This window comes from Ochotona princeps, chromosome 6, assembly GCF_030435755.1.
Source record: "Ochotona princeps isolate mOchPri1 chromosome 6, mOchPri1.hap1, whole genome shotgun sequence".
NCBI classification, from domain to species: Eukaryota; Metazoa; Chordata; class Mammalia; order Lagomorpha; family Ochotonidae; genus Ochotona; species Ochotona princeps.
Genome location: NC_080837.1, coordinates 64,394,475 through 65,547,907, shown reverse-complemented (window position 1 = coordinate 65,547,907; position 1,153,433 = coordinate 64,394,475). Strand labels below are relative to the sequence as shown.

Here is a 1,153,433-nt window from a genome sequence, read left to right as displayed (position 1 = left end):
ACCTTGTACGCACACATATTTAATAGTATATAAAATGATGATTCTGACATTATAAAGCACAAGACAAACTGTGATCAAATATGTATTATATGAAGTTTATAATAGTGAATCTTGAGTAACATCTTTGAAAACTATTTGACACTGTGAATGAATATCCTGAAAACAGTTTAATCACTTGACTGAACAACTTCAACTCCAGAAAACCTGTCCAAGAGAAAAACTATAACAACTGCCTCCCAAGTTCATATACAGGACCAATTCATAAAAATAATCAAAAAAACAAGAAATTATAATTCTCCAACTATTGGGGTGTTGCTAATGAAACCAGATGTTCTCTTTTTTTCATAATAAAAGGAGCATAAAGCCCTGCAGCATTAACCAAGATCAAGAGAAAGATTCTAACCTTTAAATCTTGATATTTAAGATGCTTTTGTTCTTTCCTAATACTCATAAGATCGCCTGTGGATAGTCCTCTTTTTTTGTAAGATTCACTCATCGATTGACCAATTGATTGATTGATATTTAAAAGGCAGATTGTATAGGGAAAGAAGGAGAGACAAAGAGGGATAGGTCTTCCATCCAGTGGATCACTCGCCAAATGGCTGCAAAGGCCAGAGCTGAGGCCTGTCAAAGCCAGGAGCCATGAGCTTCTTCTGAGTTTCCCATGTGGATGTGACAACTCAAATATTTGAGCTACGCTCCACTATCTTCCTGAGCTATTAGCAGGGAGCTGGGATGCCTGGTAGCAGATGAAAAATTTTCTGCTCTGCCACCACAGGAGCCCAGGTCCTCACTCTAACTCTTCATAAAACTTGATTTATAGAGGGCCAGGTGTAGCAGCTAAAGTCCTCGCCTTGAATGCACCAGGATCCCATGGGGGCGCTGGTTTTAATCCTGGCAGCTCCACTTCCCATCCAGCTCGCTGCTGGTGGTCTGGGAAGGCAGTAAAGGACAGCCCAAAGCCTTGGGACCCTGCATTCCCATTGGAAACCTGGAGGAATCGTGGCTTCGGATGGCGCAGCACTGGCTGTTGCAGTCACTTGGGGAGTGAATCAGAAGAGGGAAGATCTTCCTGTCTGTCTCTCCTCCTCTCTGTATATCTGACTTTCCAATAAAAATAAACCTTAAAAAAAAAAAACTTGATTTAGAGAACCTTGAGTAAAGCATCCAAGTGAAATGATAACTTACTTTAAATAAGGATGAAACTAACTTTTCTTGCCTCCTCTATATCCCCATTTAATATCTGTACCCTCAAATTCTGTTGGAATTCAAGGTACCTGAAAGTATACAGAAGTTGTTTCCTCTCACTAAACTTCAAGATAGTTGATCTAAATATCATCCACATTTCTTGGAATAATCAGTCTCAGAGAATTTTAACTGTAAGCTATGAGGCTATCACCTGACTACTCAACTATTTTACTGGAACTTACAGTTTTATTGTTAATCATAACTGTCCCTCCAGTGGTGCCAGATATTACAGACCTGAAAGAAAGAATTAGGAATATGGAATTGGTTGAACTGTTTTTCTAGAGGTTCAATGCCATGTAAAATCAAATGCAGTGTAAAATCAAAAAGAGTTAACGCAATGAATTTTATTTAGAGGCAGATGACATGTGATGTAACAAGTAAATTAATGCCCCACCCAGAAGATGAGTCTGGAGCTAAGATAAACGAAGCACTTTACTTCCCAAGTGATTACTTCACTATACAAAACTCTGACATTGTCCTTTTAAGAGCAAAACATGAAAAATAAAATTTCATGATATTTCCCAACTAAAATTATGGAGGTGTCTCATTTAAATTTATAAGTTTTGAGTTGCATTAAAATACAAGGAGATGAAAAATATTGATAATCACTTTCTACCTGGAAAAAGACAAAGCAACAGCAAGCACAATGTGATTTAATGCAATATAGCCATCTAATTGCTTCCATCTTAAAATTCAATCTTCCAGGTAAAGAAAAAAATACAAGATTTTTTTTTCTTTTCATTTTGTTTACATCTGTGCTCCAAGGACCTGTTATATGACATCTATAAAGCTAGACAGAAAAACCAAGAATGTTGTATTTTATCTAAGAATGGCTATAATTAGGTGATCTATGGATATTACCCTCTCTATAACTCTTTATCGATAGGTATTCCTAGCACACAGCTCTACTCTAAATTGTGAAGCTGGGGCTAACTGATACAGAGAAATTGGACAGAAGGAATTTCTATTGAACACTGTGTCTGGAGTTTTTAGTTCACACACATTGAGGGCTCAGTAGAGGACCAAAAAGAAAGGACCCTTAGATATCATTTATGGTAATAACTGTCATTTCTGTAGAAGGTTTATTATCCCAAAAATTGAGAACAATCCACTTTGATCCAGTAAAACTGTGTTTGTTGAAGGCTTGCCATTTATGAGACATTGTTAAGAGTTGGAAATTTCCCTCTATACTCCTATCTGAGCCAAAGGTTTTTTAACATAATTTTATATAATGTTTAAATGGAAAATGAACAACACAAATTAATAACGCAAAAAACGCACGCCTGGCTCCTCAAGCATTAGAATTACCAGATACAGTCTCCAAGGGACTTTTTGGACCGTATTTCAATAGACCAGCCTACCTTTTTGTATTTCCTCCCAATAACCCAACTGATCTAATCTCTACTTACTCCTTTTTTTCCCCATTCCTAGAAACACCCCCCAAAATCCCACACTCTAAAAAGCTCAGCCTGCGGAAGGATCAGGCCTCTGTGGGTGGTCATTCCATCTACAGATGGACCAGTGGCCACCTGCTTTGAATTTATTCATCAAATTTATTCAATAAATTCAGGTTTGTTCCCTGTTTCTTCTTCCTTTTTATGTGCCTGTTTCCCATCATCCATTGCCCTGTTTTCTGTATCTGCGTCCTAACACAAGTGGGCTGTTGATTGGCAAACGTCTGTTTTGAAAAAAAAACCACAAACATTTTGTTTTATCATTATGGAAGAATTAAGTAAAAAAAAAAGATTCTAATATTCATTAAGAACATGGAAAAATAAACAGCTTCCAAAGATGTCAATGAAAGATCTTAATTGAAAAGAGACAAGAACTTTTAAAAAAGTGTTTGAAATTCTTGACATGAAGGCAACTGGAAGTCTAGGAAAAGCTGAGTTCATAGTAAAATAGTGTATTTAACAAAGCAATATTTCGGTAAAAGTGGATTCAGAAAATTAAATTTAACTACAAATTCATCTTTTAGTATAGTCTGCATAGAAAACATTTGAGAAATTCTTGTCAACATTCAAGTAAAAGAATAGACATACAAAAGAAAGTAGAATATGTGGTATAAGAAGAGAAATCCCAAATTAAACAAGGTCATCATTAAAAATTGGTAAAATATAAATGATTAAGAAACAGAAGTGAAAGTTACAAACTGTGCAGAGCCAGACCTCAATCTGCATATTGGAAGGACTTAGTGGTGGCTTGGGGAGAAAAACTGATGGGGGAAAAATACCTAATAACTTTCCAATTAAAAAAATGCAAACAGAATCTTCAGGCAGCCAACCAGAAAATAAAGCGTGACAGTCTTCCTGTCTACAAGATGACTTTATAAATCAATACAGGAAGGAGGTTGAGGCTTGACAGTTGTTAACACAAGATGCTGCAACCAGAATTCAGCCAACCAACGGCAGCCATTTTATTCACTTTGAGACAAACTTAGATGGAAATGTACCTGTATATATCTATGGAGAGGCATAGAATGAGCAAACAGTAGAGCAGGGAAGAGTCCTCGGAGATGAGAGAACTTTCCAGCACCCTTTGCCCACAGGGTATTTTCTGATTCAGGAAATAAAGGATCTATGCAGGAATTGAAGAATCTAGATTTTTGTCAGGCAAAACTCACCTTAGGGAAGCAGTGAGGGAATAGTTTTTTGTTCATTAAGAGAGCTAAAAAAAAAAGATGCAGTAAATAGAGGAATAAGAATTTTGGCTAATGAGAAGGGAGGAATGCGAATTGAGCCCATAAGTAAACCTGCTTTCTCAGTAAGACATGTGCTGCATTAGAGAAGTCCATTAGCAAGGAACTTAAAAAGTAAATAACCTCTGGAAAGCAGATAGTATAATTGTCTGTCTCATTAACTCTAAGGAAACAAGGATTGAATCTGAGAAGTTGCCATGAAAGGAGGCCGTGGCAAGCATTCCAGGCTCTTAGATAAAATCCTACTATGATCAGCTCACACAGGAGCACGACTGTGGGCGCTGTTGTGAGCCCTGAATTGTTTATATTTTTATAAATCTTCTGTTTGTTAAAATGTTGACCTGAAATATTGAGGGAAAAAAGGATTTTGGTACACTGCTTTTTTTTTTTTTTTTTTTGAGAATAATACAGCGTCCAAAACATAACAAGATCAGATACACCATTCAAGAAAACTTTGGGTTTCAGATGAGTGTTTTCAGCGTCCTGTGGCTTAGCATCCACCATTCACTCCTAACACCCTATAACCTGGATTTTTTAAAATCCTCAAAGAGGAGCCAATGCTGATTTTAGGTTTTTCCAGTGCCTTTATACATATGGATAGGAATTCTGTAACAGTTAATGAGATGGATGAATGGATGGATGGAAGGAGGGATGGACAGAAGGAGGGAGACGGGGAGGCAGGGAGAGAGGGAAGGAAGGAGGGAGGGAGGAGGAAAGGAGGGATGGATGTGTGGATAAATGGAGGGTGGAGGCAGGGAGGGATGTGTGGAGAGATGGAGGGATGGAAGGAGGGAGGGAGGGAAGGACAGATTTTTTCCCTCCTAAATATTTTGTATTTATATTTTACAGTATGGTTATTTTTTCCATGCAAATCATCCTTTTCAGACTACATAAATATTTCACGTACATAAGTTTTCCTAGAACCCATTCATGTTTTCTTGAAAACAGGGTTCGTGTTTTCTTTACTTACTACATTCACAGAACAATATTTACAACTGATTGTTCAGTCACTCCTTAAAAGCAAAGTTTATTTTTTAAATAAGCATCTTCCTTTTCTCCTTAAAACATTTCTAAAAATAGTTATTATCTTTCTAATTATGTATTATGACTCTTACATCAAATACTGGTCAAAAACTTAAGTGGCCCTCTCTGTTGTATCATTTATAATTAAAGGTTGTTTGCTTAAAAGTCGTTCCAATTTCTGAGTGCACCTTGCTATTCACTCTTACTTTTCTCTATTTGACAGTAAACCGAGTTAAATCTCCTTTTATTATCTTAAAGGAATTAAACATATGTGCATGGGATAACAGGCACAGTGTATTAAAGTATCTATCAGATATATCTAAAATAAATATGTGTATGAAATATGGCAGTATAAGTCATAACTGACAAGCTACCAAAACCAGCTTGGCCAGTCATTGTCCTTTAGAAAGAAAAAGCCTAGGAAACAATTAGTGACAAAGATTGAGATAAGGAATTTTCCCAGCGTCCTGTGTTGGCACTGGTTCTAGTTTCAGCTGCTCTTCCTCCAGTCCAGTGCCTTGCTAATGTGCCTGGGAGAGCAGTGAAGTATGACCCACATCTTTGTGCACCTGCACCCACAGGCAAAATCGGTATGATGCTCCCAGCTTTGGGCTGGTCCATGTCTAGTCACTGCAGGTTATTTGGGGAATGAACCAGCAGATGGAATATCTCTCTTGCTCTTTCTGTCTCTGTCTTTCCCTCTTTCTCAGTAACTTTACTTTTCAAATAAATAAAACGATTCTTTGGAAATGGGTTATATTCAGCCCTTATAAAGAATTTGCCATTGGTACACAGGGTACAAACATGGAAAAAATACATGAGGAAATTAACAGGTAAAGTGTAAAAATAAAAAGGTCAAATGTTAAGGAAATGCAATTTGATGTTTTAATTGGAGAGAGTGGTTAGTCAAAAAAGGCACAGTAATTTGACACCAGAAGATTAATGAGAGAGCTTTCAAGATTTGGGGAAATATCCAAAATACCTTTTCAAATTAAATAGAACTAAATGTTTTTAACTCACCTATGTTATGAAAATTTTTCAAACCCATGCTGTAAGATTCTGTTGCTTCGGTCTTCAGCATTACAATGATTTAAATCAATCTAGAATTTCTTTAAATTTAATGCAGAATCATTGAAAACAATATGCACCACCTCAGTAACAGGTGGATTTGTGTTTCTTCAGGCGTCTGCACTGGCTTGTTGGGCCTTTCTGTTTCTCCTTTCTGGTCCCACACCTTTCCCCCGGAACTGCTCTTTCTTCTGTGCCCAGGTGTGCCTGAGAGTCTGTTCCATAGAACCGTTCTCAGTTGACTTTGCATGTGGACAGATGCTCTTGAATTAATTCGTACAACCGATTTAAGTTCTCCTGAAGGAACTATCACAGAAAGGACCACCAGTCTTTTTTGTTAATTGCATTTACAAGCTCTGACCTTTTTTAGATTGGTATTCTCTGGAATTCTGGGTGACTTCCAAGGTGCCCCAAGTCTTCCCTCCTTTCTCATAAATTCCAGCTTTCTGCTGCCCTCTGCTGGCCTACTGTGGCATATAAACATCAAATCCTAGTATTGATTTAGAGCTTTGTACAAGAGGGGGCTAATGCCATTTATTCTAAAAGAATGGGCCAAAATCTAGCTGAGAGCTTGTGATAAAGTGTAAGTCGCCAATACTCTCACTCAGAGATGAGTCTGTATAACTGAGACACAGAATTTGCACTCTATATAAAGTCATTGTTATTCTGATTCATGTGTACTTTGAAACTCCATTTTAAGAAACCCTGGAATAGGAAAATCTACTAAGGGTCTTGATCACCACCTCTTTGAGAGAATAATCCTTAAACAGAGATCAATTTCAAAAACGTTATTTGAATGCCTTCCATTTTCAATACTTTGATTTTTGTGGAAATTACTAAACAAAAATATTGCAATTTAAGTCATAGCATTAATACTTAAATAAGACAGAAATTTAAAGGATATAAAACCAAGGTCTAAGTATGTGTGATGACTTGTAATATTTTTATATTAGTGTACTTTTTTCCATGTCTGTTTTTTTTAAAGAGTTATTGATATGAAAAGCGGAGTGATAGAAAGAAAGGAACATTCAAAGACAGAAAGGGATCCTGTACTCCCTGATTGGTAACCAGGAGTTTACTGGGGCCATGCAGAAGCCGGAGGCTAGGACCTCTCTGTGGCTCTCCCGTAGAGGTGGCAGGGATGCCGCCACTGTGGCCAGCTTCTGCTGCTTGTCCAGCCTTGCTTTCAGGGATTGGAAGTAGAGCTGCCTAGACTTGAACCAGCACAGGGATATGCAATGCCGGCGTCCCAGGCAGTACCAAAACCCACTGGGCCACAACTCTGGCCCTTTAATCTCTTTATAAAATCACTTTCATGGTGGATATTTGGAGTTCAGCACACGCTGAAGTAGGATTCAGAAAGACAGAAAAATGGTCACTACAGTGGAGCAGGTGGAGATATCATCTATCATTACTTTTTTTTTTTGTGGCAAGAACAACTAACATCTCCTTGTTTTGCTAGTATCTCTCCCATAATGGCAGCTTTTAGGGTTTTAGTCTATGAGCTGGATATTTGATCTCTACACATGTTAATCCTACATATCTATGGTGTTGTGTACTTTGTCCGACTTGTATCCTGTGTCCTTCCCCTCCACCCACCCACAAAAATCACTTTCATTGATCCCACCTCATATAGACCCGGGCATTTCCATGTTCCCTGCTTCATTATTTGAAATAGCCAGCATACAGAACAACTCAACTCTATGCTCACCAATAGGCAGTGTATAATAAAATGCAGCCTGTATGTGTTATAAAATATTATTGAACCTTAAAAAAAACAAATTCTGCCATTTTCCACATTTAGATAGATCTGGAGGATAGTATGCAAGTGATATAAATCAGACACAAACAAAAATATTATGTAGTCCGCATTGGAAATATATCTATATAGCTACAAAATTTCTCGTGTAGAATTATATACACATATTTCTACAATTTAGAAATATATAACATACAACATGTAATATGTAATATATGCTATAGTACTATGACCATCTAACATGTCATACTTACATGTTTCTGTGTGTTCAGATAAACAGAGAATGAAGTGGTAGTAATTAAAGTTCTTTGTTCTGTCCCATTTGTCAGATTATTCTTGTTGAAATCAGGAAATTCTAGTTAATTTCATGGACCTTATTGGTATACATCAGGTCAGTATTTTCTGAGGATAAAAATCTATCCAAAAAATACAATGTGTGAAAGCTATTCATAAGAACACACAATAGAATATCCAATTTCTTTCTTACCGATGCCTACACCAACATTTCCTTGCCCCATTCTCTAATTTTTGATTTGAAATTTAGCCCTGCCTCAGAACTACCTGAAAGTTGTACGAGTACAGCAGTGTTTGTATTCGTCTCACAGAAATTCTGATTTAATTGATGTGAGTCCATTCTGATATTCGGACTTTTGAACCTACCCTTGCCATGTGCATGCCCATACCACACATGCGTCCACATACACTGTAGTTTCCCGTGTGACTCTTGTGTCCTCTGAAAATTCATTTTGGCTTAGACTTCTGGTCTCACAATTAGTTAATGTTAGCTGCATATCTTGGGCTCCTGGCCATTCCCACTATACATTTTCTTTACCATGATGAAATTTCAGATACATGCTACTTACACATTGAGGGAGGTTTATGTCATCATTGTCTTGGAGTTTGAGTTCTGAACAGCATGAACTGGGCCTTGGCTCTGGTGAGAGTGGAGCATATACGTTAGAGACGTATCAGGAAACAGCTCAGGAGGCACAGCAGGCCCTCCGTGAGAAACTGGGAGAGGAGTATAAGTGTCTTCTAGGGTCACACTCTCAGTAGCCTATGTAATTGTGTCTGTATATATATTAAACATTCATAGAATCATCTCTCTTCTCTCATCTAGATAAGCATGACTTCTTAACCAACACCCCTGCATGCTTTTGTGTTTCTGCTTTGTCTTCTCTGTATAGAAAAAGGAGTTGTTTTAAGTTCAAAGTGTATTAAGTATACTCTGAGATATAATTGTAGTTAATGTATTTATGTTACGCTGACCCATATGCATTCCAATCTGTTCTTCTTTTCCTGTTTTCTTCCATTTATTATTTTTTTTTCTTTTCCTTTGGAGGGATTGTATATAGCTTATTGAACTCAGACGCTTCAGCAATTTCTAAAACAATTATATATGTATAATAAAAAAACTTTTAAGCTGCTACCTAAATTCTCTAGTGTTTATAGCTTATGTCACACTCTTGGTAGGACACCATATTTACAAAATTCTCCAAAGTAAACTTTTTGGAATCAGTTTCAGGAATTGTATGTATTGTTCTAAGTCTATATTTTTGCGTTAAGCTATTTTATCTCGAATCTGTGAAGGACACAATAAAGTCTCACACAGAATTCTATCCATAATGTAATGTCTACGCTTCAGATAGACTTAATCTTCCACTTTTAATCAAGCCACCTTCTTCTGCCCCATAGGTTCTGACACAGTACTATATCCGTGTAGTCTGAAACTGAACTCCCACATTGTTTTAGAAACGGCTGCTTCCAAATCATGCACTAGGATCATGGTAAGTCTCCCCAGTAATACTTTGACATAGGATGTCATTCCATGTCTACAGTTCAAGTATGTACCATACATATGAAATTAATACATTACTGTTAACATCTATACAGTGGTAAATGTCTGTCACTACAGCTTGTTACACAGGTGCACTATCTGTACATCTCTCCTGTCTTATTCTCACCAGTCCTTTGCGGGCTAAATGCGATGCTATTCAAATGGCATAAACCTTTTCCTCTGATTTTAGCAGTCTTGTCATCTAGCTCTTCAATTAGATGACCTAGACTTGTGCCTGGTATTGGAAAGTAAAAAGTTGTTCTGTGAAATGGACTGGGAGCAATTAAGACAGCTTCATGTGTCAATGAAGATAAGCCTCTATACTAGTTTAATTACTCATTCTGTCATGTAGTAAGTAGTTAAGTTCTGTGTGCCAGGAACTTTTCAGAACTTATCATTGAAAAGAAACATATCCCCGAAAAGGGAAAAAAAGGAAAATAAAAAATAGGAAAAGATCCAGTGTTTCATAAGGGAAGAAGAAAGGAGATAAATCTATAAGCTAAAAAAATTGTATGAGGGTTGTAATAATTGTTCCAAGCAAATATGAAGCCAGAAGAAAAAGGAGGATGAGGAAAACCTGTAATTAAATTGTTACCATATTTGTAATTAAAACTGTTACCATATTTCTCATTTAAATGTCATATTGGAGTAAAGATGTAAAGAATGCAGAGGACAAGGAAGTATTTAAGCCATGGTGGGATAGAAAGTCAGAAAAGCATAAGCTGTGAACCTCGTAGAATTTCCAGAAAAATCATGGAACCCAGTGAGTCTACAACAGATTGAACCATAATAAGACAAATTATTAGAAAGGAAGCAAGGGAAGACAGGTTATACAGTTTTATAGGTCATTATGGCAACTTCAACTCTACTTAAAAATGTAAGAAATTGCAACAAATATTCCAAATGAGAATTACATGCTATGATGTTTGCTGCTTAAGAGCATTCCTGAGTCTATAGAGAAGAACAAGCAGGAACAAAAGGAAAAAACAGAAAGACCAGTTAGGAAGTTCCTACAAAGGTCCTGCTGAGGTGGTCATGTCCTATGTTATGTGGTGGTAAAATTGAACTTTGCTGTTTCAATGCATTCCGCAAGTTGAGTCAGTGAGACTTGCAACCAACATGGCTGGTAAGTACAATATAAAAAGGAGTAAATGTTTATGTCATGAGCAAGTCAAAAGGGTAACTGACAAAAAAATGAGAAAGGAAACAAGGTGTTCCCAACAGGCTTTGTAAGAAAGTAATAATTAGGTTTTGAATGTTTTGAATTTGAGACAGCTCTTAAGTCTCTGAGTGAGGCTCTCCGTGCTTTTTGTGAGAGGTTGGAAATCAGACAAATGTATGTTGTCAGGATATTAACGTGCAGGCAGTGCTAGATAGAACATGATCAAGGAAAATTGCTGAGCAGCTTAGGGCAGACAGTTATCAAAATAGGTCTAAGACCTGAGATCCTGTGGTTTGCATGATGAGGAAAGGAAAGGGGCAAAAAGTGAAAAACAGGTTTCCCATAGTGTAGAGTATCTTCAATCCTCCTCACGGGCCAAGGGAGCCAGTGATTGGAATCAGTGATTGATATACCAGTGTGAAATTCATCATGTATTTACAAAACAGATTTTCCATAGAGTGGTGAGTGTAAGAGCCTAATTTGAATAGCGTATGAGGAAGAATATAAAGGAAATCGTTTGAAGGATATTCCTCAGTAAAGTGCTGGATAAAATGAGTTTATAACTGGAGGGAAATGTGGGATGTTGGAAAGACCAACTGATATTGAACTGCTAATAAAAATGCTGTTTTGGAAATTGAGAAGTTGATGAAGTAAAGACTAAAATGGCTAATTTCCATTTGGTAGGTAAGAGAAGCTAGTGAGTTAGTGGAAACATTGCCACCGTAAAGGAATGGTAACATACCTGTTTTAGACACAAACGCACAGTGGAAAAGTATGAAATTGTTAAAAAGTTAATATGTTATGAAGCGAGTCTATGAAATTTTTCTTTATATAAGGAAATAAAGAAAAACCCCAGCTAAGGAAATAATGAGAAAGGATATGATTATCCTGAGGAATAATATTATGCAAAATAGTTTTTTGAAAGGACAGGAGAATAAGACAGAGGAGAATAAGACAAAAATGTTATCTTGAAGAATGAAAAGCTTACTAGCAATTTACATATTAGTTTTCACCATGACCCCGCATATGGATATTTTGCCATGTACATACAAAAATGGGAAAAAGACACTTTTTGTGGTTATGCAAGGAAGTGATTACAGTAAAAAAATCATAGAAGTAAGTTGTATATAAGATAATATTCTATTTTTACTCATCATTTTTATTATTGAAGTTATGATTAACAAATTTAAAACAAAATTTTGACTAGCAAGTTGGGTTGACTCAGGCAGCCCTGTCATGGGACTTGCACAGTATTCAGTTTCTAACAGAAAAAGACATTACAACAATCAAACAAAAAAATGTAAAAGTTCTGTGGTGATATGTACAAAAAGGGAAAGTGGCGTTGTCTGGTGGAAGGGTTTGAACATTTTAGATGATCAGAGAATTCTTAACTAAGGAATCTCATGATCCACAGAGTAAAATCTGACCACAGGCAGGGGGATGGCCTTTACAAATCCACTGTGCTGAAAGGAGACATGCCGCACGCAAGACAAGAGCAGAAAGCTGGAGAAATGAAAGGCAGAAGAAGCAGTGTTCAGAAAACAAGCTTAAACAGTAGGGAGAAAGAAGATAATAAAATAAGCAGGATGAACATAAAATTCATTGCCCGAATTATGCACCCCACGAAGGAAAGGGACACTGCCACCAATCATGTTGCTAGCAGCCCACATGTAAACTGGCTTGCCTGCGGCACTGTGCTCAGGGAGTTCATTCACTAAGCATGTGAAGGATGTAAAAGTTTATTATGCAAGTCATAGGGAATCACCGAAGTCATCATGAAATGAGCTGAAATAAGCACCCTCAGATTCTGAAACAAAAAAACTGGCCATGGTATAGAAGTTAAAATGAGGAAAATGCAGCGCAGCCCTGTAAGGGTTAAAGCAAACTTACAAGAAACAGTAGAACACTGGTAGGAATGCACAGGAAGGATAAATCAAGACGTACATATGAAATGAGGTCGGAGCAGCTTGGCAGTGCAGTGTGCTGGGCAGTAGGGAGCACACAGGTGCGTGTTAGGCTTAACTAACTGAGGGCTAATGGAGATGCTTTCTGAAGTGGGGAACACTGGAAGATATAAAAATTATCAGAAATATTATGGATCCACTTGTGAACATGTTGATTTGCTGTGCTTTTGTTTATTGGTAACACAATGTCATACAGCAGATGTTTATTGCTTTCTCATCTCGTGTAAGTTAGAAATCGTACCCACTGAGCACCAGCAGCTGATTTCATTCTCCCCTGACCTCACATTACCTGTCCCACTACTCTCTGCCTCCATGAATTTGCAATTTAAGATACCCTGTTTTGAGAGGTGTACCCCAAATGTAACACTGAATGCAAAATCTAAAGTAGGGCCTTTAAGAAGTCATTAGACCATGAGGATGTCACTTTCAAGGGTGGATTAACATTACTGTGAAACTAGGTTAGTTATTATAGGGCAGATCCCTATGTCCGATGTGTTCAGACCCTCCGCCCCATCTTTCTCTCTGACTCTCGTCCTCACCCTCTCCCCACTTTGCCCTCACATTGTATCTGTCCTATAAGCTGGTACAACAAGCAGACCCTTCCCAGGTTGTGGCAGTTTGATCATGGGCACTCCAGCCTCCAAAATCTTCAGGAAATAGATTTTTGTTGATGATATATTACCTAGCCCAAGCATCTTGTTAAATCAACAGTGTAAGACACCTTATATAAATGAGACCATGAAGGATGTCTGGTTCTGTGACTGGCTTGCTTCACTTAGAAGAACTCTATATAGCTAAATACCACATTTCCCTTATTTGTCAAATGCTGGCCTTTTAGCACTCTTCCAAATCTTGGTTATTGGAAAATAATCCTGCCATTAACCTTGAGTTTATAGGTAACTCTTTGCCATCTATTTTCTTACTTTTTGGCATATGTCTCCACAGGTTGGGTCACTAGATCATGTAATGGTTGCACTTTTTGTTTTTCCGAAGGACCTGCTTTCTGTTTTTCTCAAGAACCACACTAACTTAACCCAACCACCAGCAGTTTGCAAATGTTGTAGTTTCTCCCCAGCGTTACAAACATTTGTTAGTTTATAGATATATCTAATCATCTCCTAACTAGTGTAAATTGAAATCTCATTGTCATTTTGATTTGCATTTCTTTAGTGATGGATGATGTTGGGCATTATTTTGTAAACTTAATGTACATTTTTATGTGTGCTTGGGGAAATTTTCTTCCCACTTTCAATCCGGTGTTTTGGTGTTTCTATTGTTGACTTGCAGGACTATTAACACTATTAGCCCCTTAGCAGATATGTGATTTGCAAATATATTCTCCCATTGTTTATTATTTACGCCCTTTGCTATCCTAGTTTAGTTAGTCGAGTAGAGTCTCAATGGTCTATGTTTTCTTCTGTTGCTGGTGCTTTTGTCTCATAGTCAAGAACTCATCACCAAGAGCAATACCATTAAGTTTTTCTTCTGGAAGTTTTATGGTTTCAGGTCTTAAAAACTTTATCTACTGTGACCATTTTTGTGTCTGGTATAAGACAAGGATCCCTTTCATTCTGCCTGTGGTAATGTGTTCTCAATATTATTAGTTAGAGACTGATTTCTGTAAGCTGTGTTCCCCACACCCTCTCTGAACACTGGTTGTCATATTTGGGGATTCATTCTTTCCTCTGTCTGCATTTCTATTTTGTGAGAAACTACACATTCTCCTTACTTGTTTATGCAGTAGCTGCCACTTAGGAAATTATTCTGACTTTTCTCATTTCACCAGAAGTAACAAGTGCTATAAGGAAGACTGACAAGGTCATTATTATGTTAATAATAATTATTATTCTGACTCCTCCAGAATTCCTCGTGTGCATATGCAGGATAAAATTAATAAAGGTGGCTATTTAAAAATCAACAAGCCACAGCAGTGAAATCACAGAGTCTGATTAAGCAGCTTTCAAAGACATTTTTTCTTACAGACTCTAAGAGGTCGTAAAGCTGCAGAGAAAGACTAGTGTAGTTATTTAATAAAAACAGAAGAAATTAATAGTTTGAAATAAGAACCACAAAGACATTGGTGTGATGATCTTAGATGAATGCTCCATTCTAACGGGCAGATCTTGTCATTACTATCCATCTAAAATGTAATATTTGTAAGCATCAATTTAGACATTCATATCACATCAGTTTGTAATTCTTTTTGTAAATTAAGAAACAGAAGCGTGAGGACTACTTGCATTCCATAAACAAGTAGCAAATGCATGAAGAATAAAACAAAGGTAAAAATCTTTACAGCAGCACAAGTTAAAAGTACAATGAAATAAATATACATTAATTTTCTTATAACTGATTTAAAGAGCAAGAAGTAAACTTGTAAAATGGTACTTTAGCTGCAGTCGACATGTAATAAGCAATATCTAGAATATTGGCCATCATATAGCAAACACAGAACAATGAGAGAACTGAATTTCTCAAAAGCTACAATAAAGTTAATGCATCCATCAAGTATAACAATTGTCATTATAAGGAGCAGAGACACAGATACACGGATTCTGGAATAATAGGGAAGGGAGGAAACACCAAGGGGCCAGAAGAGGCAGAGAATGAAGTGCTGAGGTTGCCGGGGAAACACTGCCAGGAACTGGGCGGAGCAGGCGTGGGCTTTCCCCTGCAGCTCTTGGGCATCCATGACCCTGCTGACACTGAATTTTGATATTTTAGCCTTTACTCGTGATTTTCTGCTATTTTAACTCACCCAGTTGAAGATACTTGTTGTGGCTGCCCTGGGAAATTAATACATCCATCAGTCCCATGATTAAAATTGACGATAGAGAAAAATGATTCTGAGAAACTGTTGGAGTTTATATGAAAAGTTATCAGAGTGTATAAAGAAAACTGAATACATTACGAAACAAAGAAATTATTACCTCACCAGAAAGTAATAAGCATAATCACAGCACACTGTAATGTTTAGCAATAAACAGCATTTGAATAGCAATAACAATATAGATATTTAATTCTGATTCGACTAAAATGAGCATAGCCACAGTAGTAGGATGGTAGGTAAATAACAGAATCAATATCATTGACAATGATCCAAGATTCAATGCTATAACAGTAAGTCAAGCTTTTAAATAACTCATAATCAAAAGATATCACAGTATGTATATCATCCAAATATATGGGAATATGAAAATAATAAATTTATCTGGATCTGGACTGCAGATAAGGTGGGAGAATGGCAATTTAAAAACATCTCTTTCCATTTTAAAATTAATATATATTTTTATTTACTGTATTTTAAATTAATATTATTATCATTTTATGATACAATTCCATAGGCCGTGGTATTTCCTTTACCCCTCCTCCCCAGATGCCCTCCTCCCACTGAATTCCCCTATATCATTACAATAGTTCTTCATAAACAGACGTAAGTATCATCATTGCAGGCATGGACAATGGCAGACAGTCCAGCATCCTATTGTCAAGATAGATTTAATGATTTCAGTGGGAGTCCATCTTTGACATGGAAGTTCCTCCTTAGACAATTTTTTTATTGCTTCAAAAGGCAAAATAAATGATATAAAAACATAGGATATGCAATGAAATATAAATGTATGTTCTTGGAAATTAAAATACAATAATATCCATCCCAAAATAGAACATGAAAAGTATGATTTCAACAATCTTCCAGAAGTTGAATAAATATTTGAAAGTATAAATCATATGAAAAAATATATAATTTCAAGACATTACCCGTATAAATAAACAAATCAAGTAAAAATAGTAGGATAATAAATATCTAAACTTGCCAGAGAAACAAGTATGAGTAGCGCTCATTTTGGACTGTATACCTTTACAGTACTCTATCATGAAAGCCTCCATTTTGTCACAAGCAACTCAAATGATTAACTCCTTGTTTTTGTTGTTTTCAATTTTCAAAAATTTCACATAGTCTCTTTCTCATCTGACTGTTCTGTTACATACTTTGCTTCACATGGGAATTTAACTGTAATTTAGCTTAAATATTCTTTTGATACATCTTTGTAAGCTTTTAATGGTATCATCATAGTTTATACTTACACAGGTCTTGAGGTTATTTACTATTGCAACTATATACTTTTTACTGGGCTTAGTTAGTAGTAGTAGTAGTACTTATATAAACAGTCTTTTCTAGTACTGCTATACTCTGGTTCCTATTTTAGATGAAAAAAGATTCTGATTATTTTGTATTCTTCATCAGGTAGCTCAATATTTCTTGAAATGTGAAATCCACTGATGTGCTCAATGTTCAGGATGTAACTCTTATTTTTACGTTCTCAAGTTTTATATAGATTTACTAAAATCATGTAGCCTTCTTGCGATTTTTTTTTTTTACATAGCATGGAATAATTTGGTTAGAATTAAACAAAAAATATCCTGTCAACAGTTTTTCATTTTTAAAGTTTTTCCCAAGGCAGTTTTAGCCAGGATTGAATATGTATGAGTTCTAACCTGTGTTCATGGCTTATCAGTTGCCTAAACTACTACACAAACAGTATGATAAGGTGGAGTAATTTTGAGTATCTTGAACTAATCTAATAACAAATAATCTTGTTATTAGATGCCACTTATAGGCCTTCAAAAATTATATTTTCTGTTTTCCTAATTTTTAAATCCATAAGTCAAGATCATTTGTGTATAAATAAAAGTGAATACATTTTATTCTCTGAATGAAAAACTATGATAACTGTACTATGACTTAAAAATCTTAGAAGTGTTTACACCAGATGCAGATGAATCATATTTATAGTTGTTCTTTAGCCTCTCAAGTTAAGTGTTTTTATTGCTTTGGTTGTCTGTATTCAACTCCTTTTCATTAGATATTCAAAGGCTGTGCTTAATATCTTAAAAAATACATGTTTGTGAGTATGTGTATGTATATTCATACATATATGAAAAACATTATTTTCCTTTTAGTTGGTGATGATTAACATTATACTACATTATTTAAAAAAATATATCACAGGAATATTTTATGCTTGTGCTTGTTTCAAAGCCTATGTACTCTAGTAAATCAGATTGAAATTCACCACAAGTTCTTCGAACGCCTGCAAACCACCTGGGACCAGCCTCCCTGGGGCTGCTGCAGACACACAGAGCTTCATGTGATGATGAAGTGCTGCGAGTGTCCCCAACTGTCTTCCTGTATAGTAACTAATAAGAATAAGATAGCCCCCCCAAAAAAACGAATTTTGAATATAACAAATGAAAAAAGCAAATAAAACATAACACTGTAACTAGTGTTCTTTTGATTCCCTAGTTGATCAGCTGAAAAATAACAGCAAAATGAAAGTAAATATAAAGACTGAGGACTTCTTGTCTATCAGTATATTCTTAAAATAATTACCTTACCATCTGCATTCAGCTCAATATTCTGCCCCCGTTTTATTTTTATTTAGAAATTGGATATATTTAATAATGGATTCATAAATTGGATATATTTAATAATGATTCTTTTACAATGTCTACTGCAATAAAAGAAACAAGAGTTTATTTAAACTCGTTCTGGGCTTGGATGCATCACCTGTATAGAGTAATTGTTGAGAAACGAGTTTATGTATTTAGTAGTATTGCTTTCTAAGTATTTTAGTTCACGCTTTAAGGATACTAGGGTGATTCATTTGTTTCCAGACACAAACAATAAACATTTCTTAAAATGTATTTTATAAATTTTACCTATTTTTAGAAAAATTCTATCTTTATGCCTGAAAATGCTGTGGACTCCAGTCAGTATTGTGCTATTTTTCCAATTTAAGTTGAAATTTAAGACATTTTAGAAGCACCTTTCTTCAGCAAATTCTTTCTGAAACAAGTCTCATTAACTCTTACTGAAGTTGCTGTAGCTCTCCTATAGTTATTGCCCTATCTTTATGTTTTTATTTAAAAGTCATATGAGGGGCTGGTGTTGTGACGTAGAAAGTTAAGCCACCATCTGGCCATTGGCATCCTATAAGGTCATTGATTCATATCCTGACTACTAAACTTCTAATCCAACTCTCTGCTCTTTGTCTCTGGGAAGCAGCAGAGGGAGGGTAGCTCTGTTTCATGAGTACCTGTGACCCACCCTGTGGGAGACCCAGAAGCATCTGCTGGCTCTTGGCTTCAACCTGAGTGTGCAGCCATTTGGGAAGTTTACCAGCAGAAGAAAGATATTCATTCTCTCTCTTTCACTCTCTCTCTCTTTCTCCAGCTCTGTAAGTTTACCCTTCATATAAATAAATTGATTTTTAAAAAGTCACATAAAAATGCTTAAGCTTTCTGCTGGTTCTTGTATATTTAAAAGAGCAGGCAATAGAAATTGGTGCTTAAATAAGCTACTTGAGAAAACAAAGGCTAAGCCCAAGCAGTAAGAAGTCGAATTCTGTCAACAAAATGTGTTTGCTAGTCTATGTTTGTAAAACTCTCTTTAAAGAGGGAAAGCCTGTTAGGTAAGGGGTGCAAGTTAAGTGACATGTCAAATAGAAAGTGTGAAAGGCATAGTGGTGAAATGTAAGTTCAACAAAAACCCTCAAAACCATGAATGAATGGAAATTGACAATATAACCAGTGTCCTCTGCCCTGACAGGTCACAATATTTTGAAAATAGTTTTTTTTTTTAAGATTTATTTAATTTTATTGGAAAGACAGATTTACAGAAAGAAGGAACAGAAAGATCTTTCATTGGCTGATTCACTCCACCAAATGGCTGCAATGACCAGAGCAGAACTAATCCAAAGCCAGGAGTCAGGAGCTTGTTCCAGGTCTCCCACATGCGTGCAGGGTACCAAGGCTTGGGCTGTCCTCCATTGCCTTCCCAAGCCACAAGCACAAGCTGGATGGGGAATGGAGCAACTGGACACAAACAGATGCCCATTTGGACTGCCATGGTTGGCTGTGGAGGATTGACCAGTTGAACCATTGCACCGGCCCCTGTTCTAAAAATACTGTAAGCGACCAGACCGACGCTTCTATCAGTGAGAAATGTTGAACTTTTGGAAAGCACCATTTTCTCACAAGAGTAGAAATTTAATTAAATGTATATTCTCAAGATTTTGCTTACATGATTATTTCCACTTTAAAAAATCTTGTATTTAAAACGTACGTCTATTCATATTACCTGGCTCATTAAGTTACAATTAGGATAATACATGGAATTCGTCAATCAGTTTTCACAAAGGATGCTTTCTTCAAAATTTATAAAAGCTCGGTTTTAAAATCGTTCTTAGTATTTGTATACTAAGGCAGAAACCAAAACCACAGTTCATTTTGCATTTTTTTCCTCCTTTTGATACTCGATGTATCCAAAGGTTCAATGGAATATGGTTAGGATAATGTAAACTATCCGATAGATTTTTCTTTTTTAAGATTTTTATTGAGCCTGGCATGGTAGCCTGGTGGCTAAAGTCCTCACCTTCCAAGCAGCAGGATCCAAAGTGGATACCGCTTCATGTCCCAGCTGCTCTACTTCCCACCCAGGCCCTGCTGTTGGCCTGGGAAAGCAGGGGAGAAGGCCCCGAGTCTTTGGGACCCTGCAGTCACGTGTGAGATGCAGAGGATGCTCCTGCCTTCCTATTGGCTCAGCTCTGACCCTGCAGCCACTTGGGAAGTGAACCAGCACATGCAACGCATTCTGTCTCTCCTTTTCTTTCCAATAAAGATAAATCTTTTAAAAAATAGTCCCTGATTCCCCTCTCTGCACCGTCTCTCTGAATTAACCAACAGCTTGGTATTTTTTTTTTTAAAGATTTATTCATTTTATTACAGCCAGATATACACAGAGGAGAGACAGAGAGGAACATCTTCCGTCCGATGATTCACTCCCCAAGTGAGCCGCAACGGGCCGATGTGCGCCGATCCGATGCCGGGAACCTGGAACCTCTTCCGGGTCTCCCACGCGGGTGCAGTGTCCCAAAGCTTTGGGCCGTCCTCCACTGCTTTCCCAGGCCACAAGCAGGGAGCTGGATGGGAAGTGGAGCTGCCGGGATTAGAACCGGCGCCCATATGGGATCCCGGGGCTTTCAAGGCGAGGACTCTAGCCGCTAGGCCACGCCGCCGGGCCCAACAGCTTGGTATTTTTTAAAAGATGTTTATTTATATTGGTAAGGCAGATTCACAGAAAGAAGTAGAGAGAAAGAGAAAGATCTTCCATCTGCTGCTTCACTCCCCAAGTGCCTGCAATGACCAGAGCTGAGCCAGTCCAAAGCCAGGAGCCAGGAGTCTTCTCTGGATCTCACACATGAGTGTAGGGTCCCAAAGGCTTTGGGCCATCCTCCACGGCATTCCCAGGCCACAAACAGGGAGCTGGATGGGAAGTGGAGCAGCTGGGACAGGAACTAGTCCCCTTATGGGATCGTGATGCTTAAAACGGCAGGGTTCGCTTATTAAGCCATTGAGCCAGGCCCTGTCAGAATTTTAATAATAGTTTGCCCTACAGTTAATTGTTTTATTATTATTGATATTAATTTGGTTCTCATCAGAACATAAATGTCTCTAACAAAGACAATTGTCAGATCATTTAGTCATGATTTGTTCTTCAAAGGACAATCTCAATTAGTAAAGGGTGTCTAATAAACATACTCATCAACAATGTGAATTTATTGTGGGTTAATGAGGGTGATCTCAGTCTTTGTCTCACATGAAAGAAGAATTTCCATGGGGACAGGGAGCGTAAGCAAAATGGTGTATGGAAAGTCAGAAACGTCTTGCCACACAGTCAAATGGAAGACTCCAAGGGAGGAGTTGCTGGAGAACCTTGCTGTTGCTTGCTTGTATTATCTACCAAAGTGTCTCTTTCCAACTGACCCCTTTTAGAAAGTATTTATGCATTTGGAAAAAGGGGAGACAACCAGTCAGGAAGCCAGAATAATAGCCAATCAGAAGGCAGGTATAACATTCAGGGAGCTGCAAGTATATACTAACAAGGTTTGCTATAGGAACCAATCAGGGAATTGATGTTAGAGTAGCCTCTTTCTTTAAAAAAATTATCTATTTTTATTGAAAAGACAGATATACAGAAAGGAGGAGAGAAAAAGAGGAAGATTTTCTGTCTGATGATTCACTCCCCAAGTGACTGCAGTGGTCAGAACTGAGCCAATCTGAAGCCAGGAGACAAGGAACTTCTTCCAGGTCTCCCACGCAGGTGCAGGGTCCGAAGGCTTTAGGCAGTCCCCAACTACTTTCCCAGGCCGTAAGCAGGGAGCTGGATGGGAAGCAGGGCTGCTTGGATTAGAACCAGTGCCCATATGGGATCCTGGTGCATTCAAGGTGAGGACTTCAGCTGCTGGGCCACTTTGCCAAGCCCTGGAGTGGCCTCTTTTTACACTGAAGGGTGCAGAGTGCTCCACCACGTTCATTCAGCAGACTCAACAGCATCTGATATCACATTATATGTTCTTCCTTGTCTGTTGTTTCTTCTGCCTGTAAGACTCTTCTGAAATTATATCATGTGGTTTTCTTTCTGGAATTTTACTTTCCTTTCCAAGGGCCTGTGGGAGTCTCTCCATCTCTGCCAGGATATCCCTAACTGGTTTCAGGGAAAATGGTCAGTGACTGCTGTAGCTGCTTTATGCTGAAAGGGAACTTTTGTGGGGGACATTGGCCAGGAAATTCCCTACAGACCTACCCATTGTTCCCTAGTAAAATGTTTACATCTGAAATTCTATCAGCATAACCAGCTAGTTCTTGATTAACTCAAGTGAGAGGAAATTAATCAAATTAACAAATTCAAGAGATTAGGAGTGAAGTATACCTTGACAGCAGTATGATATTGGATTTTCTACTTTTGCCTATACCCACAATGCCATGATACACTTAAAGAATAGGATGTAAAATTTGCAACTGTTACTAAAGGACTTTACTATCATGATAATATTAGGGGGGAAGGGTAGGAGGGGGAAATTCGGGAGGAGGGACAAAGGGTGGAAAGGAGGAATCCTATACCTACAAAACTGTATCATGGAAAATAATCGTAACAGTAAAAAAGGAGAGAGAGAGAAGGAGCCACTAATAGCCATGACTGTCTGAGGAGATGGTGTGTTATTGAGTGCCACCAACATAGAGGTTGCTTGCCTGGATGACAATGTCTTCAGCCCTATACAGATGTGCCCTATAGTTTAAAGGAAGCACCACAATCTTAGGTCAGGCAAATGGAAAAATATGAGGGTACGGCAAACTGTAAATCAGAACATGAAGCTGTACCAAAATCCATACTGTATAACTGTATGCTATATCCTGTGGGTGGCTGCTAAGACACCCACTTGTGCCATACTGTCAATCAAAACTTTTCCTTCTGGTGAAATGCTCTGGTTGCCTTCTCTTTTGGTCCATATATGTGGTTATGGTTAGGGTTAGTGATGCACAGGTGTTGCGGGGGAAGCACAAAATACTCGTGTGACTTAGTAATGCTCCCTCCCCACTCCCTGGAGTGAAGTGGCAAGGAGATTCTCTCTCATATGTTCACCTTCTCTCCCTCTTCTTCCACTCCAAGGACCAAGGGAAAATGGAAGCTTTCTCATCCCCTGGGGCCTTGAGACACTGTTCCAGCCCCAGGAAATGCCTGATAGGCTAAGATTCCCTGTGTGACACACACTTTGGCAGACACTCATGCACATACTCTCACACACACACACACACACACACACAGCGTTCTGAGGAAAAGAACCTCGGGCATAGACTGTTTTGTTTCTAATATTCAAGCCAACCATGCTGTGCACATATGCATTTCATGTACCTCCAGAACTTCTCCCTGTATAAAGGGGTCTTCTGTCAGAACTACTGATCATAGTTGGGGTTTGGATCTGATCCTACCAAGAGCATAAATGGCAACGTCTATCAGTCCAGCTTGTCTGCTATTTACAATTGGCAGATCTTTGAAGAAACATTATGGAAGAAGGATGACAAGGAGGCAAGCCAGTTAACAAACTTGTGCCACAAAGCAGTATCACTTTAACTTTTCCCACACCAAATTTCTGGTGGACTCAAAAGCCAAACCATTGTGAACAAAACAGAAGAATTAAGGTAGCATTAAACTCATCCTGCAAGAGCCATGGCACTCAATCCTGTTTAAAGAAAGCATGATGCCCCTACTTGCAACCGAGGACAATGTCACAGAACTGGCCAAAGAGAAGAAATACCAACCCTTTGCCTCTTTCCCCACAGCAGTAAAATCTCTAGATACTTCCTTCAGGTCTCAAGATACCTGAAAGGTGACTCCATTCAAAACATTCCATTCTAATACTGTATGACTCCCTGTCCATTTGAATGCAAATCAATTATTCTATGCCAAGTCAGTCTTACAACTGAAACCACTGCACATATACCTGAACCACCTATCGGATCAGGAAAATACATTCAAGCTGATTTGTGTAATAACTGGTATGATACATTGAACCCAATTGTGAAAGGCACCCCACAACACCGTCCTGCTGTAAGATCTCTGCCCTGCTCTTGCAAGGGTCAAAGATGCTCCTCCTCCAAGGGCCAAAGATGCTTAAATGGGCCTATTACTTGGTCAACCCTGCAATCCACTAGACCCAATCGAAAACCAAACCAAATTAAAAAACCTCCTTCTACATACATTGGAACTGGCACTGCTAACCTTCATGGTCATCTGCAAGGGCCAAAATCTTGAGGCTCAGCCTCATTCCTGAAGGTTAAAAGTTTCACTCCAGAATAGTGTTACACTTCCCACCTACTACCTGGGACCACCGATGCTAAGCTATGAGTGCACACCAAAATCAGTTGTGGTTCCAAGATTCTGCATATTCTTTTTAATTTAGCATTTGTGCAAAAAAGAAAATGAAGCAGTGCTAGCAAGTTGAAAAGCAGTTGATGTGTGCATCCATCCATCTCTAGGGAAAACCCTAGCTTCAAAGATGCTATATCCTATCAGCAAAATCCAGCTCCTCACTCCCCCATCTCAATACAACCAACTGTATGTTAATAGTAAAAAAAAAAAAAAAAAAAAGGCAGTTGGAAAACTGGTTCCCAAAATCTGTTGTTGGAGTCTATTTATAAATCTGATTTTAAGTATTTTTTTAAGGGAAGAGTACAAAATGATAAATAACAAAAGATTTTAAATCATTCCAACAGGATCATCAACCTTTGGCAATGATTTGTCCTAAAGTATTGCTTAATTTAAAATCCAAACTTATTTTGCACCTTATAGTACCTTAAAAGTATAATCCAAGGAGTCTATTTATTATCTTTACAGGATCAGAAGTATGTCCTTAGACGTTTCCAGGGCACCAACTGGAAACATCAATGTATGAAGAATAAAGGACTGTTTTTTTTTTTCAAAAATCTGTCAAAGATGCCAAAATAACTTAAAATATCCAATCAAAATAGGTTCCATTATCAACATGAAAAAGCATCCACCTATTGAATGAATCAATCATTGCCCAGGTTTAATTGTGGTTATAACAATTCTAACTTTCTCTCCCAAATAGAGTTCAAAAGTGGGGTGATTTTAAGGGAAGAACAAGGAAAGTGAAACCAAGTGTCCAGAAAAATGATTGAGTCACCAGTTAAGTGGAACCATGAAAGAGGAAGCCTTCAAGGAAAACATGGGCAAGAGGAAGAATCACAGTGGTTGCTGTGGTCTTGGTGGAGTTGGAGCCACCACCATGGTCCAGTGCATTTGACGAGCATTATAAAATCTCCTTTGCCTTGGAACACACAGAAAACTGGACATGAGGAACATCAACTGACTTCTCAACAACAGAAAAGATGTGATTGAGGAAGGAATTGTACTTATACCAGATCTGGAAGCCAGCATTGCTCATGCTGAAGCTTATAACCAGGCCAACCAGTGGTACAGAAAAAGATACTTTTTTTTTAAACTCCAGGGGTCATAGTGTCTGAGGATACACCCAAGGGAGCCTATTATAAATGAGAGGTTAAAGTTGAATAGGAGCATTAAAATAGAAATGTCTCTCAGCTTTTGTCTCCCCTGAGTTTTAGGCACCTCTCAAACTTTCTCTCACTGTCTGCAAACATGTACTGAAACCCACACGAGAAGAAGGTCTGCTGGGACTGGCACGTATTATTCATACTCAGCTCTTTCTTGCAGTGACTGGAATGTATAGTTGTCACAACAGCATACACTGGGAGTGACTGGTCCCTTTTACTAGCAGCATGTTAAACCTAGGCCGCTGGCTGGACAAATACATGCAGTTGTTTTGCTCCCTTACATAAAGAGAAACCATTGCTTTATGCCTCTGAACCTTGCACCATGTCTTGTAGGTCTGAATTTGAGCCTTCACTACAGGAATGCTTGCAAAGGTATTTTGAGCTAGGCTTTGGAGGGATAGCACCAGCCCTACCCACTGCTTGGGTTTATGACTTGGCAAGTGAATGGGTGCAGGACCATGACATAGGAGAATAAAAATTCTCCGCAGAGACCTCCCTCTGAGATAACGGCTGTATAAAGAGGACCTGTTGGGGTTAATCTTTCTGAAAGGAGACAGAGGGACAATAGTCATGGGCACTGGAGTCTGGGTTAAATAAGGAATCATTGGTTCATGGAGCCAATTGCCTATTTTTAGATCACACACAGTATCAGTAGCACCACATCCTGCAGAAACAGCTGTTCTCAGCTCAGTGGCCTGATAGACTGAAATCCAGTGAATCATAAGAAGCACTGGAGTAGTACTCTGGACAGGATCCACCAGTCACCCCAAGGTCTGCCCTCAGTCCTTCACAAGAGGCTGATCCACACCAAGGGAGAGGAGAGAGGAGAATTAGAACAAGGCCTTGGCTCTTGATACAGACCTGGACATCCCAAAATGGGCACCTGGTATTGAGTCTAACCTGTGCTTCCAAGTCAGCTTCCTGCTAATGCACCTGAGACGTAGCAGATGTTGGTCCCTGTACTAAGGTTCCTGCTACTCATATGAAAATCCCAGGTGGAGTTCTTGGCTCCTGACTTCAGCCTTTCCAAGTCCTTGCTGTTGCACACCACTGGGGAAACATGTTTCTCTCTCTCTCTCTCACTTTTGCTGTCTCTCTCTCCCCACACCACCCCATCTCTGTCTCAACTTCTATCTCAATTTCTTTTAGCAATACTTGACATACTTACTATTTTACTAATAACACAAATTTTAAATATTTATAAACTATTAATATTTTCTGCTTTGCCAAAAATTAAATGCAAAAATTGGGGGTAAAATCCAAATGTGCAGCTTACATACCCCATCTGTTGTACTTGCTACTGTGAAGTGCAATCTAGACTGCTTAACATAACAACTGGTATTCCAGATATTCCAGTCTTTTGTGGTGTTATTCTTTCTTTCTTTTTTTTTACTTCTAATGGATTGTATATATTAACTATTCTTAAATCATTAAATGAATCACTTACTAGCTGAAGATTTAATTAATTTACACTTGCATCAATTTCCAGATCATTAATAAAGGTAATATAAAATTGATCCCTTTATCAACTGCCTTCAACTTGACAGCCTGCTGCTCTTCATTATTCTTTGTTTACTCTGCTTTAGTAGATTGCAGTCTTCTCAGACTCCTAGCACATGTTTATGAGTTAATTTTTCAAGCAAGATAAAATGAGAACTATGAAACATTTAGTGTCTTAAAATGATAAATTTTCATAAAGCTGAATTCTGCCAGTATTCACAAAAATGATGTGTGAAATTATTTATCACTAACATGAGAAATCATAATAACAACTATTCATGTAATATAATTAGTACATTTTGCCCTATGGGACATATGCTAACCTATCATTAAAGATGTGATTGTAAAACCATTCAAATCATTTGATGAAAGGGCTTTGCCTTTATTCATCTCTATTTGACTGATTTTTAAAAAAATTTTATTTTGAAAATATCATTTTATAAACTCATTGTTTATTTGAGAGGAAGAGGAACAGGCAGAAAGGGGGCCCATGCCATACTTTACTCTCACAGAGGGTTAGAGCAAAACAAAGACAGAAACTTGTAACTCAATTCAGATCTCCCATGCAAGTGTTGAAAGCCCAATTTGTTGGGACATCATTGTTGTAACCCAGGGTTTGACTTGGGCAGGCGGCTGTATTTTGTGTTCTTTCCTGGAATACAAGGCTAGCTCTTTGAGTTCCAGTTAAAAATTAATCAGTAGTACTTCAATATGATTAATCCAAAACACATGATAGTTTGTTCATTGTGAATAAGAAAAGTGATATTCATCCCCATAGAAAGATTGCAGGCAAGATTTATCTTGTGCTTTGAAGGAGGGTGTCTGTTTGATGATTGCTCAAAATATTGTCAGTTTCCTCTGAGAACTTCTTTTAGTCTTCAGTCAATATTTCTCAGACTTATTAAATGATTCTTTTTAACATTTGAACATTTTTCCTAGTATAATTTTAACCCAGTATCTCCTTAAACATACTCTCTCTTTCTCTCTCTTTGTCTCTGCCTCTGTAGGTCTTTCTTTTCCTGATATTTCTATAAACTTCTACTTATATTTCAAAGTAAATGTTTCTGTTTTAACAGAGAACAAGGGCTAGTTATACTTGATTAAGCCATACTTGAGTGATAATAATTACATGATGGCATTGATTCACAACAATTTTCTCAACATCTAAATGAATGGTAGTAGCTCAGGTGTAGTCGAAAGAAAGAACATATTTTTCAAGTGAGAACATTAGAATACCTCAAGACATACAACACATAAAAACAGATATCTGGGGAATTTCCCCTCTCCCTGTCAATGATCTGCCAAGATTTTTCATCTCGCTTGCCCGAAGGCATTTCCAGGAGCCTGGATGGGTGGGTGTGGACTAAGAGACACACATCTAGAGGTGAGTGAAGGACTTCTGCGAAGTGTTAGTGGAGTAATGGCTAAGCATACCTGCCCACAAAATGTGCAAAAATTCTACAGAAACAGCACTTCCCAAGGGTCTGTTTCCTCCTGGCTGACATATGCAAAATGCAAGATGATCTAATAGACATGAATTCCTTTGCTCGACAGTCATTGTTGTCATATGTGGTCCACACAGGACACAAAGATCCGTTTTCTCTTGCACTTATTTCCAATTGAACTTAATATTCTCGAAGTGATACTAGATATTTCACTGAAATAAAACACTGCTCTCACATGCTTTGTGAACAAAACTTGTTCCCCCATTTATCAAGTAACTTAGCTTGAAAAACTTACGTTATTCCAAATGAAGTAATCGGGTATATAAGAGATCGTTTTGATGGGACTTCTTCAGAATATTTTAAAACTAAAGATGTATAAAAGGAGGCTAAGTTAAAATTGATTTAAAGTTCAAAGTGAAAATTAGGGCTATATAAAAAATACAATTCATTCTTATGGAAAAGTCACATTACATAATTAAGAATTACGTATTTAATTTTTGTTGAGAAATATGGCATCAATTCCCGTTAAATTTATTAATAAATTGAGGCTTATCAGAAATTACATTTCAGTTTATAACTGTTCCTTGAAAGTTAAATGCAACAAAGTTTTGCTATAACTCATGCCACTTTTTGTTTCTTTTCTGGAAATTTGCTTATTATATTCAACAATTTATTAAGATTTATTTTATTTATTTTTATTGGAAAGTCAGATATGCAGAGAGGAGGAAAATAGACAGGAAGATCTTCCGTCCTCTGATCGACTCCCCAAAGCAGCCAGAGTGGCCAGAGCAGAGCCGATCAAAGCCAGGAGTCTGGAGCCCCTTCTGGGTCTCCCACATGGGTACAGGGTCCCAAAGCTTTGGACCTACTTTCCCAGGCCACAAGCAAGCAGTTAGATGGGAAGCGGGGCCACCAGAATTAGAACCAGCACCCATATAAGATCCCTGCATGTGCAAGGTGAGGACTTTAGCCACTAGGCTACTGCACTGGGCCTAACAAATCTTTTAAATTACATGTATTGTCTTTGTGAATACACTTACCTAGCTAATGTTTTTAAGCTATTCAGAACACAGTGTAAAGAGTATTTGCTCCTAAATTTGCTCATACTTTGTAGGTAAAACAATTGTAATCACACACACACAGGCAATAGTGCTAACTACTACATGTGCAGTTTGTAAGTCTGTGCTCTTGTTAGAGCCAGAGAAGCGAAGCCCTTGGCTGTCTGGCTCAACCATAGCTCATCGTGTGTCATTGCCACATCACAAGCCTGAAGGGCTTCCCTCTGGACCCCTGGCTCCCCTTTCCATGCCCTCTGTGGGTAGCCAGAAATCTGTATGTTTATACCTTGAAAACTTGCTGCATGACATTGTGACTGCCCCCGGGATTACAGCTTTAGCCCATAAGCAGCTCATCTTCAGCTGTCACCTTTTAGGAGAAACACCATGTCGGGACGGGCAGTCAGTCTAATCGAGAGCCATCGTAGAAAGTCAAACCTTGGAAGGCATTTCTTTGAATTTCACATTTTAGTATGGAGCTCTGAGAAGCCCCAGAAATATAAATTCAAACGTGAATTTTCAGGTTTTCATAAAGATATTTCTGGAACTAGGACAGTATGGACTATTTTATAAGCTGATGTCTTATTTCGTAATGTTGAAATATTTATAATACACAAATATTTCTTTTTCTTTGGCTCCATACAACCTAATGTCAAATATGTATATGCTTATGACATTCTAATGCAGACAGTGAATAAATTACTGACATATACTATCTTAATTGACTATTACATATAGTATTTGGATTTAGTTTGTTATGCCTTTCTAGATAAACTGAATTGATATTTTGCATGGTCTACCATAATAGAAAAAAATGCATACTAACCTGATTATATTTGGTGCTGATTATATTTGGAAATGAAGTAGAACTGAATGAATGATACACAGTTGTTCTCTGTTCCCTTTGAATGCATAATTTTACCCCATACCATATGTGGATGTAATACATATATCACATAGCAAACTATCATAACAGTAAATATTTTGAAGCACTATTCTCAAATACAAATGAAGAAATTATTTACAATCCCTTTATTTTAGAATCATAAACAAAAGTATCTTGATTCACAAAGCTAAGTGACATTGTGTAAAACCACACATTAGGAGGGTAGGCAACAGAAGGCCCATAACCTTGCATAACTCTTACAACTGTCTTAGAAAGTACTAAGACATTCTTCAGAGAACAGAAATTTTAAAAATGTTTTCTCAGAAGTGATTCATTAATAAAAACACTAACCTAAGAACTCTAAAGTTCTTTTATTTTTTTTGCAGGCTAAAAGTGTTTACAATTACAGAAATTTAATGTTCATGCATCATGCTGTGGTCAGATTTGCATGGATATTGACTGAGAACCAGTTTTATGTGGCTGACTGTGTACTGCTAAATCATCAAGGTCACCATTTTTGCCTGAAATTTCTAAGCTAGTTTTTTTTTTTCTTTTGTAAAAGCAGCACAGAGGAAATTTCATTACATGTCTCATTCCTTTTTCTTAATGTCTCCATGCTTTTATGGAATACATGATTTCACAGACTGCATTATTGTAACTTTTGTTGGTGTTATTGTAACATCCATATCAGCTCTGACCAGTTTCAACTGATCTGCTTTGGGAGTAGGGGTGTCTGAGTATAGGTGTGGACAATAAGCAACTTCAATGAAATAAGTTAAAGATACTGAAAGAAATAATCTCAGGGGTGTTTAAGGAACGATGAAACCATCTCAAACACTTTAGTAGATAGAGGTATTCAGGGGAAGACTTTCTTCTATTATTAGGTTTAGGAATCTATATCAAATTAATCAAATATTTCTATTTTTCTTTATATTCTAAATTTCTGTAGTAACCTCTGTATGTGTTCATGCATGTTTGTGTCCTATTACCTAGCATGTCTAGATTCTTTAATAACAATTACTTGATTCAGTGAATGTACAAATAACTACATTAATCTATTAATGAGATGTTAGAGAAGGTTTGATACACATTTATTGAAGAAAGGTTCAAGGGAAAAGTTCCTTAGATGCTGACTGGCTTGATATTCAATGATAAGATTATACAGTTTTTGAAAATGTGGGTTATGCTATAAAAATTTGTTGAAGAAGTCTGCCATTTATTAAAAGAATACATCTAGAGAAATTCATGTGAGTCCTGGTATTTCAGAGCTATTTTGGTTTTAGGACTTACAAGAAATTATTTATATGTATGTGATGTGAGACCTCATCTTGAGTAAATAGATTTAAAAATGCAATCCACTGTGCACATTTTGAAAATCAGCCACATAAAATTGGTCCTCAGTCAATATCCATGCGAATATGACCATAGGATAATGCATGATCATTAAATTGCTGTAATTGTAAACACTTTTAGTCTGCAAAAAAAAAAAAAATCTGGCTAAACTTACAGTTTTGTACCCATATGAGAATATCTTTCAAAACCAAAAATCAAAGACAATATTAGACATTCAGAAGCTAAAGGATTTCATTACCAGGACATCAGAAAGAAAGTGATGCACATTGGAGATAAAGATTAACAAAAAGGAATGACTAAAAAGCCAACAGTTTACGTTAAGGGAGTTGTAAAACATACTCACTTGATTCAGGAAAAAAGGCAAAAATGAATGAAAAGGAAACTCAGGATAGAATGACAAGAAAACAAAACCAATTGCTATAGATATAAATGAACCATGTTATTGGTTACATTAAGTAAAACCATGGCCTAATCCCCCACACATAAAGGAGAGATTATTAGACTAGGTTAAAATGCAAGCACTGGGTGGGCATTTGGTACAGGGTTAAAATGCCACATGGAACACTCATACCTAGCAGCCAAGAGTATGAGTTTTTTAAATTTTTTTTAAGATCTATTTATTTGAAAGTCAGATATGCAGAGAGGAGGAGAGATGGTGAGGAAGATCTTCCGTCTAATGATTCACTTCCTAAGTGGCCTCAATGACCGGAGCTGTGCCGATCCGAAGCCATGAGCCTGGAACCTCTTCCAGGTCTGTCACACAGGTACAGGGTCCCAAGACTTTGGGCCTTTCTCAACTGCTTTTCCAGGCCACAAGCAAGGAGCTGGATGGGAAGCAGGGCTGCCGGGATCAGAACTGGTGCTCATTTGGGATCCAAGACGAGAACTTTCGCCACTTGGCTACTGCACTGGCCCCACCACCCCTTTTGTTTTTTAATAAGACCAAACCTATATTTTGCTCAGCAACAGATCACAGCAAACCCCTTAAAGGCCTAGTTAAATGAAGAAGAGAAGCAGTACGTAAGCATTGCTGGCTCCTCTGAAACAAATATTTAATGAAATTGGCTCTGGCTTCCAACAAGGATAATGGACTTCGCAGTTCATCCTGGAACACATTCCCAGGGGTGAATATCAAGTACATTACTGGCAAGTAGGTAATACTGGCCTTTTGCCTACTGCTCTAGGTGGGCTTAAATGGATGTGTGCACATTCTGAATTTGGCTCTGCCTCCTAGTGCCTGCAGCCAATGGTAAAGTAGTAGAAACAAAAATAATGCTCCACTTGGGACTGATAGTTGTATTTTAGCATATAAGGGCACTGCCTTCTTTTCCTATTTGGTACAACACTAACAGAGGAGCTGTCACATTCAATAGACAGCTTAAAATCTTCATTATCCTCACAGCAATATGTCAGTTGGAAGTTAGAATAGAAAAGTGAAATTTGTAGAAGATGCAGTTGGTCACACAGATTTACATGGCTGACTCACAAACATCCAACCTGGTGTTTTACAGTTTAACCCTGGGATAAGCAAATACGTATCTTCATTATATAAACTGAATTTTTTTTTGAAGATGGGGTACAAGAGTTGGCAGATGATGTAGGAATTCAATAAAAATGTCCCCAATCTTGTCAAAACTTTTGAATGCTACACAGCATACTCCATGGACTAGCTACAGTGAAAGAACTCACAGGCTAGCAAATATTAAAAAAAATACTTCAACTGTTCTATTCAACTATCCTACTGACTTTAATTCATAAAATAAGAGAATTCTTTTTCATTTTTAAAAATTCTAGTGGTGTGCACCATAATTATCACTAAATGAAGAGGAGATAACCTACCTGTCTTGGAAATCAAACTTGACAGAAGCCACAACACTGAGCAGTGTATGGAAATGACCATGAGTTTTGGAATACAGAAGTGCTAGTGGTGATCACAATCCCATTTCTCAGTAGCTCTTTTAATTTTTTAAAAAGCAGGTTCATAGTATATTAGTTTTATTTCCCTAAAGCTATCACAATAATACTCCCATTCCTCACACTCTTTTGTAACAGGACTATACCAGTCCCCTAAAAAAGTCCTTGCATCTGGCCTTGCCTTAGAAACTTGCTTGAAACCAAAGTAGCATAGCCAAAGAGACCCCATGACTCTCCAGCCTAGGTCAGAAAGAGGCTTCAGGCTCTGGCTCAGGTTCTTGGAATGGCTGTTCATCAGCAATATAGCTGTTCTGGTTGCAGAAGCCTTCCTTCATCTCCTGATGATGTCATAGTTACTACCTCCCGTTGACAAGCACGGTTAGACTTCTGGGTGATTTGGGCTCCCAGGCATCGCAGTCACTCCTGCTACTCAAGGGAGAAACCACCATGGCCCCTGGCATCAGGAAGCAGAGATGTGCTCTCTCAATTATTGACTTAGAGTATTGGTAATTGTTGTTTTTATAATCACTAAATCCGCTGTGATTGTGAGAGTGGAGAAGTTAATGTATGAAGTTAGGTAATTTATTAAACAGTCTACTGTCAGCCCTCATGAAAGATTAATCTCTTTTCTTTCTGTTTAGATCAAGAGCTCAGCCAGTCAACTTAGAGTTGGTAAAACACAACACTGTGCAAAGCAGTGTTAACTCTGGCTGGCATTGTAGCGCAGACATTCATGTGGCCTCCTTTAACACTGACACCCATATGGGCTCCAAGTGGGTTTGCATCCCGCTTAGTCTATTTCCAAACTTGATCTTAGCCAAAAGACTGAGAAGCGATTTTAGTCCACTTCCGGTCCAGCTCTCTGTTAATGTACCAGGGACATCAGTGAAAGATAGCCTTCGTGCTTGCGGCATGCCATCCAATGGAAGAACCTGGATGGTATTCCAGGCTCCTGGCTTTGGCTTGGCTCAGCTCACGCTTCATTGTTGCAGCCATCTGTAAAGTGAACCAGCGGATAGATCTCTCTCTGTTCTCCTCTACTCCCTAACTCTGCCTTTAATATAAATAAATATTTGTTTAAATAACATTAACCCTAAAATGAATATGGATTTTGGGGTATGCATATATTTAGTAGCTAATCAATCTCTTCTTTGAAAGTTACATACAATTAAAAAAAAACAAAATTCAATCTCATATTATGCCTAATGTTCCTATGCAGTTGAGTTGGCTTTTGTAAGGAGACACGCATTTGCTCTGGAGTTTGAACATGAGTAATGGTGGCTGTATTATGTACACAGTTAGGAGGGCAGCCTGATGCATAGGAACAGTCACAGCCAGGTTGCAAGCCTGCAGTGTTCTCAGCAAGATCCTTGTATAGTGAACTCTTAGGAACCGCATGCCACCACATTAAGTTATTCCGCTTTTATCCAGTTTATTATTTTTCCACATAGCTTCCCCTTAAAAATGCAATCGTACTGTGGCTTTCTATTGTACATACTTCTAAATATGTAATGATTTGAATTTTGCTAAAAATACAAAAGTTGTGTAGCACCAACTTTATTCAGGATCGAGCTTTAGCTCCAGGACAAATATGGATTTTTTTAAGTGTAAGACACAACAGAGTTGTTAATTTATTCTACTTATTATGACCTGGAGGCCTGATTTAGTTTATGTTTCTTTGTAAAATGTTAAGCAGAACTGAAACATTTAGTACACACACACACACACTTTAACATTTATGTTTGTTGAAGCTGCCTAAATTTCTTAAATATAGATAAAAGGAAACAGTAAAAGTTTCACATTTACCCCAAATGTGTAAAGATTGTTGGCAAATAGTCACCTCCATTTCCCTCACGTATTCATTCTAGAGATAAAAACCAGGCACAAACCACAGCAGCAATGACAATGACCATGCACAGGTAGAAGGGTGGCAGTAAAACTAGCTACTTCCTTCCAAATGAGTCAAAATGATATAGGTGTCATGACTATGATGTTGGTCTAGCTTTTCTCTTTAATCATGTCAGTTGTTAATAGTGTTCAGAAAGGCAGACAGAGAAAGCTTTCACTCACTGACTGGCTCACTCTCCAAACAGCCCCAATAGTAATGATGCCAAAGCTGGAAATTCACAATTCAAACCTGGGTTCCTTTAGCAAAGGCAACAAGCCATCCCTGAGTCATCAGCTATTGCCTGCTGTCTCTTTGTGTCATCATGAGCAGCAAGCTGGAGTCAGGATCCGGGTACCCAAGTACTCTAACACCAGATGTGGACATCCTAACCAACTCCCTAAATCGCTGAGCCAACAATCCTCTGTGACAACTGTTAAAAACACAATAACACCTTTTCTTTTTTTCTCCAACCTATGTTTGGCATCAAAGTATACCTTAAATAGAGCTTTACAAGATCATTATTGGAAATACACTATATTCCTCTATTGGACAAATGGAAAATTTAGCTCTTCTCTAATTTGAAGTAGATAACGATTTAGTTCTGATTCTTGGAAGCAATTTAAATATGAGTGAAATATTGTATCAGGCTGAAGCTCTTCCAGGGAATTAGAGCCTGCTTCCCTAGAGAACTCTGTTCTAATAGTCTTTTCAGGTACTCTATAAATGTCATACTTTTCTTTATCTATTCATGTGTACATAATGCCTATAGAGTATAAAAGCTTTGCTGTGTAAATGTGTAGATTTATTGTTTCAAGTATCCATGGTCTAGACAACATAGCAAGGTGGTAAATTTCATTTGCTAGAACTTCTCATGCAAGTTGAAGGACAAATTTGTGTATGGGTCATAAGAATTAAATGTATTTGGAATTTCTTTTACCAGAGGGGTTTCCTGTCTATGATGAAGTTATTCTTCCTTGCTTGCTGCTTGTTAAATGCAGGCTCACATGATTTGCTGTACTTTTCAAATTTAAAATCATTATTTTAGCACTCATCTTCACGCCCTCCATTGCACATACACATACATATATGCAAAATAAGCAAAGTTATTGTATTCTGCAAGAGAAGTCCTACTGAAACTGAGGATTGAGTACTTCAGCCTCTCACACTTCGGAATTTCAGGCTGTTAACAGGTCTCTACTAAAGAATACAGCTTTAAACATTCACATGAGAACACTGAAATTGTCAAAAATCGAGTGAGATTCTGTCTTAAGTAGCTAACAGGATGGAATAAAGAAGTAGAGATAAGAAAAAAAGCTAGGAGTGAAAATTAATGAAAAAAAAAGTAATGCATTGACTGAAACCTAGTTATTTCCTTTTAAAGATTAATAAAATTAATAAATCATAAGTAATGACTTTTAAACAGAGAAAATATCGATTTCCAGCACTTCCAATGATAGATACATGACTATAGTTTCCATAGATATAAACAATATTTTGTTGTAGACAAAGTGTACTAATAAATTGATGAACTCTAATGATATGGAAAAATTTCTTGAAAGATAAATTGTAATCAAGAAGGTTCAGTGAGAATCAGGAATTTGAAACAGCTTTTTTATTGATTAATAATAGTGATGTTCTAACAACTTTTCTGTATAGATGGCCTGATTGCTTATATTACATTGATTCAAATTTGTAATGGAATTGCTAGTCAGTGAAATAAAGCACATAAGAGAGATGAAATACATGAAGAACCAAAAGAAAATAGAAAAACAGTCTTATTACTGAATCTCAGAATTGACTACACAATCCCAGGAATCATCCAACAAACCTCTGCCTGGGGGGCATATGTTTAGGGTTTCTCAGTCTCTCTCTCTCTCTCTCTCTCTCTCTCTCTCTCTCTCTCTGTTCCACCTTTCTTCTTCTCTGCCTCAAAAATAAAAAGTATAAATACATTGAAATCAATCAACAAAACACATGAGAGTTCCAGGCCCAGCATGATGCTGAAGTCCTCTCCCTACATGCACCAGGATTCCATATGGGCACCTGTTCTACTCCCGGCAGCCTCACTTCCCATCTAGCTCCCTGCTTGTAACCTGTAAAAGCAGTGTGGGACAGCCTAAAGCCTTGGGACTTAGCAGCCGTGTAGGAGACCCATAAGAGGCTCTGGGCTCCTGGCTTCGGATCAGCCTAGCTCTGGCCAATGTGGTCAACTGGGGAGTGAATCAGTGGACTGAAGATTTTCCTCTCCTTCCTCCTCTCTATATATCTGCCTTTCTAATAAAAGTAAATAGATCTTTAAAATAATCATAAAATAGATAAAGCTTAAAAAAAACACATGAGAGTTCCAAAACTGAAGATACAACCAACTGCCAAGAGAAATGAAGAAAACATTTTGGTGGTCAGAAAGTTATTCTATTTTCTGGAAAATTAAGAAATAAATATACAACTTGTTCCAGATGCTTCTACAGTTCTGACATAATCTCAATAAAAATGATCAGTAGTCATATCTGTAGACAAAATGATTCTGACATTTATGTGTGTATAAAAAGACCCTAGAATAACCAAAGGGATTTTCTAAAATAGATATGTGTAATACTATTTTAGCTCCCTGGGATTTCAAAGTTCAACTACCAGTATTAAAACCAGTGTGATACATGTATAGATTAGAAAAATCAATCAATGGATCCCTATATGGACTCCCTGAATGGGTCTACCACTATGAAGTAAATAGATTTAGAATAGAGACTCCAAAGCAATTCATAGGGTGAATAAATGATTTTCAGATCATATTACGGGATCATTTCTACATGTTCAGGAAAAAAAATCAAACTCAGTGTTGATCCAACAACATAAAATATAATCGTAATATCAAAATGGTGAGCATTATAAATCCTTTAAAAGAAAATGATATAGAATATACTCTACATAGTAGATTAAATTTTCTTAGAAATGATACAAAAGCGCATAAAACATAATAAAGTGTGTCACATAAATTTTATAAACATCTACTCATTTAAAATTATCATTAAGGAAATGAAAAAATGTAAGTCAAAACTAAGAGAAAATATTTACAGATAAATGTATATGACAAAGTACTGTCATTTGATGCTTATAAATATCAAAGAAATGTTTAATGGTTTCAAGCAGGGACCAATATTGTAACATAGTAGGTAATGCTGCACCCTGTAACATTGACAATACATATGGACACCTGTTCATGTCCCAACTGCCATACTTCCAACCCAGCTTTTTGCTAGGGGCCTAGGAAAAGCAGTGGAGTGTGACCTACATACTTGGGGACGCTGTCACCCACATGGGAGACCCAGATGAAGCTGCTGGCTCTTGACTTCAGCCTAGCACATTGTTGACCATTGCATTCACTAAGGGGAGTAAACCAAATGAAAGATCTGTAATTATGACTTCAAAATAAATAAAAATCTTTTTAAAACTTTAAAGAAAAGCTGGCTAAAAGTTACAGAACTATCACAAAGAAGAATACTTACATCGGAAATGAGGTGCCTGGCATGGTGACTTGCGCATGCTGGGATCTCATGTAGGCACTGGCTCGTGTCCTGGATGCTCTTTCTCAACCAGCTCCCTGCTTGTGCCCTAGAAGGGCAGTAGGGGATGGCCAAAAGCCCTGAGAGACTGTGCCTGCATAGGAGACATGGAGGAAGCTCTAGGCTCCTGATTTTGGATCAACTCAGCTCTAGCCATTTTGGTCACCTTCAATGAGCCAGCAGATGAAGGATCTTTCTATCTGTCTCTCCTTCTCTCTGTGAATCTGCCTTTCCAATAAAAATAAATAAACCTTTAAAAAATGGGAAATTAATACATGAAACGGTGCTTTATATCCCAAGTCATTCATGAAATGACATAAAATGACATAAAATGAAATACCAACACATGCCACTTCTCATCTGCTAGGACATTTAAAGTTGCATATCAACCTCAAAATTGTTAAGGATGTGCAGCATATAGAATATCCATGTATAACTAGGCTGTGTGAAATTATACAATAATTTTGAAATCATACATTTATCATAGGACTCAGAAATTACACTTGATAAATTTCCTCTGCCAAAATAAAACATATATGTAAAGTGATTGCATAAATAAAATACTCTAGAGGTTTATAAATTGCCAATCACCCAAATGTCAATCAGTAGAAAGAATAATCAATTCTATGTTCAGAGTGGAATTATTCTTTCTTTTGTTATGTGAAATTCAGACAGTTTTTCTATCAGCTGACTCACTCACCTAATGCCCACAGCGGTCAGCCTGGGCAGGGGCCACAGCCAGGAATTACAAACTCAGTCCAAGGCTCCCAAACGAGTGCCAGGAATTGTGTTTTGGGAGTCATTATCTCCCAATGACCTACACTGGCGTGGAATTAGAGTAAGGAAACAGGGCCAGGAATCAAGCCTGGTAATTCTCATGTAGGATAAATAGCCACTCCCCTAGCAGAAAATTCGCTTGGAGCAAGAGTCATCTGTTGATTCATGCGTAAATGTGAATCTGGACATTAACACTTTGATCTACAAGAAACCTAACATGGAAAACCATTTGCAGAATATAGATGTGACTTTTGAGAACTGTCACTATCAATGTGTGCTGATAGTGTTGATTAGAAACAAGACTGTTGCTAGATGTTGGGATTAATTTGAAGAGACAAAGAGGAACTTTCTGAAATAATGAAAACACTTCATACTGTAATCTTTTTCAGATTTCAACAAACCATACTGTTAAATGTGTTGATCATTCCATGTCAATTTTGCTGCAGTTTGCTGAGAGTCTTTTCCACAGAAGCTTCTTAGTTTGATAGGATCCCAACTATTTACTTTCCACTGGATGTCTAATTTTCACAGGATGAAATACAAATATCCAAAACACACATGAAAAATTCTTAGGATCACAGCTATCAGGGAAATGCAAATCAAAACCACAATAAGGTTTCTGTAACCTCATCCATGTTAGACCAGCTATCATACAGAAATCATAAAACAATACAGTCTTGTGAGTATTTGGGTAAGTTTGTACCCTAATTCTTGTTGCTAAGAATGTCAGCAAGCACAATCATTATGAATGACAATAAGGAGATTACTCAGAAGTCTGAAAGTAGATCTGATAACAATCCTGCGTTTTGGGATTTGCTCAAGCAAAATTCAATGAACACATTAAAAGAGTTATCTGTACTCCCATGTTTATTGCAGCCCAATTCACAATAGCTTAGATCTGGAATCAGCCTGATGTCCATCAACTATTGATTGGATAAAGAAAATATGGTGTATATATGCATGTTGGAATACTACTCAGCCATAGAAAAGAAAATCCTCTCTTGCAACAAGATAGATACAACTGAAAAACGTTATGTTTAGTGAAGTAAGCCAATCCCCAACAGACAAATGTCATATGTTTTCCCAAAAGGGGACCTGAATTTTTTCAAATGATAATATTGCTAGTATGAACCAAGTAATTGTTTTTCTGGGAACTATCTTCTGTATTGTAGAATGTTGACTAGCATGCTTGGCCTCTACCCACTAGATAAAACTGGCAACCTTAACTTTGTGATAATTAAAAGTATCACCAGATATTCACACCCAATCTCAACCCAGTTGAGAGTAAGTGCGAGGATTATGCATATAAGATACATTATTCATTCACTGGGCTCTTACTCAGCATTAGGAAGGAGTAAGCATTAGTATAATACAGTAAATTTGAATGAAAAATGCTTGTTGATAGCTTGTTCTATGAGGAAGAAGTTAAGGGGAGGCTAATGAGATAAGGAGAATTAGATGATCTGCATAGTGCTGATCAGTCTTTTGTGATTTTCTTTGGGTTGGTACTGTATTTATATTTCAAAAAAATAATTTTTAATATTTATACTATCCCAAAGTGCACCAAAATTGGTATACCTCCATATAGATGCTGTCTGGCAATTTATAGAGGATATTATATAAATAATGTGTGAATCCATAAACTTTGAAGTGTGCTAATTTTGAAATTCTTTAATATTTATGTCACATTCGTTAATATCAATAACTTATTTCCAATTATGAAAGATGATCCAAAATTTTTAGTGATTTGTATTTTTGAATATGTTCTGTATTTATACATTCAAAAACGTATCACTCATTAAGAAGAAACTTTCATTTTTAAGATTTATTTATTTTTGTTAGAAAGATTACAGAGGGAAGGAGAGACAGGAAGATTTTCCATCTCATGGTTCATTCCCCAAATAGCTACAATGTTCAAAGCTGAACTGATCCAAATCCAAGAGCCTCTTTTGGCTATCCCATGCAGGTACAGGGTCCCACGCACTTGGGTCATCCTTTGCTGCTCTACCAAGCCATAAGCAGGGAGCTGGATGAGAGGCGAAATGGTCAGAACATTAACCTGCAAACATGGGATGCTAGGGCTAGCCAGTGGATTTATATTTCGTTTAAAATATTTATGTATATATGAGTATGAAGAAGCCTCATCTAGGCTGAAGTGATAAAAATGTCTTAGAAAGCAAATTTTGTCGGGGGTATTCCTGACATTGTTTCTCTCGATACTGTAGGACATAGTTGCTGATAATATACATGTAAAATATGACACTGGATTCTATAGAGATAAATAAAAATGAAGAAGTGTTGTAGGGTTTTTGACCCTGAGTACGGCAGCAACCTCACTTCTTGTCTCGCAGGAAAGAAGAATTTTCATGCGGACACAGTTTAGTTTTAAAGTAAGATTTATTAGAAAAGCTAAGAAAGGAGACTCCCGTCCTAGTGACGGGAGGGGGTTCTGAGATAGAAAAGACCCCCGTGGATGGGGGGTGTTGGGACCCTTTAAAGCTTTAGTTCAAAGAGGGGGTTTTCCAAGGACAAAGGAATTTTGTGGTCTCCAGGTATCTGTCTTTGGGACAAAAAGACCAGAGAGGTGCTAGACAGGACATTCCAGGCCTTAGGCATCTGCATATTACTTCCTCCTGCCCTCCTTTCAATGATGAGGAGATAGGCTGAGACCCTCCCACACAATAGCCAGAGGTAATGGCTGATGCTCCAGGTGGGGAATTGATATGCTAATAGCACTCTTGTCCCTTGGAAGAGACATGCTCTGGTGAATCTAAAACATGGTGGGGAAATTCCCTTTTATATTTGGGAAGAAAAATGACTTGGGGACCCAGAATACCCCAACTGCCTACCACCCAGTCTAACTCCTCACACAGAAGGAGGGCCCAGTGCAGCGGCCTAGTCGCTGAAGTCCTCACCTTGAACGCACCAGGATCCTGTATGGGTGCCGGTTCTAATCCCGGCAACCCTGCTTGTCTTCCAACTCCCTGCTTGTGGCCTGGGAAAGCTGTTGAGGATGGCCCAAAGCCTTGGGACCCTGCACCCATGTGGGAGGCCCAGAAGAACTCCTGGCTCCTGTCTTTGGATCAGCGCAGTACCGGCCTTTGCAGTCACTTAGGGAGTGAATCATTGGATGGAAGATCTTCCTCTCTTTCTCTCCTCCTCTCTGTATATCTGACTTTCCAATAAAAATAAATCTTTAAAAAAAAATGAAGGAGTCAAGAAGAGTAATATAAATTTTAACTCCAAAAGAAAATATTTACCATCAGTTTGTCTATCAGATTCAAGGACCAACCAACTGTGCAATTGGATTCTATAACATGGATATTTGATGTTGATGTTAAACTTTCTTTTTTGGCATTGCACATTCCACATTCTTCCCTTACAGATAAGACAAAATTGTGGCTGATCAAAACTATGCTTAGTCAATCAGGAATTATTAAATTTCTTTTATGCATTTGAATGATTTCTGGATTGATTATGTAATTTGTACACCTTATTTTTTAATTCTTTATTTTATGACACATTTTGATAGGCATTGGGGTTTTCCCTCTCCACACCCACCCATTATTTTCCTCTACAGTCTTTCGATAGGTGTCTTTTGAGTACTGTCAGAAGTCCATCACACTGCCATTGAGGTGTCTCCCAACAATGTAAGGGCTTATCTGTCATTTTGCTGTGAGACCATCCTTGTATTGTATGTATGGGGATATAACTTCTTTCTGCTTCTGCCTATGGACATATTTATTTCCATTGCACTTCCCTTATACATCCCCCTAGATACAGTCCACCATGAGGTGAAAAGGCAAAAAATAAATAAATAAAATAAACTAGTGAGTCTTCATCTCCATGGTGCTGTCTAACTCATAGCAAGGGTATCAATGTGATGCTAAGGTGATGCAAAAGAGTGTCCAATAGCTTGTTGCAGAAATTAATGCTAGTGTGTGATTCATGTGGTTCAAATAGGAGTATAGTACAGACTAGATCATCATTACCCATGGCTAGTAGCAATAACAATGATAAGAGGGATATTAACAATCTCAGGTGATCACATACATTCGGTTTCTGAATTATTGATTAATAGGCTACATCACAAGGTCTTATTGTTTGTGGTACAGACAGCTAGGAAGTGCGATAAGATACAATTTACAGGTACAATTTTTAGATTTGACATCATAGTATCTTATATTAAGGCAAATGTATGGTATCTGGCCTTTTGGGATTGGCTCAATTTACTTAGCATAATGGTTTCCTGCTGGAGTCCAGTTCCATCTGAGTTTGGGACTCGAGAAGGGTACGTGGAATAGGTGTAGAGAGAATAAAATGGACCACTACAATTCCAGGATCATAATGGACAATGCGAGAAAGCTTTCAACTTTATTTATACAGAAGCCATCACAAAGGCTGGCAAGGACTTTTCACACCTGATCAAGCGGGCATTCCTAAGGATATTTTTGCCAAATGTTTCCTTGAGGCAGGATATCAGGTGTCTTAATCCTGTGATCAGAAAGTTCTCAATAGATGGTACATATCAATCAGTAACACATTCCTACTACAACACTCATTCTACAACTTAGTCTTGAATCAGTTAAGGAAGGGAATGCATCACAGAAGGAATGAGCTGAAGAAGATCAGGAGAGAGGAAAGAATAGATTCCCACTACACCTGGGGACTTAACACCCTTGATTAGCATATAGGCAATGAGGGAGGAGAACCCTAAGCATAGGTACCTGCTATACCCTTGATTAACATGATCAGTGGGGGGACTTAATACCCTTGATTAGCATATAGTCAATGGGGGAGGCGGAGACAGCATGAATAATAAAAGGCCCTTTTGCTAAAATGGTATCAGCAACATCAACTTCCAAGCTCACACTGGTGGTAAATACCAACTCAGTTGCAGACAGGGCCTACATAGATTACAGAATTCTCAGCAAGGTTGTCCGGTGTCCATGCAAAGGGAGGTGGAGCTGCATTCAGGTGGTTGTAGAGACATCCGCTGGGCCCTGCCTTGCTGGAAATTCCTTGTGGCCCTGCCTGCAGTACTATTCACACCTTCCTGTTTTCCACACCCACCACATGGACCCCAGCAGTTTCCAGTTGGGCCCATTTGGCCACAAAGAAGTGTATTTCATGTTTTTTTAAATAGTTGAGTAGTATTCCATAGAGTAAATGAACCATAGTTTCCTCCAGTCTTCTGTTGATGAGCATTTCAGCTGCTTCCATGTTGTTGCAATTATTAACTATGCCATGAACATAGGGATGCATGTTGCTTTCTCATGTAATAAGTCTTTTGGATATATTCCTAGAAGTGGTATTACTGGGTTATATGGTAGGTGGATTTACCGTTGCCTAACTGTTCTCCATACTGATTTCCATAGTGGCTCCACCAGCCTGCAATCCCACCAGCAGTGGAGTAGGGTTACTTTTTCCCGCATCCTTGCCAGCAAGTGTTATTGGTGGTTTTCTGTATGTGAGACATTCTTACTGAAGTTAGGTGGTATCTCAGTGAGATTTGTATTTGAATTTCCCTTATTACCAGGGAGCTTGAACATTTTTTCATATTCCTGCTAGCCATTTGGGTTTGTTCCTTTTTAAAGTGTCCATTTCCTGTGCCTGCTTCTTGACTGGTTTGTTTTGTTTTCGTTGTCCTGGAGTTCTTTATATATTCTGGAGAGTAGTCCCTTGTCTCCTGTGTAGTGTGCAAAGATTTTTCTCCCATTCTGTGTGTTGCTGTTTTACTTTGTTGATTGTTTCCCTTGCTGTGCAGAAGCTTCTTAGTTTACTGTAGTCCCATTTGTTTATTTTGGTCTTGATTGCCTTTGCTTTTGATGATTTTTCTAGGAGGTCAGTGCCTACCCCTATATCTTGCAGAGTGTTTCCAACATTTTCTTCGAAAACTTTGTTGGTTTCTGGATGTAGGATTAGATCTTTTATTCACTTAGATTTGATCTTTGTGTGTGGTGAAAGGTGACAGTCTAGCTTCTTATTTCTGCAGGCTATCAACCAATTGTCTGAACAGCAGGAATCTTCCTTTTTCCCTGGATTATTGTCTGTTTTCTTATCGAAGATTATTTATTTGGCTATACCTCTGTGGGTTCTCTTCTGCTGCTTCTATTCTATTCCATTGGTCTTCCTCTCTGTCTTTATGCCAGGACCAGGCTGTTTTAATAACCACTGCCCTATAATATGTCCAAAGTTCTGGGATTGTGATCTCTCCCACTAGGTTCTTATTCTTCATGATGGTTCTAGCTATTCATGTTTTTTTGTGTACACCTTATATTAATGTACTTCTAGAAGCAACAGTTATTTCTTTTCTTTTTTATTTATTTATTTATTTTTTATTAATTATTTTGCATTATGTGACAGTTTCATAGGCTCTGGGAATCCCCCCACCCCTCCCCACGCCCCTCCCCCCTGGTGGATTCCTCCACCTTGATGCAGTATTACAGTTCAAATTCAATCAAGATTCTTTCAAACGTATACCAAGCATAGAGTCCAGCTACTTATTGTCCAGATGGGTTGAACAGTTTCTTGGGGATACCGTTTCTGGTCCAAAGTTAGAGCTGGTAGAATATCATCCCAGTCAATTAAGAGTCCCAATATAACATCAACAGCAATTTGCAACATTATGGAATTGACATGGTTTTGAGTAACCAGTATGTTATAAAAAAAAAAAAAAAAAGCAAGTTCTTAACCACAACCTCTGATTAGCTCATTGACATTTCAATTTTAGTTTATATACAGGACCGGCTGCTATATACATTAAAATTGCTATAAGGTACCATTCAGCTGTCTCGTGTCTATTTCATTTTAGTATTTAGCCATTTGTTGAAGTATAATTTTGCTGATCTTGGCAGATTTTAGGATAATCTAGACTGGCTTGTAACTCTAACAAGACATTTGTCGACAATTAAGGTGCAGAACATTTTTTTGGGGGAGGGGGTGTGCAGGAAAATCCTCAACACCATGGTGAGGAGTAATTAATCTTTGTGTCCCACCCAGCGAGGCATGAGCCAATCCATGCCAGCTATTTTCCTGTCAGATTTCAAGTTCTATTTGTTTTTTGAGTGTTTTGTAATTTTCTTCATAAAGGTCGTCTACGCTTTTGGTTAAATTTATTCCCAGATATTTCATGCTTTTCTCTGTTATTTTGAATGGCAGCTTGTTGGTTAGATCTTCTTCCATCTTGTGGCTGTTTGCATACACTATGGCTGTTGATTTTTGTTCATTTATCTTGTATCCTGCCACTCTGCCAAATTCTTATATGAGTTCTAGGAGTCTTTGTATTGAGTTTTTTGGTTCTTCTATGTAAAGAATCATGTCGTCTGTGAATAGTGAAAGCTTGACTTCTTCATTTCCAATTTGGATTCCTTTGATTTCTTTGTCTTGTCTTATGGCTTCTGCAAGTATCTCTAGGACTATATTGAATAGCAGTGGGGATGGTGGGCAGCCTTGTCTTGTTCCAGATCTCAGTGGGAAGGGATCCAGTTTTTCTCCATTTAGTATGATGCTGGCATTGGGTTTTTCACATATTGCTTTGATTATATTGTGGATTGTTCCTTCTATCCCCACCCTGGTTAGGGTTTTTAACATGAAGTGGTGTTGAATTTTGTCAAAGGCTTTTTCTGCATCTGTTGATACTATTATATGGTTTTTGTTTTTCAGTTTTTGGATGTGATGTATCACATTTACGGATTTCCTTATGTTGAACCATCCCTGCATTCCCTGGATGAAACCTACTTGGTCTGGATGGATGATCTGTCTGTTGTTTTTTTTGTATTCTATTGGCTAGGATTTTGTTGAGAATCTTAGCGTCAATGTTCATCAGGGAGATCAGTCTGTAGTTTTCCTTCTCTGTTAATTCTCTATTTGGTTTGGGGATTAAGGTGATATTGGCTTCATAGAATGAGTTTGGAAGAGTTGCTTCCTTTTCTATTGTTTTGAAGAGCTTGTAAAGGATTGGGGTTAGCTCTGGTTGGAATGTTTTGTAGAATTCTGTGGTGAAACCATCTGGGCCTGGGCTTTTCTTTGTTGGGAGCTCTTTAATCACTGATTCTATCTCTGATACAGTAATGCGTTTATTCAGGTCTTCTGTTGCTTCTGGGGTGAGTTTTGGTAAGTGGTGGGAGTCCAGAAATCTTTCATTTCCAAGTGGTTATCAGATTTGTTGGCGTATAGTTCTTTGTAATAATTTCTAATTATTTCCTTAATGGTAGTAGTGTCTGTTGTTATGTTGCCTTTTTCATCTTTGATGCTGCTAATTCTTGCTTTGTCTTGTTTTTTCTTTGTCAGTCGGGCCAGTGGGGTATCTATTTTGTTTATCCTCTCAAACAACCAGCTTTTTGATTCATTTATTTTCTGAATGGTTTTTTAAATTTCTTTCTGATTTAGTTCTTGTCTTGTTTTGATAATTTCTTGTTTCCTCTTGTTTGTGGGGTCCTTCTGCTGTTGCTTTTCCAGTTTCTGGAGGTGTGTGCTTAATTCCTGCATTTGTTGCCTTTCTTGGGCTTTGACGTGTGTGCTAATTGCAATAAACTTACCACGTAACACTGCTTTGGCAGTATCCCATAAGTTTTGGACTTTTGTATGTGGGTTTTCGTTGATTTCCATAAATTTTTTGATCTCGTCTTTAATTTCTTCTCTGACCCATTGTTCGTTTAATAGCATATTGTTCAGCCTCCAGGAGTTTACATGTTTTCTGGGACATTTTGAGTTGTTGATTTCCAGTTTCACTCCGTGATTTTCTGAGAAGGTACATGGTATGATTCTGATATTTTTCTAGTTAGTTAAACTTGCTTTGTGTCCTATTATGTGGTCTATCCTGGAGAAGGTGCCATGCACTGCTGAGAAGAAGGTGTAGTCTGTGGCCTCAGGATGAAATATTCTATAGATGTGTACTAGGTCCAGTTGTTCTATTGTTTGTGTGAGTTCTGTGGCTTCTCTGTTGAGCTTTTGCTGCGTTGATCTATCTATTGGTGTTAGTGGGGTGTTCAGATCTCCCAGAATTGTCGTATGTTCATCTATGTCTCCCTTTAAGTCCAAAAGTAGTTGTTTCACGTAGCTGGGTGCATCCAGGCTAGGAGCATAAATGTTAAGAATGGTGATTGGTTCTTGTTGGATCCTCACTTTCAAGAAGATGTAGCGCCCTTCCCTGTCCTTTTTGACGTTCGTTACTTTGAAGTCCACATCATCTGAGAATGGGACTGCCACACCAGCCATTTTTTCTCGTCCATTGGCATGGAATATTTGTTTCCACCCTTTCACTTTTAGTTTCTTGGAGTTTCTTCTGGTTAGATGTGTTTCTTGCAAGCAGCATATAGTTGATTTTTAACCCAGTCTGCTAATCGGTGTCTTTTGAGTGATGAATTTAAGCCATTTGTGTTGAGGGTTAATATTGAGAAATTATAATTTTGCCGTGCCATATGCCTGTGTTTTTGAGGTTGTTGGTAATTGAATGTCGTTTCTGTGGATGGACTTTATTGAGATCTCCCTGATTGCCATCCTTGCTTATGGCTTGCTTCCTTTTTCTCTGGGAGTAGCGCATTTCTAAGGAGATTTTGTAGAGTTGGTTTTGTGTTGGCATATTCTTCTAATTTCTCTTTGCTGTGGAAGTATCTAGTTTCGTTCTTGTATACAAATGAAATCTTTGCTGGGTAGAGCATTCTTGGTTGACAGTTGTTCTCTTTCAGTACTTGAAAGATTTTGTTCCACTCCCTTCTTGCCTGGAGTGTCTGTTCTGAGAAGTCGGCAGTGATTCTGATGGTCCTGCCCCTAAATGTAAGCTTCTCTTTGGTTCGTGCTAACCTCAGGATTCATTCTTTGTATTCACTGGAGGGTAACTTGATTACCACATGTCTTGGGGAGGATCGTTTTGGGTCAGCTCTGTGGGGAGTCCTCTGGCCTTCCTGAGTTTGGATTGGGTTCATGTTCCAGGTATTTCGGAAGTTCTCCTGCATAATTTCCTCAAGTACTGGTTGTATGCCTGTCTCTCTTTCCACTCCTTCTGGGAGCCCCATGATTCTGATATTTGACTTCTTGATGTTGTCGTTCAACTCCTGGATCGTCTTGGTTGCCTTGTGTAGTTGTGACTCTAGTTGGTTAATAATCTGCCTGCTTTCATTCTGGGAATCTTCCAAGTCAGATATCCTGTCTTCTGCTGCTGTAATTCTGTTGGCTAAGCTCTCAACTTTGTGCTTCAAGTCTAGGATCTCGTTTTTGAGTAATTTTGTTCCTGTGATTATGTGGTTTTTGAAATCTTTGAGCTCGTCCCATCGTTTTTCATTGTCTTTGAAGAGTTTTATAATTATTTTTCTGAACTCCTTATCAGAGATGTCTTCAATTTCTTCATCTGTAATCTCTGCGATTGACCAGGCTTTATGGTGGCTTTTTGGGGTGGCGCTAGCTGTGTTTACTTTGCTAATTCTCTTATTTCCTCCCATATTTGTGGCCCAAGGTGTTGCTGGATTCTCACCCTTGACCTCTGTTGCCACCTAGTGGGTGGCCTGAGGTCTTGCTAGCCTAGGTTTTTGTTTTCCTTCTGGACCAGGGAGTTTTTGTTTTTTTGTTTCCCTTCTGGGTTTCAGGTTTCAGCGCCTTAGGTTTCAGTGCTTAGGTGCCTTGGGGTTTTTTGTTGTTGTTGTTGTTGTTGTTTTGTTTGGCTTTGTTTGGTTTGCTTTTCTTTTCTTTGCTTTGTTTTTTTTGTCTGAGGCACGGGATCTGGCCAACCCCGCTCTACCGCCTCTTTTCCCCCAGACTGGGTTGGCCCAGAATTTAGATTAGCTGTGATCCTGGGGATTTCACCCTCACTGCTGCAGCTGCCGGCTACTGCACTTCAGGGTCCCAACGCCCTTCCGGTACCGTGGCGTTTCGTTTTAGGGGAATGTGTGTTAGGTAGCCATCCCTGTCTTTGCCTGGGTCCCGCCAAGGTTATTAATATCGCCACCAGTGCTAGAGGTTTCAGCACTCCTGCAGTTTCTAGCCGCCACTGGAGGGGCTTTGTGCAATGATTTCCTAAAGTTGCCTGTATATTCTCCGGTTAAAATTCCTGCCGGCCTTTCCCCTGCTGGGTTCTTAACTCACCCTTTTCGAGGCACTGACCACTGAGTGCTGCCTTGGTTTTTCTGTTGTTGTTGTTTTGGTTGATTCTCCAGATTGCGTGGATCTTGTTGATTCCGCAGAGTCCCGGGAGGTTCGCACACCTGCTTATACTATTTTTTAACTATACTTGCTCCTTCTTCTGGAGCTTTTGGGCCCTCTCTGCCTTCCCCGTTACATCAACCCTCCATGGTCGGCCATTTTCCCCCCCAACAGTTTTTTCTTTTCAAAGAAAGAGGTATTTTGTTGTTAAATCAACATTACTGTGTAGTCAGGGAAATAATTTTTTTTTTTTTTTTTTGTAAACTGCATTCACTCACATCTCACAGAAATGACACAAGTAATTGAGTTCTGCCGCTCACATAGGAAACCTGAATTGGATTCCTGGATACTGGATTCAGCTAAAGCAATTTCAGCTACTGCAGCCATTTGGGAGTAAGCCAACAAATAGGGCTGGTGCTTTGGTGTAATAGGTCAAGCTTCTGCCTTCGGTGTGAGCATCCATATACCTACCAGTTCATGTCCTGACAGTTCCACTTCTGATACAGCTCCCTGCTTCTGGTCTAAGAAAAATTGTGGAAGAGGGCCCATGTGCTTGCAACTCTGAACCCACATGGGAGACTAGGATGAAACTCCTGGCCCCTGGCTAGATTGGCTCAGCTCCATCCATTGTAGCCATTTGGGGAGTGAAGCAACAGATGGAAGATCCACCTCTCTTTATTGCTCTTTGTCCCCCTCTCTCTTTTCTATCTGTGAATCTGCCTCTTAAATAAAAATAAATACATTTTTAAAGAAAAAATCAGCCACTTCTAAACATTGCCAATGATATGAAATGCATTGAACTTTCTTGTAATTTATCCCTAAATGCAGTTTATTTTATGAAGGCTCTTTCTACCTTAGTTCTTCAGAATATGACCATAATCTTCTATAATTATGAGCTACTTCATACCTAGAGAAAATTTTACAGCCCACTAAAAATCTAATTAATGTGAAGTTCAAATTGGCTCTCTTGCACTGAAGTTGCTCTGAGTAGTTGGCTTGGCTTGAATATAAAGTGCGCTTTCCTTCGACCTTATATGACTGAATGCAAGGGTGGCTCATTAAGAGAGTTGTAGCATTCCTCGTGCATGGATATATTACTAATGCTTGGCTTTCAGAAGCAGAAAAGAAAGATGGAGGTCAATCAGTGAAAGTTCCAGCAAAGTCAAAAATGCCGTGCAATTTAATGCCTCTCTTAGCTTACTGTTGACATTGGGCACGAACTAAGTCTCTGGAATTCAGATGTAAAGGAAAACAACCATGCCTTCCCTGAACTGAGCTTTCTAATTCAAATTTTAAAGTAGTCAGCCCAAGGTCATTTAACCTTATTGAAAATTTGTGCAATCTGTCTTCCAGAGAAATACCAAGCTTTTGAGTACATATAGAAGGTGGCTGTTACAGCTTCAGGTTGTCCTGGGACTACCTCTTCTGACCCTGTGTTTTGATCATCACTTCCTTACAAACTTTGACCATATTCATGTGCTTGAACACACTTGGGTTCATGTCAGGTGCCTACATTTCCTCTGGGCTACCCAGACACATGGGGAAATTGACAAGGACCCAAATGACTGTCAACTAATAGAGATAAATTCTGTCCCCTTTCTTCCAAATATAAGGAGTCCTAAAGGAGGTTAGCATAACTCGTTAGGAGGAATATCAGGATGAACCTTTGGTAACCAGTAGAAAATGACAACTTCACGTGTATCCTTGACTGGCTGTCCTTCTCTCCTCTTTTGTTTCTTAGTCCTTGCATCCTGGGAGCACCTCCAAAATGAACCACCACAGGAACATTCCCTCCAACTTTCCTCTCCACAACCTTAAGCAACTGTCAGTCAAATCTAGAGTTATATACAGATAGTAGATATTTCATGGTTTATAATATGACACATTTACTAATGTCTAAGATTTTTATTTTTTTAATAGTTTAAATTTTTAATTCAATGGTCTAATATTTTTAATTATGTTTAATTTATTTTGATATAATTTCATGAGCTCTGGGATTTCCCTTACCTCCTCCCAAATTCCTCCCTCTCACTGATTTCCCCGATATTAGGACATTTAGCCAGGACTATGTAAACAAATGATAGCAAAAGAAGGAAAACAAATGTGAGCAGGAAAACAATTAAAACCAGGAATCTAAGCTCTGAGTAATGGGAATCAAAAGGGAAGAGAGGACCATGAGATGCAGGGGCATTCTTCTGAGTAGGTACAAGGGCAGGGGAGCATCTATACTTGCTGGAGTGTATCATCCCTTAGACTCAAAAGGTGCAGAGCATTCCCATGAGATCCACTCCGTGAACAAACAAAAACACACCAAGGACAAATTTCTATAAACCAAAGATTACAAGTTAGGCCTGAACAAATAGATTCAGGGCACCGCAATTAGAATAAATGATTTTAAAAATTGCAAATAGATGTAACAAATAAGAATTTATTTATTTTATGATACAATTCAATAGACTCTTGGATTTCCCTTCCTTACTCTCCAAATTTCCACCCCCACTCACTGATTTCCACTATGTCATTACAATAGGATAGTCCTTCATAATCAGTCACAAGTCCATCATTTTGCTATTTAAGTGTATCTGAACATTGCAGTTATGGACAACAGCAGAGAGTCCAGCATCCTATTTTCAAGAAATATTTAAGTTTCATTGGGGTCCATCTTTGATTTGGAAGTAGAAATGCATGCCGAATTGTAACTTCACATCTGGATGTGATAGTTTCTATTGAACAGTTACTACATATCCCCTTAAATGAAAAACTATAAAGCAAAAACAACAGAGAAAAACAAAAAATTTACAATTCCTTGAATTTAAATATCATACTATTGAATGACCAATGTATCACTGAAGAAATGAAAAATGAATGTGTCCCATGCTTTATCATATGATACAAACTCATTTCTAAAATAATAAATTACAAATTAAATAATTGTTTAATAATTTTAATTATTCAAAAGTAATAAAGAATTTTGTATTGCCATCCTTTTAAAAGCCACCATAGATATTAATTTTTAAAAAAAGCATTTTCTTACCATTTTAGGTTGTAAAATGCCGGATGCTGCTGAGTCTAGGAAATGTTACCTGATAGGTATCTGACTTTAAGAAAAGTATTAACTTCTCGAAACTCCGTTTTTTCATCTGTACATTGGAGTTTATAGTTGCATGATAAATAGTTACAATCATAGTATAGTATGTAATAGTCAACCAAGTGTGTCAGATACCACTTACGCATAAGCCTTGAATAAAGCTTCTTATAGCACTAACAGTTTCACTTGCTCGGGAGCCTATAGTTCGGGATACAATCAATAGGTCCTTCCCTTGCTTCTCCCCTGGGAAGCTGCACCCAGGATTCCACACATTCTTATTCTGAGACAATCAGCATTCTAAATGAGAGAGTGTGGAAGATTTGCTGTGTGAAAACAAACCTAATTCTGCATGTTATGAATCTAACCTAAACAAAACTGAGCATATTTCTGTATTTTTCTCACTTGAGACCAAGCATTAAGTAGATGTAGAAGTGTATTAGTAGTCTGGCAGTGGGAGCACCAGGGTTAATAATTACCGGTCAGAGCCATCAGTCTTCCTTTTATACTCTCATTATATAGCATCCAGTTTGCCTTGTTTGTTGTACATAACTTCTAATAACAACATGACTATGCCAGGATTTCCATATGTAATTTTCTGCCCCATCAGACGCAGAGGATTAAAGTATAATGAGAACATATCTGTTCTACTTGGGAGCAAATTACAAGATTGGGATCATGTGGTTTTCTGTTCCACAAATGTTCCTAAGTCTCCTATGTGAGTTCAGGCATAAACTTAATTCTGGTAACGAACATAAAATAAGCATGAAACTTTACCGAAGAACGCATGGCCAGGCATTCATTCCATTCTTGTGCTGACTTCCACTTATTCTGTTAATTTTAGGGTAATATACTTCATATGCAGTTGTAAGTATTATAGGAAATAAACTAGCACAATTCATTATTTTAAAGTGCATGTGTATAGCATGAAAAAGTGTGTGGGGAAATGAAATTAAAAGGTAATCTTGCTTTGGTACACAGCACAATGCATAGGCTTTTAAAAAATGCACACATTCTATGAAGTTTTGAAGATCCTTTGTATGCATAGACTTAAAAATATTGTGCAGCAAAATAGCATTGAATTTTAATTACGTTTCCATGTACTTTCTGAAGTCTCCTCATGCATGTAACCTTTAACTGGGCCGAAAATGCTATTTCAAAATGCCTTCCACAATCATTTGATGTCTGCATCTCTTGGTTTGCTCAATTTCACACTTCATTTGTGTACGCCTGAATGCCTGAACACTTCTCCTTTTCATGTAGTCCTTTACTTCTAGCCAAGATAACTAATCTTGCCTGCTAACATCCTTTACATTAAGTTAGACACATGGTGCTGCTCCTTCAGCTGTCTGGCACTGTTGGGACTCAAGTCATGTGGGGAAAGGATGCAGTGAGTGTGATTATCAGAGCCATTGACCTTGCTCCTCTACTACTCATCTATTCCAGGTGAATTGGATCAACCACACAAAGATATTCTCTAAACAGAAATTCTGCCAGACTCTCTTAATGCTACCCTAACATTTCGGTGCATTGACATAGTGGGGGCAATTCAGCTAAAATCTTCTAAAAGCTGAAAATGCTGCTCAATTAGACTGCATTCTGAATTTTTCCAGAGCATTTGTGTCCACCATCCAGAATAAATATAAATCTGATCACGTGGAAGCATTGGATAATTTGTGCTCTAAGGTCTTAAAGAGTTGGGGCCAAGGATGCACGTATGAGTAAACTAAAGATAAGCTCAACTAGTAAACATTTTTTAGAGAGGGAATAAAGAAGAAAGTGGACCCTGACTCTTTTAGAAGAAACCAAACACTGCTAGAATTAGTTTGTCCCTAACTCCAAATGAGCTGTTATCTAATAAGGACCATTAACTTAATTTCTTTATTCTACTGAGTTACTGATTGTGGCTTATAACTCCAGATAGTCAGACTTTAAGAAAATATTCAGGGTCTTACAGTTTACGAATGTTAGTGTAATATATATATATATATATATATATATATATATATATATATATAAATTTATTGACATTTCATAGATCAGATTTTACCGATCATAAGTTGTATCAACAAGGAATATTTTCTAAAATTCCGGAATTCTATCAATTGCTACATTCTAAGTACCTCTGCAGGAAACAAGTGAGAAAAGGGTTACAGAATAAAGAGTACTGGTAATCTGAACACTAAGGTTAAGAACCCAGCTATTTAAAAATTACAATCTTAAATGAGTTAAAGTGACTGAAAATGAGATATTATTGTCTCAGCACATTCATTCTGTTTTTGTAAAATACCTGCCACAGGGTAATTAATAAGCATTATTTCCTGAAATTGCAAGAAACAACTGGCAACCAGTTAGTCGTTTGAAGAAGGCTGTTCCTCAGTGACAGCCCTATGCGGGTGTTCTTAAGGGGCAAAGACATGGAGATGACTAAAGAAGATGGACTCTGTTTACTCACATGGCAGATTAGCCAAACAGCCAAAAAAAAAAATCCTATTGGTTCTATGCAGCCGCACCCCCTTATTTTTTAGAGAGAGAGAGAAAGAGAAGAGACAGAAAAGAGGAGAGGGGAGAGAGAGCTCTTCCAACATCTCCTTCACTGCCCTGGTGTCATCATTCACCAAGGAGTAGGCCAGATTGAAACCGGGGTTCAGGAACTCAATGCAGGTCTCCTATATAGACGTCAGGGCCCAGCAGTCTGAGCCATTGCCGTCTGCCTCCTAGTATCCTCATTCGCAAGAAACTGGAATTTGGAGGAGAGCCCTGGTCAAGCCCAGCTTTTTTGTTTTAAAGATTTATTTGTTTTTATTGCAAAGTCAGATATACAGAAAGGAGGAGAGACAGAGAGGAAGATCTTCTGTCTGATGACGACTCACTCCCAAATGACCACCACGGCCTGAGTTGCTGCGCTGATCTCAGGCCAGGAGCCAGGAGCTTCTTCCAGGAGCTCTTCCAGGTCTCCCACATGGGTGCAGGGTCCCAAGGCTTTGGGCCATCCTACACCACTTTCCCAGGCCACAAGCAGGGAGCTGAATGGGAAGCAGGGCTGCTGGGATTAGAGCCAGCACCCATATGTGAGCAGAACTGGCGCCCATATAGGATCCTGGCATGTTCAAGGCGAGGATTTTAGCCAGTAGGCCACCACACAGGTCCCCAAACCCAGTTTTAATGTGGGTAGATAAGCAAGGATTAGGAAAAAATATCCCCTCTTCACCATGCTAGGGTTTCTGTTTAATCATTTTTAAAACCACCTATGAAAATGCATATGTGAGCAGAAGGTGGTTTACATTAAGAAAAATAAAAACTACCACAGTGAGGATATGTGCGTCTTTTTGAGAGAGTTTGTTTTCCTCATGGGGCTTATCGAGAAATAAAATGTTTTGAGGAAACCATTGAGGTTTTTAAAGGAAAGTCCTTTCTTTGATGACTGGAAACAGAAAGTAAAGTGTCCACTACTGGAAACTGAAGTGTACCAGAGGCAGACGGAGGTAGACTGGAAAAGCAGAAGGTGAAAGTGAGCCGGAAATTGTGGAGAGAAATGAAACATAGGACAGCGTGTGCAGAAGAGTCAGGAATGAGGAGAGAGTGAGCCTGCAGGTGCGTGTTGTGTGGGTCAGGAAGCTTTAGAATTAGCGATGATGACAGGGCAGTGAGAAATACGGGGAAGGAGCAGCAAAGGGCTCTGAAATGAGCCGGGAGGAAAGACCAAGGCAGATCAGTCAGGGTAGTTCTTGAGGGACAATTACCACAATTTCAGGGAGCAGCTTTAGGAAGACGAAATCTAACTCACCCTTGGGCATTTCTGTAATTGGATTTGGGATATTTGCAGTGATAAATGGCCTAGGGAAAATATTGATTGGGAGAATGGCACCAAATGGAAAGATCCAAGAATGTACAACACGACAAAAAAACAAAACAAAACAAAACAAAAAAAAAAAACCAAACAAGTGGGCTTACATTCCAGCTCTCACTTCTAACAGGAATGCAACTCTGAGTAATTATTTCAATTCTGTTGCAGCAATTTTACTGAAGTATCCCTTGAGATAAGCCTCACTGTCTCACTTTCCCTTGTCTGGGAAGTGACATTTTAACTGCTTCTCGTTCTATTGTGAATAAAATCATTAAGTTCAATAAAATGTAATAATTAGAAATGTTCTGTCTGGGCACTGCATGGAAAAGAAATACTTATTCTTGAAGGAATATAAAATTCTTTTAAATTAGTACCATCACTGTGTGGCTTGTCTTTCCTCGTTGTTTTTTAAAATTACCAAAGTTTAAATAAAAATGAAAGTGATGAATCTCATGTTAGTAACATCATTACAGTATTTAAATTTGTAAAGTGAGAGTAGTTTTATTATAGAATTTAAGAGAGTTTTACAGGAATGCTGTGCAAAAAACCACTTAATCCTTTTCTGCTTTAATAATTTGGCCTCCGATACAGCAATTTGTATTCTATTTTTATCCTGTTTTATGTATTCTTAAAAGACAAGTAAAAAAGAGGAGTATATAAATGCTTGCATATTTAATTTTTGAAGGTTATAGTCCACATTCTTCTGTAAAACTTAGTCATTGCTTCTTAAAATAATTAGACAAGTTTGTTCAAACTTAAAAGCCAGATGCAAGCTTCATGAAGAGCTTCTTACAGCTTCTCTCTTCTCAGCCCCTATTAGCCGAAAATAAACGAGAGAGCATTTTTCCTCAAGAGAAGATTCTTTTTTTTCTCTCTGTATTCATTCCTTCCCCCTTCTCCCAGCGCTTCCAGCAAGAGAGCAAGAAATCAAACTTCAGAACATGTTCTGTACTATCTGTCCAAAACCAAAAAAAAAGAATGACACTTTTTGAGTGGCACATGTGGTGATTAATATGTGCCATGATCCAATCTATATTTCTGAAATGTCAGTGTTGACTACAGCGTAAATTAGACTGGTAGGAAGATGGGTAAAATGAAGCCAGAAAGAACGTAACTACGCTAGTCTTAAGGCAGACAGGTTAAAATACGAACTCATTCACAGTAGAAGTGGAAAATTACTTATCTTTATGAAAATCAGTATATGCTACAGTATAAACAGCTGTGGCATTCGTATCATTAAAGAGTATGCTAAAATTGCCTGAATAAAGTTGCCTAGGATCTAGGAATAGTCTGTTTGTGTCCAAGATGATTGCAGACTTCTCAGATGGAGAAGGCAGTGCTTCCCATGGGAGGTCAGGAATTCATAGCCAGGGGAAAATGTGAATTGAAAAATTGAGCTTTTCTTAAGGTGGCATGTTTGGGAATGGATCAATGGCTGCTTTTTAGATTAGATCCAAAGCAAGTCTGAAGTGCTGTGTGGCAATGTTCAGCTTGGAATTGGAAAGAACTTAAACGCTGGAGATCATTTATGTAGATATGGGGACTTACACTCCATTAAAATGGTTCAGCTCTCTTGGACAATTTCCTTTTCTGTCTTAGAATTCCATACTTTTTTTTTTTTTTAATCACAACTGGCTTTAGCCTGCTGGCTCCTCACAGAAAAGTTAGGAAAACTGAAACTTTTCTCTAACCATAAAAGATTGCTTCACACAGTGTAACTTTGTGGTCCATGTTTTCCTTCTTGAACCAAGTCCAAAGTAGAAGCATGATTTTATTTTTCTGTTTCCCACTTTTAATGTATCTCTAAAAGATAATGTATCTTAAGCTGGGAGACTGAATGGTCTTTTTTAACATTCTGTGCATATAATGATTATGTCTGACTCGATAAACATTATCTCTTTTAAATAAGTTTGATTGTAAATTTACAAACTAATTGTTTGAGCCATTATGTTCCCAGTCAATAGTTGTTTTCCACTGTAGGTTACATCCAGTCTCTTTATTCTTACACTTAATTTAGATCAAATCCAAAATTCCACTTACCTTATTTTCTAACACTTCTACTACAATTAATTATCCCTGTCACTTAAACAACAGTATTAATATAATCTCATGACTTCCCTTGTTTTAAGATTTATTTATTTAGCTATTTATCTATTTATTTATTTATTCATTTATTTGAAAGCCAGAGAAAGAGAAAGAACAGAGAGTCAGAGAGAATTTCTTCCCTATGCTGATTCAGTCACCAGATGGGCACAGGAGCCAGTGCCTAGCCAGGCCAAAGCAAGGAGCCTGGAGCATCATCTAGGTCTCCCATGTTTGTGGCAAGGAGCCAGGCATTTGAGCTCACTCCACTGATACTCCCAGGACATTTATAGTGTGTTGCTCGGGAGAGGAGCAGCTGGGATTCTAACCAATGCCCAGGTGAGATACTGGTATTGGAAACAGTTGCTTTACCCACTGTACCACACCCAGACCCCATGGATTCAAGCTATGATTCTATCACTCATCAGCTTTAGCACCTGGCAAATCATTTACCATTCCTAAGCCCCAGTTTATTCATTTGTAATGATTGCCCCTATTTTGCAGAATTATGTGCTCCTGATTTTTCCCTCTGCGCTTAGCTTGAAGCTGCTCTGTGCTCAGCCAGGCCAGCTTTCCTGGATTCAGCCATTGAGCTCTCTTGTCTTTTCACTTCACACTGGATCGTGGATGGAGGTAGGCGTGTGAGACAGGGATACTCATTCTCCTCTATTGCCAGTCTGCTGAAGAGTGGCTGGATCACCCAACCAGATATCACAGCAGAATAATTCATGTATTTGAATTCACTGGAGTCCAGCAGCTACTTCTGTTTATCCCTCCAGAACTGGGCCTGCAAATGCCCCCCATCAACCCTACTTTTCCAGACTAATGCTATGAATGCCCATTCATGATCTAATACTCGTTGCATTGGTTGCTTTGTAAATGCCGTTACTGCCTTATTAGCATCCACCAAACAAAAGTATTAAACATTAAACACATGCTCAGTTTTCTAAGAAATGTCAGCCCTCACTGATGTTGATGGATATTTAAAGTGCATCTGTGATATAAACACAGCTGTCATTTGCATAGAAGTGATAAATGTAAATAATTCATATTGCAACCCTGAGGAATAGCTTTTTTGTCGTTCTACTTGACTCTAGAGGAAATTGAGGAATAGACACTAACTAACTCCCCAAAGACCATGTCTTGCATAAGTGACAGAGCAGGAGTTTGAGCTGTCAGTCACACTGCAGTATCGTTGCCTCTAATGCCACCTGTAGTCTTTCATCTATATCCTCTGAGGTGTTAATCATTCTAAAGTCGGCTTTAACTTTAAAATGTCTTTGCTGTAATATTTTGTTCTCATTTGTTGCCACAAAAATATAATTTATCTTAAACATCTTGACCAAATATCAAATTATCTTGCATCTTAAAAAATTAGTTGAGCTTTTTTTTTTTTTTTTTAGAGATTCATTCATTGATTTGAAAGGCGTCATTACAGAAAAATAAACAAGCATCCTTCTGTCCTTTGGTTCACTCCCCAAATATCCACAAGTGCCTGGTTCTGCGTCAGAATGAAACCTGGAGCCAGGAGTTCCATCCTAGTCTTCCATGTGGGTGATAGGAGCCCAAGGCCTTGGGCCAGCTGCCACTACGTTCCCAGCTGTAGTAGCAGGGAGCTGGGACAGAAAAGGAGCAGCCAGAAGCTGAACAGGTGCTCACATGGGATGACAGCGTCGTAGGCGGCAGTTTAACGCACTGCACCACAAGGTCAGGCCCTTGAGCTTTTACCTTTATGGTCTTTGAGTTTTCGGTTTTGTTATGAGATTTATTTTATTCATGTGCATTCACAATGCAGTAAGTAATAAAAGCCAAACTAGTAACTATAATCCACTTATTTGCTCACGGAATCTCAACATTCATAAACAAACATTAGTAAATAAAATCTTTGTATAACACGAATACAGAGAAAGGGAGACAGTTTGGGGACTAAGCACAGCATCTTAGAAGGAATTGCACTGTGTTGTAGTGGGTATTCTGCTGCGTACAGCACTGGCATCCCAATTGGGTACCAGTCCAAGTCCAAGTTGTTCTACTTCCAATCTAGTTCCCAGCTTACGTACCTGGGAAAACAGTAGAAGATGTCCCAAGTACTTGAGTCCCTGCACCTAGCTGGGAGAACAAGATGAAGCTCCTGGCTCCTGGCTTCAGCCTGGGCTATCCCTGGCCCTTTGGGTGTTCAAATCTGTCTTGTTCTATCTTTGTAGTTCTCTTTCAAATAAATAAATCTTAAAAACAAACAACAAAATCCAAGAATCAAGTTACTAGCTCAGAAGATTATTTTTCGGAAAATTCTTAGAGAAAGTTATTAAAAAGAGATCTCCAAGTATAAAATATATCATGCCACAAAAATATATTAAGCATGGTCACATAATTTTAAAATTTTAAAACCAGATTCTGATCCCTTACTGGTTTTGAAATATTGAATATTATTCATTTTATATTTCTAAGTCCAAATAAGATATGATTATCAAGTAATAATACGTGTGTAAAGTATATATTCAGCATCTACTTCAGTTTCCAAGTACATTCTTATATTGCCCATGTTTGGTGCTATTTTTGTTTCTCTCAACAGTGGTGCTTTTCATGTTTATCTCAGGAGGAAACAACTTGACATTTTAGAGATGAAGTAATACATGAGATAACTTGTACCCACAGTAGACTTATTGTTTATTTTTAATTTAGAACTTTGTAGAAAAAATATATTGTTGAAATATTTAATGCAAAAATATACTGAACACCTATGCTCTGCTTACTTTGTTACTTTGATATGAAGAAAAGTTGAAATTCAGGATTTGTCCCCCAAAATTCATATCCAGTCAATGAGATTAGAGAGAAGAAGAAAACATTTCAATGAAGGAAGCATGACATATCCTGAGGAAACTTCCAATGTGTCACACATAACTAGTGATCATAAATGATCAAGAAAGATATATTGAAACTGCTTTTTAATGTTCAAAAAGAATTTTCATAAGGAGCAGGAAGGTGGATGAAAAGGACAATATTTTTCCTGGAGAGAACTTCCTAAAACTAAGGGCATCAACTGGAAAATGAAGGGCACTTCAAGTCCAAGTACACGCGCATCTTCACTAGGTTATACTGTGCATCAAGTGTAATAGCATGAAGTGAAACAGAACCAGCAGGTGGAGGCAAGCCGTGGGCATCTCGGATGCTAGCTCGGAGTTCAGACTTTCTTGTTGCAAAGCAGAATGCCTCGCTTCAGAAAATTTGGAATGTCTCTAGCACATGGAAGAAATTGAAAATCTAAGATGATGGCAGCAATCAGTAAGAAAACCATTGCAATAATCAATAACACGACAATATGTACTAAAGTAGGTGAAATGTATTAAAAAATTGTCTTATTCATAATCACCCATGGAACACATTAGCAAATACTCTCTGGATAAAGTTTTTTATTTTCAGCTAAATGATTTTTTTAGCTTTCATATGAAAACAATTATGAATAATTAATTTGTATTTATCAAGTCAGGAGTAAAGACAAGAGGCCACTGCCTCCAGTGTCTGCTACTGGCAGAATCTCATATGGGTGCCACTTCATCCTCATCTGCTCCACTTCTGATCCAGTTCTCTGTTTATGGCATGGGAAAACGATAGAGAATGCCCAAGTCCTTGGGCCCCTGCACCCACATGGGAGACCAGATCAGCTCAACTCCGGCTGTTGCAGCCATTTGGGGAGTAAACCAGCAAATAGAAGTTCTCTCTTTTCTCTCTGTAAATTGGCCTTTCCAATAAAAACAAATACATCTTAAAAAAATCTAAATAAATAAGAAAATGGCAGGGTTAAGGGAAGGAGGAACAGGTGAATGGAAAACAACAGGTATCATGAAGAATGGTGCTGAATTTTACGTAAGAACCGATGCGTTCTCAGTTCATTGAAGCACTCCTTCACAACAGCTAAGACGCAATCATTTAACATGTCCATAAACCAGGTCTGTTATGCCTGAATAGTTGTATAAATCATGTTATTACGAATATAAGCTAATAAAAATAAACTTCACAAACATTAAGATTTACAATAAATAAAGCAATATTATATATATATATATATATATATATATATAGCATACAAACACACATGCATGTAGACACATACTGGACTAACATTCAGGTCTAAAAAATATTGAAATCCTGCCATTCACAGCAAAATGAATGAATTTTCAGTGATCTGTCTTAACTATAACAAGCCAGATGGAGGAAGACAGATGCCACACATTTTCCCACACACATGGAAACTGAAGAACTCAATCTGAACATAGAACAGTGATTGTGAGAAGCTTGGAGAATTTGGAGGACTGCAATGGAGGCAGTTTGGGTACCAAATCAGAATTTAGATCAAAGGGTTAAGTTCCTAGTGTTACACAGCGTAATGGGGTGACCATAGTATGTAATAACCCATTATGTACTTTATGAGTAAATGGAAGAAACGAGATTCCGTTCATTTCAAAAAGGAAACATCGATCATCTTGTTGTGATCCATGTACATTGGATACATGTATGGAAATGTCCCTGTATAGCCCATGAACTGTATAATCGCTCTCAATGTTTCTGAATGTCTCTGCTATACAAGTGGCTACACATTGATGGACACTGACTTACCATCTGGCATCAGTCACACAGTAGCTTGAAAGATGCCTTCCAGGCTCCTGTGCTTTAGTGGGACTGATTTCTCACCTCCAACCCACATACAGATTCCTGAGGCCACATACCCTGTATGAGCCTAGTGGCCATCTATGGCACTGGCAACTCTAAACACCCAACATCCAGTCATTTTTCCAGACATGAATTGTATGCCAGTGTCTAACTAGCTGGAGTTGCCATGATACCAGTTAAGAAGATGGTGGACACTTTTCTCTAAAGAAGCTTTAAAATATTTTGAGCAAAGCAACCTTACATCCCTTTAATCCCAAGGACAGATAAGAATGTCTGTGTACAGTTGTAGTCTCCCTTGGCATAAGTGTGGACTGACTGGGACAAGATGCACCAAGCCGGGCCAGACTGCAACACCTTCTGGTGTTCTGGAGGACCAGGGTAGATGTGGGATGGACTGGGCTAGGTCTCAACCCCAACTGAGCCATGTATGAGCTATATGTGGGTATGGACGAGCCGTAGCTGGGCTGAAACATCCAACAGCAAGAACCAGAATGGGTTGAAGGCCAGTTAGGAAAAGTCACTGTTCTTGCTAGGACAGGAGGTGAACTGAGTAATGCTGGCTCGTGGACCCACTGGTATGCGTGAAATCTAGCACGTGGAGGGGTTCTGATGGAGGAGCCCGGGCATCTCCTCTGGCAGGACACAGACCCTGCAGGTAAGCGCAAGAAGCATGGAAGGAAACAGCCCAGAAGAGGTCATGGAAAGTGTCCCACTGGCATACATTTGGCATGGGTAGGGGGCAAACCAGGCTGAATCAGTTCATGTCATCCACTGGCAAATCCGAACACCAGAACAGAGTGTGGGTCGAGCCAGGTTCGGTCAAGACAAAGGCAGTGCACAACACGGAATGCCAAGGTGAGGTTGCCTGTGCCAGATGTGACTGCAACACCCAACCAGTACACGTGAGAACCAGGAAGGGAGGGGGCAGAACCGGCTGGGGAATAAGGGGTGGTTCCCTTGCTGGACAGCTACTCCCACTGGAGAGCGTCAGTGGGGATGGGGGTAGACCAGACTGGGCAGGGCTACAGCACCTGTGCGCCTCATGTGGACTAGATCAGGAAAAAACCAGGCTGGGCTGATTATTCCTACTGGTGCAATCTGCAATTAGAGTGGGTGAGGGTTGTTGGGGCTTAGCCACAGCATCAGCTGGCAGAAGCTGGCACTGGAGGCTAATTCTGTCAAGTTAAACCACAGAACCACCTGGAGAGTGCATAATCTGGGAGTGGGAGAGGCCTGGGAGGGAAATAGTGGGCTCCTCCCTCTTGGGTTACCACCCCCCCACGGGAGGGCACAAAAACTAGGATGGGGGCTGGGGTGGCTAGACAGAAAGACACCCAACAACATCCGTGAGGGCTGGATAGTTGAGCTGGTTAGATGGAACAAGGTTTTAATACCCATTGACATGTATGAGAGCAGAAGGGGATGTGGGACAGACTGGACTCGTCTGCCACACACACTGACAAACCAGGGTAGGGGGTGGGCCTGGTGGGGGTTATTGTGGGTCACTCCGGCTGGGCTGCAGCCCCCACTGGTTTATGTGAGGGCCGAGTGTGTGCTGGGCAGAACCAGGCTGGACTGCAAACACCCATTGGTTCCAGTGGAAGACAGGGATGGAAACAGAACCAACCTAGCAACTGCAACCACCAGCTGATTGGAGCGATGGACTGTGCCGGGCCCAGTTCTTGCTAGTACATACAAGAATCTGGTCTGGGAACACCTCAGACAAAGTTTCTTTGGGGATCCCCCCAATCGAGCTTTCAGACTCAGAGCACTAACCATCAAATGACAGAGGACAGAACAAGTCAATCAACCACCTCAGCTATATGTTGGCAATGAAAATACTGGGCAAATGGAGACTATATGATGGACTATGTCAATCAGTGGATTCTCCAATGACCGCATCGTGCTTGGAGTGGTGAGAGTGGCAGCAATTCAGATCTGTTGAAATATCAAAACCACCCTGCTGGCTCTACCCTCAGACCAGAGATGGTCTCCCCAAGAAACTGATGAACTTATCTGGATAATAAGATGCTGGACTTTATGACTGGTAGATGCTTGCAATGAAAGAATCTCAACTGAATTTGAACTGTGGTAATGCAACAAGGTGGAGGAATCCACCATGGGGGGAGGATTTAGGGAGGGGTGGGGGGAATCCCAATGCCTATAAAACTGTCACATAATGCAATGTAATCAATAAAAAAAATTTAAAAAAAAAACCTCCCAGATTAAAAAACAAAAGAATGTCTGTGTGGTTACTGTAATAGTGCATTACTGGCATCCTGACAAGTCTGTATTTCTTAGGAAGCAGAATGCTTTGGGGAGTTGTAACCACCTTTAGGGAAACAGCCACCAGGATGCACTGCTGTCAGAATTTTCAAATCACCCTAAGCTTTAATATTGGTGGAAACCTTGTCTTCATTTGGTTATGTGTATAATAATGTGTTAATTACTGGAACAATGAGACAATTTATGATCACTTCACAATTAAATGTGAAAATCCATATGCTCTTTAAAGATAAAATATAAAATTTAAATTTAAATAGGTACTATAATTCTTTTTATTTTTTAAAGATTTATTTTTATTTGAAAGGCAGATTTACAGAAAGAAGGAGAAACAGAGAGAGAAGGGTTTTTCCATCCTCTGGTTCACTCCCCAAATCACCACAATGGCCAGAGTTAAACCAATCTAAAGGCAGGAGCTGGAAGTTTCTTCCAGGTCTTCCATGTGGATGCAGGGTTCCAAGGACTTAGGCTGTCCTCTGCTGCTTTCCTAGGCTATAGGCAGGGAGACAGACCAGAAGCGGAGCAGCTGGGACATGCTGGTACCCATATCAGATTCCAGCCCTGAAGCATGAGGATTAGGACCCTATTGAGTCACCATGCTGACCTAATAGTTCTTCCTTAAAGCATTTATTTTAATTAGTCATTTCTGATACAGGGTGTGTTTAATTGCTCTTATTGAATAAATATAAGATAAGGGCCCGGTGCAATGGCCTAATGGCTAAATTCTCGCCTTTAATATACTGGGATCCTATTTGGATGGCAGTTCGTGTCCAGGCTGTTCCACTTCCCATGCAGCTTTCTGCTTGTGGCCTGGGAGAGCAGGACAGGAAGGCTAAAAGCTTTGGGACCCTTCACCTGCATGGGAGACCTGGGAGAAGTTCCCACCTCCTGGCTTCAGATAAACTCAGCTGCGACCATTGAAGCAGCTTGGGCAGTAAACCAGCACATGGAAGATCTTTCTTTCTGTCTCTCCTGCTCTCTGTCAATTTGTCTATCCAATGAAAAAAATAGATAAATAAATAAAATCTTTAAAAAAAAGATTTATAAATCAGAAAGTTTGCTGAACAGTTCTTGATACCTTATACTTAACTAAAAGATAGATTATTCTCCATTGAGTTGTTGCTCTAAATGGTTTTGGAAAGCAAATGGCATTCTATGTATGACATTTTTCCTTTAAAATAGTTGTAATATATTTTTGTAATACTTTATTGCCACCATTGTCCAAATTTAATGTGCATTTTTATGACTGATGAAAATTGTACATACCAAAAGATAATTCCCTTTAGTCACAACACTTCCTTGCTTGTACTGAAAGCACATAGCGAAGATTTCTATCTACAAAAATGGACACATTTACTAAAACAAAACAGGAGCTAAATACTATAAACATTGGTTTTTCACTCATCACAATCCATAAATTAGTAGGAATTTGATATGGACTGGGAAATGGAATATAAAATTGCATATAAACAATGTACACTAAGGAGGAAAGAACAAAATGCTGTTTCATAAAAGAAATTTTATCTTGCAAACATTCATAATCAAAGGAGAAGTCTGCAAATAAAATGATTCTTTAAGGTAAATATACAAAAATCAGTTCATCTTTTATTTAGTATTTTGTATTCCTGCATTCCAAGACACTAGGTTTTATATAAAAGAATTTTATACCCAGAACATTTTTTAATAAATTAATTTAACAAAGGGGTCACAAATTTACATAGATAGATTCTCAGTATCATTTAATATGAAAGACTTAGATATGGATTTATTTTTTCCTTCCCATGGCTTGAGCTAGGCCAAGTAGAAGCCAGAAACCCAGAACTTCATCCAGGTCTCCAAAGTAGTTAGCAATGGTGCAGCCCGTGAGTACATTTCCAAGGCCTTAGGCCATCCTCTACTGATTTCCCAGCTACTCTAGGTCTGATCCATCCTCTGCTGCTTTTTCAGACCATAAACAGGGACCCGGATCAGAAGTGAAGCAGCCAGGACACAAACTAGAACCCACGTTGGGCCAGTATAAAAAGGTATTGAGTCACTGTACTGACCCCAGCCCTGTTTATGTTTTTTTAACAAAATGACTAATTATTGAAAAAATAAGTGTACAGTTGTCGTTTTGACTCAAAGGTCATTGACTGTTTTGCGGAAAAACATTAGGTAGTATTCAACATAAGGTCTTAAGCTATTGAATTGCTAGGAGGAAACACAGGGGAAATTTATCAAGATATTGGTATAGGGCATTTATTTATTATTTGCATGTTTGTTTAGCTAAACAACACAAAATATGGGAAAGAAAAGCAAAACTACACACATGAATGTATCAAATTCAGCAGCTTCCACCCAGCAAAGGAAAGAACTGAGTGGGAAGATACATAATAGGATGAATAAAACTATATGCTATTTATCCAAGGAGGATCAAAATTCTGAATGTGAACAACTTAACTGAAAAAGAATTCTTTGGTGCAGCATGATAGCCTAGTGCCTAAAGTCCTTGCCTTGCAAGTGCCGGGACCCCATAGGGACACTGGTTTGTATCCTGACTGCTCCACTTCCCTTCCAGCTCCCTGCTTGTGGCTTGGGAAAGCAGTAGAGGATGTCCCAAAACCTTGGGGACCTGTACCCATGACGGAGACCTGGAAGAAGCTCCTAGTTCCTGGCTTTGGATCAGCTCATCTCTAGTCATTGCAGCCACTTGAGCAGTGAGCCAGCAGGTGGAAGATTTTTCTTAATCTCTGTATATCTGACATTTCAATAAAAATAAATCAATAAAAAGGCAATTCTCTGAAGAGGCAATAAAATTGCTGACGAATATATGAAATATTCGTATTGGCAGCTGTTAGGAAAATGCCAATGAAAACCATGGGGAGATATCAACCTAACCCTGTTGGAAAGTTTACTATCCAAAGAAAGAACAAGCGCTGAGGAATATGCAGAAAAAGGAGGCTCCAAAAAACTTTTGATAACAATGTAAATTAAAGCAGACAGTGGAAAAATGATATATGATTTCTCTAAATCTAGAAATAGAACTGCTGGACAATCCAACAGTCCCACTGCAAAGTTTATATCCAAAGTCCTTGAAATTCCATGAAAGCGAAAATAGCTCTACCATGTCTAAAAAGCATTGTCATGGTAGCCTAGATAAGGAAACAAATTTGATATTCATCACTAGATAAAGAAATTGTGATATGTATATGTAGATGTGTGTGTGTGCGCAAAATTGTGTAATTTGCAACGAGAGGATGAAACTGGAGGAGAAACGTTAAGTGAAATCAGATAAATACATGTTCTCACGCTTATGTGGAAGTTCAAACCTCCGATCTAAACACAGAATGGTTATTACAGAAATTGGGAAGGGTGTAAAGAATGAAAAAAGTTTGCATAATGGGTACCAAATCTGAATCACATTCCCAGTGTTACCCAACATGGAAGGAAGCCCTTATTTCACAGTAGAATTGCAAGAACAAACAGAAGAAGATTGCATGTCTCCAATCATAAAGACATTTCAAAGAGGAAATGTTGATTACCTCGTTCTGATCAGTATGCATTGTATGCATGTGTTTTAATTGAAACACTGCACCCCATAAGAATGTACAGCTATTTTTAATAAAAATGTTTGAAGACATCTGGAGTAAAATAACCCTATTCATTTTTAGCCTAGAAAAACAATAGTAATGGTCGTTGACTTAATCAAGCTAAAATACCTTTGCAAGAGCTATTGTTCACAGCTGGACCTAAAGAATTCTAAAAGCCACAAGGATGGGGTGGGAGAAGCAAAATGAAACCAAAACAAATGCAAAACATTGAATATTTCACAATAAAGAGAACTTGAAACCAAATTTACACCCCAGTATTAATAAGCTGTTACCGTTTTACTACTGTGCTAGTTAGAAATGTTGGTTTATTACTTCTCCTCCACCACTTTCCACTTTCTTTCCCATTAAAGAAACCTAGAAAAAGATTCAAGCAACAGAAGAAATGGATGGAGAGAAAAAAATGTTGAACTTCTGCAGAATACTGGGCCTGTCAAAGGATTTTCTGTGTAAGAAGAGGGAGAGATTTTAGTCCCATTTGAGGTTTTTATTTTACTACCTCAGATTGTTCCTGAAACATATGAGATAAGCTGGATGTTTCGGCCACAGTCAGGGAACCTCTTCTGCATAAGCAGCTTCTGCACATGGAAATCAGAAGACCTGAAGTGTCGATGTGTTACATGAGCAGGTACTTGAGATGGGGAGTGTCCAGTTTGACTTCTTTAACATGCTGTTTCCTCACAGAGGAGCGTTCTCCTAAAGTATCTGTCGTTGTTCCTGGATACTCAGAAGACTGAACAATGGAAGGAACAGATCTCAGACCATTCTGGAGTTGAGGGTTGAAGACCTGGAGCCTAGATCCTACAATGTACCTTATTCTAGCAACAGGGCATTCACCTCCTGAACCATGAGCATAAAAATTAATCACCATAATTATTGCAGTAATAACGGACATAAATATTAACTATATAATTTTATTTCTAATCATACCATATTGTTATAACCCACTTAAGAAAAGTAACATAACATATTTGGGTGGTTGAAAGATGTTGAAGCTATTATAGGATATATAATTTAAGAATAATATTTTTTTCAGGCCCGGCAAGACAGCCTAGTGGCAAAATCCTTGCCTTGCATAGGCTGGGATCCCATATGTCCTGGTTATATCACTTCCCTTCCAGCTCTCAGCTTATAGCCTGGGAAAGTAGTAGAGGATGACCCAAAGCCCTAGGACTCTGTACCTGCGTGGGAGACCTGGAAGACGCTCCTGGCTTCTGGCTTCGGATCACTCAGCTCTGGCTGTCGTGACCACTTGGGCAGTGAATCAGCAGATGGAAGATCTTTGTCTCTCCTTCTCTCTGTATATCTAACTTTCCAATAAAAATAAGCCTTTTTTTTTTAAAAAAATGGTATACTTTCTGAATTAATGTTTGGGCTAAGATTTTGCCGTGCATGTACTAGTGCATTTTCCAACCTTGCACAATTCTTGCTGCTTTTTTTGTTTGTTTTAGAATTCGTGAGGGGTGGATGTTTTGGGTTAGAGTATTACCTGTGATGTCTTCATGCTATGTAGGCTACATCCAGTTCTGGCTGCTTCACTTTCAATCCAGTTCCCTCGGAATGTGTATGGAAAGCCGCAGATGACAGCTCAAAGTCCTGGGCTCCTGCATTTAAGTGGGAGACCCAGATGAGCTTCCTGGACTTTGGCCTTAGCCTAGGCCAACCCCATCCATTATGGCCACTTGGGATGTGAAGCACAAGATGAGAGATTCATTCCCACTCTTCCTTCCTTTCTCTGTAACTCTGTTGAAGGGGTCTTCACGAAGGGAAAAATCTAAATTAGTAACAATGATTGTATAGGAGCAAATTTAATGTTTGCTAGGGTGAATTTTATCATAAGTGGTCTTTAAAATCCATGAATTATGTCATGCTTACCTTCTAAATTGGAGACCAAAGCGGGGATATTCTACTGATAGTTCTTTCCTCAAAAGCATGCATGTCCCCTAATGTGTAGCAATCTCAATTCTGTTTCTAAATTTTTTAAAAATTTTTTTATTTGAGAGCATATTTACAAAGAGCAAATAGAGATCTTCCATCTGCTGGTCCACTCCCCAAATGCCTGTAATGGCCAGAGCTGAGCTGATTCGAAGCCAGGAGCTTCTGCCAGGTCTCCCACGTAAGTGCAGGGGCCTAAGGACTTGAGCCATCCTCTGCTGCTTTCCCAGGCCACAAGCAGAGAGCTGATCAGAGGTGGAGCGTGGCATCTGTGTGGCCTCCATGTGAGATACCAACACTACAGGTAAAGAATTAGGTAGTGCAGTCGTTGTGTCAACCCTGAAATTTAAACATTGTGTTTTAAAGATACTGTGAATATCTGTGTTCCCTCAATGCAAAACTAGTTCAAATGATGTAAAGACGAACAAGAACAATAAAAAAGAAAAATGGATCTGTTTAAACTTTGAAATGTATTAGAAAGTTATGAAACCTTACTGGCAGATGATTTCAAAAACCTGCGAGGCCCAGGAAGGGCCAAGCAATGAGAGAGGAGAGTGCACTCTGGAGGACACGCATGATCAGTGTGTTGGAGCTGATAACAGCAAGGGCGTTTGCCTTTGAAATGTGACTACAGCCCTGTCATGCTCTGATACTCCACAGGGCAGCAGAATGATTGCAGCCAATATTAACTCGGACAGTTCTGGGGAGTCTCTATTTAGAAATGGCTGTACGACCAGCACAAACCTAATATTGTAGAACAGGATAGATTGTGAAACACCACATAATCTTTCGGTCATGGGGCACTGTTCCATAAATGCATCTGTGTTGCTCATTTGGAGATTGCCAGCTGTGGTTTATTAGATTAAAACAAAAAGGGTTAAAGTCAAAACTACATCATGTGTCATGGCGGTCCTCACCCCTTACACTGAATGTGGCTGTGCTAAAAGCATGCTTTTACTTCTGAGTTTCCGTTTTGTTATTATGGCTAAGTTGTGTATCATATCATAGTGCCTAGAGTGAAACATATGTGCAGCTGAGAATCTGGGTGGGATTCTAACAATGTGATCTAATACCAATACCAGAGGGAGAAAGATTACAGAACAGCATTTTCTTAGAACAGAACTTAAAGACATTTTCAACTATTTTGTGTGTGTGTATATATATATATATGTGTGTGTGTGTATACATATATATGTGTGTACATATATACTTACTTATGTGTGTATATGTAACCCATAAGACAATAATAAAATATAATAGTTAGGGGCCTGGCGTTGTAGCTTAGTAGCTAAAGTCCTTGCCTTGCATGTGCCCGGATTCCATATGGGCACTGGTTCTAATCCTGATGGCCCAGCTTCCCATCCAGTTCTCTGCTTGTGGCCTGGGAAAGCAGTTGGCAACGGCCCAAAGCCTTGGAACCCTGCACTTGTGTGGGAGACTTAAAAGAAGCTCATGGTTCCCGGCTTCGGATCAGCTCAGCCCCGGCCATTGCGGCCACTTGGGGAGTGAACCAGCGCTGTTGCTCCTCCTTTCTGTATATCTGACTTTCCAATAAAAATAAATCTTAAAAGGGAAAAAAAAATAGCTAGGATTTTTGTGTTATTTTTCTTTATGTTTATAAGTTCAAGTAATGTGTGATATTTATATATTTTTGTAGGGCACAGTGCAATATTAGATATATAAATTATGAACAGATGTCTTGTCATTTAATCGGTACTATAAATGATCCATTTTCCTATACTTTTCTATGCATTTGGAATTTCTGACCACCTCCACTTTTTAAAATATTTTACAGAGAATACATTTCATGTATTTCATAGGCAGAATTCTAGGAAGAAAGCAACACTTTGCCTGCATCTCTCCCTCAATCCAGTTCCTTCTTCCTTTCTTTTTTCCTTAATTTTTGCAAAAGCATAGCTTCAATTCACTATATAATCACAAGAGTAATTCAGCAGTCATCATAATATTTAACAAGTAAAACGGAGAAAGACCACAGTTCCACAGGACCCTAAATAAGTGTTAAAATCAACAATCAAATCACAAAATGCTCATTTCACTACTACATATTTTTCATATTTTAAAAACGCATAGATTTCACAGTTGCCTAAGAAACATGAACAGAAACTATGACAAGATGTGGGCAAGTTGAAAGAATTGAATAAGGAAGAAAGGTCGTTGTAACAAGACTTCACCTTTTGTGTGCTCCCAGGTTAGAGCAGGTGTGGAGACTCCAGCAGCTCCTCCGTTACCCCAGGAGAGCAGCCAGCACTCAGTGCAGAGGTCAGGCTGCCTCCTGGGACGCTGCTGCCCAGGTTGGAGACTCTGAATCTCATACTTCTGATGGAGCTTCCTCAGTGACAGCAGGTGGTAGCTTACATTCTAAAGTCTGTGCCACTCACATGAGCGATCAGGATGAATTCTGGGATGCTGCCTTCATCCTGCTGGGGCAAGCATTTTGATTGGGAAGTAGCAGATGGGGAAGTTCTAAACCTCTATGACATTTTCTAGCCTTTGCTTTGCTCTCTGTACTAATAACAGTTCAGGCTGGATCAAAGTGGATCCCTATTGGATGCCACCCTGGAAGGAGAGACTTAACCCACTACACCACATTGTCAGCCCCAGGTTTTTCTTTATTATAGTAGCCCCTTTTAGTGGTATGGGGTGATATCTGTCTGTAGTTTTGATTGTGTTTCTCTTATGATTGGTGGTGATGAGCATTTGTATTGCTTTCTTCATATATTTTGAATACGAACATTCTACAAGATACATAGTTTAAGAATATTTTCTCAAATCTTTTTGGCTGTTTGTTAAGCAGGATTGCAAAATACCAAGTCCATATACCTAAATCAGCAGCATTGTCTTGTAATAATAGCAATGTAACTGAAAAACAAATGAAGAAAGTAATGTTGTTTCCTAAGACCTATAAAAAGGGCATAAAATATCCAGGAATGAATTTAACCAAAGAGTTCTCTACAATGCAAATTATAAATCATTGATAAAAAGAAATTGAAGAGAATACAAGAAAATGGTAAGACATCCATGTTCATGGATTTGAATAATCAAGGTGGTTGAAGTGTCCAAATTCTCCAAAGTGACTTGTCATCCTTATCAAAATACCAATGATACATTTCATAGAATGAGAAAATCACTTTTCTGTGGCAGCACAAAAGACCCCAAATAGCCTGAGCAAAATGAAGAAAGTGGGGAAAACCATACCACCTAACTTTAAAGCCAACAAAATCAAAACTGTATGATCTTGGAAAAAAAACAAATTCATAGCCCAATGGAATAGATACCTTGCAGATACAAGGCATCTGCAATACAAGTACAACGTGTACAGTTGTACTTCCCTTTTAGTAACCATTCAAATAACTGAAATCTGTGTGCATTTATTTAACTTCCACAAAGATAAAAGCTGTAAATATGAACAACATGTTTGCTGACACACGTTATGGTAACTATGTGTGATAATGTGGATCCCTTTTTCTAGCAGCTTATAACCTGGCAAACTTGTAAACATATTTGCAAGATGCCTCATTTTTTTCATTTAATTAAATGCAAAATTCTTCAATTATTGCAAAGAAAAAATTGAATATTGAAAATCCACCAAAATTTTTATTTTATTTTAAATTTTACTTTTATTCCAATTTTATGGCTTCCTGCAGATTTTGTCAGTAAATATCACACAATATCGATTGCATTTCAAAGTGTGTCTTTCTCACCCTGATGTATAAGTATTATCATTTAATAACATAATGAATTACAAAAGCACTCAGAGTATTAAAGTCAGACTCTAGTCCCACTTTGCAGAATCAGCATCCAGTCAGTGTTATATGGAACACGAATATGCTTTCCTGGAGGTATTTTTAAGAGATTTTACAGTTGATGTTCACTTTATCTACTGCATAAAAATTTACCTGATTTAGGCCCAACTAATCTCTGATAATTTTGTAAGTTTACCAATCCTTCTTGAGAAAATACTATTGCTTAGTGAAATACAAAAAAAATTGTTTTTTTTTCTTTCTATAATGAAATTAACATCTTCATACACAAGTGAGGAGATTAATATTACTTAATATTTAGGGTTTGTAATATCTTGATATGTGCTTTTCTGTTCAGTAAAACAATTGAGACCTTTATTCCACTGGTTAGTACATATTTAAGGAAGTTGGTGACAACAGCAGATTCAGAACTTTTACCATTAATATAAAAATGTGTTAATGCACCCTCACTAGTCTAATCAGTGTTCTGATTTAATCACTTTGCTTTTTGTTAAGTCCCAGAATGAATCTTGTTAGTTTTATTGTTTCACTTAAAAACATGTCAACACATTAAAACTATAGATAGATGTTTATTGGATTAATTGTAAAATCCAATCTTCAATAATATCTATGAGTTTTGATTATTGTTATGTATATTTGATATTTCTAAATAAGGATTTTAGATGTCTTTATATGCAGAATCTATAAATGGCATAACTTAAGATAAAAACTGACCCTGGTACATTATATTGCTAAATCAAACATCTAAAGTGACACTGTCATTTTCCAAAACATTGATATTTTATCAGAATTATTCTCTAGAATTCTAAGTTGAATCCAAGAAAATTTGGTTTGGCTCACAGCAGAAAATATATTGCAAATATTCATGGTGGAGTTAGAGTCTAGTCTCAAACAATTTACATGGTAGTATGGGACACAAAAAAGTATGCAAATTGGGAGATTATTATTTTAACAATACAGAGATTGTCCATGCTTTAAAAGAAATTTAATGTTCTTTGGCGTGCCTACTGATGTTATAGCATTTTCCGGTATTTTAACAGTCACACACACGTAAGATAAACCTCCAGCAAATTTCCAGAATGAGCTGACAGGTTTTAGTTCTGTCTTAATAATATTAGTATATGAAGCGATGGGTTAATATCTCCATGTGAAAACATTGCAAGATTATACTCCTCTGCTTTCCGCTCATATTCAATGCCGTTTTATATTCAATGAACAATCACTGTTATATTGCAATCCGTTGCATAAAATCAGATGCTATTACAAATTTAACCTTTATAAGAGACTTTCGGTTTCCTCACATAAAAATTATTTGAGGTGGCTTCTAGTAAGTTCATGAGAATGAATCATTTCTCTTGTATTTCTCACATGACATTTCTGTTTGTAATGCCAGATTCATATTTTCACATGAAACATATAATATATGGATTCATCTTTACATATCTATTATACAAATACAATAATTGTTAGTAAATGTTACCCTGACTACAATATATATTGAACATGAAGAAATTCAACAGACTTCACCTATGAAAAGCAAACAAAAAAGGAATGATTGACTTACTTATAAAGCCAATATTTAGCTCTTTGCTTCTAATGTCAGAAGGAAACTGATGCTGCATATCTAATATTGGCAAATGCTAAAATACTTAGTTAAACCTTACAACAACACCAGGAAGATATTTAAAGTTGAAGAAACAAATCTCAAGAGATTAGATGTCCACGTTGAAGGTCATGGTGAAAGTTAAGTGTTTCTTTTTTAAATTTTTACATTTTATTATTATTATCATTTTATGATACAATTCCATAGACTCCTGGCATTTCCCTTATCCCCTCCCCAATTCCCTCCCCCCCACCTAGTTCCTCTATATCATTACTAAAATATGGTTCTTCGTACGCAGTCATATGTCCATCATTGCGGGCAGGGACAATGGCAGAGAGTCCAGCATCCTATTGTCAAGATATAGTGATCAGTTTCAGTGTAAGTCCATCTTTGTCTGGAAGTAGAAATGCGAAAATTAAGTGCTTCTATTTGATCACCCTGACTGCTAGCTTATGTGTGAGCCACACAGAGTGCTCTAAAATTTCCTTTGAAAAAGCCACATTGTGTGGCTGGCATCATGACATGACAGGTTGCACCACCACCTACAGTGGGTACTGGTTCCCCTCTAGGTTTCTCTGCTGCAGATCTGGCTCCCTGCTCATGTGCCTGGCAGGGCAGCAGGAGATGGCCCAGGTGCTTTGGCTCCTGCACCCCTGTGGGAGGTCCAGTAGGATGCCCTGTCTCTTGGCTTTGACCTGGCCAAATCCCGGCTGTTGCAGCCCTTTGGAGAGTGAACCAGCAACTGGAGTATTTCTCTCTCTGACTCTTCCTTTGCTTAACTATGGCTCTGCCTTTCATGGAGATAAATAAATTCATTTAGAAAGGGCACTTTGTGACTTACCGATAAATGCAGTCAGTGGTCTAGCACTTCCTTTTCAAAATATCACAGTGATTATGGAAGCTGTGTTTCAGGGGATTTGCTTTGTCTTGTTTCTCTTAGTGTTCTGACCCTTTTACGAATTGTCACTCTACTAAGCTCGTCCCTCTTAAGTTTCTTGAATCCTGCTACAACCCTTAATTACATGCTTTTCAATACACTAGGCACTTAGCTTATGAATAAGTAACGTACGTGTACTTTCAGTGAACTGTTTCTGATAGACTACAGGTGACTATAATGGATTTTAAAATAAACTAACCAATTATTACTGTGCTTCCCTTTCACATCAAAATGTTGATTTTCCTTACACTTAAAGGTTTTAGTGTGAGCAAAGTGTTTTAAGAATAATGGTGATGTCATAATAGCACGACAAAATCCAATTTTAGAAAACTCAGAAGAACGTGCACTGTAAGTGCCTGCATTTGTTTCCTTTTTAGAAAGATTTATTTTTATTTGTAAGGCAGATTTTACATAGAGGGGAGACAGAGAAAGAGCTTCCATTTGCTATTTTGCTCCTCAAATAGCCAAAATAGCCCAAACTGAACAGATCCAAAACCAGGAGCCCGGCTCCTGTTTGAGTACAGGGGCTTAAGGACTTAGGCTGTCATTTGCTGTTTTCTCAGGCCATAAGGAGGAAACTGGATCAGAAGTGGAGCACCTGGGTCATGAGCCAGCACCCATTTAAGAACTTAGCTTACTATATACCATGGCACCAACCCTACATTTGCTTCTGTTTAGATTCTCCTCAGTATTTTAATTTTCTTTTTTTAAGATTTATTTATTTTTTATTGGAAACTCGGATATACAGAGAGGAGGAGAGACAGAGAGGAAGATTTTGTATCCACTGACTTATCCCTCAAGTGGCTGTAATGGCCGGAGCTGAGCCTATCCAAAGCCAGGAGTCTGGGGCTTTTTTCAGGTCTACCATATGGGCACAAGATCCCAAGGCTTTGGGTCATCTTTGACTGCTTTCCCAGACCACAAGCAGGAAGCTGGTTGGGAAGTAGGGCCACTGATATTAGAAGCAGTGTCCATGTGGGATACCGGCGTGTGCAAGGCCAGGACCTCTGCCAGTAGGCCACACTGCTGGGCCCAGTGTTTTAATCTGCTATGATGCTGTCTGTGTCCAAGTGTCTTTTGAATAACCACGAATCACCTGTTCCATTCATGTTGGCTGCATTATTTCAGGCACAGAAAAAGCAACTTGTGTTCTGTTTTTAAAGCAATTAAAATGAATAAAGCACTGACCTGCAACTAAGAAAACCAGGAAAAAGAAAACAAAAGTAACATTTATGACTGGCTAATATGGAAAGCAAATATGTATCTCAGCCATTAGCTTTTTTCTTTGTATCTGCTTTTAGAGATGATGTAGTTTTAGCCCAACCAGGGTATTCATTATCTTTAACTGTAGCTTTCTTAAGCTCTTCCTCCTGCAGAGATTTACACAGTTACTCTTGTGGTTTTATGTTGCTGGTTGATCCAACAATTGCTTCTTCCCGCACCTTCTTTTTCAGTCATCTACCTTCACATGTCCCACCAGAGCATAATACTTAGTGGTATAGGACAGTAACATTGTCTCCCAGATTCTGCTGTTGGTTTCCCAGAACCTAAAAGACCACACTGTGTTCTCCTATGCAAAGTTTTGTCTTCAAGAAGGAAAAGATGGAGGCCCATTTGTGAAGGGAGGTTGTAGAAGAAGGCGGACTGTTCTAGACAAGCCTGGGTTAACCTGTGTTCTCTGGATGAAGTCAAGATTATTCTACAAGCTCCCAAACATCTTGGTTGTAGCACTCTGCCTTTGCTCATTTCTACCTTTTCTGAAATTAAACATTTTACCTCCCAAACTCACTAAAGAACTAAATGTAGAAATATTAAGGAAGTGGACTATAAACTCATTCCCCAATGGATACCTACTTAGTTCCTGTGTGTAAATTTGAGCACTATAATGAAGAAGAATAACTTATGTCAACCCTGATATCCACAAGTTTCTTTCACTACTTAGAACTCCATAAGCATTTAATTTTATTGATTTGTAGAACAACTGCTTATAAAATGTGAAAATAGTTGATATTATTTTTCATCTTAAAATAAGCAAATGCTTATAAAACAGATGGAGTATGTATACTGTGCTTTATGTGATAAAAGACAGTAAGTGTTAAGTTTAAGTTGGAAAAAAAATCCATGATTTTTACAAACAGGGAAAGGAACTAATTGAAATGCGTATCAATGCTATAGTAATTTGACCAAAACAAAAAGCAAAATAAAAGTTTAAAGAGAAGGAACTGGTGAAATGGCATTGCATCAACCTGCAGCAGCGATAGCCCATAAAGCACAGTATTTTGAAAATTAATTTTTATTGAAAAAGACAAATTTACAAAGAGAAGAAGAGACAGAGTAAGGGAGATTTTCCATCTGCTGGTTTACTCCCCAGACTGCCACAACAGCTGGAGCCGGGCTGATCCGAAGCCGGGGCCTTGTTCCAATTGTTCTCTGTGGGTGCAGGGACCCAAAGATTCAAACCATCCTCCACTGCTTTCCCAGGCCTAAAGCAGGGAGCTGGACCAGCAGTGTAACATTTGGAACATGAATTGGCTCCCATAAAAATTAACAAATCTTTATAAAACAAGGTTTAAAGGTTAATGTTAAAAAAAAGAGTACAGTCGTGCTATTGATCATAGAAATGACTACAATCCCCAGGTCTTTAACTGGAATATGGCATTTTGTATATATAAGGTATAAAACAGAGAGAGAGTCACAATTTTGCAAAGTAAGATTGCGCTTTTAATTACAGTCATATGTAAAAAAATTGAAAGCAGGAATCCAGAAAGTAACAAGTTGCAAAAATTGCACAAGAGAACAAAAATGTGACAAAGGTAATACAGGTATTAATTTATTTTAGGTCTCCGAACACATATGTTGGGACACTTGCTTCTGTGTAATTAAAAATGACAGAATCAATTTTACAACATCTTACGCTGCAAACAAACAGCTGCTCATAAAAGTGAATACACTGCAAAACAGAAACTAGAGGATATATCCATTGCAAACTCATATTGTTGTAAATTATTGCCAGTGTTTGTATTCAGGCCACATGCAGTAAATCATACAGCTGCTTGTCCAAGTCCACCTTGTGAAAGTGACTTCCAGTGAGTAATATTGTTGAACCAAACAGATACTGTGTCAATTAAAGGTTTTATCTCACTGAGTAACAAACCAATAGCACTAAAAATAATAAAGAACTGAATGCTTAATATCTGAAAATTTTAATGTCTGCTTCTTATCTCATATGCATTAAGATAAGGGGATAACTGAACATTACAAAATTATAGGACTTGTAAATTCAGATTATCTAGCAGATTATAGAATATGATTCCAATACATGTTAAATAATTACAGCATGTAATTATCTTATAAACACAAACATTTAGTGCTCGTGTTATCAGAGAAACTTTAAAAATATATTGATGTCAACAGCAATAATTTTAACATAGAAAGTAGTTAATAACTTTAAATACATGAAAATAAATTTCAGTGTTGCTAATGAAGCAAATCTTTTTGAGGAAATTTAAAGAGTAAAACAAACAAAATCTGTATGAGAGAAGTACCTAACGTCAAACGCATTCTCCCTTTACACAAATCCTGGTGTGAAAAGAAAAGTAACTGATTTTTAAAGCCATGCAGTTGCTTTACTCTACAATTTGTGCCAAAACCAATTTATCCCACAGCCATAGATAGCCAGGAAACTAACACGGGGTAATAGGCTTTTAGTAGAAGGTACGCCACTTCCTGGATAAGAACAGACAAGGAGACATGACTTATTTATCTTGTGACCCATGTGTTCTGTCTAGGTGGGCTCTAAGTTGGTGTGGAGCCCCTGATGGACAAAACACTCATTGAGAAGGGTAGACGCTGTGTGGGAACACTACAGTTCTGGTTCGTGTCACGGCGTGGGGATTAGTGCACCTATGCACACACTCCCTGCCTCACCAAAGCTCTCAGCTTCTCAGAGTAAACTGCTTTCGCTGATGATCGAGATCATCAGTGGCCGTGCACAGGGTTACCGTTGGACATTAACATGGCGTCTCAGTCTCAATTTGAATTTCTCATATTTTGCTAGACTTTCAGAGACCTGCCTCTATGAATTGCATACTTTTGGGATGTGTAATCCAATCTCACAGAACTGCTAGCTGAAGGTTATAAAATACAGTATGGGGTGCTTAGCACACAATATGTGGTATAGTAAGAAGTAACAATTATCATATGCCTGCTAAGAGCTCAACAAATAGATGTTTACATTGCCTTGACTCTTAGCTGATGCCGACATTTCCCCACCCATAGTCCACAGATGACGAACCATTGTCCTGCTCAGGTCTTCATTTTCTTATCCTTAAAAGTCTGAGAAAAAGATCATAAAATTGTCATATTATTTTTATCTATGTTTTAACCAAGTTTTAGCCTGGTTTTAATCTAATATTAAACTTGCACCAAATTTTTTTCATAAAGATGAAAAACAGCTAAGTCCTGAGCTTAGTACACTATGTAAGACTTTTGAAAAGTAGTTCCATGATGGTCACAACAAAGCCATCAGTGTTTTACCTGACATGGAATTTTGACACATTGACTTGGTGAATGAATTCAATTCCTTTGTATTTCCTTATTCCTTATGATCTTAAAATCTCAAGCAAGCCATGCTGAAACTCTATGGACTTGAGGTAAACAGGAGTTAAGCCAGGAAGGAATGTGGATGGTAAAGTGGGAGGCATCTGTAGAACCTGAGTATTGCATTCCTCTATTCTGTTCTCCTGGCACTCATCTTTTGACCATGCACTGAATCTACATTGCCGTTCCTTTTCTGATACCTAGTTTACAATCCAGTGGACTGATGCAGTACACTCTGCCTTCCTCCCCTTCCTCTCGTCTTTCCCTGCTTATGACTGAATTTCCTCTAGCCCATATCATATGTACTACCTATGAGAGATGAATATCATATACCTATAAGCTTTACATATTAACCTTCCTCTTAATGATGCTACTTCACTACCACAGTACACTTGTCATTTTTTTGCCTTTGAGGAGACGATGTCAAAAGTCATATCCTCTCATGCCTTCTGTAAACTATGAAAATAGGAGGGTTCTGGATGACAGTGTGTCCTCTCTTGAAAAAAGTGCTCTGTATCGGAGGAGCTTAATGTCAAATGATTTTGTCAACAGAATCTGGCACCACCCTGGGCTGTGTTGCTTGTTGTACTGAAATATAGTCCTGAGCATTCTGGGAATGCAATCACTTCTGCATTGTGAAGCCTGGGGAGTCAGTACTCCACTGCCTCTTGTGGCTCACAGCTCTCACCTGCTGGCTGTCATTTTGAGAAGAACCTTGATTGCAAGCAGCCTTGGCTGCAGGGTAGCTGTAAAGATATATATTTTTCTGGTTTTAGTTTATCTTTTTATCTCTTGGTCACTTTTGATTCCTGAGAAAGAATATGTACACATACAGAGTATGCATATGCACATGCATACATTAATGTGATATTTGAGAGGTAAATTGCCAGATATTTACATGATGGCTGAGAAAAGTTCTGCTTTAGTTTCTTCCAGCTTTGTAGAACCCAGTGGTTTATGTTGTTTGACCCACTTCAACTTATTTCACTTCTCTTTTGATACACTTAGAAAGCACACAGCTTTGTACATCTGCCTTAACATTTTTTTAAAGATTCTTCTTCAGAAAACATACCTAACAGTGTAGCATTGCAACTAGGTCAGAAAGTCCCTGAAGGAAGTACGGAATATAGCTATCATTTTCATATACTTATTAGAGCCAAGTGTGAACATTTTTCCCTTTCCCATTGACTAATTATTTATTTACATAGACTTTTTCCTTACTGTTTTTGAAGAAAAATAGGTATTTGATTTGTGAATAAAATAGCTCTCAAAAATGCATTCTTGTGAGTAGTTCTTTGTTGCATTAACAATTGAGATGATCATTGTGTTGGAAAGTAATCTGTGAATGACATATGGATCCTTAATCAGCATTGTTCACCCTGGCAGGATCACACTGTCATTGGACTTGCAAATGCAGAGTTTGACTTACAGTGGCTTAGTGTAATGTATGGAAATCGGAGAGGCGATGTTACAAACCAAGAAAATTCAGCTCTCATTTTACATGCATGGGTGATACTGGCCTGCTTAGCCAAGGGAAATCCATTATCCTTTCCCCTTATTGTGGGATTTGCCTGACATTCTTGTGTGAGATATTAAATGAAATGAAAATACATATTAAAGTTTTTTTTTAAATTCTAGATACTCCTAGATAATTTTGTTAAAGATGTAAAGAATTGCATTAGTATTAAACTGTTGAGATAGGATATATATTGAAGATTATTGCAATTATGATTATTACAGGAAACTAGAAGCTTCCGAGGCAGAGCTTATGTTCTATTTTTACAGAAATTAAATTGCAAAATACAACCACCTTACATTTAACAATATTTATTTAACACTGTATTTATATATGCATATATAAATACTTTAAATTATTCATCCATGGTGATATTATAACACCATTGAAAGAAATAAGATCAAGTACAACTGACTTTCTTTACAATTAGAATACATGATAATACATAATACCTCAAAATGCCCTCTGGTAAATGGCTATTGAGGAATTTTTTTGGTAAGTACTCAAAATCATGAATATATACAGATTTTATTATTTAATGTAAATTTTTGTTGTAACAACCTGATTTTATTTATAAAAATAAACAGTCTTGCACTGGTGAAGTGACTTTTAGATATTCAGATCACTCTTGTCTTGAAAGAGATAACATTGCATTTCTGTGTTCTTGCTTTCAGTTCTAGCACAATATCTCTGTTGTGAATTGAAGAGAATAGTTAATCCATAATATGAACATTTTATGATGTCTATAATAAGTAAAGCCTGCATTCCCATTAACATTCTCTAGGAAAAATATTTCTTTGTGTAAGACATATTTTTATTTTTCGCATTCCTGAATCCCTGCGTTGTTTTGTTGGAGTGGATTTTGAGAACCAAGTTCAATGCTACCTTTGCACAGATATGTCAGGATACAAGTGCTGGTACCTAAATTTGGTTACAAATTAAGATTGGTACTGAATATGTTTTACTTCTTAAGAAAGTGAAGATATAAGCTAACTATGAACATATAATTTTATTGCTTTAACTTGTGTTTAAGAGTTTCCCAAGAATCATAGTTCAGAAAAATTTATCCTGCAACAATAGCAGTTGTACATACACATCAAGGAGTGGCAGTCACATGCCATTTATAATACCATGATTTTATGAGTATCTTTAACCTCATTGTAATATAACTTTTGATATCACAGATTTTTTTTTCCCATTGCCATTCATCATACACCAAACAAAAGTTTGAGACTAGATTGGAAACTATTTTCAGATTTACTTTTTAATTATTAGGTTTATTTTATGTGATTTGACCTTTTAATATTTAAAAATGTTATAACTTCATTAAATTCATTATTTCATTCTTACAACGTATTTCCAGACGTTATTTAGGTAATATCACCTCTATCAATTTGTATCAGAAACTAGTCCTACTAATTTGCTAAAGTCATTATTATCTTCATTGCTCTTTCAAAAAGATTAATTTATCTTCATTGAAAGGCAGATTTACAAAGAGAAGAAGAGACAGAGCCAAAAATCTCCTACCCGTTGACATCCACTGGTTCACTCCCCAAGTGGCCACAATGACCAGAGCTGAGCTGATCCAAAGCCAGCAGCTTCTTATGGGCCTCCCAAACAAGCGCAAGGTCCCAAGGACTTGGGCCATCCTCAGCTGATTTCCCAGGTCACAGACAGGAAGCTGGATGGGACGTGGGAGCAGCTAGAACATGAAATGATACCCAAATGGGATCCTGGCCTGTGCAAGGTGAGGATTTAGCCACTGTGCCATTGTGCAGGGCCCACTGCTGTCTTTTAAAATTACATTTTATGTATTATAATTATACATTTTCAAATAAGTATTCATACTTTTTCCACTAAGTGATATATACTTTTCTAGTGACCATTTCTTGCAATTGTATTTGTATTTGTAATTTGCAATTGTATCTTTGAAGAAATTAGACCTTCACAGGCATTCCCTTGGGAGGCTCCAACGTGCCTGTCTTTTTCATAAAGTAATGTGATGTTTGATTTGCAACAACAACATATCCAATGATATTTTAAGGTTTCACAAACCATGCCATGAGGATACCTTATGTTTTTCCCACAAAAGGCATTTACTTGCTGCTCTGTTCTTAGCTTAATACAAAATCAAGCAATTTTCACGTGTGTTTTGAGTTAGAGGCCCACATGCTAGCATCATTTGTCACAACTATTTTATTGTTTCCCCATTTATGTACTGTGAGTACATTTCAAACGTGTCTGTTTTTTTAAACTTCTCTTTTACTCCATTCACTTATGCGCTATTCCTTCGCCAAGAACATATTTGACTAATAGTAATCCTGAAGTCTGTTAGAGTACATCCTCCAAATCTGTTTTATCTCAGAATTATGTTGCTTTGTTTCTATGTAAATTTTACAAATTCAGCTTCTTTCTTATTTTTTAAAATTTTAGATGAAGATGGAACACATTTTGATGCTTTTTCTTACAAACTCTTCCTCAGCTTATAGTAATGCATTACATATGTCAGTTTAGAGAAATCAAAATTGAGTGTGCTGTTATTTCATTCAAATACAGCGTGTCTACTTCATTGAATCTTTTTCATTTCTCTCCAATTTCTGCTAATTAATCATTGTTAAAGTGTGGAAATTCAATTTACTCTAAGTCTTGTCCAGTGTCTTTTACCATTTGGGTGGTTATAATAAAAATTTTATAAACCAGTTTATGGACAAAATAATGTATTTCTCACATTTCGGCTACTGGGAAGCCCAAGATTAAAGTTTTCAGATGTTATGTCTGGTCAAAGCTCATTTACTAACTCCTAGCAGATACCTCCTATGACAGAGAGGACAGTACAGCTGTCAGGGACCACATGTATTGGGACACTGACACTGAATGTAAGAATTACAAATTCATGACCTCCCCTGAATATGCACCTCCTAATACATTTGCATTGCTGATTTGGTTTCAATACAGGAGTTTGGCCAAAACACAGACATACAAGCCAGAGAACACAGGGAGCCAAGTTGCTGCTGATTTCACTTAACATGTGTAGCAGGTTTTTTGTGGGATTTCTTCAGGTTTTTTTTTTTTCCCTCTGTCCTGACCTGCAGGACACGACGCTCAAACCCTGAGGGTGGACTGGGAATGCCGGGCTGGTAGCCCCGGGCTGCTAGCCCAAGAAACACACGGACACTCGTACTTGGTGGAAAAGAGTGCCTCTCTCTTTATTTTTACTCCTCATATATATACCTTCTCTAGGGGAGGGGGAAAAAGGGAGGGGTTTCCTGGGAGTAATTATCTTCACTGAAGCAGGGAAGGAACTAATCAGCTGTATTGAAACAAGGGAGGAACTAATTATCTGAACAGGAACAAGGGTGGAGGTTGTATTCTGCTTGCTCTACAGAGGATGTTTTGGCCTAATATCCTGCTTGCTGTAGCCCTGCCTGCAGGCTTTTGCAATGCAACAGGCTGTCAGGTAGGCCAAGTCTAAGGCCCATAAGTCTTTGGCTCCTAACATCCCTCTAACTGTTAATCCCTACAATAAATAGAAAAAAACTGAACTGTTGCATGTTGCCTTTTTGGTCTGAAACACTGATAAATTCATCTGTGATTCTAGCAGGTGTTATCGTGATGGATCTTAGCATTGCCTGTACACACAACAGGTTTTGTGAGACAAGTCACTTCTTTCTAATATGCATGTCTCTTCTTTTCCTTGTCCTAATATTCTGATCATTTTGATTTTTATAATTAAAAGGTGAGAGGGTCAATTTTTGTTATGTTTCTGATTTCATGAGGGAAGGAGGTAAGAGTGGAACACAGCTCCATGTCAGACATTATCAAAACTCTTGAATTTTTCATTAAAGCTTACGTATGTTTTCACTTTGTTTGAAAAAGAGAGAGACACACAGATAGCCACCCAGGAAGTAATCTTCCATCTGCTAGTTTAATCCCTAAATGCCTGCAGTAGTCAGAGCTGCATGTCATTCTCCCATTGAGTGGCAAGGATCCATGGACTTGAGACTCCAAAAAGTTTTCATCATTTCCTCAATCTATGTGATGTTTTTGATGATGTTTTTAATATTTACTTCTGTCATATCTTTGAAGTAGCAAAATAAGTGCATATCTTGTCCTCTACTAATGTGGGTGGTTTCCATATCATGCATGGATTTATTTAACTTATTTGTTTGCTTCTATGTGTTTCTGAGTAATCTCATGGCCATTCTTTTGAATTTCTTTTTTTTTTTTACTTTTTATTATCATTATTATCATCTTATGATACAATTCCACAGACTCCTGGCATTTCCCTTATCCCCTCCCCAATTCCCTCCCCCCCACCTAGTTCCTCTATATCATTACTAAAATATGGTTCTTCATACACGGTCATATGTCCATCATTGCGGGCATGGACAATGGCAGAGAGTCCAGCATCCTATTGTCAAGCTATAGTAAACACTTTCATTGGGAGTCCATCTTTGCCTGGAAGTAGAAATGCATACCACACTGCATCCTCACATCTGAATGTTAGTCTCCATTTCACAGCTACTGTATAGCCCCTGATGAAAAGTCATAATACAAAATCAGCAACAGGAATCAAAAATAGAAATTTACAATGCCATGAAGTTAAATGACATATTACTAGATATGACAGTCTCCATTACACAGCTACTATACATCCCCTTCAATGAAAAACCACAAAACAAAATCAACATCAGGGAGAAAAATTAACAACACCATGAAGTTAAATTACATGCTACTAAATTACTAACGTGTAGCTGACGAAATGAAAATTAAGAACCTTCTTGCAGAAAATGATGCTACTGTATGATCTAGGAGTCATTGAAGAATTTAATCAGAAGAAAGTGTTTTGAAGAGATGAAACTAACAGAAAACAACAAAACCCATGTGATATAGTTTCCGCTGATTGTTGTTGGTGAAGTGTGTCTCTTCTAGACAATGAATAGATGGGTTTTGTTTTTTAATCCAGTCTAATAATTTATGACGCTGGATTGAGCTTAAGCCATTTACATTCAGGGTTAATACGTATGGATGGTACTTTGGTCCTGCCATTTTAGGAATGGGTTGTTCATTGGTTTAGTCTTCTGTTGTCATTTTATTGGGATGTTCTTCACATTTGTCTTTGGGTTTGGTAGGTGCTATTCCTCTTCTCTGTCAAGAGAACATCTTGAAGTATCATTTGTAAGGCAGGTTTGGAAGAGGCAAATTCTTGTAACTTTTCTTTGCTGTGGAAGAATTTTATTTCATTTTCAAAGAAGAAAGAAAGCTTTGCTGGATATGTTATCCTGGGCTGACAATTTTTTTCTTTTAGAATCTGGAATATGTCACTCCATTCTCTTCTTGCCTGTAGAGTTTCCTGTGAGAGATCTCCTGTGAGTTTAATTGGCATTCCTTTATATGTCAATTGATTTTTTCACGTGTACATTTAACGATCTTTTCCTTATGTTTGATTGAAGAGAACTTGAAGATCATGTGTCTTGGTGAAAATAGCTTTTGATCAAGCCTGTTGGAAGTTCTGTGCCCCTCCTGGATGTTGTTTCCCAATTCTTTCTCTAGATTAAGGAATTTTTCCTTTATTATTTCATTAAATACATTTGCAAACTCAGCTTCTCTTTCTGCACCTTCTGGGACTCCCATAACTCTTATATTTGGCCTCTTAATAGTGTCTTTCAATTCTTGAATACTATTTTTGGCCTGATCCAGCTCTGCTTCCAGCTTTTTGTTTGCTTCCCCCTGATGACAGGAAATATCTTCCAATTCTGAAATTCTTTCTTGTGCTTGCTTCATTCTATTTTGGAGACTCTCCACTGTGCTTCTGATTTGCTCTACTGTGCTCTTAATTTCTGATATATCATCCTTGATTTGCTTTATTGCTTCCTTAAATTCTTTGAACTCTTGCATAAGCTTCTCATTGTTGATCAGAAGCTTTAAAACGAGTTTTATGAATTCTGTGTGCCCCATTTTCTCAATGTCTTCCTCAGTTAACTCTGAGAGTGGCATAGGGTTTTGCTCCTTTGCAGGGGAGTTTTTGGTAATATTCATTGTGCTTTTGTCTCTTCTTTTGTTCTTGGTCATTGCACTTATGGTTAGCAGAGTCTTCTCCTTGGGGTAGGTTTCTAAGCTGTGTCACCCACAGGTCTACAATGTGATTTTACTTATTGCCATTGGTACAACTCTTTGTTTGCAGCCACTTGTGCTACAACTTCCAGCAAGTTCCAGGTCTGGGTTCTTATGTTAGATTTCCACCATGGTCTCCATAGCCCTGGCTCCTGGCTCACCAATCTCTACCTCCTGTGATACCGTGCTATGGCTGCACCGTTATCTCTGAAACCTTTCTCCCACTTTTGTTGGAGCAGGTACCAGGATTAGGGAGACACCAGGCGTCCTATATAGTTAGGTTGTTGGTGGTGCTGATCTTGCCGGAACCTGTTGGACATTAGGTCTGTGTGCCGCACGGACCTATTTTGACCAGTACGGTGCCACAATTGGTATTATTTTCCTGCAGGACCAGTGCTATCCACAGACCTCAGTGAGTTCTCGGGAGCTCAGCACATGTGCAGTTCACTGTTGTCCCTACAGTCCTAAAGCTATTGCCACAGTGTGCAAAATGGCACCTGATGTGCCACTACTAGAGTTCTTGATCTGCTGGCCGTCAGGTTTTAGGGCTACCCATACTTGCCTTGGGTGGAACCTGTAGAATGCCATGTTGCTGCAGTTCACTGAGTCAGAAATGAGTTGACTCCCAGCTCAGCACATGCTCAGTCCTTTCCCTTGCCTTTGCCTCCTTATGCAAAATGGTGCCCAATTCAGCTCTAGGGGGCTAACTGGACAGTGAAATCCACCCTGTTCTCGCATTGTTCATCTGGGATCTGCTGCTCTGTCTCTACTCCTGGTCAAATCAAACGGACCAGGAGGACAGACAGTTCTTTGTCTGGGCTCACCTCACAAGCTCCCAGTGAGGGGACATCAGATGGTTCTTTGCTAAGTACTCCGGCAATTTCTGATAAAATTTAACTTCTATTTATCTTCTAAAGTGGCAAACATTTTTTAATTATGCAAATGACATAAAAAGATTTATGTCTACACAATTACATGCACAGAAATGTGTGTAGTCACTTTTATTTATAGATGCCAAGCCTTTAAAGCAACCAAAATGACATTCAGGAGATAGATGGATAAGCGAACTGTGGTAAATCCATACACCAGAATCATGTTGCTCAATAAGGAACAAGCTACTAATTTATGAAATAACACGAATCCACTTTACATGATAATTGTTACATGCAATAAGTTGGAGTGAAAGTTGACAGGTTATATTCATTTAAATCATGCCTTACAGCTGAGAATCATAGAGGTAGAAACAGGTGAGTGTATGACAAAGGTCGAGGTAGGGGAATGTTGAATTAGGGGAAGCATTAGCAGCATTTCAATTCAAGGAAAGTAACATGTATGAACCCGTAGTAATGAATAGAGGATGATCACTGTGAGAGCCTACATAGATTTACAACACAGTGATGCTAGTTGAATGATTCCAAGGATTAAAAATATGGGGGGATGTCATGTACAACATGGTGACTATAAGTAATAGTACTGTATTACCTATTTGTAATGTTGCTAAGAGATTAGACCATAAATATTCTCACCACAAAACAAAACAAAATGGTTAAATTATATTAAGTTTTGACTTAGTTGATTGTGGTAGTCATTTCACTGTATGTGTGTGTGTATCACATTGCATATCTTAAAGAAATTTGTCCAATTTATTTTAATAAATCTGAGAAGAAATATTCAAAAAAATCCACAAAAAGATTGGTGCCTGTCATAGGGGCCTACAAGGCTGCTTGAAGCCAATTCAAGGCTGAAAAAATATTATAGTAGAATTTTAATATAAAATAAATGTCCTTGGGTCAATACTGATGCAAATTAGTAAACAAATAAAGATAAATTGACCCAAGTAAAATTTAAAAACTTTCAAAATTTCCAAGGGTGTACTTTATTCTCTTCTCCCCCCAAAACTGGAGCTTAATTCCTCACCATATCCTGAATGCTTGTCCCACCCTTAATACAGTTGATTGAATCCAATCACCAATGTGATGGTGTCCAAAGATGAGACCTTTAGGAAATGAATAGATGTCCTCATGTGGAATACTATTTTTTTATAGTGTGTATTTAAAAAAGCACAACCAGCCCCTTTATGCCTTTCACTATTTGGTGTTACAAGAACCAGAGAGAGACCCCATTAGATCCTAAAGAGGTCTTCCACACCTTGACCTTGGATTTCCTAGACTTTGAAATTACAGGTGGCCAATTTTATGATACTTTTTAGAGAAGACCACATTGACAAACATGTGGTTCTTTGCCTCTAGAGAGCTGCCTTGCCAACTAGTCATTTGTTTTCAATTCTCACAGCATGAAGGAGAGCAAAATTACCTGATAGAGAAAAGCCTGTTAAACACTGCCTTATCCAGGTAACCAACAGTAACATTGGCAAGAGCAACTTCTGTTGACAGCACTTTTCCTGGACACTCTCTGATGGCAGGGATCACAATCTAAAGCAATTTGTTTTTTCGTAACCCACTTTTTTTTTTCCTTTTGCTAATTTTACCAGCGTGAACCTGTGTATGTGAGGCTTTATCTATTCCTAATGACCTCCCCTGTATCCTTCATCCTGCACTCCTGTCTTAAGAGAACTTTCTACCAGAACCAAATGACATTTACTTTTAATGTAATAATTGATATGTTTGTGTTTAAGTCGGCTACGGTGATATTTGTTTTCCAACTCTCGAGTGAATTGATATTTTCTACATTCTGTTTCATCTCCTATGTTGGCTTTTAGTCAAGTACCATGTTGCTATTCATTTTGTGATTTACACATCTATCACAGTCTACCTTCAAAAATATTCTACTCCTTTATAAATAATACAAAATGCTTGTAAAATATACTTGGGTTTTTAAATATTGCTTTCATTTGAGTGGAAAGTTCGAGACAGAGAGCTTCCATCGGGTTGATTGCTCTCCAAGATCTAGAAACAGGGCTGAGTCAGGCAAAAGCCAAGAGCCAGAATCCCATCCGCAGGTTCTTGCTCCTGACTACTAGCCAAGGCCCAAGGACTTGATGGATCAGTTGCCACCTCGGAGGACATGCATTAGCAGGAAGCTGCATCAGAAGTGGAGGAGCTGGGACCCCAACCAGGTACTCCAGCATGAGACGAGGTCATTTCAACTACGCCAAACACCCGTATCAGCCGCATTCTTGGATTCCGTTTTACTTCAGTTGTCAACAGTGTTTTGAGAATATTGGAGTATATACATACAAATACTGAAGCAAGATATACACATAGAAATACATATTTGTAAATATTCTAAACGTATTCTTTATATTTGCTTGAATATTGTTTTTCTTTTGCTCTAGGTTTAGATGCACTAAGCTAATGTGTATTCATTTCTGCAGTACAAACAATTCACTTAAGTATTTCTTCCAGGGAAAATTTGCTGCAGATAAATTCTGGGACTTTTGCTGATCGTGCTATGTTTACCTGCTGTCTTTCCTTTGTTTTCAAAGGATATGACCTTTTCATATGGAATTCTTTGTGCATAGACATTTTCTCTAACACTGTGAAGATGCCATTCCACCATTGTATGACTTCAGTAATTTCTGATTAAAAAAAGTATGTCGTATGTTTTCTGCTGACCATACTGTCTCTGTATCTCAAGATATTTTTTTTTTTTTGGTATTTACTTCTTCCCTTTGATTTCCAGCAGTTTCCTTATGATAAGTTTCTGTATAGTTTCATTCTATACCTTACGATTTTAACCTCTGAGGTGACATCTTGCCAGTTTTTCAAAAACAAAAACTGACTCTTTAAATAGATTTTCCTGCTGCATTCTTACATCTAATACTTGATCGTTAACTACAAATATTTTGTTATGTTTTAGCTTTTATATCCAACTCTACCATTGTAAATCATCCTATTATCTTGCAAGCCTTATTCCCTTTCATTCCTTCTTTTACGTTGTGCATTCCAATTGAGACACGCTCGTTGGACTGTGATTCAGTCGCTGATTCACTGATTCTTTCTCTACGGCTCACGGCTTGCTGGTAATCGCCTCCGAATAATTCATTTTTCATGTCTAGCATTTCCCTTAGACTCTCCTCTTTACAATATCCAGCTGTACTTACAGTTCCCTTCTTTTCCTGCTTCTAGTTGCATGCTTTTTTAAAAAATAAGAGCCTTTGCTACTTTTATCTTAGTTACTTTAGAATAGTTGACCTTTTCCATAATACTTTATTATGGTTATATTTAAGTATGACGTCGACAAATTACATATCTCTTGACAGCTTTTCCTTAAATGATGAATATTTTCCTTTTTTTTTCTTCATTTGTCCAATAAGGTTTGCTGAAATTCTAGGTAACTTCTGAAAAAAGTGTATATACTATGGTTAATGTTTATGCCTCCAGAAAAGGGCATACTCTTATTGAGTCAACTTGTGATGGAGCTGGGTCCTGAATGCATTGTGACTTAGGTACATTTCATTCATTGTAGTTCTAAAATTATGTGGAATCCCGTTCCTCTTTCATTTAATCTGATTTTAATATGGGTATCCATGTTCTTTTTCTATTTGTTGTCATCAGACTCCATGCTCGTGCTCTGTGGAGTGTTCTGTGCTGTCTCTATTTGACTTACCTAGCCATGGGTGGCTTCTGTGTCGTATCTACTTCAACATGCAGAGTTCTCTGGCAATCTCTTACCCTCATTGTTTTTTCCATGATTCTTAGAATCATTAATTTCTGTGCACCTGCTGCACTCTGTTAGTTCCTCTCAGCTCTCTTCCAGTGTGAGTAGATGCATGACTTGGAGGGCCCGCAGGGGTTCTTTCAAACTTCAGCAGGCCTACCACACCTCTCCATGATGAGCATCTGTCAGTGCCTGTCGGATTCTTTCATCTCTGTCCTCACAGACTTCCACTGTCCTGTCACATGGGAGCCTCACATGCAAGCTACAGCAGCAATCTTGTGCTACCCTTAATCTTTGTTAGCTGTGATCAATTGAACATAGGGAAGAGTTCTCAGGCAGATGTACGTTTTCCATGTCTGTGTCTCCTAATGATTGTAAACCACTATACCGATCCATTATCAGCCTTTTAACAACTTCTTAAAAGTTTTCAATTTCATCACAGTCACGGTGGGCATTTCCTTCCTCAGTTGTTTCAATAAATATTTTTGAAAAAAGAGGAATGGATCACTTTGTTATAGTTTAGGCCAAATAGCTTTTGGATTGTAATTAAGGAGACTACACTGCATTTCCATTGATATTATGAGTTTGGAAAACCATGACTTTAAGGTATCCATTGTTAGAGTAAGAAGACCATCTTTATTCCATACTGTGTATCCTAAGTGGATGAAAAAATTCTCAACTGTTGCCCATTCATATGTGTATATGTATGTAGACATACATATACACACACACACACACATATATATATAATGGTATAAATATATTTAATGGATCTTGCATCTTGAGTTTACTTAAATCTGTGGCATAATGAAATTTTTATTCACTGAAGTAGCAGACGTGACTGATTGCCAAGAACGTACTCTGATTTCTCACAAACAGTTAAGAGGGAGACTCTCTATGCCCAAAACTGGAGCAATATCGCTATGCAACCAAAGAAGATTAAGTATTAAAGTGTAAGTACAAAAGTCCAGGTGAGAGCAAGGTATTTGTGGGGACATTAAAAGTCACATTGAATACAAAGATTTAGCAAGCAAGCCTAATCCTAAAGATAATAGAAAGCTAATGTAATTTATTGAAATACTATAGGGTCCATTTCTTAGATCTTACATAAAGCACTCTTTGAAGCTTATAGGAAATAAAGCACTATGATTCACAAAATCTGAATATACAATATTATTTGCATTTTAAGTTAGAAACCACCTTGCATACAAGTTTGAAAACTTCAGATTGATAAATCCTAAATACTAATAAATGACTATCATTAAAATAAATATTACTCAATAAATTCCAAAACATGTGCAATCATCCAAATGCAGAAACAAATTAGAATTACTTGGTTTCAACAATACTTTTTTAGCTTGAAAAGGAACAATTTCACAATTAATGAAGAAAGTTCTGAGTTACAAATTACCAAGTAAATGATTCAGAAGCAGAGAAGAAAAACAAGTTTTGATTAGAGTGTAGACATGCAATAAATGTTGGCTAAAAACTGCATTTGTGACTGTTTAATAATGCTTCATTGAATCCCTTCGCTTCAAAAGCATCACGTGTAAGTGCAGCATGGGTAAAAAGGAAAAGAGAAACTGAACTTTCTAAAATGTACTGTCCGGTACCAGTATGGCACAGCTTCTCATATTTATGACAGGGTGGGTCTTAGGGAACCAGTGGCTAATTTGTCAAAAGCCCAGCCTTGGCTGAATGTTTACAGAGCTTGGCTTCAAAATCAGGTGTGAATGACTTTTAGCTCTGTTTGGAAGAAAAGAACAATGAAGGTGGTAAGGTCAGGAGGGTAAGGAGAGAAAGCTCAGCTTCGAAGATAGTGGGCTTTCTGTAAGAACCTCAGAAAGTAGACACCAGAATAGGGAAAGCCACCAAACAATAAAATCCTCTCCAGGACCATTAAATCAGTTCTTGGCTGCAGAGACAGAAATACAAATATTCTGGCAGCTCTACACACTGGTTATCTAATAGTGAAACAACTTAAGCAAGGATTTAAATGTTACCAAACCACTGAGGGCTGTAGCTGGATGCATCGATCAACAGGCATAAAAATGCTTAGCAGTTGAGCCTAGGGACTCTTTATAAAATAAAGTTTGGCTAAAGCATAGCTAGACATCAGTAAATAGCTTTAATATCCTCCAGCAATGCTCAAGGCAATGAAAGAGCTGACTGTGTTCATACCCACAGCTCCAAGATACTCACGTTGCAATAAGATTGGCAATTTAAAGACAGGATGGCACCATGATATCAATCTGCTGGACAAGGCGACAGCATTCCACTTTCTGAGTAAATGTCTCTTTGTGCCAAAATGCCAACATCTGATTTTCATGTTTTTCAAGCCCCAAATTTTAATTTTGTTTTATTTTTTCAAATTGTATTTGTTTAACAAAAACAGGTTTCATGTGTTTTTTTTTAAAAGATTTGTTTTATTTTTATTGCAAGGTCAGATATTCAGAGAGGAGGAGAGACAGAGAGGAAGATCCTTTATCCAATGATTCATCCCTCAACTGACAGGAATGGCTGGTGCTAAGCCAATCTGAACTCAGGAGCCAGGAGCTTCCTCCGAGTCTCCCATGTGGGTACAGGGTCCCAAGGTCTTGGGCCATCCTTGACTGAATTCCCAGTCCACAAGCAGGGAGTTAGATGGGAAGCGGGGCTGCCAGGGTTAGAACTGGTGCCCATATGGGATCCTGATGCGTTCAAGGTGAGAACTTTACCCACTAGGCCACCGCACTGGGCCCAGGTTTCATGTATTTAATAATGATACTTGCTGCCCCTTCTTCTTTCATTTTTTGTTTTAATTTTTGCAGAGAAATATTTTTGATTTACTTTTTAGTCACAAGGATAATCCTCCACTAAATAATAAGCCTCCACTAAGTTTGAGCAGGAGAAAAAAGACCACTCTTCCACAGGAATATAGACAAGATCTAATGATAGTCAAATCTCGTTATCAAATTCACTCAGATTAAATACATGGTACTCCATGTTAGCTACAAATCAAATTTGTGATATCTGTTTTTGTGTCTTATTTCACTCAGCTATGTGTCCAATTACACCCACTTGATGACAAAAGTCACGATTGCACCCTCTTTTTAGTGACCAAGTATTATTATTCTATTGTGTACATGCACCCCTTTTCTTTGTCTTCTCATTAGTTGCTGGACATCTTTTACATCTAGGCTGTTGCCTTGTCTTAGGTTTTATGAATTGCAATGCTTGCTATACACATGGAGGTACACATTAGTTTTAAGCTTACCTTTTAATTTTGTTTTTCAAAAATTTTCCAAAATATTGTCATGAATAACAAATCTCTAAGTTCAGTTCACTTATCTGATGTCTCAAAAGAATATATTTGAATATTAGTTATTATTTGTGTCATTTAGCCATGGTCATTTCAATGTGAAAAATGAAGAGCTTCTTATTTGGGATTCATTATGTGGTGCGAGGCATAATTGCCTGGAGATAGACATACTAAATATTAAAAGTCAAATACATGTACAAAGACGTATGAAATCAAGTACCAAATTATATGGAAATTCTGCTGAAAATTTTGTGTGCTAGCTGAATAAGAATTTCACTACTATGTTGGCAAGACGATTAGCTTTCTTAAAAGCTCTGCCTATGAAAAATAGCAATATAGGCAGGAAAATTTGTTCTCACGAATGATGTTGCCTCCAATTATGTCCCAGTAGAACCAATTCCAGTAAGTAATTGACATGCTGTCTTTTGTCGACACACACGACTTAAGAGATTTGGTAAAACAAATACTAACATTAGTTTCCAAACTATACATATGGCTGTGATGTTTGGTATTTTACCTATGGTACATTGTTTTTCTGCAATTAACAGGGCAACCAATCAAGACACAGAAGAATATCATTTCTCATAATGAGAACCAAAAGTTAAGCACTTGTTCTTTCCATTATGCTACTCGAAGAAAATCAAGAATCCATGTCAGTACTGAGTATCACTTAAATCAATATTGTTTTAGGTACAAGACACCTAAAATTAAAATGGGGTGAAAATATTTTTACATATTGAACTTTAATATTGTGCTGTGTTACATCTTCGCTGTGGTCAGTGTTACTAGAGGTGCTCTACGAACTTAAAAGATTTATCATGTCTCTTTCATGAGGTAGTATTGATGTGTGGCTTCCATTTCTAATTCCCCTTGTAATGTGGAGAGATTGTGTCAGCTAAATCTGTAACATTGTAATAATAGAAGATATAAGAGAGAATGCATAATCAGTTAGATGGTTAGAACTTACCCTGGCAGCAATAAGTTTAAAGAATTGTTGGCCCTACCAGGCTTTATTCCAGGCATCTGGGAACACAGATAGAATTTGGGAAATCTCTTAGGAAAGAAAAGGGTGGAAGAGCCCTTTCTTCCACAATACTCCTGCCACTTTCCCGTTTCACCAACCATGTACAAATTATGGCCCCAGTTCTGGCCACCAGGTATTTAAATTTTACTCAGAGGCAGAAAGCAGGACAGGCAGGAAGCATGCTCAGGTGTTATCCACTTGTTAGCTAACAGGATTTCCATTTCTCAGTACTCCTTCAGGATTCCTCCAGTTACTCCTCACTGGCAGAACTGGTCACATGCTCCCCTCCAAGTGCAAGGTCATGAAACCCACTGATCTTTATGCCGCTTCTACTGGGAACATCAAGATCAAACTGAAAGGTTGTTCTAGTAAACAAAATTGGAGAACGGTCTTTGGCTCGCCAAGACTCCATGTTGGCCCCCATGTCAGTGTTCTTTCTAAGTGTTCTGTTAAAAATACAGAGATATGTTAAATCCAAACCCCAAAGTAGTTAGTGCAAATTTCCAGTTTTATTAAGGGAAATTACAAAATGATAGGAAAAGAAGCAAGAGAAAGAGAGGAAAGAAGCATACTATTATTTTAAAAATAATTTTTAGCTGGTATAAGAAATCAGAACATGCTATGAACCACTTCCAAGGCAGATGAAATTTTTCAGTGGAAAATAAAAGTGTTTAATGTTTTATGAGAAATTTAAGCAAGCATGAAAAACAGCCGAAACTTTCAGTTTGGGGATTAAGTAGAACAGAAATTAAATCCAGTTATATGAAGAAATATTCAAAGAGGAAAGTGAAAATTATTTCAGAGGTAAATCAGGAATACTGTAGAACTACACAGCTCTTGAAGCAATGTATGTACAGAAGAAAATACAAAAATAATTGCTTTAAATGCTGTAAACAATCAGTACTCAATTTTAATGTTGTTCAAAACTATTCACATGATACACTTAGAAAAAAGTACTCTTTTGATATTCAAGAATATCAAGAATCGCTGAGAACATTTAGCAAGAAAAATAAATCATCAAATTAATCAGTTATTATTCACATCATTCTTCTATCTAGTAAAAAAAATACAGAACTTAGTCATCTGAAGAATGGAAAGTTAATTGGAGTAATAGTTTTTAGATCCTATGCACTCTGATATGCAATGTGGACATATCAAGAGGTGGGACATTCACTGTGTCATACATCTGCCTGAATAAAAACCATTACTGTTATCAATTTTCCATTCTTCAGGTGTGTGGCATGGTGAATATACTGTCTGTGGGTATGTCAATGTTGTGTATCAGAGTACCTAGGATCAACTCTTGCTTCTGCTTCCAACCCTTTGGTTACGGCCACCCTCCTGGGGATCCAGATGGATTCCTGGTTTCTGGCTTCTGGCTTCTGCCTGGCCCATCCTAACAGTCATGGTAACTGAGGAATGTACCAACAAACAGTCAAATTCTCTCACTCTGTCAATCTCTCTCTTAAATAATTCCAAATAAAATAAAAGGTTTACTATTGTTCTAATAATAAATAGTACATCTAGAATATTAACCAAAATAATATGCAAACTTATGAGAGAACCCAGCAAAATAAAAAGTAAGTACATGGCATTCTATAGTATACCATGCTCTATATTATAGTTCTACAATAAGAACTAGTTTTTAAAAAGTAATGTGGGGGCCCGGTGGCATGGCCTAGCAGCTAAAGTCCTCGCCTTGAATGCCCCGGGATCCCATATGGGCGCCGGTTCTAATCCTAGCAGCTCCACTTCCCATCCAGCTCCCTGCTTGTGGCCTGGGAAAGCAGTCGAGGACGGCCCAATGCTTTGGGACCCTGCACCCATGTGGGAGACCTGGAAGAGGTTCCAGGTTCCCGGCATCGGATCGGCGCGCACCGGCCGTTGCGGCTTACTTGGGGAGTAAATCATTGGATGGAAGATCTTCCTCTCTGTCTCTCCTCCTCTGTGTATATCTGACTTTGTAATAAAAATAAATCTTTGAAAAAAAAAGAATAATGTGAAAGTATTTTTTCATAGTATAAACAAAGCGTACTGTTTACTTAAAATCTTGGTTGATAAGGTTGGAGTAATGAAAATATTTAACTTCTGATATTGTTTGATCAATTCATATTTTCCTTTCTTGGAGATATTTTTGTCAAAATGTTTTGGAGCTACAGATTTAGCCTATTCAATTTATAAGGAAAAATAAGATACAGTTCTAATTAGTCAAGTCATTTTTCATTTTCAAAGTAAATATCCAATTCTTTCCTTTGTTATTTAATGTCTGATATCATTTATCAGTTTCCATAAATGTGTATGTATCTCAAATAATATTAAAATATTGAGCAACACATAGTGGCACATATTTGTAAAATAGATTAGTTAATGTCATACACTCAGTATTGATATGCTCTACATCTGATATGTTTATCCATTTTATGTTATAACAAGGGTAATATGTTAATATCCTATTTCTCTTTAAAACAATTCTATATAATGTGTATAGTTAAGATCACTCATTTGTGGTTGCAAAGAGTCTGATAAAATATAGAATATCCTTTTTCATAAATGTGAAAAGTATATTTCAAAAATGAAGCTGAGTTTGAAGTCTGAGGACCAGCATTATAGTGCGGTAGTCTGCAGTTCAAGTCCCAGCTATGCTGCTTCCAATATAGCTATCTGTAAATGCACCTGGGAAATAAGGAATTGGCCCAAGTGCTTAGACCCCTTCATACATCTCCTCTGTGGCTCTAACTTTCAAATAAAAGACACAGGTCTTCAAAAGAAAGAGAGAGACAAGGCATGACTTGTTAAGCTTTCTTATTCAGTAGAATTAAACTTCCATCTTAAAGAAAACTTCACAATCTACTACAAACATATCCCAATTTTACATTGAGAAAGTTACCTTGACAGTTTTGCCATACAGCATCCTGGTGGTATTTGCCGATACCCTCAGTACTGGACCACGTTGATTGTTCCATTTGAAAATCTTTTCATTGTACGAAAGACATCTGAAAATAGCAGGAAATTTTGCTTAAGATTAAATAAAGAAAGTATCTTTTTGTGTATCTTTGTGCTTCCTATATTGCAGTCTTTTTAAAGATTTATTTTGTCTTTATTTGAAAGGCAGAGTTACAGAGAAAGAAAGAGGAATCTTCCACCCACTTCACTCCCCAGATGTCCAGAAAAGCAAGGGCTGGGCTGATGCAAAGCCAGGACCCAGAACTTTCTTCCAGGTCTCCTTTGGGTACCAAATACCAAGGACTTGAGCCTTCCTCTACTGTCTTCCAAGGCTGTAATCAGGGAATTGGGTCAGAAGTGCATCAGCCTGGCAGTACCCAAGTAGCAGTGCGTAGAAGTGGCAGCTTAGCCTATTATGCCACGACACTGACCCCCATATACTCCACTTTTAAAAAAATGTATCTATAATAGCAGCACACAGTTTGTGAGTTGGGAGAGGGGTACTAATTCAGTCATTTTTTCTATGGCGGCTAACAAAAATTCATTTATGTGGTTAAAGTGGCCTCATTCATCTAAAAATTCATTTTCTTAAAGCTGTCTTGACAGATTACCCTTGGGAAAATGCATAGTAAAAAAATCTAACCATACCCAAAAAGAGGTCTAGCCTTTGTACTCCGTGCTACTCACTAACTATGGATCAACTAGACTATGACATGTTCTCATTGATGAAGATGTCTTCTAACAAGGGGGTCTTGGCTGCTGAGATACTAATAAGAAATAATGACAGGATGGTATCCATTGAACTTCCTATAGTCAGAGGATCAAACGTCAAGCAGGTGGACAAACACAGGGCCTCACTGAGGACTCTGGATACCAGGGCTAACATGAGTTTCCTGGCCTGGTAATGTTCTGCATATGATATCAGTCCTAAATGCCAGAAGTGCAGTGCATCCTGAAGTCAATGGCAACTTCACATTTGGAAACTCTCTACCATGCATCTCTTCAATCAGCTGAATTTATTCCATATGCTTGCCAATCATAACCATAACCATTAATACAGAAATAGATAAGATTTCAGTGAATCTGTCCAGGAATGTAAGCTATGGAAGGTTGGGATAAACCCCAAACTTATAACTGGTGTGTAAAGTGAAAACAGTCTTGTTGTTTGTGCCTCTCGGGTTCACAGGTCTCCCCTCCTTAATGATATTGTACTATCTGGTGATGAATTAATATCAACTCATGGCTGGTACAGATTTTTCACATGGAGTCAAGAAGCTGGAGCTGGCTAGAGATCAGCAATGAGGAGATGTGTGTGGAGCTGATGCTTGTGATGGGACCAGCTATGAAGAACAGAGGTCTCACGGGTCAGAGTGAGCAACATAAGCCATAGCTGCCATAACCTGTTTGTTGGATGATCCGTTAGGAGGACTTTAAGACACCTGCAGGATCTTGGTGTTCACCATCCCAACATGTGAAACCACCGACATTCAGGAAAAGAGAAATAAGCTCACTTGGCAAACAGTGCTTCAGAAAGAAATCCTGCCCTCCTGTAAGCCCAGTGAGCTTGGATACATTTTTAAAAAAAAAAAAAAAAAAAAAGCATCTGAAGGTTTAAGACTATCACTCAGGGGCCCGGTGTGATAGCCTAATGACTAAAGTCCAAGCCTTGAATGCGCTGAGATCCCATATGGGCACAGGTGCTAATCCTGGCAGCCCTGCTTCCCATCCAGCTCCCTGCTTGTGGCCTGGGAAAGCAGTCAAGGATGGCCCAAAGCTTTGGGACGCTGCACCCATGTGGGAGTCCCGGAGGAAGCTCCTGGCTCCTGGCTTCTGATTGACTCAGCTCCAGCCATTGTGGCCTCTTGGGGAGTGAACCATAGGATGGAAGATCTTCCTGTCTGTATATCTGCCTTTCCAATATAAATGAATAAATCTTATTAAAAAAAAAAAGACTATCACTCAGATACCTGATAGAACAAACCATCTGCTTCAGGAACTCTGTTGTGTTACTTTTTCCAGTTTGACTATTAAAAATTAGATATTCACTCATCTGGAAAAAACCTGTCTTCTCAAAATTACAAATTGCTTTGCACCTTATAATTAAGCTGGTGTTTACATCGTACATATACCTAAATATGTAGACATAAATGTTTACAAGTAATTTTAATAAATTAGCCATAGTATTTAGATTATTGCAATTTGCATTTGACAGATTGGCTGTCAAATTAAGCAAAACAATGTAAGCTTACATAAAAATAAAAATACCATTATGTTGCATTTAAATGACATCACATGCATGCTAGCGTGGACATGCAGGAATGGGTTCTGTGTTACTGTTTCTGAAATGATGGAAATTTAGTGAGAAGCAGCTTGCCTTGGATTTCATTAGGGAATTAAAATACTGTGTGCCACAATAAAGAAGAAGGTGCTGGCACTATAGAAAACTGGAAGAATTAGAGGACTATTTATTAACATATTGGATTGTAAATACATGAAATAATGGGCAAGATATAGATAACAATTTATTTTTTTAAAACTCTGTGACAACAAAGCTCTTATCATTGTTTCTATATGGTAAGCTACATCGGCGTACAGTATAAATAATGGTTAATCTATGGAGCTATGAGTGTGGAGGTAGGCTGATAAAAGCCATTTCAGCTCCTTCTAGATTTCCAGAGTATCTAAGCTGAGTGGGAAAAAAATTAGTCCCTGAAGGTGATACTCAAGGTCCTTGCAGAAAAAGAAAGAACGGAAAATACATTGGCAATATTCATCAGTAGTTGAGCTCTGATTGTAGGTGAGGCACTGTGCTAAGTGCATTCCATGTGTTGCTTCCCAGGAAATAAACGCCGTTGTCAATTATAGTATCTGACAAAAGTGGTGAATTATCTGAAGCACTATTTAGCCGCACAGCCTGACCCTTTCTCCCACACTCTGGGGGCACTGAGCAGGCAAAGGGAGTATGTATTTGCATTCTGAGGAGCTTTCAAGTAGAAAAGGTTCTGTGTATTGATAAAAAATTAACACCAGTTGAAATGCCTGTGATGCCGGTGATTGTGGCCACCTTCCCCTGGCATCTGGAAGTTGGCTTATTTAAACAGCAAGGTCATAGTCAGACATAACACACATCTCTGAATGGGCATAGCAGATTTTGCAGTGCTTTCATGTTTGGAAATGTGATGTTGGGGCATCTGAGTGACAAGGGCAGCTAAAGAACAGCTCACCAACATGAGCTCACTAGTGAGGCGGTACAACCTGCTATTTCACCTGGATTCTTAAATCATTGCATTTTTTGAGTAGAACTGAGTGAAGAAGTGAACAGGGACAGGAAGCAAAAGAGAGAGAAACATAAACTAATGAAAAAACAAAAAGTTAGGCATTTCAAGTGGTTTGAAGAATTCTGTTTCATCTCACTTGCTCTGTGTATGCAAACCTTGTTTAACATAACGGTGGAGAGGTACCTGCTTAATGCTGAAGGCAGCTGAGACTCTGAGGGGACCAACCTGTGCACTTCTCTCTTTAGGAGCTTTATCCCTGTAAGGGAACACTCCTGAGAACATAACTCTTTCTCCCTGTTCAATTCTGTGATCATAGCACATGTAGGACTCTTAATCTCTAGAGAGCCGGCTCAATCAGACAACAAAGGCATAAATATACAGTGTAAACAAATTAGGCATTATCAGTTTCAAATCATGCATCTTAAGTGGCCTGAGGTTTGACACTGTGCTGCGGTTTGGCTGGCAGCCTGAATTTCAGTCGGTTACAGATTCCAAGCATTTTATGACCATAGTGCCTTTGATGCAAGTTTCACTCCATCATTCCAAATGATGCTTATTATCTAACAGTACGTTTTGCCCAATTTACCCTGTGTAAGCATGATGCTTGAGTAAACAATTTTGTCAACAATAACAGAAAATTTTTCAAAGAATTCTGCCTTTGCATTGAGTGTTATTTTTATTGTTGCTTTATTGTTTCTTTTTTTTTCTGCCTGTTGTTTGCTCTCGCTTGTGAAAGAGAGGACCAGCTAGCTTTTCTTCACATGTAAATAATCCTATAAAGCATCCAAGCTGGAAGCAGAAGAGCATATAGAATCCCCTAGAATTGACACATCTGGACAATTCTCTTTGTTATTGATTTTGCTGATGTCTAAATGGCATATAAATATTTGCCAATGTGTTTGAAAGCATGCAGATAGCTACTTCATGTTCTAAGTCATGAATTATCAATGAATTAATGTACAAGAGAGGGAAAGAGAAGGAATGCTTGTAAACTTTTGGTGAGAGAGGCTGAGCAAAGTTTGTCAAAGTGTACAAGAATTTGGTGTATCAGGTTTTTCTCACCATAATATATGTATCTTGAAAGTTTTTCTCTGAGTCCTAGTGTGAAGCTGTAGGAAAGAAAAAGTAATCTCTTTGCTTCACCTATTGCTAGACTCTCACAAATAAGACTGTTGTGACAAAATGCAAATTGATAAAATACAAATTTATTGAATCTGAGTTTATGAAATACACAGGCCTTCAGTAACAAATCTCAAGAAATATAGAAAGCTGGGCCCATTGCAATAGCCTAATGGCTAAATCCTCACTTTGCATGCTACAGGATCCTGTGTGAGCACCAATCCAAGTTCCAGCTTCTCCACTTCCTATCCAGCTTTCTGCTTGTGGCCTGAGAAAGCAACAGAGGATGGCCCAGAGCCTTGGGACCCTGCACCCATGTGGGAGGCCCAGAAGAAACTCCTGGCTCAGATCAGCTCAGTTCCAGCCATTGTAGCCACTTCGGGAGTAAAGCAACAGATAGAAGATCTTTCTTTCTGTCTCTCCTCTCTCTGTAAGTCTTTCCAATTGAAATAAATCTTTTTTTAAAAAAGAGAAGGAAATATAGAAAGTTATGTATTTTATGCAAAATCAAATGAAATGGGATATGATCCAATGACAGTAAACTGAGGGAAAATTCGACAACTGCCAAATTTTTTTGCATTTTTCTCTTTGTTGCTATGTAGCATTCCTTTCCTGCACACCGAGGGAATGAAGCCTGCAAGGAAAATCTTAAGGCCTGTTCCTTGAGAGGGGAAGGCAGATGTTTTTTGTTTGTTTGTTTTGTTTTTAATATTTATTTTTATTGAAAAGGCTAATTTACAGAGAGAAGAAGACACAGAGAGGAAGATCTTCCATCGGCTGGTTCACTCCCCAGGTGGCCATGACCACCAGAGCCAAGCCAATCCAAAGCCAGGAGCCAAGAGCTTCTTCGAAGTCTCCCATGTGGGTATAGGGCTCCAAGGCTTTGGGGCATCCTCTACTGTTTTCCCAGGCCACAAGAAGGGAGCTGAATGGGAAGTGGAGCAGCTGGGACAGGAACTTCTGTTCATATGGGATCCTGGTAGTTGCAAGGCAAGGATTTAGCCATTTGACTGTATAGCACTAGACCCAATAGCTGGGTTTTATGGCCTACTTTGGAAGAGATGTGGATGAGAAAAGCCAGATGCATCTTTCAGCCTCTGGATTTTCTCATTTCCTGCAGCTTAAGATAATCAGTGTGTCATGTTTTAGAGCATCCTGGTCTGAATTGTGTCTAGTTCTACAATCTCTGTGTGTCCAACTTTCCTCAAGTAGAAAACAGTCAGAATTAGATCAAATAGGATTACTGTCAATAGTGATGAGGCAACCATATTAGGAGTCTAGAATCATGCCTGATACACATTAAAGGCTTAAAAAAGGCTGGCTTATGTTATTCAAATTCACTTCCTCACATTCACCAAGTGAAAGACCAGTTGAGGGTAGTCTTTAGCTTAGTAATTAAGTCCATAATTGGGTCAACCAAGTCCCACATCTTGGTATCCAGATCCAATTCCTGACACCAGCTTCTAAATCCAGCCTCCTGCTAATGTGAACTTTGAGAGACAGTGAGAGTGGTTCAAGTCATTGGCTTTCAGCAACCCACCTGCGAGACCTGGATTGGCATCTTTGCTCATATGGTATCCTTGTTCTAGACAGAGCAACTGCAGGCCTCAGGGAAGGGAACCCATGAGCCAGTGGATAGAAGAACTCTGTGTAGCTATGTGTGTCTATAATGCTGCTCTGTAGCTCAAATATTTTAGAGAAGAATAGCTTATCCAAACCATAAACGAGTCATTCTAAATCTTTAGGCTTGGTCATGGAAAATCATTTGTTTAGTCAATTCCATTAGTTTTGTGCTGTTTAAAAATTTGCATATGATGCTTATCAGCCCACGTTCCTTCTGATTTTTCAGTGCCAGTCATTCAGATTTCAGATCATAGGATGTGGTGGACATGAGGGAAACAGAATCAGAGATGAAACTGGGAAGCATTTGGCAGATGAAGAGGCTGTTGAAGTCTTTTGTACTGTTGGCATACACTGGGTTTTTTTTTTTTTTTTGGATCTGATGAAGACTTCAAAAATCTAATTTTATTAGAAGTTGTCCTCACCATGCTGTCATCCACATACATTATTTAGTCAACAAAACTTGGTCTTTGGGGAAAGGTGGTTATGTGTTTTTGGTACTTGATATTTTAAAACCGACTTAAGGTACAAGATGTGTGGAGTCTACAGGAACGTCTTCAGCGGTTTATCCATGGACTGATCTGTAATATTTGATACCCAGTGTTTTGTTTCAGCAGGTAAAAAGAACCTACCTCAGCAGCATTAGACTCTAGGGTGCAGGGTAATTAGGGCCCTTCCCAGTGTATTGCTGAAATATTCAGAAGGGATCAGAGGTGAAACGCTAGGAATGAGTCCCCTGGGTGGTTAAAGGGCATACATTTGAAGACAAATTAGGTGACATTGGAATTTGAAGTAATACAGAACTATTTTTTAAGATGTATTTATTTGTATTGCTAAGTCAGAATTACAAAGAGAAGGGGAGACAGAGAGAAAGATCTTCCTTTCCCAAGTGGCCGCAATAGCCAAAGCTGAAGCAATCTGAAGCCAGGAGCTTCTTTCCGGTCTCCCACTCAGCTGCTGAATCCCAAGGCTTTGGGCCATCCTCTAATGCTTTCCCAGGCCACAAGCAGAGAGTTCAAAGGGAAGTGGAGTAGCTGGGATACCAGCTGTCACGCATATGGGATCCGTGCACGTACAAAGCGAGGACTTTAGCCACTAGGACACACAACAAGGTCCACAGAACTAGCTTTGCCTGTTTCATAATCAGAAAGATTCTGCTATCCTGTTCTCAGCAAACTTGAAAGTCAAGTAAGGGAAGAAAGACACGAGGTTCTTCAGAAAGAACACTGCTGTGGCAAAGATGATGTCTATTAGATCGGGGTTTCAGGAATGGACAGTTAGAAAAACTCCAAGTCCAGAAAAATAAACGTTGTTATTAGTGTCCTACAGAACCAAGTCTGAAAGGAAGTGAGAGCAGGATTGTGGCTCTGTTACTTGTTTTCTGTCAGCACTCTACAGTTCATCCCCTCACCTCTTGGGGCACATTTGCTGAGAAACAGTGCCATATAGTTATGATTTTTGGCTTTGTCCAGGTGACATGTTTCCACCCTCTGGTTCATTCGGGCCTTTTCCCTCTGGTTCTCTGTAGAATGAATATGCTTAACAGGAGCTTGAATTTTGATGTTTGGCTTTGTTGGTGTTCTTCTGAGTTTTCAGGGTCTGTGATTTGCTCTCTGACACAATGTGTGGAAATTCTCAGACTTGATTTATCCTTGCCTGTCCATCTGTATTTCCAGTGATGAATGCGTTGTGCCTTCTATAGTATTTTTCCAGCCTTTGCTATTTTGTTTGTCAGTTTTAGAAGTTTCTGAGCATGTATCCTCAGGCTCAAAGAGTTTTTGCTCAGATGTTTTCTGCCTGCTAATAACCCAATCAGAAGGATGTTCTTTTCAGTTAGGAAACTTTTGGGTCTGCTGCCTTTCATGTGGGCTCCTCGGGTTTCCAGTTTTTCCATTGTAGTTTTTCTTCCATGCCATCAGTTGTACCCAGTATAACTCTGATATTAATCATCTTTTTAAAAATTCTTCATCTGAGCCTCCCATCGTATCTGCCATAGTTGGTGCTAAGATTTGTTCCATCTCTTCAAACTGTGTTTTTCCGTTTCAGTGTGTTTGTAAATGTCCTTTGGGACCTGGACAAAATACATGTTAACATGTGGTTAGGTTTGTGTGTGAGGGGTGGGAGCAATCTCCGTTTCTAGGATTAGGTTTTTGCTATTTGAGTAATTTCTGTCTGTGATCTCTGATCTTCACAAGTGTTTTTTTTTTGTTGTTGTTGTTGTTTATTATTATTTTTTTGTTTTGCAGCTGTTACGAGGGACTGGATGTGGGCTGGGAGTAGCTACCTGACCTTCTGTAGGCCAGTAAGTGGCTATAATCAAACCCTGCGAATTGGTCTCTGCCTTTATCTCATCTGTTCTGTTAGCAGAGCTTGTTAAGAGTGGAGCTCCCTAACATTTCAAAATGATCACTTTTGTCCTCCTTGTGGCAGAAGTATGTGCGTGTTTGTCTCTGATATTTACTCTTAGAACTTGATTTAACGGGTGGAGGTGACAGTCATAAAAGCATGGGAAGGGGCTGCGACTGGGTCTCCTTAGAGTTTGAATGTTGACAGGTGTTCACAAGGACAGAGGATCCAGCATCCATCAGTACTGTTCCTGGTTTTGCTCCTACTGGTTCCCAGGGAAGTTTCTGCTCCACTGAGTTGTGAGCTTCTCCACGTGTACCCATTTCTGTCTCTAGTTTCGGAAGCTAGGTAGAAAGTGCCTGATGGAGGCAGGAAAGAGATGGTGCAAGAATGCACCAGCAAGGAAACACAGAGGAGTGAGCTGAGTTCATTTTGTTAGAATACACCGCGAGGGAGCGAGCAGCAGGTGTGGGGGACACTATGGATTTGAATCTGGGAGATCATATCTGACTCCGACTGCCCCTGGTTAGGGCTTGGCCGGCAGAAGTGACTGATTCCTAGGTGTTTTTAGCATGATCTTTGGTTTTGTCATGGACACAGGCGACCTCCGCAGCGGTCCATGTTTGCCCTGTGGCCACACTTAAAAAGAGTTACTCATTTTTTTTTTCTTTTGGCAGGGAATCAGTAGTGATTTCCAAGTTTCAAACTTGCAAAAGTGGAAGCCATGATAATTCTGCTTTGTTAATTTTGATTTTGGGGATGTTACATTGAAGCAACACTTAGCTTTACTATTAAGTTTCGTGGTCCTCCTCGTTTTAGATTGATGTGACTTCTTCACTTGCTTCGCCTGTTCAGCCCTATTGCATGTGTTTAACTTACAGATCATTGAGCAGAATGTTAACAGAACAGAGAGAGTATATAATGAGTGACAGTTATTTGTGGAGATACTCCTTTGTGTGATTTGTGTTTTTATTGTGTTTCTATAATGATTAGACTTCTATTATGTTAATTTGAAGGGATGTTCTGAATGTGTTATTGATGATACTAAAGGAAAATATTTCAAAAATGTATCCTTAATAATCAGTAAAAAAAAAACCTGCTAGTTACTTTTATCATATTTAAGATCCCTGATTTTTATTTGCCTAGGAGTTCCTATCAGACAGAAGTGCCAAGTTTATTATTGCAATACAAATGGTGGGAATTGATTTTCTAACATAATAGACTGTCATTTTTGGAATCACTAATAAATTTAATTCCACAATAGTTTCTTTGCAGTTGTTCTTTTTCATAGTTAATCATTTTCTTTAGTCATACTATCATCTAGAATTTTTATCAATGCCTTGATATGTTCAAGTGCAGTTGAAAGCAACTTTGTATTTTTACTTATGTGTAATTATGTCTATTTAACTTTATGTTGTCTTGAAATTTTGTTCAACTCTATAATACAACCTTGCTTGTTATCCTCCTAAGTTGACATTTAACATCTGGTTCTAATATGCAAGTCACAATTTGTAAATTTTGCAAGATACATTTGCACCTGTTTATTATTTCATCTTTTCAAACATTTTTGACAGAGCATTTTGTCATAGTTAGGTTTCTTTTAGTGCATGTTGGTAAATCATGATCTTCCTAAAACCCATTATTATAAGTCAAAATTTCAAATGTTTCTAAGATAGAGTTGCTTATAGCATCCTCTTACTATTGTAAGATCTTCAGGATCTATGATAATGTCCTCTTTTCAGATATTTTAAATGAGTGCTTTCTGTGGAACTTGATCTTGCTCGAGTTTTGTCTCTCTGATTCATCATTTCAAATAATCAGTTGCTTTGTTGATTTTCACTTTTGGGTGTTTGTTTTCAAGTTTTTTATTTGCAGATTGAGTTCTCTGCAAGCAGACTACACCCAAGAATAAGCACAGGAGGTGGATAACGTAGATTCTTAGAATAAACACCTGGGTTGCTGGGGCGGTTAAGAAAAGGAGGCAGGATACAGTGTCAAAGAAATGAGGTTCTGACTTCTCTCAGAGTCTTCAAAAAGTTGCAGAGTTTGGGATTGGAGAGGATTTAAGCATTCTTCCAGCTTGTTGCAATTGGACTCAAACTTCATGTTTGTGTTCCAGCAGTGTTGGGTGCAGGATGCTTTGGGAAAACACTTAGGAATTCCATTTGGCAGTTTCCACAGCCCACTCCAGCAGCTGAGATGGTAAAAATGTAGCCAGGAAGTGGGGAGTAAAGCAGTTAGCATTGCTGGCATTGCTAATGGCCACCATTATGTTTCAGTTGGGAATAGCTTCTCCAGGATTCTGATGGGCTTTTGTCTTTTCCCCTGGTGGACACTAGTTGGGGCAGGAGGTACCCAGCTCCTGTGGATAGCTAAATTTTAACCTTTCTTGAGGCTAAAACTGCTAAACAGCCAGGGCCCTCCTTGAGGTGAGCAAAATGTATCCTCCAAACTTTGTTTCTGATGTGTGCTGGCAACTGGGAGTGGGACTTTGAGGAAGCAAATAGGTTTAGGTGAGGTTTGCTGAGAGATTAGTATCATTATAGGACAAGAACTCTTCTAACTCCCAGCCCCTGCAGTTTTTAGTTTTTTCAATCTGTTAGTATTTTGTTTATTTATCCTAATGTATTTGCTTTCACTTTTCCCATTAAGGCATACGATTGTGATTTTTTTTTAGTGTTTTTTATGCCTACCTTTGACTTCATTGCCAACGCCTTCTGTTTGACTCTCAGTAGTTTTCTCATGTTTATCAGATGTGTCTTTAGCTGATTGTGCCTGATCTTCTGATACTGTGTCACTGGTGTGCAGTAACTTCCAATGTAATAATCTTACAACTGTACCCTGCTAGCTCCTGTTTGTATATCCTTTTAATTATTTTTGATATCCCTCTAGTTTCCACATGAAACATGTCACCATTATTTCTGAAAATAATTTTATTCATCTTCCTTTCTAGAATATTAATTACATGTTTATACCACTTGAAATTTCCTCACAGACCGCAGAATATCTTTTCTGTTCTTTCTCTGTGTTTTAGCTCGAAAAGTTCTTAGTGAATATGTCTAGGTGATATTAAAAATCAGAATTTTTAATTCCTTATTCTTTAATGAATTCCTACTCCTCTAAATCTGTGATCTTTTTCATTTTCTGCTTTTCCCACCTACTCTAATTGATATTTTTTTCTGTTGGTTGTGAGACATATTTTCCTGTTTATTCTCATACACAGTAATCTCCTATTGGGTCCCAGCATCATAATGGCTTTTGTATTGACTACTTGGATTTTTGGTTCCCATAAACATGCTGACATTTGTTTTTCATGGCAGCAATGTTCATTGTGGATCAGCTTGGTTCTTAAGGGATATTTTTTCAAGCTTTACTTTAGAGGATCCTTATCTGTGGGCTAGGTCAGCCCCAGTCTTAAAACCTGGTCCCTCTGATGTTTATGTTGAGTGCCCTGCCTGGCACATGTTTTCCATCCCTTCTTGAGCTTGTGGATTCTTCAGCGTAAAGCTCCCAGCATGGAGCCCATGTTGCAGTGTCGTGGGTGCAGTTGCTGCCTGCAATGCGAGCCTCCCACGTGAGTGCTGGTGCTACTCCACTTCTGACCTGGTGCCCTGCTAACATGCCTGGGAACACAGCAGAAGATAGTCCGCTGGTCCTGGACTTCTGCATGGTTCAGATGTAGCTGTTGCTTCTCTTTGGAGAGCGAAAATGCCCCATTGCTTGCTGGGGTGCTTGTTCTCTCTTGCTGTTTCTTTCTTTCCTCCTTCTCCGCTCTTCCCTCCCAACTTCTTGAGTAAATTCTACTGCTAAGTAAGTAAGTTAGGTAACACATGCACTGTGACATTTAACAACACACTCCAGGGAACCCATCTGCATATTCTTGGAACCACTACTTCTTGTATTTCCTTTTTATTGTTAATCTGATCTGCACCTTGCATGTTCAGTGTATTTCAGTCTTCTCCAACTTTCGCCTCGATTTCCTCAACTCAATGACATCATGCCAGGTTGGGGGAATTGTGATTTGTTAAGGGATTTTAGGCAGATAATAGAATTCACCTTGTGAAAAAAAAAAGTTTTTGCCTGTTACTCCACATATGAAAGAATTTGACTAGTACATTTTGTAGTTTTCCTGGATATTTGTAGTGTTAGGAAAACATAGTCAAAAGCAGAATTCTGTGTTTGTTCAATGTTGATAACATTTTTTTCATTCGCTGATTTTCCTATTTCATCTAAATCATTTTCTAGAGACATTTCAGTTTCCATTCTTAATCATGCCAATATCAGAAACTCCTGTGAATATTAATTAGCTGTATACTAGTTTCTACTCTCTCAGAAGTTTATTTCTTTAATCTCAGTCTTTAGGCATCTCGGGGTCAGATTTTTCTCCAGGGAGAATTTGAGATTATTTATGGTAAAGGTGTACTACTGGAAGAGCTGAGGCGAGGCACATGGCGGTGATGCCGGGCTCTCAGGATCAGCTGCCTCGGTGAGTCTCCGGAACACAATGCGGAGAGCCACATTTGTTTCAGCCTGGCGCCAACCTGCCTGCCCATGTCTTGCAGGCAGCTTAGTGATTCTTTATCCGGATTCAGGTCATTTTTTGCATGTTTATTAGGCTGTTTATTCGGGGAGTGCTTAGAGAGACACATATTTCCCTGCACACACAGTATCACATTGAAATGTAAAATATATGAAGAATATAACAGCTTTCTCATAGATTACTTGTATTAATATTGAAGTGATTGTGTTATGGGTGTTTTGGCTTTACTACTGAGTATTGTCTCTGTGTGCATTCTATTCGTCTTGCTCCAGATCCAGTGTGCTTCTCAAATGTTAGGATTTATGGTATGGATTTTGAAATATTTATCATCTATATCTCACCATCAATTCTACCTTTCCTATTACCTGTGTCCCTTTTTTTCCCTTTGTCAGACTTATTACAATCTTTGTAAAGCCCTCAACTCTTTCTCTCTGCTTGTTAATTGAGTCTTGGGAATTCTGTATCTGCATTTAATCCATTGTCAGAGGCTGCGATTTGCATTCTCAGTTATGACTTTCTTTCTAATGACCCAGTTTTTAGCTGGCTGCATGTTCACCCATTGTAATGCATGGGTTTCCAGCCTTCAGTGTGACTCGCTATCATCTGATCAGTGTCCAAAAGTAAAATGAGTGGCCTGGACAACTTTGGACCATAGTTAAAAAAAAAAACCAAAGACATAAGAAGATGTGCTTGTTTCCCCTATAATTGACTGAATATTTGTCTCCTCTCCCAATGTGACATTATTTGGAGTGAGAACATTGAAAGATACTTAGGTTACCAGGAAAGAGTCTTCACAGATGGGATCAGTGATGTTAAAGAAGAGGCCAAGGGGGAGCACACTGTCTCTCTCTGGTCTGTGAGGAAAATGAGAAGTTCATTGTCTACAAAGCAGGAAATCAGCCCTGACCCGACACAATGAGTTGGCTGACGCTCTGACCTTGGACATGCCAGTCTCCAGAAGTGTGAGAGATAAGTATGTGATCTGTAAGGTTACCCAGGCTGTGGTAGCTTTAACCACGTCACCTCACTAAAGCACTCACTGAATAAAGACTTGATGGCTGGATGGTTAGCAGCCACATTGCAGCATACTGAGGCTGTTACTGGGTGAATTCTTGCTTGCTGACAAAGTAGAGATGCTTTTATCACTTACCAAAGACCCAAATGGCTTACACTTATGAAAGAGAAATAACCATGTACACAGTGTGAACTAGTGGTTTATTTGCAGCTTTGATATAGCCACCTGTATCCTATGCAGACCATATACCTAACTAAGAAGCACACATACTGTAAGGATTTTTTTCGTTTACTTAATATGTTTTTTCATCTGCATAACTTTCATTTGGCCTTTTTTCAAATGCATCTGCTTTTCATGCCATCTTATCTCTTAAAGTAATTGATTTCTCTTTTCTTGATTCATTCAATTTAAAGCTGCTTATTTTATAGTCTATGTGTCAGTCAGAATTTGATCCAAGAAGCAGAACCACCAGATGTATGTATAATAAGAGATTTGTTATAGGGATTTGCTTTATCTGTCTGTGGAAATTTATTGAAAATTCTCCAAGGCTGTCACTTCAGTTTTGGCACTGAACCAAAATCATCAGGATTAGACTCCAGGAAGAAAAGACAAGTGTTAAATGGGAGGAACAAGGAAGAAACTTGTGACATCAGCACAAAGCGTCATTTATCAAAGTCCTTCACTTCTTCCAAGTAAACTACAAAAGCGGGATAACCTACAGGAGGAGGCTTTAGGAGTTGGGACATCTCATGGGGGTCTGACACAGGCTGCGCACCCGTAAGCACCTCTATGGCTCCATCCTAACATGATGGACCAGCAATAAAATAACATTCTTCATGAGCAGTAGCTGTGCTGTGCTCAGCAGTGACCTTCAGAAAACTAGGAGAACCTAAGTGTTGTTTCATTTCAGTCTTCCTAATTGCACGCAAAATACTTGTGGCCAATGCTAACCAAAGGCTTAATGGGGACGCAGATTCTAAGAAACATGCTTCCAGGTCAATTGACTGGCATGGTGTAAATCCATCTTAGTCTGTCCTGTAACCAGCCTACAGCATAATCACTGCCTCATCGCATCTAGATCGCATATAATCCTCTTCTGAATTTAATAGGCCTGACTGGTATGGCAAATAAGAGCTTGAAGAAGTGGCAGTAACTGACAAGTTTGGGTCATTATGTCTTTGCATCTGATTATTGGTTATAGCCATTGCCTGTTTTTCTACACACAGTATGGTCTTTTTATTTCGTACTTATTGAACTCTTTCTTTAGGGAAGTATTAAGGTATTCTGTTTATAAGTTTAAAGTGTGTTATCTGATTTTTTAATTTAAAAGATGAAATGCAGCAAGGCTACATCATTAAAACCACCAGAGTCTTCTTTAGTCTTTGCATTGCTCACTGCGGAGACTTTTGGATACTCTAGTGGAAGGACACATTAGATATCATCATTGGGTAAACTACTTGGAGTAGAGCTGAGGTTTCCTGTTGATGGTCAGCACCAATTGTCCAGTCACAAGAGCTAGTCTGCATGGCAACATCTCCTGTAGGTTGTTGGGACCCTTCAGATAATTCTGTCTAGTCACCCCTCCATTCTTGCTGCTGATACGCCAGATAACAGATAGCACAAATAGACCAGCGTTCCATACACTGAGTTAATGACCCAATGGCAACTTAGGGCTTCATCGTTTGTACATTTTAAGCTACCATGTGACAATTAAGTAACGTTCTTCAGCTCCTGACAGAGCTTTGTCTGGATTATTGCTTCTCCTAGTATGTGAGTTTTGTATTTGGAATTCATTCTAGAAATCCTTTTCCTGAAATGACACTGGGCATTTTGATTTCACAGTGTTTACTGTCACAGTGCCTTTCAGTCTATTTCTGTTGTGTGTGAAAGGGAATCTGTCAGTCTGAGTACAATTTGATCGATCAACTTAGCTCTAAGATTCCCAGATGACATAGGTCGTATGAAGTTCAGTACCAGGTGTGCATGAGGTGGAATCCAAAGCCTTAATTCGTGTTTCCCTGAAAGTATTACTCATATGAGGATGATATGTGGAAAGCAATCCAAGAGGAAGGACGGTAAACAAAGGGAGGGCCTGAGACCAGTAAGAAGTACCCTACTGCACTCTAGCCACTTTGAAAGTGTGGTGGGGTGCCAACTTCCTGAAAATCTGAAAAAAAGGCATGATCAATGAAGATACAGAACTGACTGTTTCTGAGCTCCCATCCTTTATTAGTTCAGGATTGTCTGACAACTGTTACAGGCTTCAGAGAAAAGCTAGAGTGAGGGGTGGAGTGTCAGCTATATCAGATGAGAAGCCCACTACAGACACAGGAACAGCGCACCAGCAGCTGTGGATCAAATTGAAGATGGGGCCACAGTATGTGATACAGACCCTGGATGTCATTTTCCACACAGAAATACCATTTGCTGCACTGTAGACTCTAAGGGGAATATTTGTTACTCTCTAACAGGAGAACAAGTTGCCAGTAAACAAAACAAAATAAACAAATAAAAAAAAACCCTTTTGGGTTATTTCACTGTGCTAGTGGGGAAATAATGAAAATGTCTTCTGTTGCTCTCTTGAACGTCTGATTGACACTTTGATCCCAGCTCATGCATGTAAAATTCAACTCCTACTCACACCATCTATTTTGATGGATGTATTCAAAGGTCTTTACTGTCATTCCTTTCCTCTGTAGGAATCAACCTGAAACATCAGTTCACAAATGTGCTGATTTTTTGTTTCATCATCAATCTGAAACACAGAGGTATTGTTTTTTTTTTAAGATTTATTTATTTGAAAGGCAGAGTTAGACAGAGAGGAGAGACAAAGTGTGAGATAAGGCTTGCATTGCCTGGTTCACTCCCGAAATAGCTACAATGGCCCGGAATAGGCCAGACTGAAACAAGGATGCTAGAACTCCAACCAGGTCTCACACATGGGTGCCAGGGACCCAAGTACTATGGCCAACTTCCAGTGCTTTCCCAGACTCATTTGCAAAGGAGCTGATGCAATAAGCCTGAACACAAAACAGCACTCATATGAGCTACGACGATCGCAAGCAGCACCTTAACACAACATGTTCTCAAGAGTCAGCTTTATGTTTGCAATGCATGTTTTCAAATATGTCAATTTTGCATTTTAGCTGTTTTACAATAGGAAGATATTTGACCTTAGTCAAACACAGTGACATGTAATTGCTGGTGGTCTTGCTTGATTGCAATGAGGAAATTCAGGGATGAAACGGCAGCCTGTCTGCCACAGTCTGGTAGTGGAGGGTGGGGGGTTTCATATACAGTGATCCTTGTGAGTATCCCTAACACATAGTGTGAGAAATCATGACTCTCGGAACAAAGAGCAGGTTAGTCATTACAAAGAAAACAGCATCCACTCTTGCTTTAATTCCTCACAAGGTAGCCCACGGTTGAAACTGTTCTTCGTTTCGAGCTACATGAAGCAGAACGTCAGAGCAATCATCTGAATGATTCATGTGAAAATAACACAGAAATATGTTTTGCCTCTTACTGTTCTGCTATTCCTGGATATTAATTTCAGGGAGAAACAGCAGAGATGAAGTTGTCACATCATGCTAAGTATCCACAATTATTGCCCAAAGATAGTGTTTTATTTTATATCTCCTAAACCAACAAGAGCTAAAGAAGCATTTACACTTTTGCATTTTATTTTACATTGCCTGAGATTCTAAGCATGTGTCTGTGGTCCAGTTTTCTGTCTGTAGCTAAGGAAGAAAAGTTAGATTTTTTTTTCATTCTCTTTGGCAAGTTAGCTTATCAAGTTGTTAATAGCAGTTGAGTTTTCCCTTTGAAGAAATGCACACACATTTCCTTGATCCTATAAGTTGATGCAAATCCACTTATCAGGATTTTTCTAGTTCTTACTCAGTGCTTCTAAAGAAGTCCTGATGTTCAAAAATGGCCAGTACGTCCCAAGACCAGCCATGCATTAAATAGCATAGGGAGATATTTTTATTAAATGATCCCCAGACTTTACAGAAATTAGCATTTACAGGGATATAAATGTAGTAGTGATAACTTTAACAAACTTTTAAGACACATTAGTTCAACTTAGCCTTGAATCTCACGTTGGCATTGAGGATCATCACTCAATTAGAACAGGTGGACTAACGTCTTCTACAATTTAGACCAAAGTAGATCGATGTTCTGATATCAGGGATCTACCACCTGAACGTCTGCTAGTATTATACACTTCTGAATAAGTAACAAACTATGGCTTAGAGAACAGGAATGGAAAGTACAATTGTAAAAGATTCCAATCAATCATGACCATTAAACTATTTACAAGAAAATGATATGACTTATATGTGTTTTTTTTAGATTTATTTATTTTTGTTGGAAAGTGAGATTTACAGGGAGAAGGAGACAGAGAAAGATCTTTCATCCACTGGTCCACTCCCCAAGTGACCACAATTCCTATGCGGGTGCAGGGTCCCACAGCTTTGGGTCAACTTCTACTGCGTTCCTAGGACACAAGCAGAGAGCTGGATGAGAAGCAGGGCAGCCAGGATGTGAACTGGTGCCCCATGGGATCCCGGTGCATGCAAGGCAAGGACTTTAGCCACTAGGCTACCATGCCAGACCCCAACTTAATATGCATTTTTAGACATAAGTTAACATGCTGCTTTATGTATCTTTTCACTGCTAAGTTTGAAAAAAAATATGTAAGACACAAACATAAACAATGTCCTTCCTTGAGTAAAAACTTCAGTTACTTTCTAGTCTTCAATTACTTTCTGGTCAAACTTACTTTATATGTGAGTTTAATGAATGCATTATATTTTAGAATAAAAAATTGAATAATCAGCTGTTCATTTCTAAAGTTAAATTTTGGAAAGTTTTGACCTATCTATGCACTTGAAAAATTATCATCATACATAAAGTGGTGAACATATCCATCATCCCCAAAAAGATTCCTCAATGACTATATAATCCTTCATCTAAATCTCACATCAACCACCAAAGGTACACATTGGCCATACTACTACTGTAGATTGATTTTTATGTGTAGAATTTTGTGTAGATGTAATGGTGAAATATGTGAACTTTTTGATCTGGATTGTTTCATCTAATATATTTATTGTTGGCCTAACCCATGGTTTCTATGTGTTTATCTACCTTGTGGCTGAGTGGGATTCCACTGTATGGATATATTAGTATGTGCTTATTAATTCACCTGCTGATATGAAGTTTAATGACATCCAGCTTCAGGTCTTCAACAATCCTACAAACATTCATGTACAAATCTTTGCATGAATACAATGCTCTGTTTGTGTTTGTATGAATGCCTACAAGTGAATGACTTGATCACTTGGTAGTTTTTTCAAGAAATTGCCAAAAGTTTCCCACAGTGATTGCATAATCTTCTAGTCTCAGCCACAGTGCAGAGCTGTAGGTTCTATAGAGTCTCACCAACAGTTTGTAGAACTGGTCTTTAATCTTCAGCATGTGATAAGTACACAGTGATATCTCACTGTGATTTTAAGTATGTATCCTTCTAATGTGTAATGGCATTTACTATATACCTTTGCCATCCAAACTTCTTTGGTAAAACATCTTCTCAAAACTTTTGTTCTTTTTAACATAAAATTTGAGTTTTAATTTTTTGCTTTATTTGGAAAAGAGACACATGGACATCTTCCTACTTCTGGTTTTTGCTCCAAATGCGTACAACAACCAGGCCTGGGTCAGGCCAAAGCCAGAGACCTGGACTGAGGTGACAGGGACCTAGGTACTACAACCATCAGCTGCTACCTGCCAAGGTGCACGTTAGCAGTGGTTGAATCAGAAGTGAAGAAGACAGGACTAGAACTTGGTATTCCTGTATGGCATGGTAGCATTCCAAGTGGTATCTTGCACACTGTGATAAAGGCTTGTTCTGTTTTGCCAGGTCTTATTATTATTTCATTGTCATAAAATTTTGAGAACTCTTTATATTGTTTTAAATATTCTGAAAATAATTCATTTACATTGTTATACTAAGTAATAGTGTGTTATTGCTAATCATAGCTTATCCTCCCATCCCTTAACATATATCCCTTCAAACACTGAAGAATGTAGTTTCAATTAACTCGGAGTAATCAGTTATTTTTGTGGATTATTTTATAGTGTTACTCAAGTGACGAAGATTTTCTCCTTTAAGTTTTATGGTGGTATTGTTTATGCTTATATTTTCATATTGTTAGTTAACTCTAGGATCCATTTTATTATTATTTTTTAATTTGGTTATTTTTGTGCAACATGTAGGTGAAGTTCATTTTCTGGAGGTTGAATACAGGGAGGATATTGAATTCCAATAGTTCAGACACAAGATCTTGCAGAGGCTGTACTTTCTACTCAGGGATGATTTTTGCCTTTTAAAAAATATTATTGTCAATTTCTGCAAGTGTCCTGTTGCCTCGAACAGTTTTTCTTCTTTGAAATCATCTGGGGTAGTCATGTTTTATTCTATTAAATGTTATATAGATCATTCTAGGTACTTTGTAATTCCAAATAAATTTTAGAATCAGCTTGTTAATTGATATCAAAAAAGTACACTATAAGTTTGAGGACATGTGGAGCTTATGTGTATATTTTTTGGAGAAGTGGTATCTTCACAGTATTAAATATCTTGACCAGGAAGGAAAACATATTTCTCCATATGCTTAGACCTTCAATTTTTCTCAGCAATATTTTGGCTTTCTGTTTTCACTGCTTAGATTTTATTTATCACTGTTTTGATTTATTTCTGTTTAACATTTGTGATATAAGTTGAATACTCCAAATTTTACTTTTCTGTTTTTATTGCTGGGGTATAATAAAATTGATGTGTTGGAAATGAACATTTTGTCCTAAAAGCCTATTAGTATCCCAATGGTTTATTGTATTTTTCTCATTTTCACATGTACTTATAAAAATAGTTTGACTTTTTTTGAACATTTATTTTTTTATTGGAAAGGAAGAACGACAAAGAAAGAGAGGGAGGGATGGAGAGAGAGAGAGAGAGAGACAGACAGAGACAGAGACAGAGAGAGACGTCTTCTATTTACCAGTTTACTTCCTTCAGATGGCCACAACACCCAGAGTAGGGCAGGATCTGAGCCAGGAGCCTAGAGCTTCTTCCAGGTTTCCCACGTAGGTGTAGGAACCCAAAGACTTGGACCATCCTCTGCTGCTTTCCCAGGCCACACATAGGGAGCTAGATCAAGGTGGACTAGCCAGGCCTTAACTGGCTCCCAGATGGGATGCCAGTGCTTCAGACAGAGGATTAGTGGACTATGCCACTATGCTAGCCCTAAAGCAGTTTAACTTTTTCCTTTACAGTTCCTGGCTGTCAAGAAAGTTTCTCATGTCACCAAAGTTGTAAAAGTATTGATATTCCATTGTTTTAAGTTTCTTCCTTAATATCCTTGATTATTTACAGAAATTTTAGTGATTCTACCTAATTGCTCCTGCTGCTATTTTATATACTTTCTCCTTTAATTCGTCTAATATTCTGAATAGAATTTTAGTTAGTTACTATCAGTCATCTTGAAATAAATATGTTTGAAATGTTAGCACAGCATATGCTTTATACTTCATTTTTAAAGATCTTTTTTTCTTTGAGGGGAAGCTTGATAGAGAAGGAAGGAGAGACAGAAAAGGAGAGAGATTCCATCTGCTAGTTCAAAAGGCCATGATGGCCAAAGCTGAGCTGATCTGTACACAGAAGCCAAGAGCTTATTCCTCATCTCCTATGTGAGCTCAGATCCCAAGGCTTTGGGCCATCCTCTGTTGCCTTCCCAGGCCATAATCAGGGAGCTGTCTGGGAAGAGGGGCAGCAAGGGCTGGAACAGATGCCTCTTTAAGATGATGGTGCTGTAAGTGAAGGCTATTTGTTAAGCCAGGGTGCCAGCCCTAAAGCCTTATACTTTATAAATAAAAGACTTTAGAGCTAAGCCTGTAGCAATAGAGCCACTATATATGGAAGGAAGGTACTTGAGGCTTGGTATGTAAAAAGACTTGATAGTTAAGAGTTCTCATCTTGCTGGCCAAATAAATTTTGGGGCCTGCCTTTATGGTAAGCTTTGAGGAGTGACACTTTGAGGAATTTTGGTTTTTGGAAAACACTGGTTCCTTGCCTAGGTTATAAGTTATAAGTTATATTACAAAAAAAATCCCTAAACTTAAATCTGAGGCCAGATTCCTTCCTTGAAGATTATCATTAAAATATGGAAAGAAAGAGTTTAGTAGACTGGTTGATTTTCAGACAGGTTTTGAAATAACTGTGCTAAGAAATATTTCAGAGCTTGTAAGTGTTTCCCACAACAAAGTCCAGTGTTTCACAACAATTTAATTGCTTCTACAAATAAGAAGTGATAGAGATTTGTTACCACAGGTCAGCAAAGGCTACAGATCATGGGATCAAGTTCACGTATAGGGTAGTGAAGCAAAGATCCAGAGCCAGAGTGTCAAGGTCCTCGTTAGTGCGAGATGGACACTGAATGCCAGAAAATCTCCACCATGTGCCTTGAGAAGTTCGGAAAAGGACAGAGAAACAGCAGCTAATAATACTGGTGCTAATGGTGTCAAATATTTGTGTACTATCTGGACAAATGACTTGGAACCACTCACGTAGCATAAAACTATAGGAGATTTCTGGAGAAGGCAGAAGCAGAGAAATGCGGAGTTAAGGAAATAGATTTTAAAAGATTTGAAAAAAATAAGGCATTTTGAAAGACTGGCAACATTATCTAAGGTGGCTGGTGTTGCTCTTGTATTTTGAAGGTGAAAGATTGAGTTAGACTTACTTCAGGATTGGACAGACCTGTACAGCTGTATGGACAATTTACACATTTTACATTTCTCAATCTTTGAACAAAGATTATTCAAAATTATGAAATAGTATTAGTTATAAGCTCACATTATCCATGTGATGCTGGATTTCTACCTTTCACATACTTATTTTTTAAATAGCATATTTTTCATTTCAACCAACTCTTTAATATAATTGAATAACAGGAAATAATCCCTTTATCTGCCTAACTGTATGATGACCACTAATACTAAATTACATTAAAGGAGGCTAAGTCCTATAATCTGATTGATGCATTGTAACTAGATTTTTTTTGTGCAGCAAATATTTAATGTGTTTAGCATAGTTTAATGTATTCATGTATTTTCTTTGCTACTGAATTCAATATAATCATTTCAGCTATAGTAATTGTTTTTCCAAGCATTTATATTCATTTAAATCCTTGGAAGGTATAATTATACACAAAGACACACATGCACATACACTCAGAGAGAGATTTTTTTCCCATCTGTTGGTTCACTTTGCAAATGGATACAACAATCTGGACTGGCCATGCTGAAGGCAGGAACCAGACATTCCATTCAGGTCTCCCACATGGGTACTTGAGCTGTCTTATGGTGCTTTTCCAGCCACATTAGCAGGGAGTTGGATTGAAAGAGGAGCACCAGGACTAGACCCAGTTTGCATGTGGAATACCAACATTGGAGATAGTATAATAACCAATTGTGCCACAAAGCCAGACCACAAGCATATGTTTCTAATTAAAAAGTCATAAAAGTTCACACAGCACTTAAAATATAATTATCAAATGATAAGGCATACTTCCTACCCAACTCCCTGCTAAGGCTCCTGGAAAAGTGGCAGAAGAAAACCCAAAGTCCTTGGACTTCTGAATCCTCAAGGGAGAGACGCTTGTAGTTCTGGGCTTCAGTCTTGCCTAGACCTTGGCATTGCAGCCATTTGAGGTGTGAAGCAATAGATGGAAGACCTCAATCATTCTCTCTCTTACTCTGTAGCTCTGCATTTCAAATAAATAAATCTTTATAAGGAAAATGAGTTAAAAGACATAATGTCAGGACTATTCAAAACATCACAAGCAAAAATTCTCAACCATTTTCTCTACCTATAAACATATTCCATAAATGAACATACACTGTACATATAAATGACTATATTCAATAAGCATGTAATATGTTTATGCATATATAAACATGCACATGTACATAAATAATTGCCATACAAACAAAAACAAGTTTTTATAAATGATCTGTCTCAGTGTTAAGCATAATTGAAAGTAAACATGTCTTTCTTGACAGTGACATTCTTCTTAGATACCTCCCCTGAAGTTTACTTCAAACACATATCATGACAACTCTTTATATTACATATCATTTAATATTTTTGAACGTCTACTAAGATGGTAAGGAGGAGCAAGTTTCTCATCCAGAAGTCTTTGATACCTCTGCAATTCTATATAGGCAAAGAAGAAGGGAGTATACTTCCATAAAGAACCTGGCTGGATCAAAAATCACCACATTGCACCCATGTACAGGCTTCTCCAAAGACATTCTGGGTGGTGGGAATGCAGGGTAGCTAGAATCACCATCGTGTTAATTTAATGATTTTGGTACTTATTTAATGATGGTGAGAGTTACATACATCTTTAGGTTGCAAATTTCAATACTGTATTCAACAAGCTTTTTCCTGAAAAACACCCCAGTGGGACAGTGTATTAAACATCAAAAACATTTCAAAACATCAAAGATAAAAATGCAGCTTTTTGCTTGGTTCTCTAATTATATAACCCTAATGTTTGGCCAGTTTTCCTCAGAGATATTTATTTTCTTTGAAAAAGAAAATAAAGAGGTCTTTCTTTTTAACTATATACATGAAATCTGTTATTTAATTTATTTTGAATTTAGTCAGAAATTAGTCAATGTATTATAACAGTCTGCTGTTAATGAGGAATGGCAATTTCTGCTTAACGATTATTAAATGGCTTTGTTGCCAAATTGCATCATTAATGCACATTATTAAATTGGTGTGGAATGTGCAACACAAATGGTATTAATCGTTTCCCTTTCATCTTCCCCATATTTTGGCTCTGCACCATTGCACACAAGTGACTCCTGTAGCGTGTGGGTGTGCAGTCTCTACCTCCTTTGAAGCAGATGTCCATCACAGCTGGGTGGAAACAGCATCACTCAGATTCCCGCACGTGTGATGTTCCAAAAATTAATCACAGGGGATGGCAAAGCAGATTCTGCCCTGGAAAATTAAGTCAAGGAGAGAGAGAGAGAGAGAGAGAGAGAGAGAGAGAGAGCGAGCAAACGAGAGAGAGAACGAACCAGTATCAGCATTATTCATCATCTCCCCTGAATGAGGAGAGAAAGCTAATAACTAAAAATGCATTGAAAAAATGAATGGATCGCGCCCTGCGGTGTTACTTCTTCTTCCTGATAGGAAACTATTTCCAAAATATGAGTCAGAACAAAATAGAACTGAAATACTAATTTCTTTCTTTTCCTACGCTTTTATTGGCACTTGGTTAGAAGCTTCAGTGTTTTTCCCAGGGTTGTCATACATCTATAAAATGAAAGCAAATGTGATTCCATCATCACAGAATAAGCACAGTCTGAGAGTGTAGCTGAAATGATATATCAGGAGTGACATGAAGATAGATTTAGTGGGACAGGGGGAAAGAACTTGCTTTCAAGCACTGGTTGCAGAATTCATTAGCAAATGACAACAGCTTTCCAACACTTTTAGTATTTGGCTCCAGTTATTGTTATTCATGAGAATAAACCACAATGAGACAGAGATCTGAATATATACTGTTGCCTATTTTTGTAGGTTAAAAAAGTAAAACAAGAAAGTTATAACTTCTAGCAAAAGCAATATAGATAAATTCTTTGAGACTTCCCTTGAAAACCCAGACCTGATATGTTACAAGGGACAAAAGAAAAAGGTTAAAATCAATGTCTGAATAATGGAGAACTACATAATATCTCTCATGGCATCCACACATATACACAGTGTATGTTATATACATTACTTATAACCTGCATTGTTTTATATTCATATTTCTATTGTAATGAAGCATCATTTCCCCCAAAAGATTCTGCAGCCATTTAAGAGCTCATAAGAGACTAAAGAAGCAGAGAAGTGCAGTGAGTTCTTACTGCCTGTAACAACCCCAGATAACAAATGTGAGGAAACAACATCTCTCATTTTGATCACCCAAGACCCTGCATGTATGCTTTATTTTTGTATCAATAAACATGATGGCATGTGCTAAGAATTTTTTGTGTACTTTCCAGTGAATAAATACAGGCCTTTTAACCTAAAGTGTTACATGTTTTTTTTTTTCTTACTGTTTTGACTGGTTTACCAAAGCCGAATTCTAGAAGTATGTTCTTGAGTCAATGATGCTCAAATAGTATCATAGAAAATATCATAAGTGTGAGCATGTGGTATAACCTAGTTTGTTTTTCACATTTCAAGTATTCCTTTTCATACATTGAAAACATACAAATGTTATTAACAGGTATGCAGATAGGTTGGCTAACTGAAAGTTGCAATCACAGACATCACTATCTAAAAATTAAGACCATGTCTCATGAGGGATAGCAACTTATTACTGAAAAGCAATGAGAGGGTAGAAGTTCCATTATTGTTAAGACAATTAAATTTGACTTAATCCATATATACAACATCGACTGCCCATTTGTTGGACTGAGTTCGTGATCAGTCTCTCAACTTGGTTTTGCTCTTGCTTTGGTATTTCACCCAGCACTCACTCCTGCATTGGCTTGTTTCATGCTTTCAGGAAGTCGAGAACATCAGTTCTCAATATAGCAACTGATTTCCTAACTCAAGTCCCCTCTGTGTGATAGAGTCCTACACTCACATCAGCACACACCACTGACCAGGGTAGGTGTACACAGGCACGTCCATGTGGCTAAACAGCCACAGGGCAGACTGACAGCAGGAAGGGCTGGTCAAGCTTTCCGTTGCAGGTTGAACTCAAGTTAAAACAAAAGCAGAGTTTAGGATGGAGGCAGGATGCTCTCCCAAGAGGGTGGATCAATGAAGATGCAGGGGTTTCGGACAGTAGTCTCAGAAGGGTGGCTTGTCTTCACTGGGAGACACAACTTCAGCGTTAGCCTGAAGCTCAAGCAGTGTGCCATGGCACCACTTACACATCCAGTGCCATCAGCCAAGATACAGGAAAAGCACAAGTACTCATGCTGTCACCCTCCCCATTGAGTCTGTTTATGACTGTGTTGTGACTGTCCACCTGAGAATTGCAGCCCAAAGGAGAAGCCTCCCATGTGCCTACACATGCCTGCTTTCTGACTGCTTCTCTTATGATGAACTACTACTAAACGCCCCTCTGTTGTAAAATCCTGTGGATGCTTTTCTTTGAGTGCATTGCAATATCCTTGCCTTCAGGATAACTGGACCAACCCCAGAAGCTGAGAGGCCTATTAGAGTCTGTAATTTTCTTCCTTGGAGATGTGTGATAGTCCCATTACGTTTTCTAATTATGTGCCAAAAAGGCAACAAGAGTTTTATTTATATTCTGACTTTCAGAGACTTCTAACCATACATTTTTCTCTGTTTCCAGTTTTATCTTAGCTTACAGAAGATACTGCTTTCTTGGATGATGTCTATACTTGTCTTATAAGGTAAGTTATAAAAATGTTTGTCTTTATACATCTCAATCTTACAGTCCCTTGTGTTACCCGCTCTTTCTCAGAAAGATGCTTGCCAAAATGGACTCAATGATAAAGGATGCTTGTGTTGAATTTTTTATTCTAAATTAAACTTTCTTTTTGAATGAAACAAAAGGATGAAATCCAGTTGAAGACATTCAATACTTTTATGATTTTTCATTTTGTTGTACTTCCTCCTGTTTAAATAAACAACTTCAAAAATGAGGACATAGGAAAAAATGAGAAAGCACTGAATTTGAGTAGGGACATAGGGAAAAGCAAATTTCAGTACACCTAAGAATACATCATTTAATAGTTACAGTTATTCCTAATGTGAAGATAACTCAAGAAAATATGTGAGTGAGTTTGAATACAGTGAACTACAGATTAGCCAGGCATGGAGAGATGATGCTATCTGTGGCTCAGAGTAGCAGGGTGGATTAGGACCTGATTCCAGAGAGCCCTCTCAACTCTGTGATTTAGAGCATTGTGTGATAGTAAGAGTTGATGGTGGCTAAGGTAATAAATCCAGCTCTTTCCACATGCCGTAACTCTTTACAGTTTGCTCATCCCTTCTCAATATATAAGATGAAAATAGCAATGCTTCAATTCTGTGGTGGGGATTCAACAAAATTTTATATTCTGGCTGCAATTTATATGCAGAGAGTCGTATAATGTCATTGAAATTATTGTCAAAAACAGTGCTTGATAAGGCTTTAAATGTCATGATTTCACATACTTCTCAGAGTTTCAGTTTTCTTTACATCACTATTTCCAGATGATTATGTAATGCCAGGGTTGTAAACTTTAAAAGCATACATTTTATTCTAATTTTCCAAAAACAGATACATAGAATACAAAATATATGGAGCTGTCTGTATTGAGTTAGAGGTAGAAATATGAAGTCCTATCAGTTTGTGTCTTTAGCCCTGTATCATCATCTGAGTTTGAAAAAACACTGACTAATATTATTTTTTCTCAATTGCATAAAGTTTATAACTTTTAAGTCAGTCTCCTTTATATGAACAATAACCACTTTTAGAAAACTCTTTCTTACAATGAAATAAAAATCTGTGAAACTTTGACTCCATAATTTGGATTCAAAACTGTGCAACGAAGACATAGTACATCTCCATGGTACAGTGATAGACATTCTTAAACATTTGAGAACTATGTTCCCAAAGCAGGAGCCCATAGTGTTAAAGGATGCAATCATACATATTTCAAAATCTCACTGGTGTCATTCTACGTACAGATTTTTTTTTTACTAGAAGAAGGAATCATAAAACAATGCCATTCCTATTTCTAGGATATAATTCACATGAGCATTTAATTTACAAATAATATACTACAAATGACTAACGCTAAGATTCCTTCCAGCTGAAAGTCCTTCCAGCTGCTAAAATCCAAGTGTTTTAACCTAAATAGGCAGATTATTCTTAAAATTATGTTTATTGGATCTGTCACAATGGCTCGGTGGCTAAATCATCACTTTGCATGTGCTAGGATCTCATATAGGTGCTTGTTTGTATCCTGGCTACTCCACTTTTCATCCAGCTCCCTGCTTGTGGGCTAGGAAGGCAGTCAAGGATGGTCCAAAGCCTTGGGACCCTGCACCTGTGTAGAAGACCCTGAAGAAGCTCCTGGCTTCAGATTAGCTCAGTTCCATCCTTGCACCCACTTGGGGGCTGAACCAGCAGACAGAAAATCTTTCTCTCTCACACTTTTCCAATGAAAATAAATAAATCTTAAAAATATATATTTACTAATTTTTTAAAAGACACAGAAAATAATATTTCCCATTAGCTAATTCACCACCCAGAGTGTTAAGCAAGGAAGACATACATACAAACCACAGAATCCAGATTGAAAATATTCATTAGGTATCTTTGGACACCATTATCGTGTTTAATCCAAAGTTACCGTGAAAGCGTGGGCCTTGGTTGGTTGTTTTGTTTTTTATCTTTCATATAAAAACAAGAGAAAATGTTCACAAGTTGACTTAAGGAGTCCTTATGTATCAAGTTTGCTGTGCTACTGATAATTTGATTGCTATTGATAAAAGCAACAGTTTACTCCAAATAAAATCTACTTCTTACTAATGATTTGATAAATATGCAGTCATGACCTAGTATTTAGTCTGCACATTTATCCTAAGAGTGAAAAGCAAAGTTAAATTTTTAGAATATGTAGATATCAAGTGGACATCAACAGATAATGATATGAACATACTGCCTATGATAGTACATTTTAAATAATTCATTTTCTCATTAATAGTTATAAGAAAGGTGTGCCTTTCATGAATATATAATATTAAAACTTTTTATCCATAATTACAAAATTCAAGTGAGAAAATTACCTAGCTAATAAAAAGTTGCCATGAAATAAAAGTCTGTCCCAGCAAAGAAGTATTAAAAGTTGTATAAAAGATGGTCAGTATGAGGTACCAAAAAAGTATTTTAGATAATTCCATTTCTGATTTAAAACGTTGAATTCTTAAGAAAATGACTTTGAAGACAATGATAAATCGTTTGAATCCAGATGTGTAGACCATGAATATGCAGGGTACGTCTGTAAAACATCATGCTCTGTATTGCAAATCAGAAACATTCATTTTTTTATCTAAGAGATGCGAAGAAAATGGTAGGAGAGAAAGATAGGTGCCTTTGCTTATGCAAAAATTTATAGAAACAACCAAGCAAACGTTTTCAAGGATGTCTGATGTCCTTAGGTCTGTGTTTAGTCCCACAGGTGAAACCAGTGGAGCTTGGTATCCTCTGCATTTGAGTACTTTCTATGAATAATTCAGGAGAGTAAAATATCCATCAGTATATGAAATCCTGACATTATTTCTTAGATTCATAGTGATAAATCTTCATAATCTTATAATCCATTTTTTAAAAAAGAAAATGTGTCACAGATTCTGAATAAAATTTAAAATCAAGCATTCAAAGCGTTAAATGCCATCTTACAAAAATACTTATGTAAACATATCTGTATTTATTATTGATTCATTTTCTCAAAAAGAGCTGTAAAGGCAAGAGTGGCAGATTTCTAAACTTTTGTTTGTTTTCATTTTGGAAAAGGGGCAAGAAAGAGAGAGAGATCTTGTAATTGTTTATTCCCATGCTCACAATTGCTGACTCCCAACTTTTTTACTAACATGTTCTTAGTGTCACTGCTAATACTCCTTTCAGTACTTTAAATATTAGTATAGCTATAATTATTTCCCTTAATGGCTTCATTTTTTTATCTTGTTGTCTGGAATATTTCTAATCATCCTCAAGTTTTATTAAACACTTCTCACCCTGATCTGTCCTATGCCTTTGAATTCTAAAACATTTAATTGCTTCCCGATCATATTTCCATCTGTGTACCCAAATAAAATTCAATGCAAAAACATTGTGTGAAGCAAATAGGTTAATTTAATTGATGCATGGGGAAATTAATGAGGCATTAGCTACCAAATGACATAGCGCCCGATATAAAATATATATAGCTAGAAATATGTGTATATGAGATGGAATTAAAACATAAATCAAAATCCATGTATAGATCCCTCTTAGCACATTTTAAATTCTATACAGAAAAGGTAGAGAAAGAGGGAGGGGAGAGAACGAGAATGAATCTTTCATCTAATGGTTTACTTCTAAAATGGTCAAACTCAGGAGGCAAGGACTCTACTCAGGTCTCACATGAGTGACAGGAGCCCAGGCATTTGGGCCAAGCTTCTGCTCTTCCCAGGTGACTTAGCTGGGAATTGAATAGGAAGTGGAGTAGCCAAAACTGGACCTGGTGCTCTTTTGTGGGATGCCAGCATCACAGGCAGCAAATTAACATGATGTGGCACAGTGTCTAAGAACCTTCTGTGTATAGATTTCTGCTTTGTTTTGCAATAAAACAAACTTATATTTTATTTTTATGAACTGCTCAAATTTCCTTATACATATATTAACAAGTGCAACATTGTGATAACCTGTATTGCATCCTTCATCTGTAAATAAGCTACATTAAAATAATTAGTACAATTATAAAATCTCAGAATATGGGCCTGGCACGGTGTCCTAGTGGCTAAAGTCCTCGTCTTGAATGCATCAGGATCCCATATGGGCACTGGTTCTAATCCCAGCAGCGTCACTTCCTATCCAGATCCCTGCTTGTGGCCTGGGAAAGCAGTCCAGGATGGCCCTAAGCCTTGGAACCCTGCACCCATGTGGGAGACCTGGGGGAGGTTCCTGGCTCCTGGCTTCAGATCCACACAGCACTGGCTGTTGCACTCACTTGGGGAGTGAATCATCGGGCGGAAGATCTTCCTCTCTGTCTCTCCTTCTCTCTATCTGACTTTGTAATAAAAACAAATAAATCTTAAAAAAAAAAACTCAGAATATATCATTCTCAAAAATATAGACTTCTCTAATGCAATCACAATAAACTAAATGTGAAAATCAATGATAAAATTTTGTTATCTAAAAAGTTTTAACCTTCTGCTAGAAACCATGAAAGCCATAATTGGGAAATCTTGACACTGCCAAATTTAACTCATCAGTAACTTAAACTATTAACATACCATCATTGACTAGAGCTTATTATTCATGACCAAATGATGAATAATCATTGTTCATCAACATGACTTGGCTGTAGCTGGTGTGTGCTGCCGCTGGAAGTTATATGTAGATTGACTAATTGATGGAGTCCTAATAGCCAAACCTGCGATGGAAAAACAAGCTGTGGAAGATGAAGGGGGTGGAGACTTGTCAGCTAGCCGGGTTTTACGCAGGCTGATACCTGAAAGCTGAACTGGAGCTTCCTCTGTTTTTGAAGCTCTTGTAAAAGACAAGGGTCGTGTGCATGGCAGATTGAGAATTCTCAGTATTTGAGCATTGTATTAATTTTTTTTGTTCTTAATATTTTTAGCCAGTGGCCGGTATTATAGAGCCTAATTAGTTCCTTTAAATTAAATCATGAATATTAAATAAGGAACTTTTCCACAGAATATGAAAGGAAGCATTATTCCACAATGTGTTTATAAAGCAGTATGACATCAACAGAAAAATGTGCAAGGATCATGTGAAATGAAATCTCACCACTGAGGGTAGAAATAAATGCCAAAGGAAAAATCAGCAGGCAACAAACAAGAGAACTTCAAAATTTTGTTGAAACATTGAATTAAAACCTAAGCTTATTTGGGTGTAAAAATGTTTTGAAATCCATTCATAGGTTTTTTTTGTAAATCCCTATTGTGCATGGATTTTTATATAACTCAATGAATTTTAGAGTAACGAAGGACCTGGGAATTGGTTTGACATCAAAGATTCTACTAATGTAATTCAACACATTAGGAGATTTAAGAAGAAAATCTATATGATCACTTTTAAAGTGTAAATTTTTGTATAAATACTTTAACCTTCTCATAAGGAAGAATGGGAAAATTTCAAAATATAATAAAGAATTTTCATCTAAAACGTTCAGTGAAACATTAAAATCATGTATTTCTTTTAAAATCCAGATTGCATTCCAAATGATGCTTAAAATAGAGGATGCATACTATGAACGTTTTTATTCCATTATCTCTACACAATGATAATAAGGTCAGCGTGGGGAGAGAGGATCAGAACAGCCAGACGCCAGAATTCTTGAAGGTGAAAGAATCGTAAGTCTGCCATGTTACTGTAAATTTTAAAAATCTAGCTACGCATAATTAATATGCAATTCAAGATACAGTCAAGAAAGGAGATATCACAGAGAAGGATTGAAAGCCAGGAGTTAGGTTGTAATATTGTTGGATCGACAAAGAAACCAAGGCTGGTGCTGTGGCGAGTTGGGAACCCCGTCAGGAGTTCCTGGATGTCGCCGCCAGTGCGGAAGCAGAGGGGCTGAACGGCCTCAGTGACAGGCGCTGCCCCACAGGATCCCGGTCCTTGCGGCTTACCAGCATGCAGAACCCAGCCCTCATCACATCACCAAAGATGGCAGCATTTGCTTCTACTCGCCCACACCACCCCTGCTAGAATCAATGGCCTCAGCGACTGCTTTTATTGCCTTTGAAATCCACAAGTCCAGGGGCATCTGCCTTCTGTCCTCCCTCTTCCCTCATCTCGGGAAGGTTTCCTTTGGCAGAACTTGTATACAGCGCGGTCCTCCTGGCACTCTGGAATGCAGTTTTAAAGCATCTAGCTCCGGGCTTAGAAGAATGAAATAAAATGGAAATGACAGTAAAATTGATGATAAATAGATAATATTTGTAAATATAGTGATTGGATTTTAAATCACAGCATAAAAATTAGTTTTCATATAAATCAGAACTTAAAACATTAAAATAGTACATAATAAAAATAAAAACTATGAATGATATATTAATGAAAATAAGCCAACTATGATCCTAGAACACATTTAAAGTATCTAGGGCTAAACTGAAATTATATATCTTTAATGTTCATCATTAAAGAATATTCCCATATATTCCTAACCTTTGCAAGAACAGAAAGATTCACTAGTTTCCATCCATCAAATCTTTTTTTTTTGTTTGTTTTTAGCAGAATGAGCTGTATAATAGCTTGCTTTTTCTTTTTCAAAAGATTTTTTTAAATTTATTTTTATTAGAAAGGCAGATATAACAGAGAAGAGGAGAGACAGAGAGGAACTTGCATCCTTTGATTCACTACCCAAGAGCCGCAACGGCCAGAACTGTGCTGCTCTGAAGCCAGGAGCCCAGAGCCTCTTCCGGGTCTCCCATGCAAGTGCAGGTTCCCAAGGTTTGGAGCTGTCCTGGACTACTTTCTCACACCACAAACAGGGAGCTGGGTGGGAAGTGGGGCTGCCATGATTAGAACCGGTGGCCACATGGGATCCCACAGGTGAAAGGTGAGGACTTTAGCCGCTAGGCTACAGTGCCAGACCCCCTATCTCAAATCTTACAAAAATGATATACAGAATCATTATAGCGTTATTCATCTTTATACCATCCATTTTGTTGGATTTAACCTTGGACTTTTTAGCAACTTTGAAATATACATGAAAGATCAACGTCCAAGATACTCCTGAAAAAAATCGTAAATTTACCGTATGTCAAAATTTACTAAAATACAGGAATTTAGATTGATTCATGAGTAGACGTGTAGTAGAAGCCAAACTACACAGACTTATGCATTTATTCCAAAGTGCTAATCAACATCTAAATTAGTAAATGTTCAAAAATTATACTAACAAAATAAGTTGACTTCATTGTTTCAAATTATGTGGGATTCTGCCCCACATCTTACAGCAATCATTTCCAGGAAAACAAAATATAAAAGGAAACAATAATTTTTAAACCTTTTCTTTTATAGGTTAAACTTCTTATTTGAAGAACTGTTGAGCATTTTTACTATAATGCAAATCTAAAACGTTATCTCAAAAACAGAAAGGGAGAAGGAAGGGAGATTAAAGGCAAAGAAAGGGGAAGTGGGGGAGGGGCTGGAAGGAGGCAGGCAGGAGACAACAGGACTAGGTTCGTAGAATTGTATCTATAAACCAGAGTCAGTTGACACTAATTCAAAATTAATTTTTTTTTAATATACAAAGGAGGACTCTAAGCTCTTTCATGATTTCTTTTATAAGATATTGAAATTTTACAAATAGATCATTAAAATAACATACATCACAGTCTTTGAATAAAAAGTATAGGTTTGGAAACAAAAATAACATAAAATATGCTTACAACACCTGCGGATCAAAATGCTCCATAAGGACCTTGTAGAAAGTGAAAGAAAATATTTCAACAATTAGAACTGACGAGTTCTTGTAGCCGTAGACATGAAGATTTTACAGCAATAAACACAGTTCTTCGATAGAGAATGAAAAGTAGAAAATCTGCATTTCTACAGAAGATACATCTGTCCAGCAAGAGAAAGATAGTTATTACAATTTTCATTTAAAATAACTCTCGCACCACAATATGGTACAATGTTATGCCCAATATTAGAAAATATTAACAAGTCTGATTATACTAGGCGTTGGTGTAGATGAAGACCAAGTCTAGCAAAATGTAATCTGATACAGTAATTTTTTTAAGATATTGCTTGTATTTGTTGGGAAGTCAGATCAAATTTACAGAGAAAAGGACAAAGAGGCCACAAGCAGGAAGCTGGAGGGGAAGTGGAGCAGCCAGGACATGGACTGGAGCCCACATGGGCTCCCAGGACATGCAAGGTGAGAATTTAGCCATTGAGCCATCATGCCCAGCCCTTGATACAGTAATTTTAGGAACTGATTGAAAATTGCCAAGTAGAAATCAAAGAAGTAAATATCCAGTGATATTGCAATTCAACTCCTAAAACTAAAGGGAAGTGTTAAAAAGTTCGTAGAAGGGCAGAGCGCAGTAGCCTAGCAGCTAAAGTCCTCATTTGCATGTGCCAGGATCCCATATGGATCCTGGTTTGTATCCTGGTTGTGCCACTTCCCATCCAGCTCCCTGCTTGTGGCCTGGGAAAGCAGTCGAGGACGGCCCAGAGCCTTGGACCCTGCACCTGCATGGGTGACCCAGAAGAAGCTCATGGCTCCTGGCTTTGGATTGGCTCAGGTCCTGCTGTTGCAGCCACTTAGAGAGTGAACCAGGAGATGAAAGATCTTTCTCTCTGTGTCTCCTTCCCTCTGTAAATCTGACTTTCCAATAAGAATAAATAAATCTTTAAAACAAGGTTCATAGAAAAATTGAGTTAAGACAATTTTATGCAGAAAAATATTGAAACAAGGCTTAGGTTTTTCATTATTCACATTTCCATGAACTTCGTGAAGTTCCCTGACGAAACCTGAAGGCAACCAAAATGTTTGCCAAATAGAGAATGATGAAGAAATACTTTGCCTAGTTAATCCATTCAGTTAACATAATTTATAGAAAGTTTGTGATAAATATTCCCCAAATTTAAAAAAAAAATCTACTTTAAAGGGGATATGCTTTGCATCCCCTGATAGGCTTTGGAGATGTTCCTATGGCTTAAGCACAAGGTTAACATACGTCATCCCTGTGATGCGACTGATGCAGGTAACACACCTTGCCTCCCCCAGGCCCTCTGGCCCATATTTCTCGCTTGTGGTAGAAACAATCTATCTGAATTTGCTTTTCTGAAGGCTTCATTCCCATTATTCCTCAAAGGAAAATTAACACAATGCATTGTTGTCCAGGTCCTTATAATAATTTCCAGGGCTTTATGTAATGTAACTCTCCTATATACTTCTCCTTCCATATACTGTTTAGTGCTTTCAGTTCTTTATTGCCCCTCAAACATGGTGGGCAAGTATCCTATTCAGTTCTTTTGAGCTTACTCTTCCCCTTGGCTGAATGTGACCTGCACAGCTCACTGTCTCGTGCTGTCCAAGTGTTGTCTTCAGCAGCACAATCATCAATATGCAATGATACTTTCTATAATACGGATTTCATGCATTTCATGTATATAGTTTTAAGAACATAAATATACTCCCCCTCACTCATTGCTTCTTGATTTCTCTTTTTGTTTGTTTTTGCAAGACATGTCTTCACTTTAGTTTATAACCACAAGCTTAATCCTCCACTAATGGAAGAACTCAACAAGTATAGAGCGGAAAGACCCCTAGAACACAGGAGTACCAGGTTTACAGAGTGTCTTCCACACTCAGTAATCCACCCATGCTTGCTTAATTTTCTTATACTGATCAATTTATAACCTATAACCTTGTTGTTTTTGCTTATTTATGTATTTGCTATTTCCTAAAATTCCAGGAAATACACTCATAGAATACAAACTACATGCAGCTGTTTTAGAATCAGCAAGAAGCTTGTCTTGCATAAGTGACATAAATAGCATCACTAGATAACCTGTTTACATGTTTGTCCAAGCAGGTAATGCAGAATCACAGTGCAGTCTATCCATGTAAAACACCTACAAACACAAGAGATGCTCTTCATAAACATGTTAAAGCAAGCATGGAGTCAATGCATCTCATCCTCTTTTAATGTGTTGAAAAATCTTGGAAACATGTTCAACAGTTTTCTCACAGTAATGAAAAAAACACATGGCGTTTCTTTATTCTTTATGGGTAAGAAGAGTTGACCTCCACAAGTTACCAAAATCAGAAATTCTAGAATGACAAGTTGCAAACAAAATTGCAACAAATCTCTGAAACACAGTGGCATTCATCTGGGCATTCTGAAGTTTCTGAAGTATAAATCTCAACCAGTTATTTTCTAGTAGCACTGGAGATGGATTAACCTGGCCCTGAGTTTTAAAAATTACTTTTGTGTGTACTTGAATAGTAGAACTTCCGTTAGACTATTGGGGCTTGTGCTACAGTCTCCTTCCCTGAAAAGAAAATTACAAGATAATTGAAAGATAAAGGTAACCAAACTTAAAAAATACATAAACAAATATAATTCTGCAGGAATCAGTCACTACCTTTTCTATAATGGCACAATAATCTTTCTGACCTCAAAAGTGAAACTACATGTTAGTCATCACAGAATAGTGAGATATATTTTAAATAGATTCAAAATAATTCATCAAAGAAGAAAAAACTGTAAAAATTGTAAGAACTTTCACAGATTCTTTCTAAGATGAGAAAATGACCCTGGTATTATAGAAAAGTCACTGTTTGACAACCACATGACAGCTAAAACATGAGTTATAATCTTCTCAATCTGGTAAAAATAATAACATTGGACTATAACATTTCTTTTAGGACTGGAATTTCTAAATATTTTAACAGTTGTCTTTACATGTTAGCTTTACTTTGATATACATGGTAATATTTATTTAAAGACTTAATGGACATTTTCTAAAAAAAAGTCTGATTTCTTTAGTGGCTTAAAATCATTACACAATAAGGCAAAAATGACACATTTAAATACTGGAAATGATTTTTGTAAATAGATGCTCCTCAATTTACGAGGAAGTTACAAATTATGTGCTTACCCTAAATTGGAAATGTCCAGTGTGAACAATGTTTGTAATACATATAACCTGCCAGACAACTATAGAATGGCAACACGGTACTCATTGGCACTGCCGAGCCATGGAAGATAACATCACATAACATATTCCTTGCACGTGCAAAATCAAGAGGGAATATTTGCCGTGCAGTTTCTGATAGATCCGTGTCAGTTTTACACTATAGTAAAGTAAAACAAAACCGAAACAAAGAAAATAAGACAAAAACAGGTCTGGTAGTCAGATTTTTAGGAGAGTTCCAAGGCATCTCTTTTTCTTGGTATTTATCTTTATGGTGTGGACTGCATAAAGTTGCTTGGTTTCACCAGTGGGATATAGGAACAGTGATAGAATTTTGTTTTCATGATTCATTTACAAAAAGATTGTGATTCCAGCTTGTAGTTGACTCTGTTGCCTTCTTGTCACAGTGTATCGGGCATTTTTGTATTTAACATCTATTAATGTTTGAAACTATGGTGTGGAGTAGACGCAGTCATTATCTCCAACACATTCTGAAACAGATGACATGCTCAGTTCAAGCATCCACAAACAGAGGTTTGATCTGGACATAAACTCAAAAAATCTGCCTTTGTCCATAAAAAATTGTAAGTCCTGGGGCCAGCATCATACCATAACAGCTGAAACCACTGCCTGTGACAGGTGCCTCGTATTGGCAGGAGTCGATGTTACGGCTACTCCATTTCCAATTCATTTCCCTGCTAATGAACTCAGAAAATCAGTGGAAGATGGCCGAAGTGTTTTGGCCTCTGCCACCCAAAGGAGAAAACTGGATGAAGCTCATGGATTCTGGTGTCATCTTGGCCCAGCCCTGACCATTACAGCTATCTGAGGAGTGAAGTAGCAAATGGAAAACCTCTCTGTCACTCTGTGTCTTTCTTTCCCTCTTCATTGCTGTCTTTCTATGTCTTACTTTCAAATAAATACATAAATCTTTTTTTAATTTTTATCTTTGAAATTTATTGTACAATTTGATATAGTTTGGGAATCCCCACCCCCCTATTTCCACCCCTGACTGTTTTTTCCCATTATGTCACAACTCTTATTAAGAAGTTACAATTCCATCAATCTGCTATTTTATTGTGCCCCAACATTGCTGGTACAGCTAATGTCAGACAGTCCATCGCCCCATTGTCTAGATATATCCAACACTTTCACTGGGAGTCCATCTTTTTTTGGAAGCAAAGATACGTGCTGCATTGTGTCTTCACATCTGGATATGGTAGTCTCCGTTACTCCACCACTATACATTCCAATTTGCATGATGAATTCCTTGTATTAGAGAGAACATATGGTATTTTTCTTTTTGTGATTGACTTATTTCACTAAGCATAATGGTCTCTAGTTGGGATCATCTAGCTGCAAATTGTATAATTTCATTCTTTTTAATGGCTGAATAATGTTCCACGGAATAGATGTACCACAGTTTCTTTAGCCTCTGCTCTTTGCATGGGTATCTGGGTTGTTTCCATGTCTTTGCTGTTGTAGATTGTGCTGCTGTAAGCATAGCATTACAAATCCCCTTTTCATATGTAGTTTTAATTTCTTTTGTGTATATTACTAGGAGCAGGATAGCTGGGTCATATGGCAGTTTTATTTGCAAGTCTCTAAGCACTCTCTTTACTGATTTCCATATTGATTGTACATAGACCATTTTAAAATGATAAATGCTTTTAATTACTCTATACTAACTTTTATCTAACTTTAACATTAGCTATAATTTGTACAATTCATTATGAATGATAAAATACTAAGATAATTTTATTCAATCTTTGAAAGAACTAAATTTTAAAAATCCAGTTTGAAGAAAGAAGAAAGATCTACTTTAACTGATTTCTAAGTTTAAGTTATAGTAATCAAGATAATGTGCTCATAGTGTAGAGTAGTTAAATATATCAATCAGAAGGCAGTGCAGAACTGAATCACATATATAAGTTTAATTATTTAATTATTATTTTATATAGATACCAAAAGAAGTCAATGGGAAAATGAACTTAGTTTCCACAAAAAGAGATTTGAACAGCTGCTATTTTTATATGTGAATTTCTATTTCATTCCATCCAAAAAAGGTTATTTTTAAATCAGTCAGTTATCACTATGGAAGTAAAAACTGTAATTTGCTAAGAGAAATGAGCAATATCTTTACAACTTTGACAAGCAATGATGTTTTATGATGCAGGAATAGTTGCCACAAGATGAATAATGGTAAATTTATCAAATTCAAATACTCAAAAACATTTATTCATGAGATCATCTACTCATCAAACAATGTCATTAATAAAATAATAGAGAAACTACAGATTGAGGGAAAATATTAATAACATATATAGAGAGTGAAGATTTTATATTTGGTGTCTATGAAAATGAAATTCTGCCATTTGCAGCAAAATGGTTCCAACTAGAGACCATTACGCTCAGTAAAGTAAGCCAATTCCGAAAGGACAAATATCATGTTCTCTCTGATATAGGACAACATTCATGCAAAATATAAGATAAATAGATAAATAGGTAAATATGTATATCCATTGCAGTATGTATTTCTACTCCGGAATAAAAGGACTTCCAATGAAGCCGTTAAATGTATCTTGACAATACGCTACTGGGTTCTCTACCACGGCTATACCTACAATGTCAGGTACCTCTTAAGTAGCAGAATATTGGATTTGTGACTGTTGCTGAAGGACTATTTATGAGGGAAAACAGAGGGTAGAAGAGGACATCCCTGTGCCTGTGGAGCCGTATCAAGAACAAGGACAACAGGAAAAAAAAATGTGAGAGATTTCTGTATCACAAAAATGCAAAACCAGATTCATTTACAAGTGGGAAAAAGACTAACAGAATTCAAGATATTTGAATAATTGACAGATGTAATTCATGATCCAAAAATGTAAGTTAGAAACCACAAACTGTTACTTCACACTCATAATAAAGGGAAATTGATCAAAGGTTTAAAGCGCTATACTTTGCAGGGCACCCCAGATTCTCTTACAGTGCTAGTGGGAGTATGTAATGGTACAATTGCCAATTCCTTGGACAGTTAAACCTAAACCTGCACCCCACCCTGAGCTGTTTTTAAAAGTATGGTAGGTACACACTCTGAAACTTTGCTAGAATTTAGTGAAAGCAACTATTGTACATGAAGAAAAGAAATTCTGACATAATATATTTTCCCAGCAAGATACTATTGCAACATGAAAATGTATAGGTTGATCCCTAAAACTGTTGTTTCTAATTGTATTTATTTATTTAATGAGCCAATTGTGTTCTAACATACTTCAAAATAGCTACCCTGCTTCCAAAATAAAATCATAACAGTGTGTTAATATGCAATGTGAAACAGGCAAACACACATTTCTGGAATGTATATGTGTATTTCTCTGTGGGTGTGGGGAGAGGGGTGCTAAAGCCGCTCCTGGGACTGGGAGGGGCCGTTGCAAGATGGCGGCTGGCCCAGGGCCAGGAGGCGGAGCTGGTCTTGCCAGCAGGTAAACAGGATAGGCTAGTTCCCCCATGGTGATTACTGGCCTATCACGTAGCGCCAAGTGGACCCACGGGGAGAAGTGATTGGTGGAGAACTATATAAAAGTAGCGGGTAAAAGCTAGTGGGAGGACAGACGGACGAATGACAGAGGATGGAACAGACGACGACGAAAAAAGACTGTGCTGCGGCGACATGTGGACTCCTGGCAAATGTGTAAATTTGTGGGCATATCCACAATGCACATTGTCAGTAGATGTGCATAAATCTATTAACTAGAAACTGTGCCATTAAAATATAATTCCAAAGAATTTTATAATACTAAATAATAAACAAATAAAACAAAAGAATAAAAAATTTAACTTACTGATTACATATTCCTTATAATCACAGAATAGAAACAAATCAATGTTCATTAATGGAGAATTAGTGAATAAATTCTACAAGTTCAAAAGGAAAGCTACTTGAGCGAGTTCCATAGGTCCATATGTGAAAGTATTTCAAAAATTCATGCAAATGTAATTAAAGGATAAATTCATTTTTGGTGTCAAAAATCTTTGAGATACATGCCTAGTTTTGCCTTAAGTATATTTTCTGTGAACTTTATGAAAAACAATGCATGAGTTTCATGTTGCTTATGTAGAAATATCTTTGAGACCTAGGTGAAGAGGGCTACACATTGGGATAAGGTGTTTGCTCAGCTGAAAACATATATATTTACATATATGTGTTCATATATGTGTTCATATATGTAAATATACATATAAGGTAACAGAACACTTCTAAAAGATAGACACTATTAACATAAAGCAGCTGCAAGTCTGGGTGACTGGAAGATTTGATTTCCTTTGGAAGATTTTTGAGCATTAACTTTAGAAAACTTTTTTGAACATCAACTTTGTATAGACTAAATATATTTTATTTTTGCAACATCAGCAACAACAAAGAACACAGTTTGTGCAAATGACAAAAACCGTTTTCTCATCTGTTATAAGCAGTGGTTTCGCTTCCCGAGGGGTGTTTTGGCAAGGAAAGTTACTTAGGTGTATCAATGGAAATAAGTATCACCTCAGAGCATAAGGGACAGTGCAGTTCTGGAAGATATCAGAAGAAACCGCCACTCTGTGGCAAGAATTAAAGAGATACATATGTAAAGCACTTAGATGCAGATAGTGTTGGGGTGGGGATCAGTGGGGGTGGAGATAGGCTGAGTCTGATAACAGAGGGATGGTTAGGTAAACAAATAGAAACCCTTTTTCCTTCACCTCAGGAACTGGAAAAATAGTCTACAGCAGAATACAAACATGGTTGAAGTTGGAATGTTTGGATAATAATAATTACAGGAAATATTAGAGTTCATAGAAAAGCATTTATTAAGGCTTTTTGAGTAGTACAACATTAAGGTGCAAGGGAATTTCGTGTATACCTCTAATTTTCTCCATGTAGTCTTTTCATTTAATGATGGAATTCCTGAATCTTTATCTTTTTTATTTCAGTGTTCTCTACTTCCTTAAACATGAATAGGCATGTCAGTATCACTTCTTCTTCCTCTACCGTGATTCTGAAATGTTTGCTGTCAGTCACGATCTACAGTTGCATATACAGATGTCTGCTGTTGATGGCTGTCCCTAGGTAGAACCAGAACAGACTTCCTGACTCCTCTGAACGAGTAAAGTGCTGTACCAACTCCTATGGCATTGCAGGGTTCACAGATGTCTAGTATTTTCCCAACTGACTTAATATGAGGAGAAGAGCATTCAGAAATATTTCATTGCTGATTCTTTATGCATGTGATCATGGTGCTCAATTCTCTCCTTCAGTCATCCTTGGCATCCCCCAGATGGGTGGTAGTCCATTTGCTGTCCTTGGAGTCAAACTTATCTCAGTGCTATCAGTCTCATCTTGATTATTTCTCATAAAACACTTGAATTTTATCTTATTATGTTTTAAAGGCTTCTTGAATTTTACTTAAACATGGATTCTTAAAATGACAATTTTCTTCATGTTTTGTTTATGCTATTACTACCATAATTTACAGGGAAATATAATAGAGTTCATTAAAATTTTTAAAAAAATTAAACAAGAAATCAGTCCACACACATTTATTATACCACATTATATGATAAATACCTGGTCAATACCTGGACCTTTATGCAAACTTAAGCTATGATACTATTGAACAAGAAGGGTTTCTTGTATTAAGTTGCAGCAACTTTTCTAACTTGGAGTCATTGTTTCTTCTACGATACATTTTTTAGTTTCTGTGATACATTTGGGATCACTGGCTCAAAGTAGCCTGCAGCTTTCCAGACAACTCATTCTCTCTTGCTAGGAACTATACCCTACCTGTTATTTTCAGAACCTAGTGTAAACAGATTCACCCCTGCCACCACTGGATCCACAACCACACCAGACTTGCTCTGCTCGTGGCTGCGGCCCAACATCATTTTCAAGATCTTTATAGTTTTCGCGCCCACCATCTTTATTCATCACAATTTTCTCTTCTTATTGTAACTTTCACGCCTTACTCTACCACCATACGTATCACCAACATACTTTCAAGATTCACTGTTAATAATATTTATAACTTCTAAAATCTTACAACATCTGATTTCCTTCTGTTTCTCAATATTCACTATCCTATGTTGATATGCACAATGCAATATAATTGGATTTAATTGTAAAATAATGATATACTTTGTTTTATGAGTTCCTAAAACTGTATGACTTCCAGATCCACCAGGCTCAAAATCTGCTCCAAGCAAATAAGGAGGATTTAGACCAGGAAACAGCAGTTTTAATAGAGTAGGCATGGACATGGTTAATAATTACAGGGAATATCCAGCTAGAGTATCAGTCTGCTCACTAAAGGGATTTCACCTGAGATGAAAACATTTAAACACTATTCTTCATGACTGATATTCAGTATCAAAACTAATATGTAAAGTGATTTTATACACACAATTATGACTCACCAATTTTACTATGATCGGAAAATGATTTATAGAAAACTCTGGGAGTATCAGTGAAGGAAAATGAATCTGCAGAACTCTACTGTCACATTCAAGTGTGAACGGGAAGAAAGAGCCTAAGAAATGTGGAAGTTAAAAGCACATACCTTTAAATCTGGATTACTCTAGACATCTCATTTAACTTTCTAGGCCGCTTTTTCATCCTGTTTATCTGGTGTTGGCAGGTTCTGTGCTGTGGGTGTGTATAACTGTACAAACTCTGTATAAGGGCTTGTCTGTATAATGTTTAAAAACATAAAGGTTCCTGTAATTAGGAGGCATATAAGAGGCCCTCATTCATGCATGTGCTTAGAAGTGAAATTGTCTTCATGGAAAGGCAGCTATTTCTTTGGTTTTTGTGTATTTTTTTTTTTTAGCTTAAGAGGCAGACGAAATAAACTCTCATGCAAAGGCTCACTTCCCAGCTTCCTGAAATAGTGAAACGACAGGGCCACATCTAAGGCAGGAGCTGGAAAACAATCAAGATATCCCTCTTGGATGGCAGGGATTTAACCACATGTGGTTAACAACTTCTGCCTCCAAAGATGTGAAACCAGGACCAGGGACAGAGTTGGAACGCAAACCCAGCACTCAAATGTCGAGTATGGGCATCCTAACCAGTGTCTTAACCTCCACCCCAAATTGTTCACCTCCGATCAGCTATTTCTTTAAAGATCAGCATGTATGAGACTTTAACCATTTATGCTCCAGTTTTTCTCAGTAATTTTTTCTTTCAGATTCTCAGAGTGTATTTTGTTACTTTGTCTCCAAAACTAGATACTCATTGCTAGCGCTAGATGCATGAGTCCTTGTTTATACCTGACATGTTTTACTCCGCTGTGTACTGCTACAGACCTCTAAATTCTACTTAAGCAAATAAACATCTTGACATTCACAAACCCTTCTAGTATTTTATACAGACATGTAAACACCTACAGGAATTCTCATGTGATACTATATGTTAGCCACCTACAAAAGTGCTCAAAGATTTGAGTTTAATCTCAAGGAACAGTCATCATCATCATCTTGAATGTTTGACACTAACTTTAACTTTGTCGTCCATCACTGCTCAGATGTTGCCTTGTTTAAAGAACATTTTTTCTTCTGCGCTTTCCCTTGAGTAAATAAGACACCATCGCATATTAGTTTCACTTATCTGTGACATCAGCCATCAGGCTCACCAACAAATTGTGACTGTGCAGCATAAGAGGAGCCTTTAGAAAAAAAAAAGCATTAAAAGCCTGCCAAAGATCCATTAACTGCTGCTTCCTCCAGGAGAGTTTCCTTCTTAGCAACCACTCCCTGACATTGATTAGAAGCACTGGGTCTGGAAGCATCCATAGCATTTTCTCAATTCTGAAGTGGAAAATTATTTTACTGAGAGGCCGGAGGGATTCTATATCTTATTTCTGTGCCCAACACACTCCTAATTTCTAATATGATAAAAAAGAATCTGATTAATCAATGAACATATTTGGTTAATAAGAGCTCCAGAAAGAAAATTAAAATGCAAGCAACTTGGTTTTGCAAAGTATTGATGCCATCTGAAAGACTTGCATCTGGCTTCCTAAATGTTTCAGTTTTCAGCAAACTGGATGTCCCAATTTTTAGCCATCTGAATTCATGATTATTCCCAATTTTTTAAATAACCAAAGAACTAATTAGGTCACTTGGAGCTTGGCTTCGGTTCCAAGTCCATGATCCCAGCTGGAAGTAAAGGCACTTGGGAGAGCAATCACCATGTCTAACAATGTTGCTTAGCTTTGAGGGTGATTGACAGTTGAAGAGCTGAACAAGCTCAATGTTGAGCGAAATGCATTGAGGCAGAGCTGACACTAGGAAATGAACACATTTGCTTGACAAACATTTACAGGGTGTTTGTAACACGGTAGCCCGGGTGCAAGGTAGTGAAAACAGGAAGGTCAATACCAAGTGTCCCCTGCTCTAAGACACCACACCCTGTGGACTCCGATCAGTACATGTTCTATAGTTTGTGTGATACATTTTAAAATGAAGACAAAAAGGGGAGTTGCTAGCATACAGCAAAGCAATATACAATTAATGTTATATGGAAAATGTAAATTATTAAGGAGGAGGAAGTATCGTTGAGACGTGATACACGAAGGAACAAACACCAAATACAGAAAAGAAAGAAATGTAGTTGTCTGGTGGTACAGCTTTTAAGATATCATTTGGAATACTGGCATCTCAGATTAAAATGGCTGTGTTCAATACCTGCTTCTGACTCCAGGTGTCTCCTAAGGCAGAGGTAGGGAGATAATGGTGATGACTCAGATGATCACATTCCCATGACACAGTCTTAGCTCCCAGCGTTGGCTCAGCTCAGCCTTATCCTCTGTTGGCTATTTGAATGGTGAACCAAAATCCAAGAGTGTTCCCTCTGTCTCTGTCTTTTCTCTGTCATCTCTTACTTTTTGTCTGTATTTCCTTGTCTCTATCTCTTAAGTAAATAGTAATAATCACCACAATAGAAAACAGAGATACTTTGTGGGGAAATCAAAGCCATTAGAACAAGGTGAATAAACATCTGGTTACCATGGCCGTCATTTCTGTGTATTACTTATCTATCTTTTGTGTTTTCTACTTACTTCTTCAGTTGCTCAGGCCTTAAATCTTTTCCCACTCCGCATTGTTTCTTAGCTCATAGCCTCTGCCCATTTGGTTCTTCTACCATCGGATAAATCTTATTCTTTTGTCAGATTAAAAATCATCTCTCAAGGATATACTCAAGTAATCACATCTTCATAACAGAATCCCAGATTAAGTGCTTATAGCAAGTTATAGTCAATTATTCTTTACCTTTACTTCTTAACACCAATTTACCAAACATTTCTATATTGTATTTTATTTTGCACTTTGTCTTAAGAACATTATCTGCTTAAGGCTGAGGTCACTACCTGGCATATAGTGGAGTATCAATAAATATGTTTAACAAGTAGATGAAATCCTCATTGCTTTCTATGTTTCAAGAGACCAAGGTCAATGTAGCCTTCTTATCTGTGCATCCTCTTAGTTTGGGTCAGTTATTGACATAGATTAGTCTAAAAAAAATAGATACTGATTGGTTGCTTGCATGGATGTAAGCTTGAGAATAGAGAGAGATTGAATTGATGAGTTAAGTCAGAAGCCAAATCTCAAAGTCCTTGAAGACTCATTAAAGCATTTAGATTTTACTCTGAGGGCAACATGAGTGGTTTTGAAATTGCAAGTGACAGAGTGAGAACTTTTGCATAACGATTGCTCAGCTGCCATGTCACAGTGAATCAAAATATAGAAGTATGTAGAAACAACCCAAAGCATTCCATATCTCTACTGGGGATTAAATTATTTTCATAGGAATATAATGCTGTCAAAGAGAATGTTCTCTACAAGGGCTCTTTATGTAGCTTAGAAAGCTTATAGTGTTGATTTTACATTGAAGCTATCATCTTCTTTTTTTGACTATTAAATGAATGTCTTGAAAATAAAGCTAATTTATAATCATACCACAGGGACAAATTAGGGAAGGACAGCTTTTGATTTTTTTGTATTTTTACGGATTTATTAATATTTCACATGAACCTCCTTCCTTTGGGTAGGTTTTGAGATTCTGTTTGAAAATTTATAAAAACAGAATATCATAGCATCTAACAAAGTGTATTGAAAAGACTCTGTGGCTACCTCTGATATGACCACTTTGCTACCATCCCCATACATGATGTGTTTAGCGAACACAGAGGAAATGTTGATTTAGCAGGAGAGACAAAAATGAATTTGCTTTCCAAAGTACACTTCAGCCAATTTACTCCCATTCATGCCTGGAACAGTTGTATAGATAAATTTGGACACTGGTGTAATTGTCCTAGATGAAAGCAAGTGTTTTTTTAAATCCTATATAGAGAGTTTTCCATTTGTGTAGTTCATTTAATACTACAAACTTTTTGTCGTTCAATGTGATAAAAAGTGATGGATTCCCAGAAATTTTATTGGTTTGAATATTTATATGAGCATAGTGAGAAATCCATAAAGCTATCATTTCAATTTCTCTTTAGGAAACAGTGTATTTACCATTTCAGTGCAGTTGCTTAACCAGAATTTCACAGCAAACAAGCAGTAGAGCTTAGCTCTGACAATGCATAGTACCTTAAATTATTTGTATAATTTAAAGTTAATTTTCCTAAGCTAGACAGAAATACACCAAAGAATACAAGTGCTATGATTTTCCTTTTTTTCACGTTCTATGATTGTATCAAAATATTCTAAATCATCAGACTTACCTATCAAGGAAAATTATTATCAGAGAACTGTAATATTTATGTATTACTTATTTCAGTGGCTAAAATCAAGTTAATTAATCAGAGTCTTTGAAGGAATTCAACCAAGGGTTCATTCTAAAATTCTAAAATTCAATGAATGTATTGTACAGACTGTATCTAAAGGTCTACATGTCTGATACCAAGATCAAAACATAATGATCAGTTCTTGTATATAAACAGGAAAAATAATCTATTTAAACAGAAGACCAGTTGCCTTAGACTTCTTTCTAGCATTCACATTTTATTGTCTGTCCACATATCTATAGGAACAATAATCTATGTTGGGATTTTTCACCTATCTCCTTATAGCATTTGCATGCTAGATTTTTCATGATAAAATACGTATTTTTAATTCCACTGAATTAAAACAATACTATTTTCAGGAGATACAACATTCTGAAAACATCAAACAACAATCATTTTCTTTGTATAATTTCTTTTCCTGGGCCCCTAGTAGTCTTCAATGTTTGTTTTAGCATTCATTTCCAAATTTGCAACAACTAGAAAAATTAACCAGGTGGTTTATTTAGAAAAATTGTGATTTCCCTGAGGTCTATAAATTAGTTGATTTCTGTAAAATAGTGAAATATGACTGATTCAACACCTGAAACTTTGGAATTGTTGTTGTTGTTTGTATGTGTGGTGATAGAAACAGGAAAAGGTTAAAGTGAACTCTAAAGAGGTGTACGACCACAACTGGCCACACAATTCCTCTCTGTGAAGCCAAAGCTTTCTGTCATCCTAGGTGAAAAGGCTTAGCCCAGGCATAGTGTTGCTTTATTTCTCATACTAAAAACTGACTTAATTTCCCTGACAGCAGGATATAAGCACATCTTGCTGACAGTGAGTTCTGAATAGAACCACTGACACGTTTCCATTCCTTTTCCATACTCCCAGTTCAGATGGCAGCTCATAACTGGTCACACAAAGAAACATTGCTGGTTATTTCCCTGTCAGTAGGATTCATGGAGCACAAGCTTCTTTAACTGAGCAGGGGAGAAGCCCATCAATGGAGTGCAAAAGGATTTACTTTACTCTTTTTTACTGGAAGGACTTCATTATTTCTGCACTGCGTAAGATGGATTCACTCTTGTCTTCATTCTGATTTCACTGCCACATCATGCCATAGAGATATACACTGTGTTCCTATTAGTTGGTTTTAGGATCCAGGACCAGAATTTTAACATGGCAGAGCCCAGAAAAATGCAGTTTTATCAGGGAAATGAAAGATTGAAAAGCCAGTGCTCCAAGGTCTTGATCAGTAGTAAAGTATTTGCTTGTATTCATGTGGGTGTATTTATTACCTGACAGAGGAATATAATCTTAATTTTCTAGTCAGGCTTTTCTAAAATTAATCCCATATAAAATAGATACAAATAAATGACTGCAGAAATTTCAAGCTTGACAAAACAAAATGCATGACATCACTTTAATAAAAGTACTACACATATTCCTTATGAAAGTTTTTCCTAAAATAACAAGATTTAATCACACGTCTCTTTACATTTTTAGGAATGTGAAGGTTAATGTCTGTCCTAGTTGATAATGCATATCCACAGGGAAATGCTGGTTAATTTAAATATGATCTCATTTTTTTCTATTAAGTATCCATATGAGTACAATATTATCAAATGAATCTCTTTATCATTTCAACATCTTAAAATCAGAAAGTTTGTAACTAAATATGCTTTGAGCAGATATAAAAACTGGTAGTGAATATCCAGGATTACATAAAACAAAGAGAAAGGGGGGAAAGTAACTTTAAAGGTGTCTGAATTGATTTGTTTTGGACAAATGGCATAGGCTAAAAAAATGTAAAAGATGACATTTATGTTCATGTGAATTGACAGGAAAGGTGAGAGGTAACTGATCCATTTAACTTCCTCTTTGCAGTAGACGGATAGCATGTTGTAGCTGGAATTAGATACTTGACAGTCTCAAGAGGCTCATAAACCTAGTGCTACTTGAACTCTTCATTTACACTTAGCTAACAGTAAGGTAAAAATGAACTCTTTTCTGCTATTCAATTTAGACTATATACAAGACTAAGAAATGAGAAAGACAAATTAAGTAGGAGGGGGCAGAAAATTGCATTCAGAAAAAAATCCAGCTCAAAACAATATGGATTAGAACAAAGTAGTGACTAGACAGTTGCCCTTGCAAATTGAAGCAAATCAATGTATGCTATCTACTGCGTGTGTATACACTATTGCTTTAATATTCATATATTTTAAGTTATTGGACTTAATCTTTTAAGTCTATTGACTGAGGAAAATGTTTTGTGTTTTTTCTTCCCACGAAATGAGTAGAAGTTTGGCAATTATCTAATGGGAACAAAGATTTCTTTCTAAGTTATAATGTCTTTGACCAAGAATTTGTCTGAATAACATAAGTCCACAAACTCACAAAACCTAAAGCAATATTTAAGAGACTGCATGTATTAGCAGGAAATGTTTAATGTGAGAGTTTTAACTTCATGCTTCACAAAGAATGAAGATTTCCAATAACAGTGCTAGGTGTTGCACTTGATCATCATACTTGAGATGTTTGTTTGTTTATTGTTTATTGAATGCCAGTTCAATCAAAGTTTGATCCCAAACTTTGTACCATCATATCTGCAAGATATTTTCTGATAGGTCAAGATAGAGAGTTTCCTTCCATTGAATGGGTCCTGACAAGAAGCAAAGTAATGCAATCTTGGACCTTCTAGAATCTGTGTTACCAGCAAGCTAGGGTCAGGAGATAGAGCCAGGAAGTGAATGTAGGTACATTCATGTTGTTGGTGGGAGTTACTATGGTATCTTTTTTGCGGGGCTCAGTGGTTACTCCCAGAGTTCTGAACTCTAACCCTCTTGAAAAAGGTGTTTTCTGCAGAGCTTTATAAATTATGTTTAGTGAATGTTAGCAAATGTATCAAGACCACGGCCAGCTCCACACCAACCTGTATACTGCATAGCTGCGTCTCCAACCCCTTAGTAACTTACCTATCTGCTCCAAATACCACCCAGGTTAAACCACGGCTACACTGCCCCCAAATAGCCATGGATGTGCATCTGTGAAAAGAACCGTGGAATACCTGTGTTATCTTTATTCTGTGCTCCATACACAGATCTTTTAACTTTAAGTCACATGGGTAAAACTTAGAGATTACATAATATATGGTAAATAAAGTCCTTTGTATAGAGTTTATCAAAAGGAAATACTCCATAAATAACAGAAAAAGGAAGGGTGTGAGTTTAAAAAATGGTAAAAAAAAATGCATTTACTCATATACTGTGTGGTTACATGTCTGTGGTTCATTTGGCACATATTTTCAGTTCAGAACAAGAGATGTGAGATCAAGTCACTGTCTTTTACTCCTTCCTTATTATCACCAACCCTTCTAAATATTTGTATTTGTTGCTCTGAATCACTAACACACTCACAGACAACACCTACTACCATTATCCACCTTTGACAAATAAAACGAAAGGGTTTTCCTAAGCTCATACACTTAGATGTATCTTAATCTTTAAAAATCTAGAACCTACACTTTAGGCCAACATACTTCCTGTCAGTCACTATTATTCAAATTGACTTAATGTGTTAGCTAAAATATTCATAATATTAAAAGTTAACATATACTGAAATGAATTTAAGAGGAATCTGAATGAAGACGAAGTCAAGTGTCTTATTCTGTACCCTATATCTCAAGAAGATGGAAGTGTTGGCTGGTGTTGTAGCATAGCAAATCCAGAGGCCACCTGTGATGCCAATATCCCAGTTGAATGCCAGTTCAATTTCTGGCTGTTCTACTTCTGATCCAGTGGAGGATAGCTCAAGTGTGAGGGCTCCTGACACCCATGTGAAGACCTGGATAAAATTCCTGGCTTTTGGATTCAGCCTGGGCCAACCCTGTACCTTAAGGTACCACTCTTCCCCCAGGGAGTGAAGCAGTGGATGAAGGATCTGTGTGTGTGTGTGTGTGTGTGTGTGTGTGTGTGTGTGTGTGTATGTAACTTTCAAACAGATTATAAACCCTTAAAAGAGGGGAAAGAAAAAGACATAACTTGCAAATGAATAAGTTAATTTTGAACGTATCTCTAAGAAGGCTGCTAATCTATGGGTCATTTTACTTGACAGGTGTAGATCATGGAGTGAACCTCCCTAAAATAATGGTCCTCACTGTACACCTTTCAAAATAGCCCTTTTGGTCTGATAAAGAGTTTGTTGTAGGTAATCAATGCCCATACTTTCTGCCCGTTTGATCAATAATGTAGAAAGATGGAGTGGCATAAGAGATCTTACCATGACCACAAAACCAAGGGCTCTCCAAGTGGGAATCCTAATCCTCTAGAACAATAATCGAGATTTTTTTTAAGTAGTTTCATGTATAACTCACATTTTAATAGTGATAAGTCCATCCAAACATTTGTTTCACTGTCTAAAAATCTTGATTCAGATGTGTATTAATTGTGATAACTATATTGATTTGTTTTTGTTTTTCACATACAAAATTACCAGATTCCTTCGTGAAAAACGTAAGTTAAAAGTGTACAATTGCAAATCTGAAAAGTTGTTCTCACACAAAAATTATCTGATGTGTGACTAAAGCAACACAAAAGCCCTTAGCAAAAAAAAAAAAATTATATCCAGCCAAAAATTCTCACAGAGGATGTGAAATTTTTTCATCCATTTATAGGTTTCAGTGTATTGCCCATAAATCAACTGTCAATTTCCATATCTTTATCAATATCACTCCAGAAAGTAAAGAATGCTTCCTGCTATCATTGTAAATGATTGCTAACAGAAAAATCTTTTGCTTTTTGTAGGGACTTTTTCTTCACTGATGGTATAAGAACTCACTTGTGTAAAAATTATCACACAGTATATTTTCAGTGCAGACTGTTCAAAATGTGGAGACTCGGTTGGCTGTGAACTCTCTGTAATCACATTGCTGCTAGTCTTGGTGGTACTTATTATCCCTGAAACAGTTCTCAAGCTATCATCACAGAGTCACTCCATACTATGGCCTCCAGCCATTTGTATCATCACCAAAATCTCTTTAAAAGGCAATAAAAAAAGAACAAGAGAAAACTTTCAGAACAACAACAAAAAAGCCATTTTTACCCCTAAAGTTGTATATAAAGATTCTGGAACAAAACCAGGCATATGCAGAGAAATGTGTCACAGATATCAAGGATCTCTGCAAAGACCTGTAGCTGAATGAAACTGGCTCTTTAATTTAGACAGAAGCAGTTGATAATGTGATGTGACAGATTTCAAACGCTTAAGAATCTGCACTCGTCAGCCCTGCTGGAATCCCCTCCAAACTCCTCACAAACCAAGTCCCTAGAGACAGAGGTTTTGCTGTACTATAAAATTAACTATTGTGTCCTAACCCCTCTCTGTGATAGACATTCTAAATTCTAACCATGTCCCCTTTCATATTTGACACCTCTATCAGGAAGGTTTTACCTTTGTTTTGTGATTATGATTTCCTCTTCCATACCCAAAGGTCAATTTCCTTTGTTATTGCTGACACTCTTAGTTGGCAGTTTAGGAGGACTGAGGCCTGCCAGTAATGCCCACTCCCAGGCTGCTCCTTCGGCCCTGGTTCAGTGCTGAGCTGGGGTCAGCTTGGCAGCTAGATCCTGAGGCTCAGTCACTCACCAGGCTGCTTTAGAGTAATAACCCTTTGGCAAATGGGTCACCTGAAAAATATGCTTAGCTTCTAAGAGTTGGGTGTTTTGAAAAGACAGCTTGTAAAAGCAAACACTGAAGAAAACAATTCCTTGGCCCGATAGTTGAGACTTCGTAGTTTTTGCAGTATATGGCATAGGGGTATTAGTAAGAAGTATTCTAATTTTTGATTGGTTCACTGTCAAAGATTTTGTGTTATTGCCTTTTTATGAAGCAAGCTTCTGTGTTAAGTAGAGGTCCATTATCTTCATATCCACCTAAAGAGTTGTCTTTCAATATGTATTATTCAACTTGTCTATCTAGAGAAATGGAGGAAAGGAATCCAACTTGAGAATTAACAGTCAAGCAAACTGAACTTGAAGAGGACTGAATGTTCTTACATGATGGATTCTGTCCTAACAAGTTCGTTTAATTTCTTTCTTAATGTGCTATCTGCTTTATGGTGACTTGTGGTATTAAGTGACACACAAAGCTCACAATCTCAGCTTGAGGCAGAAAAAAAAGTCTTGGGTAAACAATACGAGCACACCAAATCTGACCTAATCACCAAGGCAGGCATGCTGCTTGCTCCAAAGATTTACTTCAACCAGTAACACTGTATTAAGACATCTCTGTAGAGTATAAAATGATCATTTTCTCTTTAGTTATGTGAGAAGTACTGACAACAGAATTCTAACTCTATTTAATAATGTTCCCATTTGCATTGCAGTTTTCTCACAGAAGGCACTTAAATTCATACTAGTTTCTAATCATGGCAGTAATATTTTACAGCGTCTCACACCTTAAATTGATAATTCTCAGCTAGCATCATTTGTTTCTAAAAAGCTATTATGGGCTAGCCATTAGATCTTAAAATTAATAAACCACATAAAATCAAATGTGAAAATATATTTTTGTAACACTTTAAACCAGTATATTAATAAGCCACATTTGTTGTCATAACATCTTTAAATGGTTATCTACTATCCAGAGCTTCTCATTTTGTTAGACTTTATTTGGTGGAAACATATATGTAAATAGAAAAGTAAAAAAAAAAAACCACAGAAGTAATCCCCAAATTCAATCCACTGATGGTGATTAAAGTTTGTTTTTTTGTTTAGGGAATGTCCTATTTGTCATCTTGCTGCATGTTTTACATAATTGATTTAGATGATCACTTTAATAGCTTCCAGGTGGTACCTTTTACTCAGCGTCCTGATATGCACAGGCTACAGGTGTTAGAAATAAATATGGGACTTTTCATTTCTGTCGTTAGTGTGCGTTTCTTGATTTATTTTTTAAGTTGAACAACACCTGAACAATCTTCAGATTTCAGGTAGGGCTCCGACTAATCAGATCTTTCCACCTGGAAGTTTGACTTGTGAAAAGTAAACCAAAGGCACAGAAATGGGGATGATAAATCTTGCAGGTGCTGGCTGTTATGATAACAGCTCAGTTGGCTTGACAATAGGAGGGTGTTGGACCAGCAAGGTCCTATGAATTTTTTCTGTGATGAGGCCTTACCTGTGTCCTCTGGTACTCGCTTTCCATTTACCTTGAACGGTTTCCTGAATTTGACTCTCCAAGTTCAAATTCCTCTTACAGTTTTTCTTATGATATGATTATTTTCTAAAATATGAGTATTTGTGCTTGAATTATCAGGATCAGTTCTTATAGCCCCAAACCAAAAAAGTGAATTAATACACAAAGTTTAACCCAGTTGTAGCTGTATATTGTCCTTATGTTCTCCAACAGGTGCACTATGCTTAGCACTGTTATCTCCCAACTTAAATAAACTTTCGTGGAGCTATTGGCTACTTCTAGTTTTCAGTGTTGTTTCTTGTTCTTAAATAAATGTTTGTTTTTACTTATTTGAAAGGCATTGTGAGAGAGGGGAGTTGGAGGAGGAGAGAGGGAGGGGAGGAGGGAGAGAAAAATAGAGGGGAAAGAGAGAGAGAGAAAGAGAGAGAGAGTGAGAGACTCTTTTCTGACTACTGATTCACTTCCCAGATAGCCTTCATCTAGTCCAGGCACAGGCGGGAATGCAGAATTCCATGTGCGTCTCCTACAGGTGTGGCAGGGACTCACGTGCCTGACCCATCATCACTTGTTGCTTCCTAGGACCCATAGCAGAAGGGAGCTCTGACAGATGTGGAATAGACGGAACTCAAATCAAGGAAGGTGAAGTGGGAAGGTTGGACCCCGAGAGGTGAGCTGAAGTGCTGTTCCACAGCATCTGCCCTTATAGTGAATTTATTGTAACTGTCAATGACTACTTCTGTCCCAGCACTATTTGACAGAACTACCCCAATGTTCCTACAGATTAGTTATCAACAACAGATTTAAAGGAGCTGTTCTGTATCAAGGAACAAACACTGAAAACTACAGATGACTCTCTAATAAGATAATTTGGAAATTAATAATTCAAGTTAGTAGAACTTTATTGAAAGTTGAAAGACAAAATTAGTTTGTTGTTTTAGTTTACTGAAAAGCATGTCAGTCACAACCACATAGGCCAATTAATTTTCACATTTTTTTATCTCTGTATAATCAGTATCCAAATCATAAAGCCAGCTATTGAAGCTAAAAAAATCTCCTTCAAATTTCCTACAGATTAGGCTGAATAGAAACCATTATCCTGACTTTTGGATAATTAGTTGTGGCTGTGTTTGTACATTGAATAGATGGAATTGTTGAACCCTGGTGTCTGGGTAATATCATTTCACATTGTATTTGAAAAATTTGTCCATATTGTTATTTGTAGTCGTTATTATGCTATTATTATGACTTTTATACAGTGCATTGTGTGAACATATTTTTTTTAAATTTCGGATTTTTCTGGCAACAAGCATCTTCTTGTTTGTTATTGTAAATGATAAATAATAGGATAAAGTTTCCTCTTCAGCTGGGTCTTATTCCCCTGTTTAGAAACATTGAGGTAGCGCAGGCCTATTTGTTCTTTCATCCATGTCTCTTAAGACTTTGAGTCATTTTCTGATCTCTTATTTATTTTTGTTATAATCATTTGCTAAATAATAAATTTGCAACTGATGAAAATCATGTCAACTCTTTTCAGGCAGTGTTAACAGGATATCAAACAGCCTGTACTAACTGGCCCTAGTTTTATGGAATAAGTAAGAAAGAGAAGTAAACAGAACTTACTGTCAATGACAGGGGTCTCCAGCTCCATTCAGGAAATGATAGGCTTTAATTTTCCTAAATTGTGGTTGACTTGGTCTTTGTAAAATATAAGAAAAATAAAATATTGGAAAATTGTAAGAGATACACAAAATGCAAGTATATATATGCCTTATATAGGATTAAAAGAGTTATAAAATTGAACTATAAAATTAGTAGCTTTTAACTATGTATGATCATATTTATATCATTGTGGATTATTACTGATACATAATACATATCTGTGTCAAAAATGATGGGATTTTTGCTTCATTGTTGTCAATTAAGATATATTTAATCAATCAGTGAAATAATATATGCATGAATTGGTCAGTGAAGATAAATTTCATGAATCTTATAAATTCCCTATTAACTTTTCAAAGCTATGATTATTATTATTTCATATTTTACCTGAGTGCCTGATAATTAGTTGTTGCAATTGTGTTTTACATGACTGTCACCTGGTAACCATCATGGTCTCTGCTAGTGGGCATTTGCAGAGAAGTTCATGTGGTCTGTGAACTTGTTGCCTCTAGTTCAATAACCTCTTTCCCTCCAGTCATTACTCTGGTTCGTGCTTTGAAGGTTCCTGCAGCAAGCTTTCTTCAGGTATGAAAATATATGCTTTTTTTAGTCTGCAAACCATAAGTTAAGCTGAGAAGTGTGAAATGTAAGTTATAAATACTCTGATAGTGTTAAGTAAATCATAGAGTATGTTCCATTATTTGAACATTGTTTTGATACTATTCTATGTCGTTATTTCCAATACTAATATATTTCATATTATAACATGAGGTTATCTATTTCAAAAACAAGAGTAGCACAACCATATTTTTGTATTTCTCACAGAAAAATATATTACTATACATTGCTATCAATGAAAATAAAATACATTCACATAGGCCACCCTAAATCATTCAGGTTTATGTAACTTAATTAATTGTTTTGTTAGCTTCTTTGATAACAAAGACAGGTATACTAAAACCATATGATACTATGTTTAAGTTACAACTCTATTATTGGGTATTTTAAATGAATTTGTTAGATATTTACATAAATCTTTTTTAAAGATGTATTTATTTTTGTTGGAAAGGCAGATTTACTGAGATAGAGACACAAAAAGATTATCCATCCACTGGGTCATTGCTCAAGTGGCAGCAATGGCCAGAGCTGATCTGAAGCCAGGAGCTTCTTCCAGGTCACCCACACAGGTGTAGGGTCCCAATACTTTGGGTTTTCCTCTACTGCTTTCCCACGCCACAGGGAGGGAACTGGATAGGAAGTGGACAGCTGGAGCATGAATTGGCACCCGTATGGAATCCCAGCACATGCAAGGCAAGGATTTAGCCACTAGGCTACCACTCTGGCCCTCTGTAAAACTTTTTTAAAAATTAGTATGCCATATGAATAGCGTTTTTACATTTGGTTCCCTGTTAGCATTTGTGTCATTTTCCTGAGTTTGGAAGGTCTCCATTTTCAGTCTTGATTAGAAGCAAGTTCCTACTATATGTATGGAAATAGCATCAGATTCTAAGTTACCCATTTTTTCCAACAGATTGGATTCAGCAATATCTAGATCTTGCCAAAGCCTGAAGTTTCATGGAGTGTGAACTTGGAATAAATAACATAGGACCTATGTCTCACAGAAAAGCCTTTATAACAGACATAGCAGGCTTAAGGTTTCAGGGGCAACCATGTTGGAACTGTAGCGTATTTATTGTGGGAATGTGAATTGTGGAAAGGAATTTACACCAGTGAAAGTAGCAATTCTGTTAAGAACAAAATGGACTTTTTTTTTTAGATATGCAGCTTATCTTTTTCTCTTACCATTTTGGCGGAAATTGGGCTTCTCCTGTTTGATACATCTATGAGATGCTGTACTGCCATTCAGCAGAATCTTTCCTGTTTTGTTGTCTAAATTGCTGAGGTCAAATTATGATGGTTTATGCAAAAAGAACCCAACTGATAAGTTGAATAAAATAATGCAACAGAACAACACAAAATAGGAGAATCTTGGAGTGGTTGTTAGGCTGGAATTCAACTCTTTCATGGACAACACTTAACTGCCTGGATAATTCATTTTACCTCCTCAGCAGTCTTTTCTTAGATACAACTCGGAACCCCATTTCTACACTGGGTGAATCTTAAGGGGAATCATTGTGTGTGTCCTGTAATTGAGAGCCCTAGGTAAGCGCTCAGCATCAACTGTCAGTAACACATTCCCATTACCATAACTCTGTACAATAAAGTACTACAACTGCAGGCTGTGCTCCAAACAAAAATTAAAAATCACCTAGCTGATCTCTTTCAAACCATAGAGCCATGACAGATTGTAATAAGTTATGTTGCTAAGCTAGTACATTTGGAATTTTGTTATGTAAGAATAGATACTTGAAGGATCAGTTATGTATCAGTTAATGTATCGGTTATAGTTCATCAGGACAGAGAAACCAGGAAAGAAATTTGAACAGGGGAGATGTTATGTAATTATCTGTTAGCTTGCGAAGAGCTTGATCCTCTCCTGAACATGAGGAGATACACAATTCTGTTTCATCAATTGTTGTTTCTTCTTGGCTGTATTAACTAATCATCAAATTCACTTGTAGTCCTAAAACTCTTACTTTTGTGATTTGATAAGAATAGGCATCTGTGGCTTCCTTTTTGTAAGGCTGTTTTAGGCCTTTCAGACCTCAGGTGTTTTCCCTGGTACGGTGCACCATTGTCTCTGAAAGGTCTGAGTGTTTACTAGTTTTGATTTCCTTAAAAAGAGTTTGATCTTATTACTGTGTTTTTGTTAGTTTTCTTTTTACATTTTTACACTGTTTGTGAAAGTTCTTCACTGAACCTCAGGCATCAGACCCTCTTTGCCATAATGTGTAACCATCAGCTTCTTTTCTCCTCAATAATTAGGACCAGTCACTTCACTAGTAACATGAGAAACTCCAATAGTGAAATTCACTCTTCAAAGTGGGAACATTGTGTTTCTTAAAAAAAAAAAAAATCGTCTTTTTGGTAACCAAGCACTCAGCATATCTTCCAGCGTGGGAAGCATATTTTTCTGTTTGGGTTATTAGGTAAAATGCTGAGAGAGACCACTTCCTACCTTTGATTCTCAGATGTAAGTTTCTGGCTAAGCCATGTCATGACTGTAACTCAATGTACTGTATATACTATGACAGCGCGTATTTCAAAATAGTTCCTCACAACAATCACCATAAGTGACTACTCAGTAATGCTGTCTGTGCTAGTATAAGCACAAATGCTTCTGGATAAGAGAGTGCAAAATAAAACCAATTAACTCTGTAAGATTGCCAGAGCTCATACTGAAAAATTAGTTCCTTGTGCAACATCTCATGACAGAGTTTAAATTGTTCCATGAACACCGACCATATAGCATCGGAGTTACTGAAGGAAAATCTGTATTCAGAAAGTATGTTTTGCAGCAATGTTAAATTTTTAACACTTTACTGCTAGAATGTCTAGTAGTATCAATCCGATTGGTATGCATGGTCCACTTGCAAAACAAAAAAAAATGAGCCAGATAGATATGGAATTCAGTGTTGTCCTATTTTACCAGCAGATTAAGTACCAATCAGTGACACTCATCCATGCCAACCTTGGTAAGAGAAAGTCCACATGGTGGAAACCTGTATCTCCTGCCATGAAATCTGCATTCATGACTAAACAAGTGCCTGCAGAAGGAAGAAGGCTGAAAAGGAGGCTGTTGGTTTCCACAGTTATTTGCCTGTCTTGTTTTCGGCTTCCTTTACAGCACATGCCTTTTCTTAAAGTAAAATTTATTTCTTTTTTCAGTTGTTTGAAAGGCCAAAAGACACACAGATAAGGGGAGATAGTGAAAGAGTGAGAATTGGAAGGGTCAGGGGCAGACAGTGAGAGAATGAAAGAGGAAGTAGGAGGGCAGGAGAGAGGGAGGAAAGAAGAGGCAGAGGGAAGGGGAGAGAGAGTAAAGCAGAAGGAGAGAGAAACGTATTTCATGGACAGTCTCACGCCCCAGATGGCTGTAGCAACAAGGATTAGACTGGGCAGAAGCCAGTATCCAGGAACCTACCCTCACTCACACATGGCTGACAGAGGCCCACACAATTGGTCCGCTGCTCACTGCTTTTCCAGCTGATTAGCAGGAAGTTGGATCCCAAGTAAAGAAACCAGTACCACACCCAGCATTCTGATAGAGGATGCTGGTGTCACAAGCAACATTTCAACCTGCAGTCCCACAGTGTTGGCCTCTGTAGTGTATGCACTTAGGAAGGCATTCAAAAAGAGCAAAAATATCGTCACAATGTTTATCCAGGCAGGGATATAACAAATACCTCTTCACACGAGTCCCATCTAACAAGTTCTAATCCAATCCCTGGATGATAAATCTCCAGGGGGAAATTAGACTTTGTGGAAGCCTAGACTTACTCCTGAAATTTATATTGTTCTGGGAAACCAAATATATATGTAATTTCATATATAGATTAAATAAGAATAAATACAGTAAATATTTGTATAATACAGGGTATTACCAAGAAAGTAATGAGACAATCAATCAAATGAGAGGAAATATTTGCAAATAATACACAAATATATATTTAGTATATGGAATTTAAACATCATTTACATCATTAACCATCATTTTTTTAAATGACTACCCAGTACTAAGAGGGCTAAGTATCTGAACAGAAATTTCTCCAAAGAAATATATAACCAGCCAAAAAGCACATGAAAACATGCTCAGCATCATCAGATATCTTGAAAATTCAAATGATACTTGTATGCCGTACTATTAATTCATACCCACTAGGAAAGCGTCTCTGTCCCTTTGATATACCCCTATCAATGTATGTTATTGCAGTGGTTTTCTTTTAGCCCTGCCTTACTTTGTTGAAACAAGACACTGCTGACCATCTTGGGTATTTCTTGTCCAGAGCTAGAATAAACTATTTCTGTAAGATTTACATTTTTCATATGGAAAATAATTTTCAAAATTAAAATCTGGGTATTTGGTGTTCTTATGTCTACAGTTGTGGTTCTCGAAGCTCCCATTCCCTGGCAGTGTTAGGAAGTACCTGTGTACATACTAAAGCATGTTATATATGTACTTATCTCCCTGTATGCAACCACCCAACTCTTAACCATTACATGAGTCCTTCTGCCTGTTGTTTACTATTAAATCCTATGCCAACACTCAGTTTCCATCATTTCCCACCTATTTATTTAATAGTTTACTCATCATGGCTAACCTGTGTCCTTCTGGACATGTTATCAAGTAGAGAACAGTGATTACACCCAATTTCTATATTTCCAGTGTGATACACTTCATTTATTTTTAAATTTACTAAGGCCAGTAACCATCACCCCATCTCCTTCAGTGTGTTTGTGTTACACTTTCATAAAACTAAATATCTCTTATCATAATTTGTATATTATCTATATGTATTTTATCTCCTATTATTTTTTTTTGCGCACAACAAAGTTCAGTCCTTAGTTCTACAGGCTGTGAGTTTGGGGTAATGTATGATGTCATATAATCATGATTACAATAGCCAATGGAATATTTTCACTATGTTATGAATCTACCTGTACTTCATCTATTGAATCTTCTAATCTTCTTTCCCCTGGCAATCATTGATTTTTTTCACTATCTCTGTAGTTTTATGTTTTATGAAATATCATATGATTATAATATATAATCCTTCCTTCCACTGGCTCACTCTTCAAGTGGATGTGAGCTGAGCTGATCTGAAGCCAGGAGCCAGGAGCCTCTTCCAGGTGTCCCACATGGGTGCAGGTTCCCAAGGCTTTGGGCCATCCTCTACTACTTTTCCCATGTTTCAGGTAAGGAGCTGTATGGGAGGTTGATCAACCCAGACAGAAAAAGACACCCAAATGTGTTCCTGGCACATATAAGGTGAGGATTTAGTCACTAGGCATCACACCGAGCCCTATAATAGTATATTTTATAGTCTTCAGGCTCTACAATATGCATTAAATATTCATTCATGTTCTTGTGTGACTTCACATCTATTTACTTGTATTGCTAAATAATAATACATTATTTTAATGTATTTTGTCTTGTTTATCAATTAGCATATTGATAGACATCTTGGTTTCTAGGTGATTATGAACAGTTGTAAATATGAATATTGCTGCTACAAATATTTGCAGGCAGGATTCTCACGTGCAAAGGCTTTCAAATAGATACTTCAAAATGTGATGATTAAAACCTATAATTTTTTAAATTAATCCTATAATTTAAAAAAATCCATTACTTATGTTTATTTGAATAAACTTAAGTAGAGAAAACGCCTGGAAAGTGGGATTCAAGTTTGGTCCTCTACATGGGGTTTGTAAAACATCTTTGCAGGATGTGTACTTGCTGGAAGCTTGATCTGACGTGGAGTAGCCAGCACTTGAAATAGGCACACCAGTGTGAGATGGAGTCCCAAGCTAAACCACGGCTTCCACAAATACCTGATGTCCGCTTTGATGTTCAGCTTTTTCAGAGGGATCAAAAGTGTTTTTCACAGTAGCAATATCACATTCCATCACTGTCCACAACATGTAAGAGTTTTTGTTTGACATCTTTACTAGAACCTGGTATTGTATGTCTTTATATATATTATAAAATATATACATTGTGCACAGTATATAGTATATCTTTATATATTATCATTGTTTTATATGCATTTTGAAAAAGACCCATCTGAAAGACTGAGGGATAGAGGAGAAGACACAAAATGCAGGAGATCTTCTGTCTGTAAGTTTATTCTCCAAACAGCTGTAAAAAGCTAGAGTTGGACTAGGTCAAGGTCATGATTTGGGAACTCCCTCTGGGTCTCCCAAGTGAGTGGCATGGGCCCTGGCAGTGTAGCTGTTCCGTAGATCTAAATTGGAATCAGAGTGGCTTGAATCTAGTTGACCCTCTGATACTAGATGCTGGTATTGCAAACCGTGGCTTAACCTACTACACCACAAAATTAGCCTTTTCATTCTTAGCTCTTGGCCAGAATTTTCAATATAGCATTGACTAAAAATTAGGTTGTCTCTTATTTCTGATCTTAGGAGAAATGATACATTGTGGTGAAGGGTGTTCAGTTGTTTCTCCTGAGCAATCAGCAGATACTCTGATCATTGTTTTCTGGAAAGTAATGAGCTCATCCTGCTTTTGCTTTTAGCAATATTTGTTTTGACATTTGGTTTTAACAAGACTAGGTGTTGCTTTGTTTTATTTAATTTTTATGCTATTGGGGATTCCCTGAGACATTTAAAATTGATAGCATTCATTTTATTTGAAAAATCTTTGTGCTTTTTAATGCATTTTCTCCCCATCTTGTTACTTTTCTCTTTTGGGAACTCCAATAACCTATATGCCAATTTGGTGAATTTTATATTACAAAATTTATATGTATTATTTTATTATTTCTAGATAGCAAAATAATTTTAAATACAAACACATATATAGGCTTACTTATTTATTTGAGAAGTTAGAATTACAGAAAAAGGGACAGAGAAAGATCTCTCATCTGCTGGTTCATGCCACAGATGGGTGCAGCATTCAGGGCTGGACCAGGAGGAAATCGGGGGCCACAAGCCCCATCCAGGTCCTTCACAGAGGTGGCAGGGTCCATGCAATTGGGCTATCCTCTGCTGCCTTTCCTAGACTTGAGCAGGGAGCCATTACAAGTTTATTATAGCTGATTGCTGTAGGATGTTGGGTTAGTAGTTGATTCCAATTAGTAAAAACCTTCCATTCTGTGTTCATGGGAAGAGAGAGAGAGCACCCTCCCTTGCCAGATTCCTTATGAGGCTGGACAGGGAAGTGGTTGCCTAAAATCCACAGGTCCAGGTGTGAGGAAGTACATCCTGGGGATAGGGTCATTTGATTGACAGGTGGACACATAGGATTAGAAAGAGAGAGGTGGGGATTCCAACTCCTGACCCTAAGATAGCTACCTACCTATCCCATTTCATTCCCCACTCTGAGATTGCTGACCCTTAATCTTTGGGCTTGTTGACAGATTCATATTCATCCTATCTTCTGTAATTACTTCCTGCTGATCAGGGATGTAAAATTGCATATTCTGGGATTGGAAATATCTCCCTTTCTTATCTAATGGGTCCATCTCACAAGTGGGAGAATTCTTAATCAGTACCATTGGTGTCCTCCACATGATCCACATTACTCTGGGAAGTGACTGGATTCTGAAAAAGATGAGTTTGTCAGTCAATATGAGTGGATTTGGAAAGGAACAGAGTGCAAGTGGAGTGCTAATTAAGAAAGGACTTATTTCCCAAATATGATATATTGCTGGATGGCATAGATGGGTTCCACACAGATTGTGAAACCATCTAGCCACAGCATAAAGACTTGTAATCTACCTTTGGGGAAGCATACTAGAGTAAAGGTAATAGATTCCATCTATCAGTGCATAGATTTCTCCTTTTTCTAAATGTATGTGTCCTAAGACCCATCAGTTGTCCATGATTACTTTAGATAGAGTGCCTAGAGATGTGAAGGCCAACCAACTAAAACATAGTCAGTTTTTTTTTTCTTCAAGTGAGCTTTATGTGACATACCAACATCTTCTAACAATACATTAGAAAAACTCACTAGAGATTTCTCTTGCCAATAGCAGCTTGCAGGGAGCATCAAGAGAAGAAGCAGTTAAAACATGTATGTCTTAAAGTGTAGCAGCCTTGATATGGTGAGAGCAAAATGCTATACTTACTGTTTTTCATTTTGAAGAAGTATTTGAAGTCTTTTATTGGGTCACTGGAGCAGGCCGACTTACCTTTTCTTTGCATCTGGCTATGTTCCTCTCCTGTGACCACAAGTCTGACAAGGAGTGGTATAAGGTCAGGATCCTTGAGATGGTATATCCTGAGGCATTTGGTGTCAACATGACATGAATGCATGGACAACTTGCCAATTCCATGAACAATCAGTGGGAATAAGTGCAATTCTGCTGAGGGGAGGGGTTTCTGAAAAGCTCATGTCACCTGTCACCAGATCATGGAGGAACACAGGTTGCAACACTTTGGCTCAGGCCCTGTCCCAGAAACAACTCAGTAAGTCCCCATGGCCCACCACACACCATGGCTCAAGCCCTAGGTACCCAGCTCACTGCAGCTTGGGACACAGGTGACAGCTCGCTTGCTCTCAGCTGGATGTGTGCCCTAATAGAAAAGATGGAAGGGAAGGGAAGGGAAGGGAAGGGAAGGGAAGGGAAGGGAAGGGAAGGGAAGGGAAGGGAAGGGAAGGGAAGAAGGGAAGAAGAAGGGAAGGGAGAGTAGATAGCGGGAAGGGAGGAAAGGTAACAGGAAGGGAGGGAGGAAAGAACTTTGCTGATATAACATTCTTCAGTGTTTTCTTCATCTAATTAATTTATACTTCTCTCCTATGTACTTAGTATCTTATTTTACTGTCTGATCATTGTGTTCAGAAGCCCAGATACAATATAGACAGCTGGTTTCTCTGTTTTTAGTTTCATGAAGCTGACAGAAAATGTCGGCAGGGTCATACTCTTCTGAAATCCCTGGGGATGCATTCATTTTCAAATTCTTACAATTTGTTCACCTCACTCAGTTGCTTGAAGTAGTTGACAATGATGTTCCAATTTCCTTGGCAGTCAGAGCCTTATATTTTTCTGTTGTTCCCACCTGATCTCAGACTTTGCATGTGGTTTCTTCCAACAACAGAGTAGGATCTCTCACATTTATAAGTCTCTACAGTATCATGCTGGGCTTTGCCATTCTGCCACCAACTCACTAAATGGATCTGATTTCAAAGGTTTATGTGGTTAGATGGGTCTGCTCCCATAGTACAGAATGATCCCTAAATTGCATCTTAATTACATCTATAACTCTCTTATCACTGTTTCCATGAAATCGAATCACAAGTTTCTAGAGAACAGTAGGAATGCTTCTGTGGGAAATTTTGTGACAAAGTGTACGCTCAGGGCCTATGAAAATCAGAGCTTTCCCAGGTACAACCTACATTCACCACATCCCAAGGCCATCAGAGTTTCATCTCATTAAAGTATCAAATCAAAGTAAAAATCTCAAATCTGTTAGCCCAGTAGCTCTCTTAAATCCAAATCAAGTATGATTAAGTAATTCACTGGGGGGTATCGTATCTGGGACAAATTCCTCTCCATCTTTAAATCAGTGGCATTTAGGAGATAATCTCTTCCCAACTAATGGTGGAACATGAAAGAACAGGATCTAAAATGGAACAGCTGTTCTACAAGTTTCAGAATGAACGTGAGCAAGCTCTCTATGTTTCAAGATCTGAGAGTGATTCTTTTTGGTTCTTTGCTGGTCTTGTGAACTATTTCTTTTACATGAAAGTTACCAGGTTTTGCAGGTAGCAGTTTTATATTTCTTTTTTCTTTCATTTCAGTATCCTTTGTAATTTTGCTAGTTTTAATATAAAGTCATTGCATTTAGAAAATAAAGAGAAAAGGAAAACTACAAAGCTTCTCAAAGTGGCTCCAATGTTTATTCCGCTCCATGCTTGTGGCCTGGGAAAAAACGACATGAGGTGGTTAGAGTTTGGACCCCTGACGACCACAATCAAGACTCAGATGAAGCTTCTGGCTCTCCCTCCTTTGGCCTGTGCTGGCCCAGGTGGCTCTCCCACTTTTGGCCTGTGTGGGCCCTGCCCATTGCAAAGCAGCTGCACTCTCAGGATCTGTGTCTCCTTCTCCCCCTTTCCCTACTAGTCTGACTTTCACGAAGAAATCAGACCTTTTTTAAAAAAATCAGGATATAAAATATCAAGGGGAATCAGTAACAACTTATGAGTCCATTCTTGACATCAGTCAGCGCAGGCTGGAATGAAAATGGACAAACCAAGGCCCAGGAAACTAAACGTGAATCACCAATACTCACTGTGCTTTAATTAACTTTTTGTTCTGATAAGAATATATATGACATCGACTCTGAACAATTTTTTTGAGTACAGTATATTAACTTATAAGCACAAAGTTCTACAAAATATCTCTTGAACTTATTATTTTGTATAACTGGAATTTTGTATCTGCTAAAGAGCGTTTCCTCATTTCTACTGCTGCCAGCCCCTGGCAACACACTTGTATTATCTGTCTCAATGACTTTGACAATTTTAGACGCTTTACGTAAGTGAAAGCATGCATATCTGTCCTTTTGTAACTGACTTATTTTAGTTAACACAATATCCTGCAGGTTTTATCCATGTTGTCACACTTGAAAGGATTTCCTTATTTGATTAATGTTCCATTGAATATACATATCACATTTTCTTTATCCACTCATCCATCAGTGGATATTCAGATGGTTTCTGCCTTGGGCTATTCTGAATAATACTCTAATGAACACAGAATGCAAGCATATCTTCACCATCCTGACTTTAATTCCTTTGATAAATATGCACAAGTGGAATTGCTGGATTGAATGGGAGTTCTACTTTTATTATATGTGAAGCCATAATATTCTTTCCATAGGTGATAGAATATTTGATGCTTGTGCCAACAGTGTATAAGGGTTTCAATCACTTGTCAGTCTTGCAACATTTCTCTTAGTCCTAATTCCCCTCATAATTAATGATATTAAGAATATTTCAATATACTTGTTGCTACTTAGCAGTCAAACTTGGAGAAATACGTTTAATGCTTTTGCTCATTTCTAATTGAGTTAATTTTTATCTTTGCTATTGAGTTGTTGGAGTTTTTTACATGTTTTAGAGATTATTATTTTGAACCTGTGGCTTGCAAATATTTCTTCCTGTTCCCTTGGTTGCCCTTCCTTGGCTATTTAGTTTGTTGAAGTGTGTGTGTTTGTGTGTGTGTGTGTGCATGCATTTTTGCATTTGTTTTATATGCTTTTCATGACATATCCAAAAAGTAGTTACCAATATCATTTGCGTAAAGTTTTCCTGCTCTGTCTTCTTTTAGGAATATTCACATTCCAGGTATCACATTTAAATATTCCATCTCTCTTGAATTGATTACTATGAAGAATATAAAGTTCAGTTGACCTCCTTGGCATATTTATATCCAGTTTTCTTAAAATCGATTACCTTAAAAAAAGTTTACACTTATGTTTGCATTTTGAAAATACGGAGTGGGGGGGAGGAGAGAATTTTAACCTGTATGTTAACTTCCAAATCTCTACAATATTTGTGGGTGGCCAGCCTGAAGTCAGGAGCTGGAACTCCATCCAGGTCTGCCATGCGAGTGGCAAGCACCCGAGTCTTGAACCCTGTTGCCTTCCAGGGGTTACACTGCAGGAAGCTGGAATCAAAAATAGGACAAAAAAAATCCAGGCACTTATCTATGGATGGAGCATCCAAAGTGTCATTGTAACCACAGTGCCAGATACCCAGCCTTAATACAGTTTTGTAAATTATTAATTAATTTAAAGCCATCTATCAGGCACCTTATTTTATCATTTTAATTGGAAAGGCATATACACAGAGAGAAGGAGAGGCAGTGAGAAAGATCCTTGATCTGCTGCTTCACTCCCCAAGTGGCCTCAGTGGCTGGAGCTGAGCCCATCAGAAGCCAGCAGCCTCCTCCCTGTCTCCCATGCAGGGTTGGACCATCCTCCACTGCTTTTCCCAGGCCACAAGCAGGGAGCTGGATGGGAAGTGGAGCAGCTGCGACACAAACTGGCACCCACATGGGATCCCAGTTCATGTAAAATGAGGACTTTTAGTCATTAGGCTACTGTACAAGGCCCAGTTTATTTATTTTTATTTGAAAGGTAGATTTACAAAAAGAGAAGGAATGATAGAGAGCTTCCATCTGCTGCTTCAACTCCACAAATGCCCAGGAGACCAGAGTTTCCTCTAGTTTCCTAAATGAGTACAAGGGCCCAAGGATCTACAGTCTTTCATTTCTTTTCCAGTTATACTAGCAGGGAGCTGCATTAGAAAAGTGATTAGCTGGGACTCAAACCAGCACTCATATAGGATGCTGACACCACAGCCAGAGGCTTAACTTACTATGCCACTGAATTGGCCCCAGCACAGTTTCTTGAAAAGCCTTTCTTCTGTCCTTGTACAATTGTGGTTACCCTCATCAAATACTTGTACAAGCTTATTAATTTTTCAAAGACTTATCTATTTTTATTCAAAAAGCAGATTTTATAGAAAAAAGGAGAGATGAAGAGAAAGATCTTTCATCCAATGGTTCAACCCTCAAGTGGCCACAGTGGCTGGAACTGAGCCGATCCAAAGCCAGGAACCACCAGGTGCTTCTGGGTCCCCACATAGGTGAAGGGTCCAAGAACTTCAGTCAGCTTCCTCTGCTTTCCCAGGCCAGAGGTAGAGAGCCGGATGAGGTGGTGGGGTGGTGGAGCATCTGGGGCATGAACTGGCTGAGGATTAGCCCACTGGGCCATCATGCCTGCCCTACAAGTTTACTCCCATGTTCTTTTCTGTTCTCTTGGTCTGTATGTCTTTTTGCCAGTACTCTGTTGGCTTGACTAATGAAATATGATCTGCTTGGAAATCAGAAAATATGGTCCCAGCTTTGCTTTTATTGCTTGAGCTTTTGGGGGATTACTCCAGGAACTTGTTTTGTGCAAACATATGAGGGCTGTTTTTTCTTTTTTAAGAGATTTAGTGTTTTGAAAGAGTAAAAGAGAGAGTTTTCCATTGGTGCTTTACTCCCCAGTGGCCACAGTGGCTGGGGGTAGGCCAGGCTGGAGCCAGGAGCTTTGTTTATGGGTCTCCCATGTAAACGCAGGGGCACAAGAACTTGGACCATTTTTTGCTGCTTTTCCAAACACAGTAACAGAAAGCTGGATTAAAATGGGAGCAGCCAGGACATGAACCAGAGTTCATGCAGGATGCTGGTGCCATATGCAATGTCTCTCTTAACAAAATGTGTGTTTGTTAGAGAAAGTGAGCAAGAGGTATGGAGTGAGGGAGAGCAGGAGTGGGTAAAGTGTCTCGACCAACCAGTCAGGGATGAACTTTGGCTGAAATCCTGAGCTGGGAAACTGACTGAGGTTTCTAGTATTGTGGCAGGGATCCAGATACCTGTGTCATCACTGTGACCTCACAGAGGCTGCATGAGCAGGTAGTTGCAGTCATAATCCATAACCGTACGAAAAGTTTGCATGTATTGGTGCCTTCTTTAACTTCTTTCTTTAACAGTTTTTAATTGTGCATTTGTAAGTCTTTCATCTTCCAGGTAAAGTTCATTCTTTAGTAGTTTATTCTTTTGTAAGAATAAATGTTATAAATAGCATTGTTTTCTTTAAAAATATTCATTATTAATGAACAGAAACAATTGGTGTCCTGTATGTTGATTGTGTGTGCTGCTTCAGTTTTAATGCATCCATTATTAGTTGTAAAACAGGTTTTTTTTTTTGCTTGAAATATTTAGGTATTTTCCACAGAAGATAGTTTTTTGTTTGTTTGTTTTTTACTTTTGGGTTTGTTACTTCTGGGTTTCTCACTGCATGTTAGACCTTGTAAGTGAAACAGCATGGAAGTTTTTTAGATACCTTATCTATGTCTATTGAGATGATCAGTGATAATCCATCCCTCATTGTTTTAATATGGTCTGTCACATGCCTTGACATGTGCAATTTTGTTTTAACCATTCTGAACTTTTAAGAGAAAATTTGTTAAAATACATTATACATATGAAGAAATGCACTCACAGGTGCAGGTCAATGAATTCATTGTCATTTGGTCACTAGCATAACCAACACCCCAATGACAAACAAAGCATTACCAGTAACCATAGACCGTTCACTATTGGAATTAGGAGTGGGAATGTATTTTGATGCAAGAAAAGGTGAGTCACAAAGGAATTTTTAAATTAAGTGTGTGTGTGTGTGTGTGTGTGTGTGTGTGTGACTAGATCCTAAGATCTTTATCTTTTGGAGGCTCCAGGGCAGGATTCTGATGCTATATCCTCCAAGTTCTCAGTAAGGCATACTTTTTTGGTAGTGAGTTTATTTAACTTTAGGATATTTCTTATGTAGGTGAGCTGAATACTTCTCAAATCATAAATCAGCAGTTTGGGGTTGTTGTTTAATGATTTTTCCCTCATTTTTGTTCTTTCTATTCAAATTTGACTACAGGCACCAGGAAGAGACTAGGTTTTACCTTTGGAACAATTTAGAAATTTCCATAGCTAAATATTGATCCTACTTCATTGTTTGGGGGTTTTATTCTAATTAGTTATAAATATCCCTACCAATGCGTTTTTTTTTTCTTTAATATTCATTTATTCATTAATTACATTGCATTACATGACTGGGATTCCCCCCCCTTCACCCCAAACCCTTCCCCCATCATGAATTCCTTCACCTTGATGCATAACCACAGCTCAAGTTCCGTTGAGATTCCCTAATTAAAAGTTTACACCATACAGAGTCCAGCATCCCACTTGTCCAGTTCAAGTTCAACGGCCTCTTAGGGAGGCCCTCTCAGGTTTGTAGGCAGAGCCAGCAGAGCGTCACCTCGATCAATTAGAAGCTCCAACATATCATCAGCAACAGTCCAGGTATGATGAGGCTGGTGCAGAGTCCACTGATTGACATAGTCCGTCTTAGGGTTTCCCCTTGTCCAGTTTTCCGCTGCAAGCATAAAGCTGAGGTGGTTGAATGCGTTTTTGTATATATCTCATTACATTTTTTAAGTAGTTCTCGTATATTTTGAGGCATTTGCAAAAAGATTTCAGTGTTAAAGGGAAACTATGTATATGGTTTTTTCCAAGTTTCCTAATTTCCCTCCATGGTTTCTGAGATGCTTTGTACTATACTACAGTACCTGCTCTCAAAGAGTTGCTAACATAATTTTTAAAAAAGATTCTTCAATTTCTGCTTTTTCAATAAATGAGATTGAGAAGTAGTATTGGTGCCGTTCTATTTTGCCTTTTTGTTGTTGTTGTAATGTGGAATAAGAGTCAACCAGCATCTTTTCCTGTTGGTGAAGGCTACTCATTTCACTTTTGAAGACTGTTATGAATGGGTAGGATAAAACTTATAACTTTTAATACTTTGAAGGTTTTTGTTGTTGTCATTTGGTTTCACTTTGCATTTCTGATGAGGAACCTTCTTCATTGCATTGTGACTTAACTTTTTCCCTCTGAATGCATCTGTTATTTCTTTGTTTTTCTGGTTTTTTTTTTTTTAGTAATGCATTTATCCTTAGCATAGGTATTATCCTTCACATCCTTCTTAACTGGAGGTCTTCTATCATCATCAGCTTTAAAATGTTCTTAGTTCCTATTTTTTAAAGGTTCAGCATTTCTCTTCTACTCTTTCAAATCCTGTAAGGTGTACACAGTCCATTTTGGGAACAATCAGTTGTCTCTTATATTCTGTTTTCTATATCCTATTCTTTTGAATTTAAATACTTTATGAGGTAAATTTTCCTTGGATCTTTTATCCAGTTCTTTATTCTCTCTTCATCTGTATTAGATTTGTTACTGAACTTATCTTTGAAAATTTGATTTCAGTTTGTGAATTTTTTAGCTATAGTTTTCATCTGGTATGCTTGCAACAGTTACTGTGTTAGTTGCATTTTTTATTACCTGTACATATATTAGTAATTGGTTTTATTTTTAAGCCCACCACTGATATCAATAGTTTAGATTCGCAAAAGATATTTCTAGTTTATATATACTTTCAAACATTCATCTGAGTGAGTGAGTGAGAGAAAGCAAGAGAAAGAGTTAGATTTTCTTTATTGGTTTACTCCCCAAGTGGCCCAACAGCCAGGGTTGAGCCAGGCCAAAGCAAGAAGCCAAGAATTCCATTCTGTTCTCCTAAATTGATGGTAGGTACCAAGTATTTGGGCTGAATTCCACAATGTATCGGTGGAGAGCTGGATAGAACTAATGGAGTAGTTGGCACTCCAGTATGGGACTCCCATTTTCCCAGTGGTGGCTTAAACCACTGTGCTATGCCATTGGCCCTTTTCTAGTTTGTGTTTCCTTATACTTTGATTATTAAGTTAGTGTGTTATGTCTGCGATAACAAAGCTCCGCCGATGGGTACTCTAAATAACATACAGTTACATTCCTACAATTCTGGCTTAAACTTAGCCGTCTTCCTCTGGTGTTTTCATGTTTTTTCCTCTGTGAATCTGTGTTCCAATCTGATATTGTTACACACAAATGAGTAACATTGGATTAGAGCCCACCCCACAATCTACTTTTTATCAGTTACCATTTGCAGATCCAATCTCTAAATATGGTCACATCCCAGAGCACTGATGGTAAACATGGTTGAGGGATGAAAGTTAGCATAGTGTAGCCCACAACAATTAATGTGCCTTGTTGTTTATACATATTTGGATGGAGTGACCAGTATTTTTTGTAAGGCAATATGGCCTTTCTATGAAATGATTTACAGGTGTCCTGATTACAGCCTGAATATTAGCTATTTAGGGTCAACTTAATCCAGTAAGTTCTGAAGTTAATTAAAAACTGTGTTTCTGACTCAATGAAAACGATCTATTCCTGTTTTATCCTTATTTTTTAACTTGGGAGTCATTTTTGGTTTCAACTCATGTATGTTATATAGCGGGCTGTGTTCTTGGCATGATCTGAATCATACGTTTTTATACTGTTAGGTTCTTATATTTATTGGAAATTTTACTTTGTGTTCCCATTACTCAGCTCCTCATCAACAATATGCTAATACTGGAAGGTGACTACAAATAATGGGCTTAGGCATGCCAAGCTTTCATCTTCTCTCAGACCTTGGCTGAACAATCGTTTATTACAGTGTTATCTCTGTTGTATGGACAGCCAGGTGCAAATGAAGGTATAATTAAGTATACACAAGGGCATGGAAATTCATGTTTCAGCCTCATGACTCTTCAGTGTAAATGCTGATCCAAATTGCCTACTGTTATTACCAGAAACAGAGAGGTCCACCCTATGTTGGCTCAAACAAGCCATGCCTACAATGAAAACATAGTTTTATTTTTCACCAATATAAGTGCTTGGGTTGGGATTATTACATGAGACCTAAATGATTATTGCTTGATAATTTTATTGTATTACTACCCATTCACCATTTTTTTTATTCTTGCTCTTCAATTTTTTCTTCAAGAATGGATTTATACTGAGAGAATAGGTATCACTGAATAAATGATTTTCATAAAGAATTATATAAACTGAAATGCTTAGTAAGTTATAGAAATAAATCACAAGTATGTACTACTTATAGAATAACAAAGAGTAGGTAATTTTCAGTTTTCTGTCCTGGAAGGCTTGTTTCTGAGAACAGAACATCTAAGTAGTTTGAAACTTAAGGAAAAACATTATTATGGCAGTTATAACTGTTATTTCACTTGATTCACAGTAGTTTTCAATAAGATGTAAAAACTAGTTTATTGAGTTTACTTGATCATTTTATTAATTAAACATGATATTAGTTGAATAGTGGGAATATGTAGTTGTTCCATACTATTAAAGGAGGAAACACTTGAGAATTTTATTACAAATCTAAAATTTTGCAGTATAATGATTAGTCAGATATACTTTTAATAATTTCCTGTATCCTACTTTTGTTTCAGGAAATCTATAGATTCAGTAAGAAAATGAATATTAAAACCAGGCATTTATTGTAAAGAAATGACTTGATGAGATCCACTGTGAGCCCATTGTTTGTGTATTATTGAAAGAGGGCTACATTTTAGCAGAAATGGCAGTACACTGAATAAGAGACTACAGTTTGAATCCGTAGGTCATTTGTTCACTAAATAAAAAAGCATCTAATACATATGAAATTATTGAACTTCATGGGGCATTTTCAGATATTTCAGAAATGTATTTCAGACATACATTCCACTTTTCACCAATAAAATTTGTGTAGTTTATGCATTCAAAATTAGAATTTTAATTAAAAGAGTTATCTCAGCAAAAAGAAATGAAGAAGATGATCCTTTTGAAACGTCTCTACTAACCCTAAAACATACCTTTTCAACATTGGTTATGACTGAAGTCCACATAAAACAACTACTTGCAAACTGGGTTAAAGTTTGAATGTCATGCTATAATGGTGATGTAGGAATATTATGAAGAGGAGTGCGGGGTTTCGTTACAATAATTCCATTCATAGAGAGAGTGGGTACTAATTTTCAGAAACTTCAAAAGACCAATTGTCATGATGCTTGAACACAGGACTCTACTTTTCCCCTAAATTCCAATAGGGTGAAAGTTCACCTTTTATTCCCGTTCTGTGTGTCTTTCTTCAGTTCACTAAATTTGGATTTTTACTTCCTTTCTGCCTGAGGAATGCGTGATTCTCAGTAAAGTGAGGAAAACGGTATGCATGGTGGTGTGCACAGCATGTGAACTGGTTTTGTATTTAAATCATACTCAGTGATAGCAAACAAAACAGCATAGCTATTGGGGTAAAATGACAAGATCTGTGTTATCTGTTCCAAGAAGAAACTTTTGTGAGTTAGAACGATACTTGCCTTTGAGTTGAAGGATGGGGAGGGGAAAACTATGGATGTTAACAATGTTCTATTTGTTTTATCTGCATGCTGGTTATATCATTGTGTTCAGTTGGGAAAAAAAACTGTATACTTATGATATATGTACCTTTGTGTGGGTAAATTCAATGAACATTTAAAAAAATAGTGGATTGATATACATAAATTAAACATAGTGAATTATCTTATTTATGGAAGTTAGAGAACAGGATGTGCGAATTCATGTTCTTTTAGAATTTTGAAATGATTTTACATTTTCAAAATGGCAAAAAACAAGATGGGTAGTTGATCTGACACTTACTGTTGGTCCTCTGACACAGCTTTTACATGGAAAGCTGTTATAATTATGATAATGTAAAACGAGGACTTGGAGAAAACACTTGGTAACACATGTAATTGGGGAACATCAATTTCTAGGTAACTTCTGCCTGTGTTCAGGTGCATTGCCAGGTGCAGGAGGAATTGTCAGGCCAAAGAAAAAGGGCGAGGAGGCCAAAACTGAGCTTCAGTGAGTGGCACAGGAGACTTCCAGCCAGACTTTTCCCCACGATGGGCAGGAAAAGTGGAGTTTTGTTATTTATTAGTACATGTCGCTTCCTGTTTAATGCTCCTTTGGGCATTAATTCCCCACATCTCTGTCCTACTTCTTAAGCACAGCCAAGAGCAGTGCTTCTTAGAGATGCAGAAACCCCACTGGCTGGAGTGTCTGAGGTGGGAAATCATTGGCTTGGCTGGGAGTTCTTCACTGATGCTGGGCTGATCTGCAGGGGAGACCAGGAGTGTAAGATCAGGGTGTCAGAGAAACGTGACAGGTTCCTATGTGTAGTTAGCAATATTTGAAAGAAATTCATGCTACCACCTATAATCAAATGAGCTTTGCTTTGTATTCTCTAGTTTCGCATCCTCTTCTTTCCCATGAAACTGATTGGAGATGACGTGAAAGTTGTGCATTTTATTAGGTGCAGGAATTTTATATCCCTGAGATGGTCTCAACATTTTCTCCCAGATTTTCAAACATGATTTCCCCAGCTTTCAAGGCCAAAGGCATATGTTAAATCTCTTTAAGTATTATTTCTATTATTGGAAATCAGATTTGTCTTAGTTGAGATTTTGATCTAATCATTCTCTTTGTGAACTTATATTACCAATAAGAATTCAAAGAACTCCTCCCCCCCCCCCATGAAAACAAGAAGCTGAAGGAAATCTAAACAAATTAAATGTTGTCCTCTGCACTCAGCGCCATCTGGCTAAGATAACACAATGCAACCTTCTCCCTGCAAAAAAAAAAAAAAAAAAAAAAAAAAAAGCAGAGAAAAAAAGGCAAAATGTCCCTTTAATTAGATAAAGCAGACACTTAATCTTAGGCTAGAACATATGTAAGGAACTGACATACTTCAATGCAAGTAGTTTCAGAAAGAAAAAAAAAGGAAGAGAAAGGGAAGTAGGTGCAGAGGTAGAGGACGGGATGGAGACGGAAGAGAAAGCAAGCATTTGGACACTAAGCAGCCTGCATCTTCTCTGGTTTCAACCGCTGCTTAAGGTCAAGAGAGAGCCTGAGAAAATGGAGACGTTTGCTTTGTACATTGTCAGTAAACAAACGTTTGGCACCTCTCAGGTGCCAGTTACAAAAAAAAAGTGATGTAATTCATACTCTCTGGGAGGTATAGCTACTCCCAGTGAGTACCCAAGAGGGGGCAGATAGAAGAAATCCTGTTGCAGCATGCTGAGAATGATAATATGTGCTCCCTATATTCATTTAAAACCAGAAAAGGAGATTATGCAAGGGAAAGAAAGAAAAAGCCCGGAGACAGTGAAGAAGCCTGTGGCCTGCTCCTGGTGACGCTGCTTTGGTCTGTGTCTTCGATGACTCTCAGGAGAGAATTTCACTTTTATACAAACAGTAAAAGAACAGGACCTAAGACAAGTCAAATGCATTTACTCAGTTAATAAAAGTTAAATTGTCAGGGCCAATGTGATGGCACAGTGGATAAAACCACCACATACTGGGCTGGCATCCCATCCACTTCTAATACAGCACCCTGTTAATGTGCCTGGGCACTGGCACCCACGTGGCAAAACTAGAAGAAGCTCTCAGCTCCTGACTTCAGTTTGACAAATCCATAGGTGCTACAGCCATTCGAGGAATGAGCTATCAGAGGGAAGTGTTCTTTTGTTCTAGCTCTCTCTCTAACTTCCTTTCAAATATATTAATTTTTTGTTTTTTTTAAGGTGAAGACTTTATTTATTATTATTATCATCATTTTATGATACAGTTCCATAGGCTCCTGGCATTTCCCTTATCCCCTCCCCAATCTCCCCCCGTCACCTAGTTCCCCTATATCATTACTAAAGTATAGTTCTTCATATACAGTCATAGGTCCATCATTGTGGGCATGGACAATGGCAGACAGTCCAGCATCCTATTGTCAGAAGGTAGTAAACAGTTTCATTGTAAGTCCGTCTTTGTCTGGAAGTAGAGATGCATACTACATTGTATCCTCACATCTGGATGTTAGTCTCCATTTCCCAGTTACTGTGCATCCCCTCAAATGAAAAGTCACAATACAAAATCAACAATAGGAAGAAAAATAGAAATTTACAATGCTATGAAGTTAAATAACAGGTTACTAGATATGACAGTCTCCATTACACACCTACTATACATCCGCTTAAATGAAAAGCCACGAAACAAAATCAACAACAGGAAGAAAAAAGAAATTAACATCACCAAGAAGTTAAATAACATGCTACTGAATAACTAATGTGTTGCTGAAGAAATGAAAAAGAAAGTCAAGAACCTTCTTGCAGAAAATGATGCTACTGTATGATCTATGAGTCATTGAAGAATTTAATCAGAAGAAACTGCTTTGAAGAGATGCAACTAACCAAAACAAAAACATCAAAACCCATGCAATATAGTGTCCACTGATTTTGGTTGGTGAAGTGTGTCTCTTCTAGACAAAAAAATAGATGTGCTTTGTTTTTTAATCCAGTCTACTAATCTATGACGTTTGATTGAGCTTAAGCCATTTACATTCAAGGTTAATATGTATGGGTGGTAATTTGGTACTGTCATTTTTAGAAATGGGTTGTTCATTGATTTAGGGAGTATGTATGGGAGTCCCAGAGGGTGCAGAAAGAGAAACTGGTTTTACAAATATATTTAATGAAATAATAAGGGAAAATTTCCCTAATCTAGACAAAGAATTGGGAAACAACATCCAGGAAGGATACCAAACTCCCAACAGGCATGATCAAAAGCGATCTTCACCAAGACACATGATCATCAAGCTCTCTTCAACCAAACATAAGGAAAAGATCCTTAAATGTACACGTGAAAAAAATCAATTGACATATAAAGGAATGCCAGTTAAGCTCACAGGAGATCTCTCACAGGAAACTCTACAGCCAAGAAGAAAATGGAGTGACATATTCCAGTTTCTAAAAGAAAAATTGTTGGCCCAGGATAACATATCCAGCAAAGCTTTCTTTTGTTTTTGAAAATGAAATAAAATTCTTCCACAGTAAAGAAAAGCTAAAAGAATTTGCCTCTTCCAAACCTGCCCTACAAATGATACTTCAAGATGTACTCTTGACAGAGAAGGATAGCACCCAACAAAACCTAAGACAAATGTGAAGAACATTCCAGTAAAATGACAACAGAAGATTAAATCAATGAACAACCCATTTCTAAAATGACAGGATCAAATATATTAAAAAATTTTTTAAAATAGGTCCTGGTGTGGTAGCCTAGTGAGTAAGTCCTCACCTTATATGCGCCAGGATCCCTTATATGTGCCAGTTCATATCCTGGTTGTCCCATTTCACATCGAACTTGCTGCTTGTGGCCTGGGAAAGCAGTCGAGGATGGTCCAAAGCCTTGGGACCCTGCACCCCCGTGGGAGACTGTAAGAAGCTCCTGGCTTTGAATTGGCTTTGCATCAGCTCAGCTCCAGCCATTGCTGCCATCTGGGGAGTGAATCAGGGGATGGAAGTTCGTTCTCTGTATCTCCTTCTCTCTGTATATCATGCCTTTCCAGTGAAAATAAACATATATTTATGAAAAATTAAAAAAAATCCAAAAATTAAATTACTAAGAAAAATTAACACTGGGTTGATGCCCCACAAGGCAAAAGAGTAAGGTGACAGCATTTCTAAAGAGCAAAGAGCTGGCATTAATTTATCACACTATCTTGAGCAAAATTATGGCCACTCATTAAGCAGTGCTCAGGACCTCCTAATTGTCAGAGAACATAAGAAAAAAATGGGATGAAGTAATGAAATAAAAGAGTTAACAAGGAACTTCCAGAAAATTATAAAATTAATATCTAAGTTGACTTTGCTGTGCAGCATCGAAAACATGATAGGAAGCAGGGGGAGGTCATTTCAGATTGGAAGTGGTTTGAAAAGTTTAACCGGTAAATACAAGCTAAACCTGTGTGTGGCTAAATGTCTTCATACTTGCTATATCTTTTTCTCCAACATTCCTTTCTTCCGTATGTATGTAAATTTCAAGGGTTTCCAAAGACATATTTTAATACTTTTCTAGTGCTTAGATATATGGTATGTGAGGCAAGCATATAAAAAAAAATACACTATTATTCCTGCATTTTTTAGTTTGAAGTTTCCCCTGGTGGTCTCCAAAATAGTATGAATACAGAAAATATAATTAAGATACAGAATTTCAGACTTCACTACATTGAAGGTAGAATATTACAGGGAGAGCCCATAGTTAAATGTATCCTTTTAAAATATGTGAGTCCTGAACATGAAAAAAATACAGTGAAAGCACTTCGGGAGAAAAAGAAACAGCTGCAATGGGTACAAAATCAAGTTGGTCTCAGATCATTTCCTTTGCAACAGTTATTGCAAAATACACTGAACAAGTGTCAAATATACTGTAGCAGGATGCACAACCTATTAACTTACATATAAAATGTTATATTCTATATTTAAGATTACAGAAAATTTTCATAATCCCTAAAATAGGTTCATAAGAAAAAAGTCTCTACCAGGCCCAAAGGAAACTTCAGCAAACTTAACAAAGCAGAAACGGTGAAGGATGTCAGTAGTGCAACCTGCTGCTTAACCTACAGCTTTGCAGCCTGTCCTGCTGCTTATGGACAGTCATAAGTGGTACCAGTTGTTCGTTTATTGTTTTAAATACTGTAGCTTTGTAGTTTGTTTTGTAGCCAGCAATCAGGTTGTGCCCTCCAACTTGGCTTTTTTGGTCCCCCCCCCCCCTTAGAATCTTTTTTTGCTATTTTGGGTATTCTGTGATTCCATGTGAATTTTATCATTTTTTAAAAATAATTCTGTTAAGAATGTTGATAGTATTTTTTTAAAGATTTATTATTATTGGAAAGCCGGATATACAGAGAGGAGGAGAGACAGAGAGGAAGATCTTCCATCCGATGATTCACTCCCCAAGTGAGCCGCAATGGGCCGGTGCTGCGCGGATCCGATGCCGGGAACCAGGAACCTCTTCTGGGTCGCCCACGCGGGTGCAGTGTCCCAAAGCTTTGGGTCGTCCTCAACTGCTTTTCCAGGCCACAAGCAGGGAGCTGGATGGGAAGTGGAGCTGCTGGGATTAGAACTGGCGCCCATATGGGATCCGGGGCGTTCAAGGTGAGGACTTTAGCCACTAGGCCACCGTGCCGGGCCCCAAGAATGTCGATAGTATTTTAATAAGGACTGCATTGAATTGGTAGAATGCTTATGCAGGATGGATATACCAACTCCAAAGCCACATGTAATAAATCACTCTAGAAGGTCTTTATTTCAGCAAGGGAAGTAGCCATGAGGCAGGGAGAAAGTGGAAGCAGAGAGAGAGACAGTACAAGGAGAAGTGAGAGAGAAAGGCAGGAGAAACCTTTACAGCCTCGAGGTGGGTGTGGGTAGTAAGGGGTCAGGGATTGGCTGAAGTGGCTGTAAATGGACCCAGGGGATTGGTGTAGCTCTTGGTTTCAGCCTGAAGGCTATTAAGCTTACTTAGCAAATGGGCCTTAAGGGGATGCATGGTAGTGCTGTCTAAACAGGAATTCAAGGCATTCAAGGTGGCCCCAAGTCCAGAATGGTGGGGTCAGTTTCAGGGTGGCTGTTGGAGTCCCTCCTTACAAATGCTTTAACGATGTTTCTCCAATCAATAAGCAAGGGAGATCTTTTCATTGTGGTGTACTCCGACATCAATGTTAATGTAATTTTCCTTTCTCCCATGAAAAATGTAAACATTAGAAAGGAACTAAATACCCAAGATAGGGAGTTTGGTTAAATAAATAACTTCATTTTAAATCCACAGTGTGATGCTCTTCAGTTATTGAAAATGTTGTTGGAAATAACTAACTTATTGATATGAAGATTTATAGGCATTGAAGGGAGTATAATCTAGAATATGTAAAGAAAGTATTAATGGATATGTAGTTGTTTAGCAAGTATCCCTCCCCCCAAGGCATAATCAAGTAAAAATTTACTGTAAGTATGAGTGTTCTTACATTTTCTCTAGACATTTTAGAGAAATTGAGCTTTTTTTTCTTATTATTTCAGCATGCCAAAAAAATATTTTCATTATAGTATAAGATACTGTAAAGTGTTATGGAATAATGTTAATATTACCTGCTCACATTTTCTGAACATAAAATAATAAGGAGGAGAATATAACAAACATAAAAGAATATATCAGAAAACTTTGTATGTGGTATAGATATTTGCTCTGTGAAAGAAAAAAATATGTTCTGAGTGTGGGTGAGTGACTGTGTTGTGTGTGTGTTTTGATTCATGAAAAAAAATACATGAGGATACTTCAAAATGTTCATGGAAATTGAAACACCTATTCCATGAAGTTTTTGAATGTCCCTCATATTTTCTACTGTGAATTAAGAACCCCCCCCCAAAATCGTGAAAACAAAGCTTAAAGACCTCTGCTCCTCTGCTGTGAGTTTTACTTAAAACAATAGACACAAAAAAAAGGGGTGGGGTGATACTTGACTTTTTGTGGTTAGAGGAGAATAAGAGAATAAGAAAAACGAGGAGGCAATGGGGAGGTTTCGGCAGTCAGTAAGTCCCCTCTGTTAGACTCAGGCAGGGTGACCAGGAAGCCAGATGTGCTCTGCCTCCTTCTTCTCCCAAGCGTCCACCCCTCATTGGAGGGCAGGCTCAACAACGCTGACTTGAGAACAGCAGTCCTTTAAGTCTCATTGTCCAGTTCCCTTGGGTTCTCCCAGCGCGGCAAGATGGTGTGTCCTCCCTACACAACAACTATGATTCTGTTACACTCCAGAGCACACATCTTACATTGTGGAAATGTGGATGTTACTGACTTTATTTGATTAGCCCACACTCCTCCAGGCATGTGTGAATCTGTGATGGTTTAAAAGAAAATGTCCTGAAGGCAAGGCTGTGAGTGAGAGTGAGGCTCGGGATTTCCCAAATTGCCCATCAAAGGGACAAGTGTGAGTTCCTATAATTGCTTCCTGGGAATCCTGTAACAAACACTCAAACTAGGGACCTGAAGGCAACAGAAGGTTTGTCCTGGTCCAGTGCTGCAGGCTAGAGATCTGCAGACCTGATTATCAACAAGACCAGGCTCTGTCTGCAGGTTCCAGGGACAATCTACTTCGTTTCTTCCTGTTAGCCTTGGGAGTGGCTGGCAATCCTTGTGACACATTTACTTGGGGACGCGTAACATGGACCTCCGCCTCCTTTGTCACATTCACCACATTCCAAGAAGGAAAACTGATGTTGGGGGACAGATGCCGTACCACATCCTTGGAAAGTTACCTCTGCTACATCTGTTCTTTCCTTGTGTGTCTTATTACAGTCTAGCTTGTAAGCTCATCACTGGTGACTGGGCCTTGTGTGTTTTCTTGACTGATGTGCATTTGTTTGACATTCCAGTTTGGTGAACCTGTGGAATACTTCAGTCTCCAACCTCCTACCAATTGATTCCTATCCTACAGGTGAAAAAAATGACCTTTTAGGATAATTCTTTCCACGTATTTTTTTCTGAACTCCCCACACTCTATCCCTGTATGTCTATGGATCTTGTCCTAAGCTTCCGTAAAAAGATTTTGCATTCCTAGACCACCCCCAAATTGGCAGGTCTTGGTTCTATCACCTGCTAACTTATTTGTAGATGGTTGGGCTGTGCAGCTATAACTAATATTTTGAAATACTTCCCTATATTAAATTTATTTCTGATTCTCTATCATTCCTGCCACTCTGGGGCTTTATCTTTATTGAAGTTGAGCATCCCTTCAGGGAAAGGGCAGAAGCCAGGAAAAAAAGAAATGTTAGACATTTGAGAGAAACAGCTTTTGGGGGCAATTCCTGAACACAGGCTTTAAATTATTAAGCTCTGGCTCAGAGTTTTGACCATAGTTGGGTTTCTTTTCCTTTTTAATAAACTTCAAAGAGTAGGGAGAATATAAGATTGAAATAAGGTTCACTTTCTCCCTTTACAGGAAAGGTGAAACTCCCTCTGGCGAGTTTGGAGGCTTGTAGTGAGAAGCATATAGTGTGGAAAAAACAGAGGAAGCGGGGGCTGGTGCTACGACACAGTGGGTGAGCTGCCATCTGCAATGCTGTCATTCCGTATCGGAGTGCCAGTTCAAGTCCCGAATGCTCCAGTTCGACTCCAGCTCTTTGTTAGTGTACCTTGGAAAGCAGCCAAAGATGCCTCAAGTGTTTCAGCCTCTACCATCCATTTCAGAGTTCCCAGGTCCTGGCTTCAGGACCTGGCACCAGCCTGTTGTGGCCACTCAGAGAGTGAGGCAGCAGACTCAGAAATCAATCTCTCTCCCCCCTCCCCCCAGTCCCATTCTCCTCCCACACGCCTATGTCACTCTTCTTTTTTTTTTTTTTTAAATTATTTACGTTACTTGGAAGTTAGAGAGAAAGAGAGCAAGAGAGAGAGAGGGAGGGAGAGAAGTAGAGAGAGAGGGAGCGAGAGAGCACTGCTATCCACTGGTTCACTCACGAAATGACTAAAATAGCCAGAGCTGGGCTTGTCTGAAGCCAGGAGCCAGGAGCTTCTTCCAGTTCTCCTTCCTGGGTGCAGGGGCCCAAGGATGTGGGTCTCTCTGTGCTCTTTTCCCAGACTAATAGCAGGGAGCTAAACTGGGATGCTGGTGCCACAGGAAGAGGATTAGCCTGCAAAACCACTGTGCTGTCCCCATCCATGTCATTCTTAATGCTCTGCACTTAAATTGAATCTGCTCTTTTTTTGACTTACCATTTTAGTTACTGGTTAAGCTGTTGCCTATGTAAACTGCTGCAAATGTAGAATCTATCATTCAGCTTGCTTCTGACCTTTCAATCTTGTCTATGGGTTAATCAGATCACTTCCAAAACACAGTGGATTTCCAAATAATATACATATTTTTCTGATCTGACTTTGATGCAGATCTTTAATCTGGTCTGCAAGTGAGTAGACTTGGAAGCATCCTTTTTTTTTTAAAAAGTCTTATTTATTTTTTCTTGGAAAGACAAATATACAGAGAGGAGGGAAGACACAGAGGAAGATCTTCCATCTGATGATTCACTCCCCAAGTGACTGCAGTGGCTGGAGCTGAGCCAATCTGAGGCCAGGTGCCAAGGAACTTCTTCCAGATCTCCCATGCAGGTGTAGGAACCCAAGGCTTGGGGCCACCCTTGACTGCATTCCTAGGTCACAAGCAGGGAGCTGGAGGGGAAGTAGGGCTGCCGGGATTAGAACCGGCTCCCTTATGGGATCCTGAGCATTCACTGTGAGGACTTTAGCCACTAGGCTATCATGCTGGGCCTGTTAGCATCCTTTTTTGATCATCTGTTTTTAAAAGTGGCAAACCAGGCATTGTGATTAGCAAAAACTTCTCTGTATGAATGGTTCATCTGTGGTGTTCCCAAAAGATGCAACTAACAGTGTAGTACCTTGACAACCAATCTTCTGGCAGACAGTACTTTCAGTTCTTCAGGTTTGAAGGAGATTTCAAGGTTTTCTTAAGTATTAAGATAACCAACAGTTACAGGTAAACTGTGGAAAGATCAGAATTCAACGTGCCTGGGAGCCATGGAACAAACGAGCTTTGCATGCAAGAAAGTATTTAAAAAGATACTCTATTCATAAAAGTAAAGATTCTAAGGTGTCAGGTAATTTCCAGATGTAAATCATTCAAGTTGCTAATACCACAAGGTAATGGTCTCTAACAGGGAACACATATTAACAAGCAAAATAGTAAAAATAATGATTAATAGGATGCATGAGCCCTCTGTGCTGGTGTTGGTATCTTACAGGTAGTATTTTATTGAAAACTCTTACATAACATTTTGTTCTTGAATGTCAGAATCACAGGATGTCAGGGGTTCAAGCCCAAGGTCATCTGAAGCCAAAGCTCAGACGTTTATCCACTACATTCCATTGCCCCAAACTGAACATCTGCTACGCTGGAACAAATCAGTCTTATGTCTGTTCCTGAAATAGTGTCAGAATTATAATAAGAGTTCAAGGGAGACGTGCCAGGATAAGAATAAATCTAGGGCAGCCTGCTAAAATTATAAAGGCTATATAGTATGTAAGGATAGGCGTTTAATTATGGGTTCAGGATACAACTTGTACTGAAATTAGGAGCAGTTCACAGGATCCTGGAAGTCTAGCACTAAGGACTAACGTGCCTCACTGGAAAGGAGGGGCGTACAGGAGAGGTGGCGCTTTCACTGTGTGTGGAAACCCTCAGAAAAACACTACTGTTTTTTTCAGCTGAAGACAGACTGTCAGCCTCTATTTTCCCTAGTTTGTTAGATCTACCTCGTTGTCAAACAATATATCTGAGATTTTAGCCCCATCATCTGGCTACAAATTATCTTGGCATACACTCAAGCCAGTCTCTCTATATTCAGTTTCTGCTGGTTGCCTCCTTTTCTGCCACAACCCGAGTTTGCCACGTCTAACAATCCTAATTTCGGTATTTTGTTGCTCCCCAAACTGAATATTTTTCTTGGTCTGCTTAGTCCTTATAATGGGGATTTGACTGTGTCTTTGTTCCTAATGGTAGCACTCAACAGTCTCATTAATGATTCTCAATAAAGCCCTGTTGAGAGCCAACGCCATTTCCCCCAACTCCATCTTTTGGCTCCTGACAGTGTCCGGGTCCCCTTGTCTTTGAGTAACTGCCCCCTGCAGTTACTCCTGGGAATAACCAGCACCTGGAGTCCCCAGGCCTTCATTACCACCCGAAACAGCCAGTTCTGTATCATGGTGCTTAAACCTCTGGCCTTGTGTGTTGAAGGCTAAGTAGAAGGAAATTAAACTATGTGAACAGGGATTCGGGTATGAAATGTTGGTCAGGACCAAAGATTTTTTTTGTACTGTAGGGTGGCTCCAATCTTGGGGTTTAATCAGACTTTATTGTAATATGACGCGGCTTTAAAGAGATCTGGTTTTCCGGATAGAGATCAAGGGAATGATAGTATGGGGTCTCTGGCGTGTTTCTGAACTGTGAAATAATGGAGCCTGCTTTAGCATGTTTTGAAAATGGATTTAACCCAAGGACGAAAGTCCAGGCCAGGGGTCCAGGTACGCAGCTAAGTACGGCAAGACTCAAAGTGAGTCAGAGTCCCAGCCAGCAGCAGCGGGCGCTGGGAATTTGTGACCACGAAAAACAGAGCAGATGTGGAGCAGCAGGTCAGTGTGTACAACCCCAAGTGCCAGCCTATGGGCCACTGTGATTTTCACTTTCCTGTTTGTGTTTCTCATAATGGCCAGGCAATATTGTAGAGGAAGGCTGTGGTTTAACTGCATGGTAATGAAACAGGAGGTATATGGAAAACAATGAACAAAACCTGGAATTCATTTCGCAGTTAGTAGGAGAGAAAAGAAAGATTTATCACTGATGTTCAGAATTTCTCTGACTGAGCTGTTACTCTAGTGTTTCTTTTCTCATGCCTGTCCCACTTCTTGGGGGGGGGGGATCTGTGGTCATTCTGTAACTCCCTCCACAACCTTGCATTCCCCCATGCTTCCTGGATTGTCCCATCACACTCACACTGGGGATTAGATCATGGCAGTTGAAATGTTACCTGTCCCTTGTAGCAGGAGAGCCCCTAAGCTTGCAGTCTGTCATTCCAGGTGATGAATCCCCACTGTTGCTCCTATTAGTGACAGAATAGAACTTCACGCTGGACCTTGGGAGTAAAACACTGCAATTCCATAGGGTTCTGGGCCTCAGGCAACACCCACATGCAGTGTGTAAAATCAGAGCACAGGTGATCTATGATCTCCTTGTACTTGTTCTTTTGAAAAGTGCACCAATTGCACTCGTCTTGTGTGTGCTTTCATTGGAGGATCAGAACCAGCTTTCCAGAGCTCTTCCCCTCGTCCTTGCCACAACATCTCCCGTCTGCCCTTAGCTTCAGCTCAGGCCCACCACCTGCAGGCTTCCAGCAGCCACTGCTATGTTGTAGCTCTGAGCACCAGGCCGGTTGTGTCAGCAGAGCTTGCAATGTTGACTTTTAAGAAGAAAATAATATCCAGGTTGACTGCATCGGCCAATTCCTTCTTTAAGTAATCTATGTCATATTTTCCTGGGAACCAAACAATCCCTATTAAATCCAGTATAATTTTTTTTCTTACAGTTGTATAATCCAATTAATGGCTGCACACTGAATTTTCCACCCTGTGCCCTAGGATGTTATTTATAGCACTTATAATGTCAACAGAAGCAGTGTATTTGTTGACCAACATGCCCTATTAGATTGTATGTTTCCTGAATGAAGATATTATGTCTTAGAGGTCTTTAAGTGCCCAATATCTAGGTTAAAGCACAGATGATACAATTGGCTGTTCCTAAAATTTTGGTGTCAACTTCAATTTTAGCAAATTGTAAAATGACTAGGTTCCCTGTCTCTAAGTATTTTATTCTAGAGTTACTGGAGGCTGCACGGTGCGTGGTGGCCCTTCTGTATGCAGACATGTGCATTAAAGGGAAAATGAAAGCCCCCATTTCCTGGTGCATATCCTCCCGTTGAATATTAAGAGATGCAAACAACAGCAGGTCCAGTGGCTTTCCTTGGTGAAGGAATGATGAAAATATTCCAAGTGAGATTCCTACATAAAACAGCTAAGGTGGGATCAGGACACTACAAGGATGGAGCACTACTCCAGGAGCAGAGGAACCCACATCTGGAAGAGGCACTACAACCTGCCATCCTGACCTTCCCCTCGAGGGGTGAGTCACTGCCCAAAGCAGCTAACCTACTGCAGCATGCAGGGACCATCTATTTACAAGACCATACCCCATGCCCAAACCCCAGGGGGAGGGCAGTGAGAGGGGCTCAACGGCAAGCACTCATTTCCCTCAAGAAATGTTGTGCCCCCAGCATGGCTTTCAATGAAAGGCGCATTTCACAATGTTGAGACCCTTCATACTCACACCCAACCTTTGGGACGGAATCTCTATAATTCCTGTTTCCTCATATTCCATAAACCCGGAGAGTGAAGAGTAGATTACATCCCGTTAGAATCACACACACACACACTCACTCACTGAAGTGAGCAAAGGGACCCTCATGGCGACTGTGCGTTGCTGGGGCTGGAGCTTAGCCTATGAACCTGCAAGGTGTTACGCCTCCTAGTCTGTTTGTGGTGCTTGTAAAGGAAGGTTGGGCTCAGGTGTGTCCACAGCACTTACTTCTGTAACACATGCAAGAATACAAGCGTTTAACCATGGCAGTCCCTTCCCGGCCCGTGTGCTGTTGGAATAGCGAGGGATAGCTTGTGCGGGGTGCACTGCCTCCAGCACACACTCGTTTATTTAGGTTCCAGAGACAAGTCACCACCCCTTCTGTGCTCCCAGATTTTCTCTATGAATTTTTTGGTGAGCAATCTCTACACTCACTCCCAGGTAAATTAAAGACGTTTGGGATTCTATGACCCTTCTGTAACTCTGAAATTCATAAGCTCCTCAAATATTAGAGCTACTCTGCCCCACAAATGGCAACCCCCCAAACAGTTACCTTTGAAACATTACATTGCATCTAAAATAAACTAATCTTTGAACTCGAATTGCTCCCCCTTCCCAGCCAAAGCCTTCATCTACTCTGATGATCATATTCTCATTGAAAGAAAGAAAGAAAGAAAGAAAGAAAGAAAGACAGACAGACAGACAGACAGACGCGGGGGATAGGAAATGAATGAGGAAGATATGTTGCTGTTTCCAAGCACCGTGGCCTGTTCTGCCCTCTAGCCAAGCAGGAAGGATCTCTGGAAGACCTTGGGCTGCGGGGAGGGAGGGCACATCACTCAGTCAAGCCTGGGTCTGAGTAAGGCGATTAGCTCCCCAACAGTCAGTCACCTCAGAAACAAGTAAGGGGCGCCAGCGGCCGCAGAGCATCCGGAGAGCCAGCGAGGCCTCGGTCGGAGCAGGTTGGAGGCCGGGAGCCGCTGGCCTCGCGGGGCTTGTCCACCCCGAGGAGCTGCTGGGGGCCACAGGGAGGCAGAGCGAAGGAGGAGCGGCGCAGGCAGGCGGGCAGGCGGGCGCCCGAGCCGCGCACCCGGCTTTGACGTCGCCCGGCTGCGGAGAGCAGCTCGCGCTCTCAGCACGTAGTGCACAACGTGACCACATACAAGCCTTCCTCCCCGGCAGCCCCGCAGCCCCGCAGCCCCGCAGCCCGTCCGCCTGCGCCCCGCGCCCGCCACCTCCTCCTCCTCTTTCCTCCTGCTCCTGGGTCCGCCTCCGCGCATCCCCCTTGCCCAGGAACCCAGGGATTCCGGCCGGCCGGCTTCGAACCCCGGGCGCTCCGCCGCCCAGCCCGGGCGTCCCTGCGGCAGCGGCCGACTCCGCAGCCGGGTGCCCTCCACAGGCGGCGGCTCCCCTCTGGATGCCTGCCCCCTGGTAGCTCCGGCGGGGGAAGCCCTTCCGCGGCTCCCCGTGCTCAACTCCCGCCTCAAGCTTCCCCCACCCCCCGCACCCCCTGCACCTGGCGGGGGTGGCGCGGAAGCAAAGAGGACACGCGCAGTGCCGGTGGGCACGCGTCGACGTGTGTGCCGGTCGCTCCCAGCTCGCCGTTGCCCGCGTCTCGCAAGTGGCGGCGCCTGGACTCTGCTCTCGGCTCCGGGAAGCATCGGCGCAGCTGACCAGAGACCCCTCTCCGCTGACCGGACGCTGAAGGCTCTCCGGCGAGCGGTGGCTGCTGTAGCAGCGGCGGCGGCGGCGGCAGGTGCCCGGCGAGCTCCAGACGCACAATCCGCTCTCTTGGACCCTCTCCTCCTCCTGCAATCTCCCCCCTTGTCCCCCCTCACCCCACCCCCCGCTCTTTTCCTCCCACCCTCCTCCCCCGCCACCCCAGTCCCACTCCTCCTCTTCCTCCCGCACGCCCGGCTCTGCGATGCGAATCTGTCTCGTGTAACAGGATTGGCGTTGCAATGGCAACTGATGGAATGGGGGAAGGCAAGACAGCAGGGCTGGGGGCTCCGGACTGCGGGCGGGCAGGCCACTGCCGCCGCTTGACGCTCGTCCGGGAACCTTCGCGAGTTACTTTGTAAAAGGCGAACCCCAGGCGTCAGAGCCCCCCTGCTTGGGGGGCCCCCCGGGTCAGAGGCCACTTCCTGCTGCTGCTCCTCCGTCCACGCCGGCTGGCCCCGCGCGGCCCCCCGGCCCCCTGCCCGCGCCGCCGCCAGCCCAGCGCGCCGCCGCCGCTGCTGCTGCTGCGGAGACTGGAGCCCGCTCGCCGGGGAGCGCTTCGCCTCTCGGCTCTCCTCTCTGCCGTCACCACCGCCAGCGGCACCTGCCATTCCCACCCAGCCCCCCAGCGCCCGGTGTGAGTGAGTGCGGCGCGCGTGCGAGTGTGTGTGTGTGTGTCAGGGTATTTTTGCGCGAGTGTGTGTGTGGTGTGTGTGCGCGCGTGTGTGCTTGAGTGTGGGGTGTGCGGGCTCTTGCGCTCCGCTCGCGGCCGCCACCGAGGAAGGACGGACGGACGGACAGACGGCGCTTCCTCTTGGGCCAGCGGTGCCCGGGCACCTCGACTCGGCCCGGGCGCTAGGGCAGCGCGCCCACTGGCTGGCCGCCGGCCTCCGGAAGGTCCCGCTGCGTCCTCCCACCCCCCCGGACTGGATATGTTCATGTTCACGTGAAGATGGATTTAGTGTACGGTCTCGTGTGGCTGCTGACAGTCTTCTTGGAGGGGATCTCCGGCCAAGGAGTGTACGGTGAGTGCCATCGCAACGCGATCGTGACCTTGTGGTTCTTCAGGCGAGCGAGGCTCAGGAGGGACCACGCACACGCCTCGCGCCGCCCGGGGCCGCCCCTCCCGGCGCGGCGTTTGATTTACACTTCCTCGCGCGCTGTGGGCAGCAGTCGGGAGACGGTGGGGAGCGCGCTGCGGATTGGGCTGCGAGCCGCTCCCCTGGCGCCTCGACTCGGGCTTGGAGTTGAGTGGAGCCGGGAGGCAACCGCCTCGCGCTCGCTGGCGCGGTTGAGTGGCTGGCACTTGATTGATCCCCGCGGGGGGCTGGGGGTGGTGTTGGGGACTTGGGCTCCAGTGGTCTTTGATTTAATAAATGGTCGGGTGGCTGGCGCACTGCATGGGGTCCGGGACCATGGGATTTGAAAGTGACCCCCCACTGATCTGATCTTCCCACCCATCCCCGTCCCCCTCCGCTTCCCTCTCTCCACCTCTTCCACTGGTTCCCTGGATGCCTATAAGGCTTGATTTTTTTTTACCCCCCTCTAGCTCAGGAAGTAGGGTGACAGTGGAGTCGCTTTCTGCACCAGCCGTTGCCATGAGCACTGACTTGGGGAAGGGAACCTGGCAGGCAGGGTTTCTCGGCGCCAGACGCAAATTAGGGACATGTTTGTGTGAATGGATGAGCAAACGCATGAATGAACGGATGGCCGAGCCCGCAGGGACACCAGCTCGCTGCAGACTGCACACGGTCTCAGCCCTGTTCCGGAGGACTCAGGCAGGGTTACTAAGGGCGACAGGGTGCAGTCCAAGGGTTTGCAAGTCCTCCTAAGAGAATCTGGGTTCCTTTGCCTGTCAGCAGTTGGCACCCTTGGCATTTGCTTTATAACACACACACGCAGAGGCCCTGGTTAGTACTGGGAGGAAAAGTCACCTGGGGCGGGACAAGAGCCCCACCAGGAAAAACAAACAAAAACTTTTGTGTTCTCTGGACCTAACGGTCGGAGGTTAAGAGGCAGCTTTTGAGGTGTTCACAGGTCAAGACTTGTCCCCTGACCCCTTTTCCCCTCCAGTCGGTATCCAGGGACTGTACCCTAGACATACGGTTGTCTTTGCCCTGGGTGTTTCAGACCCCAGTGGCAGGGCTCAGTCAGTGGCTGCACCTGGGGCGCGAGGCATGAGTATGTGTGTGGAAGCTCCTGAGTTATCCCTACGGAGCCTCCGGGAAGACTGACGTGCAGTGCCAGTGAGTGGGTATTTGGGGAGATTAGACCCAGCCTCCCTGCCTCCCCTGCATGCCTGATGTAGAGCTGAACATTGCTGTGAGCCAAGAGGGGGTGGTCCCCAGTCGGGACCTCTGATCTTCCTGCTCTGCCACTCCCCTTTGCTCTCCTAGTTCCCCGCTTGGCTTGGGCCGGAAACCTTCACTTTCTCCCACCTCTAAAGCATCTCAATTTTCCCTCTCTCTGCCCTCTTCTTCCCACTTGCTTGGTGTAGGGAGCGGCAGTGCGGTGTGTCATGGGGGCATCAGGTGTGGCACTCAGGTCTGTGTGTGAGATGCTAAGCCCCCTACCAGCTCTGTTTGATGACAGGATGTGGGACCTAAAAAAGCAGTGATTCTCTGCCTGATGTCCTGACCCAGCTTGCTTTCTCCTGGCTCGAGCTGCTGGGAGGTTAGGCGACCAGTGCTGGGGGGTGGCTGGAGAGGTAGCCTTCTCAGGGGTTGCTTCCTGAGGCTGGGAGACTTGAATTGCTCTTCTTCCAGGTCCAAGTCTGTTTCTTTCTCTCTCTCTCTCTCTCTCTCTCTCTCTCTCTCTCTCTCTCTCTCTCTCAGTGTTCATAGGGGAGTGTGGTAGGGGGGACTGAGAAGTACGACATTTTGGAAAGGGGCTGTGTTTGGCCCTGGGACTGTAGGGATTAGAAAGGAATGGTTCCGTTCTCCTGGCACTTTTGGTTGATCCTTTCATTTCTCTTGCCAAGCCTCCTGTTGGGCGGTGGGAGAGGCTTGAGGTTTAGTGGAGGAGACTGTCAGAGAGCAATTGCATTCAGATAATCCCTGTGCCTTTGGCCCTTGGCAGTACAGGGGAAGGCAGCTCTGCTCCCTCACAGGCCCGTGGGATGAAGATGGTGATTTTTGCGTTGTTTGTCTTCATTCTGGTGTGGTTGTCACTTTGCTGGGAACAGACTTGGCTTTAGTGAGAGGCATGCTCATCAAGCATCTCTGTTATAGATGTCACACCCATTACATAGACAAAAAAAGGTGTTGACATAATACTTTTCAAATCTGTTTCACCCGCCACAGAATCTAGCCCTCAGAGGGTGGTGCCTAATAGCAGAAGCTTCAACCTGTTACTTGTTAACAGTGTAGGTTCCTGGACCCTTTGCAGGATTTCTCAATGAAGTACTCAGAGTGGGACCCAGGGGTCTTTATCCTGCACTGCAGGTGGTCATTCCTTGATCTAACTTGGGCTCACACTTCCAAAAAAAAAAAAAAAAAATTCCTGACCTTCTTTATTTTTATTTACCCAAGAGCTTATGGGAAAAAAAAAAAACCTTTTATCTTTACTTCATGAAAGAATAATATTGGTCAAGTGTAAGGAACGTAGAGACAATATTGAGTGTGAGGTTATACAAGTGAAGTCTGGAAATTTCATGTCGAAGGATTTAAGAAAACTTGATTAGAAAGCATGTCAATTTTAAAGAGAAATTTCACTAATTTAGATAGGATCTGTGCCAGGATCTCTATCCCCATAAATGCCCCCCATCCCTGTTTGCCAGATGTGAGATCATTGACACTGTGTACATGAAATATTATTTGTTAGTACTACTCTCTTGTAGCTGATGCACTTTCTGCATAACTCAGGCAAAAATAATCTCACTGTAGACTAAAATTACTTGCATAATTTAGAAAGAAATCATTTTAATCTCTCCTCCCTGAAATGACCAGGCAGTTCCTTCCTGCCTCTGCTTAGGAAATGGAGATTTTCGTTTTCAGTGTTAGGAGCACCTGTTGTAATGCAGAGGGTGTTTCCCCAGGTACTGTGAGCTGCTAATGCTGCTCAGTCCAGCAGTTCTGCACAGACCTCAATGTAAAAGTTCCTGCTGTGGTCCTAGGAACTTAACTGCCATTGGTTTTGGTGTCTTATTGAGCCAACTAGCTGCCAGCTGCCAGTTTGCTATGGAGTGGTTAGGTCAGGAGGATTGTTAACTGCTTCACATACACAGCCACTAATTCTGTTGTCTTTGAAATTTTTGTAAGATTTATTTATTTATTTTGCAAAGTCAAATATACAGAGAGGTGGAGAGACAGAGAGGTAGATCTTCCATTGAATGACTCACCCCCAAATGACTGCAGTGACTAGAGCTGAGCTGATCCAAAGCCAGGAGCCAGGAGCCTCCTCCAGGTCTCCCACGCGGGTACAGAGTCCCAAAGCTTTGGGCCGTCCTCGACTGCTCTCCCAGGCCACAAGCAGGGAGCTGGATGGGAAGCGGGGCCGCCGGGACTAGAACCAGCTGGGATCATGCTGCATTCAAGGCAAGGACTTGAGCCTCTACTAGGCCACCATGACAAGACAGTCACTGTATTTTTAAAATGGGGGTTGCCTTGTATATCTCATATCAGATTTGACATCATAATGACATAAATTGCTGGAAAACCTTTCTGAGACATTACATATTATATTACATTATTCAAACTTACGTAGCTTTTCCAAGATGACTAATTTAATGGATTATCCCCATGTGGAGATTGCGTGTAGATATATACACACACACACACATACACACTCATATGTAATGTATAAGTATGTATTGGCTCACACATATGTTCATAGACATATATATGTATATATGTATATATATGTATGTATATATGTATATGCCTTCTTAAGTAATGTATTTTTCTTCCTGAATATTTGGAGATTGTTTATATTGAGTATGTCCCCAAAAACTGTTTGAATATTAAACTTTTGATTTAATTAAATACCACTAAAACCCAAAATATCATTAAATCGACAATAAAGTGCTATGATTTTGTTGCCCTCCCCTAGGACAGTCCACGATATGTCCAGGGTCAGGAGTGCCTCCCCAGCCTTGTGTGTTTCCTGGGGTAGCTAGAGCCTAGTGGCCTAAGCCATGTTCCTAGTTTTGATTTTTTGTTTAATTTTAAAGCTGTTTTTTTGGTATTAAATTACTTGGATGGTTTGTCTTCTGGTGACTTAGTGTCAAGAGTTGTGCTTCCTAGAAACTTCTCAGTTGACTTGCTTAGAAAAGAAGAATGACTCCATTTTCATTTTCTTGTCTCTGGTTGTCAATGCTTTTAATGAAAATAATGTGAGTGTGTTAGCATAGACAGATCCTCATGATAAGGGAAAAGCAAAATCATGCCCCAAGCTTGAATCACTTCAGTGGTACCTAATCCCCCAAAACTTGGTGTCCTGAAAGAGTTATAGCGGTGTCCACAAGCTGCTGGGTATGTTTATCAAACATGTGTTTGACAAATTAGGAAACTGTATATATTGAGTTCAGGTGATGTTAGTGAATCTCACACAGTTCGAAAATGGCACTGCAGGCAACAACAAGGCATAAAAAATAAGGAGAATAAGGAGCTGGGTGAGAAAGGAAGGCTCTGGGAAGATATTTGAAGCCATCATAGGGTTGAATCTAGATGAACAGAATGATTCAACAGGCTGAGATTTCCATGAAAACCCACTTGGCCATTAAAGGCAATCCAGGGATATTGCTGTTTCATAGCAAAGTTATCCTGAAGTTTATTGATGTCGTGATTTCTGTCTGGTTTGGGTGTGGAGAGGCCCTGGGGGATGAAACACTGCTTTTGACTGATTAGTGTTTAGGTTATCAACCTGTAGGGGAGAGGAGATAATTTTAATAGATGTACTAACAAAAATCTATCTGAAGCTCTGTAATGTATAATCGTCTCTAACTTTTCCCCCTACTCCACTGAATTTATATGCTCACACATGCTTTTGCTACCACTTTGGCACTGTCACCAAGGCAAAGGGGAATCGTCTTGGAATCATTTGTGTCCATTCAAGATGAATATGTTGTTTGTACTCTTGATGTTATGTGCAAAATAGTAGTTTGTTTTCTACAGAGAAGCTGGCTCATGTGCTGTGTGGCCCTGGTGTAGCTTCTAGATATACATGTAGATAAAAAGATTGTATTTTATCGATATTAGAAATAAAACCTAAATTCTAATTTCATAGTGAGGAAGTCAGTGAGGAACTCAGGGTTTAGATACTTAGCAGCCAGTGGTAGACGTTTAAAGATTAGGTCTCCTGGTGACCTGAAGTCACCTAAATGTCACCAAAGGCAATGGGAACATTTTTTCATGATTTCCTGGATTAATTATACTTTCTCTGGTTCTGATTCTTTATGTTTCTGTTACAGTTTTGATTTCCATTTTGGTTTGTCATTGTGAGCTAACTTGTGCCACACTTGACAAAGCAGGATACAAATAAAATTCTCTGAAAGAGTATGTTCGATATTGTTTTAAAAGCAGGGTAGCTCGGGTACAGGAATAGCATGGGCCTTGTGGGCCAGGTTATGTGTTGCTAACGTGGTGTTCAGAGCCGCTGGCCTGGGTGGCTTCCCAAGTACAGAGATGATTCATCAGTCGTGTTCTCTGGTTTGCATCTCAGGCTTTGGACAGGCTCCTGGGAAGCCTGAACTCAAGGCTGTGATCGACAAACACAATGGCAGACAGCCACATACACAGCTCAGTCCTGAAAGTGCCTTTTGGCAGCTTAGGTTGACTAAAAGAATGCAGTACTAACTTACTTGGAAAGGCCTTCTTGCTGTCCTTTTTGACTATTTTAGAAGGACACAGAAAATTCTGAATGCGATTCAAGTAGGGCATTGCTTTTAACTTCATGGCAATTGCCATGATTTGAATAGTCTCACTTAATGAAGTTGTAAAAAAAATTATTTAAAGGCAGGCTGGATAAATCTCATTCCTATTTTTAGTTTTGATTCTATTCAGTGAAGTTTTAGGCATATGTGATCATAAAGTTGTAAATTAGATAGAACTTAAAATGTCACAACTTATCCCACTAACTTAGGAAGAAATGACTTTGCCATCACATTAGGGGCATAAAGGCTGTACTCTTTAAAAGACTTTTTTTTTTTGTAGCCTCCAGACTTTTTATTACATGGATTTTTTTTTAACTGTAAGTTTACCATTTGAGTATATATTATGGAAGGGGTGCTAGGTATTAAAATATATACATATATTTTTGTGATTTTTACTAGCTGGCTCTCCAACTTTGCTTAAACATTAGATACAAGATTTTTTGTTTCTCCTGCTCAAAGTGCTACTAAGGTCTATTATGTGATTGACAGAGGGTTATGTGTGTGACATGTAAGTGCTTCTTTAAGCAGCACATTTCTTGTCTTATTTTGCAATAATAAGAAGGGGGGGAATAAAAATGATCAAGGGTCTCAATGGAGAGCGAAACCTGTCTGTCTGAAGGAGGGGGGATTTGTTTCCAGTGAAGCGTCTTGAGTACGAATGGACAAGACAAAAGACAGCTGAGATCTGAAAAGGCTGAGTAGGAAGAGTCAAGGCTACTTGCAAAATACTTCTGCCCTTTAAGGAATGACAGAGTAGCAAAATCATATATATATATATATATTTTTTTTTCTGAAGGAAATGGGACTTGGTTCAAGTGTGTCTGCCAGGTTAAATTAGAAAAATGTCTACTGACAAATTGAAGGGCCTCTTTGTGGAAGTTGTTCTGGTCTTGGAAGGGGAAGGTCAGGGGACTGGAGCATTCTGGAACAATGGCGATGATCATTGTGAACCTCGTGGTTCTTCCTGCTGGCCAGTTCTGATCTGGGAGTTTAAGGAAAGGGGGATACAAATGCAGTGTCGAGACATCCTGTAACTTCTGTGAGTCACTGTGGTTTGGATCCATGCCTCCCCTAGCGTGCACTTCTTACCAATGGGGGGTAGCTAGCATGAGCGTCTAACGAAAGAGCAAATACTGAAGAAGACATATGCTAATTTTCAGAATTCATGATCAGTACAATTCTACACTTGTTCTAAGTATATTTAGGTTACAGTCCAGTAAGTTCGTTCAGCACATTAATATATAACTTCCCTCGGGGATATATGAGGCCATGTTGCGGGAGCTGGAATCTCCAACAAGTTGTAAGTTCATAGATGCCATAAAACCAAATAGAAAAATTAATAATCAGGTTGTGATAAATACAGAAATACTGGCCACTAGGACTGAGAGAGAAATTACTGTTGCTGTTGTGGTTAGAGAAAGCATGAGAGGCTGCTCCACCATGATTTATGCCTTGAAAATGAGTTGGGAAAACATTAGTAATGTTGAAAGAAAGGGCATTGCTACAGCGCGGATTTCGCCCAGAGGCACAGTAGGGCTGAAAGAAAAATAGCCCAGATGTGGGTGTGTTGCAAATCCTAGGAAATGTCTACACCGTTTACCCAGCTAGAAAGATGTATCTGTCCTTTAACCTATGCTATATCCCCTTCCAAAAGTCTGTCAGTCGGCGAGATGAATCTTCCTGCATGATAGCTTGGAACTTGTTCCTGTACTTTGTACACAAAGAGGCACAGTCGAGTGTGTTCGGTTAGAAAACAACTGACCTGTTCTTCAGAAGATGGGACAATTGTGCATCAAGTTGCTATGGGATACTGAGCCCTCCTCACATCTAAGCAAACTTGGGGAGCTTGGAAACTACATAGGAGCTTCCATCTGGAGTTAAAATCCATGTCCTTTCAAAGACTTTTTGGAGTGTTAAAGGCAAGTGCTGCTTAGAAGCTGTAGGCTGTGGGTCCGGAATGACTTAAAACCTCATGTTGTTCTGTATAAATGTACAGCTGCTGAGATGAATGAGCCGCCTTCTTGAAAACAGAGGTAGGTGCTTTCATTATTGTGTTTTATTTCTGTGCGAGGCAGCATGACAGAGAGGAGAACTGTGGGGTAACTTGGGTTTACTTCTTGCTCAGCTGCTATTTTACTGTGTGACCTCAGGCGGAACTCTTCATCTTTCCCCCTCGGTTTCCACATCTAGTAAGTTCTTTGGAGAATGGGCTGGTACACAGATTAAATAACAGCAAGATTAAATATGGTGTAGTTGCATTCATGGAGCTGGCACAGACCCAAGAGAACAAGGGAATTTTGGTCTCTTTCTAGGACCCTATATTGAGGTGCTTGCTAATTGCTACAGAGTTTATGGAATAGAATAAGGGACTGAAATAATGAAGAGCAAGTCAGTTGATTTTTTTTTCTGGAAAAATAATCCGCTTGTATAGTATAGTCTAGCACAAAGTAGCTCAGATAGTGCATTGGTACCTATGGTAACAGTTTGCATGACAGGAGTGTGTGGTATAGTACCTTGTGATGTTGGTATTGCTCCTGTGGTCTGGCTCCTTCTCAGCAGACACAGCGCTGGAATGTCTGTCTGGTTCTTAGTTTGAATGGCATTGGTTGGCAGCAGCCTTGTGTCCTCTCCTGTGTAACAATTACAAAACCATTACTGTAACCTTAACTTCATGATTCTGGATAAAGTTATGTGAAGTATATATGTGTTTTGAAATATATGTGTAAAACTTGTTTCAAGATGTAAGAAGATTCTAGACTATAGTAAAATAGAAATTTATGTAAAAATAATCTATCCAGGTAGGGGAAATAGCTAAGGATATATTTATAAGAATACATATCATTGGTAACTTAAAATTCAAATCAACTCATTCATTGGGGTTATAATGAATTTATTACTTAGCATCTTAGCATTATTTTGATAGCAGAGATTTCTGGCTGCTTTCCAGATAATTAATCATTTGGGGAAAACATTTTCATTTTGTTTTCTGAAGGTCAAATTAAGTAAATAAGGACAGCTGATTAATTAGGATAGTCTTTATGACAAAATATTAGTTCCTTGTTGGTTCTACAGATCCGTCTAAAAGGTCATTTTTGCTCAGGACAGTGAACAGATTACTAAGTAATGAGTTGAGAATTTCCCATCAGGTGGAGTGGACAGTGTCCTGGCATTGCTAAGTAAGTCACTTTCAACCGATACACACTGGGAACCTTCAGTCTGAGATAGATTTGTTTGTGTATAGGTTTGGGGTTGATTCTCTCACCTCAGCATCTCAGAATTAGCGAAGCTGTGTTTAAGAAATGGTATAGATTTTTTTTACAATCTTTCTCCGCATGTTCACTCCTTTCCAGGGTTTGTTCTGTACCACTGCTGTGATTACTCATGCCCTCCCAAGTTGCATTTTTCTTGTGGGTCCTGTTTCATGCTGATTTCCGTATTCTCTGTACCCTCTTTTTGTTGTATCAAAGTTGCTGTATTCACTTTTAAAAGATCTTAGTTCTTTGCACATCACTGATTCAGACCTTTCTTCTTGGGTTGGCTTTGTTTTTCCTTGGTCCTGAGTATATTCCTTGAAGGAACATGTCTAAGCCACTTGCCTTCATTAGGCCCAGATTCTGCAGCATTGTAGATTTTTTTTATCTTATCATCATAGGAGTTTTGGAGACAGGAATGCCTCCCAGTGGACCGGCACCTGGAGTGCTTGGCCTTGCCGCTTGGAGGCTGCTGCTCTGCAGATCATGTCCTATGCCTCACCATCACCGCTCTGCAACTGTAGCAGCTGGGACTGAAACAGGCATATTTTTTTTTCCTGCTTGCTGTGATTTTCCTGTTAAACTCCATGATCAGTCTGTCATTTGGGTTGCTGTTGTAAAGTGTGTACTTTGAAAATGTACTGCCATCATTGAAACTCATGTGCTAATGCATTAATGCTTTGAGCTTTTAAATTTTTATATTTAACCATATCTCCAGTTTCAGAGGAAGGCTGAAGACACACACACACACACACACACACACACACACACACACTACAAATAGACTCATGTTTTCCCATATTTTTCCAGAGTATATAACCCAAAATCATATTCATGTAAGAATATATGTGTGTGAGGAAGTGTATATGTGTCTGTGGCTCTTCATACAGTGGCGTGGGTCTCATGGGGTAGTAGTTGCTGTGTATTTAGGTTACGCTCCAGGAATTGGATGGCTTTCGTGTTTCTCTTGACCCTGATTTAGAGTTGGCAGCAAGCTATGCAATCTCTCCCCTAACCTTCATTTTGATTTTTGATCGCTTCTGTGACACAGTCATGTTTGTGCTTTTCATAAATTTACAACATTATCTTTGGAAAATTCCATTACTTCTTCCCTTTTATGCAGCTGATAAAATAGAAATATTTGAGCTGCCTAAGACATTATAAATGCAGGTACTCTACCTGGCTTGCCACGATGTATGCACTTAATACCTGCAACATTTTGCATCCTCAGAAGGCCAGCCTTCCTTCTGGGCTTTTCTGCTTTGAAGTCAGCTTTCCATGTGTCAGGAATGTCTGTGTTCATTCGCAGATATGAGAATACATCATCCACTTCACTTGGGTTATTTTTTATCTTGCCTCTCTATTACTGAAAAATAATTATGCACAGGATGTAAAAGTCTTTTTGTAAAATAGTTGCTATTTAAGAAAAGCCTACTAGGTGGCATCCGTTGTATTCAGGTTTTAATGTACATTATACCATAGTCCAATATTTGTGCATAATCTAAAACACAAGTTTTTAAAAATGGCATATAGTTTCGGGTGGCTCAGCTTAAAATCAAATATGAATGTAAGTGTGGATTATCCATGTGGGTATCATTAACATTATACTCGAATATATCCATGTTTATACTTATTGCAATTAAAACATAGCAGTTTAGGTGGCTCACATTTTGCCTGGCATGAGACTTACCTCGAGCTGTATCTTTGAAATGTACCTTTGGTGAACAATCTCAGAAATTTTTGCATGAGAAATGTATGGAGGTTGCACATGTCCGCACTTGGTACTATACAGTGTTGTTTCTTGGAAAAGAAATGTGACTTTTGTTTCTGCTCTCATTGAGACACCTGTGCGGAGGACTCTGGTATAATTTATTTTTAAACTGGTAGGATATTTTAAGCTTGTTCATAATTAGTCACCTATAAAAAGGAATAAATGGCTCTACTATATATTCTGTAGAAATCAGAAATTTCCCCTAGGGAATGAGTGGGCATGTGCTTCTGAAAAAAAATAGCCGTTGTCAGGTATGCTGTTTTATTTTTTCCCGTGCTGATTGGACATCACCAGCCTTGGTGAGATTGGTAGTTAAATGTCATATTTGGCCTGATTTTTGCTGGAGTCCCTCTAGCTACTGCTTGAATATTTTGCGCTTTTCTTCAGGGTTACTTGAAACTCAATGAGTGGATTTCTTTTCTTGAAAAATCTTGTTGTGCTTCAGAGGGGAGTTGATGATGGCAAGCTCTGCCCTCTTCTTAGCTGCCAGTGAGTTTGTCAAACCTCAAAGCTTACGAATTAGTGTAGCTTAGTGATTTGTTTTAGGCTTTTAGCTACAGCATTTGCTAGCATAAAAGTCGTTTTTTTTTTTTTGCTTTGCTTTTTGAATGAGGTTACTGTGTCATATAGTATAACCCTGTACCATTCTGGTTATTGTGTGGTTGATACAGAAGCTGCTTCCATAGGAAACCATTTCCAGGGAGAACAGGAAAGGTATTATACGCAGCTGTAGTGGCATGCATTTCTAAGCAGCTGATGGTTTCTTTGACTGGGAGCCTCGCCCCCCCCCATACTGTCAGAGGCAGTTGACTCTTCATTCCCCTTGGGTGCCTTAGCAGGGCATTGACATTCGCAAACCACAATTGGGAATTTGTCTAATGCTGTGATACAACTGCGTTGTTACTGTGCTTTGGAGCCGTGTCTTTTTATTTAAAAAAATATGGAGAAAGATTCATTTTGCGAATTCCTTCTGTAAAACAGTGGCTTATTAATATTTGAGTCAAATACTGAAAAATGGTAATAGTGCTCTCTGAGAATTGTGGTAATACTGTGAAGTGGTGTGAGCCATCCTCTCTATTCTAACTGAAATTTTTTGAGTTAGACTAAAGCCTTTGTTAAGGAATACAAAAGTTGAGAAGAGTTATGTAGATGATACATTATTCTTTCTTTCTGTTTTTATGATTTTATTTGGGAATACATAGAGAATATAGTAGATGCTGGTTTATTCCTTTCTGCACTTCTGATTTTATCTTTTTTTAAAATATTTAATGGTACCATAAATTCAGTCTGTTTTGGGTGAAGTCAAATATTGACCTAACAGCAGAGGTATAGAACTAAGTACCTAAGTGCATCTATGTCATGTTTATCATTTAACTGAACATTATATAATAATTAAATGCTTGTAGAAAGTGTGGAGAGGAGGTTCTTTTGATTTTTGCATTTGAAAGTCAGTTACTAAAAGGAGATGAGAGAGAGAGAATCTTCAATCCACTGCTTCATTTTCCAGATGGCCTCAACAGCCAGAACTGGGCCAACCAAACCCAGAAACTTCGTGCTGGTCTCTCCTGTGGGTAACAGAGCCCAAGCAGTTGGGTCATCCTCTGATGCTTTTTCCAGTCTATTGGCAGGAAGTTGGATATAGGAAGCTGATGTTTTTGTCAGTGGCTTCATCCACTATGCCATCTCCAAAGAGATTCTTAGACCGAATAAAAGATTCTGAAAATTATACTTAAATATCTTTGATTGGAAATAGATAATGTCAGGGCTGGTGTTGTGTGGTGGTTTAAGCCATTTGCTGGTGACATCAGCATTCTGTAGAGGAGCACCAGTTATAGTTGTGGCTGCTCTGTTCTATCCAGTTCCCTACTAGTGCACCGAGGAGAGCAGCAGCAGCAGATGGCCCAGGTGCTTGGACCTCTGCAGGCCATAAAGGAGGCCTGGAAGGCATTCTGTACTGCTCATTTACCTGTTGCAGGCCTGGCTGTTACTATTCTTTGGGGAACTAATAGCAATCGTAAGAGTCTTCGAACATACCATTGTGTTATATTCTAGGACATGGACTTCAGGTTGCATGGGTAAGAAAAGATGTACTGGCTTGGGCATGGTAATAGCTTGGAAAAATAGGCAGAATCCATAAAAATAGATTGTGCATAATCAGAGAACAATAATTTAGAGGATGGGCAGAGTGCAATATCTGCACATCTTAGGTTAATGTCTGCAGGAAAATAACCCTGAGTCGGAGATTTACAGACAGATGTCTCCAATCCAGGGAAAATCCTTTTTTCAATCTCCTTTGTCTACCTGTCACATCATGTAGTTCCCCCCAATTCCCTTGCCCGGAGGAGAAGCAGTATCTCTGGGTGAGGTGGCTTGCTTTGGGGAGGAAGTCAGCTGTGAGCAACTACCAGGTAGCATTCTTAGTTGGTGCGGTGGATGACTTCATGCCCAAGGGATTCTGAATGATGTGTCACACCTCATGCTTTATCCTGTGCCTAGGGTCTTGGTGAAGGTCTCGTGAGAGATCTGATCCTACAGGAGAAGGCATCTTAGTAAGGTGAACTGCAGCCTGGAGTCAGATCAGACCTTACCTAGATGAACTTTGGGACCTGGAGTCATGTCAGACCCAACTGATGCTCAACATCCACCTTTTCTGTCTCTTCACACCATCCCCCATGCTCCAGTCAGGAACACAGATGCACCAAGCAGACAACCTGGTGATATACCACAGGGCACGGGATCCTGGATATTACACCATCCTCAGGGCAGAGGAGCTAGGTAGAGCAGCACCGAAGTGCTCTTAAGTAGGTCACCTGAGTGGCAGGTACCTTCATGTTATATTCCAGAATTCTTACTGCCTTCAGACATTCAGGGTTCTCAATAATACTTTGTGACCTGAAATGCAATCTATATCTTTATCTGTTTAACTTTTGTATACAGAACCCAAAGTGAACACTTGACAATTGTCAGAGGAATCTAGAACCCACGTTTTTGGCCATTGAGGAAGTATCCTTAATCTGGACCCAAGATATGTTGGCTGCACAGATTTCTAGGGATGGAAAGCCAAGATGCCCCTCCTGAATTACTGGGAGTGAAGGTACCTAGGACTATTTATACCTTCAGCTTTGGATCTGGGACTTGTGTAGCTTACCTTATGGCAACACAGTTCCACATTAAGCTTACGCATTTAGGATTCCAGCTGGTGGGTGTGGTATCCAGTCCACTCATTCTGTTATCCCCAAGCTGCTGTATCAACTGTTTCTTTGAAAGTCTGTTGTATCACTTTGTCAGGTCAACAGCTTTTGCATGATATATAATGTAATAGACCCAAAAGAGTCCGTAATCATATGCCTATTCTTTGAGCTTCACTACACACTTTCTTGAGTGTCATGTTATGTGATATGTCATTTGGGGAATCTCATATTCTGTAAGTCCTTGGAATGAGGTAAACACCAGAGGTGCTGTAAGTGGGAAATACAAACCCATGTCCAGAATAAAGGGGATTTTGCTCTTTCATGTGTGAAAGGCCTCCAAGGTACTCAGTTACCATCAATGAATTGCCCAAACTCTGTAAGGAATGATGAGTATTGGAGACCCTCTTGTGGGCAGATCAGACATGCCAGCAGCATTAACCAGCTCAGCCTTGATGATTGAGAGTCTGTTTTCTTGAGTGTATTCATGATGTTTGCAATTTTGCTTATATGTCTTCCCTCTTGTGCCTGTTGGAGGTGGAGGGTGACTTGACCTCTGGAGGCAGAGGTCATTTGGAGGCTTCTGTATTCCCATGTGTGGTGGAGACTCAGGGGCACAGCTGAGGCTGTGCTGGGTGGTGGTAAAGCTATTACATACACACTTGTCCTCTCCATATGGACTCTCCCTTAGGTGTGAGCTTCCTCAAAGCCCGATGGCAGGATTTGGGCAACAACTTTCCTGACAGGATAGGAATATTCCCTGGAGGTCTTGCCTTGGGAGACACACACATCAATTCTGTGGTCCTCTATTATTCGAGGCAGAGGCAAAGGCCCACTCAGGCTAAGTGGAAGAGAATACACATGATGGAAATAAATGCACAGCAGATTTGTACGATAGATAAATGATTGTAACCTTCAGAAGCTGCTGTCTGCTTCAAGGCTCTTTTTGGGTGAATGATCTCTTAGAAACAACAGCTTGGTATATGGGGATCTGTCTACTTCCCACAGGAGGTACACCAGCATTGTCCTTCCCGTTAGTTGTTGTCATTGATCTTCTGTTGCGTTTGTTTCCAGGTATCCACAGCGCAGTAAGAAGCAAGTTATTTACTACTACTCTATACACGCTGTTGATTCGAACTCTTGTTTTCTAGGCAATACATAGAATCCCGGAAAGAATGCCCAGAGCGTGACTTTTCACTCATTGCTGTGTTTGAAATCGCTTTTAGCATGGCTGCAGGCAGGTGCAACATGTTTTTTGTTACATCACATTTGGAGTTGACCGTTCAGTGGTTCCAGCTTGGAATCAGTGGTGGTGAGGGACTTCCCATGCAATCAGAGGCGTAAGTTGAAGGGAATGAGTCCATGCAACACGGTCAGTGTAGGCTATCTTGACCATCTGTGCAAGCTGATCGTATTTCTTCTCTATTTGTGCTTAGTCTCAGTGTGATGTTTTCAGCTATTGGTGGATTGCTATAAGATCTGGATGATAGAAACTAGGTTATAGTGGGGATTTTTGGCAGTTTGGTTCCTAAGTGGCTTATCTTTGTGTAAGTACTCTGACCCCAACAAAGACTCAACAGTACATCATAAATTGTTTGTCAAATGATTTATATTTCTTTTTATAAAAGATTTATTTATTTATTTTTATTGGGAAAGCAGATCAGATTTACAAAGAGAAAGAGAGACAGAGAAAGATCTTAAGTCCACTGGTTCACTCCCCAAATGGCCGCAATGGCTGTGCTGAGCCAGTCCGAGATGGGAACTAGGAGTTTCTTCCAGGTTTTTTCATGCAGGTCCAGGGTCCTAAGACTTTGGGCTATCCTCCACTGGTTTCCCAGGCCATAAACAGGGAGCTGTATGGAAAGTGAAACAACTGAGATGTGAACCAGTGTTCAAATGGGTGCATGCAAGAGGAGAATTTAGCCATTGAACCATTACACTGGGCCTGATTTATAACTGTATTACAGATAGAATGGACTTGCTCAAAAATCCTAAGTGCCTACTTTGGGTTCTTTTTTTTTTAAATTCTTTTTTCCTGTGGGAGTTTGCCATGAACTCCCCATGGTGTCTTGGCTCAACGAAGATATGTATCATAGCACAGATTTAGTGAGTTTATATGATCCAAGCAGCACAATGTCTTCAGTATAACTTATATGTTCTATATGTCCTTAACTGCCGTCAGCCCCATTCCAAACCAGCACCCTTCTGTGGCACATGGAAAATAGGTCAGTGTGAATTTCCAACACTGAATCATTGCTAAAACTGGAGACCTTTCCTAAGGATTTTGTGGTCTTCTTAATGTTGGATGCAGCATTTTGTCCTTTATTTTAGGAGAGATGCCCTCATTTGACTTGTGCTTTGAAGTGCTACACCTTTCACTGACAGTGTTGATTTTTCATTCTGCGAGCACCCTAGTCTTTCCAAGGCTTCGCTAGCCCACTTTACAAAATGTTGCTGATAGAATAGAGTGTATGATTTTTCATAGTGTCTACTAGGTTCTGATACATTTAGAATGGCAGATATATGCTACTGTTTGCTCCAAGCAAATGAAGTTTTTGGGGTTTTGTTTCCTCATAAATACAGACAAGAAAGCTTTTTGTAGATCAATTTCCAGATACTGTGACCTAAAGTTATATGACTCATTTAGAACAAAGATAACACAAGGAACTAGGCACCTGCAAATGGAACATCTAGTTGGTTGAATTTGTGGTTGTTCGATGTCAGTTTCTAGTATCATCTGCTTATTGTAGCTCAATACTGGTGATAGAAATGGAGAAAATATTGGGGGCTACAATCGATGCCTCTTTTAGTCTTTGAGGAAGGGACTGGTGAATAAGGGACTGGTGAATATCTTTGACAATGCTCAGAATATGCAGCTTTCTGTTTGAGTTGCTGTTTTAATCAGGATGGGGTTGGTAGATGCTTTAGAGAAGCCCTTTCCATAGCTGCCGTTCCAGCTATGTTGTGTCTCAAGATAATTATTTCAATGTTGTATCTGACAGTTTAGCACCTCCTAGTGGTCTCCAGTGTTTGAGTCAGGTGCTCAACTTGACCTCCAGTTATGTAGGGACAACTTTCACTGGCCACCCTTATGCTTACAGTGGCCCACCCGGATAGTCCACACTATTCTTTCTTTTTAAGGTCGGCTGATCAGCCACCTGCATTGTATCTAACTTAGGCATAGTTTGCAGAGATTAATGCCATGGACATTTGGGGACATTTTTGTGCTGACCATACTAATAGGTTGTTATCAGTTTTCCACTGGTCCCCGGAAAGAGACATCTGATTTTGCTTTCTTTTAACCATTATTCCCTCAAGCTTCCAAGCACCTGCCGAGACAGTGCTTACATCCTCATCTGGCCCACATCCCAGTTTGCCTGTGGAAGACGCGGCACACAGTACCTTTCAGGTAGTCTCAGTTACAGCGCACAACAAAGAATTGTGGCTACCACAGGATTCCCTAGACCAGTGAAGTGATTCTATTGGGAAAGTGATTGAAACTGTCCTATTTTTGTTTCTTGAATTTCTTTTCCTCCTTAGAAAACAGTTTTTTTCTATTGTAAAGAGCCGTATCTATAACAATGTCTGTTCTTCAAATAGTAAGAATTACTTCTTGACCATGTGTGATTCTTAACTGGGTTTTGGCATTTTTCTAGCATTGTATTCAAACTCACAAGTGATTCCATTTCAGGTTTTGGAAACTGAGGTCAAGAAACTTGAGACAAGATAATTTGCCACCTGTTACCTCACCCTGACTTACGGCTGCTTCGCCTTGTGTGATGGCAGTCTTGACCATCAGTCCATTCTGCAGGGATGTTTAAAATCCTGATTTCTGAATCAGACTTACAGTTTTTATTCACTTTTTGAGAAAAAAAATTGAAAGTGATATCATTCTTTGCATTGTAAGCCATCAGGTGATTGAGAGAAATAGGCATGGGTGTATACGTGTGTGTGTGATATTAAAAGTATCTTTCTGCTATTAAAAGTTATAAGTTAGTATTTGCTCACCAACATCCATTTGCCTGATTTGATGATGTGCATAGCATTATGTTTATCCTTACAAAATAATTATATAAAATCGTCCAATAATTTTAATGTTGTAGTGTTAGCAGTAGTTCTGTTAAAGAATACATAAAGTTTGAGTAAGTTGGTATCTGCAAGCATTTTTCTTCCATTGCAACTGGTCTCTCTATAAAATTTGAAAAACATTGATGCGCTGATAGTTTTATTACTTGTTATGTTTGTGTAAAGAAAGTTTAAGCTTCTCTGTGAATAATTTATGATGTCTGTATAAAAGTTTGTTCTCAGGAATAATAGATGAGAGGAATATTGGCGGAATTCAAGTTTTCTATAAATAACAATCTGTATTCCAGAATAATTTGAAATGTTTTAATAGTACCTTATAGTAAAGGAAAAGAATCCTATTTTCAAACACTGAAATCTGTTTGATGGATAAACTTTCTTTACATCCTTCTCGATATTCTCTGTGGTCGCCAGAGTTCTGCCCCTCTCCGTTTTCCATGTGGCCTCTTACCCTAGCCAATCTTACAGCATTCAAAGGTGTCATATCGAGTATGTCAAAAGCCAAGCGATTCCTAAATCTTGGTCATTCTTGTGTAATTCTCATTTAAAAAGTTACCCAGTTTCGTGTAGTTGATCCTGTCCTCCACCCGTCACGCATCTGTTACGTTTCTAACACCAGTCCTTCAGCGTTACTGCGCATCACACCTACTAACAGGTCTCCCATGTACCTCTGCCACCACCCCAGCCCATCCCGTTTTTATTTTTTTGTATCTAGAAATGTGCTTATCGCTTTCTCTCTTTTGAAAAGATTTAGCTTTTATTTATTTATTTATTTATTGGAAAGGTGGATGTACAGAGGAGGAGAGACAGAGAGGAAGATCTTCCATCCGATGGTTCACACCCCCCCAAGCAGCCGCAATGACTGGAGCTGAGCCAGTCCGAAGCCAGGAGCCCAGAGCTGCTTCTGGGTCTCCCACATGGGCGCAGGGTCCCCAAGGCTTTGGGCTGTCCTCAACTGCTTTCCCAGGCCACAAGCAAGGAGCTGGATGGGAAGCAGGGATGCTGGGATTAGAACCAGCGCCCATACGGATGGGATCCCAGCACATGCAAGGCGAGGACTTTAATTACTATGCTATCGTGCTGGGCCCGAAAGATTTAGTTATTTTTATTGGAAAGTCAGATATACCGAGAGGAGGAGAGACAGAGGGGAAGTTCTTCTGTCCTCTGATTCACTCCCCAAGTGACCACAAAAGCTGGAGCTGAGCTGATCTGTAGCCAGGAGCCAGGAGCTTCTCCTGGATCTCCCACATGGATACAGGGTCCAAAGGCTTTGGGCCATCCTATACTGCTTTCCCAGGCCACCAGCAGGGAACTGTTTGGGAAGCAGGGCTGCCAGGATTAGAACCGGCGTCAGTATGGGATTCTGGCGTGTGCTAGATGAGGAGTTAGCCACTAGGCTACCACGCTGGGCCCTATGCTTGTCTCTTAACTGACTTCTTCATTTGCTTTCTGAACAAGTCCTCCACATAAGCCCTATATTCCTCTATACTTCATATACCAAATCTGTTGGATTTAAAAGGGCTCATCAGACTGACTTTGCCTGATGTTTAAAAGTACTCAGTGCTTTTCTATTGGTCGTAGATAGATTTTAAATTCTTCTCCCATGCTCATACCTTTATGACATGGGCCACACCTTTCTCTGCAGGATCCTGAAGACTTGTTTACCTCTTTAAACATAATTCTAGAGACACAAATGTTAAAGGAAAATTTCATCCCGCTATGCTGTAGATTCTTTACTGATTGAGTCATTCTACATGTCTAGCCACTGCTCAGAAATGTTGCAAATGGCATTAATCAGAGCCCTCCAGAAAGCAATCATCAAATGTGTGCGCGTGTGCACACACGTATATATAATGCAACATTAACTCAAGTGACTGTGGAGGCTGACAAGTCCCAAGACCTTGCACTTGGCATGCTGCAGGCCCGGATCAAGCCCAAAAGATGTTTCGGCCCAGAGTCAGCAAGAGCAGCTCTCTGAGTCCAAATGCAGGGATAAAATGATGTTGCAGCTTGAAATATTATTTGAGAGAGAGTCCGTGGTTTTGTTCTTCTCAGGCCTTTAGTTGGTGACAGGGACCTCCCTACTTCCCAGAGGCCACCTGCTTTACCCAGTGTATTGATTAAGATATTTAACTCATCTAGGAACCCCTCCTCAGAACACCCAGGATAGTGTTTTACCGAATGTCTGGGAACCTGTCGTCTGGTTGAGTTTACGCAGAGCATTCAACATCATATTGCTGTCCTCCCTGCCAGTATATTCTGGTTTTTGCAGTTTTCAGATAAAAAAAAAAAAGGCAGCCCTTCAGGAAGGTCTCCTCCACCGCTACTTAAATGTAAATCTACAGCTAATTCTCCCAGAGCGTCACACAGGTGCTCAGTACTTATCAGGAGTGTTTGTTTTGGATATGCCTGTGAAATGACTTCATGTGGATCCTCTTCCTGAAGCTCATGATTGCCAGTGCAAACTACTCTTACTTGTTCTCCATTCACATGTAGGACGCCTGGATGTCTGCCTGACACAGCACGTCTCTTTTATGAATGGTCAAGTCCATGAGCTAACTCTTTGATGCGTATCCTCTCACAACCTTTCCAACAGCCGTAAGAGTCTAAAAATAACAGGACAGTAGGAAACTGTTGTCATTTTTCACTTATCCTGTAAAAAGAACAACTAGCCCTGTAGTTTTTTTTTCTTTTTGTAACTAAAATACAGAAGTTACTCTTGCGTCACTATGAAAATAATCAGTACATTATTCAGTAAATATTGAAGTAATGTGATTTGTTTTAAGTGTTTTTAAAATGTATCGGTTTTGTTAAGTAAGTATATGTTCTAGGCATGCCACATTTGGTCAGAAAATACACATCAACTAATTTTTTTGAAAGATTTAAAAATTTTTATTGAAAAGCAGATCATATTCATGGAGAGAAGGAGAGTCAGAAAGATCGTCCATGTCCTTGTTCACTCCCCAAATGGCTGCAGCAGCCGGAGCTGAGCTGATCTGAATCCAGGAGCCAGGAGCTTCTTCCAGATCTCCCACAGGGATAGTGTCCCAAGCTGTGGGCTCTGCTGTTTTCCCAGCCCATGAGCAGGGATCTGGATGGTAAATGAAGCAGCTGGGACACAAACTGGTGCCCACATGGGATCCTGGCACTTGTAAGTTGAGGATTATGCCGTTGAGCCATTGTGCTGGCTCCACACATCAGCTATTTTAAGTGATTGTTTTAAATATGGTAGCGTTTAGTATAATTTTAGATAAAATTCATTGTGTTTTTCACATTTAGTTTTTAATAGTTTAAAGAAATCATGCCTGCATATTATCTTAAGATTAATCCTGTTTATTTAAAAGCCGAGAGATAAAAAGGAAGAGACGGCTATAGTTGGGAGGATGGGCCAGCCTGAAACCAGTGTTTTGGACTCCTTTTAGGTTATTCAGGTGGGTGGCAGGGCCCAAGTACTCACCCCACCTTCTGCAGCTTTTTCACGTGCTTTGACAGGATGCCGGATTGGAGGCCATGTTGCTGCGATTTAAACTAGAGCTCCCATAACATGGTTGAATAAATGTTAAATATATTTTCTGAAGTCACAGCATTGTTTTAATGAACATTTTTATGAATTTTTAGTACATGCTTAATTCCTTAAAATACTCCTTTGAAACATATTCTTGTTTTGTTTATCCAGGTTTAGTTCTCTTAATGGTTCTGATATTGATCCTTCTGACTGCCTAGACACTCACAGCTGATTGTTTGAGCTTTTCTTAAGTTCGTATTTCATTCAGTGCTTTATGGTTTAATACTTAATTGCTTCCTATTTACTTCAGATATAATTGTTCATTGGGTAAGCCATTATTAGACTTTATATGCATATAGATTCCAGACACTGGGGAAAACATTCTAGGAAATGTAATAATGGTTTTGTCCTCAAGTGACAGAGACTATGCCTGGAAAAACAAAGCTTATAATCATGCCAGTAGTAACAATAAGTTTTACTAAGGGTATACTAGGTAGCAATTGTTTTTGTAAATTCTCAAAATATTTTATAGTTTCCCCAAATTCAGAGGCAGCTAAGTCCCAGATAGCTTGTGTAATTCATGAAAATCTATGTAGTAATAAATGTAAAAACTCAGGTTTGAAACTGTAAGTATCTGACTCCACAATCTGTATTTGTGCTACTTAGCAATTTAACACAACAGCTCATAAGTCTTACAGTAATAGAACTTGCCTGAAATAGTTTAAGGTAGTGTATATGTGCCTGAATGTCTGAATACACAATTTGAACTGGTTTATCCTAGTTCCTTGTTGTTTTCTTTGGGGTTTTAAAAGAATAACTGTATTAATCATCATAAAATAATGTATAGAGTTGAAGAAAACTGAAACATCAAACATAGCACAAAGTATATAGCTGCTTTTGTGTTTTATAATATATTCATGCTTAACTATTCCAAATCTTATAAGATGCATGTATGCTGAACAAAAGGGTAATCATTTTATTTAATGTTAGAAGAGCCAAATCACCCTGTTTCCCCAATAGTACTTTACTGCGTGGATGAGATAAACGAAGTACCTGTGAGGATAGGAGAACTCCTTTAATTGACAAAAGGGGATTATATTGTCTGCCATGTTCATAAAAGGTTCCAGGTTTCTCCTCTGGTTCTATCATAAGTGTCCATGATGAGAAATCTTAGGAAATCTAGCCGCTCAGCCAAATGGTGTAGTGAAATTACGTTTTAAAGGAATTAGGAATTTTTCATATTGTTAGCTTGCATATAATGCTAATATGTACTATTATAGGGACAAGTCATCCCAAAGACTGCTTTACAAAGGTGCATACAGTGAATAAAATGAATAATTCGTTTGAAATAGGTCATGTATGTTATTGCTGATAGTCTAACATATATTGAGATTAATAGAAAACCTCTGGAGCAGATTTCATAGAGCAAGTCTTTAAAAATGCATGTGTGGACTTAACATTCATTTGGGCAATTAAAATTTCTACATTAAAAAAAGTCTTCCTGACTTCCAATTCTTAAGTATTTTTGGTTAATTGATAAGAGACTTATGTGTTTTCTTGAGATATTAGAATTGCATATTTGTTGCTAGAGACAAAGGCTAGCCACAATAGTTGGCTGTTGACAGCCCATCTTCATTTGAGAGGGTCATGTGTTCCATTAATAATCCATCTATTAACATGGATATGAGAATCAATGGCACTGGAGTAGTTGGGTTAAACTTTATTTATGGAAGCAGAAAATTTGAACATTATATATAGTTGTGTTGACACACATAAATTAATATGGACTTAAGGAGATGGTAAATTTTAAGTTCCATATTCATGACCAGCCTTCTTTTACATAAATTCTTTGATCTATATTGAATCCTGAAAGTATACTTTTGCTTTCAAATAATGGAAGTTATATTTGTGATTGGGTATGTCATAAAAATGATTTAGAAGAGTACACAGCTATTATCTTCATTTTCACTAAATATCATACCGTGTGTTGGGAGGATGAATGTGATATCTAGGTTCACACACCCACTAACTGAAAGGCCAGGATCCAGACATAGAATGTGTCTGAAGAATGCAATATCGTCCACATTGCTTGTCTAACCTCTGAACTGAATGTAAAGTGAGAAGTTGGAGGAATACTATGTCTTGATTTATAGAACATGGAACTATATACATATGTGTGTGTGTGAAAAGTTCGGAGAAGTACTATAGAGGTTTCTACTGATACGTGTGTTGTGAAAACTAGTTTGGTAATCTGTCCTTGACACTTTAGCAATTAAAAAACCTTGTGTAACAGTGAGTATATTTAAGTGGTAAAATTTTGTGTTCAAGGTGATACAATGGACAACAATTATAGTCTTTTAAAAATATTTCTTTAGCAGGCAGAGAAATAGAGCTCCCCTATGCTGATTCACTCATATTCTGTCCACTCATATTCATACTCTGGGCTGGGCTGGGCTAACCACAATCAGAGCCAGGAACTCAGTCCAGATTTCCTGTAAGGGTGACAGGAACCAATCATTTGAGGTGTCGTTGCTTCCTCCTGGGATCTAAATTCACAGACAGCTGGAGTCAGGAGTTGGAGCAGCATGCCAAACTCTGCCAAGCTCATATGGAACATTGGCATCTTAATTAGAGCCTTAAACCTTAGGTGAAAGTCCTGGTACCACTTTATTTTTTATTGGGTGGTATTGTTAACATGTTCTCCAACAATTAATTATTACATAGTTACATATTGGTGAGATTTTCTTTTGACCAGTTAAAATGTTATTTGCTTTTGAGTTAATGTAAACAGAAAAAATGTATATTAATAAAAAGACATGTTTCTCTTGATTTGTGCAGATCGTATGTGAAGGTGGTGGGTATAGCGTTTTGGTAAAAATGGGATATGAGGATCCAAAAACTTCATTGGAATTCTGAATTCCGCCCCCCGCCCCGTTTTAACTTATTTTTCTTTCATGAACGTTCGGATGCATGTAAGTTTCTTAGAGTTGCTGTATCAAACTACGACACTTAGCGGCTTAAGCAACTGACACATGTTTCAGTTCTTGAGATCCAGAATTGGAGATGGGTCTGTGCAATGATGCACTCACCTGTTTTCAGGGCTCAGTTCTTTCTGGCAGATTTAGGGGAGAGTCTGCCTCTTAGAAGTTGCCTGCATTCTTTGTGTGGCCTCTTCTTTTTTCGTTCAAAGCCAGCAAATAGCGTTTGTGACTCTTTCTCATGATCAGAAACTCTCCCTTCATTGCTCCAAGGACTGTTGTTCCCATGAGACAACCTGGGTAGTCCACGATACTCTTCACACCTCAGGATGATTTCAATATTATTAACATCTGCGAAGTTCCCATTTTCCATGCAAGATAGTGTATTTATAGACTCACCGATCCATATGCTTAATCATTGGAAGATAGGGGTCATTATTCTGCCAACCTTAACCAGACTCTAATATATGGACTGCTGGTTGCTTTTCCTATAACAGCATACTTTTCTGTACCTTACTGCAAGATTATGGATGTTCTAATAATGCAATTTGAAACAGTAAACTCACCTGCTGTACATTGTGATCCACTGAATGAACTTTTAATGGTTCATTTGTTCCTTTTCACTTTGTAAATTATACCCAACAAGTAGAGTGCTCATAATGAGCTTTTAGCGATTATTGGATGGGGGGAAAAGTCTGATTTAATCAATTGCCTTCACACGTCTTTCTTTGTCTAAAGAGTGGAGACTGTAAACCACTATGTTTTTGCACTAGCTGTCTCCAGGTTTATTCTTAAAACAGAAGTGTAAAAACATTTTTGTTAATCTGCCCAGAGGAGATGCTGATTATAAACTCAAAGAAAATACCTGTGCAGTGCTAAGTTCTTGATGTACTTCTGTAGAGAACAAAACTTTCAGCTAGAGATGAAGTGTTTCTGTGAGGTAGGATAACACAGTTGCTGTCTGCATGTGTTGGCAGAGTTTTATTTTTGGAAGGAGGATACCATTCTCTCATATAGAGTCAACTAGTTGTAGGAAAAGAATGTTAAACAATTATTAGAAAGAAAGTGTCATTTCATATTTACATCAGTACCGTACCTACAGCAAGCCTGAAGGACTCCCAAGAAATTAGTTTTCATATGCATATCCAAATACAGTGAATGTCAGTGTTTTCTGCAACGTTCTACATCATTTTAAAAATGATTGTCACATTTTATTGGGGTATAAAATGGTACTTTAAAATGTTTTTAGCTTAAAGTTTTTCTTTGTGTGAAGAATAGAAAAAGTTACTGGCAAAACTCCGTGGATTCTTTGCTTAATGAAGCAAAACATAAACCTGGAAATCCCTCACAGACAGAGGAGAAGTTTTATTTGTCAAATGAACGAGTAAGTGAACGTGCTAGGAAGAGGGAAGGAGAAAGCATCTTCTGGAAGGGATCTGGGAGATGGGATGTCTCCTAAAAGGAGGGAGGGAGGGAGGAAGGAAGAGAACAAAAGAGAGACAAAGAGAGAGAGAGAAAGAGAGACAGAGAGAGAGAGAGACAGAGAGACAGACTGAGGTTTCCAGAATGTGTTTCTTTCAAAGGTTTCCCTGACTCCTCCTTGTCTGAACAGGAACCTGCAGAAAGCTTCTCCATTGGTGGTCTAACCAATTAGGAAGTGATTGGGTGGTTCCTGTCCTGCCCATTTGAGGGGGTTATTTATTTATTTATTTATTTTTGCCATCTGGTGAGAGACAAAGGGCTGACTGACACATGGCAAGTTCATTTTTTTTTATAGATTTATTTTTACTGGAAAGTCAGCTTTGCATGCTGAGTACTTTGAACCAATGGGCTGTGGAGGGATGTTAAAAGTCAAACGTCTTTCTAACAATCTTTCACTTGTATCCCAAAGCAGGACACCTCTCCTCCATAGCTAGCAATAAAACCTGGACATATTTGCTCTAACTTTGCACCATCTTCCTGTGTAACAGTTGGCCTTGTTTAGAAGGAATTCTATGACCATGCTGTGTGGGAGTAGTTCTTAAGATACTCCCTAAGGGAGCCTGCCCTTTACCTGGGCTAAAGGATTACCATATGGAGGGATTAAGAATAAATCTGCATGGACAGATCTTGCTGTGTTTTCCACTCAGTCCATTACAACTAGTTCTCAAACTTTTTGTCCTGTTGCATTTTTGGATAGATGTCTTTTCTTCAGCAAACACAATCACAAAAAAAGACAACTTTCCCAAGGTGATGTTTCAAGGCTCTCCTAACACATAAAACATATATGAGTTATTAGGATTGAACTTTCCCAACCTATCTTGTGTCGTGGGGGTGTCAACGATGATGTTCATGATGGAGAGGGAAGTTACCACCTCTCCCTGTCCCTCTGCATGCCTAAGCCGATACCCTTCATGTGTGAGGAAAATCAGCCAAAGACAGGGAAAGTTGAAGCCTTACAATTAATGAATAGAGAAACAGCCATGTGGATAAGTATGCATAGCCTTCACCCCACTCCAGAAACCTTCCGCAGCTTAGATTTGAGAGGCTCACTTTTTAATTACCGTAAGTTGTGATAGAGTAGAGATCTGGGTGGTAGCATTGAGGAAACCAGGATTCCAGTAGGATGTGCATTTAGGAGCACGGCTTTAAATGTCCTCTTTCTTAAAAAAAATTCACTAGATTAGTGGGCAAGAAAAATAATTTGAATTTTGGAAAAATGATGTTTAGTTTTGTGGAGTGCCTAACAATTTTTTTAAGATTTATTTTATTTTTATTGCAAAGTCAGATATACAGAGAGGAGGAGAAACAGAGAGAAAGATCTTCCGTCCGATGATTCACTCCCCAAGTGACTGCAGCAGACAGTGCTGCACCGATCTGAAGCCAGGAGCCAGGAATTTCCTCTAGGTCTCCCATGTGGGTGCAGGGTCCCAAGGCTTTGGGCTATACTCGACTGCTTTCCCAGGCCTCAAGCAGAGGAAGCAGGGCTACTGGGATTAGAACTGGCGTCAGTATGGGATCCCAGGGCGTTCGAAGCGAGGACTTTAGCCACTAGGCCACCACGCCGGGCCCGTGCTTGACAATCTTAGCAGATGTTGTTCCATGGAGATGAAATGCTATTGTAAAAAAAAAAAGTGTGATTGATGCATTGATGCATGTCCAGTTGTAGGATTACTACAAACCTAAAATTCACTACAGCAGGAACTTTATTCTGTGAAGATTAGTAACAGCTAAGGATAGTTGCTACTTCTCGGCCTTTCTGTTGAGCCGTTATCTACTCTCTGCACTTTGGAACAGTCATCGTTCAGGTGCCTAATTGAAAGCTGTTTGCTCTTGGCATCATTTCCTCCATGGAGTCTCTTTGTCCCTTTGCCTTTTCTCTAATACTTGGCCACACATAGAATTTTCATTAATTTACTTTTTATGGAAACATTTACCTCCATAATCACATAAATAGGAATTGTGAGTTCTCCTTAGAGACATTCCTTGAATCAGGGATTAAAACTCCACAGGGCAGGAGAGTTGATGAGAGTAAATGTGGAAACAGTTGATCCTGCATTGGAATCAGACTTGCATATATATTTGACAGAATGAATTTTAATCTTTAGAATCGGACTTCGTAATTTAAGCATCAAAACAGTTGTCTGTATCCTGGCTTAGACTACAGATGGCTCAACTACACGTATGGAGTTTACAAAGTTTAAACATGCTTAATTTGCATTGTGTGTATAAACATGTATATGGGCATGCATTTATCTTTGTAATTAAGTCAGTAAAACAAATGATCGCTGTGATACATCTGTATCAATGCACACAAACTCATATACATGTGTGTATCTTGAGAAGATGAACAGTGGTAGAAGGTTCCTGTTTAAAAAGTAGCCATGGAAGGCTTCCTGTGGTAACATTTTACCAAGGGCCTAAATTATGTGAAAAGATATAGCAGAGTGTTCTAGACTGAGGGAATTCTGTCAGGCCCCTGGAGTAAGTGTCATGTTCAAGCAATACTAAGAAACTCGGTGGAATAGGAGTAAATAGTAGAAGGTAGCACCAGAGATAGAAAAAAGCGTTACATAGACCTTGGTGATGATTGTGAAGAGAATGTGTTGTAATGAGTCTGTGGGAACCATTGTTCTGAACAGGGTGTGAGATCATCTGTAACAGGCATTAAAGGAGTCACCCTGCATGTTTGGTGGGGGAAAGACTGTGAGAGGATGAGGCTGGGGGACAGAAGCTGGTTGGAAGGCATTTTCTGTAAATATGGAGGTATTGTTACTACTTTATCTTCTAGTAAGATATAATTTCTGACTTATTATCTTCCCACAAATTTTCACTGCTCCTCATGCCTGCCATTTGAAATTAACTTTATTTTGAATGACTTCAGCTGAAATTGGAAATTTCAAGTAATGTCTAAAAAAAATGGTGTGTTTGCACACACGTTTGTGGTCCTGCACTGATTTGCCAGCCACCATTTCTTCACTACTAAGTGTTGCTGATGCTGCATGTCAGGGGCTTCATCTGAATTCTTTGTGTTAGGCATCATTAAGGCAGCTCCTTTGAGTCTGTTGTGCCTTTGAAGACCATAATCAGATGTTCAGAGGCTGGCAAAATAATGAAGACCAAAGAGACTGTAAGCAAATGAACTGCTTGTGTCATCTCATCTCCTTGGGTAACCACACAGACATTTAATCCCAGTGTGTTGCTGTGTGCCTTGCCAAAGCCAGTGTGGAAACAGAGCTGTGCAATTAGCATGATCATTAATTCAAAAGGAACGATGAAATGACCCAAGTTAACAGGACCACACACGTATATGTAATGATGTATCTGTGTATTGCTTCTGAATTCTGATACGTTGTCTGAAACTATTTTGCAATTGTGTTGATGTCTCATTGGTTTATATTTCAGATTATATGCTACATCAGGCGGTTGCATTCAAGGAAGTATACATTTGTGCTAAGCAGAAGTTTGATTTTTTTGGAGGTAGTAGTATTGTAATCTTCAAAAGTAAAAAGTAAAGTAAGAGTCAAAAATCATTTCCTTAAGTTCTTCACAAGAATATTGATATTAGGAAGTTATCTAAAATTAACCATTATCCTAGTTACTATAACTGGTTGTTTGACCCTGTAGTCCTAGAAAGAACTTGATGATAAAAGAGAGGGATATTTCTCTCAAATCCATGTTTGGTTGTTGATATGAATGCCAAAGGTACTTATTTTCCATACTGAAAATAAAGTGAATGAAATTCTTTATGCCATTTGAGTATTTTAACCACTGACTAAACCAGAGCTCTAGAGTTACTCTGAATTTTTATTCTGTCTCCCTTTGCCAGATGAGTGGCTTTGAGTTGGTCTTACAGCTTTATATACATACTAGATGTGCAAGTGGTTTCTATTTGTAAAATGTAGAACTTGTGTCATGTAACACTGATGGCAGTCAAAATCATGTGCAGGCCCTGTGGTGCTTGGCATGTTGTAAGAGCTTAGCCATTCTTTAAGAAATCTACTAATATCTCATTTATTTGTTCCAATTAATGAACTTCAGCCAGTATCTACTGCCGTTGCTAATCCCATCTCCCTCAATTCGTCCATCCACTTCTGCTAGCCTGTGATAATCAATAGTGTGTTCATATCCAAGTGCCTTTGTTTTAGCTAGATTTTCAAGTGTGTGATTTCGGATAAGATAGTCTTAGTGAAACTCTAGGCCAGTGTTTTTACACATCAAGTTTTTTAAAAGGGTAAATGTTAAGAGTTAATATGAATATTTCACACTGATTAGTGTGAGGACCCACAATTATATAATTGTAATGAATCATCAGCAACATCTATATTCTCATCTGTTTCTAGTTGATGTGGATACATAATTTCTATATAATTAAGCAGATATACATAAAATGTGTTTCATTTACATAGCAATAGAAAAGTACTTCTGATATAGTTATAATTTCAGTTTTGAGGATAACACAATACACTATACCCTTTGCTCATTGTGAATGCACAATTTTCAGTTGTATCCCTGTATTTCGAGAAACACCACAATAATAGCTTGATGTTTTGGGCATTTTTTTTTCTTTCAAATCATTTCCTAATGTGAATTAAGTCATTGCTACTGGTCAGCCTATAAAAATGTTTTTACAAATTACCTACTGTCAGACATACACTACTTTCTAAACAGTCCATTTACTAGTCAGGAACATACTGCTCTGTACTTCGTCTGAGATGAGAACAATCTCTTTTTTGAACTTCCACTGTCACAGTATTTCAACATAGAGAGTTTATCAAAGACCTCCTACTGAGTTCATTTTATTTGCACAGATACACGAATCACAGAAGCCCATAGCCTCGTAGCTAGTCTGCACAACACTCCTCATCAGAACTGTTTGGGAATCAGAGAGAAGGATGAGAAGGTTGAAGAGGTAAGGAGAGGCAGAGAGACTAAGATTTCCCATCCTCTGGTTCATTTCTCAAATGCCTGTAATGGCTGTGGCTGCAATAAGCCAGACTCAGGACCCAGAGCAGAGACCAACCACTGCCAGTGTGGACTCACAAACAGAGCTGTGGCTTGGACCCAGGCACTCTGTTATGCATGAAGACATGTTTTTCTTTTCAAACACTTATTTATTTTTAGTGGAAAGGCCGATTCATAAAAAAAAGGAGAGACAGAAAGATACTGCATCCGCTGATTAACTTCCCAAATGGCTGCAACGACTGGAGCAAAGCCAATCCAAAGCCTGGAATCAGAGTCCCTGCGTGATGGCACAGTGGCTAAATTCTTGCCTTGCATGAGCTGGGATTCCATAGAGATGTTGGCTCACGTCCTAGCCACTCCACTTCCATCCACCTCCTTGCTTGTGGCCTGGGAAAGCAGTCGAGGAAAGCCCAAAGCCTTGGGACCCTACATCTCTGTGGTAGTCTCAGAAGAAGCTCGTGGCTCCTGGTTTCAGATCAGCTTAGCTCCAACTGTTGCAGCCACTTGGAGAGTAAACCAGTGAATGGAAAATCTTTTTGTCTGTCCTTTCTATCTATCTGCTTTTACAATAAAAATAAATAAATCTTAAATAACAACAACAACAAAAATAAAAGAGCCAGGAGTCCCTTCTGGGTCTCCATGAGACGCAGGGTGTGTGCAGGGTCCCAATGCTTTGGGCCATCCCCCACTGTTTTTACAGACCATAAGCAGGGGGCTGATGGGAAGTAGGGCAATGAGGACACACATTTGTGTCCATATGTGATGCTGGCATTTACAGGTGGAGGATTAGCCAGTTAAGCCATTGTGTGGCCCTGTGGCTAAAGGCTTCTTAACCAGTGTTGTAACCAGTCCTACAATACACTTGGTGATTTGGTTAAGTGTTCCATCTAGGTAGAATGTAGTATTTATTTAAACTGGACTGTAATGAGAATTTGTATGCTCTTATTAGTAACATGAAACAAATCCTGCAGCTTTCATACAGCATTTGTAAAGTAAGCAAAGTGCAGTGTAGTTCATCATGAAAATCACTGTTTTTGCAGTTTTTAAAAATTATATTTTGATGTTTAGTTAAAATTTTTAATCGTAATAATTTTACATAGTTATGACATGTAGCCATGTTATTTATTCATTTCACTTATGGAGTTCTGACATTTCCATACAGATACACAATGTGCACTTGATCAAAACAGGGTAACTGACATCTCCTCTTGGTACCACTTGATGAAGGAGGCTTGGTGCTTCTCTCTTCTGTTTGTTCATTCCTAAGTGCCCTGTTTTGGGGGAATGTAGTCACCCGTGTGTGCTGTGTAACAGGAGTAACATATTCCTTTGACTAATTCTGATTTGGTCTCCATTATCTCAAACAGTTCCCCACCCGTTCGTGGCCTCTGGTAATCACCAGTCTGTGTTCAGATTGAGGAATTTTGTTTGCTTTTAGCTTTCCCAGTTGAGAGAGAAGAGGTGGTGTTTGCTTTTCTGTGCCTGACTTGCTTCGTTTGGCCTGGTGGCCTTCAGTTCCTCCACTTGGCTGCAGATGACAGGAGATTCTTCTTTTTGTAGTTAAGTAGTATTCCTTTGTGTATGTATATAAATATAATATAGAATCAACTAGGCTATTCATCATCAGAAGAATGGATAAAAAACTTGCGTGTATGTATTGTGTGTGATTTCATATCTTGACCATTACGAATCATGCTACCATTAACGTGGCATTTTGGATATCTGATTGATGAAAACTACTTCATGTCTGTTGGGTATATAACCAGTATTGGCAGTGCTTGATAGTATGACTGTTGTATTTCTAGTTTTAAAGAAATCTCCATGCTGCTGTGGACATTACTGATATGACACCAGTATTTCTCAACCTAGAGTTCTCATCTTCAGAAAAATTTTTGTAAATTAGATCCTTAATCTTTTGGCATATTTAATGTATGAATTTACTCATCTTATATATTTACTACAATTTTAACAACATAAACTCACGTCGAGTTGAAAAGTTAACAACTAATATTATTCTTAAATAATTTCTATACTTACACATACTCTATGACATCATTTCTTTTGCAGTAATGTTGCAGTCTGAAAAATCACTGGGGAAGGTGCAAAATCTTTGAACTTTTGAAGCTCCTGTTCTTTCATTGAATCACTGTGTAACTGGTGTTATTACAGGTTCATCTGTTCACGAGCTATCAGGAATTCAGTAGTAAATGGCCGTATTCCTGACCCCGAAGAGCCTCACTGTAGTGGAAAACACAATATAATGCTACTACTAATAAAGACGTAATCATTCCATGGCCAGAGGACCATGACAGGAGCTTCAGGGAGCTTGGTGAGAGCAGTTAGGATGTGGTCCAGAAACATGGCTAGGGTCTTTGGAGCACCTGAGTTGGGGCATTTGTTAACAGTATGCGCCAGGCAGTGTGCCAACCACTGTGCAAACATTGTTTCATTTAATATTTATAAAAACTCAACCACTTTGCAAACATTGTTTCATTTAATATTTACAAAATCCTATGATAGATATATTTCAATTCTCATTTGAAAGAGGAGGTGAATGCAAGGTAAAGAATTTAAACAATTCTTTTAAGTTTATACAGTAATAAAAGACAGAGTCCTCATGAAACTATGGGCACAGTCAAAAGTGTGAGCATCTTGTGCTGAATGTATACCTGAAAGACGAGTGAAGAATTGTAGAAAGACAGAGAGGAAAGGAGGCAGAAAGAGAACTGACCTGTGGTTAGCCTGAGATACCAGAAAACATAACAAGGCTAAGGAAATTTGAGAACTTGAGTATGGATTATTTCCCCCCCACATTCTAACATGTTTTTGGATATTTTTAAAAGATTTATTTATTTTTATGGAATGGCAGATATACAGAGAGAAAGAGATTCAAAAGAAAGATCTTCCATTTGCTGGTTCATTCCCCCAAGTGGCTACAATGGCTGGAGCTAAACAGATCGAATGCCAGGAGCCAGGAGCTTCTTCCAGGTCTCCCACGCGGGTGCAGGGTCCCAAGGCTTTGGACTGTCCCTTACTGCTTTCCCAGGCCACAGGCAGGGAGCTGGATGGGAAGTGGAGCAGCCGAGATGTGATCCAACACCCATATGGGATCCCAGTTCCTGCAAGGCAAGGATTTAGCCACTAAGCTATTGGGCCTTGACCTTTATTGAAAATGTAAAATATAAAGCCGTCATTCATTTCTTTTCATAATATTTGTTCCTTATTTTTCATTTATTTCCCTATCCAAATGCAGATGATTTGAAGTAAATCTCACACATCATTTTATTTCACCCAAATATTTCAGCAGGAATCTCTTAGATTCATTTTTAAAGCACAACCACAGAGTAATTTTATACTTAAAAAAATAGCAGTCATTCCTTGATATCATCAAATAGCCACACTCCAAACTTTTTTTCAAACATTTTGTTTTTAATTTTAGAAATATTTCATTAGATGTAAAAATTGTATTCCATTCTGGTGACGTTTCAGTGTGGATGTACTTTGTGTGGTGACCAATTAGAGTAAATATGTTTCTCTTTCCAAGCATTTAACATTTTTATGGATATTTCTGCTAATGTAAAGGAAGAAGTCACATGGTATTAAAAAGAGAGGATGATGGGGGCTTGCCCATGATGGTCTTTTCAAGTAAGTCACTGTGCTGGGACCTTGTTCTGAGCAAGTTGTGGATCCACTGAAATTTTTTATTAGGGAAGATGACCTTTTTATAAAAATGTTAAGGGTTTAAATATGCTGTTTTAAAAATTTGCAGTTTCCTTAATTTCTTATTTTTCTTGTTTTCATTTTATTTAAAATTTACATTAATATAAAGAACAATTTTGTGTATGTCACAGGCATAATTTTAAGAGAATAACCGTTCTTCCCTTTTCTGGCTCTTTGCTCTCTCAGTCTTTCTCCTCCCTCTCTGTCTCTGTCTCTGTCTCTCTCTCTCCCTCCCTCTCTCTCTGTCTCTCTCTCTCTCTTTTTTGCAAGGACATACTTTCAGACCATGCTGTAGTTATAGGTGTAACTCACCACTACTCATAATATCTAACAAGTAAAATGTTGGAAAGATTAGATTTGCACAGGAGTCTAAATAAGGGCTAAATCGATTGTGTTACAGGATGTACATTTCATTCCCTTGTGGGTTTTGGAATTTAATACAATTCCCGTGCCTGCTGTGAGTGGATTTTGGAATAGAAGGAACAAAATTAGGGGCACAGGAAGAAGCTAGGAAGAGAAATCTAGGTGCAAATTAGCAGCAAGCAGGTAAGGGAAGGAATGCTGTTGCCAAGAGATTATATTGAGAATTAAACTGTGATGATTGGTTTAGTTTGAATGATTGATGCTTTGTAGGGAAAGAGCCTTCAGGATGGAGTTACACTTCTACTGTATTTTTTACATTCATTGTTTTAGGGACCATGGATAATAGGATTGTTTTATGGAGCTGAATATGACTACGTTCTTGGATGCAGTAAGTTATCTTTTTCAAGGGAGAATAGGAACTGTCTTCTCCTGTGATCAAGGATAGATCACTTGACCTTTTGTTTCGTTGACAAAATGGGGATTACAGGTTCTTTCCACCTGTGTTGCTGTGTGAACTAAAGACAGAGCAACCAGTGTGGCTCTCAAAGCTTTGATTTGGTTGGTCTTTGTATCCAAATGGGAAAGAATCTGTGACCTGTGTTTCACTTCTGATTTCTTGCTGTCCTGTATACTGATGCCATTAGCAGAGCTGCCTTGACTTCACTGTAAGGAAAGGAACCAGTGTTCTAGATGCCCTTATTTCAGTGTGCACTGTTTCACATCTACAGTGCACATGTACATCTGGTCTGTTTTATCATTTGGCTTTCTCTTTGATATTCAGAAACCTGGAAGTTTAAGTTCTTTCAGAAAGCCTCTGTGTCATATGAATAGTCCCATAAGGAAAAGCAAGAATTTTGCTTAACATACAGGCATCAAATAAGATGAGCTTTTTAATTCTAAACAATTTGCTGTTATTGAAGGATTGAAGTTTCTGACATAAAATCTGGCACACAAAGGTTGAATCTTTACACGACACAGATAGACACATACATGCATGTGTTATACATGTATACAACATTACATACACTTGTATTGAAATTACAATAGAAATTTTAGTTTTTTCATATGTTAGCTATGAAAATATTCTACAGAGGCTTCATTGTACCATGAAATTCCTAGTTATAGAATAAATAGGTTTATTCTTCTTCTTATTATTGTCCACGACACAGTTTTGTAGGAGTAAGTCTTCCCTTTCCCTGCTGTTCTTCCTTCCCACCATGTCCCCTCACATTGTTATAATTATCCTAACCAAAAGGTTGGTACGTGATATCCATAGTATTCCAGTAGTGTAGTCCTTTAGTAAGTTACCAGTTTAACATTTGCTACTTAAGTGTATCATGGCATTTTAGGTATAGGCCATGATAGAAAATTTAGCATATAATTGTCAGTGTATGTTTTACGTAAGTTGCAGATGTGGCTCTCCTTTTCCCCTCACAGCTGTGCATTCAAGCTGACTAGCTTTATGGGGTACTTTTGTAAGAGCAGGAACTGGAACTAACCAGATGTCTTTCTGAATTATATTTGCATGCCTGTATTAGTGGGATATTCTTTATTCCATAAATATTGTGTATGTCCTTTTTCCACTGACAACTACACCTGAAAGAAATATTGACTTATGTCTAAGTCATATTGTTGAGCAATACCCACATGTTCTTGTGTGTTTTTCTACATTGCTACTCTGAGTGTGGTCCACAGATCAGCAGTGTAAGTATTACTTGAGTGCTTGTTTGAAATGCAGAAGCCCTGGGATCCCATATGGGCGCCGGTTCTAATCCCGGCAGCTCCACTTCCCATCCAGCTCCTGCTTGTGGCCTGGGAAAGCAGTCGAGGACGGCCCAAAGCCTCGGAATGCTGCACCCGTGTGGGAGATCCAGAAGAAGTTCTTGGCTCCTGGTTTTTGTTTTGTCTCAGCCCTGGCTGTTGCAGTCACTAGGGGAGTGAACCAGTGGCTGGAAGATCTATCTCTTTGTCTCTCCTTCCTCTGTAGATCTGCCTTTCCAATAAAAATAAACGAATCTCTAACAAAAAAGAATCCCTGAACTGGAGTCTGCATTTGCATGAGGTTCTTTGGGTGATTTGTGCTCATTCTAAGAGATGAGAAGTCCAGTTGCCCTTTGGGAAAGCTGCTTTTCCCTGTAGACATTTTCTAATAACCTACAGGGAAGGAGAATACCTAATTGCTTTAGAAAAATAGGGGTCTGATTCTAATTGCTTAAAGACAAAATACGTGCGATGAATGTGCAGTGAAGAAACTAATAAGGGTTTGACTTTAGCTGGCGTGCTGCAAAACCAGTGTCAAAGTCAGCTGCACCATTTGTTCATTACAACAAAAATCTCTGTTGCTTTCTAGTTTGAAACACCTCCCTTTCTAGCATGAGCTAGCTCTGTCTTTATCGTCCACCACTTACATTCTGAATTGGTGCACCTGTAAGGATGAATTCCTGTTGCATGGCAAGTTGAAAAGAAACTGCTACAGTAAATCGATAGTATGCCTGTCCCCTTCTTGATTTTCTTCTTCTGCATAGAAATATTTTGAATAATGTTCATGTTCTTTGCACGTGAATTTATATAATAATGCTTAATATTTTTTTTTTAAAAAAACCAAGACAACAATGTGAATGCCAACATCCATTTATCAGAGTTACTGTTAACATAATGCTGTGGAATGAACACATGGCACTCCTGTTTTAGCGTAAACAACTCTTTACTAATAATGTGTATATCACCTCAACACTTACATGTCAGATTTTCTTCTGTTATTTTGATCTATGGTTTCTTTTCATTGGTGGGGTTGCCGTGAACAGGGAAATTTATCAAGTAGGATATTTGATGGGGATGGTATTTCAAATCAGATGGTATAGGAGAGAATGCAAATAAATGGATGAGTGCCTGCCTGTGTGGGCCCTATGAATAGCTGCAGGGTGAGACAGCTTGGCCCAAGTTGCAGAGACAGGCTGAACCTTTAAGACACCTGAGAGATGGTGGCAAGCCCATACATGCAGGGATTGCCTACAGCTGAAGCTGAGCTCGCTAGGAAAGGTCGTGTTTCAGCAACCCATTGTCAGTTGGAAGGGTGAGTCTTCCTTTCTGAAGGGAGATTCGCTCCACCTCACAACACTCATCATATCTCCTCTCACAATGTAAGTCTGAAACCATACAGAGTTCTTCAGTGTGTGTGTTCGTCATCAAAAAATAATCCAGTCAGCTTTATATTAGGGTTTTTTGTTCCTCCCTTGAAAGTTTCCCATTTCATGATATAATCTGCAAGGGAAAATTTCTGTGGGTCATTTTGTGGTGTTGCAAAATCATATGAAAGCATCACTTTCCTCGAATATGGATCTTATGAGTGAGGCCTTGTTATTTAACAAGTATTTCTTGTCAAATCAGTGTTCTAGGTAGTGACTGTGGAGTGGAGAACACGACCAAAGTGGTGTCAGACCTCATAGAACTTGCTAAGACGGTAGAGCAGACGTTAAAATATTGGTCAGATAAACTCCGAATTGAAAGTTTAATGAGAGTGGTGACAGAAAATTAAAATTTTCCATGAGAGAAAACTGATTAAATGTACGTGAAAAAATGACATTGTAAGGAAGGATTTTTTTTTCACTTTAATTTTTTTTATTGATATAAGGAGACAGATTTTGGGTAGTTCATAGATGCAATTCTAAGATAACTGTATTTCCTTCTCTCTTCCCCTTCTCTCCCTCAGTTCCACTTTCCCCCCCTTTTTTTGTAATAGCATACTCTTTAATTTACTTTATAGTCAGAGGCTTCTGCACCACTAACCTTAACGTTCAACAAGCAAAGAGTAGCAAAATCATTATTCCACAGAAATGCAGATGCTGGGAAAGACTGGAATCTGAGGCAGTGAGGCAGAAGAGAATACACTAAATCTAGGAAATGGATCAGTTTTGCTTTCTAAAGTGCCTCTGAAAAGCCAAGCTAAAGCAGATACACCTGTGGCACGTGGCCGAGGACTCTTGGAGAATTGGTCTGGTCAGGCTTCAGCAAGGCTTGTGGAACACATTAATCCAGAATTCAGGAGCAAATTTTGGCTGTTTTTAATAAGGAGATCAGGTTTACATTTTGTAAAAGGCAGAAAGGGGATTTCCACATCTAGTGGCTGTTGGAATGTGAATCTCTGAGGATACGGTGGGAGCCTAGAACGGTAACCCCTCGGAGGAGGGAAGCCAAACCCCAGCAGAGACTTAGCCCTGAGGGGGCTCAGGTGTGCCAGAAGCCAAATGCGGAAGGAGCCTGGGCCTTGCAGAGACCAGAAGCCTGCCTTGTGTCTTGCCTTCTGCTAGCTCATAGGGAAACAGGCGTCGGACTGTGCGAAAGCAGCAGCTAGTTCTGCTCGGCGTCTGGGATTGAAGCAAGGGGTCTTGGCTTTTGGGAGTGCTTCTATGAATTTGCAGAAAAACTGAATTCAAAGGTAAGTGGATTTTGGTCAAAATTTAAAATGGTGAGCATTTTTGTCGTGTTCTGTTTTTCAGGAATTTTTTTGATAGAATCATTGTATTTAAACTGAGCCGCTGCTGAATGCTGTGAAAGAGACGGTGACCTAATGAACATATTCAGAAATTCAGTCGTTTGGAGTAAAGATTAGACAGTGATAAAATTAGGGATAGGGGATTACTTGGAAAATATAAGAAGCATACACAGTTTCATGAAGAGTATAGTTTTTATCCTGTGACTTTAATATAGTTAATTATTTTAAGGCATTGAAACTGAAGATGAAGGAGTGAAATCCAGAAGCGTGAAATATGAACCTGTACGTGTGTATCTAAGCAGGGACGAAGCAAATGGCAGCTGAGCAATGTGTTTGGATGGTTGTTTCTCCCAGAGACCCCAATTCATGCACCTAACTACTCTCAACGCATCTGAGCAAGCCACATGAGGTATTGTAGTACTTGCTTCTAGAATAAGGTTTTCAGTTACAATTATTCTTTAATCAAAAGTCGCCAAACTATTTTGATAGTTGGAACTAAACTGTATAAACTCTTGTAACCTTGCTCTTTGGTATGTGATGGAGAGGAATACCATTTAGAAGGGGAGCCTGGGCAGCATTCAGTGTTGATTGATCTCCTAATGCAACAGAAAGTCTTGGCTTCTCAAGTTCAGTGAGCTGGTTTGTTCACGTGTGTCATTGGGTCATCATGTGAGAAATTTGAACTAAGTTTGATATCGTTGTTCTCTCAAATCACTCCGACCTAAAAACGAGTCACAGAAATGAATGTGTCATAATGTGTTACTGAAAACGCAGCCTGGATCCAGGTGCTGTGGCTTACTCTGAGATCACTGATGCAGCTGCTACTTTGACCTTGGGTAAGGCAGTCTTGGCGAGGCATTTGATTTTGGGCAAGAAGTTTGATTTTGATAAACAATGCAAGTAAATTGCACGTAAAGTCAAGAAACTTAAAAACAATGCCAGTTTGGAGTCATTTGTTGAATTTTGTATGTCAGTTAATGGTCGAACTAGCTTTCAATGAAGATTCTGTTTAATTACGATTCTAACATTTTTGTGGGCAAAAGTACAATTTGGTCTGCACAAAATTATCCTTACAGGATGTTTATTCTTAGCGCCTTGTTTGTATGTGGTCTAGTTTTGTTATAGTTGAAAAATGCTTACTTGGAAGGAAGAAAATAGGTAGAAGTGTATTTCCCCAGGTTGCGATCAAAGGAACTAAATTGGTTTTGACTTCCACCAGATCAGTGTGACCTCAATTTTAACTTAAAATTAGAAGCGCATAGGGAAACTGTTTAGCATCTCTCTTAGCCTGGAGGTATTTTGTTCTCTTTCTTTTTTTTTAGCTGATTAAATCTGAGAATACTAATTTCAAGTCCTAGGACCGACCTGTTGGCTTTATTTATATTGTTAGAATTTGATAAAACATAGACTTCTCTGTCACGGGAAGATGAAAGGATTGCTCAGAAAGATCAAGGGCCTTGTGCTTTGTGAGAGTGTGTGTCCTTAACAGTTGAAAGTAATTAAATTTAAAGGAGTTGTAACAGGTGAAGCTGCCACAGGGAAATGGAGGCCTTCAAGGCTGCCATGGCTGAATAACCTGCTGAGACTACAGTGTGACTGATTGCATATGTCCCTGAGATATCCTGACCTGAGCCATTGGCCTATGGCTTGTGAATCAAATGAAAGAATTTGAAATGATGGAAAATTTCAGTATGTACCAGAGGATTGCAGTATGGACCATATGCATCTAATTGTTGTGCATAGATCACTTAAGAGGCATATGTCAGAGGAGCCAACAGAGAGCATTCAGGTTACAGCCTGCTACAAGCTCACCTTAGGATCCCAAGCAATTTTTAAACTTCGTGCAAAACTTCACTTTTTTTTCAATAACAATATGTGTGTATCACTAATGGGTTTTTCCTTAACACAAAATGGTAATTGCAGTCACATCAAACATTTTCAATAAACTCGGAAGATATTAGGAAACAAAGGAAGTGCTATGAAAATAATGCTGCCTCAGGTCAGTGTGACAGTTTGCAGAGAGAGTCCACAGTCATGCATCACATAGTATTTGACATACACTCAAAACACACGTGTCAACTTCATGGCACAACAAGCCTTGAAATCTCCACTTTTGTGGAGTCTGAACATCGAGGCACCCTCAGGGCTATCGCTTTTTGTTTTCTTTAGATGTTACAGTCTGCAGCCATGGCGACACCCTGGCCATTATCCATATTCCTAATTCTTGGTTGGCTTCAGTGCAGCCATCTGGCATCAGAAGTGACTCTCGCACAGACCACCTACGTAGTCCCCTGCCGTGGTCTGAATGGCTCCACAGAACATTTTGTAGCAATGAAGATCCATGCCGCTCCAACACCATCCTCCCTGGTAGAATAGCAATGGTGCTTTGAGAACTTACTCCTTCCTCTGTCGGCTCCTTTGCTGGTGTCCTGAAATCACGTCATCTGATCTCATCCAGCCTCCTAAAAATTGGCTTCATCCCGAGCCGCCTCCCCACCGCCTTCCGTGGCAGCAGATGGGCTTCACCTGTTGTCGCTGGGAGGTAAATGTCGTCAGCTGTTGGCTCTGCTGGCCCCGTTTCCTCCTGATCTGTCTGCTCTCCTGGATTCTTAAACCAGATTCTGGAAAGCCTTTCCTGGACTCCTCCTGTGTGTTCACTGCCCCTGTGCTTCCCCATGGCACAGGAGCACACCTCCTTCTCATTGCTGCCTGCTTGTCATGATTTTTCAGTGCCAACAAAGGCAGAAGTTTGTCATTGACAGTCGTGTCCTTATTTAATGCATATCACTCAGTGACTCATAGTTGAGTGTCCTTAGTGAACATTTATTGGATAAAAGCAAATTGTTTTTTTTAGCTACTTTCTTCCAATTTTTAATTTTCTTCCTACTGCAGTAGTCTTCAAGTTACTTTTTATGTCTTTGATCGATTTGGTGTCATGCATATTAAGCACTGTCACTCTTCTAGCCTTTTCAGGAATGATTTAGATATGGAATATTTCTGTCCTTTGAAAGAAGTGAAGAAATGAGACATCTGTGGAATCTTGCCTACTTAATAGTAGATCACAATTATTGAGTGTTTACCATGTCAGGAGCTAACAGTGCTCACCATAAACATTAGCTGCTGTAAACCTGTATGGTAAAGTGTTAGTTTTTATGTAGCATAACCTAGAGAAAACTCATCAAGAAGAAGGGTTTATGAAACTGGTTTCTCATGCATGCTGTGTGTTGCCTCTGGTTCTGCTGTGGCTCTGCCCTGTGTTCCCTCTCACTTTGGTAAGTAAGCAGAGGGAACAATTTCTATTTGAGACATGTCAATAATCCTTCAGTGGGGGATGCCAGCAGTTAGTGTGTAGCAGGGCATGGACTTTTTATACCAGAACTGTGTGTTGATCTTAAATAATATATCATTCTGCTCCCATTTCATTGGCTAAAGGAAATCATGCAGCCAGTCCTGATGTCCATGTAAATAGGTAATATTTGCCTTGTGGTCTTGTTGAAGAGTATTACAGGGAAAGATGCAAGAATGTGTTGTTACGGAGTAGGAAGCTTCTCTGAAGTCTCTGGTAGGATAGGAGCATAGAAGAACCATAATTTTTAACATTGATCTTAAATTGTTTAACCAATGGTTGCGGGCTTTGTAAGAGACCTGAGATTGAGTCAAGAGATAGTGCTGTGTAATATGCAGGGGCGTTGATGTTGTTGTTGCAGGCAGGCATGCCACATGTGTATATTCACACATAAGGATTAGTGCCTTTAGTAAGCAGTAGGAGAGTGACAAGATTCAAAGGGCTTGCTTCGTGTTAGCAAATTTCAAATAATTGTTATGTTATGGGATACTGGAGGCAAATGCCTAATGTGGTTTGCGTCACTGGAGATGCTCAGTGGTGACAGTTGTATGTGGACTTCAGGTGACATAATGGCCGGCTTTGCCAGCTGATGCTTTACATGTTATTGGTTGAAGGGATAGTGTGCCTTAACCAGTGGGACCAATCCCAGTGAAGACAGATATGCAACATCATACCTTGAAGAACATTCGGGAAGGCTGGAAGGCACTGTCCCTAACTGTTCCATTCTTCTCTAAAAGCTTTGTCCTCTCTTTGCACCCTAAGCCAGCTACCAGCTTCCTACTTCCTTATAAGATTGTTGAGCATAAATATAACTCACCATGATGCTAATCTTATGGGAATAAAAATACTGCCAAAATTTGGGAGGTGAAGTTAAAGCCCAGTTAGGCAGATGACAGTGAGGGTCTCATGTTTTTATTGTTTGAAGAAAACATTTTTATTAGCGCACACACGGTACCTGTGATTGAGATCTATTGTCATTATTTGGATCTCAGTGTAATAATTTATAATTTAAATTGGATTTTAAAAAAATGATGTGCAATCAACCTTTGCATATTTTGGTATGTATATTTTGTATGTTTTCTCCCAATGTACCATACTAAATCTACAATACAATGTTAAAAATTGTGTCCATTAACGTAATAAAATAATTTCATTTTTATTCTCCAAGGATTTCCCCCAGAGTTTCCTTGCAGTGACTTAACCTACTGGTAACATCACAATGCTTTCTACTGTGTATTTAAATTTTTCCTCATGTCATGTAATTCACTAGAATACACTGTCTTCACTGGTAGTTATTTTCTAAGACTCTCCCTCATTCTCTTGAGTCACAGTGAGAGCTGATTCAGTTAAATATGTCACTACGAGATACTTGATTTCACTATTGATAAATTTAGCATCCATTCTACATGTTGATTTTCATGTCACATCCTGTTAGGTCTACATTTTCATCCATCAGTATGCAACTCTAGATTCCATAAATATGAACAGTAAGCCCAGAATTATGTGTATTTGTAGCCCTCATTTTTTGAATCTTTTGTCGGGGATTGTTTCTATAGCTAAGGCACGCAGGAAGCTTTGGGCCATCAAAATCAAGTGAGTGGCTGTGTGACAGTAACAAATCAGTCTCTGGGTCAATCAGTTTCCACTGTTGAGAGCAGAGCAGCTGTGGCTAGCCTAGTAATAACATCAAATTGCAATCACATTTAGGAGCAGCATTGAAAACCTGTTCAGACATTGTCTGAATGGTGAGAAGTGTGCAATCAGATGACTGACTTTGTCCAACGGGACAAAACATAAACTCTGCAGCCTTTTTAATTGCCAACCCAAGGCTTGAAAGAGGAAGTGTAGCCCCTTATGTTTGATGTGTGAGGACAGCAAAAATCCCACTTCTCTGGAAGTTACATGATGTCAAGTCTTGAGAGCCGTTCACTCTCAGTCACTCTGAGTTCTCATGACAGTCATCTGAAAGCCAGGCTGTGTTTTGCTGTCCCTGTTGCCCACTGCTTATCTGCTCTCTGATTCGATACACAGTGCAGATGGGTGGCTACTTCTACCCTCACTTGAAGTGTGGTTTTAGGGAAGCCTTTCTTTTCCGTTTGATAGTACTAGAACTTTAATGTACTTAAAATTGTATGGATACTCATCAAATGCATCAGTAAGCTAATCCTCTGTTGAAAACTTACCTCATAACACTTGCAATGCAGCTTTTTCCATGGGGGAAAGTTTTTTTTAATTTTGACCTTCTTTTAAATGTTACTAGTCACTGAGATTTTGAAATCATATTGCTGAGAGTCGACCTGGTATCCAAAACAGCCCTGGAACTTTCACAGGCATTGTTTCTTATTGTATCCTCAGATTTGTGAAGAAAGTATTATTAGGATTGAAAATAAGAAACTGAGAGTCAGAGGTGCTGAAATATCAATGTATGAAAGGCAGTATAATCTTTAAGGGTCCGCATCAATATATTTGCTCTTTCAATGTTTGGGACTGCAAGAATGTCTGAGGAAGCCAGAGCCCCTGGCTGGATAACACCTGCCCGTTCTCTTTCAGTATGCCTTTGACATGTGACTCTTCTCTGTGAGTGCCGTAAGTAGAAAGTTTGGACATCTCTAAAGCCACTCAGTCATGGTAGTAGAAATTGAGCTGAAGCTTGGCTTAATTCAAACTGTATCATTTTTCCGCCTCATGTGAATTTTTCCTATTTTGTTTTTGAGCTCCACTTAATTCCAGTCTTAGCTCAATATAGGGATCTTTTAAACTCTGACAAATTGAAAATGCTGGAATCGCAATTGTATCAAAGTGAGGTAGAGGAAATAGAATATTGCATTAGAAAATCAAAGAGATACAAACAGCTCTGCATTTTGTTCCATTTTGCTAACAGGCTGGGAGCATTTAAGGCGGCATGTATTGCAGCCTGAAGGGTGTACGTGGAGAGTTTGAGAGTCTTGAGGAATCATGGGTCATGTTAGTTAGTTGGCATCTTGGCATCTACATGGACAGGAATGAATGGGCAGGCTTTTTGTGGCAAGGGCTCCAGAAATGGGCACATGGCAAAGAATCAGAGTGACACAAATAAAAGAGTAATGCCGGGAGTGCCCACTAACATTTGTAGAATTCACTTATATTTGCTTTTTTTTTTCTTTTCATCTGCAAAGGTCACAGAAATGGGTCCCTATTATTTCATACACATCAAAATGCTATCTTAAGAATAATTTGATACAATGCATTAATTGAACACTTTGATATGAAGAAATGTTTCCAAACGGGTATGGTTGTGTATGTTAATACATGTGTGTCCTTGGCTACGTTTTGGAAGAGAGAGCTGTTTTACCTGGAACTTTTTCAAGTATTTTCTTTAGGTTACCCGACTAACAATACTCACAATCAGTGCTTCTCAGAGTCAGGAGACAGGTATATTGTCTACTTTAGGTGTCCTATAGGGCAGTGGGTAAAAGCAGTTTTTGAGCACTTGAAATGAAGCTTATTAAGAATAAGGAGTTGACTTTTTCATATATTTTTAATTTAAATAGATACGATTTGTGACTGCTTAGTAGACAATGCTGTTTTAAGTGATAATTCAGGTCATATTTTCAAGATTTTTGTACAAGGGTATTTTTCATAAGATGAATATAAATTTATCTAAGTATGGAAATAAACACAGTAATTGTCTATACTCTGAAAATGTCCAATTTTATCCTCTAGTCACAAATTTCTGTAGTCAGAATTTTTAAAAATTGGTAGGATTCTTGCTATCTGTGTGTGATATTCTCTACAGTAATAGAAGTCAGTCCTCGGCCAATTATATTGGGCTTGGAGCAGAACCAGTAATTAGTTAAAGCATGATGTCCGGTGTAGGGAAACTGAGATGTGTTTCAAGAAAAAGATTCTTGAAATACATGGTGCCTTGGAACTGCATAGGTAGGTTAACAAAGAACCAGAATTTTTAAATAGATTTATTTATTTTCATTGGAAAGACAGATTACAGAGATGAGAAAAAGATCTTCCATCCACTGTTTCACTCCCTAAGTGGCCACAAAGATTGGAGCTGAGCTGAGCTGAGCTGATTCAAAGCCAAGAGCCAGGAACTTCCTCCAGGTCTCCCACACAGATACAAGGTCCCAAGGCTTTGGGCCATCCTCTACTGCTTTCTCAGGCCACAAGCAGGGAACGGGATGGGAAATGGAGCAGGCAGGACATAAACCTGCTCCCATATGGGATCCTGGTGCGTGGAAGGTGAGGATTTAGCCGTTAGGCTAGTATACTGGGGCCAGAGGCAGAATTTAATAACATGAAATTTATGTCTTTTAAAACCAAATGCCCAATACCCAGAACAATAATAAATCTCACACTGTCATAAATTATATAATAGTATAAATGCATAAGCTGACACTACTAAAATGCAACTTGAGATTCGCTGAAGCAGAGCTTGCTGTCAGGAATGGTCTGCACAGTTGAGCAGCGTACTGGGGGAGAGAACAGTGCACAGACTCTCAGCTTGAGCCTTCTGTCGAACCAGGGGGTAAAGCTCCTTGAGTATTTGCATGGAACTGTATTTCTGTTACATCATCGAGATGTGTCATGCGTATTGGCGTTATGTGCTGTGGTTTTGCTGGTCCTGATCATTGGTCCTCGTTGTCTCTCACTCCCATTCTTTCCAGGCACAGTGGAAGCAGGAACAAGATCCTCTCTTGTATATTTAGTAAATGTACATGATTAAAAGATGATTATTTGAATAAGAATTAGAAGTACCATACAGTTAAATATAATTTGCGAAACTTCAAGTGGTGCCATTTTATCTTAATGCTGTATCCAGTTGCTTAGGTCATCAAGGCTAATGAATTTACTCCCTGCCCCCACCCCCCCCCCCAGTGGCTGTATGACTTGTCTTAAAGGTTTATTTAGTTAAAAAACGGGCAGTGAGAGAAAGATAGTTCATCTACTTGTTCCCTCCACAAATGGTTACAGTGGAGATGACTTGGTCAGTTCTAAGTCAGGAAATCCATCTGGGTCTCCCACATTGTTGTCAGAAGCCGTGGTTCTAACACCTGCTGCCCTTCCTTGTGCATTAGCAGGAAACTGGATTAGAACTGAATCAGCCAGAACTCTAACCTGTGCTCTGACACGGGGTGCTGGCTTTGTAAGCAGCAGCTTAACCCATTTGCCAAAATGCCACATGGTCATATATCTCCAAGAGAAAAGTTAAAGATTAAATAAAACTACTCCAGGAATATGCATATAACTTAACACACTCTTTCAGTTAAATCAAGTATTCTTTCCAACCAAAATGATAGACTAAGAGGTCTTTAAATAAGCCTACCCATTGTGAAATATACTTTGCAGTTACTAGGCCAAATGTGTAGAATGCATACTCTGTATTGCATCTGGGGCTGCTCAGCATATAGACACAGTCTTTGAATCCTAACCTCTCCTGAAGTGATGCTGTTATTGGCCCCATGTGACAAAATAGAAAAGTGAGGCGCACAGGGCCTCGATCATTGCCAAGCCTTAGGCCATGTACTTAACATCTTTTTAGAGTTGATTGATACCTATGAAAACATGGAAAACTTTCTATGCTGCCTACATTCTCTTCTTCAGGAAATTTAAGGACAACTTGGGATTCAGTCAAGGTTTTATTTGATTAACACTTAAGAGCATTTTCCTACTGGAGTGTTATAAATTAGGGAGGGTTTTTTTTTTTTTTTTTACTTTAAACTATTTCCAGTGATCACTTAATGGTAAGCTCTTCTAATTAGCATTTATAACAGAATTCTGTATTAGAATCAGTCTATAATTGCTCTGTTAGCAAAGTTAATAAGAAAACAGATGAATATTGGTGACCTTAAATATCCATGGAAAGTGCATATTACGGAAAAACTATGCATGGATTTCACATTTAATTTTTTAGTCAAACTTTTAATTAGTTTTCTCAAAGTTTTTGAAGTCTCTATTGACCAGAATTGACTGTAAGTTGATTTCAGTAATATAAAACTGGAATAAACTCTGTGTTGAACAGTTATTTAGGCAGTGAATAAATTCTATCTGTGCAAATTGAACTTTTATGTGAGATGTTTTCTGCTATATCTAAAGTATATAAATGACTTCTAAATGACAAGCTTCTTTGTCAATTCATAGAGTTGTGTTGAACATGAATTTTACTCAAAGTAAACAAAAATATTCATGCAGTAATAGTGATTGAAATTTCTAAAAATGTAGGTAAAGTATTTCACTGCTTGGAGTATTACTTTCATAGGATAAACTAATGAAATCTTGCACCAGGGAAGGAAATCGGGTCGTCATCAGTTATGTTGATGTGATATATGTTTATAACAGATATCAGGATCTGTTCACAAGTAGATAGGTGGATAGATTGCAATTCTGTTACTTAAAATGGTTTGAGTGCTTCTGGATCTTATGGCATAAAAACAAAGGCCCAGCATGGTAGCCTCGTGGCTCAAGTCCTCACTTTGTAGGGGTGCTGGGATCCCATGTGGGTGCTGAATCTTGTCCCTGCTGCCCCACTTCCCATCCTCCTCCCTGATTGTGGCCTGAGAAAGCAATAGAGGATGGCCCAAGGCCTTGGGACCCTGCACCTGCATGGGAAGCCTGGAAGAAGTTCCTGGTGCCTGGCTTTGGATCAGCTCAGGTCAGCTCGGCTCAGGCTTATGTGGCCATTTGGGGAGTGAATAAGTGGACAGAAGATCTTTCTCTCTGTCTCTCCTTCTGTCTGTATATCTGACTTTCCAATAAAAGTAAATATATTTTTAAAATGTAAAACAAGAAAAAAACAAATTCCACTTTTTTGATAAAAAGCATTGTGGCTAATTTGGGGTTTATTTTTGAGATGTGTGTGCTTGTGTCAGTGTACGGGTGTGAAATCTTTGAGGTTGCTTGTAGTGTGTGAATTCACTCAGACGAAATAGGAATTCTGTCTTTTGGTGACCACCTGGAGTTTCACCATGCAGCTTGGTTTCTTTCCTTGCTTTCTGTGTTCATGGGGGAAGATAAAAGAACAATATGGACAGTAAACCTTTTAAGCAGCTTGTCATCTGGTGAAAAAACCAGACTGTAGGATCAAACAGACTTGACTTGACCCTTGGAATTCACTGGTTGAGATTTGGTGGTAAGAGGTGTTACACTCCTAATGGCCCGAGTTGATTCCTCAAGAAATAGGTAATTACTTCACAGTTGGTCTAAATAAATGTTAAGAAATCTTTGTCATTTTGCACAGTAGCTCATGGATGGGGGTTCACAAATGGATATGATTGGTTGTAGAAGTGTACCCTGTCTTCAGATTTAATGCAAGTCTAGAAGGGCTGGACAGCATGCTATCTTCAGTACATCTCTAAAAGCTGCTGAAGTGTTGAAGAGTTGGGGATGAAAAAATATTAGGTCCACCGAGAGACGGAGTCTGCTTTTCAGATATCAGGTTTAGAATTCTAGGCATATTAGCCTGATAATTTATCATTGAGCTCCACACTTTAAACTGCGTTCTGAGTTTTAATTTGCATATTTTTAAGCTTTGGAAATAGATGAAGGCACAGTTAGGAAATAAAGCCAAGGAAATGCAGTTTCTGCTTGTCAGGGCTGAAATGACAGTAGTGAATTATTCGGAGGGGAGGTTAATACTTGTCAAATGGAAGCAGACCTAAGGAGTTTGCAGAGCCAGGAATGGAGAAAAAGATTGTAAATGCTAATGAAGAAAAAATCTTAGAAACAGTTCACTTTGAATTGAAACTCAGTTCGAAAGACTGATGTTTTAAACTTGGGCATCTAGGACATTGAGCAGCTTAAGGGAATCAGTAGATTTTTTGTTTATCATGTGATAAACATTTTATTTTAAAGTGTAAGCAGAACAAGTGGAGTTACTTTATATCTGATCTTTGAGCCTGTAACCTCCTAACACATTTCCATGACTTCTGTATAACTGGTCTTTATTCTGCACCTGTTGAGTTGTGCTTACTGTTTGACACTGTCATTTAATAAAAACACAGATGATAAAAGTAGGGTGGATAGCAGTCATAGTGGATGAGTTAACACTTGTGTGATTCCGCTCCCAACAATGGAGTCAATGGCTCTGCTTTTGTCTAATGTGTACCCTAGGAGGCAGTAGATAAAGTAACTGAGCCCCTCGCACCCACTGATTTGGTTCCTGGGTTTGGCCTGGCTCTACCCCAGCTATTGTAAGCCAATCTATGTGTGACCTTTATCTTGAGACTTTACAAGGAGGTAAAGTAAGTAACAACCTTTAGTACACTTATATGTAATCATTCAGGTATGCATGGTGTTATTGAGCTATATTGCTTTGCAGATACTGTGTTTATTACAGATGCAAAGTTTGTGGCAACCTTGTGTCAAGGCATATTTATTAATGCCATTAGCCCAGAATCTGTTGACCAGCAGCATATTTTAGCTATGAAGCAATTGTAAATTAAATCATATGCATTATTAGACATAATATATAGCACATTAAAAGATTATGGTATAGTATAAATAGGGCTTGAAAACATACTGGGGCCCTAAAAAGTTCTCAGTAACTTGTTTTAGAATGACAGGTGCTGGGCCTGGCACAGTGGCCTAGCAGCTAAAGTCCTCGCCTTGAACGCGCCAGGATCCCATATGGGCACCAGTTCTAATCCCTGCAGCTCCACTTCCCATCCAGCTCCCTGCTTGTGGCCTGGGAAAGCAGTTGAGGACGGCCCAAAGCCTTGGGACCCTGCACCCACGTGGGAGACCCAGAAGAGGTTCCTGGTTCCTAGCTTCGGATTGGCACAGCACTGGCCGTTGTGGCTCACTTGGGAAGTGAATCATCGGATGGAAGATCTTCCCCTCTCTCTCCTCCTCTCTGTATATCTGGCTTTGTAATAAAAACAAATAAATCTTTTAAAAAATGAATACTTAACCTAAGAAAGATAGTTCTTCGAGCCCATACCCTAACTATTTTATCACCTCACTCATCCCATTCAATGTTACAGTTTGAGTTCCGAAATTCCTGTGAAATATTGCAGGTTTGTTTCCAGACCACAGCAATAAAGCACCTATCATCCTTTTTTTTAAAGATTTATTTTTTTTATTCTAAGTCAGATATACAGAGAGGAGGAGAGAGAGGGGAAGATCTTCCATCCGATGATTCACTTCCCAAGTGAGCCACAACGGCCAGTGCTGTGCCAATCCGAAGCTAGGAACCAGGAACCTCTTCTGGGTCTCCCACGTGGGTGCAGGGTCCCAAGGCTTTGGGCCATCCTCAACTGCTTTCCCAGTCCACAATCAGGGAGGAGGATGGGAAGTGGAGCTACCGGGATTAGAACCGGCGTCCATATGTGATCCCGGCACGTTCAAGGTGAGGACTTTAGCTGCTAGGTCACCATGCCTGGCCCAAGTATTCATTCTAATACTTCAGAAATATTTTCAAATAGGAGGCTGTTGAGTATGTCCTTATAAATGCTATGCTCAGAATCCGTAAGTGCTTTGCTAGTAAACCATGAGATGCTTCTCTCATTATGGGCAGATTCAGGCCGCCCAGAAGAGCATGGAGTCTTGGATCCCCATGATTGCTCGTTTCATGGGCCAGGCAGGGCTGTTCGCTGAAATACTTGATGTGTACTTTTCATATATCCCAGATACTCCTGTTCGCTGCTCATTCACTGTACCTACATGGTGCTTGGGTGTGTAACCAGTTGAGATTTGGGACATTTCAAATGTAGCATCAGAAATGAATGCCTGATTTATTGTTGTTGTTGTTGTTAGCTTTGTAGAGCTATTTCATCCCTTAGTAAGTAAAGTTTAATTGAAGTTGTTTATGGAAGAAACCTTGATCATTATTTTCTTCCTCACACCAAATTCCACTCCCTGTGTATAACTGCTTATGTTCAGAACCCAGTTTTACAGCTACCACTGTGATTCATGTCTTGTTGCCTGAACCATGGACTCAATCCTAAACCAGTTTCCTGCTTCTGTTCCTATGTCCTTCCAGTCTGTTTTCAGTACATCAACTGGAGTGAATGAATTTTCCAAATTTTTCCTGCTTACAAAACTTTCAGTGACTTCCTAGCTCATCTAGGCACAAAGCCATGAATCTTTATACTGACATCCCAACTTCTACATGCTGTGGACTGTTGATTTTCTAAACTTACCTCTGAAGACGCCTGTTCCCTAGTGCTTTAGCAACCTGGATTTCTTAATGATATTCTGTATATATGACTATGTATTAGGGTTCTTGGCTTCTGCTTGGCCCAAATTTGGCTGTTTTGTCTATTTGGTCGGTCAATCCAGTGGAGGACAGTTAGCTAGCTTGCTTTCTTGCTGCCCTTCCAATAATTCAATCTGTTTAGAAATAAAATGTATGGATTCAGAGGAATATACACAGAAATCCGCAACCTTGCATTGTTGCTCTGTGTAGGAGATGTTTATAATTGGTGTGGTTGGTTTCTCATAGTGCTATGCAGGAGAACGTGGAGAAATCTTGTTAAAAGAACCACCCTCCACCTTACTGGAAACTAATAGTGTCTACGAGCAATTTCTGAGCAGGTGTGTCTGAACCGTGGCACACTGGTAAATTATGTGCTCCATTCAGGGAGCCTTCCCCTGCACAAGGACATTCAAATGGTTGTTTTTATAGAACTTTCATTGAATCTCTAAAATCCTGACCAGTGTCATTGTGGTTGTGGAATTATAAAGAAAACCATGGTAATTTAGATAATGGCATTCTTCCATATTGGTTTAGATTCTCTCCTATTGGAATAAAGGAATCAATTCTACAAGTTGATCGGATTAAAAAAGTGGAAGTGATGCAATCCAAAGTCTTGCTTTAGTACTTGCTAACATATTAACACAGTTTTCCCATGAGGCAAGATTAGACCATTTCTTACAAACACAAAACCATTGACCTGTTTTAAGTAATTGAATAGATATTGGCTACTTATTTGAACATACTGAATTAAGTTTGCTTATTAACCAATTTTCTGACATACAAATCCTGTGTTCCCTCTGGCCTACATGATGAAGTCAAAAGTACTTAGCCTGAGCGCCAGGTCATTCCTGCTTGCCCATTCACTTCAATGACCTCACAAACCTACAGCCTTGCAAAGAACTCTTGCCCGCTTGCTTCTCTCCAATACAGTCTGTGAATTCTTTCTTAGGAACCAAACTGCTGCCATTGATCTGTTCATAATGACTAGAAATGTTTCCTGTTTAAGTGTATTTGTCTTAAAGGCATGGAAGATTCTACTTAAATTTCTATTTTGCCTGAGCAATAGTCTTGTTAATAAATTGCAGCTGTTAATATATTGCATCTTTTATGCTCTTTCCTCTTAGCTGCAGTAAAAATTGAGAAAGGTGAAAACCAAAGGGATGAACAAGGTTAATAAATTATTTGTAAAGGTCTACTGTTAAGGACATTGAAATGCCTATCATTATAAACAGGCGCTTCATTTTTCTGCCATTCTTTCCTCTTTTGTAGAGGCGTAAATAAGGTAAACAAATTCAGAAGCAGTGTATATTTGGGAGCAACTATCAAATAATTTGTTTTCTACTAAAATATAGGAAATGTTTATTTCTTTGAGTACATGTTAATGATAAAAAAATTAACTTTAGAGGGTCCAACTCTTGCTATTCATTACAAAAATAATCAAATGGTAACAGCAACATCTTAAAACTTAACACTCTATGTTCCTTCTGTATCAGTTAAAAGTTAGAATTAAAGAATAATAGTACATGTGCTTTTTTTTCTGTTGAAGCATGCTAGTGTTAGAATTTGTTCCTAACACTACATATCCTTAGTATTTTTGTTCTTGCTAAATTCTCTGTGGCTCATGGAGCAAGACATTTCAGTTTTGTGCGAAATGGCATGCTTTCTGACTCACAGTAGCACTTTTGGTGCTACAAACCATTTCTTCCCAGTGGGAAACAAATCATATACATCTTTATCAGTGTACTGTGTGCTGTGGGAAAGGGTGGTGTGGTTTCAGAGTGATGTGGGGTGGATCTGCTGACACTAAGCAAATAGTACCTTTAATATTTAGCCTTCAGTGTGAGATTTTAGCTGGAGGCTGAGTTTCCAGAATTGTATACTGCCAGGTCTCAATTACTTGAACTCAAGGAGAGGGGCAGGTGTCTGATGGCCTGGCCAACTGAGCAGTAAAATACATTTTAAGTGTATAGAATACGTATTTAGCTTTTGGGTTAAATGTTCCCTCCAGTAGCTAGTTTTTAAAAATGATCCCATGAATCCTGTTATCAAAATAAAGCCTTTTCTGAGTACTGATGCTGACAGACAAGGGAGGAAACTATGTAAGACTTAATGTTTGAACTTTACTAGACAGTTAGCTCTGTACTTCCTGGCCGTTGTATTAGATTTATTTTGAAAACTGTTTTAAGGACAAAGTAGTGAGCAGGAGAAAGAAGGTCCTTGAAGTTACAGTCTGTGTAATTGGAGCAATAAGCAATAGATACATCAACGTGCAAAAATGCAAAAGCATTGACTAATGATTGGTGCGGTGCAGGATTTTATCCATCAGATTAATAAGTGAGATACTAAATCAGAGGGAAACACCATTAGATCTGGCCTTCGGAGATGGCTTTTGCGAAGCAACACTGGGAAAGGGGAGACTTGTGTGGTGGTCAGGAGACCAGTGTAACTTAACTGACCATGTTTTAAAAAATCTAAGGCTAACACAGAGCAGGGGAAGTTGAAGGAGTTGAAGAGAGATGCAGAAGATGCTAGGTTACCTGGGCACAGCATGTGAAACTGGTATTCAGCTAATCCAGTGAAAAATGGAGATGGTGAGAACTCACCCTAAATTCTTCCTTTTGAGTGGCACATTTGATCCCCATGGAATGTCATGAGCATCTCTCCGAAATGAGTAAAGTGATTTTGGGGAATTGCAAGAATTGATATCTTTCATTGTAACTTCATTGAACATTAAAAAAAATATATATAAAAGGCAGAGTTCCAGAAGGAAAGAGAGAAACATTTCTTCCATCCTGGTTTGCTCCCCAAATAGTCATACCAGGTGGGCTGGACAGAGCCAAGGCCAGGGGCCTGTAACAAAACCCAGACACCGTGGTGGATGGCAGGAGACTGGTTACTAGGCAGCGTTCTGTTGCTTTCTAGAGTGTATTGATGGGGAGCTAGGCTGGAAATGGAGCAGACAAGAGCTCAAACCAATGCTTCTTCATGAGATGCCAGCATCGGAGGTGGCAGCTAAAAACTGATGTGCCACAGTACCGGTCCCCATTTTATTTTTCAGAAGAATTGTTTATTTGAAAGGCAGAGTTACAGGGAGGAAGGGCACCTAAGGGGGAAAGAAGTGAAAATAAGAGACTAAAAAAGTGGTTGCATATTGATGAGAGATCTCTGTCATGTTTGCTGGCTTAGAAATGACTTCATACTAGGGATTCTGTGAGTGGCATGAAGGTTCTGCTAATCTTGACTGGACTCTGACACAAAGGAGCCTTTGCAGCTCCATCAGCTCCCACGGCCAGTCCGTTCCGACTACTGTCTTTGGGCTTCTTGGAAGCCAGGCAACACTCCTTCAGAGCATGAGGATCTCGGTGTGCTCATCAAAGGATGAGGACAAGGGCTTCTTAGAAACTTCAGGAAATTATTTTCTGTGAACGTCTCAAGGCTACCCTACACTCAAGGGATCAGGAAATACTTCCCTGGTGGAAGGATCTGCAAAGAATATGGTCCTTTTTAATGTGAGACAGCTACATGAAGAGGAAAGGTAAAGATGAGGAAGGTATGAGTGGAGGAGAGAATGCAGAAAGGGAGAGGAAGTGAGGAAAATGACATTTGAAATAGCAATATGAAGGCGATGTATATGCATATGTGTGAAATTGTATGCTTATATGACTCAGACTGTTGCATGTATGTACAGTAGACTATTGTGGGCTTGTGGATCGTTGACCTGGGGCAGCATAAGGAAACAAGGAAGGAGGCAGGAGAGAGGAGAGAGGCTGTGAGAGAGCATGAGTAGGCAAATTGGAAAGGGATATTTTTATTTTAGCTTAGTCATTGGGCACAAAGCACTTGTCAGTGATAATGCAGAATATAGATGTTTCTATTTAAGATGATCAGCCTGACATAGGAGTGAATTTCATGTGACGTTGAAGAATACTCCTTTTGGAAGCAGTTCTGAATTCAGTGATGGTTTTATGTCTGCTGTACATAATTTGACGATGTGTGCACTTACGCTGTGAGCTAATGCATCACTATGCGGAACACATGTATAGGCTGATGTATTAGTTTCATAAAGTATTCAAATTAAATTTCATAGTTCCATTGATGACTGGGCAAAGATTATAAAGCAAAAACAATTAATAGTGAGAAGAAAACTTAAAATCTTTTCATTTAAATCACTGGAGGTGGTAAAAAGGCCAGGATTGCATAGCTGCATCTGGCAAGTGACCACTGGTTACAGAGGGGACAGTAGTCCCATGCCTATTGGGATTTGTTATGTTGAGAATTATCAATTCCAAACCCAGCAGTGACCTGATGGATTTGGCAGGAGAAGACTCCCATGTCTGTGTGGGCTGTCATTGAATGGAACGTCTGTGCAGGCTCTGTGTCGTGTATGCCTTAGGGATCATGTGTTTACCCTTCATCCTGGCAACTTCTCAGGCTTGCTTAGACCTCCCTTAGACCGCTGTGATAGACACATGAGTACAGAGCTCAGAGGCGTCGTGCAGCGTGTGTTGGAACCTCCGGCGCTGCAGAACCACTTCTATCTAGTGCAATGTATTCCCTGGTCTCTGAGCTCTGAGCAAGGCACATACAGTAGTTGGGTCACTTTTCTCCTCCCCCAGCTCTCCTCTTCCTCACGTTTGCAAGCTAACGAGAAGCTAACATTAAGTTTTGGTGCGATTCAAGGCGTATTCGAAAAAGGCCAGTTTTCTGTCATTTTGAATCCCCCAGGGTGACAAAAATAAATTTCTTTCAAGCTCATTTTTTTCTCTTTTGTTTCATTTTCCCTTTTCTTTTCTTGTATGTATGTATGTATTTTCCTGGAAATGACCTAGAGAGAGACAGAGTGGGAAATCAAACATATTAAGATCTTAACCTAGTAAAAGGGGAGCAAAAAACATATGTGGTGTCCTTTCCATGCTGTTTTTTGAAGAGTTGTCATTTTTGTAACACCTTGAGGCTCTGTAAACAATCTCTGACAGTGAAGTGGAATGCTTCTCCTGGCTTAGTCAGTGATTCAGCTGGTCAAGGTTAATGCGTCTCATCTCTCCTGGCACTTAATCGGAAGAGAGACAGTAATGAGTGCTTTCAGTGCATCCACTTTGTGCTGGATCTCCTGGATTCTCCTCTGCTTTTTGGATTTTAGAATAACTGACATCCACAGGCTACCTTGGTGATTGAATCTATCAGCTGGCTGCTCAGGTGTTTAACAATCATTTCGTTGAAGCATTAAGTTGTTGTTACAAGATTGAAGCACAGTATATCCCATTTATTTAGAACAACAGTGTCTGTGGATTCCAGATAGTGTAATCTTTCCACAGCTCTGCAACTTGCCTAGAGTCATTGCAGTACATGGAGAAAATAGAGAGCAGGTCTTCTCATTCAGAATGAGTGAATTTCCTACAGGGTTCAGCTTAAAACCACCGAGCAAATCCAGAAAAATAAGCTTTACCCAAAGCTCCAAAACTAGGGCAGAGAATCTAATTTTTACAGTTGTATAGATGAAAAGTGCCCCCCCCTTGCTTTTATGTTTGTTTCATCTAAAAAAAAAAAGCAGGTTTATAATTCATTAAGGGATCTCTTTCAGTGTGGGCCCGTGTACTTAGGCTGGCTTTCCTTCCCAGAGCTGCATATGCACTGGGTGGACACTCTAAACCCTGGTCACACAAGGACCTGGAGCCTGGCCCTTTGATCTGGTTAGATGCCAATGGAACTAGCACAAAAATTCTTTTTTTTTTCCTCATGAAAAGAATCTGGGTTTTTTTGAATTATGTAAGTCCGATGATATTGTTTTTCTTATTTATCTGAGAAAAATTTACCATTAGAATACCATTAGAATAGAGCTGGCTTATCTTAGACTGAAAATTGAGATTAGATTTCTGTATATACACCATGTATAGTTTAGGGTGGCGTATATTAAACTTTTCTCTCAAACATTTACTATCTATGAGAAAAATCACTGCCTTGATTTGGTATAATTAATTTTTCAATCCTTTTATATTCAGAATGTACAATGCTATCAGGATAATTAATTGTGTGCACACTCAAGTAATGGCATGTGCCCTGAAGTGGATCCTTGCTCCTACCATGGGACAGTACTTGTTCCGAAGAACTGTCCTGCTTTCTCACCATAGGTGAGACCTTCAATGCTTGGTTTATGCCTCCTCCTACCTAGCTGATGTCAGCCAGTATTTACGTCACAGTGCACAAAGAATAGAGAACAAAGTCTTCAAAATGGAAATGTTGATTTTATCCCTGTGGAATTCTGCATGCTCTTAACCTGTACTCTCTGCCATCTTGATTCTCCACAATCTTGTTGGTTTTTAAAACTTTTGTGGCACATATCTTGACATTTTTTAGCTAAGGTAGAACTATTCAACTTTCGTATCCTAAACTTAATAGTTTGTCAACGCTGCTTGTTAAGTCATAGAAAATTTGCTGGAAAAATGATTTTTTCTGGTATTTAAACAGGACTTTTATTCACCCTTCAGACACAAGCTGAATGGAAGGATGCCTTCTAGACGCAGTAGTGATTCTGTACTAATATAAACACATTCTTCCTCTGTGTGTGTGTGTGTGTGTGTGTAGGGGGGCATTGAGCTGTCAGCCAGTCATTCTGTTGCAGTTAGCTAAGACAAGGACAGCTGAGGCTCTGGCTGCCTGGGAGCAGCATCTCCAGGAGGTTACATGCATTTGTTTCTCTCCACAGCCTGAGACTTTAATGAGTCCGAACTACCAGGTAGCACTACAGAAGATATGCACATCATTACTGTTGTGTCTTAAAGCAGGCATGTGGTTCTTGCTTTAGTAAGAATTAGAAAAAAAAAAATCAAATTATCCTTCCAGGAAATCCATATGAAACATAAAGGAAAACAAACAAAAAATAACCAAATATGATAGCCGTCATCTGTATGGCCACAAATTTTGTATTCATTATGTTGTAAACTAATGACTAAATCAGTTCCTATCTCCCCCCCGTGTTAGTGATGTGAGTGTGCATATATATAATGTACCATAGGTTGTTTATTTAAATCAGTATTAAATCTTAACTTTCACTTGTGTATGTTTTATCCATTTTGGACACACTTCATTTGAGTACCTAGAGTTGAGGTTAGAATGACATAAATAGCCAATCGGTGAAGTTATGCTCAGTTCTGTTCCCAGCACAAGCCAGCAAGGGGCAGAGACTTCTGTTTAATAATCATTCATACTGAAAATGTAGATGCTTTTGGATCACTAGCTTGAGAAGTATGTACGGGAAGGTAGTCTTGTTTTTCAGATGGGGAAGTTCAGATCTACATGTTCAAAGCCTATGATGTGGCATTAAATTCATTGACAGGGTTAAATAGTAGTAATAGTAGTAATAATACTAACAAACCTCTTGGTACCTCATCCCAAGCACATGTTACTTTCTGCTACTGCTTGGAACGAAGTACTGAATACAGTGAAATACTCAGCTGTGTACAAGTACTATGGGTGCCATGTATTGTCTTTCTTTTTTGTGACTAAGTATATGTCAGTAATCTGCCTAATTTGATTTGCTGCCATTTGAATAAGATGATTTATTTATTAAAAAAACACACTGGCTTAGTTTCCAACTGACTTTTTTCTTTCTTGCCAGGAAATTTTCTATCTAGTTGCATTTCAGATGGGATGGCTTGACAGATTCCTTTTAAGTTAAAATCATTGACTGTATAAAAATATCCTCTTGATGGAATAATGATACTGTGAGGCAAAGGAGGACAGGAGGACAGGCAAAATGTCTTTACAAAAAAGCTTTTTTTTTTTTTTTTTTTTTGGTCTAGGTCAGGAGATGAAATACCCTGCTAGATGTGGCCACTGTGTAGGGTTGCTACCCCAGCCTCGTGGTTTGGCTAGATTCCACCCACGAGATTGTATTCTGTGTAGATGTTTAAAAATACCCTAATGCAGCTATCATTAGTCCTGCTGCTTATTTCTGTAAAATTGCAGCCAACCCAAAACTAGGCAAATGTCATTACAGAAAACTAAGAAGCTTCAATGAGTAAAGGAAATGATCAAGTGTGAAGACACAAGTGAGAAAATGAGAGATAATAGCTGCAAATTATTTGTCTGGCAAAGAGTGTCTATGAGGAATGTATAAGGACCTAGAAACAAAAAGAAAGCAATAAAGACATGTGCAAATGATCCAAATAAACACTTATTGAAAGAAGAAACAGAAAAGAGCAGCAAGTGCAGGAAGAATGGTCGGTCCCAAGAGGGAGTTCATCACGTTAGAATGCCTATTATCCAAAAGGCCAACATCAGCATGTGGTGACTGGGATGTGGTGACTTGTTACCCTGTTGGTGCGAACGAAAGTTGGTATTGCCTTTATGGAGAATGATACAGAGATTCCTCAGCGAAACAGAAAATGGAACCCACACGTGAAGGAACTCTGCTGTTTCTGGTGATACAACCTCAGAGAATGAAATCCATAGTCCGCTGCATTCCATAGTCACCCTGGAATCTACCATGCCCATTTGTATGTAGATGATTAGATAAAATATGGCCTATTCGTATGCACACACACCGCCACACCAAAATGTTACTGAACCACAAAGCTTAGACTCCAACATTTTCAACAAACTAGGTAGAAGATTGCTAACCTAAGTGAAATAATAAGAAATGAATGTTGGCAGTGGTGTTGGTGGTTTAGCCACTCTCATGCTCTAGGCATTGCATATGTGCTTGATTCACGTCCCAGGCTTTCCACCTTCAATCCATCTCTTCGAATGTACCTGGGAAAGCAGTGAAAGATGGCGGATACTGGGGCCTTGCCACTCATGTGGAAGACTCAGATGAAGTTCCTAGCTTTGTTTTGGCCCAGTTAAGTTATTGGGTTCATTTGTGGTAGTGAACTGGCAATTAAAGACAGCTTTCTCTCAGTATCCCTGTTTCTGTATATCTGCATTTCAAATAAATAAATAAAATTAAAAAAAATTATACAAATACAAAGAGTTCAGGTCCTCTCTCATGGGAAAGTTTAAACGATATGACAATTTAAGCAATAATGAGTAGAGGCTGTAAAGAGGTGAATGGGTAACAATTGCTAAAATCCAATTTGATAGAAGACATTCTAGTGTTTCACAATACAGTGGATGACTAATTCACACTATTTTGCCTGGAGAACCAGAGAGGAACATATAGGCTCCATACATAAAAGGTAAGGAATTGAAACAGTGAATTGCATGATTGACCTGTTTATGCTGTGCATATGTATTGAAATACTGTACCTACAAACATATTTTAGCATTACAGTTCAGTGTGAAATGTAAAGATAAATGTGATTTTTGTGATGTCTGAGCAGTAGTATCATGTGTATGTGCTCTACCTTTTTAGTTCTGTGATGATGGATACTCGGTTGTTTCCAAATTTGATTTTAGCGAATACTGATGTTGTGAATATTGTACCGACGTTTGACCAGATTTCTGCTTTCAGTTATTTGGGATATGTACCCAGGATAAGATTTGCTTAGTGATGCAGTAGTTTTCTGATGAATTGATGAGCCAGCAAACCATTCTCCACAGCATCCTCTGACAACTTATATCTCCACTAGCAATGTAAGGGGATCTTATACTCTCAGCACGCTTACATATGTAGTAAGTTTTGCATGTAACTTGATGTTCTAACCCATCAGTTTTCTTTCTTAGGCTTGGGCAATTTTGTGTGGCAATAGCAAGACCAGATTCTGGATGGATATATTAGAAGAGCTTTCTATATATTTAATTGTTCCTGTAATTGACTTCATTTTGAAAAGAAAGACTCACTAGCAGTTATTGAGCCCAGCCAAAAATGTATGGAAGTGTTTCACAGTTATTATACTAATGCTAACTATGGAAAAGGGAATTGAAGAAAGGACATTGTGAGTCAAATGACTTCTAAAGCGTCACATTTATATTCATAAGCAATCTCTTCTAAATGAAAGTGTTACAAAGTTATCTTTCACATTTTCTCATTTTTGAGATACAATACTGAAATGAAGAGACATAATGAATTCCATAACACCCTAAAGACTAGTCAGTTTGAGGTTGGATTACATTACTAGTATTAGTAGCTTAGGTTCCTAAAACAAGGAGAGAAAGTGTCATCTACACTATTTTTTCCCAATTTACTTCAGTTTTACTGAAAAAAAAGACAAAAAAACCTCTCTGGATTCAAGTACTCATCTTGTTTAAAAAAATGAGCCGTTTACTTTGGAGATAACATTTTTATAGTAAAATTAATAGAAAATGTGAGAAATAATCTTAGCACACTTTTTGTCTATTTTGATGATTCTTGCAGAATTGTCCCACCTGATTATGTAGAAAAGTTCACCTGAAAAGGAAAATTTTCGTGATTTGAAATGAAGGGGCTTCCTGACTACTGGAGCAAATCCCTATCCTAGAATCTCTTTTGTTTTCCTTGGGAAACAGGTCTTGATGGGATTCCAGCACATGGTCTTGGTTTATGTAGCATGATGACTCTCGCCAGGCTATTACTGTGACTTCTCTTTTTTGGCATCTCTTAATGCAGGGCAAGGCTTGTAAAGAATAGGTTTGCCACAGTAAACATTGGTTGTGGATTTAGGGTCTTGAATTGGACTTCAACCAATAAACACTTTATCACTTACTGTTAGAATTTGGGGAACTTGCGTATCTGTATCAGACTGGTTTGCTCATCTGACTTTTTTTAGTTAAAAGAGTAAGAAAATAATGACTTCTTAGAAATATCATGAATATTAGCGGAACTGGTTTAGTAGAATATCTGGGAAATGTCGTAAGTTTGGGAAGTATCAGCTGTTAATGGGGTTAATGTCAGTGGGAGAGAAGAGAACAAAAGAGTCTAAGCATTGCCTATTCTTCTATTCTTGGGAGCCTGATCAGACAAGCAGAGAAAACCGGTTTTCTGCAAAGATGTAGAATGAGAAGGGCTGCCTTGTAGTGAAGAGCAAACTTGACCTGCTTACCGGTTTAACCCTCGTCCCTGAGCATACGAAATGTCAAAGCAAACATGAAGGAGCAGTACACGTGACTTTGAAGAATGAATAGGAATGCTTTCTGAAGATGAGAAAAAGCCATCCTGAACTTTTTCTGGATTTTATTGCTTGAGATTTATTCATGTACATAAATTTCATTTTCACATAGGTTGGACATCTTTGAGGTTTGTTATTTAAACGTTAAGTGAATTTCACTGTGTTATAATTGATTTGGCCCAAATTACAAATTATTCAATGTCCCACACTTTTGATAAAGACAATACAATTATGAAACTACACCCACAATCAAAGATGATGTCCGTCACCCCCCTGATGAGACAGCCTTCTATTGCTGGCCTCAGGCAGGGGCTGATATACTTTCTGGCAGTATAGGTATGTTTTCTGTATTGTAAAATCTCAAATAATTAATATCCTATAAAATGCTCTCTCATACTTATTTCATTCATTATGAAGTGCTAATAGATTTTTCCTAAAGGCAAAAAATACTTTATTAGGCTATCATTTTGTCAGGCATGAAAACTAGTAAGTTTTGTGGCGATATGTAGCTAAAGGACTTAGTAAATGTGTACATTTTCCTGCCTAGGAAGGGCACTGTTTGGAATACTGCATCCAGGTGATAAACGTTGAAGAAGCATGAGCTGGGAAGGAGCCTTGGAGTTAGGTTGATGTTTCTTGCAGCCTTGTTTGTATTGCTCACTTGAATTCCCTGCAACAACAATGAAAAATCATGGTGGGGTAGATTCCACAGCACAGCCTGGGAATTTTCACATCTGAAATCCACAGTTTCCCTTTACCATATGGACAAGCAGACTGAAATTAACTTTTGTAAAACTGGTACTAACACTTAATAAAGTTCCATAGAGTATAGTTTCTTAAGACTTAGCTAACCTTTATTCATGCGCCAGTATACAGATTAAATGGCATGCCTGGTTCTAAAATGAGGCTGTAAATGGCCTATTTTGATACTTTTTCTCTCTAACAATTCATCGTTACTTGTTGATTAGTCATCAAGTTTCAGAAACAACGCCTATGAAGTCAGTGGAAAAATGTTCCTGCCCTGGCTGTGGGTGATCAATGAGTGTGTTACAAAGTATCCTTCAGTGGGATTCTGTTGTACTTGTCCTGAAATGGTACTTAAAGTGATGTGTTGGTTTGGCTGGCTGATCTGTTAGTTTTTTTTTTCTTTAATATTCATTTATTCATTAATTACATTGCATTACATGACACAATTTCATAGGTACTGGGATTCCCCCCCCTTCACCCCAAACCCTTCCCCCATCATGAATTCCTTCACCTTGATGCATAACCACAGCTCAAGTTCCGTTGAGATTCCCTCATTAAAAGTTTACACCATACAGAGTCCAGCATCCCACTTGTCCAGTTCAAGTTCAACGGCCTCTTAGGGAGGCCCTCTCAGGTTTGTAGGCAGAGCCAGCAGAGCGTCACCTCGATCAATTAGAAGCTCCAACATATCATCAGCAACAGTCCAGGTATGATGAGACTGGTGCAGAGTCCACTGATTGACATAGTCCGTCTTAGGGTTTCCCCTTGTCCAGTTTTCCGCTGGAAGCATAAAGCTGAGGTGGTTGATTCATCTACTCCATTTTCCATCTTTTTTTGATTAATGCTTTGATTCCTCCATTTTGTTGAGGGGAATCCCCCTAAAAAAAACTTTGAGGCATTCCCAGTCCAGGCTCCTACATGTACTACTAGTAAGCACAGTGCCCGCCACAGTCCATCACTCCGATCAGCTGCTGGTTTTAACCCCTGGATTGGTTCTCTTCTGAGCCCCGACCTCTATTGGAACCAATGAGTATCGCATCTCTCCCCGGCTCTGCCCATCACACTCTCGTCCCTCACGTAAACCAGTGGGAGGAGTGCTGGTCGGGTGTTGCATTCCCTACTAGCACAGGCCATTTCACCTTGGCATTTTGTGTTTTGTACTGTTTTTTTTTTTTTTTTTTTTTAATCGCAACCAAACCCGGCCAGGCCCCCACACAGTTTCAGCACTTGGGCTTGCCAGTGGATGACGTGAACCGACTCAGCCTGGTCTGCCCCAACCCGAGCCAAGTGTATTCCAGTGGGTCACATTCCAAAGCCTCTTCTGGGTTATTTACCTCCATGCTTCTTGCGTTTATTTGTAGAGTCAGTGTCCTGTCAGAGGAACTGTTCAGGTTCCTCCCTCCGACTCCTTCATGGTGTCGGGCTTCACGCATTCCAGCAGGTCCTTCGGCCAGCTCCGCTCTTCAATCCATTCTGGTTCCTGCTGTTGAGAGTTTCAGCCCAGCCACGGCTCGTCCATACCCACGCGTATCTCATATATGGCTCAGATGGGGTTGAGGCCTAGCCGAGCCCGTCCTCCGGAGCACCAAACTGTGCTGTGGTCTAATCCGGCATGGTGCGTCAAAGCCGAATTGATATTTGTGCCAAGGGATTACAACTGTGACCCGACCAGAACTCAGCCTCCCTCCAGTTCCTGTGCCCCTTAGTGGTAGGCTCCACGCAGCCAAGGCCTCCACCACGCTCTCCAACCAGGCCTGTTGCCAGCCACTGTTAACTATGCCAGAGGTTGCTCTGGTCAGCCCAGAGTGTCCTATAGACTGTCATGCCTCCTGCATAGACTCCACTGGCCCTTCTAAACCGTCCAGTGGGGTCAGAGTGTCAGGGGATTGGTCCACGCATGCCTCACACATTATAGCCCCGAGTATGGTTCTTGAATGCCAGTCAGTGTCATAGTAATGCCTTCTGTGTCCACTCTGCTGATCCCTCATCCTGTTAGTTTTTAAACTAAATTGTTGTCATTTTAATCACTAAATTCATTAAAATGGGGACAAACCTCCATTATCTATTTAAAAATTTTGTGAGAAGTTTTACTATCTGTAGTATTGCTGCTCTAGTTTATGCCTCTCTCTAAAGGTATCTGTTTGCCTTCTGTATGCTGGAATTTATCGTCAAACCTCTCACGCTGTGAGTTACAGATTAAAATATCAAGAGATGTGCATATGTTCTGCAACTTCAGTTATTTGCACCTTTATTTTGATGCTCTTCATGTTGTGCTTTTAACTCCATATTTGTTTGCATTTAGCATTAAAGCCTTTATAATATTGTGAGGTAGGCCACTGTAGAGCTTCTGATGTAATGGGAAAGACAACTTACTGTAAAACCGAAGTGGCAAGATTCACTCTCTGCTGTCATGACTTCGATTTTACCCTGCAATGTGCAATGAGAATGCTTAGGTGGGGAAAAAGAAGCAAATAAATAAATAAATAAAAAGGTAGTAGAAAGCAGTTCTGCCAAAGAGATTAATTATCTTGGGATAAATCTAAAAAAGCAAAACTTGCATATCAAAAAACTACAAATTGAAATTAAACATTACCTAAATAGATGGAAAAATATCTCTGTGGATTGGAAAATATAACTTGATAAGATGGCAATAATGCTCAAATTGATTTATAGAATTGGCATAATGCATGTTAACGCTGTACTTTGTTTCCCTTGAAAAATTGATATTTATGAAACTAGTGGATAAAATAGCTGAAATAATCTTGGAAAAGAACAACCTTGGAGGATTCACAGTATCCATGATCAAAAATGCTTAAAATGTTAAGCCTGCAGTGATGGCAACGTCATCCCATGACCCTGTGTTTAGCTGGAGTGGATACTGGCAGTACGTTTGTATGTTGGTAATAAATGAACTTTGACAAGAATGTTACAACAAATTACGTGGGACAAAGACCAGACTTTTGAACTAATAATGCTGTGGCAGGCAGTTGTACCCATGACACACAGTGGTTGGGCTCTCCCACATACCATAGTGAGAATTAATACTGAGTGGATTATAAACTCACGTGTAATGAGTAAAATGCTTAGACGGCAACTAGAGCTAGATTATTATCTTGACTCCAGGGTGGTTCCTTCTTGTGGGCAGACAACTGCCCCCACCAAGAAGTCTTATGTGAACCTTAGACACCTGTTCTTAGCATGGTAAATGGCCTTTAAAGGCATAATTAAAAATCTCAACAAAGATCATGCTGAATTATCTACATGGGTCCAGTGTGATCAAAATACTTAGCACAGGAAAAAAGGAGACAGGACAGTGGGAACCAGGAAGAAATATGGAGATAAAACTAAGAGTGATGTGGGGCCCACAGGTCCATCCATGAACAGCCTCTGAGAACTAAATGAATAAGGAAACAGCTTGCTGCCTGTGAGGTCTAGTGTTACTTAACACAGTGAGGTGACTGTAACTTAAAAGTCTTGTCATGTATTTCAAAGTAACTAGGGGAAAGGATTTTGAAGGTTGAAGCACAAGACTTTGAGGTCATAGGATAATTAAATTAATTTTCTCATCAGATTTTGAAATATAACATTATATCCTATAAATACATACAATTGTCAGTTTGATATTGAAATGATTTTATATTGTGGTAAGCCATTAGGTTTGTATTAATTTGTTAATACTACAATAGAAATGTAATATGTAAATGAATTAGACTTATTAAATATAAATTATTTTACTTTAAAAGACATCAGGTAAATAGAACAAAAACAGAAATGATTTTTAACATCAGATTTGATTGATTTTGTTTTACATATTTTGGTGCAGAAAACATGAAGCACTTTGAGACTCACTAAGACACATAACCCAGGTTAAAATGGGCAGGGATTGTGAAGTGTCATTTCTCTAGTGGGGATGTAAAAACTCTTTTGTACAGAGACATGCAGTGCTGAGAAAAGGAAATCGGAATGAAATGGCTGGTCATATGTACTGATATACCTCTAAGAATATATGTAATAGTTCATGATTTTGAGGAGTAAGAAATTGAAACGTCATATGTTGTTGGAAGAAATATAGAAGGTGGGGCAAATATGATGAACGTTATGGCCCAGGGAGTTAAGCAGCTTGCTGAGATGTGTACATGCCGTATTGAAGTAATGTTTGCATTCCAGGCTACTCCACTTAGGACGGAACTTCCTGCTAATGCATAGTGGGAAGCAGTAATTGATGGCTCATGTTCCTGGGCCTCTGATACCCTTGTGGGAGATGTGGATGGAATTCCTGGCTCCTAGATGTAAGCCAGTCCAGTTCTGGCTGTTGAGTGAGGCTCATTCATTTATATTCATTGTCTTTCTTTTCCTCTTTGTCTCCCTTCCCCCTCTGATTTTCTGGAAGATGAAAATAAAAAGACAATATAAAATGGTTCAACCATTTTCAAAATGGTGAGTCATTTAAAAGGTTAAGCTGGAAGACCTTGTGGTCTATGGAAATTAGTTGGTTTGAACAAGCTCTAGAGAATGGAACTTTTTTTTTTTACAGCTTGTACTCAGTGAGTCATAGCATTCCTCATAATGCTGCAGATATTGAAATAACTCAGATGGGATGTAAGTAAGTCACTGAGAAAAAGAAACAGGGCTGGCATTATGGACCACTGTGTTAAATCACTTCCTGAGAGGCCAGTGTCCGATATGAGCACAGGTTCAAGTGCTAGTACTCTGCTGATGTGCCTAGGAACACAGCCAAAATGACCCAAGTACTTAGGCCTCTGTCATTTGCGTTAGAGACCTGCATAGGATGCCATGCTCTCTGCTGTAGCCTAACCCAGTTGTGAGCTCTGCAGCTGTTTGACGGAAGAACCAACATGTGGAAGCTCTGTCTCCCTCTGCCCCCCTCCTTTTCCTCTGCCTGCTTCTGCTCCCTCCCTAAATTCCATGGGCCCCTGTCACCTTGTTTCCTTCTCTCTTGCTCCCTAGTTCTTTTTATGCATTTAATTAAACACAAAACAATAATACACAGTATACACCACAATGCAGATGGACCTTAGAAACATGCTCAGTGGAGGAAGCTAGATACTTCTGGGACTGCACGGATTTGAATGGCCCATGTTGGGCAAAGTCTTGGAGAGCATACATCAGTGAGCCTAGGATATCTAATGCATGGCAGCAGGAGTTGAAGGAATGACTCTGAGGAGCTCAGGTTTGTCATGTTAAAATGCTTTAGATTTATATTGTGAGCATGAACGCAGAGCCCTATAAGGATGGTTTGTGAAAGTAACTGGACTATACATAAAATAATGAAGTATATCATATGGTGATTATACCCCAATAGAACTGATAATAAAAGTAGGAAATACAAAAATGAATGGTAGTAAATACTTTTGGAGGAAAAGCAGAGATTCTGCAGCCTAGGAGTGTCACCCTAACGTGATTCTGCATTACCAAAGGCTTGTTTCAACAACATACCTCAATTGGAACATATTTTTGTAACTTGTTTTTTCTCTTGCTATGGCCAGTCACCCCTCTGATGATGCACACTGGATTTTAGTGAGACACAGTGCCTGGTAGTTGGGTAGTAATAGGGCCTAGCAGTGACAAAGTCAAACCTGCAAGATGAGATAAACACCATTATTCTTTATTATTCTTATAGGAGTGGGTAGCCTAGATTCATTAGTGTAGGCCTGAGTGATGGATTCTAGACTTATAGTTTTCTACAGTAGCGATTCAGATACTGAACTATCTGACAGATATGGTTTGGTATATGCCGTGGTGACCGGGACAGTTTGAATGAAAGTGTCAGGACCAAGATGCTTGTTAAGAAAAATTTAGTGTGTGGAACAAAGCTAATTGAGTCCTAAAAGTATGTTTGTTGGTTTCTGTAGCTGAAGTATACTTAAATCCCTCCCCAGTGGACTTGGATTCCTGATGTTTGCAAAAATAACCTATTTTTAAATGCATACCAGATAAGTTGTCTCTCATTCTTTGTATTGCTTTCTGTTCTTTACTGTTGTTTCCTTATACAAGCAGTTATACTCCAGTTCTTATAGTTCTTCATCTTGGGGAAACTCAGATTTAGATAACGTTGATACAGAGACTAAGATGTTAGCAAACAATCAGAATGATAAGCTAAATGTCACTAACATAGGTGACTGGGGCAGAGAATGGTTGCATTTTTAGCAGTTTAGCATGAAATAGAATGAGACATCTGGTTAATTTTGCATACTACTTCTTTATTAAGTAGTCATGCAACATAAAAATTAAACTTCATTTAGCTCTAACAAACAAAGGTAGTGTAAAATCTAGGGTTTATTTCTATCAAGACTCTTTTTCCCCTGTCTGGTGACAGGGAAAGTACGAGTGAACAACTGAGTTAGGCTGGACTAATCTTTGTAACCCACCTTCCCGGTTAGAAACTGACCATTTAGAAGCCTTCTCTAACATTGTGCTCCGGAAGAATGTTTCTTACCTGTATTGCTCAAAGATTGGGTAAGTTTGATTGTTATAGTCTGGAGCTACTGGAATGAGGAAGACTACATGTGGTGGAAAAAAATTACAACAGTATTGTTTAGGCATGAAATGAAGGGTGAAGGATGAGAATTCAGTAGACCTTGAGAGACTGATAGATTGAGTCTGAGATGGAAAGAGTTAATGAATTCCGGCACCTTATTGGACGTTGTATCCTTTCTGGTTGTGGAAGCCAGAGATTATTGACACACGATGATGATGATTGGTCCCGTGTGGTTGAAGTTGGAACTCTGAGTTGCTTCTGAGTGTCTGGGTTGTCACCCAGGTGTCTCTCCTGACTACATGACGTTTGCCATACTTTGTTCCAAGCCTTGTGTTTTGTACTTTTAAGATTTGTATCAGCTCTGTGAGATATATATTCTTAGCCCTATTTTATAGATAAGAAAATCAATATTTAGAGACAAGCAATTTTCTCATGTTCAGGTAGTTGTTATCACTGGAATTAGAGCCTCAACTATGAAGTGTATATTGATCTTTTGATAAGCCAGTGTTACTTTGGGAGGGGAGTAGTTCTGAAGCTGCAGAGAGCTTGTTGGGGCAGCCAATCAAGAGAATTGTGTGAAAGGCATTGATCTTATGTATTCCTTTTTTTTTTTTTTTTTTTTTTTGGCCCTCTGTAGTATCTGTATGGTATCATTAAAATGGACATTCAGTTTCATTACAAAGAATGCCAAACTTCTATTCTGAATGCAGTTAAAATTCTTAATGTTGCAACTGAAATTCTGGCACAGTGAGTGAAGTTGCCTCCTGCAGTGTTGTCATAGTTGTGGTTCAAATCCTTGCTGTTCTGCTTCTGCTTCAGCTGCCTGCCACTGCAGGTTTGGGAAGAAGTGCATGGTAGCCTGCATGGTTGGTGTCCTGCTACCCACATGGGAGTCCTCAGTGGAGTTCAGGTTCAAGGGTGCAGCCTAGCTCTACCTACATGGGAGTCCTGAGTGGAGTTCAGGTTCATGAGTGCAGCCTAGCTTAGTACTGGTCATACAGACAAATGGGGACTGAACAGAGCATGGAGGATTACTTTGTCTCCAAATGCACCTTGGAAATGAATAGTTAAAAAGAGAAATAAGAATCTCAGCATATTATACTGAACCCGGAGTCGGTTTCTTATGTACCTGTATATTACTGAGGATTATGTTTGAGGCTTAAGTTGTGATCTTGATTTGGGTCGATGCAAATTGTTAGGGAAGTTAAAAAAGAAATAAACTTTGTTTAACTGGGGGATTGAGACTCAGGAAAAAGAAACTCCACATTTCATTTAACACAGAGAGAGGAAAGCATTCTAGGGACAGGGAAGAAGAGACAAAGTCCTGAAGCTGTGAAACAAAATGCCTGTGTTGGATATTTTGGTGGAGTTTGGTTCTGCTATGGATTATTGATAGCATGTAGGCAATTACTACTTTGTGGAGGAATTAGAGACTCTGACAGGTCTGTTGTCAGTAGGAAAGAAAAACTATTAAAGGTTAGTGGGCCTGGCACAGTAGCCTAGTGGCTAAAGTTCTTGCCATGCAAGTACTGAGATCCCATATGGGCACCGGTTCTAATCCCAGCAGCCCCACTTCCCATTCCAGCTCCCTGCATGTGGCCTGGGAAGGCAGTCAAGATGGCCCAAATCCTTAGGGCCCTGCACCCACATGGGAAATCCAGAAGAGGATCTGGGTTCCTGGCTTGGGAACGGCACAGCTTAGGACATTGCAGCCACTTGGGAATGAATTGTCAAATGGAAGATTTTCCTCTCTCTCTCCTTTGTATATCTGACTTTCCAATAAAAAATAAATCTTAAAAAAAATAAAGGCTAGGGACACGAGAAGATAGACTTAAAATGGAATGTGATTTTTATCTTATGTGAAAAGGGGTATTTCCACATCTCCTAAGTCTTCACAAATGAGCTTGCAGGAAAGTGGAAACTTCTGAATCCAGCCTGGGGCAGAACGATGGGGAGGAGCAGAGCCGAGCTGCGGATAGAGCTGTGAAGATATGTAAGAAATACTCATTTAAATTTCTGTAGTTCAAGAATAGAGCAGGGGTTTTGTGTCTGCCAGCTTTTCCAGCTAAGCTCTGTGTTCGCTCTTGTATTTCAGTCACATCTACATAGTAAAATATAATAAGAACAAGTAGCGAGTGAGCATCCAATGTGTGTCATGGTACAGGTTCTTCTGAAATAGGTGATTATTGGTGTGATCAGATTTTATGTAACATCACGTGTAGTGTAACGTGTGGAAGTGTCATGAGTGCCGTGCAAATAAACCTATACGTGATTCACATTTTGTATTCTCAGTACCTACCAGAACCTTGAAAATAGAAAGGACACAGTACCTTGTATTCCACATAATGCGTTATTCTTTTTTAAGGAATAACAGATTAACAAATTTCATGGAGTCACTGGATCTAAGAGTCATTTTATTGAGGGTACAGATGATTTTATTCTTTAAGCATCTGCACGATGTTGAAGGATATAACCTTCTGACATTAGGGAGCTAACCTACCAGGGTGATTACATTTTACTCAGATGCTGTGATATCATAAATATAAGTTACAGAGTAATCAACAAGCAATACGTTAATTGCCTGGTGCCTCAGTTTACTCATTAGTATAGAAAGGGTAAAGATTGTCCTCCATTTACATCACTGAGATGTTTTGAGGATTATGTGGGCTTGAAGTAATTAAAATTAAAAGTCTGAAGGGGTGGCAAGGCTCTTCGGAGGAAACGTTGTTTACACATATGGTAATCATTTCAACTTTTAAAGTCAGTTAATAAAGAATTTGTCTTAGAAAGTAATCACTAAGTGTCTGGGGATCCCATTTTGCCTTGAAGACAGATGCAGTTTTAGATAATTATAATCTAAAATCCAAATACAGGGATTTAAATAAAGAACAGACGGCTGTTAATAAACAGATAAATTTAAAATCAGCCAATTCCTCCACCCTACTGAAAGTTTTAGAGGGAGGTAATTTTGTTGCTGGGATCTTAAATACTCGGGAGTTTTTCAAGGTAGAGAAGAGTTAACATTTGGATTTGAACGAGATTTTAATAAAACATGTAGCACCTGATAGTCTCCGACTTTGTACCCTAGTCTCTGAAATAAATTAGAAATCACTTAAGTAGGTTGAGAGTGAATTGTCAGGGTGAATTAAGGACTCGGCATCCGCCTAAGCCAGGAGCTGTCTCGGCTCCTTCTGCTTTTCTGCTGCCAGTAATTCAGGGTTGAGCTTCCTTCGAGCCTCTGAGCTCCAGAGACCCTTTCCCAAGTCACGCAGTCAGATCTCACTGTGGCAGCTCTGATCCTTCTGTCGGAAGTCTCTCTACCACGGTGGATTTATTCATTGATTTGACATTATCTGCTCTCCCCTCCCAGCTGTATGAGACTGAACACCTGCACACTCTCGCATGCTTCTCTCTCTCTCCAGGGCTCACACTGGTAAACTGTGTGTCCTCAGGCACATGGGCTTAAACGAGAGTTTTGGATAAAAGTGAAGATTTGTGTTGTCTTTGGAACAAATGTCTTAAAAGATCAAGTTATTGGCCCTATCGAGTGAGTGCAGTGGTAAGCGTAGTAACTTGCACATTTGCTCATCTGTTCTTGTTGCAAGTTTCTGCAAGTGAGAGACTGAGGTGAATGGGGCAGAGGTGGAAATGATGGGTAATCTTGATGTAAGGCAGCATGTTATGAGTCATATTTTAATATCAAAGGAAACTGGGAAGTATTTAAGCGTACTAACTTATTTGACTAAAGCAATGATCGATTTCACAAGCCTAGCCAATACACACTGTGCGTTCTACTGGTAAAGGACAAGATGCTACCTTACTGCATCTTGGAGTGTGAATTACAGTTCTTGTTCTGTCATTACTTGTGACACCTTTTGTTTATATTAAAATGCAAAATGTTATCAGAGCAAGAAATTAAAACATGACACCATCAAAAAGATAACATTTCTTAAAAAGTCAGGAAGGGGATGTTTAGGATTTAATTTTTAAAAAATTTCCCTCAGAGAGACTTAAGATCATTTCAGTGTGAAAAAATTACATTTCCTCACATTTAAAAGCCATTTTTGTTTACCAAACTTTTGAAACCTACTTACCAGGTTCACATTTGTCATTGCCTTTCTTGCATTTTGTATGGAAATCTGGAATGAAGAATGGAGGCCCATTCTCACAACAACATGAAGGCTGTCCCTTCCCATTAGGAAATGCCTCGTGCCTGCCTTCCGCTTTAACGCCCGCCCCATTGACACCCAAGCCTTTGGTAGCAGTCTGTCCCCTGACACTGGCAGTAATGGAGATAGAAGTTATTAAACATGCTGTAACTAATATTTATTCAACATTTACTGTGCAACATATACTAGTTTTGAGATTTTAAATCAGTCGTCTAGTTCGTATAGTAACAAAGTGCTATTATATCAGTTTTAACATTAATAAAAAGTTACAAGGCATTAACTTCCTAAATGTCCATCTTCACAGCCGAGTACTTCTCTGGGATTGTTTTACTTACCATTGTAAGTAAAGAACTTGTTAAAAAATATTGTGTATATTAGTTTTGTATAATGAGCCCTGACAAATTTCAGAGACTCGCACTGTCAGGCCTTTGTTTTCTTGTAAACTTTCAGGCTGCTTTCCTTGGTGTTGGGTTTGAGGTCTGGTAGACACGGGGGCAGGCTGTGCGTGCGGATGAACAAAAGAGCAGAGTGCTGTATGTTGACTAACGCCTTTTTGTCTGACTTGCCACGCTGTCATCTCTGCTTAGATCCTAATGAGCAGTAGAGGTCATGCTGCCATGGTCAAGATCAATGAGTCAAGATAGTAGGCTTCTCCCGTTAGAGTGAGAATTGGGACTTGGCGTATGCACTGGATGCACTGTGTGTGGCGAATCCTTCTGTGGCATTTCATGTGATTGAGCTAAACACATTTAGACATCGATACCATTGATTTGCTGATTCTTTGAAAAAGATTCTTCTATCACAGTACCAGATAACTTGGTTAGGCACAATTCTCAAGTGTTATGTTTTGTAACAATTACATTTGTTCACCAGTAAGTTTTGAGCTCCTGGATATTTGAACCAAATGAGCAGGCAGAGGTAGTGTGAAAATGGCACCTGTATGACTTACTCTTATTCCCAAATCTGATTGAGAACTATTTCCTTAAAAAGTTGATGTTCTGTGGTTAGGAAGTGGACTGAACCTTTCAGGCAGTGGTATTGAGAGGCAAGGCTGTGAGCAGCAGAGCCCTGGGTACCTCTTCCATGTTACGTACACCTCGGAAAGGTGCTATCTGTAAGGAGTGGGCCTTAGTGGACAATGAGCCTATTGCACATTAACCTGCAACTGCTCAGCCTGACAGAATTGTGAGCAATTTCTGTCGTGTATAAGTTTCTCGGTCTGAGGTGTATAGTTAGAGTGGACTTGGTGGATTGAGACCCTGATCTATGGAAATTCTGGCTGTGGAGAAGTATAGTATTGGGCTGGCTTGAAACATGTACCTTACCCTTTAAGTTTGTCAACTGAACAGAGTGTATTTAGATTTGCTTCCCGGACCCAGTGTTGTAGCCTAGCAGCTAAAGTCCTTGCCTTGCATGTGCCAGATCCTATATGGGTGCCAGTTTTAACCCCGGCAGCTCCACTTCCCATCCAGCTCCTGCTGCCCTGGAAAAGCAGTGGAGGACGGCCCAAAGCCTTGGGGCCCTGCACCTGTCAGGAGAAGCTCCTGGCTTTTGGTTTCAGATCAGCTCAGCTCCAGCCGTTGCGGCTACTTGGGGAGTGAATCAGCAGATAGAAGATATTTCTGTGTCTCCTTCACTATGTAAATTTGATTTGTCAATTAAATAAAAAACCGTAGGGGGAAAAAAAGGTTTGATTCCTGGTTTGGTTTGTAACAAGGGAATGATAATTCCTCCCATTGCAGACCTACCTTGTAAATCAAATTTAGTATTAAATACTGTATATATATATACACACACACACACACACACACACACATTTATATATATCAGTGCATACTTTTCATGTAGTAAAATGACTTACACATAGGAATAGCTGCCTCGCAGTTTTCCTAATTTATGTTTCCTAGTAAAATGGAGAATAGGTATGGAGCAAAAGCTCTTTGCCTTTTGTGTAATTTTGGGGTCTTTTGGAGTCAGTGTTGGGATAAAAAAATCAAGGGGAAAAAGTTCTCATTTACTGGTTGATTTCCCAAATGCCCACAATGAGTGGAGCTGTGCCAGGTGGGAGTCAAGTTCAGGTCTCCTGTGAGGGTGGCTGGGATCCTGCTGCCTTTCAGAGTGGAGTGTGAGCCCCCAGGAGCTGAAAAGGGCCCAAACACTGGAGCTCTGTAAGGTGTTGTAGGAGTGACAGTGGGCATGTTGACTTCGAGGCCCTTACCTGTCATGATTTTGGATGCTAGAGTGACTAAGGAGCTCTTGCCTCTGTAAAAATTGAAAGCTCATGACTTTCATCATTCCCTAGAGGTCTGCAGTGGGACAGAGAGCACATTGGCTTCTTTTTTTAAAGTTAGAGTCAAATTTACTGTTTTAATTATCCTGTAGGTCCACTGGACTTTTTCATAGAGCTAAAGCATACTTGGAGGTTTCAGTGGTGGTATTTTCCCCAAATTTTGACACTCTTTATGATTGAATCATCCCAGGAATTACTTCTGTTTTCATTAATAATTTGCAACAAAAAATAGATGTTTCAGTTATTGAACAAATCAAGATATGAAGAACTGTAGCACTCTATAGACTGAAAATTATTGTGTAATCTTATTTCATGTAATAAATTTTACTACATAATGTTAAATTACATAGTGTAATTGCATAATTTTATATTTCAGTTATGTAATTAACATCTGAGACTTTGAGTCTTCAGCTGAAGATGTCCTAAATGACTTTTTCAAAAACGGAAGTATATGAATAATACCTTTTATTTATCTTAATTGGAAAGGGAGATTTACAGAGAGAAGAAAACACAGAGAAAGCTGGTTTAGTCCTCAAATGGCCGCAGCTGGAGCTGAGCAGATCTGAGGCCATGAGCCACTAGCTGTTTCTGGATTTTCCCTGTGGTGCAGGGTCCAAAGGCCTTGGGCAATCTTTGCTGCTTTCCCAGGTCATAGGCAGAGAGCTGATAGGAAGTGAGGTACTGGGACCCCTGAAGGAATGCCTGTGCTTGCAGGTGGAGGAATAGTCGTTGAGCTATTGTGCTGGTCCATGAATAATGCCTTTTTAGAGTCAGAAATTAAGATGGCATTTTTGCTTCAGTCATTCAAGTAGATAATGTCATACTTTATTAGAAAAACTTGATCTATCGTATTGTAAAAAGCTTTTTTTGGGTAGCATTTGTATCTTAAAAATCAGTTGAAGAAAAGGTTAAGTTTACAATCTTGGTATAAAGTATAATTTTTAGCTATTTGTATAATGTACATTTTTTTGTAAAACTTTACTTATCAAATATTTTTATTAAAGTGGGAATAATATGGTAGGTGGTGATTATTTTTCCTGATATGGTGAGCTTAAAAATCCATGTATGCGTTGAGCTAGTATTTGATGACCAAAATTTCTTACAAGAGTATCTACTCATAGACAAGAAATGTTGCTGTGGTACAGAATAGAAACAAGGTAAATGTGTAATGTATCAATAGTTTAATAAATTGTGATGCATCAGCAGAATGGCATATCTCATGGCCTGTAACACAGGTTGTAAGAGAGCTCCAAGTTCAGAAAGATACTTTGAATGATGACATGAAGCATCACTCTGTTCCTGAGGATGTATGTGATAAATAGAATTTGTTTACACATTTTTAAAAGAATGAAAGTCATTTTTTAAAGAACTTTGGTGATAATAGATTAGCTAACACAGTAGCTTCACCATGTAAAGGATATAGTACAAGTTACAGAGACTAAAATACACTTATTTTCTTTATAATACCTTAATGAACTTTGGGAGAACACCCATATTCATGAATTACAAGTTTTTGCATCAGAATAAACTTAGGTGTCAACTTTTTGAAGGCCCATGATAGCATGATTAACTTAACCAGCTTCATTCACGATTTCTCTGACCAGGCAGTAAGGTGGACTTTCATAGAAGCATTAGATGTTCTTTCTGAATTTGAGAACCAAGAAAATTCCTTTGTCAATTAATGTACACTTTGGCTTGCTGTATCCTGCCTAAAGAGGTTATAAGCTTCCTAAAGGCAGATGGTTTCCAGGTTCATAACGGTTTCACATAAGCACATGCAAATGTCTCTTAAATGGAGTGACTCTCCTCGTATGAGAACAAACCCAGTATGGTAAGAACAAGGCATCTTACAGGAGGAGGAAGATACTAAAAAATACAGAACTATTTTGACTTTATTTTTTTAGTATATTACAAAGGTGAGGGCCTTGTAGACCCACGTAAGCCTACTGTTAAGATGGAGAGGATCAGGACAGGGAGCAGAAGATATGAGATGGATGTTCAGGTTTTCCCCGAGAACCCTGAAATTTGAGTACCTGAAATATGTCATCCATGATGATGAAAACTTTATATTTTTACTTAGAATATTTGGCTGACATCTTTAAAGTATGTATTATGTTTGAGCTTAAAAATGTGTCATATTCAAGATCAAAGTGCAGGTAAACTTTCTGAGCAAGAATTCAAACACTGGCCTAAATGTTTCTCAGCGTGTGTGCTGTGCAATCAGCACTTGAAACTGCAGCAAACAAAGAAGCAAAACTACTGTGCTCTACAAAGGCTGTTTCCTAGGTGTGGGGACTTTTCTGTGGCTATCTACAAACTTCATTGTCATCTTTGGAAATGATGAAACCTGAAAAATATATAACTTATTAGTTGGTTAGTCCAAAGCTGTACAGAGCAAGGAGAAATGAGATTTATTAATGTTTTTATTCCCAGTTTTTTGTTCTGTGTAACAACCTATTGACCTTCCTCCATCTCTGTGTCTTTCTCTCTGTGTCTTTCCAGTGAACAGTCTTGTTATTACTTGAACATTTTGGGCCATGTGTAGCAACTCTTTAGGCATAGGCTGCTGTGTGATAATCCTTAAGTAAATGAGAATGGAAATAGAACAAAACTAGGTTACCATCACAAATGTTTTAGGACAGTGCTTCTGTTGGTTAGGTAAGTGTATAGAGGTCAAGGATCTGTCCCAGGGTTTGTGCAGGCTACACTCCAGATAAACCAGTCCTGAAGATACGGAGATACAAATCTTGTCCAGGGCTATAATAGAACATTTGTGCAGCTGTATTTATAAGGAAATGAGAACATACAAGTGCCATAGAGATCAGATTCCAGACAGCAAACTATCATTCTCAAGTGAGTATGCTGAGCTTTCCTCCCTGACTTTATTAAATCCTTCTCCCTTTTCTAACTGTATTTAATGGTGCTCTCTAACTTGCACTTACAATAGATGAAGCTTGTGGAGTGTAGAATCTGTGTGACCTGCATAGTACCAAGCTAAAGGGCTCAGGAGGAAACTAACTGTTGCACAGGCTTGAACTAGTTTGCTTGAAAGGGATATTTGGGAATGTTGGGGAATTTAGAAACGGTATTATTTGGCCTTTCATTATTGGAGTAAGTGCGTGAAGATGGAGTAAAAAGTCTAGAATTGGCATGTGGCAATGGATGGAGTAGACCGAGATGCTAGAATCGATTGCATGAAGATCCTCTTCAGAAACTCAAGAGAGGGGTGTGTAGAAAGGGGGCCCTCTTTGACAATTTGAGCCCAGGAAATGAGAATATCAGGGAACAAGAAAGGATCCTAACTTGGTCTGATGGCCTGGGTAAGAGCCACAGCTCCTCAGCAGACAAAGCCGTCATGGAAGCCTCAATATCCACCTGGGTTGGTTCTTCTCTCTTTCTTGGAAAGTCCAAGTTGCAAACAGGCAACAGTGAAAACACACACATGCACACACACACACACACTGAACAGAATCCCACCAAAGTTGACCATGCTTGCCTCCTGCTCTGGTGGTGCTTGGATGTATCATCTGAACTTCACCGGCCATGCTAAGAGGCAACAGTGAAAAAGGACAAGTGCCAATCTTGGCTTGAAAGCACCTGTTACAGTCCCATCATTCAAAGTGTTTTCTTCCTCTTAGTTTCACAGGTTGATCTTCTACAGTTGCATCTTTGTGGAATGGTTAAAGACTCTAGCATTTCACAATGAAATCACTTCATAATTTTTTTAAAAGATTTATTTATTTTTATTTCAAAGTCAGATATACAGAGAGGAGGAGAGACAGAGGGGAAGATCTTCCATACTATGATTCACTCCCCAAGTGAGCCGCAACAGCCGGTGCTGTGCTGATCCAAAGCTGGGAACCAGGAACCTTTTCGGGGTCTCCCATGTGGGTGCAGGGCCCCAAGGCTTTGGGCTGTCCTCAACTGCATTCCCAGGCCACAGGCATGGAGCTGGATGGGAAGTGGAGCTGCCGGAATTAGAACCAGCGCCCGTATGGGATCCCAGGCTTTCAAGGCAAGGACTTTAGCCACTAGGCCATGGCGCCGGGCCCAGAAATCACTTCTTAATTTTTAAAACTAGGTTAGCTGTTTTATTAGATGTAAAACACTCTTTTCATGGCATCTTCTTCCATCAGCTTCTTATATGCTTTTGGGTGATGTTTGCCTGCATATTAGGAGCAACTGTGTTTAAGCAGCTGGAGCACAATTTGGTCAATAAATTTATGCTATACAGGTATTTAATACTGGTTGATACTTTATCAGGTCTTACAGTCTCTAAGTCCAGTATGCCCATGAAAACTTAGGTAATTATTACTTTTCCCTATTTCACAGACAAGAAAACTCATCCAGAGAAGGCTGTGTTTTGTAGGTAGGTGTGTGGCTTAGTGGCTAGACAATGGTTGATGTCCCCTTTTAGAAGGCCAAGGTTCAAGTCCTGATTCTAGGTTCCTGCTAATGCACAGAGGAGGCAGCAGGCAGTGGGACCCTGCCACCCACATGGGATACCCAGATTGAGTTTTGAGTTTTGGGTCCCTGGCCTTGATCCAGTCACTGTGGGAATTAGGTGAATGAACAAGTAGATGGGAGATTTCTCTCTGTTCCAGTTAAATAAATAAATCTTTAAAACTTAGACACATTTATCTGTTCTATCCTAATGTATGAATGTAAAATGGATGTAAGCCAATCATTGAATATGAAAACAATTGGTGAGATGACAAGTTCTTGTGTTTATGAAAGGGACAAGTGAGATAGCATTTGTATTATTGGAAGGATTGTAATGTGTCCAATAACACATTTTTCAGGGCTGGAAATAGTTTGTCTATTATACTGGATTCTCTGATGCATGATTCATGATCAGCTGCTTGGAAAACCTCACCAATAGAAAATGCTAATTTCTTCACTGTTAATCCTAGTCAAACTATATTGTAGTTTCTTTGATAATTTGATGGAGTTGGTGTCATTGATGTTTTTAGAGACACAAAATGAAGCAGAAAAGTGAATTTCTTAATTTTGTGACAGAGTTATGTGTTAGGAAGATAATCAATTTCAGAAAGTTTGAACATTGGCATTATCTCCCAGGGACCTGCTCATAAAACCATATGGCTGTGGTAAATGGATTATTTCATTCTGTCTCTAATCATGGTTTCTTACTGAGCTAAAAAGAAAATATGAAATATGGAAATATTCAGGAGGTAAAGCCAATTTGTGTGGAAATGCTAATCAAAGTTGGGTAAACGTGTTTCTGATGTGACCTGTAAATGACTCCATTGACATGGTTGGTTTTCACTTTTGGATAATACTGCTGAAGCAAGAATATTCATTTCCATTTAAATATCCACTTATTTTTTCTGTTCTTTTTCTTAATGGAAAAGACAGATTTACAGAGAAACAGAAAGATCTTACGTTTGCTGGTTCATTCCCCAAGTGGCTGTTGCATTGGTCAAAGCTGAGCTGATGTGATGCTAAGAGTCAGGAGTCTCTTCTGGGTCTCCCATATTGGTGCAGGATCTCTAGAGTTTGGGCCACCCTTCTTTCCTAGGCCATAGGCAGGGAGGTGGGTGGGAAGTGGAACACCTGGGACATGATCCAGAGCCCATATAGGATCCCAGCACTTGCAAGGTGAGGATTTAATCACTGAGCCATCTCACTGGGCCCACACTTAATTTTTCTGTTGGACAATAATACTTTGTTTCTGTAGTCTGTTTTTCTAATACTTTCTACCTGCCTTCCCTGAAGCTGAGATGCCAGTCTTGGGTGGAACCACGGGGGCTGGTAGAATTGCCTTACTAAATGGGCATGTGGAATTTCTGCCCAAGAGATTTGGGTCCTTTTAAGCTGTCACAAGAAAAAGTTGAGAATTAGGGCTAAGATCGGTTTATTAGCTGAATACCTTTAATGTCTCAGTCATGTGGGAGTCAGGGCTTAATTAAATAAAAACGAATCATTTTCAAGCAATTGTTGGAATACCGTCTTAGGTATATCTAGTTCAAGGAAGATGTGAATTGTAAAAAAACTGAAATGTATGCAACATGACCACAAGTAACAGTGGTTTTTATAAAGTGAGTTTAGTATGCAGATCAAAATTACTGCTCATGCTCACTGTGCAAGCATGTAACTTGAGTTTTGCAAAGGAAAATAGAAGTCCCGCAGATCATAAATGCCCGCAAGTAGTGTGGGAATTTGAAGAGGCAAGGGATGAGACTGGCCAGCCTGAAACTCTCTATGGGACTTCTTTTCCAAGTTGGGCAGAAATGAAGGAAGTGCTGTGCAGAGGGAACATCAGTAATTAGCAAGAGCTGAAAACCGGCTCTTGTATTTTTACTGCATTTCTTTAATACATAGGAAAGAATGTTTGCATTTGAAGATGTATATATTATTCAGCTATTTCTGTCTTTTGATATGCAGGGTATGTATCTATGCATATATATTAATGTATACATAGTCATGTAATATATATAATTTCAAAGATTCATTTATTTTTTATGTGAGTTACAGAATGAGAGATGGGACAGTCTTCTACCTGCTGGCTTACCACCCATCGCCAGTGAACATAACATCTAGAACTAGACCAGGCTGAAGCCAGACCCTGCAGCTTGGAGCTGGGACCAAGCACTTGGGCTGACATCTTTTGTTTTCCTAGCTGTATTGGCAAGGAGCTAGATAGGAAGTGAAACACCTGGGACTTTTCCTGTCATCCATGTGGGTTTTAGGTTTTTAAGATATATTTTAACACATATTGATTATATGTCATATGTAGTATATTTTTTGTATTTTTAATACGTATTTGTGGCTAAAAATTTAAGATTCAAATATAGTAAAAAATATTTTGTCACAGTGACATTTTTTGTCATTTAATCTTTTTTAAGGACTTATTTGGTTCTGGTGCAATGGCTAAGTGGCTAACTCCTATTCTTGCAAGTGCCCGGATCCCATATGGATGTCGGTTCATGTCCTAGTGCCTCCATTTCCTTTCCGGCTTCCTGCTTGTGGCCTGGGAAAGCGGTAGAGGGTGGCCCAAAACCTTGAGACCCTGCTCCCATGTGGGAGACACGGAAGAAGCTCCTGGGTCCTGGCTTTGGATCAGTTCAGCTCTGGCCATTGAGGGTATTTAGGGAGTGAACTGGCAGGTGGAGGACCTTTCTCCCTGTATACCCTTCTTTCTGTAAATCTGCCTTTCCAATAAAAATAAGTCTTTTTAAAAAACGATTTGTTCTGCTTCAACACCTGAGTTAGAGAGCTAGAGAGAGGCAGAGAGAGAGAGCTCTTCCATCTACTGGTTCATTCCCCAAAGGGTCATAACACTTATATATGAGCCAGTCAAAGCCAGTAGCTCCTTCCTGGTGCCCCACATGAGTGCTATGGCCCAAAGCCTTGGGCCATCCTCTTCTGCCTTCCCAGGTATTAAAAGGGAGGTGGATCAGAAGTGGAGTAGCTGGGACTTGAACTGCTGTCCATATGGGTTGCTGGTGCTATAGGTAGAGCCTGTTAAGATACTGCACCAGCCTGTCACTTAACTTTAAATAATTCTGCAAAAAAAAAAAAATTCTGTAAAAGGGATATCTTTGTTCTCCTTTTGCAAATGAATATAAACTGGGTAGAAGGTTATGGAACTTCCTAAGTTCAACATGTACCTCAAATTCAGTATGTTTAGTTATTAGCAATTTCACAGTTGGAGATAATATATTCAGACCTAGCGCCTATTGTTATGTTTCAAAAGCATTTTTCTTTTTAAAATTTTTTCTTGTTTTTCTATATTGTATCGATAAAGAGAACATTCTCAGGTTAGTATTTTATGAAATCTGAATTGGACACACTATGTACAAAAATATTTGCTTTATTCATTGATCAATTCATGGAATTTAATTTCACTTGAAACTTTTTCATCATCAAGATTGGGATTTGTTTGGTCTGAATATTTTATTCAATGCTTCATGAAGATTGGCTTTGTGAAAATAACCCTTGGAGTTCAGAAGTATCTTTTGCATTTTGGTAGCCTTATGATAATTTTTTTGTATTTCTGGAAAAAAATTGACATCTTTGTACTTGGAAGTTTTTATTTGTACTTTAGTGGAATAGATCAAAAGAGCGAGCACTATTATCTGAAATATATTTGAATTCTCGACTGGGTTGTTCTCTCAGTATACTAAATGATTTAGGTTGTTGTGTCAGGTAATGGAAATGCAACAGAACCGGCCGAAGTACTCAGAATGCTTCCCAGCTGTAACATTTGGTGTTACTTGAGCCGTATCATTGTGGGTTTCCTAGATTGGCTGCCATTGCAGCCATGGGAGGATCCAGAGTGGGACCTGGAACTCTGGGGTTTCCGTGCATAGTGAAGAAGCAGCTGAGAATCCATTCCCTGACTGTGAAAGGTGAATGAATCCCTCCTTCAGTTTGACCCCCGATGAACAGCAGCTGTCACACTCATGGCATCCCCTGGTTGATGCAGAGTGAAAGAAACTTAATTGCTAAAAAGATGTTTAAAAGAAATCTAGAAATAAGTAAAGCTTAATTCATGTACATTGGGGTCCAACTTAGAAAAATACAAAGTATTTTATAACCAGCAAAGTGTGAGTAAAAAAGTTGATCACATGAAAATCCTATATTTAAAGTATTATATGTTGACAACAATTTGAAATGTTCCAGGCTTACTATGTTATATACCTTACAGTTTGATGGAGAATTTCGCCAGTCTGTGAAGATCTGTTAAATAGTAGAGAATATTGAAACTCGTAAGTTCGTTTGGAAAGGTAACAGGGTACATTGTAAATCAGCAGAAATTGATGGTCTCTAAGGCTGACACAAAACTTGTAGGGACAGTCCCATCACTGTAAACACTTTGGAATAAACCTAATTAAACATGTGAAAGACCTCTATGATGAAAATTACAAAACACTAAAAGAAATAAAAGACTTTATAAAAATAGAAAAAATTTACCATGATCCTGAATTAGTAGACTCAACATTATTAAAATGTTAGTATTTCCAAAGTGATACATGGATTCAGTGATATCCCAATCAAAATCTCAATCACCTTCTTAGAACTGGAAAAGATGATATAAAAATTTATTTTGAAACACAGGAAACCACAAAAACCAAAGCTATATTGAATAAAAATAAAGCTGGTGGAATCACAATTACAGATTTCAAGACATACTACAGGGGAGTGGTAATCCAAACAGTCTGGTACTGGTATAGAAACAGAGAAGATCAGTGGAACAGAACAGAAACCCCAGAAGGGAGCCCACACATGTACAGCCAACTAATCTTTGACTAGAGTACTGAAAAATAACATAGGGAAAAAGGTTGATTTCTTCAACAGATGGTGTTGGGGCAACTGGATAGCAGCCTGTTGTAGTAATAAGAACCCCACCTCTCACCTACTGTAAAACGCAGCTCTAAATAGATCAGGAATCTAATCTGTACCATCAAACTATTAAAGGAAAGCATAGGAAGCAGTTAAGGAAATATAGGCATTGGTAAAAATTCCTCAGGGAAGTCAACAGAAGCACAGACAGTCAAAGCTAAAATAAACAAGTGGGACTACATCACACCAAGATTCTTTTGCACAGCAGAAGAAATGATCAACAAAGCAAAGAAGCTGCCAATAGAATGGAAGAAAATCTTTGCACACTACACAACAGATAGGGGACTAATATCCAGGATTTACCCAGAAACCCAACCTGGAAATATAGAACCCTAGTAAGAAATGGGTGAAAAAAAATGAACAGGAATTTTTTAAAAGAATAAATTCAAATGGCTATTGGACGTATGAAAATATTCAGACTCTCTGGCTATTGGGGAAATACAAATAAAAGGCAGATTGAGGTTCTACCTAAGCCCAGTGAGAGTGGCTTACATTTAGAACTCTACTAAAAACACCTACTGATGTGGACGTGGGATGTTGGTGGGAATTTAGGCCAGTGCAACCACTATGGAAGTCAGTATGGATAGTGCTAAAATAACTGAAAATTGATCTGTGTGACATAGTTCTCCCACTCCTGAGAATATATCCAAATAGAATAAAATCTGCATATAAGAAAGTGACCTGCAAACATACATAGAGAGTAGTATAATCCACAATAGAGAAGACATGAAAACAATCCAGAGGCCTGTTGAAAGAGAAATGGATAAAGAAACAATGGTATGTCTACTTTATGGAACAGTACTCAGCCATTAAAAATGAAATCCTGTCATTTGTTAGAAAGTGTTCTCAATTGATGTATTCTCTCTGATATAAGACAAACTTCATGCAAAATAAAAACACAAGTAGGTATAAGTGAATATATATCTATGAATCTGTATAATGAACTGTATACCAGGAATAGAATATATATTGCACCGTGTACCTCTATACCCAAATAAAAAGGATTCCAAGTTAAACTCTGAAATATACCTTCACAATTCAGTACTAGATTTGTACCATTGCTTACAATGTTATGATATGCTTAAATAACAATTTTAATCTTGTAACTGTTTCTAAAGGACTGTACTACCATGATAATATGGGGAAATTGGTGAAAGTGGAAAGCAGGGAGGAAGGAAAGGGAGATGGAGGAATTCCTATACTTACAAAACAGGATCATGGAAAAGAATGATAACAAAAACAGTTATGGGAAGGGTAACGGAGAATCCCCTGAACCAATGCAACTGTATCATGAAAATAATAAATAAATAAATAAATAAATAAATAAATAAATAAATAAATGAAGTTGCAGGGTCTATTTTGTAGATTTTTTGGGGTGATTTCATGAATGATACGTTATCTACAAATAGACAGTTTCACTACTTTCTGATTCAAATGCCTTTTGCACTCTCCAGGACCTGCAGTATAAAATGAATTAAAAGTGGTGAGTGGGTGTCTTTTACTTGTTGCCAGTGTCAGGGCAAAATAATACAGACTATCACCAGGTGGTATATTTGTAGGTCATAGTTTTTCTAGTACCTTTGAGGGTTAAACTTAATCAAATACTTTGTATCTACTGAGATAATATCATAATCTTTTTTAAATTTGTTTTTTAAAGATTTTTTTGAAAGATTGTACAGAGAGAAGCATAGATAGAAATCTCGTCTGTCTAGTGGTTCACTCTCCAGGTGGTTGCAAATGCTGGAGCTGGAGCTGAACCAATCCAAAGGCAGGAGCCAGGAGCTTCTGTTTTCCCACATGGGTACAGGGTTCCGAGGCTTTGGGCAATTCTCTATTGCTTCCCCAGGCCGCAAGCAGGAAGCTGAATTTGAAGTGGAGCAGCCAGGATATGAAGCAGTGCCCATATGGGATCTTGGGGCACACAAGTTGAGGGCTTAAGCCACTAGGTTACCACACCAGGCCCTTTTTAAAAACTTTTAATATGGTCAATTGCATTAATTAAATTTTGACAGTCCAATTTTTAAGTTCTGGGATTATATCGCTGATTAGTTACTATGACTGGCATTTTATTAGGACTTTTTACATGTTGTAGTGATCTCTAGCTTTATGTTCTTTCTGTCATTTTTGTTAGGGTAATGCCAAGTTCATAAAGAGAATTGAGAAATGTTTGTCTTGTAATTTCCATAACAGGCTGTATTTCATTGGTCTGATTTCTACCTTAAATAGTAGAGTTCATCAATGTAGTAACCTAGTTTTAAATGTATTTACATTTTCATTCATTATTCCTAGATTAATTTTACAAAAAGCTTGTGAAAACAGGTTCTATAACTATTTTTTCGGAGAATTCTAGAAGTTGCTTGCACACAGAGATTGAAAAATATGTGTTTGTGAAAACAATATAGTGAAATGCCATCTGGAAAAAAAGAGCAGATACTTAATAATTACTATTGTTTGGGCCAATTTCTCATAAGGATGTTGGAAGGAAGACATTAGTTCATACCCGTTCTGAGCCTATAGTATGGAGATTGACATGCTGGTTATAACATCATCTGTGTCAGAGTGCCAGTTGGAGTTATTGCCATTCTGTTTCTCAACCAGCCTCCTGATAATGTTCCTGGGAAGGAGTGGAAGGTGACCTGAGTCTGTGGTGCCGTGCCACCCGTTCGGAAGACCGGGATGGAATTGTTGGCTCCTGGTACCACCTATGCCATACCTGGTACTAGAAACCATTTAGGGAGTGAACCAGTGGAAGAAAGAGTCTGAGCCTCAGTCCCCCCCTTCTCCCTCATTTCCTACACTGCTCTGCCGTTCAGATCAATATTCTTTCCTTAAAAATCCTTTCCATAGTCTTAGTCATTTGTTATTTCTTCTCCATATTGCTCCATATTGCATGCAATCTCATTCAGGAGTTAGATATAGTTGTCAAATTACAAATATCCAAAAAAATTGCATTTTGTTATTGAAATGACTTGCTTTGAATTAAAAAAAAAAAGGTGGCTGCTGGTCAGTGTTTGCAGTGGACAGAAATAAGGGAAGCTTAACAATTTAGCACTCTGGTGGTACAATAGAATCCCATAGAAGAGTGGTAGCTTGATGACTTTGGTCATGGAAACAGCACAAGGAGTATAAAACCACTTGTGATGTAAAAAATTTTAGTTTTAATAACTAATTCATACAATCAGTGGCCCAGTAATACTGAACAATGAAGAAATGACGGAAGTGTGTCCTATAAAACTGTAGGGCTGGATCCTTACAGGGAACCCAACATAGGAGTTGTCAGGAGTAGCCCACAACACTATTCAGGTGTTTGAAACAAGCTAACAAGTAGAGGGAGGGGAGCTTTTAAACAACTTGACAACTTAAAAGCAGAAAAGCAGAATTCCAGCAATTCCTGAGTGTGTAGCAAATAAAATCAGGCCCCATTTAGTTGGTGAAACATACTTTCAAACTTATTTTTATTCACACAGACGTGAAGGCAGAGATATCTTTCATCCACCAGTTCACTCGCCTAATGTCCAGGGCAGCCATGCTGGTCAGGCTGTAGTCGGGAACCTAGAACTCAGTCCAGGTCTTCTGTGTGCATGTCACACTACACAAGCTTCCCTGCCTCGCAGGGTGCAAGTTCTCAGCAAACTGGAATTCAAAGCAGAGCTTGGACACAAATCCCACTACGCTTGTATATGATGCTGATATCCTACGCTGTGTGTTACGTGTTTCAAATGCCTGGCTCTGATGATGAAGGCTACGTTAAAGCTGGACATAGTGTCAGGGTGTTGGTTAGGTAGAATACCTTTGGATCAGGCCTGTTGGTCCAACAGGAAAGGCGTGTTTAGGGAAGTGAGGTCCAGAGCTCTGTGTTGTACAAATGAGTGGAAGCTACTTGACAGGGTGTTTCACACTCAGCCCTTGCAGGACTGTTGGTAACACTGAATTTCATAAAGCATGGCTTTTAAATATTCCTTACATACTGGATTTATTGCCTAAAAAAACTTCTTCGGCCACAGCTTAGGCAGGCTCAAAAAATAGGATAGGCTTAGTTTTTAGCTGAGTTTGCTGCTGGCACAAGCGAAGTTTAAATGGTTGCCAGAGGTTGTATATTGATGTTGGCATCTCAGGAATAGTGTCTGACAGTGTCCTTCAGTTGAAAAGATCTCATTGTAGCTAATCTTGAGTAAAATGTAGTCTATTTCTGTCACAGGCACTTATTTGGCGCAGGTTCTTCATTAAAATGTATTGCAAATGTATGGTTAGGCATCTTTTAAAATAATACTTATTTGAATATTTTATTCATGTTTTAAAGTGCTTAATTATTTGAAACTCAAATATAAAATTTGCACAATTTCATGTAAAGCTCTTTTGCAAAGCGTGTGTATTAAATATTGAAATAGAGATATAATTAAGGAAATGAGGATAATGTACAGTTTATAACTGCCTGTTTTATTCCCTTTAAAAAGAATAATTTCTGTAGACAGGGATGAAAGTTAGCAATTTGTCTAATAAGAGTTCTAGGAGAAGTTAGGTGGTTAAAAATATCTCGTAACATCATTAGTCCAACCCAACATTTTATTTTAAACTTTGCTCCATGGTGTAGAGTTCCTATTTGCCCTTAGGGAAAGTGGTACTTTGACATGCAACTGTAAGAGTACAGTGTGTTTTGATTGAGTGGCAGGTGATAGTTGCTGTAATAAAGGCAGAGAACTCAAGAATGGACAAAAGGGTGTGCATGTCCGAGTTATCTCAGAAAACATAGGCTAATTATAAATCCCCATTCAAAGGCCTCCTTCCTTTCTCAGCTTAGATCTTTTGTTTACTTCTGAAATGCAGGGGATGTTTATTCATTGTTTTTGTCATCTTGACAGTTCTTCATTTTATTTCAGTATAAATAATGCACTCCCCAGGAGAACTGCATAGTGAGTCACTTATTTTCAGTAAATATTACTTTTCTGTTGAAAAAGAAAACATCCTCCAGATGCCAGTTTCAAATTTGAACTAGCATTGTACTGGTCTAGGCTTAAACTTTCCTCAGGACATCAAAATGGGTATGTTACTTGTTACCCGGTTGACCTCTGTCTCAGATATTTTAAAACAATTATTGGAAGCTATTTAAACCATAGTGTTTTTGAAAAGCATTATATTTTTATCCATGGCCATTCCTGAAAATAGTCCGTATCTGCACTGAACTATAAATCTTGTTTTCTACGGGTACTAAAAGCAGGGTCACATAGACTGTCAGTCACACCAGCTTTATGCCACTGCTCGCATTGGGTTTTCATTGTCTCTGTCAGCTATTCCATGGGATCTTTTTTTTTTAAATTACATTATGAGTTATATAATGTAATTTAGAGGTAAACCATCATCCTGCTATGTATAAAAGTGAAAAAAATTTAATGAAAATCTTTTAAAAATAGATTTATTTTTTATTGGAGAAGTAGATCACATTTGCAGAGAAACAGAAAAATCCCCCATCTGCTAGTTTACTCCCAAAATGGCTGCGGTGGGTCAGAGCCAAGCCAATGTAAAGCCAGGAGCTTATTCTGGATCTCCCACATGTGTGCAGGATCCTGAGTCTTTGGGCCGTCCTCTACTGCTTTCCCAGGCCACAGGCAGGGAGCTGGATGGGAAGTGGAGCAGCCAGGACATAAACCTGCACCCATGTGGGATCATGGTATTTGCAAGGAAAGGATTTAGCCATTGAGCAACCGTACCAGGCCCAATGAAAATATTAGGTAGTGCAAACAAGAAATTATTGCTCTGTACATGTCTTAGTAACTCTTTGTGACAGAATAAAAGTCAAAACACTTTATGCAAGATAACACATAAGCAAGTCATGCATATACACACATTAGAGTCCCAGAATTAAACGTACTATGTCATAACCAGTCTTTTCTTCATGATCACGTAACAGTGCCTCACATAGAACAGTGCATATATTAGGTATTTTGTAAAAGCTTGATGAATGAGCAATTTAAGAAATGTAAGGTTTTACATGTGTTGAATTCCTTGAAGAGAGGGAGAATACAGATTGATGTTCCACCTTCTGGCTCACTCCCCTGTGACGCAGCAGCCTTACTGGGCACAGAAGGAAGCCAGGAGCTCAGAACTCAGTCTGGATCTCTGGTGGGAGGCACAGTAATATAGGTCCTTGAGCACAATGGGCTTCTCCCAGGGATGTACATTAGCAGGAAGCCGGGTATAAGGTGGCACACCACCACTCAGAAGTAGGATGCAGGTGTCCTGAATAGAGACTGAAGCCATGCATCAAACACCTGCTCCTATCATTTCAGATTTTCAATCTTGACTCAGCTTTCTGACACAGTGTTAGCTTTACCCTCTTGCAGCACAGCCTGCTGAGGGTTGGAAATGTTACCTCATTCTCTGGTTCATGAAAACCTGAATAGAAAAAGATCACTTATCATGGATTAGTGAACCTGTACTCTGTTTTCTACACTTAAAACTTTAAAGCCAAACTTATTTAACTGTACAAATTATATGATACATGTGAATTTTCTTGAGATATGATAAGCTGATATCCTAGATGTCCCTGGTCATATGAGCTTGTTCATGGTCAGTCTTAAATACTAGATGATTTTTATGTTCCATAATTTGTAATTCCATTTCAGTTCAGATAATTATCCCATGAACTCTGTAAAGATATGATTATTACTGACTCCAGTGTTAGAATTAGCAGGTAAGGGCTAAAGAAAAACCCGGTAAGGGTTTCCCAACTGGAGAAGCAAGTGCTCCAAGCCGGGAACTCAGTTGTTCTGTTGTTGTGTGCAAGGTAATGAGATCTTGGAAAAGCAGAGTTGGCTTCTGGCTAGGTTCTATAAAAGAAGACTTGGAAATACAGCTTTGGAAACTATGTGGAGTTGCAACAAGAAGAGACAGAATTTTGCCAAGAGTCTTTCCTTCTCAAGGGTCTGGGATTGGGAAGTGGGCAAGCACCGGGCAGAGTGCGGTGACGTGTGTAGCGGTCTGGAGACAAGGGAAGTGGCAGTGAATTAAAGATTCTGAAAGTTGTGTTACTTCAGATTTTGAAGTCTTCAGTGTGCAGAGCTTGTGTTTGATAAAGTAGGCAACAGGGTTCCATACCTTTGCTAGGGGACACTTGGCCAGGACAGAGCCAGCTCCAAGGCACAACACAGAATCCAGTTCTGGGGAATTTCAGTGAGCTTATTCGTCTGAATGAAACTTGAGTGAAAACAGATCCAGCCAGGAATCTGACAAAGTAATTATAAAGGAATAATTGTAAGACTGTGAAATGTTATCTCCATACAGTAATAATTAAGGTCACAGCCTGTTTAAAGAAAGACTGCTCCCATTGATGGGTATGTGATTGAAATTCCAGTTGTTAGGGTTCACAGGTGGACAGGATGGCAAATGCTGTGTTGGTAGAGAAGTGTGTGTAGCTTTAGAATTTTGGGTGGATAGGAAGGGCTGGTGATAGAGGGAAGTATATAAAACACAGACCTAGGGACCATTTTGGTGGCCCAGTGGTTAAATCCTCACCTCACACATGCCAGGTTTCTATATGGGAACCAGTTCATGTCCTGCTTGCCGTACTTCCCATTCAGCTCCCTGCTTGTAGCCTAGGAAGGCGGTGGAGGATGGCCCAAAGCCTTGAGGCTCTGCACCCACATGAGAGACCTGGAAAAAGCTCCTGGCTCCTGACTGCAGGTCAGCTAAGGTCTGGCCATTGCAGCCGTTTGGGGAGTGAACCAGTGGATGGAAGATCTTTCTGTCTGTCTCTCCTCTCTGTAATTTGCCTTTTCAGTAAAAATAAATGATTTTTTAAAAGCTTATTTATTTTCATTGCAAAGTCAAATATATAGAGAGGAGCAGAGACAGAGGGAGAAATTTTCTGTCTGATTATTCACTCCCCAAGTGACCGTGACAGCTAGAGCTGAGCCCTTCTGAAGCCAGGAGCCAGGAGCCTCCTCAAGGACTCCCATGCGGGTGCAGGGTCCCGAGGCTTTGGGCAGTCCTTCAGTGCCTTTCTAGGCTACAAGCAGGGAGCTGGATGAGAAGCGGGGCTGCCGGGACTGGAACTAGCACCCCTATGGGATCCTGGCATGCCCAAGGCGAGGACCTTAGGCACTAAGCCACCATGCCGGGCCCAAAAAAAAAATTTTTTTAAAAACAACAACACATATAGCAAGGATTTGGCCAACTGAAATGTTTAAGTTGGGAAAAGATAGCGATGGTCATTTTCATTGACTTGCTAAAGTTCCGTTTGCAATTCCAGGAAAAAATAATATTTTTATGTGGACATATTTTTGAAAACTCATTAAAATGTTACTGTGATCAGTACTGCTTATAACCTTCATCAAAAGGCATGCCAGTAAGCACGGTGATGGCGAATTCAGTATAACCAAATGTGGCAGCTTTTCTCCAGTGCGGAGTATGGCAGCATCAGGTATCTGCAGCACACATGCTGGTCATAATGAGATTCTGTGTCTTTCCTAGGCTTAGGAATACATATCCATAGGTGTCCTGACCTGCAGGACACGACGCTCAAACCCTGAGGGTGGACTGGGAATGCCGGGCTGCTAGCCCAAGAAACACACGGACACTCGTACTTGGTGGAAAAGAGTGCCTCTCTCTTTATTTTTACTCCTCATATATATATTGATACAGGGGAGGAACTAATTATCTGAACAGGAACAAGGGTGGAGGTTGTATTCTGTTTGCTCTACAGAGGATGTTTTGGCCTAATATCCTGCTTGCTGTAGCCCTGCCTGCAGGCTTTTGCAATGCAACAGGCTGTCAGGTAGGCCAAGTCTAAGGCCCATAAGTCTTTGGCTCCTAACACATAGGTCCAGGTCATGCCTGATTTCCTTAGTCTCTGTGTTGCAAACTCAGTCTCCGCAGTCTCACACTCCCAGTTCTTAGGAACACGAGGCACTCCAGTGGTTGTGACTGGTGCAGCGTTGATGAATGGGGAACAGTGAGGAGTCCAAGTTACTATGTTCCACTTCTGCTAGTGCTAAATAGATGTGTGACACCCAGGTTAAAAATGTTAGATATTTATCTTCAGTTTGCCAAGTTAAGCCTGACAAAGTATTGGCAATCTGCTGTTGTTCAGTTACTGATAAGACTGGTAGAATGAAGTCTCTCCTTCTTACCACTTGTGTGTGTGGTAAGACTCAGAATCTTCTTTCCTATAATATTTCAGGACAGAATTCAGTGTTCTTTTGGATGATTTGAAGTTATTCATGTACATTTATTCTTATACTATAACTCCACTCAGAGAAATGGGGCTATAGTGTCTAGTTGCCAGTAACTTCTGATTTAAGTCTCAGCCACTTTACACTTAGATGAAGGGGAAAAGTAACTTTAGGTTTAGATGGTTGTATGGACTGAATTTAAATATGGCATTAAAACATTTTTATTAATAATGTTGGGGAAACAGATTTGAGATAAGTAACCTATTTAAATTAAACTACTCTTTGGACACTTGGCCAAACTTCCTGTCATTATTTGCTTTCATGTACATATCTATTCAGCTGCAATAGTTCCTCATGTTTCCAGGGTTATGGATGAAGTCATCCTGCTTTTTCAAGCATTTTTCATTAATTTGAGCTTATACTTAAAAACATAGTTGCAGAAAAGAACTTTGACAAAAAAATTTTGGCAACGAAATTTCCATCTGTATAGTTTTCAAAATTTCTAGGTTTGGTCTCTATTCAGCATGAGATAGTCAAATAGCAGTTGTGGAGTGTAGTGCAGAGAAGGGCACACAGTTGACATCTGTAACACCTGTTACGGCCACTGCCCCCTCCTCAGCACCCCAACCAGGACAGGCTGCCAGATTCTTCCACAATGGAGTGTGATTTCAGCAATTCAACATTCATTGAAGTGAATAGATTTCTCAAATGGTCGTGGAATAAAAAATACAGGAGGAAAGAAAAGACAAATTAAAGAATGCTAGAATTGCCGTTTCTTCACCTAAGAATTAAAATGTTCGATCACTTTCATTTCTGAGTGCGCCATTAGAAAAGTTTATGGTGTTTATATTTCATATTGTTATTGATATTTCTTGAAAACCACTGTGCAGAAAGCAGTAGCAATTTCTATGGATGCAATAATTTTAAGCCTATATGTGTATAATGTATATATATGTATATATGTGTATATATGTGCATGTATAAAGTATATATATACATGTATATAATTTAAAGGCTATATGTGTGTATATATATTATGTGCATATATGTATGTATTAAGCCTATGTAGTCCGGTATTGCAATATATATATATAGAGAGAGTTAAGATTATATATATGTAGTCAGGTATTGAACTGAAAAAATTACGGTTCTAGAACGGCTGATTCTGAGAGTATGGAAAAATCAATGTGGAATGAAAACATTGAAGTTATGTGAAAGATGCTACACTTCAATTGATTCTTCATGAAATTTAAATTTCCATGATAGATCCCCTAAAATTTATTTGTGTTGAGTGGACTCTAATATTACTATTAAAATGTTTTGACAAATAGGATGTGATAAAACATTTTCAATTAAGTACTTCCTTATATTATCTATAATTGACTTCATAAAAAGGTGTCTTATGACCTATCTTCCTACAGGAATTCTTCTGAGTTTGTGTCCTAATATATCAAAAAAATTTGTCAACCTATGAATGTTTGGAAGACTTAGCTGGGTCTATTTTTTATTTTTAGTTTGTGTCTTACTGTGGGGACCTAAGAGCTGAGTTGTGAAATAGAGAATGTCTGATAACGTACAGATTTCTTTATTGGAAGTTATTAAAAGACCAGACTTGAGAAAGCATGCAATTATGAAAATAGAATCTCAGCAATACTTTTATTTAATAAAATGCTATCACAGTATTGTGGAACTTTGCAAGAGTAATATACACATATGTAGTGGGAAGAAGGAAGAACACTGCAATATTTAGCCTCAAGCACAGGTGTGTGCAGGAGAGATGTTCTGATAGAACAGGAAAGCAGAAGTGTTTGTCTCTGTTCAGAGACAGCTATGTGATTTTGATTCTGTTATCAGATATCACTCAATTAAGGTGAAGGCAAATGTTTTGCAAAACGCAGAAGGAAAACCACTCAAGCAAAAATGACAGTAGTATTGTTGAGGTATTTTTGAATTAAAAAAATCTATGGTTTTATTTAATAATAAACATGGATTTTAATTTCAGACAGTTATTTTACCTTTATGAAAACCCTTGAAAATCATAAAAGAATGAGGCAATATTGTGTGGTAATATATAACAACTACTCTTCCTGCTCTCCCTCCTTTAATGTGTTGAGGGGAGCAGTTGAACTGGGTGGCCATGCCTTGGTGAAGTAGAAAAACATTGTCCTTCTCAGTGTGTATTGTGCACCAGTCTCTGAGTACAATAGATCTGAACCCATTCCTAAATACAGTGTAGTTGGAGTCAGAAGACAAAGAGTATCTTACAGAGGAAGACAAAGCAGCTGATGGAATGCAAGATACTTTTAGTAAGATTCAGAATTGACAATGATAAAAAAAAAAGTGTGCAGTCTAGAGACGGTGCAATGACATCTTCATGGTGCTGAAAGAGATGGTTGATCAAGGATTTTGTGTCTAGCCAAACTACTCATCTGAGAAAAAAAGAGAAATTAAGAGATCCCATGATACATATTTGAACATTTTTAATTGCAAATAAGCTTTACCAAAAGACGGAGTCCTTCAGGCTGTTGAAATAACACTGGAGAGGGGCTATGCTTGTGCAACTAAATCCCTTGTGATATGTCACGTTCCCTTTCTGTTCACTCCTGCTTCATGCTAACAGACCTGGAGACAGTGGATGATGGCCTAGGCGTTTGGATGCCTACCATGGATGTTGAAGAACTAAATGGAAGCCTGGTTCCTTCCTACCTTTCACATCTCTCAGTTCTGGCTCCTTAGGGCATTTGTGGAGTGAACCAGTGGATGAAAGTATAATAGTGAGATGGTGTTAATGTATTTTTTTAATATTATTTTATTGTTGTTATTTTCCATGATATGGTTTTATAGGTATAGGGATTCCCCTGTTTATCTCCACTTCTAGGCTCTCCATTCTCTCCTGAACACACTGTTTCCCCCATATTATTACAGTAGTGTATTCCTTCAGCAAGTCACAAGTCCAACTTTCTGCTACTTAAGTGTGTCATGACATTGTAGGTACGTACAGTGATAGATAGTATGGTGTCCTATCAAGTGTAAAAGTGAGAGTATTAAAGCTAACTAGATGGTTATAAGTTCAAATGTTAACTGACTACTGAAAGGCGAGACTACTAAGGAAATTATTCACATAATGCACCTCAAGAATTTATAGGGAAATGAAATTTTCTACTTGACAGTAAGTTAAAGGGTGTAATGGCCATTAGAGGATTAAAAAATACACAAGACATTGCAAAATGCAGACATAAGTGCTACCTAATCAGTTCTGACGTTAAATGGAAATTCATTACAATTGTAATCAAATCTAAAAGTGGAACCAAAATCAGTCTGGTCTCTCTCTGCCTTCCTCTTCTACATTTAGTGATTCATGTGACTAAAGCAGTTCACGCTTGTAATCCAGAAATGTCCCCTTAGTCAGAGGACAGCTGATTTCACAGGCTTAAATCACCTTTAACCTGTAAGGTAGTAGGTTTACAGAGTCTGTGAGCAAAGATAAGGATATTTTGAAAAGCCACTGTTCTACCTGTCAAAACTTAGAACAATGTGTGCCCCCAAATGACATAATCTTGATGGGATAGAGAAATTCCCACCAAAACACCAACGACTGCACCTGACCCAGAAGAAACAAAAAGTCTGACTAAATGTAGAAAGAGTGAACAGATTTCAAAAAATTGTAAGGAGAAATTTTAAACTTCACACAAATAAGAGTTTGTGTGTTCATGGCCTCACTGGTGAATTTTTCCAAAATTTAGTATCAGGACCAATGATATTCCTTCCAAGAATTTATTTCCTTCAAAAACATATAAAAAATTTGGGAATAATTTTGAAATCATTCTATAAGATGTATAATGCCTAGATAACAGGATCTTTTTTTTTTTTTTAAAGATTTATTCAGTTTATTACAAAGTCAGATATACAGAGAGGAGGAGAGACAGAGAGGAAGATCCTCTGTCCGATGACTCACTCCCCAAGTGAGCCGCAATGGCCGGCGCGTGCTGATCCAAAGCCGGGAACCTGGAACCTCTTCCAGGTCTCCCACGCGGGTGCAGGGTCCCAAAGCCCTGGGCCGTCCTCAACTGCTTTCCCAGGCCACAAGCAGGGAGCTGGATGGGAAGTGGAGCTGCCGGGATTAGAACCGGCGCCCATATGGGATCCCGGGGCGTTCAAGGTGAGGACTTTAGCTGCTAGGCCACACCGCCTGGCCCATTTTCCTTTCTGTTTTTTAATCTTTGTGATAAGGCTTTAAATTGACCACTATATAGTTCAGCAAGTAAAAGATTCTGATCAGCAGGAATATAGATAGGCACTGCTTAAACCTTAGATAACAACAGGTGAAAGAATAGGGCCCTTTATACCATAGATGGCTCAAAATGGCTCATAGAGCTGGACATATAAAGCTCTTAAAATGACACGTAGCCTTCCTGAGCCGCATGCAGGCAGTAGTTGGTTCTATATGACCCCAAATGAACAGTGACAACCACTGAATAGGTGAGAATACCTGTAAAATCATACAGCTGATAAAGAATTATTTCAATACTTTAGCATGGTGCAATTAAAAATATATATTGCAGAAGAATAAAAAGAGAAATAATTTTAAAGTTGGCAGAGATACGGATAGTTCCACAAAGAATTTTAAATGATCAATAAGTTCTTGCAAAGCTCCTGAACATGATTAGGAAAATTCTGAGCAAAAGCACAATTACATAACACTTCCGAAGCTACCTGATGGCTGAAAATGAAATAATCCCCCTGCCCCGGCAAAATAAAAAGGAAATGATTAGTGATACTCAGGGTATGGAGACACTGTGTATAGGAATGTAAAATATCGCACCATGCGGGCGAACATTTGGATGTTGCTTAAAAGACAACTGTATAGATCAGAAAATCTTGGAAAATATTGTAAAAAATTAAAATGTGTCCCACATAAAAATCTGCACAAAATATTCCGTAGCGCATTGTTACTTTAAACCAAATTTGAAGCAAGCCAACTATCTGTTAATGATGAATGGGTAAACACTTCCTGTAGGATATTACTTGGGCATACAGGACTGAAGTTTTGATATATGGTGCAGGGTAGATGATGGTTCCAATATTAAGTGATTGAATCCAGTCACACAAAAATAATGTTTGGTTATGCAGTCTGTATTAGGGGTCTGGCATATGCAGGCCCACAGAAATGATGTATTACACATTGAAGACTGATTGGTATTAAGACCCAAGAAAAGGAAGTTATGGGCATCTGTGGAATGTGTTTGGGGAATGCTGAAAATACTGTGAAATTAGATTTGGACAATGTTATACAAGTTTGTACATACGCAAAAAGGTGGTATAGTATGAATGTTTGAAACTTACAAGGTATGTTATGACATCATTAGATATTTTGCTAAAAGGATAGCAAAAAGGAAGGTGAAAGGAAAAGAGAATTTGAAGTTGAGACGGAACCAGGATGCAATAATGCAGTTGTGCTTCCATAACTTTCTTTGGAAACCAAAACACATGATAAAAATTCAGGGAAGGAAAGTGGCTCATTGATAAATCTTTTAAGACTTGAAATGCCTGAATTTTAAAGAAACACATGTCCAAAATACACGTGTGGGAACATAATTTGATAATGTTATTTCATGTGGAAAAATACCACATTCAGTAAGATTCATTGCTTCTAATTATAATTGATCACTAGTATTATCAAATTAAGCTAATTGTTCAATTTTCTACATCAGTGCTTTCCCACCCGCCAAGTATGTACGCCATTCTAACCTGAGCCAGATCTGTGAGTTAGGTCCATGTCACTGGAATTAGAAAATTTAAATCAAGACCCTTTGACCCTTGCTGTATGTAGCAATGTGTTAGTAGTTTTTGTCAGCCCAGCCCATGCAAGTTCTTTGGTCTCTGTTGAATGGGTGACAATTGCCAAAATGTTGGAAATAGGTAAAATGTGTTAAATTGATCCATCTGCCTCAACAATTTTAAAAAATTAATTTCCTAGGGTTATTTTTCTCAACACTTGGCAAAAAAGTATTAACTGTTTATTCTCTCTGAAGAAATTGATTTTATATAATCTACTCAATATTATGTACGAAAAAAATCCTTGAAGCTCCAAGAAACCTTTAGTTTTTAGATGGTTAATCATGTTTGCACCAAATAGAAGGAGTAAAAGAAACCTTCATTGACTCGGATAAAGCCACAGGGGATAGTTGAGGCACTCAGAGCAGCTGTTCATGCATTGAAAATACATGCATGCTCTGCACAGGGCTGTTGGATTGCGCAGAGTAGAACACTGTTGATCTGGCCACATGGAAAACAAAAATGGGAAGTTAAGGTCTTACTCTATACTTAAGTTGTTGTAAAAATATCTGTATAAAAGTATCTTTGAAAAATAGGTAGACATTATAAATGCCAGAATTTGGACATTACAGCTCTGCCTTGGCCTGGAGAAAATGTGAACTCATATCAACATGTAAATACAGTAGCATTTTTAAAGGATGATTGATGCATGCTTTAAAATATACATATTTTAACATGATTCATTCATTAAATATTTTGTGTGCCAAGGTAAATAGCCATGATACGGGTTTTGTTTTTACCTCTGTCTAGTCATAGTGAAAAAAAACAATAATTGTTGTAAAAATAGAAATATTGATATATTATACAAGTGGAGAGGTAATGTGAAATCCAAAGAAAAGTGTTGCAGGAGGTAGAAGTTAACATATGCGTGCCTGGCATCATTCTTGGCGCTTTCCTTGCCTTATTAAGTCAAAATCATTATGATTATCCTGTAATCAGAAGTCACAGCAAAGACCAGAAGAGCCGGAGCTGGTAGCGGCATACAGCACAGCCCACGTGTGCCTGAGCTCCAATACGAGGTCAGAGAACCAGCGCCCAGTGCCTGCATTCATCATTGCTGTGGAATACTGTGTTTTCATTTTTGTGTTTTCACTGTTTGAGACAAAACATTGTGCCCAGATGCCTTTTCTCTCATCTTATATTAACAAAATACATGTGCTAAAAATGTGGTTATGTACTTTTTGTTCTGTTAAAAATATATCTGGACTTTGTGGTGTTGAAGTTGACTTTCAGTTGAACTTGTCTTTCCTGTCCAGTGTAGCAGACATGAGTTTAAGAACTAAGTGACCCCACTATATATGCAATTCTAACATTTTAGAAGTGTTCTCTGAAAGAGGGATTGGAATGTAAGGAGGATGATTTGTAATTGTACAGTTGAGAATCAATCACATGGTTAACATGGCTAATAATAATTTGTTTTCAAGGACACAGTTGATTAGAGCATTGTCTTTACATTTGAGTTCTATAAAGAATAGCGTTTGACACCATTTTAATGTGTCAAGTAATCTTTGTCAAAACTTACTTAAAATTGCTTTTTTTGAGACAGAAGACATTTTTATTCCAAGAAATGAGGGCATAGTTCTGGGAGTATATAATGTTTCATTTTAAGGACTATGAAGGTGTATGAGTAATACATATTTATCCTAGTGTAAATGTGAATGGAACAAATGTACTGGGTTTAGAAACTTAAAAAAATGTTATTCCCTGTGATGAAACTAAGCAGAATTTTGAATATTTGAGAGAGGGAATGGTGGTGGATATACTCTTCTGTTACTTTTCTCAAATACCTACAAGTATGGACACTGCTAGGTCCTGGACTTCTGGGTCAGCATCACCGCTGCCTCCCAGTGTCTGCCTGAGCAGGAAACTGGAGGTAGGAATCAGAGATGGATATGCATCCCAGGTATTCCCCCGTGGGATGTGGGTATGTATATTTTGACTGCAAGGCTAAACAGCCACCCATCAGCAGAATTTTCTGAATGTGTAGCCATTCCTTTAGAAAGGTCATTAGAACTATTGGATTCCCCTGTACATGACAATAATTCAAGTTAGTGAATCAAGGCTTTTGTTTTGTTTTTACACCAAGTGCATTTGTTCTACTCATATTTGATTTATGTCAAATAAAAATTTGTAAACTTAGAACTGGGACATGGTTTGTAAGTAATGAATATATATATATGGTATTGGTTCCTTGGATATTTAACCTGTTTTCCCATCATTAGTGCTTACCTAAATATACCAATAGACTGAGTAACACTCTAAGGTATTACAGAATATTTTCTTATTTTAAGCCCAAAAATGACTTGTATTAATGGGCAATACTAGCAACGTCATGTAGATTAGTAGATCTGTCAGTGCTATGTATTTTAGACTAATTTAAAAAATAACCACATGTAGCGTGGAGGATTTTAGTTGCATTCACTGCACATGCTCAAGTGATGCTTACAGAATGCAAGTAGCTTCCTCACCCACACATCAAAGGTAAATAAACACAGAGGTAGATTTTTCAGTTGAAGCCTTCTTACTCTGGAATCTCTGTGGCATATTTTCACCTTTGAATGAATTTCATAAAGCAGCAAACTATGTTTATGCCTCTATCTGGATGCTAGGAACAGAGTCTAGTTGCAAGGATGGTTCTTTTTCTGTCTCAACTGTGGCCAGTTTATCTCCTACATTCCCCTAACTAGGCAGCATGAATTCCCATCTCATCCTCATGCTTGCTGGTTCTTTTCTTTCTTTCTTTCTTTCTTTCTTTCTTTCTTTCTTTCTTTCTTTCTTTCTTTCTTTCTTTCTTTCTTTCTTTCTGTCTTTCTCTCTCTCTCTCTCTCTCTCTCTGTCTCTCTCTCTCTCTCTCACACACACACACACACACACACACACACACACACGATTTATTTATTTTCATTGGAAAGGCAGTTTTACAGACAGAAGAAGACAGAAAGATCTTCTGTCTGCTACTTCATTCCACAAATGGCTGCCATGGCCGAAGTTGAGCCAATCTGAAGCCAGGAGCCAGGAGCTTTGTCCTAGTCTCACATAACAAAGTGTATGGTCACAAGGACTTGAGCCATTATCTCCTGCTTTCCCAGGCCATGAGCAGAGAGCTGGATGGGACGTGGAGTAGATAGGATATGAACCAGTGCTCATATGTGATCCTAGTGCTTGGAGCGAGAGGATTACATTGCCCTGGGCCCACAGTTTTGTTGTTGTTGTTGTATTGGCCAAATCCTGGGTAAAAATACAAAGGCACGTGGGGAAGGTGAAGGACACACTCCCAGAGTTGCCGGTCAGTGGGCGGTGACTCACAGCTGCGGTTCTGCGTGACAGCTGCTGCCTCTCAGTACAGCCCTCTGCTGCTCTCTGTATTAGATGGCCAGGATCTTCTTCATTCTCATGTATGAAGTCTGCTCCAACAACGCAGACTTTTTGCTTCTCTTTTCCAATAAAGAAAACAAAATAGAACTAGAATGGAAGTGCTTTATTCTGGATAATGTTTTAGTCATTTGTAGGGGACAGTCTTACTAGAAACTTAGAGTTTAAACATATGCCTCAGGAAAATACAGGTTTAGAAGCATTTGTGGAAGCAATTTATTTGATTCCTGTGTGAGTATAGACAGTAAATCTGGGTTAAAATATACTGAGAAATCTAATTGAGTCGATTTAATCTGTTTTTAAATGAATCAGGTCGCTTTTCTAGACAGCCGAGTTTAGGGTTAACACGATTCAATTTCCTGACCTTCTGGAGGTCCAATACAGTGAAGGTGGGAGTGCCTTGGGCTGGAGGAGCCAGGGAGCATTCCCAAGGTGGTGATATCATGCGGATTTCCCAGATGTTCCTTGAGCTCTCCTCCCACCACCCTTTGTTGACAGCCAGTTCTGTTGCCAAACAAAGCTGTTGTCCCATATGGCTTCCCTGGGAGGATTTCCTCGTGTAATGCCTTCCGCATGGAGTCCAAGGAGGAGAAAAACCTCTACATTGTTATTAGATGAGCTTCTGATGATCCAAATGAGGGCCTTGAATTGATTTGACCAAGGGAAATGTGTGATTCTCTTCATATTTAATATTCAGTGTGATTTTATAGCCAACTGCAGCTATGCCATGGAAGATTCTGTGAGTACACATCTACGTATTTGTGTCTTCTCCTGAGCACACATTCCTAACTTCAAGTAAATACAAACATCCATGTGTTTATCGAAAACAGTTTTATATACACTTTAAGTTTCTGTGTTCTAGCCAGAAAACAGTACTTCCAAATCTCTCTCATTGGTGCATGAGTAATTTCATTGTTTTAGGTTTTTTTTCCATTTCACCCTGACACCTTTAATGTTCTTGAAACGTCTGCTGGTACTTATGGGCTGCTCCCAGGCTTTGTCATCCTAGCTTCCGTTTAGTGTGAAGATGTCCCATCCCTTCCCTACTGCCTCATAGGTTTTATATGCTACACAAACTACATTTTTCAATTTTAAATGAAAGGTTGTCTGTAACTGTTCCTGTTCAAGATAACCAAATTCTGTTTGTATGAATTTCGGAATACTAATATAGAATTTCGACTAATGGTTAAGTTATGCTTTTAAACACGCTGTTTTCTCCATTTCATCAACGTGCTAGTAATTTATTTGTTTGTTTATTTATTTTTAAAGATTTATTCATTTTTATTGGAAAGCCAGATGTACAGAGAGGAGGAGAGAAAGAGAGGAAGAGCTTCCATCCGATGATTCACTCCCCAAGTGAGCCGCAACAGCCGGTGCGCGCCGATCCGATGCTGGGAACCTGGAACCTCTTCCGGGTCTCCCATGCGGGTGCAGGATCCCAAAGCTTTGGGCCGTCCTCGACTGCTTTCCCAGGCCACAAGCAGGGAGCTGGATGGGAAGTGGAGCTGCCGGGATTAGAACCGGCGCCCATATGGGATCCCAGGGCGTTCAAGGCGAGGACTTTAGCCACTAGGCCACAGTGCCAGGCCCAACGTGCTAGTAATTTAAAAGGCATGGAGTATCTTGAAGATATCTAACTATTCCCCTAACATATCCAGCATAGCATTACATACTCCTGTGAATACGTGAAAGTTAATGTGTTGATAAATGCTTTACAGTAATCCCAGGGGAGCATCTCAATAAAACACAGTACTTTTAGAGTGTTCATGGTGCTGCACTTGATGGACATGACTTGGAAGTCCCTCCATGACCCTCATCTTTATTTCTGTTTGGACTGCAAAGCTATACCTAAGTCTTGGGCTCTTTTTCTTATGAAATACTCAGTGTAAGGGTCTAAGCAGGCTTTTTGTTATTCTTTGAACATTGCAGGGTTTTTGATGTCATTGGTTGACACCACAGAGTTGAGATGCATTTTGGGGAAGAAAGCTTTGTTGGCAGAATGTCGTCTATGTAAATAATAGATGAGAAGTAGCACCCTGTATAGTTGCTGTGTGCACAAACCTTTAATCTGTGGTTCAAGAATGGCTCTCATTCTTGTTGGAAATGTATACCGAATCAAGAACATGCTCTTTTTGGAAAAAAAGCAACTATCCTGCACCTTTCACACAATCCCTGCCCTTTCTAATCTTTACTAATTTGGAAAAGAGTGAAGATCTGTGCAGTACCCACCTGACTGCGCAACAGAGAGTTCATTTTTCAGTAATTGCGTGTCGGTGGTGTGCTGTTTAGCTGCTTCTCAACCATTAAAAATGGATGCTTAAATGTTTAGTTTAGCCATCTGCTTTTAATGACATTAGACCCTCTCAGTTGCTATTTTATTTGCATAAATATTAAACACTGTCAACAGTGACTTAGAATCAATTCATGGATATGAAACTCATTTATTAGAAAATTTGACAGGTGTTTTCCTTCAAATATCGAACTTGGTGTTACAGTGCTGAATAATGAAAATACTCTTAAAAATCAATGTTTTAAGTTGGCGTGAAGAATACAAACGATTATTTTATACTCCTTATCAGCCCTGTTCTTTGGGAAAATTAGATTAAGTGCAGAACAAACTGGTTTACTTTCATGAGTAAATACATTGGAATTTGCCAGACATCGGCTGAAGTGAAATAATCCAAGGATCAGGTCCTCTCTACAAGCCATATCGTATCACTCGTGGTATCTTTGCCTCCTAACACTGTAGTCCTGGTACACAGCCTTCCTTGCATTTTTCAGTACGGATTGAGTGGGAGTACTGCTATCATTGGATTTGGTATATGGGGAAGATGGAGAGAAGATAGGAGCCTAAAATCCTGTGACTTCAGAGGTGTTGACTATAGAGATTCTATCCGTTCATCTTGACTGCTTGTTGGCCATCTCTCAGTACAGTGAATACCTCAAACAAGCATGTTATACTGAGGCAAACACACTAAACAAGCTGCATGGCACTGGAACATACAGCAGTGTGTAAGCCAGTCAGTAATATTTGAAAACAATATTGGTGTACCAGTGCACCTATGCATGCAGGATTAAGTTTGAAGTGGCAATAGTTGCTTCACATTGATCATTCTGGCAATTAAAAGCCATCTGCAATTCAAGCAGTGTATGTTTTAGCATCATTGTTTAGCCTGTGACTACAGGATTAAAATGGGGAGACTGTGTAGTACGCAAAGGAGAAAAATTAATAAAGCATGCATTAACCTTCTGATATTTTCATAAGTACTTAACCAGTTGCAACTGGGTGAGCCTGGACAAGATTAGATTTTTTGATAACTATTATTTTCTAAATGGCAATATCAATCCCAGCATTTAGTCTTTATTGCACTTTTTTTTGTCTTTAAAAGGTGTATTTTTATTTGTGATCATTTTGAGTATATATAGTGTTGAACTTTATATGAATCAATCTCAATTGTTGAAGATAATCCTGAGAAGGGGAAAACGATGCTTTATGGCAAATGGAATGGGAAAACAATAGATTAAATGGAGTTTAATCGGGTTTTCTGTCCACAAGCTTTTTTTAAATACTTTTTATGGTAACTTCATTTGCAGTCTCATATGTTTCTTGTTCCTTAGATCCATCAATGAACTGCCCCATTTTCTTTCTTAAAAATGTCAATGGATTAATTTTTGACAGTATTCATTTTGTTTCAAAAGATGATTCAGTGCTTAAGTTCTTCGAGAGCATCTTTCAGCGCCAGTTTCTTGCTGATGTATAGATTTTTACAGAGGCCAGTGGCTAGATTAGATGATTTATGACTCTAACTCCAGCAGAGTGCATGAGTGAACACAAGATATTTTTGAATTATCTGGGTAAATTCATTTGAAGTGGCAAGCACAAGGGTCATTAACTTACTAACCATGGGGAAAAACTGGGAAATTGATGGTATCACCTGCTTAGAAGTTATATTCAGTTCACTGTTGTAGATCTTGTTGATGTCCTTAACTTTCTTAAATTGGAGTATGAACAATATAATGTTGTCTCAGAGTAGCAACTTTATGCTTAATCATCTTAAAGCAATAAACATAAATTGTAGTAGTCCACAAAACAGTGAGCTTGATGCCTGATATAATATTTTCATAATTGCAATCATTATTTCATGTGTCCTTTTAAATTTTTGTTTTCCATTCTTTTTGAAAGTGCATGCACTACCCTGGCAACATGGAGAAAGGTGATCATTCTTGCAAATCTGTTTTATAATTCAACACAAAGAATGCAACTCTTTGCCTTAGCCAGTTATCAACATGCAGAAAGTAGGTGATAATGCAAGATAGAAGAATAATGTGACATTTTGATGACATTTTAGAAATTTTGCATCAAAAATTATTTTTAACCTTTTTACTCTCATTGTGGTTGTGGATTGGTAACAGTTTCTCTTAAAACTTTTAACAAACTCATTTTACAATGCACACACTATTTCATTTTCAGAATCAAATTTATTTTAAATGCTGTCTTTTTTAAAGTAAGGTGGGATGCAGCCTGAAGGTTATAGCCAAATTACCAGTGTGAATGTCAAATGTTACATGTTTAAAGGAAAACAAAGAAAATCAGTAAGAGCATTAACAAGTAATCCAGGGTTTCCATTATGAGCTAACAGATTAATGAAAATTGCTTCCTAAGGGTTGTTGAAAATTCATGAAAACTTTGCTATGTACAAATATTTTCAGAGACAAAGGCGAGTTTTAAAGTAACTTAAGATATAATAACAAGATATTATGACTTTTTATGAATTAAAACTATTTTGAAAGTACATTTGACTCTATAAAACATTCTATTATTCTCATAATTTCTTGATTCTCTTAGTTTTAGAACTGCATAATCCCATTGTTTTTCCAACAAGGGCTATTTTAGTTAAAAATTGATAGCTTTTTCCTCCTCACTCTCATTAGAGCAAGGGAGTTACTTGACTGTGAACTAAGACAGTGACTCAGTAAATTGGAACGTTATATAGTAAAGCGGAGTTATAGCACCAGTGATTTGAGTATTTTGTTTTAGAAGATAAAAGAGGTATTATTGTCTGATTTCTTCTTTCCTTCTGAAGCAGAAATGGATTTACACTCAATGAGAGAGCAGTCAGGATTCCACGGGGCACTCCAAAGTTAGTATGGAGAAGTTAGGCTTCGGAAAATAAGAAATTGAAAAGTATTTTCTGAAGTGATTGAAAAAGGAAAGACAACGATACATACAAGGCACTAGCCAAATTCTCACAGCAACTGGGAAGTCAAACTGCATTTCCAATGGCTTTCCTTGTTTTCTGATCTCAGAGCAGATGTTCCTTCTGCCAGGACAAATGGCAGAAAAGATGAAAAAAAGAGATCTAAAATGGACAGTGTTGGGGGACCCAATGCTGTTTTCCTGGGAATAAAGCACATTGGACAAGAGATGGCTGAAATGGACAGACTTTGAGCCTCAGTGCAGGAAGACTGGCTTGAGAAACCAAACATGGAGTTCCACTCCTGTCCCAGTGAGGGACAGATAATGTGCCCCCTGGCCGCTGTGTTGTCCTTCTCAGTAAATTTGTTTGTCTTGAAAAGTCTTTGGGTTTTAGTTTTGGGATCTTTTTGTTTGACCCTTTTCAGTACCTGTATTTATTTACAAATGAGAAAATTATACACCCAAGTTGTTCTCCCTTACGCTTTTGAAAGGTACACAAATAGCAAGTCTTGATTTTTTTTAAAGATTTATTTGTTATTACAAAGTCAGATATACAGAGAGGAGGAGAGAGAGAGAGGAAGATCTTCCGTCCGATGATTCACTCCCCAAGTGAGCTGCAACGGGCCGGTGCTGTGCTGAATCGAAGCTGGGAACCAGGAGCCTCCTCCAGGTCTCCCACGTGGGTGCAGGATCCCAAAGCTTTGGGCCGTCCTCGACTGCTTTCCCAGGCCAGAAGCAGGGAGCTGGATGGGAAGTGGAGCTGCTGAGATTAGAACCAGCGCCCATATGGGATCCCGGGGCGTTCAAGGCGAGGACTTTAGCCACTAGGCCACGCCGCCGGGCCCAAGGCTTGATTTTCATTCGTGTGTGGCCCAGTTTTCAGGAGGACAGGTGAGTTGCTACTCCCTTCTGTGAGGATATACCATCTCCACTCCACCCAGGCATGCATCTCAGCCTGCATCCACCATACTCCCTGCTTGGTGTCTGTAGGAATTGAAAATTTTACTATCTAGGGCCAGTTGCAATGGCCTAATGGCTAAAGTCCTCACCTTGAATGCATCCCATATGGACACCAGTTCTAATCCCAGCAGCTGCACTTCCCATCCAGCTCCCTGCCTGTGACCTGGGAAAGCAGTCGAGGACAGCCCAATGCCTTGGACCCCTTCACCCGCATGGGAGACCTGGAGGAAATTCCTGGCTCCTGGCTTCGGATTGGTGCAGCATCGGCTGTTGTCACTTGGGGAGCGAACCAGTAGATGGAAGATCTTCCTCTCTGTCTCTCTCTCTTCCTCTGTGTATATCTGACTTTGCAATAAAAGTTTAAAAATTAAAAAAAATTTACTCTCTAAATAAAGTGAAAGCAGTTACCAGGTCTTAAGTTGCAGATTAAGAATAATTATATATGCATTTACTCAACATTTCTTTGTCAGAAATTGATCTAGGCAGGACCTAAAGCACAATGCATCAAAGACCAAGCAAGGTTAGTGGAAATTTTATTCTGTGGATGGCAGACATTTGAGAAAATAGTCAAATAATATGTGTGTGTATATAGAGACTTTGTGTGTATGTGTGGACAGTGTGGATGAGAAAAAACAAGGGCATTAGAGTAATGAAAATTTTCCAACGTTTTGTGTGACAAAGGACTCTGGTAGGGTTTGTGGTTGGAATTAAATTAGCTATTATTTTAGAACCTAAGATGACCAGTTATTTGAAACCATAACTGTTGCTACTTTGAATAGGCTAATTAGGGGAAGTCTCTTTTTTTGAGATTTATTTATTTTTATTGGAAAGGCAGAGTTACAGAGAAGGAGATTCAGGGAGAGAGACCATCCAAATGGTCACACCTGGCGGTTTAAACCTGGCAGCAGCTCCCGAGGTCACCGGGGTGAGGCGACGGTGTTTTTCAGCTGTAAAAACCACTGGAGAAAAACTGGTGAGGAATGTCCAATTATTCAGCACAAATTCCAGAGTTTTATAGGTTAAGGAAGGGGAGGACAGGAAGGCATCTATCTTCTGTCAGTTCCCCCACCCACCAGACACTGTAATTGGCTGGAAAACATGTCTACTTCCCTTGATCTTCTAGTCATGGCAGAGGTCATGTTGCATGTGTAGGGCTGGAAGCTCTGCCTCAGGTCATGGGCCAGTAAATTCTAATCCACGCCCACCAGCTAGCTGGCAGAGACCCAGGAGTGACTGCCCACAGTCACAACAGTTGGAGCTAAGCCGATCTGAATCCAGCAGCCAGGAACTTCTTTTGGATGTTATTAGATTCGCCGCTTGCCAAAATGTTAGATTCGCTGACCACCAGGGAAAGAATAACTCAGCCAAAAATATGAGAAGGATCTAGATGGCCTTTATTTCAGGGAACCACGGTCACGGACTTCCCTTCCCCATGCAGCAGAGAGACAGATGTGAAGAAGTGAGCTGCAGAGGAATAAGGGTGCCGAAGAGACGGGGAAGGGCCCTTTTAAACTCTCCTTGACATGGAAGCCCTTATTGGTGGGGTGGTATGGGTCTGAGCCTCTCTTTGGTGCAATGGTGGTCTCACCGCCTGAAGGGCCCACCAGAATTCCACCATCCATGATGTATCATGACATGTACAAGGTGAGTATTTAGCCACTGAGCAATAGCACCAGGCTGTAGGGGAAGTCTTAATGAGTGAATGACATTTGGGTGCATACCTAAGAGAAAATAAAAGAATATTCCCTGTGGTCTTTGGGATAAAGGTGGACAGAGAGAGAAAGGACAGATGCCCTGAATAGATATATTGATGTATTGGGGCTTCTAGGTAGTTCATGAAAGTACTAAGTAGGATCCTGACCTGTAATGCACCAAAGATGATATGGCCTCTACCTTGAGTGTATTAAATATTTGACCATAAGCATTATGATGCAAAGGAATTGAGTTTATTCCAAGTCTGTTACAAGCTACACTGAAAGGATAGACATGGTTTGTCATATCTGTCTCCCATTGTGCTCACATAGGCGCACGTAACCTTTTCAATTCATTGAGATAGGTTGTTTCTGTTTAAGGTTGCAGAGAGGACCAGAAGATGACAGCAGAGATGATTGAGTCCTAACATGAGGTCTTTGTTGAGGGTACATTCCTCTGTTGCTTTGTGAGTGATTTTCCAGTTAGTCATGTATTACCTCTCAGCTTCACGGTTGTCCTTCATGGTTGGTTTCGCTGCGATGGAGGTGGGTCCTTGCAACATGACTCCTTTGTGGTGATCTGGAAATTAAATTTGTCAGTAAAGGGCACTAAAGGAAAATGGTGGAAGGTGGAGTTTCCCCTTGCAATCTAGTGTAATTCAGTTGCTTCTTGTGTCTCTTACTTGGGTAGGGTTCTCTGCTTTAGTTGTTGCTGTTGACCTGGAACATGCAGTAGGGACACCACTGCCAGCTGGGTGCATACCATTGTGCTGCTCATCAGTTACATTGCCTGACCATGTCTCTGTGCCCACCAACGTCCTTGCCTTGCTTTCACTCTGCAAATTTCCTGCTTCTGTAGTGACTATAACCTACTTTTGGTCTGGGTATCTCAGTGGATTTCACTCTCCACTGGACTGCAGCCATGCGTCCTCCAATGAGATTTCAGTTCTAAACTTATGAAGGTTTTCCTGCCTATCCATGTTGTTTTTTCCTTACATAATCTCCTTTAGCTATAGAGGTTTCATTGCATGCAGTCATGTATTGGTTAGTAGGTGTAATATATTCACACATGGAATGTGCACCTTAAAACATTCCAAATTATATAGCCTTTACCATACTTAAAATTACATTAAGCTTTGTGTAAATCGTGGTGTGGTTTCTGACTGCTAAGTGTACCCTGAAGAATATATGTGGTGAGAGTAAACATTTAATTCTGAAATCTACCGTTATGATTGTTCGTACAGTATTCTTACGGATGCTTCGATTAGAAAATGTCAGCCCAGATATTGTGTTGCAGTTAACAGAAATCTCAAAAGTTTAAGATTAGGGTGACAGGTGCAGGCAGAAGAACACCTGGCGGTGGTGGAAGAACTCTTGACAAAGCATGTGGGCTTAACCAAAAATGGAACGGTGTTGTTAAGTTCAGGGCTGCACGCTGTTCAAGACTGAGTCATTTGTACGTATAAAGCAGCTGGATGAGTTAATCTGAATCTTTGTCAATGAAAAGAATGTATAAAACAGATTCAAAAGAAAGGTAGACACTAGATATAATACTAAAGACAAGAGGGCGTAATGTATGAAGTACTGGTCCATAGATACATGCGAGTGTAATGGCTTTGCTAATCGCACAGAGCAACAAGAGGTGTTTAAAAAAGTGACAAAATGTCCAGTGAGGGATGGAGGAAAAGCATGCCTATGCAGTCACGTCATGATGTACTGAGACTTGTGGCAGAAATGTGTCCAGACTGAAATGGAAGGCAAAGGTTCTGTATTCCTGTTAGATTTTGAGGTATTTGGAATGAGAGAAAACCTTGCTGTTTAAGGACCACCAGCTTGGGGCCGTCCACTGTTAATTGACATGTGGCACTAACACTCAAGAAAAATAATTTCTGAGAAAACCTCATGTTAAATATAGAATGAAATGCTATGATCCAACATTCCCTATTTTAAAACAATAATTAACTGAATATCAGTCAACTAAAATATAAAAAAATGAAGTCAGCTGCAAAGGGTCTCCCTTCATCCTTATGAAGTAATTTTTCTGCTGCTTACAGGGAAAAAAATCTCAGAATTAAAATAGCATGGCAATTGATCAAGCTTTAATAAAATAGTGACACAGGGAAAGCTCTGTTTAAATCACGGTGTTTAAACATCATTAAACCACACATGTCACCGTAACTTTCATCTAAAAATATTTTTCTAACAACAACAAAGGAATTCAGATGTGGATCAGTACAGTACAAATATGCTCTGTCAAACTTTTTTTCCTACCTTTGTGAAACCAGTGGGTCAGAATGTTATACTACCATAGTTTTAATGATTTGTTATTACTTGGAAATTTTCTGTTTGTGGGTGAAATGGTCATCTTTCCATTCCATTATTTTTATAGCCCATGCCTATATTTATGTTGAACTGGGGCCTATTTACTTTTACTTGCTGAATGCTTCCTTAAAACGGATCCTTAATCTCTTGACTGTAATGCAAGTTAAAAATATGTTATCTCAGAAATGAAAGAAAAGAAGGGAGGCAGACAGGAAATATTATCATATTCTTAGAGTTTTATCTCTAGACTACTTTGAATCTGCTGGAAACTAAATGCCTAAAAAGAAATTTAATTAAAAACCTGTTTTCCTTTGTAGATATGATACATTAGGATGTAAAACTGATTACCTGTGCTATAGATTTTTCTTCACTGTGTTTTCCTGTGCTATAGAGTTTTCCTTGCTGTGTGTGCTAAGGAAGTCTGGTCCCTAAATAGTTGTCATTTTCATCCACAAGCAATATGTGAAATCTTAGAGCTGTTTTTTCAGGACGTGGTGAGCCCCGGAACTAATGCAGTAGCTGAAGTAGGGGAAAGTTTAAACCACAATTCTTTGGTACAGGCTCAGTGGATCAGTTCCAGTCTAAACAAAGGTTGTTTAGTCAAATTAACCATCTGTCTGATGAATTGGAACAGTGAGGCAACACATTTTACTACTGTAACAAGGTTTGCTTATTTTGAAATGTGTTGTTAATGGAAAGAAGATGTCATCGGCTGCTACCATCCCCCACCACCAGGTTTCCTCTTCGAAGGAATTCTTGAGTTGCGTAGCACCATCTCTGTCGTGGCAGCATTTGTACCCTTTTTTTAGTGGCTGCGTGTTTGAAGGAACTTTGATGTATAGAGCCTAAGTTCTTAAGTTATTCTGTAGTTACTTGACCTCATCGCCACGTCTCTTTCTTCATGGATTAGTCGATTAGGTCTGCCAATCTTTAATTTCATGCTTAAGAGTTAGCAATGCAGTCAACTTGAACAGATGGCAGTAAGGCAAAATTCTATGCTGGGAGAAATCAGATCATTCAAACATTTTGGTGGCTGGGCTGTGGGGAATATTTACCCTGAACTGGCAGTATTACCATTATTGTTGGTCAAGATTTGTTTATTTTAACGACAGTGACATACACAAACATAGAACTGGACTGGATATGGAGTAGGCAGAAACTAGAACTGGAGCTTTGATGTGGAATGTACATATTGCAAGTGGCATCTCAGCCTACTGTCCCATAACACCTGTCCTTACTAGTGAGTTAAAGAAAAGCCTGCTGTTGCTTACAAAGAATATCTAATTCATTCGAGATTGTCTTCTAATTCGTTCTAGATGGTCTTGGCTGACTTTGCTTTCACTTTTTTATGATCTTAGTATTATGTCTTATAATGGTAGGGGCGTAGTTCTTTGCTTTCAGAGTTACTGGCTTGTGTTGCTAACTAATCAGTGGAATACTTTCGGCCTTTGAGTATGAGGGGCAAAGTAGTTATGCACTCCATGTGCTGTAACAGTATGAGCCTTAAGGAACTCAGAATTCTTTACACACAACATGTAAGATTGTTATTCCTTTCTAATCTTTGTGCATCTAATGTTATATCACTTTTGTGTACATATAATACCAAGGATTAAAAAACGTGTTCTATAAATACAGGCCCATCTGCCAAAAGGGACACATACATTTAAGGATTATTTTGCCAATGAGTTCCTTTGTGTGGGCTCAATTCTGTAATGCTCTGGCTGGAGATAGAAGCCAGAGACTCATTTTGGGTCTCCCAAGTGGATGACATGGTCTCAGGACTTGAGCCATCACCTGCTGCCACCTGGGATACACATTATGGAAACCTGGGATTAGGCGTGAGAACCACACACAACTACTGCAACACGGAGTTCAGGTATTCCAGCTGGTATCTCACTCCCAGGTCAAAGGCCTGCCCCATGTTTACTTTCAACAATGCATTTACACATAGTTGAGCTTTCTATTTGTTTGACTGTGATTGGTCGAATTCCTCACCAAGTCCTGTGCCCATATCTTTTGCCTTGCATCTTTGTAATTTCTCCAACTACCATGGGAGGGGGCTATTTTGTTTTATATGAGTCTAGCTGTGTTAATTGCTAGGTCAATGGGTAAAAGCAGGTGTTGCTACATTGTGGCTTTGGGGATGTGGCTAGTCTCATCCTATGCTCTGCCATTGCAGAGAGGGCTCAGTTTAACTTCCTGTTTCAAGAAGCAGGGGAAACATTGGAGTGAATTTTAAGGGCAGGACTGACGGTAGTCTAGACCCACCTATCTCCAGCCAATCAATAGACACTGCAGTGCATATAAACTGTTATGTTTTAAAAAAAGATTTAGGGACCAGTGTGTTAGCATAAGTTAAGCTGCCACTTGTAGTGTCAGCAATCCAGTCCCAGCTGCTCCATTTCCAGCTCCCTACTGAGGGCCCCGGGAAAGCAGCAGAAGGCTGCCCAAGACCTTAGCCTCTTTGAGTCTCTGTAGGAGATCTGAAAGAAGCTCTTGTCTTTCTTCTAGCACAGCCACTGTTGTTACAGCCATTTGGGGGAGTGAGCTAGTAGATGGAAAACCTTTCTTACTCCATTCCAAATAAATCTTCGAAAAAATTGTTTAGCATAATTTTGTGGCTATTTTGCATCACGGCAGTAGCTTATTTGTGAAATATATTGGTTTCAGACCCATTATACTAAATGTTAAAGAAAATGAAATAATTGGATCTATTTCATGTTTACTTACGTTTTAAATTATTTAAGTTGGACACCATTGCTGCTAAGATCTGTTGTCTGCTTCCATTGTTAGGCCTTCTATAATATGAAAAGTTACTCCTCCCCCAGGTAAACCCCCCATCTTCTACCTCCTTTCTAGCATAGGGTTGACAGCATCCTGTCCTGTAACCTCAGGGAACAGGCCATTCCTGACAGTGATTTCCAGCTCTTTCCAGAAAGTAATCCCTTCCCTTGACTGCTAATTTAAGACACAACATTGCTTTGATTTCATTGAAACTCTATTTTATTTAAGTTTTCAAAGTTGATGGTTAATCTAAAGATATAGATTATAATTAAAATATGAATGCTTGTTGACAAATAGCACATTTATGTCATACCATGTACACTGTATGTTAGAAAGTAAATTTAATGCATTCAACCTCTTGAACCAACATAATTAGCAAAACATTTCACTGTGAGGTGTTGTTGGGGTTTCTTTGTGATCCTGAGTTTCTTGAGAGCTAATATCCACTACTACTGCCTCACATTAGAGTCTACCACATACTGCTTGGAAAAAGATTCCAACTTCAGCTTTACAAAGCTGAGAAATCTTATCTCTGTATCATTTAAGTTGCCCTGTGATGAGTTGGAAGTCATCTGCAGAGCCTTGATCAACCCCCAGCATAGGGGAATCCTAATCACAAAGTCTGAGGAAGGGAAATGAGCAGTGTGTTGGCGTACTGAGATGCCAACTGGCTCATCGCTTTTCATAATTGTGTCTCTTGCTTTGCAACTCAATCTGTCTTGTACTAGACTTCAGTTGAGTGACACTTGCAAAGATTCTTTGAGAAGAGCAGTCTTGGGTTACTTCATTTGTCCAAGCTGATCTAGGATGCATGTTTATTATCTAGTAGCCTGGGGCACCCTGAGGAGGTTTTTCATGGGATGTTGTTGGGCTTTCCTACATTCTGTTACATGTCGTGTAAGAGTTTTTTCATTTGCTGTTGGTGCACCCAGTACATTCTCCAAAAGTGCCCACAGCTGGTTCAGAGAGCCAACATTCTCAAGACATCCTGCAACCATGAACCTGCCATGCTGTTCATGTCAAAGCCTCAGAATCCAAAACCTTCCCTTTTTGTCATTACTCTGAATCCTTCAGCACCCCGCACAGTGACACCTGTTTTCAGGGATTTATATGTAAGTGCATAAAGACTGTAGATCAGTCAGAGTGACAGCTGTTTTCATCATGATGGAACGCTGACGTTTTCAAAACAAGGTCACTGCCTTGGAACCTCTGGAGCTTCACATCTCACCCATAGTGTATTTTTTGGCAAAAGTTTAACAGTTGTATTGAGGATCCCAGGGCATCTCCAGCTCTTTTTGTTGTTGTAAAGTTCAGCTGCTCAAATTGGAACCTCATGTAATGTATAAAAGAAAATCTCAAAAGGATGAATTTGATCATCTCACAGTGTATAGTATGAGTAAGAATATGAGAAATTGTGCTTCGTAGTTTTTGCTTCAAAATATCTGAAAAGCACAGTGACACAGAGAGAGGAACACCTTCTCCCCAAACCCCACAGGTACATGTTCCTCTGCTGGTTCACTTCTCAAATGTTCCAATAGCCAGATCTAGGTCAAACCAGAGCCAGGAACCTGGAATTCCAACCAGGTTCTCCAAATGGGTGTCGATGTACTTGTGTCATCTTCCTCTGCCTTATTAGCAGAGATGGTTCAGATGTGAAGTAGCTGAAACACAGGCGAGTTCTCTAATACAGGATATTGGTGTTTGCTAAGCAGTGGCTTAATGCACCACACCATAACACTGACTCCTGTACTTTTTTCTGTCTAAAGGGCACACTAAGTGCCATGCTTTTTGATGACTTGGAGACACACAGAATGAATTGTTTTTGTTATAAGTACCTAGGATAAATATATATATTTATCCTTAAGCTGGAAGGGAAATCCCTGAGACTATGGAACTTCAATATGGAAAACAAAAATGTGTACAGTAATTAATTAATTAAAATGTATGGGAGTGATAGGGAGGGGTGGGCTGTCAGGATAGCTCCAATCTGATAAAGTCTTGATTCTAAATGTTCTAGATCAAAACATAAGTATAAACGGTCTATGTTGGCAAGTTGTTAGATATGTGATTGTGCCTTAAACATCCTTATGTTCCTTGAGTGGGAACACATAGTTGGACAGACATACCTTGTTGTATTACATTGTCGGGCAAGCATCTGACCTGGTAGTAGATACATTCTGGTCAGTAATTTGATGTAAAATGTGTATGTCACATCAGAAGAACACTTATCAATCAATACATCCCAGTGTGTGTATGAAATATCCTTGAAGACGTCTTGTGCAGTGCTGTTGTAGGAAAGGAGGGGAAAATCATAGGATCGCAGAGTAGAACGTGTATGTAATATATCCTCCCTGCCTTTACGGGGTGTGGTAATTAGTCACAAGCCTATGCAGGGTAAAGGCCACTGGATTATGCACAGTTAGTATCCATGGCTGTTTTATTGAGCACTGTCAGCCTTCCATGATGTTAGAGGATAGGCGTGCCCCTCTGATGCGGCTGTGTCTCCTGAGGAAGCCTTCTGGACGTCAGCTTTCTACACTTGTTTTGGTCGTAGTAATGTGCTGCTTGGTCTTTTCCTCATGGAATCTGCTTCTGCATCAATCTGTGTTGATTTTCTAGTTCTGAAAATAATTACATAGCATTTCCAGAACAACTCAAGTATTTAATTCAAGCTAAATGGTCTTTACCTAAGTAGAACTCATTGCCACACAGAAGAAACAATTGTGTTCCTACTTCCAAAAGGCAAATTCTCACAAATGCATGGTTGCCGTGTAGGTTTGACAACTCCTTACTAATGTGACTTAAGGATAAAGAAGAGTCTTTTCCACCAGCATGAAACGGGTACACTTAGTTTCATGTGTTAGGGTGAAAACAGTGAGGCTGCTGTGCACTTAGAAAGTTATAAAGGTTTTCTGCAAATTATTTCATCTAAACCCATAACACATTTGAAATGATTTTATCAAAACCTGTAGCACATCTCATAAACAAGAGATTGGGTCTCTGGAAACTTATCCATTTATACACCAAGCAGTAATTATAACACCCAGTGATCTCTTCATTCTAGGACCTTTGTTGGCAGCAAGCTGAGCTCAGACTTGAACACTGGACTCAAAGTGAGATGCTCCAAGGATGCAGGCATCGCATCTGCATTAGTAGCAGACAGGCATCAAGGGGTCTGGGGTCAAACCTAAGTCCTCTGGTCAGCTCTAAACTGCCAGGCCGCATACCCAGCCCACTGCCAGGCCACCAACCCAGCCCACTGCTGCCCTTTGAAGGGCAAAATGGCACGTAGGCATCCTGTGATCTCATGCTGCTTGACTTCATACTCTTGTTTTGACAGTGATGATGTATGGAATCTTGCTGAGAGATACCCAATGGAAATTGTTGCCATACTAATTTCCCAGGGCACTTTGTAAGCTTCTTTAGAAAGTTAGCTTAACTATAAACTGAAGTGTGGATTGCATGGACCTTATCGTTTGTTTGTTTGTTTTTTTTTTTTAATTTGGATGACATGAGCTGTAGAGAACTGTTCTCTGACTTATATACCTGTCGTTTTGACTTGTGCTTCCTGATGGTTTCGCACTGTAAAACTTTCAAGCCAACAAAAATATAGCTCGTTTAGCTTCTGCCTCTACCAAGAGTAGTAAAAACTATTTGGAACCATATAAATATCATATTTATCCACGCCCTACACATTTTTGCATGTGTTCTACAGTGTAACTGTTCCGAGTGACAGGAGCTGAAAAATGAAAGACCATGGTTATCACATGTAAAACATCAATTCTTCGGACGTGTAAACTCACCCTGTCGAATAATTACCTCTCCAAATGAGTTGGTTTCACCGTCTTCAGTATCTTTGACACAAGCAAGGAAGTCAGGAAAGTCAGGTCAGAATTTCAAACTGCTGAGGTAAAGTTTTCCGTTTCAAGGTCGGTAAGAGTGTGAAAAAAAGATTCCTTGTACAAGAGTACATTTTTTAAATCAAATGAATGAAAATGATTATGGTGGTGTTTTGAAGAAATGCTGGCGCTGATACTCATCTCTCTTTGGTTGTAACTCTCCCAGATGGCTATCCAAAAAGGGGTTCATTAAAATTTGGCAGCGATTAACTGTATAGCAGAAGTAGTTTATCAAATTGCAGTTTTTGAAACCATTTTGGGATCTGTAGGAAATATTTTCATCTGCCCATTTTATAGGAAATTTTCTTAAATTATTTCTTGGAATACATTCCGTTTTTAGTCTAGTAGATATGTGGGTTATTTTCTCTGTTGTAATAGATGGGTTGTTTTATATGGTGAAATGTATTGATAATCTTTACATATGCATTTCAGAAATCGATGGCCAAATTTTTGTTCCTGTAAGATAAGAAGCACGCAAATTTCTTTAATCAAATTTGTCTAAAATGGTGATATATTTAAAAGAAAAGTAATCCTGTGCACATAAATCAGTTTTAGCAAAGATATTTGTAACTGTCTTAAAACACTTGTTCTACTTAATTTTGTTGCTTAATATATCCACAGTATAGTGAAAGCTGAATTCCTAGTCTGAAATGGAAATCTGCTGGCAATTGAAATAAGAGATCATGCCTTCTTTCTTTAATTAGAACATGGAAAACTGCCACAGGTTCCATAGCCACTCACCAAGCACTTGCTTTCATATTTTGCATAAAATCAATAAGCACAACTGGAGGAACTTCCAGCCAATGTAAAGCACTGGTTGTGTATAAACTAAAATTGAAATAACAATGAAGTAGTCACAGGATGTGGTTAAAAACCTGCATTTTTTAACATATTGGTTACTCAATACCATGTCAATCAATTCCATAATGTTGTAAATTGTTGTTGATGTTATGTTGGGGCTTTTAAGTGCTCAGGATGATATTCTGCCAGCTCTGCCTTCAGACCAGAGATGATCTCCCCAAGAAACTGTTGAATGTATCTGGACAATAAGATGCTGGACTCTATGATTGGTACATGCCTGCAATGAAAGAATCTTGACTGGATTTGAGCTGTAATATTGCAACAAGGTGGAGGAATCCTCGAGGCATGGGGGAAGGGTACAGGGAGGGGTTAGGAGAATCCCAGAGCCTATGAAACTGTATAACAAAATGAAATGTAATCAATAAAAAAAAAAGGCCTGACCTGTCAGAAACCCTTGGGAAAAAGATGGGATCATTTTCCTTCATTTTAATGTGTCCCTGCTCTGAAATGTGGATACCAGAAAGGTCAGGTGTAATCATAGTCCAAACTACAGCATCCAGAGATGGGATCTGAGGCTGCTGCTTCCTGCTTTCTTGCTACCACTTGCAGTGGTCGTCTTCTCATAATGCCCACGTCTCTTGGGAGTTCAAGGTGAAGCATGTCTTTGGCTTTTTACCCACTGCACAAATTTTCCTTTCTGAATTGTTAGGAAGGATAACTGAAAGTCTGAGCCTCCAGTTTCTCCTTCATTTCCTTGTAGTTCCTGGGCAGTGTGACTTTGCACCTGCTACTAACCTGTTAAGGCAGCAATGATGACGTTTTGAGGGTCAGATGCGGACAGAATTTGTAAGAAATCTTTGATGTACTTTGGAGTTCTCAAATCTTATTCAGCTCCTTTCTCTTGGTCATGAAGACAGCCTAGCTTCCTCTTCCCTAACTACTCCAGGTTCACTTCTAGTCTATACTTTAACTTTGCCCAGGGTTCTGTATTCAGTTTTTAATCTGCTTTTCTCATGTGGATGCACTGCCTGTATCAGACTTTGTACTTGTTATTATTCCTTTTCAGCTTTTCAACATTGTTTTAGGTGCAGAGAAACGAGGCAGGGGAAGACAGGGAGGGTTCCCACATACTGGTTCATGTCCCACATGCCTTCCATCTCGGATCTCTGGTTGAGTTGGAGCCAAGAAGCAGAAACACAATGCAGGTTTCCCACATGGGGGCTGTATACTCACTTGGACCATCACTTTTGTGCTTCCTGCAAGGTGGAATTGGGGATTGGAGCCAAAAATCAAACCTGGGCACTCTGATACTGGCATCTTAATGGCTAGGCCAAGGCCCTGCTCTTGTTGCCAGAGTTTTCCCACAAGCTAAATGATAATGACTGTCTTGTCTTTTCTTTCCAACTTCCTGCTGTTTCTTTTCCTCTTCCCACCATCCTTCTTTGTTTTTATTTCTTGCATGTATCCTTAATGGATACACAATGAGTTAGTAACACTCTCTTCTGGGCCTCATAAGGAGGTTTCTGATTTGGTTTTCATGACTATATGTTGTTCTAATTTTTTTATAGTGACTTGCACTTCCCTGATAATTGTAAGTATGTAGTGGTTAATTTCTATTTGAATCAAAAAACAAATGATTCTTAGACTTCTTTGACTTTGCTGCTGTTATCACAGACACTTAACTTTCCTCCCTGTGTTAAAAGAAGGGTGGGGATCAGCATCCTTTCATTGTTTATAATGTTGTGCTTAAGATTTAAAATTTGTGAGCCAGCCCTAGAGCGTGACAACTGAAGCCACAGCCTGTGACACTAGCATCAAGTTTGAGCATTATTTTGAGTCCTTAATGCTCTGTTTGCAGGCTACTTCGCTGCTGATGCTCCTGAGAAAGTTGAAGTTCATGATTCAAATACTTGGGGCACAGCACCACAGGGGAGACCTAGATAGAATCCAAGTTTCCCAAAAGTCTACAGGATTTGAACCAATATCCTGGGAAGAAGAATCCACTGTGTTAATCCTTGCAATTGCTTTACTTTTCCCTGGTAGGATATCATTTTCATCCAGGGGAAAATAGAGTGAGAACAAAGTATCAACCATTGGCTTACAACAGGTGTATGGGGTTGGAGAGAAAACTGTTAGCATTTGCAGAGGTGAAATAGAACGGGGCTGGAAAGAAACTTCAGAAACCCGATCCACAGGTGATATATGCAGTTGCTTTTGAAGATGTTTGCCCATTCTTAATCTGCGTGAGTGTGGTCTGAGGCTCCTAGACGCAAATAGAAATCTGTTTTGGGGAAGCAAAGAACTGACAAAAGGTGTCAGCAGCATGGGGGTCCCTGCAGGGGAGCGAAGTCAGAAATAAGTGGCCTAGAAAGTGGAGTATCTCTTATGTGTTTCTTTGGCTTACACTCTTGATCCTAGAAGTACTTGTGATCTAGTACTTAGAACATACTGGAAACCCAGTCACAGCAAAGCCACAGAACCGTGAAGCCACAAACCATGCTTAACTGAAGATACCTGTATTCTTGTGCCCTCCAGAATGAAGTCAGATTCTGTTTGTAAAGACAAGATGATCCAGAGCCTCATAAATATTTTTTGTACTCCCAGTTTAGTGTTTCTTTAAAATTACCTTGCATGCAAATAGTTTCAGATGAACAAAAAAGAAAAAGGATTCTTTTCAAAACTGGTATCTGAAAAATGCAATGATGAAAACTTAAAAATAATTCAGGAAATATGATAACACACTGGGCCTGTCAAAGGAGAAAGCAAACTGGAAGGTAAAAGATTTGAAACAGATTGTGGGATCAGAGAGGATGGAGGCTAGAAATTGCAGCGAGTTAAAAGGCTTGTGACAGAGATGAGCCTATATAAAATTATGACCTATTAGAAAGCGAGAAACAACCAAATGGGACAGTATCCATTTTTTTTTAGAGCACATAGTTTCCCATTTCACATGAGGTGAGTACCATGTAGAATCATACCCACGTACATTATGCTAAAGCTGGGACTAGCGGGAGACTTTAAAAACTCTTCAAAGCACTCAGACTGCATTTTAATTTTGTTTGGTGTTGTCCATTTCTAGAAGGTGAGGAAAAATTAGAAATATGTAGCATCAAGTGTCTTGAAAATTTAAAAGATCTATGGACTGGAACTAGGACCTGGACAATAATGAAAAAGTTGAGAGGAGTTGAAACGTTAAACCAGAAAAAAAGAATTCTGAAATGTTGTGTGGATGGAAAGGCAGTGTTCTAAATTTGTGTAATCCAGAGGACAGAGCGGGAATTCAAGTTAGAAGGAGACAGTGTATCGGTTACACACATGGGCATTTAACACATGGAGGTGAATGAACACAGAATAGTGAACTCGCAAAAGTGGAAATTTTTTGAACCAGAATATAGGTGAGCAAACTTCGTAGTTGTGAAAGATGTTCTTAACTGGTATGTAAGTTTAACAGGCTCTCCCGTAAGACTCTTTGTTCTCCAAGGCTGTTTGTATTTTACGCCTTTGAGTGAGTGAGGGTTGCATTGTTGTGACCATAACTCAGCTGTGGAGAGGCCTTTGGTTTAATCATCGACACTGCCAATGTCACAGTGCACCTGCTTCAGGGAAGGCCCCATCAGCAGTACTGGAACTGCTAGGAGTCCTAGGACACAGTCAATGACATCATCTTGATTGTGCAAATGAGAAAACCTCCTCTGGAGAGTTCATAACTTATGCAGGACACTGCATTGTAGCTTAGTACAAGGAAAGACAGGGTATATATTATTAAAATGGAGCTGAATGGTGTAAAAGAATAATTCATCTCCACTAAATGGATATTTTATTCCATTTTACAGAGGAAATTACATACTGTTTGTCATATATTGAGCAAAACTGCCATAAATAAGACCTTTTTCGGAATGCCCAGATGTCATTACTAACTGTAGCTCAATGCTGTGGAAACCATGCTTTGAGTGTCAATGGTATTAGCTTAAACAATCTTGTATGTATCAAAAAAATCCCTATTTTCTGTAGTGATATTCAATGTAATGATTTCAGTATTCTGTGGTGCAGTGATCAAGTCAGTCAAAAGTGCTACTTATTATACTGTTATGTTTTTCCTGTGTCATTAACCTCCTCTGTACTTATTTCCTGCCCCAAACTTTTTTTTTTCCTTACTAAATCAAATGGATTTGAAATCTTTGGAGTGACCATCTTAATAACCCGAGTGGTAGATTAGATTGGTCTGAAGTGATAATGGCATGTATCTTCAGAAAAAGTTTCTGAAGCTGTGTTTTAGAGATGGCAGTTAACATTAACAAAATTCCTTTCCCACTGGAGGGAATGGAGGGTGAGGAGAGACACCACATACTGCTCATGTCTGTTTTATCTGTCCTTGATTTGCCCTCAAGCAATACTGAAAAAAATATTGTCAGTTCCACTGCCTCAAGATTGTTTTCAGAGGAAAATAAATGTTTCAACTGTGACGGCGTGTTCCTGTTTGATACCTTCCAGCTTGCAAGATGTTGAAGGAAGAAATGTGGCATTTTATTTGAGTGAAAAACTAAGGCAGAAGCAGCTGCTTGTGATGGATGGCACAATAAAAAGATCGACTTCTCTGTCAGCACCGTGCATGGAAGCTTAGTGAGCCCGGGGAGAGTGGAGCTATCAGACTGGATCCGGGCAGGCATGTAGGCTGGGAAATGTCCCGAGACCAAGCCTGCCTGGGTGTTTCAACAGAGCTTAGGGGCCTTGGTCTTTCCCAGCTCCCAGAGTGGCCTGTTCCTGGCCAACCCTCTAAATTCTATGTGAATTTATATCCATCGAACCTGAAGATTCTGTAGAATATCAACAGGTGTAATTGCCATATGTTTCAGATCTTAGTCTCTGACATGATCTTTCTAGTTCAAATAGATAATCCTAGAAGGATTCTAATCTAAAGACATTCTTTAAATTGGTTAAGATATTAAAAAAAGTAATAATTCACACTTTTGGATCAGTGTCAATTACATTGAAGGAAACCTTTGTTATTTTTTCTAACCCTCTATTATATGCCCAAAACCATTAGTTAGTTTGGTTCATGTAGATTTTTACTCAGTAACTTTGTATACTTAGCTGAATGTTTTGTCATTTGAAAAATCGGATGAGCATGATGAAGTGGACTTGTTGAACAAATGTTCATCGGTTTTTGGCCTTCATGGCCATCCCCAAATAGGACAGACTGTTATCCCCTGTAAGGAACATGCTGTTAGTGTTTGATAACTATATAAATACACAATACTGATGAGGCAATGAAATGAAACCTTGCAAAGGGCAGCTTTAATTTGTTGATTTGGAGCCTGGATGTGTGGGTTATTTTGTGATTGAATAACATTCCCTAATGTTTAATGCATGGCTCCATTTACCTTGATTAGCTCAGAAATTGGCTCCACATTATTTTGAAAGATGCTGATCAATTTTAAATCAAAATAGATTGATTTGCCTCTAAGATTGTGGAGTTTATCTGAAGGTGTCAATCTCTGGAAAATTGAAATTCGTGATGAATCTTGCTTAGTTATGGGAGCAATGTATAAGAATAATTGATATTGGAAATAACATCGGGCGGGAGTAGGGTCCAGAACATATTACTTATTTTTGAATTATTTAAATGTCAGAATTGTTTTATCAGATATTTTACATTTGGGAGGAAATACCTGTGCTGTTATTGTAGTTCCAACTCCTCCTCACTGATGAAATTTGAAACTTAGATACAATGTCTCACTAGCTATTCATATACTACTTCTGGACTGTTCAAGCTTCATACTTTAAAATGTTTTCCCTGGAAAAGTGGCCAAGCAGTTTTGAAACAGAAAAGGAAGTTTATTTAATGAACATAAGCAACCCATAATAGCATTTTCAGTGGATTTAAACATGCATGGAGGGATTTCTGTTCAATTCTGTGTTACATAGAAATATATCCTGTCTATTCAAATATGGGAAAACAGCATTACACTTGTACACCTAATTACATGTTTGGGGCAAGCGTTCTGTAAAATTAACTATTAGGTTGCTTACAGAAAAATATGGAAATGTGGACTTTAGATCATGTGTGCAATACTCATGCTTGTTTTAGTTCAGCAGAAAATTTAAAGCAGGAGTTAAAGAAAAAATGTGTTACCATTAATGAGTCATTCAGGGGTTTTATGATATTAACAACTAGGGACATGGGAGATGGGGAAAGATGGGGTGGATGACACTATTTACCAGAGACTGGCACTCATCCTATGTAAATCCGAGGGAGCTTCAGTCCCAGCAAAGAATAAGTGAGGTGGGTTGATTTTTTTTTTCAAGATTTATTTTATTTTTATTGGAAAGTCAGATATATAGAGAGGAGGAGAGATAGACAGAAAGATTTTCCATCCGATGATTCATTCCTAAAGTGAGCACAACGGCCAGCGCTGTGCCAATCCAAAGCCAGGATCCAGGAACTTCTTTCAGGTCTCCCACACGGGTGCAGGGTCCCAAGGTTTTGGGCCATCCTCAACTGGTTTCCCAGGACACAAGCAGGGAGCTGGATGGGAAGTGGAGCTGCCGGATTAGAACCGGCGCCCATATGGGATCCTAGTGCGTTCAAGGCGAGGACTTTTAGCTGCTAGGCCACGGCGCCGGGACCAAGGTGGGTTGATTTTGGAATATGGTGTCTTGTAAGGAACATGACTTAGAGAAGTGCATTTAATACTCAGATCTGGAAAGTGTCCATCTATTCCACAAGGTATGTAGACATGGTCTTAGACACTTCAAATGTGGTTGTGTTAGGTGATTCTAATTTAGTTCTCTTGTTCTATCTACGGTAGTACAAGTTTTGTAGACATGGTATTGCTTGTTTTTGGCGTTATAATCCCCGCGAAATTATTTTTTGCTGTTTTTAAAGGTTCATTTATTATTTGTTTTTGAAGGGCAGATTTATAGAGAGGAGATACAGAGAGAAAAGTCTTCCTCTGCTGGTTTACTCCCCAAGTGGCCTCAACGACTGGAGCTAAGTTGATCCAGAGCCAGGAGCCTGGAAGTTCCTCTAGGTCTCCTACATGAGTGCAGGTTCCCAAAGTTTCAGGCCATCCTCCGTTGCTTTCCAAGGCCATAAGCAAGGAGCTGGATGGGAAGTAGAACAGCCAGGACATGAATCAGCACCAGCATAGGATCCTAGGCATGCAAAGTGTGGATTTGGCTGCTAGGCCCGAAGTTGTTTTTGATGACATGTATTTTCCATGCACTTGCTGAAGATTTCACCTGCACTTATATTAGTTTTGTACATCAAGATATTATCCCTCAATTCCATTTTCACAGATCTGGCACAGCCCCTCATAGTTTAGTGTATGTTTTTTCCCAGACATGTGGGTGTTTTAAATCATTGTTTTCTTCTTATGCATCAGTTTTTTATGAAACTCTTGAACTCAATACCATGTGCTCATTTGGAAGCTCCAGAAACTTGGGTTTTTATGAACAGAATATTCATCTTCTATAATTCTGAAGTGTTCTTGAGCAGTTAGTTACCAGAGAAGAATTATTGGCTGGTTATTTACATGTTTATGCTTCCTTAGCATCACACATTACATGATTTATCAGTCTCTTACAGAATGATGTATCCTCATTTCCGCATTATGTTCTTCCTCAGAGCATCATGCCATAGAATCTGCTGGTACATTTTCACGTCCTTATCTTGACTGCTTTATTTCTTATTCCTGATTTTTCCACAGTATTAGCAATTTTCAAGTCTACAGAGAAAAAGATTAAAATTTAAGATGCACACTATGATGAGGACATTCCTCTTGTTAATGTATTATGTTTGCATGGTTGAAGTTTAGTCATAGTTTAACACACATACCTTCAATGTGTAATAGTCAGATCTGGTTAAATGGGATTTCTGTCAGGACACTTTACAGCAAAATTTTGCCATTTTTGTAGTTGAGAAATAATAGTTGAATAAATCAGTTCAATGAAAATCATATAATTAGGTCACAAGCATGGTTGTAATCCTGTTTTATTCAAGTATAAATGATTCTTCATGGCATTTGAGTTATGCTGCGTCATTGAGTAGCTTTCTGTAACAACCAGTGTGCAGGGAAAGTAGGTCGGGAGGACTTTCTGTATTCCCAAGGTTTTTGAGGGGTGAGGCTGGCAAAATCTGACTGCAGGTCACTGCCCCTTTGTGGAATACCCTAATTGTATCCTGAGTCATCCAGAAGATCATCTTTTCTGTTTAATGTAAACATAACACATGCACGTAAATGAATCATTTCATCCTCTCTGTAATTGCCACATTGCTTTTCTGCAAATGAAGAGTCTGAGATGTTAGTGTTTTGATAAGCTCTAGGCTGCTCGCCAAATATTGTTGTCTGGGAGTCCCTTGTTCTCCTCTCCCATTTTGTACTGTGAGGATGAGTGTTCTTATGACATGCTAACATCTTTGCCGTGTCTTTAGCTGAAAGATGTATTTTGACATCGTGATTTTCCCTCAGAGTTCTCAGGTGTTTTAAGCTTCACTTCTTTTGCTTTTAGTCATTGTCATTGAAAAACTCCTACATTACAAGTAGACATAAAGCATGAAAATCAGCATCAGGCACTATTTTCTTCCCATGTACTTGTGAAAGAAATCTGACACGCTTTGAACAGATTTCCATTGCAAAAGGAGATTAAACAGCCATTTATGAACACATTGTTGATGCTTGTGTACAGTTTTTTTCCTTTTGGAAACTGTTTTTCCTTTTGCAAGTACCAGGTTTTGATCTGTGACTCTAACCATTTTTTAAAATAAGATTTGTTTATTTTTATTGGAAAGGTAAATATACAAGAGAGAAGGAGATACAAAGAAATAGATCCTCCATCTGCTGGTTCGCTCCCCAAGTGGCCTCAATGGCCAGGGCTGAGCTGATCCGAAGCCAGGAGCCAGGAGCTTCTCCCACTGTCGGTGCAGGGTCACAAGGTCATCATCTACTGCTTTTGAAGGCCACCAGCAGGGAGCTGGATTGGCAGTGGAGCAGCTGATGTATGAACTGGCACCCATATGGGATCTGGGCAGATGCAAGCAAGGATTCAGCCATTGAGCTATCATGCTAGGGCCCCAACCAGCTTTTGTATTTTTTAATGAGTATATGATACAATAAACATTTTTAAATGTCTGCTGTTTTTGGTCTTAATGCTATATGTATGTATTGTCTATTCTCTGTAAATTTGTAATCTTTCAGTTGCATATTTAGAAATCTGAACCTATTATTCATAATTTTAAAAATTATTATCCAGGGAACTGGAAAATAAGCTTTTTCCTTGCTGCACAGTTTGCTGAAGAGGTTTGTGATGTCATTAGGCTTGCTTTATTTATTGTTTTCTAACTGTGCCATTCATGTGTGTCAGCATTGTGTTTAAGTTAGCCTGCCATGTGATAGCCACGTAGAGTCAAACCTTATAGCATTACACCATAAAGTTCGAATAATGAAGAGACATTTACTTTTGGTGCTCGCTTTTTACAAATGAAAGAGGATAGGTGATTGTTTTCTTGGAAGGCCTCACAGATCTTCCCCTAGGTTTATGGGCTAAACCTGGACTGTCTGATCCTTCCTGAATTTAAGTTCGCACTCCAGCATATAGAGTAAACTTCCTGGATAAAGCAAATGTCCCCATGAATCTACATGTTAAAAGGCTGGAAATTGAGGTCAAGGGGCTCAGGCTTGCTAAGAGCAAGCAACAGGGTTTTGCTATAAATCTATGAGTAAAAGACTATTTGAAAGCATTCTTAGCAGAGGAGCATTGATTGACTTGCCTGTATTTTCTTATGAGCCACTGACTTAATTTGCTGATGTCCAAGGCAGAGGAAGGCTATGGTTCCTGGATTGGTGTTCTGAAGGATTGATGCATATCTACCTAGGGATTCACCAAAGATGCAGCATCGCCTCGAAGGCAGGGCTCATTTTCAGAAGATGATGCTGAAATGAAGTCATTGAGCAGTAAAACACACTAAAACTTGAGCTGAGGTTAATTATTGAACTGTGGTTACTTTCTCTGGTTCTAAGAATGCACTCTCATTCTCTGGCATTCAAGTTCCCAACAGTGGAACACTCAACATTTCTTGCTTGCTGGTCATGATTTGAAAATTAATGGTTCGACACATGAAATGAATATGTAGAATCCAGTTCTGTACTATTTTCAGATGAGGAAAATGGAGTGTGGAAGTCTCGGTGGATTTGTTCCGAATCACACAGCTTGTGAGTGGCACCGACAGTGTTTGTATCTTTATAGTCAATACTCTTAATCACTGTGTTCCTCAAACTTGTCCCAAAGAATTTTTTTCTGTGTGTGTACTAAAGCAATACTGTGGTATTTGATTGCTATTTACAGACTCACCCGCCACCAAGGCCTATGTACATCTTCGTACCAATGAGCATCGTGTTCTGCGATCTGAAATCAGTCCACAGCAATGGGAGGTGTCCGTCTTGCTTCTGCCTTTAGTTGTTGAAGCTTGGCATTTTGCTCAGGAGTAATCATTCTGTTTTCGGAGAGTGGGGCAGGAGACTCTTACGTCTGAGTTATGAAGCAATGCAGCCATGGCCTCTCCTCACTCGCACTGCTCAGGATGCCAGTGTGAGAAGCAGGCTTGCCTATCAGTTGTCAACATAGACTCTTTCTAGTGTTCTCCTTTGTAAAATAATGATTTGGGACACTAGGAGATTGCTTCCTCTTTAATCAACCTTGAACACTTAGGAGGTGGATTGAATTTTGCAGCTGTATTTCATCCAGAGTGTCTTGCTACTGGTGTGGTTTTACTTGCTTCCTGAGCCCAAGAAGGAGCACAGAGAGGAAGTGTAGCTTTTTAGTATTAGATTTCTCATGACCTTTTGGGATCTTACCTATTCCTCCATTAGATTTGAAACAATGAAGCTTATTGGCTAAAGGGAAAAAATAAAAGGAATGTGCCAAGGGAGGATTTTTCTGCTATTTTACAACTAAGCTTCTCAAAGCCAAATGAAAACAAAGAAAATTAAGGCAGTTAAGATGGTCACGTTGTTGAAAGTGGAGCTTCTTGTCTCGAAGCCACTGTCACCTGCTTTGCTTTTCAGACTGCCAAAGCTCTGTCCTCCAAGGCCACCCCTTTCTCCACGGTACTGTCAGCTCTCGGACTATTTCTGGAAATGGACAAGATTTTTCTGAGTATTTACTTCATTTAACATGTTGCACAGTCATCTCAGTATTCCTGATTATATAAAAAATAAACAATAAATACTATTTATAAATTAATATATCTGGTATTTACTGTCTGAGTTTCACCTTTTAATGTGAGTTTCTAGAGCTATAGAAATAGAAGTCAGTTTTTAACTCAGGGCATAAGGTGATAGTGCTAAATTCATACTCAGAACTCCTTGAGTTTCACATTCTGCAGCTGTCACTTATGTGTTAGACGTGGTACAAGAACAATATGTATCAGGATTTATAGGCCATGGAATGTTCACCTTGTGGTTGCTTCTGCTCCATTATTGGAGAAATACTTCTTGACTCACATTTAGACACTCAGATTACCATCCCACTTCTCTGCATGGAGAGAAAAAGAATTCTCCAGGTGGAGAACACCTTTTCAATAACCCAGCATTTTTCACATCATGGACTGTAGCACCAAGTATAAAATAATCACATGTGTGCATGTTAGAGTACTGTGGAGTATTTTCCTGCGTTGTAGAGGTCCATTAGTAAACAGAGATGATTTGATTCATTGCTGTGTCATACATATAGAAAATCCTCAATATATGTGTGAGGAATTTGAACACTTTGTATAATTTGTTGTATTTGCTGTTTTCTGTTATAGTTTCTATCATCACCAGCTTTACTTTAGGAATACAGGTGGAAAATACTCTTTCTGTAAGTTTTCCAGTCTTTGAGAAGTGTTTAATTAAATGCATATGCTAAACATAGAAGGACTACATAAAGCAAGAAAAGATAAGTTTTTATCACAATGTACATGAAGCGAAATAGTATATAATAAAAGGTGATTGGAATAGGAAATATTACTGAAATTTGTCTATAATACCAGTTAGTCAATTTTTTTGGCATGGTATCAGCCATAGCAGAATGTTAACAGGAAAAAAGGATAGGAACTCACAGTGTACACTCAAGCTACCTTCAATTGTTTTGGGGCAAGGTGTGCATGTTATAACAGATCTATTTTCACCAAGAGCGAAAACAGGAATTTTTAGTGGTTCACAGGCAATCTGCTCTGTAGGAGACTGACATCAATAATCTCAATATTATGCTGTCATCTCTTAAGAAAATCATTGAAATGTGGATTTAGATTAGCATTTCACAGCTGAAGTAATGCTAAGAATGGACCTTGGCATAGACTATGACAGATTTATATTGTCGATAGAACAAGGCATCTCTTCATAAGTCATTCAGACCTTTGGCACTTGATAGCTTGATATCATTTCAGGAAGTAAAATGGACAATTTGATTTGTGATGTTATAGTCCTCTAATTTTGGGGTCTCTGAATATTTATGAGTGATTAAATATAGTTGAACTGAGATCATATTAAATGTTTATATCTAATGAAAACCCATACTTGTCAAAAATGTCAGTGACTTTCTGATTGCAGGAAATTGGAAGAAAAACTCTACAATTGGAATTGTAAGGATCACACTTTTGAATTTGATGCTTACTTAACTTTTATTTATCATTGGAGATTCAACACAGACATTAGTAGAATAAACTTTACATTTTAGTACATAATAGGTACAACTATGTTATCTATACTTACAAAGAAATGAAATAGTAAAGCAATTGATACATACAGTTTAACTGGCCAGTTTTTAATAAGCCACATGATTTTCTGTGAGGCAACAGTATAAGCCAATATTGTGACTTTTGGCAAGAATTTTCTCATAACTGGATTCAGGGTTTTGTTACTGATTGTTGTGTTTGTGATGTTGTTATGATGTAGGACCTAGTAATGTGACTTGAAAACATTGGGGGTATGCATACCTATATTAAAAAAGGTGTTTCTTAGAAGGATAAACTTAGAGAGATGATGGTGTAACCATGGCTTGCTTAGCTGCAAACATTCTCTCAATACTTTTTTTCACTGTGGTCACTTGCTCCCATGCATATTCAGTAACATGAAGATAGGCTGTTGGTGAACTTGTATGCTTCCTCAGTTACATTTATATTTCTAGTCTAAAAGTGTGTTCATTTCTAATCTCTGTGTTCATTTCTCTTCTTTCTTCTGTGTAATCAAGACCTAATAAGCTTAAATAATTTCATGGAAACGTCTTATTTTTGGGGAAGTGGAACTCAGGTTTAGGTCTGTAGAGTTAAATAATAATAATAATAATAATAATAATAAAGGCAAAATAATCTCCTTTAAATTTTTCCACATAAAATACATTTTTCAAAGGTTTGCTTATTTGATATGTACTTTCTGTGTTTCTAATAACTACATTTTTCTGTAAACACATTTAATGCTGATTTTATGGCATGGCCTTTTGAAATTTAGTTTTCATATTCCTTTGAGATCACAGCTTGAGTTTTTATGTTTTATTCATGCATACACTCATTGATTTTTACTGAGGTTAGTTGACTCTATTTCTACTAAGTATTGGTCAAGAACATGAAGATAAACTCATGAATAAAAGAGTTCTTGCCTTTGTTAGCATGTGTAGGTCCATTGATACATGAAAGCAATGGAAGTAAGAAAGCTGGAGTCGCAGTCCCTGCTGTCAATGCATTCACATAGGACGATGGAACAGGAAGCAACAACTTGGGAAGGGGAAAAGAAAGCCTACTTCAGCAATAAGTTAGTGTGTGCTGAGAAAATGACGTTGAACGTAACAGGTGTTCACTCTGTAGGCTGAGTGAATGCCAGGTGCAAAGTCCCTCAAGAAGGGACCAAGCAAAGGCACTTTTGGTGGAAGGTAAAAAGCGTTGACATGGAGCCAACTCCTGGAATGACTTAGTGACAGTGACAAGGAATCAGGATTTCATTGTAGTCACCATAGGAAGTCCTTGAGAAGCTTCTCATTTATGCTCAAATCACCTTGGTGATGAGGATATTTCACGCCAAAAGGCGTGGAGGTTACAGGGGGCATAACTAAAGGGAATGATGTAACTATTTGAGGATGTGCGGATTAACTCAAATTTTTGCAAAATGCATTGATATAAAAGATTAAAAATAAGCAAAGTATGTAAAATTTTCAAGCTAGCACCAAACGGGCTGAAGACCAGAATAAAAGCATATTGTGAAAAGGCCACTTAGAGACTCGCTCATTCTACAAATGTATTTCTCTGCCCAGCTCCCTTCAGTGCACAGTTTGATCTTGTCTCCTCCTTTTACACCTTTAGCTGGTTGAAGAGGTAAGAAGCCTATTTTAAAAGGATATAAAGTCCTGCTCACAAGGCGTCTGTCCTTATGACCTAAGGAAACTCAGGGGTCCAATCTCCAAACACCACCACAGTGAGCAGCTAGAAATTCTACATATAGGGTGAGTGTTAAGGTGTAATGCTGCTGCCTGCAAAGTCAGAATCTCCCATGGGCACCAATTCGTGTCCTGGCTGATGCACTTCAGGTCCAGCTCCTGTCTAATGGCCTGGAAAAGCAGAGGATAAAAACTCAAGGGTTTAGGTTCCTGTAACCCACAGGGAGAGCCAAATGCTCACTGTCAGTGTAACTTTCAAATAAATAGATAATTTCTGCACAGAAATTGTGCGTTTAAATTTTGGTAGGACTTGGACAACTCTCCCGACCAAGCTTTTCAGTCAATTTCTGAGTCTGTAGATGCACTGTGGTGAACTTGATCAGCCTTTACACCTTGGGCAGATATTTTACCAAGTCTTATACAAAGAAGCCGAAGTCTGAGAACTATCAAAATCACTCAAGTAACACTCTCAGACATTCTGCCATGCATTGGAGTCTGAGGCATCATCAAGTGACTGTCCCCAATCCTCAGGTACTGATATAGTCTGGCAGTAAGGAGCAGCACCTCCCCTTTCACCTCTGTGGTCCCATACACACAAAATATAAAAGCAAAAAGAATGGAGCATTTGTCCCACCCACCTTCTGTGGTTCTTGACATTCCCCACAATGCTTGGAGGTCTATATGTGTATGCTTCTCTCATAACTAAGTAAACAGTATAATTTTCTTACCGAAATAAAATCAAGAACTTGAGAATAATCTCAGCAAATGTCATAAGGAATATCACTATCAGGCACTGTGTTCCTAAAATCATTGAGATTCATTCCATTCTTGACTTACATGTTGTGAGTGGAACAATGTAAATGTACTCTGCTTTCAGTTTTTACTTTTATAAATAAACATTCATTTTATTACATCCAAAACAAATTTCGGTAGGACAACATTTTAGGCTGTACAATTCTACATCTGGCCATCCTGGATGTGTGTCCTCTGCACATGTGAAATGCATTCATTCATTCATGCCAGCACACCTGAAAGTCTTAGAACTTTGCACAGTCAGCTTTCTGTTACTTGAATTGTGAAGCGATAAAAGGAGAGGCAGAGAGATTTAGCTAACATATCCTCTAAATTAGGAATGAGTGGGACTCAGCTACAGTTCATTCTGAGGCAAATTCATCAGCCGTTGTGAACTTGCCAACCAGGCATGTGTTTACAAAGTGCAGCTGCAATACAGAACGTTTCCCAAAAGAGAAGAATAGGGAAGAAGAGACCATGTGTTGTGAACCCAAGCTGCAGGATACACACCATTGGATTTAAGGCCTGAGTTAATGCACTGAGTCTCCTCTTTGCCTTCTATACCCTCTGGATTGAATATGTCTCCTCTGTGGCTTTCTGGCCAGGTCTTGGCCCCTCTGCTGGTCTGGGGTCCTATGCCGGGTGACTATGCCAGGTAGCCCTGTCCTTTGAAAATTCTCAAGAGTGGATTGAATAGTACTCTTTACAGAATGCTTCTGTGTTTCATTGTTCTCCCATTTCTTTTTCTTTTCAGATACATTTTTTCATTATTTTTCAAAATGTGGTTTTATAAATGTAGGGGTCATCCTACCCACTCCCGTTCTACTCCCTCCAGTTCCCCTCCCACCATCTGTTTTCATGTTATCAAGATAGTATAGTCCCTCAGTACAAGTTGCAAGCTTAACTTTCTGGTATTTAAATGTATCATGACATGGTAAGTATAGGGAAAGGTAAAAAATCTAGTATTGTAGTGTAAAGGTATATTTATATAACTTGGAAACTCTGCTTTTATTTGTGAGTAGGGATGTGTAGTGTGTAACACCTTCCAGTATATCTTCTGTATATGTGAGCTGTATTTTATATATACAGTTTGTGTTGGCTGTCTTTGTGTGTGGGCTGTCTTACATTAGAGAGAACACATGCTAATTTGCCATTTTGGGACTGGCTTACTTCGCAAAGCATAATAGAAACCATTTTGTTGTAGATGTTAAGTTTTCATTTTTTATGGTTGAATAATAGTCCTTGAATGAATGTGCTATGTTTTTTATCCATTCCTCTGTTGATGGAAGTCTGGGCTGTTTCCATCTCTTAGCTATGATGATATGTACTGCACTAAACATAGTTAGATACTCTTTTGAGTGAAGATTGCATTTTGTTTGGATATATTCCCAGGAGTGGGGATACCTGGGTCATATGGTAGATCAGTTTTCCATGGTCTGAGCACTCTCCATACTGACTTCCATAGTGGTTGCACTAGGTTTATGTGCCATTTTTTAAAGAATAGGAGTTTATCTAGCTTTTTGTGTGTTGTTATTTATTTCTTTGATTGGTATGATTCGGTTTCATCAATTAGCACTGACTTATCTGTAATTCATTCTGCTTAGCGCTAGGATAACTATCGCCAGGTTTTTGCTAGACAGATTGAGACCTACCCCATGTCACTAAACCTCTTTCAGAATTCATATTTCTATGGGAGAGTGTTCCTGGCTCCATCAGGTAGGTAAAAATACACTCTCATCTGTACAGTGTTTCATTCTTAGCCAGTTTGCCAAAAATGGTGACTGATTTTTCTTTTGTGTGTATCTTACCCTCAGACACATCAGTTTTCTCATAAAACCCTATCTACATTGTACTTCTATTCCTGACTTACAAGTTTTTTGTGGTTTTTTTTGCACAAGACTACTACCTATTCTGTATGCATTTAGCTTATTTTTCCGGACTTGGGCAATTCCAAATTTTAAGCTATCACATCTCTAGTTCAAATAAAAATATTCATGAAAAGCAATGAAACATTACCAAAATTATTTTTCTGACTTCAGACACTGGGAGTATTTTATTATAATAATTGATAGAAATATGAAGCTCAATACTCTCCTATTAATATTTTATTAGTACGAAGCATAACCTAAACAAAAGCAGATAACCTAGTCATAAGTGAAAAATTTAAATGACATACCAAGAAGTACCAGACTGACACTCAGCATTATCCAGGTATTTGTACAGGAATTATTGAAGTATTGATAATGTGCATAATTTATATCCTGTGTAAAGCTGAACAATTAACAATTATGCAACAATACCTCAATTTCTTGTTTGTGCTCTTATATTTTTTGTTTATACCAGAAAGGTTGAAATATTTTAATAATTTTGTGTATTTCCACCTAAACATTCTGATATTAATAATCTGTCGGTTTGAAGAAATAATACCTGGGCAGTAGACTGAACGACTATGCATTACATCTTATTTATGAAGTATAACATACTAGGGAGAAATATCTCATGCTTTTCTACTGAGTTCAGTTTTCAATCATGTGCTTTCATGATTTTGAGAATGAGCTCGGTAGTGTGGTGATAAAATCCACACACGAGACAGTGATGGAAAACCAGGTACAGCATTGAGATGCACTAACTTTCACGATAGGTTAGAATAATGCAGTGAACCAGTAAAAAGTAGTAAAGGACCATACTTCCTAAATGTTCTGTTAATTTTAAAACAGTTTCTGCTAATGTTTTTATATGGAATAAGTTTCAGGGTTAGCAAAAATACTCAACTTATTTTACTGTAATAGTGTGCTCATAGTTGGTAAAACTTCCTGTTCAGAATTGAGTACACTTTAATTCTGTGTCTCAGTGATTCATCCTGGATGTCTGTAGAGTGTGGTAACACAGAAATATGCTCTGCAGTGAGTGACTAGTGTGGTAAGAAGTAGTACCAAGAGTTGAAGAAACTGAAAATATATAGTCTGGAAAGACTGTCGAACTTCTGCAGTTCTCTGTCCTGTACAAACATAGAAAAGTAACTTTCTCTATGTTAGAAGTTTACAATTCATCCTTAAAATGATTACTGTACCTTGAAGATTTATTGAAGAAGATAGCCATTTAAAGATAGAATCCTCTTTGACTGTTGTTAGGAGGTACTTGGCAATATTTAAATTGAGACAAAAATTGTCAAAAATGGTGTACAAGGATTTGCACGTGAGAATGGGTTGACCTGCATTGGACAAGGAATTACTGTTGGGATTGGTAATTCACATCTTGGATGTGGTGTTAAAATGCTATAAGGAACAACTGAGGTAATCAACTTAAAGATCTGAAGCCACAACTTGACTTTGTTCAGTTGTTGACGTAATCTTGGCAGCAACAAAATTTCTGTATGAATTATTTAGGCAGTTCTGACAGTGGAGATAAGATCCATGTAAGTTTTGTCTGAGAAAAAGTAAAGAAAAAATGGTAAGAGAATAATGTACTACCTTTATCACTTGGGAAAAGTTGAAATCAGTTTAAAACCTTTTTCTTCTAGTGTCTGATAATCTGTAGCTACATGTTATAGCTACTTGAAAAGCACTTCAAGAGAGAGTTTATCAGCTCTTTTTTATTGGGGATCAAGCATGGATATGAGAAATCCCTGTGTTCTCCCTTTTTCATATCTGGTCTCTCTTATATACTCTTTACAAATGGTATTATCTTGAGTTTATTTTATGCAAATATATGTGAAAACTGAAGATTTCAGTTCTGCTCCTTTGCTTGTGTGTGCTCTAAATATTAACACATTGCACATAATGTTTCCACAAACCATAGTTCCCACCTTCTAAATTCTTCTCTTTATTGTGTCACTTACCATTTATTCAGCTTATTTAAGAGGCAGAGGAGAGAAAAACATCTCTGTTCAGCTGGATTTACTCTCCAAATGTTCACAACCAAGTGGATGTGGGCCAGGGTGAAACCAGGAGCCAAGAACTCAATCCAGATTTTCCACTTGGGCAGAAGGGGCCCCATGAGCTTGTGCTGTCACCTGATGCTTTCCAGGTTTCTCATAAGCAGAAAGCCAAAATTGGGAATGGAGCCAACAATTGATTCCAGACACTTAGATACTTAGCAGGGGTGTCCCAGTTGCTGTCTTAATCACAAGGCCATATTTCCACCATTTATTGCCTAATTTCAAGATAGTGAATCTCTGTTTCGTCCCATGCTAATATTGTAGCTAATTGATGTATGGATACACACAATTCTACATTCTGTGCAATTGACCTTCTCATTCTGTTTTACTTTCTGATTTGTGATGTCTACCTATCTGATTCTATCATGTATTATTTCAACCCATTAATTACACAACTGCTAGCAACTTTTTCTCAAGAGTAGTGTGATGGCACAGGATAATGTGCCAAAGGAAAAGAAACAGAAAAAAAGAAGCTCCCAGCACCTTAAAGACAGCGAAACATCTAAAGAGTCTGGCATGCAAAACTACCGTGAAGTCTAGGTTGATTCATTGTAGGCTATCTTCCAGGGACATGGATAGTTTCATCTTTTCTGTGACCCACTTTAAAGAGCATTTATATCATATGCATGTTGGAAAGCTTAGTCAAAGGCCAGTAACTTCCAGCACATGAAGAAATGAAAAAAGTCAAGCTTAATATAAAATTTGGGAGAGATTTGCATACATTTGTGTATGTGTTCACATGACCCTACAAGCTGTAAGCAAGGCTGATAAATAAGATTTCTAAATAGGTAGGTAAGGGGAAACTAAATCCTTTAAGGAATAATTTTTCCCACCAATTACACTTTCTGCATTTCTTTTGTCCTACATCTTACACTTCATTTTCACTTGCAGACTTGCAATCATCTTAGTTAATCTGTTGGAATGGCTTCGCTGACATGCAGACTCCATTTATTTCAAGATTTCTTGCTCAAAAGCTGCTTCACCAATGGAGAACACTCATCTCCAGTTTTTGCCTGTACTTTTCTTATTGTCAAAGTTCTCTTCTTTTCAGTGCTTACTTACTGTTTGACTGTTTCTACCAGCTTTTTATTTTTCTGTTAATAATTTTGTAGCAGGAAAATGTGTGTCTGTTGTTTCTGTTCAATTGTCATTCAGTGAATAGGATAATAATTTTCCTCAAGTTGCACCTGTAACTGGAGGAAAATTTATATGCTGGGTACATTATGGAATACTCAGAATATGCAAAGTCTTGTCTCCAGTTAGGAATTAAATTAACTGTTGATTTGAATTTTAATTATATAAGTTGGGGTTTTGAGCTCAACTAAAAATAAGAGAATTAGCACTTGAAATGGTGTAAAAATTGCCAAATAATTGTTTTTTAATGGAGTGAATGACTTCTGTAATTCACTTGCACCTTTCCTCATTTGTTATTCAGGAAGAGCTTTACCAAATGATTAATGAAGCAGTGTTTAGATTTATTCCTTAACTGTAGACATAGCATGAAGAAGGCAGACTCCATCCACAGATGCCACAATACGGTGTTATAATGTGATAGGTGATACTTCCATAATGCAGAACATGAATGTCAGACACGTGTGTATTTATTATTTCTTTTACATGGTTATATGTGTCTACATACTTTTGTAACATACTTTTGTACATATGTCTACATACTTTTGTAACTTTTGTACAGCCGTTTCCTAGCTCGTAATTCACTGTTCAGAAATTATCAAAATAGTTCTGGAACTTCTTGAAAAATGTCTTTCAAAATGAGAACAAGATAAATTGTTCTGAACTCTGAAGTGTTGAATGAATCCATTAAATTGTGTTTTTTTTTTAATCTAGATATTTGGCCTTTGTCTTTCCTTAATTTTTAAACTCAGACATAAGTTTCTTATACATGTTATGTTACTGAGCCCTAAGAAACATCATCATAAATTTACCATGTGTGTCAATTTTTAAAAATCCTAGGTATATATATTTTATATACTCCATTGTGTTGAGCATTGCATTTTATGTATCTTCATTGTAGTGAGCATTAACACATTTCAAAGTCTGCATTTCATATATAATTTGTATCTTCATGTGTGATACATATAACCGTAGATAGACACACACACACACACACACACGTACAAACACACACACAAATTAAGAGGAGGGACCAGTCTTTCTTGTCTGACTGCGCTACATGCAAGGACAGTGGAAAAGCATCAGATAGCTAACTGCCACTTGGGGGGATGAGTTTGGATCTAGAAAGGAGCTTTTGTTTTTATCTTTCCCTGAAATTGGAAGGTTCAGAGGAAACAGTAAGTTATTAGGAAGTGTCTTGGTATTTCAAATTTTGCAGTGGATTCATACAAGATTTTAATTATTTGCAAAGTATTTAAAATCATATTCTGAATGTTGTTACTAGAATAAAATTAATGACACGATAAAGGCATAAATTCAGATGTAAGTTATCACCATAAATATTGAAGAGTAGTTGACTTCTCTGACTAGGTTTGTATGGTTTTCCTGTATGTATCAGGCAGAATGTTCCTGAAGGCAGCTTTAATTTCAGCTGTGTGCTCATGTTTAAGCTCCCACACTAATTGTATTCCTTTGTCTCCCATTTAAAATTCAGTTGTTGTGTTATATTTAGAGAGACATGCAGAGTAAATCCTCTGCTTCACCCCTCAAATGTTCACCATGACTCAGAGCAGAGAGCCTGAAACCCAGTCCAGGTTGGCAGCAACCCAGCTCTTATAGCTATCGCCTGCTGCCTCCAAGTGCACCTAACCAGAAAGCTAGAATCATGAAGGGAGCCAGGACATGCACCTAGGCAATCTAAGATGTGATGTAAGCATCAAAACTCCTAGACCAAAATTAGAGAAATAGACAGTTAGCCTCTGTGTGCTCCTTCACTCTCCAAGTGGCCACAATGGTCAAAGCTCAGATGGTCTAGAGTCAGGAACTGGGAGCTGCTTCTGGGAGAAGCATAAAGCATAGGAAATGATGCTCTGTTTCAGCCACTGTTACATAGAAATGCATATTATGCGTATTTTAGATTTCCTTAATTATTATTTTAGATTTCCTTAATTTATTCTAAACTTTTTTTTAGACTTGCTTCAAATTAGAAACCAACCAATGTCTACACATTAGAATTTATAACTGATTTCGTTTTATTCTGTAATGGACCCTATCCCATCATGTTTTCTTGTAAGTGGTTTATCAAGTGTTTGATTTGTTCTTTTGTCCCATGAAAAGTTTCAAATCCACCTTTTGGATTTGAGTGTTATTCTTACAATATCATGTAACTTCTGTATTGTAAATTCCCCTACTCTAGTCTACATAATAAATTCATTAACAATTAATTATTTATAGATTTTATTTAACTAGGTTTATAGGATAGTGAGTCCTAATTTTACTATTCTTTTTAATTTGTAACTAGAATCTTCAGTAAGAATTATCCTTTGTTGTTCGTAGGGGGAAAAAAGCATAATAAATGCTCAATTTGTCTCCATACCCTTTTTAAGTATCAACCCTTTTTTAAAAACTTTTTTTTAAATTTTATGACACAGTTCCATAGGCTCTGGGATTTCCTCCCCTCCCCCCAAGTCCCATTCCACCCACAGATTTCTCCTAAGTTATTATGATAGCTAGTGCTGCATAAACAGTCATAAGTCTATCATTCTACTATTTTTTTTAAAGATTTATTCATTTTATTACAGCCAGATATACACAGAGGAGGAGAGACAGAGAGGAAGATCTTCCCGTCCGATGATTCACTCCCCAAGTGAGCCGCAACGGGCCAGTGCGTGCCAATCCAAAGCCGGGAACCTGGAACCTCTTCCGGGTCTCCCACGCGGGTGCAGTGTCCCAATGCATTGGGCCGTCCTCAACTGCTTTCCCAGGCCACAAGTAGGGAGCTGGATGGGAAGTGGAGCTGCCGGGATTAGAACCGGCGCCCATATGGGATCCCGGGGCCTTCAAGGCGAGGACTTTTAGCCGCTAGGCCACGCCGCCAGGCCCTATCATTCTACTATTTAAGTGTATCCTGACATTGTAGGTGTGGACAATGGCAGACAGTCCAGCATCCTATTGTCAAGATACATTTAACAATTTCATTGAGAGTCCATGCTTGGCTTGGAAGTAGGGATGCATACTACATTTTATTTTCACATCTGGGTATGATAGTCTCTATTACACAGGTACCATACAACCCCTTTTATGAAAAGCCATAAAAGAAAATAAACACCATGAAGAAAAATAGAAATTCTGAACACCATGAAGTTAAATAACATGCTACTTAATGATCTATGTGTCACCAACGAAATAAAGAAAATCAGAAACCTTCTTGGAGAAAATAATGCTAATGTGTGACCTATGAGTCCGGGAGGAAATTAATAAGAAAAAACTTTTTTGAATGATTGAAAATAAAAAAATATCAGGGCTCAGCAGTGTGGCCTAGTGGCTAAAGTCCTCACCTTGAACGCCCCGGGATCCCATATGGGCGCCGGTTCTAATCCTGGTGGCCCCACTTCCCATCCAGCTCCCTGCTTGTGGCCTGGGAAAGCAGTTGAGGACGGCCCAAAGCCTTGGGACCCTGCACCCGCGTGGGAGACCTGGAAGAGGTTCCTGGTTCCCGGCTTTGGATCGGCGCAGCACCGGCTGTTACGGCTCACTTGGAGAGTGAATCATTGGATGGAAGATCTTTCTCTCTGTCTCTCCTCCTCTGTATATCTGACTTTGTAATAAAATAAATAAATCTTTTTTAAAAAAGGAAGTAAAAAATATCAAAACCCATGAGTTTCAGCGAAGATAGTATGAAAGGGCTATTGATCTTGTCTTTTGCATGCAGAGAGAACACATAATATTTGTTATTTTGGGATTGACTTGTTTCACTGAGCAAAACTGTAATTGGGACCACTTGATTGCAAATGGTACAATCCATTCTTTTTAATGGATAAGTAATATACACAAGAGACCATGAATAACCAAAGCTATCCCTAGGAATAAAAATCAAACGGAAGGAATTACAATTATTGATCCCAATACATATTATAGGAAGTAGTCATCAAAAATGCTGGTACTGGTATAGAAATAGAGAAAATCAAAGGAACAGATTAGAAACCCTGGAAGAAAGCCCACACACATACAGCCCCTAATCTTTAACAGGAAAAATTGAAAATAATCCAGGGAAAAAGTCTGGTCTCTCCAACAGATGGTGTTGGGACAATTGGATAGCATCCTGCAGAGATAAGATACAAGATGCCCACCTGTCACCTTATATAAACTTTAGCTCTAAATGGATCAAGGACCTAAATGAACACTAAGAAACCATCAAACTGTTAGAGGAAATCATGGGAGACACTCTCCATGATACAGGAATTGGCAAAGATTTCTTAGAAAAGTCACCAAAAGCACAGGCAATCAAAGCCAAAATGAACCATTGGGTACATCAAACTGTAAAGCTTCTATACAGCAAAGGAAACAATCAACAAAGTGAAGAAGCAATCAATAGAATGGGAGAAAATTGTTGCACACTACACAGCTGGTAGGGAACTAATACGCAGTAGTTACAAAGAACTCCAGAAACTCAATGACAGCAAAATAATCAACCCTGTGAAGAAATGGGTGAAGGAAATGACCAGTTAGTTTTGAAAAGAACAAATTCAGATGGCTAATGGACATAGGAAAAAATGCTCAGGCTTCCTAGCTAGCAGGGAAATACAAATGGAAACCAAATTAGTGTTCCATGTAACTCCACTGAGATTGGCCTGTATTCCTGTATTCAGAACTCTGCTAACGACACCTGTTGGTATGGATGTGGGGAGAAAGATGTGCTCTTTCATTGTTGGTGGGAGTGTAGGCTAGTGCAATTACTATGAAAGTCAAGGATGGGGAGTGCTAAGAAAACTAAACGTCAGCTCTTAATATAAGTTAGTGGTTGAATATTGAGTTGTAAGGAGTTAATACAAATATTTTTATTAGTACTGCTGTGAATCTGTGGATTGTTAAACATTTGTTGTGTTCTAATCATTAGTAGCCATGACTCTTTTCATCATTTACCTTGTTTTATGTAAATGGGAGAAAATTGTACCAGTTGCAATCTCTTTGCTTGGTGTGACAGTTTCCATGATCAGAGGTTTCTTGAACTAGGAATTAGTATTCCTTTCTGTAGGACAACCTTGGCGCTGGTTGTCAAGTTTTGATTTTCAATAAAAATTTCACCTTGGACTTCCTGACTTGGGTATCTAAGTTGATATATATTCTCAGCTACCAATTCTGACCTTCTCTTGTTGTCTGACATGAATCCTTGTTAACTTGCAGTATCCTCAAGAGCCTAAATTGGAAGGAACTTCTGCTCCTCTTGCCGACTACTGCATGGTCTTTGAGTCACAGGCTTAATTCACCCTTTGAAGGAATTTTGAAAGTGGATGCTACTTACCTAATGCAGCGTAGTTTTCACTGGTGGAAAGTGTAGGAGTTGTAGGCTTCTCTAATAGGTCATGTAAGTTTTCATCTTTTTTTTTTTACTGTTATGTGACAATCTGCCCAAGTGTTTTCAGTCAAAATAGATTTTAACATTCTGGAAAGTAATTTAAAACACTTGTAGTGTTCCAGGAATATCTACTGTACTTCACATCTCCTTTTAGCTTGAAGTTAAATATAGACGTATATATAAGCCTTTGGTTGTCTTGGACAAAGATAAATGCCAGGATACAAAAATGAAAGGATGCATGGTTTCAGTATTTTCTATTACATCTGATTGACAATGCAACGATACATTCTTAAGTTTAGAATGTCTTAGCTTGTAACTGTCTCCTCTGCTGAGGTACAGCCTGATTGTCCTAATGTAGTAAACATGGAAAGTAATAACAAGCGTAGATTTTCTATTCTTGCACTGTTTCTTTATCTCCTTCTTAAAATAGGCATGTGTATTTGCATTGCTGTATACTGTGTTTATCTACGCTAATTGTGGAAGTGAGTTGTACGCAGCTGTATGTTGACGAGTCTAACAACTGACACTAAAGCAAAGTGATCTTACGTGAACCATTTGTAAGGACTTACTTGATTTTGTAGAGTAGGGAAGAATAGAATTTTTGTATATTGTAGGTATTGTTCAAAGGGCACTCCTCTCATTCATGGTTATATTCTTTCATAAATAATAGTAGGAAATTTATTAGTGTATATTGGAACAGACAGTTTAGGGAATTTATCAGTGACTTCCCAGTAAGAAGAGCCAGATATGCATGGTCCACATATAAAGGATAAAACTCATCATACTGTTCTCAAAGCTGTGAGATTTGGTGTGGTTCTAAGATACTTTAGTTACAGACCAATCTCTGATAAGAGACTCAGAAATCTCTCATAATATGGGTCAGCTACTGCTGGAATAATTTAGAAGAATTATTGGTAAAAAAATAAACACATGTCTTGGTTTCAAAGACAAAATAGGATTAACTCCCGTGGAAAAATGTGAACATATTAGCATATGATATGCTGCAAAAATCCTTGAGAAGATGTGCCAAAAATTGTTTAGTATAAAAAAATCCTGGGTGACTATTTCCTATCTACATGATTCATAAGCTGTGTTTTCATAGCTATAAATGGTAATGTCATAGCAATGAATAAGGAATATGATTTTCTTACTTTTTTAGTTTTTAGACCTAACTGTTTCATGATGCAAAGAGCTGCATGAAATTCTTCTTGGTATATGGTTTTCTTTCTACTGCAAAATTTGACATGTTAATATTTTTTATTTTGTTAAACATTAGGCCATTCATTCCATGTATGTTGCTACTTTTTCTAGTACATTTTTAACGATTTAAAGATTTTCTTTGTGACATGAAAGTGTGTCATAAATATATCCTTACTTTGTGAGTTGTATGTGTTCTCTATTCCTACTCGGGTAGAAAGGATTTGAGAACATGCTTATAGGATGAGAGATTCTTCATCAACTTCCAAAACCAAGTTTTTTGTGTCTGTATTGTTCCAGTAGCAGCTTGATGATCAACAGCATTGTTTGCTTTTGTTCATGACTCCAGCGATGTGAGCTCAGTAAACAAATGGCAGTGCATATAGCAGTACCCCCTGCCCCCGCCCCTGTGCTGTGCATGGGAGATAGAGGATTTAGAGAGAGCAGGGCAAATTCATGGGGAAGATACTGGTACTTAGATACTGACAGCTCAGAGATTTACAGTGAATGGTCCAGGTAGGCTTTCCTGTTTTCCTGGTTTCATGTCTGTCTTGCTGTTTTGCTTTTCATATCCCATGTTGACCCTGTGGGGTGATTATTTAACTTCACAGAAAACGCTCCAAGTAGAATATTATGCTTGATTCTTACTGTGAAGTGTCAGTTGCTGTGAACTGAATCTCTTTGTCCTTAGACTTGCACTCACAGTTCAGAACATCCATGCTGGTGATGCGGTTTGCATTCCAGTGGCCTCTGGTTAGAATATTTTAGCACCTCTCAGATTTGCAGCAAAAGAACTGGCAATCTGATAACAGTGGTTCTACACTTGTTCGTAACGATTTAACAGAATAGTCGAGGAGCTGTTGTGGATGAACATGAGGTGCCACTGCCTGCAAACTGGCATTCCATTGCTGCTTGACTTCCAATCCAGTTTCCTGCTAAGGTGCCTGGGAAAAAGAAAACGATAACCCAAGTACTTGACCTCCAGCCATGCATGTAAGAGATCAGGATGGAGATCCTGATTCTTGCTTTTGGATTGTTACAGAACTGGCCCTTGAGGCCATCTGGAGGGTGAACCAGAGATAGACAATCTTGCTGTGTCTCTGTTTAAAAAGTCAATGGATGGGCCTGCCAGAGTAGCCTAGTGGCTAATCCACCAATATTCCATATGAGTTCCAGTCTGTATCCCTGCTGCTCCACTTCCCTTTCAGCTTTTTGTTTGTGCCCTGGGAAAGCAGTGGAGTATTCTCCAAAGCCTTTGGACCCCACACACACATGTGCGACCTGGAAGAAGCTCCTGGCTTCAGATCAGCTCAGCTGTGGCCATTGTGGCCACTTGGAGAATGAACCAGTGAGTGGAAGATCTTTCTGCCATTCCTCTTTGTAAATCTCATTTTCCAGTAAAAATAAAAATAAAAATCTGTAAGAAACAAAAACAAAAAAAGGCAGCTTTTCACAGATGACCGACAAGATTGCTCATTAAATCAATGAGTAGTGGTGCGTGGCTTTTAAATGCTTTGGAGTGTTACTAATAGCTTAGGTATTGAGGTCCACATTATGGTGCAGCAAGCAAGTAAAAACCCTTGTGGTCATTCTGGTATCCTGTTCTCTGTGTTCACTGAAGTCCTGCTACTGTGCCTGGGAAGCAGTGGGTGGTGAGCTGGTACCTGGCCCTCTGTTAGCCATGTGGGTGATCAGATGGAGTTCCTGATTTCCGGCTTCAGCCTGAGAGCATTGGGTGGGTGGGCCTGCAGTTTAAATATTTCTCTTTCTTTCTCCACTCTCTTTTATCCTGCTTTTTTGAATATATGAATACATTATAAAAATTTTTGCATTGGAAATTCAAAAATCAAGTAAGTCTGATTCTGAATGAAAATGAGGACTAAAATTATGGAGTGCAAGTGACCTATGGGTAGGAATAACATGTGAACTTGAACTCTTTTGGGACAAATTATTCATATCATAGTTAAAGATAATTTGTCAGTGATAATGATTTCAGTCAATTGAGATACCTTTCATGGTTCCTTAGAGGAATCACCTATGTGCTGCTCATAGATACTTTACAATATAGAATTAACAAATATGTAGAGCATACTTATAATAACGCATCTTGACTTATTGGTGAAATGATATACCTTAAGAATACTATGGAAGTGTGAAAAGCAGGCAAATAGTTATAATTTTTAAAAAAAGAAAAATTCTCAAGTTTTATGTGCTGTAGTAAAATTCACATGTTTGACTTGATTCTTTGAAGATCCAGCTGTTTCACCTCAAATTACAAAGTGAAAGATTACATGTTGCATAATTCTAGTCTAGTGGAAATAATATCATGGTTGGTAATTATAGTCCAAGTTTTGGTTACATTAAAGACTTCCAAGAAAGTTTCTCGTTTTTCATAGTCATGGTAAGATTCACTTTTAAATAATATGTATTGAAATGATTGAATAAATTTGATCAGCTGTAAATGATCTTTCTTTCTTCTAAAGCACTCATTTTCTTTGAGTTTTTTCTGTCACACTTTTCAGTTTGTTTTGTCCTGAATCATTTCGGCTACACTGTTGTATATCATGCCTGTTCATATGGTAATTAGGAACATAATCTCTGGCTAATGTTTATGTTATCTGCAGGGATGAGGTTGAGTCTTTCATTTAAATAATGTGGAAACTTAATCTTTGCTTAATAGATGATAGAATGAATAACTAATCCCCAGATTCTGCTTGTATCTCTGCCAGCTTCTGAAAATAGAAATTATGGAAGCATGATTGGCACATGAGACTCATTCTGCAATAAAACTAGCATTGCCATATAAACACTGGACAGGTAAATATTAAATGAAAGTGGAAACAAGTACATAAATTACTCAGATACATTTGGGAGAGAATGCACTGGAAGGAAAGAAAGTTTTTCATTAGTTCTTAAAACTTAGTTATTAGAAGGAGTGGAATCAGAAACATAAAAAAAATTCCTATCTTCTGTTTTACTTCTCAAATGCCAGGAATAACTGGAATTGGCCTGGGATCACAGACAGGAAGTAGGAGCTCAATGCAGGTATCCCATGTGGATGTCTGGAATCTAATTACTGGAACTGGTAGCACTGCCTGCCGGTGTCTCCTTTGATGGGAACGTGGAGTCAGTGAGATGGATGAATAACAGCCAGTACTCCACTGTGAAGTGCAGGCGTCATAATGCTGGCATGGGCACCTGCCCCAGGAATTCATATTTATGGTTAATGGTTCAAAGAGTATACATGCTTTGTGGTTGCAGAGATTCTGTGTAGAAAAAATAATACTTATCAAATTTACATTCATTTCTACCACTATCATGTCTATGAACAGAATTATATTATATTATATTACTAGTTAGTAATGATAGTATTATATGAGAGCGCTGCCAACATTTTGAAGCCAAATTAATTAAGGAAATTAATTAAGGAAATTTTTCTTTAAGAAAGACTTGTCACATAGCAACCACAGGAAACATATAAAACAGTAATATCCAAAATAGTATTGACTAATGAAAAATACTGATCACCCCGTTGTACCTCTGTGGGGAAAATAGATAATTATTCCTAAACCATGACTCTATTTTCTGGCTTCCAGTTCAATATACAAACAAAAATATGTTGATATATTCTGGGAGTTGCTTTTTAAAAAATGTTTTCATATTTTTAATTTACACAGTAAATATGCATATCGTTTGGGTTCACTTTGACATATTAGTGAATATATATAAAATGTATAGTGCTGGTACATCATTAGGATAATATTTCCCTCATGTGTTAATTAATCATTTTGTGTTTAGATACTTGTCTTGGTGTTCATGTTTATCATAATAAAATGTGCTTATTTAGGCTGATACGCAGACCTCTTGTTTGAGCAAAGATTTCGTTAGATGAAGTGCTGGCCTCTCTTTCCGGTAGGCACCTTGAGTATTCTTCATGGTGGCTCCAAGGTTGGCTTTATGTAGGTCTAAGTTTCCTTCTCTGCTTCTTGCAAGAGAGAGAATGAGACTATTTGTCCCTGTGAGGTGTGCACTTCTCACAGGCCTGCAGAGGAACAGTGGAGTGTTTGTAGTTGTGTTTGTTGATGGTATGTCAGCTATGTTCTGCACAGTAGATTCTGTCAGACATTTGATCTCTACTTGAGATACTTGCATATTGCTATGGCATATGAATTAATTAGTGAATTGTGCTTTTTGCTGTGGGTCATAAGTCTAGAAAACAGATAATATTTCTCTCAATATGCTGTTGTAATTATTTCCTCAAAATCAGTTTATATTCAGGAGGTACTTGGATTTGTGTATTCATTTTTTTTCACTAAATTTATAACTTTATTTTTTGTCAAAAACCAGTCTTCTGTCTTTTAATAGACTAAAGCAAAAGGTGTTCTAAAACAAAGATTATTTTTAACAGGAGTGCTTTCACAGTGCCTATAACACATGTCTGTCTTACTCTGTGTGTGCAGCTCACTGCTACAGAAAGGCACCTGTACTAGGCATAGCCATTGGATTAGAAATCAGAAGAAATGATGCCATTGGGGTTTCCGTGAATCACGGGGCCTTTGGAAAACATTTTTCCAAAATTCCCCATACACAATTTTATCTTTTTAAAAAATGTCATCTAGTCTAATATTCCTCATTGACATTTATATTTTTAGTATCTCCCTTTTACATTCTTACACTGCTTTCTCTTTTGTTTGAAGTGCACTATTTAATCCACCTAATATTGCTTCTATTCTAGTTTTTTAACACCTCTTTGAAATTTCCACGAATACATAAAGCATTTTGAAAGTAAAATTTGCAAAATATTGAGTTAATTTCATAAGTCCAGAAGAAACAGACTGTCTAATCTGAATTGGTTTCGAAAAGATTCTTCATTTCGTCTTGAAAGAAGTGTTAGAAGATGCTGTCACTCACAAGATATTGAGCAGGAGCTGAATTTTTTAAAATGTATTCGGAATATGATGGTGTCCCCCAGCTCTTCCGTTTATTTTTTTTTTATTTTTATCTTTAGCATCTGTGATAGGATTTGCTTTAAATAAGATGTTCCCAAACTAGTCATGATTCCCCAGTATGTATGCAAATTACTGTTTGAGCAGTCAGTAAGGTTCAAGTTTTCTGTGAGTAGAATGGTGATTCATTTTAAAATAATGGATAGTAAAAGCATAGAAAGGAAGAATTCAAAAGCATTTCCTGATTGCTAACCCTATGTGTTAGAATTTCTACAGTTTGAGTGAACAGGGCCACTTGCCTTGTTGTAAGCATTCGCTTGAAGACAAAATTTGAATTCTGCTGTTGGCACACCATTGCTCATCAAAATAGGCATCAGTACTGTGTTTTTCTTTAAGATTTCTTTCTTTCTTTATTGGAAAGTCTGATATACAGAGAGGAGGAGAGACAGAAAGATCTTCCATCAACTGATTCACTCCCCAAGGGCCCGCAGTGACCACAGCAGAGCCAATCCGGAGTCAGGAGCCAGGAGCTTCTTCCAGGTCTCCCACTCAGGTGCAGGGTCCCAAGGCTTTGGGCCATCCTCAACTGCTCTCCCAGACCACAAGCAGGGAGCTGGGTGGTAAGTGGAGCACCCAGGATTAGAACTTGCATCCATGTGGGATTGCAATGCATGCAAAGCAAGGTAGCCACTTGGCTACTGTGCTGGGTCCCACTGTTTTGCTTTCATGAGAGAAGTAACAGCAGGTGTAGTCCATTTTTGCTAAAACTAATATAGACAGCAACTATTTCCCTAAAGAGCTGCTGGTGTTTCCTGTTAATATGGAAGTATGACTGTTCTTAATGGTAACAGGGTTTTTATTGTATCAATACCATAAACATATAGAAACTAAGAATTTTATTGTATGAATGTTAAATAAGCAAAGTTCTATTCAGCTGGTCAATGTCATTTGTTTCTTTAGACTGGCCTGTGTCATGGTTGTGTGGACTGTTGGGAAGGCTATCAAATAGATGGGAAGTAGTAAAGATGACAGCCAAAAAATGAAAGGAATACTTTTGAAGTTCATGTTTCTTCCTGTCAGATAATTTATTTAGCTGTTAATTCTTTGAGTAAAATATTCAAGGATTAATCAAAAACTAAAAGACTAATATAGTTTTCTAGCTAAGTGAAACCTTCCATATATGTGTGCCAAGGAAATCTACCATGAATTCACAATCCATAGTTTAGTGAACTGCAGTTATAAAATTGGAGAGAAAACATGTTTTTCCATATCCTAAATGCTAATTTTCATCAAGGATAGAGTGGTAACTTTTTGGTAGTGTTAGAAACTAAATTTCATTCTTAAACCCTGTCAGAGCTCAGAGTTACCCTTGGGCCTTGATTTTTTTTCTCATCATCCTTTGGTGTAATTTTTCATCAAGATATACAGCAGAATAAATGGTAGGATATAAGAGCTGGGCTTCCTAATTATCTTGCTTGACCATCCATTGGAATGTAACTGCATCTTACCCTCTGCAGGACACACATCCATTAGTTGGGAATAAATGCTGAAGTCGTTGTCTGTTTTCAGCTGCTACTGATCTGTGTGTTTATTCAATCATACTGCTTTATTTTTCCTTCTTAACCTTGATTATGTAGAGATGATCATCGCTATTTCATTACACACGCTCAGTATCATTCCTGCCCAGCTGCTTCAACTTACTATTTCCTTACTTTCTTCCTAATTTGAAAATCTCTAATCATCATCTAAGCACATTTTCAGTGAAAGCTAGGATTTGGTCATTATCTCTTTGTACTTACCAGCTATTTTCCCTACATTCCCTTTTTTCCTTGTTTGCTTTTTTTTAATGTAGCTTCAATATTTCATTATACTTTGCTTAAAAATATGTTTATACTCATTGTTTTTAAGTTTATAAATGGACTAACATTTTCCTGATGTGTTATTAAGAAGTTTCTAATCCAGTCAAAATGCACACACTTAGAGCTACAGGAGTTGGAAACTTAAAATCATGATGATTTTTCCTTAATGAAATAAATGAACAAATACTTTCTATTTCAAAAAAAGGAATTGAGCTTGCCATTTAACCAACATGTTTAGGGACTGGCGTTGTAACATAGCGGATTAACCTGGCCGCTGCAACACCAATATCCTGGATAGATGACAGTGTCTTGAATGCCACATATTTTAAAAAATTATGTATGTATGTATTCATTTCTGTGATACAGCTGTGTAAGTATAGGGAGGAATCTCTTCCCCTCCCCCTCTTCTTCCTTCTGGATTTTCCCCTGCCACCTTCTTCAACCCCCATCCCCACCATATTATCACAGTAATATAATATTTAGTAAAAGTTACAAGTTTGACATTCTATGTAAGTGTGTCATGGTATTGTTGCTATAGGCAAAGGTAGAAAATCTAGTATCAAATTGTCAAGATATATTGTAATATTTCATTGGGAGTCTCCTCTTCAGCAGTAGGAATGCGTACTGCAGTGTGTCTTACTTCTTGATATGCTATTCTGCATTATAAGGTTCATCTGTGAGAATACATGTGTATACTAGATTATCTATATTTATTTTTAATTTGAATGAAAAGTATCATATTTTTCCTTTTGGGAGAGTCTTATTTCACTAAATATAGTGGTCTCCGGTTGGCACCACTTTGTTAAAATGATAGGATTTCATTCTTTTCATGGCTGTGTAGTATTCCACAGAGTAGATGTTCCACAGGTTTTATATATCTGTATCTATAGATAGATATATAGATAATATATATAGATAATATATCTATCTGTAGATAGATATAGATATATATTAATTCATTTGTTGACAGGCCTGTGGATTGTTTCCATGTCTTCACTGTTCCGTTTTGTGTTGCTATAAATACAGCACATTGCTTTCTCATGCAGATTTTATTTCATTTGGATATATTACCGAGAGAGAGAGCTGGGTCATATGATACAGCAATTTTCAGTTGTTTGAAAAATCTCCATTCTGACCTCCATAGTGGCTACACTAGTTCTTACTCCCACCAACACTGGATTGGAATAGCTTTTCACCTTATCCTCAGCAGCAGTTGCTGTTTGTTGATTTCTGTATGTAGACCATTCTCTCTGATGCGAGGTGGGACCTCAGTGCTTTTTTTTTTTTTTTTTTTCATTTGTGTGTCCCTGATAGCTAGGGAACCTGAACATTGTTTCTTTCTTATGCCTGTTAGCCATTTGTATTTTTTTTTAAATACCTGCTCATGTCATTAACCATTTTTTTTAACGGGACGGTTTGTTTTGCTGTTGTTGAGTTTCTGAAGCTCTTTGAGGATCTTGGGTGTTAGTGCCCCATTGAATGCGCCCAGTTCTTCCTGTGGGAACTGTGTTCTTGTGCCTCTGAAAAAGTCGGGAATTGCTGCAGATCCCTGCCCTTGTATCTGGGAAAGCAGTGGGAAATTGTTCAAGTGCCTGTGCCCTTCACTCATGTTGAATACCTGGAAGAAACTCTGTTTTAATCTGTCCCAACTCCAGCTGTTATAGCCATTTGGGGACTGACCCAGGGAGATCTGTCTCCCCCTCTGCCTCGTCCTCCTTCCCTCCCTCCCTCCCTGTGTGTTATTCTGCCTTCAGATGATTAAATCTTTAAAAGTAGAAATAGGAAAATCAGCATGCATTGCTTAACATCTAATTGGGACTCTGAAAGTCTTTGAAAACACACATTTAGTTCAGTTAATGGCCTGTTATTGTTGTATCATAATTATGATACAGCTTCTTAGTTTAAAGGCAAACTTTGTGATGTTTCTTGAATTTTGTATGAAGTGACAAGTTGTATAAAGTCTAGCACGTCTATATTGTACTCTTCACTTTCAAACGTCCCCTACAGTTTTATACTTAAATTTTATTTCACTGAATGATTACACAAAATTAACTCTTAATGATTCATATATTCTTGAAAGGCAGTGTTACAGAGAACACTGAAGAGAAGGAAAGAGATGATCTATCCAATTGTTCCAATCCCAGATAGCAACATCAGCCAAATATTGACTAGGTCAACCCCAGGAGCTCCATCCAGGTCTCCCATTTGATGGGGAGGGAAGGAAGTGCTTATTTTGTCATTTGCAGCCTTGTCAGGTAAGTGACAGGAAACTGGATCAGAAGTGCCAGAGCTGGGAATTGAACCACTGCTCTGATAGGGAATGTGAAGACATGTGGAAAGAAGTGGGTGCATCATGGATGGGGATTGATCGAATCTAAAGCAATGGGCTTAGAAATGAATGCAGGGCTCTCAATTGGGTGGCAGTGGTTTAATTCTTGAGCCATCTCTACTGCCTCCAAAGGTTTATGGAATCTGGATCCAGGATCCAGTGCCGGGAGTTGAACTCAGATGCTCTGACATAGTATATAGGTCGTTAACTGGCTTCTTTAAAAAAAAAAAAAAAAGATTTATTTGACGCTCAAATTTGAGTGTTAAAAATAGATCTATTCCATCTGCTGGTTTGTTCCCACAAAGGCCAAGAATGGGCCTTACTTAAGCCAGGACTAGGGTCTTCATCTGGTATTCCACATCGATGGCTGGGGCCCCAGTGCTTGGGCCATCCTCTACTGCTTTTTTCTGGCCATTAGCAGGAAGTTCTTTGAAAGTGGAACAACTATGATGTGAAGTCACCTGAGATACTGAGGTTGCAGGCTTAACCTGTAATGCTACAGCTTTGAAAATGAAGATGATATAATACACCTGGCTTGACAAGATGTACATCTCCACAGCAGGTGGAGTACTGGTGTATTGTTCACCAATTCTGAGCAGTTAGAGTGGAAATTGCTGAGGTCTGCTCACATGCTTCTTGGAACTAGTGTATGTCCATGGCACTTGCTTTTACGATATCATACTGTTTAGAAATGGAGAATCAAGAACCACTTACTGCAAGATGAAAGTAGATGCCAGCCGCTCACTGCCTGCTGTGATTTGCCAGTGTGAGTGGTGTACAGAGGAGCACTTGTGGGAAAATGAGGTAAATATGAATATGTTAACAGATGGAAAGCCACTGTTATTTTGACTTCCGTGATATACTCAGGAGCTTTCAGCTTTGTCTGTCACCATCTGTACTGCTCTGCTCTTACACGGGTAGACGTTATTGCTGTGAGAAATGAGATCGGGAGTGATTATCTGCTGCAAAATCTTTGCAAGTAGAACCTGTGATCAATAATTACGATGGGTTTCTAAATTGAAGCTTCTCAGAGATGAAGGTCAGCTTTGGACTTGGGATGGATGGGGCAGGAAACTCACACAGGAGTGACAAAAGCAGCTGTGGTAATCATGATGAGGATGATCGTGTCAGTCTGTTGGAAGGAGGCAACTTTTTTCGATGTTTGTTATTGAAAACCTGAGACAGGAAGACAGTTGCGTGGAAAAAGAGGAAGAGAACAAAGCGGACGGTTCGAAATGTATGTTTGTTGAAAGTCAGTGTGGAATTGCAGTCAGTAAAAGCAAGCATGTTTTAACATCAACAACAACAAAAAAAACTTGCTTGGCACTTTATGTGGCGGGACAGATGGGGTCAGTGTGGGCACTTGGAATAGTGTTGATATAGTTATGATAACTATGAAAAAATTAAATGGAAAACTGGAGTATTTTCAGTTTTAAAGTATGTGTAAAGTTTCACTTCACTATTGCAAAAAATCCTCTTGCCCGTTCTAACTTTGAAAAAGGAAAGCTACAAGATTGGAGCAATTCTTCCTGCAGTGTTTTCTCCCTCCACGCTCTCCCACCCACTCTCGCCACTCCCCCACCCCTGCCACTCCCAGTCTACTCCTTTGTTTCATCCCACACCCAATTCTTCAATTCTTCAACAAGTGCTTTTTCTTTTTAAGAATTATTTATTTTTGCTGGAAAGTCAGATTTATAGAGAAAAGGAGATACAGGGAAAAAGATCTTCCATCTGCTGCTTTACTCCCCAAGTGGCCACAACAGCTTGAGCTGAGTGAGTCTGAAGCCAGAAATCTGGAGCTTCTTTTAGGTTTCCCACTGGGGTGTAGGGTCCCAAGGCTCTGGGCTATTCTCTGCTGCTTTCCCACATCACAAGCAGAGAACGAAGAGGGAAGTGCAGCAGCCAGGACAAGAATCAGCACCCATATGAGATCCCAGAGCACACAAGGTGAGGATTTAGCCACTAGGCTACCATGCCGGGCCCAATCAGAGTTTTTAATGACTTGGGACTAGTGTATGTCCATGGCACCAACCAGTATTCTTAATGACATGTAACTTCAGAATATGAGCTTATTTATGAGAATATGAGCAAATGTAGTCTACTAATAGATGCTGCTGATTCCACTTTGCTTGCTATGGTTTACTACCAGAAGAGTTAGAATGATTATTAGCAGGTGGCCAAAAGTAATGAATTAGTGCATGAATGTCTTTGACGTGGGTTTCTTATACTGATAGCGTAATAACTCAGATTCCAACGAAGTCTGTTAAGTAAACAAAAATTGCGTAAAATCAGAGATACTTAGACATTTCTTCTTTCATCTTACGGAAACTTCCTTGCATTTCCCGCTTCCTAACCTTGTATCACTCCTTGGTACCAGACATAGGAATTACTTCGGAATTACAGCATTCACAGACAAAGCTAAGCGGTGCCTTGTTTTTCCCCTGGTGGTTGTTGCTGTAAGAACTGAGCATGGAGTTATTCAATATCGTAAAACCATGATGAGTTACAGGTAGAAAATCAAGGTAAATCCTTCAGAAACTGCCATCATTGTTATTAGTAGCATGCCAAATAACTTATTACAGATCTCTAACACCTGACTTTGTTAAAATGAATGAGAATGTTATCGTTGCTGTAAGTTTTTCACCTTTTTTTGAAAATTATGAAATGCCTTTAAAAAGGTAGTTAGCAAAAGTTCAGGTAAAAGTGGAATTAAAGCAGGTTCTTTGGGTGCAAAAATGGCTTGCAACCCATTACTAAGTTTTCCATAATCATCATCTATATAGTTTTTAAAATGCCATGTCCGCTATCCCCTGAATTTCTGATCAGAATTAGTCTTTGGTATTTCCTATGAAACTCTATTTTTGTTAGCTTTTTATTTCACCAAGGAAGTAAACCTTATAGGATATTTTTGGTTGCCACATAGCCAAGTCAGACATAAATCTTTTCCAGATGATGAATGTTGCTCTACTTTGACCTTCTACCTACAGTGGAAAAACTAGTGAAAGCATCACTTAGGTTGTGAGCCGCTTATTTACTGATAGATAATTATGCAACCCCTGGGATAATTTGATTACTTTTGTCTTTGGGCAAAGAGTGGATATTTCATGCTTTGTGTCGAGACATACGGGATTTTGTACTGGGAGTCGAGCATGTTGGTGTCTGTCTGCATTACTCCTCTTGGCCGTTGGCACATGTTGGATAAAATGCCTCACATCTGTAAACTCTCAGCATTGCGTGAAGACCGTGCCATGTACAGATTTTTTCTGTACGCTGGTACATTATGTAAGCATGTCAATCTCCAGAAGGCTTCTCAGAGACTGATTTCAGGTTTCTAAGTTGAAATGACTTTCACCCTCACCCCACTTTTGAAATAGTGCTGGTTATTTCCTGAGTCAGATTTCCTCCTCAACTTGTGATACAGGACTCAAAGGGCAGGGCCAAGAAGGTTGATACCTTAGTGCAACGTTAAACTCACCCTGAGAATTGTATCTCATCAGTTCTATTCGAGATGGTAGTATCATTATTTATGTACATTTTGGTGACTTTAATCATTTTTTAAGTCTTATGTACCCATGTTGCAACATCTAATTCATGCTTTTTCACTCTCCATTTTCACTCATAGAGTATGAAGATTACCTTTATAATAGCAAGATGATTATTACCAGCAGAAAAATTCTCTGGGGGTACTTCTCCCTATCAGTGTCAAAATGAATCATATAATTATCCTATGGTTGGGAGACTATTCACAATAGTACATTGTTCTAATGACACCAGGCAAATTTATAACTTCTCAGTCTCCTAAAAGGATCTTATGGAGGTAAAAACACTGATAAAATCTCTCTCCCAGTTTGTTTTCAATTCCGGGTTTCATTTGGGGGTTGATTTGGGGGACCAATTCTTGAAGGCATAGTTTGTCAAATGCTTCTGTCACATATACAGCAGTTAAAGCATGAACTGTATGCTCGCCAATTTGAGCAAAGAATGTAGGAGAATATTTTAATGAAGGAATGCTTCTCCTTTTTCACATCATCTAAGCTTCTAGGAGACACTCCAAATTATGCTTGTTGACACTGAAGGATTCTGGTTTATTGATACTTGCTGCTCAAAATGATTCTTAGTCATTTTTTTTTTACAAAGAAAAGGCAGTAGAAATGAATGCCTTTGCTATTGGTAAAAATCATTTCCTTGCAGATAAATGATAAATAGTATTTTCATAGTCCTTTTCTTGTTTATGCTTAAAAGACACGTGGAAAGGAAAAATATGTCATAATAAAGTACATGCTTGATTTAAATTTTAGACAATATTGTCTATGATTTCATTCAGGAGTCCCCATAATCAGTAGGTGGATGGGAGGACACCATACTGTTATACAGGCAGGGAAGCATGTGCGTTTTTTTCCTTATTGTTGTACAGAATGTTGATCAGTGATTATTGAAGAAAACATTTCACCAAACATAATGTTAAATCATTGCCTCTTTGTGTGCTATGGATGGGCTAGTTACTGCCTCTTGAAAGCACTGTGTGTCCGTATTTCAAGTTAGTCCCCCAGAGGAAAGCAGCTCTTTTGTTTGTATTGCACAGTTTGTAGTCTTCTGTTTATCAATGATGGCATTGGCAGTAACAGTGCGTTTCTCCATAAGACCTTGCTTTTGAAATGATTTGAGCCTCATTTGAAAATAGACATGATTACATTTCTCATTGCATTGTTTAAATCATCGCACTGTTCCATACCTTAAAAAGAAAGTAGGAAGATACTACCATTTTAAGGGGTTTATAAGTTTACCTCAGGATTTGGTTTTCCACGTGCAAAGCACCTTGCAAATCCATTTTATTTGAGGAGAAGAAAGATTTATAAAATGATTGCCACAAAGACTCTGTTGCTATTACACTCAGAAATAACGGTTCTAGCATTGTGGATGTTCTGTTTTGATAGAGTGTAGTACTGGGAACTACTGCCAGGTCTGACCCGCCTATAAAAGCCACAGGTGAAGCTCTTTAGAAATGAGTCAACATTTGAAAGGTTTCAAGATGCTGAAACATTTCCAGCAGTTCAAAGCCTTGCCTTTTTCTCATCAGTTTAGCATGATGTCATTTGCTGGGCAAACAGTCTCCACTAAGTCTCATTTCTTGGAATATTGTTCTGAGTGTCTGTCTCTCTCTTCCCTGACACCTCTCAACCACCACGCACTCCACGGAACAAAGGTGGGTTATTTGATGACTATTGTTGGCATGATAATGCTTTCATAGATGTGAAGACATGGTTAAAATAATATTTATGAACGTATTAGTTAAATATCAAGGAATGTGCCGTTTGATGTTGTATTCTGTTTTTGTTTTGGCGATTGGTGTGTTTATCTAGAGTGTTTTCAGTAGCTCTGCGTTTTGAAAGACAGAGCTCCCACCAGAAACTCTGCACTTACATTTGATTAACCTATCGAAAGGAAGAAACTCATTGCAGCTTCTTAAAACTGGAAAAGTAGATTTTTTTAATCTTAAACACACACCATAAATATATATATATATATATATATATATATATATATATGTAGAGAGCGAGCGAGCGAGCACATTTTGTGTATTTTAAAACCTCAGAAGCATGAAGCTTTGGTGAGCTGGGCAATAGCTTTCAACTAAGGACTGAAGTGAGTGCCCTATTACCTGTTTAGCAGTTGGCAGTGGCCTTTGTCTTGAGGGTTAAAATATCTTGCTCCATAAAAGAAAGATGATCTTTCGGGAGTTTTAGCACCATAAAAACATCTTGGGACTGCTGTAAATCATCATTCTACTTTTGGAAAGATCTTGGATCTTCCAAGTTAAAGGTTGTGACCTGGGTTTGTAGGCCAGTACACAATCATGTCTAAGGTCAGTAGAATTTGGAAGCACAAGCATCAGGTCAAAAAGTGTAAAATTCTTTTTTTTAAAGATTTAGTTATTTTTATTACAAAGTCAGATATACAGAGGAGGAGAGAGAGAGAGAGAGAGGAAGATCTTCCTTCTGATATTCACTCCCCAAGTGACCACAACACCTGGTGCTATGCCGATCCAGAGCCAGGAGCCAGGAACCTCCTCCAGGTCTCCCACACGGATGCATTGTCCCAAAGCTTTGGGCCATTCTCTGCTGCTTTCCCAGGCCACTAGCAGGGAGCTGGATGAGAAGTAGAGCTGCCGGGGTTAGAACCAGCGCCCATATGGGATCCTGGCGCTATCAAGGCGAGGACTTTAGCTGCTAGGCCATGCCGCGAGGCCCAAAAAGTGTAAAATTCTAAGACTATATATATACTAGGAACATGGCTACCTATTTTATGTCTAAATTATCCATCTATGCAAAATTTGAATTGGAATAAGCACTAATGACAGTTATTCTGGATGATGGAATTGTGCGTAGGTTTCTCTCTTTTGCCAATTTGATGTATTTTTTTTAAGGCCAAATGGAAGGAAACATTTACAGTATTGCTTTGTATTTATTGTTCATTAATATAACACATCACTTTGAGTAAAGACTGTTTTATTCATGTTTTCTCAAAACATAGCACCGTTGTCTAATGGAAACATGATTAACGTTATTAAAAGAGGAACCAGTATGAATGAATTTCTAGCTATTGTCCTCCAATTTACACATTATTACTCTAAAATGAAATTTTAGAACACTTGTGAAATGAACCGATTATATAACTTACCAAGTCTTATGTTTGTATTTACTATTTTTATTGGATATCTTATAACTAAATTGATTGCCAGTAAGTATATATGCCAATCAAAATAATGAGGCCATTTTAAAAGTTGCAAATTAAGATTGTTTGAACATTAACTGATAGTAAATTTATTTTCTTTGATTTGACTGAATCAGTTTAAGATTACTTATTGGTGAATTGAAAATAGGAAGCATTTTGTGGGAGAAGATTAATTCTAAAGTTAGGAAAACATCTGCTACGATGAATTTTTAAGTTTTTTTGGTGTGCTTTTTCACCAAATTTTCTTAGCCTTGTTCATACAATTTTTTACACGTCTTGATTTAATGAAATCCAACTGGTTTAATCTGGAATAGAAAGAAGTTGATAGTCTTTTAAAGACAAGGCAGATGTACATGTTTCTTACTCCTGTGTTAACCAAGACTGTGTGAAAATGGTAATCTTTTAGTGCATCTAGAATTTGTTAGTAAATAAAAATGTTTCCTTTACTAATGTTTATCACAGAAAATCAAAGATTGTTGAAGAATATTCTCCTACTCACCCACTTACTATTCTGAGACGACCAATAGCTAGCAAGAAAAACGTAAGACATTTGCTTCTGTGCTGTCAACCATAGATTGGGGGATACTACAGTAGTGGGGAGTATGATGTAGAAGACGCTGTCCAGGATTATCCCAAGTACAGGTAGACAGTGATCTTCTCTCCTTTCTGCTTTGTCGCCAACCTTGTGTTGAGCCTTGTAAAGACACCCTTGTTTATAGTAAAGTGTCATCTGTGAAGTCACCTCTTAAAAGTTTCAACTGCAAAGTTTCTGACAAAGATGCTGTCCTCTTAAATGTAAAATCAGCTTTAATTTCATACTCTTAATAATTGATGCTAAAAGGCCATTAAATAATACCGCTATGTGTGAGAATTTTCCTTTATTTGGGCTCTCTAAAAGCTGGAGAAGTCAGTCCCATGAGAAGCCCCAACATCTGCCAGCTGCCACAGTGACAGAACTGGACCTCATGATGACCAGCTGCTGGCGCCACCAAGTGTCTTAATCCCCTGTGATTTTTAATTTTGTTTCATGCTAAAGAAGGAAAAGGTGAAGTTCCAGTGTAAATATGTCTATATACACTAGGTGTCAGGTTGCGGTTTAAGTAGAACTCAAAGGTGCTACTTTTCTGTGTTAAATGAGCCTATTGGGATGAAATTTCTGAATATTTACATCAGGATATCAGGTAATGCATCTGTGTCTGTCATGTTTCTCTGGGTATTTCATGTACATAGCACCCCCATCCCAGAACAAAAACTTGTATTGTTTCTGGAGCTTTCCCATAGATGTGGAATTGAAAAACATTTTTTTTCACATTCCCAGTCCTCTGTAAGGAACAGATTTGACATTTCAAAGGCAATTTTAAGTGATTATTATTTGCATAGCAAATTTCTCAAGATTCCCTATATGCAGAGACACTTTGGAGTGAGCTAAAGTCATTTGAAAAGCAATGCACCTGGCACTTATATCCAGAAGAGGTGCCAAGTTTAACTGAAATATACCTTAACAAATTTCTCCATTGGTTTAAACTTGATTTTAATATTCGTTTAAATCTGTAGTTCTTTGGTTAAAGAAAATAAACTGAGAAATGGAGTTTATGTGATCAGGAGAAGGAATTGCTGGACATAGGTAAGAATTCTAGTCTAACATTGTTTCAGATGATTTATTAAATATATTGAAATAATTTGGCCTTAGAAGCCAACCCTCATAGTGATTAGATTTTCTGTCTATACAGCAAGAGACTTCAGAAAGAAAAATGCAGTGATTAAGGGTTTTCTGACTTCTGGGGACAAATAAGTCGTGGAAATGACCCAGATGCCCATCCAAAGAGGAGTGAACAAAAAAACTGTGGTACATCTACTCCATGGAATATTACTCAGCTATTAAAAAGAATGAAATTATTCAATTTGCAACCAAATAGACCCAACTGGAGACAGTTATGCTCAGTGAAATGAGTCAATCCCAAAAGCACAAATACCCCATGTTCTTTCTGATATAATGCAACCTTAATCAAGATTATAAGATCAGTAACCGTCTCAATACTGTTTTTGCTGCAACCCATGGGATTTGACATTGTTTATTTTCATTTCTTCAAAATAGAAATACATACCAGTATGACTTTTACTTTTTTAATTTTTTAAAAGATCCATTTTTTTATTGCAAAGTAAAATTTACTGAGAGGAGAGACAGAAAAATCTAGCATCTGCTGATTCATTCCCTAAGTAGCTGTAATGGCCAGAACTGAGCCAATCTCACACACTCATTGTATCACCAGAACAATTATATTAGCTTCCATTTTATCGATAAGAGGATTTGGATGCGAAGGGATAAATGACCTTTCCAAGGCCAAAATGTTATGTGGGATTGTGAGAACTCTACTGTTGCTTATGATGTGCAGCTGAAGTGCAAGCTTTAGAGAGTAAAACGGAGGGTGTTTCCAGATTATCTGTGTGTCATAATAGCATCATATTAGCCACACCTTGTTAAAATAGTCCTTGTGCTTCTATGTTTGTACACACAGAGACATTACAGTGTGTTTCAGAGAATGTTAGTGATTTCAAGTTGAAATAACAATCCTCTCGAAAGGTATTCTCATAGTTTAAGAGCCGAAACCTGCCAATCAGTGTAGGTGGAAAGGGGATATCAAGCTAGTCCAAGAAAAATTTGCCACAAGGAGTAGGATGTAAATGGCAAATCCGGAGTGTAAATTCCTCTTATCTCTCACAGGATCATACTGCTGTATGTGCCCCACCTCCCCCATCCCCGCCTTTGCTTCTCTGCCTCTGCCCTCCACCATCAGATTGTTATATCTCTCTGTATTCTTTGCTTTCACATATCCCAGATAAATGGGTGCATCCCAATGTAAGTCATCTAATAAGAATTACTTGATGATTATGTATTTACTCATTTTAATTTACACATAATTGTGTATACATATATACACATATACACACACATACACCCATATATATGGTTGTTGTGTGGCATTTATACAATGTATACAATGTGTTTCAGTGTGTACATAGTGAATTCAAAATGAATTTCAAACTAAGTTACCTAGGTTCATTGCAGTATTCATACGGATAAATCACTACTATTGAAGCATTCGTAGCTTATACCCCCTGGTAATATGTCTTTTGTAGTCCTGTTAATGAGCTTTTGGCCTTTAAATTACATGGCTAACAGGTTCCATACTGCATACTAAGTCACATCTTTTGCAGGCTAAAGGAATATCATTAGCTAAGTAGTAATCAGAGTCAGAATTTCCATACTATTATGGGAAAGAAAACAAAAATAATAGTAAGATTACATAAAGTGAAAATAAGTATAATGCATAACTGGTAACTAAAAATATCAAATCTTATTTTAGATATCCTACGTACTAATTCTAACAAATTAAAGATTCAAAAGTGGCAGCAAGTATTTTCTGACATAATGCTTATTTCTTTTAGTTCTAAAGCTTGCAGCTTAGCAATTTTAAGATTCCCTAGTATTCCTGCTCATTTCAGTGTCTTAAATTTTAACTCATTGATTCAACACCCAAGTGTGCACGCATGCTCACACCCCCCCCACACACACATGAGACCAATTTTCTAAAATGATAGCTTCTCTTTAATTTTTGTGGTAAGCCATAACTATATGTGGATACTTCCACTTTGCTAATAAAGCTCCTTTTTACAATTTGACTTTTTGTGTTTTTAGCATCTCCTGTTGTTGATTTGTTGATCTGATGTTGTTTCATAGTAGAGATAGAAAGAAAAAAATTCCAGATAATTGCTTAGTTGAAATCTAGTCAAAAGCATAGCTTTATTCTAGTCAATTATTTCATTTAAAAATACTCTGATGTCATGTTTCCCAAAACTTCCACATTGAAGATAATTAGTTGACCATGCACAAAAAGCTTCACATCCCATCCTGGGAAATTGTGAGCCAGCAATTCTTGGATGCAAATTGCAATTTATACCAGAAATTTTATTTTCAGCCATAACACCTGGTCTGGTAGAGTTGTATATTCTTAAGAAAAAAAAAACTCAGGCAATTCTGGAATCCTTCTCTAGGAAATGAGCTATGTTTTGTGTCTGCTTCCTAGTTGCAAATATTTGTGAACATCATGTAATGTGACCACTGAATTAGATGCAAACATCTCTGACAAGTTGACTTGAAAGTCAGAGTTTATCAAACTTTTCATCCCAAAGAAAAATCATTTCACCTAGGAGTATTGCTGCCTGGCATATTATCTCCATTGCTGATGTCTGTAGGTGTGCACATTACTGTGCTCCGTGGACTACTTGAGAGTTGTACAGATTTGAATTCAGGTGCTGTCCTGAAAGGGCATGTTTCTTATCTAAGAGTTTCCTTTGTGGTTGTAGCTTTGGGTCCTTCGCAAGCGCCTTTCTGTGAAATAATTTCAAATTGGGTTTCTGGGCAAAGTAAACATGTTTGAACTGCAGTACTGTCATTCACTTCACATGAAAAGAAAGTTGGGATCATATGTTGCTCAACTCTTTTTCATTGAAGATCTAACTTTGGAGGTTTTTCTTTTTCATTTTTGGTGCTGAATTGGTAGTTCAGACTGCTGCTGGCAATCATTACAGGGATTCTTTGGCCTGGAATCTATCTGAGCTGCTGAACACAGACTCTACAAAGAAGAGAATGCTCTCAGTGGGAAGCCACTTTCCCCAGAAATACTTGTACTGCTGAAAATGTAAATTCATTCTTTCTTTGGGTTTTGTGGTGCTGTTCTGTTTTTAAGACACATCTCTCCTATTATTTCCAGGTTTGAATCTTCTCTCTTATAAGATCTTAGAAATTTTCCTTCTTAATTGTATTTTGAGAGAGAAGTTTGACCAAACGTGATTTTGTGCAGCTGCCAGGACAAAGCTATTTTGTGTTTCTACTGCTCTGTGCCTAGAGGAGAGTGCTTCAGAGAATTTATAGAAAATAAAGTTTAAATAAAAGTTTCTCTTTATTTGCAAGTCCGAGAGAGATCTTTCATCTACTGGTTTACTACGCAAGTGCTTGCACCACCCTGTGTTGGGCCAGGCCAAAATGAGGAACCACAAGCTTCCAGTAGGGCTCCCATGTGGTAGAGTAGGGCCCAGTCCCCGGGCCATCTGCCTGAGCTTTCCCCAGCCTGGAAGCAGGGAGCTGAATGGGAGGTGGAGCATATGGTATACAGTCAGACATGTACTTGTGTTTTTACTTTCCAGTGCACAATGCTGGCCCCAACCACAAGCATTGTTTATGTCTTAAGTACTTTTTAACTTGAGGTATTTTGAGTCTTTTGCTGAAATTCTTAGGAAACTCTGCTATAACTCTTATTGAACTCTTGATTTAGCTTCCTCACCCTCATACTGCTAGCAAGTTGTAAATGTGATACACTTATGTCTGTAGGAAGTGGATTTAAAACAGAATTGTTACTGATGAGGAATGTTACATTTGCAGGAATACTGTTCACCACCTCCCCTCAAATTTGAGGATTTTTGTTCTTTCTAAAATAAAAACGAGGTGAAGTCTATGTCTTTATACAATGTGAGGTTGTGTGAAATGAGTTACACTGTATGCCTTTGTCATTTAAAGTTTTGTAATTAATATTTAAATAACTATACGGATAAAGTGATTGTGCCATCAGAACAAATCAATTTGTTTTGTTTTGTTTTGTTTTTGAAGAGCACTTTTTGGATGTCTTGCATCTCCCTTGAAGGGATTTATGTACCTCTGTGGTTGTGAGCAATACCAGGAATATTCATGGATCCTTTGACAAAGTCTGCATGGCTGTCCCCATGTAGATCCGCTGACTTGGTATCTGTGTATCATGGCATGCCGTAGACCAAGATCTGGTCTTCTAAAGTGGCCACAGTAAAGCTGAGCTAGAGTGAGTTAGGGAGTGTCATGGTATTACTGTATAGATTTTATCTACCATCTTCTCTCATTCAGTGTATCTCTGTCTGTTCACCATTCTTGATGAATTTGCATGGGATTTTAGAATGACTTATTCTCTTGGCAATTATTTTCTGTATCTTGTCTAAATGACTAAGTCTGTATATTATCTTAAATGTAGAAAGACAGAAGTATACCACACTGTAATACAATTATTTGTTCCATTTTTTAAAAATGTGTTCTTATTAGGTTATCTGAATATTTAAAAATCATTCCCAAATTTGAATTACATGTTTTCTCTGTCCATATATATAGACAGAGAAGCAAAACAGTCACTGTGTGTACTTTGCTAACAGTTCAAGGATTGGAAACAGCACCACCTTAAGTAGAAATCTGTGCTTAGGAAATATTTCATGGAAGAAACAGTTGAAAAAACTAATATTGATGATGAGTGAGAATCAAGGAAACAATTTTCATAAAAGATTACTGTCAGATCAAGTGAAAGAATTCATTTTGTAATTTTTGAAGCTAAATGTAATTGAGATTAATGTATATTGCTACTCATTATGTTGAAAAGTTAGATCATGCAATAATGATGGGGCATCTGTATTACAGATTTTGATTTTCTTCATTCTTCCCAGCATCATGGCACTAATTTTGTTTCCTGGTATCCTTAAAGGACCTGATAAAGAGAGCTTACTTCTAGTATTTAGATAAGTTCATTTTTGTATTAATCCTTATAAAATATTTGAGACTTAAAAATTATTAAATAAAATCATTTAGATTATTTGAAGTTCACTTGCAGTGGATAATTTTCACTCCAAGGGCTGGATACAACCTTTTTTGCAAGCTCATAGTGAACAACACACACACAGAATAGAGGAGGAGCAAAAAAGGACAGAAAAATGATGGAAGAAGGAAGAAAAATAGCTGACACATATAATATTTTGGGTGTAGCAGAGGAGAAGTTAGCAATGAAACAATGTCCACAAAATACGATGACTTCTTCCCTCTTCAAAATGGTACAGCCAGGTATACTTGGTTGTGCAGGACCAGTACTATGCAGAAAACCAGGAGACTGTGTTTGACCTCTATACCCAGGACTTCTGGCATCCTTCTGCCCCTAATTATTTTAGGGAAAGTGAGAGTTGTTCCCCTTTACCATCAACAGTAAGTGAACCATTCAGAGACATCCAGGAGAACAGTGAGGAGGAACTGATGACATCACTTTGCCTTCTGGAGACAGATTCTCGGCTTGTCATATTTCATGACAACAGTAACAATCAGCTAGATCGTAGCGCTTTAGAGACTGTTCAGATAATTATAGACTGCCTCATATTTACCAGCACACAAATACTTCTTAGTAAGGAATTACTGGAGGGCAGAAAAATGCACCTTTATCCTACAGAACCCAATGAGATGAATTCTGACCGTTACTGGAAATCAAACCAGAAGCTCAATCATTAGACCACCAGAATGCATGCTTTCATTCCCAGAAAACAGTGGCAGGGCATAGATTATTTTATGTCTCAACTTTGTTAAGACTTTGTGTTCATTTTTGTATTTATCTGTTATACATATTTCAGGTGGACTTTGATGGTATATCTATATATTGGAAAGTAATTAATCACCACACCAGTATTAATTACTCTTTCGCCTCACAGTTAAAAGTTGTGTCCTGTGTGCTAAGAATACGTAAAATCTCTCTTAGCAGATTTTAAGTTTCCACTAGGGCACTGTGATCTGTATATGGAATTCTACACCAGTTTCTGAGGTGGACACTTTTAAAAATAGGGCTATGGCAGAGTGTTACATTATAATATAGACCATAGATACCACAATCAAGACCCAGATAACTGTGTGTCTGCCTTCTGTAATGGGACTTAGATTGAGTTTCTGATTCCCTGCTTTGATCTTCAGCCCAATTTTTCCTGTAGGGCATGGAATTTTCTTTCTCTGCATCTCAGAAAAATAAATGTGTATATAATTGAATTAGTAGCACAAAAATAAGCAATACTTTAACTGCTTGGAAAAGGAGTTTACTTGTAAAAATAGTTTGATAACAACAGTTGATAATTTTATTTTTAAAATTTTCTTGAAAGGCAGATGGAATGACACAGTAGGAGAGATGGAATTCCATCTGGGTATCTGACAATGTGTGGCAAAGGCCTTGGCGCTTGGTCTTCCCCCGGCGCCTCTCCAGGGGCATGGGCGGGGAGCTAGATTCGGAATGGAGGAGCAGGTGTACCCTGGCATTGTGGCACACACCAGAATCACCTCCAACAGCTGATTATTTTTTAAAATACATGCTGTTGTCATTTAAAAACAAATTTAATAAAAAGCAAATTAAACCTAAGAAATGACCATAGAACTCAGAAATGAAGTCACAGGAAAGATCTAAACTAACATACTTAAACACAGGCTGCCCAGGTTAAGGATAAGACCACAAAGTATGTTAGATAGCAAGTAAAACATGAATAAAATGTGTTAGCTAGCTCGTAATGGGAGGTGATGAACAGCACAGTAGACAGTGCCGAAAAGCTAGAAACAGATAGTGATACTCATAGGAGATGTTTGGAAATGTCTTCTTTAGGAAACACAGCCCATCTTATGCCAATTTTAAAATTTATACCAAAAGAACGTATTTTTAAAATTTTTTTCTATATACAGTTTTAATGACATACTACTTCCCTCCTTCCCTACTCTTCCCTCATGTTTTTTCTGAGTTTTGACATACTTTCAGATGATCTTAAAATCACAAACTTAATCTTGCATTACATAAAGAGTTCAACAAGTAGTAAGTAGAAAGAGCACTTTTCCTCAGAAACTAGACATCTGTAAGCAACAGTGAGATGTCAAGATGCCAGTTCTATTCATTTTTTTTTTGTACTGCATGTGTGAGTTAGCACAAATGAGAGAAAACATGTTTGTGTTGCTGGTACTGGCTGATTTCACCAAGTGTAGTCGTCTTCAGGTGCATCCCTTGTGTAAGATAGTACGTCATTCTTTTTATGATTAATAGTAACATGTCATGTATGTGTGCCACTTTTTTTAATCCAATGAGAATACTGAGAATAATTCTCAGATGTAGAAAAACAAAGATCCTAAAAACCTAATAAAAATATAAAAAAGACCGTGGGTAATTTATGCTCTCTTTATATGTATATATATATATATATATACACACACACACACACATATATATATACACACACACATATATATAAAGATACACATATATATATATATATTAAGAGAGCATAAATATATATATATGGCATTACATATGCTATATATATTCCAAATATATATGGCACTACATATACTATATATATGCCAAATATATATATGGCACTACAACAGTGGAGAAATATCACTGGTTGGTTATTATCTAAACAGCCTGATGGTGACCCCCTCAAAAACAAACATGTGGACCAATGGAACAGTTCAGAAATCTCAAAAACTCATTCTCCAATCTGTAACTGAACGAGCTAAAGTTAGCCTCGGAGGTCTCTCCGGCGTATTGTGTTGGGAACATTTGATCTCCTTATGCAGAAGTGTGAAATATGACTCTCACCTAACACCCTGTAGAAAAATTAGCTCACAGGCTATCAAGGATCTAAGCCTAAGGCCAAATTCTTAGAGGGAGGTGTGTTTGCCTTGGAAGCACAGATGGTTAAACCAAAAATGGACAAATGGGATTACATTAAGCTCAGAAGCTGCTGCATGGCACAAAAGCACTCAACAAAGTGAAGATGCAGCCACCAGTGTGAGACAAAACACTTACCAACTCTACTTTTGATAAAGGGTTAATATCCAGAATTTCCAAGGAGCTGATGAAACTCAACAGCAAAGCAGTGCAGTTAAGAAATGGGTCAAGGATAGAAACAGGCTTTTTTCAAAGGCTGTAATACAACAGCTAACAGAAGGCTCACTAGCAATCAGGTAAATGCGAGTAAAACCCACAATGAGGTTTTACCTTGTACCTTATCCTTCATCTAAAAATTAAAAAAAAAATGTTGGCAAGGATGTGAAGAAAAAGGCTTTCCAATTCTCTTCTTCACTTCTTAAATTTTATTTATTTTGGTTGTAAAGACAAGCAAACATGTGAGAGGGATATTTCAATTATGGCATGTGGGTGTGCTAAGTGAGGGCTTCACTGCAAAACCAAATGGCTGCTCCTGTATTCCGTTATTTAAAGAGTGATTCTGTTACATTCATGTATGTGTAAATAAAATATTGCATTGCTATGAGTATTATCAAATACTTTTTTGATATTGAAGTTCTTCAGTAGGTTTATAAATGCCTTGCTGGGTTCATTTTGTATACCCCGTTTGAATTCTTCAATGACTTCTCAGGAGTCAAAGAATACATTTATAAACACCTTCCTATTCATTTGGGTTCACAATTATATAGCAAATATTACAGTCTTATTCTTTACAAAGTGTTTGTGTTCTATATAATTTACTGTTCATATTATAAAGCTTGTTCCATCCTATTTCCACGGTCTTTTATACCATTGTGGGAAGCTGAAAGAAATGATACCCGTGTGGTTTGTGAATCCTGTCATTGTGTCTGCTTTTCTCCTGTCTTTGTTAGCGTTTATTAGTCGTCACTATCTTCCCATTTGCATGAGTTAAAATCTACCTGTCCATCACATTTTATAATTTGTCAAAGATCAGCTATGCGTAGAGAAGTATGCACTTGGCTCAGTGAATGAATTCAAGGTCTGAGAAGTTTCTCCAAGATAACTTGTATGCCTCATATTCTTTAAGTAGTCATTGGATAGATTTTCAAATCGTCTAGTACAATCATTCCAAATGCTCACTAATTAGCATCTCAATTAAAATAGCTTATGTGGGGACCACCTTTCCTGAAACTGAGAAATGCTTATAAGCCCGAAGAATTAGGTGTAGGTGTTAACACCATATTGCATGCAGAAACTATACAGCACATTTTAAAAAAATAGTGACAGAGTGAGTAATATTTTTCATTGATCCTTTAAAGGTATTTAGTATAAATAGAATGAGATTGTGGGTGGTTTAAGTGCAACATCTTGTACGTTTTAAGTATTAAAAAAATACTGAGGTGATAAATATACCACAGACCAGTCATGCTTCTTCCTGCAAAAGAAAATGTAAAATCTCATGATTTATGATAAACAGTATTGCCTCTATACACCTAGCTTTCCCTTTATCATAAATAAACATTGTCATAGTTTGGAAGGGAAGAAAAAGTATGTCGCATGAATGTCATTTGCTCTGTCAGACATCAAACATTTCGGAATCTGCTGCCTGTGTCACTCCCTACCTCCCTGGAAGGCACGGAAGCTCCATCAATCACGGGACTCTGCAGCCGGAGGAGCAAAGCAGCTACATTTATTAAGCTAAAAGTCCCAATTGGGGCCCGTTCTCACTGTTCTCATAGCGGAGGGAATGAAAGCCTATCATATGACAAATCAAAGATTTCAAAGTACTATCTGCTCTAATTTTAGCATGACATTTAGCATCTGTTTGCTCATCTTTTTAAGTGTTCATTTATGTGGCTTGATTTCCCATGAAATTAAAACACTCACAGGAGTAGGAATGGCCTTATGTTTCTGTCCATCAATAGCAGTAAATGAAACTCCCTGGATATGATGGGTGTTGGTCAGCAAAGCTGGATTTTGTTGCATGTCTCCGACTCTTTGCCTCTCTTTGTCTCTGTGTAAACTGAATTCCAGGTATCCTGTAATTTGAAGAATATAAGAAGTTTGATTGGAATAACATTTTCTGGATTTACCTACTCTGAAAATCTTGATGTTTTGGCTTACAGCTGTTGAGATTTCAAACCCTGTGCTTTTCGTTTTGGGCCCTAGGTAGAGTCGAATGGCTCTCCAATCACAGAAGAGAGCGCTAAGACAGCAGATGTTGTGGCATGCAGAGTAAGCCATCGCACGGGGTCCTTGCTTCTCAAATTGAAGGACAAACTGCATCTTTTAATCTGGCTTACTTCTGTTGTGCCTGGGGAGCAGTGTATGATGGTTCAAGTGCATGGCTTCTAATCTCCTGCATGGGAAACCCAAACAGTTCCTGGCTCCTCTTCCTTTGTCCCCACTTCAGATTGTCTCTCCCTCCTGTCTCATACTCTTCCCTCTGTTACCTTCCCCTCTTCTCTTTCTGCCTTTCAGATAAATACATCTTGGAAAAAAAAGCAAACAAAAAAGGAGCAAAACAAGCTTCTGCATAATTCACAAATTCTGTAGAGTTTGCCAAGGGGGAAATAATGATGAAGTTTGTTTCACTTGTAACTGCTGAATAACAAATTACTGCCGGATTTAGTGCCTTGTAGTGATACGAATTTAGGAATTTTCACAACTTTGGAACTTGGGTCTTGAATTTGTAAGGGAAATGCTTTAAAGGAATTTGAAGCTTTATAGTGTCCCTTTGTAGAAAATAAAAAAAAATAAAGTAAAAAGACCAGGGGCCTGTAGCATAGTGCAGTGAGTAAAAGCTGCCACATGCCATGCTAGCATCCCATAGGCTTGCCGGTTCATGTCCAACCTGCTCCACTTCTGATCCAGCTCCCAATCATGAACCAGGAAAGCAACAGAATATATTCCAAGTGCTTGGGCTTCTGATATGCATGTGGCTGACCTGGAAGAAGCTCTTGGCTTCAGCATGGCTCAGCTCTGGCCCTTGTGATTCTCTGAGGAATGAACCAGCATTTGGAAAATCTCTCTCTGACTTTCCAATGAACATTTAAATCTTTACCAATGGAAAAAAAATGAGAAGTAAAAGTAAACAGCCAAAGACTAGAAATTTCATAAAAATTAAAAAGCTGGAATAGTCGAAAGCTTAACACTGGTCTGACCAATAGTTAATCACACTTGAACAGAAAAAAGTAGCCTTAAGTTACTCTTTGGACATTCTTCTATTGTTGTAAGTGCACATAGTAATATAGCAGTAATAAATTATATTAATATTACAGGGCAAGGTCATGTATAATATTGTTAAAGCTCATTAGAGAAGATATCATCATAACTTTTATGACTTGGTGGAATGTTATAACAAATTAACTTCCGAATCCTAGTGCCTTAATGTAGTTTAGGTATTTCTCATTAAGGTAACATTTACTGTAATGTGCATGTAAAGTTGGTGGTCTGCCACACATAATTGCTTAGATGCTTTCCATCTGTATGTCCGACATGCTGTCTAACACTGAATCTTCTGTCTTCTAGCAAGGGAATAAGAAATGGGACAATATGAATCATTGATCAACTATGGATAATTATAATGTAATCAGGATTTTGTCTTAGTTTTTATTTTCTTTATTTTGGAGTCAGAGCATATACCTACCTTATGATGTATTCCCGAAATGCTCACAGTGACCAGAGGTAGGACAGCCTGAAAGCCAGGAGCCTGGAGCCTCACCCAGCTTTCCTGTGCTTGGGGCTAGTGACCCAACAACTTGAATGATCATCTCCTGAGGAACAGAGTACAGCTGAGCATGAAGCTTGAATCAGTAGCAGCAGTGGGGCTCAAAGCCAGTACTGTTATATGGGGCATGTGTATTCCAGGCAGTCTTAACAACCACTCTATCAGATACCATCCTGCTGTATGTTTTCCTCTAAAAATCTGGAAAAACAGAATTCTGAATGTTTCTCACCATAAATTAATTAGAAATGTTTGAGGAAATGTTTACTTTGATTGAACATTACACAACGATTCTGTGTATCCACATGGGTCCTCCTAAGAATGATAACATGTGTGTGCTTGTCAGTAATAAAATAGATATGAGAGCATAGTGACAGATGACACATCAGTTTCTTGCCCACTGCTCTTTAGATTTTTTTGTTTCTATTGCCAAGTCAGATATATGTAGAGAGGAGGAGAGACAGAACTATCTTCCTTCCGATGATTCACTCCCCAAGTGGCCACAATGGCTGGAGCTGAGCCAATCCTCAGCCAGTAGCCAGGAGCTCTTCTGGATCTCACACGTGGGAGGCTTTGGGCCATCTTCAACTGCTTTCCTAGGCCACAAGCAGGGAGCAAGATGGGAAGTGGGGCTCCCAGGATTAAAACTGGCACCCATCTGGGACCCTGGTGTGTTCAAGATGAGGGCTTTAGCTGCTAGGCAATGGTGCCAGACCCCCCACTGCTCTTTAGAACTGATATGTAGCTAACATTATGCTAACATTCCCCTGGAAAATTTGTTATGTGACGCATATGTATATCATACAGTGGGGTTGCAAACAGGTGCTTTTGACAAAGCTGTTTTGTGGTAAAAATTTCATTTCTTGGAAGGAAATCATCAATCCTTGGCAAACCACAGATCACTGTGTTATCAAATTTATTCTGGGAGAAATTCTAAAGCTCTCCTAGTAGCACTGTTCCTCCAATGTCTGAATGTCTTACATAACATCCAGTGAAGGCGGGGCCCTTGCTTGGTTGTCAGGCTGTTGGAACATGCTGCCCGGAAGTTGCATCCACAAATAAGAGATGAGTTTTCATCAGTATTACATGTAAAAGTAGTTTTAGTTAGACTAATTTTAGAGACAAATCGTACATTTTTTATTATTGTTTTGAGATACCGATTCATAGGTTCTGGGATTTCCCGTCTCCCTCCCTAAATTCCCTGTCTCTGGCTCCTCATTGATTTGTCCTCTAGTATTATAATGGATGGTCCTTCATGAACAGTCATAAACTCGTTACTGCTGTTATTGAAGTGTTTCCCAACATTGTGGACATGGACAATGTCGAAGCATCCAGCATCCTACTGTTAAGATAATCACATCATACTTTTTTTTTTACATTTTTACTCATATTCATTTCAGTAATTTCTTTATACTAGTAATATGGAAGAGAGTCCGTGCAATTCACAGGCTGCCAAATATATTCACCGACTCCCTCGATTGAAATCTGCAGAAGATGGTAGCATGTTGCAAGCAGAAACCTCATCTGTGCCCCTGTGTGCCCTTGAGAGATGTTTATCTGATCAGGTACCTCATGCATGTGCTGGCATACTTACTGTCACTCACAACTCCTCTTTCCAGCTTTTGAAGGATTCTATTAGAAAGTTTCAACAACAGAATGTAATGTCGTGGAGATTTTTTTCGTTTGGTCTCAACTGTACCATGTTGTGCAAATCTGAATTTCTCTATAGAGCATTCCTTAAACATGCACCCAAAGGAATTACTCATTTCCATGTTCCTTCCAACTGATGTACACTGTGTTTTGACTTTTCTGATGTTTTACCTCGAACATTGCTGACTTTTCTTTGATTGTCTCTGTGTTCATTTGCATAGTTTTCTCTCCATTTGGAATTGTCCACAGTTTTATCATATGTGCTACAGAATTTTCACTTATTTTGACGATGGTGAATAATTCCCATTGAACAACCAGAATGGCAATGCGTTGAGGAGCAAACTGTCTCACATATTCGCTGGTACCCAAGTGTAGTTAACAGAGATACACAGAGAAATACTGTCTATTGCTTTACAGGTTTCTGCTTTCATTTCTCAGGTAGACCTGTGGATTTAGATGTTAGCTTCAAAGATCCTTTAGTTTGAATTGTGAATAGAAGGCTATAGCTGGCAACTGCACGTTACATGGATGCATTCAGAGACCTTGTCTTAATATGCAAGGTGCAAAAAGTAAAAATGAGTGCAATGATTAAAAGAAATTATAGCATTTGCCCCAGTTCAAGTATTTCTATGACCACAATACTCCTTAGCCCAAATTGCTCAGTTTCCTCTCTCAGTAATCTAAAAAGGACATGTTTAAAGAATGCTTGATGGTCTTCATCCAGACCATAAGAAGGCCCTGTTTCTTCTTACGGTTATGTCACATATTGGCAAGTCTTTGGAATCTGCAGGCTGTTGGCATTCTAGAGATGCTAGTTCAGGTTTTGGAGGGCTGCAGGGATGGACGTAGTGGAATGGTAAGATGTCCTGAGGCACCTTCTCTGGGAAGTGGCTGCTACTTCCACATCACCTGGAGATGAGCCATAGTTGCTCCCAAATGTGTCCAGTTCCTTTTCCTCAGGTGAGCTGAAAAGTAAAAATTTAAACAGCACCTGCCCTCTACAAATGTTATTTTATTAGTGTTCAGCCTCAGTAAGAATTATGGATTGAAATTCTTAATGTTATTTGAAAAGCAGGTCCTTCAATTCTCTATTCCATTAACCCTTATTAAAATTTCCAATGGAATCACTTGGGTAAAAAATATACTGCTTATCAAATTCAGTATTATGTGTGAGAATTATTCTTCACCAGGTAAGAAGTTTAACAAGTAAAAAGTTCAAAGATTCTAGCTGGGATTCAGATAACAGCCATACAATAATTATGGAAACATGACTGTTTCACTCAAATTTTTAAGTAATCGTATGTAATATACAACTTAATAGTGTAACATACTTAACCTCTAGTTTCACAAAGGTTTAAAACAAAATTTTACAAATCTATTTGCAGCAACACTGATACACAGATACTTCTTTTTCTTTTGAATTTAAATTTTAGCTTCTGTATGCAATGGAGATCACATGGCATTTGTTCTTCTGGGTCTTGCTGATGTCACTCAACATGATGTCTTTCCAGGCGATTCCGTTTTGCTACAAATGATAGAATTCTTTTTTTTTTTTTAAAGATTTGTTTTTATGGGAAAGTCTGATACACAGAGAGGAGGAGAGACAGTGAGAAAATCTTCCATCTGATGATTCACTCCCCAGTTGACCACAACTATTGGAGCTGAGCTATCTGAAGCCAGGAACCAGGAGCCTCTGGGTCTCCCAGGCAGGTGCCGGGTCCTAAGGGGTTGGGCCATCCTCAACTACTTTCCCAAGCTACAAACAGGGAACTGTATGAGAAGTGGGTCTGCTGGGATTAGAACCAGAGTCCATATGGCATCCAGGCAGATACACGGTGAGGACTTTAGTCACCAGGCTACCATGCCGGGCCCAATTTCATTTTTTTTTTTTCAGCTGCGCAATACTTGATTGTGTATAAACAGCTTTTCTTTATCCATTCATCAGGTGATGGATACTTTGCTTCCTTTTATAGTTTGGCTATGTGAACATTGCTGCCGGAAACATAGTGGTATATGTATCACTTGATTCATCGTGTTCATGTCTTTATAGTATATACCCTTTAGTAGGATTACTGGACCATATCATGTCCATTTCTAGATTTTTAAAGAAAGTTTCACACTTTGCAAAGTAGCTTATTCGTTTCCACTTCCACTGCTTAACACCTTAACTAGTACTGAATATGCTCAGCATGGGTATAGCATTTATGAGAAGTTATTTGCCGATTCCTGACTCAGCAGGCCTGTTCTGCATCCTGCTGCTGTGAAGAGGTGGTGCTTCCTAAAGGTCCAAGCTGAGGGATTCACCTTGACATTGGCTACCTGGGCTTTGGCAAGTTAGTGTTCAGGTCTCAAAGTTCTGCTTAGAGCAGCTAAAGAGAAGTGAAAGTTCCAGGTAGCACTTTTTAATGTACATTGGAGGTCTAAGTGTTTGCTACTGGATGTCAGGAAGTTCATGATTAACCAAGATGGAAGTAAACTTACAAAAACAGCAAAGAGCTATTCTCAGGAAGATAGGAATTCAGACCACATAGGCAGTATTTCTGTCAGAGAAGACTGCAAAATCTTAGGCCAAAAAAAAAAAAATTGGGTTCGTGAAGTCCCCATTTTTAGATAGCAATCTTTTTTTCCACAAAAGGTTCATTAAATTATTTGGAAGGCAAAGTGACAGGTCTTCAATTGACTGATTCACCCTCCAAATGACTTCAAGAGCCAGGTAGACCCAGGAGCCGGACTCCCGTGTGGCAGGAATCTGAGCACCGGTGCCCTCCTCGGCTGTTTTCCCAAGAATGTTAGCAGGGAACTGGACTGGAGGTGGAGTAACAGGACTGAAACTGGCATTCCACAATCCTGATTCCAGGTAACAAGTTTTCAAACTTCCATTTGTTAGCAGAAGAAAGTACAGGTTGGAATATTGGAAGATCTTGAGATATTTTTCTTGATGAGAGTTGGTCAGTATGGGAGCTTTGTCTCTGTTCTGCATGTTGTAGACACTGAGAAAGTATGAAACATCACAAAATTTTTCATCTTGGTACTTTTTGATTAGGTCTTTTAATTACAAATGTAATATGAGTTTTTATGTCTTAAGCTATGATCATAATGCTAGTGATGGTGTGAATGTGCTTAATTTTCATAGCTGAATTTAAATAACTGATGTAGGCAAACTGGTTGACTTAAAGGACTACATCTATTTCTCATCAAAAAAATCTGCCCTCCCTTTAGTGAACATGGTCATTGTGGCTAATTCTTCTGTCTCCACTGCATGAGAAAACTGCCTGGACACAAAAATTAGTCAAGCATGCGTCCTACATTCAATTACAGTACAGGAAAGTCAATAATGTTCCTTAAACTGCTGCTGCTTTTATTCTTGTTTAAGATTACAAGAAACCTGAATTTCAAATGCAAAATACCTTTTGCACATGTAATGCTTGGTGGAAACAGACATAGCTAAACGTAACATTACAAAATTAGAGACCCAAACAAGTGCCGTGAAATGCCACATGTCTTAGAGGCCGTGCGGGACTGCAGTCACAGTGCACGGAATGCCAGAATTCTGCGTCTTAACTGTTCACTAACGGATACTTAAGTGGTGGAACATCAAACTAAAAGCTTATTTTGGTGCAGTTTTTTAATGTTCTATGTACAGTGAATGTTCTAAAAATATGTGTGTATTTCAGATTTGATTTGGCACTAGAATAAAATAGTATCATTAGTTCCATTTTTTCTGCACATTATGTGATGTGTTGTCATAGCTACAGACTATGTAAGAAGTTAGAAATCAAATACAGCTGAAATTATCTAGAAGAATACTGGAGGGACCTTTCCTTTTCATATAGCTTGGTTTGTTTCTACCCATAGATACATTCTAACAAGATACGGAATTTCTTCTCCCACCTGCAGTCAATTCTCATTTTTTTCCAGTCCCCAATCTTACTTCCCACTTTTTAATAAGAATTGTCTCTTGAAATAGACCACACACATAAGGGATGGGAAATTGATAATACAGCCACTTTGGCAGTACTTTTGGTTCATGTTTTAAGTCTTATGATGAAAAAAATAACCCATGATCTTTTTACTAATAGCCATTGAGTATAATATTTTTTGACTTATTCATAATTTATTTACACATAATTCCCAAACTGAGTTTGTATTCTACTTCAAACCAAATGTTCATATATTTCTTTATGGAAAATTTCTCTGTTAGATATTATTTCTTAAAAAAATTTGCAAATGGGCCTGGCGATATGGCCTAGCAGCTAAAGCCCTTGCCTTGAATGCCCCGGGATCCCATATGGGCCTGTTCTAATCCCAGCAGCTCCACTTCCCATCCAGCTCCCTGCTTGTGGCCTGGGAAAGCAGTTGAGGATGGCCTAAAGCCTTGGGACCCTGCACCCACGTGGGAGACCCGGAAAAGGTTCCTGGTTCCCAGCTTCAAATCGGCACAGCAACAACTCACTTGGGGAGCGACTCACTTGGGGAGTGAATCATAGTATGGAAGATCTTCCTCTCTGTCTCTCCTCCTCTATGTATATCTGACTGTAATAAAATATAAATAAATCTTCAGAAAAGTTCACAAATGGCTGACTCTAGTAACATTTTTTTCTTACAAATATGAAATAGGAATTAAAATTATAGATGGTTGTTTCTACATATTATTACTGTTGAGTTTGTTCATAATACAAATCTTAAAATTTCTGTTGGCTTACATAGATCAGTTATTGGGCAGAGGTTAGCTTTAGGAGTATCCCTTAAAAGAAATAGTGAAGTACTTTTCCAGGTTAAGACTACAAAGCTTTGTGCTTGTCAAATGAACAAAGTATTGACCAGGCTGCTTTCTGTGTTCCTCTGAGAGTTATGGAAATAAATTGTATTTTCCCATTGTGTTCCTTCCTTTGCTGTTTGTCAGACATCATACCTCTGCTGTTGAACTAACAAGAAACTGAAATCCATTTCTGATTCATTGCTTTGCTTGTCCTGTTTTTGCTTCTCGTTGTCCTGGGCCATTTACAGCGGAATCACGTGACATGCAGTGATGCTGCCCTGCAGTAATTTTGCTGTCATTTCATTCCAGTTTGTCTAACCCCCTAAGTCATCTTTATTTTCTTTATCTAATTCTGATCTGTTTCTGGAAGTATTTTTATTTTGTGATCTGAAAGGGTGAGGGAAATGGGTGTGAATGCGAACCAAAAAAAAATTACTTACATGGTGAAAGTGTTTTTCCACCGGTCTTTCCTTATCACCTAGCAGTAGCAATAATTAAGGAGATTGGTGAAAATGAACTTGATAATTAAAAAGTTCTCCTGTTGAATTTAAAATATAGTGAACTTGCTCTAGGTGTTATTTGTAACTGTAATAATTATAATTGTTTTCATTTGAAATTGGAATAAAACGCAGAAATGATTATCCCATGATAAATATATATACATATACTGAAAAATGAAACTATAACTGGTTGATAGAGATGGCCAATAGCAATCATCTCCCCTGGCCTTCCTGCTATTTCATATTCTGTTCTTTTGTTTCACACTCCTGCTTGTAGTCCATACTAGTCTAGCTGGGAGTACCAAATGCCTTACTCCTTAATTTCATGTATCTGCAAAACCTACAGGAGTCATGGCATTGAAGAGACTTCCAGGGTCTGTGTCTCCTCCTTTCAGTTTTCTTCTGTACCCAAGATTTGACCATTACGTTTTCACAAATGAACTGTCCCACATTCTCTCTCCATGCCCGCTGGGGGGGGGGGGGACTTTTATAACCCTGTGTATTTTGTAGTTCTTTTGAATATATAGCCCTTTGAAGTAGGCAGGGCAGGTATTACATATATATGCAATTACATTATGTTATATAATCATTTCAAGGTTCGTTTTTGTAATCTCAGAAACCTGAGGTTAGTTGGCAAACAGAATCTTAATGATTCCTCATGCAGTGCAATAATGTATTGTCAGTATGTAGAGGTAGAACAAGAAGTCTTTAAGAAGTTCTGAGGTATTTCCCAGCCTAAGGCCTTTAGACCCTCGATCTTACGGGGTGAATGCTTGAATTCCTACACTCTCCTGAGATCCTCCTCCTCTAGCATCGTACCAGCTCACTGGCAGATCATTGGTGTCTTCCCTTGAGTGAAGTCCTTCTTGATGCATCAACTTTTAAAATGTGCTTCCTTACATTTATTTCAAATTCAAAAAGAGAAGGATCTTCCTCTTAACTTTTTTCACTCTCCCAAAATGTCAGCATTAGCCAGGGTTGGGTCAGGCTGATGCCAGGAGCAGAAGACCAAGTTTAGCTCATTCTAAAGGTGGTAGATCACCAAATACTTGAGCCATCGACAGCTTCTTCCAGTGTGTCCATTAGCAGAAAGTTGAGGTGAGCAGTGGAACTGGACATCGGCCCTCACACTTGGATAGACGAGAATGTTGTCCCAAGCTACGCCTTGAGCACTGTACACAATGCCTGTCTTAGAATAGCAGCTGTGATTCTGCATGAATTCTTCATTGAATCATTGTTGTTTGGGACTAATTGGTGTTGCCAACATCCAACTCAGCTTCGGGCACTGTAGTGTTTAAACAATCGTTGGAGGATGAACTCAGTTGCTTTGTACCTTGTTTGATACCATGTTATTCAAAAAAAATAAAACGTATTGCCTATTTTGTAGATGGAACAATGTTGTGGTAAAATTCTGAACCATACATAGTGCTGTAGTAAACATGAATACAAATAGATGTGTGTATAATTATAGAAATGAAATTTCTTTAAGCTTCATGTGCCAATGCAGTTATGTATTGTAATGTATTTCTTAGTGCTAAGTACCTAAACATAGAGTCTGCAGGGAAGCAATGGAGATGAGGTTATGGTGCATGTTCTGACTGCATTTAACCTGTATGCTGTTCACTGTGCCTCATGTATTTTAATATCTTTACGTTTGGTTTCTGCATGTGGAAAATGAGGTTTATAACAATACCTTCAAGATGGAATTATTGCGAAGATAAAATGCTAGTGTTGTACTCTTGCCCTCACTGCTGCTCTATCTAATAGCCCCTGCTTGTGCTCACGTCACTCTTCGTTTCTAGTGTTTCTTCTCCAGCCTCTTGCACTGGGGAGACAGGGCCTTCAGCAGTGCCCTGAATGCATTCGTCATTGAGGGTCTGTCAAACCGTGAAAGAAGCCTGCCTCCCTTCATCAGCTTTTCTACTGATGGACTCATTGTCCTCTTAGCTTGCTTCGTTTTACATTGAGTATGCTTCTGGATTTCTGTATCACATCTCTTCCCTAAGTTTTGTTGATTGCTTTGCTTTTATGGAAGCTGACCTCCACAGAAGTAAAACAGAAACTTGTGCTGTTTGTTCTCTATTGCATTTTTAACAACTGAAGGAGTGCTTAGCGCTAAGCAGACACTCAATAAATGGAAATTCAATGATGAGGGAAATAAATATATAGGAGTCTTACTAATAGGCTACGCATTATAAAATACTGAAGATATGCCATCCATTATCTTTATTACCAATATTATTATGAATTAGTAATAACATGATGAACCACATACTGGAATATGTTTGATTTTTCAATAATTTCTCTACCACAGTCCTGTTTTTTTTTTTTTTTGCACTAGAGATTTTTTTTCCCCAAGTAGAAGCTTGAATCAATATATTTGACTGAGTTATCTGTTTTCTGAAATCAAATAAGAAAATATTTGGTTGCACAGAATGTATGAATCAAACACTGAGGCTCTAGCTCATCTATATTCTGTCTGATGTTTCGAATCATAATTAATTCTCATGTTGTTGGTTAACAAATTTGATAGAAACCATCATGCTTTGGATTGTGTTGCTACCAAGTCATCTACCTGCTGACATAATAGAAGTACACTTCTGTTGTTCACCTACTGGATGTGCAATTTACTTCTACATGTAGAAGACTTCATGTCATTTGTTTCCTAATTCATGACTTGGTTTTCACAAAACTACACATTAAAGAAGGATAGAAGGGAATTTCTTTTAAAGATTTGTTTATTTGGAAGTCCAGTTTTAGAGCGAAAAAGGAGAGATTAAGAAAAGGCCTTCCTTGGGCCCAGCGGCGTGGCCTAGCAGCTAAAGTCCTCACCTTGAAAGCCCTGGGATCCCATATGGGCGCCGGTTCTAATCCCCGCAGCTCCATTTCCCATCCAGCTCCCTGCTTGTGGCCTGGGAAAGCAGTTGAGGACAGCCCAAGGCTTTGGGACCCTGTACCCACGTGTGGGAGACCCGGAAGAGGTTCCTGGTCCCAGCATCGGATTGGCGCGTACCGGCCCGTTGCGGCTCACTTGGGGAGTGAATCATTGGATGGAAGATCTTCCTCTCTGTCTCTCCTCCTCTCAGTATATCTGGCTTTCCAATAATAATAAAATCTTTAAAAAAAAAAAAAAGAAAAGGCCTTCCATCTGTTGGTTCCTTCCCCAAATGGCCAGACTTTGAGCTTATTTCAAACCAGGAGTTTTTGCCTGGCCTCCCACATGCCTGCAGAGCCCCCAAGACCTTCAGTCATCCCCAGTCACCTTCCGAGGCCAGAAGCACAGGGCGGGATTGGAAATGGAGCAGCCAGAACGTTTACCAGTTCCCATACGTGATGCTGACACTACAGGGTGAGGATTAGCTTGCTATGGCATTGTGCCAGAACAAGGAAGAGCATCTTTTAAAGAATGAATTAAAATTTTTAAAGATTTATTTTTATTGGAAAGGCAAATTTACAGAGAGAAGGAAATGCAGAGGAAAAAATCTTTTGTTTGCTGGCTCACTCCCCAAATGGTCACAACAGCCAAAGCTGAGCAAATCTGAAACCAGGAGCCAGGAGCTTCCTCCAGGTTTTACATGCAGTTCCGAGCCCCAAGGGTTTTACCCATCGTTGACTGCTTTCCCAGGCCACAAGCAAGGAGCTGGATGGGAAGTGGGGCAGCCAGGACATGAACTGGCATCCAAATGGGATAATAACACATGCAAGGCGAGGATTTAGTCACTGAGTCACCACACTGTGCACAGGAAGAGAATCTTAATGATATCATATTGTAACCGTAGAACTAAGAGGTACTTAATATAGAAATGTCTTCCAAATTTTCATGAAAATGCATTTCATTGGAAACTTCATGGTTGGACTTGAATTTTTTTTTTGCACCAGAAATATAATTCTTAATTCTGTTACTCCACAGACTTTAAGCTTTCTCATGTGTGTGTGTTAGCTGAATGTCTATATATTTATTTTATAGTTTATCTTAAATTACCCTCTTAATAAGTTCTGCATTTTTTTCCTAAAAATACCTTCCTTAGTTCATTTTCACTAGCTTGACTTTTTAAAAATATGTATTAGTTGATTTTATAAGGTTAAGACCGGGAAACTTAATTTTTCTCATGGCTGGATTTACTGTTAAACTATTCTGGAATTACTTTTAGTTAAAATTTCTTATCAAATTTCAGTTGATTAAAATTTAAACAATAGCTGATATTTTTGGTTTTCTGTTATATCCCAAGAATATTTGCAGCTGTTCAAAAGTTAGCATAGATCATAAATGTTTACTATGTGTCTTTTTCTTATTGTGAAAAGTTTTTGACTTTATGCTGTGTTGTTTGCATTTTGAAGCTATTGTATGTGAATGGATGAACCCTTCAAGGTAGAATACAGAAAATTTGCTTTGGGTTCTGTTTTTCACATTTTTCTGTCTTAACACCAGCCTAACAGTTGCTTGACCTTCGTATTTGCTTTCCCTCATGCCATCAAAGCCAACTGTGAATCAAAATATTTCAGACATCATTCACCCTATGAGAAAAAGGACAGCTCTGAGAGAGAGTGCCTCTCTGCATGTTGGAGTTTTAGGTGGCGTTACGTCTGTGCAATTTGAAGGACCGTGAAATGGGACCAGTGGGTCTTGGTAGCATTGCCGAGAGCTCAAGATTCTGCCTGCCTCTGTTTCCTTTCCGTATCGTGCTGCCTCCCTGACGGCTGGTTCTGTCTCTACCCTCCACGTTTTGTCTGTTGGGGCCCCAGCCCAGCCCAGCATGTTCTCTGATATGCTGTCTGCAATATTGAAGCCTTCTTCGGGATTGATTCTGCTTAACCGAATCTCACATAGGAAAGAATCTCATCAAGAACCACCTTGGCCGTGCCACTTGTGTTGTAGCACTGGTCAGTTCCGTGTCCTGTCCTCCACGTTGAACTCCCTCAGTCCTTTGTTTATTCTGCTCTTTGAGTCATGGTTTTCTTCTTGCTCTGTAGTTGTGCACAAATATCCATAACTCCTGAAATACTGCACTGCAGTTGAAGGTACAGATTGTTAAACAGTATATGTGTACTGCCTACCTGGAATCGGGGCTTGCCACGTATTCACGGATTAGCTGTACCGTTAAATTTTAGTTCCACCATTGGGAACAGATTGGAGCTGATATGGGATAAGTGAGAAATGGCAATATAATTATTCTTTGGATTCCAGGGAAAACAGTCACTTCTTTCCCTCTTGTAAGAGTTTGCTTTGGGTCAAAGGGCATACCGAAATTGAGTCATTTTGGTTTGATTCTTTAGTTCTTTTTTTTCCTGGGGAACCTCCAGAAGCAGTACAGAAAGAGTAGGATCATGCTGAATTAAACCATGGGGTTCATATTAGTTTTCATTTTATTCTTTTGTGATATGTACCAGTGTTACCAACTAGAAGGTTTTTTCCCCTTCTTTCTGGAAAAGAGGGGTGTATATTTGTGCAAAGACCCAGTTCTGCCAGTTGCAGTTTTTAGGAGTGTTTATTAATTAGAAAGCCTGTTACAAAGAGGCAGAGCTCCCATTCAGTGGTCCACTCCCCAGGTAGTCACAACGGCCAGAGGTGAGCCAGGCCAAAACCAGGAGCTCCGTCCAGGTCTCCTGCACTCAGACCATCTTCTGCTGTTTTTCCCAGGCCTTTAGCTGGTGTTTGATTTGGAAGTGGCACAACTGGGATGTGAAGCTGAGCCTGTGTGGGATTCTAGCATTGCAGTGGCCAGCTTCACCCACTGTACAGTGGTGCCTGCCTCTAGTTGCGGTTTTAAAAATCATCCGACAATCATGCGTGACTTAGTTGCTCTTAGAATCCCCATAGGTAGTCCCTAAGATATGATTTCATGAGAAAACAATTTATCACAAAGTATTCACAGGACTGAATAAATGGTTTAGGGAGGGACACAAGAAAGAAGACCAAATTCCTTGGACCCAGTTTGTCAAGGGAACTCCAGGGGCAGTGACCATACTTTAGATATGTCAAATAGGGGCAAGCTATGTATGAGTCCTCTGTAAGGTCATCCCAAGATGCATCTGTTTGTGTGCTGGTGAGACAGACCTGGGAACAGCTCACCTCCATAGAGCTCCAGGAATGGGTGTTTCAAAGAAAGAGCGTATTAGTGCCAGTGGACATGATGATGAAGAAGTGCTATGGGGATGCTAGAACACTGGCATTGCATGTGATGGGTGGCCAGTATTCCTGCAGGTTTCTACTGAGAATACTGATCGAACCAGGCAGGAATGGGGAGCAGTACAGTGCATTGACTGTAGAGAATTTTAAACGTTAAATAAAAGAGGGAAGTATTCAGACTGCTCTCTGTAATCCTGGACCAACAGTTGTGAACACTGACACTTAGGAAGTCCTTGCAAAAACTACCTGCCTTGTGCAAACACACCTAGTCACACATACACATGCTTAGTCCCCTGCTATTGTGGTCCATTCACAGTGGCTAAAATTGCCATCCCTGCCATGTTAAACAATAACATTTGGACAAGATAGAGCCTTTTTAAAAAGTTGATCATTATCCCTGTAGGTACAAATTATTTGGTATTCTTTTAAAACCACATGAAAACAACCACCAGCACAACAAAAATGAAATGTGTGTTTTCTTCTTCGGTGAAGGGTAGAAGTGTCCTTGTGCTTCTCCATCAGTACCGGTGTGGAGGGGAGTATAAGACAGAGTGGACATCGCCTGATAGGGAGGACAGGTAACCTTGAATTTCAGTTCATCTGTGCTGCAGCCATTTCTTGAATAGTGACTAGGCTATAGATATTTTCTGCCATGCAGAGTGTTTGATAAATGATTATAAAAATGTTATTTTGTTGATAAGTATAGGAGACACACATAATATCTGCAAATACATATTTATATATCCACTAATCTATTTCTTTGTGTTCATATATACCAATAAATGCATATAGGCATGAACTTTGTAACATTCTATCTATGCCATGGTTAATTCGCTTCTTTGAATTCAGATGTTTTCAAGCTTGTCCATATAGCTTACCATATATATATGTATATGTGTGTGTGTGTGTGTATATATATATATATAAAAATCTGTCATACACAACTTGTCTAAAGAAAGATTCTTTCTGGCTTTGGAATAAGTTTCCTTCCATTTTTTTTCTTTATTAACCAGAGCATTTTTGCAGTTCATTTCAGCATCCTGAGCAAGACAAAAGGACCTAATTCACTCCCGAAGGCTAATGCGTAGTTAAATTTTACAGATTATTTGCTAGTGAGTCATCCTATTTACTGAGATAATTCAACTTGCAAATTAGTCATGTAGAAGGATTTACTTGGCACAGAGAGAGGAGGCACATTTGCCCTAAAAATAGACACACTATGTTTGTTCCTAAAGCAGTACAGTAGCACCACACATAAGAGAGAGTGAGACAGTGAGACTTTTTTTTTCTTGCCCACATGATCAATCCCTTTCCCTGATAGGGCCTGGAACACATTGCCACGCATTGGTGCCAACTTCTTTCTACACTGGAAAATAAACCCCGGCGCAGGCTAATGAATCAGGCTATGGCATTCCCAGTGGGTCTGGTTCTTCTTTTGCATTTGCACTGCTGACATTCTTCCCAGCTTGGAAATCACAGCTGCAAGGGATAGCGCTGCAGCACAGTTCAGGCTCCTGTCTCTTGAAAATGGCATCCTGATGCCAGGGGATGGAAATATCCCCACCGGCTTATGTGCTTGAGCAATGGGAGTTGCTTAGAGCCTGGTGAGAAATATTTACAACCCCTTGAAAAATGAAACACACTGGTTTAAGGTCAGCACCCAGTGCTCTCCTGTCGAGTTGTGTCGGATGATGTTGTTTTGAGGGTTGTGGGTGAGCTTGGAGCTTGACGGATTGATACGCATTGCTCTCTGAAAAGATATGGTGACTTACTATACTGCTTATTTCCTGTTGCACCATTGCAAAATCATAACTTTCTGTTCTATTAGAAATGAGATTTAGAAAAAAAGGTTTTTCCTTAACATGACCCTGTTTTTAGACTTTGGGTTTGCAAATGCAGTAGGAAGTGAAATATATGCAAAGATAACTAAATGACAGTACAATTTGGAAACAGGTGAGTAACCCATACGGTGACTACTGCTGTTTGAGTTGTATCCACATAAACACAGGAAGCATTGCAATGATGTGCACAAGTACTGCTAGAGGTGATATTGAGAAATACAGATTTCTGTGTGGATTCAGCTAAGCTACCCGTAGTGGAAGAATTGTTTTCAACAAAAAAAATTGGGTATCGTCTGAAGAAAGACACTGCATGTAAGACATGACCTTATGTAAAACTCAGGGAAAATGCTGCCTTTATTAGAGGATAGCATGACTGCTCAGAATAAACCAGAGCTGGAGCTCATTAATGAGCCTTCTTCAGCAAATTACCCCTACTGTGGATATGCTTGCATATTGCTAGCCTGAAATACCAAAATTTGCATGTGTTTTTCCAGCTGTGCTTGTTTGTTTAATTTAAAAGATCAGCTGCTGAAGAAATTCTGATCGTTTTCTTAAATTAGGAGATGGCCCCAGTTCCCCAATCACATTTGAAACAGATTAGTTTCACACTGTAACTTCTTGTCATTTGTTGCCTCCACTCCTCCCTGTACTCCATTTCAAATTTTGTGACCTACTCCATTTACAAACTGTGGGTGGATCTGAGTGCAAAGTATGAAAAAAAATACTATAGCCACTACATAAACTAAGCACAGAATTCTAGCAATTTGGGATTTTTCTAGAATGACATTACCAACATGTAGTATGTTTCCAGCAGCTGAAAGCATATTGAAGAAATGAAATAGAATGGAAATAACAGATAATATTTATTGAGGCTTACTGTATGCCTCAGATTCACCTAAGGTTAAGTTCATTATTACATTTGAGCCTGTCAACTCTGTGCCATTGAGACTTTAATCATCCTTATTCCCTATTTGATATACCTGAGGCACAAAAAGGATAAGCAGCTTATTTTAAGATTCCAGTGCCAGGGTCCAATGCCATTGCATAGTAGGCTGATTCTTTCTGCCTGTGGTACAAGGCATTCCATATGGGTGCCAATTCAAGTCCCAGGTACTCCATTTCCAATCCACTGCCCTGCTAATGGCCTGTGAAAGTGGTGGAAGATGCCCCAGTCCTTGGGCCCCTGCACCCTTGTGGGAGATTGGAAGAAGCCTCTGGCTTCAGACTGGCCCAGTTTGGGTCACTGTGGCAATTTGGGAAGTGAGGTCTGGCCCAGTTTGGGTCACTGTGGCAATTTGGGAAGTGAGGTCTGTTTCTCTCCTTCTTTCTGTAACTCTGCCTTCCAATAAAAGCAGATAATCTAAGATTCCAATGATTAGGTAGCAGTTAAGAAACTACTTAGGTTGCTTCCCATATTGGAGCATGTGGGTTCAAGTCCCAACTCTGCCTCTTGTTCTAGCATTGCTGCTAACGTGTACTCTGGCAGACAGCAGGTAGTGACTTGGGCACTTAGGTCTTGGCTTCCCCAGTGGGAGGCCTAGATCCAGCTGGACTCGGAGTAACTGATGAAAGAAAAACACGTATTTTAGAATGCAGATACAGAAGTCTACACTTCAACGTGTCCACTCTTTAAACAGCTTTCTCTACATGGAGGCATGTTTGCACATGACTGTAGTGAACACACAAGGGTTGCCCATTCTCCTTGCAGCAGTGTACTTCAGCTGCAAATGCAGATCCTGGACTAGGCCCCTCAACATGAAGTCTGTTTTCCTGCTTTCTTTGTCCTGTAATGCCGATGGAATCCAGTTGAAGATTTCTTTTAATATGTCAGAAAATGCCATCTGCCATCTGTATTACTAGAACTTGGGTCCATACAGCATTGTGAAATATATGTTATGCCTAGCCTGGAAATACTTGATTTAATGTTAAACCTCTTGCTAAGTCCCTTCCATCTAGAATGCCTGTCATCTTCATCCTGGAGTAAAAATTTAAGCCACTTAATTTATAAGTGAATTTTCATTGAAAGGCAGAGATATAGAAACAGACAAAAGGAGCGATCTGCCACCTGCTACTTCACTCCCCAGTGTCCACAGCAGGGAGGGCTGGACCAAGTAGATGGCAAAGACCCAAATATTTGAACTGTTCAACTGTTGTCTCCCAGGGTGCATGTTAGCGGGAAGATGTAATTGAAAGGATAACTGGGACTGTAGCCCAGGCACTCTAAAGGGAATGTGGGCCTCCTAAGAAGTCACCTTAATCATGCCAAATCCCTGACCCCAGCTAGTTTTTAAAACTTGATTCTCTTTACATATTCTGCTTACCTCTGTGAAAAAGGTAACTTGCCAAGTAGAGAAGTGACACAATGTGAATGAGAGTCCTGTTATTCTTGCTAAGTTTTTTCTGATCTGTCCTAGTTTGTGGTAATCACATGTTATTGATAGAACCACTGGAGTGTTTGAAAGTATGGAATGCATGAGTTAAAACTGAGGCAGCTTTTGCTGACAAGATAAGTCTTTCTCATTAGAGACCAGCTGGGCTCAGCATTGTAGCTCAGCACGTTAAGCTACCACTTACAGTGTTGTTATTCTGTGTCAGAGCATGGGTTTGAATCCCAGCTTCCACTGGAGGATGGCACATTGCAGATCTGAGTGGAGGTCCAGACATCTGGCTTTATTTGGGGGACTGAACCAGCAGGTAAAATATCTCTCTTCTTATCTCTATCACTCTGCTTTTCAAGTGAATAAAATAGAATTGTTAGAGAGTATTTGGCTTTCGATAGTGACACAGGAAAGAACTCTGTAAAAAGGCTGGGAGTTAAGACCATTGGGAATGCTGTAGATTTTGTGAGGAGAAACTGAATGATGGCAGCCGTTTGAGCCAGAGCTTGCCAAAGTTGAAAGGCACAAGCACCGAGAGAGGCAAGCTCCCAGGTATAAAGTCTGTTACGGTCCTAAAGAAATGGAATCCGCATCAGCATGTTTCTGGAAGAGATTTGACAGAACTGGTATTTCTCACCCAGCCGTTAATATTTGTGAGTCATTACTGTGAACACAAATGACAATTTGTGAAGAATCGAGGAAAGTTTAGAAAACAAGTTAGCCATTATTAAGAAGGCAATATCACCTTACTGCTTGTAGTATAGAGTTGACTCAGGTGATTAAAATGTGGCCAAAGGCTTTGGGGAGTGAACACTGCTTCCGGAAGAAGTGGTTTCTAGGTTCTGCCTGGATATGGGGCTTGAGACCACACCTCATAGTCCAAAACTTCACTGATGTGCAAGTCCAGGTGAAAAAGTATGCAATTACCCACCTAGAAAATGACAAAAAATCTGGGAAACACCATACGGTAGCCAAAATATGACAGGATTGCAAAACTATATTCAAGAAATGACCAGAAATACACAAAGTCTTGACTTCTCTACAGTTTTAGGGAATCTGATCTTTAGGAAGATGCATTCCAAAGCAATATAGCAACTGGTCTTCCAAAGCAATATAGCAATATAGCAACTGACTTTAATATTGCCCAAATGAAGGGTAATTGCATATTGCTGTGTTGGTTTAATTACAACATTGTAGACACCCACATCTTGACAGATCGGGGTCCAGAGTAACAAACAGAAAGGTATGCATCTCACACTGAGGTGTTGCTTCTAGCTGAAACAGCATACAACTGAAAAGGAACTAGAATACAGAAATAGCTTCAGTTTACTTCAGTGCAAGCTTTGTTTATATTCACCAAATTTTTGTGATGTACTGAATAGAGCAGCCCTTCTGAGGGCTACCTACCATGATCCATGAGATAGTTTAAGTAACGAATGTGAAAGACCAAATTGGTTTTGTTTGCATAATGGAAATGACATTCTGTCTCCTTTGAAATCGTAGGAATCATCCAAATTTAGTTTAAAGTGATGTTATCAAAGTGTAAACCATATGTTATATTTCCAGTTGAAATATTACTGTGAACTCAAGGTTTTCACAAAGCTCTGAATCATCCCAGTTGTGTGAGATGCAGCATCTGTAGTCTGAATTTTGAAATAATTTGAAGGGCAAGATTAATAGTACCAGTAGCACAAAACATGTATAAGTAGCAATTTATCAAAGCCTTCAAACTTTACAAGACTGTGTCTGAGTGATATCAGAGTTGAACCTTAGTCAAAGCTGAAATTATTGCAGAAAAATACAGTCTTAGGTGAAGAATAACAAAGGATATCTATTCAAAAGTGGATCAACTTCTCCTAAGTGATTATTTCCTAATGTAAATGATTTTAAGTGTATTTCCTTAGCCAAAACCCACAGGGTTATCTGTAATCAAAATGTCGTCCTGCCATTTATTTTCAACTACCAAAAGCCATTCATCTTTTAAATAGATATTTTTATCTTCTCATTTTATTTAACAAAGATTTGGAAATAATTTGAGAATGATCACAGATACATAGTCTAATTTGAGCTATGTATGCCATGATTCAATTTCTGAACGCAAAGATTGAGCAATGGCTGATAATTGTTTTTGCTGACCATTGCTGACGGTATTCTCTGTGAAACTTCAACACATTTCTGAATTAGAACATGCATTAGTCCCTGTGCAACTAGACGAGACACTTATATAGCAGAGAATGTGCTGTCTGCTTTGAATAACAGAGATGGTTTCATTCTTCTCGATACACTTACCATTCAAGTATGGCTTTATTCCATTCTCATGGGATAAAAATGTAAATGGCAGTACCAGCCCCCAATGCTTTAATTCTCTGATAGACTGAATCTAGAATTTCTCATTTCTCTTAGTGAACAGCATTCTAAATACCTCCTCCATCCTGAGTTAGGTTTCATGATACTTTAGGTTATATTTCCATTAAGGGTTCAGGTAAAGTTTTCAGAATGATTTTTAATTGCTCCCTTTTCTTGTGTACTTTCCGGTGCATGGATTATGGGGAATTGAAGATTAGATTCCACAGGTAGTCCAGTCAGATGAAAATAAACTTACTTGACTCATGTGCATATGATGTTGCCAGAAGACAGGTCTACGTGAGACAAGTCGATTACAGAGGGCCATGTGCCTAGAGGGCTGCTCTGCTGGTTCTCAAGGTTTCGTATGTGTCTGAAGTTATTAGAATGCTTCAAGGAAAAGCTATTTTGTGATTGTGGCCATTTATGATTAGACAAATTAAATTTCCTCTCCAGGACTTTTTCATTTTGTTCATACCCTGTTCTTAAAAGGTAGTGTCACCTCCAATCACTGGCCTAGTACATGTCTTCCTCGTGTGGGTAAAAGGGTAGCTCCCTGGAAACACCAGCACTCAGTCATTTCTCTTCGTCTCTATCTCAGAATAGAGGTCAGAGCCTGTCATCAGTTAAATACTGAATAAATAGAGAAGGGGTGAATGAAACTATATTCATGCTGCAGTCCTGATCTGCAGCCAGCCACTAAGATAAACAATCTTTTAAATTCTTATTTTCATTTGCTTACATCATCTGGCAAAGTAAGTTGACTATTTCAAAGTGGCAAAATACATTGTTCCAACAATCGTTTATTGCATAATTAAGCTTCATCAGCTACATTAGTGATATCAAGATAAAGCAGATTTCAGAGTATTCATATTTACAATTTTCTGTCAAATTAAAAAAAATAACTGTTTTCTTCCAAAAAGACAAATAAGAGCCAGTAACTAATAATAAATTTACTCATGTAACTATTTTAGCTAAATGCACCATGGAGAAACTTCTTTGCAAGTAATTAAGATAAAGAAGGAGCAACACATACACATAAATGTACTTTGGCACACAGACTACTATTCTGTAGTTCATAAATCTGATTGGTAAATATGTAGCAGACAGTGCAATATGGGGTGTGTTATCTGCTGGACAAAATTTAAGCTGAGCTATGACCTCTTCTGTAAATGTGATGTTTCTTCATCATAAATGAATCTTAATTCATTAATGCCAATTTTACTTTTTTTTTTAAGATTTATTCATTTTATTACAGCCAGATATACACAGAGGAGGAGAGACAGAGGAAGATCTTCCATCCGATGATTCACTCCCCAAGTGAGCCGCAACGGGCCGATGTGCGCCGATCCGATGCCGGGAACCTGGAACCTCTTCCGGGTCTCCCACGCGGGTGCAGTGTCCCAAAGCATTGGGCTGTCCTCAACTGCTTTCCCAGGCCACAAGCAGGGAGCTGGATGGGAAGTGGAGCTGCTGGGATTAGAACCGGCGCCCATATGGGATCCCGGGGCTTTCAAGGCGAGGACTTTAGCCGCTAGACCACGCCGCCGGGCCCGCCAATTTTACTTTTTATGTCATATTTTAAAGACTTCAAACCATTAAGCCATAAACTAAACATTCCAACATAATATCCATCTATCCTGTGAACTGTTTCCCAAATTTTCTGGGTTAGACACCTGCACTACTCTGTCTAGCTTGTTCCATGATTAAGATCATTTATACCACATGGCTAGACTGCTGAAGACTTCCTCATCTATGATATCATTGTGTAACCAAGTGGGCATGAACACTCTATCCTGTAACTGTGCAGCTTCCAGACATTATTCCTTGTTGATTTAATGTATCCAGTTACTGCAATGAGTATTCCTAATAGGGTGTTGGCGGTAAAGTTCGTTCTGGAAAGCACCATTAGTGAAATAGAAGATTTCTTTAGTTAGACAACGTTTTCAAGTCTTTAATGGATAAATCAAACCATGAATTACCAGTTAAGGAGTGGAATGTAGACCACACCCAGTGTTGCAGTTACTGATTTGTTGCTGTGCCTGAGACATTGTTAGTTTACTTCTACCATGAAGTTTCACAACTCTAAGTGTAACTTGTTTCTGTAGTCATTTTACTGCTGAAGTCTTGAGCCTGCATGGACCAGTGTTAAACATGATGAGGTTCCTTCAAGGCACTATGTAATAGCAGCCACTAAAGCATCCTTTTGATTGGGTGCATTCCACCCCATCACTGGGATGAACTCTACAGAGGATTCTGACTGTCGTCCTTTGATAGGGTATCATAACTCAGTACCCAGGGCTGATTTACTGACAAGGTTGACATAAATGCCTTACAAGCATCTTTCATAAAATTTAGAAATTTATCTTGAGGCCTGCTCATTGTAATCCCGAATATGTTCTCCTCATTCTGTTTCTCTGAGTTACCTCCGGAACCTCCGCAAGCGGCCCTGAACTTGACTTCATGCGCACGGTGGCTCTCTGTGAATGTGTTTTAGATGATGTCACTGTCTAGTAGAAAATTCACTCTGTTTTCTTACAGCCAAACCTGTGTTCCAGCCTGCGTGTTCTGCCTTCAGCCCCGCTTTCTCGTGTTTTCATTATGTTCATGATACTCCATCCTTCTCTCTCACCTACCTCAGGGATTTTGCAATTGCGTTTCCTTCTGGAAAGCTCTTTCTTGTCATTACATGCAGATCTCCTTTTCAGTCACCTTTCAGGCCTCAGATATGGAACAGTGCTGTAGAACTGCTTTGTTGTTCCCCAAGCCAGTCCTCGTATTGCATTATTTCGGTTTCTGGTAAGGGCAGATCATCAGGTTACTTGTTATTGCAGCATCTTCCATAGGAGAACATAAATCATGTTTCTCCTGTTCAAGGATATGTGCTCAGAATGCTGTGTGAAACATTGAGGAGCTCTATATAAAAAAATCTTACAATAAATGAATATGTGCAACAAATCATGATTAATAAGCAAAGTTGGCATTGAGCATTCACATGGAAGAAATAAATCTCCACATTCTGATTCATTAAGATAGTTACCTAAACTGAATTTTGTGGACTTGATTATGCGGAGATGCTAATGGTAAAATGATTTATAATATGGGTAAAACTGTCCTGAAACAGGAAGCTGTGAAAGAAACAAAAACAAAAAAGCTTGAAAAATCACAGAGACTCTATGGAACAAGGATCGAATCAGTAGATTCCAGAAGATAAAAACCAATGCCTGAGTTACATTTGCTCAAAATGGATAGTTTCTTAAACAGAATTGTAGCTAAATATCAAACTCTTTATCTCTCTTCCTACTTGCTCTCTCCATCTCATATTTTTACTGTGCAATAATTATAGAGGTTCCTATTTTGTATTTATGTAAATCAGTGTTCCATATGGCCACATTTTAGAAAAATGTGATTATTGAGGTCAAGAATTTGATATGTGGTAAGAGTGTTTGTGGACAGGGTAAATGGCAGAAGAGTAAAGCTCTTTATAGAAATTTCCTTAGAAAAGACTGTCAGCCAGGGCTATCATTTGAATCAAATTGACAATGTTTAGATGCTGAAATATAAAATGTATAAATGTTAAAGTTTTGAACTCAGATGCTTTAAAAGTAAATTTATCATGACAAATTTCTTTTGGAAAAAAATACTAAGAGTTAATTAAATTGTATTTTGAAAATTAGCCTTTATGTAAGCCAACCAGTGGTTTTGTTTTGTTTTAAGGTGTATTTTTTTATTTTATTTTACTGAAAGTGTAGATTTACAAAGAAAAGGAGAGACACAGCAAAGACCTTCTGTCTGCTGGTTCATTCCCCAAGTGACCATAATCGGAGGTGTGCGAATTCAAAGCCAAGAACCAGGTGCTTCTTCAGGGTCTCCCATGCAGGTTCAGAGTCCCAGTGTTCTGAGGCATCCTCTATTGCTGTCCAGGCCACGAGCAAGAGCTAGATGGAAAGTGGAGCAGCCAGGACATGAGGCACTGCTTAAATGAGATCCCAACACTTGCAAGGCAGAGGATTAGCCAGTGTAGTTATTGCACTGGGCCCTAGCCTGTGTTTTATTATACTGTGTGAATTTGAACAGTTTTTCATACAGTTTTTGTAGTAGAGGCTGGTTAAGATGCCCATTTACCATGTTAGAATATCTGGAATCAGTGGTTGCCTTTGATTGCTGATTCCAGCTTACCGATAACAGGGATCCTGGGCGGCAGCAATGATGGTGTCCATCATTGGGTTTCTACCACCACTGGGAAGGCCAGTTTTGAGTTCTGGATTGCTAGCCTCTACTTGCCGCAACCCTACCTGTTGAGGGCAGTTGGTGAGTGAAGAAGAGAAGGAGAGCTTCTAATTTGAGGCAAGAATGCTTAATTGAAATTTTGAAAATACTCCGGAGCAACAACTTTTATAGAAGTTGAATGTAAGAATTGCACCTGAATCTTTCCAGATGTGACGTGCTGTTTATCGGATTAATCATTTCTGTTCATGCGCAGTATGTACAACCAAGTGAGAACTGTTTCTTCACTGTGTCCCAGTGCCATATCAGGTTTGAAGAAGCACAGGTAACACAGTGAATGAGTGGCAAATTGTGCTTGTGAGCTGATTATCAAATCACAAATGGCTATTCTACCAAAAAGGAAGAAAAAGATTGTTAATACATAGGTTTTAATGAAATCAAGGAGTAGTTGATGTCTCTCTTAGGTTGTAGCTCACTGGTAGATCTGGTCTAACTGCTTGATAAATTGCACCCTTGGCATGTTCAAACGATGCATCTATTAATAATAAGTGCATCTCTCACACAGTCTGCACTGAATTCAATGTTTAGCAGAACTAGAAGAGGCTTCCCCTGACTCACTGCTCCTTGGCAGTTTCTACCAGATGGAATTGTTAGACAATTGAAGCACATTGACCAGTTGAGGAAGGAGCTGGCATCACAGTAAGTCCCCAGGAAGAGAGAAGTGGTTCTGCTTTACTGACCTTGCCAAGAGACAACACCCTACCAAGTGACAATTAATTAACTCAGTCATCCACTGAGAGTGCTGAAAGAGAGAGAGAGGGAGAGGAGAGGAGAGGAGAAAAGAGGAGAAGAGAGCCCGGTAGAAAATGAAGAGATGGTGCTGTGTTCACGTAAATGAATAATGGGAAAAAATGAGGTTGGAGAGCCTGATGCAAAGATTTGATTGTCCTCGTTAGCTTGGTTAAATTGATAAGGACAAAAAAGCATTAGAACCCTATTGAGAAGCTAGTGTCTGTACTGCCTTTAGAAATGAAAACTACGAGCCTTCCTCTTGTCTACCACTCTTCGGTTATTATTTTTTTTTGTTATTACTGAGTCAAGCTAAAATCATTTTCCAGAAGTGTTTCTCTTTGTTTCTGTCAGCCTCAGCCTTCTGTGGGGGTTACGGGGTACATTCTTTTCATTATGCCTTTGGAGAAATCACTCAGCCCAATTTTAAATATATAAAAAAAAAGTAGTGACTTAAAAAATAGTGACTTTTATTTCATTTTTTATGGAGTGGTAATTTAAGGGAGGTTTCTGTCTGCTTTGTAAATTCTTTCAATTTGGAGACAGTCTTATTAGTAATGATTTAATTTACCAAGCAGTTTTGGGAATAATTTAAAACTCAGCTGTGGACACTCACCCCTTGTGTGTGTTTCCTTCTGGACATTTTTTCCTGTGGTTGAAAGGGTAATTCATAATATGTGGGACATCCCAAGCTGTGCTGTCTTCCCCCAGCAGTGTTTCGTGAGTTTTAAACTTTATGTACATCACATAGTACAATTCAGGCATTTCTCTATTGGATAAGCAGGTTCCCTCATTTGTGTGCATGCATGTGGTTGAAAGAAAGGCTTTTTTTAAAGATTCATTCATTTTTATTGGAAAGGCATATATACCGAGAGGAGGAGAGCCAGATAGGACGCTCTTCAATTCAATGGCCAGAGCTGAGCCAATCTGAAGCCAAGACCCTGGAGCTTCTTCTGGGTCTCCCACGTGGGTGCAGGGTCCCAAAGCTTTGGGCCGTCCTCCACTGCTTTCCCAGGCTACAATTAGGGAGCTGGATGGGAAGCAGAGCCTCTGGGATTAGAACCCGCGCCCCTATGGGATCCCAGAGCATTAAAGGTGAGGACTTGAACTGCTTCACTATTACATCAGGCCCGAAAGGAATTTTTTAGCCAAATGTATTAATTCCTTTTGAGAAAATTATTTTATTTTCTTCATTTAAAGCATTACTCTTTGCTTCCTTGTTCCACAGTTCAGAATCACTGTGATTATATTAACAGGATTGCCAAAAAACAAAAATTAGAAACCAATCTGAAAACAATCCCAGAGATGAACTTCGGAATAATTTGAGAAATGAAATAGATAATCAAAAAATAATTGTAGATCCTGGGAAAGCAAAGGTCAACAGTGAAAAAAACTGGTGAAATTTGAGAAAAAATATTAAGTTAGTATTGGTGCAGCATTAATCTCTTAGTTTTGGTAAATGTGTCTTAGGTATAAGATGTTAGCATAGGGGGACGTGTGGTGAAGTGCAGTGTAGAAGCTCATACTTCTAATGTCTCTTCTAGAAGCCTCGTGTTAATTCATTTGTTATATATTCATAAGAATCTATAAAATGATTTGCAAATCATACATGAAATATAGACTGTAATAAATATTTTTTTCTTAAGCTTTCTGGACAGGAAGTGTGCTCTCATGTTATACTTTAGAGAGAAATTCCTGGACCCTTCCCAGCAGCCCCTTACAGTTCTACTTCCTTTCCTGGGGGTCTTTGCCTTGTGAGTGAATTTCTAACTGACTGTCTGATAATTCCCTGGTACCCTTACATGCTGTTGACATCATATGCATTGATTCTGAACAATCTCACATTAGATCTTTTTACAGACTTTTTAAAAATACTTTTTAAAAGCCTTTTTAAAGATTTGCTGGTAATGAATAAAATTATGATGCTTTTGTATGATTTTTCTGCATTTATTTCCTACTGAGGAAATAAATTGAGGAAATAGATGAGGATTTATTTGTCTGACTTCGTTCTCTTGGCTGTACAAGGTGTGTCCCGTTATTTGAAAGCTATGTTGCCAAGTGCTACTAGAAATTAATACCCCAGATCTGTAGAGTGTGATATAAATAGCAATGTTAGTGCAGTCTCTCTCAATAAGGTGTTGACAGTGAGCCATGTTTTTCAAGGACAAGGATTTTGAAATTTATAGAACTGCACAAGGGATGTTGCAGATTTATTAGATAAGCTAAATTTAAATTGTCTGATAACTTTAATTGGGGAATTCTGCTTGAAGGGCTGCATGGGGAACTGTGCCAAATCTCAGCACCACGGGGCTGCCTCTCTGCTGGATCTCTTCCTTCTTGCCATTCCCTGCTCTGCCCTCTCCAGCTGACCTTCCCCTGGAACACAGTACCATGAGAGGCCTTGCTCTTATCTTTTCTTCAGAGTTAGAAGCTTTGGCAGTTTTAACGGTAGCTTCTTTTGGATTGTGAATAATTTGGCAAGAAGAGGGGAAATGGGCATCTTTGGGAAATTATGGAAGTTTTCTTTAAGAATGAAAAAACTTTTGGGCCCAGCCCAATGGCTCAATTGGCTATTCCTCCTCCTTACAAGTGTTGGAATGCCATATGGACATCAGTTCTTATCCTGGCTGTTCCACTTCCCATCCAACTCCTTGCTTATGTCCTGGGAAAGCAATGGAGGATAGTATACAACCTTAGAACGCTGCACCTGCATGGGAGACCAAAAGGAGTTCCTGACTCCTGGTTTCAGATCTGCTCAGCTCCAGCCATTGTGGCCATTAGGGGAGTGAATAGTAGGTAGAAGACCTTTCTCTTTGCCTCTCCTCTGTGTAAATCTGCCTTTTTGATAAAACTAAATAAATATTTTTTAAAAAAGGAAAAGCAAAACTGTGAAGAAAATATTTACCCAATTATATAGCTGCTGAAGTTGCTCCTGTGTACAGCTCTGGCTCCCTTCGGCACTTAACCACACAAGATGGTAACACACAAAATGTTAACATCGGATTGTGAAATAATCAGTATTACTGTTGTTATAATTTTGCTTGCCAAAGGGTAATGTACCTGTTATATACATAGGAGGTGAAGTGATGATAAAGGTTTGACACACGTGGGAAAATGTGAAATGTTCAAGCATTGAATTTAAGAGTCTTAAATGTGTGTATTCATTTTTGTCAGTTGATAGATAATTTTTGAAAAAGAGTCACTCTACATAAGGATTGATTTCTCCTAAAATTAAAGAAGGGTGAAATTTAATATATGCTACAGTTTACTGTATACACACACATGCAAGGAAAATATCTACACATACACACATGCAAAAAAAAATGATAAAGTAGCAAATAATAGGTTGAATCCTACCAACTGATTGTTTAAAAAGCTACGTTAAGGAAGAAGTGTTAAAAAGCTAATGCATCCTGAGCATATTTTAAATGTTGTTTCATTTCTAGTGAACCAAAGTGCTCGCAGAAGAACACTGGAACTGGGGAGAGGAAGAGGCAGAGAGAGGGAGGGAGGTGAGGTTTAATCAATGCTTTGACAACTAGTGCTTCTGTGATGTAGGAGGGAAGGTACTTCCACAGCTCTGCAGTTTTCTTTCTTCATTTATCAAGTCACATGACTAGCATCTTCGTGCATTTATGTACCTAGCACACGACGTGGTACATGGATACCCGCCTCTGTAAAACCAGCCTCTGTAAGTGTCCGTTTCTAAGTCATTGCTCTTCTAAGTTTTGAGTATACTTAGTATGGAGAAAGGAGAAAACTGTGCGCATTGAAATGAGTTGCTTGTGGGATTCAAGGCATTGTGCACATGTCTTTGACCCGTACTTTTGTGACCAGTAATGAGAAAAATGATCAATTTAAAATCGAGGTCTGGGCCTGGCGGCCTGGCCTAGCAGCTAAAGTCCTCGCCTTGAAAGCCCCCGGATCCCATATGGGTGCCGGTTCTAATCCCAGCAGCTCCACTTCCCATCCAGCTCCCTGCTTGTGGCCTGGGAAAGCAGTTGAGGACGGCCCAATGCATTGGGACACTGCGTGGGAGACCCAGAAAAGGTTCCAGGTCCCCAGCTTCGGATCGGCGCACATCGGCCCCTTGCGGCTCACTTGGGGAGTGAAACTTCGGATGGAAGATCTTCCTCTCTGTCTCCTCCTCTGTGTATATCTGGCTGTAATAAAATGAATAAATCTTTAAAAAAAAATCTAGGTCATGATACGATGATTATGAATCAAGTTAAGTTTGTATAGAAATAAGTGTTTTATGTGAAGGAATCATTAAAATTTTAAAAAAATGAAAGCATTGAAATGAAGACCTGTATATTTGAAACAGAATTTGCTTCAACGTAAAAACTTTAAACAGTAAATGCATTACAAGATAATGGCCAGGGGCAGACCTTCAACCTATCTTTAGCCTATATGGTTAAGATGTTCACATCCCATTTCTGAAAATCTCAGTTTGACTACATGTTCAGGCTCCAGATGACTGACTTGATCCGGCCCCTGGAGACCCTGGAAGCAGGGAAATGGCTCACGTGTTTGAGTTATTGCCACCCATGTGGGAGACAAGGGTTATACTGTCACTTTGGTCCTGGCCCAGTCACTGCCACTTTGTCAGTTAGTGAAGCAGCAGATGAGAGACTTCTCTGCCCACCTTCCTCTATGATAAATAAAGCATAAAGACAAATGAGGCACATCTTCCCTAAAATTCCTGAATCTTCTATCTATCTTCCACATACATAAAAGAAAAACAATTAATTAGGATTGAAAGGCGTAAGGCACAATAATCACCTGGGATTAAGTGCAGATAAAAGCTATCTGTCTGTATGTCTATCTCTCCATCCCTCTGTCATCTTTAGTTTTTATCCCAAACGTCAGTTCTGATTCAATCCTTGTAAGTGGGATGACATGAAAGAGACATAGCTTGTGACTAGCAAATTTGTTAAGCATTCAAACGGACTTACATAAAATGTTACCAAGAATGTATGTGTGTTCATGTTACTTAACTATTTGTTGATAGCTCCCTGAATACCTAGGAACTGGAAAGGAGTGGAGACAAAGAGTTTGCAGAATTAGGTATCACAGGGGAAGGTGCTGTGATGCAGTTGGTTAATCTACTCTTGGGAAAGGATGTCAAGTGTTGGTGCTTTGAGAACTGCCTCTCCTTGTGATCCAGCTGCCTCTTAATGCACCTGCACCTGTGTTGCCTCAACAGATGAAGGTTCACGGTCTTTGATCCTTTTACATGTGTAGGACCTAGATGGCTATTTTTATGCATAGATAATGATTCATATGTATTACAGATAATATATAATTATATGTATGCATAATGTGTCTTTATATATCGTGGACATGATAAATGGAAAAAGTTAGAAAACTTCAGACCTAACATAAGAAGGATGGAAACAACATTGCCCTCAAAGTAATTGTGCCTTTGATATCAGCTACTTTGTACTCCAGCCTTGGGTTCTATAGTTCTTTGCCTGGATTCGGGGATTATCCCAACAGGGGTGTCATTCTTAGATGCGTTTAAATAACCTCACCTTGGTGAACCTAGAAGCTGAAGGTTGTGGGTAAGGTTCTCCATGGGTCTGAAGAGACCTGTGTGCTCAGAAAAGCCTGAAGAAAACCAAGAAAACCAAGCTTTCTTCATGACCAAGAAAGCTACTCAGGTGATGAGCACCGGCACTCCTTCACTTCCTGTTTTATAGAGACTGTGCTGGCAAATAAATATTGGTATGTTAATGGATTATTAAAAGGTGTTGAGGATGCATCGTGGAAAACAAGAGCGGGAAATTGATGCATTTAGAAATTAAAAATCATTAAGTGATGACCTAGCCAATTAGTAAACATGTGAGTGAATGAATGTTGGAGTCCAAGGAGGACCAAGTGGCACTAGAACTGTAAGGATGGTGTCAAGTCTATAAAACTATTACGATCGTTGTATCTCCAGAGATTTTAACAACTTCATATTTGTTTTCTTAGAAAAATGAGTTTAAAAGACAATGAAATGAGCAGATGTCAGAGCAGTAAAACAAAATGCACTTGCTGAAATATTTGAAAATATTTATGACATCTAGGAAAATTAATCTGGTTTTGTAAGGCAAGAATGGTCTAGTTAAACTAGACCAGCTTTAGCTATTATGAGGAAAATACTTTCCTTGCAATTGATTTATTCACAAAAGTTTGGTGTTCACTAGTAGTTCAATGATATAAAAAGAGTATTTGAAACTTTAAATATGTGCTAAAATGTGGAAATAAGCATTTTCCATAATATGATGTGATTTTATTTTTAGCTTCAACAGTAAAACTCTGACTACTTTCAGCACAGTTGTCCATTTGTTTTTCATCTTAGCCACTTATAAAGGAAGGAAGCTAAATAAAAATATTTGCTACTTCCCATTCCTTTTCTCAAAAATAGGAATCAGTGCTCAAAGTTGTTTTTCTTAGTCCAAGCAAAGAAGGCATGATTCTTGCACATAGTTTGGGGTTTGGTTTGATTTTCTGGCTCTTTCACTGACTTTATTTAAAAATGTCTCCTAAGATGAGCTTCTTGTCCCTTCATTGCCTTCAAATAATAGAATTTGAAAATGTAAATATTATAGAGCAGCATAAGTAGAGTCCAGAAGGCAGTTTCTCCAGATCTATTACATGAAACTGACAGAGCGGGCAGTTTGTAGAATGCATTATGGGTTATTGAAGGGCCAGGTAAAATAGTATTTTGATTTGTGTACTTTGAGCGCTCTGGGAAGGACAGCTGCGCTCTTCATAGCTTGTTCTTCACTCTGCAGTCTATTCGCTCTCTTGAGTTTCTCAGGTTTCATTCTTGAAATTGAATGTCTTTCCTTTCATGTAAATAAATGCAAAATACAATCAGAGTGCTCTACTGAAAGAATGCACTGTTCTTGCTGATAGATGGCACAGTGTGTTGGTGATGCCCATGGAAAAATCGGCTTCCTTACTCTTTTTCTTTTAGATACAGCTTTTATATCCAAGGAAAATGAGTCCAGCTTAGTGTGTGGTAGGAAAAATAAGGAGTTTTCTAATAAAAATTTTAAGATGATTTTCCATGATACGATTTTATAGGTATAAGTGTTCCTCGCTTACCTTCCTTTCTTCCCTCCCCACTTTTCCTTTCCCACTGTTCTCCCTGAATTGCATGAAAAATAATGGTCTCCAATTGAAATAATTTTGTTGCACCTGGTAGGATTTCATTCCTTTTCATGGCTGTGTTGTATCCCATAGAGTAGATGTAGCACAGTCTTTATTAATTCTTCTGTTGACAGGCGTCTGGGTTGTTTCTATGTCTTCACTATTGTAGATTGTGCTGCTATAAATATAGGATTGCAGGTTACTTTCTCTTTAGTAGATTTCATTTCAGTTGGATATATTCCCAAGAGTGGAGGAGCTGGGTCACACGGTACTTGTCTGATCACTCTCCATGCTGACTTCCATGGTGGCTTCATGAGTCTTTACTCCCATCACTAGTGGGCTGGGGAACTTTTCCTCCATATCCTTGCCAGCAGTTGTTAATTGATTTCTGTGTGTAAACATTCTTACTGGAGTTGGGTGGAACCTCAATGTGGTTTTATTTGCATTTCTTTTATAGCAAAGGAGCCTGAGCATTTTTCATAAGTCTAACCTGCTTTTGACTTTGTTAAAAATACAGGGCATTTTAAAAAAACTCTGACGAAGTATGTAGTATAAGTTATTCCATGAGAAAAAGATTGCAATGATAAAGGATTCTTATCCTGTTCAGAGTATTCCATGAAATTGGGTCCATCTGCCCAAATGTTTCCTTTCTCGTCAACTCTGAGTATGTGTTTTACAACACCCAAAATGCCAGTTTACTATTCAGGTGATTCCTGTGCTTTGGTCTCCTCGCCTCCATGTGTCCACCTCCCATTACCTCCACTCCCTTCTCCCTCCCCCCAGCTCTCCTTTCGCCTCTCTTCTGTTTTACTTATACTCAGGGTTAATTAAAAGATCTTTTGTAATAATTTGGTAGATAAATTTTTCCCCAATGTAGAATTTCTTGGAATCACAATAGATACTGAAAAGCTCAAAATAGAACGACAGCAGAAGCTAATTTAGAGCGAGTCTCTTTCCTTTCGCATTCCAGTTCTTTGTAATCCATCTTTACCTTGTTTCATGGGCATATTTCCATGGCAAAATTATTTCTGTAAGAATTCATATGCATTGATACATTGCCAGTTTTCACACTTGAATTGTTTGAGTAGCTTCCAGTTTTAAAATCATGAAAGTTATATTTTAAGATATCCTGTAAATTTTAGCTACCATATATACTCCATGTCTTCTATGAATTGATAAGTGTTATTGGGATTATCTGACTATATGTCTTATAACTGTTTGCTACCTTTCCTCCGTCCAAACCTTACACTTGTGGTCTATCCTTATGCCAGTAATCTATATTGAGGCCACTGTCTTTTTATTTGCTTGTGCTTTTATTACCTTCTTTTATTCACCCAAGAAGGCGTATTATGTCTCTATACATGTGTAATTTTGGAATTCTCTCCTTTATATTGCATGCTCCAGCTGTGAACCAGTTCCACCTGTGATAACTATGACTTGTTGCATAGAAAGATAGTTCCCCATAGGACTTTTTTGCTGCCAGGGAAAATGATCCTTTTGGAAATATGTTTCATACTAACACTTTGATTATCAAAAATATTTTACAGTTATCAGCCTAGACCAGCCAATATGGTGTACATAAATTTCACAGAAATATCTAGTTAACCGGATTTTTTTTTAAAGATTTATTTTTATTACAAAGTCAGATATACAGAGAGGAGGAGAGACAGAGAGGAAGATCTTCCATCCGATGATTCACTCCCCAAGTGAGCCACAACGGGCTGGTGTGTGCCAATCTGAAGCTGGGAACCAGGAACCTCTTCCAGGTCTCCCACGTGGGTGCAGGGTCCCAATGCATTGGGCCGTCCTCGACTGCTTTCCCAGGCCACAGGCAGGGAGCTGGATGGGAAGGGGAGCTGCCGGGAATAGAACCAGTGCCCATATGGGATCCCGGGGCATTCAAGGCGAGAGCCTTAGCTGCTAGGCCAGGCCGCCGGGCCCTAGTTAACCAGATGTAATGAATGATAGAATTATACCAAATGCTTAGAAATAAGGAGCAAAAGTCTGTAAGGAATATGAAAGGAAAGATCATGACAGGCGACCACAAGAGCACGGACTGTCATGAATCAGATTCATCTTACATGCTCAGGTGTGTTTCTTCAGCAGAAAGTCACCCCACAGAAATATTTTAAGTACTCTTTTCAATATTCCTTAGGATGCATATATTTTCTTTGAGTCATAATCTTTGACTTCATATGACTCAATTAGCCTGCAACACACATCACTTGATATTTTAATAATTAAGTCTTCAAAAGAACTAATTTATCAAAATCTCCTATTGAGTTATTTCCTCAAAGCAATATTGTGGGGAAGGTATGATTCTATATATCACCTTTGCTGTTGATACCAGTTTAGCTTTGAATAATCCGTCCATGCTGATCTCTGTCAATACTTTATTTTATAATATGTAGATAATCTCCATAAAATTCAAGGTCTTTGCCATGAATTACAAGGATCCGGCTACTTCAGCTACACCATCTGCCGCCTTCTCAGGTGCTTAGTAGGAGTGAAGTCAGGACTTAAAATCAGGCTCTTCAATATAGCATGCTGATGTCCCAACTGGCATGTAATCTATATGCAAAATTGCCCACACAGGATCTAATGTTCTTGTAAACGGGACCCAAAGTGGATTTTTTTGTTTGTCCATTTTTTACCTCTTCATCTTTGGGAGGAATCAGCAAGACTGTACTATAAATCAAATAGTATTCCTCACCAGACAGAGAAATTCTAGCCCTCTGATCTTGGATTTTCCATCTTTCAGAATTAAAAAAAAATGTTTCTGTTATGGACTGATCATTGATTTCATGTATTTTGCTGCAACGATACAAAGAGGCTTTGACAAAAAATTGTTCCTGGGAATAGATTGATGTTAACAATATGTAGCTATGAATGTGGAAGCAGCTTTGGAACTACCTAAGAGTAGAGGCTGCAGGAGATCTGAGATGCTCACTGGAAGAAGCCCACATTGCTGTGAATGCACTGTGAAGGTGACTGTGGTAAGCATTGAGAAAGAGGGATCAGCTGCAGTGAAAACTCTGTCATCTTAGCACCACAACAGAACGTTAGTAACGACAAGCTCAATGAAGAGCATTCTGGTGGCTGGGTCTCAGGTAGTAACAACAACATGTCATCAGTACCACAACGCCAAAGAACTTACCTGAATTAGATTCCTGTATGGGAAGGCAGAACTTTGGAGATTTGGCAAAAGAAATTCCTGAGCAAAATACTGAAAATATGGTGTAGTTAGTCATGAATGTAGTGAAATGTAAGAAACGATTTTATGATGTGATGTTTCATCAAAAATGACTCAAAAATTTAAAATTTGTGAAGTTCTTATTTTACGCATACATACATATACACACACATATGCATATATATATGTACATATATATAGTAAGGAATTGGATGGGAGTAGGTGTGGCTCCAGTGGCCCTTATATGTCACAGAAGGCAGGAGTTACCCTCATGAAGGCACCAGTAGTAAATCTTTTATGGTCTCATGCATAGTGCATGAGCTGTGGGAGTATTTGTAAGCGTGGAATCCTTTGGAGCCTGGAGTGGAAGGCCATCCCGAAAGCACGAACCTGCGGAGAGTTCCCAGCAGGCAGTTCCTGTGCGGTGCTGGACAGGGGCCGTCCTGAAATCCACAGAGTGACTGAATCACGTGCATGTGACTCCCATCAACCCATCAGAGTTTCAGGTTGGGCTGTGACGAGCAAAGCCACAGAGGCAGAATGAATTATGCCCTAACCATTGTTCCCTTCCTCCTCTTGGCTCTTGCTCCAGTGTGTCTGGGAGGCTGAGTATGAAGATAAAGGAGATTATATTTTGTTTGCCACAGGACCTATAATACCTTTCACTTTTTATGTTTCCCATTTGTGGAATAAGAATGTCTATTGTATACCATCCAACCATTATCCTATGAAAACACATCACTTAATTTCCTGTGTTTAGAGCTGGAGAGCAGTTTGCCTCAGGATGAAATACATTGAGTTTCACTCATGCGTGATTTCAATGATATTCAAATGACACTTGGATTTTAGAGTTTTGAGTTTTCAGTTGAGGCAGAAATCCGTTAAGAGTTTGGGGGCTATTAAAATAGAATCCATGTGTTTTTCTTTTGCGGATGGTTATGGCGGAGCAGGACTAGAACGCTAGGGTCTCAGTGTCTGCCCCATCCATTCCCCAACCAAATATTTGTTGAAATCCTAGTCTTTAGTTATTAATAAGTTGGCAACTTGCCTTTGAATTTCCCAGCCTCCATTACTGTAAGATGAGATTCTTAAGTCTATAAGCCACTTGGTCCATGGTAATTTGTTACACAGAAGTATGTTCTTTCAGAAGTATGCCAAAGTCCATGTGGTGTTAGCAGGGTTAGGCATTTTCCAATGAAAGTGGAGTTATTCTGGGTTAGAATAAAAATTTGAAAGTCTAAAAGGTAATTTGACATGGTAGTTTATCATGTTGAAGATGAAGAGATGCATATATATGAAAGGGTATATATAATGAAGATATGTATATGTGAACATAGATTCCAAAATGTATGTAGTGTGTACATAAAACACATCTTAGCTAAATTTAAGTGACTAAAATTAGATCAATATAGAGTATATGAAAGTCTTTACTATCTGTGTATATGGAAAAAAGATAAAACTTTGAGTTGTCACCCAGAATATTATTCTGTTGCTTAATACATAGTCCTTCTTTGTATATTAACAGTGAAAATCATATCTAGTCTAATAACATTGCATGTATGGAAATTGTAATATATTTGGTTCCAGTTTGGTTTACCTAAGCAAGATTTTCTAAGCCTGGCTTCATCATGTCAGAATAGTGACATTAGTTTATTGGTTTTAAAGGAAATATGTGATCTCATAATTCATTCCTGAAAGAAGATATCTTAATTTATATGTAAGCATATGCTTACACACATTTATTTTTAATCAGATTCTTTGAGCAAAAAGGAATCCTTCAGCTTTTTGTTTGCACAAGCATTTTCAGTCTTTACAATATTAGTAAAAACAATAGTTAAAATAGTTTTCATGATTATTCTTTTCCCTTGCTTGAATATGTCTTTAAGTATCTGTTGTATCTGAAATTCTGTTGGGTTCTGGTTACATGACATGAATTTAAATCAGGATAGAACTTCATAAATCTTAATAATGGTCAAATGTTCCACATAGTAGTGATGTACAGAATGAGATATGAATCAAAGAAAGTAATTTTGAAAACTTCAACCTCGGCAGGTTTTTTATCTACAAGTATACTGTACGTTAACATTTTTCCTACAGCTCTAGCATCTCTGTTTCATTCTCACTGGAATTCATGATCAGTTGGTATTTAGTTCTATTTCCATTTTATCGTATATATGGGTATATACAGAAGTAATTGGAAAAGTCCAAGGAAAATAGAACTAGAAGATAAATTTATGGGAAGGGCATCGTGCTGCAGTGACCTAAGCTGCTACCTATTCCACCATCATCCCGTGTTGGGACATTATTCCACTTCTGATCCAGTCCTGTGCTAACTGGTTTAGAAGGCAGTGGTGTCCTTGGCAGCCAAAGTACTTGGATCTTTACCACTTGTGTTGGAGATCAGTAAGACCTGACAAATGACTTCACCCTGACCTCTTTGTGGCTCACTGGGGAGTGAATCATAGATGGATAATCTCTATCCTTGTGTCACACTGCATATAATGCATTTTTAATAAGAGAAAGATTAATCTATTTTGATACAAACATTTTTTAAACTCTTGCACATGAAGAGTCTTAACTCATGGAAAGTGCATATTGAGAAACAAACTTTTCATGAATTTCAAAATTTTTGCACTGATATAATATTCTATTTTCCATGAACTTTTAACTTTGTTAACTTTTAACTTTGTTAAACATAATAATTTTATTTTCATCACGTAAGGAGACCATTGAGAATTATTTCCAAAGCCATGACCTTTGGTGCGGGATAATTTGGTATATATTATCGTAGGGACAAAGGAATATTCAAGAGGGGAAGTTTTTATCATTGCACATAGGAATACACACAAACTCAGCCAAACATTATTTAGAACCAAGTCATCACCTACAGTACACACTACGGTATTAAGACATTAGCTTCACTTGGAACAGACACTTCAGTATTAAAATAGGTGAGAGTGGCATTTGGGCAGTTTTTAACTCATCTGTGTTTTTAATCCCCTTGTGGGAATATGTGGTTAGTTTAGGACAAATGAGCCTCCTGAAAAACAGCTTTGGGAAATAATAGGTCCTTTGACAGTTTTAGGATCTTGAAGCAGGAGAATATCCCAGCAAAGCTGATTTAGTTGCTCAGACATTAGCTGATGACACCACCATATGTATCAAATTTATTTCTAGACACTGATTCATAATTTAGCAAAGGGTGTTTTTTATGGTAGCTAAAATTTGCTAAACTAAAATTTACTAGGTATTTTTCATGAATTATGTCATTCTTATAACTAGCTAATGAAGGGGTCTTTATCTACCTACTGTCCCAGGATGTGCAATCTTGGAAAGACGGCTTTGAGGCTAAGGGCCCACGACTCTCAAGATACGCCTACCAAGCAGTGAGGAGGCGCTGTTTGTTTCTAGATAAGATTCTTGCCTACAATATACATGGAAATCATACAGAGTTGACAAATTTTGACTCAGAATCAGCAGCTGGATTTTCACACATAGTCCCATGCTAGCCTATTCCTCTAAGACTTTACCTTTCATTCCCATCTGACCATTTATCTCCCTGATTATTTCTGTCTTCTGAAAAATATTACTCTTAAAAGAATAAGGGGCATAGATATTTTTAGTGTTAATGACCTTGGGGACCGAACTGAGGATAACTTCAGTTTCTCAACTCCTGATATGTCCGACTTTACTGTTGCCACAGGTGATTCATGGGCCTTCCTTATTCCAAGTTCAACTTATTATCCTTTGCTCTGCGTGCTGCTTTGCTTGGAGAAGATGTTACTTTGTCTTTAGCCAACTCCCAATTAGCTGAAAAGGGCCTTTGCTTTCTCACCTCTTAAAAATATACCTGAGTTATTGTGTAAAATAAAGACAGCATCAAGAAGGCTGACCCATTTCTTATTGTCTAGGCATTTACCCTCCAAGTGCCTTTCCTAGAAGTGTACACCAGAATGCGAAGCCTTGGTTCCCCCTCCAGTTCTCTAGCCAGAAGATTTGAATTCTTCATCTGTAGTGGCTTCACGTTGCTTTTGTCTTTCTGCCTTGCCCTAGAAGACAGAAATATTTTCCATCTTGAGAAACTTACGTACCTACTATTGTGCATGAAACACAGTCAAAACTTAATTTCCTCTGCTTTGTTTTAGGAATACTGTGCTCCCAAACTTAGAAATTCACCAAGTTCAAATTCTGAGTGACCAATAATTCAAGCCTGTGCTTTCTGTGATGTCTATTGTGTATTTTCAGTCCTGTGTTTTTGAATCATGATGGAAGGTTTTGTCCTTTGATAGATGTTTAATATTGATAATTCAGGTTTAATATCAGCTTGAAACACTGAACTACAGCTCATGTGTTTAATCAGCCTGGTGGAATGATACAGCTCACCGGGAAGAGAAAGGTTTTTAAGGTGATAGGCTTCTTTTCTGAACTAAAGCAAAAAATGGTTCTGAAGAGAATGAAATGAAATTTTGATGAGATGTTGATAGTTTCCAAAGCACATTAATAAAATACTGAGATATATCGATTTCCTTTATTTGTAATCTTTGGCTTCCAGGGAACATAGGATTAAAATCTTTGACTTCTGATCAAGGATAAATGCAAAGTTGTTTAGCTCAAAAGGCCTTTTACAAGAATGTCACCTTGAAGGCTCATGAGCAATGTGCGGTACTGTGTGCACAGCGGCAGCATCTCAGAGCTCAGGGCTTCCTTCCCAGGGAGGTGTGGGTGATGGCCTACAGCACTTGTTTGATTCTAGCCTGTCTCTTCCTTGGCAAATCTACTGTCAAGATCATTTATCTCCCACATAATTTATACATTATCTGCAATCTACAGTGTCTCCAAAGCAGTTTTGCAGTTTGAAATATTTTCATTTCCATTGTATTTTTCTTCTCAACAGATTCCTGCCTCGTGCTTTTCCTGTCTTCACATTCTTCCTCTTCTTGAACGCTATCCTTTCCCATGAAGACTGGCAAAGAACTTGGACATACCAGTTTGATTTGATGCTTGTGCTTGGCAGTAGAACCTCTGCCACGTTGCATGATTTTCTCTAAGACTTACTCAAGCTTTGTAATGTTGCTCAGGTTGGGAGTTTCACATTCTATATTTGTCCATCCCCCCAACAGGAGTCTGTAGTTTTGAGAAATGCTGATGAGTAACGTATATTCCTGGCACATACTATCCTCCAACCAGCCTTCTAGGCCTTGGGATTTCCTTATGTGTTGTAGCAATGGCCACATAGGGCTCTGGTTGCAGATTGAGGACCTCTGCCTGTTTGTACTTCCTAGAATGCCCATTGGTAAGCAGAATGGCTTCAGTCAGACTGGATGCCCAGGGAAGAGGATAGTCACAGACCTACAGTTAACCTGTGGGACAGTAGCAGCCATTATCTGTTGGAAAAGCAGATGACCTCAGAAGTGGGCGATTAGAGCCTTGTAGAGCCATCTATTTAATTCCCTTAATTCCTTGAGTTAATCTTGGTGTTATCAGAAGGCAGGACAAGACATGTTAAGAGATAGAGATTAAGAGAGTTGGGCCTGATGATATCTGGTATCTGAGTATAAGGACATGATTAGAGGCTTGTTTTCACGCTAATTTGGCTAGTGGCAAACCAAATAGAGTGAAGTTGCAAGTCCCAGAAAAATGTATATTTGACCTGAGAAGCTTTGAAAGCCTGCTCAGCAGAAAAAAAGTTTAATTAGCTATACAAGATTCTCAAAGACAGGGCTTATGTCTCTCTCGTGCAAAATTATTTACTGTTCAGTTATTTTCCTAAAGTCGTGTAGCGTCTTATAAGGTACAACAGACCTATAGCGTCATAGAAACATTTTTGCACATACAACATTAATATAACTACATGTAAATTTAAGATCAAATGCCTCCTCCTGCAAGTAAAATGGTGTCCAGCACCCTGAGTATAGTTACAATGTAAGAAATTTCTTGGATCACCAAAGTTTTCCTTATCTTGATACTCACAAAAATGTTAAATGACATCCAGTCATCTAAACTGTAGGATGTTTGCAGCATTAGAGTTGAACAAGAAAAGTAAAATTGTAGCTGTAACATCATTGGCCCATGCTTACACTGATCCACATGTCTGGAAATACCAGTAACTCTTTTTAAATGAATTGTAATAGTTGATGTGTCATTTACTTCTGAAATCACTTGTTACAGATTTGTAGCAAATATACACTTGAGAAAGATTAGAGAAGTGGACTACAATAATTAAAATGAAAGCTTGTGAATGCCAGCATTAGGATGTTCCAGAAGAAATGAGATGAAAGGGTATAATTGACCTCCATCTCTTTCCATGGCCTTTAACGTTCTTACAAAATTTTCAAAGATTAGAAAACAGGGATAAGTCTTTTTCATCATTTTTCTTTTTTTCCCCCCAATTACTGCATGCTTTCATGTCAGCTATGAAAAACAAAGGGTCACTCCAGGTTCTTTATGCTCTTCCTGGTACTAAGTGATTAACACGGTTAAGTGTCTTTGAAACACTGATTAGAAGACAAAATGGGTCAAGTTCCTACCCTAAGCAGCTTCCTGTCTCAAGGCCACAAGTATCCATTGACTTCAGTGACTATTAGGACCTAGGCCAAAAGCAAATCAACAAGAACAAAACCTCAACAAGTTGGTGAAACAATTGCGATTTAAGCTTATAGTGCACGTGCTGGGTATCACTTAGTGGAAATGATTAGTGACTTATCCTCCCAGACTTTGTAAGATTTTGCACCTCATTCCTCAGTGCTGCCTTAACATTGTGTCATTGGTTACTTTGTTATGGGATTGTACTTGATTCTTTCTTACGAATGGCTTCATTCATGCAAGGGAGAAAAAAATGAATACATTCTCAGAAGTGGTTTTCCATATGAGCAGTCTATTGATCGCTATATTCCTGAGATGTTCTTTCTGTTAAATATAGCTGAACAAAAGGAATCTGATTTCTGTACCTCAGTGTCATTTAAATTGTTTGGGAGAAGATGGTTTCTGAGGGAGATGACCTGCGTGACTTCTGACGTGTCGTAAAAGATGAGACTTCCCTGAAGGTTGACTGTACCTAGAGTAGGGATGAGAAGGAGGGATGGCGGTGTGTTGCTTTTTTATTAGGCTCATCAAGAATGCACAGTAGCTTTCCTTAGAGTTCCAATTTGTTTTCTAGGAGGAGAAAAACAAAAAGAAACCAGATGTGTTCTGACCAATGATGTTCAATGGACTGATCATCATTAAGTCAAGTTGTCTAAGTCCATCCGGGATACTTGGGAAAAGAACACCTTACATTGTTTTTTAAGATTGATTTATTTTTATTGGAAAGGCAGATGTACAGAGAGGAGACAGAGGAAGATCTTCCGTCCGATGGTTCACTCCCCAAACAGCCGCAAACAACTGGAGCTGAGCCAATCTAAAGCCAGGAGCCCAGAGCCTCTTCCGGGTCTCCCACGTGGGTGCAGGGAGCCAAGGCTTTGGTCCATCCTTGTCTGCTTTCTCAGGCCACAGGCAGGGAGCTGGATAGGAAGTGGAGCCACCAGGATTAGAACCAGCGCCCATATGGGGTCCCAGCGTGTTCAGGACAAGGACTTTAGCTGCTACGCTATCATGTTGGGCCCTACAACACATTACATTTTATTGATCAACTTCTGTCTCATCACCTCTGTTTTGATCACTGTTGTGGATGCCCTCCTCACCTCTGTGTGGATTTGTGTCATGACATGAGCATAAATCACCTGTCTTCTACCTCTGGCCCTCTCATAGGCTCTCTCAGTCTAACAGCATGATGGACCTCAAAGCATTTACATTGGATTCGATCTCTGTAGCCCTCAGAACCTTTCAGGGCCTCTGCATTTCACTTCCAGGACAAGCTCACACTGGCGAGGGCCCAGACAGCATGGGATGCAGGTCGACAGGTTGCCATAATTCTTTGACTTCTCTTTCCACCCCCGGCATCCCAGTGTCAGGCACTCCATTCCAGGTATTCGAGGGCCCATGGCATTTCTCAGAAGCGTGGGGTCATTCTGCGGTGACTTGTACTGCCCAGAAGAGCTTCTCTTGGACTGTCTGCTTGGCCAGCATCCTTACCATGCATGAGTCTTCTCACAAAATTCCTTCCTGAGGTGGTCCAGTCTGACCTTTCTATAGAATACACACCAATTGTCCATTTTCTTCACTAATGCATTCCTGGCCCACAAGTGTATTTCTAGAGTATTGGTGCTTGTGAATATCAGATTTACCTGATTATCTTATATTTTATATTCAGTGTCCATTGTTGTCCAGACACATTACATAGCTACAATGACAGCTTTGAGAGAACACATCTCTTGTAAGCTCATTCGGATTGTTGGCAGGATCCTGCTACTAGCAAAGGCATTGTTCTCGCTGACTGACAGCTGTCTGACCACAGCTCCTAATCCTTTTCTCCAGCTCTTTCATGTGGATTCCCACATATCAGAGCCAACAGAAGCTCCTACATCTTTCCTGGATGTGGAATCTCTCTGCCCTGCCTTCCTTCCACATCCGATCAGAGAAAGTCACCTATCTTTTAAGGATCATGAGTATATTAAAATATGTTATTATCTACCATGTTGCTTTTGCTACTTCAGGTGAAATATTTACAGGTTGGGGATTAAGGTAGGAGCATTGCTGAGGGGCTGTGCTGCCTTGCCTGGCACATGTACTGTGGTCTGGATGCCTCCATTAGAGAAAGCAAGAATTGACACAAGCACCACTCTCCATCCTTTGGAGAGATACTGACAGAGAACAGGAATAGTGCCCACCAAAACCAAAGGCAAATGTGAAAGACATCCCAGTATAATAACAACAGAAGACTAAAGCAATCAACAACCCATTGCTAAAATGACCGGACCAAATTACCACCTATTTATATTATTAGCCCTGAATGTAAATGGCTTAAAATCAATCAAACATCGTAACTTTGTATACCAAATTAAAAAAAAAAAAACTAATCGTTTATAGGAGACACATCTCACCAACAAAGATCAGCAGAATCGTATCTCATGGATTTTGATGTTATTGTTTTTATTTTCATTTCTTCAATATGTTTTCTCAGTAAATTCTTTACTGACTCATAGATCATACAGTAGCATCATTTTCTTCAAGAAGGTTTTTGATCTTTTTCAGTTCTTTAGTGACACATTAGTCATTCACTAGCATGTTATTTAGCTTAATGGAGTTGTTGATTTCTTTTTTTCTTGTTGATTTTGTATTGTGGATTTTCACTTAAGGGGATGTATAAAAGCTGGGTAATGGCGACTGTCATATCCAGATGTGAAGATACATTGCAGCATGCATCTCTGTTTCCAGCCGAAGATGGACTCCCAATGAAACTGTTTACTGCATCTTGACAATAGGATGCTGGACTCTCTGCCATTGTCCATGCCCACAATGATGGATTTATGACTGTTTATTATAGTATTATAATAATATAGAGGAACTCAGTTGGGGGGAGGGGGCTTGAGGAGGAGGTGTGGAAGATCCTAGGTCCTATGAAACTATCATAAAATGATACTAATAATAAATGAAACCAGTATATAGTGTATATGTGTGTACCTTACATCAATATTCAGAGGAAAATGAGAAGTCTACTTTTCCAACCATACCTGCCTCTGCCAGTGTGCATTAAATAGAATAGAGAAATGAAGTCTAGATAAGCCAAATATCACTCCATATATTTTATGGCTTTTTCTATCCATTCTTTTTTATCTGTGTCTGACAGAAAAGAAATAATAAGATACAAAGGCTAAGTTATAGTTTCTTCCTTCCCTCTACTCCTTCCCGGAAAATCATGTTGCTCAGAATTAATTATTTTGTTTTCATAATTGCTACTCTTATTGTCTAAAGCAACCTAAATTTGGTCTATGTCTGATTAGTTACTGTATTGTCATTTATACCACATTAAATAGATACTATCAGAAATTTCTATTCATAGTGTGGGTATTTATCTTATTATGTAGTTTTTATTTGACAGGCAGATGTGGGGTAGGGAAGGGAGAGAGATTGAGAGAGAGAGAGAGAAAGAGAAGAAAGTGAGGGGAGAGAAAGAGAGAGAGAAAGTTCCTAACTGCTGTTTCACACCCCAGATGCATCCAGCGGCTGGAGTGGAGTAGGGCTAGAGCCAGAAGCTACGGACTCAGCCCAGGATTCTACATGGGCCTCTGAGTGTGCATTATGGGGAAACTGGCTTCAAAAACTGGAGTTTGGTGTTTTGATATGGAATATTAACATGTGGTAGGGGAAACTGCTCCCAGAATTGTCATTTTAAAGAATGTTGCAATGAACTACTGAAATAAACAAATATATAATGGTTTCTTATTATTTCCCCGTAATGCATTTTTGACAAGTTTATAAGCACTAAACACTTTTTTTTCCCATTTTTTTCCCCAACATGATGTGCTAACTTTTATCCCCATTGGCAGTCTGAATATAGTCCTTTTTGGTCACATAAATTCTTCAAACTGTGATCAGCTGCTTTGCTGCTCTTAACCTTGGCTTATGTTAAACCACTTGAAAAGATTTCTGCATTAAGAGATCTGTGAATTGCAGGTTCTGTGGTCCATTGCTTGCACTTGGAAATTTATACTTTATGTGAAAAGCTGCAACTGCACTGAAAACTACTGAAAAGCCTAAACCAAAATTAATACTTGGTATGCCCAGTTGTTTCTCTTTATTCAAATATTAACTACAAAGGGCTCTTTATAATGTTGAGTCATGCATGAACACAGATAATATTTTAGAAAAATTATTTGTAGAAGTCAATCTGATTGAATTTATCTGATTGCTTCATGTGTCATACTCTGGCAGTTCAACTTCTTCAAATCTCACTCCTATTACCATGCTTCCAGTGCTTGCGCGATTATGCAAAAACAGTGTGACAAAAGGCACAGGTTCTAAAAATAGAATCTCTGTCACAGTGCTTTTGTGTTTCATAATTCAGGGAAGGTATGTGGGAAAGGCTGAGATTGGGCAAGTTATTGCACCTTCAAAGTCAAGTGCATACTGTTGGGAACCGATGATTACGTTTTATTTCACCAGTAAGGATAGCAACATTGCTTAACGTTACTCCTCCTCTTATCTTTAAGAAGCATGCAAAGCCTGAAAGACAAGTCAAGAAAGGGAAGTAAAGGATTAATTCTGGGGCATCTTTGAAAAACAGCATGTCACCCTCTTTTTCATGGCTTAAGACTTTGTGGAATTTGTAGATATGACAGAATGTTACACTGTAACAATAAGACAGCAGAGTTCATATCCATCAGTGAAGAGTAAAAGATTTTCACTGGATATCCTTTTGGCTTTAATTTTATTTTGTAATTCATTTAAGAACTGCAAGACAAAGGACATAATATGTTGATTTAAAAGGTCTTTTCATTATTTCTTGGTTGTTTGGGTAAAATCTTGTTGAGCCATTGCTTTCGCATAAAGTTAGGTACAGGAGAGGAAATACACAAAAATGTTTTGAGATAATACTTAAAAGGAACTGGTTTATTAGTAAGTAATTTAAATATCATTGCTTCAGACTGTAGAACTCAGAAGTTAAGCCTGATATGTACAGAAACTGAGCTTCAGTGTTTCATCAGTATTTTAGGTGATGGGTTTTGACGCAAATGGGTGATCTGAGATTCAGTTCAGGTAAAAGAAGTTTGCTTACTTTCTTAAAAGATACACATAATGTCACAATCACTCATCTACATTTATAAAAGGAAAATAAACCAAAAGTACAGCAAAAAAAAATAATTAGCAAAAAATGTAGATTTATATCATGTAAGTTTTGATGGCGTGGAATTCCCAAGAATTGAAGTTTCAGAGGAATAGGAAATGGTGTTTTGATTGATGAAGAGTATGATTCATATAGGTACGTGATTGTGCAACTGGGTAGGACCTAATGGTGATTAACTAGAGACGAGGACAGTATTGTGGGACAATGGGTTAAGCTACCATCTACAATACAGACATCTCATATGGGTGCAGATTTGAGTCCTTCCTGGTATGTTACTGATCTAGTTCCTTGCCAATGTTCCTGAGAAAGCAATGGAAAATGTTTCAAGTCTTTTGGCCCCTGAACTCATGAATGACTGTGTCTTGTCTCTTGGCTTTGGCCTGGCCTAACCCAGAAAAAGATGGAACATCTATTTGTCTAACTGTGCTGCAAATAATTGAAGCGATACTTAATAAATAAATAAATAAATGCAGTGAGCTAGGAGCAGCATAACCAGGCCTGTTTGTTCAGATTCTTCATTGTATCCCTGGGTCTTCAAAGATGAGGACATTCACTTCCACTTACAGTGAGATCCTGAGAGGGCAGCCAGAGAATTAATTTGCAACCTGTTTCAGGGAAGAACGGCAAGAGAAGGTCAGAGAGAACAGCTTGCTCTGTTTTCTCTAGTGTCAAGAGATTGTATTTTGTGCCGTGATATCCTGATGCTCATTGTTACAGGAACTTAAAGAACAGTTAATTTATCTTAAGAAGTTTTTTTTTTTTTTAAATATTTAAATCCTAGGAAATTTAGGGGAAAAAAAAAAAACAAGTTCAGACCATCACCGGTAAGTGACCAAGAGGGCATTTCTAGGTCAAGAGACTGCGCCTCCATAGACTTGATGGCACTAGAGAGCAGCATGACCTTGCAACAGGACAGGGATTGTTTGTGGAGCACAAACACAGCATCTATGCTGAGCGTGAAGAATGCAGGAAGCTCCAAAGAGGAGGCAAGAAGCTTCCCAGGCCAGTGTTGTAGTGCTATGGATTAAGCTACTGCCTGTGGTGCTTGCTTCCCACATGAGGAGAGGTTCTAGTCCCAGCTGCTCCATTTCAGACACAGCTTCCTGGTAATGTCCCTGAGAAAACTACAGATCATGGCCCAATTCCATGGGCCTCTGTGACCCACATCCAAGTTCCAGTTGGAGTCCAGGCTGCTGGGTTCAGCCTGGCCCCACCCCATTTAGAGAATTAACTCACAGCTGGAGGAGCTGTCTCTTCCTCTCTCCCTTTGTCCCTTCCTGTTTCTCTCTCTACCGTAACTCTGCCTTTCATATAATTAATTTTGCTTGTAAAAATGAACCTGCTATTTAACAATTTGTTAAATACTTTCTTGAGTTGGAAAGTAGTGTTTGACTTGGTAGAGAATGAAAGAACCTTTTTTGGAGGGGGAAGGGTTCAATGATGGTAGGAGTGATAAATAAAATCAGAACTGTTAACAGAACTCTAGAGTCATCACTATGATAAAATAATAGAGGGAAAGGGATTGAGTTAAGACCATGGTAATGAACGTGATGAGGATAGACTGGTGTTTGCAAATGAGGCATTCATTACATCCACAGTCCTGGTAATGATTTGACGGTTGTGGCTAAAAGAACAGGGAAAAATCCAGGAAAACTACAGTATTCCCACACATCTCATATTCATGTAACCAGCAGGGAATGAGCTTTCAAATAGTATTGAAAATGAAATAACAAGAAAGCAAAATGAGAGAGCTTCCATATTCCAGTACAGCAGATGGAAAGTGTTTTTAAGGTAAAAGAAGACAGGTCAAATGTGGCCATCAAGAAAAGAAGTCAGCAAATTTGCACAAAGTGGTGGTGGAGATGGAGGGCAGGGATTGGAGATCATTCTTTAAAATATTTGAAGGGTTGAGGAAGCATGGAGTGGTAGATACAGTATTTCATAAACTGCATAGTGCTTTATAAATGTGAAATGCCAGTTTAAAGGAAACAGTTCATTTTCTTTTTCCTTTGAGGACATTCTTTGCTTCTCTCTTATCCATTTGGTTCTAGCAGCATTGCGGAATAAGCATGCTTTGTAGACTAAAAGACAACTTCTGCATCACGCAGTGTAGCAGTGCTTAATGTGCCCCTTGGGAGTTGGAAATGTGACACTTGAGGACAAGTTCATCACTTGGTTTGTGATTCTAACCTTCTCCTCTCTTCTCATCAGCGCAAGAATCTACTTGAGGTCTGGAACTCTTTTTTTTTTAAGTTGTGTATTTAATTTATTTGAAAGCCTGGTTGTGGGGTCAGTGGGAGAGGGCAAGTAGAGTAGGGAAGAGTAAGAGGGAAAGTGATCTTTCAGGTGGTTCAATCCCCAAATGGTCGCTGCTCCCCGTGCCCAGAGACAGTCAGGTGGAAGCCAGGAGTCAGGAATTCCATCCTCTTCTCTTACGTGGATGACATGGCCCCAATCACTTGGACCACCTCCCCTGGTTTTCTCAGGCATATTTTCAGGGAGTGGTATAAGAATCAGAGCAGCAGGGACTTGAACCAGCACTCTTAGAAGGGATACCAGCACTGCAATAGGTAATGTAATTGCTGCACCACAATGCAGGTCCCAGGCATTCTATTTTAGGGCTTTATAAAGATGTACTAATTTTACCTTAACTTGCTGAATGTGAAATAATGAAAACAAAACAAAACAAAATAAAACAAAAACCTTTCACTGTGTCTTCTAAACTATCAAGGTAAACACAGATAAACCAAATGGCTCTTTCAGAGTTCCATGACCACTGATTTTCACTTAGAGATCTGATGTCTTATGATCAGAGTTTTGCTTATTGTGAGTTATTTAAACATTGCTGGCTTAGTGTCTATAAGCTGTCACTCCTTAGGAAAGGCTTGCATCCATTCTACTTCACCATGAAGAAATTTTGCCTTTCCGTGCATGTCATTGTTTATCAGTTATTTTAAGCAGCAACAGATAGGTAATCAGTGGCCCAGGCAGATCTGACATTGGCTGTCATTGGATTTCCAGAATGATGCCCGAGTCTCAGGAGATTGTGCTGGAGATACAGTTCGGAAAGACTGATCAATTCAGGTCTGAAAGATCAATTCTGACTGAATTGATCAGATCAGGCAGACAGAGCCACACAGAAAACTGTACTGCCTGGCTAAACATTTGCTGTCACGTAACCTTGTGCCAAATGTGTGGTCATGACCCAGTTCCCAAACTCACGGTTTGATTCTGTATAATCAGAATATATGAATGTGTGCACATAGCCAAACTACAGGAATTGTTAGGTCTTCATAAGCAAGGCAGTGCTGGTTCTGTGCAATGAGGCTGCAGTAATGCCTTTTTCTGGGAAGCAGAACAAAGTGTGGTTTCCTCTTTCCTGCTAATCTCTCGTGCAGTAACTCAGTTTCATCTTGAGATATCCTAAGCCTTGAATGCTCATTTTAATTATCTGTTTTGCTTGTTTGTTTGTTTGTTTGTTTGTTATCTTTCTCAGCAGACATTGCTTGCTTTCAAGTCTGGCATCCTGAATGATCTTTTTAGATCATTTTTTTTGTTAAAATAAATGGATGTAAAAATTAACGATGCGCGTGTTTGTGACAGCAGTTAAGCTGCTGGTTGGGATGCCTGCAGCCTGTGTCGGACTGGATTGGACTCTCAGCTCCATTTCCCATTTCAGCTTCCTGCTAATGCATGTCCTGTGAGTGAGCAGATGATGGTTCCGGAGTTAGGTCTTTGCCTCTCCCGAGGGAGATTCTGACTGAGCTCCTGGGTCCTGAGTGTGGACTGGCCCAACCACTGCTTTAGTGGACATTTGAAAGTGAACCACTGCATAGGATTTCTATCTCTCTCCCTCTCTCTGTACCTGCCTTTCACATAAATACAAGGAAATTATAAAAATAGCATTGAACAGTGTACTGGGATTCTGCTATTAATTCATTAAGGGAAGAATTTGTAACAGTACTGATGACAGAGGAAAAAATCTATGCCTTCTCATAGGTTACTTTAAAGATTGTATGTTGATTTTTCCTGGTATTCTGTTCATTGTTGATGTCACCAATATAAACTGTACAAAATAGATATAGCAGATAAACAAATGCAACTGATAGATTTATACCTCAGAGCCTCCTAAATAAAAAAAGGGTAGAGAGACTAGTCGATAAGTTTATTTGACATAAATAGCATGTGGAAAGATGCAGGAAGTTATGAAAGAGTGGTAATGAGAAGAGTACATGCAGTGTTCAACATAAAGTTGAGTGAGATTGGGGGGAGAGTTGAGATTATGTTACGTCTGGTAGTTTGAGACCATTGATACGTAAGTTGAACAATGAAGATTTTGACCTTGAGTTCTGAAGGAGGCAGGGAAAAAGCAAGTGGAACATGCCTTTCTGTTGCAGTATACCTTTTTATAATAATTATGTAATTTGAATTGCTTTGCACTTTTTCTCTGGATATGATTACTCTGTCAACTGTATTATTTTTACCGGAACATTACGCATTTGAGCTGGAAGGGTGATGTCAGAAGAAAAGGCAAGCAAACAGGAGATATATGCTATTCTTGGGCCATAGGTCAGCATTGCAGGTGTCTCTGTATAATTATACATCCCCTGCACCACACAAAGAGGTTTGAATGATGACTAAGCCCACCTCCTCCTGGGATCCCGTCCCTGACCACATCAGCTGACCCATGGTGATTTTCCTTTTCTGTGTGATCCTAAAGCTGTCTATTTTTAGGTCCCGTGTTTGGCAACTACCTCTATTTTTGTCTAGTGTGATTTTAACTTCAAGCAGAGGTTGAGAACTAAACTTTGTGTAAACTCCTCACAGAAGTGAAGAAATGTTTATGGAATATCCTGTGTTTGCTGGCTACTTCTCTGTCTGATTTCACGCTTCAGTCCACCTGCTCTGGCATGAATGTGTTAGGCTTGCTTCGTGGGGGAGAATGGCATTTTCCCTAGAGTTGTTACGCAGAGTTGTCTTGGAGCTTGATCAGTCATGCTAAGGGTTGTCTAAGGTCTCAAAACAGATGGAGGTGAACTCACTTCTAATATACAGGAGAAGTAGCTACTTAGGGTGAGAACTCAGAAGCAGATAATGAGCTTTGAGTAATATTCAGTATACCCCAAACCCTTCACTTGCTTTTCCTGCTTTGCAGTTCTGTCTGCCCGTTACCTTCTTGGACCCCATGTAGTTGTATGCATGGCATCTCTCTGTCAGATCTTCTTGTCTGCCTCTCTCTTCTCCACCTTCCTTTGGGTTCTAATGTGACTCTCTTAAGATAGATGCTGTCTGTTTTCATTAGTTATATGCTTAAAATTGCTCTGTGGTACATCCCCTCATTTCTATTCCAAGACAATTATTTCTCAGTATTACCCATTATTTTTCAATGACAAATGTGCTACTTAAACCTTTATTTTTTCCTTGACCGGAGAAGAATGAATTCTTAGAGAAACATGGAGTATCATCAAATGAAGATAAGTAGATCGTATTTGTTGGAACAGTAACAGTTTATTCTAAAACTAAAGTTACTTGTCCAGTACACACTTATGGGTAAATCCAATTGTGTATAAATATCAATTACTCTGGCCTTGAAGGGTTAGCAATGTGTTGACAGAAACAAATACATATAAAGTTAGAAAATAGTTACAAATTAAATAATATCTTGGAGAATTACATAACCAGGAGAGGGGGACGCTTTGGCTTAGCCATTAAAGGCTGTTCAGGACAGATGTGTCCCACAGTGAAGTGGATGGGTTTGGCTGTTATCACTGGGTCCTGATTCCAGCTTCCTGCTAACCCCGGGAGGCAGTGCTAATGGCTCAGAGAAGTGGGAGCCTGGGTTGAGTTTCCAACTTCTGGCTTGTTGCCTCAGTCCATCTCTGACACTTGCAGACACCAGTGAACCAGCAGGATGAGAGATAGTTTTCCTTTTCACCATTAAATATTTATTGACTTTTATTGGAAAGGAAGTTTTACAGAGAGGAGGAGAGATTGAGAGGGAAAGATCTTCCATTTGCTGGTTGCTCCCCAAAGGCCATAATGGCTGAGCTAAGCTGATCCAATGCTAGGAGCCAGGAACCTCCCCATTGTCTCCCACATGGGTACAGGGTCCCAAGGATTTGGGCTATTCTCCACTATTTCCCCAGGCCACAATCAGGGAGCTGGATGGGAAGTGCGGCAACTGGGACATATTGGATGCCAGTGCCTGAAAGTGGAAGATTAGCCTACTGAGCTACAGTGTCAGCCTCTCTCTTTCTTTTTATGTCTCCCCCTCACTCCTTTGTCTTTCAAGTAGATAAGACAAGGAAATAATTGGAAAACTGAAGTTTGAATTGCACTTTGGGAAAATTTTTAAGCATGGCACTTCATAACATAGCATTAGGGAACATAAATGCACATGGCAGATCTATCCAAGAGCTGTGTGTCCTTTGAGAAATCCTTGCCACTTTGGCTCCTTGGTTTTCTCACCTGTAAATGGGGCCAATAATGACAATTTTAAAAGAGCTATTTTTATGATAACTTGTCCTATGTCAGAAAATACAGTGATGCTTATGTAACTCCCGCAGTAACCATTCTAAAAATGTATTTAATAATGAGATAATGGTAGACTTGACTCCTGAGAATATTAATGAAGGTGAAATATGCTTCTCAAGACAACGTGCTTCTCAAAATAATTAAATTTCTGTACTTCAGTGGTTTCTAAGGTATAAGCAAACTGGTGAACTGCATATGAGCTGTAAGTCAATGTCACTGAAAATTTGAGGTTAAGCAGTTAATTGAAGGACAATATACTATAGGGTCCGAAGCTGTGAACTCTGGATCCAAGGCAAACATGTTGATTGTTGGGTCTTCCACTTAGCAGTGATAATAAGATCAGTAACATGAATTAATTCTTTGTTTGGTGCCTCAAGTCCTCTTCTTTGAGGATAATAATAGTGATTTTTTTTTAAGAGGGTGCTCTAAGGATAAAAGGAGAATCAGTCTATATGCTTAGAACGGTGCTGGGTATATAGTAATTACTAGATATCTCTAAGTATTGAAGCATCTAAAGGGGTGATGGAGATGCACTTACCTGATTCTAGGAACCTGTGACATCCTCTGTGCTATGTGCTCCTCAATGTGATTGACTTCCATCAGCAATTATTGCTGTCCCATTGTATCTAGACACTGTTGCACTGCATTGGTTTTTAAAAGATATGTAGATGCATGTGCTAGCTTGTATTTGTTTATAAATATCTACCTGCATATGCTTAAATGTTCATAGATAATACATGCTTATCTGTAGTGAAATCTATTCTTGACTTGCCTTTATTTTGTTTCATTTTGTCTTTAAAGTTAGTTAACTTCCCCGTAATAATTCAATCTTAGTTGTTAGTTTTATGAAAGAGTACCATTCTATGAGCATGATTTTAAATACAATAGTGAAGGCAATACAGGAAGTGTAAGTAGAAATATAAAATTCCTTAACCTTAGAAAAACACTTCTTAGAGTTATATGGAGCTATCATAATTTTCCAGTACCTTTGTGTTTAACTTAATATTTTAAAATTTTTTTCTACTGACTTGTTTAGTATTATCATTGGTACTTGCCATTATATCATTAATTTAAATATATAACAAATGAACTATTGTATATAGATAGATTCATGCATTATAATGTAACTGATCACATTTTTTAAAAATTCTACAGAAAAATATGTAAAACAGGTTAGGTGATAACTTTGAGTAATTATTTTCAAAACTGATAAAAACATCTGGAAATATATATATTTTTTTATTTTGTGGAAATTCTTTGAGGAGACTGTTTTGAGATTTATGTTACATTCTATAAGTATCTCTAAGTATATCAGAAATTCATTTATTATTTAATCGTTAATGCATGATTTCCCATGTTCAGTTAAACGTTATTTTAAGTTCACTTATTTTTATTTGAAAAGCAGATTTTTCCAGAGAGAAGGAAAAGGGGAGAGAGAGATCTTCCATCCTCTGGTTCTCTTCTGAAATGGTCACAACAGCCCTAAGTGAGCCAGTCCAGAGCCAGGAGCTTCTTTCCAGGTCTCCCACATGGATTCAGAGTCCCAAGGACTTGGGCCATCCTCCATTGCCTTCCCAGAACTCAGACTAGTGTCTACAGTGGCCCCGGTGCTAAGGATTAGGCTGTTAAGTCACCGTGCCATATCCCAGAAATGATTTATTTTAAATTTTGTAACACTTGTGTTTTTTTTAAAGATTATTTTATTACAAAGTCAGATATACAGAGAGGATGAGAGACAGAGAGGAAGATCTTCCATCCGATGATTCACTCCCCAAGTGAGCCGCAACAGCTGGAGCTGCGCCGATCCAAAGCTGGGAACCTGGAACCTCTTCCAGGTCTCCCACACGGGTGCAGGGTCCCAAATCTTTGGGCTGTCCTCGACTGTTTTCCCAGACCACAGGCAGGGAGCTGGATGGGAAGTGGAGCTGCCGGGATTAGAACCGGTGCCCATATGGGATCCCGGGGCACATTCAAGGTGAGGACTTTAGCCGCTAGGCCACGCTGCCGGGCCCACAATTGTGGTTTTAAACGTAATGCACGAGTCATAATATATTTTTGCTGTAATTGGATTCTTTGCATTTTAATCACTATTAAACTCGTGGATTGTAATGGTGATATAATTTTCAAATTCTCAAATTGTGATTTTAAGGAAACCCAGTGAAGGGTAACAGTAAATGTTCTTTGTAGTCTATTTCAGTTGCATCCACCCTAGTGAGGAACTCAGTGACATTTTTGTTTGTCCTAAAGACAGGATTTTGGCTTTCAGTTATAGTCAAAAACCCAAACACACCATGCATTTCCTGGTGTTCTTGGATCTCTAGCACAGTCAAGGTTAACTTCAAGAGGTATTCTGATAGTAACTGTCTGAAGTTCAGTGGGTCTACAGGAGATTTCAGATGCCCACTTTGGGATGTGTTGGATTCTAATCTGGTAATCCAAGGATTTTAGGCTGTAAAAGCTATGGTTCCTTCACCTTCATTTGACTTTCTTTCTTTTTTTCCATTAAGTATCACTGGTTAGGGTTTTCTTTTTCAATTATTTTTACTATTTTCCATGTTACAATTTTGTGTATAGGAATTCCCCCATGCATCTCCTTTCTCGCTCCTCATTATCCCCTCCTACCATTCTCCCCTATATTATTATAGTGGTGTAGTCTTTTAATAACAGTTAGAACTTCAACATTCTGCTATTGAAGTATACCATGGGATTGTAGGTTTTGACAAAGATGGAAAATCTAGTATCATTTTCCATTTATGTTTAACTATTCACCGGTTTAGTTGATTTTTAAAACAGTAAAAATATTTTTCTACATTTTGGATGGTTTAAAAGCAAACGCATGAACAAATAAAAGAAAAATGCTGTTGATAACAAATACATAATAATTTCTTAAAGCTTTTCCTTTTGTGATGTTTTTCTTCAGTCTGATAAGTGAATATTTTGCATTTTGAGTTTCATAGAGGGAGAATGAGGCCAGAAAAGGGCAGGTCACAAGCAATTTTGCGCTTGGAAGACATGATGGGGTGTGGGTGGGGGTGGTAATTATCCTCCAGCTTTTGACCAATCCGTGCTCCCACCTTAATTCCAGCGCTCACTTGTTCCTGTTTTAGTGCCAAACACCCTTTTCTGGGAAAGGCCTTAGTGTCCTGGTAAACCAGTGTGGTGAGTCAGAATGTAGACGGGTTTCCTCGTTTCTGAGTCAGGTGTTTATTGCAGGATTTTCTCTGCAGTAACAGACAAGTAGTGAAAGAGCCCGTGCGGGTAGAGTGTTACATGATCATCAATAACACATTCAGATTTCACCAGACCCTGAAGGTGCAAACATTTTTAAGGGGAAGAATGCATGGTTTTTGTATAAATGGAGTATAAAACAACAACAATTAGAAGCAGGTGCCCCCCTTGGGAATAGACTGTGCACAAAGAGTTCTTAAGCTTCACGGGAAGTTTGCTTAAGTGAAGACAACTGAACTTTTCCATGTAGAAATTAAAAGAATATTATCGTTAGTGTTTTATCTTTTCTGTCACAAATACGAGCATATTCATTCACTATTTAATTGTATTTTTGAAGTGAGATAAGTTGAATTTTTAAGAAAAACTCCAAAAACACATATTGAGAAAAATGTTCAGATGTTCTGATCTTGTTATGCAGCAGTGTTTGTAAGTAGCTTACAGTCTGAAGGCAGATCCTGGAGCTTATGAAGGAAATGGATGATTTAGGTCTTTCACCATTAAACCATATTTACAGGTGTTTTATTCTTCATACCTGTCCATGTTGAGGAACAAAAATTTTGGCAAGGCAAATTATGTATAGCACTTATTGCTATCTCTTTTATTATTATCATTCTCAACAACAAAAAGATCATAGATTAGCAAGAATACAGACAACAGCTGTAAAGTCTGATCAAATAAAAATTGACCATTCCACCAATATAAATTTTCAAGTAGTCACAGATAATGGTATTATTATACCATTCTTAGCTGCTGCTTTTACAAAGTTATAAGTCAGATGGTATAAGACAAAGGCATAAAACAAGTATTTGGAAACTGTATTTGCAACATTACTGATATAAACCTGTCTTTTTGTCTGAAGTTGTATCTCTGAAACGTAAGGGAGAAAATGTGGCGTCTGTCTTTCTGAGTCTCTCATTTCACTCAGCATGATGTCCTTTGGTTAACTCCATTTTGCTACAGATGGCAGAATTACCTTCATTTTCATAGCTGAGTAATATTCCACTGTGTATATATGTATCACTTCTTCTTTATCAGTTCATCTTATGGGCATTTTGGTTGGTCCCAAAGTTTGGCTATTGTGAACAGTGCTGCTATGAACATGGTAATGTAGGTGTCCCTGATTCATTGCACTCCTGTGTTCGGGGCATATTCCCAGCATGCGGATGGCTGGATCACATGGCAAGTCTATTTCTAGGTTTTTAAGCTGTTTCCACGCTGTTCTCTGTACTGGCGGTGCTGATTTTCCTTTCCATCAATAGTGTGTAAATGTCCCCTTTTCTCCACATCCTCACCCCCGTTTGTTCTTCTCTGTGTTTGGATTTTAACCGTGCTGACAGGGGTGAGGTGACCTTTGTCTAATCTATTTACCTGGAACATTTTAGGATTCACCTAACACTAAATTTTTAATACTTGGGAAGTCTTTTAGCCTCAAAAGCTTCTTAGAAAACCCTGGGATGTCCTGTGTTTTCCCTCCAGATTTTGAAGAAATGAAAGGAAATTAAGTGCAGTTTTAACTGAAGAATATTGAACCTGGAAATGTAGCTTATAAAAATAAAGAACAAAAATAAATAAACCAATGCCCTCAAGTTGGCTATGTTGGACCCTCATGCTACCTATGTGGCAGTGGCTATAAAGGCCGAACAGCTGGAGAGAGGAAAGATGGAATCTCTGTCCCTAATCATATCTATGTACGTAGATAGTCCTAGAATTTCCTGGTGCAAAATTTACAAATTGGAGAAAAAATTTCCAGATTTCTGTACATTACTTTGGAAATCACTTATGATGATCAAGACCAAACAATGTTTTTTTGGTTGCCAAGATCAAGATTGAATGGATGAGCTATCTTGATTAATGGGGTCTTGGGATTTTAAGTGGTTCCTGACCTCTCTTTGTTTGCTTATGGAACTGTGGAGATGTTCCCCATTGGAAGTCTCTCAAACCATTGGCACATGGCTTGGAAATTCTTATGTGGTTCACTTGAAGGTGTGGCCAAGAATTTAGTGGGCTTACATGGTCTGACCATGGTTGTTAGCTAGTTGACTTTATTCAAAGGAAATGCATTTATGTTTATGACAGAAGCTGGTTTTTTCTAGGGAAGCTTTGACTGAAGTTAGATTCCTATCCTTTAACATAAACAGGAGGTAGGATCCATTTTCTTCCTTAAAGGTGAATATTTTAAAGATTTATTTATCTGAAAGGCAGAATCAGAGAGAGAAACAGAGAAAGAGAGAGTGAGCTGCCATCTCCTGGTTAACTCCCCAAATGACCTCAAAGGCAGGATCTGGGCCTGCCTGAAGCCAGGACCCAGGAGCTTCCTCTGAATTTCCCACATAGCTTTAGGGGCCCAAACATCCAAGCCATTCCCTGATGTTCTTCCAGAGACACTTGCAGGGTGCTGGATCAGAGATGGAGCAGCCAGGACTTACGGATGTTGTAAGCAACTCGGGCATCAGCTTTCCCTAGTATGCCATAGCCCTTGGCCCAAAACTGAGCATTGAAAGAGATGCTTCTGAAGCCTTTTGACATTTTTAGGCTAAAAAATTCATAAGGCACTAATTATGTTTTTTAAAAAGACCCACTCATTTTAAAGAAAGGAAGAAGAACTCACAGTTTCCTATAGGAACATATAGAAGTAAAAGAAAGGGAAAATGAAATTCCATCTGTTATTTTCAATAGGGAGAATTGGGACCTTTATTTTAATTTCTGTTTGCCCTTAGGGATAGTATTAAATTTGGAATGCTGAACTTCCTGGTATAGGATTGGGGCTAGGAAGTTAAACAAGGAAGCAGGGCACATCTAAATTTCCCTGTGCAAGAGACCCGTCTTCTGTCTTCCCTCCAGCTACATTTGCATAAAGAATCCAGGCTGCCTCATTTCTCATTCAGGTCATTACTACTAAAAGTTACCACTTAAAAGTTTCATGGCCTCCTTCTTAATATCTGTATAAAGTCATTTATCTCAATGCTTGGAAAGTTGTTTGTATTTGAGGGAAGGATAATTGAATTCAGTCTTTTACCTGCAAACTTTGCAAAGCGTATGAGGACGGCAAGACTTCTTTCATAAATCTCAGGGAGCTCCTTCCCTGCCCCCAGTCCCCTTGCCCTCATTCTTCCCCAGGATCTGAAAAGTAGGGCACTGCTTTGCTTTCACACTACTCCAGTTGCAGGGGAAATAAAACTGTTCTGTCATTTGAAGATTCCAAGATCCCTGGGATTGTTCATATAGCTTTTCTTTTTTTTTTTTTTTCGTATTTATTCCTGCGTGTGAAGGCATTCCAAGTCAACAGTTCTTAGAGCCTGCATTACAGTGTGATTCAAAAATGTGAAAATAGGTGCAGAGACGTGTGTGTACAGATGCCTTTTCAAAATCTCAAGTCACAAAAATGGAGGCAGGTGTTCTGCGGAGCCCTTCCTTACTTAGCACACCAGCCAGGATGTGTGTGGCTGGGCCTGAGTCTAGAACTCAGCTCAGATCCCAGCACGTGGGGAGGCAGTAGGTGACGGCTCAGGTGTGGATCCATCCTTGTCCTTGTCCCCTGGCACAAACTGGGGTTTTCAAGAACCAGGGCTGGCCTGGCCAACTGGTGAATGTATTTAGGGAGTGAGCCGTTAGATGGGAGATGCCAGTCTCTGTCTCCACCTCTCAGATAAGATGACTTGTAAATCACAGAAATGACTATGGAATTATGGTGTATCATTAAATAATTTTCTAGTCACTAAAACTAGTTTTAGGAGTTTTTTTTAATTTAATAGCATATCTTGCCTGCTTTAGGAAATGACATCTTCCTGTGTTCACACTTTTATTTTCTCAATGTAAAATTTATGTAAAAATTAAGATTCTATTTCTGAGAGTCCATGTGTAAACAGTGCGAAGGGTTTTGTGAAGCAGCAACTGTATGCTTATGTAATGTGCATCTAGAGAAAGCATGGAAATATGGTACCTGTCACAGAAGCTCATAGTCTCAACTGTGACATGTACCAGGATGTAAGTAATGCTTGGCACTATGTAAGTGGTCCAGAATAGCATGACTCAAAGCCATGTTTGCCTTGGGATCTGCATGATTCAGAAAGTGGAAATAATAACTAGGGAAGGAAGATAGTGTACAGAGAATAAAATCATGACCTCTCACTGGTTGTCTCATCTGGGACCAGATGTGTAACAGTTGATGAAGCCAACTTGGGCTGGTAACTTGCAGTCGGCTCTAGCAGGATCACAAGTGACACTCGGGCACCAAGAACCATGAAGTATCAAGCAGCCTTGTTTTGCTTTTTCTCTTTTACTCTGTATTACCAATTCCCACCGGGCTTTTTCATGAGCACCTGCACCACTCCCTTTTCCCTGAGATCAGCTTTGTGCATATTTCTGTATGTAATGGAAGATTACTCGCACATCCAAACTCCCAGATGTTTGCATCTTTACTTTCAGTGCCTGTCACGTGCTGCCTAGCATCTTAGAATCCAGATTTTTTTTCTTGATGTCCTAAGAACAGAAATTGAAACATGGTCAAGAAAGGAAAGAGGTCTCTTGTCCCATGCTTAGCCAGTTTATGCAAATGATCCTAAATCCATCTCCCTAAAAAAGAAAATAAGGCAGGAGCAGACCATTCAAGAGGTGCAAGAAGTTGTGCTCATGCATGTAGAACAGGAGGGACACTGGTGAGTGAGAAGAAGAATCACATTGTAAAATTGTGTGTGCCGTTCTGTAGATACTCATTGTCTTCCGTAGAAGCATGTGTTATTGAAAACACCAAATCCTATGGTATTTCAAGCTGAGTGGAGAACTAACAAAGATCGTTAAGAAACGGGCATTTGGAAGCTCCTTCCTTTCATTTCAAGTGTCTTAAATGTCTCTTAACACTCCAAAGCAATAAGATACTGGGTTGTGTTGAGCTTGAGTCTAGTGACCAGAGACTGGTAGTAGAGCTCTCTGACTGTTAAAACAAATATTATGGTCAAGACAGGAATTTCAGAAGAGATAAAAAACAAAAAGCTTAGGGGACACATGGACTGTGAATCAGGTCGACAGTGTGTGAAAATCAGGACTTGAGGCTGCTGGGATCACTAACTTGCTAGAGTAGCTTTGTAAGTGAGAAAGTCTCGGTCAGAATTGAAACCTCTTAAGTGCCCTGTGTCAAGACAAGGGAATCATCTTTACTGTGAGGGTGGATCATCGGAGCATGATTTCCTTTTCCTGGAAGAGGAAGTGTGAAGGGCTGCAAAGCAGAGTAGTTCTTGGCAGTTGGCAAGTTTTTGACTGTTGGTTAGATTTAGTAGTCAGCAGCATGGAGATGAAAGTTGGAGAAAAAGCATGTGCAGGAAGTGAGGGCATGCCAGAGCCTTGGAAATAAGGGGCCAGAATTTGTTTTGAGGAGCACACATCTTAGAACAAACATGAAGATTTGTCACAAAATCAATGGAAGATCAGGATTCCTTATACCACAAATAAAAGAGGAGTGGTGTGTGGTGTCTCAAGGAAGGAGAGAGTATGTGTCAGACGTAGTAGAAAAATGGAGAAAAATGAGGTTGCAGAAAAGGCCATTGCGTTTGGCAATCTGGAGGCTATCGATGACCTTTAAAGGGATAGAATGCGGAGATTGGTTTGGTGAGAACCTAGGTTGCAAGGGATTATAATAGTGAATGGATGGGAAAAATCAAGGCAATGTTCATAGATCAATCATTTCCAGTGCTTGTCAGTGAGAGGAAAGAAACCAAAGAGAACTAGAGATCCCAGCAGGATACCAGACATCAGTCTACCTGTCTCCATCTTCTACACCTCATTGCCATGTGTTTTGGATTTCTTAAACAATGTATTAGATGTGCTACTCATTTTAGAATATTTATTTGGTTATTTCTGTAGCTTCAAAATTTCCGTTAATGATACAACTTTGACTAGAGGACTAAAATCATCAACCTGTATATTTTTGGAATTTGTGGAGACAGAGTCTGAAATAGATGATCTATTGTCGTTAAGGAATTGCCCCAGATTCTATGTACTTTTGCATTCCTATCCTTCATATGAACAATCAGTAACTATTCTTTAATTTCCAACCTGGTTTAGTGAAAGAACTAAAGCTAAAAATCATAGCAATAACGTTTACTGTTCATGTCTCTAAAGGAAATATAATCTCAACTAGCACTTTGGGAATACCTAACCACCACCACCACCACCCGTCCCCCGCAAAATGTGGCTCTCAAGGTCATCCTATTTTTGCTGCCTGAAGTCTATAGTACACTGGGTAACATTAAAGGATGTGTGTATTCTGTTACAATCATATTCAGAGTACAAACATGTTAATATGAGTCATAGCCACATGATATCACTTGATTGAAAAGTGTTCTCTGAAGAAAAATAAAATGTTTTAAAGGCTGAGAGAACAAGAAAAAAGGGAGAAAGAGAGCTCTCCTACCTGCCTACCTGCTGGTTCGCTCCTCAGATGTACACTGTAAGCAGGGATGAGCTGGGTTGAAGTCATTGCTTCCCACCTTCCAGGGAGTGCATTACAGGAAGCTAGAATTAGGAGTAGGGCTGAATAGAACATGAATTCTCTCATAAAGTGTGCAGCCAAATATCAACTACGCCAGTAACAGCATTGGAAATTATCAGCTGTGTAGGTTTCCTGACATGCTTGATTATTGCAACTGCTAATTTTTCTTATTTTCATTTAGGTGGAATTACATACATCAGGGGTATATGAGACAGAGTTGGGAGGAAGGGCGAGAGAGTGAAAAGTTGAGTGGGCGTTAATGGAATGCTGCAGACAGTGATAAGAAAAAGCCACAGACGACTTTTTTTTGTATAGATCATGAATGTTGAAACGCAACCTTACCCTCCATCTCCAAATTGAGACGTTTCAAATGTAGTAGTTGGCCAACATGGGGCAACCACAGTGCAAACAACATGATCTGCTTCACTTTCTGTTGATCTCAAATGATTTGTGAATTGAAGGAAAAAGAATAAATTTAGCCCACAAAATTTGAAACAATTTTTAGAGGAATTCTTGTTTCCTGAAAAGGTCTAGTAACTAGCTCCTAAAACAATACTTTAAAAATAGTAACAGAAGTGACAAAGCTATGCTCTCTGAGGATAACTTTAAAAATGTCTCTTAGGGGAAAGGAAATTAGATCTTCACATGGTTTATGAAAAACGCATAGTATGAAAATAGTAAGGATTGGAAAATGTTTTGCCCAAGGCATACCTTTCAGTTCCATTTTTGCACAGACTTTTTGAAATTCCCTCATAATATCTGAGCATATTGGCCTCATTGTTAATTTGAATTCGTTATATATTGAGCTCTGTCATCTGTAGAGTGTTTACTGTGTGCTGTATGCTCCATTTTACACCCTTTATATTGCCTCCGTGAGAAGCTAGGCAAGCATGCCCATTTGGCAGATAAGTGGCATGGGATACCTCTCAAAATCTCATAGCCGGGAAAGGCCAGACAGCTGTATAAGTACATCCTCATAGACAGTTGACAGCTGTGACTCATGCTGTGACCCCTGGGAAGCCCCAAATGCCATGGATGGCACAGTTGGAAGAATGGATTCCGCCACTATCACTGCTAGTATTTGGCCTTTCCATAGGGTATTGATCCTGTGGGAACCTGTCTCTACTTTTCATTTTCCTCTGAATATGTTTTCACTCTCAATTCTATAGCTAATCAGTACCTTTCAGCAAGGCTTGCATTTTATATTGTCATTTCCTTAGAACTCTTTCACCTTGTAATTGTGACTTTTGTTGCTATTATTTTTTTTTTCTGAAATGCTTATCAAGTTCACATCTTTGAAAAGTGGTGACCATTTCATTGTCAAACTAATGGTGATGATTATGTCTTTGTTAACTACCTATCAGCAGGCAATGGTTGCATTCTTTTCTTTGATAGAATCTGCTGTAGTCAATTCTTGTGAAATCAGAATCATTGATAGGATTATAAATGAAATCTGAAACTATTTTTATCTTAAAAATGGCTTTTTATGAATTTGATAAGAGTATCCTGAATTCATTGTGGCATTTTGAATGATAATAATGCGCATTTATTATTTTTTCCTTACTCTTACATGTTAATGGCTCCCCAGTGCTAAGATTTATCCACCTGACAAAGGTATGTGGGCAGTTCTCATCAATGACAGTTCCTAGACCGTCCTAGAGATCATTTGCTTATTGTGGTTAAAGCAGGTTGCTTGTCCTCCACAGAACGCAAATGTGTGGCTCCTGTGCTCCTGGCACATAAAGAGAAAGGATGACATAATTGATCATGGGAAGGGGGAAAGAAGGAGAAGTGAAAGTGACATGAAGAGACAGTGATGCTCACTGGCCACTAGTGCTGTCTAGAACAGGGGAAGAGAAATAATGTTTTAATCATCACGGCCATCTCCTTATTAACAGTTCTACAAAGTTCTACCACTGCAGTTCAGACTGAATTTTCAGTTTGCTAGGTCATTTCCTATGCCATCTCACATGATTTTTTTTAAAGATTTATTTATTTTATTACAAAGTCAGATATGCAGAGAGGAGGAGAGACAGAGAGGAAGACCTTCTGTCCAGTGATTCACTCCCCAAGTGAGCCGCAACGGCCAGTGCTGCACCGATCCGAAGCTGGGAACCTGGAACCTCTTCCGGGTCTCCCACACAGGTGCAGGGTCCCAAAGCTTTGGGCCGTCCTCGACTGCTTTCCCAGGCCACAAGCAGGGAGCTGGATGGGAAGTGGAGCTGTCGGGATTAGAACCAGCGCCCATATGGGATCCCGGGGCACATTCAAGGTGAGGACTTTAGCCGCTGGGCCATGCCGCCGGGCCCATCTCACATGATTTTTAATAAATCGTATTATCACCTATTTCAGTTTTTGTTAGGAAAACATTTTATTGTATATAAAACAGTGTGTGTTGATTTTTAATCTTGAGAAAAGTTATTATTTGCACTAAGTTTTGTTTGGGTCCAGTACTAACCTTGACACAGCAAATATTATTCCATGTCTGTATGGTTATAATCTTCAGCCTTTCGGCATGCTGTTCGTTGAGAAATGAATAGAAACAAAATTATAATTGTATGCTTCTAATTTGCTGTACAGGCATAGTTACGTGCATATATGTATCTGTACACACACACACAAACACACACTCAGTATCATGTTCTACTGAGGCTGTATAGTTTGATAGTTTGTTCACTTGCTTTGCTCAGGATTATAGAAACTACTAATAACACAATTGGGGTTTGAAATCCTGTCTTTTCACATCGAAACAATGTTTTCTGCGTTTGAGCAAACTCTGGCAAGAAAAACTGGAAATAGCTGAAGGCGTCAGAAGTATTCATTGTATAGTGCCTCCATTGTTACGGGCTCAGCTATCTTGGTGTCCCCAGGTTGCACAGTTTTCTGATTAGCTCTGCAGTGTTCTGTTCATCTGGTCCACCCCACTGGGTTTAACACCCTCATTTGTTCAGCGACTTCCAATTTGTTTTTGCAATATTTTGTTCTCTACTGAAGAGTCTCTAAGTGGGTATATCAGGTGGGATGGAGCCACTGGGAGCTGTGTGAAAGTACTATGGCACCCACCCAAGCAATCAGCAGTGCTGATTTGGATGGCAGTATGTGGTAAAGTTGCCCTCTTGAGCCATACTGCAGAATAAAAAGCATGAAATGCCCTAGGTTGGTGGGGAGAGAATGCAAATAATGGTAAACCCGAGTGGTAGTTCCAAGTGGAGTCGATACAATACCGAAGAGAAAACTGAAGGCACAGAGGTGATCCTGGAAGATTAATTTCCAAGAAAAATACAGCCAAATTGTATATTCAGTGTTTTCCAGATCTGAAGATTTTTATGAGTTTGTCTTCAGCTCATTACCCACTGTGAGGAACCGTCTCAGTCGTGGCACAGCCAAGCTGCTCACAGAACCTGGGGCCCTCTGGACACCTGGGTCCTTCCTGCAGCTCAGTTGCAGCACGTGGAGTCATCCATTCTTACAACTCAGTGCTTTTGCTTCTCTCAGTGCTACCAAGTACAAACGCTGCCTTCCTGCTTGCCTTCTGAGTTTGTGAGCCTATGGGCTCATAGATTTTATACTACTTTGTAAGGCTCCTTAGATTTCCTCATTTAAGCACATGCGAAAATATTCAATGGTATCAATTGTTACTAAGCTATGTAAAATGTTATGATTTGCCGAACAGTACTTCAGAAAGTGCATGGAAGAATAGAATCAAAAGGATTTTATTGTGGTGTGAAGGTGTTTGAAATCCGTGCATGTTTTAGTCTATACTTTATGTTCAGTGTGGAGACACCTGGTGCGATGGCTCTCTGCTTCTGCCTTATGCGCTGTGCAGTTCATCTTTTGCCCTCAGGTTTGGCGATTACAAGCAGATCAAATATTCCAAATTAGGCTGCCTTTGTGCATAAGACGTTTGCACAACTTCGTGCTCATTCGAGTGGTCTGATAAGTGTCCTTTTTTTCCCACTGATTTTATACTTACTTCAGCAATCACACGTTGTGTAATGAATGTTTAGAATGCAAAGACCTTACAAGACAAACATTGGGCATGCAATGTGTTCTTCCAGTATTTCCTCAGTTGTGCCAGTCCTAATAAACCTGTACCCCAACTAAGCCAACGTGTTCTGCCTTACCTTTTGGGACCCCTAGTGAATCTATACCATTTTGTATGTCATCTTCCTCTATATACTTGTTTCTATCTCTGCACAGAAAATAGCAGCATTTTTTGTTGGGTTAATTTCTTTAAATTACTTCCAAGGCTCCTTCTCTAAAACTTGTCTACCTTCATATCCAAGGAAATTAACTTTTTCTTTAACTAGTTCTTAATTTTACTCAGCACAAGTACTATTTTTTGCTTTACACTGTAGAGCATTCATCTATGTAACTGACATTGGTTCTTGAAATTTTGGGGTGGGGGGCTGGTTTGAAAATTGGAGGAGTAGCAAGTATAGCTGCCACATGCAACAACAGTAACCAACAACAGCAATATAGGCTCCACTTCAATTCCCAGCTGCTCCACTTTGAATCTAGCTTCTTGCTATTGGTCTGGAAAGCAGTGGAGTATAGGCCGAATGCTTGGGCCTCTCTACACTTATGCAGGATACCTAGGCAAAGCGCCCAGCCTCTGTTGCCATTGGAGGAATGAGCTTGCAAATGGAAGATCTCTCTCTCTCTCTCTCTCTCACTCACTCACTCACTCACTCACTCACTCTTCGGTGTGTCTTTTCCCTTCTCTTATAAATCTGCCTAAATCTTTACATAAATTTTGGTTGTTTCCAGATGAGTTTTGGATCTTTGATGGTGCCATAATTCCATACAGAAAGACTACTGAGTGAACTCGGACTGTGCAACTGATTATGTCATTTCTATGGAATACCATGATGTGTGTGACATAGACCTGTATGGTAGGTTTTTACGCATGTAATAGTTGGGAAAAAGAAGTGTAGTAACAATAACTCCAAAACAGAGAATGTGAAGCAAGTATTCCTAAAGTTCTGCATTCTCTACGAGAAAAAGTCATAGAAAACGGAGTCTGAAGTTTATCTGAAATGAAGGTTTTTTTATAGGACATAAATTTGTCTTAGTGAAACATTTGTGGGTTTTTTTTTCACAACTTCAGGTATGAGTTTGACAAAGAATATTTTTCGTTTTAATTTGTTAGACATACAAATCTCAATATGCAATAAGCATATAAATATGAATGATAAACCTTACCAGAAAAATAATTGTGATCTTAGAGGTTAGAGAAAGGAAAAATAGTTTGTTAGTAGAATAAACATGGCTGCCTGGGTAGGATTGGGACAAGACATACAACGTGACTTTGATAAATGGAAATGGCAGTTTTGAAATGTAAAGGATCACAGAAATGGAGAAAAGCAAGTTAAAAGGTAGAAATCTTGTTTTGTTTCCTGTGTGAAAGGCTAGCTTGAAAATGGTGGTTTGTGGAAAGCAACTTATTTCAGAAAGCATGAGTCCATCAGCTTCAGTCATACTGGGTGGAGATGAACCAGCGTGTGGAGAGTTATAAAGCTCAGGCTGAAGCATTTTGAGTTTATTTGGCAAGTTATTCTCCTAACCTGGCTTTGAAGATTTCTGAGGAATGGAAACATTAGGTGGGTTTTAGAGACAAAGGTGAACTATGTACTAATTCATATATGTATTGACTGGAAAGGTAAATCTGTAAAGAGAAGGAGAGACAGAAAGACTTTCATCCACTGGTTCACTCCGCACATGGCTGTAGTAGCCAGAGCTGAGCCAATCTGAAGCCAGGAGCCGGGAGCCTCCTCTGGATGTCCCTCATGGGTGCAGGGTCCCAAGGCTTTGGCCCATTCTCTACTGCTTTCTCTGACCACAAGCAGGGAGCTGGAAGGGAAATAGAGTATCTGGGACACGAACCAGTGCCCATATGGGTTGCCGGGACTTGAAGGGGGAAGATTGACCATTCAAATCATTGTACTGGACCCCAAAAAAGTTCTTCGGTTTTTGATTGCTGCTTGGTTGCAGCCATTTGCAGAGAGAACCAGCAGATGGAAGATTAGTTACTCTGTCTCGGTCTCTCTCTCTTTCTCTCTCTCTAAATCTGCCTTTCAAATAAACATATAGAACTTTAAAAATCATCCTTTAATCTTTAACCAAATTAGGGAAGTTTTCCTTTATTATTTGATTAAACACATTTTTTAAACCCAGTTTCTCTTTCTGCACCTTGCGGAACTCCCATAACTCTTATATTTGGCCTTTTAATACTGTCTGTTAATTCTTGAATGACTTTTTTAGCTTGATCCAGCTCTGCTTCTAGCGTTTTGATTGTTTCCTCATTGTTACAAGAAATATTTTCTCTATACTATAGTAATAATATAGATGACCTTAGTGGAGTGGGGAGGGGATTTAGGGAGGAGAAAAGGGCACAGGCAAGGTGAGGACTTTAGCCACTAGGCCACCGCGCTGGGCCCCTAATCTTATACTACAATTTTATAAGGCTTTCATTACATCAGGCTGATCAGTTTTTGGAGATGTCTTTTGTGTAATTTTCCAAATGTTACAATCATTACTCTAGTAATAAACTATCTTCAACAGCACTTTCTCTTAAGAAATCCTTATGCTGGGTAGCCTAGTGGCTAGGGTCCTCGCCTGCACATGCCAGGACCCCATATAGGCGCTGGTTCTAATCCTGGTGGCCCCTACTTCCCATCCAGCTCCCTGCTTGTGGCCTGGGAAAGCAGCAGAGGACGGCCCAAAGCTTTGGGACCCTGCACCCATGTGGGAGACTTGGAAGCTCTGGGCTCCTGGCTTGGAATCCGTGCAGCTCTGGCCATTGCGGCCACTTGGGGAGTGAATTAGCAAATAGAAGATCTTCCCCTCTGTCTCCTCCTCCTCTCTGTATATCTAGCTTTCCAATAAAAATAAAGCAAATTTTAAAAAATCCTTATGCTTATCTGTGAGGCTTGGATTTCGAATAAGGTTGACAGAGGAATGATAGTATTTCCTGTTTCCAAATTTACTTTAAATTGTACATTTATCTTTCTTTAAATGATGCCTTTTCATCTGTTTTATTATGATATCCTTTAGGAGAGATTTAAAGTCAAGGAGTATTTTAAAATTCCTCTTGTAGTGTCTCCTAGACATAGAATGCATCCCAAACTTGGAATGAATTTGTAATAAGATTGGAGATATACAGTGTACACCCATAATAGTATTTAAAAATGAGAAGGTAGAATGTATTAAGTAATTAAATGGTGTGACATTAGCTAAGCAAAAGAGTACTACAGCAAAGCTGGTTGTCTGAGGTGTGGAAGTCATTGGACATTAAGTGAGTGATTTATATTAGCCTTTTGTTCACTACGAAGTGGTTCATATCCGGGAATGCCTCGGCGAAGGGAGAGACAGAAATGAGTAGTGGCTGTGATCAGAGAGATCTGAGGTGGTGGATATTTCAGGTTAAATGTTGGTAACATCATTGCCTTTTATGATGTTAGCAAGTATCTTGAACATTTCAATAATGAATTTAGGACTTTAGCAGGCATAGTGAATATTTCAGTAGCCAATACATTTGAATTATATGCAAAAAAAGTGCTTAAGTGACTAGAATAGCCTTTGTTGTTTCATTGCTAGCTTTTGTTACTGAATTTAAGTTGCTCCTTCCACTTAGAAATATTTTTTCCTCTGTATCCTTTTACTTTGCCTTTGTTTCCCTGTCATCCAATCACTTGTGAACACACATGCCCTAATAGCATACAATGCTTTTTTTTTTTAAGATTTATTTTTTTTATTTTAATTGGAAGGGCAGGTATACAGAGAGGAGAGACAGAGAGGAAGATCTTCCATCCTATGGTTTACTCCCCAAGCAGCCGCAACAGCTGGAGCTGAGCCAATCCCAAGCCAGGAACCTCTTCCAGGTCTCCCACAAGGGTGCAGGGTCCCAAAGCTTTGGGCTGTCCTCAACTGCTTTCCCAGGCCACAGCCAGGGAGCTGGATGGGAAAGCGGGGCTGCTGGGGTTAGAACCGGCGACCATATGGGATCCCGGTGCGTGCAAGACGAGGACCTTAACCCCTACGCCATCGTGGTGGGCCCAATGCTTTTGTTTTAATCTCTTTCCCTGGAGACTAAATTCCATAAGAGGAAAGATTTTGTTTCAACAACAGGTCCTGTCACCTACATTACTGAGCTCATCTAACAGTTCGTAAGATGATTGACATTATTCTTTGCTGAATGATGTTGAGAAAAAGAACATAATTACTGGGGTAAAATGAAATGAGCCTCTTAATATTTCACGATAATGTCAGAGTTGTTAAAAAGTTATTTTAAAAAATGAGATAAGTAACATAAATAATAACACAAAGCAAGCATTTTATTAAATGTCTGAAAGTCTCTACATACAGAAATACCTTAAGCAAATGAAATCTGTCTATGGTGGAAACATGGGCAGCAAACAAACAACAGGTCAAATGTTCTTTAACATACAAGGATTCCTTAAAATCACGTGAAATATAGGCCATCAAAGCGATTGACCCAAAAGCTAATCAACATTCATTAGAATTCCAAAAGAAATGTAGCTGACAATTATTTTAAGAGAGTGCAATGTCAATGCCTATTCAAATGGAATGTAATATAAAAGCACAGTGAAGCCCATTTTTCATCTGCCACTTTAAAGCAACCACTGTTTGGGGAGGGGTGGTGGGGAGAGGTGTGAAAACCTTGAGCTGTCTGTGCTGTAGGAAGTGAGAGATTTCTTGCTACATTTTTAGAAAGCAATTCAGAAATGGTATAGATCTTTAAATAAAAATCTCACCCTTTTATCACCTATTTCAACTCCAGAATCCATTTAAGGAAACTTTCAGAGAGTTAGATAAAATTAGGAATACAGTCCCCCTCATTGAACTGATTTTTGTTTTTGAGATGACAAAAATTGTGCAAGATTAAAAGAAAACTTAATTGTTAGCATCATGTACATGCACACTTTTAAAAATATCTGAAAAAATGTAATGTAAAACATTTTATCATGTGTGTCTCCTATATGTGTCTAGACATAAAACATCAAGTAGAATAAAACATCAAATTGAGTATTACATTCATCTTTATAATTTTATAGTATTAATATTCCATATTATGTACATATTATGTGCATATTATGCTTATGTTGAGAAAAGGAATAATGAATATGATTTAAATTGGGGCTGGGCATTGTGGCACAGGGAGTTGAGGTCCAGTTTGTAACATCAGCATCCCTATTAGAGTGCTGGTTTCAGTCGTGGCTACTCTAATTCCTACTCAGGTGTCTGGCAAGGCATTGAAAAATGGACCAAGTGATTCCCATCATCAACCTTTCTGTGGAGGCCATTCTAGATGTGAAGCAGTGGATGGAAGATAACTTTTTTTCTCTGCCCCCCACGCACTTCCCTCGCTGCCTTTCAAATTAACAGATGCATAAATCTTTTAAGGAATTTATTTAATAGATTTGAGTATACCTGCTGTATTGAAATGGATGAGAGCCCCTTGTCAACTTTTTGAGGTGTAAGCTTAACTTCTATTATTTTTGAAAATGATTCTTTAGAGAGGTGCATCTGATCCTGCCTTTCTAGGGAGCATTAGCAGGGAGCTGGATGGGAAGTAGAGCAGCTGGGACTTGAACAGAAGTCCCAGTAGGGATTTTAACATCTATGCCACAGTGCCACTCTCTTCAACTTTTTTTTTTAGTCAGAAGGTTAGAGAATCTTTTACACAAATGTTATTAGGTAAAATGCAGATGTTTTCTAATAAAAATCTTTTAGTTTTTAACTCAAAGTTTTATGTTGAAGCTTGAGTAACTGTTAAATGTGATTATTTAGAATGGATGTTGTCGTATCTAACATTTGTAAAATTCAGATAAATAACTGAATGTGAGCTTCATATTCTGAGTTACAAGCTACAAGAAATGACCATTGACCAGTCAGACTTAGTTTCCTTGAATAAGCCTAGCATTGTAAACATATGTCTTAATTCAGAATTAAGTTCTTTTCAGTTATGAAGGTCTAATAACCATTATTTTAGATTGATTATTCAGTTAAAAATTGCAATTTTGTATCACTGGCAGAGATATTTAATTTTTGAATATTTCTTGTGTTTTTTAGGTCTTTCCTGTAGCATCATTTATTTATGTGTTATAGATAAATAGCACACATTTTCCTTGTTTAGAAAGAAAATTACTTTTACATGGAATCATGAATTTTTTCAGGCATTAATTTTTATGCAACTGTAGTTTTACTTTCTAATAAATTGAAAACAGTTGTCATTGTCATTGAGAATCTTACTGGTAGCCATCCAAAGTCGAGTTTTGAGATTTAGAAGGTCATTAGCTAAGCTGAAAAAGGATTTACTGAGGCAGAGGAAACCTAATTCCAGAGACAAACAGGGAATCAAGAGATGCTTGCAGTTGTTGCTCTTGTTTGTGTTAGGTTTGTTGTGAGTTTAAGGAACTAGACATGAGCAAGAGTCATTCCAAATAGTTTTCTCGTATTCCTCTGAAAGTTTACTGTATGTTCTGTAGTTTTGTTTCAAGAAGGAGTTAGCATTAGAAAACTGGCATTTGGGTACCTGATAGTATTTTGAGTCCTAGCACAATGATTCTGTATGAAAATAGAAACTAATTATAACTTCAATTTGCAGGTGTTTTCTGGTTGCTAGTGAAATTTATAAGACATTAGTTATTTGTGAGCATTTTGATTACGTACAGTTTCGATTGATTTCTTACTCATAGGACACAAGGAAAGGCACATATTTGTTAAAGACACATGAAAGACTTTAATGGTTGTGAAAGTTACAGGTTCTTATACTCTGAAGCCAAGATGGAAGAGTGCTATTTCAAAGACAAAGTGCAGCATTGTGTGAAGTGACTCCTGAGAGTTAATGATGGAAGTAATCTGTATTTTAATTGCTTAGTGTAAAAGCAATTAAGACAGCTATGCTACAATTGTATTCTATAAATATGAACAGTAATTGGCTAATAAATGATGCAGTTCATAATCACAACTCTCAGTCTTTGGTGACAAGTGGTTAGACTCAGAAATACACTTATTTGCAATAATTATCACAATGGAGAGTCAGATCTTTTTTCATTAGTTATTTTGTTTCTGATAAATGAATTTTTTTTTCTGTTTTAAGCAAAACTAATGGACCAAAATAAAAGTAAAAATTATTTTGTTATATCTGATTTTTTTTTTGTTGCTAATACAATATCATACCTTTGAAGAGTTCAGGTCTTCAGATTTGAGTACTGTTTATGGACTGATTGCACATAATATTGCAAAGTGTTGCTATTGTGGAGCGGCTGGCTAGATGTTCTTATCTCCAGCGGGAAAAGGGGATTCAAGGATGAGGCATAGAAAAGGGTCAGCAAGGAAGCCAGGCTGATTTGTATGCAAATGCAAGTGCACAGTAAGGCAGGAGTACCGGCATGCCCAAGGGAGTACTGTACTCTGCAAGGTTCAGGCTGTCCTTTTCTGTGATCTCAAAGCATCAGAGTGGTGTCTGGGACCGTGCTGTTTAACTGGACCTTCAGAAGATATGGAGTTTTGGGGCATGGCTTAAAACATTTTGGCCTTGGGTAAAAAACAGAAGTAACAGTGTATTCCATGCTCATTTTATTAGAATGAGATTGTAAGGAACGGACAGTCTTCCATAGGGCACTTCTTGGCATAGAGGTGTGTGTGGCTGGTGCTCTCTGGGCGGCCACACAGTTGAGGCTGCAGTATGCTGATCATTTTCTCCTCCTACTGCTAGCTACCTCTCTGCCTTCATCCCCCGTCCTATTTAAATAATGTGTCCATGTGGACAAAGGCAAGGACGTTGAACTCAGTCCATGCTGATGAACGATACATGAGCCAGAAGGTAACACTTCATGTGTACCTTCAAATACACTGTGTATCCTTTGTAACAGATGCAGTTGCATTGTTCATTTTGTCAACAAAGTAGAACACATAGTTTCCTGGTAAAAATTGTCAAGTGAGTGCTGAAGGAAAGAGCTGCCAAGGAATCTATATCTGGTGGTTACTATGACCTCAGTATTAAGGGTCATGAAGCTCCCCTCTGCTGATCTCAGAAGGAGTGGAAAGAATTGCCCGCTCTCTAGGGACACTTCAGAACAGACCTCTGTTCTTGAGCCTTGTTGCAGACTAGTGAATCAAAGCCAGATTTCCTTGGGAGGTTCACATTTAAAAATATTACCTTTTCTGCAGAAAAGGCACCTTTACATGACATGGGATTGACTCTGGGGACTCTGTAGTTTAGCATTCTTCCAAAAGTTTTCCTGATTTGCCTTCGGCAGCAGAAATCCAAAGCATTCGACCCATAGGAGGTTGAGCTATGTGAAGAGACCATGGACTGCATCTGGTGCTGCAGGGGGAATGAGCTTCAGCGTGAGAATAGTTCTGGCTGGAGCCGTGACTTAGGAAAGCAGTTTGGCGCTGCCCCTCTCCCTGTCCCCCTTCCTTTTGGGCATGGTGATTGAGATTGCCTTTGTGATTGAGTTGTTGGCACCTCAGCTCTAAAAAAGATTTAAATTAAAAGAGCTTCCGAGAAAAGCCACAAAAATGATGAAAGAGAAGTATTGATGTCTGAGGAACGATTAAAAGGATGAATATGCCTTGGCTTGGTACCAAATTAGGATGTGGTGGCATGCTATAGCTATAAATATTGGTAAACAGAGAGCAGGAAAAATTATTTACTTTGTTCCAGTGAAGCAATATGCTAGCCAGGGAAGAGAAAGTTAAGACTAGATATTGAAGGCCCAGCGTGATCCCTAGTGGCTGAGTTCTCACCTTCGATGTGCTGGGATCTCTTATAGGTGCCAGGTCGTTTCCTAGCTGCTCCTCTACCCTTACAGCTCTCCGCTTATGGCTTTGGCAAGCAGTAGAGAATGGCCCACAGCCTTGGGACCCTGCGCCCATTTGGGATACCTGGAAAAAGCTGGCTTCAGACTGGCTTAGCTCCAGCCATTGCTACCAGTTGGGAAATGAGCCAGCGGATGGAAATCTGTCTCTTTGTATCGCTTTCTCTCTGTATCTATCTGTCTTTCCAATAAAAAAAATATATATATTTTAAAAAAACAAGACTAGATATTAAAACCCTTACTTCTGGATCTCCTTTCTAAATTTTCTGGACCTGTCTTGTGTCAGGAGTAAGCTATTCACTGTGTTGAGGTCCTGGCTGCCTTTTACTGCTTGTTGTGGGAAAACAGTAACAAAGTTGGGGAATGTTTCTTTAACATTTGAGAAGTTAGGCTGACTGTTGGCTTGCTGAGTCAGAGCACAGATCACTGAGGCTGAGTAGCTTAGGAATAGCAAGGAGTTGAGCTGCCCGACACAGAGCAGTGGTGATCCTACCCATTACTGGCCCAGTGGACTCTGTACATCATGGTGGAAAGAGCTCCACTCATTTTTTATGCACAGCTGTGCATGGTGTTAGCTGCGACTTCCGTTGGGAAAGCCTCAACAGATGGGAAAGGCAAGGGTGTGTTCCCAAGACACCCATTTTATAGTGCTGCTCAAGCTGGCCTATTTTTCTTCTGATTTAGAATCGGGAAGGTGAACCCCATCTTTGATATCTCAGGACAGATGTGCTCTTGAGAAGTAGGTGGAAATGGAGGAATTTGAGTTTTATTTGATTTCTGGAATACAATTGAGCATCTGTTTCATCTTGGTCTTATTGGCTACTGCAGAAAAGGAACTGCAGATGTAACCTAAGTGTTGTGTTTGTTTTTTGGTGTGGGGGGCACAGGTCGATGTTTTCACCCTTTCATGAGGAATTTGTTAGAATTCTTGTGCATTATTTCATGAAAATACTGTTAAACGTGGTAATTTACTTTGAATAGAGCCTGAAATCCTGCTTTACCTATAAACTAGTGATGATTCGATTTTAAACTGTGCTGTATAATCCTTCTCCTGTGGTTCCTCTGGGCAAATGAACTCTAGATTCAGCTCAGAATACCAGGAGAATGTTTTCCTTAAGGGCCAATGCACTTGGTGAATTTTTGTGCACTGAAGATTAATATCAGTCACTTTTGCACTATCTGAATTTGCTTTAAATGAAGGTCCTCATTTTACTGTTACTCAGTAAGAAAATTGTTCTCTGGCAGCTCATATATTCCAGATTAGCAAATTAGATTCAGTATTGAAAAATTTACATATACTTAACACTGAGATAAGACCTATATATGTTGTTGAAGTTAAATCAATAAAACTCAAAGAAACATCACTGTAGTATTTGAAATAAGCACAGCCAACTCAAACATTTGGGAAGGCTCAGATTCGAATTAAATTCATCCGTAACCATGTGACTTGCTACAGATGCTAGTTCATTTTTTTTCTTTAACACAGAATTTCCAATAAACTCATTTTTTATTTAAGCAGTTACTGTTCAGAAAATATATCTGAGTACTTTTAGATAGTCTAAATTTAAAAGAAATGCAATGCCAACCAAGCAGATGTATATAGAAACACATTGAGTGATAATTAACTATGTTCTCAAATTTTTAAGTGGATTATATGCTCTAAAAAGTGAAATCTCTTTTTCCCTCTTCCTGTTTTCATTCCTGTTCTTTCTTCATGTATTTCTTTGTCCCAGAAGATAAATGTTTACCAATGCCTCTTCCATGTTGTGGGACTTCCTGTTATTATTTAATGAGCAGAGCTGTTTGATTCCTGAATCTATAGTCAATATTTGGTGAGCATACAAATCTGATGCAACCAAGACATTCAAACACTTGTAATAAACGAAGAAGTCTGGAAGTGTGTCTATATGTTATGAAAATTTTGCATGTATGTGAGAGGAGGAAGACATTTTCCCAAGCATTGTTGTAGCGCCAAAATGATAAACAGTGGCTCTAATATCTTGTGCTCTCAGGGTGAGAAACTAGGATGCTTTTGAAAATGTGTAAAATTGTGTGGGTCTCCATGACAAGATTTATGACTTATTCCAAAAAGTTTACCAGTTGCTTTTTTATCAGTCATATGTAGATTCAAGTATCAAGGCAATCAAGCATTTCTATATTCAGTGCTTGAACAGAACAGCTTTTTAAGAACAACCTGTTTAATACTTTAGTCTTTGATACACTCTTTTTTAAACTAATTCAGGAGAAATTTTTTATTGCCAAAACTGTTGAAAATGCTTCCAACTTGTGGATTACAGTAACAAAGAAAATGTTAGACTAATCGGACATAGCATAACGTTAAAATAATGTTTTATGAAAAAAAATGGGAAAATATCCCTTCAAAATTATTTATCAGTAGCTGTGATTTTTGATTGTGCCTCATCATTTTACAAGTTTACACATTCAGAGTAATCTTTTTAGTAACAAATACTGTGGAATGAAATTGTGTGGCAAGTAGACAAAGGTAAATGACAAGAGAAGTAAGTATTTGTGTTCCATGGCATGGTAGGATGACCACAGATGAAGGTATTGCCTTTTATATTTAAACAAAGCAAAAGGAATTAATAGATGCTTGAGGGAATAGATGCACTTATCATTAGCTGAAAATAATACATAAAATCATGCTCAAATATGGAATTAGTCTATAAGTAGGTTCAATTTTATGCCAGTTTAAAAAAGGTAAAAATTAAAAAAAACAAATGCAGCAAATAATTGTATAGTGTTAAACAAGTTCTTGTAAACAAGTGCAATAAATAATTGTATAATATTAAAAATTTTCTGAACCTCAACACCTTACAATTTCATTTGTCCCTGAGAGCACTTAGTATAGCTGGCACATGCCTTGTAAAGCAATAAATGTTATATAAGTAATAATTGATTACTTCAAAAGAGAGTAGAACAATCTATTACTGTATATATACATGCTCAATACCTTAAAATTATTTAGTTTTGTTATTAAAGTTTTTAATTGTTTGAAATACAGAGAGAGAGAGAGAGCACACTCTGATTTGCTGGTTCATTCTCCGAGTGAGCACAGTGGCTGGAGCTTGGCTGAGGCCAGAGCTAAGAGCTGGGAGCTCAAGGCAGGTTGTCCATGTAAATAGTGGGGACTCAGCAAGCACCGCCATCATCATTATCTTTCACACACACAGAAGTGGGAGCCTGAGCCTGGACTAGAACCCAGGCCCTCGAGCGTGACGTGCAAGCATCCTCATGATAAACACCGCTCCTCTTTACTGTGGTTTTAAACATCTTACAATTTTACTATAGTACCTGTTTGGAAAAGATTTCTCCTTAACTCTCTAGAGATGTTAATTTTCTCTTTATGGGATTCATTGACTGATGAAGACGTATTTGAGCGAGAATGCATTAAATCTCCTGCCCACGTGGTGAGGAAAACAAGTCACTCTAAGTTTCAAGCCTCCTGAATTTCATGCGATTGATACATGCAGATATGCCCTCATTCTGAGATGGCAAGCGTTGGGCTCTGTGAAGTATCTTGTTAAAGATCCCACTATCACTTATTTTCAAAGAAAGGATGCATTTTGTCACCATAGTGATGATAGAAATAATGCTAATAAAGGAAGGGGAGTGTCACATAAGAAAGCAGAATGCTGTCTAGATTTTTTTGGAATAAGCACTCTAATATTCCGATACATGTCTTTTCCTACAGTCTTTGATTTTTTTAGTATTATGGATTTACATGTATTTATGAACATATATAATTTAATTCATTTAAAAGGCGTGTGACGGGTATCACTCTGGGAATCACTTCTTTGTATTACTGAAGACAAAGATGTTTCAATCATTTTCATTTTCTCAGACTCATCTACAAATTCGTTTCTGTTCTATGTCTGCATCATTTGAAGATTTTTCCCACTTGCTTTCCTAAGCAGAAATATACAGTGGCATAGTACGTGCAGAGCTTTTCCATAAATATGTTAGTTGTGAAATCCCAGGGCCTATGGAAATGCATCATAAAGTGATGATAATAATAAAAAAGAAGTAAAAATTTTAGAAAAGCAAAGAGTGGTGGCTACTTAGAGAGCTCATTAGATTGAGAAACTGTATTAGCACAGATTTTGATTGGGTATGAAAATCCCTATATTTCATTGATCAGATTTTTTTGGGTATTAATTAATAAGCAAAGCTATAATCTTGAAGATATTGACTCATCCTTTGCAGTTTACTAATGGGAATTTTTAAAAAACTCAATTATTATAGTAGATAGACTTTGGTACCTATCACTTTGTCAATCATGAAATCCAAGAACACTTGATCATGCGTTAGAAATTCATATGGACGGCAAATCATTGTTCTGTTTCTTGATTCTTGCCTTCACTTAGACTTAGCATTCCTGTGCTGTCTTTCGAAATCGTCTATGCAGCCCCAGTGAGCACTCTAGATCCAGCCACCAAAACCGCTGAGGCACTTATGAGTTACTGGAATGGTAATTCATGAAAAGGATAGATCTGCCTCAAAAGACAAGTTCTCTGAATGGACATTTAGATGTCAGAAATATTTGGAAAACATTTCTGAATAGAATGTTTGCATTATTTCATCATTATATATTGTGCCCATACACTTGATGTACCTTATAAAATAATACATTTTTATGACATGCTTCCTTTTGTATATGTAGAACTTAACATAATGTAGATATGTATAAGTAACTTAACATTCTTCAGATGTTTCCTTCTTGTTTTGATTCCTGTTCGGAGACCTAGGATATTACTTGTTTCCATATGGTGTAATTGGACAGACCTAATCTCCTGGCAGTGATTATCAATTTTAAAATTAATATTATTGACATAAGAAAATGGGGGACCAGCATACAGAAAGCTTGCTTTTCCAATAGGGCAGAAAATGAACTGATGCCCTGGAATCAAGTCAGCATACAATAGAATTGCAGCCTTTGAGAATCTGATGCACCTGGTACAGTGTCAAAGCAACAGGCCAGCGCAGGGTAATGCGAAGAAAATCCAGTTACTCCAAGATGGGCTATGGTGTTACCGTTTTAATAAGTGATGAGCAAATGGTAAAAAATCAGAATAAAATAACAGCAATCTCATCACGATAATACTTAACTTTCATGTTGAAGACGTTTAAATCTGTTGAGTGTTGACTTAGTTTTTCATGATGATGTTGAAGAGTAAGAATTCTTCCTTCTATTCCCAGTGCTATTTATGTTCTAAGATAGCTACGGGGATTCTCATGGTGATAGACTGTTTTCTCGTCTGCTGGTTAGATGACTTCTTAAAGGACCCTCCCATCTTTTTGATGCAGAGGGATGTTTCCCTTATTGTTTGTGTCCCAGAGTACAAAAGTTAGTTTTATGACCAAAATTAGCTTCAAATGATACTGGAATATAGAGTCCTTCACAGGTTTTATTCTGACAACTTTGGTACAGATTAGAATATTAAGTTAGGGCTGGGCATTGTAGGCCAGTTGATTAAGCCACCACTGGTGTTGCCTGTATTCCTTATCAGAGTGCCTGGTTCAAATCCAGTTATTGCACTTCCAATCTGGCTTCATTCTAACACACTTGGGAGGCAGATGACGATGACTGAGTATTTGGGTTCTTCCCATATGTGTGGAAACCAGGAAGGAGTTGCTAGCTCTTGGCTTCTGCTGGCCCCAGCCCTGGAAGCTGAGGGGGTTGGGCAGTGAATCAACAGATGGAAGATCTTCCTCTCTCCCTCCTGCCTTCCTCGTTCTCTGTCTCCTATCCCTGTACTCTCCTCTCTTCACCACTCCCAACAATAAAGAAGCTCAGCATGTAGAAAGCTGAAAGAAGCAACAACAAGGATGATTGTTGTTGAGAATTTGCCAAAATGGACCAAGGGAACAAATGTGGTTCTTGGAATAGAAGTATTATCGTTACAGAAGAGGCCAACCCGACAGAAACACTGGGCTTTAATAAAACATTACTATATGTGTACACACTCCATACCTTCAAAATTATTTAATTTTTGCTATTAAAATTTTTATTTGAGAGTACTGAACTGCCAGTTCTATCCCCAAATGCACAGCTACACCAAACCTTGCACTATCGGGACACTCAGGGAATAGAAAGCTGGGCTTGTCTTTCCTCCTGACCTCTCATGGTTTGCCAGTGCCTCTCATTGGCTAAAGCCAATTGGAGGTCACAAGCAGAGTAGAGTCAGGTTGATGCACCACCTTAAATATAATTTTCTGGGTATGGTAGATTGAGAAGGAGACAGAAAAGACCTGGAAGGTTAGCAGTGTACTTTGCTCCAGTGAAATGCAGAGGGTTGACTCTATTACAGTGTTTTCCTTTCCAAGCAGCACAGTTTTCACAAGATCTGACTTTTGAAAACATAACCATAATGACTCATTTTCAATCACCCAAGCTTGAGCAATTCTTTCATATCATCAAACCTAGTGATTTGATGTCCTTGATTTTTTTGCAGTTGGTTTGTTAAATATGGCTAATATTTTTATCTCTTTTGCATTATAGCATCTCCCCCTTTTTTCTCATTTTTTTCTGACTTTATTTGTTGGAAAAACCAGAAAACTTTTAAGTTTCTCCATTCTAGATTATATCGATTGCATCTTTGACATTTAGCATGTCCCTGTATCCCTGTGAAACTACAGAGTCTGTCCTTTCTATTTCTTCTACTGTAGACTTGGGGGATTGTACGTATGACATTCAGTATATCTCTCTATTGCATGCACTTCTGACATATGGATGGTCAGATTTTATCATGAACCTATTTAGGTTCATTTTTTATGAAGATGCTCTCATAGTGAACATTGGAACCAGAGATTTCATCACTCCAGTAGACAGGTATCAGTTGATTAAGTCCTTAATAGTAAGATTTTATAATCTATCAGTTTGCCAGTAGAAAATTTCTGGAACTGATAATATTCTCATATCTCTTCTAGTTATGCCACAGATGCTTGCAGAGTTTTTGCATGGGGCTTGTTTAAGACTGGGACTATTAAAATGTTGTTTGCTAAAACTTAATTCTGTATGAATGATAAAAGGCACAACTTTGGTCCCTGATATATTGAATTTTGACTCATGCTTGTATAGACAAATTTGTTTTACCATCATGTTGTCATCTAGATGACGTCTTCTTCACAGTTAAATAGCGTGTCAGGATTTTCTTGAGTGTTTATGAAATCCAGCTACAAATCATCTCCCTTTCATAAACCCATTAAAAATAATTGAACAAATAATTGAAAAGGACATTTGCATTTTTGTGTTTTCTGAAAAAGAACTCTCAACTCCTATGTGTATTGGGCCACACGGATGGTTGGGATCTCTTAGGCTATTAATACATTCAAATCGGTAACACTGGGTATGTTTGTTAATCGGTGAGAGCAAAAGTAGGCTCCTTTACCATTTTTTATTTGATTTATTCAAAATGCAAGCTTGGGGAGAGACAGACCCTCCATCTACTGGCACATCCTACAAATGGTTGAAGTATTGGGAGCTGGGACAGGCTGAAGTCAGGAACCAGGAACTCCATCGAAGTTTCCTATGTGAATGTCAGAGGCCCAAGCATCTGTCACCCACCTAAGGCTACTGAGCCAGCACCCATGTGAAATGCAAATGTTGCAGGTGGTAGCTTAACACACTGCAACATGACTGCAGCTCCAGTGCCCCCAGATCTGTGTCTTCATATAGTTGTAAGAAGATGGTTGCTAATGGGGCCAGTGTGATGGCTCAGCTGGCTAATCCCAAATCTCCAAGCACTGGCATCCCCTGTGGGCACCAATTTATGTCCCAGCTACTACACTTCTGATTCAACTGCCTGCTTTTGGCTGGGAAAATGTGGAGGATGGCCCAGTTCTTTGAGACCCTGCATTCCTGTGGGAGACCTGGAAGAACTGGAAGCAACTCCTGCTCATGACTTTGGATCCGCTCCGTTCTGGTTGTTGTGGCCATTTGGGGCGTTTGGGGCGTGAACTAGTGGATGGAAGCTCTTTCTCTCTGGCTCACCTCACTGTAAGTCTGCCTTTCCAATAAAAATAAACACATTTTTTTAAAAAGAAGGTGGTGGTCGAAAGAACTCTGCTTATATCTTAAGGGGGAAAAACCCTGATATATTCCTCTTCCTCATCACTATTTCCGCAAGAGTACCGCCCCCTCCTCTCCCTTCCCCCACTGCTGGGATGCTGGCTCTGTCTTGGGGGCTCTGGTCTCAAGTAGCTGGCTTCCCTTCTACAGGTGTGTTTTTACAAAAGCAGTGAAAAATGCCAAATGCCTTCTTTCCCTAAACGTGATTGCTTTCTGTAATTTTTAGGATTACAGTCAATCTGTGAGAACGTGCTTAACCTGAAATTGGTCCCTTCCTTCATCCTCTCTGGCATTGCTGATGATAAAAAGGCAACTTTAGTATCTTTTTTTTTTTCCCCTAGAGCTGACGTGACAGTTTTATTTTCATCTGTCTTATACATTCAGCACCACCACCGACTGATGTTTGTTTTATTCTCTAGTCCCTCTTTTTTTTTTCAAAAATAAATGTTTTCAGAAAAATAAACCACATTTGGGGCTGATGTGTGGTACTAAGAGCCCAGCTCCTGCCTGCAGTGCCCACATCCCATGTCTGAACATGACTGCCCTGCTTCTAGTCCTGTTCCCTGCTAATACACCTGGAAAGGAAGGGGACAGCCCTATTATTCATGACATGGCCACACATTTCCCTCCCTCCCTCTCTCCCCCTCTCTACCTCTTAAACAGTTCTTTTTTTTAAGACATTATTGAAAACAAGCAGCAATGGAAATGCTAATGTTCTTGTAATATTATTATTATCTTTATTATTATTATTATTATTATTATTATTATTTGAAAGGTTTGGTTACAGAGAGAGGAGTAACGGAGAAATATCTTCTTCCCACTAACTGACCTCCTCAAATGACCACCAAAGCCAGCGTTGGGTGCTGTGGGTGAGGACTTGGGCCATCCTCTGCTGGTTTCCCAGGCACATTAGCAGGGAGCTGGTTTGGAGGTGGAGCAGTGGGGACTTGAACTAATGCCTATATGGGATGAAGTCTGAATTTGCTACACCACAGTGCTGACCTTGAAGAGGTTCTTTCAGAAAACCTTTGCTCCATGGTTAAGAAAGCTTATTATTTTTTTAAGACAGCATAGTTACTCTGGGGATAATTGCATGTATTTTTGAAAGAAGGGAGGCTTGCTTCTGCTTAATTAGTGTTTGAAGGTAGTTATTATGTGTTTTGTAAAATTTTCTCCTAACTACGAAATTTTGGCCTTGTCCATAATAATGATAATGGCTATCTGATACGGAGTATTTATTATATATGAAGCAAGTACCTGCATCCAGGCCCCCTGACTGCTTTGTTTCACTACTTTCAGATCAAGCAAATAAAAATGGGATTTATTTTTTTAAATAATTATTTTAATGTTTTATTTCATTTTAAAAAATTATTTTATTTGACTGGAAGGCCAGAGTCACAGAGACAGAGCCTGGGAGTGGGGTGGTGGGTGTACTTTCATCTGCTGGTTCACTGCCTAATTGGCCACAATGACCAGAGCTGGGCTGGTCTGAAACGGGGATCCACGAGCTGCTCTGGAGTTGCCCACGTGGGTGCAGTGTCCCCGATTTTGAGAGTTTTTTTTTACTCTTTTCCCAGACCATGAATAGTTAGCTAGTTTGAAAGTAGAGCATTCAGAATTGGAACCAGTACCCATATAGGTTGCCAGCATGACAGGCAGAGGGTTAGCGTCCTGTGCCACTGGACCTGCAGGCGTAGGGATTCTGAACTCACGTCTAGTCATCCCAAGTGCCAGTGGCCTTCGCTGGATCACCTGCCGTCCTGTCCTGCTGCCGTCTCCTCTGCCTTCTGCTCCTGATTCTTGGCTCCTATCTTTCAGGATCCCCTTTCTGTTTGTGCCTCTGTCACAATGAAAGATCGTCATCAAACCAGGATTTTCTTACCTTCTTGCCAACTTTGCTGCAGGGATTTTTGTACTTGACTTTTGTTCTCTTTCCCTTTTTGTCTGTCTCTCAATACCTTTCTTCTTCGCTTGTTATTCTTTCTCCCCCTGTGCTCTCTCTGGCCAGGGGAGGGTAGAGGAATGGGATGATTTATTTCTTTCCAAGTCAAGTCTTTCCAATGTTCCTGCTCAGGGAACTCTCTCAAGTAACTATCGTTCATGTTTAATTCTTCTGAATCAGCCTTGGCATACTCAGAGTTTTCTGTTAAATATGCATAGAATGACACATGCAGGAATAAGGTGACTATCTTCAGTCTCAAAGATTCTCCCAGCACCTGCTGTTAAGTTTTTCTCTCCCTTCCATACCCCTAAGTGTGTTTCCTCAACTCCTAAGTTCCTACTCAACTCACTTGAAACTGACTTATCCTACAGTGTGACAGTAGCCTTCTTCCTAAGGAACTTTCTCAGTTACGTATGTTTTGCCATTTCTCAGCATTTATTATTTTCAAACACATCTTTTTTTTAAGATTTATGTATTTTTATTGTAAAGACAGATATACAGAGAGAAGGAGACAGAGAGCAAGATCTTCCATCTGCTAGTTCGCTCCCCAAGTGGCCACAACAGCTGGAACTGAGCCATTCTGAAACCAAGAGCCAGGAGCTTCTTCCGGGTCTCCCACGTGGGTGCAGGGTCCCAAGGCTTTGGGCTATCCTTGTCTGCTTTCCCAGGCCACAAGCATGGAGCTGAATGGGAAGTGGGACCACTAGGATTAGAACCGGCACCCATATGGGATCCCTGCGCGTTCAAGGTGAAGATTTTAGCCGCTACGTACCCTGAACACATACTTTTATCTTGGATTCTGCAGTGTCACACCTGGCCCATTCTTCATCAATACATCAGATCTCCCTTCCCAGCCAGTTCCACAGACTTCTCTACATGTATGTTGATGTAATTCATGATGAGCTTCTCAATACCTTGCTGTTCATGGACTAGCACAGGGTCCTGATGGTTTCTATCATAGATTGATGGTTCCCAGTCTCCATTGCAGATCTCCACCCCAGGCTTCACGTCCAAGTGCTGTTATCTCAAACTCAAGATAAATACCTCTTAAGTCACACTCTGTCAAAAACTTCTATATCCATTTGTTTAGCATAACAAATGACCAACCACCTGGATGTCTAAGGCAGACACCTTGAAATCTTGTCTGCTTGAGTCATAATCAGTTTTTCCCATTTTGTTGTGTCCCACCATCAAGTTGCAAAGATGGCTATTTTATATTCCACCATCATCTTTTAGTATATGCTTCCTGCATCTTTTACTGGAATTATTGCCAGTAAAATATGCCCCATCTCCACTACTTCATGCATAACCCTTTCTTTAATTATCGTTGCTACAATTATGACTTCAAAAATGAAAATCTGACTTTGTGACTTAATTGTTTACTCCGTAAGTGAGGTACAGACTTTGCTGTGTGGATGGCTCACACACTCTGTTTAATGTGGTTTCCCACTTACATCTGACCGCTGCTCGTTGTTTTATCTATGGGCTTTTAAAAGGAGCCATTCCTTGCCTTATGGAAATGCCTCCAGCCCAGTTCTTCCACAAGGCTCATCGTTTTAGATTTATTTTTTTTTCTCAGCCTTTCCTGAATTCTAGGAACTGTTGAACTGTTCCTCTTCTGTATATTTTACTGTATAAACACTGATAACTTTATAATTTCATGTTTTTATATTTTGATTTCTGCGTTCTATGAGTTGAATTTCTCACAGATTGAAAACCTCATAAACAGAGAAAACATGCTTGATTATTTGTCTATTATCCTATCCCAGGATTTAGATTAGTGCCAGGTAGAATAAATGCTTAGTAAATATTTTGTGCATGAATTAGCAAAAAATAGAATATATTCTTTAAGAAGACTATAGTGAAAAGGAACATTTGGTCATTTACCCCAGTTGAAAGGAGTATTAATAGCCAATGTGTAGACAGTTTTTTTATTCAGGATAGGAACAACTATCTTAACAGGAAGGAGCATCATTTAATGCATGAGAGTATGGCGACTTTATAAAAGAGGTTTGTAAAAGAGTAGTTAAAGCAACCACTGCCTCAGTCCATTTTACTGCCAATTTTACTGAAATTTTAGAGTGGTGAAAATAAATAAGTAAGTGAATAATGAATGAATGAATGAATGAATATATAGATAGATATTGTTGAACAAGAGAGTATGGTACCCTGTTGAGTGCAAATAAATAAGAATGTTAGTTACCATTTATGAAAAATTTTATTTAAAATGTTGTATTTTAACTGATGCTGTCTTGACTATCTGAACAGAAATCTCTTGCCTAAGCTCAGTTAGATACCATTTACAAATGTATTTCTGCTTATAGTAGAAATAAAGCAGGCAACATGCATTATACTTTCACAGGATGTAATATGTCTGTTATTTGGGTTAGCTAATTTGTGACCATTCTTTGAGCTTCACTGTAATTCATCTTGGTCTGAAAGTGGGAGGATCATCACGCTGAGGAAATTGCTAGATCTTGTAGTGTAGTTGTTTAGCTGGCTAGCTTCATTTGACAGTTGGAAGGGGAGGAGTCAATTTTAATATTCAAATTTTAAAGGGATGTATAGTTGAGAATCTTCATCCAGGAGTGGTTAGTTGAAATTCTTCAATGTGTTTTCATTTTCTTAATCTTTTAATCCCTCGATACTTCACTTGTTAATGGATGTGAACATTTGAGTATTACTTATCTTGTGTGAAGAATATTGAGACAGGCTTTCAAGGCTCATTGTTTTACAGAATGAGCTTGTAATTCTTTGCTTCCTATTCATAGCACGTGTGGGAAGTATATTTTAATAGAAAAGGGACAGTCTGAAGACCATCTTTGTTTCCTGTTGGGGCATTTCCAGATTGAAGGAAATCTAAGGAGAGCCATCTGTTGAATATTTAGTATTCAGAACTGTAGAACTACTCCTGGCATCTGGTTTTGCCAAGTCCCAGATAAAAATAAATATTAAGTGGAATTTGCTTCCTTTTTTGTTCAACTGTCCTAGAGGGGTTTTTTAAAATGAATTTTATACATACATATATTTCTTTTCCGAGAGGGGATTATATAGGGAAAAGTATATGTGTGTGTCTCAGATATATGTGGGGAAATGCAAAGATTTTTTTTCAATTTTCATGTATTAAATATTGGGCTAAATTGTAAAATCAAATAGGTTAAGACTTTTTTGCCTTTTGTATGTTTCTCTTGTAGATTTCTTAGTTGCTATAATTATCAGTTTATTAATATTTATTGATATATATATGCACACATATATATACATATCTATGTAGCATATATTCCAAAACAAATGATACATACATATATCCTATACTCCTACATCAATTGTGGGAATTCTGTGGACTCTTGGGAAAGTATCTGTCCGAGCAGAGGTCCCTTGTTCCCTGATGTTTTCTGAGCAGATAACTGGATGGCCCGTCCGGTGACTCACGGTCCCTGGTGGAGAAGGTGCAGTTTCCCGGCTGCCATCTAGCTCAGACGGACCTCCTTAGACATTCACATTATGCCATTCCTTCCCCAGTGCTCAAAGTGTCCCATCAGAGCTGAAGCTACATACAAAATGAGACAGAAGGAAGAAGGCAGATACTCGTTAAACTCTCCTCTGCAAGTTGTAAGCTTATGTGGTAGGGGAAATATTACAAACATGATTAGGATTTATCTTTTCTCAAGGAGCTATGGGACAAGTTTACAAACATGAAAAGCAAATAATCACATTAATTTGTTTTACTTTCCTTTTTCAGAATCGCCCCAAATGCCAGTACTAACTTACTGCTTATTGTGATTGGCCATCATACACCTTGTGAAAACTTGTCTAATCTTGATTGGGACTTGAAAGATGAGTGGTGGAGGAAGGGGAGTGGTCTCACATTCTGTCAGTAGTTTGTGATCTTTTCAGGACAGCCACCCAATGTTTCAGGAAGGGATACGGTGGCTTCAGGATTGGTTTTGGCTGTTTTGGCCATCGCATCAACATTGTCCTTGTAAAGCTGAGAGGAAGTTCTTCATACTAGGTCAGGAAGCAAAACAGTGATCCTGACACTGTGGCATTGTGTAAAAGCACTTGGTGTATGCACGTGCCGTAACTTCTTTATGAAATAAACATGTTTTCTATGTTTTCTCATTGCTCAGAAGAAATCATTTTGTTACCTGCCAAGGGTAAAGAAGGCAGGAGATTGGGCAGGACTGTGTGCTAAGCAGTGATCTACCATTTGTATTCGGAAGGAGTAGAAGTCAGAATAGTTAATTCTATATGTGCAGAAGTGTATTCTTTTCTGACTTGATTGAACAGATAAAGGAAACATCCATGAAGTTGTGAATCCCATAGTTTACGTCGACAGTGAATAAGTTGAGTTTTTAGATACATGTAGCTATTTTATTCAATACTTTCACCTTGAGTGTTTAAGTGATTTCTCAATGGTTTCATCCTTTGATCATTCTATAGATAAACTACATTGCTTTCTTAAAAATATTAATATAAAGAGAATAGAGTTCATGTATTTCATAGGTAAAATTAAAAAATGCATGGAGTCCATATGCTTGTACAGTGTTTGAATATGAAGCAGGGAAAGACAAAGGCATAAGGCAATAGGAAAAGCTTTAAGAAGTCAGTTTAGGGAACAGTCAAATCATGAGAGTGTAAAATGAAGTTTTCTTTAAATTTTTTTTCAAGGTGAGACATAACTCTTCTGTTAAATTTGTACGTCATTTATTTAGATTCTCAGTCACACCAGGTGAGTGAAAATTACTACAGTACAATTCTGATCAACTCATACAGGGTGAGTTGTGGGAGTGATCAGTTCGTCACTGAATGATGACATGTCATTGTCATCGACAGTCAAGGTCACAGTGCCCTCCCGATGCAAGGCAGTGCCCAGGAGGCAGTTGTCTCTTCCCAATGAATTAAACCACTCTGCCTCCAGACCTTACCAGGTGAATAGGGAGAAATTACCTCTTGCAGTAACCCCAACTCTTTCATTCATCATCAAATATGTCTCAGGTTTCTGATTCACTGAGCTGTGACCTCCATGTTCAGGTGTGAGTCCTTCAAGTCTTTCTGCCTTACTGTCATGCTGGCAGCTTGTCCCGCTCTGGCCGCCTTCCTAGAATATCTTTTTGCCAAGAAAAGCTGCCTGTATTTTAGCCCACCACTCTCAATGTAAGGCAAGGTATGCAGTTCCTCTGCTCTGACCCAACCAATTATGAGATAGGCATCCTGAATAAAGCCTAGTTTTTAAATCTTTTAAGAAAACGTCCATGGCTAATGAAAGAGAGCCATAGTGCGTAGAGCTGGCTACTGTCATGAAGTGGCTCCTGTCATGAAACCCCAAAGAAAATCCCTTTACATGAATATGTCTTGGCCTACTGTCTTTCTCAAACACCAAGGCACTCTGTCTACTCCTAGGGCAGTTCATCTTTCCTGAGGAGATCCACAATAAGAACTGTATTCTCCGAACTGCAGCTCCACCTGAAAAACATTGCCGCTTTTCCCCAAGTCAGTGTCTTGACAAGATAACACTTTTTGTATCTCACAAATGTGTTTTCCCAGGAAAATACATGGGTGCGTTCTCTGCACCCTTCAAAGGAAACACATCATCCTCGTCTTCTACAAATATAGGAACATAGTAGTGTGAAATCAGTATTTTTTTTTCTCTTGTTTTAGAGTATTCAGTGGGTTCTAGGAACAGTGTGGGATAGAAGAACTTGGCAGCGTAGTAAGAGATAGCAAGCATGGAGTCTCTGGTTTTGAACTTCTATTTCTTTGTAGTATGGGGATAACTTTTGTCTGTGTCACGCAGATACAAGGAATAATAAACTAGATTATATATATGTAAATCATTTTGTCCTTTAGATACACATTTTCACCTTAGAGAATATAGATTCTTAATTAATTAATTGTATTTTATTAGAGAGAGAGAGAAAGGGAGTTAGACAAGTAGAAAGACACCTTGACATTTGCTGGTCCACTCTCCACTACAGAATCTGGGAACTCAGTTCCAGGTGATGTGGGGACCAACTACTTGAGCCATTACCTGCCACCCCCGGGGTTGCACCATGATCAGGAAACTATATAAGAAGTACATTAGCTGGGGACTCAAGCCTGGTACTGTGTGTGGGATGTGGTGACATAACCACTGTGCCAAATATCTGCCTTTTATCACAGTGAAAATGCCACTTACTGTCACATGGTACTGTTTACTTGGGATGAGAATGTGTTAGGAGGCTGCCCAGATTTATCAGAAATGAGGGCCAATGTATCAGCCATATGATGGCAGCAGGAAAGGGCAGCACACCATCCCCTGATCCCCTTGTGACTATGTCTTACAAGCTTCTAGAAAGTTAAGAAGACATTTAGAGAGGTGGAGAGATTACCATAGAGCTTCCGTCTGCTGCTTCACTGTTCAAATGTCAGAGTCAAGAACCAGCGACCCATTCCAACTCTTCCCTGTGGGGTGTCAGGGGCTCAGTTGCTGCAGCCAGCACAGCTGCCTCTCAGATTCTGCACTTGCCAGGAACTGGCCTTAGGAGCGAGAGCTGGGCATCAGACTCAGGAAGTATGATGTGGGATACCACTCCTAGTGAGAAACACATTTTTTTTTATTAGACAACTTTGAAATGGGTTCCTGCTTTAGCTCTAGTGCTAACAAGTGAGAGTGTCACCCCTCCAGGGGTTCCCTGTGGAAGGTAGAGCTGGTCATTGGACTGAGACTGCTCTGATGGGTGGGGATGTACAGTACCAGCTTTTGAAGCTATCTGTTCTGGATTTGGACATAGTGGATGCAGTGACCACTTGCAACATTTAGATCACCAGTTGGAGTCCTGGCTGTTCACTTCCAGTTTGGCTTTTGGCTAACACCTGTGAATGCAACCACTGATGGCCTGATTATTTACCTTCCTGCCGCCCCTGCAGAAGAATATTATAGAGTTCGTGGGTTCCTGCTTAATCCTGACCCAGACCTATCTCTTTCAGCTGTTGGGTGGATGAACAGGGAGTTGGAAAATATGTCTTTCATTGTCTTTCTTTGTATCTCTCTATCACTCTTTCAGATAAATAAATACATCTTTAGAAAAGTATCTTAGATTCCAAATTCATAACAAAGGCCAATATTCTGAGTTCAGTGCAATGGCTCAGTGGCTACTTTGTCGCTTTGCATGCTCCAGGATCGCATATGGGTGCCAGTTGATGTTCTAGCTGCTCTACTGCTCATCGAGCTCCCTGCTTGTGGCCTGGGAAAGTAATAGAGGTTGGCGCAAAGCCTTGGGACCCTGCAACCATGTGGGAGACCCAGAACAAACTCCTGGATTCTTATTGACTTAGCCTGGGGGTTGCAGCCACTTGGGTAATGAGCAGGCAGAGGGAAGATCTTTATCTCTCCTCTCTGTAAATCTACCTTTCCAATAAAAATCGATAAATATTTAAATTTAAAAAGCTAATATTCCGATTTCTTAAAATTAAGATCCTATTTTGTTTTGTCTCTGATATCATATGGAGAAAAAGCATGCAAGTCCAGATATTTGGTTTGCTTGACATTCGTAGTTTTCATTATTAATAGGTAAGATACGGGTTTGTAAATTGGTGTGTAGATTGGTGTCTTGAGCATTTCAGTGGTCAGAATAAAACCAGTTGAGCATAGCTCACTTTGCTATCTGGCTGTGCTCATAGATTTAATGGACCACCTGGGAAACTGAGGACCCTCAACCATGAGGGTCAGGGTTGTCTCTAGCAGAGACCAGGGGACACCAAGCATTAGTAGGGAAAATACCTGTTGCATACAAATGCTTATGTAAATATATATGATGCATGTCTGTATGCAAGTGAAGTTTTACCTCTAAAATAGTTTCTCAGTTATAAAGTTTTAAATTTTACAAGTCAGAATTTTATTTTTAGTATCTGAAATTTTATTTATGTTCCCTTTGAGATACAGTCTTTTTTTATTAAATTTATTCATTAATTACATTGTGTTGTAATTTCATAGGAACTGGGATTATCCCCCCACTTCCCCACACCCTCCCCCCATGGTGGGTTCCACCACCCTGTTGTGTAACCATAGTTCAAGTTCAGTTGAGATTCCCTCTTAGCAAGCATATGCCAAGTATAGAGTCCAGCATCTTATACTATGTTAATTAATTCCATACCGATGTTAATTGTTGCTGATAATATGTTAGTGCTTTTATTTGATCGGGATGATACTCTGCTGGCTCTGCCCTCAGACCAGAGAGGGTCTCCCCAGTAAGTAGTTGGACTTGACTGGACTATAAGATACAATCTTTTTTGTATTATCTGTCCCCAAATTGAAAATTAGTAAAATTAAAGCTCTCTCCAAAAAATTCATTTTGTAACTATTTATGAGCTGTTTTGTATCTCTAAAAATGGCATACACACAACCTTGTATTTTGAATGTTCCGATGATAAATAGACATGATAGTCTGTGTTAAATGGATTTAATCAGTGAAAGAGAAATTTGGTACCAGTGATTGATTTCAGAATCAGAATGAAATAGACAGTTTTTTTTCTCTCTTAAATGCTTAAGAATCTGGCAGAAATTTCCTAAATGAGCATTTTCTAATAAAGAAGAAGGTTAGTTGCATTTTTTAACTTACATTAGAGTTCATAAAGGACTCAGAAAGGACTGTGGATTTCATGGCCAGAAAGCTATACCCTTAAAATATTGCTGAACACCAAGATTCAGAAATAAACTCTCACTGTTGGGTTTAGTTGTTTGTAAACAATTCAGAGTGAAAGAAATATAACATTTTAAGGGCTTAATTAAAAAATAAGTCCTCTGAATAAAAATAATAATAATAAACCTGATTTTGGGATATGGATTACCTTTTATGTCCAAAGAATCTCACTCTGTGGGCAGATTTTTGAGACATGCGTGACCTGCCACAATGCTGCAGAGTGCATTGTCTTGCTAGGCTACAGTGCTTCTCCAGTCCCAACCTGTATGAGCTACTATTCTCCCAAAAGTAGTTTCTTAAGCACAGTGTGACCATTGCCTTTAATTATAGTACAGACACACAGTATGGTCAGCAGTGGGCCCTTGTAAAGACAGACTCTCACATTGGTGTCCCTTCAAGGAGCACAAAGTGGGGCGTAGGCAGCACCCTGCTGTCTCGACAGTGATTCCACTAATGCAGAGTGGGCAGATTTGGTTTCTCCACTTTGAGAGAGATGTCAGTGGGTTTCTGAAGACTAGTTGCTGCTAGCTTCAGATCCTAAGGATTTGAATAAACCATCTGTAATGTAATCATGATTTTAACATTGTCTTTTAAAACCCAAATTGAAAAAAATATTGAATTCATCCCCTTGCAATGCTTGTTAGGTTTGCATGCTATAAAGCACTTTAAAAAATATATCCTTAATTAACTGCACTGTAAATTTGCATAAATCAGTGATTATTTGATCATTATTTTATGCGTGGGATTAAGTACCAGGGAGCACCCACTAGTATGCAGATGTACACTCACACATTATATTCTATATTGCTGGTGATATATATAATGTATTCCAGCTAAAACGTTTGTTTTATATTTCATGTTCCTCCCCTCAAATACTATGTAAAACAGTACTTCAGAAACTACACGTTTAATATGTCCTATCTAGACAGTAAAAGGATTTCCATAAATTTACACCAACTGTTTAAAGTGGACCATATAAAACACCATGAAATCCATTCACTCTACCTCATCATCTGGTTTGATGGCATACTAATGAAAAAGGCCAAATACACAATAAGGGTATAATAGTTACTGAAGATGAGGTTCATCTCATGTAGAATATTGAAAAGAGTAAACACACAGATTATTTTCAGATACTTTCAGAACAAAATTGTGCTTTTGGAACACACAGTTGTTGATTCCCAGAGGACAAGCAAGCTCTGCAGTAGGACTTACACTGCTGTGCCACTGAAAAAATGAGACATTCCAAAAATAATGACAGACTAGCTTATTTTGAACAAAATGAAGGGGCATGTGACTGTTCTTGGTTTCTCCTATAATAAAATCATATATAATATATGAAAGTGGGTCATGTGTTATTAAATATTACATTCTGAATATAGAGGAATATAGATCATGAAAATAGGATAAAAATTATTGATAGTATCTAGACAGCAGGCACATATTCTCTCCATTTTTTAATGTTTGTCTTGCTTCATCGCATCCCTTTTTCTGATTTTATTCGCTTTTAATATTGCAGCCCTACTCCCAGTAAACCTAACATGGAACTTGGTTCTTGATTGCTGTCTCTACATGAAATCTAAGAGGCATGCCTTGAATGTTGATATCTGTGATTCTTGATCTTTTCCTTGTTATCAGTCCTTCCCCTCCTGTATCTGTTCTTTATCTAAGTTCATGGCAATTCCATCTCTCCATGGTTCCAATAAAGCCTTGCGGTTGTCTTCCAGTCCTCTCTTGGCTTGGGTGCCCTGAAGCAGCCTCATTCTTGCACCAGTGCCTTCCTTGCGTGCAGATTCTTACTTTTTTATTGAAGGCTGAACAGGGATGCCAAGGAACTTTCATTTTTCATTGGACCCACAAATGATTAGAAGGCCTCGACTCTTCACCTAGGCTCACTGTGGCTTAATGTTCTCAAACACTGCATTTGGTTCCATAAGTTCACCATCACCATCTATCTTATAGTATCATAACTGGTCTGTTTTTAAACATTTCTTCATGCGTTTGAAAGAGAGAGAGGTTGAGAGAGAAGAGAGAGAGAATCTTCCATCTTCTAGCTCACTTCCCAAATGGATTTAAAAACCTGGGCTGGGACAGCAGATTCTGGAACTCTCTCCGGGTCTCCCATGTGGGAGGCAGAGGCGCCAGGTAACTGCATAGCAGGCAGAATCCCAGGGACTCAGCAGGTGCTCACAGGGGATGCCAGTGTCACAGGCTGCAGCTCAAGTTCTTGCTGAACCACACTGCTTCCTGCCAAGCTGATCATCAACTTCATGTTTTGTCTCCCTTCAGTCTATTTTCAACGTAAGAGCCCAGCTGATCTTATTTGTGTATGTGTTTGTGTATGTATGTCTGTATTTATCTGTTCTGAAGAAAGTGCACAAAAACATTCACATACTTACATGTGAGTATTACATTACATTGCACATTCTTGTCTAAAATCATCTTCCTGATGACTCCCTACCTTGATGAAATACTCTGTCTTACCTGCTGTGACTGGAGCCCTGAGTTGCTGACTCTCCCCAAGGCCTGCACCATTCTGTGACGCCCCCCCACCGCAGGGTCTTTGTTTCATTGCTTTGACCACCTGGGAGCCTCCCCCTCCCCCACATGTCTTTGGAGCTCTCCTCTTCATCCGTATTATGGCATTGTTCACTTATTTTCGTTTTAGGGAAACTTTCCCTGACCAGTATACTAAAACTTATAACTTATCACCCCAAGGCAATCCTTATATATCATATACTATTTTTCCCCTTTATAAGTAGAAAACGTCCAATAATCTCATATATTTTAAGTAAATTATCTTTGTCTCTGCTTTAACAAGAGTTAAGGCAAGAATTCTGTTTGTCTATTTCACTGACTGAACTGACCATTCAAAAGAGTAGTAATCTGGTGTGTAAAGTATGGGTGCTTGGGTCAATAAATCTACCATAAATACTAGTGATTTTTTTACACTAATGTCTTTAAAAATGACTCAGTTTTAAAATAACATTTGTCTTTCCAGCTATACAACCTTATTCCTTAGTTGTTTAGGTTAAGGAAACCAAGGCTCACATATGTTAAATGCCGTTTGACGTTGCCCAAGCAACATAAAGATGGACCTGCTTCTGATCTCTGCTTCAGAATTCCTTGCATCGCGTCAGGTTGTGTCAGTGCTGTCCCTGCCCCTTGTATTTTTTTCCGCTGAAGTTAGCAGCGAGGCTACAGCCAGCAGCACTCTGAAAACTCCCAAACTAGCCAGACGCCTGTAAGAAGATGGTTTCGCTTACAGAATTATCTGAAAATATGAACTACTCACAGAATTTAGTTTGCCATAACATTCGGAAATAAGGAAAGCTAGTAAGGTCAGTCAACAACGGGGATTCATAAAGTTCATGGGAAAGTGGAACTAGAAAGCTACATAAACTTATGAAAAACTTTTAAAGCTCTTTTATAATTAAAATGTTAAGCGCAGTTAGTATTTGTGTGCTGGATGTGTGTTCAAGGACTTGTCCCACCCATTCTCTCAGTTGTCCCATCAGACGTCAGCAGCTCTCTGCTCTCGCCCAGGGAGGTGACAGGAGGTTCAGCACTTCCCTCTAGGAACAGAATGAATTTTGAACTCACAATAACTGTTCTCCAGAGCCTCTCATTGTAAGGATGACACTATACAAATTAGGTTTAATTCACTAAAGGTGCAGATTCCCATTAAAACATTTTAAAATGCAAGTATGTGTAATTTGTGTTTCACAATGAAAGTGAGTCAGAATCAAGTGGCTGAATGAAAAATGGGCCTGATACACCTCAAATAGAAATGTATGTCTTTAAATATTTGCTTTTTCTCCAGTGAGTCTCTGCTCTAGAGCTCTCCAAAGCCAGACAGCTTTGTGTTTTGTTTTATATATTATTTGGGGATTTCAAATATTGTTGGAAATTACCTTCTGAGTCACAATTTCATTATAGACTTACCATGTCATTGTCATCTCAGTTGAAAACTTTGACTTTCACCTCATTTTGCTAGATTAAATTTTTTTAACCTTTTTTTAAAAATTTTTTTCATGATTTGGTTCCACAGGCACAAAGATTTCCCAATTGAAAGGACATTTGAATCAGGAGATATTAATGTTTGTCTTTGGAAATTGATGACTCATTTAAAATAAAAACCACTGCTACTACTAGTACTGTAACTGATATGGCTGCTTACGTGTGTACACATCTGATTCTGACGTTGAAGATAGAGACCAAGCTGCTATTAATAGTAAAGCTACAATTAAATTTGTAACTTGAAAAAATCATTTACAAAAATATTAGGTGACTAAAACAAGAATTGTTACCCTTTACGCAAACAAAATTGTCAGATCATGTGAATTACAGTGTCGAACTTTATGGCCAAAATGAAAGATACTCAAAGTATGTGATGAAAAACTGTTCAAACTTTCTGTTGTGATGATGTATTGTAAGTGATGGAATTTACCGTGTTAGGAAAAGAATCTGTATTCTGTGCTATTGTGACTGTGAGGTTTTACTAAATTTGATTTTGAAGTCTAATGGTATCAGGGTTTTTGGAAGATTAGTTACGCTAACATTGAATCGACTTAATGCTCAATCATTTCTTTGTAAGGACTTTTCACCTCTGCTTTGGACTTGGTCATGACAAAGACCAAAGGTTCTCTTCTGCTTAGGAAGACACGCTGTGTGTGTGTGTGTGGTTTTTTTTTTTTAAGGATTTGTTTATTTGTTTGAAGTGCAGAGTTATAGAAAGAGAGAAAAAACAAACAAAGAAAACTTCTGTCTGCTGGCTTTACTCCCCAAGTGGCCACAACAGCCAGGACTGCAGGGTCGGAGAAAGGAGCCAGGAGCTTCCTCTGGGTCTCGCTATGGGGTAGAAGGGCCCCTTGCACTTTTGCCGGCTTGGCTCTTTTCCAAAGCCACAGAACAGGGAGCTGAATTGGAAATGGAGTACCTGCAAACTGAGGCAGGGCTTGGAGAGAATGTGGCATCACAGGCACCATGTCAACCCCAGATACTCTTTTATTCCTGAGAAGGCGATAGTCTGGCGTATTAATTCAAATTGACTGATTAATTTTGTCACCATTATTTTAATGTTGTCTGGAACTCGGCAGCATGACAGAACTTTGCTAATGTGTTGATGTGGTGTTGTCCAAAGTGAATGGAGTAAAGCCAGTGGTTGCTGGGCTACTTCCTGAATTTAAACCACTTACTGATGAACAGAATTTGAGAGTTTAATGGAGACTTCAAAAATGACTGTCCTTCTGTTTTCCAGCTGTGAGGATGGAGCTTTAATGAGTATAATCACTTTGTCCAGGCTCACACACATAGTTAAAGGAGGCATTTAGAGTTGACTCAATGATTATTGTATGAACAGAGGGATTCATGCAGCCAGTGCTGTTTTATCTTAGCCATGTTCCAAATTACAATGAAAATTTTTATTATAACTGGATACATAAAGAAAATTTTACTTCCTCTTCTTCCATTTTTCCTCTCTGTAAGTTGCTTAATGTCTTCATGCCAGTATATTTGTATGCATTAATTGAGAGTTCATTTTATTTCCTTTTAGAAATAAATATCTGTGGTCAACTATTATAAGGATTGTATGCTGATTTTAGAATGTTTGAACTAAATTTGAAAATTCAACAACAAATGTAATAACTAATGGCAAAGTATCACTGTTCTAGTTAGACTAATAAGTGGATACCAAATAAGGCAATAGTCCATATTAATTCTATTATCAGATAATCTAATAAACCTCCCTTTCCTTACATCCTGCTTAGCTAATTTGTTAACCAGCCGAAATTGTGTGAAGTAAATTTCTGGACATCTATTAAAATAACCCAGAAAAATGTTGAGTGATTTGAGAAAATGACAAGAAATGTTTGTTTGAAGCATTGTAGCAGGGAGTGGAAGAGTTTCTAAGGCATTTGTATCGTAAGAAGTGTTGTGAAAGAGACTGTTTGTCAGATGTCTATATTTGTAAACTAAACTGAATAAGTATAGATTAAAATACTAGTTTCTACAGTATACATTCTAGTTAAGAATCTTCTGTTACTTGTCAAAATGACACAAATAGTGATTTTTCTGTTGATTTTTCTTTCATGTTGTACACCAAAATGCTCAGGGCCAAATATAGAAAATTACATTTTTCCTTGTAGAGTCAGGATTTGATTACAGAAAAGTGTCAGTTTCCTTCTTTTACAGAGACTATTTTTGGTTGACTTTTGTTACTTTGTTGAAAATCATGGTGCTTTTTACTTTTTAAAATTTATATTTTTATGTAGCTAGATGGATTCACCTTTAATATTAACATTTTCATTGATATTTAATGGAATTCTTCATCGAGGGGACTGTATATCACACAGTATTTGTCATAAAATTCTTTTTGGATTGTCAAATCTACTGGATATTAAGAATTGGATCTTTAAAAATTATAGAAACAGCTGGATCTGAATAGCTCCAGTCTTCAGACAAGCAGAGACGGTTGTGTAATTCTTTCGAAAAACTGCATCTTAGTCAAAGATGTGTACACTTAGATAGATGAGGAATTTAGAAATCTTGTGTGGTAGAGTTGTTTCCATAGCTGCTTTATTTCCCCCTAGCATGGCTCCTATGTCAGAAAGTAAATGGCCCTTATGTGGTTCCTTTGGGAAAATTTGCATGTTTTTGACTCTTAAATATCTGGTATCTTTGATTTTCTTTGCTGATTGCTGGAGGAAAAATTGTGTAGTATGTGTTAAGTTAGTATTCACTGTGGTGGATTACTTAGCATCACGATTGGAACTGAGTTGACAATGCCAGCAATACTGAGTGGGTTTGTCACAGGTGAGGGAATATGCCCTGTGAACAGAAGCTTCTCTGCAGGGACACAACTTCATGGCCGCTCTTCCAGTTGAATAGTCACCACATGTCTGTAAAAACTCTATCTGATTTTGTGTTAAATTTTGTGAAATGTCGTATAGATACTGCATGAGATGTGTCCTCCTATCTCTGCATTTATTTTTTGGATTTCTCAGAAATTCAAAGCAGATACATGTGTTGCTAACAGGCATTTGATGTCTTAAGCAAAAGTGGTATTATAAACTTACACATCACAAATATAGAGAGGAATATGTGTAGGTGTGACTACATTGATTCCATTGAACAGCAGGTGATATAATGCTATTAACTTGTTCTAGGTTTTGATACCAGTTGTTAGTGTAATAAATGCCATATTTGGAATAGTCTTTTAATTCAGTTCATATTTTAATTTAATGTGCTTATTAGGAACTTTGGAAGAACATCAAAGGGGCTATGCATAAGGATTTATTTGTTGCTAATAAGGATATATATAGTTCTCCACCTGCTAAAAAAAACTTGATTGTGTTGTAGGTAAGAGGAAGGACTGTTCCAGGTGTAAAGCAATGAGAAATGGAAGCCTGGCAGTTATTTTGTTGTCAGCAAGTATGATTTTCTCTTTGATTTAATAAACTTTGATTATTTACTTTAAAGCCAGTTATGAGAGAGAGAAGAGAAGAGAAGAGACGAGACGAGACGAGACGAGACTATCGATCTGCCTGCCAAATGGCCAAAACAGCTGGTTTCAGGAACCATCCAAATCTTTCCCGTACATGGCAAGGGCCCAAGTACTTGCGACATCATCTACTGTCTTCCCAGGTGCTCAGCAGAGAGCTGGATTGGAAGTGAAACAGTGGGGAATTGAACTGATGATCCCACATGAGTTGCCAGAGTCACAGGAGGTGACTTGCTCTACCACAGTGCCACTCCCAGCAATATGCTCAAATATGTCAAAAGAAGGACTGATCTATAAAAAGAGACACATATGCTGCATATTCCCCGTTTATGGGTTCACATGGCCTGTCGACACTTGTCTGCTTGCTTGCTTCTCTTGCATGGTGGCCTCTGAAGGCTGATTTACCTAGGCATTTATATAATTGGCTCAACTGGACAAAAGAGGAAGAGATAGGTTTGTAGGGGGAGAGGAAGTTGGGGTCCCCAGTTCATCTCTTAGGGGACAACATTTTTGTCAGCTGCTGTGTTCTGTTTGTGTAATACCTTCTGTCTGATGGTCCTCTTCAGCTGAAAATCTGACCAGAGCCACGTGTCACATCTGTCCTGCCCAGCTGGAGAAGTACCGTCCAGGCTTCACTCTCCCCCAGTCATCCAGAGTTCTTGCTGTTGAGCTTAAGTACTCCCTCTTCTCAGTAAACCTTCTCTTCATGACTGTCTCCATCGGGATTTTTGATTAGTTCATCTGATTCCTGACAGGACTTGGGCTGATAAAAAAAAACCTTTTCATTGGAATGAAATCATGATTTCTCCATAGAGAGGAAGGACTAATGGGTTTATTAAACTCCAGGAATCAGTAGTACTTAGTGTCTCTTTCTGAAGTCATGACAAGCTCTTACTGATTTGCCTGAATATCCTGTACCTCCCCCTGTCCCTCTTTATCTTTCTCTTTGATTAAGAGTTATAAAAATGGTACTATTGTGTATATGTGTGCATGGCTTACAGGCCAAGGAATGTGTTGGTTTGCATTTAAGATTGACATTGTGCTGGAACCAGTGTTTAGCACAGATGGCTAAGCCACTGTCTGCAACACCAGCATCACATAGGAGTACCTGTTTGAGTCCCAGCTGCTCCACTTCCAACCCAGCTTCTTGTTAATGTGGCTGCCAAAATAGTGAGAGATGGCCCTGGTGTTTGTGTCCCTGCCACCCAGGTGGGAGATGTGGATGGAATTCCAGGGCACTAGCTTCAGTATGACACAGGTCCACCACTGTGGCTGTTTGGAAAGTGAATCAGTGGGTAGAATTTAGTGTGCTTTTGTTCTCTCCGCCTCACCCCCGTTTCTTTCTGTAATTTAAAATATATAAATAAGTCTTGAAAGAAAATGAAGTAAGGGTGTGGCCATAAGGGACATAGATTCGAAAGAAATGAATCTGAATGCACAAACGTTCATTTGAAAACTACTTTGTGATTTGTGGAAGAGGTGGGAGTAAGTTGGAGTAGAGCAGTGACAGGATAGATGTGGAAGGGTGCAGGAAGTTATTCAGGGGCTAGGGTTGTTGAGCATCTTACTAAACATGTTGTTTAAGCTTCCTGAGATCCTGGTTCTTCTGTATTTAATCAAAATTGGAAGACCAGGACCTGTCTCAAAGAGTGGTTGTGCAGATATAATTGGTGTGTGTGAAGTTTTCCTGGTGTATGATAAACACAGCAGGAATTTACAGTGTTATTAACGCCATGCAGTCGTACACTGCATCACAATCTTAGCCACTGGAAATCTGTGTGATTTTTGGTGTCCTAAAATATTCAGCTGATAATTCAGAAGGAAACTCAGATTCTCAATCTTTTTTCTTACGTAATTACTTTTTCAAATTTACATTGCAGTCATCTTAATGTCTGATGTTGTCATCATCATGTTCAAAATGTAGCTAAATAAATTCCAGTTCCTTTGGCTAGTATGCCAAATATATTCTGGGCATTTCCATATTAGCCCTGTTCAAAGTCATTTCCTTTATCCTTGTTGGAGACTCCCATAGTGGCTAGTGAATCTGGCAGCTTATCTTACTCGTAGCTGCCTTTCTGTAATTTTGTCTAATTTATTTTTACGCATTTTCAAAAGCCTTCTGTAAGTCTGTTAATACCAGAATATGTGGCTTTAATCTGGAATCCAAACCTCTTACTAGTCTAGTCCCCGTTTTACTTAGTTTTACTTTCTTACTTTAGTTCATTTTCAGCTATCTAAGCATTCTTCAGACAGATTTGATTGATTTCACCTCTAAGCTTTGTAATAGCTATTTTCCTATGCCTGTCATGTATCTTCCTCATCCCCATGTGCCCAGTAAAGCTTTTATGATTTTGCAAGTCTTGGTTCAGTTCATTTCTCAAAGAGAGAGTCTCCTCAGATTCCGTATTTACACCTCTGTTGTATTCTCCATCTTTTATCTCCCCATCCCATGCTGACTGAAGATCTATTATGACACTTTTAATATGCAACTGTTTATGTATTAGAAAAGAGAGTCTCAGTAAATAGTAAATGTTGTTAATGAAGGTTCTTGGGTCCAGCACAGGCGATGATGATTCATTAGCTTTTGGGACTACAGTGTTGTTCCTTATTTGCCAATGATCAGCAGTCCTGGAGAACAGCACACTGCATGTCAGTTCTAATTTTGTACTTATGAGTTGAGAGATCAAATCACGTATCTTCACAATCTATGCAGTATGAATGAGGACTTGCAATCTCTCATACCTGTGCTCCATGATCTTGGGCTCTCCTCTCCTCTGCTTTATTCTCCTCTGCTTGCTTTCTTTTTTTGTTTGATTTTTTTTTTTTTTTTGTATTTCTTTCCCTGCATTTACCAGCTTTTATTTCTGAAGTTGTACTGCAACACTTTACTATTTCCTATTTATTTCTATTATATCACTGTTCTAATGTTTTTTTTTTCTGCAGATACGTAAGTCTTTTTTTCCCTTTATATAGTTTCTCCAAGATTTCTATGTTATAAATGAAGCCTAGATTTTTGAGTTAATCACTGCTGGGGCTGCCTCATTTCTGTCTCTCTTTGTCCTTCTCCATCTGCCTTTTTTTAAAAAACAAAATGTCATAACATCTATAAAACTTACCATTCTTTCTACTTTTTGCCAAGGTTAAGATAACCACAAAAGAGTGATAAAGAAAAAAACTCTCCCTGTTTACATTTTTGAATCAATTCATAAAGTAAAACATAGAAGCAGCTACTATTAAATTTGAGACAGAGATTCATGGTGAAAACAAAACATGGATGGGTTTTCATCATATCATTCAAGGAAACTAAAAAGGGAAAGGTTATTTTGTAAGATCTTCATAATAATTGTAATAAAGCAGCGATTTGACACAATGATTCAATGCCAAGAAGGGTCCATAGAGAAAAGCAGGATCTGTATGAATCTGTGCTATAGCAGCTGCTCTGACTTTGTCCAAATGGAGGTTGACTTTGACATTTTCTGGCTGATCCACAAAATGCGTTATATTTTGACATGCGTTCCCAGAGATGACCATCCTCCTGACTCACAGGCAACTCTGAACATCAGATGTTTGCATTACTGCAGATCTTCATAGAACGTCTGTATAAAGTTTTAACTCAAGTATTTGCCAAATTGAATTAAACGCAATTTCTTGGGCTTTGACTTCTCTCACATTTTATTCTTTCATATCGTTTCATGCTTTCATATGGACCGTTTTCTTTCTTGTTGGGTTTCTTTAATGTTTTGCCTACCTCCTTAGGCACATGTTGTGTTGCAAACTAATACTAATTCAAATTGAGAATGTCATTCCAGTTGATGGTGTTTGGCAAACCTTTTATAGTTTTAGACTACTTTCTTTTTTTCTCTCTCATGTAGGAAATGAAACATTTATTTCATCACATCTATTAACTAAATATAGACACAAGTCATTTAAAAATAATTGCAGTTGAGTCATTTCTGTGCAATCATTTTATTTATATATATATATATATATATATATATATATATATATATATATATATATGTATGTATAGTCAAAATGTCATCTGGAACACTATACCACACATATGCATGACTGTTTTCTTTAGGACTAGGGTTATCTAAGGAGTAATAAAAGCTTCTTTTTAGAAGAGAAAAGGACTTACGTGATCTGAGTGTCCACCTTTCCACTTCTGTGACTTGGCTTTTGGCCTCTCTCCCCTTATTTATGGCAACTGCTGGTTTTCTCTTAATGTGAGTACTAAGCATATGTCAGGGAAGTAGATGTGTTTGTAAAAGTGCAAGGGCGTCTGAGTTTCGGACAAGGCGGTGGGACAACGGTGTTACATACTAACTGATGTTACAAGTTTAGTGAGGGAAGAGCAGTGCTGAGAAATTATTTCCCATAATGGGGCAAGCATTTAACTTGGTCATTTATAGGCCAGTTAATTTGCCTTTCTTTCTCCCCTATCAGAGTACTTGGCTTGGATAGGGCTCTGGCTGCTGAATCTACCTTTCTGGCAATGTAGACCCTGGAAGGAACCTGTAATGGCTCAAGAAGTTGGAGTAAGCTGATGTCTGTCACATGAAAGTCCTGCCACCTTCATTCTAGCACTGTTCCTGACAGATAGGACCAGACTAAGTTCTGCTGCTCCAGGATCTGCGTCTCCAAGTCAGATTGTCTGACTTGATGGAATTTTAACAAGAAGATTAACTTTCAGTCTTACTGTCTTGTCCAAGAGCGGCAATATTACAATAATATTAGTAATAAAGCTCACCACGCATTGCACAGTGAAGCGACTTCCCGGCTTTTTGTCTGAGGTTAACCTAATTTGGTCACTTGAGAATTTGTCAGCAGTACACTGCTAAGGGAGAAGCAGCATCGTTTTATGTATAAAAACCCTGGGCCTCTCGCTTTGACAACTGGTTACTCTGCTGTGTATGACAGTTTCAGCTGGGTAAGTTTTACAAACCTAAGCTCTATGACATATGGTCGTGTCTGTCATGAGTCTGTCTCAGCAACACCATGGAATCAGTCCAAGTGGCACACTGTTTGCAGAAATGCTGTGTGGGGGGAGTATCTTCAGCTCTGCCTGCTTCTGCTGCTCTGTGTATTCGTAGATGCGAAGCTGCATATTTCGGGGTGGGGGTGAAGGAGCCATTTTTAACATTTAGGTGGTAAATAAGCTAGCTATTTCTTTCAATAGAATGCTGCCTGTAGTTGTAAGATTGAAACTTCCAGGACTGAAAGGGACCCTGTTAAAACAAATTATTTTTAAAAAATTACTGTTCTCTTTCTGAATAGTTGGAATCAATAGCTGTTAATGGGAGCGACGATACAAGTAAGGCATAGACTTCTGCAGACAATAGAACTGTGAAAGTTTAACATTGAATTGCAATTGCATCCTTATTTAGAGTACTACATCCGTTTTTCTTCCAAGCATCTTTAACTTCTATGTTAATCAATTGTGAATATTCTATGTTATTTCTTTTTTCTCTGGCTCAGATAAAACTATAGTCAGTTGAGCGCCCAGGGTATTACATAACAGTTAATTACTTTAGCAATTCTTAATACATCTGCTTGTGGTACTGAAGAAACTACAGAATAGAAGAGATGGTATTCTATAGCTAGAAACTACTGGCATTGAATGCTGATAGACTTGGCAGTTAGGGGTCAAGGTTCAGTTACCATCTTTAAAAAATTTTTCTTTGATTTTTATTTTATTTTTGATTATGTTTACATAGTTGATCAGGGTTGGAAAGGTTGAGGGTTAGGGATAAGTGGGTATAACCATCACTCCCAAATTTTCTATTTCCTCTTCCTGTATCTGGGAGAAGTTGGGACGTGAGAGGAGAAGCCATATACAACCTCCCAACCACCCTGTACCCAGATGTAATGAGCAACCACGTGGTAACAACCCCCCGTGTGGTGCATGCTCCGAGGGTCCTGCTCAAGTGGTTTCGATAGTTTTGAAAAGCTGTCGATCTCGCCAATCCAAGGATGAGGAACCCTTCCTGATGTCCACTGGTTGGCATAGTCCACCTTAGAGTCCCGTTTCCCCCAGCTGTTTGCTGTCATTTGGCTTGGGCAGTTGTCCAGTTTGTTCTGTGCTCGTTACTCTGGTGCCACATATTCTCCCTGGCCCTAAAGGGCTGCCTATCCTCCTGTGCACCTGGACTAGCCATCTAGTGCCAGTGAGCCTCTTTCAGTACCATTGGTGCCCTGGGCTCCCCAAACCCCATGCTCAGGGCTCACTGGCCTGGCACCTACTGCGCAGATGGGCCCAAGGACCCAGGCCCAGCAACCCTGACCCCAGCTGCCCCCCATCCCTGAGGCTCATGAATCTGGTGCCCACTGCACAGGTGGGCCCAAAGACTTAGGCCAAGCAACCCAGGCCCTGCTGAACTCATCACTGGGGCTCATGGACTCGTCAATTACCATCTTTTAGGATGCTCGCTGTATAATGGTCAGAAAATGCAATGAATCTTTTGATTAAGACACATCATTTGAAATATAAAGTCTATAGGAATTGTTACATGTGCGGTTAGCAATGGTTTATTGAGTGTTAATTGAAAAGCAAGTAAAAAAGCGATTTCTTCCCCTGTTGCAGTATCCTTGGAGATGCTTGCCACACAGCAGAACCCCAGAGGGGTGTGTGTGTGTGCGTGTGTGTGTGTGTGTGTGTACATATGTGCAGCTTTTCTATGCTCAAATATGAGAAAAGGAAGCCAGATAGTCACTTAGAAATCAATCTTCCCTTCCTTCATTTACTTCAGATATACACTTTCCAGTCACATATTTATTTGAGTGTCTTGAGAAATTCATGTCCTTAGCATAGTTTTGGATAGTTCTCTGCCAACATGTCCCGTGCTTAGACCCTTTTGATCATTATATATGGAGTATGTTGGTTCTAGCGTTTCATGGATTAATGACATCCTAACTTAACCACGTGCATGCAAGGCAGGTTTGAATCTTTTTAATTCGATAATTTCTCCAGGAAAAAGGGACTAGACTTTATGTTTTATATAAAAGTTCAGACTTTGTAGCCATCTTCCCTTTTCTCTTGGGATATTGTGTTCAAAATGAAGACTTAATTGGGAGAAATAAGTTAAGTTTATTTTATTATTCTTTTTTGGATTTTGAGTCTTATTGTGTGTCACACTATCTGAAAGATAGAAGAGAGTGAGAGAGGAGAGAAAGAAGATGGCAGTAAGGATGGAAAAGGGAAAGAGGGAAGGACCACGGACAGGGAAGGGCAAAAGAAAGGTGGATGTTTTGCTACAATTATTTTGCTAGACAAGTGAGTACGTCTTCATGATATCGGGGCAACGTGCCAAGAAAACATTGCATTAATTGTTCCATGGTATCCTCGTTTGCTAGAGATTCCTTAAGAAGTTGTCATAATCTGGTTGGCTTTCACCATTGTTTTATTGGCTAGAAATAAGACAGGGGTCCACAAGTTTATTTCTTGTGACAACTCTAAGAAGGCATCTCCATGCCTCTTCTAGCCTTAGGCAACTTGGTAGGATTTAGGTGTTCCCTGGCCTTGATGTGAACATGGCATTTTTTGGGGGAGTTTGCTTGTGTGTAAATTTCTCCTATATACAAAAATAATTGCCTATGGGTGAGGGCCGTGTAATGATTTCACTTCAGCTCAATAACCTCCATAAAGAGACTAAATAAGGTCATAGTGCAGAATCTGGAGGCTAGACCTCAACATTTCTTTTGGGAAGATACATTTACATCCATAGCAAATAACATGGTATTTTTGTGATGCAAAATAGTTGAGGAATTTGAAGTGTATTTCTCCAACCAATGCCCTTATAAGAAGAAAAAAGAAATCGAGGTGGTGTGGCACATTGCTCTCTTCTTTTTTCTGGAAATAGTAGCAAGTGAGGTTTACTGTGCTGTGCAGAAGCATGCTGGCTTTGTGTTAAGTTCTTTTTTCTTTTTTTCTTTCTTTTGTATTGCCTATGCTTCTAGAGTCATATTTAAGAAGTCTAGATTAGGCCAATGTCTTGCAATATTTCCCTTATGTAGTCCTCTAGTAATTTGATGGTTTCAGATCTTGGATTTAATCCCTTAATCCATTGTGAGTTGATGTTGCATAGAGTGTAAGGTTGTTAAGATGTACGACCATTAATATGCTGTCATAATTTGATGTACTAATGTAGGTCAGTGACAAAACACCACTTAAAGGTATTGGTGGCTAATAAGAGCACACTGATTTGCGAACTTGTCAAAGAGGCCTTTCATTGAAAATTAAGGAATGTTTGATATATGTCAAAATAGCTCCGGAATGAGACTCTCAGGTCCCTCATTTTTCAGGCCTTAATTAAAATGGAGACTTCATCTGCATAATAACATCTCTGGTTTACCATATGGCTTCTCCATTCTAGATACGAAGCTTCACTCATGAAAGTTTTGAATTTTCTTGAACTTTTCTACTAGTGTTTGACTCCGTTTGGTAGATGCAGCATACAATAGAGAAGCAGACGCGGGGTTTGCATTCTGAGCATTAAAATGATGTTTGCTAGCATGCTGGTTAAAGTGATTAGTAAGACAGAAACCTAACTGAATTAATTGTTGATAAAGCTTTTTTTAATTGGGTGTTTTCATATTCTTACTTATTTAAAAAGCAATGTATGATATTAGCACGTGAACTACTACTTACTCAAGGAAGTTATGTTCCTTGTGTATTTCAGAAAGGTCCCATATCAGATGAAATTTTCAGTGATTACTTCCTGTTGTTTATTATCAAGTTTGGCCATTTTGTCTCAATTAACAAAGTTAGTAACTTTCACTGTTCCCTTTTTAAAAATTTCTACTGTATATGTATTATTTATGAGAAAATTATTTTACTAATTAGCAGTACTTTTATTCCAATGCTTGATCTGCTTATACATTTCAGATTGCCAATAAAATCTGACATTTTAAATAGTACTGTGAACCAGGAACTGTGGTAAGCTATAGATGCAAGTTCTCTAATTTGATTGCTACAACAGTAGCAATGTACTACTTATCATCCCCATTTTCTATACGAAAAAAGTTAGAGTATGTATTAGTTTTCAGAGTTTAAGAAACTCTATTCCAAACTAAAGCCTTTTATGCTGAATTAGAAACATTGGGAAGATTTCACTGTTTATTCATTGGAATCTATTGAATCAAAGTAATTATCCTTTCTTTATCAGAATATGAGGATTGATAGTTCTTTTTCCATATTTTGTTCTTACTGTGTGAATCCCAAAGATATAAAAAATATGTAAATGGGTCCAGTGAGATAACCTAGTGGCTAAAGTCCTCACCTTTCGCATGCAGGCGTCCCCTTTGGGCACTGGTTCTAATCCCGGTGGCCCCACTTTCCATTCAGCTCCCTGCTTGTGGCCTGGGAAGGCAGTCGAGGATGGTCCAAAACCTTGGGACCCTGCACCTCTGGGAGACCTGGAAGAGGCTCCTGGCTCCTGGCTTTGGATTGGCTCAGCTTTGGGCTGTTGCGGCCACTTGGGGAGTGAATCATCAGATGGAAGATTTTCCTCTCTGTCTCTCCTTCTCTCTGTGTCTCTAACTTTGCAATGGAAATCAATGTCTTTAAAAAGAAAGCAATATGTAATCTTTGAAAAATGGGATGCAATATTGTGAAATGAAAAAGAAGGTGTGTATAAATCCATACATAAAATGAAAACCCTCCAAGTATTTCTAGTATGAGGCCAAAGTCAAATCAGGAGATAAATTTGGCAGTGCTGTCAGTGGAAATGATTTTTGTTTTTAAAAGGGAAGTCAAATGTTTTTTAGTGTTGTGGAAGGCACTAGAGGTCATTAAAATACCAGGCGCCTCCCAGGTGCCTCACATTTGCTAAGTTCTCCATCCACGACCGTGGAGCCCCAGTAGACTCTGAATTAGTCCATCCTTGTGTTACTTTCCGTTTTCACCAGGTTCAGAGGGGAGTGGAGACAATCTCTGCGGGTGCCTAGCACTGTTATACAACTCATTTTTTGGAGCCCACAGAAAACTTTGCAACTTAGCTTGTCATTCCCAGGGCTGCTCACAGGCAGTGATTTCTCAGTGGAGAATAACAGTTGGGACAGTTGGCAGAGAAGACTCTGCAAACATCCTTCCTGCAACGGCAGCTCTTGGAAAAGCAAATTGAAATTCTCCTTTTTGGAATATTTTGTAGCAAATTTCATTTGTGTACTTAATGAGCTATATACTGAAAGAATTACTGTTTAAATTTCATTTGTGATTGAGGAAGGAATATAATGATGACACTAATTTCATTTTGCTTAGTAGTTTGGGGTGCATGTGACTTTTTCCAAGAAGGCTGAAATATCCCTTAATGCTACCAAAGAACGAGTCTTATATTTAGCTATACATTTTAATCCAAGAAGGAAAAACAATGTTATAAATTCAACAGATCCTTTTTTATTGAGGCACTATGATAATCCATAAGAGGCAAATATTATGGTCAGTTCATTGAGCACTTGGTATTTGGCTTTGGGTTGGTTAAGAACAGAGTATCTCACATATTTGATTGAGAGGAAGACACTGGGTGAGAGATTTTTAAATCCTTAATCCTGCACATTCCTACTGTATCAAACTAGTTCCTTTATTTGCCTGTACCTCTACCCAATATCCAAAACATATTAAAATATTATAAAAAGGAGAGGAAAAACTCCCTCAAGTTTATCGCACCCCACTCACCTTTCCTATCTTCCCTCCCTTCTTCTTGTTCCTCTATTTCTTGTTCCTTTCATTAAATGATCAATGTGGCCTTGTCTCCAGCGTTGTATATTTATTTGTATCTAAAATGCATCAGTTAGCTAGAGACCTGACTAAAATTTTACGTGGAGACCAACCATTTAGAGTGCGCCATAGAGCTTGGAACAAAAGCAAGGATTTGTGTATGGAGTGGCGTAATCCTACCCACCAAGGGGAAATCTCGGCTCTCGGCAATGTTTATGTTCATGTTGACATGTTCTGCTTGCCCAGAGAAGTCCACTGTGAGCAAATTGTGAGAGGCATGAATGCAAAGTATTGTCCAGATCTGGGCAAGTATTGCTCTTGGGAAATGCTTGGAGGAGCAGAGGAGCTGCAGGTGGGCATATCCTGGTGGAGATGGGGGAACTGATGCCTAGTGCTTGGGCATGCTGGCGTCAGACCTTGTGCCTCACAATTGCTGACATGTGCTAGAGGTTATCAAATGCTGACTTTGACGAGAGCATAAAGAACCTTAGTTCTGTGAAATTTTATTTTTTTCATCTATTAAACATGTAGAAGGTCTTTGAAGTTTTAGCCTTTGATGTTAATAAATAGCACTTCTGGATGAAAACAAAGGAAAGGTGTTTCTAGTGAGTCTTAAGTTGCAAATGTAGGAGTCATGCAATGAAAATCTTTAAATTAAATTAAGGAGCCTTGATTTAAAAAATGTAGGATGCATGTCATTTTGTGGAAGATATATTAGTGTTTTTTCAGTTTTGTATTCAATTTTCTATGAGGTTAATACCTTGATTTGAGAAGCTTAGCTGATAATGACATTACAAGGTAATCTTTACACTGAAACATTATTGCTTTTCTCGTTGTTTTAACCTGAAATTTTAGATTGCATTTTTTTGTTTAACTTTCAATTTAATGTGCATAATTAAGACCTTGAACCAGTCATCCCACTTCAACTGTTGTTTCCTTTTATCAGGTTTCAACAGCTTTTTCTTTCTCTTATCTTTCAGGAATCTTAGTGTAATGGTTATTGGGTTGTTCAGTGGTATCCTGTGCTTTATATCCCAGAATTACCCTTTCTAATTTGGTTATTTTCGTATGACTGGGTTATTTCATTTTCTCCTTCAGAAACCCTTTCACGTGGTCTGTGATGCCGAGGCCTGTTCTTTGTGCTGCGGGGCATGAAACGTGTTTTCCCTGGTTCCTCTGGTCAACTGGGGTGATGTTCAGGCTTGTGGTCCCAGCTGTGGCTTTAGGACTGTGTGATGTAGATGGGACCTTCTCCAGATCCTGCTGGTGAAGCACACCTGACTCTAAGGTTCATAAACCACCCCCCCCCCCCAAATCATAGTTCCTGGACTAAATCATGTTCTGATCTTACAGGATGACTACAAGGTACGTAGGTGATTTTACCCTGCAGATACCAGTACTGAGAAGTAGGATACAGGCAAATGCTTCTTAATGCCTCACTGGATGGAGATGCCAGTGGGTATGAGGAAAATAGTATTGCTTGTTACAGTTTTGTTGTTGAGTATACAGTGGGGTCATTGCCAAGGTCTTCCAGGTTGGGAACCGGGTATTGGATCCTGGATAGCCACCTACCTGGCAGAAGCACAGCTTACAACAGGTATGTGCTTGTTCCTCCAAAGGCTGCAATGCTAACATCAACGGTGTCAGCTCTGCAGGACAGAGCTGCCTCTGCTGGTCACGTAGCCTGCTGGGGTAATACTACCAATCGTGCCTAGTAGACAGAATTTTCTCAGTTTGGATATGGGGCTTTTGTTGTGTTTTGTTTTTCTGGACTGCTGATAGTGTTAACTCCAAGAAGCTGAGGACAAGCAGACTGGATCCTGTAAACTCAGTGGGCACAGTTCTGGGACATAACACCCAGAACTCCGACGATTGTAGGATTTGGGGGATCTACTCTCCAACCTACCAGTTACCCTGACTCTGGCTGTCGCTACTGCTGGTAGCTATTACATTGTATGCTCTATGTAGAGAGAGCAGAGCTTACCTCGGGCTCAACCACATACTCTTGAGAATGACACCTTGTGAAGGTGAGAGGAAGGAGGTAGGAAGAGACTGAAAACGAGGCACTTCATCAGGCTGGACCTGAAGTTGGTGTGGGACTGTAGAACTCACCCTGTTAAAGCGGCTCGTGTTGGGGCACTGCAGGGACTGCGTTCTGTTTGGAGTTGGAAAATTGAGTTTCTCAGATGGCAGTAGGCAGTGTAGCTTCAGGGTTGGCTGGCAGCATAGCTGGCCAACTCAGAGTACTTCTCTTCTTTCCTCTCTTTTCCACAGAACTCTCTTCTGTTCTCCCTTAACTGGCAGTTTCTGTTATTGCCCTGCAAACTTGGTCTTTTCCTTGTTTTTGTGCGACATTTCTGAAGCTGAGGTCAGTGCAGTTTCTCCCTTTTGAGGCGTCTTAGATCTTCCTCTAATGTATGGAGTTAAATTGTTTTGAATGTTATTGCTTTGTTTCCTCTTTTTAAGTACTTTGTATCGCATGTAAGTAGATATTGATATGTAAATTTTAATATTTAATGTTTTGCTGTAAATGCTTCATTCCCCTCTCCTAAAACATCACGTTCAGTTTTTCTTTTGGAGACAGTAATAGCTATCATCTAAAACCAGACACTGGCAAGTTTATTTTTCTTACCTTACTTTGGGCTTAAGAGACTTGGGCTCAGTTAATGTCTAATATTGCTGTACAACATAGGCTGAGTGCCAACCTATGCTAAGGAAATCATGCAGAATATTCAAAATTTTCAGAAAGTAAAGCTTTTCAACAAAGCCACATGGAAAAAGAGATGTTCCCCTTTTGGTTAAATCCAGGATAATCAATGTGGTCATATTACTTTAATTTCACAGCTCATTAAATAGAAGATAATGAAGTATTTCCCTGTAGAGCTCAGGAATACAGTGTTGACCAAATATGGGAAGGGGGCAGCAGGAAGAATGAGAGGGTAAATGACATTGATGCTGAAATTGTCGCCAATTCAGACTAACCCAGAACATCAAATAAACCAAGCGGGCTGACAGCTGTAGTTTGGGCCATAATGATTGTCAATAGTCTACATTGTTTTGACAGTGAGTCTGGTATTTCCTTCCAAAGACTGAATAGAAGAAAGGAAGGTAAACTGAAAGTGAATAACAGATAAGAAATAAGAATAATGACCAAAAAAAAAAATCAGTCACTTTCCATTTCCTACTCTTTTACAAACATAAATGATGGTCAGAAGCCAGACTACAGGAGACCAAGGATTGATTACAAGGCAAGTGCATTGAGTGATTGGGAGTTCGCACTGTTATTTCTAAGCACTAGACCGTAAAGACAGAACAAGAGGTGACCTGTTGATGCAAGGATAAATGTTAGCTGCATCTGTTTCTCATATGGGAAAGATTAAACATACTTCTATGCAGGGCGTCACCTGTTATTTTACGAAAGAGATGAGAGAATGTTGAGGGATTTCCTCCTTTGTGGTATGGAAGTTGGTCAAGTGAAACTTGCAATAGAGTAAATTAAAGCAAAGAAGAAAAAAAGGAAAGAGAAGGGTTTTTAGGGAAATATTTTATTAATTTAATTATTTTAAAGATTTATACATTTAAAGACAGAGAAAGAGAGTATAATAAAGAGAACGCTTGCCATCCATTGTTTCACTCTCCAAATGGAGCAACCAGGATTCAAACTCCTGTTAATATGGAATGTGGGCATTTAGGCAGTGACTTAACCCACTGCACTGTGGTGCCAATCCCAGGAAATATTTTTAAAGTGAAAGATAATGACAGTGTATGGTCTGGGGCAGTAGCCTAGCGGCTAAAGTCCTCGCCTTGGACACGCCAGGATCCCATATAGGCACAGGTTCTACTCCCAGCAGCCCAGATTCCCATCCAGCTCCCTGCTTGTGTCCTGGGAAAACAGTTGAGGACAGCTAAAGGTCTTGGGACCCTGCACCTGTGTGGGAGACCCAAAATAGGCTCCTGGCTCCTGGCTTCAGATTTGTGCAGCTCTGGCCGTTGCTGCCACTTGAGGAATGAGTCATCAGACAGAGATCTTCCTCTCTCTCTTTCTTGGTATATTTGACATTGCAACAAAAATAAATCTTTTTTTTTAATAAAGATACTGGCAATATAGTGTTGGCAGGAAAAAAATGAATCACAAGAAAAATTGCATGGTAGAACAAATGTTTCATTCTTACCAATGTGAACAGCTATTCTTTGCATTCCTGAGATGGTGGTTTGGTTTTGATCAAATATACAGCATTTTACTCATTATTGCTTTCTACATCTGGATGACCTTCAGTGGCAGATTGCCCTTGGCTGTGAGCCTGATTGGATTCGTTGAGGTTGTTCCCCATCAACCACACTTCATTCCTCCCTTGACCTCCCTTCTTTACTGCCATGTTTCACTCGGGTATCACCAGTTCTGTCATAACTGAATGGCCATACCTTCTGTCTGTGGCTTTTTCCAGTCCACCTGGAATGTGTCTTCATGTCACCTCTGTGGTAGCCCCTGTGCTTGGTTCTCTGTCCTACAGCTCTGACTTCACATTAAGTCTCTTTCTTTGTCTTCTCTAGGAATTCGCATCTGTCCTGGTCTCCTTGTAATCCCCTTAGTGGTCTACTCCTCATGCGTTTAGATCTTTCGTCTACTTGATTACTGTGGCCATCAGCAAACGCTCAAAAGCTCCAAATTTTGTCCGGCTTTGGCTTGTCATCCACTGGTCAGTTTGTTGTCAGCATCTGAAAATGAATTCGTATTGCTCTTCCAATATTTCTGTATTCTCCTTTTTCCCATATGGGGTCATAATATGCAGTATGTGGACATCTAAATATCTGTATATATCTGCATACCAATGCAGTAGTTACTGTGACTTGCTTTAAGAGAAGGATGATAGACATTGGAAGATTTTAACAGCAGAATTAAGTATGGACTAGGTCTGAACACACAGAATTGTGGAATTTGTGCAGGGGAGTCATAACAAGGAAGAGTAGAGAGGATCATTATAGTAAATTAAACTAGCAACTCAGAAAGCAAAAGGGATACGAATTCCAAGCTACCATATCTTCTGAGCACTGTATATGGGTATGAGACTAGATAGTGGGAGAGACCAATGATTGGCAGTGCTGAAGAAATAAGTGTTAACATATAGGAAACTGAGACATGCATTATGGAAATGTGCAGCCACAGAAATCACTCAATATAAGGAAGATTTGATGACTGTTCTCTTTGCTTTATAATATACATTGAGTGACAACTGAGACAATGGAAGGCATTTGCCAATATTTTTTAGGATTTATTTATTTTTATTACAAAGGCAGATATACAGAGAGGAGGAGAGACAGAGAGGAAGATCTTCCGTCCGATGTTTCACTCCCCAAGTGACCACAACACCTGGTGCTGCGCCAATCCGAAGCCAGGAGCCAGGAGCCTCTTTCGGGTCTCCCACAGAGGTGCAGGGTCCCAAAGCTTTGGCCCATCCTCAACTGCCTTCCCAGGCCACAAGCAGGGAGCTGGAAGGGAAGTGGAGCTGCCGGGATTAAAACCGGTGCCCATATGGGATCCCAGGCGTGCAAGACGAGGACTTTAACTGCTATGCTAGTGTGCTGGGCCCAAAAATCTCTTGTTTAAAACAAAATCATCTTTTACCTAGCTAACCAGCATTTAAAGTGTTTACCAGGTATGCGGGCCTCTGTCAACCCAGAGGGAGGCTGCTATGTGGTCCCAGTTAGTTTTGGCATGGCCCAGCTCTGGCTACTGAAGCCATTTAAGGAACAAACCAGTAGATGGAAGGTACTCCCCCCGCCCCCGCCGTCTTTCTCTCCCTCTCTCAGAAACACTGCCTTTCAAATAAACAAATAAATCTTTAAAGTGGAAGATTTGTAGCAAGTTAAAAAGGATGTGGATCACATTTTAATACAGTCAGGACCACAGCCCATGCTTTCTATAGACCTGTCTCTGAACACAGTCTCCGCTCTCAAGAGCACACTTTCTTTTTGGTTCCCACAAGCATCTCTCCAAACTTGGCTCAAATGGCTGTGACTGGGAGAAGCTGTTTGTGGATCCCAGTCAGATTGAACTATCTTTTCCTTTGTCCTCATGCAGTAATTTCATTTTCTTCTGATAAAGCACTTTCTTCAACCATCATTTCTGCTCTTGATGAATTGGACAGAGCCCATAGGCTATAAACCCTGTGGGCACAATTCTTGGCATTAATCTTTGTATCCCCAGCATATAACCAGTGCATAGTCTGATATAGCAGTTGCTCAATAAATATAGGCTAAAAAGTTAGTATATTACAAAAAAAATACAAATACTTACGATTGTTTCCTTAGCAGGATGTGTTATTTCTGTTCTTTCTCCAGAAGAAAAGAGATCATGTAGTTTAACGTTCCAAAGTGCACTCTAACAAGATAAAAGAATGCCTCCCATTTGCCCTTTTAGGCCGACCTCTTGAACTTACGGGCAATTTATTCAAATTAAGGGAGTTGATATGATTAGTGTTAGGAAAGATTTTATGTAATGAGATTTGTTTTCCTTCAAGAAAATTTGGATGAATACACGTCCCATGCGGTGTTTTAACATTTTAATTCATTGCTGAATCTACAGGGCAAAGGGGATCATAACCCTTAGTCCAATTTTGGGATGATGAATTGAAGCTTTTTCCAACAAGGAAAAGACGTTTTGCTTCAGATGTAACATGGCAAAGAGCATTTATTTTAAAAGAAACCGAATCTAGTGCCACAATAGTTGATATTTATTTAGAATAAGAGAGCCTTTGGTGATACTTGTTAAAATAGAAATTATCCACTAATTAAATTATTAATAAATACAAACTCTTGGTGTAATTATGTGATGGGAAACAGACACTGAGTATGCCCGTCTGACACTGAAGCAGTTAGCATACAGGAAGACTCACTAGGCAATATGGATATCTTAAAAAAGGAGAAAGCCATTGCTAACTAATTCAGGAAGACATTAAGGACATGGGTTCATGTGTCAGTCTGGAAATCCCAGGTGGGGGAAATCACGAGATAGGATAGCTCCTATCTCCATGCTCCTTATTCTTCCACTGTGGAAGAGTTGATGCTGCAGAGAAAGTGGATTTCAGCTTGTGTTGTCAGACTCGGGACATTTTTCAGAGATCTGAATCTGGTCCTTAAGCTGGAAAAAAACAAGCAGAAACATGAAATCAAAAACACAGTTTTGGCAACTTAGGAGGTATCAGCGGATTTGGCAATGTGATGTTGGTTAGGTTTGGAGCAATACTTAGGTTGTTTATTAGTTCATTAGGACGCAGAACAAGAGCTCTCCCATGCGATGTGCTTTCTGGGCTGAAGCAGAGAGCTGACTGTTCAGTCTGGGCTCCCACATGAGCGCCAGGGATCCAACCACCGAAGCTGTTGTCACTCTTTCCCGGGTTCTGCACTAGCAGAGCCCTGAAGTCAGGAGCCAGAAATGGGAAGCAAACCAAAGCACTCCAACCAAAGCACACCACTGGACTAAACTTACCCATCCACTTCAATGATTGCCCTTGTCATGATGCATTCAGTACTTCAAGATTGTATCTCAGTTTTTTTCATTTTAAATTCCTCTAGATCTAGTCTGGGATTTACTATGCAACCCAAAGTTTTCAATAATAGATTCATTTTTAATCCATATTGGTTTCCCACCTGAATAGCAGACACTCAAGTATGTGAATCGTCTTCTGTTGTCTCCCACAATCACACATTAGGGGGAGGCTGGATGAGGTGGAGAGGCACGTCTTATGCACTTGACTACAAGATGCCAGCATTCCATGCAGTGCCCTAATCTGCTGTGCAACAAAAATCTAGCCCAATGATTGCTTATTTTAATATATCCCTCAAAATAGGAAAAGAACAAGGACCTGTGCTTTTAGTCTCAGATTGTGCCAGTTCCTTATACCCTAGATGTCCTCAGGCTTTCCTGTTCTAAAGTGGAAATGAGAAAGACCGGCAGGACCAGTGCCCTGCCAGGGCTCAGACAGGAAGCACCAGCACCCTGCGTGGGCACAGGCCGGCAGCATCAGTGCTCCGCATGGGCACAGGCTGGCAGCACCAGCGCCCCACATGGGCACAGGCTGGCAGCACCAGTGTCCTGCGTGGGCACAGGCCGGCAGCACCAGTGTCCTGCGTGGGCACAGGCCGGCAGCACCAGTGTCCTGCATGGGCACAGGCTGGCAGCACCAGCGCCCCACTTGGGCACAGGCTGGCAGCACCAGCACTCTGCATGGGCACAGGCTGGCAGCACCAGCGCTGTACATGGTCAAGGCTGGCAGCACCAGCACTCTGCATGGGCACAGATTGCAGTGATCTACTTCCCATCTAGCTCCCTTTGAGCGTCTATGGGAAAGCAGGGGACCGCGGCTCTAGTTCTTGGGCCACTAATTCCACAGGGGAGAACCAGATTGAAGTTCCTGACATTTGGCTTCTGCCTGATTCAGCTCCACCTGCTGCAGCCCTTTGGGGAGTGCACTAGTGGATGGAAATGACCTCTTTCTCTATTGTCTCTCTCTGCAACTCTGCCTGCCAATAAATAAAATAACTTCTTAAAAAATAATAATGTGAAAATAAGAGCATTGACCTGGATAAACCCTAAGGCCCTTCTAGGTGAGCTTTCTTCAGACAGAGATTGATGGAAGCTTTCAAACACTGATCTTGTTGGGAAGTTAAACTCTGAGTATCTGAATAAATACTTCGAAGAGTGCTTCAACGCTGAACAAGTTTATGGTATGTTCCATCTCCTGTAGGGTAGGTGGTAGTTTTATGATAACTACACTATGGAGGCAATTACCTTTTCGAAGAATGTGTTAAAACATAGAAGAAAATAGCCAAAAATGAACAGTTGTAAATGTCGTGCCGTGCTTACTATATAATTTAAATAGTTTAAATAAAGCCACTGATTTGCATAATGATGCTTTTGAAAGATAAATCTTTAGAGTAACAATACCATGCACTGCTTTCAAACTAAAATAAAAGAAACAAGTGTAAACTAATCTGGGAGAGATATTATGTCCCTGTATAATTAAATCTATTAATAAACATGTGAGCTATCACTAAGTTAAATTTGGCTCAGAAACATATTTTAAGAAAAGTATTTTCTATTTAAATTTTTCCATTTTTGTTTTGCAAGCATTTATTAATTTTGATTAGTGTTTGAGCATTAATATATTTACAATTATGCTAGATGTCTAAAAATAAACTTCTTGCTAATTGCCTTATTAAAATTGAAGCCTAAATTTGATGACTGTCAGAAATGATTTGTGGGAAACTCCATATGAAGCATCAGAGCAGCCAAAGAGTAAAAATAAGAACCTCTAATGTCATAGAACTAAGCCGATTATTATGATGTCTAGACAGAGTGCCAAAGCATGAGAGACAGATTTTGATGGATTTGTTTTTATAGAGCAAACCAAATATTTGATTTGTTTAAGCATCATTTAATTTTTCAAGCCAATGAAATGATGAATAGCATAAAGTTTTCTTATTTTAAAAAGTTAAAGGAGAAAGGAGATTTTTTTCCCTTTGGCCTATCTTTCTTTAGTCCACAAGTATTTATAAGACCCCAAAAATATTTCTAATAATTTAGTCCAATTAGCCTAATAATTGTAGTCACCTGGGGTGTTTGGTAACAAGGAAGATTCCAGAGACTCTCAACAGTTGATGTAGAAATCTGTGTTTTAGCAACTTTCTGGGGTTGTTTTGTTTGTTTAAAATGTAAGAAGTATTTTGCTAGAAATTCTCTTCAGTCTTCTACTAACATTGCCAGATTCTGTACATCACTGTCTGATGGAGTTTAGCAGCAGTGTTGAGAAATGCAAGGATTAGGAGTCGGAGTGGACTCAGGTACTGTGAAAGAAACAGAAAGAAGCAGTTGTTTTGCAGTTCTCTGTCTCCTAGTTTCTGATTGAAATTGAGACGTACAATAAAATATGCTCTTCCCAATTATTAAATTCATGGGGTTGCCAAGTTTATTTTCAGATTCTAGAAGATTCACTGTCTTTTTAATTCTTGATAGAAAATTCCAACATACCAAGATGAATTCTAAAGTGGCCATAGCCTCTGTGAAGAATACTGCTATTTAGATTGAAGAGTTTTACAGAAAATTCATTAGAGTCTTTCCATGTGGATATGACCGCTCCACTATCCTTTAACTAGAATAATCAGTTCTTTCATCCCAGATTTATTATCACCAAAACTTCTGATTTCATAGGAGGGGATGATCTAGAATCTCATGTTAGTAATTGTTGGTAGTAGTATTTTTATTGGAACACAGCACACTTTATTGGCTGGGAATTCCTCATGATCCGTAGAGTTTAATATGTACAGTTGGTTTTCAGTGATATATAAGCCAATGAATTCTAATCAAATTTTATTTGACCCATGGCACTGAAATAAGAGAAAATGATATTTAGAAACTTTGACATCTTCATGAGAACTGAATTTCTCTTTAATGAGGAGTTCAGACTTGGGCATCAATGATTTATAGTCTCACTGGTTTAAGCCAGTGATTATCTTTTGCTCACCATCAATACAAGGACAAACCTCCTTATTCCTCAGCTTCTTCCCTGCACCGCATGACATGTCATTAGAAGACAAATGACATTGTTGTTGACTCAAATTCCCTCTTATCCAATGATCTTTTCTCTTGCAGTATCTTTTTTGGTACAGTATTCCTTACTATCTTATAGCTGGGATTTCAACTAAGAAGGGGGCCTTCTGACATTGCAACAATCAAATTTTATCATGTGGTCTGTGACAAATGGTCATTTCCTGAGGCACTGGTTCTCTGGCATTCTATTCCCCTTTGCCATTTTTAGAAAGTGATGGTGACGGTGACTGTTAGATAAATTTGGAGCTTTCTCTCCCGCAGTCTTTAATCCCCTGTGGAAACTCACTGTTTTCAAGACCGATGGATCTGACAGATGAAATCAAATCAAAATTGCTCTTACAATCAGGATGGTTCCTAGAAAGACAGTTGACTTATCTTTTTTTGTTTGTGTTTTCTTTTTTCCCTGGACCCGGCAGCTCCCCCCACAGTTCGTATTGTTCACTCGGGCCTCGCCTGTAACATAGAAGAGGAGCGATACTCTGAAAGAGTGTACACCATCCGGGAAGGAGAAACCCTGGAGCTGACCTGTCTTGTCACAGGACACCCACGTCCACAGGTGAGTCCCGAACTGTGATGCTGTGTGTGCTTGCATGTGTGTGATTTACACAAGAGTTACTGTATGTCCAGTGCAGGAAAGGAGTTGGTGATTGCTTAACTTTCAAACTTAAGATAGCCATGTGCTTAAGATGAGAAAAGATTTTGTTATGGTGTTGTGAGAAATGTAGAAGACACTGCTTAGGAAGCTGTTAAAACACAAGTGTAAAAATATCTCAGTAAGATAACAATCCAAATGGCAATGAGTTTATTTTAGAATGTGTAGTATGATTTCATTATGACATAATCACAGCTAAGGAAGTTTTTGTTTTCAGGAGTGTGATGCCTGAGATCACATGTACTTGCTCCTAATCAGAATATTCATGGCAGACAATGCGAAACACATTTGAAGAGGCTACGTCTATTCAGACTTTCAGATTCATCACCACTGACTTTTTAAAACTTGCTTAATGGTGGAAATGGAAATCAAGATTAAAAAATAGGTGTCTTAATGAAATCCAGATCAAAATTCCACCTATAATTTTATAGAAAATAATTCCCAATGAAGATGTACAAGGATATAAATAATATTGTTAAAATAGCATAAACATAATGGAGTTAATATGGATTTTGTTCTGAGATTTATACGGAAAACAGTGGAGTCGGGTGAAAGAAATCTTAGAACTTTGCAGTTAAAAATAATAGAACTATCTCTGGAGAACAATTGCTCAAACTTTAGTGACAATGGGATTGTTATTTTTGTATTTGTGGACATATTAATAATAAGTATTATAGAATTAGAAGTTGGTATCGAAACTGGAGGGGCCATGAAATCCTGTTTTCTTTATTGGTTGCAGTGATTTTTATGTGATGATTAATTGCTTATGTATTCCCATAATACATAAAGCTGTTTTGCATAAAGCTAAACTTGCGTTAAGAGTGTCCAAATATATATTGATGAAAACATCAGGAGTTATAGAAGAGGCAGTTTACATGAAGAGAAGATGTATCAAAGCTCCCTTGATTCCCACAATCAGTGTACAAAATGTGTGCCATTTGAACTTCAGATTTTACTTGACTATCCAGCTGCTTAGCTCTGTTAGCTTTCTAACCGTACGAGCTTGTATTTTTCCTTCTACCACTATGTCTCTTGAATAGTAGATTTGCCTTATTTTCTCCATAAAGCTCCTTTTCAGCATTTACAATTGTGAGTACAGGCTTTGATCTTTAGCTTACAAAGTAAGTTCTGAAGTAAAGGATTAGACACATATTTCCTTAGTCTGTTCTATGTTTGGAAGTATATCATGTGTCATTTTAAAAGTTTTTGTTTATTTATTATTCTAAGTTACAGAGAGAGAGAGAAAGAGCAGCAGTGAGAGAGAAAAAGGGAGAGAGAGAAAAAAAGGGAGAGGGAGGGAGAGAGAGCGTGAGCATGCTATCTTCCATCCACTGTTCCTCAAGTGGCTTCAACAGACAGATTTGGGCTGGGACAAAGCGAGAAGCCAGGAGCTTCACCTGGACCTCTGTGAGTTGCCGGAGTCCAAGTGCCTGGACCGTCTTCTGCTGTTTTTTGCAGGACATGATCTGGGAGCTATATCAGAGTTAGAATAACAGGGAATTCAACAAGTGCTCAAACGGGATGCTGGCTGGCATTGCAGCTGGTGACCTTATATGCTGTGTTGCAGCCCCAGTGCCTCAATGTGTTCTTAACCTAAATGATGCTGTACTGTTATGGTGTCCCCTTATTATGACTGTTTCATTCTTAGAGGTAATGTACATGTTTGTAGGTGAACCAATTTCCATTTGTATTGCCAGTTTGGTAAATCTACCAGGGCTCCTTACTTTGTCAACAGACTGTGTAAGGAAAGCTGAGAGAACAGCTCGGGCTGGACGTCCTGGCCAAGTGTGAAGAACATGCTTTTGTCCATTGAACCCAAGGATGATTTTTCTTGGTTCTTATCAGGAAACTGGAATGGCTTATTTACTCATCTAATCTGAGCATGTTTATAGTTAGAAATGTTTTGAGAGAGAGAAGTGCGTCTTTCATTCAAGCTAGGTAATATTTTCAGTTTTTAGTTGCCCAGACACTGTGTAAATGTTTTAAACTAATGTATTGATTGCTGATGAGTTGTGGTCTGATGATATTGACATACCCAAGGGGAAAAAAAAATAAATGGTGAGAGGTCAGGAAGGAATTAATGGCTAAGTGATGACGCTAGGACCAGACTGCCTCAATATGATCCCAGCTCCTCTGTGATCTGTAATGTAGCCTTGGGAAAGTTTCTTAATCGCTACTCTCTCTACCTCAATTTTCCTATCTGTGTAATGGAAAGATAATAGATATCACACTTCTATATAGAAATAATTTTGAGAGGGAAATTTAGATTTTGAATTTATTAATAAACATGCAGATAAGTGCACATACAACCATATTATGTGTGAAGACATAAATTATACTCAAATGCAGTTTAAGTTTGCACTTTTTAAATTACTGGTCAATCCGAGACATTTCTGCTACGTTTGTCAGCCGTTTGTTCATCCTTGCTCCTACGTTTCTTACTGGCTCGGTGCGTCTGTTCTTGCAGACTGGTGGGGGTGTTAGATAATACATAACATTTAATTGCTGCCCAACATTGTGTAGATTTTACTTCTTAAATTGTTTTTTTTTTTTTTTTTTTTTGCTCATGGACTTTTTTATGCTTTGTTAGAAGTTAATTTTTCAAGCTTTATGTTTTTTGGTTCCTATGCTTTGTTCATGCTTTAGCCATATCTCCTTTGTATTGTATCAGAGACACTGCATGTGTTTTCTCCATCACCTTTATTTTAACTCCGATGGCTTTATACTGTTTTTGATATCATTCTTTTTTAGTTGTTTTTCCATGTTGCCATGATTGATGTAAAATATTTTAATGTCCCCTATGAATTGGAAGAAGACCTTTTTCTTGTTTTCCACCTAAATAAATGTTGGATTTTTAATTACACTGCATTATTTTTGCAGTAAGGTCATTTTTGCAGTAAAACCTGTGCTAGAAAACACGAGCGACTTAAAATGTCTCATAGAAAGAAAGGTTTACAGAAAGGCAGACAGAGTAGACAAAGATCTGCCATCCTATGGTTCCCTCGCCAGTGGTCAAAGCTGAGCTGATCTGAAGGAGGAGATTATTCCAGGTCTCCCACATGGGTGCAGGGTCCCAAGGCTTAGAGCCATCCTCTACTGTTTTCCCAGGCCAAAAGCAGGGAGCTGGATGGGAAGTAGGGTATCCAGTACATGAACCGGCGCCCATATTGGATCCTGGCAAATACAAAATGAGGGTTAGCCAGTTGAGCCCTTGAGCCGACCCCAACACGAGAGTTTTAAAAGAGAAATTCTCAATAGGGCATTTCAAGTATTTTAGCCTCTTCAAAGAGGCAGAAAGGATTATTGTAACAAGTAAAAGTAGCAGTTTTTGAATTTGCTTTAATAACAAGTATGGAAATGCACGTTTCAAAGATTGAAATAATATTGACCTTTCCTTTATCTTTCAACAACAGAGAAAAAGTACACATCAACCCGAGCAACTTTAATTTCATGTGTTTTTATGTTGAGTGGTTGAGATTGTGTTTGAAAAGTGTGTGCTATCATTAAAAATAATGAAAATATTAAACCGTTGTATAAAAATAGTTATTAATATCTAAAACAAGAACCATTTAGATGGTCTGGTTTATTATACTTTGCACTCATAAGTGTTTGCCATTTTTCAGTTGTATTTGAATTTGTACTCAGTCATTTTAATGACTACATAAATATGTTGTTGATAGTAAAGTTTGTTGCAGTTATGGGTGTTTTAACCAGAAATCATCATCTTGCCATGGTCAGCGCTCAGACGGCCAGCTCTTTGCAATATTGTTCTTTGCTGATATTTTATAGAGAGGCATGCATATGGATACACTGGATTTTTACATTTATATTCAGTTCATAGAGGCAAAATTGAGTTCTGATGTTCTATACAAGGATTCCTCCTCAGAGTTTGTAAAAATCAGTATAATTGAGGTTTCCTGTCCATAATAAATGTTTCTTGATTGGGTCTATCTGGTAAAGCAGTAAATAGTGGGAATGTACAATAGAATCCAAAAATGTATTTCTCTAGAATTCCGTTTCTGACTATTTTGGTAATATTCTCCCCACGGAAGCAGTCGTCCTAACCACATGTGATGTACACCTTGACTCAGCTTGTGGTTACTGAAGCAATACACTTAGAACACTGTGTTTAGGACACGTCATTTATAATATTTCTGAGAATTAATGCCTTCTTTTTATAGAATCGGTGTTTTGTTTGTTTGTTGCTTTGTTTAACCTAGAGCCAGAAAGACAGAGGGAGAGAAAGAGTGAGAAATCCGGACCAGCAGAGAAAGAGAAGGAAATCTGTCCACAGGTGCCTTCCCTAAATGTGGGAGCCAGTGACTCAACTGAAGCTTTCCCCATAGGTGGCAGGTACATAGTCATTTAACTGCGAGGCCAATCAGCCACATTCCCATTGATTTTTATATAGGATTAGCTAATCCCTTTTGTGTTAAAATTTAATATTGCCCCAGATTGCTAGAAATTTTTACTCCTAGAACATCAGTATTACCTATTGGACTGTTTCATTGTCTAGTTGACATCTTCTTGAATGCATTTACTTTGCTCCTGAGGACATCTAAGGAGCTGTTCTCAAAATTTTCTTTTTGTAGCATTCCATGGAAAGTCTTCATGCTTAGAAAAAAAGATTTATGATGCATTTCAAAGACTTTTGCAAAAATACGTCAGTGTATTTAATAAGAAAAATATGTGAATTTATACATGGTAAACCATCAATACTTTGAAAATTATCATCACATTTAATTTTAATACAAAATAATATTTCCTTCTATAATATTAATGATTCTGAGTGTTATTATCCTTATCATACACTACATTTCGTTCAATACAGTCATTGATTGTTTTTTCTCCCTGTCTGTCGAATTTGGCCTTGGCCATATGACCAGTGTTGGTTAATAGATCTTGAACTTGATAAAATATGGAACCAGGTTGCTTTATAGAGATTTATTTTACTTCAAAGACAGAGTTACAGAAGGTGGCATATCCCAGTCAGACTTAAAAACCATTTTGAAAAGAGTTTTCAGAAGTAGCCTAGAACTCTTTTATGTGTTAGAGAGTGAATGTAATACATTTTATGGGCTATATAAATTATACATTTGTTAACTCTTGCTTCTAGACTAGCTGGTTTTCTAATTCCAAAATTGTCTGAGTAACTAAGCCATGCTTGTATATTGTATTGGTTTTGTAGTTTTGCTGTCAGGAAGTACCACATGTCAGGTGGTATAATACAGCAAGACTTTATTCTCTTCAAGTTCAGATACTTGAATTCTTTTTTTTTTATTTTATGACACAGTTTCATAGGCTCTGGGATTCCCCCAACCCCACCCCATGTGTTCCCCCCATGTTGGATTCTGCCACATTGTTGCAGTATGACAGTTCATAACCAGTCATGATTCCTTCATAGCGTGCATATACCATGCATAGAATCCAGCCTCTTATTGTCCAGATAAATTCAACAGTTTTCTTGGGAGACCATTCCTGGTCTGAAAGTAGAGCTGGCAGAATATCATCCCTCCAATGAAAAGCCACAACATACCCTCAGCAACAATTTACAGCATCATAGAGTAAATTGACATGGTATTGAATGACTCATAAGTTAGAAAATGCAAGTTCTTAACTACATCCTGTGACTACTTCATTGCCATTTCAATTTTAGTTTATACACAACCAGCTGCTATACACTTTAAAATGGTTGTAGGGTACTATTCAGCTGTCTCATGTCTATTTTCATTTTTTATATTTAGCACCTTATACTATTGAAGCATGATTTTTACTGAACTTGGTGAATTTTAGGATAGTTCAAACTGGCTTATAACTTTAACAAGGTATATGTCAACAGTTGAGGTGCAGAACAGTTTTAGGAGGGGTGTGCAGAGAAATCTTCAATACCTTACTGAGTAGTAACTAATCTTTGTTTTCTACCTAGTAAGGTCTATGTGAGTCCAAGCTGACTGTTTCCTGTCTGTTCTAAGCTTTCCTTATTGGTCTCTGTCTATCTAATCTAATTTTTTGGGAGAGCAGAGAAATTTTCCACCTTCTTAGAGTGTGTGAGGAACGTGTTAGTATAACCTATCAAGAATATAACAGGCAACTTATAGACAGCAGACTCGAATCTACATTAGAAGTTAGCAAAAATTATAAAGACATACAGTGGAATCAAAGATCAATCCTGACAGCCTCTTAACAGGAGGTCATATGCACAGAGCAGAGGGGAACCCCAGAGTGGAGCAGGAGGACAGGAGGAGGCTTGTATCCCAACCCTGGAGACTCCCGGATCCTCACCAAGGACTATCAGTACGGGCACCAAGGGCTTTATCGCAACTGCCAAGGAGACCATGGGGAATTGGAGTGCCCTCGTAGGCCAAGAACTCTGAGGTCATTCACTCCCTTTCGGATCTCCCACACGGGATGTAAGAAACCCAGATCCTTCCTCACAGGATCTAATGTCATTGGAACAACAGCCAGGAGCCCTGAGCAGACCTCAGAAACAGAACAGTAAACTCCCTTTGGGACTTGGGAGGGGAGCTTTCTCTGGTCTTTACTTAGTTTCAACTTTGGCTGCCCACCCTCTCTTGAATATAATTAATAACATATTGAAAATTCCTAAGAGACTAGGTCTTAGAAATTCTCACAAAAATGATAGATGCGTGAGGTTGAGGAATATGATCTTTCCTCTGTAAACATTTTACAGCGGATGTATGGGTCAAAATACCATGTTGTACACTGTAAACAGGGTTTTTCTTTCTTAACATGCCTGCATGTAAATAATAATGAACAAAATATGTTAAATATTAGTTTTATATTTTTGACCTGTTAGACTAGTTTGTACCATTTTATCTTTAAAAAAGCATTTTAGAGCTTATTAATTGCTGCTCCTATGTGATATTCTACCTGTTTTCCTGTTGTAGTCCATCAAGGAGTGCTGCTCGGGGAATGAATGAGATTTCAGCTTTTGGAATCTAACTGCATGATTTCCAGTTTAAACTTAAACTTCCTTTCACTTGTTATTCTCATGTGTACAATGATATTAATAATAGTCAAAAAAGAGCTTATTCAAGCATGAAAATAAGTCATACAAGTCACGACTTAAAATTTTAGATTATGATAGGATAATCATTTATTGTTGAATAATTTGCCTTCTCTCAGTAAGTTACCCGCTCCTGTGTTGTAAAGCCTGTCCCTTACCCTCCCTTTGCCTTCCCCTAGAGTATGTACTTGCCATAATTTAAGATACCATCCTTACTTGGAGCTGCTTTTCAGACCATCCTCTATCTTACCAAGTGTCTTTTTTTTTAGATTTATTTTTATTCAAAGGCAGATTTACAGAGATAGAGAGAGGGAGAAAGATTCTCCATCTTTATTCACTTGCTAAATGGCCACAATGACTGGAGCCAAGCCTATTTGATGCCAAGAGCCAGGGACTTCTTTCGGGTCTCCCATACTGATGCAGAGTCCCAAGGCTTTTGGCTGTCCTCGGCTGCTTTCCCAGGCCACAAGCAGGGAGGTGGATGGGAAGTGGAGCAACCAGGACAGGGACCAGTACCTATATGGAACACCAGCTCCTGAAGGTGCAAGATCAGCAAGTTGAGCCATAGCTCTGGCCGTATAGGTATCCTGTTTTCAAGGATGGAATGAATGGGAACCTAAACAGAAAAATGGCATTTGTAAATAGTTACAGTAGCTTTCTGAATGGATTAGGCATTCATTACCAGTTAGTTCTCTTGTATTTTAATTAACTGTTGCTTTCTAAAAACAGAAGATTATTATTTTCCTTTGCCAATGCATTATACCTGTAACAGTTCAGCGCTTAAGGAAGTTTCCAGACACACACAGGTGTCCAGGAATCCCTGATGGAATCTGCATTGCTCAGTGTTCATAGGAGTACATTAAATGCTTTCTTGGTGGTCAAGAAAACTTCATGTCCTCAAATTTTGCTCTGTAGCAGGAAGTAAAAACACTCAGAAGAATGGGATTCAATAATACTAATCTGGTAGTACAGAGAAAGTTCAAAATGTGAACTCTTCGCATCACTTTGGACAATAGCATACATTTTTAAAGTCCAGAAATAAGCATGAAATATGTAGATCATATTCACAAAGTATAAGACAAAACCCTAGAAACTCACTGCTGAGAAGTTGTGCTTATGTCCAATTACAAAATCAAAATCTTATCACAATACTACTGTTGCGATGGCAATCTGATTTTCCTCAGTTAGTGAAAAAAATCATGGAATGCAGAAAAGTTATAAAATGTGTGTCTTGTGGAATGTTCAGCTTGTCTCTACAACCAGCCATGGTTCATTTTTCTAGAAGTCTTTGGAGTGACATGGCCTCTGTTGTTTGACATTAACATAAAGTCCCATAGTTTCTAATAATTCATTTGTAGGCACAGAGACTAGACAGGAAACAGGATGGGTAATCCATAGCCTATTGAAGCTCATGTCGAGGAGAATATGCTTCTTATTGACATATCTGGATGAGTATTTGGATTGATGTATATACTAACGCAATTAGCCAGTTTTTAAATATTGTGATATACATTATGCAGTATATCTGTAAATTATGCTTATGAGTCTGAACATGGTTACACATCTTTTACTTCTTGATGGGATAGGATATGTTCATGGATTAAGATTGAAACTACATTTAATCTTCTATTAGATACATACTTAAACTGAGTCTGCTCCTGTCCTCATAACCATTTGTGTGTTTGAAATTTTGATTAACTACCCTTTAGTCACCAGGCCAAGCCACATTCCTGACTTGTGGAAGCTCAAGGTGAATGCTTAGTTCAATTGACCCAAGTGGAAAGTGCAAATCAACACTTTCAATGCTTTACATAATTTCATTATGAATTTTTGTGAATGTGTCCATGATAATACTTTTTGAACAGATAATTACAGTTGCTAATGAGTTCTTATATTGTGTGGTTTTCAGTTGGGGGTTTGACAATGAAAATAGAAACCATTTTTATTACATGAATTCTGGGTTTTAATTTGCTTGAATTTAATATAGGAAGTGAGTTGTGGTAGGAGCAGGAAATAAATGAGAATGGGAGAAATACGTGATGTTTTCTCATCTTCTGTTGCTCAGTAATGGCGCCAGCGCCTCCCATTGGTTGAAGCCAGCAAGCGCCTGTGAAATAGATTCTGCAGCGGTTTCTTTTTCCCTGTGATCCAGAACACAGCAAGGGAGTGTGTCAGAAAATAGGTTTGTGTATAAACTGGGCCACTACCAGCGCTCATGGCGGCTGAAAAGAGATCCCACCTGGGGAATGTTGGCTTGCTTTTGAAGCAGTTATTCACAAAGCACCATTTGCTCTGGTAAATAAGGCCACTCCAGATTTGAATGTGCATTATGCAGGTTCATAAACCTGGTTTTGTTAGTATAATGAAAGCAGATTGGGGATGAGTTTACATTTTACAGATTCAGAAAAGCTGAGATACATGCAAAGAATTCAAAAGCCAGATTTCAGTATTTATAAAGAAAAATGCAACTGTAGATTACAGCAGATTGTTCTGCCTTTAACTATGTGTGGGCGAGCTACAAATAAAGCTAAATTATAGTAGAAGTGCTTATTTTAAAAGTTTCCATGGGAAATGGTTTGGGCATTTGTCTTGTCTAACAGGACCACTCTCCCTGTTGGCAAGCTAAATAGAAACCAAACCAAAGAGCAAAGAGCTTAACTGAAGAACCTAAAGATTATCTTGTCCACTATGGAGTGGAAAACCATAAGGGTCGGATTGAATCTAGTAAACGTTTTTGTTTTCCTGGAGAATTCCCAAATGACTTCTTCTTGCCAACTTATCCTCCTCAAAGCTTGCCTTTGTTTTTCTAAGGATGACCAACTGTGGTTTTGACTAGTGTGTTATTCCTGAGATGTATTAATGTTAATGTCTTTAGTCATACGATAGGCAAAACCTAATGATGTGTTAACAGTTTGACTTCATTAAGCTGACTTTGAATATTTCTATTCTGAATTGCTATACAGAATTCTTTGTAACTGTCTGAGGACAATCTTAGTTCTGAATTTCTATATCCTTAGCAAAGCTATACCCTATTAAGTTTTTCTTAGAATAAAGGAACCTTGATGAAATTTGAAGCTTATTTCTTCAACATTTGGTCAACAAGCTCAGTGAAAATGGGAAAGAGTGCAAGGCCACACTGGTACTTGGAGAGAGAGAGACTGGGGACTAAGTAGCCATAAAGCTGGTGGGCTCGTATTTATCTCTGAGTAGTGTGTACCTCTCTGAGTCTTTGAATGTCTATGCCCATTAGTCTGTTCCTTTTCTAGAATTTGCACATGGAACATGACCTTAACTGGCTGGTTCACATTTTGTAATCATCACCTATCATACATACCAGCCAAGCATTTTTACCCTCTTTCTCTTTTAAAATGATTTTAGGAAGAGGAAACTATTCACTTAAATTACTGATTTGTAAAAATAACACTATTGAGAAACTTATTTTTTAACGTCTGCATTTGGGGGAACATGTGTGTACTTGTCTTTCTGGGACTGCGTTGTTTCACTTCAGATAGTGTCCACTTAGTCCCATCCATGCTACCAAAACTAGTAAGATTTTATTTTTTATGGCTAACTAGTATTCCATTATGTATATCTACCATTTAGATCCCAATCAAATGAATAGATACTTGTTTGAATTTGAAGGTTTAGAGGAGGAATAGATATTGTGTAATAGGTAACAAAATCCAGTTAAATAAGAGAGTTAAGATCAAGTGTTGTATAATACAGTGAGGTGATTAAAATTTGTAGCACTTTATTATATAATCTCAGAATAACGAAAATACAAGAACTTGGCATTTCTCAACACACAGGAATAATAATTTTCCTGACTTGATGATATATATTATGTCATTTTATCATGCTATCTGTTGTAAATCTGCCCATTTGTTAACCAAAAATAATAGCAATTAAAAAAAAATTAAAAATAAAATCTTTCATTAACATTTGATAACAAACATACATACATACACAAATTGTATTTGTCAAAAATGAGAGCTTGGAAATCTGAACATGACAGGTTACCTAGGATTAAAAGAATTTAAACAAATAATGCGATATATAGTTTTTTCTCAGGAATTTTATTAGTAGTTTGGAAGTTTTGTGACTCACCTCAGAATACTATTCATGTTATGTTTATTGCTAACTTCATTGCAGAGGTATAGTGGCAGGTACATATACATATATACATATATGGTATTAGGTGGCATATATAAAATGAAAAACAGAAGTTGAGCTTATTACGAAATTAGAATTTTAAATTTTGCTGCAATAAGTAGAATGAAACAGTTGAATCAAATATGTTATGGAAAAATAGGAGGATGATATTCATGATGTCCTTTTCTAAAACCTGTTTTGCTTTTCCTACGTCATTGAGAATAAAGCCCTTATCTACATTCCACTCATTCCTTATTTTTTTCATCTCACTTACCCACTTGCATCGCTGTTGTCCAATACAGGTTCTCTCTTTTACTTTGTATACGTCTTCTTAACCCCCACTGGGTCAACATAGCTTTTTCTTTTATTTTCTTGCTAAACTCCCTCTGTTAAGATAGTTTGTTGTCAGTGTAGCTTCCTCTCTGACACCGTAATGAAAAAAATTTATTATTTCCTGGTTTATATTTTATGAATATTTGATTTCATGTATAATGTAATCTTATAAGTGTTTATTTCTGTTCTGATAAGTAACCTGGGAAGACTCTAGAACACAAGTATGGTTGATTTACGTTCTCTATTATCAAAAATGTTGAAGGATAGCAGCAATAAATATTAGTATTGGAGTCAGTAGATAATCATTCTGAGTGGTGTGCTCACTCTGGCACCACCTCATGTTTTTGGTCAGTTTATTTATTAGCATGAAGACTTACTTTCTTCATCCATTTTAAGGGCATCTTTCTTATCTTAAGCTACTCTTATGTGTGTATGTGTTTTTAGAACTCTTGACTAGTTGTGACTAGGTGAAGAGTACCTCTGGAAGACTCAGCAGGCACTGTTTATTGAAACCATTAAGGTGAAAAGGTGTTATTGGATGTCTAACGTGTTTGACTGAGGCATTTACCTGTCACCTGTCCAGTAGCTACTGTTGAGCCACATCATCCAAGAAAGTCACAACTGCAGAGATAATGACGTCAAACCCTCTGGCTCCTCAGTTGAAATGATGGAAGTTCAGACAGGCTACGTGATGGTGTTAGAGGACAGGGACTGTGTCAGCTCTGGAGTGATGGCATTCTTTTGTAATCTACAAGAAATATTTAAGGGAAAGTAAAACGCTTCTCTTTGTAAAATAAGATGGCCAGGACATTTTCTGCTCAATTTGCTGTACTGAACTTTAACAAATCAAAGCAAGATCTGTCTTGTTTAAAAGCAATATTGGAAAGGAAGATTTATCCAAAATGATTCACATGAATGTGAGTGCTTTAGTTAGCTATACTACTGAAATGCCTTTGCTTTTCTATCAAGCTTTAATTGAGTTATAATGTGGAGTATAAAAGAACATAAGTACCTTGGAGATGTTGACACTGCTGCATTTTCTTCTTATGTTTCCTGTGGCTAGAACATTGCTGATAAGTCCCATCTGGGAAATTACATTGTCCATACAGGCAAATTTGAAATTATGATTTGACAGTGTTGAAAACAGAGCCCTGTGGGAATCATTGCTCTTCTGAACTAGCAGAGGAATTTATACTGAGTTGCACTTCCGTGCCACTTCTCATTCTGTCTCCTCCATATAGAGAGAATTTTTATTATTATTTTTATTCATCATACAAGGCGAAAGCTCATATGCTTTCTTAAAATGACACTTGAATCAGTGAGATCACCAAGAAAATGAGATCACAAAGCTCAAAGGGAACTTGCATGCAGATTCATTAAAGAACTTACACCTTGTAAGGGGTCTCAGCCACAGACCACCCATCCACATCATGCGATGTGTTGATGGCTTTTTCAACAACAGAGAAGTACTGAGACAGTTATGGTGAACATGTCTGTTTATTAGCAACCAAGAACAAGCTTATATAGGGCAGGTCCAGGGAAACAAACCTCAGGATAGTTACGATGTTTCTATTGGATGTAAATAACCATTACATATTATAAGCCTAGCCAACCAGTACAACTGTCACATCCTTTGCTAAGGGGTACTGTGTAGTCCACTGTGTAGTACCTGCATCCTGGAGTTGTTTATTACAAGATCATCAGAATACTACCACAAATTGGATATGGGTGGTGGGGGAGGCAATCAAATTATAGGAAAGTACCCATATTACTGGAAGAGGTTGAGGGGGAGGGAAATACCCAGAGGACTTTGGGTTTCTTGTAGACTGCATGTGTCCACAGGGGTATCAAGGTGCTATCAAGACAGGAGAGGGGTCTCATAGTATATGCCAAAACCAGGGGGACTTTCAACTCTGTGGACATGCGCTGAAACCATGTCCCCGCTGCCCTCAACATAGGCTAAGAAAGCTGCAACCCATTCTGGCACTCACTCACATGACAATAGCTCAGTAAAAAAGGGACCAATAATACAATAATACAACAAGCATGGGAACTTTTTTATTTATTTATGTTTATTTGAAAGACAGAATGAGAATGATGTTAATATGATTTTACAAAGGACAGCTAGATCAGAGGTCATTATTGTTTTCTATAATCTGGTGTATTGTTTAGTTTTGTTGCCTTGAAAAAGAAGCTGAAAAAAAAAAGTTTCAAATCATAGAGTTCCACATGATGTGACTCTAAGGGCAGAGGAGGACTTAACAGCACTGTAGCATGATATATCTGCTTATTCGAGATGTTATGAGAGATGGGAAGACAATAAATGCTCAATATGTTCAAAAATAGTTGTAGAAGAAGAAGTATCTTAAGACCCCTTCGATGAACAATAGCAGTTATGACAAGAAATCCAAATAAATTGAAATAAGAATTTGTCCAATGGTTTTATTGGGATCTGAATTTTATTTTCCATTTAGCTTGGCATTTAGGAAATATTGATTAAATATTAAGATTTAGATGTGTTTTCCCTTTGTATCACTTTCAACACTATGAGGAGGTAAATACATTAATATCTCATAAAAATGACATACATCTGGTTGTATACATTTGTCTGTAGGGGTACAGAGAAGTCACTAGATTTGTATTCCATCCATTTATAAATTATCTCTATCCCTAGTAGTGGCACATAAAAATAGCCGTGTTCTTTCTTCAGATACTCAGCTTTAGATACTGAAAATACGTAGATGTTGTAAACTAAAAGAAGGCCTTATGTTATCACTTGTTAAAGTATCACTGAGATTTTCAAATGTTGTGTTTGAAATACGGATAGAGAAGTGGCCACAGCAGCTTAGTTTGGGCCAGTCTGAAGCAGGGAGCCTGGAACTCCATCCAGGTCTCCCTTATGGGTGGGAGGGTACAAGTACTTGATCAATTTCCTGCTGTTTTTAGTATATTACTCGAGTTGACCTGCTTATTCATGTATTGAAAAGAGAATCTGGAGCCCTAACCTCTGTTAGTCCCAGCAGCCTTATCAGAGTAAAAATCACTACTTTTGTTAGTTGCCAAATAGGACTGTGTATCTTTCTACACCTGTGAAATTATTTTTTATAGCAACCAATTACTTTGAACTGAGGTCTATTAATGATATTTTGCTCATTAACGAGCAGTTACCTGCCTTGTACATGTATTGCTTTGCAAGTTACTTTTGTATATAAAGATTTTGATAGGTTTATTCTGTATGAACACATTGTTCTGATGAAAACAACTGTGCAATGGGTCACCTGCCATTTGTTAGTACTAAATACATGGAGGTGTTTTTTTTTTTTTTTTTTTTTTTTTCACAAGATTTGCTTTGGAAGGAAAAAATGTGAGGTTGTTTTTTGGATATAGTTACTTTGATTGCCTTTGTTTTTCTTAATTAAAATCCCAAGTTGGAGTACCAGGGAAGAATGGAGTGATGGTACCCTTGAAAAGTACTAAGTCCAAACTGGAGGTGCTGGGGCAGCAGCTATTGGAGACAGAGGCTTACTCCGCTGGCCGCAGTGCCAGCTACCAAGTGTACTTCTGATCCAGCTCATGTGCACTGAGACAGGCAGTAGCCGATGGTGAGTGTCCCTGCTCCTTGTTTAGGAGTGCTGGGATGACTTCAAGTCTCCTGACTTTGGCCCTGCCTGTTTCTGACTGCTGTCAGTGTTTGGGGTATGTGAGCCAGTGGATGGAATAGGTCTGCTCCTTCTCTCCCCTTTGCTCTGTTTCTCAAATAAATAATTGTAAGAAGGAAAAAAAATAATGGTTCTTGATGGAATTAGACATATACAATTGAAAAGGAAAATCATTTTAGAAATGCAAAGGGAAATGAAATGATATTTAACATTAGGGAATATTTGTAAGCAAATTTAAAGTTAATTTTTTGAAGTTTCTCAAAGTTATTCTCTCCCATCACTGGAGTCACTAGTTAGTAAATGAGATACAGTCACCTTAGCTTGAGACTTAATCACGGTCTGGAGCCTGCTGGAGAAATGGGATGAAAACTCTGGCATTTACAATTCTTCCTCTCTTTTGATAATTCTTTCTAGGGCAGCTACCAGAATCTTTTAAAATCGCGGTCTGTATTCCCAGGTTCTACTTGCACTAATTTCTCATCCTCTGCTAGAGTGAATTTGTCAATGGCCTTGGAATCTAATTTTAGCCTTCTGTATTTCATCGTTAACTTTTTTTTAATATGCCTGAAACCCACCCCTCTGCATCTCTCTCTCTCACACACACACACACACACGCATGTGTAGCCAGAGTTTAAGACAGTAAACCAAACCAAAAAAACAAAAAATTAATTCATGCATTTTCCTGGACTGTTGGTAAATTCTTCCAAAATCAATAGTGTGCAGGAACTGGATCAAATTACATTTAGTAACTTTTTAGTTAAAAGTGCTTAAAAGATTAAAAATAAAAGGAAAGGAGTTCCCAGATGATCCTATTACTTAAATTGGAGGAGTTCTTTTTCAAAAAGGGAGAGCCAAGCTTTAGGGCAAAAGAGAAACTTTTGAGCTTGGATACTGAGGTTTGGAACCATTTTTAAGTTACATTTCCTCTCCGTGGTAATGAGACTCTCCAACCTTGCACAGGCAACACAGCATATGTCTTCGTGCCCAAAGTGAGGGATCCCACACAGGAAAGGAAACAGCCACGCCACAGAAGGGGAGCTTCCTTGTTACATGGAAAATCCTCTATCGACAGCTTTAATTCTGCTAAGTATAGATTTTCTTCACAAGATGAAGGGAAAGGAAATCATGTACATAAACAGTGCTTTATGGATTGGAAAATGAAGTCAGGAAATGTGGTTCCTTGAGGTGTTCCTGCTATTTTGGATGCATGCTCACGCAGGCACACACATGACACACACATGGGTTCCTGCAATCTGTCCCCAGCCAGATTTCAAAATGTAGTTTTCTTGAGGTGATCACCATCCTCCTGTAAGATATGTAGGTGGTTTCATGTTCCATCAACACTTAGATTTTGTCCAAAAACTACTTCAAGAGACCTTTATTGCATCTTTTTTTCACCCAATGCCACTGTGTCATTTGAGCCACGCATAAACAGAGAATTGACATAAAATGATACAGTCACCCTTCCCTGTTAGTATCTGTGCATTGCATACGTTTGACTCATTTTTTTTTTTACTTCCCTGACCAGTTATATTATCCTAGTGGAAACTCCTTTGTCTTCGATTTCCTAATTGACAGATGCCCATATTTCACACGAATATTAATACTTTCAGTTATGCCACGTCCACATGGCTACACTTCCTAGGTTAGGGAACCATTGAGTCTATTCTATAAGGCGTCATCAGAGTTGCTTACACATACAGTAGAAAATTCTGTATCTCTGGGAAAATGGCATTAACTTTTTGGGGGCACCAGTCAGTTCAATATGGTATCTAAATGTTTGGTATTGCCTCATGGCAAAACTCATAGTGCACTTCAAGCTAAATGAAATAATGATGGAAGCTAGGGTGCTCCTTCAAACAGCATCTTAAGTACACACTCCGGTGCTTTGGTTGTCATGCAACCTCAGAGCTTGTTACAGAGTTGCAAACCCCTTTAAATGGAGATGGCCCCGTGCTGGGCTTTCACTTTCCCAGCTGTGGCAGTAATAGTTAGTAATCAAGTCATAATGTAATAATCACACTACAGGAAAATGCTAGCTGAGGGAATGGATGGCAAGGAGAAAAACATGAGTGTTTTTCCAGAGTTTACCTCATCAGTCTGGCCTGTTGAATGTGCTAGAAGTATGTAGGTTATGATTTAAAAACCCTCATCAAAAGTTCCTACACTGGTAACACTGTATATTATTTGTTCAGTCCTGGGGATGCTTCTCTAATCCAGATACTCTAATCTAATCCAGAGGGTTTACAAACTTCAGTGTTTTATATTGAAATCTGAAAAGCTGGTAACAGCCAGAATGTTCCTAATGCTAGAACCCCTGACACATTTCACCTCTGTTTTAATGGAACGGGCATCACCTCAGCATATTCATACTTTATTTCTTGTACATAACTGTGTTCTTGCAAAAACTTATTATTTATGATGTTTTGAGAATTTTGTTGAGCAAATTCTCCTTGCTGTCTAGAATGTTACTCCTACAGTTTGTCTTGTTACTCATGGGTTCCTTAGCTGTCAATACAAAGACCTCCAATTTAGAAATGCAAATTATGCACCCATGGTATTTAGAGTAAATAATTATGAGTTTTAGTACTTTGGCTGTCTTCGTATTTGTTTGCTGTCTTTTCACGATGATGTCTGTAATTATATACGCACTTGCCAAAAATGTGAAAGCAGAAAAACTGGTGAGGAAATGGCAGGGTTATATGAGATTTCACCGAGTACTTTAGAAATGAGTCCCAAAAGAACAGAAAGAGATCTGAGGAACAGCGCCCCCTTCTGCTCCTGGAAAACAGCTACAGTTCTTAAATGATTCCACAGGACGCCTTAGCCGAAAGGGCTTGCTTGATTTTCCTTCGTGGGCTCAAAAAATGGTAATAGCACTAAATTTTGTGAAATACTATGTAATTTGAGTACCACCAGTTTGGTTTAATTTCTTACAAATGGACGTAGCCAGCAGCACTCAAAATGCTCCTCCATAGAGTTAGGCCAACATCATCACAAGTTGATGGCTGCTTAAGGTTTTTGACCTCAGGGCTAAATTGTCATCCTCAGATTTGATACTGCCGTGGATATGCTCGGTGGCCTGGCAGGTCCTGCAACTCAAACTTTCTCATAAACTTGGGAGGCTAACTCCAGCTGATAAGATCCACAGTCAGGTTTGCTGCATAAGCTGCATGGCTGTTAATTTATCGTAAATTTGTCAGCCAACTAAGTGATCTTTCACTTTGGTTAGAACGCTGTTTTCCGATGAGAAAACTGAAGGGAAAAACAGGGCAGTAGGTTTCCAAAGCCTGTGTGGTTCATCTTTCTGAGAGTGAAGACACACACCAGGACCTGCCAAGCTGCTTCCTGGGAGCTTTGGTTCTCTTTTCTGGTCTGTGTTTGGCGAGGACTGCTTTCTTTGTCTTTTGCTTCTATTTTGCTCACAAATTTTCCCTGTGAACTTTTGTCTTTTGTGTTGATGGCCTAGATGGTGTTGTGAAAATAAATCCATGTAGCAAGAGAGAAATATTAAATTTTTCATATATGCTTCTTTTCATCATTTTCCCATTTTATACATATTTTTCAAGTACAGAAATGTTTAATATCTAGTTTAGTGTCTGGTAATATCAGTCACTTTTCCAAGCCTTTGAAAATACTGATATTTGTTTTTAATGAACTTATTTGAAAGAATGACAGAGATAGAAGCAAGGACGCAGAGAGAGCTTCCTTCTGCTGGTTTACTCTCTAAATGACCACGACAGCCAAGGACAGGGATCAGCTGAACCTGAACCTGAAAGCCAGACACCTTCCTGAGGTCTCTCCCATGGTTGGCACAGACCTAAACATCTTGGAGGTCATCTTTTGTTTTTCCAGGCACATTAGCAGGAAACTTGATGGGCATCAGCTCAGTATAGTCATGCACCCTCAGACTGGGGACACAGAGTTGTAAGGGACAGCTTAAAGTTTTGTGTGACAGCGCTGGTGACCCTACATTCTTAGTCACATGATTATGAACAGAATGCAGACCAAGGTTAGTTAGTGTGTATTCATTTGTTTCAAGTAAATGGGCTGGGTTTTAAACTTCGGTTTTCTGGCTCCAGATTTTATGCTCCCACACAACACCATTCTAGTTTCCTAAGATGAAATTTGTAGACAAACGAATATGCATACATGAGGGAATAGTGCCTGTTTGTTGGGTCAGCCTGGTCGTTTAGATGTCAGAATGCCTTTCCGAAGTCTGAAGCAGTCTGTGCTCTGGTCTTGCCTGGCGCTTTTGTAGTTGAGGTGTCCATGGGAAGCACAGCCTCCTGTTTACACCCACCGCTGTGTGTGTCCACATTCTCTAAGTGATTTCCTGGCATTGCCTTTAATAAGCTTAAGGTCACAGCATTTAATGTCTTCAGATTTAATGAGTGTTCTGTCTTCATCACTAATTCAAAGACTCGTGAATTCTTCTCTCTGCTTGTTTAATGTGCAAAGGAAAAAAAAAGGACATTTTCTGAAAAATACTTCTTCCTACTTTGCTGGTTTAATTTATGCTCATTTATCTCCATCGCGCAGGTGGGCCTATAAAACAAGGAGGCCTCATTTAATCAAAGAGGTTGGTCTCTTTCATTTGTGCATGGCAGACACCCAGATACTTAAACATCGGCAACAGACCAAGAGTAATTCAGAAACTAGCATCAAGTGTAAGCAGGAGGAACCTTTTTGAAGTGAGATTTCTTCCAAAAGGTATTTTTTGCTGCAGTACTTGGCATCTTGTTAATAAAACTATTACTTGTGCTATTTTAGTTCTTGTCTTCATTCTTGTGTGATGTGGCACTGTGACTTAGGCCATCTGTTTCAACATCTTATATCATTCTTTGCTGTTTTTAGCAAATGAATCTTTCAGAAGTCAGTTCACTGAACATGATCTTGGCTTCTTTATTGCATCACGATTTTTTCCTGGTGAAAATCTGGATATCAGAAATCTGATCTGGTTTCTGCTCTTGTTCATGTCTTGATACAGAAAGGGGACACCAAGTTGGTGAGATGGAGATGATGTAGTTGTACAGGATGTTGACTGAATGTCAATCCGTCCATTCCAATTTGACTTTCTATTTTGTTTTACTTTAAACCCCAAACTTGAAGCTGGCACAGTGAATTCAGTGGGTTTAGCTACCACCTGCATCTCATCTGGGTTACAGCCCAGCTCCTTGCTAATGTGCCTGGGAAACCAGTGAAAGATGACCTAAATGCTTAGGCCCTGCCACCCAGCTGGGAGACCTGCTGCTGTTCTCGACTCTTCTGTCTGACTCAACCTCAGTCATTTGGGGAGTGAACCAGTAGATGAGAGATCTCTAACTGTGCCATTCAAATAAGTTTTTTTTAAATGTTTTTTTATGTATTTTTAAAAACTTGAAGAAAATATGAGGAGGTATTAGTAATATGTCCCTAGGTATAAGTAAGACTATGCATAACTTGCTCATTGCTCATTGATTTGTCCTTTTAACTGCATTTTTCTAAACCCTCTGAACCCTCATAAGCCTCGGTGGCTTTCATTATCACTGCTATGTTATATGAGATTGAAGTAATTTGCTTTTCTCAACTTTCAGGCCATTCTTCTCTGTGTTATTAACTCAATATGGGCTAGAATGCTAGCAAGTTTAAATAGCCCATTGGTTGTCATAGTAACAATATTAAGGCTAAATATAATCCGTGTCTTGGATTTCACATTTAAATCATTGCTTGTATTTGCATGCTTTAGTGACTCTGTGGACTGTCCGTGCAGCTTTGCACAAAAGCAGCTTCAAATACTTAGTGTTGGCTGAGCAGTAGTGGGAACGTTTCAGCTCTGTCTGCGGTTTGTTCAGGCCCAGTCTAGTTCCTTCAGATGTTTTGTGCAGCAACACTCAGACCTCCTTATTTAACTGTAAGGGGTGGTAGAGAAGTAAAAGTTTGACTTTTCAAAATTTTAATCATCTGCTGTGGACATTTTCCATGCTGCTTTTTTCCCCCTATCTTTGTAATGTTGCCTCTAATGCTTCTAACCTTTTCAAAATTATACTGTGAGTACTGAGAAGTGAAAAGGCGCATTCTCAGGAGCCCTCCAGGAGGGGGACTTGAGACACATCCTATTATCTGCTTCGTGCCTTGAGTGCTTTTCTCCGCCTTCTCTCCAAGCTCGGTGAAGGTTCTGCTTCCTGCTGAAGGCCACCTTCTGATACTTCTCCACTTGGTTTGGGCCACTCTTTCATGTTCCCCTATGAGTGCACTGCCCCCAAACACAAAATTTGATGATGAATGCTGTCAGAGGGGTTTAACAGAGATAAAGCCCCCACACACAGCCCACTTAGACTCTACCTCATCTCACATGAGTTCATGTATCTTTCTCCAGAAGTAATTGTCTTCCTGAATAGTCTCATATATTTTGGACCATACTGTCCTCTCCCCACCCCATCACCATTTTTCCAGCTACCAACTTTAAGGCTGAATGAATTTTCTTACACCCTTGATCAGAGTTATTTTCTTCTTCAGCTCCCCATCCGCCCCCAACTTCAAGAAGAAAGAACACTCTATTATCATCGGTAGCTTCTCTGTTGAATATGTATGATATACCCTCAATGTTAGATCATCTTGTCACAGTCTCTTACATAACAACTTGGAGGTGACATTGTCCTATCCCTGGCTCCATATTTCTTAAACTAGCCCATTTCTGTTCTGAATACAGAATGTCCAGCAAAGTTCCCATGTCCCTCTATACTCTTAGATTCCATAATAATCTTTTTTTTTTTTTTTTTGGCCTGGGATTTCAGCCTGCTGTCTCATCCTTAATTTCTAACAGTACTGTTCTTTTCTAAGCATCTCCATACCTTTCAGCATAGTTTTAAACATGTACCAAATGGAATATTATTTTTGCGGGGTGTCCACTAATGTCACAACAGAAAAGTATACTAGGTTCCAATATTGTTTTTAAAAAGCATTGATTCAGTAAGACAACTACATTTCTTTACACAAGAACATCTGTTCATGATATGCCAATGGTTAACACTATGCCAATGATGGGAGAAAACAAAAAGTGATGCTTATTTTCAACATGTTTAAGAATTGTTATTTGTGAGACAAATTGCTTTGTTTTAATCAATAGCTTTCACCTCAAAATATCCAAATAGAAGTGCAAGTTTTAGGAGAATGAGCCTTAACATCTTTGGCCTGTATCCTGCATACTTTAATAGAATTCAAGTGCTTGAGAAAGAGTTGATGAGATCTAAGTTCTTTCCTCACTCTTTATAGAAATCATTCATATCCCTTAACGTGGGAGGAAAAGATCCACATGCTTAACAAACTTAATCAAGATACCAGCACTTTAAAGTGGAACAAAAACAAAGCTCCAGGGCACCAAACAAATAGAACTTGGTCTTGGTCTTGGTGGAAAACAGTAACTGACTTAGGCTTAAGAAATGTCTTATTTTTTAGAATTAGTGTGGTTTTCATCTTTCTGCTCCAAGCAGAATCAAAGATGGACATAGTGGAGTTGTTGACTGGTTACTAGGAATAATTTTGGATGGTATAACATGGACCTGTATGATATTCTTTCCATATCATGGAGGGATTAAAGTTCATTCATTCTTATTTATGCACGGACTTTTCTGTTGTTTTTTTTTTAAGTTAGCAGAATTAAAAATTGAAAGAAGCGTGATGTTGAACCCCTTGTCTCTTTTAGCAGTATATGATGATCATCTGAGTATCTGAGTGGATTAGGAAAACTAAACACATCCATGGGGTTAAGTGATGCCTTTCTGATAGATAATGTTCAAATTATACATTCAGATTGTGTAACTCTGTTGTTTGCTAAAGCAATTTTAGTGATAATTCCAGAATCTCAGTCGTCGTATCCCCTCTGAAGTTAATATGAGTAAGTGTGCAGTAGATAATTTCAAAAAATCTAAGTGTGTTACATTAGGATAAAATCCTGTGGTAATAAGTGGAATGAAATATTAAAGGAGAAAAGGAAATGTAGAACTGTTGGCCATTGAGGAAGATGATATTTTCATGTTCTGCAGTACGTGATGTTGTTTCCTTTGTGCATCTATTCCAATGAGGAAAATAGATGGGTGTTTCAGCGGTAAAGATGACACTTGGGATTTCTGCAATCTTGCAGTGCCTCAGTGTCAATTAAGGATCCACTTCTGATTCCAGCTTCTTCATAATGTACAACCTGAGAGGTAATGGGTCATGGCTCAAGTGCTTGGGCCTCTGCCATCCACATAGGAAACCTGGATGGAATCTAAGCTCCTGATTTCTTCCTGACTCAGCTCTGTCTTTTGCAAATTTTGGGGAGTGAACCATGGGTGGAAAAATCTCTTTCTCTTCCTCTTTTATATTTCTCTGTCTTTCAAATACAAGAATTTAAAAATACAATAAGAAACAATTTTACAAACCTTAAGGGTTTAAATCCATCTTTGCTACTAGTTAAAATCGAAAGAATAATTTTAGATGTCAACCTAAAAATATATCTGAGGTGCCTGGTTTTTCAAGTCTTGTAGGAGGCATGTGAGCAAAGAAAAATGTCTGAAGACTATAGTTCTAAATAACACTGTCTGGGAAGTGCTTATCTAAGACTTCAAATTCTCCATCTCAGGCCCTGGTTCTTCTGTCTTTCCCTTCTTATCATGAATACTGCCCTTTCTGGTAGAGCTCTTGGACAGGTAAAAGGTGATGCTTCAGTAACTAAAGTAAGCAAGCAGTATAGCTCAATTTAAAGTAAAAGTGGAATTCAAATATTATTAAACATTTTCGAGAGCACTGATGCAGGGCACATTTACAGGCACTAGTGAACTAAACATGGTGAACACATGGCAGGAGTCCTTATCTTCATTGGTGCTCTAATGCAACAGAGATTATAGAAATAGAGATTAAAAATAAGAGTGTTAGCTAAGGAGAGTTCAAAGAGGTGGTCATCTATTAGACAAGAGGAAATCAAGGTATACAAATTGGAAAAAGAAGTCTAATTATTCCTGTTTGTGTGTAGCATGATGTTCTACATAGGGAAAGTGAGAGACTCCACTAACAGATTATTGAAATATATAAGAGTCTGGCAGAGTTGCAAGATATAAAGATCAGTGTAACATTTGCATACATAAACAATGCCATGGCAGAGAAAAAACTTGGAGGATCAGTCCTATTTAAAATAGCTACAAAAAAGAAATGCCTTGGGATAAATTTAGAGATCTCTAGAATAAAAAAATCATAAGACATAAGGCAAGAAACAGAAGACATAAAAGCATGGGAAAACATTTCATGTTTATGAATTTTAAGAATTAATGTCATAATTTCTATAATATGCCAAGCAATTGTTTCAAAGTGAGCCCAATTGAAATACCAAGAATATTCTTCTCAGATCTTGAAAAAAATGACCCTAAATGTTTTATGTAAACACAAGCAACCCCGCATAGTTAAAGCAATCTCAAACAATAAAAACAATGCCAGATTCCAGGATGTATTAGAGGACTGTTATTGTCAAAGCAGCCTGGTAGTGACACAAAGACAAATGGACTATTGGAATAGATTAGAGAACCCACACTTCTGCACCCCCCTGATATTTGGGAAACTGGTTAAAATCACTCTCAGTACAAAGGACAGTCTCCTCAACAAGTGGTATTGGAAGAATTGGATCTGCACATGCAGAAGCATCACATAAGTTCTACCTTATACACTATGTAAAATTAAATCTCAGTGGATCAGGGATGTAAAAGTAAGACTTGAAACCATATGTTAGTAGAGGAAATAAGAGAAAGCACCACGTGACATTGGCATTGGCAAAGGATACTTGGATAAAACCCCAGAAGCAGAGGTAATAAAAGCGGAAATAGATACGTATGACCACATGAAGCTCCTCAGCTAGTACACAGCAAAGGAAGTTCTCAACAAACTAAGGAGGCAACAGACAGAGAGGGGGACACTATTTATAAACCATTCATATGATAAAGGATTAATATCTAGAATGTATAAGGAACTCCAGAACTCAGTAACAACAGAGCAAAAATCCAATTAAAATGGGCTAAGGATAGGAGCTGGCAGTTTCGAAAGGGTGAAATGCAAATAGCCAACAGACAAATGGAAAGATGCTCGCAGTTAACTAGACAGCAGGGGAATGCCAATGAAAATTGCAGTGAGGTTTCAGCGCCCTCCAGTTAAAACAGCTGATATTAATAAATGCTAGTGAGGACATGTAGAAAAAAGGACCCTACTGCACTGTTGGTGGAATGTAACCTTGCACAACCATTATGGAAAACAGTATAGAGATTCCTCAGAAATTTGAAAATAGATCTACCCTATGACCCAACCAATTTATTGGCAAGTTCCCCAAAGAAAATGGTATCAACATAGGAAAGAGTTATTCTCACAACTATGCTTACAACACCTCAGTTACAGCATCACAGTGGCTGAGATACTGAATCAAGCCAGACATTTACCAACTAATTATTCAACACAAAGTTGTAAATGTATAAGTCTATATATGAATCTATATAAACATCTTTACATCTGTATCTGTATACACTGTAGAATACTACTCAACCACATAAGGAATGATCCTGTCTTTTGCAACAATATAGATGCAACTGGAGACCATTTTACTTAATGGGAAAGCCAGTCACAAAAGTACAAACATTGTGTTTTCCCTGATTTGTGGTAACTAATATACATAGCATCAAAATGTAAAGTACATGAATGAAATGGACATTTGGGTATTGCTTATGTTTCTTGTCTGTTATCCCGAGGAGCAGTGGCTTTTGTACTTGCTACTTGAATTCTTTGATGAGTAAAGGATTAAGCTAGTGGTTATAAAGTAAATAAAAATTTATCATTGTATATATTAAGTGAAAAGTAACCAAGGATGGAGAAGGTAGCAGTGGAAATAAGGAAGGGTGAGCAAGCGGGAAATAGCATTGTAATCTCAAAACTGTATAAAGTGCATAAAATTTGATTCCTTCATGTAAATATAAAAAGGAAAAAATCAATGAAATATTTAGAGAAAATTTTCATGAGAAGTTATTTGGGCAAAGATTTCAAGGAAGTAAGGGAGTGAGCCACACGCATATGTGAGGCAAATCCTTTCCAAACAAGGAAACAGCAAATAACAGGTTATGGGGTGAGAACATGCCAAATGTTAGTGAGGAAAGCTCCAGTCTGAATGGGCTGTTTGGAGCTGGGAAGATTAGGAGTTGACATATGAAGGGAAAGAAGGCTGAGACACAGGGCTGGCTTGTCTGTTGAGGTGACACTGGATTTTATTCAAAAGCAGGAAGCCAGTGTATTTGTAACAGATGCTCCAAGCCACGACCAAGTGGTATTAAAATTGTATTTATTTTGCAACTTAGGTTCTTGCGACCTCGCTGTCTCAACATGTGGCCTTTTTTCTTTACATAAACTTTTTCTTTCTTTTAAAGACCTATTTACTCTTATTGGAAAAGAAAACCTACCATGAGTAGGAGAGACAGAGAGAAAGATCTCCCATCCGCTGGTTCACTCCCCAGATGGCCTCAATGGTCATAGCTGAGCTGATTAGAAACCAGGAGCTTCTTCCAGGTCTCCCACATCAGTGCAGGAGCCAAGGCTTTGGGCCATCCTCTACTGCTTAGAAGCCTTCAGTTGAGCCTTCATGCCAGTCCCATTTATAGTTTAATTATTCTAATCTTTTTCATTTTTCTCTATCTCCTTTTCTCCTTGCATTCCTTTTTTTGGAGCAATTTGCAACTAGATAACTTTTTTTATGATTTGTTGCACTTGAAAATTTTGTATCATTTGCTCCTAATTAAAAAATTGATCTCAGAATATAAAGGAGGAAGAAAATATTTCACTGAAGTTCACACTCAATACAGTCACCTTTCCTAACAGAATATCAGCAATTCCTTCCAGAGAATAGCTTTATATTTAGTGCTGTATTTTCTTTAAGTGCATATGGTGACTGCTTAAGTGCACGATGTGATTGGAAAGAAAAGAATAGATAGACTGATTTTTTTCACTGGAAATATGCACTGCACTTGGAGAGTTGAGGAGATCAGAGGAGGGTGGGAGGAGAGGTAGGGAGTAAAACAGGAGAGAACGGATGACGTCATAGGTAAATGCGAACCATTGATAAGCTCCTGTTTGCAGAGGAGGGAAACTGGCTGAGAGACAGAGCTAAGGATATTTAAGATTTTATTTTATTGTATTTTGCTATGTAAGTCTATGATGCAGTTATAGCTCTTACTTCCAAATGTGCCCGGATTCTGTTATCTCTCACGCATTTTCCATGTTATTTGTCTCTTGGCAACATAGAATTCAAGTGCATATGTTCTAGATTACTGGGAGGCATGAAGAAGAAATTAGCTAAGGGAATGAGGTATAACTCACATTAGGGGTTAAGAGAAAACCTAGGAATTTGAATAAAAGGAAACAAAAATAACTCAACCTTAAGAAATCTACAGGAAACAGTAGCTGGGTACCAAACTTCTCACAGAATATGGACAGTGGTGTAACAGGAGGTGAGGGACAGGAAGGATTCAGCTTCCATCCCTGTAATTATCTCCATGACTTCAGTTGATGTCTAGGTTGTACACACACACACACACACACACCTATTTCCAGTAACACTTTTCTTCATCCTCATTGATTAGACAAGCAAAGCTAGCTGGCACAAAGTGTCCCGACACAAGAGTAGTGCCCTGGATGCTAGCTTGTGTTACAACTGCATTGGGTGAAATATGCAAATGTGAAATTAAGAGGTGATATGCATAGCAGATGCCTGAATAAAACCCATGCAGCAGCTAACCTAATTCCCATTTTTAAGCAATGGTAAAAAAAAAAAAAATTAAATAAAAATTTCAGTGAAAGTTCATCCTTTGAGAATTGGGGAAGCAACAAAGGATTAAAAAGGGAAGGAAAAGCATATGGTTCAGGATACTTCCTGTGAAGAAGACAGCCACAGATCTGTTTGCACAAGTCGCTGTAGTTACACGTGTAGACCAGGTTGGTCATGTCAGATGTAGAAAACCTGAACCCAGGCATGTGGCAATAAAGCCCACGCATGCGTCTGATGGTGTTCTGCTGAACAATGTCTGTTGAACTCTAATAGCTGAAAGACAAAGATCACTCCATTTCGTTGCCCCTGTTTCGTTATCCTTGAGTTACTCTAGTCAAACCCATTGCAGACTTTTCCTCTTTAGTTTTCATGCTTCCATGGTTTGCTAAGACTGAAAATACCTTCTTTTGTTAAGTGAAGATAAGGCTTTTTAATTAGAATCCTTTCAGAATTTGGCTATTTTGATGCCTTCAAAACATAATTACTCTCAATAATTACATTATAGGAAATCATAATGTTTGTTACACTTTTTTCCTCATTATTTGCTATCTAAAGTCCTATATCGCGTTACTCAGTGCCCCTTAGCTACCCCTTACAAATAGAATGTTACCTTTTTTGATGTTTTAATGACTAACTTAAATAATGTAGTTGAGGTCTAGCTAGTATAGACTGAGAAAATAGTTATGACAAATAGATATATTGTCTTTGTCGTATTACCTTTTCTCCCATTTGCCTTTATTACAAGCATGCTCTTTGGGCTAAAATCCCACTTTTGTTTCTTTTGTTTCTGAAGATTGGTGGTGGATGACCCATAGTACCAACTGCCTAGCCTGTTGCAACAATAACAGCAGCCATCGTTTGTGGCCTGCCATTTATGTTTCAACCCATTTATTCAGCTTCAAATTTAAACAGGGAAGAAGAGATAACACAGCCAACCCATCTTCAAGTACTCAAACACCATACATCTTGAACAACAACATCCTACCAGGCCCACATGAAATTTTCTGTCTTTAAAGTCTTTTCTAACTAGGAGACATTTTACTTGCAGGTGGCTGAGCTTGAATAGCAAATTATTTTCTCAGTTTCATAAGGTCAAGGAAAGCTGCCACAGAAGTATCGAGTGAGATAAGTTAGATTTTTCTATTTCAGGCGTTTCCACTTTCATAAGACGTTACTGTTAGAAACATCATCTTTTTTTTTGTCTTGAAAACCTAAAGTGAAAATATGTCCTACAGAGATGCTTTTCTCTTGCTTTAATAAGGTGGAAATCTTGCCATGCCCTTCCTCTTGTGCTTTGCTAATTCTTGCTATGTTCTAATAGCAGGGATGTTCATCAATTTCATTTCTGCTGAGCTTTGATTTATGGTCATCAGTCATGAATTATGCTCCTGTTGATATTCCTGTTCCAGTTCCCAGATTAAGTAATAATGGCATGCCTCAATTTTCCGGAACAACACTGTGTGCTAACAGATCATATCTTCTTAAACTCTATGTTTTTTCCATAAGTAATTTTAAATCTTCAGAGCTATCATTAGCTAACTGGATTATGAAGGCATAAAGAGCAATGCAGATTAACATAGAAATGTGAAAGTGTGATGAAATATATTTCCTTTGATGTTGGCCTTGTGTAAAACATAATTTATGTGAGAAGAAATATAATGTTTCCCACAGCTGAAAGTGTCACATCTATTCCATTTTGAAAGTGTTATGCTTGTGAAGTTTGACAAAGGGTTATTTGTTGTATTATTTTCAGCAAGGTTTCTATGTTTTCTGAAAGTCCAGTAATTCTAGATTTTTTTAAGCTGTATCTCTTTCCATCAAAAAAGTGCCCCCTCTCTTCTTTCTGTTTAGCTATAAGATGGCCTAATAAAGTTAATAAATAAATAATCAAAATGCATGCTATCCTTCCTCCTTACAGATCTGGATTATGGCAATAGAACAAGGCAGAATGGCTGGAGTGGTGGAAAGTAGTGACAATTAAAAATCTCTCTCTCTCTCTCTCTCTCTCTCCTTCTCTTGCCCTCCCTCCCTCTTTCTCTTTCTCACCCTAACAAATGTGTGAATACCTGAAATTAAAAAAAACAACCTAAACTATATAGCATTTATAACAAACTGCAGTAATTTTTTTTTTAATTTTTCATTTTATGTGAAAGGGAGACAGAGATCTCCCATCAACTAGCCTGCTGTCTCTCAGATACTTGTAGTAGTCAGAATTAGGCCAAACTGAAGCCAGAAGGAAGGAACTCCATGCAGACATTCTCTGTGGGTAGCAGGGACCCAAGGTGTAAGCACCTGTTTGCAGCCTCTCAGGCTGCACTTTGGTCACAAGCAGAGTCACTGGACTCTGACCCGGCACTAGGATATGGGAGAGGGCACCCAGGTGATAACGCTGCGGCAAGGGTCTAACCCCTGCTGTCTGCCATTTGAAGATCAGTAGGAAGCTAGAAGACACTGAAGCAGTGGTGTAACTAACAGATTTAGGTTGATATTTCAACATAAGTTCTCTTTAGTTACAAGCATAGGCTTGAGATAGAACGGTTACCACAGGGGAAGAAGTGGTTAAGACAAATCACCTTAATTGGAATGATTAGTAGATTCCAGGGGAATTGATATTGGTAGCCCATAATGTTGCGGTGAGAATTGAGACAGAGGTCTGGCCAAACTGTGATGGCTGAATCATGGGCAGCATCTTTCAAAGGTGGAAGATGTTAAGGAATTTTTGACAGTGCTTTAAAATTTCCAACACATTTCAGGTTCTTTTCCTTACTTTTTCCTACCTGGTGTGTGTGTGTGTGTGTGTGTATACACGTGCATGCGCATTTCTGTTGGACAGGCAGGTTGAGTTGCGGATTTTAGAAGCAATAGTACCTGATGCACAGAGCAGGATATGCTTCTTTTACATTTTGTCATGACTATTAATATTATCATTAGTTCATGGAGGTTGGTAGGGAAGAAACTCTCAGAGTAACCTCTTTTGTATTTTGTCTGCTGTAACAGATATCTGAGTGGAATATAGCAACTTGAATTGACTTCTTGGGCCTTTTGGAGACCGTTGAATGAAATTCAAGACACTGGCAGATTACTGTGTCCTCACATGGTAGAACGGGAGGGCTTTGGGCTTCTCTTCCCCTGAAGGGCTCTAGTTCCTTTCAGCACGTCTCTACTCTGTCAATCTAAAGATCTCCCAAAGGTCCTGCCTTCTAAAACCATCATCTTGATGATTAGGTTTCAGAGTACATATTTGGGGGATGTACAGATATTCCAGTATTGCAAAGCACATGTTAATTTAGGGAAGTAGGTAAGTAAAAGGTAAAGAATAAAACCACAGTCTAGTATTTTCCTATGGCCATATTGCACTGTGAATCCAGCCTGGGCTGCATCATGTGGTGTGTTGCTTGCTGAAAATTCACTGAATTGTTGTGGCTTTAGCATGTGTGCAAGAAGGAATCCACATAAATGCATCGTTTGCTATAGCGTAAGGTTAGGCTACATGGATTCAGTGTCTCAAGAAATGTGAAGCTGCAATGCAAATAGCTGTTGTTCCTGCAAGTGGCTTCTTTCCAACCCCTGTCCCCTGCCCCCAGCCCTGAAAAAGAACACATAGTTATGGCAAACAGCTTTTTGCAGTTGTTACAGTCAAACCCATGTAAACACATGAAATATTGCACACAGAGCAATGAAATGCATAAATGTGAAATAATACCATCTTTTAAAGCTCAGTTAAAAATAATAGATGGAAGACATCCATTCAGGCTGTTAGCTAATACAGTTGTAAAAATAGGGAAAGAGACTCCAGCAAACAAATTGTTGGAAGATGAATAGCACCTGACCAGCTGAAAAGGAAAATACAATTGTATTTGACGCCAGCACTGTTAAAGCCAAGGACATGATTTATAGCAACAGGATTCCTCATTTTCACCATTATCGGTTTATAAACCTGTAACGCCAGCTGCTCCTAGAAATGGAGGGGATGCAAGGCTTTGAGAAAGGACAGTTGGGTTGCAAGTCTGTTTAAGAAGCAGTGGCAAGTGTAGGCTTTGTGGCACAGGAGGTTAAGCTGCTGTGGTTGGGGAAGCCTGTATCCCTTCTACAATCCAGCTTCCTATTAAATGCCTGGGAGGCAGCAGAGGATCACTCAAATGCCTGGGCCACTGCCCACAAGTGGGAGACCCTGGTGGAATGGAATTCCTGGCCTCTGGCTTCGGCCTTGTCTAGCACTAGGACACCGTTTGGTAAGTGAGCCAGCAGAGGGAAACCATTCTGTTTCTCTGTCACTGTGTTGTGAGATCAATCTTTTTTTTTTTTCCAAGAAGCAATTAGACCCTGGTTTTCTTTCCTGAATTCCATATATTTGAGTGATCCCTCCTCCCATAACTTGATGGATGATGGATTTTTCTATTTTGAAAAGAATAAATAAGATTATCCCTACCTAGGTAGGGGTGCTAATTAGACAGACTGAGTTAGCAGCAGCCCAACGGTAGGTTTGAGATTTTCAGTAAGTTGCCCTAATCCGCTTCCATCCAACTCCTTTGATTGTAGAAACACAGAGCATCTCCTCCAAGCTGGGAAATGGAATACAGAGCTTTAGGAACTGAGGGGCTGGACATAACACACACACACATCTTGGGTCCTCAAGCATCTCCTGGTAGATGATCATGGAATGAACACCCTAGTTAACAACATCTCACCGACCACTATGGAGTTTTCAGTCAACTTTTTAGTGTTTTATCCGTAAATATAAATAACTGGCATGGATCACTATGTATTTGTGGAAGGCATCTAACAGGACAAATGAAGGAGACAAAAATAAACATTTGCAAAACAGGGAAGGTCTCTGGGAATCTCTTCATTAGTAATCTTGTGACAAAATCATCACATTTCAATCACGAAACAAGAAAAGTTTGAAAGTAATTATGAAACCAAAGTGAGTGGCTGGCAATTAAAGACCCGAGAAGGGTTGAGGCAAATCTGAATAAATGGGAAAATAAGTCTTTCAGGAAGGAGAGAGAACGTAACACAACAGAAATTAGGAAGCCCCTCAAAATATTAGGGAATTATTTCATTTGAGTAATATGCTTATCAGAGAGCAATGCAGGGATCACAATGTTGAGTAAATACCAAACAACTAGTGTAAGAACTTTCCCAGACTGTAAGAGCACAGGAGCAGAGCAAGTTCAAAGGCATCTCTGTGAAGATGTTAGAGGGATTTGCTGAGATGACAGCTGCTAAACAGATTAGGAAAGGAGCCTCTCTATCTTGAGAAAGTAAGAGCCACAGGTAAGGGTTTGCAAGACATATATGTGAAGGAAGTACCCAGTGTGCTTGTATAACTTGATAAAGATAAGCATGCTGACCAGCATGGTAGAATGAATTGATGATTAAAACAAACAAACAAACAAAAACCAAGCAAAAGGTTTTTAAGGAAAGCTAGAAGTTGTAGGAGAAAGAGGCTCAGCCGTGAGTAGTTTTCCTATAGTAATGATACTGTAAATGCTAAGTAGTAGTAACATATGTCTATAGTATAGTTGGGATCAGATAGCATTGCTTGTCTACATCTGAGCATCGTTGCATGGAGGAGGTGAGCCTGGGCAATGTAGGACTCCCGTCTTCACATTGGGAAGCTACTACACAATGCTTCATATGACAAAAGTGGGATAAACAATCAAATGTATTATTTGAATTTATGGAAGAAAATCTTATATAGTACAGTAATGTTCTGAAAATTATACCCTTATGTAAGCAGGAAATACATTGGGAGGAAAAAACTCTTAGCACCATTTGGTGCCAACTTATACAAAGAATTTACAACAAAAAACACACTGGGTGGAAGTAGGTCTCTTTCTACAACTTTACAGTAATTTTGCCCCACCTTTAACTTCTAGATGTTTTAAAATGTTTTTCATTTTCTAGCGATGGCTGTTATACTCCATGATTCAGCTTTGTATTTACAGGGATTTCCCTCCTCCTGTCCTCTATCCCCATCCCATTTTCCCCTCCAAACATTTTTTCCCCAAGTTATTTTAGTAGAATATCCTTCAGTAACACTTGCAAGTTTAACATTCTGCTCTTTAAGTGTATTGTGGCATTGTCTGTGTAGGAAATCTAGTATCAAATTATCGAAGTGTATTTAACAGTTGGGTGTGGAGTCCTTTGATTTGGACGTAGAGATGCATACAGCCACGTACATACTGCAGCGTATCTTCGCTGTTTGGCGTGCTCATCTCCATTACACAGTGTATCTATGAGAATTCGTGTTGATGATTGTGAGTCGGAGGATCCTTCCAAAACATGTTTTGTTAAAGCAGAACAAAGCAAAAACATCCCAACTTCCGTGATACTGTGCAGGAATGGGAAGTTAAGCCTGTATGAAATATTTTGAGAATTCCTTGCCATAAACCTAAACACAGCTTGAGAAATAACTTCTTTAGGAAAAGTAAGAAAACTTTTTTTTTTTTTAAATATTGGATAGGTGGAAACCTGGAACCACCATGGTGATAGTTCACCCCCAGCTAACTTCACTCTGAAATACCAGCTCAGGAGGGACATGTGAAGAGCACATGACATTTATATTCATTTCACTGTTTGTTTAAGGAAGCACAGTGAAATTGCATCTTAAACACATCTATGAAAGTAAGACTACCAATAACAAACCTCTATGGAAAAGTTAGATGAAAAATATCAGTTCATCTCTTGCAATCATTTTTCATCCATTCCCTATCCTCATCTTAATGATGAGTCAGTTTTTCTAACTCTGCTTTTACCACTGAACATTATTGCTTATAAGACACAAAGGGAACAAAGCAGTCTTGGGACGTATATATAAAATCTATGCACAGTAAGAACCCATTTTTTGGTAGCCTCTTCATAAAGCTACATGTTTTGTACTTGATTTAAGATGACACAACATTAAAAGGAGCCAGCTGGTCAGTGGATTGCAATTTAGACAACATGTTTGCATGAATGCTGGAATCTACAGGTGCTTTCAAAATCCACATTGAAATATGTACAAGATCAAATAAATATTGAAGGAAAATTTTATTTGGATAAGACCAATTATATCTCTAGTAAATTCTTCCTAGAGACGCTTAATGAGCAAAATGGGACCAAATGTCTGGTCCAAATACGAGACCAAAAATATGTGAGACTCTAGAGACTGAAGATTGGCTTTCAGATCTATGAGATGTAGTAGGAAAGATAAATATAGCAATAAAATGTGGAATAATCTATAATTAGATACACAAGGACATATTTATTTAATTGTAGATAGTGCCTAAGTTGTACAGTAAATATGTTGCTTTGATACAAACTGAATCTTGCCTATACACATTAAATTGAACAGACTTATTATCTTTTCTACTTTAATATATTAGACATTTGCTCATTAAGCCGATGCATTGCATTTCTGCAGGATGTGTTTGAAGCCCTACTATGCACCTGGCACACTGCAGTTTGCTGATGTTAAGCAGGAACAAAACAGCATTTGTTTTTTCTTCCCTCAAAGGCAGCAAGTGTTGGAGGAGACAGATAAAGGGGTGCTTATCAGGTGTATTAAATGCCAGTAGGGAAAGTCATAATCATTGCCATTTTCAGAATTATTAATACAGAAAGAATGCACAGGTCTTGTAAGTATTTTCTTTTTCTTTCTTTCTTTTTCTTTTTTTTCTTTTTTTTGGTAACCTACCAGGAATTAGTTTTATAAGTTTGCTAGCCTCTGTGGCAGACATCATGATACCAAGATATTTAACAACTGTATAGTTATAAAAAATTTAGCAAAGATTGTTTACATATGAACAATTATTCTAAAAATGAAATGATTAGTGAAAGAGAATCACAAAATGATTTGTTAGTACAAAAGGGTTTTCAGTCTAGGTGTTTTGATTGGTTTATTCTCTACTTAAACATTCTTAGCAGATAGATGGCATTTAGTCAATATGGGTATTAAATATTATTTTTACTCCAGTGGAAACACTGCAGAATGCACACCAGGGTTTGATGATACAAAGGAATATTTGAAAAGAGGAAAAGAAGGAAGAGTTGGGAGACACAGAAGTTTTAGAAATTCACATAACTATTTAGAGCTATCGATAATTTACTGGAGTCTTAGATTTGTTTGAAGAACTGATCTTTCGTTAAAGGAACCAACGTTACTACAGTACACAGCTGAAACTCCATCATTAACAAATATTGCTGGCCCTTGATGCCATGACGAATTGCACCTAGCATACTCCTAGATACCAACATCCAAAGATGCCAAGTCCCGCATATAAAATGCATAATGAGTGCGTATCATCTATACATGGCATCCTGCATATGTTATCTCTGATACAGTGTAAATGTCATAGGAGTAGTTACCAGATTTGATTGTTTAGGAAATGATGACACGAGAATCTGCACATGTTGAATAGCAATGGAATTTTTTTCTGAGTGTTTTCATGCATGGTTGCTTGAATTTCTGGTTGGGGAATCCAGATACAGGCTGTCAACTATGTTGATGAATTTCGTATTTTTTGTTACTTTTTCCCTGTGAGGGAATTGCCATTTTTAGAGGATCAGGGTGAAGTGCTCTTTAAAAGATCATCTGGTATGATGTGAGGTGATTATCTGAAAGGGAAGTTTGGTGCCAGAATGACAGCAATGGTTTCACCGATTTGCGTGTCTTGAGTCTAGTCTTCCAGCAAAGACTTAGCTTGATTGTTAACTCCTCATTCCTTTCAAGGTGCCTAGAAGTTGAGTTACAAATGTTTTAAGGAACTTTTAACTATATATAGTTTTTAAATATTGAAATTTGCAATGTTGAGTAACTCAGAAAACCCATCTCCTAAATTGGTCATTCATGCTTTAGGGATACGTGAATAGAATTTGAAAGTCCTCAAAGATTTCAACCAACTTAGCTAGATCAGGTTTCCTCCAAATAATCTCTTTTGTAAAAAACGCAACACAAACCCCTCTCTCCATTCTATTGTGTATAACATTAAATTCAGCTGATTCAGCTCAGTGTTTGGAAGAAAGCAATTGATTAAAGTAATTGGCTATAAAGTATGAATAATTAACCGACACCACCCTCTTTAGAGACATTTCCTTCCAAGAGGGTTGGCTAAGCACTCACTAATTTGGAGATAGGACAGAGCAGTAGCAATTTAATGCACTGTTGCCACCTTACCCTTTGCTTGCTGGTAATGCGTTGTGTCTTTTGTGGATAGTGCAAAACATACACTGTCTCTGCTGCAATAATCATAACTTCATTTTTGTGAGTTCCATGATTTTAGATGTTTTTTCTGTCTATTCTCACATTATGCTCCTTTTCATTTTTGATCTTTTCTCCCAAGTAGAATATCCCAAAGATAGGCACCTTGGGATATTAGCTCCCTTTGAGGATACTGACAAGGTGTTGGGCATATTCTGCTCTTCTAATAACCTACTTTCTCTTTGTTACTGCAATGGTTATTTTGTTATAACATACATACATAGTGAACCCACATAGTGAACCCAATTCACAAAACTGGGCATTTTCAGTGCAATATGAATACCTGTAGAAGCTGATTCTTAGAAAGAATAGTGCCTATCTATCCTCCCCCCATTTTTTTGTGAAATCATTTTGTATTTTATCAGGTGGTTGGATGACAAGGTTAGAACCCTGAATGTACACAAAATGTTTCATGAACTAAAATATTTAAAGAAAAAGATTGGAGCAAAACTCCACAAAAAATGTATCTAAAAAAAGATTGAAGTTTTCACTTTGAAGTCCATTGCTCAAAAACTGAGTATAAAATAGCAGCTGTCTGTATAGCTATCCCAACAACTCTAAGGCAAATATCTTTTTTTAAAGATATATTTATTTTTTTTGCAAAGTCAGATATACAGAGAGAAGGAGAGATGGAGAGGAAGATCTTCCATGCGATGATTCACTCCCCAAGTGACCACAATGACCCAGAGCTGAGCCGATCCAAAGCCAGGAGCCAGGAGCCTCTTTAAGATCTCCCATGCGGGTGCAGGGTCCCAAAGCTTTGGACCATCGTTTATTGCTTTCCTAGGCCACAGGCGGGGAGCTGGATGGGAAGTGGGGCCACAGGGATTAGAACTAGCACCCATATGGGATCCCTGTACACTCAAGGCGAGGACTTTAGCCTCTAGGCCCCTGAGCTGGGCCCTAAGGCAAATACCATAAATGTTTGTTAGATTAGTTAAGCGCCTCTGAAGATGTCCGCATCCACACCGCAGAGTGCCTGCCTGCGCGTCCAGCTGCTCCGCACAGCGCATCCAGCTCTGCTAACGTGTGTAGGAGGCAGCGGATGGTCCAGGTGCCAGGGTTCCTACCTTCCCCAGGGAGACCCAAATGTGTGACTTCTGGCTTCAGAATGGTTAATGCTCTTACTGTGGTCCTAGGAGGAGTGAGCCAGAAGAGATCCCACCTTCCTGTTTTTCCCCTCACTCTCCATTCCTCTGCCATTCAAATAAGTACATCTTTTCTTTTTTAATGTGATGTTGTAGCCAAATAATTTAGAATGATGGGATAGGCTAAACACTGAAGACATTATTTCCTGAGGAAATTTTATTATCAATTCATTATGAAAGGAATAAAAAGAATCCATTTGATGTATCACTCTTTGAGTTCTCTCAAAATGTTAAAATCTTCTAAAAATCTTCCTTAGTTAAAATTATCTGTCTGCTATTTGTTTTATGTGAAAGAAGTGATTTCATTTTCATGTTCAATTGATCAGAGCATATTACTTGCCATTTATTATGAGAAGGTAAAATTGACTTTCTCAGCTCTTAGCCTATAAATCATTTTACAGAATATAATTTACATTAGACATGTTAAAAGTAAAATCTGTACCGAAATGTTCGTAAATTATTACTGTTTGTCTCAACTCACGTGTGCAGTCCATGAACCGGATGCTGTGTGACAAAAGACCTGCATTATGTAACTAAACACTTACCAGAGCCTTTTTTTAAATCAACTTGGATTTTGGTTCTTGGGATAACAGACTATTTAGTCTAAGGTTCATATTAAGGCATCATATTAGACCCTCATTAAATTTGAGTAATGATCATTGCTAAGAGCTCGGTTTGTGCCGTAAGGATGTATGTTTGATGATTATCCTGGGGCAGCTGGTCTGATATTGGAATCTTCGGTAAAGAATTAAATAGTTGCAGAAATGATCTCAACTCAGTTGTAATTTAAAAAATCCCTCCGTTATTTTGTTGGGTGGGTGGGCTTACTTTCTACATCTCTACATATTGTCTTGTTCTTTCAGTTAATTAAAAATAATCTTTACGTGATTTTGTATTCCTGCTAGCCTTGTGGTTTTTCATATTTATTGAAAACAGGCTTTTGTTTGTTGATGTGTGAGTGTGTGAGAGTGAGTGATTGGACTTTACATCACTATAGTGAAGAAGTTCGTGGGCAGTTTTCCTTTTGGTTCCTGGGCTTTTACTGCCTTTTCTTCTGAACACTGCTAAGCTTTTATATTCTTTCCATAGAAGCACTTCTTTGAATAAAATGCCCTTTTGGGAACATGGTGTTTCCACATTGATTTGGAGAAGTCTGTAGGGTACCTTAAGCCACAAACATTTCAATTAATAATGCTGATGGTTTTATGATTGCTAAGGGGGTAACCTGGCGTGTGTGTGTGTGTGTGTGTGTGTGCGTGCGCGTGCGTGCGTGTGCGCACAGAAGAAATCGTGTTTTCTAAAGTGAAGATTTCCTTTGGAATTACATGGCAGCATTTAGTGAGGTCATTCCAGCTGTCTGATGTTTACTCAGGAGGTAGAAAAAGAGACAACTGCACCCCTAGTTAGGAGGTAAGTACCTGGTAAGTGTGAGGTACTATCTTGGTGGAGAGATTATAGCAGTAAATGAGACTTACAAGTCTCTACTCTGCAATTTATTTAATTTTATTTTATTGCTTTATTTTATTTTAGAGAGAATCAAGCAGTAAACAGAGAGGCATACATTGAGATGCCTTTTATTGATAAGTGCCCTGAGGGAAATCAAAGTGAATAAGATGCCTGAGAACAGAAGTCTCTTATTGGCTTAGAGAAGTCCAGGAAGGCTGTTGGGATGAAATGATGTTTAGGCAGTGGAGAAGAAAAGCACAGGGTGCACCTTGCAAGGGAAGACTGCTGGTGTGCTTGCCGCAGCTCAGACAGGCCAGAGTCTAGTGACCGAGGGGATGGGAGCAGACATGAAGCACAGGGTCCTAAAGGGAAGACCAAAGCAGGGAGTAAGAAAGCAATACATGGCCAAGCATGAAGGTTCAATAGCTAAATTCTCACCCTGCAAGTGCCAGGAACTCATATGGGTATCGGTTCATATCCTGGTTGTTCTACTTCCCATGCAACTCCCTGCTTGTAGCCTGGGAAAGCAACAGATGGCAGCCCCAAAGCCTTGGGACCCTGCAGCTTTATACAAGAATGGGAGGAAGCTCCTGGCTTCTGTCTTCAGTTGAGCTCAGCTTTGCTTTTTGTGGTCACTTGGAGAGTAGAAGGAAGATCTTTGTTTCTGTTTCTCCTTCTCTCTGGAAATCTGATATGCCTCTCAAATAAAAATAAATCTTAAAAAAAAGTGGAAAGAAAGGGATCTAATGTGGCTTGTGTTTTAGCAGAAATATTTTGTGTGCAAATTTGGGAATAGATTAGAGGGGTCAGGAGCAGAACTGGGGTCATATGCAGGGAAGGAAGGTGATGGCATGGCAGTGGGTATAATGCTTAGAGATACTTGGAGGAAGTCGACCAAATACACATGTGTACATATATATATATACACAATATATACATACACACATATGACGTATGTATACATATACATATTTTATTTTACTTTATATGTTTGAAAGACAGAGAGAGAAGTCTGTAATGTGCTGATCGCTCTGCAACAGTTTGGGCTTAGCTGAAACCAGCACTTGAAGCCTCGGTCTGTCTTCTCCGGGTGGTGGGGACCCAGCCACTTGAGCCATTTCTGTCTGCTTCTCAGGATGCATAGTGTCAGGCAGGTGGAATGGGAGTGGAGCCAGGACTGGGACCTGGCAGTGGGATGGAGAAAGGGGCTTTCTGAGTGGCCCTCTTCACTGCCATGCCAAGCACCTGCATACAAACAGGTATTTCTTTTGCAGCAGTGGATACAAAGGTGAAAGAAGGAGCACAGTCAGAGGGTTGAAGCCTTCGATGTGGTGTGGACATGTGAACTCATGTGATGGGGCTGGGTAAGCCAGCACTTGGGGTTCTTGTGTCCTGTTTCAGAATGCCTGGTTTGAATCCTGGCCATTTTTGTTTCCTTTGATTTTTCAGTCCATTGTTCTGTGATCATGTTTGTGAGGTAGCAGGGTGTGTCACATGGTCCCCCCACGTGGGATCAGGATGGATTTTAGGCTCCCGGCTATGCCTGTTGTGGGCATCTGAGGGATTGAGCCAGCAAGTTGCAGCCTGAAACTTGCTCTCTCTCATTTGGCCTTTCAATTATTTTAAAAAATACTTTTGATATGATGAACAGGACTAGTGACAGGTGCCGCCTACACAGAGAATTTTACCAATTTTTGACAATAAGGTCTGAATCTATAAAAGCATATATTTACGTAGCCCCTTGAGTCACTAATTGCTCAGTGTTTTCTATTACATTGTCTAAAATAAGTTTGGAGAAACAAAGGAAAACTTACCCTAAGATCAAAGCCTGGCTGACCAGAGTGAGATGCATGGAGTATTACTGATCCATTGTCTTTGCCAGCCTGATAGAGTTCTTTAATTTGCTTAATCTGGTTTTGAATTTTGTTTTAAATCAGGGAATAAAAATATTTATGTTTTAAGACCTTACCTTCTCAAAGCAGGCCAAGAAATGAGCAGGTTTTTTCCTTTGCAGAGCTCTCTTTTTTTATGTACCAGATTTTCTGGCATTTTAAATTAATAATATGTGTCTAAATTAGATTTAGGTTGTGGGAAAGATAAGACTCTCTTTACTCTAGGGGAGCCAGTTGCTATTTTTACACAAATCTGGATCTGGTAAGTACTGCCTATTCCGGCTTTTTGCACTAGTAAGTTATTTTGATAGGTAACTTGATAAATTAGTGGTAACTAGGTCATAGGGAGATACTAAACAGATTCCATGTAAGGTTTCCTAACAGTTTGCCTTATTTTGCAAGCAGAGGTAAAAGTTGTATTTTGATTAAAGCTTTCCTTTTTATCTGACCTAGCTTGAGAAACTTTCTCAGAATTGCCCGTTAAGTTATTTTAAGCATTTTCAAGTCAATTGATTATTGGATACGTTAGCATTTTGCTAATGTGGAAAGGGACCTTATCTTTTTATCCCCTCCCTGAAGGCAGTAATTTGGGCTGTTCATTAAACATTCACTTCTAACATGCTTTCAGGTGCCAGCCATTGTTGCATCATCAATGTCTGTTCAAAGGTTCAGGGGGCCTTTGGGAAGGTATCAGCAGCCAAGCCAGGATTTCTGTGTTTGTTTCCATAAATCTTTGGAAGAAGGCATCCTGCCTGCTTTGCATTCCTTTGTTCTGGAAGGAACCTGTGACCTTCAGTCTCCTTCACTCTGGTCTCTTGACTTTCGTAAATCTTCCCTAGTAAGGTTGATTGAATGCTTGAGTTTAATCTTTGCAACACCTAACTTTGCAATGCAATCATTGTCTCCTTTATGTTTTTCCATGTTCTCTGGACCACACCGTTGGCTCTTCATCACTTCCTTTTATTTCTTTCTTTATCTTTTTTACTCTTTGATTTGTATTAAATACTTATTTCTTAAGGTCATTATCTAGGCCTTCAATCTGGCTTTCTGAGAAATCACTGGGGGCCAAGGAAGGAGCTGTCTTGAGAGAGTTCATTTATCTATGGCATGAATCTGGGAAAATGGAGAATGGGACAAGTGAAGAAAAACTGTCCTGTTTGTTTGTAACTTGGCTTACTGTAGTTCAAGTGTGTCTCTGCTTTTGAAACTTTCCACTGATCATGCACGCAGAACCATCTTGCAATCACATATGCTTGGCCATGCCTCCGTTATTTCTTTGCTAAGGTCTTTCCATCCCTTTATTGGCCTCATCTTCACCCCACTCCCCAGACTTAACACCTCCCAAAGAAAATGTGACTGTTTTAATCCCTGGGCTTTTTTTAAGCAAAGAATATGAGGAATGGAAAGGTTTATCAAATTACTTCTGCCTGCACTGTCTGAATTGCTCTCAAAATTTCATATTCATCTTATGATAAGTTTCTTAGGAAAAAATCCTTTTCTGAAAAAAAAAATGAATTTAATTCTTTAAAAGGATCACAGAAAAGATGGAGTTGCAAGGAGAGTTTTTTCTTCCACTGGTTCCCTCAAAGGCAGGAGCCAAGAGTTTCATCTGGGTCTCCCACTGGAGTGGCAGGGGCCACTTGACTCATGTTGCATTGTCCTCCCGAGACCATTAGCAAGGCGCAGGGTCAGAAGTGGAGCAGCTGGAATATAAACTAGCAACCATGTGGGATGCTGGATCTAAAAAAAAAAGTTTTGTCAGATTTGGAAATGAAAAATGCATCATACATTAATAAATTAAATGGGCAAATGAAGGGCTAATGGGTTATCAGCAGTGGTAGTTTTAAATAATGCGATGAATAATAAGCAAAATTTGTTCTGTGAGCTGATAGGCATAATAAAATATGCATTAGGAGGTAAGCAATTTTAAAAACAGTATTATAAATGTTGCTTGAACCTTTTCTCTTCTAGATTCTTAGTGAATATTACATGGCTTTCTAAAATCTGGAAGATAATAAAATTTCGATCATTTCAGTGTACCCTGTACTTATGTAATTAGAGTCCTAATTACATGTTTAAATGGTTAGATGTGTGAGTACCGCTTTCTCAACTAGGAACAATTATAGTAACTGTGTAAATATACATTAATTGACTGAAGTAAGTAAATCAAATAAATATTTCCATCAAAGATTTCCCTCCACGGGAAAATAAAATAGAAATGTATTGAATATCACCATTCAGTGGAGGCTAGCATTTATTATTCATTAGAGATCTGATGTGACTGTGTTAATTTTATGTTTTCATATCTAAAATTTCAATGTAAATATATACATTTAATGGATGAGTTAAAAATCCTTGTTGTGAAGTATCATAGTAGTACCTTGAAAAATTATCTGATAAATTCAACCAATACTTATCTCAGTTTGGTTCTCCATGCTCAGTATCCGCTGTTGTTGCCAGAAAATACTGAATATTTGGAATATTTGGGAATGTTTGCTATCCAAGGTTCTTGGGCATCAGGACGAGCATTCCTTCATGCACATTTGAAATACTGAAACCACAGGTCATTATTGTTACCTTCACTTAAGGAATATGATACATGGAAATCACAGAAGATAAAGTTTAAGATGTGATAGTTGATAATTGATAATTAGTATGTATAATTTGCCTTAGTGCATTTTATGTTTTAGAGGATATAGGATTTTAATAGAGGATGCATGATCAGAGTTTCAATATAAGTGTATGTACATTCGTAATATATCAATGTATGAAGATAGTTTAAAAAGTGTGTGAAAATTAAAAGTAAGAAATTCAGATATTCTGCATGATAAAATGACTAAAAGTAATGCTAACGTATGTGTAATTCTCTAAAAAAGAAAAACTGCAAAGATAGATTTTTTAGTATTTTTACTATAAAGAAATACTTTAAGGATATATAATATATTTATCATGATTAGACATTGTGCAATGTTTGTATCACATGACAGCCTGTAAAAAATATTTAATCTTTTTTAATTTTAGTGAAATAAACCAGGCACAGAAAGTCACAAACTGCATGTTCTCTTATTTTAAAAAGGCTTTCTTTATTTTAGCTGAAAGTTAGAGAGAAAGAGAGAAAGAGACAGAAAGAGAGACAGACAGGAAGAATTTCATGTGTTGATTCATTCCAGAAATGACCACAGTGGCCTGAGCTGGGCCGGTTGGAAGCCAGGAGCTGGGAGCTTCCTCCAGATAACCAAGGACTTAAGCCATTCACCATTGTCTTGATGCTGACATACAGCTTAGCTTTCATCCTTCTTCAAGCCACATGCAGGGAGCTGGAACAGAAATGGTGCAACCAGGACTCAAACCGGTACCCACATGGGTTGCTTAGTATTGCAAATGAAAGCTTAACCTATTGTGCCATGGCACCAACCCTGCAGGTTATCCCTTTTATATGATAGCTAAAATTAAAATAAATAAATAAATAAATAATGGCAAGGGTGAGCCAAGTGGAAAACCAGAAGGAGAAATATCTGTGTATATCAGTATTGCTACACCTGCAGTTTGGACAAGGACAAGTTTTTTTTTTTTTTTTTTTTTTTAAGATTTATTCATTTTATTACACCCGGATATACACAGAGGAGGAGAGACAGAGAGGAAGATCTTCCGTCCAGTGATTCACTCCCCAAGTGAGCCGCAACGGGCCGATGCGCACCGATCCGAAGCCGGGAACTTGGAACCTCTTCCAGGTCTCCCACGCGGGTGCAGTGTCCCAATGCATTGGGCTGTCCTCAACTGCTTTCCCAGGCCACAAGCAGGAAGCTGGATGGGAAGTGGAGCTGCCGGGATTAGAACCGGCGCCCATATGGGATCCCGGGGCTTTCAAGGCAAGAACTTTAGCTGCTAGGCAACGCCGCCGGGCCCCAAGGACAAGTTTTAAGATGTATCATATTATGTATGTAAATATGAAATGTATAAATATATATGCTTAGGCATGCATACATGTATACTTACACACATGAGTATGAAATAGTTACACGTCTGTGACCAAATCAATATTGGGTACTTATACTTGATTATATCTTGGATAAATCTCATGATATGAATTTAGTTTTTGTTATCTTTGTTATGTGGATTTAAAAATGAAGGTGACAAAAAGAAACGGTTCTCTAAGAAAATAAATTGCAGTGATCTACATGGGTCATATTTTAGGGTACCTGGGTGGATGAAAACATCTTTAGCACTTCACTTAATACATTAAGGAGCAATAGTCAAAATGAACCAGTGTCGTCAGTATCATCTTTTTTTTCCTAAAGTACCCAAGTTCAAAATACGAAACTACCTGTGACATAGGCAAAATAATTCATGAGTTTTTAAAAAAGGTTTGGAAAATTCCATGTCCTACCCTTGAGAATGATTTTTTGTAGAAACTTTTTAAAAAAGATTCATTTATCTTTATTTGAAAGATATATGTTATGGAGAGAGGAGAGACAGAGAGGGGTGGAAGAGAGAGAGAGAGGAAGAGAGAGAGAGAAAAAAAAATTTTCCATTCACTGGTTCATTCCCCAAATGACTGCGGGTACAAGAGCTGAGCTGATCCAACGTTGAGAGCCAGAAGCTTGCTCTGTGTCTCTCTCATGGGAACAGGGTTGAAGGACACGGGCCATCTTTCCCCGCTTTCCCAGGCCATCAGCAGAGAGCTGAATCAGAAGTGGAGCAGCCAGGATGCAGACTGGCATCATGCGGGATGCTGGCATTAGCAGGCGGAGGGTTATTGTGCTATGCTTCCTCACAAGCTCCAAGAAACTTCTCAATGTCCAATATTCTTCTAAGTTAGTATTCTGCCTTTTGCTTTGCTACATAACATAATGTCATTTCCAAATTTTAAGTAAGTGCTATTTTTCTGCCATTTGCAGTTTTTGTAACAGCATCTTAAAAAAAATAAAGTTTAGGACCAGCAGGTCCCATCCATTGCCTCATCCTGCCATCCTGCCCGCTTCTGTCACATATCTGTCATTGCCTGAAGAGTGTTCAGAGCAGTGAGATGCAGATAGCACAAGAATAACTGAGACCTGAAACATGAAGTCCAAATTTAAAAAAAAACATAATAGTACACAATTGAAAATTAAACTTCTTTTAAAATTAATTTAAAAGATCAAAAATATCTATTGTGACCTCTGAATTTTGTACTAAGAATTTTATTTCTGCTTTGCCTGACATACAGCGTAGTGTTTCATATGCAGAGCTCTCACACTTATGAAGTCTTTTATTATAGATACTGTAAAATACATCTCACTTATATTAGGATGAAACCAAAAATTAATTCAATATTCTTGCTTCTGGAGATATTAATGTTTATTTTATTTAGATAGGTGAACTTCCGGCATAATTTATTGTCGAAGAGCAGATTTTTGTTTAAACTTCTACTTTTTGAAATGTAAGCACAGTGATGATTTAAATACTGTATGTGAGGCTCTTCTAAGAGCTCCCCTTCGGTTCACACACTAAGGTATTAGGTATGGTAGTTTCTGCTTCTTTCATGCAGTCCCAAATAATGATTCTTTTTAAAACATTTTTAAAGTTTGATATATTTGTGTAAAAGGAGACATTATGCAGAGAGAGGGAAAATCAGTTCTAACTATCTATCTATCTATCTGTCTGTCTGTCTATCTCTCCAGTCTTACATCTGCTGATTCACTCTCTCAGTGGCTGCAGTAGCTAGAGCTGGGCCAGGTACACGTTGTCTAATGTTTAAATAATGGTAAACACATCTGTCTCCTTAAATATTGACTGCTTGTTGGTGGTGAAAACTTTACCAGTCCTTTCCTCATGCTTTAATTCAGTATGATGGTGGCTGTTGGCTTGTTGTGTGTGGCCTTTGTGGTGTTTCATTACTTTTATAGCTGATTTGTTCGGAGTTTTGGGCTTGTAGAAATGTTCAATTTTATGAAATGAGTCTTTTCTGCATCTTTTTATGTGATCATATGATTTTTGTCTTTCAATTTGATCATGAGCCCTTCTATGGTTTTGGCATCAAGGTCATGCTGAACTAATAGAAAGGGTTTGGAAGAATTTCCTCTAATATTTTTGGAAATTTTATAAATAACTAGAATTTTTCTTTATATTTTGATAGAACTTTATGTAGTGTAGCTTGGGTTGGCACAGGAAGGACGGGGGCCAGTGGCCTATGTTGTAATGCCTGATCAAACTGTAGCCCATCGCCTAAAACCTGCAAAGACTGGGTCAGCACCAGGTTGGGACAGAGCCACACTATCCATGCTGTTGTGAGATGCTTGCTGCTGAGGGTGACTTGTAGCTGAAGACTGCTACAATGAGCACTGGCTGATGTTGATCAGGGAGTAAATCAAGTTGCTGCACGCCCTGAGTTCCTGGCTGCTCCCGTAATGGATCAACGGCCCTACCCACAGACTGTGGCCTGAGGACAGGGACCATTCAGGAATGCCCAACATGACACTGCATTGCAAGATACAGTCTTGGGCTTGCTTTCATGCTTTAACTGCACCAGTGGTTGGATTCTTGTTCCTCCATCTACCAGAGCTATTTCAGAGCTGGAGTGGTGAAGGCAAAGTAATAGCTACCCTGACATGCATCCAGCATGGGTCTCACAGCTGCGGAAACCTGTGTGTCTTTGGCTTTGATGCCATGCCTGCACATTGAGGTGGTGAAGCAAGCCAAGGCATGACTTCCTCAGGTGCTGGCTCTCTCAGTGGCAAACCCTGCCCAGATTTCTTGTGTCAAAGTCCTGCCCTCCTTTTGCAACTCTACTCCCACGTGGCTACAGTGTTTCACTCTTTCCCCAAGGTGGGAGTTGAGTTTGTAGTGCCAGTCTCTTCATTTCTGGTGCTGCCTTGGGAGCAGGGGCTACAGAGCCTTTTCAGTGCTGGGTTTAATTACTGTTTTACTAAAACCAGAGCCTGTAGCTCTTATCTGGCTTCTGTCGCTCTTGTGAAGTTGACTCTGTGGGTGAATAACTGTTACAATTGGTGTCTTTGTAGAGAGACAATCACTGGAGCATCTGGCTCACGTGCCATCTGGCTCTACCTTCCTCATCATCATGTCAGGGAAAATAATCTGGTAACACATAAATGCAAGGAAGATTTTAGCAGTTGGTAGAAAAATTCTCTCTGCCTCTCCCTCTCACTTAGTAATGCTGACTTTCAAAAGGAAATAAATAAATCTTTTTAGAAAGTTTGTAAAAAAAAATCAAATTACAAGTTAAGTTTCTTTTGGCTTAAAATAATTTTTAGTATGTATGAATATGTATTTCCTAAGATATTTTCCATGAGTTTTAAAATTATTACTCTAAAGAACAGATTCCATGTGTTTCTTCATTAGGATTTGTTTATTTATTTTAAAGGCAAAGTTAGAGAACAAGAGAGAGCGATATCAACTGGATCTTTACCCAGATGGTCTCAGTAGCCAGAGATGGGCTACTCAAGACCCAGGAGTTGTTTCTGGATCTTCTATATGTGTGCAAAGGCCTAAGCACATTGGCTTGCTTCTGATGCATTCCCAGGCATGTTAGCAGAGATCTGGTTCAGAATGGAGCATCAGGGATACTATGCCAGCAATCACATGACATGCTGGCATTGTGGTTAGCAGCTTTATTGTCTATGCTACAATGCCAGTGCCAACCCCATTGCACGTATTTCATAGACACCATTTTAAAAAGATAACCATATTTTCCTCTCTTATTCTCTCCTCCTATTCTCTCTTTTCATTAATTTTTGCAAGGATATAATATAGGACCCTGCAGGGTAGCCTAGTGTCTAAAGTCCTCTGCTTTATGCATCCAGGATCCCATATGGGTGCTGGTTCATATACCAACCGCTCCACTTCCCTTCCAGTTCCAGACTTGTGGCCTGCAAAAGCAGTCAAGGATGGCACAAAGCCTTGTACCCACATGGGAGACCTGGAAGAAGCTTCTGGCTCCTGGCTTCAGATCAACAAATCTAACTCTCATGGCCACTTGGGGAGTGAACCAGTAGAGGGAAGATGTCTCTGTCTCTCCCGCTTTATAAATCTGACTTCCCAATAAAAATAAATAAATTTCTTTTTAAAAAGGTTTAATGCAATTTGTAATCACAGGCCTAACACACCACTAATCATGTTATTCCTAGTAAAACAAGCAAGACAAAAAAACACAAATGTGTGTTTGCTTTGCTGTGTGACCCTTAATGAAGAATACATGAAAATGTATGGAAACGGGATGGATGTCTTGTGATATGACCATCATTTTTATCCCCTATTTGTGGTCCTGTGGAACTATGGTCTTTTGTGAACTTTTTGAAGAAACTGCACCTCCTGTATGGCCTTAAAAATGTATGTCAGTCGGTTTAATACCGCATTGGATTAAAGGAGTCTTTTAAGATTAATTACTAACTATTTTATTCTGAGAAAGGTATTCAGGTCTGCTTGAATGGAATCCAGCAGAGTCCATTCCTCTCAACAGCAGAGTGACTCAGTGACTCAGCGTGCAGGCCCTGCGTTCAGGCGATGCAAGGCTCCCTCCCACACCAGCTGCCTGTACACTGTCATAAGAGATCCTGGGAAGATAAGGCCCCTACTGGAAACTTCAGTTTTCTCATCTGACAAATGAGAATGTAATACTTAATTGGCATATTTTGTGAGGATGACATGAGATACATTACTGAGAAGTTTGCCAGAATAAGGCCTTAAGAAATGCTCATATTGAGCCTGGCGGCGTTGCCTAGCAGCTAAAGTCCTCGCCTTGAACGCCCTGGGATCCCATATGGGCGCCGGTTCTAATCCCGGTAGCTCCACTTCCCATCCAGCTCCCTGCTTGTGGCCTGGGAAGGCAGTCGAGAACAACCCAAAGCCTTGGGACCCTGCACCTGTGTGGGAGACCTGGAGGAGGTTCCTGGATCCTGGCTTCGGATCAGCATAGCATCGGCCATTGCGGCTCACTTGGGGAGTGAATCATAGTGCGGAAGATCTCTCCTCCTCTCTGTATTTCTGACTTTCCAATAAAAATAAATAAATCCTTAAAAAAACAAGAAATGCTCAAATTTGTCATTTCTACAAATTTCTACAAATTTGTCATTTCTAACAACAATACAGTGTCTTACAAATTCCTGTTAAGATCCTATGATCACTGTTTACTAATGGTATAGCTTTGAGGAACTTAAGTTTTTTTGATTCATTTTTACATTTGCAATGGCACACATTAAGAAACTTCATTCATTGGTGAACCAAATTTGCAAGCCATTTTTCTTCAAAGACCATGTTAATACATATATATATATTGTGTAGAATACACAAAAATATCCAATCAGAAATATAGGTATACCGGATTTATATTTCTGAATATGGAGGATGACATTCACTGGTACAGTTTTCATGAAGACTGTTAAATGAAAGTATCTAGGAAGTAATCTAGCTAAGCTCCCATATCTTCTTGTTCTAAGCTTTGTTTATATTGGAAGGGGCTTATTATAACTTTTTTTAGTATTTTATCCTGACATTCTTTTAGTAGGATCAAATAGTTCTGTTGTGTTCAGGAACAGTATACTGTTAATTCTGTCTGATTCATGGGTTCTGAAATTGGGCCACATACATGAACATTTGTGTCGGATTCCTTAAATTTCAGTTTAGTTTTGCCTGTCTCCTTGCTGGTAGCTTTTCAGTTACCTGGATGCTGTATGAAGTTGCCTTTCTGACACTTATGCCTAAAGGTCGCTTGCACCTCCTGTGCTGTGCGGTGCCCTGAAAAGGTGTTCTTATTATTGCTTATGCTGTCATGAAAGAGCTTTCCCATGTATTTTGGTAACAAAATGAAAAGATCAATATTTGTCCATCAGAATTGGTGTCGTGAAGTTTTGCTTTTTTGAGACCTAAGTGCCAAGGTGCATGGTGACGGACAAGTGACACTAAAATGTTTCCTGGACTGATTTAACATGCAGGGATATTTTAGTGAGATCATACAATAGAATATGTGGGTTATTATTTGGCACAATATGATTACATTAACTGCTTAGGAGAATACTAGATTGCTATAATTGCAAACATCTTTCAAGCCTTTACATCTTAATGACATTGCCATTTTTGTACAAATGTGCTGGTATGCTTATAAAATCCTTTAAATGGCAAGAGTTCACTTGGTTACCTTGCAAATATGTAAATGTAAACACAACTTTAGTAGATTACTATCTTGGAATGAATAGAACAGAGCAATTCATTCTTTTTATTGCATTTCTAATACTCAGCAGTGTCTGCAACGCTGTTAATTTGGCTAATATTCTATTAAAAAGCATTACAGACATTACAGCTTCAGTTTCAATGAGATGGAGAAAGATCCTGAAGGAATTCGCAGCAGAAACCCATAAGGAGAAGATGGAAATGCTAGTCACTAGCAGCCCTGAAAGAGAATCCTTCATTTGTAAAATATATTGCAAATCAATATTGATTATTAGTGTAATAGTGCTAAATTTAAATCAAGGAAACCATTTAAACTTGTGGGAGAGACAATTACAGCAAACCCTGAATACACTCCTGAACTCATATTTATTCACCCAAATGACTGAAACAAATATGCTTGAATTAGTGTGTGTCATTATGGCATCCACCTTCCCTTGTATTAAAATGATACACTGATGACTACACTGTGATATTCCATTTTAGTATGTTTCCACCCTAATTTAAGGCGCTTTTTTGTCCACTGCGTAATTTTACTTTCTCATACGAGCCAGTATTTAAAATTTTTAAGAACATTACTTCCATTGTGTGTAATCTTTATTTCTTTGGGCATTTCTAGATGTTTCTAGAAGCATGATTATTTTCTACTTTGAAAACAAACTGGTTATTCCTCATATAGTTTTGTCAGATGTTAAACATATATTTCTTCTGTTTCATTTAATCCTTGGAAAAATTCTTCTTTTATTCTTCATCACAGAATTCAGATATAATAGTAGAGTAAATAAATGAAGCATGTATTCTGAATGACAGAAAAGAAGTGTGTAATTGTAGGACGTGTTGAGATATTGTGGTGGCTCTTTAGAGACATCAGGTCCCTATTCAGGACTGCCATATTGGAGCTGGCCCAGGGTTTAAGATGGATCCTGGAGTACTGGTTATCACCACTGATTATCAGGCAGCCACGAAGGAAAGGTACCAAGAAAAATCCCTTTCTCTTTTGAAGGGAGTTTCAAAAATAGCAGCATGACACTTCTACTTACAAGGCACGTATCTATGCAGAAAAATACTACGCTAGTAGTCTTGGGACTATTGCTCTTAGACAACCTTGTATATAAGATTGTCTTTGGCGGCATCTAGGAATTTTACTTTTGGAAGTGATCCCAACATTCTTTAACATCAGAATAGCTAGTTATATCTGCCTAGTTTTTGCAGCTCCCTAAGTTATGCTAAATACTCACATTGCTTCTTGGGAGAATGAAATGTTGGCATATATTCTGCAGAGAGTATAGATGATCAGACTTTAGTAAAAACTCGGTGCACCGAGTCTCCAATTAGCTTACCCTAGTAATCAGTGTTGTATAAGAATTGTGGTTCCTGCTATGGAAATCAGTATGGAGAGTCCCTAGGGAATCACAAATAAACCTGCCATATGACCCTGCAATCTCACTCCTAGGAATATACCCAAAGGAAATGAGAACTGCATATGAGAAGCGGATCTGTAATCCTATATTTACAGCAGCACAATCTGCAACACCAAAGATGTGGAAACAATCCAGATGCCCATCCAAAGAGGAATGGTTAAGAAACTGTGATACATCTATTCCATGGAATATTACTCAGCCATTAAAAAGAATGAAATTATACCATTGGCAACTAGATGATCCCAACTAGAGACCATTATGCTCAGTCAATCCCAAAAGGACAAATACCATACGTTCTCTTTTATATAAGGCAGTGATCATGCACATTTGAAGATCAGTAACCCTTTCCATTCTGTTTTTGCTGTATCCCAAATGTTTTGATGTGTTTGACTTCATTTTCACTTCTTCTAAATAGTTTATTTTCTCTTTGTCAAATTCATCACTGGCTCGGGGATTGCATGGTGGCAACATTTTACCCAAGAGGTTTTGGTGTTTTTGTTTTGCCATCCATGTGTTGGTTATTCAGTGGCACTTTTTTTTTCACTTCACGGTGCTGCAATTTTTTTGTTTGTTTGTTTTAACTTCATATTTGTTGTTGACTTTGTTTCATAGATTCTCATTTAAGGGAATGTATGGTGACAGCGTACTAGAGACTACCAAATTCAGATGTGGAGATACAATATAGTATGCATCCCTACTTCCAAATCAAAGATGGGCTCCCAATGAAACTGTTGGACATACCTAGACAATGGAATGCTGGACTGTCTGACATTGTCTGTACCAGCATTGTCATGACATACTTAAATAACAGACTGATGGTATTAGGACTCCTTATTAAGACTATCCTATTATAATAAAATGGGAAAAATCAGTTGGGGTGTGGGATTTGGTGGGGGCGGGGGACAGATCTCAGACCCTTTGGAATTGTAACATAAAATTCAAAATTAAAATTAATACATAAATAGAAAAAATATAAAAAATAAACTGCAAAAAAGAAAAAGAATTGTGATTCTATTTGAACAGTGAAAACACCCCTTGTGACTCCATAGAAGGATACTCTTGGAAACCTAGGGTCTTTTACTCCCAATTTGCTCCATGTGCCATTTCCTTTTTGCTAATTTTGCCTTGTATCTTTTTTCTGTCACGTAGCATACTTATGAATATGATGATATAATAGTGCCCATGAATCCTTGTGAATCATTGAGTGTAGGTGTGGACTTGGGGGCTTGACAAAGACAAAAAACTTGAATAAATGACTAAGATTCATCTTGAGAATAAACTATAAAGTGTATGGAAGATCTGACTTCCTTTTGAAACCAAGAATAACAGTATGTTTTTCAGTCTTGTGGGTATTCTCTTTTCATTCTGCTTTCATCAAACTAGACTACAGCATTGATGATCTAAATGACTAGAAAGATGGAGTTATCAGTAGTGTAGTTGGGAAAGCTAAAATAGTGATCTGGAAGAGAGACTAGAAGTGTATGTTAAGAATATAATAGTAATATAATAATAAATATATATTAAGAAGAACAGTTGGTGGTTCTAAGTTTGGGATTCAGAAGCAAGGTCTGAGCTGCATACATTAATTTGGGATCATTATGCAAATGATCTTTGAAGTACATGACGAGAGAACTGAGTCACAAGTGCATTGACAGGTCAGAGAGATGAGTAGGAACCGCAAGAAGCATCATGGGAATTAATGGCGAATGCGTCAACGACTTGAAGTCTATTTCCATTTACCTTGTGGCCAATTTGGAGAGTATCTTTGTATTTTTTCTAATTTGCTTGTAGCTTAAATGTAATGTTACAGTGATAAAAAATGAAGTCATTATCTTTAAATTTCACTTATATTTGATATATTTATCACATGGTTTGAAATTTTGTAAATGTATTTTATTATTTGTTTATATAGTTCCATAGGCTCTGGGATTTCCCTTCCCCTCCTCCAATCCGCCTAGCACACTTTGATTTCTCCTATATTGTTACAATAGAATAGTCCTTCATAAATGCACATAAGACCTATGATTTGAAATTTTTATACTGACTTTATGGCATTGATGACTCATGCAATCTATTCTAAAACTTGAGTGGTTTTGTGAACTATTGTGTAGTTCCTGTCACCTAGCCTATTGTTTTTGTGTTCATATTTTTTCTCCAATTGCATTTCCCTTGAACAAATGTATCATAGAAGTTTACTTTTATCCAGCTTTTGGGTTATTTTAGTCATAACTTTCCTCATTATTAATTTTGTAACTGTTTACAAATAGATGTTTCAAAGCTATCTTTCAGTTTTTCATATACTTTCAACCATGTATGTTCAAAATAGAATCCTATGCTTACAAGAAATAGGAAAAACATTCACCTATATTAATATTCAGTAAAAAAATAAAGAAATGAAATGAAATTCCCTCTGTGTACATTCCAAAATGAAAACAGATGAATAGACTTGACTTTCACTTAAAAAGTGTGTATTAAAAGATTAACATCTCAATTAGCTGGAACTCATTATATTGTAAGTACTTTCTGAAGGGAAATGTTATATAATTTCTATTTGTGTTGTCATGAGAATTAAAGCGCCAGGAACCCATTCAAGTCAAAGTGGTGTTGTTAATGACTGGGAGGTCCCAGCTAGGATTTTGTGCTAAAGAGATCAAGATCAAGAACACTCCTTTCCATAAAGAGCTTACAGTTCAGTAAAGGCAGAAGAATTACATGCGTGGTTTAGTGCTTTACACATGCAGCTTGAGGTGAGTTTTCATCTGCAAGTGACTTTGTTCCAGGAGTATTCTTAGGAGAAACTGGTAATGGCGCATAAAATGAGTGGAAAGGGAGAAGAGAGAGGAGGTATGGTTTCAAGCAGTTCAGCTTCAGCCTCACACCAAGGTGCTCTGGAGTTTCAGTTTTGCTGTGGATTCTGTCTCAACTGGAAGTGAGACAGCAGATTTTGCTATCCCCCAGGAATCATTCTTAGGCAAAGTGGCAGTAACAGGTAGTAAATGCTTATAAAAAAAAATTCCAAGGCTTTTCTTTTGAGAGCAGGTATCACAGCCCAAAGACCTTCTTCCAGTGGGAAAACAAGGGATTGTAGTGGGGCACTTATCAGAAGAATAAAAGGACTGAGGGAATTAGGCAGAATGCTGTCTACTTCAACGTACACACAACTAACTTAAATGCTGTGTGATGTACTTTTTGTGCTATGCAAACAAAAAAGAGGGTTTAATACAGTAACGAAGAGGCTTTGTGGTGGAATCTGGAGGAAAAGGGGAGAACTTTCAGAGAAGGAACCAGGCACAGAAAAGCACAAGCCATTTGGTTCTGGAAGGATGGGAGCTGGTTATTCCTTGCTTCTCAGCTGCTGAAGTATTAAAAGCAAACAGGAAATAGCATTTTGTAGACTTTTCAAGAAATCTGGTGCTTTTAGCAGTTTGGGGATCCATGACGAGTGTGTTAATTGTGCTGCAAAGTCATACTCTTCCATGATGTGATCTACGTTAACGCATTGCAGCTTGTCAGCTATGGCCACCAAGCTGTATGTCTCTCTTTGCCCTCTAGTTTGAAATAATCCCAGCAGCCCTGTGCTGCTGCTCCATTTGCATACAGTAAGAATGACAGTGTTGTAAGAATTGCATTTGTTTTCTCTCACTGTTCTGTTGTTGTTGTTGCTGCAATGGATTAAACAATTCCTCAATGTTTAAGTCCAAAGACAAGGCTTAGGGAAAAAAATAGATACGTAAACCAATGAAATAAAATATGTGGTGTTTCCTACTTCAGATGTTGTCTAGTGTTCAGAAATGCTAACTGTCTCATTGCCTTTGCTTTCCCTGTTTGCAGCCCATGGACTTTGAGTCTACTCTATGTTCTGGCTTGAGAAGCCCCACTTGGTGGTCCCTCTGTCCTGTTTCTTTACATGTTCAGGAGATTCTTACTTGACTATTCATATCCATGAATTTGAAAAAAAGTGTATCAGTGTATGTAATACATGTAGCATATATGTTAGACAGTGATTGTATTTACAGAAATCATTTGAAGATGTTTATTATGAGTTTAATATTAGTACTGTTAGTCATCAGAATCCCTAATATTCTTGGCATTCGAGAAAAATATAGCCTTTTATGCCTAGAGCATCTAAATTTTCAGGCTAAAATTTTCTTACCTTGGCAGGACACAGTAGCTCTTTTTAAATCACATTTAGAGGTAAATTAGACGCGTGGCTATAATTGATTATAGGCTAATGGAATTTATTAAGAATTGAACCTGTGTGATCCAGAGTTGCAGGCGGTTCGAAAGTCTATCTATCTATTATATTTAGCAATTCAAAGAGAAGCCATTTCCTCTGTAATTTTCCTTGGTATCAGTGCAGGGGAAGACAGTAACCTTTATTTTCAAAATTCTAATGAACACTGTGTTCGTAATTACCTGGCATAGATGTATCCCTTTATACTCCTTCAGGCTGATACCTTGTAACTGTCTTTTTAGGTTTCCTTCCCCAAAGCTTGGATGGTGGATCATCTAGATGATTATACAGATCAAATGATGTTTATTTTTTCTCTAGTGTTCTCTCACTTAGGAAAAAAATTCTGTATAGCATACAGATAAGACTGGGACAACACTCAGTCTCCATAAAATGACTTCAGTATTTTTGGTTTGATTGGTTGGCAACAGAGAGAAAATGGCTTCAGTTCCCAAATCCTCATTCAATAGCCACTAATTAAAGGAAGAAGCTAGAAGTGTTAGCACCATCAAGGTTAAAACCTTGACTGAGTGTCTCATCGAAGCATTATACTTTGGAAATTTCATAAGGTTATGTCAGTTAATGTCGATTCTGCTTAAGGCTCTATAAAAGCAATGATGTTTCAGGAGTAGTGACATATCGAAAAACAGCATAGAAAGTGTTCTGTTCAAAGTTGGATAGCCGAAGCATTAACGAGAAGATCTGTAGCCCAAGTGGATCCCATGCTTTCACTTCAGCTTAAGTCAGTGTGTTCAATAACAACAACAACACAACAAGCATTCTCTAAATTCTACTGTCCTTCAGAGATGATATTTCTAAGAAAATGATTATTTCATATCCTGTTACAACAGGATGTGTATTCCAGCGTCTTTAAACTGTGTGTGACAGTCAGACATATTTTATTTGTTATGGGGCTAGTGATTGTCTGAAAAGTCCATTTTCCTTTTCCTCCAGTTATGAACCCAGATTGTAGCAAGAGCTATAATAGATACATACATAAATAAAACAAAATCTATGGTGTTCCCTACTTCAGATTTTATCTAGTGTTCAGAAATACTAATGTTCTCATTCCCATTGTTTTTCTCCGATTGAAAAGGCATATCAGATTTATGGTGAGAAGAGATAGACAGAAGGATCCTCTGTCTATTGGTTCGCTCCCCAATGGCTGCACAGCCAGAACTGCGCTGATTAGGAACCAGAACTTCTTCTGGGTCTCCATGGAGATGCAGGGTTGCAGGGTCTTGTTTCATCTGCTGCTGCTCTCCCAGGAAGCAGGTAGCTGAATGGGAAGTGCAGCAGCTGGGACATGAACCAGAGCCCATATGTGATTCTGGTGCTTGCAAGTGAGGATTTTAGCCATTGAGTTGCCGTGCTGGGCCCACATGTTAATGTATTTTTTAAGCCAGGTAGTAGAATGCCTCCTACTTTGCTCTTTTTTGCTCAATATAAATTTAGCTGTTTAGGATCTCTCATAGTTATATACAAATCTTAGGATTTTTTTTTTTTTTTTGCTGCAAGAAATGTCATTAAGATTTTGTTAGGAATTGCATTTTGTGAATCACTTTGATAGTTTACACATTTTAACGAGTTTGTTTTTTGTTTATGAACATGGATTTTCATTATTTTGTATCCTGTTCAGTTTCTTTCATAAGTGGTTTAGAATGTTTTATAGAGATATTTTATCTTTTGGTTAAAATTTATTTCTAAGCATTCTCATTTTTGTAGCTATAGGAAACGGGAAGGTTGGTTTCCTTTACACAAGATTCGCAATCAGTGTATAACTAACTACACTGTGAGTTTTTGTACGGTGATTTTGTATTCTGGAACTATTTCAGATTTATTTGTGAGCTCTGGCATCATTTTGGTGAGGTCCTTGGGATTTCTATAGAAGAGGCCATGGCATCTGCAGACAAACTAGTAACTCCCAGTTTCAATGCCCTTTTCCTTTGTCTAGTCCTTCTGCAACTCTGTTTAGTGTCTTTGTCTTGTTCTGCGACTTACAGAGGCTACCTCTAGCTTTTCTACATTCAGTATGATGTTGGCTATTGGCTTTTTCATATGGCTATTCATAAGTTGAGGTATATTCCTTCAATACTTAATTTGTTCAAAAGTCTCACCATGAAAGGATGTTTAATTTCATCAGACACCATGCTGTTTCTGTAGCTAGGAAGTGACCATGTGATTTTTGTCCTTATTCTGTTTAGATCGTATAATGCTTTTACGGATTTATATGTGTGGAGTCATCCTAACGTCCTTGAGATAAATTCCAGGTGATAATGGTGAATGTCCTTTATCACATACTGTTGAACAGGACTTACTACTTTTTGTTCAGCGTATTTCATCCATGTTCGTCGAGGATATTGGCCTATAATTTCCTGTTTCCGCTGTGTCTTTGATTTTGGTATTAGCATGATTCTGGTATCATTAAATTTGGAGGAATTTCCTTCTCATTTTGGGGAATAATTTCATAACATTTGTTTTTAATTCATCTTTAAAAAATATGTCCTTATTTTTGAAATGTGTTAAACAGAAGAGGGAGGGAGAGGGATTCGTAGGAATCTTTTGTCTTCTGATTCACTGCCCAGATAGCTGCAATAGCTGGAACTAGGTGCATGCAAACATAGGGCCTGAACAGTTGGGCTGTTTTCTATTCTTCCCTGGGCACATTAGCAGGGTGCTGAATTGGAAGTGGAACCAGGTGGGACTTGAGGCAACACTCATATGGCACTCACAGGCAGCTGCTTAATTTGCCGCACCGCCTGCTCAAGTCCCAGGAAAGCAGTAGAAAAAGGCCCAACTGTTCAGGGCCCTATGTTCACGTGGGCCTAGTTCCAGCTATTTCAATATCTGGGGAGTGAATTAAAGATAGAAGAGTTCAGCATCCTATTTTCAAGATATATTTAACAGTTTTATTGGGAATCCATCGTTGATTTGGAATTAGGGGTACTTTGTATCTTCACAACTGAAAATGATAGTCTCTTTACACAGGTACTGTACAACCCCTTATATGAAAAGCCATAAAACAAAATCAATAATATGAAGAAAAATAGAAATTCAGAACACCATGAAATTAAATAACATGCTACTGAATTACCAATGTGTCATTGAAGAAATGAAAAAGAAAATAAAACCCCTTCTTGAAGAAAATGATGCTTCAGTATGACCTATGAATCAGTGAAGAATTTAACAAGCAAAAAGAAACTATTTTGAAGAAATGAAAATAAAAACAAATTATCAAAACCCATGAGTTGCAGTGAAGACAGTATTGAAAGGCCTATTGATCCTGTGTTTTGCATGAAGGTTGCTTCATATCAGAGAGAACATATGATATTTGTCGTTGTGTTGATTTATTTCACTGAACATAATGGTCTCTAGTTGGGACCATTTGGTGGCACGTGATTTAATTTCATTCTTTTTAATGTCTGAGTAGATGTACCACATTATTTTTACATTTTATTCTTGTTATTATTTTATGATACAGTTCCATATTCCCTTATCCCCTCCCCAATTCCCTCCCTCCCACCTAGTTCCTCTGTATCATTACTAAAGTATAGTTCTTCATACTCAGTCATATGTCCATCATTGTGGGCATGGACAATGGCAGAGAGTCCAGAATCCTATTGTAAAGATATAGTAAACAGTTTCATTGTAAGTCCATCTTTGTCTGGAAGCAGAAATGCATATTACACTGCATCCTCACATCTGGATGTTACATCCCCTTAAATGAAAAGTCATGATACAAAATCAACAATAGAAAGAAAAATAGAAATTTACAATGCCATGAAGTTAAATGATGTGTTACTAGATATGACAGTCTCCATACACAGCTACCATACATCCCCTTAAATGAAGAGCCACAAAATAAAATCAACATCAGGGAGAAAAAAGAAATTAACAACACCAGGAAGTTAAATAACATGCTATTAAATGACTAACTTGTAGCTGAAAAAATGAAAATCAAGAACCCTCTTGCAGAAAATGATGCCACTGCATGATCTACGAGTCATTGATTTAATCAGAAGAAAGTGTTTTGAAGAGATGAAACCAACAGAAAACAACAAAGCCCATGTAATATAGTTTCCGCTGATCTTTGTTGAAGTGTGTCTCCTGTAGACAATAAATAGATGGGTTTTGGTTTTTTAATCCAGTCTACTAATCTATGACGTTTGATTGAGCTTAAGCCATTTACATTCAGAGTTTAATATGTATGGGTGGTAATTTGGTCCTGTCATTTTAGGAATGGGTTGTTCATTGGTTTAGTCTTCTGTTGTCATTTTACTGGGATGTTCTTCCCATTTGCCTTTGGTTTTGATAGGTGCTATTCTTCTTCTCGGTCAAGAGAACATCTTGAAGTATCATTTGTAGGGCAGGTTTGAAAGAAGCAAATTCTTTTAACTTTTCTTTACTGTGGAAGAATTTTATTTCATTTTCAAAGACAAAAAAAAGCTTTGCTGGATCTGTTATCTTAGGCCGACAATGTTTTTCTTTTAGAATCTGAAATATGTCATTCCATTCTCTTCTTGGCTGTAGAGTTTGTGAGAGATCTCCTGTGAGTTTAATTGGCTTTCCTTTATATGTCAATTGATTTTTTTCACGTGCACATTTAAGGATATTTTCCTTATGTTCAATCAAAGAGAGCTTGATAATCATGTGTCTTGGTGAAGATCTCTTTTGATCAAGCCTATTGGGAGTTCTGTGCCCCTCCTGGATCTTGTTTTCCAATTCTTTCTCCAGATTAGGGAAATTTTCCTTTATTATTTCATTAAATATATTTGCAAACTCAGCTTCTCTTTCTGCACCTTCTGGGACTCCCATAACTTTTATATTTGGCCTCTTAATAGTGTCTTTCCATTCTTGAATACTTCTTTTGGCCTGATCCAGCTCTGCTTCCAGGTTTTTGTTTGCTTCCCCCTGGTGACAGGAAATACCTTCCAATTCTGAGATTCTTTCTTCTGCTTGCTTCATTCTATTTTGGAGACTCTCCACTGTACTTTTACTTTGCTGTACTGTGTTCTTAATTCCTGATATACCAGCCTTAATTGGCTTTATTGCTTCCTTAAATTCTTTGAACTCTTGCATGAGCTTCTCATTTTTGATCAGAATCTTTAAAATGAGTCTTATGAATTCTGTGTTCTCCATTTTCTCGATGTCTTCCTCAGTGAACTCTGAGGTTGGCATAGGGTTTTGCTCCTTTACAGGGAAGTTTTCAGTAATATTCATTGTGCCTTTGTCTCTTCTTTTTCTCTTGATCATTGTACTTCTCGCTAACAGAGTCTTCTCCTTGGGGCAGATTTCTAAGCTGTGTCACCCACAGGTCTACAGTTTGATTTTACTTATTGCAGTTGGTACACAACTTTTACTTGCAGCCACTTGTGCCACAACCTCCAGTGAGTTCCAGGTCTGGGTTCTTATATCAGATTTCCAGCGTGGTCTCCATAGCCCCAGCTCCTGGCTCACCTCCCTCGACCTCATGTGATATCATGCTGAGCTGCACTGTTGTCTCTGCAACCTTTCTCCCACTTTCAGTTGGAGCAGGTCCAGGATTAGAGAGACACCAGGTGTCCTATATAATTAGGTTGTTGGTGGCACTGATGTTGTCAGAACCTGTTGGCCGTTAGGTCTGGGTGCCACATGTACCTATTTTGACCCGTATGATGTCACAGTCGGTGTTATTTTCCTGCGAGACCAGTGCAATCCATTGAGTTCAGTGAGTTCTCACGAGCTCAGCACATGCGCAGTTCACTGTTGTCCCCAGCAGTCCCAAAGCTATTGCCACAGAGTACAAAATGGTGCCTGATGTACCACCACTACAAATCTTGATCTGCTGGCCATCAGATATGAGAGCTACCCAGACCTGTCCTGGGTGGAACCCGTAGAATGCCACGTCGATACAGTTCACCCAGACAGAAATGAGCTCACTCCCAGCTCAGCGCATGCTCAGTCCTTTCCCTTGCCCTTTCTTCCTTACGCAAAATGGTGCCCAATTCAGTTTAAGGGGGCTGACTGGGCTGTGAAATCCACCCTGTTCTGGCACTGCCCGCCTGAGATCTGCTGCTCTGTCTCTGCTCCTGGTCAAATCAAACGGACCAGCAGGACAGACAGTTCTTTGTCTGGGTTCACCTCCCAAGCTCCCAGTGAAAGTCCCTTCCCACCTGGTTGCTGGTGGAGTTTCGGCTGCTGGTGGAGTTCAGATCACCATTAGCTGAATGCTGCTGGAGTATGAGTCACTGCAACACCACACCGTTATGTCCGCTGCTTTTCTGTGTCAGTCTCCAGGTACCTGTCTGCTGTTGTTCTGTCCCCTCTTATTTCCTGAAATATGTCTTCTCTGCTTCATCCTGATTAAATGTTTTTCTGTCCGTTTAAACGTGTCTTTACCCTATTCCGCCATCTTGATTCTCGCAGATGTACCACATTTTTTTTATCTGCTCTTCTTTGGACTGGCATCTGGGTTGTGTGTTTTTTGATATAGGTTTTTTTTTGCTGCAGTCTTCCATCTTGATACTTCCTTGGCCATATATTATTTTTTGTTGTAATACTTGTTTCTATTTTCATCTGTTATGGTGATTTGTTTTTAAATCTTCCTGATTTCCTCCTTGATCCATTGAATGTCCAGATATTTTTTTCCATGTATTTGCGTGGTTCCCAGAGATATTTGTTGTTGTTGATTCTAGTTTCATTGAATGTTGATCAGAAGAAATACTTGATGTGTTTATGTTAAGGTTTGTTTGTGGCTTATCATAGGATCTGTTCTGAAAATGTTCCATGTACAGTTGAGATGAATGTACTGTTTCTTTATTGATTATTTTGGTCTAGATGACCTATCCATTTCTGAAAATAAGGTGTCAATGTGCCGTGGTGGTGCTCCATCACAGTCTGTATCTCCTTTTTTGTCTGTTAATATTTGCTTTGTGTATTTGGATACTCTGGTATTTGGGTGCATATGTATTTGTAAACGCTATTTCCTCTGGCTAGAACAAGTGGTTTATCATTATACAATGACCTTCCCAGTCTGTTTGTAATACTTTTGATTTAAAATCTATTTGTCAAATAGAAATATGGCTATTCCTGTTGCCATCTGGGTTCTGGTTGCATGAACTATCTTATTCAGTCCTTTTAGTCTATATTGTCACAGAGGAAGTATGTCTCTTGTAAGTACTATATATTTGGATCCTGTTAATCCATTATGTCATTCTTTGTCTTTTATTAAAGATCTTAATTAAATGTTAGGGTAGTTATTTAAAGGTCAGGTCTTACTGCCATTTTATACTTGTTTTATATTTTTATTGCAGGTTTTTGTTTTCTTCCCTCCTTCCTCCTTCCTTTCCATCTTTCTTACAATCTTCTTTGGTAGACAGGTGATTTTTCTCTAGTAGTATGCTTTTAATGCTTTTGATTATCTTGAGGTTAACAAAAAAATTCTGTTGTCTATAGTAAGCTATCATACAATGATAACAATTTATTACTGATTAGAAACAAAAAATGAGACAGATAAGAATCCCTAATAAATAACTCTACATTTATTTACTATTCTCCCCTACATTTGGGGGTTTTGGTGTTGTTTTTTGTATCACTTCTCTCATAACATTTTTAATATAGTAAGTAATTTTTACTCTTTGTAGTCAAGATATAAATGGTGTACTCTCATATTACAATATTAGAGTATTGTGAATTATGATAGATACCCTTCCCAGTGAGTTTTGTGTGAGATGCTGGTTGTAAGGCTGGCATTGTACAGGAACCTTAGGCAGCACTTGGAATGCTAGCATATGTGATCAGGAAGTGAGTTCTAGGCCTTGCTTTCTGCTAGTCTGCCTCAGAAGGCAGAAGATAGGCCAAATACTTGAGGCCCTGCCACCCAGAAGCAGTTCCTGGATCCTGGATTTGGCCCAGCCCAGCATTGGCCATTGTACTAGTTTAAGGAGTGATCCAGTGGTTGCCAGATTTCTATTTATTTCTCTCTCATCTATTCATTTGCTTTGTTACTCTTCCTTTTTCCTCTCTCCTTCTCTGTCTTATCTCTCCATTCCTTCCTCCCTCCCTCCCTCCGAGTGTGTGTGTGTCTCATTTCCCTTCTATAAGGCTGCTTTTAAATAAATAAACCCTCAAAAAGCTAAAAAGCCTTCTGTGTGAAATCTGAATGTTTGTATTTGTGTGTGTTACCTTTAACAGTGAGTTGGATTTACTATTTGGTTCATAGATCTAGGAGGTTCCCATATCCTTACAGTGAAGAAAGATGTCACCTTCCATTTGCAGTGATGATGCAAAGAAACGGGGGAGTCACAAGGTGGCATCTCAAAGCGGAGATGCTAAATTGTACTAATAACTTCTGAATTCTCCAAATTCTGCAAAAAAACCCAATGTTACCAAAAATCATTATTAAAACAGCAAAGTGCATTTATTTTAAAATTTTGTTGTTTTTTAATGTTTTTAACTGTGACTTTTTAAAATGGTCAATGTGACAAAATGGAAAATATCGAGGAGGCTTTTTTATAACTTACTAGAGTTCGGAGGTTCTCTCAAGGCAAATGTCCTGTACAGTTGAAAAACCACCTGTTTTCACAAAATACTATCTGTATTTAACAGAATACTAGTCATACAAATGATGGTTAGCCAGACTCAATCATTTGGTAAAGGTTTATTTTTTTTTAATTTATCAGAATTGCAGACGTACAGAGAGAAGCAGATAGAGCAAGAAAGATCATCTGTCCGTTGGTCCTCTCCCTAGGTGGCTACAATGGCTAGAGCTGAGCTGATCAAAGCAAGGAGCTTGTTCCTGGTCTCCTATGTGAGTGAAGGGCCCCAAGGTTTTTGGTCATCCTCTACCCGGCTCCACAAGCAAGGAGCTGCATGGGAAGTGAAGCAGGTGGAACACGAACCAGTACCCATATGGGAGCCCAGAACGTGCAATGCGAGGATTTAGCCAAAATGAGCCATCATACTGGCTCTTCAAGCATTTGGTAAATAAATATTTTCTGGCTAAAAAAAAAATGAGCTGGCCATCTTAAAGGAATTACCTTTAGTGACTGGTGTTGTGGGTTAGCTGGTAAAACCGCTGCCTGTGATGCCAGCATTCCTTATGGGAACTAATTTGAATCCCAGCTGCTCCACTTCGAATCCAAGTCCCCACTAATGTGCTGGAAAAGCAGCAGGAGGTGACCCAAGTATCTGTGTCCCTGGACCCATGTAGGAGACCAGGAAGAAGTTCCTGGCTTAGGTCTGGCCTAGCGCTGATCGTTTGCACCCAATTGGAATGGGAACCAGCAATTTGATGATCTCTCTGTGCCACTCCCCTGTCTCTCCATCTCTCTGACTTCGAAGTAAATTAAGTTAATGTTAAAGGCAGAAAGAAGATACTTTACTGTTTGCTGATAGTTTTAAAATTAATATTTTCAAGAATGAGAGAATTTTAGAAAACCTGCCAAAATAAGAGTGATAGCTTACACATGAAGCCTTGTATGAAAAGACATAATAAGAAATGTGACTTTTTATGTTGTTTAGCAAGATGTGTCAGTGTTTGGAAGATTTACTGAAGTCACTGAGAGTGTTTCCCAAATGGCTAATGTATTATGTTATAAAATTTTACGTCAAAGGTCCATAAAAACACATTGATGCATATTTTAAGTGTAACAGTGGAAAAGTTTGCTGATGCAGTTTTCGAGTTTACTTTGAAAGCAAATGTTAACAAAATACCTTCATGGAGTTTTAGTGTGATTTCAAAGAAAAATATCCAGGATTATCTAAAAATGCTATTGAAATGCTGCTTCTTTGTTGACTAATTATCAGTGTGAGACCAGATTTTCTTTATATATTTCACATAGAACAGCATGCAGACATTGACTGCATCCAGAAGCGATGGTAATCCAACTAACTCTTTTTCCTTTAAGGCAGATTGTAAGAGATTTGCAGAACTATAAAACGCTATCATTCATTGTGCTCAATTACTTTTTGTTTGGGGAACTATAGCTGTCTGATGAAAAATGTTATTTATGTTAATACTTTATTCTTTGTCAAATAATTTAAAGCCAGATTGGAACTTTCTCAGGTTGAATTTATAACACAGTGATCCTAATAAACATAAACTGGTAAAGATTTTCAGTAAGTTTAAAGAATGTAGGTATATTATGTCAGGTATCTTAATACCTACTTATCTGTAGCATAGTTCTCTATCCCCCTTTCTCCATTAAATACCGCCCCCCACACACTATTCCCCTTTCTTTTCTATATCTAACAAGGTGTAAGTATTTAGCTATTGTATGCTGTTAATGTTTTTACTGTTTGAAAAATGCTATCCTATTTCTATAACATTTCTTATTTGGGGCTTACCATTAGATTCTGAAATACTTGTTTTTTCAAATCAACTTTAATATTGTGATATTTAGGTAAAACTTGAAATTCCATTAAAAAATGTTCTGTTTATTTGGGAATCAGAGACAGGGAGGACTTCTGTCTCTTCTGATTCGTTCCCTAAAAACTCACAATGGCCAGCTCTGGCAGCCAATGTTTCCACCATGGACAGTGGGGAACCTGATTACTGGAGCCACCACTGCTGCTGGCTCCTGCTGTCTTCCTTGGCAGGAAGACAAAAGGAAAACTTGGAGACAGGAATTTCAGATCTGGGATTCCGATGGGTGGTCATCTTAAAAACTGCAGAGAATACTGATGGCAGAAAATGTTCATCTTTCAGTTTTTGCTATATCTTAGATTCTATCATGCGATCTCCAGGTAGAAAAACAAAATAATGTAATTATTTAAATCTTTTTACTTGTGAACTTCTAAACTTTGAAATTTAAATAACAGAACTTTCAGAGTTCCCAAACATCACCCTTGTGATTTCTGTTCTTTTGATGGACGTATTACTAATGTTTATAAACTTCTTGAAACCGGGAATCATTCTTTTGCTTCTTCACATATTCCATGGAAATAGAAAGTGTTGAGTAAATATCTGTTTTTGAAGTTTACTTATCTTTTATTAATCTACAGGTAACATTTTCATTTCACTTATGTTTAAATGGAAGTATGATTATATTCATATTAACATTTTAATGTTGTGCAGAGGTTTTTAGATATGTTATACCATTAAGTTGAAAATTTCAGTTAACATGAAAAATAGACACATATAATGACACTATTAGAAAAGTTTGACTCTTAAGACTTTGTCCTATCACATGTCTCAGCAGAGTATTTCTGCCAGCTATTTCTCAACCTTGCAATAGAAATAACCAAAAATATGTTACATGGTAGAGACAGGGAGAGAGATAAAAATCAAACCCTTTTTCTTCCTGTTTTCTTTCACATTACAGTAACAGCATGTGGCTTTTGTTTAAGTCTTTTTTTTATTAATTATTTTGCAGTTTCATAGGCTCTGGGAATCCCCCCACCCCTCCCCCTCCCCCTCCCCTCTCCCATGGTGGATTCCTCCACCTTGATGCAGTATTACAGTTCAAATTCAATCAAGATTCTTTCCTTGCAAACATATATCAAGCATAGAGTCCAGCTACTTATTCTCCAGATGAGTTGAACAGTTTCTTGGGGAGACCATTTCTGGTCCGAAGTTAGAGCTGGTAGAATATCATCCCAGTTAATTAAGAGTCCCAATATAACATCAACAGCAGTTTGCAATATTATGGAATTGACATGGTTTTGAGTAACCAGTATGTTATAAAAAAAAAAAGGAAGTCCTAACCACAACCTCTGATTAGCTCATTGACATTTCAATTTTAGTATATACACAGGACCGGCTGCTATATACCTTAAAATGGCTATAAGGTACCATTCAGCTGTCTCGTGTCTATTTCATTTAGTATTTAGCCATTTGTTGTGTTGAAGTATAATTTTGCTGATCTTGGCAGATTTTAGGATAATCTAGACTGGCTTGTAACTCTAACAAGATATTTATTGACATTTAAGGTGCAGAATATTTTTTTGGGGGGGGTGTGCAGGAAAATCCTCAACACCATGGTGAGGAGTAACTAATCTTTGTGTCCCACCCAGCGAGGCATGAGCCAATCCACGCCAGCTCTTTCCTGTCAGATTTCAAGCTCTACTTTCTGTTGTTTGCCTATTTATTTTTGGTTTTTTTAGTTTGTATGATTGTTTGTTTGCTGTGAGCAATCCCGATGGTCATTGCAAGGGAGGGCGGGGGTCCAGAGGTGGAGCCAGGCTCGGACCAGAGAAAGCTCTCCTTCCTGGTCCTGAAGGACGTTTATTGTTCTTCTGTTTCTGCAGACCGCTCAGGGCTTCTGGTTGTCTTTCTGATGACGTTGGTTTCTGCATGGTAGTGTTTGGACTTCTTCCATCCCCTGCGGAAGCTCCGGTTGGGGGTGGGTGACCTCAGAGTACTCGGCCTCTGAGGGCATCCAATTCCCTGTGGCCTCCTTGGCAGTTGGGATATAGTCCCTGTTGCTCGTATTAATAGTTTGTGGTGAAGGTCTGGGAGTCTTCATGGTTGGGATCCAAGCTTCCTCCTTACCACCTGCTCCACTCTGGAGTGCTCCCCTGCTCCACGCACATGACCTCCTGTTAAGAGGTTGTCAGGATCGCACCCGATTCCCCCCTCATGCATTGGTATAGTAGTTTTACTATTGTTTAGTGCTGCTTTGAGTCTGTTATCTATGAATTACCAGATTTGATCTTGATAGGCTATATTGTACTTTTTCCTCACTCTTTTTATGATCCTGAAAGACTTCCCTGCACTCCCTCCCCATCACGGATTAACATAGCGTATTGAGGGTATAGTAGGTTTTACAGTTTTTTGATGTAGATCTTAAGTATTCTGACATTAATTGTTGGTTTATAGATTATATCACATTATCTTTTTTTAATAATCTATTTTATTGTGTTGTTGTTGACAATCTTTACATAGTTAATTACAGTTAAAGAAAGAAAAAGAAAGAAAAAAAAAAAGGGTTCAGGGGGATAGGGAAGTGGGCAATACTATTATGTCCATATTGTTTCCATCTTGTATCTGAGGTAAAGGAGGATATTGAGGGAGAAGCCCCACCCGGTTTCCCGCCCACCCCGAGTCCCGGATGTGGGGCATGCTCTGAGATATGTGCTCAAGTGGTGTCAATAGTTCTCCAGTTATGAATTGCTGCCAGTTTCGCTCAATGAGGTCGTCCACTGATTGATATGGTCCATCATAAAGTCTCCGTTTGCCCCATTTTTCGCTGCTAACATGTAGCTGAGATGAATGATTGATCTGCTCTGTCTTCTGTCTTTTCTTGATTAGAGTTCTGAGTCCAGCAGTTCGATTGGGGAGATCTCCAAAGAAACTGTGAGGTATTCCCAGACTAGTTTCTTGTATGTTCTAGCAAGCACAGGGCCCGGCACAGTCCATCACCCCGATCAGCTGGTGGTTGCAATTGCTGGGTTGGTTCTGTTTTCAGTCCAGAGTTGCACTGGAACCAATGGGTGCTGCAGTCCAGTCTGGTTCTGCCCTGCACGTACTCGGCCCTCACACAAACCAGTGGGAGCTGCAGCCTAGTTGGGGCGACCCACAATAACCCCCACCTGGCCCGCCCCCTACCCTGGTTAGCCAGTATGTGTAGCAGAAGACCAGTCTGTCCCCCATCCCATTTGGCTCTGGCACTTGTCAATGGGTATTAAAGCTTAGTTCTATCTAACCAACTCAACCATCCAGCCCTCATGGGTGTTGTTGAGTGCCTCTCTATCTAGCCATCCCAGCCCCCGTCCTAGTTTTCATGCCCTCCCACAGGACTAGTGACCCAAGAAGGGGGAGCCCACTTTTTCCCTCCCAGGTCTCTCTGTCCCGGTTTATGCACTCTTTAGGTGGTTCTGTGATTTATCTTATTGCATTGGATACAGGTTGTTAGAGATTGCACTAATATTACAATATACAGGTACTATCTTCCAAGTTGTCATCTTTTCATCTCAGATTAAGGCAAACATGTGGTATTTAACCTTTTGGGATTAGTTCATTTCTCTTAGCATGATGGATTCCAGTCAGGCCCATTTGTCCACAAAGAACTGCATTTCGTTTTTTTTTAATAGCTGAGTAGTATTCCATAGAGTAGATGAACCATAGCTTTCTTATCCAGTCTTCTATTGATGGGCATTTTGGTTCCTTCCAGGTTTTTGCAATTGTAGATTGTGCTGTTATGAACATAGGCGTGCATGTTGGTTTCTTGTGTAGGAGATGTTTTGGATATATCCCTAGGAGTGCTATTGCTGGATCATATGGTATGTTGATTTTCAGTTGTTTGAGTATTCGCCAAACTGATTCCCATAGAGGCTGTACAAGTCTGCAGTCCCACCAGCAGTGGAGAAGGGTTCCCTTTTCCCCACATCCTCGCCAGCAAGTGTTGGTGGTATTATGTATGTGTGCCATCCTTACTGGAGTTAGGTGGTACCTCATTGTATTTGGATTTCATTTGGATTTCCCTTATTGCCAGGGAACTTGAGCATTTTTTCATATGCTTGTTTGCCATTTGGGTTTGTTCTTTTGTGAAATGTCTGCCCATTTCCCGTGCCCACTTCTTGAGCAGTTTGTTCTGGTGTTTTGGTTTCTCTGGAGATCTTTGTATATTCTGAAGATCAGCCCTCTATCTCCTATGTAGTGTGCAAAGATCTTTTCCCATTCTGTAGGTTGTTTTTTTACTTTGTTGATTGTTTCCCTAGCTGTACAGAAGCTTCTTAGTTTGATGAGGTTCCAATTGTTTATTTTGGTCTCGATTTCTACTGCTTTTGGAGTCTTTTTTAGGAAGTCAGGGCCTACCCCTAAGTGTTTCCAACATTTTCTTCCAAAAGTTTGAAGGTTTCTGGATGTAGGTTTAGGTCTTTTATCCATTTAGATTCGATCTTAGTGTATGGTGAGAGATGTGGATCTATCTTTTTGTTTCTGCAGGCTATCAACCAGTTGTCCCAACAGCATTTATTGAACAGACCTTCCCATTTGCTTGGATTGTTGTCTGTCTTTTTGTCAAAGATTAATTGACTGTATCTGTGTGGGTTTCCATTTGTTGTTTCTATTCTGTTCCACTGATCTTCCTCTCTATCTTTGTGCCAGTACCAGGCTGTGTTGATAACCATTGCCCTATAGTATGTCCATAGATCTGGTACTGTGATTCCCCCTGTTAAGTTCCTGTTCTTCAGAGTGGTTCTGGCTATTCGTGGTTTTTTGTGTTTCCAGATGAATCTGTGTATCATTGTTTCCAGTTCAATGAAGAATGCTGTGGGTAATTTGATTGGGATTGCATTGAATGTATATATTGCTTTTGGTAGTATAGACATTTTGATGATAATTAATTTTGCCTATCCAGGAGCATGGGATGTTGTTCCATGTTTTGAGGTCTTGTTCTATTTGTTTTTTGAGTGTTTTGTAATTTTCTTCATAAAGGTCTTCTACGCTTTTGGTTAAATTTATTCCCAGATATTTCATGCTTTTCTCTGTTATTTTGAATGGCAGCTTGTTGGTTAGATCTTCTTCCATCTTGCGGCCGTTTGCATACACTATGGCTGTTGATTTTTGTTCATTTATCTTGTATCCTGCCACTCTGCCAAATTCTTGTATGAGTTCTAGGAGTCTTTGTATTGAGTTTTTTGGTTCTTCTATGTAAAGAATCATGTCGTCTGTGAATAGTGAAAGCTTGACTTCTTCATTTCCAATTTGGATTCCTTTGATTTCTTTGTCTTGTCTTATGGCTTCTGCAAGTACCTCTAGGACTATATTGAATAGCAGTGGGGATAGTGGGCAGCCTTGTCTTGTTCCAGATCTCAGTGGGAAGGGATCCAGTTTTTCTCCATTTAGTATGATGCTGGCATTGGGTTTTTCATATATTGCTTTGATTATATTTTGGATTGTTCCTTCTATCCCCACCCTGGTTAGGGTTTTTAACATGAAGTGGTGTTGAATTTTGTCAAAGGCTTTTTCTACATCTGTTGATAATATTATATGGTTTTTGTTTTTCAGTTTTTGTATGTGATGTATCACATTTATGGATTTCCTTATCTTGAACCATCCCTGCATTCCCTGGATGAAACCTACTTGGTCTGGATGGATGATCTGTCTGATGTTTTTTTGTATTCTATTGGCTAGGATTTTGTTGAGAATCCTAGCGTCAACATTCATCAGGGAGATCGGTCTGTAGTTTTCCTTCTCTGTTAATTTTTTATTCGGTTTGGGGATTAAGGTGATATTGGCTTCATAGAATGAGTTTGGAAGAGCTGCTTCCTTTTCTATTGTTTTGAAGAGCTTGTAAAGGATTGGGGTTAGCTCTGGTTGGAATGTTTTGTAGAATTCTGTGGTAAAACCATCTGGGCCTGGGCTTTTCTTTGTTGGGAGCTCTTTAATCACTGATTCTATTTCTGATTCGGTAATCGGTTCATTCAGGTCTTCTGTTGCATCTGGGGTGAGTTTTGGTATGTGGTGGGAGTCTAGGAATCTTTCCATTTCCAAATGGTTATCGGATTTGTTGGTGTATAGTTCTTTGTAATAATTTCTAATTATTTCCTTAATGTAGTGGTGTCTGTTGTTATGTTGCCTTTTTCATCTTTGATGCTGCTAATTCTTTCTTTGTCTTGTTTTTTCTTTGTCAATCAGGCCAGTGGGGTATCTATGTTGTTTATCCTCTCAAAGAACCAGCTTTTTGATTCATTTATTTTCTGAATGGTTTTTTTTTTAATTTTCTTTCTGATTTAGTTCTTGTCTTGTTTTGATAATTTCTTGTTTCCTCTTGTTTGTGGGGTCCTTCTGCTGTTGCTTTTCCAGTTCCTGGAGGTGTGTGCTTAATTCCTGCATTTGTTGCCTTTCTTGGGCTTTGACATGCACGCTAATTGCAATAAACTTACCACGTAACACTGCTTTGGCAGTGTCCCATACATTTTGGACCTTTGTATCTGGGTTTTTGTTAGTTTCCATAAATTTTTTGATCTTGTCTTTAATTTCTTCTCTAACCCATTGTTCGTTTAATAGCATATTGTTCAGCCTCCAGGAGTTTACATGTTTCCTGGGACATTTTGAGTTGTTGATTTCCAGTTTCACTCCGTGATGGTCTGAGAAGGTATATGGTATGATTCTGATATTTTTGTAGTTAGTTAAACTTGCTTTGTGTCCTATTATGTGGTCTATCCTGGAGAAGGTGCCATGCACTGCTGAGAAGAAGGTGTAGTCTGTGGCCTTAGGATGAAATATTCTATAGATGTGTACTAGGTCCAGTTGTTCTATTGTTTGTGTGAGTTCTGTGGTTTCTCTGTTGAACTTTTGCTGCGTTGATCTATCTATTGGTGTTAGTGGGGTGTTCAGATCTCCCAGAATTGTCGTATGTTCATCTATGTCTCCCTTTAAGTCCAAAAGTAGTTGTTTCACGTAGCTGGGTGCATCCAGGCTAGGAGCATAAATGTTAAGAATGGCGATTGGTTCTTGTTGGATCCTCCCTTTCAAGAAGATGTACCACCCTTCCCTGTCCTTTTTGACGTTCGTTACTTTGAAGTCCATATCATCTGAGAATAGGACTGCCACATCAACCTTTTTTTCTCGTCCATTGGCATGGAATATTTGTTTCCACCCTTTTACTTTTAGTTTCTTGGAGTTTCTTCTGGTTAGATGTGTTTCTTTCAAGCAGCATATAGTTGGGTCCTGATTTTTAACCCAGTCTGCTAATCGGTGCCTTTTGAGTGATGAATTTAAGCCATTTGTGTTGAGGGATAATATTGAAAAATTATAATTTTGCCGTGCTATATGCCTGTGTTTTTGAGGTTGTTGGTAATTGATTGTCATTTCTGTGGATGGACTTTATTGAGATCTCCCTGATTGCCATCCTTGCTTATGGCTTGCTTCCTTTTTCTCTGGGAGTAGCACATTTCTAAGGAGATTTTGTAGAGTTGGTTTTGTGTTGGCATATTCTTCTAATTTCTCTTTGCTGTGGAAGTATCTAGTTTCGTTCTCGTATACAAATGAAATCTTTGCTGGGTAGAGCATTCTTGGTTGACAGTTGTTCTCTTTCAGTACTTGAAAGATTTTGTTCCACTCCCTTCTTGCCTGGAGTGTCTGTTCTGAGAAGTTGGCAGTGATTCTGATGGTCCTGCCCCTAAATGTAAGCTTCTCTTTGGTTCGTGCTAACCTTAGGATTCTTTTTTGTATTCATTGGAGGGTAACTTGATTACCACGTGTCTTGGGGAGGATCGTTTTGGGTCAGCTCTGTGGGGAGTCCTCTGGCCTTCCTGAATTTGGATTGGGTTCATGTTCCAGGTATTTTGGAAGTTCTGCATAATTTCCTCAAGTACTGGTTGTATGCCTGTCTCTCTTTCCACTCCTTCTGGGAGCCCCATGATTCTGATATTTGACTTCTTGATGTTATGGTTCATCTCCTGGATTGTCTTGGTTGCCTTGTGTAGTTGTGACTCTAGTTGGTTAATAATCTGCCTGCTTTCATTCTGGGAATCTTCCAAGTCAGATATCCTGTCTTCTGTTGCTGTAATTCTGTTGGCTAAGCTCTCAACTTTGTTCATCAAGTCTAGGATCTCGTTTTTGAGTAGTTTTGTTTCTGTGATTATGTGGTTTTTAAAATCTTTGAGCTCGTCCCATCATTTTTCATTGTCTTTGAAGAGTTTTATAATTGTTTTTCTGAACTCCTTATCAGAGACGTCTTCAATTTCTTCATCTGTAATCTCTGCGATTGACCAGGCTCTATGGTGGCTTTTTGGGGTGGCGCAAGCTGTGTCTACTTCACTAACTCTCTTATTCCATCCCATATTTGTGGCCCAAGGTGTTGCTGGATTCTCACCCTTGACCTCTGTTGCCACCTAGTGGGTGGCCTGAGGTCTTGCTAGCCTAGGTTTTTGTTTTCCTTCTGGCCCAGGGAGTTTTTGTTTTTTTGTTTCCCTTCTGGGTTTCAGGTTTCAGCGCCTTAGGTTTCAGTGCCTAGGCGCCCTGGTCTCCTCTCTTGGATTTTTTTTTTTTTTGCTTTGTTTTTTTGTCTGAGGTACGGAATCTGGCGCCCCGCTCTGCTGCCTCTTCCCCCCCCCCCCCCCCCCCCCCCCCCCCCCCGTTGGCCCAGAATTTAGTTTAGCTGTGATCCTGGGGATTTCACCCTCGCTGCCGCAGCTGCCAGCCACCGCACTTCAGGGTCCTAGCGCCCTTCCGGTACCGTGGCGTTTCGTTTTAGGGGAATGTTTGTTAGTTAGCCATCCCTGTCTTCGCCTGGATCCCGCCAAGGTTACTAATATCGCCACCAGTGCCAGAGGTTTCAGCACTCCTGCAGTTTCTAGCCGCCACTGGAGGGGCTTTGTGCAATGATTTCCTAAAGTTGCCTGTATATTCTCCGGTTAAAATTCCGGCCTTTCCCCTGCTGGGTTCTTAACTCACCCTTTTCGAGGCACTGACCACTGAGTGCTGCCTTGGTTTTTCTGTTGTTGTTATTTTTGGTTGATTCTCCAGATTGCGTGGATCTTGTTGATTCCTCAGTGTCCTGGGAGGTTCGCACACCTGCTTATACTATTTTTAACTATACTTGCTCCTTCTTCTGGCACTTTTTGTCCCTCTCTCTCTGCCTTCCCCCTTACATCAACCCTCCATGGTCGGCCATTTTTTTCTCTCTCTTGTTTAAGTCTTATGAGCTAAGATTCATAAAATTTGAGTTGAATGCCAGTCATTATTGCTAGAAAAACGAAGCAGGTTTTACACAGCTGTGTTTAAAAGCATGGTGTTTGTAATGAAATGTTTCATTACTCAGAGTGCTTTGGCAGTTTAATAGAGATGTACTTCTTGAAAAAGTTTACCATTTTCAAAAATAATTACTGATATAAATTCCAATTATCAAAATAGACAAATCGTTTATGGGCTCATTAAAGCAAAAACTCTTAAAGAAGCAAAACCCTGCTTGTATCAACCAGGTGCATACAATTTTACACAGTCTCAATAAGCTATGATGGTAATATGTCTAAACTAGCCATATCAAATAGGACATTTAAAATTATGTAGTGAAGCATGTCCGGAAAGAAAACAAATGAGCCTACCTGAGCTAAATATGTAAAAAGTATTCTTCATGGTTTGAAAAACTTCCTCAGTCATTTGACAGCCAGTGCAGTATTTCAGCTCTGAAAGCAAACTCCTCAAAATGAGTTAACTGCTGTTTTTCGGTGGGAAAACCAACCTAAAGTAACCATCTCTGTTGATGCTTGCTCAGATCAGGTGGACCAAAACAGCAGGAAGTGCCTCTGACAGATTCCAAGACTCAAGTGTCTTCAATGAGACTTTAAGGATTACAAATATTCAGCGACACCAAGGAGGCCGGTATTACTGTAAAGCAGAGAATGGCCTGGGGTCCCCAGCGATAAAGTCGATCAGAGTGGATGTCTACTGTAAGTAAATGTCCCAGAAGAATGGGATTAAGCCTAGTATGGGTTTATTTGTTCCTGTATCATTTATTTTCTCAAAAAATGATAGAGCTCAGTTAAGAATTTACATATATGTGTGTTGCTAAAGGAGAAGTTTGTTATGACTTTGATATCATGTATGTTCACTATAGCCTATTTAGGAATTGCATTAGTGAGGACAGAAAACATTACTAATTCTTTCAATAACTTTTCATTTCCATATGCTTTATGTCTATTTGTGTGCAGAAAGGATCGTGTTATTTATATTGTTTATCCGTATGTGAATCCTATTGTTTTTCTTTTAAAGTGGATGGCGTCAGAGCAGTGTGTACTGAAATGTCTTGTGAATTGCCAAAACTCTCTCAGGAGGGTCTATTTTATTCCAGTTCTGTTGAAAATAATCAACACTATCCCTGGGCAATGCAGTGCCACCTGCAAAGTGTTGGTTGATTTCTTTTTTGTTATTCATCTCCTTTGCCTATTTTTTTTTGACTGTTGACAAATATAGTTAAGATGACCAGGGGTTTCCTTATGAGACCCAGAACAGATCAGGGTCCCAAACATTCAGTTGGATCTTTTGCATAGATTAGTCTATCATTCTATTGTCTTGTTACAAGAACTCGTGTTTTATAAATCTTAATGTGAGATAAGACAGCTTTTTCTCTTTCTTAGAGTAAATCAGATATAAATAGCAAGGGAAGAGTCCTTGATTTCTGCTTATTTGCTTTCTTTTCCTTTTCATTTTTTCCATTTGGGACAGGTACTTCACTGCCAGGAAAGGACTTGAAATTACACATGGTCTATTTATCAGACCCGATGCTGAATCCTATCATTCACTGGCTAGCAATCAAGTGACAGAACAGTCATGATTTGCCTTCCACATAAAGCCCTAGCTTTCTTCCTGGAAAAATGGGAGAACAGCCTTGTGCTGTTTTCCTTTGCTGTTGTCTGGTCCCTGAGGCATCCCTTGGCATATTTTAAGCAACCTTCCTCCACCCTGCCATTTTCTTCCTTCGTCATGGGTACACAGGGTCACCATAATTGTTTACATACCAATCAAAGCATTAAATCTCCTTTCATCCTTTCTCTGTATGAAGTATGTCTAGATTTCTAGTACCTTTCATCTGCATATAAATTTAAATAAAACTAAATTTAATGAACATGAATTATATAATCCTACTTTCTACAACAAGCATCTCTTCCTTGCTATTATAATTTTGGCCAAGCAGTTTTAAAATATGGCTATACAGGACCCTAAACACCATTCTAAATTCTAAAAACTTTTGAGGATTTGTTTTGTGTGTTATTTGTGGCAGGTGGTCAACTTGTTCACAAAACTTGATGGGGGAATTACTTTGGTGGCAAAATTTGACCCAGAATAGCTTGAATATAAAGATATTCTACTTATCCTACTTTTTATGAATAATTACATGTTTTGCTCAAGAAATATTTTGATTGTAGAGTATAGTCACTAATCCTGCTGTGTTCTATAATGGATAGTGTGTGTACTGCTTTATTTTTCTAAAATTGGAAGAACTGGAAAGTACATTGTACAAAGTTTTTTAATGAGGGATTATGACCTATATTGCTACCACAGTAGATTTGGAAATGAGATTGTACTGCTGAATTTAAAATGTATTGCAAAGGGAAGAAAATCACATTTTTTAGCTTAAAAAATACCCTTCTTTCCTCTTTTCATTGCAGAGCTTTTCAGTATTATCTTGTGCTGTGCCTATTCCTTTCAATCCCTTTCTGGCTCTTTTCCAGAATGGTTTATGCCTGTGTGTTGTGGTTCATGTTGGACACCTTCCTGGCTCCTGCCCCCTCTGGTTTTCCCAGCTTCCTTCACCTTTTCGAGCTTGTATTATCTTCCATGCAGCCACAGCCGAAGGCCTTACCTCTGTTACTCTCTTCTGAATTGCTTTGGGGCTTTTTCAAACCACCTGAACATGACAAACATCCTGTTCTGTGGTATTTCAGTGAAATGTCACTGTGATACATAGCATATTGAATCCTATTTTCAGTAATACTTTGGGTACTATTAGAAAATGCCTAAAATTATATTATTTGAGAAAATGGCATGTGGAATTCTGGCCACTCTGAGCACAGGTGACATCTGTTTAATACAGATTATCTCAGTGACACGTCACCTTTAGCTCCAGAGTACATCGTTTTAATACAGAAATCCTGACACAGCTTTTAGCTATTTGTGTCTATTTTTAGATGTCTGCATGAATATGTTTCTTTTGATAGTAAATGTCAAACATGCTTTAATAGCATATTTTACTGTACAGGCAGCTAAATCTATTAGAAGAATTAAGTTCTCCAAATAAAAATTGATAGACAACCAAAGGTTTTTATGTTCAAGTACATTGTGTCTAATGAATTTTTATAACATGTGATATCATTGTTAGTATCTCTAGAATATTCTTTTTAGATGTGACAAAAAATTGTGTCTAACTTTAGATCTGATGTTGTATGCTCATTTTTGTAAACCATAAGCAAGTGGAGAGCTTTATTTTCTGAAAGAAGTTTCTGAAATAAATCAATCTTAAAAATCTGAAAAAAAAAAACCTAATTATTTCAGAAAATTCCAAGAAAGGAGGATCAACTTTTGTTTTTGTTGCTCTTCATTTAGACCCATCATCGATGCTGCTAATTTCTGTTTCTCTTTCTAAATGTACTCCACGGGTAGAACTTGGAACATAGGAGGACATACAGTACAAAATCCACAACCCCAAATTTGCAGGATCAGTTTTACAACAGTAAACTGAGGCACACAGATGTTGATTTAACAAGCATAGTAATAATAACCACATATTTAGCATTGAGTTCTCATGAAACAGACACATATGCAGGTATAACTGAGAGCTAGTACATGTGCTACTGTAACACAGTGTTCTGGGGAAGTTTTCCAACTGGTAAATGTCGGCGTTACTCGTTAAATACAATGTTGTAGGGCTGGCATTGTGGAATAGCAAATTAAGGCACAATTTGCAATGTCAGTGTACTATATTGAAGTGTTGATTGGAGTCCCAATATTCCAGCTTTCTGCCTTTGTGCCTTGCTAGCATCAGGAAGTGATCTATCCACTTGGGACCCTGCTACACCTGTGGGAGACCAGGAGAGAGAATTGGCCCTGGCTTCGTCTAGTCCTACTCTGGTGGCTGAAGCCAGTTAGGTGATGCCTCAGTAAATCCCAGATCTCTAGTTTACCAGTTTCCATACTCTAGAACTGAAATCTACTTAAAATAAAATGTCTTGCTAGTCACTCATTATATAAATGAAGCTATTCATTTCAGAAAAGGAATTTACTGTGGCATCACATAAAATGAAGTGATTTTTATTAGATGGCTGTGCTAAAATATTTGTGAAACTGTGGTGACAATTTCATTGTCACACTTGTGAAGATCTTTTATTTCACATTAGCAATTCCTTCTTACACAACTTTCTGAAAGGTTTTATAGTGTTAAAAGCTAGGGCACATAGACTTTTATAAAAGACTACAACAACAAATTTTTAAATTTTTACTGTTTTAATCAAGAATGTGGTTTTAGAAATTATTATGATGTTCCCAGTTTCAGAACTTACATTTTATTTTGAGATAAATCATTAACATTTTAGTAATTGAATTCTTACAATCTGGTAGATGTCATAGCCATGTAGCGATGTAAATATTTCTTTTAAAATCTAATGTCATCCTTTATACAAGTATTTCTGATCAAACATGGATCAATTATACTTTTTCTGTGTTGAGAAATGCTTTCTGCGAATCTGAATACTAACAATAATAAGAGAAACTTGTGGCCTACTAAAACTGTTCTACTATTCTACTACTTTTCTACTATTCTACTTGTGGGCTACTATTCTAGTAAAACTTAACATTCCTTCTGACTTCTCCAAGAAGCCATGCCAAAACAACAATATGGGAGTAAAATAGTGACCTGGACAATGCAAATGACACATGTCCTTAGGATCCAGAGTGTTGGAGACTCCATGACAAAAAACCAAAACAACAACAACAACAAACAACAACAAAAAGTTTCAAGGAAAAAAAGTCAAATGAAATAGTATTCAGTCCTTAGCATACCAAATCAGACCTCTCAGTGTGGAGGGCAGAGTTACATACACTCATGCTGTGGAATCCTTGAAAAGCTCAAATAGTTGGAATCACCAGCTGGCTGTTAGAGGAAAACATTGACGAGTCTAAAAATGCAAGAATGGTTGAAAGCGTATGTTAGACTCATACACCCACATCTTCTGTGTTTCATGTAGTGCAGTGTCTAAACCCACCCTGACTCCTGCAAACTGCCTTGTCACTAACCCTACAATACTAGAAATAGATTTTTTATGAAGCTGGGCCACAGAAACTATGAGCTAGGAAACTCAGAAGAGCCAGTTTACTGTAGTTAAATCAGTTAGTGAGTTTACACATTGGTAAACTCGGAGGTCTCTTCTCTCATTTGGTTCTAGGAATCCTGGTCCACAAATTTAATGCCATCTAAAAGGAGATGGGGTAGGGCTCATCACTAGAAAAAAGTGATAAATCTAGAAAAGAATGTGAAGTCCAAAAACTGAGGGTCTTCTCAAAGAAAAGTTTAGACAGTATCAACGCCTTTCAAAAGATTCAGAGCTGAGAATTTAAAATGAATTTACATTAAGAATCACTGTATAGGAGTCTTCAGAAAGTTAATGGGAAATGTTTATGATGAAAAAGCTATGCGTAGAAATTAGATTTTTTTTTTACATCAAAAATAAACTTAATCCTGTTTTTCACAAACTTTGAAGTCCCGTTGGGCATGAAAAATAAAATTTCCTGTTAATCAACAGAGCTACCAACAAGCTATTTTGCAGTAATTCTTAGATGTGAATGTGTCAGTAGCCAGACATTTAAACAGTTTTTGTATTTTGTTTAACAAACGAGAGAGACGAAGACAAAAAAAAAAAAAAAAATGACAGAAAGGATTTAGGAAATAAGCAAAAAGGCTAAGACCTAATGCACAAAGCAAGCCATTATTGTTAATATTTGTAATTAGAATGCTCAGAAAAAATTTAAAAAATATTAAAAATCAGAAGTGTTAGCAATAAACTTGAAGTTGTCTTAAAGAACAAAACAAACCTTAATGATCAAAGGGATATTGCATGAAAGAACATAAGAAATGTGGTATTTCATTAATAAGGCTAAGTAAGTTAAAATGAAAATGAATTTTTATAGATGAAATGTCCCATGATGGGTGGAAATACAGTTTTAATTGGAAAGGGGACACTGTGGGCCTTGTGCAACAGAGTAAATGAAGTCCACATGAAAGAAGATCAATGAAGAGTTTTATTTATTTATTTATTTATTTAATTTATTTTATTGTATTGTTGACAATGGTTACATAGTTAATTATGGTTAAAAAAAAAAGGTTTGGGGGTATAGGGAAGTGGGTAATACTATTATGTCCATATTGTTTCCATCATGTATCCGAGGTAAAGGGGAATATTGAGGGAGAATCCTCACCCGGTTTCCCGCCCACCCCAAGTCCCGGATGGATTGGTTTTAATAGTTCTCCAGTTATGAATCGCTGCCAGTTTCGCTTGATGAGGTCGTCCACTGATTGATATGGTCCATCATAAAGTCTCTGTTCGCCCCATATTTCGCTGCCAACAATATACAGCTGAGATGAATGATTGGGCTGTTCTGTCTTCTGTCTTTTTTTGGTTAGAGTTCTGAGTCCAGCAGTTCGATTGGGGAGATCTCCAAAGAAACTTTGAGGTATTCCCAGACTAGATTCTTGTATGTTCTAGAAAGCACAGGGCCCGGTGCACAGTCCATCACCCCGATCAGCTGGTGGTTTCAATTGCTGGTTTGGTTCTGTTTTCAGTCCCAAGTTGCACTGAAACCAATGGGTGTTGCAGTCCAATCTGGTTCTGCCCAGCACATACTCGGCCCTTACATCAACCAGTGGGAGCTGCAGCCTAGTTGGGGTGACCCACAATAGCCCCACCTGGCCCGCCCCCTGCCCTGGTTAGCCAGTATGTGTAGCAGTAGACCAGTCTGTCCCCCATCCCATTTGGCTCTTGTACTTGTCAATGGGTATTAAAGCTTAGTTCCATCTAACCAACTCAATCATCCAGCCATCACGGATGTTGTTGAGTGCCTCTCTGTCTAGCCACCCCAGCTCCCGTCCTAGTTTTCATGCCCTCCCACGGGAGTAGTGACCCAAGAAGGGGGAACCCACTTTTTCCCTCCCAGGTCTCTCTCACTCCCAGTTTATGCACTCTTTAGGTGGTTCTGTGGTTTGACTTGACAGAATTAGTCCCCAGTGCCAGCTGATGCTGCGGCTAAGCCCAAACATCCCTCACCCACTCTAATTTATGCTTGCACCAGCAGGAATAATCAGCCCAGCCTGGCTTTTCCCTGATCTAACCCACATGCAGCGCACAGGTGTTGCAGCCTTGCTTAGTCTGGTCTGTCCCCATCCCAGCCCACGCTCTATAGTGGGAGTAGCTGTCCAGCGAGGGGACCAGCCCCTTAATCCCCTTGCCAGCTCTGCCCCTCCCTTCCTGGATCTCACGTGTGCTGGTTGGGTGCTGCAGTCAAATCCAGTACAGGCAACCACGCCCTGGCATTCCATAATGTGTACTGGTTTTGTCGCGACCAAACCCGGCTCAACCCACACTCTGTTCTGGTGATCGGATTTGCCAGTTGATGACATGAACTGATTCAGCCTGGTCTGCCCCTGACCCATGCCGAATGTGTGCCATTGGGAAACTTTCCATGGCCTATTCTGGGCTGTTTCCTATCATGCTTCTTGCGCTTACCTGTAGGGACTGTGTCCTGCCAGAGGAGTTGCCCAGGCTCCTCCATCAGAACGCCTCCCAGTGCCAGATTTTGTGCATACCAGGGGGTCCTTGAGCCAACCCTACTCAGTTCACCTCCTGTCCTAGCAGGAACAGTGGCTTTTCTGGCTGGCTTTCACCCCATTCTGGTTCTTGTTGTTGGATGTTTCAGCCCAGCCATGGCTCATCCATACCCACATACAGCTCACACATGACTCAGTAGGGGGCTGAGACCCAGCCTAGTCAGTCCCACGTCTACCCTGTTTCTCTATGATACCAAATGGTGTTGGAGTCTGAACTGGCCTGGTGCATCCAATCCCAGCCCACACTAGTGCCTTGGGTGACTACACCTGTTTCCTAGATAGAACGCAGCCCCCAATCCAGCACACGCACCCCTTGGTGGGAACCTCAACCCTGTTAGGGTGTCCCCTTACCTCCCCGATTGGGCCTGTTCCTAGCCGTAAATCATGCACCTGCCCATGGTTGCTCTGAGGACCAGTAGGTGCAAGAGCCTAGCTCGGTATGACCTGTGCTCCATGCTGGTTTCTAGTTTTGCTTATAGGCTAAGGTTTGCTTAGTCCTGCCCAGTACATTCCGTTCCATTACCAATTTCACAGCTCAGCATTGTTAAGTGATTAGAAGTTCTTCAAAGGAAGAGTTACTGGCATTGGGAATCTTTAGAATTGACTCAGATCCCAGAAACAGTGTGGTCAGCCTGGAGCTACCTAAGCAACGATTCAGACAACCAATACCCCGGAGCTCCCTGGCCACCCAGGCCCAGCTCACCATGAGCACATGATGGCTGGGATCGGGATCCGAGCTAGACGCTCCCTCCTGCAGTCCACAGCAGCCTCCCGGCTGCTGAAGTTTAAACCCGCAGTCCCAAGGTTGTGCCCCACCCCAATCCCGTCCACCACCCAATGAGGGCAGTGGGTGGGCCCTGGACCCACCCAGTCCCGGAGACTCCCCCCCTCGGTGTCCTCACCCAAAAGGAAGCAGTTCCCGAATCCAGGTGGGCCCAGGCCCAGCTCACCATGAGCACATGGTGGCTGGGATCGGGATCCAAGCTAGACACTCCCTCCTGCAGCCCAGTGAAGAGTTTTAGAGCAGTAAGAACAAAGCAGAGATCTTGAACATTTCAGATGAGCCTTAGTGTTTTCTAAAAAGTCTAAATACAAAAGAAAGTTAAGGATCAAAATGGCACATATCTTCTCAGTAGAAATCTTGAGGTTAGAAAACATGTGACCCCAGCTGTAGGCAACTGCCTAGCTTGTCTTGTATCTGGGCAAGTGTTACACAGACGGTGGACATTCTGGGCCTGGTTATTGCCACATTTGTTTTAGCTATACCAGTGTGCCACCATGGTCGCCTATTCTATTTTTATTTTAAAAATATGTGGGGAAAGTGGGAAACACCAGGCTGGGACAGGCCATACCTGCCCACCAGCAGTTTTGGGGGAAGGGCGAACTACAGAATGCCAGGGCAAAGGTGTGTGGGGATGACTTGGAGTGGGAGCAGCTTGAAGGCATGTTTTCCAGGGTAGGAATGACTTCTGCGATCTTACACAGACCAGACCACTGCATTCACAGGTAGAAGAAGCTGTGACGGAGAGGATTAGTGGGGAGAAATGAGTTAGGCCAACACAGACCACCTTCCGGACCACATGGAAGATCTGTGACCCAGCCTCACGTGGCCAGTCCCCGATCACTCCCTGCTCTGACTCTTCTGGACAGACACTGCAGTCTAGCCCAACCAGGCATGCCCTCCCCAAACACTCAGCTTTTGCATGTGCCAACCCAGATCTCCCACGTGGTGGAGAATCTACAAAATTCTGAAACTCATACTTCCTTGTGAGACTTGAGCAGTAAAGTCTTTGTCCCTGACTCGGGAATCTCCTATGTTCCCAGCATTTATGAAATGTGGCACATTTTCACGTTAACCACCAGGAAGAAACAATACCAGAGCTATTACAGTCCTTGGCCCAAGAGGATATTTAGAATAGAGAAGAATGTAGTAGGCGTCCTTCATTGAGAGAAGATCTGGGTTAAGGGCAAAGAAAAGAGAAGACAGTTTTTCGAGGAACAGTGGTTAAAATAGTGAGTTTGAAGTTGGAAGGAGTTCATTTTTTTAACTTTTTTTTTTGGAAGGCAGAGTTAGAGGGAAGGAGGCAGAATGAAAGAGAGCACGTGAGTGGGAGACATAAACACAAATGCAGATCTTCCATCGCTGTTTTTATTCCCCAAATAGCTGTGATGGGCGGGGTTGGTCCAGGACAAAGCCAGCAGCTTCATTCAGGTTTCCCATGTGTGTGCAGGGATCCAAATAATTGGACCACCCATCTTCTCCAGCTATCTCAGCAAGATTAGCAGAAAGTGGGCATTGGACCAGAGTTCAAGTGGGATGCTGGTGTTGCAGGCAATGACTTAACCACTGCACCACAGTACTGGTCCAGGAGAGTTTAATTTGAAAGTTTGGATGTTAAATTGGGTTGAAGTTTTACTGCTGATTGACTTAGACACTGTGAAATTATGACCTGCCACTTATATAAGATGTAAAACAAGAAATTATAACATTAATGACTGCAGAGTTATTGACAAACAGTGTGTATTTTAATTTCTGGTGTTCTAAGCTCTGAGAAGCAGTGGCCACACCTTGTGAGCCCCACTCTGTCTTTGCAGGGGCTGTGTCTTTGGAGGAAGAGAGAGTATGATCTCTGTAGACTAAAGTAATTCCTCATCACCCCAAATATGTTACCTTCAGATTCTTGAGGACACTTGAAATTTCTGGGAATGTGTTCACCTAATTGTTTCACTTATTCCTGGCTGTGACTGTGTTGTCCACAGGGTAATGGAGGTCGCACGACTTTAAAGGTTAGGGTTTGATTAAGACGTTATTTTTAATTCAAAAAGAAATTAGATTCAGAGGCATTAGTTTAATAAGTTTTCATACCTGCAGACACTCTTCATGCGTAAGATAGATCTTTGCCAATGTCTGTTAAGCATTTGGAAAGCATTCTTATTTCTAACACATATCTCCCACTTGAATTTTACTCAGGTAGATTGCTGCCTTACATTACATTTAGAACAAGCAGTGATCTGTTTTTGTCCTTGTCGGTCTGATTTTTTTTTAATTACATTTTCACCTGAGAAATTAGTGGGCGATTCGGGTGACTATCAGTTTATTCCATGAATGCAATTTACCAGTGGTAGAAGAATTAAAAACTGCACAGGTAAAGATTATTGACAGGGAGTTTTTAATTTTTTTTATTGGATCTATCGACAGTGACTTCTGGACAGAAACATTTAGGAGAAGGGTAGACGCACTAATGAAAATTCTGGAAGCGTGGCAAACCATGGCACAAAAATAATGCCTTTGATCAATCCAATTAAGTATAATTTTCTTACCAACTACCCATTTCTCAAAACATCAGCGTTGGGTTTAGAAGGTCTTACAGCTATATGTTGTGGTAATTACATTGCTTATTAAAATTAGTTGCTGTTGTGGTAATTACCCTATTAATAAAGAGCCAACACAGGATTGTGTGTTTTTTTATAAGGTCCAGATGAGGAATTGCTGATGAATGTTGTTTAGTGGTGATGCACCTTGTCTTGTTCCCAAGGGATGTTAGCTTTCCTCAAGGAAGAGCTCATTGCTCAAACCCAATGTCATCCCTCTCCTTGTTCCTTACTCAGTTTAAGTGATTTTAAGTCAGTTGAACCCTCTCTTTAGGAAGCTGGTTGTTATCCTTTCACTGCGGATGAAATGCCCCCTTTGTAGGTATATTCATTGAACACCTACCAAAGTCTGTCCCACAGCCTACAGACACCAGGAGAATGGCAACTGCCAGCTTTCCCTCCGTTACTCTCCACCTGTGCCAGCTACTCTTAGGTTGCTATAATTCAATCTGAGTCTGAAAATCATAGACATTCTGTGGCTCTGCTGGACTGGAGCCCCTGGCAGGCCAGTCCCAAGTCCGCTGGCTGGCAGTACTAATTGAAGACCAGCTACTTGCATAACAGACGGCTAGAAGCTCTGGTATGAAATCAAACTGAAACACAAAGCCTTTGGCTGAAAGAACTTAATAATGCAGTGGCGATTTGCAACCTAGACATAAGAAAGAACTTGGTGAAAATTTGACCAGTGAATTGAAAAAAAATGAGCTTGCATTCTAAAACCAACCATGAAAAAGTAATAGAATTTCTGACGCTAATTAGAAATTGTTCGCACTAAGTATATTAAAGAATTTTGGATATATGTATATGTAATTATTTTATTGATTTTTAAAAAACCCATTGTTTATTTTTACTGGAAAGTCAGAGTTTCAGAGAGAGCTAGATTGTATTTGAAGCATGAAGAACTAAAAACTGGTGCCATGTATGATGCTGGCACCACAGGCGGAAGATTACCCTACTATGCCACCGTCCTGGCCCCTATATCAATGTGATTTTTTTAGAAGAATTGTATATATATATTTTTTATTTTGGAAGGCAAAATTATACAAGGAAAGGGAGAGACAGAAAGAAGGATCGTCTCTTCTGGCTCACTCCCCAAATAGCTGTAATGGGCAGAGCTGAGCTGATCCGAAGCTGAGAGCCAGCAGCTTCTTGTGGGTTTTCAACGTAGGCATATGGGCCCAAGGACTTTAGCCATCCTCTGCTGCTTTCCCAAGCCACAAGCAGAGAACTGCATCAGAAGTGATGCAGCCAGGCACGAAACCGGTGCCCATATGGGATGCTGGCACTGCAGGTGGAAGCTTGTCCCCATTGTACTGGCTGCTCATTTGATGTATTTTTAATATCAAGGTTGTGTTTGAGGTGAAAGTCATCAATTCCTGAGCATACTTTTAAACTAAAAAGTTGCAATATCTGTCACAAAGCTTTCAACCTATGCTAACATGCTGCTAGTTTGCTTTTGCTGTTTTGTTGTTGTTGTTGTTACGGAGAAAAACAGTTCACCTCTAAAATTAGTGAGGCTTCTCTTTCATGTAAAACAATTTATGAATTCAAATGATACTGTAAACAATTAAATCCATTAATGAAATGAATGTAATACCCTTGTGAACATAGAGCACAGGCTGTGTGGGGCTCCTTAGCCAAGGGTTAAGTGAGCACCTGCTGTGGCTGAGTCAGCTAGAGACTGGAGATTAGCATCCCATGTTAGAATTTCCAGTCATGTCCTGAACCGTGTGAGTCGGGCTTCCTCCCTCAAGGCAAAAGCTCCCATTTTGCACTCTGCCCTACATACACTTTTCATTACAACAAGTGGAGAAGCAATATTATCTGTTCAAATCAAGTGCGCTACTAAAATGGCTTGGATTTTCTTAAAGATGAGTATATGTAATATTACTTTTTACATTTCTTTAATCTGACATCTTTGGCTCATGCAAGATAAAGTAGAAACTAGAGTAGTAACCTGTTACTGTTTTCTTTTTAGAACTTGAGGCCACTTTATGCGCATATACTTTTTAAAAATGTGTTAGAAAATGTATGATATCTCCCTTTGTAATCGAAGCAGTATTAGCAGGATCTTAAGTTGATTTAAGGAGGTATATATGTTTGAGAGGCATGGGATAGATACCTGTGGAAGAGGAGGGATGGAGAGAGAGAGAATAGGAGAGGGAGTGGGAAGGAGAGAGGGGTGCTCTCATCCACTGCTTTATTGCCTGGCAGTAGCCTTACCGGGTCAAGCAACAGGTGGGAACCAGGACTTCAATCCAAGTCTCCCAAGTGGGTGGCAGGAGCCTCCTTACTAAAGTCATCACATGCTGGTTTGCAGGAGGCACACTAGCAGGAAGCTGGGGTCAAATGCCAGCTAAAGGCTCACACTGTAACTGGGAGAGTAGTTGAGGATGGCTCAAAGCCTTGGGACCCTGCACCCGTGTGTGAGACCTGGAAGAAGCTCTAGGCTCCTGGTTTCAGATCACCCTAGCTTCAGCTATTGCAGCTGCTTGGGGAGTGAACCAATGGATGGAAGATCTTCCTCTCTGTCTGTCCTCCTCTCTGTGTATCTGACCTTGCAATAAAAATAAATAAATCTTTTTTAAAAAAGAAAGGAAGAAAGGGTGGCAAGATTCCTGTAGAGTAAAATAGAGAAAGGGTAACGGATTCCATAATCCAATTGCACATGTATTCCACTATTTTGTACTACTTACATACAAGATGAGAAGGTCTTTAAATTAAAATAATATATTTTCAAACTCTGGGGAAAGAGTTTTAAAACGTTTTTTTCTTTGATAATTGAATAAAATAATGCTTGCCAAGGTTATCAGGGATGACATTTGATCTTGCCTTGATATTTCAGACTTACAGCAAAAAAAAATGAACCCTGTTCTCTTGAGAGAGGAAAATTGTGGTCAGTATTTTTTAACTTCTGAAACCTACTGGTGTGACTCAACATGAAGGATTGAAGTAGCTGAAATGTAGTCTCCTTTCTATCTGTTCAACTGCATGTGAAGGAAAATCTTTGCATTTGACTAGAGGGTGCTGCTGGGTTTTTATCTGTGGGCCCTCGGTTTGCCAGCAACCTTAGAACACAAAAATCCATGTGTCCTGAGGTCACTCTGGCAAATATTCAGTCAAGACCTGAAGATCGGCTATAAATGAAGTAAACACAAACTTCATTTAATTTCAAACATTTTTCAGGTGTCCTTTCTACTCTTACCTACAGTTACCCTGCTGTGCCAATGGAACTCCAGAAGTTCTTAATGCTACCCAGCTAGAACATAGTGCCCGTTAGTCAACTTTTCCCCATCTCCCCCTCCCAGCCTCTCGTATCTACCATTATACTGTTTAAATCCTGTGAGATTATCCAGTCTTCAGCCTCTGTGTGTGGACAAGATCATGTGATACTAGCACTTTGTACTTGGCATGTTTCCTTTATCATCATGACCACCGATCTCATCCATGACAAGATAGCATCCTTCTCAATGACTTGAGTCGTATTCCATTGTGGATGTGTAGCACAGATTCTTTATTCATTAGTGGATGGTCAGTCAGAATGTTTCTGTTTCTTGACTATTATGAACAGTGCTGCAATTAACGGGAATGGTGGCTCTTTGGGAAATGGACTTGATTCCTCCTGGTGGGAATAGAAGCTGGTACTGACATTGTGCAAAGTGGTATGGAAATTCTAAACAAACAAACAAAACTAAGGCCAGCTCTACTGTATTATCCAGCCACCCCTCTTCCACCTCGTTTCTTGACCCTGGTTGGCTTTTCTTATGCTGAACAAAGTACTTGGGTGTACTTCTCCCTCCATATTTGCCCCTTTGGGCCTGCAGCCTATCCTGTTCTCTGCTATTTCTTCTAACTTTCAAATATATTTTACACTTCTTATGGCCACAGTTTATGTTGTGAATCATTGAAGCCATTTCTGGAATTCAGAGCATTTCTGATTCTAGGAAAGCTAATGTGGAATACATAAAATGTGTTACAACATTAGCAGTGAAGTCTGGGGGACTATCTCATCACAAAAAAACTACTATTCATTAGTTCTACCCATTGCCTTAGTTATAGCAAAGATAAAGGGGGATATATGAACTTCAGCATAGGCTCAAAGTACACAGAGGCAGTGTCTAGAATGGCTACCGTCAGGCCACATGTATATTCATATGGGTTATGGAAAAATTTTCCTTTTTATGAATTTTTAGACTTCACAATTGTGCAGGAGAAATTATAGAACTGTACATAAAACATCCTGGAAGTATATTAACCCATATTCTGTATGTTGACTGGAATGTTTTGATGCTGATACTATAACTTTTTTTCCCTAAAAGTCTGCAAACAGAAAGTAGGTGTAATCATTTGCATTATTTGAAATACCCTGTTCAAATGACCAATTCAGTGGCAAACTTATGGTGGAGTGTAAAATCCTGTTCATGAAGGTCCTGATTAATTACCAAAGAGTACTTGGCAGTAAAACCAAGATGCTAATGTCATGTTTTTCAGGAAATATATTTTGAGGTTTTTTTTTTAATTTTTGTCCTTCTTTACACTAAGGCCTCTCATTTATGCTTTCTGAGTTCTTAGAATTAGTCAATATATTTTAAAATCTGCAAACAACTCCCTCTTCCATTGCCAGTCTTATCTATGCAAGACAACAATGATGTTTGTATTCCAAATGGCGTTTTACTTCCTAAACAATGTGGCCTTACAAATTTTCTCAAAGCATAATTCAAGTAAAGTGATGGCTTGTGTCCATGTGTGCTTTAGGAGAAGTTGAACAGGTGCCTTTATGATCATAAAGCAAAGTGCCAAGAGAGGGCAGTATGCTGCAGTCGGAAAACTGAGTTACAAAACAAACTGTGTCTTCCTTTTTTCTCTTTCTGAATATGAAGCAGTGTTTTCAGTGGGAAGCTGAGATCTGGAAAAGAATGCCTCTCAACAATACTGCCTGTGGCAGTTAAATTCTGCTTCGTATGGTACAGTTCATAGTGGGTCATTCAGTATTCATTCAACAAACAATTATCAACTGACTTCTGTGTGCCAGATTCTAAGTGAGTAAATGTTGGGAACAGAAGTAAACAAAGCAACACAGTTCACTTATCAGTGAGAGCAAAATCCAGCCTTGCAGAGTGTAGTGATTTGCTGCAGAAGCTGGAGTCGAGGGAAGTGTGAGGAATTGCAGCCTCATATCTTCTGTTGGCACTGAGAATTGCTCAATTCCAAATTCGCTGATGAGACTTGACTTACGTGCCTCAAGATCAACAGATTGGACTCAAACAGACTTAATCCCTCTCAGTGCCTTTAGTTTGTTTGATTTGGATGTGCATTTTCAAATATTTTTAAAATATTTGTTATTTCTGAAAGGCAGAACTATATAGATAAAAAGAGAGACAAAACAGAGACAGACAAAGAGAGAGAGAGAGAGATCTTCTGTCGACTGGTTCACTTCCCAAATGGCTTCAAAGGCCAGAGCTGGGCCTGTGTGAAGCAAGAAGCCAGGAGTTTCTTGTGGGCTTCCCTCTTGAGCACAGCAGCCCAAGAACTTGAGCCATCTTCATCTGCCTTCCCAGCCCACAAGCAGGGAGCTGGATTAGAAATGAAACAGCCAGGGCTTGAACCAGTGCATCTATAGGATGCCAGCATGGTAGGTGGGAGCTTAACTTGCTATGCCACTGCACTAGCCGCCAATGGGTTTTTGTTCTTGTCAAATTAACAGAAACATTAACATGTATTTGTAATACACAACATGATATTTTGAGGTATATATGCCTTGTGAGATGGAAATGAACCTCTGTCTTACCTCATGTTATCATTTTGGTATGAGATGGCCTAACATCTATTCTCTGCTTATTTTGAGAATACAGTATTATCATTGGCTGTGGTCGCCATTTGGTATAATATATCCCCCTAAATGTGTTTCTTCTATTTAATATGGATGCTGTTGGTAGAAATGTAAGCAGTGATTATGAATATGGTATGAACATTCTTCAAAATATTAAAAGTAGAAATACTTTATGATCTAGATATTCCACCATGGGTTATATTGCTAAAGGAAATGAAACCAATGTGTTGAAATATCATTACATTTATGTTTGTTGCAGCATCCCCCCATGATATGAAATCAACATAAATATCCATCAGGGATAAATATATAAGACATAGTTTATATACACATTGGAGCAATTCTCAGTTACAAAACATGAAACCCTGCAATTCCCAACAATAAGGATGAATGCAAGGGATGCTGTATTATGTAAAACTAAGTAATGCACGAAGAGTTGGGTACCATATCATCTCTTCTAAAGCATGTAGAAGCGTAATACAGAATGGTGGTTATCAGAGGCTGGGGAAGTGGGGGGTAGTTGTTGGCGAGTTGTTGATCTATATACTTTTTCATTGAAACCATATTTTATATCAATCTGTAGTCATATGATAATGTATAAGTCATCTTATTTGTCCCCTAATAAGTTACAGTCTCTTTTAAAATAAGGATAGATGTTAGGCCATACGTACCAAATTGTGTGTTATAACTGACTGAGGAAAGAAATAGTTCCTGAACATTGCAATGATTGAAGAAACAACTTAAAGCTAATAAGAAAGAGTAGCAAGTGTAGGTGTGAAGAATACTTATGAATGGGAAAATAGGGCTGCATATGTATTTATAATATACACCCAGAAACAAAATTCACACACATACACTTACATACATGTATGTTCCCACATACATACATGCATATATGTGTGTTTGAATAATTTATACACTTCAGTATTTTAGTAATTGCCATTAACATTACATTTACCTGTTTATAAATGAGTTCTGTAGCAAAAACATTTGTTCAAGAAGCAGATGTTCACCATCAATCATGTGCTGGGCCCGGGGATGGTGGAGGACCGTTACTATGAGTGCAAACAGTGAGCCAAGCTGCTCAGTTCACATCCTGCCTCTGCAGCTTGTCAGCGGCATAAGTTGTATAACTGTGTGATCCACATAATTCCACTCTGAACTTCAGGTACTGAATTTTCTCATTTTTAAAATGAAAATTGTAATATGAATGTCAGCTTTCATGGGTTGTTGTGGAGCTAAAGTTAGGGAATGTGTTGTTCATAGTTGAATGACCAGTAACAAAGTTGGGAGTTGGAGAACTCAGTTCTTAATAGCTCTTGACAGGTAGGAGAGGAGGAAGGAGCTCCAAGAACTGGCTCGTGAATTACAGGTGATTTAGTGCCTGGAAAGTGGCTCTTTCTTAAAAAAAAAAAAAATGGGAGTTTAATAAAAGACTTCCAAGGGTAGTAATTAAGAACACTTGGGGGCCCGGCGGCGTGGTGGCCTAGCAGCTAAAGTCCTCACCTTGAACGCCCCGGGATCCCATATGGGCGCCGGTTCTAATCCTGGCAGCTCCTCTTCCCATCCAGCGCCCTGCTTGTGGCCTGGGAAAGCAGTCGAGGACGGCCCAAAGCCTTGGGACTCTGCACCCATGTGGGAGACTTGGAAGAGGTTCCTGGCTCTTGGCTTCGGATAGGCATAGCACCGGATGTTGCAGTCACTTGGGGAGTGAATCATCGAACAAAAGATTTTCCTCTCTGTCTCTCCTCCTCTCTATATATCTGACTTTCCAAGAAAAATAAATAAATAAATAAATCTTTAAAAAAAAAAGAACACTTGGGTCAATTAGTCCTTTGAACTGAAACAATCCAGCTGCATCTTTCATGAATTTTGTGACCAATGCATAAATGACTGAACCCCTTATCCAGGAACTCAGATGACATCTAACCATAGAGTTAGGGCTATTTGAGTATTACAACTTCTACTAACATTGATCAGCTCTTTGCTGTATGTGAAAATATAGAGCCCCCTAGAAGAAGTTTATATTCAAATCCTGTCATTACAAATAAGTGTAGAATCGTGAGTAGCTTCTTACTGTGTGAGGGTTCATTAAAGGATGTCTCAAATGAAAAGCATAATGAAAGGAAGACAGTAGAATCTTATTGGTTTTTAATTGTTACTTTTGTTTTGGTGTCAGATTTTATCATATATGTAAAAATTGTATCGTAAATACTGTTATTTTCTAGTAACAATAATAAAATGTATTTCTTTAAAAAAAGATTTATTAATTTCAAAGACAGAGTGACAGAGAGAGAAAGAGATAGAAAGAGACAAAGATCTTCCACCCATTGGTTCACTCCAGATGGCTACAGAGTTGGGATTGGGCTAGACCAAAGCCAGGAGCTTTGATATGAACAATATAAAGTAGAGAGGAAGTTTTGGAGGAATGAATATCCTTAAGGAACAGAATAATAGTACAATGTTAATAAAGTAAGCAAATGCTGGGTTGGGGTTTGGGGAAGATTCTACAAAAGACTAGTTGTTGGGCCCAGCACGGTAATCTAGTGGCTAAAGTCTTTGCCTTCCATGTGCCAGGATCCCATATGGGCACCGGTTCATATCCTGGCTTTTCCACCTCACCTCAAGCTATTTGTGGCCTGACAAAGCAATCGAGGATGGCCCAAAACCTTTGGACCCTGCACCCGCGTGGGAGACCCGAAAGAATTTCCTGGCTTCAGATCAGCTCAGCTCTGGCCATTGCGGTCACTTGGGGAGTGAACCAGTAGAACTGTTGAAAACTCTCTGTCTCTCCTCTCTATAAATCTGACTTTCCAGTAAAGATAAATGAATCTTGGGGGAAAAATGAGCAGCTGTTGTCAGGCATTGAGAAGTTGGTTTCCTTGGAGGAGAGTTGGGAAATGGCCCTGAAGGTTCAGTTTGATGAATGTGTACAGCAGGGAAGAAGCAGAGGAAGAATGGGAGACTAGGTAGGAAAGGGAACTATTGGATTGACAATCACAGAGATGAAGGTCCACATAAGAATCTGTTTGGAAATTGTTTAAGTGAAGTGAAAGTGACCTTTCTTACAGTAGAGGATGTTATTAAATGTGGGGCACTGATGATGGCTATAGCAATGACATGGGTATTGAAATAAGACTGTCAAGAAGCAGCAGGATTCCTGGTGGAGGGAGAAATCAGAAACTGGATGTAAAAAAGTAAAGAAACCATGGAATGTTCTGGTTAGCAGTGAATGTATTGAGAATAAGGAAGTTGGGGGTGGGAACTGCCCTATGAAATGGCATGTTAATCCTCTACCTATTGCACCGGCATCCCATATGGGAACTGACTTGAGCCCTGGCTGTTCCACTTCTGATTCACGTCCCTGCTAATAGCCTTGGAAAGCATTGGGAGATAGCCTAAGTCATTGGGTCCCTGCACCCATGTGGAAGACCTAGAAGAACCTCCTGGCTTCGAATTAGTTCAGCTCAGTCCACTTGTGGCTGTTTGGGGAACGAACAAGCAGATGGAAGATCCCCCCGCTCCACCTCTCTGTCTCTCCCTCCCTCTGCATATCTCTGATTTTCAAGATAAATATTTAAAAAAAAAACAAAACAGAATGAGGAAAGAGGTGGCAAATATGAGTAAACAAAAACCATGTCATATGAAGTATGACATCAAATTCTTTTTGCTTTCAAAAAGCCCCATCCTTTCTTTTTTTAAATAATTATTTTTATTTGAAAGATTTACAGAGACAAGAGACGCGAGAGAAAGAAAGTGTCCATCTTCTGGGTAATTTCCCAAATGTTTGCAGTGGCCAGAGCTGAGCTGTTCTAAAGCTGGGACTCAGGACCTTCTTGAACGTCTTCCATTTGGGTGCAGGGGCCCAAGGATTTGTGCCATCCTTCTCTGCTTTCCCGAGTCATAAACAAGGAGCTGGATCAGAAATTAAGCAGCCGGGACTTGACCCAGTGCCCATATGGAATGCTGACACTGCAGGTTGAGAATTAGCCTACTGTTCCACTACAACAGTTCCAAGCTTACTCCTTTCCATAGAAAGAATAATTTCAGATAATATTTTCTGTCATCAATTCATTATTCTCACAGTATTCTAATTTATGTTTAGCCCTGTTAATTTTTGTAGCTGATTGTCTTTTACTCAATAGAAGCATAAGCTTTAAATGCCATATGTAGAAGCAACTAGTGCTTTACTTATAATAAGCCATCGTCCATTATTTATGTTTTCTTAATTTTTATACTGATAATTTTCATTTTTGTACATAATGCAGATGTATCAACCTATTAACTTGAACAGCAAAAAATATACAGATATGTGACAATGAAAGATACTGCAGTACTATTATAGCTGTTTATTAGTGTTATTGCCAGTGCAACCACATATTATATTTTCAATAATACGTTTAAAGAGCAACAACTGTTTCTCAGAATGTTTGTGGTGGTTTACATGAATTTCCTTTATTTTGTATTTTTTAGGACTTACTTAATTTGATTTGAAAGACAGGTTTTACAGAAAGGGAGAGACAGAGATCTTCAGTCCACTGCTTCACCTACCAAATGGCCTCCATGGTCAGAGCTGGGCTGGACCAAAATTGAGAGCCAGGAGCTTCTTCCAGGTCTCCGCTATGTGTGCAGCGTCCCAAATACTTGGACCCTGTTCCCTGCTGCTTTCTCAGGCCACAAGCAGGGAACTGTGGAAAGTGGAGCAGCTGGGGCATGAAATAGTGCCCACTGGGGATGCTGCTGACACAGAGGGGACCCTTACAAGAATTTCTTCATGCAAGAGAAAATTCTTTTTTTTTTTTGAAGATTTATTATTATTGGAAAGCTGGAAATATAGAGAGGAGGAGAGACAGAGAGGAAAATCTTCCATCTGATGTTTCACTCCCCAAGTGAGCTGTAACGGCCGGTACTATGCCTATCCGAAGCGGGAACCAGGAACTTCTTCCGGGTCTCTCACGCGGGTGCAGAGTCCCAAAGCTTTGGGCCGTCCTCAACTGCTTTCCCAGGCCACAAGCAGGGAGCTGGATGGGAAGTGGAGCTACCGGGATTAGAACCAGTACCCATATGGGATCCCGGGGCTTTCAAGGCGAGGACTTTAGCTGCTAGGCCACCGCGCCGGGCCCAAGAGAAAAGTCTTTAACTTATCCTGATGATGTTGGTTAAGTTTTTCCTTAAAACAAATACCTAAGGTCAGAGAACTTATTTTCCTTTCATTAATATATTATTCTTAGGAATTAATTAGCTTACAAAGGGATTTTTGTATACAATTAGCTTGTAAAAGATTTATTTATTTATTATTGGAAAGTCAGATATACAGAGAGGAGGAGAGACAGAGAGGAAAATCTTCCATCCAGTGATTCACTCCCCAAGTGAGCGCAACATCCAGTGCTATGCCAATCCGATGCCGGGAACCAGGAACCTCTTCCGGGTCTCCCACACGGGTGCAGGGTCCCAAAGCATTGGGCTGTCCTCAACTGCATTCTCAGGCCACAAGCAGGGAGCTGGATGGGAAGAGGAGCTGCTGGGATTAGAACCGGCACCCATATGGGATCCCAGCGCGTTCAAGGTGAGGACTTTAGCTGCTAGGCCACGCCGCCGGGCCCTTAAAGGGACTTTTTAAAAACTATTTGTTACAACTCTAAGATTTGACTAGTGGCATATTTATATAAAACTTGCGAGCTTTATATACATATATTTAACTGTTTAGATATCCTTTCTACATAAATGCGTATTTATATGCCAATATTAGTACTAATTGTATAAATCTGTAGGAGTAAATGTCAAAGTGGGATATTTAAGAAACCTTTATGGAATAAAAATTAATGTTAATGAGTGACTGCTTTTTCTCTGCATATGGATTTTATTTTAAATACAGCGTTTGGCATGCTGTTGTCCTGTAGGTGGCGTAGTTTCCTGATGACTTTGGGTTGATGTTCACAGGTCTGAAGAGTGTGCACTGCAATCTAGAGGTGGAAGGGAGTGTGCGATTTCCTCACCAAGGCTGCGCCTGCTTTCCCAGCTCCTTGTCTCTCGGACATGAAGCTGACTTTGAATTCTGGTGATAGCAGTTTAAATTCTTACACAAGATACACAACAAGAGTCAGTGCATTGCTTGAACTCATTGTTCTTTATATGCTTTTTATTTCTTCTAATTATCAGTTTATTTCCTGGTTTGATAATCAAAAGAAACCTTAGCATCAAGGTGGTTGAATATCACAGATGCATGTCTGAGTTCATTCTTTATCTGTTTCTCGTGGCTCAGTAAAATTGGCTCATCAAGCATACCCTGCAGTGAGATGAAATAGATAATGGGCTTTCAAGCCTCCACATTTTGGTGAAACATATTTTGGGGAAATAAAATTATAAGTGAATTTGAGGTTTTAAAAGCTTTCCTCATTATTTAAGAGTATGTTCTGTGTTCTGTAATTAAATTGTAGTATCATCTTCATAATGCTGCTGAAAGGCAGGTTCTTCTCATGGTAGTTCAGTACATAGAAAAATATTGCCAAACTTCATGGAAACTTAGAGTGAGATATAACCTTGGAAAATTGAAGCACAGGTCAACTTTACATGAAAAGGAGATGACTTCAAGTTGGAGGAGGGAAAATTTTCAAACTGCTGATTTTAAATAGAGTGTGTGTTTTCTTTACTTAACTGATTCCCAGGGTTTATGCTGAAGTTGAGAGATTCTGCTTTAAGGTAGAGGAGAGAGAACTGAGAGGCCATGTCTTTGCTCTAACACATATCATATAATTCTCAAATAAATAAAGTAAGTGAGAATCTGATACATTGTAACAGGAGACAAGCAACCTACCCCATGCCTGTTTAAAAGCTAAATGACTGGGAGAGCGTGGAGTGTGTTTAAGCTCATACTTCATTATGAAGATTGGAATAGTTGGAAAACCTTGCAAATTTATGAACGAGAGAAAGTAAGACAAAACAGAGAGCAAGAATGATTCTGACCATTGCCTAATTACCGGATTGCATTCCTAGGATAACTGGAAACATCATTATCAATGGCATTCCTGTAGCTACATCCCCAGTCCTTTCATTCTATAGTAGGTGTCTGGTTTACCATGAGCTCGGCGCTTTTCTCTATCGAATCCAAATGCTGCTTTGAAACTGCTTGCTGGAGAGGGCCCAGGGTGCTGGTTAGCCTAGTGATGGAGAGTGCTCAGTGGTCCCTCGAAGGCAAAGGAGGGATCCCAGTATAACTGTTCTTGAAAGGCACGGCAGCTTTCATGGCTGAAAACTGTTAGAAAAAAAAAAAAAGAAGAGGGGATGGCAGCAAATTGATCAGACACCCTGATGGCAATCACTCCCTTGCTTTCTGCTGCATATTCCCAGCTCAGGCATCAAGAGGAGAGCATGTTCTACATCCTCAGAAATCTCACGGGGTAGCGTGACAAATGCAGAGTGAAAAAACGTCTGTGTAGTCACAGTGTTAGGATCTGTGACTATCGAATGTGTGGGGTCGCATTCCTAATTTCACCTTACCTAGCTATAGGACAATAAATAGGTAAGATTCTACTTATTAAAATAGAATTTGTGATATGGTACTTCCCGCAGAGGGAGGTAAGTGCGAATCAAATGTGTAAGTTCAGAAGTTACATTAAATGCCCAATTGAGCTAGTTGTCTTTCTTTCTTTAAAACTGTTTATTAGTTTTGGAAGTCAGAGTTACAGAGAGAGGAAGAGACAGAACTGTTCTGTCTGCTGGTTCACTCTCCACCTGGCCCAAACTATCCAACATGGAAGGTAGATGGACAAATAGTTGGGTGATCCTCTGCTGCTTCCCCAAGCCATTAGTAGGAATCTGGGTCAGAAATGAAATGGCTGGAACATGAACCAGTGCTTATATGGGATGCGATGGTTGCAGGCAGTGGATTTGGTGTTACTCTACAGTGCTGGCCCCATGTGTATTTCTGCAGTTTCCACTGTTGCTATGGTGGTTCTTGCTGCCACTCTAGCTCATAGGTGATAACAGCCCTCCACTCTGTCCAAGAGGACTGGCAAAGATTCCTGTGCAGGTTAATACCTGGGCCGTTTTTCAAAGTATGAATAGCAATTTTCCCAAATAATTTCAGAATTACAACATATCCTGAATTTGAGATTTGTAAATAATGCAGTGGTAGCCTTCAGACAACTGTGCAAGGAGGCTTGTTTGTTTGTTTGTTTATTTGTTCTTAAAGTTGCATTGATAGCACCTGCCTTTGAGCTCTGAGTCCAGGGAGAATATTTGTATATAGCAGCAATTGCCAATGTGTTATCCTGGTAGGTGGTCAGATGACATCATTGCCAATGTCAGTAAGAGTATAGTTTGCTTTTCAACTGAGACGTTTCATAACTGAGAATGCCTGCATCTGATGAAGTACTGTTACTAATACATTAAGGTTAGTTTTGTGAGCGATATATCCTGGAGAGATGTGACTATTGCATTCCATGCCTCTTTCCAGAGAATTAGTGAAGCAGTTATTTTGCTTCCAGTCTATCCTCACCCTTGGTCTGCCTCCCATTTACTTTACGCTGCTTTGTCATTGTCTCAGTCTTACCACTGAGTGCTAATTGCGGGAGGTTTTCAGTATCTATATTTGTGCACCTTTTAGGTTTAAATGTATATGATTTATTCAGGTGGCTGGAGTGTTTTGTTCCATACAAGTGAGATACAAGCCTCAAGCATTCCTTATCTCACAAGCTTTCCACATTTCCATGGTCTGTGGTGGTCTGTACCTTGATGATTCACACCTGGATTTTTCTATCTTGATACACTCACTGTGTATTCATTATAGGTGTGTTCACTTTATTTGACTTGAAAAATGAAAACTAAAATGGATATGTAATATTATCCATATTACATCAACACATTTATTGCTCAAACATCATGTCCCTACTAATTGCAAAGATTGACCGCTAATACGAGTATACAATTATACCCGTGATTGCTGGAAAAACTGAAAACATTTGTATTATTCATACCTTGATGACATCATTATTTCCTTGGAATACAATCATTTTCTAGTAAAGGATTTTAGGTTACAATTAGTAAATAGACATTTTACTCAAGTGAAGATGTTTAAATACAGATGTGATAAGTGAAACTTAGTTAAAATAAGAAGATATCTCTAAAATAGGCTCTTCTAATAAGGATTATTATAGGAATTGATGCCAGTGTTTCTAGAATTTACATAACTAGTGTTTAATATTTTATACAGAAAGGAATTTTTGATTCTTTGAAGTAAATTAAGGACACCAGTGTACTAGATCTGTAAACCTGCAGATATATAAAGGAAGTAGTAGGAAAATTAAAATAGATATTTAGGGTCTTCAGAGTTGGCTTTTTCAGTTTTAAGGCACTAATAATATACTTGAAATAAAAACACTTAAATGGAAACATACCTAAACACACACTTTGATATGTAGGTGTATTTATATAAGCACATAAAAGAAACTATATAAGCATGTAAAAGAAACTAAATCAGATGATGCAAACATTTTTTAAATTAAATTTTTTTAACATTTCAGTTGAAAAGCTGTCTGCCTTTCCTAAGCCTAATGAAACAGCTTGTAAGTCAAGTCTCAACTTGATGCATTTTGTAACAGTTGAGTGAGTGAGTGCCTCCTGAAAAACCAAGCTTATCTAGAAGGAACCAACTGCGCGCACTGACCCCTAACACTATTGTTTCAAACAAGGTAGTGCAATAAGATTGAAAACTCCAGTGCACATACAAGTCTCCTGCACTGTGTTTTCCACTATATTACCCCAGCCAGTCATCACTGTATTCAGCTGTGGATGTGGGAAGAAAATTGATTTAGATCATTCCATACGGAGCTATGTTTTTATTTTCCCTTTCACGGGAAAGATTTCTAGTGATCAAATTATTTATCAAGAGGAGAAAGGAAAGAAGAACACTTGAAAATGTATCTAACGTCATGATTTGGTGAGCAAGATGAGAATAAATGATACATAATGTCATGCAGAAATCTTGTAGGGATATTCTTTGTGATGTGTTTTTACACGAGCAAATGTAATATTTTAAGGATGACATCATTCTGGAAACTTGGGTTTTACGTGTGAGCCAGTTTATGAGATGCCGTATGAAATGTGCTGATGTGTACACATTTCCAGCAGAGATGATGAGAGAAATCCCCAAAGACAAATGCTTCGGAAGCAGATGTGTTAATACAGGGCACATCTTGGCTGCCTACTATTTCAGCCTGAAGGGTGGACAGGCCCTTTCACTGATGTAATTAATTTTTCCCTGACTTGCTGTCTTGTTGGTAGTGAGGCTGATTGTGTATTCACACTGTTCTCCCACAAGAGCTTTGCAGAAGGTTGCTAGGTTCCATCTCCCAGGTTAGCAAAGTGGCCATACCCAGGAACTGCCTGGTAACAAAGGAGGATGCTGTGGGTTGCAATTTGCACAGGATGATCTGTAGCTCATTTTGAGGTACTGACAGATCAAAGTGATTTTAATTCATCATGACCTGTGGGTTTTTTTTTTTTTTTCAGTTAATAAAAGAGCAGGTACCTGAGAGCTTCTGTGGGATGTGGTCATGACGCTCCAGCTAAAGTGTTAGAGAAATGGGAGAAACAATGGCACTTGGCAGACAAGTGAAATTCTACAGAAGTAATCAGAGTGATGTTTTCCCAGACTGTGGGAACAAAAGCTCATTATTTCTTTTCATTGCTGCATACAGGCGCCTTTTAAGCATTAATTATCACCGTATCAGAGTGACCAGCAAAAATTAGTTCAGACATAAAAATTCTGTTCATCTCCTGCAATGGCAATGACTAAATGCTTCTTTAAGCCTAAACTCTCCAATTCATGAACCTGAGCACGCGCGCTCTCTCTCTCGCTCGCGCTCTCTCTCTCTCTCTCTCTCTCTCTCTCTCTCTCTCTCTCACTCACACACACACACACACACCCACACACCACACACATGGTTTAAATATAAATTGAAATCCAGTACCTATTTTTATCATGAAGCAGCTCTGGGATTACAATAAATTGAGACTTGTTTTCCTAATGGCTCAGGCAGGTTTACAGTCATTAAATAAACGTGCAAATGAAAGACAGTAGGTTAAGATGTCATAGGAAAGAAGGGGCTGTGGATAGTTTGTTATACTAGGAAGAACAAAAACGAATGCCAACTCAGTATCAGCACGTATAATATTTTTCACCCTTTGCGAGAGACTCTTGTTAGTTTTAAGGGGAATTGGTTGAGCTCACTGCATTCCATGACTCTGGAGAGATAATCAGGATGCTTTGGTTTTCCTGGTCCAGTTGCTCCAAGCAAAAGGGAGCAGAATGATTCCAAACAACAAACCATACCTGTACCGTAAGGGCACAGTAGTAGCTCTGAACGCGCTGTTGATGCACTTGTGTTTGTGAGTGTGAGTGTGTTTGTGTGTGTGTGTGTGTGTGTGAATGCTGTGCAAGAGAGGAATAGAATGAGGTTGGAGCTGCAAACACAGGTTACTAAAAATGTCACTCCCATTTGTCTGCAATTGGAAATACTTCAAATCAATTGAAATGTCCATAACCGTAGCAGCAAACCTTCTGCCTTAAATTCCAAAGCCTGTTTAGGCTCCAGTGCAAGTCATGGTTTAGTCGGAGTAGCAGAGGAACCACAGGCTAAAGCATCTCTGATGTATGCTCACTCTTACCTGAAGTTAAGTCATTTTTCAGAATACATGTTTCTCAGGATATTTTATTTCCAAGATCAACTTCCAGAAGCTTGGAATGCTGTTGCCTCTTTGGTGGGGGGGGGGCGGTTAGAGAGGAGTTCTGATCATCTGACTCTGCCATTTTGAAAATGAAACTCCTCTTTATATTTTTAATATATCAAGGATATTTCACTTTTAATTGTAATGCTGGAAATATTTATATGTTTCATAGTCAAACTTATATTCTTAATAATGATGTCTTAGTTACTTATCACTGCCTTATTACTGCACAGCAAATAACCTGATGGCTGTGGGACTTAAAATAGCAGACATGTATTCTCTCCTGGTTTCTGTGTGTCTACACAGCTTAGCTATGTCTTGCTACTCAGGGTCTCACCCAGGCTGTCATCAAGTTATCCACAACTGCTGTCATCTGAGGCTGACTGGCTGAAGCTTCCCTTCTAAGCCTGCTCACATGGTTGTTGACGGACGTCTCAGCCTCACTGACAGTTCTCCTGGGATGTGAGATCCTTGCGACATGTCAGCTCACAACATGCAAGGACAGTTGGGCAGGAGAGTGAGAATGAGCACCTGACACAGTGACCACAGACTCTTTATTCCATTTGTTTGGAATAAATCAACAGATCCAATGCTCACTCAAAAGGAGACACATAGACAAGGACGTGAAGGCCAGAGGGAGAGAATGGTTGGGGATCATTTTAGAAACGACTTACCACAAATAACAATGTGAAGCCAGTGACTTTACCAACAAGTGCAGTTTCCTAAATATTCACACCAAGTTTCTGTGGGAAAACATTTCATTTTCAATATTTTTACCCTCGTGTTTTCACCAGAAGGAATTCACTATTGCTAATTTCATGGAACTCTTAGTGGGCGTAAAAATGTAGCCAGAATGCAAAGTCAAACACTTCTTTAGTAATAAAACATATAGTTAAAATCCCATACATATTATTCCTTTATGGGGGATAATTGCCATTCTGATGTTAAGTGGTTTTCCTTTTATTATATTTATTTGTAATTACCTAATGAAGTTAAATAATAAATAATTAAAAAAAAATAGGTTGTTATTTTATGTATTTTGAAGCTTCATTTAATGGTGCTGGTATTTTTGTGTTCCTAAGCCATAAATTAAAGATTGTTGGAACTAGCAGTGTTCATAACAGGCAAAAAAAGTAAAGCAAAAAGAAGCAACCAGTATGTCTGTTAACAGAAAATAGATGTATAAAATGACAGAATATTCATGGAACTGAATATATACAATGTAAATGAATAATCCACTGAGGTCACTATTAATGTGTGTTCATGTCATTGGAATTGAAGAAAGTATTTTTAATATACATATTTTCACTCGACAGATTTTTTAGGACTCTCATGGCAATTCCAGCTTTCTTGCTAAGAATTCATACATACAACTTTTTCTGAAACCAAAGATACATCAACTCATACCTTGGTGTTTTACATTTAGCCATGTTTATAAGGACAAACTGAACAGTTAAGAAAAAAGTATGCAAAATGTAAACTTTTTAAAGACTAATTCTAAGCCTATCTTGAAATAATGTTCATTGTGATATTAGGTGTCTTTAGGATTTCTGTCAGTCCCTTCTGTTTGAGGTCTGGCATTCTGTTTCCATTTTTTTCTTTAACATTTGATTCCGAATGCCTAGAGAAATGATAGAGCTGTTGGTGCCCCTTGCCCTCACCACATCTCTCTGATTTACAGTTAGGGGAATTACAGCAGTTGTGGCTGAGTATTTACATTTAAAATAATGACGTGTGTAGATAGCATATTTGTAACTATTATTGGCAACAGCCAGAAGGAGAGATACTAGCCTTCTCATAGAAAGAGACCTGCATTTAGAATAAGATAGAAGCAAGTTATAAATGCATAACAAGCAGAATAATTAACAGGAAAATGTGAAAATAGGTATTGTGAGCAATACATAAACCAAGAAATCTGAGGGAATCTAGCAGACATGAATGTTTCTTCAGAGAGGGTTGCTCTCTGTTGAATGACAAAGGTAGGATAATCTTGATCACAGTTGAGTCAGTTCGTGCTTGGGATGCATGCAGTTCAGTTGAGTGTGTGATGGAGAGTGGGCTTTCTGGTCCGGCCTTGGAATTGAGCTCTGTCACTGCTAGTCCTGCAGCTTTGATACTCCTCTCAATTCCGAAGTTGTCGTTTCCCCGCTGCTAATGCTCGTATGACTAACAAGATTTTCTTGATCATTAAGTGAGTTAATGTTTATACTACATGTACAGGTAAGTAACTTGCCTATAACAGGCAGTAAATGTCAGCTTCTGTTACTTGCTAAGATTTCCAATTGTTAGAAAATAACCTGCTGCGTCTATAGGCATTCACAATTCAACCATCTAGATATCTGTATTTACTAACTATGTTCATACAGCTATAATATTTAGTATTTCATAAAATTTGTGGGAACTGGAGTTAATAAATATCTTGCTGCAAAAATTTGAAATTCATGCATAAAAGTATTACAGCATGATTTCTTTAATACTTTTTTATTTAAGATTTATTTCTTTTTATTGGTAAGGCAGATTTACAGAGAAAAGAAGAGACAGAGAAAAAGATCTTCCATCCACTGGTTCATTCCCTAAAGTGGCAGCAACAGCTGGAGCTGAGCCAATCCCAAGCCAGGAGCCAGGAGCTTCTTGCAGGTCTCCCACATGGGTGCAGGATCCTAAGGCTTTGGGCTATCCTTTACTGCTTTCTCAGGCCACAAGCAGGGAGTTGGATGAGAAGTGAGCAGCCGGGATACACATTGATGCCCATATGGGATCCTGGCATGTGCAAGGCGAGGACTTTAGGCACTAGGCTACCACATCAGGCCCTGCAACAATAATTTCTAATTGATAACTATAATTATGCTGAATAGTATAATCCAGACCTGCATGATAAATGAAATCTTATCTGCTTCTATTAATTCTCTGCAAGAAAATAATTGACATAACACATACGTGACTCTGTCTCTGTGTATTGATAACTTTGCCTCAGTTGCTTCTGCCTGCGAATGGAGTGCCCGTCATTGTGGGCAGAGCTAACTTTGGGCCATTGGGAAATATATCAGAAATTCTTTGACCATAACTTTGACAACACTTGATATCATAAAACTTTTTAATTCTTGCCAGTTACAACACTCTAATATGTAAACAGAAGATTTAAAATGGTGTCTCATGGTTTTGATTTGATATTTTATGTCACCATTTAAGACAAATGTCTTTCTCATACTGATAGCATCCAGGCTCCATGTGCTGTAAGTTGACACTATCTACTACATTTTATTTTTTTCCTGAGGCTGCTTATATATATATTTTTGCTTGAAGAAACATGCAATCTTCTTTAGGCAAAATTAATTTGTGTATGTTACAAGCAGCTTTTCTCAGTTCGGGGCCTTTATTTTTCTTTGAAGATTCTAAATTAAAAATTGTAGAGTTAACCTGATCAGCCTTTTTTGGAGGTTCGAATTTTGTGCTCTGCCAGAAGATTTTTTTCTCCTCTGTGAATTATATGCTAATATAATTACAATCATTTTCCAGTCACTGTCAAGCCTTTATTTTTACATTTAGGACTTTGGTATTAATGATATGTTTTTGTTGTTGTTGTTGTTGTTGTTGTTTGAGATGTCCTGTAGGATCTTGGAGTGCTTGCCTTGTGTCAGTTGGAAGCTGTCACAGGGCCCCACAGGACATATTTATCAGAAGGGTGTGACATGATGGCAGAAGAGCTCAGGCAGGCACGAACAGATTGACAGTTTTCACAGCCAACTGGGGTCCTTGTTTGTTTGCACGAGGCATGCTTTATTTTTTTAACTAATTCATTTATTCGAAAGAGAAAGAGAAGGGGTGGAGGGTGTATGTTCCCTATGCTGGCTAATTGTCCAAATGGTGGAAGAGGCTGAGGCTGTCCTACACTGAAGCCAAGAGCCCAGATATTTGTCCTTGTCTCCCACGTGGGGACAGAAGCCTGAGCATTTGGACACTCCTATTGCTTTCCTAGGTGCACTAGCAGGGAGCTGGGCAAAGTGCAGTGCATCAAGAGTTGACTTGGTGCTCACATGGGATGCCCTACACCTGCATGGGAGACCCAGAGGAAGCTCCTGGCTCTTGGCCTGGGATCGGCTCAGCTCTGGCCATTGCTGCCACTTGGGGAGTGAACCAGTGGATGGAAGATCTTCCTCTCTGTCTCTTCCCCTCTGTGTATCTGACTTTCTAATAAAAATAAAATAAATCTTAAAGAAGTTGCAAGCCAACAATGCACACATTGCCAAATAATGTAGAAAGAGAATATATCATGCTCTAAGATGAGTTCAACTTTAAGTGAAATATTGAAACTACTAGCTAACTGAATTCTGTGCCAACAAGCAATACAATTCCTCAAGGCATTCCTGTAGATAAAAACAGAGCTACCAGTTAATCCAATCCTTAAATTAAATTAATGCAATGTGGTTTTTTTTTTTTTTGCCTTGGCATCAGGGTACACCAGGAAGTTATCTGTTGTTATCATTGGTTCAGTTATTTAGCTCTTTCTTCTTTTTAAATCTTTTCTTGTGAGTATGACATCAATACAAAGAGTAACAGATTCAGTATGGTTCATAGTTATAATTCTAGAATAGTGGTACTCCTGACTTTCCATCCTTTAATCCTTCCTCCTTCCTTTCCACCCTACCTCCTTTTTTGTTCTCTGGCTTCATATTTTGCTTCGGTTTTTGAAGCACTGTGTTCTGCATTTACACTCTAATCAGGGAAATGCTGTACCATCAAATTAAAAGTTGAGCAGGCAAAGAAGTGAAAAGATCCTACTTCAGCAAAAGTATATGCAAGGCCCCAGATAATAATCACATGAAAACAACCACTAAGGAATGACAGATCACTCAAATTATTGTAGTATGGTATTATTGCTCCTTAGTTTGACAAAGTACAAAAGAGATTTGACAAAACTATTTGCTGCAACACTGGTATACACATCTATATATTTTTGTTTATGTTTTTCATATGTTTAATTCCAACTCCCACATATAAGAGACGGCATTTAGTGTTTGCGTTTTCACATTGGACCTAATTTTACGCAGCATCATGTCCTCCGTTTGCATCCATTTTGTTGCAAATGGTATAATTTCACCCTTTTTAAATAAGGTATGCAATGTCTGTATACTCACACACACACATATATATTTAAAATATTCTTTATGCATTTATCTCGTAATGAACCTATTTTGGCTATGGTGGACAGTGCTTGGGTGTTGGTATTGTCCCATTCACTATGTTATTTCTTTTTTTTTTTTTTTTAATAAATTGCCAGAGCTGAGGTGAGCCAAAGCCAGGAGCCAGGAGCTTCCTTGTGTCACCTGTGTGGTTGTAAGGGCCCAAGTATCTGGACCATCTTGCTTTCCCAGACACATTAGCAGAGAGTTGCATTGAAAGTGGAGCAGCCAGGACTTGCATCAGTTCCTATATGGGCTGCTGCCTCTGTATGTCATGACTTAACCCTCTGCTCCACATTATTGATCCTTAAGAGCTTCTGAAACTTGGCACCTCAGATTGCTGTGTGTTAGAAGACGTAAAATAGAAACTACATATCATTTTTAGTATAAATACTTAAGAGATATGTTATAGTGTTCCAGGAATATTTCTTTTACCTTAAATATTTTTGAATATGTTTCAAAGCAGGGACACGATGCTCCCATGTACTAATATTTATTCTATTTACCAAATACAAATATTAAGTAATATTCCTTTGAAAAAGAAAATTGGCAAGTCTTACATATTAGGGAATTTTATAACTTTCAGAGAGAGAGAGAAAGACCAAAAAATGTATATAGAATTACGTCTGGACCCCATGGCTGCTATTTATTAAAGTAACAAAATTTATGTCAGAATGTATTTGCAAAATTTGTCATCGTATGAGTTGATTTATCATTAATTATGTGAATAAAACATGTCCTAAAATATCCCCAACACATCTCAATTTGTAGCTATTTATCTCTGCTATTATCTGCAAAACAATTATGAAAGAATAAAGACTTCTAAATTGACTTTCAAGAAATTATTGGCCACTGTTATATTGTAATTAAGGAATACTGAAGTAGAAGAATTTAAATCAACAAGATAAAAATGTTAAGAACAGAGATAAATTTTCACAGTAAGAATAACAAACATTTTTGCTTCACATCTTTGTATCTACAGACATATTGCATATATACATATATTTGTACATGTACAATTTATAATATATTTATTCAATATATAAATAAATCACTTCTAACATGCGATCATGCAGGACAGGAATTCGATCCACTGTTTTCCGGGAAAGGTGTTTTTCATAGAATGCTGCTTTAGAGGGTTAATGTCTAAGCTGAGCCCTTAATAACCAAATGAGAATTCAAAATAAAAAGAAATTTCTAGGCAGAGAAAAGCATGTAAAGCACAGATCAAAGAATGCGTTGGGAGGGCCCAATGCAATAGCCTAGTGGCTAAATCCTTGCCTTACATCTGCCTGGATCCATTGGGCGACGGTTCGTATCTTGGCTGCTCCACCTCCCTGTTTGTGGACTGGGAAAGCAGTAGTGGATGGCCCACGGCCTAGGAACACTGAGCCCATGTGGGAAACGCAGAAGAAGCTCCTGGTTCCTGGCTTTGGTTTGGCTCAGCTCCTGCCCTTGCAGCCACTTGGGCAGTGAACCAGTGGACAGAAGACAGAAGATCTTTCTGTCTCTCCTTCTCTCTGTTATGTCTGCCTTTCCAATAAAAAATTAAATACACCTTTAAAAAAGTATGCATGGGGAGGACTGGCATGGTGGCATAGCAAGCTAATCCTCCGCAGTGCCGGCATCCAGTATGGGCACTGGTTTGAGTCCTGGCTTCTCTACTTGGATCCAGCTCCCTGCTTCTGGCCTGGGAAAACAGTGGAGCTTGGCCCAAGTCATCGGGTGCCAGCACCCTCGTGGGAGACCTGGAAAGAAGGTCCTGGCTCCTTGACTTCAGAAATGGCCCAGCTTCCTCTGCTGTTGTTGTTCGGGGCGTGATCAAGCAGATAAAAAACCCTTCGTCTCTCTTTCTCTCTATGTAATATCTGCCTTTCAAGGGAAAATAAAGAAATATTACCAAAAAAAAGAATGTGTGGGGATCCTCATAGGTCACACGTTTTCATGTCAGGAGTAGAGAAATCTTGTGCTAAACAATTTGTACACATCATTTGATTTCAAATGCTTGCGGAAAATCCCAGCCATAACTTTATCTCTAATGTGTGTTTTGTACATTTCTTTGCTTAGGTAGTTCTTAGCCCCCATTAAGTATTCCTTAAATAGGCTTTGCTCAATATTATTATCACAGTGTGTGCCATCAATTTAGCTTTCCTATTTAAGGCACTAGGATATTGAGCCTACTAAAAAGAGAGTAATAAGAATTAAGATGGGAAAAAGAAGAAAGATAATGAATCATCTTATAAGCCTCAGTAAAACATACGGATGTTACTTGTTGCAGTAGGGAGCTATTGAAGCAAGCATTCTGACTGGGACATAAAAGCGCTCTCATTATATTATGAAGGATTAAGGTAGGGACATGTGGAATGAGACTGGGGGGAGAAATAACCATGACGTAAGTTAAAGATAAGTGACTAAATTGTAGCTAATGAAACGAAGTAGAGGCTGATAAATTTTGAGAGATACTGAAAAGGCAGACTGCACTGGACTTGGCCATTTATTTCTTCCAGCAGTTGAGGAAGGAGGAGGAAGGTATTTGTAAAATCTTAGACAGATGATGGTATAATCACCTGCTGTGTTAGGGGAAGAGGAATGAGCCCACCTGAGAGGAACATGATGAGTCAATTTTGCACATGCATTGATGTGAATGTTCAGAGAACTACTGAATGTGTTTAATGAATATTTTGTTGGACTCGATTTCAGTTTAGGAGCTTTGTCAGCTCAAGATAAATACTTAGCCACTATCAACATTTAGATTCAAATTAAAGTCAAAGAATGAGAAATGGAATGGAGCTACACAGTAGGAAGACTAGGAAGAATACTTTCCTACATTTACATATTTGATGAAGTCAGGAGAGTTCACAAAAAATACCCAGCACATCAACTTCATTTCAGAAATACCAATTTCTATGTGAGTTTCCTAGTCTAAGAGCAATCTATAACATGTACACACTTCTTACAATGTTTTGGTGTCATTCTCAATCGGAAACATCAGCGATGACTGAGAGCGCTCTCTTAGTTTTGTAGCAAAGTGTATGCTTTTGTTTCCTGTCTGCTCTGGCTGGCATGGTAATATCACAGATCTGGTGACCTGAACAGCAGAAGTTCATTGTCTTGCCATTCAGGAGGCTGCAGGATTGGGCACTCCTAAATGGCTTGCAAGGCCCGACTCCCCATTGTGCCCTGCCCCGGACATCCCACTGTGCACTGGTACTTCCAGTAAAAATTCCTCTTCAAAGCACATCACCCTTTGGACTTTATTTTGTCTTTTGCTCCTTTGTGTTACTGACTCAAAAGCTCCAGATTAAGACTTCCACATGTCAGATGGGGAGTAGGGATACATAATTCAGACAGTAACAGTAAAATATCAACACAAGTTGGGCATTGTAATATATTGCAACCTTAAAACTATCTAAAGATGCTTTAAATAAATAAATAAAATGCTTTTCTTCAAAAGAGACCTAGATGATTTTGTAATGAGAACTCCAGTTTTCACAGATAGGCAAACAAGACTTGATTAAGAAATGTATGACAAATATACTATAAATTCACAAATATACTATAAATTCTTTAGAATAATAAGCAAAATTCTCTAATAACTGCTTTTTTTTTAAAGATTTATTCATTTTATTACAGCCAGATATACACAGAGGAGGAGAGACAGAGATGAAGTTCTTCCGTCTGATGATTCACTCCCCAAGTGAGCCGCAACGGCCAGTGCGCGCCGATCCGATGCCGGGAACCAGGAACCTCTTCCGGGTCTCCCACGCGGGTGCAGTGTCCCAATGCATTGGGCCGTCCTCGACTGCTTTCCCAGGCCACAAGCAGGGAGCTGGATGGGAAGTGGAGCTGCCGGGATTAGAACCGGCGCCCATATGGGATCCCGGGGCATTCAGGGCGAGAACTTTAGCCGCTAGGCCATGCCGCCGGGCCCAATAACTGCTTTTTAAAAGATCTATTTTTTATTAGAAAGGTACATTTTGCAGAGAGAAGGAAAGACAAACAGATCTTCCATCTGCTGGGTTCACTCCCCAAGTAGCTGGAACAGCCGATGCTGAGCGGATCCAAAATCAGGAATCCAGGTCTTGTATATGGAAGTCCCAAGGCATTGGGCCATTCTCAGCTGCCTTCCCAGGCCTCAAGCAGGGAGCTGGTTGGAAAGTGGAGCACCTGAGACATAAACTGGCACCCGTGTGGGATGCCAGCACTTACAGACAGGATTAACCAGTTGAGCCATCATGCTGGCTCCAGCATAATAAATTATTTACTTCCAAATAGTATTGAACTGTGAGAAGAAGAAAAATGTACTGTAGGTGTAAATAGAAGAGAAACAATAAGACTTGAAATTATCAGTTGTGTTAAATGCCCAAACAGTATACAGACACATTTTATTAGACATTAAGACCTTGCAACAGCAGTTACAAATTACTTACAGTTCTTTTTTTAGATTTTTTTTATTTCAAAGAACTGCAGAGAACTAGCTCAGGTACGCACAGATGAGTACGTTGGCTCCCTGGGGGAAGGGACGCTTTTGGGACCACCCCATCCTGGAAGTGTGTCTGACCCACACGGGTGCCTGTAGCCAGGCGGTGTGGCTGCCTTGGGGGAGGGGAGTTCACGGTGGGCCTTCAGGATCCCTTGCTTGGAGGCTTTTCTAACTGTGCAGGTACGCACAGCTGAGCACGATGGCTCCCCGGGGAAAGGCACACTCAGCAGGCTTCCAGGACCACCTCATCCTGGAAGGTGCTTTTTACCTGCACAGGATGCCTGTAGCGGATCTGCATGGCCCCGCCCCAAACTCCTGGAAGGAGTAGGGTCAAGGGGCTTCATGCTGTGTCTCTGGTGCCTTCACCGCACAGTGGCACACCTTCATGGCTTGAGGGGTCTTGATTTACAGGGGGGGTGACGGGATCGAGGTGATAGTGAACAATGATCTATAGTTGTTATGCCCAGGTTAGGAATTACAGCTGAGGGATTTGTTTAGATAAGTCCACGATGTGTGTAAGTAAGTAGGAGACTGATACCAAGTGAGAGAAGTGGGTCTGATAGCAGATCCTGGGGGCGGGAAATGCGAGTTCACCCCTGTGGAACTGCAATCTCTGCTGGCTTACCCAAGAACTGCGGATGGGGACAGGCCTTGCTGGGGAACTAAGAGGACGCCCGAGCTCGGTTGAAGTTCCCCCTTGTGGGGACAAGAGTAGGACTGGGGCAGCAAGCTGGGCTGGACATGGCTACAGAATCCACTAGCTCAGGTGTGCACTGAATCTGGGGAGTGACAGATTGGGCTAGGCTGCAGCCCCCACAGTTACTTGTTAGAGCCAAGTTGGGAGCAGAACAATCTGGGCTAGGTCTTGACACCCACTGAACCACATAAAAGCTGTGTCTGGGAGCAGACTAGGCATCGCTGGGCTGCAACATGCATCAGCAACAAGAACCAGAATGGGTGTGACTGGTTGAGCAAGGCCACTGTTCCTACCCGGACAGGATGTGGACAAGTCACTGGGTCAAGGACCCACTGGTGTGTGCCACTGGGAGGAGACTCAAGGGAAGAACTTCGGAAACTCCTTCATTAGGACAAAGCCCCTGTAGGTGAGCACAAGATGCAAGGCAAGGAGCAGCCCAGACCATGCCAGGTTACAGTACCCACTGGCATACATGTGGGTCAGGTCTGGGGACAGACCAGTCGGGGCCAATTCATAACACCCACTGGCCGATCTGAGAACCAATGCGAGGGGACAGGAGGAGCCAGATCAGGCTACAACACCAGCCAGTTCACAGTAGGGCTAGGACAGCAATCAAGCTGGGCTGAAATAGGCTGCAGCATCCACAAGCAAGAGCTGGAACAGGCGGCAGACTGGACTAGGCCAGGCCATGCAATAAGATTGTGGATTTTCTGCTGAGGCAAGTCATGCTAACCTGAGCCCAGTGGATGGGAAATCTGACAGGGCTTGGGTAGTTTGGCTCAGGTCCTGGGGTTGACCTGCGTGATGCGGGCCATGTTCCTGAGCCCCAGTGATGGGGAAACCACTGGGGCTTGGGTCACCAGGCCCAGGTCCTGGGTCCTGCCTGTGAGGTAGATGTCGGGTTTATGAGCCCCAGGGGTGGCGAGGCTTGGGATGCCTGGCCCGGGTCCTTGGGCTCACCTGCATGAACATGTCCTACTTAATGGAAAAGGCGGAGCAGTGGACACAGGCCCTGTTTTAAAAGGAGAATATGGCAGATCACTGGATGCCTTAGCAGAAGAAGGAGAACAGAACAAACTAGACAACTACTCCAGTCAAACAATGACATCGAAATATCTCAGTGAATGGAGACTTGAGGCTCACTGTGTCAGCCAGTGGACATCGGGAGGGTGACATCGTCCTTTGATTGGTGAAATCTACAGCATTTCAGAACTAACTAAACCATTTGGTCAGAACCCTTGGAATATGTACACATTGAGATTCTGGGTTGATATCAGGTGGCAGTTCCTCATCCCTGGGTACTGGGACATGTGGAAAGTCATGAGTGGCTTCTCGCTTTGTCTTTGTCTCTTCCCCTCCCCCAGGAGCAACAAGAAGAAATAGTGAATTTGGAAACAATGAGCTCACCCAATTTTCCCTAAACCTCAATCCCTCCCACCCTGATTAACTATGTAATCATTATAAAAAAGTTTAATTAAAAAATGAGTTACAGAGAAAAGGCAACAGAATCTTCTATATGCTGGTTCACTCCCCAAGTGCTATACTGACCAGAGCTGAATGGATCTAAAGCCACAAGCCTCCTCCAAGGTTCCCATATGAGTTCAGGAGCCCAAGGATCTGAGCCATTCTCAACTGCAAGGTGGAGGATTAGCCTGTTTGGTTACCATACCAGTCCCTTAAATTATTAGAATTCTATCTGTAATAGTTGTTTCCCCATGAGATGGATCACTAAACTTTGTTGTTCTTAATCTGTGAGCTAGTCACAGGCCATGGATTCTCAATTCAAATAGGTTACCAAGTACGTTAACCTTTTAATAGACAAGACAGTTACCATTATCTACCAGGAGTCCCTGGTGGATCTTCCTGGTTTGTAAGACCAATACTTATTAGAATTACTCTAATTATTTTGAATTTCTTGCCTAAATTTATCTTGTTCTCTGTACCTCCATGCATTTGCTATTTGGCCTACCTGAAAGAGGTTAACCTCTTCGCTAAGCTCAGCTCAAGTGTCTTTCTCTGCTCGTTGCTCAGGCTGAATTCATTGCGTTTTTGAGTCCTATACAAATTTGGATAGGTGTGTAATTAATCATCGACTGTGTTACTTCCCATAGTGTAACATATGAGATGGTGATTTTTTTTTTCTGTCTTTCCTACCTGATGAAATTGTAACCTTTCCTAAGGTAGAATTTTTCTTGGTTATTTTTAGATTCCCATATCTAGAACAATTCCTTGGTACACAGATTGTTGATGTGACACACTTTATAAGAGTAAATGAATTAGCTGAAGAGTATATTGTATATAGTTTCTTAGAAAATAGGCTGAGCAAAAGATATTACATGTCGCTAAAATCCAAAAGCAGATAAAATATGATGTAGTCAAGCATTTACTGCTGCAGTTTTTTTAAAAAAACTGAGGTTTAAATGTTTGTGATAAATTATGAAAAAGTTGATGTTCACCTGCTAGCCCTCAACCCGGTTGAGATGTGTCTGAATGCTGTTGCATTGTGAGGGACTGAGCATCACCTGGGCTGCCGAATGTGCATTTGCTGTGCCAAAGCAGACACTAACAGCACTGCCAGTTACTTTGAAATGCCATGGTGCTTTTCAATGAATTTTAATACCAGTTAATGCCTTTTAAGCTTTTATCTTTCAATCAGAACCCAACTTTCCTACATTATGTGTCCGCATTACAAAATCAACAACACCCTTCTCCTGCCCACGGTGGGTTCCTTAGGAAATATATCCCAAGGTTACATGCCCAGAGGATCTTTTTTTGTGCCACTGTTGGCCATGGATTCCAATTGATTGTGATGAAATCTTTCTACACACACACACACACACACACACACACACACACACACACAGTGTTCGCCTAAATATTTGTGATAACTTTTGCTAAACAATATACAGAGGCTAAGTTAATTGAGTAGGCTTTTAAAATGTATTTACATACATGTTAAAACATGATGTAAAATTTCTGAACTAGAACACATTCTGAAATGGTTAGGAACACCTGTGTGAAGCTGGTATTGATGTATCATATTTCTAGACTTGTTCCTTTAAAATGCAGCTAATCTATTCTGTTTATATTAATATTATATACCATAATTATTGTGTTGTAGTTACTACCATGTGTTTGCTGTGATCCTGGACTCCTTTGTATTAACAAATGGTTTTTAAAAGTACATTGCAGCACTAAAGAAAGTGAGATCCTCCCTTTGAACAGTAAGAAACCACATAGATTGTTTTATATCCTGTGTCATGAATGAACATTTTAGGAAAAATGCAGAAAAAAATTAACAGTTTTTACATCAATTGCCATTGCTTCAGGCCCAAGATTCCTATAAAAATTAGTTTAAATAGCAGAGGCTATGCAGTGTTTTGCACCTAGTAGATTCTGATAAATTGTAGGAAATAGTTTAGGATTATTTGTTATAGTTTATGATTTATTTTCTCTTTGTTGCTCTGTTCAAAGACTATTGCTGCCACAGTCGCTGTTCTGTCCTGGTTTTCCTCTCAACTGAGAGTAGTTAATCGTAAGCAAGTGATGACTATAAAAACTTAGAGTGATTAGGTACAAGCATGCCAGCCCTGTGACTAAAGGCAGGAACCGCTTTCTACGTATACAGAAGGGCTCTGTTTTTATGTATGAACAGCAGGATTTATTCTGGTGCTTGCTAGAATGGGCAAATAAGGATAAGTGAATTGTTGTTATACCTACCATTTGATCTTTCAACTTCTGAATCCGTTTCCTAGAGAGATGTGTGTATCCGCACATTTGTATATTTACTTATTTTTTGATAGCTAGGATTTACCTTCTATATTTGCTTATGAAGGATGAAAATTAAAGTATTCAAGTTCAGATAGTTCATTGTTGTGTCAAGTCCTGCCAATAGCTTATCTTACAGCTTCCTTGCTGGAAATTTATTCATAAACTAGTAGGGAGAAGTCGTATCACATTTTGATTGGCTCATAAGTAAATAATCATTGATCATTTTGATTGACAGATTCTAGTCCTGCAGAAACAATAAATCTGACCAAAATTATTTGAATTCTGTAGTCACAAGCCTTAGATTCTCTTTGTACTTTCTGGGCCAAAAAAGTAGTCCTCTTCCACTTTTCTTGGCTTTTTAAAGAAATTCAACATCAATAGTCACAAGGCAAGTAAGGACAAGAGAAGGATACAGAGTATAGCATTGTGATCTGAAGGTCATCGGCACCTCTTGGCTACACCTGTGTGATGTTTATACTATTCTGTGTAAAGGGCCTGTGAGTTTCATTAAGATTAGTTTATATTTCTTGTTTACATATCAGGAGTTTGATATAAGACATATTATTTTGTTCTTAAAAATCCCCTAATCCAACAGAGAGAAATGCTTGACTAAATAAATTTTGTAGCAGCCAGACAAATTAGAGATGCATAATTGAAGCAGATACCTAATAGATTGAGGATGGCACATTGGAAACGAAGAAGAGATAAAAATATTCATTTCTAAACAATCTACATCTGCTCAAATGCAGTGAGGTTGTATATTTTATTTAATTGAAATATGTTACAAAATAGATCCCACTGTGATCAAAATGCAGTTAAGTTATAGGTTGGAATACTGCAGACAACAGCCAGGTGTTATACCCAAACTGACCCGTAAGGATTCTCAGGTTCTGTCTGATTGTTTTAAATCTAAATATTGAATTTAGCAGGATTATCTCCTTCATAATGTTGTCTTGGTCAATGGGAAGTGTAAATCACAACTTAGGATCAACCTCCTCAGATATTTCGCTGACTCCCTGAAGTACTGGTAGGCACAGCTAGAAGATGTGTAAACCCCTCATCTCAGAGCTGAATGACTTACTCAGAGAATTGCCCCTGGCTCGGGCTTCCGTGGTCTCTGCGTTCTTACCTCCCATCTGCTCCTCATGAACTCTACTGCTTTGCCTCTTGTGATCTCTTTCTGATCAGTCCGCTGCGTTGGTAGCTCTGCACTCTGTCCAGAAACACTTGGATTGTTTATGATCAACTGGCTACTAGGTGCTTCCCACAACTGAGCCTTTGTTAGCGAGAGACGCTGTAGAGAAAGGTTAAATACCTTGCCTCAAATTGCAGTATTAAGAAAGGGCACAGCAAAGACCTTGGTAATTATTCCTCAATTGTTCTTGTAGCTAGCAGATTAAAATGATTCTTGTTCAACTTCAGTGGGAATTAGTTTCATCTAGTTACCTTCTTTAATTGCCATTTATATATTTTCATGCTTAGCTAGGCCAAATGTAAGAGTCTAGAATCCCATGTAAGTCTGCCGTCCGAGTGACATTGTCTCAAGCCCTTGAGCTGTCTCCTGCCTAGGTGGGCTGCATTCCTGTGAAGCTAGAGTGATGGCAGAGGCTCTGGGTAATGAGCCGGCATTCCTGTGTGATGTGTGCCTGACCTAACACACTGTGTCACAACACCTGCCACTCTTCTCAGTTGCTTTAGCAAATGAATAACAACTCCAGAAATAGGAGTTGGTGGGAAAAGGATGACCGTGTCTAATTTTGGAAAGATGTTCCTTATAAGGAAATGTTAAAAAAAAAAAAAAAAAAAAAGGAGGAGAGATTCTGACAAGTGAAGCATGCTGCTGTGGTTGGCCAAGATCTGCCTAAGAGAATATCGGTTGTTTCTCCCAGTTTTCTCAGAGCTAAGCCAGATCAGTAGGAGATGGCAGCCGCGAGCAGAATCTAATGTTCTGTGTACTTGGCTGGATTGCCTGATGCATTCAATCTGACATAAATTATCTTGTCTGCCTGTAAGGGGTCATTGTGGATGAGTTTTAAATTAATAACTAGAATGAGGAACATTTGGTGATTAGTGGGGAGTATGAGGTTTTTTTTTTTTTTTTTTTTTGGTGCCATCAGGCCAATTTAGCGTAGTTGAAATTTTGTTCTCTGTGTTTAGATTTTTGTTTTAGATTTGGTTTTCCTTTAAAAAGTCTTTTTATGCATTGCTTTCTAGAGTTAGAAATAAATGTTACCCTTGGTTGTGTCTCATTTTAAGGCTGTACAAGCTGCTACTACATATGTTTTGCCTAAGATCTAAAGATACTGATATTTGTATTGTATGAAAGATACCCAGTGCTGTCAAAAGAAGGAAAATATAGTTTTGTTTGATAATACAGAAAACATGAAAATTCATTATCTAGAAGTATTTATTTTTGGACTAATGAAACAACTATTTTATGACATGTCTGTTATTATTAAATATTGAAACTTTTAAAAAGATTTCTTTATTTTTATTGCAAACAAAGATCAAATTTACAGAGAAAAGGAGAGACAGAGAGAAAGATCTTCCATTCGCTGGTTCCCAGGTGGCCACAATGGCTGGAGCTGAGGTTATCTGGGTCTTCCACATGGGTGCAGAGTCCCAAGGCCTTGGGCCATCCTCTATTACCTTCCAAGGCCACAAGCAGGGAGCTGGATGGTAAGTGGAGCAACAGAGACACAAACTGGTACCATGTGGGATGCTGGAGGATGCAAGGCAATGATTTAGCCACTAGACTATGGCACCAGGCCCTGAATATTGAAATTTACTAAGGATGAGTAATTTAAAGTAGCACACAGGGAAGCTTATAAAACTAAAAACTGCTTAAAATTTCTAAGCAGAGTGTATTGCTCTACAAAAAAACACAAAAGTATCTAATATCAACTGCCACAAGTTATTAGGTGTGTTTATTGAAGTAAGACTAAAATATGAGTTTTCATTCTGAATATAAATAAATAATGGATTGCTTGAGAGAAATGGTTTATTGCAACAATCAAGAAGCCTTATGAATTCGTGTTCATCTTTGTAAGAATAGCAGAATATTGCTTTTAACAGAGTCTATTTGTATATGCTTTTGAAAATGGTCTGACAGTTGAAATTATTTAGAAATTATTCAGTACCTCTGCTGAAGCGAGCCACTTCAGTGTAGCTATTTGGACGTTTGCAGGTGTGATGCCATGGAAGCAAATGTGGGGGATTTCAGGAGTCCTACCCTGCAATCTGTACATTTTTGTGTGTGGGAAGCCTGCAGCTCCATTTTGCGTACCTCTCTTCTTACAAGCATCTGTACAGTCCCGAAGGGGCTATTTATAGCCTTGAGAGTAGAAGGTAGGAGTGGAAGAACAAAGAGAAGTAAAAGGTTAAGTAGCAATCCGGTCTCCTACACTTTCCTTGCAGACTTTAACAATAATCAGCTAGAATATAATGGAAGGCAATAGAATAAGTCTACATTAAAGACTTCACAGGTTGTGTGGTTTTTTTTTAACTATTAAATTACAGATCTTTGAAGATTTATTTACTTTTATTCCAAAGTCAGATTTACAGAGAGAAGGAGATACAGAAAGAAAAATCTTGCATCTGCTGTTTCACTCCCCAAGTGGCCACAATGGTCAGAGATGAGCCAATCCTAAGCCAGCAGCCAGGAACTTCATCCAAGTCTCCCGTGCAGGTGCAGCTTCCCAAGGCTTTGGGCTGTCCTCTACTGCTTTTCCAGGCCCCTAAGCAGGGAGCGGGATGGGAATTGGAGTAGCCTGGACAGGAACTGCCACCCATAAGGGATCCTGGCACATGCAAAGTGAGGATTTAGCCACTAGGCTATTGCATGGGGCCCAAATTGTATATTTTAGTAATATAAAGGTATTTTATATTAATATAAAGAGATTTCAAGCATTCCATGAAAATAATTTCAAGAAGACAACCATCTTCCCCTTGAACCCATTCTCTTCCTTCTTCCACTGTCTTTCTTCCATCCATTTTCTATACACTGTCATCCTAGTATTTATCACAGTAGTAAACAATTAACAAGATACGTATTTTATTAAATAATTTTTATTTGACTTCTTTTATTTCAGTACAACAGAGACTTCATAAGGAAATACTGATCGTCTCTCAGGTCCTCCCTGCCTCTCCCACTTCTCTCTCTCCCTATCTTCCCTTCTTCCCTCTCTTCCTCATTTTTCTTCGTTTTATTCACTGTTAAAAGTTAGTGACTAAAATAGTACCTGGACATGCGGATTAATTGCAGTTGGATTAAAGAGGGAGTACAGGACTGAATGGATGTTTGTCAACCACAATAATCTGATAAGGAAACTCAAAATATGAAAAAATGCACAATAGCCTTTCTTCTTTTAGCTTGTTGGTCATTATATAGTGGAGTATTAAGCCTATGGTGATAAAGTAAATTAAATGTATGTTATTGGAAAAATTAAAAAGAAAAGAGAGTTGAAGAGGGAAGGAGGAAGAAAACTATCCTTATATTGATAGAATTAAAAAAATTTTAATTTTGTTTTCCATCATCCTGTTTTGTAGGTATAGGGCTTCCTCTCGTCCCTCTGTTTGCTCCCTCCCCCCCTTCCTTCCCACCCTCATTTCCCGCTGTATTTTACAGATATGGTCACAGTTCCAACCTTCTGCTATTTACATGTGTCACGGCTTTGTGGGTATAGGCAATGACAGATAATCTAGTATCTTGAAGTCAATGTTTTTTAAATTTCCTCCCGAGAGTCCTACTCTTATTCAAGAGTAGAGTAACACACTGCAGCACTTCTTTGTTTCCCAGTATTCTCGTCTGCATTACATTGTTCAATTATGGGGCCCTGTGTATCTTTTTATTTCGTGTTTACATAAAGATGGCATTTTATCAGAGAGAACATATGGTATTTGTCCTTTTGAGACTGGCTTAATTCACTAAGCATGGTGGCCTCCAGTGGGGACCATTTTGTTGCTAATGGTAGAATCTCATTCCTTTAAATGGTTTAGTAGTAATCCATGGAGTAGATGTGCCACAAGTTTTTTTTTTTTAATCCATTCCTCTTTTGACAAGCATCTGCTGTAGACTGAACTGCAGCAAATATAGGATTGTATGTCACTTTCTCATAGGCAGACTTGATTTCCTTTGGATTTATTTCCAGGAGAAAGATCCATACTGACTTCCACAGATTCTGTACTAGTCTACCATCTCACCAGCAGTGCAGTAGGGTACCATTTTCCCCATATCCTCCCCAGCAGGTATTTGTTGATTTCTGTCTGCAGGCCATTCTCACTGGAATTAGGTGGAACTTCAATGTGGTTTTCATTCGTATCTATAAAGTGTATGAAGTCTGTTTTCTGTTTATAAAAAAGATCTTGTGAAAAGATAAATCTTGAAATCTAATCCTATGATTACCAGAATTTTGGTAATCAGAATTTTTTTCCAGTGATCTTCCAATTAGCTTAGCTACCTCAGGATAGCCCCACACCCAAAAAAAGCAGTAAAAGGTTTAGACTGATACGAATTTCATTTGCATTACAAAAAAAATATCCAAGCTTATTAAAAATTTGCAGTAATGATGTTTTTGTGACATACTTTCTTATTCTTTAATTATGTTTGATGCTGGTTAAGCATTAAGCACGACGAAGGAAATATTTTATTGCATCTTTATTCATTATTATGTAAAACTTTGCAAATACTTTGAGCCAAAATATTGCACAATCTTGACTTAGATGTGTGTCTTCCCTTTGTCTCTGCATGTTGTATGGTGACACTTTTTGACCCAGGTAGTGGATGAATGTATATCTTCCTGAGAACAGTTAGGCTAAGTTTTCTATTTTTGTGTTGATTTATCAAACATGCTAGGTACACATTCACATATGCACTTGATGATGATGGTTCATTTATTTATGAAGTATGTGCATATTTTAAGAACTGTTTCTCAGAATAGCTAAAATATTGAGATTAGATGTGTATTACAGTTTTATTAGTGTAATGATTTACTGAAAACGTGCTTACAATACAAAGTTATGCTGATTAGACTTCTGCTATTATGAAATTGATATGCTCTCAACATGTAATAGTAATAAGCGTAGCTCATAGTAAGAATGCTTCTTAATGATTTTTATACATCTATTTCTTTATTTAAAAGGTGGAGTTATAGAGCGAGAGGAGTAGACACTGAGAGAAGAGGGAGGGAGGGAGAGAGAGAGAGAGCACCCATCCACTGCTTGACTCCCCAGATGCTCACGAGAGCCGGAACAGGGCTGATCTGAAGCCAGCAGCCAGGGGCTTCTTCTAGTTCTCCCCTGGGGGTGCAGGGGCCTGAACACTTGTTCCATTCTCCACAATTTTCCCGGGCACACTAGTAGGGGTCTGAATTGGAACTGGAGAAATGGAGAAGTCAGGCATAAACTGGTGCCTGTTCGGGATGCCAGTATCTCACCTTACCCACCACATCACAGAACTACAACTAACGGTGCTTTAGTTATCATTTTTAACATTGTGCAAATCTTCCCTATCTCATTGTTTTTTTAATTCTGGAATTTTGAGAATACCTAAGGTCAAATTCCTAATATTTCCATAACCACTTTGTTGATATAATTGAAGCATTTATCAGCCATTTTATCTCAAACTATATCCCATACTCTCCTTGACTCTAGAGGAATATGATATAAATCACACAGTTTAATAGGACAAAGGTAAAAAACATGTAAGGAGATTTGAATGAGACTCATTGTTTTGTTTGTTTTTTTTTTTTAAATATTCATTTATTCATTAATTACATTGCATTACATGACACAATTTCATAGGTACTGGGATTCCCCCCCCTTCACCCCAAACCCTTCCCCCATCATGAATTCCTTCACCTTGATGCATAACCACAGCTCAAGTTCCGTTGAGATTCCCTAATTAAAAGTTTACACTATACAGAGTCCAGCATCCCACTTGTCCAGTTCAAGTTCAACCGCCTCTTAGGGAGGCCCTCTCAGGTTTGTAGGCAGAGCCAGCAGAGCGTCACCTCGATCAATTAGAAGCACCAACATATCATCAGCAACAGTCCAGGTATGATGAGGCTGGTGCAGAGTCCACTGATTGACATAGTCCGTCTTAGGGTTTCCCCTTGTCCAGTTTTCCGCTGCAAGCATAAAGCTGAGGTGGTTGATTCATCTACTCCATTTTCCATCTTTTTTTGATTAATGCTTTGATTCCTCCATTTTGTTCAGGGGAATCCCCCTAAAAAAAACTTTGAGGCATTCCCAGTCCAGGCTCCTACATGTACTACTAGTAAGCACAGTGCCCGCCACCGTCCATCACTCAGATCAGCTGATGGTTTTAACCCCTGGGTTGGTTCTCTTCTGAGCCCCGACCTCTATTGGAACCAATGAGTATCGCATCTCTCCCCGGCTCTGCCCATCACACTCTTGTCCCTCACCTAAACCAGTGGGAGGAGTGCTGGTCGGGTGTTGCATTCCCTGCTAGCACAGGCCATTTCACCTTGGCATTTTGTGTTTTGTACTGTTTTTTTTTTGTTTTTTTTTTTTTTTCGCAACCAAACACGGCCAGGCCCCCACACAGTTTCAGCACTTGGGCTTGCCAGTGGATGACGTGAACTGACTCAGCCTGGTCTGCCCCAACCCGAGCCAAGTGTATTCCAGTGGGTCACATTCGGCTTTGTTTTTTTTTTTTAATATCAGGGGCTGAAGATCACTACAGGGGAAAACAGACTGAACTTCAGGAATTCTGTAGCTAGATGCCACTAACGTTGAGGACACAAATTTGACTACAAATCAGTGAGGACATGACAGATGTTACCGTAGGAGATGCATGCTCTGGGAAAGACTGGAGGGAACAGCATGTGAGTGGGGGAATAATGGCGCTAGACAATATGTGAATCTCTTGGAAATGAATAGATATCTCGTACTTTAAAAAACTTGAAACTAAATTATCTGGCTGTAAAGGGAAAATTAAAAGCAATGGGAACAAGGCGTAGATGTTGCTGTTGGAATGAGACAAGAGGGGACACAGTGTGACTGTAAGGTCAGGTAAGGCATGATGAGCCAGGTATGGGATCCCAGTGTACTGCACACGTAACCTGTGTATAATGCGGAGTAAATGCAGCAGCTCATCATCTTGGATCAGGAAAGAATGCTTCTTTCTTGATTCATTCACAAGAGAATATGGGTAAAATAGATATAGAGAAAACCTTAAAATTCAACAGGTAATGTTTTGAAGGCTGACTATAATGTAAATCAGTCATGAACAAGTGACTATCAAATCCATTCTATTTAAACTGTTCAATACCCCTTGGTAACCTTCAGGCCAGGCAAAATAACATCTGGAGAGTAGCTAAATAATCTACAGTAAAACTGATGAATACAGCAAATGCTAAATTCAATGGAAATGTATACTTGGATATTTTTATATTAAAATGAAATATAAAAATTAATACTCAATGAATTAGGAAGGAAGGAGAAATTGAGGTAGATGAACTGGGAGATTTAGAGGCAGTAAAATAAGCTGAAAACAGCAAAAACACAAGCAAAACAAGTATACAAAATGTTAAAATACGCATTTGACTATTTTGAAAGAAAAAATTTAAAAGAATTCTTTCAGCTTTAATTTAAAAAGAAGACCAAGGAAGCAGAGCAATGTCTGAATCAGAATAAGGAAAAAGATACAATTCTACTCAGGTGACCATCGGGCTCAGTGTGTCAAGACATCACCATGCCCATGTCCCACACTCAGGTGCCGGGACATGAACTCAGATTCTGCGTTATGATTCCTGCTGTCTTATCATGCACACCCTGGGACACAGTGAGGGCTCACACAGTGGGTCCCAGACACTCATGTGGGAGATTTGGAATGAGTTCAGGCTTGTGGCTTTAATCTGACCTAGCCCCAACTATTGTGGGCGTTTGAGGAATAACCAAGCAGAAGCCAAATCTGTTTCTCTGCCTTTAAAAAGAAATAATAAGAATGCATGGGAAAGATCACAGACTGACATATTTCACATGTCTCTAAGTGTTCCACAGCGAGCAATGCCACATGATACAATTAGAAATATAATTAAATATTCATCTTTGATGATGACATCAGGCCACATATGTTTCTATGTTACAACGTATCCAAAATTTAAATCACCTGATGAATTTTGATATAATCTCAAAAAGCCCAAACATTTTGTGCATATGTGTATCTTGTTTTGTTACAAGCTCAGTAAAGCAAAATAATCTAAATACTTCAAGACCAAAGCACGAGTTTAACCCGTAAAGGATAGAACTGAACAGTAGCAAGGGGTTTAGATAAGGAAAAGCTGTACTAATAGAATTCAGAAGATAAAAATCTTATGTAGCACAGTAAAATGGTTTTACAATAGGCTGGATAAATTCAAATAATGGAGAAGATAAGCAAGAAGTAGCTCCAAACTTCTCTGTGACCCAAATAAATGGGAAAGTTGAAGTACCGTTCACTGTGGTGGTGAAGTTGGAATTCAGTTCATTGTGGAAGCTGCTGCTACTGCATGCTAACCAGAGAGGAAATATGATAACTCTAAGTGATAGACATTCGGACTTCAGTTATAGATGAAGGGAAGAAATCATGGATAGCATAAAGGGAACCTTCCAGAACTCTGTCTCATTATCAAATACACCTATCCAAAAAGACAGTCATTTAGTTCTATAAAAATTGTTATTGTGGCTGAAAAAAATAAACAAGAGTAATAGAAAATGATTTAAGTATATATTTTATACAAATATTCTGAAAAATATTTGTATTATATATGTCCCAAATGAAAAATAGCTAAAGGGTATGATGTGGGAACTAGGCAGCAAGAGCCTGAAAGATTATCTGGTGGAGTAAGAGGATACTTCAGTCCAGTAGGAGAATTTTTATAAATTCTTTATTTTATAAATTGAGTCAAAAAGCAAATACAACACCTATGCATAAGCACAAGCATGTTTGTATATGTTCGTGACTGGGAACATAAACGTGAAGTACTAGGTGATGTGAATGACAAGGGAGGAACTAATATGAGCGAAGAGAAGGGACTGTGAAGCAGTGGCAAGAAGAAAAAGACTAAACAAAGCTTGTGCTGGATATGCATACACTATCATTAGATGTTTATGCCATACCATCATCCTCACAAGTGTGTCTTTGCACACTCCGTAACGTATTAAAATGGATGTCTCTTGTCCTTGTTTGTTTGGTTTTTAGGAAAGATTGGTAGAATGAGTGAGAAGAGGAGATTAAGTGAAAACTGTAGTGTAGTTTATCTGCACGTTTAATTTGCTTTCCCCAGAAAGGATAATCTAGATAATACTGCTAAGAGATAGAAAACATGTACTTACATGTATTTTTTAAAACTCATATAAGTGTAATACAGTCTGGTGTCTAGAAGTATAAGAGTAAAACCCCACGCAAAATGAATCTATTTTAAGTATGACATCATCTGTATGTATGTTTTCAGAAGTTGGGTATAAGTATATGTTTCATTAATTTTCTTTCCTGGGTTGCTGGATAAAATTACTCATTGGTGAGAAATCAAGAGACTATATGAAAGTATTTCTTGTCAATGATATTTGCAGAAAATTTCCCTTTGATTTGTAAAAGAAAGCCATACTCTTGAATTGATATGTGCAGGAAATGCTGTAAATCATTGTTAGTGTCTAACAGTCTAACAAAGATTTGTTTTCCCTGTTGTATGGCTTCAAGGCAATTTAATTTCATTCAGATTGGAGCAATTGACATTTGCATCATTAGCATGGTCCATTGTTATGTGCGTGCCCCCTTTGGCTATAGTTGTGATATAAACTCCTGTGCATAGAATGAAAAAATATATATAATGCTTTTAGTACCCCCATGTGGATTCAGTAGCTGCTTTTCTTAAGAAATTTGCATATCTTCTGTAAAGAATTTTTGAGTTCTGGAACTTCCCGGAGGGAAAGATGAGATCCAATGCTATATTTAGTGTCTCTTTGCCATCTGGGTTTTTGGATTCATTTGGTTTAATTCAAAGATTAAAGACAGAAAAATTGGACCAAATGGTGGAATAATCCCTCTGGAAGACGTGCTTCTGCTGTGATTATTTCTGAGATAAATTGATTTTATAGGCTCTAACTGTACTCCGTGCAGTTAATAACTGGTTAATCATAAGCACACAGATTAATTGTGCCAGTGCCTGCTGGGAGGTGGTTTAACTCTTTCCTGTTGCCAGGCACCCCCAGTTGAAGTGAGGAGTAGGGTAAGCAAATTCTCCATTACTTAGTGAGCTAAGTGTTAGTAAATAACTATTTAGCATGGAAGAACCAATTTTTGATGTTTTAAGGATAATAGAAATGAATGCTTTGATATAAATATAGGGAAAAGTTAAAAAATGATTCAAGCTTCTACAACTCAGAAGACTGCAAACTTGAATAGAAAATTTCTGATAAACAAGAATACCACTCATAAAAGACATCTTCAATAATATTGACTGTAAGAACCCATGAAAAATTATACCACTAAATAAACATTTATTTATTAACATACTTAGTTCAAAGAATGACCATTTCCCTAAAATCCCTTGTGTGTTTTTAGAATAAGCCTAATTCTCTATTGCAGTTATATATTCACCTTTCAACTTGGGGGGAAAAGCAAAACAATGACAAGAGAAATGACACTGCTTAATCCAATGTTGTGTTCTCACTGCTCCCCTACTTTTTATGGTAGGAGCCATTGCTATAATAATTGTGCCACATTTTTATCTGATTTTCCTTCTTTATGATACGGATAACTGTTAGTTCCAGAACTGTATGATTTAACCCTGGCAAGGGTCATGAAGAATCTAATTGTTGCAAAATTTAAAATTACTTCCCAATTCTTTTATTGTCTTTTCCTTTAATGCTTCCAAAGTAGTTTTTAACATTATTTTGTGGAATATCAGTGTGCTTTTAAGTCACTTCTTCCATTACTTTTCCTCTCTCTATTTTTTTTTCTTTAATGTAGAATTACTTTCTTTAAATCTGTCTCTAATCCTGCCCAGGGATGACTGTTTCTCAGTCTGTATACCCCTTGAATGTTGTCTGTCCCCCTATTGCATTCTGATGACTCTGAAATCCGTATCTGAAGCTCATACTGTTCATTCTGACTCCACATCACATACATGGTAACTGGGGAAGCTATAGGTACCTGCTATTTACCTTGATCCAAACAGAACTTATCTTTTTCTCATCTGCACTCTGTCTCACCCAATGGCCTAGTGGAATTCTCACTTTACCTTTCCTGTTTGGATCTGCCCCCTGCCAAAAAGATGTTGCACTTAAGGGAAAACTCAACTTCCTAAGATTATTGTTATGATCATAATTGATATTTATAACATTAAACACATACTTTCTTTGTATTAATTCATTAGATTATTATTGACCAATTTTGGTATTGGAAACACAACAAAGCTATAGATTTTGTGCACACAGGACTGTATTTTAGAGTAAACCTTGCTGCATAATTAAAATATATGTAAAAGCAGACATTTACATATAGTTAGCACATTACGTATACATACACATGTGGCTACTGCTAAATAATAAAGATCATTCGGTCTTCAGAACATATTTTGCATCCCCAGTGAATAGAATTTCAAAATAATTGAATTTCATACATTTATCCTATTAGATTGTAATAACTTCATTTAAAGGGAAAAAAACAAAGGAAAAATAATTACTCAAATCAGAAAAGAGTCCAGTGTAAATTTATGGCATTACCAAGCCATAGAATATGAACATCAGCTATTGAATAAAGATACAGAGATTATATATACAGTAAGCTGCATTAAAAAAAACTGAGGAACGTAGCCAAAGATAACCCCAAGTTCCTTCTGTAAGGCCGTGAAGCAGATACCCTGTCTAAATCTTGAGAGTGCTAGATGTGTTTGCTCTCAACTGAGTCACTCTTGTGGAATTGTTTTTAGCTGCAAAGACCCATTTACAACAAGGTCAAGACTGCTCACTAGGGGAAGACCTGACTGAGTGACTGATCAGAGTCCTTTTCAGAAGCCTGTAGAGCAGCCTTCTTAGCCCAGGAGCTCTGTGTGGGTCATCTGGGCCTTCACGGCAAGGCATCACAGTTGAACAGCCCACTGCTGCATCATCATGTTCTTCTTCTTCTTCTTTTTTTTTGCATATAACCTCATTAATTTATTCTGTGGGTAGTCCTCAAAAAAAAAATCTTAAATGCCCATTCTTACCAAAAATTCATATTTCCATGAGGCTCATTCTAAGAAAGCTGATTTTAAATGAGATTTTAGGAGTGAATCACACATTAGGCATGAGGGCCTGATTAACCACAGATACCCCTTGAATGCTGGAGTGATGAAGTTGTTACAACTTTAATGGTGAGCAAGTATGGGTATTATGGGAAGAGAATGCACTAGTCTTTATGATCACAGCTTTGAGGAATTCAAGGAAACATAGTAAATCTAAGACAGTCACATCAATTAAGCTCTGTTAGGTTCCTTTCAGGCTCTGGAAAAAGATAATGGAAATAGGCTGAACATTGCTAATCATGACTAATGCTGATGTGTGAGAGCGAAAAGCTCTCTTTAGCAAAACATAAAGAAACAGGATTCTTTTTCTATTTATTTTTGATGATGATTACATGGTTGACCAAGGTGGGAAGGATTGAGGGTTAGGGAAAAGTGGATAAAATCATTTCCAAATTCTCTATTTTTTCTTGTCTCTGGGTATAGGGGAGAGATACAAAGAGGGAAGCCACATCCAGCCTCCCCAATGCCCCAGGACCCAGGGATGGGGACCTGCCATCTGATATCAACCCAGGTTGTGCTGAGCTGGTGGTGTAGTGGAGAGCATAGCTGCCTCCCAGCATCAACCCAGGGTCCCACTGTAGTGCATGTTCTGAGAGTTCTGACCAAACGGTTTGGACAGTTCTGAAGTGCTGTCAAGGGTGAGGCAACCTTCCCAATGTCTAAGAATGACATAGTCAATCTCAAGTCTCCATTCACCCAGAATTTTGCTGCCATCCATTGCTGGGGTAGTTATCCAATTTGCTCAGTTCTCCTAAGAAACAATTCTTCACTTGATCTTAGCAAAAGGCCAAGAAGTGATCTAAGAAACAGTCCTTAACCAGAGTTCATAGGAACTGAAAATAAGGCTTGGTGCTAAAGTGAAATCATAAAACAGAATGTCTGGAATCATATCTTATTACCTAAACCAGGATCTGAGTCCTGATTCAGGATGAATGGAACTCTGAATTGGGGATTGAGCTTCTTTTGTTTATAACTGAAAAACTATTAAGCATCTTCCTGAATCTGCATGGGCTACAAAAGCAAACTCTCCTTCTCCATTTGAGAGCAGCATTTCTGTTTTTTTTTTTTAAGATGATTCAAAAATATTTTTTTCCTTTGAGGCATCACACATCCCTGACCAGGTTATCAGCATATAATTCCAGTAGTTAACATTACATGGCTAGGGAAGTGTTGAGTTGCAAAGGAAAAGCCTATGTCTTGGATAACCTGTGGACCCTAAGCTAACATTTATTACGAGAGTATGTATGGAGATAGATTCGAAGCTTCTAATTAAGTGATACAGAAAAAAAAAGAAAATGGAGTAAAATCAAGTGATATGAAGAGTAAGACTTTATTAATGTAGGGATTTTTTTTCATGGTAGCAGGCAGGATGGAATGCTGTTAGGCTGCTACAATGTCTTTTGGAGGCTTGAGTGAAACAGTGATACCCACTAAGTGAAGTAGAAGTTGCAAGAACTCCAAAATACCCAAATCAAAAAGACTCTGAGAAGTAGTCATGCTAAGGTAAATAAATCAAACAGTGTCTGGAAATACCGCCAGATCAGTCTGTTTTCAGGAAAGCCTTACAGGATCCCCTCACTCACTAAAGCAGTTAAGAAAGTGCTGGGAACTAAGATGCGGGTGTCATAGAGGACAATATTGTGACTGTCCTTAGGTGGATGTTGATGGCAGGAGATGCTATAGAACATATTTGATCTATCTGATAGTGAATAGCAAGCTCTTAATGAAGATTCTTGGTTCTGAAAAGCAAGGTGGGCGTAATTACTCTTCTGACTTTAAAGGCTAATTTATTTGAAAACAGTGTATTATAGGCAGGGAAGAGCGAGGGAAGAAGAACAGGAAATGGTAAGAAGATGGTTTTAGATCGTATCCACTAGGTAACTACTTGAAAGCCTGCAACAGCCAGGGCTAAGACTGCCAGGACAGTGAAACTCCATCATTGTCTTCCACACGAGTGGAAATGGCCCTGTAACTTGTGTCATCATCCACTACTTTCCCATTAGTATAGTTAGGAAGCCGGTTGAAAAGTATAGCATCCAGGGCTAATGTGGGATGTGGCATTCCAAGCAGTGGCTCAACCTGCTGTGTTGTAATACCAGTCCTGGTACAGTTTTCTTAATGAGAAACCAGTTCAAATCATTGCAGAATTCTAGACTCATGGAGAGCTATGGAGATGTTTAACAGAGTACAGCCTCCCTATGGACAAAGTAAGTTGAACAGACAATCTAATCTACTCAAAACGATCAAAGATTATTATCAAGTTAAATATTGCTGCTTTATACAGTGTCATGGTTACATGCCCAATTTGTAAACACCAGGCAATTTTTAGTCTTCAAACCCAAAGTGTTTGAATTTTCAATAAAGCAAACTTCAACACCATTACACGTATATGTGGTAATGATTGTGTTTTCTATATGTATTTACTCATATAAGCTGTATACTAGGAACAGAAGATACTGAAAATATTTGAGAAGCATCAGAAACAGGATCCAAGTTCACCAGGTATCTCAGATCGTGAAGTGATCACATCACGTTTGAATTATCTGGTCACATCTTAGATTATGTCACCTAAAAATCCCATAAAATACAGCAGTAAAATGGCATTTTGAGAGGAGCTAAGTCTTATGGAGATGGTATGTGGGAAGTAAGGGGCTCTATTGTCCAGAATGCAGTTATATCCTAGATCAAAGACCATTATTATATCATGCTCTTTTTTTCCTTGTAAAATACGTAGATCCAAGTACCAAGAAGTGACCTCACTTACTATTATCACATGCAATGACTCACTTGGGGGAAATCGGTGCTTCCTTTCCCGCAACTCTGAACTCTGCCAGTTCAGTGGCTCAAGTTCCCAGAAAAGGAAGACACATCTATTAAGCAATATAGCAAGAACCCTATTAATCTTAAAGCCATGGCTGCCTCTCAGTTACTTTAAGCCCCTTATCTGGAAAGACAGATCAGAGGACTTGCCATTCTAGCAGGAAATCTAGTCTATATGATCTGCTGAACACATGCTGTTACTACATTAAAATAAAATAGTAAGGCAAGTGGTTGATACACAGTTTATCCATAAAGTCACTTTTTGGATTCAGTGTGTTCAATTTGAGTGTTAACCAACTAAGGGCTTCAGCAATGGTCTGAGAGGGATATGGTGGCCAAGGATGCTCAGTGCCAAAGCTTTGGTAACCCTACTGGGAAACTGCCCACATGAATCTAGAATGTTAATAATAGAAGGACATTATGAATTCTATCCTACTATAATTTATTTTGGAATTTTCCCCCCAAAATGTAAGCTAAACAGAATCCTGAAGTAGCTTTACCTCGAAAGAATTATCACATGCAGCAAGCGTACCAGAGTGGTTGCACCAAGCAGACCTCTCTCAGGACTGAAGGGTCATTTTCTCTCTGCTGAGAGTATTAGCAGCTGATGGCTACCAACGGAGCCCACCTACCAAAAAATCTTCTATGCCGAATAAAGTGCTCTTTCCACTCATTGGATTTATGGAGGGTCCCTCGGGTTGAATAACTGGTTGGCAGGGAAGGGGTAAGGTACAGAATAGCTTAGCTGCCTTACTCTTGGCAGTGCAGGTCTGAGTGACGTGTCATGGATTCAAAACTTTTCCAGACCTGGAGAGACCTTTGTTGTTACTGCATGTCCAACCTATTGCTCCCACCTTCCACACAGGCTTCTGTGTTGCTATACATCTCTCTGCCTTCAGAGTTTCTTTCCTCAAGTGACTGATCGCAGACAAATACACATGACCAGTACATATTTAGGAATATATTGGACATATGTCAGTGCATATTTAAGTATTAATGTTATTTATTACATAACTATGTACTGTATAATACATATAATGCAGATTAATACAAATAATATCTTAATAGATTTCAAATCATTGCACTATTTGGTGGTCTGAAACAAATTTTGAAATGCAAAGAGGAAGAGTTTGTCAATAATTTATGAAGTAGTAATTCCAAACATGAGTAAATCCAACATATACTTCAGCCAACAGATTATTCGGTAAACCAGGGTCATGGGATTGGAGTCTCTGATTATTTTCTTAGCAGTCATCCAGACCAGGGAAGGGCATGTTTGGATGCTTTAGTTTTACTCTGTTCCTGCTCAGCCTGGTGCTATTGTCACCAATAACAAAAGGGCTAAAGATACATCACAAACAGACCATTGGCAAGTACAAATCTGTTAAATATTTAGAATACAACACAAGTCCAGTTCTGATCTTGTGTTATCTGGCTTCATAAATATGTTTTATGATATAATGTAGGTTTTGTCTTCTAAATATAAGCCTTTGATCAAAAGAAAACATTTCTGAATAAGAAAACACACTTTTGAATAGTTGGGCTGGTGTTGTGACATAGCAAGTAAAGCTGCTGCCTATAACTTTAGCCTATCACTTGGATGCCAGTTCTTTCATGGCTGCTCCACTTTGATTCAGCTCCTTGGCAAAGGGCAGGGAAAGCAGCAAATGGTGGCCACGTGTTTGGGCCTGTGAACCTATGTAGGAGAACCTGGTGAAGCTCTGGCTTTGGTTTGGCCCATCCCTGACCATAGCAGCTATCTGGGGAACTAACCAGCAAATGGACAATCTCTCTTTAAAAAGGAAATACTTTTGAAGTTGGTTTTTATTGGTTCACAACTCATATTTAAAAGTTACTGAAGCTCAATTCAGTCAACATTCTGTATGGTTTGATTTACATAAAGATTAATGACCAAATAAATTAATATTTTACAGGTTTTAAAGGTCATTGAAACCTGAATGATAATGATGGCTGCCAACTAAATTCTGCAGCTTATTAAAACCAGGCAGCAGCTATCCCTGAGCAATTAATAGAGTGAATTTAAACTGCAAGTTTCTTAAACTTTACCAGAAAGCAGCAGTTGTTCTGTAAATTTACACTGCTAAAATTAGACTTTTGAGGTAGCTGTGAAAAGATTCTAATGTTGGAAGAGGAAAAAAAATCCTCAGAGTATTACAAAACTAGAAATCAAAGTAGGGCTGTCAAGCAATTCACGTTAAAAAAAAAACTTTAAAAACGGAGAAATTTTTGGATTCTGTTTCTTGATTTCATAGGGCAGCTCTTTCTTTTGTTGGCTTTTCATTATTTTAACACATCAAAATGAATCTTTTTTGAGTAACAATGCCTTTTAAATATTCAGGACAGCATATGCCCACAAACTCTAGCATTCTTAAGTCCACCTAAATACTGTAACATCTTTTTAGGCTTTCACATGAAAGTACTTGTTATGAGGAGCATTTGCTAGCTTGGACAATAGATACATTTTTTACCTAATAACAGGAGTTTAGTGCATCAGAAATTGATGGAATCAAGGTAAGGAGATAACGTGGAATCTGTGGGAGTTTCAGTGAGACTCTAAAAAGGATCATATTAATAGTAACATGTAGCTTAGTGAGCATTATTAAGCGTTCAAGATCTTACAGACTATTCATGTCATCTTTCAATAGCCTGAATATTGTGATACTATTATTAAGAGTGGTGTTTTACTGGTAAGGGAATTGACAATAGCCAAGGTTAAATCATTTTTCATGGTCATAAAATTAAAATGGGCAGAACTGTGGAAATGCAGTGGGCGTATACATGACTAAGTGCAGCTGAGAGCTTTCTGTTGGATCAAGGCAAGGATGTTGCTTGGTTTCTTTTAGTCTTCAGTAAAGCCTCTTGGACACGCTGTTTCAGGGGTGCTAACTATGGTCTTTTAGTCTGTATTTACAAATGAACTTCTGCTGACACTCAAAGCTCTATTCTGCATTATTTTTAGCTACTTCCACTTAGCTGTGGTAGAGATGAGTAGTGAAAACAATAACTGCATGTCCCACCATTCCCAACATACTAACAGATGGGTGCTCTCCAGGAAATACTAGCCCTGTGGTCTTTCTTTAGAATGCGTATAAAACAGCACATGCTCGGTTCCAATATTTAGCAGTAGAAGTGCTAATGCCTTTTAACATTGCCTTCTGTGAACACACTGGTATTAACAGATAGAATTGGGGCATGCAAATCAGAGAATATGGTAATATTCAACTGTAATGACACATTTTGTTTTTATAGAGATTAAATAGTTTAGCCTAGTGCTGAGTAACACAGTCATGAGTGTTCATTATTGCTATGCTGTCTATGTGCAATACTTGAAAAGTCACGTTGTCTCTTGCCTGTTTTATTTCTTCCAGATTTGGATGATCCTGTGGTAACTGTTCATCAAAGTATCGGTGAGGCTAAAGAGCAGTTTTATTACGAGAGAACGGTGTTCCTCCGGTGCGTTGCCAATTCCAACCCACCTGTTCGGTACAGCTGGAGACGTGGCCAGGAGGTGTTGCTGCAAGGCTCTGATAAAGGAGTGGAGATTTATGAGCCCTTCTTTACCCAGGTAAGAATTCTGCTTCAACATTTCTGCCCTACTCTGCTAGGATGCTTTCCTAACTCGCGTAGCTTGATGATATTACAGCTACTGGAAAAGACAGCTTCTCCTAATGTGACCTTTTAAAAACAACATGTCCATCAATGAAAGATTAGAACACATAAATATGAATGGGAAGAAGATCTTATGTGGGAAAAAAATGAATTTTAAGTGTTTCATTGAAACGTTAACTCTTGAGAACATTTTTTTTTTCATTTTTTAATTTTTTTTATTATTATTTAACTTCATTAATTACATTGTATTATGTGACACAGTTACATAGATACTTGGGTTCTCCCACCCCTGCCCAAACCCTCCCACCATGGTGGATTCCTCCACCTTGTTGCATAACCACAGCTCAAGTTCAGTTGAGATTCCCCCATTGCAAGCATACACCAAACATAGAGTCCAGCATCTTATTGTCCAGTCAAGTTCAACGTCTTCTTAGGTATACCCTCTCTGGTCTGAAGACAGAGCTAGCAGAGTATTATCCTAGTCAATTGAAAGCTCCATCATACCATCAGCAAAAATTTACATCATTATGGAATTAATTGACGTAGTAATGAGTAACCAACATGTTGAAAGTAAATACGAGTTCCCAGCCACCTTCTGTGATCACCTCACCTATACTTCAATTTCAAACAACTCAAATTCAACATACCGTATGATCCAGCAATAGCACTCCTAGGAATATACCCAGAACAATTGTTTTATGAGAAACCGACATGCACTCCTATGCTCATAGCAGCACAATCAGTAATTGCAAAAACATGGAAGCAACCAAAATGCCCATCAACAGAGGATTGGATAAGAAAGCTATGGTTCATCTACTCCATGGAATACTACTCAGCTATTAAAAAAAACAAAATGCAGTTCTTTGTGGCCAAATGGGCCAAACTGGAAACCATCATGCTAAGGGAAATGAGCCAATCACAAAAGGTTAAATACCACATGTTTGCCTTAATTTAAGATGATATGATGTTATGTATAACATGTTATGTTTTGAATGTTATATGTTGTGTATAAACTAAATTGAAGTATAGGTGAGAACATTTTTAACCATATGAATTCTAATGTATTTCTTTGTCCAAATATTTAGCCATGTGTCATTCTAAATTACAGGTGATACATTTTGCTTTCTTGTGCAAAATACAGCATGCAATGAAAAATTTTGTTTTCCCCATTTGCAATGATAAATAACTTTTAAAGGAATGGAAAAAATATATTTGGTATCTGCTTGATTTCTATTTTATGAGAATTCTAATTTCCTGAGTTTATTTTTTTAATTTTGCCTTTAGCAGTAGACCTTAATTATGTTACAACAAAAAGATGCTGTTGCCACTAAAAATCTCTGCAATAAAAGAAAATCAAGTTAATTTTATACAAAATGAAAATAATGTGAAAGATTCTTGAGTAATGTGTCAAGGATGTAAAATTATTAATTCTTGGAGACGATAAAGAAGAATGGTAGTAATATTTGAATGTTATTTTGAGAGATTTTTGATGACCAGAGAAAAAGTATGATCTTGCGCTAATAAAGAGAAACATTTTGAGTTTTTATTAATATTACTTATATGAAACACATAAAAGGAAAAAGATCCAAACAGGCAGAACAAGATAGCCCATCCACTGATTGACTCCCCACATGTGCCAACATTGGCCAGGCCGAAAGGCAAGAACTGAGACTGGACATTCTATGCAGATACCAGAGGACCGAGTACCCATGCCGTCACTTCCTGCCTGCTGGCATTCACACTAGCTATACAAATCATATTATGTGTCAACCATCATTTTACTGCTAACATAATACAGATTCTCTATCCATCTCAAGTACAGTAAGGTAATCCAAGGATTATGAATCTCCCAGCATCCCATTTTTTTCAGTCCCAGCTATGTTTACCTATATAGTAAATATAGGCCCTATTTCTACTTAGTCAAATTATCAATATTTACATATCTTTATAGAAGAATAAATTTATCATAGAAAACATCTGTATACATTATATAGAATTTATGCATGGTTGCACATGAAATACATTTTTTCTCTGCAAGGTGTAGAGCAATTGTGACTTACCACTTTATACATCTCAGAAAATAATTATTGCACATACTTTATTGTTTACTCTTTCACAAGGGGGCATTGACTGCTTTGATCTGATCTCTTGACTGGAGCCTCTAGGACATGAACTGCTTTCTGCCACAAGGCAGGATTAATATTCCCTATATATTCACCATGACAAACTCATCTTTCTATTTTTACCAAAATGTTTTGTGTTGGCTAAAGAAAAACAACAACAACAGAAAAAACTTCATTCTCATAAATAAGTGTCACCATTTTGAATTTTTTTTATCAGTTTTTTAAATTGAACATCCGTACAACTTAGGATACAGATTTTCATCTAAAATCTTGTGAAACATGGTGGCGATTCTAGACTGAGATAATTCTGAACACTAGTTCACTATGTGGCTTGACTTACCTGCAAATGAAAATGGTCACATAAATGAACTTGTGGGCCTTGTCCAAAACTTGGGAAATCTTTTAAACTCTCAGAGTAAGAATTTTCCTTAAAGCTAGTAAACAAGGTTATCCCTCCTTTTGAATGTGTCTCTGTTCAGTGAAGAGTAGTTAGAAGCCATCTCACGAGTGCTCTCAAGCTTGCGGCTATTGATTCTGTCTTTTAAAAAGTAATTTTCACTGTGTCTTTTCTATTACCCTTGCCTTTTTTTGGTGAAAAATTAGCTCTAATTCAAACATGCTAGCGTGAATGTTTCCATTTATCTGAGTACTAGTATCTGCTAAGTGGCATCACATTCCACCTTTGGCTGAGCTCGTAAATCTTGCTTAGGCAGTCTATGCTAATTCTTTTGAGAAAGATCAAAGAGGAACAGTGTTTGACTCATTGGTCAGTGTAGGCTCAAGTGATAGATTTTCTGCTGCTCTGTTGGACACCTCGGCTGGGTTCATGGTCCCCACATTGGCCATAGCATATTTGTATAAGGGGAGTGAGCAACAACAAAACTTAATTTTTAAAAAATAGTTTATCTTGCAATCCTGTGTGTTACATTAAGCAATTTTAGTTAATTATCCATCATGCTGCATTGCCTTCTATTTTAGAAGATTTTCTTGCCTTTAATTATGTTTCTTATGCTTTCCTCTTGTTTGTCTGGTATTAGTATGTGTCCAGAAAATTTACTAGGTGCAAGAAATAGTTAAATATTTTTTATTGTATGTACACTTAATTTTGGTAATATAAATTACATTGCAGTATGAAATAGTGGGAAAACTTAGACATTAGCACATGGCAGTCTGTTTTTTACAGCCACAGAACATGCTGACTTTGCTCAGAGAGCAGAGGTCATCTAGGATTTTTCTTCGTAACACTCACCTTGATACACTGCATGAAACTGATAACACAAAAATAAATCATATCACATGAGTTCTATTATCCCTTCATGGAACACTGCAGTAGACTCCTGAGTGGCCTTTATGCTTTATTACTCTAAACACCAGAGTGATGACTTTAGAAATAGGGTAAGGTCTTTTTCTGCTTTAATAGCTGTAGTGGATTCCTAGTATTTACAATAAATCCAAAATGATGACTCATGGTCCATTAGACCATGACTCGACTTTGCCTTGCCTGGGCCTCTTTTAGCTAAGCTGTTGTTGCACTGTTCTGTTCCAACCATGCAAAGCTGGCCATGCTTGTCTCTACCAAGGGTCTGCATATTCTTGTTAATAATTCATATAATTACCAGTATGTAATTCATTTGCTTTATTTCATTTTTATTTTTCTTACCTTCTTTTTGATTTGTAAAATATTTGTCATTCTGTTTATTCTAAGATTTTTTTGTTATCTAAATATTATACTGTGATAACTTTAAAAATTAAGCCTTATGTTCTTGTTCATTACTTTCCCGTTTTCTCCATAATACTGCAACCTATTTTTCTTGTATTTATTCCATTTCAAGTATTTTATTTCTGTATATTCTTATTACAAGATAGTTATTCTTAAAATTGAATGTATTTTATTTGTGTATTTGAAAGAGTTGCAGATTGAGAGAGGGAGGGAGGGAAAGAGAGAGACAGAGGGAAGGAGGAGCTAGAGACTTTCCTTGTACTAGTTTATTCCCTAAAAGCATACAACTGGAATTGGTCCAGGCTGAAGCTGGATAACTGAAACTTAATTCAAATCCCCCACACAGGTAGCAGGGACCCCAATGTTTGTGCTTCTGGGATGCACATTTGCAGAAGCAAGAATCAAAATCAGAGGTGGGACTCACACCCAAGTTCTCTTATATGGGATCTGAGCCACCTGAGCAAAGTCCTGCCAACTGAGCAAAACATCTGCTCCTATATTGGTTTTAAGATGAGTCATCATCTTTTATAATTACCACAACATTTGCTGTTTCTCTTCTGTGTTATTTTTTTGTTTATACTGTAAGGGAACGCTTGAGATTTTTTTAAATGCTTATACATATTTTCTCACAAAAATTTTGATTCTATATTCTTTCACTCCCGAGTTCTCTTGGGACCTATGTGAAAAATCATTGGATTATATTTAATAAGGTGTGTTTTTGAGCTGGCATTCTTTCCTCTAACTGATCTGTCTGTCTTTAGGCTAGTGCTATACTATGTTAATTTGCTGTGACTTGTTAATAAATCTTAAAAAAAGAAAGAACAAGTCCTCCAAAGGTATTCAGCTTTTTCACAGCATTTTTTTTAATATTTTGGCTTTTTTTATGTTTTAAGTTAAATCTCAGAGTCCTCATGTCAGTCTCCACAAAATAAATGACTGGTAAAATTCTGAGTGACATGTTGAATCTCTTGATCAATTTGAGAATGCTGTTCAGGTTATTGCTGCAAGGATGACTAATATTGGCAATCTATTATAGTCCAGTGAAGAACAAACTTGACTTCTTTCACTTGTATTTTGCTTCTTTGTCGGGAAAAAATGTTGCTCTGCAACAAAATCTGAGACAATGATTTGGTGATGCTTTCAGTCTCTCAATATATGTGCACTTACAAATGCATACGAATCTGGTCATTGACTTTCCTATAAGGAATTGCCTCTTAGTAACGAAGCAGCTTCCTGCACATTCAAGTGTTTCTTTTACAGTTGGACTATATGAGGTTTACTTGGGTGTAAAATAAATGCAAATGCCTACTGAGATTAATAAGGTAGCACAAATACATGCATCTTTCAGTTTGAACTAAGAAACGGGTTCTCCTATTGTGAATATAACCGTACATTCTCACTCGTTAGAAAGCAATGGACTACTGGTTGCAGCACAGCTGTATTGGGGCTCCCGCAGACACCATTTTGAAACTCTGCTTGACACACTTCAGGGAATTCTTCAGGATAGATTTTATTGGCAGATAGATTCTTCCAGACGAATGTAGTGCTACATAGGGCATCAGTGGTTTCATGTGCTTTTACAGAGAATTCTAGAATAAATGCCTGCAAGTTATGATGAATAAAAATATTAGAATAGACTGAGAAGCCACGGATGCATTCTAGACTCTCAGGCAAATTTTAATAATAAATAGATGAAAATGATGGAAGCATGTTTACCTTTGAGTAGGCTTGATAGCATGCATTGTCATTGTCGCTCATAACTACCTTGCCAGTTGGGACATGCCTTGAGTTATGATTGTCCAATAGTAGAAAAAACCCAGTTTGTTTAGTGATTGTCTTATTTTCACAATGGTAAAACTGAGTAGTTTTTATAAACTACAAACTTATCATATCTATTTTGTTTACATATAAGATAAAGCCCTATTTTCCCAAAAGTTATACAGGCTTTTTCTGTTGGGTTGACCTAAAGGCATTCGCTATTTGACGTATTTATAAACTTTGCTTTTGACTGAAAATTAATTTTGTATCCTTGAACTATTTATGTGTATCTTTGTCTTTTCTGCACTGTGACCATATGTTTAAGTTAGGAATGGTATTTGCTTTTGCTTTTCTTTATTTGTGCTAATGATATATTCTTGTCTATGTGCTGATACTGATTTTAACTGGCATGTATATATTTTATTGAAAAAAAATGTTTATTAGTTACTATTGTTTGTATTTCTATTCTTAGAACATAGCAGACTTGTTAATATACAAATGATAATAAAAAATTAATTGAGGGGCCCTGCATGATGGCTGGTGGCTGCACCCTCACCTTGAATCTGCCAGGATCCTATGTGGGCACTGGTTTATATTAGAACCGGCAGTCATATGGGATCCCGGTGCATTCAAGGCAAGGACTTTAGCCACTAGGCCACCAGGCTGGGCCTGCAGTTCGATTCCAATATCAGTTTTCCAGGGGATATTCAAACCACTGCAAAGAACATTATTTTATATCATTGTATCTATAGCCTTTGTCTGTTTAAACTTCATAAAAGGCAGTTAAAATAACTGCCATGTACTAAGTGCAAAACATCAGGAAATCTCTGCCACAGAGTGAGGTCACAAGTACAGGTCCTGCCTCTACTCATCTTGTTGTCATGTAAGGGAAAACTAGGTAAACATTTATCACTGTAAAAAGGAAAAATTTTGGCAGAAATAGAGGTATGATTGCTGCTGTAGAGGAAACATTTACACTGGCATGTCTGGCGAAGAGAATGGGAGGATAATTTATTAGATTGACTAAAATGTAATTGGTATGCTAACTAACAATTGAGTGTGCTCCTGGAGAGGCATATTGGGGTGATGCTGTGTGAGGATTCAGTTGATAGATCATATGTGTGCTTATTTTTGATGTAGGAAAATTAAATTGCTTTTAAGGATAGTTTCAATGATAGTGCTACTCAGGATAATGTCTCATTTTTAATAAAATAGGATTTCTGAGACAATGAGTTATTTATCCAGTGCCTCCATTCCTACTGTTACTAACTGCATCATTTGAATAGAAATGTTTTAATTGTTTTCAAGATTTATCTTATTTTTTTTGAAAAGTCATTCAGAGATTAAGAGAGACAAAGAGGAAGATCCTCCGTCTGATGATTCACTCCAAAATGGCTGCACCAGCTGGAGCTGCGCCAATCCGAAGTCAGGAGCCAGGAGCCTCTTCTAGGTCTCCCACATGGGTGCAGGGTCCCAAGGCTTTCGTTCGTCCTCAACTGCTTCCCCAGGCCATAAGCAGGGTGCTGGATGGGAAGCGGGGCTGCTGGGATTAGAACCTGCGCCTATGTGGGATCCCAGCACATGCACTAGGCTATCATGCCAGGACCAGAATATTTTTGTTTTGTTGAGTGACTCAACTATATTTGCTGTTTTTCCATAGGTGATGTTTTCAGAAAGATATTGGCTTAAGTTACGAAGGCTGATATGAATTCATAAACCTATACTGTAATAAGTCTAAAAGGAATAATTAGCTTTTCATATCTCTAGTCAATATTAAAAGACATAGGGCATCATTCAGGATTATCAGTCACTAGAGGTACAAAAATGAACTTGTTAGAAACTTTATTAGTGATGTTTAGAGAGCATCATAAGCAATAAAAAATGTTTTCAGCTCCTGGTTACATGTAAGTAACATGGAAATATGACTTGAGGCGATAGGTATTCTATTTTGAGACCAATGTCGAAAATGACAGCAAAACACTATCTAATTATGTCATGTGTTTTTATTTTAATTCTTTCATGTAAAATATAACTATAGACATTCAAATACAGGTATTGTAAATTATTTTGTAATTGTTCAGTAAATATGTATTAAAATTTTTCAGGTTGCGTACTCATTTGCCATTTTTCTACAACTTTTTAAAAATGTTCATGACATTTTGTGGATTGTAATTATGCCAACTAATTACTAAACTGAACATATTTACATCAATTACATAATTAGTTATAATTAGGCCAATTAGACTAATTATACAATTTGAAAATAATCAGCTAAAAATTCCTTTTTACAAATTATGAAAATTTTCATGGGAAAAAGTATCATCTCCCAGAACCACAGAATAGTACATTTAAATAGTCAGAAATTAGGTTTATGTAACAATATAGTTGTGCATAGTATATAAAATTATGTATATATGGATAAATAACACTTGATAACATATGTCTGTATGTGTGTGTAGAATGCTGTCTTTATTCTTCCTGCCATATTTTTGGCAAAGATTTATTTTACTTGGACAGTCAGAGTCGCAGGGAAAGAGAGGAACAGGCAGTTATTTCATTGGCCGGTTCACTCTGCAAATGGCTGCAGTGGGCAGAGCTGGACCTGTCTGAAGCTAGGAGCCAGGAGCTTTCTCCAGATCTCTTGTATGGTTGTAGGGGTTCAGAAAATAGAGTCATCTCCTGCCGCTTTCCCAAACAATAAGCAAGGAGCTGGATTGGGAAGTGGAGCAGCAAGGACAGGATCTCAACACCCATATGGGAAAGCTAGTGCCAGCATGCAGAGAATTAGCTTGTTATACCACCACGGTGGGCCCAAGCTATACTTTTGTGATTGTATTCTGCATTATTTGCTAAATGTGATGAATAAGTAAGTTATATCTGCCTGTTATGTATTCCTTCAACAAACTGTAATGTCCTTCAGTTTCCTCCTCGTTTCCATATTTTAAAATTTTTACAGTGTTGTATTTTCAACGTAGCTTAATTTAGCTTAACACTAGAGAATTCAACAAGTAGTAAATATAAAATTGCTGTCCTCAAGAGTGTAGACAAGGCCTGTTAAACAATGATCAAGTGAGGAAATGTCCATTTCATTCATATACATTATACTTTTGAACTCTTTATTAGTCATCATATGTCGTGGAAAGCACATTATATTTGTTGGGTTTGGACTGGCTTTTTTCATTAACCTTAGTAGTCTGCAGTTGCATCCATGTTGTTGTGAAGAGAAGATTTCATCTTTTGTAGCACACACACACACACACACACAGTTTCTTTATTGAATCATCAGTTGATGGATGTCTGGACTGATTTCGTGTCAACTATGGTAAACTGAGCTGTTATAATCATGGGAATAGAGTTGTCTCTTTCATACGCTGTGGCAATATTGGTACTTCTTTTATATGCTGATTTCATATGCTTTGGGTAAATTTCCAAGTGTGGGATGGAGTGGATAATATGGTAAATCTATTTTCATATTATTGAGGAACATTCTCCAACAATGGTTATATTAGTTTATACTCATTCTAGCAGTGTATTAATTTGCCTTTTTGTCCACATTTCGCTAGCATTTATTGATTTTTGGATGATAGCCATTCTAACAAGAGTGAGGTTAAAAACTTGAATTTTCATTTCCATAATGGCTAGTGGTCCTGAATGCTTTTTCATATATCTGTTGTCCATTTGTGTTACATCCTAGGAGCATTCCCTGCTCATGTCCCTCGCTCATTTCTTATTTGGATTGTTTGTTATCGCATCTCTTGAGCTTCTCACATATACTGCATTTTAATCTGCTAACAGATACAGTTTGCAAATATATTCTCCTATTCTGCTGGCTACCCCTTTGCAGATTGTTTCCTTTGCTGTCCAGAAGTTTCTTAGTTTGATGGAATTTCATTTACATATATATATATATATATATGAAATGTATGTATATATGTATGTATATATGTATATATATGAAATGTGTGTATGTATGTGTATATATATATATATGTATTTGTTTGCCTTCTGAAGTCTTAGTGAATAACTCAAGTGTTTCTGTTATATTTCATATAGTAATTTAATGGTTTCAGGTCCTAGGTTTAGAGATCGGATTCATTACAAGTTGGTTTTCATATAGGATGTAAGGTAGGAGTCTCGTTTTACAGTTCTGTATGAATACATCTAATTTTCCCAGCTGCAGTTGTTGAAGAAAATGTCTTTTCCCTAGGGATGGATTGATAGCTCATTTGTCAAATCTTAGTTGTGGATGTGTTGATTGGTTTGAGGTCTCATCTGTTTTCTTGGTCTGTATGTCTGTTGTCTCAATACTAGGCTTTCTTGAATATGACTGTCCTACAGTATATCCAGTGTTGTAATGACCCTATCCTTGTTGTTTAGGATAGATTAGCTTTTGCTGATCTCTTACAATTTCCATATTAATTTTAGGGTCATTTTTCTAGGTCTGAGAAGAATATCTTTTGTATTTTGATTAGGATTGCATTGGCTCTAAATTACTTTGGGTAATATGTAAATTTTGATATGATGTTAATCTTCAATCCATGGGCATGGAAGATTTTTCCTTTTTTATCTTTTTTCTGTTTCATTCCTTAATTTTTTATAATTTACATTGTAGATCTCTTTCTTTTCCTTAAATTTGTTCATTTTGTAGCTTACACTCTTGCCAAGATTTCTTTCTCTATTTTTATCATTTTTATGTGACTCAGTATAATATTTACTGAAGGGTATTCTTTCCTAGTTGGCAGCTTCTTCTCACTTAACAGTACTCAAAAGTGAGCCAATGCCAGAGATGAGAACTGAAATGAAGTTATCTCCTAAAATGGACAACACATAATCAATGCAAATGTCATGTAAATGACTTAAAACACATATAAACATATACACAAATACTAATGATAGAGCTGACCATGATTTTTGAGATAGCCTGAGAGGTACAAGCTTTTAGCTTAAACACTTCCTTGAAGTGACATTTGTCAGATAATTCTTAAGATGACTTAGAGGGATTGTGCTGTTTGTGTAACAGTGCAGTTGGTGGAAATCATACCAAAAATTAGTTTCCATGAAAGCAAAGACAAGCCTGATTGATAGGTCTGTTGAGTTTTGTAGCCTGACTATACTTCCCTAGCCAATGTCATTTGGCCTTTCCAGTCTCAGAAATTTCATTGCATTGCATGTTCACCCTGCTTGGGAAGTTAGTCACCCTGACCTTCTAGCTGGCCTTCAGCAACCCAACCTTAGCTTTGTGTTGGTTTCCCCACAGTTGTGGCTACCTGGACCATACTGTATTATTTTATCCCCCACGCATCATCTGGTCCATCAAGTTTCAGGTCAGATATGACTTCTTCAGGCATACCTCCCAGAATGTTCAATTTTAAGTAGCTTACCACTGCTCCAGATTTCTAAGTGTCTATCTAAGTGTCTATGCTTCAAATTCATCCTCTGTGTTTGCTTAGATGTTTATCACTCAAACATGTATTGCTCTAACATGTCTTCTTCATTGTGTTCCTAGAATTTGGAAAGTACTTGACAGAGTATGTGTGTGTGTGTGTGTGTATACAAATATATATATATATATATACACATATACTAATTCATGATCTTTTCAGTGAAATATTAATCTCACATAAACTTTTTAATTATATTTCTAGTAAATATTAGAAAAATATGTAAGCATAAGTACATGTTTTGAAGAGCTTTTCTAAGTTATTTTTTGAGAGGCCAAAATTGACCAAAACAGAAAAATTACCAAAAGCAAGAAAAATTATCAAAATAGGTTGAAAGAATTGCTATAGAGACCCCAAACTGGATCTGCTTTCCCAAACCACAAAGATGCAGTCACTGACATTGGGGTAATAGAGGGAAAGACATGTTGATTACAACTTGCAGAGTGTGGAGCTGGGCAGCTCTTGGTAATTCCCACCTTCCAAAAGGGTCAGGGATGAAGGTTCAGTAGGGATGAAAGTGGGATGAGATGTGTGCATTCAGCACGTCTGGGTTCCTGGTGGGCTGGTAGTGTTCGCTGCTGTCTCTGGATTGGCCTCAGGTATTATGTTCTTTGAAGAATTTTTATTATGTCCAAGTGGACTTTGGTCTCTATGGGCTAGCTGCAGATGGAAGTGACTTTCTGACTTGGACCAAATCATACGGAAAGAAATCTCTCAGGACAATAGTGATGGTCATATTATCTACTGGAGAAGTGAATGGTACCCTCATACTGGTGATTTGAATCTTGCAGGACCAGTTGGCCACATATTTCCCTAGTGGTGGCTTCATTTCAGTACTTTGATTTACTATCAAAAGTCAGAGCAGGAATATAAGGAAGCTAAGAGATGGGGACTTGTGGTATTAGCATTTACCCTCTGTATCTAAGGCACTGTTCAGGGGCTCAATTTCTCTTAAATCAACAGATGTATCCCCTAGAATGTCCATAGTAGCAGGAAGTGGGCCAGGCTAAAGCCAGGAGCCTGGAATTCAGCCTACATGAGTGAAGGGGCCACGGGTACTTAAGCCATCACCGCTTGACTCTCGCAGACCACATTAGCAAACACTTGGAATTGAGGGGGTAGTCTGACCTGGATATGCAATGCAGACATGAAGTCTGTAAATAATGAGCTGGTAAACTAAACACTTCCTTTGATGAGTTTTTAGAGAAGTCTATTCTTGCTAGGATGAAAAATAAGCCAAAAACCTTTCAGCAGATTACTCACCCCACTATTGCACCTAATTTTAATTCAGCAACTAGATGTTTATTAAAATTTGCTGCCATGACTTCTTAGGAGCATAAATTTAAAAGAATTGACTTTCCTTAATGTATTTTTAATTTATTTTCTAGAATCAACTGGAAGCAATAGGAAAGTTGACCATTTCTACTAGACTCTCTGGAAATCATTAAATATTGAAGCACCACGGAGAAGAATTGTTTCCAATTGATTATTAGTATGACAGTATTTATGGAAAGGGCAGAAAAATGCGAAAGTGAGAATAAAGCAAGAAGTATAGCATGGGCCTTGTTGTGCCATAGCTGGTAAACCTGCTGCCTGAGATGCCAACATTCGTTATTAGCACTGGTTCATGCTCCAGCTACTATATTTGTAATCCAGCTCCCTGCTGACAGCCTGGGAAGAGAAGCAGAAGATAAAGTGTTTGGGCCCAACATGCCAGAGACCCAGATGGAGCATGTGACTCCTACCTTCAGTCTGGCCCAGTGCTGTCTGATTTGAACATCTGGGGAGCGAACCAGTCTTTGGCAGCTGGCTGTTCTCTCCCCACATAGAGCTTAACTTCCACATGGTCATCTTTCCTGGTTTCAGATGAGACACAAACATCATGGGTAATTAGGCATACTGGATTGACAGCTAAGGAAATGTAGTTACAATGCAGGGATGCAAAGAGATTTTATGAAAGAATGCCTACTTACTTTATTTCTACTTAATTTCCTGCTAGCTCACCGATATCACTGGTAAACAAGAAATATTTGTTAAGCATTGGATATGAGAGCTTCTGCATATGTTGATGTAATTATGAATATATTTACATATATAATATATATTATATATGTTAATATATATTATGAATATATGTGTGTGTATCCTCTCTCCCTAGTGGCCTTATAAATTACTTACTTTATTACAGATGTAATAAATCACAACCAAATCTTAATAGTGAGATAGTGAGTCATAAAGAGAAGCCATATTCCAATAAAGAAAGAGAAACTTATAACTGCTGAAATCTGTAAAGACTTCGGAGGGTTTTGTTTGTTTTAACAATTTAAGTAGCAACTGAAAGTGATTCATAGCAAGGATTGGGCAGTGCTTTGTTCTTTTAATACTGAAACGCAGGAAATCATAAACACCTCTCAACAGTGAGAGAACTAATTACATGGAAATGAGGAATTTATGTGAGAAATAGGGACAAAGTAGTTTAGCCAGACTGTGTAGATTCTCAAATGACAACTCAGAGTTTAGAAATGACCTTTCATTACAGGAGAGTTACTTAAGGTTTTCTAGCATACAAATGACATGACAGCATACGGAGTGATTACGGTAAAGAAAGCCATAATTCTTTGCAGTAAGCTGCACATGACCTTAACCAGAATACATACTCAAGCAGTATTTGCTGAGTCAGTGGTTGTTACGGTTTTAAAGCAAGTATCCCACTTATAGGATGGGAAAAGGTCATTTGTGATAGGAAAGTTAAAGAATGATTCGTGTACAGTGCTTTTAGTGTGTTTAGGGGCATGGGAATAAGTAAAAAGTAGGCTGATTACACCATACATTCTGAATGTCAGCTGTGGGGAGAATGCTGATGATTGACCTTCGAAAACTGATAGCAGGATCAATACAGAGAATGAAATAGTGAACTCACTGAGGTGCTGTGTCTCAGTGTGTGCTGTCTGTGGAGTCTTCCAGATAGTTTTCAATGGGCTTAGAGTGCAAACGGAGGTCAGAGGTGGAGATAGAATGTGACAAATATATATAAATATATATATGAATAATGTATTAATATATAATTATATAAGAACATATATACAAACAGAGGTCGCAACCCTAATTATGATATATAGTTTATGATACTTTTAAGAAAGGTTGCAGGTCAATTTTTTGTGCTGTCAAACCTACAAATACTTTACGTTCATCTATAATTGCACTGCATTATGTAGACAGCCACATATATATCTACATGTATCTTGGTATCTTTTATGGTTTTGTTGATTTTCATTTGTTTTATTTCTTTCGTGAAATTTCAGGCTTTGCCGGATTTTGATATTTTGTTTTTGTATTTCCTTCTAAAATTGAAAATGTAGTCTACACAAATTGGTATAAAGTACCTGCTTTCTTATTTATTGTGCACAAATATCTATTTATTATATGTGACACAGCAAAATGCATTTCCATCTAATACTTTAATCTAGAATTATGTTTCATTTGTTTTTTGTCTGTTGAGTTCCAATCAGGTACCCTCTAGTAGCAAACTTAGAGATAAAATGTATATGTAAAGCAAAGGCGTGGGTGCTGTAGGTTAATGCAGTATTTTGAATTGTAGAAGTTCATTTTGAAGCCAGCTCCTCTATACATGTGCTCTGCTAGAAGCTCAGATTATAATGCTAATGACAGGGCAGATGTTGCTCCTTCCTTCTAGATACTTAACCGGCAAGGGGAAGAGCCTGGCAAAAATGAATCCCTTCCCCAAGGAAAAGTAGAAATGAAGCTGTTAGAAACAGAAGAGTGGCTCATACAAAGAGAACCTGCCTGTTTGAGCAAGGAGGAGAAAAAGCTTACTGTGCAAGTGAGCCCTTTGGCAATGCCTGAACGAGGTGGGGATGATAGAGATGAGAGGCATCTATGTTCAAAGGGCCAACGGAAGCAGGAAGTTGGATGGGTGAGGGCTCTAAGGGAATAGAGTCAGATCAATAAAGCAAGAAGCATACTTATTGCACAGCGTCTTCAGTTATGTCTCTAGTGATTGTGTTCATTTGTCAGAACAACAGGAAATCATTCATGTGATCTAGTGAAGAGAAGATATGATCACATTTAATTTTTTTTTAAAGCAAGGTAAGTTATAACTATGTGATGTATATGTGAACTAGCTTGACTATGTCATGATAGATAAGCATAGCAAAACATGTTGGATATGTATATGGTTTTTATTTATCACATATATTTAGGAAATAATAATAGGAATATTGTAGGAAAAATAATAGGAAAATAATCCTGTTGAAGTATGGACCATTCAAACTATACTGACACAGTTTGGATTGTCTCAGGGGAATATTGGATTAAGGGCACTAGACTCCATCAATAAGTAAGGAATAACTGAAGGCACATACGATGGCTTGATTGGCTAATTCTCCACCTCCAAGTGCTGGGAACCCATGTGGATACCCATTCATATCCCAGCTGCTCCACTTCCCATCCAACTCCCTGGCCTGGAAAAACAGCAGAAAATGACCCAGAGCCTTGGCACCCAGCACCTGTGTGAGAGACCTTAAGGCAGCTCCTGGCTTTCGAACGGCTCAGTTCTGGTCCATTTGTCCACTTGGGGAGTGAACAACAGACAGATTTTTCTCTCTCTCCTGCGCTTTGTAAATCTGCGTTTTCAATAAAAATGAATAAATCTTAGGGAAAAAAATTAGAAAACAAAAGAATAACTTAAGTGGTACATATGTAAATGTCAGCAAAATGACATAGTTGAGCACTAAACAATGAACATGCAAATAAAAAGCTGTAATTGAGTAAGATTCCTTTTATCGAAGAGAGAAGAATAATACTGGAAGAATAGTTTCACAGTCCAGTTTAGGATTTATGGAGTTTTAGATGTCTGTGGGATGTGAAAATTTCATATACACACTGAAATTTGTGGAAAAATTATACTAAGGCTTGTCCAATAAACTCATAAGCAAGAGGAAAAACACATATACAGATTTTTTGGGTATCTTTGAAACAATCTCTTGACAATACCAGTACTTCAGTAGTAAGACAAGAACAAAAGCCAAAGAAATATAAAGTATAAAGAGGGGTAAAATTTGCTACATAATTTTAAAACTTTGAATAAATAAAGATTTCTGAGTAAATAGCTCTATTTCATTTCTTTTTATTATTATTATGATTTTATTATATAGTTCCATAGGCTCCTGGGATTTCCCTTATCCCCCCCAAGTCCTCCCCCCAGTTCCTCTATATCATTACTAAAGTATAGTTCTTCATATGCAGTCATATGTCCATCATTGCGGGCAAGGACAATGGCAGAGAGTCCAGCATCCTATTGTCAAGATATAATATATAGTTTCATTGGGAGTCCATCTTTGTCTGAAAGTAGAGATGCATACTACATTGTATGCTCACATCTGGATATGTTGGTCTCCATTTCACAGTTACTGTGCATCCCCTCAAAGTCACAATACAAAATCAACAATAGGAAGAAAAATAGAAATTTACAATGCCATGAAGTTAAATAACATATTACTAGATATGACAGTCCCTATTACACAGCTACTGTACATTCCCTTAAATGAAAGGCCACAAAGCAAAATCAACAACAGGAAGAAAAAAGAAATTTTTTTGTTTGCTTTTTGTTTGCTTCCCCCTGATGACAGGAAATATCTTCCAATTCTGAGATTCTTTCTTCTGCTTGCTTCTTCCTATTTTGGAGACTCTCCACTGTACGCTTAATTTGCTCTACTGTGTTCTTAATTTCTGATATATCAGCCTTGATTTGCTTTATTGCTGCTATTCTTGAGTAACATATTCATTAAATTCTTTGAACTCTTGTATGTGCTTCTCATTGTTGATCAGAAGCTTTAAAATGAGTTTTCTGAATTCTGTGTCCCCCATTTTCTCGATGTCTTCTTCAGTTAACTCTGAGGTTGGCATAGAGTTTTGCTCCTTTGCAGGGGAGTTTTCAGTAATGTTCATTTTGCCTTTGTGTCTTCTTTTGCTCTTGGTTATTGTATTTTTAGTTATCAGATTCTTCTTCTTCTTGGGGTAGGTTTCTAGGCTGTGTCACCCACAGGTCTACAATGCGATTTTACTTATTGCAGTTGGTACACAACTTTTGCTTGCAGCCACTTGTGCCACAACCTCCAGCGAGTTCCAGGTCTGGGTTCTTATATCAGATTTCCAGCGTGGTCTCCATAGCCCCAGCTCCTGGCTCACCACTCTTGACCACATGTGATACTGTGCTGAGGCTGCACCGTTGTCTCTGCAACCTTTCTCCCACTTTCAGTTGGAGCAGGTCCCAGGATTAGAGAGACACCAGGGTCCTATATAATTAGGTTGTTGGTGGTGCTGATCTTGCAGGAACCTGTGGGACGTTAGGTCTAGGTGCCATACGGACCTATTTTGACCCGTATGATGCCACAGTCGGTATTATTTTCCTGTGGGACCAGTGCAATCCACTGAGTTCAGTGAGTTCTTGTGAGCTGAGCACATGTGCAGTTCACTGTAGTCCCCTGCAGTCCTAAAACTTTTGCCACACTGTACAAAATGGTGTCTGACATTGCCACTGCTAGAGTTCTTGATCTGCTGGCCGTCAGGTCTGAGCACTACCCAGACCTGTCGTGGGTGGAACATGTAGAATGTCACGTTGCTGTAGTTCACTGATTCAAAATCTTTGAGTAAATAAAGATTGCTGAGTAACTAGCATTATTATTTCATTTCTTAAACATATCCCTTCCAGTCTACTATACTTTTCTAGGCCTTTTTAATGTATAATTTTCTAGATTTTTCATGAGAGTTCCTTAGCCTCAGGGATTTACCCTTCTCCTCTCTGATTCCCCACAACTATTTCTCCCTATATTATAACAATAGTGTAGTCCTTCCACAACAGTCACAAGTCCTCCATTCTGCTATTTAAGTGCATCCTGACGTTTAAGTATAGACAATGGTATAAAGTCCAGCATTCGATTATCAAGGTATATCTAACAGTTTCATTGGGAGTTCATCTTTAGTTCAGAAATAGAGATGCATATTGCAGTGTATCTCCACAGTATACTTGCCTCCGTTATTCAGTTCCTATAGATAAATACTCTATATACATATTTTCTAGGATTCTTATTTAATTAGCATGTAAGAACTGTCCAATACAAGGAAGTGTTTTAACTGTAAATTACAGATACACACAGACTTCTATGTATATTTGTAAAGAAAGATGAATGTGTTTCCTAAAAGAAAATTAAGAAAATGAGAGGTTTTTGGTTATTCCACTAAAAAAATGTTAACAGTGAAATTGATTGAAGAATATATTTGGATAATGAATCGAACACTTTTAGCCTCAATGCCAATGTACACTGAATTAAAAGTTAATTTGACACACTTGAAAAATTGTGCCTAAGTTTAGACTTTTTTTTTTTTGCGGTGAACATGGTGTGTTTATGAATCAATTGCTCAACAGTTTATGAAAATATTGTAATGCTTGTAACTTCACTAATTTTACCCATTAAAGTGAAAGGAAGTCAGTTTCATACAGGTAATATCTAAAAATTATGTTTTGAAAATTGCTATCTGAAACTTGAGGTCATTAGACACAGTAGATAGTTATATGAATAATTTTGAGATGAATTTAGGAGGCAAAAAAATCTTAGTGGACTTAATTTGAATAGGACAGGAAGGCTGTTCTTTTAAACATTTTTGTTGTTTATTTTTACTCTCTGAGCAAATTTTTATGGTCTTTTTTGGTCAAACAAGAGTTTGTAAGCTACTTCTGAGTCCTTGCCTAATTTGTGGAGACAGGTTTACCTGAGAAACCTAATGTTGGAATTTTTAAACATGAACTAACAGGAACATTAACAGTATTGAAACACTTCTTTTCATTCAGTTGTAGAATTTCTGCATATACATGTATTTGTCATTAGTTTTATTTCATTAACTTTGTTCTAATGTTTAATTTATTCGGTCTTCCCCAGAATCTCTTCTTTTCCCCATAAAATTTCATGTTGAAGGCTGCATAGATTGTAATTTTTGTTGAACAAGCTCCCTTATCAAATGTGCTGTTCTGATCTTTGCATATAATTTGCATAACTATCACCAGAAATAGAATTGACCCTTGATAGCTTGCTAGGAAAACATTATGAATTTTCTTTGTAGTTTGTTGGGTTTTATTTCTGGATATAAGTTTGGTTTAAGTTTAGTGTTATTTTTAAATGCAGGGTATTTATCATAAAAATAAAACTGGGCTTTTATGATAATAGTGACTTAATACAATATAATGTGGTGTTTTGTTCGCTCTGATTACCACTGGAGTTTTCTGATGATCTTCTTTACATTTTCAGGGTGAAACAAAGATCTTAAAGCTAAAGAATCTTCGACCTCAGGACTATGCCAATTATAGCTGCATTGCCTCAGTGAGGAATGTGTGTAACATTCCTGATAAGATGGTATCATTTAGACTTTCTAATAAAACAGGTATGGAACTGTCTCTCTGTTCTGAATGTATGTATGCTATCTACAAATACTGTTTTTAAATGTTCCTTAATATTCTTAGTAATGGTTTCTATAACATAGATAGGAATTTTTTCCAGAAAATTCAGAGATATATGAAAAAGCTTTGGTAAATGAACAGAGTAAAAATTCATACCATATACTGTATACCATGTGTTTGTATATAGAGCACATATAATTATAGTTCCTTAAACACTGCACCTTTTATTCAAAGACATTTTTCAGGAACATTAGATTCTTCAAATAAAAGCTGAAGAGCCTTTCTTTTACTGTGTTTTCAAGTGAAGAGATATAATTACTAGTTTCAGGTAGGTGTGGGTAGGATAGTATTTCTGTAGAAACTATCAAAACATTAACAAATACCAGTTACTAAATCTACTTGCATTTAGGATTATGGGCAACACAATCACTGGATTGATTGGAGTTGTTAAAGAGCAAAGAGGAAACATGAAGGAATCATCCATCTATAACCATGTGCAAGGAACCACCCTGCGGAACCATGGTTGAAAATATTTGAGGAAACGCCAGGTTTCAGCCCCATTGTACAATTTTTTTTTTTGCAAGTAACTGTCTTAACCTAAGAACTTCAGAGATCCTCTTCCGATTAACAAAAGCCTCTAAATGTGTAGTCTAGCTCTGTCTGTGTTGTCCCTGCTTCTGTCTTTTTCCTACTGCCCAGATACAGGTACACAAATAACTATCCTTTGATTCAGTTTCTCATGAATGCTGAAGTTGTAGAAGACAAATGATTGGTTAATATGCGTAAAGGATATAAACATGCTGTTTTCTTGTTGTCCTTCCAACAAGGAACTTCCAGCAGCTACAGCTAGACCACTGGGTTAGCACATTAAACCAGGACTGCAATGCAAGAAAATCAAAGTGTGTGTGTGTGTGTGTGTGTGTGTGTGTGCACATTGAGTCAGTGAAAATACATTTATTTGAGTTGCTAAAATTTTGAAATTCTCATTCTTTCATTCATTCATCAGAAATGTATTAGGTTCTAATAATATAGGGATATTGGCTAAACTGGAAAATGTCTCGTTAAGGATTTGAAAAGGAACACACCAGCATAGAATCAGTGAGAAAAGTAAAACTTACCAAAAAGAATGAGCAAGCCTTATAGAAATCATGATGCACAAAAAATAAGTATATAATCTTATAGACCTAATCTTAAAACCTTAACAAAAGTTGATGAAGACACTTTACTTCAAGAAGAGAAAGTAGGTTACAAAGAAATGAAAGCAGAGGGCCCTGCGGCGTGGCCTAGCGGCTAAAGTCCTCGCCTTGCACGCGCCAGGATCCCATATAGGCACCAGTTCTAATCCCAGCAGTTCCACTTCCCATCCAGCTCCCTGCTTGTGGCCTGGGAAAGCAGTCGAGGACGGCCCAAGCTTTGGGATCCTGCACCCACTTGGGAGACCTGGAAAAGGTTCCAGGTTCCCGGCTTCGGATTGGCTCAGCCCCGGCCGTTGTGGCTCACTTGGGGAGTGAATCACGGGACGGAAGATCTTCCTCTCTGTCTCTCCTCCTCTCTGTATATCTGACTTTGTAATAAAAATAAATAAATCTTAAAAAAAAAAGAAATGAAAGCAGAGACACTTTAGAAGAATTGACTAATTCTGTTGTTCTTGGCTTGAATTGTATTCTGAGTTATTATAACTAATTTTTTCCCTGGTTTCTTTAATAGATTTTAAAAATACACAGATTATGCAAAGAAAAGTTAAAACTCAGAAATAAATCTTGTGCCAGTAAAGACATGGCAGCAGAATAAGGAAGAATAAAATATTGTATTACTGTCAATGTTGCAGCATTGTAGTTGAGTAGTGCTTTATTAACTTACATTTTTATATATGTGTGTCAAGCATCAGCCCCTGCCATCTGTTACAATTTTAAGTATCTGCTTGCCCTAGGTCAGCTTCCTGAACATTTGTGTGCTGGTTAAAATTGTACTGTCTGCCAATCCGCTGTAACTTCATAACTTGTTCCCACCAATGTGCTGTAACCTCATGGTGCCGTATCTGCCAGCTCTCTCCACTAACCCCTCGCAGCCCTCCCCACTAATCCCCAACAACACACACCAATCCCCTGTGGCTCCAGCAGTCCTATCGACCAATCCCTCACAGCCCCGTGACGCCCGCCCAGTGCCACAAAGCAGGCACACGCCTGCAGCTGTGTTCCCATTGCTGTGCTGGCCCTCCTCACCGTGCCCTCCTCCTGCTCTGTCTCCTCTTACTCCTCCAGTCCCCCTTCTCTTGCAGCCCCCTCCTGTCACCATGGCGGGAGACATCCCTCTGCCTCTTCTCCCATTCTGTAATCCCCACCCTGCTGGAAGAAAGCACCTGATAGGTGTCTTGCTGCGTTTAGTGTTTCAGCTTGTTGTGGCAAACTTACCCCAAAGAGAGCTTGGTTATGGAGAAAAGACATAACAAGAGGTTATGCTGTGATGAGTTTTATGCAAGAGACAATAGCAACCTCAGTTTTTGTCTCACACAAAAGATTCTTCCTTTCTTTGTTTTTATTCGAAAGGCAGATATACAGAGAGGAGGAGAGACAGAGAGGAAGAGTGACCCATCCAGTGGTTCACTCCCCATGTGGTCACAATGGGTGGTGCTGAGCCAATCCAGAGCCAAGAACCAGGAGCTCGTCCAGGTCTCCCATGTGGGTGCAGGGTCCCAAGGCTTTGGGATTGTTTTCCCAGGCCACAAGCAGGGAGCTGGATGGGAAGCAGGGCCGCTGGGATTAGAACCGATGCTCATATGGGATCCTGGTACGTGCAAGGCAAGGACTTTAACCACTACATTATTGAGCCTGGCCCAAAAGAATTTTCATGTGGACAAATTTAGGGGTAAAACAATATTCACTTAAGAGAGAATGAGAGCGGTCTTCTTCCATAGTGATGGGAGGAGTCTCCAAAGTTGGATAGATCCCAGAAAAAGTGTAGGTGGTGAGGTGGTATCTTTTATGCACCATCTCAGCCAAGGAGTCAAACCATAGAGAAAAGGGGGGGGAGGGAGGACAGTGGTACTCATTCACAAAAGAGAAGCAATGTCTAGCACCTTAGTTAGAATTAGAAGGACATCAGAAGGATGCAACTGGTAGCTTGCTTCTCCCATTCTGATGATAAGCTGAAAAATCAAACATCTCTGTAACTCAGAGATGAGGGTTGGTACAGGCCGTGTGTCCTTGTTTTTGTCATAACTATAAATGATGGCAATTGATTGCTCAGTTTTGTCCCCTTGATCTCCCTCAAGGGGACTGAGGAACAAAACTAGGGAGGAAGAGCCCTTGGGAGGGTTAAAAAAATGAGGAGAAGCAAGATTTTATCATTTAAAAGTTAACTTCACCAAGACCGGAGACCTTAACTGCCTATTGGCCCATCTGACTCCCCACATTATCCCAGGTGGGACATCAGTAAATGTCTTCCAATGGATCATGTGTTTTTCTTTCTGATCTGTGAGGCTAAAGAATCCTGGCTGGATTGTTTTGAGGATGAACTAACACAACATATGAGATAAGTAAAGTTTAAAGGAGAAGATGGCCATAAAAGGGGATGGAATTCCTGAAATTCTTTAAAGGAAATGGATTCTTTTATTTCAGAGATTAACAACTGGCAGGTCAGAACAGAGTCCTAACTACCTGTCAAATGGAGGGCATATGTCTTTTAAATACAGATGTGTTTTACATACAGTCTTTTAAATACAGATGTGTTTCAGCGTTTGTATTTCTGTCCCATGCTTAATTTTTCATGTTAGTTTGTGCTTTGGCTAAATAAACAAATAAAAGTTTTCTTTATAATTGCCTTATAACAAATCCAGATTGAGGTTCCCTACAAGATGAGAGTTGGAGTTAGGGTAAACAGCTTGTTTAAAGGCACAAGCCACTCTAACCCTTCAACCACTTGTCAGGTCATGTGTCTCAATACTTTACATATTCAAACCAGGTTTGTCTAGGCTCTTTGACCATCTGTTTGTGCTCAGAGTTGTAAGGGTTTGTGCATTTCAAACAGCTGGAATCATTGCTCTCAAAGTACACTGGGAATCAATTAAGCTTAGAGTATCTTCCTATGAGCAGATCCTATATTGCCAGCCAAGTGCATTTAAGCCATCTCAACACAGGGGAGAAACGGGAACTACCACTGCAACAATCAGAGAGCCAGATTTTCCATTTGAGTCTCTCTTTTAAGACAGTAACCTAGGTCGACTTCCCATGTTTTTAGCTCTTAGTTTGCACAATGTTGAGGAAAATGGATCCTTTATTATGGGAGAGAAAAATTCTGACTTGTTCAGTTCATCTCCTCCTCTGTAAAATGCATTCATAAAAATACTAAATTTGGAAATTGTTTTTGTTATAGGATCAAGTAATTGATCAATAACTATATTTGACATAAAACAAAATTTTGTTGTGATGTCTCTGCATTCAAATAACTTTGATGGCAGTACCTGCCCAAACGACACAGTATATCCTTTATTTATGTGAAAGGCAGAGTTACAGAGGGAGAGACAGAGAGATCTGCTTCCCCTCTGATTGAGCTAATCAGGAGCCAGGATTCAGTCTTTTTCTGGGTCTCCCTTTTGGGTCCAGGGCACCATGCACGTGGACCATCCTCCATGATTTTCCCACATACCTTACCAGAGAGCAATACCAGAAGTGAAGTAACTGGGCCTCAAACCCATGCCTATATGGGATTCAGATCCCACAGGTGGCAGCTTTACTCAATGTGCCAGAGCGCCAGCCTCTAAAGAATGTTATATAATATGAAGAAACAGGTTTGTTTCATATCATCAACACTGATCAATTCACATTGTAGGGAGATCCAGAAGTTGCTGTTTCCCTATTCCCATTTAATAAAATGATAAGTTATGTGTAACTTTTAAAAGATTATTTATTATTTAATGAAAAGACAGACTTACAGAAGTAAAGAGACAGACAGATCTTGCATCTGCTGGTTCACTCCCCAAATGGCCCCAATAGCCAGAGCTGAGCCAATCTGAACCCAGGAGCCAGGAACTTCTTGCAGGCCTCCCACGTGGGTGCAGGGTCCCAAGGCTTTGGGCCATCTATTGCTTTCCCAGGCAACAAACAGGGAGCTGAATGTGAAATGGAGCAGCTGGGACCTAAACCAAAGCCAATATGGGATCCAGGCAGTTGCAAGTGGAAGATTCAGCCACTAGGCCATCATGCTGGGGCCTGCATAAATTCTTAATATAGCTGTTTTCCTCATAGTTTATTAAAATAAAACCTGATAAGATTTGTAGATTTGGAATGTTAATAAATATAGGTGTATATTTGAATTATAATAATTACGTTGACTAAGTATAAATTATTTTAAATTTCTGAGATTGTGTATATTCCTAACAGGAAAGCACATAAGTAGTATGATAAATTAAATTTCATATATTTTAATTTATTTCAAATGCTTAAATGGTTATGTGTTATGATTTAAAGGCAAATAAGAATTAAGCAGAGTATCTATATTAGAGTGAAAAGCATATGTTATTACTTGCTTGGGAGTTATAACAAATTCTCTGAAGAAATGGGATAGATGGGGCTGATTTACTTATTTATATCTCCTGATCTAGTGAGCGGAACCTTAGCATTCTTGAAGAAGTATCTGATTTAGATGTATTGGTTTTTTTTTTTAATTTTTATTATCATAAAGAGGACAAGTTTCGTGCATTTCACAGATACAGTTCCAAAAACTGATCACAATTTCCTTTCTTCCCTATTCCCTCTCAACATCCCTGCCACCTTCATCAGTTTTTGCAGAGACATATAATTTTAATTTGCTCTATATTCACAGGCTTAATTCGTCATTAGTATCAGTATTCAACAAGTAGAGAGCAAGAAGGCTGCAGTTCAACTGGATTATAAGCATGAGCCAATCATAGCAGTCATACCCCAAAGAGATCATTTTCTTCTTATACCTTGTTTGTGTGTGTTCTATTTTAGCTATTGTTTATCAAGGAAACCATCTGATAATTATCCTTTTACGGCCAACTTGTTTCAGAAAGCATTATGGTTTCCAGTTGCATCCATTTTGTTGCAAAAGACAGCATTTCATCCTTTTTAACATCTTAGTATACCACAAGGTATTTATATAACATGTTCTTAATCTGATCATCAGGAGATGGATATCTGGGTTCATTCCATATGTTAGCTATTGTAAATTGTGATTCCATAACCATAAGGGTACAAGGAGCTTATGTGCTGATTTACTTTCATTTCAGTAAATTTCCAGGAGTGGGATGTTTGTTTCGCATGATAGATCTCTTTTCAGATATGCGAGGGATCCCCATACTTCCATAGTGGTTGTGCCTTTTCCCCCACATCCTCACCAACATTTATTATTTCATTTTTTGGGATGGTAGCAATTATAACTAGGGTGAGTTGAAAACTCATTATAATCTTTATTTGCATTTCCCTGATGACCAGTGAACCTGAGTATTCCTTCATGTGTCACTGGCCATTTGTATTTCAGTCATAGGAAATTGCTTGTTCATGCGCTTTGTCCATTTTTCAACTGGATTGTTGTTGAGATTACTGAGCTCTTTATAGATATTGGGTATCAATCCTCTATCAATTGCACAATTCACAAATGTTTTCTTCCATTCTGTTGGTTGGCTTCTCATTGTGTTGATGGTTTCCTTTGTGGTGCAGAGACTGCCTAGCTTGATGTAATCCCATTTTTTTTTTATTTTGGCTTTAATTGCCTGTGCTTCTGGGTTCCTGTTCATTGCAAACAAGAACCAAATCAACACAAAAGTATTACTAACTGTAAAATTATGACCCTTTATCTCTTCCATACCTCCATTATTTTCTCTTTCTTTTCTTTTATCTCCTTCCTTTTTCCCTTCGATCTTTTATGACAAATTATCATCAAAAATATAGCGGTTAAGGACACATTTAATCTGTATATTGGATAGCTATTATCTGTTCTTAATCTTTTAGAGAACTCATAGATTAGTTGTAATGAAAGGGTCCCATAATTGTGAATTTTAATCTGTGTGTTGCGATCTATTCCTGGTAGTTCTATGTTGAGAGAAATATAAGTAACTTATCTAAAGTTTATTAGAAATAAAATGATATTTCAAGTATAGGAATACAGAAATCTTATCTCCTATGATAAGATTTTTTTCCTTATCATAGATATCCAGGTAAAGTGCAAAGAAATAATAGAGTAGCTCATTTGCTGGCACCTGCATGCATCTGGGTGTAAACTTTCCCTTGCCCTTGTAGGTTGTTTTGCTTTTTAAAGAATTATTTTATTTTTATTGGAAAGTCAGATATATTTTAGAGAAGAGGAGAGACAGAGAGGAAGATCTTCCATCCAATGATTCACTCCTTAAGCAACCACACGGCCAGAGCTGCACCCATCCAAAGCCAGGAGCCCAGATCTCCTTCCGGTTCTCCCAAGCAGGTGCAGGGTCCCAAGGCTTTGGGCCATCCCTGACTGCTTTCCCAGGCCACAAGCAGGGAGCTAGATGGGAAGCAGGGCTGCCAGGATTAGAACCGGCGCCCATATGGGCTCCCGGCACGTTCAAGGCAAGAACTTGAGCCACTAGGCTGCTGCGCCAGGCCCAGGTTTCTTTTCTTTCTTTTTATAAATTTCTTACTTTTAGTTGATTTTCACTGAATCTAGGTAACCGGTGAGCAGCAATTATGGTTTCTAAGAAAGATTATCTATATTTTTTGGAAAACACACAGTGCAAATATGTTAGTCCTCTTGGCTGTCATGACACAGTATCACAGACTGAGTGGGCTAAGCAGTAGAAGTTGTGTCATCCCCATTCTTGAGGCTGTAATGCCAAGGTCACAATGCTGTGGCAGTGGCGTGCAATGACCTCTCTCGCCCTGATGTGCGTGTGTCGCCTGCTTCCTTTGCCATGAGTGTTTTTTGTTTTAGTATGCATGAAGGGAAAGAGAAAGAGGCTGGTGTCCCTTCTTCTTCTTTGAAGGACAGCAATCTGTCCCATTTTATATTCTATGGAATCACATTGGAGCCCTATCCTTCTGACCCCACTTCACCTAAGCTCCCTCTCCAAGCATAGTCATGCTGCACGTCAAGATTCAATATGTGAATTTGTAAGAGGCTGCAGTTCAGTCCATAACAGTTTCAAATTACTTAATGTGATTTTTGTGTTTAGAATTAATTTTTTGATATATCAGATATGAAAGTATACCATGTTACAACAAGAAAGTGATTCAGACATTTTAAAAATACCTGTTTGTCAACAGGAACTCAACATAGGAAAGGAAACCATTGAAACTGTTTATGGCTGTGTATTCTTAGTCTTGGGAAAGTAGAAAGTGACTCCAAAGGAAGAAAATAAGATGAAACTTTAGTGTGAGATAAAGTTCACATTTATAATTAACATTAATTATGAAAATCATGTTCAAAATCTGGACACAAATGATGTGCGTAATCTTGTGCATTTTTTAGTGAAAAATTAGTCACTGAGATAAGATCAAAATTGATAACTTTTTACCTTGTTGTGTGTTAAAATACTGGCCATATAGATATTATTCCTGTTTTTTTTTAATGTATTAAATTATTTACAAGGTAGGATGACACAAGTTCCCTGTCTTTTGGTTCACACCTCAAATGCCTGTTCTAGTTGGGATTGGGTTCATCCAGGACAGGCTAGGAATTCATTCCAAGTTTCTTTCACGGGTGGGCTTGGGCCCAAATACTTGAGCCATCATTTAGTACATCCCAAGGTGTGCATTCATGGAAAGCCAGGATCCAGAGCACTGTCGAAGCTCAAGCTTTTGTACTCTAGTTTGGACACAAAAATCCCAATAGTGTATCCATCTCTCTGCTTAATGCTTGCCCCTCAAATAATCTTTGAAAGATTATTTTATAGAGTAACAAAGGGGAACAATTAGAGGCAGGCAGAGAAGTCTTCCATCTTCTGATTTAGTTCCCAAATGGCTGCATTAGCCCAGGCCAAAACCAAGAGCCAGGAACTTTATCAAAGTCTTCCTCATGGGTGCAAGGGTCTAAGTATTTGGTACATGTTTCACTGCTTTCCTAGCTGCTGTAACAGGGAGCTACATTGGAAGTGGATTAGCCAGGACTCCAACAGGTGCGCATGTGGAACGCAGGAACCAGCTCCACTTGCTGTTCCACTAGACTGGCCCCTTTAGATACATAGATATGATCATAGATGACTCAGGTTGTCTGAGCAACAGCATTTACTTCTATAAACACCAATGGAAAGCAGCAAATGCTTTTGAATGATGTTGATGTATTCTTGCTATAGGACAAGACGCACCCTAGCTCTTTTAATCTCTTTTGCATAGATGTTAATATTGGAGGGTTAATGTACAAAATTTGGATGTGCAACCTTTGTTGACATTAGCATGTCAACTTGTTTGCCACTTTACTTAAAGAGATGATAACCAAAAGACCCACATTATTTTGTTTTGTATGTAGTAAAGCCCATGGATGTAACATTTCATCAAGTAACACATAGTAAACATTGAGTGAACAGGATTTATGACGAGGCTGCCAATTTAAATTATGGATAGCAAAGGTAAAACTGGTATCATCAGCAATGAAAACCAAAACCTCAAACATTTTGGTAGAGAATGATGTAACACTTCATCCATTGATGCCATGTTAAAATACATGCTTTATCATTTTTATGAATTTTTCCCAGTAGGTATACTAGTTGTTAATACTGGCCATCCCAAAATCAATCAATCAATCAATCAATCAATCTCTCTCTCTCTCTCTCTCTCTCTCTCTCTCTCTATATATATATATATATGTATGTATATATATATATTTACATATTTACATATATATTCACATATTTACATATATATATGTAAATCACACTGGCATGCAAGTTTCACATAAATAAAGGGTGTATTTTTAAATAAAGCTTCATTTTTATTACTTTAAAGAGTTACACAGAGATAGGAAGAGGCATACCTTCCAGCAGATGTATCTGGGAGCCAGAAGATTCCTCCACGTCTCCTTTATGGGTGCTGGGGCCCAAGGCCTCAGCCTATCCTCCACTGCTTTCCAAGATGACCAGCAGGATCTGGATCAGAGGTGGAGCAAATGGGACTTGAATTGGCACCCACATGGGATGCTGCCACCATAGAGGATCAGCCCATATGCAATCATGCTGGCCCCTAGGGTATTGTTCTGTGAAATGAATTATTTTTCTGGAAAACAGAAGATACTTATAACATTATTTATATTAAATGTGTTCTTCATCTAAGTGTTTTGTTATTTCATAAGGTAACCAAACTTACGTGTTACTTTTCTCACACACTTTAGAAAATATGAACTGTTAGCAAATTTTGGAAAAAATTATTATTATGGGGTTTCAACTTTGGTCTTCCTGAGACAGTTTCCAAAGCAACAAGATAACCCAGATTCTTCAAATTTTATTACCATGGTAACAAGAAAGTTGCATGTTTCTGGGATCTTCCTATACCTGAGTGTTTTGTTTTGCCTATACCTAAATGAAGTTATTTTTTAGAGTTTATTTTGGGACTGAATTGGTAAAAAACACATATGGGCAACATACTAGTAGCTCTTACAGAAGACACCGTAACTCAGATGCAATGGATAACTAAAAACTAAAAGCTCTCAGTTGAAAATTCATTGTCAGTTAAATGAAAGAAAACATTTACTATACTTAGCCAAAAGGATGAAAAATATTGAAATGCTGTCTCAAAACTCAACATGAATTCTTTGGACCATTCAAGCAATCCATTTTAGCAAATGTTTAGAATATGCATTGATTCGATTTTTCTACTTATCTACTTGTCATCCGTAAAATGTTATGTTATACTCATAATTGAATAGTTATTCTATTCATAACAAGCTATTACAGAAAATCAATCTGTGTTCTATTCTGGGGGTAGAATAAAAATAAACTAACATGGCGTTTTTGAGATTTGTTATGGTAGGTCGTATAATCAGTTGATTGCTATAATACTTCTTACAGTTGTTCATGGTTTTATAGCTTGTCACCCATTATTTGTGGGTTAGATATCTCCATGATCTTTCACTGACGAATTTTATAGGTTACTAACTCTGACAGTGGAGATACAATCATTACCATGTGGACATGCAGCTTCCTGCTTGCATTTACTTATTTATCCATAATTCTAGGACAATTTATATCAAAGTTTTATTCTTTAAGATAGGCAACCATCATAATTTGCCTTAGTTTTAGTGAAAGTCCTGTAACCTGGGAAACCAGTCTACCTCCAAGTTCATCAACCAAAGTACAGTAATATGATCAGTTCATGGAACTCCTTGAACTTGGTTCTCTTCTAGAACATGTTGATGGAGTACTCTGGGGTAGACCAGATCTAGAAACTGATAATAAGAGAACACCCTCTGTGAGACTGGATTGTGGTTAGCAAGATGTCTTAGCTTCACTGAGCCTCAAGATCCATGCAGACAAGATGCAAACATCCAGAACTGGTTCATCTGTTGTCCTTTCATATCAGGCCTTATGCTACTATTCATGAAAAAAAAATTAGTCAACAGTTGGGGTCAGCATTTTGAGGTGTCAGGAAAAGCCACCAGGTGTAGTGCTGGCATCACAAGTCACCATCAGCTACTCCCCAGTCCGAGTCCTGATTGGTCCATTGTTAATCTAACTCCTTGCTGATCAGCCTGGGAAAGCAGAGGAAGATGGCCCAAAGGCTTGTGTCCCTATGCTCCTGACTCCTGGCGTCAACCTGGCCAACCCCCAGCTGTTGTGCACATCTGGGAGTTGAACCAACAAATGAGGAAAGAGCTATCTTTTTATATTCCCCTCCAACTCTGTATTTAAAATATTTTCAAAAATAGACAAGAAAATAATCTCTGAATCTATTTGAGGTAACGTTTGTGTTTGCTATACTGAGGAAGGTCTGTGCTCCCAAGGGAGATACATATTTGGTCCTGTCTTCCATCGAATTCTAACAGAATTTTCAGAACAGAAAATTCCCCTGAAAACCTTCCTCATTGCAGGTGTTATGTAGCTGAAATGATATTATATATTTAAAGTATCTGAAAAATCATACATTCTTAGTCATGGTACTAGTAGTTTATATGTTAAAAATATCCTATGAGAAAAAAGCCATGAGGCTTTCTAAAATTTCATCAAGCCCACTGATTATGCATATTCACACATAAATACTTGCACATGTATATGTATGCATATGTATGTTTTTATTTATTAGAATCAGTGATATGAATGTACTAATATGAAGTTTTTGGGAAATATGATCACAGCTAAATTCCAAATTATTTATCAGCAACAACATATGTAAATGTCAAATATATACTCATTAAATGTAATTATATCATTAGTATATTTCAGAGTATATCACATTAGTTATGTGAGAATTTATAGAGCCTTTTTTGCAATGTATTATTTGATTTCATAATGAGAAAATTTAAGATATTCTATTTCTTAAAATCAACTATACTGATAGTGCTAGGTAAGTATGATGTTTTAGAATTCTTATTTTGAGAATAAAAATTGCTCAGTATCTCACCAAAGAAATTTTCTGAGTTGAATGGATGCAATGTAAAAAGATCTTCTTTGCATTGTTCACAAGCACATGATCTTCTGATGCTTTGCTATGATGAAATGTACCCAGGAATATTTTTTGTTAGGTCATAATGAGAAAATAGTGCTTTCAAAGCATCTTGTGACCTTAGCTACACTTGTAGAGTTTACTTCTGGGTAGTAGCGACACATGTAGTGTTAAAGTTAATTTGAACATTGCAAAAAAAAAAAAATGTGTGTCACATAAGGTAAAAGATCCACAGAGGTTTAGAACTTTTCATTAGATTTGGAAAGGTCCATGTAGTAATTCATATTGTAAGGATGGTGTATCCGTTACATTACAACAGGGCAATTAGGGCCCAGGAAAATTGATAGGCTGAGAAATAATGTACAGGCAAAGCTTCCAACATAATTATCAGTTGTTTGGTTGTTAAGTCAGGCAACATGTAGTTCCAGTTTGCTATTGCAGAAATCATTTCCCAAGTATCAAAATTTCAACTTTTTGCCAATTTCCTGATTTGGCAAAATTTATTGTTTTACTCTGTTGTTCTGCTGCTGTGGAAAATAGTTATATACAATAGCTCAATAAATTGGCCCAGTTCATACTTTCAGCTTTTTAGCTACTCTGCTTTGGTTGTTGTATTGCACTAGCCAAGAATTTAATTCATTGCATCCTTCAATCACATACTATCCAGTTAATCTGCAATAAAGTCATGAGGATTTATTTCTGATAGAAATCTTCTTATTAATTTAATACTATCTGTTGAACAAATTTAATAAAGTAGAAATGATCAAGAAATGAAGTTTAGAATTTGGGGTATCAATGGTATAATATATCTGCTATGATATCTGTATGGAATTAGAACACTGAGGTATACAAAGTAATGAATCTTTACATAGCAAGCGCATCTATAGTCAAGGACATTGAAATCTAGGGATGTGTAGGTTTTAAATGGTAAATATTGTATAGTGAAATGTTAACCATAAGTACAGGTTTAAGAAATTATTATATGTATACAGATTGAAGGTAATCTGCATCTGTTTTACAAGTTAGATCAACAGGCATGAATATGAAGGATTTGAAAAGCGAAAACAAAACCCTGTGTATTATAAACAGTGATTTTTTTTTCTGTCACAGAAGATACTTCAATGACTTATCAATCAGACAAAAAGAGAAATGTGGTTTTACCAAAATATAATTTTCAAAAAAGCCAGAGCTTGGCTTTGAAAATTGCATGTTCAGTAGCTTTAAGAAATGAAATATTGACAAGAAATTGTGTAGAGGGGAAGTTAATTAAGAGATGTTTCAGTGTTTTTCAGGCTCCAATAGTGTTAAAAATGTTTGCTGGCTTTTAATCTTTCCTTAAGCAATATTTCATTTTGTACAGCTTATTTAGTTCCCGTATGTATGCTACACGATTATCTTATTCAAACAGCAAATACCCTCTCTATCACACAGCAGCATTGTCCTAAAACATTGCAACAGTATGTTCCCATGTTCTCTGAGTGTCTGAAATACCAAGATAAGAAATGAGCTAGTCAACTAGTTAGACTCGAGTTGACTCCTGTTAGAATTAGATCTGTAATAACAGTATTAAACTGCAGTTAGTATTTATCATAAGTCAATATGCTACCACCGCCATGCACAGGCAAAGATTGGTAGCATAAAATTATCACTTTCTGCTGTGTAAATCACAGTGTGTGGCATTGTAATTCAGTTCGGTAAATTGCTCCTACTACACGTACAACCTGGAATTACATCATTCTGTTTGGGCACCTTTACTCATTTTTTTAAAAATGTGTTTTTAAAACTAGGTTTTATTTATTGCTATGAGAACTCCTATGAGCTCCACAACCTGCAGTCTTAGGTGCACAATGCAGTATTTTAGTGTAAGGATAAAGTTATAAGACAGATCAGTGGGTTTCTTTATCTCACTTGACCAAAAGTCTATGTCCATGAGTTTGACTCTCTGCATTTCATTTTTTACTCTTCTGGCTCTTAGTAACCACCGTGTCACCCTTGGATTCTATGGAATTGAAATTTGATACTTCAGTAAGCGGAATGACATATTTGTCTTTTTGCGACTAGTTCATTTCACTTAGCATGATGTCCTCAGAGTTTACCTGAATTGTCACATTTTGCAGAATTTTCTCGCTGTTTAAAAAAACTCAGCAGCATTGCATTGATTGGATGTGTTGTGTTCTCTAACTTTCCTTTGTTGGTCATTGCTTGCGTGATTTCCACCTCTTCGTTATTATTAGTGATTCTGCAGTGTATGTAAGAGTTCAGTTGTATCTTTGTGATCTGATTTCAATTTTTTGATCAATGTTCAATTTTAGAAGGGTATAACGGTCTTGCTTTGATTTTGGGTGGGGGGTTTGGGGGAAAATATGCTCTTTTGCATTGCAGCTGGACCATTTTGCAATAAAGCTACCAGTTACCTTATGTCCACACCAAAACTTGCTGTTTTTTTTAATGTTGACCACTTTTGTTTTGTGTTGTTTATTTAAATATTTATTTTTATTGAAAAGTCAGATATACAGAAAGAAGGAGAGACAGAGAGGAAGATCCTCCATCACTCCCCAAGTGGCCACAATGGCCAGAGCTGCACCGATCCTAAGCCAGGAGCCAGGAGCCAGGAGCCTCCCTCAGGTCTCCCACATCGGTGCAGGGTCCCAAGGCTCTGGGTTATCCTCATATGCCTTCCCAGGCCACAAGCAAGGAGCTGGACAGGAAGTAGGGCTCCCAGAACATGAACCAGTGCCCATATGGAATCCCAGTGCATGCAGAACGAGGATTCTAGCCACTAGAGTACTGCGCTAGGTCCTTTGTTTTGTTTTTTAATGTGCCTATTAAATGCCTGCATTGCTTGCTTGCTTTCTTTGGAAAAGTTTCCATTTTAATCTTTAGCCTATTTTTCAGTCAGTTTATTGTGTTTGTTTGGCTTGTTATTGAGTATTAGGAATTCCTTACACTTTTGGGAGATTAACCTATAATTGGACACATGGTTTGCAAATATTCCTTTGCCCATTTGGTAGGTTGCCTTTTCATTCAGTTGATTGTGTTCTTTGTTGTACAGAAACTTTTCTATTTGATAGAGTCCAAATTGCTTCTTCTTGTTTTAGTGCCTAATTTCTAAAGAGACTGATCCTTCCAGTTCTTTCTTAGACATGCAATTATTTGTTTATATGAAGGTTATTAATTTCCATTTGTTGATATCCTGTGCTATTATCAATATTTCTTATGAGTTCCAGTAGTCTCTGTAGAGTCTTTTGATTCTCCTATGTAAAGAGTCATGTTACCTGAAGACAGAGATAGCTTTGATGTGGTCTTAGGCAACTAGTTCAGGGTCACGAGCTTGGAAGCCACTCCACCCCCACCTATGTGGTCCTTTCTGCCTGCCTGTGGTTTCATAACCACTCCCTCTCGAGCCCCATAACGGTCCATGATAAGGAGTGGCTCACTTTTTGGTCTTGTTGTTCTGATGCTCTTGCGCTCTGACTTCTGGCTACCCCAGTACCTTCTTGGTCTCTGGCTTCCCAAGGACAGACTGAGGACAGGTATCCCCTGAACATACTCTTGTGTGTCTGTATTCCTCGCCTTCTGTTCACTGCTTGGGTGAGTCAGTTAAGATGCAAATGCTAAGATGCTTTTAATTTGTGTACTTTAAAGAGTTCTAGGAGAGATGAAGCCTTGCATTAATGGAATATGGATAGAGAAGTCAGGAAAAAGTGAATGTTTGAGCCCATTGCAATGGCCTAGTGGCTAAATCCCTGCCTTGGATGCCCCAAGACCCCATATGGGTGCAGGTTTGTATCCCAGCTGCTCACTTCCCACCCAACTCTCTGCTTGTGGCCTGGAAAAGTAGTAGAGGATATTCTAAAGTCTTGGGACCCTGAACCCTTGTGGAGACCTGGAAGAAGCTTCAGGCTCCTGGCTTCAGATTGGCTCAGCTCCTGCCTTTGAGGCCACTTGGGGAGTGGACCAGTAGATCAAAGATCTTTCTCTGATTCTCCTTCTCTGTGTAAACCTCCCTTTCCAATTACAAAAAGGGGGTGTTGATGGTGTGGGAGGTGAATGTTTGCAGCTTTTAAGAGTGTCCAGTTGTTCACTGCATGTCTCTTGGGAGAATTTATTTTGCTGAGGAAACTGTTTAATAGATAGGTTCACAATAATGACCATTTGTTCCTCTCAGGGTTTTAATTCAGACTGGATCGCCTCAGTATCTTCATTTACTAATGTCTAGTGGACACTGCTATCACCAAACTGGTTAATAAAGACTCCTTAATACATGCTTGACTTGTCTGGTGTGATCTGTCTTGCACCCCATAAAGCATGACTTCCTCTTTGCCAATATTATTTCTCTTTGATTTCTTTTTCTTGCCTAATGGCCTTGACAAAACTTGCAGGAATAGTTTGAATAGCAGTAGTTGGTATGGCCATCCGTATCTCATTCGGCATCTTATTGGAAATACTTCAGACTTTCTCCATTCAATTTGATGCTGGCTATGGGTTTTCCATATATTGCTTTTATTTTGTTGAGGAATATTCCTACAGTATACAAATTGCTTGAAGTTTTTATCATTAAAGGATATTGTGTTCTCTAATCTGCTCCTGTTGAAATAATAAAATGGTTTTCCTTCAGCTTTTTAAACTAATTTGTCATTTTTGTTGATTGTTGCATATTCAATCACTCCTGAAAGCCAGGGATAAATTTCAGTTGGTCTTGGCAAATGATCTTTCTGATGTGTTGCTTAATATTTTGTTCAACTTTTGCATCTATGTTTATCAGGGCTGATTGGTGTACAATTCTCTATTTTTGTTGTATTTTTTTTTAGGATTTGGATGTTACGGTCAAGTTGGTCTTATAGAAAGAGTTTGGAAGGATCACCTCTCTTTTAATTATTGTGAATAGTTTGAGAATAGTCCTACCATTTTTCCATAAATACTCTCATTGTTTGCTTGAGATTTAATTTTACTAGGATATTTTCTGCCTTTACATTCTCTGTTCTTCCTCTGTAACTCTTTCGGTAAAATCATGTTATTTTAAGGATTTATTTATTTTTATATGAAATTCAGAATCAAAGACAGGAGAGACACACAGGGAAATGTTGGCAACGCCCGTGTCGCCACGTACCCCGAGCCGAGTGGAGGGACTAGGGTTACAAAAAAGACAACGCAGTGAGACAACACAAGACAACACGCAGTACACAGAATGCCGAATGCGAAAAAAATGATGGATCGTTATTGAAACTCCAGGCTTTCTTTTATACTATGCCTAGCTCCTCCCAGTGTTTATGCAGTCCTCAAGTGGCCACCCTAAATCCCTTGAGTTCCTCCCAGTGTCTATCCAATCCTCAAGTGGCCACCCTAAATCCCTCGAGTTCCTCCCAGTGTTTATCCAATCCCTTGGCAGATAACTTGACAAATAGGAAGCAGGAACTTGCGGTTAAGCCAGTGGCTAGATGTATCAGGCCAAAATTGCCCATCCTGTTACCCTCTGAGAAACAAGCTAAGCTGTGGAGTTAATCCTTGGGAGACTGGGGCCTGCAGGGAAAGGTAGAGACATCTTCCATTTGGTGGTTCACTCCCCAGATGACCAGAGCTGAACCAATATGAAGCTAGGAACCCAAAGCTTCCTGCAGCTCTGCCACATGAGTACAGTGGCCTAAGGACGTGCGCCATCCTCCACTGCTTTCACAGATCATAAGCAGGGATCTGGATCAGAAGTAAAGCAGCCAGGATACAAGTCTGCCCATCTGGGATGCCAGTGCCATGGGTGGTGGATTAGCTTGCTATGCTGCCACACCAGCCCCAAATTAAATATACCTTTAAAAATATATTTGTTTAGAAATATATTTTAACAAATATATCTTTAATTCAGTACCTGAACCTGTTATCGGAGTTTTCCCTATAGAGCTTCTGATCAAAGATAAAAATCCCACCTTTTCATGCTGGTGTTCTGAACCTGAATCACTCACTGGGAGAGGCTGGGGTGAATGTTGTACTGAGACAGTACTTTAAACAGCTGGACCCAGTCTGCACAAAAAGCTGGCAGTCGTGGCGAATAATGGACCTTAGAGATGAGCATAAATTACTTGATGGCGTGGTTTCCAAATTACAACAGAAGAATTTCAAACCAGCAAAAATAGTTCATGATCTGCCAGTCTGGGATGAAGGTGTCCTTGCCATGCAGCACGTGTCAACAGATCCTGGAATTTTCCATTAAAAAACATGAGGATGTTGTGGCTGTCAGAGTCCCTCGTGAGAGATGAATGCTTTGATAGTTAGAGCAGTCATGCATGATCATTTTCTTGTAAACTTGAATGAGAGCAAGCTTTCCCAAACCTCAGTAGTTATGAAGTGTGGATCAACAGAGAGAGGTGCTCATAGGCTCAAGCACTTTTCATGTTATTAGTTTCACAAGTTATGCACATAGCTATAAATTTTGATAATGTTTGCTTTTCACTCACTTCTTTTATTTGAGAATTTGGGTTCCGTTTATCTTGTTCAGTGGTTCATTTTCAGTAGGATTCTTCAGTATGACACCCTTCAACTCCATGAGAATCAATCAATATGGGCATAAACATTTGAATAATAAACCCCACTAAATGGATAGATTATTTTGTCATTTGAAGTCAACTGCTAACGTATTATCACGTTTTTCTTTGGTGAGATGTTTGTTGGTATTTTTTAGTAAAGCACTTGTCAAAAATGGGCTGTAATAAACTATGTGAAAATATATCTTAGTGAAAGTATTAGTTATTTTGAGATAACTATTTTCTCTATTTGAATCTGTCAGAGTAGCTTGTTTGAATCTCCACAAAGCTGATATGTCTCAGACTCTGTTAAAGTTCTATGCCATAAGCAAATGCAGGCTCAGAGAAGCAAAAAGTTAATTGCCTATTTTTGTCTCTTCTCACGTTAATTGATGCTGTGTTCTTAGTCATCCCTAGTTCATAAGGAACTTCCACCAAAACCTATCCCTTCTTCATTCTAGTGGTCTTCACTATTTCTACATTGTATCCATGTAGCTCATTACTAACATTGAGTATACATGGAAGCATTATCAGTAGATATTGTGCCTGCCATTGATGCTTTTTCTTTGGGCAAAATCTCTATCCGATCTCTTTCTGTCTGCGAACGTGCTTCCCAGGTGATGTAATTTCCAGAAGATGATGTAGGGGACGTAAAATCCCACAGAAAATTCCTCAGTTAATAAAGGATGTGGGTGGTTGGTGAGACTTCCCAGCCAGTCTCCTTACTCTTTAGAAGGAGTTCTGAGTGTGTTCCATGGGGGTTTTGAAATGACTCCCAGCAGCAGGGAACCAATGCCCCCTCAGTGAAAACCTCTTCATTAGTCTTTGTGGCTTTTCTCCTTTCCCTGCCGCCCTTCTCTGCTCCTTCAGTGTGTTGCCAGATTCCTGCCCTTATGTCAGGACCCTATTCGGAGGGCATAGTGTCCTAGCTGAACATTTTTGTATTCTGTCTCTCTTTGTGATTTTTCCGTGAATTAATTTCTGAGATTCAAGCTGCTGCTCTTCAAAGAAACACATCTTCAAGTATTTCAAGTTGAAGGCCACTAGAAAATGTCTGCAGCGGGTTCAACTGTTTGACAAATTTAAGCAGAAACCTGAGTAGAAAGTTAGATACCCTTTTCAAAATTAAAAGCCCCAATTCTTAGATGGCCAAAATCTATAGTGGTATAACAAGTGATTAACACTGTATTCTGCTTTCTTGTTTTTATCCTCAAGTCTTGATCTTCATGCTGCCTTCTATGTGAGATATCAGTATAAACATGATAGAAGGGCCCAGCACAGTAGCCTAGTGGCTAAAATTCCTCGCCTTACATGCACTGGGATCCCATAAGGGCACTAGTTCTAATCCCAGGAGTCTCACTTCCCATCCAACTTGCTGCTTGTGGTCTGGAAAAGCAGACAAGGACGGTCCAAAGCACTGGGACCCTACACCCACATGGGAGACCCAGAAGAGGCTCCTGGTTCCTGGCTTTAGATCGGCATAGCTCTGGACATTGTGGCCATTTGGGGGGTGAATCATCAGACAGAAGATCTTTCTCTCTATTTCTCCTCCTCTCGGTATATCTAACTTTCCAATAAAAGTAGATCATTAAAATCTTTTTTCAAATCATGATAGAATCCCTAAGGTGTCATTTAATTCTGCTAAAATAACACTCTTCTTACAAAATGAATTCTTAGCAACCCTAAACTAAATATTTACATCATACCTGCAGAAAGCCTCCTGAGGAACTGAATTACTGAAATCATGGTTGTCATGAACTCCAGCCTCATGCTCAGCTTTGAAAAATCAATGTGTATCATTTCATAATGTATGCAGTTCTTTTGCTTCTCCCAGCTGACCTACTTTTCAGTAATTTCAGATATTTTATCTCAGTCAATTTGGAGTTCCAATTTTGCTTAAATCCTTGGCATGCTTTGTTTGACCACAGCTTGAAGCATGAGATGTGAATTTTTGGGACCATCATGTGTTATCTGAGTCATCTTTCATTTGACTTGTTTTTGCACTTTCAGATCTGACTGATCTCTCTCCTTCGGTTGAGCTTAGCAGGGAGGAGCTGTTTGCCTGGGTCACGGAGTCTGCGCTTGTGTAAAACCTTACATGCTCCGAAGTCTGGCTAGTGAGAGTCTGTGAACTCTCCGCGGGAAAGGGTGCATGGCGCCCTGCTGTTCTTTAAACATCCTAACTTGGGGCTTACGGTGCGGCCCACTCATTCCTCTCTTAGACCTACTGAAGTGTCTGTTGCTCAGCTTAAGGAAACACCTTTCACTCGTCGGAGAAGAGGCTTTTCTAAGGGGATGGAAGAAATTCCTTTTAAAAGCTGTTTTCGAGCAGATACTTTCTAAATTGAAGTTAATGGTATTCGTTCAAACTTTTAACATTTTTTTTAAAAATAGGAACCGCAGTCTTTTGTCTGATACCTTCCCCTCCCTCAATTCTTTCACTTCCTCTCTATTTTGTCTCATCTGCTCTTACCCAGGAGTAGTATGTCACATCTGTCTATCACCTGTCCATTTTTCCATCCATCCTACCAGTTCTGAGTCTAGAATCGATGCTCTCTGCCTATCATCTGGCAAGCATTTAGGTCACATGGAACGAGCAGCATATGGGGTGTTTGTGTGCTTATCTTATACAGGAACGTCAACTCTATGTGACAACTGCCATGTTAACAATTACATTCAGTGTGTTTGGTAGTTTTGAGACACTGTAAACTTAGCGTTATTTTTCCTTAAAATGTGATGGCCTGTAAATAAGGTTTCATGATGTAAGACCTCAGGAAGTCAAAATGATCTTAAATATCTTTGCCACAATCAATCAGAACAAATACATGTCATAGTGATCAAACATTTCACACTAACCATTTATTCATTTTCTCCTGATTGACTTGCTGGTATTTCTTAAGTACCTACTGCGTGCCAGGCTGTGAGCATAGGAAGCAGCAGCGACAAACGCAAATTAATGCAAAAATTACTCAAAATGAGTCCTCTCAGAGAGTGGATTCAAAAGTGAAAACCCTTGTCAAGCACACGAAGCTGTAGGATGATGGAGTCGGGATTCGAACCCACAGGTCTTACTCTATGCAAGTTAAGGTTTGACCACTGAGCCGTCACAGCCAGCTTCATATGATACCATAGACGTGACTTCTGACTGACGAGCCATGCTGGTTTCCACTTGATAATACGCAGTGTAGTATGAAAGGAACCGCTTAAAAGCCTGTAAGAAAGTGGCAACTGAGAGTCCTTTATGCTACAGTGATATGACTTGCCCTTCAGTATGAAATTTCCTTTAAAATGCTTTAGAGACAAAAATATTTTTGAGTCTTTCCTGTAGGTTATGTTTTTCCTCTAAGACATGATTTGTACTTAAGTTTGATGAATACAGAAAGCTTTGTAAGTTGTAAAAAGCTGATATTTTTGAAATAAAAAGCAGATAGTATAACAAAAATACAGTGTTTCACATTTTGGACATTTAAAGCTAGAACATTTTGATACTGAAAATGCATCAGAATATTCTTAAAGAATTGAAATTATTGGCCATTTTGTGTTTCTACTTGGTCTATTTTTACCTTCATGAACAATCACAAAAACATGCTCTCAGTGGGGCTAACTTGAACAGCATTTCGTGTTTTCATCTAAGTTTTGGAAAAAACTGTTTAATGATGTTCTGCATTATTAAGACAGTGATCTTATTATATTCATGTGCCTTTATCGTAGCTTAAAATCTTCTTGAGCTTTGCTAGCTAATGATATCTAAGAAGAAACAATCATCCTTCTAGCAATCAGTGTCCCCTGACAAATATTCCTTGGCTTAATGTAACCAGGTGTTTCCATAGTCCAAATGCATGCAATCAGTGACCTTTTTAAGCCTTGGGCCTTTTGAATTGGCTAAAATGTTATGTAAATAAATTAAAGTTTTGCAATATGCTATGACAGTTGGAGCATCTGCAGTTGTCTTTCAACCAAATACTTATGTATGATTTATGGCATTTGTTTTCAAAATAGGCAGTAGGGATTTCCTTCATCTCTTCATAATGTTATATTAATAATTAAGAATGCTGTCTCTTTTCCCAATACTTAATTAGCTATCTCTTCTATCTGTTCAACAATGTTACTCAGGGTGTACTCTCTTTTTATGGTACTGTGGTAATTTTTGCATTTTATTTCTGCTATATTCACTTCCCAGCAGTTTTAACCATAAATCTTTGTAATTTAACCAAATGCCTCTGAAGGGCCAATGTTATGACATTCTTAATTTCCCAAAGGACTTGAAATGATGTTAGAAAAGGCAGCATTCGACACTAATAATTTAAGAGGTTGTAAAGGTACTCCATATCTTATCCACAAAACCATGATTTTTTTTACTGTTTTCTTCCAGCATTGTTTTAAAGGATAGAACAAGTTATATTGAACAACATGGGGACCCAACATTGATCCTTTGAATACTGCTCAGTTGAAAGCTGAGCTTAATATCCTAAGATGTCAAGCAGTACAACTGAGCAGCTTAAATATTTCTAAGCAAACTGATTTCAAACAGTATAATTTTAATTTTGACATAACATATTTCAGAATGCATTAACTGAAATGCTAATTGAATGTTTTTGCCCCATTTTTATTTACAAGTGTTTTATTTAGGCTAGCATTGAACCATACACAGGAAAAAAAGTATCATGTGTAAATGTAGCATTTGTGAGTTTTCTGCCATGTGTTGGATGAAAAGGCTACAACACAATTTTTATTAAGTGGGTATTTTTCCTATGGTTTTTAGGCTGAAATATGGCAACTAAGTAATTTTCTCTGAGGAATTTCATAATCTAGCAATAAAAGTAGTTGCAGGCATGGTTTGGTATCTGTGTTTGAGCTCTTAAATGTTTGTTTCTAAGATCTAAAGAAATGGTTATGACATCTTGTTGCCTAAACTTTGTGATAGAAGAGTTAGAGATAAAGTATGATGAATGAATTTAACTGATTTTATTGTTCTTTCAAGAATAAAATATCAAGCCCACTCTACGATGAAAACTGTTCTGGTCTAGGTCTTTATCTCTTTCTTGATTATTTGAGGGTGGTAAAAAAAAGTTAATATTTCTCCTCAAATGGTAAAAGAGTGTTTTAACAGTGACCATTTTCACTATGAAAACACAGTGACTGAAGAGCTGTAATTTCTCTATTAAGAATGATTTTTTAAAAAGGTGATTATCATCATTAAAATAATGAAGGCTGTTTAGTTATAAAACTTTAATCTCTTACTATTCAAAGCTCAAAAATAATTAAGATTAAACAATATTTTAATTCCTCTTGTCAGGTATAAAACTTTTAATGGAGTGCTAGATATTTGTACCATTTAATTAAAATTAAAAATCATTAAATGTTGTTTAAATATGAGTGATACATGAGCGTTCAGCTGAAGAGAATATTTACTATGCTTAAAGGAATGAATGTAAAGTAGGCTGTGTAATGCCAGTTGTAGTATATCTAAATAGGTGCATGTTCTTTTGTTTATGTTTTTTAGCATCTCCGTCAATTAAGCTCTTGGTGGATGATCCTATAGTTGTAAATCCTGGAGAGGCCATAACATTAGTGTGTGTTACAACAGGAGGAGAGCCTGCACCTTCCCTCACCTGGGTTAGGTCCTTTGGGACTCTACCTGAAAAGATTGTTTTGAACGGAGGGACTTTGACCATACCTGCCATCACCTCAGATGATGCTGGTACTTACAGCTGTATTGCCAATAACAATGTGGGAAACCCTGCAAAAAAGTCCACCAACATCATTGTGAGAGGTAAGTTTGCTTAGAGATCATTACAGAGTCCTGTATTAACCAGGCTCCACAAAGAAAATAATGCGTTTTGTTGTATAATATCATTTCTACAAGTATTGCATACCTATGAGGAATATCATTTCAATAATAGGACGGTAGCTGGTTATCATTGGAACACAAACTTTCTAGATCTTAATAACAGTACTTTATATTTGCATTGGATAGTTTTTACAACACATGTATATCCTTAGTGATATCTTTGATTTTTTTGTAAGAACTCTTCCTGTTTTATTTAATTTATTTGAAAAGCAGAGCTAAAGAGAGAGAGAGTAAAAGGCAGAGAACTTTTCATCTGTTGCTTCACTTCCCAAATAAGCACAGCAACCAGAGGTAGATCACACTGAAGCTAAGCGCCAGGAACTCTTCATGGATCTCCCATGTGAATGACTGGAGCCCAAGTCTGTGTGCCATCTTCTGCTACTTTCTCAGGGACATTATCAGGGAGCTGGATCAGATTTTGAGCAACAGGGTTTGAACTGATGCCCATATGGGATGCTAGCATTACAGGCCTAGAAGGTTAAGCCATTATCTCACAACACCAGCCCCTGGCATTTTCAATAGTATAGTGCAACCTAAAACATAAAGCATTTTAGTATATATTGTGCATTAAGGACTTGGAGAATTTACTGATATGATGTTTATTAAGCACTTATTGAACCCTGTTACAAGCAGGAATTCAAAGTTTTAAGTCAGACAACAATCTATAAAGTGTTGCATTGTTCTGAATAGTTTCATTATTAAGCAGAGAAAATGAAATATGTTGATAGTCACATGGTGTGTTATTTGACAAAGAAAAAGTATAGAATTTTTGGAAAGAGATTACAATATCTTTGCTATGACTGTTAAAAAATTTCTCAAGATATTTGTATGAGGCTGAGAAGAGATTTGATAGACCAAGACCTGGAAAGTTCACAAAAGAAAAAGCAAACAGTAAGTGAGGAATGAAAGCGCAATTTGAGTTCCTAATCAGTAATAAAAGCAGTGTTAAGTTGTGACTGCTGCAAAATGGCATGGTGCTCTGGTACAGGGATGCCCATCCAGTTTGGAGGATGTGAAGGCTATGCAAGGGTGATGGGCCAACATCTCATTCATTGACGTGGTCCTGAGCTGGAGGGTGGGATGTGAACCCTGATGCCTCTGAAGGTAAAACAAGCATCTGCTTCTCTAAAGTACCTGCTAAACATGCACATGGAAATTATTCATGTTGGTGCATTTTGATGGAAGCAAAAACATAACTGAGTGAATCAAGAATAACAGTTGAGATCCTATATAGGTTATGGTGGTCTTAGTGAGCCTCGTTAATTGTTACCATTTCAAGTATTAGAAATATACCACTTAATAAAAATAAATTTTACTAAAATATAGCAAGATATTATGTATTATGAATAGTTTACTGTGTGCCACAGAATTATAGACAATATATTATTAACTGCAAGTTGCACTATTAAATTATCATTATAAAAGTAAAACATACTATTTTCTTGCAAGAGTGTATGTTATTGAGCTTTTTAAAAATTTGTTTGCATGTGTGCTTTTTTTAAAAAGCACTGGCATATATAAAAAGTGGAATAAAGACAAAATAAAGCGATCTGGTATTTTCTAACACTTTGTAGTGTAATTTAGAATTCTAGCTGTTTTCATCTCAAACTTTCCTGAGTATGGTTTTCTATGCAATATTTTTCTTTGTGTCACTAAGTACATTTGTAACTCAGAGAAGTTGAAATTTTGTTTCCAAGACGATCACAACTGCTGTGCTTAAGTTGCAGCAGCTCTGAGAGGGTAAGCTGGCTTCTAATTTAGGAACTGTTACAGTGGGGAAATGACTAAATATTCTGGACCAACACAATGTCATGTGTTTCACTTAACTCTTTCGGGATGTCTACCATATGCTTAGGACTCAGAAATCATGTCCTGTACAGGTTCACCATAATAATCTCTTCCTTTCAAGAGTTGCACCATCTGTAAGGTAGATAGAAGTATAAGACACATTTCACATAGAAGTGAATGAAATATAGGATTCGTCAGTGGAAGAAGGTGGCTTCCTATTCTAAATGTTTGTTTCGATTACTTGAGGCTCATCGTCTATGTCTTGAGCAATTAGGACGTTTTCTACTCCAAATTAAAAGTAAAAATTCAAAAGCCGTAGAATCACCAGTGTCTATTTCTTTTCTGTTTAATTTTGTAAGTACTTGCTTTCCCGCATAGCCCTGAAATTATCTGCCAAGTGTTGATGCTGCGTCTTTGTAGGATTTTGTTCCTGAATTCATGCAGAACACTTAATTTCAACATCCCGGATCAATAGTGCCAAGAGCATGCGAACCACATCCGGTGGCAGTGTCCAGGGGTGGGCCTCGAAGGGTCGTACTCAGTCGAGGTGGTGTGTAAGTGCCTGGGTTGGGGGCAGCAGTTTTCGCTGTGAGCTCCTGGATGGTTCTGTGATCCCCTGCTCTGTATATGCCCTGCATTTGCCTTCTGCCGCCCTATCTGAGGCGTCGCCCGTAAGACAACTCAATCTTGGATTTGATCTCATGAAACACTGGATTAAATAAACTTGTGTTCTCTTTACAAAGCTACTTACATGAGGGATTTCATTATCATCATCATCATCATGAAAAACCTGATGAAGACACTTATTATATCGTGAAAATAATGGGAGCATTGCAACACGTATGCTTCAGCAGTAGAGTTGCAATGTGTCATCTTTTATTCCATGCTTGTATCAACGGCAAGGATGCTGTAGGAAAAAATCACGCTCTGCATCTGGTTTTATATGACGGGATCATTTGCAGCGTTGAACTCATGCACAGCCAACACAATGTCTGGGATTGAGTTCCTTATTGGAAAATGAACTCAGAGCACAGCACATGCATGCTCCAAGAATGGATGTGTGTTTCCACACTAAGTTTTCATCTGTATTATTAGAAAGAACAGTTTCAAACTATGACATGAATGCCCTAAAACAAGCCCTGGAAGTGCATGTCTGTGGTCTATAATATCTTTGTATGTATTTGATTCCTCTGAAGTGTGAATCTGTCTAATCTTATTCTGTCACCAGTGGGAATTCTCCCCTCTGGCATTCATAAAATCAAGTTTAAATGCCAGCTCTCAAAATATGGAAGTAGCCTAGTGAAAGAGTCCAGGTTTAAGCTGTGGGGAGAAAAACTGGTGTAGAAATATGAGGCTTCTGAATTCTGTGCACAGAGGCCAAAAAATTCAGTTAAGGGTAATAGTTTTCTTTTTATTATATCAAAGAAAAAAAATTAAGTCTACTGAATTTGTAGCCCTCTGCAGTGTCTGATTAACTGTATCATGGATACATTTGAAATAGAACTCTAGGTCTGTTTTCTCACATTCTTTCCTGTAATTAAATCAGGCTCTCTACAGCTCTGGGTTCTGAGCAAGCACAGGGGTATTTTGTTCAGATAACTCCCATCCCATTTGAGAGCACCCACATACAGAATAAGAGTGTGGGGTGCAGACAGTAGCAGAATTCTAGACATATGTTCTGGCTGTTCACATAACTTAAAAAAGATAGGTAGATTTCTTACTCCCATGCTTGGTTTCCTGCACTTCATGCTTTTTAGGCTCCTGTTAGATGGCATGTTATTCTTGTTCAAACCCTTCCATTGTGGTGATGTTCTCTATTTAGAAATTCTTTTGTTTCTTTTCAATCAGAAATTACACTATCCTAAGTGATACTGTGTTAGGCAAGCTCTCTTTGAGAGCTGCGTGGCACATCCAATTACAAGCACATTTACTTGGGTGTTTTGGATACACAGTGTAAAATATTAAAATCTCTAAATCTGATTAGATGTGAAATTTTATTCTGCCCCAAGTTTGGATCTACATTAGACAGGAAACCTGAAGTTGGAAAGTGGGAGGGGGAGTGTGTGGTTTCTTGGTTATCATCTGTCAATCTCCACTTCCACAAGCTACCCTGCACCAAGCCTGATAGGTTCTGACCATGCTGGCTTGGATGCTGCATAGACATTCTTTCTGTGTAAAACATTGCCTTTTGCCTTGTGTGGCATTATCAGAGAGTTCACACAGTTCCCCTCCCTAGAAGCTATGCACACCTATGCGGTACAAGAGGCTTCCAGTGATGGAAGTCTTCTGGGAGTCCCTTGATAAGCCATGACTGAGCATCTTTGACTAAATGCCTACCCCTCTGCTCTGATCCTTTCTCCATCTCTGTCCTCCAAGCTACCACCAACATACAGCCTAGGATGAGCCTCCTCTCCTTCACCATGGGACCCAAATAGGATAGCTGAAAATAGTCCTAAACTCAACAAGAGCACACAAGTTTCATGAATAACATCTGCCCTGTTGCTACACAGGTTTTGGTCTATTCCAATGTCAGACACAAACTATTGCGTGGAAATACTTAAAAACTCTAGTGGATCCTGCAGACAACTCCACAATAGGATTGAGATGAAATAAACAAACTCAATTTTCTGCATCTGGAATTTTTGAAGTAGCAGCAGTTGGCAATTTTCTCCAAAACCATCTTCTAATCAAATCAAGTCTGTGACTTTTCCTTGACCCTTAGTTGCCTATAAGGCATAAAACTTCTTGAATGAAATTGATCCCTGTTGTTTTGAAAATTCTGCAGGTCTGTTTGGAGTTTTCTGGAATACTTTGGATTATAATCCCAGACAGAATTAAAACTATAAATGTGTATTTTACTATCTGTTGTTTTCACAGGTGTGTGTGTGTGTGTGTAGAGAGAGCTAGGAGAACTTTTTTTTAGTGTGGTTGTATCTTCAGAATCTGCATGAATCTAATCATTTTTCAGGTTCACTGTTACCCTGTACAAAGCATCTCCGTGGTAGATGAAAATAGAGTTTTTGTTTACAACCTTCTCACTTCAGCCTTTCTATTAGGTATTCATCCACTGTGTTAGATAATGCTGTGTAGGCTGCTCTAGTAAATAGAGCTATGCCTGTAATTACTCAAAGAAAAAGAACTACAGATGTTATTAATGAGAGAGAAGAGAGTGTTTCATAGTTGAGATCATAGCGCTAATGGTGTTTTGTATGTGTCTCGTGTGCATTAGGGGCAGGTTCTGCCCCTAAGTCAATTATTTCTTTGCCAAGTTCAGTCTGTGGCTGCTGAGCTTGTTTTGATTGTTGCCTCCATCCTTGTCAAATGGAAATATAGGCATGCTTAAAAAGACAGGTGGAACAGATGGGGAGATGCCACCTTAGTTCCGGTTAAATTAGGACCAAGACCCAACAGGGAAACTTTTCTTCCTAGGCACTCAGGAATAATATGACATGTGTCTTTTTCAATACCTGACATAGCTGCATTTATGCTAGAGCTAACATAATTCACATCATTTCATTTGCCTGATGAAATGCCTCCCACCAGAGCCAGGCAGGCCTCACCACCAGAGCCAGTGTTGTGGTGCAGCGTGTTAAGCTGCAGCCTGTGATGCCAGCATTCCACATGAGAACCCGGTTTGAATTCCGGCTGCCTCTCTTCTGATCTAGCTCCAGGTTAATGAGCCCTGAAAGAGAAAGATGCCCAGAGTGCTTGGTCTCCTGCCACCCAGAGGCCCCAGAGAAATACCAAGCTCTTGGCTTTGACCTGGACCAACCTCAGCTGTTGGAAACATTCGCGGAATGGACCAGTGGAGGAAAGACCTCACCTTCTTCATCTCTCCCTCTCTCTATAACTCTGTCTCTTGAAGTTTTAAAATATTTAGAAAAATATTCTCATCATCACTCTGTAAGCCTCTCTCTTTTACGTATTCTGCTTAAGCTGTCTTTGCCTTCTTGTTCTACATATCTGAGAACTAAATGTATTGTCATTCTTCCTGCCCGGGGTGTCAATTTTCAAACAGCACCTGCTGGAAAATATCTTCCCTATCTCTAATTCCCACACTATGAAATATTGGTTCTTCTTATCACAAAACCATTCGGAATTATTTTCTATGTATTTCTTTATTGTGTGTCTCTGTCATGAAGTTTCGGGATGGTGAGTTTGTATGCCATCTTATTCAGTGATGTATCCTGGGAACCTAGGATATTGCACTGCTTATAGTAGATGCTCAGTAGATATATACATAGATTATATACTATAAATTTACCAGCTGTTCTGGATATCTCCCTTTGGTATCTAAAGAATATATTAACTGAAAACAAGCAAATTAGGAACTTTACGTGCGTTTTAGTCATGTTAATCACTTTGTGATATGATTAGCTCACTTGTGAGGCTGCATTATTGTGGCTATTCATTAGTGTGTAACAAGCACTGCACAACAGTAGCTTACAGTAATAGCAAGCGTTTCTTTGCTCACAAATCTGGGATTTGAAAGACTTAGTTGAAAAATCCGGAGTCTTCCATAAATTATAGTCAGTGACAGGCATTCACGTCGTCTTCAAGGCTTTTTGATTTGGAAAAAAAAAAAAAAAAGTCTGCTACCTGAACTAAAAGCTCAAAACAGCCGGGTTCCTCAATGCTCTCTCCCTCGTTTTCTCTTGTTCTTTCTTCCTTCCTGTCCCTCCTCTACCCCGCTCATTGTCTCACTCTCTATCTTAACACTAGCTCTCCACATGGCAGCGTCTATTGTAGCAAGCTCCCAGTTGGAATAGCCAAGAAACACAGAGGCTCTTCGAACCTAGGCTCTGATGTCACTCACCATCATTACTGCATGTAGACCCTCCAGGCTGGCCTGGTTCCAGGAAGGTTTAAAGCGGTCCACTCACTAATGGGAGAAATGTCAGATAATTTCCAGGCATATTTTAATGCATCATGGTATGCAATGTACTCCATAAACTATTCACAGCATGCTTCCAAGTTGCTTCATTTGCTAATATATGCCTTCATTTTTCCCATTTTCCATTTTATCTTCCCGTTTCTTAAACTCTTGACATCTGCAAAGTGACACTATAAACGTGTTTTGTTTTTTAATTTAGAAATAGCTCAGCATAATTTTCATGATTATGATCTCAGATTCCTAGTATGGAAATATGTAAAAAGTCATTATTGAGCTAGAGTTAACCTTTCTAGAAGTTACGAGGTATTCAGAATGGCATGATTTTACCCTTTCCCAACTGCGTAGAAATATATGATGATCTCTAAGAACATTACAACCCTCTGTTCTGAAAAGTGATGAATTACCTAACTCTATCCGCGTGAAAGAACTGCATCTTTTAAATATGAATTTAAACATTGAGTATATTTGTTCTGATTTCATTGTCCTGAAATATTTCAAATATTAGCACTGCTAACACTTCGAAGTGATCTTTATTCTTACTGTAAAGATCTTTTCCAAATTTGTGCGCAGGACATGGTAGACTTGTGCATGCACGAATTGTGTTTAAATAACAGGAATAGCTAATATTGATTGAGCATGGACTGTGTACCAGGCCAGGAGGCATGCTATACACATTAAATTTCTAATCATTTCTACAGCATACTTACCCTGTAGAAATGGTATTTCCATTTTAAACAAATGTAAAGCTTGCTTTGGGGAATCGAGTTTTATTTAAGAAACAGAAGGGGGGAAAAAAGACAGTACATGATTCCAGGGGCTACAAGATTAACCAAAGTGTTCTGCAAAAGTTAGCCAGTTTCTTATACATATTTTATAATTTGCTCCTAAATAATCAAAATGGTCTAAGTGCTATCTTTCTTCCAATATATTGTCAATGCCAGAGAGCCAGTTAGGATTCCTTCTCATCATAGTAAATTGTCTTCCTAAATCTGAAAAAGGTACCCAAGAGAAGAGTGATGTGTTACCTTTCCAAATATGCTGCCACTATTCATTGGAGGAAGTTTTATAACAGTTTTAAATTCTAACCAACATGCATTTATAGCTATAATTGTCTATGTAATATTGTAATTAGAGGTACTTAGGCTGAATCTGACTTTCACAGTCTGTCATACACATTATTGTACAAATGTTTTCCATACTATCTGCTGGTTAGAAGGGATCAATGGAATCATTTATGGCAAAACACCTGCACGATTGAAGTACCTAGCATAAACAAAACATGAAACATGTAACATATAGTTGTACAAATGTAGGATCCGTTTTTTTGTTGTTGTTGTTGACAGGTTGTATTTTCATAGTATTTATCAGAACATTCAATTAATTGGCAACTTTTATGAAAGATTGCTCACATTTTGACTATGATGTGTTTGTAAATGCAGTTGATTTGTGGGTCCCCTATTGCAGCGACAGTGCTGTCCTAAGGCACTTAGAGTCATCACATTTAATTTTCAGTCCTGAGATGTTCCAAAATCTTCTACTTAAAAGAAAAACTGTAGAGCCAACAGCTAAAATTTTGGAATGCTAACCCTTTCACATTCCCCAAATGCAAAACTATGCTGTGTGCAGGTGTCTCAATTATTTATGCAGATGAAGGCTCTATTTATCATTTTCCAACTTAGTTTTCATAGTTTCTACACCTTCCCAAAACACCAGAGAGAATTTTAATATGTTGTTTTGCAGCTTTTAAGTAGTTTCATTATTATCCTTGAAAAAATTAATCAGACATGCAAACTCCAAGAATTATTAAATTCAGTAGTTTTCATTTGAATAGAGATAGTTCAGTTTCCTTTGGCACATAAATCTTTCTTCACTGACATAAAATGAACAATTATCCTAAAATGCAGTTGCAAGTAAAAAACAATGGCATGGTTATAGCGTAATCTTATAGTTACTTTTATGTAATGAAAGGTAGCTCAGTTATACATGTTTGTTTCACTAAAGAATCCCTCTGCTTATCATTCTGTCTAGCCAAAAGAGGGTGTACCAGTTGATTGTATTACTGTAGAAGTCAGTGCCAGAAAGGGGGAACCTTATTTTATTGAATTCTTTGATCTGTCCCCCCCCGACACTCAGTAGTGTTACTGTTGTTTTTTAATACTCTCCAGTTGTACCATGATGCCAAAAGTAAATGCCAACTGCAAAACGTTTAAGTCAGCATTTTTACCTCATTACTCCAACAGAGACTATTTCCCAGACCTACTGACTCATGACAGCTTTTGAGTAGAAGGGACCTGCAGGCAGGAAGTTACCTGGGAAGATATCTGTAATCCAGTTTTCTGAAATGCCTCCTACTAACTCTTGTGTGAATTTATAAATAGGCCCCTCAAAACTTTTCTCTCCAAGTAGAACTTTTCAGGATTTAAAATTGAAGACATTTGCAGTCTTACCATCAATGATTCTATAATAGCAAAATATCCCATGACCTGTGTCTGTGTTTTGAGAATTTCTTGATATGATCACTATTTTTATTTGCACATTATTTTTGTTGATAAATAAATGAGAATATGTGGCTCTGTAGATTCATGCATGTTCATATAGAACTAAAGAACACTAAATTTTTTGAAGATTTATTTATTTTTATTACAAAGTCAAATATACAGAGAGGAGAGACAGGAAGATCTTCTGTCTGATGAGCACTCCCCAAGTGAGTGCAACGGCTGGTGCTGCGCCGGTCTGAAGCTAGGAACCAGGAACCTCTTCCACGTCTCCCATGTGGGTGCAGGGTCCCAAGGCTTTGGGCCGTCCTCAACTGCTTTCCCAGGCCACAAGCAGGGAGCTGGATGGGAAGTGGAGCTGCTGGGATTAGAACCGGCGCCCATATGGGATCCCGGGGCTTTCAAGGCGAGGACTTTAGCCGCTAGGCCACCATGCTGGGCCCCAAGAACACTAAATTTTAAGACAAGATTAGATTCTGGAAAATTCTGTATTATGCTTACCTCAAGCTATTAATCCAGGAAGATACATGTAACTGATGCTTTTAATTACTCCATTGCTTAACCTGTGTGAGTTGGCTGTTGCTGAGAGAAGAGAAATAAGTAAAGGTAGTGATTTTGTGGAGTTCACCCTGTTAGGGAGAGGAGCGGCACAGAGCCTAAGGAAGGAGATACTAGCTTTCTAATAGAAGCACAGACACTATGTTTTTGGAAGCCCAGAAGAAGGAACAATTAATTTTTAATAGGAAGAATGGGGAAAACTCCACAGAGCAAGGTGCGGCTCGTGCCTTGAAAAATGTGCCTTCCCATATTCTGCAATGAAGAGTCTCAGATGCTGCTCATCATGGTGAATACGGTCCTTGTAAACTCACTGTATGTTTGTAGATGTGACCTACCAAGATTCTTGATCATTCTTGAAAGTTTTTGTTTAATTCTCATCTTTTACAGTAAAAAAAAATTTTCAGGGCTTGATTATTTTTATATTTCACTCTGTGATTTTAAAAACAGGCTTGAAAGGTAACTTTTTCTACAGTGTTGAATTGCATGAGATCTGAAATAGTTGTTAATTGAATTAGCAAGCTTCCAGATTTTGTTTGGTACGTTTCTTCTTGTTATGTTGAATTTCATCCAGTAATCTTCCAGTACCAGTGCTCATTCCAAACAAATCAGGAATTTCTAAGTAGAGCCAATCAAATTGAATTCTCACTCTGACTCCCAAATTCCATAATATGTGTCTTAATTTTAGTATTCAAATAATCTTTTCTTCTTTTTTTACAGTATTGACTCAAATATCTAAAAATTGCCCAAGCACAGACATATGTGTATGTATTTATATATGTGTGTGTGTTTATATACATATATATGTAATATTTGCTTAGAAAATGAATGTCAAATTATTAAAAATTGTTACATTCTAAAAGATTAATCTTTTTAGTGTGCAAAATGAGATTTACTAAGGATGGGAATCTGCCACAGCGATCAGGAGTACGGAGTTCCAAGAGAGGAAAACCCAGAAGTCTGGCGGAGATAGAATCTCTGAAGCACAGTTGGGGGCAGGAAAACATACAACATCAGCTCCCAACCAGAGGCTGGGGAACAGAACTCAATGGGCCAGCATTCCAGTCCTGTGGAACTTGCTGGAAATGAAGACAGCAGAAGGGTGATTGGTAGCTTCCTCCTGTTCTCATGACAAGCTAAATCTTGACAAGGGTGGGATCACTGCTTCCTTACTGCCTTTCTAAGGGCAGTTTTGGGGAGAAACGGCCATCCTGTACATTTTCGAAGAGACGTTCTCTTTTTCCCGTTCCAACAGCATCAGACTCTACCTGTTATTCCTTATAACCAGAAATCATTAAACCAGTTACTCAATTCTACTTAAGCCCAAACCTAGCTGTTAAGATCAAGCAAATTAGTTCCTGGTAAAAGCTTAGCTTATCTTTTCAAAGTCTGTATTCAGGATATATATGAATTAAAATTGATCAAACTGAACAGTAAAGAAATATTGTATGATATGTACATTTTGGGGGGTGGGAATGACCTATTTGTTTGAAAGTGATATAGATGGATTTTTTTATATTTAAAAATCTTTTATTTTATATTATAGTGCCATAGGCCCTGGGGTTGCCTGTGCACTTGCCCAAGGTCCCTCCCCACCCACCCCCCCATTGATTTCCCCTCTAGTTTTACAATGAATGTCCTTCATGAATAGTCACAAGTCCATCATGCTGTTATTAAAGCGTTTCCCAACAATGCAGGTATGGACATTGTCAGAGAGTCCATCATCTTACTGTTAGGATATATTGTTTCCCTGGAGTCCACTGTGGTCTGTATGCGTAGAGACATACAGCACTTTGTCTCCATATCTGAATATATCAGTCCCTGCTACCCTTCCATTACACATCCCCTAAAATACAGAACCAGTGAGCACAGTCCATAACAGGTGAAAATAATAAATTTTCATCAACATGAAGTTAACAAACATGCTACAAAAATAAAAATGCATCACAAGAGTGGTGAAAAAGGGAATTGAAAACCTTGTAGGAATAGATGCTAGTGCACGACCCTTGTGGCGCTGAAGGAATTACAATTAAAAACTAAACCTTCATTTCTCATAATATGTAGCAAAACAGTGTTGAAATGGACATTTACAGTCTCAAGCTTTTACAAACAGTCCTTCTCTTATGGATGATCAATTAATGAATCACCAGAACTTATTGTGAGAGTTACAAATAACGAGGGAGTATAAAAAGGTAAGATTTACAGCAAAAATAATTAGACTTGACACTACAAAACTGCGAATTGAATCAAGAAAGAGCCATTACATCAGAAGATGAGCGAAACAGCCCCTAGCCATTTTAGCAATGAGACTTTTGATGGAAGTTTTATTAGGACAGACATGTGGTATCTGATCTTTGGGGATTGGCTCATTTCCCTTAGCATAATGGTCTCCAGGTCAGCCCATTTGGCTGCAAGCAATTGTATTTCCTTCTTTTTAATAGCTGAGTAGTACTCCATAGAGTGATAAACCACAGTTTCTCTATCCAGTCCTCTGTCAATGGGCATATAGGTTGTTTCCAAGTTTTTGCAATTGTTGATAATGCTGCAGTGAACACAGGGGTGCTTTCTCATGTATCAGACCCTTTGGATGTATTCCTGGGAGTGGGATTGCTGGGTCATATGGTAGGTGAATTTTTAGTTGCCTGAGTATTTTCCATATGGACTTCCATAGTGACTGCACCAGCCTGCATTCCCACCAGTAGTGGAGTAGGGTTGCTTTCTCCCCACATCTTCGCCAGCCGGTGTTGGTAGTTTATGTGGGCCATCCCTACTTGAGCTAAGTGGAACCTCAGAGTTGTTATTCAATTTTCCCTTATTGCTAGGGAGTTTGAGTGAATTTTCATATGTCAGCCATGTGAATTTGTTCCTTTGAAAAGTTATCATTACAATTGCCCATTTCTTAACTGGTTTGTTCCTTTTGTAGGATCGTTTAACTTTTTTTTTTTTTACATAAAATGAACAATTTCACTTATTTTCCTCTACAGATTTAGAGCTGTAATGCTGCTCCTTGCCCTTCCTGCTCCTGACCCTTTTGCTCACACACCCTCCTCCTTCATTCTCTTTTATTTCTTTTTTTGTTTTTTAATCATTCTTTCTCTTTTATTTCTTTTTTTTTTTAAATCTTTGCACTTGTATGCATTCAGTTTACTTCAGAAACACAGACTTAACACTTAAGAAAGTTTAGAGTAAGTTGGGACTATCTAAGTTCATTGGTTACTTACTGTTACTTTTTCTAATTAAAGAAAAACAATTTAAATTTTTAAGCTTAATTTTTAAAATAATTTAAAGAAAAAAATCTGGAGTTACACATTATATGAATGTGTTCAACTATAAATTGAATGACTCAAATAAATAGAATGTTATTAAATATCTGTTTCATTTTCTTTTCTCCTAAGGCTCTCAATATATCATTTAAGTTGTAAAATTTATTATTAAGTGATTAAAATTCCCTTAATTATCTTTATTTTGACGGGCCTGATATTTGCTGCTAAATTAGATTTGCCACTTATTATAGTATACATTTTCAGATCCTAATACATTTCCAAGTCCTATGGTCGGGAAGAGATACAATAGTAATAACTAGATGAACCATCTACTTCCATGAGCAGGTTTGACGTTTCCAAATTGTCCTGTGCAATGAAACCATGATGTTGTTCATTCTGGTTTTCTTGATAAGTTTTTAGAGATCATTCAGTTTGGTTATTTCAAAGAACGTGAATTTGAACTCTTAGTTTCCTTAATTTTTCTGTTTTACATGTGGTATCTGTTTGCATGATTTCTAATCCTTATCATTTTCTTCCATTTGTATTGTTGAATTTATTTTTTAGTGATATATTTGTTTATTTGAAAGAGAGTCACATGGTGGGGGGAAGCTGAGAGACAAAGAGAGAGAGAGAGAGAGAAAGATCAATCTCCCATCTACTAATGTCTTCCCAAATGGCCTTAATGTCTCGGCAGAGCCAAGAAATTTCTCCAGGTCTCCCATGTCGGGTCAAGGGTCCCAAATACTTGGTCTATCTTCTATTGCTTTTCCAGCGTCAGTAGCAGGGAGCTGATTTAGCAGTGGAACAGGTGAGACACAAACTGGCACTCACATGAAATGCTATTATCACTGGCCATAGCTTTATCCACTGTGCACAACACCATCCCCATGTGTTAGATTTAATATCTTTTTAATTTTTCTAGTATCATAAATCAGTGATTTGTTTACTGACTTTCACCTTGTCCATTTTTTCCTGATATAAACTTCTAAGATTAAAGATGTCCCACTATGCAAATTACTAATTGTATCCAAAAGGATTGTTTAAAGAGCCATTTTATTTACTTGAAAGGTGCAGAGACAGAGACAGAGTGCTTTCCATTTCATTCTTTCCATTCACTGGTTTGCTACCTAAATAGCCAAAGCAGTCAGGGATGGGCCAAGCTGAAGCTGATGAGTCAGGAACGCTTTCTGGGTCTCCCATGTGGGGGGCAGTGTTCCAAGTATGTGGGCCATTCTCAGATGGTTTCTCACATGCATAAGCAGGGAGCTGGATCAGAAGTGGAGCAGTCTGGACAGTTATCAGCTCTGATATTGGATGCTGGCACCCCAGGCAGAAACTTGTTAGGCTGTGATGCTGAGCCCCTAAGGATTTTGATATGCAATATTTTCATTCAGTTTACTAATTTGCACTGTGATGTTTGTCTTTGGCCCATGAGTCATTTAAAATTGGATTGCTTAATTTCCAAACACATGGGATCTTCTAATGATATTTCATTGTTAATTCTGAATTTTATTATGATCAGAATTCATTACTGAATGCCTTGCTCTAATTCTTCTTCTGATGTCTTAATCTAATTATCTCCCCAACCAAAAATCCACTTCTTAACACTCTCCTGTGGTGCTGAAAGGAAAGTTTCCTGCTTAGAGCTTTGGAGAGATAAGCATATTCATCCTAATAATACTGAATTACTTGTTTTTCTTTGACTCTGAAAATCAGTTTTATTCTTTCATTCTTTGAAATGAGAACTTTGACTGTTCATACATTTGTGTGCAATTTGGACTATAAAGAGAGAGAAGTGTTTCTGATTTACTTCCCAAATGGCTATAAAGACCAGGGCTGGACCAGGCTGAAGCCAGAAGACCAGAACCATCCAGTCTCCTATCTGAATGAAAGATTCCAATCACTTGGACTGTCTTCCACCACTTTCCCAGGAAATTAATAGAGAGCTGAATTAGAAATTTAGGTGGGCCCGGTGCATTAACCTAGTGGCTAAAGTCCTTGTCTTACACACGCCGAGATCCCATGTGGGTGCCAGTTGTGTCCCAGATGCTCCACTTCCAGCCCACCTCCCTGCCTGTGACCCGGGAAGGCAGTTGATCCCTGCACCTGCATGGGAGACCCAGAAGCACTACAGCCACTTGGGGAGTGAACCACCAGACAGAAGATCTTTCTGTGTCCCCGTCTGTGAATGGGTGCTTTTCCAATAATGATGGATAAATAGAGAGAGGAGGGGGGTTAAAAAAAAAGAAAAGAAAGGAAAAGTAAGGAAGGAAAGCGAGAGGACAGGGAGGGAAGGAGGAAGGAAGGGAAAGAAAAGTTGCATCCCACATCATAAAAGCTTTAAAAAGAAAAAGAAATTTTTTGCGGTGCTGAGACTCAAACTGGTGTTCACATGGTGGTACAAACAGTGGCTTATTACACTGTACCACAGCGGCCTGGCCTCTCAATACTTCTTTAACCATGTCCCATGAATTTTGATGTGTTCTGTTTCAGTTTAATGTGTGCAGTTTTAGTGTAGTTTACTTCTTTTTGTTTATATGTCTTTTGTACTTTCCCTTACAAAGTTACTGAGAGTTTAGGTATTTGTTTATCTCCTTTACTGATTTCTAGCTGAATTTTAGCCTCAGTGGAGAATGCACTCTACGATTTTGTTTCAACGCACTGAGGCTTTTTTATGAGCAGGATATGGTCTGTCTCTGTATACCAGGAATATTTGAGAAGAATATGCATTCTGCTAAGTTGGATAGAATGTTCTGGAAATGTTGACTTGTTCCTGATAGCTACAGTTTTTCACTATTGTTATTGATTTGCTGTCTAGTTATTCTATTTTAGAAAGATAGGATCAAAGTGTCCGTATTTGTAGGCTTGTCCTTCTTTCTGTCCTTGCTTTATGTAGTTTTCTACTATTTGATATGTATTTATACTTTAAGAATTCTTGTCCTCTTAGTGATTGGACTCTGTATCAATACTTGAAGTCTCTCTGAATGTGACAGTTTTTTTGCTCTAAAATCAGCTTCATCTTGTCACTAGAACTCCCTCTGCTTACCATTCATTTCTGTCTTTATGATTTATTTTTATCTTTTTACACTTATTCTACCAATACCATCATAACTGAACTGAACATTTTATTTTTGTTAAAATTTATGTATTTGAGTGTCAAGTTAGAGAGAGAGCAAGTTGCAGAGAGACAGAAATGTTTCATCTGCTGGTTCACTCCCCAGATGGCCACAGAGGCCAGGGCAGTGCCAAGCGGAAGCCAGGAGCCAGGAGCTTCTTTTGAGTGGTCCACATGGGTGGCAGGAGCCAAAACATGTGGATCATGTTTCCAAGCCATTTGCAGGGAGCTGGGTTGCAAATAGAGCACCTGGGATTCAAATCAGCTTTCATATGGAATACTGGGTTGCAAGTTAATGTTTTACCCACTGTGCCACAACACTAGCCCCAAAAATGTGTTTCTTATTTATGATATATACTTTTCAATCCATTAAGCCCGTTTGTGTTTTAATTGGCATATTTATACCATTGAACATGAATTTTGAAATATTAAAATTCTGTTTGGTGTTTGTCCCTTTATTTCTCTGTTTTCTTTGAGCTAATTTGCTATGGGTTACTGATATGTAAAGATTTTCTGCTTCCTACAATATGCAGAAAATCCCCCTTTCCCTATATAATGAAGTATTTTAGGCTTACAGTTTGAATGGCTTTGAATTTCCGTCCTCATTTAGAATGTTTGTTCTTGGATACTTTTCTAAGATTCTAGATATTACATAGTTTTATTGGTTTTAGTTTTTTGGCTAGAAGTAGCTTTTTTGTGTTTAGCATGCTTGGATTTTTCTGATCTTCTTGAATGTATAAATTATAGATTTGTAAGTCTTGGAAAATCATTTCCCATGTTTTACTGACCCGAATTTTTCACTCCTTTTCTCTTTCACTGATTTCATTTTCATTTATATTAGACCTTTACTGAGTTTCATATTTTTATACTCTTTCCTAACTTTTCTTCCTTGTTGTAATCTCTTTCTACTTTAGCTTATATTTTTCTCATCACTCTTTTTTTCTGGTTCACTAGTCATATATTCTTTTTGATTCCATTCTGCTTCTAAACATAATTATTTGGTTTCAATTTTTGTTTTTTTACTTTACAAAATTTAGGTTTATTTTTATATATTCCAATTACCATTCCATGTTTTCATTTAGCTTTTCCCAACTCTGTCTTATAGTATTAGACACTTCATTCATGATTACTTTAGTATTTTTGTTAATAACTCCAGGTCTTTATTGCATGTAATATGATATTATTTTATTTCTCTTTCTGTATTGACAAGTCTTATTTTTTTTTTATTGAGTTCAGTTTTTTCCCTTGTGAAAACTTGGCCCTAGATTTTGTTACCTTTCTTCAGAAATATTTACTGCTTTTCTGTATTTTATCTTAGTTTACTTTATGTTAGGCAAATAAGGTCTCATTGCCCCATCTAAGTGGGGGTAACAAGGTTCAAGCACAGCTTGGTAAAGCTCTTTATGTCTTTATTTGCCCTTTCTCTGTCTCTTAGCCCTTCAGAGATTCCACAACTGAGTAGTCTGGGCTGAAGATTATATTTAGTTTATAAGTCTTCATTTGTCTTTAATTGACACATAATAAAAATTGACACACAACCTCACGAGGAGCAATGATTTTTGATTACCCATATCAACTGGCAATAGGCAGCTATTTGAAATGGTGTTACATTGTTGCTAACTGTAGTCAACTATTGTGCAAAACACCATAACTTATTGCTCTTAACCTTAGACCCATTTTACTAATCTCTCAATTCCCTCTCTCCTGTAAGTAACCATTAATCTACTCTCTACATCTGTGAGGTCAACATTTCTGTGTTCCACATAGTCAAAATCATGTGATGTTGGTCTTTCTGATTGACATAATTTAGTCGGTCTAACTCACTCTCCTGAGCGTAATGATGCCCTCCCCCTGGGGATTTTTGCTCGGGTCTTCAGCCTTGTGCTGTATGCTTGAACATGGCAGTTGACTGTAAAAGTAGCTGTAGGATGTGAATTATTTTTCCAGTACCTGGTAATTTGACCTCCAAAGTTGAGATTTTCTTAATGAAATGTCACTTTTAGAAAGGGAGTTGGAGAATATCATTGGCTGTTCTCATTTTAGTCTGTGGGGTTGTTGGTCAGCTGAAGTAGCCTCAGTGAAGTCAGATCTCGAAGCCCAAGTCAGTATACTCCTAACAGTTCTGTATTTGTGATATTACCCAGTTGCTTTGAATAGTCATGTGTTTGAGGAACAGTGATGATAGAACACACCAGAACAAAGTTAATACACAAAGTAAAAGGGAAAATAGTCGATCAGTTTACTTCAGCTGTCTGTCATCGATTGGAAACTCAGTTTCCTATAATAAAAGACAGTTTTGTTTTACCTTCATTTTTTAAAAAGAAAAACGAGATGGAATAGGAAGACACTGAGTGTCGATGTATTTACATGGAAAGGTGCTTACAGTATAACTTCACGATGTGCTGATCAACAGCACAGAAACAATCATTTTAAATGGCTCAATTAGCAAATAATGAAGAATTCAAATTGAGCAGTAGCTTCAGAATTCTTTCTTCCATAATTGGATATGTCTTAATTACAGGTGCAATGCATTGAAAATGTCAGTGTATATGTATTTTTCCACCAGTAATTTAAGGAGCATTCATATTTGGCAGTTAATATAGAATACTAATTGCTTGTAATTGAAACATTTCATTTAAGAGAGACATCTTTTCTAAAAAAATAAGCTTGCAGTGCCTTTTGTATGTTGAATAAGCTCCAGGGGTTTCGTTTTGTTGTTTGTTAGTCTGAAAGTATTTTTTATTAATATACAGAGCACAGATTGAGAAATTTCATAGGTATAATTCTAAGAAAACTGGCACATTTCCCTCTCTCCCCTGTTTTCCCCCAAATTTACTTCCCTGTCTTCAACAGTATTTGCATAGACATAATTTTGCACTAGGCAACAATATTTAAAAAGACTGAATTTGCCACTAGTAACAATATTCGGCAAGTGAAAAGTTAAAAAGCCATAGGACCACTTTACCACTATACTACATTTTCTTTATCCAGTCATCCGTTGTTGACATCTGGGTTGATTCAATATTCCAGTTAATGTGAATTGAGCTTCAATGAACATGGGGAAACAGATAACTCTAATATTGATCTCACATCATTTGAGTAAATTCCTAGGAGTGGGATAGCTGGCTCATATGGTACATCTGTTTTCAGATCTCTGGGGAATCTCTATATCGTGTCCCATAATGGTTGTACTTACTCATACTCCCATCAACAATGGATTGAGGTATCTTTTCCCCCATATTCTTGCAAACATTTATTTTTTTTCTCTGCAAGCATTTTGTGTCCAAATTTTCTCCTTGGTCTTCTCAACTTAAGGAAAAACCCAAGGCACAATTAATCAATAACATTAGGAATTGCATTAAGTTGAAAATATATTATTTTGTATTCTGTGAAACATATTTAAAATATTATGTGGGTAGAATGCATTATTTGTGAGTTTTGAATTTAAATACATCTTGACATTAAATTTTACATTACTGTGTTTCATCATCTACAGATTATTGGCTATGTGGTATTAATATCCTAGAAAAGAATATTTGGAGAATCTATTGTTCATATAAAGGTTGTACAACAAGTTTTAAAACTTCAAACAGGTGCTTTTCACAAAATAAAAAATAGAGGTTTAGGGGAAAAGGAAAAAATATTTCAAAAATGAAGTACATCAGGAGCCTGACGTGATGGTTCAGTGGCTAAATCCTCACCTAGCAAGGATTGGGATCCCATATGGGTGCCAGTTCATGTCCTGGCTGCTCCACTTCCCATCCAGCTCCCTGGTTGTGACCTAGCAAAGCAGTAGAGGATTGCCCAAAGCCTTGGGACCCTGCACCCAAACGGGAGAGCCAGAAGAAGTTCTTGGATCCTGGCTTTGAATTGGCTCAGCTCTAGCCATTGAGGCCATTTGGACAAAGAGCCAATAGATGGAAGATCGTTGTCTCTCTTTCTGTTTTTTTTTCCTCAGAAAATCTGATCTTCCTTTACAAGAAAAATGAATAAATCTTACGAAAATGAAGTTATGTTTAACACTGTGAGTTTGAGAAAGAATTAAGGCAAACAAAGGGCTGATATTTGACAGTGATGTTGGTATATCAGATAGGCAAGTGGATCAGAAGCCAGATTTCAGCAGATAAAAAATGACTGGAATGTGAGAAACACAGGCAATGAAGATGGCCTGTTGGAGAATGACAGAGAATCGAGAAAATGCATGAATGTCAGAAGATTGTGTTTAGGATAACAAAAGCTCCTACAGAAGCTGGAGTGTAGTATCAGGGGCAAGGTGAAGAGTGAAAATCAAAGCAAAGAGGTGGGTAGAGGGACCCCTGGAACAAGACCTATCTGACCTTGAACAACAGTTAGACAATCTCGAAGAGGATATCCTGAGATTGAATGGAAAGACCATTAGGGAGTAGAGCTATATAATAAGCTATAAACAAACTATAATAAGCTTTGTCTTAATGTGGATTGCATAGCGCACTGCTGAGCAATGAAGAGTGAAGTTGTCTTAAGAGCCAAATGCTTAATTTTCATTAGGAGTGTAGACATAATAATCAAAGCTAACCTTTAATCATCATCATGTCATAAAAGAACTTGCCGATTTTCTCTGCTTTTCCTCAAATAACTGAGTATATTTGATTTATGTCAGTGCAATTAAGACGAGTCATCTGTGGCTGCCTATGTATAATGCAGCAGTATCTTTGCATTTCGTCTCTCTGGTCTTTGTGTCCTGCTGCTTTCCAAAATACCAGAGAAAATTGTCATGATGATCATATTATATTAAGACTTATTTGTTTACTTAAAAATCAGAGATTTTTCCATGTGCTGAATGGCTCCCCAGGTGGCCTAGGTCAGGTTGGAGTCAGGAGCCAGGGGCTTAGGTGCTTGGGCCATCTTCTGTTGCTCTTTCTAAATCTTTAAACAGGAGCTGTATTGGAAATGGGATGTGAATGTGAACTGGCACCCATGTTGAATGCTAGCATGAAGAAGGCAGCTTTACCCACTATAGCACAAAACTGACCCCTGGGACAATACTTTTGAATTGACAGTCAAAAATTATTTTCTCATTAAAATATAACCAAAGTATCCGTGGAAGAAAATTAACCTGATCTTGTTTGCTTTTATAAACTGGTGACTACATAGATTAAACAAATATCTCTTCAAGCGGATATCCTTGAATTAAACATAAGTGCAATATAAATAACATTTTACTTTTTTTAGGCTTCAGTATATTCACTTTTGTTTCAGAATCGGTTTTCTTTCTTGTCTGTAATGATCTGGACTGTTCCTGGAGTGTCTGCATTATGTAATTGGTCCTGAGCGAGTGTCTGTGTAATTGAATTAGAGTCTTAACCTTAGCCTGCCTCTGCTTGCCTCATTCCACTTTGCTGCATTCCAGGTGGACTGTAAATAGAAAGTAGGAGAGAAACAACATCTGACTCAAAGAATGTTGTATTTGACAACATTCATCTTTTGTCAACAACCTGAAATTCCTATTATCAGTATTATTCTGTATTTTAAATCAAAATGTATTTTTCTCTAGGGATATTGCATACAAAGAAACAAGAATTACTTGTCACTAAAAGTCATTACCACATCTGACATGATTCTGTTAGATATTACATGTAACTTGTATTGGATTTGCCTGTATTCTATTATTATTATGTACTACCTTCTACTTTAAGTAGTGTTCTGAAAAAGAGAATACTTTAACAAAAAGTATCTCCAGGCTAGCCTTGCCTACTGTCTGAAGGACTGGAGGAAAGATGTTTCATTGCTCCTTGGGTTCTTCTCAGTGTACCAGAACATTGAGTCAGAACCACAAGCAGATGGAGGGCTTGGTTTTCTGGAGCACTCATGAATGCATCTCTGAGCCGGTTAGGGACATGTGTCAGCTTAACTTATGCATGCTTCTAAAGACTAAAAATATCATCCAATCTGCGAGTTCAAAGTTGCTTCATCAAGGAAGGTTCATGTCCAGTGCTGACTGCATTAGCTGTCAAGGTACAGAGTTGTGTGTGTGTGTGGGTGTGGGTGTTCGCTTTGTGCACATGTGTCCCTCATTTCACTTCAGGAGCGTAGAAGAAAGTAGTATGAATACTTGGTGCTGAGGGTAGGGAGGAGATACTAGTCAGAGACTGAAACACCCCAGCTGGCTTGCAAGAACGTTTCAAGAGGTCTCTTAATGCACATGGATGTTGATCCCGTCTGAAGACTTAATCACAAGCATGTTTTCTTAACATTGGCTTAAAAATCCACTTCTATATGGACTGTTTTAAGTCACCTCCTATTAGTGGTTATCTTGAGAACTGTGTCCTGAATGGTTTTGAGATGTTATAATCCTGGGAGCAAAAGATTCATAGGGTTAATTTGTGGCAATGATATATGCTATGTAAGGGCATACGAAGAAAAAAGAATAGAAATGTTACATTTGCCATACTGAGCAGGCATCATTTTTCTTTATTTACCTTTGAGTTTTTAAAAAATTTTCTTGGGTGTTAAGTGTGTGAGTGAGGCATTCTAAAACATTGTCTTAAAAGCTTAGAAAAATAGGAGTTAGCTGTTGGAATATCAGTTCTAAATGATCACTGAATCTTTGATTTTTGACTGCAGTATGCAATATATTGTATATAAATGTTGAAAGTCTATTAAATGTTGCTTAGAACACAGTGAGGGGTAAATTAATAAACTGCAGATAAATCCCATTAAGTAGAAAACAAAGAGTATACACACTTTGTATACAAGGTTTACATATATAAAGCAATCATACTGAGCCAAAAAGAACACAATTAAAACTTTGGATACAACCCAAAATAAACCAAGGGAGGGATCAATCACTTTTGATAATAATTATGAACATCTTTCATAAACCAGGAATAATAGCAAATTACAGAAAGAACAATGTGATTGCATGGTCTATGACATTAGTGAGAAGCAAAAACTAATAATGACCAACAATGAAAATAATTAAACCAAAAAAACAATTGCCATGAACTCAAACATGTATGCCTACCATTAGCCATTTAGCAGAGAAAAATAATGTGTTTGTCATAATTAGAAGGTGTCTAGAGTCCATTTTTTTTGTTTTTTGGCAAAATAGCATCACACTGTATATTGTGTGTGGGGGGAGAGGGGTATGAAATGTTCCCGTTGTACCTTTAGAATGTTATTTAACTAGGTAAGGCTTAACCTATGAGATGCCATTAAACGAGAAGTGTTTATCTTCAAGACTGAGTGAGCAGAGGCGAGCTCTTGGGTCAGTGGTTAAAATGCTGCTTGGAATGCCAGCTTTCCTGATTACAATCTAGCTTCTTTCTAATGCACATCACGGGAGATAGCAAATGATGGCAACAGTACTTGGATCTGTACTCCATGTTGGAAGCCAGATGTAGTTGCTGACTCCTGGCCAGTCTTGCCCAGCCTGGCTGCTGTGACCATTTGGATAAAATAAATCTCTCTCTGTCTCCATCCTTCCCTATTCCTCTCCCTTTTCTCTGTCCCCGCCCCTTCTCTCTCTGGCATTCAAATGAAAATAAATAATTGTTTAAGTGAGAATTGTATCATGGGGTCAGGTAAGAAACTCTTTTCAAGGTGGGCTAGAACTTCATGAATACTCTGCTTTTTTACAGTGAACTGTAACAGGGAAACAGGATGTTGGAAGCTAATGTTTTACTTCATTAGGACTCAGGGGAATTAATTCTGAGATCATCCTTGCAATAGTGCTTTTTAAAATTTGCATTGGTTTGCTCCCGTGTTTCACAAAGGAGCCTGATCCAAATAGAATGATCTCTATTTCAAATGGATATTTCTGATATTAGAGTATCTGTCTAGATACAATAGAACTAAAAAGAAAGTAATACACAAATGCTTAAAAATAGTGTGTTGGGTTTGGTAGATATCAACATATGTGTACCTATATTTCTATGTACATATGTTCAGTTACACATTTGTTGGCCTCAGCTTGCCCTGAATTATATGTAGACATATAAAATGCATTCCTTTTTTATATTCATAACAAATTATGATTATCAGTGAAAAACATTAAGTATGGTAATTTTAGTTCCACATTTTGAGCTTTTATCAGTTTTTTTCAGATTATCTTGAGGATTATCATTACCAAATATCAAAACTTTCATTTCTTTCCCCATTAAGTGTTTTTTCGGAATAACAAATCTTTTACCTTAATGCAACTAAGAAATATTCTGCAACAAAATTCTACAGAATTTTGAGCAAAAGCTCATAACCCATTGATGTTTTACAGATTAATTTGTGAAGAAACTGCTTAACAAAAATTTAAATATCTAAGGTGGTAGAGGGAATTTTGCATAAATATAGTTTTTAAGCAGATTCACCATTAGTTCTATTCCTATGCTTTACCACTGTTTCTCTAAATTTGTGTGTGAATGTTTTATGACCCATTTCAAAGTAGGCTGGAGATGCATTTTACCTTTTCCCCAAATATTTTAGTGCTATCCGTGGAACCACCAGGCATTTATTGAGATTTTAGCCTCAATCGATACGGTTTCATCTGTGTTTCATATTAAAACTTCTTCCATTGTCTTACAATCGACAGCAGTGGCTAAACATTTCAGATTAATGCTTTGTAATGACAATTAAGACAATGTAAAATAACTTCAGATATATCTTCCATGGATGAAGAACTTTACAGGTTGTGCACTGCATCTGTTCTTCCGCATCACTAGCCCTGGTGCTGTGACAGCTTGCGAAAGGGTGTGCTTAGGAGGGTAGCAATAGGAAACAGCTCTGTTTTCAGTTTCAGAATCCAGAGGACACTGGCTGCTTGGAAAAACAACGATGGTGACGAAAGCTTTCTGGCAGACTTATAGCACTGGTTTAGCCGCATGAGCTGGGGAACATTTTGTGATACTGCTCCTGGATCCTGACTGTGGTGACTTGTTTGGACTTGAACACCCATGGAGATGGGCTTCCTTAGCAGATGAATACAGCAGCAGATCTGGGAGACTGCTAACAGTAAAATACATGGGCGGTGGTGGGAATCAGTTACACAAAAGAAGGTGCCACTGAGGAGAGGGGGAAAAAATCCAAACACACTTTAAAGTGATGATACAAGAAATTTACTTGAGACATACGGATCTGAATTGCTTTTCATCATCAAAGTCTAGCTGGCATTTGGAAATAAGCAGTGTAGCTCAGAGAGTTAGGCAACTAGGTTTGACTAAAGCGGTTCCAGTCTGAGTCAAATAATGATGGGTGTGAAAGCAAGTGGTGAAGAGAGATTGTAGCCATGGAGGGAAAAGGCAGAGGCCAGGTTCATGACAAAGGGCATGGCAATATGATCAGTCTGAGAGCGAGAAGCAAGTTCAGGGCAGGTGGTACATGGCAGATGGATCAGGGAGACTGCATTGAACCACAGGCCATGGTGACTGGTAAGAGAAAAGCTCCCTTACAAGTGGGAGTAAACCCTGGGATAGAGATACTCAGAGTGGTTTACAGAATAATGTATCAGCAGTGAGGTAAGAAACCAGTCAACAAAGCAAGGTGATAAGTATTATTTGTTGCTTTGTTTTATTTAATGAGCATCTGTCTTTTAAAAATCTTTTTTTTTTTTATTTGAGAGGCAGAGAGGGAGAGACAGAGAGATGTTCCCAACTACTGGCTCACTTCTCAAGTGCCCATAATAACCAGCTCTGGGTTATGCCGAAACCGAGAGCCAGGACGGCAAAGCAGGTGTGCTGTGTGGATGGCAAGGTCCCCGAGTGCTGGAGTCGGCACGTGCTGACTCCTAAGATCTCCTTAGCAGGAGTCCAGAGTTGCAACTGGAGCTGTACCTCAAAGCCGAGCACTCTGAGGATGCGAGTGTCCCCGGGGCTGCTTGTCTGCTCTGTCAAATGCTTGCTCCAAGCAGGAGCTTTTGATCAAGTGAAAAGATACTATTGGAAATAATTCATTGTGAGGAAGACTGTAAGTGGCGAGGACAGGGTAGAGTTGATGGTGTGTGTTGTTTATGCAGTCACAGCTGAGTTCATGCAGCTAAGATCGGCCCGTTTCACAGAAACCACTCTGTATCCGGAGACTCAGTGGGGAAATGGAAGTGAATGCCTTGATAGAGAAATATGTTTTTAAGAAGATGAAAGCATGTGCTGGAGTTACTGAATGATGAATTAGTGCTACTTGTGAGGCCAGTAAGGATTCTTTTTGCACATAATACCCCTGGGAAGGACACTGTAGCATCTTGACTGTCTTACCTCTGTCCCTGAATTACCAGCCACCACCAAATGCCTAAAACCTTTTCTAACGCCTCCATAATAATTAATTTTTTGTCACATCCCATCCCATAATACTAAGCACACTTAACGCTTGTCATGATACAATCAATACATTCTATGCTTTTCTGCACTGCTGGGCTTTTGACATTAATACCCTGGGCAGCAACATCAGCAAAAAATACATGGGAAGAACTCAGGAGACATTGAATATAAGGCAAAGCTACTTTATGTGCCTTTTTTTATGGTGTTGGCATACTCAGGTCACCACTGATCATTTTCAGACCTGGGAAGCTGAGGCTGTGCCAGTTAACTGCACCAGGCCACACCTCTGGGTAGTAAACCATTTAACACAAGTTGTCTGACTTGAGGATACTTAACTTTAAAAAAAAAAAACGGGAATGGGCTGCTACATTCTTGATTCTCACCTCATGAAGCCATATGTGTCTTTATTGTTCTCCAATGAATCCTGCCTGCAGTGGCGAGGCTGGCTTATATTAGACAACACTAAGTCACGCAAACGATTGATTCAGTAAGGGTGATTTTGTGAAAGCATTATTTCTCTTCTTGGAGTGCTCGGTTTATAATGTTATGTTTTTCCTGAGTCACCAGGTGGAATCCCATCTTGTTGCTTCTCACACATACCCCTCAGTCTACTATTCCTATCCCTGGTTACAACTTGACATTTCTTGTTTGAAGAATCTCTTATCAGTTAATGCATGCAGAAGTTTTTTTTTTATTTATTTATTGCAAAGTCAGATATACAGAGAGGAGGTGGAGAAACAGAGAGGAGGATCTTCCGTCTGATGATTCACTCCCCAAGCGATCGCAATGGTCAGTGCTAAGCCGATCCGAAGCCAGGAGACAGGAACTTCCTCCAGGTCTCCCACGCAGGTGCAGGAACCCAAGGCTTTGGGCCGTCCTCGACAGGTTTTCCAGGCCACAGGCAGGGAGCTGGATGGGAAGTAGGGCTGCCAGGATTAGAACCGGAGCCCATTTGGGATCCCGGGGTGGGTTCAAGGCAAGGACTTTAGCTGCTAGGCCACCGTGCCGGGCCCAGTGCATACAGAATTTTAAAAAGAATATTTCTACATAACCCTGAACACATAATATCTATAATTCTCCCCCATACACACACACACACACACACACACACACACACACTACCAATACCACCACCACCAACATTTCTGGGTAATTTTCCTAGAACACTAGCTTGTTTTACTCCTACTGGATACACACCAAGGCACAGTATTTGGCCTTATCCTTGAGTTGAGTCTGAAAGACTGTGCAGCTGGCTGGTGTTCCTTTGGTTCTTGTCTGAAGTTGCTTTAAACTGTCACCATGAGACACCTATACATTTACAGCTAATTCTCTGAATTTCATTCTTATGATTATTTTAAGAGTGTGAGGAAGAATATTGCTGATTTCATGTCTTTTTAGTGCAGGTTAAGGAGAAAATTTTCATCAGATCTCTGAAACACAGAGAGTATTTTCATTTGTTTAATTGAAGAGGACTATTTTTCATCACAGATGTTGTAGAAGATGGTATTTCTTATATCCTTGTTTGCCTTTATTCTTTAAAACAGGGTTGATTTATAGCCCAGATAATAAATCTGTAATGCCAACATCATGGTACCTTTACTTACCCAGTTTTTTCATTAAACATAGAAAAAAACAGTCTATTTTACTATAATTTACCTTAAAAACTTTTGGAACAAGATATGGTATGTTTTTTGCTTTGACGAAATATTGCTCTGTAGCATTATGTATACATGTAGATTATTTTTAAAATATTCATATATTTATTTTAATAAGCTTTAGTTTCTTCTCAGCTCATGTAATAGTCCTGCTTTCTGTTAATAACCACCAAGTTGTTATCACTGCCTATAGTGCATCAGAGAGCAAAGAAAGTGTATCACTTAGGTCGTTGAATGAACCCCTCAGCCCTCAAATACTTTGTATTTACACGACCTTTGATTTTCTTGGCTGAAGCTATTGTGCGTGTATACGTGAGAGCCTTGTTATCATAAGCACTTGAGAATTTGCAATTATGAATTCCTTAGACTGATTCTACTGTCATTGATTTGAATAACGCAGGCCCAAATTTAGCAGTGCAACAGCAAAATTACCCTGGCCACTTGATAAAAAAAAAAAAATGGCACGGAAGAATTTCAAGACCACAGCAGTTAGGAAGAGCGATTGAATTCAGTAAAATAGTGCTGAAAGGATTTATAAAATGCTGGGTTTTGCTAATGGAAAAACACCAGAATGTGTTCCGGGGAGGGTTGGTCAATGTCATTGCTGTGTCTGCCTGCTGACAGTATCTTTTCACTTTGGAAAGTTAGGCACCCATCTTTGACAGACACTGGGAGACAGGTACATGTCATGTCTTTGATGATTACTTTTCAAAGAGGTGTCTCCCGGGTACTTGAGAAGTATATCTCTGTGATTTAGGCAATTTGCATCTCAAAGACACAGTAAGAATGTGCAATTTCTCTAAATATTCAAGTTTTCCAAAGTAGATGCTCTAGGAAGAGGAAGGTCAGGGGCCTCGGGTGAGAAAGGACCCTAACAGAAAGGGAAGGGAATGCTTGTCAGGCGCTGCTGGTCAGCAGGATTGACTTCACATTTGCTAAAAGGCAGGGCAAGCTAATTAATATATTTCATGCGACTTCCTATTGAAATAGTTTTTTGATTCACTCAGTATAGGTTATCTTCTTTGTTTTCTACTGTTAAATTGGCAATATATTTCAGTGCTTTAAGTGCATTTTTTGTTTAGCTTGAAGCATGCATGGCTATAACTGTAGCATCTTCATGATTTGTATTTGTCAGCATGGCAAATGAGTAAAAAATGTTACTACACTACTGAATTTTCTTTTCTTTCCTTCCTCCTCCATTCCTTCCTTCCTTCCTTCCTTTTTCTAAATCACTTTATACCAGGGAAGAACACCTTAATTTATGCTCATGACAGTGAAGACTTTCTTTTTCATGTCTACATTATTTCTACTAAGCTGCTGAAACCTTTATAGCATTTTCATGTCATGACATAAAGCTCTGGTCAGCATTGTGGTATAGTACGCTAAGCCTCTGCCAGCAATTGCCAGCATCCCATATGAGTGCCAGATAGAGTGCTGGCTGCTCCACTTTTGCTAGCGCTCGCTGATGATGCACCTGGAAAGGCAGAGGAGGATGGTCCCAGTGCTTCAGCCCTGCAGGCATGCGGGAGACCTGGACAGAGCACAGGCTTTTGATTTCAGCCTGTGCTGAAAAATTCTCTCCTTCTCTCCTCTCTTTCTCCTGTACTTTCTTCCAGTATTGATTCTATTCCCCTTCCCTCCTCTCCCTTCCCTCCTCTCCCTCCTCTCCCCTACCTCCCATCTACACCCCGCCCCAGCCTGCCCTCCACTTCTCTCCCCATCCCTGTTCCTCCTTCCCCTGCTCTCCCCTCCCTTTCTGTGTCCATGTGACCTCTGTTCCACTCAGTTCTGGCCATTATGACCATTTGGGGAGTGAACCAGCAGATGGAAGTTCTTTGTCTCTCCTCCCTCTTTAAATCTACCTTTCATTTAAAAATAAATAAAGAAATAAAAGTTTTTACTGTTACTTTATCAACACCACATACACTAAGGATGTACTATTTTTTTTTTAAAGAATTTCAATGGCATTACATTTAATAGTCATCATAAACTGAAAGCTTATTTTATGGCTGTTTCTAGTCCCAGGTCTTTAACAAACAATAAAAATTGTAATATAACCTGGATGTACTCTCATTTCTCATTGTGAAGCAAAGTTATTAAATGTGAAATAATTATCCACATGTTTTTAACATAATAGGGCCAGCAACTTATTATGATGAATAATCATGTACACAGTGACTGAGACTGTAACACCACGCTGAGTCAAGAATTAGTGATGTGTTAAAAACGTTTTTATTTATGGCACATATGTATACATTTTCTCCTTGAGATAGTGTAAGACAGGGCTTATTCTGCAGGGATAATAACAATATTATTATTGTTTCACCTCCCCCCCTTTTCAAAGAACCAATTACTCAAGAAAAAAATCACCTGATTTTTGCCCCCCTAATGGATCCTTTTTCATTAATTCCTACCTGACACACTTACCCGCATTTGTTCTTATATAGGAACATTGGAAAGATGATTAAAGTTCAGCTATACCTTTCTTAAGCAAGTTGAATGATTTACAGAAGTAATTAGCTTTGAGTAAATTCACAAAATAAATAGTGCCTTGATACTTTACAATGAACTAGAACCCCAACTTCCTTTCAACATAAAATTCTGTATTCAGATTACAAGCAGGCTGTGTTAAAGCACTTGTAGAAAAGGGTATAATGATCCTTTTTTCTTTTCATTCTTGCATGATAAATGAACTTCAATTCAGACCATAACTTGGAAAATAGAGTTGTTAAAAAGAGAGTTGTAACTGTAAGAACGCCTGATCGTATTTAAGTAAAAAAGAGACCTTCCTATTCCAAGTCAACCTCTATAAGCTTTAATCCCAGGATGCATTTATGGCACTTCATGTGCTTTTTATGCAACAACCTAAGTTGTGACAGTACCGTTACTGTCTCAAGAGACTTACAATGGGTCTCTTTAGTTTTTAATCAATGATTGAAAATTTACTAATGTGAATATATTTTATTTCTTATTACTGCATTTGAATGTTTCAAAATGCTTACGTACAAGTTGGAACAAACAATACCTTGTTTCCCCCCAAAAAATCAGTGGGAAACAAAAGGGCCATGCTGCCCTTGGGGCTGATAGGATTATTGGATGACTGATTTTTTTTCAGTCCACTTAAAAATATGTAAAAACCAAGAGCTCCTCCCTAACATGTAGCTTTTGAATCATGGATTTTATTTTCAGTAGCAAGCTCCATCTTGTAATAGAGCTTATGATATCTTGGAATACTGTTAACACTCAGAATAAAAATGTGTAAACATCAAGGATGGAATCAGGGCATTGTCTCCCCAGCCTTATTCTCTGGGGCACTCGTTATGAGAGCTGTGCCACCATGACGGCTAACTGATGCATGCAGGCAGTCCATCTCGGAACACCACGGTGTGCACGTTAGCATGTTCAAAGCACTGAAAAGTTCTGTAGAAAAGCATATTGTGACCTGCACAGTCAAGCTTCCATTTTCCTTTGTTCTGATTTGCTTTAGCATAATTCTTTTGAACCTTTTCCTGAAGCAAGTGTTGGGAAATACCATTTCAGATATTGTAAGTACGCTCGCTTATGCGTCCTCATCTTCCTTCTGTAGCTCGGCGGAAGTGATTGTTAGCTGCACTCTGCAGCAGTTTCCTTTGCAAAGCAGGATGGCTTATACCAGATGTCCCTGGCCCTGTGTGTTCATGACCACATCGCCACGAGGCTGGTGTCCTGGACTCTCATCTCTAAACCTAGATTGATGCTATTGGCTTATCCAGTACCACTTTGCTCCCGTAGTAGAACATGTAGCATAGGAGACATCAAATATTTCCTCCTTTTCTATCTCATTTTTCCCAATGCTTTACAGAACAGAGAGCTGCAAAAACAAAATCCAAGTTAACCCAAATACATACCAGACTAAAAACAAGTAATGACCATCTGTAGAGTTAATGCGTTAAAGTGAAGTGTCAACTTCAATTAAATCCAACAAAAATTACCAAGTGCCAACCATAAGCAGGAATTGTATTCTGGATTTGAAAGCTGCACAGAGCGCGAGCCGTGGCCATCCACACAGATGTTATTTTGAGATTGGTTCCTAGGAGACAGATGAATTCCTAATCATATTAGGGCAAATCATATAAAATATTTAATATATTTTAAATGACTTTGCTGATGTAATCTATTTCCAACTGTTTTTTGAATTGACACCTGGTGGAACTGGAAATATTTAATTTCTCATGCAATTTTTTTCTCTTTTGTGGAGGATAAATGGGAAAATAAGTTTACATTTATTTTATTAAGACACTATTGGTTCCAAAATGTGTTAGACTCGGAAACTTTTTGTTGTTTTTAATGTTATCCAAAATTGCACTGAAATTACAAAATGTGATATATTTGGAGAGATATTTACAAGTTTGCCAACCAGAAATAATGATTGTTAAGATATTTCAATCTTCTCTAAGCTATTTCTTTAGTAGAATCCAGAAACTTCTTACTTCCAAAGAGATATTTTCTTACTAAATTTCTAAACCATTTTGAAGCGTTTTTAAAAAAATTTAAATATTTTTATTAGAAAGTCAGATGTACAGAGAGGAGAGACCGAGGAAGATCTTCCATCTGCTGGTTCATTCCCCAAGTGTCAGCAACGGCTAGAGCTGTGCCAGTCTAAAGCCTGGAGCCAGGAGCTTCCTTGTGGTCTTCAACATGGGTGCAGGGTACCAAGGCTTTGGACCATCTTCGACTGCTTTCTGAGGCCACAAGCAGAGTAGATGGGAAGTGGGGTTGCTGGGATTAGAACTTGTGCCCATATGAGATCCAGGCACGTGCAAGGCAAGAACTTTAGCCATTAGGCTACCACACCAGGCCCTCAAGTTTTGTTTTGCCTACAAATTTCATTTCATTAATATTGAAACATTTGATCAACAAGCAGTGCATCTTTTTCTTTTTGAAAATCAGATTTATAAAGAGAAGGAGAGAGAAAGAAATCTTCCAGATTAAGTGGTTACAACAGTTGAAACTGGGCTGATCTGAAGTCAGGAGCTTCTTCTGTGTCTCCCATGCAGGTACAGGGTCCCAAAGCTTTGAACCTTCCTGTACTGCTTTCCTAGGCCATGAACAGAGAGCGGGAAGGGAAGTGGATCAGCTGGGACACCAACCATTACCCATATGGGATCCCAGTGCATGCAAGGCTAGGAGTTGAGAGACTAGGCTATTGCACTGGGCCCCAGTGTATCTTATAGCTTTGTTTCTAAAGGTGTGGCGAAGGTAATTTCATAATTTATATTTTTTGGAAAATCATCAACCTCGACATTCCCAAAGCCAATTGTCTCAAGACCAAGAAGTAAACTCGTTTTCGGTACTGGAAACCTTCCATAAAAGTGTTGATACTCAAAGTACCACAAGCAAATTCTGCATCTCTAGGGAAAAGTCTTTAGCAAACCCTGACCTGACCATATTGATGAATGTGTGACCTCTGCTGCTGCACATTGGTTCTCATTGCACTCATAGAATAGCTTTGCTTCTCTCAAAGTAGAGTGGCTACAGTAAGTGCAGCTAGAATGTGCTTCTCAGTAATCTGTCAGAAATGACATTGTGGAGCATTGCAAGATCCACTGCTGGCACCGGCATCCATTTCTGTATCCGTTCAAGAGCTGGCTGCCCCACATCACATCCAGATTCTTTTGATGCACCTCAGGGGGCAGCTGATGAGACATTATGTATTTGGGTCCTTGCCACCCACATGAAGAACCAAGGAGGAATTCTGGCTCTTTGCTTCCACCTGGTCCACACCTGACTCTTGTGGCCATTTTGGGGATGAAGCGATGAATGCAAGAACCGTCTCTAACACTGTGACTTCCAGGTAAAATTGGTAAATAAATCTTTGAGGAAAAAGCAGAGAGCATGGGCCAAGAGCTATTCAGTTCATTCATTACTTAAAAAGGGAGACTATGGTTTTATCATAATATTTCCAAACTGATTATCTAGGGCAACGTCTTGGCTTCGTGCCGGTCTTTGCATACGTTAGCAGACCAGAGAAGCACCATTCAGGGTCCATCCAGCACAAATTACGCTGTATTGCACCAAATCTAGTGTTCTCAGACTGCTGCTACAGGATTTTCAGTGTTCTGAGGAATGGGATTTTTTTCCTCACTTTTTCCCTGGAATTTTTTGAGTTCCACACAATCTTTTAGGCACATAGGACCGATATTGTACTTCAGTTCTAACTGCAGATTGATTGCAGGAGTTTGAAACTTTAACTGGGTATGACTTTAATATTGCTCTAACTATCTGTCGTTCACTGAAAACTAAAATGTTTAATTATAGATGAAGGGAGTTTATTTCTAGCTGGCTAACTGCATGAAGTGCTTCATATTTTCAGAATTCAAATACAGTTGCCAAACATCCATCTCCCAGAATGGATCAGTCGGAGGACCTCGTACTATCCCCTCCTGTTTTCAGTAATGACACAGTTAATCCCAAAAGATCAGATCGCCCATCTGAAACTAAACGGAAACGAAAAACTGCAAAGAACCTTCCAGTTCTTAGTGTTCATTCTTCTGTGTCATTTGCAAGGCTATACTCTTACTCATTTTCTGAGTAGTTAAATCAGAAAATAGATTGCCAGATCCTCTTAGTGCTGTCCACACATAGCACCTACACACACTCTCATTCGGTCATTTAATCTTTTTCCTTACAACATTTGTAAGAAAATGATATGAGAACCAGTTCTTTTGCTACAAGGACATCATAAGCAAATACACAGACATGACTGTGACATCAGCTCATTTGTTCTATATATTTCTAGTATTGTTGAACTTGTGGTTAGCTAATGGGATGATTTGTCCCTCTTTTTCTCTTTAGCATCTGTGTCATTATGAAGACTTATAAAAATGATTTCAGCTACAACTTTACTTGCCTGATACATGGATCAACAAATATTTTTGGCAATTAGTTCTTTCTTATATTTGAGTTAATATATTCTCTATAGAATTGAATAACATACTATTCAGTATACACTAGCTATTTATAAGGTCTATTTATACATAAATATTTATAAGGTTTATTAGTTTTTCTTTGCATTTTAAGTCTATGAATGAAATATTACAACATAATGTGAATATTTAATATATTTGGTGGTTTTCAGTTGTTTAGCAATGTAAATCTGTCTGATGAGTTTGCAATGCTACTGACTGTCCAAATCAGTAGAACAGGTTACTCTGCAAAACCAGAACTAGAAAACAATAACTAGACAGTAAATAAATGCAGCCAATTAATACATGAGCTTCTTTGTGTATGTGTGTGTGTTTGCAGATGGAACCAACGTAATGCTTAGTAGTTTAAATTATTCTGAAAAATAACCACATATACTCTTCTGTTTATAATTTGAAATTGTTAGTAAGTGGACATATGAATTTTTAAATAAATTTGACTTGCTTAGAAGTTCTAATTAGGTTGATTAGTTCTCTTTGGAAATAACATAACGAAAACTATTTTTAGAATATATTTATTTATAGAAGGTAATTTCATACAGTTCACAAACAAAATATATGTCAAAATAAACTTTTAAAAAATTCATTTATTATTTTATGATATAGTTCCATAGGCTCTGGAATTTCCCTTACCCACTCCCCAAATAGCTACCCTCCCACACTGATTTCCCCTATATCATTACAATAATATAGTCCTTTATAAACAGTCATAAGTCCATCGTTCTGCTATTTAAGTGTATTCTGTTATTGTAGGTATGAACACTGGTGGAGGGTTCAGCATCTGTTATCAAGATATAATTAACAAAGTTGGGAGTCCAACTTTGATTTGGAAGTAGAGATACATATTGTGTTGTATTTTCACAGCTGGATATGACAGTCTTTATTACACAGTTATTGTACATACGCTTAAATGAAAAGCCATAAAAACAAAATCAACAGCAAGAAGAAAAAATAGATTTACTGCAACATTAAGCTAAATAACATGCTACTTGATGACCAGTGTGTCACTGAAGAGACCTGAAAATTGCTCTGCTGTGCGTGACCCAGCTATCCCACTTCTGTGAAAATATCCAAAGGAAATTAAATATGCATATGAGAAAGAGATCTGTAATCCTGTATTTACAGCAGCACAATCTACAATAGCAAAGACATGGAAACATCCCAGATGCCCATCAAGAGAAGTGGACAGAGCAACTGTGGTACATCAACTCCATAGTTTACTACTCAGCCACTAAAAAGAAAGAAATTCTACCATCTGCAACCAAATGGTCCCAACTAGAGACCATTATGCTCAGTGAAATATGTCAGTCCCAAAAGCACAAATACCATCTGTTCTTTCTGTTATAAGGCAACCTTCATGCAAAATACAAGATCAATAGTCCTTTCAATTCTGTTTTTGCTACATATAATGGGTTTTAATGAGAAAAAAACTTTTTGAGGGAATGAAAATTTAAAAAAAAAATTATCCAGCCATAGACAGTAGAATACAGGGCATCACTCAGTCAGTTTTGTTTATCTCATGTAATCAGGACCTACCCTGGTATCTATTCTTAAGGATCAGTCCTAAAACTGAGTCTCACACAGAAAGGGAGTTCGAGATATAGATTTTGATACTTATTTACATCTCATCAATATGCAAATAAGAGAACTGATGAAAACATTTGCTAAAGAATCAATAGGATATCTTCAAGATTTGAAAATGCATAAAATTCTAGCTTATTCTGCACAGTTCTACAGATTTTCAGCATGTATCCTGACAGTGTCAGACTAACTGAAAAAAAACGTGGCTAAGCTGAAAGACAGTTATTCAGAAAGGACAGGTGGCATAGCTTTTCTTGTTTGCAGGACCAAGACCATGTTGTTCTAGACAGTTACCATTATGTGTTTTGATTTTATGGTCAAAACGAATGACCACTATTCTGGTCTTGATGTTTCACTACATACACTGTGATTTATTACATGGGGGAAGCGATATTAAGAGATAAGGAAACAGAAAATTTTGGGGGAGAAATTAAACCATTATGGGTATAAGAGAATTATTGTCATCGAAGGGAACAAGCTTTTGTATACTAAGTTTAAAGGTGTCATTCACCGTTCAGGTCCTTAGGAAGCCTGTAGATGCTGCCCAAGCAGCCTTGTGGTTGTCGTCAACACTGTCTGTCTCAGCACTGGCCTTAGATGGGAAAGGAATGCCGTCAGGACTCAAGCCAGGAGCACTGGACAGAAGCCAGGTGCATTTTCCAAGACCTTGGTGGAAAGGATTTTTTGGCTCTCTTCAAGAGAAAGCCAGCTAGCAGTTTCTGACAATATTTCTGCATAGTGTAATAGAAAAGTTAGCAAAGGGTTTCTTTTCTTTCTTCCTTCTCTTTAGTTTATTTCAGTATATATGAAGCTCATGAGGGTGAACTGGTTTAAATTCTACCACTCAGTAACAGCATGTGATGATATACTTTTATAATAATTTTCTTTAAAGAACATTAGTGTACTGTTTGCCTTGTTTGGGAAATAATCCAAAGATTGAGGGATATCAGAGAGAGAGTTGATTGGGCTGTTCCATATTAACTTTAAAAGTTCATCATTTGCTGCCATGGCTGCAATCCAGGTCTTCCACATGGACTCAGAGGCCCAAGTGTTCAGGCCATGTTTCAGTGGTTTTCCTTGGCATTTGAAAAGAAACTGGATTGTAGGTGGAGCAGTTAAGTCTCTTAATGGTTGCCCATAAGGGGTGCTGGGTGGTCCCAGAGTCCATCATTTGTTTAAAATGCCATGGCAGTATTTTTGAAGCATGATTACATATAGGTTAAAAGAATTGTTTCTTATGTCACATGAAAGTATGCAATTTATAAAGTTAGTGTTTGGAGTCTTCCAGTATCTTGATATGTAAATTACTTGATTATAAAAGTGAAGTTTATGAATATGCACACTATTTAGAAATAGCAAAATAAAAGTATACATTTTATTTCAACCCAGAGGTATTACCTAGAGTGAAGGAATTTCAAGAATTAATGAAGGTAATACTAACCACTTATGGAATTTTTATATTTTAGCATTAAAAAAAGGACGGTTTTGGATAACACCAGATCCCTACCACAAAGATGACAACATCCAGATTGGGCGCGAGGTGAAAATATCCTGCCAAGTGGAAGCTGTTCCTTCCGAGGAGTTAACGTTTAGTTGGTTTAAAAATGGCCGCCCATTGAGAAGTTCTGAGCGCATGGTTATTACACAGACGGACCCCGACGTTTCTCCGGGAACGACAAACTTGGACATCATTGATTTAAAGTTCACGGATTTTGGAACATACACGTGTGTAGCATCGCTGAAGGGAGGAGGAATATCAGATATCAGCATTGACGTTAACATATCCAGCAGCACAGGTAAGAGGCGCATTTGTGACTGAAGCCATATTCGCTTTCAGAAAACTGAGTTTTTAACAGAGAAATTGTCTGAGTTCAAATTAGAAAATTCTTACATTTAAAAGCCCTTTATAGAGCCTACTTGTATATTACTAAGCTAAGTTATATGGCAATAATATTAATAAAATAATCTTTAAGAATGTAAGAGTTTTCAAAAATGTTGGACAGTTCCCAAAAATGTTGGACTCTTTCGTTCTAAGATGATATTGAGAGATTAAAGTTCTGTGATTCGATGAAATCGGTATATATTCACAGAATTCCAAAGTGTCTGCATCTGTTTTGCCAACCTAATACCAGATTCTTTTATAATGCTAAGTGAATAGTATATGTGGAAAACAGCATGCATATGGGTAAACATACTCTTTTAGTATTGGTTAACCTTGGGCTTTTCCTTTCTAGCCAGATAGCATTGTGACTCCTGAGGGTTAAAACATTCGCCTGGACTCGGCTTTCTCCTGTGTCCAAATTGCAGTGCACGTGGGATTAATTATATGCTTTCAGGGAGCTTGCTCTGCTCTTCAGGCTGACAAAATTTGCTCACTTTTCACACTTCTGCTTTATCTCTATCTCTACAGGTTCTCCAGTTTTTACCAGTTGCAATTACTATAAAATGAAATTAAAATAATGAAAACTATGTTGTGATATTGGTCTTTTTTCTAGGTTAAAATAATGTTTGTAATTGAACAAATATTTCAATATTCCTTATTAGCTTTAGGAGACAGATTTATTTATGGTATCTGATAGAAAACTGTTGCTACGTTCATTTTTGCATTAGTTCATATATTCATTTAATCAGTGAACTCCCATTAATCATTTAGCATTTTGATAGATGACACTACTACGTGACAACCCGTACCTGATGCATCATGTCAATAAAACTATTTGGCGAGATTCAGGATTATGCATTCTGACTTCTGAAGAACATGTTTGAAGAATTGTTCTACACTTCCTTAAAAGCATTGTTTAGTTTGGTTTGGTTGTGTCTACTTGGATGTTGTTGCTGTCTCTTCATCGCCTGCTCAAAGCCCAGATATACTGAATCCGTGTTTCTGTTTGCTTGATGGGAGCGTAGTTGAAATACTATTAGACAAAAGAGGCAGCACTTTGTAGAGAAAAAACTGTCTGAATTTATTCTGCAAAATGAGTGCTGAAGTTCATTTTTAAACTGACTGGTTCTTACGCTAGTTTGAAACTACACTTTCAAGTGACAAAGCCAAAAATATTTTGAAATTACTCCTAAGAGAGTTCTTATAAAAATTACCTTGATTTTCATCAGTTTGCCTTATTACTATATATAAAATTCTAAAGATAAAATAAATATAAATATTACTTCAAAACATTCCTTTCTGATCTCTCCTCCCCACTATAAAAGGACCTGATTCTTTGAGAGTTAGAATATCATTAAATTTCAGATTTTTTTTAGTATTTTTAAAGATTGTTTGAAAGATCAACTAACAAGAGATGGGTGGAAGATGTTTCATCCACTTCCCAAATATTCACAATTTCTGGGGTTTGTCCAAGCCCAAGCCAGATGCCTGGAATTCCTTCCAGGTCTCCCATACAGGTGGTCAGGGGCCAAGGATCTGGGCCATCGTCTGCTGCTTTCCCAGCAACAGAGCAGCCAACAGTTCAACACTCTGGCATGATTTGCTGGCTTTCCAAGCATTGACAAGACCAGTAGTGCCAGGATGCTGACCCTCCAAATTGTTGTTGTAATCTCAGCATCTGGGACACTCTGTGGCATATAGTAAGTATTCAGTAATAGTTATTAAGTAGTGGCATGAAAAAATTTGTCCATAAAACTTTATTTTTATATTTTCTTTCCTTCTGCTGTTACCTCTTTGATGCACACATTTGATGTCTCTCTTATTGCTCTTGTGGTAATCTCCTACTAATTCTAAGAGAAGTTAGACTGTGGCAGATTATGCTGTAACTCCCAGGGGCAGGACTACATTCATATTGTGTGCTGTCCAGTAAAAATTTAAATGTACATACCATATGCAAAGATTGCTAGGAAGTTCACAGTGGCTCCCTCCCTAATCTTGGGATGCTTCTCAATGTAGCTGTATTGGTGACCTTCTCCTGGGCTCACCCACTCAGGAGATTTGCCTCAGTGGTGATCATGTTCTCTATCTTTATTTAGAAATTGGCTCTAATGTTCCATTTTGCTTATGCTGAAGTGGAATTCCAGAGTACAATATAGAGTCATGTATATTTGAGATTGTCATTCAGTTGATACCATTAAAAATATTTACCCCCGTTTTATAACAGACTATACTTGTGATGCTTTCGACTGGAAATACCAGTAGTCTAGACTAGAGTTTGAACAATAAGAAAGACAAGCTATAGCCTGAACAAAAATCTTGAAGTATATTAATTCTGAGAACCATTCAGGACACAGAAAATTTCTACAGATTGGTTGAATGAGCAGACACAAGAAAATATTTATTAAGATAAAATGTATTTGTGAAGGCCTACTAGTATATGGATTTTGCTAATTATACCATTATCATTTGGGAGCAATGAGCATTGTCTAGCTGGTTAAGACTTTTCTCGCGTGTTAAATATTGTCATTTCAAAACATTTGCAAGAATTCCTTATCATACACAGGAACTCTTACACTGAGTCTCAGTTCTTACTGTGTAGTAAGAGACATATTAAGACTGACGTGCCATTATGTTTACCTAGTACAGAAACCTTTTTTTTTTAATGGCACATATTTAAACATATGCTTTTGATGACTACTAAAATGAAATGTAACATATCCCAGGAAAATAAACCCTAGTTTATCTAATTATTAATATCCTGTTTTATTATTATTGCCATGATGCAGTTTTGTAGATACAGGGGGTCCTCCATCCTCATCCTCTGCCTTTCTTCTCCTCTCCTTCCTCCCTTCCATTTTCCCCTCGCACAACTTTGCCCACATTATCACAATAGTACAGTCCTTCAGTAATAGATACAAGTTTAGCATTCTTCTGTTTAAGGGTATCATGCATTGTATGTGTAGGCAAAGATAGAAAATCTGGTATCATACTGTCAAGATTCATTTAACAGTTTCACTGGGAGTCTTCCTTTTATTTGGTAGTAGAGATATATACTCCAATACATCTCCATTTCGCAGCATGTTAATCTCCATTATACAGTTCATTGTTCATTTGTGGGAATATATGTCTATAAGGCAATTATTTTACTTTAAATAAGCTTTGGAAAAAGACACCACATGAATTTTGGAGCTTGCTTCATGCATTAATTGTTTATTGACAAAAAATCTATCACATCATTGTAAAATATACTTTATTTTCACACTAAATACTAGAAGCTTTCTCCCTTTTGACTCAGTACGCAGGCCAACTGTGTTACTGTGAGTATATGCTGATTTGCCAATTTGAAGTTGATGTTTCTTTGAGATTCCTTGGCTGAGCTTCTTCTGCCTGCTATAGTTTCTTAGGTGATGGAATCATCTAAATTGAAACAAATTAAGCCCTAGGTATATCAGATGGACACTGTACTCAATGTCTGAATGTACTTGCCCCTGGGCTTAGGGTCATGGTATACTATCTGTAGAATTATGTGGCAACTTCGTCTGTGTCGACAAAAGAAAGTTTCACAGGAAAATGACATTTGGCTAATGTATTATATTGACGGAAGCCTCATTGTGCTGAACAGAGGAGAATTCATTTGAAAAAAATGGACAGGGTGAGGAAATAATAGTGATTCTTTACATTTTGCTTTTATTATTTTCTTGACTTTAATTGCTGTAAATTAAGCATTTTTGTTTATTTTATAGTTTTTTAAATTGAACAATATTTTATCTGGCTAGACCATTAATAACTTAAAAATACATTGTGATCATTGTCTCAATTGAAATTAAATTATTGAAATGAATATTATTTGATTCAGTATTATAACATGAAAGTGTTTCACGTATAGTGAACTCTGTAACCATAATGCCTTGCAAATCTAAAAATGAAATGTGGCCACTGGAATTCCATGTTGAAGCATCTGCTGGCCAGATAGAAAATAAGCTTTTGATGATTTTTTTTCTTGCTCGTTAAAGTTCATGGGCATACTGCATGGAAAAAAAGTAAAATTTAGATGAGCAAGATTTGTAGGATCAAATAAGAGGCTGAAGCATAAGCATAAACCTAAGTGCACAGTGGGGACCAACTGAGACAATGAGCCGCACATTTTAACACTGCTGCCAACTACCTGTCCAGGCATTGTCACCATGAAAATTGACAAGTGGCTGTGCAAGTATTCACAGTTTTGAAATGAAAGTTGAGGAAAACATGGGATCATGGTACATAGTGAACAAGAACAGTTAATGAGCAGGAGGGTAAAGGAAAAAATAGCCAAGTCCACATAATTGGATTTGCCTGTTTGCCCTTTTCAGTTAAGTAGGCACAGAAACTCATGAAATTCTGCTGCTTCAAACCAAAGTTCAGTAGGATGACTCATGTGAGGGGATGATTGCTTTATGTAAGAAGAAGTCAGATGAAGAGCAGAAGCAGGCCTGGCCATGCACTGAGGGGAGCAAGCATTCATGCAGTCAAAAGTTACACAGTCTGTACCGGAGTTACTGCATAAGAAAAGTTCATTTCTTGCCTTGAACCCATGACCTTCAAATTAATGATGGAAATCAGAGGTTGGCAAACTTTTTGTCAAGGCCTGGCTTATAGATATATAGATATATAGATATATAGATATATAGATATATAGATATATAGATATATAGATATATAGATATATAGATATATAGATATAGATAGATATATTTCTGCCTTCAGGGCATAAGGTTTCTGTCACAACTATTTCACTTGGCTATTACAATGGGTATGCTGCCATGACAATAAATACATGGGCACAGCTTGTTCTGATTCAGCTTTATTTACAAAAGCAGTGGAAAGGCCATATTTTGCCCACAGGCCATATTTGGTTGACTGTTTGCCAACCCCTTTGAAACTCTACCAATGAAGAAGTGAAATAATAGGAAAACTAAACGCGCATAAGCTTGGATTTGTGCATGCAAATATTAATGTAGTTTAAGACTGTGATAGAATCTGTCTTTTCTTATTTCTACTCTTACATGGCTATTCTGTTCGATGTCTGGTGAAGCAACATTTATTGCTGGCATGTTCCGATGCAAGAGAGGCTATTACACAAATTTCTGAGATTTTTACCTTTGTATAAATCTCATTCCAGACATAGAAAGTTTTTTGTCTCTATTGCATTGTGTATCTTACACCTCTGCTTCTGTGTAATTTTAATATTTTAAGTAACTGAGAAGGCAGATTGAGGAAGCAATGTTTGATTCATGAGATTCTTGTGAACTTTAGACTGTCTTGGTTAAGAAGTGTTCGCTCTCTAGCTGATTGGCCAGTTTTCGCAGTGGCCTCGGCAGAACTGACTTCGCACAGATCCCATTTACTCTCATTTCTGGAAGATTCCCTTTTTATCATCCAACTTTTGTGTTTCTTGGAAAGGATAGTATAACTGTCATTGGTATGAGCCAGGAAGAATCATAGTCTTCTCAGCAGGAAGTCGTTAGAACGACTTGTTCCCTTAAAATAAAGGGAACTTCCTCCTCAACATCTCTTGTCATTTCTATTTTATACCTTTTTCTCTGTACTTGTTCCATGGAGATTGTAACTAAATGTGACTAAATAGGTGCCTTACTGTGTTAATCTCAGAGGCCTGAGATGCTGTGGTGCTTAGGGAATTTTCTGGAGAGAGACACTTAATTACATACAAGTGTTCTTATTAAGCATGTGTGTTTCTCTGAATATATACATAGAATATTCCTTAGACTAAATGTGTTCAAAGAAATACATAATTCCTTTCATTTGTGTTTTGGTAAGCAATGATATTAATATCAACCTACATTCTAGACACAGTTATGTATTCCTATTTAGCTACATCAAAGTTATGAGGAATATTCCATGGTTAACATCGCTTATTTGAAAATAAGTTTAGCTCCTTACATTTGTTTTATTTTGAACATTGAAAGATTTTTATGTTAAAATCTCTGATGCTGTAAGGAATTGTCAAATAGTCAATGGGAATTTTCTTCTGCTTCTTTATGGAAATTCTGCATTGTTCAGTCAATGGTGCAGGTTTCACACAAAGGAGGTATGCAAATGCAACAGTCTGAAGGTGTTGGGTGTCTGAGGGACGTCTCTGGAATCTACACTTGTATAAACAGTCCAGCTTCATTCCCATGATGGTCTTACAGGAGTCACATGACAAAAAATGGTGACAGTTGCAAAGTTTGCTAAATATGTGTATTCTCACAGTTACATACGTTTAAGAAAATACCTGAAGAACAGAGGAGAGAAAGGTGTGAGAGGCCAGAGGGTGGAGGACAAAAGGAGAGAACAGAGTTTACATATATCAGTTCATGGATTTACACTCTTCTTAAACAAGCACATGACAGTCTCAAAGAGAAGCATAAAAACTAAACATTGTACAAACCTTTTTCAATTAGATTGATCAAAGAAATGGAATTTTTAATAAATTTTAATTATAGTCTTGTGAAGCATATATTGCCTAATGTTATTCCTTATTAGAATATAAATGTGAAAGTTGACTATATTGGATTAATTTTCTCTTTTCTGCAATAGTCAATCTATATCATATACATTTTGATATTAGCATTTGTTCTTATAATATTGAAAATATATAGTTATGGAAATAATACCCATAGTCTCCCTCACTTATAATATTGACATACCCAAATATTTTTTTCAATGATACATGAGAAATGATATCCAAATTATACTTTATGTACCTTAATCTTTCCTATCACGAGTATGATCTCTTTGAAATTTATATACATACACATAGATTTCTCCATTAAAATCTGAAAATCATTATTTAGTTCCTTGACTTTCATTTAAATTTATACCAATTCCAATAATTTGCCAAAGTCTTGTGGCGCATATTTTCATAAACTACCGAAGGGTGACATGGTCCATCAGACTTAGAATTAAGAATAGAATATAGACATTGGACCATTGTATGGAGGTGTATGATTTTGTAGCTGTTTTTTGAGGCCTAACCTTGGCTCTTCTGACAAGAAGATGCAGGTGTGGGAATTGGTACTATGTTCACTACTTGTGTAATTTCATAGCATTTAAGATGATTATGTTCACAGAAGACACTACCAATCTACCTTAGCAACTGGGCAACATTATGATCAAATCAAAATGGCCATGTGATTAGCTTGACAGATCTGCAATGTAGCTGCCATTTTCAGAAAAGTTATTACGGTGATTCACTTGATTAGAACTGGCGCCCATAGGGAATCCCAGCGCGTGCCAGGCAAGGACTTTAGCCACTAGGGTACTGCACTGGATCCACAGCAATCTTTTGAAACTCATTTTTTGGGGTGGTAAGTCTTTGTCTAAAAATGCCGCTGTGAAGAATATTGAGTCTGCTTACCACTCTCCTTTCCCACTTGGTAGTAGCAGGGAATAACAATAATAATACACATAGACTCAACACTGTTTTAGTCCCCAAGGAATCCATTTACAGTGTGAGGTCAAGCTAAAGCTGTTCTAGTGCATTTTACGATTATAACATTCGTGACTACGTTAAACCACTGGACTTACAATTGGGGTTTTTAAATTGCTGCCACACTTCATTTGAAATGTATAATGAAAAGTGGTGTACTCTAACATTAGTGGGTCCTCAAGAAAATATATTAAAGATTACAACAGTAAGATAGAAATCACACTGTTTATAATGAAGTGATTTTAAAAATGTCTATAGCAATGTGACATAGAGCAATACACAAATGATAACCATGAAATTTGAATATGATTATACATCCCCATCTCCTTTTTTATCAACAAAACATAGTTGTAGTTGTATTTCAAAGTTATAGACCGTGTAAAATAGATTGTCTTTTTATACACTCAACAAATGAAGACATTTGGAGCATTTATCAGATTTTCATTGTGGGACTCAACACTTTACAACTGAGGATTTCATTGAGTCCCCAAGACATTACGTGACATAGATATACTGATTGTATTGATTATATATTGATTCTATTCATTTGACAAATGAGAAACTTCAGCTTTAGAAGCCCAAGAGTAGTTTTCCTGGGCCTCACACTGAGTCGTGACATGCTGTGTTGCCTCTCGGTCGGTTCTGGTTGCAGATCCAGAGCCCTCGGTATAGGACAGTCTCTTGGGGATGTGTTTCTCTCACAGCTCTTAGCCTTTCACAACTATACTTTGAAGAACGGAAGCTTTGATGTTTCAGTTCCAAAACCTGAAATCACATTGTGTGTCGTCTGATCTCTTTCCCTAAGGAGCTGAACCTGGGGAGTTTTCCTGGCTGAAATTCAGCCAAAGACATCTGATGTGAAGCATTTGGAAAAGACAATAATTTGTAGAAAAGTAAAGAGCTGAGGACACTGAGGTCCTTTCAGATAAAGAAAACACAGTCCTTCAGTTTTTATAGATGTTCTCCCAGGAATCATGACTACAGTAAAAATATGGGAATAGAGACAAACTGTTGTTGTGGTTTGAAAACATTTTGCGGACCATGTGAAATATACTGGTATTGAAGTATGTGATGTAGAAATAAAATAATATGCAGTTCACATACTTTTGTCTAAAACGTACTTAGCATGAATTACATTCCATGTGAATGAAGTATAAATGGTCTGATTTTACCAAGTCCATGTAGGTCATGTTTATAAACAAAATATATTTAGTTGACTTTAGGCAGAAATGTTCTTGCTTTGGAATAGAATGCAATGCAAAGCCATATTTAAAAAATGGTACTAAACTGTAGTTACATTCATATTAGCTCAGGATGAATTATATATCATTCCAATGAATGGCATTACAAGTTTTTATGTGGCTTTTAAATAAGGTCCGTATTTCTATGGTGGCATCCTGTGCTTCTATAGACTTACCAGAATGGATTGTAAAATGCAATCATGCATTAGCACAATGTTTGTTAATGAGGACTTCATGTGTTAAAAGAAAATTTGCCTCCTCTGCTTTAATTGACCAGTTATCTGCTAGCGGATCTGATCATTAAATCCCATTTGCTATGAAGAACATGTGGTCCTTATCCATTGGGAGAGCATTGTGTGCAGTGGCTGTTCCATTTGCTCTTGACAAAACATGCAGCAGCCAGCTTCAGTTTATGTCAAAATGTTTATTAAGGTGACGATCGTATCTATTTCCACAGAGTAAGGCATTTGCTGTGGTATACAATCAGTGGTATAATTAGGAATTCGTAAACCACAGACATTGTCCATAGTGATCATTTATAAGAGGCCTGACATTGTCACATGGTTCTCCAAGAAGACAAATGGCCTTTTTAGTGTAGAACTAAATTGATTTTTCTAGCCATTCTGTTTTGAAGCGCTTACCACTGTGAGCAACAGTTGCTCCAGAAAGTAAAATAAATCATGGATTGCTTTAAAGAATCTTTCTTTTGCTATGTCATCTTAAAATGCATTTGTTATATAATTTATATCTATTTTTTAATTTAGATTGTTTTCATCCGTACATAAGGAAAAATAGCTAACATGGTCAGATAGCTGCTTTAAACCTGTTGGCCACTATTTTGCATAGCAACACCATGACCTTTGCCAATATGGATAGCATTGACATTTTGTCGTCATAAGCAAGAAGTGGATATGTTCAGGGCTGTCCAAAACTCATTACTTCACAGAAATAGAATGTGCTGTGTTATGTGTATTATATGTCATTTTGTGTTAACAACTAGCATACATATTTAACAATGATGTTTCATGCTTTGTGGGATGACTTGACCATTGAGATCAGGAAGGTTCCTTCCCCTTCCAAAATACTGTTGTCTTCAAATGGTTACTCACTGGAATGCATGCCTCTCCCAGATTACTGACAATGACACACACAGAGATAGGTTAATGTAAATATTTTTGACCATACATGTACCCATCATCAGTGCTTGAGGCATGTAGGTATGAATGAAAAATGCTTGATATCTTCAAAATAGGAGTATATGTATAATAATAAAATAGGGTCATTGATATTGGAGCTTCCAATATCAATGATGAAACCTAACAACACACACCACACACCACACACACACACACACACATATAATCTTTTTTTCTTTTGCATCTTTTATTTTTTCTTTTTTGCAAAGTCAGGGCTCTAGTGTTCAGTTCTATCCAGCAAAGTGAGGGATGCAGGATATTGAAGTTTCATGTGGCTACTTCAGGTAGTAGAGTTAGTGTCCGAATCTGGGCATCTCCAAGCTGAACCTTGTGCAGCACAAGGATCCTGCACAGCTCACAGTGCCTTACAGTTTACAGGCTAGTTCCCTGCATATTGTGGCATCTTAGATTTCTCCTGGTTAACATCTCATTTTCTTTATCCTAAGCTGCATTTGAAAATCCAATTGAAACCCATTTTTCACGATCATATGGTTAGTATGTTAGTTTTCTGAGCCCAAGCCAAATTTACAATATTGTACACTTGCAACTTTTCCCATTTTTCATGTCCGGTAAAAAAAAAGATCCTGTAATTTAGAGATTGATACGAATGAATGCTTGTTGCTAAGATGCTAAGACGGCTCCATATTCATCTGTCTCCACTACGAAGCATAATTCTTAAGTTCAGTGAATATCCTAATTTACCTTCTTTCTTTCATCATAGAGTATTTTCCTATTAAGGGGACTCAAAAGTATGTTAAAACATACCCCTGTTAGCTCTAGCGGAGGGTTCATGCAAAATAATTAATAATAATAAAAAAAAAGAATTTTGGCACTCGACTAAGTCATTCTAGGTCACTCACTATTGCCTGTTGTCTTTAGCTGCTTGGATATACTGTTTTTAATACAGTATCCAACTTTTTTAGGTTAAAATTATTAATTATTCCCAAGTAACTATTTTCCAGATTTACTTTGTGCTATAATATTTAAAAAATGCAGTGAAGCCTGACTGAAAGATTAGATCCAATGTTTGTAGGTTATTTCTTGATTAAATGCCCTAGTTACATCGCAATAATTAATTTCTTAGCACCTTTTTCTGAAACCTTGGTTCCTTGTTATTACAAAAGAAGAAGTGCTTGTGTTGTGGAACCATGTTCTGACATATCCAAGTAGACTGTCTTTCCTCATTTGTTAAAATGTAAACATGATTTCACTCACTAGAAGGCAGAAATATCTTGTTCCTATTCATTTGTTTAGGTTTTTTTTTTTCAAAAAAAAAAAAAAAGCTTTCCACATAACATTTAGTATTTTACCAGACACTGACTTTCAGCTTTGTGTTTCTTTATATGAGGGAAGGAAAAAAATGCTTAAAGGCAAAAAGAGAGATTAGAACTAAAAAAAAAAGTGCAAGATGTTTTTATGACTTTTTCCGAAGTTTGACAGGAGCAATTAGACAAGGGAAAAGAAATCATGCAATCCAAACAGATTAATGGAAAATTCTCATCTTCATATAGATTTGTTTTAATGATTCTAGAAAATATTTTATTAAAAACTCATGACAACGTCATCTTTCCCAAAGCTGAACCAAATGTTACCAGAGCAGCCATAATCTAAATCCTCTTTACTTGTTCATGAGGTGCCAAAGTAGAACTTGGACCCCAGCTTGTATTCTGAGTAGCAGCTCCAGTATAAATGACATGCAGAGGATGCTTGTCTGTTTTGGTTTTTGACCTTATACTCTGTATTCTATCAAATGCCTTCGAGACTATTCTTGTGGCATATCAACACCTGCTGGGAGAGGGCAGTTGGAGCAGCTGCAGCTGTGGCCTGCCCAACTTCTTGATGAATGGCCTTGCATGTCTTTCATCCTCCAGTACTGAGCCTGTTAGACTCAGTGCTTGCATCTTTCTCCCCCTTTGCTGCAAATCGTTAGCGATACCATTAGGGTAAGATTTCCCCAGCGCTTTCAAAACTGATCATCATGAATGTTTCTGTGTGTGTAAGAATAAGAAGTTCTCTTTAGAATTTCCAAACGCACACATTATGGCATTTGAATTTCATGTCCATTTTTAATACTCCTGTGTTGTTACCTTATTAAAAGCATTGTCAATTCTAATTTATTAGCTACCTTAATATATGATGGCTGAAGTACTTAATAAAACTGTGTGCCGTGGCAAAAATAAAGGGCAGCTTGAATTTACAGACAATGAAAAGTAATGTTTTTATGTGTATTCATATCATGGATAAAGAGTAGGTATTTCATCTGGAGGAAAGATGTATATTAATAAATGCTTATTTCATGTGTGATTTATGGGTTTGCAGATAGTAAAAAGGTTAGAATATGGAGCCACATGGACATTCCATTCAGAGCTTTTTCCTGCGGGCTTACTGAGTCAAGTAGTTTTAGCATTACCAAATGCTCACACTATTTTAGCATATTGTTAGATTTCCTTGTATCATAAATGTGAACCTATAAAATCCAATAGAAGTGATGATATTGTAACAATCTATTTTGTTTTCTGGTTTTTAAAATTTGAGAACTAGAAGAATTACCTGGAAAAATGATCTAGAAATTTTTATGCTTTACAATTAACTCTAGATACTCAGCAGGTGATTATTTACCAATCAGCTTAATACTTCGATTGCTTGGTCACCTTGATTGGTACTCCATCAGTCCATCAAGAATATTATTGAACTCTTCTAAAATATTTTAGGGTGCCACATGATGTTTTATTGATTCATGGTATACAGGAATAAGGGAGTGCACATTTGTCATGACATACGTGGAATAAACTGAATGTCATCTAATTCAGAAAGAAAGAAAAATCAGGAGAGATTAGACCAAACTGGAAATTTAGGAATTGATGATCATTAAATGAGTCTGATGAGATGAGAGCAAATTCCTGAAGAAAGGAAGGTAAGGAGATGAGAATGAGTCATGTGAAGATGGGTCAGAAGTAGATTTAATATAAAGGAGAATTTAAAATAATTTACATTAGAAGGGAACACAAAACTATAAGAGTCCTTTCTTGATTCTTAGGACATTCCAAACATCTCATGTTGCACATCAAAAATGTGTCCTGTCAGTATACTTTACACAAGATTTTGCTCCTTCTTGGTAGCTAAGAGCAGAATTATTGTATTTTTACTATTCACCTTTTGCTGAAGTTATGACCATATCTTTTTATCTTTGTTCTTCTCTACCCTCCTCCCTCCTTCTCTTCTTCTTCCTTTCTCAGTCATTCGTACCTATCTCATGTGTACCACACAGAAAAGCAAGGCCCTCAAAATTCAAGCTACAGTAAGAGATGCTGTGCTTTCTAGCAGTTGTATGGCCAAGGCTACGTGCCTGGGAGAACACACAAGGCGAGGGGCAGGCACTGAGACTCAGCAGGTTAAACTGTACAGCATAAGTGTTCCTTATCAGAGTGCCCTCCTAGGTCCATGCTGCTGATTTTGCAATCCAACTTGTTATGGGATGTGTGACCCTGCCTGGAGCTTCCAGCCATTGACTCCAATCTGCGTGCGTTTGGGAAGTGAACCAGCAGATGACAGCTGTGTTTCTTTTTGCCGCTGTCTCTCTCCTCCCACCCCCTCTCCTCCGTCTTTTTTCTCTAATCCTTTCCTTCTCTTTTTCTCCCCCTCCTCCATGCCTTTCTGTTGTTCTGCCCTTCAAATAAACAAGATTTAAATTTTTATAAAGAAAAAAATTTACAAAGCTAAGCTACAAGCACAGACTAGATGAGTACACAACATAAAACATAATTTGTTCCAACGAGTGGAATCATCAGGCCAGCTTCCGAGTAGGCAAAATCATCAGCAAAGCAGTAACATTTAAACTAAGTTGTGACACGCAGGCCTTGCAGTGGATGCTGGGAGTAGGTAGTCTGAACCTAAGCAACTGTGTGTTTAAGGGCCCTGAGGTTAACCAGTTGGGAATTGCATGTAAAGAAACGTAACTTTTAGAGCACTTCTAGTGGAGCAATTCTGGCTGTGATCTTCAGAGACCCATTTCCAGTGTGAAATATTCATATTACTAAAAACTGGGATTTTTTTATTGAGTAACTTTGAAAATATGTTGAAATCTTTTATGTTTCTCTGGCATATTGGAACCTACACTAGAGAAATAAGCACTGCATGTATTATAGAGGATAACCAGTGTAGGAAATGTATAAAAATTAAATTTATCAACAGTTGCTTACTGCCAAAGAACCACTGTTCATGTTTTAATGTGGTTCTTTCACAGATTTTTTTTTTAACTAGGTTTTGTGTGTGTGTGTGTGTGTGTGTGTGTGTGTGTTGGTCTCCTCTTTCTCGAATCAGTTCTCTACTCCCTCCCTGTCTCAACTTATACATTAGGAATAAAGACTTACTGAGTTCCTATTGTGAGGTTACAGTATACTGAAAGCTCATAATATAGAGACCAAGTATACACATTTTTTGCTTCAGAAAACTGCTTGTTCACATCCTTTGCTGTCTGCCTGCTAAAACATTTTATTGTATGCGTTTGACGTTTGCAACATGATACTATGGGATATACCCAGAGAGAAAAATGATAACTCTCCTGAAGAAAATTAACATACTGCCCTCTCACATAATTAATGTTTTTCATATTATGACAAGGGCTGCCAAATCAGTAATAATAGTTATAACTGTTTATACACTGCTCCCTTTGGTAGTAATATGAACACCTATATCAGTAAATCTCTTGATAGCTTATTTTACCACAGGTTTTTGCATTAATAGTTCTATAATAGCATCATTTTTAAAAGTTTCATGTTGTATTCTGTTGCTTGAATGTTCCCTGGTTTATCTATCAAAAAGATTAGTTTTTTTTCCCATTTTTTCATATATTAAAACTACTATAATGAGCATTTGCCCTGAGGTGTGCAGACTTGGTAGTGAAATGAATGGAATGATATTTGTAATGATAGCATTTGACAAGGTAATGGAAGAAGGAGACTGGTAACGGGAAGACTCCTTGAGTTGCTGTCACAAGGAGAAAAAATACCATTGCTGAGAAAATGGCCAGTGGCCATGAAAGCAAACAGGCACATATGCAAGGCATTCTTGATTAAAAAAAAAGAACTGGAATTGATGAATGTTAGTGATAGATGAGAGGAAATAGGGAAACAAACACACAGAGGTTCTGATTTTAGTTATCCAAAGGGATATGATGATTATTAAGTATTAACAAATCAAGAAATGAGTGTGCTTGAGTTTGAAAGAGTATTAGAATGTAAAAAGTAAGCTGCAGTTGTAGCTAAGAGAGACTTGGAATAAAGTCAAAAATGTATTATGAAGATATAAAATAGTGAAACATCCCATAAGAACTCCAACTGCAAAGTCTGTAGTAATAATTGAAATAGATTGGAGGGGATAGAAAATTTAGTTACAAGATTTAGAGAAGCCTAGAAAACTGAAAAAGAATGAGGATTTGGGGGGGCAGAGTGCTATTAACTTTGAACTCTGATTTTTTTTAAGTCTCAAAATCTTAAGGAAGAAATAAATTAATACTCAGTTTTTGCTACGTATTGAAGTCTTAGATAATTTATCCAAAACAAGCTATTTTTAAGTTACTGAAATTAAAACTGAGATTTGTGTTTGCATCATTTTAATGAAGCAGGGAGAAGAGTTAATGTTTAAATAAATATATGATAAATTTATACAGAGAATTTCAGCATGAAAAAAAATTAACATAGCCTGTCAGTATTTTGGCATTGGAATAATAGAATGTAATAAGATATTTACATACTCATGTTGTTAAAAAAAACCTTTGATGCTATACTACGATGCTATACTTTTACTCTTTGTTCCAAAGTTCAGAATTGCAGCAACCATTACTCTCACAAAGTATAAATTCTTTCACAAATCAATACTAAAAAAGATCACAATTGATCAAGGTCATGAAGTTAATTTTTGGAAAGTATGGGCTGAACATTCCCAGAGATGGTACTCAGAATATGTTCTAAAAATTGGTTCCCTTGGTTTTACATCACTTTATCAAATTTGGGTGCTTGGTTAGTAGGGTTTTCTGTTGTTGTTGTTTTTGTTGTTGTTAACAGTGAGTGGTGCCGGGGGTGCCTTCTTTCGGCTGGAGGGTACATCAATGTTTTTGAAGATTTATTTTACTTTTATTGCAATGTCAGATATATATAGAGAGAGGAGGAGAAGTAGAGATTAAGATCTTCCATCCGATGATTCACTCCCCAAGTGGCTGTGAAGGCTGAAGCTGAGCCAATCTGAAGCCAGGAACCCAGAGCTGTTTCTGGGCCTCCCACATGGGTGCAGGGTCCCAAGGCTTTGGGCCATCCTCAACTGCTTCCCCAGATCATAAGCAGGGAGCTCAGTGGGAAGCGGGAGGGATAGAGAGGATTAGAACTGGTACCAACCTGGGATCCTGCTAGCGGAAGACTTTAGCCACTAGACTACTGTGCCAGGCCTAGTTGGTAGTTTTTAATGTATATGAAAAATAGCCTAATGTGAACAAAAATATTTATTTAACGTATGTAAGATAGATGTTAGGTAATTTGTCATATGTGTATAATAGATTCTCACATTTTGTCATGATCATTATACTGTCCCTGGAATAGTTACCCAGAAATGGACAGAGATTTTTGGCAATCTGTATCCACATGGGTATAATGGAAAAGGAAGCCATTATGTATTCAATAAGTAGTTCTAAATAACATATTTATTACAACCTACTTGAAAAGTTTTGACTCAGTGTTACCAATATGCTAGAAGTTGGCCTTGGTTTGTATTCCTCTGACACCAAAGCATTTCTCACTTCTTAGTGTAAATATTCTTATTTTTAAATATTAATTAGCTGGTTAGAATTACTGAGTTAGATTTCTAATTGTGCTTGGTACATTGTAGAGGCATCGTTGTTTGTTAATGTCAGCAGCTTAAAGGTATATATCTTCCTTAAGAGGATGATGGGTAGTATTTCATGTGTTCTAAACTCTCATGCATCATGCATATTTTTAAAATAAATGATAGAATTACATGAAAGAAGGAGACTGGTGACTTTTGAGTGAACAAAATAATTATCATTTTGAACTTGAGTTTATTTTTTATGTGATAACACACATGTCCATGTTTTGTTAAAAATTATTTTAAAAGCAGATTTGTTGGTTTTTGTACCTGAGAACTATTCCATTATGCTGCTGGGAGGCGGATTAATATCTTTCGCTTTTCTGTTTGTTTTTATTCAAAGCTTTATTTATTCGAAAGAGTTACACAGAGAGAGGAAAAGACAGAAAAGGAGAGACAGATGGTACTTCCGTTACTCCCCGGATATTCACAATGGCCAGAACCAGGCCAGGCTGGAGCCACCAGCTTCCAGCAGGTCTCCCACGTAGGTGGCAGATCCCCAGACACTTGGGCCATCATACTGTTTCTCCCAGCTCATTTGCAAGGAAATGAATTTGAAGAAGAGCAGCCGGGATATGAACCAGTGCCCATATGGATTCTGGTGTAAACCAACAAGCTGTACCCGCTATGCCATCCCTAAAATCTTTCCATTTTAATCCATGTACATTACTGTCTGCAAAGAGAGTATATGATATTAAACAGAAGGATACAGTTATTCTTATTTCTCTGAATCTTTTCTCTAACATTGTATTTAATACATGTTTTCCTAATGGGTATTTTTTTCCATAACTCATTTCAATTCATACACAATTGTATAAGATACAAATACTTCTATTGGAAAACTGATAATGTCTGTAACAAAAATAACTGTGTGATCTCTGTGTTATCTTAGTTCATGTTTTTATTGAATCTGTACTTTTGTATGTTATAGTATGATAAAATAGTTCCAGTAAAACCAGATTTCATCCTAAGTATTACCAGGAAAATCAGAAGCTTAGAAAAATGTTCTCACATGTCTTAAAATTTTTAACTCAGGTAGTAATTTATTTTTTAATTTAAATTGATTTTATTGAAAGAGTATAAAACATTTTCAGTGGTGCAAAAATACCTTAAAGTGAAATGAAGTGAATTTGCAAAACAATTGGAACTCTGAGGTGAGAGATTACAGTATTTCTCAAATATGATACTGAGCCAACATTTTGACTTCCTTCCCCCTAAGCAGAAGGCAGACGTTGAAGTTGAGAAGTTTGGCCACAAATTACAAACCTGAGTGAAAAGTGGGATTTTTTTTTATAATTAATCAGAGGTTCCTCGTTTTTCTTTCCCTACTTGCAATTCCTGTGGATGCTCGATTTACCCCATTGAGTGATTCCTATTCTGCACAGTCTGGCTCCATCCCTGAGAACTACGGATTCTGAAGACTCAGTCAGTGGCTTCTAAGGACGTGTGGTTCAGAAGATAGTTCTCATGTTGTCCTTTTGTTTTCCAACTCCTTGCCAAGTATACTGATCTTATGTCATTAAGAGTGTTCGGTCAAACCAATGGTGTTATTTTGTGTAGGAATGTGTATTTCCAAGGTCTCCGTATTTTTGTCATCTGAATTGTCACATTTCTTCAGCCAGCAGAAATTGTTTCCTAATGATATTCTGTATCTGAATATGCTTTACCAGTTTATACTAACCTTGAAAAATTTTCTTTTTCCCATTTCAAGTTCCACCCAATCTGACTGTTCCACAGGAAAAATCACCTTTGGTCACCAGAGAAGGAGATACAATAGAACTGCAGTGTCAAGTAACTGGAAAACCTAAACCAATCATCCTTTGGTCTAGAGCAGATAAAGAAGTTGCAATGCCTGATGGGTCAATGCAGATGGAGAGTTATGATGGAACCCTGAGGATTGTGAATGTATCTAGGGAGATGTCAGGACTGTACAGATGTCAGACCAGCCAATACAATGGATTTAATGTGAAGCCCCGGGAAGCCTTGGTACAACTCATCGTTCAGTGTGAGTACCTTCCTTTTTATGTATTTCAAATTGGGAATAACAGGGGAAATGATGTCTATATTGATTGAGTGAGAATGAGGTAATTTTTGGAACTGAATTAGGATGAAACACTTCTGCATCATTGCTATCCAATTTGAACTAATTTTTTGTTCTCTCTGCTTATTGAGCCTACGAGGAAAGAGTTGTACTGCTCTGTGTGATAATTATAATAATGTTATGTGGTTGGTTAAAGCCGGAGAACCAACAAGCCTAATGGTTAAAAACTGTCCATGTGCAATGAAGCAAAGTGGAGACTGGAAGTAATTGCTAATTCAGGTTATAAATGCTCTTTTGTTTTCACAGTTCATGTTCCTTTTACAGGCAATTGCATGCCCTTTGCCCAAATTATGCCCCTCTTTCGAAGCATCCTTTCACTTTGATAGTGGGGACCTAATCATTAAAGTGCTATGTTTGCATATCTGAAGCTTTAACCTTGGGTTACAAAATTATCTAGTAATAGAGAGCTAACTCAGACAAAGCTTAGGTGTGAAAGTTTTGCCTTTCTTAAGAGATAGTTTAACTGAAAGTTTAGTGACATAAATTTTGGACTTTTTAAATTGAAGTTATGTTTACAAGTTTTTAAAAAATAAACACCAAGGGTTTTACATTTGCTTTTGATTTTAAAAGGACCCAGATCCAAAAATGTAAGGTCAGTATGAATTTAGCCTGTTTTACATGCAAACTCGATTTTTTGCAGTCTGACGTCATTTAGCATAATCGTCTCCAGTTGCATCCATTTTGTTGACAATGCCAGGATATCATTTGTTTTTGTTGCAGAGTAACATTCCATTATGCGTTTGTGTCCATTTTCTTTATCAAGTCATCACCTAATGAACATCTAGGTTGCTTCTGTAACTTAGCTATTGTGCAGTAAGCTGCCGTAAGCACAGGAGTGGAAGTAGCTCTCCTGTGTCTTGCATTTTCATTGGATGTGCGTCCAGGAAGGAGAGGCCTAACTTACAGCGCAGATTTATGGTTTTCTATAAATGCTGTGTCAGTTGTATTCCCACCAACTGTGTAAGAGGGCACCTTTTTCCTCGTGGGTGTTTGATGCTTTTTTCCTTATTTTTGCATACTAGCCCTTCTAACTGCAGTGAAGTGGTACCTTTTTTATTCTTAACTTTTTCTTCTTTCCCTGATAGCTGCCAGTCCTATGCCATTTCTTTTACATCTGTTGGACATTTGTATTTTATCTCTTGATACATGTCTGTTTGTATGCTTTTCCCATTACTTATTTGAATTGTTATGTTTTGTTGTTGTCGTGTGTGTTGAGTTCCTTCTACATTCTGAATAGCAATCCTTTATCAGCTACCTAGTTTGCAAATATTTTCTCTCATCTGGATTGTGAGCTCTTCACTTTGTTTATTCCTTGTTTTGCTGTACAGAAAGTTCTAAGCTTGGTGTAATTCCATTTGTCTGCTTTTTGCTTTTACTGCATGTATTTGTAGGGTCTTAGTCAAAAAGGTTTTGCTTTGGCCAGTGACGTGCAACAGCTTCCCTATGCTTTTCTTGAGGAATTTGCTGGTTACAGATCTTCAATTGAAATCTTTGAGCTACTGTGATTTGATTTTTGCATAGGGCATAAGGTAGGGCCCTCTGCATTTTGTTTATTTTGTTAGATGGGCTGATAATCTATCCATTTTGATTTTTTTTCTCAAAAACTAGCTCTTCAATCTACTCTTTTGCATTATTATTGATTTGGAACTTACTGCTTTCTTTAGCTCCATTAACATTTGATTTGTAAACTGGGTGCCTGTTCATGTACTACAGTGGTATTGTCATGTTGAATTGATTCCTTAAGCATTGCATATAACCTTCTTTGTGTCTTCAACAGTTTATCTTTCACAGTCTATTTAGAATGATAGCATGTAATGACTTCCGCTTTCTTTTGATTTCCATTTACAAGGGATATCATTTTCATCCTCTCATTATTAGTCTCTGTATTATGAGGTGTGTTTCTTGCAAACAGCAGATAGACTGGCTTTGGTTTTCGTTATTATTGCCATTCTTATTTTTTATATATATATTTTTATTAATATTTTGCATTATGTGACAGTTTCATAGTCTCTGGGAATCCCCCCACCCCTCCCCCTCCCCTCACCCCTGGTGGATTCCTCCACCTTGATGCAGTATTACAGTTCAAATTCAATCAAGATTCTTTCCTTGCAAACATATACCAAGCCATTCTTATTTAAATCCATCTAGCACATCAATATATTTCAGTTGGTTAATTGGGATATTTATATTCATGGTAATTATTGATAAAGAAAGACTTGGTACTGACATGTTAATAAATATTACCGTTATTTCTTTGCATCTCCTTTGTACTTTGAGGTTTTCTGTCTTCACAGTAGTTCATGATACTCATCATCTTTCTCTGTTGCTCTGAGTAGTCCAGCGGTAAGTACAGTTGGAAGGCTGGGCCAGTGGTCACCGTGGCAGGGAAGGAGCGGTCTTACACTTCTTCCTGCCCCGTGTCCACTGGACTTCTTCTCCTTGTCCACTGGAATTTCTCTCAGTCAGCCACAGGGCTCGTGGTCCTGAAAGTTAATAAAGAATTCAGTTCCCTTTTCATGTCAGTAAGATTAATTAATGACCAAAATCTTAAAAGTGCTTTGTCAAAACTCTATAATTTCATCTATTTTTAACATTGTAGTTTCGTTTTAAAGCTTTTTTTTTTTTTTAAAAAAAAACTTACTGGTAACTTCTTATTCTGGTCCATATTATACTTGGTAATTGTGGACGTGTCTAAGTTAGGAATGCAGAATAACAAAAGCCTAAAGGTTCTGTGTCCTGTTTACAGTAACTTAATCATAATGAAATAATCTAAAGCATTAGGTTGGTTTTTTTTTTTTTTTTTTTTTTTGGTTCATTCTTAAAAAGTCAAAGGTTTATCCTGCGTGGTTTTTCTTTGAATTTCAGTCATTACTTTCACTAACATGCTTTGGGAACTATAAAATAATTTCTTGTTAAATTTCCAGCTTGCTTATAAATATTGAAAATAAAGTCATTATATGTTCATCAGGTCATGGCTTTTAAAGTTAGTAATTTGCATTAGCATATTACTAGCATAATGTAGTAGTATGCATGGGCGTACTCTCAAAGTTACTTTTCCATAATTAGCCAATAAAATATCGGTTATTTGAATATTGATTAAACAAAAATCCCATTAGATTTTTTTCAAGTTGTATACAAATTAAATGACAATTCCATTGTTCTCCTAGAGAAATTATTTTCCTTATGTTAATAGTTTTCTACTGTACTTAAAAGTTGCATAATTTAAAGCATGTAAATCATAACCTGCTGACATAAGCTGCCGTTTACATGATTTTTCTCAAATCTTCTGACAAATGAGTATATTTTGAAGTGTGTTTCCCTAAAAATCTGATGAAGAGGATACACACTGTCCTGTCCCCCATCAGTGTGAAGGCACGCTTGTGAGAAACAAGCAACGTCAAGGTGTCTGTGATATATTATTGTCAAGAATCCTAAAAACTGAAAACCAGAGCCCGAGAGTAGGGCTACATTGTATTAAATCACTACCTCTCAGCTATTTAAATGTGACTTTATGCACCCCTTGTCATTGGTATTTTCATAATGAGGAAAAACTGTGAAAAAGAACAGTCAGGACTATGGAGAAAGCCATGTCACTTCCTGTTTCCGTTTCTAAAACAAGAACAAATTGATGGGGGAAAGAGAGTGCCTTTTAGATCAAGGCTTTGTTTCGTGTTATATTCCGTAAGAAATTGGGTAAAGATTGCATGACAGTTACAATCAAAATAAATATTCAACACTAGCAGATTTTCATGAACTTTATAAATGAAAGAAAATTAAAGACAAACTGAAAAGCATTACAACAGATGCACTCAGTATGGCTAGTTACCAAGTAATTTTCCGTGGTGTTAGGTTGTATAGATGAATGTTTTGAGTTAATGTAACTATTGCTTCAAATTTTTTAATACAAAATGATTCTGAAAGTGGCGGTGTTAATAAGAATCAAAATCAAGTTATATCAAAGGCAAAGTAAGGATACGAAAGAAGGAATAAGGGACAGTGCGTCATATTCACAAGGAAGATATTAAAGGATAGCAAAGGCATTTGTAAGTGAATAAATCAAATTTAATTGGTTGGCAGGAGAATAAAGTGACTTCCAGCTCTGTTTCCTGGAAAGCTTCATTCGTTCAGATGTGTCTGTATTGTCCGTAATTGAGGTCGTCTCTGCGGGGTTCTGTCGCTGTTGCTTCCTCCTCTGGTTCACAGCGGTTCTTGAGATCCTTCCTACCATTCAGGTCCTGGTTAGGTCTCACCTCTTCAGACTGACTCTCAGGACGTTGCAGCAAATCAAAGTGAAACTCCTTCTTGAACACACACATCAGATGACACACTTCTTCCAAACATCAGTAATTTTTTTTTTAAAAGATTACTTGTTTGGAAGTCACCGCAACAGAGAGCGAGGCGAGATAAAAGGAAAGAAATCTTCCATCTTTGGGTGGACTCCTCAAATGATTCAACAGTAATATCATAGCCACATGGAACTCAGAATTCCATCTTGTTCTCCTATGTAGGTGGCAGGGATCCAAGTCCTTGGGCTGTCTTGTGCTGCATTTTCAGGCATGTTAGCAGGGTTCTGGATCAGAAGATGAGTGGCCAGGACTCAAACTAACACTATGTAAAGGATGCCCGTGCTGCTGGCAGTGCCTGAGCCCACTGTGTGACAGCATTGGCTGTGGTCAGTCACTAACTGTTACGTCATCATTGCTTGTCTTGGCTTTCTCCTGTAATGCTTTCTGTAGTCAGCTTGACCAACATGGAGAATCACTCCTAGTGCTTTCAGTGTACTTCCAGCAAAAAGTGACTTCCTTCTGACAGCCTCTTCCCTCCTCCAATGTAGAAGATTGACCTTGACATTGGAAGGATAACTTTGACATCACAATAATTTGGAGGATCTTTCTTTACCCACACAATCTGAGTTTTGCCACTAAGTGCTATGTATGTTTTCTTTTTTAATGCTCAATTGTTCTGAGTTTAGTGTTCTTTTTTCTTTTTTAAAGGCTTAGTTTTTGTATTTGAAAACAAGCTGACAGAAAAAGGATAGACACACAAAAAAGATCTACATTCCACTGGTTCATTGTTCAAATAGCCACAACATCTGGGGCTCTTTCAACCAATGGAACCAGTGGAACAAAGATCTTTTTTTGTGTATCTCCTTTTTCTATAATTTTTTTTCAAATACATAAACTAAAAAAAATTAAAACTAAAGCTCAAAAAAAATCAAGCTGTTTTTCAAGAAATGCATATACAGCACTAAGTGTTAAAACCAAGGTTACATGGGTAACAGATGGTCTTCATCTGGTATAAAAGGCTCCTCATTGCCCAGTGTGATGGTTCAATGACTAAATCCTCACCTTGCAAGTGCCAGGATTCCATATGGATGCCAGTTCTAATCCCAGCTGCTCCACTCCCCATCCAGCTCCCTGCTTGTGGCCTGGGAAAGCAGTTGATGATAGCCTTGGGACTCTGTGCTCACATGGAAGACCCAGAAGCTCCTGGCTCCTGGTTTCAGGTCAGCTCAGCTCCAAGTATTGTGGCCAATGTGGGAGTGGACCAGGAGATGGAGGGTCTCTCTGTCTCTCCTTCTCTCCATGGGTCTGATTTGCCTTTCCAATAAAAATAAATACATCTTTACAAACAAAAAAAAAGCTATTTAACTCTTTGGGCTGTGTTGTGAGCCCTAACCCCACCATCACCTGGTAAAGGGCACAATCACACTGTGACAGCACACTGTCACATAAGCATTTCGGTTCAGTGTTTGAAGGGTGGGTTGACGGAACTGACCAGTCAGTGGTCCCTGTGTAGTCACTGTAGGCTGACCTATTTGGAGTTCCTTAAGGAGCAAAGCAACTCTTTTTCTACTTTTTTCCCTTCATCTTGTCATCACGCAATTACACCTTGGTAGATTTTTGGATAGTTGACTCATTGTAGCCATCTCTGCCTAGGATAAGTTTCCATTTACTAATACTTAATATTTTAAAATTCTATTTTATTATTCTATTATTATTCTATTACAGTATTAAACAGAACTCAGCCTTTATTAAACAGTATTCCTACATTTGGATTAAATATCCATATTGGTTCTTTTACTGTTTAGAATAGCTATTAGGAACATTAGTCAACTAAATCCCAAGGCGATGCTAACAGTTTTAAAACATTAGTAATTATGTTTTCTTTTATCTTACTCTCCCCATGGAGCTTGTACTTAAGTTTTTTATTAAAACAAAAAAAGAGGAAATACATCTATAAGCTCATGCCCAGTAGAAACTGCATGCAGAATAAGTTCTTGGGTTATTATTACATTTCAGCATATCACGTATAAGTATTTCACATTTGATTCAATTTTCCCCTGGATTTGTTTTACTCCAGAATATTTGAAAATTGAACTTCCCAAGTGGGCATACCATTTTGCATGCAGTTTCTAGGATCATATCACAACAACCAAACCCTTCCTGTCATCCTGGGCATTCTTGTACTGTCCCATTCATCTTCTAGAAAACAGCACAGTGGATGACCATGGAAGGGCTGGGAAGCCATTGTCCAAGAAAGTAGACAGGAGCTCCTCACTTCAGAGCACAGATACAATATTTTTTGGAATCAAGCGTGTCCCACCACACAGTACCCAGGAAATCATGGTTGTCAGTATAGGGCTCATTTAAGAACATAAATACATTGCTTATATTTGTTTCTATCCCCGCTGCTTTTAATGTATGTCCAGTCATAGTCCAAACTGTAGAAAAACCTCATCTGTGAGGTTTTATGTTGAGTGTCTAGGCAAAGAAGTGGGATAGGGGGCCCGGTGCAGTAGCCTAGCATCTAAAGTCCCTGCCTTGAGAGTGCCAGGATCCAGTTTGGGTGCCTGTTCTAATCCAGGCAGCCCTGCTTCCCATCCAGCTCCCTGCTTGTGGCCTGGGGAAAGCAGCCGAGGACAGCCCAAAGCCTTGGGACCCTGCACCCAAGTGGGAGACCCGGAGGAAGCTCCTGGCTCCTGGATTCGGATCGGCGCAGCTCTGGCGGTTGTGGTCACATGCGGAGAGAATCATCAGACAAAGGATCTTCCTTTCTGTCTCTCCTCCTTTCTGAATATCTGACTTGCGGTAAAAAAAAGTTTAAAATCTTTAAAAAAAAAAAAAAGGTGGGATAGGAAGCAGCTATTTTTATAAGAAAATGAAAATGTCCCTTGAACCAGCCAAGACTCCTGTTTGTTGATGTTGACTCAGTAGTTTTTGCCCACACAGTTGTGCAAAGAAATAAATGTAATTGGATGGTCTTGGTGTTTTTATACTATTAAGTGGGTATTTGTCCCCTTACAACCCTCCAGATACACGAGTAAATAAATGTATTTTGAATAGAAAGCAGTTAAGACACCCCATTTCCCAGAATGCTTTTCTCTCCTCCATCCTCCCTTTTTTGCTTTTTGAAAATACATTATTTTTTTTTTAGGAGAACTGTGTATCACCACATTTTTTCCATTGAAAGGAAATATTACAAATATACTATAATATTAATTTTATATGTATATAAAAGTGTCTTTATAAAATTTCTTCATTAAAAAAGAGTTTGTAGGCCCAGCCCGGTAGCCTAGTGGCTAATGTCCTCACTTTACATGCACCAGGATCACATATGGGTGCCAATTTGTGTCCTGGTAACCCAGTTCCCATCCAGCTCCCTGCCTGTGGCCTGGGAAAGCAGTCAAGGACAACCCAAAGCCTTGGTACCCTGCACCCACGTGGGAGACCTGGAAGCGGCTCCGGACTCCTGACTTAAGATCAGCGTAGCTCTAGCCCTCTTGGTTGCTCGGGGAGTGACTCAAAGGACGGGAGATCTTCCTCTCTGTGTCTCCTCCTCTGGGTATATCTGAATTTCCAAAAGTAAATAAATAAATAAATAAATAAGAAAATAAAGTACATCTTTAAAAAATTTTTTTGAAAAAGAGTTTGTTTTCCTAAAATCAATATATTCCTCCTAAATATAGATCTTAGGTATTTTCTGAATGCAAATATTATCATCTTCTGCCATGCAAATAAAAAAGTCTATAATAATAAATCATCAAAATAAATCCCATGAGATAAACAGAAACATTGCTAAGATGTTATTAACTTATTTTAAAAATGCTACTGATCTGCTTTGTACGGTGGGATATATGAAGTACAAAAAATACACAGGTCTCTAATGAAGAATAAATATGTAAAAATACTTCAGAAATTAGCTGATAATGCAAGAAATTGAATATTAGAAAACCATTTTAGCTAAATTTTTGGTGTAGCCAATCTGGAAGGTAGACTTCAAAGGCCAGTGCTGTGAAAAGCATGACATGTCCCTACAGCAGAATTTTTAATTGTTGTCAATGATTTTATTAACTGTTAGTTGTTGGATATTTTTTTATATCAAGAGCCAAGAATTTTGTTTATATGTATTTAAGATTGTAGTATAATGGATATGTTCTATAAAAAATATATTGTATGCATTATATTTTGATAACTTTGTAAACTTCTGTAAGACACCCTATTAAGAATTTTCACAATTTCAACTACTTTTAAACTCATGGAGCTGCTATAGGCGGTTCCTGGTGACACATGTACTCATGTATACATCAGAAATAAACTATAGCTTTCCAGCAGCACTCTTTATCGTGTGTCACTGCCTTGGGACATTTGCAAAGGTCTGAAAATGACTTCTGTTTTCATTATCAGTATCTGAGGAATGCTACTGGTATCTAGTGAGTAGAGTTTGGGGATATTACTAAATGTTTCATGCATAAAGCATCTCCTAAAATGAAACTTTTCTGACCAAAATGTAACTCTTAGTTATAGGTAGAGGGGATCTGGCCTTTCCATTAACAGGTGTTTAGATGCTCTAGTGGCATGCCCTTCCCTGCTGTGTGCCATGATGACAGAAATACCTCCACGCGTTGCCATGTGTCACCAGATCGAGAAAGTCATCTTTCAGGATCAGTGCCTAAATGACAACTCCTATATGCGCTTACATCTAAATATCGGAATGGGAACTCTGCTGGAATCCTGTGTCTCCTAGGAGACAGTGGCTCTTACACGAAATTTGTAATCACAATTTCCAGGATCTTGATGAGCTCTGCCAGTTCTAAGAGTCACTGTAGTCAGATCAAAGCCCTAGTTTCTCGCCCAGTTGGTTTTTTTTTTTTAAGATTTATTTTTATTGTGAAGTTAGATATATATATATATATAGAGAGAGAGAGAGAGGAGGAGAGACAGAGAAGATCTTCTGTTCAATGATTCACTCCCCAAGTGACCTCAATGGCCGATGCTGGTGCTGCACCAATCCGAAGCTAGGAGCCAGGAGCTCTTCTGGGTCTCCCACATGGGTGCAGGGTCCCAAGGCTTTGGGCTGTCACCCAGTTTTAATGGTCCTCTGATTACAAAAGCAGTCACTACTGAACTGTTGCCTAAACTCAGTTAGCTTGCCTTCTCAGGTTACCAGAATTTTAGAGCTAGGATGTTAAAAGGGAGTCTAATTCTTATGCCGCAGGAAAAGCCTATTTTGTTTGGTTTTCAATCCCTGTAACTACTTTTGTTCTCTTCATCTGGCACGCTAAGCATTCTTTGCAACTGGTTTACTATTGCAGTTTTGTGTAATAAGTCAGTATGTTTCCATCATACCTATTTTTGAAACATGTTTTTGACTAATCTGTGAAGTAGGGCACCTGCGTTCTGTCTTTTAGCTTTTGATCTGGGTTTGGCAGCGAGTGGCTGGATTTCATGCTGTTGCTTGAGGTCATTTTGATGCATGTGCTGAGTTCCTTTCTTGTAGTAAATGAGTGTCTTTCCTTGAAGCCTTACAGACTGAGCTAGACAAAAGCTAAAAGTTCCTCAAGGGAAGCTTCAGGATTTAAGCTGACCAAGCATTTTTAAGTTGAAAGCTATTCTCCCTTGATTTGATATTTACAAGCCTTATTTTAGAGGCAGAAATTTACTGTCTCCTGCTTTCCGCATTGTTGACAACGAGAAAGAAGCTAAATTCATTTCTTGAAGTACTAAATAGTTGGATTTTCTTTTTGAAATATTATTTATCAATGGTTGACAAAATGTTTAAATGTTTTCCTCAAAAACAGTACTGTGTAACTTTAGTATACCATTTTAAAAGAAGATTTATTTATTTTTATTGCAAAGTCAGAGAGGAGGAGAGAGAGAGAGGAAGATCTTCCGTCCAATGATGCACTCCCCAAGTGACCGCAACGGCTGAACCTGCCCCTATCCAAAGCCAGGAGCCTGGCTGGAGTCTGTTCCAGGTTTCCCACGCAGGTGCAGGGTCCCAAGGCTTTGGGCTGTCCTCGACTGCTTTCCCAGGCCACAAGCAGGGAACTAGATGGAAGACAGGGCTACCAGGGTTAGAAATGGTGCCCATATGGGATGCTAGTGAGCGCAAGGTGAGAACTTTAGCCGCTAGACTACTGTGCGGGGCCCTTGAGTACCATTTTTAATATAAAAGATTTAATTACATAAATTCATCATGACAGGAAAACACTAAAAGTTAGGAGAGCAACTGAGCAATATTAAAGAAAAATGAGAGAGAATTAATTGTCATTTAACTTATACTGAAATGTGTAAGTGAGGTGTCAAGGGACTCTGAAAATCTTAAGTCTGTTGACAATCATCAGTTTCTTTGCACCCAAGATTGTCAACAGTTTGTGTGGAGATTCTAGTATTTGAAGGTACGTGTTTTGAGCACAAGATAATCACTTTGTATACGTAAGAAAAGGATTAAAATAATGCTTGATAGCTGGAAAACAGGTATTAATAATTTATGAATGTGACATTTTAATTTAAACACTCATTTCAGTCCCTCAAGTACTAATGTACTGATCATATGCATACACAAATGTGTGAGGAGATACGCAGAATGCAAGTATTTTGGGATACTTTAATTTGTCTGGGTTTGTCTTACCATCATGTCATCCATCCATCATCCACCCATTTCAGTGTTGGCTTCAATCAGAATATATTTATTGATGCATATTTTCACTGTCACTTTCTATGATATCATCCATTCTAATTCTGCTTTTATTAATATTTTCCTTTGATTACTGTTCTGTCTCCAAATTAAATTATGATTCAACTGTTTTCATAATCTGCCCTTTGTTGTGGAACAAAATAACTTTATCTGTCATTTTTATGCAGATCATTTTCATATTTGCTTTTGCGATGTTTAGCTAACTTCTGTGAAATGTCAGCTTTGGTTCATGACAAATTTTACAAATAACTTAACAGTAACCAACATTGTACTTGTTCCTGTTAGTTTGTCTCTCCTTGTATTCCTGCGCTACTTAAAAGAATCCTTTTTTTCTGAAACCAGTCTAAGAGTCACCATTTTTCTCTATTTCCAATATAGAATTGATAAGTAGCCAGTTAGAATTCTGGCTTTGCTAATTAAACTATGCTTTCCCCGTTCATTTGAGTATGTTTGTTCTTATGAAAGGAAATCTGAGCGTGTCAGATTTCTCTAAGGATTTTGCTGGGTGATGCCTGAAAGTGGTTAATCCCACTTTTGGAAAGTAGATCACACTCCCTAAGTGTTTCTCTTCTTGCAAAACCCTCTCTGCTTCATTCTCATGTTTGTTAAATTGGGGCATCCTGAAAAGCTTTCTCCCATTTTCCTCCACTTGTCTTCCCCTCTTTCCTTCACAATGCTAGTATCAGATAAACACTGCTATAAACAAATAGGAGCAGAAATATTTTCATTAGCATCCAACAGTGTGTATTTGCTAGCACAGACAAGAATATGTAGAGGGTTCAAGGAACTTAAACACCAATGTTTGGCTCAGCTATCAGTACAGTTCTTTCTGGATTTGTCTTATTATCAGTGGGTTTGTTTGCAAACAACACTACAACTGATTGGAGGCAATTTTGTGGAACCCCCGACTGGGTCTGTTCTCCTGCCTAATATGCAGAAAGTTATTCTCTGACTTTGGGTGGTGGAAGAAATTAGGTGTTTATTGGAAAGGGCAGAATAAGAAGATGGGCAGCTACTGCTTAGTTCCTGGCATCCTCGCGGAGTTAGGGGTGAAAGTTCTTATACTTTGGAATTGGGGCCGAGAGATGTGGGATCAGCTCAGATCCAAATTCCTGTTTGCTCAATGGAGGTTGTACCCTTCCTGTGACTGGTCAGTAATGTCGTGCTCTGTAGGGAATGTGTGATGATCAGGTGGGCTTCAGTTGGTTTAAGGGTTACTTGAAAGTAACAGTTACATACCCAGAGCTTGAATACACTATCCAACTCACTCCAGGACAGTGCTGGTCAATGAGGAACTCATCTATTGGAGAAGCAAATGACTCCTTGCATCAGATTATTAGAAGCTTGTCAGACCAGCTGGATCACTCCCTTAAGTGAGTGAATTCCTTTTGAAAGAGGGCAGAGAAGGACACTGTGTGGTGTCACAGGAAGCTGGGTCCTGCTTTTACATTATGGGGGTTCAGTTTCAGTTTCTATAGCCAAGTCCACTTCAAGAAAAAAGAAAAATAGCTTGTCTTCTTTTGGTTCTCATTCAAGGACTGACTCCGTCTAAGACTGGTGTAGCTTGTGTGATCAATCACTCTTTGCAGCAAAGGTCTGGAAGCATTCTGTAGTTGTTAGTGAATGGCAAATGGAAGTTTAGACTCCTAAAACGGCAAACAATATTCTCCATATGTGCATTACTGTCAAGATGAATAGTCTATTGCCCTATATGTTCAAACATACATTTATATTCTTTGTAACTTTTCTGTAAAGATCATAAATTTCATAAAACCATAAAATAGGGTAGATTGGAAATGTTTGTTGTAGGCAAGTTAGGCTCTAACTTCCTTGCTTAGAGAAGCACTCTAAGTACAGGAGCAAATACAGTGCACAAGTGATAAAGTTTATTTAAAAGGTAACAAAAACACACAAAGATGAGCTCATTATTCAGATCTGTTGTGGCCAGGAAAGGCTGATGATGGGATAGGGAATTACAGAGGTGGTGCCTCAGCACCCTGACTCATCCTCATCTGGAGAATCAGAACAAGAGAATGAGAGAGAGAGGGAGGGAAGGAAGAATGAGAGAGAGAGAGAGAGAGAGAGAGAGAGAGAGAGAGAGAGAGTCATAGCGGGAAGAGGAGGCGAGGGAGAACCCCTCCCTATAGAAAGCATTTTATGTGTTTGCACAGGGACATGTTTACTTGGCCCATGCTCTTGGATGAAGGAAGATACATCCTGGAAAATGGAATTACTTGGCTGACAAGTAGGTACATAGGATCCTGTAGGGCAGAGGGGGTGTAACTTCCAGCTCCTGGGCATAATCTAGCTCCATGCCTTATCCAGTATGAGTATCTCCCAGAACCTTTTGGTTTGTGCAGTGCTTAAATGAAAAAATTATGTTTCCCTTTTCATTAACTACCATATTTCTGTAGAAAGTATCTGAAATTTTCCCCAGAGAAATATGTTAAAAAGTAGTTTTACTTTTTATGTTGTAACTTTTCTATATCAGTTCATTGGATCATAATAATAAAACTGTTTTTTAATGCAAATATGTTAGTGTCTAGAATTGAAAATATTTGAATTGAAAATTACACTTTGACCTTGGGTGATATCCAAGTAACATTCAAAAAGCCATGTGATGAGACAGACCTTGTCGCTTAAAAAAAAACAAACAAATATTTTCTCTAGAATTTTATATAAAAAACTCATCATCTTTTCTAACTTTTAAAAAATTATTTATTTTTATTTGAAAGGCAGATCCTATTTATAGAGAGAAGGAGAGATGGAGTGGGAAAGACCTTCTATCCGCTGCTTCACTCTCCAAATGGTTACCAAGGCCAGAGCTGAGCTGATCCAAAGCCAGAAGCCAGGAGCATCTTCTAGGTCTCCCACAGGGATGCAGGGTACCGAGGACTTGGGTGGTTCTCCACTGTGTTTCTTGGCCATAAATAGGAAGCTAGATTGCAAGTGGAGCAATGGGATACAAGTTGGTGCCCATTTGGGGATGATGGGACTTGAAGGTGGAGGATTGACCTGTTGAGCCATAGCATGTCCCCTCTCCTATAACATCTTACAATGGGCACAGTTCTAGGCCATTCTTGATTCCAAACTGTGGCTTGATAATAAATCTTCAGTTTGACATTGGCCCTATCTCAGGGTTAAGGCCTGCCAGCAGGCCCTGAGGTCACCGAGTGTGAGGCCATGGTGTTCTTTGGCTATAAGAAGCACCAGAGGCAAGCTGGTGAGGAATGTCCAATTATTCAATGCAGATCCCAGGGTTGTAAAGGTTACTGAAGGGGAGGACAGGAGGGCATCTTCCCGCAAGCCCTCCCCGCCCACCAAAGACACTGTGATTGGCTATAGGAAATGCTATTTCCCTTGATCTTCCAGTCCTGTCGGAGGTCATGTTCCACAAGGATTCCCCTTGACCTTCTAGCCATGCTGGATGTCACACTCCAGCTGTAGGCCTGGAAGCTGTGCCTAATGCCACAGGGAAGTAGGCTTTAAGCCACTCCCACCAAGTAGCAGGGCAGCGGGAGAGGGGCCTGGGGTGATTTCCCACAACCCTGCATGCTCCAACTTTAGCTTCCAGTAATTTGAATTTTTTATATTTTCCTTAGCTCTTCTACCAAATTGCTTAACATTGATGCATTTACTCATGTTATTGTTAGGTAAAGATATCCCAAAATGAAAAACAAAAATGACTTTTCTGCATATACTCAGGCATTCAATTTCACAATCTCAGTGCCTTGATTTTTAAGCTTTAGTATTGACTAAAAGCCTGCATACTTTGGGCTTGTATATTTGTGAACCTCTAATAGCATCCTGTTGCAAATAAAATTTTGGCAGGTTTCCAATTATAATAAAAACAAATTGAAATTAAAGTACATGCCTTTCTTTTTAGCACTAATAATGCTATATAAATTCATTTTAGATATGATACTGATTTTCTAAAGTGTTTACTCTTCACGGGTAGATAGCATTTGATTCCATTTTCCCACATGAAATATACACACTTATTTACATATTGTTAAAAGAATAAAAATAGGGCCTGGCATGGCAGCCTAATGGCTAAAGTCCTCACCTTGCATGTGCTGGGATCCCATATGGGTGTCTGTTCGTATCCCAGCTGTTCCACCTCTATCCAGCTCCCTGCTCGTGGCCTGGGAAGGCAGTTGAGGACGGCCCAAAGCCTTGGGACCCCATACTCACGTGGGAGATCCAGAAGAAGTTCCTGACTCTGGGTTTGGCTCAGCTCTGGCCATTGTGTCCAATTGGAAAGTGGACCAGCTGATGGAGGGTCTTTGTCTCTCCTTCTCTCTATAAATCTGGCTTTCCAGTAAAACATAAATACATAAACTTAAATAATGATAATAAAGTAGCAGTTGGACTACTTGCAGTTTATCTTTGTGCTTTTCCATTATCATTTTGCATATTTATCTTGATTTGTTAAACATAGTTGCTAATATATGTCATATACACAGCAAGAGTCAGATTGGCGCACACACACAGAAAACAGAGAGCTGCCACCTGCTGGTTCAGTGCCGAGTGTCCACTAGATGGATGTGCTGGTACCAGCAGCTAGAAATTCAGTCCAGGTTTTCCCCATGGTTGGCACTGGTCCAGCTGACTGGACAATCTTATTCCCTCCTGATGTCTCCACTGGCTTAAAGCTAGAATTGGGAGCTAAGCTAAGAATCCAACACAGGCATTTTAGGATTGTCATGAGTATCTCAACTGACATCTTAAGCCAAATGCCTGACTTGCAAATCTTTCAAGATAAGTGGTATTCTGCAAGTCTCCTTCAAGCAAAGAGGAAGGGATACTAGCTCATAATGCTTTTCCCCAACAGATATGCTATATATCTTTTTGACACCAAAATCAATAGATATCGATATGAATGAATAAAACAATGTTTCCTAATCTAATCACTTTAACTTCTCAATTCGAAAGCCTGATGGTTAATCTGCGGAAGTTGCCTGCCATGCTGCCCTCATATTTCTCCCTGGAAATTCTCTGGGCCTTGGCGTTCTGAGTTCTTCCTGTGTCCTCGGGATGTATTTTATCAGCCCTCCTCCTTCAGTGTGAATTTTCCCTTGCAGAACTTCTTCCCTTATTGGATGGGATCTCTCCAAAAAAAAAAAAAAAAACAATTGTAATGTAAGACTGGGGGGCAGAACTGATCATTGGAAGGTTCTAGAAACTGGGGTAGAGGGAAGAAAAGAGGACAGTCTGTGACTGCATTGTGAGTGCTCCCAGGCGCTTCCCAGTGGCCTGTCCTGCCAGATGCAGTAGCTGCAGGGAAGGGCCTTTGCTAACTCGCCTTTGTCTCACGGCTTTACTGTCTCACCCTGAGGAAGGCAAGACTCTAGAATATGTTGATTAATATGCATAGTCATTTAGTTCTTTTCATGATAGGGCTCCCTCATTAGACTGTCTTGTCACAATCAAGTGAACTCTTCAAGGTGTTTCTTTAAAAAAGAAGAGAGGAAAAAAAAACCAGTCAATTACTCAGCAAAGAAAAAAAAATTCTGGCTGCTTTCATAGGATATAGTGAATTAAGGTATTGAAACTGCGTGGTTTTCTTCTTATATAATGTATGTTTATATTTTTTATAAGCTAGCGTGAATGCAAATTGATATATTTGGGTATGAGGGTGGCTGTGCCTGCTGGCTCTGTAAACACACAAAGAATCCTTGCAGAAGAAGAGAAAATAATACTTACCACAATTACTAAATCTGAACTTTAAGACAGTGACAGAACAAAAAGATAACTAAAACAAACAGACTTTGTACATGGGGTCCTCTTTAACAATTTAATGTCTTATAACTCTTATATTTATTTTTATTGGAAAGTCAGATATAAAGTGATTCATAATTGGTGAACTATCACAACCACTTGAACAAGAATCTCAGAGCATGCCCTACATCCGGGACCTGGGGTGGGTTGGAAACAGGGTGGGGCTTCTCCCTTAAAACCCCCTTTACTTCAGATACATGAAGGAAACAATCAATATGGAAATAATAGTCTTACCCACTTTCCTATAGCTCTTGAACCTTTTTACCCTAATTAACTATGTAAACATTGTCAAAAATACAATAAAACAAAACAAACAAACAAGCAAAAAGAAAGTCAGATATAAAGAGAGGAGGAGAGACAGAAAAGATCTTCTGTCTGTTGGTTCACTCCCCAAATGGCTGCAACAGCTGCAGCTGTGCACAATCCGAAGCCAGAAGCCAGGAGCCATGAGCCTCTTCCAGGTCTCCCAAGTGGATGTAGGGATCCCAAGGGTTTGGACCATCCTTGACTGCTTTCCCAGACCACAAGCAGGGAGCTGGATGGGAAGCAGGGCCACCGGGATTGGAACTGGCATCCAAATGGAATCCTTGTACATGCAAGGTGAGGATTTTAGCTGCTAGGCTACCATGCCGGGTTGATGTCATGTGTTTTACAAATCTTCAACCTTCCTTCTTTAGTAATCCATAAGGTGGAAATAGTCGCATTTAAAGAAACAGAGTTGTAGTATCAATGAAGTTATGTGGAATCTCCCTTTAAAATTGGAGAACATATGTTCTCAACCTCCCAGAGAAGGCAGAGCTCTAAACAATCCTTTTTTATGATTTTATTTTCATTTAAAAGGTAGTGTTACAGGGTGAAAAGGAGAGACAGATAGATCTTCCACCCACTTGTTCACACCCCAAAGGATCACAGCTGCCGCAGAGCTGGGGTAATCTGCAACTAGAATCCAGGAACGTGTGAGTCTCCCACACAGGTGCATGTGCCCATGGGCCGTAAATGGCCAGTTGGCCCAGGTCATTAGCAGGGAGCTGAGTCAGAAGTAAAACAGCTGGGACTGTCACCAACATCTGCATAGGATGCTGGCACAGCAAGCAGAGAGTTAGCTTGCTACACCATGGCACTGGCCCCAAGGAACATCTTTTTTTAATAACTCTACTTTTTCACCTTAATGGAAATCTCAGTAAATAAGCCCCTAGAAAATAAAACCATATTTAATTTTCATTCATTTTCTTTATGTGAGACTAGATTAATTCCTTGTGACCCTTAGTTCGGAGACCTTTAGCGGAGTTCAGCTTTCCTATCTAGATTTAAAATAAAAACCTGTCTCTGGACAGCAGAGGAGCATGAAGCCAGGAAAATGTTTTTCTTTGATAAGCTTGAAAAGTCAATTTCAAGGATAAAGCACCTTGATAAAAGTGAATCAGACTAGATAAACACAAATGGAAACCTGGAGAAATAGAGACATAAATAGATATACTTGCTATCTTCCACCTTCCCTGGGTAAGGAAGACAGTTATATATACGATGCAGGTACTTTGCAAGAGGGAAACTCAATAATAACAAATACCAAGAAGAAGAAAGAAAATCAGCAAATGTGGAAGAAAAGAGTAAAAAAAAACATGAATGGGCACAAATTATTTTAAGCAAATGTTTTGGAGACACTGCATGTATACGAATCTCCAGACTTTTTCATCAATTATGAATGCTACGTATGTTTTGTTAAAAGTTGAGAGAGAGAAAAGACAGAAAAAGAGATGTTTCTGTCTGCTAGTTTACTGCCTAAAGGGCTGTAAAAGCTGGGTTTGGGCCAGCCTTAAGCCAGAAACCCAAAATGGCAACCTAGTCTCCCATCCTGGCGGCAGGAACCTGCCGTGTGGGCCATTTCCTGGGTCTCAGGGTTGCAGAATAAGTGCATCAGCTGTTCTCAGAAACGCAGCTGCATTGGAACCGAGGCACTCTGAAATCATACACAGGGGTTGCTTAGACGTAATTGCATTCAACATTTTTTTTCAGTTATATATTTTTAAAAGATGATGTTACTCTCTTCATGAAAAATTCATTTCATAAGACACTTTAATAGCTATAGAAACCCAGTCTAACATGCATCGTTAGTGTTCAAATTAGTAGATTAAAACAGTATCGAACATTCTTTCCATTTAGGAAACTCACAGGTATTAGAATCTTTGAGTCAGTGAACTACATGTAATTCCAGCTTTCCCTCAAACTTTTATTTTTAAATTGCATATTTTTAAAAGTTGTTTTCCTATAAAATGATAAATCTGTGTTGACTAAACAAAGTAAAAAAGTGGAAAGAAAAAAATAGGGTGATAAATTAATAGAATCTTCTCTGCTTTGAAAATCCAATAGATTTGTTTGCTTGTTTTTAGATTCTTTATTGTAATTGGAAAGGCAGCTTTACAGAGGGGAGAGACAGAGAGAAAGATCTTCCATCCGCTTGTTTATTCCCCAAATGGTCACAATGACCAGAGCTGAGCCAATCAGAAGCCAGGCACCTCCACTCAGTATCCCCCACGCATACAGAGACTCACTCCATGATTTGGGCCATCCTCTGCTGCTTTCCCAGACCACAAACAGGGAGCTGAATGGGAGTGGCACACCATGGACACAAACAAGCGCCCGTATGTGATGCTGGCTCTTGGAGGTGGAGGACTAGCTATTTGAGCTTCTACATTGTTTGGGAAATCAGTATTTTATGTGTTATCATCATTTAGACCATATGTCCTAAAGGATTTCCCACTATTCTCTGTAATAGTCCTAGGAAGAATGCAGACTCGCAGGGCCTGGCACAGTGGCCTGGCGGCTAAAGTCCTCGTCTTACATGCACCAGGATCACCTATGGGTGCTGGTTCTAATCCCGGCAGACCCACTTCCCATCCAGCTCCCTGCTTGTGGCCTGGGAAGGCAGTCAAAGATGGCCCAAGGCCTTGGGACCCCTATGTCTGTGTGGGAGACCTGGAGGAAGTTCCTGGCTCCTGGCTTCAGATTGGTGCACTACTACTCATTGAAGTCACTTGGGGAGTGAATCATTGGACAAAGGATCTTCCTCTCTGTCTCTGCTCCTCTCTATATATCTGACCTTGCAAGAAAAATAAATAAATCGTAGAAAAAGAATGCAAACTCCTCCCACTGTGTTTTTCTAACGGCTTAAAAATTTAAAGCCTGAGAAAGCAAATGTTTTCAATTGAATTGGCAAATGAATAAGACAGTAGAAACACTTGAGGTCCAAAGGACAATGACCTTGATGATTATTTTAAAAAGTCTAATTTAAACAATAAAATTTTAAAATGCATATGAGCTTTGCCCACATCCTACTGGCAGCGTGAGGTGTATTAAATAGGCAAACAATATAGTCACTTAATGTTTTTCTGATTCCAATTTGTTGTCTAGTCTTGGATGCTCCTAAATAGCTTTTCTCTGTTCCCATGCAATTTACCCTTTTGTTTTTTTTTTTTACCTGGTGGCTTTTAAGATGTATGTCATTGTGTGCTTCATGGATTCGTTTTCTCCATCTCTAATTTTGAGTTTATTTCTCATACTCCAGTCTTTCATACACACGTTGCATTTTTTTGCTGTAACTTCCAGATTCCAGTTACGGGTCCACTTTGCTTTTGCTTTTTGCTTCTCTGTTCCTTACCCCTGGCTACAGTTTCTGACAGTCTGTGTCTTGGAATTCTGTCCTTGTCAATGCCTTGCCGGTTAATCGTGAGCACTGTATTAGCCTTGGGTTACTTGCTGGCCTCCAGGCTTCTCAGCTCTTTTCTGAATAGTCTTCCCATTGCAGACATGGTGGACTGCTTGAATTTCATGTCCTCAATTTCTCAGGGTTCTTGTGCTCTTAGTTTACACATTTCCTTTGTCCTTTACTTGAAAACAATACATGGCACCTTCATGAAGATATCTGCCCTGAATTTACCCATTGAAATATGACCTCCTTCCTTAAACCTGTTTTGTCATAAGACAGTAACACCCATGACAACAAAGAAAGTTCCTGGGATACTCACGTGATTCTACAAGGCTTACATGCACCATTGGATTAAATGGTTATGTAACTGCCCTCACCTCCAGCCCCCACAATTGTGCAAAGTGTTTTGAGTTGACAGTATGCTTATTTAAGCTCACTTGTTCCTTTTCTAGCCTACAAACTGTGAGCTTATTAAAGCTTGTTAAAGCTAAAGCTTGATTGGTTTATCTTTGTGCCTGCTATAAACAGATCAGTGCTAGAATCGAACTTGGAATTTGAAATCAACCTATAACATAATTAAATGATGCAATAAATCAATGGAAAGTATCCACCTTGAGGATTCTGGTCTGAAACCTATGCTTGAAGTGATTTAACATTTGCAGCATTGATGTTGGTTCAAATGACTATTTCAGTGATGAGTTGATTCATTTTATCTGGGTCCCTATTCTCAGAATCACCTATATCCAGCTTATAGATTTCCAGAGGTTGAATGAAAGAAACTTTTTTTGTATTAAACTTCAATATTTTACTGCTCTACTTCCACACTTTTCTATTTGAGCATATATACTATCATACAGTATTTGATACCGTTATGGTGTACGTGGAGAGTGAAGGAAATTTTAATGTTAAAATAAACAACCACCTAAAATGGTAATGATAACAACATGATTGAGGAAAGTTGTGATACAAGCAGCATACATCCAGCTGTGAACTTTTCATTAGGGCTCATCTTTACAGTCGAAAACTAAAATTGGGAAAAATGGCAAAAACAAACTGAGAAGTAGCATATTATTTCATTGTTTCCAATTTTAAATTGTTTACAAAACGATCTCAGAAGTATTGAATTATAATTATGATCTGTCCTAAGAGTAAATTATGATGCTAATGCTAATATGTATTTTTATCTTTTTTTTAGCTCTGTGTGTGACAGGCCTTCCTTTTCTGTAGACCTCTGCATGTACTTAGTTCTAATGGTTATACACTAGTGGATATAAATTATTAGACATGACTTGTTGATCTCAAAGACAATCTATTATAATTGTGCATTTTAAAGTTGTGAATTAATGTTAACATGACACCAAAGAAATTTCTTCAGATAAGCACATTAGATCTGTTAACTTTTACATGTGCAATTTGTAGATATTAGGAAAAATAATATTAAATCTCTGAATTCACTAATATTACAGGCCAAAACTAAGACCTATGTCCTGTGATGTGAAGTATGGGCGTCCTAACTTATGTCTTAAATTTTAGGACCAACATTGCACCTCCAACAAATGTTAAGCACCCTAGGGTGAAAAACTGGTTATGAAGATACGCTTATCAATTCATGTGTTCATTCCATAGTATTCAGATTTCAAGACAAATTACTTATTGATGTAAATCAGAAAGACTAATTCTATCCTTATTTTAACAAGACAGGTCCCTTACGATTCTATTACTACATACTTTCAGCTATTAGAAGTAGAAATTTGTATTTTTTTTATATATCCTGATTTACTCCTAGAAAGGTCTCAAAAGCTTATGTGGATATCTTAAAGCTGTTTCTTCAGGTGAATTAGGAAAGCATGTGTGAGCATCCGCCGACCAGCGGCAGGACTGAGTGCTGCAGATAGGGATGATTAAGATTTAATTCCCATCCTCTAAAAACTTCCCATCTGGCTGGGTCATGGATCATTGAAATGCTGGTCAGTAAGGGGAAAGGTGCTACAGGAATATTAACGAGGGAGGATGCAGTCCAGCCTAGTAGAAGCTGTCTAAGCTGAGTTCTGAAGGATGGCCATGACCTTGCTTGCGTGGTCGGTGTGGGAGAAATCGGCACACAAAGGTTCTGAGGGTTAGGAACAGCATTATGTACAAAAGACGTAAACAGACTCCGAATATCCCTGGAATGAAAATTGAATATACAAAAGGCACAACATGTGGCAGAACAAAGTGGGATTGTAAAATGCCCTTACTGCGACTTCACTCAGCTCTCGACTGCCTCATAAGCTGCTGTATTTCCTTGGGTGATCAAGAGTTCAAAAATTCTGACACCAACCTAATCTGACGTGGGAAGTATGTCCAGCAAGGGGGAATTAGGTCTCATCAACAGAACCTGGAAAGACACTGTCATGTGGTAGATAGAGCACCGTAATAAACTAATTTTGAGATCTTAATTGCTACAAATCTTTTCTGCCCACCGAGTTGAACTTTGTATTACTGATGGATTGTAAAGTGTGCTTTAGTAGACAGAAGTGAATTTTGATTAGATGTTAATGATTAGGAAGCAGTGAGTCAGGGAGGTTAGTTAACATATTAGGATTCTGTAGCTATCAAGGAAAGCAAAAAGATTCGGGGAATCTGATCCGTAAGGTCATTTGGAAAGAGAGGAAAAATTCAAATCAATGGTATTTGGCTTTTTTTTCTCATAATAGTTATCTTAAGAGAAGCTAGAGCATATTAAAATGGACAACTTTATCACACAGTTGATCACTTTGTTTGAACATTTCTGTGGTATGCTGTAATTCCTGTACTTATTCTAGAAAACAGACTAATTAGATATGTTTGTCTTTTGGGTACAGGCATAGTTCAAAGCAGAATATGTTTAAATAAAAGACTTTCATTTCTTCCCAAGGAAAGAAAAGATGTAGAACATAGTGACTTCAAAAAATTTGTAGAAACTTCTATTTTGGAGGAAGACAATTGTAAATATCATATAGGATGACTAGATTATATTCACTTATTGCTGAATGTCATAAAAATTTTCCCAAACTGTTTGCTTACCCTGTTTATACCCTTTACTTTGCTGAATGGCAGGGAATGTTAGTTCTATTATGTAGTCATATCCTCTGGTAATTTTTATGGACACTATGATTTACATCAGTTAGTTTAATAAATGAATAGTGGCGTCTCACCCTAGTTTTAATTGTCCTCTGATGAGCAATTATGCTGTGTACTTATTCAGGTGATAATGTGCCATTGATACCTTTGGTCAAATGTCTGTTTAAAATCGTATTCAGAGGCAGCATCATGGCACAAGTTAAGCCGCTGCTTGGATTTTTCTGCATCCTGAATCAAAGCGATGATGCAAGTACCAGCTAATCTTCTGAACCCGTTCCCTGCTGATACACCTAAGAGGCACCAAAAGGTAGCTCAGTACTTGAACCCTTACTACCCATGCAGGAAACCAATGTGGAATCCCTGGCTTGATGTGGATGAAGGTTCGCCTGGGCTGTTGTGGTCACTTGGGGATTGAACCTAGAACTGGAAGGTCTCTCACGTTAACTCCCACCCTCCCTCTCCCATTCTTACTTCTTTCCTCTTTTTTTTTTTCTTCTTGCTCACTCTTTCTATCTCTGTCCCTCTGTGCGGGCCATTTTACTTTTCAAGGTCTTCAAGTCTTGTTAATTTATTGTTTTTCTATTACCGAGTTTTCAAAGTTTACATATCCTGAATTTGCAAATGTTTTCTTCTAATTGTGACGTGTGTTGTTCTTTCATGTGCGTCTTTGAAGAATAGAATGTCTTTTCTGATAACATTTAATTTCCCATTTCCTTTTTTTGAATTGTGTCCTCATAAAAGAAATCAAGAAACTACAAAGCTTTTGGGCGAAAACTTTTTATATACAGGTGCCCTGTTTACATCAAGACTTTCCACTATGTTAATAACTCAACTTGAAGCCACATGCATTATGTCCCATACTGTGTGATTGGTTTATTTATTTTCTTATTGGTTGTTTTGGTCCTCAAATTATTTCCAAAGAGTTCGCTTTCTCTTTCCATTCTCTTTTGTTGTTGTTCTAACTCCTCACTATGAACACTCATTTTGCAAGACTCAGGTTCTTGTTAAACTATCTTTCATAGAGCACTTATATGAAAGTTTCTTCTATTCTTGAGATTATGCATTTTTGCTCAGCTGAGTTTCTTGTCCACATTTGCACATTGCATGCCTTGTTAAATTTCTGCTTATATTTTCGACTCTTGATCGGGTTATATAACTGACTTAAATTTGCTTTCCATTTTGTCCTCGATTTGGCAGCTCAGAATAGGCAATTTATTTGTTGTGATATAGTGCAATTGGTTTTCATACTGTATTTCTACTATTTGGTTCCCTAGGCTAGTGTTTGAAGCCTGAATATTTTATGTTCTGTCCAAACCATGGGCTGATGGTATGGTATTTTGCTCTCACTTACAATGCTTTGAAAAGTGAACTTACTTGCTTTTGATGTTACAATGAATCAATGTGAAGATTCTTAGGTTTGGGATCAAACTGTGCTTCGCTGAATAGTAAAATTATTTAGGTTATGTATGCCATTATTATCTTCCATATATGTAAGCTTAAAGGAAGTTTACTCATAAAAATGCAAAAGTCAAATATTCCAAGTGTAGTCTTCTTGGGGGTTCTGAAACAATGGGATTAGGCATCTGGGAAATGTATTTCTCCGATTTGGTATGATCAGATTACATGGCTTTAGGCAGTTCATCTAATGATTGTATCATTTTATAGTTTAGGAATTACCCAGGCCTAGAGAGTCTCAAAGCATTTATTCCTGATTCTGAAACTTTATAATAATTTTGTATTTTTTCTCATGAATGTAGGGGAAGTACACCTTTTCCCTTGATTCAGGCTTATATTTAAATAACATACTATAGTAGTTCACAATTAGCAAGCAATTTAAGTAGGAAAGATACTGGAAGAATTTTATCTGTTAGATATTCATGGCTGATGCAAAGAATGTATTATTATCCTTAGTGAGTTCAAAGTCACTTTGAAGTTGGACTTTGTGTTGTTTAGCATCCTTGTGTATTGAGTGGATATGTTTAACTCATGCTGTTGAGAAATATTCCTGACATACAATAAGTATCAACTAAGTAATGACCATTTATATGTGTGCAACTTTTTAGCTGTAGCATGTTTGCTACTATTAAACATACAATTTCAGTTCTTTTCATGGATTATAGCTCATAGTTTTAAAGGATGAATAATGTGTGTAATTAACAAAGGATAATGTTCGTATTGCAAAGCAGATATTTCACTTCAAATATTGCCATCATTAAGTCTTCTTCATTTTACCTAATGAGCACATATGTTTCTTATAAAACCTGACCACCGTGAATGTGTGTTCCAGGAACAAAGTAGCTTGTTTTGCATGTCCCAGTTTTTTTTAGGTTATATATGCCTTTCTGCATCATTGATCATTGCTTCATTAATTCATAAAAATTTGAGGGGGATAAATTTCAAAAGAGTGATTTTATACTCAGCTAAATATTTCAAAGCAAGAGTCAGGAAGGGCTAAGTGGTGGGAATGGAAGGTTACTTGGTTTTGTAGTTTCTGCCTGGAAGCAGAAGGGTAAGGCCTCTTGTTTCCCGCACACTCCACCTTCCCCCATAAGCTAGGTTTTAAATACTTCGAAATGACAGAATAAATTTATTCAGGCTTTCTACTAGAATAAGCTTCATTCATTATTACTGTATCCATCAATAGATTACAATAGCAAAGAAAACTTCCCAGGTTTCCAAATGCTGTGCAGAAAACATTTTCTTTACAAGGTATTGTCAATTTAGAATCAAGAAATTTTATGCCCAGTTAGGCAATTAATGTTGAGTCTAACTTTGCAAAACCTTTCTAAGTACTCAACTTTAATGCATCTGTAAAAAAAAAAAACCCACAAATACCAGTAGCTCTAAATATTGGTATTCTATTACTGTGTATGACCTCAATGATGGGAAAAATATTTTTATTAATCTATAATAAAATAAGTGGACTGTGTAGGGACCCTTTTTTTGTTTGTTTGTAGTTAAAATGAATGTTAACAGTAGAATTTTGGAACTTCTGATTCATGATTTTTACTTTAATTATTTCAAAATTATGTGTTTTCAATTTGTCCAAAAAAACAAAGACTTTCGGTTTGAGCTGGTAATTGAAAATGGTAATTTTAATGCATTTTTACCAGCAGGCCTTTCATCTGCTGCATTTCTATTCCTACATTTTATTTTACTGCTAATATGTGGTTGGCTGTTTTGTGCTGGGATGGTTAGGTTCAGGAAATCTGTGGCAACACAATATGCAGTTGAACAACTTGACATGATATGAGACAAAGAGAACAGGACTCGGGGGAGCAGGGTTATCAATGATGGTATCAAAATCCTTGTTTATTTTTAAGTACTTTGAAATAATATAAAATTGACCCACTGATTGCAATCTTATAATTATATAATAGCTAAGTTTAATTTGTAATGATTGGTAGTAGATAGTGTCTATTTAATAAATTCTGATGAAATTTGAAATATTTCAAATGTCTTTATTTTTCAAGAAATAACTGTAGTAAAGGGATTTTTTTCCATGAGCTTTTCTTATTTTGTGACTCAACGCTGTTGGCGTTCACCTTCTTGGTCTCACTGGGTTCAGAAATGTGAAAGAGTTTTATCTTAGAGTGTTCAGATTAAACAACATTCATGTAACCTTTATGTAGCCTTCCTAGCTTTATTAAACTTGTCCATTTGGTATATTTCTAAACCTTTCACCTGCACATATATTTATATAATCTTGAGAGCTTCACGAACTCCTTACAAGTGGCTTATTTCTCACCCTGTTAGACAGAAAAAAATGATTTTCCAAGCTTCATGATATAATAGTTCATTCACCTTTTCCTCTTGAGGGCTCTTGGTGAGTAACTTTTCTGTTCTCTGTTATCTTTCTCTTTATTTTTGTTTTCTTTTGATGATCTGTAGTAAGAATTATTCAGAGACTTCAAATAGCAAGCACTACATTTTCCTTATCAGAGATGTATATGGACAAAATATTTGCATCCTTGGAAATTAGATATTTTTATGATATTGAAATCAGTCACAGCTAGATATAAGCAAATCTCATGCACGAGTACCAGGGTACCTGTTCTGGCTCTGGTTCTGATCCAGTTTCCTTCTGATGCACACCCTGGAGGCAACAAGTGATGGCTCGAGTCCCCGGCATTCATGCAGTGAAGCTGGATGGATGGATGGCTGTTCCTGTCTCTTTGCCTTTAAAATAAATGACATGTTTAAAACAAACAGTAAAAGGAAACCAGTTGCTATATGGTACAGGGCAAAAAGTGGAAGACTCAGGCTGGTGAATTCCTGTAAGCCTGAACGTGGCGTCAGTTTGACAAAGGGTTTATGGCACCATGCATAGTCACTGGATATTCCATAAGTGGAGCTTTTCTAGATTTCATGTCTACTGGTAATATCTTCATTCCCTGAGCAGTAGTCTCCATGGGTTCCAGGCATGGGGTTGATGGGCGCCTTAGAACCCTGGTGTTGCGGTTAATTCTGTGCTTCAGAGATTTATGTAATTTTCACTGGCTTTCCTTCACAATTTGTAAAAAATTTTGAATCCTGTGAGATTTAAATAATATTTAAGTATATCAAGCAAACTTTCAGTCCTTCAAAAGTGTTCATTGAAAGTAATAGAAATGTTTGGGTCAAATGCAGTGGTTCGATTAGTTAATCTTCCCCTCGATTGCTGGGGTCCCAAATGTGCAACAGTGTACAATATGGGTGCTGCATTTCCTTCCAGATCCCTGTTTGTGGCCTGGGAAAGCAGTGAAAGATAGCCTGAAGCCTTGGGACCCTGCACTCACATAGGATAGCCAGAAGATGCTCCTGTGTCCTGGCCCCTGGTTTCACCTCCAGCCATTGTGCTCATTTGAGGAGTGAACCAACAGAAAATGTATCTCTCTGTCTCTCCTTTGCACTGTGGGTCTGCCTTTCCAATAGAAATAAAGAAAAAAAAATGGAAAAATTTGAGACAAGGAAAAGTGCCTTTGCAAAAACTGTTAATCGTTTTACTAGCTCATCATTACTGGAAGCCTTCTTAAAAACTTGACAGAAATCTTCACAGATTTGTGATATTTTCCAGCCCTTGTGAACCAGTGACAACTTTGGTTAAGAGCCTGGTCACTGGCTTGGAAGTGAAGTGAAATGACAGATTTAATTTTCTTTTAGAAACATCAAGGTATGTGGAATTGACTGCCTGCAACAACCAGGCCTGGATTCAGCTAGAGCCAGGAGCCAGGAGCCAGAAGCCAGGAGCCAGGAATGCATTCCAGGTTTCCTACCTGAGAGACAATGACTAAATTACTTTGTCACTTGTTACCTCCCAGAGACTGGCATTGGTACGAGGAAGGAGTTGGGAGTCAGAGCTGGAAATCAGGCACTTTGATGTGAGATTTTAACATATTAATTATTATTAATTGGCTTCTTGACGTTTGGACCAAGTGAAAGTCCTAGCTGCATTTTTTTATTTTTAATGTTACAAATAAAATATCAGCATTTTTTTCTAGTAAGCTCAATAAAAGTACTTCTCTTTTATAAGAAATTTATGATACATACATAGAAGTTAAGAAACTTAAGTTCTTGTACTTGCTCTAAATTTTATTGTCACATTAATAATAAAGGGCAGCTTTGTGTTAAAGAAACAAAGAATTTCCTTAGACTAATCTCTTTCTTAAACACAAAAAACCCATGAATTTTCACATTCATATTAAGCTAAAGAAATTTCTGCTAAAATACTCAACTTTAGTTTTTTTTGCCATCAAATTAAACATTAAATACTTACAACTGGTAAGAAATAATTTCTCAAATTGAATTAAGCAAGATATACTGATTTAGCAAAAAGCAAGTTTAATGAAAATAAATACCTGATCTCACAAGTCAAAATTAATTTAAAATTCACAATTAAATGATCAAATCCTTCTTCCACAACATTCCATGAAAGCCACAACATTTATTTAATATGAAGCAGTATATTAGTTTCAATTCCCAAGAAAGTTTTATTACTTTTTTTTTCAAAGATTTACTTATCTACTTGAAGAGAGAGAGAGAAGGAAAGACAGACAGATGTTCTGTCCATTGGTTCAATGCCCAGATGGCTGCAGTGGCTAAGTCTGTGCAAAACTTGGAGGCAAGAACCAGCAGCTTTCTTCCAGGTCTTAATGTGGGTGGTAGGGTCCCAAACATAGAGCCATCTTTCCTCTAATTTTCTCAAGACATTAACTGAGAATTGGGTAAAACGTGGGATAGGCTATACCCCAGCCAGTGCAAATATGGGTTGCTGATGTCAGTAATGGCTTTACTATTTCACCACAATACCAGTCCCTCAAGAAAAACTGAATTTGTACAGTATTTATTCAACTTTGGCTCTTAACAAAACTGGGTAACTCAGCATTCTGCCCCGTCCCACAATGTGATATTGCTTAGATTGGGATCTGAGCATCCAAGTGTAGCCAAGTTGGTTCTAATGGCCACTGTTTGGAGATCTGCTAGAGTAGGAAAGGATGTAATAAACAGAACCATAGTAAACAGAAACTATTTTATTTTAAACTTTCCTTTGCTGTTCCAGAACCTTTATACAAAATATTTATCATCATGTAATTGTCTACTATCTCTCTTTAATTTAAGAAACAGCATTTTTACTCATATAATTTTAGAAGTTTGATTTTGCTTTGTACTAAGAATTCTAAATTTGGAATTAGGAATTCCAAACACTTCATTTTAACGTTGATGCTGACAAATGTGAAGGTACTCAGAAGAATCATACTGCAAAGGGCAGAGTCTAAAGATGACGTCCAAGTGATTTAAGAAACTGCATTTTCTGCTCAAAAATGAAAAAAAAAATACACACACACATGTATGTGAAGTTGGTTTAATTGCATTTTCCCAATATCCCAGCTGGTAATTTTATTTTCAACAAGACATTAGGTTGATTTTATACTTTAGTGCAAGAGGGTTCATATTTAATAGTATTTTGCACGAGTATTTTTCTATAAAAATCCATTTGTAGTTTCAAGAAGCAGGGGTACACTTGGCACCGATTCTGTCTATTAAAATATGTTTGTTTTTCTCTCATTCTGAATGAGATGTTTATTTTTGGCTGGACTTAGTTTCTGTGCTGAAATATTTTAGTGGGTGTGTGTGTAAATCTCCAAGTTCTTCCGAGTAAGACACAATGAGGTTACGAAGTTGGAGGGCACTGTATTTTACAGAAACCCCTACCTTCTGACACTAACTGAAAGAGTTTCCTCATTAGTTTATAGAACCACTTTTGGGTTTCATATTTCCTTAGAGTAACCTACAGAATTCATCCACGAGTTCTGTGTTTAAAACTATAGCAATTGAAGGGACAAGATGCAGATTAAAATCAGTTAACAAAAGAGAAATGTAAAATAGAAACATAGAATATATTTCCTTTCCAGAATTGATTTGTGACATCATAACAGAATATTAATGCATGATTTATGTTGATGGATTTTATTGGATCTTAGTTGTGTGGGCATGCTTGATTGCTCACATAGTAGAATAAAGTTTCCTGGGCAACTATATGGCATGACCTGAACTCTTCCCTGTTAAATCATTTGGCTGTTATTTCTATTTGACAACTCCCAGCAAAACTGCATCCTTGGTCTTTCTACCATTTTTACACCTCAACCTGACTTTTGGATGTGGCCAGCTACCTCTGAAAGTAGAAAGATACTTCTAGATTATGTCCTGGTATCGACAATGAACGCAACAGCTCTGTTTAGGAAAGGCTAACTATTTATTATACATTTTGAAAAGATTTATTCATTTAATTTTATTTGAAAGGCAGATTTACCGAGAGGAGAAGAGACAGCTAGAGATCATCCATCCACTGGTTCACTCCCCAAAGCGCCGCCTATGGCCAGAGCTGGGCCAATCTGAAGCCAGGGCCAGAATTTTATGCTGCTTTCCTTGGCTATAAGAAGAAAACTGGACTGGATGTGGAGCAGCCGGGGTATGAGCTGATGTCCATTAGGGATGTTGGCATCACTGGTGGAGGATTTAGCTTACTATGCCACTATGCCAGGCTTGATTACGCAGTCTTTTGAAACAGAATAGTGAAGAGCTTGGATGAATTACTTGGAAAGATGGTCAACATGAATCATAAAAGAATAGCATAAAAATATGCAATGTGTTTTAGACCATGTATGTTAAATTTACACTATAGTCAAAGATTAAATGTCTCTACTAAATAAAAAGCTCAACAAATAAAACGCAAAAAGACAGTAATCACACAGGAAAGTAAACAAGAGCTGTGAACAATGACAAAACTGTTATCAGTTATACAGGATTTAGAGTTAGTTTTTCAACATCAACTATTAAGAATCAAATAGTGTAGGAACCTTAAGGAAATACAATGTTGTTAGGAGAGTAAATGGTTTCCAGGCATTTTAAAGAATAGTTTTACCTATTTATACATAATAAAGAGAATATATGCTTTAATAAACAATGGTATTTTATTAAAAGAACGTATGTCTTTCTCCTAGAGTAATATAACATCATTACCGCTTCCTAATTACCTGTTAATGTCTTTATTTATCAGAAAAGGCATTTCTAGTGAGTGAGAAGAAAAGTATTTTTAGGTATTTACAAACAAGATTGGATATTAACAATGACTGGGGAAAGAGGTGGGAGTTGTTTTCATTTCAGCTTCTTTCCCCTTGCCAGTATTCGATGAGGTTCGGTCAAGGCATGTTGCTGAGCCATTATTCAATTGCTTGTGTTGCTCAGGAACCCTCAGGATCATCACTGAAGCTATGTTGGCCTCACAATTCATTTTCTAGGGCTGAGCATGAAACTTATTTTCTCTGCACATCAAAAATGAATATAATGTGCATATCTAGGCTTCTCGTGTCAGAGCTCTTAGCGATGTGCAAGTTTATGATTCCTGAAGCACCCAGGTTTCTGTCAAACCGCTATGAAAAATATACTGCTGAATGTTTGGATGATGTGACAAAACACCCAAGGCTGAAAAAAATATACAAATAACAATTACTGTCGTGTTGTATATTTGAATGGTGCAAATTCGAATATAAATCATTGGTGCAGGCTGCTGCAATCCATAAATCACCAGTGGATTTTTCCACAGTATTTCATTTCAGCAAACACTGAGTTTCAAATAATTTTTACTTTATGGGGCTAAGAAAACAATGAAAAATTTGCTGAAAACATGCCTCATTAATCACTTAACTATGAAATAACCTTGGACTTCTAATAATTTTGGTAGGATTTTATCCAGGTTTTCATTTTTTTTTTTTTAGTAAAAATGCAAGAATTACTCTCCCAGTGAATATTCTAATAATTTTTGTTTCTAAATTTTTCCTGCATGTATATAGCAGGGCTGTTATTCTCATTTTTCTTCTATGACATGTGGTTTCACATCAAGGATGTGAATTATGTGGGACCTCCTTGACTGCCGTCACTGGAGGCAGTTGCATTGTGATGATGTCTACCTCAACTGTTCATAGCATCTGTTAGCTTTGCTCTTTTGACAGCAAGATTATGTTTACAACTAGCTTATCTCAGCAAACCACGAATTAAAACAAATTATTTTATTCTTACTGAAATACAACTATGAATTTTCCTGAATCCATGACAAAATCCAGACTACAAACAAGGGTATTTGAGGTACAATCAATCATTAGTTGAGAATAAAAAATTTTCTTATTTTTATTTACAAGGCAGATTTATAATATAAGTTGAGACACAGAGAAATCTTCCATCTGCTGGTTCACTCCCTAAGTGGTTGTAATAGCCAGAGCTGAGCTGATCTGAAGCCAGGAGTTTCAAGTTTTTACCAAGTCCTCCATGTGGGAGCGGGAACCAAGGTCATGCACCAAGGTCATGCTGTCTCAGCCCATAAGCTGGATGGTAACTGGAGCAACCAGGACTTAAACCAGCAGTGCCATAGGCATAGAAATACCCTACCCCACCACCATGTTGGCCACTCAACAAAAATCTTGCTAAGGATTCTGTTTTCACAGATAGTGACCTGGAAAATTTCAGAGTGAAGAGTGGACAAAGATATTTGACGGTTTATTTGATATTTTGAGATTATTGTGAAGCATCATTGCATTCACTATTTTATTTTTCTTGCAAGCAAAATGAAAAGTAATCCTTCGTCTCGTTGGTTGGAGGAATTTCACATTTTTCCCTAGAATTATTCAGTCTGAGGGGAAAAATGACTATTGATGTAAATCATATTTAGAATATCCTCATAAACGTCACTATTTTTTCAGAAATATTTGAATGTGCAATTTAGTAGATATAAAATTTCCAAATAAATATTTAAGTTGTAGTTTTCTGCTTTATTCATGTGGTATTAGGAAATATGATATTAGGAACTGTTAAGCTAAAATATTAAGTGATGGGTGAAAATGCTCTTTGACAAGTAGTCACCTTGATAAACACAATGCATACGTCTGTACCTAACCCAAAATTTATAATATCTTATATTTAATGAATATTTAAATAATCTCCAGGAGATGACCTTTCTGTAGCTGCAGATGACTTTATATTCTGAATCCTGAGGTACCTCTTCAAATAGTGGCATTTTACAGTACGTTAGGTAGAAATATGGAAGGATAGAACAGGAAATATGTTAATAAGAATTTTAAATATGGCTGACTTTTAACCCCAATAAGAAAAGTTAAAAGCAGTAGTACTTATTATTTCATATTGAATAGTCAGATGGTAGAAAAAAAATCACTAAGAATATAGCTTCATTCAGGTTGTATGCTGTGTTACCTGCAATCCTAATCTAACCCTTTCTGGAAATATTCTCTTGTTCTTGTATTTTCTAGGCTTGTTTTTGCATGTCAGTGGGTACATATGTGTTTTGTTCCTTCTCATAATTTCTTTACTTCATTAGGTTATTAACTGTTTCATTCAACAAAATAAAATTTAAGTTATCCCAAATAAAATCTATTTTATTTATCTGTATTGCATACCCTACACAGAAATTATTCTTAATCTTAAGTTTTACATTTTCTTCATGACATATCATTTCAAAGCCAACTTTTTTCAATGTTTTTCATGTTCAACCTGGGAGAAGCTGAAACAAAGGGGTAGTTGACATTTTGGATAATTTTCATTAGCAAATATTGGTAGCTATTTTTTCTTGCTATTTGTATGTTTTTACAGTACTTTGCAGCATTTTACTTGGTAAATCAGTTTCCAAGAAATTTGAATCTACAATTTTATACAACTAAATATTACTATGAAAATTTTATATCTAATAATTTACTCAAGGTATTGGTTAAGTACTCAAATCAGCATAGCTAAAACATTTGAAAATATTCCTCCTCTCATTGAATTTATATTCTAATAAGCAGATTTCTAAGAAATCATGCTCTTTGGAACCTTATGACAGCTTGAATAGTAAGAGATTCTATTAAGCACTTAGCATATATGATCTCAATTTCTATGAAATAAAAGTCTGAGTTAAGCACAACTATGATTTTTTATTTTCCAAATCTACAAATCAGTTCTCAAATGAAATGTATTTCATCAATTTCCAGGCTACCTGTCTAGCAAATGGTAAAGTCTGTATTTGAAATTGGGAACTCAGTATCACTATGTTATTTGGAGAACTGGTGTTTATAACAGTTGTCTTACCTAAAACAAAGTCTTTTTTTTAATATACAAAACTTGGAGATGTATTCTTAGTTTTGTAATATAGATAAATATTGGGAAAGGCATAACAGGGATTTTGTTTCAATAATGTTAAGCTGCTAGACCCATGATGTTCAAGTTTCTTCAGAATCTCAAAATTCAATAATCTTAGAAAAATTCTATGATCTTCTTGGAGGTTGTGTTGCCCATTTTCTGTACCACTTGATGTGTGACTAATCACCCTGGAACATGTATGCATGCCTTTGAGTTGACATACTTAATAAAAAATAGTATAAATGCAAGTTATTTTGGAAGAGGAAGTAATCTGTTATTTCATGGCAACTGTCTTCTCCAGTTGGCACAGCTACTTGGGAGTTTACTGAATGTGGTTTGAGAAGCTATTGTCAACAAAAGGTACAAACTGATCTTACATGTTCTCTCTCTTACCATAGTACCAACATGTGCTAACATTAGCCAGGATGAAAAGATAGTCACATATTATCACTTGCCACTAATAAAAATAAATGAGCTATCTGCCTTGCATTTATATTTACTAATGTTCAGCTTCCAAAAAGAAATCACATACTCCAGGAATGCCTATTTTATTGCAATCACAAGTGCAGTTTTAGTTCACTGCAACTGTCCTGTGCTGCTGTATTTTGGGGAAGTTTCATTTGTCTTTTACTTTTCTGCAAGTCTTAATTCCTAGAAAAGTACCAAGCCGGAACAGATGGTAATGGAATTGGGACAGGCTACCAAGACACAGAAAGTGAAAATTGTAATACCTTTACAACTCAAAGAGTTGTTGTGTGGACAGACTCAAAGAAAACTGGAAATCTGGTAATGAATTACAAGTGTGTTTATGAATAATATTGGAATAATTAAAATTAGTGGTTTTTGACTTGGGCTTTTTTCTTAAGTGTAAACTTAAGAAGTAATCATAAATTTCAGATTGTGCCTTGGGCATGTTTTATGTAAAATGGGGAGTTGAGTTCATCTAGCAGGTTAGTAGTCACATATAATATGCAGATTTTTGTAGTTTTGCTCCTACTCTGAGAACACAGACATTTTACTCATATACAGGACATTTTAAAACAAGCACTGATCACTTAAACTATAGTAGTATAACATTCTTAATCTTTGTTTTGACAAAGGTATAAAGCATTTACAAAACCATAATTTGCATCCACACTGAAAGCATACAGCATTTTCAACACATTCTTAGTTAAATTATAAATTATCAGTTACCCTGCTTGTTTTTATTTGTCTTTAGTATCTTATTAACATTAATCATAAATTATGGGATAATCAGCATGACTCTCATTATGAGTCTGAAAATATAATAATCAACCATAGAAGAGACTTAAGGAAAATAAAAACCCCTTCTCTCATTTTCCTGCATTGGTATTGCTAACCAATACCATATAAAGAAGACATGTTTACCAAGACACGCATGGGAATGTGTTGCAAAAATTTGGAACATACTTTGTGTAAAATAATTTAATGAATAGTATTTGATACTGAAGTTCATCAGCTAATGTACATATTTTATAATGGCATTATTGTAAAATTTTCAGGATACATCTTACAGTTTACCTCTTAAGACTTATTTTGTCCCTTACCTCCTTATTTCTCCCTTCTTTTGGTGCTAATATTGCCTTTGTGCTTAAATTGTATATTGTAATGAGAGATTGGGAGTTGAGAACTATGAAGAGAAGAACAGCAAGTAAGAAGATAATTTGTAGATGAAGGTTGTAAATGAAAGAACAAGAAAGAGGGATACTTCTGGTACAATCAAAAAGTAAAGTAGGGTTTGTACACCTGAGGCAGTCAGGGGGTGGGTAGCTTCATGTGAGAAGTGCGTGATGTCCCGTTGGGATGGCCGAGTGCTTCACTGGGAGAGAGCTCTCTGATCTGCTCTCTGTTGTATTCCTCCCTGTCCTGTTTTTATGATCACAGACAAATCAGTGAAGCAGACATTAGGTATTAAGAAAAAATAATTTGTTCAAATGAGTGAGTTTATTTATTTGAAGTTGAGATCCTCAACTTACATCCTTTGAACCTTGGCGTCCATCTGATGCTGCGCAATTCTACGATAATTACTTGTAAATGTTTAGTTTTTCTCCCAGAATTCATTCTTGGACAATTATTATTTGTTCCCATTTATGATATCACAGCCTACTCAATTTTATGCTTTAAATTCTTGATGATTTCCTTTTTGGGATCTATAATGCTACATTGACAATATTTTGCATCTCATATATTCTCTCTAGTATACGCTGGGTCTTCTTTTCTTTCTAACAATGGTTTGGAATGATGTGAGAGTCTGCAGAAATTGTAAACAGACTATACTAGAATTAATATCCTGAGCTTCTTTACATGCTGATCTCCTCTTGTTACTTCTAAATGATGTTCTCTATACATTTTAAAAATGTTTAGTGTGTTACATTAACAATATGAATTTCAGTGGTTTTCATGCCTCGCTCATCATTTAATGTCATCTGTATCTCACATAATTGGCATAGAAGTCTACAGTAAATTACAAGACATTTGCACACCTGTTTCCCAGTCTGTTGCTTCTCTAGCGCCCGTGTACTCACCTCTGCCTAATTAGAGACTGTAATTTATCAGTAAGTGTATAAAAGTGTTATTGTATTGTTACATTTTTGAGACCCTATTAGTGTTTTTTTGTGTTTGAGCTTCTCTTAATCTGTGTTGTCGAACATACAGTAACAACTCATTCAGTGTTGTTGTCATTCATTTTTGTGGATTATCAGACAAGTACTCCTCCAACATTTTTTTTGTGATTCTTATGCTTTAACAATTGTTAGATAGACTAGCTCTTTAGAAACAACATTGTTTTCAAATCACCAAAAAATACTAATTCTTAGCTTGTCAGTACAGTGCCTACCATACTGTTATATCTATAATCTGGAACACCCAAAATATAGGTCTGAGGCCCACCTACTCAGAGAGAGCATCTACTGAAAGCCCCCAGCTTCCAATCAAAGATTAGCTCTTGTAGACATCATGAATGAATACAAATGGTGATATTTTTATTTTGGACATTTTCTATGTCAAATTCTTTGGCATGTCAGGGTAAAAATCTAGAAATAAAAGACTCAGGACTTTTTCACTTGACCAGCTTTGATCCCAAAGAGTCCCATGGTGTATAGCAGGGTTTGTATCACACCAAAGAGAATTTCATTTGAAAATAAGTCCTCGCAAAGCATTTCTTAAAATGAAGTCATGTGCACATTCCATGTCAGGTGTCTTAGTGTTTCATTAGAGCTAAGTCAAGACGAAGTGGCCACAACCATCCACTCGAACATTCATTACTCACACCATTGGGGCAGAATAGTGTGTGTCATTATAGTTTGAAATCAAACTGGGGACACTTTCAATAAATATGAACAATTACTTTGAGCTTCTTATGGTTCACTCAGAATGTTCTTAAAAATTAATAGGCATCTTAATGAAATATACATACACTTGGCAGCTTATGCTAAGACAAACAGAATAAGTTACTCATCCTGCTGATTTTAATAATTAAGTCAATCCTTGGCAATTAAACATGGCCTACTGGACATGCTTTGGGGCAAGATCCAACTGCCAGTGTGTTGATGGGACAGCTAGGGCTACATACTAAATACCTACTTGTGTCGTTTCAGTAGGTGATTTAGGTTGAACCTTAATTTCTTTAAGAAGTTTCTTTTTTGAAAAGTTCTTTGGTAGCCCGTTTAAGACAGATCCAGCAATGTTATTCATTAATTTAATCAACCTGTAGATGAGAATTGGAAAGAAGTTTCAACATACTATTTTCAAAGGAAGTGGTTGAAAGATATTGGGATCAGTGTTGACACATTCTCAGGCTGTCAGCCTTAAATATTGTTTCTCCATTTTATGTGGAAATTAATATTGAGCACAGCACCCCAGTGCTTATAATATTAAAAAGTGCCTTTCTCTCAAAAAGAATCCCTGAAGAGGCTTTGTTGATACAAATAACAGGCACAGATATGGAGGTAGCTGATAAAACTTCTTACATAAAGGGCTTCTGTATCCATTTGTGCATAATTGAGTTCTGTATTTGACATTGCTTCTGAATGCAGAACAATTGTTCTCTTTGTGCCATCTGCTGTTTCGTGTTTGTGCCAAGTGTCAGCACCATAGGTAAAGGCAGTGGTGTGTAAGTACTGTGGGATACTGGCACTCACTTTGAATCTGACATTCCAGCAAGCCTCATCAGGCTGTCAAGAATAACAAAATAACTGACACTTTATGGAAAGCAAATCTATTACTCAGAATGGTTATTTCCTGACAGATCACACTTACGGAGTAATTTATGAAACTTAAGAAGGCTTGAAACCTTTTTTTTTTTTATAAAAAGTATTGCAATTGCAGAACTCTAATGACTTCTAGTAAGATGTTAACGCAATAGGATAATTGATGATTATTTCATCTTTTATTTCCTTTGCTTGTATTACTCATGAGCAGTGTAAGTATTTATGACAGCTTTAGATACTCAGCACACTGAAATCTAGCTCATTAGTTTATAGTTAAATAAGTTAAAAGCTGGCTAAATTGTCCGGATAGGGGCTATGTTCCATTGCTTAAATTGGGTAGCACGTATTTTCACTGTGGGCTGGAGTCTTTCTGACTAAGCAATACATTGGTTATCAGCACATGTTCTTTGGGGGAACAATCGGGTAAGCTTAGGGTAAGTGTACAATAAAATTACCCCTGTTCCCGAAATCTAGTGCTTTTACCATGTTATAAATCACTATGATATATGATCACAAACATTGAAATGAAGTAAAACTGGAGCAGAAATTTAAAGTAATTAAGCATCCCCTGATATATAAAAACTGAAAGTTATGTTTACATAGGATGCATAATTCTCTACGGTCAGTTCATTTCTTTTCAACCAATTTCTGTTGATAAGGATATTAAAAAATCTTTGCTAGTTTGCTGAAACAAATTAATGGGAAATAATGTTGAGAAGTGAAATTTCTTCCTTGTCATGATAATATTTTAAAATTTTACTGATTTCTTTCAAATAACATTCAAAGTATTTTCATTTGAGTTTTGTAGTCATTCTGATGCAGTCACCTAAACCACTAGCGTAAGGAACAGGAGAGTTCTAGTTTCTTGTCTGTAACCCTCTTTTTCCAACTTCATAATTCTCCTCAGACATCCTAAGAGGGGAATAATGAATGTGAAAATAAAATATAATACATATTTAAGTAACAATTTCCAGTTAAAATAATGTCTTTAGGGAAATTCAGCAAATGCCTCCTTAGAGATTTCAGGATTCATTATAATTTACTGTGCTGTTATTAAGCTCAAGTTTTGCCAGTACTAGAATTACATAGATGTTCACCATGAGACGGAAGAATGGAAATTTGAATCATGTATGCATTTTCTTATTAAAAGGGATTTATAACATGAAGTAATCACTGGTTCTTCTGCATGTTGGCCAAAGGCCTTTGCATACACAATAATCTCAAACGCCAACCATTTTTAGGCAAAAATGAGAAAGAAAGCTTTAGGATTGATGAAACCATGGAAAATAAAATGATTTATATAAATTTCTTAAGAATATAAAAACTAAGTAAAAATAGAAATAATTGCTTCCCTAGAGAGAAATAATAGTTCCTACCTTATTTCCCTGTTGACAGTTTGAGGAGTTGGAAATTTTGTCAAGTACTCATTTGAAATATCAAGAAAACACATATCACAGTTTAATAAATTTTTTTATTAAAAAAAAGAAAACACATAGTGGGATAGATTTCTGTTTTTGTTCATATAAATAAAGAAAAAAGACTGATGATTTTGAGTGCTAGATGCTTCTATGCATATGAGTTGAAATGTTGACTTCTGTGTTGAGAAATAGGCTGCAGTGAAAGTATGTTAGTATGTTTAATAGAATAATAATATATCATATTTGTACTTAGTATATTAGTGACTTTAATTCTAAACACTTAAGTAAATTAATATCCAAGCTGGCTTTCTTAGTACTTACTATGAGATGAACTATTGGCTGAGGAAAAAAACTGGTAAAAACAATGTCATCATTTCCTTTCCAGTTCAAATGTCAAAGGACAAGAAATACAGTAATAGTGAAAAGTTACCAACTAATGTAACTAATCTCTTTCAAGGTCTGCAGTACAATAAAACTTGAGCTTAATGTCTCAGCCCACTGATACTAGTAAAGACAAGGCTGGCAACCAGGAGGATAACACAAGTTATCTACACAGTGCACGGGAAATTAAACAAATGAAATAAGATTTCTAATGTGTAGCATTTAATTTCTAAATATCCAGTGACACTTTGGGACATTCCATCTTTGGTAGGAATGTGCATGTGCCTAAATAGAATAATGCTTAAGTACTCACAAATGAATGATACCTGAATCTAGTATCATATATATTACCCAGTACCTGAATTTACTGAACATGTTATCCATTCATATGTCTGCCAATCGTTATTATCCATGTTTTTTTAACCACTTGTATAATTTGCTTTATAGAAATGTTCACCTTCTGTGGTCAGTCTTTCATGTCACTTGAAAGGTACAGAGAGAGAAAGAGATTCTTATTCACTAGTTCATTTGTTGAATGTTTGAAGTAGTTGACTAGACCAAGATAAACCTGGGGGAAAAGGAATTCATTCTTAGTCTCACGTGTAGGTGTCCGGAAAAAGGACTTGACTGTACCTGCTGGCTCCCAGGGTACACAGTACCTCTGGGAGTTGAAAGCTGGAGTGCAGCTGGGAATTACATCCAGACACTTCCATAGTGAGTGCAGGCATCCAAAGCACTGCCTGGACTCCTGCCATAATGACCCACCCCAGTCTATATCTTTGCATTAGCTGAAGCTCAGACTGCAGAACAGAAGTGCAGACCTGAAAAAACATGCTATGTTTAGATGATTCGGTCCCATCTACCTTCCACACTAAATGATACATTCCCGTAGTTTTCTTTGCCTCTTGCTCGCTAGAAGCTGCGAGTGTTTTAAATTGGATCCTGAAAACTTGGATCATTCTATGACATGATAACAATTTCTTCTCATGAAAGCTTGGAACCTTAGTACTCCATGACACTCATATGAAATACTAAACAATTTAATATATAGGTGAGCATATATACCTACATTTTCATAGGTGAACTGTATAATGGAGACTAGTATACCAGGAAATGAAGATATTCTGTGGTAGGCCTTTACTCCCAAATAAAAGGAAGACTTTCAATTAAGCAGTTAAATGTACCATAACAATATGATGCCGTTTCTCTTTCTTTGTCTATACCTACGTTGCTATGATGCACTTAAATAGAAGGGTTTTAAACTGGTAACTTACCAAAAGGCTATACTACTGTAATAATAAGAGGGAAAATGATGGGAGGAAAAAATAAAGAAGTACGCAGGAAAAGGGAAGAAAGGAATCCCAGTATGTACAAAAAAGATATCGGGGAAAATAATAATAACCATAAATGTTTTGAAACTTAAAAGGAAAATATATTTCTTCATTGACATAAATTTGTGCTGTTTTTCAAAAAAAAGTTATGAAGGATTTTTTAAAATCATGGATGACTACAAGATTTAGAATTTGAGCACCTACCTCTTTTACGATGGTAATGTTGAATACCAGCCCAAGCTCTTCTTATATTTATAGTAAATGCAAATGGATGTGAAAAATCTAGAGAATGTTGTAATTTGCAAACGTACCATTTAACATAAAAAATGTAAGTATCAAAATACTGAGTGTGGTTGGAGGTCCCAAAAATTACCTCTCTGTGTCATTCTTTGGGAAAACTTTAGCATGTTTTAATATGGATTCTGGAATATTTCCCTAAGATATTCAAATATAGCAATCAAACCCTTCAAGAGCAATGAAAATAGCTCTTCAAACCTCCAAACACTGAAACTTCAGATTTACTGCCAACTAATATAAAAGTGCACAACACGCTAAAAAGTGATTTGCTTCTTGTGTCATTACACTTACGTGAAATATCATGAAACTAAGCTGTCACTTTATTTGTTGATTGTTTGGAAGTATTTACCCAGCACAGGCACTAAAGGTCCAAGTATTTAATGTCAGCAGTGCAATATATGCAACTGTCTAAATCATTATCCATAGCCCCCACTCCACACAATTCTGTTTAATGTACTTCATGAATATTACAAAATATGCTAAATATTTCTTCTTAAATAATAATAAGTGAAGGCACCCCTTTGAAGCCTCATTAGAATGATGCATTGGTTTAAATATTTTCTGTGTGTGAGTGAGTGCTGCCCAAGAATATTTTTCATTGAAGTATTCATCTTCATTATGTTAAAAAAGTAAATTAGAAAGAATGTGGTCATCATCTTTGATATGACACAGTTGTACTAATTTGTCTTTTGATTGTATTTTATAATTTTGTTGTATAAATATGTAACATGAAGATAGACTTAATCACCAAGGAAAATAAAATATCTGCCAAGTAGAAAAATACCCCTTGAAAGAAATCATATTCTGTAAGAAAAACTGGAAAACTGTCTCATAGTTTTATATGAGGCGTATTTTAATAGGTACCACCAGAACTAAAACACGTATCTCCCTTTTTTTTTCCAAGATTAGACTTTGCAATTCTATTAGCAAGGTTCCATACATAATTATTCCTTTGAGTTTGCTCTGTTTTATTTGGCAAATTTTTATAGTTGTAGGAAAAAAAATTTTATGGAATGTTTTATTCCTGTTAAGTTTATTTCCAAAAAGTGTTCTGTATTATCACTGTACCTCCTTTGTAAAGTATGAATTTATTATCTCAAGTGCAGAATTAGGCATCTATTATAAATCAAATTCTATGACTTAAATAGAGCTGTTAGCATAAACTGGCTAGTTATAATTAATAATCAGGTATTAGATGTAACTTTTTCCCTTTTTATTCAAGTGAAGAGGACAGATTCCATGCAGCCATAGGTGGCAGTTGTAAAACCACTGCACTTCCATCCTCTTTCCCTCTTCCTCCCTCCCCTCTCTTTCATCAGCGTTAGTAAAAACATAATTTAAATTTACTCTGTATTCTCAGGCTGTTTAGTAGTCAAATATTAGCCTAATTGAAGCTATTATCAAATACCCAGCTAATTTTTAAGTAGATATACAGTCAAATAAAATAGTTGATTACTTATACTAAACATAGACAAATGTGTCTTCCTGTGTCTTTTTGTACTAAAAGCTGCCCATTCTTTTGAAAGGAAGAGAATATTAGAAATTTATCTATTTCTCATCTCATTTATTTCTATATAACATTTATACTATCCATCAAAAAGAGGCTTTAACCTGTAACCCATTTATACTAATAAATATATTTTTGAAGGACATTTTCAAAAAATCATCTTCTAATATCAAAACTTTAGTCAGTTTTTACTCTGAGAGCTTGATGATGCATACAACATATGGTTGTATTCACACCAGTGTTCTGTATCTTTTCCAAAATATAATATTCTGTGTTAAAAAAAGTACTCTTTTTAGACCTTCACAACTCCTCTTTAATCCTGTTGTGAGCTGTGTGTTTCTCTTGCAAGTGCTTCTGGTGAGCACATTGTCGCTTCCTTAATGTAAATCTAAATATAAAATGTGAGCTATTCTTCCAACTTCTGGAGAATTGGTTCTGTCATGGACATAATCTATATCTCCTAAATGATACTCATCTCCTATTTTATAAGTTCATCTTTCTGTCTAGAAAAGATAAATTAAATGGTTTCCCTGGTTTTTTTCCTTCTTTAAACCTGTCTTAAGTCAATCATTGAAGGAATTATTCTATTTATTTTCAGTTTTCTTTTAATCTAAATTGGTTGTAAAGCTGGAATTTTATGGCAAGTATAAATTTCCAAAACACAAAAATTATTGCATGGAATCATGGTCTATAGACTATAAAATTGCAATCTGTTATCTTCTGCGTATTGTAAATCAAACAGGAGCACAAGTAGATAGAGTAATTTCATTTGTTGAGAAAGTTACTCTGCTCTTAATGATCTGTTTCATGTAGAATTAATTTAAAAGCATGGTTTTCTGGTTACTAAGTTTCTGAAAGCATGGTTTGCTGTTCACTAAGTTTCTGAAATTCTGTCTACTTTAATGATGACAGGTGCTAAAAAGGGTTGCTGTAAAGGTGGAGTTTCTGGTAGTTATTCTGCTTCCCACTAAGAGCTTTATTTCCAATACATGTTGTTGCTACAAGTCAGTATCCAGCGTGTGTCGTTATTCTTGTTTTGAACAATGCTTCTGAGTTATGAAGAAAAACAAATTTCAAGATACTTTTTGAAGAAATAAGATGATTTTTGAGCTGACAATTTTACTGATAGGAATATGAGGTATAATTAGTTTTATCACCTTTCTGGACAACCTACTCAACCAGATGTGCAATTAGTTTTTCCTAAAACTGTCATTCCCTTGCTCATTAATTTCTCCCTTTTGCCTTGGGATGGCTCACTTCCATAATTTAACAGTAAGTTCTTTCAACTTTCATCAAACCTTTGATATAGCCTATTAGTCTTTATTTTGTCTGTACTTTAAACATGTTTAGCTGGAACGCTCTTTTCTGGTGTGTTATAAGCTGCCTAATTTTGAAACCCTCATTTTAGAATGGGGCTTTCTGCATCCTGTTCTTCATACACATCACTCAACCTCTCCCACTCCTCCCTTGCCCGTTTCCTCCAAAACCCTTGGCATTTCGCTTCAGGTGATCATGTATTTTCAGACTCCACATATGGGTAAGATCATGTGATCACTGTGTTGCTGTGCTGGGCCTCTTTCACCAAATATAATGGCTTCCAGTTCTAGCCATGCTGTGGCGCATGTCAAGATTTCATCCTTTAATGACTAATACTCCATTGTGGATATGTACCACATTTTCTTTATCCATGCATCAGTGGATTCATACTTAGATTGCTTAGTGCTGTGAGAAATGTTGGGGTGTAAAAAAGCTCTTTGACATGTGGACTTCATTTATCTTGTATGCATACCCAATAACGGGATTGCTGGGTCATGTATGGTAGATCTATTTTATGTCAACTGTACTTCCTCCTGTCTTATAATTTTGAAGACAAAGCTATTCACATAAAAAGTAAACAGAACATGTGAACTAATCTCTGATCCTCTTACTAAGAAAAAAAAATCAGTATATGTTTCTCAATAATATAGTCTGTACATGCATTTTGCCTTCCAAGTAAGTTAGACACACACATAGATGCACACATAGATGTCTCTGATACCAAGACTTAAAATAAATGCTAGAACTTTTCTCAGTTTGAGACACCTGCCAGGAAACTTATGTCAGTAGATTCAAGAAAGAAGAATATCAAAGCCATTATTAGTTCCGAGCATTTTATTCCACCTGAAATTTTTAATACATTTACAGCATTGCGTCTTTACCTTCACACACTTGATATTTTGAATGTACTTGTTTATGTTAATATGTAGATGACAAAATAAATTAATATAGAGAGAATGCCTAGCCCGTAAATTGCAGCTTGAATCTGGTTTGTAATCTATTAAACATTTGTTCTTTAACCTAGCAATTTAGTTGTAGTGCTTTTATGTGTTCCATAAAGCTACTTTTTGCTATTTTGTGTCTAAGTTGATTTCCTCTCATAACATTTTATTTCACTTTCACAATATTAAAAAGTTATAAGAAAATATGCTGCATAACTCTGATACCATGAAAAACTGACACCATTTCAGAATCTTGAGTTCTTTTTTAAATAGCTGGAGCTTTCTTCTTCATATTCAAAGTCTTCATGTCACATATTGCATCCTAACTGCCAAGATCAGTCCTTCTGGATAGAATGAGCCCACCATATAAGCAGGGTGCTTAAAAGAGAACCTTTCAGGAGAAATTTTCCATAGTCATACTGGATTGAACTACAGTGCATGTGTTCAGTCTCACGTTCTCTGGATTTTTTTGAAAATGAGATTTCTTTAAAGTTTAGGAACCACTCTGGAATACAATTAGTTCAGTTAGTCTTTTTAAACAGAACTAGTGAAATTGTAGGTGAAAGAAATAGTAATAATGATTAATTTACAAAAGCTTTCTAATTTAGTCCCAATTAAACTTTATGAAAATATGACATTTTTGAAGAATTTTAACACACCGATATCAGCTATACTTAAAAACCATTAATAATTGAATGTGCTAAATCTTCTAGGTGCAGAACAGTGTCACTATATTGAGAAGTAGTCCAAACTATTTCAATAATCACTTAGGTCAGATGTTTCAAAGTAGTTCTCACAGCAAGTTTTGTTCTAAGGATTTACTTATTTGTTTGAAAGATAAAGCAACAAAATTCGAGTGTCAGAGAGGAAGAGAGAGATGTCTTCTAGTCTCTAATTCTTACCTTCCCCTAAAATGGCAAGTTTGATATGGGCTGCACCAGGCTAAATGCAAGAGCCAGGAATGCCAGTCAGGCCTCCCATGCCTGTTACTGAGGCCCAGGTACTTGGAATATCTTTCAGTGCTTTCACAGGTACATTAACAGGGAGCCTGATTGGAAGTAGAGCAGCCAAGACTCAAGTGGATGCTGAGTTTACAAGGGACCCACTCCAAGAAAATTAAGTAAATTCTGCATTTTCGAATGTTTGGTGAAAATAATTGTTTTCATTTATACCACTTGCTACTTTGAAGAAATTCATAAGAAAATATTTGCACACACTTCCAGTTTTGTTACAGTAAAAATGAGAGCAAATGTGTATTTGCATATTTACATTTACTCTAAGGTCATTACAATTTCCCTGCATTAGCGTTTCATTCCGTGGGCTGTATCTTTGTTCCTATAATCACTCCAGATTCTTCTGCCTCTGAAATATTTACAGTTCAAAATGTTCTGTCACTTGGCTGTAGCAACCTTGGTTTCCAGATTCCTTGGCTGTGTCAGTGTGCTTGCTTTTCAAGTGCTCAGGCTGTTCTAGTGGTTCAATCCAATGAATTTCTTCCCTTACCAATTTCCTTCTGAATTTTTATATTTGCAGAATCAGCATTATCTTACACCTAGATTGTGTCTTGTCTGCTTTATTGTCCTGTCCTTTTTTTTTTTAGTATAAAGTTCATTATAATATCAAATACTATATGTTTGCGGAGTAAAAGGCTTGTATTTACGTTATCTTACTGTGTTAACAAACCAAACCACTGCGTAGGAGTAGGAGAGAGACATCTAATTGTTTAATAAGTCAAGATCTGTGTAGTTATTGCCTGGGTAGGAGTGAAGTGGAATTAAACCCGGTCTGCACATTGCCAGCTCCAAAGGATTGCAAGAAAATTGCCATTTTAACCTGAGCCCAGTGTTGCTGATAGAGGAGGAGTCTTTGCATGAAATGTACAACCACAAACTCAGCCTCTACATGGAATTTTGTTTTAAAAATTAGTAATTATTTTTTATTGATGATTTTTACATAGTTGATTAAGGCGATAATGGTCAAGGGCTACAGGAAGGTGGGAGAGATCACCATTGCCACATTTTCTTTTTTTTTTTCCTTCCAGTATGTGGGGGTAGGGGAGGAACAAGGAGAGAAGCCACACCCAGCCTCCCAAATGCCTCTGCACCTGGGGATGGAAGACAGCCACCTGAAACTACCCAGGGTCCCTGATGTGGGGCATCCTCTGAGCGTCCTGCTCCTGAGGCTTCAGTAGTTTAGCAGTTCTGAATTACTGCCAATCTCGCCACTCCAAGCACAATGAAATCTCTCCAGAATCCACTGGTTGACACAGTCCACCTTAGAATCTGCGTTTGCCGAGATATTCACTGCCAGCAGTAGGCTGCGGTAGTTGATCGATTTGTTCTGTCTTCCATCCTCTGTTGTGGTACCCGGTGTCCTCTGCAAGCTCCAATGTACTGTCATATCCTCACATGGACTTTTAACTTAAATTCATGCTGTGATATTTTTCACATATACCTCAGTCTCTCAAATTGTGTCATAATTCTAGACTAGTGATAGTAACGTTGCCCTGGGCACAAATATTCCTTAAAAGAGTAAACTAAAATTCCAAGCTTTGGAGTATTTAATAAATATTGTTTAAATATTTGTGAGCAGCACAGAATCAAAGTGACTAAGAACATACAAAAATGACGTACATGGAGAATAAATGGTAGAATACCACCCTCAAAACTTGAATAGGGATCATGAGACAAAGTAAATTAAATGCATTGCTTAAAGGAATTAAAGAGCAATATTGGCGACGTTTCCAGATCTTTGGAAAGTCATGCAGACTAATATAGATATACAAAAGAACTCTATGGAGAATTTATGTTAAAGTCTGTGACCAGCATGTTAAAAATCATGTTGAAAGAATTAATTGTATAACTGAGTACAAAACAACAAATCACAGAAACTTTGTTAGGCAGATAACAGTATGTGGGAGAAGGAAAATGATTATCAAATGAAGAAAGAAATAGTAGTGGGATTTGAAGAGCTAGTGATGAGAAGTTTGCAGTTTCCACTGATGAAGACAATTAAACGGAAGTCAACAGATTTTAAATCACAGATCTTTAGCAAATTGAATCTATACTGAAGAGCAGCACATTGAATCCGTAGAATGTCAAAGACAAAGAGATTTTGAAAGTGGCTAGAGGAAAAAGAGATACGCGCTTTAAAGTGTGAGTCTTTGAGTTAACTTCCATAGAGCAACCACGGCCATATGACAAGAGTGGAATTTAATGTACAATATCTATATCAAGAAAACAGCTGGCAGTAACTGCTGATCTGTAGTCCTACAGAGATGGAAAGGAACCTTTGGTACTATATTTAAAATATGCTTTAACAAAATCAAGGTCAGCAAGTTAGCAAAATGTGTGATAGAAAGTTCAGATACAAGGGAAGTGATCACAGGTAGAAGACCCATAATGAAAGAGATAGTAAAAGGCAAAAAAACAAGCCATATGCCTGGGTAAATTTAATAATTGTATTGTTACAAGATTATTTGAAGGCATAATATATTTAGAAAAAAAACAAGAGATAATTACATTCATGACTCAATACCACATGTTAGAATAAAAAGAACCAAATGCCCTTAGGTAATTGTGTTTTTCCAGAAGGGTAGTAAGTATGTTAATTCATATTTTTAATAACTCAAGTGTGCATGTTACAAACTTCAGGATAATCAAAATAATAAAGCAGAAAAATTACCAGCAAGTAGCAAATATCAAAGGATTGCAATAATAATGTAACTCATCAAACACAAGAAGGCAATAGCAAAAAAAAAAAAAAAAAAGGAAAGCAAATAGAAGGTATAAAATGAAATGTTGGTACACAACTATGTTAGCACTCACAGGGAATGAGAGTGGATAAAGTGATAGGCGCCCTGAATAAAATGGTCATTGCTCTGTTTCTCCAGGGCCTGTGTTTACAAAAATAACTCCATATAATAATCAGGCTAACCCTGGGCTGTTTTCAAGAAGCACCCCTTACCTGCTCTCTCCTGTATTTTCTCCAGATCCCCCTGCGGTGGAACCCACATTCCTGGAGATCCGGCAAGGACAGGACCGAAGTGTCACAATGAGTTGCAGGGTACTGCGAGCCTATCCAATACGGGTGCTGACCTACGAGTGGCGCCTGGGCAATAAGTTACTGCGGACCGGTCAGTTTGACTCTCAAGAATATACCGAGTACCCAGTGAAGAGTCTTTCCAACGAGAACTATGGGGTTTATAACTGCAGCATCATCAACGAAGCTGGAGCCGGGAGATGCAGCTTTCTTGTCACAGGTAAGAGTCTTGCTGTTTTATATCTTGCCGTTTCCTATTTTACTATTACTGTTTTAGACCAAGAGATTTCTGGTCTACATCAATACGAACATAAAAGCATTTCATAAGTCCATGGAGCAGATCCACTCTGCAGACTAAAGTTTCTGCTCATTTAGTTTCAAATCGAGTCCATTTTAATAATTAAAATAATACATGTATCTGTAGAACTGAATGGAAACGTATTTGGTTTCAAGTGGGGTAAGTATGAGGTTGGTTATTTCATTCCAGGAATAAAGTGACAAATTGCGATGTTAAGAAATATTAATATTTGTTTCTTCTGTAAGTCAAAAATCATGGAGATATGCGTAGTTGTTTTCTTAATAGCAGGGTGAGTTAACTATTTACTTCATGGAGTTTTTTCTCAATGTTCAATGACTTTCCATTTTGTTCTTTGCCTGTCATGTTTAAAACATCGCAAGGGAAAGCACTACACGAGGGATGGGCATTCAGCTTAGTGCTAAGGACATCATTTGAGATGTACACATTTTGTTTCTGTTAATATTCACCTTGGGAAGCAACGGGTAATGGCTCCAGTGGCTCAAGTGCAGCAGCCTGGACTTGAACCAGCACCCAGTGAGATGCAAGCACTGCAGACAGGGGTTTAGCATGCTATGTTGCGGCTCCTGCACATATTTTATGACTTATATACTAAAGTAAATCTGTACTCTTTTTGAAAGAGTTCAGGCATATAGGGAAACACTTCTTTTCTTTGTTATTTTATGCAGGGAATAATTCCTTGTAATAGTTGTAGTATTTATACCAATAAGAGGGAAAAAACTTCCATATTATATATTCTCTGAAAAACAGTAATAAAAAATTAGCAAAAGGTTCCAGACTGAAAACTGGATGGTTAATATTACTTAGTGATAAATTCTTACTGCTAAGGAACTCTACATATGAAGTTACTTAAGTTATTTTGCTTCCTAAAAAAATGTTAGGTAAATGAAAATAACCGAAAAACCCAAAACATAAAAATGTCCTTTTTTTTTTTTATGATTCTGTTACTTCTTGGTTTGATGGTGCCTTGTGCTAAGTTTCAATTGAAGTTAAGCTGTTTATGTATTTTTGAAGAGTAATTTATTTACCTAAAAGAGTTGGAGAAAGAGGTAGAGAGATCCATGTGCTTGCTTATTCCCCCAGGGTTGGCCACAACTGGGGCTGGGCCAGGTGAAGGCCAAGAGCCAGAACCCAGGAACTCCATCCCATCCTCATGTGTAAGTGGCAGGAACCCAAGTCCTAGAGGGATCCCTCCCTGCCTCTCAGTGAGGTGTGTTAACAGGAAACTGGATCAGAAAGTAGCATAGCCAGTACTCATACCAGCACTGTGTTATGGGATATCATTGTTCAAACAATAGCTTAATGTACTGTGCTACCACAGTATCTTTATTTTGATTCTTATACCATTAACAAGAAACCACTTTCAATTCTTGTTCATGTATTATTTATCTAGCCCGCAAGAACATTTCAAAAACTATTATTTGTTGCAAACTAATACAAAAGGAGCACCTTATAATAATTCTTTATCACTAATGAATTCATTACTCATTCATGTATTCATTGATCCCTCCAAGCTGAAATACTTTCTCCAATTTCTTTGACTTTATATCTTGTCAAATATTCTGTGATGACACTGTTTTCTGACTTCCGACTGGAAGGTTTAGGTCCATGCAGCCTCCAGGAGCTTTTCATTTGCTCTGTATTATGTGATCCCAAATCTGTTCTTTGAACTAGAAGACAAGCTGAGACCAGAGGAAACACTGAGCTACATTCTTCCATTCCAGATATATGGTGTGAAACATATAGGTTTTGATAATGATCGAAAGGAATAAATCTTTTATGGGCTACACCATAAAGAAAGAGAAAATAGCTCCGTGCATTAATTTGTTTCCAATGTTCACTTTTCAGTTGTCAGGTTAACCTCATTGTTTCAAGGTCTCCACATACATTATAATCCAGGTTTGAAGAAGAGAAAAAGATAAGATATGAATCCTAGCCCAGGGAAATAGATATAGAAATTATGTAAGTGGTTCCATAGACCTAGGGGTCTTTAGGGGCTGTGAAGGCCATTTTATTTTTCTACAGAAATATGTCAAAATTCACCCTTATTAATTCACCCGCAGATATTTTAGACTAACACAATAGAGCTAGGTATTTGAAAACATACAAGGAAGCATATATTCTTCATTCAATAAATGAACTTAAAATATGATTCTCTGTACTGTTTAAAGAAATAAATTAGCTGACAAGGCTTACAATGTTTATTGTAATAATTATTTTAGCAAATTCCAGATTACAACTATGAGTCCTGTAAAGTTGTATCCAAAAGTAGGCTTGATTGTAATTACATGCCGAAGTGTTCAGAACAGAGCCACCATGTAATGGAATCTACATTTGCTTTAGCTCCCAGGAAAGCCCAATGGTCACTCTTCTGGTTTTTTTTAAGCATCTGTTTGAGAGGACATGGGTGAGAGCATGATCTACCAAGACATACTGAAACTGAGAATACTTCTCTGCTAGGAGAAAGAAGGGGCTATATACAAGTATTGTGAATCGCCAATACAAATGAGTATCCTAAGATTCGTATTAGAAAATACAAACTAAAATAATACACAATACTGTATTTTCATCTATTTTATTTACCAGAATCATTATAATGAAGTTATATGGTTTCTGTGATTTAAGTAAGCTTAATGGGCTGTGGTAGATTCCTAGACATTATTTATTATGTCCTTCTGTGGAGAATTTCACAAAGTTTTAATAATTCATGCTGCATATTGGTATATCAGAATAAATCTATAAATATGAATCTCTGAAGCCCCATCAATAAATATTTGTACACTAGTATGTCAGCATAAAGATTTTTGTTGTATCATAATTTCAAAATGATCTGATATTTACTTTTGGAACAATCAATGTTAAATATCTCAAAAATGACTAGGTTCATTCTTTCACGTGGTAACTAATGTGATTCTGTGTTTTGCCCTGACATGTGGCTTGATCCAAAAAGAAACGCAGGGTATCTGGGGTGACGAAGTAGATGAGGGTGTCAACAAAACAGTTAATGGTTGAATGGAAGAAAACTTACTAAAAATTTCAATAGAAAAGGGAGGTAAATACAGAAAGGGTAATAAAACATATCCCTGTTCCTGATTCCAAGGAACCTATGAATATTACCTAATGTGGCAAAAAGTTAAAGATTTGCGGGGAAGGCACTTATTCTGGATTACCTGGGTGAGTTATAAGAACAGTAAGCTGTGCCCTTACTGAAAAAGGCAGAGGGTGTTCCGAGAAATCCAAATGAAGTATTGAGTCTTGTAATCTCAGCCAGATAGCATTTGGAATTATTTAGAAGCTGAAAGAAGCAAGGAATCTAATCTTGTTTAGAGACTTTAAAGGAAATTGTGGCTGGCCCAGATCTTGGTTTTAGACTTCTGGCTTTGAAGCGATGAGAGAAAAAATTATTATTATTATTATTTTTACACCACCAGTTTGTGGTCACTTATTATAGACACCTTAGATAACAAACGCATACTACAACTCATTATTTCAGAGAACCCCTTTCTAGAACTATTGCACACTCGAATGTGTAACTCATGTGCCAGTTGTCATGGCTTTGTAACTTTAAAGTATGCTGGACTTGGTGCACACTCTGTCGCTACTCAGCCAAGTGAGAAGCAATGGTTGGCTTTTATCTCCTGAGGAGTATTCTTGGAACAGTGTTGCAGCTGCAAAAGTGTAACCTGTGAGGCAAAGCAGCACCACCTATACATGAGTTGGTTCAACCTATGCATTGGCAAACATTCCAAGGGATGTCTCCCTTTGAAATGTTATGCTCTGTATACAAAACAGTGGGGGCGAGGTGACTACAGCATCTTGAAATCAAGTGAGAGAATCTCCTGAAAGATTAAATGAATAACACTTGAGGTCAATCATGATCCATCTACTGTTTTCTTAGACATGAAGAGTCAGGCTATATGCAGTAAAACAGCTTTAAATTATCTATGTCTTTAAAATTGTTCTAAATGATATTTGTAAATAATTATCAATCAATGTACTAACCCTAAGGGATTTCAGTTGTGTTCCCTCTATCCGTTCTCTTTATATTCATGTGTTTGTTTCTTTGCCTTTAACATATTTGTTTGTGAATATCTGTTTTATTGAAATGCTTACAAATATGAAAAGATTAATACTTATCAAATTGGATGAGGAAATGAGTGTTATAAATAAGTTTTTTAGGTATAACCTTTTGATTAGTTACTTAAATAATGTTTGGAAAGTATGATGTGAAAGCATAATGGTAAGTATTTATTAAGGCAGGTTTTAGGTCAAACAAAATAAAATAGTCATGAGCATTTTCTCAAATGCCCAGAAAGCAAAGTTATTATGCCAGTTTCAATTCCATAAAGTATATACACAGTCATGTAGACATAGATTTATAAAACATTTAGGAATTTTCTCAATTGAGGCAACTTTATATTCTTCCAAATGAAGCATATATAAGGAGTATTGTTTCTTTCAATAGATAAGAGTAGATATATATATTCCACTATTTTTTACCACATGTCCATAAATTACATGAATATAAAATCACAATCATATACTCTCTCTCAACTGTTCACCATTTTTTGTAACCAGAAAAACATTCCATAACTATTTACAATATACTTACTAAGTGTGGCATATTAGATTGGAAACCAGAAACAGAACAGTAAATAATGTGTCTGAAAACCCTTTCAAGTATTGTATTTGCCTAATAACTTGAATTATAAATGTATTCATTCATGTTGCCCTTGTTAAGCTTTATTTTTTATTGGATATTGTAGTAGCCTTTATCTAGTCTCTGATTTTTAAATCTTTAACTATTTAATTCCATTTTTTGTTCATATTGCTTGGTTTTACTTTTCTAGGAGATTTATCTTTTTGAGAAAAATATTGATACTCTTTATTATATTTAGAATGATATGCAAATTCTTTACTGTCATAAATTCTTCAGACCATTCGTTATTAATATTCCTAGGAGATATTTATGCTTTATCTCCTTCAGTTCTCCCATTATTATCCCCCAATTTTAAGCCTGAAATAAAAGTAATTTCATTCTTTTTTGAGAAATGTTCCCAATCATGTTGTATGCTCTTTCTGCTTGAGTGCCATGGGATATGGTGATATCATATTTTTTCTAAAGGATGTACATATACATTACATTACATAGAGAGAGGAACTGTGGCCTTATTGGAGATGTGATGATGTGATTACATTGAGATTGCCAAGGAAAAACCTGTATGTATGGTTTTGGATCTGTAAATGTTACACTATTCCTGTTAGTCCAATTTCCTTTTCGTGGAATCATGGACAGAAAGTATTATAATTAGGAAGGTAAGAAGAGGTTTAAATTATGGTCTCAAGGACTTTTGATAGCAAGTATGGTGGAATCGAGAGTACTGTGGCAATTTCTTATTTCTGAAAGTAACGTTAGTACCAAATTGATATACAGAAGCAGCACACATGATCATACGTTTGTGTGTCAGCAATCCAGACATGGTTTATCTTGACCCTCTGTTGGCCTCATGAGATCAGTGTATCTAGGAAGTGTTCTTATCTAGTAGGTCCACTGGGCTTGAATCCCTTTCAACATTATTGGAAGAGTTCATTTCTTCATGAGTGTGTGATAGAGAGCTGAGCTGTTTTCTGGGTGTTGGTGGAGTCTGCAGTCACATAGTGGAGGTGTTTGCAAGTCCTAGAACTCACCTGCAACTTTTTGTCACTATAGAGTCTCAAAACTGGCTGCTCATTAAGCCCATTAGGAGATTCTGGCTCCAGTTTGCAGACAAAGGCTCTAATATAACATAACATAGTCATGGATTACCATCTTACTGTATTTACTGGTTTCTGTTGGTCACAAGGGTACTTTTAAAAAAAGTCAATTTTCTCCTGTGTTCAGTACAAGGTAATTTATATAAACATTCAAAAACCAGGATGTAGGTGTCACTGGGAATTAATTTGGGCCCAACAATTGCTAACATTTCCTGCCATTAGTAATACATTTTAAATTTAAATTACATGCAAATGAACTTTCTAGATCTACTATATTTATTTCAAGAAATATTTCATAATTTAGTATCTTTCCATAATTGTAACCAATAGGATTTTACTAAGCAGAAATTTGCAATGGCAATTATTTTTGCCTCTAGTTTGGAAATACTTGTTCTGGGAGCCAGTGCTACAGTGCAGCTGATAAAGCTGCCGTATCCCACATGTGCCCCAGTTTGAGTCCTAAGCTTTCCGCTTTCTGACGCAAGTCCCCGCTAAGGGTCTTGGAGATGCTTTGGTTTGTTTTCTTTCTCTTTATTCTTCAGAGTCCACAACTGCTAGTCTTGTAAAAGTCTACAGTTGATAATATGCAGCCTTAACTCGTCCTGAATCTCTGCTTTCACTGGGTGAGATGAATTCCCACTGAATGTGACCTGATTTTGCTCTTACGTCTGATTTATTGATGCTGAAATAGGGAAAATGGCTGTTTCAATATTTCAATATGAATATTTTGGTATGCCAATGAAATATAAATTGTGTAATCCTAAAATAAATATTTCTTTATCAAAAAAACTTATTTAGTTAAAGGGCAGAGATAAGAGAAACATACATCTTTCATCCATTGGTTCATTCCCCTGATGGCTGCAGTGGCCAGGCTCTTCCATCCTCTGGTTCACTGCCCTGATGGCTGCAGTGGCCAGGCTCTTCCATCCACTGGTTCACTGTCCTGATGGCTGCAGTGGCCAGGCTCTTCCATCCTCTGGTTCACTCCCCTGATGGCTGCAGTGGCCAGGTTCTTTCATCCACTGGTTCACTGTCCTGATGGCTGCAGTGGCCAGGCTCTTCCATCCTCTGGTTCACTCCCCTGATGGCTGCAGTGGCCAGGTTCTTTCATCCACTGGTTCACTGTCCTGATGGCTGCAGTGGCCAGGCTCTTCCATCCACTGGTTCACTCCCCTGATGGCTGCAGTGGCCAGGCTCTTCCATTCACTGGTTCACTGTCCTGATGGCTGCAGTGGCCAGGCTCTTCCATCCACTGGTTCACTCCCCTGATGGCTGCAGTGGCCAGGCTCTTCCATTCACTGGTTCACTGTCCTGATGGCTGCAGTAGCCAGGCTCTTCCATCCACTGGTTCACTCCCCTGATGGCTGCAGTGGCCAGGCTTGTGGTAGGCTGAAGCCAAGAACTTCTTCTAGGTCTCCCACGAGAGTGGCAGGAGCCCAAGTACTTGGGTCACCTTCTACCACTTTCCCAGGCTGTGCAACAATGACAACCCCATACTTGTCTCTTATAAATATATAAAATGAACAACGTAAGATTGTCACAGAATCATTAATGGCTCTCAGAAATAAGAGCAGCCTGTTCTTACACTGAAAATGAAAAATGCCTCTCCGTAAAATTCCCTGTGATAACTTTAAAAGTCAAAAAGCGTACATCTCAAAACACATTTTTATGGGAAAGAACTCTATCACACTTAATTTGTCATGATAGTGGGTACAACGATGTGTTCTGATGTTTTAGCTGTCTTATATGTTGAAGTCACTTTAAAAAAATACAGCGTTTAGTAGAAAATGTGTTGTAACAGCTTAATACATAGCATCCTCTGCTGTATAAAGTGATTCCACGTATCAAATATCCCAAATGTATTTACTTAAGAGATTCTGTCGCCTTCCTTTGACAGATAAGGAACAGAAGCTCAGGAAGCCAGAATAAAATGGTTCAAATTCTTTCTGATAACTCAGTGACTCTTTTATTAGTGGTGTTAAAGGAATTTCCGATAATAAAACTAGATAAAGTATGACAGGTGAATCAATGTACAATTTGAAAAAGCAGGAAAAAAAATATAAGTGCAATTTAAAGATGCCAGCATTATCATTTAGGAAAAAACTTTGTTAAAATATACACCTTGGCACTCAAATTGTTTTATGTAATATTTTAAAATAATATGTTGTTTCTCAAGTAAACATAGGACTAATTCACATTTCATATGTTTAAGTAAAAATATAGTAAGTTTTTGTTTTTTTCACAGTGTCATGGTAGCTGCTTAAAAATTCTGCATTAGAAATATTCTTTTTTTTAACAAAATCAAAGTTTCTGTAATGAAAGATTTAAAGCAGTTTTATCAATTGTCTGTTATGTAACTCTCTTAAAACTAAAGCATGGTGTGTCAAAGATCAATTCCATGTAGTTTTTAGAAATTTATCTTTCCACTAAACACAGATATGATTGTAGACAAATGAAGAATATCATCATTCCAATTACATGGAGTTTTTAGAGAAAAATAAGATGTATGTGTCTTTTGTAGGTATAAATAATGTGAGGATTAAATTATTACTTTAAACTTAATTTGTTAATTAAGTTTAACAAACAAGCTATACAAGAAAAGTATAGAAATCTGATCACAGGCCCGATGCAATGGCATAGTGGTTAAGGTCCTCGCCTTGTATGCCCAGGAACCCATATGAGCACCGGTTCTAATCCCGGCAGCTCCACTTCCCATCCAGCTCCCTGCTTGTGGCCTGGGAAAGCAGTTGAGGACAGCCCAAAGCTTTGGGACCCTGCACCCTCGTGGGAGACCCAGAGGAAGCTCCTGGCTCCTGGCTTTGGATTGGCTCAGCTCTGGCAGTTGTGGCCACTTGGGGAGTGAATCAGTGGATGAAAGATCTTCCTCTCTGTCTCTCTTCCTCTCTGTGTATCTGACTTTCCAATAAAAATTAAAAATATTTTTTTAAAAGGAAATCTGATCACAAGGAAAGGAGGTTGGCTGATAACTCCACCTAGGGTAGAGATAGGCCAACAAGGACCACAGCTTGATACCAGCAACAGAAGCAGGAGATAGCACATACCAATCAGAATGGTCTTTGGGGTAAGTTATTATGTTTATATGAGATCAGGAGTTGGGGCTTCAGTTCAATGTGTTCACTACCTGTATAATAATAATTTTTTAAAAAATCAAAAAGCTCGAGTTTCCCCCTCACCAGAGGATATCAGAGTGATATGAGGAAGAAAAATCATTGCAGGCCTCCATAAGTACTTGTTTAAACAACTTTAGTGTTTTCTTATGGCCATCCAAATAAACTACTTCATGTTGCCACGGTAGTGAGTAAATTGTCATGGCAGAAATTCCAGATAAAATTATAAGGGGTAAAAGCAACTTCCCTGATCCATATTAAAGTATTCTGAATAATTTATTGTGAGCACAGCTGTCCTTTGTGCTTCATCACTCCATAAAGATGGTTCTTGTAAGACTGAAAGACCTGAGAACAGCTTCAAAGAGTTCAGCCAACCACGTCACTCTTTGGTCTTGTTCCCTTGATCTGTGTGGGAGATGAGGATATAGTTTTCTGCCCTAATTTACACAATTTCAGAAGCATCAGATAAGCTAATCAAAATGAAAATATCTTTAAAAAGGAAAATGTTATCATATAAAATGCACAAAAGGGGATTTCGGAGTTTAGCCACAATTAAACTGCTGACAATCTCAGTAAGACTATAGAAAAAGAGAGAGCTAAGAGTTGAAAAAAAAAATGGCCTTAAAGATGTAGTCACTCTACTTGGGTTCCATGTTGGAAGGAGAAATGTGTCAAGGTCATTACTTTGGAGCAGAAGGAGCTGGTGAACAAGTTCTGGGGTGGTGTGAGAAAGGATCGTGTATTGAAAGGAAGAATTTTCCCTGTTTTTTTTGCATTGGGTGGGCCGTTTCCTGATCTTAGCTTGGTGATGAAATGTAGCAGCTGGAACTTGAAGTAATAGTGTGGGAAACTAATATTAGGAAGAACCAGGAACTGGCCGGGATGGATATTAGGCAGCCCTGGGAAAATTTTAAGTCTGGAAAACTCTTCCCCAAAGATCTTTCTGTCCAGCTCTTTCTTGTTCTTGAGGTTCTATTGTCATCAGAGCTCATTTCTTCATAATATCATCAAACTCAGAAATTATGTACCCTTTTAACCATTTCCACTATTATAATGTATAAATGTATAATAATGTATTATAAAACCCAGTTCATTTGTTGAATGAAATTTTCAGATAATTTTCTTTAAATAGGCTCCTTTAAAAAAAAACTTGAATTTTTTTTTTATTATCGCATGCCAGTCTTCAATTTACTACTATATTGACAACACATACTGCCTTAGTGTCAAGCTTTCTTACAGATACAGTGGCAAAAATAGTGTCATTTTTTGTGTAAAAATGAACACTTGAATTTTGCGGGAAGAGCAGAATTGCACACTGATAGTCATATCTGTAGCAAAAATAAGTTCAGTTGACTTTTCAAAAATAATCAGCACAGCCTGTTGGAGAAAAGATAATTTTGTAGGTAAAATATACTAAATGATTGTATATTCATATGGGAAAAATTAAAGAGACAAACATCACGCTACTTCCATTTATTAAGTGGTAATAAAATTGATTCTAAAGCTAAGAAGCTACAACTAAGAAAAAATTTAAAACCTGGAAATTCTATACAACCTTGGAATATGCATAGATCTCATAGATATTAAACAGAAACACTGCTGATAGCACATATTATAGTTTCTTGCAGGTATGATTTGCTGCTCTCCCAAGGCATCTAAGAGTATACATGTTTAGGGTAGTGAGCTTGATGTCCACTAAAATGCCTGCATCCAATGAGTACTGTGCTCATACATGAGTTTAGTACCAGAATCTGGCTCCTGGTTCCGGGTTTCTACAGTTGCAGACCTGAGGATGAATCAGCAATGGTTCAAGCAGCTGGTTTCCTGCCATTCCCATGGGAAATCTGGGTGGCATTCTCAGCTTCAAACTTCAGCCTGGCCTGATGGCAGCTGCTGTGGGCATTTGGAAAATGAACCTGCACATGAGAGGTAGCGCTCTGTCTCACCCTGTGTATATCACACTTTCTCCATATGTCCCTCCAATAAGTAGATCATTTTCTTAGTCTAAAAAAGGCACACCCATAGAGTAGTAGAAAGTCTTTGCATGAGACCAGGGGACTTACATTCAGGGTGTAGAATTACTTTTCTTACCTCAATAATAGGAAAAAGATTAGTTTAAAAATGAACAAAATATTTGAATATGCATTTTACAGAATAAGTATGTCCTTGACAAAAAAATGTATGAAAATTGGTCACCATCACTAGTTATCAGAAATTAAATTTAAACACATACAGTGTGATGGCTGAAGCAAAAATGACTGGCAGTGTCTTTTATGCATAAGAATATAAAGTACTGAAATTATCACATACTATTGGAATATAAAATGAGAACCTTTTATGAAAAAGAGATTCTCATTTTTTATTTTAAAAACCACTGCATAATTCTACAATTTATTCCTAGTTTATTACCTAACCAAAAAATGAAAGCATATCTCTATGAAAAGATACATATCTACACTGTGATAGCAAATTGGTTCGCAATATCCTCAAACCAGAAACAACCCAAATATTGGTCGAAGGTGAAAATACCTTGGTATCTGTTCGTTGACTCTTACTTTCTCATAAAAACAGATAGGACACTAATAGATGCAATACTGTGGATGATTGATTTTTGAGAACACTGTGTTTTGTGGAAAGAACCGGACCCAGGAAGTTCACACTTTATGACTCCCTTTCTAGGAAGTTTTTGAACAGGAGAGACTAACCTTTGGCTATAGAAAGTATGTTCTCATTTACCTTAAACTGCGGGCAGGGATGATGGATTATCAAAGACAGAGTAACTTTCTATGGTGATAAGATTCTTTCTCTTCTTTAGAGTGATGGTTCCAGAGTAATATGTAGTTTTAGAAATGTAAAGGTGTGTACTTAAATTATATGCATTTTATTGCATGCAAATTAAAGCTTAACAGTACTATCAAAAATGCATGCTGTTTGTCAATTAAGGTAGGTTTGGGAATAGGAAGTACTTCACAATATCTCATGTTACAATGTATGTGATTTTCTAATCTTTATCATATTAATATATACATGGTGATTTGTGAAAAAGTGAATTCTTCCTCATAATTCTCTGTTCCTTTCCTCTCCACTAACATTTAAAATACTTCAGTTGCAGACTATAAAATGATTGTTCTTCATAGCAATTTGCCCTTCCATGGTAGCCACGGCTGTCTTTCTCGATTATATTTTTGCTTTATGTAAGAGATAATGACTGTTACACCAGGAATGCAGAATGACCTCATTCTTTTCTGTTAGTAGCAAAGGTCATGTGTACAAGTTAATCAGAAAGAATCGAGCCTTGGTGAGTCTCTGTTTATAAGGATGGACTTTCTGCACTGTAGAATAAAGAAAAGATGGGTCAACATAACAAGTGTTGCCAGAGGATTCTAAAACTATTCGGCCAACATTATTTTGGTGTCTGCACTGGGTCTAATTTATAAAGTATAAGACAAGTCTGGAATCTGTTTCCCCTGAGGGGGGTGAAAAAAGAACCTTTATAATAGTCACCTGCACTGGAATAGAACAAAATAAAGAAAACTCAAAGTAAAACTCCACACATAAATAGTTGACTATGTTCCTTTCTTAAGGGCCTAATTAACAGTGTGTTTGGAGTTCTCATTAGATATTAAGTAATAATAAAACCAATCCATAAATGTGAAGAACTTCTTCACAGCCTGTAGAGACCTGCAGGTGTCTGCTTGGCCTCTGCCCATCATCCTGAGAGGATGGTTAATGGATGAGAACAGTACAGAACATGTTGCGGAGGCATGTCAGAAATCGGAGCTAATGTGGTCAAGAGGGAGACTGCACACACGATAGCCCACATCCGGATCAGGTGTCTTGTCTCAAGGGAGATTTTGTGCCAGAGCCGTGAGTGGAGAGAATCAATAAAGGCTTTCAGTTTGTACAGTATTTCTAGGTTTCTGAACAAAGGATGTAGCTGCATTCTTAGTAAGTTCACATTACTTCTGTGACCATTATTCAAAAAAAAAAATTTCTCACTTGCAGTAGTAATGAACTCTGTCCATCTTTAATGAACACATCCAAATGACACTTTCTGGGAGGAGCCTTGGGAGCTAAATGCGGGTAGATGCTTGCTTTGTACTCAAATCCATACCACTGTGTTTGAGCCATGTGATAAACACAGTTATTTGCCCTCTAACCCTTCTCTTGTTCAGGGATATTTTTTTAGTTATTTTTGGAGTCACAGTGATGCAGTTTCAATAACTAGTTTCCTTTATTCACACCTAAATCCACTTTATTAGTTTAAGTTATGTTTTGTTCAAAATAAATGTACCCAGAAGATAAACAGCAAATCTTCTGGGCTTCTCGCCAACTCACTTGGTTACCCCTTGCTTCCTGCTTAAATTATATTCAGCTCATTCATATTCACTGATGGCCAACCCACATGTGTAATGACAGCAATTGTCAAGAAGTTAATGTGGCCTATAAGTACGCCATTGAACATTCAGTCCTCTGACCCTTAGTGCCACCAAACCAGTTCATCCATCTGGTCCCTAAACACACACACACACACACACACACACACACAAAATCAGTGGTCCTTTAAATGGACACATGGTATTATCACAAACAACTTTAAGGGAGACTGAATACATTTATTTGCAGGTTATATATCATTCATATATTCTAATAAAGTTCTTAATCTAGAGACCTAGCCAAATGTATTAAGATTTATCTGTTTGTTTCAAAGGCAGGGACAGAAGGAGTGTGTGTCATGAGGGCAGAGGAGAGAGGGTAGGGAAAGGAAGGGGTGTCAAGGAGCAGAGAGGAGAAAGATTTTTCATTCTCTGGTTCACTCCCCAAATGGGTAGATGAAGCAGAAGGCTGGAGCCAGACCCAGGAACTCAATCTAGTCCTGCTCATAGATGGTAACAACCCTAGCACTTGAGCTTTTTTCTGCTTCTTTCTAAGCCACTTTTATCAGGGAGTTGGATAGAATTTTAATGGATTCTCCTAGGGAATGCCTGAATCCCAGGCTGAGGCTTCACCCACTGTAACATGAAGTTGGTACCAAGCAAAATGTAATTATTTTAAAGATGTATTTATTTTACTTGAAACCCAGAGATAAATATGTGGAGAGTGTGAGAGACAGGAAGATCTTAGCGTCAATGGCTTACTCCCCAAATCGCCCTACTGGCCAGAGCTGTAGTCTGAAGTTGAGAATCTGGAGCCTTTTCCGGGCCTTTCACCTAGTGCCACTGCTTTCCCAGGACATAAGCAGTGAGCAGGATCAGAGGTGGAGCAACCAGGACATGGTCCTGTGTCCATGTGGGATGTCAGCACTGTGCGTAGAGGGTCAGCATGCTGTGGCCCCATGCTGATCTGTTTTTATAAATCCATGAGTGGATAATGCTTTCAGGTACTGATGCAGTGTAGAACTATGGTTGAATCCCAGAGACAGACTGCAATTTAAAGTTCTCTTTTCACAGAGGGTAAATCAAGTAGATCCACTTTTGATCAGTGGAAGTAGCTTCTGAGAATTCTGCCAGCATATACAGTGTCTGTGTGCATGACAGAGAACCGGAAGTGTCTTCCTGGAAGTAATCAGACCTTCTAATCCAGGACACAGGTAGTGACCAGAGTAATAGAGCCTGGATGACATCACCTCCAACTTTATGAGTATACGTGGCTGGATTGGGGAAAGGGGGAGTGTAAGTTGCGTTGGGTAGAAAGGTGCAGCATGCGTCCATAGACTCCTTTTGCATCTGGTACCATCTGTCCCTGTGTTGTGCGGGCTGATGTTGTCAATGGAACTGCACAAGAAGCAAACTGTGGACATAAGTAGGAAAGCAAGAAACTGGCTGACAAAGTTTCATTATGACTTCTAGAAGATTTAGGCCCATTTGTCTTTGAAAAACACTTCCTCTTTTATAAATACATGAATAAACAAGAAAATTTTAAGAATTTGGGGCTGGCACAATGGCATCACAGGCTAACCCTCAGCTTCAGCCTATGGTACCAGGTGTTCCGTAGGAGCCACAATGTGTGTCCCAACTGTTGCTCTTCTGTCCACAAGCTCCCTGCTTGTGGCTTGGGAAAGCAGTGGAGGATGTCTCGGGTCCTTGGACCCCTGCACCTACGTGGGAGACCTAGCTCCTAGCTTTGGGTTAGCTCAGCCACAGTCCTTGCAGCCTTTGGGGGAGTGAACCAGCAGACGAGTGGCTACTCTCTCTGTCTCTTCTCTGTAAAATCTGCCCTTCAATTATAAGAATCATTTTTTTAAAAAAAAGTTTTTAAAAATATAACCAAATTTTGAAAATAACCCATCATTCTAAAAATTGTGATTTATACGCTCTTACGTGGATTTTCTTATGAGTTTGAAAAAAAATTAATATATTTTCCTGATCACTTAAAATCTGCACGCTGGTTGCTCATCTCTGATGGGTGGGATTGTCAGTACAGGATGTGTGTTCATCTCTCCCTGTCAACCTGGTGGTTTTCTGACAGTTGACTGTCTCTTTCTACACTCAGGGAACTGTCAGGAGCTTCTGGACAGAACATTTGGGAAGGGGGAGAGGGGGTAAATAAGGACAGTGGTTAGCCTTTCCTAGGGGGGGTTCATGGACAGTTGGAGGCTGGAAGACAGTTGGAAGACATGGGCAACGAGAATGTATGAGCAAACTATGGGCACTCAAAAATCATGGAAAAGTTTCAGGGCTTAAAAAGATGCGAACCTGCCAGTTAAGCAACATTTTTCTTGTTTTGTGCGTTGACTGACAGATGTACTTGTATGTATTTTGTATTAAGCGAATCAGATCTTTCCTCTCGGTACCAGGTAAGAACTAGCAATTGAGTTTATAAGTAATTGCTAGGTATGTCAGTGATTTGATCCTTTTTTTAATGTGTATTATTTTCCATGATATGGTTTTATAGGTGTAGGGATTCACCCTTCCACCTCTGCTTTCTTCCTCCCCATTCTCCCCCCACTAGTTTCCCCCTGTATTTTTATCCTTCAGCATCAGTCTTAAGTCCAGTGTTATATGCTTTAAACATCATGTTTTAAAGAAATCTGGAGAGCTCCTTGGAAAGACTGTTGATCACTGATGTTGATAACTCTTGTTAGAATGTTATGGGGCCAATGTTGTGGCCTGTTTTTCATTGACATGCTATCACTGGACTAACATGTTGCTTGTAGCCAACCTACTTTAATATGTTTAATGCAGAAATGCATTGCATTTCAAATGCTGCAGTATTCAGTACCATCACCTATTGCAAATGTTCATAGTGTGGAAGCCTCAGGCTACATCATGCCTCCTACTTTGGTACTAGCCTGTACTGTGATGGTCACACAACGATGCAACTAATGAAATATATCAACAGAAGGTGTTTCCATTGTTAAGTGATATGTGATGCAATCCATGGAACATAGGAATCAGGGGTTCTGCCTTAATGATGTCTTTCTTTGCGTGTTTGAGTGAACTCTATGTCCTCCATTTTTTCACACGGAATTTCCAGGTAGGTCTTTGTGGGGGACAATCTGCAGACTCAATAAGGGCGGCCATCCGTGTTAGGCATGCAGCTGCTCAAGCTTGCTACACTAAGCAAGCAGCATCCCTGTGCATATTTGTCATTCCCTGCCTGTGCGAAGACTGGACTTACTAGTGAAGATTCGTTGTAAACTGTCAACACCTGTGTAACTTGGAGATACTATTGTTCTCCTATTTTTCTTGCTACTTGAGTCTGTGTTAAAATAGAAGACTATAAGAACACTGTTATTAAGCACCATCCCTGTGTGGGCAATTCTTGCATGTGTGTGAATCATCCATTAGGGATGAGAAAAGGTCCTGGGAAAGCCCTGTGGATACAAATGAAAGGGGGTTGGAGGATGCCCTTTCGTCTTCTTCTTCATGTGTCTCCTGCATCAGTGATCAACAGTCTTTCCTCTCCAAGGAGCTCTCCGGATTTCTTTAAAACATGATGTTTAAAGCATATAACATTTGCTTAGATATTTCCAAGTAAACTATCACTGGACTAACATATTTATTTTCAAATTTTCCTTAAATGCTTAAACAATTTTCTGTTTACCTCCCAGGTATAAATGCTAGCTGTTTTATCAGATTCAAATCATCTTTTAGAATTTTGCATCCAGTCCTACAGGAAGCTTTAATGTGATTTTTTAAAGAAGATATATTACTAGTATTTTGTATCATTTTTTTGCAGAGCATATCCAAATATAAACAATAAATAGAATATTCATTTAATTCTAAATGTCGTTATCTGATAAACACACCAATTCGTTTTATATGCCTCAAGGCAGCTATATATATTTGGCATGTGAGCCAAGAAGTACTTTGCATAAATATTTGTTTTTTTTAAGATGCTGCCAAAAAGGGTCACAGGTGATTCAGTTGTGTTGAAATATTGCTTCATAAAATTTTAAGGAAAATAAATGGGAGCTCATTTACTTTTTTTTCTAATTAAGTTTTAAAATTGCTTTTTGTCCCTGTGGTTGTTAACAATTAATAGTGAATCCAAATTAGACAAATCTTCCTAGAGTGTCTTATTTTAACTTCTCTTATGTTTATGTGGGAAAGAAGCGCAATGGAAGATAATATTCTTTGAATATATTATTTGCCAAGGACTCTGTAAAAGCTATTATTGAAATGATTTTTAAGATACTAATTTATGTTTATATGTTGATAGTTTGGATTTCCAGAGATACCTTTCCTTGTAAAAGATTATTTCAAAGATAGAGTTACAAAGAAAGTTCTCACTTCTGTCGGTTCACTTTCTAAATGGCCACAAAAGCTAGAGCTGGGCTGGTCTGAAGACAGGATTCAAGAGCTTCTTCCATGACTCCCTCAAGGTAGCCAGGGTGCAAGCCCTCGGGTCATCTTCCTTGGCCTTCCCAGGGTATTAGCAGTGAAGGGCACAGCAGGAAGAGCCTCCAAGACTAGACCCAGAGCCCTTACGGAACACAGGTGCTTCAGCCGTGCTGTACGCACTATGCCACAGCACTGCCCACACCCCCCAGAAATCCCTTTTTACCCCATTTGTCTTCATATAAATATTCTCATGTTGGGAAAACATCTGCTTGAGTTTTACCTAGTGATTAAACATCTCTTATTAATATTATTACAGCATAATGACTGTATTGGTAAGAATCTTGATTCTATACCAGAAAGTTCTACTCAAATAACATCCTGAATTCTTCTGAGAATGCTGGGAGTAATTTTGAAATAAGACATACATCACATTAATTTCAGTGGATGTAGGTTATGTATGGAGTGAGCATTTGGTAGTTTGGAAGAAAAGGTCCTGTTTTTGGTAAATTATAAAGCCACCAATGACATGTTTCCTCATAAACGATGGCAAGATTACTGGTAAGTTGATTGTAGTCTGTGGATTTACTCACAACTGCCAGAGCTCCTGCCTCTTTACAGTACGCCTCGGGCAGATCCTTGGGCTTCTGCCTTCGAAGAGGTGAAGAAAGAAGCCAAATAGTAACGCAGAAATATGATGTTTGAAACACTTATAAAGATTGTGTTTCTTCTACATTTGAAATTATTTTTAAATTTAGACAGCTTTATTCATGATCGTGAAATAATTTTGCAAATAGATATTCTTGAAATACATTTCCTTTAAGTGTCTGGTAACAAGTAATGAGGAAATTACATTCACAGGAACTTAAATGATTGAGACTATAAAAAAACAAGCTTTTTTTCTTTTAGATAAGGAATATTGATGTTTCTGCATAACTTTCACACTTTAAAATAATACATTTTTAAAAAAATCATTAGCTGCATGACACTAACAAGCATTCCATTAGAATTCTGTTAATGCCTTCTTAAGCATTCTGTTAGCACTCCTCATCAATTGATTTTCTATTAATGCTCATAATAATTTTTGAGCCTATGTAGATAAGTGAATAGAAAATAACATGATTTTTAATAATTAATGTATTAATCAATTTTCTAGTTACATACATAGACATAATAGCTTATGATTTATATAGATCTGATTTTATTATTCCAGTGGTATTCTTTAATATTCCACTGAACCTTCTAATAGCTTTTATTTATGTGAGGAAGGTTTAAACACAGTTCATTATGGCTGCTAGTGAAACTGAGTATTATTTCAGTTGCACTAATAATGTAATATCATATATTTTTAGAAAGTAAAAATAAAGAAACTTAAATAAAATATTTTCTTTGTTGAGACTGTGGAATAGTCTTCCCAGCTCTCACTGAAATTGGTGCTGCCAGTCCGAGTGCCCTGAGTTAAGGAGTGATTTATGAATATTATGTATACATTTCAAAATAATTTCTTAATCATGAAAGGTTCTGAGAGAGAACCTGTGATGACACTATGCCAGGGAAGCACCCGGAGCACCTTTCTTCCCATCAAGACCAGTTCTGACTATTTCATTGATAAAATTTAGCTGAGATTTCTTCGGAGTTTCAGTGATTTCTTCACGTTCTTCACTGATGGCGTCGTACATAAAAGAAGAGGCACTTGCCACTGGGGCTGTAACGTCTCTTTAAAGAAGAGTATAAAGTAAAATCAGTAATAAGCAAAAGGATGGCAAAAATGTATTTGAATAGCCCTTGAATAATGTTAGTATATAAAATTAATAATGTCAAAATTGTCTGGTGTTCGAAGAGCCTGTTATTAGTAATCTTGAATGAGAAGATATACCGAGTAGTTATTAACATATAGTGAAATTCTTTTCAGTGCCAATTATGTGTGCTGAATAGAATCATGAACTCCGGATATTATTTGTCATAAAAAAAAGGTACATATACAATTGTATAAGTTCATTTCCATTGAAGTTTTCTAATGATTTTCAGTCAGTATATTTTCAAAACATTATTAAATCTCTATTTAAATATTATTATCATTGACCAAAGTTTATGAACGATGTTGGTATGCCAAGAATAGTAGACCTAAAATATCAAAAAGTGAGATTGTCCTTTTAGAAAAGACATACTGATAACATTTTTAAGTTATTTCAGTTTGTTCTAAAGAAATGTAGAAAGTGTTGCTTTTGCATCTGCAGACTGCACTTGGTAGTTATTTTTACTCAAATAACTGTAATAAATGAAACAAATTCTTTTTTTTTTTAAAGAATTATTCATTTTTATTACAGCCAGATATACAGAGAGGAGGAGAGACAGAGAGGAAGATCTTCCGTCCGATGATTCACTCCCCAAGTGAGCCACAATGGGCCGATGCTGCGCCAATCCGAAGCCAGGAACCTGGAACCTCTTCCGGGTCTCCCACGCGGGTGCAGTGTCCCAATGCATTGGGCCATCCTCAACTGCTTTCCCAGGCCACAAGCAGGGAGCTGGATGGGAAGTGGAGCCGAAGGGATTCTTTTAACATGCATTCAGTGTGGGGCCTGGCACCATAGCCTAGCGGCTAAAGTCCTCACCTTGAACGCACCAGGATCTCATATGAGTGCCAGTTCTAATCCGGGCAGCCCCACTTCCCATCCAGCTCTCTGCTTATGGCCTGGGAAAGCAGTCAAGGATGGCCCAAAGCCTTGGGTCCTGCACCTGAGTGGGAGACATAGAAGAGGCTCCTGGCTCCTGGCTTCAGATAGGTTCAGTTCCAGACATTGCGGCCACTTGGGGAGTGAATCATTGGACAGAAGATCTTCCTCTATCCCTCCTCCTCCCTGTATATCTGACTTCCAAATAAATAAATAAATCTTTTTTAAAAAATGTATTCAATTTGGGACTGGCATTGTGGTGCAGCAGTTTAAAGCTACCCTCTGGAGTGCTAGCATCCAGAATGGTACTGGTTCAACTGGGCTGCTCCATTTCTAATCCAGCTCCCTGCTGGGGCGCCTGGGAAAGAACTAAAGGTAGCCCAAGTCGTTGGGCTCCTACACCCTCGTGGGAGAAGCAGAAAGTCGCAGTCATTGCAGCCTTTTGGGGAGTGAACCCGTGGGTGGTAGAGCTCTGTCTCCCCTCTCTGTAACTCTGACTGTCAAATAAATATTTGCTTTCTTATAAAGCATAAATAACTTTTCAGCCATCCCTCTATTAACATAGGAAATATTGTATTTCCTCTTCTTCATTTTTCTGCATCTTTCCTGTTTTTCATACTAAATACTCATCAAAGAAACAGAATTGAAAGAAAAAGACATCACTTTTGAAAAAAATCATAGAAATTGGAAATATAAACAAGCTGGCAGTTCACTGATAATTAGGCGCTGATTTTTCGCTTTGAACATAGCATCCTCAAACTACACCATCGTGGGCTACAGACATTTAGTAAAACATGTGGAAAGTGAGTCTAAAACACACGTCTAATTGTTTGTCTATTTAAAATACACTGAAAGTTGTATTAGACTTTTGAGTCACTGTCCCATTTTATTCACTTAATTGTCAAATTAACTTTCTAAATGATAGAGGACATACATCTATTCTCGGACATTTTGTAACTGAATCGGATCTCTCCTGAACCGGATCTCTGCCTGCCCCGTCTGTTCTGCTCCTTGCTCTCATGCCAGTTCTTCAGGCTCTCAGCTGTTTTTCTCCCTGCAGCTTGACCGGGTTCCTCTTAAAAGGACTTTTTTTTTTGCTAATACTTTAAAACTCTATTCTAGTACTTTCAAATTTTAAATGATTTTTGTAGTTATTTGTCTTCTCTGCAGTACCTCTGTATATGTTATTTGCTGCTACCTGATTATAATGAGTGGTAATTCATAGCCAGTGAATACATCATAAGTGGAATTATATTCATCTATGCGGTAATCATTTAAGATTTTTTTTTATTGCAAAGTCAGATATAGAGAGGAGGAGAGAGAGAGAGAGAGAGGAAGATCATTCGTCCCATAAATCACTCCTCAAGTAACCACAATGGAAGGTGCTGAGCTGATCTGAAGCCAGGAGCCAGAAACCTCTTCCAGGTCTCCCACGCGGGTGCAGGGTCCCAAGGCTCTGGGCCGTCCTCTGCTGCTTTCCCAGGCCACAAGCAGGGAGCTGGATGGGAAGTAGAGCTGCTGGGATTAGAACCAGCGCCCATATGGGATCCTGGGCACATTCAAGGCAAGGACTTTAGCCTCTAGGCCACCGCGCCAGGCCCTCATGCAGTAATCTTCATTTTTTAAAAAGAAAGATTTATTTATTTTTATTGAAAAACCAAATATACAGAGAGGAGGAGAGATAGAAAGGAAGATCTGTCTGCTGATTCACTCCCCTAGTGGCCACAATGGCCGGAGGTGAACTGATCAGAAGCCAGGGGCTTCTTCTGAGTCTCCCACACGGGTGCAGGGACCCAAGACTTTGTGCCGTCCTCAGCTGCTTTCCCAGGCCACAAGCAGGGAGCTGAATGGAAAGAGAGTTTGCTGGGATTAGAACTGCATGCATATGGGAACCTGGTGCGTTCAAGGCAAGGGCTTCAACTGCTAGGCTATGGCGCCAGGCCCAGGTAATCATAATTTTTATGCTAAAGAAAAAAAAGTGGTTTGACTGGCACCAAGATCACCTCTTCTGGAGAGTGAAACATCAGATGAAGATCCCCCTCTTTCTTTCTCTTTTCTCTGTAAATCTGTCTTCCAAACAGAAAAATCCTTTAAAAATAGAAAATGTGGAGAGGAGTGATGATCGAAAAGCATTTTTGTTTGTGGGATCAATGTATGCGTTTTAGAAACTTTACGCTGTGGTTTTGCAGATCACCCACTGCACTGCAGGAAGGAGAATTGTACTCAAAAGGGTCCTGTGCAGTGGCCTAGTGGCTAAATCCTCACATTGCAGCACTGGGATCCCACGTGGGCACCAAAATGTTTCCCTGCTGTTTCTCTTCCCTGTAACTCCATGCTGTGGCTTGCCAATGCAGTAGTAGATGGCCCCAAGCCTTTAGACTCAGCACCCACCTAGGAGACCCTGACAAAGCTCCAAGCTCCTAGCTTTGAATTGTTTCAGCTCTGGCTATCGCTGCCACTTGAGGAGTGAACCAGCAGATGGAAAATCTTTCTGTCTGTATCTCCTTTTCTCTGTAAATCTGTCTTTCCAATTTTTTTTTAAATGAACTTAACAGAAGAGTTCAGCAACTCATTGCTCGACAGATGCTGTTGCAAGTCTTGTTAGCGTGCAATGGTAATCTAGAATTAGATGTTACCAGGGAACTGTAATAGCTACAAACAGAAAGCAGATCCAAAGGTGAATCTGCAAATACAAAAAAGATCAAAGGCAAAGGGGAAGACCTCCTATTGTAAATGAACTGTAAATCCTACAACGTATGCTACCCATCTCCAGTAGTGTATTTCCATCATAACACAAACACATCAAAAATGTATCAGTTTCAAAGGTCTTTATACAATTCAATATATATAGCATAAATTTCATTTTGCTGATTACACATTTTTTCAATGACACGGTGATTTATATTTTTCCTTTGTGAATAGTAGGAGCGCATCTTCATGAGAACTGTCCTTGTAGCTTCTTTCCTGATTTCTTCATGGAAGTAGCCATTTCATTGCTGAGTTTTGGGAGTTGCTAATACATTCTTGGTATTAATCCCTGGTCATCTAAGTAACTTGCAAACATTTTCCCTCATGCTTTTGGATCTGGCTTCGCTCTGTTTCCTTGGTTGTGCAGAAGCTTCTTACCTGGATAGAGTCCCGTGTCTTGGTTTGCTTTTGTTTGTGCTTTGGAGATAGTATCCAAGAAGTCCACTAACAGCAATGTCTGTGTTTCCCCTACAATTTCTCCAGAAATTTCAGTCTCCAGTCTTAAGTTTAGGTCTTTGATCCATCATGAGTTGATTTTTTTTGCATCTGGTAAAGGATATCAATTTGATTTCATTCATATATATATATATATATATATATATTCAGAACTATTTATGGAAAAAAAATTGTCCTTCACTATTGTATGATCTTACGCACTTTGATCCAAAGTCATTTGTCTGTGCATGGATTAATTTCTGGCCTCCCTATTGTATTTCACTGATCCTTATGTCCATTTTTATGGCAGCACCCTGATGTTTTGATCATTTTAACTTATTAGTATGTTTTGAAGTCAGATATTGTAATGCCTCTGGCTCAGACTCTTTTTGCTGAGGGTCCCTCTGACTCTTCTGGATTTTTTGTGACGTCATGTGAATTTTGGATGACCTTTTCCAATTCAGTGAACGGCATTGGCATTCATATTGGCATATGAATCTGCACATTGCTTCAGGCAGTTTAGGCATTTTAGTGATGGTGATTTTTCAGATCTATAAGCAAAAATAATTACTGTATTTTATATGTCCAGATGGTTTCTTCCATTAACATTCTTCTTTTCAGAAGATTGATTTATTTGCCTGTTTATTTATTTACTTATTTACTTACTCAAACACTAGTGTTAGAGTGAGAGGTGGAAAGCTAATGTTAGGGTGAGGGGTTGAAAGTTAATGTTAGGGTGAGGGGTTGAAAGCTAGTGTTAGAGTGACAGGCAGAGACAGAAACCCTCCATCCTAAATGGCCTCAGTGGCTAGAGCTGGGCCTGTCTGAAGCCAGGATCCTAGAGTTTCTCCTGGGTTTCCCACATGGGTGACAGAAGTCCAAGTTGTGGGCCATCTTCTGCTGCTTTTTCGATTGCATTATCAGGGAGCTAGATTGGAATTGGAAGACAAGGAGAACACTAAGGTGTTATGGAATGACTTATACAAAATCATTTTTGAGGGGAAAAACCTGATTTTTTAAAAGAATTTTGCTTTTCCAAATTCATAACCTGCAAGACAAAACATAATGCTGTTAACAGAGCAAGTGTACCTTACGCTGGAATGGATTTAAGACTTTTTACAGTGTACCAAGTGATTTGTAAAGACTGGCAATACTGCCAGTAGTTGTATTATTTAACCAGTCAATATGCTTGTTCTCCAGGGTGTAGATTCAGAGACAGTTCTTAAGTTCTTGCTACGTGTTCACAGGCATCTCTGTACAATTCAGAGCAGAAAAAGGGGATTTGCATAGGGATGAACAAAACTATTAATATTGAAACTGTAAAGTTTGGTGACCGTGACTTGCTTTCCGTAAATGGGAAGACACAGCAAGGCTAAATTGTTTTTTGTCTTGAACAAAAAGGTACTTGCTTACACAGAATATGTACTTGAGTTATAGAATCTTTTTTATTTTTATTTTGAATTATGTGATACAGTTTTGCATAGGCTGGGTTCCCCTCTCCCCATCAGATTTTTCCCACTATTGTAACAAAATGAGTTATAGAATCTTAAATACATCTTAAAATTTTTAAAAGATGTATTTGTTTTTATTGGAAAGGCAGATTTACAGAGAGGGGACAGAATGGTGTTCCATCTGCTGGTTCATTCCTCAATTGGCCATGATTGCCAGAACTGAGCCAATCCAAAGTCAGGAGCCAGGAACTTCTTCTGGGTCTCCAACATGAGAGCAGTTTAAAAAACTAGGGCCATTCTCTACTGATTTCCCAGACCAAACTCAAGGAGCTGGGTTGGAAGTGGAGCAATAGGGACACGAATTGGTGCTCATATGGGATGCTGAGCTTGGAGGTAGAAGATTAAGCTGTTGAACCATTGCACCGGCCCCAGTATATCCTAATTTTTCAATAAGGAGTCTAAACAGTCTTTGCTTGGGAGATGCTTTCATTGACTTCGGTTGTATGATATATGTGTTGTACTTTCAATTTTTGGATGCTTTTGGAACTGCAGTCTTACAAATAGAAAGAGACACACAAAGATCTTCCGTCCTTTGGTTCGCTCCCAAAATGGCCACAATGGCCAGAGCTGATCTACCCTTTCTTTCAACAGTATTTCTGGTCTTGATAGGTACACATTTTTTCTGAAGTCTGTTTAATGCAGTTCTATGAATGTAACTTTTACATAGGTTTCAATCAAATTGATAAACTTTTATAAGGATGGGACCCTAGGATTAATAGTTTTGTGCTTTTTCCAGGATGAGATGTGTAAAATCACTTTCCATCTTAGATATGTTCATGTGCAGTTGTTCTCTGGAGGTTGGAGTGCGGAAGTCCACGCTGACTGGCCCAAGTACACACATTGAGCACTCGTCTTATGCAGTCTGCGTCTGCTGTGGCTAAATTCCTGCACGTCTTATACTTTCTCTGCAGTCTGTATCTTCTTACTTCCCAGGACTTCTTGCATAATCCATGCATCCTTTTCTTTTCCACCAGATAGGTTTGTAAAATATAAGATAAGTTTAAGCATTTGGCCTACTGGTTAAGCGGCATATTGAGATGCGCACGTGTCTTCAATCTCACTCTACTGTTGACCTTAACTTCCTGTTGGAATATGTGCTGGAGGGCAGCAAGTGCTAACTCCAGCAATTGAGTCCCTGAAATCCACGTGGGAGACCCAGATGGAGCTCTTGATTGGTGACGCTGACACGATCCCAAGCCCAGGCATTGTGGAGAGGTAGAGAGTTGGAGAATAAAACAAGAGAGGATAACTCTCTACTCTTCTCGGAGAAGTAAGACAGCAAAAAAATGAAAATGAACTTCTATCTTTCTCCAGAAGAAAAAATTCAGGAAAATCTGTTCTGTTTTCTTTTTCCCTATTTATTGAATTCTGTTTTGACATCGGCAGTTAAAATCGCATGTGTTTGTTAGGTGCAACGTGGCATTTTGAAGTGTGTTTATATTACAGACTGTCTAAGCCTGGGTAATTGCTTTGTGTTTTACCCCACCCCCACCCCCGCCGCATAGTTCCTTTCCTTTCTTTTTCACATGAGTCAAGGTTGATTCATTTGAACACAAACTTTTTCTGGTTCTAGCAGTTGCACCAATTTCCTTTGTTCTGTGTCCAGTGGAGGAACGACACAGAGCGGCCTGGATCCCTTCTGTGCATTGAAGGTAGCGCAATATGATGAGTAGTACTCTACTGAGTCATTCTGAATGTCTAAATGTATAATGGCTGACTCCACAATCAGCTGACTCTGTTAGCTCCTACTAAAAACAGATTGGCTCAGTGCTGTGATGTGTATGATCTTAGAGACTTAAAAAAAAATCACTACCTCCTCAGTGTTCTAAGCTTACCACGAAATCCAACAAGTAGTTCTTTTTTGAGATAATAATACACATTTGAGAAGTTTCACATAAAATTATTTTATACGCAATAGAGATATTTTTTCAAATTAATTCCTTACTACTGTATGGCTATGACACATTATTATTTTATTTTCCACCCTTTTTTTCCCTATCACTGATCTTTCACACTGGGAAATAAATATCATGGGATATGCCAAGCAATTTTTCTCCCACTTACAACAGGCTAAGATAGTGTAATACCTACTGAGCAACTTCAACGTCTTAACATATAAAATGAGGGGTTTCATAGATTCCCCACTGGCCTGTGTTTCTTGTCTAGTTCTATCCATTTTTGCAGGAGCTCATAATCACCATTCTTGTTCAGAGTGCATGGTTCGGTAAAGAAGAGAGCCATTGCATGTTAGAAGCAAAGGAGATACTATGATGGATTCAAGTACACTGTCTATGACATGCTAATTTAATTTTTCTTCATTTCTGGCCATGCCTTATTTCTTCTCAATTTCTCTTTGATCTTCCAATGTCTGAGGAATTTCTGGTCTTTTCAGTCAGTGCAAATGTCACGCCTGTGCCCCATGAAGCATAGCTAGTGAGTACTAATTATTCTGTCTTAGAGTATCCCATGATGCCACTTTATATTCTCTGTTCTGTGATCTCATTGTTTTAACCACACTCAAATTTAGTTCGTTTTTTATTACCTGAGGTCTAATTCTGCTTTTACTTGGTCATCTTACTCACATAAACTGGGACATTTTCCTAGGTGTTTGTGTTTTGGATTTGAAATTGCATTCATTGGGATGTGGAGATTTTTTCATGTTTTTTTTGTTTGTTTGTTTTATTTTGTTTTTGATGGAATCTTTTGCATATGTCTTTTAAAACAAAGTTGGAATTGGCTTCCCTTAAGCATTGGTGGTATATTTAGTCAATAGAGTTTTTAGATTTTTGTTTTCTTTCTGAACTGATGAGGCCAAATGTTTCTAATATACTCTGAAGTTAGAGCTTTTTGTGATTTTGGTCAAGTCTGTTAGGTTCCTTTCTGAATTCTTAGCTAATACTGATCAGTTAACTTGGTTGCTTGGCCCAGAAATACAGCTACAAAGGATAGAAAGACCAAAAACAAGCTTCTCTCCCTGCCCCAACAACTGTTTATTATCAGATTGTCCATTCTATTTTTTTTTACTGTTGGAGAATTCCTTCATATTCATTTATACAAGCTTAGTTGTATACCTAAAAAGATATTTCTTGATAAATAATCAAATCTTCTTAGAAAGAAAACAACTATGTATAGTTTTATTGCGCTTTTCTCATTTCTGTGTGATGCAACCTAAGGCATGATGTATTCCATTTTAACCTGTTAACTAATACAAAAATTATACACCTTGATGTTTATATGTGTGTGTATCTATAAACCCATATACTCATATGGTATAATATTCAAATCAGGATGAATATCTCTGATCTTCAAGTATGTTTCTTTAATATATAAATATTCACAATGATTTTTTTAGCTTCTTTAAAGTAGGGTGTATCATAAATTATGGTATCCTTTTGACCATGAACACATCTTAATTTCTTTCTCCTATCAACTCTAACTTAGTCCCAAGAATCGATTTTTCTCAGTTGCGTCCTCATGCTGCCTCAATCCTCTCTTAATCACTGATTTACTCCCAACCACTGAGATCATTTTTTTTCTTTTTAGATTGCCCAAGTAAAAATAGCATCATATGATATTTGTCTTTTGTGCCTGGCTTATTTAACTTAACACAGGGACTTTTGTTTCCATCCATGACATTATGGATAATAGGATTTCTTTGTTTTTATTGTTGAATTGCATTCCCTGTGTGTGAAGGTACTGTGGATCCTATGATAGAAAGTTCTCAGCTTTTCCCCTGTTAATTTCTATGCTATCAGTTGTCATAGCCTTTACTGTGTTGAGGTATGTTCCCTCTGTATCTGATATGTTCAGTGTTTTTAACATGAAGGAATGCTTCGGTTGTGTTTATTGAGATGATTATTTGTTAAGTGTTTTGCTCTTGTTGATACTGCCTAACATATGTATTGACTTAGATTATGGAATTGTCTTTGTATTATTGCCATGAAGATAGTGAAAAATGTTTTATACGTGCTAAGAGATTTGATATACTAGAATTTGGTTGATAATTTTTGTGCATAAATTTGTTAGGGAAATTGATCTGAAGTTGTTTTTTTTTTTTTTGGTATAACCTTGTCTGTTTATGGTGTCAAATTAATACTGACTTCATTTGCTGAGTTAGAAAGATCTGTCTTTTCTGCATTTTATGTATATATTTATTTATTTAAAAATATACTTATTTAATTGAAAAAGAGAGGCAGCTAGAGAGATTTTACATCTACTATCCTTTTCTCAAATGACTATAGCAACCAGGGCTGGGCTAAAGCAAAGCCAGAGGTGTAGAACTTCTTCATGGTCTCCCACAAGGATGACAGGGACAAAGCCCTTGAGCAATCCCCTGCTGTGTTCCTGGGCACATTAGAGGGAACTGCCTGGGACTGGAATAATCGGGACTCACACTGGCACTCATCTAGCATGCTAACGTCGCTGCTGTTACAAGCAACAGCTTGTTCCCTATGTCCAGTACCCCTCTTTTTTTATTTTTTAGAGTAATTTAAAACTCAACATTAGTTCTTAAAGTGGGTCATAGACTTCAGGAGCAAATCCACCTGATCTTGGGCTTTTCTTTGATGGGAAGACTTGATTTTATTTTATCTAGATATAGTACCTCATAATAAAACAGCATGGCAGCTATTTACTTCTTCTTTTACAAATGGAAAAACTTAGCAGATATCCCTTATGTGTGCAAAAGCATCCTACAAATATTTTTATAAAGCAAATTTATCTCCTTTGTTTTAGATTATATTCTTTAAGATTACATTCCAAAATCGTAGTTGCTTCAAGAAATATATGTGGTCTAGACTACAATTGCATATTTTGTGTTTATTTTTATTAGAAAACTTTTATTGATTTTATTCAAATTAATTCATATGGCTGAACACATTGCAAGCTTTCTTTATATGGATCATTTTCTTCTGTTTACAGCTAAGCTTTATGCATAAGGTTGTGTTTTCAACCCTCATTTAATCATTTCCATAAAGCTTACTGTAAGGTAGAATGCCTGTACTTTTATATAATTCTGTGTAATATTTTGAACCCATAACATGTTCCTGTGTATTTTAAGAATATTTTAAAATATAAGCCCCATATATTACTATCTATAATGCATATTAAAATGATTTCCAGTTTATATTGTAAATGTATTTCTAGGTCAGTGCATTGAAAAAGATTTATACTGAAACAATGTTGTAAAAAAAAAAGCTAGACTGTGAAAGGGGGTGAAAAATTTCTTAGAATGCTTGCTGATATAAGAACATAAATATTTAAAATATAACAGGAAAAATACATATTTTGAATTTTTTCTCTGTTCAGCCAGCAGATGCCCTATTTGTCTGTCCAAGCTTAAATTAGTGGTATTACTGTGTACCACTTGTGAATGAATATATAAACAATATTATGATTGGTTCTGAGATTAGACAAAAAGTAAGTGTATGTAGGCTTAAGTTTTAGGTTTGTTTCTTAGTTAAAATCTTTTTTAAGGTTTTTTAAGGTTTGTTCTGAATCAGCAAACATATCTTTTCAGTTATAACTATTCAAAATTATTTCTGATCAGCTCAGTGCTTTTTACTAGTAATAATGTATTTATCTAACATCATTCTCACCTGTAATTACAAGATAGTGAAAGACGTTCCTTCTGTTTATTCACTCACCAAATAGCTGTAAAAACCGAGAGTGTGCTAGGCCAAAGCCACGAGCCTGAAGCTCCATCAAGGTCTTCCACATGTGTGGCAGGATCTCTGAGCTTTGGGCCATCTTCTGTTGCTTTCCCAGGCACACCAGTAGGGAACTGGATCAGAAACAGAACGGCCAGCACTCAATCTGATACAGATATGGGATGCCAGTGTTGCAGGCAGAAGCTTAACTTACTGTAACACAATGCTGGTTCCTTTTTTAAAAATTCTTGAATCAAAGTTAAAAAAAATCTGTCGAGTCTTATTAAATTTGATGACTGATATGTCATTTACTATATTGTTATCATTATCACCACTCCTTCCTGAAGTTTGTATCTATAAGACTTTGGAATGATGCCTAAAGGTTTTCTAATCCAGTGTTCTATGAAAATCCATTACATAGATTCAATCAATAAAAGTTACAACCCTTATTGAACACACTATAGAGATTTCTCAGAAATCTAAAAACAGATCTCCATCATATGACCCAGCCATTCCATTCCTTGGAATTTACCCAAAGGAAATGAAATCAGCATATTAAAGAGCTGTTTGTGTTCTTATGTTCATAGCAGCTTGATTCCCAAGATTTGGAGTCAAGCCATATGTCCTCAACTGATGACTAGATAAAGAATATGAGGTATATTTATATGACAGAATACTACTCAGTCATAACTCCATGAAATCTGTGTTTTACACCAAAATGGATGAACTGGAGATATATTTAGTATGATTTCTCTGGTTTGTGTCAAACACAGAATACACAAAATGAATTTAAGAATGATTTTCTGGTTCAGTGTTGGGTAGGACCAAAAGCAGGAATGGTGCCCTGTGGGATATGCACTCCGCTTTGGAAAAGTGTTGAACTTAGGAAGACTTAATGTTAGTGGTCAGTCATGCAGGAAGTGTCCAACTATCATTATGTTCTTAAAATTAGATCTGCAAATCACACTGAATTGTCGAAGAGAAAACTGATGTAAAATTAAAACTTTTAAAAGTCAAAATAAAAAATAATCTGAGGAAAACATAACATTTTTAAAAAGCTTTTATAGTAGTGTGTGGTTATTAAATACAAAAATGATGCTGGAATTTTAAAGTAATTTTACTTATTTGGAATATTTAAATGCAAATTAGATTGAATTTTATCGTTTTCATTACTCGAAAATAGATCTTGATGAACAAATTTGCATTATTAACAAGGTCGTAAGGTTCCTTTTAAAACTGCAAGGTCAGATAATTTCAGTAACCTTAGAAGTTTTCACTTAGATAAACAAGCTTCCTGGATTTACAGCCATTCGCGGTGGTGACATGCAGCAAATCCTTTCTTTCATTAGTCCATTCAAAGTCAACTGTTCTAGAATTTGTATTTACTGAAATGTCTAGAATATGGTTTGCTCTTAATTCTGTCCTCATTTGCTAAAATCTCATTCTGTGACCTTTCTCAGTGTTGTTCAAGAAAACCTGGTACTGCAAACAGCCTCACGATGAGAAAGGACCAAGGAGATCCTCTGTGTTTGAGTTAGTTTTGATATCTTCTGTTATACAGAGTTAGGGGTCATTTTAGCCTCTTTAAAGAATTCCGCAGTGTATAATCTATATGCCTTGTATTGGAATAAAACAAAATGTTTGTAAAATATATAGATTCCTGGGCCCACCCTTATAGATGAATTTGTACTTGACTATAATACTGCTTGAAACAAATATTTATTCAAAATGATAATTTGTATCTACTACTGCATACATAACATATGTAAGAGTCATATTTAGTATAAAATATGTTAAAGTATCAAATTCAGTTTGATGTTAGGCATACATTTCAGAGCATTATACAGTTTATTCCAAGATATCTGTCTTGCATACAGGGACTCGACTCATCCTTGCTAAAGACCTCTGATGAAGAGAGATCCATAGTATATGCAGGCAAGCCATTCTGTATTCAGAGACTACAAGGATGCTAAGTCCAAATTAGAAGGTTTTGAAGTCAAAACATTATATCCCTGTAACAGAAATCGTTGGTGTGCATTTTATGTTATAGGTCTTTTGACACCTAGCCTGATTTTCTTTCTCTAGCATGTGTTATCAACTCAAAAAAATTCCATTTAGCCACCTTTTACAGACATTTCTTATCTGTGCTGAATAGCCTCTGGTTGGGATTCTATTCTGTTATTAAGAAAATGTTTCTTAGAACTAAATCTAGTATTCCTTGTGTTTTTCCCTAGGCTAAACAACAAAAGCAGCCCCAAAACCTACATGAAAAAAAGACATAACACTAGGCTCTTAGCTTTGCAATTCAATGTCAGTTCCATTCTCCAGTAAATCACTCTGGGATTTTTACATTATTCATCTAAGCACTGCGTTACTTCATTTGTAGATAAAAGGTCATTTGTGGGTGATAGATGGTTACTTCCATCAAAACCACTTCCTCTTTGTCTTAGCTACTACTAAATTCACTTTCCCTGTTCCATTTCAAGAAATTTTACTTTATTTAACAGATGAATTTCATAGATACAATGCAAAGAACGTACACATATTTCCCTTCCTTCCTGCCCCTGTCCTTGGCCCTGCCTCTGGCCCCTCCCTTTCCCATTCTTCCATAATCCTATTCTTTGTTCTTTTTTACTTTTAACTTTACAATAACATAAATTCAGTACACTTTATAATCACAGGCTAAATGTGCTGCTAGCCACAGGGCTAAGCGAGTAAAGGAGAAAGTCACTGTTCCGTAGTGATATACATGAGGGCTACAGCAGTAATCAGATCCTAAGATCTCAGTTTTGGCCCCAGCATGGCAGTCCAGTGGCTGAAGTCCTCGCCTTGCTTGCACCTGGATCCCGTAAGTCCTGGCTGCCCCAGTTACCATCCAGCTCCCTGATTGTGGCCTGGGAAAGCAGTCAAGGACAGCCCAAAGCCTTGGGACTCTGCACCTGTAATGCAAGACCTGGAAGAGGCTCCTGGTTCCTGGCTTCGGATCCGCTCAGCTATGGCCATTGCAGCCACTTGGGAAGTAAACCAGCAGAGAGAAGATCTTTCCCTCCTTCCCTCTGTAAATCTGACTTTCCCATAAAAACAAATACTCCTTTAAAAAAAAAAAAGATCTCAGTTTCTCTCTTGTATATTTAGTTGCTTTTTTTAACTGTGTATTAGTTACAACGTATCAGAAAAATCTTATGACTTTTGTTGTCTTATTCCATTAAGCATAATGATTGCTAGCTGCATCCATTTTGTTGTAACAGATGGGATTTCATTATTTTTTTTTATGGTTGAATAGTGTTCTATTGTATATACGTACTCATTTTCTTAACCCAGTCTCATGTGGATGGGCATCTAGGTTGATTCCATATCATAGCTATTGTGAATTGAGCTATTATAAAAATAGGGAATAAGGACACATATCCTCCTTTCATATGCTGATTTCATCTCCTTTGCATAAATTCCTAGTGATAGGGTGGCTGGTGCTTTTGTAAGATCTTTCAGATTTCTACTGGATCTCCAGACTCTTCCATAATGGTTGTACTAGATTTTTCTATCAGCAGTATATTAAGGGACCTTCCTCTCCACATCTTTGTGAGCATTTGTTGGTTTTTGATTATTGGCTGACAGCCACTCTGAGATGAGGTGAAACTTATTTGCTTGCATTTCCCCAATGGCTAGTGATTCTGAGCATTTTTTCATGCTTCTATTGGCCATTTGTATTGTGTTCTTTGACAAAATAGCTGCTCATGACCTTTGTTTCTTCATGTTTGTTTTGTTGTTGAGTTTCGTGAGCTCTAGCTGCATATTTTGCAAATATTTTCTCCGATTGTTTTTGGTTGCCTCTTCATATATGGTTTCCTTCTCAGTGAAGAAGCTGACTATTTTATGTAATCCCGTTTCTCCATTTCCGCTTTTATTGCTTTATCTTCCAGGATCTTATCCAAGAAGTTTGCTTATGTCAACGGCTTACAGAGTTTTCCCTGTGATAATTTGATGGGTTTGGGTCTTAGGTTTAGATCCTTGATCCATGTTGAGATGATGTTTGTATTATGTATAGGGGAGAGGGTCTCGTTTGCATCCAGAGAACCAAATTCCCTGACACCGTTTGCTGAAGAGACAGTCATTTCTCCTGGGAATGCTTTTACTTTATTAGCAAAGCTTAGTTAGTCCACTAATGTGTCCATTAATTTCTGTGGTTTCTATTCTGTTGCATTGTTCTGTATGTTTGTTTGGTTGGCTGGCGTGTGTTTGCCAGTACTAGGCTCTTTTGTTGTATAATTGCCGGGTAGTATGTCTTAAAATTTGGTCTTGTGGTGCCTCCACATTTATTTTTTATTAATTATGTTTGCCTTAGCTTTGGGCTCTTGTATTTCCCTATGGATTTTAGGGTTTTTTTCCCTGTATCTAAGAACAATGTCTTTGGTATTTCGATTATGATCATATTGAATCCATACATTGCTTTGGACAGTATAAGCAATTTTATTTTAATTCTTTGATTCTGTGAGCAGGGAAGACTTTTTTCCATTTTTTTATGTCTTCATTTTCTTTAAAGTTTTATAATTTATTTTATGATGATCTTTCACATTCTTGGTTACATTTATTCTATGATATTTAAAATCTTTGCTGCAACTGTAATTCAGAATGGTCTTAACCAGTTCTTTCTCAGGAAGTTGATTTGATACCATCATATTTTTGTCAGATTTTGGACAATGATTCCTTCATTCAGGATATTGATAACCTCTCAATTGGACTTTGCTCTTTAATTTTTACAAAATTACCTATCAAAATAAAAGAAGCAGCTAGGGCCAGGGCCACAGCAGAGTAGGCCAAGCCTCTGCCTTTGGTGTCAGCATCACACATGGGTTTGGCTTCATCCCCCAGCTGCTCCACTCTCAATCCATCTCTCTGTTTCTGGCCTGAGAAGGCAGAGGAGAGTGGCTGCAGTCCTTGAGTCCCTACACGCAGATGGGAGTCTTGGAAGAAACTCCTGTCTCCTGGCTTGGATCGGCTCAGCCCCAGCCCTTGTGGCCATTTGAGGAGTGAACCAGCAGATGGAAGGTCTCTCGCCCTCCCCTTGTTCTAGACTTCCTTTTCTCCCTCTCTCTGTCCTGTCTCTCCCTCCCTCTCTTCGTCTTTCCAATAAAAAATTAAAAGGGTCAAACGGAATGTGTGCACTTGAAACAGCAATGTCATCCTTCACATCTAAGCCCCCTTCTGTTTTCAGGCAAAGCTTATGCTCCGGAATTCTACTATGATACCTACAATCCCGTGTGGCAGAACAGACACCGCGTGTATTCCTACAGTCTGCAGTGGACGCAGATGAATCCCGATGCAGTGGATCGGATCGTTGCCTATCGACTGGGGATTCGGCAGGTGAGACAGTTTAATATTTTCCTTTTGTCTGTGAGCCTTGTGTACGACTGCTTGCTACAGTTTTTCTGATCATTTTTTAGGGATTCTGGAATGTATTTTTCCTGTATCAAAGATAATCGCCTGCCGTATAAACATCTCTGAATTAGTGACAAATGTTCCAAGTTAACTTGCATTCTTCCCGCTGTGACAGCTGACATGGCGAAGTGTCACCAGGGGAGGCTTCTAAAGTGTCTTTTCCTCTGTATGCTAGGGGGATGATACACGGTGCATGCCATGAAAAGAACTTACTTAAATGCGCTCATACTTAGCGACATCTTCTAAGTAATTTTGTGGTTTCCAGAGGAGCTATAATTTTTTTTTAAATATTATTTTTGGAACATTCTAGAACTACAGAGCGTGTGTATGTTATTTTAATGTGTCTTGCAAAGAATATGCTATAGTACAAGGTGAACAGATAGAGCGTGGAATAGTCCCCCTCACCCCATGGGTGACCCGAAAATGTGTATCTTTTTCAAATGAGCCACTGTGTAGGGAAGGGTACCTGGTGCTTCCAAGTCATTGTGGATGAGATGCTGCCCAGCCCGTGCTGCCCGCCTGGGTTGGTCTCAGCCTTAGGCAACCTCCAGACTCCCTTAGGTTATGGTCAGTTTCCTATTCACGGCAGAGCCAAAAGAAATCCAAGTTCCAGCAGTCCGTCTTCAAATACTGCTTTCCTGGCTACGGACAGGGGGTGATCTGGGAGTTTTTAAATCAATCTTCCTGAAAACACAGAGCTAGGCAAGCCGTTGACTAATACATATTAACACATTGATGAAGTTCAAGAGTTACTCGTATGTTGAGGGAGAAGACTTCGTTGTCAAAGCAGAGGAGAGCCTAAAGCAGACTCCCCCAGTAACACCACCATGTCTTAATAATAGAGCCAATCCAGGTACGACTTGCAAAGGTATTTTTAAGGCGGCTTACTTCCCATTTGTCTGTGCAAGAGCTACATGGTTTCCGCTAATGGGCTGTGTTTCAAGTGTCCCACTGAAGACGTGGCTCACAGCCCCCTGGGTGACAGGGGTGCTGTGCCCCACTGGGGCACACCCTGGAAACAGAAGTTGACAGGAGGATATCCCCTATGGGAACCCCTGGCCAGGGTGTCTTGGCATTCAGATGAGGAATAAAGAGTGGCGTGGTTTTGGGTTTGGGTTTTCTAACTGGCCCACAAAGATCTCGCAAAGCTGCTGCTGCTGCAAATCAGAGGCTGGGTGGATTTAGCTGTTGAGCCATCATCAGGCAGGGCTGGGTGGGTGTGCAGGAAGGGCCCTCCCCTTCCGCCTGGAGAGCTCCTGCTTTCCTGTAACTCCTCTTCCTCAGTGTGCTGTGAACCAGGCAGCGGCGCGGACCCTGGCCCCGGTAAGCTCCCTGAGGGACTGGTGATCTGAGACACCCCCTGCCAACTGGCACTTGCTCCCTCCATGGGTTCTCTGAGAGTGAGTTATCTTGTCCACGCAGCTGGCTTTGATTCCCTCCGCCAGACAGTCTACTTGGGCACGGGGCCTGTTTCTGAGAATAGCGAAAGTCCATGATTGGGCGCTCCTCGCCAGCCTGGAAGCTATTCCCTTTTGGTGTCGTTTGGTTTTGTGATTACCTTTGAATACGGGGAATCTCTGAAGTGATCAGTTCTCTGGAACTGTTGCTGTGAAAGGAACTTGTTTGTAATTGTAACAAAATCAGGCCTCGCCGCATAGGCTTGTGTTCAGGTTTGTAAAATGAAATATTTTAAATTTAAATGTGGATCTTTACATTGTTTGCTTTGTTTCTGGTTAGCGTCTGCTCGGCTGTTTAGCACGCCAGGTGTCTCTGATGACATGCTTGATTGTAATGGAGTCAGCTGTAACAATTGTGTATCATCATCTGATTTGCAAAACGTGGGTTCTGCTTTAAATAACACTAGCAGCATCTTGGTTAGGAACAGGAAAAAGCACAAAATTGGCTTGGCCAAGGCTGAACTCCCGACAGTCCATTCAGCAGTTCTGTCTTCAAACCATGGTTTCTCTCTCTTGCTCACAGTTTTAGAATAGAAGTGTTTGTGAGCTAATCACTCAAAAGGAGATATATCGGAAACTTCGTAGTGTCCTCCTTCCTGTTCCATGGTTTCAGAAAAGCAAGGGGGCCCTTCACAGTGGCGCGGGACTGACAGCAGGTTGCTCCCAAGTCGCTGGTCGCGGCACGTCAGAGTGTCCCATCCATTTGTCTTTAGGTAGATTGGAGGAAATCCTAAATCCACAGTACAAGTTGGATGCTCTGACTTGATCCTAGAAGGTGAAAGCAACAATAAACCGGCTTACCAGTGACACCATCTTCCCCATAGATGGGCTTTAGGCTTTTTTTTTTCTTGCGGCATCTAGTGTTTTTAAATTTTTGTATTTGAAACGTCTTAAGAATTTTTGTTTGTTTTCTAGATTTCTTGCCACATTATTTGGTTATTCATATTCATCTTTAATATATATACATGTATATATATATATATATTCTAAGGGGTCAAGAGCAAATTGTTATTTGCAAGATTGATTTCAGTGGGTGCCATTTACTGTGTTCTGGTTGTATGTTCATTTGCAGTTACAGGAGTTGAAGTTTCTCATGTCCTTTTCCAACTGTGTTTTCACGGTCTCTTGGTAACTGACATGATCAGCTGGCAGAATTGAGGGCAAAATTCACTCAGACCCTTCTTTTTCTCTGCTGTGCCTCAAACATCTTTGTTCCTACTCTGTATCTCTGTTACATTCTTCAAGTCAAAATACTTCTCTTAGGGCAGATATAGTATTTTCCAGTGACATTGCTGACCTGAAATTTGCCCTTCAATACATGGGCATCATTTCTAAATTCCCATTTTTACAGTTTTTGTTTGTGTTTTAAGATGTATTTGTTTTGCAGAGGGCTGGGGAGAGAGACAGACAGAATGTGCCTCCATACTCTGATTCACTCCCCAGTGGCCACAACAGCCAGAACCAAACCAGTCCACAGCCAGGAGCTGCTTCTGGGTGTGCGGCATAGGTACAAGTGCCCAAGGCCTTCAGCCACCCCCCACTGCTTTCCTAGGCCATGAGCTGGGAACTGGCTCACTTCAGCCACCCCCACTGCTTTCCTAGGCCATGAGCTGGGAACTGGCTCACTTCAGCCACCCCCACTGCTTTCCTAGGCCATGAGCTGGGAACTGGCTCACTTCAGCCACCCCCACTGCTTTCCTAGGCCATGAGCTGGGAACTGGCTCAGGAGGGGAGAAACTGAGATGTGAAGCTGCCGCTGCAAGGATGCAGGTGCCACGGATGGAGGGTTGGTTAGGTTGCTAGCATGCCAGCCCCCATGTTTATAGTTCGTAATCGTAAGAACTATCTGGTTCTACACTTTTCATAAGAATTATATGGTTGTTCACACTATCAAGTTACTGTATTGTTCCCTGTGAACTAACCTTCAGCATGTTTCTTCTACATCTTTATAATTATGTGTGTATAGATTTTGCTACCATGTTTTGTTATAATAAATGCGGATAAACCTGAATTCCAAGCCTAGCCATTAACTCCACCAATTTTTTTTAGCTGTATGACCTCAGTCATGTGTTTGAGCACATCTGAACCCAAGTTCCTATCCTGTGTATTGAGATAATGTTACTTATCAGGCAACTGTAGCCTGGAGGGGAATATGCATCCCAGCTACCTAACCTGCAGGGTGTTCTTGTGCAAGACAGTTCTTGCACAGACATCTTCAGCATTTCTTATCATCGTCTGCCAGGATGTGGGAGGATTTTTAAAAGCATATATGTCAAGAGCTTTTTATCCGATTTTAAACATTGTTTCACTTATTTTGTTTTTTGCACTTTTTAAGTGTTATTTACTGTGCTACCTAAAGTCTGTTACATCCAGCCATGATCTTCAACAATGATTTTCTAGACCCTTTTTCTTATGTCTTAGTTTGGTTTCAACGCTCTTACAAGGCGGGTTTTGCTGATGTATGTTTTTCTTTTGCACTTGCAATCTCAGTGTCAAGCTTTCTTGATGCGATCAGTGTGACAGCTGCTCATCCTTTGTTTTGGGGTTCTGTGAGATGTGTATTCTTACCTAGGCAGAGAACTGTTTCTGCTGTTGTAAACCGTGGTCCAGAAAACACAGATTTCCATTACTCAATATTTGATTCTAATTATTTGCTTGCCTTAATATTCCTTTCGGGACTGATTTGGGTTATTGTGTTCTTGTTTTTTTCTTAGTAATTTCATTTCTATTGGGTGATAAATATTTTGGGTGGATGCCTTTTTTATGGTGATTTTTTGCAGTTGGTAATATTTTTCAGATTTTATCTATTCCCAAGAAAGAGAAACTTTGGTATATCTTAGGGGGAAGGTCCCAGACCTCTCGAACTGTATCATGGAATAGTAGAATGAATTCATTAATCTTAAGGAAAGACTCCTGTTTGATGCCATTCTTCCTGCGTGAAGCGGAAGGTGATGTGTGTAGGTATTATGTAGGCAGGGAGAGAACACGTGTGCGCGTTCCTTCTTCCCGTTGCTGGATTCATTGTTTGCAACCTTTACATGAAAAAAAAAAAACCTTTATATAGGAAATGAACCAGCAATTCTTTTGAAGATGCACTTATAATCGGGATTAGAGGGAAAAGGCATCTTAAATACAATGAAATTCACAGTCTTTTAGGAAAAGTACCTTTTTAATAATAGAAAAACGCAAGAACTAATGTAAATTTATTTCTCCATATTGTCATAAGGATGAGTTCTTTTATTTCCAAGCATGTACATTCGCACATTGGTGTTGTCTTAAAGTACAATAAGATACCTGCTTTTAAAAAGTTAAATTGCTTTAAAATCCCTGCTTTAGTTTCTTTTTAATGGAAATTTAACATTACATGCACATGGTGCTTCTCATCCCCTGAACTATCTCCGAACCTTAAATCAGGGAACTTTAGGATATATTGAATATAAGTACCATGTAAACTTGAGAAGGATTGAAGCTAACAAAAGGATGGAAGTTTACCTAAATCACTAATGTTGTTTAAGATGAAATTTCCTTCAAGGGATGATTAATCAGCATTAGACATTTTATGATTCTGGAGTCTTAATATTTATCCTACATTTAGGTCTAACTATCATACAATTAGGTCTAACTCATTTCTTCTACCCTCAAAATGCCTAGGTTATCTAGAATAAATTATTGCCTTTTTAATATCAAAAATGGCTTTCATTATGCAACACTGCAGCGTATTTTTCTAAAAGATTTTTTTATTTTTATTGGAAATCAGATATACAGAGAGGAGGAGAGACAAAGATCTTCCATCTGCTGATTCACTTCCCAAGTGACCACAAAAGCTGGTGCTGAGCCAATCCAAAGCCAGGAGCCAGGAGCCAGGAGCATCATCTTTGTCTCCCGCAGAGGTGCAGGGTCCCAAGGCTTTGGGCCGTCCTTGACTGCTTTCCCAGGCCACAAGCAGGGAGCTGGATGGGAAGCATGGCTGCCAGGACACAGTCTGTAGCCCACGTGGGATCTTGGTGTGTGCTATGTGCAAGGCGAGGACCTTAGCTGCTAGGCTACCGAGCCGGGCCCTCAGTGTATTTTTTTAATGCTTGGAAAACAAATTTGATTCTGTAACAACAAATTCAGTTTATAGAACGTAATTTATTTTACATTCATAAACATTAGGGACTTTATTCCTGTTTTTAAATAGGATTATAGAATTATTGCTATTATTAAACTCAGAATGGATAGAGATGTTTAAAAAAAAATGAACCCAGCATTTCATTTAGTTTGCCAGTAGTATTGGAGTTTTTATTAAAATATATGGTCAATACTTAAATATGATGAGGAACATTGCCTTAAATTTTTAGTATTGACTTATGTACTTATAGAAAACACTCCACAGTATTTAGGGTAAAGCACTGAAACCCTGGAATCACTATTTTAGGAAAGTTAAAAAGAAGAAATATGAAGAAGTATGAAGCCAAAACACTAATTTGAAAAAAAACTTTTCAAAATCCTAATGTCCTTATGTTTTCCTGTCAGGGTCAGTTAAGCAATTGTTTATTAGCTAGCAACTTGTCTCCAATCACTTGCTTCATTTGTTGCTTAACAAGAAGAGAAAAGAGTTATTTGAATGTTTGCTTTTCATGGTGTCTAAGGGATTAAGAAGTAAGCAAAATTTTTCTAACTTAACCTCAGATACCAAACAGTATCAATATCATTACAGCAAGTTTAAATATACACATTTGTAATTTCTACTAAAGATTTTACAGTTTCCTGTGTTTTTCCTTTTTTATTTTGCCATATAGGCTTACAAGGAGTATGACTTTTGGTGGTCTTTGGAAAGTAAGATATGTTATTGCTTACTAAACATTAGTTGCCTGATTCCTATCCTAAAACATATTAAAAATAGGCATTTCAAAATATATGGTTGTCCTTGATGTCCTGTTACAGTAAATATAACAGAAATATAAACAAAGTACCACAGAATTAGATTTGGGAGCAGTTAAGTCTGACAGGTAGTCAGTTAGGAGAATGCTAAGATAAAACCTTTTAGATTTATGTATTTATTTCTTAACTTTATGCTCAAACTGTAATCATTAACCAAAGGTAAATGAAGCACTCATTAAAATGTAAAATTTAAACATTTTTAAAGATTTATTTATTTTATTGGAAAGACAGATATACAGAAAAATGGAAATACAGAGAGGAAGATCTTCTGTCCGCTGGCTCACCCAAGGATTACTCTCTCTAGCACAGTCTGAACATGCTGAGAGAGTGGAAAGATAAGATAGAAATGAAAATGGAATTGTGTATGTGCTCGGCTTCTGCCCATTAGATTGTGTCGATAGAGATCTTTGGACAAACCATTTGACATGAGGGTTTTTTTTTTTTTTTTTAATTCTAGCGCAGGGGCAGCTCTGTAAACACGATCAATAATATGAATTCTTTGAATAGTTTAAAATCATCATCAGTAGTGTTATCAAAATCTTAGACCGGCATCCCTTCACTCACCAGACACGCAGCAGGCCAGTCACTGACACTGGGACTATAGCAGAAAGGAGAATTTTTCAATAGAATTGTTTCAAATTCTATCTGTTTGTAATGCAAAGGAAATAGTAAGACAGAGACAGATTCCGCCCATCCCTGCTTTGCTCCTCCAAGGTCCCCAGTTCCCCGAAGCTGGGAACTCTTCCGTGCCCAGGCCTGTCAGCAAGCCCTTAAGGCATCACTTCTTGCCTCCCAGGGAGTGTGTTAGCAAGAAGCTGGAATGGAGAGTTGGGACCATCATGACTCAAAATCAAAAGTTTTATGCTGAAACTTTGTATTTCATTGTTACATCTATGACTAATGCATTGATGGGTTTGATCACAGATGGGGTTGGGCAGGCATGCAAGAACTCTTATTTTGAAGAACTGTACCAGTCTACCCATTTGTTATCTTTCCAACAAATGTCTTCAAATCTGCTTAATAATAAAAAGGTAGAAATGTGGAATTAGAGGCTTTATTTTTCCGTAAATGAGAGTTGACAAAATTGGGCTAGACTTTAATGAAGATGCTCATATGTGTTATGTATAAGGACATCAGCAATAAAAGGCAGAACTCATGCATGCACTTAGCAAATTGTGCACTGAGAGGAGATGACCTGTCACCTTTCACTTGGCAAAGGGGCTGTGGTGCAGGAGTGAAATGATAGGGCTTGTCCTCGGCTTAAACCAGGGTGATGGTTAGTGAACTAAGCCATTACAGGCTAATATGACGGGTAGCATGTGAAGTGTGGTGAGTCCTGAGGTCACTCTGCCAAGTCAGAAATGGTGACAGAGGACGCGCTAGCTGCTACCTGGATAATGAATAGGGGTTACCTCTATCAGGGGGCAGAAATGCAGTCAACCTGTGCTGGACACAGAGATGATGATTCTGGAAAACTGAAAATAATGTGATAGATTCGGATCACATTTTAAGAAGAGAAGGGAAGATATCAGTTTAGCGATATGAGGGACAAAGTGCATGAACGGTCTTTAGAAGTGTTCCGAAGAAGTTGAACGATGTAATGAGAAGTGGAAAGATCCTGAGAATATCGAAGCAGGTGTTCGAATCAGCACATGGTCATAAGAAGCTCACATGGAGTAAAGCCTGTTGTTGTACATCAGATGAAATGCTGCTATTCCCAGTATAATGTTGCCTTGGCAGTTGGTTAAAAAAAAGTATAATACACACACACACACACACACACACACACACACACACAGAGCAGATCCTCTGGATGTGACGATTAAATGGATTGGGAGAAGTGAGGGAGAAGACAGGCAGGAATGGAGACAGATGTCCTCTTCACGTGCCTGCTGTTTTTAGAGACTGCTATGTCAAACTTATGCTTGTCTCACTTCTACATGTCAAGAATATATTTTTGAATACAATTGTTTATATTCAGGAGAGAAAAGAATCATTACTGAGATGACAGACACGTGTTTAATGGAACTGTTTCAATGTAAATATAAGCTAAAAAGACTATGTGCAGGAATCTTGTAAATTTAATGAGTTAATGTATCCATCTAGTTTGTTTTATGTTCCAGTGAATCTGTAAAAATGTAAACATAGTAAAATGTAAACATAGTAAAAATGTAAACATACCAAAAAATGAACACAAATGTCCAAATAACTAGATTTTTTTTGTTGTTTTAGGGTACCCATAGCCGACACCCAAATTAGAATGAAACCGTATTAGTATCCAGAGTTCTCACTGTTTTCCCTTCTCCATTTTTTCTTTTTGAAAAAGATTTATTTATTTTTCATTGGAAAATCAGATTTACAGAGAGAAGAAGGCAGGCAGATCTTTCATCCACTGGTTCACTCCCCAAGAAGTTATAGTGGCCAGAGCTGAGCCAGTCCAAAACCAGAAGCCAGGAGCTTCTTCCATGTGTCCAAGCTTTTGAGGCATCCTCTACTGCTTTCCCAAGCCACAAACAGGGAGCCGGGCAGGAAGCAGAGTAGCCAGAATACGATCCAGCATCCATATGGGATCCTGGCTCATGCAAGGCAAGGATTTAGCCACTAGGCTGTCACACCAGGCCTAGGCATATTTTCTTTAATCTGTGATGTGTTGATGAGCATCTAGATTGGTTCTGTGTTCTTCGACAGTAGGAACTGAGTTGCTAGAACATGGTATTGTGAGTAAATCTTTCACATTGATTTCATTTTCCTTGGATGTATTTTCAGGAGTGTGATAGCTAGGCCTTGGGTTTGATCTGTTTTTAGTTTTCAGAATATCCCTACTGTTTTCCATAATGGTGTACCAATCTACATTCCCACCAAATGCATTAGAGTACCTTTTTCTCAAGCACGTGTGTGCGTGTGTGTTTGGATAACAGCATACTAAGTGAAGTGAGTTGATAACCTCTTGTATCATCATGAATTTCCTTAATGGCTAGTTATGCAGATCAGTATTTTCATGTGTCTTTTGGCCATTTGTGTTTTATCCATTGAAAATGATGTTCACATCCTTTGCCCACTTCTTACCTGGATAATTTATATTGAGCTCCTGGTAGACTGAATACTAATCCTTTCTAGGACACATACAGTTAGAAATTATGTTCTGGCATTTTGTTGGTTGCCTATTCACTTTGTTAGGTGTTTATTTTGCCTTAAAACAGTACTTAGCTTCATATGCTGGTTCTTGTTTTTTGCTTTGAGGACTTGGGCTTCCAGGGTCTTGTCATGTTTTTTTCTATATTTTTATTTTCTTCTTTTTAGTAAAATCCTATTTTTACAGTTTCAGTATAGATCTTGAATCCGTTGTCTGTTGACTTTGTGTAGCTTGCAGGCAAAGAGTCTTGTTTCTTTTTTTTTTAAAAAAAAGATTTATGTATTTTTATTACAAAGTCAGATATACAGAGAGGAAGATCTTCCATCCGATGATTCACTCCCCAAGTGAGCCACAACGGCCGGTGCTGTGCCGAACAGAAGCTGGGAACCAGGAACCTCTTCTGGGTCTCCCACATGGGTACAGGGTCCCAAAGCATTGGGCCATCCTCGACTGCTTTCCCAGGCCACAAGCAGGGAGCTGGATGGGAAGTGGAGCTGCCGGGATTAGAACCGGCACCCATATGGGATCCCGGGGCGTTCAAGGCGAGGACCTTAGCCCCAGAGAGTCTTGTTTCTAACTTTTGTGTGAGGATATCTGCCTTTCCCAGTGCTGTTTCTTGAAGACACTGCCCTTTCTCCAGGGAGTGATTGAACTCATTTGCCCCAGATGAGCTGGTTGGGGGGCAGGGTGTGGATTCATTTTAGGATTGTCTGTTTTGCGCCTGTACCAGATTGTTTTGATTATAATGAACTTGTAATATGTCTTGAAATTTGACACTGTAATGCATACATGTTAGTTTTCAGTTTATTTTATTTTAAATTTTGATTTTTGGTTAATGTTAAGATTCAGTGTGACTTGTAGACAAGTTATGAGAACATAATGGTCTTACCAGCTCTTTCCCTCTGATTCCTCACTTCTCCCTTTCTCCATTTTTAGTTTTCAGTAACAAATTAAATCATGGTTAAAAAAAAAAGGCTTAATACATCATCGAATTAGAAGCCTGACAAAGACACTTTCATTTAGGGGAATACAGACAATGGTTATGAACAATAATTGAATGGAAAAATGCCCATTTCATCCATACACACTAAATTTTTAAGTAATCACATATCATTATGACTAGTAGTGTAACATTCTAAACCCCTAGTTGACAAAGGCATAAAACACAGTTTTACAAAACAGTGTAAATAGTAGCATTGATACAGACATTTCTTTTTTATTTTTGTTTGTATTTTAAATTTTTAGCTCTCACATATTAGGGAGAAAATGTTTGTCTTTCTGAATCCTGCTCATATTTCACTTTACTTGATGTCCTTTGGTTGAGTCCATTTTGCTGTAAATGGTAGAATTGCCTTTTTATGGCTGAATAATATTCCATAGTGTGTGTATATACCACATTTTCTTTATCCATCTCATTTTGGAGACCATGGTTGTTTGCAGATTTTGGTTTTGTAAACACTGATTGTTTTGGCTATTGGGGATCTGCATTTCCATATGAATTTTCTGATTGTGTTTATTTTTACGTGTGTTAGGAATCTCCTTGGTGCTTTGTTTGGCATAACAATGAATGTGTAAGTTGCTTTGGGACACTATTGAAATTTTGATACATTACATCTGTTATTTGACCATGGATGATGTTTCTGTTTCTCTGTATTTCATTTTACTTACACTTTTTTCATTAACGTTTTACTGTTTTTGTTGTACACCTCTTTCACGTCTGGTGCTATTGATGTTTTGCTATTGATGTCACTTTGTGAAATTGTCCTGTTCCCCTAAGAAAAAAGAATCACGTTGTCTGCATGTGAGGATGATGTGACCTGTTGCTTTCTACCTTGTAGCCTTGGATTTCTTCTTGCCTAATGGTTCTGGCTAAAACTTCCAGAACTGTACTGAATGATGGTGATGACAGTGTCTTCTTCAGCTTTGTGATTGTAGTAGAAATAATCTCATCTTTTTCATATCTAGTATGATGCTGGCTGTGTGTCTGTCATATTTTGCTGCAACTGTGTTGAGTTATTTTCCTGCTGCAACAATTTTTTAAATTTGTTTTTGATTGGGAAATGGTGTTATAATTTATCAAATGCCTTTTCTGCATGAGTTGAGATCATTCTGTGCTTTTTTTTATCTTTTATTTCATTGATGTCATGCATCGTATATTAATTTGCATATGTTGGAAATTTATACCACTGAAATAAATCCTACTGATAAGTTGGACAATCTACTTGATGTGTCGTTGGAGTCAATGAGATTGTGTTCTCTTGGGAATTGTTGAATCTGTTCATTGGAGCTATTGGTGCACAGTTACCTTTTTTTGTATCATTGGTTTTTAGATTAAGACAATGATAATCACACAGAGTGTGGAAAGCTTCTCTCCCTTTCATTCGTTAAAGATCGTTAAAGAAGAATTGGTATTAGGTCTTTGAAAATTTCGTAGAAACCTAGCAATAAAGTCTCCTGGTTGTGGGCGTTCTTTGTTGAGAGAACTTTATTACTGACTTAATCTCAGCCTTACTATTTGCTCTGTTGAGTTTTTCTGAGTCTTCATGCCTCTATCTTCATAAATAATATGACTCCAGAAATTTATCCACCTTTCTAGAGTTTTACAATCTGTTGGTATATAGTTGTTTATAATAATTCCTAATCATTCTTTGAGTCATTCAGATCTGTTGTAATATCTTGTTTTTCATCTGTGATTTTATTAGTTAGGGTCTTCTCACAGTTTGTTGCTGCTGCTGTTGAGACAGCTATTTAGTAGGTTTTTATTGTTTTGTTTTCAGAAACTGACTCATGTTTATTATACTGGTTTTTATGCATTTTTGTTTAAAATTTTATCTTTCTCAAAGTTCATTCTTTTTTTCTGGTAATGATTTGGGGCTTGGTTCATTCTTGCTTTTCTAAGTCCTTGTGATGTATTTTTGGAACACTTATTTGATACCTTTGGTATTTTTTTATTTTGGCATTTTTGCTTTTAAGTGTTTTTTATACTGCTTTTGGTGTATTGTAAGTCTTGATATGTTTTTACTTTTCAAAAACTTTTTAATTTCTGTGTGCATTTACTCTGTGACCCACTACATTCATTGTTCATTCTCCATGCATTTTCTTTCGGAGATTTTTTGTTGTTAACTTTAACTTCATTGTATTGTTGGCCAAAAAATAATTTGTGTTCTAATTTATTGAGATTTGTTTAATGATCTTGACTATGGCCTATCACAGAAGCTGTCGCATGTAGTGATAAAGGGGATGTGTATCCCTCTGCAGGAGGTTGGAATGCTCTGTAGCTATCTACTAAGCACTTTGGTGTAGAACGTAGATTAGCTTTATTTTTCCTTTGTTCATCTTTTATGTGTTTGATCTGTCTATTGATAAAAAGCCTTGTGTCAATGCTGTTACTGTGTTGGAGGTTATAAATGCTTCACACCCATGAATGTTTGTTTTGTAAAACTGAGTGCTATAATATTGGGTATATATACATTTACTGGTTAGAACTTCTTGTTGAATCAACATGTTAATCATTCCATAATGTGTCATGGTTAGGATCTGTTCTAATCATGCTTATTTAGATTTCTGTATGCTTCCTCTGTATGAGTATCCATGTATCTATCCTAATTGGGAAAAATTTGTGTCTGATTCTTTTAGGAACTTTTAAGCTGTATCATGTGCTGATTTTGTAATTTCTTTTTTTTTCTGTATTTTTTAAATAAATGTACAGTAATCCTTTGAGTTTCAGGCCTTTTGTTGATCTCTGCCTCTTCATAGTCCAACATTAATGTATCATGTATTCCTTTTGGGCATCCATATTGTCATTCTTTTTCATATTTCTTGCATTTATATGGTGGTGTTTATTTTTTTAATGTTTTCTGATTCTGTCACTTGTGGAGAATTGCTTTTTTGATGGGGATGGGAGGTGGCAGATGGTTTTGTTTGGTTGTTTGATTGAAGCCTTTATTCCTAAAGATTTGTTCCTACAGCTTGCTGAAGTGCATAAGGCTAACCCCTAAGCTCCCAATATTTGGTCTGGCTATGACCAGTAAGTTCAGGGTTCCATTTGTGTGGAGCAGGTCCAGAATGATGCCAGCGTTAACAGGGTGGAGCACTTCTGTAGCTGAATAGTTTGCTTGCATTCTGCCTTTGCTCTGTGCCAAGATTGATGAACAAGGTCACAGCTTAGAGTAAATACTAGGTGACAGCATATGTCACCCACTGAGGCACCAACTCACTGTGGAGTGTGTGACCTGACCCCACTGTGAGATCCGTCACCAGTGAGCAGCAGTCTTTTCAGTTATACTGGGCAGATGTAGGACACCCAGTCTCACACCGAGATTGTCTTAGCTGCATGGCCTGTGCCTGGAACTGCACAATCCCACAGAGTGGAGAGTCAGCTCTCCTTGCTCCAAGTTGCCCTGCCTGTGCAAGCTGTTGGACTTTTTACTGTTCTCTGAGTTAGACCAGAATTCTGCAGCTGCTTTACTGCATCAAACTGAGCCTGGCACTTCCATGGAGGAATAGGAAGGAGCCAACATAGTTTCTCTGTACAGAATGAAGTAATTTGCTTAGACTCCTGTGAGCTCCCCAGGCTGTTCATGACATGGGGACTGAATTATCCCCCAGCTAAAGCTTTCAGGGATGGGTTCACTTCCTACCTAATGTTGGTCCAATGAGCATCCCTAGCCATTGTAAGGACACAGGGTATGTGCGGTGACCCAGCTGATGACCGCATGTCTGTTTTCACTGCCCCAAGGAGACTGTTCTGTTCTCTCACTCCTTTGAAAAGTTGGGTTTATTAGTTCCCTGGGAGCATGACTTGGCTTCATTTTGTCTGGCATCTTTATGGCTGAGATCGGTGCAGCTTCTTACTATGTAGCTGTTTTAGAGCTGATGTTCCAAAGATTCTAAATCTAAATTTATTTTTTAGGATCCATGCATTTGCAAAATGACACACGGACAAATCCGAAGGTAGCTTTGTTTGTATACATTAATAAACATGCATTAGTATGCATAATTAGAGTCTGTTTATGTAAGTTTATTTTGAGCATGCATGTGTTTATAAAAGGATATAGAGTTCCACAGTAAGTTAAGTTATAGAAATGCTATTACAAATTGTAAGAGTAGCTTGACTTTAGAAACATTTTTTTCTTTTTTCTAATTTTCACTTTTTCTTCTCATCATATTCTAGTTTCCCACCAGTATTGTATACCCCACTGAGTGCTTTGTTACCTTGACTGATCTTTGCCTATTACTTGTGCTTGGGAGGAAGCATGCAAAAGTATGTGCCAACTTTGAAATCTTCATTTTGCTAGAGGTACAAATCACTTTTGCTTATTCTTCCTTCAACAAAGCAAGCTCAGGGACTTCATTTGAGGTCAGCTGGGCAAGAAGTGTTTTTACAAAGGAAGAAATACTTGTGAGATCAGCCTTTCTGGCAGAAATGTTTGATTCAACTAATTTAACTATGCCCTTCACTTTTTAGTAATCTCAAAGATTTACTAAGTTTAGAGTACTGAAAGAATCAATGCAGAAGCGTGTTCTAAAAGTTTTGCCATTTGCCTCAAATACTAATATGTATGTAAAGAACTCAGGGGGTTCCATAAAGTCCAGTGGGTGACTGCATGAATTAATGCTGAAATTAGTAAATGCTATCATTTACAAATAATTTGTAAATAAAATATGGTATATTTTTGCAAGTAATTCATTAAAACCACAGTGTTCTTTGAGTCTTGTCTTACAACTAGTTGTTTTATACCAATAAATGTTTTTGGAATGAGTCAGTGAACCCAAAAGGAAAGTTCATGATTTTATGGGATATATTTTCTATTAGAGATCAGACCCCAAAAAATAAACAGAATAACTTCAGAAGGTGATCAATGCTATGTAAAATGTTAGGGTGCCACTAAAATCCACTCTGTATCCAACATGAATGACAATATGACAAGTTATCTAAAGGTTCGTTTTTATTTTTCACGAATGTATGTCATTTCAAGATCATTTTTAATCTATGTTGATGAGAACAGACTAATAGTTAAAATTGGGGAAAGGATAGATTCTAACTTTGGATAGCCCAGAATGTGAGCTACAATGCAGAAATAGTAAGTTCTCCCATATTCATTTTTCCTTCTTGTTGTTTTAAAAAGCTATTTGAGGTAAGGAAAATGATCTAAAAATTAAATAACTACATAGTCAATCCATAAATTATGTAGAAATTAGAAATATCTATCATTAGATATAATTCATTGAGGTTATATTCTGATGATTGTGTAGAAAAATATTAAGTTTATGAGACAAGTTGCTTGCATGGAACCAGTTGTCTGCTTAAGAACTAAGAGATTCTGAGAGGCATTATTCTGTGGAAGCGGGATGCTGGCTTTAGGTGGAGTGAGTCCATGGTGGATCCTACTGGCCTTATCTCCTCAGAAATGTCTGGAATGCCCTGTAGGAACCATGCAGAACTTGTCTCGGCCCACCCTGCTGAGCACCCTGCCCTGTACTGCACACCTCTCTTCACATGCACCTTCTCCCATCCCGTGTCCAAGCTGTCTTAAGTCCAGTGCTTTATTCCCTAAGTGACCATTCCCCTCACGCAGTCACTGCACTGTGTGGTGGAAGTGGTCCCAGGCCATCTCACAGTACGGAGTGACCCCTCAGGCTTCTTCCTTGATTAATAAAATCCTTTTCCTGAAATGCCCCCCCCCCTCAATCATTTGAACCTAATAAAAACAACTTAATCTCTAATTTTCTTGTGGAGTTTGTTTAAAAAGGAAAATATGTTGTGTAACCAAAAAGAAACACAGTGATTAATCCATGTCAGGATTAATCAAACAGACAACAAGAAGATGCTTAACGGAGAAGTGATTTTATTAATATACACTGCGTCCATCATCCACATGTTCAGGATGACGCACTTTATTTAAGAATACACAGACTTGTATACCCCAAAAGAATGCAGATGTCACACAAAGGCTTTCGTTAATTCTTATCTAAAGTGAAACTAGCGATTCTTAGAATATGTATTATGTTAGCAAAACTAAAAAAGTAAGAGAGATGGCATTAACACAGTGTCTTGGTAGGCTTTGTTGTGTTACACCACAAGGAAAGCTTGAAGCGTCAGGTAGTATTGAGGCCAGGGACGCTCTCTTCTGTTATTTTTAAGCAGAGGGAGGCACAAAGGAGAGACAGCACCGGGCATTCTGTCTGCCACTTGGTATTCCAAGGTTAGACACAAGCCCAAGTGTTCCTGGCTTGTGAATAGCTCCCTTGTGCACCACTGCACTCAGTTTTAGTAGTCCCAGTGCCTTAGGGATGGTAGCAAGTGCAGTGCCAAACCAGCTAGTGTAAATTGTGAGGAAATGTATGTTGTCTGTATCATAAGATGCTAGGCCGCATTACCTTGAATGTAAAATAGATTCTTTGTTCTTGTTTGTTGAGAGCGTGAGAATGTCATGATCATGTATAAAGCTATGGAATAAGATAAAGAAGTAACTCTATCTTTAGTTCTTGCCTCATGTGTGTTCTATATCATTACAGTGCCACGCCCAGTTTGCTGAAAGCAGTTTGGAAAAAAAAAATCTCAGTTATAACAAAACTATTCCTTGGCATAGAAAAAAAAATCAGGTGTTGTAAAAGTGGTAGGGCATATTTTCCCCCAACAACTAAAATTTCTATTAAAAAATATGCTGAAGAGTATGAAAATATTTTGGGGGTAAGACAAAAAAAATGATAATACCTTCTGAATATAGTCCTGTGAATAGTGAGAAAAGAGGAGAGGTATAAATATACCACATTCCCCTTATTCAGTCATCAAGTTGATGGACTTCTGGGTCAATTTCATTTCTTAGATATTGTGAATTGAGATGCTACAAACAAGATGTACCAATAATATTTTGCCTTTTCCTGATAACTAGTGAACCCTAGCACTGTTTTGTATGTCTATGGGACATTTGAATTTCATCCTTTGTAAAATGCCTGTTCATAATCTTTGCCCATTTCTTAACTGGATTATATATTTTGTTGTTTATGTACTTGATATAGATTCTGGATTTTAATCCTCTATCTGTTGTGTAATTTGCAAATATTTTCTCCTACTCTATTGGCTGACTGTTTCCTTTGCAGTGCAGAAGCTTCATAGCTTGATGTAATCCTTTTTATTTTTGCTTTAACTGCCTGTGCTTCTGGATTCTTTTCAAATTCTTTGCCTACACCCATGTCTTGCAATGTGTCCCTAATGTTGTCCTCTAGTTGTTGTCAGTATGTGGTAGTAGATTTAGATCCTTGATCTACTTAGAGTTGATTTTGTTAGGATGTATGGTATATAGACTTCCATCTAGAAATACAGATGGCAGCAGGCAGTCTTCACCTATTTTTTTAGCATGTTAATGATGGCATAAACTAAGTAAATTTCCACTGATATTCACTTGTGACACTGCAAAACAAAATTAATAACAAGTCAGATATTAGTGTTGCTTTCCACATGTAGGTCTTAGGACCTAAATGAAAGAATGAACTAGACACATACTTTATATGAAAACATAGCATTTGTTCTACTTTTGCATATAGTTTACTTAAATCCATTTCTAGTAAAGCAATGGGAAAAGGGGAAGATATTAAGTCATACTTTTGTATCCCAAGAGTTGAGAAAACAGAGAGGGGTTCATCAGTGACCACTGTAATTAGACCTAACCGGCATCCTTGTGTAGTTATGAAGATATTGCTGATAAGTCCTCAAATGCCCCCCAAGAAACATTGTTGAGGTTGACGATGTCTAAAGATTCCACACACAAGCTGTATTTGGGCTCTTTTAAACTCACCCACTGGCCTAAACAAAGTTCATTACTCGAGATTGCCATGGTCATGAGAGTTTCTGCCTGGGCTAAAGGCTCAACCTGCCACCTTTGAGGTCTAACAACAAGCCCGGTCATGATAAGTAAAGGAGAGGGGTGACTAAGACCTTCTGGAGTGACCAGGAAATGTGGAGAACACTACAGAGTGATGAGAGTGCAATTACGACTTCCACATGGACTGAGATTCTGGCCAGTGTTGGTGATGCCACCAGCATATTTAAAATAAGTGAAACCCTGTAATTTGGTTTTCGCCTAAACAAATGTATTTACTTCAACATATTTATTAGTTTACATGTGTCATTTTAATCATAGCAATCAAGTGTGGTAGATGCTAGCTTAAGTGTTAAACTATCTGAAGAATAATGACTTTAGTTGATAAGTAATACACTTATAAATACATGGATTTTAAGGATGAATAAATCTGTGACATTGTGGGACACTTTTAATTAAAAAGTGTGGATATTCTGTATTCCAAATGCATGAAATGTTACTTTTGTATTTTTAAAATAGTGCCTGAGGAACATTGTGACGACTGAAATGTCTTTCTGATAACTGGTAGAAACATACACTATACACGTGAGCTTTTGTCAAGTAAAAATATTTAATAGGCTGGATTAAGAGACTAGGCTAGATACTTAATAAATACAAGTAAATATCAGTAGATATATGGACCTAAGTATAGATTCAATTATGAATAAATATTGATATCACAGTAAGGTTTTCTGCAAAACATCTAAAATATGTTTAAAATGTGTTGTCATTGCTTCAGCTATTAGCTTATTTCGTCTCATCTTGGGGGCATTTATATCACCTCCTAAAATAACAGGCTGATAGTACATCTGTATTTCAGTAATTACTACTGAAATAATGTGGAAAAATTTCAGTATTGACATTTCTGTTGAGAAGTCAAATTAGTCTGATGCTATAAGAGATAAAAGTACAGGTGTGTATTTGAGATTTATAGTTTATGTCCTCATTTAGTACAGTTAGATGATGTTACTCAAAATGTTTCATGTCTGATATATAGGGGGAAAAAAGCCTGAAGTGAAAGATTGCCTGGTACACCTTTAATTTAGGCTTACAGAGCACAGGAGCCTTTAGGGGTTTATTTACTTGCTCCTTTTAGAGTATAGTTTCTCAGAAATATGTGGTTGATCCAGTTTTTACCCAAACCTGATAGATTATTCATTTCTCTAAGATCTACTTCTTCCTAGCTCTGTTTTATTTCGTGGGAGGAATATTCCCAAGGCCCAGCGATGCTGAATTTAGCCATGTGATTTTCTCTTGCCAGTGGAATATATTTAGACCTGATGATTGTTAACACCCAGCCCAGGCATTAAGACTGTGCTCGTGATTCTGCTCTGCTCTGTGGAACTGTCCGACCTCTGAAATCAGAAGAGCCTGCTTTAACTATCTTGATGGACAAATGATGCATATCTGAATTCTTCCCATGTCCAGACACGATCCCCTGTATTCCTGGTTTAGATCAGCTGCCACACAGAAAATGGACAGATGCACAAGCAAGGAATAAATGCAGACAGAAGATTTTCTGGTCATTCCCTTTGATATAGCTTATAATGTAATGTGCAACTTTCTACTCTTTTAAAAATTTGTATTTTTCATGATGCAGTTCCATTGGCATAGGGATTTCCCCTTCAGGCCTCTCCACTCCTCTCCCCCAGCCACCACTGTTTTCTCATACATAGTTAAAATTGTATATCCTTCAGCAGCAGTCGCAAGTCCATCATTCTGCTGATTAAGTGTGCCATGAAGTGTGGATGTAGACAATGTTAGAAATCCAGCATCCTATTGTCAAGATATGTTTAACAATTTCTTCTACTTTGATACAAGACAATGTTAAAACCTAATGTGGTCATTAAAACTTTTCTTATAGCATATTTACATGGAGTAAAGTCAACAATCTGCTTAATAACAATTTGCTTAATAACAATTATTGTAATACTTAACAGCATAAGTGGCTACATATATATGTAAATGAGCAAACAAATGTTTAAGTATTTGTCACAGAAAAAAAATTTAGACACCAGCAATCCGTTGTTGACATGGTACTCCCTGATATTATCTGACAATTAAGGTTATATGTTTTTATTTTCTTGTGAGTGGAAATGGTTGTCATGCTGGAGGTTACATAATCAAGTCAGATAGTAATAGAGCAGAATAAATAGAAAAGACCAACATAAAAATTCAAATTCTCTACATATTAAGAAGGAAATGACTAAATGCCCTTGCCGGTTTGTGAGAGTAACTTGCATTTCCTTTAGTTAGGTGCACCACACAGCTGCTCCGTTACATCTCCGTGGCCGGGTCTGTCACCTGATGACACACATTGTGCTCCGACATATGACACATTTGAATTCAGAGTTCTCCTTGACAGTGCACAGGGACTGGGGCTAGATTAGGAAGCAGCATTTTCTGGTACATTGACTATTTTTCATCCATAAAACACACTTAAATCATTTATATCAAATTATGTTTGATATTTTTACATAACATTGCCATGTTCTTTTCTGTTAACTCTTTTTCTCTAATTTTAATGCCAAAATTGACTTAGGACAAATTATTCTGCATGGTACCTGATTACTGTTGTTTATGAAAACTGGCTAAGTTACCTAATTTTAATCCACAAATAGTTTTGTCACTCTGTGGTTTAGTTCAATGATTTCCTTGACAACACAGTGGTATTGACATGTTAAATCCCAAATCCAGTATAGGAGGCTAAATTTCATTTACAAATTTGCACAAGCATTGTTTTTGTCTTATGAATCTGTAATATAGTGACACTTTCATAATTAAACTTTCTGTCATAATTTTAACCCAAAATGAGTGAGGCCATTATTTTCAGCTCAATTAAAAAAAAACTTTATATAAACTTGCCTGTTACTATTTTTCTTCTAAGTCTTTAATTTTGGAAAAATTTGCTGACTAAGCTTTTCAACATTATCAGTAGCAGAATGAAAAACCCTGTAGAACAAGATATTTAAGTTTTTATACCAATATGCTTTAGTATAAAAAGTCTATGAAAGTAGATGAACTTGTGGATTTTCCACATGAGTGTCAAATTGGTTGTCCAAATGAATGTGTCTTTAAGTGGGAGCTACTAAAGTAATTTACAAAATTTAAAAAATACTCAGTGACATTGTAAGTTTTTGTTTAGCTCAAATAATTCATGTGTACAAAAGGGGCTTTGGTTTTATTCATTGTGCCACGAGAGAAGCCCCCCATCTCTATTTTTGAAATACCTGTTCACTTCTCATGATTTCTTTTTACTACACGTGCTACAAATTACAGTTTATCCTTTTTCTGCTTATCAGATGCTTGTGTCATTGCACGTAACTCAATACCCAGTATGGACACTGACGGCATCCCATGTGGGTGTAAATTGTGTCTCAGCTGCTCATGTGGCAGACCTGGAAGAAGGTCTGGTTTGTCCTGGCTCAGTGATCAAGGTTGTGGGCATCTTGGGAGCGAGGGTTGGGAGTCAGGGGAGTATAGTGTGAACAACTGGATTGAAGATTCTCTCTTTCAAGATACATGAATCGATAGTCTTTTAAATAAATGAAAAAAGGTGCTTTGAAAAAAAGTGTAGAACATAGCGGCCTGCATGTATGTTGGTATTGCTGAAATATAGTTCTGTGAAACTGTATTTTGTACCTTTGTCAAGTCAATGGTTAGGCATGCCATAGTTTCAATGATCTGTGATTAAACTCTACTGCATGTAAGTGAAATGGTCAATTTTGCATTCAGTTACCATTTATTAGTGATGTGTATATTCCCACGAGCTAGTCTCTTTTGCTTTCTACAGATTAAATTTATTAAGCATTAAAATGAACTTATCAAACAGCATAAAGTCTTTTTACTTTAATGGAACTTTTGGAAAGATTCTTTTTCATGATGTATTCCCTAGGCTTAAGGATTCCCCCCTTCTGCTTTCTTCACAGTCGCCTCACTCTGCTGTTGTCCCCTATGTTCAGCAGCAGTCACAGGTTCACCATTTAAGTCTATCCTGACGTTGCAGGTGTGGACAGTGGCAGAGGGTCCAGCATCTGTTGTCAAGATATATTTAACAGTTGCATTGGGAGTCCATCTTTTATTCAGAAGACGGGATACTACAATGTATGTCCTTCACAGTGTACTGACCAGCATTAAGCACTTCCTCTAGATAAATAAATATACATACATGCTAAGCTATACATCTGTTGGTCTTGTATTTTACATTAAGGTTGTCTTAGCAAGAACATATGTTTTCTCTTTTGGGAGTGTCATTTCACTGAGCATATTGGACTCTAGTTGGGACCGTTTTGTTGCAAATGATAGGATTTCATTCTTTATAATAGCTAAGTAGATGTACCATCTGTCTTTCGATGGGTATCTGGGTTGTTTCCATGGCTTCACTATTACAGATTGTGCTGCTGTAAATATAGGATTACAGGTTACTTTGTGATATGCAAATTTTTATTTACATTGGATATGTTCCCAAAATGGGATAGCTGGGTCATATGGAAAATCAATTTTCAGTTGTCTCAATACACTCCATGCTAAGTTTATAAGTTTAAAGTTTATAATTTTAAAATGTTGTCTCAAAAACTGAAATAAAAGAAGGGAGAGCAGTCAGGATAAAAGGGGAGACCTGTGGACAGAAGGGTGAATCATGTATTCTTAGAATTCTATTTGCACACTTTACTGAATTTCTCAAAAACATTTAAATTTTTAAATTAAGGAAATTTAAAAAAAATAATTATGGTGCAATTTCCAATGAGAAGTGGAAGGCACAGATGGAAGTTGCATAAGAAAGGAGTATAAGGGGCCTGGTGCAGTAGCCTCATGCCTAAAGTTCTCACCTTGCACACACCAGGATCCCATATGGGCGCTGGTTCTAATCCCGGCAGCTCCACTTCCCATCCAGCTCCCTGCTGTGGTCTGGGAAAGCAGTCGAGGATGGTCCAAAGCCTTGGGACCCTGCACTCGTGTAAGAGACCTGGAAGAGGTTCCTGGCTTCAGATGGACTCAGGTCCAGCCGTTGCAGCCCCTTAGGGAGTGAATCAACAGACGGAAGATCCTCTCTGTCTCTCCTCCTCTATATATATCTGACTTTACAATAAAATTAAATAAATCTTTAAAAAAATAAGTATAAGTGGAAAAAGTATAAGGCTGTGAATAATAAGCCAAGGACATAACAGGAGTAGAACGTCCTATTGTAGTAAGGATGTGATAGTGTATCTCATTATTGATAAAAATAACAGAAGTGACTCAGGCACCTGTGTTAGAGATACCAAGATGAAACCAAACTAAAACTCTGAACATTTAAAACAAAAACACTAACCTGTTAGTACTTTCTATGAAATCTAACTCGGGGAGAAAAGTTGTTTAATGAGCTACTTAATTCCAGTTTATCAGGGTGGACATTATAATAAATTAATCTTTAGGTTGCAGCGTCCTTTCCACTGCTGATCCAAGCATGAGGAGGAAATAATTAGACTTTATCTTATTTCCAAACTTGGGAATAGCAAGATTTATCTTCATCCTGATAGCCCAGAGCCGGCTAAAACCTATTTTACTTTTGGGGTGGTTTTCAGTGTTGTTTTAACAGATAGAAGAAATAAATACATGGTTGATGAGATGTCAGTAGTACATGCAAATACTTTAAGACCATGAAACAATATGAACTACCCTATCCTTTAGTGATTTATGTACCTATTGTGAGTGAAAACTCAACATAAGCAGTGCACACATTCATAGGAAACCCCAAATCAGATTCCAAAACAGAATTCAATACTTCTTCAGCGTTCAGGCCTCATAGAATAAAAAGCAATGTTGACTAACCCTTTTCCCAAAGACAGATTTCCTGTCTTAGTGTGTAATTTATTCACATGGACTTCAGTTCAACACAATTAGCCCCGTTTGTCCTCCCTGTTACTCTTTCTTTCAAATAGATAAATAAAACTGGATGCGTGGTGAAGTTTCATGCCTCTATTATTAAGAACATGAAGTTCCTGCACATCAAAATAATTAGCTAATATTAAAGGGTGTGAAATTCTGCGCTTATATTTATTACCTTTGCTTCACTTCCAGCTAGAACAGAGCATCCTTCTAGTTAGGGTACTAAGCGGTGTCTTTGGTCCGATGTTCTATTGCAATGTTTGTCTTAAAGTTGGTGCAACTCCTTCTTTGACTTTATTATATCATGCTAAATATAGTTAGGAAGTTTTAGGCTTAAATATTTTTTCTTCCTGTTTTTTTCTTCTAAGATTGCTGAGCAAAAATGTTGTTTGTCACGGAAGACTTGGTTCTGTGTGCCTGTTGTGATGAAGGTGTTTCTTCTTACAAACATCTCTGAAGGAGATTGCAGGGGCCTTCGTTTGGGTACCAGGGATATTTGCCAGAATAACTTTTGTAAATGTGGCTCATGTCTCTGCAGATGGGGATAGCTCATGCTTTGAAGAAAGAGAAGACGTAAAAGAGAAGGCTCACTGGGTTGGGTTCCCACTTTGTTCTGCCTTTACCTAAGGGCAATGGTGATCTTTTGTTTTTATTTATGATCTGCTAACTATGGCTAAAAATGTATATTATAAATAACAAATACCATAGGGAATGATTTTCATGGCACTCAAAGCTAACTCACTATATAAGTTTAAGACAAAGCTAATTGCAGAAGTCAGTTGACAATTTGAAAGGCTAAGTAATTTTTTAGAAATTCTCCTTCTTTATATTGTTGTGGGATGCAAGAATCACATCAGACAAGTCTAGGATGTATTAAGGGGTCTTTATTAACCAAGCAGGATGATGGCAGGGCTTGCTAGCAATTAGCAAGTGACAAGTCCACACGGCAATCTAGTCTAAATCAAAACAGAGGGCAAATGAGAGGAACAAATGGGTGTTACACTATTCCAGTGAAGTCCATCTGTTAAACGGAAGACCTATGTTCCAGCTTGCCCAGCGATATACATTATCCTAAGAGACGTGCAGTGAACAACCTGTGCACACTTACAAATCTGCAAACATTTCCTTTTTCCTGGCTTCTCTGTCCGTATTCCATTACTACTAGGCCTCACCTTTCCTGGAACTCTTACAATTACACCGATTAGAAATGCAAAACATCTTAGCATTTGCACATTCACTGGCTCACCCTAGCAGTAAACAGAGGATGAGGAATATAGACATACAGGGGCCACGTTCAAGGGCTGCCTGTCCTTAGAGTCTGTCCACGGGAAGCCAGAGAGCAGGCAGGTACTGGTAAGGCCAAAAGACAGTGGGCAAGAGTGATAAAAGCGGAGACCAAGAGAGAGAAGCCCTCCCTTTCATGGTCCTTTGTGGGCTCGAGAGTATGATGGTTACTCACCAGGTCAGTACCACCCTCTCTGAGGTTCTAGGTGATGATAGGTAAATGTCATTTGACACATAGTTGGGCAGAAAGGATTATGTTGGGGGGAGAGGCATGGCTTCCAAGCTTTTGACCTTGAATTCACTGCCTGAGAGTGTAACAGTATGAGCTACTCTTTATTATTTAAAATGGTAACAGAGGAAGACAAGATTGAAGACCCAAGATTGGGAAAACAAAACCACAAACAAGCATCTGTACAAACGAAGAATGAAGATAAATGAACTTGAATTACATTTTCTGAAATAAAAATAGAAATAATATCTTTGAATACATTTATTTTTTTTAAATTTTTGAATAATATAAAGTGAGTAGATTTCGTGTATTTCAACAAATGGAGGTTATGTCATGGAGCCAGGGAGGAAGTATTTGAAGGGAAAAAAAATGTTAACTTTTAAATGCTTCATGTACAGAATAAAAATAGAAATCACTACCGTACAAGGTTCCAGGCTCGGTGGGAGGGATATATTTAGTAAAAGCAAGGTCCAAGCAGCAGAGTGAGTACTGCATCGATTCCCAAACATAACACCGGTAACAAGGTATATGACCAGGGAGGCGAGGCGTTCAGGCTTCCCAAAGCCTTGAGTGGGCACAGAGATAATAGTGTTCTATCAAAGGACTTGTGCTATGCCTACCAACTCAGACTTAATAGACTGCTGACCAAAGAAGAAAGGTGTAGATGCTCATTTTGAGAAAGAACGGGAGAGAGCAGATAGAGTAAGAGAGAGTGTCCCTGGATATTGGGAAAACTGCTATTCCCTTGCTGGTGTGCATGGGAGCTGGGCTGCGGGTGCTTCTGTCCCTGCCTCAACCGCAGTACTTCTCCAGGGAGCATCTGGTACTAAAAGTGATTGGCTTGAAGAGCTGAGTGTAATCCCAAATCCTATATTGATTTTAACTTGAATTGGCAGGAATTAGTCTTCTGTCTTCAAAAAGTAGATAAGGTATACTTTTAGGAAAGAATATTCCATTTTAAGAAAAATCAGGTTGTTAGGTATGAAATTGATTCTCTAATTCCCACTAAAAATAGTTTTCTAATAGTCCATGATTTCATGTTGTCAAGTTATTCTGATCTTACTTTCTGGAATCACAATTCCCAAACAACATGTGTATTTTAACTTGCAGATATTGGTTGCGGAAAATGATGGATTATAGCTTCTTCAAAGAGTGAATGTTCCTAATTAGCTGTTTAGACTTTTAAGTTTTGCTGTTACTTGCTGATAATACATATCTTACAGGAATGGCATTTCCACTATAACAACACCCCATCTCTGGATAATGATGCATGTATTGATTTCTAAATGCTTTCTGAAATACTTTTAATATCACAGCATGATGTACATTGACAGTGAATAAATATGCACTTGGACAAAAAATGTATCACATTTGTGACAATGAAAATGCAGTGAACCGCTGTTGTTGCTGCCTGCACCCCTCAAGAGAACACACAGAATTTTCAGAGTCAATACGTATTGATATAATCTATTAAGAGATGAGTCATAAATTGATCTGTCAGAGCATCAGGCTGGATTTTAAGGAGAGCTACTTAACTGTAATTTAGACACAATATGTGGGCTCAAAGACAAGCAGCATAGAGAAGTTAATAAACATCTACACATCCAGAAATACTTTGAAGGTGTGAATATCATGAGCAAAGTGTCATAAGGAGAATACTTCTATTGTGTGAAAAGTAGCTTCCATTCAGCAGAATGCATAGATTGAACAAGATGACACTTAGGTACGTGGCAATGAGGGAGGTCAGGGAATGTAAGTGCCTGCATAAATGAATGTGATCACTAGTCAGCCGGAAATAGCGGGAATACAGATTCAATGCCAAACAACTTACACTCTTTCCCTTACAAAGGTGTTACTAAAACTATGGTACATCTCAGAGTTTACATTATCTTTTATCTGGGATTATGGGCAGTTTGATTTTAACTCACAGAAAGTTATCAAGTTATATTCTGTAAAATCTAACAATGCATTAGTACTTAGAATATTAGCATGAGCTATTAGTTCTATTAGCAGGGTAGGTGGTGAATATGAGTGATAATTTCTTGCCAAAGAGGTCGGCAGATGCCCTTTGTGAGTTAAGCAAACATCAGTGGGATGTGGAAGGGTGTATGCCCCGCCGTCAGCTGATCCGTGCATCTCCCTTCTGCTTTAGGTTCTCATTTGCTCAGCATTTTTAGTGTAATTCATTTTGGTGCTGGAAAAGGGCGTTGTTTCCTCCACTTCACATGTCCGGGGATATTTCAGCCTCGTGCTTAAAGGAGCTCATTTTTCATCTTTTAAATTTTAGAGAAAGAGTATGTTTTAGTTTTCTTTATGAGACCTTTCCATCTATAACCTTTTAATTGTTCCCTGTGGTAAAAATTATCTATCTATCTATCTATCTATCTATCTATCTATCTATCTAAACTATAGCTTTTAATGTGAAACTTCACTGTAGGGGAAGTTGGAAACCTGTTCAAGGAATAAGAAAAGTAACTGAATAGTTTGAAGTTGATGTGGAAAAATACAGGAGCAGTGAATTTCATGTCTGTGTGCTTGTGGACAGGATCTGGAGGCTCTGGTCTGCTACTGTGGCTTAAGCTCCACATTATCTTTGGCTTTAGTGGTCCTGCCTTCTGCCAGTAGGAGAATATTGCATTTTCTTTTGAGTATGTGCAAAGATTGTATTTATTTTTTTTTTTGTTTTACATTTGCTGCACAGCTTTCTAGTAAGCAGTGTGTTCAATCGCATATACACCCAATTGTTGAAGTAAATATTTTAGTACATCTTTAAAGACATGGGATCCGAGTTATTGTTTCTTTGTAGTGCATATGAAGTAATGTACTCTGGAGGTTGTAATAAGTAACAACATCAGCTAATCGACCAAGTAAAATTACCTGAGTAGAACAACTCAGCGTAACAGACTGTCTAGAGTCTCTCTCTCGGGAAGTGCTGTGGAGTATCAGTGCAATTAGGACTTATACTAACAACTAAACAAAATATACCTTAGTTAAACTTGTGCATCTTTAGATATTAGTAAAATGTCAACATATTATGTACACATTTTTTGTAGATTTATACTGCTTTTGTCTGTGTGAAGTAATGCCACATTGTCTTTAACTAATACACATAGCAATGCAAAATGTAAAGATAACAAAAAATTATTTTCTTTAACAACTTTATAAAATTTCAGCTTTCAAATCAGAACTGATGGGAAGTTTGTAGAACATTCTGTGAACTTGGCATTATTAGCTGTCAATGCTGAGTAGTGTCTGTTGGAATTTAAGCTTTTATCCTTCACAAGTAAATTGCTTCTGTTCTTTTTGTGAATTAACTGCAAGTTCTGTGACTGTATTCAGTTAGCACTCAAATAATCTGGATTTCCTAATGCCCCTACTGAAAGCCGGATACATGTATGATACATGCTGAACTTGGATCTTTTCATGTCTTTACCAAGTTATTGATGCCTGTAGGTATAAAAATTAAGAGGAAATTACAAATATATAAAGGCTCAGTTTAAAAAAAAGTAAATTCCACAGAAACAAAATAACAAGAAAAGTGATGTCATGGACAGTCATTTTTTGGTTTAATTGAATTTTGTTGCTGCTGCAGGTGTACAATTTTTGTAGAGTCTCATAAGCGAAATCTGGAGCTGCCATCTTGCAGGTGTACAACACTCAGAGTCACAGAAGCTGACTTCTAGCTCTGTTCTCTCGTTGTTAAATCAGAGCTAATACCAATGCTTACCTACTGAGCTTTGGAAAGGTCACATATCATTATGCTCTATTTAATCGTAGTGCTTGACACACAGTAGAACTGAAGGTTTTTTTTTCTTAATTATCCAACCTTAAGATATGAGGTTGAGAATGTAACAGTATAGAGGTAGTAGGGACAGTTACAGATATTGATGATGTTACCTGTGCCTCATCAAATACAATCCTGGATTAACTACACTTAAATTCAGTTGTAGAATAGAAGCTGGTACTTTTTGTTAAATTTTTCTTTCGTTTATCTGTATGTGAAAGCAGATATATAGAGACAGAAGGAGAGAGATTTCTTCTGTCTACTGATGCACTCTGCAGTTGGTTCAGTGGCCATAGTGGGCTGGTCCAAAGCCAGGAGTTTCTTCTTCATCTCCTGGGTCAACTGTAAGAACAGTCAATACCCAATATCAGAAATACCAAACTATGTGACCCTGGAGACATCAACATTTTAGAACTCATGAAAAAGAGGAAAGGTCCAGAAAAGGCATAAAAAATAGTCAAAATAGAGAAACCGTGCATCAGAAATCAAAGGAAGCAAAAGTTAAGGCAGCTCAGAATTGCCAGTTTTATGTTTTTTATAATTAGAATGCTACAGTGACTCCGTACATGGATGGGGCAGGCTCCAGGAGCTTGGTCTCCTGGGACCTGATTACTAGATCAGCACCTGCTACCTGATCGAATGCCCAGCCCTTTATCATTTGTACATTTTTTTCTCCTTAAAAATAAAACTTTTCAAAATACACAGAAGGTGTAACTTTTACATCGAAAATTAATTGAAAGAAAAAGATCAACTAATATGAAGTACTCAGCACTCAAACAATAAAGCTAGTATCGTCCAGTCAGTGTCTTTGCACTTGTACAATTCTTTACTGGAAGGTAGAGATGTGTATTCATCTGAAAATGTAAATTTTTAAAGATGTTGGCCTCAGGATTAAACGTAGCTCTATATTACCTTTGTCAAACTTGTCCACGGTAATGTGCAGCTTAGATTCTCACATTTCAGGAGAAGTCTACAATTTGAGGATGGGTGCTAATTTTCTGTATTCTATTCAAGCACGTATCTGTTTCCAGGTACAAGAGTTTAGCTGTTTTCAGTCCCAGCATATAACACCTGAGGTCTGCTGTGGCACAGTCCTAAGTGTTGTACTAATATTGTGTAATGTCACAGAGTAACATTTTTTTTAAATTATTTTTGATGATACAGTTTTATAGAATCAGGATTCCCTCCTGCACCTCCCCAACTTCTTGTTTATAGGGTTAGGTCAAATTTACCATGTCTGACTTGGGTCTTATAAGCAAAAAAATTTCTCACTGGTTTAATCTCGATCTCCACCCTTGACAGTGCTGATAGCATAGAGTAGGGCTGAGGGGTTAAATACCGTGTCCTTGATTCACTCTTGGGCTGAGACTTTTCTAGGTTTGAGTTTGCTAGTTTGCTGAATTCTTGTCCTGATTGTTGGCTCATCTTGCTATTGAACGCTCTTTTTGTTGCTGTTTGAGTTTTTACGATAATCTTACTTGTGTAAGTTGCAAATGTCATCCTCATAGCTGGTGGTTTGCCTGTTGAATGAGTATACCGATGTGATCAAGTTGCTCACTAGATATTTAAAAGGCAATAGTAAGTTCCAATGTAAGGTTGATTAATTTATCATCCCCTTTCTTCAGATTCATGCTTTTCTGTTAGAACAATAATGTTACCTGAGGTTACGATGATTTATTTGTGTTCTTTGTGATGTTATTCTTTTCTTTTTCAATCTAAGTATCCAATTCTCCTTTTCAACTTAAGTATCGAGTTCTAGCTTACTTACTGGATGTCTACATGAATCTGCTTGTAGTTTTTTAGTATGCATAACCAATATCATGATACAGATGTTTCCTTTCTGTTTATCTAGGAAATCCTACAGATTTATAGAGGCTGTTTTGGAATCATCTTATGATTCTATCATTTGTGGAGTAATGTGTTCATAGTGTGCATATTTGGAATGTATTTCTGGAAATATCTCAAAGTTATTAGAATTTTAAACGTTTCAGGAAACAGATGTGTATCTGTATACAAGTAAAATGTGCATGTGTGTATACCTAGACAAAAAGAAAAATTAACCAATTTAATCTTTAATGGAAAATTGGAATCCAAATAGCAAACGGAATGCCTGTATTTCTCTCAGCTATTCTGACAAACATGACTCCGGTTCTTAATAGTTTTGCACTATTGAGGCAGTCAGGAAGAAAATCGAAGGCCTGCCCAAAGCAAGGGATCTTCTCTGTTGTCATTTGTGACACCAAACTCTAATAATCAGAGTAAAAGGGAACCATACCACTGATGCACTTAGGACTGTGTCAATACAAAAGGTCAGCTCTTGAAGAATATGTGTTTGAGTCCCAAGAACCCCCAGTAATAAGATTGTGAGCCACTGGATCATCACCGTATCAAAATAACCAAGACAATACAAAAGCACCACAAAAAAAGAAAAACATGGATCTCAAACATGAAATCTAGCTGACACCTGCTTCTGATAATAGAGACAGTTATATATAATGGAATGTATACACTATATAAAAACATATGTGAATGTAAGGTATATATATTCCTTACATATATACATTCATAATATATATTCATATATATTCATAGTATATATTCCTTACACATATATACATTCATAATTGGAGGGATCAGAAACATAGCTTTAAAGAAAGAATCACATTTTATATCAGAAAATATATGAATCCTTTAATAACAAGCTCATGGTTTGCATGCATAAATCTAATGATTTTTTTAAAAATCTTGGTAGAAGATATCCCAATGAATCTGAATAAATTCAGTGATTTGATGTATTAGTAATTGAGAAAATCAAATGTAATATGAGTCGTGGAAAACGAAAAAAAAGGAAAATACATAGAGATATTGTTTAATAATCCGAGAGATTTATTTCATTTTTCCAGTTATAATAACTTATGTTTGTTAGTATGCCATATTCAATAATGATTTTAGCTTATTTTTTGCTTACTTCATTTTCTTAAACCACAGTAAAATTCTCTGAAGGAAATTTAGGAGTGTTATTAACTAATTCTTTTCATTGCAGGCTGGACAGCAACGTTGGTGGGAACAGGAGATTAAAATAAATGGGAATATTCAAAAGGGAGAATTAATTACATATAATTTGACCGAGTTGATCAAACCAGAGGCTTATGAAGTCCGACTGACTCCCCTCACCAAGTTCGGGGAAGGAGATTCAACGATTCGTGTGATCAAATACAGTGGTAAGTAGCCTTTCAATTTGAAATCATTTATTGATATGTTAAGTGTATGCAATGTTTAGGATGCAACTGTCTGCCAAAGGTAAACTTTAACATACGGACTTATTTATTGTTTCAGTAATCCAGCAGCCCTCAAAAAAGTCTTCATGCACCATAAATTGTAACAGTTATTCCACATTTAGGAATAGGAAACAATGGTGTAGGTTACAGTGAAACTGAGAAGGTATCCAGAACATGGCTTTTAGCTTTTGATCCTGAAACAAAATGGCATCTTTTTCTTCTCTTTTTGTTTTCAACGCTTGATGACTTTCTAGCAAATATTATTAAGAAGGTAAGAAAGGGCCCGGTGTGATGGTGTAGCGGCTAAAGTCCTCACCTTGAACGCCCCGGGATCCCATATGGACGCCAGTTCTAATCCCGGAGGCCCCTCTTCCCATCCAGCTCCCTGCCTGTGGCCTGAGAAAGCAGTCGAGGACAGCCCAAAGCCTTGGGACCCTGCACCCACATGGGAGACCTGGAAGAGGCTCCTGGCTCTTGGCTTTGGATCAGCTCAGCTCCAGCCATTGCGGCTGCTTGGGGAGTGAGCCATCGGGCGGAAGAACTTCCTGTCTCTCCTCCTCTCTGCATATCTGCCTTTCCAATCGATCAATAAATAAATCTTTAAAAAAAAGGTAGGAAAAATGATTTAAAAATTTTAAGTGATGCAAATTTTTGAAATTTGCAGGAAACTATTCTGAGAACTGAAAGGTGATACGTACATGCAGGTTTTGCATTAATAACCCCTGACATATATAATCTTGTTTCAATTGAATCATCAATATTCATATAAATATACACTATTAAAGTCAATATTTCATTAGGACTTAACACAGTTTTGTTATATAAAGCTCTGGAATTATGTAATGGCATTTATCCACCAATGATGATACTATGGAAGTTTCAGGGACCCAAACATCCCATTACTTGCCTCCCGTGACCTCTCTTACCTCAACAACCACTGTCTGCATTTTCTCCTTTTGCAGAATGTTGTGCAGTGGGGATTGTATGACCTGTAGGCCCGGCAGTCTTGTTGATTTTACTTTTTAATGCAGTTGGGGTTTTCCAGGTTTTTTTTGTGGTTTCACATCTTATTTGTTTTTGTTAAGTGATATAATTTGAAAAAAGTAGCATAGTCTTATCCACTCACTTTTAAAAGTCATCAAAAAGTTGTTATATTTTTCTTGATAGTCAATTTTTTTCTCATGTTGCTAACTTTATAGAAAGCCTTAATAGAGTGTGATATATGCATGTATAGTGTTCCAGTTTGGCTTTATAACCTAGATGTAAAGTATATAATCACTATTTAAATGTGATAGTTAAGCAAAAGCTGAGAAGTATTGTAGCACTATGGGGAAAATTATGCATTCGTCTAAAACTTTTAGCTAGAATCAGTAGCTGTAAGCAAAATAATGGCAGTTACTCATGGAAATTCTGTGATTTTTGTATCTCTTTAAAAAATTAATGGAAGTTGAGGTTTTCATGAAAAACTTAGAACTACATTGAGCTGTTTTAAAAGATGAAAATACTACATAGTAGGAAGTTTGCGTAGCCGACAAAGTTAAACATCTGTGAAATAATAAACTGGCTGCATCCAGTGTCCACCCCCTGCATTACAGATTATCTTGTCTACATTACTGGACTTTGGAGGTTATTGACTTTGAATAGTTAGCTAAGATTTTAATTTTTGGGTAAGAGTTATTTATTTTATTGGTGAGAGGTATTTTATTTATAAGTGAGAGGTACAGAAAGGAGGAGAAAGTGAAAGTTCACTCCCCAAGTGGCCATAAGGGCCAGAGCTAAGCTGAGCTGAACCCAGCAGGCAGGAGCTTCCTACTGGCCTCCGGTGCAGGTGCAGGGTCCCAAGGCTCTGGGCCATCCTCGACTGCTTTCCTAAGCCACAAGCAGGAAGCTGGGTGGGAAGTGAAGCAGCTGGGACACAAGCCCATATGGGATCGTGGTGCATGCCAGGCGAGGTCTTAACTATCAGGCTAACATGCCAGACACTGAAGAATTATTTTTTTAAGAATTCAGAAGTTCCAGAGTGAAAATTGTTCAGCAATAAAAATTAAAAAGGTTTGTGAAAACTAGACATGAACCTCAGTGTAAAAATTATCTTTACATTCTTTGGTGTACACATTAAAATATGAAACATTTTCATTTAAATGACTTCTAAATAATATAGGCCTATACAGGGCATACTTTAATATAATGATGCACCAGGAATAGAATAGCCAGTCTCGGGTGACACAGCATACTAGAGGTTTGCTGGCTTCAGCAGTGGAAATCTGACTTGTTCAGGGATATGAGATGTGAGTCCAAGATCTCGCAACCAAAATGGGTGCTCACCGTGTGTGTTTGGGTGCTTTTGCCACAGCTTGCAGGTGCACAGAGTTCTCCGATGTCCTCTCCTCTTAGCAGGGCACCAGTGCCTTTGGGTTGCGTCAAGCCCTAGGATCTCAGTTAATCTTCACTACTTCTGTAAAGGCCCTACAGCCCAACACAGGCTGGGACTGGACATCAATGGAGGAATATCAGAGAAACACAATTCAGTTGACCACAGGCCTTTTTAGGAAGTCAGAAAAGCAAAAGCAAATTCAATGGAAAAAAAAAGGGGACTCCTGCCTTCTTTGTAATTGCAAATGTTCACCATTTTACCGTGTTATTTCTTTGATCAATAAAATATTACAGAATATTCTGTTACGATTATCTAGTGAGAAGATATATGTAAGTATGTTGTTTCTGGAAATTAGATTATAAAGGATGGATTTTGGTTTTGACACATTACTTAATTGAACTAATTGGATTTTAATTGTTTTCAAATTAAAATATTATAACCTTCTGCAAAAAGGAATTGTTTGACTTCCGTTCAGAGAAACTAGTGAATGCACATAGTTTCATCCCCTGCCATTCGTGTCATAATGTACAGTGTGAACACAGAATCAGCAGAGCAGCCAAGATAATTTTCTTCTGTATGTAGAAATGGTAAATGTGGTCAGGAAACTAATTGTTTATGAACATCCATCTGAACATTAGTGTAGCAGCTTGATACGACTGATTGGTGCGTGTGTCTGTGGTTTTCCTTCTAGTCTATTGGTAACACACACAGTAGAGAAGTAGTTGAGAATAAGCAATGAGAAAATGACAGCACAGAGAAGGTTGTTCAGGGTGAATCAACTGCCTTTTGTAATCCTCAGAGGCCATGATAATGCTCTCTGCAATGAGAAAGCAGTGTTCTGACTGTGATAATAATTAGTACATAGAGATAACCATTTTTCCCCTTTAGGTTAGATGCCATTTTGTTGATGTTTTGGTAACATTTGAAGTATTCATTTCTCTTTGGACAGCAGTCGGTAGTCAGTTACACTACAATTAGTTTTCTAAAGCAAATATTTCTTTTGGTACAAAAATGTAAAATGTATTGCTTATCATCTGAAAACTCTACAGGAATACAAATGCGTGACCAGGTAGCATTGAGATACTTGTTTCAAAACACTACTTGGTTTGACGTTCATTTTCTCTGGGAGTAGATAGCAACAACAGAAGTATTGATGTTGTTGGAATACTCTTTTCCTTTTAAACCATCACAGGCTGGCCCACAGACAATCCCAGTGTTGAGTTCTGGATTTTGTTGAATGCTGGTTAAGATACACAAGGTTAGCAATCTGTTCCTTAAGAAATGAACCATTTGCCCATGCTTTCTTGCATTGAGTCTTTGGATTACTTGAGGCTGGGACTGCTGAGCTCCAAATTATACTCTTCAGTCCTCTAGAACAAAACTAGTTGCAACCAGAATTCTCCATGGTCGCAGTGAAATGATCACTAAGTTTTACAAAAGAATTATGAACCACTTATGAGACTTATTGAAAGCATTTCTCGTATGCTAACATAGTATTTCTGGTTTTCCTTATAGCTCCTGTAAATCCTCATTTGAGTAAGTATATTTTCATTTATAATATGTCAGTATGTGTTTCATAATTAAGTAGATCAGCTATAGCTATACAAAGGTAATATATTTTGTTGGCTATAAAACTCAGTGGTTTATCCCCAGTAAGGTTAGCAGCAAATGTGAATTCTAAACTTCAAGGGAGATAGGTGTGAGGACAATTGACTTTAATTGTGAATACTAAGTTTAAAGTTTTCCTGACTATGAAGTATAGAGACATTTTCCCAACCTGCTTACTCTCTGATAGTGCTGTAGTCATTTATTTGTATGATTGTGGATAATTTTGTTGATTTGTTTGGACATTGAAAGAACAAGCATCATTTTCCACTCATGAAACATTGTTTAGAGGTAGGTACAACTTTTTTTGTCATACACGTCTAAGTCCCAGTATGACTGGTCTGATTTAGGTTATGGATGGCATGAAATGATTATATTTTAGTGCTTTCAGAAAATTACTGCTTTGTGCTTGAAATGAAAAACCATCAGTACAAATGACCTTGTAGATATTGGCCAGATACTGCAATGCATCCGAAATTCACCATCTCTAGAAAGCAACTGTGACCTAAACAATGGATCTACCACTCCTAATGTCAGCAAGAAAGCTTTTAATATTTAATTCAAGGTTATACATTAGCACATTGTAAAGAATGGTTGAAAGTTAGGCGCAAGAGGGTTGCTGGGTATTGGAGTTTATTTAAGGTTTATTTCAAAGACTTAGAGATGTTCCACCCCCTGGTTTACTCCCAAGTGGCTGCAATGGCCAGGGGTAAGCAAGACTGAGGTCAGGAACCAGGAGCTTCCTTTTGGTCTTCCATGTAGGTGGCAAGGGCCCAGACTCTAGAACCAGTTTTTGCTTTTCCCAGGACATAAGCTGGTGTCCATCTGGAATATCAGTATTGCAGGTGGAGATTTTATCTGTTATGCTTCAGTGTCAACCCCTAGACTTCTTAGTTTAAATTTTGATGCTTTGCTCATCACATTGGGAAGGATTCTGGGGGAAAAAATAGTGAAAGTTTAGAGACTTTAATGTTGAATACAGGAAATGTGTATTGTTTCTATGTAGTCTTAATTCTACCCAGATCAGATTATAATTAGAAAAGCAATAAAAATTCAACACCAACTCAGTCTTCACTGTTATGTCTTTACTGAAATCTGTCTTTTCATTTTCAATATTACTTTGGCATCTGATTATAGAAATGCATACTTCATGGCATTAAAAACAGATTATTTTCTAACACAGTTTTCCTATGGTTTTATTTTTAGTTATAAACTTCTGGTCTGTTATAGTTCTGATGTCATTCATTACAAAGAATGTTTTTAATTTTCCTTAAGATGTATGCTAATGTTTGTATCAATGTAATACTAAATTTGGTATAAATTTTTCAACAGGAGAATTTCATTGTGGATTTGAAGATGGCAACATTTGCTTGTTTACTCAAGATGATACAGATAATTTTGACTGGACAAAGCAAAGTACGGCAACGAGAAATACAAAATATACGCCTAACACGGGACCTAACGCTGACCGGAGTGGCTCTAAAGAAGGTATGAGATTGTGAAAGGTTATGACCAGAGCAGTCAGAAGGTTGTATGCATGCTTTGACATGAAAATATTATATATACAGCAAGCCATTTTAAAAAGATTTGAAAGGAGGTAGTCTCATTTGGCCACTGGTTGTCAAGGCCAGGAGCTCTGTCAGCTTCCCTTAGAACCCTGAGCTGCTGATGGAGGGCCAAGTACACAGGTGATGTTTCCACTGGCAGAGCATCTGGGACTTGGACATGTGGATGTTAGCATCACACTGCCCAGTGTTGCCAGTTGACTCTAAGATTTATTTATTTTTTTATTACAAAGTCAGATGTACAGAGAGGCGTAGAGACAGAGAGGAAGATCTTCCATCGGATGATTCACTCCCCAACTGGCCACAATGGCCAGTGCTGCGCCAATCCAAAGCCAAGAGCCAGGAACCTCTTCCGGGTCTCCCACATGGGTGCAAGGTCCCAGGGCTTTGGGCCGTCCTCGACTGCTTTCCCAGGCCACAAGCAGGGAGCTGGATGGGAAGTGGAGCTGCCGGGACTAGAACCAGCGCCCATATGGGATCCCAGCGTGTTCAAGGCGAGGACTTTAGCCTCTAGGCCACGGCACCAGGCCTGCCAGTTGACTCTCCAAGCACTTAAGACATTTTCTGTTAAAAAAAAAAAAAAAGGAATTGTAAAAAATCCCCAGGACTTATTATGTCATGTTGCCCAATGATAATCTGTTTAAACATTGCATTTTGTCTGCTTGAAGGTTTTTATATGTACATCGAGACCTCTCGACCCAGGTTGGAAGGTGAGAAAGCTCGACTGCTCAGTCCTGTTTTCAGCATAGCTCCCAAGAACCCTTATGGACCTACCAACACCGCCTACTGCTTCAGCTTCTTCTACCACATGTACGGACAACATATAGGTGAGACGACATCGAGTACTGTTTGAAAAGCAAGAAGAAAAAGATTCAAAAATGAAAACAGCATGAGTCAATGTTGTAACTAATTTTTTAGGTAAATCAATGAAACCATAAGATGCTAAGAGGGTTCCTCTATCTGCTAAATCTACATTAGAACTTTCTGATTATTACTTAACCTGTTGCAAATCAGCAAGATTGAGGACACCAGTGGAGTTGACTAGTATCTAGATGTAACTTAATGAAGAAACGGCATGTTAGCATAATTTCATAGTGATTATAAAGTAGTTCTGAACAGCATGCAGATATAAAATTCAGAGTCTCTAGGTAGGAGTAATGAGTCTAAAATGAGTAAATACACAGCCTTGCTAGGTAGCATGTAACACTGACAGCGGATTCTCTGCATCAGTTTAGCAAAGCTGCAGTCATAAAAATTGCTGGTGTTATTTGTTAGGGGTATGTAACTTTAACTGAGATGACCCCATGTATGCCACAAATATTGATCTGTACAATTATAGGCGTGTGCTGTACATGAGTGAAGTAGTATTTACCTTGCAAATGTTATGAAGCTTATCTTGTTCTACAACTCTTAGCCAAAGAATTATTGACCTATCAGTGTTGGTATGCAGGAATTCAGATAATGTCATTACCAGTAGTATAGTTTTGCTATTTAATATTAGAATCTCAAAGTGAGGATTATACTAACATTATAGTATATATCTATTAGGTATAAGATGTAGTGTATATCTAATATTAAATAGCAAAACTACTAAAATTGGCCTTGTGATACACACCACTTACCACAGTATTTAAGCTAAATACTTTACTGGCATTCCCACTTATTAAACACTTTACATTCTTAGCAGTACAGGAAGTGCACACTCAAGAAGTTTGATTTCCAACACAGGTACCTGGCAGTTCATACAAACTTTGAATTCCAAACAGCAGCAATGGTAGTGGTGAAGTAATATCTAATGCTTACCATATTTTTGTTGCTTAATTATCATTGTGCTGGCTTGTAGAAAAGGAAATAGACAAAAAATTTTACTTAGCATGCTCACCATCTAGCCAGGAGTGAAAGCATCATTCCAACTGGAGAAGCTGCTGGTCTCACTACTTTCCAGGAAGACTTACGGAGCACCACAACAGCCTAGTTAACTATGTCATACATATTTACAGTTGCACTGAGTTTTCCAGATTTGTGTGGACAAAAAAAAAAAAAACACATGAGATGTGTGCTTGTGACAATTATTAAAAAAAAATGTAGTTATCTAAATTAAAGTTTCTTGTCTCTTTTTTCTAAATAGTCATTGGATTAAAGTAGCATATGGGCATAAAATGGCCTAAGCAGGTGGCTATTTTAGGGCCGTTTCTAAAACTTTCTGTGTACTTCTGCTGCAAATCAACAATGTTACATACCCTTTACCTTCACAATGGTGATGGAGCGTCTTCCAGTCGATCCAGGATTGACCTTGGGAAAGCAGGTCTCTGTTCTCTGGCAAAGGCGTTTTGTTTTAAGGTTTGACAGGTCTGCTTCAGTCCCTTACTTCATGTAGTTGAACTCTAACCAAAAATACCTACTGGAGACAGTGAGTTGCTAATTAAGATGAGCTGCTAGAACTTTTGTTCAGACCCTCATTCTCCTGTAAACCAATGGAGTGCTTACAAATTGCATTCTCAGTGTTATTTTTCTTTTACAAATCTGCATTCAAAAATCCCTTGCACTGGATATCCACTTGCCCTATTGTACTTACTAGCAAATGGATACACGATTATCCAACAAGTAGTATCAGCTGACATTAGGAAGTGTCATACTTTTGTAAGAATATAAACATGGCTGATACATTAGAGCTTCCTCTAGGAAATAAGCTAAATAGTCTAGCTGTTGCTGTAAAACAAATATTCTTACAAGGTTGTATCTTGAAACTATGAACATCTGTTACCCCAGCTTTTGAGCAACAGGAAAAGGGCTTAGCTGGGTATGTCCTCCTAACTTTTGCAATGAAGTTTCCAGGCTAGGACTCTTATTTAATATGAAGACTTCACATTAGGCAGGCACTTTAGAGCCCGCACTTGGTTTTGGTGGCAGGCCTCAGTCTTCAACTCCTAGTACTGGGGACTTCCCTACAGAGCCGTCTCACCTCTGGACAACAGGCTGCATTCTAGCAAAGCAGTCCACCGGACAGAATATGCTACAACCTCATCTACTTGGGTGAAGAGTAAGGCAGGAGCCACTTCATAGATATTTCCAACTCCCATTCAAGAGGAGCGAATTATAGGATGTTGAGTTCACTGGAAAGGAACCTGCTGCCCTAGCAGAACCTCCTGTTTGTTTAGAAAACACATATTTTTCTTAAGTATAAGGGGAATACATTGTAGTGTTTCATCAAACTATTCATGTGTTTATAGGTCACATACCTGCTGTTGCTAAGAGTACACAATTATTTCAGCACTCCTAAGGCAACTCCATTTCTTTATGGATCAGTGTGAATTTCTGATGTTCCTACAAGAAAAAGTGATTCTCACATAAATACGTGCTATGCGGAAGGCCTACTAAAAGCCACTGAAGTATAAATTTTATCTCTAAAAATCAAACTGACATAAACATAGCAAGAAATTAAAAATGAATGCAGTATAATTCATTACTGATTTTAAAAGTTATCTTGAGAGTTAATTTTACTGTAGAGCAATTGGGGTCACAGAGGGTATATTTTAAAAGGAAGACAAAGAATGGTTAGACATAGTTATTCAACAGTTAAAGACAGGGATGCGGGAAGATGAAAGGAGTGGAAGCAGTCTTCCCTGTACACACTTCACTCTCCTGTGTCACCGGAAGCCAGGACTGGGTGCCATGGCTGCCTTCTCAAGCACATTGCATACATCAAAGTTTTAGGAAAATCTCTTACCACAGTAATGAACAAAACCTGTTTTCTATATGTGAACTGGGTTAGGGGAGAAGAGCCAGGCTAGGGGAGCCAGTTTAAGCAGAGATGGGTTGGGCTTTGCCCCAAAATCAGCTGGTAAGTGCTGGGACTGGGAGTAAGCCCTGTCAAGCTAGACCACAAAAACCACCTGGAGAATACAAGATCCAGGACAGAGTGGGTACAGTGGAGAGGTTGTAAACTGATATTTACTTAAAGCACAGTTGTAATTATGTGCTGGAAAAATGATGAATGCATGCAACCATTTCAATCAAAGCTGAAGATGATGGTAATGAGCATCAGTTTATGTATCTCTTGAATTGAGCCAAGTGATTTTGGTATGTGACCACCTGTCGTGAAATGTCAAACTCTAATAAGTGTGTTACTGATTATAATGAAAATATTCTCTATACCCAAGGTCTCAAAATAAACCAGATCATAAGTTAATTCATGTGACCTTGGCAATTTCAAGTACCTATAAAAATACATAAGCATATTTTAGGTCCTAGCCTTAACATATCAAATACATACTTATACTGAAATAATTACAGGTGAATTATATTACAGACTGAGAGATGAGAACAATGTAATGTTAATGATAAATAATACTTACCAAATTGTTTTATATGGTAATATATATTTAATATTAAATAAAAGACCTGCTTTTGCATATGCTACACATAACCCCCAAAGCAACAGTTACACTGGAGCACTTACATCCAAAAGCCCCAAATGCTGTAGCAGATGAGCAAAGTCCATTTTCCCTGTAGCATATGGGAGCTAACACGATGCCTGTGGAGAGGTGATCAAAAAAAAGTGTTAGTGAGGAAGGGAGGAAAAAGGCAAGTTTAACTTTCGCTTAACTGCCTCAGACTTTTGTCTGGGAACTATATAGCATTTGGAAATCTTTGGGGATGATTTAAATTCATATGATTTGGTATCTGGGGCCTACTACAGCATAAACACAGAGTCTCTAAGGATTTAAAATAACTTTCAGATGGTATTAACACAATCCATCATATTCACTTTGGAATTTTCTTACTGCAATACTGTAATATTTGCTGATTCAGCTTTGCTGAACTCAACTTCTCTTCAATAGTTTTATTCTTTTTTCACAGGTTCTAATTTTGTTGATCAAGATGGCCTAGGTTTCAATGTCTTGACAGGAATTCTCTTTTATAAACTTAAGAACTAGAAACTTGTTGGGAAAGACTTTTCAAAGTGACTTGTGTATTACCATTTCTTGTCACTTACACAATATATCACCAAATAAGTACTTTGCATTCAGTGAGTGGTTTATTCTTACTATTCCCATAAAAAGTAATAAAACTATGCTTCACATCTGTTTTAATAAGTCAGTTTGTAAATGCAAACTTGTACAACAGAAACACAAATTCAAATACATTAAATATTGCCAACCATAAGAACACTTTAGTGAGTTTCATAGCCTAATTTAAACTCTAGGATAATTCACACCAATTTTCTATAGACCTACCTTTCAAAATATTTTTCACATAGCAAGCATTCAGTAGAAGTAAAAATTTGTTTTGTAGTATTTCTGTAGAAATGGGGGTGTTAATTAAGACATATAAACATGTTCTTCAGGAAACCATATTTCTTATTCAAAGACACACTACCCTCTCATTAGTAATATAAAAATGCATCATGCATGTGTTTCCTTCAGGCATATATTTTGCTACTTAAAATAAATTAATATATGTGCACATGAACATATTTTATAGGCTTATCAATCAGTGTTAAGCATCCACATGCAGATTTGATATTACTATTAATTGCCTGACACAATCAGCAATAGGTCATGCTACCCAAAAGAAATAGTAGATGCTCTAACAGGCTTCTGGTGCATAATCAAAGCGGTATATATTGTTGAAAAAAATTATGAAAACCAGCAAGCATGTATTCCATCAATTTCACTTTACCATAAAGTCCCTTGGGTGACACTCTAGGTAGCAGCTTGTGATACTTTTGAAACCGGTGTCAAACACTGTGAGAGCAGGATGAAAAACAAACATTAGAGTGATTTGAGAAAATCTGCTTGAAAGTGACAAGTTTTTAGACAAGACACAAATTTCAAAAGTTATACAAAATAAAATGTCATTGCTATTTTTAGGTGTCTTAAATGTTTACCTACGTTTGAAAGGGCAAACTACAATAGAGAATCCACTGTGGTCTTCAAGTGGGAATAAAGGACAGCGATGGAATGAGGCTCATGTTAATATTTATCCAATTACTTCATTTCAGGTAAGAAAAGAACCTTCAGCTCTGCTAGCAAATTGCTATACATGATCTTAGCACTAAAATTAGTGCTTGAGAAATGCTAAAATATAAGTATTTGGCAAATGCTATCGTAGGACAGTCACCAACATATAGCTGTCATAGAAAAACACCCATTTTGTTTGAATAGTAGTCTACCAAAATTAAAATGATTTGCCTGAAGAAGATGCAATCCATTTCTATAAAACTCAATAGATCTGTTTTAATTCCTTAATAAAAACAGTACAGGTGTTACATGACTGGAACTGGGTACTCAATTTGCATGTTTAAATTTTGTGTAATGGAATTTCATAGACTTTTAGCCAGATGTGTCTATTATAGACACTTTTTAGTGTTACCTAATTTTGACAAAGTAATAAACTGCAGAAAATGTTGTGTTGTATATGTAGAAAAAAGTAAGTCTTTGATTGAATAGAACTAGTTATAAAGATACGGCAATTTTAACTGCAGCAATCAGACAAGAAATCATGAAACTATTTCAATAGTGGAATGTACTTTCACTGACCTCATAACTTTGTAAACAGAAATATCCTACATACCTATACAGTTTCTTTAATTGTTTAAGACAGTGAAAATGCCTTTATGTCCCATGGCTATAGTCCTTATGTTGAAACAATGCAGTCTGTTATGTGATGTTCTAGCACTGATTTTGGTGTTAACCAGCATTATTTAGATACTATTAAATATTTATCATTACTAGATAATGATTTATTGGATGCAGTTCATTGAACATGTTACAAACATATAGAAAACCAACCTACACCAATACTTATATGTTCAAGAGAAGGGCATTCCACCAAATAGAATTCTAAGTTTAGCAATTACACTCCTGAATGTAAGCTGGATGGTTAAAATGAATATAGTCATTCTCAAAGCTAAGGAATCATTAAGTAAGAAAAATCAACTATGTACAAATATGTGAAAGCAATCCCTGTCATATGATTCTGGAAAAACAGTTGTTTTATGAAGGACAATATATGTTGGCATAAATTTCACAACTGTAAACGGGGAAAACAATTCCAACACATTACTGAAAAGAGATAACCATAATCCTAATTTTTACACAGGCATCAAAGAGCTTTCCTTTCTAAAAAGCTGATGCTATTCTAGATGGATTTTGCTTTTTATATAACTGTCTCTCCAATGCAAAATTATCACATACACACACAAGATAATTTAAGAAAACAGTTGTATTAAGTTAGCCTTTGGGATGATCCTTCACTGCCATTTTGTACCCTCTTAAAAACCATTAAGGGCCTTCAGAGCAAGCATTTGTTACCATGAAGAACCATCCTAAAAGGTTTTGAGCTCCTGTTACATGCCCAGTGCTAGGCAGGAAGCTCTTTAAACAGGACTGTGTAACTCACAGTGGTGGAAAGATGCATCTAAACTACACCAGAATAAATGCAGTAATATAAATGGGCACAGAATTCTATGACTACTCCCTACCAACAGGGAGAGTGGAGAGGTCAGGATCCAGAAAAGCAGACTGGCAGATGAAACCTGAACTGAGCAGGATTGCAAAGCACAAAATACACCAGGCGCAGGGTGAGGCACACAGAAATATCAAGGTTGTATTTTGGGATTTCCTTATCTAGAATTCGGTACCTGAAAGTAAATCAAGGACTGATGACAGCTTAGGCAGTGCGGAGACGTCACAATGTTGTACCTGGAATGATGTGGGCCACGGCTCACCTAGATCGTCGTTTGGAAGGCAGGATTGGCAGACCACGTAGGACACTTTCATAAAGGTTCCAAATATACAACTATAAAGTGTTACGTCTACCCATGTGATTTCAATATTATTAGAAATTATTTTGCATCTCTAGTAATTGTTTTCAAAATATGAAATTCAGTCATATCGATTTAAGACTAGTTTTACATATGTTTATTTCCTGCATTTTCTCAAGGTGATATACATACCTTCAGTTTTCAAACCAAGAAGTTTGCAACAAGGGACAGACCATTTTGATTATTGCTGATCAAACAAGAGCAAAGAAACAAAAAGTCCACATTTGCAGAAGATGCCATTAAGGGAAGCATGGCATATCAGCAGGAATGCATTGCATTGTGGGTGTGCCTATCCACTTGTACTCTGTAGTATTTTCTGGAGCTCTTCCTTTGTGGAGAAATCTTATCTAAGCACAAGCTTTCCTAACATCATAAATACATACCTTGAAATATGGATATCTCATGTTTATCCTTCAAAAGCATCAGCTGGTTAATAAAAGTACATGGCACAAAATTGTTTCTATTGCCATAGATAACTTTTCTTAAAGTTCTATCTAAATCTATACACGAGGAGTTGATTTCATTCTTTCGCAGTGTTTTGTGTATGCCAAGTCTGGCAAAGTACATGTATGCACTGGGAAAACACTTAAAATTGTCACGTCAGTTAGGAAAAACTGCCTTTAAAACTATGAACATGAGTGTGTAGAGAGAATGGGTTTTGCATAACTTCTCCCTGGTTGAGATCTAAACTTTGACCTTTTCTACCTGGTCGCCTACATGGATTTCAGTTCCTTCCAGGCAATTAAAGCAAATGCTTTTTCCAATTACTTGAGGGGAAGGAAACATAATATAACAGTAGGCAGATTCATTGTGGAGCTTCTTAGAAATATGAACATTTAACTCAAAAATCGGACAACCTTTTTTCAAACTCAATATAATTCAGATCATATCTTCCATGTTGAAACATAACCACTAACGGACTATTACTATGTCTCATTCTTACATTGGTGAAAAAGTTGGGAATCAGCCAACATTTTTTTTTAATATAAATACATGACATTTTGGCTCAGGTATGTAATTTACATTGAATGCCTGTACATTGTACTTTGACCATATATTTTATTTTACATGTATATAAAAAATTACCCCTCTGAATCTTGGTCTAGAATCTGAATCTATCAGAAACAATAAAATATAATTAACATAATACACAGATATAATTGTAGTATAACCAGAGCAATACAATATGTATTAATTTGTGAGAATTAACCTGTTGAAAGCAGCTAATGAATTCTTCATGGCTACACAAAATGGAAATTAGAAGCAATCAAAGAAAACTGATACTCAGGATCTGGTTTTCTGTATTCAAAAAGACCTAGATAAAGACGACACTCTGTCTCTGGCCTCTTAAATTGGATCCGTATCATTATCACAAGCTTTCAAATAAATAATTATGGTGAAAGTACTTAGACATTATTTTAGCATACTTGTAGACAGTTACTAATTACATGACTTCCATATAATATTTAAAGTTCCTGCTAATCTTAGGCATGTGTACACAAAAAACCACCCTGTTTCATCCAGTGGCAAATACCATCATCAATGATTGCAAATGTAAGCAATGGCTAGTGCTGTATTACTTCAATCCTTATTGTCACCGGGGATGAAATGTTCATTTAAGGTGGCATTCCAGGTATATGGAACCCTTCATACATATTACAGATAGATTTTTGTTCCTTCTTATTGTTGTCGTTTGGCCAGCTACATCTTTGCTGAAAATTTACCAGTCAGCATATTCCCAGCAAACAGGAAGCAGACAAGTTAACTTACATCAGACAATTTCCTCTTCAGTGTTTGAGATTAAGCAATTTCACAGCATTTCCTCTAGAAAATTACTGTCCCTAACTTTGGCACAAGTGTAGGTCCAAACTTAGGATTTTGATCAGACTAGACAGGAAGGCGGGAGACAGAGAATGAAAAGGATTCATAACAAAAAGACAAAATATGTTTGATGCTTTAAATACATTCTCATACGGGGATTTAAAGGTTCTGAGTATTAGCAGGACCATTCTAATGGTCTTTGCAATTTGGGAAAGTTCAGTAATTATTTCAGTGATTTATAGATTTTAGTTTTGATTCTTTGACATCATGTCATTATTTTACATTGACTGCTGCCAGCAGGTATCATGAATCTACAAAGTGGAAAATAATTGTGTGCTTCACAAAAACACAAAGATTTTACAGAAGCTACGTACCTTTACATGACTGAGGGAACGCATGTAATTCCCAGCCTATTTCTGTAGGGTCCCTCTCCGGGAGAGGGTTATGCACGTAGTTCCATCTGTAATTTTCAGGTTACCGTAGGTGCAGAAACACTTTAGTCTTTCCTTACTGGACTCTTATGTGTATCTTACTTCCTTACACAAACCCCTGAGAGTCTCTCTCTCTATTCTCATGGTTACACTGCAAGCCCTGTATCATGCCCCACAAGCGGATGTTGATTTCCTACACTATAATCCTTGCTGCAATGTGAGTACTCTACCTTGCTGCAACAAGTTTTTAGCCTTGTGACTGCAATGGAAAAATATTTGATGATAGGCACTCTCAGACTGAATTGCCAAGAATCTTGGAATGCTTTGCCTAAGATAAAGCTCCCCTCATATTATCTTCAGGACAGGAAAGTCAGCATGACACAACTAAAACTAACAAGGGGTTGGGGCAGGTCGGGACTTTCTCTGAGTAATTCTCTATCAGGTAAGAAGCACATTTCAAAGAGAACAAAATACAAACACACCTAAGAACTTGCTGGTAGGAGCAAAGTAGTACCTTCACACTGATAGGTTGCAAAAAGCCCTCGGTGTTTAGTACCTACTTATCCATAGTCTGATTTCTCAAAAAAGGCATGACTTAAGCAATCTCAGTTATCTCAATGTAAGTACTCAGGAAACTACATACCACAAGAAAATGGTATATCTGTAAGAAAAAAAGAAAAAAAGATTTATTTTTATTGCAAAACCAGATATACAGACAGGAGGAGAGACAGAAGAAGATCTTCCCTCCAATGATTTACTTCGCAAGTGACAGCCAGTGCTGCACCAATCAGAAGCCAACAGCCAGGCACTTTTTCCAGGTCTCCCACACGGGTGCAGGGTCCCAAGGTTTTGGGCCATCCTCAACTGCTTTCCCAGGCACACAAGCAGAGAGCTGGATGGGCAGCCGGGACTGTAACTGGCGCCCATATGGGATCCTAGCACATGCAAGGTCAGGACTTGAGCTGCTAGGATACCGCACCGCCCCCCTACCCCCTTTTTTTTCTTAGTGATGAGAATTTTTGCTTGTTTTACAGATTTCTTTACTCGACAGGCAGCATTAGAGAGCAAGATCTTCCATCTATCTTGTGTCAAAATGAAAAACACAGACTCAATACCGAAGTTGAAAACTAATGCTTCTGAGGGTAGTAGGGTGATACAGCAGGCTTGTTCTGCTCCTGTGGCACCAGTTGAAATCCTGGCTGGTCCACCTGTGGTTCAGCTCCCAGCTCATGGCCTAGGAAAGCCACAGAGACTGAGCCAAGTGCTTGGAACACTGCATCCACTTGGGGAACCAGAAGCTACTGCTACTGTCTTCCAGTCTCCTACCAGCCCAGTTCTGGCCATAAAAGCCATTGGGGCATGAAACACTGGATAGAAGACTACATCTTACTGTTTTTCTAATTCATACTAATAAAATAAAGTTTTAAAAAATAATAATTCTATGTACTACTTAAGAGATTTCCAGTTATAAAACCATGAGAGCCTATCAGAAACATCACCTTAAATTTGCCATTAAAAAGCCATTTTTACATGCACAGAAAAAAAAACTTTGATATTTTAAAATGTAAGCTTTGACTAAAATTTATTGTAATTAAGGATAAAAAATTTTATCAAAATGCATACATGAGCTCAGTGTTAGAAACAGAGCTTTACTAAGTTTTCCTTTAATGTTTATTATTTAAGTATGACTTGGAAGAGAGAGAGAAGGAAAGAGCTCGCATGTTTATGGCGAAGACACAGAGTAGCGACATTCCAGCTATTCCATCACTCCCTAAGACAAAGACAGAGAGATTCTATCCATTGTTTGACCCACACATTGCCCCCAACAGCTGGAGCCGATCCAGGCAAAGCCAGCAGAGAACTCAGTGTGAGGCTCCAATGAGCGGTAAAGAATCCAGTACTTATCTGAACCATTCATTGCCTGATGCCTTCCTGGGTACACTTTAGCAGGACACTGGAATCAATAGAAAAAGCTGGAACTTGAAACAGGTTCTTGGAAGGTGGGCTTCCCAAGTGGCCTCTTCTACCGAAAATGCCCATATCTTTGGGAAAACCAGACTAGATACATGACATTTTGGCATACACAATTTTTTTCTGGGATTATATAAACCACTAAATACATATGATTCCTTATAGAATCAAAAGATTTCAAGGTTTTGCTAGAAATACAATTTCCACTTGCTTCTAGCTCCCTGCTTGTGGCCTGGGAAAGCAGCAGCAGATGGCCCAAGGCCTTGGGACCCTGCATACATGTGGGAAATCCGGAAGAGGCTCCTGGCTGCTGGGTTTGGATCAGCTCAGCTCTGGATGTTGTGGCCACTTGGGGAGTAAACCAACAGACAGAAGATCTTTCTCTGTTATCTCCTCCTCTCTGTAATCTGCCTTTCCAATAAAAATAAATGAAAAAAGAAAGAAAAAGAATACCCATTTAAAGACTACTGCATAGCACAGAAAAGAAGTTTTTAGCATTTGTTTTCTTATTGTTGCTACACAATTAGATTTATTTTTGCCTTAAAAACCAACATAATGGGCACAAATTTGGTGAGCTGTGAGGAAGAAGAAATGGCGCCGGGTCCAGAAGTAAAGAAAGGAGCTAGTGACTACAGAAAGTAATGGCTACTCGTATGAGCAAGGGGACATCTGGGGAAGAGATGCAATGGCTCTCGAAGAAGGGTGGTTGTTTTCTGCAACCCCCGCTGTCAAGAGGGTAAGAGAGGCAGCACACTCTCTCCACCCACAACAGGACAGGCAACTCCGCAAAGCAAACCACTCTCACCTCCAGAAACAGTTCTTATGCAGTCAAGCCCACCAAACCTGTTCACAGAATTACGTGGGCAGTTGATTTTTACTAACCATCAGGAACTACAGCAACGAAAGAATGCATAATGCATGATGATTTTCCACTCAGTCATAGGCAAATCACCACTTTCTATTCCTGAGATTTGCTCTGATGATGATATGGCAGGAAACTTACAAGTGATAGAAGGGCAACTAGCCTGGCAGTTAAGACAGCTTGTGAGCCGCCCACACCCCCTGTCAGTCTGTGTTCCATTCAAGGACCCTGTTGCTGATTCCAGCTTCCTGCTCATGTAGACCCCAGGAGGCAGTGGTGATGGCCCCTGCCATGCCCAAGAGATCTGCATTGAATTCTGACGCCCTGCTGCAGCTCAGCCAAGCCCCAGCTGGTGCCAGCATGTGGGGAGTAAGCCAGCCAATGAGAGCTCTTTGTGCCTTCCCCTTAAGAAAAAAAAGTGATTGGAACTGCTGTTGCTGCATAGCAAGAAAAGCCACTGCCTGGGGCTCTTCCTTCTCTCTAACTCTTTCAAATAAATTAATCTTTTTTTTAATGATCAAAAAAAAAAAAAGCCCAATGATTTTAATGTGAAAAACTAATACGTGAGAAAGATTCCATTCTTACAATTTCTTACGCTTATATTTTTGTAACAATCTTGATCATTGACATTTTTGTCTCCTTGGTTACTGAATAAACACCTGCTCCACACATGATGACTTATTTCCTTTTGTTTCATTCACATGTGTAGCTAATATTTGAAGGTATTCGAGGTCCTGGAATCGAAGGCGACATTGCCATCGACGACGTGTCGATTGCAGAAGGAGAATGCGCAAAGCAGGACTTAACAACTAAGAGTGAGTGTCTTGTCTTGGAGTGGATTCATATACTGAGATAAGACAAGTGCTGTTAAATAAATTCCAAAGTTTTAAAATGTTACTTTATTGAGAAATTTCCAGTATCTACTATGCTTTTGTTTCAAACCGAATCACCGCATTTCTTTGTAGGCATCTTTGTCCTAAGACTAATTTTGATTTACATCTATGTAAGAAAACTACACTTGCATTTTAAATAGTATTTTTAAATATTTCAGTTCATAGCATTTCAGGAAAATTTGTAAAACTTTAAAAACATTTTTGAAGGTGTATTCTCAGCCTACGTTTTCACAACCACAGCTGTTCTTATCTGTAACTTTTGCCAATTATAGTAAAAACACTTCATATTATAAAAATCCATTGTACAAATATTACAGATTAGAATATCCTGATTTTGTCTAGTGTAATTAACCCCTTCCTTTTTGCTCCCTTATCTTCATTACTACCTTGTTGTTTTCTTGGTTTGATTATAGTTTAATGACATACTCTAATTTTTTCAAGACAGACCCATTTTTTTAATAGAATAAGAAATTATAAATAATGCAAAGATCATAACCATGTTTTAAGCGGCCTCTTCATCTCCTTAGAATGCATTTGAAATTGGCAGATGCACTATCATGATTGGAAGTTCTTCCTGTTAGAGGATTTTCTTAGACTAATCCACGCTGTAATTTTGTGGTCATACACAAGGGTGGCAATCAAGCCAAATTTACACAAATAACTCATCAATAATTTAGCACATACAAATGCCTTAAAATCAGGGTTGTGCAAATCTAGAGCAAATCAGAGTCTTTGTTAAAGTTTCTCACTACCCATGCTAAGTTACAGTCTCGATGTTGAAAGTCAAATTTGTGCGACTGCAATGATTGCTCATGTGAACTGAATTACCTCCTTCTTTTTTAAGCATTGTCATAAGACAAATACTAAGATTGGGGATAACAATGAGCCATTAGCACATAGTTTCTTGTCATTACACTTAGCAGTTCATGACTTTCAGTAACAACCTTTGCCTGGATCTGTCTATATTTTGCTTTACAGTCAACTAGACTTATGTGCTGTGTAGAAAAGTTTGCCTTCTCCTCACAGAATCAAACTCCTTTTACATTTTACAACAAAAACTGAGCAGTTGTTAACACACTAACTACAGCTAGTCATGGTTTTTACCAGAATCTTACATTTTCAAAGTTGGCTCACTGCAGAATATTATGTCTTTAGTTCAACAAATTTAACTTTCCAAAAGAGAAGAGCAAAACATAATTCACTCCCTAAAGGAGAAAGCAAACCACTCTAGAGTAACTACATTGAAGTGATTACAAATGCCTACAGGGAGTTCATCATTGCCATTATTATACAGAACATTTTCCTTCCTAATTTCATCCTCTTAAACTAGTAAATCCTGAAAATGGGTGGGTGTTTCAGCATATTTATAGAATGTTGTAAGTATAGACAGACAAGCATGAAAGTCAAAATTCTCCTCTAAGCTGCTCGGACTCCCAGCCCTGCTCCAGGTGGTCAGATTTAGTGGAAGCCAGGTTTTAGTTATTATAATGGACTTCCTGGTGCCTCTTAAATTACAACGAATGTTATTTCCATAATTTATAAATAAGGAAGTAATGATCAAAGCATGAATACTTCAGTGTTCCAACAGTTAACTTCTCTGCTCATCGTCATCTATTCTGGTTAGCACCAAGAGCAGTTTTTAATCTCAGTTTTCAAGCTTGAAACAGTTGAGAAGTTAGGTCTTCTTCTAAACTCACTTTTAAAATCAATTACGGACCTTCTTCCGTGTTCATTCTGTTGGATGGTGAGCAGACCTGTGAGGAGGAGTTCACAGAAACCCATGTAACTGTCCTGAATAAGCTTTCTTTCACAGTACAGCCATTAGTAATCTGTCAGTAATTGCGTCTAAGCAAATCTCTAACCATTTATCCAAGCCATATCACTTTTACTTGCCTAAGTTTATAAATAACCAACTTTCCAAAAATCTTTTCCATGTATTAAATCTTTTTATTAGTTTATTAAAATTATTTTACTAGCTACGTGGAATACTGATTCTTTTTTTTTTTAATCTATTTTGCCCATTTTCAGATTCCGTGGATGGTGCTGTGGGGATTTTAGTTCATATATGGCTTTTTCCAATTATCGTCCTCATCTCTATTTTAAGTCCTCGAAGGTGACCTTATCCTGGCAGAGGCTATACAAGATTCACCAGTCACTAGCATGAAGAAAGAGTCTTTGTAAATGGACACTGAAAAAAAAAAAAAACAAACTACCAAAGATTCCTCCACTGACTTCTGACTCAAAACTAAAATAATAAAAAATTTTTTAAGCACTGGGGATAAAAAGATATCACGGAAGTATAACTTATTCCAAACTACATATAAAAGAGAATATTGACCTGAGTAGAGAAGAGACCTTCAGGTGCTTTTGTGGCTAAAAAGATTACCGCGTCATCTGGTTGAACTCTTGGGAAAAAAAAAAAAAAAGAAAAAGAAAAGAGCTATAGAAATCCTTGTCAAAGCACAAAGTCATGGCTGGTTTTGTTTCAAATGAATAGTTTGCTTGTTACCATGGAAACCTAATGGCCTGCCAACAAAAACCTCACTGTAAACAGGGTACGTGAAGAGCTGGCATTTCTTTTCCTTTCGAGAAGGTTTTACGTAGAGAATTAAATAAATGTAGGCCCTTTTACCTTTGGCTGTTATACCCTTCCTTGAAAATGCCCGAACTGAGAATTATTTAAAGCATTCATACTCCTTCCCACCTTATCCCCCGCCTACCTTTCTTCTGTTTCTCCCCGCCCCTCCCATGGCTAAGCTAGATAACTGTATGCTGTCTGCTTGCATGCACTGCTTTCCAGGGAGGGAAACCTGGGCTTAAACATTACACAGGCTTAGCGGAGTTTGCGGCCACTTGAACACCCAAACTACGTCATCTGTTCCAACGAAGAAACCAAACCACCATCTTTTATAAATTGCCATGGAAACCAAGTGCCTTCAATGAAACAAGCCTGAATAATTTTCAACTCAGAAGCCTGCACCGCTACGTGTGGTTTGTGTAAAACTATTTTATAAACAAACTACAGAGCCTACATGTGCACATTACAGGCAAGACAACAGAGCCGCTTCTGAAGAAGAAAGGACCGGAGCTGCTGCGTAAGCCCAAGCAGACGAGAGATGTGGTGTTAACCTCCTAGACAGCCATGGCCTTTCGGCGTATTATCCATTAGAGAATAACTTCCATTCAGACCAGACATGGGAGCAACACTTTTTCTTCCAGGTCATTAAATGGGTCAACCAGAGCAAAAGGTTATTAAGATAATCCTTAGCGCAGAAGGTGGTAAAACACGAAAGTGATTTTTTTTATTATTATTATAATTGTTACTCTAACCTCCATTTGGCAAGAAATTGGCCCTAGCTTTAGAGGGAGCCAGAAAATGTGATTCCAGTGCGTACCAACGACAGCGAAACTAGGCCGGAGACATCTGGCTTTATTCTAAACACTGACAGTCATACGCCTCTGCCCTTTATTCAGACTGCAAATTGTGAAATATTATTTTATTATTTCACCAGGATTAAAAAAAAAAACACTTTTACTAAAAAAACAAAAACCTGTAAAAATGATTTTGAGCTACCTGAGGACAAATCATACCTTGAACCAGCCAGTTTTCCAACGCATTGTAAATTTCCCTTAAACCTGTTAATTATGAAAATTTGAAGATCTTTTTCCTTATATTATCTCAGCTTTTAACTTCATTTGAAAAGACTTTTGTCTAAAGAATATTATTATTCCATGTTCTTTCAATACCCCAGGATTCAAAACAAAACACTGATTATGCAAGTAATTGGGATATAAGCATTAAATCAATTCGCAATTATCAATACAAAAGCACAACAAAATGTAGTAAATGACAAAGCTTGCTTTTTTAAATGTAGAAATGTTTGTGCAAATTCATTAATTCATCTTAACATATAATTTTACAGCTCTGTTCAATAAAGCCTCTTGCCAGGTAATCGGTATGTGTGTTTGCTGACCAGTCTTCACTCAGCACTAACTTGAGATTAGTTCCACAATCCATGCGTTAGGTTTTCACGGGCTAGATCTTCACCAGTTTATTTACCTTAACATCTGCAGGAGGAAACGTTACCTACAAGTCCCTGATGCCCTCACCTGTATTTCTAATACCTAATAAATGTTACCTGAGACCAAGATGAACTTGGTTTTTAATATATTCATAGTCACTAAGGGCAGGGACCAGACTATCTTATACCAACAGAACTAAGCTCAAACACGTTCTTTAAACACAGTAAGTCAGTCTCGTGACTTTTGGAGAAGTGAGGCAGAATGGGATCTTTTCAAAATCACCCATATATTTTACAAAAGAGGTGTAACTCGATTGCGGCTAGAGCACTCTAAGATTTGCAAGATCTGACAGTGACTCACACCTCGTGACCACCAGTCACTTGTCTTCACTCTCCAAATCACATCACTGTCTGCACTCTTGTTGGAGACTATCAGTAAAAATCCTTTCCATGTAATGAGTGTTAACTCATTGCCCTTGAGAATCTTGAGGTTGGTTGCAATGAGGCTTTTGCAGAAAACTGTTCAGAACATTCAAAAATATATGTGTCCTTTACCAGAAGATAGCAAAATTGCTTTTTAAAACAGTAACCCTGCACAAAGAAAGTGCTGTGACAGCTTCACTTTTACTATAAAATATTCATAAAATACTTAAACCCTCCTTGATCTTCTCACACAGTAATATACAACACTCCAAAGTTTTTGAGAACTGGCTGGTACTTCAGATTTCATTTTGCTAAAATATTGGAGAAGCTGCAGACATGTGAACAACAACAAAGAGGCAATCAGAGGAAGTGTTTAGCATTCATATTTGCTGATATTGTAATAAATGAAATGCATATGTCAAGTGGGTTCTGATTCTTTTATGTAAACCAACATAGTTAGGATTAGAATCAATGTTTTCTACTTCAGCTCAAATGTTTAGTTGCTTTAATTGAGATTGAAGGGTAAAAATGCAGAAGATTTAAAGACATTGGCATAAATGAAATGTAAATTATATTAAGTAGCTTCTTCTTTAATATTAGTAATAATACTGAAAACTTTCAAGCACTGTTCAACAACTGCCTTCTTTCTCCTAATATTTTTGTATTGAATGTAAATTGAACTCATCAACACATTCCCTCTCCTCCACTATGATACCATATTTCAACTCAATTGATGCCATTTTTATTTCTTTAATAGGAAGATACCAGGCAATGAAGCATGTAACTTTCCAGTACAAAGACCACACAGTGTAATCCCATAATCCCATACTGCCCATTTTGGTGCCCATTAATTAGAAGAATTACTCTATTAACACAGAAATTTTATCTCTACAATTTAGAGGCTTGTTTTAGTTGCAATTGATAGCATTTCTGTGTCATAAAAGGTGAAGTATACCTTCGTGCTGTTAGCATCAAAGATAGGAAATTCCCTCAAGTTTCCAGGAGTACCAAGTAATACCCAGCATTAATACATTTGAACAAAACCAAAAGTGACATATGTCCACCCAAGCTTGTGCAATTTATATAAAATGCTCATTACTATGCAGTATTTAAAAATAAACCTCATTTTGTCCTTTCTTACATAGTTTCCATACACTTAGCCTGTCTTTCTTTTTTTCTTATTCATAAGTTCCATCATTCTTTATATCCCTGACTTAAAATGCCTCCTCCTTCCATGTAATTCACAGTATGTAGTAGACCAGAACTTTGCTCTTCCATTAAATTTTTTTAGAGATCCAAGACATTCATGTTACACCACAGTGTCATGCAATAAATAGGTTGAAATAATTACATTTCATTTTTAATGTATCACAGTTGATTTGGGGATGACAATGAAGTATACAAATATAATAGAATTAGAACCCAGCAAGTTGGTCACACCATGTAATACATAGTAAAAATAATCCCATTCTTTATATTTTCAAATATAATGACACACAAATTACAATTGTACTAACTTTTCTCCAAACCTGCATTTTTATTTTAAAGAGTTTATAATAAACTGACCTGTTAATAAAGTGTGTACTTTGAAGAACAATTAATTCACTTAGTTCTGTATTTAAGACTGGAATTGGCTGTCGTATTTTTCATGATCTGGTTTTGTTTCATTATTGATTTGGAAGATGGTGACATAACTAATTGATTTTGATAACTGGTTTCTAAGGATTCTTTGAATGCATGTTCCTTACCACAAAATATTTTTTAATGTGCCTTTCAAAGATCAGGGCCTGATCAACAGACATTCAAATTGGAAACTGTTACCCCAAATCCATAAACATCTTGGTTGATGATTACTTACAAATTGTGTCACCTGGGTCTCAACAAAGGAGAAGGTATACTCTTCTTGCAACTGGGTAGTTGATGTCAATGAGGAGTTATTGCATTTTCTGTGAAAACAATAAAATCATAGGGTTCAATCCCAAACTATTTTCTTTCCTACAACATTCCCTTTGTGGCTATCCAGTTTAATTCATTTTCTTAGTGTTATTTTTAAAAATCAATGTCTGGCATTTTCTACTTCAACTAAAGAGAAAGCTACTACAGAATGATCAGAATTTTTTTCAAATATAGTATAAAAAGTCTTTGGTGAATATCCATAATATTTATAAGTAAACATGTATGGTATTACTACAGAGAAAAACTTATGAACTTGAAATTATATGTCAATTCAGATTTACTCTACCCTATGTTCCGGGTCTGCTTAGAAACAGAGATATTCCCTATATTTGTATATGGATTACTTTATTGGCATATATTAATTCAAAGCTTACTTATGAGGGATGATTTCAATACCCTGAACTCACATTGAAGATGTTCAAATTAAACAGTTCAAATTTTTTTAAAAAAATGAGCAGGGCAGAAGTTAAACACTAGATAAAAACTCAGTTTTCTCCATGAACAGTATTTACAATGGATTGAATTTTATTTCAGTTGTATTAATATCCCATAAATTGAGCTGGAATATATTTTCATTTTTCAATAAAATGATTGGAAATTCCATGAACTAGGGAGTAACCTGCTGGTTGCAGTTTGTCTTTGTGTGCACCACAATCATTATCCTGCATTTTCAGGATGTTGTTTTTATTTCTTCAGTTTCATCAGTATATTTAAATGTACAAGTTTAACCATTTATTGTGTTTATATTACATATTAGTTAAAAGTTGAAATCCCAAACTTCAGATTTAATTTTCCTTTTGATATTTTCCTATGCTAAAAATTTCAGATAGCTCTATGTTCTTTTCTCTTGATTTTTTTTCAATAAATGAAATTATGTTAAATATTAGTGTTTTGGGGACATTTCTGTCAGTAAGCACTGAACACAAAGATACTTAGTGGCAGTTATGTTTGCAGCTTAAAGATGAGAGCACCATCATTTCTCTGTTAAACTGCTTTTATAGACAACACTGCAGTGAACACAATTAACATATTAAGATTATATGTTTATTTTTACATGCTTTGTGAGGGATGTCATAAAATTATTTTAAACAAGTAGGCACTAAAGTTCTTGAATGGATATGATTTAAGAAATATGGGTGAAATGAGAAGTGCTGGCTGTCTATGGTGGTATGTGAAATACTTGGTTAACGGTGCTAATGTTATCCAAGGAGACCATTTTAACAGCTTAACAATGTATTCCATGAGGACCCTATATGGTAAGCCTGAGTGTTCTGGGGCAAACAAGACAGCTTGGCAATGACTGAGGCAACAAAACTACAGATGGAAACCTAAAAATTAATTTGATGCTATTCTTTCACTATTGCCTATTTAGCTCACTTTCCTCTTCATCCTTGGTATTATCTCTCTAAACCAATTCTTGAAGTTATAGAAATTCAAACATAGTTAACATTGACAGAGGCATTGTGTTTGCAAATCATACTTCCAGTTACCCCCTAAATCATTAAGATACTGCTTATCCTTTATAAGCTGCTTTGGTTTAAGTCAAATTAGTGATTTTCCCTGTGTTTTTAAATTCTTACAGTATTTTTATTAAAGCATCCTTTGGTTGCCTGCACATCTGCTTTCCAGATGAAACTGTAACCTCCGCCATGCCAAGGATATGCCATTGAGATCCTCAGTTTTCTCTACTGATCCCACATGCATTGTTTTTAGATCCTACAGAGCTAACTGAATGAGTGAGTGAGTGAATGAATGAATGAATGAGTATTGAGTTATCCATGATTTAGAGCTGTATTTGGAATGGAATTATTCATTCAACTTAGGGAATAAGCAACAACTGTAATCTTTCATTTATAAAAGCAATGAAATTCCCAGGACAGAATATATCTCCAGTTACTAAGACAAATGAGAAGTCAACCCACCTGAGCAAGTTTAAACCATGTTCAATAGAACCTTCTGGCACTTCTAACTTAAATTTTGTTGTAGCAAAAGGCAAATGTTGTTACTGAATTTTTTGAAAATAAAATTATATGGTTTAACTAAGGGAAAACCAAGCAAATTCTACGTGTTTTGTGTTAGATGCTGCCATTACCCAGGAGAATGTTACTTGTAGAAACCCGTCTTTTAGCCATATGCATTCGTTAGGAATGTTTGGTTTACATTATGCCAGATCACTTGCACTCTTAGCTAAATTCAGTGTTACTCCAAATTGTAAAGCAAAACAATAAAAATAAGAGAGTCCTGGGTAACATTTTATGTACCAAAAATATGCTCGAAGCAGAATGATGCGCATTTAATTTTCAAACTTGGACATGAGATTGAACAGCAATTAGTAATTTTTATCATCTGAATTTAAAGGATGTTTTACTTTCCAAAATTAAAAATAATTAGCAACCCAATGACCCTCACCCTAAATAAAAGGTACATTTGTGCATTGATGCAGTAACCCCGTTATAATTTTTTAAATATGTGAAATAACAACAGTGACTGCTACATTTTTTGTAGAGAAATACAATGAATCTTCCTTCGTTACTGAGTTAGATTGACAGTCTGGGTTTTTGCATGTATTCAGTAAGCTTTCCCAATTAAAGTAGTATTTGGAATTGCTAGAATCCAATCCATTCTGATTCAACCTGCCCATGAGGGCATGCAATATTTTTTCTTCATTTAGTCTTTCAAACTGTAAGTACTTCCATAAAGGATCCATGCCTCTCCATAATATTTAGGGTGATATTTTACAAACTGAAAATTCTTCTAATCACTAAAAACACGAGAAAACTCTGGACCAAGATGTGGGAATTAGCGGACAGAGACACGCTGAGAGGAGAGGTGTGGAACCTCAGATGAACCATCCACTTCAACGTTTTCATTGAGGACAGGTCCAGATCACATACCCGTTAAGGCAAGCACAGACAGAATAAGAGCAAGACCAGGCCGACAAAGATGCAAAGCCTCTAAGAGGAAGTGACGCAGCGCGTAGTCTGGAATAGGTATGGACCTATGTGTTTTATGAGGAAACTAATGAAATTAGAGTGTTCTTTAGAAAAGCAAAATTTTGTAAACAAATGCACTTGGTAGAAAGAATATGAAAATGCAGTGTTTACGTTTGAAAAAAGTTGCAATAAATAACATTTACAAATATTTTACCTCATATTCTTTTCCTTTTTTTTTTCCTACTCATTCACTGTGATTACACTGCGCTTCCATGAGCACTGTCTCCACCCGGTTTGGTGCCGCCCACAGTGTGAAGGTTAGTGCATGTTACTGTCAGACCAACTTCAGGAACTACACGCCTGTCTCAAACCGCCCCACCGTTCCCACTCTTACTCGGCCGCTGCTCACTATGTATTTGTGCAAGGTTCCTACAGCCCAATCCTCTGTAAAAATAGGGGCAATAGCAACGATAATACTGTATTCCTCAAGATTGACAGGAGGCAAAAATGCAATAATCTTGGTAAAGCCATTCAGCTACTTCCTAGAACAGATGTAGCAAGCATAAATGAGCACTACCTTTATAATATGTGTGCACTTCTTTGAAGAGTAATGTTGACAGTCATGTCAATTACACTACACATACTATTCCTTTGAAATAAGTATCTTAGTTACTTTCACTTTAATAAACTTATACACACATTTATATACCAATACAATTAGGTAAAGATTCATCAACTTCAATGTCTTTTCAAGCATCATTTCAACTATCATAACCCATAATGATCAGTCACTTACCCATGGTGTATGTGGACCTTGATAGAATAGATGCTGAAAGTCGTCTTTGCAGCACTCTTTCTCATACCATGCACATGAGTATCCTTGCATATATAATCCTAGAATAAAAATAATAATGCTTAATTATCTTTTGTTATGAAATCTAAAATATTTTATGTACCAACAAGAAAAATTCTGTGTTCATTGGGATTGTGCCAGATATAATACGCAGTTTTACTACAGAGATGTTAAACTGTGAAGAAAAATTGCATGTTAAGGTTGACAAAATCTGCTCTTATTTATATTACAGCATTTCATTTTACCTTCACAGGAAATCTGCTTTGTATTGCAGGGTGCAGTTGGACTTGGATCTTAACATTAATTAGACCCTTAGAAAGATTACTGAACATCCCAATGCCAGGATCTTAATCAAAGGATCAACTGGGAAAGTAGAGAAGCTAGGTTTTGGTTTGGTTTGGCTTGTTTTTAGATGCTAATTGATATTATTACATGCAAGCCCCCACCCCTTACCCAGTAAAGTTCACACAATTTGATAAACACGAGACAGTGGAAAGATGTGTTTGACTCTTGATCTTTTTTATGGTGGAAAGATGTGTTTAAATCTTGACTTTTTTTTACCTCTATGGAGTTTTTGAGTAGATGGATTAAAATCTGATTTACAGCCCCCTGGCAGCACAGTGCAAGGATCAAGAACTAGTCTGTCTCAGTTCTTCCTGACATAATTTTTCCCCAAATTTCCCTTACCTGTACAAGGGAGATTGCACACTGATTAACAACCTTAAATGTATAGAACACTTACTGTATTTCCTAGCAAGTACTAAATATTTGCTTACATATAAAAATGGGACACTTTTAATAGGATCCTGCCATAATGCCATGCTGACCATTTGAGTGAAATAATATAAGTATTTGCTTCATAGCACACACACACACACACACACACACACACACAGCTTGTGTTCTGGATAAGCCTATTTCTTTTTCCTTTTTATTAAAAAAAAAGAGCAAAGGATTTCTCAGAATCTTTCACTAAATTTTTATTTAATGGTTTGATAGAACTCCCATTCACTAGTTTGCTCCTTCTTTGCGGCCTATGTCAGGAGCCAGGAACTTAATTCAGTTCTTCCAAGTGGGTAGTAGGAACTCCTCACCGGAGCTACCCGAGTACTTGTCAGGGTCTGTGTTCAAAGGATGTTGGATGCAAGAGCCTGGACTGGAATTCAAACCCAGGCAACTCCAAGACATTCCCAAAGCACATTTTCCAATAGGCCAACCACCTTCTCCACCAGGACATTTAAATTATCTAGTATTCTATCATCCTTATGTACCTATGTTGCATGTATTACCCTTCAATCAAGTTCTCTGGCATTATTTCATAAACGATGCCTTAGTAAAATATTTGAGGCTATAATATTTAACTTAGAAGATAGCCAGTTTAAAAATGCTAGGTTTGACCTTCTGTAGCAATATTTATCTAGATACTTATTGTCAACATAAACACTCATTTTTTAAAAAGTTAAATTTGACAGAATAAGGTTCACAGGTAGATTTTTAAAGATCTATTTTTTTTATTATTGGAAAGGCAGATTTACAGACAGAAGGAAAGAAAGAAAGATCTTTCAGCTACTGATTTACTACCCAGATGGTTGAAGCAGCTAGAAGCCAGAAGCCTTGTCAGGGTCTCCCACACAGGTACAGAGCCCTAAGGACTTGGACCATCCTCCACTGCTTTCGTAGGCTACAAGGGGGGAGCTGGATGGGAAGTGAAGCAGCCTGGATATAAGCCAGTGCCCCTATGGGATGCCAGCACTTGCAGGTGAAGGATCAGCCATTTGATCCTTTGCACAAGCCCCCCTCACGTGCAGGTTTAAGTGGTAAAAGAGTCACTGCTCTACGTTTTGCCTGTCCAGTTGTCCCTAGTGATATCACACACAAACCACTCTTCTTGATCCGCAGTCTTGTTTCTGCTGTATGCAGTTAATTCTATGAATTCTCTGGTACGGCTTGGTTCACGTATTCCCTACCAATACGCGGTTGGGGCAGTTCAACACCACAGGAATCCTTCTGGTGCCACATTGCTCTAGGGCCTCTCCCTTCCCCAACACATTCAATATTCTGGAAATAATTTTTATTTCATTTCTACAATTCCATCATTTAAAAAATGTCAGGCTTTAATATATGCATTTTATATCTCTATGTATGTATACATGTATTACATACATGTACAAGTGTTATATACATGTATATGTGCACATTTATATATGTATATGTGTACATGCATATAGGTATACATGTATGTATGTATAGGTATGTGTGCACATATATACACACAAACATTTATGGGTTTGACTTGTTTTGCTCAGCATAACTCCCTGAAGATATATTCATGCTGAAGTCTATATCAAAAGTTTATACATTTTTTATTAGGTGTTATAATTGTATCTCAGTTCGTGTGACCATTCATTGACTTAAGGATATCTAGCTGTTTCCAATGTGGGGCTATATCAAATTAAGCTGCCACATACATCCATGAACACATTTCTTGGCATAAATGTTGTTTTCCATCTCTGAGATCCAGGAATGTAATTGTATGTATCCAGGAATGTAATTGCTAGGTACTATATTACTTTCATGTTTCATTTTTAATAAGCTACCCAAATATTTTCTACAGGGAATATACCATTTATAGTCCTGTCAGATATGTATGAGCAATCCAATTTCCGTACAGTCATAAACATATGTTGCGATTATATTCTTTTTAACTATTCTGGTGGGTATGAAATGTGTTTTTTACTTACACAACACTCAGAGAGGCCTACAGTCAGACCTCCTATCTATTATTGATTTTCAAATATCTCTAATGTCCAGTGGTGGCCAGGCTAAGATCAAGAGCCAGTAACTCCACCACAGTCTCTGCAAAGGCAGCAGGGCCTCAGCCACTTGAACCAGGGTGTATGTTAGCAGGACGCTGGAATGAGGAGTGGAGTCAGGATTCCAACCCAGACAGTAATAGAGGATGCCAAGTGCCAGCCTCATCAGCACACTGATTGCCCACTCCTCACTGTTTCTGCGATCTGCATTTTCCTCAAGGCTGCCAAAACTGGACGCCTTTTTATTTGCCATCTGAACATTCTCTTCTGTGCAATGTCTAGCCATGCCATTTGCCCTTTCTACTCTTACCATTTTTTTAAACAGTGTAGTTTTTAAAAATATTCTACATAATACTCATGTGTGAGATAACATGGCTTTCATACATATTTTCCTAGTCTATATTTTGCTTATCCTTGCCATCATATATTGTTTTGCAGAGAAAAAAATTCTTAGTTTTGATAGGATCAGTTTATTTTTTCTTTCATTTTACAGATTGCATTTTTTTTACAAAGTTTATGAATACCTTGTCTACACTTATATACGGAAGATTTTCTCCATGCTCTTTATTGTACATGTGTATTGCTTATTTATTGACATCGACTTGAAAGGCACAGTAACGGGAGAGAAAGAGTGATCTCTTCTATGCACTAGATCATTCCCCACATACACACAACAGTTAATGCTTGACCAAAGCAAAGCTTTATGACTCCTACATGAGCAGCAGAGACCCAAGAACATGAACCATCATGTTCTCCCCACCCACCCCCCCATTGTAGATCACCAGGAAGTTAGATAAGAAAAATCAATGTTGCCTTTATCATAAGAGGAAAAATTGTAAAGATATTAAAACCCATTCAATGGTTATATATACTTTACTCCAAAAATATTGGCATTTTATCATAGCAGTGATGGAAGATGCAAAGTAATGATACAAATACGGCTACCAAGTTGGATATCTCAAAGAGTAAATCTAAATGTATTTTGTTATATATTTAAAATTAATCATAAAGTATTTTGTGACCATTCCAAAGGGCCATTTGTAAAAGCTGAAGAAAAGTTGCTTCCCTCCATCCATTCCAAAACACATGAAAAAATTACAACCTTTAGTCTCTGGACTCACTTTTTTAGTTTCACTTATAGGAACTTTGTCATGGAGAGATTCGGGTATCTGTTAATAAATATTTAAGAGGATATTAGAGTAGGTGAGAATAGTGAAAAACCTGGAAACAATCTAAATGAAAAAATTTGCTAAGTAGCGAATAGCTGTCCTTGCATCTACTTGTTCTAACAGCCAATGAAATGAAACATTTTCTTGGGAGCTCAAAAGTTCCAAATACTTCTTTTCTTCCACATTCAATTAAGTGATACATTTTATAGTCTGAAAAAGCACAGGGACAGAAAGGAAGAAATGGGTTGGTGTTTGTGTGCGTTTTCTTACTGAAAGGAACTAGATGTCTTCTAAGGTTTGTGTGGCCTCTTAAACACAGCCTTAGGTTTTCTGTTTGAGATCACAGTGGCAGAGAATGATGTGACAGCCTCGTCATGTCTTAGGATTGCCCTTCAGTACTGAAAAGGGAAACCAATTAAAGGATGTGGTATCACCCAATACCCTTAATAAAGGAAATGAAATAGATTCATGTGTCAATTAGGTTGTGAATATTCACTGGAGGAAAGTGAAAAACACGTTTGTAAGTCATCAAAATTGCAACATGTGCATGAAAGATGGATGATGACCAAGAGTTTACATGCCTGGAGAACTTACTCTTAGAATTGACACAGAAAACAAAATAAAAACAAAAGAAATAGGAGTGATTTGTTTTCTAAGATATGCATTAATTATTTGTTAATCTCAATTATAGTCCCTTGGATGTGTGCATGAAAGCAGTTTCCATCACAATGAGTGCATTTATGTGCATCTTGCTCACCTAGTTAGCTCCGCTGAGTAGGGTATGTACTGATGAGGCCAGTGCTATCAGTACTAATTAGCATACATAGCGTAATGAACGCCATGGACACACACAGCTGGTCTTAGCGAAATATTTAACAGGTGCTTATTACTGGGGAGAAATAGGACAAAGAAGAGACTCTGGCTACATTGATATTTAGCAATATTGAATAAAAATTTGAAGATCATGATGTACACTAATGTACCTGTATGTTCAAAACGGTACCAACAGTCACCAGAAGACAACCTGGGCTGAATACCTCGCCATTCTCTTCCTCTTGTATACAATTCATCACATCTTGTTGATCTTTGCCTTTTGCGTATTTTGTGAATCTAATCATTTGCTACCAGTTCTGAGGTCTCTACCCTTGACCATGTCATCTTGCTAGGATACTGTGGATGATTTCTCATCGTGTTCTTCTACAGTCTGCCCTGCCACCCTGTATCACTCTTTTAATTGCAACTTCTATTTTCTTAAAATACAAATGGAAGTTCATTTTTTCTTCATAAAGCTCCCACTAGTTGCCACACAAGAACTATATTTCTTAAATTAGAAATAAAACCCTGCATAATCTAGTTCCTTTTCATGAATACAATCTTATCTGTTTCTTGGGTACTATACTGTCCCATATATATCACATACCAAATCACTCTATTTCAACGAAAGATTACACCGCCACATTTGCTCTTGGTTGGTTAAGAGCCAGAGAGTATCTTCAGTTCCTGCAGTGCTGTCAACACATTTGAGGACTTTGCATATGCTTTTGCAGTGTCTTAAAACTGTGAGCATCACTTCCCTTTTAATGGTTCATCCCTGGCCTTGGCATGCTCCTATATTCCTTCATTTTTTAGCCCAAATTAGTTTCTTCTCTATTTACTTTTCCATTGGAATATTTCACAATTTATTATTTTTGTGTTTTGTTATTATTTTTCCTCTCCCTTTACTAGACTGAGTTCTAAGAAACCCAGGATTCTTTAGAAAGTTCACGGAGGGGAGGGCGTTTGGACTAGTAACTGCAACCTGTCCATCTTAGAGTACCTGAGTTTGAACCCTGGCTCCTCTTGTGATTTTGCTTCCCATGACTTCATGCCCCAGGCAGCAGATGAGGGCCCCAGTCACCTGTCCCTATCACCTACAAGGGAGATTCAAAGGGACTCTGCTCCTGGTGTCAGCTTGGACCAGAAGCAGTCGGCTGTATCAGGACTGAACCAGCAGCTCTGATTCTGTGTTCTCTCTTTCTGCCTTTCCAGTAAGAAATATGTGAGCAGTTTCCAAAATTCAAGAGAAGAGAACAAGATTACTTTGGTTCAAAAACACAAGTCAGTCCAGTAAATTTTCCTCATAAGTCACATCAGTATGTCACTTACTTTTTTTATGCCTAGAAGGGTCTAAAATATTTGTTAAGCAACAGTGAATGGCTGTGCTTCCCTATGATTTATTCTGGAGAGGCCAAGTCCAAAGACGTTCCCAAAATCTTTTTAGTCATTTCGTTCTTTTAAATGTTAAGTGTTAGTATGTGGTCTGTGCAAGCTGACTTTTTCGATTACGGCGGATATCAACTCACACACCACGTATTTCTTTGTCTTCTTGAGTATCTTCCAGAAGCCTATATTCCTTTGCTAAGTTCCATCCCATCTACAACACCTCGATATACAACGTACACTTCACCTCGTTTCCCAACTCACACTTGTCATAGAAAATCAACTTGTACTATACAGCTCCAAATCACATTTTTACTCCTAAAAATCCTCTTGAAACCTGAAATTCTTTTCAATCTTGTTTTTGCTAATGTATCCATCAGTGTGCTCTCTCTGTTTTCATGTCAGTTGTGTTTAATGATACTCAAAACCCAAACAATCAGCTTTGCCCCATATTTCTGGTATCCCAAGTTCAGTCTGTGATGTCTCCATGTTTATGTCATGTTAATGCTTTTTAATCTTCACACTGCTTTCAGAGATGTGGGACTTATAATTTCACCTTTCTAGGACAGTGTAATCATATCACAAGCCATGCTGTTCCCCTGATGACATCTTTGCCAAGTTCATCACCACTATTCTATCAAATTAGTCTTCCCATATAGAGCTGTGTAATCTTACATGAATGTAAGATTCACAACCACCCCCTCTGGAATCCTTGGTGTCTACTTATAACATGCGAAGAGTACAAATACCTGAGTGTGCATCTACAGATTTTTCTTAAATATTTATCATACACTTGCCAGGCTGCTAAAAATTACAATTTTATTGGAAAGCATACTATTATTAGAACATGTTCACACTTTCTAAACTCTTCAGATTTATCTTACTATTCTGACTTAAGTCACTTCTAGCTCATGATCTTGGAATGAGGAGGTGGTAGCCCTTCAATTCTTGAACATTCTTGTCAAGTAATATTTTTTTACCTGATAATTTTCTTGAAATCTGTCACACATTTTGAATAGATATTATTTAACAATTATTGGCTCCTTGTCTTGTTTCCCTAATAGAGACTGTAAGCTCCTTAAGAGCAGGTATTAGTTGTTATTAATTTTGTGTTCCCTGTAATGCCAGTATCATGGGGCTGGCATACAATAGGTGCTCAACTATTATTTGTTGAATCAAAATTAATATGCAGGAAGGCAAACTAATACAAATGTACATATAAATGAAAACATTTTAAGAAATCAGTAAAATTTGTACACCAGAATATATAGAATAAAGAATTTATTGCTCCTGTTGTATCATTTGTTTTATTATATGATTAATTATCATCCAAGTCTATTGGAATTACCTTCAAAATTTTAAACACTAATGTTATATTCTTAAGTGCTCAATGAGATAGAATAACTGCATAATAATTTTACTGGTTTAAGTACACAGATTTTATCATTACCTGCTTAAGTTTATGTCACCGATAACAAAGCCAAAATTAAAATCAAGTGTCTTTAACATTTGTCATTGTAACATACTGTCTCTTAGTCCCAGTTTTATTTGAAGAAGTGAATTCATGTATTAATGGTGTTTCATGGTTATATCTGGTTTCATTGAGGAATAATCTGTATTGAACATATGCTAGATTCCAGTAGATAATGGACTGATATTGCTGTTTAATATTTAAAGAGCAAATTCTAATAACCAGATTTCATCATTTGTGTTTACATAAGTATATATACAAAAATTATCAAAATTTCATGCATATTTGTATATATGTATACACACATTGTCTATAGTGTATGTTTATGTATTTATATATAGTACATAAATACATATGTGTATTTATGTAAATATAAGGTATGTGACTGAATATCTTAGACATACAATTATTCATTCCAAACTTCTTATGACTATAGAATAAAGGCATTAGTAATAATCTCTCAGAAGCCATACTAACCTAACAAAGAACCATGAATCTGTATATCAGCATTGTAGACACAATTAGGAAATAGCTATGTCACATCAAAATTAAATCATAGTCATGTTAGTCTGATTTAATCAGAACATAACATGAAATCAGCAACTTCAGTAATTGTGGTGCTATCTGTATACTGCATTCTGAACTTGAATTCGCTACATTCTAGGGCTTTGTGCTTGCTTCAGCAGCACACATACTAAAAAAAGTTCCTTATGATGCTTTATAGCTAGGATCTAGAATTACACTGAGAACTTCACAAGGAAGACAGTGTATAAACAGCAGTAACCTTCCTCATTCATCCTTACCACCAAATATATGCTCAAGAAAATATTTGGAAAAATTCACAATGGCTAAGTCACACTGAGAACCAATGCGTCCAAGAGTCTGAAATGCTAGTTCGCTGGTGTTGCTAAAGGAATGATATTAACTAGCTGTAAGGAAAAGCTATATTTGTAATTTCCCATTTCAAAAATTGTGTGTTAACAATGTAGTTATTCCCACTTGGATATAAATGTCAAAATGTATTTCTAGATTGTTAATTTTACATTGAAATTTGGTAAAGATGAATCTTAGAGACAATGTAAGCATTTATAAGTCAAAAGGAATAGATGGGATTACTGTTACTGTCCAGTGAGTACACTGAAGAAAAAAAATCTTGCCATTTCCTCACCAAGTTCCTAATATTGCTGTTATTTTTAAATCAACTTATTTCTAACTTTAAAATTTGAAGATCATCAGTTTTGAGCTTGATAGGATAAAAGTGCACTTCTACATGAAGCAAATGAGATTCTCCATTGGAAAGAAAAACTGAGTTCTAAGAAATGTGTGTTCAGAAGCAGAACATTTTCATCTTTATAAAATCCTCCCAAAGACAGAATCTGGTTTGCCATATTAGAGGAATCATTGACACATTCATTTTCTGATTATTTTCTATTACTTGAGAAGCAGTGAGACAAAGACATACAGATATATATATATATATATATATATATATATATATATATATAGAGAGAGAGAGAGAGAGAGAGAGAGAGAGAGAGAGAGAGAATCTCCCATTCCTTGTTCACTCCTCAGTGGAGTGGATAGAGACAGAGCAGTGAGACAAAGACAGATGAATATATATGTATATATACACACATATATATACACACACATATATGTACATATACTATATATATGAAGTAAATATATATATGAGAGAGAGAGAGAGAGAGAGAAAAAATTTTCCATTCCTAGTTCACTCCTAAATGGCCAACTCAGCCAGCTCTGGGCCAGACGAAATCTAGGAGCCAGGATCTCAGTCCAGCCATCCAGCTTAGCGGCAAGAACCTACATATTGGAGCTATCCTCATTTCCTCCCAGGCTGTGCATTAGCAGGAAGATGGAGTTCGGAGAAGTGCCATGGGTCAAACTCAAGCACTCTCCTATGGGACACAAGGACACCAGCAGTGCCTTCATGGTGATGCCAAAAGCCAACTCCTTCCTCCTCTTTCAACTGTACATTGATTTTGTCTTTAAAGTTGAGAGCCTCCAACATCACACAGAGTTTGTGACACGGTCAAGCTCGGTTTATTATTGTTTTGCTTCTAAAGCATATGTTAATTCAACATAATTATGAAAGTATAACTATTTATTGCCTGATGTTAAGAACAATGAATACAATGTGGGCAAAATGTTCAATACTCTCTGTTCTTAAGTTCATTTTGTCAGTTTCACTGCTCTGGTCTTCATATCTAAAAAAAAACCTAGTCCATAACCTGAATGGAAAACAATATAAATCAAGCAAAAATACTTCTGTGCATATGTGGAGTTATTCTCAATCCTCAGTAAATGTTTCTAAAATATTCCCAAACCATACAGTTACTGAATATCGATTCCACTCCTATATTGAAAAATCTAAGGAGATAATATTGAAAATATGATTATTTGCTATTTCCAAAGGCCTTTCATAACCCATCAACCCAGCACTATTCCAGAGTATGGAACGGCTATAGAGACCAAAATGGGATGATCACAAGAAAAGAGAGAAATTAGCTCTGGAAAGAAGATAAAGTCATTTGCTCAAAGATCTCTCATTTCTCACATACCTGTTAATCTGCAAAATTATTTTAGGAAGCTATAAAGTAAATGTGTTAAAAATTCTGAGGATACAATATGAGCAAAATGTGTTGTGGGGCGTTGCCAGAACTTGAAACTTAAATTTAATTTTTAAAAATATACTTACTAGGAGCTTAATGAAATTTCTGTTGATGTGCAATAAATGGGAGAAAGAAGCTATATTTATATTTAAAGACTCTGCTTAAGTATGTAAATTTATAAAGAAACTATTACAGATCAGACTTGCTTTATCCTTAAGTGATTGTTATATGATTAGCAAAGCTTCCAGAACAGAGTTGCAAATACATAGAAAGGATAATTTAGGAGTAATATTATTTAACTTGGAGATCTGTCTATACATTTTGTTAACTACATTCTGTCCCCAGTCTGTATACATCACTACAGGAGCAATGATTTTTAAAAAGAGATTTTATAGTAATCCTATACGGAAGTATTTCAATATAGTTCCATGAACAACTGAACGCTAATGTTTCTATTCACGAGTGTGATGGATTTCTATCAGGTAACAGGTACCATCACCACTGCAGTCTTCCATTCAGTCATTAAGCCACAGGAACTGCCAGAGTGACTTCCAAGTGCCACTCAGAATAACAGTATCAATTCACAAAGATACCTGTATTTAAATGATTTACAATTTGGTTGAGGGGGCAGTATCTCACCCCAGGCTGGGCACCCAATTGATCGGATACCTCACCAGTCGCTTTGGATGGTGGGAAAGTCAGAGCCTAGCTCCAGAGCCGGAAATACAAAGCACCAGCTGCTGCCACGTGGCTGGCATCATCTTGGTCCTGGCTGCCCAGCAATAAGCTCTAAGGACTTGGCTGTGACGAACTAGGAACAACCAAGGGTTTGGTAACCATATGTGTAGGTGAGAAATGACTCCTAAGGGACTCCGAATGACAGGGTCACTGTATTTGCAGATAAGTGAGGGCATTGAGACCCAGTAGTACAGAGGGGAGAGACCAGAAGACCTATTAGGGTCAGACAAAGCCACCAGCCCACCTTGGAGTCCTGAGTTGGACTTATTCGCATGAAACATTGTTGACCACCACACACTGATCCACACGAAATAGTGCCGGAAGCCTGTCTGACAGGGCTAGATCCTAGAACCTGACTTAGTGTTGGAACAGGGGACGGGTCACTTTAGGCAGGGCCATGACACTAACCAGCACAAAAGAGAACCGGGCCCAGGGATATATTCCTTGGGGGATTGTGGGTGCACTGGTACTCATGAGCACCAGGATAGGTGTAGAATGGGCTTGGCTAGATCTTGACTCCTGCTGAACCATGTGAAAACTGTGTACAGGTGCAGACTAGGTGTGGTTGGGCTGCTGCCCCATCAGTAAGAACCAGAATGTGTACAAACTGGTTGAGCAAGGCCACTGTCCCTGCCGGGACAAAAGGTGGACAAAACTAGCCTGGGCCATGGACCCACTGGTGTGCACGAAATCTTCCACTGGGAGGAGACCCAACAGAGGAGATTGGAAAACTCCTGTGTAGGGATGCAGCCCATGCAGGTGAGCACAAGAACCAAGTCAAGGAACAGCCCTGACCATGCCAGGTTACAGTGCCTGGCTGCATACATGTGGGTCAAGTCTGTAGACAGACCTGGCTGGACCGGTTCATAACACCCACTGGCAGATCCAATAACCAGGACAGGGTGCAGAGAGGGGGAAGGCCAAGTCAGGCTGCAACACTAGCAGGGAATGCAATAGTAGGGCCAGATGATTCCAAGGTTGTGAGCCCCAGGGGTAGGGGATCCAAGGGTAGGTTTGGGTCGCCTGGCCTGGGACCTGGGGCCCACCTGCAAGGTGAGTGCCGGGTTTGTGAGCCCCCGGGGGTAGGGCATCCAGTGGGGCTCATGTTACCTGACCAGTACTTGGCTTTGCACGTGAGTAAAAACGCATAGCTAAAACTTCCTGCAGCTTCTCGGCTGCTGGTGGTCTCAGGACAGCGCGTCTCATGCCCGGATCCCAGACGCCAGCCACCATGTGCACATGGTGAGCTGTCCTCAGGCAGCCAGTGTGCTATTTTGTGCCAGGCTTCACCTGCTGGCCGCCCAGCCGGGGAGCTCTGAGGTTTTGGTTCTTTGAATCGCTGCTTAGGTAGCTCCAGGTTGAACCCACTGTGCTTCTGAGATGTGAATCAATCCTAAAGATTCCCAATGACAATAACTCTTCCTTTGAAGAACTTATAATCACTTAACAATGCTGAGCACCGAACACCAGTTCATGCAAAAGCTAAAGCTAAGGGCTTGTCCAGCAGGATATCCTATTACCTGACATGATAATGGATCAGCAGACGGGTCACATTTGGCAGGGCCATGACATTAACTTACACTTGAGAACCATGTCTGGATGTAGATTCTGTGGGGAATATGTGGGCCAAACCCTGTGGAAATTCTAGCCCCACTGGTTAGCTCAACAGTTGGGGTGGTGATGGACTAAGCTAGATGTGATCAAGGAGCTTGCCATCAATCACAGGCAAAGGAACCCACAATAGTCTGGACTGGTCAAGGCAGCAGCACCCGAATGTGCATCCTGAATAGGGTGTGGGGTGGGCTGGGCTGCAGCGTTCACCAGCTCATACAAGCCCAAATGGAAGGCCAGACTGAGCCAGGCACTGGCCTAAAACCCAATGGCATGTATGAGAACTGGGTCTGGGAGTGGATCAAGTAGAAGAACTTGGGAAACGACCCTGGCGAGTCATAGCTCCCACTGGCGAACATGTGGTTCAGACCTGGGGGTCAGACAAGCTGGGCAAAGTAGCTCCAACAGCTGGCTAATGTGTGAATTGGTAATGGAACGAGATGTACTGGGCAGAACTGAGCAAACCTTAGCCTACAAGCAAAACTAGAAACCAGGATGGAGCACAGCTCATGCCGAGCTAGGCTCTTGCACCTGCTGGTCTGTGTGTGTCAGGGACACTAAGCTACAGTGTCTAAGGCAGAGGCCGGTACAGGTGAGGGGCTGAGCCAAGCTGAGTCAGAGCAACCACTGGCATGCACATGGTCTATGGATGGGAACAGGCCAAGTTGGGGAGCTAAGGGGGAACCCTAACTGGGTTGAGGTTCCTTCCAAGGGGCATGTGGGCTGGAATGGGGGCTGCATTCTGATCAGGAATTGGTTGAAGTCTCCCTTGGCACAAGTGTGGACTGGGACTGGACGCACCAAGCCAGGCCAGACTCCAACATCCTCTGGTGTCCTGGAGGACCAGGGTAGATGTGGGTCGGACTAGGCTAGATCTCAACCCCAACTGAGCCATGTGTGACCCATATGTGGGTATGGATGAGCCATGGCTAGGCTGAAACTTCCAAGAACCAATTTGGGTTGAAGGCCAGTCAGGAAAAGCCACTGTTCCTGCTAGGACAGGTGGTGAACTGAGTAGGGCCGGCCCATGGATCCCCTGGTATGCGCAAAATCTGGCATTGGGAGGGCTTCTGATGGAGAAGCCTGGGCAACTCCTCTGGCAGGACACAGACCTGGCAGGCAAGCACTAGAAGCATGATAGGAAACAGCCCAGAATAGGCCACGGAAAGTTTCCCATCGCTACACATACTGGCAAACCAGGGTAGGGGACGGGCCTGGTGGGGGCTGCAGCTCCCACTGGTTTATGTGAGGGCCGAGTGTGTGCTGGGCAGAACCAGGCTGGACTGCAACACCCATTGTTTCCAGTGGTAGTTGGGGCTGAAAACAGAACCAACCCAGCAGTTGCAACCACCAGCTGAACGGGGCAATGGACTGTGCAGGCCCTGTACTTGCTAGAACATACAAGAATTTGGTCTGGGAACACCTCAGAAAAAGTTTCTTTGGGGATCTCACCAATCGAAATGCCAGACTCAGAACTCTAACCAAGAAGAGACAGAAGACAGAACAAGTCAATCAACCACCTCAGCTATATGTTGGCAGTGAAATACTGGGCAAATGGAGACTCTATGATGGACTATGTCAATCAGTGGATTCTTCAACAACCTCATCATGCTTGGAGTGGCGAGACTGGCAGCGATTCATAACTGGTGAACTATCAAAACCACTTGAGCAAGGATCTCAGAGCATGCCCCACATCCGGGACCTGGAGTGGGTGGGAAACTGGGTGGGGCTTCTCCCTCAATATCCCCCTTTACCTCAGATACATGAAGGAAACAATATGGAAATAATAGTCTTACCCACTTTCCTATAGCCCTTGAACATTTTTACCCTAATTAACTATGTAAATATTGTCAAAATATAATTTTAAAAAAGGCATAGCTGCGGATGCAGACCCGGATACACATGGAGAATATGACAGCCCATTTGGCGCCATCGCAGAGAAAGGAGAACAGAGCAAACTGGACAAATTTCCCTGCAGATGATGACAGCAAAAATCTGGGCGAATGGAGACTTGAGGTTGACGACATCAGCCAATGGGCACTGGGAGGACCGCATCACCCTTGGCTGGGAGAAACTGACAGCATTGCAGATCTAGCCAAACCACCTGGTCAAAACCCTTGGAACATGCACTGCAGTGGGACCCTAGGTTGATATCAGGTGGTGGTTCCCCATCCCTGGGTGCTGGGACATTTGGGAGGCTCGGTGTGGTTTCCCCTTTGTCTCCCCCTTCCCTCAGAGACAAGAAAACATGGAGAATTAGGAAGCAATGATTTCAACCACTATTCCCTGATCTTCCATCCTTCCCACTCTGATTAACCTTGTAACTACCATCAGATGTATAAAAAATTTAAAATAAAAAGTTGGCAAAAAAACAACCCACAACAATATGGTAGAGGTAAAAACACAATCAGAAGCACCACCATGAGGACAACAGCTCAAAGTCTGATACGTCAAATATATTTAGAAGATTATCAAGACAAAAATGGAATTTTACCAATTTACCTCAAGTAACTTCAACTTTAAATTTAATCTTTAAGATGTTACATTTAGTGTTTGAATCTATGGTGTGTATTAGAAAATTAGCTCAAATTGTTGCTTTCACTACCTACTGACCACCAGTTCAGATACGAGTGTTCAGATCATTAACTTGAAGAATGTGTTGTAATCTCCTCCCCAACTCTAAAAGGTGAACAGGAGGATGAAGCTGCATAATTTTAACTATCTGATCTGTAAATATACACACGCAAACACAAACATCCCTTAACTTCACCATGTAACTAGTATTTGTTTACATAGGGAATGTTGACAACTTTTAATATCGTGCAGTTCCTGTATTCGTTGCCTCCTGACCTTACTAGACACAACCATTCAATGATTTTTACCAGCTCCTACTGCCTCCCATGTCTTGTGCAGCACTGAGTTTATCAACATGTTTGTTCATCTGACTCCGTAATTCAGTTCATGCTATCTTGTCTTCCAAAACATCTTTTCTTTCTACCTAAAATGACCTCATGTGTATATGTACTCAGTATTTGCTTCAAACAATACTTTGTCAAGAAACGGTCCTCTGCTAATTCTTGTTCATTGAAATTTTTTATTTCCTGGAGAATGTTCCTTCAGCACTCATCAAGGTAGTTTACATTATTTTGTGTTGTTCTAAATACTGGCTCTCAACAGTTTCGATCTCGGCTGATCCTGGCCATATTCTGGCTTACCAGTGGAACAAGAAAGTGCTACAGCTGTACCTGCCCTAGGGGATGAGCAAGCACCAGGAGAAGGTAGCTATTCCTACAGGAATCAAATTCCAACCACGGCACGGCAAATTTAAACACCTGTACGAACACAAGCACATGAACGCTTTTGTGTGATGTGTCTCAGCTGAGTTAGTTGTCTCAGCACTCAAATTGTACCAGATACTCCCAAGTTATTTCTCAAGTTTCTCTTTAGACATCTCTCTGCACTCTCATATCATGAACTCCATATTCAAATTTGTTCCCCAAATGTAAAGTGTTAGACACTTAGTAATTTCAATTAGCTGCTGAATTTCACTGACTTAAAATACAAACATAGACCCAAGTGGCAAGAGCATGAACTTGGTGTTTGGCCCAAATATTTAAAATCATAATTCCTTGAATCCTTCTGCCTACTACCAGCTTGAGATTTGGCTGCATTTAGATTTACTTACTCCTCACTTTAGAGAAAAGAACACTGCCAAAAAAATATAAGAAAGAAGCTATAAACTTGGAAAAAGACATTGAAATTCAAGGAAAGTTGTCGATCACATTGCAAGAAAATAATCCATACAGTTAGAAACTCAGTGGTTCAGATAGCATAACCCCAGACTTCTGGAAGGCTGCCCTGGAGTCAAGGTCGGTGTGACCCCAAGTTTCAGGACAGCCTGTGTCCCGTAGGTTTCGTTTTGATGATCCTTACTACAGCCCATTTCCTTACAACAAACCTTCATTTGCCTTTAGCAAATTCCCCAAGTGAAACTTTTGCATGTCCTAGTTTAGGGATCATTACCTGAATGTGTTGTCCACAGGACTTCTCAAACGCTGAACTGGGCAAGGTCGGAGACACCAGAAATGCTTGGTGACCATTTTGTGGAGGCATTTGAGCCCGGACGACTTGGCAGCACCGGGAGAACAGACGCTACGTGAGGCTCTTCCACCCATTTGGATTTCTGAAAGGCAGAGAAGATAGGTCTCTGCTGTTGACTGGGGGCCAGGTTTAGACGTAGGAGGAAGATTTGCATGAGCAAACAGGACCAGGTTTGCCTCATTTACTGCAACACAGGGAAAAGGTTCCCACAATAGCATGCAATGTGAAGCCTGCAGGTGCTGTCAGTGAAGGTCAAAATATGCTCTGAAGGAACTTTCCTGTGCTCAAGGCCACAACTGCTCTCAGTGAGATTTTTGTCTGACTTCTCAAGGATTCTATGAACTGCTAGGATAATTGAGGACTGTCACACAAAGGCGCACAACCCTATCACTGCTCCTAGGGGATTTCTTAATTTATACCAGAACCAAGGAAGCATCTTACTGGCCATTCACATTCAAAAGCAGTGATTTTCTCTTGAATATTCTCTTGTTTCATCTTCTAAGAGAGAGTAGAAGAAAGGCAAGCTTGACAAAAGCAGGCCAAGTTCACCCAATTCACAAGGCAAGGTGCTAGAGCCTCCCGGAGCTCCCGGAGTTAAAGTAGGAAAGGGAAGAACACTGAATCAAGCACAAGCCTAGTTTTGAAATGTGCAGAAAGAATATCAACAACTGAACTGTCCTTAATAACTCAAGGTAAATCACAGCTTAGGCAATCAAATTGAGATCTTGATATTAAGCACACATGGTTCTAAAACCAGACAGGATAACAATTATAAGGGAAATAAAGCAATTTTATGGCATTCCAATTTAAATTAAATATGTCAGGGCTCAGCGTGATGGCCTAGCAGCTTAAGTCCTTGCTTTGAATGCGCCAGGATCCCACATGGATGCCAGTTCTAATCCCGGACGCCCTGATTCCCATCCAGCTCCCTGTTTGTGGCCTAGGAAAGCAGTCAAGGACAGCCCAAAGCCTTGGGAACCTGCACCCATTTGGGAGACCCAGAAGAAGCTCCTACTCCTGGCTTTGGATTGGCTCAGCTCTGGCTGTTGCGGTCACTTGGGAAGTGAGCCATCGGGTGGAAGATCTTCCTCTCTGTCTCTCTTCCTCTTCTCTGTATATCTGTCTTTCCAATAAAAATAAATAAATCTTAAAAAAAATTATATATGTTACAGAATATAGCACACACACATGCATACACACACACACACACACACACACACGCACACACACAGATGGAGCCCAGCACAGTGGTCTACTGGCTAAATCCTCACCTTGCATGTACCTGGATCTCACATAGGTACTGGTTCATGCCCCGGCTTCTCTGTTTCTCACCCAGCTCCTTGCTTGTCACCTGGGAAAGCAGTAGAGGACAGTCCAAAGCCTTGGGAACCTGCACCCACATGTGGGAGACCAGGATAAGCAATTGTATCCTGGTTTCTGCCTTCAAATTGGCTCAGATCTAGCCATTGTGGCCACTTGAGGAGTATAGCAGCAGATGGGAGAGCTTTCTGTCTATGTCTCCTTCTCTCTCTGTAAATCTGACTTTCCAATAAAAATAGATAGTTGAAAAAATTACAAAAGCACAAACTGGTTTCATTAACAGCTTAAAAAGTGACCCATGATCTATATAGACTGTATTTAATGACACCAATATGATGGATGACAATATAACTAATGATAAGAATTTCCAACTGATTTTAAACCCCCAATTAAGCAAACCCTTATATCTGTTTCCCACTGATTTTTAGACCCTAGCTTACTTCCCACTGACTAAGAAGTGAATACCAGGATACCAGGATGCCAGAGAACACATGCTGAATTTGGCTGTGTTTTTTTTTTACTGGAATATGCAGGGTGAACTGGCTCTTCTGAACGATTTCTCATGCTTTGTAAAGTTCAGTCTTAAATGTACCTCTTCACTGATTGTTACACTGATAATGGTGTCACACACAATTGAGACAGAATTAATGGCTTTAATCGCTCCATAAAATAAGTCCGCTAAAATAAATGTTTTTTGTTAGCACCTTTGATAATTGGGTACTAACTCAGTGCAACAGAAAAATTTGTGATTATGAGACTATGGCTTGAATTTAGCTTTAAAACCCCCTAGCATGTGTTTTTCCATTAAGATTTTGGGCATTTACTAGTCTTGGGGCGTGAAGCCCTCACTTGTAATGCTGGCATCTGTTATGGGTGCTATGTCCCAGCTACTCTGCTTCTAACCTGCTTCCCTGATAATGCACTTGGGAAAGCTGCAGGAGATAGGCCACATGTTCGGGCCCCTGTGCCCACACAGCAGAAACGGATGAAGCCCCTGGCTCCTGGCACTGGCCTGTCTCAGCCCTAGCTACTGCAGTTATCTGGGAGAGTGAACCAGAGGATAGAAGCTATCTGTCTCTCTTCTTGTAATTCTGACTTTCAAATAAATAAATAAATCTTTTTTTAAGTGTTTTTGATACTTAGGAGAAATTCCCTGAAGAGCTCTATACATAGGACAGCAAACTATCATTGCAAAGATACAGCCTTTCAAATCTCATAAAAATATGTTGAAATTTCTTCCATTTCCATGACTATAATTTTTCCTCAGCTTTATTGAGTATACTCGACAAAACGAACTTGCATACATTTAGGAAGAACACAACGTTATTCTTATAGTATCTGATGATCAAGTTAGCTAAAGTATTTACCACCTCATATACTTAGGTGTCGCACTCAAGATCGCTCCTTGCAAACTCCAAGTGTGGAACACAGTGTCGTCTACAGACATACCACCCTGAACACGCCCGATCTCGTCTGATCTCGGAACACAGTGTCAGTAACTGCGTTTATCATGCTGTGCTTTGCATCTCCAGAGCTTGTTCATTCTATATAACACAAACTCTGCAGCCAGATATTTCCATTTATATTCCCATCATAAGACCTTGTAGCTTTTTCGCCTGAGACTTCTGAAGTAATAATCCACTTCCATATGCATAGCAAATTAGCAAAGCACTTGAGAATGGTATAATGACACAGAGGGTTAAGACACTGATGTCTGCAATCCTCACATCCCATATGAACAATGGTTCTAGTCTGGATCCTCCACTTCCAGACCAGCTCCCTGCTACTGCAACTAAGAAAGCATGAGAAGATGGCCCATTAACTGCCAGGCTCCTGGCTGCGGCCGGGCTAAGTTCCAGCCATTGCAGGCATTTACCAAGCGAACCAGCAGATGGAAGATCCACCTCTCTTTCTCAGCCTCTCTCTCTCTCTCCGACTTTCAACTAAATAAATCTTTTTAAAAAGCAAGCAATGCAGTATAAGCATACGGGTTCTAATATTATAAGGGGAAATAAACTTTGCCTTTTAAGTGAACATAAAATATTTACAACCATTTTCTGAACTATCTATCTTTTGACATTAGATGCCAAACTGAAGTGAGCTTAGCATGCCCAGATGCATATGGTGGACATGATGGCCAGTCCATGAAGGCCAGCTGGGGGTGTCAACAGCTGCATCAGAACACAGAAAGCAAAACAGGTTGGACAATCCTCCTGGCCAAGTTTTGCATCATGGAAATATTTTATCGGTCCTGGAGCATCAAAACCAACAACTTAGAACTATCAGCACGACTGGAGAAACACCCTCAACACACTCTTCCCCATATGAGCGTCTCCAAGCCATCATCAAATCCCGTGTGCTGATGTAGTTCCACAACAACGAGCACCGCCCTGCCCCTCCCTTGCAGAAACAGGAGAAAAATAAAAAAAGTAAACATTTGTCCCACCCACCATACCTCAACTCTCTCTCCATCCTAATCAGAGACCTACATGGGCATGTATCCCTCTCAATTACGTAAACAATATTAAAAGGAAATTAATAAAATGAATGAAGTAAAATAGGGACAATAATGATCACCTCTTAAGTGAGCATATTTAATTCTAATGATTACACATGTAATCCTTTGGGGCACATATTCTTTCTTCACTTGATCTTAGCCAAAAGGCCGAGAAGTGATCATATTCTTTCTTCATAAGCATTACTGTGAGAATCTGAAGGCAAGTCCCTACCACGACCAATGATTATAAGTGCCAGATTATCAAATACATTCATGATTTGAAGCTATTGGGGCTTCCACTTCATGCACTGAAGAAACAATTTACTAAATGGGCTCAAGTGACCTGGAAGATCAAATGTATCACACAAAGGCAAGCACTTGATCATTTTATGACAGTTTGGATCATCTACTTATTAAGGAGCAAGCAGGACTGTGGGAATGAAAAGTTACCATTAGGAAATGAAAGAGAAAAATATGGCAAACATAGGTAAACTCAGAGATGTATTTTCTTAGGAAATTGCAGAGCCTTAAAATGTTTCTTTGGAATTTTTAACTTAATAAGTTTGATGTGACAAATTGTAGTTGACAAAGTTGCTTTGTATGCATACTTAAGAACTACCTTGAAAGTTCACTGCAAATTCTAATCGCATGAATTTGCTCAAAGGAAAAAAAAAACCTCATGAATAATATTTAGATCCTGGCACTTGCATGGTGAAGATTTAGCCATTGAGCCATCACGTTGTGTCTTACATATTATGGTTAATTGAGTTTGAAACCTGAGCATATAAAGTGAACTGAGGCTATGTTGTTGCAAAAATTAAGGAAGAAAAGTAAAAGGCAGGGTGACTGAGGGATGAGTGAAGTATGGCTGCCTTAGAACTGTAATTATGAAATATGAAATCTATTTTAATAGAAAGTAATAGAGTTAAATTTTAAATTAAAAACAAAAATATTAGTTAATTAATATTAATTAATATTAAGCTAAAAGTATGATGTGATAGGACTAATGATAACTTATATAAGGTGAGGATATGCATAACATGAAGCTTTAATACAGTATTACCATATTTAATATTTAAAGAACTTTTCATTATTTGGTGTGTTTCAAGTTTACGTTTCTACTCAATCTTCTACAAGTTTGTGAAAAATAAAGCTCTTTTGCAACAGATATAACAGAACCTGAATGTCATGTACATCTGTGAAAAAAGTTGTATTTTGTTGAAGACTATAATTCTTTCTGGGTCTACAACTTGGTGAGTAGTAGAACTTTATAGCATCTCAACTGCTCTATATCTCTGCTTCTATCTGCGTCTTTTTCTGTTATCTGCCTCCTCCTTTATGCAAGCAAAAAATATCTACACATTGCTAGCATGTGTGATATTCTTCTTGCCACTTGGCTAGCAGCAGTGAACAGAAGAGAAACATATCCAGCCTTCTTGAATGCATATCATATCTACAGAGATTGACAATTAACAACCAATATCATTTGACCCATAAACTATACAGTATTTAGAAAACTGTAAGGCAGAGAAATTTTCATTTGGAATTAAAATTGAAAAAAAATTAGAGATTGCAACTTTCATAAACATTTCTATTGACGAGCTAAAATTTCAGCAGAGTTGAAGGTGGCAGAAAAAGTTAGCTCATGAATGGCCTAGCAGAAATGAAAAGCAACTATTTTAACTGCAACGTATTGATTTAGAGACATTAATAGAAGGTGAGATCACAGCGCTTAGGAGAGGACAAGAGAATACAGGCTTTTTGTGTTTCACTGGGTGACACATAGATAGTTCAAAGACTTGAAGGAGATGCCATGTTTTAAACAAATGACATTGACTGCCCTCTGGAGAGCAGACCGTAGGGGGCAAAGATACAAATAGAGACTCAAATCGGAAATTCAATGTAGAAATCCAAGTGAAAAAGGAGCAGTGACCTGAATCCCTACAAGTCTTATTTCATGGCTGACTTTGGATTGATTTTGAAGATGGAGGTTATTATTTCAAGGTGGGTTAGCTGTATGATATGAGAGTAAGTTAACAGTTGAAGGAAACTACCAGCTTTGGGGTCTGAGCCCCTGGAAGAATGGCACTGCTCTCAACCAAGGCATGAGACAGGATGCAGACAACAGTGCGAATGGGAGCAGTTTAAGTTCACAAGTTTTTGCATATTTTATTTTTTAGACATCCACTGAGGATCTAACGATAGGGAGAAAATTCTGAGTTTATACATCAATGGGAAATGTTTCAGCTTTATTTGTGTATATAATAACATAGGAAGTTTTTCCATAGGTGTATTCAGGATTCATCCATACCTTATCCAATTTCTATATATTTCATATATTTGGACATAAAGATACATTGATGCTTAACATGATATTTTAAAGTACTCACAAGTAAACTGAATGCCTGAATGAAACAATTTAAATATTACACAGTAATTTCTGAACCCTTAGATTTTTGTGTCATTTATTTCTCCTTAATACATTTATTCTGGATGTGAAAAAAAAAAAGATTCTTAGCAGAATGTCATTCACCTTACAGATACTCATTCAGCACTGTACTGACTTACACCCACATTACTCCACTGTATTATATTAACAAGGCTGCGGACACCAACAGATCCATTCTCACTGTCATTCCCAGGTTCATGCTCACAGAGAGAGCATCACAGGCATAGCTTCTTCCGAAGATTTATATCATCATATCACAGAAACCAATCTGTCATAATCTCCTCTTATCTGCAATTTGACTTGCCATGAGTTCAGTTCCTAGTTACCAAAAGTGCTCTGAAAATATTAACTGGAACATTCCAAAAATAACAACTCAAATATTTTACATAGCTTGTATTATGGCATGTTGCTATCTCATTCTTTTAGACTGATCTCTCAGTGTTTCTCTTCTATTTTATTCCCACTTCTTGTTGGTAATCTCTTACTGTTCCTAATTTATTTATCAAACTATCAGGGATGCATAGGGCACTTCAAGATGGGTATCAAATCTGGAATTAGAACACATTTATTTTGTTCAAAAAGTGGAAAGCCATGAAGATGGTGTTTATGTAAACTCCTTTGCTAACAAGCCAAGATTTTCTATCCCCATTCTCATAAGCATGGAATCAAGAACGCAGGGCGTGCTCATTATGCATCATGACGATGATAACAGTTAATAATAAACTAGATTTTTTTTCATGTCTCTGGGCACTTTGCTGTTTTATATGTGAGGACTTATTCGCAGCATTGTGAAACAGCCATGACAACTGTTTTCCTTCTCATGTGCTATATGCTGGCTATTGTGGGAATTTCCCGTATACTGTTTGTGCAGATTAGCATCTGAGTACAAACACAGTGCTTTGACCTTTACCAACAGGCAGGTCCACATATCTGGATAGTCACTTCCTCTTTCTAGATCTGATTGAAGTTTTCACTTGGCTTCATATCTGAAAGAATAAGCCATAATCAGTGGCCAGACTTTACACAGCGATGAATAGTCACGGTGAAGGCAATGGCACAAAGAATGGACTACTGATGAGGGCACTTGGGGAAGAGGTGCCTGCACACTTACCGTGTCTAGGCAGGACTGCTGTGTCAGATACACCTACCATAACAAGAAAGGTCCATTCCAGTTTTGATTTTCAGTTGTAGACAATATTCAGCATGATGCTACCCCATAGCAGTGGGCAGACGTGACTTCATTTTGGAATGATTTCTTAGTAACTCTGTCACTTCCAGTGAGTGTTTTCCTTGACTAAGTTCTGATCATGGCTCAGTGCAGCTACCCGCTTCTATAAACATACTTGCTACCTGACTGGCTTAAAGTATGGTCTGAACTTTAAATTGAAGTTGATTGAATGCTTTGTATTGCATGCCACCTAAGTTGATTGGATGATTATTGTACACCAATGTGAGCTTCAAAACTCCTGACTGGCCATGCGGCTCAGTGGTTTCTGGAGTGGAGCGTGAGCTGCCCTTGGCAAGCCTGGCTAATACAGACTCCTCCTTCCATCCTACAATTGTGTCTGGTGTGATCTCTCTCATTCTCCATAACATCTCCATCTTCTCTTGTTGCCTCCCATTTAAGCAAACCAGTAAGAAAGCTTCATGCACCTTCCTTTAGCATTGGAAAAAAGGTCAGTTCACATAGATTTCCTGTGGGATCCTTGACTTTTCCCCAACTCTTTACTCCAGCAAAAGCCCAAACAAGTCATTCCTCTTTGCTATTTAGGTCATCTAGGGATATGCTCTGAGACCACAAAAGCTTCACTATGTTACTGATAAATCATGTTAGTCCTTTTGATGTATGTGTGGCCACATCAATTTTGACATGCTGACCTATTGTGAACAAATGTCCACCTCTCCTCTGAGGAGCAAACAAAACATCCCTAATCAGCTTGAAGAATATCCATGTCTCACTATTGTAAGTCACTTTCCTTTTCATTCCAAATCAGATAAATGGGTCATTACCATTATCTCTTATGTTTCCTATAACATCGTCTTTAGTGACAACTTTCTGCCAATCTCCTAAATTGAAAAAAAAAAGGGGAGGATTTCTTCAAAGCCTAATTAGGAGCTAAGTTGTTTATATTTAAATATACATATGCATGTGTGTCCATTTTATGTTGATTTTCTTTTCTCCAGCAGTTGAAGAAGAGGATGACTGCCATGAGAAGTGATATGATTCCTTCAACACTTCCTAGGCTGGAATAATCCAGTTTTAACTCAGCCCATATAGTTCAACATTTGATTGCACAGGATAAAATGTGATACATGAACGATTAGCATTCACTCTAGCATGCACATCTTATAATAATCACTATCAAATATACAGCAGTCAATACTAGTTACATGCAATCAATTGGAAATCTTTACGGTATGCAAATGTAACCCATTTTATTATTAACAGCTTAATAACAATTTACTTAATTTAATTATTCACTGTCTGGAAATTGAAAAAATAATCAGCAATGTATCTGTTCAGCCAGAGACTCAAACTGGCAAAAATAAGTTAAGCAAGCTAAAATCATCTATATTTTAAAATATCACTTTAGAATAATTTTCAGAACCTGTTCAGAATGTATATATAACAGGTATCTGATATTTTAGGGAGTGAAACAGCTCTGTGGAAATGTTTGATAGTTTTCTTTCTTTTTTTACTGCCTCAAAGAATATGGTTTTATTTTAAAGATAAGTTCATTATTCAAATTTCATCTCAGGACACTATGGTATAATCATATTTTCCAGTAATAATCATTTATGACAAAAGACACAAGCCAGTGTAATGGCTCAACTGGCTAACCCTCCACCTGCAAGCTCCGGGGTACCATATGGGTACCAGTTAGTTCGCCAGTTGTTCCACTTCCCATCCAGCTCCCTTATTATGGCCTGGGAAGTAGAAGAGACCCAAAGCCTTGCCCTCGTGCGGGAGGCCCAGCAGACACTCCTGGCTCCTGGCTTTGGATTGGCTCAGCTCTAGCTATTGTGGCCACTTGGGGAGTGAATCAGTGGATTGAAGCTCTTTCTGACTTGCCTTCTCTCTGTAAATCTACATTTCCAATGAAGATAAACAATAAATCTTTTTTTAAAAGACTGTCATTACATTTTTATCCTTGCTTGTGATACAATAAAAACTATTTACTACACTCGGCCCGTTTGCTGACACACGGCTTCCAAAGCCCTGGGACTCTTGTGAGTAATGAGTGTCCCTGGTATGTTAATAGTTACTCTGGGATAGGGACTTCCTTGATAGTTCCAGGATGAGGTTTTGGTTACTAGAAAGATCCAGTTTGGATTGAAAGCTTGTATTTTAGCACAATCTCATGACCTCCAAGGAGAGAAGACAGGGGTAGCCTGGGTCAATTACTAACGACACATGTTCTGTTGAATCACACCTGGATAATGAAACCAGCATAAAAATCACCCCACAACAGTATTTAGAGATTTTCTGAGTTGAACATGTTGCCATATGGAGAGGGTAGTACATGCCAATACCGTGGGACAGAAATTTGGGTGCCCAAGATCTTCCAGACCTCACCTCATCAACTTCTCAATCTGACCACTGGTAACCTTTATGATGGATAAAAATCAATACAGTGTCTTCCTGAGCTCGGTAACCTATTCTTGCCAACTCTCAGAACTGGAGGGCAACCTAGAGGGTATGCTGCTGGAAAAAGCCTAAGTGCACACATCACTGTAACAGATTGTTATGTGAATACGCACATGCAAATACAAGGTCATTTCTCTACACTAAGGTAGTTCAATGAAGAAAAAGCACATCTTTTCATCAAATTCTCATACCCTGGTCATTAAATTCTTTATAATCCTATTACAAGAAAAACACGAAGATACTCCAAAGAATTTGTGAAAAACATCCTATTAAAATTAATGAAACAATTTTAAAAATTTTGCACTGAAATGTATCTGTACTTTGATTTCATTTTCCACAGAATTTTTGAGGTACTCTTGTATATATCCATTCCTTCTCCTTTCCCAAAGGTCATACAATCAACAATTACACTGAATCCTGATGATACAGTTAATGTCTTATTCAGTTATTTGTATATAACTGCTTCAGTATGACCAAGAATCTCATCATGAAGGAAAGATGAGATTTTATATTTTGCATTTTTCTCTCCTATGTGACAGACATATCAAATATTAAGGCAAGTGTCACTTTTAAAAAAGCATTATTATTGCATATGTGGGTACCTCAAGTTCCAACTTAAAAGTAGAAAATTTGATTTTCTCTTTAGGTAATGGAACACACCTCAAAATATGTCTCCATCATGTGGTTTTAAATGATCCCCATGAATTGGTCTCTGAGATGTTTTTGTAAATGATTTCATTTTAGAACATATTGATTGCTATAGAAACGAATTACAGCTGTCAACGCTGGTTTATTTAGCTGACTTCTTCACATCTTTTAAGAAACTGAGGCCATAAATTTTGTTACTAGGAAAGTAACAAAATTAATTTTTATGCAAAAACAATCCTCAGTAGATGAAATGGGGAAATTGCTATCCTTTTTCATTCTGAGAGCACTTTGAGAAGCAGCAATGCTTTGGAAATGGATCCGTCCAGTACTGCTTATGTGAAAATGCACTGTGTGAAAGTCACCAGTGTACTGGTGTTCTTCACATCGCTACTGTTCTACCCGAGTTGCCACTGAGGAGAAACAGGGCAAGTGAAATTCACCAGTTCCCACACATTCTCGTCTGTGATTCTACGGCCAACACAAAGAAAAGCTTTTCTCTTAGCGGTAAGATAGGCTAAAAAAATAAAATGAAGCAATCATTGAAAGAAAAGTTAACTTGTAGCAAGTATAATTTAAAATTAAAATAATTTAAAAATAAGGCTCTCATAGGCTCCCAAATTGACTTCTCTAAAACTACCCTAAGTATCATGAAACAGAGTAGAAAATTGAGCTTAATCACCATTTCATAAGCAGTTGTGTTTTTTTACAGTGAAAGTTAATATCCTTTAACTAAAATTGAATACATACATTCCAGGCCTTCAGCAAGATTGCATTCATAATGAATAGCACATTATGACAACAAAAATTATGGTAAATATAACAACACTGGACGATGTGACTCCCAACCAAGACGGCCCCAAAATAAGAAAAGGGAAGGAAGCGAGATCCATAATAATACATTGACATCAACTGATAAGGAGTTTGAAACTAATTGTAAATGATGTTGATAAGTATACTAAAAAATGTACATAATGAGGGACTGGTGTAGTAACCTACAGGTAAAATCCTTGCCTTGTATGCGCCAGGATCCCATATGGGCACTGGTTCGTGCCCCTGTGGCCCCACTTCCCATCCAACTCCCTGCTTGTGGTCTGGGAAAGCAGTTGACAATCCAGAGCCCTGGGACCCTATAGCTGCATGGGAGACCTGGAAGAAGCTCCTGGCTCCTGGCTCCTGGTTCCTGGCTTTGGTTCTGCTCAGCTCTGGCCATTGCGGCTGCTTGGGGAGTAAATCAGTAGACAGAAGAGCTTCCTCTCTGTCTCTCCTCCTCTATGAATATATGACTTTCCAAAAAAAATAAATAAACCTTTTAAAAATGTATATATATAATGAGTTTAGACTTAGGAATTCTGGCTGTATAATGGAAGAATATAGTAAAGAATCAAATAGAACGCATGAATTTAAAGATATTAATACTGATAACAAGACTGGTACTTTTTTCAATTTATTAGCAGGACAAAGGTGATTACCCAGCATGATGGTGATGAAGTGTTAGATCATCCAGAGGATTAACTGATCAAGAAAAATGCAAAGCACTCACTGTTTGTAAGAGGCGAATTTACTTTTCTGGGAGTTGCAACTGTTGAAATGCTAGCAAATGCAAATGCATAAACAACATGTACAAATAACTTGTCAAATTTTTATTGCAATCCATTTGGGCTACTTTAGTAATTCAAGAGACAATATTTCTGACATGCATTAATTTTAGAACTCTGTAACAGTCGTGATTTTGCCTGTTTGAATATGTACTGCATCAATTCTTGTACAAAATGGAGAACGCTCTCCAGAAAGATGGTTAAATCCAGGTAGGAGTCTTTTTAAGGGAAAACCCAAATTATTTTACAATCAGAAATGATTACCCTGATAACCAAGTAGTGCTTCTTGCGTTGGAGACTGACCGGCAGTAGAAAAAAATGTATTTTGCTGATCCTGACCTATCATGTTTCTCAGGGATTAGAGTTCTTTTTTTTTTTTTTTAAGATTTATGCTTTTTGTTTGTTTTTTATTGGAAAGGCAGACTTACAGATAGGAGAGACAAACATCTTCCATCTGCTGGCTCACTCCCCAAGTAGCCATGGAGATGAGCCAATCTGAAGCCAGGAGCTTCTTCCAGATCATCCATGAGGGGAGTTGCCAGGATGCTAACTGGTGCCCATAGAGGATCCCTGCACATGCAAGGCGAGGACTTCAACTAGGCTATGGTTCTGAGCCCAAGAAGAGGTCTTATAACCTATGAGTTAATGTCACACTCCTAACGTGACGGAAATCATGTGGGATCAGGATTACTGGGTGAACAACCAAGCGTCTAAACATTCATCATGAATGATACAGAAGGATCATCCTGTTGAGGTATCAGGAGTTTGGGAATCCAGAATAAAGCTCAGCCATGATTTCATTTCCTGGAAGATTTTTTTTTTCAGAAGCTATAGTTGTGACCTAAAACACTGAAAAAGACAATGAGCAAGAGGAAAAAGATTTTCTGTAAAGAAACATAAACAGACAAAGGCAGAGTAGGAAGTTGTCCTGAGAGAATAGAGGGCAGACCTAGCAGAGGCAGAGTACTGTTCACACTCCGCAGGGATTAAGGGAAACAGAGCAGTTCCAGAGCGGAGAGTGATGTGTGTGGGGGTAGCAGTCAGCGAGGACACGTCCTGGGCTAAGTACCCCGGGCTGATGACTGAACTGGTAGCAGAAAACCCAAGGTGTTACTGTTAGGAGCACAGCATAGACATCTTTTTCAAAATATCTGGAGAAATATTACTCTAAGTTTTCCTGCCTTTCTGTGGCAGATGGCCATAAGTGAATTTTCTGGACTAGTTGTATGGGCCATAAGACCGACCCTTCTCTTCCTTCCAAAAGAGCTCCTGTTCTATACCAGGGAGAAGAGAACATCACTCAGAAAAACCAAGAAGGTTCTCGCAGGGTCTTGTTGTATGTTCCCGCTTGGTCTACTACCACTAGGTCATGCCCACTTGTTCAGTCACATTTCTTCATGACTGTCCATCCTGCATATGTTGAATATAAACGCAGACAGTTCCTCCTGGATTTTGGGGTAATTTCTGAAGGCTTTCAAGTCATCTAAAGTTTGAATACAATGAATTGGTTATACATTTCTTTATGGACATTTCTGCTTCATTTCAGACTTCGCCAGGAGCCCTAGGAGAGCTGAAGAAACTCATCTTACGCTACATGAGGAGGCCTTGTCAAAAAGTTTGCAGAAAATGAATATCATGTTAAAAATGCATTGATTTCAAATAGGACACCATTTTAAAGCCTTATCTTCCAACTCAGTTTTTCCACTTTTTTTTCCCACTGACTTATTAAGTAAACCCATACTCATGTTGATGCAATTTGTTCCTACTAAATTACCTATTTTTTTAAAGTGTTTGTATTGGACATGACTCAATTTAGAAGTCAAAACAATATCTTTTGATACTTGAAATACGTATATTTTTTTGTGAAGAGTAACCGACTATTTTTTTTTTATCAGAAAGCAAAGATTTCAAAAATGAGGGGGAAAACGATTCCTTGGGTTAACAGCTGGAAATCACTGACTTCAAAGGTTTTTTTCTGATGTCTAAGTATCATATTTACCTCAGTGAACACAAAGCAGGGTTCCCAGAAGCTGTTACCCGGCTCCTCCGCTGTGATTGGCTGTCGCTATTTCTCATTAAAATAACCGTAAAGTAGCAGAAGATTAAACTACAAACAGAGCAACTGCGCAAGTCAGTTTCTCAGACTCCTGTTGATACGACTCCACCATTGTACACCTGAAACAGCTGAGCAGCGGCTGTGATGCTGGCCCTGCACTCGGAGGAAGCCGCTGACCTCACCACAAGAACAAAACCGACATTGACCTCACCCCAAATCCAAATCTGTACCATTTAGCTGCTTGGTGATGAGGAAAACAAAGACACTGAGGTGTAACTTACACTGCTCAGATCTCCCAAGTCATTTGCGTGGGATATCAAAGAATGACAAAGTGGCTGAGTCCCAAATAGACGTGATAAATATATTCAAATCCCAAACAGATGTTTTCCTAGTTATTCTTTCCTACTTCCGCTAAGGCTGTTAGCCTGACGGATCAGCAATGAAGGCTTCAAGTTCAACATTATTAACCTTGGGTCTGTTTTTCAGAAAGAATTATTTTTCCTTCTAGTAAATTGAAGAAAAACACCCCCTACACTAGAACAGAGAGGACTGTCACTGATTACTTGAATAATACTGTGAAATTCATGAATGAATATTTGAAATATACAAGCTTTGAGTGTTACAGACTTGCATTTGTTAAATAAAAACATCTCCCGGGAAATTACTTAAAACGTGTAAATTTCAGTTTTTATCAACTGAAAGGTAGGAAAATACTATCAACTTTTATAATTACTTTCATGTTGTAATGATTAACGCATAAACATTGGTCATCACTGAGCCTGGTATAGCACGCACTTTGACACGCAATTGCTAATTATTAGCAAGATAATTGCAAGTAAACATTAGGAAAACACAGAATGGATCCATGTAAACACCTCTTGAACATAGCCATGGCTGAAAAAAAGTAATGTAGAAAAGTCTCTGTCCTAAGAAAGAGCACCCACAAGTAATGAATGAATATTTTTAAAAATCATTTTATCTCTACTTATATGCAGTAAAAACACTATCAATCATCAGTGAGAAGGCATAGGCTTTATTTCACTAGAAAGCAATTAGAATAATCAGTGAAAGAAGTAAAAGAATTGAAGCCATAGAAAAAGTGATTTGGCAAACAAGGCAGACTGCAATAGCAACGGGGAACAATCGGCTCAACAGGACCCACTTGAGAGCGTGCTGGGTAGACGGGAGGTGTGCACGGTGCGTCCTGAACCGTTTCAGAGTCATCTATAAACAAGGCCAGAGGATGCCCTGTCAGATGCTAAGCTAAGTGTCTACAGGCTGCAATGCTGAAGCCAAGAATGGATAGCATCCTTGATTCATCTTAATAAATCATCTTACTAAAATCATCTTAATAAAATTCAGCTTAGGCAAAAATATGCTGAGCACTTAATACAAGGAAAATACAGTTCGTCCTCCCTGTGCCCAAGATAATGCTGAGTTTCCGATCCATCTTGTGCTCCAAGTGCATACTCCCTGAGGGATATATTTGCCTCCCCTCTCCCCCCTGCCGAAAAGGATTAAATAGTTTGATTTTGGAAGTAAAATATACCTTCACGGTAACTCTTGCACGTTATAATCAACCCACAGGTTATAACTCCTTGGAAGTGTGTTCCAAGAAAAGCCAACTACACTTTCTGCATGTTAGAAACTTGGCACTTCCAAGATATACCACATTCCATTAAAACCATTTTCTTTGTTTTGACTAAAACATGAAATTACTTACGTAAAAAATGCTATTACAAAACAATTCATGAAGAATAGTTAGGAGTCAAAAATTGCATTAGTTTATGGGACTGACTGTAAAATGCCATTGGGAGCATGTCCTGTTAGGAATGCATTTGCTCTCCAGGACGATTCTGTTGAGGGATCAGGCATGTGGACTCAGTGGGTTAACTAATCCTCCACCCTACAGTGCCAACATCACATATGAGTGCTGGTTTGTGCCCTGGCTGCTCCACTTCTGACCCATGTGGGAGAGCAGGAGAAAGCTCCTGGCTCCCAGCTTTGGATCAGCTCAGCTTGGGCTTTTGTGACCACTTGGGGAGTGGTCAGTGAATAAAGACCCTCACTCTATCTCTTCTCTCTGTAAAATCTGCCTTTCAAATAACAAATAAGTAAATCAAAAAAGGACTTCTTTCTAATGCCCTGGATACTGAGTACTTGTTTCAAATACCTTTCTTTTTTTTTTTAATTTTTGGTGAGTAAATAAGCTCTAAAAATCAATGTATACTTTGTGATTGTATTATATTCTGATTGCCATTCAAAGAATGTTCTAACAAATATCTGCAGAATTTTGTTTAAACATGAGATAAGTTAAATATAGGGCAGGTATATGAATAACCCTAAAGCATAGGGAAAAACCCTGCATTTTTCTATATAATGTATAAAAATTGAACATAAAAAAATTCACTAATAGACACTAATTAACACTACATGTCACAAAATTGTATGAGAATCCTTAACATGATTTACATTCTGTACCATGTGAGAAACTGTACAGAAAGTATGTTTTCATTTATTTTGTGTTTTTCTCTTATAGATGCTGGTAACAGCTGTCTATAATACTGAGATTACACAAATATTTAATTGAAAACTGTATGACTTCAACTCATTTTGGAATTAGAAAATTATAAACATGGTACAGATACCACCATTATTGCACTCATTTTTCATTATCTGATCTCAACATTTTCTAAAACTATAAGACCATTCTCAAGAAATAGGACCGTGGGACCAGCACAGTAGCCTAGTGGTTAAAGTCCTTGCCTTGCATGCACCGGGATCCCGTATTGGTGCCCATTCATATCCTGGTTGCTCTACTTGTTTCCAGCTCCATGCCTGTGGCCTGGGAAAGCAGTCGAGGAAGACCTAAGGTCTTGGGACCCTGTACCTACACGGGAGACTCTGAAGAAGCTCCTGATTCCTGACTTCAGATTGGCTCAACTCTGCCTGTTGTGGCCACTTGGGGAGTGAACCAGCAGATGGAAGATCTTTTTCTTCTTCTCTGTAAATCTGAATTTCCAATAAGAATAAATAAATCTTTATAAAAATAAGGCCTTAATTATGGAAGAAAAAATATCAGGTACAGATGGAACAAAATTTTTCTTTTTATTTTCTCTTGAGAAGAAATTATGTTTCTGATTATTCCTTAAGTATCTTGTGAGCTTTTTTCTTCAAACTATTTTTTTTTTTTTGAGAATTGAGATCCATTCAATGACAAGTTACCCATACATTCTGTTGAATCTCAGCTATCAGGAGTAAGAAACTTTTAGTGACTATTGTTTTACAAAAGATGTAGAAATCAGTTTTCTAGAAATACCTGCATGTAACTCTCACCTCATGATTCAGATAGTCTCTTGGCCAAGCCTAATTTCAAGAAAACTAGTGTTCAAACACTTGATGAAAAAGGAAGTAAGAGAGAAAGGAGTTAGAGCTATAATTGAGCCTTCCTTTGCTTAACACCATGTCCCATATGTGTTACATAATTGACATTTTCCTTCACTTTATTGAGGAATTTGGAGTGAAAAACGAGCTACTCCATTATGCTTTCCTCCTTCAAGCACCATGTGGTACTCAAAAAGACATTTCTCTGTGACCGATGTCAGTCAGTTTAATTGAGCTACAAATGCAAAACTAATCTCTTAAGAATGATATGGTGCAACATTCACAAATCAATAACTATCACATCACATCAATAGAATGATGAACAAAACCACTTGATTTTCTCAACAAATGCAGAGAAAGCATTTGATGACATGCAACTCTCTTTCATGATAAAAAAAAAAACCTTGTAAGAATTAGGTATGAAAGGAAAGTGCTCAAAATTATAAAGGCTGTGTATTACAAGCCAGTGTCTAATATCACACCAAATGAGGGAAAGTCGAAAGATCCAGAACAACATAACATTGTATGCTTTTACCACTGTTATTCAATATAGTACTGAAAGTTTCAGCAAGAGCAATTAAAGAGAAAGAAGAAAAGGGCATCAAAATTAGAAAAGAGGAAGACAAGTTATCCATGTTCGTAGGTGCATTGTAAATGGAAAAATCCAATCACTTCAGCAAAAAGGTAATAGAATTTATAAGCCATGTCAGTAGCACTTCAATTCCAGAAAAAACAAAAAAAAAGAGGTGGAAGGAACATGGTGGCACAGCCAGGTAACCCTCAGCCCTGCCACTGGCATCTCATACTGGTATTGACCTTTCAGCTGCTCTACTTCTGATATGGCTTTCTGCTTCTGCACTGGAAAACCAGCAAAGGGTGGCTTGAGTCCTTGGTCCCTTCAGCTACACGGGAGCCCCAGAAGACGTTTCTGACTGCTGGCTTTAGATCACTTCAGCCATGATGACTGTGGTAATTTTGCCAGTGAACCAGCTAGCAGAAGATCTTCTCTGTTTGGTGGAAAACCTTCTTTCTCTATCTTTCCTCTCTCTAAAATTTGCCTTTCAAATAAATTTTTTTAAAAATAGCTTTTGGTGTGCTAATGATGAAAGCAACAAACAAAAAGATGTCATTGGTAATAGTCACCTCCCCCCCCAAATTTAGGAATACACTTTAATTGAAGAAATGAAAATCTCCATAATGAAAATCATCAAACACTGACTAAACAAACAGGTAAAAGCAAAAGACCCTGGTTTAGTATGAATACAGGTACTAGGTATAAACAATTGAATAAAAAATGACAATTTCAACCATAAACAATAAATTTTAAAGTAACCACAGATCATTAAAAGTATGGTAGTACAATGTTCTTTTTAAAAAGATTTACTTATTTTTATTGGCAAGGTATATTTACAGAGAGAAGCAGATAGGGAAAGATCTTCCACCCACTGGTTTATTTTCTAAGTGGCCGCAATGGCCAAAGCCAAGCCAATCAGGAGCCAGGTAGGAACCTGGAGTTTTTTCTGGATCCCTCACTCAGGTGCACAGTGCCAAGACTCTGGGCCATCCTCCACTGCTTTCCCAGGCCACAAACAAGAAGTTGGATGGGAAGTGGTGCAGCCAGGACATGAGCTGACACCCATATGGGACACTAGTACATGAAAGGTGAAGATTCAGCTACTAAGGGATCATGCCAGGCCCCAGTACAACATTCTTAATCAACGGCCTGTTTTTCACTTAAAACATATTCACAGACCATGCTGAACAAGCAATTTGGAATGAACTGTTTTCAAACTGGAAAACAGTGAAAACTACTAGAAAATCCATCATGCACTATTGCACACATTAATCCATTTAGCAAGCTCAAATAATAATTGTAAAGAAAATATGTACTAAAAACATTTTACCATTTGATGAGTATTTAGAAACTCTGAGATAGTAGTGTATTCATTTTCTTTTATGTTTGATTTTGATGACTAAAATTAATAAACACAAAAAAATGATTCAAAATTTTACATGAAATTTTACCCTTATTGAAAAATGGCATTAGAGGGCCCGGCGGCGTGGTCTAGCGGCTAAAGTCCTCGCCTTGAAAGCCCCGGGATCCCATATGGGCGCCGGTTCTAATCCCGGCAGCTCCACTTCCCATCCAGCTCCCTGCTTGTGGCCTGGGAAAGCAGTTGAGGACGGCCCAATGCTTTGGGACACTGCACCCGCGTGGGAGACCCGGAAGAGGTTCCAGGTTCCCGGCATCGGATCGGCGCGCATCGGCCCGTTGCGGCTCACTTGGGGAGTGAATCATCGGACGGAAGATCTTCCTCTCTGTCTCTCCTCCTCTGTGTATATCTGGCTGTAATAAAATGAATAAATCTTTAAAAAAAAAAAAAAAGAAAAATGGCATTAGAAATCAAATTGGACTGAATCTCTAATCCCACATGTGTATCTCTCTGGAAAATTATTTATTTGTTTATAATATTTTGGGTTTTGGAAGTAAATGAATGACATAATTTTAGACATTTGCAAGGAGATTTATAAACCAATTTTGCTGGAACGCACAATTAAACATTACATAAATGTAACATGTTCTCTCTTTTTCTCATTTTGCTTTGCTGAAAGGGATGACAATTCCTCTGAAACGTGAAATGCATAAAGTTTCTGGGAAATTTAACCACACATAAAGTTCCTTCCCATCATTAAAGATTAGAAAGCTTTAAATTAACAGTTCATTTTTCTACTTTTAATCAAATATGTTGAATATATATGTGCAAATTAGTTGTGAAATCAAAGGCTACAACAGGTAAAACCAAAGCTATGTTCCTTGAACATACTTTAGAAAGTTGATGATGATAGTAGGCGTGAAATTCATAGTCCAAAGCTGAGAAGAGTAAAATACAGCTGCTGTTGCTTCGTGTGCTCTATTCCTGCATTTGAAGTTTCAACAGTATGAACTTAGAGATTCAGTCCATTTCATTGGCCGTTCAGTCATCTCTGGTGCTTTCTTAGCCAGGGCTTTATTTTCCATGGCGATGCCGCAGCCTGGGTCACATTCTGTCATGCTCTGTGGCACATGATTTCGGTGTATATTGGAATCACCATGTGCATCGTGAGGAATGAGGAATGGTGATTTTGCTCCAGTTCAAGGAACAGGTATAACTCTTCTCTTAACCTTTACAGGAAGGCTACAAGATTGGACACTATCTCAACAGAGCAAAAATGTAAGTAATGATTTTGGAATTTGGCTCACAATTTTTAAAATTAAAAATTTATGCAAAAACTTATGCATAATTTATACATCGGGATAATCATTGGTGTCTGAATGCCAGGTCACAAATACATTTTGCAAAATTTTCAGATATTTGCTTCATAGCTACAAAGTTAATAAACTGCTGCGGTGTTTTATTCATACACACTGGTGAGATTAGCTTCTTTGCGATAAGATGAACACTACAATTCTTACAAGCTATTGCAAATGTTTCTTGAATGTCAGTCATTGGCCTCCCTTGCAGTCATCTGTTACAGCTATCTGTTAATTAAATAGTTCAAAGAATTACTCTCACCTCCCCCCACCTAAGGCTACCATTTCCTTTCAGAATACATAGGTTGATTTTTAATGAAAGGGTTGCTTCATGAAATGCCGCTCAGATTTCCATTTATTCATAATAGACTTATGTCTGCAGATACAGCCCTATCATCTCAGAAGCGGCACAAGAACGGTCAATGGAGTTGTAAGTAATTAATACAAAATGGAATAGTGGATGAGAATGAGGGGTCAACTATTCTTTTTAAGGTGATCCTGCATGGCAGACAGACATACTGATTAATATGGCCAACCGGTGAACATGGGCTAGTACATACAGAAGAGAAGCCCATACAAAGGGAATCCTGCTCCATCCACTCTGACTCAGAAATGTCATAAGACACACTGAGTAGGTAGGGTGAGAGATGTGACTGAAAATTAAGATGATGATTTCCAACTTTATAACGAAGAGTTAGACCTCTTGTTTGTGCTACTCCGTGCAAGCTGAAGTCACCATTCTCTCTCTTTCACAGGAGGAATGGAACTGGGAATTCCTTGGCAGAGATGTTGAGATCATTACACTGGCTACAGTGGCAGTACACACAAGGCAGTGTACTGGCAGCTGATGACCGCAGCGCATGGTCCCTGGCTCAGGGCCTAGTAGACACACATATAACTATCCCCCTAAGTGCTTACAGCCTTCATCTCTGCAGGGAGTTGAAGAGTTCTTGGTGGAGGAAACTACTTGCCAAAACTCTGCCATATCCCAGGGAAACAAGTTCATATACTCATATCTATCACCATAATTTGTTCACAATTACACTTTAAATATGAAAAAAGCCAAGTATCGCCAAATATTAAACAAAAGAAAACAAAAAAAGAACCTCCAATACTGAATGCAGATGAAACAAAATGAAAAGAAACAATGTAAGAATCACTGGAAAATTTTTCAAAGACTCCGTGTTTTTAGTGAGAAAACATGATTAATGCTCTCAGAATAAATGCCAACCAGAGACAAAGAAATAGCTTTTAAAAGGTAAATATATAATAGCAAACAGAACATGCAAAAGTAAAAGAGTTGATTACATTTCCCATATAGTAGGACAAGATGAAAGATATTGAAGAGTACACACACACACACACACACACACACACAATTAGAACTCAAAGGAGCCAAACACCTCAGAATAGTTTGTAGATACAGAGAATTAAAGGAAATAGATGGAAAAGAAATGTGAAAGTAAAAACTGATTTTCTTTTCTAGAATCCAAATTTAAAAGACAACTTTCAGAAAAATCCAATCTACAAAGCAATTTTGATACTAGATTTTCCACCTTTGCCTATACCTACAGTACTACGATGTGCTTAAATAGCAGAATGGCAAACTTGTACCAGTGACTAGAAGCCTATAGCACTGCAATGCTACAGGAGAGAATAGTAAGAGGGGAAAATGGAGAAGAAGGGGAATGGGAGAATCCCTGTATTTATAAAACTGTATCATGGAAAAGAATAATCTATTTTTAAAAAGCATGAAACAAACAAGCCAAGAATACAACTTTGAAAGTTTACGTAACTAAGATAGTATAAGTTATATTATGTTTACTCATGTCAGAGAGAGAAAGGGAGAATGAATTTACAAAAACAGAAGAATGAGGCATTTGTCTTTTGAAGGAAACTAGAAGCTGAAGGACACTACAATAGATCGATAAAACTATAACTATTGAAATATGTAAATCTATGTAACTTTTTATGTCTAAATAATTACTCAAATATAGCAATTATACAATGAACATTTTTTTAAAAGTTGTATTCCCTTGCATTCTTCCTTACTTCTTAGCTGTAGAGCTTAATTTTGAGAACTGTACTTACAGACTATAGAAAACACAGAATCAAATACAAAAAGTAGCCTTTCCGTGTGCTAGGTTTCAACACTAGTAGGGATTGATGGTAGGTAGTGTTCCAATAATCAGTTTGTAGGGAAAAATGGTGATGCTACCTGGTTTGATCTATTTGGTGCACTGGACACATCACTGGAAACAAACTCCATCCGTTAGCAAGTGGTACACTGTTACTACCAGGATAACCATCAAACACTTGCTTCAGGGGATAAATGGTTTCCTGTGTCATTCAACAGAGTGTCAGAGATGAAGCCAGCTAGATCTCAATAGGAACTAGGGTACAAGTTTCTTCTAGGATTATTGTCTGATGGATTAGGGCTATTCTAACACAGTACAACAAACTGGGCAACTCAGAAACTTCTTGGTTCCTTCTGGAGGACCAAAGTCTGAGATCAAGAATGTGTCTGTCCTGAGAGCTGTGAACCCCTTTACCTTCCTGTGGTTGGTGGGCACTTATTCTGTTTCATCTTGATATGGTCTCCCTCCGTCTTTCCTCTCTCCTTTTTCCTTCCCCCTCAAATTAGCATCAAAAGTTGGGAACAATTAGCATGAGTTATACAGGAAATTGACGGAAAAATGATAAGGCATTAACTTGCTCTCTCCCTCCTACCTCTCTTCTTGTTCTATCTTTCAATTGATGAAAACAAATAAATATTAAAAAAAAAAGTTTAGAGGAAAAAATCCATGTCAGCCTGGCGGTGACATTCAGTTTCTTCTCTGAGCCTTTCTTGCTTACTTAATGAGCCAGCTAGGGAAATTCAAAATAATTGAATTTCCTGTGGAAGACATTTGCTCTGTCTGGCAAACACAAAGCTTCTCTGAGTTTGGAAAAGGAACAAGGGAAGTGAAAAGAGATGTTGGTTCTAAAGCAGTTTCTAATGACTCCCAATTCTCTGGCAAGGTGCTTTGGAGCATCATGTTTTGAACATCAGTAGTGGTCATTTGGTAAATTTGGGTAACCTGAAACTGGTCACTCCCCCATGAATAGTAATGGATTTCCAATTTGGCTAAATCAAATCAATTTCCCATTTCTAAGACTGACCGACAGAAGCAGTAAATGCTTCCTCTTGCTTAAATTTATTTATTTTACTTATAATTTGTGAAAGAATGATTTCACATGATCACATTTATAAAATTACTTTGATAATATTGAACATGGGGCAACATGCTAGTGCTGTAACCTCAAAACCATATAAAATAAAAAAATGGCATTGATATTTAAAAATTTCAAATTTGGATGAGGAAACTATCTGGGAAAATCAAACATTTTGCCTACCTTGAAAGTGAAAGTGAAAAGCCTCCCTATTGCTCCAAGATCAGTAAACCTTGGCTCTCAATAGAAATCCAAGTTAAAGATGACTCAAGTTTTGAAACCATTGAAATTTAGCTTTTGAAATTCCTGAGCTGAGGACAGGAAGGAACAAATAGTTAAGGCTTCAAAATCTCATCAGGCCACCCTCTGAGGACTCGGAAGGTAGTTCAGTCTGTATCACCAGCCAACAGAAATGGCATGGTGATTCTAAAGAGAAGAAGAGAAATGCAGGTTTACTCTTTTGCCTATGTCAAGTTGAAAATCTTTCAAAGGCATTCTTTTGTACTGAATTCTATTCTTCATACACTCCAGGTAAATAATCAAAAGAAAATACATTGCTATAAGTTAGCAACTACACAACACAAAGTTCCAGACAATGGACATAATTTATTTCTTCTGTTTTCTTTGATAAAAAGGAATTTTAAAGCTTGTACTATCGTTGTTATCATTCTAGAACACCAAGCACAGTGGTATGCTCTATTTCAAGATTTTATCAAATAACAACCATATATAATTATAGCTAAGACCAATCATGGAAAAAACGCATACTTACTTCTGGCATCGTCACTCAAGAGCAAAGTTGTGTGTGTGTTTGTGTGTGTGTGTGTGTGTATCTGTACTACACAGTATAAATATTCATAGTAGATGATTTTTCCTAAAACTGTGAGTACACTCAACACTTAGACCAAAAATTATTATCCAAGAGTGTTTGGACATTAATAACCGAGATATTAAGCTTAGTTTGTCCATGGAATATAAAATATGCACCACTTGAGCTGTAGTAAGATTGTACTTAAACAATGTTTTATATTGTCTTCTATAATAAAACAGATTCTCTTTACTTTTATATTAACCTTGCAGAAAATTTACTATGTAATTAATCCCTATAGTAACATTGTCAAGGTTGATTTCCTTTTCTGTTGAGTCTGGAGACAGCAGGATCAAATTCTAAAAATTCCATAGAACACTGGAGGTCTAGAAGACGCACAAAGAAAAGGAGGGAGAAAGGACAGACATGCTCATTCCCTGTCTTAACACCTATCAACCCACGGTCAGTAGGCTTCATCTATACCGTCACCTCTTGCCATCCAAGGCTGCTTCACTGTGAACTTGTAGCAACTTCATTAAGATACAATACACAAGCCGTAAGCATCACTTGTAAGTCAACAAGACAGTTTTTGAATGTGAAACAATGTGCAACCATTTTTCGCTCTAAGAACATTTCCACTAACCCCAAAAGAAGATCCTTTGTAATAATTTTGTGTACCCTCAAATCTTTTTCAGATAAATGGGAAAATGCAACATGTATGGCTTTTACATTCAGCTTCTTTTGATCCATGTAATATTGATGACATTAATTCACTCTATATTATGTAGTAGTAGTACATTTTATTATTGCTGAGTAGTATTCCACTGTACAGACTTGTCACTTTAGCTTTGATCAGTCATGGACACTGGGTTATAAGGAACAAAGGTGCGATGGACATTCACATAAGTCTTTCTGTGAAAATGCTTTCATTTCTCCTCAGTATATTCTGAGACGTAGAACTGCCGGGATATGTATCTGAACTGACTTTATTTGCATAAGACAAGGGGAACTAAAGTGCAATTTAAAGGGGAAAATCAAATCATTTAAATCTGCTTAAAGTTGCTATATTTTTTCAAGCAACCTGTTACGGTCCAGAATTATTTTGATAATCACTGAATTCTTCATCCTACATGGCAGTTGAATTTATCAGGACTTTCTGAAAGGATTAAAAACATATCCAAGTTTTCAATTCCTGCTTCTGATTCCCAATTTGTCATTCGTTGACGGTGCATTTTGGTAGCCCTAGATTGGCTGCTTGGAATCCTCAACAATTTCATAAAATGCAAGTATGAGCTAGAAGTAGGCTAATGAATCGATCAATAATGCTATTCTATATTAATGCTTACGTTTGAAATCTTCTAGGCATTGGTATGTCAAGGTGGATATAATTGTACTGTGCCTCTAAAATGGTGGAGTTTGAACATAAATCTTTCTCAGATAATCCGTTAGTCTTTTCTATATCAGTTAGGTAGATACCCACAGGACATGAGTACTAACACTGGTTTTAAATGCTTTTTGACTGATACTGTCAAAAATGTGAAAAAAAAATGAATGAAACTGGTTTTATTTCCCGAAAGGAATGAAATGTCATTACTACTCCCTTATTTACTTTCACCGACTCCCACCTTATGCATTCTCTTCCAACTATCTTGTCCCTGAGAGCAAGACCTGCCAAACTGAAGTACCCTCCAATGGCTGAACCAGTCCCTACCCCTCTGGAATGCTGGTGTCACAGGGTAGAGGATTAGCTAGTAGAGCCACGCTGTCAGTCCCAACAGACATGGATTTTAATCTACTGTCTTCAACATTCATTGTAGCCTTCCCAAAATGTTTTCTTCACTGCCTCTCTTCACTCACTGTCACTCCATTCAGGATTCAAGACCATGTTATCTGTGAACATATGTGATAAATCTTTCCACAAAATCAACCTCTTACTTTTCCCAAGATCCTTTCCACAAAATAAATAGCTTCCACATTCTAGTTGGATCCCAACACACTACTCTGCAAAGAAGCCTTCATTCTGCTAGTGAGCTGTGCAGTCTTAGGTGAGGCCATCTCTGTAGGGGTCCTCTGCCAACTCTCGCTGGCTCTGATACTGCACAGCAATATTCCTGCTGACTTCACACTGCATTAGCCAAAGCACATAAACACCCTTGATGCCATGCACTCTGCCACACTCCATGGTGGCGTTCCCAGCATCCAACGGTAGCTCAGGTTGTCCTGGGCCCTGCACTTGCATCACCGGAGAGCTTAGAATGCACTTGTCCAGTGGGGGAAAGCAGAGCGATGTGAAAAGCCAGAAGCTTGTTTACACAGAGAGGATAGCCTTTAATATATAATAAGATTTTTGGCAGAGGTGCATACAACGACGACTCTCGTATCAATGATATGGCTTTTTCCCCCTTACTGTCTCTAAGGGGACAATTTAAAACACGATACCTTTGTACTATTAGTGCATTTGATGAAGTGTAGAGAATACATTAGCTTCTCGCTGGGGTTAGTCGTGTAGGGAGGGGTCTCTTAGGAACGTAGGGACTAAGCAAAGAAACGAATACTACCACAAGGTGGCAGTAACAAGCAAGCTATCCTGGTGATGGCTGGCAGGTTTTCCTGAAGGCAAGTCACAGGGGGAATTTCCTCCCAGCAGGTGTCTCCTCACGGTTTGGGTGTAGTTGGGATCTGCTCTCAAAATTGAGCGGCAGGAAACTTTTGGGAGAGGTGATGAGAGCAGACTTCATATCTAGGTAAAGCTGCCCAGCAGTACAAGGAAGGGGAACATCTCGGGGTGTTACTAGAGATTTTGTAGTGTAAACAGAGCAGGAGGGTTATAACTGGCTTTTAAAATCTACGCCTTTGGACTGTTTTAAAAATAAGTTACATGTGTGAAAATCTGAGTATGGCACCACTGAGCATTTTAGCTAATCAGTCTCAGCTTGCAGTCAACAAATAATCTCAGGGTCAAAACAAAGTGGCTAACTGGTTTATTGTATAACAGATTGCGTGATCCGCAAGGCAGAAGTGTATTAGGATCTCCACAAAGAATGAGCCAAATCATGTATGTGTTTATGTGCATGTACATACGTATGTGTGCACACTTGTCTGCGTGTGTGCAAACGTGTGTGTGTTGCTGTCTTTCAGAATTGGCTCCTGTGTTTCTGAAGACAAAGAAGTCCCAGTGTGCAGTCGGCACATCAGAGAATCAGAAAACTGATTAAATTCAGTCTGCTTCTGTTTTATTTTTATTTTTTTCCTCGAAATTTACTGTTCTAAAGTTTGGCTCAAATGGGATTTTATCTAAACTATTCTAGTACAAATCTTCTGGAAAGATTATGAATTATTATGATTTTATGAATCCTGGCATCTCTGGGCTCAAATGTTGGTTTGTCATTTATTTTTAATCTACTGTTTATTGTATAACTTTTTCATGTAACTTTCTCATTTGATTTTTGAATGTCAGCTTTTTAGCCTATTTGCCAACTTTTCCCTCAATTCTCATGTTAATGCGATGTTAAACCAATGAGAACAGACTGAATTTAGTAAATACACATAGTATAATAAGAATATTATGACACTTCCCCCTCCTTCATCCCGCTGCCTTCCTTTCTCTTTCTTTTCAGTTTTTGAGAGCATAGTCTTAAATCTACATTATAGTCAAATGCCTAGTGTTTCCCTAAATAAAAAGTTCATCAAATAAAATGGAAAAAGGCATTTGTTCAGCAAGAATGTAGCAAGGACTACTAACAATAATGAAGTTAAAGTATGTCATTTCACTCATCTGCAGTACATTTTAAAATGATCACAAATCAGTAACTCTACAACGTATCTATATATATATTAACTAAAAAATAAGAGAAAATGTGTGGTTTTTGGAAAGGTCTGGCTTATTTCACTTAGCATAAGGACTGCCGATTACATTCATTTTGTAGCAAATATCAGAATTTCAATCTTTGTATGGCTGCATAATGTTCAATTGTCTACATAGTACCACATTAAAAAAATCCAGTCATCAGTGTATGAACATTTAGGTTGTTAATTATTGTGAGTTGAAATTCTATAAATATGGGAGTGCCAGTAAATCCAATATTGCTGAAACCATTGGTCCAACAACAGAAAGAAAGAAAGAAAGAAAGAAAGAAAGAAAGAAAGAAAGAAAGAAAGAAAGAAAGAAAGAAAGAAAGAAAAAGAAAAGAAAAGAAAGAAAAAGAGCCCAAACTAAACTAAAGATGAAAAAGGAATGGTTAGACAGCTATGTGCCTTTCCTAGCATTGAGTGTCCAGCAGAGCAGGAGTTCCCAGCTCTTCAGTCAGGAGACAGGTTGTCTCACTTACCAGATACTGTCTTCATGGAGAGGACCCTAGAATTCCCTCATGTCAGAGAGGAAGTGTTACCATCCTGCATCCCTGGCTGTGCTGGACAGTGTGGACAGGGCGCACGTTACCTGGTCACTTAGTCTGTAGGCGCTCCTTTATCTTGCAGGTGTAACAACTCAATTTTTACAACATATTCCAGACACTATTTTTCACTTATTGATTAATCCATATGCCTTCTAGATAATGAGCTATGAGCTAGTTGGGATTGAGATACCTATTTAATCATTTTTGCACACACATCTCCTGGTTTCCTCATAATTTTCAGAATGAAGGATGAATGGAAGTCTGCCCATAAAGGCTTCAGCCCAATCAATTTCACTGGGAAAAGGCAAATCTTTGTGGAATTCTTTGGTGACATTTGGCCACAGAATGAATAACATGACTAATATTTCATGCGAGGTGGGATAATTTTTCTAATCTAAAAGCATTATGATTTAGTTTAAGACTGGCAAAAACTCTGAATCATCCACCACTTTTGAAATATACCTTTGTTGGAAACCTCACACTTATCCTGCTAAGCTTCAACAGCTACTGCGAGTCTGCCGGAGCTCTTCTCTTTAGAATCAGGATCTACTTACCATCCCAGGAACAGAAAGATTACTAAACTTGGATAAAACTGTAGCCTTAGTAGAAGGTAATAGTTTGTTTTAAGCTAAGACAGTAGCATCATCAGTAAAAGTGGTTGAAAGGCATTACATATTGCTATGACTCAGTAATTACGATTTTAAGTAGATCCTTTCATTGATACAAAATCCATTAGTTGGCATTGCTTTTAAGAACAAATATCATTTGCAGTGCACTCAAAACATATTTATGGTATTTAAAATTACTTTTTTCTTACAACATTATGCTACTTGGGTTTGCAACAATTCACATAGGTGCATGATAAATTTTGTACCTGATGACAAAATAATGCAAAGCCATAACGATGTTGTATAAACGATGAATCAATAAGACATTAGTTAATAAAATTTGAAGAAAAAGCAGCTGTTCTGCTGAGACTCAGGTTTTACTACTGGTAAATTTTTATTGTGCTGCTCAGATTACAATGGGAGAAATTGATAAAATAGGATGGGTAATTCATGGATTGTTGTTTTTTTTTTTCAGTTTTATATTCATGATGAAGGGATAGCTATGTTAAAAATTGTAGCAAATGCTGAACGAGCTGCATATCTCAAATACATTTTGCATTATTAATTCAATTTCAAACATTTAATCATTGTGATACCATTGAAAAGTCTTTTAAAAATCATGCTCTGACTTCTAGTGACATAATTTTGTATAACAAAGATTGGAAGAATACGCATGGTAGCTGAATGGGTGTACAAATTTGAATTTGAAAAAAGAGAAGTTCTTAATAATACTCAAGTTTTAAAAAATTGCAAAACATTTCCATTTAAAATAGATATTTCTAACAGAGGAAAAGGAGTAATTTCTCCTTAGATGAAAATGCTGAACAGGTAGCAATACCTTGACTAACATAACTTATGTCTTTGTCCTCCCAAAATTAATCCCATTGCCAGTTTTCAATGATCGTTTGATTTTCCACATTGGATTCTCATTCTTTCTATATTCACTACGGTGCTGCAAATGAACATTTTAAAGCAGGGCTCAGGTCACATTATTCTTTGCTTATTAAACTGGCTTCTCAGTGCCTAGTGATTCAACAGCCAAGTCTGAAATATGAAACTTAAAGATTCGTGCAGTTGGGATCAACTCTTGCCTGTGATGTATTGTCCTGTTTTCTTTCCCACACTTGCCTTCCACTCTGGCATACTGGCTTGGTTGCTAGTCATTCCCTGAGCTCTCCATGCCCTCAGACAGCTCTTTGAATGGGCACTGAGACGTTTTTCACAGGGTCCAAATTGGGTCCATAAGGAACATTTACTCTGGACATGGCAACTACACTCATTTTATTCCCTCAGAAGAGCTGTGGTCCTTTACATATTTATCACATTATAGCTCTCTGAGTCTGGCTGAGATCCAAGAACACATAGCTCGCTGGTCAATGGTCTCTTTCAGGTCCATCTCTAGAGAGGACAGGAGGAGGCATGGCACCTCTTTGCACATTATGTGGGTCGTCTGCAAGGCACAGCATCCAGACAATCATGAATTATCCTTTTCCCAAATCCCTTATGATAATGTTTCACTTAATCTAAGAAGCCACTGATCCTAAGTTCTATAGTAGTTTATTTCCTGCTAAGAACAAGATGCCCCAAATTATAATATATTATTAAGATATACTCTCTATATTCATATTTACTTATATATCTATCGGTTTTGTATTTTGCATGAATGCTGCCTATATCAGAGAGAACATATGATATTTAACCTTCTGGGATTGGACTTCAGTAAGCAACAGTCTCCAGTTGGGGCCGTTTTGTTGTAAATGGTAAAATTTCATTTCTTTGAGTGGCTGAATAGTATTCTGGGGAGTAGCTGTATCACAGGTTCTTTCTATATTCTCATAGATGAACATATAATGTAGACTAATATGCCAGGTAGTGAAGATACACTGCAGTATACATCTTGCCTCTCAAATAAGAGGACTCTCGATGAAATTGTTAAATATAACTTGACAGTAGGATACTGGACTTTTGACCACTGCCTATACCTATAGTGCCATGACACACTTAAATAACAGAATGTTGGACTTGTAATTATTGCTGAATAATAATATAATCATATGAATATAATAATATATTATTATAAAATAATAATATATGAATAATATAATAATATGGGGGAAATGATTGGGGAGGAGATGGGGTGGGAAGGAGGGGGGATAGAAAGGAATTTCTGTACCTATAAAACTGCATCATGGAAAATAATTTAAAATACAAAAAAGGATATACTCTGATTTCAGAGATAGGACAACACCATCCTTGTTTCTCTTGGGGACATGGAATAAAGGGGGACTCACATCCCATTTCTTCATGAAGAAATATGTTTCTGTAATATTCATCTAATCTTGAATCTTTCATACTCTGCATGGAGTTAGAGATTTCTGAGCCAAACAATGGTGCTTTTTGGTCATCTGTTTCAGCTGTAGTCAAAACTTTCATCTGAACACATGTTGCATATACTTTGTTACACAGACATTTCTTTTCATCTTTTAAGACTCAAATAAAATGTATTTTTTTTCCTTGACAGCTTCTCCTAATCCTTATCTCCAAAACTTTATCTTATTGCAAGAGAGGGTCAATCACTCAAACTATGTACCTGCTATAAAAAACATTTTCCTAACTGTTGTTGGAATCGGGTCTGCCAGTCCTTTTTGTGTATGTTTAATATGTGTAGACAATTGCTTGAAACAGAGGCTCTATGTTAAATTTTAAAATGAGCAGCCATTTTTCTTTCATTTCAGGAAAACACAGTAAGATTTGATATGTTTCCCTGTTTTTTTATGTTTGTATTATCTTATATTTAAAGGTTCAGACTGACAAGATTGATTATAATTCATCCAGAAGTAACTAACATTTGTAAATATGACATGGCAAATTAAATTGTAAGAATTGACTTTTTTATACTGTAAAATATATTGCTTTCTACTGTTAATGAATTGTCAAGTAGACATGGTGAGATGATCTCTTCACTTTTAAGACTGTGTTACAGAAAAATAATGACAAGCTGTTGCATGCTAGCAAGGGTATTATCATGAGACACTCCTAACTTGGACCAATGGTTTTCTGCCATATATCTTGCTGGAAAAATTACATCTCTAATTAGATTTTTATATGCAGATTTTAATCCACTGCTTTGCCAAAACCATACTTGCTTAATTTAGGTAACAATTGTTTTTATTAATGTGTTTATAGAGTCTATCCAAATTTGATAGAGTTGGTAAACTAGTCTCATTAAGAATATATTTAAATATTGTTTCTTACAATGTTATAGTGCTGTAAAAGTATTCTTATAGATTGATTTTTATACTTGTCAGTTTTAGAAAGACATCGTCACTTCAATATTTTGTAACTCAATTTGAAGGGTCCATAAGAACCGCCCACAGCTTTTAGAAATTTAAAATTTTGTCCTACAAGGAAGAAGAAAGGGTTACATTATTAAGACAAATTTGCAGTATAAGCAAACATTATGGGACAAAATGACTAAGTACACATTTAGCCCAAGTAATAGAATATCTTTCTTTGCGAAGAAATTTATTAGACCATAGAATAATTTCTCTTGGGAATATCTGTGGAAAAATTGAGTATATTTGCAGTATTGATTTTCTTTCAGCCTAAGCCAGGGACCCACTGAATTCTATATTAAGAAAAAAGTAATCCCAGAAAAAGCTGTGATAAATCTTAAATTTGATTGCATGTATAAGAGTTTAATGATTCACTAGACTGTAAGATAGACCATGAGAAAGATTATTGGTCTGGTTTCGTTATATACAATCTCCTTTATATTCAGCAATCAGATAGCCATTCCTAAACCAACGTAACTAGTTTTATATTTGCTTTCTTATGAATATATTTATTTTGATTTCAAAAACTGTGCTTCCGATCAAGCCACAGAGTTTTCTAATAGTAGACTTCCTTGAATGTTTGAGTTGACTAATGCTATCAACTTTGCTTTATGTTTTAGCATGGGGGATATATCCTCAAACTATGTTGTAATGTCATCACCAAAAAGACAGCTGCGTTTTGATTGAAAGTAAACAGTATTCTTTTCGTTTTATAATATAAATCTATTGTTATATATTTTATATACACATTTCACAAAAATTAGTTTGAATGGAATAGAACTACTACTGATGTTTGAGTAGAAAGCTGATTTATGTCTATTTTAAGTTGCAACCAACAACGAACTTACAATCACCAACCTCTTGAGATCACAACTAGAGTTAATACATTTGGTGGTAGAGATCTTTGTTGCAGGTGATTAAAGCAAAATCTTAACTTCCAAAACTGGTATCTAAATGTATTGTCACTGATTATAACATTTTGGGCCCGGCGGCGTGGCCTAGCGGCTAAAGTCCTCGCCTTGAAAGCCCCGGGATCCCATATGGGCGCCGGTTCTAATTCCGGCAGGTCCACTTCCCATCCAGCTCCCTGCTTGTGGCCTGGGAAAGCAGTTGAGGACGGCCCAATGCATTGGGACCCTGCACCCATGTGGGAGACCCAGAAGAGGTTCCAGGTTCCCGGTTTCAGATCGGCACGCATTGGCCCGTTGCGGCTCACTTGGGGAGTGAATCATCGGACGGAAGATCTTCCTCTCTGTCTCTCCTCCTCTCTGTATATCTGGCTGTAATAAAAATGAATAAAAATCTTTAAAAATAAAAAAAACTGATTATAACATTTTAAAGTAAATAAAATGGAGAAAAAGGTAGGACATTTTATAGTCATAGATGAGAGTTATTTGAATTAACTCTTTAAAGTACACACCCCGTTGAAGATTTTGAGCTTACTGACACATGAAATAGACATGGTTAACTTTCAAATTTTTAAGTCATAAATTAGCATAGGTTTATATTGAGCCTTGGAGCGATGAGCATTATGACGTTGATTTAAAGGACATATGCTTGTTTTCTAGTGTCTGGTTTGGTATTTAAATTTTAATATAAAATAAATGTCATACTCTAATCTCATGTTCAATATCTTTCTTAAGAGTGGTTACTGATAGACTATAACATTTTATAAAACACTTTGTTTTATATTAATTGTTTGGAATAGAAACATAAGATGATGGTAAGATAAGACAAGTGATCTTTATGCATTTTGAAAATAATGTCTTCATGAAAATGATCAGCTGGAAATTCTTTTAACTTAAAAGATATTTTCTAAAAACATAAAGTAGCTGTCTTACAATAGGCAATTGCATTAGGTATCTTTTTCTTACCATACATCATGAAGTATAACATCCCAACAGGATGACACAGGCCCTCAGGAGGGTAACCCCTAGACAAACTCATGGCAGGCAGGAGTGCAGGCACTTGCATACATTAGTTTGAAAAATTCTCTCTCCTAAGAAGGCAACCTGGATTAGATAATGGGAACTCTACCCTCCTGGCCTTTAAGTAGCATACTTGTATTACTTCCACTGCTCAGCACTGTTAGTGCAATACTTCGGGGACAAAAGTTCTGCCTGAGCTTAAGAGGACAAATAGTCAAACCATGGAAACACTCAAAAGTATTTCAGTGAATGAATGAGTTCAGTTTCTAGAGTTCCTAACACTGGAGAGGGCCACTATGCTACAGACCCCCCAACAAGCCTCCAGGGTACCCCATTGCCACAAGGCTCAGGTTATACCAGTGAATCATTCTCATGGCTATCATGTACGAAAATGGAAGCATTCAGAGCAAAAGCCATCCGAGGAAAAGTGGACATGGGGTTGAAAAACAGGAGATCAGACACAAAACTGAGTCCTCTCTCAGGGAAGCCACACAGGAGGATTTAATTCCTCCAGCAACCAACCAGTCAGGATACACACACACAGTGTAAATGAGGCTATCCTGAACTGAGGGCTGCAGGAATTTGGGTAAGGCATGGTCACCTGAGAACGTCCAGTCTGCAAGAGACAAAGAAATGCTTGGCACAAAAACACTGTATGGTGGAGATAAACCAAGATGAACCTTCACAGCTTCATAAAGGTTTTATTTCAGAGACATGTTTTTATTTCTATGAAAGGCATATATACAGGGGGCTGGCATTGTGGTTTACAAATAAGTAAATTTTTCAAAAGGCAAGCAGAGTTACAGATGCGGAGGGAGAGACAGAAAGATATAAAGATAGAGCAATGCCATGTGCTGGTTCACTCCCAACATGACCACACGGTCAGGGCCGATCAGACCAAAGCAATGAGCTAGCAGCACCCTCCAGGTCTCCCATGTGGTGGCAGGTGCTCAAAGACCATTTTTCTGTTTTCCTATGCGCATTAACATTGAGCTTGGTCCTTGGCATAGCAGTATATAGAGAATGAACTGTGTGTGGTGGAGGGTGTTGCCAAGTCCACTTACGTGAGGATTAATTATTGTTTATCTTGACACAGTAATGTACACTGCTTCTCGATTGTATATATGACAGTGATTTCTGTTTTTGTAACCTGTTAGTAGACAGCCTGTGATGTACACATCATATTCTGTCTTGTCATTGAATAATAGGACTACTTTCTACCCCCATTACCTTGGGAAGATTTGAAGCATTTGTTTTTAATTATATGGCCCCAAAACTCTTCTACTCCACAATCCACACACACCACTTTTCTAGATTTGCATCTGTTTTTATTTCTCTGAGAGTGAAAATGCCCCTAACTTGATGAACATCCACATCAAAATGTTCTTGATTCCAAAATGCCATGAGCTTCTGCTGTCACACCCTTCTGAAATTTCTGTTTTTCTAAGCTTTGGAGTAATGCATCTGATTAGTTGCTCTTATCCAACACTGATTAGTGTTTTTTTTTTTTTTTGTTCAATTTAGCAAAAATAAGCCTTCTTATTGTCTTTGTGATTGATATACAGAATTATATGAAGTATACACATTCCAAAAGTTCTAGACAAGTGAAGAGATGAATTTCTCAGATCATTTCAAATTAAAGGAATATCAATGTTGCAGATGCAGAGAAGAACATTATTTAGTGACCTAGAGGCTGGTAAATGCAAAAGCAAAGAAGGAAATAATGACAATGCAATGGTCAGTAGGCCCATGACCAAGTACACACACCAAGGAGATGCAGAGCAGAGAAGGAATGCTAGAGATCACAAGTTGATCACAAGGTCAACACAGACTTCGTAAATGAAAATCCAAGATTCATTACGTATGGTGTGACGGTATTACTGGCGTCTCCATTATGCGTTCTATAGTAGAGGTCTACTCCCATAGCCACCAAGATAAAGGTCACAGTGTCTGCCATTTATTAGAAAAAAATGTACATGGATAGACAGATATGGCTTACAATGAGAAAGAATCTTCAGTAAGTTGAATTGATCCAGAAAAGATACATACAGAATCAACAGAAAAGGAGAGGACAACAGTTACTACTAACGTGTTCTGGATGTCCAAGAAGCTATTGAGTCAGTAGAGACAACACAAAATATAAGGGTTATGCCATATTACAGACATAAAAATCTATAATGTCTAATAACAAAAATACTTTGGGTATAATTAAAGGCACTTCTATCTGTATGAAAGAAAAATCATTTAAATTAAAAAACACAGTGACACAAATACCTGAACTGGAACAAAGAGGATAAAACAAGATTTAAAAATCAATGTAAGGTGTTGTGGGCCCCCAGAACCCTGGCCTTCCTCCACAACCTGATGGGTGCCAGCCTAGGTCTACCAACTCAACTTCACCCTTTTCTAGAGACAGAGCTTAGAGACAAGAAAATGACTCCACCATCTCGGGAGAGTCAGCAGAACAGCACCACACTGTGAACTGTTCTATGGAGAAGCCCAGTGGTAAGAAACCAAGGCTCTCATTTCAACAACCCAAGGAGGAGCTGCGAGGATAGGGACGTATACCCTGTTGTCCCAGCCGGATGTGAGAGGATGATGCCCTTGTCAACACCTTGACAGCAGCCTCAGGAGACACTGGGGACCACAGCACCTGGCTGGACTGTTTCCGAATTCCTAGCCCTCCGTAGCTTGTAAGAAAATAATTATGTTTTTAGTAGTAAATTTTAGTTTACTAATAATGCATCATCAAGAATTAAAATCTAATAAACACTACTACTTATAATTGCATCAAAATGACTGAAATGCTTATGGATTAAGCTGGTGAAAGTTGCTGAAGGCTTATGCTCTGAAAAACAGACACCTTTGGGCCTGGCACAGTAGCTCAGTGACTAAAGTCCTCACCTTGCATGTGCCAGGATCCCATTTGGGCTCTAATCCCAGCAGTCCTGCTTCCCATCCAGCTCCCTGCTTTTGGCCTGGGAAAGCAGTCAAGGACAGCCCAAAGCCTTGGGACCCTGCATCTGTGTGGGAGACCCGGAAGAGGATCCTGGCTTCGGATTGGCTCAGCTCTGGCTATTGCGGCTGCTTTGGGAGTCAATAAGCGGACAGAGGATCTTGTCTGTCTGTCTATCTGACTTTGCAATAATAATATAAAAAAACTCCAAAAAACAGAAAAAGAAAAGCAGACAGCTTTGTTGAAATAGTAAAGGAGACCTGGAATGTTGGCACTGTTTGTGAATGTGAACATATTGGTTCACCTGTCGGGTGCTGAGTGTCCACTCTCCACTGCACTGCTCTAAGTGTGCCTGAATACAGGGATACTTCTTTCTGCCACACACACACTCTCATTTTCCTTCCCTAAGTCACTAACTCCCACACCTGTGATTCACCTACTGCCATGGCCCCGTTCTTCAAGACTTTGAAATCGTCCACTCCAACACAATCACAGAGTTCTTGAGAATCTAACATCGGTGAGCACTGTTAAGGGCTTCCTTTACCTTTCCCTGACACTGTGCAACCATCGTTTCCGGCTCCGTGTCCCCGGTGTGTATTCTTCACCTCATACTCTACCCTCACCAGTACTAGAAGTGTCACCAACAACTATGGCCCCTCCATTTAGTGTCGACTGACCCTGTTTTCTTTCTCATACTAACTTTTCTTCTATTTAGACGTCACTATCTTTGTTCCTGCAACTCTCAAAGCATTTATCGCTTCATTAATTTTTTTAATATTCATTTATTATTTTTATTGCAAAGTCAGATATACAGAGAGACAGAGAGGAAGATTTTCCGTCCACTGATTCACTCCCCAAGTGGCCACGATGACCGGAGCTGAACTGATCTGAAGCCAGTAGCCAGGAGTTACTTCAGGGTTTCCCATGTGGGTGCAGGGTCCTTGAGGTCTTCGGCCATCCTTGACTGCTTTCCTAGGCCACAAACAGGGAGCTGGATGGGAGGTGGGGCTGTGGGGACATGAATCAGTGTTCCATATGGGATACTGGTCATGCAAGGTGAAGACTTAAACCACTAGGCTACTGTGCTGGGCCCCCTAATCAATCTTTAAGCCCACAATGAATTACATACACGATCCTATATACACATCTTAGTCTTTTAGCCCATCTTCTTTATTTTGTCTTCTACTCTCTCTATTGGGCTGTGAGACATTTCATTTTATTATTCGAGAATTTTGACTTCAGTTACCCAAAGTCTTGTCATAACATAAAGGGTTAAATCTTGGTAGGTCTCTCCATTTCAACGTGCAGTGTGAGGGACGATGATACAATATAGAGCCACCTAGGGACTTGTACAGTGATTCTTAAACAAATTGTATTCTGTTTTCTTTTTCACTGTTCAAAATGTTTCTATGAAATAATCTTTTATTATGCACCTCCAAACTCTATAATTTAAACTTAACATCTTGATTTTCATTTTGAGTTTGATTTGCAAAGGTTTTGGCTATTTACACATTTTCATAATTTCTACTCTGAAGAAACTCAGACTTGGCATTTGAAAGTAGTATTTTCAGAACAATTTTTCCAGGCAAGCACCATGGCATACCAGGTTAGGCCTCCACCTCCGGCACTGACACATCATACGGGCTCCAGTTCGTGTCCCTGTTGCTCTGCCTCTAATCCAATCCCTTGCTATGGTCTTGGGAAGCAGCAGCAGGTGACCCAAGAGCTTGGTCCCCTGCATGCATTTGAGAGAAAACGAAGAAATTCCTGGGTTCATGCTGACCCTGTTCAGCTGTTGCAACCATGTGGGGAGCGAACTAGCAGATAAACTGTCTTTCCTTTTTCTCTCTTATTTAGCTCTTTCAAACAAAAATAAATAGATCTTTTTTAAAAAAAATACAATGTTTTAATCAAGCATTTGAATAATTTATTAGTTTTTGTGTCATTTTTATCTACAAAATGTATTCAAATAGTGACAGACTCATAAGCCAGAAGAAGTATGAAGGAGGAAAGAAAATAACAGAGGTTATACTGAAAGACTCTGGTACCAGACTTGAAAGTTATAACTGTCGGGTAGTTACAGGCAGAAGACAATCTCCATTCCTTTTGCAGTGGACAGAGATGATTGCTAATCTTACATCCTGTTTACATGGAAGAATTCATTTTACTTTACTCAAATTTTACATTAAGCAATTTCAATAAACATGCATGAGCGAAATCCACTAGTTTCATGTTTTTGATTGTTGCAGGAAATGGCTGAAATCGAAAGGGTTTTGTTGGCTGCCTTTCTCGAGTTCGAATGATCTGTTTTTAGCTTCATGGAAGGCATACTGGTAACTTTTTCCCTCTGGCACTCTGAAATGCCTTCCCTCACTGACTTATTCCTCGGAAGTGTTGTCTGCTGGGCTAGCACTGCATTATGCTCTCCTTGTCTCGCAGACTCGTTTTGCCCCTGGCCAGCTTCCTGTGTGCTCTGATGGAGCTGCAGCAATGGCTGAGGTTATAATTCAATTCTTTCTGACAGAGAGATTAAATTCCACATTGGATTCAACCTCAAAAGAATCCTTTCATGTACAGAAACATGAAATCTATTTTCCCTGCTGTGTAACGCCATCACACACTCCTTGCGACTGTGGAAACCTGCGGTTGGACCCTTCAGTTACCACTTTATTGGCTTGTTTTTCTTTATGCCCTGTAAATATTTCTTTTTAGATTTCAAAACTCCCTGATGGTAACATGCCACAGAAGAACAACTCCCTGAGCCTTGTCCCACACCATGGCATGGGCTGACCTTCGCTTATTGTAGGTACTCACAACATTATAACAGCCACTGGATTCATCCAGAAAAGTAGTAAAAGACGGATCACTGGCCAGATTGCCTCACGTTCTGATTCACTATGCAGAGGCCCGGGAAACCAGACTTCTGCAAGTTCTCTGATGCTGTTCTAGAAGACAACTAACTTTAACTTGAACAAAAACAGGTTCTATTCTGTTTGCCATTTGGACATTAAAATAGGCCCTTCCATCTGGCCACATAGTTCAAATCTTTTTAACATTTTTAGATCCCATTACATGTGCTGCCATTGCTCTCCTGAGCGACACCAGTCCTTCAAAAACATGTCCTTGATAGAGATGAGATTTTCTGTTCTCTGTAATCATTGTACTGAGTCACTCCTGCCTCGGAGTCAGAGGCTTACGGGGTGTGGTTGGCCACATCCAGCCACTCCATCACAAAGAGAAATGCAAGGTTTATTACAAAGCAAAGTACACAGGCAGAAACGAGGGCCAGCTGCTTCAGGAGAGTTCAGTGCCATAACTAAGAGAGTCCTTTGCTGTCCTTCTATAGGATCTGATGGCATCAGGTACGGTAACTGCAATGAGGCTTGAGTATACCCTGGTATCTTCTTTTATTTTGGATGGGACATAGCATCAAGTGTAAGATGACAGTAGCAGTGTGAACTACGGTAATTTTATAATAATTCTCATCATGGAACACGATCAGCAGCTGTATTTGATAGACTTATTTATTACCTGCCCTTAGGCAACACAACTCTTGGCATCTGCAATGAGGATGAAGCTTGCGTGGTGCACAAACATGAGGCTGCAGTACAAACAAGGTTACAACACAAGCACCGGCAACCATCGGCTCCTCCTCACTAAGGGCCTCCAAGCCCAAAGAGCTTGCTCAATTCAATAGAAGTCCTATAAATTATCTTGAACAATGGACTCACTGGAGATAGTGAAGGTTGCAGAAAGTTCAGAAATAAAATGCATACAGCACCAAAGAGAAAGAATGCCTGCCTTTGTTGATATGCTTGTTTTGATTGGGAAGAAATATAACTTTACATTTTTATAGAAGAAACCATGGATTTATTCAGCAGATACAACCAAGAGTGTTTGGAAATTGCAAAGTGAAATGATTTTTCAAAACGATTTTTCTCTCTTTCCCGTGTGTGTGTGTGTGCGTGCGTGTGTGTGTGCCTTAAATGGTTGAAAAAAAATGAAATGTATAGAAAAAATTTAAATAAATATGGACATTGTCGAAATCAAGAAAACACACCTTACCTGGACCATTCTTGTTATAAACCTGAACATTTATATTCTTTCTTTCCTTTTTTTAAAGATTTATTTTTATTACAAAGTCAGACTTACAGAGAGGAGGAGAGACAGAGAGGAAGATCTTCCTCTGATGATTCACTCCCCAAGTGAGCGCAATGGCCGGTGCTGAGCTACTCCAAAGCCAGGCGCCAGGAACTCAGCCGAGTCTCCCACACAGGTCCAGGGTCCCAAGGCTTTGGGCTGTCCTGGACTGCTTTCCCAGGCCACAAGCAGGGAGCTGGATGGGAAGCGGGGCTGCTGGGCTTAGAACCAGTGGCCCAATATGGGATCTTGGTGCATTCAAGGCGAGGACTTAAGCCGATAGGCCACGTGGCTGGGCCCCATTTATGTTCTTTCAATCCATGGAATCCGAAGAATAAAAAAAGTTTTGTCTTCATGTGTGAGTGAAAGATCTCAAACAGTGACTATTAAGATCATTTCAGTCTTTGGCTAGAACATGAGTTCTTACATCAGACGATGGCACTCAAATGACCTGAGACAACTGTGAAGCTGGATGTTCAATCAACCAGATCAGAATCTCCATTGTCAGAACCCCCACAACTTTAACTTAAACCTTACTATGCTCGTGTGCGAGCCTGGGCTTCTGTTTCTTTGTCTAACATACGCTCAACCTCTTGGGAGCTTTGAAAGGCAGAGGTATATATAGAACAGTCGTTTGCAGCCAAGTCATTTCAAGTTGCAATCATTAATCCTGGAACTTCTATTCAAATGCTCCTTCCTTTGTTTTACCTGCAGCATTGTGCAAGTTAGCTTTTAATCCTCTACTAAAGTGATCTATTTCCATCAGACTAGAATCGGTACTCTTATTTTGGATGCAGTCATCCATTCAAGTGATTGAAAGGTGACACATTTGAAAACACTTAGCTGGTCAGTTTCAAATATCAGATGCTGAGAAAAGTCTTTTAAAAGCAATTTCTAGACTTTCAGTTTTTTTTTTCTTTAATGTGCTTTCACGATGGAAAATTACTGTTTGAGAACAGGAAAAGTGTACTTTTCAGAAAATCATATCTACACAGTCAGTTTTATCAACCATTTGTAGAAACTACTCCATGCCAGTGGTAATAATGAGAAAGTTACGAACATAGGCTTTGGAAAGTAATTTTTCAAAAATCATTTTTAAGTGACTTTCTGCTCTCAAAATATTTTCTGGTACTGAAAAAGCACTGAATTCATCACTCAAACATATTAAATAACAAATATGTATTAAATATTTTATAAATATATGTACTATGTCAATCATTGTAGAATATCAAAGAATGACCCAGGGTGCAGTAACCCAGCAGCTAAAGTCTTCGCTTTGTAGGCACTGGGATCCCATATGGGTGCCGGTTTGTACCTGGCACCCTGCTTTCCATGCAGCTCCTTGTTTGTGGTGTGGGATGGCCTGAAGCAGTCCAGGACAGCCTAAAGCCTTGGAGCCATGCAACCACACGAGAGACCTGAAGAAACTCCTGGATTCTGACCTTAGATTGGCTTCGCTCCAGCCATTGCAGCCACTGTGGCCACTTGGGGAGTGAATCAGTGAGCGGATCTTCCTCTCTGTAAATCTGACTTCCCAATGAAAATATTTTTTAAAAATGACCCAGATGCACTATTTTTCTTTCAGTTAGAGAAAAATATACAGCAGAATGATGTATAGCTATACATGCTTGTAGCATTGGAAGACGCAAGTTTTTTATCTGGCATGAGCAAAACCACTCATAAGTGATGCTACAGGTTTGTGTTTTATCGACAATTTATTGGAAAATAAAACTGGATGTATTCTTAAAATCACAATGATTTGGATCAACTCCTATATAAAAGATTGAAGTTTATCTACTTAATGAAATTTACCAGTTAGTCAATACCATCCCCAATAACTCAAATTTTCTGAGTAATACTCCACTTTCATAAAGACTTACATTAAGGACCTGATAGGATGCAACCTAAAACATCTTTAAAGATAAGCATCAAACAGCTTGCAACATTATGCACTGTGGCAAATTTAAGCCACAAATAATTACGTGACCATAGATGTGAAATAGAAATGGACAGATCTTTCAATAGTTATGAAGAAGCAGTAATCTGAACATTCTACAGGAAATTGACCAATTTTAAAGTAATTTGTACCAAGAAAACATCAATACAGGACCATATTTGATGGATCTTAGTTTGTAATTGTGACTTATGACAAAGTAAGATTCCTATGTAGGGATATTGCTTAATTTCATATAAATTTGATGGGGCCTTTAGGATGCTCACACACCTGGTTAAATATTATTTCTGCATGTATCTTTCAGGGCATTTGTAAAAAGAAAGTAGCATTCAAATGAGTGGACTAAGTAAAACTTATTACTCTCCCTTTTACTAGTGGCCCTCAAACAATTGAGTGTAGGCCACAAAATTAAAGCTAGGGTAGAGATTTTTTAAGCATCGGGCTGTAAATTTAAAATAAATATTGTTTATATACTCCAGGCTCTAATGGAAAGAATGGAGGACAGTCAGGGACAGACGAACAATGTAATTACACAGAAATTCCAGGCTAGGATCAAAAGGCATCCTTTGTTCCTGTTAAATGTCCTGACAGACATGAAAACAATCCTGGATGTGCTCATTCACGAAAGAGTCAAAAGCAAAGAACTAAATATGATCTTGAAGCCACATCACTAGAGACTCACCAACTGAAATTCAAGGATGAAGCAGCAATGAAAAACACATAGAATGGTGAAGAGCCAGGAGCCAATGCAAAGACGTTACTATGTGTAACAGCCAACAAGGACAAGAACAAAATATGAAGAAATAGGATGCAGCGATATTTGTTTAGAGTATTCTAAAATGCAAGACAAAAATCAAGTGACAAATCCAAGAAGCACAGAAAATCCCAAGAAAGATACATACTCAAAACCTATACCGATGTATATCATGCTTAATGTGCAAATACCCAAAAGGAAAAAAAAAGCAGAGAAGATCAAATCTTAAGATGACACAGAGGGAGAAGGAAAAATCTCTTTCCTGGGATATAATGATTTTTTAAGGTATCAACTTACCAAAGTCAACCTTTATTCTGATAATGTGATTTTTGAGTGAGATATTAAAATACATATATACAAATAAATCTCATGGTTAGTTTGAGAAGATAAAATATTTATAAGCAAGCTTCATAATTTTTGTAGGAAAACACTTTCACTAGATGATTTTTGCCTGGCCAGCATTGTATCTTGTTGAATTGCTTGTGTCAGAGTTCAGATCAGCCAGCTAGTGGCCAGGTTAAAAGCAGAATGAAGAGCTAGTCTGATAATACCAAAAGTAAGCCTTTTTTGATGAGGCTATGGTATTACAGGAAATATAATTTGTTGCAAATAATATTCTAGACATCTTTGTATATCAATATGGGTTACTCCATGAATTCTTCTACATACTAAATAATTCTGACAGGCTGGGAAACAATGGCTCCAGTTCTCATGTACACATAGGCAGGTCAGTCCAAAAAAAAAAAAAGAAAAAGGAAAAAACAGGATACAAAAGAATGTGAGTGTGTAATTGTTTCAGTGTGGTATCTAACACCCAGATAATTCTTTCAGGAAATAAGCTAGACTTTATTTACTTATTAAAAATTGCATTAAACACTATGAGGTTAAAAGTTTAACAAACCATTCCACCCTTTTCATAAGAAACTGTCAGTGTAATATAAACTCAAAGTGTACATCTATCTTTATTTCAGCATTTCAGTATTGCAAGGAAGTAGAAAAAAAGTCCCAAAATAATGGAGATCAATAATACTAAAATACAGGCATTTTCTAGGTGACAAGTTTTTATTATGTGCAAGAATTCTTTTCTTGGTTTTGGTGAAAGCTTTAGCTAGAATAGGTAGTAATAAGAATAGTACTATCCCTGCCAGTAGTAGGCACAGCTGTACAAGCAGAATAAAGGTATCTTCAGGAGTAGCTACATGACTTCCAGAAGTGCTATTAAACAGAACACTGTGCCAGATATAGTTGCCATATGTCACATAGACGGCTGAAATGAGGACTTTCTACTAAGCACATTGTTGATGCTGAATATCAGCTCTGAGAAATATTGTGGAGTAGTAGAAATTTATTCTCTGTAAACTTTTTGTACTTTGTTTCTCTTTTTTTGTCTTCCTTTTTTCAGGGTTCTCTGCTTTTGCCAATACTTATTTATCCCAAATTACCTTCTTCTTTTTTTCTTTAAAAAGATTTATTTATTATTTCTTTGGAAAGGAATATTTACAGAGAGAAGGAGAGACAGAGAGAAAGATCTTCCATCCTCTTGTTCATCCTCAAATGACTGCAACAGCCAGAGCTGAGCTGATCCAAAGCCAGGAACCAGGAGCTTCTTATGGGTCTCCCATTTGGGTCCCAAGGCTTTGGGCCATTTTCTATTGCTTTCCCAGGCCACAAGCAAGAAGCTGGCAGGGAAGTGAATCAGCTGGGTCACAAACCAGCACTCATATGGAATCCTGGTGGTTGCAAGGTCAGTATTTAGCCACTAGGCTACCGTGCTGGGCCAATGATAAAATTATGATCTAAGTAACAATTTGTATGGGCTTCTACCAGCTTCATGTGTCACTCATTCCAGAACTACCAATATTCTTGAGGAAGCTATAGTATTTTGTTTATCACTTCTTGACTAGAAATCATGATTACATTTAATTCTGTCAGCATTATTGTCCCAAAGTATAAAGTGGCCTGATAGTGACTTTATAAAAAATATTTGGAGAGTGAGAGAATGAAAGAAAAGTGACGTGGATAGCAGAAATGCAGTTCTGTTTTGTCACATTGGGTAGTATCTAAGAAACATAGAAACACGCATGTTCAAGTATGGTAATGGTAAATAATAAGGACTAAAGTGAAAACTAAAAGTATCACTAATATAATTCAGGTTATAATAGTGGTTCAATCACATTCCAACTCAAATCATACAGTGAACAACAGCTTCCTCCTTGATATACACACTCCCCTCTGTCTCCTAGCATCTTTTCTAGAAAAATGCAGCAAAAATCATATTGAATTAATTAGCTTACAGAGTTCATGATATGAAGCTGAGTCATGAAAGTGATTTGGGATATTGAGGAACTTTGATACAATCAATTTCATCTCATCTCACGTAAGTGATGGAGGTGACGGAGGTAATGGAGGTGATGGTGTGGTGGTGGAGGTAATGGTGTGGTGATGGAGGTGGTAGTGAGGTGATGGAGGTAATGGTGTGGTGATGGAGGTGACGGTGTGATGGTGTGATGGAGGTGATGGTGTGGGGATGGTGGTAATGGTGTGGTGATGGAGGTGATTGAGGTGATGGTGTGGTGACGGAGGTGATGATGTGGTGACGGAGGTGATGGTGTGATGGTGTGGGGATGGAGGTGATGGAGTGGTGATGGAGGTGATAGAGGTGATAGAGGTGATGGAGGTGATGGAGGTGATGGTGTGGTGATGGAGGTGATGGTGTGGTGATGGAGGTGATCATGTGGTGATGGTGTGGGGATGGAGGTGATGGTGTGGGATGGAGGGATGGTGATGGAGGTGTGGGGATGGAGGTGATGGAGGTAATGGTGTGGTGATGGAGGTGATTGAGGTGATGGTGTGGTGACGGAGGTGATGGTGTGATGGTGTGGGGATGGAGGTGATGGTTTGCTCTGGTTTGGAAGCTCAGTGTAAGAGGGCCTTGAAGGTGTTGTGAGTTCTTGGTGGAGTCCCTCAGAGAAAGAGCCAGCAACAGTGACTGTCTAATTTTCACATTATTCTCACACAAGTCTAGGAAGATGGAGTGATGACCAGCCATACACAGGCGGACATCAATGCAAATGCCTAACATAGGGAGTGAACATACCAAATCACACTCAACAGGGCAAGCTCTGTGCAAACAAAAAATAATAAAAACTCACTGAACATTATAAAAATTAAAATAAAAAGGCCATTTTCAACTTCATAATGAAGTCTTAAAATAATTTCTATGGAAGGTAGGACAATATTAATAATGCCCACCATTGACTTTAACATTACTCTGGAAATATTATTGTGAAACATGAAACAATTTTTTAACAGTTCAGAAGAATCAATAATGTTAAATATATGTAAGATATGACTATGTTTCTGGGAATCCCATGAAAAATAAGATAAAAAAATGTGAAAATGAATAATGATTCAGTAAACAATACACTTTTAAGAAATTCACAGGAAACTATGAGGGCACTTTAAAAATCTTCAGAAAACTGAGATAAGAATAAGTTGAGGAGCGGCAGTTGTGGCCCAGAGATTAGTGTCCAAGCTCAGATCTCAGCTGTGTCTGATCCCATATTCTCCAAAAAATGCATCCTGGGAGATGGTCCAATGTCTCCGTTACTCTGGTCCTAGCTACCACCTCCCTGTCTCTTCCCCACTCCTCTTGTTCTGTCATGCTGTCTTTCAAACAAGTAAAAATAAGTCAATAGCTCATAAGTAGATGTTGATTTTGATCTGAAGAAAATTCGAAATTCATGCATAGATTTTGCACTGAAATTTCACTGCAAATATGTATTATAAAAAAACTGTATTTGTGCGTTGTAACAATTAACAGAAAAATAAAAGGAGGAAGGAAAGAGTGGGAGGGGAGGGTGAGAATTTTCAGCTATATGAAATGCATGACATTTATACTCTGTATTTAAAGAACAATTTTAAAACTGTCTATTTCGAAATTGAAACCAAGCAAAATTTGTCTTTGGCGTCTATTTTCCATGTGCTTCTTTGAGATGTCTTCATATTTCACTTGAAAATAGTACAGTTCAAGTAAAACACTTCTCAAGATACATGAAGATATATATACAGAACAATCCTTAATTTTCATAAAACATCTCGAAGAGGACGTAAGTGCACCGGACCGTTTTAAATGTAAACAAAATCATTGAAGGGCATTTCTTAAAAACAGATTTTTTTTGAAAGGCAGAGTTACAGAGTGAGAAAGAGAGAATGAGAGGTTGCATTTTCTGACAGGTCATGTCACTCTGGACCATCTTTAAGTGCTTTCCTATGCGCACCGCAGGAAATTGGATTACAAGTGGAGCATCTCGGAATCGTATGGGATTCCAGTAGTACAGCTTTGTGCTTGTACTATTGCACCACAAATTCTTGATCATAAACGTCATGTTTTTTTTCTCAGTGAGTCAATGCATGCCATATAAAATTGTGCTGAGTTTTGGGGAGGGTGGTAAATAAAATAATAGTGGGATATAAGGGGAAAATGGGCAAAATAAAATTTTGAAAGGAAGACTGTGTGGTATTTACTCTTAGATACTCACAAGCAATAAACACATTATCATGCCTGTCTCATGAACTAATTGAGTATACACTATAGACAGTCCCCAAACTTTTGCAATTCAACATCTAACAACAGATACAGATATGGGCCTGGTAAGGTAGCCTAGTGGCTAAAGTCCTCTCCTTGCACGTGTTGGAATCCCAAATGGGCACCTGTTTGTGTCCTTACTGTTCTATTTCTCACCCAGCTCTCTGCCTGTGGCCTGGGAAAGCAGTCGAGGATGGCCCAAAGCCTTGAGATCCTGCAACTGCGTGGGAGACCTGGAAGAAGTTTCTGGCTCCTGCCTTCAGATCTGCTCAGTTCTGGCTGTTGCAGCCAATTGGCGAGTGAACGAACGGACAGAAGATCTTCCTCTCTGTCTCTCCTCCTCTCTGTATATCTGCCTTTCTAATAAAAATAAAATAGATCTTTAAAAAAATAGATGCAGACAGCAAAATACAAAATTACAATGCTGTGATAGATAATATGCGCACAGAAGGAAATGAATTAGGGAAAATTGCATCGAATTTGGGCCAGAAACAGACCAAAGAAATAAAATTCCTAACAATAATAAACATGAAGAAATTTTATTCAAAGTAAGATAACCTTTCAAACAGTGGCAGAAATAGTAGTTATTTTAATAAATAGTACAAAAACAAATGAAACATTTTGGGAACAAACACATAAGACTATTTCACAATTAATACCAAAATAATACAGAATAAATATTTAAGTATTAAAACGAAAGAAAATCTATAGTGTAGCTGCATTACAGAGGAACAAACACCAGTTACCAACTGGGATGAGTAAAAAAATGGCCTTGTGTTGACGAATAAGAAACTTGTGCTTTTTTAAACACCTGTCTTTACATTTCCTTGGTTATTGACTTCATCCAAAAAAAGAGAAATTTATACTGCTAAGAAAAATCTATAGGTGCAAACACATTTCTTTTAAAAATGTACTCTAACAATAATTCACAAGTAGATTGCTTACTTGTTCAAAAGGAGGAATTAGGTTGATTTATTTTGATTTACGATTTATTTATGTCAAGACCTAGGATGTAGTCACCAAAGAATATTACTGATCAATTGTAAACACTGTGGAAACACATGACAGGAAGTGGAACAGATAGAAAGTACATTATGATTCTGTATTTCAAAAGAAAGTACATGATCAGATACATACTAAGATGCAGAGATGAAAGTAAGAATATGAAAACAGATCTCACTGATGAGATCACACTGGAGAGTTTTATTTTTGCTTATAGTCGTCAAGTTTCTTTAGTGAGTATATATTCTTGTCAAGGAGCAAAATGTTTTCAGAAAGAAAACTTTTAAAATGATAATAAATTGATACATTATATGTAATGCAGCATGTCTCTAGAAGACGCCTTGGAATGTGTTTCACTTTTAGAAGGTTTTTCTTTTTTTTTTTGGTAGCTTATCTCCATGAAAGAATGAATCATAAAATATATGAGTATGTTAAAGCAGGAGAGCAGAATCATCAATTAAGAGCTAGCAAGATTTAAGAGGTGGAAGTGAAAACATGGCAGCAGTAATGCTGCTTGTAACCATAAATTATATGTAATTTATGTACTGAACTTCTTGATGTTTGTTTTCAAGTAACAGTGGCATGACGTTTGAATTTAATATTCAGTGGGTCTTGGTGAATGAGATTTTGGCCTTTTCCGAGTGCCTAGTGTTTGTTTCAGAAGAATATAATCCAGTTCATATTTCTGAAACACTGTTATCTACATAGTCAGTCGATACCTTCTAACTAATTTAAGTAAGTTGATTTTTACAAATGCCTGTTTTTATTGTCTCCTAGTAAACTGAACTAAATTATATAACAATTTTTGAAATATTGTGCTATTCTCCTATGTTACTCATGAATATTCATAAATGAGGTTTGCATTAAGCAATGCCAGATATTAATAATGGATTAATTGCATTTGTGATTGGCAAATACAGGCTATGAAAGCAACAAATGATGTAAAGTACGTTAGTAGATTTTGATAGATGCATACTTACTGCTTTAGGAATTACAGAACAGGGTCTTTGTTCATTTACTTGTTTCCTAAAGTATTATGCAAGCTGTATTGCACTTAGTAGGCATGTGTGTAACCTGCAAAACTATTCAGTTTTTCCAGAAAACAAAACAAGGAAGTTGTCTGCCCACTTATCATTTCTCAGGAATTCATTCTGAGGAGTCAGAGCCAGGAACTAATCTTGTCATTAAAGAATCTGTTGGAAGCATCAAGCTATTTTGCCTCAAACGCTTCAAGGTTTGGATGCAGTATTCCATGCATAACATTTGCTGAGTCTTGTTTTGTGGCCTATAATATGATCAATCCTGGAGAAAGTTCCATGTACTGATGAAGAAAAGTGTATTCTCTGTAGGATGAAAGGTTCTGTAGATACCAATTAAGCATTCTTTTAAAGCATTCTTTTAAACATCCTTTTAGTTTTTGCTTGTTTCCTGATGGAGAAGTTCAGTTTTATTTTAACGTCCAGATCCTTGTACAATATTTATCCAAACATTGAAAATAGAATGCTAACAGGTGATTTTCTGTATGTTAAATGCTCCTTCTGTTACAATAAATAAACTTCAGGTGTTAAGAAATATAGACACAGATTTTGGTATATATGCATTTGCAAAATAAAATCTCAAACATTTTGTCATTTTGTTATTAAAATTTTAAACTGCAATTCCAAAGCAAATTCTACATGTTCTAAAAAATGTTTATCTTAATGCTTAAAATATAGTTTTAAGAGTTATTAGCTTTAATTGTGCATATTTTAGCTAACTGACCTCATAAAGTTTGTAGTTAATTTAGTAACATATTTCATATTGTAAAAAGTTGTTCCTCTTAAATGTTTTATTATAAAATCAGTTTTGTAACTCATATTTAATTAATGCAAAATAGTGGATGTGGGAAATTTAATGGGTGGTCTAGTTCGGTTTTAATATATATGGTACTATACCTCTCATGAGTACTTTGAGAACTACTTTGCTGGCCCGAAGTCATTTGGCATGAAATCAATTGCTACAATAAAGAATATTTGTGCAACTTAAGCAGTGTCAAGTAGCAATACATTGCATTGATATGATTATTTAGCTTGCTTTGATCTTATTCCCAAAGACTTCTATAGTCTTTTCCAACTATTTAAAATTTCTACCCATCATTCACATGTTTAAAATTATAAAAGTGTCTTTCAAAAGGGCAAAGACTGTTTACATTTCATGGAAAAGTATTAAGCACTTAGTGAAAGCTTCTGTAAAACAGAAGGACACCAAGAACAGACTGCCGTAAGTATAGGAAATACGAGTCACACTAACATAGTTCTCAGATCTGAGTTCTCTCGAGGACTCTGACTTTCAAATAAATATACCTTCAAACAACTAAAACTTAACCACAACGGGCCTGCCTTTGTTAGTGGATGTGTGTAAGCATGCACGCCTCCATGTCGAGGGGATACTAGTTTGACCAAAACTTTCACTGCAGCATCAATGTCTAGTCTTAGTAAGACGGTGCAGCAGGTGAGGTTAGAAGTTGGCTAAAAAAGGAGCCCCAGGAGATTAGATGCAGGCAGATACATTTCTGCACTGAAATGAATAATAGTAATATGAAGAAGTCAACAGAAGTAACAAAAGAAAGAATTACGATTATCTACTGTGGAATTTCATTTATGAAACTAAAAAGGAAATTGAAACATAGTTAGGATATACTTGGCACACTGTAAAACATTGAGAGGCTGAAAAATTATAGGAAGCAAAAATGAGAATGGGAAAATGAAATATTTTTAATTCAAAGCTTGTTTCACTGTGGATTTGCTTTACAGGAACTTGGATTTCTAATTTTGAACAATCCTGGATTTACCAAAATGTTGCAAAGTTAGGACAGAGTCTGTAATACTCTTTCTCCATCATTTATATTAACAATTTACATCATTGTGGCATAATGATCCAATCTAAGGAAGACACATTATTAACAAATACCATTAACGTAACGCCATTAACTAAAACATGGTCTCTATTTCTATTTCAGCTGTTTTCCAAATCTGTCTTCTACTTATTCCAGAATCTATTCCATATTACCATATTGTCTTTAATAATCAAGTCCCTAATCCATGACTGTTTCTCATTTTTATTTTGTCTTTTCTATTTTTTTTTTAACTTTCAGAAAAGCAATACTGGTAAAGCAATTTGTATTAGGTTCCCCCAAGTTGAGGAGAATATTTTTCATAAAATTAGAAAGTTATAAAGAGATGAAGGAACCTTCTCAAAATATTCTGCAAGGGCCAAGCTATAGCTGTATCAACAGTCGAGTTGTGATATCTACACTGATCACTTGATTAAGGTGGTGCCGATCAGTTTTCTCATCTGTAAAGGTAGTATTTTTCCCTCTCTTTAATCCTTATTCTGAACTTAAAGCAGCCCCAAATCAAGAGGAGCACAATCACATTCTCCTTTCTGGTTCATGTTGCATCTAAATAGGTGACTTAGAATTCTTCTGTAAAAGTGACTTTGCCTTTTGTTTATCTGCTGCTGTGATCCGTCACTTACTGGAGCAGTCGAGGGAACTGTGGAGGAGTGGAGGTGAGCATGACCTGAGATACACTTTGCACACAGCCATTTCTCACAGTGTAAAAGGAGAGACTCAGGACTAACTCTGTTTACAAGAGAGTGGCAGTCACACAAATTTCACTACTGTCCATGAAGTGACATCACTAATGCAGTGATTAAGTTTAGACTTAGGTGGTTAGGAAAGCTTAGGGGATGTGAAAATCCTACATGAGATTTAAAAAATGTGTAATGGTTAACAAGATGAGGGTAGAGGGGCCAGGAAACATTGCATTTTCTGGTGGCTCTACATTGTAGAAACTTAATGCAAAGTACGGTTCGGCCCAATTAGACTTAACATGAAAATGGCATATTGGGAGGAGAATCAAGACGGCGCAATAGGGTAAGGACATGTTTAAAAGACAGAAAAATATTAGACAGTGTGAAGAAGAGAGAGCACAGTTCAGGAAATAGGAGAGGAAAGAAAAACAGTAGAGGGGTACCTGGAGACTGACAGACACTGAAAAGCAGGAAAAGCAGGAAAAACAACAGTGTGGTGTTGCAGTGATGGATACCCCAGCAACATTCAGCGAACAGCGATCTGAACTCCACCAGCAACGAGGTGAGAAGGCATGTTTACTGAGAACTCTGGAGGCGAAACCAAATAACTGCTTGTCTTGCTGGTCTGTTTGATTTGACCAGGAGCAGAGACAGAGCAGCAGGTCCCAGACAAGTGGTGCGGGAACAGGGTGGATGTCACAGCCCAGTCCGTCTCCTAGAGGTATACCGGGATTCATTTGGTTTAAGGAAGAAAGGACAGCACATGCAGTGAGCTGGGAGTGAACTCATTTCTGACTCAGTGAACTGCAACATCGTGGCATCCTACAGGTTCCACCCAAGACCGATCCGATTCGGGTAACCCTCGGTCCAGCAGATCAAGAACACTAGTAGTGGCACATAAGGCACCATTTCTTACAGTGTAGCAAAGAATTTAAGCCTGCAAGGGACAACAGTGAGCTGTGGCTGTGCTGAGCTGAGAGAACTCACTGAGCTCAGTATGTTGCACTGATCCCACAGGAAAATAATGTTGACTATGGCATTGTATAGGTCAAAACAGGTCCATGTGCCCCTCAGACTTAACAGCCAACAGATTCCTGCAAGATCAGCACCACCAACAACTTAGCTATATAGGACACCTGGTGTCACCTTAATCCTAGGACCTACTCCAACTGGAAGTGGGAGAAAGTTTGTACAGACAACAGCACAGTGTCACAGGAGGTAGAGACTGGTGAGCCAAGAGCTGGGGCTACGGAGACCATGGTAAAATCTAACGTAAGAACCCAGACCTGGAACTTGCTGGAGGGAGTGCCACAAGTGATCGCAAAAGCCATGTGCTATCAGCAATAAGTAAATTGAACTGTAGATCTGTGGTGACACAGCTTAGAAACCTGCCCCAAGGAGAAGAATCTGACAACCAGAAGTACAATGACCAAGAGCAAAAAAAGAGACAGAGGCACAATGAATAGTACTGAAGACTCCCCTGCAAAGCAGCAAAAACCCTTTGCCAACTTCAGAGTTCACTGAGGAAGACATCAAGAAAATGGGGGATACAGAATTCAAAACACTTGTTATAAAGCTTCTTATCAACTATGAGAAGCACATAAAGCAGGCATTCAAGGAATTCAAGGAATATGTCACACTGGAAATTAATCAAATTAAAGCTGATCTATCAGAAATAAATACAGTGGCCCAAATTAAAAATGCAGTGGAAAGTCTCCAAAATAGAATGAAGGAGGCAGAAAAAAAAAATCTCAAAATTAGAAGATATTTCCTGTTACCAGCGGGAAGCAAATAAAAAGCTGGAAGCAGAGCTGGATCAGGCCAAAAAAAAAAAAAAAAAATTCAAGAATTGAAAGACACTATTAAGAGGCCAAATATAAGAGTTATGGGAGTCCCAGAAGATGCAGAAAGGGAGCTGGGCTTACAAATGTATTTAATGAAATAATAAGGGAAAATTTGCCTAATCTAGAGAAAGAATTGGGAAACAATATCCAGGAGGGGCACAGAACTCCCAACAGGCTTGACCAAAAGAGATCTTCACCAAGACACATGATCATCAAGCTCTCTTCAATTGAACATAAGGAAAAGATCCTTAAATGTGCACATGAAAAAAATCAATTGACATATAAAGGAAAGCCAATTAAGCTCACAGGAGATCTCTCACAGGAAACTCTACAGGCAAGAAGAGAATGGAGTGACATATTCCAGATTCTAAAAGAAAAAAATTTTCGGCCCAGGATACTGTACCCAGCAAAACTTTCGTTTGTCTTTGAAAATGAAATAAAATTCTTCCACAGTAAGGGAAAGTTTAAAAAATATGCCTCTTCCAAACCTGCCCTACAAATGATACTTCAAGATGTTCTCTTGACAGAGAAGAGGAATAGCACCTACCAAAACCAAAGGCAAATGGGAAGAACATCCCAGTAAAATGACAACAGAAGACTAAACCAATGAACAACCCATTCCTAAAATGACAGAATCAAATTACCACCTATTTGTATTAACCCTGAATGTGAATGGCTTAAACTGATCAATCCATCATAGATTATTAGACTGAATTGAAAAACAAAACTCATCTATTTGTTGTCTAGAAGAGACACATTTCACCAACAAAAATCAGTGGAAACTCTTATTGATTTTTTTTGTTAGTTCATCTCTTCAAAACACTTTCTTCTGATTAAATTCTTTATTGACTCATAGATCATAAAGTAGCATCATTTTCTTCAAGAAGGTTCCTGATTTTCTTTTTCATTTCTTCAATGACACATTAGTCATTCAGTAGCATGTTATTTAACTTCATGGTGATGCTAATTTTTTTTTCATAAGGTTGATTTTGTTTTGTGCCTTTTCATTTAAGGAGATATAGTAACTGTGTAATAGAGACTATCATATCCAGATCTGAGGATACAATTCAGTATGTATCTCTACTTCCAGACTAAAGATGGATTCCCAATGAAACTGTTCAGTATATCTTGACGATAGGATGCTGGACTCTCTGCCATTGTCCATGCTAGCAATGATGGACATATGATATGACTTTATGAAGAACAATACTATAGTAATAATATAGGAGAACTCAGTGAGGTGGGAGGGAACTGGGGATGGGAAAGGGTAAATCCCAGGGCTTATGGAACTGTATCATAAAATGATAATAATAAAAAGAAGTACAATTAAAAAAGAAAATCGCATATGGGGAAGAAGAAATCCATGGTACTGGAAAGGTAAGTAGGCACTAGAATATTCAGGGGTCTGAAAAACTTCTAAAGAACATAAAACGTATACTTTGGGTATACAGTAAATTAAAAAATTTAGAATAATCAGATTATTGGATAGGTGCTTCACAAAGACCATTCTGGCCTGAATACCTAAAATCAAAGGCATGGAGCAGGCAGAAAATGGTTGTACATTTATGGAAAAAAGACTGAACAACAGGGTTGGGGGAAGACTTAGTGAATCATGCTGGTAAGTTTAATTTAAGTTGAGTTTTGGGCGGCTTGGATATTCATACAGAAAAAAAAAGATAGTAGGTAATTAATATACCAGTTCATAGCTAAGAAGACAAATTTTCATTAAAGAAGCATGTAGGTAGGATCATCAGCATATAGAGTGTTATCTTCCCTTATTCACACTCTTTAACACACATACATACACAAAACACCACACACCCTAACATTTTCTCCATGACTTGTCACCCAATCAAAAGTATCTGGAAAATTTTTCTTACAGTTTCTTTCCTATTGGCAGTCTAAACCCTAAACAAAAGTCGCAAAGCCGAGTGTAACTTATCTCTGTACCATAAACACTCATTTAATATTATGACATTACATTTTAGAACCAATAAAAAGTATTACCAAGTGCATTTACTGTATTAACATATCCCTAAAATCTTGTGCAATATGACAAATTGGCTGTGGGATTTTATTTTCTTCTTTGCTTTTTCTGGCTATCTTCTAGGTACTGAGATATTGAGAGTGTTTATTTCTTCCAATGAATTTGAGTTTTAGTCTTATGTGTTCATAAATTCATTTTATCTGTTTCTTATGGTTCAACTACCCAAGATTCTACAGAAGATAAGCTATTTTTCAGTATAAGAACATAGACATAATTTCAGAGAAGCCAAACCCGTGGTATGAAGTCCCTGGAATCATGAAACAGAACTGAAATAAACACACAGCCTGGGGGCTGGAGCCTTGCATTACAAGTCCAGACTCTGCTGGAGACAATGGCATCACATGTGGTCACTGGTTTCAGTCTCTGCTGTTCTATTTGCAATCCAGCACCCTGTTAAGGCACCTGGGAAAGCAGCAGAGACTGGTCCATGGCCTGGGACCCATACAACCACATGGGAGACCTAGAATAAAGTCCTGGCTCTTGGCTTCAGGCTGTCCCAGCTCTGATCATTGCAGCCACTTGGGGAGTGAACCAGTGCATGGAAGATCTTTCTCTCCCTTTCTTTCTCTAACTCTGCCTTTCATTTAAATAAAAGCTTTTTAAAAAATAAAAAAAGAATAGCACAAGGAATTTTACCAAGGAACATATGGAAGGACAGAGCTGGGCAAGAATAAAAGTAGAATGAAAACTACTAATATATGTAATGCATTCCCTCCTCAATGTACAATTACTAACCAAGAAATTCAATTTCTTGGGATTAAAAGGGAAGAAATCATGGGTATGAACTTATCTTCCTTTAAAAATTTGAGGACTAGAGACTTAAACTTGGCCTGGCATAGTAGCCAGGCAGCTAAAGTCCTCACCTTGCATGCACCAGGATCCCATATGGGCACCTGTTCATGTCCTAGCTGCTCCACTTCCTATTCAGCTCCCTGCTTGTGGTCTGGGAAAGCAGTTGAGGATGGCCCAAAGCCTTGGGACCCTGTACCTGCATGATACACCCAGAGGAGGCTCTGGGTTCCTGACTTTGGATTGGCTCTGCTTCGGCCATTGTGACCACTTGGGGAGTGAATCAGTAAACAGATCTTCCTCTCTAACTCTCCTCTCTGTATAGCTGACATTCCAATAAAAATAAAAATAAATCTTAGTATCAGTAGATCTTGAGCTTCCTCATTCAGCGACTTGACTGCAAAATATCTGACATGATGTTTCAGAGCCAAATGTCTGACTTCTGATGGATGGATGGCAATGAGAAGGAGGTGAATTGAAGAAACCAGATTTCCTTTCTTTGTTTAATTCCTAACAATTCATCAAAGGAATGCACACTTCTTTTCTCAGGCCAACCGAACACAGAGGTAAAGAAATGCCAGACATTTACAGCAATTTATGTCTCCCACAGAGAAACACAAAAGAAGAGGAAAGGAAAATTTTTCTTCTCTAAATTCTACTCTACAACGACTGGAAAACCTAGGATTGCTGTGAAACAAATCTTAGAGGAATTATCCAAGAGTATAATTCATATATGTTTTCCATCACTTTTATATTTGTGTGTGTGTGTGTGTGTGTGTGTGTGTGTGAGAGAGAGAGAGCGGGGGGAGGGAGGAAAGGAAGTAGGTAGGGAGGTAGGGAGGGAGAGAGAGAGCAAACTTAGCAAACTTCAAGTGTGTAATTTTGTGTTACTAACTGTGGTCACCATGTTATACATTAGATCTGCATACCTAATGGTATATCACTGAAACTCTGTGCTTTGGACTAACATCTTCCAATTTCGTCCAACATCTATAAACCTCTTACAATCACCATTCTAATTTCTTCTTTTATGACTTCCGTTATTTTAGCTTCCATTCATAAATGAGATTATGCAGTATTTTCCTATATCTGGATTATTTAACATAATGTTCTTCAAACTCAGTCTCACAAATAAAAGGAATTATCTGATTTTACAGCTTGGCTAAATAAATATATAGGTAAACAAGTACATACATGCATTCTCACAGATAAGCTGTATAATGGAGCTCAGCATGCTGGGAAGTGAAGGTATACTACAGTATGCATCTCAACTCCTGAATAAAAGGAGGACTCCCAATGAAACAGTTAAATATACCTTGACAATTTGATACTGGACTTTCTACCATTGCCTATACCTACAATATCATAATACACTTAAGGAGCAGAATGTTAAACTTGCAACTATAACTATAGTAACTATACTATTCTAACAACATGGGGGGAAAAGTTGGGAGGAAAAAGCAGAAAGGAAGGAAGGAGATGAGGGAGAGAAAACCCTATACCTACAAAATTATATTATGGAAAATAAAACAAAAAGTCAAACAAAACATTCACTACAAAGCGGTATCAAATATTTTAAGTACTACTGTCAAGATTCATAAACTATGCTTTATGCTGAAGAAATAAAAAGACTGAGTTAAATATCCTGATGAAAGAATTGCCTCACATGACCTTTCCCCATACCAATAATAACCCCATTCAATAGCAATAAACAAGCTAATGTGGCTCTTATAATTAATGCTCCATGAGTTAAAAGACGTAAGGTAACTTTCCTTTTGAACTTTGTAACATTTCTCCTGTTCTCCTGAACCTACACTGCTATTTATTAATGTCTCCACTATTTTTCCTTTCTGTATCAACTGTTCAATATAGAATAGAGTTGCTTTTTAGCTAGGTGTCACCAAAAACATCTGTGCATTTAAATAATCTGATATCCAGTAAATATCACAAGTGAAGTGCCTGCCGACCCATCAAGGTCTTCCATAGTGGTCCACAGTGACCATAGAGGTCACTGGCAATCACAAACACGTCACTTTTGACTCTACTTCTTATTCATTCTTGACTGAATGGGATTAAGCTGTGCACCTTTAAATGGGGGAGATTATTCTGGAGTATCTGCCTGGCTCTAACCATTAGAGAATAGGTGATGGGACAATGCAAACCGAACCTAGAGTTACTCGGTCCCATGAGGTAAGGAATGCTGGCAGTCTGGGGAAGGTATAAATGGGAAACAGGTTTTCCAATTTCAGAAGCAGGGCACCCCACTCAGTGTCCACCTTGGACGGCTGACCTCCAAGACTATCCAACAGTGGCTCTTTGGTGTTCTGAGTTACTGGATTTGTGATCATTTCTCATAAGAGCATTAAAACACTGATAAAGAATGACATGACAGTTAATCTTAAATCCGTGGAGTTGACCACTGTTTTGAAATATCTTTAGGAAAAGATCCTCCTTCTGTTGGTTAATAAAATAATCAGCAATCAAGTTGAAGTATATTTATGCAGTTTTGCTCAGGTAACATTTAAATGTAAACTAAGATTTTAAAATATCAGGCAGTATTTAAACATCCCTTTAGGTGGTTTCTCCTTTTCTTTTTTAAAAAATATTTTATTGAACCACTTTAATTTTGTACAGAGAATTATAATTCACCCTGGCAAAACTCTAGAGTTCATTGTTCTGATCCGTTAATTGAAAAATAATTGCAGCCAAGCTGAAATTAAAATCACCAAGGCTTTTTTTATATTAAAATAACTTAGCTAACACATTATTATAGTTCCAACAACCTTTTCGCTAATTAGTTTCTCTGGATTTACAGACAGAAAGTGGTCTGTGACTTTTCTCTGAGCTCATCAAATTGCTCCTAGAGTAATAATTTCTCATTTGTAGCCAGTGTGCCTCATTTAGGGGGCCATTTGTCAAATCTGACATGAACATATGAAATCTAACAGCTTTACCCGGAGAACTGAGAGTTCAGGGAAAACTTCATTCACTAACAATGTATTAAACAGTCCAAGTCTATAAAATGCCCCAAACCTAGTAATTTTCACACTTGGATTGCAATGGAAAATTGATCAAGATTTTGGTTTCTAATTTACAGTTTGCATTTGCGCCATATTATTCAACCACTGTGTTACTACCTGAAACAACAGCCACACACAAGTTTACAGTGACACATGGAGTCCAAGTATGCAATCTATATATAGGAAAAACCAAGAATTTTTAAATGATTATGTTTATTTTCAGTTATGTTTTTTAGTAATTGGTTAATGTGTTAAACAGAAAGCAAACGTAAAAGATATTAAATAATTAGTTGACAAAGTTTTCCTCCGTTGCTTAAATACACTACACAAAATTGTGTTGATGATAGAATTAGGTGAAATCATACCCTTGGAGATATTTCTTTATTTGTTTATTGCTACATGAAAAGTATTTTTAAAATGGGGGAGTTATAGAGGAATAGAGGGAGGAAGGGAAGGAGGGAGAAAATGAGAATCTTCCTTCTGTTTATGTATTCCCCAATCACCTGCAACAGCTGGAGCTAGGCCAGCCACAGGCAGGTGTTACTGATGCTCCCACAAGGGGAACAGAGCCCCAAGCCCTTGAGCTAGTCTCTTCTGCCTCCCAGGTGTGTATTCACAGGAATGTGGATCAGAAGGAGCAGCGGCACTCAAACCCAGCACTCTGACATGGAGGGATGCATTTCAATGCAGCTTAGCCCACTGCTCCCACACAGCTGCCCTCTCTTAGAAGACTTTCAGAAGATCAAGTTCTCCTAGGAAAGGTTTGTCCAAGTGTTAGAGTGCAGCGATGTTAAAGACCGGACATACACAATAAATCATGTGATCACATCCAAATAACAAGAGGAAATTTTCAGATGATTAAAAAACCATGTTATTTTAACTTAAAATGTTCAGACTTGAAATTGCTAAAAACATAGAGACACATGACTTTTCAAAAAAATGATAAAGTTCTTGGAAAAATATTCAGCCTCTTGACATCACAAATTCCTTTGTAGCATATGGAGTAACAACACCTACCTTATTCTGGCATGATGTCTATGTGACGCGGCAACATTCCTTGTGTTCAACTCTCCAATTGTAGTAAGCAGTGCGAGCAGTAGATCTTCATTTAATAATGCTGAAAATACAAACAAGTGATCAGCAGAGATCATTAGGTAAATGTAACTAACAATATTAGGACTGTATACTATTCAATTAATCACTTCATTCTGTTTCCTTCACCTACAGAAGCACCCGATTTCAGGAATCAGCACTCAAATGGCTGTGATGTTTAGTCCTGTTTCCTGCACTGTTTTACATATGACTATAAATCATATATATGCACATATGCAAATTCATTAAAGTAATATCTGGCTTATGTTGGCTTTGAAATTTCAGAGATTTAACACAGTAGAAAGTCAAGGGGGTCGGTAGGGGGTCGGTGTTTGCAATAGCAGTTAAGACCACCCTTGGGACTTCTGTGTCCCAAATGCGAGGGCTTGGTTTTTCTTTCTGGCTATGGTTTCCAGTCCAGCTTCCTGCTTATCTGTACCCTGGGAACCAGTAGGCGATGGCTCAAGTAGCTGGGACCCTTACATTCCTGCAGGTGCTCGGGACTTTATTCTCGTATGGCGTTGGCCTGGTCTAGGCACTTTCTGTTGTGGACATTAGAGGAGTGAACCCACAGATGCGGAAACTTTATGTCTCTGCCTTTTAAGTAAAGGGAATGAATAAAAATGCGAAAGAGCATCAGTGCATTCTCTTGGAGCATATAATCCGTGAGCATGGGAGGAGAGCGGGGGAGTTCAGTGGGTAGCAGAGGAATGCTGTGATTCAGTTATCAAGGGTGTAGGTCAGCCCTTCCTTCCACAGTCTGGGTCTTCTCCAGTCTAGGGTTGGAGAAGTGAAATGTATCAATTCCACCTATCTTCCAGGTTCATTATTTAGTCTCAGCAACCACACAAAAAAAGACTCAAAAAGGATCATGTGTCCTTTAGCAGACAGGACAGGACATTTTCTCCTTTACGAGGAAAAGCGATGAGAATTGGTGAACAACTGGCGTTCCAGTCTGTCCTCATTTGTCACCATCATGTATTCCTTCCTCATGGAGAAAGACTTGTTTCTGCCACAAAAGCACCCCAAGGCCCTCTGTAGTCATGACATCAGGAAGGAGTCCATGACATCAGTATGACACGCCATTCTTTCAAGGTTGACGTCTACTTGTGCTTAGGGCATAATGACACATTCATAAAAGCTAAGTTTATCCCTCTCCTTCTAACACCTGATAAAGACTGACGGAATTGATATAGGAAGATCATAATTTTTAAAACCCATATTGAAAGAGGATGAAGAAGAAAGAAACCGGAACTATTCTTTGATCTCTAATTGCGGTGGGCCGGCATTTTTATAGGCCCTGTACCTGAAGCTAGTGAAAACCCTTGGTTAGACTCTAATTCTAATCTCAGCATTCATGCTTGTTATCTTCTTTCACATAAGAAGACAGGATCCCAAGATTCACAGCTGGCTGCTTGTTTAAACTAATTTGGGTATTTGACAAGTGATACTGAATTTCAAGCACTCAAAATGTTTTACCTGTGCTTTTATGCGCGTGTGAGCCTGTGTGTGCGTATACACACAAAATGGTCTCAACTATTTATAGCAGCTTCTGATCCATCAATGCAATTTTTTTAAAGACTTACTTTTATTGTGAAGTCAGATATACAGAGAGGAGGAGGAGAGAGAGGAAGATCTTTCCTCCTATGATTTACTCCCCAAGTGGCCACAACGGTTGAAGCTGAGCTGATCTGAAGTCAGGAGCCAGGAACCTCTTCCAGGTCTCCCATGCGGATGCAGGGTCCCAAAGCTTTGGGCCATTCTTGACTGCTTTCCCAGGGTACAAGCAGGGAGCTGGATGGGAAGTAGGGCTGTTGGGATTAGAATCGGTGCCCACATGGGATCCTGGTGCACTCAAGGCAAGGACTTAAGCTGCTAGGCTACCATGCTGGGCCCCATCAGTGTAATTTTTTAAAAAGATGTATTTATTTACTTGAAAGACAGAGTCAGAGAGAGAGAGAAAGGGAGAGGGAGAAGAAGAGGGAGGGAGAGATACTGAGAGAGAGAATGTGAGGTCTTTCCATCTGTTGATTCAGTCCCCCAAATGGCCACAATCACTGGAGCTGGGCTGGTTCAAAGTCAGGACATGGGAACTTTGTCTTGGTCTCCCATATTTCACTGCTTTCCCAAGGGCATTAGAGATCCGGATCAGAAGTGGAACAGACAGAATTTCAACTGGCACCCGTAGGTGATGCAAATGGCACTGCCGATAGGTTACTCATTATGCCACAGCACCAACGCCCCCTGGTGTATTTTCGTGTACCTGCAATCACACCTCATTTTCTTCTTTTACTTGAACTAATTGTTCAGCATTACTTCTTTAATTTGATGACATTAAATATGAAGAAATGACAAGAATATCAAATGTACAATGATTTCATATAAATATGCTGGATTTATGTGTGTATATTTGTACTCTTACAATTTCCTGCATCTACCTATTAAAAATACTTATTCTTTTCCTATACTTACCCGGAAAAGTACAAAAACATATGCAGTGACAGTTTTCAGATCTCTGACAAGAGGTGATGTATCACCGTGATCCCAGCGAGAAGGAAAAGCCCTGAGGACATCCACACTGCCAGCCTCCTGCTGAGAGGCGGACTCTCACTGTGACAAGAATGTCAGGGTCCAGGGAGGAGAGCCAGAGGAACATTCAGGCATGCTAAAGAGGCTGAAATGTGTAGAGCTGCATCCCAGAAATGCAGAGTTGAGCTGGGAAGCTCCTTCAGGACCCCTCGCCAGTGTTCTCCTAGTTATGAATGTGGACATAGCTGGGGTGGAATTCCCCAAGCTGGAAGAACTACAGCCATGAAACCACAAGCTGAACAACCATCTGATAATACATGGGTGTTAGAGTTGTTTATATTTTGACTGGCCAGAGTGGAAAGATATGCTGAATAGTTTTGGTAACCAGTAAAACCTCGAGATGTTCTTGCATTAGGAAAAGGCATTAGTTAGCCATATAGTAAAATTTACTTTTTGACAACCAAAACTGGTATATAACTATCTTCAGAATTGGTTTCAACACCCTTTAAAAGAAGCAAAAATACATGACCTATCACTAGTTAATAAAAATTGACATAGATATGAAAAAGAAAGAAGTTATATGATCCTGTCTAAATTTAGAGATGATTTCTTCATTAGGACAAATGATTCAATCATGCACTGGGAGTTCTTTATGTATTTACTTTTCTTCATTTTTAATTGAAGCTTAACTCTAGTGAAATTCATAAGCCAAATTAAATCAGAGTGTTAGTTAAAATATAAAAAGTAACAATATAAAATAAGATGTTCTAGGGATACTGTTTAAAAAAAGAATTCAGTGAAAACCTATTGTTTTTTAAATCCACTTATTTATTTATCTGAGAGGTAGCTAGGAAGAGAGTTACAATTGCTGGTTCACTCAGCATTTGTTCACAGAGTAGCCCTCCGAGCCAGGCTGCAGTTGGGAATCTCAAAGTCAAAAAACCACCTGTATTTAACCTTGGTCCTTCATGGAAAATGTTTTCTGAACCTTGTTACAGAGAATCAAATACATCTAAAAGTTGGTTAATTTTTTTGTTTTGTATTAGACTAAGCCTATGTGCTGCCTGAAAATGGAAAAATATTTTAAATTCTTAATTGATAAAATTATAAATTATGAAGCTTCTTTACTGACTTAACAAGCAAATGAGCAATAACACGGAAATATGATTTTAAAAATGTTTGCTAAACACAGAGACAAACCAGGCATACATTTTAATCAAGAATCTCAATTAATCATACATTACCAGAATTAGTAATAAATAATTCTGTTATATTTTAGGTTTAAAATAACAGCTTTGAAGTATTGACATGAATTTCCAATCAGTTTTAACAGTTTTCAATAATTTAAATGCAAAGATAACTGCATTAGTGTAATATCTGAGATGTATTTAATTATTCATGATTAACATTGTGAGTTACAAATCAAAATACTGCATTGTGGGGCCAAGATTGTAGAGCATCAGGTTCAGCCACCAACTGCGACAGCAGCTCCATAACAGAGTGAATTTAAGACCTGGTTGTTCTTCTTAGCCAGATTCCTTCTAGGAAACAGTGAAGATGGCCAATATTTTGGGGCCTTTGCCACCCTTCTATAAGGCTAGAATGCAGTTCCTGGCGTCTGGCTTTGGCCAGGACCAGTATGGCTGCCGCAGGTGTGAGGAGGGAGCCAGCAAATGGAAGCTCTCTCCGCTTCTCCACCACTCTTCTCTGCCTGTCAAGCAACTAAATGAAACAAATCTTTTAACAAACATGAAGTTGAAGTTACTTATTAGTAGATGGAGAATGTAACAGCTTTTACAGATGATAAAACTGAAAACTTATACTTTTCCAGAGAAAAGTTTAGTGAAGACTTCCAATTTACAAGCAGCTATCAGGGTAATAATTCTTTTATAATCGAACAATTATATATATGTATAAATAAATGCGAAGCTTTGTATATACTTAATGTAACTATTTTCAATATCTTTGTACCTAAAGTCTCACTGCAATTCTCTAAAGTAAGAGCATGATGACTTGGAAAGCAGTAACACTAACTGTGTAATATTTGTGGAAAGCGCTTTGCTGACCATTGTCTCATGAGTGATGACTTGAAAAGAACACTATGTTTGGAAATGCTTTCGTTTGTTGCCCTGTGAATCAAGTAAGGGTCCTGGCCACTTCCACTGACCGTGATCACAGAAGACCTTGCATAGCGTCCTCAGGGTTTCCGACACTCACAGTCACCCCTACCAAGAACCCAGCAACACACTTCATCTCTGACACTCGCTGCTGGTCAAAGGCAGATTTTGTAAATTAAATCAATTTTCTGAGACTTTTGCAGGGATGTAGGTACTCTGGGGTAGAAGTGAATTTTATCACACATAATCTTTATGTATGATTAGAAAATGAATATTAAAATTTATTTCTGCTGAAAAGTCAAAGCTTTCCAAGGTCTCATCCACTGATTTCATGAAGATTCAAAACAAAGTCTAACAAAAAGTATATGCAGCGATACTTATACCAAAGGCACTTCTTTCTCTCTCTCTCTCTCTCTCTCTTTTTTTAAGCTCCCGCATGAGATAATTTGCCTTTCTATATACAAGTTATTTCACTCAAAATATTTTCCAAAATGTGTTTCCATTTTGACGTAACTGACAGAATTTTTTCTTACTGTTTGAATAATATCCCATTATATGTTTATGTTCCACATTTCCTTTATTCATTCATCTGATGGACACAATTTGGTTAATTCCATATTTTGGGTAAACAATATGACAGACACATGCTAAAAGCATTCTTGTCTTTTGGGTATATACCCAGTAGTGGGGTTGTTGGGCTATATGTATGCCTATTTATATTTTTTAAAATAATTTCCACACTATTTTCTCCAGTGATTACATCAGCTTACATTTTCACTAGTAATGGGTAACAGTTCTCCTTCTCCCAAGTCCTCACCAGCTTTTGTTCTGAGCATAAAGGTAGTTCAATCTGCCAGTTCATTCTCCACATGGTGCAATGGTTGGAACTGAGTTAGGCCTAAGCTAAGAAGCAGCCACTCCTTCTGGGTTTCCTACATGAGTTCAGGGGACCCGGTATTTGAATGATTATCTGCTGCTTTCCCAGGTGTATTAGCAGGGAGCTGGATCAGAACTGAAGAGCTGGGACTCAGATCAGCATTTATAAGGGATGCAGGCATTGTAGGCTGTTGCTTAACTTGCTCCACCACAATGCCAATCTCTAACAAAAGTCTTGGGGGAGAAAAAAAGAGGCTTTGTGTGTATGAGTCACTTCCTACTTTTCATCATTCAATTCTCGTTGCTTATTGACTTCTTTTAAAACCTACACCCTAGTTTTCAAAGCAAATTTTGTAGTCTTACTAAGACTCTACCAATCTTTGAAATTATTTTATTAATACATGCCACAAAGATATGACATCCCAGAGAAACAGGGTAGGGAGATAGAAAATCAAGTTCCTTCCAAGTTCCTGATGTAAGTAAACATGGTAAATGTTACAGAGGAAGCGATGAAGGGCTCCGTTCAGTTTAATATGGTGGAGCATACAAAATATGATAAGAATGGCTGATTCATAATGGATCCAAATCACTTTCAACTAACTGACATTATAGAGTTCATCATCTCTAGTCCCTTACACAATCACAGATGAGGAAAAGGAACAACTTGAGAAATTTGAAGAATGTACCTTAGCTACTTGTAACCAAGCTCAAGTCCTATTGAACAAAATGTCCAATGAGTGTTTTGACCTGGATCTTAGGCAGCTCAATGTCTAAATTAATATCCCGTTTGAAAATATGAAACCTGTGAAACATCCATTTAATTCATCATTTTTTTAGACAGTATAGATCATTGCGGAAAGAATTCAAGATGAAGGAGATTTATTTGTTCCCATTCGACTATTGGTCAGCTGAATGATCTTGCAAATTCTACAGGAGTCCATCTTTTTTCTGCATGAAAAATTACATGACAGTCTAAAATTCCGATGTGTATATTAACACAAGTATATTCATAGAAGCATTTGTTGATAAATTCCCATTGTGTACTTTCTCCACAGTAATACAGCCTTCCAAGAGCAGTTCATTTTTTTGTAAAAACCAGTGTTTTCCTGAGTCTCAGTACTAATAAGCAATATCTATCTCCAAGGTGTTTCCAGTATATTTTGATAGAAATAATCAGCAATGCAAATTCAATATTTGCGTTACAACTTTACATAAAAGTTAATATTGTATACGTGTTTTATAATGCAGAAGGAGATTGTCCTATATAAACAAGCAAATTGCTTTCCAAAGAGCAAGAAGTCCAGAATAATCCTTCATCTGATAATGGCAAAATGGGCTGGTCAATGGGGAAACAGCTTGATGCATTTGTGTTGTCCTACCAAATATATAACTAACGTGGGTAAAAATTTCTCATTGTTTTGAAAGTCACAAGTCCTAGATTTGCCAGCAGATTTACTGTTTGAAAGACCCTGCTTCCTAATTCACTCATGAATTACATCTCTTCCTTATTCTCCCAAATTAAAAAGGATAAGGCTCTGGTTGGGGAGGGGGACTGTTCATCATGAGTGCTAATACCATTCATTGTATCACACTGCGGGGCTATGATTTCAATAGATTCCTTCCCTCTCTGGATGAAACCCCAGTGAAAGAGATAATCACAGTGTCATTTGTTTCAAAAGCATTGGATCTGTAGGCAATGACCCAGTCCTCAGTTTCTGACTTAACGATCCCTTAACTTAATGTGCAACAGTTATGCGAGTTGCATTTCAAAAAAGTCAGATACTAATAACTATTAAATTTTTAAAAATGACACACACACACACACACAAAAACAACCCTTAACACTGAGCAAAGGCAGATGTGTTGCCTCTTTTGCTGTTGTGACCTTCCATCTCATGCTGGACTGCACGGCTAGTGTCTGACCTAGCACTTGATACTGTGAGCCCCTCACCCGTATCAGCCTGCTGGGTTTGTTCTGGCTGTCTTCTCTCGGATCCCAAGAAGCAGCGAGCAATGCTTCAAACTGTTCATCTCCTGCCACCCTCGTGGGATGCCTGGTGCCTGGCTCCTGTTTCTCATCCCAGGCCCAGCTCCTGCTGTAGCATCTGGGTAGAGGACCACTGCCTAAGAGCTCTTTTGTCTTTCTGACTTAAAGTTTTTTTTTTTTTTAATTAAGTAAGAATTTTTTTTTTAACTATAGAGCCATTTGATAATGTCTTTTGATGAAATATTTTCTGAGAATACAGCACTCATGGGAACAGTAAACTTGGTTGGTCAAATGTGCTAACTGTCATGATCTGAACTAAAGTTCTGCAAACTCACACAAGAGTTCAAAGTCGTAGGTTAAATTAATATGATATTTTTTTCTTTTTTAAAAAAATTTACTTCATTTTATTATTATTATTGTCATTATATGATACAGTTCTATAGGCCCTGGGATTTCCCTCCCCAATTCCCTCCCCTCTCACTGAGTTCCCCTTTATCATTACTATAGTTCTTCACACATCTTTTAATCAAATAAGAGCATTAGAATATAGTTCCCATGGCTGAATTCTGACTGTTTGGTATGCAGGAGGGAAAAAAAGAGAGAGAGTAAGGCACAGAGATTGAGAAACTGAAAGAGACACACACAGAGAGAACAAAGACAGAGTCGCAGTAAAAACCTCTATTCCCTGTCACTTGCATGGAAACCCCCGGATACCTCTTATAGGAAGGCCATTATCAAAGGCTAAGAAATACAGTCATTTGTCTCTAGAATATCCCTATACTAGTGAAAATCTGGCCAACAGAGACTCTGCAACAAGGATGGGACTGTTAATATGACTATAGAGGAGCAGGCTTTGCAAATTGAAATTTTGGCAGAGAGATGAAGAATGTGCAGTCACAGATAAGAGCATGCTTAGAATGCAAGAGGCAGATTATCATGTGGTGTGTGTGTGTGTGCGTGTGCATGTGTGTGTGTGTGTGTGGCTCGGAAGGAAAGACCAGGAAGAACAGGCTATCTTTTAAACTGGTTAAGTGGTTGAGATTAGAATGTGGTTGAGGGGTAGCAGTTCTATGCTATATTGGCAAGGTCTCAGATGCAAGCAAGGCTTTTATGCAAAACTGGACTAATTGTTACACTGTGTTAAAGAACTCCCCTCCGTTGTGAACACACACTGACTCTTTGGAGGACAAAGCCTAAAAAAATGCTGGACTGATTTGGTGGAGTAATCAAATGAATTATGGGAACCAGCTCCCATAATGAATTCCCTCATGAATCTCTGGAAGCAATTCAGAAATTGCATTAAAATGGAATAAAAAATACGAATCTGCCTCCTTTTTATGGGCCTGAAAAGGCAGTGAAGAGGATCCCAGTCCTCATGCCATACGGAGACCCAGACAGAAGTCCTGGGTCAGGGTTCAGCATGGTCCAGACTGACTGCTGTAGTGAGCAGGGAACTAGCAGATTTCTCGCTCTCTCTATTTCACTTTCAAATAAATAAATCTTCTGAAAAGTATGAGTGTGTAGTTCAAACATTTTTTTTCAAAATCTATTTTTATAATGCACATTTTCATGTATTATGACCCAAATTTGCATCAAAAATATTTTTGTAGCAAGGTTAACTCATATTTTTTTATACTTTCTATAAACCTTGTTTTTTTAAAAAAATTATTTTATTTTTATTGCAAAGTCAGATATACTGAGAAAGAGAGAAGGAAAGAGAGAGAGGAGTATCTTCCATCTGTTGATTCACTCCCCAAGTGGCCGCAACAGCTGGAGCTGAGCCTATCCAAAGCCAGGAGCCCCCTCTGGGTCTCCCACGCTGGTGCGGGATCCCAAGGTCTTGGGCCGTCCTTGACTGCTTTCCCAGGTCACAAGCAGGGAGCTGGATGGAAAACGGGGCCGCCAGGATTAAAACCTCTGCCCATATGAAATCCCGGTACATGCAAGGTGAGGATTAGCCACTAGGCTACCAGGCTGGGCCCTCCGCAAATTTTTGATGTCTCTTCATATGTCCTGTTGATACTGTTTCTAATATTCTAACTGAATGCAAAATTAAGGGATTTGGAAGTGTAAGGGAACCAACAGCCTGGTAAACTGGGAGGATGAATGCCAGAGGTGGGAGTAGGTCAGAATAAGGGAAGAATGTCAATGATACCCACTGTTGACAGGATTTTCCTAAGAGAGGAATCCAAATACCCTTAGCTTGTCTTCTACCATGATTCTTTTTTATTCTATGTTCTGTGATTTGCATCTCATCTGTCCTCCCCTAAAAACTCAGTCTGAAATTGATTTTCATTGTAGGCCATGTTGAGAGAAGGGCATCTCTAGTGAAATTCAATCAGTTCTCATGGTATGAACTAGTTCTTTCTGGAAAGGGTTGTTATAAGGTATGTTGGCAACTTTATCTCCTCGTCTTTAATTCTTGAGCTTACTGCCTATCCCCCTGCTCCGGTGTGAAGCAGCACAGAGAGCTTACCAAGGTACAGCAGATGTGGCCACTGATTTTATCATCTCTGCTTCTGCAACTGGGAGCTAAATAAACCCCATCTCCTCGTGAGTCATCATCCTCAAATGTCAACAAATGCTCTGTGTATAGAAAGCAAACTTATATAGACAATAAGTGCCAGCATTAGGATATTGTTGTAAAGATACCTGGAAATGTAGCAGCAGCTTGGGGACTGGGATGTGCACGGAGGTTAGGAAAGATTTAAAGGAACAGATGAGGAAACCCCAAGAATGTCACACACAGAGCAAAAAGGGCCATTTTGGTGTAATAGCACACGAGAAGAGAAAAGGACAGTCTGGAATCTCTCAGGGATTGCTTACGTGACTGTGGTCACAGTGTTGGTAGGATGAATAACTAAGACCATTCTGATGTGGTCTCAGAAATGACGCCCTGGGAATTGCGGCAAGGCCCTTTGGGTTAAAGAAGGTTGTCTGCTGTTCCATTTGTAACTCATTGGTAATTAACAAGGCAGAGGAACATAAATATCTGGAAGAATCACATCAAGACTATATAAAGAATTAAATATGTGTTTACCAAAGAATGCCAAGAGTGTGGTTGAGTGACAGGTTACATAAGAGACAGGTGTAAGGAGCCAGAGATTAATGACCAAAACAACCAGAAAACATCCTGAAGGCGTGTCAGGAACCTCTGGGATTCATCAGACATACTTCCAGAGCTCTAGGTGGGTAGAAAAGTGAGAGTCCTTTCCTAAGGAATCCTATAGACTTACTGCCCAGGGTCATCTCAGGAATTGGTCTCATTCATTCTGCTGCAGCATGTATTGGTTGGTCCATCCATGGCTCAAAGATCCTCAGCTGTAACTTGACCTGCCACCATGGAGAGTGAAAGATGTAAACTGTGACAATACTCACATGGTAGTGAGTCTGCAGGGATACAGATTTCAAATGAAGTTTGAAACCACTTGCAAACCCAAGCAGAAACCTGCTTCAGGGTCCAGCCTTCACAGAGTGTCCACTGCAATGCCTGGTAGAGTCATGGAAAGGCAGGACCATTCCATGATCCCAGAAAGGTTGTGCGAATGGCAGCATTCAACACGTGCCTGGAAAAGCCACAGATACCACATAGGGTGGCACTGCAAGAATCACCAGGCCCTGTTTCTGCTCTAGCATATCTAGCGGGTAGCACACAGAGGAAAAGATGATCCTCCGTCTCGAAGTGTTGCCCCCAGTGAGTTCCAGAAGTGCTCCTCCTTTCTTTCAGCCTGTTTTTTTTTTTTCCTGTTTGAGTGGGAATGATCTCTCTATCCCTGTTCAACCTTGAGTATTGGAAATACAGAATTCATTAAAGTGTTCCAGGCTGATAGCTGGGAGTTTGCCTTGAGTCTCAGATGAGACTTTAGACTTGGAAATTTTGAGCCAGAACTTGAACAAGTGGAGATTTTTTGAACTACTAGGATAGAACAACTGAATTTTAAGTATGAGAAAGGCACACATAATGGAGGCCAGAGATGTAATACCATGGTTTGGGTGGTTTTTTTTTTTTTTTTGCATACCAGAAAATTGTGATGAAATCTGATTGCCAATTTGCAGCATCGGGAGGTGGCTTTTTATAACAGGGATTAACAGCACGTCAGATTGTTCTAGTCTTATGCTCTAAAGTAAAGTAGGTTAGCTCCTTTGTCCTTTAGCCCACACATGTCTGCTTTCAATTCCAACTCTCTGACATGCACAGAGCAGTGTGCGACTCTCATTAAATGTCAAGGCAGATATAATCCTGTGTTTTTGCATATCTCCCATCCAGAATTGTGAGCTAATTAAATCTCCTTTTACAATAAATTACCCAGTCTGTGGCATTTTGTTATAACCACAGAAAATGGGCAAAGAATGGAAATCCTAGCCACTGTATCTCCCAAATTTTGGTTTTCCCTATTTTAGCTATATTTCAACAACCTGTGTTAATTCTATTCTCTCTTCATGTATTTTGTTTATATTCAGTTGGAAAATGCTCTCCCAAAAGCCAGGTATTCAAACTCTACCGAAGTATTGATATTTAGGTTAACTTTTACCTTTTATGTGATCTTTCTCTTTTACTAACTTCTCCTTGCTCTTACAGTGAGCCAGAGATAATCCGGAAGGAATAAGTCAAATACTTGTAGAATTGAAAGATAGCTCATAAGGATCTGCCAGCCAGGAAGACAGTCACAGTAAAAGGTTGGTGTGAATCACCAACGAATGATTCCTTCTCCGACTTGGAGAAGCTAGTCAGCGTTGACATATCACAAACATCAGACAATGAGAACAGTTTTGAAAGCTCAGGTGATGTGCTCGGTCTTATACATTGACACTGCAACACTTAATTTCTTATGGCTAGCTCTTCTCAAGGGAAATAAAAAAAATCTAAAAACCATTTGAAAAAGATCAGTTGTGCTCACTTTGATACAGGTGAGTATGAAAAATTTAACACGTTATCAACATTTATAAATGAGATACGCAAGCCTCTCTGAGGTTCATCAGTCCCAGAAGGTACACAGGTTAGATTAAAAGACTTTTCTTAATAGTGTAAATGGCAGCAGTTGGATTTGGGGCAAGCGGGTATATCCCCACAAGGATGAAAGGACAAGCTGCCAAAGAAGTGGAAGAAAGCTATCCATTCACATGCAATGAGTACTGAAATGGCTTTCCTTTCCTCTTGATTTTTTGATAGTTTGCTTTCAAATACTGGACCACCAATTCAAATCAATAGAAATAGCTTTGAATATCATTTCTCCTCTGGTACTCGATAGTCTGATGTGCAAGTGAAATAGAAACTTAATGACAGACCCCCAAAATAGCTTTTGAATGAATATGACCAAGATAGCAATTGATATCCCCATAGTCTTTTTTCATTCAGTCAATACAGAATATTTGAAAGCATCTCGCTGCTATTTTCTCAGACATTTAAGAGGATTTTCTAAGTGTGAACTAGAAAGATGTTAGACTATGTGCTATTTGCACTCACTAAAATGGGGTTAAATTGGCCAAACATAATCCCCTCTTGGGATTTCCGAATAGCTACAACCACAAAATGGTGCATTACTGGTTTTTATAGTTCACTTTAATTAGAAAAAAAAGCTTAGTATCTATTAAAAGGCATGTTTGAAATCAAATAATAAATAAAACTTATTTTCTGCTTTACGGAATTTCCATTTCAAAGGACACAATTTTCATATGATACTACAAACAAAAATGTGACAACTTATCTGGTTTCATCAACTAAAATATAAAATTTTCACTGAGACTATTAAAGAAAGGTTTTTAATTAAATTTATTAAAATTCTGAACCACTGAAAGAAATAAACCAAGATTATATTTTTAGAAATATCAAGAGAAAAATCTAAATTAAATGACATACTAAATGTGCATTTCTAAAAATCATAGAATTATATTCAATTGCTTTCCATAAATTATTTCAATCATCATCATCATCTTGATCACTGAAAAGAAAGAAAATAAACTATCTTTTAACACATTTAAGGGAGATTTCAAAAATTCTGTGACCATAAATCACGTAAAAATATTTTTAACAGACATTTACTAACAAATGCAACAAATATTTATTTGGGACCTATCAGGCATATTGTCAATCACCGGGACTTATAAATTGAACAAAAACTAATAGATCCTTCAGGAACTTTGAAGGCTAGAGTGTGAAACAGAGGGTAATGATTCTAATATACAATTCCAGAATACATCTAAGGTTCATATGTGTGCATGGATTGAAGAAAGAATTATGACTAGCTGTGGGATAGGCTTTACTGTGTATGATTAGATGAGCAGAGATGAAAAAAAATCCTAATTAATAAAATAGTATCTAGGTACTTGGTTATAGGGGAGAAAGAAGAGGAATTGGGGAAATTAAATAATGATTCACAGGAGAGAGTAAGTTCCCTTTAAGGGAAAATTCTATAGCAGTGGGTATGAATCACACATTTTGGGCTTGTTTTGGAGTTCTTGATGATGCTTTCATTTAAAAAAAAAATGTTAAAACAACTGAAACGTGGAGTTAGGATAGAGAGAATGATTAAGTTAGTAAACAAACTGAAAATTACAACTTAGGCAAAATTTTCCACTTGTAATAGATTGGCATGAGCCCTACCAACAGATATGCTAAAGCCCTAACCCTTGATACCTTAAAATACGGATTTAGAGACAGGATCCTTGTAGATGTAAGTTAAGTAAGATGACGTAAAGATGTAGGGTAGGATTTGAATTCTAAATGAAATAATGGGCTTGCAAGAAGAAAAGAGTAATAGAAAAGAGTGTTGTGTTGTGTAGAGACAGGGAAGGAAAGCTCTCTATGAAGACCCAGAGATTGGAGTGAGTTCAAGAGAACCCCAGGAACTCCAAATACCAAGAAATTCTCCTGCACAGGGTTTAGAGCAGGAAAGCTGTTTGCTGCCGAGAGTTGTTTGAATATTGGTAACATCATTTGTGAGACTTGTGAAATTATCAACTTAAAAATTAACCTCTATAGGTTTATTGAATTTTGAATCCTGCCAGCAACTGCCTTGGAAGGGCCATACCAAATGATTTCATGGTCTCATGCAGCCCGCACAACAGACACTTCCCATCTACATTTAGAGGGAGCTATGGTCAACAACTTTATTTCAAACATCTACCCTCCAAACTGGTAAGGCAATACATTTCTGCTGTTTTAAGTCACCTATTTTAGGTGTTTAGTTTTAGCAGCCCATACCAAACTTATCTGCCAAATTCCCACTGTTTGGTTCCTCCTGAGAAGAGGTAAGTTTAACTGATGTTTGCAGAACATCATCATCATCATCAGTAGTAGTACTAATAGTAGCAGTGCGGGAGATGGAAGATATGCATGCTGAATCTCTTTCCCAGTCTTTCCAATGATATCAGTATTACATCCTTTGTGAAGAGGAAGGGGATAAGAAAAAAAGGATGGGTGAAAACCAACTTTTCAAATGCCAAAGTGATAGCCTGGGATGGGAGAATAGAAAACTCTCCTGTGGGGATAAATAACTCACCCAGCACATATGTGACCACTGCATTGGCTTTGTGAGAGTTGAACTGCTTCACCAGAGCATGGGCTAAGGTGCGTAACAAGGGGCTGCCATTGTGTTGTAACAGGTTAACCGGCTCTTACGACTTGAGCATCTTTTAACAGTGTGCTGGTTTAAGTTCCAGCTTATCAGTGCACGTTCATCTTTTTATTTTAAGTTTATAAATCTATTTTTGTTGGAAAGTCAGATTTACAGAGAGAAGGAGATACAGAGAGAAAGATCTTCTATCCTCATTCACTTCCTAAGTGGCCACAACAGCTGGAATTGAGCTGATACCAAGCCAAGAGCTTCTTCTGGGTCTCCCACGAGGGTGCCAGGTTCCAAGGCTTTTAGCCATCCTTGACTGCTTTCCCAGGAAGTTTAATGGGAAGTGAAACAGCTAGGACATGAACTTATGGGATCCTGGTACATGCAAGGTAAGGACTTTAGCCACTAGGCTATGGTGCCAGGCTCTAATCAAGCCCCTTTCAACCCAGCTTCCTGAGCATGCAACTGCGAAAGCCACAGAGACTCAAATATTTAGGTGGCTGCACCCAAACAGAAGACCAGGGTACAACTCTGGCATTGCCCATAACTGGCTGTTGTGTCCAAATGTGGAAGAACTGGCAGATAGAGTGGTGGTGGTGCTGGTGGTGTGTGTATCTCTGTCATTCTTTCAGGTACATCAGTTAATCATTTTTTTTTTTTGAGTTGCATAACAATATTGTTGCGATAGCAGGCTGGCCCATTCCTGACAGGAAAGTTCAAATGATAACATTCATTACTGGGAAAAAGATTTTAAAAAACTGGAAAGCAACTTTTCAGGACATTGTCAGAGAGAAAACAGAGGCCCTGGGATTCCATAGCCAATAAAGATAGTGAATAAATAATGCAATATTCTTATATGAGAAAAGCAGCCAAGAGTATGGCCACTAACTGGAAAAAGCAAATACTTTAACAAATGAGGCTTTGAAGCTCGATGGACAAGGATTTTTGTGGAATAAAATCAAATAATTTGCTGAGGAGCGAAATGGAAAAGCTGTACAACCTATTTTACATACCTGGTGCCTTTTATGGTAAGTTTCCTAACCATAAAAAGGAATTGGACTTTTGTTTATATTCTGATATTTCTATTAAGTAGATAAATGTGTTTTGAAAGCTACAAATACAAGAAAGTTGGGTGTATCAGGTTTCTTTCTGTGACAACCAAAGATGCAAGTAAACAGTTAGCTAACAGGGATATCCTTTCTTAAGCAATGGGAAGCCCAGAAGAAAGTCCCTTCAGTGTGAATTTTTTTTTGCAAATTATTTTTATGTTATTTGCACAGAACATTTATATCTAATTCACAGTACAAATAAAATCATTGGAAAAGAACATCCTTTCGTAGGTAAGGGTTAGAATTTTATATGGTTACACATATGTTAGATATCTTAGTTTTTATGTTTTTTCAAAGGGAGAATCTATACTATTTAGTTTTTTGCATTTTTTTGTTATTAATTATTTTGCATTATGTGACAGTTTCATAGGCTCTGGGAATCCCCCCAAAGCAATATATGAAAAACCCAATGCCAGCATCATACTAAATGGAGAAAAACTGGATCCCTTCCCACTGAGATCTGGAACAAGACAAGGCTGCCCACTATCACCACTGCTATTCAATATAGTCCTAGAGGTACTTGCAGAAGCCATAAGACAAGACAAAGAAATCAAAGGAATCCAAATTGGAAATGAAGAAGTCAAGCTTTCACTATTCGCAGACGACATGATTCTTTACATAGAAGAACCAAAAAACTCAATACAAAGACTCCTAGAACTCATACGAGAATTTGGCAGAGTGGCAGGATACAAGCTAAACGAACAAAAATCAACAGCCATAGTGTATGCAAACAGCCGCAAGATGGAAGAAGATCTAACCAACAAGCTACCTTCAGTGTGAATTAATCCAGTCAGCTATACTTCAGGGCTTTGTGCTTCTCCTTTCATTCTGGTTGTGCCAGGGGTGACTCACAACTCAAAGCATTCCATGTAGATTTCCTTTTACAAGGTCAGGCCACCCAACCTCCCAGAGAGTACTGGCTGTGAGGAGCTCACAGCATCAACACATCTCTGCTGAAATCAGACCACAACCAATAGGACAAGCCACCTCTGCCAATGTCAGAAAGCTTGGCTCCAGGGACCTACTGCCTCCATCACTCAACTGGAATTTTCAAACACCAATTCTCTTGGCTCATGGCTCAAAGCGACACAGGACTGTGACAGTACTCAAACTCCAGGACTGCCAAGGGACAGGGCTGAGGGCAGCAGCTCTCCATTTCCATTTCGTCTGTTCCTCTCCCATCCTAAGGTCCTCAGGCCCTTTGGAGGGAAGCAGGAATTCACCTGAGCAATGCTCCCTCCGTAAATCAACTCCACAGGAATCTCTTAGGCTCTGTGTTTAAGAAACACAAGACCCTGCCCTTTTATTTGCTGAACAGGAATGTGCCATGTGTGATCCAATCTAAGATACTTTTGATTCTCTTCTCTATTTCCAACAAATACAGCTACCCCCAAAGCACTACACCACTCTCTCCCTTTCTGTTACTGCTCTTTTAAAAATGTATTCATTTCATGGGTAGAGTGACAGAAGAGAGAGAGAGCGGGCGAGTGAGCGAGCGCACTTCCATACACTGGTTCGCTGCCCTGTGGCCCCAATAGTTGGGGCTTTTCCAGGCCGAAGCCAGGAGCTGGAACCCCATTGAGCTCTCCCAACGTAATTGAAGCCATTGTTTATGAGACAGGACATAAAATGGCATATTGAGAGTTTCAGATGTTGCACTTTGTTTTCAGCTGTAGAAAAAAATCTATGCTTGCTGGTTGGGGAGACAGAAGAGAGCTGGATCCAGAGGAGAGAATAAATGGATTAACTATTATCTAGGAGAGTAGTCAGGTCTTGGGAAAAAAATAAGCTCTTTGATGAGTACTATTTTTGTCACTGTTGTTTTGCAAGAAGCCACTTTCTGATGAGAGGTTAAGCTCTACTTTGAAGGGGCAAAACACACTCTTTGTGTTTTCAGGAGTTGTTAGAAAGTTGCCAAAACCCTAAAATGAATCCTGGAAGATTAGGAAAAAATGACAAAAATTGCAGATCTCACAAAAATTGATTTTTGAGTCTTTTGAGCTCAGTTTCTTCAGGAAAAAAACTAAAACCTTAAAAATCTTAAAGATACAAAAATCTTAAAGAGAAATGATTGAACTGTTTGGCACTGTATTTCCACAGTAATTCATTCAAAAATTACTTTGAATTATCAATGGAAATATATATCCACAATGTATCTGTTTTTCCTTTTCATGAAATTTGCAGAGGATTTTGTAAATGAAGTGATTTGCTAATGGTAGGCTTACACCTCTTCCCTTGCAATAGTAAGTAACAAGGAAGGATGGGGATATGACAAGAGTAGAGCCCCTAGAAATGCATGGAAATATTTCTTATGGGCTGGACAATCAACACACTTAGGGCAGGAGAAGGAAGTCTCACCCCTCAGCACAATTTAATATTCTGTTTGGTAACTCTTACGAAACTATTAATGTCTCATTATGCTGAGAGTTGCTCAAGAAAATCCCTCCGCCATGTCATCTATCGATTTCTCTAATGTGTGACTGAGAAATGAGATAATATTTCAGCTCTAAGAAATCACTACTGCAAATAATTTTACTTGGATAGTATTAAAGTGGCAATACTGCAAATACTTTTTATTTGAATAGTAGAAAAGTAAACATTTTACTTTGTATTATTTTTTATTATCTGAAAAGCAGAGACAGACACACAGAGATCTCCTGTCAGCTGGTTCACTTTCCAAATACTTCCAACAGCCAGAGGTAACTCAGCTGAAGCTAGAGGAAAGAACTCCAGCCAGATTTGACACACAAGTGGCAGAGAGCCTGCTATCTGAGTCATCCATTACTTCCCAGGATGCACTTAAGCAGGAAGCTGAATACAGGAGCAGAGGCAGGATACAGGCATAAGCTAGTGACATGGGAGGCAGGTATTCCAAAAGGCACAGTAACCACTCTGTGCCAAATGCCCACTGCTAAAAAGTACATTTTCAAAAAAGAGTCATTTTCTGAAGTACTGCTGAAATTAAAATAGTCTTAACAAATCTTTTAGAAGTTATATCATTAAATGAATCACAATATCCAATTAAAGGAGAGATGTCATAGAATGTTATTGTCTGGGGTCAATTATTTTTGCTATTGTAAATCTTGAAAGGACGAAAATGCACATAGAATCTTTTTTTAATATACATTTTATTATTATTCTTATTATTTTATAGTACAGTTTCATATTCCCTTATCCCCTCCCGAGTTCCCTCCCCCCAGTTCCTCTATATCATTACTAACATATAGTTCTTCATACTCAGTCATATGTCCATCATTGCGGGCCTGGACAATGGCAGAGAGTCCAGAATCCTATTGTCAAGATATAGTAAACAGTTTCATTGTAAGTCCATTTTTGTCTGGAAGCAGAAATGCATACCACGCTACATCCTCACATCTGAATGTTAGTCTCCATTTCACAGCTACTGTACATCCCCTTAAATGAAAAGTCATGTTTCAAAATCAACAACAGAAAGAAAAGAGGAAATTTACAATGCCATGAAGTTAAATGACATGTTACTAGATATGACAGTCTCCATTACACAACTACTGTACATCCCCTTAAATGAAAAGTCATGATACAAAATCAACAAATAGAAATTTACAATGCCTGAAGCTAAATGACATGTTACTAGATATGACAGTCTCCATTACACAGCTACTATACATCCCCTTAAATGAAGAGCCACAAAACAAAATCAACATCTGGGAGAAAAAAGAAATTCACAACACCAAGAAGTTAAATAACATGCTATTAAATGACTAATGTGTAGCTGAAGAAATGAAAATCAAGAACCTTCTTGAAGAAAATGATGCTACCGTATGATATACAAGTCATTGAATGATTTAATCAGAAGAAAGTGTTTTGAAGTGATGAAATTAACAGAGAATAACAAAACCCATGTGATATAGTTGCCACTAATCTTTGTTGAAGTGTGTCTCCTCCAGACAATAAGCAGATGGGTTTTGTTTTTTAATCAAGTGTACTACTCTATGATGTTTGATTAAGCTTAAGCCATTTACATTCAGAGTTTAATATACATGGGTGTTACGTTGGTCCTGTCATTTTAGCAATGGGTTGTTCATTGGTTTAGTCTTCTGTTGTCATTTTACTGGGATGTCCTTCCCATTTGCCTTTGGTTTTGGTAGGTGCTATTCCTCTTCTCTGTCAAGAGAACATCTTGAAGTATCATTTGTAGAGCAGGTTTGGAAGAGGCATATTCATTTAACTTTTCCTTACTGTGGAAGAATTTTCTTTCATTTTCAAAGACGAAAGAAAGCTTTGCTGGATATGTTATCCTGGGCCGAAAATTTTTTTCTTTTAGAATCTGGAATATGTCACTCCATTCTCTTCTGGCCTGTAGAGTTTCCTGTGAGAGGTCTCCTGTGAGCTTAATTGGCTTTCCTTTATATGTCAATTGATTTTTTTCACGTGCACATGTAAGGATCTTTTCATTGTGTTCAATTGAAGAGAGCTTGATGATCATGTGTCTTGGTGAAGATCTCTTTTGGTCAAGCCTGTTGGGAGTTCTGTGCACCTCCTGGAACTTGTTTCCCAATTCTTCCTCTAGATTAGGGAAATTTTCCTATATTATTTCATTAAATACATTTGCAAACTCAGCTTCTCTTTCTGCACCTTCTGGGACTCCCATAACTCTCAGATTCGGCCTCTTAATAGTGTCTTTCAATTCTTGAATACTTTTTTTGGCCTGATCCAGCTCTGCTTCCAGCTTTTTGCTTCCCCCTGGTGACAGGAAATACCTTCCAATTCTGAGATTCTTTCTTCTGCTTGCTCATTCGATTATGGAGACTCTCCACTGTACTCTTAATTTGCTCTACTGTGTTCTTAATTTCTGATATACCAGCCTTTATTTGCTTTATTGCTTCCTTAAATTCTTTGAACTCTTTCATAAGCTTCTCATTGTTGATCAGAATCTTTAAAATGAGTCTTATGGATTCTGTGTGCCCCATTTTCTCGATGTCTTCCTCAGTTAACTCTGAGATTGGCTTAGGGTTTTGCTCCCTTGCAGGAGAGTTTTCGGCAATATTCATTGTGCCTTTGTCTCTTCTTTTGCTCTTGATCATTGTACTTCTGGCTAGCAGAGTCTTCTCCTTGGGGTAGGTTTCTAAGCTGTGTCACCCACAGGGCTACAATGCGATTTTCTTTATTGTCATTGGTACACAACTGTTCTTGCAGCTACTTGTGCCACAACCTCCAGTGAGTTCCAGGTCTGGGTTCTTATGCCAGATTTCCACCGTGGTCTCCACAGCCCCAGCTCTTGGCTCACCACTTAACACCTCCTGTGATACCGTGCTGAGGTTGCATTGTTGTCACTGCAACCTTTCTCCCACTTCCGGTTGGAGCAGGTCCCACGATTAGAGAGACACCAGGTGTCCTATATAATTAGGTTGTTGTTGGTGCTGATCTTGTCGGAACCTGTTGGACATTAGGTCTGGGTGCCACACAGACCTATTTTGACCCGTACGATGACACAGTCAGTGTTATTTTCCTAAGGGACCAGTGTAATCTCGGACCTCAGCAAGTTCTTGTGAGATCAGCACATGCGCAGTTCACTGTTGTCCCCTGCAGTCCCAAAGCTATTGCCACAGTGCCCAAAATGGTGCCTGCTGTACAACCACTAAGGTTCTTGATTTGCTGGCCGTCATATCCGAGGGCTACCCAGACCTGTCCTGAGTGGAACCCGTAGAATGCCACGTCGTTGCAGTTCACCCAGACAGAAATGAGCTCACTCCCAGCTCAGCACATGCTCAATCCTCTCCCTTGCCCTTTCCTCCTTACACAAAATGGTGCCCAATTCAGCTCTAGGGGGCTGACTGGACTGTGAAATCCACTCTGTTCTTGCACTGCCCATCTGAGATCTGCTGCTCTGTGTCTGCTCCTGGACAAATCAAACGGACCAACAGAACAGTTGACTGAGGTTAGCCTGCATGCTGCTTCAATCATAGCTATGACAGAGAGGAAGAAAGGACGTGATGTATGCCATTAAAGTCTGATGGTGAGAAGCAGGGTCCTGCTCCCACTGACCCCCGAATGCCCCAAACTTAGAGAAACTACATCATGCCAATTGTCTAGTTACATTCTGATTTGTGTTGGCTGACTTGGTACAATTAACAGCCCACACTTTTCCTTAGAATTGACATGCAATGTGCAAGAAATTCTAGGCAGATTTTACCAAAACAGGAAAGATATTCACATCCTTGTAACTAAAACTGTGATGAATACTACTATGTTCTCAAAACTTTAACTTAGAGCATTTTGTTTTGCTGTTTACTCAATGTAGGCTAACAGAAGACAGACACCAAGGGTGAGTAGTTTATAGCAGAAAGTTAATTAGAAGCAGAAGTGGTGCTTGAACCATGACCCTCTGATATGGAATGAAGACATTCCAAAAAATAGCTTAACTACTATGTCAAATCTCCAGCCTGATTTTTTTTAAAAAAGATTTATTTTTATTTTTATTGGAAAGGCAGATATATAGAGAGAAGGAGAGACAGAGAGGAAGATCTTCCATCGAATGATTCATTCCCCAAGTGGTCACAATGGCTGAAGTTTAGCTGATCTGAAGCCAGGAGCCCAGATCCTCTTCTGGGTCTTCCACAAGGGTGCAGGATCCCAAGGCCTTGGGCCATCCTCAACTGCTATCCCAGGCCACAAGCAGGGAGCTGGTTTGGAAGCAGGGCTACTGGGATTAGAACCGGTGCTCATATGGGATCCCGGCTCATACAAGGCAAGACTTGTGCTGGGACTCCCACCCTGATTTTAAAAAATTTTGAGATGTTGTTTAGATAACAAAAAAGGTAAGCTCAGTGGTACATATATTCAAGACCCCTGTTGTCTAGATGAGGTACGAGAGCTCATTGTAATAATTTAAAATAACATAAGGACTCAAACTTTCTAAAAAGAATTAAGGAGAATACAACATACATATGCAAATGTTGAGTTTATTTAACAAACATGCATGTAACACTTTTGTATACTTATTGTGGGGCCAGATGTGAAGATGTCTTCTGGAAACTTGGCTCCAATGCTACACTTCTGAAGTTTGGAGTCAAGGAGGAGCGTTCAGCAGGCTGTTATAATGCAGGAAGGTCAAGTGATATGAATTTTATTTAGGGGGCCTGGCATGATAGCCTAGTGGCGAAATCCTTACCTTACATAAACCAGGATCCCACATGGGCACTGGTCAGGGCTGCTCCACATCCCACCCAGCTCCCTACTTGTGGCCTAGAAAAGCAGTAGAGGATTGACCAGGGCCTTGGGACTCAGCACCCAGGTGAGAGATCCAAAGAACCTCCTGTTTCTGACTTCGGATCAGCTCAGCTCCAGCCATTGCAGCCATCTGAGGAGTGAACTGGTGAATGGAAGGTTCTTCTATCTGTATCTCCTTTTCTCTGTATATTTGCCTTTCCAATAAAAATTTTAAAATAAATCTAAAAAAATTCTATTTGGGAAGAGTCTAAAAAGACTTATGTGTGGAAATTAAATAGATGATCTCCGCATGGACAAATGGATGGAAAATGGTTTGATAGCGTAACAGCAACAGCTTTTAGATTTTGTTATGCATATGGATCTTTAAGATAAAAAATGAGGTACAAATTCCATCCGCTTTGATTCTGGAAGTCTAGGAACTGTCTTCTAGTAAGAATGCTGCAGAAACGAGTTACAGAGGTCAGTGGATCTGCACTGAGACGCAGTGAGTCAGAATAAAGTAGGCAAGCCCACAGAGGCATTCAACAAAAGGTAAACTTGTTCTATGGAGGACCTGAAGTAAGCAACTAAGTTTATCTATTTACTTGTTAAAAAATATTATTTATTCAGTGGTATTGGAAAGGCAGATTTACAAAGAGAAGGAAAGACAGAGTGAATGATCTTCCATTCATTGGTTGACTCCCCAAATGGCTGCAATGGCCAGAGCTGAGTATATGTAAAGCCAGGAACCAGGAACTTCTTCCCAGTCTCCCATGTGGGTGCAGGGTCCCATGGCTTTAACCATCCTTGGTCGCTTTCCCAGGCATAAGCAGGAAGCTGGATGGGAAGTGGAGCAGAAGTGGAGCAACCAGGACACGAACCATGACACATATGGGATGCTGTGCCCATAAACAGAGAATTGGCCAAATGAGCCATCACACTAGCCCCACGTTCATCTATTATTCTGAATACACATACACATGAGAGAATACTTCAGAAAGCCCATGAGACTAAAACATGTTTATTTTAAAAAGTATTCTATTTTCAAATTTTAAACTCATAATATATATTTTTCATAATATATATTTCCATGAGTTTCTAAGAATTCTTTCATGCAAGGTTTCAGATGTTTTGGTGAATAAAATTACTTTCACTTTGTACATTTAAAAAAGGTATTAAACAAGTAAATGCATGAAGAGATTCCCATCATCAAAGCTGATTGTGATGAGAGTGTATTCTTCAAAGCCAGGGATTTTTGTTTTAAAATTTCTGCTGCTGCTATAACAATGTACCACAAAATTAGTTGCTTCAAATAAATGTTGCAATTCTTTAGGTTAGAAATCTGGCACTGATTTCTCTGAACTGCAATCAAGGCACCCCTGTGAGTGTGTTTCTTTTTGGAAACCACAGGAGGGAATTTACTAAATATTTCTTTCAGTTACAGTCCTGAGGTCCTTGTTTTCTTGCTGTCACTCTATCACAGAATGCATAGACAGCTGCATTTTACTCCTCACAATGGAAAGACCACACTGGCAGCAACTGGGAATTTAGATCTTTACTATTTCCCATTCGTTATGACCTGGTCGCCTGTGTCCTTACAGTGATGGCATTAGAAAGTGATTCTTGGGCCCGGCGGCGTGGCCTAGCGGCTAAAGTCCTCGCCTTGAAAGCCCCGGGATCCCATATGGGCGCTGGTTCTAATCCCGGCAGCTCCACTTCCCATCCAGCTCCCTGCTTGTGGCCTGGGAAAGCAGTCGAGGACGGCCCAAAGCTTTGGGGCCCTGGACCCGCGTGGGAGACCCGGAAGAGGTTCCTGGTCCCGGCATCGGATTGGCGCGCACCGGCCTGTTGCGGCTCACTTGGGGAGTGAAACACCGGATGGAAGATCTTCCTCTCTGTCTCCTCCTCTCTGTATATCCGGCTTTCCAATAATAATAAAATCTTTAAAAAAAAAAAAAAGTGATTCCTTTGAAAGGTGTTTATAAGGATCACAAGACATCATGGATAGAGTCAGTTCCCTTAATGAAAACACCCCTTACCTAAAATTGGTCCTCTTTGAGAAAACAGGCTCTCACCTAAGAAGCAGTCTGCTATTGCCTTTATCTTGGGATTTTTTTCCCCTAATTTCCAGAATGTCAACAAACTTCTGTTATTTATAAGTCACCCAGTCAATGATATTTCTGGTACAGCACCCAGACTAAGAGCTCGTTTGATAAAACCTACACCCTCTTAGAAAGCAGAGTTGCTTGTCCGTGTTTGAGCAAGCCAAGAAATGGTTAGAAGACTTAAAGAAAATAAAACTTGTTCTGACAAACTGATGACATGGATGGTAGAAGGAATCAGACAAAAATAAACACAGGAACTAGAAAGGATACCTGATACTATACATTAATTTGTAATGACAATAAATTATTTCAGATTTCTTTATTGTCAGCAACCCCATCTAGCTTAGGGTAGAAGTGGCTTAGACAGACACTGGGAAAGGAGTTGTTTTTTTTTTTGTTTTTTTTTTTTTTTTTTTTTTTCCGAGTGGATATAACAGGACAAGGAGGACAGGACTTGCCAAAGGCTACCAAGGAGAAAAATTGAAGCATTAGTATTGGACTTGCAGGAAGAGAATTTTCTCAAAAAGGGGCTAATTGTGAAATCAAGCAACTGGATGAGACAGAATTAGTTGGAAAGGCTAGAAATACCAGACCCAAAGGAGATGGATGTTAGTTATTGGAATACAGACATGAAAGTTTTACAATGGAAATTGTTGTTAGAAATAAGTTTGTCTGAAGGTGGATCTGGCTATGGTCAGCAGACCATTAGAAGGGATAAGGTTAACTATTTTAAACATATTTTCTAAACTAAAAGCATTCTTAGCGCTAGAATTTTATGTGGGCAGAATCTATAGCGATCATTAAATTTTCAAAAGGTTGAGTAAGTCTTAAGATAACAGCACTGAATTATATAATCAGGCGAGTCTAAATATAATGAAAATGGTTTTTCTAGTCTATTTTTCCTTATGTGCGTTGTGGTTACCTCAGCTATTGCCTGTGTCATACATTAAATCTCTGGTAGCTTATTTGTTCCTTTCACAAGTTTCAGACGTCAATTTGAGAAGTACCAGGGGCATGTTTGTTCTGCTTTTATTTTGCAAAAACCGATTTTAGTTTTGTAGAAACATGGCATTAGACTTGATAGAAAAAAACATCTATTCAAAATATTAAATCTTAGAATAGAAAGTTTATTTGTGTAACTATACTTGATCAGAAATTGTTCAGAGATAGCTTATTGAGCATATAATTGAATACAAGTATTTCCTCAAAATTAATTTCATCTAAAATTATTCATAAAGTTTATTGATATGTAATCTATGTTGCTGTAATAAGGGTATATTGCAAATATATTAGAAAATTGTGGGAGATTGCTTCTCTGACTCAGATTTCAAGGAAGTTGACTTTCCCTCTTTTTAAAAATCTGATTCTACTAAATCTGTGAAATAATAAATGAATATAGAGCTTAGATTTACTTGAAAATACTTGACAAATTTTTCTTTGTCCATTTTTGTGGAAGAATAAATTTAGATTTTAAGAGCTGTGTTATAAGAAGGAGATATTCTAAACAAAACAAAAAAGAAGGTTGTACACTTGAAACATTTAGAAAGCTGACCTTTTGTAGCAAAAATGTAATTCCCAAATTGACAGTTGATAGGTTTTTCAAATGCTTCAGAATATGGAAATCCATCAGGAAAATGACAAAATGATAAAAGAGAATGTTGCATGGGGATATTACCGAAGATTGAAATGTGTGCTAAAAAAGCCGTCCTGCTGCTGAGAACATCATTAGAGCTATTAACCAACCAGGATGCAATGACAAACCCACTTACTTTTACTGATTGATTAGAAAGTAACTGCGTTTATACTTTCTACACACGAACAAAAGAACAGGAATAATATAAACTTGCCATGAAGTCCCAAGTGTTTTTTTAAATCATAGAAGCCTCCATATTTTAATGCAATGGAAAAGTAAATTATCTTTCCAGAAAAAAGTTACTAAGATATACAAGGAGGAAGAAATAAACTAAGACAGATGGGAGTAGGAGCCAGTGCTGGGAAGAACGAACATGATCATTTTATTACCACACCTTATTACCTAGGATTGCTTTTATTTTAATACCTAACATTACTTGAGCCCTTTTAATAGTCATCACATACATGCTGTACACACACACACACAAACACACACACACTATTGGGAAAGATAATTATCCGGTCTTTGGCTCTCGTTTCTCTCATGGTTTTTAGGTTTATTTTACCTGTTTGAAAGAGTCACAAAGAGAGCAAGAGTAACAGATGTTCCATCTGCTGGCTCACTTCTCAAACATCTACAAAGGCAGAGGTCAAGGCCCGGTTAAAACCTGGAGCCTGGAACTCTATCCCGATTTTCCATGGTGGGTGCACAGGCACAAGCTCCTTGGCCATGCACTGCTGTCTTCTCAGGTTCATTAGCAAGGAACTGGTACCCATATAGGATCAAGGCTAGGCTTTAGCTGCTAGGTCACCGTACCCTTCCCCGAAAAACAAACCATTCTTAAGTAAAAGGCCAAACAGATGCATATATAAAAAAGGTGCATGCGGATAGAAGAAAGCCTATTGGGTGACATCAATGAATGAATTCAGTCCAACAGAAGAAAAATCAGAGTTATTCAAACCCATGGATTAGGAACCTGGGTTACTTAATCACAAATCGCTATACATTACTGGCAGTTTCCTCAAATTGGTAAATTCATGACACTTTAGGTCTGCCACGTAGCCCTCAGACATTGGAAACAGAAGATAGAAAACATTTAAGAATTTGGGGCTGAATGTTCATAGTAGCCGCTATCCAGAATACTGCAATTTTTTCCCTTATTCCGTATAAACTAATTCAATGGCTTTCATTGTCTGTGTAGCTTTACTATTTTTAACGTAATTTTTTGAAATCTTTATAAATATGCTTTATGTAACATATAGCTATACTGTTTGCTTCCAATTTCCTTCTGTAAGGCGCTTGAATTTTCCATATAGTTTTTATGTTAACTAGCCTTACTACAAATTATTTATTATTTCTTTGGAATCAAACCTTAGAGCAGTGGGCTCAACATATTTGCACATTTAAAATTTTACCTAACGGTTTTGGATTATCTACTGTAATACACTTTCACAAGTAGAGCAAATAAACACCAGTTTCCCTACAAGTTTTCATTTGCTACATTTTATCAATTGTTGTCTTTTTTTCCCTTGGAAATGTGTACTATTCTTGTGATGAAAGATCAAATATCCAATTGTTCTTCAGCACAGTAGTGGCATGGTAGGTTTAACTGCTATGCCAGCTCTGAAGAAATCCTGTACTTTCACTAATGTGATCTTCTGAAAATTCAAACAACTTAATGTCAGAGACACCCCAGAAAAGCAACTGCCACCTAAGTTGAGAATATATTGCCATGGTTCCTCTCTACTTCTTCGACTGGTCTGTGGCAGACACTGGTCCTTGATTTTGCTGGCTGGTCTCCCTTGTCATCTCAGAATGCCTTCCAAACCTTCAAACCAGGCTACGCGTTCTCCCTTTGTGTCGCCGCAGCCTGACTGACGCCATCCTCACTTAGGTGGTCACAAAATGCATTTGCTGTTTTCGGTCACATGTTTCCTAACCAAGAGCGGCTTTTACAATTGACTGCATTTATAGTGCAACGCCAAATTATCTTCTGCTCATTAAGCAAAATCTCGTGTTGAGATTTTATTCTTTAGTATGATGCAGAAGTGCTTCTGTTTTGCTGGTGGAAGACACCATAATTTCACTGGAATGTTTACAAACAGCATGCAGGAAACAAATTGCACATTAAAAAAATCCTTAAAGTCTAATACTCCTCTAAATGTTAAAAGCATTGAGATATTTTAAATAGAATCCTCTTGGCATTTCTAGGTAGAAAGCCTTTAAATTCAAGAGAAAATATTACAGTGCTAAGTGTTAGCAGGGGATGTGTCTTAATAATTATGTTGTGCAACTAAGGCATAGTTACATTACTTTTTGCAGAATTCGATATATCCTATGGTGCTAAGGGCTCTTTCTCTGAAAATATTTGATTAACATTCATTAAAAAGTCATTATTTCTACTACGCTAGTATAGCACTTGGTGCCACTAAAATTAAATACACTTGCCTAAGTGTCCTTAGAGGTTGGTTAGGCTCTATTTGAGGCTCTTCTCTGCATTTTGTGGCTTGGTTAAGTACCACAGTCAGGTTACAAGCTCTTTTAAACATGATTACCAGCTAACTAATATACACTTAAAAGCATGCACAGTTTGACAAGGTGATGCATCACTCATCCTATCCATGGATCTTTTCCAGTCATGGAACTCATTCTCTAAATCATACAAATGTTAAATTCAAAAACAATGCGTATATTCTCATTAAATACATTGAAGTGCTTTTCTTAATTTTTTTAGTGTTTTTTTTCTTTAGGGTTTTCTAGCTATGGGATCTGAGACTTTCCCAGTAGAAGTTTAAATTTGAAATTGGCATTTGTTTTACTGAATAGAATTCTATGAAGACGTTCTGAGATAGCTAACCGCCTTCACTAAGACAAAGTCTCACTTTCCCTGCAAGTCAAGATTATACAAGCAATAGGATTCTGACCTTACACTGTGTTCTAACATGAAACAAACTTTCAGAAATAAGTAATTTCTGCCTTTAGTAGGGATGACTAAACCCTTATCTGTTGCATGTAAGAAATAGCAGGTCCTTTCTTCTTCACCAATGGGCTCATTAGTTAACTTTTTACTTTTGTTAAAATTGTTTGTGAATGTGTAAAAGTAACTGAGATAGAAGATATAAATTTATTACAAATGTCAACTTACATATGAAAACGCTTACTAAAATTTTTTTATTCCCCCTTGTGAAATAATTGAGATAATTAAATTTTAAATTAAAAATGTCATATTTCTGACTATTCTGACCAGAATAAGATTTTGATTTTGTTTTATGTATAATCACCTTGTACCTCTGATGTGGGAAGGGAAGTACCATTGCATGAAAGGGTTGAGATCTGAGAACCCAGCCCTATTCATGGTTTAATAGTTACAACTGTTCCATGGAGGGAGGTGGGGAGGGAAAGAGAGGGTTTGGGGAGGAGGAGGAAGGGAGAGTGAGAGAGCGCTCGAGAGAGAATTGATTCCTTATCTTAAGAAATTGGTTTACATAATTACAAAGGTAGAGAAGTTCTGAGATCCGCAGCTGGGCCTCTGAAGACACACGTTAGCTAATACAAGCTCTCATGTGAAAGCCTGTAGGCTTTAGACGCACAAAATCCCATGGCTCAGTTCTCACTGAGCGCATGAAAACACCGTGTCCTGATGCCAGCAGTTAAGCATCAGATGTATGCGCCTACTTTTTGGAGGTTCAGACTTTCTGTTCTATTTGGACCTTCAACTGACTGAGGGCTATGCATGTTATGGAGATCACACTCAAGACTGCTCAGTTTTTTAAATCACATATTAGGCTCATTTAAAAAACGTTTCTAAAAATTATGTTTTTTCAATGTTCCTTGGCTCAAACTGAAATTAACCATCACATCATGCCTCCTCTGAAGGAATAGCTTATGGTAAATATGAGCCCATCCCAAATATAACAGTATTTGAAAGTCAGAATCATTAAGAACTGAATTGTGGTCTATAGGGCAGTAGCTGGAGAAGGAGAACTTAGTTACAGAATGTGGCTGTTGACAACCCACTTAATCTTTTTGTTTATCCATGATTGAAAACCATGGCCAGAAAACAATCTGATGGCAAAACCCCATGGATTTCCGGTCCATCTGGGGCTATAAATACCCAGTCAGAAGTTGATACTTTGAGAAAAAATGGTCAAGAATTTCAATATATCCTATCCTGGTAGCATAAGTGAACAAGCACCAAATTCACCATGATAAGTATCCACTCCACTCCAACACAAAACAATGACGCTGTCTCCTTTCTAGCACTGGACTAGGTGCTCACGGTACTGACACAGAATGGAGCAGAGAGCTGGACCTGCTGGTCAGCACGGCAGCCCATGTGCAACACTGGAGTTAAGAGGTAACCACAAAGCTTTAAGACCCATGCTCTGCCCAGCGTGACCTCCTTTCAAAAGTAATCACTGTATATATCAAAAAATAAAAATATGACACATTTGCTCTTTATAATATTGCAAATATAAAATTTAAAATAGCCACATAGAAACACCTAATCAATATACAACTGTAGTTTTCACCAAGTGACCTCAACCTTCCAAGACCATGAAGTAAGAATATTAGCAGTAACTGCAAGCAGCCCCTGAGGCCTACTGCCTGTCATTAATGGCTCCATGACCAGGGAAACCACTATCCTATTTTTTTCTTTAAGATTTATTTATTTATTGGCAAGTTAGATATACAGAGAGGAAGAAAGAGAGGAAGATCTTCCATCTGTTGATTCACCCTCAAAGTGGCCGCAATGGCCAGAGCTGAGTCAGTCTGAAGCCATGAACCAGCAGCCTCTTCCAGGTCTCCCACATGGGTACAGGGTCCAAAGGCTTTGGACCATTCTTGTACTTTTCTATTTTTGCACTTAATATAAATGGAAAGTATGCATATATAAATGTTAAAAAAAACACTTGTGAAAGAGCCACGTTAAAAGATTAGATCTCGTATCTGGATCTGCTGTGGTTCACAGTCGTAGACCGTTCATTCTGCTCTCTCCTGGGTGTGCTGACCGTCTGGGTGAAGGTCTTCCCTCTCCTCTGTGTCTCGGCGACTCCCTCATCACCTGCCTCGGGACATTACTGCTGATCCAGCATCTTCATTCTGATTACATTTCTTTCCCGTTTCACTAGCCTGCTGTAAGCCCTGTAGCTTGTACTCTCCCAGTCAGTAAAATGCATCCCACTAAGAAGGACTGAAAGGAATGTCTTTATTTGATCTTGAATCCGTTGGTATCTTTTTTAGGTTCATGAGACTTAGTTGCAGCAACTTGCTCTTTTTATCTTCACTCATATAATCTGAGAGATATACATCTAAAAATAGGAAGTTTTATTCTTACAGTTTATGGGAAATGAAATTAAAAGATATTTATATCGGAGCCAAAATAATTTCAAAATCCATATATATGAGGAGTCTTAGTATGTTCATGAAACTCACATACTATGAAAAACTGGGGCCAGTGTTGTGGTGTAGCCAGTCAAACTGCTACCTGCAATGATGGCAGCCCACAAAAGCACTACTTCCTGTACTGCCTGCTCCATTTCTGATCAAGCTTTCTGCTAACAGCCCGAGAAAAGGAACATGATATGGTCTAGAAATTTGTGCCCCTGCCACCCATGTGGGAGACCTGGAGGAAGCTCCTGACTCAGTGCTGGCTTTGGCAGCCATCTGGGGAGTGAACCAGTGGGTGGTAGATCCCGGGTTGTCCACCCCTCTCTGTAATTCTGTCTTTAAAAATAAACAAACAGATCTTAGGGGGGAAAAAACCACATGCAGTTCAATTGTGGAGGTCTCAAGATGAACTTTCTGCTTAACTACATTTTCCCCAAACCTCTGATGCACAAACGCAAGCAGAATCTTCATGTCAAAATAAACGTGAATCACTTCTTTCTTCCACACCCAACTGGGGTATATAAACCATATCTGGAAGCTGTAATAATCACTATGAGTGTTAATAACAATCTAACCTGACAAAATAATTAATGTGCAGTGTTGTGAAAATTATACCCAAAGCATAATTATGGGTTCTGTTTTTATTAATGGATTACCAAGGGAAAGCAATAAAATATAACACAGGTTGTAAGTGTCAGAAAGTAAGTGCAGAAAGTCACGGTCAGACTGTAAAGTGGTGTGACTATCTACTCCGTTCATCCTCAGAAGGACCTGAGTGAAATGTCAAGCATCTTGGAGGCATAAAATACATCAGAAGAACTGTATCTATACAGGTAGAAGCAGTTTACAGTTGTTAATCTAGAGTTGACACGTTGAAATGGAAGCATATTGTTAGCGTAAAAGCTACAGAAAAGACTCAAAATGTCCTGTCTCTGATAAAAAGAAAAGCTACATACAGCAAAGGCTGATTTGTTTGCCTTTTGTTTCCTAGCTGAAAACTGCAGTCTTATGAGATGTTTCTGACCGGAGTCTCCAGTAACTACTTGAAGAGAAGTGAGTATACGAACACCTATCTTGGTATCACTCTATGGGGAACTTTTTCTCTTCTTGGCTGATGCATCACGATTTCTATTTAAGCACTTCAACCATCAAAGGGGACTTTGCAGCAGACTTCAGGTTACAGGGACAGGAAAACAGAAGAGGAGGGGAAACTCCGTGGAAACACTGAGGATTCAAAAACAAGTTTCCTGATGTCTTAGAAGAAGCAAAGGAGAACAGCATTCAAATTCACGGTTAAAATCTCCTGAGGGATGTTTTTCTCCTCCTAGTTTGAATGCTCTCTCCCACTTTTCTATCTCCAGTTGTGTATACCAATTATATTGCAATTATCTTAGTGTGCATTTAGTTTTTAGCTATCTTTTCAAGTGCAGACATTTTATCTCCCAAATCTTCCTTTTCTCATTATGTCCTTCCACGTGTCTAGAATACAGCAGAATAAAATTGAGCATTTGGCATTCAATAGATCTGTGTTGATTAATTGATTGGATTGCTTTAATTCTACATGATAAATTACAGTTTGATTTAGATAAGATTTAGATAAACTGAGATAAAAATGCTCTTGAACAGCAATGCTATGGAAATAGTTCTGTTGTAAGCAAATATCTCCAGGATTCATTGAATAGCATTGGTCCTCAACTCCTGGATAACCACTCAGGTACAAAGCATGCGAGTCATATTTTACATATTTTAACATAGTTTAAAAATACACATTTTAAACTAAAATATACATTTTAAACATAAAAATCAAAATATATATTTTACATATTTTAACAGTTAAAATCTTAATTAAAGCTGAAGACTTTGTTTAATAAACCCAGAAGAATCAGGACACTAAGACTAAACAAATTAGTGGCTGACAGTCCCCTGGGGCTGTACTCAGGAGATAGTGTCCAAGCCACTGTGTCAGTGACTGGATGAGGAGCAGCCATCATGATGATCAGAGAGAATGTGTGAATTTGGAGGTTCCAGTGCAGTGAAATGCTTTCTATAGGCCATTTCCAAGGGCATGAAACTATATCCAAAATAAAGATGATTTGAGGCTGCAACACTGCATCGATGAAAAGAATTAAAAAATTATATGCCCTAATATCTATCTCTTTATAGATTTTTAACCAAGTATTTATACTCATATAAGGGAGGCAATTAACTGCTTTATAATAAATTAATCACTACATTTTATAGCATCCCTGGAATAAGCTATACAATCAAGTTATAATTTCTAGCACAGCAAGAATTTTTTTTCTTTTTTTAATTTTAATTTTTGGTGATATTTATGTGGTTGACCAGAGTGGGAAGGGTTGAAGATTAGGGCAAAGTGGGTGAGACCACTGTCTGCCTTTGCTTTTCCTGTATCTGGGAGAGTGGGGGAGATTAGAGGAGAAGCCTCACCCAGTCTCTCGACTACCTTAGTACCCGGAGAGGGGAAAATCCATCTGATGTCATTCCAGGGTCCCCGATGTGGAGCAGGATCTGAGGGTTCTGTTCAAGTGGTTTCAATACTTCTGAAATGCTGTCAATCTCACATATCCAAGGATGAGGATATCCTTCCAAGGTCCAATGGCTGACATAGTTGACCTTAGACCCGCCATTCGCCCAGATATTTGCTGTCCGTGCTTGGCTGGGGTAGTTGACCACTTCATTCTGCTCTCTTTCCTCTGTTATGGTACCTGATGTCCTCTGTAGGCCCCAGTGGACTGCCATATCTTGCATGTGCATCTGGGTATGCTGTCCACTGCTTCATCTTAGCCACTGAGGAGGCCCAGTTTTGATACATGCACTCCACAGTCAGACCACAGATCCTGTGATTCTCCCTGTGGTTGGAGCTTTGAGTCCAGTGGTTCATTTGGTGGGATCCCCAAAGAAACCATGTCTAAGGTGATCCCAAACCTGACTCATGTGTGCCTGCCAGTATGAGGTCCTGCTCGGCCTATCACTCGCATCACCATATGCACACACTGGTAGTTAGAATTCCTGAGTCAGTTCAATCTCCAACCATGTCTCTTACATAAACTTATGGATGCTGTGACCCAGTGTAACATGGTGCACCACATGCTCAGTCCTCATGTACATCAGCAATATCTGCAGCCTAGTTAGAGCAACCCTCAATAACCCCCACCAGTCCGACTTCCAGTCCTGGTTCCCATTTCTGCCAGTATATACAGCAGATTGGTCTAGACTGTTCATATCCCATTCTGCTCTTGCACGCATCAATGGGCATTAATACCCAGCTCAACACAACCGACCCCACTAGCCAGCCTACATTCTTGCCAGTGGGTGTTACTCTCTGTACAGCCATGCCAGCCCCCGAGTCCTGGTTTTCATGCTCATCAGTGTGAGTTACAGCCCATCAGAGAAGTGCCCACACTTTCCCCACTGGACCCGCTCCCAGTGCCGGATCTTGCATTCCCCTAGTGGTTCTGCAGTCTAACTTGATGAGAGTTGCCCCCAGTCCCAGCACTTGCCAGCTGATGCTGTGGTAAATCTAACCAGCCTGCACTTACTCTGGCTCATACATGCACCAGTGAATACAGTCGGTTAGCTCTGCCTGGCTCTCCCCCAACCCAGTTCACATGCAGACTAATGGGTGCTGTAGCCCTGCCCAGCCTGGTCTGTCCCCAGTCACAGCTCTCACACTCAACAATGCAAACAATGGCCCAGCAGAAGAGGCCCTCTAAATCCCCCTACCAGGCTAGAACCCTTACCCCAAGTCTCACATGTATTAGCAGTATAGCACATCTTACTTCAGCATTTGCCAGCAGGTTCTGTATCATGGCCTGGCCCAGTCTGTCACCAGTTTCAGCTCATGCAGACACTAATGCTGGTCCTAATGTGAACTGGCTGGTGCTGAGGCCTGACCCAGCCTGTCCTGCACCATGTCCTGGTTCTCCGATTTGCCAGTACTTGCTATGAACTGATCCAACCCAGCCCACCCTAGACCTGACTCATAGGTATACCAGTGGGTATTATAACCTGACCTGGTCTGGGCTGCTTCCAGCCTTGGTTCTTGGTCTCACCTGCAGGGACTACATCCTGACAGATGAGTTCTCCAACCTCCTCTATCAGGTTTCCTCCCAGTGACAGATCTCATGCACACTGATGGGCTCTTGCCCAGACTGACTCGACTCAGCTCACCTGTCCTAGCAGGAACAGTGGTCTTGCCCATCAGCCCACAGCCATTCTGGTTCTTACTGTTGGTTGTTATAGCCCATCCATATCTGTTCCATATTCAGACACAGCTGTCACATGGTTCAGCAGGGGCTGAGACCTATCCAAGCCCATGCTATACCCACCCTGGCTCTCATGAGCACCAGTGGGTGCTGGAGTCTAGCCTGGTCTATCACACCCCAGACCCAGGCCACACCTGTGCCAAAGAATGCTGCAGTCATGACCAACCCATATCGTTGGCCTCATTTTGGCTCTTCTTCTCATCAGTAGGAACCATAACCCATAAGGGGTACCCCCTTAGCTCCCCAACCAGACCTGTTCCAGTCATAGCTATTGCGCATGTCAGTGGTTGCTCTGACCTAGCTCAGCATAGCCCATTCCTTGTCTAGGTCTTTGCCATCGGATGCTGCAGCCTGGCCTCTCGCAGGTTGCTCCCAGTCCCAACTCTCACTGGCAGGTGCTGCAGCCTAGCCCAGCCCTGCTCTGTCTGCTCCCATCCCTGGCTCATGCAAACAGCTAGGTGTGATAACCTAGTCCAGACTGACCCACACTCCAGCCTGGCTCCTGCACATTGCCAATGAGCTAAGGTTTGACTGGGCCTTGCCCAGTCCATCCTGCTTCAGATCCACTCCACATACCTGATGATGGGTGCAGCTACCATGCCCAGCCTGACCAACAGCTAGGCCTGAATCACATGCTCACCAGTGGGAGCTATGTCCCACCAGAGGAGTTTTCAAAGTTCTCCCATCAGGCCTACTCCCAGACGTATATCTCATATGTACCAGTAGGTGTTAGGCCCCCACCAGGCATAGTCTGACCCCTCTATCCTGGCCATCCTGACCTTTGTAGGAGGTGGTGGATGTTGTGGCCTAGGCTGGCCATACCCTATTCTTGGGTGCATCTGTGGGTGCTGCAGCCTGGACCAACCCAACCTGTTCTCAATTCAAGTACCCATACACAAGTGTTGTAGGATACCATGGTCATGCCCAGCTCAGCCTTTCACTATCCACAACTCTTAAGCAAGCCAGTAGACTTTGCAGTTCCACAGGGGTGGGCCCACATACCCCCACTGACTCTGTCCCCAGGCCTGGTACTTTTGCATGCTGGTTAGTGTCATGACCCAACCTAATATTACCTGTCCCTTGTTCTGACTCTTACTGGTGGGTGCAGTGATCTAGCCCTGCAAGGCAGGTCCTCAGCCCTGACTTTAGAGTGTACCAGTGAGTGATAGTCAGTGGTGATCCATGCTAACTAGACTAGCTCATCTTTCCCACTTAGGTGGATGCATCAGTCTGATCCATAAAGGTCCTCCAGCTTCGCTCCCCCCTCCAAACTGCTCCATCTCAGTCCACCCTAATTACCTGCAAGTAAAGTGGCCTTGTTAATGGAAGTCCCTCAGAAGACATTCCCCACCTGCAATATACTCCCTCAGTGGTCCTTCCTCCTACACTTCCCTTTCCCCCTTTCCTTAGCAATCCATCTCTCTGTGCCTGTGAGCACTTCAGTTCCCCAGCCCAGCCTTCTGAAGCCCAGTCGTCTGTTGCAGCAGTTGGCTGGCCTGGAGCTCTTCCTGCCCACTAGGTTCTTAAGCTCCTGGTATGTGTGCTAGCCTGGAACATTACCCCTCTGCACGCTCAAGTTCCAGGACATTTAACTCTCCCTAATCCTGGTTCACCAGCACACCAGGCCAGCCTGCTAACCTAGGGTTCTCCCCTCCCCTCAACCCAGCCTGGGACAAGATGGGGAGGAGTGAATCCCCAGGCTCACTCTGCCTGATGTGTGTCTCCAGGTCCCCACATGCTCCACCAGCACCATCCCCCAGGGCACCAAAAAGTGAAAAAAGAAGAATTAATTTTCTTGTAGTGATATTTTGCACAAAAAATGCCCTGAAATAGTTGGTGGGATTCTGTTTCTCAAAACAGTAAATTTGTATTTGAACACTAGTAAGAGGATAAAGTAAGTCCAAGAGAATCAACATAGCAAATAGGGTAAGGACATATTTAAACAGAGAATCATTAACCAGGGTGAAGTAGAGAGGGCACATTCCAGGAAATAGGACAGGCTGATAGCAGAGCAGTGCCTGGAGACTGACAGACACAGAAAAGCAGCAGAGAAAATGGTATGGTGTTGTAGTGATCAGATGCTCCAGGAACAGTCAACAAGTGGCTATCTGAGCTCCACTGGCAGAGTTCCACCAGCAGCCAAGTGAGGAGAGTTCACTGGAAGTTCAGCAGGTGAACCCAGGCAAAGAGCTGCCCATCCTGCTGATTTGTTTAATTTGACCAGGAGCAGAGACAGAGCAACAGATCCCAAACAAGCTCTTTGGAAACAGGTGGATTTCACAGTCCAGACCCTCACCAGAGCCACATTGGACACAAGGTATAGGGAGACAAAGATTTTGAGTTGGGACTGTGTACGCACTAAGCTGGGAGTGAACTCACCTCCAACTCAGTGCGTTGTACCAGTTCCATAGGGAAAATAATACTGACTTTGGCATCCTACTAGTCAAAGTTGTTCCGGCTGCCCCTCAGCCCTAAGATCAGCATCACCAACAACCTAATTATTTAGGATACCTGATGTCTGCCTAATCCTGGGTACTGCTAGAACCGGAAGTGGGGAAAGGTTGTACAGGCAATGGTGCAACCTCAGCAAGGCATCACAGGAGATGGAGACCGGTGAGCCAGGAGCTGGGGCTACGGAGACCATGGTGGAAGTCTAACACAAGAGCTCAGACCTGAAACTCACTGGGGGAAATGGCACAAGTGACTGCAAACTAACAACTGGCTACCAACTACAATAAGTAAAACTGAGCCGATCCAAAGGCAGGATCCAGTAGCTTCCTCTGGGTCTCCCATGTGTGTTAGGAGGTCCATCCTCCTCTGCTTTCCCAGGTCATAAGCTGGGAGCTGGACAGGAGCAGCCAGGATGCGAATAAGTGTCCATGTGGGTCTTGGTGCTTGCATGTGGAAGACTAGCCAATTTTTGATTTTCTCTGTTAGTTTTAGTTATTATTTTTTAAGGAATTTCTGTCCCTCTAGCTCTTATTCGAAAATCATTAACATGTACTGCTTTGCACCCAGTATTCGCTAGGTCTAAAAAAGTATGTTTTAATTTTTATCCCTTCCCATGATCAGATTTGAATTTTTTAGCTGACTTAAAATTGTTATTTCTGCAAAGTGAAATATACTGTAAATTCTTCTATTTAATTTCTTGTTTCAAACACTGCACGTTTGATTCGAGAACTTCCATTTGATAGGCCTTATAATTTATTTATTGATATTTTCTGTTTGGAGAATTAAAGTTCTCCCACTCTTACTTGGGCAGAAATTTTCATAATTGCTGTGAGTAATTTTCCACTGAGAACCCTCCTGTGGACGTTGAGGTCCTTCAGTGCCCTAATAGTTTGTAAGCCAGCCTCTGGCTTCCTGTTTGAAGCCTCCAGGCTAGCCTAAGGCAAGGGATTAGAGCCTTCCCTGAAATTCCCTGAGCTCATTCACAGCCCTTTATGTGTGCTAGTCTTCTACATGCCCAGTATCAAGCGACAGTTCTCTAAGTTCCAGGCAGACACACATCCCATTCCCCAAAGCTTTCTTCTATGATGTTTTCCCCAAGTATGTTTTGATCTTAGGTTACTACAGCCTTAACTCATTGCTTTTGGAGTGATGATTCCCTGAGTTAAGCGCAGTCACTATAGTCCTGTATATGAAGATTTACCAAGGAGCCAGCAGACAAGTTAAATGGTCAGAGCCTGTCTGGAGATGGTACTTTTCTTGGAAGAGTTTTTATCTAGGCAGCTGTTGACTTGCCTGAGAGTTCATAGTTACCACAGAACCATGGAGAAGGAAATGTGAATAAGGCAAGTGAAATATCACAAAGTTCGCTTTTTCAAAACAGAGCAGCAAAATTTCTAGAGTAAGTATTGCTTGTTGTTTTGCAAAAAGTGGGTTAATTTCCAGAGTTCACAAAGCTCATTCTTTCCCCACAATTTTTTTTTCTGAAAGGTAATCGCTTTAGAGCAGATTTTCACAAGTCTCTTTCCCACTCTACTCCAGAAGTTTCACTGGTGTCTAACTTTGAACAAATCGAGTAGGGTAGCAGTGGTATACTACATGCCTTCTAGGGCAAAGGCAAAAAAATTACCTGGGGCTGTAGGGGCAGCATTGTGCAGCAGCTCGTTAAGCCTCTGCCTCTAATGCTGGCATCACAGGTGGGCTTGGATGAATCCCAGCTGCTCCACTCCTGATTCAGCTCCCTAAAACACCTGGGAAAGCAGTGGAAGAGGGTCCAAGTGTTCGAACCCTGCACTCACATGAGAGACTAGAGAGCAGCTCCAGACTTGTAACCTTTACCTGGCCTAGCAGATGGAAGACTGTCTCGGGGTCTCCTCTGTATAACTCTAACTTTCAAATACACACATAAAGAAAACCTTTTTTAAAAGGAGGTAATTCAGGATCTACTTGATATCTTAGGGTTCCATCCCCACAGAAACAATGTTTCAGGAAGCCTGGACACATGGCTAAAGTAAGCGTAGAATATCTGACAGGTAGCTCCAGGTTACAGCCCAAGGGAGCAGCCAGCATCACCTAAAGCCACGTAGAAGAGCAGCCTCCAGTGGTTTTCCAACCCGGTGTATGGACCTGCTGCTTGAGTCTATGTGTCTCTCTGAAACCACAATGAAACCCAATAGTGAATAACAATTGCTCCATGCCACTACTTTGTGATCACACAGTATCAGACCAGCCACAGATGTGGATACTAGAATTGAGCGGTATGCAACTATGCTTTAAATATACGACAGAGATTTGGAGCCTCAGTGATGGAGAAGTGCTACCACGTTGGTGAGACTACCCATGGAATTTAAGAGTTGACTGGGTTTGGAGCTTAGCTAACAAAAAGTGAAAAAAATGTTATTGGAAGTTGGGGGAAAGGAATCCATTGTTATTTTTTGGAGGAAAATGTATCAACATTGTTGCTTGTACTAGCATAGAAGATACAAAGTGAGAGTGGGACAGAGCCATAATCCAGGAACTGTCTTCATTCATGCAGATGGTTTTCATATTTTCTATGGGCCACTAGGTTTCCTTAGTTCATGCCAGTGACTGTATTACACCAGCTCTATGACTGCATACAAATAATATTTATATATAGGGCAGATCATTTGTGTCTTAGTGCAGATATCTTCAGATTGAGGGGAAAGAAAATTGAGTTATAGGTGGACAAGAATTATATCATGAAGTGGATTCTAAGTCTTCCTCCCTTGAATGTGAGCTGACGTGACTAACTCTAAATGAGCTGCATGAATCAGGATATATATACCCTTCCCCGAGGTGAAGGAAGTTCACTTGGATTCCTCCTAGGAGGAGTGCTCTTGGATCCCAGTTGCCGTACCATGCTGAATTAATTCCAAGCCACATAGGCACCTGTTATTGTTTCAGATGTTATCTCTGCTGAATCACATGTAATAAGTAATATTAATCTCACATAGAGAAGCAAGCTGGCCTGGAAGGGGACTTCAGTTGCAGTAACAGCTTCATCGCAGTATCATGAACAGACCTCAAGTCATAACTTAAGGAGAGTCAACACCCAGCATTGTGATAATAAAAATAATTTTTATTGTGTAATTCCCACCAAGTTTGATTTATAATGTGCTAATGGATAAACGTATTCCATTAATGTTCCTTTATTCCCCCCAGTGGAATCTCTACACAGCTCATTAAATTATTTAATCTTACAGAAGTTTAAATGTTTAATGAAGTCACATGCATTCAATTGCAGTCTCTGATCTCTGTGTTCTGATTGAATAAAACTTCACTCTTGAAGAACATAAAAAAACTTCCTTCTGCATAGTTTTAGTATGTTAAAGTTTAAATATTACATAGTATCTTTTAAATCTATTTTGCCATAAAAAACTTGGTAAGTATGCATATTTGGTTTTCTTTTTTTTTTTATCCATTTTATTGTATTGTTGTTGACAATCTTTACATAGTTAACTATAAGAGGCTAGCACCCGACAGTGCTGGTTTTCTGTGTGGTTCACGGCGAGATTGTAAGAAACCCTTGCCACAGGTTTTGTAATCTTACCTTGGAAGATTTGAGACACTGAGAACTGTTCCAATATGAAGGTTTGAAATGCTGAAGTAGAAGAAATTGGACATATTTCAAAGGCGAGTGGCAGGGAGGCTGTGATGTCAGTCTGGGTGTGGGAGGCATGGGAGAGCTGAAAGGTCTAGCATCGGGTACTCAGCAGTGCTGGGGGATTGGAGTAAAGCCAGGCCCACTGGAGCAGATGATGGATAGGTACCAGGAGCTCCCTGGCTCCACATCTTGGTAGAAAGTTTCTTTGCTTTTTATTATAAAAGTTTATTTTGCACTTTATTTAAAGACTTATTTTTATTGGAAAAAGCAGATATACAGAGTGAAGGAGAGACCAGGAAGATCCCTCCACAACGGCCGCTGGAGCTGCACCGATCCGAAGCCAGGAGCCTCCTCCAGGTCTCCTGCATGGGTGCAGGGTCCGCCACTAGGTCAGCACGCTGGGCCCAAGATGTATTTTTTAAGAGTTATTCATCTGACAGGCAGAGTGTCAGAGGTAGGGAGGAGGGATCTCCATTCAGGGATTTCTTCTCCAAAAGGCCGACATTCATTGTTAGGGCGGCTACAGATTCCATGTCCGTCTCCCATGGGGGTGCAGGGTTTCAACCACCTGGAGCAGTCTCCTTCTGCTCTCAGGCACATTAGCAGGGAGATGGGTTTGCAAGTGAAGGGACTTGAACCTGTGATCTGCAATGGGATGTGGTGTTATAGACAACAGCTTAACCCTGGTGCCCCCTCTTGGCCTGCCTTATGATTGCAAATGAACCTGTTGCTAAAATCAACTCAATGAGGGTAATATAGGAAGCACTCAGTGGTAGATGATAGCTGTTAATAGTTCCAGGTTTTCTTTGGGTCTCCTTATAATTCCGCATTATGGTTTAGGCTGTTGCTTTACCTAAACCATATTGGTTTATTTGGTTTAATCCTCACAAGAACTCCCAAGAGCAGTGATGAAAATTTCATTTTACAAACTGAAAAGCAGGTTGAGGTGCTAGAACCATGCCCAGATTAGTCACCGTCCAGTGTGAACACTGAGTGGCAGTCCAAATCTTGGGTCATTCATCTCAGCTATATGTTGGCCGCAAATTATGGGGCAAACGGAGACTTTATGATGGACCATATCAATTGGTGGACGACCTCATCGAGCGAAACTGGCAGCGATTCATAACTGCAGAACTATTAACACCACTCGAGCACATATCTCAGAGCATGCCCCACATCCGGGACTTAGGGTGGGCGGGAAACCGGGTGGGGCTTCTCCCTCAATATCCCCCTTTACCTCAGATACGTGATGGAAGCAATATGGACATATTTGGTTTTCAAGTAAAGTTAGCCTTTGTTGAGTAGTTTTCATCCTTTAGCCCACCAAATGCAAGCCATGATTTTAAAGAACTTTCCCAGTCTAATGCACCCAAATATTTTTCCAAATACTTAGTTGAATAAAGTTCTATTATTATCACTCATTTAAGATTGTGACTTTGGGAACCTTTGAGAGACAAAAAACTTTATGTTGAAATCGTAACCAGCACTTCAGTGTAAGTAAAGGACTTAAAGGAAATGATGGCATGAATATTATTAGGAGGTTATGAAAGATTTGGGGACTATTAGAAGTAATTAAGATCATTATTTAGTGAGGCAAAATTGACAAGAGATATTATGTAGAAACCAATATAGCTGCTAAACAACGAAATCACTCTTAGAAAAATTAATGAAGCTTCAGCTTTAAGACCTTTCTTTGCATCGACGCTGGCGATGGCCTTGGGAGGAGCCCTGATCATTAGCTCATGTCTGTCTGTCCACACATTTTAGCTTCTTTAGTACCCTGACTTCCCTTCCTTCATAATTTCCCTGAGGATGGGCTGTACTGTAGAGGCCTGGGCGATCCTGGAATCTGGTTAAAAATATGAGAGAATGCACGTAGTTTACCAAAGTATATTTATATGGTTTATGCTCATAACCAGATACACAAATGCTTTCTCACTGGTTAATGCTGGAATTACTTTGGAGGGGATTCTAAATTTCCTGGATACACTACTAGTCAGAAACATGACGCGAAAATGAATTAGCACAAAGGTGTTTAAACAATCAATAAAGAAGGAATATTTATGACAGAAATAGAACATATTAGGGTTTTATTAGAATTATTATTTTTGAACTATATGAAATCTGTTCTTGTTGTATTCCTATCACGCTAAAACACAAAATTGTTGACAACTGTGTTGTATTAGTTTGCATTTGCCATGACCCTGAGAATGTAGGGTATTAATAAATGCTCCTTAAAAAAATGATACAGTGCACAAGTGTCATTGAAATTTGCAAAGATATTTTGGGAAATTCTACTTGGAATAAAAAATACAAACTCATTTTATAGTCATTTTACTTATTTACTTATTAAATAACAGAAAATGTTATTTAAAAGGATGGGTTATAAAGTACATACATTTGGAAAATATTAATAGAATTTTTTATAATCAGCACATTATTTCTAAAACAAATTTCAGATCCTATCAAAATCTTTAACTAAACATGTTAACTGAAGCTGTTAAGAGGCTCTTCAATTGTTTTATACTCTAATTAAAGGGGAATAGTGAATTGGGTGAATCTGTTAGAATAAGATTTATGTTTGGTGTTTTAACTTGAAGTACTGACAGTAATGAAAGAGGCATGAGGCAGACAGCTTGGGAGAACACAGTAACGGTGGTGTGTTTATATGCATTTAGCAAGGACTGGCTAACAAAAACAAAAACAGCTAATTTTTAGGTTTTTATAAATGCTGAAAATATCACATCTTGGTCAATTCCGACTACAAATGTGATGAGAGATTGAAGCAAAATCACACTGAACTATTAGAAATGAAGAATTCAACATACCAAGGGGAAAGCAACTGGGAGAGCCACAACAGTTTTTATGAGGCAGAAAAAACACTGTCTAACCCAGAAGACAAATCTTTGCAAATATCTTAGATAAAAATAAGAAGAAAAAATTAGTAAAAAAATGTGATAGTATTGCTTGATATTTGTGGGTTATTGTCAAGCAATGAAACACACAAATTTTAGGAATTCAAGAAGGTGTGGAAAGAGGGAATGGTTTAAAGGTTGATTCTACAAAATAAAAGCAGAAAATGTACCGTGTAGAGCCAAGTACAGGAAGCACATGGAACTCCTAATAGGCGTAATCAGAAATAATCTTCACCATTACACATGATAGTCAAAATTTCAACAGTAAACTATAGAAAAAAGATGCTAAAATGTGTACAAGAGAAACAACAGCTTACCTTCAGAGGATTCCCAATTAGACTAACAGTTGACTTCTTATCGGAAGCCCTAGAGACTAGGAGCAAAGGTCCTGCCAACCCAAAACACTGTACCCAGGAAAACTAAATACCCCTCCAAAGCAAAAAGAAATGGAAACAATTTTTCACCACCCACCATCCTTACAAATAATGCAGAACTAAGTATGGATAGAGAAACAGAGAATGACAATCACCATAAAAGAATGAAAAGGCTGAAAATCTAGTACGAGGACAAAGAAAATCCAAAGGAAATGGGAATATTTATGGAAAAATGGAGAACCAAGTTACTGCATTTCTTTTTTTTTTTTTAAAGATTTATTATTATTGGAAAGCCGGATATACAGAGAGGAGGAGAGAAAGAGGAAGATCTTCCATCTGATGTTTCACTCCCCAAGTGAGCTGCAACGGGCTGGTACGCGCCAATCCGATGCCGGGAACCAGGAACCTCTTCTGGGTCTCCCACGTGGGTGCAGGGTCCCAAAGCTTTGGACCGTCCTCGACTGCTTTCCCAGGCCACAGGCAGGGAGCTGGATGGGAAGTGGAGCTGCCGGGATTAGAACCAGCGCCCATATGGGATCCCGGGGCGTTCAAGGCGAGGAGCTCAGCTGCTAGGCCACGCCGCCGGGCCCAAAGTTACTACATTTCAATAACAAGCTTGAACGTCAATGGCCTAAACTCTTCAATAAAGACTCTTGCTGAAAGGAATATAAAATAAAACCCATCTATATACTCTCTGCAAGAAGCATCTCTAACCAACAAAGACATACACACACACCACACACTGAATGTGAAAGAATGGAAAAATTGATTCCATGTCAATATAAAATGAGCAGTTGTAGCCATCCTAACATCAGAGAAGAGACTGTAACTAACACACACACACACACACACACACACACACACACACACACTGTTTAGACATGGAGAACTACATTAGACAGGATATTAAGGAATCAATTTAACAACAAGAAACGACTATGCTAAATGTATATGTACCCAGTGCTAGAGCATATGACTATCTCAAACAAATGTGATTGACCCAAAGAGAGACAAATATTCTGATACAATAATAATAGTGGAACAGAACATGCTACTAAGATCCAGAACCAAATGAGGATGCCAACTCTCACCATTGCCATTCAATATAGCCCCGGGAGTCTTAGAAATAAAAAGAAATCAAATAAATCGTCAAGCAGGAACTCAAAGTATCCCTCTTTGCAGATGACATAATTCTTTACATAGGAGAGCCAAACACCTTTACTAAGAGAGTATTAACCTAACCCTAAGAAACATTGATTCAGAAATGAGTTATACAAAGTCACCTCCATCCCCTAATGTATCTTATCTCCTCCTGAACGAAACACAGAGAGCTAATAGAGGGGTGGAGGGGTGGGATGTAGAGAAGGATGTAAGGTGGCCCCCAGTTCTCACCACTGTTTCCCAAGATGACAATCTGTAGAGCAGGGGACTTATAAAAGAGCTTGGTAACATTGCAGAATATAAAATCTATCCACATATTCAATATCCTCTGTATACACAAACAATCCCATGGCTGGGAGAGAAATTGTGAGCCCAGTCCTATTCGCAATTGCACAGAAACAAAGACTTGCGACAAATTTAACTAAGGATGTGAAGGATATCTACAATGAAAATTACGGATTATTAAAGAAACAAGATGACACCAAAAAGTGGGAAAAATAACCTTCCATGTTCATGAATTAGTATAATTAATATAATCAGTGTGTTCGTGGTATTGGAAGCAACTTACAGATTCAATGCTATTCCAATCAAACTACATATGACATTCTTTTCAGATTTGGAAAAAAAAGATATATTCATATTCAAACAGAAGAAATTCCAAATAGCTATAGTAATCTCCAAAAATAAAACCAAAACTGGATGCATCACAATACCAGTCATCAAGACATAGGGAAGTTTTTCGGACCAATGGAATAGGATATCCAAGAAATGAAAACATCTACAGCTAACTAATTTTTTAAAATAAATATTTTATTGTTATAAAGGCAGATATGCAGAGGGAAGGAGATACACAGAGAGATCTTCCATCCACTGTTGCTCTCCCTAAGTCATCTAAACAGCCAGAGCTGAGCCGGTCTGAAGCCAGGAGCCAGGAACTTCTGGTTTTCCTGTGCCAGTGCAGGGTCCCAAGGATTTGAGCTGTACCTCCATTACATTCCCATGCTACAAGCAGGGAACTACATGGGAAGTGGAGCAGCCTGGACATGAGCCAGCGCCCATATGGGATCTTTGTAGATGCAAGTTGCTGAGCGCAGCTAACTAACGTTTTAAAAGATTTTCTATTTGAAAGGAAGATTTTTTTTTCATTTTTTTATTGTTTTTTTTATTATTATTAATTTCATTGCATTATGTGACACACATTTTTTTTTTTTTTGCACTGGAATTCCCCCCGGCCCCTCCCCAAACCCTCCCCCTCCCACAGTGGATTGCTCCACCCCGCTGTATTTCCATAGTTCAAACTCAGTTGAGATTCTTTCATTGGAGGTTTTGACCAATCGTAAAGTCCAGCATCTAATTGTCCTGGCAAATTCAACGGCTTCCTGGTGAGACCATCTCTGGTCCAAAGGCAGAACCAGCAGAGTATCATCCCAATCAAGTAAAAAACTCAACCCAATATTTACAACCATTTACAGCATTATGGCATTAATTGACATGGTATTGATTAACCAATATGTTACTAGGAAAATGCATGTTCTCGACCACAACCTGTGACTTCCCCATAGACATTTCAACTTTGGTTTACATTCAACCATGGTCTATATACCTTAAAATGGCTATAGATTGCTATTCAGCTGTCTCTTGTCTTTTTCAATGTTAGTATTTAGCATTTTATAGCATTGAAGCGTGATTTTGCTGAACCTGGCTGTTTTTCGGGTAGTCCAACTCTATAACTTTAACAGGACAAATGTCAACAGTTCAGGTGAATATTTTTGGGAGGGGTGTGCAGAGAAAGCCTCAACACCCCAGAGAGGAGTAAAGGAAGATTTTTTTAAAAAAAAACAAAATGCAAAAGAGAGACAGTGAGAGGTCTTCCAATGAGATTGCCACAAACGCCAGAGTTGAGCTGATCCAAAGTTGAGCACGGGGAGCTTCTTTCTAGTCTTTCACATGGGTACCAGTTCCCAGAGACTGGGACCATCCTTCACTGCTTTCCCAGACCATAAGCAGAGAGTTGGACCGGAAGTAAGTAAATCAGCTGGGATATGTGAACCAGCACCCACATGGGATCGTTGCTGCTTGTTGGTGGAGGATTAGCCTGCTGAGCCTGCTGAGCCACGGCACTGGTCCCAGCCAACTAATTTTTGACAAATGCATTGAAATCAATCCAGGACAAACACAGTATCTTTGAAAAATGGTGTTGGGAGAATTGGATCTACATGTGCAGAGGTATGAAGCAAGACTACTGCCTCATACTTCACACAAAAATCAACTCTAAATGGATCAAGGATCAAAACCTATGTTATGACTGGAGCAAAGTACTTGGGGAACTGCAAGATACAGGTGTTAGCAAAAGCTTCTTGGAAAAGACCCTAGAAGCATGGGCAATGAAAGAAAAACAAACAGAAAAAGAAGCTTCTGCACTGCAAAGCAAACTGTCAACAAGGTGACGAGGCAACTGACAGAATAGGAAGAAATATTATCAAATTGTATAATTGATAGAAGATTACTATTTTGGATACGTAAAGAGCTCAAGAAACTCAACAGCAAGAAATGAACAAATGGGGCATGCAATCTTGAAATGATAAAATACAAGTGACCAACAGATATATGAAAAAAAAAACCAAAAAACTTCAGGTTCATCAGGGAATTGCAAATAAAAACCACAATGAAATTTTACCTCATTCCAGTTAAAATGCATATCTTCTGAAAATCAAAAAATAGTAAATGCTGGTGAATGGGTTGGGGGAAAAGTGTCCTATCTCACAGCGGATGGGAATGATAACCAAGAAAAGCATTACAGAAGACAGTATGGAGACTCACCAGAGACCTAAAATGAGCCTATCATGTGACCCACGTCACTCCAGTCTTAGTTTACCCAAACAAAATCAACATATGAGTTATTTGTAGTCCCATGTTCATTGCCACACAGTCCACAACAATGAAGATATATAGTCAATCCAGATGTTCATTGACAGATGACTGGATAAAGAAAATATGGTATGCATACACTATGGAATACCACTCAGCCATCAAAAACAGTGAAATTCTGTCTTTGCAAAATGTTTTTTTTTCTGACATGGCTACTAATATAGAGCACACAAAAACGTGTGTGAATGAAATGGTTACTTCGAGATGCGTCATTTTTAGTCAGTGTTTACAATCCAGTGGACATGTGCTCTCGAGGTTATCTTTTTACTTACTGAAATTTATGATTAATGGCAAATTAGTTCTGTGAATATAGAGTGGATTAAGATCTCTGTGCAAATATTGCTGAGGCTAGGGAAGGGAGGGAGGGATATGGGGGTGGGGGAGTGAGGGAAATATGATTTTCCTCATGGAACTGTGCGTATTAAACAGATAATGAAAAAATTTTTAAAAGCTGCAGGTACTGACTTGGGAGGTTGAGTGGAAATTTCTTAACAATGCAAATTTCAAATTATATTATTGGAAGAAATATCAAACGGAGTTTCATTTATCCCACTGAGATTTCAGAGAGAGGGGGTTCAATGGAAGGAAGATCAAAGATTATGTAGCCAGAATTTATAAGGATGGAAATTATAAGGATGAAACAGGCAGTAAAGAGAAATACATATTTTAAAATACTTATAATGTAAGTTCTGTTAAACAGCTATTTGCATATTGTAATTTATTTCCTTTTCTGAGTCTAAAAACCCATACTTTTCCCCTAATTATATATTCATAACATTTTAAAAACTAAAAGCAAGTAGGGATGGATGCTTGACGTAATGATTACGAAGCAAATTGTGTCACCCACATGCCATACAGGAGTTACCTGGGGTTGGTCCTGACTGTGCTACCAATTTCAGCTTCCTTCTAATTTGTGCCCTGGGAAGCAGAGGACGGTGGCACAAGTGGTGGAGTCCTTCTACAGATGGGAGACCTTCCAGATTCAGCCTGGTGAACTCCCCTGGTTCTTATGGACATTTGGAGAGTGGAACAGTGAATGCAAGGTCTCTGTGTTTTGGTCTGCCTTTCAAACACACACACACACACACACACACACACACACACACACACACACACACACACTATATATACATATAAATGCAGACTAAAACATTTACTTTAATTCGAACTATTTGAAGTAAATGTCAAACAATGTGTTCAAGTGATACTTTTGGGTATGCATCCTGAATTTTTTTTAAGTTTCTCTTTGGAATCATTTAAAAATGCTTGCTTGGGCCCTGCTACCCACCTGGAAAACCCAGATGGTTCCTGGTGCAGCCTGACCTAGCACCGATCTTAAGGCATTTAGGGAGTAAACCAACAGAAGCATACTCACTCGCTTTCATCTCCCTCTTCATCCCTCTCTCTCAGAAGTGGTTGAAAAGAAACCTGGTAAATAACATCAATATTTAAATACTGACTTCATGAAGTTCTGTGAGCCCACACAGACTGTTACTGTAAGAAACTTGCCAAACAATAGCGTTTACCTTTTAAATGAGCGAATGGACAGGGATTATGAAGTCTACGAAGCATTCAATGTGTCGAAGGCAAACTTCACACACAGCATCCTCCCTCCAGACCAGTGTTTCTCAAATGGGCACATCTCACTAAACCCACTTTGGATAACAGAGTTTTCAACTACAAATATAGATTCTTAGGTTGAAACAAATCCTCTTTATGTGATCATATCCTCCATTACAGAAATACTTCAATGATTATCAAAAGAATTTTAATCAATTATTACATAAAACTGCTAATGACTTGTGAATTTGTGTAATTGTAAAGCTTAAATGATTTAAAAAATTACAAAGCAAAATGAGATTCTAATAAGAATATCTGTGTGATACTTCTAACATTGTCTTCACAAACTTTTCTTCAACTTTCCAGAAGATTATAGAAACCTCTTATTGTGAAAGAATCCATGGTATATTACCGAGAAGTAAGGTGTATGCGTGCATAGTTCTTCTGTCTACAGTAAAACATATTTCTAAAGGGATAATCATGAGAGAAAATATCAGTCCCAAAGCGAAGACATTAGTTCATGAAACTAAACAGTTAAATTTTGTTGTTTTTCTGTTCAGAAAATGTGTTTGCCAAATAGATAAGGGTAGTTGTGAGTCAGATGCATGAGTGATATAACTTGACCCCCTGTTGCCATGACAATAGACACACTTGGATGATTTTGAACTAAAAGCCCACCATAACCAGCTGTTTTACATTTGCTATTCAACTCCAGAAGTATACAAATTACTCACTGACACGCCCTCAGCTATCAAGATTATAGATTGCTGTGTGAACTTACTAAGAAATTCAGATGAAAATGATTCTTCTTCATTCAGTGGAGCTTTCAAACCTCACTGACAGTCCATGGGGGACCGTGGTCTCTGAATCATGGGATACTGTCGAACACCTGGAGGACGAACACTACACAGTGGCTGAGAGATCAATAATTCACTGGCTTCCTGCCGCAGCAGAGGCCATTGAGGGTGTACACCACTCAATATATTGAATTCCAGGACATTTTTTTGGGAACAAAGTCAGATTTAGCTCTTTGTGAAGTACTTGAAATGTGGTTATCAAAAAAGGAAAGGAACGCTGGTAGGAACTAAACAAATAGCCATTCCTTCCCACTTTTGATTGTGTCACTGACACTGACTAGGGCTAATTCCAAGTACTTACAGGCTGACTTGACAGATTACTAATCAATAAGTACAGAATAGTGTGAGCCTTACAAAAGGATTATGGAACAGGACAGAAAAACTAGTGACAAAGGAAAAAAAACAAACACAAACACACACACACACAAAATAACTTTCACAGAGCAGATCAAACCTAAATATGGAAGTGTGCCTTCCTGTATTCTAAGGGGTCTCAGAGTATGATTTCTCCCCATCCATCTCCTAACTGATCATTCATGGGTAAGTATCGACATTAGCCAAGACTTTCTTTTGCAGATACAAGTGGGAGTGTGCTGCGGCCAGCCACCACGGGTTCACACAAGTCAACCAAGCCTTTTTACCCCCACCTTGGTGTTTAGTAACTTCCCCATGTTTTTCCAGGCAATCTCTGACATTTTCAATGTTTTGCAAGGCTTGCTGAACATGACACACTTTGTGGGTGGCACGAATAGAAAGGCAAATTTTGGAACAAATATAAAATGGCACAATTCGTGCATTTTTCCTAGTGTTTATAATACTTTCCTTTACAGTGCTTTATTGTTTATAGTGTTAGGAAAAGAAAGACTACAGCGTTTATAACGTTGTCGGCAGACACATAAAAGGAACATCCCAGTCTGGCCATCCCCTTTTTCTTTTCATGCTTTGGCCTCACCAAACTAACGGAGTACGTCACCTTTCCCGTTGCCTGCGGGGTTTTGCAGGACCCAAGAATTCAATGTTAAAGTCAATATGGTCCTTTGGAAACCAGGATTCATGCACTCCTGGATTAGAAAAAAGGTTTATGGAAAGTGGTCTCCCCTAGCATCACAGTAGGTGTTTACTGGAAAATTCTAGAACTCTGAAAACCCAAATCAGGGTCTAGACACATAGAAGCAAGGGTATGATGGCATAGCAAGTGACATTGGGGCATCTTGGTTTTATCTTGGTTTTATCTGTCAGACTCGCCTTCCCCAGACCTCACGGTAGACACTAGGCACATAGCCACAAAAGGTAAATTATGCTTACAAAGTACAATACATTAAAGTATGCTCAAGTTGTCTCTTTTCTGCAGTACTGCAATGTGTTCCATTCTGATCTCCCTGCATTTCTGGCAAATCCTAATAATTCTAATGTGGTAATATAGGCCCAGCGTCATGTACAAGATTCCTCCCGTACACACCCCTCACCAACATACTGGCATTTCCTTAAACATGCCACATTCCTTTCTGCTTCGGGACCTTGGCACATTCCCCGGACTCTATGTGTTACAGTCACTGTGTGAAATCTCTTCCTTAGATCTTCCTGGTCATCCCTAAGCTCAGCCAAGATGTTCTCCAAGGCCTCAGTTCAGGATCTCACAGTCAATTTTGCTATGTCCCTTTGGACACATGTTTTTCCTTGGTAAAGTGATGCTGAGTAGCATCTGAGCCGTGTTCCAGAGCTGGCAAGCTCAGTGAGGGCAGCGCATCACTGGCTGCTCTGTTTCCACATTCAGGCCACTGTTAAAGTATTTAAGGAAAAGAGGAAACACATGAAGGAAGGAAAAAGGGAAGGGAGCTTTTATTTAGCATGGGAAAGTTGTTTTATTCTTTCACACGGATATTTTGCAAATTCCCACTTACTTTAACAGCGGGCCTTATTTTTGAAGCAATTGCGTTTTTTCTCTCTGTCGAAATCAAAGGGTTGGAATATATTGACAATTGAAAGGATTTTGTTCTGCATTGTTCGAAGTTTATGATACAGGACAGAACTATCACAAGATCTAGCAAGATTAAACCAACACCTGCAACACTGATTCTTGGCTCTCCACTTCTGCCCAGCCCAGTCCCCACCACCATCACAGTCATTTGCAGAGTGAACCAGTGGGTGTAATTTTTCACTTTTTCTGTCTCTCCCTTTAAATTTGCCTGCCAAATAAATGCATCTTGAAACAACCTATTTTTACAGCATCTAATATCAGAGGAAAAGATTAAACTCATTCTTGGCAAGATATAAAAGATTATTAAAGCATAAAGTTAAGCCCTTGCATAGTATGCAACAGTTTTAACATTTGAAAATGCAAATACTCTTAAGTTTACATATTCAGCTGGCATTTCAATTTTACAGAAGCCATTCTGATAATAATTGAGCTGCATAAATATAAAACCAAAGTTTTGCACTTATGAAACGGAATCAAGCCATCAAGGCAACTGCTTTCTTATCAGCTCTGGAAAATCAATTACTCAACACTGGAAAGACCTTCCTTGTTAAAATCTAGCAAAGTAAATCTCCTATAAACACAGCACAGCGTCAGACAAAGGATCCAATCCTGCAAGGCTGCCAGCAGGAAAACAGTTTGTGTGCTAATCAGCAAAGCAGGATTCCTGATACTGCAGCCCATGGGAGTCGGACCCAACCGTCACTTGGCTGGGTTAACGGGCTCAGGACTGTAAAGTGCCTCCGAGACTTCAGTTGAGACGTCGTAAAAGGCTGTCTTCTCCTTGTCTCCTGGGCAACAACGGAAGGTCTAGCTTGGGCAGGCTGCCCAACGGTGCAGGGCATCGTGGTCAACGTCCAGCGTTGACTCCTGTCTCTGCCATGGGCCGCCGCCCTGCTCGCTGTTACAGGTATTGTAAGAACAAGCCGTATCCCAAATCTCGTTTCTGCAGAGGTGTTCCCGATTCCAAGATCCGCATCTTTGACCTGGGTCGGAAGAAGGCCAAAGTGGATGAGTTCCCACTGTGCGGCCACATGGTGTCGGATGAGTACGAGCAGCTGTCCTCAGAAGCCTTGGAGGCGGCCCGCATCTGTGCCAACAAGTACATGGTGAAAAGTTGCGGCAAAGACGGCTTCCACATCCGAGTGCGGCTGCACCCTTTCCACGTCATCCGCATCAACAAGATGTTGTCCTGTGCCGGTGCTGACCGCCTGCAGACGGGGATGCGAGGCGCCTTTGGGAAGCCCCAGGGTACAGTGGCGAGGGTCCACATCGGCCAGGTCATCATGTCCATTCGCACCAAGCTGCAGAACAAGGAGCATGTGATTGAAGCCCTACGCAGGGCCAAGTTCAAGTTCCCTGGTCGCCAGAAGATCCACATCTCCAAAAAATGGGGCTTTACTAAGTTCAATGCCGACGAATTCGAAGACAAGGTGGCCGCCAAGCGTCTCATTCCGGATGGTTGTGGGGTCAAGTATGTCCCCAGTCACGGCCCTTTGGACAAGTGGCGAGCTCTGTACGCCTGAGCTTGTCCGGGACACTGCATCCTGGGACCATGCCAGTCCAATGGTGGTCTGCGATAGACCGTGTTCACCGACAGAAACTATAATCTTTTAAAGCATTTAAGATTTTAAATCTAAATTTCAGCATGTAGACTGCTAGGGAAATGTTTATGTTAACAAAGAAACAGGAAACGATAGTGTCTTTGCTTAATTAAGACACAGTTCATTGCATTTGTCGAGAAAACTATTGCTATTTCAATTGAAACAATTTAGGGAAATATTGGGAAATGTGTTAAAAATTCTGTTTTTTTAATCTGTTCAGCTACCATTCAGTTTAATCAAATAGAAAAACCCAAGTATGAAAAGATTGATAGTGTTTATAAAAACGACACAGAGATGAAATAATGGCGCTAGCCATATTTCAGCTCGACAGCCATTTCTGTTAACCTGGCTTATTAGGTTTGCCTATACATTTCCGTACATTGTTCTTAGAATTTCCATCTCGTCTGAAAGTCAGCCTCAGTGCAGTGGGGCATCTCTGAAAAAGGTTCCTCCAGCCAATTTTCACATATTTCACACTCGGGAGGCAAACTCCAACATTTCCTTCCTGGCAGAAAGGTTATGGGTGACATCTCCGTTTCTGTCGGGCGTATACGGTCTCCAGCAGAATCCGCGGAGGATTTCACTACCGGTGCTTGAAGACGTCTCTATGGCGTTTGTCATTTGTAGGTATTTGCCTTACATGAGTACATTGATTCAATATGTGTTTCTTGTTTATTTTAGGCACTACTCAAGCTGAAGATACTGGATCTATATAACATAACACTGTTTAACATTGTTTTCTGAATCTTAATCCTGGAAATGGTTTCTTCAGTTTTCTTATGCTTACTGTTCAAAGTCAACATGTTTAATGAAAACAGCAAACGCAGTACTAAACAGTGTGGAAACACAGCGCTCTTAATACTGCCTCTGTTTAAATTCTTTTGTCTGCCCCAAAATGTTGAATTTGGCTTGACAAATCTTTCACACACCCCCTCTTAGCTGTCTCCTATAAAGTTAAGTTGTAATTTTATAATATTTTTCATGTAATGGACAAAGTTGAGGCGGATCATTCTCAATATTACATGTATTGAAACACTCGCCCTTCTGTGAAGATTTTACCTGCATTTTACTTGAAACTTGAAAACCCTTGGAGTTCTGATGAATTAACGCAGTTAGTAAATAAAGGTGACCTCACAACACTGTTTATTCTTGTCCTGTTGCCTCTTCTATCGCATTACCAAATAACAGAACCAACATACTCAACCTCAAAACACCAAGAGTGGAAGCACACACAAATAAGCCCTAAGCCATGTGTTAGTATGCTCGTGGTCCAGCTCTGCAGACTCTCCATCCCATCATTCACTCTTCCATCTCAAACCTCTCAAACACCCTGACCTTCACACCTGAGGAAGGCTCTGCCCTCAATAAACACACAGACACAGAGCCAGCGATGAACCTGTGATAGATAATGTCGATTGTCAGTATCTGCAAATTTATGAGTTAAAAGAAAGGTGGAGCATTATTTTAAGTCGGGCCCAGTGCGATAGAGTAGCGGTTAAAGTTCTCGTCTTGCACACGCCAGGATCCCATACGGTTGCCGGTTCTAATCCCGGTAGCCCTGCTTCCCATCCAGCTCCCTGCTTGTGGCCTGGGAAAGCAGTTGAGGATGGCCCAAAGCTTTGGGACCCTGCACCTGCGTGGGAGACCTGGAAGAGCTCCTGGCTCCTGACTTCGGATTGGTGCAGCACCAGCCATTGTGGGCACTTGGAAAGTGAACCGGGAAGTGAACCATTGGATAGAAGATCTTCCTCTCTCTCCTTCTCTTTGTATATCTGCCTTTCCAATAAAAATAAATAAGTCTTAAAGTCTTATAATCTGACTCTTTCTCCCATGGTTTTATAATACAAATGATATAATGAATGACATAAATTAACATTAATGCAGGTAAATACTTATTTTTCTTTTCAAAAATTCTGGTACCTTATGTTCTTCACGGTATGCTTTTGCTTTTTTCAGCATTTTCTTAATTTACAGTCTTTCTAGTAACTAAAACAATTGAGCTGAAAAATAATTTAGTTATACTTTTTAAAGCTCTTTGTAATTTGAAAATTTCCAGAGTGGAAAATTTAATTGGGGAACAAACACATTTGTGTTTGTATATGTATATGCAGTCGTGAACAGAACTATTTACTGAGATGAAATAAAATACAAATACTGCTAACTAAATTCAAGGAAATATTGCTCAATAAAATAATTTTGACTTAGTTGAGGGAATCTAGGGGTTTATGGAAATTCGAATGACTTTATAAGAATATGAAAATTAGTTTTAGGACTATTTATTGGATCAATTACTTCCAAATATATTCCACAAATGATTATCAACCAACCACTTCTAGTCCCTCAAAATATTAGATTATACTGAGCACACTTAGCTTTTAATGTTTCATTTTTATGAAAGCAGTCACCACCTCTGGTAGGAGATGGGTGTAACTAACACCAGCAGGTGTTTTATATCCACCTGTAGCTGCCTGATGCTGCCTATTCTAACAGTTTTTTCTGGATCTTAGATTGTTATTATTGACCCAGGAATTGAGCTAACACACAATCTAAATACACTGTCCTATGTTTACATGAGTGACATAATTTCTGGAGTTTAAAATGTGTATTTTAATGACTTCATTATGAAAACGCACACTTCTTGCTTTTAAGAAGAAAATGATGAGTAAAATCAAAACTGAATTCTACTTTCAATATAATTCAAAATGAGGTGATTGTCACAGTTCAGGGTTGGACAAGAAGTGAAGCTCTGGTGCTGGGATCTCTGCATTTGAATCTCAGCTTTTTCACTTATTTACAAATCATTTAATATAACCTTTGCTTAGGTGGCTAGTTCACAAAATGGAGTTAAGGAGCTTTAATAACAGGGTTGTTCAGGATTAAGTAAGATTATACACTGGGAAAGAAGTCCTTTGCATATAAAATTTTAAAGTTGTAACAGTTAATATTAATGTCATTGTCATCAGATTTGCTTCTTTACTGCTTCTCAAGTCTTAACCTTTCTGCTCTTTCAATGCTACTTTTTAAGTTATTTATGACCTTAATAGTCTATGTTGTCATCAAAAATCAGCTCTAAACTCTTAATTCTAAACTTAATTGGATTTGATATTCCAATTCCAATTTGTGGGGTTTTTTTTAATCTTAAGGTTTGTTATTTTTACTTTAATCTACAAGGTTAGGGGTGAATTTCTCATCATTCTTTTTGTCCCTTTTGTTAATTTAGCTTTATCTCTAGATGTTACAACTTGAGGGCAGTATATCACCATTTTTCTATTTTTCCACAGCTTTGGAACAATAGAAAAAGACAGGAGAGAACCTGAAGGGTTAACTACAGCCTTTAATTGATATTAGATCCTGACTGGTCTCTTGAAATTCTGATTAAATCACTTACTAGAGAAGTCTGCACTGTCAGGTGCAGTCTGCTCTCCTAACTGGGGGGATGGGAAGGGATGGGATGGGGTTGGGTGGGGTGTGTGTGTGTGTGTGTGTGTGTGTATTTACTCTACTGTTATTCACTAGAAAACCCTCGGTAAGGTCAAGCCCAATGACTAAACACTGTTACTTTTGGTTTGGGATCACACTTGTCAGTAGGTTCTTCTGCTATGTTTCCTTGTGCAAGCATATTTCAGAACATATCTCTACACATTAGGGTGTTAATGAGACATTAGCTGTATCAATTTGCATCCCCAACATCAATTTGATGACGCTTACGCCTCAACACTTAGTCATGCTATTTTAGGTAGCTCCACTAGAAAAATGCCTGAGCATGTGCACTAGGAGCTAGATGCATGCAGCCTTCATGTAGCAGCAAACAAGTGAAGAACAAACCTCAGTTCACATGCAGAAGACAAATACACGTACTGCGGGATATCCACAAGAAGAGAGACCATGAACAGTAATAACAGATGAAGTATAGTTAAAACTAAAAAGACAAAATTGGAAGGAAGACATTGAATAAAAAAAAATACTAAATAGCTTAATGCTTTCATGAAAAACTCAGTAAAGCCAGAGGAAATACTACAGAAGTCTAAATAATAATATGAGAAACATAAGTTTGAAAGAGTAGCCATGAAAGTGTCAGATTGTTGTTACATGGGGGGCATGGAACAGCAATAGAATAAAATGATCTAAGGGTGATTCAATACAATAAGGTTACCAGGGGCAATGGTGGTACTCCATCCCTAGCACTCCCAACGTGGTATGTAGACATCCCAAAAAGTGGCTTAATCCTATGTGCCACAAAGCCTTCCCTGTATTATCCCTTAAGATAATATCCCTTAAGGGATAAGATATTATCCCTTAAGATTCAGGACTGTTGTATCCCTTACGCAAATTAAACCAATTCAGGCATAATTGTTAAATCAGGAAAAGATTAAAACTTCACTTGATGTAGCTACTGAGGAAGTAAATGTATTCAACTGTACTGACTTCTTTGGATTCCATTGCTAGTAGATGCCACGGGCTGCTTTCCCTTCCATTCCAATTTATCAGAAGTTTAAGAGACTTGTCCCTGAGCTTGGTAACAATCCCAACTCTAAAGTGAGTATGAAAGTGACAATTAGCAGAACGTGAACTTAGCACAGATTTCCATAGTCCATTCTCAGCGACAGTAATAGTTGCTTATTACTGTCTCCAAGGATTGGAATTTAAACAGAACTGACTATATGTTACTGATGCCTTTTAATATTACTCTGGCTATGAAATGAAATATAAATTATACCTGATTTTAATTTCATATCTCCAGGTCTTTTCATATTGTCTTCACAAACCACCCTTACATCATGTATTTATTATTTATTTATTTTTCTGTGTAAAACCAACAACGTGACACATTTTAATTGAAGTGTGAGAATGTTTAATAAGCATCATACTCAGTATTGCCGGGTAAATTAAGTCTGTTTTTTATTGAAGATATATGGAATTTCTATGAAATAGCTATAGCAGCTTAAGTAATTCTGCCATAGTTTAATTTTTCACCTCCTATTACTATATTATTGAACTTTTTATATCACTTAAATTGTGAAATTATGTTATAAAAATTATATGATTTTATATAATTATAAATTACTGAAATAATCTAGTTATTCCAACTGATAAGTTGTAGCACATGCATTATCTTGTTTCATTGAGTAGTCAGATATTGTCTCAAATTCAGCATGATTTCATCTTTATCAAGGATTCAAATCTCCTAACAACTTCCCATTGTTTGTCTTTCTATAATCAAGTCCTAAATAGTATATTTTTAAACTTAAAACTATCTTTCTTATTTCCATAATGAAACACATACGATTTGTTCCTTCATCCTGCAAAAAAAGAGAAGAGTCAGAAATGGCTAGGTTTCTTTAGCAGGTGAGCAGTTATGAATTGTGTGGAAAGTGTTTTTCCATTAGAAGACACACCTGGCCTTCCTCTGACTAAATTAGTATCTGTAAACTGTTAATGCAAACATCACAGAAAACGTGCAGTGTATGAGAAGTTCCTATGCATTTGTGCATGCCCTCACATCAACATCCTACAGCTGCCTGGCATGACAGCTGACAACTTTCAGTCTTATCCATCACAACTTCAGATACTTCCGAAAATGTTGACTTGGCCCCAACATGACATCTTTCATTTGAATCCAGCACTGGAGGCTGGTGGCACAGTAGGAGATTTGCATCACGTTCTGTGGGAGCTGAATTATGTGAACTTTAAAATGTCAGTGTCACAGCCCTCACTGCCAGCATCTCAGAATATGACTGGATTTGGCCACACTGCTTTTTAAGATTTAATCAGGCTAGTGCTCGCAATGAAAGAATCTCAACTGATCTTGAACTGTGGTAATGCAATAAGGTGGAGGGATCCACCATGGGGGGGAAGGAAGGTTTGGGGAGGGATGGGGGAATCCCAGAGCCTATGAAACTGTGTCACATAATGTAATCAATTAAAAAAAATAAAAATAAATAAAAATTTAAAAATCCTATAGGATAGCATAGGAAAAAAAAAAAGAATTAATCAGGCTAAAGGAGATCATTAAGATAGGGTGGCATCTATCGGCCTGGTGTCCTCACAAGAAAAGAAAATACAGACTCAATGTCTAAAGGAAGAGGATTTAAGGACATGGACAGAAAGTGCCTAAGACAGTTCCCTTGTGGCCTTCGGGAGGAAGAGTGCTGTAGTATCTTGGTATCAGAATTCAGAACTGTGAGAAAATAAACCTGTTGTTGAAACTACTCAATTTATGGTATTTTGTTGTGGAAACCCCAACCCCTCCCCAAGAAAACCAGTAGCAAAGGGCTGCAAAATGTGTGTGGAACAATGGAATTAAAGCATGAACTAATTTTTGCATGAAAAATGCTAGATGTCTTTTATTTGAAAGAAATGCTTGAAAGGATATATATGTTTTCGTTGACTGAATATTACACACAGTATACATGTCAAAAATCACATATCACCCACAATCTTTGTGCACATTAAACTGAAAAATTGAAAATCTATGCATTATGCTTTCCATGAACTTTGTGAACACTAACCTATTGAGTTTTACTGTTATATAGACACTTAGGACTTAATGCAGATTTTGGGGTCTCTGGATATTATTGATGTCATTTTGGTTTACTCTGTTAATTCTGTATTACAGCTATATCATACAATGATTAATTTTAACAAACCTTTTTCTATGTGAAATTGACTTTTTAAACAATGATAGGATGTCTGTAAAGTTCTTTGGGAACAAGCTTAAGTATTATGTGCACAGGTAGCTAAGACTTCGATGAGATGGTCTTTTACCGTCCATTGTAATGTCACAAAATAATCTAATTTTTAGTTCTATGATTTCTCAACTTTCCTAAGTTCTATGAATTATCAGTAGTAAGTTAACTTTAGTCATTTTCTTTGGTAGCAAAAGTTTTGTTGTTGTTGTCTTGTTTTGTTTTCCTCTGGTGCTTCAGTGAGATTTTATGATCAGCTGCAAACTTCAGTGCTGTTTTCATAACTTACCCATAAAACAGGTACTCTTGGTTACAGAACTTTTAGGGTAAACTATTCTTACTTATCTTTAGAAGAAGCCTGCCTCAGATATCACTGCACTAACGAAAAATTGACATTTTTACTTATCTGGTAATACAATTATTTGTGTAAGTTCAAAAGTAGTATTATCAGGACATAACTGTATGCTTCGGTAACTCAATCAAGGTCTACCATGGAATGCTGTATTTGAGAGTAATATGGGATCAGCAATACACAATCTTTCTGAGGAAATTGGTCTAGTTCCTACATAACACATTTACCAGCCTTCCAAGTGAGTCAGGAAATCTATTTCCTGGCAATCCCAGAAACCTTAAGTTATTTGGGAGGATCTTGAACAGAAAGAAATTAACTCAAATTTGTAGGTACTATAGGTGAATCTGATGGTGAGTTTTGGCTTAGCTTCCTAGTTATTAAAGGCTCTATCTATTTCTGTATGCTAAGAATCAGCAAAAAAGTCAGGACCTGCGTGGCAAGTTATACCTTTTGCTGGATGAATATCAATAGGCCAAATTTAATGAAATCAACCATTATTTTGCAATCAAGAATATTCTTTGGAGATGATTTTGGGTGAAAATGAGGAGCACTATAGCAAAAAGACTTGTGTTTCAAGTCCTGCCCTGTTCTTTTCCTTTGAGCTATTTTGTACCTATTTGTAAATTTCAAGTGACAAATGGACAAGCAGAACATATTTTGTAGAAATTTAATTGAATACCTTCTGGTTTCTTACCCTGGAAATACCACATTAGGCATTGTGATGTCAATTTTTCATTAGTGCAGTGATATCGGAGGCAGGCTTCTTCTAAAGATAACAAGATTGCTTTGACAAGGTTCTGGAGGTACAGACCACATGGCTCAGTGCATTGCAAGGGGTCCCCTTGGCTGCGTCATGCCATGCAGAAATGTGTATCTGTGTCCGTATGATCTGTTGCACCTTTTCTACAGCTGGCAGGATTTGCTCACAGAGATTTATCTCAAGTGGCCTACTAAATTTGTCACTGCTACAAGCCCTACTTTCATTTTTTAAAAAGATTTATTTATTTTTATTGGGAAGGCAGATATACATAGAGGGAAGAGAGACAGAGAAGAGCTTCCGTGGATTGATTCACTCCCCAAGCGACCACAACGACTGGAGCTGCGCCAATCTGAAGCCAGGAGCCAGGAACCTTCTCCCAGTGTTCCACATGGGTGGATCCCAAGGCTTTGGGGTTGTCCTTGACTGCTTTCCCAGATCCTAGGGAAGTGGGGTTGCCAGTTAGGAACCCAGGAACCAGTACCCATATGGGATCCCAAAGTGTGCAAGGTGAAGACTTTTGCTGCTAGGCCACCACACAGGACCTACATGCCCTATTTTCAAGGACCACTTTTAGATCAAATATCTATCTTTTTCATATCATTAATTTATTACTTTGGCAGCTAAATTGCTGAATGTGATCTGAGGGCAAATCATATATAATTCATACTGATACCTACTTTCAAAGTAGAACATCAGTGGAGAGTCTCTTGCCCAAATGGTCAATCCTTGATACATTTACAAATTCTTCCATATTCCTTAAAAGTTATCCTACAATCATCCAAGTGCAGATGTTCAATAATACTAACAGGCTGCCTCTCCAGGATCCTGAAAGTGTAACTTTGGCACCAGTGTGTATCAGATAGTTCAACTTATTTTAAAGGAGCAACACAGTTTTCCTGAGTCTACTTTTTAGAGGTCTCATGAAAATTGCTAAGCTGTTCAGTGGTGAAAATCATGTTAATCAAAAGAGGTGACTGACAATGCTGAAATTCAGCTGGGCCATATGCTCTCGAAACACAGTGATTGTTGAAAGAATTGTGTTCCAAGAAACAGCTAACCTCTCAGGACCATTGCATTCAGCTATATTCCCAAATAAGATCCTTATTTATCTGCCTCAATAAAACTCCAAGCTGCTTTCATTCTCTTCCAGTAACTTCTCATTAATGAATACATTTCTTTCCTGCATTTTCATTTTGTCTCTCACCTCAAAAATACATATAAATACACACATATTTTAAAGAATGAGAGGGGAAATAAGATGAATTGAGAAAAAAAAAAGTAAGCTAAGTGATACCAACCATAGCATTGTGTGGTTACTTGTAATAACAAAACTAAGATCAATTTTCAAAGAAAATAAAAATTGTGACTCTCAAACGAATAGGAATGTGAATTCGTATTAGTTCACACCTGCTTTTTATCTTTGGTCTGGCCATTCAAAATATGTTCAGCTTTTATTGTTTCTTTCCTCAGTGTCACTTGAATTCAGGCACAGAACTCCTCATAGTGAGGAAACTGGGAACAGGGTACTGTGAATTCAAAATCAACTCTGAGCAATCACAGTCACAGATCACCAATATTATCATGAACGCATAGGCCGAGGTAAAAAGAATGTCTTCCGCAAGGCAAGAAGGAAGGCAATGAAAGTGCTACCTAACAAGCCAGGGTTGGTACTTCTTAGGATGAGAAGATTTATTTACTACTGGGTATGTACTTCTACAAATTTGCAAAACCACTTCCATAAAAGCAAACTGCATGAGGCTAGTCGTGTTAGAGAGGATACTTGTTTTACTGAAATGGTATTTTTCTCTATAGTGATGTCAGTCTTTTGGTAATGTTCACTTAGATGATCAGTACTGCCATATTTCACCCAACAGATGATCCTGGGTAAGAGAGAGGGAATGAATGAATGTATGAATGTATGAATGTGTGTGTGTGTGGTAAGTCTTGCAATGTTAATGTCCCCCTTTCTGTTATTAGTTTTCCTTTCTACCCACTAGAATTCTCCTGTTAGTCTTCTATCTGTTACGTCTCATTCACTGGGCAGCGTGTCCACCCTATTGATTATTCTCCTTATAAGCCTGTTCGGGCTAGGTGTTTCTCACATACATAAAGGTTTCTCAGGGCTGCAGCACAGCCAGAGGCAGCTACTGCCCCTCCCAGCTGGACAGATGGTGCATTTCATTAACAGACATGTGATTCATTATTGCGTGGTTCCCATGTGATCTACAAGCAGTTGTCTTGAAACTACATTTTTTTTTCCAGTCATGATAGATCCTCCTGCTGGATTGTGGGGCTTGTGCTTCAAGTGATCACTTCCTAATATTACTGTCTGGAAGCCCATTTTATAATTGTAGACATCTGGATTTAATTTCTGGAGAAGGCCTTTCTTTCTCAAGTTGTGGGCCATTTTTCCATTTTAATTTAAGCGAGCATTCACTAAAAATATTTGTTCCACTAATTTGTTTTTCAAATTTATGTTTAGGATCCAAGATAAACATTAGAGGTGGGTAGTATCCTTATATAGGGATATGTTTTAAGACCCACAGTGGATATTATTAAATGCAATATAAATATTTTCATATAGCTTAGATTATGCATAAGACAATAATAATATTGGTATAGGATAAGTACACTAACATGCTGCCAAAAAGTTACGAGTATGGTCTTGTACTATCCCCAAATATTTTACTATAGATCTTAGAAACATCAATATTTGGTACTTTTCTCTCTTTATTAATAAAAGCTTTTACTTTATTCACTTGGGGGACGTAGTTATAGGTTCTCTTTGGCATACTGGAGTAGAAAGTCTCACTGCTATTACTCTCTGGGAGGCAATTAGTAAGTATAATTTAGGTTACTTTAGACAGAAGAATTTCTAATAACATTTCTGAAAATCTCTTAAATTTCCATAAACTCACTAAGCTTCAAAAAATACGGACATTTAACAACAGTCAACAGACTTCATGTAAAAGGCCATGTCATAATATTCTAGGCTTTATGGGCCATATAATCCTTATCACAGTTACTCAAGTTGATGGTGAAATGGGACCATAGCTATAAACAACATGGAAACAAATGTGCAGGTTATGTTTCAATGTAATTCCACTTTTAAAATTCTGGTTGCAATTCTGAGTTGTTCATGGAGATGTAGTTCATCCATTTCTTTTTTTTGTATTAATTAATTTATTTTTAAAATTCATTAATTACATTGTATTATGTGACAGTTTCATAGGTACTGGGATTCTCCCCACCCCTCCCCAAACCCTCCCACCATGGTGGATTCCTCCACCTCGTTGCATAACCACAGTTCAAGTTCAGTTGAGATTCCCCCATTGCAAGCATCTACCAAACATATATTTATTTATTTGAAAGAGGCAGAGACCACAGAAAGAAGGAGGGGAAGAGCTTTTATTTGTCGTTTCGCTTCCCAGACACCTACACCTGCCAGAACGCGGCCAGGCTAATGTCAGGAGCCAGCAACCCCATCTAGTCTCCATAGGGATGACAGTGACCCAACCACCTGACAAATCATCTGCCATCTCCCAGGATGCGCATCCATACGAAGCAGAATTGGAAACAGAGCATGTGGGACTTGAACTGGCACTACCACAGGGGATGGCATTGCCAGCAGACACAACTCACTGAGCCACAATGCTGGCTCTTAGTTTTTTTTGTATTCTGATAGAATATTAGAGCATTTATTTGAAAGCTTTATTTTCTTTTAAAATTGCATGCGATTTCATAGAAATAGTACCGGTATTACAGAGAGAAAAAAAAAAAAACTACATTAAGACAGGTAGAGCAAGGTAAACCAACAGACTACAGATCTAATTTATTATGTTGCTTTTAATATTGGCAGCAAACTATTTGTTGCACCTATATGCTAAGAATTTTTCCTAAGAATTTTTATATATGCTATTTTACATATAACATAATTGGTTGCTATCCTTATTCCACTATCCTTAATCTTATAAATCAAGTGACTGAGGTTTAGCGGTTGAGCAAGTAACCAGACCTAAGGCTGGATGTATATTTCTCATTAAATAAACCTTTATTAATTATTAGATAACCTTCCTTACAGCTTATAATTAGAAGAGTTGTGGTTTTAATTCAAAGCTAACAAATGTCAATTCGCAAGTTGAACTATTGTGTTAAAGTTTATGCTATTGTTGTGAAGTTACTAGGCCAGCAACTCCGAAAGCTATGTATTTATAATATGAAATATATACTTTTTGGGATAATCATACAGGGTAATGACACAGAACTAGTAAAATCAACCCCCAATCAATATTATGTGTTATCAGAAGTTAGCCATTTCCATTCATACATAAAGGATTACAATATATTTATTTCTATAGCATGTAAAAGACATGAAGTCTAGAAGTATTTTAAAATCCTGGAAAACAATTAACAGTGATAAAGGGAATTATCTCAGTCCTTAACATTCAGTATTCTCAAATTCAGCTCTCCATCTATGTCAAGAACTCCCCAGTTTACAACGGTTCCCTGCTTACTACTTCGAATGATTAGGAATACATTTGTGGGTTTTTCAGCTCTTCCAAATATTTCCCTGAGGGCCATGAATCAAACACACTTTTCTTGTATTTTCAGAAAATGAGACAAAATTAAATGGACTGATGTTGGACTCAAGAATGAGATCAATCCTACTCTTCACATTTATTTTTAGGTCTATTAATGGAATTGATTTACTAATCTTGGATGAACTGAAGAAGCGTAGAGAAAACATGCAATGTTTTTATGAAAGCAAGATTGTTATTTCGAATACTATGTAAAGCAGTGGCAGAGAAGCTACTGCCTGGTGAGTAGATACACACATAGATATTTCGTTCATATTAGCCAATACAAAATAAATGTTCACATGAGTTTTGCAGTAGGAGAAAACACAGGGAAATCTGAGACTCACTGTATTGTGTTTCCAGACAAAGCCAAAACAATTACATAACTGCATTTATTGTTCTTTCTTTATATTTGAAAACTCTTAAACCTAAAAGCTTTAGCATCTTATCCCTTATTGAACACAGAAAATTTCACATCCATCTCTTTTTTTAAAAGCAATTTCCATTGTGCTTGATGAATACAAAGAAGCACCAGGAAATTTTATGCACAAAGTTGTTTCATCGTGTTAATTCCTAAGATGTTGATCTGGAAGTTTTTGAGATCAGTAGAATAAGAGGAAAGAGCTTCCGACAGAATGAAATATTATTGCTTTATAAACATGATTCTTATTTTTTAAATACCTTTGAAGAGAGGTATGAGCTCTGGCTATATTACAGATAAAAACTTACAATCACTCTCTGCTTTTTATATTGCAATGTAATTTATGTAAGTATGATATAAAAACTCAGAGTCAACGGAGACAAATCAAAAGTGCAAATAGATGAGAGTCCTCTATTTTGTAGTTAGTTTTAAGGTTAAAAATAAAAACAAAACCAGATTACATTCCTCTGACCCTTCTGATTGGAGAGCTTAGAAACTTGCACCGTGAGGATGAAAATATTACCTGGGAAGAAATGGTTTTGAAAGGTAAGTTAGATTTTAGTGGTTAAAAAAAATACATGAAAAAGTCTAGGGCAGGCTTATAGTGAAAATAACTAGTGAGAAATATAAATCAGAAAGAGTATTTGCCTGGAAACAGCTAATATGGGAAGGAGCAAAGATGCCAGCTAAGCAGAGGCAGCAGGAACATTGTTCTTGCTCACAGTCATGCCTCAGCAGCTTTCCAGCACACTAAAATCAGCTGTAATCACCCATTTTCCTGCGTTACTCTCGATCACCCTGATGGCCAATTTATCCACAGTAGCATATTTACAGGCCTGTTTGCGGAACTGAAATTCTTACCAGAGCTGATGTTACATTGCCAGCGAGCACTATAGGATTTAATTGAACCAGCATGAAAGGACTGATGAATGGCTTTGCTTGCAAGGAACAAAAGTGGTGCAGGGCAGAATTTCAACGGAAGATTTTAGCCAATACTTGGGGCTGCGTTATAAAATTATCGACAGAATGTTTGTTATCTCCTCTCTTTCTGTCTAAGCTTACATGTGCTTAATTATTATTTTCTTTGTCCCATCCCCTTGCTTTTCTTTGCTCTATGTTTGCTGTGCCACCCACCCTCTGCTCCAGCCTGTGTGGCAGAACCAAATCAGACAAGATTGCAAATCTCAGGCTCTCCACTCCACTATGCCGCATTCAAATATTCCAGAGGAAGAGTATGTCGAGATAGCTGCCACTCACGGAGCTACTGAGACACAGCACTGAAGCTCAGCTGTAGCCCAACTACGTATACCTTCTTACACCTTGCGTTTGGACTGTATGAAAGTTCACCATGCATCTTATGCCCATCTCCTTCCCCTGTGTGTCTTGCTTAAGTCCTTTACTTGGTGCCTTGAACTTTTTTTTAACTATTACATAGTTATTGCTTCCTTGGCCATTTTCTTCTTTACTTACTCTTATGATCAGTGCCTCTTTATTGATGCTTTAGTTTACTTTTTGCTGTTTGAGTTGAAATTTACTTTGAATGCTATAAAATACATGAGATATTTATATCAAACATTTCCTTCAAATAAAATTTTTTTAAACATTTATTTCTGGTGTTGAGGTCTCATCTTGCTGTTATTCTCTTTTAGCTTTCTATCTATAGCAAAAACGACTGTTCTTTGGTTAGCTTTTATCTTGTTATTATGGAATGAAATATAAAAGGAGTTATATTTGTTGTCTTTCTGGGTTCTTTAAAAAGATTTTATTATTTGCCTGTTTCTTATAACTTTGCTTTTCAGGTATTACTGAATTTTTAAAAAAAGCTTGCTAGGAATACTGTTCCTCTCTTAGTAGGCTATATGGGTTAATTAGTATATGTGTCATTTCTCTACCATCTTACCACAATATAATGTATCATTTGTATTTTCTTTCTTCTTCCACTGGCCATAGTTTTCCACTGCCCTTTTACTTTGATCTTTCTTTCCCTCTAAATCTAAGCCATAAAATTTTGATTTTGATTTCTGCTTCCAGGATTGTGTCTTTCCTTTGATTTTGCACTTCACTAATCTGGCCTGCTGTTTGGACATGCTTTCATATTTGTCCCAGCGATGCACTGACCTGCCCCTGCTCACCGAGCTGTACTCCTCTCAGCTGAGTGCTTCCTGGTGAGTCAGAGTTTGCTTTGACTCCCTGATCTTATCACTTGCTGCTACCAGTTACATTCATCATTCCATGTTTTCTACCTGCCCCTGATGGACTCCACAACTTACTACTCCAAATTTTAGCAGGTTAACTTTATGCCTCATGTTTTCACATATGCTTTTTGTAGTTACAGTACGCACGTAATCAAGCTATGGCTACAAAGAAACGTGCTCTCTACCAATTCATACGACTCAACAGACTGCAGTCACGCCCTCTTCTACGTTAAAATGATGGCCACCCACTCTTCAGTGAACTCCAGCAAAGGAAAGGATGATGAAAATGACATGTAATACAAAATATCAAGTTTGTTTCTCTTGGAAATGATCAAAAATCATTCTGAAATTGTACTATCTTTGCATCTTTGTTCTAAGTGCATGGACCATCCACACCTGTAAAGAGTTTTTGGATGTGCTCACTATCAGTTCTAGTAGATATTGTTGTTTTCTGAGGCGCTCATCCTTTGGTGACTGAGAGAATTCTTTTTTGTATATATAAAGATTTATTTATTTTTATTACAAAGTCAGATATACAGAGAGGAGGAGAGACAGAGAGGAAGATCCGTCCGATGATTCACTCCCCAAGTGAGCCGCAACGGCCGGTGCGCACTGATCCGAAGCTGGGAACCTGGAACCTCTTCCGGGTCTCTCATGCGGGTGCAGGGTCCCAATGCATTGGGCCGTCCTCGACTGCCTTCCCAAGCCACAAGCAGGGAGCTGGATGGGAAGTGGAGCTGCCGGGATTAGAACCTGTGCCCATATGGGATCCCGGGGCGTTCAAGGCGAGGACTTCAGCTGCTAGGCCACAGCGCCAGGCCCAAAATGATATTGTATTTATGGCTGCTTTTTAAAAAAATTGTAAGTATATTGTGCGTAAGCAAATGAATCAAAAATATTTTAGGATTCTATCAGATCTTGGTTATCTAAAGCTTAGCAATTCTCTCATTGGTCTAAAATTGAGTTCACATACTTTCATTAAATATAATAATTTCCTTGAATTAAAAAAATAAAAAGTCCTAGGCAGCTCCAAATTGCTTTCCTGAGTGTTTTCATCTTGAAAACAGCAGGTGAATAGGAACAAGTTCAAACCTATTTTTATTTTTCAGTAAATCCCAAATGCCTTGGCTTTGCAAGCTAATAGCATCCAAAAACATGCTGATCTTGGCAGTAAAAAGAGCCCTGAGAGAGTGCAGGCTGAGTGAAGGAACACAGCACTGTGGTTTTATGGTGAAATTTAAAAGCCATCAATGTAAACGTGAAAAACCTTAAGGTTCATCTCTTCCTAATTCTCAAATTTAAAAAAATACTAAATGAATTCACATGAATTTTAGACTAGACGAAAAAGTATTTCAGATTAAAATGAGTTGAACAGTAAGTACAAGCTATGCTCAGTACAATGAAATTATATTGATTACTCAAATATGCTATCTACATATAGCATAAACTAATTTATATACACATTCATATAAATTTTAACTGAAGGCAGCTCTAAGCAATTTACAAAATGGTAGAAATAATCCAGCAATGTATTTTTTTTACATAATATTGCTCAGAGTTTGCAATTCTGAAAAATAAGTGAAGGTTTTATTTGTTTTCTGCCTCTTTGATTACAGCTGTCGTTATAATTAAACAATTTCTCATTTTCATGTTCACAAGTTCAGTTTTGGGGGTACAAGAAAATTTCTTATGATTACAATAAAAAATAATAGATTTCTAGAATGAATTTAGTTTTGCAGTGGGCTACTGATAAATTATTGCTATTTTTGGATTTTGTTTCATCTGTAGCCTAGATTATTGAAATTCTATATTTCTGCTATATTAGAAATAATTCCTCTATTAGGACAATACTTTATTCTTCAGTGGCATAAACAAATATATATTTGACATAGTTTTGGTGAATATCTAGGAATCAATCAAAGGAAAGCTTTTTATCTTTTGACAGCAGTGCTAATAAAAATTAAATTTCTTTGTGGGAGAGCCTCATGAGATTTTAGAAAGAGATGTTTTTAATAACATATGAATGGTTGTTATAAAGATAATTTTAAGTACTTTGGGTTATGATGAAGCAAATTTTATACTTAAGAGCCGATTATCATGATGATACCTCAAGCAAAGAGAATGGATTCTTTTGACTGTAACTTTCACTGAGACATATTTGGCCAAGGTTATACAGAAAAGTAGGGGCCCAGTTCAGTTCACAGATGGTGATGCAGAAGCTGAAGTCCCAGTGCTGTTGATAGAGGACTTAGGGTCCTCTCTGCCTTGAAGTTGGCAGTGGAATGGGCCATGACTTTGGCACAGTGACCTCAGACATCAGCAGGTCTTAGAGCTCACAATGCTACTCTACACAGAGATTTCATTTTTATTGTATCATTTTCAAAAAGAAAAAAAGAGGTATATTTGTATGGTTCCCTAATAACCTTTCAAGAATATGGTAAATATATGTTAATCCTGTCATTCAAGTGTAACACGTTAATATTTACTAAAAAAAATAGGGTGGGGGGTGGCTTTGTGGCACAACTGGTCAAGCTGCATTGGTGACACCAACATCCCATAGCAGACAACCTGTTTGAGTTCCAGCTCAGCAGCTTCCAATCTACCGCCCTGTTATGTGCATGGGTTATCAACCAAGAATGGCCTAAGACTCTGAGTCCCTGCTACCCACGGAGGAGAGCAGGATGGCATTCCTGGCTCCAACTTCCACATGGCCCAGATCTGATTATAGCACCCATTTGGGGAGTGGTCAGTGGAGGGAAGATCTCTCTCTCTCTCTCTCTTTCTGTTTCTCCTCCCTTCACTGCTCTGCCTCTCAAATACTCAAATATTTTCTTTAAAACAAAATGATCTTTTTGAAAAAGATTTATTTTTATTGGATAGGCGGATATACAGAGAGGAGGAGAGACAAGGAGGAGGATCTTCCATCTGATTATTCACTCCCCAAGTGAGCGCAACGGCTGGAGCTGAATTGATCCAAAGCCAGGAGCCAGGAGCTCTTCCAGGTCTCCCACGCACATGCAGGGTCCCAAAGCTCTGGGCCGTCCTCTACTGCCCTCCCAGGCCACAAGCAGGGAGCTGGATGGGAAGCAGAGCTGCCGGGATTAGAACCAGCGACCATATGGGATCCCGGGTGCGTGAAAGGCAAGGACCTTAACCACTACACTATCATGCTGGGCCCAAAACAAAATGATCTTACAGAAGTTGTAATGAGGGTTAACACAGGCCAAGCAGGGAATGAGGACGGGAGGATGAGAGAGTGTTAACAGGTACTAAGAACCACAGACGTGTAAAAAAATTCTGAGCTTCCATTGTTCATTAAGATGACTACAGATAACATAAATATATTGTATATTTCTCTCTCAGAAACTCTAGAAGTAGAATTTTGGATATTTTCACCAAAAAGCTATGTTAAGTATTAAAAAGATCAATGTATTAAACTTTGATAAAAAAAAAATATACCAGGTATGCAATGTATCAAATCATGCAACATCCAAAAATTTTCAAAAAAAAACAGTTAATTCACACAAGGCCAATGGCAACATTTTCACTGCTCTAAAGTACTTACAAAACCCAAGCAGTGAATGAATAGTTAATATTGCTTCCCCCATGGAAACTAAGTTTATCCTAAGATCTAGTTTTTGCCATAACTTCTAGAAGTTTCAGGAGAACTTTTTTTTTTTTTACATCAAAATAAGTGTATAAGCTATGAGTCTAAGTGAGTATAGAGACCAAAAATTGTACATAATATTTGCTCTCTAGATTTATGCTTCTGGGACCTCTGGGATTTTTATGGTTGATATTTGCAAATGGTTGTGTGTATTCAATTATATAACTCAAGATTCAATCCAACAATCAGCAAACAAAACCGAATGTCAAAAATACGCCTAGCATGCTGAAGGACACTGCAACACACTGAATTAAATAGACCTGGAATTATTTATAGCTTACGGGCAAGTAATGAAGGCAGAATCACATACACGCACACTTGAGAAAAATGCACCAGTTTTCCTAAGTCTTTACTGAAAACACGGTGAAAGAACTGTGAACTATAATGAAGCCAACTTCATCTAGGAAATATGAAAGTTACATATGAGGTTCTGCCATTATCCAAAGTTAGAGAGAGCTGTGGGCTGGTAGGGTTGATGTGTATAGTTGATAGTGAGGGTCCAGTCAAAGATGGTGTTGTCCAGGAATAATGTGCAGTATACTAATCACAAAGGGTCAGCATCAGAGTAAAGCATTTTATGTTGGTGAGAAACAGAAAGCCAGAAAGCCTTGTGATATAGGAGAAGCAATCAGAGGTTAAAAAATAAAAGTGACACAAAAAGTTGGGCAAAATATAAACCAAATAATGGTCATTTTTTTGTTTATAGAGGATGAAACGTAATTTTGCCAACAATGAACATGAAACCCAGTGTTTTTGCACAAGTGTTAAGCTGCCACCTGCTATGTCAGCAACCCCTATCAGGATGCTGGTTCCAGTGTTGGCTGCTCTGACACCAGTCCATCTCCTTGCTAAAGCAACTAAGAAAGTGGCAAATTGATGATCCAAGTACTTGGACCCCTGCCATCTAAGTGGAAGACAGAAATGATATTTAGGTTTGGGACTGATACAGTTGGTACCATTGCAACCATTTGGCGAGTGAGACAACAGAATTCACCCCAATCTTTCCTCTTTCTCTCTCATTCCCCACGTGTCTCCCTCCCTCCAGCTTTCCAGTTCTCTCTCTTTTGAATAAAAAAAATAGCCAACCATTAGTGATGGAAATGTGGTATATTTGGAACTTAGGTCAATTTTAATAAATAGAGTTTCTCACCATTTGAAAATGTAATCAAAGCCCCAAATACAGTGTTAATTGTAAATTACTTCCTTTGACATAAAATTGTAACTTAATATTTTATACATATGTAAATATGTACATTGTATATATCTGTTCATTGTACGCTTTTATAAAAACATATTCATCAAACACAAATATGCACAATGCTAAAAATAGTGCTTTTGTCAGATAAGCAACTTAATGACATCATTGATTTAAGTAAAAATGGCATTCCTTATTAATTCATTTACAAAAATATGTGTGTAATTTATAGTAATAAGCATAGGAATATATTTCTGCTAGATATTTGGTTACTTTTAGTAATGGAAGAGAAAAGTAGATAAAGATGTAGTCCAGGATCTTTTGAGATCTCTGATTAAGCGACATTGCATTTCTGGTTCATTTCCACTGCTTGATAGCAAATTAACTATAACATATAAAGTGATTACATGAATCAAGAATATTGTGGATAATTTGGGAGAAATAGAACCACATTTGCCAATGTCACCAAGTGATAACAGACAAGATGAGCTCTTTAATCAAAACATTAATTCTGGAGCGATGGGTTGCAATGGAAATGACGTGAACTTTGCTTCTGATACTCACTGGCTACTCACTCTCAGCCATGGAACCTTTTTGCAACTCCATTCCCTTATCAGTAAAATAGTGGCAAGAATGTTACAGAATTTCAATAAAATTTATAAATTTTGGCAGAAACTTAACACTGAATCTAGTATATCAAATGCTTGTAAAAATAACCATTATAATTTTTTAACCTAACAGTTTAGTCTACTTAAGAGTGTTGCTACATATTCCTGTGCTCTGGGTAATTTTAATAAACACAAATCTATTTGGCTAAATTTAATGGAAGCGGGAAGTCCCAACACCTGATGATGACATTTGGAGAGGTCGTTTGGGCTGTGTCATCTAGACAGAGGTGGCAAGGCAACACAGAGGATGAGAACAAAAGGGCTGGGTTAACTGGTATAAGGAATCCAGCCCAATCTCCGGGTAATGAACTTATTTTCATGATAAAGCATTCCTCAGCAGGGCAGTGGCATGTTATCACACACACATTTTGAGAAACACATTCAAGCCATAGGATATTTTAATATAACTTGAGGCTGGCTATCACTTGGCTACTTTGAAATAGATTTTTAGTTGCTGATTTTTTGTAATAACTTGTATTTTAAAAAGAGCAAGATTCTCGACAAATCCAAAAGCTAGCACAGTATTTCCATCTGCCATTCACTCAAGCTTCCCTCACTGTACTATATAGCTTAACTATACCATTTTGTCAGAAGCAGTAAAATAATGTTGCTATGAAATTCAGTTATAGATGTTTGCATTGACTTTTAGGTGTTTTCTATATTATTCTGCATTTTTATATTATATACTAAATGCATGATCTAATGTATAAATCAAGCTGTCAGTCAGATTAAAACATTGAGAACAATTACAACTAAGATTTAACATATATTTAGCCGATGGTCTAGAATCATCATCTAGTTGGCTCAGATTATTTTTTCTAGCATAATTTTAGAATCACATGCATTTTCACAGCTCTTTTTTTTGTATTTCCATATCAGCATATGCTTCTCAGCACTGCATTTTTCAGCTTGGTAAACTTGCACAGGTATTTAAAATTACCTTTACCTTTGCTTCCTTTATGTAAAAAGATATTATCTACTATACTACCACATTGATGTTGGTGCCATTTGTTAATATTCTATAATCTCTGAGATTTAATAATATAATAGCTTGTTAAATTATCATACGTTGTTTGGTGGAATATTTGTGATAATCAATGCTTTGGGAAAACAAGTGCCTATTTAATTCTACTGTATGGTTCTGATGGCTAATACGTGTGGCATGATGGCTCGGTAATTTCATGAGAGAATTTAAAGCAACAACAAAGAGAGCAAAAATCTGCGATTCAGTTTGTGCGCTAGAGAGTGCCAAGATGGGTCTCATCCTACTTAGCCTACTCAAAGGGCAGTGGGATTGAAGCCTCAATACATGTCTGGAAACTTGAGACCCTTGGTTTTAGCCTATGCCTTAGACCCTTCTCCTGTCTCAACAGCAGCTAGAGATTCCTGCAGATCCATGCTGTTGGCCAGAAGCCCAGAGCCCTCCAGCTACTTCCTTCACCCTCAACCTTTTCTGGTAATTTGGGTACTTTCCAGTAACTTCCCCATTCCTCCCCTCTACCCACACCCATCTAGAGGTAATCTTGTGATAGACTTGTAATAAACAACTCCAGGATGTGTGTGAGTTACATAAGTTATGGTGGGTTACACAGTGCCATCTGGGAAAGTATGTGACAGTTATATTGACTGGCTAGGTTTATAATATGTAATAGATGCTTATATCTAACAAAAGTATTGTTACTACTTTAAGACTTATTCGCCTGGCCTTGCCCTATATAAGCTTATACTTGGTTACTAATAAACAGATATGTTTACCATAACTGTCTCCGGTACTTCTCTGTTGAGAACACTGATGCTGTACTACATTACCTGGGCAGGTGGTCTACCAGCAAGACCCTCGTACCAGTTAGTGTCATATCAGAGAATCCAGGACATTCTATAACAATTTTTTTTAACAGAAGAGAGCTGATTTCTATCCAGCATTATTTTCAAACATTTTGTCATATTAAGTCCATCAAAAATATACATCAATAATGCCTAATTTTTAAATTTTCTAAAATTTGAAGAATACATAAAGTCCATTCTGAACAAGGAAACATTTCCTTAAAATTATTATGTATTTTACTATCTCATAGCATGCCCTTTACACATTATGGCTTTATAATAAAAATTGAACAAAAAAATTAATCTAACATCAGAAGTACTACAAAGTCAATTTATAGAAAATACTACGCTTCTTTCAGCAAAGTTAAATATTTTTGAATTACTAGGGATACATGAAACCAAGAGTTCCTTTGATTGGCATCAATAAGTATTATTTTTGAATCTTAAATTTTTGTAACCTATAAAGTTTTAATTTATTTAATGTTATGATCAGACATGAGTTTATTAATGTTTTGGTTTAAAGGCTAGTGAGAGCTACATACTTTATCATATAGATTATAATGCTTATAAATTTCAGAGAATGTGAGGTAATGCTGGGTCTGATGAAGCCCTCAGGTGTACACCGTGCCATTTCAACATTTTAAGGTTTTATAATATGCTCTGCACAGGATTGGGGATTTTTCATGTAGAAATGCTTGGCTCTCCTGCTCCTGTTTTTTATAGTAATGCTCCTCTTACTCAGGTTGTGTGCTTTCTGGCACTCAGAAAAAGATACTTTAACTTAATAAGTTGAACTGAATCACCTCCCCAAGCTCACCAGATTAAATAATAGAAACTCATGTTTCAAGCAAGAACAAACAAAAATGATTCTTCAGGTAGGGGCAGGCGCTTGCCTGAGTAGTTAAGAGACAGGTTAGGAAGCCCATGTCACACATTCAGATAGCAGGGGTTCACTCTTGGCTCTGGTTCCCAAGACACGTTTAATGCCTGCTTACATGGGATACCTGCATTGAATTTGCAGTTCCCAGTTTCAACCTGGTCCAGGGTTGGCACTGTAGGTTTTGGGGGAATAAACTAGATGATCAGAGCTTGTGTTGCTTCTCAAACAAAACAAAACAAAAAACAAAAACAAAAACCAGAGAAAAACAACTAATAAAGCAACATACTTCAATCTACCCTTCACTACTGTCTTATTCTCATGACTCCAACTGTTAGGAAACATATCTGCAATATATACTCCAAATATATGCAGGGTTCGACCTCTTTTCAGTGCTCCCACTACCCACTGAAGAGACTTTCTTAAATTATTGCAATACATTTCTAACTTGTCCCCTTTTTAAACCATTATTTTTCAATGTCTTAAAAAAACTTAATTGAATGGCAGAGAAACAGGCAGAGATGTAGGCATAGCGAATCAAAGTAAACTTCTATCCACTTGGTTGCTCTCGAACACCTGCAAGAGCTGACCTAGGTCAAAGCCAGGAGTTGGAGACTCAATAATCCAGAACTCTCATCTGTGAGACAAACACCCATTCATGCAAGCCATCACTTACAGCTAACCTTGGTCTGTATTAGCAAGAAGCTAGAACAACGAGCTGGTGCTGGTGCTGCGACTCAATTTCTGATATGGAGTTAGGGCATCCAAAAGGGGTCTTAACCTCTAGGTCAAAAGCACACACACAGTTTTCTACTTTTGACATATTAATGGCTCTTTTAAAACCATTCAGGTCAAGATTTGTCCCTTCCCAAAGTTCTTTTTTTTTTTTTTAAGATAAATCTGGGTTTATTTTGGTAGATGCTAAGAGGTTTGATAGACAGCTATTTGTTTTCACTTTGAGTTCACATTTTTTAATAACATTCATCTAATCCCAGCTCTCCATGTCCTGTCCCCCAAGAATTTGTTTTTAAGGTTTTTTTTTTTTTTCCCTAATAAAGTGCTCTCTGGTTGTTCCCTCTGTGAACTGAAAATTTACTGAGACTTAAAGTCATATCTTCATTTTTCTCTTATTTCTCCTCTAAATCCAAGCACCCTATTTCAGGTTCTCAAACATTCTTTCTGAATCATTGCTAATAAGACTTAAAATCGGTAGTTTCATCATTTACAAGTCACTCCCACATATCCCATTGCTTTGGATCCTCATTGTTTAAATATCCACATTTTTGAGTTCTTAAGCAATCACTTCTCTATTCTGGGGTAAAAGCAAGTCCTTACAACGGACTGCAAGACGCCGTGTCACCTGCTTCGGTGATCTCACCGATTTCCTTCCGTTTGTTCTTGCCTTTGCCACCTTCCCTGGGATCACACTGTTCACCTCCCACACTTCCATTCACATGTTTAATCAGATGTTTTCCTCTGCCTAGAAGGCCCCTTCCACAAGGATGCCTTCTTCAGATCCTTGTCAAGTGTTTGCTCAAGTATTCCCTTTGCCTCAAAGTTTGTGTCCATCCTCCAGTGACATCTGCAGAAGCATACACTCTTGTAGGGCCCATGGTCCTGCTTCAATTGTCCTCTGAGTTCTGTGTAGTTTGGTTAAAGAAACCATCATACCAGGTAAGAAAAAAAAGGTGTTGTCCAAGACTGTGTAATAAAGAACAGAGACCAAAACAAGCTCTAAACTCTTTTCTATTGAAACGAAGGCCTGGAAAATTGTGAACGATCTTGGGAGGGGAGAATCAGGCTCGCTGAGCTTACTTTAAGGAACGTGCGCTTCCTGACGTAATGCGCAAGAGGTGTGTTTATCATTTTACCCATCCTAGATGACAGAGTAGGAAATAGGAACAGTATTTTTTCCCTTGACAACTGCATTTCAAAATGGAAAGGAGTACATCTCAAAGACAGTCATGCATTGTAAAATTTGCAAGAGACTATGACAAGGAAAAGATGTAGAACTGTAAGTGTACTAAATGCTGTAAGGAAAAAGAGCGGAAACTGTGGTGAGGCTCCTAAGCTCCTGGGAGAACAGGCAGTCAGCGCCAGAGAAAAGAACTCTGCCTTAATGTCGTCAAGCTCAGGGAAAGCTTGGGTTCATCTTGGTTAATTTCTGTTCTTTGATCCTTTGAAAATGTATGTTGCATAAGGTCAGGGATGTTTTGCCTATGTACACTAATATTTAAAAAAAATGAGGAAAACTCCCGCTACAGGATGACACTAATGTAATGATATATTTGTGCATTTTATCATAGTACAATATTAAAAAATAAAATAGTTACTCATGAAAGGGTATTAAAATGAAAGACCAATGTATAAATCTAGGCTGATATATAACATGTAAACACTAGTAAACTCTAATAGGCAAGTTTTCCTTAACATTCTTTCAAGCTCTTCATCCATCTAGTTCTCTGATCTGCATATATTTCCTGTCATAATCAAAATTCAAAAGAAATTTTTTAAATGTGTGATTCTATTCTTAGCATGCTACATTTTATAAAATTCCATCTATCTTTTCTTTTTACAACCACCGGTGATAGGAGTATCATGACATAGTGATGGAAATGCTTTTATAATTGTTAGATTTTTGTTAATCCAAGTGATATGAAAAGTCTAAATATTGTAATCTTATCCTAAAGTTGGGCCATCCTTATAGGCTGTTGCATATGCAGTGATAACCCAGGAGGAGTTCATGCATCAATTGTGACTTATGTTAAATGTTGGACCAAGATGGAAACAAATATTAGAAAACATTACCAGTTTCCAAACGTATTCTTTCTTTAACAGATGCAAAAATATCTAAATCAGATAAACTTCACTGTTTTCAGAAGAGCCTCAACTATTTTCAGGAGATAAACTGCTACGTATTTCAACTATTTTTTTTTTTTTGTAACTTTGCTTATCGTTATGACACTATGCAAATGTTAAAAGTGATTAAAGAAACTCAACAACTTATTTAAATATGTTCATTTACGAGTGATAGGGGTTTATTTCAAATATTTATAATTTTGAGAAGCCTGATTGTCGTATCATAATTTGAGCTCAGACTATAAAGTACTCTTGTTAGCAGTAATATGGAAATTACATATTTGTGAGACAAATCATGTGTAGGAATTTTAAGTTAGTTTTACATTTTAAAATTAAAGTAATTCATATTTATGATCTACAGTGTGACACTTCAAGTTATGTACACAGCTTATACTGGTCAAGACAGCGTAATTATTATTTCGTTTCTTCAAAATTTCCTGATGACTGGAGCCAGAAGTTCCTTTCTCTCGCTTGCTCATAAAATACATGATGGATTCTTTTGAACTGAAGGCTCCCCTGTATGCTGGGTAAGACTGGAAACTCATTACTTTGATCTAACTCCATGAATCACCACTAAACCTGAACAGTTTCTTGTTCAAAGCTTTTGATATTTTTAAAAACAGGAAAGGGTTTTCTCCCTGGCAATCCCACCCCCTACTCCCCACACAAGCCCAAGGGTTAAGTGATTTGCCCTCAGCTACAGAACTGGTAAACTGCAAAGAGGGACAGGGATAAAAGGTTTCCATTGGAGTGCTGAGGCATATATTGCATGGAGCATGCTCCAGTAAGTGCAGGAGTACCCACGGGCATTCAGCAAGCTTGTCAGTGCTGCACTAAGCCTGTGATTATACAGTAAACTGAAAGTCTGTTATCGCAAAAATGAAAGGAAAATATAGAGGAAGGAGAGTGTGGGGGAATGAATGATGATTTTCTTCTTACAATTGGATCAATGAAATAAATAGATGAAATTCTGCTCTAATAAAAATTTAAACTTTTTAAAAAAATCACATTAACAGAAAAAAATAGCTCACCAGTGTTGACTTCTCATTTATTTTTGTGTATGATAGCACTTAAAAACAACATTTATTTATTTTTTTATTGGAGAGGCAGATATACAGAGAGGGGGAGAGACACAGAGGAAGATCTTTGGCGCCCATATGGGATCCTGGTCATGCGGGGCCCATACTATAGAACTTTAAAAACTCTTTTTGGCTACTATGTTGAGTGAAATCACTACTATGTTGAGTCATCGATATTATAATCAGGAAACCAGGCCCCCTGCATTATTCAAATGCTCAGTTGCTTATATTGAGAACAGCCATAATCCAATCATCAAGTGATCAACCGTACAGATTCCTTTTTAATTGTTCTTAATTCTTAATTAATGAGCTATAAATTCTTAAACGAGCTGCTAACTTTGATCTACACTTATTTGACTTTGAGGAAAGAAGGATTACAATCTGATTTGGGGTGCTATGAAATATTAATCAGTAAAGTAGTTTTGTCATTTAATATCAAAAAGAAGCAAAAGCTTCAATTCTATAGTTTAGCTACTGAAATGAATTTCAAATAAATTGTGAAATTATTTATTTTAATTATCTTTTATTACCTGAAACCCTTGAGAGGAAAATCTATATGAGTCATGCAGAAGTGTTAAAATTGCTACATTGATGCAAGCACAACAGCCAGTTAGTAAGCCTTCCTTGGTTGCTCTGATTGTTCAAGGCAGAATCTTCCATATTTGAAAATGATAGATACAAAGAAATATTTTAAAAATCTATACATTTTTTTCCATGAAAATCATTTTATAAAAGATTTCTACTCTTCATATTTTGAGAAACTAATAGGTGATAAGAAGATATATGGAAACAAATTAAATAAAACCATCAGAACTGAATGAATTTTTTATTAGATATATAAATCTTCTGTTCTTTTATTAAATCCTGCAAAGATTTATTACATTCCCCTGATTTGGGAAACACTATAGAATTGTAATAAAAAAGATGGATGAATTTTAATGTAGTTTTCATAATGATTCAATGGGTAGATTAGAGCATTTTGAAGAATAGAGATACTATAAAAGTTATTTTAAATTACAATGTTTGAAAATTATAACAGGTTCTCTAATACATTCACTTGGCATAAGCTCCTGGACTTTATTTTTCATATCTATTGATCAGTGATCAATTTCTAATTTACATGAATTACAAGGGATATATTTATAAAAATTCAAGAACTATCAAAGATAATGTAACTTAAAAACATTGTATCTGTGCCACAGATGCAATTTCAAGCATAATAAGTAATATAAAATATTGCTGTATATACTTTAAGTATAATTTTGAGGCTATTTTTCACCTAACTGATCTATTTGGGCCCAGAAACAAGCATTTTCTCATTTTTAAATTTGCATTTGTATAACTTTTCACAAGCCTCTTTTTTCTTTTAAGGAGTGACCATGAATTGTATATGCGTTCAATCATATTTTTAACTCAATTCTTAAAGCAGTAAAGGGCTACAATATATAGCTGTGCATCTGGGGGCAGGGGGAGTGGAAGAATTTCTGTTTCTATCGTTTTTCTTTCATTCCTATGTCGTTTTTGTTGTAAAGTCTGTATAAAAGAACCTCGTCTCCTCATTGGCTGACTCAGTCACAGGAAATGAACCCAAACTTTTCCTATCTATTTTCTTTTCTTCATATGTATTAGCTTACTGCATATCAAGCCATTTGTAGGTGTTGCACAAGTAAAAAAAAATCTCAAAAATCTCTTTTCCACATTAAGTTTATAATTTAAGAAAGAAACGTATAATTTAAGAAAGCATATATTTTGAAAGAAAGACAGTGGAACACCAAACAAGCAATAAGATTCATACACCAAGTAGCTACAAGTCCATCAACTTTTAGTGATGAAGTTAAAGGACCGCGGAGAAGCCGTTACACTTGGCATTTGCGATTGACCTCTCTGCAAGTAGCTTGGACAGAAACCTACAGATAGTGAATGTTGAACTTTGTGGAACATGAGTGAATCTTCATATTTAAAGATAGCAAAGAGACTGGTGTATAGTGACCAATGTGATAGCAACAGAAGAAAAACTATCAAATTGTGCTGAAGTTTCATAGGATGTTATGGGGATTTTCTCAGAGTGCCATAGTAAACTACCTAAGAAGGTGTTGAATAACAGAGTGTTGTCATGGTTCATGTGTCTAATAATCCTTCCCAGTACTTTTTAAAAGAAGATACTTGAGGAGTAAAAGTGTGGAGACAGTAGACCAACTGGGATGTTGCTGGAAATATTCTGGCTGCTAGAAGTAACGGTAGCAATAGATGGTTAAATCTTGGGATTACATTTTGAAACTCTGTTGATTTTTTAGATGTGGGCTGTGAAAGAAAGCAAGGCATCTCAAGAATTTAAACTTTGAGTCTATAATTGGGATAACAGAGTAGCCATGTACCTAATTTGAAAAACTTGTGGAAAGAGTAGGTGTGAGATGGCTATTGGATGTTTAGAAATGCTAAGTTGGAGAGACCTACTAGCCTATCAATTCATTTCAGATAAATACCTGGATTTATGGAACACAATGAACAAGTCCAAAGGAAATATAGATATATAATTGCTGAAACACAGATGATTTTTCAAAAACCTGGTAATATATAAAACCACTTAGGCCCTATGGATGGTGAATATACAAAAATCATATCTAAGTAGAAAGATACTTAGCAAAAGGTAAATGGCAGGTTTTTTTTTAAATGACTTCATTGCCCAAAGAAATGAATTATTCAATAGATTGAAATACCTGATCACGTGAGAACATCTTTGTTGGGGTTTCCTTTGAAAGCAGAGCCCAAGAAAAACTTGGGAAAGGAAATTTTGTTTGGAATAGGAGGCCGCCAGACTAAAGGAAAAACAAATGTGACACAAGAAAAGACCAATATCAAGATACAACATTAATGTGGTAGCCACAGTGAGGGACTCACAATGGAATATGATCTAAGTCAGAATCTCCCTTCACAGTAAGATTCAATTATGATAAATTTACCTGGATGGACACTGGAAGTAGGAGAATTCTGATATAGAAAGGGAATTCTGTCATGCGTCACACTTGAAAATCTCTTATTTTCATTTTTATATCTATGCCAATTTTCTTAGCTATTAGGTCTTAATTTAGTATCAATGTATTGAATCCTTAAAATTTTCTCAAGCCACACTAATTTGTTTGTGCAATGTTTTATGAATATATATTACATAAAAATAATTTTTCTTTGTGAAAATAGCTTTTAAGTTAAGATAAAACACCACAAAATAGAATTCACATGTAGTAACAGCTGTAGGTTTACTCTGAGTCAGTGAGAACAATCATTGTTTCAATAAAGGCAGATTTTCTTATAACAAATTTATCAGGATGTAGATCATAGGGCAGGTTTATCTTCGGAAAGTAAAAGAATAAGTTCGGTGTTTTAGAGAAGTAAGTTTGAAAGAAAAGGATTTAATTCTACAGTGAGAAGAATATTTTTTCACATGGGTAACTAGTTTCTGTAGTTGGGTAAGAAAATTGCTAAAAAGTCATGACAATTTTCTAGCTTGCCGGAGTTACAGGATGCACAGCTTTAATACTGGATGCAGAAAATTTTATTTTGTTGTTCCTTCTTCTTGGGATACTTGTGTATACCTAAGTGATTTTAAGCAGTGCTTTAATACAACAGGCAGAAAATAACTGTTCATTACTATGTACCAATAATGCTTATTAACGATAATTAAAGTTAAGAAAAGCATTTCAAAATTTTAAAGGGAATTCGGCCCTTTCTGATAGTGTGGTGAGTCTGATGGAATTCTATTTAGGATCTATTTACTTGAAAAATACTTTAGTTTCCTGTGCCATGAGGACATATTTTCACTGCTATTGTATATTCATTATGATTTATGCAAACTTTTTCTTACAATTAGTAGAACCTAGTTTGGGGCAGTTTTTGAAAGATAATATGAAAAGAAATGTCTGCTAAACAGTTTTCAAAATTGTCTCCTACAACCGTTCACTGGCTACCGTGGCAGAGCATGCAGGACAGTCTACAAGAGCTGTAAAAGCTTCAACAGCTCTCCAGAATTCTCAAGGACTGTTTAAGTTTTGGTTCAAAATTCATGGGTGGGAAAGGGCAGTGATTAAATGTGACTGTAGCTCAGTGTATGTGAAACAGTACCACTGGGGCAAAAAGGCTGGATGACTATAGAAAGAGGTATTTTGAAAATCCCCAAGCAGGAAAGTCTAAACAAAAACTAGAAATGAATGAAGAATCATTTAAAGACTGTTGAACACAGATGTGAAGAGAGTCTACTGCCGTTGTACCATAGTTTAAGCCTTAGCCTGTAGTGCTGGCATCCATAATGGACCATGGTTCAAGTTCTGGTTGCTCTACTTCCTATACAACTCCCTGCTAATATGCCTTAGGAAGTAGCAGAAAATAGCCCAAGTTCCAGGGTCTCTCTGCCACCCATGTGGGAAACCCAGAAAAAACTCCTGGCTCCTGGCTCCGACTTGGTTTATCCCCAATGGGGCCTTTTTTGGGCCTTTTTGGAACCAGGAGATAAAAGCTCTCTCTCTCATAACTGTCTTTTAAATAAATAAATAAACCCATCAAATGCCTAACAGACATGAAAAGATGCTCAGGCTCCCTAGCCATCAGGGAGATACAAATGAAAACCACATTGAGGTTCCACCGAACACTGGTGAAGTTGGCCAGCCTTCAGAACTCTACTAACAACACTTGTTGGTGTGGATGTGAGGAGAAAGTTACCCTCTTTCACTGCTGGTGTGTAGGCTAGTACAACCACTATAGAAATCAGTATGGAGAGGGCCCAGCGGCATGGCCTAGTGGCTAAAGTCCTCACCTTGAACGCCCTGGGATCCCATATGGGCGCTGGTTCTAATCCCAGCGGCTCCACTTCCCATCCAGCTCCCTGCTTGTGGCCTGGGAAAGCAGTTGAGGATGGCCCAATGCATTGGGACACTGCACCCGCGTGGGAGACCTGGAAGAAGTTCCAGGTTCCCGGCTTCAGATCGGAACAGCACCGGCCCGTTGCGGCTCACTTGGGGAGTGAATCATCGGACGGATCTTCCTCTCTGTCTCTCCTCCTCTGTGTATATCTGGCTGTAATAAAATGAATAAATCTTTAAAAAAAAAAGAAATTAGTATGGAGAATGTTTAGGGAACTGCAAATAAACCTGCCATATGAACCAGCTATTTCACTCCTAGGAATATATTCAAAGAAAATGAAATCTGCTTATGAGAAAGGGATCTGTAATTTTATATTTACAACAGCACAATCTACAATAGCAACGATGTAGAAACAACCCAGATGTGCACCCAAAGATGAGTGGCTAAAGAAACTGTGATAAAGCTAGTCCATGGAATACTACTCAGCCTTTAAAAAGAATGGGCTTACTCAATTCACAACCAATTGGACCCAACTAGAGACCATTATGCTCAGTAAAATAAGTCCATCCCAAAAGGACAATAACTATGTTCTCTTTGATATAAGGTACACTTAATGCAAGTTATAAGATCAATAACCATTTCATTACTGTTTTGCTGCAACCCATGGTTTTGATACTGTTTATTTTTGTTTGAAATAGTTTTTCTCTTATTAAATTCCTCACTGACTCATAGATCACACAGTAGCATAATTTTCTCCAAGAAGCTTCTGTGTTTTCTTTTTCATTTCTTCGACAAATTGGTTATTCAGTAACATATTACTTAACTCCATGGTGCTGCAAATCTTTTGTTTAACTTTATTCCTGTTGTTGCTTGTTGCATGGCTTCTCATTTAAGGGAATGTACAGAATTGCATAAGAGAGACTATCATATCCAGCTGTGAAGATACGATGCAGTATGCAGCTCTACTTCCAAATCAAAGATCAACTCCCACTGAAACTGATGGATATATCTTAACAATAGGATGCTGGGCTGTCTGCCATTGTCTGTACCAGAAATGTCAGGACACATTTAAACAACAGAATGATGGACTTATGACTGCTAATGAAGTACTATACTATTGAAATAATATGAGGGAAATAAGTTAGGGGGAGAGAATATGAGGAGCGGGTAAGGGAAATCCCAGAGCCCATGGAATTGTACCATAAAAGTAAAAATAAAATAGAAAGGAAAAATAAATAACCAAACAAACCTGAAGAGATGTGAAGTGACAATGGGATGACCCAATCATCTGTCTAGACTAGTTGAGAATAGAACACGGTTCAGAATTAATTGTAGTACACTCTAAATGAGAACACTGCCAATGAAAGTAGTTATTAACATGCGAACGGCAGAATATTCAAAAGAAAGAATCGCAGAATTGCTAAGATTTAGGATATGATTTGACATATGGCATATGAAATAGGACCTGACAAGGAGTTTTTAATAATTTTAACTTGGATGATTAAAAATGTATAGTGAGGAGATACTAGGAAAGAAGGGTATAACAAATCGCAAGGAAAAGTGAAGTTTCATTTTATTCCTGAACTTATTTCTGTTTATGGTATATTGTTTTGAATTCACTATCACTTAAAAATAAGCATCCAAGCTGCTAGAAATGAATCTCAAAAGAAACATTCTTGATTGTAAATTTGTTATTAATTTTAAATGTGTCCATTAACTGAGATCTTGTACAGTTGGTAGAAACATAAAGCCAAAATAGGGGAAAGCACTAACAATGAATAATAAGGCGTTCGGGGGACATGCAATCAATCACTAAAAGTCATTCGCATAAATGTTGGCAAGTAACATGCAACACCCAAAGTGACATGACAGAAAGGAACTTTCTTGCAATTTCAACGTGATTGATCTAAAACTGATTTAACTTGAGATAGGCTGTTTATTTTAAAGTCAATTACAGAACTCCAAAAGAAAAAATAGGAGAATATAAAGGCATGAATAAATGTAATATTTTGATTCTTGCTGGGAAGATTAAATATAGCAGAGATGACATTACTCCTAAGATGAACCTGTTGTAATAAACATGTTTGTGTGGTACTTCATTAAATCATCAGGAAAAAAATCTTCAGAAAAACTTTTAAAGTTATTGATGGTAGTTTTTTCTTCAAAAATTTACTGTATAATGTGAATTCTACTTGTTTAATATGACATTACATTCAAATAGATCATAAGCTATATTTTCTAAAATAGATACTTCCAAAATTAACTCACATTATTTCAAGGTTAAATGGAACACTAAATTAAGTCAACCATGAAAAGTGAGTTTCATTAAGCCAGTATTACTATAATTAAATATAAAATAGATCACAAACAAAATGAAACTTACTGGATAAATGATTTTTAAAGTAACTTCAAAAATCATTTTTGTAAAAGTCGAATGAGAATATACATGTTTTTCAGAAGACGGTGATGCACTATTTTCTTTTTTTAATTATTATTTTTAATTCATTAATTACATTGTATTATGTGACACAGTTTCATAGGTACTTGGGTTGGGGAGGGGGGATGCACTATTTTCAAGTAAAAAATGCAATGATACATGATTGAACATTGAAATGCAAGCAAACGAAAAATAACAAAAAGAGAAACACTTGTCTAAATGCAAAAAATTTAAATATATTAGTCTAACAAATTATATTTGAAAACTAAACTATGTGTTCAATGAAACTATTTATTAGATATTGGAATTTTTCATATCTGACTATACCAATATTTTATAAGTCTCTGAAGTTAGAGTTTGTATTGTCATCCAAGCATGACTGATTTCACCAGATCCCCAAAATATGCTAGATGATTTGAGTAAATGAAATAGGGGCAAAATGTAAAAGAGATTCATGTTCTTATTAGCAAAGTATTATTAAAAGTGGATAGGTGGAAGACAGGGCTGGAAACAGAGCCAAGCCAGCAATTGCAACCACCAGCTAATTGGGGCGATGGACTGTTTCGGGTCCTGTACTTGCCAAGTATACACAAGAATCTGTTCTGGGAACACCTCAAAGTTTCTTTGGGGATCTCCCCAACTGAACTGCCAGACTCAGAACCATAACCATGAAGGACAGAACAAATCAATCAACTACCCCAGCCATATGTTGGCAGTGAAAAACAGGGCAAATTGAGACTCTAAGATGGACTGTGTCAATCAGTGGATTCCTCAATGACCTCATCATGCTCGGAATGGTGAGATTGCAGCAATTCTTAACTGTTGAACTATCAAAACCACTTGAGCAAGACCCTCAGAGCATGCCCCACATCAGGGACTTGGGGTGGGTGGGAGACTGGGTGGGGCTTCTCCCTTTATCTCCCCATTACTCCGGATACAGGAAAAAAATGTGGAAATAATGGTTTTACCCACTTTCCTGTAGCCCTTGAACCTTTGTGCCCTAATTAACTATGTGAATATTGTCAAAAATAAAGGCAAAATAGTAGATAGGTAATAAAAAGTAAAACTACGTGAGAATAAATTTCTTCCAAAGAAGAGTTACTCCTTCAAACATAAAAGATGTTGTTTGTATATTCTATGGAGTGGCTTACATAGTCAAAGGAGAAAGGGATACAGGCTCAGTGCAGACAATGTATAACCCAGATTCCAGGGTACAGATATTCCGATAAAAGCATAGTCCAGCAGAGCATGCATCCATCAAAAAGAATCAGCTCAAGTTTTTTTTGTTTTAAATTTTTAGGCCAATGTTTAAGGTTCACAGAAGAACAAGTGTTCGATCTGTCTACTCAAAAGATGTGAATGCACAGAAAGAGAAATGTGATTTTTGCAAAGCATCTGGCTATTACTTTAATATCGTGAGAAGAATGTTGGACAGCATAAAGTAAAAGGTCAAGTGTGGACATCATTACTCACCTTTAAAAATAATAAGCATATTTGAGTTAGTGTTGTGGTAATGTAGGATGACAGATATAATAAATGATTTCTTATAAGTTCTATTCTTGTGTTAAAATTATATGACTATGAAAGGTTCAGGCTTCTAGCAATGCCTATAATACATGAACCAAAAGGAGATAGTTAAGAGGAAGAAAAAAAACACCATCAATGTTGAAATAGCTATGATATCATACCATAAAAGGAATGACTCCCAGAGAAGTGTGTGAAGAGTTTCAGTATGTTTCAAGCTCATGGAAGTAACCGGGTGAGAACTGAGTGGGGGACAAACTGAACAACCATGTGTTACCTCAGTAAATCCCTTCAGGAGCTGATCACTCTCAGAATTTACAGAACTGACTTCAAAGCATAAAAGAAATGATATCTCAGGCTCCCAACATTGCCAGTGTAAAAGCTGGAGAAGGCAGGATTTCCAATACATGTGACTTTTTAAAGATGAAGCCACCAGAAAGATCAGCATTTAGGGTAAGCCTTCTTCCCACTAATACATCTCTCAATGAACAGAATCATTTCTGAGAAATGGTAAGGATACTGTAGAACAGGAAGACCTGATGCCTTTTCTCAAACATGACTTGTTGCAAAGAGGACATTCAATTGAGATTTAACACCAAACAAACCTCACTGCAGCCCCTTGCGCATTGATTAGATGATTGTGAAGCTCACAAAATAGTCAATCCAATACTCATTTGTACAATTGCTGAAGGAGACCCAGCAAGACAGCCATATGTCAAGGGCACCTAGTTTCCTTTACTCAGAGGAATGCATAATAATCCCCTCAGAATACACCAGAGCTCAGACCTCTCTTGGTTTTCTGGCTCTGAGGACACATTATGTTGTGCCCAGGAAAGCGTAAGCTTCAGGGCAAAAATCTCATGATTTGTATGTTATTATAACATACAAATCATAATGATATAGATTAGATTATCACTCCAAAGCATGAGCAAATAATTAAGAAGCCATAGAATCAGAAAAATCCAAAAGAAAAAAAAGTAATGATCCAACATCCAGATTGGGATTCTTAGGGGGAAAGAATTGACGCAGAATGTAAAAGATACTTTTAGTGGCTGATAGTTTGTCTACCTCAGCCTAGGCTGTTCCACCCAATCCAGGATAGACTTGATGGCTTAATGCAACAGGCATTTACTTGTTTATAATTCTTGAGGTTTACACAGATACAAGCTTTGGTTCCTGTTGAGAGCCTTCCTCCTACCTTACAGAGCCATGCTCATGTTTCATCCTTAAATGGAAGACTGAGAAAGGAGAGGGAGGAAGGGTGGGGGGAAGGAGCACAGAGAGAGAGGGACCCTATATTCGACACTTACGATCTCATCTAAATACTATTACTTGCCAATGATCCGTCGCTAAATACCATCACTGTGGGGGCTACAGCTCAAACCAATGAGCATGATCGCTGTGGGAACACCCAGCAACACAGACTACAGTGTCAGTTGCATTCTTGGTGTGATTTCAAGATGTTATTAAATACAATAGTCCAGAATATGGTACTAGTGGAGAACAAACTTTGGAATCAGAATTTGAATGGAAAAAAAAAAGCCCTGCAAGATATTTTATTACCATGTTTGAAAATTAGCCCAATGGAGAAAAAGCATAGACAGGAAAAAAAAATAGCCCAAAATTTCCAAATTGGAAGAAAATACAGAGAAAAAAACATAAAGAAAGCAAAACAAAAATATTGACCATTATTAAAAACCCATTATAAAATTAATAATTAAAATATGCACACTATAAATGAATGTCTGGAAAGGAAGACTCATTTTATAAAGGTGAAACAATTCTAAAAGCAATCGATACATTTTTACAGTACTCACGTTTTCATAACCTGTTTCAAATGTTTTTGGCCAATCAATAGATGATAGATTAAGTAATCATAAAAAAATTAATTATAGAAAATATACTGTTTTTATTTACATCAAGTTAGGATTACATGATGACCACAAAAAGATAATGCATGATAGACTATAAAATTAAAAATGATGTTATTGCCATGGATTTAATATGACTGTCTTTCAAGGTATAAAATCCAACTAAATGTCATTTGATGGTGGAAAACAAGAAAAGACATTTTCTATTCTTTCAAATGTGCATCAATACTGTACGCTTTTTCCTAATCAGAATATGCCATTTTGTAGAATCAGTAGACATCTTTATCATAAATGAAAATACTAAAAGTGATTTATCAATTATGAAAAATAAACATACGCAGAAAGTTAAATAAAACAAAAGTAACCTATGATGTTCCCCAGAAATACAAACATAATAACTTCACTGGACCATATTTATTACTATCTGGGGGACCAAGTCCTGACACATGGCCTGACATATGGATGTGCAACATGTGTCTGTTAGGTGGAACTGAACCTACAAACTACTGAAAGAAATATGCTAAACAGGAACAGGCAGCAGGTCTAGCTGTTAAGATACCAACTAAAAATCCCACATTCTACATCAGAGAGCCTGGGTTCAAGTTCCAGCTCTGCTCTGGATTCCAGCTCCTGGAAGGCAACAGGGAATGGCTCAAGATGTAGAGTCGTCACCAAATCAAACTGAGATCCAGTCCCTGGCTTTGGTCTATCCCAGCCCAGAAGCCTGCTGTCATTTGCAGGGTGAACTATCAGAAGGGATCTTTCTGTGTATCTATATGTCTTTCTGTCTGTCTGCCACTCACACGAATCAAATAACAACTTTAAAAGTATATCAATATTACATTAAGAGTACGTTAAATAAATATACATTATTATAATGATTTCATTGTGTATCCAACTGTCAGTATGCTTATGGTATTACAATAGCAATGACTGAAAGAGGATCAAGAGTAGTGGAATTCAAGGATACTTCAAAAAGTTCGTGGCAGAATGGAAATCAAATCTTTTATTTTCATACAAAACAATTTTGAAATGCAAGGAAGTTCAACATAAGGATACATGTGCTGAGACAGGATATTTTAATTAATTAATTAATACTTTATTTATTTGAAAGATAGACAGAGATCCATCTTATAGCCAGTGTTTCATGCCCCAAAGACCCTCTAGTGGGTGGGACCTGGTCAAGCCAAAGCCAGTGGACTAGAACTCAGTCTAGTGGTGGCAGGGACCCAAGTTCTAGAGTTCATCTGTTGGCACCCGGGATTCATACTGGCAAGAGATTATAAAGGGAAGTAGGAGTGTGTCCCAGCCAAGGCATTCTGAAATGTGATGCATGATGGGGCCTGTCTGAACTGCTAAGCCGACTGACCATCCCAGCAGCAAAATTCACAGACATCGAGAACAAGGCTTAGAAGCTGTAACAGTTGAGCATATCCAAGACAAACTGTAAGGAAGGAAAGAAGGAAGAAAAGAAGGGAGACCAGGAGGAAGGAAGGTAGAGGGACAAAGTAAGGGTGGGAGGAAGTAATTATTGTTTTAGTTTTCAATCACCTTTGATATCATTCAGCAGTTGGACACCATATTTAAAGTGGTGCTATTGTTTTTTACTGAGACTTACTGTCTTGGTAAGACCGCTGTATGTGTCTATACAACTCAATTTCCATGAAAGACAATGGCATATTTTGATATTACAATTCCAGTGATGTTTCAGAAAAAAACAGAATTTGTTTTCCAGTAAAGAAAAAGTCAATATCCAAGACAAAATTAAAGACCCTGAAAATCCTTAGTACATTGGCTTTTAATTAGTTTAAGAATACCAGCATCTCCCTGAGAACAAATCTGTCTGACATTTATAAAATTATGCTGTAGTTTAAGCTAGTTTATCTTCAGTGTTTTGAATCATCATTTGTTTTTTAGATCTGCAAAACAAAACATGTATCCCAAATCACAGGGACTTTGCCCTATGTTCTGTTCCATGCTAGACATGCCAGAGATTTAGGGTCAAAGATAAAATTTTATTTTATTTTTATTTAGTACAAGAGAAAGGAATCTTTTACTGACATGATAATAGCAGCAATTTTGGTAGATAGCCTTTCTTTAAAAAACAGATCTAAAAATTCATGAATGCAACTTTGCTTATAAAGTTTAAAAGTATTTTTCTTTTGCTACCTTCAGCAAATAAAATGGATATAAATATAAATGAGATTATCAAGAAAGATGTATGAATTACTCACATGAGTTTTTAAAATAATAAAACATCAGTACAATGAGGCTCAACTGACATGCACAATTTTTCCCTTCTGGTTGATTCAACCAATCGTGGGAAATTATGTATTATTCAGTTACAAGCAGTCAAGGATAAACTATTAAGCTGCAATAAATATGGGAGTTTATAATTAGCTATTATTTTGAAATCTATAAAAAACTGAAATGTTAACTACTCTAACACTGAATTTCTCAGCCCTCTGTTGAGTTCAGTCAGCCTGCTGCATAAATTAGTAATGTAGTTTATCCTGCAGAGTTCTCTTTAGAAAAGATATTGAGTATCTCTAAAGCTACATTAAAAGTTTTCCCTTCTGATGGCCTAACCATCAGTAACTACAACCCATCAATTTTATTACCTTTCAATTCCTCTGAGTCAGTTTGAATCCCATAAGTATGTATTGCAATGTCTCCCTTACACACACTGTCAATTTTAATCTTGTCCTCATTTTACTAAGTTGATTGGCAAAATGCAACCCCTACTTTGTACCTACAACCTCTTAGCAGAAAACACAAACAAACCACAATTATGTTGATTGCTTCTACATTAAAATCAAAAGCAATGTTTTCAAAGAGGTGTCTAAAGCCTAAACAGTCATACTTAAATTGCACTGGGTTGGCCCTCATAGACCTACCTTATGGACTTTCTTTAAACTTCACCTTTTGCCCATCTCACTCTTTTTCCAATACTCTAACTTTTCTGAGAATACAGCGGAAATCTCAAAGACCTACCACCACAGCTACCAAACAGTTATGAGGATATTGACGTAATGAGAAATTCCCACCATCATATTCACCAAACAACTCTGGGAATACACAGGAGATCACGAGACCCAGTCATGATTCCCGCTCAACACCAGCATCCGGGTCCACTCTTTCCTTTTCCATGGATGACCCACTTCCCACTTCGTCCAGGACAATGTTCAGCAATCCCCTCCCTCCCTGTTGGCATATCTGCTTGTTTCTGCTCTCTATGAGATCAGTCCTATCAGGAGATAAACTTCCTGTCATTTCTTCTAGATTAAAACATCATTTTGCTCCCATGCTAGAGTTCCACATCTCCACTCCTACTTACGGCAGTTCCCAGAGAAAGAGTAGTCTATTTTCAATATCTTAAAACGTTTTGGTCTCTTTTTCCTTAAATGTCTGTTACCCAGGCTTTCCCTAGAGGCACTCCACAGAACATTTCTGTTCAGTGTGTCCATAATGATCAATTCAATGGTTGCCTCCTGGTCTTCCTCTCAGTTCATTTTAGCAGTGTTAGATTCAGAGAAGCTACCAACCTGTGGGCACCATTTACCTCAGTTCACAGAACAGGCACACTCATGTGGCCTTTTCTTCTTCATAGACCACTTCACAATATCAAGTCCTAATTCATTCTTAACCAATAAACTTACCCTGCTATGCTCCCAAGTGCTCCGACTTCAATTCTTCTGTCTTTGCATCTATAATACAGAAAAAAATGCTTAGTCTTTTATGACATTAAAAATCTGTTCGTTACAAATCCTAAAAACAATTTTACTCCAGACCTAGGTTTGGAATATGAAATTCTGACTGCTGAGTCTAACAATCCACAACACTAAGATCATCTTTAGTTTAATTCACAACAGCTCAAATCTTGATTTCTTCTCCTATACTTCTGTACTAAAGTTTTCTTCATCCAAATAAAGCTTGTTTGTTTGTTTATTGTTTATTTACTTATTTATTCTTGGTTGATCAGGCTTAGAATTCTATAGCCTATACTGTGAGTCCCTACATCTAGTCCATCAGGAAAGACTGTCAACTAGCATGAGGACACGTAAAAATGAAAATAAAAGATCCAATTCCTCCTGCTAAAAAGAGGGGGAAAAACTTCCCTGCCTTAAATATATTTCTTGTAAGGCTTGGGGTTACCACTCAATTGGCTAATTCTTCCCCTACAGGCACTAAGATCCCCTACAGGCGCCAGTTCTTGAACTGACTGATCCCATTCCCATCCAGCTCCCTGATTATGGCCTGGATTGTCCAAAGCTTTATGATCTGGTACCCATGTAGGAGACCTGGAAGAAACTCTCGCTGTTGCTGTCATTTGGGGTGTGAACCAGCAGATGAAAGCGCATTCTGTGATTTTTTTCAGTACTTTGAAATCCACATACATGCATTTATGTGAGACATGGCTAGTGCTGGGGTAGGTCAAATCCAATAGCCAGGAAATTTTACTGTTTCCAAAATAGGTGCAGGGGCCCAAGCAGTTAGGCCATCTTCTGCTGCTTTCCAAAGCAGCTAGCAGAGAGCTGGATCAGAAGAGGAGCAGCCAGACTTGGGAGGCCTGTCTGGAGGAAGGCTTCAATGTTCATTCTTACAGATGAGCTGCAGAATGGTACCTTGAATAGGGAATAAAATCCCTCACCTCAGTAACTGTGTATCTAGAAGCCATAACAACTGTGATCATTTCTTTTCTGTATCAGTTAATACCTTTGTTGGGGGCAATTACCATAATGTATCAGTTATTAACCTCATGCAGGCTAACATAATGTATCAATGTCCTATGTTTATAGTTTGCATGATCTGAAAATAATTGCTTTATTACCACCTTGCCTTTTTATTCATATTGGTTTGGTTTTATAGAAAGATTATAAAGAAAATTTCGTTTTATACCAGTTTTGTGTATCAGGGTCTACACAACCGCATGCAAAAGATGTTAACATGGAGGATGCATTATAAAAATCATATGAAGACATTAACTAGTTACTTGGTAAAGCAAGTAAAATGGAGATAACACTAGGGAATACTGAAACAGCGACTGTGATTCATAACTATAAACCAAGACCAAGAAATAATGATGATGATCAAATAAAAATGAAATCTCCGGGTTCAAAGCAGTATTTATGAAAGCAGGTATGAACAGATAATTTTAGTGATGACTAGAAAACAAAGTATGTAGAACTACAGACAGACATATTTAGAAAGAGGCAGGCGTTTGGGAACTGTCACCTTGTAGCCTGGGTTTCAGTCCTGATTCTACTTTTGAAATCACTTATTGTTAATGTGTTCACTGCAAAGCAGCAGATGAGGATTCAGGGACTTGGGTTTCTGCATATATGCATAGGAGACCTGGGTTAAGTTCCTGACTCCTGGCTAAAGAATGGCCAGCCGGGGTTAAATTCCAAGCATGTAAGAAAGCGTATCAATGCATTGAAACTTTCTCTTTCTGCTGTCTCTGCTTTTCAAGTAAAATAAAAGATACATTCTTTCTAAGTTATGCTGCCTCACCATATTGATACTAATGTTTTGATGAGGTCTCACGAGAAACAAGTGACAAGCATTAAAACGCTTTAATGAAACCTCTCAACTAGATGTCCACGGACCAACTTGCAAAACTTCAGGGTACTTCACCATAGTGATGTTTCTGAGGGCTCAATGGTAATGCAATTCCTATTTCCTGGCTACTATCTCAACATGCTTTCTAGTGTTTGAATTTTTACTTTTTATGTGAAAGATGACAGAATAGTTTTAAGCTGAAGTTGTTTTACTGCATTTGTAGTATTTTCATGTGTGTAAAGACCACTCTATTTTATACTTTTATGTGAATTGTCTACTGCATCTTCATTCATCTCAAGACTATGGTTTTTGATTCATTTTAAATCTTGAAGATGAATGTGGCTTTCCCAGTCTGTCACAGATTAGCTTAGCAGTCTATTAAGTGAACGGCCCGACTCCAGGTTTTCTCTGTCACCCATCCTTCAAAATGCATAAGGTCATTATAGGTATGCCAACCCCTACTTTATAATAAAATACATGGTCTTAAAACCAAAAGTCTCTAATTGGTGCTAATTATTACTAAAAGAAGTTAAACAGTTGGTTATGACACAGTAGCCATCAATCTGAGAGAGGAACTTTCAAAATCCTTGATTCCGATGGCAGATATTTCAAGGAAAAGCTGAAGCTCAAGAGACACTGAAATGCTCATTAGCTTTTCACTTTCCCGTGAAAAATATCCTAAGGCTGAAGGTATGACTCTGAAGGTGTAAGAGATTTCCCTCATAGATATGTCACATACGGCTGAGTTTCTTCATATCTGAGATTGATTCAGTCAGTTATTTGCTTCTGGAAGTAATCATCTGCTGGATGTAACAGTTGCTTGGGCAATACAAAAAAATCTTAAAAATAGTATTTCTTGGACCACTGGGAGATGACACATCTTTCCTAGAGCATGACATAATGAACAGACTCAGTATATAGATAAAACCATTCTTGAAAATGTACAATGCTTAAATTTGATAATTGGCATGGACTCATGAGTGTGCTTTTCATACCCCATTTGTATGGTAAAAAATACAAAAAAATATTTGAATATTGCAAACATTCTTGGCCTCAACACATGCCAGTGGTTTAATTTTCTTCAACTATTCTGGGGGAATCTATTTGCACGTGTCAACTAAATAATAAGCAAAAAGAGGCTTCATGGGACCTAACTAGTGCCATTTATCTTACAAGGATAGTACCAGATACCTCAGTCCAGTACAGACTTTAAAATCCATGTGACATTGCCACATACGAGATACAATGAAATAAAAGATAATACTGGAGTAGCATGTTTTATGATTCATCACAAAAAATGAATTCTTTGAAATTAACCAAACGATAATTTTGTCTACATTACATTGAACATTACCTGTGCTACAGTGTTCGGTAATCAGAGAAGTATCCATTTAAAGTCATTTTGCCCACTTTACAGGTACAATGTCAGAGGATGGTTGTTGGAAAGGTGTGATCAGTCATATAGTCGTAACAAACTCATCACTTTTCATAAGAAAGAGACATAACTGTTAGGGGGAGAAGTTACACAGCATCATGAGATGGGCAAAATCAGAGGCTTTACACTGTCAACAGAAAAGCAGGGAAGGCAGCATGAAGGAAACATATCTGATTGGAAAACACTAAAATGCCTAGGAAAGCGTGAGTTCCATAAGGTAGGGGTCTCAAACCTGTGTAGAATGAGGTTGTGAGAAGCAGTGGAACATAACTATGAAAGACTTCGAGTGTTCAACTGATGGTTACAGCTTTAACGTAGAAGGCAACAGAGAATCATTTGATTATGTCCAGACAGATGATGCAAAGATGTAAGATAACCTCAGCAATGTAGAAATGTGCATTAATTAATGACAGCAATCTCGATAAACAGGCACCTTATCCAGATTATAGGATCAAGAATTATAAAAGGAGAATTCATTTCATGAATGCTCCCTTTGGAAAAAAAACATGTTGTAAAGAATAAAAGGATCAAGATTAGAATATGTAGTGAGCAAAACTATCTTTCTGATATAGAAACATGACCAGTTACAGAGCGTGAGAAATGGTGAATGACGTTGAAGACGCAATTCAGCACTGTCCTTTCTCTGGTCTTTGTTTTTGTTGTTACTTTGGTTCCCTAAAATTGTTATTTTGTGATTATTTTGTTTTCAACATGCTCTGAGATACTCCCTTCGTAACAATAGTGCAAAAATGCAAAGGAATGCAAGTAGTGAATGAAAAATGACAAAAAATATAGTACTTTACAGATCAACTGAATTTTGCCATTTCTCTTGGGAGGTTTTTCAGTTAAATTATGTCCTGGTCTAGAATTTACATTTTTGTGACAATTTTATCAATAGAAAATGGACATATAAAATCACATATTGTTAAAAGGAATAATTTGCTACATACTGATACACGTATATATACATATATGTATTTATGTGTATGTGATATACACACACATTTGTGGCACCAAGAGCATAGTCAAAATAATGAAAGTATCAATTACTGCCAAGATGTTCCTCGCCCCTGGTTAAAAACAGCTGAGGCTTTTTTCATGTCCCAGAATTCTGTCTCCCTAGATAAACACACATAGTTTATCAGTGCGGATTTCAGTAATGTGCCCAATGGCCAATGAATATGTACCTTTCTTCATATACATGCTAGTCATTTGTTATTTTTCTTTGGCAAAATGTCCAGTCAAAATGTCCACTAAAATCACATTGTGAGTAATTTTGTTGGAGACATTTTAAATTCCTTATATGTCCTGGGGTTTGACCTCCTGTCAGTTCAATTCTTCCCCAATGATTTCTTCCATTACTTTTTCTCCTCTTTTTCTTTTTAAATCATGTTTAGTTTAATATGATCTTTTTTAAATCTATTTTGTTGCCTATGATGAGCAAGTGCTCTGCCTTCATTTTCTGCTATTTATTTCATGGCTTCAGGTCTTACACTTAAATCTTTTACTTAAGATAATTTCTGGCATAGCATGACATAGGGGTTTTTATCTTACATTTGGATATTCCGTTTTCCCATGGACCATTTGCAGATAATGCTTAAAGTTGAGAAAATGCAACAAGCATTAAATAGCAAAATTTAGATTCACATCATAATGATATTACTAAAATGCTAAATGATCAACAAGAGAAAATATGCTGAAAATATCTAGATATTTCTGCTTTTTCCCCTCTTTATTAGAATGTGTGAAATGGTAGACATTGCACATTTGGAATTTTGGAATATATTTGACAAATACAAACAAACGAAGATACATTCCTGTATCAGTCTTTGTTCAATTAAGGACTATGTATTCTAATAACAGTAGAGAACTTAGACTCTGTCATTAATATTTCAATATTTTCCCAAAGTTCTGAATGACTACATAAATTAAAAATTAATATTAAAGATGAATCAAAGATACTACTATAAAGACATGAGATTAGGTGTAGAACTGCTGGAGTCCAGCTCCAGTTGAGTTCAGAACTCGAGAAGGGTGCATGGATGAGGCGCAAAGAGAGACAAAATGGACCACTACAATTCCACAATCATCATGGACAATGTGAGCAAGCTGTCTGCTTTATTTATACAGAACCCGCCAAACTCTGGCTCAGACTTTTTACGTCATGGTCAAGTGGGTGTTCCTAAGGATAATTCTGCCATTTGTTTCACCTTAAAGCAGGATGTTATCCATCCTGATCCTGTGGTCAGGAAGTTCTCAATAGATGGTGCATATCAATCAGTAACACATTCTTACTACAATCCTCATTCTACAACTTAATCTTTAATCAGTTAAGGGAGGAAATACATCACAGAAGGCAGGACCTAAAGATCAAAGAAAGAGGGAAAGAACAGATTCCCACTACACCTGGGGTAACACCATTGATTAGTATATGTTCAGTGGGGACAGCAATAATAAAAGGCCCTTTGGCTAAAACGGTATCAGCAACATCAACTTCCAAGCTCACATTGGTAGTAAACATTAACTCCACAGAGGCAGACAATGCCTAAATAAATTATAGAAATCTCAGCAGGGTTGTCCGGTGTCCATGCAGAGGGAGGTGGAGCTGCATGCAGGTGGTTGCAAAGATATCTGCCGGGCCCTGCCATTCAGCGGGAAATTCCTTGTGGCCCTGCCTGCAATGGAACAATTCTCTTCACACCTTCCTCTCTTCCACACCCATCACACAGACCCCAGTGTAGAACCAAAGAAAATTTCTTATCCTAATAGTTTTATGTGAGAGATTTATGTGACATTTAAATTGATAGATTTGCATGAGTCAGCCATCAGGGAATGGATTTTTGGATTATACACTAAAAGACTTTAAAAAACATTTTAGTCATTGCTTTTATTCTATACTCAATGTACCACTTTTAGATCTCAGTGCTAGCTGGTCTTAATATTCTCCTCAGCTTGAACAAACAGTAAGGGGAAGTTTCTCTGATTATATGTTCATGACCTTTCTTGTCTTAATTTACTTTAGGAAATTTTCAATTGTAAATTTTTTCTCTATTTCTTTGCGATATAAATCTTGTCCTAACCTATGGCCCATTTTCCTCCTCAGGAGGGCTTTCTAGAGGCCTTGGGACGCATGTAATGATCAAGCAAGGCAGTGTCCCTATTCCCCTGTTTCCAAGTTCAGATAGGAGGTGAACTTAGACGAAGGCCAGTTAGCAAACCCAGATAACCTAGCACCACAACCTGCCCCAATACTGCTACATTAGCTTGCCCTAGGGCTTAGAATTGTCCTGAAATAGTTCCATTTTTGTTTCTGCTTTGAAAAGTCTCAAAAAAAAAAAAATCTTTGCCTATTTAACTAGACCAGCCGTAAACTTCCTTGGGCAAGAGATCAAAGAGTTAAATTATAAAAACAAAACCTACAGATAGAAAGTCTACCTGTTGGCACGCTTCTCAAACGGCTTAGGTAGCCAGGACTTGTGGAGCTCTGGAGACCAGGGGTGGGCCAGGAGTTCCCTGAGTCTCCCTCAGGGATGTTAGATTTCCAATTACTTGCTTCGTTGTCCACTTCATTCCTGGGCACACCAACAGGGAGCCAGAGCATGAGTGGAGCAGCTGGAGCAACAACTAGTGCTCTTATGGGATGCCAGTATCTTAACCTACTGTACTCAAATGTCTGCATTAAGAGAGCTACTGTTTTTAAAACAAATTCTCTCCTTGGGAGCTTTAAAGGATTCTTTGTGAAGAGAAGAATATAGGAAAGTAGTAATGTTTCTTAAATGTATTTCCATTGTAATATTTTAGGTCATTTTAAATATTTTGTTATGAACAGTGAAACAAAAGTTTTTCAAACAAAAACAACTACATCAGAGAAACATTTAATGAGCTACAAAAATTATACTAATGACTTATTATTACTTTGTACTCCTATACAACTTTAAAGCCACAAAAAAACCCTTCAAAATATTTGTAGACCATGTAATCAAGTTTTCAACTTTAAAAGTTACAGTAGGTATATATACATACATACATACATACATACATACATACATACAGTCTTGCTATTTCAAATGGGTGCTCCTTTTGCTTTTAGTGTTTTAAAACAATACTAATGGGGCTAAATGGTGGCGAAGCATTGCTGGTTCGAGTCCTGGTTGCTCTACTTCGGCTCTCTGCTGCTAATGTGTCTGGGAACGCAGCACTAGATACGCAAATCCCTGGACCCCTGGACCCATGCGGGAGACGTGAACGAAGCTGCTAGCTTTGGACTAGTCCAGCTCTGGCTTTTGCAGCCAACAGGGGAGAAAAACAGAGCCTAGGCACATGCCTGTGTGTGTGTGTGTGTGTGTGTGTGTGTGTGTCTGTCCCTCTGTCACTACATCTTTCAAATGAGTAAATTTAAAAAAGGCTTTCAGCTACTACATATAGATAGTAATCCTTTTACTTTAACTAAATGAAAGGAAATAACACTTTCCAAAGGATACATGTGAGTGTGCATGTGTATAAATCCATGTGTCAAGAAGCTACTGTAGAAAGTGAACTTGTTAATGACAAAGGTCTGAAAAGAGTGAAAGCAGAGATGGAACACTTTTATGTTTTAGCTGTTGATGCCCCCAGATGGGCACTTTCTATAAAGAACAATAATACAAGACATTTCCTAAAATTTTCATCGTGTAATGTGACATGTTATATCCTTTACTGGAATGTAGGTAAAATGACACATACCATGTCTAGGATGAGTGTGAATGTAAGAGTGTGTGTGTGTGTGTGTGTGTGTGTGTGTGTGTGCACGTGTTGAGGGGCAGCAGTTCATTTACCTTTTGGCCACCAGTATGTGAGTAACTGGGGGAGATTGTCCCTGGATCTCTGCCTGCTTGGCCCATGTGGAAAGTCTTAAAGAGATGGCACACTGACTCCAAGTGTGCCCCCTGGCACTGGTTTTCACACACCGAGACCTCAACCTGACTTGATCACTGGCCATGCAGGAGAGGGTAGTAGGCTGCACCTAGTCTCTCTTCTCTGTCTTTGGATGAGCTGTGCTGTGCCTTGATAAGCAACTTTGAAAGGTAAGTGCTGTCCCACCTTGCCTGCTAGCCACACAAGGTGTTCAGGACCTTCAGCATACCTGCCAGCTATGTGTGACCTTCAGCATGATTGGTGGGTCCAGAGAGATGGAGATGCCTTCTAGCGAATTATAGTGCTGTCATTGGGTGGGAGGATTGCTGGGAGTCACCCTTTCCAATTTTTAAGGCTATTTAAGATTGTGTTCGCTTTATAATAAATGGACATGCTCGATCAGACTGTCTCCAGCGCTTCTTGCTAAGGAACACCTTTTCCTCATCCTCTTGGTGGTTGAGGGGGCCTGATTGTCAGGAACCCCCGAGAAGCAACCGCATGTAAAGCTGACAGATTGAACTCCATATTGCCCTGAGATTCTGGCGTTTAACCTTGTTAAACAAGTGCTGACCACAAGCCTCTCTTCGTCTTGTTTGTGGCCATGTGATTTGTTCTCTGCATGAGTCTAACTTGAAGTCTTGCATGCACTCAACCCAAGGTTCTCCAGAGAAGAGGCCTTCTCCATGTTATCTGTTTACCTCTGTTTCCATCTATTATTCGAGTGTTTGAATTAATATGGATTGATTGGATGGCACAGTCACAGAGAAGCAACTTGTCTTACTGTTTTTAACTTCTCAGAAATTTGACTAGCTTCTTGGGGAGAAACTGGTTTGGAGACAGAAATAGTAAAAAGTAATAGGCAAAAGGCACTTTTTGTTGCATGATGGGAAACAGATCTGATTGCTAGCCTTTTCTTAAAAAATGTAAATTCTTGTAATACAAAATTTTATAATATAATTGTCACTAAAAAAAAATCATGTAGTGCAGTATTTGCCAATGGCTCCATGTACTGGGAGCTCATATTGGTCAAAATGGTCATAATTATTGAAATAAAGTAGAAAAATTTGTCATCAGGACTGTATCATAGCTAATAACATTATTTTAATTTTTCTAACTTCAAATGTGCTATGAGCAACTCATCAAGGCTATTGTAGCTTCAGAATGAAAAAATGTTTTGAAGTAGCATAACCTTACAATGGATACTTGCTTAAGAGGAGTTTTTGCCTAAATTCTTACTCAAGCACATACTTAAGTATATCCAATGTACTGCATAGATTGGAATTTTAACATCAAGTGACAAATGAGCCAGAATTTCTAACATCACTATCATTCAATATCAAATTACTCTTTTTGAAAATGTTTTTAAAAGAGATTTTTAAAATTTCAATAATGCACATATTGTACTGTTCTCAATCAATAGCAGTTGTTGGAAAGTCTGGGGATCAATATTTTAAATAGGTATTCAAATAGTGTAAACATCCTGCGAGAGCTCTTCATAATATTGGCAAATTAGCTCTTTCCACCAGCTAAACTCTCTCCTTAACCCTTTGGCGCTTCTCCATATGCCTCTGCCGACCTCTCCAATGCAGCAGTTAACAGCCACCTTAAATAGATTCCTTCATAGAATAGTACATGCCCATTTTCTTTCACAGATACTCTCATTTAAATGTTTACTTCAGTGCAGTGTGTTAGATCACCACTAGGGATGCCTGGATTCCATAAAGCCTGGCTACTCACGGCTACTTTTTTTTTATGACACAGTTTCATAGGCTCTGGAAATCACCCAACCCCTCCAAAACACCCTCCCCCCAATGTTGGATTCCTCCACATTATTACAGTAATACAGTTCATATCCAGTCATGTTTCCTTCATTGCATAGACCATGCATAGAGTCCAGCATCTTATCGTCCAGATAAATTAAACAGTTTCATTGGGAGACCATCCCTGGTCTGAAAGTAGAGCTGGCAGAATATCATCCCTTCCAATGAAAAGCCACAACACAACTTCAACAACCGTTTTGATCCAGCTCATTGCTAACGCACCATGGAAGCACTGGATGTGGCTCAGGTATAGAAGATCCTGCCCACATGGGAGGCCACATGCCAGCTATCAGGCTGGCAAAGCTCTGGCTATTTCAGGCATCTGGGGAGAAGCGAACCAGCAGGTGGAAAATTTCTCTGTTATTCATTTCTTTAAATGCATAACAAAAGTTTATGTAAAATAATCACTCTGAAGAGTATTTGCTAACCATAAGGTTTTTTTTTTTTTTTTCTTAAGGAAGGCTTGTCTACCTGAAGTATCAGCTCCTGCACTTTCCAACCAACTTCCTGATAACCATGTACACTAGAAGGAAGCAGAGTTGCCTCAAATGCTTGTGTAAGTACCATCAATGGGGAGACCCAGATTGATCCATAGTCTCCTAGACTTAATCTGGCTCAGCTTTAGCTGTTACAGGTACTTATTGAGTGAACCAACAAATCAGATCTTTCTCCATCTGTATATGTAGACACACACATACCCCACTGTTCCTGTCTATCTTCTAAATGCTTTTCAATCATGAAAAGGACATATTAAAAAGATTAATACAATTCTCATTTAGAAGTTAAATTAATGCTAGATTCATCCATTTTAGGTCTGAGGCTATCAACCACAATCATAAAAGCCTGGAATAACTCTCTTTACACACTCCAGCTCATTCTTAAAAAAAAAAAATCCCAATTCTGCTCAAATAAGCTTCATGTTAGAGTGTGAATTCAGCAGCTCAGTAATGAAGGTTGTTCCTCTTGCTGATTCCTGTTAAAGTGTTCCCTGGGCATCCTTTCAGTTAGTGCTAGTGCACTGAACCAGAGTGTCTTTAGCAACTTGTTGTGGAAAAATGAAACTGATTAACTCAGCAAGCTTTAAAAATGTATAGGCCAGTATCTGATTAGTCATGTGTATTTTCAGTTAATATCCTCACACTTTTTGTTTAAATATCTTGCTATATTTTCATGGCATAAGGAACAAACTAACAAGCCCTATTTTATACATAAAACTAATCATAGCAATAGACTTGAATAATTTCAATTTATTTAATATGTGTATAGATTTTGAATGTATTAGTATATTGTATATTAAATGGTATCAAGGGTCTATGCACATACTGAAATTCAAATTTGTTTGGAAGAGGATCCCATAATTTAAACTAGTTGTTGTATTTTTGGCCAAATTCAAGTTCATCTGTTGTTGCATTTAATGAAAAGACAATCAAAGGAAGCCTCCATGTTGGTCACAGACCAATAATGCAGTAAGAAGAAACACCACTAAAATGCTTTTAACAGACTCTAAAACCATTATCTTTGTAGTACAGAAAAGTTTACATATTCATATATCTCAGCCATTCACACTGAAATATATTTATAGGAGCCTTTAACTGCTTCAGTTTCTCTTAATTTGATTGCTAAATTTTTGCCTAGCAAAAAAGAAAATGTAACAAAATTTTATAAATGATAATATTCAGCCAACTGTAGGAAATAAGTTTTAAATTGAAGAACACATCAGAAAAAACTGAAGTGAAATTGTGTTACATTAAAACTGTTTTCCACAGTTAAATACAACAAATGTTTATAACAATTATGGTCCTTTTCTTGATTCCATTACCAAAGCAAATGAACACTTAAAAAAACCTATCTTCAATATTTAGTAAAGCCCCATAAAATTAATAACACACTGTGATTTCCAGGTTTAGTTTTCAGGACCCTGACTTAATTACATTTTGTTATACAGATACACAAGTTCTATAATCAAATTCTGGACAGGTCAACTGCATTTAGCCACAGTGCTGGTACAGTGCAATACATGTATTTTGCTATTAGTTACCACAAAAGCAGTTTTTACTTGGTCTATTACAAAAGTATATACTAATGTGTAACAAAACCTAACAATCAAATAATATATCGAAGATATTAAAATTTGTGCATAGATGAATCATTTTCCTTTTCAAGATTTTTGCTTCTAACCTAATATCAAATAACTTTAAGAAGTGCAAACCTAAAGAGAAAGTGAAATTTTAGTCCAGGGGAGGATACTCTAGGGTAAATACACACACACAGTTTATATATTTAAGACACTTAACTTGAAAAGTGTGAGGACACACCTATCAACTGTAACGGTCAAATGAACATCAGGACTTCCAGAGAAACTAACACTCCAGAGCAAATCTTGAAAGCATTAAGATAGAAGTTTTCAATAAAATGGTGTTGGCTAGAGACTTTCAAACCAGTCCATAACTGAGAGGAAAGTTTGCCAAGTTCCCAAACAAAAGTGAGTATCTTTGCCAGTGGTTATCAATGAACTTTGGTACATCAGGATTGAGCTAGGAAATCATGTATAAAACATTAGGATACATAGTGCAGCATACTAGATGTTGGTGCTCTTTTTCTGTTCCATTCTAATATTCTTTGAAATATGCTTGAGTAGCTAATTACTGGTGCTAAAATGGTCTGAATGAATCCTTCCTGTTCCATGCAAATATTCAGCTTGTAAACATGTTAATGTATTAAAATTTCTTAACACACGATCCTTAGGGAAATGCAAAATTAGCAGAGCTTTTGCATCATTTAGAAGAGATAAAAAAATTGACTCATGTTTTCCAAACATCCACTGTACGGAATTCTTAAATAAAGTAAGTTGGTTTTCGAGAGCCTTATTGAATACAAAGTTTTGTTCTCATATTAGTCACGGATTTAATCGAGCTTCAGCAGCCACCAAGGATTGGCACTGGAGCATGCGTAAGGCATAGAAGAAAAGTAGATGTGACATGATCTGTAGTGTCGAAAGTATTACATAACAGGAATATAATTAAAGCAGTGTCAGAGACTCGTTGCAAGGTATTCAAGTAGCAGTCTGCGTAGAGTGCTTTGGGACATAGACAAGTACCCATGTCAGCGATGTTAATGAGGAAATGCCTCTTTGATCATCAGTAGGGGCTCTGCATGTCAATAGGAAAATATCTGAGCCTAAAATATTCCATATCATAGCAATATTTATGCAGCCATGAGTATGCCAGCAGGTTGTTTCCGTGTTTTCCATGCTATATTTTTTAAATCAAGATTCATGGTCTCACCAAATGTTATACAGCTCTGAGGCTGCAGTGGCTGCTACACTATATGCAGTCATTGAGAAAATGCAACCACAGCAAATGCATCTGTTCTGTGGTGTGTTACGCACTTTAAGTTTCAGATTCACTTAGACTGCAATGTTGCCTACTCTAATAATGTTCCTTGATTCCACATCCTATCTTGGCCACCACAAACACAATGTAATGTCTAAATTTCTCTTCTGAAGAAACCTTATAACTAAAATGATCCTTTTCCTAAAGCAGTCAGAGCTAACTCTTGATGCCCCAGGTGGGACAAAATGTTAGAAACATCCTATTTCATTTTCTAGTATATCAACAGTGCATTAAATGGTATATCAAAAACACTAAATGGTTATTCTGTGTAAATTAATTTGCATTTCTGCCCACAATATATAATCTCCAGGATTTTTGAAAAATATGCCAATTTCCTGATTTTTCCTCACAGCGTAAAGAGCATACTTTCACTCCAAGATCAATTAATTACTCAGAGATTTAACACTATCTGCTAACTTATGCCAATGACCCAAATTCCACTATAACCACAAACACAAAATAAAATTTTAACAATACATGATTTTTGCCTTAGGATAACAGGCCAATCAAATGCTCTCAAGCAGTAAAGATAGATTTTGCAATGATGATATATATGGCTTAATATTCCAAAATTATATGAATTAAAAATAATACATTATCCAGTTTGTTATATAGAATTTAGTATTTTATGATTGAAAAAGGAAATAAAAGGCACTATTACTATGTCTATTCTTCAGAGCAACATCATAAACTATGTTTAGTATGTATATAACCATAAGAGGAAAATAAGGCAATAAACAGTATTTTGGAGTTATAAAAATGAACAAAAAAGGAGCAACTCCCATAAGTGTGTGCATACATAATATACACATATATCTAATACTCATATGTGTGTTATATCCACATATCCATGAAGATTTTATAGGTACTAGACATATGTAGGTGTTTCAAAATATGAAATATATTTTACATGATTAATACTTTCTCTAACAATCTGAATTTATTTGTACATTTTCTTGTTCGCTTTTTTTACATGTTTTCCTTCCAACAAGCCGAAATTGTGGAGGTACAACACCTGCATTTTACTGCAAAGAAAACTGGGATAAACAGATAGATGATTTGTCAGAAATCATATACTTCAAAATTAAGGCTTTTGGCTTTCCAGACATGCTTTTCCAGCAGGCTTGCAAGCCTATCTTTTTAAATTTATAATAGGATCATATCATGCAGATTACAATCTACTCTTATCTCCCCCCTTTAAAACAGAAACGCATGTGCTCCTTTTTTTTTCCTTCAACAAATTATTTCACTTTTGGAGCTGCCTTGCACGCACCAGTATCCCATATGGACGCCGGTTCTAATCCCAGCAGCTCCACTTCCCATCCAGCTCCCTGCTTGTGGCCTGGGAAAGCAGTCGAGGACGGCCCAAAGCCTTGGGACCCTGCACCCGTTTGGGAGATCCAGAAGAGGTTCCTGGCTTCTGACTTAGGATTGGCTCAGCACTGGCCATTGTGGTCACTTGGGGAGTGAAATCAGATGGAAGATCTTCCTCTCTGTCTCTCCTTCTCTCTGTATATGTGACTTTCCAATAAAAATAAATATAAACTAAAAAAAGAATGGTTATATTCAGCACCTTGGGTATCCCTCTGGTGATCCCTAGCGGCACTTACCACTCCTCAAATGTACTTCTGCTTCATGGCTTTTTCAACTCTATAAAAGCACAGTAAGTGCAACCTGTTTCTTTTATTTAATATTGCGTTAACAGTTCACCTCTTGTGTGTGTAACAAGATTTCCTTAAATAATATTGCCGTGGCCTAGTTTGTTGAATGGTTATACCATAATGGACTTACATACATGTCTATTTTGCCGATAAATATTCTGATTGGTTGCAGTTCATTGTAATGATAAAAGATGATCTTCATGTATTCTTTTTTAAAGATTTATTTATTTTCTTCAACAGCAGAATTACAAAGACACACACATACATGCACAGAGACACAGGTCCTCCCGCTCCATCCACACCTGTAAAGAGTTTTTGGATGTGCTCACTATCTGTTCTAGTAGATATTGTTGTTTTCTGAGGCGCTCATCCTTTGGTGATTGAGAGAATTCTTTTTTATATATATAAAGATTTATTTATTTTTATTACAAAGTCAGATATACAGAGAGGAGGAGAGACAGAGAGGAAGATCCGTCCGATGATTCACTCCCCAAGTGGCCGCAACGGCCGGTGCTGTGCCGATCCGAAGCAGGGAACCAGGAACCTCTTCCAGGTCTCCCATGCGGGTGCAGGGTCCCAATGCATTGGGCCGTCTTCAACTGCTTTCCCAGGCCACAAGCAGGGAGCTGGGTGGGAAGTGGAGCTGTCGGGATTAGAACCAGCGTCCATATGGGCGCTGGGCCCTATTGAGAGAATTCTTATAATCAACAAATTGGAATTGCATACTTCCTTCACAGCCTCACCAATCCTGAGTATAACTTACCTTTTCCACTTGAATCATTCTAAAGGTTGTGTAGAATATTTGATTTTTATGCTCACTTTCTTGAAAGTCTGTGGGCTGAGATCTACAATATTTTCTCAGTTAATGTAAAAAACTTTTATACATTTTAGATACAAATTTGCTCATTAATCATTTGCAGCTGAAGTTTTCTGTGTTTCTGGAGACCACACTAATTATTTGGGACAGATGGCAATGCTCTTAATAGAGGGAAGCTGATACGGATTTTTTTGGAAAATTTATTTATTTTTATAGCAAAGTCAGATATACAGAAAGGAGGAGAGTCAGAGAGGAAGGTCTTCTGTCCAATGATTCACTCCCCAAGTGACCGCAATGGCCAGAGCCATGCCGATCCCAAACCAGGAGCCTGGAGCTTCCTCTGTGTTTCCCACACAGGTGGGAGCTGGTTGGGAATCGGGACTGCTGGGATTAGAACCGGTGCCCATATAGCGTCCCGGCAAGTGCAAGACAAGGACTTTAGCCACTAGGCCATGGTGCTAGGCCCATACACATTTTTAAATTTTATTTTTGATGATGATTACATAGTTGAGAATGGTGCATGCGCATGTGGACTACTGGTTGGAGTGGAAAGGGTGGAGGAACAGGAAAAACATGGAGCCCATTGTTTCCAATTTTCTTCTGTGAGCTATGGGTTAGTTGTATTTTTCCAAGAATCCTGCCAATTTTCTTAAGACTATCAAATTTACTTCCAAAAAGCTGTATTTTTTTTTACTCTGTTTTCCTAGAAAAGAGCTCTTCATTTTTATGAAGGTGATAAGAATTATCTCAGTTGATCCTGTCCATCATAAATATTCAATTTTATCCCTACATTTAGTTTTTAGTTTAGTTTTATCTTTAGTAATTCCTTTTTATTTTATGTGAGCCAAATTTGCTTTTCTATTACTACCTTTTAAAAATAGATTTATTGGAAAGACAGATTTATAGAGAGGAGAGAGAGGTCATCCATGCACTGGTTCACTCCCCAGATGGCCACAGTGGCCAGAGTTGAGCTGATGCAGAGCTGACCTGATCCAAAGCCATGAGATTTCTTCCAGGTCTCCTACATGGGTGCAGGGTCCCAAATTTTAGGTCAGGTCATATGTAAGGAGCTGAATTAGAAGGGAGTCTACCAGGACACAAACTGGCACCTATATGGGTTCCCAGAGCTTGCAGGCAGAGGATTAACAAGTTGAACCAAACAGTGGCCTCTATTTTACTAACTTTTTAAGTGGTTAATTCAGATCTTCAATTTAATTTTTAAAAAAATTTAGAAATGTAGATGTACTTATTTAGAAGTCTGCTTACATCTGCTGTTCTCTCCTCAAATGGCTACAGTAGGTCAGGTTAAAACCAAGATCCTGGAACTACACCCAGTTTCCCACATGGGTGGCAGGGGCCCAAGCATTTGGGTCGTCTTTTGCTGCTTTCCCAACACCAATAGCACAGAGCTAGACTGAAAGTGGAACAGCCAGGACTTCCACTGGGACTCTGATATGACATGTTGGTTTTGCAAGCTGCAGAATCATCTAACTCCTTCAAGAGCTGTATATTTTCCATTGAGTCTTGCCTCAGCTACATCTTTCTAGAAGTAATACCTTTGTGTTATAAGCTTTAATTCTACCAAGTTTTGACGTGACTGCATCTATGTTGAAGTAATAGATGCACCTAAACTACACTGTTCTCTAGTTAGGCTTTGGGATATTTTGATTACCACCTCTTTGTAATCATGTGTACAACATGAGAATTCTTGTCGTTATTAACTACTAACTGTAAGATTGCTAATGTAGTTAAACATGTTGCAGGATGTAGGAAGCCTAGGATATGGGAAGCTGTGATCCTGACTCTGCTTTGGGTTCCCTGCTCCAAGCTGTTCTATTAACATGTTGGTGATTATAAATCTGAGAGAAACACATGTCCTTTAGGATGCTCCAGAGGGATGACAACTGGAAACTGTGCCTAGCCTTTCTGGATTTCTTCCCGAGAAGCAACCTTTGCTGGTTACACACAGTCTTACCTTGTTATTTTTAACCTTCTCCCACAGCAAACTATATTCCTAAGAATTGCTTGGAGCCAGCAGAGTGACATAGCATGCTAACCTTCCATCTTCAGGGGCTGGCATCCCATATGGGCACTGGTTTATCTCCCAACTGTTCCACATCTGACCTTGGGTCCGTGCACCCACATCCAAGACCAGGAAGATCTCCTGGCTGCCAACTTTGACAAAGCTTGAGCTCAGCTTTGGCTGTTGTTGACCATATGGGGAGTGAACCAGCAGTGAGAGCACTTCTCTGTGTCTCACCTTCTCTCTACATAAAATCTGTATTTTAAATAAAAATGAATAAATCTTTTAGAAAAATCTTACTTAAAAGAATTGCCATTTTGGATATTGTGAATTTTTAGTTGTCAAGCCCTGGTTAAAAGCTACCATTAGTGAAGATGTAGTATTTTATTTCAGTTCAATGTATGTTATTAATTCCATTGTGATTTTTTTTTGTCTCGTAAGCTTTCTAAAATATTCTTCATATTGGAAATATCTGGAGGTCGTCAATCATTTTATAATTTAATTTGTAGTTTAATTCCATATAGACAAAATTCATTTGAGACAATCTTACTTTAGCAGACTATTTTATTAGAGTTCCATATTTGCAAGGATGTAGAATATATATTTTTGGAAGTATTGTCTTATTTATGCTGACTAGATCATGTTGTTGATACTACTATATAATCTTTATTCCTTCGATCTTTTCATGCTGATACTGAAAACTAGTGTTAAAATCACAACTACAATTGTTTATTTGTGGCTTTTGTTATTATTCCGTATTTTGTTCTTTCGTTTCCGATGCATGAAAGTTTAGAATTCTTATGTCTTCCTTTGTAACTGACACTTTTAAAATTAGGAATTCTTCCTGTTTTAGCCTGATTATACTTCTTTAATCAAAGTCTACTCTGATATAAACCAGTCAGTGACATTTTTAATGCTTGCAAGTTTTTTTTATTATAGGCAATATTTTTTCCATGGTTTCAAACTTTAATAAAGTTTATCTTATAAAATCAGTATAACAGTATATAGTTTTCTTATCCAGACTAATCATGGGTGCTGGACAGTGTGTCTTAAATTACACATGTAGCAGTAAAGTACATGCAGAGCAGTCGCTACCTTCTCGCACATGGAGTAGCATCTTTCTGCCTCAGTCTGTGCCATCTGCTCTTTGTTCTATTTCTTTGCCCTTTATTGATTTCCTTATAATTAAAAAAAACCCTTTTTATTACTATATGCTCACTTTCCCTCTTGGGGATTGACTCATGTATTATTGTATTCTTTATTGTTTAGCATATAAGAAACACACATTCTTACTTTTATAGCATTGTTTCCATTTTGTAAAGTTACTAGGACGGTTTTACAGTTAAATTCCATTTGTTTACCAATCAACTAATTGTATATTTTTGTAGATTTTACTCTCATGTTCCCATCTATTTATCATCACTGAAATTTTCTAAACATTAGTACAAATTAGATTTTAATACAGATATTAGAATTTTCTCCAACTCATTCACTTACTAGTCATGAAATTGTATTACACCAAATAATTGGTTTTTCACTCATGCATTCTATTTAAAATAAATAGTCTATTCTGCATGTTAAGCCAGTGTTCATATGTGCAAAAAAATTAACTTATATATCTTCAACTTGATAAAAATTTTAGCTATGATACTTATTGCCAAATACATATTTAGATTTAATAGTCATAACTGTGATATTTGCTGAGCAACTACTATGAGGCAAATTATCTTCCTGTATAAAGAAGCTGTAACAATGAAGGAGACAGGGCCCGGCAGCGTGGCCTAGCAGCTAAAATCCTCACCTTGAACGCGCTGGGATCCCATATGGGCACCGATTCTAATCCCAGCAGCTCCACTTCCCATCCAGCTCCCTGCTTGTGGCCTGGGAAGGCAGTCGAGAACAACCCAAAGCCTTGGGACCCTGCACCTGTGTGGGAGACCTGGAGGAGGTTCCTGGATCCTGACTTCGGATCGGCGCAGCACCGCCGTTGCGGCTCACTTGGGGAGTGAATCATCGGACGGAAGATCTTCCTCTCTGTCTCTCCTCCTCTCTGTATATCTGACTTTGTAATAAAAATAAATAAATCTTAAAAAAAAATGAAGGAGACAAAAAACAGTTGTCCAAATAGAGCATCTTTCTCATTTACTGTATAAAGTTAAACAAGAATATGCTATTTTAGCTTACTAAGCTAAACACATTTGAACTGTAGCAGGTATGAAATGTTCCTTATGAACAGAATGCTGTTTTCTTAAAAGCAAGCAGTCACAGCTCTGTGTGCAAAATTTCCTCCCTAGAAGACCAGAAGCCTTTTCAACAACAAAGCTAGAAAGCTGAACAGAAAGAAAATCAGTACAAACAGCGAACCGTTCACCAGCATCTTCATGCTCACTTTTTGGCTTAGCCAATACCCAACCTAGTTCAAGCTTTATCTCAGTTTTACAATGTACTACTCCTTGTCCAATTAAACAGATGTGATCCACTCCAGCTCCTTTGCAGTCTTCGTTTCTTTATGAGGGCTCCTGTGCCATAAAAAAGTTGCATCCAATGAATGTACATGCTTTTCTACTGTTAATGTTTTATTTAAATTTACTTCTCCAGACTATCTGGAATTCTATAAGGAGAGGTGCAGAATGTGCCTATACTACCAAGTGTTACTTAGGGTTACTAAGACTACTTTATCATTAGCAACAGGTTGTACCTGGGACTACACAACTGTAGCAACTAGATCTCTGATGCAAAGAGGTGTGTAATCATATCATTATTGCCCTGGATATGTTGTAGAAAATAGCATCACAAATTTGTATCTAATTCCTGAACCTCTACTTCTAATTTTTATACCTAAATAGCATTTATACATTCTTCTCCACTTAAAATGAGGTTACACCTTGATGAGGTTACAACTCATTAAAATGTAAAAATAACATTCAGTTAAAAAATATTCAGTATGCCTAATTTATACAAGAGTTTACACTATTCTGCCTACAGTGTGTTCCAGACATGTAGTGTGCAGTTGGGCAGAATTGACTACCACAAAGCCTGTTATGGAATAAACTGTGGAGTTTCTCATGCAATTTAATGAATATCTCAAAAATTGATGAAAACTGTACACAGAAGAGTATCTTTGTTTCCTCTTGTGGTCACATAACTAACTGGGTATTACAATTCACTGATACTGTCTAGCATCATAAAAAACTATCATCCTGAGCCCAGCATGGTAGACTAGCAGCTAAAATCCTTGCCTTGCATGCAAGATTCCATATGGGCATCGGTTCTAATCCTGGCGGCCTCACTTCCCATCCAGATCCCTGTTTGTGGCCTGGGAAACTGTCGAGGAAGGCCCAAAGCCTTGGGACCCTGCACCCACATGGGAGACCTGGAAGAGACTCTGGGCTCCTGGCTTCAGATTAGCACAGCTTCCAGCTGTTGTGGCCACTTAAGGAATGAATTAGCGGATGAAAAATCTTACTCTCCGTCTCTGCTCCTCTCTGTATATATGACTTTCCAATAAAGAAAAAATAGAAACTACCCTCCTATGTTTCACTAGTCTGGTTTTATATTGTATTTGCACTATTGTAAGTTGGGAAATTATAAGTAGAACTATTGTAAGTTAAGAAATAATTACAGAAACAACTATTTTCCTGGAGAGTAAGCAGAGGAAGCCAGCATCAAGAGTCAGCCCATTACCATAGTAGTGGTCTTTTCTCCTGCTAAGAGGGATCCAATCTGTCAAGAAGTGAATTTTAGAAAACAATTTTGTGAAATAGTCTAAGAAAAAGTCCCACCACTCACTTGTTAAACACTTCAATCTCAAAGTATTTTTTGGGAAATTCACTAGCAGTTCAACTACAGATCACAAGGCTGCTTGTGGCTATGAAAGCACACGCACCAGGCTTGCCTGTATGACAGCAGTGTAAGCAAATGTTACATGTGACTGCTTTGTGTTGATTCCCCATCTTGGGTGGCAAATTTAGTAATATTTGTAAAGTAGGCTTTTCTACTTAAAGAGGCAATAAAAATTGAATTGTGGAGAAATTACTCCAAGGTATTTCACCCTGTATAATATCTATGCTACTGTCATAACATCATTTTTAACAAACACTAATCTAATGGGAGGCAAATCCTCACCAACACAGCAACTTCTCAAAGGAAAAGAGTTTCATTCCCAGAAGAGCTGGGCAATATCTGAAAGCAGAACTTGAAAGTTTAAACGGAAAAGTGAATAAAACAGCATTTACAAGACAACCTCATAAAGCAACATAGGAAGGGCGTTTATTTGTAGAGAATCAGGAGCTCATCTAGACACTGCTCAAAAAAGCCAGGTAAGCAAATACTAAATTTCTGGCTTCAAGGCAGAAAAGCTGATTTTGTATTAAATATTCATGTCAAGAATGATAATGGTAAGAACGGATGAGTTGGGAATATCAGAAAGAAAGAAAGGAAGGCATATTTTCATTTTAAAAGTTAAGAAGACTTGTTGATGCACATTCATGGCTCAGATGGCAGTCCAGCATGCTCCACATCAGAGTACCTGGGTTCAACTCCTGGCTCTGATTCCTGACATCAGCTTCCTTCTAAAGCAAACACTCAGAAACACTTGATGGATACGGCTCAGGTTATGAAGTTCCTGTCACCTACATGTGATGCCTGGATTGAGTTTCTGGCTCCTGCCTGTGGTCTTATCCAATGCCAAAATGTTGCAGTCATTTAGGAGTGAAGCAGCAGATGGGAGACAGAAAGCTAGCATGTGTACACACACACACACACACACACACACACACCTCTGCCTTTAAAATAATAAAAGATAAAATTCCCATGTTTGAAAAAGCAAAGTACATGCTGGAAATATAAGTGTGAGCTGTGGTTTAGTAAGTACAAGTCAAGATTTAGATGACATGGGAAGATTCCAGTAAGCACACAAAGAAATTAGTGGCTGGAATTGAAGTTGGGGACATGTATCAAACCGTAATTAGGCAACAGCAATAAACTATTCATGTTACATAGCTTTTTAGGGTGACTGTCACTGGCAATATTTTCTAAGCAACAAAGCTAGGAGTTGTAAGATTCCAATAGTAAACTACTGGCAAAGAGAATGAAATGTTAATTTCCCTGTTTTAATCAATATGCATGGTCAGCATTTATTGATACGTCACATTCTATCCCATTAATACATACAATTATTAATAAAACATTTTTCCCACATTGAATATGTGTTTTAACTTACTATTTTAATAGGGGACATTGTGATAAGAGTTTTAAAAGAATTGTAGGGGCAAGATTGAGTTTAGAAATACACTAATGCAGTTTCATGTTACAGGGGATCACAACAAATCCTCAAGAAATGTCACTCTGTGAGGCACTAGAACTACAAAAACAGAAACAAAAAAAGCAAGATTGAGGCTACAAGCCACATCAAACTGGGATCTTTTGTAACATATGTCATAGATTTTAGGCTGGAAATTTCTAATCATATTTTGCATACTATGCATTTTCTCTGTTTTAGAAGCAGATGCTCCTTCCGATTTGATAACTATCACCAGGAAGATATATATGTAGATGGCCTGTGAATCACAACTGGTTTTAAAACAAGTAACTCTGCAGTTTATAATTTACTTGTTTTAGAATTTAGAAAAATCTGGGAGCTGTAGTAAGGCAGATCGGAGTTGGAATATCTTTTTTTAAAGATTTATTCATTTGTATTGGAAAGGCAGATATACAGAGAGGAGAGACAGAGAGGAAGGTCTTCTGTCTGATGGTTCACTCCCCAAGAGACCTCAATGGCCGGTGCTGAGCCAATCCAAAGCCAGGAGCCAGGAGCTCTTTCGGGTATCCCACACAGGTGCAGGGACCCAAGGCTTTGGGCCTTCCTGGACTGCATTTCCAGGCCACAGGCAGGGAGCTGGATGTGAAGCGGGGCTGCCAGGATTAGAACCAGTGCCCACATAGGATCCCGGAACATTCAAGGCAAGGACTTTAACTGCTAGGCTATCGCGCCGGGTCCAGGAGTTGGAAAATCTTAACATTTGTAGAATTGCTATCCATGCTCACTTTTGTTTAAAATTGTTCATGCTTGTCAACACCTTAAGTTTCATTCCTTATGTTCTATATAGAGCATTTGTCCTGGTTCACTCCTTTGCAAGTTATCCTTGGCAAAACGAAACAAAACAAAACAAAACAAAACACCTAATTTCCAGACTCATTTATTTCACTTGAGCAATAACAAATACATTTTACTGAGCAGACAGCTATGAGAGTTATTAAAGAAAAAGATCTGATCATTAACTCTGCAGCACAAATACAGTAATGCTTTTATAATATCTTGGTTCCTCTAAGCACTTTATTTCACCCTTATAGTGTTATCTCATTTACTCTAAAGGCTTCGGTTTAGACCATGGAATTTCAAACATATCTCTCAATGCGCCCTCCATCTAAACCACAGAGATCTCGGATATTTGCTACTCATTGAATTAATTACAATTTCATTGGCACTTTCCTTTGGGTCCCTTATCTTCTGATGTTTGGGGAAGTCAAAGGCTTTTATCTCATCTGTCTCTTACCTTCTGGTACTGTTAACTTCATTTCAAACATTTAAAAAACATGCTCATTTATCTCCAGTCCTGTGGCCTCAAGCATATGTCACACCATGAGGCATCGACCCAAATAATGCAACATCCTCCAAATTTTCACGAGGAAGCTTAAGGAGATCCCGTAAACCACAGGCGTGGATCACCTTGCAGAAATCTATTTCACTAAATATAACAAACTCATATGCAAAGGATTTTACACAGTACTGAGCACTAGATGAGAATATGTAAAAAATTTCAGAAAGTTGTGAAAAAGCTATATGCAGATTTCCCAAAAACATTTGTACCAAAGTAACATTATCTTTGAATTCCACTTTCTCACCAGTTTTTTTTGAAATGTTTTTATATGTAGTGCTCAGCATATACCAGGCATATAAGCCCTTAAATACAATAATTTGATATTATAATCCAGCCCTGTGGAATAGGCCTCCCTTTCCTTAATTCACCTTCTCTGGTTTCCACTACCCTCCATCTTTGCTGTCATGGTGAGCAAGCTAAAGCATCTGTGCTCAATTTGCCCGAGGATGCAAATTGGACAAATTCAGGATTCCAAATCAGAGTCATTTGCCTGTGTAGTCCATTATAGCAGCTAAATGACACCCATGGTTACTACACAAGCAACTCAAACATTAGTGGAATCCATGCCTATTTTTTTCACATTCATAAACTTTAAATATCTCTATTGAAAATAAAAATCATTTATGGCTTAAGGAAAGACTTCTATTGTCAGGTTATATATATATATTATATATATAATATAATATAACATAACATAATATAATATAATAATATAATATATATATATATAACTATCACTATTTTATCTAGACTATCCCAAGTATTTGCTCAGTTACATTTTGCTACAACTATTACTCCATTTCAAATTCAAAAGTCAACACTCTGAAAACACTTCGTGCAAACTTCTACAAATATTATTGCATGATTTGAATTGAGCATTGTAGAAAATTCTTCTAAAAGCCTCAATATAATGGTAAGTTTATTTCTATATTAAAGAATATTCTGATGAGAAGAAAAGTTAACTTTCTATACTTTTACAAAACTCATTTCCATGAATTTTATGAAGACCTCTCAGAGGAATAATGTGATCAAGAGATGGCTAGTATTAACTGTGGATCTAGGTTTGTAGGGAAAATAGTTGTTTTTCCTAATGAACGTTTGGATTTTATGCAGTAGAAAAATGACTATTTTGCTACTCTTGGGTCAGGTATAGGTTTAACCACATGAGTATGTGTGCATGTGCTGGATAGAAGTTGGATGCAAGCAGCAGAACTGAATCATGCTGGCTACTTATCTGTTATCCTTAGTCCTACATCCATTGATTTATACTCTCTTCTGAACTGTTACGCCTATAAGTCTGTAACCTACCTTTCCTGCATTTCCTCTCAAGTGTACTCTGATTTTGAGGTCTGGCTGAATAGTCTAAGACTGGAATAGCAGAGAACTTTAACTTAACAGGCACATTAGCTAGATGCTGACACTGATATAGAACATATGAAACAAGATGTGTTACTAGGTGAATGATTGGGGCTCTTATTTCCAGATCTGTAATCTTCCTTGGGTAGTTGCTGCCCTTGAATAGTTGTCCTCTAACAGCCCAGCAGTATGGATTCTCTTGATTTTTTTTTAAATATAATTTTCTAAAATTATATTTTGGCAATCTTTACATTGTTGATTAGGGTAAAAAGTTACAAGGGTTAAAGGGAATATTGAGGAGAAGCCCCACCCAGTCTCTCACCCACTCCAGGTCCCGATGTAGGGCATGCTCTGAGATCTTACTCAAGTGGCCCCAGTAGTTCACCAATTATGCATTGCTGCCAATCTCGCCACTCCAGACATGATGAGGCTGTTGAATAATCTAATGATTGACATAGTCTATCATAGAGTCTCCCTTTGCCCAGTGTTTCGCTGCCAACATATAGCTGTGGTGGTTGACTGACCTGTTCTATCTTCCGTTTTTTCTTGGTTGAGGTTCCAAGTCCGCCATTTCAGTTGAGGGGATCACCAAAGAAACCTTGAGGTGTTCCCAGACCAGAATCCTACATGTACTAGCAAGTACAGGACCTAGCACAGTCCATCTCCCCGTTCAGCTGGTGGTTGGTTCCGTCTTAAGCCTCGACTTCCATTGGAACCAATGGGTGTTTGCAGTCCGTCCTGGTTCTGCTCATCACATACTCGGCCATCACACCAACCAGTGGGAGCTGCAGCCCGGTCAGAGCGACCCACAATACCCCCACCAGGCCCGCCCCTGCCCTGATTTGCCAGCATGTGTAGCAGCCTAGTTCAGTCTGCCCCACATCCCATTGGGCTCTCGCAAATGTCGAAGACATTCGAACCTAGTTCCATCCAACCAGCTCAACCGTCCAGCCCTCACGGATGTTGTTGAGTGTCTCTCCACCTATCCTTCCCAGCCCCTGTCCTGGTTATTATTGTGCCCTTCCATGGGAGTGTTAACCCAAGAGGGGGGAGCCCACTATTTCTCTCCCAGGTAAATCTCACTCCCACATTATGCTCTCTCTAGGTGACCCTGTGGGGTTGGACTTAACACTATTGGCCCCTAGTGCCAGCTTCTGCATATGGCCAAGCCCCCACAACCCTCACCCGCTCCAGTTTTGTTAACACTAGTAGGAATAGTCCTCCCGTCCTGGCTCTTCCCTGATCTGGTCCACATGAGGCGCACAGGTGCTGCAGCCCTGTCTAGTCTGGTCCCAGCACATGTTCTCCAGTGGGAGTAGTATCCAGCAAGGGAACCATCCCTTATTCCCCTGTCGGCTCTGCCCCTCCCTTCCTGATTCTCATGTGTACTGGTTGGGTGCTGCAGTCACATCTGGCACAGGCAGCCTCACCTTGGTATTCTGTGTTGTATCCTACTTTTGTCACGACCAAACCTGGCTCGACCCACACTCTACTCTGGCGTTTGGATTTGCCAGTGTATGACGCGAACTGACTCAGCCTGGTCCGCCCCCAACCCATGCCAAATGTATGCCAGTGGTACACTTTTTCTGGGCTGTTTCCTTCCATGCTTCTTGCGCTTATTTGTAGGATCCGTGTCCTGTCAGAGGAGTTGCTCAGGCTCCTCCCTCAGAACCTCTCCTGGTGCCAGGTTTCACGTATACCGGTGGGTCCGTGGGCCAGCATCTCTCAGTTCATCTCCTGTCCTAGCAGGAGCAACAGCTTTTCTTCACTGGCCTGCAACCCATTCTGGTTCCCGCTGTTGGATGTTTCAGCCCAGCCACAGGTTGTCCATACCCACATATAGCACATACATGACTCAGTTGGGGTTGAAACCCAGCCTAGTCTGTCCCACATCTACCCTGGTCCTCCAGAACACCAGAAGGTGTTGCAGTCTGACCCGGCCTGGTGCACCAAGTCCCAGTCCACACTTGTGCCAAGGGAGGCTACAACTGTGTCCCGACCAGAACGCAGCCCCAATTCCAGCGTGTGCGCCCCTTGGTGGGAACCTTGTTCCACCAGTCACTTTAAATATTGCCACAGTAGACTTTCTACCCCTTAGTAACTGATTCTCTGTGTTCTACATCTGTGTGCCAGAGGCAGTGTTATTCTCTTGGCTGCATCCTGAGTGATACATTTCTAAACAATAAAGCTATGTAGCTGGCAAAAGTCAGTATATTTTATCATTTTAAGAATATCAATGTGTCCATGAAAAGAAAAAACTTGGAGGCAAATGTAAATGAAACTTGGATATTGCAATTCTTCATAGGTAAGAATTCTTCATTCTTAGGTGAAAATGAGAAACTGAATTCTTTCTTCCTATTGACACAGTTGATATGAAATCATTTTTTAGTTATGTGAATTTAAAGGAAATATTGTAGTTCTTTAACGCAATGTCACTTGGCATGGAGTCTGAACCTGTACCTATCTGAAGACTGTTGCCAGTCTGTGAGAAGACAAAGGTTATTCTAAAATGGCAATAAATATATTCTATCTTCCATGGAAAATGTCTCCACCAAATTCTAGTGCAGTAACTAATTTGAATTTGTCATAAGCTCCTTATTTTCAAGACTAGTAATAACAAGTTCTAAAAGTAGTGAACAAGGTTACTCTTTTAAGATGGATTGCAAATATTGTAAATATTTTCAAATACTAAAACAGAATAAAAATAGGTTTGTGTTTACATAAAGCTAATTATAGGTCAATATATGTTCTTTTTTGCAAATCAATGACAGCTGTAATAATATATGAAACATAGTGTTTATGTGGGAGGACCTGCCAGTTCACCAAGCACAATCATATTCGCTCTTCTGCTATCAAGATAACATATTTGATAAAGATTTCAAAGAAATATTGAGGCTGGGTTGAGTTAAGCTTCAATGCCCAATGATGTATATGAGATCTGAATGGGATGTGGGACAGACCTGGCCAGTCCACTGCATATGCTGACAGGCACAGGAACCAGAGCTGGGGGCTGGTTCAGTGGAGGTTATTGGGGTTTGGATGATTGGGCTGCAGCTCCTCCTGGTCTATGTGAGGGCTGAGCATGTGGACAGGATTGGGCTGGGCCGCAGCACCCATTGGTCTGCAGAGAAAGGGGAGCAAAACAAATAGTTCAACTACTCAGTGAAGCTTGACAGCAAGCTTCTGGGCAAAAGGAGACTCTGAGGTGGACTATGTCAGCTAATTGACCTTGGAAGGATTTCTTCACTCTTGGACTGGTGATACCAACAGCATCTCAGAACTATTGCAATCACTTGAATGGAACCCTCAGAGCATGCTTCACAGTGGGAACCTTGGGATGAGGCGGTTGGGAGGCTGGGCATGGTTTTTCTCATTGTGTCCTCCCCTCCCCCAGACACAGAAAGAAGAAAAAGAAAATGTGTAAACACTGGTCTTGCCCACCTTTGCCTGATCCTCAACGTTTCCCCATCTGATCAACTATGTAAACATCAAAAATAAAATTAACAAAAAAAACATTTAAAAATGTCAGCTTCTGTTAAAAGAAAAGGTAAGCCTGATTCTGAAGTAAAGCCAACAAAAAAGGAATGAAAAAGAACAGAAAATGCAGCTGAAGTTATTTTGCAAATGTTTTTGCGCTTAATTTTGAATGGTGTATGCTAAACAATGGAATGAGAAAACATGACTGATGATTCAAATTACACGGAAAGGCACCTGCCAGTATGTGTGTGGGCTGGGTAGTAGGTTAGTTGGGTTGAACTAGGCTTCAATGCCCATTGACAAGTACGAGAACTAAATGTGATTGGGACAGACTTAACAAGCCTGCGGTACATGCTGGCATGCACAGGAACCAGGGCAGGGAGCAGGCCAGGTGGGGGTTATGGAGAGTCACCCCAACTAGGCTGCAGCACCCACTGGTTTGCATGAGGACCAAGTATGAAGTGGGTAGGATTGAGCTGGACTACAACACACATTGGTTCAGGTGCATGACAGGGCTGGAAACAGAACTGACCCGGCAATTGCAACGACTGGCATGTGCATCAGCTGACTGGGGTGACGGACTGAGCCAGACCCTGCACTGGCAAATTCACACAATAATCAGGTTTGGGATCATCTCAGAGGAAGTTTCTTTGGAGATCCCTCCAACTGATCTGCTGATCTCAGACCCCTAACCATGAAGAGACTATGTCAGCCAGTGGACTCTGAATAGGTTTCATTATGATTGGAAGGGAGAGATTGGCAGCAATCCAGAACTGTTGAACAATCAAAACTGCTTGAGCAGGACCCTCGGAGCGTGCCTCACATCGGGGACCTGGAATGGGTAGGAGGCTGAGTGGGGTTTCTCCCTTTGTTTCTCCCCTGACCCAATACAGGGGGAAAAATGGTATTAGAGTGGAAACAATGACATTACCCACTTTCCTGTAGCCCTTGACCCTTTGTACCCTAATCAATTAAGATCATTTAAAAAAAATAAATAAGTGAGGGAAAAATTACAGGAAAAAAAGGCTGAAGTAGAGAACTTTAAAAGTTAGAGCTAGATAAAAACTTTATAGTAAATTCTGAAGCAATAAACACGTCACAATGATTTAACTGGATGAATGTTTTTATCTTTTACTATAGTGAAATATTTTCCCCTAACATTCCATTAATCTAGCTGTATAAAAATGATAAAGTTCTCAAATAGTTTTAAATGTGCAAGCAATAATAAAATATGTTACAATTTGAACCAATTATCTTGATCATATATCTAGTCAAGTTTTTAAGAAACGAAAATGCCAACACAATACTCTGTAAGTTAATGGTTACATATCAAAATCAAAGCTGAGTATAAGTCAAATTTTTGTATGTGATGTCTGTATCATCCCTTTGTAGTCACAAGTCCTTCTGAAAACTTGTTCCAGATGCTGAGCTCAGGAGAAGGCTGTGATTTTTAAATAATTGCAGCTCATTCTATAAGCTCAAACAAATAAAGCTTTTCATTTAAGATGGTTCAATCTCAAAGCGACTGGAATAGAAAGTAGATGAGAAACACAGATGCAATGGCATTCCAAAGGAAGCTCTATTCAGCTGCAAAGCTAAGCAACGGCAGCTCTCAAAAGGTGCTGCATGAAGCGCATCAGAATCAAAGACATGACTGCATCTATTTGAATTTAAGGGAGCCTTTAAATCACAGGGTGAGTATCAAAAATGCTTCTTTGTGAAGGACTGAATATGAGCCAGTGGTAATCTTATAACTCTATCTCAGAGAACTAATAATTAGAGCAAGGAAAAGAATGAATATCCTCACTGAAAATATAATTTTAAAACCAAAACTCCATTTCTTTATTGACTGCCAAAGTATATTAACTTACAGGAACATAATAATCACATTATAACTGATACCATTTAGTAACTGCATTTTTTTGTATCAGGTTTATTACTAAGGAATTTTGTGGGGCCAGTGCTGCGGCTCATCTGGCTAGTCTTCCGCCTCCAAGTGCCAGTTTGTGTCCTGGCTGCTCCACTTGTGACATGACTCCCTGCTTATTGCCTGAGAAAGCAACAGAGGATGGTCCAGTGAAGCTCCTGACTCCTGGCTTTGGGTCGACTCAGCTCCAGCTGTTGTGGCCCTTTGGGGAGTGAACCAGCACATGGAAAATCTCTCTCTCCTTTTCTATAAATCTGATCCTTCAAAAAGCAAATAAGTCTTTAAAAGTAAATTTTGCGTGTATTAATTTGATTTTTTCAAAAAGGTACAATGAGCATTTATCTTAGAAGCTCCTGAGCTGAGCTTTCTTAGTAGTTTACTACTATAAAATGTGGCTTCAATCCTTCAGCAAAGCCTTCCATAATAGGACTGGTACACTAAAAGATAACAATTCATATATAGGCTTGGGATTTAAATTAGAAAATATTTTCTTTCATAGAAGCTGACTTTCAACAGATAGCTAGATTTGTTGTATGCCATTAAAAACGATTTTAATAACACTATAACAATAGGGATAGATATAGGGATAGAAAACAAATCACAAAAAGTTTATTTGACTGGATTAACCAAACCATAACAAGAAATATTATATTTGGGAATTTAAGGTAAAATTACAACAAATATTCATGAAAATGTAATAAAATATGCTTTTCAAATTATTTCAGAAAATAAAAAAATATTTTCTAGTTTTTAGCAGGAAAAATATTTCTATGAAGATATACTTGCAATGATCACACACACACACATATATATATATATATATATATAGAGAGAGAGAGAGAGAGAGAAACTGGTTAACCTGTGAAAAAGCATTAATTGTTGAAAATGACTTAATCACAATCAACCTTTGGGCAATCTGAATTGTAACACAGTGTATTAAGCCAAAACTTGTACTTCTGAATCCCATACTGGAGTACCAGATCAAGTCCCAGCTACTCTGCTTTCAATCTAGTTTCCTGCTAACATTCCTGGAAAGGCAGCGGAAGTTGGTTGACCCTGGAGACCCAGACCGAGCTTCTGTGTCCCGGCTTTATTTGGCCCAAACTAGCCTATTGCAGCTGTTTTGGGAATGAACCAATAGATTGAAGGTTTCTTTCTCTCCCTCTTTTTTTTTTTTTCTGCCATCCACTCTTGCTCAGATATTCTCTCCCCCAACTTTATCTCTTTTTCTCTGATGATATGCCTTCTAAATACATCCTAAACACACACAGCGTTCCAAATCCCTGAACACTGTCACAAGAGAATAAAGCAAATGAAGAAACGAACATGAAAACTTACTAGATTGCAGTAACAGCAGCCAGTCTGCCAAATTTGAGCCGCAGCCTGTTCCCTTTAGTTGTGACTTTCAGGTTCATACCATACAATATGCATTTATGGTCACTCTAGTTTTCCTTGTCAGTGGCCCCTGCACTGTAACTGGGAGACACATACTGTCTGCACTTCTCACGTCCTGGAGCTCTACATTGCAGAGCCTGAATTCCAAGATGTCGCAGGTGGCATCTTCCACCTGATACTCATTTGGGACAAATAGTCCATGGCAAATATCACAGCTACGAAAACTAGGCCTCAGTTGCCCTTGCCCCCAGATTCTTTTAATTCACAGTTCCTATAAAGGAGAGACACACACACAACAGAGGATACGGTTCCTGCTGGGCACCCAGCTCACGAGACAGGGATGCTACTTCGGGAGAATCCCTCTGCCATACTACACCTCATTTGAGGGCTTATCAGAAATTTTGCTGACGTATCCCATAGCATCAGGCTTAATTAAAACCAGAATGTGTGTAACTTCAAGATAAAAGGCACTCTCAAGCACAGTGAAGACTTAGATAATAAGTAGGAAGAGAAGGCTGGATGTTCATGAAAACGATAAACTAAAACTGTAGGCCAGCTAGTGTACCAGACATAATCTTGACTAGGAAATGAGATTGCTAAAAATTGTCTCAAAGGATGGGCTTAAAGTTTACCTCTGTAGGGAGTGGAGCCAAAATTACTGATTCACAGTATGGAGTATTTCATACTCTCAGGTGATACTGGAAAAGCGAAAGAATCGAGAGATTGGGGTGACTGAGAAATATATACAAATTAACACACACTGAGATATCTGTACTGCAAATGAATATTATAATTAGAAAATAATTAGGAATAAACATGAAACTGTAACATGACATCAACAGCTGAACAATTAATGTGGTAGATCCAAATAGAGTAGTATCAATCAATACCAAAGCAGATGAACAAGCATTATAAACATTATGTCACGGATGATTGTTGAAAACATTGTGCTAAATGTCTAAAACACCACATACATGATTACATCTGCATGAAATAATTGTAATAAGGAATCTGAGAGAAAGTAGTGGCGTCAAGTAGAAGAGTTGTTGGCAAAATTGAGGAATAACTACTGTGAGGGAAAAGATGTCACACTGGAGTGGTTACAAAAAAAAATGAAAGCTATTGAGATTGGTATACCCTTCTGGACATACTACTAACCACTGAATCACATACTTGATAATTTTTTAAAGATTCATTTATTTATTATTGGAAATCAGATATACAGAGAGGAGCAGAGGCAGAGAGGAAGACCGGTCCGCTGATTCACTTCCCAAGTGGCCACAACGGCCAGGGGCTGTGCCAATACTAAACCAGGAGCCAGGAGCCTCTTCCGGGTCTCCCACGCAGGTACAGAGTACCAAAACTTAGGGTTGTCCTTGACTGATTTCCAAGGACACAAGCAGGGAGCTGGATGGGAAGTGGGGCCACCTAGATTAGAACCGGCATCCATATGGGATCTCAGCATGTGCAAGCTGAGGACTTCAGTCCTCACCCAGCCCAATATTTTTGAAATGCATTTCTGTTTATCATAAAATTAAGATCTATGGTCAGAGAGGATGAGAAAGGGAGAGAGGGTTCATATTTGTTGGTTCACTCCTAAATGGCTGCAAAGGTCAGGGTTGGGAGAGGCTGAAGCCACAAAAGCCTGGGACTCTGTCTGGGCTCCCACATGAGTAGCAGGGTCTCGAGGCCTTGGACCATTCTCTGCTGCCTTTCCAGAAGCATTTATAGATAGCTAGATCAGAAGCAAAATGGCCAGGACTCAAACCAATATTCATATGGGAGGCCAGTGTTGCAAGAGGCAGCTTAATTCACTATGCCACAACACTATCATTTAAACTGCATATTTTCAGTGTTCTAACTGTAGGATTCTAAAGCATGTCTAAGGGTAAAGTTAAATATCTAAGATGTATGAAAGGCAGAACAGAAACAAACTAAATTCATCAGACAGCATGTAAAGAAATGGCTCATTGGACATATACTTCATCCTGCTTTCCCTAATACAAACTAATATGCCAACTAAGCACTCAAAGGTTAAAGCACTAGGGACAAGGAGATTAACAGAGAAGAAGAGCATAGAATCTCAGAGCAGGCAGTAAATTGTTTAGTTGAGCAGACTGAATAAGAATTAGAATGGTAGTCCTAGTTAACACTGCTTTCAGCAAGGCTGTGCAGCAGTGCAATTCTATGATTCTATGGTTTTCATTCAAATAGACTCAATCAGAACCTTTGAGGAGGCTCCATGTTAACTAAGCCCTTTGGGTGACTCTGAGAGATGTCAGAATCAGAAAATAATTGCTTTAAATAACTGGAAACATTAGCTGCGAAACAGACCATGCTGAAAGCAGGGCAAGTTGGTTGGAAAGTTTAATTAAATGGTCACAGTTATTTTTGTGATTGGGATGTGACTACCTTTCTCCTGCAAACAACTGGAAAGCCATGCTGAGGTTGAACATCTGCAGTCATTTAGGTATCAAACTCTGGAACCTTCAGAAAGCAGGGGTAGCGCAAACATACCGTTCAGCATCCAGAGAGGATCCAGAGCTTCCCGATTGTTTGTCTCCCTTCTACAGATTTCAGAATGCTACTTACTGTTTAGCCTTGTCACACAGATACACAAACTGAATCAGCTCCTGCTAACATTTGAAAATGTGTGACCCATTACATTTCAATGTGGAAACCTAATGAACAATATGATACTATTGGGAGGTGGGGCCATTGGGATGTGAGAGTGGAGTCCTTATGAGGAAAATCATTGCCGCGGAAAGAGGGCCATGTTGGTGCTCATCTCTCTACATGATGTGGGGAGACACAGCTAGAATCGGCCACTCTGAGTCAGATTCTGGGCCCTCACTAAGCTCTGAACCTGGCAGCCTCTTGATTTTTGTGCTACCCAGCCTGCAGAACCTCAAGAAATGCCATTACCTACGAACAACTGAATCTATGGTAGTTTATCATAAATGTTTGAATCAACCATACCAGCCTTCACATGCAAGACCTGGGAACCCTGATCTTAGAAGGCCACATACCCACATGGCTGATTCTTCAATGAAGGAAGAAATTAACCAAAAATGTCGAGTATATATTTTAAGAATGAAAAGGTGAAATTGTGTCTAAAAGAAAGAATTTGTGCCAGAAAACTTTTTTTTTAATTTCCCAGAGTATGATTTAAGTGAAAAAAATCTAAAACTGGAAAATCAGGGTGGGCAATAATCTAGAGTTGCCATGCGTGAGTATACCCTGCTGGACGATGTAATGATGAGACAAGCCCCCGGGAGCATGGTTGTGTTCATTGCTGTGCTTTGTTTTTACTCCAAGCAGATTCAGGGTTCCAGATCATGTGTACATTCTGTGGGTGTCAAGAACCAAGACTCACAGAGATAAGAAGCAGGGTGGATGCTAAGCAGGAAAACATAGCAGATATCTAATCAGAGTGAACTGCTCAGATGGAACATACCTTAGAGTGCTCCACACCTAACTTTATAGCCAGGTACTGGAAGCATCCATTCATCCTAAATAGAATTATAGAAGAAAATGCTAGAGTCCAGAATGACTTAGAAAGTATCCTAAATTAAGATAATTGAAATCACCACAGAACACAGAGTGTTTGTATTTGAAGATTACTGAACCTCTCAAATTAGCAATAAAACTCAAGACAGAAGAGATGATATAATGAAAAGGGAGATACACAGAAGGAGAGGTGCAAAGATCTTCCCACAGCTGCTTCATTCTCCGAGTGGCCAAAATGGTTGGAACTAAACCAATCCAAAGCCAACAGCCAGGAGCTTCTTCCAGGTCTCCCAAGCGGGTGCAGGGTCCCAAGGCTTTAGGCCTTCCTCTACATATCGAGGCACAAGCCAGGAGCTGGATGGGAAGTGGAGCAGCCAGGATATGAACCAGTGCCATATAGGATTCTGGCACATGCCAGGCAAGGATTTAACCATTAGGCTATTACACAGGGTCCAACATGCAGCCATTCTTGTGATTAAAGTGGTCCATGTTCTGAATAGTATGTGCTTGTATGACAATGTCCTTACTAAGACATAACTAAGACACAATGAAAGCACAGATTAGTGATGAATGTAACCAGTTGAAATCCAGGGCCAGAGACTCAGACAATATGAATAGCAAAAAGTAGAAGAATCCACAGTGAACCATAAAATAATGCTGATTCCTTAAAGTTGCTGGGCTAAATATTTTCACTTGCAAGGACAGCATGGCACATTCACTACTCTAATATACCATGTATACTTTACTTGTTACTAAATAGCATTGATGTTTTTATAGAAAAGAGAATTGAGGGAAGTTATATTTTTGGATCTGAAATTCTCCTCTATCATGTACCTTTTAGTATGGCACTAACATGAAATAACACACATATGGAGGCGGCTCGCATTTGGCCCCCTCTGGGCCAGCCCCAGGGAGGAGTGCAGGAGTACCAAGTACAGGATATCAAGAGTAGGTTGCATTCACGTGGGTGTCTTGTTTATCACTGAGTGGCAAAGATAGCAGCACCACACCAGCAGAAGAAATGTTCTTGCCAGGTTAATCCGAGACAGACTTCCCAGAGATGATAAATTATTTATAGCATCTCTGAAAATCCATGTGGACCTCAGTGTGTGCAGAAGGGACATGAGCTAAAAGAAACCTGATTTCAGCTGTATTGTAGATGTTTCCTAACAGGGAAGAAGGATCATGTACTGCCGTGGTGGATGTCACTATAGTAACCCAAAACCCAAAGGGCCAAGTGAGCCCACTCACACTGCAGCTATTACCAATTTAGTGTTTTATCAAACGACTGCCATAAAGATGCTCATATGACTTCATCAGAGTGAGTGAGGAAATAGAGGCCCTATGAAAGGGAATGATGAAAAGAAACACTTGCAATTACCTGAAATAAACAGCATATTATTCCATTCCAAAAGATCGGTGCCGTTAGTTGTAGTCCCAGCTACTCGGTTGCCCATTCAGCCTCCTGCTAATGGGCCTGGGGAAGCAGCAGTAGATGGCCCAAGTCCTTCAGCCACTACCACGCATGTGGAGACCCAGATGGGAGTTCTCGCCTTTTGCCTTTGGTATGATCCCATCTTGGCATTTGTGGGTAAGATCAACAGAGTTAAGGACATCCCAATGGGAGCATCAAAGGTCAAGAGGCAGATGACAGGCTTGATGCTTCTCAAGTTAGTAACAAAACTAAGTCCTGCCACTGACGATTAGGCAACAGTCAATTTCCCATTGTTCAAGTGAGAATTCCACAAGACAGGGTCTGCAATTACCTTGGGAGAAGCACCACTGTCAGACAACACGGTGGTACAGGCAGCACTACGGAAGCAGCTCCAGATGAGCTACGAAGCATGCCTAACTGCCATGCCCAGGGCAGACAGACCCAGCTGGGAGGCACTGCAGTGGTCCCCTGCCCAAGAGCCCAGAGCTAGGAACTGTCCACACACAGAGGAGCCCAGGCAGCACCTAATGTAACTATCTGCTGAATGGTTTCATCTATTGTTCTAGCCTAACTGCAGAAACAGTATTGAGTTACAACACAAGTTAGAACAAAACAAGCCTGCTAGGCCTTGTATCAAGCTGTGGTGTACATGTAAGAATATGATCGTTGAATTTTCATTAATATGTCAGATAAGGTTTTAATATACCAAAAAGGAAGTATTCTGAGTTCATGATTGCCAAAAACAATTTTGCCAGAATGGAATCTGACTCATGCTTCATTGTACGCAGTGAAACAGAAGTGGGCAGAAAGTTAAAAACAATTACTTTCTGTTGAGAACCTAAGGAGAAAACCTTTGACATATACGAGTAATAATAAAAATTACTGAGATTTTTGTAATTTCCCACCATGGACACACGTTATTTTAAAGCAGAAAAACTGCCACTGCAAAGCATGTATTAGTGAGTGTATGCATTTGTACGCGTAAATATCTCAGGTCTATCATTGTATCTGACTGATGTCAAGACAAATGAGCACTCAGACAATCCAGACCAAAATGTCAAGCCAGATATTTAGTATGAGGCAGGTACAAACAACTTCAGCATTGACTGAATTTTTAACATTTCCACCAGTTATCTGAATGTCACAGAGATCAAAATATGGAACATAATGACCTAAAAATCTTTACCTGAAAGGTTGTGCTTTTCAGAAGATTTTATTTTATGCATTAGAGGCTAATTTGCTAACTAAACAATTTTCCTCTGCTTAGCTTTTAATAATTCATAGGGAGCTTATCGGGTACAGACAAAAAGTTCATGCCAATTAGTTTCCAACAAATATTTTGGGACACAAAAGCATAATGATCATCTTGCAATAATCAGTTACCAAGACTAGAATACACCATGTATCCAATCAAGGCTATAGATATCCAAACTTTTTTCTCTCTCGAGAATTACTCTTGCATTCCCTGTTGAACTATTTATAAGGTTTACAGTTATATAGTTAGAATCAAAGGAAATAATAGCACCAATTACAAAACCCATTTGCCAGGTAATATGCATTGTTCCCATTTCCAATCATTGTCTCATACTTCCCAAGCAATGTCTGAAAATATCACTATTTATAAACTTTCTAGGCCTTTCTGTCCTCACTTTTGGTATTCTTCCACTCTGTTCTCTCGTTTTTGGCGTTTTAGATAAATGTGAGGTAATACTTTCAGTGATGTGGAGTCATAGAAGGATGTGACCGATCTCACCGCATATTTACAGTCGTGAGGGGAAGAGGGAAAGCGACAAACCAGTAAGGCTCCACACAGTCGGAACGAACACCAACAAGATCCTCATACATCTAACTCAGAGCAAACCCGGTATCTGGCAGAAAAATCGCGGAGAGCCTCACAGGGAGGTTAGAGGGACACTTCCCTCACTTCATTTGAATACCACCACCCCCAATGCTTGAGTGACTAGATACTCATTTCCTCATCAACTCATTTACATGGTCAAATACTCACTCAGTTGTTTACTCTCAATACTTGGCTAGGCCAAGGAAAACAAGTTTCATTAATGGATTCTTAAAACGTTCTTGAAAGATTAGTAGATTAGAGGACAATATTCAACACACGTGGAAGCTATCAATACGAGTTTGCATCTTTAGAGCCTAATAAAGGATACAGCCCTAAAAATTCAATTCTAGACAATTATTGACAACAGTTCTTAGTACTTCACAAATATTCTGTAATTTCTTTTACAAATGGACTTAAGTATGTAACTGCAAGCTTTCTCTAAAGATTCTGATAAATGTTTTCACTGTGATTTTATTGACATTCAGCTTATATATAATGCTTATCACCAGTATTAATCATTTTTAAGGAATATTTGATATGTTATATTGGCAGTTTGAAGCTGAAATTTCTGCTTTCAGTATTGCTATATATAGGAAAATCAATTATAATGGGATTGAGATGGACAAGAACATCTGTTTTTATCAACAAATTGTAATTAGGGAGGGGTACGATCAAGTGCAAGGGTTAGATTTTTTTTTCAATATGAACAGAGAGAAAGTTCTCATAGAGACTGCCTAAAAGAAGTTTTCATACAGCCTACTTATCAATCTTTTTGATTAAAATAGGCATATTATTTACATTATCCCTCGAAAGTAATACATGATAGTGACAATTTCATTGTACCATTGTGCATTTCTGATAAACAATTATCTGGGGGGACAGCCCAAGAATTAGAAAACATATTTATTTTCTACCGGATGAATAAAAATGCACAGGTAGGTGATGCTGCTACCTGATACAACAGCATCCCATGTGGGCACTGATTTGAGTCTCAACTGCTCCACTTTTGATTCAGCCCCCTGCAGATGGCCTGGGAATGCATCTGACAGTTGCCACAATCCTTGGGCCCCTATTACCCATGTGTAACACCTGGAAGAAGCTCCTGGGTTTGGCTTGGTCCAGTGCTAGCAGTGTGGAGATCTGTAGGGTGAACCACTGGATGCAAAACCTGTTTCGTCCTCTCCCTCTCTAAGTCTGACTTGAAATAAATAAGAAAATCTTTAAAAAACTGACAAATTTGCAGTGAAATATGGAAGCAAGTATTTTCTCTTAATTTCTGTTAAGTTTGATTAATTAGTGAATTCCCTAAAAGTTAAACAATTGTACGAAAGATAACTGACAGAGTATGACAAAGAGTTTGTCAAAGCACCACATGATTGCATGAATGAAGACACTGTACAAATATACTGGACACTGACAACCAGAAGCCCTGAGCGGTCCGCAGAAACAGAAGAACAATAAATGTCCTTCAGGACCAGGGAGGAGAGCTTTCTCTGGTCCGAGCCTGGCTCCACCTCTGGACCCCCGCCCTCCCTCGCAATGACCATCGGGATCGCTTCGAAAACCCCTCATAGCAAACAAACAATCATACAAACTAAAAAAAAAACCTAAAATAAATAGACAAACAACAGGAAGTAGAGTTTGAAATCTGACAGGAAAGAGCTGGCATGGATTGGCTCATTCCTCGCTGGGTGGGACACAAAGATTAGTTACTCCTCACCGTGGTGTTGAGGATTTTCCTGCACACCCCCCAAAACAAAACAAAACAAAAAAAATGTGTTCTGCATCTTAAATGTCGACAAATATCTTGTTAGAGTTACAAGCCAGTCTAGATTATCCTAAAATCTGCCAAGATCAACAAAATTATACTTCAACACAACAAATGGCTAAATACTAAAATGACACAAGACAGCTGAATGGTACCTTATAGCCATTTTAAGGTATATAGCAGCCGGTACTGAATATAAACTAAAATTGAAATGTCAATGACCTAATCATAGGTTGTGGTTAGGACTTTTTTTTTTTTTTAACATACTGGTTACTCAAAACCATGTCAATTCCATAATATTGCAAATTGCTGTTGATGTTATATTGGGACTCTTAATTGACTGTGATGATATTCTACCAGCTCTAACTTCGGACCAGAAATGGTCTCTCCAAGAAACTGTTCAACCCATCTGGACAATAAGTAGCTGGACTCTATGCTTGGTATATGTTTGCAAGGAAAGAATCTTGATTGACTTTGAACTGTAACACTGCATCAAGGTGGAGGAATCCACCAGGGGGGAGGGGGAGGGGGAGGGGTGGGGGGATTCCCAGAGCCTATGAAACTGTCACATAATGCAAAATAATTAATAAAAAAAACAAATATACTGGACACTGCAAAGTATGCATCTGAATAAAATGGCAGATGGGTTTTTATGGATAGGTTCTATTTTGATAGCATCTGAAGAAGCAAAACAAACCAAGGTGCCCTAGGAGGTGTGCATGGAGAGCAGCCGGGGCCCCCAGAGGCAGCAGAAGGTTGCCATCTGTGACTCCAGCACCCCGTACCAATGAGTCTGTTACAGCATTTAGGGGGAACCCGTAGATGAACGATCTAATCTCTCTGTTTTTCAAATAACAAATCTTTACATTTAAAAAGTGTATATGGAAGACATTGAGACCCATAAAATGTGCTTCAAAACATTTCATCCATTTTTAATCATTCAAGACAAAAATATTGATACAGCATGGAGTGAAAAAGGTACAAAACCAGTTATTTAGAACCAATCTGTTTGCCTATAAATGAGATGACACCAAAGTACAATCAAATTTTAAGTGAAAATGAAAAGTTTAAATGAAAATCATATTCATGCGTACATACATACATGTATTTACACCTGACATGCTTTATCCACATTCTGTTGACACACATTACATCTACTGAACTTGCACGGTTTATGAATATAAATAAATAGGACTTAACAAGGTTATCTGGAAGAATCATTGCATCAAGACTTCTGCAACATTTCTTCAAATAATATTGGAACACTGTACCACTATCCGGCATTGCTTTCCATTCTCCCACCGTTCCTCTGAGACGGTCATTTTTATCCATTTGATCATCACGCTTGCTGCCCTCCTGCTTTCATGCTATTTATCAAATTATCTTCAAGTTGTGTTATGAGCACTTGTCCAATGTTATCTATCTCCTTACATTTTCCAGAGAATAACCACAAGTTTTTCCTATCGATCAGCAGTCTAGTTGCCACAGTTTTATTTTCCTAAGATTTACTGATTTTTTTATTGGAAAATTAGATATAGACTGAATAGGATAGACAGAGAGGAAGAGCTTCCTTTTACTGACTCGCTTCCCAAGTAGCTACTACAGCTAAAGGTGAGTTGATCAGAAGCCAGGAGACTCCTCCAGATCTCCCGCAACAGCGCAGGGCCCCAAGGCTTTGGGCCTTTTCCGACTGCTTTTCCAGGCCAAAAGCAGGGAGCCGGATGGGAAGCTGGGCGGCTGGAATTAGCACCAATGCCCATATGGGATCTCAGCGTGTGCCAAGTGAGCACTTTAGCTACTATGTTATTGCGCTGCGCCGGGACAGCATCTTTAATAATTCCATTTCTAAAGACGAAAGGTATTTCACATGACTGATTTTTCTATCAAGAGTATTCAGTGTAATTTTGTGCAAAAATAAAATTACTTAGTTCTTTGCTATTCATTCATCAGTATCTCATTCATCTTTTGTCAAACATTTAAGTTTTCTTTGTGCTGATTGGCTAAATATTTGATTCCTTCAATAACATTTTGAATAAGTGAAATTCATAACTTCATTGGGAAAAATATGTATGCTCCTTTTCAGACACATTTATTTAGCTTTGCTCTTTAATGTTAGAAACTTGAAACTTTTCCTGCTGGTCCCCAATTTATTCATTCCTATCTATATTTTTTTTACAGAAAACAAAAGGTCTTCATTTAGAAGAAAGATATTTTGTATGCACATCTGGAAACTTTCTATATGTATTATTTTTATGATATTGCTCCATAAGCACAAGAATTTCAGGAGACTTAAAAGAAGAAAGAAAGAAAAAAGCTACTGTGATAGTGGTTTTAGAATTCATAGTAAACATCTGGGCCTTGCACTGGGCCCTAATGGCTAGAGTCCTCACCTAAGAAGCTTCTGCACTGCAAAGGAAACCATCAACAAAGCACATGAGGCAACCAATACTATGGGAAACACTATTTGCAAACCATTCAACTGATTGAGGATTAAGATCCAGGATATATAAAGAACTGAAGAAACTCAACAACATGACAAACAATCCAACTAATAAGCAGGGAAAAGGACATGTACAAGCATTTTTCAAACATGATCATCAAATACCCAATAGCTTTATAAAAAAACGTTCAAGTTCACTAGCCATTAGAGAGATGCAAGTAAAAACCCAATGAGTTTTCATGTCATCCTAGTTAAAACGGCTGATACACAGAAACAAGAAAACAGAAAGCATCAGTGAGGATGTGGGGAGAAAAGTTACCCTCATTTTTTTTTATTTTATTTTTTTTGTTCATTGATTACATTGTATCATGTGATACAGTTTTGTTGGAACTGGGAATCACCCCACCCCTCCCCCTTCCCTCCCCCCATGTGGAATGTTCCACCTTGTTGCATATCCACTGATCAAGTACAGTTGAGAGTCCCTCTTTGCAAGCATAAGCTAAACATAGAGTCCAACATCTTATATAGTCCAATCTAGTTCCTCAGCTTCCTGGGGAGACCCTGTCCGGTTCGAGGGCAGAACCATCAGATTATCAACCCGATCAATTAAAGGCTCCAACATACCCTCAGCAACAATTAACTTCATTGTATAACTAATAGTTATAGTATTGAGTAACCAGTATGTTAAAAACAATTGCAATTTCTTAACCATCTACTGTGATCACCTCATTGTCAATTCAGTTTTAGTTTATACACAACATATAACATAATATACATACTATACATAAAATAACATGTTACCCTCATTTATTGTTGGTGGGAAGATAGTGAAATCTTTATGGTAGACAGTATGGAGAGTTCTCAGATAATATGAAAATTGGTCTACCATATGACCCAGACATCCAATTACTGGGAATTTAGCCAAACAGAATGAAATATATGTATGAGAGTTACCTGTACCCCCATGTTTATTGCAGCACAATTAACAATAGGTAAGATAGGAAATCAACCCAGATGTCCACCAAATGACAATAAAGATAACATGGTATGTATATACTATGCAATAAAAAAAAATCTTGTCTTTTGCAACATAAAGAATATAATTGAACACCATCGTGCTTAGTGAAACAAGCCAGTCCCTAAAGGACAAATCCATTTTCCCTGACCTTTAATAACTTATAGGCAGAAAGAAAAAAGCAGTCTATGTGAGAGGAATTGACATCCTGGGATATGATTACTGTTTATATTTCTTCCAGCCTCTGTCTAGACTTCTGAGGAATAATAGTGCTTTTGTTCTCTACTTGCTATGCACTGGTCTCTTTACCTAATGGAGTGGTAAGCCTGTGATTGTGAAGTGAAATGAAAATATGCCATTTTAAAACTGCAAAAAAGGGGGAAAAGAGAAATATGGGAGGAGGAAGATGGGTGGGAATGCTGGCAAGAGGGAGGGTAGTGTTGGAAGTATCACTGTGCTTCTATGTCTTATGAAATATTTGAAACTTGCTCATTTTATATAAATAAAACTACACTTCATTTATGTGTCAGTTTCCACTTGTTTTACTGCCAAATTAGGTACAGTCTCATGAATTTATCAATCAAATGAAGTTCTTCCTTTGTGAATTGACACTATATATTCTGGATGCATTAACAGTGGCTTTTCATATTTTATTCTGAAAGCACTCATTGACTACAGACACTATGTCATTGTATATAATAAACATTTTCAACTTATACTTTAATTATTGAATATTTATATAAAATTTTAATATGAAAGTTCAATCCACTAATTTTTCAAGATTTACTTTAATTGGAGAGAGAGATTTAGAGAGAGAAGGATGGACAGAGAAAGATTGTCCATCTGCTGCCTCATTCCCCAAATGGCCATAATGGTTGGAGCAGACCTGTTCTGAAGCCAGAAGCCAGGAATTTCCTCCAGGTCTCCACATGGATACAGGGTCCAAGAGATTTGGGTCATCCTCCACTGCCCTTCCAGGACACAGGCAGGGAGCTAGATGGGCAGTGAAGCAGCCAGGACACTAACTGGTGCCCACACAAGATCCCAGTGCTTGCAGGCAGAGCATTAGCCAGTTGAGCCATTGTGCCAGACCCTACTGATGTTTCTTTTTAGGTATAAGTGTTTCACTATTTATCTCTAGAAAGCGACGCCAAGCCTTATTAATATTTCTTCTCAAGTGTAAGTATTTCATTGCTTTAATTCTAGAAAGTGAATCTCATTGAGATAAGTGGTAAATATTCAACTGCATTTAGTCAAGGTTTTTCATTTTTCCACATTTAGCATGTTCAGTTGGAGCTAAATATTTTAGTTCAGAAAAAGTAGATTTTTATTGATTTCTTGATAAAACACACTATTTTAGTACACTTTATTAGATAAAAATCTTGATGTAAATATGCTATTTATCAAGTACTTTAATAAGTGAGAAAAATCACAATAGAACACCATGTGCACCCAATCAGTAGGCCAGTTAGTTTAATTCTAAACATGATTTACTGTGTCACTTCCCAATATTTCTATTAGAAATTATTTATGTATAAATCTAAGGTGCAACTTCAGTTCATATGTCTAACACAGTCCAAACCCCAAGACAGAGAATAAGAAATAACCATACGTGGTGATTCACTTTCCAGCTAGTCACTACTGGAGCAATGGGCCAAGCCAAAGCCAGAAGTCAGGTCTGCTATCTGATTGCCAGAGGCCCAAACACTTGGGACTCTTTGTCCAGCCCATTAGCAGGGATCTGGATCAGAATGAATGCCAGGATTGCAGCGGAGTGTTTTACGCACTGGGTTACAGCTCTGGTCCCTGAGGATCTCATTGTTTTTAACCCCTGAGCCACACCAGATACAATTTCATCCAGATACTTTCATTCAGGAAGGGAAGATTTATGAACATGTACCCAGACACAGAGTGTGGGAAGCTGAAGATAGAGATGAAGAGCTTATATAATCAGTGCATGAATGGAACTTGCTCCAGTGAATGGGAAAGATGAAAAGAAAATAATGTTGGAACCCGAACTGTGGTGCAATGGGTCTGAAGCCACTGATCGTGATGCTAGCATACCATGTGGGCATCAATTCAAGTCCCAACTGCTCCGTTTTCAATCCAACTCCTTGATAATGCGCACTGAAAAACAAAGAAGCATGGCCCAAGTTTTTGGCCCTCTGTTCCCCCGTGGGGTGTCTAAAGGAAGCTCCTTGCTCCTGGCTTTAGCCTGGCTATGTCCAGTCATTGTGACCTTCTGGAACAAGCCAACAGATAGAAGATACCTGTCTCTCCCTCTCGTTTTCTCTGTAACTGACTTTCAAATCAATCAATCAATCAATCAGTCAATCAACACTTTTTAAAAAGTGGATGAAAGTGATAACATTTAAAAGAATAAATTTCCAACCTAGAAATTTAATACGTAACTATGGAAGGTCTTAAACATTTGGCTCAAGTCAATCTGCTCATCTTCAGCTGTAGATTTGTACTTTGGGGGCTATAGTTTTCTTGCTAATATGTATAATTGTTCTTTATTTAAAACAAAAAAGTATCATAATTCTTAATTTTCAACAAATACTATATTATTTTGACGTTTTAGCATCCTAAGTATACTTGTGCGTGGATGCCGTTGTTCAGGTCTCTGAGTCTTAGGGCAATGAACACCATCAGTAGATCCTATCAAAGGGTCTTCTACAGTGTAGTAAAATAGCAACACTCTTACATTAAGTAAATTTCAAGCAATGATTGATCATTTGGGGGTAAAAATGTTGAAAAAGTAAATATGAAAAAGTAACATAAGTTCTGGGATATCATCAGGTATAAAGAGGGTCTAGGGGTACTTGTCTAATAGTTAATAATATTTCACCCAAATCCAGAGTACCTGGCTATTAAAAACATGTTAGTGTATCTAAAAGGAGACATCAGATGCTGATGCAGTGTAATGGGGTACTTCAAGAACCACCATTATCTATCATCGGATGAAGCTAGACAGAAAAACAAGAAAAAAGAGCTCATCTGTCTAGCGGACCAAATGCACCTAATTGATACCTACAAAACATTCCATCATACAGCAAGCGATTATGCCATTTTTACATCAGTGTATTGATTTTTCTCTAGATGGGACCATGCAGTAGATCATAATGGAAGCTTCAATAAATTAAAACAAAAAACTGAAATCACACCATGTGTATTCTCTGACCACAACAGAATGAAACTGGAAACAACTTAAGAAATCATAGAAAATATGCAAACACATGGAGACTGAACAAACAATGGTAATACAAGAAGTCACAATGGAAATAAAATTCCCAGAAATGAATAAAGATGACAACACAAGACTTCAAACATATGGAATACAGGAGAAGCAATGTTAAGAGGAAAGTTCATAGCAATTAGTGCCTACTCAAGAACTAGGAAAAGCATCAGAAAACCAACCAGTCCAAATGCAAAATTAACAAGAGGAAAACAGTAACTAAAAGTAGAGAGGAAATAAACAAAATTGAGACTTAAAAATGATGCCACAAAAAACAATCAGTGAAATGAAGAGCTGGTTATTTGAAAAAAATAAGCAAAATTGATGCACCACTGGTCCAATTAATCAAAAAGAATCAGAAGACATTCAGCAATAAAACTTTAGAAAAAGGTGATGTAACATCAGACTCCTCAAATATACAAAGAATTATCAGGAATTACTACAAATAGCTTTATGTCAAAACACAAAATGGAAAACCTAGAAGAAATTGATAGAGGTCTTGACACATACAATCTACCTAAATTGAGTCATGATGACATACAAAATGTAAATAAGCCAGTAACTAAGAGAGTAATTTGATAATAAACAGAGCCCCTGCACCCCCAGGAAAGGAAAGCCCACATCTGGATAGTTTCACTAATTAATTCTACAATGAACAATGCAAAGCAATTGAAACAGAGAATTCTCCCAACTCATTCGTATGAGATCAGCATCACCTTAATTCCAGAACAGAATACAAGAAAGAAAGAAAACTATAGACCAATATCCTTGATGAACACAGATGGAAAAATCCTGGGCAAAATCTGACCAAATTCAACAACTTATCAGAAATATCAATCACTTAAACTAGGTGGGATTTATCCTTGGTAGGCAGGGATGGTTCAACACATGCAAGTCAGTAAATGTGATACACAAAATAAATAAAAACCATACTATTATTTCAATATATGCTAAAAATGCATTTGATGTAATACAACCACCTTTCAAGATAAAAATAAACATTAAGTAAATTATATACAGAATGAACACTTCTCAACACAGTTAAGGTAATATAGGAAAAACCCAGAGCAAGCATAATATTGAATGGGGGAAAAACAAAAGCATTTCTACTAAAATCCAGAACCAGACAAAGATGTGCAATATAGTCCTGCTATTCCATATAGTCCTGGAACTTTCAGCCATACATATTATGAAAGAAAAAGAAATCAAAGGGATACAAATAGGTAAAGAGAAAGTCAAGCTGTTCCAGTATGCATATGACATGATCTTTATACAGCAGAATGAAAATGCTATAGTAAGAGACTACTGGAACTCATAAGAGTTTGGTAAATTGCAAGGTATAAAATTAACACCCCCAAATCAACAGTTTTTACATACCAGCAATGAAATGGCTGAAAAAGATCTTACAATCTCAGGATGAGTCACGATAGCCAGAAATAATATTTAAATACTTTGGAATTAATATAACCAATGGAAACCACAAAACATTAAACAAAGTATTAAAGAAGGCATAACAAGTGGAAGAATTTGCCATGTTCATGGATTGGAAGAGTATCAACAAAATGTCAATATAATCTGAACCAATTAACAAATTCAGTGTGATCCCTATCAAAATACCAAAAATATTCTTCTAATACATAAAAAATGCTTGAATTTATATGGAAACACAAGAAACTTTGTATAGCTAAGTCAATCTTCAAAAATAAAAACGAAGCATAAGTCATTACAATACCGGAACTGATGGTATACTACAGAGCAGATAACCAAAGCAACCTCAAGCTGGCACAATGGAACAGAATGCAGACATACAAAGTAATTCCATGCATCTACACCCAACTAACCTTTGACCAATGACCTAGAATTAGTCCTGAAAAAGGATGGTCACTTCAACAAATGTTTCAGAAGTATGAAACAAGATCCCTACATTACACAAAAATCCATTCACCATGGAGACAACTGAGTTATCCATCAATTGATGACTGGATTAACAAAATGTGACACACACACACTGCGGATTACTACTAAGCCATAAACAAAATACTGTCTTTCATGTATAACAAAATGGATGTAACTGGAACCATCATGTTTAGTCAAATAAGCTTGTTCCAAAAAAGACAAAAAACATGTTTTCCATGATCTGTGGTAATGGATACAAAAGAATATATAAAAGAATGTATATCGGCCTTTAGTCTTCTCCAAGCCCATGGAGCAACGATCCCTCTGGTAAGCGGACCCCCGTACGTTCGCAAACCATGAGGGCAATTTGGGAGCTGGACTAATCCAGCTCCGTCCTGCCGCCATGGCTTCGGGCGGCCAGTGCACCAATTGGTGCCAGGCTCTGCCTGCTGGCCACCCAGTGGCGAGCTCTGGGGATTTTATTATTTGTAATAGCTGCTCAGGGACACTCATGAATTAGGCCAACTTTAGTATATGTGAAACATGAATTCCTGGCAACTGCCAGTGATAGGGACATGTAACTCTTTGTGCTTGCACCTGCAGGTCTACTTTAATCGGTGATGCTGGGCCACGGTGTCTCTGGTAGAGGCCAAGACAGGAGAGGTCCTGAGACAAGCTGAGTCAGAACAGCCACTGTCGGGTGCGTGATCTGCAGCTAGGAGCAGGCCAAGTTGGTCAGCGGGGGGGACACCCTAGCTGGGTTGAGATCCCCACCAAGGGACACGAGTGCTGGAATGGGGGCTGCGTTCTAGCTAGGAAAGTCGTGGTCTCCCATGACACTAGTATGGCTGGGATTGGATGCACCGGGCTGGGCCAGACCCCAGCACCATCTGGTGTCCTGGGGAACCAGGGTGGATGTGGGACTGACTTGGCTAGGTCTCAATCCCCTACTGAGCCATGTGTGAGCTATACACGGGTATGGACGAGCCATGGATGGGCTGAGTCATCCAGCAACAGGAACCAGAGTGGGGTGAAAGCCAGCCATGAAAAGCCACTGTTCCTGCTAGGACAGAAGGTGAACTGAGAAGGGCTGGCTCATGGATCCCCTGAGATGTGCAAAATAAGCGCAAGAAGTATGATAGGAAACAGCCCCGAATGGGCCATGGAAAGTTTCCCACTGGCATACATTTGGCATGGGTCAGGGGTGGACCAGGCTGAATCAGTTCATGTCATCCACTGGCAAACCCAGGCACCAGAGGAGAGTGTGGGTCTGGCCAGGTTCGGTCGCGACTAAAACTAGTGCATGATATGGAATTCCAGGGTGAGATTACCTGTACTGGATTAGAATGCAGCACCCAACCAACACGCGTGAGAACCAGGAAGGGAGAGGGCAGAGCAGCGGGGGATGGAGGGTCTGGTCCCCTTGCCGGACAGCTACTCTCACTGGATAGAGTGGGATGGGATGGGTACAGACCAGACTGGGCAGGGCTGCAACACCTGAGCGCCACACGTGGACTAGAACAGGGAAAAGCCAGGTTGGGCTGACTATTCCTGCCGGTTCTAGCATAGATGGGAGTGGGTGAAGGTTGTTTGGGCTTAGCCACAGACAGCTGGCAGAAGCTGGCACTGGGAGCTAATTCTGTCAAGTCAAACCACAGAACCACCCAAAGAGATCATAAACCGGGGCTGAGAGAGACCCAAGAGGGAAGTGGTGGGGTTCCCCCTCTTGGGTCACTACTCCCACGAGAGGGCATGAAAACTAGGAGGGGGGCTGGGGTGGCTAGAAGGAGAGGCACTCAGCAATATCCGTGAGGGCTGGAGAGTTGAGTTGGTTGGAGGGAACTAAGCTTCAATGCCCATTGACAGGTACTGGAGCCATATGGGAAGCGGGACAGACTGGACTAGTCTGCTATGTATACTGGCAGGCCAGGGTGAGGGGCGGGCCTGGTGGCGGTTATTGTGGGTCGCCCCGACTGGGCTGCAGACCCCACTGGTTGATGAAAGAGTCGAGTGCATGCTGGACAGAACCAGGCTGGACTGCAACACCCTTGGTTCCAGTGCAAGTCGGGACTGAGAACGGAGCCAGCCCAGCGATTGCAACCACCAACTGATTGTGGCGATGGACTGTGCCGGAACTGGTACTAGCTGGAACATGCGGGAATCTGATCTGGGAATACCTCTAAGTCTCTTTGGTGATCTCCCCAATCAAACTGCTGGACTCAGAGCCCTGGCTAAGAGAGGACTGAGGACAGAACAGGTCAATCAACCACCTCAGCTAACCGTTGGGCAGCAAAATACTGGGCAAACGAAGACTCCATGATGGACTGTGACAATCAGTGGCTTCTTCAATGACCTAATCGAGCTGGGAGGGATGTGACTGGCAGCGATCCATAACTGGAAGACTATTAAGACCACTTGAGTAAGTATCTTAGCATGCCCCACATCTGGGACCTTGGGCGGGTGGGAGACTGGGTGGGGATTCTCCCTCAATATCCCCCTTCACCTCAGATACATAAATAATAAAAATATATATTAAAAAATTATGCCTAAAAAAAGAATGTATATCTATATGAACAAAAATAACATTTTGAGATTTTATGATTGATTATATACTTGCCCATACTCTTGATGAACAGTTTTTTTTTCCACTTGCTAATTATTGAGTTCTTTACCTTATGGAGTATTTTCCTGTTAATTGTGAAATGAGCTGAAAATATCATTGTAAAATTTTTAAAATAATAATAAATGAGGAAGGAGGACAGCAGGCACAGGCAGGGAGCACTGGAAGCTCCTAAATCTGTATTGTGAAACATACAAAATCTGATAGCTTTCATAAATAAAAAGCAAAGTGACAAAAGAAACTTGATCCTTTAAATTGTGAACACAAATGAGCGTAAGTTATAACTTTAAAACAAAGAATGACTGGTTCATCAATAGTGTTTATAATTGAATTACAAGAATATTGAGAATACAAGAATATTGAGAATTTTTGATGTTTACAAGATTTAATACTGTTTTTTATTTAACCCACTAATATTTACTGAATTTGTACAACTAGATGTTGCATATAACAAATAGTGTATAAAAATTTAATATTTGTGACAATAGTTATTTAGCAAAAAATGAAGATGTTCTAATTTATCTGTAAGGAACTTGTTTTTTTATCAAATATGTTTACATTAGGTTGTTAATGTTTCAAAAAGATGTTTTGACTCTGGTAAATGATGTAAGAATATAGATACATTTGATGCTATACAAATACTTTTTAATTTATACAAATTGAAGAGAAATTTAGTTTTCCTTTGATTTGTTCTTTGATCTAATTATCCTATCACATGTTTCATTGGAAATTTTCAAAAAAGTTGATAAACTTTGAAAAGTTAAAGAAGAATGTATTAAAATAAGAGCTACTATTTCAAATAGTTTTAAAGAAATGTCAATCTCTTGTCAACAAAATAGTGAAATCTACCAACACTGACCTTTTTAAGTAGAAGCAGGAAAATTTTCAAATTTCTCCAATTACTCTTTGCAAACTATTCTTTCATAAATATCTATATATCCAGAAGTCAGAAATTCTAGACACTTTTCACTTAGCTTTTCACATTCCTTGGTAAATGGAATGAAATTACATATTTTGAAGGAATAGTAGAGCAGTATTATCTGTCCCTGCTTCCTTATTTAGCTATAAATCACAATGTATGAAAATACATAAAAAGGTACAGTAACATGGAAGTATCACTTATGGTATATCACAAAAAACAGTGGAAAATGTGTAACTGCTGTCTTGTGGGCCTTATTACTGAAATTACCTCACTCCAATAAAGAAAATACACTGTAATATTATTGTCACTGGGGTAGCTTTTGAATAGAAGGTCAACATGTGTTCAATTTTCTGGTGAAGGTGCACCAAATAGACTAATTTCTCATTTGGCTTCACATCTTTCTAGAAAGGTATTTATATACAACTATGAGAAAATGCAAAACTTACTTTGTTATATAGGATATATATTTATAATGAATGAATATTTAAACATTTTGCTGTGATTTGAAATCATACAACATAACTAACTGGACTTTCAATCAAGTGTACTATTTTTAAGTAATGTTGACTCTACAAGGTATCTGTGGTGGCTATCCAGCTTTCACTAAATGAGCCCAGCGCTTTGGAATTCATACCCTTCTGCCACCGAAATTACATCTTCGCATTAGCTTTGGAAAAAGTTGCAGAGTAAATTTATCAGCAAAGAAATGTTGGTAGTATCAAAAGACATGAGACAAAGGGGCAATGAACCTCTAGAAAATCAAGCAATAAAGGGTCTAGCCACGTTTTTTAGCTGGGTTATACAGGACACTAAGACATTTGGACTTTCTGTTTTTCAAATTCTTTCTATGCAAATCTAACTGGACTAAATAGTCAATTCAAAAACATTTAGCTATTGTCAATAACCCAGGTTCAGCATCTGCTTCTTTTGAATAAAGTTTGGAATGTTTGGTAAGATTAAAGGGAAAGTTTTATCATTGCAAAGTTCAAATTTTGCTGAGTAGGACACTGCCACAGTACTTTCTGTTGGCAAAAAGAAAGTACAAATTTTCAACTGAGCTCTTCCGAAGTAATCGTCTCCATTAGCACGATTTTCATCCAACCCTGATTTGACCCTGGAGCTCTAATTACTTTAAGTATAATTGCGAACATACGGTAAATGAAGAATACACGAACCTGAGTGGATTTACAAAGTCAGCTTTGTAAAAACAGATTTTCAGAGGTCAAACTGAACTGATATGTAAATCTATAATGATTTTCACCTCCACAAATAGAGGTTATTCTTTCCCTCCAAATAATTACTATCATTCTAGCTTCCTAAATATGTGTTGTTATTGTTTTGTACGACAAGCTCATTTCAAATGTTTCATTTCCTTCTATCTCATCATCTTTATGATAGTGTTTTTATGTGGCTTATTCTCATTTTTAAAATGTTCCTATTTTGTTAATGCAGACAAAATTGACCTTGTCCAGAACAATCCTGTTTTTATGTAAAAATTCAAGCTGGTGAAGACATATACAAAGGACAAAATGCTGCAAGCAATAAATGTTGTTCAGTTTGTATCTTATTACATTAGCATATTTAAATGTGCTTGTTTAGCTCAAGTATCACCAGCTTATGCTTCTGCTTTCCAAAGTGCTTCCAGGTTGTTGTTTTTTATTATTATTTTTATTTTTAACACTCCTAGGTGCTGACCATTCTAACAGGGCAGAATTCAAGTAAACATTGTAACAGAATAAAGGCTTTGCAATAGGCTTTCAATGCATGACTATGCAAAGAAATTCCAAATAATTGGAAGAACTTCTGATGAGCACTAACAGAGTAACTAACTTATGTACCAGTGATGATCTCTGACTTGCACTTGATGTGCTCTGGGAAGAATCTGCAAGGTGCTGCACATAATCAGTGCCATGAGCATTTCTTACTGAGTGTCTGACCACCAGTACTTCAGTACTACCTAAGTTGACAACAGGATCCTGTGCTTCAAAGAAGTAACCATTTTCCCAACATTTTTTTAATATCTGCTGGATATTGAGAGAAACCATCATGCTAATTTACCATAAATTGATAGTATTATTTATATTTAAGATAAAAGCTATATAAAAATTCTGGAAAATTGCAAAACATTTTAGGTTACTTTTATTAGAATTATTTTCATTCTAAATACTTCATTTTATATCAAGTAGAATTTTCTTGATTAAAAGATCTATTCTCATATTAAAACGTTAGAAAAATGATTAAATGTTGCAAATATGTTTGCCACTAACCAGATGCTTCGCTTTTAATATGCCATAACTTCTAGTCTCTCCCTGATCTGAGGTCTTTACTTAACTCCTAAGTTCTATAGCAAAAATGATTGGCAGGGCATAATAGACAATAACATTGGAGAGCTCATGGATTTTTGAGACAACTAATTGCAAATAGTAAGATTTCTCATTATGTGCTCTGAACAGGTTGGTAGATTGATGACTAAACTAATGTGTAGGACGGATGAACTGACAATGTCGGGACATCAGATTCCTTTTGTATACAATGACACTCCAGAAATGCAAAAAAATCCAGCCACAGTGTTACTATACAGGCCAGTTTCAACTAAAATATGTAAATTATAACATCTGCACATCACGTGAATTATATTAAAATTTTACTCAAATTCTCATGCCTTTTATTGAGGTTATTTATTCATAATGTACTTATTTGGCCTATGGGATTAGCTACAGAAGTCCACGACGAGTGCCAAATAACTTCTCTGGTCTTCTGTGGCCTTCACAGGCAACATTTCTATTTTAAAAATCCTGTTTAACAGGTGAACACATTCTGGGACAGAAAAGTAGAAAAGTCATTTCCCTCCCTACAAACTATTGGACTGGGGAGATACTTGGCTTCAAACAGAATACACAAACTAGAAGTCATTCAATGTTTATATTTTATTTACACAGATACATTGAGTACTCCATTCTTTGGCAAGACTTCAAAAAGAAAACTTCTATAAACATAGCAGTTTAAATCATATCCTGGTTATCTACCAGTAGTGAGTATCATTTTAATTTTCAATTATGAATTCTCCCTATAATTCATTTTAATACCTTATGTCCAATCTGACATCTAACATTGAGTACACATTTTTATACAATAAGTATTTCTACCTCACATAAATCTTTTTCCTTTCCGAATATAGATTATTTGGTCACTGTTCTTTATTATATGTGCTTAAATCCACTGTTGATTATTATTAAGTGTCACAGCAGTTGTCCTATATTTACAAAATCCATAAGTCAATATTTGAGAAATGAATGAGGTTTATATTCATGCACCTTTTGTGAATTTGATCTTTATATCTATTGTATTCTTCTGAAGTGCTAATACTATTCTGGCCAGATTTGTTTTCTTATTGGATTTGTTTAACATGATCTACTTTTCTGACAGAAATTTGGGGGAAAATGCTACAGAAGGTAATTATAGCAGCTTAGTAATTCATTCTGCTTTCATTTCCTTCTTTGTTGCTGTAAATTCTAAAATTTCAAAAAGTATCACAAACCATTGACCTATAAAATTTCCCTCCTAGCATTTTAAGATGAGCATTCTTTTTGTTGTTGAGTCTTCTATGCTTTCAGTTAAACTCTGTATATAGTTTCGTACCCGCTAACTTCTGGAAGCATCTAGAAAGTAGTTCAGGCTTGTCACTGACAACGGCGTTACTTACCCATTTATAGACTTCACTTGACTCACACCTCACTATTAATTTCAGTTTATGACTGACACCAACGTGGGTGTTTATGAACAAGAGATATTCGTGTAAACGCAGTGAAGGATGGCAGTAGCTTGGCACAGCAGCAAAGATGCTGCTTGGAAGCCTCAGCCCTCGTCCTCAAGCCCAAGTCCCAGTGTGGGTTCAGTCCCAGCTTTCTGCAGATGACCACCTTGGAAGGCACCAGGCAACGCACTCAGTGGCCCTGGACTCCCTGCTTCTCCCAGCTCAGGCATGCCTGTTGCAGGGATTTGGTAACAGAATGAGGGGCATTTTGTCCCTTCTCTGCCTTTTAAATAAAAATACACATTTTGAAATAGGGTACAGATGGAAAATAATGTGGGAGAAATATGTACAAAAATGCATCAGTATGAAAAAATGAATATTAGTCAAGTTAATATCTAGCAAAATAATGCAAAATGTTAGAGTGATGAGTAGCAATGGGGATGTTTATCACAACAAAAAATTTGAAAATTAATGATAATATTAAAATTTAAAACAGTAGAATAAATTGAAGAATGCAAAAAACATACAGCATAACTCAAAACTGCTAAACCAAAGATTTTTTTCATTTTCTTAAAACGTTAAAAAACAAGTGTTCAGCAGTGATGATCACAAAGAATGGACAGATAACAAAAATTTAGGAACGAAAAAACTAAATTTGGCTGCAGTACAAATTTAAAATATGTATGTATATATATATGTATATACATACATATATATAACACCATTCAGAATTATGTCAATAAATCTAAAAACTTAGAATTATATGAAAATGTGAACTACCAGTTTTGACTCACATAGGTATACAAATAAAATCATTATTGGGATGAGATGTGTAGTAAAAGTCTTATAAATATGAGAATGGTTGTGTGTGTATGTAATTTACCACGCATTCAATTGGCATTTCCTTTTTTTTTTTTTTTCTTTTTTAGGGTTAGCAATAGAAAATACCCAGGATTTACACAATTGAGCATGAATTTGGGAATAAATGGCAAGTATCTATTAAAAACTTTCTGTGGGAGGTTTGGCATTGTGGCTTAGCAAGTTAATCTTCTGCTCCAACAACAGCCATGACTGCTCCACTTCCCAATGAGGTTCTCTGCTAATACATCTGGGAAAGCAGAAGTTGGCCCAGGTACTTGGGCACATGCACTCGCATGGAGATTCCAAAGACACTTCTGGCTCTTGGCTTCAGACTAACACAGTTTGGCTGCTGTGGACACTGGGAATTGAAAACTGAGCAAAGATCTGTCTGTCTCTCTCCATCCTTACTGCTCTTTGTAACCCTGCCTTTGAAATAAACAAGTCTTAAAAACTAGGTAACAGTAAACATCTTAAAAATTCACAAAAAATCATGAGATTGGTAGAAAAATGGAACCTTTTCTAAGATGAAAAGCTGCAAATATGTATATACATATATACTAAATTTATGAGATTTTTGTAACAGAATCTAGAATACATAATAAATTACACAGGAAGTAAAAAGATTTGAACTTTAGCAATAGTTTTTAATGTCCAGTAAATTATATTTGAGAGATCTCTTATCAATGAATGAAATTAAATAATATTCTAGAAAAACTAAGAAATGTGGTCTAGTAAAAGTCACTTTTTTTTAGATTTATTTTATTTTATTGGAAAGGCAGATGTACAGAGAGGAGGAGAGATAGAGAGGAAGATCTTCCGTCCTATGATTCCCTCGCTAAGTGGCCACAACGGCTGGTGCTGCGCCGATCCGAAGCCAGGAGCCAGGAACTTCTTTACGGGTCTCCCAGGCGGGTGCAGGGTCCCAATGCTTTGGGCCATCCTAGACTGCTTTCCCAGGCCACAAGCAGGGAGCTGGATAGGAAGTGGAGCTGCCGGGATTAGAACTGGCACCCATATGGGATCCCGGGGCATTCAAGGTGAGGACCTTAACCGTTACGCTATCGTGCCAGACCCTAAAAGTCACTTTCAAGAAGACACTCTTGGGCCTGGCACTCAAGTCCTTTCCTTACTTGTACCGGGATCCCATACAGGTGCTGGTTCTAATCCCGGCAGCCCCACTTTCCATTCAGCTCCTTGCTTGTGACCTGGGAAAGCAGTTGGGGAGGGCTCAAAGCCTTGGGACACTGCACCTGCCTGGGAGACCTGGAAGACACTCTGGTCTCATGGCTTTGGTTCAGGGCAGCTCCAGCTGCTGAGGCCACTTGGGGAGTGAACCATCGGACTGAAGATCTTCCTCTCTGTCTCTCCTCTCTGTATATGTGTTTCTCCAATAAAAATAAATCTATTAAAAAAAAGAAGGTACTCTTTTATAACATATGAAAATATGTACAAGTATAGAGACACATTATGAAGTATTTGTGAACGGATTTAAAAATTTTTTTCTTTCTATATGAACTTATTCAATTCCATTTCTGAAGTGTTCATATATATACACATATATATGGAATCATGTATGCAACATACAAATATTTAGTGTTCATATTAAAATAATATTTGTACTGTAAGGACATAGAGAAAGCAAAGAGAATGAGGTTTACCCTAATTAAGATTTAAAAGATGAATGTGTGAATGACTCCTTATAGGCAGGTATATGTTGGCATGAGAGAAATAATGCTTCACAATTATCTTATTGTATGTAATATTTAGTGTTTGATATGTTCAGGTGTATATTATTTTGGTTAAAATAAAGTATTAAAGTTAACACACCATAACCAGAACACTCCAAACTGTACTTATATTTCTTAAGTAATTGATTCGACAAGTTTGTAACATCTACAGATGAAAACTAATTCATAAAGTTAGGATTTCTCCAGTTGAATTATGAAAAGAAGGTTAGACATTCAAAAATTATTTAGAACCATCCAGTCTTACATCCTTTGTAGAATCTGGTAAAAAGTTCTTATTCTACGAGTTTGAGTTTCTGCCTTTGTTTTGCTGGGGCAACCTTGCATGATGTATTACAACCTCAGAGAATCTCATCTCTGATGTGGCGAGTATGAAGTTTTAGAGAGAGCTATGGCAGTCAAAGAGTAGGGTGAACTAGGTTAAAAACAACAAATGGGTAAGGTCTTCGAATATTTTTAGCTAACAAGCTACTTCAAAAAGTAATTTTGTAAAATACATGCTTCAATGTGTTACAGATTAATTAACCATTACACAAATAATCAAAGCTCTGTAAAAGTACAGAATTGAAAATGCTGAGCAGTGTTTAGAATATCTGATACCATGAATGATACAGTCAATGTTTCAAAAATGTTAATTATTAAAATAAAAATGATGAATATTTACTAAGTGAACATTCTATGTTTGCTGTTATAACTATGACATATGTATTATTTTATGGTAGCATTACAACAATCCTTGTAAATGTTTAGGTGAATCAATGAATTCTGACAAGGCTACCCTCTAGTGGTGATTAATGTTAGTTAGCTAGGAATTAGCATGGCACCCTCAGAAAGAAGACGAGAAACTTTTGTGATAGGTAGAAAACAGTTTATGCTGAATACATTGCCTGAAACTTGAAGAAAATCCTAAATTAATGATGTAATTTACTTCACACATGCTCTTGCTTAATAGGCTATTTTAATAATATTGCTTGAGAAAACAACATCAATAATAATGAAACCCATTTGTAAATGTCAGTCATTATTTTTGAAAGAATGTAATGTTTGTATTAAATACTTAATGTCATTGCTATGCATATTAAACTGTTAAGTTTTCTAGATATTACATTTTAGAAAACAGAGATAATTATCCTTTTCTGTAGGTAGATTTAAAGAGAAGGTAAAAATTTGAAATACCAGCTAGAAGCAATGACTCAAGAAAGAAGCTGAAACCACATAGTTACACAGAAAACAATCTGTGTTGACAAACTGTCATCTGCTGAGTACAAACTACAACATATATAGGACCTCCACGCTCATGGAGTTGAGCAAAGGATCCCTCGAGACCTCATACTCAATTACAACATACTCTGAAGGGTGCCTTTACTCTGTTATTCTCAATTAATTACAGCGAGTGTCACCATGAACAGTTTGCAGTAGCTAACTGTATTTGACAGGTTAACTTGAGAGCCCTTTTCCATGAATGCACTAGGGAGTTGGGGCAAGCAACAGGGCTGCCCATGATGTAAAATGGAAGGCTCAGGTGGGAGAAAAAAATGTGATAGAGTCGCCATTAGGTAGTCTGAAAATATTAATTTTCAAAAGGAATAATCAGATTATTTCAGTTGCCACTTAATTATTTTTATATTCTATTTGTCCAATTTGCTTCTTATATTGATTTCTGTACAAAGGGAGACATTGAGTTGTTTTATTAGTCACACAAAATTGAAATTTACTATATTACATGTCCTAAAGAATTTATGCAAAAGCTATAGATAACTTTAATTCAAAATTAATTTCCCATTTTGTCTGACTTTAGTATTATCTTCTCTTTTTATTTTTTTAGAACATTTACATCAGTGCATCCATCTAAATACAGTTCTTCAATGTTTTTCTTTTCCTTCACAAGTCCTCCACTAACACCATCCAGTATTTTCCATTGCTTCGATTCCTCAAATCCCACTGAAATCCCTGCTCTAAATCTACTATCATTTCCCTAGCTAAGACTCCTTTGACTAGATCATTCAATAGTACTTTTTCAAAAACTTGTATTTCATATCCTTCTCTGTTTGGTTTTCTATGTGACCTTGTCCATAAGTCCATTCCTGACATAATTTTATTTTTTCTATGATGGATGTATGATGATGTGATTTCTGTCCCTAGGAGACTGAAACTTTACATTAAATTAATTAAATATGAGAGTTAAATGTACATATATAGGCCAGTGGCTGTTTGAAAAAAATCAATTTTGGAGCCACAACAAAAACATACAATAATACAGAACTCATAGAAAGACATTCTATGCTCCTTAAGTAACACATAATGCCATCGATTATACAATGTCATTACAAAACTATGTGTCAATTTTTAATAAACTAGGCTTCAACAATGTAACTTCTAACTCTACAAAAGTAACAGCCACATTTGAGGAGGTTTCAAGGAAGTTGGCAGCAAAAAAACAAACTGAAAAATTGAAGCCCTTTGCATGTCTGCAAAAACCTTGTAAAAAGATCAGAATGGAATCCATTACTTTTAAACCAAATGAATAAAGCATTCATACAGCGGACTATCAAGCAAAACGTCTAAAGAGTGGAAATACTGACACATGAAGCATGCGTAACAGGTGAATTTAAAAACTTCCATTGAATCAAAGAAGCAAAACACACAAACACGGATAGATTGTTATTCTGGTTATATGAAGCTGAGCAATGAGTCATGCTAAGCTGTTGAGACACAAATCAAAAGAACGATTACTGACCAAGTATTCTGCACACGTTTGAAAGCTGCTTAGGATGCTTGCATGCCATATTGTGCTGAATCCTAGCTCCAGCTCTAATTTCCAAATCTACGCTTTTAAAAAAAAGACTTAATGAAATGGCAGGGAGGGAGGGAAGGAAGGAGGGATGGACGGAGGAGGAGTGGAGGGAGGGAAGGAGGGAGCGAGTGGAGGTAGTGCAGGGATGGAGGGAGAGAGGGAGGGAGAGAGGGAGGGAGAGAGGGAGGGAGAGAGGGAAGGAGAGAGGGAGGGAGAGAGGGAGAGAGGGGGGGAGAGAGGGAGGGAGAGAGGGAAGGAGAGAGGGAAGGAGAGAGGGAGGGAGAGAGGGAGGGAGAGAGAGAGAGTGGGAGAGAGGGAGAGAGGGGGAGGGAGGGAGGGAGGGAGGGGAAGGGAGGGAGGGAGGGAGGGAGGGAGGGAGGGAGGGAGGAGAGACAGAGACAGATTGTGTGTGTGTCTTTACATCCACTGCTTCACTCCCCAAAGAACCACAATGACCAGACGTGAACTGATCCAAAACCAGCTTTCTCTGGGCCTCACAGGTGGGTGCTAGGGTTCAAGGACTTGAGTGTGCTCTACTGCTTTCCCAGCCCATCAGCAGGTTACTTAAGTCCCTGCCACCTACGTGGAGACCCAAACTAAGTTGTGGGATCTTTGCCTTGATTTGGATTAACCCTGGATGTTGAAGACATGAGGGAATACACCAACTTGGTAAAAGTCTCTGCATTATACGCTCTTCATGTCAATTGAAGATTTAAAATGTATATATATATACAAGTTAGATAATGGATTGCTAGGTACACAATGAACAGAAAAGGTAGACCATGTAAGCTGATTTAAATGAAAAAAAAATTTTATCTTACATCAAATTTCTGATCGCCAATTAAATACAGTGAAATTCTTAATACTGAAAAAAATCATTTTTTAAAAAAATTTATTTATTTTATTGGGAAGGCGGATATACAGAGAGGAGGAGAGACAGAGAGAAGATCTTCCATCCTATGGTTCACTCTCCAAGTTTCCACAATTGCTGGAGCTGAGCCAATCCAAAGCCAGGAGCCAGGAGCTTCCTCTGGGACTCCCATATGGGTGCAAGGTCCCAAAGCTTTAGGCCGTCCTCGACTACTTTCCCAGTTCACAGGTAGGGAGCTGGATGGGTAGTGGCACTGCTGGGATTAGAACCAGCACCCATATGAGATCCCGGCGTGTTCAAGGCGAGGACTTTAGCCGCTATGCTATCGTGCCGGGCCCAATACTGAAAAAATTCTAACGGCACATATTTAATAACAAAAAACCCACAATTGACAGGGTTTGGTGCAATAGATGAATTGACTAAATCCTCCCTTTGCAAAGCAGTAGAATCCCATGTGGGTGCTGGTTCATTTTCTGGCTGCTCCACTTCCAGTGCTCTCTCCTTCCAGTCTAGGAAAACATTAGAGGATGGGCTCCTGGCTTAGGATGGACTCCTGGCTTTGGATCGGCTCAGCTCCATCTGTTGCGGCTATTTGGGGAGTATGCCAGTCAAAGGAATACTTTTCTTTTTTCCTGTTAATTCTGCCTTTCCTCTAAAAATAAATAAATTTTAAATACACACAACACAATTGAGCTGGTACAGAAATAGGCATCTTCAAACCAGAAGTGGTAGTGTTCCATGTGCGGCTAGGGTGGAAGCTCAGATCGTAGTACTGTGTTAACAACCTCACATAGCATAGCAGATAAATTCTTACACTCAAGCAGTTGTGGTAGATTCCAATGTGAACCTAAAATTCACACATTAACCACAACTATTTCAACAAAACATTCAGTGATCTAACTGTTTCAAGTAAATTGAAGATATTCAGACAATCTGAACACTTAATTTCGCATTAAACCAAAAGGGAAATATAACCTGAATTAAAGCTTACTAAAATTAATCCCAATGGCTGCATTAGTCCAACATCCTATGTCTGTAAATGGCTCTCTGTGCAATGGTTGACATGACTCAGTTTGGGACTTACATGACACCACCTCCAACTGATTTTGGGGGGGGTGCCGCTTGGCAACACAAGCTCTAGAGCCATCATAATCACTCCAATGTGAGCTGCAGGCATCTTAATCAGTGCTTTAACTACTAGGTCAAACACCTATCTCAATCCCAACACAAAATGTATTGACACTGAACACGAATATTAATTTTACAAATAATCTCTAACTGTAATAGTAGAATGCATGTGGCCATTACTAAGCTGGTTTCCGGCAACATAATGGTGTCTTATTTTTCTTATTTAGTTCTTAAAAATATGTATAATTTCTATTAAGAAACTTTGGCAGTTGGAATTCTGGCAAGTTAGGTATAATAAAATCTTATTTTTCAGAATTCTATATCCCACGTGTTTTAGCCCATAGTTGGCCAAAATAGAAAAACACTTGACCTCTGGGACGCAGAAATCAAGCACCGACTATTATTTGGATGAGTGTCATTAAATTAGACACTCCGGTGGACAGAAAAGATGGGGTCACTGTGGTTTGCCCAGGTACTCCTCGTTTGCCGTCTGATAGTCCTACTTACTAGTAGCAACCAATACCACCATCCAAAGCAAGGTGAGCTACCTGGACTAATGTTTTCCTAACTTTTTATAGATTCTCATTTAATTTGGCAGCCAGACATTAGAGGATTCCAGAAACTCCCTGAAACCCGATTTTTCTACCCATGTTGGTATTTTAGTAGGGTTGGTTAGTGACTTATCCCTAATCCCTCAATTCTCCTTTCCTGATCTTTCCTTCTACAGTCCTTCCCATCATTAGACAAATCCTATATTCATGAAAAACCCCCTTATACCTAGTTCTCATGGTGGATGTCTTTAATTAAAACTCTGTTGATTCAGTCATTTGATAAACACACATGTTTGAGGCTTACACAGTGAGCTACAACAGAAGGTGCTTGTTCTGCTACTTCTAATTATAAAACGTTTTCCACAGTCTAGAGATTCTACTTTCTACCACATACTAAGGAATATAGCTCAAACATTTTTCTTTCCACGCATCTAAGATGTTTGGGGCAATACAATTATGTACTATAAGGGGCTTTATTTCAAGTGCAATATAGATTTGAAAACTTATCTAAAGTAAATGATTACTTAGGGCAATTTTACTTGATAATTACAAAAACAAAATACATCTTTACGAAGATCTCATGGCTCTTTAGGTAAACAAAGGGAATCTTTTGCTGTTAAGCCTGTTCTCTGTGCTCTCCAATCCTTTGCTGCTTTTCAAGGTCACATGTAAAACACAATGAACACATAATAAATGGTAGATTTACACTTAAAAGTAAAAGCTTTTTTGTTTTGTTTTGTTTGTATGGGGAAATTCAGTTCCCTGTCTTTGTACTTTAAGTGCCAGTTCTTTCAGATTCTTCTCCTCTGCAAGTCATTCATTATCACAGAGAGGGAGTGTTGTCACATGCAGTGATAAATTGTTTCATTTATTTAAGATAAAGCCTTTGTATTTGACTCCACATGCTAATGCAAACACATTTTTAATGATTAGGAAAAGAAAATCCTTTCCTACCAGGGGAAGGAATTTCTGTGTTCCTGGGCTTAGCAGCAAACCACATACTGTCAGCTGCCTGGAAAATACTCTCCTTTTAATCAGTAAAAGTCATTTGTGCCTTTGAGATTAGTGTCACACACTGTTGTCATATTCACAAGTTTATCCCAGAGAAATATTCACCATCCAACAGACTCAAAGTTAAAGCAGATCTTTCAAGTCAAAAACCAGAGTCCCACAGTTTCTCTCAAGTCCAAGCCACTTCACTAATGAACTTGCTGAATTATGATTTGTCAAGATTCCTTCCCCAACTGAATGATTGCTTCCCCGATATCATCTATACTACCAGTTGATGCAACAAAGCTAAACTGTTGATCCTAGTAAGAGAAAAACCACTTCACAAAGCATCGGCAGAGTTTGACAAGTTCACAGGCACAAAAACAGCAGCAAGGGCTCCCTGAGGGTTTTGGTGTCCAGTGATTTGCAAGCCACCTGCTTCAGTCTATGGACTGAAAGGTTGTGTGTGTTTTTCTCTGCTTTAACTGAGACTGTGGGAACAGCGCTGTCCGTGGCAATTATTATAAAAGAGGCAGAGCCTATGAGCCATCTCTGCATCTAGTGTTGCTTCCCACATCTTCCTGGTTCTGTATCTCAGCTTTGTCAGATGCCCAAACTCTCCTGCATTCATTCTAAATTTTATTCATCATCTGGGTAGATAAGGCAGAAAGAGCAAATGTCACTTGATGTTTATCAGACTTATCATTTTTAAACTGTCGTAGAGGATGGCTAGCTGCAGTTCAGTGGATGAATTTCTAACTTACGTCCCTGGGAAATGCTTCACTCACAATTAAGCATTCCTCCCTCATCCTTTCATGCCATTTGTGATTGGCTGGTGCAAGCGTATGTGTACTTTTTATAACAGTTATGACTTAGAACAAAGCAGCAAGTTCCATCTAAGGAGATGCTTATCCACAATAACAAGAAATACTGGTTCAAAACAAATGCATGGAGCGATTCCCACTGGCAGGTGAAATATTAGCCCTTTTAGCAAAAATATGCTAATGAAAAGCACACCTAATAACAAAGAAAGAAAGGTAAAGATTGAACTTGGAAGTTTTTGGTTAGTCTCAGATTACTGGCAAAGTCAGAATGGAAGTACAGAAAGCATGGTTTTCAAATGGTTAAAATGATTCTCATACAAATGATGAACACGTGGCAAAGTTTAACTTACACATTGAGATCCAGCAGAAAGACAAAGTAGGAGTTCAGAATGTGGGATAAACACATTCATTGGGGAAAACACTAAAATTCAAATGTCATTAGTTAGAGCTGATCAGTATTTTATAAGAGCAACACCTTTAAGGTATATGTGTTCTTCACAATAAAAAAAATCGCAGAGCTTTTCTGTAAATTGATCTGAAAATCAAAAAAGCTGTAAAGGATTGGGAAATTTTCTCTTTCTGGGAGACACATCCTCCTGGGAACTGGACATTTAGAAGGCAGTTCACTAAAAGGCCTTCAAGGGGTTGACATTGTGGTACAGAGGGCTGGGCTGCTGCCTGTAATGCTGGCATGTGAGTGCTGGTTCGAGACCTCGCTTTTGTACTTTCTGATCTAGCCGCTTGCTCTTATGCCCGAGAAGGCAGTGGAAGTTGGTCCGTGTGCTGAGGCCCCTGCCACATTGGTGGAAGACCTGGATTCAGTCCCTGGCCCTGGCTTCTGCTGGGTCCAAACCCAGTTATAGCCATCTGGCAAATGAGTCAGCACATCGAAGCTCTCTGTTCTCTGCCTCTCTCTGACTTTGCCATTCAAATAAATGAAAAAAAAAAAAAAAATCCTCTAGAACAGCCATACACAAACTTGTACTCTGAATTACCAGTGATCTTCTAAAAGTTGGGAAACCTATTCCAGAATATAAATTAGTCACATCTCTAAGCATTCTGTTTACATCAAATGACATTTAAAGCGTCTACATTTTCATCTTATTTGAAAGGCAGAGAGAAGGAAACAGATATTCCACCAGCTGGTTCATACAACCTCCCTTCTCTTCCCCGCCCCACCCCCCACAAATATTTGCAATACCCAAGGCTGTGACAGGACCAAGCTCGAAACTCAACCCAGCTCTCTTCCATGGATGACAGGGACCCAATATCTTGAGCCATCTCTGCTGCATCACACGGTGGACATGATCAAGAAGTTCAAGCTACAAACAGGCTGTGAGCAGAACCCAGGCACTGTGATGTGGAATGAGGCTAACTGACCCACCCTCCTGATGATCACATTCCAGTAAAAGCTCCTTATCTCATCATAAGCTAACATTTTATTGGAAAACAGAAAGACTGGATTGGCATGCCTGCAAGGATTTTGTTTCTTGCCTATTCTGCATATGAGTATGCTTAGATAGATATAATATTTTTTCTTGGAGTTTATATATGAACAAAAAATTGTCATTGTTCTCAAACTGCTTGGAGATGAAGATAAATCATAGGGAAAAAAGGCTAACTTATAGTGGAAACAAAAATAATTAGCCTAACTGTTCCTCTAAGAAATCCAGAGCTATTATCATGATAGGTTGACTGTAATGCCTAAAGGAAAAAAAATTCCACGACCTAACACCATGAAAGAATCTGCATTCTCTTTTGTAGGTGTAATAAGGCAATGATCCTGAAAGGTGGGGTTCCATCCTGGGCTATACAGTCATAATGGTCCTTGCAACTGGCAGAGGTGAACCCGACAAGTTGATGCGAAGGCGAAGGCGGGTACTGAACTTGGCCACAGATCGGAGAAGCTGGCAGCTCCTAGGAGCTGGGCAAGGCAAAGCACAGACTCTACCTTGGAGCCCCGTATGGAGGTGAACACCATTTGAGCTTCTAGAGTCGAAAATATCAAGACAATAAAATTATTTTGTTTAAAGCCACGGAGTATGCAGTAATTTATTAGGGCAACCTCAGAGAACTACCATTCCTACTTTCACACATTGCACAGGACGTAATAATTTGTGGAACTCAATGATAGAGCTACTCTCAGTACTATCGCAATTGTTCAGTTTGTGACGACTGTCCTGTTATAGCCCATTAAACATCCACGTTACAGGTATGACTGGTTCGTTTATCCTATGGCAGTGTTAATTTCTGACTTTTACTAAGGGAACTTTACTATTATTACTGACAACTCATAATGAAATGAAATGCTTAAACGGTCAAAATTGACCAGACTGAAATGATATATTAAACTACCAAATAACCATTTTTATATTTAAAAAGCAGGTTAACAATGGCATTTTCAAATGGCTTAATTTTAATAGTCAGTAGGATTCATTTAAGGGGAAAAAAATAAAACCTGGTCTGTGAATGTCTGATATTTGAGTATTATTCCTTCCTGTTAAGAGATATTGTTGTGACTTTCCATGGTTTAAAGAGCAATCACTTGTTCTGAACACAACCATTGATAGTGACAGTGCCTTCATGAATAAATCACACACTTGACCACACACCACAGAGGAGAAAGGAAGCAAAGCTCAATAGGTACAGACCCATTAGAGGTGCCTGTTCTTGTTCCTAAGTTCTCATCACCGGCTAATTTAATTTTCCTTTGACCAAAATGATCCTTATTCTTGGGTTGTTCTGTAGTAAAATCATAAACATCAATGCATTTTAAACAAAAGTGACGTCTGTTCAATAACAAGCGCTTCCCAGCTGACAACATACACTCAGCTGGTTGTTTTCATATATGATTCAGAGGCAAGACATAAACATGAGTCACGGGAGAGGAAACATCTTAAGCGAGTTATCTTCTGGAATATAGAAAACATTGCCAGCCCTAGATTGTTTTCAATAACTATATATATTGTAATTCAAATAGAAATATCTTATATCCAAACTTCAGTAATTCTGTAGATTAATGGAAATCCACACTCTATTAAATTAGAAACTTATCATAGTAAGGCAAAGTTCGGAAAGATAAGATTAAAAAAGTTAATAAACTCATTTTGATATTCACCCATTTCTTTCTCAAATATAACATTTATCTGTTTATACTTGCTAATGGAGATAAATAGTAAAACTTTTTCCAAACTTATAGGATTCTAATAATCATGTGTCTTTGGCTAATCAATAAAAATCCATTGGAAAATGAGTGCTGAATAAATAGAATGATTGCATTCTTTGACAAAATACACAATATGTCAAAGAATCATTAAGAAACTAATATTTCCTCCCCAAATATAACTGTAAAAACTGATTAAAAATGCAAAAGCAAGAATGATGGGAAACCATAAAGTCACAAAGTATTACTTCATATTTTCTATTAAATGATGATGCTAATGAGCATTCATTAACTAAAATTGTTTTTCATTGCTCCTCAAGTATATTTCTGAAAGCTGAAACTTATCCGATTTAGTTATGCAAAGACAATTAGCAGGGATAATCAGAGCATGACTAACAATTACAGCCAACATATGCAATTGAGAAAATATATATGTTGCTCATTTATGAGCTAGGAAATCTTCTCCCTATAGAATCTGAAGACCAGGGGGAAAAATTTCATTTTCTTCCTGTTAATTACTCATGGCACATCATCTATTACACGTTTGACATCCTTATTTTTATATATTTACTGTATGTATATAAATGTTAAATTTTCCTTTGTAGATTATAGTCTTTGTATAACAACTGGTTTTTAAAAGAGTATGTTTGTGTATATAAGCTTACACACATAAATTATATTTCAATTTTTGAAATATACAATTAAATATGTAAATTAGTATCGATGTTTATAATTCTTCTATCTTGAAATAACTGCTAGCAATTGACATTTTGTGTGGCATATGCATTTCTTTTAGGTAAATGCAGCACGGCACTTAACTCTTCTTGTACCACTAGGAGCGGTAGCAGCCCAGGGCTGACATGCCGCATGCCTCTGGGTTTCCTTTCTCCTACAAATTGCCGTGAACAAATTCAGACCATTCACTGGCTTTTCAAAGCCCAGCTAACTCCAGAAGACTCAGTGATCAACTAAGGAAAACTCTCTGAAGATGACTTTTTTTTGTCTCTATGACTTTATTGTTCAATTAAAACAACCAAACATGGAGAAGACCCTTGCTCCCTCGCAAATGTAAAGTGCTTAAACTTTAAAAACCCTGTTTTGAAGCCTGATCCCTACATATCCCCTTCAAAATCTTCTTTGTTTAAATCCTGGAGATTCTCAAATGTCAAAGCTTTTACCTCCCAAGTTAGGGCATGAAGAGAAACGCCTTTCGGTGCCAACAGTACACTAGAAATCACAGGGGCACAAGCTATGGTGTCCTTGGAGAGTCCCGAACAGCTAACCCAAGAATTCATGTTTAGTTACTTGAACAACAGCAAATGTGACTCAGTGAGATGGGTTATATTATAAGGTCAAAACGTCAAATTCTGGGCCAACTGTGGTTTCTTTCCATTGGCAAGGGTCCTGGAAAATTCTTTAACCTTTCTAATCCCCAAGTTCTGCCTGCCCAGGCAACTCTTTAAACATCTCGCACCACAAACCCAGACTAATATCGAGCAAGCTGAATATTCCCCAGTGAGGAAACTGTCGCAGCGCATGTGTCCCAGCAGGACAGCCAGATCTCTCACTGGACAATGTGAACATGTGCAGACCCAGCTGCATTGAGAACCTGCTTATCACAATTTTCAGAAAGTTGAATTTTAGTAAGAATACAGTTTACTTCTGACCTTTCAGCAGTGGTCAGTACTGAGATGCAGTCTTAAGGCTGATCATCTTTCTTAATTAGCACTATGTGGGAATGATTTCTCATGCCTCTTCTCTTGCCCTTGCAACAACAACAAAAACTTTGTTTACTTTTTTTTGGGGGGGAGCTTCTCTCCACACATTATAGAATTTGAATAACATAGATATGTGGAGAAACAGGCTTGACAAAACAAAGAAAGTGCAGGTAAGCTTGAGAGAGAGAATGAACATAAAGCCACAACTCAGACAAATTCCAAACAAGGACAATAGCCCCAAAGGCCGGGAGACTCGAATGGAACACCCCAAAGGGATCAGAGATTGGGGTGGGACTCAAGTGTTTCCCACTTTCGCATCTTTTTATCAAGTATCAGGAACTCCATGGCATCAAATGCGTGATGGATGTAAGAGTTCCTCTTGCAGTAATTTTACCGCAATGACATTCTATTGCCCAAAGGCTGTGGTGCACATCCTCCTCCATGTGGGGTATCTCCAGGGAGAGTTTGGTTCGACTTTGACGATCATGCAGAGTTCGGAGGCAGGGAGCTTGGCGGTATACAGAAGGCAGGCTGGATGGTGCACACCAGGGGACAGAACCTGCAGGTCATGGGATTCTGGCTGGGCTCTTTTGTCTGGGTTGGGCACAGCTCCTCTGGGACTGCTCAGCCAACAGGATGCTGGCCCACAGTGCTACACAGCTTGCACAGACGCATCTCACGATGGCCTGCAGCTGTCACAGACAGCACTTGTGCTGCATAGATCAGCCACAAACGTTACACTGAGCCCTTCTGATCTCAGCACTTACACTGCCAACACTCCCACCCGCACAACAACAACTAAGAATTTGGCGTGACCACAGTCCCTATGGTAACAAACCCATAACCCATGCTGGTCCTGGAACAAATGAAAGTGAAGGTATAGTAGGATCAAACAGGTACTCAAAAAGAGAGATAACTCCTTTTAAAAATGTTCTGTTTTTCAGAAAGGTGGCCACCATTGATTTTTGCATAAAGAACTATCAATAGTGCAAAGCATTCAATCCCTTGCTGCTTTGTTCTGCCATTTCCACATGAGTATCGCTCCCATAATTACAATTTCTGTAATTGGCATGCAATCACAGCAGGTGTATCGGGTCAGTGACTTCTAGAATACTGAATGTTAATGGATAAGTTATTTAATATTTATGTTAATACTAAATATGCTCTTCAATGATAGCCGAAGATATATTACACATAGAATTTCAAATTATTTTTTAAAAACTCAAATAGGAAAAAATTTTCAGTCTTATTTAAATGTTTCATTTTAATAAACATTCAAAGTAAGCATTTCACGCTTAAATTGCATGTTTACTTTTTGTTTTTTACAGGTTAAATTGTAATACTTTTAAAGAAAAATAGAGGAGTCAGAGTTTGGTGCAGTGGGTTAAGTGGCCACTTAGAATGCCTCTCTCTCTCTCTCTCTCTATATATATATATATATATATATATATATACACACACACACACACACACACACACATATGGTTTAAATTTTTTTCAGGTAGTTCTGAATGAGAATCCGATCCGAGTGGTATATCCCATAAGCATTTGAAGGTAGCTTTTTACAGACTTTCATAGGAACAGAAATAGTTGGGTATAAAAATCTTGAGTCACAACTTTTGGCTTATCAGATTCTCAGCACATTTGCTTTTGCCATTCATAATAACCAACTATTCGTGGAACATTTAAAAACAGTATTTTCTGTCTCATGACAGAATATTTAGATGCATTCAAAATGATTTTTTCTAAACAAAACATTTTGTGATTTTTCTCAATATGATAACCTTGTTCAAGATCAAAACCATTGTTTATAAAAAAAAGATTGTTTTTGTAAGTGTCTTGCTTAAGAATATACTTCATCGCATCTTCTCATTTGTTCTTTTCACTATCACACATTACTTTTCCATTCTTTCTAGTAGTGTCACATTTGTTGAGACCAGCTATTAGACTTCTGATTGGATTTGTCATTTTGCCATTTTCTCATTCATGCTTTGAAAAGTTTTTACCGCTACAGTTATTTTATATCACTACTGTCTCTATTTGGCCTTGTATTCTACAGCCTTAATGTAACTGGATATAACAGAGCCCAAGTCAGACTTTTCACTTCTTGAGAAGCTGACACTTCGAGGCTAGACTTTTGATGCCCATTTATCCGTGTCTAAGACACAAATTGCCTTGTTCCTTATCTCAATTTCCTTTTCCAAAGCAGGGAGACTTAGGGCTAGATCAAATCTCACCACCTGTGAACTCTACCAGGAAGTCCACCACTGCCACCACCAGGAGGACACAGAGCAGGAATGCAGCGACATCAATGCAGGGATGACCCAGGCACCTGACACCACAGGCCTGCTGCTCTTTTGTGGTTTCACCATGTCAGTTCTCCTTCCTTGTGGCCCTTTAAAAACCCCCACAATTCCTAAATCCAAACAAAATAGTAATCCTTGATGTCTAAAAGCCAGCCTTGTTCTCCTCTGTCAATAGATTAAGCATTCGTTATCTTTCCCCCCCAAAGCATTGTCCTCGGTATTTTAATTGGCCCAGGGGACGAGGGTCCAGTAACATTCCAATCAACCTTTATACCTTCCCACTCCCTCTTCATTGAGGTTGACAGCACTGTAATTTTTACCGGAAGGAAACTTATCTAACACTAATGGTTTCTCCCTTAGGAACGCCACAGTCTTCAGCTCTGCATTTAGGAGCCATTTTAAATAGTAAAATCACACATAAAGAGAGTTGAGAAAGCTTAGCATTAAACAGATTGCAACAAGGATACAAGTTTTATTTTGTTTGCCTTCAGGTAGACTTATGTATGGTGGTCAACTGAAATTTCTTATTGTTCTGTTAGTGTGTCAGAATAATTTTGAGACCCTTGCAAGTATTTTTATGAAAAAAAATTTTGGAGGGCCTTGAGCAATGGTCTAGTGGCTAAAATCCTTGCCTTGCAACGTGCCAGGATCCCATTTGGACACCAGTTTGTATCTCATGTCCCGGCAGTTCCACTTCCCATCTAGCTCTCTGCTTGTTGCCTGGGTAAGGAGTAGAAGATGGCCCAAAGCTTTGGGACCCTGCACCCACATGGGAGACACAGAGGAACTCTTGGATCCTGACTTTGAGTTAGTTCACTTCCCGTAACAGCCAGAGCTGAGCCAACAGATGGAAGATCTCTCTGTCTCTCTTCTCTGTAAACCCGAACTTCCAATAAAAATATTTTTAAAAAAGAAATGGGATGATTTTTGAAGGAAAATTGACAAATATGAAATCCATAAATGATATCACATGCATACTGGTTTAACTTAATTTACTTTCAGTCTATCAGTATTTTTGTACTTGAAATAGATCTTTTGTAGATAAGTCTTTTTTGTTAATCTATTCAGATAATCCTTTTTTATTTCTGTCCTCTTACTGTTTTCTATATTTTCTGTATTTTTAGAGCACAAGCATAACATATATGATTTTAAATACTTTTTGTTTGCAAAGTGATTGCTATGGAGATAATGATGTCTATTTTTTTTTACTTTTCTTAGTTCATTTAGACAATGATGCACCATTTGTTGTAAAACATATAAATATTGTAATTATCCAGGTCTGTTTATCCATCTCTATTATAGTTTAAGTCTAATAGGCTGCTTGTCATTGTTACATAAAATCACACAATGTGAAAAAATATATGTAAACCTTTCACAAAAGAAAAATCTAATATTCTAACACAATTTTTCACGTTGTGGGATAGGATTAAAATGTATTACTTCCTCATTCTCTCAGCTTCACAGGATAATGGTTTCATATTTTTTCTCCATCATATATCCTTTAAAAACACTAATGGGAAAATGTAGTATTTTGCATTTATGTCTACAGTTACTATACCTCCAGTAATTTACTATTTTCAGAGTAAATTTTCGTTCAGTCTGAATAATTTCCTTTCATACTTTGGGTTGATAACAATTGCTTCCTCCCCCGCACTTTGTTTTTTTCTTTCTCTTTGAATCTGAAACATATCATGTACATTTTGTAGCATATATGCAAAGTACCTGACTCTTCTAGAAGATTATGGTCATAGTCAAATTTCTATTCCTGCTGACTCACTTCTGTACTGCTGTTGTCTTCAAAGTCTCCTGCCTCAGTTGCAGCCTCTGCCAATCTAAGAGGTCAGAGCCGTTGGTATATCATTATCTGCTCTTTCCTTATTCCAACTTCCAATTGTATTTCCCTGCTCCTATCTTTGTGCTTTTGGAAATTTTTTAATGCAAGGTTTGTAGTGTTATCTAGAACATTCAACAGTGATTGCCCGCCAAACTAGAAGCAAATTTCAGAAACTCACAACTTCTTTTTTTTACAATTTTGAACTATCTTAATATTTTACAGAGCAGTTCCTTGTGTTGCAAATTTTTTCCTGAGGTTATCTAGCTCCATTTTCTAAGTTTATAACTTCCTTGTTACATTTTAAAGAAATATCACTTGCAGGTCTGTTTCTGAAGTCTTAATTTTCTTCCTGCATGCCAACACATTTTGACCCTTAATAAAGTAGTCACTAGGGGTTTTAAGGCACTTTTACCTGACAGCAATGATGAAATAGTTAAAGATGTGTATTGTGAAAGTTTGGCAAAGCACGAACAAGATATATGTGGAGTTTAAATGTTTAGGATGTATCTTTTGTCACTTCAGTGTGTAACATTATGCAAGCATAAAAGTTATGAATCTCAAGTACTTATCCATGAAAGCATGAATTATATTTTCCTAATTACTGTGATATACATAAAATTAAGAGATTTTTAATGGAGAATTCCAAGTATATGCTGTTATTACAGTATTAATATAATTAGACGTAATTTCATGACATTTTCTGATCTCTTTAGAGTAAAAGGACTAAAAATGACAATATTTGAGGATAAAAGCCCTTTTATGGTTTTGTAGGTACATGCCAATGCATGTAAGGGCTTTTTGTTTTGCTGTTTAACTTGAGAGTTCAGACTTGTAACTTTTAAGATTTCTTTTTATTAGAAAGATATACATAGAGGAGGAGAGAGAAAGGAAGATCTTCCTTCTGTTGATTTGCTCCCCAAGTGACAACAATGGCTGGAGCTGAGCCAATCTGAAGCCAGGAGCCAGGATCCTCTTCCAGGTCTCCCACACAGGTGCAGGGTCCCAAAGCTTTGTCCCGTCCTCCACTGCTTTCCCAGGCCACAAGCAGGGAGCTGGATGGGAAGTGTGGCTGCCGGGATTAGAACCAGTGCCCATATGGGATCCCAGCACAATGACTTTAGCTGCAAGGCTACTGTGCCAGGCCCTATAACCATTTCTTTTTAATGTATTGCTTTCTTTTTAATTTTTTAACTTTTTTCTTAATTATTATTATCATTTTATGATGCATTTTCATAGGCCCTGGGATTTCCTTTATCCCCTCCTCAAATTCCTCCCCCCACTGAGTTCCCATATATTATTACCATAGTATAGTTCTTTATTAACAGTCATATGTCCATCACAGCAGGCATGGACAATGGCAGACAGTCCATCATCCTATTGTCAAGATAGTTAATAGTTTCAGTGGGAGTCTATCTTTGATCCAAAAGAATGGGGAAAAACATCCTGAGGGGCACAGAACTCTCAACAGGGCTGATCAAAAGCAATCTTCACCAAGACACATGATTATCAAGCTCTCTTCAAGTGAACATAAGGAAAAAAATCCTTAGCTGCGCACATGAAAAAAAAATCAATTGACATATACAGGAATGATAATTCACAAGAGATCTCTCACAGGAAACTGTACATGCCAGAAGAGAATGGAGTGACATATTCCAGATTCTAAAAGCAAAAGTTGTCATCCTAGAATAACACACCCAGTAAAACTTTTCTTTGTCTTCGAAAATGAAATAAAATTCCTCCACACTAAAGGTAAGTGCAAAGGATATGCCTCTTCCAAACCTGCCCTACAAATGATACTTCAAGATGTTCTCTTGACAGAGAAAAGGAATAGTAACCACCAAAACCAAAGGCAACTGTTAACATCCCAGCAAAATAACAACAGAAGACTAAATCAACGAACAACCCATTGCTAAAATGACAGGACTAAATCACCACGCATTCATATTAACCCTGAATTTTGTTTTAAGTCAGATTTAGAGAGAGATCGTATTTTTGCTGCTTCACTCTCCAAGTGGCTGCAAGGGTTAGGGAATGTTAGGTGAAAGCCAGGGGCTTCATCCACCTTTCCCATGTGGGTGGCATGGGCCGCAAACACTTTGACCATTTCTTGCTGCCATCCCCACAGGGACCTGGATGGGAATTGGAGCAGCTGGAGCTCTAGCCTGCACCCATGTGGGATGCCAACACTATACCTGCTACTAAGCCAATCTGCACAGTTGGAACTTGCAAGGAAGAATGCTTGCTAAGGCTTTGAGGAAGCCACAGTGCCATCTGCTCTTTCTGCTACCTGCTACTGTTCTCAGCTCCAAGGAATAAGCTGTGCAGGACGCTGCACCGCAACCAAGGATCTCTCCATATCTAGAAGAACCCTGCCCCACCGAAATGCAAAATCCCTGGAGAAGGAGTGTGCAAAGGAAAATAGAGTCCTGAAGCGAAAGGATCTGCCGGGATGCCCACCAAGACTGCCTAATCACCACGAGAAAAGCACCTGGTGTGAAGGTCGACAGCTCTAAGATAGGACATTGCTTCCAGGTGGAAATCCACAAGCTATTTGGCTTGCCAGGAGTCAGTGTTGAAGTTACCACTATCCATTGGTTTTACTTAAACCAAAAACAACAAAACAAAACAAATAAAACCAACCAAACCACAACACCCAACTAAAATTCAGACACTTTTAATGTTATCAATTCTATTTACATGCACATGTCTATGGGGTAAGTCTACGAAATGGCTATAGGCCTAAATTCAACCTCAAGAAAACTCAAGGGACCAACTTTGTGTGGCTTATCAGGTCTGTCACCTATATGTTGCAGCGCCCTGCTAAGACAGTGAAAGATGGTCCAAGCAGTTTGGCCCCTGCACTCACATTGGAGATCAGGCAGAAATTCCTGGCTTCTGCCTAACTCGGCCAGGGACATGTGTGGTCATTTTGCAAAGCAAACTGGTGGTAGGAGTACTCTCTTCCCTTCTCTTTCTCTCTCTGTACCTGTTCCTTTCAAATGTCTAAATAAAAATCTGTATCTAAATGAATATCTAAAAAATAAGTATCAATAAGAAAAATTTCTACACATTACTTGGCGAAAGGCTCACGATGAGAAAATGCTTTCAAACAGCATTTCAGAAAGACATTTTATCTCCTATTGTTGCCTAAAGCTTCATCTACTATCATCTTCAGGGTTGACATGGAAAAAAAAAAAAGACTAATAAAATCAGGCTCAAAATACTGCGCAAGAATACAGCCAAGAGACAGGAATTGAGCTTTCAGTCTGTTCAACCAAAACAGCAAAATGTCAACTGGAGAACCAGCCGAGGAGTTTGAAAACAAAATTTAGATCACATACATGAACAGCCTCAATTTGGATTTGCATGCGAGTTGTCTGATTATTTTTACTCAATGACTCAGAAATTCTGCTGAATTTAACATCATCCTACTGTAAGTTGATCTTCCTCTCATACCTTAATAATTCTACCCTATTTCTTTTGCTTTAGTAATAGTCTAATTTTCTTATACAGCCATGTTGATAGCTACCATCTATCAAACACAGATGCTAGCATTTTACACATGTGTTTAATTATGGTTCTTGTCATCATTCTAAAAATAGGTAACAGTTGCTGACAGGTAGCGGTGACTTAATCAAAGCCAACCAGCTAACATGAAATGAAGCAGAACTGAGAACAAAATCCATGATTTTCAGACTGTAGGACTTACTGGATAACTGCTTTTAACAGCCTGAAGTTATTTCCACATGAGTTTCCACTCTTTCAGAAGCATCTAAATATCACTTAAATAACACTCAGAAAATAGTGCAGTTTAATCTCCCTAGGTAAAGTATACCTCACATTGTGTGAATCACCTCCCTACAGAAAATAGGAAAATTACATATTAATCCAGGTACTAACCACAGAGTGAATAGCTTAGAAGTCTTTTCTAATTTGGAGTGTTCCTCTCAGTCAAGACTTGAGTTTGAAGACTCGCGCAGCTGGTGAGCTTGCTCAGGTTTTCCTTAGCTGCTCCCTTTTGAGCCAATTTGAGCACATCACAGTGTCCATAAAGGTTACCTTTTTAAAGGCACGATTTGATATGTTGAGACAAAGGGGACTACTCTGCTTTGTCGCAGGGAAAACAACAGCTAAAGAAGATAAAATGCTTTTTTGTGTTTTATACTTCGCAAAAAGGGTAATTTTTAACAGATGAAAATTATTAAGATTTGATTGATGACTGAAAATGAATGGTGATTTAAAAAATGTACAAAGCAGTAAACCACTGGCTGTTTGTAATGTCATAGCATTGATTCCTTACATAGATACATAACTAACTTGACAAAAACAGGCATTCTTGATTCATGCTTATTTGCTCAATGTCAGCTCCCCACTAGTAGACGTTACAACAAACAAAACGTTTACTCCATGAAGTGTGTAGAGAACTTTTAGGTACTGTTGTCATCCTTCTCCAGGTTTTAGATAAAAGAACGTCAGAGCTCAAGGCAATGGTTTGATTGCCCGTAAAGTTGTCCATGTCCTTTCCTTTATTCCCTAATTGCAATGTACCTCTTCAACTTCAAAGCGCAAAACCCCTCTCCTATAGGGATGATGAACACTAACAGGTTTTCAGTTCCATCCTTGGCTTTACTGACCCAATATTCCAGAATTCTCTGCCTATTGGCAAAGATATTCCACCACAGGTTATCTGTGTAGGATCTGCTCAATCTCAGAATACTATCGAGGCCAAAAATAACAACACTCTGGTACTTAATCTCAAAAGGCCCATAAAGTAAGAGTGACTTAAATTTCTACACCTTTGAGTTTTCCTTTTTTTTTTATACACATTATCTTAAAAAAGCACATCTTCTCAAATTCTCAAGAACTTCAAGCAGTGCATGAGCCTCTAGGTTTACCATGATTCAACGCAAATGTTTTCAGGTGATCAAAATAGCTCAACGACTGAAGGAAAAAACCACCTTTTTAGACATAAAAAAAAGGCTTTTCAGAGAAATCAATTCCAGTTGAAGTTTCGCTAAAAGTGTCCTGTGTTTGTATGTTTTCATGGTTCTTTACTTTCTGTCCTGTTCGGTTTCGTTTCCTTAACTTTTACTAAGAGTCCAAGAGCCCATTCAAATGCTACACTCTCAGACAACCCAGAGAGGAAAACCTTTTTTTTTTCTTCTCTAGATCTATAAGATACTTGTTTTATCAACAACTTAAGTCCTACAGAATTTGTATTTATACATACGGTTATCCCCACGAGTTCATCATTCTATCGCTACAAATTTCAAGCAGAACTGTTGGTATTACGTCTCATTTGAATAACTGTGCATAAAAGATAAGGCAGAAATGACAACATACGGCATACCTGCTGAATAGGAGCTCACCAGAAGATGTGGCGTGGCGAGGGCTGGAATATGTGAACACCCCAGGGCAGGAGGCCAGACGGAAATTCCGGCAGAGAATACTACAGTCTTGAGCCACAGCTTCCTTCTCCGTAAGAAGCCTCAAGTTTGCTTTCTCTTCAGGCCTTCCGGTGGATTCATTTGTCAGGGTTAGTTCCTTCACCTGGTGGATAAAGGCGCTCATTACCTCTGCTGCACGTCTACATAACCACGCCTGTTTGATTAATAACTGGCTAGCCAACTTGACTAATAAAACTAAGGATACCTACCATATTAGAGTTTTGGAAATGCTTTATGTTTTCATGTCATGCCTGTGGTGAAGTTTTGAACCCAGCGAAGATCAGAGAGGACAATTAACCTTTGAGCCCCTGCCTAGCCTCGGGCTGCTGCTGCGTTCAGCCGCCTGGGCGAGAACTAGCCAGCGCAACCTCGCACAGGTGCCCTGAGCTTGCTTCTCTTGCCCTGGAACCGAATGACTCACCTTCCCTTAATTTCAAACGGCTGTTCTTTGTTGGCCCAGAGCACAGATGGGCATGAAGTTTCTGATTTGGATGTGCTTAATGCGGAACAGTGATCAGAAACAAAACACCTGTCAGGTATCCCGACTAACGGAACCCAAAGTTCCCTGTTCGGTGCATGTGAGCCAGTTTACACACTTGCACACTGTATCTGATTTATTTTCAGATTTCTATGAAAAGCTGATCAGTTAGTGTCAATGCACCAGTTTTAAAATGGTCAGAAGGGGTGTGCTCAACTGCAGAAAAAAAAATAAGGATTTTATATTCCTAATTAAGTATGGATACTGGAGAAATGGCAGATTAACACAAATGCCAAATTAATTTTAGTGTGGATAAAACAAAGCACATATGAGCATGAAAATTATTTTTAAAGTAGTAGTTTTCATTTTTCCACAAATAGTGCCTTATTTTGCTCAGTTTATACATGAATTAAAGGAGTCAGGTTTTAAAATTGTGAAAGGCAAGAGATGGATTTTGCATAAATTTTATTCAATGTTTAGCTTATTCTATCATTTAAGTTTTTTAACGCATATAGTTCAGATTCAGAATTTTATTTTCAAGATAATTTAAGCGTTTTATTTTTAGTGTTACATTAAAATTCTTCATGCTTAGGTGATAATGAGATGTTTTAATACATGCATTCATTATATAATATTCCCACCAGGGTAAACATATTTGCTTTTGAGAATTTCTTTATAATGAAAAAGCTCAAAAAATCTTTGGCCTGGCATAAAAATATATACAGAGTTTGGGGGAGTGGGCATTTCATTTAGTGGTTAATACTCTGATCCAGATGCCCATGTCCCTCATCAGACTGCTCAGGTTGGGATCCTGGTTTCTATTCTCACTCTTTTTTGTTGCTAATGCAAATCATGAGAAAAGAGGAGATGGTTTAAGCACTTGTGTTTCTGCCTCCTACATTGGTTGTATGACCTGATCTACTTTCTGGCTGCTGACTTTGGACCCCCATCCATTGTGGGCGATTGAGGAGTAAGCCAGCATAGAAGATCCATCTCTCAAATAAATATTACACACACACTGTCATTATCTACAGTCACCATAATGTGCGATGCAACACTTGAACTTCTTTCTTGCATTTTAATTACTACATTGCATCAGGCACTTGATAGGAAGAGTAAGATGGAAACGCTATTGGACAAGATTTTGCGGATGCAGGTGCTTCAGAGGAACAAGTGTAGAGGCCAGCATTCTGGCACAGTGACTTACGTCCAGGCTGTTGCAGCAATTTGGGAAGTGACCCAGAGATAGAAAATCTCTCTCTTTCTCCCTCCAACCATCAACTCTACCCTTCAAATGAATAAAGTAAACCTTTTAAAGCAGCAGGTAAAACCCCTGCCTGTTTCCAGCATCCCATATGTGCACTGGAACTTGCCCTAACTGCTCCACTTCTGATCTAATTCCCTGCTAACAGACTGAGAAAAGCAGCAAAAGACAGTCCAAGCCAGCACTTCGGCCTCTGACACCCATGTGGGAGACAGAAGATGCTGGCTTTGGCTTTGGAGCCTGGCTCAGAGCTGGTTGCTACAGCCGCCTGGGGGCTGAACCACGAGACGGATGATTTTCTGTGTCTCACCCTCTCTTGGAAAAATCATAAATAAATAAATAAATAAATAAATAAATAAATAAATTTAAAATTAGGGTTTATGTGTGCTGTATTTCCAGAAAACAAACCATGTTTGTAAACAAATTCAAGAATATTTGCTTTTCATACAAATGTGACCATTAAACTACTAAAGGTAGCTCTCAAAAGTGCTGCTGCTGATGTAAGTAGTAAGCACAGCACCTGGAAAAAGTCCGTGTGTGGGGATGTCTGCCATTATTGAACCTCTTGTCCTTCAATTAGTACAATTTCCCCCACTCTGCATCCATAGATTATAAAGTATCACTTCTCCAAATAAGTTAGCTGAGTCAACCATTGGGCTTGTTATAAATGCCTAAGTGGCAATTTATAGAATGTCTATTTTCAAACCTGTTTTTAGGAATCAGAGATAAATCAAATCTCTAATGGTGATGCTGGAAAGAGACAATGTTTAAATACACTCGGTGTGGTTTAAGTCATATGTCATACACTCTTTAAATAACATTTTAGATTCTCTTAGTATGAGAGTGAGAACCACTTAGGATTACCATAGAAAACCATGTTAGTCAGCATCCCCGAAGTCATAATAATCTGATTTTTGACAAATTCTGTTACATGACTTGAATAATTGGACTAGGAAGTGTTCCACACATCTACTTCTCAAACACTCATGTGAATGCAGATACCTGAGGTTCTCATTAAAACGTGGCGATTCTGACAAGGAGGCCCAAGGTGGAAATTGAGTTTCTGCATTTTTAGCTGCCAACATATTTATGAAACATGCAGCTGATGTGTGAATATCCTTCTGTAGAAAATATTTTGGATCACAAAGTGAACCTGGTGGCTCCATGAAAAAGAGGTTGATGGTATAAGAAGCACAACACCAGAGAATTTGACTTATTCGTAGGTTTCAGAAAATGCTCCACCAAAACAACCACTTTGAGCTGAGGTCTTACATGGGTGCCACATAGGAAATGAGGTAAAACGGAGGAATACACAGGAATTGTGTGTGTACATTATTATATATGTTTACTATATAATGGCATATAAAAGTTTTGTGATGGGAATAGAGAGGATGGCATACTCAGATATGCAACAAAGAATCCACAGGGACAAGACCTGGGTATGGTTTTAGATGACAAGGACTAGCAACCTTAGTGATAAGAAATGCATTGACTTTCCTTGGAGAAGTGGATACCAAGCTTTTATGGTGGGGAAAACTGAAAGGAGAATCCCCAGAAAGCCTAAAAGTACTGGGAAGATGCGGAGAAGGAGGCTTGGGGGGAAAGCAGCCCCAGAAAGTTGTGTGTAAGCTCCACTTAGGAACTCATCTTTTAGTTGTGCATGCATAGGCTGGTCCTTGAGAGCACATTAGGGACTTTGGTAACTGAATAATGGGTAGACTTCCACCCAGGTCCTAGATTGACCATTTAAGGTTAACTGCGCAGAACTGATTCAAATCCTACTGCAAAGTATTTGTAAATAGAAGTTGTTAAAATTACCTCACACGAACGGCCAGTAGCAATGTGAAGCCTGAATTCAATCAGGCCACACATCATCTAAAAATCAGGCAATAGAACATTCTTTGGAGACTCACTATAGCATAGCACATCCAAAACGTTAAATATAAAATTTCAAAATTTATTTGCATAAGAAGTACAAGAAAA

The 1,153,433-nt window shown here is 38.4% G+C and overlaps 2 protein-coding genes across 2 annotated transcripts; both read left to right on the top strand.

The window, feature by feature from the left end:
- The first annotated feature begins 196,726 nt into the window (after positions 1-196,726).
- Positions 196,727-884,641, top strand: MDGA2 (MAM domain containing glycosylphosphatidylinositol anchor 2). The gene is made up of 17 exons (XM_058666386.1): positions 196,727-196,814; positions 499,804-499,943; positions 577,700-577,874; positions 639,356-639,552; positions 658,960-659,092; positions 683,705-683,974; positions 722,107-722,436; positions 741,012-741,305; positions 792,041-792,310; positions 828,298-828,446; positions 861,104-861,281; positions 865,228-865,248; positions 866,650-866,805; positions 867,551-867,709; positions 872,756-872,886; positions 880,505-880,610; positions 882,717-884,641. Exons 1-17 carry the CDS (start codon positions 196,742-196,744, stop codon positions 882,803-882,805), a joined length of 2,871 nt encoding a protein of 956 aa, XP_058522369.1. The 5' UTR covers positions 196,727-196,741; the 3' UTR covers positions 882,806-884,641.
- Positions 884,642-1,025,986: 141,345 nt separating this feature from the next.
- Positions 1,025,987-1,026,902, top strand: RPL10L (ribosomal protein L10 like). Its single transcript, XM_012926857.3, has one exon. It carries the CDS (start codon positions 1,026,056-1,026,058, stop codon positions 1,026,698-1,026,700), a length of 645 nt encoding a protein of 214 aa, XP_012782311.2. The 5' UTR covers positions 1,025,987-1,026,055; the 3' UTR covers positions 1,026,701-1,026,902.
- Positions 1,026,903-1,153,433: the final 126,531 nt, after the last annotated feature.

Excerpts from the sequence above, each read along its gene's own strand:
- MDGA2 (XM_058666386.1), top strand. The coding sequence starts at position 196,742 with ATGGATTTAGTGTACGGTCTCGTGTGGCTGCTGACAGTCTTCTTGGAG. Across the intron at positions 659,093-683,704 it reads TAGACTTTCTAATAAAACAG|CATCTCCGTCAATTAAGCTC; the intron begins GTATGGAACTGT and ends TATGTTTTTTAG. Across the intron at positions 866,806-867,550 it reads CCGGAGTGGCTCTAAAGAAG|GTTTTTATATGTACATCGAG; the intron begins GTATGAGATTGT and ends GTCTGCTTGAAG.
- RPL10L (XM_012926857.3), top strand. The coding sequence starts at position 1,026,056 with ATGGGCCGCCGCCCTGCTCGCTGTTACAGGTATTGTAAGAACAAGCCG.